At 37.8% G+C, this 1,128,728-nt stretch overlaps 2 protein-coding genes, 1 non-coding gene and 1 pseudogene across 7 annotated transcripts in view; 3 read left to right on the top strand and 1 right to left on the bottom strand.

The window, feature by feature from the left end:
• The first annotated feature begins 10,962 nt into the window (after positions 1–10,962).
• Positions 10,963–974,898, top strand: Pard3b (par-3 family cell polarity regulator beta). 3 transcript variants are annotated; one of them, XM_090354668.1, is made up of 23 exons: positions 10,964–11,173; positions 132,733–132,834; positions 382,971–383,142; positions 447,450–447,559; positions 503,281–503,369; positions 509,024–509,110; positions 514,832–514,957; positions 516,403–516,761; positions 518,911–519,050; positions 520,414–520,542; positions 551,349–551,534; positions 565,437–565,607; positions 569,751–569,883; positions 580,253–580,352; positions 586,765–586,880; positions 624,115–624,168; positions 673,780–673,986; positions 674,713–674,950; positions 774,505–774,615; positions 812,267–812,560; positions 866,632–866,767; positions 917,403–917,482; positions 972,931–974,898. In XM_090354668.1, exons 1-23 carry the CDS (start codon positions 11,054–11,056, stop codon positions 973,286–973,288), a joined length of 3,618 nt encoding a protein of 1,205 aa, XP_090210794.1. In that variant the 5' UTR covers positions 10,964–11,053; the 3' UTR covers positions 973,289–974,898. The 3 variants fall into 3 exon arrangements, with proteins under 3 accessions (XP_090210797.1, XP_090210794.1, XP_090210795.1); XM_090354671.1 differs by lacking the exon at positions 673,780–673,986 and having other exon boundaries at positions 10,963–11,173; XM_090354669.1 differs by lacking the exon at positions 917,403–917,482 and having other exon boundaries at positions 10,966–11,173.
• LOC150048670 (serine hydrolase RBBP9 pseudogene) lies at positions 472,040–473,104 on the bottom strand (annotated as a pseudogene).
• LOC150048671 (small nucleolar RNA SNORA40) lies at positions 888,813–888,940 on the top strand. The gene has a single exon (XR_016539193.1). It is a non-coding gene; the product is annotated as a small nucleolar RNA SNORA40 (small nucleolar RNA).
• A 57,300-nt stretch (positions 974,899–1,032,198) lies between the features above and the next one.
• The window catches only part of Nrp2 (neuropilin 2), a 122,087-nt gene continuing 25,557 nt past the window's right edge, over positions 1,032,199–1,128,728 (top strand). For all 3 annotated transcript variants that reach the window (XM_090354672.1, XM_090354673.1, XM_090354674.1), the window contains exons 1-15: positions 1,032,199–1,032,897; positions 1,047,963–1,048,140; positions 1,068,967–1,069,148; positions 1,076,053–1,076,283; positions 1,077,246–1,077,401; positions 1,078,771–1,078,940; positions 1,080,734–1,080,889; positions 1,095,008–1,095,152; positions 1,095,483–1,095,832; positions 1,097,680–1,097,824; positions 1,101,966–1,102,082; positions 1,104,864–1,105,004; positions 1,115,593–1,115,855; positions 1,117,412–1,117,508; positions 1,118,711–1,118,731. In XM_090354672.1, coding sequence (XP_090210798.1) covers positions 1,032,825–1,032,897; positions 1,047,963–1,048,140; positions 1,068,967–1,069,148; positions 1,076,053–1,076,283; positions 1,077,246–1,077,401; positions 1,078,771–1,078,940; positions 1,080,734–1,080,889; positions 1,095,008–1,095,152; positions 1,095,483–1,095,832; positions 1,097,680–1,097,824; positions 1,101,966–1,102,082; positions 1,104,864–1,105,004; positions 1,115,593–1,115,855; positions 1,117,412–1,117,508; positions 1,118,711–1,118,731 — 2,425 coding nt within the window. In that variant the 5' untranslated portion in view covers positions 1,032,199–1,032,824. The remainder of the gene's footprint in view (positions 1,032,898–1,047,962; positions 1,048,141–1,068,966; positions 1,069,149–1,076,052; positions 1,076,284–1,077,245; positions 1,077,402–1,078,770; positions 1,078,941–1,080,733; positions 1,080,890–1,095,007; positions 1,095,153–1,095,482; positions 1,095,833–1,097,679; positions 1,097,825–1,101,965; positions 1,102,083–1,104,863; positions 1,105,005–1,115,592; positions 1,115,856–1,117,411; positions 1,117,509–1,118,710; positions 1,118,732–1,128,728) is intronic.

The following is a 1,128,728-nucleotide window of genomic DNA, read 5'->3' on the forward strand; positions in this document are numbered from 1 at the left end:
TATTCTCTCCAAAAATATCACTGGGAATGTGCATTTTACTCAATATGGAATCCATATTTTAAATAAAATATGTTGTTAATTAATTTCCATCAGGAAGAAAACTTTTTTCATTGCCACTCTGGGCTAAAGAATGAGTTGCTAATCCAAAAGTCTTCCAACTTCATCTAGGCATTGTCTCATTAGTGCCTTAGTTTAAAATATTTTGACAGTCAGGCATCTAAATAAGTATATACAAATGACAATAGTTCTGTACAACTTTATAAATTAAACAAAGATAATCACTGAAGAAACACCCATTCAATTGTTTAGTATCTGTCAAATGACTATTCTTTTGCTTTAGAGAATACAGTGCTAAGCAAGAGAAGTAATATGATTGTGCCCCTGATGTTTAGAAACAGAACCGAAACTGTTCCCAAAGAATAGTGAAATTTTTCATATTATTATTGATGAAAATTTCAGTATAACTTTTGTCTCTGAGATGATGTCACTTCTGATATGTGACAACCAGTAAGAATAGCAGGTTATATTTCAGCACCTCACTAATGTATGGCCATTCTTGAGTCAGAGGCTACTTTTTCTGTATTTAGTAACTATCCTAGATCAGCATAGAGCATTTATCATCTATGCCACTAGTGTGTCAGTATTCCATATCAAAAGTTAATTGTGCATTTGGTAAACTAATAATTGCTTGTTATAATGTTATTCTTTGTCAAGTCTTGTGAGATATGGTAAAGTCTACATAAAATGTTTTCATATTCTGTATTTATGTTCTGATTATATAAAAAGGAGTTTGAGGATCTTTGCAAAAACAAGCTATATATATTAACAAGAATACATAATACTTATTCACTTAATTTGTGCTGATCCTGGGACTTGAACCCAGGGCTTTGGTATTGTTTTGGAGCTTTTTTATTCAAGGCTAGTGTTCAATCACTTGTGCTACAGCCCATCTTCTGCCTTTTTTTAGTGCAAAATTGGAGATAAGAGTCTCAGGAACTTTCTTGCCCAGGCTAGCATCAAACCTCAATTTGTACATCTCAGTTTCTTGAGTAGCTAGGATTACAGTCATGAGCCACCAGCACCATCAGAACGCACAATTTTGAAGAAAATAACATAAAATAAATCAATTTTTCTTGGTAGCATTGAAAAGAATTACACAGATACACATGTGGTAAAGTATTAGTAGCATTCTCAAATACTTCATACAAAGAAATTATAGCATTTAAAATCAGTCTTTCAAAGCTTTCATCATGAATCCATGGATCATTGCAAAATTATGGCATATAAAATAAATTCACTAGGATTGTTATTAAACAAGTTCAATATTTAATAGTACCAGAAATTTTGGATTTGCTGCTTATAATATCATGTAGTAATAGCTAAACAAAATGATTAATTTCAATCTGATGATTGAGCAAGAGTAGGCATTTTTTAAATTTCTTAAATGATTATGAAAATTCATCTTTATTTTAGCAATCAGAGAAAAGCTTATGAATGTGGAAGTACTTTATCTTGAGAAAAGCATGAATTTATCCTAGAGTGGTAAGAATATCATTTTTTAAATATACCAATTTGAATTGTAAACACTGTGTATGCTTTTATTAAATTTTAAAATATGAGTGATACTTAAAATTTCTGGTTTACTATAGCAGACCATTAGGTGAAACCTGGATCTATAATAAGTCTCAAATACTTCTTGCCTTTCCCTTGTAGACATCCAGCCAGTTTAAAGAACTGATATATGCATGGAAGTTAGAAAAAAAAGGATGTCTCTCCCAACCAAGTTTCACATTTGTGTTTTGCAGCCATTCTTTCAGAACAGCCCCTTTAGCTCTATTCTTAACTCCCCATAAGCAGAGGCTACAATGGGGTTTTAGCTTGTACCAGGCTGTCCAGCTTTTGGGTTCTGCTGACTGTTCCTTTTTTGTTTTGTTTTTCAGCTGGGCTTAGAGAAAGCATTTGCTTTCTGCTATGCCTAAGCCCTATTTGCTTGCCCATATCCTGTGTAACCTCTGGGGTCCTTTATCAGTAGTATACTTATTTTCCTATATTCATCCCCTCCATTTGAGGCAGAGTCTTTTCAGATTCAGGCTGAGCTGTCCACAGAATCATATGAGATTTTCCCAGTTTCCATTCTCAGACAGAATAATAGTATGGGACATGACCTACTCATATAGTCCAGTAAGTTGAATAAACATGTACACAGCGAGATATTCTACAAATCTGCATGCGCACACGCATGCACACACACACACACACACACACACACACACACACACACACACACACAGAGTTTGAATCTAATGTGCTTTACTCCAACTTCCATCTTTTGGATTTTTCCCAACTTTCACTTACTTGTTATGCCAAATCTTTTTACATGAAGGTGTTAGAATGAATGTCAAGTGATATTTTATGCATATTACTCCTTGGATCAAACATAAGATACATCTTTGGTGATCATATCCAAACTCCCTAATCTTATCATAGGTCTTCCTCAGTCATTTCCTTCTGTCTGTATCTTGCTAACCTGATAGCCTATGTTACATTCCAATGAAGCCTGCTCCAGTCAAATGAGTGTCCTTTCTATTCTTAACATTCAATTTCCTGTTCCTTACCATTGTATCCTCACTAAAGCAGCACCACCCTTTCCTATTGCATCTTTGGCATTATACTACCTTATATAGAATACTAACATGTCATTAACAATTCATCATCATACAAATATGTGACTTCTCTGGCTCGCCCTCTTGTTAAATATTGTTTCTCCAGCAGTATAGTCCAAGTCCTATTCTATCTTCATTCTTAACTTCTTTGGAAGATGTCTTCTCCCAAAGAAGTTGAACTTTAAATCTATGACCCCTGAATCTAAATATCTAGCCTTTAGACTCTCTTGAGCTCCAAATGTTGTGTTTCTAGCTGACTACACACTTCTAAGAGGTTGTACGTTTACAGGCACAAGAATTTAGAAATTTCCTATTGAAATATTCCCTTATCTACCATCCTCAGCCTCCTCTGCCATTTCAAAATAGACTAAATTTAATCCTGTACCATTTTTACTCGTTGCTTGAGTTAGAAACAGTGTTTGTTTTTAAACTCATCTTCAAAGCTTATCATTCTCCTCCTATAAAGAATTTAGAAAATGTCTCGGTTCGACCTCCCTGTTCATCTGAATTCTGGTTTATTTAAGTCTTTTAAAAGGCTACTGCCACAGTCATCTTCTTCAATCTCATTTACTGTCTCTCTCTTGTGGCTTGTTAATGTTGACTTTATAAGAAATCCTAAAATGCAGAAGTCTCAGTACAATTGAAACATTTACATGTGTTCTATCTTTTACTTTCGGCTCTTCCCAAAGTCATTTCATTCTTCTCATGTGTCTAAACAGGTTCCTCATTATTCTCTGTCACATGGCTGCTGTATGATTATGCTTTAATACCATCTGAAAATATTTTGTTCATTTCATTAGTCATTTATTATCTGTCATCATCACTAGAGTCTAAGCTTTATAATCACTTTGAGTTGAGTTCACTGTGGGTATTGAATAAATACTGCCACATAAAGAAATGAATGGCAGATTGGATGAACTAAGCAGTGCTTTTGTCTGTCTCCCAGGCCCTCTGCATTCCATCAAGTACAAATCTAAGCATGTTCTTGTCCTGCTTAAAAACCTATCATAGTTTCCATTTTTTAATAAAATCATTTTTAACACTTAGCCACCCTTTTTGAGAACTGCAATTGTGATGAAAATAAAGAGTCAGAATCTCAAGTTTAAATTGAAACTGCAGTAACAGACAGAATGAGCTCTTCATCAGCAGTTCAAAGCCTTGAGCCAGGAATGGTCACGTAATTGTTTTAAACTCTATTCCTAGCAGATAATAAAGAGGCTGAGAAATGGGGCCCTGGGTTTAAATTTTGTCTATGCCCAGAATTATTTGGGTCACTTTAGACCTTAGTTCTTCATCTATAAAATGAGATTATACCAAATAAATTCAATGCTCATTTTGTCATTCTTTTTTTTTTGTTTTTCAGTCATGGGGCTTGAATTCAGGGCCTGGGTACAGTCTCTGAGGGTATTTTTTGTTTTTCTTTTGCTTAAGTTTAGAGCTCTACCACTTTGAATTACAGCACCACTTCTGATTTTCTGCTGGTTAATTGGAGATAGAATCTTGTAGGATTTTCTGTCTGGGCTATCTGGAAATCATGATCCTCACATCTCAGCCTTCTGAGTAGCTAAGATTACAGGCATGAGTCACCATCACCCAGCAATTGTTATCATTCTTAAGCACTGGAGATTTATTCCAGAGCTGTATTTTGAGTATCACATGAAATAACAAATCATTAAGTATAGTATGAATTGCATTATTAATTTTGGTACTATCCTGACTGATAGAACTATTTATACTTGTGCTTTAGAAATGTCTGGTGACAGTGAGGATATTGCAGTGTCTAAATATCATTTGGACTGTTTGGAAGTTGTTTCAAGCTTAGTGGAAATAAATGGCATTTATAAATGCTAGTAGTTTGGCCAGATGTGTCTGGGGCCAAACCAGGCTGTGTTCAGCCACAGAGGCCTTGATCATGGAACCCAGAGACCACAAAATAACACTGTAAGACTGACATGCTATCACATTACCAGAAGGGAGGAAGGCAAAGAAAACAGCACTGAGGCAAAATGCTCCTGCAAGGGGAGTGCGACGGAGATGTGTGGAGAAGGAAAACTGAGACCCCTCTGAGAGGAAGCTTTTAGGAGTGTATGCGTCAGTCTGTGGAAGCTGTGGCTACCTTCTCCATGTTGGATGTTAGTACAGAGACATTTGCATTGCTGCTCACTTCAAGAAGAACATTCATCTGTAGGGCAGCCCCCCCACCCCAGGCTCTCTATGCCAGTACCCCAAAATGCCTCCATCCCTACGTGGGCCTGTGTGGATATCTTGTGTTTGGGTTTCTCTCCCTTCATCACTCCCAAAATGCCACTGCTCCAAGTGACTACCCTTCCCATCACTGGAAAGTTACTACCCTGCACAGCAAGTGCCAGGGTCCTGCAGCCTCTTGCTCTAGCCAGTCACCTCGTGCATGCAGCCCATGTGGATCAGCAGGGCTGAAGCTGGGAAGCAGAGACCCATCATGTATAAAAATAAGTTACAAATTATAAGTTGAAGTCATACATTTATTTATAATTATGAAGGATTGCTATCAGCAATTTAAAAAAGAAGTCCCAAGCCATTAAAAATGCTAGTATTTTACATGGAATAAAAGACAGAAGAGGGCAATACATTTTGCTTGCTATTCTGGGTAGTTTATATTCTACTTTAAATAGGATTGTCACTCCATTTTATATAGGACAGTGATATAACCTAAGATCAAGTATTTGAGAAGGGGGTGGGGGGGAATCGTCTACTTGAGTCCAGTCTACCAGCTCTGCCATCTGTATACTGAAATATCCAGGCCCAAATCTCAAACCTTTCAACATTAATGTTGGATATTAATAAGCAGCAGAAGGACTTATAGAAAGTGAGTAGAACTAGAAAGAAGACTCGTGACTGCACCCTTACCTTAGTTTAGCAGTTATCCTTGGATAACTGAGCTTAATGGAGTAATCATCATTGTCATTGGCTCTTCTCTTTTCTTCAGTACTGCAGTTTGATGTCAGAACTTTCTGCTTGCTCTAATGCTTGCTTGGCTGACACTTCACCACTGCAGTTACTTCCACAGCACAACTCTTCTGCTGGCCTCTTTTGGAGATGGAATCTCAACAGTCTTATCGACCCCTGTTGGCTTTGAACTGTGATCCTTTGAAACTCAGCCTCCTGAGTAATTAAATTTATAGGCATGAGTCACTGATGCCCAGCTTGATTGCCTTCTTAAGAGGCTGTTTTTGAAGGTTAGTAGTGGTATGGCCTAGTGCGGCTACCCCACATATGGGCTATTTCTACGAGTTCTCAGCATGTATTGGCTATAAGAAGCTTCATAGGAGATGATACAATGAAGGAAAACATCTCATTAATAAGCAATTATCATCTAATATCATTAGACCAGTAATTGGTGTGTTTATTTAAAGAAATTAAGGAGATACTCATCTCATGATCTAGGTCCTTATGAAGGTAACAAGGTTATGTATATAACTAGTGGAATTCAGTATAAAAGGAGTGTGGTCAAGCAGTATTATTGGTAGAAGCATGTGACTCTTTACTTGAAGACAGGTATATAGACAGACTTTTACAAAGCCTGGTAGTCCACATTATTCTACTCAGATGAGAGAGAGAGAGGGAGAGAGAAGGAGAGGAGAGAGAGATAGAGAGAGAGAAAGAGAAAGGGGGGGAAGGGACTTTTACTTTGAGATTTACAGAATCAACCAATAAAGAAGCATCAACATAACATTGCTGATTCACAAGTAAATAGGAACTTGAACAAAGTGTAATAAGATTGAATCAGTAATAATATTTCCCCAATATTTGTGTACCCAATGCTATGGATATGGTATTGGAAATATAAACACAACTACATAGACATAAAAATTTATGACTCTATAGATATGCTTTATTACATAGATTAATATGTATTTTTGACATACAAACTGTCAGCCTAATTTTAATTATGTTCTAAAATCTAAGTGCCAGTGATTGTATATAGAGATTCCCTTCTTGAATATTTGTTTGTTAAACACGTCATTTGAAATATGATGTAAAAATCAACATTAATAAATTCTTTAATAAAAAATATTAGAAAATAAAATAAAAATAGCAAAAATCTTCCCAAATAAATAAGTCTAGGGAATTCTTCCCAACATATTCTGTAAAGCTGTTATCCTGACATTAAAACTAAACAAAGGCACAAACAAAAGAAAGAAAACTACAAGCCAATATTTCTGACAAATATAGATGTAGAAATACTCAATAAAATACCTACAAGCCAAATCCAGCAGCAATCCATTAAAAAAGTTACTACCCATGATCAAAGAAGATTCATTCCAGTGCACCAAAGTTGGGATAGTTCAAAGAACCCAAATCAACAAGCCTGATACAACATATTAACAGAAGGAAGGAAGACAAATAAAATGTGTGATCATCTGAATAGATACCGAAAAACAAAAATATTTAGAAGTGATGCTGTGGCTCAAAGTTGTAAAGAACTAGCCTTGAACTGAAGAGCTCAAGAACAGCACCTGGGCCCAGACTATCCCTTCTTACTAGCATTTTAAAATATATAATACAATATTATTATTTATGGTCACCTGATTGTACAGCAATATCCAGGAAATATTTGTCTTATCTAATTGTAAATTAATATCCAGAACTCTTGCTCCAACACTTCTATTCTCTCTAGCTTTTGGAAACTAATATTCCAATGTCAATTTCTTTCTTTCTTTTTTTTTTTGGTGTGGGGTGTGTCATGGGGCTTGTGCTCGGCCTGGGCACAAAAAAAGATGAACGTTTGATGAAGTGGCTACACATACCCTGACTTAAGCCTTATTCTTATACATATATGTGTTATAACATCACATGGTATTCCATAAATTTTATGTGTACAAGTTTTGGTCACTTATGACAATAAAAAGGAAATAATGTAACAATGACAATGAAATATAGCAAAAGGGCACATTGACCAATGAATGCTATTAGGTATTCATGAGCAAACATATCTTAAGAATAATCCCTTCTTGCAAGTTAGACACTGACTTTTACTTTTAAATATGGAAAGTGAAAAATCATATTCATTTTTCTTTTGTGAAATCATTATAATATCTACTTTCAGAAAAAACTAAGAATGTGATGTATTATACAAATTATGCATCTATACTAATCTATACTAAATTGAATCTATTATCCCTATTGTTCCCAGGTTCTTAGAAATAACATTATCTCTAATTCAGTTAATTTTTTGGATAAACGGTGCTTGTTAGAAATAATTCCCTGAAAGATAAAATAGTTTCTGTTTTAGTAGAATAGAACAACAGAACACATTACTGGTGACCTATAGACTAAAAATGTATCCGTCTTTATTCAATGTGTACTTAATAGTACCACATATTTTAGTTCTACTTTTCACAAGTCAGGGTTACTTAGAAATGATGGTCAGTATTACTGTTTGCCAGACTTTCGGATTATAAATGGGAAAATATTGTATCACAGACAATGTTTATTCTTTATTCTTCCAACAGGCAAAACAAGAAAATGGAACCCAGGCCTGGAATTCTCCAGTGTTACTCAATCAAGGCAAATTATTTATTGTCTTCTGCCCAGGAAATCCCAAGGGAAATGAGATATTGATTTAGGAATTTGTTGGGCATGGACAATTGTGTTGCAATTCTGTTCTTTTGTATTACTTGTTAATGTATGATAAATTGTTATGTATGCTGTGATTAAATCTGGCTATTTAATATATATGAAATATATACATTCATACACTCAACTCTTTATAATTACGAACTTGGGGTGATAAAGTTCATTCCATGGTGTGTAGGATCACACAGTGTCTAGACTCATTTTCTCTTTCAGCTCACTATACCATGGCCTCTGCTGTATCCAATCTTTTTGTGAGTAGGAGGAAAGGGGAGCCTTGTATGTTCATGGTTGATTTGGGAATTTTCAAAGCCAGGACAATAGGCAGGGCTCTAAGTAAAGGGAGACGCTTAGAGTTGGCTTTAAAGATGTTTCATTTCCAGTGGGAAGAAGAACAGAAACTATTCATGGCCTGTGTAGAAGACAACCTTGGAGCAACTGTAAAGAAAAAGGAAGCCATGAAGCACAGAGAGAAACATGCAACTAAACAAAGGTGTCCCACGGTAATAGGTAGTAGTTGTATTTGTTTGATCTGCTCATATAATATTTCCCACAGAAGATCGAACACACCAGTTACTTCGAAGAACTCTTTGCAGTCAGAATGTCTGGGTCCTAAAACAAGCTTTGTTACTTCCTAACAATGGGATTTTAAGCAATTCTGTATTTGTGTCCCCGCCCCACTTCAGTTCTTCATCTCTGAAAGAATATTTAAAGGCCTCCTTTAGGAAGATCCCATCTGTGAATGGAGATTGTACTGAGCAGCTCAAAGTGAGTAGTAATGACCAATGGCATTCTGCTTTCAATCTTGCCTCTGTGGAGTGCTCTTTGGACCTTCTGATCCTATGAGGAAATTGGTTGTCTTTGGTTTACTTAGGCCTGTTTGTATTGGATTTGTAACCACAATATACTGTCTAATATACCTTCAGTTTTCTAGGTTCATATCATAACTGTATATGTATATGAGCATATGTATGTATATACAAGACCCCTATACACAGAAAAAAGCAATGTATATGTATATGAGCATATGTATGTATATACAAGACCCCTATACACAGAAAAAAGCAATGCATACTTATTAAATATATAAATGAACTACAATTTACTAAAACTCCCAAACTTACTCATTTAAGCCTCTCTGTATTATTTTGCCATTCCAGATAATCCAAATGAAATTGTAGTGTGTCACCACCTAAGAGCAAATCTTTCGGTGGATAAACATATGATGTGGCTCTGAGAATGGTGTTGGATGAATTGAATTACTAAGAAAACTGCCAGTAAAAGCCAGAGATTTAGTCAGGAAGACTTGAGTTCTTTTCAACATAACTAATTTCATATTCTGCTAAGTTCTGGCGATTGGTGGGTTTTCCTCCAACTCCTCCTCCCCCCCCCTTCTTCCTTCTCTTCCTCCTCCTCCTCTTAGTCCTTCCCCTCCTTTGTGATGCTGAGGACACTGCCCAGAGCCTCCCTAACACAAGGCAAACCCTCTTATACTGAGCTATAGCCACAAATCAAGCACCATTCTTGATGCATAAGGTGAAAATTTAATTTACCTTCCAGCTCAAAAGAGCTCCTATGTGTGAAAACTAAGACAGGTGCTAATGTTCTTTGCTGAATTCCCCCTAGAGACCCTGGGTTCAACTGATGATGAATGTACACACCAAGCCCAATCATAAACCTGCAGGTGTTATTTTCCCCCTAGTCAGATGCATAATGGGAGTCATACTTATTTCCAAAGATATCTATGACCACATGTGAGGTGGGGTGCCCAGTGTCCTTTGTGAAAGGAGTGGGTCCCCTGACACTTTATCCCCAAAGTTCCCTTCAGTTCTCTTTCAAGATCCAGATAGGAGCTGAAGTGCTGTGCTGAAGACCAAGTCCCTAGCAGGCCCTTCGGTAGACTCTGCTCACAGAACCTGCAAGCACCAGGGCTTTGCTGGACTCTCGCTCTAACTCATTTTAAGGGAATTGCTCTGCCTTGCCCTTTTCCCAGCTCTACCTTCAAGTGTGTTTGATGAGATCTGGTTTCAGTCCCTGGGTGGTAGCTCTCAGGTCCCATTACAATTCCCCAGAGCTCCCGGTGCATGCAGGAAGGGAGAAAACCACCGGGAATCCCCGTGCCAGGGCGCTGAGACTCCGGGTCTGCCATTACCGCCCCGCATTAAGTCCCCCAACCAACTGCAATCCAGCCAAGTGCGTGGCAGGGCCGGGCAGCGTCGCGGCCCCTTTAAGAGCCCGGCCCAGGCTGGCCCAGGGGCCGCATTTGCCCCGCGCGCCGCCGTGGAGTTGGGAGCAGGGCGCAAAAGTTTCCTCCCAACTCTGGCCCCGCGCGCGCGCGCGCCGCCGCCGCCGCCGCCCACTCCAGCCCGGGGCCTGGTCGCCAGGACCAAGGCCAGGGCGAGGGCCCGAGTCGGGCCGGGCCGGGCCGGGCGGGGCCGGGCAGGCAGTTTCACTTTGGCGGGCGGACGCGGAGCCCCGGGCTTCTCGCTTGGCGGGGCCGGGCGGGAGCTTGAGCGGGGGCCGCAGGGCTGGGAGCCGGCGCGCCGGGCACCCACACCTGGGAGGCGAGCCCTTCCCCGCCGCGCCCCTCCCCGCCGCCCGCCCTCCCGCGGCCTCCAGCCCGCTGTCAGGGGCGCTGTCTGCAGCCCCCGGTCCAGAGGGGCGGCCGGCGCGAGGCGCCCCGGGTCTCCAGGCCCCCGCTGCGCGCCCCTCGCCCCCGCCTGCAGACACCTGTTCGGCCGCGCCTGGCTGGCGGCGCGCGGCGGGCGCGGGCCAGGATGAAAGTGACGGTGTGCTTCGGCCGGACCGGCATCGTGGTGCCTTGCAAGGAGGGCCAGCTGCGCGTGCGGGAGCTCACGCAGCAGGCGCTGCAGCGCTACCTGAAGACCCGGGAGAAGGTGAGCGGGCGGCGGGCGCGGCGCGCGGCGGGCGCCCGCGGGGTGGGGAAGGGGGCGCGGCCGCTGGGCTCGGCCACGCGCCAGGGCCCGGCGGCCGTGCACCTGCCAGGTGTCCAGGGTCCTGGCGGGCTGGCACCACGGGGTGGGGAGGTTGACGAGGAGCCTCCAAGGCACAACGGGACAATACCTACGTCCAGGTCACATTACTTCCTGGGTGTGACAATAGCAGGTGTCCTTAGGTGTTGGCGGGCTTCACACTTGGTGGGGTTGTCACCGTGGGGAGTGGTTAGGAAAGAGGAGCGTGGAGCCCCCAGCCCACTCAGTCTTCTCTTTACCACGGCTCCCAGGTGACCAGGATGTCATTGAAGTTTGGAATTTATTTGTAGGAACATCGTACAGACTACTGTTGGACCCTTGAAGTAGATGATGATGATGATGATGATGATGATGATGATGATGATGATGATGATTATTATTATTATATTCTTTTGAAGTCCGGACCCGCTAAGATTTCTTGGACTTGGATAGTTGATTGGTGCAAGGAACCCCAATAACTGCTGACCCCTTTGGAGTTTTCAACCTCTTGACTTCCTCAGAGACTTGGGCAGAAGCTCAGGTGGGAGGGTGCTTTTTGCTGAACAACCAGTCCACATAGAAGGAGTGTTTGTTTGTTTAATGTGATTCTCTGAGCAGTTACCATGGAAGTGGAATGTGTGTCAGGCCCGGGTGGCTCTTAAAGTAAGAAAGATGTCCCTAGCTTGCCCTGAAGTCAGGAGTAGGTATATTTTCTTTAAAAAAAAAAAGTGGCTCTTAACAAAAAGTGTTCAATAGTTATTTAGAACATTTAGCAGGGCACTAGAGTCTTGTCAAGTAGTATAAAGATGATGACAAATAGTGCCTCACTGCCTTCCTCAATAAACTCTTGTTTTAGAGGCCAATGTTTCTCTTAATATTTGTTCTCATGTGATGGGGACATAGAAATAGTGAATGGACTAATGTACTGGGAGCAAAATCATCATTTTAAATTTCTTTAAATGTTGTGAAAGCGATCTAAAGTATAAAAATAATGTTTCTTCCATGGTGTATCTATATTTTCTGCCTTATTTCTTTTGTGCCAGTCCTGGGGCTTGAACTCAGGGCCTGGGCAGTGTCCTTAAGCTTTCTCAAGGCTAGAGCTCTACCATTTGAGCCACAACACCACTTCTGGCTTTTTCTGTGTATGTGGTACCATGGAATTGAATCCAGGGCTTTGTGCATGCTAGGCAAGCACTCTATCACTAGGCCAAACTCCCAGACCCTATATGTTGCTTTTGAACATTCAAGAAAAATAGTATAGTGATAAATATAATTCCTACAGCTGAATGTTTTACTGATAGAAATGAGGTACAGAGAGTAAAAATTAAAGTGGTATATGAAGCAATGTATTTTATTTTTCTTGTTATATATTTTGTGCTGCTTATATAATTCAACTAAAAGCTGAAATTTTGAGATATTTCACTAACTTCTGAAAGTGGGCTATGGTCGCAACTTACTCCAGGCAAAAGTAAAGCTCACTGAAGGACTATTACTGAGATGATACATTAAAAAAACCGCATTATTGCTGGGGGCTCACACCTGTAATCCTAGCTACTCAGGAGGCTGAGATCTGAGGATCAAGGTTCAAAGCCAGCCTGGGCACAAAAAGACCTGAGACTCTAATCTCCAATTAACCTCTAGAAAACGGGAAGTGGAGCTTGGCTCAAGGTTAGGGTGGTAGCCTTGAGCTGAAGAGCTCAGGGTCAGCACCCAGGCCGAGTTCAAGCTCCATGACCCACAAAAAAAACCCTCATTATTAAAAATAACTTATGTCCTTAAGTCTTGTACATTTAGAAGCCTGTACAGAGAATGAAATACATGATTTTAATTCACTTTAATTTGATTTTAAAAGGTGTTAAAGTTGTGTATATGCTCTTTTGGTTATTTGAAATAGGATAGGGAAGGGGGAAAAACAAGATGAGGGGCGGGGGTAGGAGGAGGGAAATGGGGACCAAGACATGAGAAAGGGTATCAATGTTTGTCAACTAATGCACCTTCTATTTGGTGAATATAATGTAACCCTTCTATTCATTACAATAAAAAATATATAAAAAGGTGTTAAAAAGCTATTGATATTCTGAAATGGAATCATAATTTATATTACAGATCCCATAATGTAATTGCATTGATCAGTTTACTCTTATTACCAGACTTTTTTTTTCTGTGTTTGCATTTATATATTAGGGATTATGACATTTCAAGGTTACCTGCAACTTATAAAACTTCCCTCTCATTTTTTTTGCTTTTAAAATTTCAATTCAAGTAGTAAGTGTTGTATTCCCCTTTCCCAAATATTCCTCTCCTTAATTGATAGTATAAGAGCAAGGCATAACAAGCAGTTTTCCTTAATGTAACTAAAATGTGAGGAATACTTCCATAAATTCCCCTTTATCTGAATATTTTAAGTAATGGAGAAAGACCACAAATGTCAAAATTCAGCTTAAAAGTCAATTCGTATTATGTTCACTTTCTCTTTATCATGGAAAGAGCAATGGCTTATTTCCTGGACAGTAAAGCTTAAGCCATGCATTTGACACCAAGCACAATGGACATGTGTTTCTTGCACACAGGCACTCTGCTCCTTGCTCTCCTGATGTCACGTCACTTGTTCTCATCAACAACCTCAGAAGGCAGATTTCCCCATTTGACAGTCTGAGGAAAAATAGACACGGAGATATGGTTAATAAATTGTGGAACTGAGTGGGAACCAGGAGCTGCCGTATTATCATTACAATGTTTGTTTTGAAGACAATTCCCTTACTAATGTTGACAATAACATATCAACCTCAAGACTATATCTTTTCTCCCCCTCAGCAGTGTGAATGGAACATAGGGTCTTCTGTATAGTGCTAAGGCAAGTACTCTAACACTGAGCTACATCATATAGCAATAGCATATAGCATATAGCAATGGGATGTCCACATATTTCTCTTCATTACATCTCTGGTCATACAGGGATATATATATGAATTTCTGAGGCAAATTTCACAGGATTTGCAAAGTAGCTCTTAAAACCCATATTCTGGGCCCTGACTGCAAATGAAGAAATGAAGCAAGATCCGTTGGACATTCAGGTGGAGAAAGCTGTAAGAGATGAAGTTAAAAATTGGTGCGAGGGGCCAGGAGTTTGGCCTAGTGGTAGAGTGCTTGCGTGGCATGCAGGAAGACCCGGGTTTGATTCCTTGGTACCACATAGAAAAAAGCCAGAAGTGGTTCTAAGGCTCAAGTGGTAGAGCTCTAGCCTGAGAAAGGCTAAGAACACTGCTCAGGCGCTGAGCTCAAGCCCAGGACTGGCAAAAAGAAAAAAAAAATGGTGGGAACATGAATGTAAGTTGTCTGTTTCTTCTGGTGTCCTTCACACTCTAGATTGGAGGAGGGCATATCTCAGGATGGAATTGGACTGAAGTACAGAGGGTGAGTGAAGGCCAAGGAGGCCATTGTAGATTTGCACACAGCACAGGAGAAGGAATGGCCACTTGCTGAGAATGAGCACAGAAAGCTGGTATTTATGGAATGCTGGGAACCAGCTGAATCAACAACAGATAAGGCATGAAGTAGGTGCAATACTGAAAAAATGGAAGGCTTTAATTAGGTTCTGAAATCTGGGACTACCAGATCCCTGCCACTATTTGATGAATTCCATTGGGACAGTGAGTTGACTGAGGGGTGAGAATTATGGGATCAGTTATCTTCGGGTCCTTGTACTTTATCAGTGTCCTCCGTTCTAAATCTAATTTAGTGAAGTAGTTAGTGGAGGTGATTGTCCACTTAAACAGTCAAGGCAAGGATCACTGAGTAATTAGTAAAATTTATCATCAAAATTACATGTCATGGGTGAATGGACAATTAAACGATAACCTGTAGGAGAGCAGTACCACTAATTTTAACAGTTAACTTTTTAAAAAATACAAATGCCTCAGTCCCTTTTGTCAAGGTTTTCATTGACTGGACCCTGGGTATAGTTTAAAGAACACTTGAGGTGATTTTTAATTCCCCCACTAGGATGGAGAACAATCAATCGACCAGGAAATGTTTGGTGTTGTTGAACTTTAAAAAAATGTTATTTTATTTATTTATTTATTAATTTATTTATTTATTGCCAGTCCTGGGCTTGCATTCAGGCCCTGAGCACTGTCCTTGGGTTCTTTTTCTCAAGGCTAAAGCTCTATCATTTGAGCCTTAGCACCATTTCTGGCTTTTTTCTATGTAGGTGGTACCGAGGAATTGAACCTGAGTCTTCGTGCATGTTAGGCAAGCACTTTACCACTAGGCCAAACTCCTGGCCCCTGTTATTGTTATTTTAAAGATGATGTACAAAAGGGTTAGACTTAAATAAGTCAGGTAAAGAGTACATTTCTTTTTGGACAATATCACCCCTTCTTTCACTCTCTCCAAGTTTTCCTTCCCATACCCACCCACAAACTTATTTAAGTAAAGATCTTCTGCTGGGTGTCTTGACAACTATATAGCAGCCTTTCATTAAGCACCACGTTCCTCTAACTCCTGAATGGCTCCGTCTCATAGAAGGTGCTCAAATAAGTTATTATATTGATCTCTCTCTCTCTCTCTCTCTCAAATTAAAGTCACTAAAGGAAGGATATGGGTAGTAGTGAAGATGTGTAATTTGTTTAGGAATTAAATAAAAAGTATTAGTTCATGGGATGGGGCATACTGGAAATTAAGAAAGCTGACATAGATATGGTTGTATAGATGAACTTTGTTTTTTTAAAACAAGAAACCATTGTTAAAAGCTTTCAAAAAACGAGTCTTTTCAGGCCGGGAGCATAGCCTCGTGTTAGAATACTTGCCTAGCATACAGGAAGCCCTTGGGTTCGATTCCTCAGTATCATATACACAGAAAAAGCAGGAAATGGTACTATGGCTCAAGTGGCAGAGTGCTAACCTTGAGCAAAAAGTGTCCAAGGACAGTGTGCAGGCCCTTAGAGCCCCAGGACTGTCAAAAAAAATTTAAAAAAAGAGTCTTTTCTGTGTGTGTATATATACCCATATATGCCTATTATGTAATTTATGTATACATGTATATATAGACATATTTGTCTATTATATATGTATATATAGACATATACATATATACATATATATATTTAAGGATTTATTTTATAAGTTGAGAACAAATCCCTAGAAGTAGAAATAGTCTTATGAAACTATCCAACTCTTGATTTAAGTGTGGCATTGGAATTTAAGTAAATGTGTGCAGTTACAAGAATCTGACAGAATATTGTACACCAGCCCTGGAGGAACAGCTAGAAATCTTGATTTTCAGAACTTTTTAGATGTTGATTCTTTGTTACCTTAAATAGATTTTAAGATGTAATATAACTAAGTATGGCCCAGACTTCATTCCTGCAATTCTTCTCAGTTTCCCAAGGACTGACTGCCTCGAGTGCTTTATTTCCTATTCAGTCCTCTACTCGTCTGTCTTGTGGCTGTATGGAATGGAATAACCATGATCTAGGTACAAGCTAAGATTTGTTTTGGTTTCTGTTACTTGATTTGCATTGAGCAGCCTCTAAGTTTGCACACAGAGGGCTGGAAGGCTTACTGTAACCCACAGACAATTTTTTTTTTGCAGGTCATCTTAGTTTTACATTTTATGTACTACTTAAAAAAAAATTGGAATGTCATGAAGATCTCCAGAATTCTGTCTTTTTTGGGGGGTAAAACAAATGAGAAGCTCTGTTAATATAGGGGTTTACTTTCCACATGACAATTAGTACTTATCAATTAGTGCTAAGCTACCTCTCTTCTCTTTAGAAGAAATTATGTTCCAGTCTCTAATATTGCCTAGTTAATAGGGAAAGCAAGTTCTTATTGTCATGGTTAACTCTGAATTCCATTCTTTTTGTTGTTGTTGTTTTTACTTATGGCCCACTTAATTCAGTGTTCTTTGGGCTACTAACAGGCAATTGAGTTTGGGCCTCTTTTTGTCTCTTTCCCATTCTTCTCTTTCCTCATCTGTTCCTTTTCTCTTCTTGTTCCCCCTCACCCCCGCCTTCCTTTCTCACTGTATGGCCAAATTCACATACCTCTGTATATAATCAACTTATCTACACATAGGGTTTACTTAGTTAACAATGTTTAGTTAACAATGGTTTAGTTAGCAAAGTATTCACTTTCAGGCACTCTGTTCAATAGATCCCCTTTGAAGAAGAAGATGGGTACGTGATGATGTTAGATTTTTATGAATCTGCTTTCTGAGAAAACTGGTAGTTTACATCATGCAAGCAAGCTGAAAAATTCAGAGCTTGTAGGCCTTGATTAGAACCTTGTAAAGCAGGTTAGCGCACTACAACTTCTGGGATGATGCAGATGTCCTTTGTGGGTGTCTACTAGTTAGGTGTTAGCAACCCAAGACTAAGGAACTGGACTTTAGATTTTAACTAAATGAACACACATGGTTTACCTAGCTAGAAAATTTAGGTTTCATGATTCTCTGGTAGTTTTCTTATAGCTTCTTGTGAAAAACATTGGTTTAAAGCTCAGACCTTCCTAAATCCTTAACTTGCTATTCTTGTAAGTTTTGCTACCCTGTTCTCTTGAGAACCCTGTCATTAGAAGTGGATCTTTGTTTATTTTTTAGTATCTAGAATGGCAGAGAGAGTTTCAGATTTCTGAAAATCTTTCACCTGGACACTCAGCAAAAACCAATTGGATTATAGAGCATGATAGTGTCTTCGTCAGTTTATACCTTTGTGCAATGGCTTGAGTATATGCATCCTAAATTTCAGGTCCCAGGCAGACAACCAGCCAACAAGAGGCACTGAACACAATGTGTAGGAACATTTCTAGTGAAATTTAGATTCTTTTCAGTGATGAAAAGTATTCATTCTAAGTGAATGCTTCCTCTATCCCACATTCATCTGATTTTCTTCCTACTTTACTGGTTATTCTCATTCTCTTTGGTGCATTTTTGCCTTCTTCTTATCATTAGTGTGCCCCAGAACGCAGTTGTTAAGCCTCCTCTTTCCTCTTTTTATTGAGTTCATGGTGAGACCTTTAAGTAGTAGATTCCAGTCAGGATCTCTCTCCTCTGCAGTCCTAACACCATATGCAGCTGTCTTCCTGACTCTATGACATCCCTGAAATTGAATCCCTGATCTCCTACTCCACATCCCCCTCTACAATCAGGTCATTAATGTGTCATATCATTCTTTCTTTTGGCTTAAGCCAGAAATCCTTGTCACTATTCTTAATTTGATTATTTTTTTCCCCTCATGAACCACATCAGTCAATTTGTAAGTATATTTAAAATCTAATCACCTCTTTATCTTTCCTGATAACAGATTGGGTTTTGCTTTTTAAAATTCATTCTATTTCTGTCCCCTGTAGGTCTCTTAGAGCTCTGGTCTTAACCTTTAAACTAAAGAATTGTTGAAATTTAACCAACTCATGCCGTTCTTCCACTCAACATCCTGATGGCTGCCATCTCTTCTCTATCCTGTGATAACTAAGATGATGATGATCTACATGACGTGACTGTGTAGAAAATGTTAACGAGACAGCAGAAAGTACTGACTTACAAAGGCCTGCTCACAAAGTTGGCCCTTGGCTGGTGTCCAGTGCTAATATTTGCAGAGGGTACCACTACTTCCCAATAAGAATTCCTCACTGGGCCAAAACTCTTCATGTGAAACAACATGGCTTATGCTAAATGCATGCTCTTTCTTATTTGCATACACGTTAAGAAGAGGTTGCCTTTGAGATTAGTCTCACAGATAGCCTTGGGTGCTGCGTCTCTAATGAGCTTCCCTGGTAGGCAGCATTTCACACATGTGTTGTCACAACTCATTGCTGGGGGAATTGAGCACATCCTCTCCAATAGGGTAGATCACTGGAAGCCTATTCCTGGTTTCGTCCTGACTTCACACCATATGCTTTTTCCTTTTGCTGGCTTTGCTCCGTGTCCGTTGATCAGTCATAATCATGAGTATGAACCTTAGAGAGTCTGAGTCATTTTAGTGGATTGTTAAACCTGCAGGTCCTTGGAGACCTTGACATATGATCCTTAACTCTTTGTTTTTGTCTTCTGTCACTCACCCATTTCTTATTTATCCTAGACACAATCTCTGAGCCTATTATCGAAGGAACATCAAAGAAATGTCTCATGTTCTGATTCCTCTGATGAGATATTTTCTCCAAGTTTTCCACCTCTCTGCTTCCCTCATCGTTCCCATCTTAAACTCTTGTTTTCTTTAACAAGCCTTTCTCACTGTCCTACTTAACAATTATAGTTCCTCCAACCCATTTTCTCCAGTCTCTTCCTTTTTGCTTTCTAGTTCTGTTCAGGGAACTCATTCCTCCTTCCTATGCTACTTATTTTAACTGTATTTATTACTCAGTGCAATAAAGATAGAGGTCTTTGTCCCTTCTGTGCATTGTAGAGTCTCTGTCTCCTCAGAGAGCACCAGTTACATTTAGCAGGTTGTTGATAAATATTTTTAAAGGTTCTTTTTATTACATGTCTATTACCGCCTACTACAATCATGTCTTGATGCATGACCAACTTCTCCCCAGCAAAGAATACTCTGAAACATGGTTGTGGAGATCAGGACTTTGAGCCAAACACATGCTAAAAGTTCAGTGTGATACTCTTAGGTCTAGGATGTTCAGAATCATGTTTTAGCTAGGTATTTTAGCTAGGGTGGCTTCTAGCCATCAGTTGGCTGCTTTGGTTGCATGAGGGCATATGTTCTAGGCTTTGGTTCTTGCTGCCAGCTGTTACCTTGGTTCTATTCTATATAATTAGTTTCAGTATCTGATCCTCCTACCTGGATTCTTCTCATGATCTCTGTTTTAGGCTGTGGTTGGACTTCTATGGCAGCCCAGGTCTTGAAATAATACAAAGGTGGAAGTGAAGGACTGCAATTGAGATGTGCTTGCTGCCACATTCCACTAGGTAAAGCAAGTCACAAATCTAGTCCAGATTCAAGAGAGAAGTTTATACAAGGGGCAGAATATCAGGAGACATAGTTGTGCTCTTGTCACACATCAGATTAACTCTCTTGTCTCGCTGAGTATTCCAGCCTGATTTGCTCTGGTGGTATGTTTGTTAGAATACAATATAGGCAAAGAATGCCCTTTGGAGAGGAAGACATGGAAGACTGTTTTGAAGAATGATGGAGATTTGCAGGAGAAAGTAGGGCAAGGCAGTTAAGTGGAGGGAGCAAAGTAATTGAGATAGATGAAGTTGGTGAATTTGTACTCAGTGAAGAGAGATGGCACTCAGACTAACTTGGACCAGATTGTAATGGTCCTTGGTATTTCTCCAAGGGATTTACTTACTTTAATATAGTATAACTATTTTATTATACATAAGTCCATGTTTTACTAAATTTGATGAGATTAAATATATATGTATGAAATAATGGAAACTTTTCAAAAATTAGATAATTAATTTTACAATAATAGTATGATTTCATTATCCAGCTGAGTTCTCACACTTTTCCCCACTAAACTGTTCTTAACAAGATCACCAAGCAAAAATCTAGTAGTTAAAACTCATGGTTACTTTCTTTTGATGATGACCCAACTTTTAGAACTGTCAGCAGCAATTTTCTAAGAATAATACACTTATCTCTTATTTAGTTTTAACTGGTGTTCCCTGTACCACTTCATCACGTGCAGATGCATGTGGTTGCTAGTTTTGTTCTCAGTCTTGTCTATGCCACAATCTTACCTGCCTCCAAATAAACACCTCTATCCCTGAGCTTGCTCCAGTTCCCAACTTCTTCCTGCCTTTGGATTTACTACATTCTGTGAATTAGTTCAGAAGAAGGAGTGTGCCTTGTTTATTTTCTTCTTCCTCCTTTTAGCATACTGGAGATAGAAAAATGTTAACTAATTTAAACCAACTTTTACATTTCTTTTTTTTCATATAAGTGAGAATGACCTTGTAGTGAGCATAGGGTTTATAAGTTTGAAATTGTTCTATGTGGTAGAGTTTTTTTAAGTCTAAATGTAACTTTTCTCTTGATTATCTTCAAAAGCCTCATCATATCCACATTTGCTGTAGGCAGTAGTTTAGTGGTCCATTATATCTGCAACACTGATTGTCTTAAATAACAGCTTCAAATTCTGACAGGTTGACTCATTTTTTCAGATTCTTGAGAATGAGTGCTCTGTAGATCTGATTTTCAATGAGGCAAAATAATAATGATTTTGCTTCTTGGAGATTTGTGCAGTGCAGTCTCTTGTATTTTAGCAATGTTTGATTTTTAGTATTGTGGTCGCTAATTTCATGTTGCTTTTAAAAGTGATGCTGGATTACCTCAAATTTGATGGTTTGTTTTTGACAGGCATGATATCTGTATCTGGGGTGGGGGCTGCTAAAATTAGGTCTGGCCCCTGTTGTGGGGCTAACAGTTCTTTTGATTGCAGGACTCTCACTTTAGATTGCAATGCAATTTGATTGCAGGATATCAAGAGGCAGTCTGGATAAAAAGGTTTTGCTCTCAATTTGGTCTCTATCAGATGTAGTGCCAAGTACCATCAGATATGGTCTACATTGTTCTTGTCCTCTGCCTCTGGGTGAGTTATTAAACTCTGGGTGGTCTTGGGCACAAAGGAGTGGGCAGTGGGGTCAACGTGGTATGGAAGCAGTGGCTGAAATGATGTCCCCAGTTCTTTGTTAATCTATTAGAAGCAATCCGACCCATTTTGTTGCCTTAGGGGCATAAGAAAAAGGTTTAGAGGGAGTCTCAGGTGTAGAGTTATCACACATTTTTATGATTATATAGAATGTTTTGTCATTCTTTTATAGAATTATGAACCCTAAAAATAATGATCTACAAACAAAGATGGCAGGAGTACCTGCTTTTGGAGTGAAGGTAAATAGGCTGCAGTCTCTTATACTCATTTGCATCACATAAAAATGTTTATTCATGGAGGTCTTCTTGAGACCTAGAGAGTAAAAGTCATTTTGTTCACTTAGGAGATACAGAGAGGAGATTTGGGCAAAACATGGGGTTTCCTTCTTGGGATACAGGATAATATAAGGCTCAGTCCCTGCTCCCAGTGAGGATATAAATTAAAAAGAGCAGAGTAAGCAATGTAAGTGAACAGCCCACAGGGTAGTAGAGGTGAGAAGAGTTGACTTGTGAAAGGGAGGTAGGGAGTGGGTGAGTTTCACTCTGGGCATTATACCTGGAATTTGACGGATGAGTAGCTTTATAGATCTTGTCAGGGCTATAAAACTGCAAGTGGGCATGAGGGTGGTGGGTAGTGGTTGTGGTAGGCGGGTTTTGGAGGTGGAGGAGAGCAGCCAATCTTTGTCAGGAGTTGGGATTCTGTGAATTTATTTTGGAAGGAAAAGAGCGTAATGTTATGGAAAGTTTTCCAAGAGTACTTGTGGGAGAGAGTAGTAAGGAATGAGACAGGGTCAAGTCCAGGAGGCCTTTTGTGTGATTGTGGAGCTTGGGAAACTAAAGAGAAATTTTGAACAGGGCAATGATATTTTTGATTTGCCTTCTTACATTGCTTGCTCTAGGAATGGAAATGGAAGAAGCTGAGATTGGAGGTAGTACAACTGGCTCAAGTCTTGGGGGAGTGGAACTTGGATTTATTGAAGCAGAAGAAGAAATGAGCCTTGAGGCTTAGGAGGCTAAGTAATTAGGTTTGGGGGTTGACTGCATGTCATCAAAGCAGTGTAAGTCGAATTTGGGGAGAGGAAGAGGAAGCAGTGTAAGGTTCACAATTCAATTGTGAATGTACTTTTATTCTAGCCACTGAGGCTAGGGGAACAGAAGAAAGAAAGACATGTCCCATGCCCTTAAAATCAGAGGGAAAGAGAGTGGGAGTCTGAGGAGAGATAAAGGGTTTTATGAGGATGTGAGGGCTTAGTTGAACTCCCAAGTCATGTTTCATAGAAATGCCAAACTTTTCCATCAGTTATTTTGCATTGTATAAGAGCTTTGATTCAAGGTTGAGATTTGAGTGCAGAAGTGTGAAAAACATGTGGTGTCCAAAAATAATGGTTGTTAGCCTTAGATAATGTGTAAATGGTACTAATGGCTTTTAGACTTATTATTCCCATTTTCCCCTTCAGATACACTCTTTAACCTGCTCCAGTGTCTTTTGTAACCCAGAACACTGAGCAGCATGGGCTCTCTTACCCTTTGGCTTTTAGTTAGGGTCATCCATTGAGGAGGCCCCAGCAAGAGAGAACATAGGGCAAGTGGCCCCCTCCCTGACAGGCCACTGTGGGATGGTTTTATCCTTTATTTATCCACCATTGGTCATGTCAGGCAGCCCACACACGAGCCTGTCTTCTGCTTCAGCTTCCTCTGGTCTCTCGGGTCTTAGACTATGGCAAAGGCTCTCTACTCTTTTGATAATTTCTCCTAACAGTGGCAAAGCTCTGTAACTAATATTTTTCACTAAATTCTTAATAGTTTGAGTAGGGCATCTATTTTCTTCCAGATTTTAGACTGAAAACACACACAAAGTAAAAAACAATGCTTTTCAACACCCAGGACCCATAACAAAACTGGGACACTGAAAGATGAATGATGCCTTCTGATTTTTTCTTGCTGCGTTTTACTTGAAAGAATGTAGTTAGAAGATATGTATAAAATTTCACTTCCTATGGGTAGGTTAGGGTCTATAGTTAGAAAACCAGTAACTACTGATATTCACAGATATTGAATGGAAAATCATGTCAGGTGACTCTTAAATCCCAACAGCCCTAAGAACAGATTGTTTGATAGGTTAAAATGAGGTGAGGGCAGGGTGCTGGTGGCTCACACCTGCAATTCTAGCTACTCAGAAGGCTGAGATCTGAGGGTCATGGTTCAAAGCCAGCCTGGGTACAAAAGGCTGTGAGATTTTTATCTTCAGTTAGGCATCAGAAGACTGGAAGTGGCGCTGTTGCTCAAGTGGTAGAGCACTAGTCTTGAGCTGAAGAGCTCAGGGACAGTGCCTAAGCCCAGAGTTCAAGCCCCACCACCGACACACACACACACACACACACACACACACACACACACACACACACACACACACACACAAAATAGGGTGAGATTGGAGTTAATTTTTAGAATGAATGTGGTTAAATGAGTTATAATGTGAGTTATAATGTTGTGTACTATATATATATATATATATAGTAGAGATAAGATTTGAATCTTGAGATTTGTAAACAGCAGAGATAAGTCAGAAAAATCCCCATGGCTTGATAAACTAATGGAGAAATTGAGTTCTACTTGTCATCTCATTTTTCTTTTGTAATACTATTAGTTACTTTAAATAGTAGGTCTGGATTACCTCTTTTTGTAGCAAAGAGTTGAGGAAATGTGAGATGGATAAATAATCCTTGTCTTTGTATTCACAGGCACATTTATAGAGATTCAGTGGGCTTGAATTTTGACAGCAGTATTTGATCAGAAGCTATTTCTTAGAACCTTAAAAAAAAATCTAACTGCTTTCCTGAAGTTTCTGAAAAAAATACTTTTGAGGGGATTACTGCATATAAATCTACAGTTTAGAATTTTATTTTCTTCTACTTTGTGTAGGACGTGACAGTGGCCACTTGAATGTGACTACTAGAAGCAAGTGACCCTAATCCTATTATTTACCCTCTCACCATGAGTAGAATGACAGGCATGTCCCACCATAGCCAGCTATTGGATGCCGTAGGGTCTTGTGAGCTTTTGGCCCAGACCTGGTTTTGCATTGTAATCCTCTCAGTTTGTTTCCTAAGTAATTAGGATGATAAGCCATCAGAGCCTACCATAAGAGCTGTATATATTTTGGATATTGATTTCTGTAAGATGAATACCTGGCGAAGACTATTTTCTCTTCCATTCTGTTGGTTGTCTGATTACCTGAGTAATTGCTCCCTTTGCAGTGTAAAAGCTTTCCAATATGCTTTAGCAATTCCTGTTTTTATATTCTGAGCTATTGGCATCCTAATCAGAAAGTGATTGCCTGTGTCTATTTCTTTTATATTTTCTTTAAAGAATAGCAGAGTCTCAGATCTTATAGTAGTCTTGAGGTATTTTGTGTTGAACTTTTGTACAGCGTAAGAAGTATTAGTTGTTGTTTCAAAATTTCATCGTTCTAGGTTGAGATATCTGGTTTGCTCAGCAGCACTTCTTGAGCTGATCATCTTTTCCCCAAAATCTGATATTGGGACTTTTGGTAAAATCAGATACTTGTGCAGACTTATCAGATACTTTACAAGGCTTATTTTTATCTCATTGTTCTATGTTTATATACCATGCTTTTTTTTTTAAACTATGGCTTGGTAATATAATTTGAGGTCAGGTGTTGTGATACCTCCAGTAAGTCTCATTTTTCTCATGACTGTTTTAGCTATTTTGTGTCTATTGTTTTACCATATGAACTTGAGGGTTGTATTTTCAAGTTTTGTGAATAATGTCATTAGAATTTTGATCATGATTGCATTATCTTTATTGTTTTTGGTAATATGACCACTTTTATAATGGTAACTGTTAAATGAACAGTTTTTTCAAATGGATGTTTTTCCAAATTGTGTTATCTTTTTCACATTTGTTTTATATTTTAATTTTAGAGGTCTTTCACATTTCTGGTTAGGCTTCCTCCTAGGCGTTCGCACATGCATACACACACATGATATATATATAGCATATATATATATGTATAATGAATGGAATTGTTTTCCTGTTTTTTTTCCCCTTTCTCAGTGAATTTGTTGTTGGTATTGTAAGGTCTACCGAAAGGAAACTCCATGCAGTTCAGGAGAAGAGAGTTGATTGTGTGAGGAAAGAGCAGACTCCTGCCGCCCAAGATGGAGTCTGGTGAGCAAGAGGGCTTATGATGGGAAATGAAAGATTATATAGGGGGAGGGGTATAGACACAGCGGAAGTGGATATGATCTCAGAGGATGGGGAAATACCTCAGACTGGGACACCTCCCACTGCCCCCAGGCATGCCAGTTGCCAAGGTTACAGGTGCTGGGAAGGGATTTCCAGGGTGCAGGGGGAGAGAGAGCCAAGGAAAGAAGTCATTTCTTCCAGGCGGACCTAACAGGTATTATAGGAAGGCTATTGATTTTTGTGTGCTGACTTGATATCCTACTACTTTGCTGAAGTAATTTTCAGTTTTTAGAGTCTTTTACATATAGGTCATATAATCTGCAAATAAGGTAAATTGACTCCTTCCTTTCCTATGTATATCACTTGTATTTCTATTTATTGCTTACTCCCTTGGCTAAGACTTCAAGCAGTGCAATGAAAAAGAGTAGTGATAGTAGTCAGTCCTAATCTTAGTGGAAATGCTTTCATTTTTTCCCTCATTCATTATAATGTTGGCTATAGGTCTGTCATAAATAACCCTGATTGTTTTGAAGAATGGTTTTTCAATTCTTCATTGTTAGGATTTTATAACAAAGATACAGTCTCTTTTCTGTATTTATTGAGATAATTATTTGACTTTTGACTTTGTTTGTAATTATGTGTTGTGTTACATTATTTTGTGTATGTTAAACTGTCCTTGCATTTCTGGAATGAGTCCAACTTAACGAATGTGTAAAAATATTTTAAATATGTTGTTGAATTTAGATTGCATGAATATTACTGAGAATTTTTATATTAATATAAATCAAGAATATTGTCTTATAATTTTTCTTTTATTGTTGTGTTTGTATTTAGTATCAGGGTAATACTGGGTTTTCAATTTTGTGAAAAAGTTGAGGAACGTTGTTCATAGTTCTTTAAATATCTGGTAGAATTCAGCAGTATATACATCTTGTCTTGGGATTTACAATATTGCTAAGAGTGTCCTAAGAAAGATGAACCACTCTTCAAGTTGATAGATTTCTCTGTTGTAGACATTTCAATTGTTTTATTGATTTTTTTTAAATACATGGTTAGAATTTCAGCTACCATTAGGAGTACTCTGTTAAGAGTATGTTCAGAATAAGAAAGCACCAAAATAGACTTCTGATTAAATTATTACAATAAATGATTTAAATTTTTATTATTGAGAACTTACATAAAACATTAGGTAAGATTTTATATTTGTGGCGGAACCAGTGTTTGAATTTGGGATCTTCCACTTGTGGCACAGGTTATCTATCACTGAGCCAGGCCTTTAGTCCTTTTAGCACTGATTTTGTTTTAATTTTTAAAATTACTTTGAGATAGGGTCTCACTTCCTGATTAGCTGTAGCTGTCGGTAATCCTCCTATTTTTTTTTTGATTCCTACTATTGCTAGAACTGACTATCCCACTATAGCTAGAAGTGAATATCACCATACCTGGCCTCATCCATTGAGATGGGGTCTTACAACCTTTTCTGCCTTCATATTTAAGCCTCTCATGTAGCTCAGCTGGCTGGTGCATACCGCCACACTCTGCTATTAGTTGGGAAGTGGCCTCATGTACGCCCAGGTTGGCCTCAAGCTGCAATCTTTTCAATATAAGGCTCCCAAATAGGATTACATAAGTATGAGAAACTAGTCATGACTAATTTTGTATTTTTAATTCGTTTGTAATTGCCTACAGTGACATAGCAATGACAGTGTTTAAATCACAGCCTCACCTGAAGTCAGAGGCTGTCTCACTTTTGTGAAACCATGGCATAGTGTACATATGCACGCATTCTTCAAAAGAGAAGTGGTATACATCTTTACTTTTCTCCATACATATAGCTTCTGTCTTCTGTGTTTTAGGAAACTAAAAAATTGTGATCATTCGTCCTTTTACTTTGATTTGGATACTGTTTGCAAACCATAATGCTTTTCTCTTAAGTTATAACTCACAAGAGTTAATTTGTAAAGTGTTTAAATAATATTATATGTAAATGTTGACATTTAAGTTGAAATTAAGAGGTCCAACACACAGCTGTAATCATCATAAATAGCTATATTACTACTGGCTGGAAAGTGCAGATGCTTATCATTTTGTAAAATGAACCTCCTACTTCTAAGTAGCAGGCAGTCTCTGATATTCTAGTTGTATGATAAAATAATCTATGTGCTTGCAATAACAAGTTATTTGAGAGGCTTTATCCTAGTGCGATGTTCAACTGGATATATTGTCTTAAATTGTTCTGTGAAGAAATAGTGAAAGTCAATTGAGGGGGGTGAAGAAAAAATGTGTTTAGGGGCAAGGAGCATAGACTAGTGGTAGAGTGCTTATGTTCACCTAGAATGCAGCAGTACCACATATTCAGAAAAAGCTGGAAGTTGCACTGTGGCTCAAGTGACAAAGCACTAGCCTTGAGCAAAAGTGTCCAAGGATAGTGCCTGCATTCTAAGTTCAAGCCCCAGGACTGGCAAAAAAATGTATATGTAAAAATATCAGGAAGATGATATTAAATGTAGGAATATGTATATGTATACTGGACCAACTTTCCAGTACAGCCTCAAAGATTGTTGTGTTAAACATCATCAAAATGTTACCAAATAAAATCTTTTTCCTCAATAGGTCCCATACTGCCTCATTTTGGGGCCTGGTATGTTGAATTGAGATGTTTCATATGTGTAATAATGTGTATAATGGGCTACAGGGGACTCACAGAATAGTGGTTCCACTGGCTGGAGACAGTCCACTATGTTAGGATATGGAAGCTGCTTCTTGGAAGGCAGAATGGGAAAAGGGATACGATTTTACAGATGAAGACTTTAGAACCAAAAAGCATACAGAATACCATGAGCTCAAATCAATGTAAAGGGAAGTTTTCTGTACTCTAAATGAGGCAAGTCTTGCTTCCAAGGAGTATCTGTTTCATTATTCTCAGGAAGTGACAAGATGGGGAAGTAAAAAGAATTTGGTCAGGTTTATGGAAGAGAGAGTTATTAACCCTTTAAGGTTAATGTCAATCTTTAAATATTTATAGATCTGCTATGTGCTTCCTCTTAACGTGAAAAAGATCATGTGGTAGGTCTACCTTATTTGTCCTGATCATGATGACATCTGGAAAAAGGGACTTAATTTTAGAGGACAGGTTATTGAGGACATTATGACAATAATATTGAGAATCTGCACTGGCTTGATAGAAAATTGATTCTAAAGATGAGAGCGATGGCCAGAATAATACCGTGTTAAAATTAGTCTTTCAGGCAGATTGCAGAATGTACTGAAAGCAGGAGAAACAAGGATCAAAATAGCTAATATTATAATCATGATGTATAAAGCCTCTGGCCTTGAACTGCTGTGTGCTTTATTGAAAGATTTTTAGGATCTTATTAGAGAAACCTACTAGTTTTGTCTAGAAAAGGAGGTTTAATATATCCGTGTGGCTATATTAGATAAAGCAATGGAGTTTGATATTTGGGATCTAGGTTTAACTCTAGCTCTTCTATGAATATGACTGCCTTTGAAAACATGGGCCTGAGCCTTGAACTCTCAAGATGTAGTAGAGTAGGTTATCTTTAATTGTCATCCCCAGCCATAAGGATTTTTTTGCCTGATTTATTACATTTGAGGATACTTTATTTTTTTTGGTGTGGGTCATGGATCTTGAACTCTGGGCTTGGGTTTTGTCCCTGAGCTCATCAGCTCAAGGCTACTGCTCTACCTCTGGAGCCATAGTCCCACTTCCTGCTTCCTTAATTGGAGATAAGAGTCTCTCAATCTCTAGTGCCTGGGCTAGCTTTGAACTGCAATCCTTAGATCTGAGTAGCTAGGATTACAGGAGTGAGCAACCACATCCAGCTTTGAGTATACATTTTTAAGTACTTACTACTAACTGTTGCCAAGGAGTGGTCTTTTAGGGGCCTATTATGATGAAGCATGATGAATAAATGACTCATTTATAATTAACAGTGCATGTTTTCATAAAATTTCTGAGTGCCAAGCTTATCATAATAAGTCCTCCCCTGAAGTAGGGTTGACTTTGAAATTTAGTTTGCAAGTTTAAATTATTTAGAAAATGTTTTTTGAAGGTATTTATAACTCATCTGCCTAATTAGATTATAGCCTCTTTGAAAGAAAAAGTGACTTGTTTTTATCCACCGTGATGCTTTAAATAGTACTATGCATATAAAAACAAAGAGTGAATGGATCTCTAGAGCATAAACTTTAATTCAGATGAAATGATTATGAACTTCATAATCTTGTAATGTTAATTAAATAAAGGTTTAGGTTAGTGGTATTTTATTATGGTTCTGAATTAAATAATGCATTTATTGTTATGGCTACATGGAAGTGTGACTGAGGTCAAAAATAGTAGGGTTGATTTATAATTCCATAAATTTTATTCTGTGCACTGAAAGGAAATGTCACATTTCTGAGGTCAGTCTTTGTGAGTCATTTTATGGATACAAAATAGTGCCTTACAATTGGAGAAAGAAGAAACAAACAGAAAAGTCAAGAGTTCATAGTTGATAGTGATCATTTCAGAGAACTTGAATAGTTTTCTAGCCAGAAGGAAAAGTATACTTTTCTTGATGAGACATGATTTTTGAGATGAAACCTTTCTTATAATGTACCTGGCTTCTACATGTAGCTTCATAGGAACTAGAGACAAAAAAGGATAAGAATGAGAAGCCTAAAGAAAGAGAATGATGGGGACATTTCCCACAGTGTGGATGGAGGAAGAGAAAGAAGGAAGGAAAGAACAATGCTGATGGATGAACGGAAGGAGGTTCTATATTTTAATCCAGGTTATGGATTAATGGTCATAGTGATCATTTTTGCCAGTGGTTAATGGAAAGAAGGCTGTTGATCTGTATTTGAAGACATTTTATCAAAAGCTAAAAAGATACTCAGTGTATTTATTTTAAAAATTGTGTATATTTGTACATATATATGCTCATATGTGTACATATACACACATGTGGGTATTTTAGTTGTTTAGACTTATAGAAATTGAGCTTAATAGATTGATGCTGTAGATAGCTATTTAAATATTATGAATTAAACTCAAGAAACAAACTATTCATTCATAGCCACTGTCCTTTGGCTGGCAAACCATTTCTCAGGAACTTTTCCAGTCAATGGAACTATAGTAAAGTTAATATATGGTTCCTACCTTCTTGTAGGAAATTGTAATTCTGTCTCATGGTAAACATAACTTACAAGGCACCATGCCTCAGAAATGGCCTTAGAAATGACCACTTTGGGGCTGGGAGTTTGGCCTAGTGGTAGAGTGCTTGCCTAGCATGCATGAAGACCTGGGTTCAATTCCTCGGTACCACATACATAGAAAAAAAAAAAGCCGGAAATGGTGCTGAGGCTCAAGTGGTAGAGCTCTAGCCTTGAGAAAGTCCAAGGACAGTGCTCAGGCCCTGAGCTCAAGCCCAGGACTGGCAAAAAAAAAAAAAAGAAATGACCACTTTGCTTAGACTGATATTTCAGGAAACCTCATAAAGGAGATAGAAGTTAAGACTTCTCTACTACTTACATTGCTGTTTCAGAGGCCACAGGGGCCATGTGTCTAGATTGCCTAATTTGGTTCATAGGTTCCCTTGTCTATCCCAAGTGTTCCTCCATTCTCAGCAGAATCACACTGATACAGGACTTCACACTCTGTAATTGCCCTACTTGCCTCTTTTGGACTAGTTTTTACTCTTAATATCATTTGCACTCAAATGCAAAGTTTATGGGCAAAATAGCTAAAGGTAAAATGACGTTGGTGGCAGTGAGTTAACAATACGTAATATCCTCTGAACATACGGAACATCAGGCAGTTTGTATGCATGATCTCATCTGATGCCTTCTGATGGGTCAGACCAATGATGTCATGGGTCTTAGGTTAGATGACTCCAATATCTGTCTGCATTAGTGCAACAAGGAGGTGGTCTGTTCTTTCCATCCCTCCCCTTTTCTATATATTCATCCACTATACATCGTTGCTTTGTGCCACGTGCTCAGCTAGTGAAGGTTTTAGTATGTTGAAAGTCCATAATAAGTGGAAAGTTCTACTCTGAGGACAGTTATATTCCCTGGCTTCTCCTCATCCTTTTGGCATGTTGTCATTGCTACTCCATGCCCTGAGATGCTGAGGCATTTAAATGCAGGCAACTACTTGTCCTTTAGCCTTGCTCTTCTTCCTTTTGCTTCGCCATTAGCAGGGTGTAGACTGCCCACCTCTCTCACTTGGTTTCATTGTTACGCCCTTCAAGCTCATTCTGGCCCCATAGCTGATCTCTAGGTTCCTCCCAACACTGTTAAAAGTTCTGAGTTGATCACTGTAGACAGACACAAGATTTAGTACTTTTGTAAGAACTTGCTTTTAGACCTTGTTTGTCCACCAACTGTCAGTTATCCTATTACAGTTATGTGCACAGTAGTCACATTACATTGTTAGATACACATAGATTCCGAAATAATGAAAATGGTTTTATTGCAGCTCTTAATGCTGAGCTTGAGGTAAAAATGGTCCCTGGTTTTAAAAGGCATTCAGTTTACAGTTGTGGAGAGCTCTTACAATATTAATTGTGTTTTGCTTTTTAAGTCCTAGACAAAACCATTCCCATGACATCTTGTGTCATAAAAAACATAAGGTTTAGAAACTGTGGTATGTATACTGCCTTTGTAGTTTTAGAGGAAAATATAAATGGCCGATCCTTTAATGCTCTCAGACACAAAGAGGACAATTTGTATTTCCATCTTCCCATAGGTACTTAGTCTTTATAGTTGAACTGGCATGTTCTTTCCTTTTCATGTAGGATGGGGAGGTACATGGTAAGTGGGGATAGTGATAAGGTGCTGGCACTATTGCTAGGCCCTTGATGCAGAGCCCTTCCTGCTTTCCACCTTGCTGCTTTTGTTCATAAAGGCTTCCTAGAATTCCACGAAGCCAGGCCTGACTTCAGTACAGTGTCCAAGACAGACTGTGGTACTCAGCTTCATTGTAGCTTGCAGTCTTGCATGATGTTCCCTGTAAGGTTTCTTGAGCAGAATCAAACTTCTCTGACCCGTTGGGTTTAAGGCTCTGTGGAGTCCCATTATTCCATTCCTTAGGCAGTTTCAGGCCTTGCTATGGCTTGACACTTGGCTCTTAGGACCTTAGGCTTACAGGTCCTGCATATTAATTAATTCAAATATTGTGTTCCTTAATGATACCATCGAGGCTTTATACCTCTTATTTTTTCCATCTGGGGACCCTTTTGCTCTAACTGGATATTTTAGTTGAACCTGAATCCTACAATTTATATCTCTGTCTTGAAATTATCTAGGTTTAATCTAATATTTTGATTTAAAAAAGTATTGGATCTTTTAAAAGTTACCCCCTAGCTTAAGGCATCCCAAAGAGAATTACTCATAGAGGCTTGGCCTCTCACTAGTACCTGCAGTGCTACTGGCTTTGAAGGTTGGCCTGCCTTAATCTTTGATAAACCTAAAGTTTGCACACAGGTTCCCTGGAGCACGAGAAATGTTTGAAAGTGTCTCTGTATGATCTGAGACTAGAAAAATGGATGAGGGGAATGACATTTGGTATTTAAATTTACTTCTCATAGAGCCTTTTTTTTTTTTTGGTTGTGGCAGCTTCTCTGCAAATTAAAAATGAAGAACGAACTCTTGCTATCTGAAGCTGATACCGTAGGTCAGTTCATCATGTGTACTTGGGTGTACCGGGGTGTTGTGTGTGCATGCGCATCAGCCTGTATGTGTGTGCCTGTATTATATGAGATTACCAATGATGCTTTTCCATGCTACATACATCTTGTTTCTACTCTCTCCTGTTCACTTGCTTCTTCAGTGTGGTAAGTCTTTTGAGTCTACAAGCTCTCTTCGCTTTCTCTCATTGTATATCTGGACCCTGGTCATGGGTGGTTTATGTCATTGGCCATAGAACATAATGGTAGTAAGAAATATTCTCTCTCTCTCTGTATATATGTGTATATATATATATATATTAAGCAGGTGTGTGCCAGGAGTTGTACAGTGTTTGCTTGTTTGATTTCTTTCCTTTCTTTCTTTCTTTCTTTCTTTCTTTCTTTCTTTCTTTCTTTCTTTCTTTCTTTCTTCTTTTCTTTGTAAAATATGATTCAAACACAAATATAACTTGAAAAATATATTCATGGTATATTCACATTTGTGTAATCATCTTTATATTGGATTGGGGTGGGGGTAAATGGGCTTTAGAAATGGGTAAGAGTATATTGCTACTAGTTTTACTAGAGAAATAAAATTGCATGTGCACATATTTTTAAAATACAGGCTATAGCCAGGTACCAGTGGTTCATACCTATAATCCTTACTACCAGGAAGCTAAGATATGAGGATTGAGGTTCAAAGCCAGCCTGGAAAAGAACGTCTGTGAATCTGTGAGACTTTTATCTTTAATTAACCACCAGAAAGTCAGATATGTAGCTATGATTCCAGCAGTTGATTGTAACCTTGAGCAAAAATGCTCAGGGACAGTGCCCAGTCATGAATTCATTATAACTTCCTGAAGCATTCTCTAATATCAGCATTCCATAGATGAGAAAACAGGCTAAGAGGTTCAGTGCCACTTCCATGGCTACCTAGTTGGCAAATAGCAGAACCAGATTGCAAGCCCAGGCTCTCAGGATTATGTTGCCACCTAGAGCAGAATGGGGATTTGAATTTAGGCTGTCTGCTTCAAAGTGTTCTTTTCTTGCTTCTCATTCTTAAAGTTTTTCCCTACTTTTAACTGGTAATGAGCAAAGAATAAACTTGTGTGGGTGAATTTTTCTCAATGGGGATTTGTTTTGCACCCTAGGTCATTGTGCAATGTCTGGAACCAATTCTGGTTGTCACTGCTGGTGATAAGTTCTCCTGGTTTTGAACAGAGACCTGGAATGTCCCTAAACATCTTACAATGAAGAGGACAACACCATCCACAAGAAACAGCAATTGGTCTAAAATTTCAGTGTTCAGAGGAACACTGGGATGCTCTGAACGATGCCTTTTTTTTTTAGAACAAGTATTTTAAAGTTATGGAAAATAACTCCCAAACTGTTTAAGCTAAAGAGTAAAAGAATGGGATGGAGCTGCTGGTAAACTTACATTGAGAAAATCTTGGCTTTGAGAGTCCTGACCTCATAAATTGTATTAGTTCTCATAGGCAGGTTCCTTAAATTCTGATTAAGGAGCTTTCAGTTGCTGGAGATTCATCTGTATAGCTGGATTTGAGGCACTGTGTCAAGCCTGTATCTCTGAGCATCCCTGTGATGAATACTTCTTTGTCTAGAATAGGTTTTGTGAATATAGTGTACAAGAGTGATTTCATAAAAGATGGCTTCTGCCAGAATTCAGAACACGGCAGGTGATGTACTTATTGAATAGGTAACAGTATGAGTAATGCTTGCCTCATGAGAAAGATGTAAACTAGTTTATTATAGTGATGTAATATTTGGGTGCTTGATTTATCATTTCCATCTCCAGTGATGCAAAACCTTAAGAACTAAACAGGTAATAAAAATTCAGAGCACATCTTTGAAGTCTGGCCTTTATGCCTAAACAGTCAAAAGTGTCAGCTTTGTCCTGATAATTTTCTGTTTGTAGATATTTTCACAGAGCATAGCAAAAACAAAAAAAAAATCTCAGTTTGAGCACTAGCTAAAGGCAGGCTTTTAGATGATTATTCCGTAGGTTATGTCATAACCTAGGAGGGTGTGATCTACTGTGAGACGAGGTCATCAGAATGTGATAGGAAAGCTGGAAGGTCAGGACTGTGATAGCATGGGGGAATAGGAAGCTAAGGATGGGGACCTGGGAGGTATTATTTGAAATATATCTTCTTAAGGGAGGTAAAAGAAAATTACCATTGTCATCATCATCATCATTGTTATCATTATTCATCATCATTACCTCATCACAATACCATAATCATGGCTGAATTGTTAAATATTATGGAAAAAAACACTACCATATTAACTTTATGAGGAACCAACATCACCTTCATAACAACCTTGTGGTATTGTCACTGTCACTGGTAGGAAAGCTTGAGTCTAATAAGAGCCACAACACTCTAGTGGGCAACCCCTTAGTCAGCAGTCATACCTCATACATCATATATTATACATTGATCCTCAGTGTGAGCAGGGAGAGATATGAGCACCCTGGACTGTGGTACCACACAGGCATGCTTCTGGGAGAAATGCATTTGGCACAGCTTTAGGAAGAGGAGTAAGTTTGGATTTGGTTTAAGGAAACTGGCTCCGATACAGTTTGTGTCATAGGAATTGTTGGAAATGTGGTGTCCTGGGAAGTTAGAGAAGTAGGATATGTGTTGAACTGGCTAAAAATGATTAATTTGACCATTTAAATAGGATGGTTTAACTGCAAACCAAAGAAATGGTAATTATTAGCACAAGCTTCCTTCCAGCTGAGTCAGAGTCAAACCATTTTGGAAACTTCAGCTTTTTGGATTCCCTGTGAGAATGTAATGGTGGCCTGGCCTTCCCCCTATGGTAGAGGTAGTTAGCAACAAGGGGGAAGCAGTAGCTTTCCTTTCTTTAGCCATTGAAGTCTAGATTATTCTTATGAATTTTTCTTAGATTTTTGTACCTTCTTTCTCCACTCTCATGATAATGAATTGGAGGCTTTGGTCAGGAAAGTAACACATTAATAGTATATAAAAAGTTGTTAATTATTGTGTAATTATTGTGTAATCTCCTTGAGAGATTTTTTTGTGTTAAAAGTAATGCGTCTAAATTTGACCTGTTGTACTGAGAATTCAATTCTCATCTCTCCTTGTTGGTTCAATGAGGATTGAGTGTTTATAGGAAGCCAATTCTTGATCTGGGAGGGCTTATCGTCTAGACTAGAAGAAAAAAAAACAGACATGCGAATCAAAATGTACAGCTGTGAGTGTGAAATCTGAAGAGACAGAAGTTAGAGCAAAATATTTAATGAGCTCCTAGTACAGAGAGGAAAGTTTGAGGCAGTCATTAATTCAGGAATATTTTCTTTATTTTGGCCCTAACCTCTGTCCTGGACCTCAAATCCATATTTATTCTTTTCTTATTCAGAATGAGAAATCTGAAAGGAAAAAAAAAACACATTGAGATGGTCACCACTTCTTTGCCTTCTTTCTGAGGGATCTTTTCTCATCCTCCTTATCACTCTGGTTATGTTCACAGATCCTCCACTCTCTTCTTCTCATAGTGAGTTTCTTCAGTCTCACACTCTTAACTTTTTTTAGTCTCCTGTTATTACATAGGCACCTAGAAGCATCCTGGGTATTTGATTATGTTCTAAAGGAAAACCCATAGGGAAGTATACTGATAAGGGAGTAGTTTATTGTGCAGGCTGCCTCCTTATGTTTGAAACACACCTCCTTCCAAAGTCTTGTTTTGGAGGACCTTTTGCTAAAGTATATTTTTAAATAATAGTATTTTAAAATAATAGTACAAGTGACATTCATATCAGAAGAGTTTCAGATTTATGCAGTTTTTTCTTCTTTGAAAAGCTTGTTTCTTCTTTGGTAACTATCAGACTGATATTGGAACCCCACACTCTAAAAAAATCACCCAAGATGATAGATATATCATACTACATATTGTCAAATCATTACTAACGGGTCTCCAAATACAAGAAATCTAACCTGTTTTAAAACAGGTAGTAGGTTTAGAATAGCAGAAAGTTGCTTCCTTATGGTTCTTTCCACACTTGCTTGGATTGTGCATTGTAATATGGGACTGTTTTATTGAACATTCTGGGTTATGTTTATAAGTAAATTATATCCTCTTTTCTGCATTTAAAAAATTTTTATTCCATAGTCATTAAAGTCTTGCTGTGTCCTCATTATGTGTTGATAAATGCTTTGTAATTACCCTACAACTAAAATGTTGAACTCGAATGGTTATGTGTATTTCTATTTATTGCAATAAGAAAAACAACTTCAGTAGAGAAAGGCAAGTGATAAGGAAAGTGAACTCTGGAAAAGAAATATTGAAGATAGTGTCTAAGTGTGGTAGGATAATAATGGCAGAAGTTGTAGCACCACCATCCCATGTCTTGCCTGTTTAGGTGTTTTCCAGGTGATTTTATGTGGATTTGCTATATATGTCGGAAATTTATATGGCTTTTCACCTTGGTACTCACTAGGACTCTACGAGATTGGTATTATTATTATTTGCATTCTAATGATGCAAAAGCTAAGGTATTATCTTTCCAAAAGATACACAGAAAGTTGGAGTCTGAATTTGGATCTGGGCAATGTAGATGTAGCCTACAAAGTCTTAACATATGAAGTAATTTAGAATTGTATTTACCCATGTTTTAATCCTATCTGGATGCTTCCCAACTGTGTGACTTTAATCCCTCTGAGAAAGTAGATGCCACAACCATTCATGGTATAGGATTGTTGAGCGCTTTAAATAAGATGACTTGTAGAAACAGTTGGCATTGGGCCGGGAGTTTGGCCTACTGGTAGAGTGCTTGCCTATCATGCACCAAGACCTGGGTTGGATTCCTCGGTACCACATATGGAGCAAAAAGCCAGAAGTGGTGCTGTGGCTCAAGTGGTAGAGCCCTAGCCTTGAGAAAATCCAGGGACAGTGCTCAGGTCCTGAGCCCAAGACCAGGACTGGCAAAAAAAAAAAAAAAAGAAACAGTTGGCATGAGGAGTAAAGTTGGTAATTAACGGCTATGATCGCCTTCATCTTCTGTCCTGGGGAACTGGCATTTATAGACTGCAGTTTGAACTCTTCCCAAGTGTTACAGAGGTCTGAAGCACATCAAAGAATTCATAGGTGAGTTATGCATACAGTCCACTCAACTGCATAAATGGCAGGGTCAGGTCTGACTCTAATGTCTGGATATTCCAGAGAAAAATCTTATTTTCACAAATTTATGTCCTTGTTCTATCTTGCAAAATGCCAGGCTTCCTTGATGTTGGTCTGTTTGCTCCTTCCCGGTAGGGGAGATTTTGCATAGCACTTTTAACATCTTTTTCTTGAGGGATGATAAAGGTTTATGTCTTGCTGTCTGATTTCTTCCTTAGGATTTTTTCCCCATTACTATTGGGAAAGAAGAGAAGTAAGTTCAAGTGATAACAAGTTATAGTTTTTGCATATCATTTGTAGATCCCCAAAAGGTCTCTAGTGTAAACAATGATGTCTATACGTTTATGACTCTTCTGGAACATGGGTGGTGTGTGCAGATTAGTTAAAGCACTTGAAGGCATGAGCCAAGGCTGGTTTATGGAAGAGAGCTCCCTTTCCTCCTTTCCCTCATCACCTTCCCAACTAGCCAAAATCCTGTCTGTAGTTGTTTAGAGGGAAGGTATATGCTTGAGAGAAGTATTTAACATGATTTCTGAATGTTTGGATAGTTATTTAAAAACAAAACAAAAGAGTGCCTGGAGCCTTTACTAGGTATGATCTGAAGACCATCTCACTTAGATTCTCCTGAGGTTTACTTTAAATAAAGACATTCTTGTTCTGTCTGAATTATAGTGTCACTATTATGGTTTGAAGTATCTGATTAACCATCTATTTGATGAGAAGCAGCAACATGAACTTACCACATCGTCTAACCATGTTCAAATCAGGGACACACATTTCCAGAGCTAGTTTTCTTCTGCGGTGGCATGTCGTTGCCAGTGAAGGCCTGATTGGCAGGATTCCAGGTGACCTCATTGGTGAGCTGTGCCGGGAGTGGTTGGTGAGGATTCTGAGGAAACAGGAAGTTAAGAGTGGGAAAGCCTGGGTAGTGAGCAATCTGTAACTGAAGCCTGGGAATTAAAACCAGGGAATTGGATGCAAGGGAGAGGGAGTTTCTGCTCAGTGGAACTGCATTCAGCAATCTTAGAAATTAAGGGGAACAGGAAAAGATGGCTATAGGGCCAGCACTTAGATCAGAGAACTACTTAATTAATCTCAGGACTTTTCTAAGAGTTTCTAAGATTACAGTCTAGCTGCTAAGAATATCTGATCACTGATATTACATTGAGTATAATGTATTGTGCAGATTGCATATATTGATTATAGGTAAAAATAATTGAAGATAGCAGGAACACTTAAAATTACTAAAAGAAAACCTTGTTAATATTTGGAAATATATTAATTGCTACTCTGTCATCTTAGATTATTCTAACATAAGAACACATTCTAGTGCATTGGTCTTCAAATCACATTGAGGAACCATCTGAGGAACTTTTTTTTAAACCTACTTCCAAATATTCTGATGTAATAGCCATGGGATATTATGGGAGGCACTGGGATTTTTTTATTAAAGAATTTATTAACATTGATTTTTATAACATATTTCAAATGATGTGTTTAACAAACAAGTATTCAAGAAGGGAATCTCTTATAATCACTGGCACTTAGATTTTTAGAACATAATTAAAATTAAGCTGATGGTTTATATGTCATAGATACATATTAATCTATGTAATAAAACATCATATCTGTAGAGTCATACATTTTTATGTCTATGTAGTTATGTTTATATTTCCAATACCATGTCCATAGCATTGGATACGTAAATACTGAGTCCTTGCTCTTGTACTGTTTGGATCTAATAGCCACATATTAAGGATACCATGTGCCTTTTGTTCCTTTGGTCATGACTTGTCTCACTCAACATGATTCGTTCTAGATTCATCCATTTCCCTCTGAATGCCATTATTTTATCTTGTCTGTTGGCTATATAGAATTCTATTGTGTGTGTGTATATATATATATATATATCACATTTTTTGTATCCATTCATCTGCAGTAGGGCATCTGGATTGTTTCCATTGCTTGGCTATTATGAGTAGGCACTGTTTTTTTTTTTAAGTTCTTCAGACCTTCATTTTACAGATGAAAGAATTCAGGTCTAGATAAAGTGTAAATTTTTACATGGTCACATGATTTAACTGGGGAGTCAGGGGTAAATAAAGGTCTCTTCACTCAACTCAGAGTCCAGAAACTTCTTCAGGTTGTGGGGCTTGAACTCAGGGCCTGGCCATTGTCCCTGAACTTTTCTGCTTGAAACTAGTATTTTACTACTTGCAGCCACAGCTGCAATTCTGGTTTTCTGGTGGTTAATTAGGGATAACAGTCTCATGGACTTTTCTGACCTAGCTGGCATTGAACCATCATCCTCAAATCTTAGCCTCTTGAGTAGCTAGGATTACAGGTATGTCTTAATACCTTAAGGACTCCACCACCAATGCCATTAAGGTGTGATTTTCTTTGTTCCAATCCTGGGACTTGAACTCAGATCCTAGATACTCTCCATGAGCATTTTTACTCAAGATTAGCACTCTATCACTTGAGCCACAGCTTTACTTCTGGCTTTGTGAGGAATAAGAGTCTTATGAACTTTACTGTCCAAAATGGTATGGAAACTTGATCCTCAGATCTTAACCTCCAGAGTAGCTAGGATTGCAGGCCTGAGCCACTGGCACTGTCTTGCCATAACATTTTAACAGTATGTTTGCAAGAGATTCAGTAAAACCATAGCAAAGAGAATGTTTATTTTCTTGAGGAATAGCAGATAATTTAATCCATTTTGATCAGTGATGTAATTGAGAGGCTTAAAGAGAGATTTGACATTTCATATGTACATTTTATTAATACCTTCTTTCTGTAAAAATTCAGGGCTATATATTTTCATTCAGCATGTTTACATTTTTACAGCCTTTCTATTTAAAATATATATAGGTTAAAAAAGACCTGTTAGTAATCTTTTTCTGCATTAAATCTTAAGCATTTATTCCTTGGAGGATTAGTTACTTTCTTCATATAGCACCTAAATCCTGATGATCCCATGTATGCATATGAGATGACAGACTTTGCCTTACTGTCATATAAAGACAGTTTTAAAGAAAAATGGAATTATAGTGCACTGCATTTTATTTGTTCTGCCTGATGGGCCGAGTGCTTTGCACCCAGTGGAGCTGAGCCCTGCTATCCTGCTGTTCTAACAGTAGCTCCCCTGCAGAGCACAGCATTCCTTAGACTTGGATAATGAGTCTGATGTCATAAGAGGAGCTTTATTAAAATAAATACAGTACCATATTTCCTCTCTAATGGTATTCTGATTAATTCCATCATAAATGCATATGTGACACTCTTTTAATCAACAAAGGTAGCAAAGGGACTTCAGCTAGTGATATTGAAGGCATCAAGGGTGTCTTTAGCAGCACAGGCTACCCTAGCACCTGCTTCGGTCTTTGCTAGTACTATAGGCCATGTTCTAAAGTCCTTTGTTATAACCACAATTTACTGATAGGAATGGTTGCCCTTGCTTTGCAGATCTAGCTGTACAAATACAAAGAGATTAAATGTTGCCCACAGCTACCACCAAGGGAGTTAGAGAGACGGGGGTTGGGATTGGCTCCTAATATACAGCCTTGTCCTTAATTTACCAGCCATATATTTTAGTAATGTGTTGCAACTTTATTTTTCTCCACAATTAATCTGTGGTTAATGATAGCATTCATAACCAAGAAACACTCGTAGATCTGGAATTTATGACTTCTATAAATTGACTAGTATCCAACATATACACAAAGGTGGTTTGCAGGGCATCTATTGGGGACATCTATTCTCTTTTACTTAATTGAACTATTATTAATGTTTGGAAGATCTTATACTTTATCATCACACATAACTTATTAACATCAAATATTAAGTATAATAAATTCTGTACTTTAAATGATTTGTGCTATTATCGAATTTTCAACATGCCTGTGACTAAAACTGATCAGTATGATATGTTTATAATGATTATTTTGGTTCTATTATTTCCCCCAACAGAGAAATTGTAATTCAGAGATGTAATGATTTCTTGAAATATACAATGGCACTGGATATGACACAAAACTCGATGCTCCAGAATGTTTAAATGTAATTTAAAAGTGGGATGGAAGCCTTCAGCTTTAGGAAATGTCCTTCATGTCTTATAAAATTGGGTCCCTGTGTGTCATATTTTTGAGCAGTGGAAATATGCCAGTTGGACTGTGGAGGATATGCCTGTAAGACAGAAAAGACATGACTTATATGGAAAAGCCAGAAAGATCATTATGAGAGAATTGTTTGTAGGATAAATCTTATCTTTTACAGGACATAAGGAAGATAAAAAGCTATTTTATAATGGTTAATTCTGTTCAGATAGCTGCATTATTTAAAACTGAGGGAATCTTTAAAAAATTTAATTTTCTATTTCCCATCTACCATAATTACTTTTAGGGTGATTTTATTCATTGTGGGCAATGAATTGTCCACACATAAATGAAATTGTTGCTAGACACTTTCATTTTGGAGCTCTTCTACAATCGAAATGTGAAGATACTTGGATTGCTTTATGGAGACATTTAAATACAAGATTTTATTTTCTTAATGTTTTGGATTGAAAGCAAGTAAAGCCAGTTCACTGATTCTATATTCATTTTGAAAGTCCTCGAATTACTACAACTAAGTTCATTCAGTTCAGTTACATTCAGTCATATTCTGTTTTGCTCTCAGAGAAAAGAGCAATCTGTGGGTCATTTCCATTTGTTTTTTATTGCTCCACCTTCTTATTTATCACTCTAAAGGAAAATATGCATTAAGATTGTCTTGTCTGTTACAAATATACTATAGCAAGTCATGGTAGAACCCAAATCAATAGATGACATGTTGATGAAAGACTTTTAGCCAATGGTACCTACAATCTTGGAGTCATGTCAGATTTTAGCTTCTTTCAAGCAGAACCAAACAAACAATGTAGCAGAGTAGTTGGAGAAATCTACTTATTAGTCATATAATGAGATAAGTAGTAAGGATTTTGTTTTGTTTTATTCTTTAAATCTTAAGGATCTTTAAGTTGTGGAAATGAATGTGCATACTGTGTATTTCACTTAAAGGCTAAAGCACATGAACTCCGTTTACACAAGGCTCTCACCATTATATGCAGTGCTGTGTTTTTATTTTGCTTCTTACAGAAATTCTTTTCCACTATTTGGAACAAACACCTCCATTGGACTTTTGGTTGTGTTTAGTTTTCAAATATACTACATCATTATGTTTTCTAATTTCATTTACATTCATGCAAAATGTGAAGATTTTCTCCATGTTTAAATGAAATTTTATCCTACAATACATCAGTGGCAGATGCTGTTCCAGTAATATTTAGGGTACTTTCCTTAAAAATGAACTTGATTATTTACTTGAGTCAATAAATTTCAAAAAAAACCCATATTACTCTTTCCTTTTAAATGAAGTGTATACTTGGAAAGTCTTTTTATTTGAATCCCAGCATTAAAATAGGAAATTGTCTACATAATTTTCTAGTTGATTCAGTCTGAAGTTTTGAGCCCTGTTTTTCCGGGTACACAGAAAAATCTTGAGGGTGTGTGTCAATTTTCAACTCTCCTTTTCCTTTAACATCCTTCCTAAAATGCACTTTTAGATCATTCATGAATTTGATTTGCTTTTCCTTTTCAGGCTCCATATGATGCCACACTTAAAAAAGTACTAGGCAAATGTGATTAAAATTTAAATATGCTAAGGCCAGACAAGTATTTAGTTAGACATCTGATCAGTCTGCTTAATAGTGACCTAAGCAAGCATTCTTGAAGAAGACTTTGTGAAAGAATTCCACAGGGATTGAGGGGAGGGAAAGTGGGAGGAAAACAAGGGAGGACATAACAATATTGACAAGAAATGTACTCATTACCTTACATATGTAATGGTAACCCCTCTGTACATCACCTTGACAAATAAAAGTAAATGCCCATAAACAAGGCCATACTAAAGCTACCAGCACAACCATGTTCACTGTAGCATTGTTTACCTATATGGCCATATAGGATGATGCTAAGAGAAATGAACTCCAGGAATTGGAAACAAGAGGTTTATCTTTGTGGTTGTTTTTAATGTTCTATGTGAAGTTATTTTTTCTCTCTTTTTCCCCTTATGATTTATCTCCTGTTGTTACTGTATCTGACTTTGCAATCCTGTATATTGTATGTACATGTATTTGTTTATTTGGATGAGGAAAGGGAAGAAGAACACTAAGATGATGAGACAAAGGAGAAAGGGTGAATGCATGTAACAGTGATATTCACAAGACAATATGTTGAAAATGAACTTTACAACTTTGGGGGGAGGAGAAGTATGGAAAATGAGAAGGGGTAACAGTATTCAAGAAGTAATGTATTCACTGCTTTATGAATGTAATTGTAACTCCTCTATATATCACCCTGACAGTAAAATTAAAAAAAAACTAAAAAAAATCAAGCAGCTAAGACAAAGACTTTCACATAGTTGGAACAATAACACACATTCATGTGGTTCAAGTATGGCAAAATACAAGAGATTTATAAGCATGTAGCAAAGCATATGTAATTAAGTACTAGAAGCAGAATGGTTGGAAAGTGACCAACAGATGGAAGTGGGTAGAACAGAGTCTTGATAGATAGATGGGAAACTCCAACATTCATGGGGTGATAGATACTGGGGCAGATGATTTGTAAGGAGTCTGATTCTAATAACTGATTCTTGTTGTAGGATGGTAACCAAGAAGTCTTAAATGTATCTGTGATATCTTTGTACTTGTACTTACAGCATAGTGAGTTAGGCTTCCTGGGATTTGTATGAGCTCAGGAAGGCAGCTCTTTGTCAGTAGTATTCTTTTTGATTGGTTAGAATTCTTTCTCTGCAATGGATGGAAGATATTGGAAAGCTAGTCTGGTAGGAGGGGAAGGTTACGGAATATGTGATGACATTGCTGGCTAGATAATGAGCTGCAGGCAGAGAAACATCTACTACAGACATTATCTCTAGAGGAAAGAGAAGAGATTCTGAGAGGAGGTAACCTCAGATCTGGGTTTTGAAGTGGGACTGAGGAAGAAGTAGACTGTATTTAGGAGCATGTGTTCAATCTTGTTTGAAGTCTGTCATTCTAGTGTGGCTTTGAACTGGAGCCATACCTAATTATCATTGGCTATTTTCACACAAAGGGAAGAAAGGCATGAACAGTGGTGGTGGTGGAACCGGGATTTCTTCAGACAGTACTACAGGGCAACTAGGAAATGTTTTGTCAAAACCATGACACTTCAGAGGGTAAAAAGAGTATTGTTCATAATTATGCTTAAGTTATTGGAATAGACTGAATATTCTAGACAAAGCAGAATCTTTGAATGTCTTAGAAAATAGGATTTTCATCTGCCAAAGCTCCTCCAGGCTCTAAGTTGACATATGTGTCTCTGTAGCTCCATGTAGGATCATTCTTCAGGATATTCCTCAGGATTTTACCCTACTGAATAATTTCTCTAGTGAGAAAATGGGAAGGTTATGGGCAGCTAAAATAAGTACCATTTCCCACTTTTGCAGGAATGGAAATAAAATTCTGCATAACTGGTAACATAGGAAGCCTGGTAAGTAACAAGCCCAATGTAGTTTCTGATTCAGCAGTTAAGAACAAGCTGATGTCAGATGGAGGTGGGAACTTGCATCTAGAGTCAAGAATGTTGGTGTCAGAACTGTCACTGAGTCAGTTGCTGTCCAGATACTCTTTTCCTCCTATTTGTTACATGGAAGTGGGAAGGATAATTAGCATCTGCTTAGGGAAAGAATGTCTTAGTTACTTCTTACTGCTGTAAGACATATGCTATAAGCCAAGGGTTTATGCAACATATATTTATTCCTCATAGTTCTGGAGATTGTTGAGTTCAAGATGAAGCTTCAGCAGATGTGCCAGGGGCCTGTTTCATGGTTCCCAGGGAACTGATCCTATCACGAGAGTTCTGTCTCAAAACCTGATCACTTCCCATAAACATCCTATTATGGGTTGGAATTTTAACTCATGAATTATAGAGGGGCATGAATATGGAACTTACTAATAGCTCTGTAAAGGGTGTGGGAGGAGATATTGGTGAGAATCCCTTACACATAGATTCTTAACTTCACAGATGCTTTAGTTTTATTGTGGTTGAAGTGGATGTTGACGTTGATGAAGGAACATTAAGTGGGACACTTTCCTAGGAACCTGATGAGTAAGATACTGAAGCTATGAATATACTGACTATGAAGATTTAATACATGATTCATATATAGTAGCTACTTCAGACTTGATGTTCAGAAAAGGGGTTTCAGACCTAGGAACTTGTGGCAAAGGACGTCTTTGTCAGCAGCTAGGGAAATGGTGTTGCTCAGAGCTAGAAGAATAGACAGTGTCTCCAGGACAACATAGCTTGTAGTTGTCACAGCTTTCTTTTTGGAAGGACCAAGACTCAGCCTGTTCTAGTAACCATTCCTATTATAGCTGTCTGTGTGTTGAGAGTTAAAATCTCTGACCTTTATTTGTAGGAAGCATAGCATCTCTATTCTTTCCCGAGTATTGAATGGCAGTAACAAGAATCAAAAGTTATTATCATAGAAAAGGATTTTGTTTAAAGATAGATAATGAAGCTTTTTCTGCATTGAAGTTTCCACCAGCATTTTGTAGTAAATTCACTATCTCCAGGTGGGGCTTAGTAACTTAAAAGGAAAAAAAATGCTATTTTAATAATAAGCACAGGTTGATTGCCTAGTTTGTCTTGTGTGGTAAAATTAATGTTGCAATTACTGTGTATTAACTCCCAGTAAAATATGTTCCTTTTCGCGACTGGAACTGAAAATAAGTATTACTTCTAAGCAGGCACACACACACAATTTATCTTGGCAAATAATATAATTCTAAGTGTGCATGTATATGTTTATTAGGAAGCCATCTTTCAGAATACACCAAAGAGAAGGAAAGAGAAGCTGATTGTCTTTTATTGTGGGGCTGACAGAATGTTTATTAATGACCATGGATTTGAAATGAGCATCTTACTAAATGGAAGTCTTTGGCCAACCTCTGACCCATTTGTCTTAAAGGTTTGAGAACAGATAATACGAAAGAATGCCAGCTTTTTTTCCAGATGGCTGCATGCCTGATGTTCCTTTATGTTTAGCTGTCATTCAAATATGAATGCCCAGTGATTATAAGTGTCTCTTTCTCTTTCTGAGACTGAAATGAAACCTTTTATGCATTGTGTGTTAAAACAGATTAACTGTTTGGCTCATCAGCAGGGAAATTAGAACAATAGCTGCCAACTCAATGGCATAGTAAAAGAATGTCCTTTGGGGCTTAGGGGCTAAGGTTCATAAGCAAATGGTATGTCCAAGTGTCAGGCCTGGGAAGGACTTATGAGTAACAGAATAATTCTCTTGCATTTTAATTTTATAACTGCATATGAGCCAGATCATCTTTTAGAGCCAGTGTCTTTTAGAAGTATTCAGGAATTAGATAGATTTCTCCAAACCATTTCTCCATAGTTTTTAGTTCTTCCATAAATATTTTCTTAAAGTAATACTATACAAGTAAATTTATAATGGTGTGTTCATATATAGTAATGCATATTTTTCCATAAAGGCAATATAAAGAATTACATGTAGTCTTTTCCTGCCTCTTATTTTTGCTACAGTTGTCTTAAAAACATGTATTTTTTCATAAAGTATCCATAATGGATAATTTAAATAAAAGTAGGAAATATTTTCATCTGAAAAGCCAGCAATGGTGGGAAGTGATCATTTAGGTATGGTTGAAATGCAGGCCAGCCTGGAATCAAGAGGGAACTGGTAACCTCTCCGTAACCTTTGTGGTTGAAGCAATGTAGGCTTGGCTAGAGGCCAAGTGTCTGAAGGCGTCAGCCACATTCATTTTTAGGAAGCTAGGATACTTCACAAAATACTGGACTGAGTTACTTTCTTAGCAGTGAATGGTATGGTAACTCTCATTTCCCCAGAAAAATCCATAAAATGAATGAAGTACCATATTCTAATAACTTAGGAATGAAAAAGAGCATGTGTGATCAACTTATCAGGTTGATACTGTGCTTTTTACAGAAGCTAGAAGAAAGGATGAAGAATGCTGTTAGCACAAAGAAATGATCAATGTTTGAGGAGATACATATACTTACCCTGGTTGGAACTTTGCAATATTTCCATGTTCAGAATCATCACCTGCTACCCTATAAATGAACAGTTTTATGAATATATTCATATAAGAATAAATAAAACTAAAACTAATTATTGGAAGGAAAAGCAAGATGTATTGGTGTTCATGAAGAGCATACAGGAAAGCCTGCAATAAAATTTTATCTTAATAACAACTGTGTTTTCTAAAATACTCAGAGATGAAAATAAGCTTAAAGGAAACAGTTGGTTCTAACTTTTTCAAACTTAACCTTATAAAATAATTTTTATCTTCTAAAATTTTGTTTTGCATTTATACTTTTCACTGTTTTTTCCCAGTATATTTTATATAATAGCTTTATTGTAATATATTCACAGCCATGAAATTCCTTCATTTTCATTATTGTATAACTATTTAGGCAGTACTATGTCTGGGAGTTTGACTGGTACTGTACCACTTGAACTACAGCTCTAAGCCTATTATTATTATTATTTTAATTTTTAAGTTTTTTTAATCTTTGTTGAAAAGGTGGTGTGCAGGGGGTTAATAAGTAAGGTAATGAGTATGTTTGTTTCTAAACACTGTTACTACATCCCTCATTCTCTACTGCTTATCCCTCTCTATTCCTCTGCCCTGGCCAATTTATAGAGTTTATTTCCAACATAGTGTCAAGTGAGCATCAATGTTGCATTAGTTCATCCTTTGTCCTGCAATTTCTGTGACTCCCTTTCCCTTCCAGAGATCTAATAAACTTATATATAAGACACAAGGTTCGGAAAATTTTGTTTGTTTGTTTGTTTTTCTGAGACTCACTGTATAGCCCATGCTGACCTCAAATTCACCATTTGCTTGCCTTGGCCTCCCGATTGCTGGGATAATAGGTCTGTACCATCATACCCTGCTTTTATACATTTTAAAATACATGATGCCTGGACTAATAGTAGTAAGTCCAATTGCTGCAGCCAATTTTAGAACTTTAAAATGAAACACTACATGGCTGTCATTCTCTTATCCCCTCTATCCCCACCCCCGCCTCCAGCCATATCCCCCATCAACCACTGATCTACTTTATGTAGATTTATCTATTGTAGACATTTCAAAAAATGGAATTGTCCTGTTAGTATGTGGTATTTTGTGATTGGCTACTTTTGATTAGCAAAATATGGTTAAGCTTCACCTATATTCTAGCATGTATTGGTAGTATTTTATTGTATGTTTGTAGCACTGTTTGTTAATTCATCTTTTGAGGGAGACAAATTTGCATTTTATGTCATCTGATTAAAAATTCTTTTTATGGGGGCCGGGAGTTTGACCTAGTGGTAGAGTGCTTGCCTAGCATGCACGAAGACCGGGTTTGATTCCTGGGTACCACATACATAGCAAAAAGCCGGAAGTGGTGCTGAAGCTCAAGTGGTAGAGTGCTAGCCTTGAGAAAGTCAGGACAGTACTCAAGCCCTGAGCCCAAAACCAGGACTGGCAAAAAGGAAAAAAAAAAGAAAAAAATTCTTTTTATGGAATATTTCAATTGTTCATGATATGTTTCTCCTTTGGTTTATAAAACTATAGAAAGTTTGATGTTTTATAGAGGTTTTAAGGGTGAATAGGAAAACGAATTGTGGAGTCCTGGGTTGTTATAATAGGTCTTATAGAAAATGTGATAAAGAACAATGGACTGCTAGGCTTTGCATTTTCTCAAGGTAGTTTGTGGCTCCCCAGCATGGGAGAAATGCTTATGAACAGCAAGAGCTAATTGTTTCATAAAGAGAGGAGATTAGAGTGACAGTGGGCAGGATACGGCATCTTGTTTGCCTTCCTCAGTATCCATATTATATGCAGAAATCAGTTGGCACTCAGTAAATATTTTTGAGTGTGTGTGCTGGTTCTGAGGTTTGAGCTCAAGGCCCTGGTGCTGTCTCTGTGCTGCTTTGCTCACAGGTAGCACTCTGCAGTTTGAGTCATACATAGTTCCACTTCAGTTTTGATTTTTGTTGTTTTTGTTTGATAGCTCATTAGAGGTATGGGTATCAAAGACTTTTCTAACCTGGCTGGCTTTGAATCATGATCCTCAGATCTTCTGAGTTGCTAGGATCACAAACATGAGCTACCAGTACCTGGCTCTCTACTTTTCTTTTCCATATATTTTTTATTGTAATTAATAGAAGGGTTACATTATATTCACCAGATAGAAGGTTCATTACTTCACAAACATTGATACCCTTTTTCATGTCATGGTCCCCATTTCCCTCCCTCCTTTCCCCCGCTCATCTTGATTTCCCCCCTTCCCTATCCAATTTCAAATAACCAATTAAGCATATATAAAATATATCAGATAACAAGGTGAAATACTGTAACAATATGAGATAACCAAGGGACAACAAAAGAGATGAGAGATAACATAGTACATTAAGGACAACAATCACTCATTATATGGCTTTTGTTTCTATATCCTGGAGGTTCTTACATTTAGCATCATACTATATGGCCTTATGTATCTAGATTTTGTTCTATTGCAAATCTCTGCTAGGAGAGCCCAAGGTTTCTACTGATTATGACAAATGAAGGAAACCATTGAGCCTATGTTCCTTTGAGTCTGGCTTACTTCACTTACTATGATTTTTTCTAAGTCTTTCCATTTCCTTACAAATGGGGCGATGTCATTCTTTCTGACAGCAGCGTACTTTTTATCTGAGGTTATCATGTACAATTTAACGTCTTTGAAAGGGCGAAGTTCCTAATAATCTATAGGCTTCCAATTATTTATGGATAAACTAATGCCCTCCAAGCCACAGTTGTTATCATGACAATGATTACTACTCTATAGTATGCATTCATTTATAAATTTTTTCATTTGGCCTTTATAATTTTATAGGTGAATACTGTTGGCTGTATTATGGATTAATCTCATTTACCAGAAAACTTAGGAACCAAAAACGTTTAGGCAAGATCTTACATTTACTCCCCAGCAGGATCAGACCTGATCTCAAGTTTGTAACTGAAGCACCTGTATATTTTCCTCAGGTAAACTTGTACACTTCTCTACTTCTGATTTTATCTCCTGTCTCCCACTTATGCTAAGTGGTATCATGACACCTTAATATTTTAGTTTGAAAGATCCTTACGGAAAACTACATTTTTTCAATTCCTTAACTGTATCTTGTCTGTTCTAAGTCTAAAGTCCTAGTCTAATACCTAATATTATTAGTGATTATGGTACCTGAAGATATTATAAAATAGTTCCATCCCCCTTGCTTCCTGAAACAAAAGTCCACAACTGAATAACTGAAAATGAGATTAAAATTAAGAAACTACAGAAAAGTTAAATAACATATAAGAGGAGTTTGTGTGTTTTTTTCATTAAACTATGATGAAGTCATATGCTTGTGCCAAGGTATTCTGAATTAACTCAGGTATGCATACCTTACTGACTAAATGAATGTTTTGTTCTTTCACTCATTTTTGACATTTTAAAAATTATTTTAATTGTCAAGGTGATATACAGAGGGCTTATGTTTCAGCACACATAGCACGTATTTGTCTATATGTTTACCATTTATCTGTCATGTATCTTAATATTTGTGTACCATGGACTAGTGTATGATCCTTCCCTGTAGAGTTTATAAACCTGCTTAAGAGAAGTAAATAATAATATTAATAATAATAAGAAGAAGAAGAACTACAACAACAACAAAGTCAATACTATCTTAATTAAGAGAACTTGCTGTGTCAGGAAGGTAATATGATTTCTTACAGATTTAACCCTGTGGTTATCTACTGAAGTTGGTCTTCTTTCGCGTCATCTTACAGGTGAGAAGCAAGGAAACAGAAAGGCCTTGGGTATGGTCATGTGTTTGTGAAGTGGATTGTTTTCTTTTATTATCACTATTTGGAAATGTAAAATATAGAATGTCATCTTTAGTGTCATCTGTCTACCTTATAGAAGGGTTTATGCTAAGAATTTTGCAGTGATTTTCAGGTTTCTCCTTTGTTGCATAGAGCAGATGCTCTATCACTTCAGGAAATCCTATTCCATCTGAGGTATCACAGATTAAATTCTCTCAGAATTCATTTTTGAGATACCACAAAACTCTCACTTCTTCCTGTGGTTTCCGAAGGGGAATAAAGTCTAGTGTGTCCCCTCTTCCTTCCCCCACTAGGTGGAATGAGAGCACTTCACTAAGTCTTCATGAAGCTAAACAGGAAGAAATAAGAAATGGAGAGAGAGTTTGGTGAGGGCTTAGATAAGGATAACTACTTCAAACCATGGTTGATGGCTTGACTCTTCATTGTCATTTTGTGCCACATTTCTTCAATACTGGTGATATTATATTCTGTGATTATGATATTTGTAGAAGAATGTAAGAGAGCATTGGAGGAAAAGTGGATGTGAAGAGGTAAGTAGTTTCAATAAGAATATCAAGCACTAATTGATTTCCTAGTAAGAAGTAACATTTTAGTAGAAAAGAGTCACTGTATAACAGTATTTTTATTATTTCTGAGGGAATGAAAAGTCCAGACTCAAGTATATTTATAGAATTGAAGGTATGTTTCAATCACTTCATGTTTTCCTGCTCTGTTATAGGAGTTGTGACAATTTAGAACCTAGTCATAGTGCAGAGTCTGAATTTTATTTTCAAAGGAAGCAAGAGTATACCATGCAATCAAGTTCAACTTGAGCTCTCCAGTGAAACAGATAAATGGGATTTTATTCATTCAATAAACTCTTTTTCTTCTTTTTGGGGGGCAACTGATTAGTACCAGGTGCCAAGCTAGATGCTGGGAGCCTGATGTATGCTCTGTTGTCATGTAGCTTGCTGACAATTGGGTACAGAGGCAGTTAAATAGCAACAATGCAGCCCTCTAATGAGTCTTGTTTTTTTTTTTTGAAATGGAATGAATTTAATCAATAATTACATTTAGAATTATGAAATCATGACTTAAGTGAATATAATGCCTTAGATTATTATTGCCCAATAGCCATGATTGCTTCGTTTTTTTTTTTTTTTTTTTTTTTTTAGATCTCTTCATTGTGAAAAATTTCAGGCCTATACAAATGTTGTCAGATTTGAATCTGAGCCTTCTTCTCTCTTGTCTCCTTTATCTAGTCCCTATGTCCTCAGCCACTGGTCAGTCTGGCTTCATTATTTTTCATTTTATCTTTTTTCTCTGCTTAATTTGTTGTCCCCATTTTTTTTCTGTTTTTGGAGAATGCTGTGAATCTTGGAGTGGGACTTTCTGTGTGATAATGAAGCTTATTGAAAATTATTTTGCAATAACTTCTTTCATTTTTTTATTTGGTCAGGCTGTAAACAAAGAATGCATGTCTAGTTTTTCTTTTTAGTCATTTTACAAAAAGGTAATAAAATATTTACTTGACTTCAGGGTATAAGAATAGATCTTGTTGTTCATGATGGATTTTCCTTTGCTGACATTGGAGGTTTGCTTCCCTGGTGGGGAATATGGTATATGTAGTTTTGTTTGAGAGAAAAAAATACTTTCCTCCTATAACCCATAAGTCTAATTAGGTACACATATAAAACATTTAACAAATAATTTTTGTTGTTGTTGTGAGTTGTGGGGCTTGAACTCTGGGCCTAGGTGCTGTCCCTGAGCTCTTCAGCTCAAGGCTACTGCCCTGCCTCTTAAGCCACAGGGCCACTTCCCGTTTTCTGGTAGTTAATTGGAGATAAGAGTCTCATGGACTTCAGTGCCCAGGCTGGCTTTGAAATGTGATCCTCAGATCTCAGCTGCCTGAGTAGCTAGGATTACATGCATGAGCCACCGCACCCAGCACAAATAATGTTTTGAATAAGTTCAACTTAACAAGAAAACAATTGTAGACCAGAAGGCTGAGATATTGAGAATCATGGTTCAGGCCAGTAGGAGAAGAAAAACTTACTAGACTCCATCTCCAAATCAAATTACCAAAAAGTTGGACTGGAATCAGTGAGGATAAATAGTGGATCTTAATCCTATCAAGCATGAAATTTTTAGTTTTAAACCCTAATGCTCACTTTCCCATTCTAATAAAAGATGAGTAAATTAGCTGGCCCGGTGGCTCACGCTTGTAATCCTAGCTATTTAGGAGGCTGAGATCTGAGGATCAGGGTTCAAAGCCAGGCTGGGCACAAAAGGAACTGAGACTCTTATCTCCAATTAATCTCTAGAAAATGGGAAATGAGGCTCTGCTCAAGGGTAGAGTGGTAGCTGAAGAGCTCAAGAACAGTGCCTAGGCCAAGTTCAAGCACACAGAAAAAGAAAAAAAAAGAATAAATTCTGGAGATCTGGAGATCTAATGTAGAGTTTGGGAAGCTGTAGTTAATGACTATTTTATATATAAAATTTGGTAAGAATAGGTCTTTTCTAATTCCTACCATAAGAGAAAGATAACCTTGGACAGGGAAGTGTTAGCACAGAAATGGACAAAGGGTGAACTAACTCAGCAGTGATACTCACTGGGTACTATGTTGAAAATGAACTTTATAAACTGGGGAATCAGGCAGTCAGGAGGGAAAAAAATTGGGAGTAAATGGAGGGATGACACTGTTCAAAAGAAAATGTATTCATTACCTGAGTTATGTATATGTAACCCCTCTGTACCTGCCTTTACAATAAAGAAAAATAATACCAAAAAAGAGAAAATAATTGTTGAGAACATCTGTATTTGTGAAGAATGTAGATGTGTAAAGATAGCAGTTTTAGTCTATTAAATTAAACTGGATGCAGAATTGGAAGTGGGAAATTAACTTAATCTATTAGTTGGACCATGCTCTTTGAATACAGTGCATTGTACAATACTGGAAGTCATTTTAGATCACAGAGTCCCTTGTTGCTCATTTCTGAAAATGCAGTCTTTTTTTTTTGCATGAAGCAGAAATTGAGATGTCCTTTTTTGATGCCTATAGGATAAGTAGCCTTTATGATAAAGTCTGTAAGTACAGATGCTTTGTTATTTACTGCTCAGAGTGCTACAGATCCTTTGCTATTTACTGCTCAGAGTGTTCCCTGAAATATTCTTATTTTCTTATGTTTGTGGTAAGGTGGTAGGATCTATGGGAAATCTGTACGAATGATGTTAACTTAGCACTACAATATCAAGGGAAGGCAGCTGTTTGCATTGGATTTTATGGCTAACATGCCAGTGTGCTTTGCAAACTCATTTCAGTTCTTAAGCATCTCCTTTAGAAGCTGGCATCAGATGATACTCTACTATTTTACTTTTGAGTAAATGACTTCAAATAGGTCAGAGCTCACAGTGGTGTGTAAGGACTCGAACTCGAGTATTTTCTCATTATCCCAAGTAACACCAGGTTCATTATAAACCATTTGGGACTGAGTAATTTGGTAGAAATATGCAAATCAACTATTACGGTTAATAAATGATCTTTATAGATCCTGGGCATTATGAAGAGATCTTTTTAAAGATGTTTCCAAGAGGGAAAGATAGTTTAGGAAATGTTAGTCTATGTGAGATTCGGTAAAGATTTGAATATGTACATCAGCACATGAACTACTTTTACTTTGTTTCACTGGGTGCTCTAAACTAAATACTTGGGGTGCCTTGGTATTGAAGCACATCTATTTATATCTCATAGAATGGCTATCACATGTAAGAGCAATTTTAGAAGCAAAGTTTCAAATGAATACCTTTCCAGGGCATTTGGTGTTTAGCAGTTAAGACAACCAAATTAAAATACACCTAAAGAAGATACCTTGACCTTCTGTTTATATCCTGCATTCATTTATCACTCATTTATTTTTCCTGTTCGCATTTTTTTTTGGCCAGTCCTGGGCTTGAGCTCATGGCCTGAGCACTGTCCTTGGACTTTCTCAAGGCGAGAGCTCTACCACTTAAGCCTCAGCACCACTTCCGGCTTTTTTCTATATATGTGGTACCAAGCAATCGAATCTGGGTTTTCGTGCATGCTAGGCAAGCACTTTAACCACTAGGGCAAACTCCCGGCCACTCCCATTCTCATTTTAAAGAATAACTGTCACTTCCAACTTGATGATTTACTCTTTACATTTCATTTCTTATTTTACCTGTTTTCTTGGTTGGTTGTGTTTTTTGGAACACCTAAGAAAAATCAAACATTAAATATGCTTTGTTCTTAAAATTGTAATATATATTCAAGTTGATAATTAAAGAACATACTCCTACTCATAATATTACTCACATAGAACTATTTCAGAGACAAGTAGAACTAGACTGTCTGGTTTCAGATAACATCATTCCTATTATTGGCTATGCAACTTGGGGCAAGATATTTAGCTTGCAGCCTTACTTTTTTATATTGGTAGAATAAGGGAAATGGTAGTGTCCATATAATAGGGCTCTTATGAAAATAAAATGAAATAATATTTGTAAAATGCATAGAATAATAGCACATTAAAATAATATCACATAATGACATTTTTATTAGTAATGTACTGTATATGATGGTGGACCCTTAACATTATAAGGGAATTATTCCTAACTCTAATTGTTATTACTATGTACCTTTTTAGTCTGCAGACATGATTAGATACACAAATATTCCCATTGTGTTATGCCTAATTCCTAAGGTATTCAGTAGAGTATAATTTGTGGCCTAGGGGAAATAGGCTGTTCCATTTACCCTGGATATGTTATAAGTCATGTACCATAGGAGTAAGAACATACATGCTCTCTTGCAACAAGGAAATTGTCCACTGATTCATTTCTCAGAGCTTATCCTCATTCCTATGCTATGTATAAGTCTGCAGTATCTCTGTGTCCAGTATTTCATTACATATATCATAAATTAATCACATTTTTTTTTTGTGGATCATGGGGCTTGAACTTGGTCTGGGTGCTGTCCCTGAACTCTTCAGCTCAAGACTACCACCCTACCCCTGTGCCTGGGCAGTGTCCCTGAGCTCTTCAGCTCAAGGCTACCGCTCTACCCTTAAGGCAAGCCCCACTTCTGATTTTCTAGAGGTTAACTGGAGATGAGTCTCAGGTCTTTATGTCCCCGGGATGACTTTGAACCTTGATCCTCAGATCTTCAGCCTCTTGAGTAGCTAGAATTGTAATAGGCGTGAGGCACCACACCCAGCTAATCACAAAAATTTTTAAGTACCACATTGTAGCATATGAAGCTTGTTAAAAATCTTTGCCATGACAGACTGTAGGAAACAGCATTCCTCAGTTTTAAATATATATATATATATATATGTTTCTCTAGGTACTTGTAAAAAGGAGTTGCCATTCAAAGGAGCAGTTTATATCTATAGCGCCTCTTGATCAGAGTCAGCATGTTAACATTCTCAACCCCCACCTCAGCCTTTCCCTCACTTTTCTTAATTTTTAGGTTAATATTGAGTTGCTTTTGCCATTTAACAAAGCAATTTATGTGTAGAATGTATTTTGATCTGTGTCATTCCTTGAACATCTTCACCCCCCTTCCACCTACCCCTTCCTTTATTTTTCTCACTCCTGTGGCATATCCAATGAATTCTTGCCTTCATTGTAATTATTTTCCCATTCGTTCCTTCACCCCTCTCCTCTTGACCACCCCTTCATAAGTACCCATTTCCTAGTACTCAATTTTTTAGGGCTTTGACTTAGTCTTTCTAAAGAATTGTATTATTTGTATTCTCCAATTATAACCACTTGTGTGCGGCATAAATCTAGAAGTTTTTTTTTACATTTTATTTGTATCTGTTGTTATTTCCTTGGGTTCATTATCTTGAATTGGAACTACTGGACTAATAGATGTGCATACTTTTAATACTGTTAGTAGCCATGTTTCGAATACTATTTCATTTTTTATCAGTATAGAGGATAAAACATTTTTTCTATTAAAAATTACTAACAAAGTTAATTTCAGCTGTATGCATAGTTTGGACATTTGCATTCTCTCTTTGTTGCTATTTACAGTTTGAAAAAAGGTACATATACACATAGGTATTTATTGACAATAGGCCATAGGAAAATATTTTAATGCGGTTAGTCTGGAGGAAAAAAAAACCTTTGCATTTCTATTTTGGTCATAGACTGAACTAATAGGGCCTCATTTTAAAAAAGTTGCAACTCATTCACATGCTTTTACTGTAAATGTATAGTGACCCATACTTTATATACTTACCACTGTTATTATGTTGACTAGCCTCTCTCCACTGTTTTCTTACAAAACAAATGCTGTGCATTTTAAAAGACCATTGTATGTATACATAGTACACTAGATAGATTAATATTTTTATCCAGTTGTTTAATTTAAACAAGATTGTTTTGAATATATCAGTTCAAGATGAACTTCTAGCTTCCCTGTCTATTGGACAAGAATGAAATAGCAAATTTCTTTTATGGACTGATCTTTAAGCACATTTCGTGAATATAGACCTTAAAGACCTGTATTTTATAATAATGCAAGTAAAATATTTGATGCATTGAATCTTCTCATGCATATAACCTCATTTTCTACTCCATTTATTTGATAATTGTTTCATCATTTCAGATTCAATTTGTAATAGCGATGAACACTCTTTAATATTTTTCTAATAAGGATTAGTTTGAGAGGTTAATATGGTCAGAAATTTAAAGAAGCCCAGAGTCATCTTAATGAGTGTCAGGTAATTAACCTACATGAATAGATTAAAGAAATCAAGCAGGCACGCTGATGGGTTTTCCTTTCAAGTTCAAATTTAGCATATCATCTTTGCAGTGGTTAGGTCTTACACATTAGATGATGATTGCTATATTGTTTCTTAATATATAAAAAGCTTAATTGTAGAACCTTATTAGAATTCCTCATCAAATTTGATTAATTGAAGAATGATTATTGTATATGATATGAATTTTGAATTCTCATATGTAAATGATACTTTCAAAATAAATAGTTTCTCATAAATGAATTTCTTTGTGAAGTTGGAAGTGTGCTTTTCTATATAGATTACTTGTTTCATGAGAAAAAAAATCATAAAACTTAGGAAGTTTATGTACTATGTCCGTACACCTAAGAAAACTGGTGGAGGTTTATCACTAGCCATCACTACCCCACAAATGCTATGGTTCAAATATAGATGAATATTTATGCTCAGGTGTTACTGTGAGATTGAAAGGCAAGTTCTTCTAGTAATCCTGAATAGTTCAATTGGTTGATTTCTCCTCATTTATTTTAAAAGTGGATGTTTGTTTATTCTAAATGCCTTTTTATTCGTGAAACTTGTGGGCATTTCTGATTTGTTTAATTGCCGTAAAGTTGTATAAACTCTCTATGTAAGACTCATCACTATGTGTATTAACTCATCAGCCCTGCCAGAGAAGCTGTTCACTTAGTTACTAACGCTTTCTTTACAATCATAGCAGTTTAAGACCCAGATGAGGCTAAAACCAGTTACCAATGCCTTTGATTTTGACATTGACTGGAGTTCTTAATGGTCTAGGGCAGATGGCCAATTTTGAATTTATACCTCAGCTTTGTCACTTGCCTCTCCCTCCTCCAGCCCACATACTCCCTTTTGAATGATGGAACACTGAGCGTCATCACATGGACAGGATAAATAAGATTCTAATCAAGAAAATACATTGTAAGTCTGAATGATAGTACCAATGTCTGATTTTCCCTTGTTATTTTCTTGGTGAAATGTTATTTCACTCCTAGGTCAAGTCTTCTGTCAGCATACTTAGCTCGTTTTCTTTCCAGTTAGTTTTCAATGCTTTTATTTTGCCATTTTCTACAAATCTGGAAAGGCTTTTAAACAGATGGAATGGAGAAGAATGACGGAAGCAATGATTGTGGTCAACAAGCACTAGACAGATGAACAAGTTACATTGTAACCTCCTTCCTTGTATACCCACTTGAAGATCAGAAAATAAATAAATAAAAATAAAAGGAAACAATGCAGTTCTAATTTGTGTTGAGCTCAAGAGGAGACAGAGTATTATTAGTGTGCATACACTAGTCTGAATTTGTGGTTAACAAAATGTCAACTTGTTATGGATAATTTCTTTGTTCCATAGTTCACTGTCAATTCTCATTAGTAGAGTCCCTATCTATAAGAAAGACTAAATTGATTAGTTTGGGGCCAGGAGTTTGGCCTAGTGGTAGAGTGCTAGCCTAGCATGCATGAACATCTGGTTGGATTAATCAGTACCACATACATAGAAAAGCCGGAAGTGGTGCTGTGGCTCAAGTGGCAGAGAGCTAATCTTGAGGAAGAATCCCAAGAATAGTTAGTGCTCAGGCCCTAAGTTCAAACCCCAGGACTGGCAAAAAATTAATTAATTAATTAATTAATGAGTTTAACTTACCTGTATGAATGGCTCTCTGCTGAGGGGTGGTGGTATGCCATCAGAAGATGACCTGGTGTATGGCTTACTTGTGTCACGATGTGATATAATATACAAAGTCTTCTTGATCTAAGCGTCTCTCAAGCATTCATTTGGTCATTTGGATTTTCTAAATTGTATTTTATTTCTCTGGCTTAATTGAAATATGAAGCTCTTTTAATTTCATTGTTGTCATATTGACAAATACAGTTGTTTTCTCAGCAGATACTCAATACATATTTTGAATCAAGCTGTAGAACAAGGGTGATTGAAAGAAATCCCTTTCTACTTTAGAAGAACAGTTCACAGGATAGATACTACTCACTGCCAAGTAAAAAGCATCATGTGAAACCCTAAATAGAGCAAATTTGCTCCTATAAATTATATAGTTATTTGTTCCTTTGTCTTTTAAAATGATCTAAGAAAAAACTTTCCTATTTACTAGAGGAATACGAATGTGTGGATAGAATAGTCTTTGAGAAAAGTTGAAAATACAGAATCCTTATAACCTGAATTATCCAACTTACTTCTCTTTTATGATTTTCTGACTTCTGTTTATATTAGATTTGTGGTCTGTTGACCTCTGGTGAATTTTACTAATTTTTCTTTCCATGTACAACTTTGTAATAGCATGCATTGTTTACAAAGACTGTATTTTAGTTGTGGTTGAAATACTTTGTAGGTCAGGATTAATTTACCAATAGTATTTCTGGAATCCACATAAAAAGTATTTTAGCAGTTATTGTTTGTTAATTCCTCTACTGGGGCAAGTTAAGTGGCAAGAAATCATCTACAAAGTTAGTGGGAAGTGCTTAGATCCCAGAGGACTATCAGGGACGGTAATGAAAACATTGAAAAGTTAATCTACCAACCTCAGTATTATTTTTTGATCAGCAAGAAATTTTCTTCATAATTTACATAATCATGTTAGAAAATATAGCAGTACACATCCATGTTAATTATATCTTTAAAACTCTATGCAACCTGTACTTGGTACACTCTAGCCACAAATGCCATTTGTTGGCAAAGGAGATTCAAACAAAAACCACATGAACCATTCACATAACTCCTTAGGAATGCTAGGAGAGCATTTCAAATTCTGAGCAGTGTTTCATACAATGTGAAAGAATTTTGCTTGTGTTTTTTTGCTGATTTTTTGCTTCAGAGAACAACCTCACATCTTTCTAAATAATCACACTTTGGCACAGTTTGAAGCATTATCATCTTTTGCTCACTCTTTGGTAAATCCTTGGGTAATTTTCTTTCACCTGATAATTTGCTACCTAGCACACAGTAGGTATTGTTTTATGGGAAAATGATAAATATGGATTGAAGAGTATTTCTATTAAGACTTGATAGCACTTGGTCTTAGTCTGAGGAGACAGCTGCTGGGACTATCACCTTCATTAAGGACTTCATTTTCAAATCTCTGAATGTTAAAACTGCTCAGAGAGAGTATTTGTCTTGTATAAAATTGAGTTACCTACTCTCCCATGTCTGACATCCTAAGTGCTTTTCTTCCCATCTGAGAACTGTATAGTGGCAAGTCTTGGTTTTAGTAGGACAGGGAGTTATTTATATTCTTAAGATTCTGTTCTGAATTTTATTGTGTTAAATATATTTTCATGACAGCTCAGTGAGCAAAGTTCAGTTTCTATGAGTTGGTGACACTCCTAGGTTATAAATTAAACATGTTAATATGTAGCTTCTCCCTTTAAAGCCTATTTAACATTCTGTCTTCCCAGTGGATACATTTAAAAGAGAAATATGAATCTGCTTATGAACGTTACATGTTTTTGACAACTTCCTAAAACAGTCTCACACTTTAGAGTTTTACTTTTTATTTAATATAATGTAGTTGGGTGCAAATGATACATGCATGCAAGTAATTTTAGTACTTCTATTTCATATCTGCCTTACTTAAGGATCTGATGATCATTTGTCTTGGCTCTGGAGAAATAAACACTTTTTATATTTTGAATGACTACTTTCCATGAAAGATTGTTGCTATCTTCATTGTTTATAAAGTAATCAAGTATCCATATTGATCCAAAGACCAGTGGTGGGCAAGCCAGGCTTCATAGTAGAACCATCTGGGTGTTCTTCTGTGACTGGCTTACAGTGGAGTTCAGAATCTGGCAATTTTTCAAAGCACCCAAGGTGATTTTGTAGCAGCCAGGGTAAAGAATGTAAGAGGAGGGAGTGAGAGACCAGTTTCAGTGTAAGTACTCATCTTGTAATAATCCAGCCTTCTGGTTCTGTTTTACATACATAATTTCGGACTTTTAAGATGACTGAATACTTGCCAAACTTTCATTTGAGTAAGAAGCATGTCAGGTGGTGGGACTAGCTGAAAACCTTGGCTCTTGGACGCCTTTACACAGATTCAGATTTGTTTAGGGTAAAGTGAGGAACTCAGTAAAAACTGAGGGACTTTGGTATTGCTGGTTGATCTTCAGAGGGCCTCTGGTAAATATATACTGCGTTGTATCTCTTGGGTCATGGGTGAGGAATTTGGCTTCATTTGGCTGGGATATTCTTCTAATTTTGAAAATTCAACTAGAGTCACTTTGGGATCTTCAACAGTTAAGCTGGTTTTGTGGCTTAGTTTGTATGCCTAACACACTGGTAGTGATGGCTGGAAGGAAGGGTGCATTCCAGGTGGGACCCTCTCCATGTACTTTTGGGACTTTTGACAAAGCCTTTAAGCAGAATATTTGTTGACTATGTACATAGTGATTTAGGAGTATTACGGCGATGCCAAGGGGAGTGAATGCTTCAGAAAAGCCAAGTGCACCTGTAGGATCTTGCTGTGTATAGTCAGAAGTTTCCAGTATCACTTTTGCCACAATCCCTTGTTTATTTTTTTTATTTTTTATTTTTTTGCCAGTCCTGGGCTGGAGCTCAGGGCCTGAGCACTGTCCTTGGACTTTCTCAAGGCTAGAGCTCTACCACTTGAGCCTCAGCACCACTTCCGGCTTTTTTTTTCTATGTATGTGGTACCAAGGAACCGCACCCGGGTCTTCATGCATGCTAGGCAAGCACTTTAATCACTAGGCCAAACTCCCGTCCCACAATCCCTTGTTTATGAGTCCGAAAGAATTCCTAGATCCAGGAAGTAGTTAGTGAATGAGTGGAGTAGCATAGAATCCATACCCAGTGTTAAATAAACACTAACAGGACAGAGCACAATGTTATGACTGTATCACAAATTTCTGAATTATTGGTTCATAGTTACTATCTAAATGTGGGACTGAACTTATACTTGGTTAGTTTCAGTGCTTTCTAAAACACTTTCTAACCTCATATCAGTCTCAGTTTTTTTGTCTATTTTATATATTATGCAAATCTTTATAAAGCATGCTGTTGATTGGGAACATCTTTCATGAAATTATAAATGGGATGAGTTATTGCCTATTGCAGAAACTATCTCTGTGGTCTAAAATTTGGTAAGTGGGAGTATAGGACAGTGGTAAATATTGCAGGCTCTGGAGCTTGACTGGTTCAAGTGTCAGTTTTGCTACTTACTTGTAGTCTTGGGCAATGCTTACTGTGGACATCTTATGCTTATCATCTGCAAAGTGGTTTTGAGAATTAAGTGGACATTACCCATGAGGTCTTTAGAATGCATTGGTTTTTATTATTGTCATCTTCCATTTATTTTTTTCTTGGTGTAGCATTTGAGGTCTATTGTGCCTTTTTGCACTACATACTCCCAGCTTCATTTCTTGTGATATGGGAATGTTGCCTCCTCATTCAACCATCTCCTGTGCTTCAGGCTGATTTTCTATCATTCCCTTTATTCGTGCTATTGCCTTTCAGGGGAAAATGAACTTCTCTCCCTCTCACCCTTGGTGACATTAACATAAGGTCCGTTTCAGCACATGCAAGCTGGAATGTCATGTCATTCTTATGCATGGCCATGCTTTCTCTTTCCAATTCTAATATGTGCTGTGTTTTTTTTTTGTTGTTTGTTTGTTTTGTTTTTTTCCAATCCTGGCCTTGGGCTCAGGGCCTGCACACTGTTCTTGGTTTTATTCTCAAGGCTAGAGTTCTGCTACATGAACCACAGCACCACTTCTGACTTTTTCCTATGTATGTGGTACCAAGGAATTGAACCCAGGTCTTCGTGCATGCTAGGCAAACACTCTACCACTAGGCCAAACTCCTGGCCCCTAATATGTACTTTTTGAGGCAGAATCTGCTTTTGCCTTTGAGTTACCTGTGCGTGTAACATAATATTAAGCCTTGCTTGCATATTAATGTTTAAAGTTAGTCAGTGTATGAGTCAGAAAAGGTTAGGTGATGCTGCAGGAATAAAAAAATATGAAAAACCTCAGTGGCTTTTTACAGCAGTTTTATTTTCATTCCTGCTGTAAATCCGTGGCTTTTCCCAATCTACCATTTCATGTCCTTTTGCTGATGATGACTCAGTGTAAGACATCCCTTCATGATTTCAGTGAAGAAAGGTGGCATTCCATGCCCTGGGCACTTACTTCTTCTGTACATAGAAGCCCATGTCACCTCTGCTCAAATCTCCCTGGCTTGAGAGTTCCATGGCTATACATGAGTTCACACAGATGGAAAACATGCTTCTTATTTACTCCAAACAACAGAATCAACCATTTGTGAACAAGCTGACATGGCTATCACACATAAATTCTAATTGCATTGCTCCCTTCTAGAAGATACTTCTCAGTTAATATGTTCAAAATACTACAATGGTTTCACCAGTGTGTACCTCATTAAGTTATAGCACTCAAGTTAGTCAAGATGTAGATAACCTCTTTCCTGCCCAGTTGGAGCTTGTGTTAAAAGAGAAAAGGTCAACAGAGTCAGTGCTGTAGAATTTTCATGTATGTGCCTTGACTTTTTTGCTAGAAACATTGTAGCCTTAATCCTCTCATTTTTTTTCATCTTAATCCTCTCACCTTTAATGTATTTAATCCTATCACCCATTTTTATGATGAAATGAAAAATATATTCCTTTTTGTCTCATTACTTTCCAGTTTGATCCTTCCTTAAAGTAAAAGCTGAGCAGCAAGCAAGACATGCAACGCTGGTGCTACATCATCCAGGAGCTCTTACTGTGTGACTGTAAAATGGAATCCTTAGGATAGGCACTAGGCTTCTGATTTTACATCACTGGCAATTAATAATTCAAAGTGATATTGGTCTTCATAAATTTGTAAGATATTCCATCCACATATGATCATGTTCAGTTGCTTTTTGTTTAAAAATGGTGGCCAAAAGGAAATTATGGGATATGTATAGAGCAAAAGAAAGACTAAATCTCTCTCTCTCTGTCTCTGTCTCTGTCTCTGTCTCTCTCTCTCTGTCTCTCTCTCTCTGTCTCTCTCTCTCTGTCTCTCTCTCTCTGTCTCTCTCTCTCTGTCTCTCTCTCTCTGTCTCTCTCTCTCTCTCTCTCTCTCTCTCTCTCTCTCTCTCTCTCTCTCTCTCTCTCTCTCTCTCTCACCTGGGTGTTCTCTCTTAGGATTTTTTCTCAAGGCCGATACTCTTCACGTGAGACACACGTCTGTTTTTGGCTTTTTGGTGATTAGTTGGCAATAGGAGCCTCACAGGCTAGGCTGTGCTACCTAGGCCGGCTTGGGACTTCACTACTCAGATCTCAGCCTTTTGGGTAGTGTGAGACACTGCCACCTAGCCTAAATCTCTTGAACAAATGAGGAGGTTTTTATTTGATTCATGTTTAGTCTGGTGTTTAAGCAGGCTCATCACAGAACTATGCTTTTTTCAGGAATAAAATACTGTCATCTAGGGATGTGTAGTATTCACAGACTGATGTGGAATTGGCTTATCAGAGATAAGGGTGGCTAATAGGACATAGGGGCATCACCAAAGTGAGGTTTCTTCAAATTTAAATTGGTAATAGTATGTCTTTAATTGGATCTTATAAGGACTAGAAGACAATATTGTGTAACTGTTGCCACTTGTATTGAAAATATGTAAAGGTTAAGAATGCTCAGCAATAATTACAAAATAGATTATGCTGTGGGAGCAAAGGATTGGGATATTTTGTAGAGAAGGACTTAGCGGTGCTTATCTCATGAAGGTATCCAGTTGTCCTAAATTCCCAGAGATCTGGAGTTCAGTGGGTACCCTCACAAAAGACCTGCATTAACCTGAAAGGTTGCTTAGGATTCTGTTTTGTAGGAGTTTTAGGGTAACCGATACAGATGACTAGAAGACTTGCTTTGTTAATGTGTATGAAAATCCTGCTTCTGTTAGATTTTATATTGACTCGGGACATTTTAGGAACTTCTGTATAGAAGAAGTTACATGTATACCCACAAATAGATTTAGTTTTAAGTGCTTCATGGACCCATCTGAAGGAGAAAGTATGCAATGCGGTTCATATTCCCGGTAGTTAGCTGCTTTATAAATATCTGCAGCAATAAAAGGGAAGATGCGTTGGTGGTTACAGACAGGCAATAAAGGGGAAATTGTTTGTTTTTAATTTTAGGCCTTGTAATCAGCACATGCTTGGGGATTAAAAAAATATTTGCTTTAACCCAACACTAAATATCCTAAGGGGCAAGGAAAGTTTACAGCAATGCACAGGCCCTTGGGAAGAGGGTTTCCATGGGTATTCCGTGGCTGTACACTGTCTGTTGTATGTTTATTTCCTCCAAAACTTTCTTTCTGGCTTTTTTCCCAGGAAAGAGCGGTGTGCCCTTTCCCATTCTTCTACAATCAATGTGTAGGAGTGGCTGTGCATCTCCGTGGGGGGATACTGTGAGCAAAGCTTGGAGAATGCTCCTTTGAGTCCAGAATCTAAAGCCAAGTGAAATTATTATGAATTGACTGAGTCTGATTTTCTCAGGCTCATTCCTGGAAGAAAACAAGATCAGGGTGTAATAGGGTCTGAAAGCTGAGCTTGTTATTAGCACTAATAAATCAATCATTTGGCTCTGTGTGTTTGGGGGAGTACTGGCAGCAACCATTGCAGTGTGTCCTCAGTTATCTAGCATATATAGGCTGCCTTCACTCTCAGTGAGGAATTGGCTCCAGGACTTCCCAGAGATTCCAAAATCTGACTGTTCAAGTTCTTTGTATAAAAAGGACATGGGATTTGCATAGAATCTAAGCAAATCCTTATATACTCAAAATGATTTCTAGATTAACAGTACCTGATTTGTTGTAAATAGTTGTTATTTATGAAAATAGTGGTTCTAGTGTATTGCTTAGAGGATAACAATATAAGAAGAAAAGCCTGTATGTGGTCAGTACAAATCCTTCCTTCCTTCCTTCCTTCCTTCCTTCCTTCCTTCCTTCCTTCCTTCCTTCCTTCCTTCCTCCCTCCCTCCCTCCCTTCCTCCCTCCCTCCCTCCCTTCCTCCCTCCCTCCCTCTCTCCCTCCCTCCCTTCCTCCCTCTCTTCCTTCCTTCTTTCCTTCCTTCCTTCCTTCCGTCCATCCGTCCGTCCGTCCATCCGTCCGTCCTTCCTTCCTTCCTTCCGTCCTTCCGTCCGTCCTTCCTCTGTGCCTCCCTCCCTCCCTCCCTTTTCTTTGTTTCTCTTTCTTCTGTGTGTGGTGTGTGTGTGTGTGTGTGCATGTGCATGCATATGCATTCACATGCACATACATTCTCACACTGCTTCTGGGTACTGGGTCGTGAACTCAGTCCTAAGCACTGTCCTTTTTTTTTTAATTAAAGAATTTATTAACATTGATTTTTACATAGTATTTTAAATGTCAAGTATTCAAGAAGGGAAACTCTATACAATCACTGGCACTTAGGTTTTAGAACATAATTGAAATTAATCTGAGGGTTTGTATGTCATAGATACATATTTATCTATGTAATAAAACATTATGTCTATAGAGTATATATCCCATAGCACTGTCCATTTTTGCTCAAGCATAGTGACTTGATCCCACAGTTCCACTTGTGTGGTTTTGCTGGTTAATTGGAAATGACCTCACAGACTTTCCTTCCTGGGAGGACTTCAAATCAACATTCTCAGTTTCACAGATCTCAGCCTCCTGAGCTGGGATTGCAAGCATGAGCCACAGGTGCTGACTTTTTTTTCTCTCTCTCTGTGTGTGTGTGTGTGTGTGTTTTGTTTTGTTTTTGAAATTGATAATTTGAAATTATCTGAAATTGGTTGAATCCATATGCATGCATGTAGAATTCACCGATTCAGGGGCCTGATTACTTACACTCTGATGGAATTTGATGCCTAAGTATCTTTCTCTGCTTCCTTTCTCTCTTACATGTGCACACAGTACATGCACATGTGTGGTAATGATAGTACCAGAGAAAAAGAAAGTGTTTCAAACTTTTAATGCTCTCAGAGTAACAGAAAAAAAATGAATTACAATGTGCACGATTTTGAGTGATAGATTTGAAAGTCTGACTTAAAATGCAGATTTGTGAGTACCATATGGCTTCCTGTACTCATATTTTATAAAATTCCAGTTGCAGCATTATAATGGTGCAGGTCATACCTCGCTCTATTGCTCTGTGGGTTGCTCTGCTTTAAAGATAACATCATTTAAACATAAGTTCATCTAGACACTGGTTTCTAAACTGTAAATTTGACTGTTTCAAAGGTATTTTATTCCCTAATACATGGTTGAATCTGTCTGAAAAATCCTTCTGTTTAAAATTTGAGGTCTTTCCAAATATCAAGTAAGTTATGTTTTGTTTTGTGTATGGTTGGTTTGGGGCTTGAACTCTGGGCCTGGGTGTTATCCTTGAGCACTTGAGCTCAAAGGTAGCGGTCTACCAATTAAGCTAAAGCACCACTTCTGGTTTTCTGGTGGTTTATTGGAGATGTGCCTCATGGATTTTTTGAAACAATGCTGGTGATCTTCAGATCTCAGCCACCTGAATAGCCAGGATTATAGGCATGAGACATCAATGCCTGCCAAAAGTAGTGTTTATTTTTCCTTGCAAAGAAATGTACAGTAGGTTTATTTTTTTTTAATCACATGGAGTTTCTGATCTGTTACTCACATTTGCAGCTGCACCTTCAAGACTGAGTGTCCTAGTAGTTGAACAGGTAGGTTACTGTGATCCAAAAGGAAATCCTCTTTTCCTCTTCTTTTTTTTTAAAAAAAATTATTTATTGTCAGGTAATATATAGAGGGGTTACAGTTACATTTATAAGGTAGTAGGTGAATTACTTCTTACATACTGATATCCCTTCTCATGTTTTTGTCCCAATTTCCCTCCCCCCACCCCCTCCAAATGATCTTGTTTTCCCCCTTCCCTTTTCTATTTCAAATAAAGAAGTAAACAAATATACAATATACCAGGCAACAGAGTCAGATACAGTAACAATATGAGATTAACAAAAGGAGAACAAAAGAGAGGAGAGATAACATAGTACATTATTTCACATTTAATAATCCAATGTATTTTTCACTTAAAACATGTTACTTATGTAGGATTGAAATTTCATGTACAAAGAGATGACCAAATCTGGGTGTTGTAGTTTCCCCTGGTAAATGTTAACAGTGACATATGTGTTTATTTGAGTTGTTCTACGTGTGGTTCCTTTTCTTTATTGAAGCACTGTGCTGTGTTTGTATACTTCACTGCAGGTGTCCTCTATGAATGGGAGAAGCACCATCATCTCATAGCTGTTCACTTCAGAATCAGTACTTGGCCTGTTGATCATACCATATCACCTCTGTCCACCAGATTTATTATTTGCTTAACTTTATCTGCCATGCTTGGGGAAAAAAAACTGTCTAAAAAGTTTAAAGACCTCAATTTATATTGAAAATGGTTGTTTGAAAATGGTATTTTCTGCTTCTCCAAACTGTTTCTCTGATGCCATTTTTCCAAAAGCAGTCAGAGGGTAGAATAGCCCCTTGCTGGTATATAATTCTGTAGCCAGGGCAGGAAGACCTTTAGCAAGAGTTTTCTTGCTCGTACTTTGATGTTTTGTAAACACAAAACAAAATTCTCATTTTGGTTCCAATCTTGCTAGGGGAGTGGTTAGCTCAACATGTGCCCAAATGCATCAGAGATTAAAGGAAATGGGTTGGAGAGATTTTACTCTTGGGGTCAGGTGAGAAGTACAGTAGCTGGTGTCATTCTTAACATGTTAAAGAAGGAGAAATACTTGTAGCTCTTTTCTGGTATCCATTTAGAAACATCCTATTAAAATTTGCTACATAGTTAAAGCTGACATTTTGAACCCTGTCTGAGAAAGCTGGAAACCCTTGTCATGAATAATGCTATGTAGAAGAGGAGATTAGGACTCCTACCTTTTATCTTGTTTTCAATTCTAATGCAGCTTTCCATTCTCTGGCACTTTAGTTCTAATGCTACTTTGGAAGGCCAAGGTCATTTGGAGATTGTCTTGTGGCTTGTAAATAAAAATAGCAAAAATTCTTTGTTTCAAAGTTACACTGCCTCTGCTCTTTTCCCTCATCTCCTTTGAAAGGTTTATGCCTTACAGATTTTTAGGAGGAATAGGATTATAATATATATATAATGAAATGAATAGAATATTAAATTAATGATGTTATTGTATACTGTTAAATATTAAGTAGAAGAAAATCTGCAATTTAGGAATCATTGATATTTTAATTTCACCAGTAGATATCACATAATAAATAGAAAACCTGTACAGAATGTAGGAAAAACAAGTAAAATCAATCTTGTACTACATAAATGGTATGAAGTACATGGATCTTTAAAGATTATGATATATATGTATATTTGTGTGTAGAGCTGTCTGTATCTATATATATCTTTGTCTATCTAGTTATCTATCTATATGGAAAAAGTATGTCACATATTTAAGTTCTGTCTTTGGAATGTATTATATTTTTATTTTTTTGTCAGTTCTGGGGCTTCAATGCTAGCCCTGTGCTTGTGCTTTCTCAATGTTAGTGCTTTACCACTTGAACCACTGCACCACTTTTGGCTTTATCTGTGTATGTAGTACTGAGGAAACGAACCCAGAGCTTCATGCATGCTAGGCAACAACTCTTCCCACTAGGCCATGCTCCTAGTCCCTGTATTGTATTTTTTTTTTTTTACCAGTACTGGGACTTGAACTCTGGGCCTGACCGCTGTCCCTAAGCTCTTCAGTTCAAGGCTACTGCCCTACCACTTGAGCCACAGTACCAATCTTGGCTTTTTTTTGTGTATGCAGTACCTAGGAGTCAAACCCAAGGCTTCTTGCATGCTAGGCAAGCACTCTACCTCTAGACCATACTCCCGGTCCCTGTATTGTATTTTTGATGTGAGTAGATCAACAGCACAGCTTTACAGCTTTTATTTACAAGTGTTATTCCTGTCATTGTTTATATATTATTGGAAAGAGAATGACAATACAGTTCATGAAAGAATTAAGAAATTATATTCCTTGAAATTACATAAAAAAGAAACTTTTGTTTTGCAAAAGATCCTGACATGAGAATGTGAAAATAAGCTAAAGGACTAGAAGAAAATAGTTTCAAAGGTGTACCTGATAAATATTATCGTAAAAAATATAAAAGGAATCCTTAAAACACGCAGGTAAGGCAATAAACAACTTGAGTAAAAAGCATAGCAAAGAAGTTTGTTGCAATCTTCCATAATTCCCTATAATCAACCAAATATTTTGTTAGGAAATGGTATTGTGTGACTCAAGTGGTACAGCACTAGCCTTGAGCTGAAGAGCTTAGGGACAGCGCCCAGGCCCAGAGTTCAAGCCCATGACTGACAAAAAAAAAATTGTGAACAGATAAAATGTAATAGGGTCAAAGGTCTTCTATGAAGAAGATATCCAAACGAAAAATATGTATGTTTAGTGCTAAGATAAATGAATGGTTAAGGCAGGCATTTATTTATTCATGTCTCTCTATTTTTAAAACTAGCAGGAATTGTAACATCATATCTTTTCGCTTAACTGTCCATTGGATTCCTTTTTTATTTCCCAGAACTCTCATGATTACATTTGGATCCATATATTTAATCTAGGATTCTATCTCTATTTATTTTTATTTTTATTTTTTGCCAGTCCTGGGCTTGAGCTCAGGGCCTGAGCACTGTCCTTGGACTTTCTCAAGGCTAGAGCTCTACCACTTGAGACTCAGCACCACTTCTGGCTTTTTTCTATGTATGTGGTGCTAGGCAAGCATTCTACCACTATGCCAAACTCCCAGCCCTCTATCTCTATTTTAATGTGAATAGTTTGCAACTTCAGTTTACCTTTGATATGTAAACAGGACCTATGGATCTGGCAATCTTAAAGGAAGTCTTTATTCTGTTATCACAGGTAACCAAGCTCTTGACTACTGTCAAGATCTAATACTTTTACATCTTCCTCATCCAAGTCTTCTATGTCTCCATTAGCTTGTGATTGTACATGTAAATGTACATGCATATTCTTTTTCTTTCTGGTGATGCTTCAAGGCACAATTCAAACTCCACTTGCTTTTTAGGTCCTTTCATAGAAATGTGCAGATTTCATAAGCATACTGCTGTCACCAAGATAAAGGCAGCCAGCATAAATGGGTATACATTTGAAATACTTTCCAGCATTTTCAACCAGTTATTTCTTCAATTCTCATGGACAGGAGAACAATCTCTTTTTCTTAAACAGTTTTTGCCTAAATTATAGCTCTTCTTAGTGGACATCAAACAAAATCAAAATGTTCTTGTTCTAAAATTTTTACCTTGGATTACAAATCCTACCCCCCTCCCCATGAGCAGAGTGGAGGAGTATATATCATTGGGCCCTGAGCATGGAAGAGGATCACAGAGGCCAGGACTACAAATCCAGATCTGCCCTTAGCATGGAAGGACCCTGAGAACTAACTCTTTGATTCTCCATTTCTGTCCTTATAAAACAATACTTCATTAGGTTGCAGTGGGTTTAAAGTGAATGAATGAACTTGGGTAGAGTGCTGTTCAGAGTCCTAGGGTCCCTATGGTTCCACTGTTAGTGGACATACCACAACCCAGTTATGGTGACAAGGATGTCACCCAAGGAATGTGTCTTTTAGTGAAATGTCTTTGTATTAAGAAAAGACTTTTTAAAAGTAACTTTAGTAAGAATACAGTTAGAAATAATCCATGTGACTGTTCAATTCCTAATGTAACCTCTTTGTAGAGTATTATTTGGCATTTAAGTCAGCCAGTGATGTCACACTGAACACAAGAGAATATGTATGGAATGAGTAAACAGAACAGGGATTGAACCTATTCAGTTTTATCTGAGTATTTTGTATGCTATCTTTGGATGTGTATGCCTTTAACTCCTACACATGTGACTTCAAGCACTTAGGGAACCTGTTTGTCTTTCTTACATAATTGAACTTTTTGATTTCTTTCTCTTTTTTTGTTTTCTTTAGTAGTCATATAACAAACACAAATTCTTATGAAGATAATGTTTTCTCCTGTCTCTACTTTTGCTTGCCACTTTATTTTTCTCAGCAGTTTTTACTGAGATTGGCCTTGTTACATGGATGTTACCACTGACAATGCTTTGCTTTCCTTTGCAAGAAGTCTTTGTCCTCAACTGAATATCAGGTTTGTGACTGGGATTGGGGTGCATGGACAGAGTAGGTTAGAGCTGGAGTATTACTTTGCATTCTCAGTGTGAGCTGTCCAGTGGCCTTACTGCATGACCACTGCTGAGCTCATGTCTTCTGGTCTTGGTCTGATCTGAGGGTGTTTACAGGAGAATTAATCAGCAGACATTTCATCATCAGTTCTTGGTGGCAGAATACAGAGCTGTCCTTTTTTGGTTCATCCCTTTCTTCCTTGCAAAAGTACAAAGTGTCTTGAGCATATCTCAGATTTGTCACTAGTTGTCATTATCAACAAGGAGTGATATTTATAGCATCCTTCTCCCCAGAGTGAATGATATGACAAAAAAAGGAGCAACAAACACTTTATGTAGTGACTCATTGATAGGAAAGGTCAAGACAAGCTTCTTGAATGTAGTAGTGTGGCTTTATTTCAATAGTAAATTAAAAGTGACCAGTGGATTATAACTTGTAGACATTGATGTCTATGGTCATATGAAACAGTCATGCCCAACAAAAGCAATCTTCTTAATTTCTTTTCCTTTTTTTTTTTTTTTTGGTTGTGGGGCTTGAACTTGGTCTGGGCACTGTCCCTGAGCTCTTCAGCTCAAGGCTACTGCCCTACCACTTGAGCCATAGCATCCCTTCCGGCTTTCTTATGGTTAATTGGACATTAGTGCCTGGGCTGGCTTTGAGCCCTGATCCTCAGATCTCAGCCTCCTGAGTATCTAGGATTACAGTTGTGAGCTTTAAAATTTTTTTATACTTATGAACTTCTGAAATTGTCTAAAAAGAAATATAAAACAATTACATTTGATGTGTTATCTTATAGAAATGGCCCAGTTGTGTGGCATCCAGAAAACTTATCAGTAGAACAGATTTGCCTGAGGCTTAGCTACTACCTAGTAAGACAAACACTCTGAATGACTTGCTTTTTTAACTTTAGATGTGTCTTTATCAATAAATGAAGTATTTGACCTTCTAACACTTTTAGGCCCGATTTAATCTATGAAAGAAGTACATGTTTAATGCATACCATTTAACATATTTGAAAAATAGGTGCTTACCCTCAAAACCATCACAATTAAAGCCATAAATATATCATTACCTCTGGAAGTTTCTTCTCACTGTTACTACTGTTACTATTTATTATTGGATAATAACATGTAGGATTTACCTTCTTGGAAAAGTTTAAGTATGCAATAAAGGTTTGTGTAGACATATTATGTGGTAGATTTCTAGGATTTATGCATCTTACATAACAAACATTGTATGCTGAACATTGCCTCTTTATTTTCTCTTCCTTTAGCCACTAGTTACAACTACTCTGCTCTTTTTCTCTGACCATACTCTTAATCATCTCCAAATAGTATAGCTGGTATTAGTGCTTAAGCATTTTGATACTGTGTTAGTAACTGAAAGATGGATGCCTGTGGGTATTAAAATATTTTTAAAGATTAATATACAATGGTAATATGCAGGGGTTTACCTGAAAATAAGCTTAGTATACCATTTTGATTGTATTTATAGTTAATTATAATATAATTAATTATAACTAATGAAGATGAATTAATATTTTAGGCCTGGGTTTTGTTTTAACATAGGGTAAATATTTCTGACACCTCATTTATGGAGAAAGTAAACCTTGATGAGGTAAACTATAATCCTCTCAAATCATCAACCAAGAGCCCTATCACAGATTAGCAGAAATTTGTCATTTTGAATTTAAGAGAGTTTACATATGCATGCCACAGAAGTAAATCTGAAACTGAAATTTGGAACAAGGCACTTGACTAGTTCACATATTTTTAAAGTGCCTTAAAGTGAAGTTTAATCATTTACTAACTCTCTACTGTTACATATCCGGAGCCTTAGAAAAAGGCACACAGTAAAATGTAAAAGTCTTTAGGACTTTATGACTTATGAGGTCATTGCCTTTTAGTTTTTCATTTTACTCACCTTAAAATTTACTCAACTTGGCTGGAAGTTTGGCTTAGAGGTAGAGTGTTTGCCTAGAATGCACGAAGACCCGGGTTCAATTCCTAGGTAACACATACAAAAAAAAAAAAAAAGCCGGAGGTGGTATTAAGGCTCAAGTGGAAGAGCTCTAGCCTTGAGAAAGTCCAAGGACAGTGCTCAGGCCCTGAGTTCAAGCCCAGGACTGGCAAAAAAAAATTACTTACCTTGGCCCAGGAGTGTAGCCTAGTGATAGAGTGCTTTCCTAGCCCTGGGTTCTAGTCTTTAGTACCACATACTCAGAAAAAGCTGGAAGTGGTGCTGTGGCTCAAGTGGTAGGGCGCCAGCCTTGAGAAAAAAGTATCCAAGGACAGTGCCCAAACCCTGGGCACTGGCAAAAAAAAAATTACTCACCTTAAAAATTTCTCCATTTGAGGACATGATAATTAATTAATTAATTAATTAATATTTCCATAGGGCTTGAACTCTGGGCCTGAGTGCTGTCCCTGAGCACTTCAGCTCAAGTTACCACCCTACCCCTGGGCCTGGGTGCTGTCTTCAGCTCAAGGTTACTGCCCTACCCGTGAGCCATAGTGCCACTTCTAGTTTTCTAGTGGTTAACTGGAGATAAGAGTCACATGGACTTTAGTGTCCAGGGTGGCTTTGATCCTCAGATCTCACCTTCCTGAGTAGGCAGGATTATAGGAATGAACCACTGCTCCTGTTGAGGACATGATAAATTTTAAAGAACAATTTTTATATAATTATATGCCATATGTCATTTACCATATAATGACATGTTGATTTTTCACTCTCTGTTTTTTGGTATGGGTACTTCTTTCCTTGTTTGTTTGACTCCAAATACTGTCTAAAATTACCATGGTTTTTAACCTTCATCAACAATTTCTGCTTTACATTCCTGCTTTTGCTAGTCACTGTTACTTTTCTCTCATGCTCAGTTTCCATTTTATTTTTATGGCTCTCTTACATTAGCTAAAAGACTGTGAGCATTACTGGGAAGAGATACATTTGGTAATTTCTTATAAGTAGACATCCTTGAGTGAAGAGAAAACTGGAAGGAAACAGTGAACTCTGATTTCATGTGAGCCCAGTACCAGATTTGCTTAAAGCCCCTGGGCATCCCTGCCAAATTCTATCTGCATGGTTGACTGAACTTTATTTTCATTTTGAAGGTACCTGCTATTACTTTATTGAGGAAGAATCTTACAATTTTGCAGGAGCCTTGTAGAATGCTTTTAGCCTTTATAAGCTACTTGAGTGTGTAAGCATGTAACTTCCTTCTTCATCCCTCCTGCTTGCCCACCTGAATTTATATGCATTAACTATACTTCCTTCTACTCTTTTTTTTTCAATTTCCTAAAGAGATAGCTTAAAAGCTACCTAGAAAAATTTGGTACAAAATTATAGAAGAGTACAAGTTGTATACATTGTATATGAGAGCTCATATACTTGCAGAAAATAGCTTCCTATCCTGTTAGGAATTGTATTAAAAGGCCAAATGTTTACGTAAAAATTGAGAAGGAGGGGCCGGGAGTTTGGCCTAGTGGTAGAGTGCTTACCTGGCATGCACAAAGGCCCGGGTTCAATTCCTCAGTGCCACATATATACAAAAAAGCCGGAGTGGTGCTGAGGCTCAAGTGGTAGAGCTCTAGCCTTGAGAAAGTCCAAGGACAGTGCTCAGGCCCTGAGCTCAAGCCTAGGACTGGCAAAAAAAAAAAAATGAGAAGGAACAATAGATAAAGATAAGAAGATTTAGGTCTTTCAGAGGAAATAATGCCAGAAGTGGATAACAATTTAGAAATTAGTATATTTCAGTTACTTTCAGATAATACCCCCAGTGACTTAATATAACTGAGGTTTAATTTTTGGTCATATTTTTCATTGTGAGTTGAAATGTTCTCTACTTTTGGTTTAAACAAGAAGATCCCTATTAACATAGCCATATATATACCATAATATTAGTACCTGTGTTGCACTGTAGCTTAGTACATCCTGGGATGGTTCATACAGATATATTCTTATAATCCCAGCTAGATGAAAAATGAAGGCCAGAGACTATAAAAAGCCTCAGATTCTATTAGAAAGGCAACAAATGAGCAAAAAGACTATGGGGGCTAAATTGATAGAGTGTTAGAGGCTTTGAGTTCAATTCCCAGTATTGAAAACCAATAACCAAAAGCACTCTGATCATTTGACACCAAAAATAGAATAAAAGGAATGCCACTTACTTATGTACTTCTGTCACTGTTTTTTTTCAGTTAAAAAAACTTCAAAATCCCAAAAGAATCTAGTAGCAACCAATAAATACTTCCGTGTATAGATTTAAAAAGATATTACAGCTCCACGATAAAAAAATCTAACATCTTATGGGTAACTAAAACAATGGCAAAAGACATATTGGCAGTTATAAGGAGTGAATATTAACCAGTAAAAGGCTGAAGAAAGCAGAACTTCTTGCTACAATGGCAGTTATCTATAGATGGATATTTATATTTGTTCCTTTGTACTGTCAGTCCTTGAGTATTTATTCAGTTTCATTTGGGTTCTGCATCTCACTTGAAATCTTGCCCAAACTTCTTGAGTCCTATGATTTAACAATTTCAGAAACTTCTTTGTCATATTAATATTTATTGTAAATAATGTTACCTAGTCCTTATACCTAATTTATAATTATCCTGAATTAATTTTCATACTCTTCAACATTACTTGGGAATTGAGAATTATAATAAAATACGTTCTTTATCAATCTCACTTTTTTCCACATCTCATTTATAATTTGTTCTCTAAAGTTTCTTATAAACACTTCAGATAGTTAACTTTCTCATTTCCTTCTCAACCATGGTAAAACATTTAAATAAACCTGTTACCTAGTTATTCCTAAATGGCTTCATGTCACATGTTTCAAGGTAAGGCTCTCTGAGCAGGAGGAAAAAAAGATAGTTGTTCATCATTCTAGTTTAAATTAGATATTAGTTACTTTATTTGGGCAACTGCAGTTTATGAACAGTGATTAGTAAGATATTGTATTGGATAAAGTCTGCTTCAAGTTCATCTAATGACTACTAATTCCCTTTGTGTTTAAAATGAAGTTTGTGTAGTCATTGTTCTCAGTTTATCTCATGCTTCTTCATGAAGGCAAACTAGTTATTTCAACTCTGACTCAGCTTCTAGTACATTTCTTTCTAATGGAGGTAGGGTGTGGAAGCAAAAGTATTACTGTAGCTTCTAGTATATAGAGACACTTTGCAAGGGATCTAGTTACAGCCTTGTCTGGGATTTTCTGCAAGTTCATGTCTGTCTTTCTGATTACTTTTTAAAATTAATTTGCTTTATTATTATTGTTGAGGGTGATATATGGAGGGATTACAATTGCATGAGTCAGGCAATGAGAATATTGCTTTTTGTACAGAGTCTTCTGTTCCCCCAAATAACTTAAGTGTGCTTCTCCCTGTCTTCTCTTCCCACAACCAAGTGTGTGGTACTCACTGACCTGAAAGACACACTCTTGCTTTTTTATAGTTGATATCCTTCCTATACATGCTTCCAAAGCCACTCAAGAGTTACTTCTCCCACAAAGCCCAATACTAGTCTGTTGTATCCAGAGTGATTTCTCATCTGTAACTCCCACGACACTCATCTGTGTATGCAATTTGCTATTGAGCATGTGCAGCTTACTCAGTGCATAGACCATGACATATGACTGATTTTTCTGAAGTTCTTTAAGAGGAAAACAGTTTACCATTTGGCTTTTGTATATGTCACATGAATTACATCATTATTAGGGCCTTAGACTATAATATCAACATTTTCATTTCTTATTTTATAGTTTTATTTGTGCAATTACATTCATGTCACAACATTTACAATTAATGTTGTAGTTATTACGTTTCTGTCATTATTTTATGGATGCCCACTGTCCCAAAAAAGTTAGCTTCTCCAGTATGCTATAGTAATGTTGGGCCCATTTATTAATTCAGACCATCCAAACTCTAAACTTAAATACTCTTCTGTGCTTTTCATTTATGTTCCACAAAGACTATCAAATGTAGTACATATCAACAGATGTCAGAATTAACTATAGTGAGTTTGGGATTGGGAATCTGTAGTTTAAGACTGTAATATGCATATGCTTTGTTAAAGTAAGTATAGATAATTAGATATTTTCCTGTTATGGTATATACTTGTTTCATTTGCTTAGGTAATGCTTTATCAAAGATTCTTTGAGTATAAATTGGCTTTGGAGTTCTGAATAACTACAATATAAACTAGTGAGGGTTTTTTTTATTGTGTACGAATAGCCCCATATAATTGCTGTTACTTAAAACTTGTTCTGAGAAGGCTCAAAGAATATAGTTCTGGGTATGTATCATATGTATATTTTTGTAACACAACAAGATTAAAGACTGTTATATTACTGCAAAACATCTTTGTATAGTCTCAAAATCAGTAACATTTGGATTGTCATGTTATTGTTTATAAATGGTTATAATTGTTCTTAAGATGAGTGATTCCGAGTATTCATTTTCAGGTATTGATTTGTGTTCAAAGACCCATTTCTTCACATCTCTATGCAATTTTTATTCTTACAGCTAATATTTTGAGTCCTTTGTATATTCTAGATATGAGCTGTCAGGTTTAGTTTGCTAGTATTTTCTCCCACTTGATAGTTTGTCCTCTCATTCTACCTTTTGTTGGGTTAAAGCACAAATGAATCCTTTCGTCAGGGCAATAGTTAAGTCCAAATAGTGCTATATCAATCTGGCCTCTATTCCAAGAAATTCATAGGCACCTGTGGCATGGGAAAGAGTGCCATCTGTAGCAGCCTGGTATCAGCTTTCAGCTTTGCCATCTGAATAGGAGCCAGAAGAGAGAAGGGAACTCTAACCCTTAGGTTGCAACTAGACAGGGCCATTCTCAATTTGCTCAAGGATATTGCTATTACCATTCCATAGACACCCATTACTTTGCCCAATTAATACACAATAATGAAAATGAAAACTCAACAGATCCCTGCCAGGATAGGGGAATTGTTGTTGACTTAGAATGTTAAGTCTCTTGGTAAAGCATCAGCAATCAAGGAAATAAATAAAAGACATGACATTGGCACCAGCTGATTTCAGACATCATGTGCCTGCCTCAGCTTTGTTCCCTCCAAGTAATTAAATTCTTCTAATTAAAGTGATCCATTGCTATTAGGTTTATATTTATATATTTAAAACACATGCCTTCAAATGACATTTTCAATGAAGACTGCACGAGTTTTTGTCATTAACTAGGTTGTTTTGTAGGTTTTTATTAAATCTGAGAATATTACATAGGACCGTTTTTCTCTTTATAATATAAACATTTTTTATATAATCTAAAGAAAAGACATTCCTTTTGGAATAGATGTATATTTTACTAATGTCTGTACTTATAGCTACATTTACCTTTCCTGCAACCTTTTAGTGTTGAAGTCTGCAAATATACTTAAAGTTACATAATTAAAATTAAAATTAAATTAAATTGATTTCAATATATATTTGGAATATATGCTGGTTTTTTTTGCATAGTTATATGTTTTTATTTATTTTTTTACATTAAGAACAACAATCATTCATTATATGGCTTATGTTTACATCATATTTTAAATGACAAGTTTAATAAACAAATGTTCAAGGAGAGAATCTCTAATTATAATCACTGGGACTTAGTATTTAGAACTTAGTCAAAATTAGGCTAAGGGTTTGTATGTCATAGAAACATTAATTTATGAAATAAAACATTATGTCTATAGAGTCATAGGTTTTTATGTCTATATAGTTATGTTTGTATTTACCTTGTCCATAGCTTTGGGTATGCATTTATTGAGTCCTCGCTCTTGTACTCTTTGGATTTAATAGCCGCATATTAAGGATTCCATGCACCTTTTGTTCCTTAGGTCTTGACTCGTCTCACTCAACATGATTCGCTCTAGATTCATCCACTTCCCTGCGAATGCCATTATTTTATCTTGTCTGTTGGCTATGTAGAATTCCATTGTGTATATATACCATATTTTCTGTATCCATTCATCTGTAGTAGGGCATCTGGATTGTTTCCACTGCTTGGCTATTGTGAATAGTGCAGAGATGAACATAGCTGAGCAGGTGTCTTTATAATATCCTAGGTCAGGCTGTTCAGGATAAATGCCCAGAAGTGGTATGGTGGAATCATAGGGAAGGTCTATTTTCAGGTCTTTAAGGAACCTCCACACTGCTTTCCAGAGTGGCTGAACTAGTCTACATTCCCACCAGCAGTGGAGTAGGGTTCCTTTTTCTCCACAACCCCACCAGCAACTGTCATTGTCTGAGTTCAAAATCTTGGCCATTCTTGTTGGGGTAAGGTGGTATCTTAGGGTTGTTTTTATTTGCATTTCCTTTATGACCATAGATGATGAACATTTTCTCATATGCTTTTCTGCCACTTTAATCTCTTCTTCTGATAGGTCTCTCTTTAGTTCCCTTGCCCATTTAGTGAATGGTTTATTGGGTTTTCGAGGGATTAGTTTCTTGAGTTCCCTGTAGATACTAGATATTAAGCATTTGTCAGATGTATTGTTGGTGAATATCTTTTCCCCGTTGGTTGGCTGTCTCTCTACTTTTGCAACTATCTTTTTATCTGTACAGAAACTTTTTATTTTCAGGTAGCCCCATTTATCGAGTCTCTCTCCAATCTGTTGTGACCCTGGGATTCTGTTCAGGAATCTTTTGCCTGTGACTATGAGTTCCAGTGTCTCTCCTACTTTATCACGTAGCAGTTTCATGGTTTCCGGTCTGACATTGAGGTCTTTGATTCACTTTGAGTTAATGCTTGTGCATGGCGAAAGGCTAGGGTCAATTTTTAGTTTTCTGCAATTGGCTGCCCAGTTTTGCCAGCACCAGTAATTGAATAGACTGTGTTTGTTCCACTGTATATCTTTGGCTCCTTTGTCAAATACAAGTTGCCTATAGGTAAGTGGTATAGGTATTTCTGGGTCTTCTATTCTGTTCCACTGATCTTCTAGTCTGTTTTTGTGCCAATACCAAGCAGTTTTTGTTATTTTGGCTCTATAGTAGAGTTTGAAGTCTGGTATTGTAATACCACCAGCATTGCTCTTTTTGCCTAGAATTGTTTTGGCTATTCTAGGTCTTTTCTTGTTCCATATGAATCTTTGGATTATATCTTCTATTTCAGTAAAGAATGTCTTTTGGATTTTGATGGGGATTGCATTGAATTTGTATATCAATTTTGGCACTATAGCCATTTTCACTAGCCATGAGCATGGGATGTCTTTCCATTTCCTAGTGACCTCTTTATTTTCTTTCATTAGGCTTTTATAGTTTTCATTAAATAATTCCTTTACATCTTTGGTTAAGTATATTCCTTAGTATTTTATTCTTTTGGGGGCTATTGCGAATGGGATCATTTTCTTGATTTGGCCTTCTGTTTGTGTATTGTTGGTGTACAAGAAGGCTACTGACTTCTGAAGATTGATTTTGTATCCTGCTACTTTGCTAAAGTGGTTTATTAATTCTAGAAGTTTGGGAGTGGAGTTTGTTGGGTCACTCAAGTAGAGGATCATGTCGTCTGTGAATAAGGATAGTTTAATTTCTTCTTTCCCTATGTGGATCCCTTTGATGTCCTTTTCTTGCCTTATTGCTCTGGCACTATATTGAAGAGAAGTGGAGAGTGTGGGCCTCCTTGTCTAGTTCCTGATTTTAAGGTGAATGGTTCCAGTCTTTCACCATTTAGTATAATGCTGGCTATAGGATTTTCATATATGGCTTTCACTATTTTGAGGCATGTACCTTTTATTCCTATTTTTCTAGTGCTTTCAACATGAATGGATGTTGTATTTTGTCAAATGCCTTCTCCGCGTCCAGAGAAATTATCATATGATTCTTATTCTTAACTCTATTGATATGATGGATTACATTGATTGATTTGCGAATGTTAAACCAGCCTTGCATTTGTGGGATGAAGCCCACTTGATCATAGTGTATGATTTTTTTAAATTTGTTTCTGGGTTCTGTTGGCTAATATTTTATTGAGGAGTTTTGCATCTGTGTTCATTAGAGAGATACGTCTGTAGTTTTCCTTTTTTGTTGGGTCTGTCCCTGGTTTGGGGATGAGAGTAATATTAGCTTCATAAAATGAGTTTGGTATTGCTCCTTCTGTTTCTATTTCTTGGAAGAGTTTCAAGAGTATAGGTGTTATTTCATCTTTAAACATCTTGTAGAATTCCGCAGTGAATCCATCTGGACCTGGGCTCTTTTTGGTTGGCATTTCCCTGATTGCTTCCACAATTTCGTTGTAAGAAATTGGTCTGTTCAATTTGTTTACCTCATCGTTGTTAAGTGTGGGTTGCCTAAATTTATTTAAGAAAACATCCATTTCTACTATATTTTCTTGTTTCTTTGAATATAGGCCCTGGTAGTACCTATTCATTATGGACTGAATTTCTTGGGAATCAGTTGTGATTGTTCCCGTGGAGTCTCTAATCTTGTTTATTTGAGTCTTCCCTTTCCTTTTTTTCATTAATCTTGCCAAGGGTCTGTCTATTTTGTTGACTCTTTCAAAGAACCAACTTTTTGATTTATTAATTTTGTGTATAGTAGATCTTATTTCAATCTCTGAAATTTCTGATTTAATTTTTGTTATTTCTGTCCTTCTAGTTGTTTTAGAATTAACTTTTTCTTGCTCCTTTAGGTGTTTCAGTTTTTTTTTAAGGTTATTTACGTGCTCTTCTTCTGTCTTTTTAATATGTGCTCGTAGTGCGATAAATTTGCCTCTTAGAACTGCCTTTGCTGTGTCCCATAAGTTCCTTTGTGGTGTTTCTTGATTGTCATTACATTCAAGGAAGTTTTTAATTTCATTTCTGATCTGATCTGTTACCCAGGAGTTATTCAGAAGTGTGTTGTTCAGTTTCCATGTGATTGAATGTTTTTTGACTTTGACTGCATTGTTAAGAATTAATATGACTCCACTGTGGTCTGATAGAATGCATGGGATTATATCAGTCCTCTTGTATCTGCTTAAGTTTTCTGTATGAACTATTATATGATCTATTTTGGAGTATGTTCCATGTGCTGGTGAGAAAAATGTAATAAGTTTAGCCGTTGAGTGGAAGACTCGTGTATATATGTTAAGCCCAGCTGGTGTCATTTAAGTCGATGGTGTCTTTGCTTAACTTTTGTTGAGTTGACCTGTCATTTGTTGAGAGTGGTGTATTGAGGTCTCCCACTATGATTGTGTTTGAGTCCATCTTATTCTGTAATTCTAAAAGAGATTGTTTGACGAATTTGGGTGCTCCCGTGTTGGGGGAGTAGATGTTTATAACTGTAATATTATGGGCATCGATTGTACCCTTTACTAATATATAATGGCCGTCTCTATCATTATGTACTGATTTTAATGAGAAGTTAATTTTGTCGGAGATTAAGATTGCTACTCCTGCTTTTTTGCATGGTGCATTGGAGTGGAAAATTCGTTTCCATCCTTTCACTTGGAATTTGTTTCTGTCTTTGGTAGTGAGGTGGGTCTCTTGGAGGCAACATATGGATGGGTGGTGTTTCTTAATCCAGTCTGCTGCTCTGTGTCTTTTGATTGGATTGTTCAGCCCGTTCGAGTTTAGGGAGATTATGGAGAAGTGGTCAGTGTCCATTGTCATTATTTATTTTTACTTCTAAGTTTGTTTCTCTCTCTTTTTTCCCCTTTTGTGTTTAGTGAATTATAGATGTTTGCTTCTTGATGGGGGTTCTTGATGTTCTACAATTTGTTCTCGATTAATTAGTATTCTTTGTAACGCTGGTTTAGTGTGCATGTATTCATAAAGCTTCTCTTTGGAGTGAAATATTCTCGTTTCTCCCTCAAATGTAAATGCTAGTTTTGCTGGATATATCAGTCTGGGTTGGCAGTTGTTGGTCTTCAGGACATCAATGATGTTTTTCCAAGCTTTTCTTGCATTTAGGGTTTGCATGGAGAGATCTGCAGTAATTCAAATGTTCTTCCCATTATAATATAGCTCCTTCTTTGTTTTTGCAGCATTTAAGATCAATTCCTTGGTATTCGGGTCTAGTGTCTTTACTATGATATGTCTAGATGAGTTCCTTCTAGGATCTTGCCTGTTTGGGGTCCTTAAACCTTCAATAATGTGAGTATTTTCCCTTTTGAAGTTGGGGAAGTTCTCTGCTATGATTTTGGTGAATAAAGGTTGCATACCTTTGTCCTGAAATTCGGCCCCCTCCTCAATCCCTATTATACGAAGATTAGACTTCGTTGCTGCATCTGCCAGTTCCTGGAGCTCTCTCTGGTAGATTCTGAGTGATTTTTCCAAGGTGGTGATTCTCTGTTCCACCTCTTGTGTTTTATCTTCCGTTTCTGATGTTCTAGTTCCATCTACATCAATCTGCTGCTTAATGCCTCCATTTTTGCTTGAAGTGTGGACATTGAGCTGATGCTGTCTACTCTTGAGGATATTATCTTTTCTTCCATTTCTCTTTTGAATTCGATGAGCTCTTTGGCGATTTCCTGCTTATGTTCCTGGAACTGTTTCTGGAATTCTGTTTTAATCTCTTTAATCATGTCCACAATCATCTCGTTGAATAGGGTCATGTTTCATGTCTCTTCAGGTGTCATTTCTTGGGATGGTGACATCTCTCTCGTCCCTTTGCTCTTGTTTCCTTTTGGGCTTTGCGTGGGACTTTGATTATTTATGTATGTCATAATTCGTCTTTGTTTTCTCCTCGACATCGAGAACTGTTGTTGTAGTTGCTCTGTGGTCAGTAGGTAGCCATCTTTACTTGAATTGGGACCAGTGGTTCTGGGAGTATGTGAATACCTGTGGTTCTCAGCCAAATTGATTTCTCTGCTGACTAGGTCAGAGTTTGCAGTTTTTGCAGGTGTTCTGGCCTGTTCCCAGAGGTTGTGTGCTGCTGCACGACTGACTAGCTCTCAGCCCAACCAGTGGCCTCACAGTGAACCGTGGGATGGATCTGTGAGCTTCAGTCTCAGTGTGCTGGGCGGACAGTTGTTTTCCTGTGCTGCTTCTAGGGGCGGGCCCGGCCAAGGGTGTGGAGTTTGGGAGTTTTCAGGGGCTCTTAGCAGGACCAGCAGGTGTCTGCTCTGTTCCCAGTGGCCGGGCCCAGCTGAGGACCTGGGCTCCAAGGGTGGAGCCACGCCTTTCTGATTCTCAGAAGGCAAGGGAGGCTGCTGGTGGGCCCTTCAGTTCCCTGCTGCTTTGTCAGATAGTCTGTGACTATGGGGGGCCCCTCGGTGCTATCTTGCTCAGGATTCCCAGCTGAAGGATGCCCAGTACAAGATTTGAGGGGGACAGATGCTGGCTCCTATTTTCCTGCACACCCTACCCGCTGTTGTAAGGCAGGGTCTCAGCGCCCCCCACTTTCCAGACCCAGTGGCCTGGGAGAGGAACCTGTTGGGCTGGTGGGAGCAGGGACAGCTCCGCCTCCCTTGGTGGGGTGCTGGGTCTTAGAGTAACCTGCCTGTCTGACTTCAGTCAGAGGCCTGGGAGGGGAACCTGGTGTGCAGTTGGGACCTGGGACACCTCTGCCACCCTTGGTGGGGTGCTGGGTCTTAGCGTAGCCCACCTGTCAGTCTCCAGTCAGAGGCCTGGGAGAGGAACCTGGTGGGCAGGTGGGGGCTGGGACACCTCCGCCTCCCTTGGTGGGGTGATGGTTCTTACCGTTGCCTGCCTGTCACTCGCCAGTCAATGGCCTAGGGGAGGGGGCTGTTGAGGGAAGGGACAGGATTCTAAATTCCTTGCCTCCCTGCTCCTGCCAGTCTTTCTTGGGCGGGGTGGAGGGATCTGAGTTAAGTTCTATTGCTTGGCACCAGCTCTGCCTTCCCGATGGGTCTGGGGACCCACTGTGCTACTCACGCCAGAATATATGCTGTATTGAATTACCTTGGGTTGGGAAAAAAAATCTTAGTTCTCTTGCTATGAGATGTGTTGGTAGCTTTAATATTGACAGCATGAACTTGGTCAAAAACTTACTCTTTTTCGGTTTTAAGAGACACTTCTAATTTGGTAGGTAAACAATTAGAAATATTAATCCCTTCATCAAGAATTAGAAGTAGTAATCCCTACGGACTGACAATTCAGGACCATTTAGGTAAATGGTAGCAGACTTTTATGTGTTTTCTTCATATACCTAGAGAAAAACATCCCATTGTATGTTTTACAAATCAATTTTTGTTGGGCCTAGTTTCCTCCTTGCACTGAATATAACTTGTTAAGTACAGCTGGATCATGTATGTAATCCTAGCTACAGGATCTGGAGGCTGAGATCCAAATGATTCGATTTCAAAGCCAGCTCATGATACTCTGTCTCCATTTAAGCTACAAAATTAAGTGAAGTAAGCCAGACTCAAAGGAACATAGGCTCAATGGTTTCCCTCATTTGTCATAATCAGTAGAAACCTTGGGCTCTCCTAGCAGAGATTTACAATAGAGCAAAACCTAGATACATAAGGCCATAGAGGATGACTCTAAATGAATGGACCTCCAGAATATAGAAATAAAAGCCATAAAATGTGTGGTTGTTGTTCTTAATTGTGGGGCATGTCACATCAAGGAAATGAAATGCTGTAAAAGGCCTACCTTGTGGTCCAGTGCTCACTTCCTCGTTTTGGGGCCCAACCTGCCTGTCACCTGGTTGGAAGGCTTGGCTGTAGTTTGTGATGTCTACCTCTGGGATTGGCCCCATAAACTTCTGCCCTCTCTGACAGCACACGCATTCTACCTGCCCTGCCCACCTTTGTGCTGATTGGCTTCTGCATTCTATTTTAGCCAAATGTACTTCCGCAATAAAGGAGTTTCTGCCCTGACGGATCTCCCTGGTGTGTCTGTCTTCCTGCGAGGGAGGGCTGGGTGAATGCGGCCAGTCGGCCCTAACCTTTCTTGGCCTTGTCTTGGTCGAGGGGTGTTCTCTCTATCCTTCCTGCCGTTGGGGAGACAAAGGACTAAAAACACTGACACTTAATGTACTGTTATTTCTCATCTCTTTTGCTGTCCCTTGGTTATCTCATATTGTTACAGTATCTTACCTTGTTATCTGATATATTGTGTGTGTGTGTATATATATATGTATATATATTATATATATATGTTTGTTTGAAATAGGATAGGGAAGGGGGGGAAGCAAGATGAGGGGTGGGGGGGCGGAAGGAAATGGGGACCAAAACATGAGAAAGGATATCAATGTTTATGAAGTGATGCACCTTCTATCTGGCAAATATAATGTATTTCTTTTAACCTTTAATCTTTTCATGAGCCTATTTATGGAAGAAAAAAGTAAGTTTGTTTTCATTTTGGTCTCTTATTATAGTGGAACTTTACTCCTGTAATGTTTGAGGCTGTTGTAACATTATTTTTAATAGCCTGGGACATAAGGCAAATGAACATAATCATACTTATTTAGATACTAATAGGAGATATATATGAGTTGGATTTTTTTTTTGTGGGTCACAGGGCTTGAACTTTGGGCTTGTGAGCCCAGAGCTCTTCAGCTCAAAGCTACAGCCCTACCCCTTGAGCCACAACCCCACTTTCCTTTTTGTAGTGATTAATTAGAGATAAGAGTCTCATGTTCTTTAGTGCCCTAGCTGGCTTTGAACCATGATCCTTCAGATCTCAGCCTCCTAAGTAGCTAGGATTACAGGCATACGCCACCACACCAGGCATGATTTGGATTTTTGTTCACAATAGAAAATAAGCCCAGGTTTATTAATTACAATAAAAAATATATAAAAAAAGAAAATAAGCCCAGGTTAAAAACAAGCATGTTAGAGATCAGAAACTAAAAGGAAATTAAAATTTTAGAGTAAATGGAATTTTTTATTCTCTAGGTTCTTTTTGTATTCTTAAATGCTTGAAATTCAAACTTTTTTAAATTTAATTTTGTTGTCAAGGTGATGTATAGAGAGGTTACAGTTACATATTTAAGGTAATGAGTACATTCTTTGTTAAGCATTGTTTATCCCCCCTTTTTTTCTCCCACTTTTCCTCCTCCCCCCAACTCACTCCTCAAAATATAAAGTTCATTTCCCATATATTGTCTTGTGAATATCACTGTTGCATTGCATTGGTTCACCCTTTGTCTTTTTTTTTGTCCAGGCCTCAGGGCCTGGACACTGTCCTTGGACACTTTGCTCTAGGCTAGCTCTCTGCCACTCAAGCCACAGCGCCACTACGGGCTTTTTTTGTGTATATGGTACTGGGGAATTGAACCCAGGAATTTGTGCATGCTAGGTGTGCACTCTACCACTAGGCTATGCTCCTGGCCCTCACCCTTTTTTCTCAACATTTTCTTGCTCTCCTTCCCTTTCCCAAATCAGATAAATATACAAGACACAAGGCACCAAAGTCAAATACAGTGACAACAGGGGCTTAACCAAAGGTGGGGAAGAAAAGGAAAGGAAAACAAGAAATAACTTCACACAGTGCATTTAAAAGAATAACAATGGAGAAAAACCTCTTGTTTCTATATCTTCGAGTTCGTTTTGATTAACATCAACGTCTATGGTCATGGCTATTGAGCCATGGTGAGCCTCTTCTAGGACTATCCTAGACATATACTAATTATTACAAAAGAGGGAAAACATAGAGTCTGTTTCTTTGAGTCTGGCTTCACTTAATATGATTGTTTCCAAGTCTTTCCATTTCCTTATGAATGGGGTGATTTAATTCTTTCTGATTTAAGCCTAGAATTCCATTGTGTATATATACCACATTTTCTTAGTCCATTCATCTACTGAGGGACATCTGGGCTGATTCTATATCTTAACTATGGTAAAAAGTGCTGCAATAAACATGGTTGTGCTGGTAGCATTCTTTAATGAAATAGAAGGAAACAATCTAAAAAATTAATATGGAATTATGAATGACCCTGAATAGCAAAAAACGATCCTTAGAAGGAAGAAATGCTAGACATCTCTGGCCATAAAAGAAATGCAAATCAAAACCTCATTGGGATTCCACCTTACTACAGTTAAAATGGCCATTATCAAGAAATCTAATAACAAGAGATGATGGCAGAGATGTGTCCAAAAGGGAATGCTACTGCACTGCTGGTGGGAGTGTAAATTTGTTCAACTACTCTTTAAAGCTGTATGGAGGTTCCTCAAAACATAGAGCTCCCCTGTGACCCAGCAATCTCACTCTTGGGTATTTACCCAAATGACCACATACGAGTTTCAAAGTTTTGACAAATTCTCTGACACCTTTTAAGTGCTGAAGTAAAATGTTAGTTGGTTTTTTTTTCTCTTATCTGAGAGGAAATAAAGGGGAAACTTACACCAATGGATTTGAAAAGTCACTTATATTGTAATACATTCAGTAAAAAGAAGCACAGAAATCCAATAGTAAAGAAGTGACTCAAATATCAGAATGAATTCAAAAGTCTGATTTTCTCTGTATGTGCCAGTCCTGGAGCTTGAACTCAGGTCTGAGTTCTGTCCTTGAGCTTGTTTTGCTTAAGGCTAAAGGCTCTAACTCTTTGACCACAATTTTTTTGATGTTTAACTTTCTTGCCTGGGTGGGTTTTGCATTAAAATCCTCAGTCTCAGCCTCCTGACTAGCTAGAATTACACTCATAAGCTCTGGGCACCTGGCTCAAAAGTCTACTATTAGTATGTCCTTGCTTCTGGACATTTGGGTAAATGCCAAGGAGTGGAATTGCTGGATCATAGGAGAGCTCTATGTTTATTTTTTTGAGGAACCGCCATACTGCTTTCCAGAGTGGTCGAATGTTTACATTGTGGTAGTTATATATAATGGAATTCTGTGCTGCTCCTCATCACTCCATTCATAAGAAAATGGAAAGACTTGAACAAAAATCATATTAAGTGAAGTAAGCGAAAACCAAAGGCACATAGGCTCTATGGTGTCCCTCATTTGTAATAATTAGTACACATCTAGGATTCTCCTAGGAGAGGATCACAATAGCTCAAAACCTATGTACTTATGGTCATACAGAATGAGGTTAACGAAATGAAGTCTAGGTTATGGAAACAAAAGGTTTATCTTTGTGATTGTTCTTGTTAATGTACTATGGGAAGTTATTTCTTTTCTTTTTTTCCACTTATGCTTAATCTCATGTGGTTACTGTGTCTGACTTTATTACCTGGTATACTGTATATTCACTTATCTATTTGAAATAGGGAAGGGAAGGGGGTGCTCCAATGAGTACCAGTTATAGTCATATTTCTTTCCTTATAAGGTTTATGGTAAGAGATACTTTGTTATTTTTATGTTTTCCATTGCATGTAAACTGACCACTTCAGCTTTCATTAAGATTTCCTTTACAGTGTTCTAATCTTGATATTTTAATTATAATGTGGCATGGGCATGTTCCTGTCCAAGTATGTCTATTTGGAGTTTAAATGCCACTTGTATGTGGGTGTCTGTATCAATATCAAGATTTGGGAGAATTTTCTGTACCAATTCCATTTGACATCTTTACCTGTGCCTTTAGTTTTTATTTCAACTCAACCTTCTAACCTCATAAATATATACAATTTGTCTCTTTATCATGCCCCTGAGCTCTTATAGGTTGTAATTAGAGTTACTTTTCCTATTTTATTATTCGAGTGCTTATCTTACCACCTATCTCTCATTGTCTTTGTTCAGCTTGGACTTCTTTGCTGATAATACATCTACTCTAGATGAAGTAGGATATTTTTTTTCCTGTTATGGGATTTGAACTCAAGTGATTTATATTCTGACTCCACTAGTTTGCTCACCACGGGTGCTCTGCCCCTTGAACCACATTTCTTGTTCTGTTTTTTGCTAATAAATTGGGGATGGGAGTCTCAAGGACTTTTCTGCCTAGAATATTTAAATCTGAGATCCTCCAGGCCTCAGTCTCCTAGAATTATATTATTACCTAGAATTATATTCACAGCCACAAGCACCTAGACTTCACTGTAATTTTTATTTGATTTGAGCTTTGACAATTCTAATATTTCTCTTTTATTTTATAATTTCCAATTACTTGCAGAATTGCTCATCCATGTTGCTTACTTTCTTGTCTGTGTTTTGTATTGATTTCCTAGCTTCATTTATTTGATTGTTTGAATCCTCTTTGAGACATTGGTAATTGTTAAAAGTATACTTTTTATTGTATTTTATTGTCAGGATAATGTATAGAGGGGTTACAGTTGTGTTCATCAGGTAGTGGGTACATTAATTCTCAAACCTCATTGGAGCACCTGAAGAGAGAGCGGGCAAAAGAATGATATAGGGTAAATAATATTGAAATAGGTTCTGTTTGTATATAAATAGGGCTTCCGGAGATTCACTGAAAGCTGTTGAATAATATGAGGTTTAAGAAGCCAAAAGCATGGCATGACATGAGTACAATTCCATAGGAAACTTAGAGTGGAAAGATGGTCCATCTTTGAAAAAGTGTGACGTCATGTACGAAACACTAAATCTTTTCAAAAATTAGAAAGCTGTTCTGTTTCTTCTTTTCTTTACTGTTTTTTTTTTAACATATTGTATGCCTATAAATTCCTTTGATTATCCCTGTTCCCGGAAGTGTGATGGTCTTTCTGCCCTTGGTTGTGTTCTTCCATCTGGAAGAGCCATTCTCCATTTAACTCAGGTTCAGGCATCACTTTAATAAAAAAGCCTAGATGGTTATGCCTTCAGATTTCTACCAACAGATTCCTACCTGCTTCCTTCAGTTTCTCTCCTTTCTTTCCATTTATTTCTACCCCTTCTATTTTTATTCTTGCATATTACTGATGTCTCAATGTTGTGACAGTACTAGTAGAAACTTTATCCCCACTGCTGCTGCTACCACTACTGGCAGTAACACCTGAGTAGTACCAGCAGGTCCAGGAATAGTTCTTACCTAGCCTTCTACATGAATTATTTCAGTACATCTCCCCTATTTCTGTAACCTCATACAATTTTGCCAAATCATGTGTTTCATTGCTTGAAAAGTAGTGATTTTTTAACTTACATTCTATTTTAGGGGAAGCTGTTCTCTTAGGTTTCTATCTACAAAGAACATACTAATCTATCCCATATGCCTTAGACAATTATATACCAAATATTCTTATACCTTTTCCTAGTCAGGCCAATATATGTTTAAAAATATAATAAAAATTTCTTGGTGTTCATGCATACAAAGGGTTGTTAAAGAGGGATTACATGATATGGGATTGAGATCTGGCTCTGCTAACCAATCCATCATTTCATTTTCTTGTCTTGTAAAATGGGAGTAATAATGATCTACCTCCCAAACTTTGCATGGAAGATAATATATGTGAAAATGTTTTGTAAATTATTCACACATCATAATAGAAATCATTTCCCTATCTTATTAAAAAATAATAAGATAATCTGAACCACTGGACCTTTGATTAGCTTTTTCCTCAAGATTTGTTTACTCTTATGAGGCCCATTTTTCTTTTTTGTTAAGTTGCTAAGGTAGTCTTTCTAATTATGTTCATTGGCAGATCTTCTTTTCTTTTTTATGTTAAATGTCTGTGTGTATCCATCTTTTGAAATGTATACTCTTTGGATCAGGTATTTGTTTGATCTAAGAACTGATTAAATTAAATCTTTTTTTTTTGTTAGTCATGGGACTTGAGCATCTGGGCCTGAGCATTATCCCTGAGCTCTTCAGCTCAAGGCTACACTATCCTTTGAGCCTAGAGCCACTTCTGGTTTTCTGGTGATTAATTGGAGATAGGAGTCTCACAGACTTTTGACCAAGCTGGCTTTGAACTATCATCCTAAAAGCTCAGCCTCCTGAGTACCTAGGATTGCAGGTGTGAACCACTGTGCCTGGCTTAAGTCTTATATGAATTATAACATTATAATGTAGGCATGGAAAGGAGTAGCAATGTACAGGCTTTTACTTTTATTTTTTCTCTCATCATAGTCTATTCTTTGTCTTATTTCCCTTATACAGTATCATGGAGCACTGTCAACTCAGTATTCTTCTGGATATGGATGTGGTTTAAATATATCATAAGTATGAGTAACATTTCTTTGCGTAGGAAGTAACTTCAGGCTTTTCTGATAGGCCTTTCTTAGCTAAGAATATAAAGATACGCTGAGGTAAAGTCTGACAAACATATCTTTTTAAATTCTAGAAGAATGGTTGTATTCCTGTCTTAATGCCCTGTTTATCCACTTACCTAAGAGAAAGGGAGCTAGTTTGCTCTTTCTAACTCTCTTAATGCTGCCGTCACTTCTAGGCTTAGATGTTTGCTAGTCAATTGAAGATGGAGCCTTGTGAACTTTTTTTTTTTTTTTTTTTTGCGTGGGGGGCTGGCTTCAAACCTTGATCCTTTGATCTCAGTCTTCGGAGAGGCTATGAATACATCCTTGAACCACTGATGCCTGACTTCATTTAGTCTAGGCTTCTTGCTCTTAGGTTTCTTTCTACCTTAAACCCTACATGTTAAAGATAATATTCTAAAATACATGATTTACTATGTTAACAACTTCGTTCTACTCCTTCCAACAATGGTAGACCATCTTTGTTGCTGGCAATGGACTTTTCTATATGGCCTGGGATTTCAAATCACCTTCATGGTATCTCCGTATATAGATTCATAATTCTCTTACCAAAAATTATGTCCCCAAAGGAATAAAATAGCTGTTTTAAAATAAAGGAAATATACAATCTTTTTACTCTTTAAGTTTTTTACTTTTTGCTCCTTTTTGTGTGGTCATCATTAATTCGTGCACAGGTCTAGAGTATATTTCTTTATTTTATTTCTATAACTAAAATACAATATCCATGTACAATAATTTTATGTGAATATAAGATTTATAGTTATCACAGGGATGAAAGTATATATTTTTGTTGTTGTTTTTTATTTTCTTTGGCACCACTAGGTTTGAACTCAGGACTTCACTTGGTAGTTAGGCAAATCTCCCAATGTGCCATGCCTTCAGCCCTAGAATAAATTTAATTCATTTGTCTACTGGCACTGTAAAACATATTAAGAGTTTCTAAAAATAAGTTATTGAAATTTATATATGAAATCTCCAAATATATCTCCAGATTTTACATACACATCCTTTTAAACACTGTATAATATCCAAGGTACATGAATACCGTGTTTAATGACTTCTTTTTAGATATTTATACATTTTAATACTTTTACTATTATAAACACTTTTGGTGTACATTTTACTGAACATGGATTTTAAAAGATATTTTAAAGCTTTACATTAGAATACCAGAAGCTAAATAATCAGGTTAGAGTAACAACATATTTTTATTCTAGAAAAAAGAAACTTTTTTGTTGCCTTTTATATTACTTCTGGACTGTAACTTTATGGTGCTTGTAGCAAATTGGTTGCTATTTTATTTTCTTGTATAATCTCCCTACTCCCTACAACCTTCAGTGCTTATTTTTTAATTTCTTTGTCGGAGGTTTATTATGTCCTTTAAGCTTCAAAACAGTTGAAGCTTTTCCTTTGGGATATGAAAGTTAGGAAATGTGCTCTGTCAGGGAATTAGGAAAAATGCAGAAGAGATGTGGGTAATGAGCGGTGATTTATGATTTTAATTCTAAGTACCCAGGAAGCTGAGATCCGAGGATCATGGTTTAAAGCCAATCCTGGGAGAAAGTCTGTGATAATCTTATCTCCAATAAACTACTCAGAAAAACTCTGACGTAGTGCTGCTGCTCTAGTGGCAAAGTAGTAAAGTGGTAGAGTGGTAAAGAATTTCCTGGTCAGCCTCCAGGCCTAGAGCCCAAGCCCCAGGAGTCAGAAGAGATGTGGGCAATGGAAGAAATGGATGGGAGAGGGACCAAGGAAGATGGAAATCTATTTGCTAGGTTTGTCTGTCTTCATCCCCTACATGCTGTAGATGCTTCTATACTATGAAGGTACTAGTGTCCTACGTTAAAATACAAAACTATGACTAACATTGGAAAACACAAAGTTATATTTTCCACAATCAAACTGTGCAGTACAAAAACTGAAAAATCAACAAGAAATGGTCTCTATATTTATAAGGAATAATATGAACTTTATGGTTTGTTGACGAGACTATTTTTGTTTTACAAAAGAATAAGTTTATAGTTTTGTAGGAAATGGTTGAAGAAGCTGCATTGATTAGCAACTACAGTTTATTGAAATGATTTCAGATATATCTTCTACTTTATGAAATAATCTATAAGTACTTCAGAGCTTGCTTGAATGAAGTGCAAATTCATTCAAGGACCACATCTAATACTGAAATATGGTAAATTAATTTTCTCACTTTGCGTATTGCAACTCACTATATATATTTAAACTGGCTTCAGCAAAGTATGATTTGGTTGTCCAGAGTAAACTAGATTTTATAATGGGATTTCATTTAGCCATTCAAGAATATAATAAGAACAAATGTTATGCTAAACAATTTCATTATGTTACCAGCTACCCCATCAGCAACTATAGAGCATGGTGAAGATTGAATACTTGTACAAAAAAGTTAGCTTTAAAAAATAGTAATTGTCACTGAGCATGGCAGCTCAGGCCTGTAATCCTAGCCACTCAGGAGGCTGAGATCTGAGGATCACAGTTCAAAGACAGCCAGGTCACTAAAGAATGTGAGACTCTTATCTCCATTTAACCACTAGAAAACCAAAAGTGGTACTGTGGTACTGTGGGTAAGGCAGTAGCCTTGAGCTGAACAGCTCAGGAACAGAGCCCAAGGCTAGAGTTCAAGCCCCATCTCTCTCTCTCTCTCTCTCTCTCTCTCTCTCTCTCTCTCTCTCTCTCTCTCTCTCTCTCTCTCTCGCACACACACACACACACACACACACACACACAATATTAATTGTCAGCTTGGGCAGGAAAGTTTGTGAGAAACTTATCTTTAAGCATTAAAAAGCTAGAAGTGGATCAATGGCTCAAATGATATAGTACCAGCCTTGAGCAGAAAATGCTAAGAGACATCGCCAGGATTCAGAGTTTAAGACCAAGAATTTTCTAAAAATGAAACAAAATACAAAAACATTCTTTCCTAAGAATTCAGTTCTGGAACTGCCCATCTTCAACTAACAAAGAAACCTGGAGTGTTTGAATTTCTCATTCTGTCTATATTCAGTTTGAATTTTTATGGCTAATTAGAGATGATGCTCGAAAAACAAAAAAAATTAAATGACTACACAGTAAACCTCATGGTTTATCATTTATTTTAAGTATTTGGTCTTTTAGTGTTCAGCCTATTTCCTGAAGGAAATGATGACATAGCTAGATGTTTTACAGAATTTTGGTCTCCTTTGAAGCTCAGAGCATCATCTTCAAATTCTAGGCTGCATTCTATCCTTTATTTATGAGGCCTTTTGGTAACTCCATAGTCATGCAACCATCTCTGACTTGTGTGCTCATTAGCTACATGTCCTCAGGCCAATGTCTTTGAACTCTTGTGAAGTTGACTTTTTTTTTATCAATAAATTGTAGATCTTAGTAAATCCAGCAAAGCCCAATCTATTGTCCTTGACTGACTGATGCTCAGTTATCTGAGAAATGAAGTTAAAGTAGAACTGCAAAAATAGTCATGGGCCAAACCCTTAGATACAGAAATTAGGGAAAGCAAATTTGCAAATTCTTTCCTTCCCTCCTGTATTTCAAATAAGAATCAGTGGAAAGTGGGACAAAACATAAAATTCAAATATTCTTAGTTTCCTTGTTAGCTGAAGACCAGTATGTCCAGGGAAGTTTGTTTTTGTTTTTGTTTTTCTTTTATATTTCATTGTCGGGGTAATGTATAGCGGGGTTCCAGTTACATTCATCAGATAGTGGGTATCCAGGGAAGTTTAATTTTAATGATAATGAAAATAAGAGTTATCACTATTGTTATGGATAATGTTTGTTCAAGGACTTAGTCTGTAATGAGAACTTTTTACACATACAGTCAAATTCTGCCAGTGATTTTTTTTTTTTTGCCAGTCCTGGGCTTGAGCTCAGGGTCTGAGCACTGTCCTTGGACTTTCTCAAGGCTAGAACTCTACCACTTGAGCCTCAGCACCACTTCCGGCTTTTTCTATATATGTGGTACCAAGGAATCGAACCTGGGTCTTCGTGCATGCTAGGCAAGCACTTTAACCACTAGGCCAAATTCCCGGCCCCCTACCAGTGATATTTTTTAAAAGACAGATGCTATTATCTGACCTGTTGTCCAGATGATTATGTAGTAGTAATATACACGCTCGCTCTCTGGCTCTGGGCCTGCAGTTTCAACTGCTGTTTTCACTTTGAACTGTGGATCTTCCTCTTGTCCTTCCAAATCACAATTCCTACCCTTCTCTTTATTACCTGTGTTCAGAAAGGTTGATGGCACGCTGGGGTCGTCAAAATGTTTCCCTCCCACTTCCTTCACTGTGTCCCCTGATGGGAGAACATAGAGCACCAGAGAGAACAGACCAGGGAACATTCTCCTGATGCCCTCCAGCCAGTTGGCTGCCATCTCCCTTCCTAGGTTATATCCTGTAAGGGAGCCTTCTATTTGTCCCTTCAAGCCAGGGGCTGATGGAGTGGTAAGTCTGTGTTGAGCACACCTGTGCGTGCTTGCTTGCTGTCTGTCTTTCTCTCTCTCTCTTTCTCTCTCTCTTTCTTTCTTTCTTTCTTTCATTCATTCATTCATTCATTCATTCATTCATTTTGCCAGTCATAGGCCTAGGTGCTGTCTCTGAGCTCTTCAGCTCAAGGCTAGCATTCTACCACTTGAGCCACAGCACCATATCAAGTTTTCTAGTGGTTAACTGGATGTAAGAGTCTCTCTCACTGGCTTTCCTCCCTGAGCAGGCTTCATCGAGACTTGATTCACAGATCTTAGCTTCCCAAGTAGTTAGAATAACAGGCATAAACCCTGGGTGCCTAGTTTTTTACTTTTGAAGAGATGAGTCACTGGAAAGGTAATGCTTGTATTTTTGGCAGTTGATAAACATTTCAAAATGAAGCATTGTGCTAAATTGACTAATTAAGCAAGGTCAAAGGGTTCCACCCACCAAATAAATAATAAATAGGAAAACAATGGCTAGTGCATCTAAAATGACAGTGCAATCACATTGCAAGCTAAGTACAGCATGAATTCAGGTTACACAGCTCTGTGTAACTTTGAGCAGATGTAACAAGCAGCAATGTGGTTGAAACTTTAAGAACTAATGTGTTTTAACAAAAATATAACTAGAAACTTACAAAATGTTATCATGGAGATATTGAATAATAAAATCAAAGTGGGGCTATAGACTCTTTGAAGGAATAATGGGTTTAGGTGAGGTATATATGTATGTGGAAAAATATTTGATCGTGTTTCTCAATGTTGATCTTTGCAGAATGATACCCAAATTCACATTATGTCCATATAGTTCTGTGCTTTATATGAATAAAAACAGTGGTTTGAAGTAGTAGCAGTACCTTTTATGGAGAGGAACCTAGTTTCTTTGATTATCTGTTTACTCTGTATAAGGCCTGCAGTTGTGTTTGGATACACCATGATTGGGTTCTGATAACACTTTCATATATAATTACTGTTACTTTGTAATTATAGCAATAAAATCCATTCTTTGGGAACTATTCCAGTATTTACAGTACTAAAATAAGTGTGCTTAGTACCAGTTGTCACAATAATTTTTCTAATGCTTGAATTTCTAAGAAATCAGCTTCTATTGTGCTTCAAAACAAAACTGATATCTAATAAAATTCCTTCTAAGATGGCAGCTCTTTGTAGAACCTGAAAAAGAAAACTTTAAATCAAAAAGAATATTCACAAAAGACATGTTCTATTTAGAAATATTGAGAGAAAAGAAGGAATCATAAAACTACCTCAGGGGGAAAAAATAGCCTGGAGGCTTAAGAGTATACTTTACCTTATTTAGCAACTAAGTTGGTTCAAGTCTGTGTTAGGATGAAGATTTAGGAGAGAAGATTCTCTCTCTCCCTCCCACCCTCCCTCTTTCTCTCTCCCTCCCCCCCCCCCCCTCTCTCCTTCTCTCCTTCTCTCTCTGCCTCTCTCTGTCTTTCTCTGTTACTGGGGTGAGCCTGTTTGATCCTACCATTTCTTTTGTTTTATGTGTTCCTGGGTAGCTATATGAGCTCTCTTCAGTTTTCCTAGGCTTGCTTCGATTTAGGCATCAGTGCACAGGTCTCTGCAGGGTCTCCTTAGGCCCTAACCCAGACTGTCCTGTCTGGCAGAAGCAGTTGTACTTGAGTGGCATCAGATCATCATGGTGCTCAGGTAGATTTTTTTTGATATATTAGATATATTTGTATTTGGTTATTTGAAATTGGATAGGGAAGGGGGGAAAACAAGGTGGGGGGTCGGGGAGAGGGTAATGGGGACCAAGACATGTGAAAGGGTATCAATGTATGTGAATTAATGCACCTTCTGTCTGGCAAATATCATGTAACCCTTTTATTAATTACAATAGAAAATATGAAAAAAAACAAAAAAACAAAAAAAATCAGGGCATTGTTTCAGTTGGAAACAGGTGTGAGTGCTTGTTTTTTTTTTAAATTAACTATACATAAGAGTTTAATTATGTTTTTCCTGGAGATTTATATGGACATCTTCAAAGGGATGGCTGTCAACTTGGCACAAATAGTACATGGCAGAACTTCAAGTTGGTTTTCTGATACTTAAGAACATGTTCCATTTTTGACTATAGCCAGCAATGTCATAAAGAAAGCTATATGAGCTTATAGCTATCAAAATATACATTATTTGTCTAAAAGATTGAAGAATCTTTTCTTTCTGGTGTGACAAAATGACCATCACAATGTTCCACTGGGTAAGGGCAAAGTATCTTTCACCTTGCATAATGAATTCCAGGGATTTCTTATAAGATATGGCTTATCTCATTCTGTCTTGAAAGTTATTCTTCAAATCCACATATTTTCTGGACATATTTTTAAACTATTCCACCACCCCCTCCTATACAGCATGTCTAAACTAGAACTGTTCTTTCTGTGGATTTGACTCCTTCTCCAGCTTTTCAAGAGTACACATTTCTCTACCTAAATATTGAGATTTCTTTGAAAACTTCTTAAGTATATAGCACATCTATCCCAAGGAATTTTTATTTTGAGGTTGACTAATGAACATTTCAGTGCTAGTCACTGTGCCTTCATACATGGTAAATATGTGCTGTTCCTCATGTTTGATCTAGGACTCTGTCTCTTGAGCCATAGCTTCAAACCATGACCACCAGATCTCAGTTTTCTTAGGTAGGATTTATAGTTCTGAGCCACCATTGCCAACTATGTCTTTTTTGATGTGCCAGAATACTTTCTTCAGCACCTTACAACTATTAGAGTATGTGAATGTGGGAAATTACTTCACTGGTTATTTTAACAAATGCTAAATATATTAAAAATTTGATTTAATTTATTAAAATATCAAAAAATACATTGTTCAATTTATTACACTTTCAAGCTAAAATTTTTTCTCAGTTCATCCTTGACAAGAGTGTGCATGTGTGAATACCCATGGGTAATTTATTGTGTATAGTTGTTCCTTTAAGTATCTGTAATTTTAGCATATGAAAGTACATTAAATTCCACTGATGTATATTGTACATGATACTACAATTTCTGAGAAGAGTTCAGTCTTCATATTTTTGGCTTGTATGCTGCAAATGCTTATGATGTTTTTATAGAACAAAATAATCCTTTCTTGAGAACTAGGGAATAAAAAAATGGCAGATAGGAATGCCCTTGTAAATACAGAGAACCAGGAAATTGTGGTTTTCTTTTTTGTTACTGCTTATCTAAGATGCAGATGCTCAGTGACAATTATTGTCCAGCCACATTTTCAAATCCTGAGTGTTTTAGGAAAGACGTATTCAGAAGTGCTAGTGCCTGTAGATTATTAAAAGGATTCTGGAAGAGTTTTTATTTGATAATAAAGCCATGAGAATGTAAATGGGGGAAAGTTATCTGCATCACCTGGTCACTGATGGGGAGAAGGAAGCAAACTGAGAGTTACTTCACTAGTTCTAAGTATTTGCTTTGCTGTATTAAACAAACATTGAAGGGAACCTCAGGCACTCTCTATAAAATATGAAATTCTCCAAGCATGAAAATTTATTTTAAAAGAAGGAAATGTGCCCACAGAGTTCAGTGTAGAATCTAGCCAATGACTTTCATTCTTTTTTTTAAATAAGCTCTTTAGTAACCAAGTTTATTCAAGAAAATATTCATATGTTTTTATTTCCCTTCTCAAGCAGGTCCCAAATTATGTGATGGGGGAAAAGAAAATAATTTTAGCTTCCTAAATTTCTGATATAGTAGTTTAAGTTCTTGCTTAATGTGACATCCTTGTAAAGAATTTTCCTGTGTTTGGAGGCTCTGGGCCTTGTTAAACCTTGGCTTATAGATGTTACCATTCTTTAGCCTGTAAGTTAGCTGTCAAATTTTGGAGTGAGTGCCATCAGATCCATTTTAACCGTCCCTTCTTGTGAATATATCTCACTTCCTAAGCATTTCTAAATGACAACAAATTATTTAATAGTTCAAGTGCAAATACCATGTAGATTCTACATGTAGCTAACTACAGCTAAGTGCATATCCCTGAACATCAAAACTATATACTTTCAAATTCCAGTAAAATCTGAAGGAAGTACTTAATCCTCTCCCCTCTCCCCAGCTTTTTTTTCCCCCATGAAAGTATTATTTTGAGATGTGGTTTCTGGTTAATTAATGTCATTTCCACATCTTTTCAAAAGAATTTTATTTTATTTTTAGATATAACTGGAAGAATATTTCTGTCACCTTTCTTCTCAAGTGCTTTCTGGTTCTAGTCAAATCGCAACTTTGATTTTTAATATTCAAAGATTTGGATTTATTGATAATTTTATATTTATTTCTGTAGTTCACTCATTTAAATACATTTAAATGAGATGTACACACTTCCATAAGAATGTATAGTTTTAAAAATGTTTATGCTGTCCAATACATGCTCTGTATTTCCCAGGTCTAAAATGTGATTTTAAAGAAAGTGTCACCTGCCTTTCAGTGTAGTTACTGAACTCATTTCCCTTTCTCTGGAAGACAGTATTATTATGTATTTCTTGACTATTAATATAAGACTTTTTTTTGGCCAATCTTGGGGCTTGAACTCAGGGCTTGAGTGCTAGTCTTTGGCTTTCTCAAAGCTAGAGATCTACCACTTGAGCTGTAGCAACACTTCTGGCTTTTTCTATATATATGATACCAAGGAATCAAACCCACTACTCTACCACTAGGCCAAACTCCCAGTCCTAAGATTTTAAATATATTTATACTTTGCATGTATTTGTATAGGATAAGGCAACATCACAATAATAAGATTGATTTTATTATTAAGTTTGCAGAGAAATGTACATTTGAAGGAAGGGCTGCTTGAGACCATCTGTGTATTTTGAAAGTACTATTGCTTTTTAAATTTTTAAATCGTCCTCATACAGAATTCTCCTTATACTTTTACTGTGTGTATTTGAGTGTTTGGGAAGATAGTTCGTCTTTTACATTTAGCCTGATCTTTCTAAATTATGATAGCATGTTAGATGGTTTATCAGTACAGTGTGATTTTTAGCATAAAATATATGGGGTTTTAGATAACATCCAAATTCTTTCCATCATCTCACAGAGTCTTTGTCAACTTTAGGTAACTCTTAAAAATTGATATTGTTTTTAAAAATGATAAATTGTCTCTATCTGTGATTAGTTTGGCCATACAAAGTACTTGTTCTTAAATTTAGGGAGAAAGTTTTAAAAAATCTGATGACAGGTTTATCTCCTCTCCCATAGAAAAAGTTCATTTAGGAACAGTTATATAAACAGATTATTGTGCATGTAATCACATGATTCTTCAAAAATTTCCAAAGGCCCCAGTTGATCCAAAGACTTCAGTTTAAATACCTATGGAAGAATCATTCCATATTCCTCTTTTTGGTTACCATATCTTTATTGTTTTCAAGATCCAACATTTTTGAAATTGTGAATGTATTATTTTTTGCAATCAAGTCCCAATGCAAGGATAATCTTTTGAAGTGTGAAGTTTGGAGAAAGCTGAGTGTTTGCCAAGCACCTTACTTCTTGGCTTATTTACAGGGAATGATGAGCGCTACATTCATTTAATCTTTTTTCAAGGATGTTGATTTAGCTGAGCTGAGTAAAACCTTCTAAGCAAGAAAGTATGCTGACAACTTTGTAATTTTTTTGCCAGTCCTGGGGCTTGAACTCAGGGCCGGGACACTGTCCTTGGATTTTTCTCAAGGATAGTGCTCTACCTCTTGAGCCAAAGGCTGTTTCTGGCTTTTTTTTCTGTGTATGTGGTACCAAGAAATTGAACCCAGGGCTTCATGCATGCTAGGCAAGCACTGTACCATGAAGCCATGCTCTCAGCCCTAATGATTGTGATTCAAGGGGTTTAGTTTCCAGCCTTGAAGTGGGTTCATAGTCACAGTTGAATGCTTGGTCTCCTGGGGGAATGGATGCTTCTTTTCTGAAATGTTCTTTGGGAACATCCTTCGGCAACATCTTCAGTATCTCTGGTTAGTTGGAGATGAACTGCATTGTACTGGACACGTGAAAGTGGTGACATCAGGTTGCTCGGCCATCTCATCCCATGTTTTGTTTCTTTTGTTGAAATTTCCATTTATTGGGCATACTTTTCTACTGTAGCAAGGATAATGGAAAGTTTATTGTAATAGAGATCCCTGTTTTTGAGACTGTTTTTTTCTTTTTTTTCCTGAGAGGCTTTCTTAAGGGAAATGATTTTGAAGGAGCTAGAGCTTCAGTGTTGGTCATAAGCTTATTCTTTAGAGTTTTTATTTCAAAGCACAATATGTACTTGACTAAGAATAAATCTTTTATTTTGTGTTTATTTCTGGGCATATCGCCCAGTCTTTTGATGGGATTGAGCTTATCCCTTAAAAAAACTAATTTCTGAAATGGTAGATTTTTTTTCAGAGCCTCTAGTGAACTCAGCAGACTATCCAATATTTTCTTAGCATAGCTCCCAGAGGCCTCTCTGACACAGGAGGATGTGAAAATACACTGCGGTGGTACAGACACTTCATAGGAGCATCTCCGTTTCCTTGAAATAATTAGATTTGTGACTTTTTTTCCTTTGTCACGCATACTGTGATTCTTATCTACAAGTAAAAGAGAGCTCTCATGACTTTAGAGACTTATCCTTTCATTTGCTGGAAATATACATCCCTTGATGTTGATTCTTCCCTTAGTTCTATAAGCTAAATTCCTTGCCGAATTACCAGTAAGTTTCTTCATTTGGAGAACTCATTTCTGTTTTAAGTAATACTCTTTTGTTGAAGCCAATAGATTGCTCACTGATTCAGTAAATTGATAATTCTCCCCAAAGTCGTGTACTAGTATTGTTTTAATTTTCTCTTGGAAACTATGGGCCTTTCTGTTTTATTTCAGATCCTTGCCTTCTCTGCCCACCTATTCTTGTCTATTATGTCTAAGATGTTCCTCTTTAAAGCCTGAATTCCTGACTACATTCGCCTTCCAGTGCTAACCAAGTAGAAAAGTCATTCCACTTTTTAGAAAATTTCAGCATTCTTTTCTTACTGAGATTATATTTTATTATGTTAGTCCCAGGGATGGGCACTCTCAAGTTTTCTGAATGCTAGTGCTCTATCACTTGAGCTACAGCACCACTTCCAGCATTTTCTGTATATGTAGTACCAAGAAATCGAACCCAGGGTTTCGTGCATGTGAGGCAAACACTCCACCACCAGGCCACGCTCACGGCCCACTGATAATATTTTTGAAGTTATATATCTTCATTTTCACTCGATATGTGTTAACCATCTGTATATAATAGGAACTTAGAGATGTAAAGATGAATATGGTCTAGTCCTGGAGGAAATCAGGAATGAGGATGTACTTATCTATGTTGTCTGAGAAATGCTGTGATCAGTGCTAACTCTATTAGCATGTACTGTGGACACACTGAATCATATCCTCTACATGATATGAAGACTCAAAGATCAATATGTCCATCTCTATTAGATAACAAGTGCTGTATAACCAAGCATGTACAGCTCTATTTCACAACAACACAAATTGATTATTGCCTGCCAGACAATGAGTTAGGTGAACTATCAGGGTTTTAATTGTTTATATATTTGTCTAGTCAGCCACAGATAGAAATTTTTCTCTGGTGATACTGATGTAACTCACTTGGGCATTTGAGGTCAAGCAAGCTATAGGATGGTCTAGAATGTACTTATCTAGAAAGAAAGACTTTAAGTGGTTTCTCCTCCATCAAGATATCTGGGCTTTTTCTCTGGTAAAAACAATATTCAAGGAGTCTTTTTTCTCCTAGTCTTAAAGCATATCTCTTATTACTGGAGTGTTTTCTGGTCCAAAACCACTAGCCACCATCCAGTGTGTATGGAAATAGACTCTAATTTTCCTGAGAAGTGCTACAAAGTGTTATGGTAAAGATTTAGATCTGGGGGGCAGGGGATCCTGTGCTATTTTTGTTTGTTTGTTTGTTTGTTTGTTTGTTTTTGCTAGTCCTGGGCTTGAGGTCAGGGCCTGAGCACTGTCCTTGGATTTTCTCAAAGCTAGAGCTCTACCACTCGAGCCTCAGCACCATTTCCAGCTTTTTTCTACCTATGTGGTACCAAGGAATTGAACCCAGGTCTTCATGCATGCTAGGCAAGCACTTTAACCACTAGGCCAAACTCCTGGCCCCTCCTGTGCTACTTTTGCAATCAACTATTGTACCACAAGACATTAGACTTGAATTATAGATTTAATAAATAACTGAACTTCTCTTCAATGGAAAAGGGGATGGAAAACATTAAGTGTGGACACACTAAGCACTCAGATAATAAATTTATGTATGGAAATGAGCAAATTAAGATCATAGTTGTTTCTGATACAGTAACTTGTCTGTGACACTTTCAGTTCTATCACTATATAGTTTTAATATTTCAGAGATAAGGAGAAAATCTTAAATGAAGATACACACAGAGTTGTTAAGAGATGCCTATACAGTTCTTAAATCGCTTCCCAACACAAATGGGACTGTTGACTTTCTCTACGTGCATCCACTTTTACATTCCTGAAAAATCATGTGTATGTTCCATGTGTTTTACTACTTTACATGTGAGTTGCATTCTGTAATCTGGATGTTATTTCATAGCATTCTTCACTTCAATAATAGATAAAGAAACTCATGTAAATATAGAGGGCAAATGCTAAACTGTCATGTGCTATCTCTGCCTCATGTTGATAGATTTAATAATCTTTAAATGATTTTGATGGAGCAACTCTGTGTTGTCTCCCTCTGACATCTGTGCCTTTGTGTTTTAGGCACAGTCGGAAAGTCCTGAGGTCATAGCTTGTACTATTAAAGGTGAGTTAGGGATGTCTCTGGATACTTGCAGTAAGTGCTTCAGCCTTATTAGTAATTTTAGAATGATTGCTTCTTGGGGACCAGCATCAAGTGGTTATAACCATCTTTAAGTGAATTCTAGGTCATGCTGTTAGACCTACTGCCATGTCACTTGTTTCTCTATAAAAACCTAGTGCAATCTAGAGGAAAACAGAAGAAAACAACTCAGGTGTGATCCTGTTTATTGCATATTTGTTCACACTTAACTATGTATTAGTAGTTATGAGTCCTAATTTGATTACTGCTGAAGAAAGCATGAGAAGAGGAAGACAATGAGAAGTATGTTGGTGATACTTTGATGAAAGTTTTATATTTATGACTTTTAAAGCATAAATTTTATGGGCCATACATTTACAAGACATATAAAAGTACAGTCACTTTTCTGTGAATATTTTTAAGGTTTTATTTAGAATATATCACAAAATGAACCCTATTCTTAAGTTTTTTTTTTTTTTCAGTTTGGTCCTTGGGATTGAATTGTGGTCCTTGCTCTTGCTAAGCCTAGGCTCTACTATTGAACTATATTTATGATGGGTTTGTGGTTGTAATCTTATCCATTGCTTTATTTTGATGAGATGTATTTGGAAATCATGGTTGTGTGCAACTACAACTTGAAATAGTTTTAAAAATACTCTTTCATATTAAAGAACAAATAAGAACTTTTTAGTATTATGCATATTCATTTGATCTTTCTATTTTCTATAGAACATGAGTTTTCATATATTTGTTGACTTCTTTTGGCCAAGGAGTACAGTACTGGAATCTGCAAACAGTCATACCTGAGACATAATCCAGATTAAGAAAGACAAATATGCAGTTATGACAAAGTATCTTTTATGGCAGATAATTTTTCTCATTAGTAGAGGGCATTCATTTTCAGTGTTGAATTTGGAATATGCTAGAATTTTATATATTGACCTTTATTCAAAAAATTTTAAATACTAAAAATAAATAAAAATAATAACCATAACAGATCCTTGATTTCAAGGATTGTATATAAAAACAGAATTTCTTCTATACAATAGTGGATGAAAACTTATACTTTATTGCATTCTGAAGCTTAGAGAACATGCAAATGTAATTAATTATTACCCATACTTTTTGAAAACATCTCTCGATCTTAGTAAACATCCTGAGCAAAAGTTTCTAGGGATAGGACGTCTTTGGGAAGGCATGGTGCCTTGTGAAAATTGGTAACCATTTTGTTTTTCCTTTTTTTATTTTAGAAATTTTTAGGCTATTTTCTCTCCTTTTCAAAAATAGTATTATTGTAAACATGATGTTCAGAGGGATTGCAGTTACACGAGTCAGGTATAGAGTACATTTTATTTTAAATAGTGTCACTCCCTCCCTCATTTTCTCTCAGTTTTCCCCCTCTGACTTCCCTTTCCTTAGAGTTGTATAGTTCATTTCCAGGATCATGTCTAGTGGGTTTCACTGCTAAATTGGTTCACCCTTTGTCCCACAACTTCTGTGCTTTTCCCCTTCCCCTCACCAAATCAGATAAACTTATATGCAAGACAAAAGGCACAGAAATAAAAACCAGTGGCAGGAAGAAATAAACCAAAGAAAAAAGGAAAAAAGAAAAGAAAAATTAGCTGGACATCGATGGCTCACGCCTGTAATCTTAGCTACTCAGGAGGCTGAGATTTAGGATTGGGTTCAGAGCCAGCCTGGACACAAAAGTATGTGAGACTCGTTTTGTATTTTGTGGATAGTGGGGCTTTAACACTACCTGGGCATTGTCCTTGAGGTCTTCAACTCAAGGCTACCACCCTACCCTTTAGCCAAGCCCCACTTCCCTTTTTCCAGAGATTAAATGGAGATAAAAATCTCAAGTCTTTTTGTGCCTGGGCTGGCTTTGAACTTTGATCCTCAAATCTCAGCCTCCTGAATAGCTAGGATTACAGACATGAGCCACTGTGCCCAGCTTAAGTCTGTGAGACTCTTATCTCCAATTAACCACCAGAGAACTGCAAGTGATAAGCTGAAGAGCTCAGACATAGTGCCCAGACCCAGAGTTCAGCCCCATGACTGACAAAGAAAGAAAGAAAGAAAGAAAGAAAGAAAGAAAGAAAGAAAGAAAGAAAGAAAGAAAGGAAAAAAGGTGGGGTGAGATTCCACACAATTGTGAGTTCTTAAACAAGACATACTAGAGTTAAGAACCAACAGATTAAAAAGTAGGTGACTGGGCTGAGAGTTTGGCCTAGTGGTAGAGTACTTGCCTAGCATGCACAAAGACCTAGGTTCGATTCCCCAGTACCACATACGTAGAAAAATCCAGAAGTGGTGCTGAGGTTCAAGTGGTAGAGCTCTAGCCTTGAGAAAGTCCAAGACAGTGCTCAGGCCCTGAGCTCAAGCCCAGACTGGCAAAATAAAAAAAAAAAAAGCAGGTGACTGTATCAATAAAAATATAGTTTATATTCAGTCTATACCCAGTGCTGTCACTATGTTTCTAGGAATGACCACAGTAACAGAAGGAAAGCGGGGGGAAAAAAATGGAAAAAATCATAACATTAAAAAAACAAAAAGGGTGGAGGTAAAATGGCAAAAAAAATAAAAATGCAAATGTAAAAAGGTAATAAAAAAGAAGGGGTATTCTTCAGTTTGTTTGTGTTTTTGTGGGGGGAGAGACGGGATATGATACTTGTGTCTCCACTAAGTTCAGGGTCCAGACACTTTAGAAAGTCTTTTTCTCCTGCAATTTAGCTTTGCATTTTTTTCTGATTAGTTTGCTTGAATTGGGCAGAGAAAAAAAAGCCAGTAGAGCCATGAGGGGCTTTGTTTACCAGGAGCTCGGCCCCACTCAGCAGTAGGAATTTCTGCTAGCATGGGGCAGACATCTGGCTAAGCTATCTCTGGGAAAACCTTTGCCCTTTTGAATGATGGAACTGCCAGCACCACTTCTCAGGCTCCAATTGGTTTGGCAGGGTCTTTGCCAGCAGTCAAGATGGTGCTGTTCTCAGCTGGTGAGGGAGGGATTCCTTCCCAATGTCAGTCTGCGAGCAGAAGTGGAAACTTCTCCATGGAGGGACTCACAAATTGTTGGATTTTCTGGTTCTGTGAAGCTGGCAGGTCCATGCTGGGGGCAGGTGATGGCTCTGGGCTCTCGCAAGCTCTGTCTGGCTCTGTCTGGAGCTGGCAGGTCTGCGCTGCCTAGAAGCACTGTCTGCTCAGGTTCCAGAGGGAGGCTTATATCCACCGCAGCTCCACATGGCTGGGCCGCTCCAAGCTTTCCTGCCTTTCTCCTCTCTCTGACTGAGATCTCTGTGATGATAAAGCTTACTTAGGATCGACTTTGGGATGAACTTTCCCCTACAATGCTAGAACTGGTATCTTGGCGAGCGCTCAGAAAGACTCACACTGAACTGCCGCCATCTTCTTTTATTACTACAGCTTTGTAATAGAGTTTGAAGCTTGGTATGGCTATTTCTCTAGGCATTGTTTTTTTTTTTGAACAGTTAGGATGGGTAACATCATGAAAGAAGCAAGATCTAGAACATTATACGGAAATACTAAGCAAACATACGTGTGAATAAATTGGAGAATTTAGAAGAAATAGAAAAATTTCTAGCAAATATTGATATACCTAAATTAAACCAAGTAGATTTAAACCAACTAACTAGACCTATAACAAGTAATGAAATAGAAATGACAATAAACGACCTGCCATACAAGAAAATCTCTGGATGAGATGGATTCACAGCCGCATTTTGTAAGGCGAAATCAAATTCTCTAATGAAATTGAAAGGAAAAGATCACTACCAAACTGATTTTATGAAGCCAGCATAACCCTCATTCTTAAACTAGATAAGGACTTATCAAAGAAATAGAACTGTAGACCCATTTCTTTGATAAATATTGATACAAAATTTCACAATAAAATTCTGGCCAACCAAATTCAACCAAAAAAGTCATATTCTATGATCAAATGAGATTCATTCTATGGATGCATAACTAGTTCAATATATGCCAGCCCATTAATGTAATTCATATCAAGAGGAGCAAGGACAAGAACTTCATGATCTTCTCAATAAATGCAGAAAAGCATTTGACAAGATCCAACACCTCTTTATGATGAAAGCCCGGAGAAGCTAAGTAGCCATGGAACATTCCTCAGTATCAGCCAATATTATATTCAATGGTGAAAAGTTTAAGTCATTTCCTCTAAAACCAGGAATAATACAAGGATGTCTGCTCTTTCCATTCCTCTTCAATAGAGTACTGGAATTCTTAGCTAGACCAACAAGGCAAGAGGAAACATAACCTTTCTTAGTTACCAGTTACTTCAAAGCTGAGGTGTAACAAAAAGCAACAAGCTATATAACCTCAAGAGAAACTTTTCTTTCCTTTTTCACATCTTGAGGAGCTTAAACAACTCATTGTTTAACATGTAGATTTTTTAAATTATCACTAAAGTTAATGAGTTTTAAAAAATTTCTATTCATTATTATTATGTCAACTTTTGCTATTGAAAAAAATCATTCCAGGAACCTACAAAAGTCATCAAATTTCAGTGTATCTAATTTCTAGAGTACTTTCTGAATTTCATTCTTCCCTGATTACATATGCCAAATAATACTCAAATATCTAGTCAATCCCTTTGATCTTTGCAACTATTTGAAAAAACTAATATAATATTAAAGGGCACTATTTTCGTTCCATTGCTTTGGTTGGATATGCAGAAGATGTCTGCATCCTTGAAAGCTTAAGTAGCTATGCCAACTAGCACAGTGTTTCAGGTGTTTTACTATACCATCACTGTAGCTGTAATCTGGATATGGTGACTTGAGAATATGCTAGCTCCTCAATTTGCAGTTTTAGACATATTACTGTTCTATTGAGTGTTATTAAATGCTGTTGATCTAAATGCAGTTATCAACAATATTTTTAGCTTTCTTTTACTTTATTGACGAATGTTTCCTTATTTTTACATAGATGGACAATTGTATGGTTACTGGTTGAATTGATATGGAGATTCCTAAGAAGTAATTGTTTCTGTATTTTCAGCCTGAATTAGGCAGATGGCACCTATAAAAGAAATTTTTAGAGCATATTCATGGGCACCAATGCTTGCTGGAGTATTTCAGTTCAACAGTGGAGCTGGACAACAAGTTCATTGAAAAATGGGGATTGACTAGTGGAAGATATACATATATATATGTATATATATACATATATATATATTGTGTGTGTGTGTGTATAACATCAGCCATAACCCATTGATTCCTGTCTGCAATGAAGACCTGCTTCTAAAATATTGCACTATTTTCTTTTTCCAAGATGATTGGTAACCCTAGGTTTCTTTGCAGATTTTCTACTTTTATAATGCTGTAAACATCAAACAAAGCATTTTTAGAGTTTATTTTTATTGTAAAGATGATATATAGAGGGGTACAATTACTTAAGTCAAGTTTTGAGTGTATTTCTTTTTGAACTGTGATACCTCTTCCCTAGTTTTCTCTCAGGTTTTTTTTCCCTTCGTAAGCCCTTCCACCACAAGATATATAGTTCATTTTCAACATAATGTCTAGTGAGTACCACTGTTGAATTAGTTCATCCTTTGTCCCACCATTTCTCTGCTTCCTCTTGCTCTATGCAAAACAGAAAAACTTACACACAAGACAAAAGGCACAGACATCAAAAATAACAACAATAGGAGGGGCCGGGAGTTTGGCCTGGTGGTAGAGTGCTTGCCTAGCATGCAAGAAGACCCAGGTGCGATTCCTCGGTACCACATACATAGAAAAAAGGCCAGAAATGGTGCTGAGGCTCAAGTGGTAAAGCTCTAGCCTTGAGAAAGTCCAAGGACAGTGCTCAGGCCCTGAGCTCAAGCCTAGGACTGGCAAAAAAAAAGTAACAACAATAGGAAAAACAAAACAAAACAAAAGCAAAAAGTATAACAAAAAAAACCCTCCTGTTTCCATTTCTTGGAGTTTATTTTGATAAGCATCATTTTTTATGATCATATGCACATGGCTATTGAGCCTGGAACAAACCCTTTCTGAGGCTGTGTTTCGCATCACTGTTGATCTAGATCCTACATGTGGATGGAGCTATCACTATCTTTCGTACTGTCATGTATGGTTTAGCAAAAGATTTGCGTGATATTAACATTTGTTTATATACAATAAATACTTATTACCAAATTGATTGCAAACTCTGGCTTAACAAGAATTAATTTTTACACTAAACATAAATTGACAACTGTTGCTGCTTATTTCATTTTCTGATGCCCTGTGTTCATTTTCAGTCTACTTGAGATGCACAGTGCAAAATGAAACATGAGTCTACTTGCAAATTCTCCTAGATAACTCACCTTAGCCTTCAAGGTCCAAGGATGTGGAAGAGAAGTGTGCAGTTTGCTGATTGCTCTCAGTGAAGTCTCTAAAGTATACTTCTTTTTCATCTGTTTCATTTTGGAAAGAAGCCATTCAATAAATCTTGATAGGGTAGTAAACCTTCTAAAATTTCAGTTTGCAACCCCCCCCCTTGAGTGTGTCTTCTACTGTAGATTTTCTCCTTCAATCAGTGTTTTTCCAGTCCAATGCTGTTTGTTATTGCAGTTTACTCTTTTTTCCAAAGTATATTTTTGAGTTATTAAGAATGAAAACAACAACCACATATGTTCAAGTTTCCTAAAGAAAAAGATTCTCCTTCATTCAGTTCAATTACTAAACATTTCAAATAAAATAATTTTTAATACCCATAGTTTGCCACGGAAACTACTAAATTGGAGAAAATGCCTATGGAAATGCATGACACATCTTTAAAAGTGCTAATATACTGTTATGTCAGTACAGTATGTGAAATGAGTTCACCTGATATATAATAAATCATTAGTGGACCAAGCCAGTGACCTGTTAAAAACTGATCTGTGTTCCTTGAGGTCATAATAGTGTACTGCTAAAGTGACTCCGGTACTAAATTTTGATCCTTTAAACAAGTTGCTGTCTGTGATTTTGTTTTCTCCTCTGCAAATTCATCTTCTTTTTGTTTTTAAGTAATACAACTCACTAATTGCAACAAATAATATGAATTGCATGATGTGTTATAACTCCTAACAAAATATTCTGCCAAAATTTTGCATATCTTACCTGCATAGGACTAGAATTTAAGTACAAATAAATGGACACATAGAATACACAATATTGCTTTATGAGTCATATCATAAATAAAGCCATTATAGAGATGAGTTGAAATCCTAATATCCCTTTTTTAATGCCAGACCTGGGACTTAAACTCAGGCCTGGGTACTGTTTTTGGGTTTTTCTCAAGGATAGAATTCTACCACTTGAGCCACAGTGCCACTTCCAGCTTTTTTCTGTGTATGTGGTACCAAGGAATCAAACCTAGGACTTCATGAAGGCCAGGCCAGCACTCTACCACTAGTCTGTCACACTACCACTCCCGGTCCCTAATCCCTAATATCCTTTTACATTGGCTGGCCACTTCCATATTGGATGAGCAGTTGAGTACCTTTATATTGTCAGCTCATTACCCACTATTTCTACAAATCAAGACTCTCTTAAATGTTGTCTGAATAGTTAATGGGTGTTTTCCTGGCAAAAGATGGTAGTTTCAGGTACATCTGAGACCCTACTTCTTCAGCTGCACTTTTTTTTTTGGTGGCCTTTTAGGACTAGGTGTTAATTTTTCATTTCCCTCCATCTTGACTATCAAAGCATGTTCTTGCAAGGATACCAAGTGATATCATTCATAGTAAGTGGGAAAATTTTTCCAGTCTTACCTTGGAGCTGATGAGTTTTCTTTTTTAGTTAGCCTATGTTTTCTACTTGCTGAACTAGCATATTCAAAAAGAATATCAGAGCCAGGTGCAGTGGCTCACACCTATAATCCTAGCTACTCAGGAGGCTGAGATCTGAAGATAGTGGTTCAAAGACAGCCTGGGCATGAAAGTCCATGAGACTCTTATCTCCAATTAACCACCAGAAAACCAGAAGTGGCGCTGTGGCTTAGGGGGTAGGGCACTAGCCTTGAGCTAAAGAGCTCAGGGACAGTGCCCAGACCCAGATTTCAAGTCCTATGACCCTCCTCCCTCCAAAAAGGAAAAGAATAACAGGAAGATGTTGTTGTTGAAGGCTATGGGATCTCCGCAGGCCAGAGAAATAAATGAACCCATCTCTCTCAAGATTCCTTTTTTTCTTTTCTTTTCTTTTTTTGTGGGTAATGGAGCTTGAATTCAGCCTGGGCCCTGTCCTTGAGCTCTTCAACTCAAGGCTACAAGCCCCACTTCCTATTTTCTAGTGGTTAATTAGAGATAATTGTTGCAGGTCCTTTTGCGCCCAGGCTGGCTTTGAACCTTGATTCTCAGATCTCAGTCTCCTGAGTAGCTAGGATTACAGGCATGAGCTACTATGTCCAGCTCTCTCAAGATTTCTGAAGAGGACATTTTATATTTTAATAGAGCATCTCTTGACTAGAAGCTATAAGAGCCTTGATAACAAGATGCTATTTCTTCTGTATGTGGAATATAGCCCTCTTGTCCTCAGGATTTCTTCACTGTCTTACATCCTTGTGTATCTCACATTGTTTATATCTGTCAATATTGTATGAGACATCAGAACTGAGGCAAATGTGTTTAAATATAAGCCCACTGCATGTTATTGTAGACTAACACATTTTGCTGTTTATTGTGCCACCTCTGGGGCTTGAATACAGGAACTGTCCCTGAGATATTTTGCTCAAGGCTAGCACTCTACCACTTGGCCCATAGCTCCACTTCTGGCTTTTTGGTGGCTAATCAGAATCTCACAGGCTTTTCTATCAGGGCTGGCCGAAACTGTGATCCTCAGATCTCAGCCTCCTGAGTAGTTAAGAATTACTTGCATGAGCTATTGGTACACTAACATGTTTTATGAAAAGTAACTTTTTCAAATCAAAAACTTTAATGAGAGAAGTTTTGTTGAATATTTTTATTGATGTTTTTAAACATCTGACTTAATGAAAAACAGCTGGATTCTTGTATCTTTTTCTGCATTTAGTCTGTTGTGATATCTGTTTTGCCTGATGTGTTTGCAGAAAATTGGGCCTTACATATGTAGTGGAGAAAAGAATTATTTTAATATTCTATTGAGGTAATTGTGGAAATTCTTCTCTTGCTATATTTAAATGTGTAAGATATTACAAGTGGTTGTGTCTTAAGGGTTTCTTACATGGAAAACTGAAACAGAATGAAGGACTTATAGCCTTTCAAGTTAGAACACATTATTCTATCTTATTCTGAATGGATCTTTTACCCACATGTGAGTTTGTAATCCCATACATTTGTCCTTTGGATAATACTGGTAAATGTGTCATATCTTTCAGATATTGGCATATTACATTGTGTGATAGTAGAATTATGCCAGCTAACATTTCTACCAGTCTTATCACAAGGCATTTGAATACTGTGAAGCCTTAAGCTCACTGTGACAAATTCAGGTTCTTCAAAATTCTAATTTTCATTGACAAGCTCTAATTTTATTATTGATAATGAATGCTATAAGTTATATTTTTGAAGTGATTACCTTTATTTTAACAATATTTCTGCCAAATACCCAAATCTGAAAAACTGTCATTTATCAGTCATTTGCTCAAGTAAAACAACATTCAATGAAAAGAGCAGTTTGTTCAGCTTACAGCTTAATCACACTGGAACCATCAAGTATAGGGAATACCTATGCATATCTCTTATGTTATCACACAGAATATTAAAACAATGCAAGTCAAAGGGTGAGATTTAGTAAAAGTTCACTGTCTACTGTTTTATTCAAGACCTTTTTGAATGAAAGAACTGAGTATTTTGCTATTATAATTTTGTTTAGCACTGGAAATGGTTAGCTGTGAGAAATAAACCAACTATATTGTGATATCTTTGCCATTATTTATGCTATGGCACCAGTAGAATAAAAAAGTATACACATACATATGTTTGCCACATTGTAGCTATTCCTTATCTTGACTTATCATTATGAGCATTTCAGCATGACCTCAGTCCAAACTTTGACCTTGGCTGCTATCTGTAGTTGGGCCTAATGTTGGCGCCCTCCTGGCATATTTCTGCCTATCATAGCATTCTGATGTGACGTATACTCAGCTCCCTGAGACATCCTGTAGCTCAGTCTGAGCTCTGAATCAACACATCCTTCTACTGAGTTTAGTTTTTCTTTCCTTTTTCTTTTCTTATTTTCCTGAGAATGACACTGCTGTTCCTTTGTTGTACTGTCAGTACTTAAAAAGATATTTTCTGAATGTGCATCTATTGTGTGAAATATGAGTGTTATAATCATATTTCTGCAATATGATTTCACTGATTTTCACCAAATGAAGAAACTTATTCCACTTTGTCTTGATTTTGAAATACAGAGGTGTTAACTGAGTGTGGTAGCTACTCAGGAGGCTGAGATCTAAGGACTGCAGTTCAAAGCCAGCCTGGGCACTAAAGAACGTGAGACTTATCTCCAATTAATCACTAAAAAATGAGAAGTGGGGCTTTGGCTCAAGAGGTAGGGTGGTAGTCTTAAGCTGAAGAGCATGCCAGAGTTCAAGCCCCATGACCCACCAAATATTTATGTAGACAGAGAGGGGAGGAGTGAAGGAGAAAGGGCGATATATATATATAGAGAGAGAGGTGTTTTGTAAAGACTTATGGGTAGAAATTGAAGCATTTAACATGTGAGATTTGTCTAGAGCAGGAACATTCCAGGTGTGATTGTTTCAATTAAAAGATCTCTGACTTTATAAAATGATTTACTTTTTCAAGCTTTATTGTATTTTTTATCTTTATAAAATTGTTCATAATCTTTAGCTACATGTGCAATGTATTTCTCCCATTTGTGGAAGCCAATAAATTATATTGTAGATAAAAAGTGTTTTCAAAATAATCATAATTTAAGACTTTGGTAGTTGGACATTCAATTGTTTTTTTCCATATATTGTTGCATTATTTTAGTCTGAAATTATATGCTTATGATTTATATAAGTACTTTTTTTTAGCATGAGTGCTTTGCTGTAATAATAAAATATATTTTCTAACTGTACATGTAATTGATAGCAAATGAAAAAAAAGAAGAAATCTTTTTATATTACCCAAACATGACATCAAATAAACTTGTATTGCTCAAAAAATAAGATCCTTAATTTGATAGTGTTTTTATTTAATTCATAATCTGAGGCTAATATTGTTGCTTAGATATATTTTAACCCAGTTATTATCTAATAACAATGTATATTTTGGCTTGTCATGCCAGTGTGCAGGTTTTACTCCAAGAATTTCCATTTGTGTGTGTGTGTGTATGTGTGTGTGTGTGTGTGTGTGTGTGTGTGTGTGTGTGTGTGTATTGTTCCAGGTCCTTGGACTCAAAGCCTGGGAGCTCTTTCTGAGCTTTTGTGCCACTTGAGTCACACCTCTACTGGCTCTCTTGGTTAAGAGTCTTACAGATTTCCATGATGAGGTTAAATGAAAGGATCTCCAGGGTATGGAAACAAGAGCTTTGTATTGTGTGATTGTTGTTCTTAATGTACTATGTTATTTCTCTTCCCTTTTGTTGCCCTTTGGTTAATCTCATATTGTTACAGTATCTAACTGTGTTACTTGGCATATTGTATATATGTTTATTTGTTTATTTGAAATAGGAAAGGGCAGGGGGAAAATGAAATGATTGGGAGGGGTTTTGGGGGAGGGAAATGGGGACAAAAGCATGAGAAGGTGTATCAATGTGTGAGAAGCAATACACCTACTATCTGGCGAATATAATTGTAACCCCTCTATACATTACAATAAAAATTGAATATTGAATAAAGCACAATTGCTTGTTCGCGGATACTGGAGTTTTTATATAAAGGAGGCTCACCTTTGTCTTTTCATTTGAGAACATGGATTGTGTTTACACATACCAGAAGAGTTATAGGCATTTTGCCCTGCAAGTGACATAAAGCAAATAAAATGCTTGCTAGTTGGAGCATAACTAAGTACTTGCCATTCTCTCTGAAAATCGTTTTTGATTAGTGGTCTCATGTATGAAAAGCTGATTTTGTTATTTGACATGATGTATATAAAGGTGTTGTAAATAAGCACTTATTATGTAATAATGTTGTTTCTATTGCCACATTTAGAAATTGATTCTGTGTTTTAAGCATGCTTACTCATAAACACAGTTTGGTTCTGGAAAAATGCACTCTGAAGAACTTTTAGGTAAATAGCTTTTTGTGAATTTAGATTCATTAGCAGGTCTTATTGTCTATCTGTATTTTCTGATACTAGTTTTCTGTTGGGTATGTGAATACTAGTGAAGAGAAGTAGTATTTGTCTCCAGTACTCATTTGTGAATGTATACAGGATGAGGTAGCATGAAGCCCTCTGAGGAGTAATCACAATCTTCCAGTTCTTTCTACTTCATATCATTTGTCACTGCTTATTGGGAATTAGTTTTAAAACTTTGCATTTAATGAGAACTTTAACAAATGTAAATATTTGATATGGATATTGTGAGGTCTGGCTTTTAACATATCCATTGCTCTCATAAAGATTGCAAAGAGAATATCAGTATTGATTTAGGAATGTTAAGAATCTGGGGTTGTGGCTCCCCGGAATCCTGCAGTATGGTTGTGGCTAGGGTTTTCTTCCAAATTCTTAAAAAATTTCAAAATGCTTCCATTGCAGCATTTTCACATGTAACATATACATTGTATTTTATACCCTTGCACACACTGTATGTGTACAGCTGTGAAAGATATTGGCATAGACTTGAAGATTATGAATAGGATACAGCTTTTGCCCACAGGTCCATAGCCTGGCAATGTCCTACCCTCCAGATGTTTGGCTGTGGTTAAAAGGGTTCCAAGAGTGTTTGTAAAAAAGATGCTTCTCTGGCATGGCTTTCCTTTGCCATCTGGTTTGGGACAGTGGCCTCACCCCCAATAGCAGATTTCCTTCTTTTATAGGGAGTGAATCAAATTCCTCAACCAGTGGATGAAAGATTTCAGCCACTCCCATGCACAGGGCCTCTGATGATTTCCATTTCACACTGATTATCAAGTACCAACTCACTGGACCTCGATTAGGGAAACTGGTGATCTTGTCTGTGCCATTAGTCAACAGTGTGAGCAAAAGTAGATTTTTTTTCTGGATCTCAGTGTCCTCATCTATGAAATGTGGCAATAAGATGAAAGGTTCTTTTGGACAAAACATTCTGTGATCGTTAGTTAGTAATGTTTTCACTACAAGGGTATGTTGTGGATAAGTACAAATTACAGCAATAAATGAGGTTTAGATTGCTATTTCTAGGTGTATTGTTTACCAAGTTTTAGAGCTCTCCAATGACATGATAAAGATATCTCACACAATTTATGTGACACTGTACATGCTAGGGTTTTGACCATGAGTTTGTCCTTGGGTGAGAATAAAATTGTTTAAAGATGATGTAAACTTAATAACACTTAGGTTCATTTTGTAGAGGAGCAAAATTTGTACTTTGTGTGTGGTAATAGATTCCTAGTGTGTGAGAGAGAGGCATTAGTACCAACTGGTGTTCTGTTGTCATGCTATGTTTGTTGTCTATTGACTCTGACATATTTGTTCAGCCTGAGAAGTGAGCTAGTTCTCACACTACTAGAAGAGTCCCTTCTTTGAATGTTATTTCTACAAATGCTAGCAGAAAGACTTGCCAGAAGACTTAGTTTGTTAATAGAGCTGACATCTCTTCTCTAGTTTCTCACTAAATTTTTTCTTTGAGTCTTTATTTAGGTGGTACTTTTCATTGCCTCTTGATATGACCTTTTGTTTAAAAGTACAGGTTCCTGTACCACCTGCCCCCATCCTGTTCTATAATAGGAATACTAATACTAATTATCATTTGATTTACTTACTACAATCAATTATTATCTGTCCCTTCCCACACTGAAGTTTCAACTTGGTTCTAATGGAAGGGACTGTGTCCCTTATTTTGTTCATAAACATTGAAAAAACTCACCACATAGTTGTTGCCTCAGTGGTTTCTATTGTCATGCTGTCCAAAGTATTTCTACATCTCCCATACTGACTGCTGCATCAAAAAGCCAGGTCATTGCACTAGGTATAAATGTGATAAAGTCTGCCTCCTAGATCTTTGTTCTCGTTGTCAAATATGCAGCAAATGCCAGAAATAGCTTTAGGTGCTGAGATATGAAAGTAAGTAAAAGAAATAAGGTTTCTGATTCATGGGTTTGTGTTCTAGTGGGAGGAAATGAAACAATAGTGATGAATAAATTGATTTGGATAGATGGTGGCTCATGGTTATGGTTCTAGCTACTCGGGAGACTGAGAGCTGGAGGACTGTGGTTCAGAGCCAGACCAGGCAGAAAAATACTGGAGACTCCAAAATAATAAGCAAAAATTTGGACTGGAGCTGTGGCTCAAAGTGTAGATCACCAACCAAGTATGCCAACAGTTCAAGCTCTACTACTGTAAAAATCCAACCAGATAAAATATAAATAGTCAAAGAAGGACATCTTATAATATTCCCCTTTATGATCCCAAGCAAGAATTTGCTTTAGACTAAGAGGTCAGTGGGGTTGTCTCTGAGCTTGAGTTCAGCTCAAACATTCCTCATTTAGAGACATTCCTGTCCTGTGCTTGCTGTGTTTCCTTTGGCAACTCCTATGATCCATCTGTAGCAATGACCTTTTTGTTGGAGAAATAAACCTAACAGTAGCAAACAGCAGTATCCCCAATGCTTTGAAGTTGAGAGACAGACAACCCCTTAACTATTCTTGTTGCTGCTATACTAAAGAGAAGTGTTATAAACAAGGATAGGCAGATATAGTTGATGAGGTATTTATCTTAGAGTTATACTGCTTTTATAAACACTGCTACTAGGACTCTTCTGCTATAAATAAAACTTTCCATTCTATGTCTCTATCTTGTCAGTGATGGAGTCATAAAATTATGTTCAAGTAAAAAAGCTACAGGTAGTGACTTTTATCTGTAGCATGCATTAAACCTCGTCCATTCATTAATACACACAAAAACGGGAGTCAAGCAAAGGGATATTTTTCTTTTTCTTTTTTGGAGTTAGTGTACAAAAATGTCAGCTTTGTAGCAGAAAGGAAGTTTGAGTTTAATTGCCTTATGTAAGCCAAGAGTTGTATGAATTTATAAAATTTATTCATAAATTTTATAAAAATTATTTATATAATTATAAAATTTGTAACTATAAAGTTTCCTCAAATTAATTTTCTGGCAGAATACTTTGTTGGGTTTTATAATGGATAAACTATCTAAAAAATTAATAGCTTTCCTCTTTGGAGAAATGACTACTTTTAGTTTTTGGCTATTTGTTTTGCATTCTTTTGGACCACACATACTTCTAAAAGATTGGACTTTGGACTATAAAGTTGCATTGGAAACAAATAATGAAAAAACATGATTTTTAAAGAATGAGGTATTTTTTCAAAAAATTTTTTTCTATAGACTTTTTACTTTCTTTGCCTGAAGATGCTGACTTTGGCCATCTCTTTGAGATTATATATATATATATATATATATATATATATATATATATATATATATGTTCTGCCACTTGAACCACAGCACCACTTCCAGCTTTTTCTATATATATGTGGTACTGAGGAATTGAACCCAGGTCCTCATGTATGCCAGGCACACACTCTACCACTAGGCCAAACTCCGGCCCTCAAATTTGTTTGAACCATTGTATTTTGATATTTATTAAATTGGTAATGATTTAATGGTTAAAAGTTTTTATACAGCCAGGCTTGGTGGTTCATGCCTGAAATCCTAGCTACTCAGAAGGCTGAGATCTTAGAATCATGGTTCAAAGCCAGCTTGGGCACTAAAGACCAAGAGACTCTTGTCTCCAATTAACAACTAGAAAACCAGAAGCGGTGCTGTAGCTCAAAGGGTGGAGTGGTAGCCTTGAGCTGAAGAGTTCAGGGACTGCGCCCAGGTCCAGAGTCCAGTCCCCGCGACTGATTAAAAAAATACTTTAAATACAGAGGACTGCTAAAATGGTGCATCAGCTTAATATATTTGAAAGTTTTGGTTAAAGTCTTTAATATTTGATATGCCTGCTATGGCACTAAGTTTAAAATTCTATTGTATTTAATTCCAAGGATATGTAAGGATTATACTTTTATATGTTTAAGATTAAATATTTAACTTATTCTTTGATCTATAGGAAAAGGGAATTTCCCCATTCTTATTGTGAGTCATTGTATGCTGTGATAACAGAGGTAGTATATTTGGAAAAATTAACTATTTTTTTTAGAAGAAAAGCTTCATTTGTCAATCTCAAAAATTCCTTCAAATTACATTAGGTTAATGGCTAGATAAAAAATATGAACCTTAGTAGAAAACTACTATAAAGCTGAATGAAAAATGACATAAAGTAATTGGCATTCTTTTTTTTTTTTTTTGCCAGTCCTAGAGCTTGAACTCAGGATCTGGGCACTGTCCTTGAGCTTTCTCAGGCTAGTGCTCTACCACTTGAGTTTAGCTTTTTCTGTGTATGTGGAATCTAATCCAGGTCTTTGTGCATGCTAGGCAAGTACTTTACCACTAAGCCACATTCCCAGCCTTACCATTATTTTTCAATGTACAGTGCCCTGTGAACAAGGAAGTGAAAAAAATGCTTTGATGTTTATTGTTTTGTTTTTTTTTTACTTGAAAAAAGGACTGTAATTATTGTTACCAAACCGTAGATTTTGAGGTAACAATAAAGAGTTCCCCAAGATTGTTGGTACTTTTGTATTGAAATTATTTTTCTATAGAGTTTTACATCTCAAGGAAACAACCCTTTTCTTTGGCTTAACCTCCATTTTTTCAGTTTACCTTCTTATGTGAGAAGGTGCTTTAGCTAGAGCATGAGTCACCCACTTTGACCTTATGAGGTTATCTGTGAATGCTTTTATTGGGGGAAAGAGTTTTTTTTTTTAGAATGAGAAAATAACATATTGACACAAAAATTCTCAGTATTTTTCTCAGTGAAAATAAAAGAATAATTCTTCTATTTTGTAGGAGATCTATACTTTGTTTATAACGTTTTAGGGTGTGCAATAATGTATGTTAATAGATGATAGACTGCAACTATTCAAATATTAAGCATATTTTGCTGTCTGTTGATGTACTATAATTCTGGAATTATTCTGAACTGCCATAGCCATTATTATTATCATCATTAGCAGAGATTTCTTTCACCAAGCTTCTCTAAATGAGGATTCAAAGTCCTAAAGGTCTCAAGGTTTCAGATGCTGTATTTCTAAGACTACAATGATTCTTCAAGTTTGCACAGTTCTGACTTCTAACCCTATTGCATCCTTGAAATATGGCCCTACAGTCTTAGTGTGAATTTTTAGAAGAGTGAAAAACGTTAGATCACATAGTCAGTTATACTCATAGATAATCCTTCATATATATATTTCTTATGCTGAGATTCAGCCTACCTATTCAGTTTATCTGCAGTTCTGTGTGTGTGTGTGTGTGTGTGTGTGTGTGTGTGTGTGTGTGTGTCTATGTGTATGTGTGAAACACAGAACATGTCAAGTCTTTCTTGAGATCATCTAAGGAAGGTCTTCTAGGGTCATTTAACTTTGATATGTTAATTTGGATGTTCAGTCAAAGAAAAGATGGTGATAAGAATTTGAATACCCATTACTTCTTTAATTTGTATGAGCAAAGAACATTATTTCCCAAAGTTAGGACAAAATGAGAGATATTGCTTTACTCCTGTTGTCTCAGTTTTGAGATAATAACTGTAATATGTTAACCTCTATCCTGAGAATGAATCCAAATTGTTTTTTTTTTTTCATAGAACGTGGTCTTCTACACAATCCAGACGCTTCCTCTGGTTTTCAACTGAAAATATAGTAAATAATATGCTCTAATCCTGGATGAACGCAAAAAATACTGGCATATTGAGAGGATGAATGTTTGTTTTCAATATAGTTTCTCCCTTAGAGAGAAATAACTACATATTTTTGCTTGTATCAGTGTTACAATTCTTATTTCTCCTTTTCCTTATACTTCTGACCTTAATCCTAATTTAGTCTAATTTGAGCAAGATGAATAATGTCATCACATACTGAATTATTCAACCCATTATGCTGTTGTTTAATATTTTCTAACATTTTACGATTTTATCATCATATTTTTACATAATTCTATTATTCCTAAGCACTTGATTTTTTTTACAGGTATTTTGCAGTTGACAGTTGTTTTTTGGATGTCTTTCTGTAGTTGATCAGAGTTTGATCAGAGCATATCTTGAAAGATTCTGGAGCTTTGAAGTTTGGTATTTATTTCATGTACACTTAAAAGCATGTGTTTTCTAATTTTGGTTGTTTTATATATGAAAATTATTCTTGTTTTCATAAATGTAATATAAGCTAATTGGGTTGTCTTTGGATTGTTTTAATCATTTTCGTCCTGTTTCTTGGGGAGGGGTGTGATTCTTATAATGTCAGCTTTATATGTATGTGTATGTAACATGCATGTCCATTTGGGAATTTCCTACACTGAAGCTATTGAGTATAGCAAGTTTAGAAGTTTTTCTTCTTATTAGAATACCTTTTCATTATAATGCAATGTCCTCCTTTCTCTTTAGTAGTATTCTCTCCTAGAATTTCCCTTTATCTGATATTTGAATAGCTATTCATCTAGAGTACAAAGTACATGTCTATACCTACTCAGTTTATCTATAGTTTGAAATTTACAGTTTTGTTACTTAATGCATTAGACGTTACTTTGAGTCCAGCAAGAAAACCCTTGTACCAATTACAGTTCTCAATTCTTTGGAAGCAGTTAATTAAACTTGTCTCAGCCCATGGTTCTCTGCTCAGCTCTTCTCCTGAACTTTCTACTTAGTTGCTCTATTTTGGGAAGGTGAAGGCATGTTTTGAGTCCAATTAAGACTGGTATATAACAACTTTTCTCCTCATTAATGCCTTTTTTAGCTTGATTCTTTCCTTTTAAGTATCAGTGCCACTCTGCTAGCCTCTGCTTAGACATTATTTTCAGAAATGGTGGTTTCTGCAGCCATGTGACTGCTTATTTAGATATTCTTATTTAGATATGCTTATTTAGATTCTGTCTGGCCTGTTGGCAGACATATCTTACCACCTTCCCCTACTTCATTAGAGAGCACCTGATTCTCTTCTGGTCCTCAGTAGAGGAAGGATGACCCAGAGGATTATCCTAAGAGTAGTTAAGTTTTTGTGCATGCACATTTTCATAATTCAACATCCAATTCCCAGTACCTCAAATGCACTCCCTGTTCTTAGCACTACAATGTTTTCCTGATGGTTCTCAGTCCCCAATTTTTACAATTTTAGGAACATATTGAGGCTATGCTCACTTTCTTCTCACATGTCTGAAGCACCACTGGTAGACATTAGACAAATAATGTAGAGACTTTCCCATTAGCGTTTTCTTGTGTCCTCCACGCTTTGACCTCCTTGTGGCTCACACTGTGTAAATTTATGAAGCCTCCAAACTCAATTAATGAGGCACAGCAACATGACAGTCTGCCTACAAAAAGAAAGTTACTGAATTCCCTGCCTGCAACTGTGTTTTATCAATATTAATCTAAAAAATGTACTTCTGTTATTTTGAAAATTCTAATTTTTGGCTTTGCTGTACATGAAATTCCTAACCTTAAGAAGTGGGTTTACTTTCCCACCCCTTGATTTCCTCATCAGTTAAGTGTATTAATGATTAATTTAGTAGGCTGTAGGAGGGTAGGTGAGTTAATTATATATGACAGTATCTGTCTGGCCAATAAAAACTGAGACAAATCAGCTACCAGTTTTAATGATTGAAAATAATGAAATTACATTTGTTTTGGATATGTTACCAAATTTGCAAAGGTAAAAGCTATCCCAAACTCCATTTTTCCATTAGCTTCCTGTGCATAGTTGCTATTTATTGTGTTCCAGTGGGTAAATATTCTAAGAAGCCAAGTGCAAGGTTGAACATTGTAATTGCTACCAATAAATGCAACCTTTTTTCTATTAAGTGTTCTCCCCATTTTGAGATGTTATTGCCATTCTTAGCAATTTTTTCTCTTCTTTAACCATAGATTGTTTGGAAATCCAGTTTTTCTTCTCTTTTGATTTTTGGCATAATCCCACAGCATTATAGTACAGGCCTTTCTAATTGAGTCCTTCAGAAAATATGGCAGATAGGAAATAATTGTTCTTTAACAGTTTGATTAATATAATATTTCCAAGGCTTAAGATCAAATATCACATCATCTGTTCACAGTGAAGATTATTTGTTACTACTAATAACAGTGCCTCTGTCAACATTCAATTAGCAAAGAATACTCAGTGACTGCAGTCTTCTTGTAGTGTGTCTCTTTTTACTTTCTTTTTCCAATTCATCCCTGCAAACTAGTTTATTTTAGTTTTAAAATTCCTGTACTATTTAACTTAACTGTGTATTACTTAAAAAATAGACAAGGTATTTCTAGAAGTCAAGAAAGCAGAATGTATAACATGTTATTTTTAATATATTAGTGATCCTAAGCGTATAAGCAATGACATTGAATAGCAAAGTAAGTATATATAGAGATTTTGAAATTAACATAATGAAACAATAAAATAACATAAAATAATAATAAGAGGCATACATATTAAATAAATTGGTGCAATATAAAAGTAAACTAGATGCCATGATCATGATAAAAATATGGTAAAGACTTACATGAGATTGTGTGAACGAAAACACATGTGTGAATATTTTTTTGATATTTGATTAGTTTGATTTCTGATGGTAATAAAGCCAAGTAAATGAAATGCAAAATGTTGACTGCAATGTAATGGTTGAAATTTTTACATGCATAAAAGAGTCAGAGTAAATTTATGGTCTTATGATGCCTGTAGGCTGCTAATATTGAATGTAGATTCTTAAAGTGATCTATGACACCCTGGGCAAATACCACAGGGATAAAATAGAGTTGGTATATACTTGCTTATTGATTTTTCTATCTTGGCTGTATAAAATATTAACCCTGTGAATACTTTCCTAAGCTGTCTGTTTTGGTTCAAGGTTAGATATTTGACCACTATGACCCCACACTTTTTTTTTCATTTTTGGAAAATGATTTTATTATAGAGTTTTTAATTAAAGAGGTTTTAAATCTGTTTTGATGCTGTGGAATAGGGAATTTACATGCTAGTGTTTATATGAAAATGTTGGTGGGGCCAAGAGTTTGGCCTAGTGACTGAGTGCTTGCCTAGCAAACATGAAGCTCTAGGTTGGATTCATCAGTACCACATACATAGAAAAAGTTGGAAATGGTGCTGTGACTCAAATGGTAGAATACTGGACTTGAGAAATCTCAGAGAGTACTCCGGGCCCTGAGTTGAAGCCCCTGGACTGGTAAAACAAAAAAACAAAAACAAACAAAAAATTGTGGTGTCATATGTGGCACTTATTTTTTGTTGGTCTTATGTATGATTCTGAACTTAGCAGACTGATTTTACTTGATATAGTTCTACATGCTTAAGTCCACTCTATGTTTTTTCCAGCCTGTGGTAGATTCCATAAGTATGTGTGAGGGCTGAATGCTGAGATGTGATAGCCCCATCTTCCTGCCTCTTTTTTTTCCATTCTTGTCACTAATCTGGTACTTTCCTGCTTTTATCTTTCTTCTTTAAAATTAAAATTCTGGTTTTCTTCTTTTTCTTACCTCTGAGTGGAGGTGGACTTTAGTTTATACTGTAATTGTTAGTGATCCTTGTTTATCTTTGTTCTAGGTGATAAAATCAGCCATTTTCTAACTGAGCACAAGTATAGAAATATTGCCTTTCTTTATGTAAAAATTCTAACAAAGCAAACTTTTTAAGGTCTATAAGCATGTTTTTATATAAAAATAGGTTTTTTGGTAAAACATGGTTTGAGTAAGCAGATTTCATCTATAGAATTTTAAGTTATCAAAAATAAACTCCATACGAGTTTATAAAACTTAAATGAATTGGGCTTTAACATATAAGCTATTTTTTTAACAAAGGAAATGATACAGAATGCCCAAGTAGATTTAGTGAAATGCATTGCTTGTAGCAGTGTTTTGTATACCCCAGAATCCTTTCTGTTTGGAGACTTACCTACTGTTTCTTTGTAGTTTATTGTCTTTCTGGTATAGAGTATGGCTATTATGAAGTGTTGTTACCTGATTATATTTTCACTGCCATCCTCTCCTGTGCCATAGAGTTAAAAGTTTTTCTAGTAAAACACTAGAATTTTCACAATATGCCTTGTACTAGAGGCAAATGAAATATTTTCCTTAGGATTGCCCTTTAGATACACTGTAGAAAAATTAATTTTTAAATATCGGAAGCCTACTTAAGGTGAAATCCTTCAGATTTTAAAGCCTGTCATTATATAAAGTTTGATGATTAGAAACCTGTGTGCTTTGGCCACATTTCAGTGATTTGTATATAGATGCCTTTAAAGGTTATTATTTAATAGAATTTCTTGCTTTTTATCAGGGGTCAAAGAGAAAATTATATGACAGTTTGCTTTCAGAAAATTGCCAGTTGCATTCTGTTAGTTATGCTAGTACTTAGACCAAATAGAGATACATGTGATAACGACTTAAAGAGTTTTATCGTGGAAGAGTTTTCACTGTCTTTTCATGAACTTGTATTTAATACTTTATTGATTTCCAGGTGCTTTATAGCTTAACAGTTTCAGGCTTTGAGGGCTAAGAATCACATAGCCAAACTGATTGGCTATTCTTGCAGAATCTTTCCAGTGCTTTCTTCATTCTTTGGTTATTCCCTTGTCCCATTGTTACAGCACATAATCAATTGAATGAGCAAGCCCTTTTCATTTTATACAATTTTAGAAGGAACAGTATTAAAAACGTGACAGTTAAAAAAAGTCCAAACCTATAAATTCCTTTAATCACTGATTTAATTAAGAGACTGCTTTTGGAATTCTGAACACAAAGTCCCCTGCTTGCTCCAGTGACACAGGGAACAGAAACAAACTAAGGCTGGAGCTCTTTGCTCTGCCTGTTATTGCAATTCCTGGAGTTGAGGATGCACACTGATCACAGAGCTTTAAAGAGCTAAAGGGATTTGCAGTCCCCTCCTCCTTCCTAGGTATATATTCTGCATGATAGCTATTGCAATCACTGATTTCTGCCTGCACGGACTTTTATCCTGCAATGGGGACTTCAGTCCCCAGTTTTAGAAAGCACCCTTAAGATCATTCATATACCATCTTCTTAGTATTATCTAAGTTGGAAGTTATTAAAAAACACATAAATATGCTTGCTTCTTAATTGTGAGATAATTCAATTTCCCAATACAATTTATTTCTCAGGAAAATTGATGAGCTAGGTATACTTTAAGTACAAGAAGATATAAATGCTACGTATTTATTCATATAGATAGAAGATTTGTTTTGGGGGTCAAAAATTTTTATCATTACTAGAGCATATTTTAATTAGAAAAATGATTTCTCTTAAAATGTCTTAGTTTTCAAAGCAAAAGACAGAATCATCAAACTTATTCGTTCTACCACAGGATCCTGGTTACTGGGTGAAGATTCATCACTTAGAATATACAGATGGAGGGATCCTGGACCCAGATGACATCTTGGCAGATGTTGTTGAAGATAAAGATAAGGTAGATGACTCTATAAATGTTCCTCTTTGTTTTCTTCCATACACCTGCATGTTTTCAAGGGATCCAAATTCTTAACAAACTCATGTGTCAATTATTATTAAAAGATACCATCTGTTCCAGTTTCACCTTGACAGCCCATAAATCAAAGTTCTTCATCAGATATTTGGGAAAAATTTTATCAGAGGTTTTGGAACCTCTTGTGGTAGCATAATTAGCAGACACTTCATTCCCAAGAGTTCTTAATATATCTCAATATAGCTCAAGGTTAGTGTTAACCTTTGAGGGTTTTATTGTTGCTGCTGGCTCTGTAGTTTATCCCTTCCCCAGCTAAATAGTCAACTTAATGCCTGAGGTTTAAACCTAATGAATACAGGAGGAAAAGATGTCTCAAGAAATATAGTGACAATTTTTTTTTCAAGTAGCCGGCAAAAAAAAAAAAAAACAAAAACTATCTTGAGATGGATGCCAAGTAGGTACCAGCAAGTCCCTGTGGCTCATACCTGAAATCGTAGCTACTCAGAAGGCTGAGATCTGAGGATTAGAGTTTGAAATCAGCATGGCAGGAAATTCCATGAGACTTTTATCTCCAATTAATCACCTCCACATCAAGAAGACCCCTGTAACTCAAGTGGTAGAGTGCTGGAGCAAAAAATCTCAGAGACAGTGCCGAGACCCTGAGTTTAAGCTACAGGATCATCACTATATAAGCACTAAGCTAATAAATTATCTAAGCACAGTATAAGTACTAAATAAGTAAACAACTAAACTAACTTGAATGGTTTTCAGGGCTGAAATAAAAAGAAAACATTAAATCAAGTATTTAAAAACTTGGACTATGTTTTGACATATACCTGGGAATTATTCCATTGTAAAACTTGTTTAGAATGGATTTTTCTTCAGAGATAAAGTATGGAAAGATGTAAACAACACCATGGCAATACTCTGGATTATAGTTGTAAAAATAAATCATTTATCACTACCTCTGTTTTGGATTCCTCTTTTTGACAGGTAATGAAGCTGGCAAAATTTAGTTAATTTCAAAGCATTATTGTTGTTTTCTGTACATTCTTAGAACTGTTGGTCATTGACTAGCATAATGGTAGCTGTGTTTCTCTGTGCTTTTGACATCTTAGGCTGTCATTTCAAATTGGACTGAATTATAAATAAATAAAATTTGGACTTTTACTTTTTTTCCCTAAAACCTTTCTAACTGTTCAAATTGACATGAAACTTAGCAGGCATGCTATACATTTATTTTTCATATTTTCTCCTAGAACTCAAATTTACTTTGATTTATATTATAATTAGCCATTTTAGGAAGGACTTATCTCCCTAAATAGATTGTTAGCTTCTAGAGGACAGGGAATCAGAAGCTTTTTTCTGTCTTTTGTACGTTGTGTTGAGAGATTCTGGTACAAATACTTTGTTCTTAAGGAATACTGACTAAATCAATGGGTGAGAAAGAAAGCCTAATTCTTTGCAGTTAACAAGTACTTCCTTTTAATGTACTTCTTTTTAAGTGAAAATAGCTTGTACGATTTTCCATCAAGATACTAGGGCAAAGCCTTTTCTATTCTTTTGTTTGTTTGTTTTTTCTATTTCACTTTCTGCTTATTCCTTATGACCTCCTTCTTTCTTTAAAATGATCTAATCATTTGAAGTACTAATGTCAATGAATTAAAATGAAAAGTTGAAAAGTGACCAATTAAGAAAAACCAAAACTTCATTACAGAATAGATAATTTCATGAATGGTGCCAAGGGAAATAATGTATCCAACAGAACTTTTCCTCTGTAGCAGTCTTTTAACTATCTTGAGAACACTTTGTTTCCTTAAAAATGAAATTCATGTGGGGCCACAAAAACAGCCTGATTATAGGTAATCTCTCTTTAAATGAGACTCTGTCACCATTATTAAGAAAGGTGACAAAGTGACATAATCAGTTAAAAAATCTCAAAGAGGAATTTTATATTTTGGATACAGCTCTGACCATCCCAGTCTCTTAATATATGTTAGTGCTTCTCCGTTAAGATTAACTGGTGTTGCTTTGCAAAGTCCATAAGAATTCACTCATTAGATGTTGCCAGAGTAAATGACTTCCTCTTTTCTTCCTTAAAAATAAATGAATTAAGGCGGGGCACAGTGGCTCACTCCTGTCCTCCTAGCTACTCAGGAGGCTGAGATCTGAGGATCAAGGTTCAAAGCCAGACACAGCACAAAAGGACCTGAAACTCCTATCTCCAATTAACCTCTAGAAAATGTGAAGTGGGTAAGGCTGAAGAGCTCAGGGCCAATGCCCAGGCCCGGGATATGGCAATAGCCTTTACCTGAACTGCTCACGGACAGCACCCAAGCCCAGAGTTCACACCCCATGACCCACAAAAATAAATAAATAAATAAATAAATAAATAAGACAATGCTAGATACTATATGGAAAATGAAACATACAACTTGTGGGTAGAGATGGAAGGAAAAAAAACCGGAAGTGTGAGGGGCATTATCCTGAAAGAAATGTGCTTATTACCTGACTTATGTAACTATAACTCCTGCTGTACATTACCTCTATAATAACAATAAAAAAGAAGTAAGAAGATGATACATTTTTTGGACTTTTGTTTTACAATCTTAGGATTTCCATATAGTTCCTAGGTCCAATGAGGAAACTAGGTTCTACTAAACTTCATTTTGCCTTACATTTTTATCAGTTCAGATTACATAAGAATTTTAAAAGATGCCTTGTGTTTATCTGGGTTCATGTCAAACTTATCCAAGATTATCTGAAGCTCATATTACAACTCACCTATTTGCAAACTGACTGTATAATTTAGGTACTGAATATTACCATGAGTATAACAGAGGTACACAGACATTGTAGAGCCTGGGTGGGTGCACATAATAACAGTGTAAAGGTGAAGTACTTCCATTCCAGGATAAGGCTCACTGCAAGCTGTGGATAGTCTAGTAGAAAAGGACAAGTTAGAAAAGGCAGAAACTGAGAAAGAAGTCTATGCTTGAGCCATTTAATTTATGGAAAGCTATCCAGTGCAGGAGAGAGTAAATCTAGAAGTGAAATCGTGTTTGATGTAAACTCAGAGAAGGATGGAATAGAGCTTAAGCAGTTTTCCAAAGAGATGACTTCTTTAAAATACATTTCACATATTTATTTTCCTTCTTAAATTGTCATTTGTTCATGTGAATGGCAAGAATCTTCTATTGGCTTTTGTTCTTTTTTTAATTAAAACTTTTTATTAAAACAGTTTTTATATCATATTTCAGATGTCATGTTCTGCAGTCAAATATTTAAGAGCAAAATCTCTATATGCAATCAAACTTTAAGAACATAATTAAAATTAAGTTGAATCTTTGTATGTCATAGATACATATCAATCTATGTAACAATATGTCTATAGAATATATATCCTATCATAGACCTATATGTCTGTGTAGATTATTTATGTCTCCAAATTTATGTCAATGACCTGGAATACCTCAGTATTGAGTCATCATTCTTGTGTTGTTTAGATCTAATACCCACATATTAGGGAGACCATGTGCTTTTTGTTCCTTTGGTCTTGGCTTATATCACTCAACATGATTCGCTCTAGTTCCATCTGCTTCCCAGTAAATGCCATTATTTTATCTTGTCTGGTGGCTATGTAGAACTCCATTATATACATATATATATATGTACATATATATATATATATATGTACCACATTCTTTTTGGTATTCATTCATCTGTATTGGGGCATCTGGGTTGTTTCCATCTAAAGATATGAGTTTTAAAGCTTTTGGCCTAAAGAAATTCATCTTTAGTCTTACCATTTGCTGCCTTTTGGCGGGTAGTTTTTGTTTAGCTTTTAACTTGATTTCCTATTAGAACTCCTTCCAGGATAGTTTTTCTTAAACGATCTGACATTGTTAAAATATTATTTGAAAATCCTTGAAAGCTTGCATCTTATGGTAGCTAGTATTTTCGTAAAATGTTTTTTTAAAATAATTTAGTCATGACAGTTATTCTGAAGATCCTCCTGTTTATCCACCAGACTCCCAATTCAAGAATTTGGGCATACGTTTAAGGGTGATAATATTACACTGATGTTTATTTCTGCTTGCCAAAGGCAACTGACTTAGTTTTCCAACTTATAACACCTCAACATTTTATTAAGGACTAGCAGTACCCAGAATTCTTTTTGCACTAATGTATTTTGTTTTATGCTGGAGCAATCATGCAGACAAGAGCCATTATCACACCTATTTTAATTTCTAGAATATCTGCAGAAACTAACTTATAAGAGCACACAGGTAGCCAGTGATAGATATGGCTCTGGAATCTTGAGCTGAAACCTAATGCACTGTTAATAGTTCTTTTTCTTTTATGAAATACCAAGTAGTGTATTATGTATTTTGCCATTAATTTCTATTAGGTAAAGTAATTCATCATAAAAAGGCACCATTTCTTTTATATAGTCACTACTATTGCTTAAAAATGGTAGGTAATAGACTCAACTGGGGGTATATCAAAATCCAGAGTTAGTATGCCATACACAATGAGTATACTTCAACCCTCTGTTCACATCTTACCTATTACAAGGTCCTATCAATTGTACTGTTTTTTTTTTTGTTGTTTGTTTTGTTTTATTTTTGTTTTTACTTGTCCTTTATCCAGCATTCAGATTACCCAGATCAAATACAGTTTAATTCCAGCTGGACTTTATAGATACTTAGAGTCTGTTGTAAAGGGAAATAAATCATGTATTGCAATAATACTTTTCAAATGGATTGTAACATATACACAAATTAAACTGTGATGCTTATAGTAGGCAGAATAATTCCTCCTGCTCACCAGTATATACAGTACAAGATTGAATGTAGTAACAAAGGCTCATCTAGCCAATGCTGGCTTTGAATGTGGAGGACAGTGCACCAGCAAGGAACACATGCTTTGTTAGCTGTTATGGTTTTTCTTTATTTTGGTGGGACCAAGGCTTGAACTCAGGATTCTGCACTTTCTAAGCAAATGGTCTACCACTGGGCCTTGCCTGTAGCCTTTTATTGCACTGGGTATTTATTTATTTATTTATTTATTTATTTATTTATTTTTGTGGGTCATGGGGCTTGAACTCGGCCTGGGCACTGTCCTTTTCAGTTCAAGGCTACCATCCTACCCCTAGGCCTGGGCGCTGTCTCTGAGCTCTTCAGCTCAAGTCTACCACCCTACCCTTGAGCCAAGCCCCACTTCTCATTTTCTAGAAATTAATTGGAGATAAGAGTCTCAGGTCCTTTTGTGCCTGGGCTGGCTTTGAATTGCAATCTTCAGATCTCAACCTCCTGAGTAGCTGGGATTACAGGCGTTGAGCCACTGTGTCTGGCTGCACTGGTTATTTTTTAAATAAGGCCTTCCTGCCTTAGCATGTATCTGAACCATGATCCTCGTGGTTTGTTTGTTTGTTTGTTTGTTTCTTTGTTTCTTTCTTTCTTTCTTTGTTTTGTTTTGTTTTCACTTCTCATCTTAGCTGTAATGACAAGTGCACATCCAGCTTCTTTCATTGAGATGAACTTTCATGGACTTTTCTACTTGTGGATTGTGGGATCTTCCCTTGTATGTGGAATGACAGGCAAGAGCTACTCATACCTGGCCATTTTAACAGTTTTTAACTTACCATATTCAATTTGTTTAAAAGTGCTAACTTTTAAGGTAGTTCATTGGAATGTTGATTATTATGACAAGATTTGTTTATTAATTTATTATTATTTGAGAAAGGAAAGTGACGTCTGACAATGTTTAAAATAAGAATATTTGTGTCAGAATATACTATCTTGTAATATAAGTAACATTCAGGACCTAATGTGCTTTGAAAATAAAGACTAGTTTGCACAAGGAATGAACTGGTGACCTAAAACCATTCACTCTTCCCTTGTTCTCTGCGCACACTCTGTTGCCCTCTAGTGGACGCCACCATTACCTAGAAATGAATTCAGGATACATTTCCTGAAAGGGAAGAGTTTGGCCCTATTTAATTAAAAAATAATTTTTTCAATATATTTTTAATACCACTCACAGAACCAGACATAGACAATAAAATCAAAATTTACATACTTTATAGTTTTAAAAGTTCCTAAAAAAGGCTAAAGGATATTCCTTATTGTCATATAGCTTTGTTTTTTGACTTCATATTCTCTAGTTGTGATGGTTTATAACGTTTTCAGTATTTTGCTGGGGAAGGCGTTTGCTAAATTGGGCTTTAAAAATCCTGAATTCAGCTCTAAGCCCTCCTTTGCCAGCAACACTTCAATCTTAGTATAAAGCATACATATGAATGTTTAAAATAAAATAAACATAAATATACTCATACATTCATATACTCACGCATACATACATATGTATGTATTATTTTCTTCTAAGAATTATACATTGGTCTGGGAGTATAGAAGTACATGCTGCACATGGAAATATATAGAGGAGGTTTGAACAGAAGTGATCCCGAAAGAAACAGATTCACATTAGCCAAAAAATTCTATCTCCAAAATTTCAAGATTACTTTCTGCCTATAGAATTATGAAATTATAGAATCATAGAGCTGAAAGGTACTGCAGGAATTGTGTAACCTAATGTCGTCATCTTCCAAAAAAGAGGAACTATCCAACTATCCAAACCAGAAAGAGTGAAAGTTCATAGGATTCTGATTCCCTTTCTGAATCCGTTTCTGTATTTCCTCTCTAAGATTCTGGTACCATCTCCCCCCCCCCAAAAAAAAAGCCAAGTGCTGTGGCCTACTCCTGTAATCCTAGCTACTCTGAAGGCTGAGATCTGAGCATCACAGTCCAAAGCCAACCCAGGCACTAAAGAACCTGAGACTTTTATCTCCATTTAATCACTAGAAAATGGGAAGTGGGGCTGAGGCTCAGGGTTAGAGTGGTAGCTTTGAGCTGAAGAGCTCAGGGACAGTGCCCAGGCCTAGAGTTCAACCCCATGACCCACAAACAAGCAGAACAAAGCAAAACAACAACAGCAAAAATCCCTACTGTTTCCAGTTGGCTTCCTCTATTTGAATCCTTTTTAATATTTTTTCTTCTCTTTTTGTTTGTTTTTTTTTTGTTTTCGTTAACAAGAGTACCCTCTTCTTATCCTTAGGACTTGAATTTGTAATTATTAAAAATTAGTTTTACCTATTAAAGCCAGTTCATATTTCCTCTGTCCTTTTCATCTGAATTGTGCTCCTCTTTGAATTTACATAGCAACCTACTTTAAATTAATAAAATCTGAAGTTATTGTGACTGATAAGGAATTGCTCATCTTAGATTTTTGTGCCCCTCTTCTTTGCTTTGCCATACTGAGGTTTGAACTCAATGACTCACATTTCCAGTTGAACTATTTTGCCAGCCTGCTTAGTCTTCTTGTGCTCTAGCTGTCTGTGCCATGAGTGTTAACACACTGGCCAAGGGCCAAGATTCTGGACAGGAAAAGTCAATTCATTTCTTGGCTCTTTTACCTGCCTGCATTCAGCAACATAACTCCTTTGAGCCTTCATTTCCTCTTGGGTAATTGTACATGTTCAAATATTCAGGAGAATGAATAATAAGTCATCAATAAACATTAGTTGCTATTATAATTAACACAATGTATTAATGTAATAAAGATTGCATTTATTCTAAACGTTTTGCTTAAATCATATTCCTTTTAGTATGTTTGGTTGGCTCTTTGTATCCACAGATTCACCATCTGTAAATTCAACTAATAATGAATTTAAAATGTACAGAAAAGATTCCAGAAATCTACCTGAAAGCTATGGCAAACATTGTACTGAATCTACACAAAGAAGATGGAGTGTAGGCATGCCCTGTTACAGCTTCCTCATCTTATGTGTCTTAGGTCTTTCTCCAACATGCACTTGACCTTTGTAAGCCCCAATGTCTATGGCAGTTGAATCTCTGGTAAATATGTATATGTTTCATTTTTTGTTACTATTCCATAAAAGCTGACAACTTACTTACATACCGCTGCATTATAATCAGTCTTGTAAGGGATCTACCCACATTTTCAAAGTATATGGGGATTATGTACAGGTTATATGCAACTTCTTGCATAGAAGGGACTTGAATGGCCTCAAAATTTGGGATCTGAATGGAATCCTGGGGCCAGTTCCTTGCACATGTCCTGTGTACTGTGTCTTTGTCATTGTCCCAGTTTCCTGTTTAGCTAGGATTTAGTTTATGTTGTACTGTAAGAATTTTAGCATTGTGAGAGTCTTAGTTTTGTTCGCTGATATATTAGAAGTAGTGGAATGTAGGCAAAGTCTGAGAAAATACAAATGTAAAGTGAATGAATGAATAAATGAATGCATGTTTTGAAGAATGATGACACTCAACTACTGTAATTTTCAGTTTTCTCACTGTTCCTTGAATTATCATTGGAAATTTGGGAAATTGTATGTGAAAAATACAATGGAAATATTACAGCACTGTTGATACTTGAAATATGTATTTATTTATTTTTCCTGCTCAATACTTACTAGTCTTTTGAAGTACATGCCAAATCATATTGTTTTTCAGTAGGTGCTTGCAGGTCGTTTCCAATCCTCAGTCATTCTCCATACTCTGCAAGTTTAGAGAAGTGATTAAGGATAGGGGATAGAGAGATTGGGATAAGGTGGGGATGGTCTCTGCTTGCTAGCACCACAAATTAATATGTATTAATTTCTTGAAATTCTGAAATTCTTCTGAGGAATTATAGTTTTTTAAGCCTTAGTTTTAGTTTTGTCTCCTTAAATTTGTCTTATATGTTTATTTAGTCTAGGAAGGTCTTGTAAAATGCTTTGTTGTTGTTGTTTTATGGGTTTTTTTTTGCATCTTTATATTTGTAGTTTAGTGTTTAATAAACATCTTTGGTTTAGTCATTGATGGGATTGGAATTAGAATTGAGGACTTCTAATTGTCCTCCTCTTTCTTTCATTAAACTGTGCTGTGTCTTTTAAATATTTCATTGGGAGGCAGTTTGTGAGCATGTTTCAACCCCAGAGGATCATTTTGGAATCAATACCTTTGTGATCTTACTGTGGCAAAGACAAATGGTGCTGGGAGATAGTAACTTAAACTAATTTTGATGATGACCCTGTTAAATATGTTCTCCCTGGTGCCTTCTAGGATTTACTTGGTTGGCAACCCCTGTGTGTGTGTGTGTGTGTGTGTGTGTGTGTGTTGTGTGTGTGTGTGTGTGTACTTAACAATGAGAAACAAGATCTTTGTATAGATGTGCATGTGAGTTATGGGACTGTATATGTTCTCTGAGTGTGATGGCTGGTTGTTCATGGCTGTGACACAAAAGTGTCACCAGAGACCAGAGAGAAAACACATTATCAAGGTGACACTGCAATTTAGTTAAATATGTTAGTATAATAATAAGTACACAAAGAACACTTCAATGATACGCATAAAATTTTAAGTTTGAAGTAGAAAAATTAATCAAATTTACCATTATAATAAGCTGTGTTTAGGGCTAAAAATGTAATTTAGAAAAGGAATCAGTGAACACATTCACCTTTATAGCAATGCCTCTAGCCATATACTATAGTCTATAAATTGTCCCATTCACATTTGTATAGACATGTCTATTCACAGTATTATGGAGCAATTATTCTTTTTTTAAATGTATGTTTTTAATTATGTAACTTATGAATTATAATTTCACTGATACTTGAAATTATACCAGATAGACAGCCAAAGAACTTATAAAACATCCTCCTTAAAAAGCACAATGTCTGAAAGAACTAATTAATGACCCCATCACCAAGACCTGGGAGTATTGATTTAATCAGATTATACTCTACTAATACCTACCTGAAATCAGTGCTACCAAAGCAAGAGTGCAGTGTTACCTAGCACAAGGCTGCCCTTTGCTAGTCTGAATCCAAGATTTTCTTATTCTTGTATCTCTCAACCTTGTTTTCCTCATTTGTAAAATGAGCTATGCTTACTCCATCTACCACGTTGAGTTTGGAGGGGATTCAAATGAGGTGACATATACAATCACACAGGGAAATGTGTGAGAGTTTTGGGAGCTCCCAAAACAATGCCCAAACTGGTGGCCAAAGGAATCCACTGTTTCTCTCTTCTTGCTATCCAGAGAGCTATTTAGGAAAGAGGCAGCAATGAAGATAGGAAGAGGCAAATCATGAGAAAGAGGATAATAGATTGTTCATAGAAATTGAGTATGGGTGGGAAGACTTATCTCAGTACTTCTGAGGAAGAAGGCTTAAAATACAGAGGCAGTTGCCCAGAGTGTATCAGGATTCTGGAACCTTGAGAAAAGGTATGTTTATCCTCACTACCTATTTCTAAATTTTACTAGAAAATTTTATGAAATGAGAAGTAGTATCTCTGTCTTAAGAGATAAGAGAACACAAGGAATATGGCAGGAAGCTATGGGGAGAAAAGCATCCAAAGTACCTGAGACTCTCTGATAAAAGGAGGTGTATGTGTTTGGATGTACAGCTCCAAAGGCCAATAACAAGGATACCATTCAACACTGACAAATGTCTCCAGAAGCTTAAGCAGGCAAACTAATCAGTTCTTTGATAGCTTTGCAAGGAGATTACCACAAGCTCTTGAACAATTTTTGTGGAAACAGCTATGTCAAACTTAGCCGTTTACTATGTTGGTTCTTCTATTTTCAGAAGCTCCAACCCTCCTTATTTTGTTAATTAGCTGCACTGTGAATCTAAGAGACATTTTGGACTGCTCTTAGAACTGGTGTTGTTGGTTGTTTTTTTTTTTTGCACTTCTTTGTGGTACTTGTTCTAAATTTCACATACACCCTGGATTTTTAAATAACATACTTTGTCAATGAGAATGTTCAGTCTCTTTAGGCCCAGGCTTTTATTTTATTTTTTGATTAGTATATTAACTTTGTGGTGCTAGAGTTTGAACCTATTGCTTCACACATGTTAGGCAAGTACTTTACTGTTGAGTCATATCCCCATCCCTTTTGTTTATTTTAATTTTTGGTAATGGGGAGTTTGAACAAACTCATGGTTCATGCTTCCTAGGTTGGCATGCTACCACCATGCTACATCTTCTGGCCTTTCATGCTGAAGTTATTTATTCACTTTTAATTAATAAGTTGTACAAAGGGATTTTAATTCTGTATGTCAGGGATAATGCATATGTTGATCACTGTCACCCCTTCTGTCATTCTTCCTCATCTTTCCCCTTCTTATCCCTCAAGTTATATAATTTTGATACAATGTGCATTATATATACTGAGCATATTTTTTTTCACCGTTTTTGCCTCCATTTGTGTTCCTGTTCATTCCCTTCTCCAAGAACATGTTTCTAGTTCTTAATATTCATTTTGTTAAATGCTTAGTTAGTTGTTCTGAGGAACTATATGATTGGACTCTTTCCCTAGATATTCCAACTTTTACTCTGTTTGTAATATATGCAGATGACCTCGCATATGTTATATTGTATGTTTCTTTTATTTCTTTTTCTACTTTTGGTCAGTTGTGGGGCTTGAACTCAGAACTTGGGCACTCACCCTGAGCTTCTTTGTGCTCAAGGCCAGCACTCTACTACTTCAGTTTTTGAATAGTTGATTGGAGATAAGAGTCTTGCAGAAACTCTTCTGACCAGGATGGCTTTGAACTGAGATTCTCAGATCTCAGCCTCCTGAGCAGCTAGAATTACAGGCAAGAACCAATAGGGCCTGGGACTCGTGTATTTTTGTATTTTAGATATAACTTCCATATATGATAGAAGGCATGTGCCATTGTCTCTCTGATCCTAACTTATTTTCCTTAACATTTTTTGGGGTCCATACATTTCCCTAAAAATGACCTAATATTTTTTTCTGATGGATGAGTAAAATTCCATTATCTGTGTGTATCTATCTATCTATCTATCTATCTATCTATCTATCTATCTATTATCTATCTAATTTCTTGATACACTCATCCATTGTAGGGAATCTATGGTGTTTTCAATAACTTGGATATTGTTAAGTATTATGGTAATGAACATAGACGTGTCTTTACTGTATACAGACTTGCAATATACTGGTTAGATGCCAAAATTGGTATTTCTGAGTCATAGGGTAGTTCTTTGATTAGCTCTGTCTTCCAGAGTTTCCATTCCTACCAACAATGTATTAGAATAGTCAACTCACCCTTCTGAATACCTGCTAGCATTTGTTGTTTGTTTCCTTGGTGATAGCAAATCTTTATGGGGTGAGATAGAATCTCAATATTATTTTGATTTGCATTTCTTTTATGTTCAGGCTGTTGAACATTTCCTCATGTGTTTACTAGCTATTCTTACTTCTGAGAAGTCTCTATTTATCTCCTTTGCCTATTTATTCTTTAATAGAGTTATTAATTTTGGGAGACTGTTAGTTTCTTGAGATCCTTGTATATTCTGGATATCAAGCCTTGTCAAATGTGTAGCATATTAAAGATCTGGATTTCTGTAGGCTGTCTTTTAACTTTTTTTAGTTTAGTAACTATGTCCTTTGTTATATAGAAACATTTTGCTTTAATGTGGTGTGGTGGTAATTTTTCATATAGGGTTTCATTGCCTTGACTATACTCAGCATATTTTAAGCTTCCTGTTGTAGCTGTCATGACAGCTATACACTACCAAGCCTAGCTTCATTTCATTAAATTAAGTCTCATGGACTTTTCTGATGACAAACATGGATCCACCTACCAGTCAAGAATGAACATTTCTAGTCTGGCTAGCTTTGAATCATGATTCTTTCAATCTGAACCTGCCAATTAGCCAGGATTACAGAAGTAAGCTAGCAGTGCCCAACTGTATTTTATTTTTGACATATCATCTCTCTGAGGGACAGTTATATGTGCACCTGGCTAGGTAGTTTCAGGTGGAAAAGAGGGATAGAGGCAAAAGTCAATGTGGCTGAGAACAATGGAATAACACAAGTACTTTTCTTATTCCTGGCTGGTCCTGGGAAGCCATTTTCAAGACTAGCACTTGTCTCATGACCAGACACAAATCAGAAGGCAAAGCCTTTCACGTTTGCCCTATGTTCTGACATGGGAAGGGATCCAATCAGAAGGGACCTTCTGGCTTAGGTGATCAAATCAGAAAGCAGCTTATGAAAGGCCAAGATCCCATCCCTCTCCCTCCTCCCAATAAGAAAGGGCCCTGGCAGCTTGTGACCTCTACTCCACAAATCAAACCAAAGGTACATTCCCCAAGAGAGGAGGATTAGACACAGAATATCTAGCATGATCAGACAAAGAAGCTGCAGATATTCCCCGCACCTCCCCATCCCCAGGAAATTCTTTCTCTACCTTTGGAAAGTCTGTTCTCTCTCTTCTTTATTCCTTTTACTTTCAAATAAGTTTACTCTGCTTTTTAAGTACTTTCCTGCCTTTTTATCCTTTAATTGGCAGAGAAAATGAACCTGCCCCTGGCTGTTATGTCACTAAAGTCGAAGTGGCTAGCCTTGAACTCATGACTCTCCTGCTTCCCAAATAGCTGGAATAAAAGGCCTGCCTCACCACAACTATTGTGGTTTTTTAAAGTGTTGTTTTTAAAGTCCTGTAAGTATATAATTGCCTGTTCAAGAAGAAAGTGTGCCTCCCCCATAATGTGAACACAGCTTCATTACTAGAATCATGTAGGATTACTGACTTTAATATTTACTGTTTTAACTTTAAGTTCTCATTTCAGCTTTCTTCCTTTTGATGTTATGAATCAGTTTTGAAAGATCAAATGACATTTTCTTAGCAATAAAGAAGAAAGCCTCCCAGTACAGACTTTAATCAGAGGAGTAAAGTAGCATAGAAGTGTGTTTATATACAAGCTTTTTAATAATTTCAGCCTTAAACATGTTACAATTCAAACACATTTATGTAATACTCATCTGTATACAGAGTAGAGAGACTGCAAAATGATATTGTATGAGATGAATCTACTAGAAGAGGTACATATTCTTACTTGAAAATTGGATTAGAACATTATTTTCTAGACTTAATATTTAGTGTGGCCACTATAGCTGGTCAAAATGACCCTGGTTTGATGGTATAGAGCAATATTCCAAATAGATTATTTTTCTAATGGAGAATTTTCTCAGCTCTTGGTTGACTCATTTAAAAATGAGAAAAAATGTAATGTTGAGGCTGCAAAACATGGAAACATACTTGGGAAGATATGGTTTGGAGAAAATGTACTATGTTTTCTCATGAATTTTGGTGATAACAAAGATGAATTCAGAAGCTAGGTCAATTTTCAAGGAAGTGTATTTCATTTCAATACGATGAAGTCTATATTGCTTTGCAAACCAGGAACTCTTAGTCATAAGCATGAATCGAGCAAATACTCTCCAGGAATTCCTCATAGAGGTTTGAGATTTGATAATAGAACTCCACAGGCTCACTATTAGCCTGGGAAGCATAGAGCTCAATCTAGAAATACAGTGTTGCCGAATGTAGGTGCTCGTAGTGCAGTGCAATTTGCTACTCAGCCACCCGCCCGCTCCTTTCTCTTTGTTTAGATGTCCAAAAGCATATGGTTTAGTCCATATGACTATCCATCTTGTGGTCCTTCATCTGTGTTCCAGTTCCCTGTGGTTACTTTGGAAATACTGAAATACTCAAGTGACTCAGTCCAGGAATAGTCTCCTGAGGCCTTCTGGGAATGAGCTTTTTTTTTTTTTTTTTTTTTTGCATTTCTGTACAGATTTCTCCTGATTCTTCATAGTTCGTATAGTGTTTAGTGTGAGGTACGCATAGTGTGGCAAAAGCCAAATAGCGGGAATCTCAGGGGCATAGTTCATCTGGACTTGAAACCTCCAGTTATTTGGGCCATATATTTTCTCACATTTAATTAAATCTGTTTCAGTTTAAACATGATACCTTGAAGAGGAAAGTTTATCAACTACAACAGCAGTGAATCCATTTGATTTTTGTTTGTGTGTTTTGGCTCTCTTGAGTCTCACTTGAATTGAATATGTTTATCTTTAAAACTTTCAGTTTTAGCCAGGGATGGTGGCTCACACTTGTAATCATAGCTACTCAGGAGGCTGAGATCTGAGGATTGTGGTTCAAAGTCAGCCCAAGCACTAAAAAGTCCATGAGACTCTCATCTCCAGTTAACCACTAGAAAACTGGAAGTAGCTCTATGGCTCAAGGGTAGGACAGTAGCCTTGAGCTGAAGAGCTCAGGGACAACGCCCAGGCCTAGAGTTCAAGCCCCATGACCAACCAACCAACCAACCAACCAAATAAACAAACATACAAACAAATGTTCAGTTCTATAGAATCTGAATTCAATAGAAATATGAGTTTGAATGGTTTGCTAGCTTTTTGTTCATGATTCTGGTATGCCACTAAGCTCCTTCTTTTTAGAATTTGCTGCACTACCAGTGCAAGAATAAACCCCTTAAAATGTGTAGGAATAAAGTACATATTTCAGTTTAACTTTGTATGATATATTTAGTAGGTAAAATTTATCTTAAAATTTCCCATTTGCTGAAATTTTTGTCTTATTTTAAATTCTTTATTGTTTATAACTTATGAATTGTTTCTATTAGAAATAAGTAACATATTTACTGATTATATTTATGTTTGTCATAGGTTTTTGTTATTTTACTCATTCGTTCTTTCAGAGCGTTAGTATTGGCATTCAATGTTCTAATGAGTGGAATATAAGAGTTCTGATTTTACCTTTTGATATACTTCTAACAAAATTAATTAGATTGTACCAAAGGGTGATCTTACAGAGGCATATAAAGGCTACTTTTCCCATGGAATTTGTTTAATCTAATCCTACTGATTTATATCTTAACAACATAGAAGAAAGATTTGGGGGTTAACCTTTAGCTATTATGATTTCCTTTCAACTAGTATATAATCTTATTTAGATCAAGAAACTAAAAGAATACTGAAAGCAAACAAATTAATACAGAAACAAAACCTCAGGTATTTATGAAATTTGCTACAAATGAGAATGAGATAATAATCTTATAAATAATTGTTCAGTGGCCTGAGGCAGTTGGGTGAAGTTGTTTTGTCATTATCAAAGTATTCTCAAATTCTCTTATGTTATATGGAACCCTTGTCTTAATATCCAGCTATTCTTCTCTAACTATTCTTCGAGTCATCATTAAAAGTTGAGCAAAGAGTGTCAAGGTGTCCCTCTATAGCAAGAACATACCCCAAACAACTAGAGAGGTCTGCAGTCTACCTGGGCAGAGAGGCATTCTTTTTTAACTTCTTTGATGAGGAAATATGAAAACTCACAGGGAGACAGGGACCATTTTCTATGGTACAATAAATACACCTCATATCCATGCAATGTAAACACTCTTTATAATATGACAATTAGATCATGACCATTCTTTTCTAATGTGGCCACATACCACTTTGTACTTTGAAGCAGCTGAAGAATTTGCTCTAATCCTTGCACTGTTACAGAATATTTTGAAGTAATTAGGAGATAGGAGTTTAAGTGAATGAGATTGGAAGAACTGTTAAGAATACGGGGAAGCAGTGGTGGTTGGGGGATGGATGAAACAAAAAGGATGAGTACATTGCAGATTCAGCATCCTGATGACTGGAAAAAGGTGCTATGATGCATGTCATAATACAGAAAGAAACAAATGATACACATAAGGCAGTGATAGAACAGTGGTATTATAGTATTGACATTTCCTTAGGGAATCCTAGTGTCGAAGACTAGATGTTGCTTTTCAGAATGGAAACTTCTATTTAAGGCAGTTAAGTATTTAACTACAGTGACTGAATATAATGGATGAAATATTTTGTACTTAACTGAGACTTCAAGCTGAAATGAATCTTGTACTCATATATAATACATTAAAATATGGAATGCAACTTCTGGCTGGCAAGTTAATTTTATATTTTAGGAACTGCTGTGTACACACACACACACACACACACACACACACTTGTATATGTCTTACACCCTTTGTATTTATCATGAGTATTCAAATAAAAGTAAAATATTAAAATTTAAAAGTAGTATTTTTCAAATCTCTATTTGTTTGAAATCAGAAGCAGAAAACAAATGCAATTTATTAAACAGCTAGAGAGGCTTATTTCCTGATAACTTTAATTCAACACATTGTTTTGATGTTTTTAATATTAACTAGTTGCTTTTTAAATGGAAAGATATTCCATGTATTTATTTATATTGTTTGATGGCCTAAGGTCACTGAAAAAATGGGATTTAATATGTTTTAAAAATTGTATTCATAACTAAAATGGTAGGTGTAATACTTACACAGTAAAAATGATTATGACCAAAATACTCTGAGCCTGATTCTGACAATGATATTCTTTATATGAAGTAAATAACACACAGGTTTAAAAAAATGTTAGCATCCCCATATAAGGAAAGGAATGCAGCACCAGATTAAATTTTTGACACATAATCATTTATTGTGACATTTAGTTGATTAATACTGCAGCCAAATCATTGTTTTAAAATATCGTCTTTCACTGTCCATTATTAGATCTGGAGCTGCAAGCATAAATAAAGTTTGGTATCTGCTCTCTACTCCTCAGCACTGACTTTGAGGCAGTGCTAGTGACTTGGTTACAATGTTTAAAGTATAGTCTAAATAGTATAAGAATTTATCTAAGGCAGAACAATTATTATACATGGGTTTCTAGTTTTGAATTGTGCTCAGAAAGTGTTAAAATAGTTTCTGGAAATAGAAAGTAGTAGTGCTGGGGATTTTTTTTGTTGTTGTTTTTGTTTTGCTTTTTAACAAGAGGCATTTTTCTTTTAGGATTTTTCTTTTATTTGAAAATAATTTAAAACCATTGGTCTTCTATAAAATTGATGCCAAACTAAATTGCAAATATTTAAAATACAATCAAATATAAAGGCACATAACTGAATCATGGGTTGTTATATCTACCAGATGTAGTCATTATTAAAAGTTTTGTTAATTATGCCTATTATCTTAGTAAGTCAGGAGGCAGCGGAGACTATGCGGCACAGTTAACCAGGCCCCAAAGTTAGTGATCAGTTATCTTCTCCAGTAAAGCTCAGTGTAGTGTTTCATCCTGTTTCCACAGCTATGAAGAAGAAATGAATTGGAGGACAGGTCGTCCAAGCAGGTCTAGGGGAAAATGTGAGAACTAATTAAAAAATAGCTAAAGCAACAAGGGTGGAGATATTTCTCAAAAGGCAGAGCACACATTTGTGATGGGTGCTAGAGGCTTATTATCATCCTAGTCATCGAAGACTAGATCAGGAGAATTGTGATTCCAGGCCAGTCCTTGAAAAAAAAAAAGTTCATGGAAACCTCATATCAACAGGAGAGATAGGAAGGGTTGTACCTCATAAATAGGAGAATCAGAGTCCAGGCCAGCTCAGTCAAAAATTGGGACTATCTTAAAAAATAGAGCCATAAGGCCAGAGACGTGGCTAAAACAGTTGAATGCCTTTCTAGGAAGTGCAAGTGCAAATCTCTGAATTCAAAGGTCAGTACTACTTTCAAGGAACAAAAATACAAATATGTAAACTGCTTGCTTAGTAACCAGAAGATCCTGAGTTTAAATCACAGTATTGCCAAAAGAATTGGCCTATATATATGTTAAACACAATCACTACATATATGCACCAAGTAACATACTTTTATTTGCCTTGACATCAGAATTTATTTATTTAGTCAGTCGTGGGGCTTGAACTGTGGGACTGAGTACTGTCCCTGAGCTCTTCAGCTCAAGGCTATCACCCTACCCCTGGAGCCACAGCCCCACTTCCCATTTTCCAGTGGTTAATTGGAGACAAGAATCTCATGTTCTTTAGTGCCCGGGGTGGCTTTGAATCACGATCTTCAGATCTCAGCCTCCTGAATAGCTACGATTACAAGCGTGAGCCACTGCGCCTGGCTAAATTTTCATTTTTATTATATTTTTTGCTTGTCCTGGAGCTTGAACTCAGAGCTTGGGCACCGTCCTTGAGAATCTTCCTGTTTAAGGTTAGTGTTCTATCACTTGAGCCATAGTGCTACTTCCAGCTTTTTCTGAGTAGTTTACTGGAGATAAGAGTCTCGTAGACTTTTCTGTCACAGATTCCTTTTTTTTTTTTTAAGAAAAATTATTTTATTATCAATGATATATAGTGGGGTTACAGTTACATTCATAAGGTAGTAAGTACATTATTTCTTGAACATTCTTACCCCTTCCTATGTTTTTCTCCCACTTTCCCTCTCCCCACCCCCTCCCAAGTTGTAGAGTACATTTCTAAAATATTATCTTGTGAATACCACTGAATCAAAAGGATGAATCAGTGTAACAGTGACATTCAATACTGCCAGCTACCTTCTAAACTCAATCCTCAGATCTTCATCTCCTGAGTAATTAGGATTACAGGGACCACTGTAATCCTACAGAGCCACTGATGCCTGGTTTACTCAACATCATTTTACTCTGTGTTTTTGTTTAAGAACCAATTTTTGAATGTCTCCCTTATACATGATCATTTTATTTAGCATTCTTCCCTTCTTTCTGTTTTAAAACTTTTTTCTATTTCTGATCAATAATTACTACAATTAATATTTAAAAGCAAGATATATTTTTAGCATAAAAAATTTCAGGTACATTGTTAAAATGACTGAACACTTTGAAAACAGCATGAATTCCTATTGGGAATACTTAGTAACTGACCAATATTTCTAAACTCTGCTCTGGTGTTTATAAGAGAAATTTCCCTTTAGTTCTTAAGGTATCATTGATGAACTACTAGATATACAAAGTTTGCTTTATGAATCATGTTTTATCATAAAATGTATATGTAAACCTGAACCTCTGCCATCTTCCCTGCATCTTTGCCTATTTAAAAAAATCTTTTTTTAGGGCCGGGGGTTTGCCCTAGTGGTTAAAGTGCCTGCCTAGCATGCACGAAGACCCGGGTTCGATTCCTTGGTACCACATATATAGAAAAAGCCGGAAGTGATGCTGAGGCTCAAGTGGTGGAGTTCTAGCCTTGAGAAAGTCCAAGGACAATGCTCAGGCCCTGACCTCAAGCCCAGGACTGGCAAAAAAAAAAATCTTTTTTTTATTATTTTTTCTTATTGTAATTAGTAAAAGGGTTACATGATATTTGCCAGATAGAAGATGCATTAATTCACATACATTGATACCCTTTCACATGACTTGGTACCCATTACCCTCCCCCCCCCCACCCCACACCCGTCTTGGTTTTTAACAATATATTTTAATTTGGCTATGTTCATTTAACCTTTTTTTCTTTTTTGTATTATAGGAATTTCATTGAGTGCCATTTTTGTCAATTGAAAAGGAATGTATGTACTTGGGGAATGTTCCTTACTAAGGAAGTATTTTAAAACAAAGTCTATTATTGTAGAACTAACAAATTGTAGCTAGAATACTAATAAGATTTTGTTAGTTTATTATAGGTCACACACCAAAAATATTTGTTCTTGCACTATTTGAGATTGTTCAGTGAGATAAATGATCATCCCCCATTTTATAGTTGAGGAAACTGAGGCTTAGGGAGCAGAAGTAGATGTTTTCCTGTGGTCATCACAGTCAGTCAGCAATCAAAGTCAAATCACATGGTTTCCAAAGCCAGAATTTTTAGCCACTATGTTTCCACACAGAATTTATTTTGCCACCTACCCTTGTCATATTTATTTTTGGAACCTCTCATCTAATGTCTCTACTTTGTTTCATGGTTAGAGTTTGAGGAGTGAATTAGTATCATTGTGTAGTATATTATAAATGAATAAAAATAAATAGGCTGAAGAGATGGAAGGGAGGAGTTTGAGCTAGGAGTGCATGAAAGCGACAACTGATTTGTTTATGTTGCTTTATGCTCCTGGAAAAATTTTAGAAAGACTGTGAATTTCTTAACTTTCCTGAATGTTTTAATTTTTAGAGTTGCCATGCATTATTCAACAATATAAAATGATTTGAATTTCAGGAGCAGGAAGATTTTTTGATGAGGATTTCAAGCTGTGTAATTAGGAAACTCATATAGGTTAAAAGTTCAGAACTCGTTAGCTTAATTATTCAAAAATAACCAATTTATAAGCATGGCATTCATGTTCAAAGGATTTAGTTACAGTATCACCTGATAACGTGCTCCTACATTCTGCCTCATGTCCACCACATACTGAGAATGCTCATACTGCACCCACATCGATTATACCATGTGACTGCATAATTTATAAATTAAATTCATATTTATAGGAGTAAATTGGCTGCCATCATGTAAGCACATTTCTAGTAATTTCTATAACAGTTTTCTTGGCTCCTTAGACATTCAGGGAAGTTATTGATGCCAATAATCAAAAAAGGTTCAGTTGAACCTGTTGCAAGGCACTGGAATATCCATTTAGGAAATAAATTATAAACAATCTTTAGATTAAACACAGATCTCTCAGAATAAGTTGTAAGGAACTTAATGTACATATATAAAGGTATTTATTTTTATTGTAATATTCACATAACCATTATTTATGTTATATATATATGTGTGTGTGTGTGTGTGTGTGTGTGTGTGTGTGTGTGCGCGCGTGTGTGTGTAGTGGGGTTTGAACTCTAGGCATGGGCACTGTCCCTGAGCTTTTTAGCTCAAGGCTAGCACTCTACCACTTGATTCACAGTGCCACTTCCTATATAATACATTTATATGTTGACCATTTACTTATATTGTTTTGTAGCATTGAGTACATTGCTGTAAGTTAGCAAACTTCACAACTACCTGTTTGCAGAACTTTTTATCATAAGAATATTCTTTGTTTCCCTTTCCTTTTCCCCTGTCTCCTTCCCTGCCTGCCTTCTTTCCTTCCTGCTGCCTTCTTTCTTTCCTCACTTCCTTCCTTCTTTCCTCACTTCCTTCCTTCCTTCCTTCCTTCCTTCCTTCCTTCCTTCCTTCCTTCCTTCCTTCCTTCCTTCCTTCCTTCCTTCCTTCCTTCCTTCCTTCCTTCCTTCCTTCCTTCCTTCCTCTCTCTCTCTCTTTTTCTTTCTTTCTTTCTTTCCTTCTTTCTTCTTTCCTCCTTTTTTCCTTTCTGTCTCTCATTCTCTCTTTCATACTTCTTTCCTTTCTCCATCTCTCATTCTTTCTCTTCCTTTTCTTCCCTTCCCTCCCTCGTCCCCTTCCTCATCCCTCTCTTCTTTCTTTGCTTTTTTCTTCTTTCATACTTGTACTGTGTCTAGAACTCAGGATCTTTCACTTTCCCTTCACTTTTTTTGCTCAAGAGCATTACTTTACCAATTGAGGCACACCTTCAATTTTGACTTTTATTAAAAAATATTTTTATTGTAATTAATAAAAGGGTTACATGATATTTGCCAGATAGAAGGTGCATTGATTCACATACATTGATACCCTTTCACATGTCTTGGTCCCCATTACCCTCCCCCCCTCTTGGTTTTCCCCCCTTCCCTGTCCAATTAATTTTGACTTTTTTAAAAGAATTTATTAATGTTGTTTTTACATCATATTTTAAATGACAAGTTTAACAAACAAGTGTTCAAGGAGGGAATCTCTATTTACAATCACTGAGGTTTAGTATTTAGAACTTAATCAAAATTAGGCTAAGGGTTTGTATGTCATAGAAACATATTAATTTAAGAAATAAAACATGTCTATAGAGTCATAAATTTTTATGTCTATATAGTTATGTTTATATTTCCATTACCATATCCATAACTTTGACTTTTTGATGGTGAATCAAAGGTAAGAGTTTCATAGATTTTTCTGCCACAGTGGATTCTAAATTATGATTCTTCTATCTCAGCCTCCTGAATAGCTAGGATTGTAGGCTTAAGCCAGCAGTATTCAGCTAAGTTATTCTTTATTTTGAATCATGTAATATTGATATCATCAAGGATATATTTGAATTCATAAAGATGCTTTGAACCTTTAAAAGATTTGGGTTTTCAATTTATGTAGATGTGAACTTTGAAATTCTGTTATTACTTGAGATAAAACATATGATATCCACAGTGCAGGCAAATTCTTTGCCCATTTGAAATACTGACAGAGTCAAGTATGCTACCTTTGAAATGCAACATTTTGAGAGAAATTTTTTATTTAGTCAAATAAAAATATCTTTAATTCTGCAGTAATTAAAGACACAATGGTCATCAAACAGTTAAAGATGGAACATGAAATGCACAGTGCTTATGAGATATTTAACTGGCATGAAGATTTTAATGCATATTATCTTGCTTTGCTAATCAAGGTCATTGAGATGCACTTGCCTGTTAAATAGGACTTGCTCTTGGCTTTTAGTTATCAGAGATTTCTCATTTATCTTGTCTTTATTTGAATGCTACACAAACCCACCCCTTTGAATTGGAGGGGGTTACTCTTTTTTTCTTTCCTTAGAGTACTACTGTGATATGTTGTAAATAGTTTTATTTTCCCCCTAATGCTAAAAGAATGATAACAAAAAGCATTTTTTATTGGTTCATTTCATGCTTGGTAAGATTCCAACTGTCAAAACATTATAAAATTTTGAACCTAGAGGCACATTTCACCACCAGAGTACTAATTACCATAGAGAACTGGAGCGAGTCATTATGTAGTAGTATTTATTAGTGCTGCCCAATTTTAATGTTTTTTTTTTGAACCAGAGACACTTAAATGAAAGGTTAAGCTGTTTTGGCACAAAAGTGGGAGGCAAACCAGAAGGTGCATCAAATTTAGTGCAGGAAGAGTAGACTTTAGAAACATGATGCTTCAACTTATACTGTCCTCAGCATCTTATTTTCATGGATGAACAAGGAAGGTGTAATTCTTCCTTTTTTTCAATGTGCTTTTTTGGTGCACTTGCTATGTGTTATGCCCTGGAGGTAAAAGGAAAGATTGAAATACTGTCTCCCTTCATAATGTCTCTATTCTTACAGGGAAAATAGACAATGAGAAAAGCTTCTGCAATCCTTGGTAGGTGATGTAAGGAAAAGTACTCAGAACAAACAGAGACAAGAATTAGAATGGGTCAGTGGTAAATAGTCATGATAAATTAAATACTTAAGGAAATTCTTCTGAGTATGTGAGTAGCGAACAACAATGAATAAAGGTCATTTGAAACATTTGTCATATATAAATTTAAGTATATTAATATATCACCATGACTAGATATGCATATACTACTGACTAATAAAGGAAGTGTTTCCAGTGTTTGGAGTGGGTGAGAACAGAAGAACTTGAAAACTCTGATTGTATTATGTAGAATTTTAATTTAGTATTGTATACTGTGAATATTGAAGGAAGCTGAACCCCTGTTGAGAAAGAAGTCATAGTTTGAACAGTTTATTGGTTGCTTTTACATTTTATTCCTACATTCACTTTAATTTAAAGAAATATTAGTTTCCAATACCATTAAAATGTTAAGTGCTTGAATAACTTTACTAAGAAGATACAGAATCCTGATAGAATTCCATAGCATTTTCATTTGCTCATTTAAGGATCTCAGCACTGATTGTACTAGAAGTTGGGAGATGGGGGCCTTCTTGTCCTATCTTCTCAGCTAAGGTCCTGGAATCTTTATGGGTTCCTGTAAATTTGGTATGGTTGATGTGTAAAAATATGTAACTATGTTGGCTCTGCATGTGTGTGATTGTGTATGTGACTCTGTGTGTGTGTGTGTATGTGAGAGAGAGAGAGAGAGAGAGACAGAGAGAGAGAGAGAGAGACAGAGAGAGAGAGAGACAGAGAGAGAGAGAGAGAGACAGAGAGAGAGAGAGAGAGAGAGAGAGAGAGAGAGAGAGAGAGAGAGAGAGAGAGAGAGAGAGAGAGAGAGAGAGAGAGGACTGTGTCTGTACCCCTAATTCTTTTACCTTCTTTCCTCTTTACTGACATAACTCTTGAGTGTAGGAGTAGATCTTCAAGTTATAATTTCCTGGTCTGAAACCCTAGCCTGCAAGATGTTGAATTCTTAGTCTTTTTGATGAGGAGGACAATGATATGAGGTTAGAGTGTCTTTTCCAATCTATTGTATGTCCCTTTTGTGCCTTCACAAAATCAAGCAAATTGTTACTATACATTTTTAACACCAATTTTGTAGTCATTATGACTATATAAGAAAGCTTAGAAGGTTTAATTTATTCAATACACCAGTTCTAAGATTTTCTTTAGGACTAAAAGTTAAAAAGTAGAACATTTTATATGGTGTGATAACTGAACCTGAATAATTACTTGTTTAATAGTACTATTCTACTCACATGGTACATTTGATCTTCCTCTTTTCTTTAGATTTTCAACATTCTAATAATGCTTGTTTCTTTATTACAAAGAACTCTGTGATACAAAAGGAAATGATTGAGAGCTTAAAAAAACTGCCTTTTCATTATTTCATATGCAAATTGCACTTTAGGGGATATATGAGGGATAGTAAAGTTTCTCAAATGAAGGTGATATTAATAATATTTAACAGTTACTGAAATTATATGTATGTAATGAATATAGACAACCTCTCTGTATTACACCTTATACTTGTTCATGAAGCTATAATTATCTAAAAATAAAAAAGTTGAAAAATGCATAATCATTGTTCTTAGTGTATTGCATATGTTATTTAATTGTGTTCTTGTAACATTTCATCAAAGCAAACACTATTCTTCCATTTTATACATTGAAAAGGAGAGAAGCAGAGAGATTATAGAGATTCTAAGTTCCCATAGTTAAATAATGGCAGAACTACCTGGACATAGTGACTTACTCATGTCTGTAATCTTAGCTCCTCAGGAGGCAGATAACAGGAAGGTTATGGTTTGAGGCAAGCCTGGGTAAAATGTTAGCAAGACCAATGAGTCACCAGCACATCTGGGGTGGTGGTGTGTGCTTGTGATTAAGTAGGAGGCATAAGTTGGAGAATCACAGTCTAACAATAGTTCCAGACAAAAGGCAAAACTGAAAAATAAAGCAAAAGGGGCTTGAAATGTGAGAGAATCAATTGGTTGAGAATCTTCCTAGCAGGCATGAGGTCTTGAATTAAAAAAAATGGACAGAACTCAGATTTAATCTGACACAGATGGACTCTGGAGTCCAGGGTCATAAATACCTATTATTTTGATAATGTATACTAGTCTACAATCCTGTGGTTGGTGATTAAAAGAAATAACAGTGGTCTTTGTTGAATGCTGGTGGCTCACACCTGTAATCTTAGCTACTCAGGAGGGTGAGATCTGAGAATCACAGTTTGAAACCAGCTCAGGAAAGATAGTTTTTGAGACTTTATCACCAACAGATAAGCACCAAAAAAAGTAATTTTTGAAATTTTATCTCCAGTGAAGCACCAGAAATGCCAGAAGTGGGGCTGTGGCTCAAGTGTCTTCGAGCCAAGGCCTGGGCCCTGTGGTTAAGTGCCAGGACTTGTACACACAAAATAATTAATTAAAATGCTTTTTAATATCTACTTTGTTATAAATTTAGACTGCACACCATATAGTCTTCATTATAAAATGTATAGAGTTTATCTTACATGTTCCTAAGTTACATCTATCAAAGCATATTTACTAACAGAAATATTTAAAGTTTCCTATAGCCAACAAAGATTTGAAGCTATCAGTATGAAATTTTTCTTACGATTTTATTGCTCTACTGAAATTTAGCTCAAGTAATCAAGCATTCTGATACCATTAAATGAAACAATAGGCAATGGTTTAGAAATTAGATGTATATATATATATTTTTGTAATTTTGTTGCTTTAGGAAACCAGTGCCATTAAGACTCCAACTAGATAACTCCTGGCAAAATCAACATGAAAGCTTCAGTTCTTTGAACTACAGAGTAGAAAATGATTGAAGATTTCCAGTTTGGGGATGAAGAAAAGTGGAACAATACTGTTAGTAGAACATTATTAAGTGACATCATTTAAATTGTCACCAGATCCTATGAAGGAGAAGTTTTTTTCTGACTGTCTAATAATTTTACTACCTGGCATAGCAAGATAAAATTCCTTTTAAAATATTTTTCCTTTGGCTGGGAATGTGGCTAAGAGGTAGAGTGCTTGTCTAGCATGCACTAAGCCCTGGGATTGATTCCTCAGAAAAACAGAAAAAGTCAGATGTGGCACTGTGAATCAAGTGGTAGATTACTAGCCTTGAGCAAAATAAGCTCAGTGATACTCTACTGACTTCAAGTCCCAGGACCGCCCCCTAAAAATTGTATTTTTTATTATAAGCCACATAATCCAAATAAAAGAATGAAGAGTGTGATCATTCTATAAAGTTATAGGATAGAAATCCCACACAGTATTTAGCACTCAGCTTAAAAATATACTGATATCTTTTTAGTTGTTGATATATTTCTCCTCAATCATATTCATCATCTACCCTAAGGATATTTTAACATTGCACTGAGTTGAGTTATACATTTTTCCATAAGATATATAATCTCAAATGACATGCTATTAAGTTTTATGTTTCAAGGATCTGTGTGTTGTGTTACTATATGCATTCTTTTGAATTTTTTTCAGTCAATGTAGTAGTGAAATCAATCAATGTTTATGCAGATATTTGGCTTATTGATTTCTTTTTTGTAGACTATATATACATAACTTGCTAGTCCTATTTATCTTGTCTCCTATGAAATGTAGGGACCATACTTTTCTATTTATTTTTTTCTTTCATTTATATTTTGTTGAAGCACATAAGCAGTAATGCAAATATAGGAGGAAATGTATTACAATAATTGTTTATTGAGATAAACAATTTATTCAATGTACTAGTTTCCATCACCTATATATTCTGTTAGTTTTATTGTATTAAAATATGTACACTATAAAATTTACCCTATTTAAATATACAGTTCTAAGGAATAAAGTACATCTATATTGTTTTTGTTTTTGGGTTTTTTTTTTTTTTTTTTTTTTTTTTGCCAGTCCTGGGCTTGAGCTCAGGGCCTGAGCACTGTCCTTGGACTTTCTCAAGGCTAGAGCTCTACCACTTGAGCCTCAGCACCACTTCCAGCTTTTCTCTATGTATGTGGTACCAAGGAATCGAACCGGGGTCTTCATGCATGCTAGGCAAGCACTTTAACCACTAGGCCAAACTCCCGGTCCCTACATCTATATTGTTATTCAACCATCTCTACAAATTTTTCTACTTTTTCTGACACTGTGTACCTATTAAACAGTAATTCTCCATTTTCCTTGCTTTTTGTAGCCACTATTATATTTTTGTCTGTACAAATTTGACTACTTTAGGTACCTTATATATAAGTACAATTGTACAATTTACATCTTTTTTGCATGTGGGTTATTTTGCTTAATGTGATTTTTTTAAAGATTCATTCATAAATCAGGGTATATATGAAGATAGCATGCTGAAACTGACAGGTTTATTGAATACTACAGGCAAGGAAAAAGAACAAGATAAAATCAGAAGAGGTTAATCTGATTAAAGCACAGCATATACATATGGGAAATGCCACTTGATAGTCCTCTGGACAACTATTGTACACTTACAGAGAATGACAGGAGGGTCAAACAAGTCCAGCTCAGTGGGAAGGAAGGAGGAGTATTGAGGGTAAAAGATAAGAATGAGATCAAAGTACTTTGACACATGTATGGAAATAGAACAAGGGCATTTACTGAAATTTAAGACATTTAAGAAAGAAAGAATCAGGGAGAATGATGGAGGGTGAGTTTGATCAAGGTACACTGTAAATATGTGTGAAAATGTCACAGGGAAACCACTTGTGCAAGTACTATATTCTTATAATTACATTTATATAAGTAAATAAATTTTTGAAGTATTAATAAAAAGATTCATTCTCTGTGTATTGGTGGCTTGTCACACCGTTAATCCTAGCTACTCAGAAGGCTGATATCTGAGGATTAAGGTTGAATGCCAGCCCAGGCAGAAAAGTCCATTAAACTCTCTTTTTATACAGTTTCTTTATTGTCATTGTAGAGGTAATGTACATTTCCACAATAACAATTAGGCTTTATTTATTTATGTATGTATGTATTTATGTATTTATATATTTTTGGTCGGTCATGGGGAATGAACTCTGGTCCTGGGCATTGTCTCTGAGCTCTTCAGATCAAGGCTAGCACTCTACTACTTGAGCCACAGGGCCACTTCCAGTTTTCTGGCAGTCAATTGGAGATAAGAGGACTTTTTTGCACAGGGTTGGCTTTGAACCACACTCCTCGGTCTCAGCCATGAGTACCTGGCTAGATATATATTTTTAAAGATTACACTCCTTTTTGAACAATGTTACCCCTTCCCTTATTCTTTCCCAGTTTTTCCCTCCTGTCTCCATGTAGTGGAGACCCAGGACTGGCAAACAAACAAACAAACAAAAAATACAAAATTTAGAAATGGTATTTAGAAATAGACCAATATTAACTATGGTCAATACTGTTACTACCTTACTGGCTCTAATTTGAACATGGAATATAAAATACTATGTTAGTGAATGCATGTGTGATATGTGCAGATTCATATTTATATTTTTGTTACACTATCTATGTATTACCATATCCAGGTCATACTGGTCCATATTATACATTTTTTCTTTTGCTAATCCTGGGGCTTGAACTCAGGGCCTGGGCACTGTCTTTGGGCTTTCTCAAGGCTAGCATTCTACCATTTGAGTCACAGCACCAACCACTTCCAGCTTTTTTGTGTGTATGGAACCCAGGGCTTCACGCATACTAGGCAAGTATTCTTCTACTAGGCCACACTCATAGCCCTTATGCATTAATTTTTGCTTTACTTTTTATAGCTTGTTTTTCTGAGTTTGAGAACCTAGGTTTTGTCATTCGATACAATATACACTTATTTTTTTTCAATTGCTGCATATATCTCCTGTGGTTTCAAATTTAATACATATGTCCCACCAAAAATCAGATTTACTATCTACAGTATAGTATTTGCATACTTAAGTACATTTTTCTTTTTTGTCAGTCATGGGGCTTGAACTCTGGGCCCGGATACTGTCCCTGCCCTCTTCAGCTCAAGGCTACCACCCTACCCACGGAGCCACAGCCCCAATTCCTATTTTCCAGTGGTTAATTGGAGATAGGAGTTTCACGTTCTTTAGTTCTTGGGATGGATTTGAACCATGATCCTCAGATCTCAGCCTCCTGAGTAGCTAAGATTACAGGCGTGAGCCACTAAGCCCGGCCTTAAGTATTCATTCTTTTTTATTTCTTACTAGTTTGTGGAAAGCCTAACTAAATCCCCTTAAACATTATATCCAGTGTCCATATTTTTCTATTTCTGTCTTGTCATTTGTTTTAATAGGTGTTTTGTTGTTCCTGTCAAATTTTGAATAAGAGCCCTGCCCTTTCTGTGATTTAATTATATCTGCCAATAATTTATTTACTTTGTCTATATTAGAGTGGATTTCTATCATTTGTAACCAAATTGCCCTGACAAAAGCAGTGTGATTGGCAAGTTATCTCTGCACTCTTTCAGGACAACTGAAGCAAATTCTTTGTTTTGAAGGTAATAGTTTCAGAAAACGGATATCTAATACATTCAGGATGTGAGCATAAGAGCTCTAAATTATTTGTGAACACCCATTTAATATCTGCTTATCTCTCTGATATCACATCATAAGAAATGAAAGCTTGATAACTTCATTTCTCCCTATAATTTACAAACATTCACAAAAGCCTCAGAATGAGTCATAGTAAGTCATCAGTAGCTTCTAGCTAATCACCTTGCTTGTGTATTTGCCTTTCACTTCCCTATTTGACAATATGTTATAGTAGTGTACTGTAATTTTCATTTTAAACTATACAACAGAAATGATATTACACTTAACGGCTGAATGGCTTCATGTTACAATTAGAGGTATCCTAAGCAGTCAGAGATGACAAATTATCCTTTATAAACAAAATTACAGGACACTCACAAAGACCCAGTGTTCAAAAGGCTTCCTAGCAAGGCATCCTTGAAGAGAATATGAAGTATGCTGTACTAATCTTTACTAAGCTGTTTGAATTAGGGCTGTACTTCCCTTTGAAAGGAATGCTCTTTAGTAATTTGAGTGTTCAGACATTAGGAGAGAACTGTTCTGAGATAATAAAATAATTAAGATAGATTAGTAGTTTTCACCCAACCATTTTTATGTTTTAAGTTGAGATTCCTGCCTCCAATAAAGACTGTATTTAATCCAAACAAAGTTTAATTCTGTGACACTGACGAATTTTAAGAACAAATTTCTTTTCAAAAAGTATTCTTGAAAATCATTGCTTCTTCTAGTGGGTGAATACTTTCTTCTGTGGATTTCACCAGAGAAAACTTTTGGCTGTCATTTTTTTAAAATGTGCTTTTTAAGCTATTTTTAATGTATTAAACTTTTTCTAAAGCAGATGCTGTTTTTTTCCCCTCTCTCACTCTCTTTCTGCTGCTGTTGACTATGAAAGTTGAATTTTTCTGGCATGTGATTAATTAAATCGTAAATTGTAACCCAGACTTTGTTTTGTAACCAAAATTCTGTCTAAAACATATGGGGAAAGCTTAGTCATATTCCCCAGCCTGAAATTTGGAAGACATTTTAGAGAAGATGATAATATCCAAGATCTTACAATGGAAAAAGGAATAGATCTTGTAATGCCCAGTTCTTTATAGCCTAATCACAACATTTCAGCAACTCTTGGTTTAGCTCCTAATACCTAATGCATTGCGTACATGACCTCACAATTTTTTCTGTAGTTTTTACTACGTATACCCTCACTTTACTCACTTGCTGCAAAGCTCTCTTACGATCAAAATTTTATTGTTCCCTTGATTCCAAGGCCTGGCTGTTCACTGGTAATCTGACATGGATTCTTTTCTCTTGGTGCTTCCCAGTGTACTCAGATATGCCCTGTGAATCTGTCTGTGATGTGATTCCATCCTCTGAGCTCCAGTTCTACACTGCATTGACTCAAACTCAACATTTAATGTTCCACTAATGGACGCATCATTTCTGAGCATGAGCCATTAGATTTGGGATGTAGACATTTGAATCTTGACTAGGACATACACAAGCTTTGTCCAAAGCTGTGAGATCATATACCCACATTTTAAAAATAAACATTCCAAAGATTTCTTATGTATGCTAATATTTTAATATTGCTCCCCCAAACAAGTACTTTAAAGACAAGGATATTTTGTGATATATTTGTATACACGTGTATCACACATTCATGAGTTGCTCAATTAATGGCTGTCATATAAATATAAGACAAGGTGTGGAGCCCTTTCCTTTGTGTGAGAGCTGATGATTGAGCAAGAGCAACCAGCTTGGTTTCTTAGTTGAGTAATATTTGGGATTGAGTTTAGGGTGTTTTGCTACCAAGACCATAACTCACAGGCTAGCAGCATAGACATCATTCAGAAACGTAGAACTTGGATCTCAGTCTGTACCTACCAAATCTAAGTTTGTATTGCATCAAGAATCTTAGCTATTTGTATGCACATTAAAGTTGGAGAAGGAATGACTTAGAAGTCCAGAGTTACAAAGCTTTCTTAGACTGTAATGGGAGGGGGGGTTGTTTAGTCCATTAGTCAAAGAGGACTCTTTGATGAGAACATCAACCTTGTAAGCATTAAAGGCTGTGTTTTGAAAGGTTGGTCCTTTGAGGAGAAGGTAATGGAAATGGACTATTATATAAATTATAATGTCCTGTGGAAAGGGTATGTATAAATAAATTTGCCTGATGTCTTTGTATTAGTGTAGGATCCTCCATCTGTTCCTTCAGGTTTGTCATCTTCAAGTATAAACTTTTTCCTCTTAACTATTGTACAATAAACCTGGATATAGAAATTGTAGGATATTTCAGATTGTTTAAGATGCAAAAGTAGCAAATAAGTACCTTTGTGTAAAACCTGAACATTATTTAACTCTGTAGATAATAGATTCAGAGCAACCTGAGACATAGGTATAGGGGTCTGAGACATACTGGTTTAATACTGAAATATTTCTAACTTCCTTAAGTTCAATCAATATGTCTTCATGAGTAATTAAAATATGTTAATGACTTCCATAGGGTTTTCCTCCTAATTAAATCTGCTTGCAAATGCGAAATGAAAAAGGTTCTCTTAGTCTTTATATGTTTTCCTCTCATGCTTTTATTTTTACCAGTTTGAGAATCTGTTGGAGCATAGAGAGCAGGGAAGAATGGGTTAGGGACTACTTAACGAACAGTCCAACAGAAACCCAAAGTTATGGGGAACAATTTAAACAAATAACACTGCTAAAACATGAACAGAGAGAACTGCATTCATCCTTCTGTGAACTAGAGGCAGGTGAGCAGGTTAGCCAGAGAGGCAAGCTGGAACCATAGAAAAGACTTGAGGATAATGGAGTGAGCAGAACTGATGGCCCAGGCAATGACATGGAAGAGACAGCATGGCCTCAGATCTCAGGAGCAGTAGTAGCACAGATGTGGCTGCTCGAGGATCTGCCACTCAGTACCACCAAAGGCACAGCTTCAACTCCTGGGATATATTTCAGTTTGTATGCTCTATGGTCACAGTGATTGGCATTTGTGATGAGAATTCTGAAGACTTCTTCTCTCACCTGGACTGAAATTAGATGTATTGTACGTATTTTAATAATGTTACTTGAATATTTTAATTTTGGTCCTTTCAGTTTCTAGAAACAGAATCCCAGGCAAGTTAAAGGCATGCGATACAACAATAAACAGAAATTTCAGTGATTCCCAGGGCAGAAAGGCAGACATCATGAGAAATGAAAAGAGGAAGGTGAATGGCTTCAAGACCTGAAAGCAATAGCTCAAGATTTTTGCCTTGTCTTCTTCATTTTTCTGTCTCGGGGTGGGATCTGTATATTTTCTATCTCTGTTATTGTGTTGGATGATTTTTTTTGCTGCTTGCCTAACTTGCACATGGGCTTTATCTTCAACATTATCATGGCTTATTCGTTTCAACATCAACTGATGACTAGCAATTGCATCTTGTTTCTTGGGTCAAGTACAGAACAGAATGAAATTGTCAGCTTTTTTTTTAGTTTATCTGTATAAGCCAAGGTTAAATACACTCTTGCTGCCTTTGAGAAATGTGTGCCCCTGATTATTATGTTGAGTTTTAGGTAAGTTATATGGCATGTAAATCTATTTCCTTCAGAGACTGTAGATGAATCAGGCATTAAGATATATATCATTTGCATTTCAATTGTGATTTCTTATGGCATGGTTAGTTAAGGAAAATTTGTACAGTTCTCTCTGCAAGATAGATTTGGTAGGATTTACAACCATGAATAAAACATACCTTGGGCAAATTTATAATCCACTAGAGAGACAATAGTTAATTAACCCAGCAGTTTATTTTCTATCCACCTTAAAAAGAACTTATTTATACTTGTACTTCATGATACTATTTAGCTTTATTCTTAATATCTGGCTTCATTTTTTAGATGTGCTTCTAATGGAACTTTTCAAAAGCATATCTCATGGATTATTTTAGTTGAAAGTATTTTGTTATAATAGTTATAATGGAGCAATTATTTCACAGCAAGCAAAGCTAATGGAGAATATTTGTAGACTAAGGGATGTTTTCAAAGCCTAGTGGATTAGAAAGCAGTTGAGGAATTAGGGCCAAGTGCCTTCAAATGCTTGTCACTCATTTTTTAAATTAAAGCTGGTATTTGAATAGACAGAAAATATGAGTGATGAAAATCTTTGATCATCTTATTATTAGATATCTTTAAAGTGTAAATTAACTGTTAATTTAATTCACTGTAATGCTATGTGAAATGATGTGATTTTACTTAAAATTTGTAATTCTGACAAATATATACAGATTTTTAATGACATATAACCTTCTGGTGATTGTATATTGATTGCCTTTTCACATCATGCTTGTGCATTACCAAACTTTTTTCCATTAAATTATTTTTATTAGCTTTAATCTTACTAAAATAATTGCTAAAGAGAAGCTAAACATGTATTGCCAATATAGTTGTTTTTATTATTATGAAGATAATGTACATGCCCCTTCCCTCACTCTCTCCCAGTTTTGCCCTCCCATACCCACCCACAAGTTGTATAGTTCATTTTCAACCTAGTGTCTAGTGAGTACCATAACTACATTTGTTTACCCTTTGTCCCTCCATTCCTGTGTCCCTCTTTTCTCTCCAAAATAAAGATAAGCCAACAAACAACATAAAAGGAAAAGAACACAATGACAGCAATAAAGAAAGAAAACCCCCTTTGTTTCCATTTCCTGGAGTTCATTTACCTAAATATAGTTGTCTTTTCATGGCCATATGTTTCAGAAGGATGCAATGTTACTTTTTAATGTGCTTCTGAATATTTTTTGTGGGATGTGAACTCAGATCTTGGGCTTTTCACTCAGGAACCACTTGGGACACACATTGTCCTTTGGCTTTTTGCTGGTCTCGTGTTTGCTCTTTCTTGGCCTGGCTTTAAACCACAGTCCTTAGATCTTAGCACTTAAATAGCTAGGATTACAAGTGTGAGACATTAGTGCTTGGCTTTGAGATAGGTTTCTTGTCTTTTCATAGAGTAAGTTGTTATGATAAGCCTGAAATGACTAAAGGTAGGAGAATAGACAAGGTATTTTGGAGACTAAAGGAGTCTTGGAATGGGAAATCTCTCCCAAATATATAAAAAAATATATATATAGAACACACACACTCACACACACCCGCTCAGGGCCTTGTGTTTGCTAGGCAATACCTTACCAATTGGATGCCCTTTAATCTGCTGGGTTTTTTTTAATGGTTCTTTTCTCAGTATGATCTTACATAGAATAGCCTACTATTGAGTACATTTTAACAAAATACAAGAAGGTTTCTTTTACGATCATTTAGTCATTAATTATGATTGAGCTCACACTTTTAAGAAATTTAGTAAAAATGAGAATAATGCATTTATATAGATCGAAATGTTTTTTTTTCCAGTAGGATCTTACAAGATTGTGACCCTCCTATTTATACTTCCCAAATAGCTACCATTACAGGTAACATATACCTGTAATGGTCCATATACTATAGCTTGTTTTTTATTAGTTGAGAGAGAATTTTTTTTCAATTGAATATCATTTTACCAACAGTATTCCTTTGGTCATTTATGGTAAAATGAGATACTCTTCGTTCTCCCAAACTATTATATTGAGATGAATGTTGTATTATTTCATGATACATGTACAACTCTTATTGTAGGTGAACTTTTTGTTGTTGTTGTTGTTGTTGTTCATGGGGCTTGAACTCTAGGTTTGAGCATAGTCCCTAAACTCTTCAGCTCAAGGCAAGCACTCTACCACTTGAACTACATTGCCACTTCTGGTTTTCTGGTGGTTAGTTGGAGATAAGAGTTTCACAGACTTTTGTGCGTGGGCTGGCTTTAAAGAGTGATCCTCAGTTCTCAGTCACCTTAGTAGCTAGGATTACAGACATGAGCCACCCACGCCCGACTGGTAGGTGAACTTTTAATGAAGTTTTAAATGTTTTCACCACTTTTTTGGCCATTTTGTGTCATTTGTGAACCTCCACTTTATATCCATTTAATTTCAGCTTATAAAAACTGCTTGTGTGAGCATCGGCAAGCTGTAAAGAACCACACTAATATTTTAGTGTCATGCACTGTGACTAACATTAAAATATTCCAGGAGTATATGAATTGATAATTGTTAGTGTTAATGACAAGCCCTCTATATTTTAATTATATTCATATCACTGGAAGTTGGCAAATCAAAAAGAAATTCTAACATTATTCTTTTTAAAATTTTTATAAAGTCCTATTTTGAGTTCTTACAAGTTGAATTAATCACTACGTGGAGACTTAACTCTTCTGCTTAGTTGGTCCAGACATCATTCTATGATATGAAATGTCAGGGCTTTAATGGCACAAAACAAAAATTTTAAATATCTATTTATATCTTGGGTAATATGCAGTCATGGTCAAATGAGAAATGTTTTCAAAATGACAACTCAGTTGACAGTGTCATTGGATGAGATTGGCCATGTTGCTATAATTTAAGTTAAAAAATAGGACTCTGAGATGATTGTCATACACAATGGAATTTTTTTCCCTTTGCAAGAGTCAGCATTATCAACATCTTGTCTCTTTACTGCTTCATTACAGAAAAGCTGAGACATATAGTTTAATATATTTCCTCATCAGTTAGACATTGTTTCTTATTCATCAATTTCAGATAGTACTGGATTCAGTCCTTATTAATCAAGATGGAAAATGTTATGACATTAGCTGGCAAGTTTACAATTGTGTGGAGCTTGGTAGAGGCTGAACATTAGCAGTAGAAAAATCATCTGTTCACTTCAACACAAACTTTTAGATGCTATTGTGCTGAATATACTTAAGTAAAGTACAAGATAATTTCTTTAAGATCCTTCACTTGTTAATAATGACAAGTTGAATTTCTATTTATTAAGGAATGGATTAAAAATGAAAATGATGTACTTAGGAAGAACCAAACCAATAAACATCTCATTTAGCCATAATTATTTTATTATATTGTAATCTCGAAAAAAAAGCCTAATCTATTTCTGAATGAACTAAAGACATTCTTTTTGCATACATGCAGATTTACCAAAGGAGAAAAGGAAGAGTTTGTTAATTTGGCTTGTTGAATACTTATTACCCCAGTCTGAAGTGAACAAAAATTTTATCACGTTGTTTTGAAGAGAATTTATTTGTTCTATCTTTAGGTTATAGAATCTCAATGTTTAAAGCTATTTTCTTCCTTCCTTTCTTTCTTTCTTTCTTTGTTTTCTTTTTCTTTTTTTGTCAATCTGGAGGCTTGAACTCTGAACGCTGTCCATGGGCTCTTCAGCTCAAGGCTACTGCTCTACCACTTTGTGCCATAGCTCCACTTCCATTTTTCTGGTAGTTGGAGAAAAGTGGTTCATGGACTTTGTGCCTGGCTTGGCTTTGAACTGCCATCCTCCCATCTCAGCCTCCTGAGTAAGTAGGATACAGGTCATGAGCCACTAGTGCCTGAAGAGCATTTTTCTTTCTTTTTTTTTTTTAGGATAAATCTAAAGTTAATTGTTCTGTTTTCTTTAAACTGTGAACAAGCCACAAAAACAGAAATGAATAATGAGAGCAATGTGAGAAGTCAGCTACTAGAAGTGGACTTGGAAAGGCAGTGATGTGATAACTCATGAGACAATAAACTAGAGACTGACCAAGTAAACATTTTGAGAATTTACCTTATTATAATCAGCATATTAGTCTAACCTAATTATTCATATGATCTAAGAGTAAATTCCAAATTTCTTCAGGCAAGAAATACTGATTTTATTTTTTTATGCATGAAATAAATTTTCTGATATTGAAGTTCTTTTATGCCTTCTGGGTATAAAACAAGAGTATGAAAAATGTCATTTTTGAAATTACTAACCTTATGGCTAATGGTTTTCTTACTACTGTTTACATTATTTTCTGTTTATGAACAGAAACCATTTATGTGTTACTTGAATTGGAACCCTTGGCATTACTTTTGGTATTGCATTACACTTTGGTGCTAGTCTACTTAAAAGAGAAATAGCTATGGTTACTTTCATTAAGGAAAGTTTGGCTGGCAATCATTCATAATTATTGAGTGTTGTTAATAATCAGAATCGTAATATTTAGCTCCTCTTCATCTCTTTTGCATTTTAGTTTGCATTTTGCTTAGAAGACTTTAGCAAATAATATAATATTTCAAAACATAATTGTTTCTGAGTCTTATAGCTAATTCACACCAAAATCTTTTATGGATTGCATACCCCACATAGAGGAGTCCTCAATAATGTATTCACTGCAAGAATGTGTTTTAGAATTAATTATTTGTGTCATTCATCAAAGTATTCCCTCGCTATATAAATTACTGCTTTCTTAGTCAGTATAAATTTGCTTTTCACTGTTTTGAATGACCTCTGTCATCACAGAATAGCTAAAGATTTTCTTCCAGGAATCCCCTGTGATTATCTACAACATTTGGTGTGAATAGTAGGTATGCTGCATTACTTGGAGAGGTGGCCCTTAGATATTCAGTTTATTAAATTATTTATGAAGCGATTGTGAGGACGTAGAATAAAAGGAAATATCATTTAGGAGAAAATGCTGTTCTTTCTTTTAGAGAGTTCACAATGTTATTGTGAGACGAGGTACACTCAAAAGTCTGCTTGCAGGCCTGAAGATGCAACATAGGTCATATATGCTGAAAGAGTGGAAAAGCACACAGAGGTTGGCTGAAAGTCATCAAAAGAACTATAGCAGAGAGATAAGGTTCATCTGGTCTGTTTACAATTATTAAGCTTTGAGTCATCAAGAAAGGCAAGTTAAAACTTGGAAAATAGTGAATTATAGAGTGTAAGACCCTATGGAGTGGCAGAAACTTAATTATAGTGGAAAATAAGTTTTTAATATATTAGGTTGAATATGAGAAAAGACAAATGTTAAGTTTTCTTCTAGGATGTTTCTGTTTTGTTTGAATTATGATTTTTTTAACAACCCTTTTAAAAATACTTCTCAATCATGCAGGAAAAGGTAACTCTTCGTAGCATAGGAAAGAGGCGGGCTGGCAGACACAGTTAAGGATCTTACTTTATAAACACAGTTAAGGATCTTACTTTATAAACAAAATATGATTTCTGAAACTTTTATGATGTTTCCGATTCTGGAAGAAAGTAAAAGAAACATGCATATGAAAATGTATCTCTATAAATCTAATAAACAGAAAATATGCTTAGTGTAAAATAAGAACCAATGCTAACAGTAATATTGCATTTTTCATGTACTGTAATCAGACATTCATTTCCCTACTAATCAGTAAAATTCATACTTTGGAACACCTTAAAATTAGAAAAAAAGTATCTTGGAGCTATAATCCAGTCTGATGACTTTTCCATAGTAATGGCATTTGCTTGGTCATCCACTTGACTCAGTTAGGCAACTGAGTCATGAGGATATTAGAATAAAGAAAGAAGAGAAAACAGCTCAACAGACCAGGTCAACTTCAATGGAGAATTGGTGAGGTGACCTGAGTTGGTAAGAGACAGGAAGATAAATGGGGACAGTGCTGGAGGGATTTAAGTAGGTTCATGGTTAGGGGGCAGGGTTACAGGGAACTCTCTAGGTTCAAAGGGTGGGGGTCAGGGTCCCTGGTAGCTGGAGGGCTCAAAGACTTCCTTGCAAGTTTATGGTGCAGGTCTGGTAGGTTAGGGGATCTCTTGCTTAAATCCCCCGCCCCATCTGCTTGGAGAAATTCCAGGACCTATCACCTGGGGGTGGGGGTTGGGAAGTGGACATTCTCATTTGGATTAAAAGATTCCTAGCTGGAGAATTTCTGGAATGTCCCTTGGGGAAGGGTAGTCAGTGGGCCAAGCCACAGGAGCAATATTGAATTATGGAAACAAAGCAGATTCTCATCCATCAGTAGGATGTTAAAACCCATATACTCTATTTATTTTATATACCTAAGCAACCAGATACAAAGCATGAATGAAATTGAGTCGCTAGAACATATTTACCCCAAATTAAGTGAGCCATTGCCTTTTCTCATTAGTATATCCTAGTGAGATTTTCAAAAGAAGACCAGAAAGATAAAGAAAATGCTCCTGTGGCCAACTTGGTAAACTTGTGGGAGCTGACACCAAGTGTTTCAAGGACACTTTTAACATGATCCCCACTAGTGTCCCATAGCCACTGACATCTGGAATGTGACAGCAGCTGACAGACCGTGTTGGCACAGCATAACTCAGAGATGGACTAGCTCAGTTGGAAGAAAACTGTCATGCTGACTTAGGAAGCTAAGAAGCAGAACACAGCAGTGGCAGCTTGTGCAAACAGTAGCCATTAACATTAACTAACAGACAGATTGAGTACAACCAGGGCAGCGACCACCCATCAGTGGACCTGCCATACTGTACACATTGGAAGGTTTTTGCTGTCAGCAGTAGCTTCTCTCAGCAAAAGAGAATTGATGTTTATGTTTATCTTCATGCTTATGTTGATGGTGACAAGAAGGCACCTGATGACTCGTAATGCAATTTAATGAGAATTTGACCTTGAAGGTAAAGAGTTGCTGAACCATCACTAATTTAGCATTTGCTTAAAATGTATTCTTTGTTCTGTCACTGATTCATACTTCCTCATCCTTAATCTCACACATTTTTCAAGATGGCAGCCCAGAAGCTGTAGTGTGTTTTAAGGATGTGGAATTAAAGCCAGTGGATTATGAAAGAGACATGGAGATACCGTATGCTTTTGTTATTGCATTCTCTCCTCCTTAGTTACTGAGTGTGCCTGGAGAAAATCATCAAGTTGATGTTAGTTGCCTCATTAATCCCTGACCTATCCTGGGCCCTTTTGATTGCCTATGAGTGATCTCTCTCATAACTATTTTATAGAAAAAACAAAGACCTTAAGACTCAAACTTTCTTAATTCCTACCCATACAGTCTACAGAATTTATTAATTTCTGCACTGAAGACTTGAAATTGTTTCTCATATCCAAGTCTAATTTTCTCACTTGCTTCTTCAATTATATTTCTACCTTTAGCCCCCTTACTTTACTTCGCAGGTCCTTTTCATCTTCTGTTTTCAGCCTCTCCATTCTCACCTCAATCCCTGAAAGGCACTACTTTCTTGAAACCAAATTAGGGTATGAGTGGCAAACTATCTTCATTTCCTCTATCTTCTTTTGTAACTTTAATCCTTTGTGATTGAACTGTGTTGCTTTCTGTCCACTGCTCAGTACTAATCACCAAAGAGTTTTTTTTGAAAGAGAAAGAACTTATTTTATGAAGATGGGGGACAAGCTTCACATTCATTTTTCCAAGAATAGGGTTTAAGGATAAAGTTAAGGAAAATGGGTAGGGTTGGGGTAGGGAGAAGGTGCTTGGAAATAAAATGGTCAGTTTATGGGTAATCAATCTTTTGACTTCTCGTAGGTACAGAAAATGCTCTTAAGGTGGAATTTCAGCCTTCTGATGCTAAAAGTCATTTATTTGATCCTTACATAGACCCAAGTAAAGGGTAGTTGGTTTCAAATGGTTTGAGCTAGACAAAGCACTCCTTTCTGCCCCAATATTCCTGACAAACAACTTAGGAAGTATTCACGCTAATAAAGCTGGCTGATGGGGCTGGGAGTTTGGCCTAGTGGTAGAGTGCTTGCCTAGCATGCACGAAGACCCGGGGTTCAATTCCTCGGTACCACATACATAGAAAAAAGCCGGAAGTGGTGCTGAGGCTCAATTGGTAGAGCTCTAGCCTTGAGAAAGTCCAAGGACAGGGCTCATGCCCTGAGCTCAAGCCCAGAACTGGCAAAAAAAAAAGCTGTCTGATGAAGTATTCCTGTAGTGTTCATCTGAGCAATGTGTGGTACCATTGGTGAAAGGAAGTAACTAGCAACAAGAGAAGCTAGAGGACGATTTTTGATTTTTTCCCACTTTCACTTCCATTTTTTTTTTTTAGACAGATTGCTTTGATAAGTCCTGTAAGGAGGATATGATGTTTCCCCTTCATTCCCAAGTCCTGCAGCTCCTCTGGCTCACTTAAAACATTTCTGTGTTTTGGGAAGTTCTCCAATGAATAAGATAAGAGGGGTTTGGTATGACATTGAGAAAGGAGGCTGTGTCAGAGCAGCCAGCTAAGGAAAATATGTGTTTGAATGGTTATACTTAATGACTCAGTAAGTGCCTAGACTTAATTTTTTTTGCCTTCCCTTAATTTTTTTTTTGCTTGAGCTCAGGGCCTGAGCATTGTCCTTGGACTTTCTCAAGGCTGGAGCTCTACCACTTGAGCCTCAGCGCCACTTGAGGCTTTCTATATATGTGGTACCAAGGAATCGAACCCAAGTTTTCGTGCATGCTAGGCAATCACGCTACCACTAGGCCAAATTCCCGGCCCTAGACAATATTTTTAAAGGACTTCTAGTCCCTCAAAAATACCTTAAAGTCTATAAACTGAAAATATTTTCCATAATTATTGAGTTATGTAAGAATGATGTCTGATTTCTAAGCATTGACAGGTGAAACTAAGATTTTGACAGTCATGTTTTTGTACTTATCACATAGGATTATCTCAGGAACAACTTGAGAACAGAGGATGAGAAGGAAATTCAAGTCAGGTTGAGGAAGATAAGGGCTTCATAGTGGCATAATATGGTCAGTGACATAAGATTCAGGAAGAAGAAATCTTGCACTCACAGGACTTAGGATGATTGAGTTACACTTGATGGTTAATAAAAAGGAAAAGGTGTTGAGATTGAGGCAGTGTATTTATAAGAGTGACCAAGAAGTTTTTGCTATGAAATGTAAAGAAGCTGGATATGTGTTGGCATGAGCCGGGTCTAATAAAATGCTTATTATAGATCTAGGTTTTTACTTTAGGACTTACACATTCACATGTACTGTTTCCTTCTATTCTCCTGAAAGTCCTCATAGATGGGATGATTAGCTGTTACTGTTATTCCAACTCTACAAATGAGAAAATCATTTTGAAGGATTGAGTTCCTAAGCCACCTCTGTAGATAACAGCTTTACAGGGACATGAGTATCTTAATCTGCTTTTATGATCCCAGTGCTTTATCACATGTTTTCCCTTTTAATCTAAGGTTATTTGGTCAAAGATAGAAGAACTGTCTTCTGAAGTTCTGAGAGGGACTTCTAAAGTTGCTAAGAGAGGTGATGTTGGAAAGGACAACCTGGAAGAAGAAAGTCCTTCAGGGTATTCAAAGGGTAAATTAGGGTCTGGTGGTTGAGAATATCCTCTTCAGAGAGGAAGAAACATTCATTCCCTGTTATTTCAGTGCAGGTTGAATAGAGGTCTGGTGTTTTGAACATGTTCAGTAGAACATAGCCTTGGGAGCCAATGTGTGAGGTGATGACCTCATTCTCAACAAACCCAGGTGAAAGGAAGATGTGAAAAATGTCAAAAGACCTATAAACATTCTCTTATGATTTGCTCAAAAAGCACATTTGAGTGAGAGTTGTATAATCAGTCTTATACAATCATGCAACTCTGACTTCTTGACTGCTGTTCATTTATTTTCACGAAGGATTGATTATTAAAAGAAAAGAAAAACTGGGCGTGGTGGCTCATGCCTGTAATCCTAGCTACTCAGGAGTCAGAGATCTGAAGGTCAAGGTTAAAGCAGCCAACCACAAAAGGACCTGAGACTCTTATTTCCAATTATCCTCTAAAAAAGGGGAGGTGGGGTTTGGCTCAAGGGTAGACCAGTAGCCTTGAGCTGAAGAGCTCAGGGATAGTGCCCAAGTCGAGTTTTCAAGTCCCATGACCCACACACACCAAAAAAAAACAACTAACCAACCAACCAAACAAACAAAAAAAACCCAGAAAGCTTATGGCTCTTCTCATTTCCAGTTTTGTCTACACTGATCCTCATTTGCCTTTTAACCTTTCTAAACACACCTTGACCCTGGGTTCTGGTCTGTCTCAAGAAGCTGTAAATTGTGCTTTTGAAGATGTGAGCTCAATTCTTGTCTGGCATCTTATTTCTATGCTGCTACAATCTGACACATAATGATGCAGATGATAGTCTGTATCCCAGAAGCTTATGGTGGTATTTTTATGATATAATCTTGAAATATGATATCTATAGGCATTTTTGCATCTCAAATATTAGTAAATCAACATTTATTTATTATAACTTTGTTTCTGAAATTATCCTTTTCAGCTACTATTAAATTGTAAGCCCTCAGAGGATGAAAGGTTTATCATTCTGTCATGGCCCAGAGCTCCACTCAGGCATTTGGAAAACACTTCAGTCTCATTTTTTAAGTCACTAGAATACCACATTATCCTTTTTATTGTTTTTATAATTTAAGAATGGCCCATGTTTTTCCATTATATACTTTCCCTGGATAATTTAACCCTTTCAGTAACCCACAACTTTGTGTGTGTGTGTGTGTGTGTGTGTGTGTGTGTGTGTGTGTGTGTGTGTGTGTACTAGTGTTCTTCCATCTATTTATATAGTTTAGGAGTATGAAACTTGCATTTGAATGCTTAATTTTTTTTGCCAATCCTGGGGCTTGAACTCAGGGTCTGGGCTCTGTCTTTGGGTTTTCTCAAGGCTAGCGCTATACCATGTGAGCCAAGCACCACTTCATGCTTTTTCTACATATGTGGTACTGAGGAATTGAACCCATGCTAGGCAAGCACTGTATCACTAGGCCATGCTTCCAGCCCACAATGCTCAATTTATATGGCAGAGTTACATTGCTTTGTTAGCTGACTTCCATACCATTGCAATTTGTCATGTATAGCAAAGCTAGAATATTGTTTTGTAAGGCACAGAATGATGTTAGAACTGATAATGGAAGAGTTGTTAGTGTTGTCTCTTTAATTGAGCCCATCCTCCTGAAAACAAGCCTGCAGACATATATAGGTTCAAAAAAAAAACAGTAGGAAGGCCATTGTTTTTCAAAAAGTGGATGTTCTGCTCCTCTCAGAGAATAAACTGTGTAATATCTGTATTAAACACAGATGTAATATTTCAGTTTCATCTGTCATTGAAGAGTCTACGTTAGTTTGGATTGATTGCCTATGAAGCATGTGTAAATGATGGTGATAAAACTATCTCCTGGCTGAGCTGGAGAGCACAGGTTCTCTTTATTGGTCCCACCTGGCTACGGAGGATAACAAGTTCTTCTCAATGTGATTTCACTTTCTTTAGGATTATGGATTTTACCATGGAATGTGTTTTACCGAAATAAATCTTTCCTCAAATTTCAGTAACAATTTGATAAGAGAAATGGGATTAGAAAAGACTGGAAGTAAAGGACACAAAGAAGTTGACATACTGTAAAGTTTTGGAGGGTGGCAGTTGATTACAATATGGTACTTTGTAAGTGTAGATGATTTCTCATCTATACTGTTCCTAATTTTATTTTTATAATTTTTACTGTTGATTGTAGCATATTACAAATAAATAATTCGTGTTTTGTTTCTTATCCACTGAGACAAGAGTGGTTACTATTCTGCCTGTGGGCTTTTACTTTATTGTGGATGCGTAAAATTGGTTTATAATACCACTTACTGGATTTATCTATTTTAAGGCTAGTCAAAAGATTGATTGTCTACTGTGATGTGCAATAACTTATGTTCCTTTATTGTCTACAACTTTGATTAAAATGAAACAAAGTTGGATTGCATTTTAATCACTTTTGAATTGACTGAAACAGATTATACTCATGAGAAATTTTTAAATGAGTTAAATTTAGGGCTCTTTCAGTTACAACTGAATAAAGATCAATACTTTAAATTTTGGTTAAGTAGCAATTGTTCATGGCCTGTTTAAAAGTCACACTGTTGTTTGAGTTCTTAGGGAATGTAGGATTGAGTTACAGTTGAACTCCACAGTCAGAACTCACCACTTAGTTCGGTGCATTTCCCGAACTCTGATGTCTTATTAAGATCCATAAAAGTCTTTTGTCTTTCCATCTCATCAGAAGAGAAAGCTCTAAATCTTCATTTGGAGTGAGGTGGTTTGTTTTCTAATGAGGCCTGCTAATTTACTCATAACTCTCTCTCTCTCTAAAGGATATAAATTGTGTTTTGAGGATGGTCTTTGCTGTTTCCATGTCTAAAAGTGTGTAACTTGATGAAAAGCCAGGAACACAAAGCTCTTCTTTATTTGCCTTAGTCAGTCAGTTGTTTTCCACAAGTGGATTATGCAGGGAAAAAGGCTAGATAAAAACAGACTTTGACTTTTAGAGACAGTACCACTTCAAGAAGAACTTGAACCTAGTCAGCAAGTAGATGGAGCGTGGATGGGGTGGTTGAAAGGCATCAGGTGGTGGGAGGAGAAATAGCAAAATTTTGTTTTAGGTATGACAGACACCACACACAGCCACTGTGCTTCCCCTTGTATTGGAGATCCTACTTCCCACATTGTTATGATTACATACTTGACTCACTAGGCCCAACTTCCTTTTGTCTTTTCTCCAACTATCAAATCCTCATTGTTAAAAAAAAAGTTCTTCAATATAGGTACCGAAATGTATAATATAAGTTTTTGGTCAGGAATTAAAGATGAACTGATCATTAGATAATCATAACAAGAAGATGCAGCCAGTTAGAACCCAGAATTAAAACTCAAAATCTGGCTTTCTATATGGAAATGCAACACTAGGCTACTGATTTGGGGTGAGCTTGTTGAGTAATAAATTGCCCTAAACTTAGCTTCTTCAAATGAAAATCTGTTTCTTAACTCAGAGACTATAGGCCTGCAACCTAGGCAAATTTTATTTGACTTTCTTCACTAGAGCTTTTCAAGACCCAAATCATGACATCAGACTGTTCTCTTTTATAGAGCCTTTGGGAAGCTCTCTGTACAGAGTGTAGTATACTGGAACAAGAGGTTTGAGGTAGCTACATACCTTCTGGCTGTTTCTCAGGGATCATTCTCAGACTATCAAGTTGTGTCACATGACTTCTACCACAAAACCAGTAGCAACATTTGTTTTGTTTATTTATATTTATGTATTGTTGGGGTAATGTACAGAAGGGTTACAGTTATAGTCACCAGGTAGTGGGTACATTACTTCTTGAATAGTTACCCTTCCCATGTTTTCTCCCACTTTCCCTCCCCCCAACCCCCTATTCATCTTGTTTTTCCCTTTCCTTTTTCAGATAAACAAATGCATATACAATTTACCAGGTACCAAAGTCAGATACAGTAGCAACATGAGATAAACCATAAGGGAAAAAAATAGAAGAGAAATATTTTCACTTAGTACATTAAGAACAACAATCACAAAGATAAACCTCCTGTGTCCATATCTTAGAGTTCTTTCCACCTCACAACTTTTTGACTTTCTCTTCTACTAGTTGGGAGAAAACTGTTTTTAAAGAACAGATGGGGTGACCTTGGCCTGTCTTATTACATGACTTCTCTATTTGTAAGTCAACTCATACAATGTGGAAAATTATGGGATGATACCAAACCTTATGGATGAGCTCTACCTATACTTGAGAGGATTGTTCATTGTAAAACTTCTGTTGAAGATTTTCTCCTTTGATTTCTGAGAGATAGGTTTCTTTGCTCATGTTTAATTTGTCACTATTTTTATCTTCTATAATAATGGAAGATCTTTATATCAGGAAGTAACTATTAGCTTCATTGCTATTTAGGAAGACTGGCATTTGCTTTCTATGAAGCAGGAAACACAGCTCTATCTTATAAATCTAATGTTTATGGAAATGAGAACATTTTTAAGGACATAGCCAATGTTGTCTAGAAGTAATGCAAAGAATTATTACTTTTCAGTCTTAATTTCAAACATATTTCCTAAATTTAATTCTCTTTACGTGCATGGCACATTTCTTTCCAAATTACTCTCTATCAAATAACATCCAGCCATAACATTATTGCTAGTGAGCTTTAGTTATCTATTCTTGTCAAGAAGCCAACTCAGCCCTGGTATAAAACAAACAAACAAATAGCCATTTTATTGTCTTCTATATTTCCTGGTTCAGGAATTCAAAGAGAGTATGGCAAGGACACCTTGTTTTTGCCTCATGGTATCTGTAGCCTCAGCTGATAATGTTGCAATCCCCATGGATGATTCCAAAGACCAAGACCTAAAACCTTCACATACTTTCCTCTCTAGTCTGTCTAGATGACTAACAACTAATGGACTGGCTCCATTGGTTACAGTGCCTACACACGGTCTCCCCATGTGTCTTGAGCTTCCTCCTGGTATGGTGGTATCAGATTCCTCAGATTTCATATGTGACAGACCAAGACTCTTGGTTCAGTTGAAATGTTAATCTAAAATTACTACATCACATTTTTAAATGTAACATATCCTAACATTATTTTCCTAACATTATTTTGATAGTTGACATTTTATAAAGTTATCTTAAAATGCATGCAGATGTTCTAAGTTATATCATTTGCAAAGTAAAAGCAATGATGACTTTTAAATCATAAAATTGAGCCTCCCTTTTGGATGGATAAGAAGCTATAACGTACATATATTATCCATAGCTAAGTAGCATTTTATTTCATTTCAAAATAATTGGCATCAATTTGAATAATGCATGTTTTTTAACTTTAAGAAGATTGCAATGTAATTAAATATAGCAGATTTTGCTATGTACCTGTATCATCATTGATGAACTGTTAGAATTTCATACATAGCAACTTTTGAAATTAAGAAGGTAGGCAGTAGTATGAGATTGTGATATGAGACATGGGAAAAAGATAAATTCATTACTTTTATGGAATCAAATTATTTGGCTATACCAGAGGAAGGGATGATTTTTTTCTTGTTACCTAAGACTAGATTTGTTGATATTCATTTCTGTCTTTTATGATAAACTTTAGAAAATTAGAGTACTATCCACTGAAATGATGGTCTCAAACCAACAGTTATATGTTGCATCAATCACCTGCAATAATTATCCTCACCTCAAGACATGCATTCTTAGTTCATAATTTATTTGGCATGTTTAATCTTACAGCCCTACAAGTAGTATCTCAAATAATTTTAGTTGTTAATATTATGTCTATTCTTACCAATTTGGGTGGAAAAAATCTAGACTGACCTTCCAAATCTACCACCTTAGGGAAAATGTAACTTTCTTGATTCTAGACTGTTTGTATTTAACATTAGAGTCTTTATGTATAGATCCTGGCCCTTGGAAGACATGGTGTAATCAGTGAAGGGATAACCATCTGGCTTTAGAGAGATCCCGTCTCTCTTCCCAACCATGAAAGTCTTTCAGTGGTACATATTAGCTTCTCTAAAAAGCCCCTCTTTTTTGTGTTCTGATATAGAAAACCTTTAACGCACATATCAATATGATTAAGTGATGCTAATCTTGTTTTCAGAGATTTAGTTCCTAGAGCCACTAGAATCCAGTGTATCTTTGGAACATGCTATAACACATGTTTTTGTGACTTATGTTAGACCTACTTTCTCATTCTCAGTCAACAATCTGGTGTTGTTGTTTGTGTGTCTGTGTGTGTGTGTGTGTGTGTGTGTGTGTGTGTGTGTGTTGATTGGTTGGTTGGTTGGTTGATTTTGTTGGTGATAGGTTCTGGGGCTAGAACTCAGGGTTTATGTACTGTCTTTTTATATTTTGCTCTATGATGGAACTTTGCCATATGAGCCACTTCTCTACTTCTGGCTTTTTTGGTGGTTAATTGGAAGCAAGATTCTCATGGATATCATGCCTGGCTTCATATCACAATCCCGAGATTTCAGCTTCCTAAGTAGCTAGGATTACAGTTGTGAACCACTGGTAGCTGGATAGCAGTCTGTTTTTATGTCATGCTTAGAATATGGATACATACTAAATTTAAAAACCTTGAAGACTTTTTCTTTGTCCATAGCATTTAATGTAAATTTTACATAATTTTGAAGAAATAGTATTTCTTAAAAAAACAAACTTATTGCAAAAGTAATGTACAGAGAAGTTACATTTACATAAGTAAGGTAATAAGCCTTCTTGTTTTTGAATAGTGTTACTCTCTCCCTCATTTTCTCCTACTTTCCTTCCCCTCTGACTTCCTTCTACCCCAAGTTGTATAGTTCATTTCCAGCATAGTGTCTAATGATTATCGCTTTCGTAGCCTACCATTTCCATGATTTCCTTCCCTTCTCCAAATCTGATAAACTCATACACAAGACAAAGGTAAAGAAATAAAAAATGGTGACAACAGGGAATAAAACAAGGGGGGGAAAAGACAAAAAATAACTGTGAACAGTACACTAAAAAGACCTCTTGTTTCCATTTCTTGGAGTTCATTTCAATAAACATCATTTTACAAAATCATAATCACAAAGTAGATATTGAGCTATGTGATCCTCTGCTAAGAGGATCCTAAGAATATCCTAGATGTATTCTAGTTATTAAATAGGTGGAAAATCATGCAGCCTATGTTTCTTTGGGCCTGGCTAACTTCACTTAATATTAAGTAAATAGTGTTTCTTATCCATAGGAGGTTGCTTTATATATATCAAGTAATTATGTATCACTATAAATAGAGATAAGGCCTGTGCAATATATATATGTTCAAGCAATGAAAGATAGTTTTACTTTTTTTAGATATTGTTGTTAATAAGGTGATATATAAAGGGATTACAGTTACATAAGTCAGGTAATGAGTACCTTTCCTTTTTACAATGACATCCCCTTGCCCTTTTCTCTCCCAGTTCTTCCCTCTCATCTCCACAAGCAAGTTGTATCCTTCACTTTGATCACACTGTCCAGTGAGCACCACTGCTACACTTCTTCACCGTTTTTCTCTCAAGGTCTGTGGCCCTCCTCCTTAATCTCCCAAAGAGAAGACAAAGCAACAAACCAGATAGAAACAAAAGAAAACAGAAACAAGAAAAAAATCTTCCTTTTCTATTTCTTAGATTTTATTTCATTATATATTTTATTTTATTGAATGAATGAATTTTAGTGTTGTTACTTTAGTATGAGATTTTTCTGACAGAATTATTTCTGTTAGAAAGGTGTTTGCTTACAAAAGATTAGATGACTTTTGCTACTGATTTGGTTGGATTGTTTTGCATTATATTTTTGTAGTTAAATATAGATCTTTTAAAAAAATTCTTAATTGCATATAGATTTTTAAGTTGATCTTTATTTTATGGTTCTTTGCCTTAAGTGTTTCACTTAATTTCAAATAGGAAAGATTTACAACAAGCTTTAAACTAAGAGAGACTACATTTGCATATTTTGAAAAATAACCTGTTGGAAGGCTGTATAACTGTGGCCTTTTCTGGTAAGCTTTCTGATCATAGGTGCATGCAAATAGAAATAATGTGCTATTCTACAAGACTATTGTGTTGTAAAAATGGCAAGTTCTTTACTGGATGCTTTTACATGCCAACTCATTTGGAGCCTCTGACTTCTCATTGTGTCACCTGATGGTAGTTACTGAAAGGACTCTCAAGTTGTTTTCCCTGCAACTCAGTCCTAATTACTTCTCACAGTTCTGTCCTGACCCACATAGCACTTGCAAGGTGATCTCAGACCACTTCTGAGCTACTTTCCTTAACACCACTCAGCCAAGGGCTGACACTGACACTTCAGAAGGAATGCTGTGGGTAGGCAACAGTAGGATATCTTTCCTTAACTCCTGTGTATTTTGACTCTGGTTGGCTGTAAAGACAACTAGGTCTACCTTGCGCAGAACTTGATTTCAGAATGTTGCATAAAAGCTGATAGCTGGCAATCATGACTCTAGAACCTCACAAAGGAAACCAAAAACTATCAAGGAGCTAGGTTCTGTTCTTTACTCTGTTTTGTTCTTTTCTACAGCTTTCAGTTGATTTGGTAAAGGTAAAGGTAGACAAATGAGAAGAATTGAGGTGAAACACCTTCTTTCTTAAGATAGGGCCCCACTGAATTAGGCCTTCTTTCTAAAAAGATTGGCTCAAACAGACCCAACTGGGATGGGAGCATGCCCACTTCCTCTGATGGTGGGTATGAGGGTAGGAGAGAGGTCATTGTGGAAACCGGACAGGTCCTCAGTAATTGCTCCAGTGCAAGATTTGTCTACTCTGATTCAAGATAGGTCAAAGAAAGGCAAAATTTTGTATGTTTAGATGATTAAAAACATTTCATACTTTATGTCATACTTTCCTAATTAATTACCAGTTTAGACATGAAAGTTCTTTTTTTCCCCCTTGACTAGGAAAGATAAGTCAATGTTTTTAATCACTATGGAATGAAAAACTAGGGAGGAAATAGCTGAAAGAACAGTATGTCTTAAAAAATTACAAGATTTAATCACTGAACCTAGATCCAAGAAGCTTTTTAGAGAAAAAGGTCCAGAGCCACACGTAAGGAGTTCTTCCTGGGCAGACGAGATACATTGTTCTGAGTCTATACTATACCAACACGACTATGTGTCAAAGTTTGAAGAGTTGAGAAACTTAATTTCTCAGTGCTAGAAAAAACTTCCAACCAAGAGTCACAGGCCTGGGTAGGAAGCTAGCAGGAAATCAAAGGACTTTTTTAAAGGGAATGACTGAAAATGAAAACGAGATCAAAAGACATTATAACTTATTCCCCCTCCCCCAAAGAATTGACACATTTTTCTTGCATTAAAAAAAGCAGAACACCTGATTAATTCACAGTGGGACTGCTCAATCAGGTACAACATAAAGAGAGAGGGAAATAAGGTTGAAGAGTTGGAAATTGAAAAAAATACAGGTAGGTGTTTGACTTAGGGGATCATTCTGAGAAAGGAAGGAATGGAGATTAAAAAAAGCTCAATGCATTGAAGAATAAGAAACCTTCAAAGCTTGAAGTTCTCAGTATTCTAAACTTCTATTCAGTGATGAGAGGCAGAGCAAGGAAGTCATAATTCTAAATGTTGATGTTGGAGGTAAACCTGAGTTTAAGGTAAATCTGAGTCACTGGTGTTTTTTTGTTTTGTTTTGTTTTTTCTTTTGTTTCATATATTTTTATTGTAATTAATAGAAGGTTACATTATATTCACCAGATAGAAGGTGCATTACTTCACATGTATTGATACCCTTTCTCATATCTTGGTCTCCATTTGCCTCCCTCTAGCTCCCACCTCTCATCTTGTTTTCCCCCCTTCCCTATCCTATTTCAAATAAACAAATACACATATATACAATATGTCAGATAATCAGGTGAAATGCAGTAACAATATGAGAAAACCAAGGGACAGCAAAAGAGATGAGAGATAACATAGTACATTAAGGACAACAATCACTCATTATATGGCTTCTGTTTCTATATCCTGGAGGTCCTTTCATTTAGTGTCATTCTATACGGCCTTATGTATCTAGGTTTTGTTCTATTGTAAATCTCTGCTAGGAGAGCCTAAGGTTTGTACTGATTATGACAAATGAGGGAAACCATTGAGCTTATGTTCCTTTGAGTCTCGCTCTCTTCACTTAATATGATTTTTTTCTAAGTCTTTCCATTTCCTTACAGATGGGGCCAATGTCATTCTTTCTGAAAGCATCATAGAATTCCATTGTGTATAAATACCACATCTTGTTGATCCACTCATCAACTGAGGGGCATCTGGGTTGTTTCCATATCTTTGCTATGGTAAATAGTGCTGCAATGAACATCATTGTGCTACTGGATTTAGTATGTCCTTGTTTCTGGATGATTGGGTAAATGCCTAGTAGTGGAATTTCTGGGTCATAGGGGAGCTCTATGTTTAGTCTAGTTTGCACTCCCACCAACAGTGTAGCAGTGATCCCTCCTGTCCACATTCCCGCCAGCATCTGTTGTTATTAGATTTCTTGATTCTGGCCATTCTAACTGGAGTGAGGTGGAATCTTAGAGTTGTTTTGATTTGCATTTCTTTTATGACTAGAGATATTGAGCATTTCTTCATGTGTCTATAGGCCATTTTTGTTTCTTCTTCAAAGAAGACTCTCTGTAAGTCTTTGGCCCATCTTTTAATGGGATGGTTGTTACTTTGGAGATTAGTTTTGGATTGATTCAATTTTTTGAGCTGTTGATATATTTTAGATATGAGGCCCTTGTCTGTTGTATGGTTGGTGAAGATCTCCTCCTCTGTAGGCTTCCAAATTAGTTTACTAGCTATGTCCTTTGCCATACAAAAGCTCTGCAGTTTAATGCAGTCCCACTTGTCTAGCCTTTCTCTGATTTGTTGTGATTCTTGGTCCTTATTAAGAAAGTTTAGACCTGTGCCAAGGAGGTCTAGTGTATCTCCTATTCCTTCTTGTAAAGTTTTCAGAGTGTCGGCTTTTACCTCCAAGTCTTTGATCCATTTGGAGTTAATTCTGTACAGGGTGACAAAGAAGGATCCAACTTTAGTTTTCTGCATGTGCTTACCCAGTTCTGCCAGCACTACTTGTTGAAGAGGCTATCTTTCTTCCATTCTATTTTTTTGGCTCCCTTGTCAAAGATTAGGTGGCCATAGGTCTGTGGTTTAATATCTGGGTCTTCCGTTCTATTCCGTTGGTCTTCAGGCTTGTTCTTGTGCCAGTACCAAGCTGTTTTGATAATTATAGCTCTGTGATAGAGTCTAAAGTTTGGAATTGAAATTCCTCCTGCACTGTTCTTTCTGCTAAGAATTGTTTTTGCTATAGGAGGTCTTTTATTATTCCATATGAAATTTTGGATTGCCTCTTCTATTTCTTTATTGAATGACATGGGGTATTGATGGGTATTGAGTTGAATTTGTAGATAGCCCTGGGCAAGATTGTCATTTTCACAATGTTGATTCTTCCAATCCAGGAGCATGGGAGGTTTTTCCATTTCCTCAGTTCTGCTTTAATTTCCTTTTTCAGGGTTTTAAAGTTTTCCTCAAAAAGGTCCTTTACATTCTTAGTTAAGGTAATTCCTAGGTACTTTATTTTCTTTGAGGCTATTGAAAAAGGAGTTGCTTTCCTGATTGTTGCCTCGTTCCTCTTACTGTTGGTGTAGAAGAAGGCAGTTGATTTTTGAGGGTTGATTTTATAGCCTGCTACCCTTTCAAAGTTTTGAATCAGCTCAAGAAGATTGGGAGTAGAGTCTATAGGATTCTTTAAATACAGGATCATGTCATCTGTAAAGAGGGAAAGTTTTACTTCCTCTTTCCCTATTTGGATCCCTTTATGCTTGCTTCTTGCCTTATTGCACTGGCTAGGAATTCTAATACTATGTTAAAAAGGAGTGGAGAGAGTGGGCATCCTCTCCTCGTTCCTGATTTTAGAGGGGATGGCTTTAGCTTTTTGCCGTTAAGTATAATACTAGCTGTGGGTTTTTCATACACAGCCATGTTCCATGGATTCCTAGTTTCTCCAGAGCTTTTAACATAAAGGGGTGTTGGATCTTGTCAAATGCCTTTTCCGCATCTATTGAGACAATCATGTGATTTTTGTCCCCGCTCCTGTTGATGTGTTGAATTATAGTAATTGATTTGCGTATGTTGAACCAACTTTGCCTCCCTGTGAGGAAACCTGTTTGATCATAGTGTATAATTTTTTGGATGAGCTGTTGTAGACGGTTGGCCAGTATTTTGTTGAGAAGTTTTGCATCGATGTTCATCAAAGAAATAGGTCTATAGTTCTCTTTCTTTGATGAATCTCTGTCTGGTTTGGGGATGAGGGTTATACTGTCTTTATAGAATGAGTTTGGTAAAGAACCTTCATTTTAAATTTCATTGAAGAGCTTGAGGAGTATTGGTGTGAGCTCTGCTTTGAAGACCTTATAGAATTCAGCTGTGAATGCATCTGGCCCTGGGCTTTTCTTAGATGGAAGTTCTCTTATTGCCATTTCTATTTCAGTGCTTGAAATAGGCCTGTTATTTGAGTTAATTCTTCTTGGTTCAGTGTGGGTTTGTTAATATTGGCTAGGAATTCGTCCATTTCTTCTAGATTCTCAAATTTGTTGGCGTAAAGGTTTGAGAAGTATTCCCTCATGATACTCTGGATCTTGGTAATTTCTGTTGTGATATTACCATTTTTGTCTGTGATTTTGTTTATTTTGGTATGTTCCCTTCTTTTTTTGGTAAGATTTGCTAAGGGTTTGTCAATTTTGTTAATTCTTTCAAAGAACCAACTCCTTGTTTTGTTGATTCTTTCTATAGATTTTTGAATTCCAATTCATTTAATTCTGCTTTGATTTTAATAATTTGCTTCCTTCTAGTGGGATTGGGGTTGGTTTGTTGCTCTTTTTCCAGGAGCTTAGGGTGACACATTAAATTGTTGGCTTGCGATTTTTCCAATTTGTTATTGTAGGCACTCAGAGCTATAAATTTTCCTCTGAGTACTGCCTTTGCCGTGTCCCAAAGGAGCTGGTATTTTGTGTGCTCCTTTTTGTTAAATTTCATAAACTGTTTGATTTCTGTTCTGATTTCTTCGATGACCCATTGGTGATTCAACAATGTGTTGTTCAATCTCCATGTGTTACAGGGTTTTTGTTGGTGGAGTTGTGTGTTCAGTTCCAATTTGATGCTCTTGTGGTCTGAGAGCGTGCAGGGAATAATTTCAGTGCTTCTGAATCTGTCCAGGTTTGTTTTATGGCCTAAAATGTGGTCTATTTTGGAAAATGTTCCATGTGCTGCTGAGAAAAACGTATATTGTGTTGTTGCTGGGTGGAATAATCTGCAGATGTCTGTTAGATCTGGTTGGTCTATATAGTTGTTCAATTCTAAGGTTTCTCTGTTGAGTTTTTGCCTTGTTGATCTGTCCAAAGGTGAGAGTGGGGTCTTAAAGTCACCAACAATCACTGTGTTTCATTCTATGTATGGTTGCAGTGAAAGTAAAGTTTGCTTGATGAAATTCGGAGCCCTGGAATTCCGTGTGTAGATATTTAGGATGGTTATGTCCTCCTGGAGGAAAAATCCCTTTAGTAGTATGCAGTAACCTTCTTTGTCTTTTCTCACTAATTTTAGTTTGAAGTCTATTTTATCTGATATGAGGATGGCAACTCCAGCCTGTTTCTGGGGGGCCATTAGCTTGATAGAGTTTATTCCAACCTCTCATTTTCAAAATGTGTTTGTTTTTTTTGGGTAAGATGTGTCTCTTGAAGACAGCAGAACGATGGATCTTGTTTTTTTTGATCCAACTAGATAATCTATGCCGTTTAATTGGAGAGTTAAGTCCATTGATATTGAGAGTCAGGATTGAGAAATATTTATTAGTTCCTGCCATTTTTACAAGCTTTCATTGGGGCCTGTGTCTTGATAGTTTTTGTGGTACTTAGATGTTATGAGTTTTAGGTGCCATGTCTTTCTCTGTATTACATTTGTGTTGGTTTTCCATGTGTAGGACATCTTTGAGAATTTTCTGTAGTGTTGGTTTTGTTGTTGTATAATGTTGAAGCTTTTCTTTGGAATGGAATGTTTTTATTGTTCCCTCAGTTATGAATGAGAGCTTAGCTGGGTACAGAATTCTTGGTTGGTAGTTATTTGACTTCAGGGCATGGTATATATCGTTCCAATCTCTTCTTGCTTGCATGGTCTCTGCTGAGAAATCTGGGGTTATTCTGATTGGTTTGCCTTTATAGGTGATTATTCTCGTGTCCCTGGCTGCTTTTAGGATCCTATCTTTGGTCTCTTTGATCCAGTTCAGATTATAATGTGGCGGTGGGATGGCCTTTTCTGGTCAGGTCTGTTTGGGGTTCTAAAAGCTTCTTGTATCTGGATGGGCCTGCCCTTCTGGATATTTGGGAAGTTCTCTCTTCTGCATTGTCTAACCTGCTATCAAAGGTATCTTCTTTATTCTTCATCTCCCTTGCTTCTAATTGCTCATTTTTGATGTCTTGCATCTCTTGTTTTAGATCATGTATGGATTTCTTTATCTCCTTGATTTCCATTTGAGTGGTTAGCTCAGCAGCTTTATTATCTTTGTACATTTGTTGGAGTTCAGTCACCTTTTTGTTTGTGGCTTCTATGAATTTGTCCATTTTTCTTTGAAAACCTTTATTATGGCCTCCTTTATGGCTTCTTCTTTTTCACTTATCACCTTGTTTATGGTTTCCTCTTGTTTAGCTGTGGCTTCCACCCTTACCTCTTTCTTTATGTTTTCACGTTTTTCATTAATGATGTTTATCAATTGCATTTGTATTGCACTTGGAAGTCTCTCCTCTAGATTTGCCACTGACTGCTCCATTGCCTGTTTATGTTGGGTGGAAGATGCTATTCCTTGATTTTACATTTTTCTTGATTTTCTTGTTCTGCCCATTTGAGGATGGGAGCAAGATTAATACTAAACACGATTATAATTTTTCAGATATAACCAACCTAGACCTTTTTAGTTGGCCGACAATAGATGTTAGCTCTTTTAGATTGGTAATAACACTCTATCTTTTTGTACACTTACATACTAATCTAATACAATCACAGATGACCAATTTATGACCAAAACAATAAGCCCCTAAATCCAATCTCTATTGTATTTAAGTCCCTCTGGACCTAGAGTATAATTGAACACCTAGATACACAGCATTGGTCAACAACCATCAAATGTAGATCCATGCATTATAAGATTTGAAGGATGAACAGAGGACCAGAGATAGAAAAATTATATGAAAGATGACAAGGGAGGTAGGAAAAGAATAATACAGGAGTGTAAGAATATTATAGTAATGAAGAAAGGGTATCGTGTAAGGATAACTGACCTAAGGTGGTAGACAGGTAGAGTATTTGTGTAGAAGGTTTAGATGAACTTAGATAAAACTTATTAAAATAAGAAGAGTAATAAGAAGAATATATTGAGAAAAGAGAGAGGTTGATATAAGAGATTTCAATGATACCAATTTAAGAAAGAAAAAAAGAAAAAAGAAACAAAACAGCAACAAAATAAAAGAAAACAGAACACACACACATACACACACAAAACGAAACAAAAAAAAAGAAAAAGAAAAAAGGTGGGGGGAGATTCCTCACTGTTCTGAGTTCTTACCCAAGAGATACTAGGGTTGAGAACCCAGAGTTTAAAAAGCAGGTGACTGTATCAATATGGGTATCGTTTTTATTCAAACTGTACCCATGGCTCTCACTGTGTTTCTAGGAACGATCACAGTGACAGCATGTTTGCGCAAAAAGAGAGGAGAAAAAAAGAAAAAAGATAAAGAAAAAGAAAAAAAAAAGGAATGAACCATAACATTAGAAAAAAAAGCTGTAGGTTAAATGGCAAAGAGAAAAATAAGAACATTTAAAAATGCAAATGAAATTGGGTAAAAAAGGGTTTTCTTCAATTTTTTGTTTTTTGGGGTTTTTTTTGGTGGGGGGAGGGGTTAGGAAACTTGTATCTCCACTAAATTCGGGATCTAAACACTTCACAAAGTCTTTTTCTCTTGTGATTTGGCTTTGCAGTTTTTTGGATGAGATTGCTTGTTTGGTAAAACAAAGCTGAAAGATCCACGGGCGGCTTTGTTTACCAGGTCTGCGGGTGGCACGGGGGGATGGACTTCAGCAGCACTGGGACCGGATTCCTGGCTAAGGGATCTGTGGGAAATCCTTTGCCCTATAGGTTGGTGGCGCTGTCAGCAACACCTCTCAGGCTCCAATTCCTTTGGCCTGGGTAGTTGCCAGCAGTCAAGATGGTGCTGCTCTCAGCTGGAGGGGGAGGTGCTACCTCCCAATGCCATTCCTGGAGCAGAAATGGAAACTTCTCCTTGGAACTACTCACAAGTTGCTGGATTCTCTGGTTCCGGTTCCGGGAAGCTGGCATGGCCGGGTGTGGGCTCTGGGCTCGCGTAGGTTCTGTGTGGCTCTGTCTGCAGCTGGCGGGTCTGTGCTGCTGTGAAGTGCTTTCTCTGCTCTGATTCAGAAGAGCCTTTGTCTCCCTGGCCGCTCATAGGCGGAGCTCCACGCTCTTTTTTCGTGCTGGTCTTCTTCCTTTTTTTCCTCTCTGCCTGAGTTCTCTGTGGTCCTAAAGCTTACTTAGGATCAATTTCTGTTAGAGGACTGTCTCCTGCACTGCCAGTACATGAATCTTGGCAGGAGCTCAGTACGTCTCACCCTGAACCACCGCCATCTTCCGCCAATCTCAGATAAATTCTATACACATTTATATCTAAGAAATGTTGTATGTATCTTCTTCATTTTTAAGGTATCTCAAAAAAGAAGATCTCTTCCTTTCAAATACACATAGGTGAATTGAGAATCAATGACTCAGTATTGTGTCTTGCTAGTTTTCCTCTATGTGAGATCTAAGCAGACAGGAAAGAAGTCCAATCTCTTTTTCAATTCTAAAAATATAGTTACTATAAGTAAAAGACAATAGAGACCTCAACTATATTTTTCCTTAATTCATGATATGATTTAGAAGATAACCTGGATAACTATAAGAAATTCATGTGCCAATATAGTAAAGTATGTGTGCTGCAGAATATGCTCACAGAATATTTTCTACATAAAATAGCAGCAATAGAAGTTGTTTCAGGAACATAAATATTAATTTGTATCCAGCTGATCACCTCATATGGAATGCTGTTATGGCTCTGATTTTTCTTTTTTAGACATTGTTTTTAATGCCTAATAAGATAAAATTCTACATGTGGAAAATATTACAGTAATTAAAAAAACATTTGGCTTTTTGCATATTTTTCTAAAATTAACTGCCATGTTAACACTCATCTGTCTAGTCTCTAATTGGGTTGAAATGTGTGAAAGGAAGAGAGCTTTGATATGGAACTGTTCAACTATGATACATGAATAAGAGCTAATAGATATTGTTTGGAAAATGTTTCTGATGTCAATGTTTTATATGGCATGAGATTTAATAAGAATTTCTACTTCTCAAGAACCAAAGATTGTGGTAAATTATTTGAAATTCTAAGCATTCTCACTTTAGAGCTGAGAACTGACAAATGGTTGTTTAAGGTAGGCTTCCAAAGAAATAATTCATTTAGCATATTTCTTTAAAATATGCACAGTGCTATGCAAATGGGAAATATGACTAGTAATTTGCTTTCGTAACAGCAGATCAATACTATTATATCTTCATTTCAAGTGTTTGTAGTTGAATGGTTTTGTTCAGCTTTCAGTAGTTATTAATTGGGAAACTAGTTCTTGTACAATAACTGAATCTGGTTAAAAATTTTTACCAGAGGAATTCTTTCAAGGACTTCAGATTTTAAAAAAGTCATGCAGCATACTTACTCCACAGCTTGACCACAGTCAAATGCTTTGTGCCTTGAGACAGCTCACACCATTCTTTGCAGGTTGAATTTTACATAAAACAAGGGTATATTGTATGCTTGTGGAAAGTTAATATTCATTCTTTTCTATCATCCTGTGAGTTTTATTAAAACTGCAACCACCTGTCAGCAAGAAGCATAAGAGAATCATAAAGAAAATAATTTGATACTGAAACAACTTTTTGAAAGATAATGAAAAGTAGCATCTTTTTTCCCCCCCTAAATTGCTGTATTTGGGTTCTTGCCTGACCACCTTTGCAAGATTTAAGATGCTTGAATGTTGAAAAGCAAGCAGAGCCACATCCACTTTTGATAGATGTGAAGTATGAATTTGTGGTTTCTTTCTTTAAGAAAAAAAGTAGAAATATACGTTTCCTTTGAAAAAGTTGAAAATCTTTAAGAGAAAGTTTGGTGTTTTCCCCAAGGACAATGAGAAGGTTTCTGGCAGAACTTATCCTTGAATTTAATCTGAAAGGAGGATAAAAGGCTAAAAGGCAGAATATTTGTTGTTCTTCTTGGCATGAAGAAATAACCCCAGAATTTCTCCCAGTCTTGCCAGAATTTTCAGCTTTTGCCCCCAAACTGGAAAGTTTTAGTAGAATGTACAGTTTCTTCTCTAGTTCCCATTTCCAAAATATCTATCGATCACTTGAAGCCTTCATGTGGATACTTGCCACACATAAATTACTTAGCTGGCCAGTTAGGAGTTGACTAAAATCTAACAGTTGACCAGAGTTGCAGAAAATGGGGCATGTCATGGGATATGTTTACCACATTTACCCATCAGCAAAAAAGTTTCTTGATGACATTCTTGAAGAAATGTAATTGGTGACCTATCATCAGATACTAAATTATAAAGGCTCTATAGAATCAGCTTGTAGAACAATATTTTCCTACGATAGAAAACACTTGGTGTTCATGATTGTGTCTGAGCAACTTCAATTGCCTAGGATTCCTGGAATATACTACTGTACTATGGATACTTGCATTATTTTTCCCATTGCATTGCTTAACTTCAGTTAAATCCATGCTGCCTTTCAACAGATCTTAAGTTCTTCGTTTACCACCTAAATTAACTACATTCGTTTTCACTTTGTTTAGGGGATAGCATTTGCTTTGGGGAAGACATATTTTCGCAACATTTACGATAGGAAAATCTCTATTGATGATGATGTAGGTCTAAGAGCTTTGTTTTGTTTATTTCAACTGAGCTGTGTGTATATGTGCAGAAATTTTGAAAATGTTGAAATTTCTTTTAATTAAAAATTGTTACTTTTTGCTTTTGTGTAACCAGAAGCACACATTGTTCTGTGAATAAGATGTTCTTACTACATATATTTTCCATCAGGTCTATGATATCAATGGTGTGTATCCAGGTTGCTAATCCATGGTTCCAATGTGACTCACTGCTCATTTATTTACCACAAGAAAAACATGTTATAGTCAGAAATACATAATTTATTTTTTATAGTTGTGGAACTTGAAGTCAGGGCCTGGGCACTGTCCCTGAGGCTCTTTTATTAAAAGCTAGCATTCTACCACTTGAGCCTCAGCACCATTTCTTGCATTTTCTGTTAACGTAGTTTTGAGGAATCAAACCCAGAGCTTCACGTGTGCTAGGCAAGTACAGACACTCTACCACATATTTATAGCTTAGGAATTTAAACTTTTTGGTGAGAATAATCACCTATCCAGGTTCATTTACTTATATTATTCATCATAACACAAGTAGAAAATTTGCTATTATTATATATCCAGAAGAAACAAAGATTATTTTTGTGGAATTTGAAGGTAAGCCCAGCACTTTTAACTATAGGTCAACTCTAGACCAAGGGACAGTCTTTATGTTGTAATTCTTCTCTCTGATGATTAGCCTGTATCATAGAATACTTCTTAATAAGTCATGAGTAGTTAGTGAACATTCTAGAATACATTAAGCATTATGAATTATGTACATGTTGCTTCCATTGGTGGTTAGAGATTAATTCATCATTAACCAAGTACCTTTCTGATCTACTACTACTTTTAGTAAATGAATACATGTTAATTTATAAACGTGAAATTTTTCTTTCATCAAAATTACAGTTCTGTGGCTGGTTGCTGGTGGTTTATGCCTGTAATCCTAGATATTTGGGAGGCTGAGATTTGAGGATTAAGGTTCAAAGCCAGCCTGAGTGTGAAAGTCCATGAGACACTTATCTCCCATTTACCACCCAAAAACTGGAAGTGGGGGGATTGGGAGTTCGCCCTAGTGGTAGAGTGTTTGCCTAGCATGCCCGAAGACCTGGGTTTGATTCCTCGGTACCACATACATAAAAAAGAGCCAGAAGTGGTGCTGAGGCTCAAGTGGTAGAGTTCTAGCCTTGAGAAAGTCCAAGGACAGTGCTCAGGCCCTGAGCAAAGCTCAGCACTGGCCAAAAAACAAACAAACAAAAAAAGCTGGAAGTGTTGCTGTGGCTCAAGTGGTAGAGCATTAGCCTTGAGCTGAAGAGCTAAGGGACAGTGCCTAGACCCAGAGTTCAAGCCCCATGACCAACAAAAGAGTAATAATAACAATTTCCGTCCTATGGAATCCAATCTATTATTTTGTACTTTTATTATTAAAGGTGTTCAGGAGGTTTACCATTTCATAAGTCAGGTAATGAGTACCAATTTTTATTTTTGACATATATAAGGTAGCTTAAAGCTGAACTTATTATGTATTGTATTGAATAATTTTTTCCAATTCAAGTCTAGGAACAAATAATTTGATTTCTTGAGTTGAACTCCATTATCTTTCATCCTTTAATTTCTAATTTTATACCCTCTCAATCCATAAATCACTTCCAAGCCTTTAGGAATGGCTGTAATTTATACAAAACGATTTGCTTCCTACTAACATCTTTATCATTACAACATGCATGCAATTCTCATCTTCAGGATTTTAGTTACAGTGTGAGTTCTTCAGAGATGTAAATGTAAACACAACTAGTTCTGCAAAGCACCTAGGACCTTTCACGGTGCATTACAAAGACTAATTTTATATGAGTGGCACATTTTGTTACACCATTTTGAAGAATAAACTGCAAGTTGTTGCCTTCATGTTAGATGTGTAACTTGAAAATTATATAATTTTGAAACTCTTGTTACATTTTTAGATAACTTCAGATTAAAAACCAAAACCTATACAGAACATTTAGAACAGTTCTAGTAAACACTTGGAACACTGGCTTAACTGCTTGCAGTTCAGTTCAAGTGTAAGTCATCATTAAAGGAGACTTTTAAGTCTCTTAAAAGTTGGAATTTCTACTGAAAGATATGACAAGCCATGCTTTTATTTTATATGATTTTGTAGGCTTAGGGATAATATACTTACACACAATATCTTCCACACGATAGGTAGCCCAAACGGTGTTGAAATATTTATCCTAATAACATGGCATTATAAATGTCTCAAGTACTATCAAGTTTCTATAACCCTTATAGCTGCAGATTCTATTCTACATAGTTATTAGAAAATAATACTAATTCTGAGCTGGGCAGTGGAGGCTTATAGCTATAAGATAATCAAGAAGCTGAGTTTTGTGGGCCTTGGTTTGAGGCCAGACACTTGGCAGTAGTCTGTATCACTTTTATCTCCAATTATTGACTGAAATACTAGACGTGCAGCTGTAGCTGAAGTGACAGAGTATCAGTTCAGCCCTGAGTGAAAGAGCTAAGGAACAGCATCCAGGTTCTGGTCCCATCACAAAAGCAAAAAACAAAATCCAATTCTGTTTCAGCTTATGTGTCATTTGGAATTGCAAACGTGTGATGTAGTAAAAGCAAAACAAAACAAAAAAACCCCCTAGATTTGTGACTGACAATTATACAGAACACTCAGCTGTGAGATTTGGTTAGCATAAATAAAATATGCCTTAATTTTTCCATCTGTCAAATAGGAAAAGTTTGGTTAAATGGAACATAAGACTCCATTGTGATCTAGCCTCTTTAATTCTGTTGCCAAAAAGCTACCTGAAGTAAAATGCTTTATTCAAAATTAGATGGTGCATAGTATTAAATATTTGTCCCTGGAATAAACTTGTCCATCGAGAATAATGGTCATGGCTCTAAAGGGTTGGAATTTTACATTGGGCATTGAACAAAGTAAGCATGTCTCCAGGCAAGTGGAACTCTGTCCTATAAGATAGGAGAGGCAGTTAAGTCTACTGCTGTGTATGATCTGACAGCAAGCCTCCAGCAGCAGGGCTGGGCTTTAGTAGATACAGTCACCTGTAAAGTGATAATTGCCTTCTAATTCCCTTCTAGGATTCTAACAATGAACATAACCTATGATAAACAAAGGTTTTATGAGGTAGTTTCATTTCTTTTAAGGGAAAAATGGTCTAAAAGATTAAAAATAGGGTGTTGGACTTACATAGGCAGTATGGCTGATAAGGATAAAAAGAATATGGAGACCACATGGTTCACATAAATTCTGCAAATTCATGTGCTTCAGTCTAGCACTTGTGATTATTAATAACTATAAACGACAACAGTGTTCATAAGGGGAAATCAAAGATGAGTTTTCTTGGGTCAAAATCTAGGCCCTATTTCTCAATAGTCACATGAATTTTTAAGCAAATCACTTAAACTCTTTTGTGTCTGGGTTCTTGTCTTATAAAAAAGGTTCGGTAATACTTCCTACTTTATAATGCTAATCGAAAGTAAGTACATTAAATGTTTAGCATTTAAAATTCAAGCTGACATGTGCTAATAAATTCTGTGTAAATTTTAACTATTATCAGAATTGTTTCTAGCAATTAGTAGTTTCATAAGAAAACTTCTGTGTTTTTAACAATTCTTAGGAACAGTTTGGATGAAAATAACTGAAAACCCTGGGGTAGTATTGACTAGCAGCGGGTAGAATTTTAAAAACTCAATAGGTTGAGACCCACCCCAGTTTGGTTTGGCAATATCAGTCTTAGTAGGCTGTTTCCTCCTCAGGATACCAGATTGCTACTGAAACTATCTTGTTTGGATTCTTGCCAGGACAAGGACAGAAGGGAAGAACATAATATTTTCCTTTTAGAAAAAAAATTTCCAGTGACATTTGACCCATGGTATATACCTTATTGATCAGAATTTAGCTATGAATATGATCTGAGCTTCAAAGTATGAAACATGCTGTTTAGTTGGAGGGCTATATCATTAGTCAAAGTGATGGGTTTATTGAGGATTAATAAGTACTCTAAACAACTAGTCTTTATAAAAATAACTTTATAGTCTAGGTTTTTTCAATTTTTTCAATTAAGGTACAGGTTCTTTGCCAAAACATTTTATACTGTTTACATATGATTTACATGTTTTAATATTCAGTTTCTGTCATTAGTATTGTGTTATTTGAATTCTTGTGCGCACAGAAATGGATTGATGTCTCTAAATAGTGATTAATTAAATGGAAAAACTAGAATTAACATATGAGACTCAGAACTCCAGTTCAGGTACTGAATTTAAACAAATAGAAGTTGGTAGATCTGATTCTGCTGGTGTCCTAATTTAACAGAAACTCTTGACAAGTGTGAAAATAGAGGATTGATGATCTGTTGACCCAAATAACCTTTTATGAAACTGTCAAAATTAACATTTCCTATGTGAAATTGAGGATCTTTCTCTTTGCTCTAAAGGGGCATTGAAACTCTTGAGACATGATTCAGAATTTCTATCTTTGGTGTGACAATAGTTACAGTATTACTAAGAGGCCTATCAAGTATTCCAAATACTAGTGATAAATGTGTATAGCAGGGAAGCAGATTTATTTGCTGGAAAATCCCTTTGTTAAATGACACTTTAGTACATGACGTGCCACATGTTAATCACCATCAATGTGTATGACTAATCACTGTTGAACATCACTTCTCAATGAGACAAAAATAACTGTGTGAATTATGTTTTAGAATATACAAAATACACGTATTTATTCTTTTACCAGTGAAATCTTTTCAAGGCTTACTCTATGTCAATTAAGAGTGTAATTTTTTGTTTCTCTTTGGTTGGTAGTGGGCATTGAACTCTGGGCCTGGGCTCTCTCCCTGAGCTCTTCAGCTCAAGGCTAATGTTCTACCACTTGGACCACAGCACCACTTCTAGTTTTCTGGTGGTTAATTGGAGATGAGTCTCAAGGACTTTAGTGCCTGGACTGGCTTTGAACCTCAATCCCAGATCTCAACTTCTCGTGTAACTAGGATTACAGGCGTGAGCCATTAACACCCGGCTCGTAACTTTCTTTAAAATGACAATAGCATCATTGCTTTATAAATAATTTGTCTAAAATATTTGTCTATATTCTTCTTTACTGTAAGGAAAGTTAATGGTTAATAATAATATAGCTCTTAGTTATGACTCAGGAATGAATGAAGTAGTGAACTAGTAGCAAGGATGAATTGTAATCTGTAAACTGGACAAACTAATATAATACTGCCTTCACCCTCTAAAGTATGAGTCTGTGCCAATTGGATGTCTGGTCCAGTGGCAAGGGATCAAATAAATGTATGTGAAAGATGCAATAAAGAGTGTTGATTCATGGCAGGCTGCTTCATTTATTTATATTATTTCAAATGGATTGCACCTTGGATTTTTTTTCTTTTTCTTTTTGCTAGTTGTGGGGCTTGAACTCAGGGCATGAGCACTGTCCTTGGGATTTTCTCAAGGCTAGTACTCTGCCACTTGAGCCCTAGCACCACTTCCAGCTTTTTCTATGTATGTGGTACTGAGGAATCAAACGCCTGTCTTCATGCATTCTAGCCAAGCACTTTTACCACTAGGCCAACCTCCTGGCCTCACCTTGGAGTTTCTTTATGATACTTAATGTCTCCAATAGTTTAGCCATGTCTGTTCCTGGATGAATTATCTCAGTGTTTGAAATGGATAGTAAGTTATAAGGGACTTTTGAAGAAGTCTGAAGCATAATAGAAATGGTCATTACCAGAAACTTGTTTTCTGCTCATTACTTGATGATATTTTACATGACTTTTTAAAGTCTATACAGAAGATGTAGCAAAATAGGAAAATATAGTTCTTAAATATTAAAGGAAATGGTGAGCCAAACTTTAAATACCACAGGTTTTTTTTTTCCACTGAAAGGAGATATATTTCTACTTATCTCTCAAGACTATGTTCTCATCATCTCATCATCTTTCTCATGATGGTGGAGGAGTAATTTTTTATTTTTGTAAAATGGAATAATAAATTTAATGGGTATGGTACCCCATCTTTAGCTCATGTCAATTGAAGATGCCTTTGTGAAAGATTGCAAACAAAAAATCATTGCTCAATGGCAGGAAACTGGTCTTCATTTGAAAAAGCTTTCAATTTTTCTTTACATTCCAGGTGACTTTTCTGTTTAATAAGTGGATAATGTCAATATGTGGCAAATACTTGTTAATTAACCCACACAGTCCTTAATGTGGAGAAGAGCTATTGCTCTAGCCAGAAGAAGATAGAGGATGCATGGGGAACAATTTAGTGAAATCAGGAAAATCAGTGTTGGACTGCAAAGTTTTAGAAAATGGTTCTGGGCCTAAATGCTGATTAAGGACTCAATATAAAGCTGATGAATATGAAAAGTTTTTGTTAACTGTTGAGTTGCAAATAAAACACAGTAGAGATAAGAACCAGAAGTGCTTCTTTGTCTCACAAGACTTCAGTTCATTTGCTTTATCTCCATTCAACCTAAATTATCTGTGAACTCTTGATTATCCTCTATGTGGTAACTCACTCTCTATACTCCCTCCAGCTGACTTTTCTTTCTACCTGGGCTGACATTTAAAGCATGGTGACAAATGGGCACCAAGATGAAGTGTTCCAAGAGACGAGCACATAACATTCAAGCATCAGTGCTGCATCATTATTAGTGTTCCTTAGTCTCAACAGATTTCCAAATCCAATGGTAATATACAAATGCTCTATATAAAAACATGGCTCCCTAAGGCAGATTTCACTGAGCTTCATCAATGCAACTATCTTCATATGGGAACAAAAAGAAAATATGGATCAAAATATGCTTCTGGTGATAGTGTCTAGAACAATGGGACATGCTTACATCATGATATTATAAATGTACAGGGCCTGTGAAACTTTGGCTGTACTTTTAGAATCACTAGGGGTGGAAGAGCTAGAAAATCCTGATAGATGGTGCTGCTGAAGAATGTGTCACATCTCAGCCAATGAAGTTGATTCCTAGGGTCATCACAAGCAGCAGTACACATTAAGGTCTGCTGGCATGGTTCTAACACATAGCTGAGGCTGACTTACTGTTGTAGATGTGTGTCTTGCTGTCACTGATGGGGAGGACGGACATTTCTTGGCATCTTAGGGAGAAAATACTTGCTGAGATGCATAATGAAGAATGGATTAGCATGGCATTCTTGTGTGTTTTTATTGGGCCTCCCAAGTTATAGCTTCTAGTTTTTCCAAGCATGCTTTCCCCTAAACACCTCAGTCAGATTCTCCTTTCCCTATTTCTCTACAATACCTTAATACTGCAGTACAATGTTATATGTAATAGATGTATCTTACTTAAATTTTAAGTTCTTGTCTAATGTTCCTGTTTCTGTTCTTATGTAGGCTTGTCTAGTGCTTTAATTCCAATTTTTACCTCTTTCTATTTCTCTTATAGCGGAGAATATCTTCCCAATATCTAAGCTGTAAGGCGGTTTTTTTTTTTTTTGTTGTTGTTGTTGTTCTCTCTCCTTGAAACATTTTCCACGATTACAGTTTCTTGAACACTTTTCTGTCAATATTATTTTATTGTGATTAATAGAAGGATTACATTATATTTGCCAGACAGAAGGTGCATTACTTCACAAACATTGATACTCTTTCTCATGTTTTGGTCCCCATTTCCTTCCCCCAACCCTCTCTGCTCATCTTGTTCCCCCCTTCCCTATCCTATTTCAAACAACCAAATAAACATATATACAGTATATCAGGTAACAAGGTAAGATACTGTAACAATATGAGATAACCAAGGGACAGCAAAAGAGATGAGAGATAACATAGTACATTAAGAACAACAATCACACATTATGTGGCTTTTGTTTCTATATCCTGGAGGTTCTTTCATTTAGCATCATCCTCTATGGCCTTATGTATCTAGGTTTTGCTTTATTGTACATCTCTGCCCAAGGTTTCTACTGATTATGACAAATAATCAGTATTAAGTAAAGTAATCCAGATTCAAAGGAACATAGGCTCAATGGTTTCCTGTCAATATTCTATCAACATACTCCCTTCTTAGTTTCTCTTCAATTTAAAACTTATTTTTCTTTTGTTTTTATGAGAAAATGTCTATGTGGCCCAGGCTGACTTTGAAATCTGTGTAGTCCTTGCAGCCATCAAATTTGTCATCTCTTACTTCAGCTTTCCAAGTGCTGGGATTACAGATGTGAACTACATACATGCATACATAAGATTTTCATATCTCTCTGCTTAAACCTTTCAGTTTTTCATTGTTAATTTATTTCAAACTTATATATGCATACAGATTTACAAATACTTGGTAAATTAATACCCCCCCAAAGGAGAGAATACTTTTCTATCTTTTAGTGAGAGTTCAATTTCAAAGACCAAGTTTTTAGTACATCCTGTTTTTTCTTTTTCAGGAAAATTTTAGGCATATACCAGATTATACCTTATTTTAAGGTATTCAATAATAGGGTTAAGCACCATTTTGTGCCTTAAATTTCCAATGTACCTTGTACATTTCATACATTTAATGGTATTTCACAATATTACTATAACATACTTTTAAAAAATTATCCCCTCTTGATAACACTGACATTCTTTCAGTTGAACTATTATTTGTAACATATTCATATAAATGAGTTAATTATTACCAGGGGAGTTGCTATGGCATAATTTTTACTCTTAGATTTAGATAGCTGTGCTAAAGTGCTTCCAAAGAAGTGCTGCTAATTTTATTTCCACAAGTACTTTATAAGAAGGCCTATTTCCCACATTCTAATCTGCCCCTGATTTAACTAGCTTTTATTTTTTAAATTATTTTTAATATTTTAGGCTTTTATTGTCTTTTTAATCCACTTACCCTCTACAGGTGTTGGTGCTGTTTTTCACATAAAAAGATTATCAACAAATGTTGTAGTGGTAAACCACAGAATTTCAGAAGGAATGACTTTTGTCATTCAGTGAGAGTCATCAAGTGTAATATAAATACTTTGTTAGACTACTTTGAATACAAACTGAATGCAGAAAGGAAAGAAGCCAAATAATCTGCATTAAGCCTTACCTGTACTGGATGGAACACTTAGTGAAATGCTAGAAATAATGTTTTCATTGTACTTGTTACCTAAATGGGTTGGAACCTAATACAAAATTATATGAAATTTTACTTGGAAAAGTGATATGAAGACTCTGTATTTCAATTTTAAACTGTGAAGAAAATCTTTGTATTGATTTTTGTGGTGATTTTATCTTGTACACAAATAATAGAATAAATAAATAGGGTATAAATTTGACATGTAGAATATTTAGAAAATTCAGAAGAAATAATGGAAAACTGGCATGCAGCAGTATTTTATTATATTGTTATTAAAAAGTCATGACTTTATGAATCACATTATAGTTCTCCCCTCCATCATTTTTCTTTTAATATATTGAAACTGTTTTATTAATAAGGAACTTCCTTTTACTTTGGGCCAATATAGCTTTTCTAGTTCATTATTAATCTAATTTCTCTTTAAAATATCTTGCTCTTTTTTGGAGGTATAAAAAATTTTTGTTGTATTAGGGTATATTAATTGTAGATTATTTACCTTTAATGAATGAAAGAGAGTAATGTACTATTAAATGTCTCTTCTGTATAGAATATACTTTATTCATCATTAATGGAATTCAAGTTATAATTTTTAAATGGGGTAGTGAAATTGAAGGTGCCCAATCAACTTTTTATACTGAGAAGTACTTCTTTTTTAGGGAATTTCATTTTACCTGTTGCACTAGTTTCTCTACGTAGATAGTAAATTTATTAGCTACCTTTTATATTATAGTATTTCACTAGAGCCTATGGAGATTTTCCTTTATTTAATCTTAAGTGCCCTTGAAATGCTGTTTTTATACTTTATGACTAAAAAAAGTAAGCCTCCAATAGATTAAAAACTTGACTGTTAGATGACATGTCTTCTTGGATCCAGAGCTAGGAAGCAAACTCACTCCAAAGTCCACAATTATCATGCATCCAATGATGACTTTCTTGTGATTACATGGTGGCCAACTCATCTACATACTTTTTCACCATCCATGACACTCAGCTGGCTTCATGATGTTCCAGCAACTAAAATAAGAATAGATAGTAGATTTACTAAGATCTTTTAATAATTTTAATCCTTTTGACCACTCAAAATTGCATGACTCCATCTCCCTCTTGAAACAGCTGCCACCAAGATAAAGTTGAAGGAAATGGCAAGTATTCATAATGGCATGTCTCAGAACCTCCCCCTCAGGGTATATATCTTTGTAAGCAGTTAGATTCAGAAGTAAGAATTCAGTTGTATGGCCAGTTATGGACTGAATGTGTCTTGTTTGTGTAACTCAAATTTTTTTAAATATTAGGTGTATACATTTTTAAATAAGAACTATAGAGGATATGTATGAATACATACATGTATATTTCATTTCTTGAAAATATGCTGCCTTTCCATTATATCTTCAGATGCCTTATCATTGTTTAAAGAGAATACATGGTTAAAAACCATCTACTGTGAGGGTTGAGCTGGTTGAAAGCTTATTTGGTTTTTAATATTCAACCAAAGAAATATTTTCCTTATCTCAACTTTAATGAAAGCCTATTTCATTAATATTGAATTTGTCTACTATTGAATAGGTATAAGCTGTCTTTTAAATTTTATAATATTTAAACATAAATTTAATAATGTGATGCAGTTATGAGGTGTATTGCACACACTGTCTAGGTATTTTCAGACCCATGCACATTGGACATTCAGTTAGGGAAACTACTTTATTATTCTGCATGTAGGATGAATGTTGTTATTCATAGTCTTTCACAGTGAGGAAAGTGTGTCAGCTTGTCATTGAGTCAATAATGTTCTTTATTTTTTCAACCTGATAATACTTTGGAAAAATTAAATAATATAGGATTTTCCCCCACAAAATGCTGGTGGCTATACCTATAATCTTAGCTACTCAGGAAGCTAAGATCTGAGGATTGTGGTTCCTAGCCAGCCTAGACAGGAAATTCACTGAGACTCTTATCTCCACTTAGCCACCAAAATGCTGAATCAGAGTTGTGGCTTGAGCATTAGAGTGCTAGCCTTGAGCTGATAAGCTCGGCAAAAACATCCAGGCCCTAAGTTCAAGCCCCAGGACTACTCTCTCTCTGTCTCTGTCTGTCTGTCTGTCTGTCTCTCTCTCTCTCTTTTCTCTCTTTCTCTCACACACAATACACACATACACATACACACAAATAATACTGTACTAATAAATATTTTCTAAAACTTACTCAAAAATTTTTGTGGAAACTATAGAGGATAGTTTTATAATTAAGGTGGTAGTAAATTGAAAAGTAATCCTTGACTTATTTGTAGGTAGATATTGGCACTGAATTGGGAAAAGGAGATATACATACACACACAAACACACACACACACACACACACACACACACACACACATCTTAGATAGCAGACTAGGGGAATATGGAAGTGGGAGTTTGTTTGTTTCGGTGATTAGTACCCCAGTTAAGCATTGGGTCTCTTGGCCTAGTGAAAGTATATAATAATAATTACCATACCAAGTACTGTTTTCAGTGTTTGTAAACTTTTACTGTGAAAAGATAATAATGCAATGATTCTTGTTTAGCACAACTTTTTAATGGTTAGCCGAATTTGGCTTGTGGAGTGTGTGTGTGTGTGTGTGTGTGTGTGTGTGTGTGTGTGTGTATGTCTGTGTGAAATTCTTTGTTGTGTCCAAAAATACTACAAAAATGTTCTGCAGCTATTATTGTTACCTTCATCTTCTCTCACATAGCTTGCATCATTTGTTTATATTGCTCATGTTATATTGGCTCCTGTGGTGATTTGAATTACACACAAACATTTTTAACCAAGCAAGTAAGAATTGATGCATTTTGTATAATTCTACTTACTGTTCCATTGGACTTGGAGGGATAATTTTATAGTTTGTATATATTAAGAAATGCCCTTTTTCATCCTGGTGACATAAACCTCAGTGAAAATTGAGAGGGGAAAGGTTTATTTCATCCTAGTTTTCCTGGCCATTGGTTCCCTTTGCTCCAGACCTGTCATGAGGCACAGCATCATGGTAGACAAAGCCTAGGTGATCAGAACTATTTACCTTATAGCAGCTACCAAAGCCCAGAGATAAGAAGAGACCTGGGGCAGGCGGTTCTCCCTACCTTTCACCACCTCTTAATGCTATCAGCTTGTGAGTCCATCAGTGGATTGATCAGAACCCTCATGATCAATCACTGCTCAGTGACTAGACTCACCAGCAGGACCCCATGCCTTCATCATGAAAGGCTTTTAGGAAACTGCAAGAGAAGCATCAAAGTTATCTGGAAAATTATTGCAAGGTCAATCCCTCCTGAGTCAAAAGCTCTGGGGGTAAAGATCTATAATTCCCAAGGCACCTTGTAGAACATCCTATTTTCTCTAGAATTGAAGGAGTTTTGCTCTTCTGAATCTTATTGATGAAAAGCATTGGAACTTGCATGGTGTTTTATGTATTGAAGAAATCTGAGTCCAGGTGTTAGCCTAGTCTTTTCTCAGCTGTATGGCTATGACACCATATACATGTGCTTTCTGAGGATAAACCTAATGAGTTTTTACATATTCGTCAACACTTTCATAATTTCCCAAATACTTTTATTGTATTATTTCATCAAAAGAGCCTCTTTTGATTTCCTTCCTTCTTTTCTCTTATTGCAATATAATAAAAATCATTTCAAAAAAACCAATTTAATTTTCCTTTGTTTAAGGGGCTGTGGGAAATGAAAGTTGAATATTTGCCAGATGCCCTTAGGCTACAAACGAATAATAGAGGAAATGGCCCTCAATCTGCATAACACCTGTAGACTTTGCCTTACAAGACACTTGACAAGGACAGTTGAAATATTTAGTGGTACTTGATGTGCAGGAGTAAGAAACTAAGTATAATTTAAGCAATTTAGAGTCTATTGAACTTGTCTAGCTAGTGCAATTTGTATAGGCATCAATTGGTCATGTAGGAAGTACTTAATATTAATGGCTTCTTGTACTGAGGCTAGTCAGCATGTTTTGAAATGAAGAAACTGTAAAATCCTACTCTTGATGCTAATATGTTTGTAGACTTCTTTCCTCTCAAATTTGATATCTTAATGTGCTTTAACTTATAACATAGCTCCATATATTTCCTTTTACATTATTTCTAGCAAGATCTATCTACTAATGATTTGTTAGAACAGTGGAAGAGGTAAAAGAACAGTGAAAGAAATAAAAATTCTGTTACTGACCAATAACTTCTAGTAACTCCCAGACATTTTCTTCTGGAATTTTTTTTTTTTGCCAGTCCTGGGCTTGAGCTCAGGACCTAAGCACTGCTGTTAGGCTTTCTCAAGGCTAGAGCTGTACCACTTGAGCCACAGCACCACTTATGGCTTTTTCTATATATGTAGTACTGAGGAATCAAACCCAGGTCTTTATGCTTGCTAGGCAAGCACTGTACCACTACGCCAAACTCCAGGCTTTCTTCTAGATCTTGTTCATTATTTTAAATATTTGTTTTAAAAAAGCATTTTGCACTTATTTGCTTAAAATAATTTAAACACAATATACTGGATATTGTGGCTTTTGTCTATAATCTCAACTATTTAGAAGGCAGAAATATATGTAACTCTTCCATTAATTACAATAAAAATATATGAAAAAAAAGAAGGCAGAAATATATACTTTGCTCACTACCTAAGGCAACTATGGTCACTGGCTTGAAATCTCTTACTTGTTCTTTCATAGTTTTTCTAATTCATACTGTTAAAAAATAAATCTGCATGCCAATGGTTCATACCTCTATTACTGGCTACTAAGGAAGCTGAGATGTGAGGACTGTAGTTTGAAGACAACCTGAACAGGGACGTCTGTGAGACTTTTATCTTCAATTAAGCACCAAAGGGATGAAGTGGAAGTCTGACTCAAGTGTTATGGAGTGCCAGCCTTGAGCAAAAGAACTAAGGAGCAACACAAAAACCTGAAGTTCAAACCCCAGTATTGGACACTTCCCTTACCCCAACACAAATAAATTTAATACTTGGTAGAAAGTATACTCTGTTTTATATTATGTTCATTGTCTACTTCCTTGACCTTTTAAAGAAACAGGTTTACTGCTTACACCACTCACACCCCTAGATGACCTGAAAACAAGTTTGTACCACACTTTCCTTTGGTACTCTTCCCATTCTTCACCTGCATTGACAACTGACAGATAGGCACTTACCTCTTTATTAGAGGTCTCTGTACTTGTTTTGCCACTGACCAAGATATGTTTAGAATATTTTTAATCTCTTGTGCAATTTTGGCAAACAGAAGCCCCAGCTCTGCTTTTCCTAGTAACTTGCAGATTGTCGTGTTTCTCTTGGGAAAAGGGGAAAAAAAAGTCCAATCAGAACAGAATTGAAATGATATAAATTAGGCTCATTGTTTAGCAAATCGCTGGCTTTAGGTAAGAATTGTAGATAAGAATAGCCTGGACCCTCTTAAGGATCGGAACAGGCGTGTGTGCGTGCATGAAGAAACCAGGCCTTTGTTAGTATCCTTTCTGCAATGGCTATTAAAGTAATTACAGTAATTTATAGATTTTTCCCCCGTCCATTTCAGAATGGATTCCATTTTTCGTCTTTTGTCTTGAGTTTCTCAGTTGGAGTGTCTCTGTGTGTGAGCGGGTGTTGGTAGCACTTACATGACTGGGAGCCATCTGCATCTGAGCTGATGAGGTGTGATGCCCACAGAAGCCTCGAGTTGGTTTAGTGTCCTTGCTGTCAGGATGTTCTGGCCCTAGGAGAATAATCAGAGAACTGTGATGTATAATACAATGTCCTCATGGTTAATTACACTTTGCCATGGAGCTATTTAAAATTGTTGGGCTTGATTTAAAGAGACACATTTTCTGAGGTCTTTAAAAATACACTCTCATTCACAGCTCTGGGTTTTATGATTACACTTTGCTTCATTTTTATGTCACTGATACTTATGTATAACAACTGCTGTATTTTATGTGGATGACTTTTAATGTGAGACTTTAAAAGTCTATTGACTGCATAAGATAGTGGGTGCACATTGGCTAAGACTTGTAATTTTAGTGTGGCAGAAAGACAAAAATAATTTTTGCATCGGCCCTTTTCTGTACATGATCTTTAAAATAATGAAGTGTTTTCAAATCTCAAGAGTTCCTTTTGACAATTCATGCTTATATTATCCTGCATTTGCTTGAACTAATGAAATTAGTAGAGGTGGCCTTTTCTATCAAGTCCATATCATAATACGGAGAGCAAGTTCTAAACTACTCTTAGAAGCATTATATTCTGTAATAGTAGTTACTATTGTTCATAGATAACTGAATTTTGAGTTTTGCCAATGAGATATTCACCTATATATTAAGAACAAAGACAGTGTATTGTATTTACCTTTTGAAGTAGAATCAGTACTGAAAGAGTTAAGATTTTCTTATTCTGCAGACCAAGGCTTGTAACCACAGTAACCAATTTACTGTTATTTGCTTAGTCCTAGCAAAGAAGGAAAGTCAGCGTTTAGGAAAAAGTGTAATTCATAGACAAGCATGACTGTGTTTGATTCCTAACTGATAAGTTCCTAAATGTAATTAACTATTTGTGATTTTTAAGAGCCGTGGTTTTAACAGGATTATATCATATTTTCTTTTTTAGATGAGTTCACTTCTCAGTCTAGTACAGTTTATAGTTTGCATTTTCATAAGGGAACAATTGGTAAGCACATTTTTAAGAAAGCAGAGACAAATACAATTTAGGATAAATAATAGAAAAAATAAATGTAATTACAGAAACTGTATTGTTTCAACAAAATTATAGTTATATTGAATTTTGTAAAAGCTACGAATACATTTATGATTCTTCTCATTGAAATGCAACCAATGGAAATGATTGTATTTTGTATGGTTTATACAAAACAACATGTGTTACAACCATCTCTATGAAGTGTGAATAATAACAAATTGGTGTGTGCTAGATAGTTTGGAGAATTTGAAAAAACATGTCTATAATCTATTCAAAGCAATTTTTGTGTTTTTTCTCAATTTCCTGCTATAGTGTAGATCCTTAAGGAATGGACACATTTAGTTTGATTGTATATACACACATGTGATCAATGTTGTCATCATTTTTGCCACGATCTCTGGGAGAATTTGTTTAAATCGATATGGGTAAAATTGTCAATGATATACTTAAAAGTAACCTTTTGAAGGGTTAATTAACAAGCATGCAGAAGATGCCTTTCATTTTTAGCAAGCACCAAACTAGCTCCTTTTGGCTCTCTTGGGCCAGGGCTCTCTCCTTCTGAATATTTCCATGCTTCTACTTTCACTCTGACCTTTCTCCCCCATGCATACGTTTTTTGTTTTTTACTGAGATCCCAGAAACTTCTAAACCGTGCTTTTGCATAAGCCCTACTAGAACAGCTTTACCGTTTGTCATATTGTGCCTACCTGTAAACAGTCCACCCCTCCCCAGAATTCACCCAAACTGTTCCCCTCTTCTTCTGTTGAGTTTAGTATCATTCTTTAGTCACTTGTACTGTGAGTAAGACTGAAAACAGTATCTAGTCAAACTAGTAAGGAATTTCATTTTTCTGGATATTTTCAAAGATCAGAAACTTAGTTTACAGTCATGTTTTAGAAGGAAATATTTCTTTTTTCATTTTATTGTAATTAGTAAAAGGGTTACATGATATTTGCCAGATAGAAGGTGCATTAATTCACATACATTGATACCCTTTCACATGTCTTGGTACCCATTTCCCTCCCCCCCCACACCCCCCACACGTCTTGGTTTTCCCCCCTTCCCTATCAAATTTCAAATAGCCAAATACAAATAAATTCAATATATCAGATAACAAAGTGGGATACTATAAAAATATGAGATAACCAAGGGACAGCAAAGGAGATGAGAGACAACATAGTACATTAAGGACAACAATCATTCATTATATGGCTTTTGTTTCAATATAGAAGGAAATATTTCAAGGAAATGTATTTAGAGACTCAAGAATGCTGAAGTATATCCTCAGATTGGACACATATATTTATCTTCTCAGCTAAAACATATATCACATATGAATTTCTGGATTACAACACACCTGAGTTTCTCAAATCTTAATTGTACTTGTTGAGTGTGGTTTTGTTGGAAAAGTTAAGTCCATTGGTAAAGTTAAATAAAGTGTTTAAATTGATAAATACTAATTTGAAAAGCCTCAATATGAGCTTCTAGGAAATGAGATTACATAAAGACGTATTCTGACTATCAGAACTTTATGTGTTAGCTTTGGATCATCTTGTAAAAATGTCTCTTTTCAATAAAATCTCTTATACAAATTATGGATCTAGAACATCAATAGTAACTATAATTCCATGTTTTATGACAGAAACGGTCCTAGCAGCTCAGGTAATATTATCCCTTTTAACCCCCCAAACATTCAATCTTTTTTATTTTAATAATTTTTTATTTCAATGTATAGAGGGGTTACAGTTATATTCAAATAGAAGGTACATTATTTATCACACATTGATATCCCCACTTACGTTTTTGTCCCCATTTCTCTCCCCCTCCCCTCCCATTTTTCCCCTCCTATTTCAAATACACAAGTAAAAATTAACATTCAATCTTTTTATCATTATTTGTATTGCGGAAATGAGAATTAAGGGTTAAAGAACATGTTTTTGGCTATGCAAATGATGGTGGGGGCCTTAGGATAGGAATCCAGGAACTTCTACTTCAACATATTGGTATCATCTAAGCTGTAATTCCTAGAAATGAGTACGTCTTCTCATGATAATGCAGAAATGCCCTGGAAATCTATTCCTGCTGGTAAACCTCTTTGTTCTTCACCTCATTTAAAGCCTTAGAATGATGGCAAGTAATTCTTCTTGCTTGCTGTCTCTTCTGGTTATTTCTGAGGTCTTCAGTTTCTGGCAGGTGCCCTCAATATGTAGACTCTGTTAGCTTGCTGTCATCTGAGGGGAGAAATCAAACAAATAGCATGGTTAAATTAGAAATGCTAATTGATGCTTTATGAAATTTTCCTGGCTAACACATTTCTCCACTTCTCTTAAGGGGAGGATAATCACAGCAGGTTTCTCTGAAGCTCACATACTAGAGTAAGAGGGCAACTGCCCTAGTTAGCTTTCTGTAGTACTTTCCTTTCCTTTCTCTTGTTTTATCAGCAGAAGGTTTGGAATTTCTGGATCTTAGCTAACTAAAAACTTCTACTAATAACAAAATACCAAGTCCAATGATTTGCTAAACATATAATTTTGTTCTTAGTTGACATATTGGTAAAGGATATTACTGAATGAAATAATCTCGATATATTTTGCTGTAGTGCTGAAATTATTATTCTATATATGACAGTTGTAGTTAACTGATATGTTTTCCAGCTTTTAGAGTGAGTTAAAAAATGGAATGAAAAGTCTGGAGTGTATAATAGTGGTTTCAATAGTGGATGACAAGCATTAATGGCATAAGATCTTTATTATGAAGGTGATTTATTGAAAAGTAGATCCGGGATGAACTTCGCAGGCCTAGAAGGTGAGGTAATACTATAGTTTCTTCTTCAGGTTACCTCTATAAGCACAGAATTGATGACTAGTGATGGAATATCTTCATCATTTTGTGGTAGCCTGCCTGCCAGTTGTGATATTTTATTATGCTAGTTAGTCATTAAGTAGGCAAGTGGCCATTTCTCAGAAGCACAATTGTGTGCAATATTTATGACTACCTTTACAAACATATTTCTTTTTCTTTTTTTTCTTCTCAGATATAACCTAATTATAAAACTTTGCCTTTTATGTAATAAAATCATGCCCACCTTTCTGTAGCTACAGTGTGTGTGTGTGTGTGTGTGTGTGTGTGTGTGTGTGTGTGTTGCTGTGACCTGTGTCCTGAGCAGTCAATTAGGGCTACCAAGATAGAGATCCAGGTTTATCCAAAGGCACTCTATAGAAAGTTTCAGAGGTTTAGAGTAGGCAGTCAAGGAGGATTATGCTTCTTTTTTCACCTTAGGATTCTAAGCCTAGAAGACAAAGATATTTAATTAAAAGGATATTTAATTACACCTAGGTTTAGGACTAGACATTTCAAACAGAAGTTGTAATAGTAGAGTGGATAAAGCATAAGCTGGCTGGCAGTAACTCACTCCTATAATCCTAACTAGTCAGGAGGCTGAGATCTGAGGATCAAGGTTCACAGCCAGCCCAGGCACAAAAGGACCTGAGACTCTTATCTCCAAGTAATCTCTAGAAAATGGAAAGCGGGGCTTGGTTCAAGGGTAGGGCAGTAGCCTTGAGCTAAAGAGCTCAGGGACAGTGCCCAGGCTGAGTTCAAGCCCCATGGCCCACTAAAAAAATAGCATAAGCTCATTTGCAATGTGGGAAAGAGGAATTAATAGCTGATGTCACCCTTGAGAAGGAGGTCAAGGGATCATACATAACCATGTATGATGTATCATTGTCAGTGACTTGCCTAGATCAGATGATAAATAATCTATTGGCAATTTATTCTTGCTGTGGGATAAGTCAAGTTCTAAACTACTGTAGCCAAAAAAGACCCAAAGCTCAGAAAGGCTAATACTGCAGCAAGCTGTTCCTGATGCTAGTTTGTGCGGTGTGTGCAATAGTGACAATATTGATTGGAAACCACTTGAAATAAGAATTAACAGCTCAGTTTTCTCCTTTGCAGCTGAAACCTGTTGAACACCTGAAGGTGTGGTGTACACATGTTTCTCCTGATTTCCTTGCTATGTGTGTTAGAGTGAATGGTACTCAGAGTGGGCACAGGGTAAAGCAATGGAAAGATTCATAAAGGTTTATAGGAATTTAAGAAAGGGCTAAAACATTCTGATTTTAGATACTTGACACCATCATCCAGCCTTTCCATACCATGCTTTTTTATGGTTTCATTGAGATAGAGTTTTACAAAAATGTTTCTAGTAAAGTTGGACATTACCTTGTGGTAGTAATTTTTATTCTTGTACTTGGGAGCCTTTGAACCCCCTTTTTTCGTTCTTTTTGGTAATACTGGGTGGGGCTGGAATTCAGGGGCTTATACTTGCCCAATAAATGCTTATTATGTGAGTCCTAAATTCTTTTTTGTTTAAATTATTTACTTGGCTGAGGGTATTTTCATGCCCAGGGCCAATCTTGAATTATGATTTTCTTACTTCTGCTTTTCCTTTAGCTAGGGTGTAATTGTGAACCCCACACCCAACTTGTTTCTTCCTATGGAGTCTCTAAATAAAATTTTTGTCTTGTCTGGATTTGAACCTCAATCCTCCTATTTCTATCTCTCTTATAGCTTAGTTTATAGATGTGTGTGTGTGTGTGTGTGTGTGTGTGTGTGTGTGTGTGTGTGTGTCACCATTCTTGGCTTACTATTGAACATTTTGAAGCAGGAAAATGACTTAGCCATTGTTGTATTGTAGAAAGACTAACACCAGCTATGCATTGGAGATTGATTTAGAATTAGCAGAAAGGGTTGCTAGTTTTGATAAAGACCTGGTCTGGGGCAGTGGAATTTTAAATGGGGTGAAAAAGTAACTTTGAGGCAGATTTTGGTCAGAATGTGCAGATTTTGCCAGGTAAGTAAAAAGAATAATAACAATAGAGAAAGTGTTGGGTAGATCTGAAATTTTTAGTTTAGTCAAATCAGTAAGTAGCTATGGAAAATAGAAACTAGCCATGGCCTCTTCCCCTTCCCATCACTCATTGCCAAGTGCCAAGTGCTGCCAATAAGCCTTCTTAGTGGTGTCAGGGTATGACTTCAATCTAGGCTGCTATCCCTGCCAGAGCCCTCCAGGGTCCTCTGAAGTGATGCAATGCACTCTGTCACCCCCTTTTCATGAATTCACCTTGGAACAGTGGCAGTGATCCCATGTGCAATGCTAAATACTTGCTCTCCTGTTTAAGATGCTCAGGACTTCTAGTTAACTTTAAGAGACAAAAATCCAAAACATGTCCTACAAAGTTTATACATTGGATCCTTTCTGCCTCATAGGCTTCATCTCAGAATATTTTACCTTATGCTTCTGAGATGTCAGCCACTCTTGTCTTCCTTTCATAACGTCCAGCTTTCCTCAAACCAGCATCATCCATATAGGCCTTCTTCCTACCAAGTATCAGTAAGTCCTTTTCATGTGCTGCTTCAACTTCAGAACTCTAAGTAATTTTCAGTCAGAGATGTCTTCCATGATGCCCTTGACTAGGCTTGTCGTCTAGCCATATTTTACTTTTCTTACATAACTATTTTTTTTTGTAAATTGGGAGCCATAAGATAAGAAATTATTTGTTTAGGAAGTGCTAAGTTTCTAGTACTATGCCTGCCACATAGCAGCTGTTGAACAGATGTGTTCTAGGTAAATTGGGGAGTGACTTTCACAGAACTGATATGTGATATGAGTCATTAGGAACGGTTAATAAATTGTTTGGTAACTAGCCCTTGTCTGGTAACTAGCCCTTGCTTACATGGACTGATATAAATAATATATACTGGCAAGTCATGATTTAGTTGATCTCTTGAGGAGCCAAGCAATGAAGCCACACAGGGAAGGTTCTAATAATTCAATTAGTAAATACAGTTCAGAAACTCTAAAGAGCAGAGGAGTGACCATGACTAGTCTTTGCCTTCTCCTATTTCCCACCAGTCACTGTCTCCTGCAACTGGGGCACATCACCTTCTCCATGCTACGTTCATCCATCCAGGGTCTTGTAACTCACCTGTGACAGAGCTGATGGCTAGGCTGATCTAGCTCTTACCTGTCACTTGATGATTAAGATCAGAGATCATAAGAATGAAAAATGTTTTATATACTATTAAGCTGTAAAGAGCACAAGGTCACTTATCCAGTCTGCTACTAGAATAAACCTAAAACTGTATGTCCTTCAGTGATAAGAAAGGAAGATGGTGAATTTTGTATACAAGTCAGTATTGAGTGAATCAGGTTGGGCTGTTTTGTGGAGGCTTTATTGTGATTGTGTGGCAGTATTTGGCAAGCAAAGATTTCCTAATTTCCTCTGCTGTGAGACTCCCAAGGAGACATTTATATTAGTAATACTGAATTTGCAAACCTGCATGTGAAAATTTAGCTTTATTTGTACTTTATGTCTCTCTGGGAGGTGTTCAGTACATTGTGAAATTCTGTGCTTTTACCTCCTGCTAAGGATTTGAGTTCTTAGACTAATTAATCATTAAGTGTTGTCAGTCTATCATGATGCGGTTAATTATCAGAGAGAGTGTATGTGTTTCAGATAGTCATGACCCTTGCCTGGGTAGCTATAGAAACCTTAGCAGTACTCATTATTATGTAAAATTATAGAATTTATTTTTTCAACCATTTTAGTCTTTGATAGTTAGGGGCTAATAATTGTTTATCATTTAGAAAGAAAGGAAACCTTGCATGAAACTTGGGCTGTTAAATAATTTATATCTAGTAGAAATGAGCTCTAAATAATTTATAAATAACAGAAGTGTGATATATAGGATATTTCTGACTGTTACTTAAAAGGCTTTGTGCCTGTCAGTTTAAAATATTTTTATACAACTTTCTGCCAATCTCTTCCTCCCCACCCCTAAGGATATTGAGAATTATTCTAGTAAACATCTTTGACTGCTGTTAGGTACAGTGATTTTAGAGTTCGTAGAAGCTGCCAATCTGGGTGAGAAACAGTTGAGCTTGGGACTCATCCATGTTTGTGCACACACACAGGCAACGTTGATAATACAGAGGGTCACGGGAGGATTCTTGAAACTGTACCTCGAAGAAGGGAACAGAAGAAAAATGTTTTCATTCTTTTAATCCTGAGAAATGCTATCTGAGTCAGAAAGGAGAGGATCTGTCCTTGGTACTTTTTAACATGAAGCCTACTAAGGATTTCATTCTGAATGGGGGTGATCGTCAACGTGGAAATCTGCCTCACATATCATTCAGAGAGCAAGTGACAACCCCTTTGGAGGTGGCAGTGCTTGATGTGAGTTTTCCACTCTCACTGAATGAATGAATTTTAGTGGTATGTAAAGATAGTGCTCTATCTTATATGGCATGTAACAGTTTATAGTTCACTTCCTTCTTACTTTTGTATGCCTTATGATAAACCTGTTGACCTAAATTGAATAATTTCAGTGTAATACTAGGTCTTTGAAATTAGACAGATTAATGATTTTTTATGTAGGTTGTATATAACATAAGCAGAGTATAATAATAAAGACACCTAAAAACTTAAGGTACAAATGAATTATTTTCTAAAAGATATTTTAATGAAAGCATATATGTAGACATCTATATATGAGTTGAATTGTTTTGATTTCTTACTTTGTTATACAAGGTTAATTCTTAAAGTTAATTTCCACAATTATACCAAGTAATGAAGGTGACTTTACTGTCAACATTTACTTTTCTTATTAAAAAGTAAATTAAAGACTTTAGCCATAAGGATTCAACTGTTAACTTAGTTGATGTTTAGCAGGGGTAATCATTTCTCTTGAAATTCTACTTTATTAAAACATAATTCATTGGCACCAAAATGTAGGTACCTACAATAATTGATGATTGATTTGAAAAAGGCATGATTTTTCAAATGGCTTCTAACATTGTAGTGATGAAATTCAAGAGGATTATTCAATATATATCCCTAACTTGAGCCTTATGCTTGCTTATAATACATGTAAGAAATACATATAAATCAAATATTATATATAATTTATATATGTATGTATATGCATGTATGAATATGTATACATGGGAGAAACAAGGCACTTAATAGGCTGATTTTATTGTGGCATTATGAATTATGCCTTTTTGTATCGCTTACTATGTGCTAATAGGTTTTTCAGCTTTTATTATTAGACTCTTAATATTTATTCCTTTGTTTTACTCTACATGCTTTCAGGCTAATGATAATGTTGAAAATTGGCTTGATGAGAACAATGAAAATTAAACCTCTTATTTAAAACAACCGAAGTTACAAATTCTGTGAGCTGAGAGGTGTTAGTCTCTGGTATAGAGTGTGTTATGTCACTGGTTTTGTTATGCTAGAATGTTGATCAGCCTAATTATCTAGGAATCTTCTGGTTCTCTGGCATGTTACAGCTGTGACTTTCTCTTTGTCTCTGAAATAACTATCTTCCACACTGCATATGTATGAGACTATGTTTTTTTCATATCAGTAAATCACTTATAACTTTCATTCCTTGTTAAAATGATAATGTTTGCTAAATATATATTAAGATACTCATAGTTTTTCATTTTAGTACTTGCACCAGTCATCAGTTTATAAAGCATTTTAAATCACCCATCTTAAAAATATCCACTGCAATGAAAGCAATTTCTATTCATTTTTTCATATATTTTTTATTGTAATTAATAGAATCTGGGTTACATGATATTTGCCAGATAGATGCATTAATTCCCATGCATTGATACCCTTTCACATGTCTTGGTCCCCTTTTCCTTCCCCCCCAACCCCCACACCTCATCTTGTTTTCCCCCGTTCCCTATCCAATTTTAAATAACCAAATACAAATATATCTGATATATCAGGTAACAAAGTGAGATACTGTAACAATATGAGATAACCAAGGGACAGCAAAAGAGATGAGGGATAACATAGTAAGAATAACAATCATTCATTATATGGCTTATGTTTCTATATCCTAGAGATCCTTTCATTTAGCGTCCTACTATATGGCCTTTTGTATCAAGGTTTTGCTCTATTGCAAATCTCTGCTAGGAGAGCCCAAGGTTTATACTGATTATGACAAATGAGGGAAATCATTGAGCCTAAGTTCCTTTGAGTCTGGCTTACTTCACTTAATATGATCTTTTCTAAGTCTTTCTATTTCCTAACAAATGGGGCAATGCCATTCTTTCTGACAGCAGCATAGAATTCCATTGTGTACAAATACCACATCTTGTTGATCCACTCATCAACTGAGGGACATCTAGGTTGGTTCCATATCTTTGCTATGGTAAATAGTACTGCAATGAACATTGTTGTGCTGGTGGATTTAGTATGTCTTTGTTTCTGGATGATTGGGTAAATGCCAAGTAGTGGAATTGCTGGGTCATAGGGGAGCTCTATGTTTAGTCTTTTGAGGCACTGCCATACTGCTTTCCATAGTGGTTGAACGAGTTTGCACTTCCACCAACAGTGTAGTAGGGTTCCCTCCTGGCCACCTCCCCTCCAGCATCTGTTGTTATTAGTTTTCTTGATCCTGGCCATTCTAACTAGAGTAAGGTGGAATCTTAGAGTTGTTTTGATTTGCATTTCTTTTATGACCAGAGATGTTGAGCATTTCTTCATGTGTTAAAAAATTCTCTTTTTTATAATGTATAAAGTGTAACGGGAAAGCATCAGTCATCTATTTTAAAATTTTCTTTGTGGAATATTTCTGATATAAATGTAAAAAAAAGTTTCCTATTACTGGCTACTAATGATGACTGGCCCTACATAGAATAAAGGTCAAAATTATCTGAGAACAATACTAATTTAGAAAAGCAGCATAGATTTCTAGTCCTCTAGAGATTGGTCTTTAGGGCACTGAGATCATTTGGCTTGTTTACTCACAGAGGGTTCTCCACCACTTTAGCCATGCCATCAGGTCAAATTTTTACATAATTGAAGATGGAATTTTGCAAACTTCTCTTCCTGTGCTACCTTCAAATTGTGTCTTTTCAGATAGCCTATGGAATAGCTACAGTTTACACACACAAGCCTTCCTGAACCTGTCTATCACTTTTAGGAAGGGTATTATCCCTTAATAGTTACTCTGTTTGTCAGTCTCCTTTGGGCCATCTCTGAAATCCTAGCTACATCAGGAGAGTGAGATCTGAGCATTGAGATTCAAAAGTAGCTTGGGCAGAAAGATCTTATTTCTTAACTAACCAACAAAAGCCAGAAGTGGAGCTGTGGCTCAGAGTATTAACCTTGAGCAAAAGTCCTTAAAAGACAGTGTTCAGGCCCTGAATTCAAGCCCCAGGAGTGTCATTTACATACTGAAATGTTTGTCTTTCATTTGACTCAAGTAAGATAATGTCTTTGCCACAGACTTGACTGTTCCTACTGATGTGATGCTAGTGAAACAATTTTAACTGACTTGGCAAAATTATGTGTCTTTCAGTGACTTACCTTAACTCTTGGGCAAGGGAGATATGGCGGTCTCAAGGGTCATTGGCCTTTACAGAGTAGTCAAAAATGGCCCGAGTGATGAAAACCTGAAGAAAATCTCGTGTAATCACAATCAGCACATATTAGCCAGGATTTGTTTTGTTGATACTGGTTTTCCTTGTTTGTAGATGACCATCTTTCTGCTAGGTTCTCCTACCTAAAAGCAGAAAGAAATAAAGATGCTTAGTGAATCTTCTCTTTTGATAAAAGTGTTGTACTAGGAAATTTGAGACTTACCCTTATGACGTGGGTTAGCCTTAAGAGCTTCCTGTCTCCAAATATAATCACACTGGGAGATAAGGCTTTCACATACAAATTTTCTGGAAACACCTTGAGTTACACAGCACAGTGCCAATGATGTGGCATGCCAAAACATTCATTTTTTTAAGCCCACATTACAGAACTCTTGTGATCTTTACCTACTACCTAGTATTTCTCTGAAATAGTAGGATCATAGTTATAGTTTTTTCTTTCTAAATATCTTTAGGATCCCATCATAGTAAAATTTCTTTCACTATGTTGGACATAGTATAAAAATGAATTTCCACTTCTCTTTTTCTCCTGATAACTATATTATTTTCCATCTATTATAATAGCTGAGAACGCAGACTTTACACCCAGAAGTTACTGAGTCCAAAAACACAGTATTTTGAATGATTACTAGCTGTAATGTTAGGATACTAAAGTGAGAGAACACACATGAAGGTCTTAGATGTGAGCCAGTTTACAATGTCTACTCAGTGTTTGAGAATTAGGGTAGTGAAGGATATTGTTTTCCCAATCTGTGATAGAGAAGCTTAATGTTTATCTGTCATATTCCTCTTAACCAGTGATAGTAAATACTTCTCCACAAAATTATTATGTTCTGGAAACCTACTGATTAGATAAACTTTTCCAAATTATTATTATTAATTATTATTGTCTCCTCCTCCTCCTCCTCCTCCTCCTCCTCCTCCTCCTCCTCCTCCTCCTTCTCCTCCTCTCTTTAAATGACTTCAGAGATATCAAAGGTTACTGAATTGTTTGTTTTGATCTGTAGATTATCAAATTAATATTAAACTGGAAGACATAATTTTATGCTTAAAAGCTGTAGCTGCTTATTTCTGACCTTTCCCTTCCTTCCTGCAAATCTTATCTCTGGGAACAGGCCCTCAACACACCTCAGTTATTTCCCAGTTTGCACACAGTTTCCTGGCTTCCTTTAGTCTTCAAGTTACCTTCTAAGAGCAGGCTGTACAGCAGGCTTGGAAAACAGAAAGAGAACAGAAATGCCAACCAGAGAGGAATAATCTATGGCTCTTCTGTTTTACTCCATAGAGAAATTAATTCTAAAATCCTTTATTATTTCCTGTGTAGGAGTTTCGATTTGGTCTCTTGCTCTCAGCTCAGTGTAGAGAGTGGCATAAGATGATTCATATTATGTGTTAACTTTCAGGGATGAAAGAAATTTCTACTTTGGATTTTGGAAACAAGAAGAGAAATCATTTCTATTGGATCCTTCAGTTACAACTAAATTGGCCTTTAGTTGTCTAATACAATAACTAGGCAGTCATTGGCCATTTTTGGAAGAAATCGTTACTAATTTAACTTTTAGTAACTGATTTATAAGTTGATATGATTATTATTTTTCACTACTTACATGTAGCTACATCCTTCAGAAACAAAGATGGAATTGTTTAACACTGAGCTTATTCAGCAGTGACTAACTTTTAGTTTACTCCACTCCATTAGAATTCATGCTCTGTGTACAATTTGACTACTATCATGATCTAATATTTTTCATGATATAGGTTAAGAATTAAATCTTTGTTTCTGAGAGAAAGCTAAGTTGTGAAGCTTACTGATAAACCCCTAAGCTCACATTAACAAATTGATTAACTGGAGCAACCATAAAAATCTAAAAATTGATAGCGATAGTATGTGAAATGAATCACAAAACAAATACTCTAAAAGAATATTCAGACTTCTAAAGTATAATTATATTTTACCAACTGACCTGACCAAATTAAATATTTTTGAAAAGTTAGTTTGTGCTAGTTGAAAAGAAAAATCATAGATTCCATTAGTCTATTACAATAGACTAGTACTTTTTCATCATTGAAATTTCTTTCTAACCTAACTTTTCCTTTAGAATTGTATAAATCATCATGCCATACATAGATCCTCTTTATCTCTCAAGATATTGTTTTTCCTCCAGGTTCTTTCCTGAATGCTGAATTTCTACAAGATTGAATTCAGGGTCAGAAATGAATTGGAGAGATCGGGGTCTCTTACCTTGTACTCTTGCTACTCCCATGTCCACCTTGTAGATAATTCAGACTTTAGAGGACTCTGTTGAAAAATTCAATGTCCTTGGCCATCTTCCTATAACATGACGCTACCAAGGCAAAATAGATGCTCTTTGCAGTACTGCACTGAATATACAAGAAAAAATTTGCTTTTCTCAAGATCCTTATAAAAGGTTATGCATGCTGGTTCCCTTATGTAGGCTATCAAACTGCTTTTGATCCCATACTTTATTCTAAGAACTTTAACCAAGTGCCTGACATACAGTAGGCACTTGATTATATATGTGTGTGTATTATATATATTACATATGTATGTATATAGTATATATACATATAGGTCATATCTATAAAGCGTTATAAATATATATTTATATAACATATAAATATATATTTTGTATTATATTTATATAAACATATAATATGTATAAAGTATAAATATATTCATATGAATGTATATATAAATATATATTAGATATATATTATACATGTATTTGTATATTTATATAATTATATTTACTAAATCATATGTAATTATAAATTACTGTATGGATTACATGGTTTTATATTTTGTTTTTGTTTTTCTTTTTTGTTGGTCCAGGTCCTGAACTCTGAGCCTGGATGCTGTCCCTGAGCTCTTAGCTCAAGGCAAGCACTCTACCATTGAGCCACAGTGCCACTTCTGGTTTTCTGGTGGTTAATTGGAAATGAGTCTCATGGGCTTTGCTGGCTTTGAACTGCAATCCTCAGATCTCAGCCCCCTGAGTAGTTAGGATTACAGGGATGAGCAACCGGTACATGGTTGGTTTTATGTTTTTTAGACCATTTTTTTTTCCAAATCACTTTTAACTTTTGAACTGATGGTTAGAGTCTTCTTCCCTGGATACTATTGCTGTACCTATACAGATTTATTCAATCAACCAATTGTTACCTTCTTCATTTTGGATAACACATAATTGAAGAATGTAGAAACTGGTACATGGAGACAGGTACTTCCTAAGAATTCTGTGGGTCTTATTTTGAGAAAAGGCAAGGGATTCTTTCACATTGACTTAATTGCCTATATTTTGAATTTCTTTACTTTGGAATCTGATAAAGCATGAATTTCTTGTGCTGTAGTGCTTTGAGCTTTTCCTGTTTGTTTTTCCTTGTTTCTTTCTGTGAATTATTGAAGTCCAGAACTCCAGTGACCTTCTTGCACTTCAAGTCCACACAATGGCCTGCTATGTCTTTGGATGGCACTAAGCTAAACATTTGAAACGTTAGTGCTTTGCAAGGTACTAAAAGAGCTCGTTAGAACTTAGTTTGGTTAATAAGTTTTTTTTTCTTTGTTTGTTTAGCCTATGTGTTTTACCTTGTCAGTATTCCTCTGGGCTTCTTACTGTTTTTAATGGAAAATATGACTTTTTCACTTAAATAATCTACATTGATTTTCTTTAGCAAGCAAATAACAACACACAACCTCTAAAGCAAATGTTATTTCGGGAGATGGCACATGATAGTCCCACCAATGCAATGAGAAACAATATTTATCATAATATAGATTCTCTGGGCATCAAATACTGTGCAAATTGCACGCATTTTACTGCTATTCTCAGTGTAATAAAGATAAATTTATCAATAAAACTGGAACATATGTGCCAGCCCTGCACCCCGAAATGATTTTGACTTAGAGAACTACTTAGTTCTCTGGGCACATATGATGGCAATGTTTTATTTCTTTAGCGTCTAGATCAACTACACATACTTATGTTTCTTGTTTGTTAACATAGCTTTTTGAATCATTTCATCAAAGTTGAAAGGGGCAATTCATTTTTATGGCAGCCTGGGAGTTACTAAACACATGTCTTTGAATCCTGTTACACGCTATTTAGGAACACTGCTCAACTGCCATTCCTTATCAGCAGGACTCCTTCTCAGGGGAAATTTGGATTCCCTGCCTCAGGCCTGCCTCGCAGTTCCCCCATAGATGTACCCAATAGACAGTTTACTTTTCATCCTACCTTCTCCTTTTGTAGAGTCCACCAGAGTTTGTCATTCTGTTACACATTAAAGAGAAACATTACCCTCTGAATACCAGCAAATGTTAGGGCAGCATCATTTATTAAGAAGAGGGATAGCTCCAGCTCCTTTTTGGATTTGTAATTTTGAAACATACCATCTGAACACCATTGTCATGACAGGTAGCTATACTGGAAGACAACCCATAATTCCTTACCGGTTGCACTTTATCTACGCATACTGGATAATCTCTTCTGGATTCCAGAAGTTGTATATGCCACCAAGCTACTCACAAAGGGAAGCCTTGGTTTTTCATGACTGTGTGACTAAATGAGTTTTGCTATTTCCTCCTTTTAACATAGCCAATTCATATTCAGGTACTATATTTAGAATCATACATCTTAATTGGGAGACATTAATTATGGTATCAATTTTCAAGTTGAAGATATGGTTTTAAATTTGTAGTTGCCTTTGAAGTGAAAGACTTTTGGAAAGCACAGATATTACAGATAGTGTCGACTACACAGTCCTGTTGACCTTGGTTGGGGCTCAACTCCTCAAGTTCTTTGTTCTTGGCAGAATGTCACCATTGATTAGATTTATTGATTGCTCTGCCTGGATTCCTCCAGGCATTGTAATTATCACCTTTATACTTCTACATAGTACCTGGACTACATTTAATGTTTAGTGGTTGTTTTATAACAAATTTAATTTTACACTGACTCATAAATGATTAGTGTATTAAATCAGCTACTGATTATCTTTGTTAGTGGTTATATTTGAGAGTTTCATATATTTGGGCTATATATTCACTTGGATTTTACTAAGTGGACTAGGCAGTAGGCTGAGCATACGTTAATAGACTTGCATACATAAGGAAGTCTTAACCACAACAGGTGGATGAGATTGGATGATGATATTGGCAACAACAAAAGTCACCATAATGAAGCTGAACACTCAACTCCATTTGAGAATACTGAATTTCTCTGTCATGGACAAGGGGATAGAGCTCATATATATATATATATATACATATATATATATCTGTGTGTGTATATATATACACATATATAGTAATAGTAAAATAATATTTTTCTTGATTATGCAATATTTCAGATCAATATCTTAGTTTATTTTTTCACATATAACACATTAAATTTGAACATATTTTTGTGATAATATATGACCTTCAATGCATGTGTATATTTGTATTGAAGTAAATGTATGTTTCCTTAGAAATTAGATTCTTCTTCCTCTCCCTCCTCCTCTTCCTCCTCTTCCTCCTCTTCCTCCTCTTCTCCTCCTCTCCTCCTCTTCCTCCTCTTCCTCCTCCTTCTCTTCCTCTTCTTCCTTCTCCTCCTCCTCTTCCTCCTCCTCCTTCCTCCTTCTTCTTTTATCTGGTCCCATAATGTCATTCAGCAATCTGCCTGAGCAGATCCTCCTGAGAAGGAGCAGCACCTGAGAAAACCAATCAGTTCACCACAGGAGATCCTCCTAAAGCACTGGCCTCTAGGTTGTCATTTTTCATCTTTTATTTTTTATTTCGTGGTTGTCAGTGTCTTGAAGGGTATATATTTAAAATGAAAAAGGTTGTCCTTAGCTTTAGGACTTAACTCTGTAATATAAAAGAAAGATGCCACCGAAAAGAAAATAGGAAGTAAACCTTTCTTTATTTGAACTTGGTGCCAAATCAACAACTTTTCTGTAAGTCATTTTGATGGCTGTGAGTTGTGACTGTTGTGGACACTGGGTAACACAGCAATGAAATTCCACATTTGCCATTTGGTCAGAGGAAAAGAATAACCCAATAATTCTCATTCGACTTAAATGTAAGCCTCTTTTTCATTGAATCATTTCCTATCAACAATATCTTATACATATTTTAGTATTCCCCTTTACATTCCTGAGTAAGCTGCCAGTCATAAGAAAAAGTCTATACAATGTTGAGAAAACATTCAGTGCTTAATTGACAAATTTCTAACCATGTCTTATAATACTTGTTGTTGTTCTTGTTATTAAGATGAAAATGCAGGGAAAAAGAACCCTCCTCATGCATTGTTGACAAGAATGTAATCTAATATAACATGATGGTGATCAGTATGGAAGTTCTTTACAAAACTAAATTAGACTTTCCTATGGCATGTAAATCACTATAAAAGAATGGTACTTGTAGCCAAGTGCAGTGGTGCACACCTGTAATTCTAGCTACTCAGGAGACTAAGATCTGAGGATCAAGGGGTTCAAAGCCAGCGTGGACACTAAAAAAATTAGTAAGACTCATTTCCAAATAACCACCAAAAACCAGAAGTGGTGCTGTGGCTTAAGGGGTAGGGTGGTAGCCTTGAGCTGAAGAGCTGAGTGACAGCACCTAGGTACAGAATTCAAGTCCCATGACTGACAACAACAACAAAAAAAGAATGGTACTTGTATACTCATATTCACTGAGGATCTATCCAATTCTTAGATTCTGGGCAGTTTATTCCAACAACTAACAAGTACATAAAGAAAATATGGTATATATATATATCATAGAACATTGCTCAGCTAAAGGATAGGTAATGAAGATTCACCAAGTACTAGAAAGAAGGAATGGAAAAATAATGGAATAAGCATGCTAAAATTATACTATACCATTATGTATGTGTGGGATTATGACAACGACAATTTCTCATACTATTGATATATAATATTTCAAAAATAAAACATTTAAAAAGTAAAAAGAAAGTGGAAGGAAAGAAGGAAAGGAGGGAGGGAGGAAAGAAGGAAGAAAGCGAAGAAGGAAGGAAGGAAGGGAAGAAGGAAGGAAGGAGGAGAGGAAGAAAGGAAAGGAAAGGAAAAGAAGGGAGGGCAGGATGGAGGAAGGAAGGAAGGAAGGAAGGAAGGAAGGAAGGAAGGAAGGAAGGAAGGAAGGAAGGAAGGAAGGAAGGAAATAAGTGGTCTTGCTGGCTGGGCTAAAGCCACTGGCCTCAAAGAATCATCCTGTCTCACCTCCTTGCCTCCCAACTAGCTGAGATCCCCAGTACCACCATGCAAGGTACTTCTCATTTTCCAATATACTGTATAAACCTACGCTGGGAGTTAAAGGACTGTAGAAGTAGAAGGAACCTTGGATAATAAGAATTACTTAACAGTTGAAGCAAGACTGTTTCAGTGGTTCCCTAAGGTGAGTCATTCACTGCTTGTATAACACTAAACCCTAGTTTTCTGATTCAACTAGTTATTTAATTGGTTTTTCAAAAGTGCCTCATTCTTTTAAAATAAAGAGAGTATCAGTGATAACATATTTTTAAGGGTCAGAGCCATTATTTCATTAACTTTTACTATGAAACTTTTTATACGCAGTTGTTTCCAGTATGAAAATGGATGTTCTTAACAAGAATCCCAGCTCATTTCTCCCTTATTTCTGTTTATTACTAATCCACATCACTTTTACTCACCAGTGCTGTAAACAAAAAGTTTGTTTTTAGGCTCTTTCAAAGTTACTTAACATTAAAAATCATTGGTGATACCTGAAATTTACTTTTATCATACTAAAATGTGTATGTGGTTATGGGTTCAGAAAGAATGTTAGAATATATCTTATACATTCAACAAAAATTTCTATGTCTTTGGGAAACCTGATAATGAAAGTCAGAGGGTATTAAAAATGTAATTTAGAATGACTTCTTCAATTTGGTAAATAGAAAAGTTCTGAATAGTGAGTCTGGTAGCAAATATACATTTATTAGACTTTTGATTGGTTATGGATATGAGCTGAACTTTATAGTCAAAAGCACAAATATCAGAACATATTGTATTTTTCCTACCTTACATTTTTTCTTACAGTACTTAAAATATTATCCCTTTGAATCCACTTCACTGTTTTTGTTTACTAAAGAGTTCAGCAATAATGGCTTTAAACTTAAAATCTTAAAACAAATCATCGGTACAGAAGCTTTAGTATTTTTTTATGAAGCTCCATATTGACTGAGATACTATAATATGTACTTTTTACTTTCGAAGGGTTGTATCATAAAGGACGCTAGACAAAGCCTGAATTTCTTTTTGTAAGAAACCTGATTTTTTTTTATTTTGATAGCTAGGAAAGCTTAAAGGTGGGAGTGGAGTGACACTTGGCATTTCAAACTTTATAGCATATAATTGAAAATCCTGTGTCTATTGCTTTCCTTTTATTTCCAATACTACTAAGTGGATGGATTTCAAATATTGGCCTTAAAATATAAGCAAAGTTTGGTGATGAAGTCATAGAATTTCTTAAGTAGTCAATTAGAAAGGTATATGGTTTCTAATGAAGAGAGTTTACAACCTGGTGTGTTTCAGTTAATTTTAATTCTCTTGGATGACTTATGCTCAAATTGCTTGATTACCTCCTACATCTCTCTTAATCTGGGTTATGGGACATAATAATAAGGCTTTGAGAGTTTTCCTTTCAATAGACCTTTTCATCACCTGAATCCTTTTATGCTTCACAAACAGCTGGGGGAAAGTAGCATCCCTGACATTCTTTTACAGTTTTTTTGGCTGCTTTTTTATCCCCAGTGATTGTCATGTGCATGAATGAGGAAAGAAGGAAGACCAATTTTTGTTTAATACAAAATGATCAAAAGAAGTCCCCAGTCATAGTGCCAACTGATTTTGACAGTGACCAGTATTTGCAAGATGTATGAAGCTTGCTCTGCTTTCCTTTTCTTTGTCTTTGATGAAGACAGTTATATTTTAAACCAGAAAATTTCATTCATATTTTAGAGACTACACCTACTTCTGTCAGTATAATAGCCTATCAACTCTCTACTCCTTAATTTGATTTCTTGAATCATTCTTGAAAATAAACAAGCTCATTGAGTAGTCACATAGGTGTTAGGAAAAAACTCTGCCTTTTTAAAAATCATATTTTAATCATCAAATATGTTAAGTTACTGGTGTCCAAGTGTGAGAAATGATGTACCCTCTGTCTGGAGAATGCAACTGTGACATTACAATAAAAAAAATAAAAAATAAAGTAAGTTTCTGGTTGCTACTGCTTTTACTATTGTTGAATATATTCATACTAAGGCATATTCACATGTAGTAATTTGAGTTAAAACTTTTTCTTAGCACTTTAATATAGGACTTTGTGAACATCTTTTATTTGTATTACTGTTATATGGCCATGTTCAAAGGTAATATAAACTCAATTAAAGTTAGGGGATTCTTTGGGAGTTAAATTAGTATAGTTGTCGGTTGTTAGTATGTTTGGAATCAAAGTGAAAGGCACTTTTGTGTTTTATGGATGTTGGGTATGCCCAAAGCTGCATTACTGTAGTTTTCTAAAGGTCGGTGCATTCTCAGAGGAGATTTTAAAGTAATTCTTTGGTTAGAAATCATAAATTTTATGAATTCTGGATAATATTGATAAATTGTATCAATTCCAGGAAAGAATGAATAATATTTAAAACCTGTTTCCTTACAGTTGATATTTGTGCAGTACCACACCATTATATGTTTTTTTCACAAGACAGATAGCAATTCATGTAAATAATCTCAAGTGGAGATAGCAATACAAGATAGTCACATAATAAGAAGTTATAAGTTTGATGTTTTGGTTGTATTTCTTTAACAATTCATCTAATTTTTTAAAAATTATATACTCAGATGTCTAAAAATGACAATGTTTGATGAACTACGTCATAAATTACTTAAAACCAAAAGCCAACTTTCTTTAGCTGGACTCTGCAAGTCTGAAAATGCCACTAAAATTGTCTCATGACATTGAGTCATACTACGCGTCATATCTTTTGCCTTTGAACATGTCAGTGCTCACACTTTCTAAATATTGTATCATTCTCATCATTATAAGCTTTATATGCCTTATATGCATTATAAGCATTATATACCTATTTTTAATAAAGTGGATTAAGCATCTTTGGGAATGGTCCCTCTAGTACGTCATGGAAAGAATATAGAAATATTCAGAAATAAACATTAAACAATGACTGGGTTATATTTTTGTATTTACCAAGCTTAGGTAGGAAAAGCATGTTTTCTTCCATTCTGATTAGTCCATATGTGTTTCATAGATTAAAATAGATGTCTTACCTTTCTTTCAGTTTCTTAGTGAATATGTTGTTCCTGATGTTTAGATGACTTGGAAGGCAAGTACTACTTTGTAGTTATAAGCAGGAAAGCCTTATTAGTTGTTATTATTATACACCAGAGTAGTTTCCAAGAACAAAGACAGTCTCAAAGTCCTAGGCAGTGCCCAGGATAGACATCTGAGACAACTGGCAATACAGGAGGAACATTTTGAACTTCTGGTATGAGTTACTAGGGGAACAACTGGACAGAATGGTCAATGGTGACACTGAGATCCCATCCTTGCAATTTACTTAACATAAACTTGTGAATTTCCTTTCTCTTATCAACAGTGAATGCCTGATAATAAACTTTATTGAAAGAGAGACATTCTATAAAAATTGTTAGTTTTTCATATGGTTAGATCACTAGTGAACTTATTAACTAAATCTACCTAGAAATGCATTTCCTGAACTTTAATAATTTAACTCTTACAGAGAAATTAAATAGTTAAGTAATAAAAAGTTAAGTAATAAAATTTTTCTTCCTTTATGTTTAGTAAAACGTGAAAACTATTTTAGAGTTTTCTAAAATAAACTTTAAAATATTCCTTTTTCCTTTATTTAGAAATTCTTTTTTTTTGAATTCTATGGTGTATATTAACCCTCACCGTTTTCTGGATAATCAACAAATAAATGTCAACCTTAACAGGCCTTTTTATTATATTTTTGCTATCCTTAAGTATTTGTACAAAAGAATTACCAGTCAACAAATCAGGTTATGAGTACAATGCATCTTGATTGATGCCATTCCTTTCATGATTAGCAGCTCTTTTTTTAAAAAACAAGTATGATTGATACCAATTTCCTGATACTTCTAATGTTTGATTTTTCTTTCAATTGCACCTATATCATTATTTACAAGCAATTTCAACTTTTCTAACATAGGTATAAGTTATCATTATAAACCACTTTAGTACAAAGAGACACTGATGGAAAAAGTTATATTTATGATATAATATATGCCATTCGGTTTAGGATTTTGTCTGTAACCCAGTTGCTATTCACAGTTGGTATTGTCTTTTTATTCCTTTTGTCTTCTTTTGTGATCTTGTAACATGATTGAGTGAGTATGTCCAGAACTACTGTTATACAGGTCAGGTGTTACACAGGAGAAGATATCAGGTGATAAAGGGTGATTGTCTCTCCCATCACCACAATGGAGAGAACATTGGGTAGCTTGGAGAATGCCATAATAGAGAAAAGTTAGGCCTCTAGCATATGGGTTAGGGAGACAATTTCAACATCCTCAAGAATAAGAGATCAAGATATTGTTTCAAAGCCTAAAAAAACACAGTAATTTCTGCCTTCTGAACATATCATCATTTGACTATTCAGTGGGGTCGATACTACATACTACACTGTGCTATTCTTTATTTTTATTGCCAGCATTCACATATGCACTATAGTATCACTAGGAAAGTAGTATGCAAACAAACAAACAAAAAACCCTAAACTTACAATTCATTGCATTACATGTCACACAAGTCCTTGTGATACTCAGCATTTGTGTTGTCCCATTCTTTGTTTTTTTTTTTCCATTACACTGTATCTGTTTGCCTCCTACTTACTAGGAATGCAGTCTATCGCTTGAACTACACCCTGGCCTTTTTTGGTTTTGAGACAGGGTTTATTTGTTTTTGCCTAGTTTGGGCTCATACTCACCGTACTCCTTCCCTAATAGGCACATATAACCACACTGGTCTTGTTATTCCATTCTTGAATGAATTCTCATTGTCACCATGCTAGCTTAGTTGCTACAGGGATTTCTAGCTCATGTCTTCAAATCCAGATACCATATTGTGAAGAGCCATGTAACTGGGTAGGCTGTACGTAATCAATTCAGAAAACATTTTATCCCACAAAGAGCTAAGCATACTTTATTTTTCCTAGTTTTGTTACTGTATTATGTTATGCTCATAAAGAAAAGTTTTCAAAGGAATATTTTGCCTGAAAATTATAGTGACTCACTGCAAATTCACATTAAACATGGTACAAAAAAGAAAACTAGGACAAGTACATTAATAAATAGTTAACTTAAAAACAGTCTTCACTATTGAATGGTCTCTATATCTTTTTGACTTCCTTTATTTGTGAAATAAATATATTTCACACCAGCATATGAAATATAATGAGCGTCTAAACTTTTGAAAATGGGATTTGTTTCTACCAAAGAGGATTTTTTTTCTGAAGAATGCCCTTGGCTCATGTAGAGGAGAAATACTCTGTAATTTGAAAACAAAATTGCTATAAGAGAGTATGAAGGCCCTTGTAAAACTAATATAACTCTCTTGAGAAATAGTCACTTTAAAAAACATTGACATTATCTTCATGTTGTAAAAGAAATAAATTAAGTCTTGACTTTAAAAACTTTTGCGTGATGGGTTACACTTCCATTTGTTTTTGTTTTTATGTTCTATTTATAATACAGTTCTATTTATATTCACAGTGGTTTGCAAAGTCATGGGCAAAGCTCAGGTAGCAGAGTATTTGCTTAGAAAGCCTGGATAAAATCCTTAGCACTGCAATGTAATATCCGAGAGTGAAGCTACCTGTTTGTATACTCATTATGCTGAGTTCTATGTCCTTGTGTAAAAGTATTTGTGCTTTGCATTTGCATTCATAGAGCTCTACCTGTGCCTCTTGGTGCTCCTAGGGGGGAAATCTGAATTTTTGTGTTGGCTGCTGTAACAGAATATATGGAAGTGCTTAGTATATAAATAGGCCATTTTATTCTTTTTGTATACAGTATGTACAATTTGTGTGCACTGTGCAGTATTTAGAATCATTATTATATCTCTTATACCACTTGTATGTTGTTTAGAAGAAATGACATATTGAAATTGACTTGTAGGGTTTAGGTAAATCTGGGCTTATTAGTACATTGAATGTGATGTGATTAAGATGTATTCTTAGTGTCTTTTCAAGTCCCAGTGAAGGAATTGATGGTTGATGTCAGTCTGGTTTACATAGTATCTAAGCAGCTAAAGAAAGATTGCTTTTCTAGACTAAAAGTAGACTGACACTTGTATTCTCTTTCTCTTATCATTGAAGGTTTCTTCATGGTTTCTCTACTGAAGAAGTCCCTAAAATCACTTTCAACAATTAAAATTGGTGGCTCGAGGCATGGGAATATACATCTCAGTTCTGGGTCTCAGACTTTATGCTTTCGCTTACCTGAAGTGCTTCTTTTACTTTTTGGCTTTATTGTTTCTTCTATCTAGCTATTATATTGAACATCTCTATCTCTGTTTTGTACTGTTGATTTTCTTTCCCTTTCATTTATTTTTGCTTTATACATTTGCTTATTCACGTACTTATTAAGACTGGATCTTGTTGTATACTCAGAGGTAGCCTTGAACTCTGTATCCTCCAAACGGAGACACTGGAGTACTGCTGGGGTTAGAAATTGTGCCCCACTATCATTCTTCTTTGTTTTGTTTTGTTTAGTTTTTCCCTTATCTTTTTTTGGTGGGGGTTGCTACTTGCTACTTGATGATGTTAGAAATTAACGCCACTATTCTATGTACCAGGGACTAGTTAAACTTTATGGTACACTTATGTAATTCAAAATCTACGGTGGCCTTCTCATTAAAACACTTAAAATATTCTTTTTTCAGCTTACTTTAAAAATTCATTTAAAATATTTTTATAATCTTTAAGTAGTTGTACAAAGAGATTGCCATTCAACAAGCAGTTTATGAGAGCAATACATCTTGATCAATGTCACTCTTTTTTTTTTTTTATTTGCCAGTCCTGTGGCTTAAACTCAGGGTCTGAGCACTGTCTCTGGGCTTTCTCAAGAATAGTGGTCTGCCATTTGAGCCACAGCACCACTTCCAGCTTTTTATAAAATCTATGTGATACCAAGGAATTGAATCCAGGGCTTTGAGCATGGTATGTAAGCACTCTACCACTAAACCAAACTCCCAGCCCCTAATGTCACTGCCTTCAACACTTTCACCAAGCTTACTAACCTACTCCTTCCCTTATTTTTCTCAGTTTTGTAGGATAAACATTGGAGTTTTGACTACAGTCTTCCTCATTTTGTTTCCTCATTTGTCTGATCCCTTCTCCTTGACCTCACTCAACCTCTTTCAAGTACCTATTTACTGATGTTTGTTTCATTGAATTGATTTTGCCTTTCTAAGGAATTTTACTGTTTGCATTCTCCCCTAAATCTGCCTTATTTCAATAATTCATTTATGTACATTTGCACTTAAAATATTCTTTAGACTAACAGCTCCCTGTAGAAAACATAATGAATCTGTCAAAGACAGAAATCTTGGAAATTTGGAATGCTGATGCAGTGTTATCAGAAGTTGCGCAAGTCTTCAAACCTCAATTCATCTCCAATAAAGCTCTCAATTCTTAGCAGCTCCAAACTATGTTTTATCTAACTTAAAAACAAAAAAATCTTCCTATATTGTTCCTGTTGGATTTTTTGGCATGGCAATATTGGTATTGTTTGAGCATATCTTTGACACGTATTTACACTCAGTGTTAACAAGATTCACTACTCTATTTTTGTAAGTATTTCATCTATATTTATTCTCCTTCACTCTATCTCTTTGCCTTCCTTGGTCCTATTAGACCTATATACTAGATAGGACATATTTCACCTTAAATTCTTACAGATTCCTAACATTCATTTTTGCGAAAGTGCATGATAATTCAAGAGAACTTTACTTTGGTATTTCAAACATACACATTCCATAATTTAAGCAAATAAACGGAAGTATTTTTTGCTTCTATGCTTTCACAGACCAATTACATGGATATAGGACCACTCATATTAGTGATCCTAGCACTTTTTTCCACAGCTCAGTTAAAAATATTAATAGCCTCTTTTTCTTCTGTGCAGTTTATATGCTGTTTAGCTCACTTACCTTTGTCTTCTGCCCAATGTGCTCTGTTAATATCACCCAGTACATTTTTTATTTGACATATTATAATTTATCTGTGAAAGTTTGGCTTGCCTCTCCTTGTATATTACATTCTTATACATCAGGTTTTTAGCATATAGAATATAGCTACAGGGACTGGGAGTTTGGCCTAGTGGTAGAGTGCTTGCCTAGCATGCACGAAGACCTGAGTTCAATTCCTCAGTACCACATACATAGAAAAAAAGCTGGAAGTGGTGCTGAGGTTCAAGTGATAGAGTTCTAGCCTTGGGAAAGTCCAAGGACAGCGCTCAGGCCCTGAGCTCAAGCCCAGGACTGGCAAAAAAAAAAAAAAAGAATATAGCTGTAAACTATTTTTGAAGCTAGTTTTAGTTCTAGGTCAGTTTGGATTAACTATTTGCCTCCTTGTTGTAAGTTATTTTTTCCAGATTCTTGGATTGCCTGGTAATTTTGTATTAGGTGCTAGAAATTGTTACTTTCACCTTACCAAGTACTAGATATTATTTTTTGTCCTATAAATATTCTGGATCATTGCTTTGGGATATGGCCAGATATCTGCCTCTTAGGAAAAAGCTCCATTTTTTACTGTTCTTGACTGCTTATGTATGCTGACACTTGTATTTCTAACCTTATAAAGTAGTTTCCTAGAAGACACTGTGGAATAACATTCAGCTGAATAGTTGACAGAAATATGAACATATCTGGAATTATTTCACTATGTAGCCCACTCCTCTTTCTTATGAACTATGTGTTGGACTCTTCATACTTTCAGAACTATCTTCTGACTATAAGAAGCCTTTTGGCTTCTTTGTTCTCCCTCCCTGATCTATAGCCTGAAATGCCTCTACATTCAGTAGATTGATGTTGCTGAGGAGACTGCCTGCCTTGCTTTGTTTATTTTCTGAGTCTCAGGGATCAGTATTTTTTGTTTTCTGACATGGGCCTTTGTTTTTTTCCCCCTTAATTGTTCAGGCAAATAGAATCATAAGTGTCTACTCCCTGTTACTTAATCTTGATTGGAGCAAAAGTACTTGGTAGGATGAAGATATAGCTAAGTGGTAGATTGTGGTAGAATGCATGCTTATTTTTCACAAGTGCCAAGTTTAATCCCTAGCACTAAATAACTAAATATTTGTAGACCATATTTCTTATAGGGATAGATTATATAAAATTTTATATATTTATTTATTTATTGCTGATCCTGGGGATGTAGACATTTCTCTGAGCTTTCACTAAAGGCTAGCTCCCTAGCACGTGAGACACAGCACCACTTCCAGCTATTTCTGAGTGCTTTATTGGAAATAAAGAGTCTCATGGACTTTCCTGCCTGGGCAGGCTTTAAACTGGGGACCTCAGATCTCAGCCTCCTGAGTAGCTAGGATAGCAGTCACTAGCCACCAGTGTCTGTCTTTAACACTGTACTTTTATTCATTAGTGCAGATATATCTATTATATTAATGGCATGGCTTACGTATACAAAATGCATAAGAATGCCAGGTGCTGTGGCTTATGCCTGTAATCTTAGCTACTCAAGAGGCTAAGATCTGAGGATCACGATTCAAAGCCAGCCCCAGCACTAAAGTCCATGAGACTCTTATCTCCAGTTAACCACTAGAAAACTAGAAAACCTGGCATGGGGCTGTGGCTCAAGGGCTAATGTGGTAGCCTTGAGCTGAAGAGCTCATGGACAGTGCCCAGGCCCAGAGTTAAAGCCCCAGGACCAAAATGAAAAAAAAAAAAAGAAATGGAAAATGTTGAAAAAGTGAGCGGTGGAGCTCACTGGACACTGATGAAAGTAAACTCTACAACTCATGAGTGAGAGGGAAGAATTGGGAGAAGGTGGGGAAACAGAGACAAAATATGAAAGGAGATTTACTCTTTACTTGAATCATGTAATTGTGATCCCTCTGCACATCACCTTTATAGTAACAATAAAGTAAAAATATTTTTGTGGGTCATGGGACTTGTACTCTGAGTCTGGACATTGTCCCTGAGCTCTTCCACTCAAGGCCTACCACCCTACCCTTTGAGCCACAGTGTCACTTCTGGTTTTCTGGTAGTTAATTGGAGATATGAGTCTCAGAGACTTTTTTAGTACCTGGGCAGGCTTTGAACTGTGCCTGTCTTGGGGCTTGAACTCTGGGCCTGGGCACTGTCCTTGAGCTCTTCTGCTCAAGGTTAATTTCCTAGTCCTGAGTCACAGCCCCACTTCTGGTTTTCTAATGGTTAATTGGAGATAAGAGTCTTACATTCTTTAGTGCCTGGGCTGGCTTTGAACCTTGATCCTCAGATCTCAGCCTCCTGAGTAACTAGGATTACAGGTTTGAGGCATAACACCCAGCTAAAGTTAATTTTTTAAAAAAATAAAGGAAAGCATATTCTTATGTGCCTTAGGTAAATGTTGTTTATCTGTATCACACAAGTAAGTGGAATTGTTGATTTAATATCATGAGTGAAAAAGAAAATATATATTATTCACTTTCATTTTGCAGTATGTTGAGGATATTAGTTTGGTACTAATACTACTTTGAAAGTAAAGGTCTTAGAAATGCTGACCTTTATATACATAGAATATTTTGATATCATATGTTTATATTGATCTGAAATCCATTAATATAATCAGTGATTCATGTGGGATGATCAGCTGGTAATTACAATTTTAAGTAGTTCACACATCTCAAAATGTTATCATTGCATCCATTAATGCTCTTCAAAATGCAGTTGTGGAAAAAGAAATAAGAAGAAAATTATTAAATAATTATCAGGATGAAGTTAATAAGTGTGACATCCAATTATAACTTGCCCCAAGAGAAATATTGAGTGAAAGCTAAACATTTCTGCCTCAACTCAGACCCATGCTTATACAAACTTAGAATAAGTAGTATTCATAATGAGAAAGATAGCTTTGTTCATATCTCTTTTGACTAAGATCTCGATTGAACCTATATTTCATATATGTCAGTTGAACTGCCAATTTGATGGTCACGGTTTCATTTTAAAATCTTGTGTTGTTAATGGGAGGATCTAGTGAAGTACATTTTAAAATATAATGAATTGGTAAGCTGGCAGGAGAGTTTGTAGAGAAGTAGGAGGCTAGAATGAGCCATATAGCAAATTAGTTAAGCTGGAGCCATCAATATGTACTCAAGTTTACCCTAATTTGTATGTAAATAGAAACAATGCACACATACATGGGCATCAGCAAATATTTATGCATATATATGTGCATATATACTCATTTGTTAATGAACATACATGCATTTCTCAGTTTTGATATCTGACAGGCACCTAACAGCAATGGTACCCCAGTAACAACAAAGACGTCTGGGATTCAAATAGTGGTTTCTAATTCCATATTCTAATACAAGAGACAGGACTTCTCATCGTCATTTCTAGCACTGCATTGAGAATAAGCAACATAAAATGAGACCCTGGGGACTTCTAGTTTCTGGACCCAGTGGTTCATTCTTCTGAGAAGCCTTCATTTTGCTTTATTAAATAAACTTTGTTATCTTATGATAAAAACAAGAATGGGAGCCTCGACCATCTTTTTTCCAGGGAGAACCCTCTAAAGTTTCTTCATGTTCGAAAGACAATCATCCCTTAATAATTGGAGTACATCAAAGGGCCATGGGGGCAAAATGGAAGTATTTCCAATAGCCAAAGCAAGAAAAAGATGGACTGTCAGGATCATTATATGTTTGGGAGCATGACCAAAAGTAAATAACTATCTATGAGCTCTATTACTGAGTTATTGAATAAATCAGTAGAGTGAAGTACAATCTCTCTGCATAAAAATCCTAAACCATTTAAGTTCTCTGCCATCAAGGAGTGAGGCATAAAATCTATGTTCCTTCACTGATAGTACTGCATTGTGAATTTCTCCAGAAAAGTTCAGTGTGGAAGTGGGAGATGGATAGTTTTATAGTGACAGACACTAATTCAGAGCCAGGCAGTCAAGGTGAGTGTTATCAGCAATCAGTCCTTTTGATGGGACATGATGTGATGCATGATATGCTATGGTAAGATGGGATGCGAATAGTACTTTATTGCTGTGGTCTTCCTTCCTTAAGCCATAAACCCTGTCTGATCATAACTAAATTTAAGACAAACCCCAAATAAAGTATATTCTATAAAATGCCAGACTAATGCTTCTCAAAATGATCAAGGTCATAAGAAACAAAGCAAGTATGAAAAGCTATCCCAGCCATGAGAACATAGGATCCTGGGTAGAAGAAATGGGACATTAAGTTAAAAACTAAGTAGATGAGAATAATCCATGGATGTTAGCTAGTAACAATGTGTCAATATTGCTGTATTGATTGGGGCAGGTGGATCAGACTATTGCAACATTAGTAAGAGGAGAAACTGCAATGTATGGGAACTTTTCTCACCTACTAGTTATCCATTTATGGGTGAAGCTGAAATATAGGAGGTATACAAAAGGCTTTAAGTTTCAAAACAAATAATAAACTTCTTGCAGTTCATTTTTATATATACAATAATCATATTTCTAAAATTGTTGCACAATGTTTCTCCAGTAATTTTGGGTTGAATGCAATACCTTTATTGATGTTATTGAATGAATGCTGAGAGAGAAGTAATAGGAAAAACAGGTCTTTAAATTTGTTTCATGATGTGCAATATAGGACGTTTTTCCTAAGAATTTCTTTAATTGAGAATGAATATTTAAAATGTAGGTTAACTTTATAGAGAACCATTGGGCCACAGTGGAGCTACTTCAAAGGATACTTGAAATATTTTTTCCAAATACCAACTCTTCATCTTTAAAGCCAAATATGTATAAGTTGCCAGTAATAAACTCTTCCTTTTAGCTGTATCCACTCTCTTTCAAGCTTGTTTTGGTGATACTCACTTCCCCCGTAAGGAATGACAATGTTCAAAATGTGCTACCCATTTCTAGCTGTTCTTGATTCCCCATACTTACCTCTTTTCTTATGTTATGTTCTGTTATGTTATATTATGTGTGTGTGTGCACTTGTGTGTGTCCTTTACAAAGTTGTTATAGGAAAATTAGTATTGCTTGCCTTTATTTTAAATTATTATTAACACAAATATATATATATGATATCTATAAAGGCTAAAAGTAAGGAAAACACCTTTATGTTATAGCAAGATATAAAGTGGTAAATGAAGAAAATATAAAGTGGTAAATATAAAGTGGAAAATAAAAAGTGGGAAAATATAAAGTAGAAAATATAAAGTGGTAAATGAAGAAATGTAGGGTAAAATTCTTTTGTGTTTCTTATAATCTAATAGTTATCTACATGTGTATAATTAATTCAAAATGAAAAGTCTAAACCATGACAGATTGCTTATGCAGATACTTGTAGGTACATACTGAAGAGTTCCACCATGCCATCACCATTGATGCCCATTCCTCATTACTGTCAGAAAAAAAATGCAATAAGTAATAAAACAACAGATAGTTAACAAGAAAGAGAAAGTGAATGAAAGTAGTGAAATGAAAACGTTCAAAAGCAGAAATGAAACGTTGGGAACAGAGATTCTGAGGCTGACACTTTTTTCTAACAGTCTCTCAGTTCCAATCAGTGAGGGAAAGCATTCTATGATTCTATCGGATGATTTATTCTTTTTCTTTTTTGACCTTTCTATCTGGCTCTTTTTATTCTAGACAGATGTGTTTATTAACTTTGCTCCTAACTTCCAGCTGCATTTGTCTAATGAAGATTCTCAGGAGGAAATGAGAAAGAGAAGGGTAAAATATTCCAGTCAATGAGTCAATACAGAGTCTAGCTATGCCATTTGTATCTACTCTTTTCAGTTCTCATTTCCTACTTGCTTTAAAATTATGTTTTCCATATGTATGTATCCTTGTTTGGGTGTTTATAACAAGAACGCACATACCTATACATACACATAACACTTTCAGCTTCCAAGGCTTGACTGTGAGGCAATGAACATGCCTGCATTCAACTTATAACCATATGGAAATAAATGTAAAGCACTAAAAAGCCAGCAAAGACTGTTCAGCACTCACTATTAAAGCCAGCCACCATCACTCTTTTTAGGTAAAGACTCAGAGGTTCTGGGGTGAAGAACTTGCTGCCTAATCTGGGTAGGGGCACTTTGGAACAAATCAATTCACAGTCTATAGGCTGAGACAAGTACAAACAAAATTTGAGAACAAGTACAAACATATTTATGCCTTTGAGTTGTGGTTTCCTTACAAGAAAGATTTTTTGTTTTGTTTTGCTTTGTTTTTGTGGAACATTATGTCATCAGTGTGGCTAGGTAAAGACATAGCTAGCATAGCAGCAGTGAAATTTCTACCTTCACTACCGATGTTCTACTGTATCCAAATTGACTCTGGTTTCAGTTTTAATGTCATGTCTGAAGACATTATAGGTATATTAAGTCAAATAAGGAATTCAAATTTGGAATAAGGATCTCTGAAATTACATTTTATATCTGAATATATCATTGAAGGGAATAATATGAATCCTGTATATATTTGGGGGTGGAGGGGGAGAGCTTTCTAGTCTCTATCCTTGATCCTGATTAAAACCTAGGTTGGGATTGCTAGGTTTTGTCTCTAGAAAAGCTGATGTTCTCGAAATATGGACATTCTCACAGTGGACCTGAAGTGTTGATCTTCTTTAGGACATAAATTCAGTGTGAGTTATTGATTTAAGAATGGTGCAGATATAGCCATTGCTCCTTTAGAAGCAGAGATTCTGAGCTATGAAGTTGGAGTAACTAGGATTTAATTTAGTTAGTGGGGGTACAGTTTATTGTCCTATTAGTTCAGGCAAGCAAAACTTAAGTCTTATTTTATTTTTTAATTTTTATTGTCAGGATAATATATAGAGAGGTTACAGTTACATTCGTCAGGTAATAGGTGCATTACTTCTCACACATTGATACCCCTTCTCATGTTTTGTCCCCATTTCTCTTCTCCCACCCCCTCCCAATCATCTTGTCTCCCCCTTCCCTCTCCTATTTCAAATAAACAAATAAACCTATATACAATATACCAGGTTACAAAGATAGATACAGTAACAATATGAGATTAACCATAAGGGGAAAAAAGTGAAGTGAAATATCGTAGTACATTAAGAACAACAATCACAAAAGATAAAGCTTTTGTTTCCATATCCTAGAGTTCCTTTTATTTAGCCTCATCCTATATGACCTTAAATACCTAGGTTTTGAGCTATTGTAATCCTCTTCTAGGAGAGTCCTAGATGTGTACTAATTATTACAAATGAGGTAAACTGTTGAGCCTATGTTCCTTTGGGTCTGGCTTACTTCTCTTAATGTGATTTTTTTTCCCAAGTCTTTCCATTTCCTTACAAATGGGGCGATGTCCTTCTTTCTGATGGCATCATAGAATTCCATTGTGTATAATTACCACATATTTTTTTGATCTAGTTGCCTACTGAGGGGCATCTCGTCGGTTCCATATCCTTGCTATGAGTAAATAGTACTGCAGTGAATATTGTTGTCCTAGTGTCTTTAGTATGCTCTTGTTTCTGGACAGTTGGGTAAATGCCAAGAGGTGGAATGGCTAGGTCTTAGGGGAGCTGTATGGTTAGTCTTTTGAGGAATCGCCATACTTGAAAGCAATTGATTTTTAAGGTTTTTTATATTATATATATATATTATTGTAATTAATAGAAGGGTTACATTATATTCACCAGATAGAAGTTGCATTACTTCACAAACATTGATGCCCTTTCTCATGACATGGTCCCCATTTCCCTCCCCCACTCCCCCCACTCATCTTGATTTTCCCCTTCCCTATCCAATTTCAAATAACCAATTAAGCACATATAAAATATATCAAATAACAAGGTGAAATATTGTAACAATATGAGATAACCAAGGGATAGCAAAAGAAATGAGAGATAACATAGTACATTAAGGAAAACAATCACTCATTACATGGCTTTGTTTCCTTATCCTGGAGGTCCTTACATTTAGTGTCATGCTATATGGCCTTATGTCTCTAGATTTTGTTCAATTGTAAATCTCTGCTAGGAGAGCCCAAGGTTTCTACTGATTTTGACAAATGAGGGAGACTCTCTTGGGCCTATGTTCCTTTGAGTCTGGCTTACTTCATTTAATATGTTTTCTAAGTCTTTCCATTTCCTTACAAATGGAGCAATGTCATTCTTTCTGATAGCAGCGTAGAATTCCATTGTGTATAAATACCACATCTTGTTGATCCACTCATCAACCAAGGGACATCTGGGTTGGTTCCATATCTTTGCTATGGTAAATAGTGCTGCAATGAACATCGTTGTGCTAGTGGATTTAGTCCTTGTTTCTGGACGATTGGGTAAATGCCCAGTAGTGGAATGGCTGGGTCATAGGGGAGTTCTAGTTTAGTCTTTTGAGGAACTGCCATACTGCTTTCCATAGTGGTTGAATGAGTTTGCATTCCCACCAACAGTGTAGTAGTGATCCCTCCTGGCCACATCCCCTCCAGCATCTGTTGTTATTAGTTTTCTTGATCCTGGCCATTCTAACTGGAGTGAGGTGGAATCTTAGAGTTGTTTTGATTTGCATTTCTTTTGTGGCCAGAGATGTCGAGCATTTTTTCATGTGTCTATAGGCCATTTTATTTCTTCTTCAGAGAAGACTCTCTTTAAGTCTTTGGCCCATCTTTTAATGGGATGGTTGTTTCTTTAGAGATTAGTTTTGGAGTGATTCAATTTTTTAAGCTGTTGATATATTTTAGATATGAGGCCTTTGTCTGTTGTATGGTTGGTTAGTGAAGATCTTCTTTTAAGAGTTATTTTTATACCCTGTTACATTGCCAAAGTTTCAATTCAGCTCAAGCAACTTGGGAGTGGTGTCTGTAGGTTTCTTTAAATATAGAATCATGTCATCTGCAAAGAGGGAAAGTTTCATTTCCTTTTTCCTTATTTGGATCTCCTTTGCACTTACTTCTTGCCTAATTACTGTAGCTAGGATTTCCAATACTATCTTAAAGAGGATTGGAGAGAGTGGGCATCCTTGTCTCATTCCTGATTTTAGAGGACATGGCTTTACACTTTCGCCATTAACTATAATGCTATCTGTAGGTTTGTCATACATAGCCTTTATTATACTTGAGTCTTATGCCATATACTTCAAGTTTTCTATAATAATTTATATATTGAAGTTACTCTGATATCTATGGCTAACTCTTCTAGCCAACATTTTAAGGAAGTACTTCTAATAGCTACAATATTACAAAAATTAAGATATTGATGTTGTCATCTTTTTTTGAATTCTTCAACATATTACCACATAGATATGTGAAGTTACATCGCAAGATAATTTTTGTTTTGGTTTAGTCTTATCCTGTAATATGAGGTTCATTAAACTTATTAGGGATTGATCTCAGGATTTTATTGTTGCTTTGGAAAGACAAAATTAAAAAGTAATTGAATTTATTTTTGAAATATTTTCATAGAGCAATAATCTACATTAATAGTTGATGTAAAGGGAAGTAATGCTAATAATTCAAGAGGTTTCTGCAAATCAATGTAAGGTGGGAATGCATGTAATTACAAAGACTAGGGAACTTTTCCTAATGGGAAATGAAGCCATGACAGAGGTGATGATTTGCTCATGTATTACATGAAATATTAATTTAATTGGTTTCCTTTAAAGCTTTTGTAAAAATGGCAAGAGATAGTTATAGAAGTGGGAAGATAGTTCATGCTTAGTTAAAGAAAGCTGGCCTTCTCTTTTGTTAATGAATGACTTCAAAGCTAAAATTTGCATCAAGAACATTGATATGATAATTTTAAAAGTGCCATTAGTCTGACACTTTTAGGATAACAAAAGTAAACTCTAGTGAAGACTTATGGAAACACAGTAGTAAATATCTGGGCAAAAGATAACCTGATCACAATAAAAATATGCTTTTTGCTTGACATCTGTCAAAATGAATTCCAAATGCTTCAAAAAATACATGTTAAATGTGCTTTGCTACAGTTTTGAAATAGATTAAAATTTTTTGCAAATTAACATAAATCATGTGGCTTCAAGATTGTTTTGAAGTGCTATCTTCATTCCCTGGAATAAATGGCCTCTAAATGAATGGGTGCATAAATATCTTACTGGCTGCATGGCTGGCTGGCTGAATGAATGAATGAATGAAGATCAATCAGTTACTCTTTTTGTAAGTAGCTACATTTTTCTTTTCTAACTAAAGGCCAATTTTTGAACATATTCATGGGAATTGGGAGGTTGTAACTCCAAGCTCATCCTAATCAATCCACTTCAACCCAACAGAGAATCTTAGAACATAGAATCTTAGAGTGGTCCTGAGTCTAAATCCCAGAGAGAAGATGCAGGTTCCTCAGCACTCATTCATTCACTGGAATACTCATCTATTTGTCACCTGCCAGGAGCCAGACGTTGTTTTAGATGTGTCACAGATGACCTCTACACACAGCAAATGTTATTGTTTCTGTCAGCCATTGCTTACTGAAATTTCTTCTTCCATTGGATCCTGCCATATTTAATTTTCCTGGATTTCCTCTACTTTTTCAGCTTTTGCTTCCTTTTCAGTGTGCTTTACTGACCTTGCCCCAGGGGTTCCTAAGGCTCAGTTTTTGTCCAGTGTTCTTCCTCTGCAGTAGTGATTCTCAACCCTGGTCATGATCACTACTGCTGGTGTGAGGCCCTAAGCATAAACAGATTTTAAAAGCTCTGTAAGTATTTCCAATGCACAACAAGCACTGAGAACTATTTTTCAATACTGTAATCCAGGGATTTGTTTGTGTCTCAAAACTTCACTTATGTCTCTCTTGATTAGTGTCACACAGTATCTCCTTTTTCTTAAGGGCACAGCCTGGGCTAATGCTAGCCAAGAAGCTATTTCCATTTAGAAATATTGTTTTTTATTTTATCGCCAAATCTCTTTTCCCTCTGACATTTTATTTATTCTTATTTCTAATCCAATTATTTTGTGACTCTGTGTGCATTTGTGAGTGTGTGTGTATGTAATGTATCTGTGTGTCTGTGCATGCCTGCATGTCGTGTGTTCCTTGGCTTTTTGCTCCTTAATTGAAGATAAGAGTCTCACAAATTTTCTTTTGCAGACTACTTCTAACTTGAGCCTGAGGTCTCAGCCTCCTAAGTAGCTAGGATTATAGGTATGAGCCACAGACATCAAGTGTAAAGTCAGTCTTTGAAAGTGGGAGCTTTTGAAAGCATGCTAATGATTGGGTTGAATCATGATTCAACAATTGTAGGATTGTGAGAACAATTTTTTGCTCAGATTGTAGGCAACAACTATTGATGTTTCCTAATGAAGTGTAAGTGGAACTTTTAGAAAATTCCTATAATGAACAGCCCACGTATTGTCTGAAAAACAGTATAGAGTAAGTTTGAAATAATGACAGTAAAATAGTAAAACTTTATTAATGTAGACAAACTGTGCTGGAGATAGGGAAGATGCTGGTGCTGGGGCTTCAACTCAAGGCATAGGGAATCTTTTTTAGGTTTTTCACTCAAGCCTCGTTCTCCATTACTGAAGTCATACCTCCACTTCTGGGTTTTTTTTTTTTTGACTCATTAATTGGAGATAAGAGTCTCAAGGGTTTTCTTGCCAGGGTTGTCTCTCAAACCTAGATCCCAGCCTCCTGAGTAAGATTACAGGCATGAGCCTATAATACCTATCTCAATTCAAATATTAAAAAAAATTATTCTCGTGTTTTGTATAGAGGGGTTACAGTTACATTCGCCAGGTAGTGGGTGCATTACTTCTCACACATTGATACCCCTTGTCATGCTTCTGTCCCCATATCTCTCCTCCTACCCCCTCCCAAACATCTTAACTTTGCCTTCCCTTTTTTTTCTCTATTCAGTCGATGACCAAATTAACTGTCTAATGACCTTACTAATAGCTACATTCTTCCCTCCAAAGCATGGGGCTTTTTGTTGCCTTCAGGGACAAATTAAAAACTTTATCATAGACTATAAAGCTTAAAAAATTTAGACCTAAAGGTCATCATTCTCTTATAATAACAGTTCAGTTTTATATATAAGGATTTGTGCAATCCATCCTTTCCTGACTTTTTCAAGCATTGGTGACTTTTCCCTTCCAGATTTTATTGGTAATATAATGTCATCATTTTATTGAGTCAGGTCACTGTTTATTAAAGTTTGGCTATCAGCTAGGATAGGGAAAAACCAGATCTAGTTTATCTTATCTTCACACCTATCTACCATGAGGCATTTTTTCCTTTTATCTCAGGCAATTTTAATGAGTTAGGAAAATAATGAAAAATGAGTTATAGAACGTTTCTGAGTGATAGAACTGTAAAGATTGTTAAAAAGAAACAGCTTATTATAGAATATTTTCTGCAAGTTTATCACCCACAGACATACACTCAACACAGATTATGTGTTAGTCCCTTATTTCTGTTATCTTTTTTAAAAAATTTTATTGTTGGCGTGATGTACAGAGAGATTATAGTTACATTCATCAGGTAGTGGATACATTTCTTCTTGAAGATTGTTACCTTACCTTCGTTACCACTTCCTGTTATCTTAACTCATTAAAAAATTTCTTTTGTAAAGATGTGCATTTTACATAAATCAAATAATGAGTACTTTTCTGTTCAAATAGTGTTACCTCCACCCTCGTCCTTTCCCAGTTTCTTCCTTCATACTCCCAAGTTTTAGTGTTCATTTCTACCATAGGGTCTATTGAGTATCACTGCTGAATTGGTTCACCCTTTGTCACGCCATTTCTGTGATTTCTCTTCCCCTCCCCTAATCAGATAAACTGCCATACAAGACCAAAGGTACAGAAACAGAAAACAGTGGCAAAAGAGAATAAACAAATGGCAGAGGAAAACTGCAAACTGTACAATTAAAAAAAAAAACTTCTCGTTTCTATTTCATGGAGTTCATTTGGGAGGCGGGCAGACCTGGGTCTTAAAGTAAGGGCCTGAGCACTGTCTTTGGGCTTTCCTCAAGGCTAGAGCCCTAATACTTAAGCCACAGTACCACTTCTGATGATATTTTCTTTCTTTTCTTTTCTTTCTTTCTTTCTTTCTTTCTTTCTTTCTTTCTTTCTTTCTTTCTTTCTTTCCTTTTTTTTTTTTTTTTGGTGGATCATGGGGCTTGAACTCCTCCTGGGTACTGTCCTTGAGCTCTTTAGCTCAAGGCATGGCCCTACCCTTGAGCCAAGCCCCACTTCCTGTTTTCTGGTGATTAATTGGAGATAAGAGTCTCAGGGACTTTTTAAAGAAATTATTTTTATAGACTGGTATTTGAATCCTGACATTGCTATTTGAAGATTCAGACCACATAGATCAAATTAATTTTCTTTTAATGTGTTTTACCAACATTCTCTGAAATGGGAAAGGAGGCCAATCCTGTTATGATGACTGTTGTCCAGATGGAAACAACTTCCTGTCTCATGCTACAGGGCGCAGGAGACCATGTATGCCTTCCATTCTCACTAGCTAGAGAGAAAGGAATTTAGCCCAAGGGAGCAGCACGTTCTGCCAGGAAGACTGCTGTCTGATTTGATCACTGATCTATGTGAAATACATTTCCTCACTGGGATTTGGTGAGCAAATGAGCTTTACAATTTAAGAAAAAGTATACATATATATTTTTTTCTAATGTTGCCTGGAATGTATCTTTGGTAGAGTATGCTTATTGTGCTATAAAATGATGATTACTTCATTAGATAAATAACAGGGTAAATTTAGTCCTTATGCCTACTATTTCTATTACTAATTAAATAATAAATTTTAGCTATAAAGGTAACTAAATTCCATTGTTTGAACTATTCTTCATTTCAGAAATTTAAGTCAAAACTTTGTTTTTTTGAACACTATGTTATTTAAAGTTTTTCCTTGAACTTTACAATGACTAGAAAAGATTAAGCATAAGGGATTGAACATCAAAGGGAAATGTAATTGTACTCTATGTTGTTGAAATCAAAAGCATTTGAGGAATGACCTAGATGGCCATTACAAGTAATTGGAGAAGTTTAATTACTTATTATTGCATCTGAAAATGAGGACAACATTATTTAAATATCACATTTTTATAAAAACTATCACATTTATATAAGAACTTGCAGAAATCCAATCCACATGTCTTAGGAGTTACTATAGTGAAAAACACTTCATTGTTTTTATGACTTTTGTTCAGAAATAACACTGCTCTCATTTAAGCTTTTTTTTTAGTGAAATATTCAGTGTAGAGAAGAAGTTGAAGATGGTGATGTGCCAAAGATATACAAGAACTGAGTTTGATTACAATCAGAGGAAAACATTATATGTTCCACACTTACAAGTTTTGTGAATACATTTGGTTTATTTCTGTATATGTTTGGCAACTTAAGAATGAATGTCTTTTAGACAAAAGCCTTTTTAGTGTAGTGGCTTATTTGTAGTTCCCCCTCTTTATTAATAGAATCTTCTTATTTGAAAGAGAAATTTCTACTCAGCAGGAAGGTATGGATAGTAAGAAAGAAGCTTTCAAAAAATTTTGCTACAAAATAATTGCATTGGCTCTAGTTTATGATATTGGTTTCCTAAATTGCTGGACACATGCATATACTATTTGAAGAGCAACAAGTAGAGTAGCACATTTTACTGATCTTGAAAGTGAGTAACCATATTGTGGGTTTTCTGGGGGATTTTAATATATATTTTGATACTATTTCAGAGTCTATGTTCTATGTCTGGATTAAGATTCAATAGTATGATCCTTGATCTTTCTGTGTGCACAAGAGCTAAAAGATCATTAAAATTTATAAAAATGAGGGAATGTGCTGTGTCAATGGTTCATGACAAAGTCAATGACAGTAAAATAGTAAAACAAAGGTTGTACCTTTGTAAGGTTTTCTATTACCTACCTATTACCCTATACACTCAGGAGGCTGCAACCTAGAGAATAGTGGTAACTAGCCGTGCAGGAAAGTCCTCAACACTCCACCTCCAAAATACACAGTAACTAAAGCATGGCTGAGAGTATGGAATAAGGGATAAAATGCAGAGCAAGAAAGGTGAGAAAGGTGAGCCATCAGGAGACCCTGAGGTTTTTTTTTTTTTAACACTTTTTCCAGCCAAAGAACAGGAAGCGAAATCACATTGAAACATCTCATGACACACATCTTGTAGGCAATATTATAGGTATTACATTATTACATTCATGTTGTAGATAGTTTAACTTCATGAGAGGAGACAAAGGACATGGCACATTGGAAAAACAACTGGGAGAAAAAGCATATGTGTGTAGAAGATCATTGATATAATTAGAGAAAATTGTGCCTAGAGGGAAGCAGTGGGAAAGAGATATGGGTGATGGGGATGGGGTAAGATTAAAGTATGTGAGTAAGAGATTCTGTATTGCAAAGAACTTTGGGCTTGAGCAGTGAGGAACCCTCCAAGGACATGGGATTGAGACACAAGCATAGCTGTATTTTGAACATTGTGTTTTGTCTTTTACCTTTTCTTCTCAATGTAGTATATCTGTTTTCAATAATAACTCAAGCTTATAGTTATTAAGTATCTGTAAAATAACACACAAAAAACCCCGAAATGAACAAACAACAACAAAAAAGCACAAGCCCAGCATCAGTGGCTCATGCCTTTAATCCTAGCTAATCAGGAGGCTTAGATCTGAGGACCATAGTTCAAAGCCAGCCTGGGCACCAAAGTCCATGAGACTCTCATTTAAAGTTAACCACTAGAAAACCTGAAGTCGTGCTGTGTCTAAGGGGTAGGGTGGTAGCCTTGAGCTGAAGAGCTCAGAGACAGTGCCCAGGCCCAGGGGTAGGGTAGTAGCTTTGAGCGGAAGAGCTCAGAGACAACACTCAGGCCCAGAGTTCAAGCCCTATGACCTACAACAACAACAACAACAACAACAACAACAACAAATAAAAGGACAATAGCAACAGCACAGTATGCTGGTACTATAGAGAGAAGACAGACCCTTGGTCCTTGTCATTTAAGAACTAATACACTTGAAACCAAAGGTCTATACAGATGTATGATGATGTTATTACTGTTGTAAAAGTGAAAGAATTCTTCTAAGCAAGCAACTGAACACACGATTTATGCACTGGCATACCCTCAAAGTCTAACTTGTTACCCATGTGTTCATGTTTTTTTTATTGTAATTAATAAAAGGGTTACATGATATTTGCCAGATAGAAGGTGCATTAATTCACATACATTGATACCCTTTCACATGTCTTGGTACCCATTATCCTCCCCCCCACCCCCCAACCCGTCTTGGTTTTCCCCCCTTCCCTGTCAAATTTCAAATAACCAAATACAAATAAATTCAATATATCAGATAACAAAGTGAGATACTGTAACAATATGAGATACCCAAGGGACAGCAAAGGAGATGAGAGATAACATATGTGGCCAGGAGGGATCACTACTACACTGTTGGTGGGAGTGCAAACTCGTTCAACCACTATGGAAAGCAGTGTGGCAGTGCCTCAAAAGGCTAAACATAGAACTCCCCTATGACCCAGCAATTCTACTACTTGGCATTTACCCAACCATCCAGAAACAAGGGCATACTAAATCCACTAGCACAACAATGTTCACTGCAGCACTATTCACCATAGCAAAGATATGGAACCAACCTAGATGTCCCTCAGTTGATGAGTGGATCAACAAGTTGTGGTATTTGTACACTATGGAATTCTAAGCTGCTGTCAGAAAAAATGACATCACCCCATTTGTTAGGAAATGGAAAGACTTAGAAAAAAATCATATTAAGTGAAGTAAGCCAGACTCAAAGGAACTTAGGCTCAATGGTTTCCCTCATTTGTCATAATCAGTAGAAATCTTGGGCTCTACTAGCAGAGATCTGAAATAGAGCAAAATCCTGATACATAAGGCCATATAGTGTGAAGCTAATTGAAAGGACCTCCAGGATATTGAAACAAAAGCCATATGATGAATGATTGTTGTCCCTAATGTACTATGTTATCTCTCATCTCCATGTGTTCATGTTTGTGGGAAAAAATGAATGAAAATTCTAAGCCATTTTATACTTTAATCTCTTGCAATTTTGTCCCTTAAAGGTGGGCAAATTGTAAAGTGGTCCCGAATTTACTGTATTTTTTCCCCAACCGTCAAGGAAACGTACCAGAGGCAATTAGGAGTAGCTTCTTAATAGTGGGCTATGAAAACAGCAGAGCCCAAATTCCAAGTAAAAACCTCTTCCAGCCCATTATTGTTATTGGTTTAACCATACATATCCTTCATTATATGTCACCCTTTATATTCACTTGGAATAGATCCAAGGACCTCATATGGCCCACAAGTCCTGGGTGTCCTGGCCTGGTCTACTTCTCCACATTCATTCTTGCCACTCTTCTGCCTCTTTATTCCAACTTCTCAAACTTTGTTTCATGCTCTTATCTCAATAAACTCCCATGGCAGGAATGCTTTGCCTCCTAAACTGACCCTTCCTTTTTACATGGTGAGGATATCCATCTGTTATTGGAGAAAGCTTTATGTTCTAAGGAAAGACTTCTGCACGTCTTGATCTTTCAATCTACATCAACTCTTGCTGTACTTTTATAACTTATAATACTATTATTTTATATCTGTGGTAGATCTTATCATTTATGTATTTATTTGTGAACATTTTGGTTTTGTTTCCCTTCAAATGTTCTGTTATCTTCGTAAGCAGACATGTCAGTTTTATTTCATATTGAACACCCCACATCTATATATCTATATCTATATCTATATCTATATCTATATCTATATATGCTCCATCAATAAATATTTACTTGTGCTGCATGAGAAAAGGAGATAGTAGATAAGATGTAGATGATCATTTGAATTAGAAAGAATTTATCAATTTTAAATGTTTGAACTGAATCAAATGTCTCGAGTCAAGTCAGAATCCTGTGGAGAGGCTGAGAGGCTACATTGTAATAGTCCCAGTCAACATACCTTTATTTCTTTCTTCCTTTTTTTTCTTTTTGTCCCAGTCCTGAGGCTTGAGCACTATGCCTGAGTTCTTTGGTTCAAGGCTAGTGCTCAGTCACTTGAGCCACAGCACCACTTATCCAGTTTTGTTAGTTAATTGGAGATGAGTCTCATGAACTTTCTTGTACACACTAGTTTCTAGTAAGATTTTCAGATCTCTGCCTCCTGAGTAGCTAGGATTACAGGCATGTGCCTCTGGTACTTGACCGGTCCAAATATTTGTCTGTGAATATAGCACTGGCCATGATGAAACATGGATAGAAATATATAAATGTATTAAAATTCTTAATAACTTTCCTAATTAGGATAGCAAAGCAGTTTATTTTGAAGAAAGTATTTGGGGATAGAAATACAGTTTAGGTGAAAGACTAGTAAATATAAGTCTCCAGGTTCACCACTCAGTACCACCAAAAGAAAAAAATCCATCTATTTACACTCAAGTACATTTTTGAGAATTAATAGATCAGAGCTGATTAAAGAAAAATAAGAGAACATAAAATGACAGCTGGTGAGGAAATTTCTCAAACCAGTTCCTTCTAATATAACAGCAGAGTTTATTAAACCCAAAGTGATAAAAATCACTTTGACTGTGTCAACTACGGAGTAAAAAGGCACCTGCATTTCATGAATTGATGAGTAATTGTTTTAGTTCTGATTCTAAGTGCTCTGTTGATTGCAGTCATGCGATGTGGTTGAAAAACTCTGGGTTTAGAGCTAGAACACCTGGTTTTGAATCCTAGTGCCACCACTTACCTTGTTCATTAGATGTGGGACAAGTCACTTAACCTCACCGAAGGTGATTTTATTTTTGAAATGGTACCCTGCAGGATTCTCGCAAGAATCACATAATTACAGGAAAGCTCCTGATGAATGGGATATAATATTAAAATGAACTCTTTCTCTCTGTGTGTGTTCATGTGCACGAGTTTGTATGTGTGCATACATGCATGTCTATATGTTGGTGTGCACACACATGTCTCTAAATAATCAACTTTGTACAAATGAAAGTACCATAGCTTACATACCAATAAATGTCTGTTGAACTGAAGTCATCCTAATGCAGGTCTTTTGACAGGGGTGTTGGTGCAATCTTTACATCATGGTGCTTGGGGAAATTAGGAACTTGTTCTGTCTGATCATCTATCCATGTCCCTCTCCCTCCTTGCTCACTTTTTCTTCTAATACTTCTTTCTTCCTTTCCATTTCTTCCCTTTTCCTTTCTTTACTTTCTGCCCAGGTTTCCTTCTTTCTCCACATTTGCATCTAAGGAATGGGTAAGTTCAATTTTGGTAAAAAAAAAACCCAAATACTTCATTCTGTCACCAGTCACTGAAAGAGCGTTTACAATCAAACCATAATAATAAGTGTGTAACTGAAATCAAAGTACAATAAATACATGTGTTAACATATTTTGAAATTTGCTTTTAACACAAAGTAAGTTAAAAGCTTGTAATTACTTTTCTTACACTGAGCAGTGAAAAGCAGTCATGGACTTCTGTAAGATAAATGCAATAGTGTCTTTATACTTCATTATTAAGTGAGATATTGTTAATTGTGTTAACTCTGTTTAGAGCAGAATATTTTTGTACCTCAGAAATTTAGAATTTTGTATCTCCTCAGGTTAATCAGAAATACAATTAGGCATATAAATTCTAGGGCTTTTGCATTTTAGAAATTAGAATTTTGTATCTTCATAAATTTGTCTGAGATACATTAGATAAATACATTTGACTTTTCTAGTAATGAAAGATCACATATAATAGATAAAATAGTTTTAAGGACTTCTATGATACCTTCAAAATATATCATGATGCAAATCATATTGTATGTGTCAGTATGTTTGTATGTCCCCACATGCCTGCCAGATGTAAGGAAAATTCAGGGAGAGTTTATTTCTGTGGAAGATGAGATTTCAAGTCACTTTACATATATATATATATATAAATGGAATTTATTATAATTTTTATATACTAGTCATGTACTTTATGATAACAATATGTTTTCATGTAAAGAGTGTTTTATGAATTTTTGGTCTAAAATGATGAAGGAAATTTATGCTTTTTGAAATACAAAACCACTATAGCTGTAGCATTCCTCCCCTGCTTTTAAATCAGACATTTGGTACCCAGTGAGATGTTTCACCTTCAATAACTAGAAGTATTTAATTAACATCCAGTAGTGTATGATTGGACCTCCCAATGTGACATACTTTCACATCAATTACTGTAAGGCTACATACATTTTAGTCATGGTGAAATTATCCAGTAAAGTTTTCATAATTAGTAAGACTTAATATAAGAATCTTTATTTTCTTAAATTTTTAGATAGTAAATATTTCATATTTTATTTTTTTAAGGTGGTTCATGTTTTAAAGTCTATGTCTTTATTTTGTACATTTAGGGAGCTATCTTAATAAGTGGGTTTTATTTCATTGACTTGGGATGGGAATGTGGCCTAGTGGTAATGTGTGCCTAGCAAGCATAAAGCCCTAGGTTCGATTCTTTGCTGCCACATACACAGTAAAATCCAGAATTGGAATTGTGCCTCAAGTGGTAGAGTGCTGGACTTAAGAAAGCTCAAGTACAGGTGGAAGGAGGAACATGGCGCCTAGACAATAGGGACACTCCCTAGCTCTCTCTCACAAAAAGAGAGAACCAGGGAGTCCCACGAATCAATTACCTTAAGAAATCCACAACAAAAAACTCAAGAAACAACGGAAAAGAACCCAAACTGGAAAAGAAATCCAGATAAAGCTCACATCCAACTTTCTCAAAGAATTCGGGACACGAGGACCTCTCCCCCACCCCACCGCGCCGGCTCCCAGCCAAGAAAAGCAGTGGCGGAGGGGGTGGTGGAGGGAGCCGGGCCAGGCAGTGCCAGGCCGGGCAACCAGGTCAGCAAGCCATAGAAGCAGCTGAACCCAGACGCGGAACCAGAACAGCAAGCAACGGAACCCAGACATGGACCACAAGCGGCAGCGGAGATCCTAGGGGAGTAAAGGATTCTCTAAAAACGTGCAGCACCCACAGAGGAACGCAGAGGCATGAGTACTGCAGCAGGCCCCCAAACACAGAGTGGGTACCAAGCCATAGAACTTAACTCAGACCCCTCCACCCTGCCTGAGAAGAGCAGGAACAGGGGGGCAAGGAATTTAGAATCCTCTCCCTTCCTTCAACAGCCACCTCCCCCAGGCCAATGACTGGAGATTGACAGGCAGGAGGCGCTAAGACCCAGCACCCCACCAAGGGAGACAGAGGAGTCCCAGTCCCCACCCGCCCCCCAGGTTCCTTTCCCAGACCTCTGACTGGAGACTGACAGGGGAGCTACGCCAAGACCCAGCACCCTACCAGGGGAGGCGGGGGTGTCCCAACTCCCACCCGCCCACCTGGTTCCTCTCCCAGGCCACTGGGTTTGGAGAGCGGGGAGCACTGTGTCCCTGCCTTACAACAGCGGGTGGGGTGTACGGGAAAATAGGAGCCAGCATCTGACCCCCTCAAATCTTGAGCCGGGCATTCTCCAGCTGGGAATCCTGAGCAAGACAGCACCTAGGGGCCCCCCACAGTCACAGACTCTTTGACAAAGCAGCAGGGAACTGAAGGACCCACCAGCAGCCAAGCTCACCTTCTGAGAATCAGAAAGGCTCGGCTCCGCCCTTGGAGCACACTTCATCAGCTGGGCCCCGCCCCAGGGAACAGAGCAGACAGCCACACGTCCTGCTGAGAGCCCCTGGAAACTCCCAAACCCCAGACCCTTGCCCAGGGCCGCCCCTAGAAGCAGCACAGGAAAACCAACCATCCGCCCAGCACACTGAGACCGAAGCTCACAGATCCATTCCACGGTCTACTGTGAGGCCACTGGCTGGGCTGAGAGCTAGTCATACAGCAGCACACAGCCTCTGGGAATCGACCGAACACCTACAAAAATGGCAAACTCTGACCTAGTCAGCAGAGGAATCAATTTGGCTGAGAACCACAGGTATTCACATACTCCCAGAACCACGGTCCCAATCCAAGCAAATACCGCTACCTACTGACCACAGAGCGAACTACAACAACAGTTCTCAATGCTGAGGAGAGCTCAAAGAAGAATCACAACATACATAAATAATCAAAGTCCCACGCAAAGCCCAAAAGGCAACAAGAGCGAAGGGTCGAGAGAGATGTCACCATCCCAAGAAATGACACCTGAAGAGACACGAAACATGACCCTATTCAATGAGATGATTGTAAACATGACTAAAGAGATTAAAACAGAATTACAAAAACAATTCCAGGAACATAAGCAGGAAATCACCAAAGAGCTCCTCGAATTCAAAAGAGAAATGGAAGAACAGATTAATACCCTCAGAGCAGACATGATCAGCTCAGCGTCCACGCTTCAAGCAAAACTGGAGGCATTAAGCAGCAGATTGACTGAGATGGAGAATAGAACATCAGAAACGGAAGACAAAACACAAGAGTTGGAACAGAAAATTGCCACCTTGGAAAAATCAGTCAGAATCTACCAGAGAGAGCTCCAGGAACTGGCAGATGCAGCAAAGAAGTCTAATCTTCTTATAATAGGGATTGAGGAGGGGGCCAAATTCCAGGACAAAGGTATGCAACCTTTATTCACCAAAATCATAGCAGAGAACTTCCCCAACTTCAAAAGGGAAAATACTCACATTATTGAAGGTTTCAGGACCCCAAGCAGGCAAGATCCTAGAAGGAACTCACCTAGACATATCATAGTAAAGACATTAGACCCAAATACCAAGGAATTGATCTTAAATGCTGCAAAAACAAAGAAGGAGCTATATTATAATGGGAAGAACATTCGAATTACAGCAGATCTCTCCACGCAAACCCTAAATGCAAGAAAAGCTTGGAAAAACATCATTGATGTCCTGAAGACCAACAACTGCCAACCCAGACTGATATATCCAGCAAAACTAGCATTTACATTTGAGAGAGAAACAAGAATATTTCACTCCAAAGAGAAGCTTTATGAATACGTGCACACTAAACCAGCGTTACAAAGAATACTAATTAATCGAGAACAAATTGTAGAACATCAAGAACCCCCATCAAGAAGCAAACATCTATAATTCACTAAACACAAAGGGGGAAAAAAGAGAAAGAAACTTAGAAGTAAAAATAAATAACAACAATGGACACTGACCACTTCTCCATAATCTCCCTAAATGTGAACGGGCTGAACAATCCAATCAAAAGACACAGAGCAGCAGACTAGATTAAGAAACACCACCCATCCATATATTGCCTCCAAGAGACACACCTCACTGCCAAAGACAGAAACAAATTCCAAGTGAAAGGCTGGAAATGAATTTTCCACTCCAATGCACCATGCAAAAAAGCAGGAGTAGCAATCTTAATCTCCGATAAAATTAACCTCTCAGTAAAATCAGTAAACAAAGATAGAGACGACCATTATATATTAGTAAAGGGTACAATCGATGCCCATAATATTACAGTTATAAACATCTACTCCCCCAACACGGGAGCACCCAATTTCATCAAACAAACTCTTTTAGAATTTCAGAACAAGATAGACTCAAACACAATAATTGTCGGTGACCTCAATACTCCACTCTCAACAAATGACAGGTCAACTCAACAAAAGTTAAGCAAAGACACCATCGACTTAAATGACACCATAGCTCAGCTGGGCTTAACAGACATACACAGAGTCTTCCACCCAACGGCGAAAGTTTTTACATTTTTCTCAGCAGCACATGGAACACACTCCAAAATAGATCATATAATAGTTTATACAGAAAGCTTAAGCAGATACAAGAAGTCTGATATAATCCCATGCATCCTATCAGACCACAGTGGAATCACACTAATTCTGAACAATGCAGTCAAAGTCAAAAAAACATTCAATCACACGGAAACTGAACACACACTTCTGAATAACCCCTGGGTAAGAGATCAGATCAGAAATGAAATTAAAAACTTCCTTGAATGTAATGACAATCAAGAAACATCACAGAGAAACTTATGGGACACAGCAAAGGCAGTTCTAAGAGGCAAATTTATCGCACTACGAGCGCATATTAAAAAGACAGAGGAAGAGCACGTAAATAACCTTAAAAAAAAACCTGAAACACCTAGAGGAGCAAGAAAAAGTTAATTCTAAAACAGCTAGAAGGACAGAAATAACAAAAATAAAATCAGAAATTTCAGAGATTGAAGTAAGATCTACTATACACAAAATTAATAAATCAAAAAGTTGGTTCTTTGAAAGAGTCAACAAAATTGACAGACCCTTGGCAAGATTAATCAAAAAAAAAAGGAAAGGGGAGACTCAAATAAACAAGATTAGAGACCCCACGGGAATAATCACAGCTGATTCCCAAGAAATCCAGTCCATAATGAATAGGTACTACCAGGGCCTATATTCAAAGAAACAAGAAAATATAGTAGAAATGGATGATTTCTTAAATAAATATAGGCTACCCACACTGAACAACGATGAGGTAAACAAATTGAACAGACCAATTTCTCACAACGAAATTGCGGAAGCAATCAGGGAAATGCCAACCAAAAAAAGCCCAGGTCCAGATGGTTTCACTGCGGAATTCTACAAGACATTTAAAGATGAAATAACACCTATACTCTTGAAACTCTTCCGAGAAATAGAAACAGAAGGAGCAATACCAAACTCATTTTATGAAGCTAATATTTCTCTCAACCCCAAACCAGGGAAAGACCCAACAAAAAAGAAAACTACAGACCTATCTCTCTAATGAACACAGATGCAAAACTCCTCAATAAAATATTAGCCAACAGAATCCAGAAACAAATTAAAAAAATCATACACTATGATCAAGTGGGCTTCATCCCACAAATGCAAGGCTGGTTTAACATTTGCGAATCAATCAATGTAATCCATCATATCAATAGAGGTAAGAATAAGAATCATATGATAATTTCTCTGGACGCGGAGAAGGCATTTGACAAAATACAACATCCATTCCTGTTGAAAGCACTAGAAAAAATAGGAATAAGAGGTACATACCTCAAAATAGTGAAAGCCATATATGAAAAACCTACAGCCAGTATTATACTAAATGGTGAAAGACTGGAACCATTCACCTTAAAATCAGGAACTAGACAGGGATGCCCACTCTCTCCACTTCTCTTCAATATAGTGCTAGAACCCTTAGCCAGAGCAATAAGACAAGAAAAGGGCATCAAAAGGATCCACATAGGGAAAGAAGAAATTAAACTATCCTTATTCGCAGACGACATGGTCCTCTAGTTGAGTGACCCAACAAACTCCACTCCCAAACTACTAGAATTAATAAACCACTTTAGCAAAGTGGCAGGATACAAAATCAATCTTCAGAAGTCAGTAGCCTTCTTGTACACCAACAATACACAAACAGAAGGCCAAATGAAGAAAATGATCCCATTCTCAATAGCCCCCAAAAGAATAAAATACTTAGGAATATACTTAACCAAAGAAGTAAAGGAATTATTCATTGAAAATTATAAAAGCCTAATGAAAGAAATTAAAGAGGACACTAGGAAATGGAAAGACATCCCATGCTCATGGCTAGGGAGAATCAACATAGTGAAAATGGCTATACTGCCAAAACTGATATACAAATTCAATGCAATCCTCATCAAAATCCCAAAGATATTCTTTATGGAAATTGAAGATATAATCCAAAGATTCATATGGAACAAGAAAAGACCTAGAATAGCCAAAACAATTCTAGGCAAAAAGAGCAATGCTGGTGATATTACAATACCAGACTTCAAACTCTACTATAGAGCCATAGTAACAAAAACTGCTTGGTTCTGGCACAAAAACAGACCAGAAGATCAGTGGAACAGAATAGAAGACCCAGAAATAGAACCATATACCCATAGGTAACTTGTATTTGACAAAGGAGCCAAAGATATACAATGGAACAAACACAGTCTATCCAATTATTGGTGCTGGCAAAACTGGGCAGCCATATGCAGAAAACTAAAAATTGACCCTAGCCTTTCACCATGCACAAGCATTAACTCAAAGTGAATCAAAGACCTCAATGTCAGACTGGAAACCGTGAAATTGCTACATGATAATGTAGGAGAGACACTGCAACTCATAGGCACAGGCAAAAGATTCCTGAACAGAATCCCAGGGTCACAACAGATCGGAGAGAGACTTGATAAAAGGGACTACCTAAAAATAAAAAGTTTTTGTACAGATAAAAACATAGTTGCAAAAGTAGAGAGGCAGCCAACCAGCTGGGAAAAGATATTCACCAACAATACATCTGACAAATGCTTAATATCTAGTATCTACAGGGAACTCAAGAAACTAATCCCCCGAAAACTCAATAAACCATTCACTAAATGGGCAAGGGAACTAAAGAAATTAAAATGGCAGAAAAACATATGAGAAAATGTTCATCATCTATGGTCATAAAGGAAATGCAAATAAAAACAACCCTAAGATACCACCTTACCCCAACAAGAATGGGCAAGATTTTGAACTCAGACAATGACAGTTGCTGGCGGGGTTGTGGAGAAAAAGGAACCCTACTGCACTGCTGGTGGGATTGTAAACTAGTTCAGCCACTCTGGAAAGCAGTGTGGAGGTTCCTTAAAGACCTGAAAATAGACCTTCCCTATAATCCCGCCATACCACTTCTGGGCATCTGTCCTGAACAGCATGACCCAGGATATTATAAAGACACCTGCTCAGCTATGTTCATCTCTGCACTATTCACAATAGCCAGGCGATGGAAACAACCCAGATGCCCTACTGCAGATGAATGGATACAGAAAATGTGGTATATATACACAATGGAATTCTACATAGCCAACAGACAATATAAAATAATGGCATTCGCAGGGAAGTGGATGAATCTAGAGCGAATCATGCTGAGTGAGACAAGTCAAGACCCCAGGAACAAAAGGCGCATGGTATCCTTAATATGCAGTTATTAAATCCAAAGTGTACAAGAGAGAGGACTCAATAACTGCATACCCAAAGCAATGGACATGGTAATGGAAATACAAACATAACTATGTAGACAAAAAAAACCTATGTCTATAATCATAATGTTTTATTTCATAAACTGATATGTTTCTATGACATACAAACCGTTAGCCTAATTTTGATTAAGTTCTAAAGACTAAGTCCCAGAGAATGTAATTAGAGATTTCCTCCTTGAACAATTGTTTGTTAAACTTGTCATTTAAAATATGATGTAAACATAAGCCATATAATTAATCATTGTTGTTCTTAAGGTACTCTCATCACTTCTACTGTCCCTTGGTTATCTCATATTGTTACACTATCTCACTTGGTTACCTGATATATCGGGTATAATTGTATTTGGTTATCTGAAATTGGATAGGGAATGGGGGGAAAACAAGATGAGGGGTGGAGAGGGGGGAAGGGAAATGGGGACCATGACATGTGAAAGGGTATCAATGTGTGGGAATTAAGGCACCATTTATCTGGCAAATATCATGTAACCCTTCTATTAATTACAATAAAAAATATATTTAAAAAAAAGAAAGAAAGCTCAAGTACAGTGCTCAGGTCCTGAGTGTAAGCCTTAGGACTAGGAAAAAAAAACATCAAGATCTTTTAATGTTCTCTTGTCATTAAATTTTTATATTATATCGAGTATAATTTTTTTATAAAGACTAAGTCAAAGCCCAACAAAGTGAGGGCCAGGAAATGGGTTCTTTGTGGAGAGGAGGAAGAAAGGGGTCAAGAGGAGAAATGTGGAAGAGGGAATGGGTTAAACGAATGGAATTCATACTTATATATGATGCACATATATATTTAAAGGTCTTTCTGAAAGGAATAAATATAAAACTTTCTAATTTAGGGGATTTGATCCTCAGCAGTTTTGCCATAAGTCTAGCAGACATCTATCTGATGAGAAGGAGCTCATCATCTGATGGGAGAGCATCTCTTAATTGGGCAGCTTCCCACACATTAAACATTTCCACCTTTGCAATTCTTCTTCACACTTTCTTTGCCTAGAAATGTGTAGCTTTCTCTGAACTGGCCTAAGCAGCAACCATTTTTGAACAACTATTTTTTTAAGCTTGTAATAAGCTTGAAAACCTGCACAGGAAGGTCTTATCTTCACACTGGATTTCTTGGCCTTTTAATACATGAAGAGACCTCTAGCATTTTATAATAAATATTTTAATGTCAGTTATACAATAATGTCTCTCCTATGTGTATCATTCCTTTCCTCTCATAATTTGGTTTTATCCCCCAACCCCAAACACAGATAGAGGACACAAGGATTAGTTATCTACATCTTTTCAAACTAAATTTAAATAATTTCTATAATTAACTGACGATTAAAACTTTCCATTTATTTTTTAAATAATATTACTGCTTCCAGTAAACCACACAAAATGCAGTTGGGGGCTGGTAGTTTTACCTAGTACTAGAGTGCTCGCCTAGCATGCAAGAAGACCCAGGTTTGATTCCCCAGTACCACAGACATAGAAAAAAGCCAGAAGTGGGGCTGTGGCTCAAATGGTAGAGCTCTAGCTTTGAGAAAGCTCAAGGGCAATGCTCAGGCCCTGAGCTCAAGCCCAGGACTGGCAAAATGCAATTGGATATGCGTTGATGGGTCACATAATTTTATTGAGAGAGTTTTAAAGAGATAGATTCATTTCCAGATTCAAATTTTCTCCTACTGCTTTTGAGAAATAATTTGAAGACCACAGCATGCCTCCAGGAAAACATTTTTCTCAATAAAACATTTCTGTTATAAAGCTATTATTTCAATTAAAATACCAAGTTTCTCCATGAACCTCCACTTTTCCCTTTGAAAGTATTGCCTGCTGGCATGTTTTCTATCTTCACCACGGGTACAGTCTTCTTTGTGTTTCCAACACAATCCTTCATATTGTGTTTTAGAAGTTGTAAAGACTGTTGTTTCCCTTTGTTTCGTACTTTCTAAAGTGTAAGTATTTTATGAGTGCTTCAGCCTTAATACTGCTTTGATCATAATTTTATTTGGTTGAAAGTAAGGAATGAACCTACTACCTGATGAATATAACTGTAACTGTTTATCCCTCTATACATTATCCTGACAATAAAAATATAATGTAATATAATTTTAATAATGATTACATGATGAAATAATTTTTTCAATCCATTGAGTTAAATAAAATAGGCTGTTTAAAAAAAGTTAACAAAACTGACCGTGTCCAAGTGTTCTAAGACTCAAATGGTGACCAGATTGATCTTCAAGATGGCTCTACCTCAAATTGGCATGATTAGAGAGCAGGGTGAGTCCGTTAGAGTAAGATGCATTATTTTATTTATTATTTTGTTTCATCGGTTTGATCCTGTCAGATTTATATCACATAAACACCATTCTCCTTCTTAAACTACCACGAACACATAACGATGTAAGATATACTAAATTTAAATTCTTGTATGAAAAAAATTTATATATAAACATTTTTAATATTATATTTGAAGACATCACTTAGCACTTGACCATACTGGAAGACATCACTTAGCACTTGACCATACTGAGTAGGAGGTGGCTTTTATTATCATTTTAGATAATTTAAAATCTGCAAACTATATAAAAATGTGTTGTCCTTAATGTACTATGTTATCTCTCCTCTATTTTGCTGTTCCTTGGTTATCTCATATTGTTACAGTATTTCACCTTGTTATCTGATGTATTGTATATATGCATATTTGGTTATTTGAAATTGGATAGGGAAGGGAGGAAAACAAGATGAGGTGTGGGGGGAGGGAAATGGGGACCAAGACATGAGAAAGGGTGTCAATGTATGTGAAGTAATGCACCCTGTCTCTGGTGAATATAATGTAACCCTTCTATTAATTACAATAAAAAATATCTGAATTGCATGCCTGCAATCCCAGCAGGATCTGAGCAGTAGCAGATTAAAGACTAGCCTGGGAAATACAGCAAGACTGTCTCTAAAATAAAGCTATCTGTGTATTTTATTAAAATTTTCACTTTAACGCTAAAAATGTTATTTATGTTTGGTTAAGAGGGAATTTTTTGTTAGAAAGTTCTAAGTAAAATGGTTTATAAACGTGTTATCAGTTTCTTGTTTGTTTTGGATTTTTTTTTGTCAGTCCTGGGGCTTGAACTCAGGGCCTGGGCACTGTCCCTGAGCTTCTTCTGCTCTAGGCTAGCACTTTACACTTGGGCCACAGAGTCACTTCTGGCTTTTTCTGTGTATGTCGTACTGAGGAATGGAACCTAGGACTTCATGAATTCTAAGCAAGCACTCTATCTCTATGCCACATTTCTAGCCACTATCATCAGTCTTTTACAATTGCTAATATACATGAAGTTTCTTAACTGCTTACCTCTAATTGTTTAGGTTAAGACAGAGCCAGACCTAGAATATAAAAATTGAAAGTTTTGATTGGTTTCCCAGTGTGAAAATTTGAACAATTGATTTTAAAAACATATAATAATAACTGAATTTGCTTTTCTTTTTTATGATCCTTGCAAAAGAGTTTTCAGTTTTCATTAGTTTAGAATACCACAGAGAATGTTTAATTCAGTAAAATAAAATGCTCCATATTCCAAGAAGAACCAAGTGTGTTTGTCCCATCTAACTAATGACACCTACTAGAATATGATCTTTTCCTTCTCTTCTCAAGCAGTGGATATTCGAAACAATGGTCGCTTTTTTCCCTTGATTAGGACTTTGATAAGAGTAAGTTGGTTTGTTCCATAGTTTTGTTCCCTTAGATCAAGGGTGCAAATTCCTGTTGTTTCTCATTTTACATTTGCACTTGGTAAGGCTCCTCCTTGTGTGGATGGGTGAGTGCTGTGGGGAACATACTACAACTTGAAAGCTGTGTACAAAGCAGAATCAAACATAACAGCCTCCAGGGTATGACTAAGGAAGGAGCCAAATAAAAGGTATCTGCTCACATTGACAAATGTGCTTGAGGAAAACCTCAGCCTCTACATACAAAACGTCCTGTTTATCTAACATTGTGGCTTCATTCTCTTTTACAGTTTGACTATTGGTGAAGCAGTAAAATGCCACTGTTGTGCTTTGTTGAACCACAAATGCACAAAGGAGCATTCTAGGTAGGCCTCTTGCTCCTCCCTGAGCCTGTTCAGATAATTCCATGACCTGAACATAGTCTATCAAAGTGATTTTGTTTCTGAAGGTACAAATGTTCAAATGCACAGAATTTTATATAATATAATAGCAGTATTAGCTTTACTTTGCTTTATGATGATGACAATTTCATTCTGGTTTATTTATCTTCCTTTTGGGGGAAAACAATGTTTTCTTTTTCTCTTGCACTGAGAATGTGGCAGTGCTTCAATTGATCTTTGTTTAAAAATAAAAGTTATCAATATTGTGTCACAGTAATAACCAGGTATTGTTGTAGAAGTAAGCTTTTGGTGTCAATACAAATCCAGATATTAAATCTAAAATAATGAAGAAAACCTTTTAACATTGTAGGAATATGTGAAATAGAATAGCAAATTCAATGTAAGGGAGTTTAAATCAGTAACACAATTGAGGTTGTTAATATTCCACAAAGTTCAGCTGTCTCCTAGAATATTAAATGCTGGAAAAATCTCTTGTAGAACTAAAAATGATTTGAAATTTGATTTTTCCCTACTGTTTTCTTATATTAGAGTTGATGTTGAGCAGGATATTGAATTTGGGTATGTGTGTGTATACACATGTGGAGTTGTGTCTGTACTTAATAACAGTTATGTTTTAAAGTCATGGTTTTTCTAATCATTCTCACCAGTATGTAAGAGAAGATGATATAAAATTCCCAGGTGGCTGCTAAATACTAGTTTTATTGACATCAGCATAACATAGATTATTGCGATTCCATACATGTTATATGCTGCAGAATTAAGGTGGTCTTTGCGGCTTTCATTTCCTATAAAGACTGATACTTTCTCAAATAAGGAGGATTAAGTAAGCATCTTACAAAAAGGAAGAAGCAGTATATCGACAACATCTGTCATGAAGGGTTATTATAAAAGATAAGAGGATCAGCACCAGAGAAAGAAATGGAGAGGGAGAATCGAATAATTAAATTCTTCAAGTAGTACCTCAAAAAATGTGCAGGGACTTTCCCATTTAAATCTGTCTTTGAAAAGCTGCCTAGAGAGGAATGGTTTCTGTTAATGCTGGTTAGGGCTTTTGAGCAAATACCTGGAAAAGATGAATTTGAAGCGATGTCCTTAGTAAGTTTAAAACATTTTCTATCTTGTTTCAATCTGACTTCTGATGTCTGTCCATCAGGTTCCTCTGCTACTTGACTATCTGCTGCTGCCTTTCCTCAGTTCCCTGGAGGCAAGCTGAGTCCTCAGCCAGCACATCGGACTTAGATTAGGAGAAAATGATTGTTTTACTAAAAACACAAAGTGTGCGGGTAGAGTGGTGGAGATGAGTGGATTTTCATTAGGTTCAGCACTGTGAGAGCTCTGGTTCCCACATGAAGCTTCATCTGAATCCATTGGGTGGGAACAATAGTTCTGAAAACACAGCAGAACTGGAAGTGGAAAAGATAATTGTAACTTCTTCCCACCTGATATTGCTATTGCTGTTCCTGGACCCATGCTTTCAGAATTGTCACACTGCTGCAAGTGTGGAGACCACCACTGGGTAAAAGGTGGGCAGTCAGTGCCTGTGACCACAGCTCACTAACTCCTGACCATGTTTCTTGACACAGACTCACTTTCTGTCCAACTGTTTGCGCCCCAAGTTTTATCAAGGAATTTGCTCATAAATGAAAACCTGGGGAACAATTGCATCATTTTGTGATTATCTGCAGCTATTTCATTTATAGAGGCTAACCAAATGATTGTAAAAAGCCCTTGTATTTTTACAGGAAAGACCGGACTTAGAAATTATATCCTGACCTGACTACACTGTCTCTGGTATTTCACAATTCCTGTTTAATCAGTAGCAATTTTGTGGAGTGGAGTGGCATGTGCAAAGGCAATAGAGGAGCTGAAACTCTCTCATGTAGTTTTAGCAAATCTACAGAGTTAGGTTCAGTGGTTTCCCTCATTTATTATAATCAGTAGAAGCCTTGGGCTCTCCTAGCAGAGATTTACAATAGAACAAAGCCTAGATACATAAGGCCATATAGTATGACACTAAATGAAAGGACCTCCAGAAACAAAAGCCATATAACAAGTGAGTGTTGTCCTTAATGTACATGTCTTTTGATGTCCCTTGGTTATCTCATATTGTTACAGTATTTCACCTTGTTATCTGATATATTGGATATATGCGTATTTGGTTATTTGAAATCGGATAGGGAAGGGGAGAAAACAAGATGAGGGGCAGGTGTGGGGAGAGGGAAATGGGGACCAAGACATGAGAAAGGGTATCAATGTATGTGAAGTAATGCACCTTGTATCTGGTGAATATAATGTAACCCTTCTATTAATTTCAATAAGATATATGGAAAAAATGTTAAAAAAAGAATTTAGTTCCTATGAAAAAGAACTAGGGAGCCACAGATGATACTAAGGATAGAACTGAGATTTCTTACCTAATTGCAAATGAACCTTTCACAATCCCTTTCACTGAAGCCAGTTTTGTTTGTGTCTAACCTAGAGTGAAGCAATTATATAATTATTTCTCTCCAAAACTCATTTAAACCTTAAGTAGCTCTTCCATTTATATGTGAGATGGGAAGTGTTTATGGTAGTATCACAAATCAGTCTCTCAGGTTTAAATAAACAAATGTAAAGACTCCTGAAAAATGGCTTTAAGACTTAAAGTGATTTGATTAGTAATATTAAAGTATTGTTTACTGTTTTGTAAAATTATTTAAAATTCAACTTTTTGAAATATTTTTGACAGAAATGTCATTTAAGTCATGTGTTATTAATTAATAACTTTGTTTTCAACTCTGAGCACAAGAGTAGGGAAGGCTCTATGTGTTACGTATTTTGGGTAGTTCTACTTAGTGTCCTACATATGGTAGGAACTAATAAGTATTTACTGAACAAAAAGGAGAGTTTCCTTTTCTTTTCTTTCCTTTTTCTTTTTGCTAGTCCTGGTGCTTGAACTCAGAGCCTGAGCACTGTCCTAGGGCTTTTTCAAGGCTGGAGCTCTGCTACTTGTGCCACAGCACCATTTCCAGCTTTTCCTATGTACGTACCGAGGAAATGAACCTTGGTCTTCATGCAGGCTAGGCAAGCACTCTACCAGTAGGCCAAACTCCCAGCCCCAACTTTCTTTTGCTGCAGTATCTACCTTTTCTATTTAGTCTTCTAAAATATTTATCCAATACAAAGAATAATAATATATTTGGTTCTACTAAATACTTGAATGAGTACATTGTTTCATTTAAAGTGAAAATTATTAATAACTACATTATTTGCTTTCCATTCTTGGTATATCCTAAAATATGACAGAGTTGTATGACAAAGCATGTGATTTGATTATAATTTAATTTCTTTTTTTCATATATTTTTATTGTAATTAATAGAAGGGTTACATTATATTCACCAGATATAAGGTGCATTACTTCACATACATTGATACCCTTTCTCATGTCTTGGTCCCCATTTCTCTCCCCCCACCTCCCCTCTTCCCTATCCGATTTCAAATAACCAAATACACATGTATCCAATATATCAGATAACAAGGTGAAATACTGTAACAATATGAGATAACCAAGGGACAGCAAAAGTATTTCCATTTCCTTACAAATGGGACAATGTCATTCTTTCTGACAGCAGCATAGAATTCCATTGTGTGTAAGTAGATTTCTTTCACTTTTTCTTTATCCTTTTTCCTCTAGGAAGCTATATTTGTAGGTATAAGACTGAAAGATAAAACTTCATGCTAAGGATTACTTGCAACTAAATGGGAGTTGAAAATAAAAGCATGTGTTGAATTGAAAGTCAGTATGGAAGAATGTAATAGAGTACAACCTGACAGATTTTAATGTTACCCTCAAAGGAAGGAAACTAGAAGGCATAAAATATATGTAAATCGAGTACTCAAAACGTTCTGAGACGTTCCTGTTAACTTACCAGAAACTAAGAAGATGAAAAAAATGTTTATATAAATCTGTGTGTTCTGATAACAATATTTAACTCTAGCTTGGACAGTTTTTCACACGGTAAGCTTAAATTAGGTAAGTAGAAATCATTATAATTTTATAAAATGGTTTGATTTTAAAAATAAGCTTTCCGACTTAGAAAAAGTCATATTAAGTGAAGTAAGCCAGACTCAAAGGAACATAGGCTCAATGGTTTCCCTCATTTGTCATAATCAGTAGAAACCTTGGGCTCTCATAGCAGAGATTTGCAATAGAGCAAAACCTAGATACATAAGGCCATACAGTATGACACTAAATGAAAGGAACTCTAGAATATAGAAACAAAAGTCATATAATGAGTGATTGTTGTCCTTAATGTACTATGTTATCATTCATCTCTTTTGCTGTCCCTTGGTTATCTTATATTGTTACAGTATCTCACCTTGTTATCTGATATATTGGATATATTTGTATTTGGTATTTGAAATTGGATAGGGAAGGGGGGAAAACAAGATGAGGGGTGGGCATGGGCGGGGAGGGAAATGGGAACCAAGACATGAGAAAGGTATGTGAATTAATGCACCTTTTATCTGGCAAATATAATGTAACCCTTCTATTAATTACAATAAAAATATATTAAAAAATAAAAATAGAAATAAGCTTTCTATAGATATAGGAAGATACCAACTAGGATTTTATATTTTTATGTATATTTTACACATAGTGAAGATTTCATTGTGCAACATGTATGGGATAGTTCTAAAATGTCTTTGGAAAAAGTCGACAGCTGTAATCACAAGTCTTCAGGAGGTATAGACAGGAAGATCATGGACTAGAACCAAGGGATCTATGTGAGAAGCAAACTGAAAGTGGGAGGGCTTGAGCATATATCAAGTTGCTAGCTTCGTAAGGTTGAAGTTCTGAATTCCATCCCAGTAACAATAAGGACAAAAGTGCTCTCAATAATATTGTTTGTGTATTGTAATATATGAAAAGTAATTTCCAAAGATTATACATCAAATCTGGTTTACACGTTTGTGGCATATATAAGTATTTCTGATTTCTTTCAATTCTGCAAATGTTAGAGAAAAGACCTTTGCTTTGATACATAGGTTATGAGTGAATAGACCCTGATTTCAGCTGATTTTATTTTATATAGAGCGATAACCTTTACAAATATAAATCAGTCAAAGGTATCTTATCATGGTTCACTATTGAAAAGCTAATTTCCCCTCCAAATCCTATGTTTAGATAATAAATACTCTAAAAAATATATTTAAGGTTTTGTTCTTCTCATATGCTAGAATTATTGACATGTAAGTCCACATTAAATAGAAAAATGCATGTAATAAAATATCATGCAAAATAATCAAACAAAAGACAAGTTGAAAAAAGACTGTAAGGATATTTAACAAAGATTAATACCTGTCAAGAAAAGTTCCTGCTGAGTATAGCAAGGAAAATGAAGAGCAGGAAGAAAATGCAGAGTTTGAATAGGAAAAATATAGAAAAAAAGAACTATAAATATAGATGAAATCTTTAGGATATTTGGAATATTTTGGTTTCTTTCTTATTTTTGTTCTTTTTCTTTTCTTTTTTCTTTTTTCTAGTCCTAGGGCTTTAACGAAGGCCTGGGCATTGTCTTTGAGTACTTTTTGCTAAAGGCTAGTGCTCTGCCACTTGAGCCACACCACCACCTCTAGATTTTTTCGTGTGTGTTATCTAGGAATCAAACCTTGGGCCTTATGCATGCTAAACAAACCATTTACCCCTGGTCCACACTCCCAGCCTCTGTTTACTTTTTTTCTGACAACTAGAAATTTAAACTAAGCACTTTCCTAAGATTGACACAATTGATGAGGGTTGGTACTATCCTGTGTGTGTCCTGTGAAAAAGTAGTTGGTCTTCTTGCACCACTGATGGAAGTGGAAATTGATAAGGGGATTTTGGCAATACAGTTTAGAGAGTAGCTTACACATCATTTTGGATTCTGCATTTGAATCCTAAACACCTGGAGAAATAATCATGTATACTGATAAAAGTATTAAAATAGCTAAAAACAGAATCACTAATGGTTATTGGTGCTGACTGATTGTGCCTTCCTCCAATTCATATCTGAAATCCTCAATGTAATGATAGATAGAGGGAGCTAAGGTAAAATGAAATCATAAAGATGGATCCCTGGTAAGATGGGGTTGGTGTTCTTGTCAGAAGATAGACCAAAAAAGTGGCATTGTTTTTCTACATTTGTTCTCATCTCTTGCTCTCCCCACAGGTGCACACAGAAGAGATTATGTGATCACATGATAAAGCAGCTATCTTGTAGCCAGAAATAGGCTTTCTCATGTTGAAATTGATCCTATAATTCCATTGATCACATGTGACAAAATAACATTCTTCTTTGAGACATCATGTCCATATTATTCTTATGGCGGCTCAATCTAGCTAAGACCAGCATGAAATGTTTATACTTTTTTATGATGGTCATATCATGCAATATTTCAGTAGCTGAAAGTTATACTAAAGCTTTATATCGAAATAATATTTATTGCCCAATTTCCTTGTATATGTCTTTAGACAAATGCATTATTATCTTCTGGAGAAGAAATAATTCTAGGAGATTCTAACTGCCTGAAATGTGTTCAGTTGTCTGAACTGTAGAGCATGTACCATTCCTCCTCCTCTCTAACTCATCCTTGATAGACGAAAGGAGGAAATTACAGAGGCTTGATATTAATATTGCTCCCTTCTTGATACATGCTCCCCATATTTTATAACAGTCATATTTTAAGCTTGACACTTTATTATAAATATATGAACATACACACACATACCATGTCAAAATAAACATCACTGTGAAGTTACCAACACTGCATAGATTTAAGAATAGGTCATTGACACAGTTTTCTATACCCCTAACAAATATATGGCTTAAATATGTTTGTGCCTTCAGGGAAATTTAAAATTGGTCTTTTTTCTATCTGTAACATGCTATATTCACCCAGCACTGTGTTTTAAATTCTACCATCTTGATGGAAGTACTTAGTTGCTGATTACTCATTGTCTGTGCTGTAGAGCAATGTGTTTCAAGTAGTTCTGACTAAAAGCTACCATAAGAAAGATGTTTTCATTGCAATTTAGAGTATAAACATTCAAAATTAAAACAAAATGAAAACTTCAGAGTTAACTTGTGTGTAGTTTTGAAAAAAATCTAGTTACTTTAACATGCATATTAAAGAAGGCTTAAATAGTAAACATGACTGTGTCTGATTAATCTCAGCTTTTAGAAGTTGGGTACAGTAAATTTAGAGTCATAAATTGACAATAGGCAGCATATGAGTAAAAGAAAATTATTCCATCATTTTCTACTCTCAGCAATTACTGCCAAACAACCTACTTACTCTACTTAGAATTTCTTTGTAGGTAATCCATGTTCATCTAGCTATTTTTTAAGATATTATCTTTCATTTTTTTCTTCTGGAATTTCACTGCACTGTTTGCAAATAGGGTTTGTCCTTATTGGTATTTGTTGGACATAAAATTAAATAATTTCTGATAATGCTGAAAAACTTAGGTCCAGTGATCTCTTTTAATTATATCTTTTTTAATATTATTTTACTTGCATATTCATTACATGTTTGTAGTAGTATTTACTTCTGTGCCCCTATAATTCATAACTCTAAGTTTGTCAGATTATTTACTCAGATCAATACCTCATCTGTACTTCATATTTATTCATGTATTTTATTAACTGTCTTTTTCTTCTGCAATGTTGAAAGTATAATTTAGTAGACCTGTTCTATTTTTTGGGGGGGGGTTGTTTATGGGGCTTTAACTTGGGGCCTAGGTGCTGTCCTTGACATCTTTTGCTTAAGGTTAGCTAGCACTCTACAACTTTGATTTGCAATGACAATTCTTCTTTTCATGTTATTAATTGGCGATAATAATCTCTTGGACATTCCTGCACAGCTGGCTTTGAACCATGATCCTCAGATCTGAACCTCCTGAATAGATAGGATAACAGGCATGAGCCACCAGCACTCAGCTCCATTCTATTTTTAATTGCAATTATTTTTCCATTTATTCTACTTGAGAACCACTTCTCATGTGTATAATTTTATATTCTTTGATTTGAAAACTTTGTTTCCTTTTTAAGCATGAAATTCAATCATTTCCTTTTCTCAGTTCAAAGACTAAAATGCAAAGTTTTTTCTTTTAATACTAGGTGCTTGTGAAGTTTTCATTCTTTTTGCAATCTCATGTTGTTTAGAACTCCGAGGAAGTTATTTCAGTACATGCTTTTCAGGGAAATAGAATTAAGGATGGGTAAATTATGATGTGACCTTACCTTTCTACCTTATCATCCATCGCCAGTTCATTTGCATTTGCCACTCTCTTCCATATAGAGAGTTAAATTTTCAACATTGTTTCACTGAGGGTCTAGAGTTTTGGTTTGATAGTACCAGGGTTTGAACTCAATGCCTTAACTAAATTAGGTCAAGATTACCAAATTTTATTGGATATTCTCAGAATAAAAGATGATTTCAATTCTTGCCAGCTTTCGGGATTCTATCCTTTCTTTCAATTATACCCTTTGTAAGTTTGTTATTTTCTTTGATTCAGAGCTTTATTTTTAATTGAAAACAAAATGTTATCTGGCTTTGTTATGTTGCTCATTTAGAGATCCTTTCATCTTTCCGGATTGACAAATATTTGAGCTCATCATTGATAATTTTAAAGTCCATTTTAAGGATCTTTTTAAAGCACAGTAAGGTTCTTTAAGTTGTTTTCTAATTTATCTCATGATGATATCACTCTAGTTCTTTGATTTTAGAAGTTGTTTGACCATCTAAATTGATTTTCAAAAAATTCTCACAACACATAATTTTATGGAGGAAAATGTCATAAATGAGAAGTTAGTTGTTATTGGAAAAGAGATATCCACTGAGATATGAGTCAAATTTGGGGTCTATTAGCCTTGACAGAATAATTAGAATGCTGTCATTTTTTTCAAGCAGATGGGAAAATGACTGCTTGGTAGGACATATAGGACACTCAGAATCTCCTGAGGATTATGATTATTCCTAATTCACAAATTACTATATCCATATTCTGAAAAATAAAAAAACTTTGGGTAATATGTTTGTAATTAGGGCTTGAAATGGAATCACTCTGTTACTGATTCAGCATGGATGAGGTTTCATATTGACCTTCTTGCAACCTTTTAAATGAATGTAGTTTGAGGCTTCGAATTCTTAACTAGCAGTAGAAGCATCTTGGCATTTAGGGAATTGTGAAGTGCTGAGATCTTTGTAATCTAACTTCTAAACCTTGTCATGAAATTTAAATGTTACTACAATGTTATCGTTCCCAACCACTCACTTAAGGAATTTTCGAGCCTTCATTTCCACACATTAGGTAATTAGGACATATGATTAATGAATGATAGCAACACATTACTTAGTATTTATGAAATAGGGTCAAACTTCAAAAAATAATTTTGAAACAGTCTTTTATTTTTAATAGCATACAATTACTAGTAGATGGAACCTATATTTAAACTAGCATGTAAAGTTGTATTAAATTGGCATAAGTAGTCATCAAACACTGAGAAAAGAATGAATACTTCCTTTAAAGTATTTTTCTTTCAGGTTCAGTCATGGGGCTTGAACTCAGGGTCTGAATTCTGTCTCCCGGCCTCTCTGTGCTCAATGTTAGCATTCTATGACTTGAGCCACTGCACCACTTCTGGATTTTTCTTAGTAGTTTATTGGAGATAAGAGTCTCGGGGACTTTCCTTCCTGGACTGGCTAGCTAGAATTATAGGCATGATCCACCGATGCCCAGCAAGAATATTTTTATTTTGTATTCAGGAAGAAATAGAGATTTCAGGTAAAGAAGAGAGAAAAATGTATAAATTAATGAGTTGAAAAATGGTTGCATAAATAAATGCATTGAATTCTTTCTTTGGTTAGCTTCTATGAAGTAGTTGGAAGTTATACACAACTCATCTGGAGCTGACATTTGTTATCCGGGGTCTCAGATTGAGTCAGTCATGTCAAACAACTTGTACAGTTTACCTTGGCGAAATTCCAGTATCCAGTAAACCTTTGTTTTCATTTTGTCTCCATTGTGTTTCAATGGAGACACTATGCATGTGATGTGTGATTTGGTGTCATGACATTCCTGTTTTGTTACTTGTATTCTGATTTTCCTGCTAAGTAAGTGTGAATAGGAAAAGATCACCTCATTGTGAAATTCATTCTCCCAGTAGAAAAGAAGTAATTGAAGCCATTGTGTCACCTTGATATTTCCCAGAAAGTGAACCCATCTGGGACAGTTGAGATTTTTCTGTTTATTGCGACTGAGACTCATAAGCTTTTCAGAAGTGAACCTGGGTGAACTCTCTCAATCAGCTCAAGTATGTACAGACATGCATGATGAATGGGGTGAGAGTGATGAAGTATGTGAAAGGCTGATGAAGGGATGGCCTTTGCTGATTCTAGGATTGCTGATGTGGAAGTGTGTACACCCACTGACTTCACTGTGTTGCTCCATTGGCTTCAGTGAGCAATGCTGGGGATACTCCCAGAGTCCCTGTCAAGAAGAGCAAAGCATCTCTGATATCACTCATTGTGTTAATCAGCTAATGCACAATAGTTCACTGAATGCTCTGTTACAGACCACCTGGTATTTTCCATACTTGGTGAACTAAGACTAGAATTGTGCTAACTGTAAATTATATGTTTTTTCATGATATTTTATAGTGTTTTACACAGGACCTATGCCACCTCTTTATTGGTAGCTTGGTTATTATGACATCTGATAAATTGCATGGAGTTATATAGAGGAATTATATGGTAAGAGAAAGGAGTGTTGAAGTTCTGTGTGTTTCTGATCTGTGCTTCAAAGAATTTGATGAGGCCCATGTTTGACTACTAATTTAACCCTTAATTTTTAGGTAGAATTTCTTCTTTTTTTTTGTGGGTCATTGGGCTTGAACTTGGCCTGGGTGCTGTCCTTGAGCCCTTCAGCTCAAGACTACCACCCTACACTTGAGCCAAGCTCCACTTCCTGTTTTCTAAAAATTAATTGGAGATAAGAATCTCAGGTTCTTTTGTGCCTAAGATGGCTTTGAACCTTGATCCTCAGATCCCAGCCTCCTAAGTAGCTAGGATTACAGACATGAGCCACTGTGCCTGAACAGAACTTCTTAAAACAGAGAAAATGCTCCTGTGGTCACAAACTCAAGTAATTTATGTTTTCTCAAGTAGACTGTCATTAGTGCAAACCATTAGAAAAGGCAGCTTGGAGACTTACCCTGGTTTATATAAATCATCCTACTGAGTTATTTTAGTAATTAATATTAGTAACACAAGAACTTCTTGATCTGCTTTTTGTTCTTGGTCAACGAAAATAATTCAGTAAATAAAAACAAAAAATATTTCAAGTCTACCTTTCCATATGATTTAGCTATTTATAAGTTCGGTAATTATGTAGTAAGTGGTACCCATCTCTCCCTAAAAAATTCTATATCAATCCATTGGCTTTATCCAATGTGTTGGACATCTTAGACTATTTGGATAATAGTAGAATGTTAAGAGATTATAACAGAAGTAAACAGAAGTAAATGAGTGGTAAGCATTCCACCAAACTAGATTATGCTTTAAAATTTTTGTAATTATTTTATTGTAAAATTAAAATAAGCTTGTAGTCTGTTATTAATTTCCTATTACTATCAAACTATAGATAACTATAATATTTAAATACTTTACATATTAAATAGTTTCCAAAGCCTACTGACATGTCACAGAAATTGTACACATTGCAACAAAGTACCCATTATCAACTGACCAATCAGCTGATCTCAACAGATAGACCACATGGTCCTAGCATTTGGCTTTTTCTCTGGGTAGATATGATTGATGAAGCAATGTGAATATGAAATTATGCAAGAGCCTTTGGGAATAAAGGATCATACCATTTTACTGTAGCTCCCGTTTAACACATTTATTATCTGTTTCATTCTTCTAGACTTTCTATAAATATTTCTTGGGAAAAACTTCTTGCCATGCTTTTTTATTTTTGCCAGTCCTGGGCCTTAAATTCAGGGCCTGGACACTGTCCTTGGGCTTTCTCAAGGTTAGAGCTCTACAACATGAGCCACAGCACCATTTCTGGCTTTTTTTTTTCTTTGTATGTTATACCGAGGAATCAAACCCAGGTCTTCATGCATGCTAGGCTAAACTCCCCGGCCATTGCAATGCCTTTTTAATGCTTTCCTCAGATGACTATTCTTGTCTTAAATTTTAGTAAATTGCAGTGCTCTTTAATTTTTATGGCCAACATGCAAACTACTATATATGTTACTTCTGTGCATATGTGTATGTGGTGTGTGTATTTGTCTATGTAAAAATTCAACCATGTGGGAATCTAGTTAAGACTTACTACAACTTCCTGGGATACACATAAAGTTGTTTTTATATTTAGAAATCTGATGCTAATCTATAAAAATAAGAATTGTAATATGGCTTCCAGATACAATGGTAATGAGAAAACAGAAATTGTGATTGGATATTAATTATTGGAAAAAATATCTTTATACCCAATAATGCTTTAAGCAGTGGAGTACTAGGAATTTGCATATTTCCCAAGAGGATGAGGAACTGTGCCTTTGATCTAAGGCTTAATGTGCTTGAGACATGCATGCAATCATTTTACACAAATATAATGATGGAGAGTATCTCCTTTCTTAATTATGGAAGTGCTTCTAATTATTCCATTTTAAATGTTAACTTACTTAAGTTTTAAAAGCTAAGCCACTCAGCTAAAATTTATTTGGAAGAGATGTAATATGGATCATGTTGAGTATTTTTTGGCACTGATAGAGTATAATAAAAGAGAGTCCACCAAAATTTGATTTGCTGTCTTAATAAATGTTAGCATTGTTTAAGTTTTTTCAGTAACTGTGTTATTATATGGCATTTCTCGTTGTTTCTCTTTATTCCTGCCATGTAATAATGTGCTGGAGTTCATTCGATTATTTTATTTTTAACATAACATCTAGGAAGTTACGGAAAATTATTTTCTACTTTTTGCTCTTGGGCATTATTTTCTGTTTTCTGATTTACTCAGACCTGCACTATTTTTCATCCCTAACTAACATCATGAATGTGTAAACCGTCACAGAATTTTGTTGGATATTGCCTTGTGCTATGTCTGACTTGGAAAATGTATCTTGCTTAAAGAGAATATGAGGACTGTTATAGATGGCAGTTATATTTAGAGTTTGTACCACCATAGAAATCTCCATAATAGTAAAATAGTAGGGAGAGTTGGAATTAAAACAGAGGACATCTTTAGTCTAAGAGTCAGGGATGTCTTCCTGTTAGATATAATTTGGGCTAAGTTTTGAATGAGAAGAAATGTAGTGATGGCCAGATGAAGCTCTGATGTATAAAAGCTGGGGCGTGATGTAGACATGGCCAGTCATTGGAGGCCAAGGGTCTAGCAAACTGCAGTCATAATTTAGAGCTTTTCCTGCACCACATGGAATAAATCAAACTCAAAGAAGCTGGCAATGAAAGTTGGTATTGGAACGTCTTATATATACAAGCTCAGCAATCAAAGGATATGCTGACAACCATAACAAATAACTAAATCAGTGATGAATGAACCTTGGCAAGAAATGAAGAAATAAAAACAGTTTGAGGATATGTTCAATTAAATTTTCCATAACCCTTAAGTGAATACTCTTTATGCATGAAGCATGCTACTAAATGCTGACAAGATATTAGTGAACACAGAGATATCAGACACACGTGGGCCTAAGTCTACCAGTAGAAACACATTTAAATAACCAAAACATTTTTTTAATAAACCACTAAGTAATTAACTGTGTAGTACTAAAGAGTGATAAATACAATATGGGCTAAATATATTTCACTGGAGGGAAGAGTTCTATTTAAAGGGAGGTGGGATCAAAATAGATTTCCAAAGAATATTATGCTGAGCCTCAAAAGCAGACAAGATGGTGGCAGTGCAAAAGCCAGGACCAGGGCATTCTCAGCAGGAAGAGGAGAATATGCAAAAATCCTGAGGTACATTAGAGTGTGGAAACTTCAAGACCCTGAAGAATTTCAATAAGAAAAAAAATTTAAGTAGAAAAGAGACCAAGTGATGTAAAAGAAGGTAGACTAGAAGGAATTCAGAAGGGAAAACAATGAAAGAATGACCAAGGAAGAGCCAACTCTCCGATAGAATTGGTGTTTGAGATTGGTGCCGTCCATAAGGGCTCAGGGAGGTTTTTTCTTGTCAGTGTAGCGAAGAAGGTAGGCTGGTGAGATAAAAAATGTTCCGAGTATTTTATACTAAGAGTGTAGGTGAGAAAAAGAATCTATTAAAGATTTTTTTCATAGAATTTATCAAAGAGTTTTTTTTTAACTAAGGAGGAAGGAAAATGTAAGCTACTGAAATACCATATACTGAAAAAAATTCAGGTTTTTCATTTCAAGTGTTTCGAAGACCTTTGTGGGGTTCTTGTTCCATCAAGAATACAGAAAACACACAGGTACCACACTGAGCATAGTAATGGATAAGTAACCTATCCTCAATGGCTCTCAGAATGGTCAGTGTTCTTGGGAACAGGATTAAATGTTTCCCCACACAGAGACATTTTATAGTTGTATTTAAAAGAGCTGATTAGAAAAAAATGAAACATTAGTCTCTTAAGGCATGTATGCTCCTAAGATTTCAAGTTCAGAGCTAAAAGATATGACTCAAATAGTTCAGTGTCTGCCTAGCAAGTGCAAGTCTGAGTTCAAACCATGATACTGAAAAAAATAGGTTTTTAGATTTGATCAAACAATTGCACAGCATCATTGTAGCATTGATGGCATACTTCATGCTTTTCCTTTTAATACTTTTCTTCCTGATCTTTCCACCCACTTTTGAATTTAAATACACTCTTACTCATTAATAGTCATTGTTCAAGAGTCAAAAAATTCTCAAAATATTTCTTTTTTCATTGCTACCCAAATGCAACATTGCCATGTATCAATCTCGGGTGAACTTTCAGTATTGTACTATCTCTTCCAAATGAAAATTGTATCAGAATCTCCATTGTGTAAAACCTTTGACTCTTATATGAAGTGAGTATGGCAGAAGAAAATTTTCTTTCTGAATACACTGTTAGGTTTGTAGCTGCGACCCTCAATCACAAGTGACACATTAATAAAAGAAAATACAAATACATTTTATATATTTGACATGATGTAGTAAACTTCACAAGCATAGGAAGACCCAATGAAACAGTGAGTTCATATTTTTAATTCTATTGGAGTAAGAAATGGGTAATTGTGGGAAAATATAATTACATAAAGAATATGATAATGGATGGAGATTGGGAGGGCAAATTTAGCAAGGCTTCTCTGTGCACACTTTTCAGTGTGTCCCCTGTCTTTAGATGTAAGGTACTTCCTTTTTTATATTTATAGGGAAAGTTCCTCTAAAGACATGCCTCAGAATAGAAAGTCCGTGGGAAACATTATTTGCCCACATGTCAACATGCTGTATTTAAGGATAATGTGTCCTGAATTATATCAAGAGAGAAATGAGGCAAGAATGTACTACAAGGGGCTGGGAGCAGGGCCTAATGGTAGAGTGTTTGGCTAGCATGCATAAAGCCCTTGGTACCACATACATACAAAAAGCTGGAAGTAGTGCTGTAGCTCAAGTGGTAGAGCACTAGCCTTGAGAAAGCCTAAGAACAATGCCCAGGCCGTCCCAGGACTGGCAAAAAACAAAAACAAAAATAGAATGTACTACATTACACCTTCAATCATCTATGATACTACCTCGTATCATCTGGATACTATCTCATCTGGACTTATCTTTCAAAATATTCTCTAATAGAACTTACCCACACTAATAACTGCTGCCTATACATGACATTGTAAATGGGACCAATGGGTTCCATATATCTAATTAATATATTTATATTTATAAATATTAGTAAATCTTTTATCAAGGTAGGTAATAACTAGTTAATTATATATTATTAAAGTTTGAATTCAAATTTTTCACTCAAATCCCTGACTATGATTTCAAGTTGGGCCAGCAATACTATACCATACTTCCTTCCTCCTTCCTCCCTTTCTACTTTCCTTTCCTCCTCCCTCTTTTCTCTCTCTCTCTCTCGCTCTCTCTCGCTCTCTCCCTCTCTCTCTCTCTCTCTCTCTCTCTCTCTCTCTCTCTCTCTCTCTCTCTCTCTCTCTCTCTCTCTCTCTCTCTCTCTCTCTCCCCTGCTGTTGCTTAAATCAAGCAGGATATGCATAACAAAATAGCTCCTGTGAAACTTTACTTAGTGTTATCCTTATGCATGCACTTATAGCATGTATGTCTTATTGTGAATGGAATTCGAGAGGTTAAAACTTAGGAGTGGAAAGGTGATAGGCTTCCAGATATTGATAAGACAAGCCATATGGCTCTGAACCATGATATGTGTGATTTACAAAGCTAAGAATATTAAAATAAATATTCAAGTTAATACAAAAAGAGTGGGCTCTACCATTTCTAATGATCAGACATGCTTATAGAGAACATCATTGATTGAGACTAAGAAACTTCAGATATTGCTGCTTAAGATATGAATATTTTCTGACATTTAGAGAGAATGATGTCATTTCTTGTGAGTTTGATTCATGATATTCACTTAAATACTAATTAAATTTTGGTGCTGGGATGGTGAAGGCTTCTAAATCCCATAATAGTTGAGTTATCCTGGGACTTGTGAGGAGTTATTAGGAATAAAAAAGGGACTCCCACTATAGGTCAGGCTGTGATGGAGACATAAGATAAATTCCCAGCAGAAACAATTCTAGAAAGAAAAGCCCTTGAGCATAAGATACAGCAAAGCCTGACACTGTCTTCCTTTAAGGAATTTCCTGATGGCCTTAGGGAGGATATTAATGGAACTCTTTGGCTTAACCTAGTTAGGGACTGTTATGCAGACATAGTGGTTGCTACTTTAAAGTCAGGAATTTTAAGTAGATTAGAATGGAGAACTGTGCTATGCAGCAAAAAGTTAACATTATACTGTTAATAACATTCAACTGAATTACTAATTTCAGCATTGCTTTTTAAAATAGTCAGGATTAACTGTAGAAATAAGTATTGTTTCCCCTCCTTGCTTTTTATCCAAAGAATAATTTACCACAATTTAAAAATATGTTTATAAAATGGAAAAAAACTACAGACCCAGCTATAAAAATTTGTTGTCTTAGTGATTTGGTTGTATTATCTTTCTAGAACTGTCTTAATTGACTTGTGCCAACAGGGATGAAAAAATTAAAAGGAAATTGTTTCAACTGAATAACTGAGTTGCTTCCCTTCTTAGAACCTCTCCTAGAGGTCAATGCTAGGACAAGGAGCAAGAATGGTTAAAATGGAAAGGGATTGGTTTGCTTGCTCTGCCTTCTGGTGAAAGAGACATTTAAAACAGCACAGAGGCAACATGGCCTGGACTTGAAGCAGAGTGGCTGGCAGATGGCACTCAGGATGGAGAAACTGCTGGCAGATGGCATGGATTATTTGAGCATCAAAGACACTTTGGCTACCAATGCTAAGAGTTGGAAAGAAAGAAGATGACAACTTCTCTAGCGATGCCAGCTTGTGTACAGAAAAACATTTTGGCAGGATAGAGACCGATAAAAAGAAAAGATATTCAGTTGTTAACTGCAAAGAAAGAGAGGAGTTATTAAGTTTCCTAGTGCGCTCCCTCTGGGGTGTTGTGAACTTAGTTCTACCTGGAAAAGGCCATGAGCAATTTCAACCAACTCTGCCAAGTGCATACTTGCATATGCTCTCTGCTTTTATTACGAAAAAAAAAAAGGATAGGTCTTTGTTAATGTGTAAAAATTGTACTCAGTTTTTCTGTTAAAGTTTAAATTGTGTTCTCTTTCCTGTTATTTTATTTATTTATTTATTTATTTATTTATTTATTTATTTATTTATTTATTTTTCTGTTGACTCTATTTCCATTGTGCCCTATGGTAAAAGTGTAGCTTTATGTTGACATTAATTGTGATTCTAGCTTATCAAGGCATAGTGGCCTCTGCTGTTTTGGCTAAAAATTTTGTGAGGTGAAAGAAGATTTGATTAACATTACACTGCTACTTTATCAGAAATGGTTGTGCCACTGAATTATTTTGTGGGCTGTATTCATTACCACATACATCCCATTTGCTTTTTGGAGCCTTAGAGCCATCTGTATCAAACAATGTTTTAGTTCCTAATGATTGCATAAGCGAAAGTTGCAATTTTTCACTCACCTGTTTTCACCTATTCCCTCTTCCTCTTGTTAGGAATTATGTTTTTAAATTTAATTAACTTTTACCTAATTATGCAACTTTTACCCACCAAGGTCACTGTAAATTGGAATCTATAAACTGGTTGTTATTAAAAAATTGATATATTAAAAACAGTTCTAAGAAAAGTAGGGATGCTTAAAATAAAATTAAAATTAGAAATGCAATACTAGAAATAGAAAAACTATTCCATATGTATTTCTAATTATATCTCCCAGCTCATTGAAGTTAAAGTTTTAGTATCTTAGGAAACTGTTAAGATTTGGGATATAATTGATAATGTTACTGAACTGACATGAAAAGACATACATGAGATGTGTTAAAAGTGATGTTAGGATGCCTCTGAGCCACTAAAATTGCTATCACAATTATTATTTAGCTTTAGAGAAGTCCTATTTTAGAGGGTCTTTTTTCTCTCGGTCTATGAATGACTAGAACATTTCACTGAAATTAGAGGGCTACAGAGATAAAAGGAAACTGAGATAGCCTGAGATAAGAGGGAACCCATTAAAATTTACTTGGTGAAAAAGATGCTATGATGGCAACATCATTTTTTTAATAGAGATTCCCTTCTTGAATACTTGTTTGTTAAAGACGTCATTTGAAATATGATATAAAAGTCAATGTTAATAAATTCTTTAATAAAAATATAAACTAAAAAATATTAAGACAATGACAGGTCAACATGTATTCTGCATAACTAAAGTTCAGTATTTCACCTTGAAGCATCATCAGTCAACTTTTATTCTTAGGTTTCAGAGCGATATCAGGGATGTGTAAGAAGTATTTATATTAGAAACCGAAACACCTTCTTGAAATTAAGATGATGAGAACAGTACATATCCTTTAAATTCCTATAGGGCAACATCATTTTTTAAAAGCACTTATTCTATAAATCATAATTAACAAATTTACAAGAAATTTCTCAGTAAGTGGCTTAAAACTTTGAAAATCTCATATTTAGGAACTTTCATGCCTATAATAGGTAAAGAGTATCTAAGCCATACACGATATGATAATACATTCTGTAAGCTGGAAATGATGTTTGTAGTTGTTGATGAAAGGGATGTGTATTTGTACTCCTTGAATTCTGTCCATTTCCAGATATGCTGCTTGGTTGACAATGAAGGTGGCATTGCGTTGGGAGTCCCTGGGTCTCTCAAGGCAGGCACTTCTCATTCTTCCAAGACTATAGTAGGTCACCTTGCTTTGTACTTTCTCAAAAATTATCCATGATTTTATGGACAGCCTATGATATAATTTATAAAGTAAGGAAAAAGTAATACTGAGCAGGTGACTGTCATCAAGCCTGTGTGTGTGTGTGTGTGTCTGTGTGTGTGTGTGTCTGTGTGTGTGTGTGTGTGCATGTGTGTACATGCGCCTGCACGTGCATACGTCTGTGTGAATGCCATCGGGCTAGAACTCGTAGTCTGAGCATTGTCCCTGAACATTTTTGCTCAATGCTCATGCTCTAACATTTTAGCCACAGCACTACTGGTCTTTTAATTGGAATCTCAAGGACTTTCCAGTTTTGACTGGCTTTGAACTATAATCCTCGGATCTCATCCTCCTTACAGCTAGTACTGGCACCTGGTAGCATTTTTCATTTTATCCCTCATTTAGCACAGGAAGTCTTTCAGTGTCACATGTCCTTTCCCGTGAAATATAAAAGTTGTCTCATCCAGATAAAATCTGTAATATGTACTTTGCATCAAAGGCTGCATTATTAAAAACTTAGATTGATGATGCTTGTCCCTTTGTCCACAAGAACTTTTCCTTAGGATTTTTGCATCTGCTCTTGTCATCAGAGCCAAACTCCATCATTCTTGTTTTCTATGTATTATTTACTTTCTCTGCCACCGCAACTATGCAATTCTTTCTAGCAAAACCTGGATTCCTAATGTTCCATCTTCATCACTCAATATTTCTACCACATTTTCTCTCTGGTAACGAAGTGAATATCCACCACACACAAACAAAAGGTCCTGTGTGAAACCCTCATTCTTATTATTTGATGCTAGACATTAGGAACCACATTATGAAGCAGAGTTTTCAATTTGTTTTTACATATAAGCAATGCTAAAACTATTGTTAGTTTTGGTATTTAATATACATACCATATAAATTAAATAAACTTTGTTTTTCTTTCCCAGCTAAGCAATCTAGCTATCCATTACAACTAAATAGTGTTTCTCTGGGAATATATATTCTGGGTTCCTGGTAATTGATTTGTAAATAAACTTTGATAAGACAACCCATTTGTAGTTTGAAAATGGCCTTTAGGCCATACATCTAGAAAAGCATACTTTGATGAGTACTGATGTTGACATACATGTAATTTGTAGTGTCACAGTGACTAATTTTCTGCACGTGGTCAAAGAGAATACTCCTAAATCAGCTGTTGTCATTTCCCACATACACCAATGGTCCTATAAACAAAACCTTTTCAGAACCTAGAAAAGAGCAAAGTACAGGTTGAATTTTGAGACAACTGAATTGGAATGAGTGCTTCATTATTTAAAAACTTAGTCAATATCTAATGTTTATAGTTCCAAAGAAATTCCCAAAAGATTTTTATTTAAGCTGGGTCCTGTGGTTAATTTTCCATGGAGTCTCCTCCTTTCATCTTGGTGTCTCTTGACTTTCACTCTGCCTTCCTAATCTACCCCTTCCCTCACTTTCCTTAATTTTTACATTGTGTATTAAATTTTTTGCTATTTAACAAAACAATTTGTGTATACCATGCATCCTAATGTGTTATCTCTTCAACATATTTACCTCCCATTCCACCCACTCCTTCCTTTATTTTTCTCTGTTCTGTGGTGTACGCAATGCTGTCTTTCCTGCAATGGCTGAAGAAATTTTTTGACAGCAAATAGAACAACTCCTGTTCTATTTCATTTCCCTTATGTCTGTTTCCTGGAGTCACCATCACCTTTTGGCTGAGCTTAAGGTATGTATTCCAGATTGTCCCCTGACTTCCATATTACTCACCCCCTGTCCTCCTCCCAGCCCATGCTACCTGCATGTATGGAAGTCAGAGGAAACATTATGAAGTCAGCAGTGATCATTCCAGAATAAGCACTAAACTTCTTTCCATAGTTTTGAAGGTTGTTGATCGTGATCCTCAGCCCCATTTTTTGCCTCAGCATGCTTCAATTCTATTGCCTTTTTTTTATCCTTGAAGACTCCAGCTTCTTTCTTGTTACAGAAGTAGTACACCAGCTATTTCCTCTTTCTGTTTATCTCCTTTCCTTGAACTATTTTGAAGCCAGCACTTTTTTTGTGTGTGTGGGGGGGGGGGGGGGTCATGGGGCTTGGACTCAGCCTGGGCACTGTCCCTGAGCTCTTTAGCTCAAGGCTACTGCCCTACCCTTGAGCCAACCCCCACTTCCCATTTTCTAAAGGTTAATTGGAGATAAGAGTCTCAGGTCCTTTTGTGCCTGGGCTGGCTTTGAACCTTGATCCTCAGATCTTAGCCTCCTGAGGAGTTAGGATTACAGGCGTGAACCACCACAGCAGGTAAAGCCAGCACTTTCTTAGAATCCAGTCATCAGGCCCAAATCCTCCTATTCAGGGAGACATACTCGACCATCTTATGAAACATAGTTCTAATGTTAGGCTCATCATTTTCTCCAATTTGTAGCCATGTTTTATCTTTGGTTTTTGTATTCATTAATATCTAAACTATTTTTATTATGTGCTTAAGATCTATCTCTTGCTTTTGAATTTAATCTCCGGCCAGAGGAGAATGATTTGTTTTCCACTGTATTCCTACTATTTTGACCAGTGTCCATCACATAACAGATACACAAATATGTGATTAAATAGATATTACTTTGGATATTGGATATTTATGAAATAAGCCAGGATTTTTCTGTATGTGCACGACTAATATTTTGGGCCAGAGGATTCTTTTTGGCAGAGGAATTATGTGTGTATATTATTTAATGTCTTATAGATTCTTAACCTATGTCAAATAAAGGTCAGTAAAATGGTCCCAAAATAACAATTCTAAAATGTAACAATACATTGTCCCCAGTTGAGAAATATCAGAATAGAAAAAGACTGAATCCCATTAATGATATGAGAATGGGAAGAATAAAAAAAATTCATACTGAGCTTATTTTTCACATTTTTCAATTGTGTGGTTCTACTTTTTTTTATGAATTTTGAACTAATTTTGGAGGAATAGAAGCTGTTGCTTCAAGGACAAATTCTGCTCATGTGTAAGGCTAGCCTCCAGTCGATTGGCTCTTTGTTGTCATCAGTTATCTTCAGTACTGATTCACAATGATTCACACTGAATCATTGTGATATCCAGTATAGATATTGTCTTAAAGTACCATAAATACCCCCAGCATTCAAAGGACTGCGTTGGTGGTACTATACATTTCTGCATGACTTAAAAATTGTGTGTATGTGTGTGTGTGTGTGTGTGTATGTGTGTGTATGAGAATATCTAGATTAGACTGAATTCCCTCTCAGGGATATGGGTGAAAATAACTTTTTGCAAAACATGACTGCATCATCCCTCAGCACCATTACAACATGTTTAATGGGCTGTAATAGTATTTTTATTATCTTATAACTTCAGCTCCCTTAACGTGTTTGAAGGTCTTTAAAATGCACCTTTGAGCATTGTTCCTTGTGCTTTGTGTCCCTTGAATAAGTAATATAGCCCTGTTGACTTTTTAATTTTGAAATTTGATAATAGTAATGAAAGAGAAACCACTGACCCTTTTATAAGTCTTGCCACTTCATTTCACAGTGTCTTTCCCTTTCCAAACATGTGTCTAGCAGACATTTGTCTGATTTTAATGGCACATTTTATTTTGTTGTTGAGACAATTTTGTTGTTGTAACTATCCTGCCCTAATAATTCTTGTCTGTTGACTCTTGTGACGTAAACTGGAAGTGACACCCAAATTCTGAATCATCAATAGCATAAGAGAAGAAAGAACATGTTAGTCCAAGAAGAATTCCTTGGAAATGAAATAGACTTGGGCCTGTGGGATAGACCACATCCTGGAAGATACATTATAGTGCCATTTGTGAATCCTTGAACATTGTACATAGTATTTACATCTTACTTCTGATGTGGATGATCGACTTATGATTTCATGAAAATCTCTGCTAGGTGGATCATTAGCCTTTCTCTGTGACCTTGGCCAAAGTATTTGGGGTTGACCTTATTTGCCAGTGGAACTATTTTGTTGATGAAATTTTACATTATATACATTATACTATATATACACATATATATACATATATGCCAAATTCCATTTTTAGTTGGGAATTTATGGTGAGAGCTGAATGTGGTTGTGATGCCTGTGATCCCATCATTTGGGAGACAGAGAAAATAGTGAGGCTGGCCTGGATAAATAAGGAAACCATCCCTCATCTCAACAAACAAACAAGGATTTGTGGTGATCCACAGATAGCATTCAGGCCCTTAAAGGGTTTCAAAAGAGTCCCTCTAGCTTAATATTACTGCCATTTATTTTTGTTGTTAAAAATGGGAGGAGAGGAGATTTAAAAGGATTAAATAATGTACACACAGAGAGCCTGAAGATAGTGAAGCTTTGTTAGAAGGATGAAAAACATAATATATATATAGTATAGGAATTACATATAGCCATGCAATCGTCGTAGATCTTTCAGAGCTCAGCCTACTTTAACAACTTCCTAGGAAAAACATCATTGAATTTCACATTAATTTTACCTTACATAGTGGCCATAAGTACTTTGCATTTAGTAAGGCTGTGAATAAAGTGTATTTGATAGTTTAGAATTTTCTGTCTGGAGTTGGATGGGGAGGTGACATGGACATTATTCCACTAGAACTGCAAACGTTGGTGTGCTTGCTCTTGGTCCTACAGTTACCAATGGAGGAGAGCCCTTGCAATGCTGATTAGGACCTTGCTGGTTTGGAGTCCTTCAAATCTATCAACAGAGACTCGGGTGCTATACCTATCCAGCCATGTATTTATGTAATATGCAATTCACTGCTGGAAAGGTAAAAGGAGCTTTTACTCTAGCTGTTCACTGAATACCTATTGGGTAGGCTACTTGCCTTTTAAGAGTCTTGCTGCTACCAGTTATCTCTTTATGAAACATGATTTCTGTGAGTCAGGATATGTTATAATGCATGTGGGTTTCTTTAAAGTCACCAGAAATCAGTCATTTCAGTCTCATAAGTTAATTTCACTGTTTTTCAAATACACATGAACAGAATCCATCTGGGACATGCAAGATTCTTATTGTGAAATTTTGAGACAGGGCTGGATGTCGATGGCTCACACCTGTTATCTTAACCTGGGAGGCTGAGATCCAGAGGATCTGGAGGAGGTTTGAACGCAGCCCTGGTAGAAAAATTGAAGAGATTCCATCTCTGCACTAAACATCAAAAATTAGAGGCAAGGATTAAGTGGTGGAGCACTAGACAAGTACCCTGTGTTCAAACCCAAATATCACCAGAAGGAACAAGGAAAGGGAAAAAAATCAAAGCCCAGAGGACTTTTACACACATAATAAATTTGGCAAGTACAGAGTTATAAGTAGGGTTTCTTGTGATTCTGATTTTTCTATGAGAAAAGATTTTTCTAAAGAAAAAGTCTTAGCTGGGCACACCTATAATCCTAACCACTCAGGAGTCTGCGATCTGAGGATTACAGTTCAAAGCCAGCCCGGCACTAAAGTCTGTGAGACTCAAAGCTCTAATTAACCACTAGAAAACTGGAAGTGGTGCTATTGCTCAAGGGATAGAGCTGAAGAACTCAGGGACAGCACTCAGGCCCAGAGTTCAAGCCCCACAACTGACAAGAAATAAAATAAAATAAAGTCTTCATGTGTAAAAGAACAATTTAGCTTATTAGATCACTGGCAGTCTTTTGCTCAGTATAAAATCAGAGCCTTTGGGCTGGGTTTATTTGTCTTTATAGAGACTGAGTTTAGAAATACCTAGAAACATAACAAAACACAATCTTCCTATAGCTTCTTTGATGGAGTCTGAGGTTTTCTTTTTAATGTAGACACTTTGTTTTTGTTGGCTGTGATTCTTTTATCCAGTCTCATAACATTTGGATGAACATAGAGGCGATTAACATAGTTCTTCTCTGGGATCAAAGAGTACTGAATATAGTAAGGGAAAATAAACCTTTTTTGGGTATTCAGTCTTATCTCTACCTTCATCTTCTTTGTAGTCCCTTCTGTGCTCCTTGGAGTTTATGTTTTAAAGATACGTGTGTGTGTGTGTGTGTGTGTGTGTGTGCACATGTGTGTGTGTGTGTGTGTGTGCGTGTGCGTGTGTGTGTGGTATGGTATTATTTAGTTCACAACTAAGTGGCAGGGTGCTGCTGTCTCAGTGATAGTGATGAGGGAAAAGTGTTTCCTTTTAGTTGCCATGGTTAGCATAATGTGTGTTGATTAAGACACAGAAGAGGAGCTGTGAACCAGAGCAGGAGGAACACACCCAGCTCATCCTCCCCAGCCGCCCCCCACCTCCCTCGATAGCCACTGCCATAGGGCTTTTATTTCTTGTGGTTATAGCTTCTTCCCATTTCTCTTCCTACACTCTGTCTTTCTCCTTCCTGCTGTCTTTTTCAACATCCCAAAATGAGCACTTTGGCTGGGGCGGCAGAGAAAACCTTCTTAGATTGTGAAACAAATATCTTAAATATTCTGTCAGGCTTTAAGCCAAAGTGCTAAGCTGACAATTCATTGGATAACTACCAAAATTCCTCTTACTGTAACTGTAACTCAGAACAACCCTACCAGAATTGGGGAGAAAAATGCTGTTACTCAAGTAATTTGAATGTCTGTTAGCATTCTAGTAAATATTTGTGCCCCTTCCACACAGGTTTCAGCACTGCAGGGAAGCAGAGGACTGGCATTTAGTGAGTCTCTGTTGCTAGAAAATTCATCCTGTCTATGGTTTTGTGTCCATCTCATAGATAAGAAAATAGAGTTCTTGATACAGGTCAGAGCACCTTGAGTTCTCTGATCACTTTGCTAAATAAAAATGGAAGATGTTCACTTGGGGGCCTGTGACCCATGCCTGTAATCCTAACTACTGGGGAAGTTGAGATCTAAGGATTGAGTGTTGAAACCAGCCCATGCACAGTATCTGTGAGACTCCTATCTTCAATTTTAAAAAAAGCTGGAAATGGAGTTGTGGTTCAGTTGGTAGAGCACCATTCTTGAGCAAAATATCTAAAGGACAGTGTCTAATCCAGTCCCTGTGTTTATATTCCAGTATTGACATATTAGTGTGTGTGTGTGGGGGGGGGTGTGTGTCCATGCACACGACACACAGAAGGATGATGCTGAGCATATTGCAATAGCAACAAACAGCTAAACATACTATCTTGTGCTGTTGAAAGCGAACTCAGAAATTTTGTTGACCTTCAATTGCATGAAAATAATAAACAACATGAGTTAAAAAGAAAGTATGGGCTGGGAGTTTGCCCTAGCGGTAGAATGCTTGCCTAGCATGCACAAAGATCCTGGTTCGATTCCTGGGTACCACATACTCAGAAAAATCCAAAACTGGTGCTGTGGATCAATTGGCAGAGCTCTGTCTTTGAGCAAAACTGTCCAAGTTCAGTGTTCTGGCCCTCAGTTCAAGCCCGAGGACTCGCCAAAAAAAAAGTATATACAATATCTCCTTTGAGTTTTCTGGATATTTTATTTGGAATCTAACTAGTTAAGTTGGCTTAAAATACCCATTTATTCTTGTTTCAGGGCTTTTTATGCTTGTTTGGGGCATTTCAGCAATGAACAGTATTTAGAGATGTATGGGATTTCCTTTCCATTATTAAAATATTTAAAATTACTTGAACTGCTTTTAAACATTAAAATACAAGATTTCTACTGTTTGATAATTTTGTAATATTGAATACAAATCCCCGAGTTTTGAATTTACTTTGACAAATTCTGTGTAAAGAAGATGTTTTTCCTGGTTACATTAATTTGGGACCCAAAGTCACCTAGCATTTCATTTTCACCAGTCATTTAATAATTAACTCCTTGTTTTAGCATTTTCCTGTTCAAGAGATGTTTGTAGATTTTTCATGAATTGTAATTATGCTTTAAAGGAACCCTTCCTTTGAGGGCTTTGTGCTGTTTTGCATTTGACTTATTTAAAGCTATATCCAAATCAAAACAGACTGTGTTGTTTGAATAAAAACTACCAATCAAGTCATAGCTCTACATCATAGCCTGACTTTTGCATCACTCTCCATTTTAGATGTGGCTTTCCTTTTGTCTTCCTGAGCTTCAGGCAGAAATGAGAATGCCTGAAACAATATGTGAGCCAGAAGAGCACTTTCAGGATGTGGGGGAACCATTCAGTTCTAATCCCTTCTCCCATTATGAGATCTACTTTTTTAAATGATATGCTAAAGAAAGAAATAATAATGTCATGAATGATTTCTTTATTTAGAAAATCAGCTGTCAAGTAATGAATATTCTTTTTAATCAGTGTTAATTGACAAATTTCCTGCACTTACAGACTCAGTGCTTGAATAATGTTTCTTTTTTGACTCATCTTGCTTTCCCTTTTATGTTTCAGTAGTCCTTTTTGGTGTAATTCTATATTCCCTGAATTCCCTAGTCTGGAGCTAGATGGAGCTGTGAGATCTTTTGTAAGCAAATACAAGGCCAGCAATGCTTCTTAAGTCTAATGTGACAGTAGGTAGACTAAAGTACACTGGTAAAGTCTTCTGGTTTTGTATTTCTAAGAAGATGGTGCAAAAAGAAAATCTGGACTTTTTCAGCAGTTATTACAATGGAAAGATGTTCTAATTATCATTTGCCTGTAAGCAGTTCAAACAATAAATGAAAATAAAAATTACCATACCCCAACAGAGAAAAACAATGTAGATATACCTCCACATATCATTGGTAACTCAAAACTACTTTACATGTTTCACTATTAAGATGCAGTTATTTTCTTTTCTAAAGAATGTGGTGATCTTAGAATTGTTCAAAGTAAAATGAGAGGAAAATAAATGGCAACTATTTCAGTGATCATCTGCAGAATAATACACGTACATGTTTCATAGTTAGATTAAGTTATATCCATAATATATGTGTCTAATGATATGAAAATGGGCAAAAGATGTTTATAAAGGACTGCAAGTTTTCCTACAAGGTTTTGTTTAGAACTTAGATGATTCATGCTTGGATTTACTCAGGCCTTCAAAATGCTTTGGGAGGAAATGATGATAGGATTTTGATGTGTTTGTTATGTTTTTGTTGTTGTTATTGTTCTGTTTTGTTGTTGTTGTTTTTTGCTCAGCTCTTTATTGTGGCAGCTGTGTGCTTTTCTCTACTTGTTATTTCATGTGTTTAAGTCCTGTAGAATATGCCCAGACTGCTGTCTCTCTGTTTGATGTCTGTTAGGACAGAAGTTGCTAAAGGTCAGTTGCTTCCGTTGAGAAACTAATGGCAATAAGTTCTTTATGATTCTCTAATTGGATTCGATTAATTGTATGTTATTGTGATATTTCGGTAATTATGTGGGTGGTTTTCTTTTCCCTAATTTAGCAAATACTACTGAAATCAAATACTTATTTGAACTGGATACTCTGTCTTGCTTTTAAAGTTACTTGTAGACTGAGCTCTTTTACTGCAAATTGAATCTCCTTAAAATTAATCCCCATTTATCATTCCCTCGTTGGGCTTCTTATACCTAGAGAGGTGTTAACAGTGTCTAAAAAGAAATGAGGAAGTGTTCTTGATTTGATTTTAATAAGCACTTCATCCTGAGGGCATTTGTTCTGTCAGTCACATAAATAAAAACATAGATTAAAATAATTATAGATTTATTATTTTAAAAATTATTATATAATTGGTAAATAGAAATCTTGTACTTGAAAGGCTTCTGAGCAGGATAAGCATGCCAAAGAAGGCTGTGCATGAGAGGTTATATCCTTCAGGGGCAGAATTTATTCAAGACCTACTTATTCTTCCTTTTGTAGGCAACCTGAATAAGCTTCATCACTCACCTCCTTTCTCTAAAAAAAGACTTAAAGGTTATTCAACTGCAATAATATGCAGGCAAAGCTATTAGGCTTATTTTAGCAGACAAGGAAACTACAGCTCAGAAGGTACAAGTCACTGACCTGGAATCATGCATCTAGTGGAACATTTGCTTAGGTGTTCTGATTCTCTAGTCACTGTGTTTCACTCCTAACTTCTTGGCCCAAGGAAGTGTCCACCCCCTGTGTGCAGGACTTTCATCAGCACCTGTTTTATTCCAAATATAACCTAAGTTGCTGAAGATTTATCCATAAGATGATGAGATCCATGCCTTTAGAGTCTAGATTCTCATAAAGAAAAAAATAAAAAAATAAATTCTAAAAAGTAAGGCCATATGTATATTTTATATGAATAAAAATAAATATATTATATAATATATATTGATTATAATATTGACATATTGTAAATATATATGCATATAAATGTTTTTCAATGTGATAGCAAAGTGGAGAAAAACAGGATGATATGTGTAACTTGAAGTAGTAGGAGATTCAATAGTTTAATAAATGTCTCTCTGTAGAAGGCATACCTGAGTCTGGCTTGTGACTACAGCAAATAAGAGAAAGACATTTATAGGAAGCTGTGAGAAAAAGAAGGGGCAGCTAGCAGTAAACACATATAGCCGATAGGAACACACAAACAGAATAAGCTGGGTGGGTGCTGGTGATATATACCTGTAATCCCAGTACTTGGGCAGTGGGCGCAGGAAGATTCCAAATTCAAGATCAGCCTGAACTACAAAAGAAGAACCTGTCTCACAAACCCAAACAGCCCAAAAAACCTAAACCCAAAAGAATTTTTAAAAAGAAAAGGAAAAAGAAACACTAACTCAGCATATAGTATTTCTGACTTGGAGAACACAATAAGCCTTCCAATGCAAATATCTCTTTTAGGTGGCTGTGCATTAAAACAGCATATCTGCTTAATGTTCACAGCATTGAAAATAACTTATATAGAGAAAAGGTGTTTTGTAAATTCTGTTTAACTTGCAAATGATTTAGAGGGAATCAGAAATTTTGGATAAACAAACCTAAAATATTAAAAAATCTTAAAATACTAGAGATGACAGATTAGAGCTAACTCCAAGATTTGTTTTTCCTAGTTCTTGATGCATATTCAGTATATGCAGACATTTATTGGGGTAAAGTGTATTGCTGTTGATGTTGTTTTGTTGAGATTTAGTCAACAAAAGACTCAACTTTTAAGTGAACTTAGTCAACAGATGACTCAATTTTGGGGTGAACAGTATTTTTGTGAAGTGGAATCATTATGTAGCTAGGAGTTTAATGAAGTAGAACATTCCAGTGCATTGCCATCTGCTTCATTTAGCCAGTTTTCCTTACTTCTTGGTCAGTGTTCTGATTGCTATCATGACAACTTAGCTCTAGAGTTGTAGTAGGATGATAATTTGTGAGTGAGGGGCTTGACTTCAGTCACTCAGGATTTTCTTGTGAAATTAAACAATTATTCTGTGTTTCAGGGTTCTTTTGTCTCTATTTTCCAGTCCTGGGGCTTGAACTCAGGGTTTGAGCACTGTCCTTGGACTTTCTCAAGACTAAACCTCCACCACTTGAGCCACAGCATCACTTCTGGCTTTTTTCTATGTATGTGTTACTGAGGAATTCAACCTGGGTCTTTGTGTGTGCTAGGGAAGCACTATACTAAACTCCTGGCCCCATTTTTTTCTTTTATTGTTAAATAATATTCAATTGCACAATAATATTCCATTATAAACATATAGTTTGGTCATTTTCTACCTTCTTTTTTACTGTTTATACCATAACATCTTACTGTATTTCATTTACACATTTTCAAGATTTTTAAAGCTTAATATTTGTTTCTGTTATGTTATTCAGTCATAATTTGTATAACTATAAGGTTCATCTATTGAAAAAATAAGTTATTTAGATGCTTATACTATATGTATAGAGTTACAAAACTGTCACTGTAAGCTAATATTAGAATAGTTTTATCAGCTAAACAGAAACACTGTACCCATTTAGCAGTCATTTCTAGTTCCCAACCTATATATTTTTAAATGTTTAAGCATATTACATATTCTTACTACAGCCTAGCAAATAGAGTAAATGGCTCTGTTGATTGTATACCTATCCTCATGGGGCATAAAGATGGCACATTTTATCTTCCTACATTCCCTTGTGGGACTTCTTATGGAAATCTTCAGGTGGTGTCATTAATGCAGTTCTCTCAACCTTGAGTGTGCATTCAAATTGCCTAGCAATCAGAATATCAGAATTTATTGCATAGCAGATCTGATTAGGTAGGTCTCAGTGGACCTGTGACTCTTCATTTATAACGAGCTCCTGTATGAATGAAGTCTAACTGTTTTAACAGCATGGAAAGAGGTTTCAGTGGTCAATGTTTTAAAAGAGGACAGTAAGTAGGGGATATTGGTGAGCCAATGCCTGGAATCCTAGCTACTCAAAATGTTGAGATCTGAAGATCACAATTCAAAGCCAGGTTGGGCAGGAAAGTCTGTGAAACTCTTATGTATGACTAACCACTAAAATGCCAGAAGTGGAAGTATAGGTCAAATGGTAGAGCCCTAGCCTTGAACAAAAGAAAAGGTCAAGACTAGGGCCAGGCCCTGAATTCAAGTCTTGGGACCAGCACACATACACACACACACACACACACACACACACACACACACACACACACACACACACACATTATGTACATTCATAATTAAAAGAAAGATAGTACAATTGACTCTTTTATGTTGTATCTTTAAAAATATATCTAGTGATTTAGTTTGAGAGTAATTCTTGATTCATTTGGAATGTTTCTTTTTCTGTTGCAGAGGTTCAAAATTCAGGAATTTACACATGCTAGACAAATGCTCTATCACTAAGCTATATATCCTAGTCTTCTTTTGAATTTTTGAAAAGTTGACCACATTTCTTATAGGTACATAAATAGGCAATAGAGTTAAATAATTCTGGAGGCAGTAATGGTAGGAAAGTCCTACGAAAAGTTGAACATGAGTTGGGAGCCAGTGGCTCATGTCTGTAATCCTTAGGTACTCATGCAGCTGAGATCTGAGGATCACAATTCAAGACCAGCCCAGGCACTTAAGTCTATGAGACTCTTATCTCCAGTTAATCACCAGAAAGCCAGAAGTGGTACTGTGGTTCAAGTAGTAGAGAGATAGCCTTGAGCTGAAGTGGAATTGGTGCTGTGGCTCAGGTGGTAGAGGGCTCGCCTTGAACTAAAGAACTAAAGTTGCTTGGTTGGTAGCTTTTGAGGCCCTGCTAAGGTAGAAACAAGACAGAGCTGAAGAGTTGAAGTCTGTCAGCCAGTCCCCATGAGATTTCACTGTCCTGTTAGGTTTGGCATAGGCGATAAAAGACACTTTTGTAGGACAGACCAAATGTTTATGTTATTTCTTGTAATCAAATGGGATATACATTTGTCTAAAAAATGATAATGAAGATGAAGTGTTTTCAGTTTATGGCAAAAATTTCAAAGTAACCAACCTCCAAAAGCTATTCAAAACCATAGATACACATAAGCCTGAAAAGGATAGAAGGGAGATGACATGCCTTAATGTTTTGGCTTATAGTCCTTAAACAAATTGTATCTCTGCCTCTACTTAAGAAAATGTTTCTTCTTGTGACTTTGGACCTGATTTGGGGGCTTGGTAGCTTCCAGATATTCAAAGCCTCATTTCCAGTGCTTACTAAATTCAAATTCATATTTAAATTTGTATTATCAAAAGGGACCTCTCGCTCACTTTATCTTCACTGAAATATTTGTAGACAAGAATGTAAAAAATCAAAGTTCTGCAGTACAGAAATTTATATAGCAAATTTATTTAGAATGAGGAATGTAATTATTCTTCATTTCATTCAACAAAATGCCATCAGCAAAGATGCCAGTGGTTTTAGTTTGTTTTGCTTCTGCCAATCCTAGAGGCTGAATTCAGGGCCTAGACCCTGTCATTGAATTTTCTCAAAGTTAGTGTTCTACCACTTGAGCCACGGCACCACTTCCAGCCTTTTCTGTTGATTTACTGTGTAATCAAACCCAGGGCTTCGTGCATGCTAGGCAAGCACTCTACCACTAGGCCATACTCCCCGCCCAGTTGCCAGTGTTTTTAAAAGGCTCAATATGCAGCAACTTCGACAGAAAAGCACTAGTAATTTTTCAACTATTACAGAGGTAGCAAATTAAAATTTACTTACTAATGTAATACCTGTATTAATTTGCAGACGACAGGGTTCCATATGTTTACCCAATTCTAGTCGAATATTGTTTGTCCATTTTTGAACAATAGTGAGGAATCCTACTATTGTTCTGTTCATTTTAAGGAGAAATTCTGTCGACAGCAGTTAAACTTGGATGTGTATGTGTGTGCATGGGAGGGGGGTGTGTTCATAGAACTAACTTCCTTAGATTGTACATATTAAATGAGATTCAATTTCCTGCCAAAATTTATAGACAGGTTGTAAATGAAAAAGCTGCCTCTGCTCTTCATTATCACTATGTATTATAGTTTAAAAATAAAAAATGTTATTTATGTGCATGTACTGTCAGATAGTAAACTATAGAGGCATCCATCAAGGATTCTGTTGGCATTATAAAGAAAAAAATCATGTAACAGCACACCTGGCTTTAGTGTTACAGTGCAGTTAGTGTTGCAATGTGACTTTGATATGTTAGAGAAGCTAATTATATCCCATCAAAGGGCTGCAGAAATTGCTTTTTTTAATGAAAAGTATTTTATAGGAGGTGACAATGATCTTAGGCAAAGCAGTAAAACTAGGTGTATAATTATATAAATTCTTTAAATTCTTATTAGACTTAGTTAATTGACACGTTACTGTCCAATGTTATAGGAAAAATGTTAAATGTAAAATCCAGAACAAAGGTTTAGCACTATAGAGTCTTAAATTGAGTCTCTTCCCCACACCCTCTCTTCTCCAATGCATTTTCTTCTTGACATTATTTATAATCCTGAATGTTTTTATTTTATGTGGAAATAACTAAAATAAGTATAGAGCAGATATTAATAATAATTAACTGTTAATAACACATGCACACACATATGTATGTATTCCTCATAATATATAATTTTCCTGGCTAAGAATGATAAATTGCTTAAGCTTCTTTTCTACTGATATGTATATATGTATATTGCTATGTATATTTGGGTATGTATGTATATGTGTATAATACATGCATATATACAGATGTTCTGTTTTATTTCTTCTGTTTATTCCTTCTTTCTCATGTCTATGGGGAAAATAAAGTAAATCCTGCTGTATCAGGATTAAGTGCAGAACTTTTATTGTTAGATTTGACAGAATGTATGTGGTTATTAGTGATGTCTTTTTTTAGTAAATTGTAAATTATAGGAATGCTACCCAGGAAAAAGAAATGAGGCATACAGTAGTTATTTAGGTTTACAAGATTGACAATGACTTTTTTTGCCTTTACAGAAGGTTCAGTACTTAAAGCAGAAAGCTGTAATTGTTAGTTGCTTTATATGCCCTTAGCTATTTGGGATGTGGAATGATGTATGCTATAAATGTTTTACTACTATAATTGTTATCACTCCAGGATGGTTCAATTCTAGGTGCTTTGTAGGAGAGATACATGAAGAGATGATTTCTGGCAGCAGTCTGTAATGATGGCAATTCAGGTTTTAAAAGTGAACAGTAGAAAAGAAATGAACCCATTTTTGTTACCGGACATGGCCAGGATTCTTGAAGTTTCCTGTTTGTGTGTCTCAAGCAGGAGCTGTGACACAGCCAACAGCCAAGATAGATGTGTTGGCTACAGGACTTGAGCTAAACGAAGTTTTCAAGATGCTTAAGGATTTGAGAGGTTTAGGGCAGTGACTGAAAGGAATCAACTGGGACAGATCATAGAGCTCTGGCTTTGAGTAGGGGAGTTGGATCCTGGGTTTAGTCGTTGTCTAACTTTTGTTGACTTTTTTTTTTTAAAAACATCGCCTCACCTCCCTAAGCACTTTAGCAACTCTGTGATGTTAGGTAGGAAGTGAGTGTAAGAATGGATGTTTTATAGATGATTCTGGGAATTAAAATATTTTAATGGGTTGGAAAGATAATGTAAGTTTTCTTACCCAGTTCTGTTTGCTGCCATGCCTTTATGAGGGTAGTAAATAATCAGTGTTCAACACTGATTATCTGGTTGGATGTAGTTTTGCTTATTATATACTTACTTGTGCTCAATCAGTGTGTATACTCACAGTTCATAACCTATTTGTGAAATTATGTCTGCAGAGCCTGGGTATCACTGGACTTATTCTTTTTGCCAGTCCTGGATTGATGGGCCAACCATGCCAAGTGACAAGCTCCAGTCAGATTTAAATGGGTTCTAACTGATGGCTAGTGAAGTTCCAGGGGAACAAGAAAGACAGAGCTCTTTTCACGTTGATTGTTTTATTAAGTGTGAAATAGCTACACATCTTTTGGATTGATCAGACATAATGTGACTGTTCTAAAGGATGCTTTTCTTTGATATACCTAGATTTTGCTTCTCAAAAGTAAAAAGATTGGATCCATGATTTTTCTGCTGCAGACTGCCAACTTTTGATTCATAGACTGCTCTAAAAATCACTTCCTTCTTTGAAAGATAATTCATTCCTCGTGGGTTTTTTTTTGAAGAGGCTGTCAAAGTTCAGGAAAAGTTTTTCTGTAGATGTTCTTTAAGGAAGTGTAGAAGAATTGTTTGTGATTTAACATAATTTAGCATAGTGCACTTATCTGCTGTTTGTGTCTTCTTTGGCAAGTTCCCAATGAGATACAAATATATATATATATACATATTATATACATATATATGAATGAACTCTCTCTATATATGAGGTTATATATAATATATAATGTTTATATGTATCACAGTTATAGAGTGGGTAGAGGAAATAGCATGTGCCTAAGCACATGTAATTTGAAATGTAGCTGAGTATGCAAAAGCCTTGTTATCTCCCAGAAACATACAACTGACATGGGGCACCACACAAATTACTTTCCCATGGACAGGATATTTGGTCTAACTACTTTAAAAAATTGCATAATCCTACAGGGAGCCTTGGGTAAGTAATGCAATAATTACCTAGGAGTGGAGCCAACATCCTGCAATTATAGCAGAACAAACGTGCTAGAATGCTTCTGTTTATGTATGTCTCTTGGCATCTTGAATTAGTATTTTATCTTATTTTCTTAAAGGGGAAAAATCAGCCTGAAAATCTTTGAAAGTAAAATCTTTTGGGTAAGGTTAAGAAATTCTATGGAACGTCTTCCAACTTTATGAAATAAGTTTACAGCATTGACAAAAAAACAATATCTACATCATAGTTTGGTGAAACATGAATTCACATGATGTCTATGCTTTAGAAATGTGTGAGATGTTATCTTTTAGTTCCTTTATCTTATTTTTTAATTTTTTCAGAGTATGCCAATATGGTTAATATTTTTATATGCTTTTGTTCATCAGTCTTTCTGTGTGTATCTCTGTGTCTTTGTGTCTCCATTCTCTCTTTCTCTTTGTCTTCTATATCTCCCTCCCTCCCTCCCTTCCTTTCTCAAGAGCCAATGGAAATGAAAGAGTGGACTGTTGAGCGTGTTCCTGGTTAGGAGTCGTGGTTTACCTAGTCACCAGTTACCATTGTCAGCGTGTCTCTTTTCTTCTCCCAGAATTGTATGTGGATGCTCATAAACGATCCTTGAATCTTGTGTGTTGTGGCAAGAGGGACAATATGATGTTCTCTCCTTAAACTGTCTTCCATCTAGCTGACTACACGGATGGGAGCCACACTAAGGTGTGTTGTTGTGGCTGGGAGCACAGACATCTCCCTAGATGTACTTCTAGGCATATTCCTGTTGACTCTACCAAAGCAGAAAGCAGGGTCCCTCCTGCACTAAAGAATGAAGGAGTGAACTAATTCTTCTCTCTCTGTGGAATCCAAAACTACATTGGATTTTAATTTCAAAAGCTTGCATTTTCTAGAAAGCACATTGTTTATTCCTCACATTGAAAATTCTGTATAATTCCTGTCTCCTGGAAGTATGAATCCTGTGAAAACTCATGGCTAACCATCTTGACTACCACTAAATGCAGAGTTATTAAGTTTAGTGCTAACTTGCTTTAAGTATTTTTCTAGATTACATTTTCCATGAGGAAAATAATGAAACAATGCTTCTTTTATGCTTTAGAATGGTGTTGGGTAATCTAGAGATGTCAGTAGAATACTAGCTTCTGGAAAATGGCTTCTTGCCAAAGATTTCTCTGTGGGTTGGATGTCTACCTTGCTTCTTCTTTTCCCTCTTCATTTTCCACAAAAGACAGCTTATGTATTGGTAATCAGACTCTTTGACAGATAGACCATCTGAATTAAGGCAGCAGGGTTTCTATGCTGGGACTTCTGCCTCAGAATGATTTCAGAGTCATCATCTCTATGTGGAAAGCATGACTGAAGAAGTTCACAATCTTACCTCTCCACCTTTTTCCTATCTTAAAAAGGGCAATAGAACCTCAGGGAGTTAACTGAGGATGCCATAAAATACTATTCTGGATGAGTTTGGCAGTTCTGGTCAAAGTTGCTAACTTTCACTGAGGGATAGAAGATCCTGGACTTCTTTCTGTGGGCAGAATGATCTTCTCATGCTCCTGTAAAAGACTCATGTCTAGAAAGCATTTCTTAATTTTTCTCTAACCTGTAGGTAATATTATGCTAAGTATACATAAACTTTCTCAGTATCACTGGAAATGAGTTTTGTAATTTGAGTATTTTATACATGATTATAGCACTGTAACCAATAGCTTGCTTTGCTTAATCATTTGTAATTTTTCCAAACAAATAATTGTACTGTAAATAGAGTATAAAACTTTCTTATGGAAATAGTACAGTGGTTTTGTTTTGTTTTGTTTTGTTTGTCAGTCGTGGGCTTGAACTCTTGGCCTAGACACTATCCATGAGCTCTTTTGCTCAAGGCTAGCATTCTACCACATTGAGCCACAATGCCACTTCTGGTCTTCTGGTGGTTAATTGGAGATAAAAAGTATCACAGATTTTCATACCTGGACTGCTTTTGAACTGCAGTCCTCAGATCTCAGCCTCCTGTGTAGTTAGAATTACAAATGTGAGCCACTGGTGCCTGGCTTGTTTTTTTTTTAATACATAAACATGAAGCAAATATGCTTGTTTAAGCAATATTTTCTCTAGAAAAGAATAGTATTTATCATTTGTTCTAGTTTGAGCACATCGTCATGAAAGTTCTATAGGGCAGATTGCATGATTTTTCTGTTAAAGACCAAAAATAACCACAGATTATAATCAGGAAAATCACTTTGGATCTGAGATTGTGCTACTTAGAGAATGTTATAGGAAGTGGAGTTGTGGTCAAGTGGTAGAGCACTAGCCTTGAACACAAAAGCTCAGGCAAAGAGGCTAGGCCCTGAGTTCAAGTCCAAGGACTAGCACAAAAACAAGCAAGCACACAAACAAATACTGAGACTAACTCTTATAAAGCATAGAAATTAAAAGTAAGTAATTGACCTGATTTTAATGGTAGAGAATATAACATGCCATAAATAGGCAGTGACACATATGTCTTAATTTGAAAGTTATGAAAACATTGAATATTTACAAATTGTATCTCCATATTCAAGTAGAATTAGCATTCTTTGTCTTGATTCCAGAAATATTTATAGAAGGAATGCCAAATGATCCATAAACCATTCACCTGAAGTGCCTATGATGTGTTGAAACAGCTTGTGAGAATGAGGATCATCACCAAAACAATTTTCCTTCTCCCATGCTTCATTTTCCAAGTGGAGCTAGGATGTACTTGGCCACCTATACAGAACAGCTGAATTGTAAATTCACTTTTCCATTACTGTCTTTTGTACACAGTTTTGAGGCTTAATCAAATAGCCTTTGAACTCCTTGGGATCCTTTAATTTTGCTTAAAAAAATAATCCATAAGCTTTTGCCAGGCTTAGCCAACTATCAAAGAAGACAAGAGCCAGCCGTCTAGTTAATCTTTTCTGGGTTCCATCTTAATCTTAACTGAGAGTTATGAGGACAAAATTTTACCCCAGTGCTTTCCGATAACTAGAGTGAAAAACAAAGTTATAAGTTCCCAACATACTTTTATTTTACAGCTATATTTTCATCCTAGATTATGGTGTCCATTGTGACATAAAATTTGAGTCCCTTCTGAAACATCAAGAGCACTGTATTGAATACCAACATCCCCACTCAAAACTGGAAAAGCTATGAGATCTAATTTGAAAACTTCTGAGTGGTGCATGTCAATTAACTCAGTGGTGAGTTTATTGATAGCATATGTAATTCTTTTATTCTTGGCAGTTCTGATTAATGGTCCTAAGACAGAATACCAGTTTTAACAAATGAAATTTTCGATATTGTTGAGGGATTGATATCTGTGAAGCATTTGAAATCACAAAAAATTAAGCCGTAGCTGGACGCCGTGGCTCACACCTGTAATCCTAACTAGTCAGGTGGCTGAGATCTGAGGATCAAGGTTCAAAGCCACAAAAGGACATGAGATTCTTATCTCCAATTAACCTCTAGAAAATAGAAAGTGGGGCTTGGCTCAAGGGTAGATCAGTAGCATTGAGCTGAACAGCTCAGAGACAGTGCTAAGACCCAGGGGTAGGGTGGAAGCCTTGAGCTGAAGAGCTCAGGGATAGCGCCCAGGCTGAGTTCAAGCCCTATGACCCACTATATTCAATATATATATATATATATATATATATATATATATGTGTGTGTGTGTGTGTGTGTGTGTATGTATATATACATATATATGTGCATATACATATACATGTATATATATGTATATGTGTGTATATATATGTATATATATACATATATGTATATATATCTGCCATAATACAACTCTTTGTGGAGTTGCTTGGATAGCTTAGGAGCAAAATTATTTGCTGTGCCCTAACAATGATCTGGACAGGCAAATACATGGGAACTCTCACCCTTTAAGATGTTTTTAGGTAGTAGGTTTAAGATCAAGACATTCTAAAAACACATTTAAAAAAATGATATGGCTTTAGCCTAATGACCATGACTTCGTAACAGTCACTACTGTTGTCTCCTAGACAGTGATGTATTTTCAGATTTCCACTGGGTGTGTATCATTATACTGAGCATTTTACACAGCTAATCCATAAAGAGAGTTTAGTGTTGCTTTTTGTACTCAGTTTTCATTTCCATCTGTTCAAAACTAGGTAAATGGAATCTCTCTGGTTCTTCTAGTTGTTGTTTGTAGAAAGTTATCTGTTCATTGAGATGAATAGTAATTGGATTTTATTCCTCTAATTCATTTATTAACAGAGCATTAGAATCCACAGTAGTGTGTTTCCATCTTAAAACCCACAAATTACCAATTAAACACAATCTTCTGTTCTCAAACAATGTGATTATTTTTATTTAAGCCTTTTTTAGAGGCTGAGTCATTCGCCACATGCATGCATTTTTGTTTCAGAATTAGTAGAATGTTACTAAAGCTGAAGCATTACTGGTTTGTGCTATGTCCAGGAAAATGGGGATAACTGCTCACCTTGAGCACAGCCTGGCCATGTCTGAGGTGTTCTTTGTGTATGCTGGCAAGTTGTAGCAAGTTTGGGAAGCAGAACAGTTATGTCACATTCAAAGTATGATCAATGTATTTGAGAATGGTGGCAAACGACTTTTATAAATCAAAACAAAGCCAAACTGCTGGATATGAGAATGCTTCTTTTTGCTTTGATTTAATCATATTGAAGGGTTACCATTGTATGTGTCTTCTCTTTACACCCTTTGGGCATTGTGTTGGGTTTAAAATCATTTCTCCATCCTCAGTACAGGAGGCAGTGTCACATGATGCATGATATGTGGAAAGTGGACAAGCAGTGCATGGCAATCCTTCAGGAAGTCTAAGACCAAAGTGTGTGTGCTATCATGCCAGATTTTAACATGGGCATTGGATTTTCTGAATTAATGTTGAAGGGATACCTGTGAATTTGAATAGCCAGAAAAGTTTCTAGTAGAGGTGAAATTTGAGCTGGCCTTGATGAGAGTACCCTGAGCTTGACAGGCTCCATGGTTCTAATGGGTTAAGATGAAAGAAGAAGGGCCGCTGGGAGGAAGGCTGTAGGTGAGCACAGGAGAGTAGTGGGGAGGTGGAAGGGGGATGACAGACAGGAGGAGCAAGATTTAGTTTTTTGTGGGAAGAGAAAAGTTTGGAAGTGTGAAGTCCATGGTTCTCTAGAAATTTTGGAATCCCTCTCTAATTATAGGTGAATGTCTAATGGATTAGGTAGTTGAAGCTGAGGATATGACCCACAATGAGAAATGTAGTGAACCAACCCAAGATGTTCTTTAAAAAAAATAGAAGAGAAGATGGAGAAAGAGAACTGGGTCTCTAAGGATTTGAATGTTCTTTGTCAAAGAGAACTTAACTGTGTCAGACTATGTAAAGGCAAGATGATAAGATATGAGTAAAATTTACTTTTTTGTAATAGAAACTCTTGGGAATCCAATATAATAATAATAAGTATAATCTAAAAGTAGAAAGGGAGAGAAAAGCTAAATGATTTAGAAAACACAAAGCCTTATGAATTATATAAACTAAAGAAATAGAAACTTTAAAGGGAATGTTAATCATTTAGATAAAGCCTTAAGGGGAAGATTAGGTACAAAAGACAACTTAAGTAGATGAAGCATCAATAGCCTCAGAGTTTAGTGCTTCCATATCCAGTGGTGCTCTATCAGGTTTCGCTTTCATTTGTCTACCAGTACTCCAGATTTGCTTTGCAGATTTATCCATTCTTAAGAGTCATTATAATCCAGTCCCTCAATGACACTGGTACAGGTCAGTTCCCTTTCAAGACCTGCTTTGTTCTTTCTTTATCATTTTAATGCTTCTTATATCCCTAAGAAAGGCACAGAAGGGTTGCTTATATAACAACATGTGGTGATTTTCTTTGTATCCTGTTTAAAAAGGATACTGATGCTTACCAACTTCCTCAGTGGGCAATTCAGTAACAATAATTGAACAGCAGAACATTACCCATTCAAAGCACCCATGGAATCAGTCCCACCCACAGAACTATTCAAGTCCTTCAAGATGGAAGTACCACTTTCCCTTCCTAAATGGATATGTAGCAGAAAATAACATTATGAACATTTAGAACAAATAAGCTAGCATTGTGTACAAATCAGAATTTTTCAATTACTTTTATTTACTTTATTGATACAGTCCATATGTCTTAACACACTGCTATAAAAATTTTGAGCTTAGCCTCTTGAACAAGTTTTTTACATCTCAGAAAAAAGTAAATATTAGTTGAGTAAAGTTTATTACTGGTGCCACATGATTTCTAGCCAGCCCACTGGCTTGATTGGACATATTTCTGAGGGCCATGCTCAATGTCAGTGTTTTAACGTTTCCTATCGCCTACTCATTCCACAAAGAAGACGAAGATGGTGAAGAAAATATAAAGTTAGTGGACTGCTAACTAACTGTTCCAGTGCAAAAGACTCCAATTAATTACATGGAACTGTTGATTCTAAAACCTTCTGAATTATATTGTGTGATGTTTCTTCCTGTAGGGATTGATGCACAGTCATGTGTAATTTTCCTTCTGGTATGTGTTCTTTGGGGCTATCCGCTTTATTGCAATTGAGGGCAGGATTTACTGTGCCATGTGTGCACGCCAGCAGGCAGCACTCAGCAGTCCTCACTCCACACAGCTCCCAGCTGGCAGTCAAGGGCTGCCTCGTGGGATGGTGGCTTCAGTGAGTGCAGACAGGTATGATTTGCTTCAGAGCTGTATGCACAGCAGGCATTTCACAACTCTCAATTGAATGCATAGGTGAAAGGTAACACACACCACATGGACCAGGACAATGATTTGGGTAACGATCGTACTTTCTTAACAGCCAGACAAAGTGATTCAGTCTGTAGTCAAGAAGTTTTATTCGCTTCTACGTTCAAAGGTAAGAGTGCCTACCTCAGTGGATAAAAGCACATGCTTCTGAACAAACTGTGTGTATATTAGACAAATAGTGAGCATTAATTCTTGGGTCATTGTTTAAAGGAACAGTAAAGTAGATGGGTTCCCATGATTTGGGTACTATTGTTGATCATCAGACTCAATATCCTTATGTGAATTTTGCTGGGCATGAAATTAGCTGAAGAAAAACCCAGGAAGCATGGTCAACTGAGAGTGCTGTAAAGTGGCAATAGAGAGGCACAGGTATTGAGCCTCAGTTCTGCTAGCTAGAATGGGCAGAGATGTTTCTTCTGGCCTCAGCATTCTTCTCCTCCTTCCTCACTTGTATTATTCAGTGATACACATTCTACTGCAGCTCCTGGAAGATATTCTTTTGGATGTGATGTTTTCGTTCTAAAAAATAAATAAAATAAAATAACTGGGACATTGATCCTATCCAACTTCCCATCATCCAGTGCCTCCACCAGGACATTCTAGGAATCCGTATCTAATTACCTGTGCAGCTAATTACCTCTTCCATGTTAAACAGCAAGAGTAATCTCATTTCACTTTCAAGCCCGTTTTATGCTTTCAGACTGTTATATCCAGTCTTTTAATAGCATTGACAAAACTATAGCAGCACCATACAGGACACGTTGGATACTTTCTGTTGTGTCCTGTGCTGTTTTTACTCCATGCCTTTAATACCAATGTAGCCAAATCATCTCTATACAGCTCCATTTGTTTGATTAGCATTGTGGTATTGTGACAAGACACTATATCAGTAGTAATCGATCTGATTAGCATGGAGATGATATGAACACAGATTGTATTGATGTTTAATAGTGCAGGCATCCAGGTGCTGTAAACATTATAGATGTTTTTGTATGCTGTGTGCAAGGTCTCTGTAATGAAGACAGCAACCACAGCAGATTTTAGAGCTCGATGATTTATTTTCTGCCAAGTGCCACTGTGGGCCTTGCATAGTATATAGCACTCCTGTGCAGGAGCCTCCCACAAAATGTTTTAATCAGCGTTCAAAATAACGCAAATATTTTCACTGGACGGATTCTAATACTGCTTTATTAAGAGATGCTTGCCACATTGCAGTAAAAGCTCAGTGCAGTCTCACTGAAAGCCAGCCACATTCTTCTCTGAACTGTATCCTCAGGTTACTTTATTATTATAATGCATTCCATTTTTTTTCTGAAAGGCTGGCTAGCATTTTTTGTGACTCACCCTCTTTCCATTTATACTATGTCATCAAGCTTAAAGCTTAACATTTAGCTATTGTGTTCATTTTCACTTAGATTAATTTTTCCCCTAAATATCACTTATTGATCTGAATTCTGCAGGTGAAGGAAAAATTCATCCAGCTACCATTTGGAAGCTTGGCAGCCTATGATGAACAGAAGATTGTCTCTGCCAAGGAACATTTTGTGTAGTGATAGAATCCTTTGCTTGGATGGAGAACATTCCTAGAAAATTATCATGGTTTGACATCAGTCATAAATCCTGGTATCTACATACTTATACAAATACCTTTCTTTAACTATTACAAGTGGAGGTCAAGATAATTCTGAGAAAAACCGGATTAGAGTTGTTACATTTTTACCTTTTTCCAATCATAAGTTTTCTATTGAGATCAGAATGTCTAAAAAGAAGAAACTAGAAGGTAAAGACAGAAACATGTTCCTGAGAGTATTCTTTCATATGGACCCAGGTGCACCTACAGGTACATCCGTAGGCAAACACCTGTAAATCTATACAAAAGTAGACACATGTTCTTCATGTATGTGTGTGCATGTGTATACATCTCTGCACAGACATATGTGCATGTGTTTATGGTATATTTTTTCATATATTTTATTGTAATTAATAGAGGTGTTACATTAATTCAGGATACATTACATTAATAGAGGGGTGCATTAATTCACATACATTGATACCCTTTCTCATGTCTTGGTCCCCACTCCTCCCCACACCCACAGCTCATCTTATTTCTTTACATTTATCCTGGCATGGATGGGTCTTTTTCTTCTCCCTCTCCCATCTCCTTTGTTTCTACTCATTTACTGTCCTCATTCATTCACTCTTGGAAGTATGAGGTTTCTTTTTCCTTGGAATGTTCTCCTTTGTGCTGTTCCTATGTCAGCTGAAGGACATCCAGTTTTTATAAATACTGAGTTCCAGATAGTTCATTTTACTTTGGTTTCCAATTCTGCAGCCCTCTTCAGAATTCTTTCCTCTGAGCACTCTTAGAACTTTGTGGCATGGGTTCTATTTACAGGCCTTTGATTTTTTTTTTCACCTTGGAAATGGGACCATGTTGAGGCAATAATTGGTAGTTACCCATATCTGTATACAGGACAATGGGTAGAATATTACTCACTTGTTATTATTTTCTTTCTTTAACTCATATGTATTGAACTTTATGCTTTGGTGAGAGAAGGAGGAAGGGATGAACAGAGGGGGGAAGATTGAAATATAACTACATGACAGGTGGGTAAAAGTAGATATGGGAAGCCAGAGGAAGCAGGGTGAGGTCAAAAATACTATCTTAAGTGTGGTGAAGGTTAGTCAAAGAGAGCAGAATGAGAGCAGTGGCACAGAGAGTGGCTTTTCCCCACTAGCATAGCAAAAGAGAGTCCAGAGGTGGAACTGACTATAGAGACAGAAAGAGGCCAGCAAGTAAAGATAGACAAGTACAGTGGGCAGGTTTGAGGGAGACATTGCCAGGCACATGAGGGCTTTGAAGGGCTTTAACTTTGAATCAATTGGGGAAACACTGAGTTATACCAAGAATTTGTGCAGGGAAGTGAAATTGTCTCATGTATGATGTCACATACAGAATCGCAACAGCTACTTTATAGAGAGTAGATGATGGATACCAGAAGACAGTGGCTTGGGTCAGAACATTGATGAAGGAGATAGATGTGTTTAGGTTCTAAGTATATGTTGAAGAAAGCCTAAAGAGCAATGGATTTGATGTCAGTAAATCAGAGAAAAGGCAAAATCAATTCTAAGATTTTTTGTTTTTAAGACAGGAGTCCCTTCTGGATGAGATGACATACACAGGCTGAAGAATGTGACTAAGGCAAAGAGAAACTAAGTTGTTACTTTAAATGCTAAATAAAAGATAATTATCATATATTTAAGAAAAGGTTATTTAAGATATTGAAATTTAAGGGGGAAGCCATACAAAGAAATCAATTTGTATATTAGTGTAGAAATATCTTTGAATGGTAAGATTGGAGCAACCAATTTAGGAGGCAATGTGTGTCTATGAATTAGTCCTATGACACAGTCCACTACCTCAGTATCAGAGATAGGTGGAGAATGTGAAGGAGCTAACAAAGAAGGAAGAACCAGAGGGTGAGTCATGACTTAGCACCAAAGTGGGAAGTAAAAGCATACCAAGAAGAGAGGATGGTGAGCAGGGTAAGCCAAGAACTTATCATGGCAGTTAGATGTGGCAACCCAGAGCCACTGGTCACCTCCAGGAGAGCTATTTGATGGGAATGCTGAATAAGGAAGTAGAGACTGTGACCAGGCTTTACACTGAAAAGCTGATCTAAGCCAGGTGTAATGGCTCATGCCTGGAATACAGGCTGCTTGTGAGATGTAGATATGGAGGATGGAATTTTGAGGCTAGCCTGGACAAAAAATTCTTCATTCCCCTTTTCAACCAGTAATTGTTGTCATGCACTTGTTATCCCAGCTACAATGGAAACATAAAGATGGCATCATGGGCAAGGCTGGCCTGGGCATAAACAGAACATCCTGATTGAAAAAGATCAAAGGTATTAGGTCTGGAGGCATATTTCAAATGGTAGAATGACTGTTTAGCAAGCACTAGGTCATTAGTTCAAACCCCTGTACTGTAAGAGATGGAGAGAGGGACAATGGGATTTGGTGGGGGGGAGGGGGAGACAGAGACAGAGACAGACAGAGAGACAGAGACACAGAGAGATCCGTACACAAATGTATACATATCTATAGATGATAGATATATAGATAGATAGATAGATAGATGATAGATAGATAGATAGATACACATGCCAAAGGCTATTTTTCTATAGGTGAACACATAGTGACTCCTGAAATGCTATCTGTGTTATGCAAACAACATTAATACTTACAGATTCTGAATGTGCAGTATAATGTAGAACATGTGGCCACATTTGCAATGTTAAATTTTCTAGTAGGTAAGAGGTAAAAGGCAAATAATTTTGAATAATATATTTTATTTAACTCAGTATAAACAAGCAATCACATTGATTTACTTTCTGAAATAATTTGTGCTTTGCCTTTCTATTGAGTTTTGAGAATCCACATGTGAGTTACACACGTGCATCTCATCCACTGTACCACATTATAAGTGCTGTACAGCCACACTTGGCCAGTGGCTACCACATTAAATAGTTCGGTTCTAGACTTTTTGCCTTTCACAAAGAATAGCTACTGCTCAAAGAAAATCAAACTTGTTTCTGAAATGATATTCATTCATAATATATAAGAATAAATGTAAAATTAATGTGAAATTAAGATTCAATAACTAATTTGCTTCATTTATATGATGCTATAAGTAAGATTATTTAAATGAAAAATGTAATTGTGCCTCTTTTAAAGATACTTAGATTTTATCTCAAGTTCCCAGTTTTTTGTGTGGTTTTTCATTTTAAAGTTCATTGCCTTTTCAACTGTGGTTTGCAGTGAAATTTGGAATGAGTTTAATGTTATTTATAACATTTATAAAGTTTTGGGTGATTTAAAGGGCATTACCGGTTTTTGATGAATTATACATGTTGGTACTCAGAGATTAATGGTGTCCTTTGAAAAGAATGTGTGTATTCTACTTCAATCTGTTGAAACTGTAGTAATGGAATTGCATTTTTGCAAGGTTGTATGTTATACAGACATTTTCTTTAAACAAATAGTTGGAAGTGAGGAAAGGCAGGGAAGGAAGTACAAAGTAAGGTTTGGCATGTGCTGAAACTAATATTTTAGTAATATTAGAGAAATATAGTAAGAACCATGTTGCAGTCACAAGCATTCTTTTTTGTCACTTAGAATTCTGTCAATAAACAAGGCAGGGGAATGAGAGAAGATGCTGGTGGGGGACAGGGGAAAGGTACAAAAAATGGACAATATCTTCCCTAAGTTAATGCGAATCGGACTAAAATGGAGATTATTATCAGTGCAAATTACAAGTCTCTACCAAGTTATAACTGCTGAATACAGATGTTTTGCATCCAATAATGACAGAAAGAAATAAAGAAATAAATGCAGTAAAATCTGACCCTCAAATGTTTGCAAGTCATTCCAGGATTGAGTTGGTGTCTTTTAGATGGATATTTTAAAGAGGATTACATAAAACTTAACTTTCTTAGGTTTATTTTTCTGTTTTAAATGTACAACATTTATAGAGCACATAGATAAAATGAGCTGAAGGTGAAATATATCGTGCAACTCAAATGGCAATACTGAATGCCTTTGGAGTTTATAAAGGAGAAAAGATTAAATTAGATTTGGAGAATTGAAATAACTATTCTTGAATAAAAATATGATACACCTCTTTAGCACAGAGAAAGACTAGCTTAAAATGGGTTAAAATATTATGCTGTTAAAATGCATAAAGAGAAAAATTTTAAATCAATTTTCAGAGAAAGCAAATATATCATGTGCCTTCATTGTGGAGCAAATTAAGTAATGAGTTTGTAAAGAACTTACAGAAAAAAAATGCTAGAAAGTTCTACATCTTGTTATTAATGTACTAAGGCTAAGATCTGAGGATCTTACTTGTAATGTATCCTGGGAAGAGAAGTCTATGAGAGTATTGTCTCCAATTAACCACCAAAAAGCTAGAAGTGACGCTGTGAATCAACTGGTAGAGTACTAGCTGCAATACAGAAGTTCATGGATAGCATCTAGGACCTGATTTCAAGGTCCAGGCTCTACACAAAAATGAAAACAAAATAAAATTTAGAGTATAATTTAGATAATTTACAAAAATAAGATGCTATGACAAAAGCAAAGTTTATGTTTTTAAAATAATTCAATATTTAATTTCATATATCGACAAAATTTCTTTCTTTCTTTCTTTTTTTCTCTGTCATGGGGCTTGAACTCTGTGCCTGGGTGCTGTCCCCAAGCTATTTAGCTCAGGGTTGGTGCTCTATCACTTGAGCCACAGGACCACTTCTGGTTTTCTGGTGGTTAATTGGAGATAAGATTCTCATGGTCTTTGGTGTTCAGGCTGCCTTTGAGCCTCGATTCTTCTCCTGAGTAGCTAGGATTACAGGCGTGAGCCACCAGTGCCTGGGTCAAAATTTCTTTAATTTGCATTTACTTTATTAGTATTTATATTATTCCATTGTCCTTTTGTAATGATAACATTAAGTCATTTCCTAAAATTTTGTTGTGTGATAAATTTATTCAGTTAGTCAATTTGAAAAGAACTAATACTAATTTTGCATTATTGTGCCTTAGGTTTAGAACGTTTGTTATCCTTAACCAGGTTCGTTATAGGGTATTGTTTGTCTACATTCTTTATAAACATATTTTTACATACACCTACTTCTGAAAACATTTTTTTTAACTATAGGAGTTGAAAGAACATGGTAATAAGCTCAAGGAATTAGAAACACAGAAGGTAGAGGCAGTACTTCTTGTGTCACAGTACCTCCTTTGAAAGTAGTACCAACTTTTTAAATTTTTATAAACAGAGTCTACAAAGCTAGACCACACACAAGCAGTGATACTGTTGATTTAGCTAGGCAGTAAACACATCTCTTAACAACATGTGAGCTTAAATAATGCTTTCTGACTTGGTTTCACCCTGCGTAGCTTGCTGTCATGCAGTCCTGGTCTGCTGTATGGCCTCTCACTCTGCATTCTGGGGGCTTGCTCTTCTGTAGAATGGGATGGAACACATAGTGTATAGTATTGTTATTTGTGGTTTTATGCAGCAGGATTAAAAGAAAGGTTAGGTATTATAAGGGAAGGGGATTTAAATGTCATTGAAAAACTAGCTCATTGAGTCAATATAAAAGTAGAGAAAGTGAGATGGGTGTTAGCCTCCATTCTGCCATTCTGCACCCTGAGTGTTCACAGAAGGTTCACATTGAGCTCAGGGCTATGGGATCTGGTTTTTCTCCCTCCTAGCTATTACAGGGTTGGCACCTTAGACACGTAGGTACTGCCATCCTACACATTCCTTATATGTATCTAAACTGGAAATAACAGAACCAGTCATACCTTAGAAATGTTAAAGAACAAACATATATGTGTCACTTTTTATATTTTTCCCTGGCATATTGTAAGGGCTAAATCAGTGTCAGTAATTGAAGTCCTCATTAATAATGCTTGCTATTAGTAATATTTGTTATTGTAAGTGAGCCTAGTGTCAATGTAATTTGAGACACAGTTACTGTGGACATGTGTAAACTTCTACCACCCTACAATTATTAATTAGGAAATCAGCTCAGAAATATTTCATTAGATCCAGTATACTAACTAAAGCTTCTATAGTTTTGTAACCAGTGTTAACATTCTTGTTATTTTGAGTGCCTGGAAGCAACTGCACATTGTCATTGTTGGTAGTCATAAAGGAAAAAAAGACTGAGTTTATGTCTGAATGTAGGAGTTGCTGTCTAGTGTACATGTGTATCCTTCTGGTAAATCAAGACGAGCGCACTGAGTGCACCACAGCTTCTTTGTTCACATCTGTGGATTCAGATGAGAAATATGTGGAAACAAATTCTGTTCGTACTGAACATTTTTCTTGTCATCATTTCCTAAACAATATGGTAGACTATTTACATGGTGCTTACCTTATATTAGGTATTATAAGCAATCTTGAGATGATTGAAAATATTCCAGAGGTTTCTGCATAAATACATGAGCACTTCCAAATTTTGCTACCCAGGAGAGAATTCCGGAAAAAAAATCCTGAGTATACTAGGGGATGGCTGCACATGGGTAATTAGTTGCTTCTGTAGAGAAGAGAGGTTGAGAATATTTCAACAAAAATAAAACTTTCACTTTGAAGTTTTATTTAATTTTCTATTTTATCCTGAACATTCTTAAAGTCATCACAGATACAGGCTTTAATTTTTCAAGCCTTGTTTTCTAGAATTTTGGTTCTTTATATTTATTTTGAAAGTATTTCCTGTCCTAGTTAGTCCTTGGTAAATTTGTACTATGTAAAAAATTTGGAAGACTCAGAGTTAGTAACTATTGTGCAAATACCTGTAGTCATGTCATTTTGTAGGCCATGATGAAAATAGAACTTTACTATTTTTAACAATCATGCTTGAGAGTATATAAGAGAACCGGAAAGATGAGTAAACATCGAGAAAAAGATTAAGCAGGACTATTTCCTAAAATCTGATTTGTTTGTATGTATATGTGTGTTTGTGCATATATATATATATACGGATATATATATACATACATACATACACATGAATGGGGGGGTGCTGTCGTGGGCTTTACCTCAAGCCCTGATGCTGTGCTTGAGCTTTTCTTGTTCAAGGCTAGTACACTTTTCCTTAAGTCACAGCTCCATTTCCAGATTTCCTTGGTGGTTAATTGGCAATAAGAATTTCACAGACATTTTTGCCCCAACTATCTTTAAACTGTGATTCCCAGATCTCAGCTGCTGAGTAGCTAGGATTCTGGGCATGAGCCACCAATCAGATTTGTTTTTGTTCAATTATTCTAGGCTTGAGCCACCAATCAAATTTGCTTTTCTTTAATTAAGCTTTTTAATTCTAAGACAATTAAAGAATCTCAGGATGATTGTTAGCGATAACAGAATAACATCATGTATACTCTTCTTCAATCTTCTTCCCTTTTAACTTTATAAAACTTTGTAACAATATCACCAAGTGCTGATATTGGTACAGTTAAGATATAAAACAGTTTCAGCACTTTATGGATTCCTTTCTAAATTTCAGGGGTTTGCTAGTTTATTCACTTCAAAGAGATCAACTTAATACTAAGAACAGTTCAAAGAAGCCCACCAGAAATTTATTATGAGAACATTGATCATTGCTTCTGTCTGGTAATCGGAATGTTGTGGTACTCAGTCAAGCAGCAACAAGTAGAAAACAAAAGAGTACTTCCAACAGCCCATTACGGTAAAAGTCTCCTAAAATAGCTGGCAGACCTTGGTTGAAACAATGAATCAAAAGTTTCTGTGGCAAATAAAGTACTAAATGAGAAACTTGAAAATTTCTGGAAATGTTTAGCAATGATAGGTGCTAAATTGTAGAGATACTATTGATACTTGATACTATTAGATTTTACACTTTAAAAAGATAGAAATGGTAAAATTCATGTTAAGTGTATTTTCCATAATAAAACCTATCAACCATTTCTTGTCTTTCAATTACAATTGAGAAGATATGGTTTAGAGAATCATAGCCTGAAATCATTAGCTTGGTTTATATGGAAAGAATTATTTTCATTAGATTTCAGGTGGTTCTATAAGTTAATTGATCAATATTTTTTCCCATAGTATTAGAATGTAAATTCTAGACCTGAGATTGAAATATATAATTTATGAAGTCTAATATACCCTCTGAGCAGCTGAATGTTTTCAGTTGTTTAATGCTTTACATTTACTACATACAGCTCCAGAATATTTAGTTAAAGCAAATTCCCTCTTTTTTTAATACCTTTATTTCACCTACTTGTCATATACTTAGCTGAAATGAAATTATCTGTCTGGAATTTGCTGTGCTTTTAGTCCCACCGTGGAGCACTAATTGCTGATCCCTGGACACTTCACATATCTTGAAAATAATAGGTAATAATGACACAACAACCATTCCAGACTATCACAACAGTTTGAGATAGAGAACTCCATGATGAACAAGCCATGCCATCCATTGTCTCAGACAATATCATAAATTGTCTCAGACTTTGAGTAAGAGATAATATTAATAGTTGTAGCACATAACCCAGATAAGCCATTTTCCCTACATATTCATGTTCTTCTAGTTTTAAGGGAGTAGCTATATTTAATAATTAGAAAAACCTTTATTACTTTAAAGTGCTTAGAAAACACAAGGAAACAGGAAATTTGAATTTGTATAGGCCCAATAGTCTCCCTCATTTCATAATCAGTAGAAACCTCGGGCTCTCCTAGCAGAGATTTACAATACAACAAAATCTAGAGACATTAGGCCAAATAGTATGAACTAAATGTAAGGACCTCCAGGATAAGGAAACAAAAACCATATAATGAGTGACTGTTCTTAATGTCCTATGTTATCTCTCATCTCTTTTGCCATCCCTTGGTTATCTCATATTGTTACAATATTTCACCTTGTTATCTGATATATTTTATATGTGCTTAATTGGTTATTTGAAATTGGATAGGGAAGAGGGGAAATCAAGATAAGCAGGGGAGGGAAATGGGGACCATGTCAGGAGAAAGGGTATCATTGTTTGTGAAGTTATGCACCTTCTATTTGGTGAATATAATGTAACCCTTCTATTAATCACAATAAAAAATTATTTTAAAAAGTAGAAATAACTTGATTAAATAATCTTTTCTTATTGCCCATGTATGATGTAAATATTACTTTCTAATTTATAATAAATGAAATACCACTCTCAACATTAGATAAATAGCAAGCTTCTAGGGACATTGTTTTGAGTTATAGATTTCACCCTCATGTAGAATTTAAGGTAGTTCTACAAGCTTTAGAATATATATATATATATATATATACATATATATACAACAAATTGGCTAATGTTACTGTAATAGGCTAAAATAGATTTACCTCTTAAATTCTCACAGTCATCTTTATATTGCAAACTTCTTGATACAGTGGATTCCACAAACTCAGGAGTTGCCGGAGAAACCTTCCTAATTGCCTCACAAATTTTCTGTTGTTTAATTTCCTGAAAAGTGTCTTCATTCTCTTGTTATTGATCTGGAATACAATGAAGAGTTAATATGATTTGGACTGTCTTCATCTCTTGCTTTCTACCTTTCCATTTAAGAAAAAAAAAGGCACTCATTGAAGCAGGTTTTTATATGTAAATTTTATTTTGCCTCTAACAATCATTGAGCTGAATGGAAGCTAGAGCTTAAAAAAGAAAGAAAGAAAAAGAATCTATGGCAAATAGAAGAGACTTATAAGGCTATATTTTCAGTTTCTATAGAACTTTCTTTAAAATTAAGTGGCCAGCCTCTCTCAATGCTGAGATTGTTCATTATGCTGTCAATGTATAATCATTTTGTGGTTTCCTATTTGTAATTTCTCTTTGCTAAAGTATCCCATTTGCTATTGAATTCTACTTGAATGAAAGTCATTGATCTATAAGGCATATAACAGTGTTGAAATCTTCCCATCAGAGTATATTGCACCTTTAGAATAAAAGAAGTTCTGATTTTTTTCTTGCAAATATCTGCTTTGTAAGTCTTTAAGTTCAATTCAATACTACTCTTTGTTAGACTTTTAAAAAAGTCTTTATTTCCTTTGTTAAGTGATTTTTACATTTTTCACCTTAGTAGAAGATGGATTTACTAATTAAAATAATTTAGTTTTATCACTATCAATCACATTATATCACTATGAAGCATGTTAATTTAAATATTCATCTTAAACACTTCAACTGATATCTAGGCTACAGACCAAAATTCTTTTAAAAACAAAAATAAAAACAAATGTGACCTATTAATTATGTAATTCATATATACTACTAAATTTAGGAATACTCACTTTTATTTATGGCCTTTTCAAAGAAACCTAGTCAATTACCTTTATAAAACCTAAGCAATATGGATCCCATGCACTATCGTTCTGTTTCTTTCATTTTAACCATTTCTTGTTTGAGAGACAAATTTTTTTGATTATCAAGTTATTCTTATCAGTGAATTTCAGTTTTGGAAATATTTTAAAATTCAACTTACTGTTTTGAATATTGAAAACTGTTCTAGCTGAAGCAGAGATAAAATGATTTTATTTTGTCGCCAGTCTGGGCAGCAAAGTCCATGAAACTTTTATCTTCAATTAACCAACAGAAAACTGTAAAAAAGCTCAGGGACAATTCTCAGGCCCCAAGTTCAAACCCTAGGACTGACCCCCAAAAAGGTTTATTTTGTTACTAAAATTAAGATGTTAATTATATTCTCATTCTTATTTATTTCCATATTTTTATTGTAATTAATAGAATGGTTATGTTATATTCACCAGATAGAAGGTGCATTACTTCACAAAGGTTGATATCCTTTCTCATATCTTGATCCCCATTTTCCTCCCCCAACCCCTGCCCCTCATCTTGTTTTCCCCCTTCCCTATCCAATTTCAAATAACCAAATAGTATATATACAATATATCAGATAACAAGGTGAAATACTGTAACACTATAAGAAAACCAAGGGACAGCAAAAGAGATGAGAGATAACATAGTACATTAAGGACAACAATCACTCAATATATGGCTTTTGTTTCTGTATCATGGAGGTCCCTTATTTAGTTAGCATCATACTATATGGCCTTATGTCTCTAGGTTTTGTTCTATTGTAAATCTCTGCTAGGAGAGCCCAAGGTTTCTACTGATTGTGACAAATGAGGGAAACCATTGAGCCTATGTTCCTTTGAGTTTGGCTTACTTCACTTAATATGATTTTTTCTAAGTATTTCCATTTCCTTACAAATGGAGCAATGTCGTTCTTTCTGACAGCAGCATAGAATTCCATTGTGTGTAAATATCACATCTTCTTGATGCACTCATTGACTGAGGGGCATCTAGGTTGGTTCCATATCTGCTATGGTAAATAGTGCTGCAATGATTATTTTTATTTTCATAGTAACACATTCTTTGATTTGATTTATATTTTATGGCCTCTATGTTCTTGATCCTTAGACTATTCAGAATTTATTTGAAAAATGCATCTGTGATGTTAACAATTCTAAGAACCAAGCATGGTGATGCAGCTTCTCAAGAAGTGGAGACAGCAGGATCACAGCCTGACGTCACCCTTGGCAAATGCATGAGACTTTCCAGTAAGCATACTGAAAAACGAAAGAATAGGAAATGTGACACACGTGGTAGATCACTTGCCTAGCGGGTGTTAGGCCCTGACTTCAATCTCAGTAGTGGAAAAAAGATTTATACAATTTATTATTATTTAGTATGTGAACATGTTATTGAATCACTGGTGTACTGAATTTGGCAGGCTCTTCATTTCTCATAAAATTAAATATTTGGAAAGACAGTCTAGCAAAATGAATAGAAGATCATCTTATAAGTGAGATAAACTTGGGATTGAATAGTGGCATAGCCTTATAAGTGAGATAAATTTGGGACTGAATACTGGTTTGTCATTTTCTTTCTGTGTCCCTTTGGGGGCGGGAATCATGTAAGCTTGAAATCACTGGTAGGTTAGGAGAATTAACAGAGATGCATAAAGAAATTCTCAATATATAACTGTTTAATTGAGCAAATGAAAAGGTAAATATTTGAAGAGAGAGAGAGAAAGAAAGAGAAAGAAAGAAAGAAAGAAAGAAAGAAAGAAAGAAAGGAAGGAAGGAAGGAAGAAAGAAAGAAATTAAGAGAGCGACAGAAAGAAAGAAAGGCAAGCAACCAGAGCAATCCAGATCATGGTGTCTACAAGACTTCTGGTCTTTGTCCTAGCCTACTGGCAGGAAAAGACAGGAGAGAGGAAAAGCACCCATGGGGTTTCTGCCAACTCCTTGTTAGTCTCCATTCTAATAAAACAGATAACCAGAATATTCTCTCCCCTTACTGTCCTGCCTCAGAGTTTTAAATGTTTCATAAATTATGAGTTAAAATTTTTGTAAAGAAAATACCTTAACTATTTCAAGGTGAAATATTTAAGTATCAATATATGAGCACACTCAGGGACATTACATCTGATTTCAAATCTTTTTATTTTAGTTAGTAGGACCTGGGCTCTGTCCCTGAGATTTTCTCTTTAAGACTAGTGCTCTGCTCTAACATTTGGATCCACAGCTCAACTTCGGGTTTTCTGGTGGTTAAATGGAGATAAAAATCTCAGACTTGGGGCTGGGAGTTTGGCCTAGTGGTAGAGTGCTTGCCTAGCATGCACGAAGACCCGGGTTCGATTCCTTGGTACCACATACATTGAAAAAAGCCAGAAGTGGTGCTGAGGCTCAAGTGGTATAGTTCTAGCCTTGAGAAGGTCCAAGGACAGTGCTCAGGCCTTGAGCTCAAGCCCAGGACTGGCAAAAAAAAAAAATCTCAGACTTTCCTGCCCAAGTTGGCTTTGAACCTCCATCCTCAGATCTCAGCCTCATGAGTAGCTTGGATTATAGGCGTGACCCACCAACATCTGGCATTGATTTGAAATCCTTACAGAGTTTGTATTTATCTTTCAAAAGGAGGGACTCTATTCCCTCTTGAATGACTTCTGTAAGAGTGCATTCTTGACCTTTTAGAGGAAGAGCACATTCAACTCTGCACACAGGAAAATGTGTGTAGCCACGCTCAACAGATGAGGAACAAGGTGCTAAAAGTGGATCTTATTAGACCCCCTTCCTTCTTTCTTAGAGTGCTCAAGATGAATGAAAGCAACACACAATATGAATGGGCTAATAGGAAAAGAATATATCATGACTCTTCAGTTCTGGTGGCAGTGATCCAGCAGATTCTAGCAGTTGAAAGCATGACTGAAAATGAAAAGCCTTTCAGTTACTGTGGGGAGAAACAAATGAAAATGACATATACAAGACTAACTTTCTAGGGGGTAATGTCAACAAGCAGGACTTCAGATGCCTTTCTGGAAGACAGAGGGAACAGGGGGAGGAGGTCTTGCTTTACATTTTGTTATAGTGATTTTATTGTAAATATTGGTGTGTGATTTTACCAAAAATATTGGTCTGTTAAAGAATTTCTCGCTACAGCTTGCGATTCAGAAAGCACCACATTTTATATCTAAACTGTGTTAGTGGGTAAATAACTTCTTCCGGCTCAACTTATATTGAATATATCATCCGATGAATATATTTGGATGCTATCATAAGTATTTGGCCAAAAAAGGAAATTGAACTCTGTTGAACTCCATTAGTATCTTCTCTGTTTGTTCTAGAGTTGTAAATAATAAAGCTCATTTACACTCAGATGTTCATTGCTTTAAAATATGTTAATGGCTTTATTATCACATACAAAAGGAAATAAAAGAATGCCATCCCAAAGATTATTTTTTCTCCTTTGCTCTTCCTTTTCATTGGTGTGTGTGTGTGTGTGTGTGTGTGTGTGTGTGTGTGTGTGTATTCAGGTGAATTAATATGAGAGAGGGAGAATTCTCCCATCCCAATGTGTATATGGGCAGTAGGCATTATTATTAGCTACAATAAACGTAGTATTTTGATTGTTATTGCTAATCTTGGTGCTTTTCTTACGTTGATAATTCAGCAACTATTATATTATTTAGTAAACACAATTTGGCAGATGTATAGCTATCTAATTTTTGTAAAGGAATGAGTTCAAACCTTGCTGTTGTATTTAGCGTGGCTTCCTACCATAGAGGAAATTTGCTTTGCAATGAAGACTCTTTAAAAAGAATTCCTGGTAATTTTTCATAAAATGTAAATGCAAAGACACTCCTTCCTTTTGAAAATGGAAGTGATTTAGGTATCTTCAGTAACCTTGGAGAATGTTGATGAGATCTGTGATAGGTGATCAGAAGCCACAGCAGATGGATTCTGCGTCTTGTCTTAAAGTCTCAGTTTGAGTACACTTCCCACTTACTTTGGTGCTTTCATTTCAATGGAAATTATGTTATGTCATTAAATCCCTCTGGAGGGTAATTCCCAGGACATTTAATTTCTCTAAAGTACCCTGCTAATGATTCAAAAGATTTTATTCTATTTGAGAAAGTTTTACTGTGTTACTTTTGATAGTGATGCAAGGGACAATTGATTATCATGGGAATCTGAATCTACTCAGTGTCCAGATATAAAATTATGTTTTTTTACCCTGCCCCAAATTATGGCTTTTTATTGATATTGTAAGGCCATTTTGACTTATTTCTCAAATATATTTTAATAAAGGATATTTTAAGTTTCTTTGGTTTTTGACATATTGGATGACCTGTAAATCATTTTGTTTCTAACTTGGTACTATCTTTTATCAAGTGAAATAAGCAGATGCAGTTTCTTCTTTCTCTCTTCTTTTTTTTGACTTCTAATCTGAAAAACTAACAATAGAAGAAATAGTAAGAAATTATGAACTAAGAATTATGAACATGTAATAAAGCTTCTTACTCCTTTAATTGTAAAAAATTTTAATCAAAAAATTTAAATTCACTTTACTATAATTACATTTTGAAGATGAGGTTGAATGCCATGTAAATGAAATAACTGTACAGAAAGTAAATAGGAGAAATTGAGTAAAATTATTGAATCTTCATTAGTTATAGTTTGTTTGCATCAGGATACCAGGATAGTGTAATGATAGTAATATCTTCAGCTACTTCTACTAAGTGAGATTATTTAAGAATCAGACACAACACCAAAACAAAATAAAGAAGTATCTGGAGTTACACAATGAGTGAAGAATGGAAGAATGTATTAAGTGACCATTGTTGTACAACAATAAGTTCCTTTAATATTTATATGATATTAAAGCATGTTTCCCATGAAGAACAAAATTCTTTGCAATACATAATACAAGAGCATAGCTTAGATACCTGTAAATTGAAATGGAAAATATATGAAAAGATGAACAGCCAACTGTTCAGCTTACTGAAATCCTTACATAATTGCAAATTTTCTGAAAGCCAAATGAATTAACAGCACCTAACAAAAGACCTGATGACCAGTAGTATTACTCCCTGCATAACTATTGTTTCCTTTTTTCTATAATCTACTAAATTATTTGACAAATAGATTTCCACAATAATAGTATATTTAAATGAGTAAAATCTATTAAAAACAAATAACAAAGAGGGATAAATGAAACCTTGTGTCCCAGATAAAGATAAAAGCCTGGTTGATTAAACAGATGGATAAATTCATACTGTGTCTATTGTGTTCTTCTGCAGGGCCAGTTTTTGTTACACATGATAAATTAAGTTGGACAGTAGGTAAGAGGTTGTAAAATGAAGCAAAGTCTTCTAGGGCTTGAAGGTTTACTAAAATACATTGAGATATCCTCTACTTTAGTATAACATGAAGGTAAGCTCTTTTTTAAATAGCTGGAGTTTGGTCATCTTTGTGTCTTTTTTTCTGTTTCTTTTTTTACTTGTTTGTAACAAACAGCATCTTTTTTGTTATCCAAATAAGACAACTTTGGAAGTAGAAAGCTGATAGGCAAGAAACTTGGAATAGTTAAAGTAAAAGTTTAATGATGCTATATTTTCAAGCTAAAGGACTCTGCAGTATAGAAAAATGAAAAGTAGTTAAGTATTGAATAGAATAAAAGAATATGAGCCTGACATGACCCTAAGACATTGGGTTTCTATTAGCAAAATGAATGTCCTGATTGAACCAATATAAAGGCAAGATAGTATTAAAGGAGTCTAAAGATTATAGGTAAAGAAAAGATGATGCTTTTAATAACAGTATCACTTATGACTAAATGATCAATTCATTGTAGTTGTGCTTATTGTCTTCATGTGCTTGTGATCATTTTAGCCAGAAAATGATGTTCAATAATCCCTGAATGAATGAAAGAACAAAAGAGTAAACAAAGAGTACAAGACTATAGGGCATTGTGTGGGGAGAAGGCAGTTTCCAGGAATGCTTGATCAGTGGTGAGGAGGAGATAATACAATGATTTCAGGATAAGAAGGAAACTTACATAATTCACTGTGATTCTGTATGTGAAATGCCCTGCTGAACTCATCCCACAGTGAAAGGACTCCATGTTTGGGAGCTGGTATCACCTTCATCATACTCGGGGTTGCCATTGTTAGACATTTTGACCTGACTATAATAGCTGGAAAGCATGAGGCAAACTTTGTTTTTACTCCTCATTTTGAGAGAATTTGGATAAACTTGCTAGTATCGGTTCCAGACATTTCTTCTGCACTTCATGGATGAGAATGTGACCAGAAATCTGTGCCTGGACAATTAACACTGCTTATTCTTTTTCTCTCTTTGTGATGGTATTCTTTCATGACACACTAAAACTGCCTTACAGCTCATGGTATTTTGTGCCTTGGGATATTTGTGGCTGTTTACCAAGGTTAACAATAAGTTACAGTGGATCTCTGGTCATCTCTCTACACATAGCTTCAATTTACTTGATGGAAACAAAAATGCTATGAACAGTGAGGGATGTATTAATTAGTTTCACTGTGGTAATCATATTAAAATGTGTGTGTACCTGTTTTGTCCATTTTGTCTATTATATTTTAGTAAACCTGTAAATAATTTTAATATACACACTATGTTTAAAGTCCTATATCAAAATTTTTTAAATGAATCTGTGTTTGTGTGCAGGTACATTGAGGCTTGAACTCAGGACTTAATACTCTGGCTTGACTTTTTCCTCAATACAACTGTTCACTTCTGGCTTTTTGCCATCAGAGTCTCACAAACTTTTCTACCTCAGCTAGCTTCTAATGTTGTTCCTCAGATCTGAGCCTTCTAAAAATCTGTGGTTACAGGAGTAAGCCACCAACCACTCGCTAAAATCTTTGTAGGATAGAAATACAGAGAAATTCAGGAATGTGTTAATTATATTTTATTTTGTGGTAAAGTTATTGAAGTTTAAAGTTTTCATTATTAAGTAGTTGTACATTCAGGTTACAATTCTATAAGTCAGTTCTGAGTGTAATGCTTTTTGATCAATGTCACCCTTCATCCTTCCACATTTGAAGTCTTTTTGTCATTGTCCTCCCCCTCCCCCTCCCCCTCCCCCTCCCCCTCCCCCCCCTCCCCCTCCCCCTCCCCCTCCCCCTCCCCCTCCCCCTCCCCCTCCTCCTCCTCCTCCTCCTCCTCCTCCTCCTCCTCCTCCTCCTCCTCCTCCTCCTCCTCCTCCTCCTCCTCCTCCTCCTCTTCTTCTTCTTCTTCTTCTTCTTCTTCTTCTTCTTCTTCTTCTTCTTCTTCTTCTTCTTCTTCTTCTCAGTTCTGGGGCTTAAAGTCAAAACTTTGCTCAAGGCTAGTACTGTTATCCACAGTACCATTTTCAGCCTTCTGCCATTTTCAGCCTTTTCTGTTTACATCATACTGAAGAATGGAGATCATAGCCAGGCCAGGCTCAGTGGCTTACGCCTGTAATCCTAGCTACTCAGGAGGCTGAGATCTGAGGATCAAGATTCAAAACCAGCCCAGACACAAAAGAACCTGAGACTCTTATCTCTGATTAATCTCTAGAAAACAAGAAGTGGGGCTTGGCTCAAGGGTAGAGCCATAGCCTTGAGCTGAAGATATCAGGGACAACACCCAGGCCAAGTTAAAGCCCCATGACCCACAAAAAAAAAAAAAAAGAAAGAAAAAAAAGAAAGAATTGAGCATTGAGCCCAGGCCTTTATGCTTATTAGGCAAGCATTATACTACTAAGCCACATTCCCAGCCCTTGAAGTCTTTTCATTACATATTTTTATTGCATTTAATCTTCTTTACATTACATTTAGGAACTAATTCAATAGAATTATATACAGCTAATCTTAAATTTGTATTATCAGTATTTTTTTAAAGATCATTTGTGTTCATCTCTTCATTTACATAGTGATTTTTGTATTCAAAGAAAATATCATTTTTAGGACAAACATACATATTAGCAACAATTTTGCTAAATTGTAGAAGTGCAAAATATGCATATGTTAAATGTATTTTGAAGATATTTTTAAATAAAAATATGCTCATTAAAACAATTAAGACTTAGGCTTTTAACATGCTGTAAGTGAGTTTGCCATTTGAAATTGAATATTGGCAAGTCAGTCAAATTATTGAGCGGCAGGAGGGAAATGTTGAGTGTTTCATCTGGAAATAGATAAAATCAAAGCTATATGAAAAGCAGGATTAGTGAGAACTATTTGAGTTATCCTTTCATTTGGCTTCAGCATTATTGTAGCTCCTATTTTATTTCAGCTCTTGTTTGTTCCTTTCTCTTTATATTTACAAGGATTCCTCTATGTTCACCTGGCTAATCTAAATACTAACCATAACAAATAGGTATTTGGAAGCATTGGAATGATGACTTTCAAAAGGGCTATTATCATTTATCATGAAAATGAATTCATCCCCCGCCAGTGGTAATTTAGCAGACAGGTAAAATGAGCACCATATATTTATAAAATGAATTTTTCAAATGTTTAACTTTCTCAAAATAAGGTTTTCTGGATAGGAAGGATTCCAGTGAAGAGTATGTTCAGGAAAGGATCTCCCATGATCATGCCCTGAAGTTTGTGCTTAACACTCAAAGATGATTAAGTATAATATGTTGGTTCCTATAAATTTTCAACAGATGAGATTCCATAACCTTATATGGAAATGTTACTATAGCATTCAAATGTGTACATTATAACTGAATGGAGGCTTGGTGATGGCCTGGGCTGTAGGACTGCAAGATCACATTCTGTGAGTTGAATCCTTCCCTGTTGCTTCAATCAGTGCTCTGAGCCATAGTCCGTTTTCTCTCCTGGTAGCCATACTGACCATTGAGCAGAGAATGGAATAGTGCATGTGAAAAGTTCTCAGCACTGTACTTCCTGTAGCTCCCAAATTGTAATATGGAACACAGTCAGAAAACTCACTGGAACAGTGCACAGTCTTTTAAACTTCTGTGAAGCAGAAATGTTTACCTTATGATAATTATGCTTTGATTTTCTATTCTCTCTGAAGACCTCATACCTTTATTTTATTTATTTGTTTGTTTTTGTAGGGCTTGGGGCTTGAATTTGGTCTGGGCACTGTCCCTGAGCTGGTCAGCTCAAGGCTACAGCCCTACCCTTGAGCCAAACCCCACTTCTCGTTTTCTAGAGGTTAATTGGAGATAAGAGTCTCAGTTCCTTTTTTCCCTGGGCTGGCTTTGAACCTTGATCCTCAGATCTCAGCTTCTTGAGTAGCTAGGATTTCAGGCATAAGCCAGTGTGCCTGGCCCCACATCTTTATAAAGTTAAGTTTTATCAGGTGCCAGAAAATGCAAGTTCTCTGTGAAAATCATCCTGGAACTGGGAATGAGATTACTGTTCATTTAAGAAATTCTTCAAGGCCTAGTATGCCTAAATATTCAGTTACTAATTGTTGTTAAGTAAAACCATTTTTTTAAATTTATGTTTGCTGTTTTGTTAAATGGCTACTAAGTTGGTATGATACAGATGGTTCAGACTTACTACTTAATGGGCAGAATTAGCAAGTGCTGAATTTGGCCTAAAAGGGCACCATTTGTGGGTGTCCTGAGTTACTCATGTATTCCTAGTTACACAAGAAGCAGAAATCTGCTAAGTGTGGTTCTAAGCCATCCTGGGTAAGAATGTTCTTGAGAGTCTTATTGCTAATAAAGTACTAAACAACCACAATGACAAAGCCTAAGTACAGTGTCTAGGCCCTGTGTTCAAGCTCCAGTACTGGCACCAACAAATAAATAAATAAAAAGAAAGAAAGAAAAGAAAAAATCATAAAAGGATCATCCATGTACTGAAATGGTCACCAGTGGTTCACATCTGTAATCCTAACTACTCAGGAGGCAGAGTTCTGAGGATTACATTTCAAAACTAAAGGCCATAAAAATCTGTGAGATTCTTACTTCCAAATAACTGCCAAAAAATAAATTAAGCCAGAAGTAGAGGTCTAGCTTTAGGGTTAGAGGGGTAGTTTTGAGCAAAACAAGAGACTGAATAGCTCCAAGACCCTGAGTTCAAGCCCCAGGAGAGTCAAAATAAAAGTTACTGAGGGCATCAAGAACAACGAATGTTGAGAAAGCCATGGCTCAGAATTAACTGTTGTATAGAAACTCTCAATAAGGGTCAGTTGTTAAGTATGGTAATGGTAAAATTCCTTTGATCATCCCTTTAGTTTTCTTTTTTTCCTTCCTTCCTTCCCTTCCTTCCTTCCTTCCTTCCTTCCTTCCTTCCTTCCTTCCTTCCTTCCTTCCTTCCTTTCTTTCTTCCTTCCTTCCTTCCTCTTTCTTTCTCTCTCTTTGTCTCTTTCCTTTTTCTTTTTTTCTCTTTCGCTCTTTCATTCAAGATACAAAAAGAGGGAGAGAGAAAAGAAGAAGGGAATATGAAATTAGGCAAATTTCCTAATGAAAATTGGGATATGAAAGAAGGGGTGGGAACAGGACTAGGAGTTTAGCATAGTAGTACAGTGCTTGCCTAGCAGGCACATATACATAGCAGTTCCACATACATAGAAAAAGCCAGAAGTACTACTGTGGTTCCTTGAGAAAGTCCAAGGAAAGTGCTCAGGCCCTGAGTTCAAGTCCCAGGACTGACAAAAAATAAAAATAAGTAAATAAAATTTACAAAAAGGAGAGAAGGGTGGAAATGAAGGCAAAATTGAAAGAGGTATAAAACCCTCTTCCCCAAAATGACAGGAAGTAGGGTAATTGCAAGACTTTTCAAAGTGCCTTCCTCCGTAAGTCCACTCTAAGACCTAATCTGTATGTGTATGTGATATGCCATCTTTGCAGGGAGAAGGAAAGCAACCATGGGAGATTTAAAGCATAGGCAGTGGGATGGAACAAGTGCCTCACCAAGACTGTGGATTGGCCAGGGCAGTTGACCAGGGGTTGAGGGACTATGGCTTTAGCTGATAGCTGAGGAAACCTGAAAATCGTGTGTAAACTCTCAGAAAACATGCAAGGTACTCAACCAGGAAGAGGCTCAAAGCAGGAAAACTGAAGGAGTCACCTCAACTGTGAGACTTCTCCCTCCTACATTATACTTCTACCACCTACCTAACCTTTTTGGAAAGGTTGGCAGGGTTGATTTAGAATGAAAATTGTTCAGTTGTTAATCTGAACACTTACTATACGGCTCAATGAATGGTCAATGGAAACACTTGACACAAATGGAAAACCCTTCTTTAATTGAAATAGGTATTTTTGTGAATATTCATACGTGGACATAAACTTGCTTCTCCCAAATTAAATTATGCTATTTCTGTTCCATTTCTGCAAAGGCCCAATCTATTCTTAATAAATTAATAAAATTTAATTTTAATTTTAGAAAAATCCCTTCTGTAGATCAGCTCTCACCCCACATGAAGCAAGCTGTTTTTCACTTTAAGTTGATAAACAGTTTCCATTATTCATTTTCTAATAGTCATGTGTCATTTAAGAGTATTTTTCAATTATAGTCATTTGAATAAACACTACTTTGCCATAAATCCCTCTTATAAACGGGTGAAATATATACTAAGGTATATAATGTAGTTTAGGTATGTATATGATAATACCACTAAACTTGTGCCAATGAGTTAAATTATTTTCAACATGACAGAAATTTCCAGTAAGCATAACAATATCCTTGTGAGCTTCATTTTCTTAGAAATCACATGACATGAATCACATGAGCTATATAAGACTATCTGAATCTTCTACAAAAGTCCATTTTTTCATATATTTTTATTGTAATTAATAGAAGGGTTACATTATACTCACCAGATAGAAGGTACATTGCTTCACAAACATTAATACCCTTTCTCATGTCTTGGTCCCCATTCCCTCCCCCTACTTTCAGAGACTTTTAAAAACCAAGTCTTTAATTAATACTCAAGATACCCTATTCATGAACAAAGTTTTATGGTGGTTTCTGTTGTCACTGATGCATATTAATGACATCAGACAAATAAAATGCTTTTCATAATTATTTGACTCAAAGCACTGTAAAAGTCAAATATGGAATAATTAAAAATTTATGTGTGGTTTGTGGCTGCTAGTTTCACTGCTGGAAGGTTGAATGGTGGGACCACAATGCCTTTCATGGGCTTGCCTAGGTTGGTTACAAGTCCAGGAACTGCTATGGTCATATTTTATTTATGGTTCTATTTAAGGAAGAGTGGGATACATTGAAATATTGAGTGTTCGCAGGGTACACAGTCACAAATAGCTGTTGAAAATAAGTGTTACAGAAACTGTTGAGTGGAAAGACAGTGACTGTTTCTTTTCTAAGACAAAAATTAGAGTCTTGTGGTATTAGTCTACAAACATTTTATTCTTTATGAAAAGCATTTTCTCATGTTAGAACATTTTATGGATTTGTGAATTGGAAAACATCTCCCTTGCATTTAAAGTATGTAATAGTATATGTAAAATATGTAATAAGTACATGTACAAAAATATGTAATGTCTTATGCCCTAACCCTCAACTCAGGAGGTTGAGATTTGAGGACTGAGGTTTCAAACCATCCTGGCAGGATTATTCATGAGACCCTTATGTTCAATGAATCACTAGAAATCATGCCGTGGCTCAAAGTGGTTGAGTGCTAGCCTTCAGTGAAAAAGTTCACGGACAGTGCCCAGGCCTTGAAGTCAAGCCCCACAACTGACAAAAAAAAATGAAAACTACATGTATGTGTACATATATATATAATTTATTAAATTTATGTTATTATTTCACATATATATATAGATCATGAAAAATATATAGTAAAACACTAATGCTTCATGCCTGTAATCTATTACTCAGAAGGCTGAGATCTAAAGATTGCTCAAGCTGGCTTTGAATTGCAATAAAAACCTGTGAGACTTTAATCCTCAAACATACCAAAAAGCCAGAAGTGGATCTGTATTGCAAGTGGTAGAGTGCCGCCCTTGAGCAAAAGATGCTCAAGAACAGCACTGAGGCCCTGAGTTCAAATCCTGACTGTCACCAACAAATAAAATAAAATTTTAATTATGTTCAAAAACTTAAGTGCCAGTGATTGTATATAGAGATTCCCTTCTTGAATACTTGTTTGTTAACATGAGATTTGAAATATGATGTAAAAATCAATGTTAATAAATTCTTTAATAAAAATAATATACAGTAAAATTTTTAATGTTTTATTTATACCTAATCATATATAATAATAACTTTTGTTTTATACCTATAATAGAAAACAGATCCTCAGAAAACATATTTCAAAGTTGCTTTGTTAATTTATGAATTAAGAAATATAGTACTAATCTATCCTATATGGTAAAATATTACATTTAAAATGTATGGGGTTTATTAAAATGTATACATTTCCCATGAACACAGTTGCACTTTACATGAGAATCTAGAAAGATTTATTTTAAAAATGCTAACTAAGAAAATGCTTTGTAACTGGAAATACACATTTTTTTTTTGCCAGTCCTGGGCTTGACTCAGAGACTGAATCCTATTCTTGGACTTTCTCAAGGCTAGAGCTCTACCACTTGAGCCTCAGCACCACTTCCTGCTTTTTTCTATGTATGTGGGACCAAGGAATTGAACCCCGGTCTTCGTGCATGCCAGGCAAGCACTCTACCACTAGGCCAAACACCCGGCCCGAAAATGTACATTTTTTAATGAAGAAAATATTCTGTGTGAGATAGCTGGTTAAGTTTAATTTGTCCTTTTTTTCCATGGTTTTCTCTGAGGAAGAATGTCACATATTCTTAATTATTTGTAATCTTGACCATTTTGTAAATAATCCTTTTCAAATATGGGCCTTATGGTAGTGATTTACTCTTTTTTTTCATGTAACTTCAGCTTAAGGATCAAATTGTAGTCTCCTCAATACATTTTATTAGGCACCAATGAGGGCTCCAATAGTCTTCATGTTATATCTCATAAAAAGAACAATGGAATACATGGATAGAAATTCTTGTTCTCTTGGTTTTAATGTTTAAATGAAGGGAAATCTTTTCTAAAACCCAAGAATTAAATGTATAGTGATTCATATGGTAATAGGTGCTTTGGAGAAATATGGAATAGGGTGGCATGAAGAGAAAGGTAATTCAATTTTTTTTGAGCCAGGGACATTTCCACAAGGATAAATATTCAAAGCTCAAGAGGTAAGGAGTACTTGGCGGATGTATGGGAGACATGGGGCAGCACTAGCCTAAGAATTGTGGTTTTATCTAAGAAGCTACAAATCCATTTTCAGCTAAGTCACAAAATCTGACTGCAGGTGAGTGGGTGGGAGGTTTTTCAGGGGAGAGCTAGAAGCTATCAGGAAACCTGAAGAAGTAACTCAAGGAGACAACCATCCCAGATTCTATTTGGAGGTATTTGGGATTAGTACATGAGAGAATGATAAGCAGATGATGGCATCATGGTCTTCCTCTTGAATAATTGGAGATAAGAGTTAGTGACTTCTGGGCAATTACATTACTAGTAAGGATTACATTTTCTTTTCCTTTGTTTGATTAACTGCTAGAATTTGAAGTTTGGACTGGCAAACCTCCACTTTTTTCTTAGACTGCTTTTCAGGAACTTGCATTATTGATTAAAGCACTTAAAACAAAACTTTATAAAATTAACAAATACTTTCTACCACTGTATAGCCTAATAGGTTTTGTTCAGATGTGATGGACATTCTGGCACCAGGAGAGAACTTTTATGGAATCAAGTTAAGCCAAGAAGAGACACATGCTTTCTAAAATAGATGGAAGGAAATGTGAAATTTTTACCTTGGAATTTCTCTTTAAGAGAACATTCTTTTATTGTTGTTGTTGTTGTATTTTATTGTCAGGGGGATGTATAGAGGGGTTATAGTTTATTTTTATTTTTGCGTCAACTGTGGGGCTTGAAATTTGGGTCTAGGCATTGTCCTTGAGCTCTTCTGCTCAAGGCTACTGCCCTACCCCTTGAGCCACAGTGCCACTTTCGGTTTCCTAGAAGTTAATTGGAGATAAGAGTCTCAGGTCCTTTTGTGCCGGGGCTGGCTTTGAATCTTGATCCTCAGACCTCAGCCTCCTGAGCAGCTAGGATTATAGGTGTGACCCACTGCGCCCCGCATGGCAATTGATACCTATTACCATGTTTTGCTCTTCCTTTCCTTCCTCCCACTCCCCCCCACATCAACTTGTTTTTCCCTTTCCCTTCCCTATTTCAAATAAACAAATAAATGTATATATAATATATCAGGTACCAAAGTCAGATACAGTAACAATATGAGATAAACCATGAAGTGGGAAAAAGGGAAAGAACATACTTAATATCCTTAACCCAAGATGAAAGCTGTTGGATTATAAATATTACAAGCAGGCAGCTTGTTTTTTAAACAGCATAATGCGTAATAACGTTCTTTCCCATGGGAGGTATTTCCTTGCTAGGCTTACTTTGAAACTTCACATAGAACATACTCATAATTCCTACTGAGGTGTGTACTTCTCAAAGAAAACAAAAAGAAGGATAATGTCCTTTTTAGATATCTTACCTATTAATTGTACTTTCTTAAAAAGTTAATGATTTTTTTCCACCCTTCAGGGTTCAGCTATTTGTTCCAATCTGAAAGACTGAACCAATGGCTGGCCATAGTTCTTGCTTATACCTGCTAACAAATACTTCACAGTTACTCCTTGTTCCTGGTGGCCTCTGTGTCTTTGTTGTCCTTTGTTTTCATCTGTGATTTTTGCTACACAGCACTCAAGTTCCACTGCACCCAGTCTTCACTGATTGTGAATTCTAATTACATTTCCATTCGCCTCCACTCTTCCTTTTATTATGAAAAGTTTCAAGTAAATCCCAAAGCTAAAATAATTAATTATTGATGTTCTATCCCATACTGAGGACAGAAGCCAGAGTTTGTTCTTTTCAAATGCACCGTGCTCTCCACTACTTCAGTTATATCTCCAACCCAAGACTCATCTTCTTACTGTAGTTAAGAGTTTACTGAATGAATTTATATTATCATTTATTAACTATTTCTGTATTCATCTTTCAATCTATTTTATTTGCACTGTGTTTCAAATTAATTGAAGAAGTATACTTTACCCAAAATAACTAAACATTAAATATGCACATCACTAACTAAACATATATTTTATAATTTTTTCTAGAGTAATTTTACATATTATAAATGTATGTCAAGTAAATCATTTGATGAATTCTGAAAAATATACAAAACTGCATAATACTAATCACATGGCAATGAAACATTGCCACCATCTAAGAAAAATTAGTCATCCCTCAGCAACAACTTCTCTTTTAAAAAAAATATTGTAATGTATACAGGGGTTTCAGTTATATTCTGCAGATATTAGGTGCATTACTTCTCACACATTGATACCACTTCTCATGTTTTTGTTTCTATTTCCCTCCTCCTCCCTCCTCCCAATCATCTTGTTTTCCCCCCTTCCTTTTCCTATTTCAAATAAACAAATAAACATATGTACAATATACCAGATAACAAAGTCAAATACTGTAACAATATGAGATTAACTGAAGGGCAACAAAAGAGAAGAGAAATGACATTGTACATTAAGAACAACAATCACACAAGATAAAGCTCTTGTTTCCATATCCTGAAGATCCTTTCATTTAGCCTCATCCTATATGACCACATGTATCTAGGTTTTGCTCTAATGTAAATCTCTGCTAGGAGAGTCCTAGGTGTCTACCAATTATTACAAATGAGCCTATGTTCCCTTGAGGCTGGCTTACTCCATTTAATAATATTTTTCCAAGTCTTTCCATTTCCTTACAAATGGGGCGATGTCATTCTTTCTTATGGCAGCATAGAGTTCTAGTATATATAAATACCACATCTTGTTGATCCAATCATCTACTGAGGGGTATCTGGGTTAGTTCCATATCTTCGCTATAGTAAATAGTGCTGCAGTGAACATTGTTGTGCTAGCGGGTTTAGTATGGACAATTTGAGTAAATGCCAAGTAGTAGAATTGCTATATCATAGGGGAGCTCCATGTTTAGTCTTTTGATGAAGTTCCATACTGCTTTCCATAGTGGTTGAATGAGTTTGCACTCCCACCAACAGTGTAGTAGTGATCCATCCAGGTCACATCCCTGCCAGCATCTGTTGTTATGAGATTTCTTGATCATGGCCATTCTAACTGGAGTGAGGTGGAATCTCAGTGTTGTTTTGATTTCATTTCTTTTATGGCCAGATAGTCCATTCTTATTTCTTCTTCAGAGACAACTTCTCTTTTAGTACTTTCAACCATAGAGAATTTTTCACTTGGTTGAAAATTTGTGAAAGAGAAATTAGATTCTGTGTATTCATTTCTGTAATGCCTTCTTCACTGACAGAGCATAATATTTTCTGATAATATCCAAATATTGGGGATAGTTGTAGGTATCCCCTTTATTTCACCTGAGATATTTCCTGTTTGAGTTAATCGTAATATCAATATAGTCCTATATTTAAACTATATTTAATTTTTTACTATTATTATTAAGGTGTTATACCTGGGGTACATAAGTCAGGAAATGAATGTTTCTTTTTGGTACAATGCCACCCTTTCCTTCCTTTTCACCCTGTCCTCCACCCATGTCTCTGCCCAGAAGTAGTTCATTTTCTATGTGGTATATACTGAATGCAATGGGCACATTGGTTTGCTCTCCTTCCTTCCCTTTGTGAACTTCCTTTTGTCCCTCTAAAAAGACAAAAAAACAGCAAAACCTGAAAGCAAAAACAGACACCATCACCATCACCACCACCAGCAACAACAATATCATGTTTCCCTTAAAATAATATTTTCAATATTCAGATTAATCATGCCTTTGGGCTCGTCTCCTAAGAGTATGGTCCTTTAGTCTGACTGTGTGTGAATGCCTGGAGTCCTGTATAAATGATCATGTCTGTGTATTTTAGATCTAGCTTTCACATACGAGAAAAAAAAAAACAGGTGCCATTTGTCTATCTGAGCTTAGCTGACCTTACTTAACATGATTTGTTCTAGTTCTATCCATTTCACTGCACATGAGATAATCTTATTCTTACTAATGGATGAGTAAAATTCTATCATATACAGGTATCACGTTTTGATCCATGATTGTATGGCTCTTGGGCTGTTTCCATAACTTGACTATTAATATGCTTTTATTTTCCTTCCCCAAAGTCTCTAAATTCAATCTATTTACTCTGTATTTTGTAATATGAACACATTTTAAATGAGTTTGATTGTAAGAGGATTTTTGAAAAGTTGATCTAAAAGACTTGAGGGCTGTTTGTGTTCTGATATCTCTTTAGTTGCCTCTTCCAGGCACTGACATATTTTCTTAATGTCTTTCATATAAAAATAAGCACTTAAATTTCTCTTGCAGTCTCTACTCCTCAGATCACATATAGTCAAACATTCATATTAATTTGGTGACAAAAGAAGAGTTTTTCGTATTTATTTATTTATTATTTTTCTGTCCTGTGGCTTGAACTCAGAGTATGGGCACTGTCCTTGAGCTATTTATATATTTATTTATTTATTTATTTATTTATTTATTTATTTATTTATTTATTGCCAGTGCTGGGGCTTGAACTCAGGGTCTGAGCTCTGTCCTTGGGCTTTCTGAAGGCTAGAGTTCTATCACTTGGGCCACAGCACTACTTCTGGCTTTTTCTATGTATGTGGTATCAAGAAATCAACATGTGTCTTCGTGCATGCTAGGCAAGCATTTTACCACTATTCCACACTCCCGATTCCATCCTTGAGCTATTTAATCAAGACTAGAGCTCTATCACTTTGACTGACAGTGCACTTCCTGTGTCCTAGTGGTTCATTTGAGATAAGAGTCTCATGGACTTTCCTGGCATTGAGCATTGATCCTCAGATATCAACCCCTGAGTAGCTTGGATTATAGGCATGAGCCATTGGTGCCTGGCTGTCCTATTTTGAAATTTAAAAAAATTATCCACTCTGAGGCAAAAGAATAATGAATTCTAAGCTTGCAAAGATAGTGAGAAACTATATCAAAAATAAAGGAGCTTTTAGGACATACCACGAGTGCTAGGGTACTTGTGTGGCATGTGCAAGTCCCAGGGTTCAATACCAAGACATAGAATAAGAAAGTTGTTCTTAGAAGAACACGTGAAAAAAAATTAGGAAGTCCTAGTTTCTAGAGCCCCCTTCCGCTTAGAATGTGACAAAAAGAAAATCCTTTGGGTTTATATAAACCTTACTTTCCACTGCTCAGACACAAGTATATTTAGAAAAAAGAATCTATTGCCAGTGGTATCAGTGGTGCCAGGGATGTAATCCAGTCATCAGTGGTTTATTTTTTGAAGAAGGGGAAGGAAAGCACAAAAGTACAGTTTTCTGATTCTAAGAGTAATCATCAACTTGTAGCCAAGCATTGAATGAGCATCATATACCTAGTGTTTTACAGGCTAGAAAAGAAAAGTCACAAGAGAAAATGATGTAATACATCTAGTTATGAAAAAATTCCTTTCAAAGACCATTATGGCTCACACCAAGTTATTGTACTTGATTAAAAGTAAGGCCAAGAATCCAATTTTAGCACTTGCTTTCTCTTGCTTGTGTTTTCAACTAATATTACAGAGCCTTTTTATTTACTCAACCAGATTGACAAGATTATAAATGAGAGCTGTGTGTGGAAGCCTCTAATTTTTCATAAGTAAATGAATTAATTTATCATCGCTGTGGTGTTTTATTGCTGTCTCCATGCCAGACTGCCCTGCTCTTTTATTCCCCCCTTTGCCTTCTAAACATTGGATCCATGTCATTGTGTTTGACAGGTTTCTGATTCCCCTGTCAGATGCAATTTGGTGCTAATCACATTTCCTTTGCTCAGTGTCAATGATACAAGCCATGCATAATATTCCTATATGTCCACTCACTCACTGGCAGTGCAGCTGGAATATCTTGGGCATTAATCTGATAGAATGCCACATTGAAATGCAAAAATGATGCTTGAGCACTAAGATAATGTGGTCAGGCAGATGTGCAAAATAAGTGAAGCTAAACTGGAGATCTCTCCTAAGCTTTGATAAATTTTATTTCATTTCTGAATATCTCTTTACAAACCTGAGACTGTGTAATCAGTGCTGGTTCATTAGGCCTTCAGCATTTTTAATAGAATTCATTCATTGTCCATGTATGAAGAAATGAGGGTTATTTTTCCCATTAAAAAAGGAAGTTAGAGGTGGTTATTTTTAATGTCGAACAGTACTGCTGTCTAAAATCATGCATGGAAGAAAGTCGCTAACAACTTAGAGGAATCTATCTACAGAATAATGTCATTTTCTAGCAAAGATGAGGTCACAAATAGAAGACCCCTCCTACCTTAGACAGAAAAGAAAGAAAAAAAAGATGGAAGGAAGGAAAGAAGGAAGGAAGGAAGGAAGGAAGGAAGGAAGGAAGGAAGGAAGGAAGGAAGGAAGGAAGGAAGGAACTGTAATGAATTTCAAATGTTTGGAAAGAACTCTATATTTCATTATTTTATTTTAGGTCTAGGTAGTTGCTTTAACATGTATAAAGGTAGATACAAAGCTCACAATGGAAAGAAAAAAGAAATAAAAAGTGAGCAGTAGGGACAAAAGGAATCATTGTTCAGTGTTATTATCATGGTGAATAAGATGAGAAATACAACCCTAGTGCTTATAAAAAGGTATTTATTTTCTGGAAGAAGGGATCTTTTTAAAGAAAAAAAATCAAGTAAGGGTCATGACAATATTTGAATTTTAGAGAGAGAAATTTCGTGATAGTGTATACAGTGGATTAGAGAAAAAATATGTGATACTAAATACAGTACAGGAAAAACTGTGTGAGGCCAAATGAGAGATAAAGTACCAAGTTATAATGGTGGCTAAAGAGAGAGGAAAGATGCAATGGATGCAAAAGGTATTTGCCAAATAAAATCTGTAGAGTTTAGAACTGGTGGCATTGAGCAGAATTGGAGGTGACATAAGGAAGGGAGAAGAACTCTCAGTGTTTACCAAGTTTCTGTATGGCATAAGCTATGGATTGTGATGTCTTCGAAACAGAAAGACCAATAGATGGACAGGCAATGTGAGATGGTGCATGCTGTTTGGGTAATGAGGAATTGGAGGTTCATATGGGATTCGCAAATAGCAATGAATAGTGATCAAGAAGTGACAATGTCTGGTGTTCATGTTTATTTGTAAAATAAATAATAGAAATAATAGGAATGACCTGTTTATTCTCATTTGCTGATTTTGACTGCTTTTAGATAATATGTTTTATTGGAACTACTTAGTGTGTGTCCTGGGCTTTGAAAATTAAATAAGATTAGTTCACATTTATTACTTAATTTTATAAAGTTTATTTAACCCATCATTAATTGTGTCAAGTGCTAGAATAGAAAATTTGAAAATATCAGTGTAGCTACCTAGCAACCAATTAGTTAATATTATTTTTTGTAGTATATACAAAAGAAAGGTTAAGTTCATCAGAAATAGTTTAAAAATTTAAGCTTTAAATTTCTTTATTTTTTATTTTTCCTTGAACTATAACAACTTTGATTTTAAAAATTTCATTATGATATTCATACATTTATGTAGATGGCTTGCATATGAAATTTGACATAGTATAATTTGTACAAAATACATTTATTGGTCGAGTAAATAGCTATAAAAGTAATTTAAGTATCAATAGCTATTTATTTATTTATTGCTTGCCAGTACTGGGAACTTAGGTCCTGGGCACGGTCCGTGAGCTTCTTTTGCTCAAGGATTGTACTCTATCACTTAAGCCACAGCACCACTTCCAAATTTTTCTGTTTGTGTGATAGTAAGGAATGGAATCCAGAGTTTCATGCATGCTAGGCGAGTTCTCTACCCCTAAGCCACATTCCTAGCTCTCCTTTTAAATTTAACAGTAAATCATTACTAAAAATATATTAAACTACTCAGTCCTTGTATTTATTCATTTTATATATAAGCTACATATATATATACAGTACTTAAGCATTATGTAGAGTATAGTATAAGTCAAATACAGTCAGAAATTAGAAAAACAATGTCTTATGGCAAAGTTAGTGAAGAAAAATTTGAAAAATATTGAGAATAATTGTATTTTTTCCCTGATGTTGGGGTTTAATCTCAGAACATTGTGTTTGTTAGGTGGGTGCATTGCCACTTGAACCATTTGCTCACTTTTGTTCCTATTTCAATTGAAAGATGGATTTGCTAAATATGATGGCAGAATGAATGCTGGTTCACAAAAACATTGATAGTCACAATTTGAACAAAATTATATTTCAAATGTTAGTGAGCTGAGTTAATTTTGATACAATTTAAAAACTTTAGGACATGAAAACCCCTTTAAAAGTGTTTTTTCTTATCTTAGTGAGGTGGTAATTGATGATTAATATTGCAAAGTGCTTATTAAACCGAGGGGCCCTGTGAAAGCTAGGAGAGAAAAAGACTAAAGCCACTACTAGTACTGTGAGCAGTCTTTTCTTGAAGCACTAAATCAGGGCAAAATGTGTGGCTTGATAATATTCAACATAACAACAATGCCATTCATTGGATATTAATATGTGAAGAATTTTTACAAATGAAAAGCATTGCATACTGACTACAATAAGAAAAAACATATTGGGTTTTCATCAAAGAAAGATATTTTATTCTTTGAGCTGCTAGTGTTAAGAGAACAAAATTTGCAATATAATTTCTATGCTATGAGTATTTGAATGCTCCTAATAATGCTGATATCTGCTCTTAGCTTATTTTTCTGAGAGTCTGTGTAAAATCTCATGCTAGTACTCTCAAGCAAATAGAAATAAATTTTAGAGTCTTTTTTAAAATCTTAACATCAGGCTAGGAAAGTTAAAAGCTAATTTTCTATAGGAGAAATCTAGCGAGATATTAATTGATATATAATTATTTTAAAAAATCTGTATAATATTGCGAGGCTTGACTTCCTCTAAATTCTCTTTGTGAAAAGTTACTTAGCAGTACCACCCCCATACACACACACAAAGATATGTAAACAATTCTATAACAGAAACATTGATTTATGATTTTTTTAAAGCCTACCATACAAATTTGGGGGAAGAGCTTAACATTTAAATGACAAAGGGGAACTAATGTTAACAAAGTACAGTGAGTGGCAGTGCTATGAAAATGATGTTTCTATGTGTTGAATTGGATTCAGAGTAATCAGTCAATAAGGTTAATAAAAGTCAACTTCCCCAAATCTGATCATGGAGTAGAATTTTCACAACTGGGACCGAAGGAAGACACTGCACTGTGTGTGTATGTGTGTGCACATACACATAAATATGTACAGATTTCATATATACTTATAAAGTAAATGAGCTAACAACTAATGAAGATGTGGAAATAGTTGTAAATTTTCTCTGAGAAGACAGGAAGTTCTAAGAAATTCAGAATGCAAAGATGTCACTACTGGTAAGTCTTTTCAGCTAGAATTCTTAGGACTAAATGGTTGGGTTGCATCTCATCATATAACAGTGGCATGGTGGATATAAAAAAAACCAAAACAACATTGATGATTTGACCAAATTTGTAAATTAGGTTTGTAGTTGAGATGGCCAACACTACTTCCTCTCTCCCAATCCCATCCCCTCTAATGTGCAGCTGACTTACGTTTTGACACGGTAATTACAAAACTTACAACTCCTTGGTTGTAAACAACAAAAACTAGCTGTTCCTCAAATAAGAAGAAACTTTTTGGAAAGGCTAGAAGGCAAGTTAATGAGGAAGTTAACAGTGGGTAAGGATCAAGCACAGGGGAGGAATCAGGAGACAAAAATATTTTAAGAGGAGTAATCTGGTCAGGATTCATTTCTACATCAAGAAATCTTTTCTCATCCTCCTGTTGGGATCTAAAATCTCAAGACCCAATATTTAATTGGCTGAGTTTAGGACTCATTCCTCCTGCTACATTGTACCAGGCATTGCCTTTCCCTTTGATAAGAAACATGATATACCTAGCAAGAAAGCAAAGAATCTAGTCTATTAGATAGAAGCCAGGGACTCATTTAAATATTGAGTTGTTTTTGTTTTTATTTTTGTTGCTGTTGTTTTTCCATCTTGAGTGATATGGATAGGAGCAGTTTATCTTATAGCAAAGCAGCCAATTATCAGTTTATTCCAACTTTTACAGTGTTTATCAAGTACCTTCTTCCCCCCAAAAGAGTTCCTAGGTAAAATGGTTCTCTAAGAAAATAACACACCCTTGATTACTAAGAATAGAACCCAACTATTACTAATTAAGACCCGTTCCAATTATGCTAATGAAACTGCAAGGGGACTGCAGCCACATGTCTCAGTATAGTGTCATCCCATGCAGAGCTCCCACCTAATCTATTAACAGCATGTCATCCTTAGCTGTGAAAGTATTTTTCTCCTTTCTTAAACAAACTAGATCTTCATACCAATGCCGTAGTTTCTACAGTTCATTAATCTCTCCTTTGGAACACTAACCATCTAAATTCCCACGAAGTATCCCAGACTCCAAGAAGACTTTGGCAATTTCTGAATGATTAAGGGAGTATTATATTTTTCAAGTAATTTGCCATTACATGATGAATGGCATATACATAAGTGTATCTGTTTTTTATGTTAAATCTACAATTTAGAAACAAAATCCTTTTGTTGAGTAGTCACATAATATGCTGGAGGACTGAATAACACTTCATTGCTATTGAAAGCTAAGGATCTCCAGTTATCTAAGCTTGCCAACAGAATGACTTAATGAATGGATCAACAGCTCATTTGTTGTTGTATCATACCAAAGGAAAAAATCGATATTACTATCTTATACTTGGTTGGATACAAATAATTTAAGTAAATAATTTATAGTAACACTTTTCACTGCAGAAATGAGACATTCTTCTATGTTTAAATTTTTATGAGGAATTTTCATTACCAGCAACAGTCCAAAATTCAATAAATGTGAATTGAGTAAAACTTTTCTTTTGACTTTGTACTAATTTCACTTATGCTTTTAATCCTAATCCTCCATCCTGTCAATTATCTGAAATGCTTCCTCAATTACCTATTTCTCTTTTCACATTTTTAATTCTGTATGTGTCTCTTCCTTTTCTTTATCAACATCCTCATTTTCCCCCTATTCTCAAAAAAGAATTCTGTATTCTTTTTTATATATTCCTTGTAATGTCTTTTAGGGTGTGGACAGCACTTGTCTTTGGCTTACTGTTTTACTAAAGAGAAAGATACCAAATTTCTATAACTGTGTCAGGGTCTTTGAATGAGTACAATTGAACATATCATCTGGAATCTGATACAAAGAATAGCTAAGGGGTAGCAATGATTGTTAAGTAATGCACCTTCTATCTGGTGTATATAATGTAACCCTTCTATTAATTACAATAAAAAAGAATAGCTAAGTTCTAATATGGAACAAAAGAAAAATGCACTGATATTGGTAGATCTTCAAAGACATCTGTGACGTCAAAGTAAATGTTTTGTAGATGATAAATGTGTAGTCTCCTGTCAAATTCCCTTGCTTCAGATCTAATGTTCAACACTTCTTAGCTGTAGGAACTTGCCTATGTTTCTTGACCACCTCGATATTCAATCTTTCTTTGAGAAATAGGGATGATCTTAGTAAATACTATTAATGAGTACTGAAATAGCCATATAAATCTGTTAGTATATGCCTGGCATATGGAAGTACTCAACAAATATCAATAAGTTATTTAAAAAATATTCATGTAGTTTTATCTTAAAGCTTGCAGAAGTCCCATCCATTTAGATATAGAATTTTTTTCTCCTTGGAAATACAATATTTTTATGTTGGGTTTGGAAAACTTTTAGACAGAAACTATCCATTGAATTGCTTTTAATAGGAGATTTAATTTAGTTTGGATTATAGTCTTATTTATGTGCTTAGGATGATTAAATTTATTTCCTCCTAAGGGAAAAAATATACTGGCATGCTTTTCATCTTTTTAAAGCCTTTAAATACCACAAATTTGTTTTAACTTCTCAACCCAATTCATAGTAGCCTTATAACTTTGGTTAATTAAGTAAAACACTAAATTCAAATACAAATAACTATTGAAACAATGAAAGAAAGCAAAGAGAAATGAAGATATAGAGATGGAATTTTAATATAGTTGTCAGAAGTTTAAAACAAAGGAGTGAATTTTCACTCCATGTTTGGCATTTGTAAGCCAGTGACTCTCTGATAACCACAACCAGCAAATCTGTATTTTGTAAATGTTAGAGTATGACCACAATCAAATTATACAGCTACAAAAATCTTCTGGCCTTTCATGTTGATGAGAAGCTATCCGGAGGACATATTTACCATCTCTTTATCCAGATTTGTCAAATTTGTATTCTTTTACATCACAACATCACCTTCATGTGTGATCTTCTGGCTGAAGGCTTTTTCCTAAATAAGGCTTCAGTTGATTACACTTTATGATGTGGCCCATTTTTTTGGTAGAGGATTAACACAGAAATTGCTCAGTTCATCACTTTTAATGTTTTTTTAAGGATTATAGCACAAGGTATTTTTCAAGTGTAGGTAGAACTGTGTCGCCATAGTTCAGATTTTAATTCCAGGTAGCATTGCACCTTTTTTCCTTTACTTGATCATATTTCATCTGAAAACAAACTTACCTTCACTTGTTTCCCACTTTTGGTGAAAGTATTTCAGTTGCATTCTTCTAAAACGTATGTGCTTATAGTCTCTCTTCAGTTTTTTTTTTTCCTTCTGTGTTGGTTTTGCCTCACTCAGCTTCCTAAGACATGCACCACTACACCTGGCTTCTTTTCAGTTTTCATCCAAAAAATGTATATTGCTCATTAACAGCTACCATTCCCTTCTTAGTAGGTAAGCTGTAGGAATTCATTGAAAGTGCAGTATCCTTCCTGCATGTAAGAGTGTTATAAAGTATATTTGCTGACTGAAAGAGAAAAAAAAAACAAGTAATGAATGTGCTTTATTAATGGCAGAAGAGAGCAGAAATGTGAAAATGATTTTGTCATCAAAAATCTCTCCACTCATTTGAACATTATTTGCAGGTAAATATATAGAGTCTGAAGAATATTTTATGATGAAAAACACGAGTTTGTTTATCAGAAAAAGTAGATTCAATAAACACAATGACACTTGCACTTATCCTTGAAGAATTGTGGTTGAACCAGATTTTTCTCCTTTTTGCACTTGTCATTGACTGTGTGTGTGTGTGTGTGTGTGTGTGTGTGTGTTGAATTCAGGAACTTGTGCCCTCATTCAGCCTTTCACTCACAGCTACCTCTTTATCACTTTTTTGTCTCACACTTTTCTACATGGATTGGCTTCGAACTGTGATCCTAAGATCAATGCCATTGTTATGGGGTCAAGGGGAGGGGATTCCATGGCTCTCCAGGTGGGGGATTCCACATCCCAGCAGAGTCCACTGCGCAGAAACAATCTCATACAAAAAAGGTGAATTTATCGGGGAAGTAGATGATGAACTGACCTGCCAGGGACACAGTCCAGACTTGAGAGCTGATACTGTGACCCCCAGTGGGTTTTTAAAGGCAAAATCTCTGAGGTCAAGCCAGGGCTGCACACAGGCAGCCAATGGGATTGTTACATACACAGAGGGATGGTATAGACATCCCCAGCTGCACGCAGGTAGCCAATAGCGTCCCAGCTTGCCTCATAGTAACTGTTTGAACTAACCTATCACCGTAGGTAGAATTGCCCAGGAATTTGGCTGGTCTCCACACAAAGCATGTTCCCCCACCCCAATATATACACACTCAAACCAAGCAGATATCCCTCCTCAGGGAGGGGCGGGGACAAGGTTGCCCCTCTCCAGAAGGTCAAAGGTGGCTGGGCTGTTTTTGCTATTGTTGACCTTCCCAAATGGAGCAGGGAGCTCTTAGCGTTCAAGATGGCACCAGTCTTTGCCCTCCTTAACTGCATGAGCCATTGGTGCCCAACAACAATGACGACTTCTTAAAGTATTTCTAGCTATAAGTACTGTTAGGGGCAATGCCAAAATGGGCCAGTTTTCATGTGCCTACCTTATTTGACTTTGGAAAACTAATTGTAAACATTTTATCCTAAATCCTATATGGCAAAGTTGAAGCCTTCCCAGACTGTCACCCTTATCTTAAACCTTTTAGGGAAGTGTTGAAGGTCTGATTTCTCTAATGTACTGAAGTGATAATATTTGAAATGGTTTAGGTGATTTTTCTCTATTGTCGTTAATGGAGTTTCTAAGGATCTGATCTGTGCATAGTCTGTGTATCTATCAGCATAAAATTACTTGCCATCTTTACATAAATGAAACCTACCCAGGAACTATGAAGGAAGAGTAAAACATTGGCTGATGAAAATGGAGTGTGGGTCTAAAGTTCCAGAGCCACCATTAAATTTACATTTAATTTTAATTGAGGACACTCATAGATCAGAGAAACTTTAATTAAGAAATAAAAATGTAGACATATTAAATATTGGTTATTGGAGATAGTGGAGGTTTAATGAAGTGTAGCTTTATTAAATGTTTTGTTCGTTCTGTAGACAATGCTATATAGTACATATTAATGGTTATTTTTAACTTCAGAGAAAACTGATATTCAGGGATTTAGATTCTTTATTTAGAAACGTGTGCAGTGATAGAAATAATGGTATGGCTGTAAAATGCCAATGCTTTTAATGTTGTACATGGTCCACCAAACCACTGCAACTTATTCTAAAATATCAGAGTTTATCTTTTAGTACATTTTGGTTCAATTCAAAAAATTGTTATTAACAGCAACTTTTCAATATATCTACTAGGATCTCCTGCCTTTGCTTCCATCACTTGGAATTAGTTTTCTTCTACATTGTGACTCTGATATCACTGCCTAAAAGAAGTGACAAAGTGCCAAATGTATTATAATTTGCAGTTGTTCCTTAAATCACTCTTTTGTTACAACTTACACAAAATTATGTTTGATATATTCTTATAAACTTTATATATATTCTCTGTGTTACTCAGAGCAAGTTTTATAGAAACTCTTGTTAATTGTCACAGCATTCCTCTGAGCAAAGCAGATGGCTGAAGAAAGGGGGGCTTAAATGTAACCAGGTTAAATGACTTGATTTGGATAAAGCCATAATAAGTGACATATATGGGAAGGAAGCCAGGTCTCCTGGTTCTGGACCAGTTTTCTATCTTCTGCATCACTTTGCCTCCACATTTTTTACTAGTGACATCTGTTTCTATCATTGTCATGCTGTTAATTACTTAATATCATTTTCTTGCAAGATTAGCTAAAGGGAACAGATAGTGTTTAATGCAGCATGAGAAAAACAATGACACGTATGGTGAGGGCGTGTAGAATATTGTGTTGGATTTTGGTGGCTTCATGGACATTGCTCATTAAGGTAACATCAGAGAGTTACATGTTTCAATTCACTAGTCCCTTTTTTTAATGTTGTAAAGGTGATATGAGAGGGTATAGTTAAATATGTCAGATAATGAATACTTTTCCTCATTCCCCCCCAGGTTGTCCCATCTAGACTTCACTCCCTTCTAAAGTTTATCATTTCAGCAGTGGGTTTCACTGCTGAATGGGTTCACTCTTTGTCCTACCACTTCTGTGCTTGCCTTTTTCCTCCCCAAGTCAGATAAACTTATATACAAAACTTATATAAACTTATATAAAAAAGAGAGACAGATGGAATAAACCAAAGTAAAGAAGGAGAAGAACAGAAAGGAAAACCACAAACAGTATAATTAAAAAAAAAACCTTTACTTTTATATCTTGGAGTTCATTTCAGTGAGTATCATTTTATATGACCATATGCATATAAGTATTGATTCCCTGTGATCCTTACATAAGAATAACCTTTGTTTTCACTATGGGACTGCCTAGAATGTTTTATTATATCCAGGTGTAATTATTTTTATCATGTTTATTATATTTTATCATATCCATGTGTAGTTGTCTTTTACTATCCATTGGGTTTACCTGTAAATTCATAGGCACTTTATTACAATTGGCGGAAACCATTAAGCCTGTATTTCTTTGGGTTTGGCTTACTTCACTTGGTATAATTTTTTCCAAGTCTTTCCATTTCTTCACAAATGTGGCAATGCCATTCTCTATATTTACCACATTTTCTTGATCCTTTCTTCTACTGAGTGGCATGTGGGCTGATTCCATATTTTGGCTATGGTAAGCAGTGCTACAAAGGATGTGGTAATGCTGGCAACTTTAGTGTAGCCTGGTTGGTGGCCAAGTGGATAGATGCACTGGCATTTGTTGAATGATGTAATGGCCCCAAAAGTTACTGGTTTACTTTTCAAATATAAGTAAAATAATGATAAATTAATTGATTGCTAATTTATACTCAGTGAAGCGTCCCCTAAATTAGCAGATATCTCTATGTTCTATTTTCTGAATGTACAATAGAGGGGATGAGATTTGGTTAATGTGTGTGTATGTTTATGTGTTCGCACATATATATTACATATGTATTATTATAGTAAAGCATATATTATAGATAATGTATAATGTAGTTATATATGCTTTTTTGTGATAACATAGATATAATATTCTCAATATTTTTTATTATTTTATGATGTTCTACACCCTTTTTACATTGAGATTGGATCTTTTTGAGCATTTTCTACTTCAGTCCTCTGAAGTAGTTGTATGGTTATTTATTACTTTGCTTTTGTGTGGGGGGGGATGGGTCTTGGGGCTTGAACTCTACCTGGGTCCTGTCCTTGAGCTCTTTAGCTCCAGTCTACCACCGTACCCTTGAGCCAAGCCCCACTTCCCATTTTCTAGAGGTTGATTGGAGATAAGAGTCACAGGTCATTTTTTGCCCAGGCTAGCTTTGAACCTTGATCCTCAGATCATAGCCTCCTGAGTAGCTAGAATTACAGGTGTGAGCCACCACGCCTGGCCACTTTGTTTGCTTTTTAAAGAGTACCTAGTGAGACGTCAAAAGACTTGAAAGTCATACCCATAAGAGTTTTCCCTTGCTGTTTGGTTCTAATACATATATAATTCACTGATTTAATAATAGGGTAACAGATTTAATTGTTCTGCCTACAGACATATGGACAATAAAGTGTAATTTGATGACCAATAGATCTTATGATTAATTTGATATATAAAGCTTAATTGTAATCTGTTATGTTGGTGTCAGTGTCACTTTTTTTTTCATTAAGTCAGCTTTTATTTTGGCAAACATTTTAGTTTTTATCTCTCTGTGGCAAACTCATTCCTGCATTTACTTCAGTTACTTCTAATAGGAAAATAAACACTAATTTTGTTACCAAATTATCCCTTTCCAACAATTTAACTTCTTCCTGTAGTTTATATTCAGTATTTTCCATTATTTTTTCTCAATATTGTCTTTTTTCCTAGTCATATAAAATAACCAAATCTCTTAGGGTACACAGATCAAATTTTAACCTCTTCAGGAGTATTTTTTGAGAAAAGATACTTGATATAAATGATGTTAACGTGCATTCTTTGGAATAATTGGCTATATCCTCAGTCACTGGTCATATTAGCTAAGCATAGTCTCCATAATGGAGAGGTTCTGTTATTTAACACAACATTTTGACATTGGCTCCCATAATTATGGATGTAAAATCATAGATGATAGACTGTTATGAGGCACTTTCCTTTTATTTTATAGGAGAGACACTGGAACTCATAGGCACAGGTAAAAGATTCCTGAACAGAATCCCAGGGTCAAAAAAGATTGGGAAAGACTCGATAAATGGGACTACCTAAAAATAAAAAGTTTCTGCACAGATAAAAGTATAGCTACTAAAGTAGAAAGACAGCCAACCATCTGGGAAAAGATATTTACCAATAATACATCAGACAAATTCTTAATATCCAGTATCTACAGGGAACTCAAGAAACTAATCCCCCCCAAACCCAACAAACCAATCACTAAATGGGAAAGGGAACTAAAGAGAGACTTATCAAAAGAAGAGTTTAAATTGGCAAAAAAGCATATAAGAAAATGCTCATTTTTTAAAATATGATATTTATCAAGATGACAAACATAGGCCATCTTATTTAGTTCAACTAGCAATCCTGTTAAAATCATATTATTGTTGAAAATTGACTCTACAACTTGTAGGTGGGGACAGGTAGGAAAACTGGAAGACTGGGAAGGAAAGGGTGAAATTATCTGAAAAGAAACTACTCTTTACCTGGCTTATGTAAATACAATCCCACTGTAATCATCTTTATAATAACAATACAAATTTTTGCAAAAGATAAAAACAAAAAAATCATGTTATCATCTTAATTTTACATATGACGAAGCCATGTGAATAAACCTTTGAAATATTCTTAAGGTAAACAAGATGATAGAAAACCAGAATGTAAGCAGAGACTCCTCTGAGCTCATAACCAAAGCATAAACATCTTACACTTTGCTGTGGTAAGTTTAGTGAATGCAAAGTATTTCTAATCTAAATCATGACTGAACATCTACATGGACATGAACCACATGAGATGTATACAAATTACAAATTGGAATCTTTAAAACTGTACTATGAGCATAAAGCTGATGCAGTCATTTTTTAATCTACTTTCTTCTTGTTTTCATGATTCTGGGAACACATAGCCTAATTTTCATAACTTCTCAACCTTGGGTGCCCAAATAAATGTTTAACCTATCCTAGTTCTTTCTTTCTTTCTTTTCTTTTCTTTTATTTATTTTTTTGCCAGTTCTGGGCTTGAGCTCAGGGCCTGAGCACTGTCCTTGGACTTTCTCAAGGTTAGAGCTCTACCACTTGAGCCTCAGCACCACTTCTGGCTTTTTTCTATGTATGTGGTACCGAGGAATTGAAACTGGGTCTTAAGGCATGCTAGGCAAGCACTCTACCACTAGGCTAAACTCCCAGCCCTCTTCTTTATAATTATACAATATTCATAGTTGTGCTTTGAAGAACTTGCCCTACTGAAAGTAAGTATAGTTTTGGGGTTTTTTTTTTGTTGTTTGTTTTGCCCGTCCTGGGCTTGAGCTCAAGGTCTGAGCACTGTCCTTGGACTTTCTCAAGGCTAGAGCTCTACCGCTTGAGCCTCAGCACCACTTCTGACGTTTTTGTATGTATGTGGTATCAAGGAATCAAACCAGATCTTTATGCATGCTAAGCAAGCACTCTACCACTAGGCCAAACTCCTGACCACAGTTTTTTTTTTTTTTTAAGGCAGTATAAATCTTCAAGAAATAAGGTACCTACTACCTGACAAATGTAACTATTGCCCCTTTATACATCACTCAAACAATAAAATACAATTAACAAAACAAGTTTTGTGTCCTGTTTGAAACTGTCAAGTGTAGAGTTGTTGGAATGGAAAGCCATGATATGTATTCACTTTCAGGGTATAACTGCTATTATCAAGCCCATTTGCTGGATGATGGTAAAACTATACTTAGTACATATTTTTGGATGAATAAGTAAATTCTCAGGAAACACAAGTTTTGTGGATTCAGTTGATTTGTTATTTCCAGAAAAACAGAATACCTCAATTCCAAAACTGACCATGATTACATTAATATGTTGTAACCATCAAGAAAATCCACACTGTTTTTTTGACATAAGGGTCCTGAAATATGTATTTCTTAAATCAGAGCTTTATTTTTGCTCTGTTTTTAATTTTTTCCTCAAGTTAATTACTATGTCAATCTATTGTCTTCATTTTGGTGAGAGCTTAAAAGATCAATAATATATTAATGAAGTCTCAACCATGATGTTTTAAAACAGTTTTTTTGTAAATAACTCATGTAAGTGATATTAAATGCCAGACTCTCTCCATTAATTCAAAACTAATTATAAAAAAATCAGGTAATTTATCATTTCCAAAGGGAGGTAGCATTATCCTTCACAGGAATTTTTGAGCTACATAGTAGATTACGGGGAGATAGGTTGTGAAATTTAGGGTACTAAATTTCAGAAGGCTTTATATGCATGTCTATGCTTAAATCAACCAAGTAAATCAGTATAATCAAGATTTTATGCTGTAAAAATAATGGCATATCGTCACATTCAAAAAGGTGACCTTTTGTTGTTCTGTATATCAGTTGACAAACCATAATAAACTCTAATAATGAGATTTTATCTTTTTGTCATGGAAAATGCTGGTAAAAATCAGATCTCAACCGTATTGAGCTTTGATAGTGGCATATCACTTAAAGCATTTGTACGTGCCTTAAATAATGTGATATTCTTAAGATAGCTATATCTCAATTTTAGTGAATTTTGTGAGTAAAACCTTATTACAAATACATAAAGTATTTATGCATTCAGAGAAACCTTATTCTTCATGTGAAATTATAATTCACAGCTACCTGTTTATCATAATATCATTTATTTCATGAATGGGATGCTTATTTTCAGGCAAAATGTGTGTCAGTTACTGCTTACAGGTGGTTTCCTCATACTTCCTAATAATTGTTTACCTGCTATTTTACCTTAGAAACAAAGAGGAAAATCGAAGTATTAAACATTTTGCAGAGCTAGGAAGACAATCATTGCTTTTATACAGATTCTTTTAGGAAAACTTTGTAAAGGAGTTTACCAGGCTCCATTTAGAACTTACTGGGCTCTGTGGGAATTTTTAATTCCTGCCATTGTGCCCTTGAAAGGTAATGTAGAAAGATTAATGCTTTTAGAGAGCAGTGCAAAGTGCTTACTACCTTTTTTAGGTTAATCACCAGGCCGTTTGTAGGATAGAGAACTCTGTCTCCTCTCTCAGACATGTTATTTCATGTTCATCAAAAATACAGACCCCTATTTCCTTTCTTAGAAATGTGATAATATCCCTGTGGTAAACTGTGATGTGTGAGTTGAAGAGATGAATCAGAAAACAGTGACAATTTTCTGGAATACGTTGGGGTCATCAGCCTTCAGTGGTGACAGACAATTAAATGAATGCAGGACCATGGGTTGTTTTATAATGTTAATTAAGTGACTTGAGAGTTTTGTTTTCCTTTTTTATATCAAGTTGTTTAATCTTGAAGTTTTGTAGAGAATGGATTCCATTGTTCATGCACAAAATATCATTACAAACAGTGGTTGTAAAGCAGTTATGAGATGTATAGGGATAGCAGATACTGATTGTTGGTTTGGAAAGCAGTTTATGGCCATCAACATAAATACCTTGGATTAAGTTTAGACTGGATCCTTTTTCAGGGTGGTTTTGAACACAGCATGGAAATTAATCATAATTTCTAAGCTGTGAAGAATAACTATTTGTCATTCCAACAACTTTATTAGAAAATCTGGGAGAGGTCAAGCTGTGCTTAATTATACAAGGGTGTCTGTGTAAATGAGGTACTGTTCTCAGGCTTCAAGGAACTTGTAATTCCTTAGGAACAAAGAGGACCTTTAACTACAGTACTAGGAAAAGTGGAATAAATGTAATAAATGTACTACAGAATAACTGATCATTTCAAAGACAATTGATGTTCAAATGTTCAATATCATATGTTCTATTTAGTTCATAGGGCAGTGTTAGCCACTGATAAATCTGGAAATTTTAATATTTTTATTTATATTTTTATTTCTATATATGCAGCCTTACTCATAATTATCTGCCACAGCCCATTTTAATGGACGTATCATCAAAATTCATATAGAATTTTGAATAAAAAATTTGAGTTCAATATCATACTTTAAAAACACAAAATATTTCTAAAAATTTGTTTCTTTTGCTAGTCATAGATTCGTTGTTAGACAGTTGTAATACTTCAGTCTAATAAAGTAGCAATTAACCCCTAGAAAATAATGGGAATCTAATTAGCAGCATGGCTATCTGTGCTATGAAAGAGTTAATGTACCAATACCTAAGGAGAATATGCTTTGTTTTCCCCCTTAGAATTTAGCAGAACAAGATTTATGACTGCTGCACCTTTCTATGGAAATTGGGTTTTCTAAATGGGTAAATTAAAGCTCCTTATAAATTGCTCAAGGTAATATTGGAGTTCTTTGGGCTGCAGGGCTTCCAATGTGGGTCTTTTAACCTTTGATTCCATTTAAAGCAAATTTTCCAGCAAGATTTATTCTCTGCCACTGACATTTAAGATGTTATATAGGACGAGCAGAGGCAGTGGAGTAGTGAAGAAATAATTTGTGTTCTTTGAAAACTAAATTTTATTGTTTTTTCTAGAATTTTTAGTATTGCCAGCAACCTGCATCTATGTATTTTTAAAAAATGTAGCTTTGTGCATGTCTTAAATGTCAGATATAACTGCTGTAAAAGAGAACATGGAACTTAAATGTAGTTATTTCTAAATGCCTTTACACTCATTTTGTTTATTTTGTTTTAAAGAATGTTCAATTGTTCGGATATTTTTATATTCATTGTAAGTAACATCCAAGTTAGTAAAAAAAATCTCCATGTAGTTAATCAGTAATTATTACTTTGTATAATTGAATGATGCTGGATTTTACAACTTGCAAATCAGTCCTCTTTAGGCTATAATAAGCAAAACAGTCCAAAGATACATATTACAAACTAATTGCTAAAGTGACTAGAAGACTAAAGGGCTTTTGTTGTTGTTCATTCAAGTTAAATCTGTCTCTGGAAATGTAACTCTTGCTTTCCCTGTTTTTATAGTAACGCTGCATTAAGATGTCAGGTCTAAATATTTTCTTCTTTCTCTCTCTGTTTTGATATTTCATTTGAGAACCAATATTTCAAAAAAATGTAGTGATTTAGTACAAATTCCTTAGTTCCAGTCAGATAAATAAACCTCACCAGATTCTGTGAACTGATTTATTGATAGGACTCTTGAGGGATCACTAGCCTTTTTGAGAACATTTCAAACCTTTCTGAATTTTGAATTTTTATTGACAATTTTCCCAAGAGAGAAGCTGGGTAGGAAGAAAATCTCCTTCACTCTCTATAGACTCAGACATCTCAACAAAGCTTTACCTTTCTTTTCTAAAAGGTTAATACTTTCCAAAACTGAGAGTAGAAAACATGACAAGTGGCAATACAGCCTCTGTGTTGATCACCAGTAAGACAGAGTAAGAATGATATGTGTGACTCATCTCCATAGTCCACAATAATGAGAGCCAACACTGCAACCTGGACTTAAATTCAGAGAAAATCCTCCAAGTTCTTTTGATGCAAACTTTTCATGATTTTGGCTTCTTTACTATCTGTTTTTCTTTAAAAGAAAATACTAGGAAATATGAAATATTTTGTATAAATCCTCCCTCCCTCCCTCCCTCCCTCCCTCCCTCCCTCCCTCCCTCCCTCCCTCCCTCCCTCTCTCTCTCTCTCTCTCTCTCTCTCTCTCTCTCTCTCTCTCTCTCTCTCTCTCTCCACACACACACACACACACACACCGCCCCATCAGTCACTCATGGGGCTTGAATTCTGTGCCTGGGCTCTGTCTCTGAGCTCCTCAGCTCAAGGCTACCACTCTTCCACAGGAGCCACAACACCACTTCTGATTTTCTATTGGTTAATTAGAGGTAAGCGTCTCACGGTCTGGTCTTTAGTGCAGGGTCTGGCTTTGAACTGCAGTCCTCAGATCTCAGCCTCCTGAGTAGCTAAGATTACAAGTGTGAGCCACCACGCCTGGCTAGATACTCTCACTTTGAAACTACTTTTGGCTTGTTCTTTTGAAATGATTATCAAGATTATGATGATGGTGATGATGATGATAGTGATGATCTGGAGATTTTCAAAGACCCAAAGGCTTATCTCCGATTCGCTAAACCTCACTTCTCTTTTCTCCTAAAAGAAAGGCATGTCAAGAGTCTCTTTTCCTGTGACCTGTGTGGAGAACCATGCAGTCCACAACAGAGTAGCTGCTGCAGAACACACCCCCCTATGCCCACCATGAGTCCTTCTCTGCCTCAACCATGGAACTCACTGGCACTCAGTCACCTCAGCAACTTATTTTGTTTGCTTTGCAGGGCAGAGCTCTGGTAGGATCTCTTACCCAGTGGCTACACACACCAGGCCTTGGGATTGTTCATATTGCTCATCATGCAGATAAATATTTGTGCCATATAGAGGGGAAAAATCATTATTTATCAAAGGTGTCTTAATTCACCTCATTTTATATTATAACTTATTTTTATTGGATTTAATATTCTCCTCCACCAAATAGAAAACTTCTTACTAGTTTCTGTCTGTGAGTTACGTGTTTTCTAGTCAGTCAAGAATCCTGAAGTGACATACTTAACTATAGCCCTGGCAAATTAAGAGAACAAATGCATGCAAAATGAAAACCAAAGGGGAAAAATAGTAAAGAAAAAATTTTAATGCATGGTATGAATTAATAAAAGGGGAGAGTAAGGTATTAAATTATTCCAATTCATATTATTAAAAGAAAATAGCTAAGAACAATCCAAATGTTGTATAAGCCAAGACTTGAAAACAAGAAGCATGAAAGAAGAAAAAAATAAAAGTGAAGAAAATAAAAGGTGAGAGGATAGATTGTTCCTAACCGAAAGAATGAAGGAAGCTAATGGCACACATTGAACATGAGGTACACTTAACACAATAGGAACAAAAGCACCTGAGTTTTTCAAGTCTGTCCTAGAAGGACATGTATACAGATCCAAAGGAAAGGAGAAAGCAGGATCTGTTTTCTACCACAGAGGTAGAGAGAGCCAATGGAGGGTGAGTCAGGGCATGCTGAGGACTTCCCGTCAATGGTGCCTGTGCTTCACCTGCCTCCAAGATGAGGCAGAGTGCAAGGAGATGCGCCCTTCAGTCAAACGCAATCCACCAAGCTGCCAGCTGCCAGCTTGCCCTCTCTCTGGCTCTGCACAGGCATGAATGTGGCAGCACCATTTCCAGCTCAGTTGGAAGGAAGCAGTGCTATCTTGGTGTCCTCCACGCCCACTCACAGAACACTGCTCACATCATCCTCTACTTTATAGTCTTTTACTCTAGAAATGAAACTATATAACCTAATGCCTAATATCCATATGTGACATTAGCTTAAAATGAGATCATTTCCCTTGTAAGTTTAGCACAGCTTTGTCTTGAAAAGATTTGCTTGTTCAGATGTTGGTAGAATTTTTTTTTAATGACAGTTTGTACTTGACTTCAGCCAGTTGCCACTAATTACTCAGCTTCCCTCTTTCTACACCTTTCCTTTCTGTCTCTTTTATTCTTATATTTGATTATTCAAGAATTTGGAGGAGTAAAAGTGTGTGTGTGTGGGGGGGGGGTAACACAAATTTCAAATGCCCAGACAGTGTATTTAAGTATTTTCATGGAATATGTTATTGAGTGCTACCTGAGCAAAGTAGATTATTTTCACAAAGTGCCCATTTTTACATTTCACCTTAACACTCCAAAATTTGGGGAGTAAAATGTCTTCAAGTGTTGTTACCAAATGTCTGAAAAATACAAGCATACATTATAGGTCATAAAATTCAATACAACTATAGGACATTCATATTTCTTCACCTTCTTTCTGTAACCTTTCAGTCTAGATTTAGTTCTTCTTTCATTTCCTTCCTGTCTCCAGGGATCTACACTCTAAACCCAGCCAACTAGTTTGTTGGCATTTCACAAAGAGAAATTGCCACATCCTATTCCCTTGTGTGGGTGTGTATTGTATTTTTTTGTATCTTGAAAGACTTCCTAGGACTGTAAGCAGTCCTGTGAAATCCCATTAATTGACGCTTACCTTAAATGTCATCTTCCCCTACTTGCATTGCTTAATCACACCCCTGCACACAAACATAAAATAAATCTGCTTCCTCTCCTTCCTGCCTTGATATTTTTCTTATTGAGGCATTTTGTCACATGTCACTGTTTATATTTACTCATATATTCATCTGCCATTCCTTTTCCTAAGTCTACAGCTTTATAAGGTAGAGATGATGTTTTCCTACATACCAAAGAGATAACCCCTTGATTATAAAAAATATAGAGAGTTCATTTTCGAGGATCTCTTGGAATTCCTAAAGATAACGTTTTCATTTGTTGAGGAACAGTCAAAACCAAATTCATCTGATAGTTTTATGTCTACTTTGGAGTTTTGTTCTATTTCCTTTGGTTCAACTTTCTCTGAGGTCAAGGAATTTTCAATTTCATTTTTTTCTATTGTTCAAGTTTCCCAGAGGTATTCTTAATTATAGAATTCCTTTTTACTTACTATGCTTTCTTTTTTTTTCCCCCACCAGTCCTGGAGCTTGAACTCAGAGCTTGAACACTGTTCTCAAGCCTTGCTGTGCTCAAAGCTAGCAGTTTACCACTTGAACTACAGCACCACTTCTGGCTTTATTTGAGTAGTTTATTGGAGATAAGATTCTCACAGAGTTTCCTGACCTGACCAGGTTGGCTTTGAACTACAGTCCTCAGCCTCCTGAGGACTTAAGATTGCAGGCATAGTTTTCTTGATCCTGGCCATTCTAACTGGAGTGAGGTGGAATCTTAGAGTTGTTTTGATTTGCATTTCTTTTATGACCAGATATGTCAAGCATTTCTTCCTGTGTCTATAGGCCATTTTTGTTTCTTCTTCAGAGAAGACTCTCTTTAAGTCTTTGGCCCATCTTTTGATGGGATGGTTGTTTCTTTAGAGATTAGTTTTGGAGTGATTCAATTTTTTGAGCTGTTGATATATTTTAGATATGAGGCCTTTGTCGGTTGTATGGTTAGTGAAGATCTTCTCCCATTCTGTAGGCTTCCTAATTAATTTACTAGCTATGTCCTTTGCCATACAAAAGCTCTGCAGTTTAATGCAGTCCCACTTATCCAGCCTTTCTCTGATTTGTTGTGATTATTAGTCCTTATTAAGAAAGTTTAGACCTGTGCCAAGGAGGTCTAGTGTGTCTCCTGTTCCTTCTTGTAAAGTTTTCAGAGTGTCGGCTTTTACCTCGAGATCTTTGATTCATTTGGAGTTAATACTAGTGCAGGGTGACAAAGAAGGATCTAACTTTAGTTTTCTGTAGGTGCTTAACCAGTTCTGCCAGCACCACTTGTTGAAGAGGCTGTCTTTCTTCCATTCTATTTTTTTGGCTCCCTTGTCAAAGATTAGGTGGCCATAGGTCTGTGGTTTAATATCTGTGTCCTCAGTTCCATTCCATTGGTCTTCAGGCCTCTTCTTGTGTCAGTACCAAGCTGTTTTGATTATTATAGCTCTGTAATAGAGTCTAAAGTTTAGTATTGAACTTCCTCCTGTGCTGTTCTTTCTGCTAAGAAGTGTTTTTGCTATATGGGGTCTTTTAATTATTCCATATGAAATTTTGGATTCCCTCTTCTATTTCTTCAAAGAATGACATTGGGGTATTGATGGGTATTGCGTTGAATTTGTAGATAGCCCTTGGCAAGATTGTCATTTTTTACGATGTTGATTCTTCCAATCCAGGAGCATGGGAGGTTTTTCCATTTCCTCAGTTCTGCTTTAATTTCCTTTTTCAGGGTTTTAAAGTTTTCATTAAAAAGGTCCTTTACATTCTTCGTTAAGTTAATCTCTAGATACTTTATTTTCTTTGAGGCTATTGCAGAAGGAGTTGCTTTCCTGATTGTTGCCTTGTTCCTCTCACTATTGGCATAGAGGAAGGCAGTTGATTTTTGAGGGTTAATTTTATACTCTGCTATCTTTCCAAAGTTTTGAATAAGCTCAAGTAGCTTCGGAGTAGAGTCTATAGGGTTTTTTAAATACAGAATCATGTCATCTGCAAAAAGGGAGAGTTTCACTTCCTTGTTCTCTATTTGGATCCCCTTTATGCTTGCTTCTTGCCTTATTGCAGATGCTGGAGGGGATGTGGCCAGCAGGGATCACTACTCCACTGCTGGTGGGAGTGCAAACTCATTCAACCACTATGGAAAGCAGTATGGCAGTTCCTCAAAAGATTAAACATAGAGCTCCCCTATGACCCAACAATTCCACTACTTGACATTTACCCAACCGTCCAGAAATAAGGGCATACTAAATCCACTAGCACAACGATGTTCATTGCAGCACTATTTACCGTAGCGAAGATATAGAACCACCCCAGATGTCCCTCAGTTGATGAGTGGATCAACAAGAGGTGATGTTTATACACAATGGAATTCTATGCTGCTGTCAGAAAGAACAACATCTCCCCGTTTGTAAGGAAATGGAAAGACTTAGAAAAAGTCATATTAAGTGAAGTAAGCCAGAGTCAAAGGAACATAGGCTCAATGGTTTCCCACATTTGCCATAATCAGTAGAAACCTTGGACTCTTCTAGCAGAGATTTGTAATAGAGCAAAACCTAGATACATAAGGCCATACAGTATGACACTAAATGAAAGGACCTCTAGGATATAGAAACAAAAGCCATATAATGAGTTATTGTTGTCCTTAATGTACTATGTTATCTCTCATCTGTTTTGCTGTCCCTTGGTTATCTCATATTGTTACAGCATTTCACTTTGTTATCTTATACATTGGAAACATGCGTATTTGGTTATTTGAAATTGGATAGGAAAGGGGGGAAAACACGAAGAGGGTGGGGGTGGGGGGGAGGGAAATGGGGACCAAGACATGACAAAGGGTATCAATGTATGTGAAGTAATGCACCTTCCATCTGGAGAATGTAATGTAAACCTTCTATTAATTACAATAAAAATACATGGAAAAAAAGATTACAGGCATACATAATGATTTCATTTTCTGCCACTTTCCATGCCCCACATCATCCTCCCTCCCCCCTCCAGTTGTAAAGTTCATTTCCAACATTGTGTTTAGTGAGTAGCACTGTGAAAACTTTTTTTTTTTTTTTGCCAGTCCTGGGCTTGAGCTCAGGGCCTGAGCACTGTTCTTGGACTTTCTCAAGGCTAGAGCTCTACCACTTGAGCCTCAGCACCACTTCCGGCTTTATTCTATGTATGTGGTACCAAGGAATCGAACCCGGGTCTTCATGCATGCTAGGCAAGCACTTTAACCACTAGGCCAAACTCCCAGCCCTTTGTGAAAACTTTTGAGAAGACTTTTCTGCTCCTGGTTTTAAGATTCTTTTTAGAGCTCTGATCTTATGAGTTGATTAACCTATAGAATGTGTGTGTATGTATGTGTGTGTGTGTGTGTGTGTGTGTGTGTGTGTGTGTGTACTTATGTACATGGCTATATATGGATAGGTAGGTATGTAGAAAAAAGAAAAGGAAAGGAAAGACCTGAGGCGTGAGACCTCAAAAGTTTTCAGCTTTCAATCTGAAGGCAGAGGCTGCTTAAGTCCAATATTTCAGGATATACAGTTAGATAGAAGAGAAAGGATTATTTCTATTATTGTATTCAGGTCTTTGATAACTAGGCTCAGACCCTGGCATATTGGAGATGACTGTCTGCATGGCTCAGTCTTCGTATTCAAATGCTAATCTTACCTAGAAATAAGCTTTGAAAGTTTGGACAGTCTGTGGCCTAGGCAAGTTGACATGTAAAATTCACCTTCATAGAGGTTGTCTGCCTCTATTGCCACTTGATTTAAGGATAGGATTCTATCTATAGAGTACATCATTTATTTTGCATTTGTAAAGTGATAAAATTACAAAATTGGGAAAAATTTGGAGTCTGTAGCACTTCATTTTATTCATGAAAAAAATATTGAGTGGGTCAGGCGTGGTAGCTCACATCTGAAATCCTAATTACTCCGGAGATTGAGATCTAAGGATCAAGGTTCAAATCCAGTCCAGGCACAAAATGACCTGAGATTCGTATCTTCAATTAACCACTAGAAAATAGGAAATGGGCATGGCTCAAGAGTATGGCATTAGCCTTGAGTTGAAGAACTAACGGACAACGTCCAGGCCCAGGGATAGGATAGTAGCCTTGAGCTGAAGCGCTCAGGGACAACACCCAGGCCAAGTTTAATCCTTATGATGACCCACTGTATATATACAGAGAGAGAGAGAGACAGACAGACAGAGAGACAGACAGAGACAGAGAGAGACAGAGAGAGACAGAGAGGGAGAGAGGAAAGTATACTACATATTGTTATTGATGCCTGTGCATGTAGGTCTTTTTCATGGGTTTGAACATATATGTGTTGGTCTATGTTGATATTTCTTGTTTGAAGGCTTTTAGGCATAGAGTAAGTCTCAAATTAATGTTAGGACTTAGCCCAGTGAGTAAATAGGCAAAGTTCAAAGTTTAAGGACACTGGGTATATGCCAAGAGAGGGTGTGGGAATTGTGGCTCACAGGAAAACTGAGACCTGTATTAAAGATATGCAAAACAGTTTTTAGTGTTTGTTTTAAGTTGAACTCTAAGTTTGGTTAACATCTTCTTCTTGTTTAGCTTTTGACTATCAACATATCTCTGGAAATTCATTATCCAGTTCCCAGCAATTGTATTATAATACAGGACTCGTCTTTTATCTAAAGTTTTTTTTCCCATAATTTTACCTGCCTAAGTTTAAGGGATTTTGCAGCAATGGCTTTGTGATGTAGAGAGGTTTAATATAAATTCTAAAATCATGCCACGTGCCTCAGTCTGAAACAAAATAACTTGCAGCGCTCATGGATGACATTGTGCATGTGTCTATTGATTTATTTAATATCAAAAACAGAAATTTCATTGTTCTATTTTTTCTACCAAAACCATTTTGGACACTATTGTGCTTCACAATTTTATGTGACCAGATCGCTACATAATTACATCATCACTCCCTGCAGAAGTTGCCATATCTCTGACTGTGTGTGCATACGTTCTCAAGCTTGAAGAATGAGTCCTCTTGTGAAGTAGGATAACTCTAATACATACATGTTGGGGTGTGTTGATTTTTCTTGTTCAAGGACATTTCATATAGTCTCGAAACCTTCCAACTATAATTTAAAACAAGACAGCCTTTAAGGATTTATAGAGTCATTTTCCCTTTGGCTAAAGCCCTACGTGGTCACAGACCACTAGATTTTAAAAGGCAGCTGAAGCTGTCCAAAGACCAACATAAATTTCAAGGGTCTGGGAAAATAGTGTCTGCTTATTAAATTAGTGAGAGTTTTGTATGTGGCAGCTAAAAATAAATTATGTTTTCTTCTTTTCAGTTGGAAGGAAGACGATTAAAGACCTATAATGCCTGACTCGAGTTTCTTAGGTTTAGCTACATTAGATTAGAATAATTTGCATGTCTCACCATGTGCTTACTTTAGACTTCCATTTGGATCTGACTAGATAAGTGATTTCACCTTTGCCCAAAACTTCTGTTATGAACACATTGAAAATAATTTTCCCACATATAGAAGCTGATATTAGCATAGAAAAGATAAAATAAAGGAATGTGTTATTTCAATTGTACCCAGTATTTCAGTGGCTTTGTCACAGGGCTTCTCCAAGTAACCGTGTCAGACATTTGCTATCACCACTGGTTGCTTACAACTGTTTTCCAAATTGCTCATTTAAGTTCTATAAAAATACTTTTGGTGGAACGATTTTTATTAACATCAAGTGTGAGAAAAAGAACATACTTCTCCTTGAAAGATTTTGGTATTTTTCATGTCTCAAGATTTCATAAGTCCTTTGTATATCCTAGGATTTTAAGTGGGTTTTAAAGATGAATAACTTTATTCACTAGTAAAAGTGGTAGTGATTTTGAAAAGAAAGGAAATAATCATTCCTAACTTGGAATGAGCCTTTCTTTTTGTATCCTAACACTCTTCAAGTCATATCCTGCATTGAGGTAAGATCAAAATAACGAGGAGGGGCTGCAGTTTAAGTGATTGCTTCTTATCCTAGCTTTTTAACAGTTCCTGGCCATAGAATCTAACTTATTTTCATTGCTTCTTTTAACACATTACAGATATTATAACAGTCTGATGCAATATATTCTGAATAAAGACATGGTAAATGTTAGCTACTCTTTCTCCATAGTATCCACATGAAGAAATGAAATCTTATGGGTACTAAATAACTTCCATACAATTGAGACTAATTTGAGTCTAGGTTCCCAAGTCTAAAGGTTCTGTGCAAACAGAGATAAAAACCAAGGCTTAGGGACCTGAGCCTGTGTAAAGCAGCACAAATAAGGGCCTCAGGACATGTTGCTAAATCTGAGTTCATATCATTCTTGGAGAACTTATGAAGAAACAGGTGTGATGCTAGAGGTAACCTAGAGTCAATGGAAAATATCTAGCCACTACTTTTTGACATTTGAATGAAAGAAAACTTGATTTAATTTCCTTTTGACTTACACCATATGCTAACCATTCACAACATTTTCAGTGGATAAATGTGAACTATGAAAGATAAGTATTTTCAGGATCTCACCAGTTACTGTATATTGGAACCTTTATCTTAAAACCACAATTCAGGCCTGAGAATCATTTCTTAAACTGATGCCTCATCATATTGGACTTATTTGACGCAAGGATTCTGAATCCAACTAGCAATATTCAACAGAAATATAAGCAAATATTTAAAATCTGCCATAGGAACAAAATGCTACATATCCATTAGCCATCACATCATCTTCTTGTTAGGAGGCTGTTGTTGGAAGTCAAATCGCAATCACAGTATGATTGAAGAATATGAAATTAGAAAAGGGAAGTGCCACAAGGTCTGCTTCATGAGAAGATGTTCTATGTCATTGATAAGGTTCTATGCCTGCATGGGCAGAACACTTGTTCTAATGCTCTGCTGTCACCATCTTGATGTTCTTAAACTGTTAGAAAATGAATTTCATATTTCTTCTTGCACTAAGCCCCAGAGTTATGTACTCAGTCTTTAATTAATGAATTTAATCATGCCAAGCTCTGATTTTTCACATGCCTGTCACTCATATCACAGTGTAATCATCTCTATTTATGGACCTTCAGGTTTATTCCTAATTCTAGTGTATCTCTTTGACGACAAAATGCTGAAAATGTCTGCTAACAATTGGACACAACACCACTCTGTTGGCATTTTTTTGACTCTGTCAGTTCATCAAAATTTTACCATACTACCTGTTAACATAGTCAATTTGTGTGCATATTAGATTATTACTTTTGATGTAAAAAATTAACTATGAGAATTCATGTTTCCTAATTGTTTGAGATATGCCTCTTATGCTTACCTACATGTTGTAGATAAAATGATTAGTAGGTTTGAAATTCACATGGAAGTAAAATTAGTTGGAAGAGCAAATTGAACAATAATAGGGCATGAAAAATATTTTCCTGATGTAGAGAAATGTCGCTGGAAACCCATTGGTCATCATACAGAACAGTTTATTTAAATAAACAATAAAAAACCTATATGAGAGTTAAGGACATGTGCACACAATCAGAGACCTGGCTTTCTTAGGCATGCACATAAAATATACTTCTTTTTAACTCTACATTCTATTATATTAAATTAACACAATGTATAGTCAGATACTTTCTAAAGTCTGAATTCTTTTTTTTTTTTTTTGCCAGTCCTGGGCTTGAGCTCAGGGCCTGAGCCACTGTCCTTGGACTTTCTCAAGGCTAGAGCTCTACCACTTGAGCCTCAGCACCACTTCCGGCTTTTTTCTATATGTGGTACCAAGGAATCGAACCCGGGTCTTCATGCATGCTAGGCAAGCACTTTAACCACTAGGCCAAACTCCCGGCCCCACTAAAGTCTGAATTCTTGACAATTATACAGTCAGTAATAATTTTATAAGAAAGGAGATGGAATTCTATGCTGCTGTCAGAAAGAACGACATTGCCCAATTTGTAAGGAAATGGAAAGACTTAGAAAAAATCATATTAAGTAAAGTAAGCCAGAGTCAATGGAACATAGGCTCAATGGTTTCCCTCATTTGTCATAATCAGTAGAAATCTTGGGCTCTCCTAGCAGATTTACAAGAGAACAAAACCTAGATACATAAGGCCATATAATATGATGCTAAAAGAAAGGACCCCTTTCTTTTGTTGTCCTTAATGTACTATGTTATCTCTCATCTCTTTTGTTGTCCCTTGGTTATCTCATATTGTTATGGTATTTCACCTTGTTATCTGATATCTTGTATGTATGCTTATTTGGCTATTTGAAATAGGATAAGAAAGGGGAGAAAACAGATGAGGGGCAGGGGTGAGGGGAGGGAAATGGGGACCAAGAGATTAGAAAGGTATCAATGTTTGTGAAGTAATGCACCTTCTATCTCGTGAATATAATGTAACCCTTCTATTAATTATAATAAAAATATATGGAAACAAAGAAAGGAGAGATCATGAATGACTGAATAAAAGTACATGTAGAAGAGACCTGGACCGTGGCCTAATGGTAGAGTACTTTCATAGCATGCATGAAACCCTGGGTTCGATTCCTCAGTACTACATACTTACAGAAAGCCAGAAGTGATGCTGTGGCTCAAGTGGTAGAGCACTATCCTTGAGCAAGCCCAAGGATAGTTCTTAGGCCTGAGTTCAAGAAACAGGACTGGCAAAAACAAAATAAAACAAAAACAAAAACAAAAACAGAAGTAGATGTAGAAGAAAAGGCTAAAGATAACAACCGTTCACTTTTTAAGTGAGAGACAAATTTTATCTACAAGCACATGGAAGATTTTAGAATTAATTTTGTGAAATTTTTTTTCTATTTCAATGTTATGCTGCTTATGTGGAATTTTTTTTTCTATGTATGTAGTACCTAGGAATTGAACCCGGGTCTTCATGCATGCTAGGCAAGCACTCTACCACTAGGCCAAACTCCCGGCCTTATGTGGAATTTTAACATTGAGAATTTGCATAAAATAATGACAATCAGTTGGAGTATCTAATCACTGAAATATTAGAATTTTGCACATTTTTTTCTTTCTTGTTAGCCTCAATCCATCTGTATTTGTTTAGAATATGGAATGTATGATCAAAAAACCAAGGGCCCATCAATCAAAGAATTTCTCACCTGTGCTCTGAAGGGACTATCAGAGTAGTAAATTTTTTTACAAAATGAAACCTACATTGTTTTACTACTCACCCATCATAAAATATACTGTTTCCAGGTGAGTGCCTATTTACAAGGGACCTTTGAAGATTTAATGAGGATTTTAAGTTAATGGAATACCATGTAATGAAAAATTTTACTTCATAAAATAAATTGAAGTTAAACTAGCAAAATATAAGTTTTCAAAAATAAAAAGGACAAACTTAATATACTTAAAAGGATTTGAATGAGTTAATAAAAATCAAAAATGAAAAAAGAGTAAAGAGTGTGAATTGCTATCCTCTTGCAAAAGTAGATGTTGTTCCAAATACATTTAATATCACTAGTGATCAAATATTTGAATTTAAACAATACATTATGTTATCTTCAATATCTCAATGACTGAACAAGATGCTAGCAATTGGAATTAGGTCTACGCCGAAGTAATCTGTACTTCCTCCTATCTACAATAGGAAAATGACTAAACTATCTATGATATGCTTCTATACCTTAAAAAGTATTATCCGTTTGTGATTCTTTTTCACTTTTTTGCAGATGAAAATTGGAAATATTTGCTCAAAATCTTAACTGAAAATATCAGAAGTCAAAATGAAAAGTTTTTTATCTTGAGCTAGGTAATGTTAAGATATGATTTTTACCTAGGAAACATAAAATCTAAAATAGTCAAGGACAGTAGTGACTCGGGTTCAGGGTGTTAGTGCAAGACTCCCTTTATAAATTTAATATTCACAATGGTCAGAGAAATCTGGTGTCATGTCCTATCCTAACTTCTAAACTTGTGTTCTACTATTTACCATAACTATGCTCAGTGTATTTCAATATTTGATTTAGAAAATTACAATTTTTATATCTACAGAATATACTTTAAGTGATTCCTGAAGGCCTCTTGCACTAAACATTCAAACTTACAACTACCTTTGCAAAGAGCATTGTTCTATAATTTGAGACAAGAATCTAAAATGCAGCTCCCCCTGGAAGAGGGCACATAAGACCTGTGACCATGAGAAGGGGACAAAGACTCAAACCTTTTTTGTCTTCAGTCTCAATTAGAGAGACCTCATTTGATGTCACTTTAATACACACACATCAAAATTGCAAATCTTGACATTTAGATGTTCCCAAAACAACACCCATCCCAGCAGGGTTAGCCACATTATATCCAGGGAAGGAGATGGATAGCAATTAGAAGCTAAAGGAAAAGGTTAGCTCTACCACTCAGATGGAAAGAGATCAGCTGCTAAACACACATGCAATGGCTGTGTTAATTTTTTTAAATATCGGCTTCAAAGACTTGTCACCCTTGACAAGGGAGGCCTAGTCTAAATAGGATATTTAAGAGAAATGCTTTCTCCCTCAATCAGGCAACATATTGACCTTTATCTAGTCTCCACCAGTTGCTCAGCTGTCATGAAATGGTGAAGAAGATAAGAACATCATTGGATGTGTCATGAGGTCAATTAGCTAGTTCTCAGGTCAGTCTGCTGAATGTAACCATACTAAAGAGAGTCTATTCCCTTACCATTCTGATGAAATGCAGTACCAATTAATTGTCAACTAATTTTCAGGAAATTATGATTTTCTCTGCATTTGGAATCTGTTCACTGTTTTTTTTTCTTTTCTTTTCTTTTTTTTTAAAATCAAGCCATCAGGTATCACTGTCCTGAATGTAAGGCTACTACAGCCATATGGAAAGTTTCCAAATCCTTTGTGTTAGGCTTCCACTATGACTGTCTCATGGATGGATATGCCCAGCCCTGGCCTCCTTTAGAATGTCCCATGCAGTTCACAAACTCTAAAGTTTTCCATGCCTGTGAAATACAACTGTTTGAATTCAATGACAAGTAAGACCTCATTGCTTTTCTATGAAGCTATCAATTCTTCTTTCATTATTCTCTGAAGACATTTATTTTCTGAGAGCTGTTGGGTTGTCTTCAAAGAAGAGAGGTTTCTTTTTTTTTCTTTTACAAAATAGGCTGCTATATTTGTAACCAAGTCTCAAATTAAAATACTTGTCAAAATAAATGAATAGTATGTTTGTTATATTCATGACTTAAAATCACATTTGATTGCTTACTCATTAATCCACAAAATTAAGCAATACACCGTGGATTGCAGTCATTAGTGCAAATAAGCAGGGTTCCTTTAGCAGTCAGATGTTATGGAGGACACTCTGCAATGTCGTTGTTTTAAAGCTAGGTATGTGAATGCACACAAGTTTTATAATTTCCAGGGCTGCTTCTACAACAAAATAAAATGCATACATATACTTTACCAGGAAACAGAATTGGAATCATAATATACTCAGTAGTTTTGAGATAGATAAATTATGAAATGCAATTTCACATTGAATGTCCAGGTGGACAGAAGCTATTCTGCTGTGTATATGAACATTCCTAGTTGGATGAGAAGTAAAAACACAGAGAATTGGAATCAGCACACAAGTACAGACATCCTTATGGTAGAGGTTTTATTCTCCCTCATGGATAAAGTAGGAACTTAGATCATTTGCCGGGTACTCTTCTCCATCTATCAAATATGACACTCAGAAATTGAAATATAAAGTCATCTGAAAATTGGGGGTCACAGTGATTTTCTCGTAGTATTTTTTACGAATTTGAAATGAAATACAGGTATTCAGAACAGTGTCTAGCCCACATGAAATGCTGTGAATGTGACAACAAAGTTGACTAACTTGGAAATGTTCTGGTTCTGATCTTCTTTTTACTTGCTTTCTAAGCTTGGTTTTCTAATGTTAGTGTTCTTCTCCTATATGTATATTTTTAAAAGTCCATTGCTATTTAAATGTAAGTGTTTAGGATATATTAGTTTTAAAGTATACATACATTTTATGTTTTGTAATGTTTGATATACTTGTTTCTGATGGGATACTTATTTGAAAAGCAGATAAATGTGTATGATTAAGTGGAAAATAATTTGAAGGAAAAGCCATTGGTTTGTGTATGCTTGTATGTGTGTGAGTATGGATATGTGTGCACTAAATCATTTATTTTCAACATCTCACCTTGTTTTGTGTCTTCATTTCCAGTCATCTCTACACTCCAGAGAATTTCAAGCCATTGAGAGTGGATAAAATTGGGGATATGCTATGTAAAGGGCAAGTGAAGCCACCTAACGAATTAAGATAATCACTGAGGCATTTTTTATTCTTATTTTTATTTATTTAATTATTTATTTTTCATAAGGCTTGATCTCTGGGCTTGGGCACTATCCCTGAGCTCTTCACCTCCAAGCTAGCACTCTACCACATGAGTAATAGCACCATTTCCAGTTTTCTGGTGGTTAATTGGAGATAAGAGTCTCACAGACTTTCATGCCTAGGCTGGCTTTGAACCACCATCCTCAGATCTCAGCCTTCTGAGTTACTAGGATTATAGGCCACTTGCACCCAACAATTACTGAGAATTTCTTACCCTATTTAGGCCAAGTATTTTATCTTTAATTTCCTTCTATGTGTGTTATTTTTAATATTTTCAAATCAGAAGCAGTGGGCTCCTCCTCCTCCTTCTTCCTTCTTTCTCCTTCTCCTTCCTCCTCCTTTCCTCCTCGTCCTCCTCATTGTCCTCCTCCTTGTCCGCCTCCTCCTCCTCCTCCTCCTCTTCCTCCTTCTCCTGTTCCTCCTGTTCCTCCTCCTCCTCCTTCTTCTTCTTTCCTTTTCTTCCTCTTCTTCTTCTTCTTCTTCTTCTTCTTCTTCTTCTTCTTCTTCTTCTTCTTCTTCTTCTTTCTATTATTATTATTGTCAGCTTAGTTATAATGAATTAGAAAATTTTCTGATGTTTGTAGTATTCTAGTGATGCTTGAACTTTATCCTGGCTTGTGTACCTCAGTGCTTTCTTCATAACTGATTCCCTGTCTCCAGCTACTCCTGAGATTAGGACATGGTGGCTATCTCCACTGTGGCAGCAATAGATGGGAGGAACCTTTATCATATTCTCCTGTGTATGTTTGTTGGGCATTGTAAATGCTGTTTAATAAGTGCTGAGCTGTTGTTAGTAGGAAAGTAAAAGATATAGCAAAAAAAATCTCACGTTTTTCTCTTACTTGTCAAGTGATTACATATTATTTAAAAAATTTTAACTTGTGTCATCCAGCTAGAGGGAAATTATGATCCACTGTAATGTGTATTTAATATATATGTGACTTCTTAGCAACTTATACATAATTAAAATAGGTAAATGTATTGGAGCCTGAAATATGCATGGTTTTGTTCAATAGGTAAATTATTATTATGGGGCAATTTCAACAGATGCCTTTGTAAAAAGTGATAAGAATGAATAGGATTCTCAATATAGTTGAGTAAATCATGTTATTTCTTCTGGATGAAGCTATGAAATTTATGAAGGCCTCTATTACAGATTTTTCAGTTTGAGGCAAAAATGAAAACAGGTTTATCTTACTTACTGAAGGCCAATTGAACTCTGAGAATTGGCCTTACTGCAAGGATCATAGCTAGATATGGTACTAGCATTTGTTGGTGATGCTAATGGGTGCCTCCTAATTTTTAAAGTCCGCATTAAATGCTTTAAACTCACTGTCATAATCGCATGAAGGAAAATAACTTACATTGAAGCCTTTGTTTAAAATGGCATAAAATTATCTCTCATATCCAATGGTTATTTAGTTATATGCAGATGCATACATTTAAATGAAAATTTGCAGTGTTTCAATCCCTTCTTGTAGGTGATAATATTTTTTCCACTACCTGTGAAATTGTTGTAATTTCACAGTCTTACTTAGGTTTAATTGTGTTTATTAGGATTTGAGAGAAATGATTCCAATTTTATTTTGTAGGATAGATTTTTTTCTTCCTCTTTTAATTTTCCTTGGTAGTTGTTTGTAACATGAAATATGAAGAAAACAGTAAAATGTATCAATGCATTGTTAAACTCAACAGTCTAAACCAAGGAATCAAATATAGCAAATATCCTTTCTCTGTATCAGTTCATTAGTTTACTTGAGATGTAATTAAAATATAGCAATACATTGCTCAGTATAATTACTAATAAAATGATTTTATAAATACAGTTAATTACAGTCTGTGAGCATTTGGACAATTCTTCATTCTCTGTATAGGCTGAGAATAATGCTACTAGATTATAAAAACTCCAGCTATAAAAGTGACAGAGAACACTACAGGTTGACCACAGTATAAACCACACCATGAATATTGAGGGAGTCTGTAATAATTGTAGTTCATGGTATTTATTGTTAAAATATTTGCTTGTCAGTGTAGAAGTTAAAAGCATTGCAATATTGCTTCAAGTAATGGTAGATACAAAAGAGAATGCACAAATCAGGTTCTGCTAGGTGAAAGCGCAGTATGGCAAGTTGAAGGTTTGTATGTTCTCCTGTGATGAAGTAAAAAAAAAGAAAACTGAAATTATCTATTTGATGTGTTTGATCTTGGTGCTTTCTGTGTTCCTCTGTCAGAGCTGTGATGAAGAGATTAAAGAGAAACAACAAAGTAAAATCAGAATAGGTATAAACAACGCAAGTGGACTGCCTAGAAGGCAGGGAGTGACCTCTGTGGGAGGAAAGGGAATTAAACATAGCCTTTGTGTTCTGGGCTAAGCATTTGAACAAGTTAGGAGTAGCATGAGCAAAATTTACATTCACTCCCCACCATCTCACCTCACTAAACACACACCATGCATGCATGTGCATACACACACACACACACACACACACACATACGCACACACACATACACTCACATACAATGTAGTTTTTTGTAATTGAAATATGAAAGATGAGTTAAGTATATGAAGAAATCATAATGGTGTGAAACTACACATACTTCTTTTGTCCAGATCTATTATTCAGGGTCACAAATGTTAAAAGTTACGCAGTGTTAATTTATCTCTTCTTGGTCTTTGAGTTTGTTGTTGTCATTGGCTTCTCCATTCATGTAGTAAAAGATGGAAATATTCTCTGAAAGAAGGTTTATGCATACCATTTTTCTCCTGGGGAAAGTTAATTTCAAATGTTGCTTTCAGCTCTCCTTGGGGAAGGATATATAATGGATATGGGGATCCCTTATTGCTATCATGTATCTCTTGCCTCATCATTTCACTTCACAGAATATTTCTAGATCTTTGAACTAAGACCATTACTCAACATTGCAACTCAAATTCTGTTGTAAAACATAACTCACAAACATTTACTAAAATGTATTTGTTTCAGGTGTTTCCCAGGCCTCTACTTAAAAGGTAAGATTATTCTTTGGAAATACACTATAGCCATAATCTGGAGGCTCATGACCCTACTCATCTCCCCATGGCTCATGCTTCTCAGGAGGTTGAGATCTAAGGATTGCGGTTTTTAAGTCAGCTCAACAGGAAAGTCTGTGAGACTTATCTCTAATAAACCAACAGAAGCTCTAAGTGGAGCTGTGCTTCAGTCCTAGAGAACCCCTCGAGCAAAAATGCTAAGGGATAGTTCAGGTCCTGTGTTCAAGCCCCAGTACAGCCACATAAAAAAAAGGAAAGGAGGTAGAGAGCAAGGGGAAAGGAAAGAAGCCTGGGTAGAAATTTGGTTACCAGGCAGGAGCCGCTGTAGCAACACCCTGGGCAGAGTGTGGAGCGGGCTTCCAAGTGAGGACAGTAGAGGTGGCCGGAATTGGCCCAAACCTGTTCTGTGAGATATGGTGTGTTGAGATAGTGAGTGTAGAGGTTCGGGCAGGGGCATGGGGGAGGAGAGAGAAATAAATCAAGAGAAATAGAGAGGAAAAAGGAGATAGAAAGTAAGAAGAAAGAGAGAAAAAATTATAAGAAACTACTTGGCTTAGGAATTTGGAAAAAAATGAATTGCAATTCATTGGGGTACAAGAGGCTAAGGAAAGAACTTGGAAAGATCTATTGTGTGGTTTTCAACAGGTTATGGAATTAACTGCATGAGTCTGAAATTCATGAAGGCCTGGGTTGCAGATTTCAATTTGGAATTTATCATCCTATACATATATATATATATATATATATATATATATATATATAGACTTGAAAAAGATGAGATCACTAATCGAATTCAGACATATGTTCTCTATCAAGTTTAGAGACAAAATACATGCAATGAAGAATAAGCTAAAGGAAACTTAGCAGAGGACCCATAAAGTTAAAAAGATGAAACAAGAGACCAGTGTCCTGGAACAGTCATGAGAAATGGACTTCAAGGGTGATTAAGTAATGAGCTACTAAATTATAAGACATCTTTAGCTTTAGTAATCCAGAGGTTGCTTGGACGTCAATAAGAGCAGATTCAAAGAGTATAAGACTGAGAACCTGACAAGAAGTTTCTGTGAAGAATAGGAGAAGAGAGATTGGAAACTGCTGTATGGTTAGTGCTTTGAAGTTTCCCTCAGAGGTACAGCAAGAGCTAGGGTGGCTCCTGTAAAGTTATGGTAGGTACTGGGATGCCTTTTATTTTTGTTTGATAAAAGAATTAATAGCATTTTTATGCCCTGACCATCTTGTGTGTGTACCTGGAGACTAGATGCCTAAATGTTCCCAGATGTGTTTAAGTCCAAGGCTTTGACTATAAGTAAGGCGAGGGTCATCCTTTTGGATTAAGGGATGTTGGGGAAGATAGACATGGCAGCGGCAGAGGAGTTTCTTCTATGTTTTGTATCATCCTAAAGTGTTTTGTGTAGAGTTTAGGTTCCTGCAACCCCTTAAGGGGTCTGGGACAACTCTCCCACAGGTCATAGATTATTGTTTCCCTCTAAGTGAAAGCTTAACATAAAAGTTCTTAATTAGAAATCTTACATTCATGTCCAACTCATCAGTATGGGACTGGAGTTGCAGAGAAAAGACCATTTCTAGGATCTGGGTGCTTTGGAATGTGCGAGACCACTTATTGAGGGACCAGAATATTTATGATAATCACTAGCTCTGTAACCCTGTTGTCAGGGAAGAATACTAGCCAGTAATGTAGGTGTCCTGATGAATGCCATAATCTGGTTAGCAAGGGACTGTACTGTATGATTTAAATTAATTATAAGTGTTGCAGCAAGGGTGAGTCTGTGGATATTGAAATACAGACCAGATGGCAAGACTCTGTCTTGTCAGCCAGTGATTTGCTGGGGACCACAGATTTAGGAGCAGAGCTCCTTCATCCTGGGAGGAGAGACTTCATTTCATCCACTCATCCAGGCTCAGCTGTGATCATTCTCGTCAACCAGAGGACTGGAAGACAGGCTAAGCAATTAATTAATCAAAGAGATTATGAGATTTGGGAAGCATCTAGGGCCCACTGTTACTGACAAGAAGATTCAGATTCTGGTGTTGTATGTCCAAAAAGTGAAATTCCTGTGTGTGTGTGTGTATGTGTGTGTGTGTGTGTGTGTGTGTGTGTTGGACCTTCATGTCCAAACCAAAATCATTTTGTGATTAGTTTCTCTTTGTAGAATTATCTTTTTGGAAAATCAATTACAATATGATCTGAAACCCTGGGATAAAAATCAAAAGACTCCCATTGTACCAGTAGAATCCACTCAGTCCACAGCTTTCCTAAACAATCTTTTCCAAACGACTGAATTCTCCTATTTGATGAAGAGTTAGAATGTTAGTACAATGTAAGGCTATACATTTTTATGCATATACTGTATGGAGAAGAGCAAAGTATTTTAATAAAAATAAAAAAGGTAACAATTTCTTAAATGTTATCTATTTCAAGCTTTTTATTATAAAATTTGTGATTTCATTTTTTCTTCAGTGTTGGAAGAAAGGGTTCATCTTTTGTTGTTGTTGTCAGTCCTGGGGCTTGCAGTCTGGGCTTGGTGCTGTCCCTGAGCTCTTCAGCTCAAGGCTACCCTACCCCTTGAACAACAACCCCACTTCTGGTTTTCTAGTGGTTAATTGGAGATAAGATTCTCACAGTTTTTAGTGCCCGGTCTGGCTTTGAATTGCGATCCTCAGATCTCAGTCTCCTGAGTAGCTAGGATTAAAGGTGTTAGCCACTGGGACCGGCTGAAACGGTTCATCTTTAACCAAACTATTTATACTATCAGTCCAATATGGCACTCCCTATTTTGTGAATTAAAATGAATATTATGACTATATGTTAGAACTCACCAGTCTGCAAAACTGAATCATAATTGTGAAATAGGAATGGTGATGAAAACACTTTCACCAGCTTTTAAAAGTTTTCTTTTTCTTTCATGAATTTAGGGTATTCAACTCTTTTGCCCATTTGACTAGAAAGACACAGACCTACAGATTATTTTTATACTAGGGTAATGTCTCTTTATTAATCCATTGTAGGCATATCTGAAATCAGTTCATCAGTGCTTGTAATTAAAGACAGAGAAATGCACGGGTTTGATTTAAGAATTACAAATAATGCCTTGTGAGTAAGCATTTCTTTTCTGTGGTGAGAGGATTGCTGGATTTTTCCAATTAAAGAAGTTTCTTACTGGAAATAAGTAGTCAATTATGAAAATTATTTTTGAATAGCCAATTTACATGTCCCTAATTGTGTTCATTTCTTCTGAAAGAGTGAAGTTGGATTTATGATGTTTTGATTGGTTACCCCAGTACTTGTATTATTAATACTATTGCCAACAAGTCTCCCTTGTTAATGGGGCTTTGAGTGCCTTTCCTGGATAAATGTTTGAACCATAAGTAAGCTTGTTTTATTTAATGAGTGAAAAATATTTAAACATTTATGATCGGTTTTCCAAGTTATACACACCGTACTTCATTGGACTGATAGTTGCATCCATGAGCTGTACCTGTGCTCAGACATGAACTTTTCTGCATCCTTTGATGTGTAACCTTCAGTGTGCCCTATGTTAGTGTTGTCTGCCGGCCCAAGGTGCAAGTGGCTACAAATGAGTAGAGTCTTAAACTATTTCTCTCATTTGAGTGATGGAAAACAACTGGGAAATTGCATTCATGTGTTTGTTAGTGATCAGTATTTCTGTACTATGCAATACAATGGTGACGAGGACAGGAAGCAGTGAGGTTCAAAGGGCTGTCATTGAGTCTCATGGGATGCTGAAACGGATCAATGTGGAATTAACATGAGAAGGAAAATGATGACATGGGCAGGAACAAAATGTATACTTAATTTGTTGTACATATATGTAGATCTTGATTATGTCTAGAAAGAGCAGTAATTACAAATTTTGTAGTATGTCTTAACTCTTTCTTTTATCTTTTTGGCAGTGCTGGAATTTGAACTCAGGGTTTCAAGCCTGCTAGAGTCACACTGCCCCAGCCCTTTATGCTTAGTTTTTTTAAAAAAATATAGTTACACATTTTTTGCCTTGGTCTACCTATGTACATACCAGGCAAGTACTATGACATCTGACAAATTAGTTGAGATGAGCTAACATTTGTTCAGGCTAACTTCAAACCACCAATCCTTCTGAGTAGCTTTAATTACAGGCATGTGCCACACAGGACCTGTTAACTATTTGAGAATGAAATGCCTATTTATACTATGTAAATCTGTAAATATTCAACTTTCATTTTGGGGAGTACTCTTGAAATCTTTTTAGGCATTATTTGGAAAAAGTCAGAGGTTAGGAGGTAGACAATTCATGCCTTTAAGAAAGTTGGCTGAAATTGGCTCTGTTTTAGGAAGAGACAAAATAAAGAAACAGACCTAGTCATTATGTTCTGGCCATGGTGCTTATAGACACACTATTATTGAGGAATTAAGAGTTGTGGTATAGCACCATTAAAGTTCTACTTTTGAAGTGGCCATTTTCTCTAAAACCAAAGATCACAACCAGCTAGATAGAGGAACCCTGTGATATGCGTGTCCTAGAAAGTAATTAGTGCTGTTGGACTTGTTTGCAGTTGATTGCTGTATTTGATGAACAAGAACCACTCCACAAGATTGAGAGCCCCAGTGGAAACCCTGCCGATCCACAGAGCCCAGATGCTTTTGAGACAGAAGTGGCTGCCCAACTGGCTGCGTTGAAACCAATTGGTGGAGAAATTGAAGTAACCCCTTCTGCTCTGAAATTAGGTACGTGCATTTTCTGTGATATGCTTTTCACTTAGCTGAAAATGTCATGTTGTTGACTATATAACTTCTTTATGACTTCGATGCTGCTGAGATTTTTTTAAGCTGTCTTGTCTCTGAATTATTTTTAATATAGCTCTTTGCAACAGCTGGGGCTCAGGTAAATAGATGCAATTTTATTTCTTGAACTGAAGGTGAATCTAGATTGCAAACCTTTGAAATAACATGGTGAGAGCGGGACAGGCTGAAATAATAAGGTTCTTCTATCTAGCCTATAAGACCACTTTGAAAGAGTTCTGAAAAAAAAAGGCATTTGGAAAAAGCTAAGGGTTAAAATGGAGCCCAGCCTGGAAAAAAAGGTTACTTTCAAGTTTTATCCATTGTCTTTTTCTTTCAATATCTACCCCAGCCTTTGAAGAAAATATTTTGAGGTTACTTTTGGAATCCTTTCCTGCTGCTTCATTCAAACAAGAACAATTCAGCTGGAGACTATGCTCAGAATATTTTTTCATATATTTGTTTTGAGGTTGTTTGTAGAAATATAAAATAACCATTGATTTAAAAAATTTTCAGTCAATTTACAATTCCAGATGAGTTTACTTTCAACAGTGGGAAGTTTGTAGAAAGCCCACATATTATTTTGGTACTTGAAAAAATTTCTATTCCTGTTGAACATGCACAGGACAGTCTGAAATGACTCAATGCTCCTATTAGAGTTTAATTAGGGTTTGGTTCTCAAAGTAAAATAACAGAGGCATTTTTCGATTTACACAGGAGATTGTATGGGTTCTAATGAAAAGTATGTGCCTAAAATTGTAAAATGGTTATCCATGGCATTGGATCTCCGACTTGAAATAAAATCTGTGATGTTAACTAGATTTTATATGTGGCCACACTTTGTGTATGGTTTCTTTTTGTAATTATATTTTATCTGGATGTTTTTGTGCAAAGCATCTGTAATGTTCCTACTAACCAACCAAATGGGAATAGATGACCTCTGATCTTCATGACTTTCCTTCATCTTGTCTGGCCAATGAGGTCGATGGAGGGCTTGTTGGCAGCTGGGTTTCCTCTGGAGCCAGGCTTGTGGCTTCAGCAATATTACATCCCAATGCTCATTTGCATAATGGATGCCTTTTTATCCATTATGCAAATGGTATGAGAGGAAAATTAGGCAATAAGGGGAGACGAAAGAAGAAAATTGCTCTTGCTTGGTTTAATATTCTATTTATAAGCAAGGGCTGTGGTCTTCAAAAGGCTGAGCCTAAGAATATCTCTGGGCCTGGCAACCTGTTTTTGCCCTTCTTTTAGGAGTGTTCTTAGGGAGGAATGTTTGCTTTTATAATTTCTCTTGTTCATTCAGCATAGTAACGGTAAATGCAAGAGAAAAGTAAGCTGAGATTCCCCCTCTTTGAAAGTAAACTTTCTATTTCTTCAATACTGATTTCTAGATAGACAGGATAGAAAATAATATTTTTGAAATGGAAGTTAAATGCCATGAACTGAGCTGAAGACAGTGTACTGAGAAATTGAAACACTTTACTCATAATAACTCACTTCTAATTAACATATACTAAATGATGAGATTAGCTAATGTGTGCTTCCAGCCATTGTTCCTGAAGCCTGCCATCCGCTAAGGTTTCACTCTATTCCTCCACCCAATTTCTATCCATCTTTCACTTGTGTTGTTGTAGCATGGAGCAGGCCAACACTTCATCACTATGTAGACTAAGGCCTCTGCCTCAGCTGACCTCTGTCTCCACAGTGCCTGCCTTCTCTAATCCCTGCTGTTCCTGGAATATCCTATAAAGGTGATATAGCTGGAGGAATCTGGCCAGGCATGAATGATAAATAGAGTCATTCCTTCCACCCTTCTGGTTTAGCAGACTGAGTAGTTCAAATTTCAAGAGCTTAAGGAAACAAGAAGAATACAAATCTATTAGGTGTTTTAGTGAGATTGGTATAAGAAAGCAACATAACCAGCTCTGGTCTCTGCCCATTCTGTTTTCCTATTATTGGTCTCAGAGTAGGATGTGGTCAGAGACTCGGCATCTCAGGGTAGAGTGTCACTGTTGGCCGTATGTGTTCATGGCTCATCTGAGCGTGTCAGGTCTTCTCTGAAGTCTTGGGAAGGGGACCATCTGAGGACAACCACCTGAGCACTTGTGCTTCCACAGCTCTCATGAACCAGTACTTATAAAATGCTAGACCTTCATGCAAATTCCATACTCTGCTCTCATTAGCCTTTGGAACTTGTTCTGCTTCTACAGAGGCTCAGTACAGCAGAAGCTGGACTTCATTTTCACACATTTTCTCATTCTTAAGGACAAATTCAATGAAATGGGAAATTCAATTATCTGTTCACATTATTTTCTTAAGGAGACACAACTGACAATTATTTAAAAATCAAGGTATTCTTTATGTTTAAGTCATCTTTTCACTAAAAATCTATCCATTTGCAGCTAGGCTCTGCTGACTCATACCTGTAATTCTAGGTACACAGGCTGAGATATGAGGATTGCAGTTTAACAAAGACAACCTGTGCAGGAAAGTCTGTGAAACTCTTACCTCCAATTGACTACTCAGAAAAAGCCACTAGTGACACTGTGGCTCAAGTTGTAGAGCGCTATCTTACAAAATGGCACAGGGACAGACTGAATTCAGGTGAAAGCAACAACAAACAAACAAAAAAAATCAATTTTACCAGTACCTGAAATCAAAATATATGCAAAATTGTTCAGTCTAATTCAATAATTTCATTTTCAACATAAGATAGCCTTCAAAAATATCCTGTCATGAGCTAACAACTTTTCCTATGTAACACAGACTGATATTCTTTTTGTTATAACACCAAGATGAAATGCATACTGCATAAATTCAAATTTGCAGGCTCTTCATGAACTAGTTACTGTTTTTCTGTCCACCTTTCTTGCCAGTCCCTCTTCTGTAGTCACCTTAACCTACCACCACTATACTCTCTTTGCCAGTCTCCAAATGTTTTCAGGTATTTTACATTCTTGTCCCTTTCAGAGTCCTATTCCCTATCTCTCGCTTATCCACTTGTCTTGTTTTTCGTTTGTTTGTTGCTTTTCTCCCCTTCCTCCTTTTGCCTTGTTTGTGCCTGGTGAATTCATATACAGTAGTTTTGTTCATGCTCAAAGACTCTTCTGTTCCTCCAAATCTTTTAAGACTGTACCAGAAGGGAACAATAAATATAATTAATTCTTTATTCACAAATGAAAGCTTACAAAGGTAAGCCATAGAAAGCCTCTATGCACTTTTAAGCCAATGGACATCTTTTTAACTGATAAGAAGGGTTTTAAATCAAATGGCAACTTCATACTTTCAACTTCATTCATGTACATTTTTTCCTATCGTTTATTTCCTAATGCATTTTCTAATGCAATGCTAAACGACTGGGTACTGACTCAGTTCTAACTAGTAAATTAATCCAACACTTGACTATTCTGTGTTTCTGAAACTGGACAGAGCCTTTTTCCATATATTCTAGAGTTTATTTAAATGAAGAGATACTCGTGACCAAAACACCAACTGTAAAAAGAAGAGCTATTCACAGAATCTGTTGTACTTTAAAAATCATAGCGTTCAAGAATTTTCCAAATCCTCCTAATTAATTTTAACCAACAAATGAACATCTCTTGACCACTTCAGTTCTAGTTGGTATTTTACTCTATTCGTGTTTTGCCTAAGTATATAGGACTTGAAATACTAGCGGAGAAGAAAGGGACACAAAAGCCAGTTGTGTGGGGGATAAACAGAATCCCGGGGTTCTTAGAAGTCCTGAAAGCAAAGAAATCCCCTCTCTGCTTAAAAATATTATATAAATCCCAGAAGAAATTTTGGAAATACTGATCTAGATAAACTCAGTTCCACCGAATTTTAGGAATAGTATTTGTTTAGGATATTGGTATTCTTTTATGAATCAAAACTTAAAGGCAGTATTCTGCTGTGATATTAAAGAACTAGTTGTTAAAGAACTAGAATTAAGGCTGGGAGCTGGTGGTTTATGCTCCATAATTCTAGCTGCTCAGGAGGCTGAAATCTGAAGATGCACCTAGACAGGAAATTCCATGGAACTCTTATCTCCAGTTAATTTCCACAGTGCCAAAAGTGGAGCTGTCCTAGTGGTAGAATGCTAGCCTTAAGTGGGGAAGCTCAGGGGCAGCACCCAGCTTCTGAGTTCAAGCCCCAGTATCAGCACAAAACAGATGAAAAAAAGACGTAAAACTTGCTTCTTTTGGCTTCTGGTCTTACATTCTTTCAATTATATGGCATTTTGGAGAACAATGTAATATAGATTTCAATTATCTATGTTGTTTAAATATGTGGTAAAATAGTACTTCTTATCCTTTTAGAATCGAGATAGATTGTAAATTAATAAAGACACTACAAATTGCTATAAATTTAAAAAAGGAATGAGTGAAGTCAGACAAGAAAATTAAGGTGGATGGAATTTCTTTTAACTGTTGTACATGTGAGATATGAATTTGGCTTACCACCACATATGTGTAGCACACATGTGTATATATGTTTATTTGAAGAAAAAGTACTAATGGGGTCTCTAGGGGCTATTTTATCCTATAACAGACATTTCTGTCAAAGGTAAAAAGGCAAATAAGTGAGCTTCGTTGCTTTGAAGTTTTGACTAATAAGAATCCTTTACTGTGGTGTAGACCTGTTCCTGGTACTGACCTTTTGGCCAGTGGTACCTCACCTTATGCAGCCACAGCCTTGTGCTGGCCCATCCATGTCTTAGGAAAACCAGAAGCATGGAGCTGGTACTATACCTGGCATTATCTGAACTGTGTGTCTTAGACAAGTCATTGTACCTGACTCTATGAGAACTATATTTTTCCAGTCAAAACTACAGACCCATCTGGGTTTCTACAAAAGTAACTATTCAGAAGCAAGGACATCTAGTTCACTTCCTCTTTTGTCACACCATACCTTCCTGGATGACAATAGTAAGCTGTGGAAAGCTGGTCTTGCTCCAATCGGCTGTGATTATCCTAGGGTTATCTCACTAAAACCAAGCTAGATTTGAAATCAACTTTTTATGATCCTGTAAATTTTCTTTCCATGGCCCCAATTAGTGTGTTTGTATGTGTCTTTGATAGTTTTTCTCTGCACTTTTTGATTGAAATTTGCTATGTAGAGTTCAAGCTTACTTGAGAAAATATTTCTTTAGGTATAATTATATTAGCAATGCAATTTAAACAGTGTTTCAGGATAAAAGTACTTTAAATTTGGCTGTTGTCACTCTTGTGATCTATGTTACCCAGATGTAAAGCAATCTGATTAAAGTTTTGAGCTGAAATGGTACTAGCTTTATTCTCCGCTGTGTGTTAAACTTTGAAGATGAGCTACTTTCTATTTGAAAGTGATTCTTGTTTTTGAGACTTGAAAGGTGCCTCAGATGCTTTATTGTTTCCATGTGTGTTTGTGCTTCTTCAAAACAGAGATGGAAATTATGACGATATGTTTGTTATAATATAATTATTTTCAAAACATGGATTTCTCTCTTTATTTTCAGTAGTTTTCAGAAAACATTGTGTAGCCATGGATTAGTGTTGGAAATTGTTACCATTTTGTATGAGTCTGAATAATTCCATGCATAAAGGAAACATATGGGAACACTTTTCTCAGTTCTTAAGGAACCTAAATCCCTTTATGACAGAGATCTTCAGGAAAGCATAAAGCAGGAGGAAGTTTATTCCTTTAATTAGGCTGTAGTGTGCAAGTGGCTGCCGTGCCCATAATGTGAGTTTAAGTCTTGGCATCTGATCCTAGACAAACACTCACACCACACACATAGCAGAACTTAAGCTCACGGTTGGGTGGTGCTTCTGAAGAAGGCTTTGAATCTCTGCTACAAAGCCCCTAAGCATGTGAAAGTTCCTTGTTGTTAGAAGTTTTCTGCTGTAGGCTGGAAGCCCAATGTTGAAATTACCAAGGAACTGAGGTCATTTGCTTGGATGAATCCATAAGTCATAATTTGGTCAATGAGTTTTGCCCTTATATATTTCCTTTGGGGGCTGAGTATTCAAAAGTTAGCAGCTAAAGAATATCTTTTCTTTCTTTTCTTTTTTCCTCCCTGGGAGCCTGTTCTTCCCCCCCCCCAACCCACATAGGCGTAGATGAATGATGTTGTAATTAGCTATGGTAACCTTACTAGACTATCATCAATCAGTCATAGCCATGTAGTCAACAAAGCATGTGCATGCTTTCTGCTAGATTGGTGACTGAATTGGGATGAAGGAAGTGACAGCCTCCTAACTTGTTCTCTCCACTGTTCTTCTTAGCACGATTATTCATTTGCTATTGTTGATTTTGTTTTTGTTTTCATTTGCAGAGGGGAGGAAAAGTTGCTTTGAAAGAAATAAAGAACATCAGGTCATTTACCAAATATCTAAGATGTTTCAATACTTTGGAAAGGAGCTAGATATTCTACTTAATTGAAAGAATAACGTAATACTCAGTGATGAGAGATCTCAAAATTGAGATTAGATGTTAGTTGCCACACAGAAGTAATCTTTATTTCTATCAAGTACAAACATAGCTCATATTTTCAGTAGAAAAAATTTTAATATACCTAAAATTATCACTTCTTCTGGATGAATAGTGGATTTGTGCAGGCTTCTTGGCTAGTCATTGAATATTTATACCATTTTATAAAGTATGACATAATGAAGTTTGTGTACCATATTCTTATAAATGCCTTTAAATGAGTTATCACTTACTAAATTACCTCATGTTATACTTCAGGAAAATAAGTTACCATCGTCCTGATAACATATAATTTCTTTGTTTCTTTTTTTTCTGTTGTATATTCAGCTATCCTTATATTTTAGTCTTTTTTAAAAAAAATTTAATTTGTCTTTTATTGTTCCAATTTCTGTATAACCTACCTAATGACAAAATCTGATACTTAAATTCATACTAAGTTGCTTATAATGTCAGTAGGAATTACTAGAGGTAATTTATATTTAACTAAAATCATGGGGAAAAAAAGCCCTAAACCATGCTTTCAGTCCTGTTCTCTTCCAGCTGTATTTTCTAAGTTGATTATATGACCTCTAAAAAGCAGTTCTCCATCCCTCTCTGGCCTCTTACCAGTGCTGGACCCAAACTGAGATGGAGCCTGCAGATCCTCTAATAAACAAAGGGAATAAAAGGTCACCTTTCCTACTGTTCACTTGATATTAGACCCCTGGGTTTTAAATCCTCTTTTGCAGATTGCTTTTAATGGTTAGGCCAGGGAAGCCATATTTGCAGAGGCCTAGCCCCTAAGTAGTGAAAATATTCTCCATGATGCTGTCCTATTTAGCTTTGTGTAGTTCCCTGAACCACAGATCAAATGACTTGTGGTTCATCTTTTTAATAAAACAAGGAAAGAGAGGACAAACACTCACAACAATGCATATGCTGAAGATATTTTTCTTCCTCTCCCCACTCAAGACTTTTTCTTTCTCTCCCTAAACCTTTATATTACACTCCAGTATCTTTTCTGAGGGCCAGCTTTTGCTCTGCCCCTCCATTTCACAGACTCTGAAGCAGTTGGGACAAACCAAGCCCAATTTCCCCCTCTGCTCTTCTAATATAGATGCTACCTAACATGTCTATTACCAAGGGTTCTAAAATGACTTACTTGTATTAACCAAACATTTGTTAATGGTAAAGTCAGATTTTTAAATATATAAATCTTTGTGGTCTTAAAATGCCTTACCTTTCCATTAAAAATTTTAATTGGCCCTATGCAAATTATTTATAATAACAACTGTGCTTTTCTTCTGCAGTTTACATTTTAGCAGTTTTGCTAATAATTCAATATAGATTAAAGCTGTTTTTGCATTGTATATGTAAATGTATGATGTAGCCTTTGGGATTTGTGTGTGTGTGTGTGTGTGTGTGTGTGTGTGTGTACACGTCGACTCTCTCATATGTTATTTTTTTTTCCTGCATCTCTTCTTTTCTGTCCAGATGGGCAAAGAAAAAAAATGCACTAATTTAATTATTTACAGAAGATCCATCTTAAGGACAAGTCACTCAGGGTTGGACATGCTTTAATGCCTCACTCAGGATTTTTTCATTTGCTTTATCTGATAAAGATCTCTGATGAATTATGGCCATATATATATTCACTTGATTATTTATTTATTTTGTACCTTGTTTGATATTTTACTAATATCTTTATTTGTCCCTGTGAAAATAGGAAATACCAAAACAGCTTGATCTGTTCACATTCCCATCCAACCTGATAAGGAAAGTGACAGTTTTAGCTTAGCAATTGTCATAAGAAAAGCTATCTCTATGTTTATGATTATTAAAACTGTTTACCAGTTTAAAAATCAGAACCTCCCACATATTCCCACCACACCCTGTCTGTGTGCCTTTGTGTTCATCCAGCATGTGCGACAGAGAAAAGGGCACTCAGTCTATGTATTAGCTTAATGAGAATATTTTGATAGCTATGAGAAAGAACAGGTAACCTTCTAAATTAGTGAAATATACTTTTGTATTAATATGAGACTCTATGTATGATAAGCAGACCTCTTTACAGATGGAAGAAATTTGGGATTGTGTGGATTTTATGTGTAAAATTAGAAGAAAAGGAATTTTCTTTTGTTCATATGGTAGACTTGGCTACAGTGACTTAATGCATGCACATAGAATATATAGTGACCAAGAAATTTATTTAAAGATCATAATATTTTTACCTATTTTCTTAAGAAAATACTGATGTGATGACTTCAATGTTCATATTTCTTAAAACTATTAGGAAAAATGGTATTTCTTCCTATTTTTTTGCACAAGTTTCCAAAAAAAGTCATTGATCATCACCACTATATAGCAACAAGCTGAATGACCCTGTGTCAGCTGGTACTATATAATGGTGATGATCAATTAAACTCTACTTGTATTTTTAAAACAAATACACTTTCTACCCTAGAGATCTGAAAGCATGAGGCAAACTTCTTGCTTTAGTCACAGTTCAGGAATAATGTCCTTTGACCTCTTGACTTTAGTTTGGTGTTACAGTTAATTGCCCTTATAGCAAGGGATTCAGCATCTGCACAGCTAACATCTGCTCTTTGTAGAGGACTGGCCTTAAGAATGTAGTTATGAATCTCAACGTATTAGGTGTCAGAGCTACAGAAAATGGTAACATGCCTGTCACTGACTTCAGTTAATCAATAATTATGTATAGACGGCCCAGTAGATGAAAATCAGTATGCTAGGCTACCAGAGGAATGTAAAATAACATAAGTCACAAACTCATTCCCAAGTAACATACAAACTTGTTGACATATTATTGGATGATTCTCTCAACTTGGTTGAAATTCCATAGTCTGTTATAATATAGTCTATACAATTAGAAAACTTTATAGTTGGAAAAGGTCTTAACTCATAAGTTAATTCAGATGCTCACAACTTCACATGTGTCCCATTAGTCATATGTGGTATCTCCCAATATCTTGGTTATTTATCTTTGTATCTTCACTTGATGATAAGTTGATGATAATAATACTTCCATGTTTTTAGTCTATTTGTGATTGGGTAGTATTAATTTTATCTCCAATCAGGAAGGAAGAAATAACTCAGATCTACTGCATTTGAAAATTTTATCTACTGTCCAGGCAAGGTCTCCAAGAATCCAATGTGTTTGTGGCTGACTAGCTGTCTATTCATCCATTGATCCACTTTTACGCTGAAGATACTTCAAGTAAATGTGCTCTTTTAATTCTAGGTGGTGAATTTGGAGACCAGTCTTCTACTCTAGTGATTTTAAAAATGAAATGTTGATACCAATTACTTTTGTCTAAACAGGAAATAGATATGCAATCCTTACGCTTTGCTTCCTGCTCAAAAAGACCTGTGTAAAATTACTGACCACCCTAAGGTGATCTTTTCTTCTCCAAAGCTGTATGCTAATTTGCCCTAAATCATTTGCAGGATACAGAGATGTTTAATGTTTGTTTTTATTTCCCTTGTTCTTTTGACTCTATAGATCATTTTCCAATGGCTTAAATTACTGTAAATACTATTGTCCTCTATTTGGAGAGTTGATCAATGAGGAACTCTGCAAGACTTTGAAAAATTTGGAGAATGAGTTTGGTATCTTTTTACATTTTTATTTTGTAGTCCAGTCATCACTATAAAGAACTTACTCAAATATGGACTTTCCTAAAAGACTTTTCTTCACGTGCCTTCTTGTCCTTTTTTAAATCTTTTTTTTTTTAATTTATCATTTCTTGGTAGTTGTCCCTCACTTTTCATCATAATGTTTTGGCCTTTCAACAATGTGAAAAATTGAAATTAGGCAAATTTTTCTCTGTAATGTGTATCTTTTAAAATTGGATTTGTTTTTTTGCCAACAGTTTTATTATATTTCTTCACTGAGACATTGACAAAGTAGGAGAGAAGTCAGAGGTTACAAACTATGACATGTATATGTGATACTAATCTGTTGTTGAAATTAAGATCACAAACCCTGAAATAATCCTCTTGAAATATAACCTTTCCACTTAGATTCTGTATGATCTCAGGCTGTTGCCTCAGTTGTAATGTATAAGTGGTATTTGAAAATCACCCAGTTGGGCTAGGCACAGTGGCTCATGCCTGTAATCCTAGCTATTCAGGAGGCTGAGGTCTGAGGATCAAGGTTCAAAGCCAGCTTGGGCAGAAAAAGACCTAAGACTCTTTTTTTTCATGTAATTTTATTGTAATTAATAGAAGGGTTACATTATATTCACCACATAGAAGGTGCATTACTTCACAAACATTGATACCCTTTCTCATGTCTTGGTCCCCATTTCGCTCCCCCACCCATGCCCCTCATCTTGTTTTCCCTCCTTCCCTGTCTGATTTCAAATAACCAAATAAGCCTATATCTGATATATCAGCTAACAAGGTGAAACACTGTGACAATATGAGATAGCCAAGGGACAGCAAAAGAGATGAGAGATAACATAGTACATTAAGGACAACACTCACTCATTATATGGCTTTTGTTTCTGTATCCTGGAGGTCCTTTGATTTAGTGTCATACTATATGGCCTTATGTATCTAGGTTTGTTGTATTGTAAATGTCTTCTAGGAGAGCCCAAGGTTTCTATTGACTATGACAGATGAAGGAAACCATTGAGCCTATGTTCCTTTGAGTCTGTCTTACTTCACTAAATATGATTTTTTCCCATTTCTCATTAACCTTTTATTTTTAATTTAGTTTTACAATAAGGAAACAGAAAAGAAGTTGCTCATTAAAAAATACGATAGTTGTTGGGGCCGGGAGTTTGGCCTAGTGGTAGAGTGCTTGCCTAGCATGCACGAAGACCCGGGTTCAATTCCTCAGTATCCCACATACATAGCAAAAAGCTGGAAGTGGTGCTGAGGCTCAAGTGGTAGAGTGCTAGCCTTGAGAAAATCCAAGGACAGTGCTCAAGCCCTGAGCCCAAGCCCAGGACTGGCACAAAAAAAAAATACCATAGTTGTCGACTTAAGATTCAAAATGAGGTTCTTGTTAAACAAAACATTAGTACTATACCCTATAATAACATCTTTACTTTTATATGCAATCTGTGTGTAAAGTGCTTTTAAAACTTATAAAATAAAACTTTGGAATAAGATGCAAGTTATCCCTAGGAGTTAGTTAACCTTGACTTCTTCTAATGTTTTTAGTCTTAATTTGCATTTCACTCAATTGTAGACTCAGAAAAAGGCACCATTTTCTGATTCCAAGTTGATACTTAATATGATTTTTTTTGTCTTTCCATTTCCTTAGAAATGGGGCTATGTTGTTCTTTCTGACAACAGCATAGAATTCCATTGTGTGAAAATACCACATCTTGTTGATCCACTCATCAACTGAGGGGCATCTATGTTGGCTTGATATCTTTGCTATGAACCTGAGACTCTTATCTCCAATTAACCTCTAGAAAATGGGAAGTGGGGCTTGGCTCAAGGGTAGGGCAGTAGCCTTGAGCTGAAGTGCTCAGGAACAGTGCCCTGGCCACAGTTCCAGCCCCATGACCCACAAAAAAAATCACCCAGTTGAATGCTGTAGGAAACAGTGTATTCATAGATATGTGTAAATATAATTCACTTATATAACTATGAATTCCTGACTCACAGCATATAGTATATGACTATGAGGCACTATTGTTACTTCATCATTTTATTGATGGTCATCTAGAAGAGAAAACATGAAACTTCTGTTGATGCAATAAACCTGTTGATCTGATTCACTTTAAACCCCTGCAACCAGATCCTTCCTTCATAAATAGAGAGTCTGGCTGGATTATGGCTCAAACCTGTAATTCTAGTTACTCAGGAGGCTAAGATGTGAGGATTTAAATTCACTAATGTCCGTGAGACATTTATCTCCAATTAATCACCAGAAGACTGGAAGTGGAGCTGTGGCTCAAAGGGTAGGGCAGTAGCCATGAGCTGAAGAGCTCAGGGACAGGGCAACTGACAAAAAGTTACCTCTCTCTATCTCTCTCTATCTCTCTCTGTCTCTCTCTCTGTCTCTCTCTCTGTCTCTCTCTCTGTCTCTCTCTCTCTCTCTCTCTCTCTGTCTCTCTCTCTCTCTCTCTCTCTCTCTCTCTCTCTCTCTCTCTCTCTAGATATATATATATAGAGAGAGTCTGGTTCTCTTACAGGCTATTCATATATGTGAAATCTAGTATGTTATGTTCTGTCTTCATGGTACTATGAATTAAACCTGAGGCCTCCAACTCCTTTCAGGGTTGGCATTCTACCACTTGACCATACCTGTAGCCTAGCTTTTCAGAAATAGAGACTTGAAGACATTTCTCTCCAGGCTGGCTATGAATGGTGATACGATTGAGTAGTTAGTATTAGAGGCATGAGCTATTGCTACCTGGCTACAAAAGATAAGTGTTATAATAGTTCATAGAAACTGAAGGACAAGGACATTAACCACAGTAGTATAATGACTGCAACAGCTTTGTTATACCTTTGTGTTCATGTTAAGAGATTTGAGGAACTATAATTGCTTTGATCCTTTTAATCTTCACTTAACTCAAGTATTTACATACTCTCACCCTGACATAGCATATGGTTCATAATAATTTGCTTTTCCTATCGATAGGTGCATGCATGCTGTCCATGTTTCATAGTACTTCTACACAGGAAATAAGAATTTCTTTTAAATATGCTGAAATTAAAGTTGGCTATCCATGATTATTAGCTGATTAAAGTTAGCTTATTCATTAGACACATAGATTTTTCTATTGGAATGTAGAAATCAATCAAATACAGGATTTTTCTCAAGATGTTCACACCTTGACTCACCATTTCTTTCTTTTTTTAGTTGTATGTAATTATCTATAAGTACTTGTAAAGAGAAGCTGCCAGCCAACAAATTTATTTATAACTACAACACTTCTTGATCATGTATAGTTTTTATTTTTCTTTTGCTTTTTTTTCTTTTTTTAAAATTTTTTTATTGTAATTAGTAAAAGGGTTACATGATATTTGCCAGATAGAAGGTGCATTAATTCACATACATTGATACCTGAATTCTGGGCCTGGGCACCATCTCTGAATTTTTCATCTCAAGGTTAGCGCTCTACCATGTGAACTATAGCACCACTTCTGGTTTTCTGGTGGATAATTGGGGATAAGAATCTCAGGAGAAGAAAAAAAAGACTCACAGACTTTGGTTCCTGGGGTTTGCTTTGAACCATGATCCTCCGATCTCAGCCTCCTGAGTAGCATGAGCCACCAGTGCTTGACTTCATGTTTTTCTTTCTACTGACATAGTGAATGGATTGTACAAATATGTATATGTAGTTTATGTGTATATATACACACGTATATTATGTATATATATGTATATATGTACATATATGTATATACACATAAACATATGTATATGTGTGTATGCATATATACATATATGTGCGTATATGCATCTATACACACAGGCATGTACATGTATATATCCATACACATTGGCATAATATCATGTCATTGTACAATATATATAATATACTATACTATAGTATGCTGTACTATAGTATACTACACTATACATTATAGTATGAATATATATATATATATTATAGTTTCATGGTAGTATACCAATATGTATCTACTATACCTGTATAACGATATACTATATACCTTGAAGTACTGTTTCTACATTGCTGCTTAGAGAAATTGTACACCCACTTTTCCTCAACTGGGAGATCATGTTTGGTGGCTTAAAATTGAGTATGAGTCTGGACAGCCAATAGTTTTTCCAGGTTTTTTAAGTTAATGCCCAGTCAACATGGGCTTGGCAACATGTCCCAGCTTCTAGTTCTCATTCATGAGAGCATTGCTCTTTCCCAGTAAATCTACTGAAAAGTTCAGTCTAGATTGTTCTGCAGTATCTTGAAAATGGTAGCTCATATTTCACAAAGATACCAACACACTTCAGCACTCATGATCTTCAAATCAAACGAATAGACTTTACCTTTTAAATGTGTGGCAACCCTCCCCCAACTACTTTCCAATTAAATCTTTTGAAATGAGCAAGGAACTATGTCATTCTCCCTTTAAGTGTTATAAACCATGACAGCATTTTAAAAATTAATTGTCTCTGAGCTTAATCAGTATAGGGATTTAAAAGGGAGTTTGTCATTATATAAAATAAAATTAATGTTTTATAAATGGTAATATATTCTGTAGGGCTTACCTTTTTATTTGTTTAATATAACTTTAGGGGCAAGTTTTAAATTGTTTAAGCTCAAAATGGGAATGGATATAATTACCTAAGTGTAGAACAGAAAATATTTCACCTAAATTATGCAGATAACTGGAATAATATTTGTCTTTGCTTCAATTGCATAAATAATAGTCTCCATTTCCCACCTTAATGGACAAAAATATAACTGTTTGGGCATTTTTCTTGAGATTTTTGCTGCTATTTTTCTTAGGAGAGTGGCTTGAAGCTAAAGGGTTTCTTATTGGGTAGTTTTGTAAGGTCAGGCAATGAAATTTCAGTTGTTCAGCTGGTGATTGGGTTTGGTTGTTTAAAAATTTTAGCAGATTACCAGGTAATTTTCTCGTGGTAATTTAATTGTTAAAATTTTGAATTATTACATCTTGAATAAATTGGTTATTAATTTTATATTGTGGTCCTAAGAAACTTCATGTATATTTTTTCATAATTTTTTCATAATGTATATCTTTTTTTATTATCCTTGAGTGTTTGTACAAAGGAGGTGCCAAATAACAAAGCATTTTCTGAGTGTGACATACCTTGATCAGTGTTATCCTCTTCAACTTTCTCACCTCTTTGTCCCACCCCTACCTTTTCTTAATATTGTGCAATATCCAATGAATTACTGATTGTACAGTCCCTCCTTTCCCTTTCATTTGTGTAACTCTCCCTGTCTCAGTCCCACTCTTTCTTGGATGTACCCATTTCCTAGTGTTTATGTTGTTGGGCTTTGACCTCTTTTTTTCTAAAAGATTATTCTAGTCAAGCTGTTCATAGAGTCAACTATACTTCATTTAATTCATTTGTAACCAACCCCTTCATTACTACCCAATGTGTTTCTGAGGCATTAGTAAAGAATGCAGCCCAAATGCATATTGAGTGTAGGGAAAGAAAGCTGAGAGGTGAGAGTTTCTTAAAGTAAATGAAAAATAAAAAAGAATTACATTAATTTCAACTGTTGGATTTCGTTAATAACACAGAAAAACGATTCAGTATATAAATAAACAATCCAAATCTAAATTTTTTTTATGATTGGAGAGACTTTTCAGTGTATTCATAATGTGATGGTTCAGTTAGCAAAAGAAAAAAGATGCATTTCTTTTAAAAGGGACAGTGCTTGACTCACATTATTTGACAAGAATTAATAGTTCTTTGGAAAAACATTTATACTAGTCAAAGATTTTCAATCTTCTCATTAGTCAATTGAGGATAATTACAACAGTTTTTATAGGTATGTGGCTGTGTAAATTCTGATACTTTATCACTGAAAATCTTGGTGTATCACATGGAATGGACTTAAAATGGGACAATATAAGGGAAAATATGAAAAATGTCATGGAATTTTAAATATAGATATGATTGTCAGTCTCTAGAAGTAGACTTTTCTATCCATATTTATTATAACATTATTAAAGAAAAAATTGTGTGCAACAGATGAATTCTAAAGGAATGTTCTTGATGAAGTGCCATTTATTTGGGAGAAATATTTAATTTAGTAGCAGGATATCTAGTTGGCCTGGGATTTGGAGGAAAGGGTCTTCCTCACAGAACACTCACATTCTTTAATTGGAAGGAGAAGGGCCATGAAGCATTTCATTTATGAGCCTAATGTGCCTTTCTATAGCAGGCACTAGAAATAGATCTATTGATGTGAGAAAATTCCAGGAACCTTGTGTGACTACTAAGCTATGTCTAGCAGAAGAAATTTTTTAAAAAGGGGGACAAAAATTATCTACAAAAAGAATTAATACTTTTCACTTTTATTCCACTCCCACCTCAGATGACTTCAAGTATTTTAACTTACCAAATAGTCATGTTTGTTGCCCACTATAATTCTGGCTTTTAAAAATCCTTTACCATCACATTTGGCATGTTGAAACATGACTTCTGCCATTGTACCAATTTTGTTGGTATATCGTAGGCTACGAGGATAAGATCTCTGACTTAGTCTCCCTCTTTTTCTTTATGCCTGAGCTCTTTTGCTCACACTCATTTTATTTTTCATTATATCTTCCTTCTTTTCTTTCTTTTCTCTCCTTTCATTTTCTATTTACTTGCAGCCCAAACAACAAAATTAGTTAGTTTCAATGTTCAGCTTGCAGAGGATTCTAAATCTGTGCAACCTTGAATAAGAATATTGAAAGCCTACATGATGGAGTGGAGGCTGGGGACTTCTTGAGGTTCGCAGGTGTGATGCATCTTTTATTGCTTTCCATAATAGTATCTGTTGTCAGATAAAATATGCTTGTACATCTCCAGCTTACTTAACTGTCAGGTGCCATTGCTGACAGAAAGGATACCCCATAGCCTGCAGATTGATTTCAATGCATTGAGGCCAAAGTACATATGAAACTGACAATACCAAAATGAGCTACTGCTTTATCCTTCTTTAAAGCGGGGCTGTGGAGTGTGAAGTGTTACATGGGGAGATCAAAGCAGCCCTCCTGTGATTTATCAATAAATTGATTGATGAGTAATTTGCAGTAATCATTTTACCTCCTATAAATTACTTTTTCTTAAACTCTCCAGTATAGTATTATAATATATCATACTAAATGTAAACTCTAGTATGGCAGCGTCCTTCAACAGTGACATTCCTTTTATTGTGGGGCTCACTTAATTACCTTTGAATGAGAGGAAATAATCCAACAATTAATGAGTATTATTAGCACGCTTATACTTCTAAAGTATGCAGTTAATATTATTGTGTGGCTTATTAGCATTCTGAAGTGATTTTTAGATTTCCTCAATGATGATTGTCCCAAATGTCTGGGTATATATTGCAGAATTTTAAAACCCTACTAACTAAAAAAATTGTCATTGGAATGACCTTTTTGGTGGAAAAATTGACAGACACCTTATGGACAGCATTCTCCCATCTCTCAACCAACCTTTTACCTCCTTACGATAAAACACAGAAGTGAATTTTTAACTCAGGAGAGAGGATTCTCAACAGTCATGTATTGCATATCTTCCTCACTGCAGCTTCTCAAATTTTGAAAGCTCTCTTTCTTTTCAAGGTATTTTTCATTACCTGGAGAAATGTTTCCTTTAGGGAGATATTTTAAAACAATAGTACAGGTGCTGAATCAAATTTCCCAGATGAGTAAGGGACTTGATGGCTGCTAAATCATCTTGGTTTGCTATACTGAATGGCACTCTTGTGTCCTATAAGAGTTACAACTTTCAAAGGTGCCTTTCCTTAAAAACAGAATAGCTGTGACTTTGGGGAAAAAATGTGGACTATGAAGTACCCAGTTGAAATCATTTAAAAGGAAAACTAAAATAAAGTCAAAACACTTACTGGTAAAATAATTGTGTTTTAAGAATACAGCCCTGGAGTGACATGCAGACTAGAAAGAGTAATAGTTTCACTGGGAAAAATAAGTCATTTTAAAAGATTTGGTTTTGGGCCGGGAGTTTGGCCTAGTGGTTAAAGTGCTTGTCTAGCATGCATGAAGACCCGGGTTCGATTCCTCGGTACCACATACATAGAAAAAAGCCGGAAGTGGTGCTGAGGCTCAAGTGGTAGAGCTCTGGCCTTGAGAAAGTCCAAGGACAGTGCTCAGGCCCTGAGCTCAAGCCCAGGACTGGTAAAAAAAAAAAAAAAAAAAAAAAGATTTTGTTTCTCTTCAATTTGTGGTGTAATACTAGAATAGAATGGCTGTTGATTAGTAATGTGCGTGCTTTCAGAATATGTCTCATGCTTGCCATTGCCAGTATAAAAAGCCACTTCCCACAGTTGGGAGGCAAAAGTGTTAAAGGTGTTCATACTTATTCCTTAGGTGTTTGTTGAATTATCTTTATGTAGTGGTCAATCAGTAAGTATTCACCTAGAAATATAAGAACTAATTAAATTAACTTCTAAATGTTTTTTTTAACTTAAAAAAAAATCTGAGCTGCTCACGGTGGCTCATGTCTGTAGTCCTAGCTACTTAGTAGGCTGAGATCTGAGGATCACAGTTCAATGCCAGCCCTGTCACTAAAGTCTGTGAGACTCTTATCTCCAAATGACCACCAGAAAACCGGAAGTGGCATTGTGGCTCAAGGTGCAAGGCAGTAGCCTTGAGCTAAAGAGCTCAGGGACAATGCCCACACCCAAAGTTCAAGTCCCATGACCAACAACAACAAAAAAAAACCTTTTTGGCAGTTTAAGACAGAAGCCTTTTCCTTCAATCCTTTCAAATTGGGACTTAATCTTATTTCACTGGTTTTCATCCATCAAACAGATTGAGCATGTGTCAGAAAAACTTAGAAAAATCTGACCTGTGAATCCCAGATGGGGAATTGCTTTTTTTCTGCTAGCATCTTTCTCAGAGTTCATGGGTTCTTCAGTCTTAATCTAGCTGACAAACAAAATCCAAATGGTAACACTCAAAGGGCTGGACAGAGAGAGACTGTTCAAGTGGAAGGGAAAAGAAGTGTGAAGGGAAAAAAATGCTAATGGAAGAATCTGGCAGAAAGAAAAAATAGGAACTGAAGTGGTGAGAGAAACCACCACTGAGATGGATAGAGACAGGAAGGGGAGGTTCTGGATGTGTTGGATAAAGACAAGCTGATCAAAAGATAAGAAGAAAACAAAAACATGCAGTCCAACAAGAAAAGGTATTAAATTAGCATTTCATATGTAGTAAACCATACCATATTACCAATTCAGTTTTGCCACTTTGAATATATTGGGGTCTCAGATGAGGAACAACTAGGGTCTTCATTTTCTCAAGATCTAAATAAGTGTACATAAAAAATAGGAACAGCTTTACCCAATTTCAGACTTACACATTGTTCTTTATAGCACATTTCTGAACATCCTTAGTTTTCAGACACTTGTAAAATAATGAAGAAGTGTCAGGGCATATATAGCTCCGTTAGTACAGTGCTTGTCAACCATATATCAGACTCTAGCTTTCATACCAATACCTAAAATTCCATCACTTGGAAGATGGAAGTAAATGGATTATGAGTTTCTGACCAGCAGGTGAGATCCTGTTTCAAAAATCCAACAATAAACAAATGAACAAAAGCAAAGAAAGGAAAAGAAATAAATCAGAGAAAGTTGCATGTAATAAAGTAGATATTATGAAGTGAGAGTCAAAGACATATTTTCTCTTCCCTTACACATAAGAAGGTTCTATCCTAGTAAAAGCTCACTAATAATTTTTATCAACTATATTCATATTTGTACAAATAGAACCTCATCATTAAGTAGTTGTAACAAAGGAATCTCAATTCAGCAAGTCAGATATGAATACAATACATCTTGATCAGTGTCATCTTTGCTTCTTGATAATCAAATTTCTCAAATTTTCTTCTTTATATTTGGATATTTTATATTATAGATAAAACCTTTATCCCTATCCCAAAGCAATAGATTAAATAAAAAGTTTGTAATTGTGTGTTTTTCTTTACTTTGACAAGGAAAATTTCTTAGTAAATGGTGTGTTGTATAGGGCATTAGATGGTTAGTTGCCAGGTACCATTTATTATAAAGTCTTTTCTCTACCAGTTCATACAGCTAGTCTGTCAAATTCAAATGTCTTAATATTTCTGTGCCTGTTTCTGGATGGTTTAAATTAATTCATTTGTCATTCTGTCTGTTCTTATGCTAATGCAATGCTGCCTTAATTACTGCCATTCTATAAAGGTCCATGATATATGTTGTAGCCTTTCCCCAATGTTGTTCATCTTCTTTAAGAATGGTTGGACCTTCTGCTCATCCACTTAAATTTTAGACAAGACCTGGCACATTCAGGGTGGTATGATGTAGACTCCACTGAAATTTTAGGACTGGCATGTCAAAGATTATAAATAGAAACTGATAGGCTTTGATGGGATTGAATTGAGTCCATATATTGGCTTTGGAGAATTTACCTAGTTATATTGAGTCTTCAAACTGAAGATTATGCTTTTTCCTGTCAACATCTAGGATATCTTCTGAGAAGATTTTACATTAATTTAGATGTATTTATAATTACCTAATTTTTGTTGTTGTTACAAGGAATATTGTTTGTGGTGTCTTGATCCTGTTTCTTAATTGAATAAAGAAACAGAGCTGATTGTTTTTCTTTTTTGCAACACTGGATATTGGCATTTCAAAAAGACTTGTGATCTCATAATGTAACTGAGTTTCTGTTAGTATTTTACACAGATAGTCATGCCATCTGTGAGTATTCAAGTTTTCAATTTTTTTAAATCTCCTCAGAAATTTTCATTGTTGTTCTTCTTGCTTTAGCATGGTTAGACTTTCTGTGCCAAATATGTGGTAATACAGCTGATTTTATTCATAACCTTGATCACATTGGCTGCAATTTCTGTGATTTTGCTGCATATTTGCATACAAGTGTATATATGTAATTTCCATTATCTTCAGTGTATTTATTACTTTGTTTTATTTATGTTAAATTATTTGCTATATAAATATTTATGTCATTATAATGCACATTATTATTCAGATTCAAGGCTTGAAAAACTGAATAAATTCTCATTGTCCTATTAGGACTACTTGTCATGAACACACTTGTTCAACCTAATACTAGTTTACTGGTTGTCTTGACATAGTAAGGTGAGAAAGACAAGCACAAACAGTAAAAAAGAATTAATGGTGATTATTCTCTTATTTTTTCAATATTGAACTATGACTGGCTTTGTTGAAATTTTCTGATCCAGGTGGTGCTCTGCTGGGATGTAAGGTGAGAGGTAGCATGACACATAACTGGAAGTTTACAAGAATGTAGCCCTCTTCCTGAATCATAGGCTAATAACTCATTTGTTAATTAGATGTAGTACAGAGGACTCTTGATTCTTTAGATTTCAAGTTTCTCTACAACCCTAAGAGGTGATTAGTCGTTCAGCTATGATCTTTACCACCATCGTTTACTTCACTGCCCCAAGTATTCTAAAGGACAGGAGATGGCTGACAGTACCCTATCTGTTAGATTCCTCAAAACGTGGCATGCTCTTGAGAAGGATTTTTTCAAAACCTTTGCTCAGAATGTCACTGGATTCACTCTTTCGCAAATAAATTCACAAAATGAAACATCCCTTCTGCCAGTCTCTATAACTTGCTCCAGAATGTACAAAGAAACTTTAAAATCAATTTTTAACTTGGAACATGTTCACTTTCAATCTCACCTGAGGATCAGGCCGAGTGCACCAAATCTTTTCTATCCACTGGAGATGAGAGCATTCCCCAATGCTGTTTAAACTTAATTCCAGAGTCCCAATTCCACCCGTAACCATTCTCCTTAACCCCTGTACATTAAAGTGGTCTTCTTAATTACAGTGATATTCACAAGGGGACCATTAGAACTGGAGGACTCTCATCTGAAGGATAACTTTGTAGATGATAAAGTGGTATTGAGGACTACCCAATTTAGCTCGGTGAATTCAATCTTAGGACCCAAGCAGCACATGACACATTCACCTGAACTTTGAGTGAGAAGGAAATATTTGGTATGCATTCAGCAACAGAAACTTTTAGAGTATATCAAAACAGTTATTCTGAACAGTGTTCAGTATTCTCCTGAATAGTGTTTGGAAAAAAATGTTCTATTTCCTTACATGTTAAAGGGAAGTATATCTCTATCTCCCACTCCCCCTCCCTTTCCTCCTCCTCTTCCTCCTCCTCCTCCTCCTCCTCCTCCTCTTCCTCCATCTCCTCCTCTTCCATCTCCTCCTCCTCCCCCATCCCCCTTCTTCTCAGCCCCTGCCTCCTACTCCACCACCACCACCACCACCTCCTCCTTCTTTTTGTCAGTCATAGGGCTGGGGACTTGAACTCAGGACCTAGGCTCTATCCCTGAGCATTTTTGCTCAAGTTTCATACACTACCAGTTTGAGCCATGTGATTAATTGGAAATGAGAGTCTATGGACTTTTCTGCCCAGGGTGGCTATGAGCCAAGATCCTCAGATGTCAGCTTCTTGAGTACCTAAGATTACAGTCCTGAGCCATCTGTGCCCAACTGGGAAGTATGTATTTTTTGTTGTTTGTTTCTTTACTTTTTATTGTAAAAATGTACAGAGCAGTTAGTTACATAAGAAATGAGTACAATTTTTGTTGAACCTTGTTACCCTCTCCCTCATTTTCTGCTGCTATCCCTCCCACCCAGCTCCCCTCCCCCACAAATTGTGTTAGGGGACACTGGAACCAACCCATTTAATCCTTCCTTGCACTTCAAGCTTAATTCCTCCTTTCCCTATGAATCACATAGCATTCACAGATTCCAGGTAGTAGCATATAGATTTGGAAGGGGGGCTCATAACTTTACCTCCCATAGCAGGTTACAAGCCTCTGTAATTAAGCCCTATTCCTTATCCAATTTCAGGCCTATTATTTTCTCATCTGCTGTCATACACATGATATCACAAATTCTTTGCTGCTACTCATAAATGTTTCATGTATTCACACTGAACTCATTGTCTCACCATCCAAATTTTTGTAGCAAGGCATCTTCTGAGTGAGTTCCACTCTGGATGCCATTTTGAAAATGTAGCCCACAATCTGCATTTTTCCATAAGCATGTATTCAGATATAACCTAATATGCAATTCATTTTTATTATCTTGTTAGCTCTTGGAGAGTTCAGACTTCTGTCTAGTTTTTCTCTATGGTATCCCTAACACCTTGAATAGTATCTGGTACATACTATACAAGCCATAAATATTTCTAGAATGAATGAATTCTTAAGAGAATTGTAAATTACTGTTTCCTAAATGTAATTTTTTTGTCCACAGATTCCATGAAGGGACATGATTATGGCTTGTTTTGGGGGAGTCTTTCATGGTATCTAGCTTGGGAACTGGCTTTCAGACCGTATATGCCAAAAAGAATTACCAAAGTAAGGTCCTCTGGGGAGGTATGAGGCCTTTTCATTTTATCAGTCTAGACTGAATTTCAGAAGCAAAGTGAAGGAGAATTTCCTGATTAATGTAGCTCGGGGTCTGTCTGGGCTAGATTGGCAAGATAGTAGGAGAGTGCTGTATTCATATTAAAACCTGGGGTATGGCTATATTACTTCTTGAAATTACCCCCTCGAGGTCTATAGCCCTGAGGGCTCTTTTGTTCAACTCATGGAGAAAGCTATGGAAGAGAATATTTAATCACTCAGTGCATTGTCAATGCCAATGATGAGAAATATCCTGTATATTCTAGTCTGTACTCCAGCTTCTGCAATAGTTTTCCCTCTGAGTAAATGAATCTGTGAGTGAGGATTTGAAAGAGTAGATGTTATTTATATTTTTTGGAAAAAATAAGGTTTTATTATAAAAAAATAAATGAAATCTATATTTTATCATTTCAATTCAGGCCCTAACCATGCACAGTAGTTACCTTTCATGAAATGTTCTTGTAATAATGCTATTTCACTGGGCTTTGTAATGAAGCTTTGATTTGCATCGCTATTCTGAGAATTTTCTGACAATACTAAGGTAATATTATGAAGTCAGAAGGAAATGAAATGAAATGATGGTAATGCATGTCCATTGTGAGAAATGTTAAGTTGCCAAGGCAATGTCATATCAATAATACTTTCATAAATTAAATTAAGATACATGTGGCAAATAAATATTGCATTTCTCTTTATTATCACTTCAAAGTTGTGGGGGTTAACTATTAGGATTAAATCAGAAATTAGACCCAAAGCATCTCAGCTGAAATGTGATGTACTATTCATGGCTTGAACCTGCTATGCGCTCAAGATTCTTGTCACGTTTATATTGGGCTTTCAATTTCTCCCCTTTGGTATACTCTAGCAGTCTCTCTGCTGTCCTCTTCTCTCTGCTTCTTGAAGCACAATTTCTGTTGAGAGTTAGTGGGAGAGTCAGGATAATTCTATTAAATCTCACTTTCATATCAGGCAACCATCCCTCTGGTTTTAAGTTTTGTCAGTCAAGCTGGCTTTCTGCCCTTAGTCTCCCAGTCTCGTTCCACTGCCCACCTGCCCCCATATTTTTATCCTTTTGGTTTACTATTTATTATCAGCTTATTAACAGTATTTTTAGTTAAAACTGGGCTGCTTCAAAAGTGTTACCACATTGGTTCAATAAAGCTAAGCTTTAAAGTATGACTGCAAATACCTTTGTTTCTGCATAAAGTAGGAACAAATGATGCTTTTCTCCCAGATATTAGTCAAAAGCAAGTGGGCTCCTTTGAAGCTGTCATATCTCAGTCATTCTCTCTATTAGGCAGCTTTGTTATCTCTAAAGAGCTTTCTTAGCACAGTGTCTGGCACCAGGAGAGGAAAGTAATACTTAATTTGCACTGAAGGATCTCCGTGCTAAAATTCTATTCCATTTCGTCATATTAAAAAATCAATAGCTAATATTACAAACTACTCATTTGCCACAGAAAATTTTTAAAAATCAGTAACCAAAAGGAAAAAAAAGTATACGTTTCTAGAAGCACATACGTTATTATAGTTGTTGGCTACACAGGCGCTCTAATATTTGAACCATTCCTCCAAATGTTTTTTGCACTTCTTTTCAATGGGTCTCACTTTTGTTTACCCAGGAATTTCTAAACTGTGATTCCCCTGTTTATGCCTCCCATGTAGTTCATTGAAGATGCATAGATTATTATTTGTTGAGAGATGAGGGTCTGGTGAGCTTCTGGCCTGGACCGTTCTCCATTATCCCAATATCATCCTCCTATGTACCTAGGATTATAGGCATGATCCACAGTATCTGAGTATACGTTTCAACTATATTTTTAACAAAAAATGAATCATAAGTCATCTTGACAATATAGTTCCTCCCACTGAAATGTATTCTAAGAGAGTATTAATTTATTTCTTGTGGTAAACATCTTTTTAAGAATAGCTGTTAGCATATCCCAGCTTGTTTAACATTTCACAGTGTTAAATATTTGGATGGTATCAAGGTTCACGTTATTTTAATTTTAATTAGTATGACTATGCCAAATGCTGTCACTTCCTGAAAGAGAAGTGTTATCTCAGTAGAACTAATTGTATACTAAGATTATATACATACACACACATATACTCACACACACACACACACACACACAATATTTGCACTTCAACTATATCAGAAACTGTCTCTTATTCCAATTACTATTTTTAAAGTTCATTTTTCTCCCCATCACCTTCATTATGATTAGTCATAATGTAGCTTGGATGATCATTTTCATTGTTGAGGCCTCCCTCATGTACTTGATTCTTGACGGTTACAATAGCTATGTGGGCTCCAATGAAGCTGTCATATCTCAGCCATTCTCTCTGACACCCAGATTTATTATCTCTAAAATGGGACATAACTGCTATGTGAACCACATGAAATAACGTTTGTGGTTTATAATTATGAGACTATAACTTCTAATCTTCTTGCATTTATCCTTCTATCAAGCCTTTAATTTTCTAGATTTTGGGGAGATGGGATCCTCTTCCATACTTGAAGGGTTATTTGCTCTTAGATGTCTCTTTTATCTCTCTATTTTGTCTAGGAATATATAAAGCTGGTTTGCTCAGCTTCATAAAGTATGCTAGCAGAGCAATATAGTAGAAGAAAAAGAAGGAAAGAAATGGGCTCTTCAAAAATATATTTCTAAAACCATTAGTAATGTCAAAGGCCAGTGAACTTAAGGGCAGAGAAAGGCACATTTCATCACTTCAAAGAGAAAAAGGGACCAAATCTGTGCAGAAGGTACTGACTTGGTGTCCATCATGTTATCAAGTTCCTACATTAAAGGAAATAACGCTTACTCACTGGAAGAGTTGGTTTTCATGAGACATCGACTTTCTTCAACAACAAGAAAAAGTTCTGTGACTTGAAAACAGCTGTGGTATCACTGTAGTAAGTTTTAAACAATTGTAGTATCCCTCCACTATGCTGATATATTTTTAATGCTCAACTTACCTGATAAGCATGGTCTTAGATCATCACAAACACAAAATTGTTCTGTTTTTATTCTTTGTTGTTAAAATACATTATTTGTGTTGAAGTACATTATTTTTAAAAGATACAAATTCAAATTCACTATATCATCTAAGCATATGTGTGGTATAATACCTAATAAGTATTTAATATCCCAATTTATCATATTATGTATTTTAACCATTCTTATATTTACTCAGATATATGCCACTATTTCTTCTCTTTCTGTCTTCCTTCTATCTTTTTTTATTTTTTTATATATTTTATTGTAATTAATAAAAGGGTTACATGATATTTGCCAGGTAGATGGTGCATTAATTCCCATACATTGATACCCTTTCACATGTCTTGGTTCCCATTTCCCTCCCCCCCACCCGCACCCCTCATCTTGTTTTCCCCCTTCCCTATCCAATTTCAAATAACCAAATACAAATATATCCGATATATCAGGTAACAAAGTGGGATACTGTAACAATATGAGATAACCAAGGGACAGCAAAAGAGTTGAGAGATAACACAGTACCTTAAGAACATCAATCATTCATTATATGGCTTATGTTTCTATATCCTAGAGATCCTTTCATTTAGCGTCATACTTTATGGCCTTTTGTATCAAGGTTTTGCTCTATTGCAAATCTCTGCTAGGAGAGCCCAAGGTTTCTACTGATTATGACAAATGAGGGAAACCATTGAGCCTTTGTTGGTGGGAGTGCAAACTGGTTCAACCACTATGGAAAGCAGTATGGCAGTTCCTCAAAAGACTAAACATAGAGCTCCCCTATGACCCAGCAATTCCACTACTTGGCATTTACCCAATCATCCAGAAACAAGGACATACTAAATCCACCAGCACAACAATGTTCATTGCAGCACTATTTACCATAGCAAAGATATGGAACCAACCTAGATGTCCCTCAGTTGATGAGTGGATCAACAAGATGTGGTATTTGTACACAATGGAATTCTATGCTGCTGTCAGAAAGAATGACATTGCCCCATTTGTTAAGAAATGGAAAGACTTAGAAAAAAATCTTCCTTCTATCTTTCAATTCATTCCTTTCTATTGTGGTTTTTATAACATAATCAACAACATTATGCAAAGTCTCAAAAGCTTTGTGGTATTTCAAAGTTTTCATGTAAAAGTCTGGTACTTGTCCCACTTTCACAAATAATATACTAACATTTGGATTCAATCTATATTCTCTCATGCTTGATCCTCTTACTGGGATTTCATAAGTTTATGGTTTATTTCTCCATTTTGTAAAACAGACTTTTTAGTAGATTTCTAAGAAAGATTACATGGAAACAACATTTTTGAAGAGCTTGTATTTCTTCAAAATTCCTTTGTTCTGCCTTCACTCTGTGATTTGCAATTTGGCTACATATATAATTCTAGGCTAGAAGACTTGTTGCCCATGAATTATGAAATTATTGCTTTCTCTTCCAGCCATTGTGGTTGCCTTTGACAAATATGGTACTGGCCCCTTTCTCCTTCTATATCCTGTATGGGACTTCTGTTTTTCTGTTTCTTTCCAAACTTTTAGGATCTTCTATTTGTCCCTGGTATTCTGATAAGTCCATATAGTATGCATTATCAAGTGTAAGTATTGTCTGTGCTCTTATTAAACAATATCTTTGGTTCTTATTCAATAGCAGGTCTTCAATTCTCTATTATCTGCATTGCTTCTCAGTTCTTTCTACTGATTACTTTAGACTTTCATTTTACACTTTATTTTCAATTACCAGTCATCCTCAGCTGTTTAAGGACAACGGAGAGTGACTTTAGCTCACTGAGTATGGGATTTTTTTGCATTGGGGAGGAGCATCTCCTTAGCTAGTATGAATGTTAGGACATTGATTGTGTCTATTTTTCAATGAGAATCACTGAATACTATCATCCATAAGGTATGTGCAGTTACTTTCAAATTACCCAAAACTTTTCAGTTTCATGTGACAAGTATTTACCATGTCACACACAGTTTCTCAGTATCAGGAATACAGGCTGAGCTTGGTCATTCTGGCTGAGGATTTCATAACAGACTAGCCAAACTCTGGTCTGCAGTCTTCTCAAGCCTGGGTCTGCAGATTCATCACTGCATTAGACAAGGTCTTTCATGGTCACCACATCCCTACACATCCATACCCCCAAAACTGCCTACATTCCTTGGGGTTTCCCACCTTCGCCTGGGGGATTAAGCACAGTTTTTCATGTTCTCAAAAGTGGCCTTGGAGGAAGAAAGAAACATTAGAATTCACATACATTTAGTTATTTTTTGTAAGTACAGTGTTTCCCACTCACCCCTTGTATTTATTCATAATATCTCATCTCACTGCTCAGATCTGATTTGTTCAGCTTCTACCTAAAATGCAAGTCTTGTCCCATGAGAGACATCTTTGGGTCACATCGATGGGTGATGTGATAGAAAATGGGGCATGGTCTAGCTAGGTATTTACAGGTTTTTCTATCCATTCTCCTGCCAGACACTTCACTGGGTTTCTAAGTTACATGGTTTCCCAATTCTTGCGTTTATACTGGTTCTCAACAATTTCAGTTGTTTTCTCCACCTTTGCCTGGTGTTAGACCTTAGCTTACTTGTGTGGATCAGGTAACATTCACATTAGTAAACCCAGAACCAGCACTTTCATCCTGCGCTGTCAGCATCACTCATCTGCTCTCATGTTCTCTTGTTTTCCTTGTTTGGGGAATTTCATCATTTTACTTCACTCACTGTTTTCTAGCAGAGATTATGATGGTTGGATTCTTGTATTTAGCTTAGCCCTTAGTATGCATTTCCATTTTTTTCTGCTAGTATAATCTCAGTGTATACCTTGATAGCGTTTCCTCTACAGTTTGCTTTTAGGAGAAGAATTCAAAATGTTAACAGACTAATCAGCTTATCCTGGCCAAAGCTTTTGAGATGAAAATAGAATGGATTTTGCTTTCCATGATGCCTTTGATTTTTGACTGCTGTAGGATGTAGATTTATTTTAAAAAGATGCCAGTGGTCAGTAGTCTGATGTTTAAGGAATTTGCTTAGAGTTCTGAGGATTTTGGATTTATCTTGGATTGTTTTTTAAAGTACTAGTCACTGGAAATATGTGATGGCTTTGTGCATAGCACTGCATTGAAAATGTTCTGATGGCATCTGTGTTTTATATCTGTACTTATCTTCAGTTTTCAGTGATTAAAACCATCTCACATTGTTGGGATTATGCAAAGAAAGCCATAGAAATATTTGTTATAATACCTTAATTTTAAAGCCACAAACACTCTTCTATGAGTAATTATTTTGCTAGATCTCATAAACATGAGCAACTGTCTTGAACTCACAAGTGAAATTACTTTGAAATGGTAGCACTTCCAAAAGTTGTGCCCTTCTACTTATCTAGTATTAACAGAAACATAAGACATAAAGTTGTTGGTATTTTGCTGATGGACCTAAAATCCATACTTTCTAGATTCTAACTTTAACTCTTCCTTTCTTTTCTATCCTAACTTCAACATGAGTTTGGAACCAAATGAACTTCAGATGGCATCTTGCTATCTGGGGCTGCTCCGTGCAGGTACCAAGCTGTGATCCCCACATTACTTGTGTTTTCTATCATTCAAACACCATGAGAAAAACATGAGAAGGATAACAATGTCCAACAAGAAATGTACTTTCTATATTACATATGTAACTGTAACCCCTCTGTACATCACCCTTACAATAGAATGTTTTTAAAACAATAAATACAATGACTATTTTATACTCATCTCTTTTCCTAGATTTCATGATTGGTAATTAATCAAAATAATTATCTTTAATTGTTTAATAATTTTCTGTTCCACAGATGCTCTTGCCTCTCAATTTCATTATTTCCAGTATGGTGGCCTAATTTTCAAGAGAATAGAGTATATTCTCTTCCTCCTCATGTGTCCTGTGGAGGATGACAGGGTTTCTTAATCTCAGCACATAGTTGATATTTGGACAGGAGACCTCTTTGCTGTAGGTGTGGGCAGGTATGATTTTGTGAACTTGGCATTGCAGGGTATCTAGAAATATCCTTGGTCTCTATTCATTAGATACTAGTAACCCTCATGTCCATACCCCCATATTAGCAACCTCGATATGCCTCTAATGATTATCATATTTTGGGGTGGGGGCAAGCAGTCAATCCTCTGGTGTAGTGGAACTTACATTAAGAAATGATCTGGGACTGGGAGTTTGGCCTAGTGGTAGAGTGCTTGCCTACCATGCGTGAAGCCCTGGGTTCGATTCCTCTGTATCACATACATAGAAAAAGGTGGAAGTGGTACTGTGGCTCAAGTAGGAGAGCCACGAGCCTTGCAAAGTGCAGTACAATGCTCAGGCACTGAGTTCAAGCTCCAGACCTGGCAGAAAAACAAACAAACAAAAAAGATCTAGCTTCCTGTTTCAAGAAGGGAGGAAAGGATAGGTGAGAAGTACCAGATGTCTGATCACGCTGAAAGAATCAGAGCTCCAGCAGAATACAGAGGACAAAACAGACCCTGGCTGCTTCTTGATGGGTGACTGACAGAGCTGTGAATCAGCATCTGCAGCTCTGTGGTCAGCATCAAAAGCTGAAAATCATTTTAAATGAGCAGCTGCCCAGGCACCACAGGGCCATAGGGCAGAGCTACTGTTTGGATATAGGAAGAGACAGGACCTACACTGTCACAGTTGCAGTACAACACTCAACAGAAGTAAGCAATAGAGCAATTTAGACAGTTGGAGAACCAAAGTGTCACCCTACTGTGAAATCTGCAGCCTGAGAAACAGCATATCAGTCTTTTTATCTTCTATGTTCTTATCTGTGTATTTCTAAGTTCCTCTTGCCAACAGGCTGGCTGGCTGCAGACTCAGCTATTTAAGTGTTCCTGCTAGCCAACATTTTTTTTTTTCAGCAGAATTTGAGAAAGGCTGAAAAAAGCCTTCACATATTCATACTGCTATGCTGGCACTTTAAATTAAATGAAAATATGAATCAAATCCCATACATTAAATAAAAATACAACTTCATTTGCATGCCATCACTAGCAACTCAAGTCCTGTTCCCTTTTTTAAATTAGTCGGTAAAAACTAAATTTTCTGACAGCTGGACTTCAGGAACACCTACTTTAACCTCTCTGCAGGTGCAAGTAGATTTCTGTCATTTTGCAACAGTGATTCTGATTTCTGTCACTTGTACAATTATTGAAGTCCACGGGGTAGAACGTCCTTCTTATCTGTGGTTCTCAGGTGTATAGCATGAAGGGAAAGCTCTAACAAAGGGGTGATATCTCATTCCCAACTTGGGCACACCACCCGCTGGATTGAAGACATACTTCCTGAGTGACGATATGCTATAACATTTACTTCTAGACTTCGGCAAACTTTATTCCTCTTGTAAGAATATTTAGCATGCCCTAACAATGTGTCCACAATTGAAATTATTTTTTAGAAGTCACTTTTTCTATGAATATTTATTGACCATCTCCTCTGAGTCAAATGTTGTGCTAGGTATAGAGAATACAGCTGGGAGATGCAGCCCCAGCTTCCAGTCAACCTGCAGTCTAATGAGATGATGTCAAGATGCTTGAAAAATTCTTCATAGACTAAACAGTGCTGAAAGAACCAAATTTCACTGGAGAAGGCCTCTGCGGAATGGTGAATTGCCATCTGCGTATATGGAAATATGGAAATGAAACAAGATGGAAACAGTGCTGGTGTGACAGGTCTGTCTTATATGTAGGCTATAGAGATCCCTTTTTTAAATCTCATGAACAGTTGTTCATGCATATATACTTTTAGCACAAACATACTGATATGTTTACATGCCTTTCTCCCTGGCAGCATTTAAACATGCACTCTAATTCTAGGAACTTCAATTCCTAGAAGATAAGGATTATTTATGTTTTAACCATCTGGGTAGAAACCAGTGTTGAGCTTCATGACAAGCAGGTGTTAACTGATAGTTGAGGAAGTGAGTGAATGATTGAAATGAATGAATCAATGAATGAATGTGTATTGGAGGAGGCCATAAATATTGGTGGTATCTGCTTTGTTATATTTGACTGTACTTTCTCATTTCAGGCATGGGGAAACTCTTCTATCTTCTTGTTTGGGGTAGTGATACTTCTTGTTTAGCTTCAATTGTCCCATACTGCATATGCGTGCCATCTACCACAATGTCTGATATACACCTGTGAACATACATACATGTGAATATAAGAAGAAATGGGTTCCCTGTCTTGACCATGGGCCTTGCCATCTAAGCCTACTCAATCTCTATGACCTTGACTGCCTAACTAGAAATTTTCTATGTTCCACCTAAGTTCCCTTTTCCCACAAATTATATGTAATTTATTTTCCTGGAATTGAAAAATAAAAATAGTTGGTTTTATCTAAAATAGACCTCATAACTATCTCTTTGTCCATGCCAAGCCTTCACTGACTCTTGGAAATGTTATTCTAAAAATCTCCACTCTCTACAATCTATTCTCCATGAAGTAACTTCATTTATCTTTGGAATACATATATATATATATATATATATGCAAAACACCTGTGGCTCATGCCTATAATTCTAGCTACTCAGGAGATTGAGATCTGAGGATTGCAGTTCCAAGCCAACCTAAGCTGGAAAGTCCATGAGATACATCTCCAATTAACTAACAAAAATGTCAGTCATACAACAGACCTCTAATCTCAGCACTTAGGATTGTGGTGAAGGGGCATCACAACTTCCAGGCAAGCCTGGACTACATAGTGAGTTCAAGGTTTTAGAGCAACACCTTATCTCAAAAAATGTACAATGAAAATTCAAATGTATTCTCCAAATCATTTTATGGCTGTTTCTTGCTAAAAATGGTAATTGCCTTGTTAAACAGACCAAAGAAACTTGAAACCTTTCCTCACCTGCCAGACCCATTGTTGTTGAAGCCCCTGCACACCATGTTAGCTCATCTTATTTCCTTTTCTTCATGCTTTTCGTACTCCAGCCACACTAGCCTCTGTTCTTCATATATTCTACTTTCATTCCATAGATAAGGAACCTGTTCACAGCAGACATTCCCAGACATATGAATGGTTGTACAGCTTGCTTCTTTTCAGATATGGCTTTATTCAAGGGACCATTTCTTCCCAGGAAATTTTACCTTAAAGCTTAACATATAAGGAAACTAGAGGTAATGCTTGCTCTTCAGATATCTACGAGACCAGGGTATTAGGAACCATTTTTGGATTCTAAATCTGCTTCTGAAAACATGAATTTCCAGAATGATAGTTTGTAAGATATTACTTAGGTCCAATGGTACCTGCATGGCTTCTGGGTTTACTTTTTCTTCCTTCTTTGAACTTAAACCATTGAATTTAGAGGCACATAGAATGTGCTGCCTATCCAGCTGCGCTCCTGACTCTAATATCTTAGCTTATCTTTTTGCATGGCTGTTTTGTTCTTGAAATTTTAAAATAATCTAGGTGACATACATGAAAATTTAAATAAAATGTTTATGTAATTAGCTTCCACATAGTTTCTGTAAACCCTATAAGAGCTCAAAGAAGTATGGATTTACTGGAGGCTAAAGAGATACTAAAGTAATTGATGCAGGTGTTGTGAGAGGACATGAATTTCAGAAAATACAAAGTTCCCTAGTAGTTGACTGTGATCTTGCCCAAAACTTAAGAAATTTGTGATAATTTGAAAGATTCCCTTATGATCCTGATTTCCATGATGAGATAAGCTTGAAAGTGTTTGATGCCAAACTGTAAAGGGCATTAGGTGCTAATCCTATGAGAATACATAGAATACTAGAAAAGACTGAGGGCCATAAAAATATGCAGAGTCATTAAAGGGAAGTTACAGTTGGATGTATTGTAGCTAAAATATATTAAATAAGCATTATATTTGTGCTACAGTGTGATGTACTTCTTGTAAATTTCTTCACAATGTATAAAGACAAATTACCAGCACTATTCTGAGTTATAGATGACAAAGCTAGGTTTACAGATTTTAAGTTACATACTTAAAGCTGCCCATATTTTTACAGATTTGATGATCAGCATTAGACACTATATATTCACTTTCATGCTAAAAGACAGTGGAATTGTAAAAACAGATTGGACATTTGTTACATGATGAATAGAAAAAAATGTGTCAAATCTAAAACAATATTTGTCATTATGGGCTAAATACAGGGCATTACAACTCTATAAAATTTCCTGCTCAAAAAAGTGAACTTCATAGTATTGATGAGAGTAGAAAATGGATGCTTTCAAGATATAAAAACCTCATGTGGCATAGAATAAATCTGAGATTTTTTTTTTTTTTTTGCTAGTCCTGTGCTTGAGCTCAGGGCCTGAGCACTGTCCTTGGACTTTGTCAAGGCTAGAGCTCTACCACTTGAGCCTCAGCAACACTTCTGGATTTTTTCTATGTATGTGGTATGGAGGAATTGAACCCGGTCTTTGTGCATGCTAAGCAATCAGTCTACCACTAGGCCAAACTTCTGGCCCCTGAGAATTATTTTTGATCATGATGATAACTCTCTGCTTTGGGACCTCCCACACAATTTCATATATTTTCCCAAAGGTCAAGGGGCCCCAAGATCAAAAGTTATGAGAGATATATTTGTGAACCTTAAATAAGTTTATCACTTTCTGATAAGAGATGCATAAATCTCAAGAATTTGATAGCTTGCTCAGGGGCATCTGTTCAGCAGACCTTAGATCATTGGAATTAAGGTTAATCATGGCACAGATAATGAAACTAAGGGAACTGATTATTCATAAAGAATATTTCTATTAAGCTTGATCAGGCTGATGAATTACGATCTCCACTGGAAAGTTTTTCTATCTAAATACCCAAGATGCAAGATGCCTAGAAGAAGAGCATCTTGCTCTCTATACAACTCTGCAAATATTCTGTTAACTTGTCCTCTCCGACTCCATACACCACCCATTCTCCATTTTCCTGTTTAGAGGTAAACTGTGTCTGGAAACCATCACACAATGGAAGGAGCAGAGGCTCTGGAGTTAAATAGACCCAGTTCTCACTCTGGCTCTGCCCCGCTGTGACCTGTGGAATGTATGCCAGATTACATATCTTCTCTATGTCTCAGGATCCTACTCAGTCAAACATTGACAGTCATATCTGTCTTTGTAGATTCTTGCCGAAGATTGCTAACTTGGAAAACAAAGCACAGCAAGGAGTACCTGCTCCACAGATATGTATTATCTGGTGACCACTGCTTAAGGAAGTTGAGCACATTCCACAATACAGACAGAACATGACCTCCTCACTAAGGCTTGCACAAGTAGTAGTTACTGTTGCCCTAACTATCACTGCCTGCCAGGAAAATATATATAATTCAATGAGCTTATTTAGAGTTTAGTCTAATTCTAGTTCTTGCTGGTGAAGTTCCACTCAGGTCATTTTGATGAGCCTGGCAGCTCCACCCTCACTTTCTTAGTCAAAGATGTTTTGGTAGATGGCTAAATTCATGTTATGAGTTGTATTTTTACTCTTCCCAGAAGAAACCATTCCCTGATTTTGAAATTTGAGGTCACTTTAACTAAAAGCTTATATACATACATTGATTTCAATTTCCTTGAGCTCTTGCCCTGTTTTTAATTGTTCTCTTTAGAGTAACATCACATTTATTTTATTTTTTGCATGGCTTTGCTCACTGGACACCAGAGTTCTTCAACTTACTTAATACTGCCTTTCTTCTGTCACTCATGTCATTGAATTGCTGAATCATTTAATTCTACTTAACTTTCCTGATTAAATAGTCCTAGCCTCTACCTGCCTAGTCCTTTTTGTGTTTGTCTGAATTCTCATCTTGACAGTGCAGAGCTAGCAGAAAGATGGGACCATTGACATAAACAGTGAGGCCAAAAGGAGAGGTGACAGGAGGAAAGAGATAAGTGTAATTTACAACACAGAGTAAGCAAAGGTGATATTTAGGTGAGGAAAGATAAGACCCTAGTAGTCTATTTTGGAAGTCTATGTGTTTCAATAAAACTGAAGAGAATATTTATTCCTCCAGTGTTCATTTCTTAACTGTTTACTGAGCTTACACTGTTGCCCAGCCCTGTGCTAGGCAACAGAGTGACTGATATTCCTTACAGGATTTCCTCTGGGATGTAATAAACAGGTGTGTTATATCTGTGTAAACACAGCTACCAATTTACCACAGAATCACTGTCTCCACTTTAACATCCCAAATAGATTTAGGAGGCCAGCACTTTAGTACTTTAATATTAGACGTATGACTAACGTAAGCTCTCTGAGTTTCCGATTTCCCATTAGCAAAGAACATCAGACTAACTTAGCTATAGAACTAAAAATGCACATGAACCAAATCTCAGTAAAACATTTTTGTCTGTTTCACTTATTATTTAATGAAATACCTTTGTTTGACTAATGAACAGCAAAATATCTGCTAAATACCTGTCTATCGTCAGGCCTTACCTGCCACATTTACTTTAGCTTTAAGTAAGTAGGATGCTCACAATACAGACTGAGGTCTTTCTTAATCTGAAGTTATCACAATGAATCATTCATTTTGACTTAACAGCTTATGAGCTATAATTCAACGTACATATTTCACCCATTTAAGTATGAGTTTTGTTATATTTTCGGAATTGTGAAATGATTACTGTGATTAATTCTAGGATATTTTAAGTATAGTTAAAAAAATCCTCTACACCTAACAACATGCTTCTGTCTCCCTGGTTTCCCTTTTTTTTTTTTTTTTTTTTTGCCAGTCCTGGGCTTGAGCTCAGGGCTTGAGCACTGTCCTTGGACTTTCTCAAGGCTAGAGCTCTACCACTTGAGCCTCAGCACCACTTCTGGCTTTTTTCTATGTATGTGATACCGAGGAATTGAACCCGGGTCTTCATGCATGCTAGGCAAGCACTTTAACCACTAGGCCAAACTCCTGGCCCCCTGGTTTCCCTTTTAGCTATAGATAACCACTAATCTACTTTGTGTGTCTATAAATTTGTCTATTCTGGATGTGCTCTGTACATGGAATAATATATGAACCTTTGTAACTGGCTTCCTTCATGTAACATAATACTTTAATGCCCTTCCATGTTGTTGCACATTTCATCATTCTATTTCTTTTTTGCTGTCAGATCATATTCTGCTCTATGAATGAGACCATGTTTTATTTATCCATTTATCAGTTGATAGCATTTGTGCTCTTGACTATCTTCTAGTTGTTATGAGCATTTACATATGAATGTTTCTAAGGACATGTTTTCATTTCCTTCCTTTAGAAGTGGAATGGCCAGGTCATATGATAACTTAGGAAATTACTGTCCTGCAGTTCAGCGCTTTACATTTCCACCCACAGGAAGTTCAAGTTCTAGTTTCCCAACATCCTTACCAGCACTAATGATTACCTGCCTTTTCATTGGAGCCTTCTGGTGGACGTGAAGTACAGCCTTTCTTCTGAAAGTAATATGCATGATTCTTTAAACTGCCAAAGGAACTAAAATAGAAATGTAGCAAAGCCACCAGAGAGAAAAGGATGTAAGATGAAAACATAAGTGTCAAAGTTAGAAAACGGTTAGGAAAATAGGCCACAGTACTCAAGAATAAACTCCAGAGGGCTCAGCACCCTGGATTATACCTATGACTCAGGTCCTAATGAGATGAAAATGTTACATTCCTCAAGAGAAAGGTGTGTGTAGTTCATTCTCTTGTAGCCAATATTTCTGAAACAAAGCTTCTTCTTTGGTCTATTAAAAGTTGTGGGATGTGCTTACTTGTAGCATCTGACCTTGCAGGGTATGGGTTTTCAACCACTGTGTCACTAATGTGCAGTTTGCTTCACTTTCCCTGGTTCTCTTGTGTTCTGAATTGGCTCATACTTTACAGTTGAGGCTGGCTGACATCAGTCCACCTGTTACGTGCAAACTATTATGACTACAGTGAATATTGACACATTTATTTTTAGCTTTTTTATTGCAGTTAGGAGATTCGCATTACTCAGCTTGGCATTTAGTGCTACAATTATATTTCATTGTTCACATTATTTTGTGTGCGGTTTCAAATTTCAAAGTATGATTTTTGAGGAGAATGGATGGGTCTAATCTATTAAGTGTTGCCTATAAGACCAGAAACATAAGTATTACTGTAGATATTTTGAATTAAAATGAAGTGTTGTTCTACAGTCTCCACCTAAGCTTACATTAGAATTTTATAAATGGACAATGATTCCCAATGACCTTGAAGAGAAAAATATACTTCTCATAAATCCATTAAGAGTTTGTATTTCAGAATAAGAGTAAATTAATTTCTAGATCTGAGTATACTTGAAAGCACAATAATTTATCATATTTATTGCAGTCTATATGTTTGTTTTTCCCTAAGATTTTGCTACATATATGTGAGATATCTTTTAAATCTCTGTCTTTGTATTATCAAACTCATGTGTGCAGTATTGACTTACAGGAGCATTTCCTTCCAAACTTAGTCATGGGGTAGGATGGTTTACCTGGGAGCTCTGCTGGGAAGCTGGCCTCAGGGTTAGCCTTTTGGAACTTTGGACTCCTCTTCAGTCTTAAGTTCTCTATTTGAAACTAGATATGGGCAAAGTCAAGCAAACAAGGCGAAGGTTAATACGGGCAGGCAAATGATAAACAGGTGGGAGCCATCAGCCTGAAGTGAGGACCCACTGAGGGCCTTCCCCTAAGACACATGAGACTTACTCAAACTGGAAATTTGAACAGGAAGGGATTCCTGAACATCCTACCCTCTGAGCACCTAAGCCGATAGTGTGGCAGGGTACAGGCAAAGGTGATGGGAGAAGGTCAGAGGAAGCACAATTGCTTACTTTTAAGAATAAGTTTATTTCTAGGTCAGACTATACTGAAAATGATGTATCTCTTCAAAACTACATATGTCCAATGTAGCAAATAAAGCCAATGCTAGAAGTTTTTATTTGCCCCGATATGTTGATCTGAATGGAAACATGCCTCAAAAGGCATTAGTTCATATTACAGTTTACATAATATATAATAAATATATTACTCAGGCCAGCTGAATCTTCAGTGTACATGAAATTGATTATGAGTAGCTGAAATATGCAAAAAGCAATTACTTAGGCGATTGGCTAAATCAATGACATTTATTGTAAATGGTAAACAATTATTTTGGATGTTCCTCACTCTGGGCAAGCACTGAGGGTCCCAAATCAGTGTTGCCCACAGCTTTAGGTTTCTCTCTCCTAGCAGCTGCTCAAGACTTCCTCTGGAAGCTGCCTTTGGAATGTAAAAGAATTGAGCATAGTTAAATTTAGAGTATATAGGCTTGTTTGACAAACAGGCTGGACAATGTTTATGGCGTAGCTATTATGTTATAGCATTGTGATGTGGATACTTAATGTATAATGACTTGTTTGAACTTTTCATTGACAATCCATATTTTCTTTTAATTTCCTTAACAATGAGGAAACTGATACGTAGGTATTTAAGCAACTTGGCTAAGATATAAATCAATTAAATGTAAAAAGCAAGGAGAGCCACATCCCTTGGATTCCACAGCAAATGAATTTTATTCCACACTTATTGTACCACACTGATTGGAAGGCACAGTTCTTCATAGTGGAACAAAGGCCTTTTGCTTTCTTCAGAGAAAAATCAAACAGAAAATTATAATCTAGTGTTCTTAAAATGACACTTTTCAAACAAAATTGTTTTTTATGTATACCTTTATTTACATAATTTGCTAGGTTTAGTCATCTGCTTGCTTCATTGTTTAAATTTAACAATGTAAACAGTAATAAAAATAAGTGTTGTGATTAACTCATCTGAGTTAAATTGGTTTATTTAAAGTGATATATGGTTGTATTATAAAAGCTGCATGTGTTTTAAATATCCTTTCAGATATTGCCTGTATATATTATATGCTTTTCAGACATGGCTTTATAAAATAATCATGCCAGTGTCTGCCCAAGCCATTCCAATTTTCAACATAGTCTTCTGAGAGAGTTCTGGAAGAAGTAAGAATTTGCCAAACAACATTGAATTAGAAGATATCTTCATTCAAAATTTCCTACAAATGAATTTCCAAATTGTATTATACGTTTCATTCTAACAGGGTAAATCTTAATGGGCTAGCCAAAATAAATTTTTGAAGTGATTTTTCTCATAAAATATGCAAAGCCCTCTTTTTAAATATTCATCTTCCCTTCCCCCAAACCTTTCTCCCTGTCCTCTGGTTATCAATGAATTTATCTAAAATATTTCTTTTCCAGATTTTAGTTAGCTTCCAGTAGATTTAACTTCTCAGAGCTGTTAAGGTGGCTGAAAATTGTAGAGAAAGTCCAGATTCCAGATCATGATGACTAAGAGCCAGCATCTTGTCAGTAACTGTTTTCAAGAATTATGTGCATATTTTACCCATTTTAGGCTCTAATCTTCATAATATGATCATTTATTAAGCATTATAATCATGCTCGATTGTAACAACAGAACAGTGTTTGCACCTACCCCCTGGACTTATTGCACAAATCCACTAGACAGCTATACACTCCAGGAAACTTCTATGCAAAGTGTTTTTCTACATTTTTCTCTTTTGCTTCCTTCTTGTTAGTTACAAAGATACATACTGTGCCAGGCACTAAGCTGGTTTCAACAGCTATTTATTTAGATTGTGTGAACTGGAGCTGAACTTGAACCCAATTAATAGCAACTGAACTTGAACAAACTGATATGAAATCATTACAGGCTCAGTTCCCTGGTCCATTATCCCTGAAGAGATCATCCGACAGCACTCCAGGTGCCTTTTCTATGCCAAATCTTGGTGCAGTGCCCAATCAGAAAGTGTCGAGGGGATTAGAAGTTGGGTTGCATCGAAGTTAGCTCATTACCACATTTGCGATCACTTTCACAGAGAGGAGAGGTGGTGATCCCACTGGGCGGGATTGCAGAGAAGGCTTTGTTTGCAACACCATCTGGCACATGCTTGGCGCTCATTAACACAGCACAATGTCGATTAAAATAATAATTGTACACGGCAGCAATGCTGCATAGACAGGTCCTCACCTTTGGCCTCCCAGAAAAGTAAATGGAAGAAAGGATAGATTGAGGAGTTGTCTATGGAAAGATGCTCTCTGGGTTTGCATTTGTCTTTGTTTTGTTTGTTGTTGTTGTTTGTTTGTTTGTTTGCTAGTGCCAATAACCTTTCCCAGATCAGCTACTTGATTTTTATTTTCATATATGCCTGCTTAGCATCAGTGGTGCCATGAGCATGACTCTGTTCCAACAATCCTAATGATACAACTATAGCCATAGCTAGATTCCCTCTTCTGTACCATATTTTGCTTAAAGGGGATCTCTCTAAATAGTTACTTCTGCAACTTGTATTTAATTGAATTAAAAGCTTTAGGCTTTTCTTCTCTAAAGGATGCATTAATGGACTCAAGCATTCAAGTAATGAGTACGGACTACACTCTCCTTCCTCAAGAAAAAAAAGATGTGGATTTATATCAGCCTTCCTGAGAGACTCTGGGCCAACATCTACTTCAATCTTGGTCTCACTGAAGGCTCCATTGTGATAGGAGTGTGTTTGGCCGCATAAATTTGGCTTTGAGTTTTATTGCTATCAGACACTTAAATGTGTGACCAGAAGCAGATCACTAAAACCTCCTTTGGTCTCCTTTTTCTTGGTGATGAAATATGATGAGTGCCCTCAGTTTTATCATTGATGGAAAAACTAACAAGCCTACTAAACATTCTGGTTAATGCCCAGCACATGAGAAACTCTTAAGTACCTACTGCCTTTGATCACGTTTGCTTAAATTTCATTTTTAAACAGTAATATTTACACCTTGTAAAGATGGAAATAGTGTTGGGTAGACATTTGTCCAGATGTGTCTAGCATCTCTTTCTGACAAGACATTAGGATTTAATTCCCTGTCCTGCTAGAGCAAGGTCAGAAGAAACCATTTGAGGTGGGTAATTTCCCTATAGACATATAATGAATCCATGCCACAGGAGTTAATGAAGCATAACATTTGTTTCCAGAGTAGATTATGTATATCTTACTGAACAGAAATTAGTTGCATGTTTCAGACATACAGGTGCTATAGCTAATGATCACACGGTTTTTCTCTGGTTGTGAAACTATCAACAATATGGCCACCAGGCTACTAGTGATTTGTGTCTCATGATGCTGAGTGTAAGCAAGGATTTTTATTCTGTTTTGGCATTTGGTTGGTGGAAACACCACTAAGAAACTGGCTTTCTGCTGCAGTGTTTAAATATCATTCATTCCACCAAGAGATGATGACAGGCATTTTAGATGCTGAAGGAAGATTAAATGCATTCACTTTAACTAGCGGCACTAAAAGGGCTGCATCTTTGTATTGTCGCTGTTTATCTTCTCTCTAGCAGTGGAATATTGAACTTCCCTAGGCTGTGATTCAGGTATTAATGCTGAGTTGAGGTCAGGCAAAAGTGTGTTCAGTGTGTGACACTTAGATAGCAAAGGCAAACTGCTTTCTTCTATTAGGAGTTTCCACATGCCAGTGATTACATGCTGGTGTCATAATCTGGTGATTCGCAGCTACCATTAGAAAGGCTACTGTTTCTGTGTTTTCCTTTGGACTGTTGTCATTGCCAAAACTATCAGCTTTTCTCCTACCAACCTGCCAAATGACATGTACCTAGTATACTCTGTTTATAGTTTGCTGCTGTCATCATGGACAACTTTTATCATTGTCTAAGCGTCATCTATCAAACTTAGTTCTTTGAATAATAATTTTTTTCTTCAGTGCTACTCTAGGACTGTTGATAGCGTTGGTGGCAATGTTGTCTTAAGCAATTTGATCCTAATATTTTCCACCTTGGCTTAACTAGGGATACATTTTATTGGTACTCGGTAGATTTTTGTTTGTTTTGTTGTTTGTTTTTATTTTTAATCCTTGGAGCTAGATCAATGGACAGATTCCTGATGAGCAAACATATGAAACACTAAAAGTTTCTTGATACCAATCTATTTCTGAGACCAAGGACTGACTGACCTCAGAAAGTCAAATATTGCTGTTCTGACCCCTTAACATACTTGCATTCCAGCCTTCTACATTGAATACCCAACCAGAATGGTGCCAAATTGTCAGTTAAATCCACGAATGCTGATTCAGACATACTGTTATCTCTTCATGATTTCTCAATACACACATGTTCCACTCTTTTTCTACATGTAAGAAATATAGTAATCAGGAAAGCAACTCCTTTTGCAATAGCCTCAAAGAAAATAAAGTACCTAGAAATTAACTAAGAATGTAAAAGACCTTTATGATGATAAACTTTAAAACCCTGAAAAAGGAAATTAAAGCAGAACTGAGGAAATGGAAAAACCTCCCATGCTCCTGGATAGGAAGAATTAACATAGTGAAAATGGCGACCTTGCCAAGGGCTGTCTACAAATTCAATGCAATACCCATCAAGATCCCAGTGTCATTCTTTAAAGAAATAGAAGAGGCAATCCAAAATTTCATATGGAATAATAAAAGATCCCGTTTATCAAAGAACAGTACAAGAGGAATTTCAATACCAAATTTTAGACTCTATTACAGAGCTGTAGTAACCAAAACAGCTTGGTACTGGCACAAGAATATGCCTGAGGACCAATGGAATGGAACTGAGGACCCAGATATTAACCCACAGACCTGTGGCGAACTAATTTTTCATAAGGGAGCCAAAAAATAGAATGGTAGAAAGACAGCCTCTTCAACAAGTGGTGCTAGCAGAACTGGTTAAGCACCTGCAAAAAACTAAAGTTGGATCCTTCTTTATCACCCTGCACCAGGATTAACTCCAAATGGATCAAATACCTGGAGATAAAAGCAGATACACTGAAAACTTTACAAGAAGGAATAGGAGGTACACTAGGTCTCCTTGGCACAGGTCGAAACTTTCTTAATAAGGACCCAGAAACACAACAAATCAGAGAAAGTCTGGATAAGTGGAACTGTATTTAACTGCAGAGCTTCTGTATGGCAAAGGACATAGCTAGCAAACTAACTAGAAAGCCTACAGAGTGGGAGGTCTTCATTAACCATACAATAGACAAAGGCCTCATATTTAAAATATATGAACAGCTCAAAAAATTGAATCACTCCCAAACTAATCTCCAAAGAAACAACCATCCCATTAAAAGATGGATCAAAGACTTAGAGTCTTATTTCTTATTTCTTCTTTAGAGAAGAAATAAAAATCACCTATAGACACAGGAAGAAATGCTCGACATCTCTGGCCATACATGTGAACAACCTACTAGCTGTAATTTAAAAACAAAAACATCCAGTAAAGTTGCAAAATACAAAGACGAAAATTGAAGCTGAATGCTGGTAGCTCATACCTATAAATCTGCTACTCAAGAGCCTGAGATATGAGAATCTTGAGGCTTTTGTAATAGCCAGAATAAAAAGCTGAAAGTGGAGATACAACTCAAGAGGAAGAGTGATAATCATGAGTGAAAAAATAGTGAAAGAAAGAGAGAAAAAGAGAGAGAGAGTACAGTCCTGAGTTCAAATCCTAGAATCAGTATAAAATAATATAATAATAAAAATAAAAATAGTTGAATATGCATTAACAATGAGCTATTTAGAAAGAAAATCAGAGAAATAGTCTCACAATACTCAGGATACATCCTTTAGAATTATTCATGTCTTAAAAAAAAAAAAGAATTGAAGCAGGGGCTGGTAGTTCATGCCTGTAATCCTAGCTACTCAGGAGGCTGAGATCGGAGGGTGAAGGTTCAAAGCCAGCCTGGCACAAAAGACCTTGAGACTCTTATCTCCAATTAATCACTAAAAAAAGGGAAGTGGGGCTGTAGTTCCAGGGGTAGGGCAGTAGCCTTGAGTTGAAGAGCTCAGGGACAGCGCCCAGGCCCATATTTCAAGCCGCAGAACCCACAAAAAAAAAAAAAAGAAAAAGAAAAAAAAGAAAGAAAAAGAATTGTTTGCAGTCTACTAGAAATATTCAGAAAAAATAGTTTGAAGCAAGTGTTAACATAATATTTATGTTTTGCCTCAGTTTTAACCTTTTGATTTTTGTTAAATCTCTACTACAAGACTACTTGTTCTATCTCACGTGCTGCTTCTTGTCTTTAGCATTAGCTTTAACATATTCATAAATGATCATGCCTATAGTGTCAGTATTTTGCTTTATCTAAGATATGAACTTGTGTTGTTTGGCATATTGGCTGCTCTCTCTACTATCTACACTATCGATTATCACATACAGTCCCTTCTTTCTATGGAAGTAGAGGTTCCGCTTCAATAGACATAATACCTTGCCTCTGGCATCTTCGTGCTTTGTACCTATAGCTTTCTCTTGTTATATGGTCTTGTAAGTTCTTTGCTCTTTTTTGTTTGGGCTCATCTAAGGTGGTCTGATTCATGAAAATTTTCCCTAGCTTTGAGGTCAGTACCTTGAACATAGTCAAAGCTAGATGGATGGATGGATGGATGGATGGATGGATGAGTATGTGAATATCCATTACATGCCAATTGTCCTGTGAACCCCTTTGCAACAGCTAGAATTATAAATCTTGTTGTTTCCATAGTACTTTGTAACGACTGCTTAAATACCTCTAGTGCCATTGTCTTCTGTATTGTATATAGAAGACCATCTCTTTAGAGCCCTTTGTTGGTCAAGAACTATCTCAGAGTAATCTGTTTCCTCTGGAATTTACAGTTCTTAGAAAATAGCATGTTCTAGTAAATTCCTGGGTGGGGGAGGGAATCAATGTTAAGCATACATAAATCTCTAAAACCAGAAAGGCTGTGGAAACGGGTCATCAGACAGAACCCTGGGAATAGATATGTTTCCTAAGGAATTTGAAATCCTGAGAGATTTCCTCACCCACTCCATGAGGGGCGGGGAGCAGCTACAGAACGTGATTGTGGCTTTAGAGATATTTTTCTCTTTCCTCAAATTTATTTGACTATAATTCAAAACCAGAAATAGATTTTGTACTATGTATACTTCTGTGAATACCTCTTCTACAAAAAAATGGATTTTCCCTATGTCACACAGTCTATTATTTTCTGGATCATCCATGGGTTTGAATGCAGATCATAACCCCTTAAATTCTTACCATGACTTATGAATGAATGGAAAATATGGACAAAGAACATATTGTTTTCAAGGATCAAAAGATTTCCCTTGGGTGAAATGTAGAGAAAAGAGCCTAAACTGTACTTGCAACCCTTGTTGCCTGAATGCACACTGGCTATTTTTTGAACATTTATAGAATAGTAACAATGATCATGAGACAACAACATCAGTATCAACCACTCAAAACATTGGTGATAAAAAGTGATTTGGTTATGTATAAAAACAGCTTTGCAATGAGAATTAAGTTGTTCACTGCAAATTTGTTGGAGGAAGGTCCCCTAGTTGTTCATTCTACACATCCACATACAACATTGTAAATATTTTAAGTAAGTACTTTCCTTCCAAAATGAAACTGTGGGCCCACTGAAATATAGGGAACTCAACATTTCCTCTGCCAATATGTTGAGATAAATATTGCTGTTAAGCATGTACAAATAGCAGAACTATTTCAGTCATTTTATCTCTTTAAAACTAATTTAAATCTGAGCATTAAAAGACTGTTTGATACCATATGTTTGTTTTAGATAGGAAACGAAATCTACTCTAAACATAAGGGCTTATGAAATCTGTATTCTAAACGTAAGAGCTTATGAAATTAGAATATAGGAGTGGAAACAGTGGTGAATTGTTTCATGGCCACAGATTCCTGCCATTTTAGTGTGTGTTCCTCTAAATGTGATGCTGTAGCTTCCCCTGACACTACCCCATCCTATTTTCCTTAGCCCCCACCCAGCGAAATGTGTTACTCCTATGCTTTATCAAACATTTACTGAGTAGCTTATCTATTTATTGTGGTAGGTAAATGTAGCTTGAAATTATTGATTTTTCTTTCTGTTTGAAGACCATTTCAAAGCTACTTTTAAAGTGATCAGAAGCTACAGACAACAGGTACCATAAGCCTTTTGTGAAACTGTTAGATGGATTTCAAGAACATAAACAAAACCATCACAAGCTAGAAAGAGATAACCATCACACATCACACTGAGTTGGATATGCGGGGGGACAAAATAAAAGATATACAATGGTACTGTCAGACATGAGCCTTCAGCTCATTTCACTTTGAGGACCACATACCTCTGTGTGTGTTTCATTCTAGATAGGTAAAAGGCAGTGAGATGACCCAGACAAGAATAGCACAAAAACAGATTTGATAGCACCCAGGCTTTCCTGGATAGCTTATAAGGGCCAATTCCTTCTTTCTATGTCAGCTTTTTGCTTTTTCTTTCTTTTGAAAACAGGACTGTATATTGGTTTGCTTGCCCAGACAAGATCTGAAAGATGAGATTATGATTCTTTGTCTCAAAGGAAAGAAACTTTTTGATAGGTTCACAATCTGGCTGGCTGAGATACTGGCCTCATAACTGCAACGTTCAATTTAAGGTTTCTCATAGGTAATAGGTTTGTTGTTAAATTTTGTTATCAGGTCCCTTCTCATCTTATTTGATTCTCCTTTGTACTGGGATTTCCTATCCAAATCAGGTATAATAAACACCAACCTAGTATTTCTGAATAGTAAAATTAGAGTATAATGGATTTACAACAAAAGTTACATAAAACAGTTTATTAACCTTCAAGTTAATAAATGTCATACTTCTGTTATAATTAAGTAAATCCTTGGGTTCTGTAGTTAAAATTGTACATATAAGCACACTTGTTTTGAGAATCCCCTAAAAGTGCCTTGATTTTCCACTTGTTGCATTTGAGTTATTTACAATTCCATAGACACAGCTTTTCATTCCTCTGACTTTCATAACTCCATTGATGGTGGCAACTCCTTCATTGTATATTAGCATCAATAGACATGCTCTATCCAGATATCTTTACCTTGAAAATTAGGACTTTAATGCTGTTGGTGGAGAAGAGCCACAGAAGCACCATCTAGTATTTGTCCCTATGGCCTTTACATTTTCCTGCATATTGAATTTGTTACTGGGAGTTACACAGAAAAGTCAATAATGACCCACGGATCATTGCCTCACTATGCTGCTGGATGAATTCTCTGGAGTAATGTTCTCTAGCTTGTGTAACAGACCTATTTAGGAGCAAGACGGCAGTCATGTGAAACATCTGGGTGGTCTCACACAGTATTTTCATGTGGATTGGATTTCAGTTATCTAAATTGAGTTCACAAAGGCTTGGACAGCTGGGCCATTCACACATCATGGACTGAATATGACCGGTTCCTATAACCAGGATGCAGAAAATAAATAGGTGGCTGAAAGTTAATGCTGAGCCTTGGGCTGGAGAAGCAGCAGTGGGTCAACAAATGAAGTCTCCAATGACAGAAGTTGGGGAAGGATCCAAACAGAAAAGACTTTCCTCTGGCACTTTCCTGTGGCGAGTTTCCTGCTGGTGAAGCCCAGTTTCTATGATTTCTGATTTTAGCTTCAGTGGATTGACCCTTGTTTAGAATTTGAAGTGTTGTTAAATAGAAGCTATGTCTTCCACATACATCAGAAGAAAGGACTTGAGAGGCCCTTTGCTTTGCTACTACACAGAAAATAGCACTGGCATACAAACTGTAGAATAAAAACCATCTCTTGAGTGTTCCTTAGAGATAACAGTGGCTCCATAACCCACCACTTCCTCCAGTTCTGCCAAGGACTTTGAATGGTCCAATAAAATGTAATGATCAAAGGTTACAAATGAAGCTGATAAATCATGTAGATGTGTGCCCAGAATGCCTTAAATTGACTTATGGATGTTTTTCATTTATCAAGAAGGACTTGGTGATTTGAATTTAGTACTTTGATGTTGCCAGTAATTGTTTGCAACTGCAGCTCAATGGCCTGAAAGCATTGCTTATTTCTCTCTGTCTGTTCTGGCCAAATGCTAATGACTTATTCTTTTAGAAGCTGTTCTCAACTGGTTGGGGCCTATGCTCTAAAATTTATGGCGAATGAAACTTTTCTATGAACTGACCAGCAGCCTCACACGGAAGTCTCACACCCAATGTGCTCCAGCGTGAGTCAGTCATCTCAAGCCCATGTCCCCTCTGCCATACACATGTTTAGGTTCACTTTATAGTTTTGGGTTTTTTTTTACAAAGAGTTATGAAAGTATGGAGGAAGAGTCCTTTCACATAATCTTTTAAGCTCCAAATGTCTTTCCAAAAATTCTTTTCACTAGTTCCTCAATATATTAAAAAAAACAAAAGTTATGGATTTTCTCCTATTTGAAACGTCATTATTTGATTTGTATTTAATTCTAACACTCCCATTTTAAGGCATCCTAGTATGGCTTACCAGATTCCACAGTCTTCTCAAGTACCTGCTCCCCTGGTTATTAAGTTCATAGCTATTTCCTGGGTGAGTAAATTCGTATCAATGCATGGATGGATGTTTGTCCATGTCTAAGCTTAAGGTCCTGGTCCATCTGCTTACTACAAATATCTTAGTTTACAACAGGTTATCCTTTTATATTTCTTCTGCATTTCAAAATTCTTTTTAAAAGTGAGCTCCACCAAAGATGTTTTTCCAGGTAAACTTAACTGTTATCTTTCTTGCTATTCCATGGGTTGCTATAAATCCTCTGCATATTGATTATACTCGTAAATATGTAACATCTAAGATAATAATCTATGGGAAATTGAAAGATCAGCTGACAGGGCAATAGATTCCTTCATAAACCACAGTAATTGACAAGATTGTAGTCAATATTTCAGAGCCCCTCCTGGAGTTGTTTAGCATTGGTGTTGATGTCACTTTTATGCTCATTTATCATTAAGTTGCAAGGGTGATAACATATGCAGCTTTGGTGTGAATAGTGTTTGTTTTAAAATAAATGTTGATGCTAAAGAAAAATGTGTTAGGTGAAGGGAAACAAACCTGACAGTAGCAATTTATTTACATACTAGGGCCTTAGACCCTTTTTCTATTGAATAAGAACATCTCCACTGCCTCAAATTCCCAAGATTTCTGTATGGTAAAGCTGATCTTGGTATCAATAACTGTTTTCATTTCCATTCAGCATATATTTGTTAGAAAGCCACTCTGAAAGAGATCCTAAGTGATTCAGGCAAATTGCCTGACATTAAAGAACTGACAATGCAAGGTCTGTGTCCCGTAGTTCTGCCTTTTCTATCACTTTTCTCTCACACATTCTTGTTTAAAAACTTGTTTTATTCCATATGTTAAATGTCCATGTTTAATTTATTCTCCACGTTGACTGTCTTCTCTCAATAGCATGCATGTTCTTGATGAGCAAACGTTTGTTTGTCATGTGCTGGTGTTTCCACAGTGTTTAGTACTGACTGTATTGTAGGCATACATCCTAATCAACTGATAATAATGAAAGACTGAAACTAGAAATGGGTCACATGTTATGGAACTCTAACTGTATGCAATCTGGAGAGATTACTATTTAACAAAACAAAGATTTTAAATATCAAATATATAGAGAGATTAAATTACTATTTAGCTTGATGACTAAGATTAATAAAGTTAATATATTAGAGATTTCATGAAATATAAAGATATTTATGAACCACTAATATTAATTGACACTTGAATAGCAGTAAGATTTTCCATTACCATTTCTTCACTATAATTTCTTCTATCACCTTTTCAGACATCTACTTTTTTTGTTAGTCATGGGGTTTGAACTCATGGTCTGGGTGCTGTATTAAGCTTTTCTGACCAAGGCTAGTGATCTGCCACTTCAAGTCGCAGTTCCATTTCGGATTTTTGAGTGGTTACTTGGAGATAAGAGTATCACGGTTACTTTTGTACTTTTTTGCCTGGGCTGACTTTGAACCATTATCCTCAGATCACAGCCTCCTGACTAGCTAAGATTAAAGGCCTGAGCCACTGGTACCTAACCATATTACCAGATTAATTGACTGAAAATTTAGATAATTTAATCTTTATTCTAGCTGGTATAATCTATTTTTTGTGTTTAAACAATGATGTTTGATGGGGCTGGGAGCAAGGCCTATTGGTAGAATGCTTGCCGAGCATACACAAAGCCCTAGGGTTGATTCCTTGGTACCACATACACAGAAAAAAACTGGAATTTGTGCTATGGCTCAAGTGGTAGAGAACTAACCTTGAGAAAGCTCAGATCCTGATATCAAGCCCAAGGACTGGCAAAAATAAAATAAAATAAAAAATGGCGTTTAAGATATATGTGAATTTTAATTCTATGCTGTTTCAAGTGTATTTCAGGTAGAGGAAAACTTCCCATTTTTCCAGGTGTCAGTGAAAATGAATTATCTACTTACAATCCAGTGAATGAATGAATTTTCCATAGACTAACTTCTCTGGTGTTGTATATTTCAAATCAGGTTAATCTTACCATGTCCACATACTTCCAGTGTTGAATACAAAAGAGCACAGAGCTGGGCATAGTGGCACATGCTTATAATCCTAACATGGAGTAGGCTAAAGTAGGAAGATCATGGATTTCAGCTATATAACAACACCCTGTCTCAAGAAAACACACACACACACACACACACACACACACACACACACACACACACACACACACCCTATGTGTACTTGTTGAGAATAGACCTTCAAAAGAAGGACTGGATTACAACTGATTGCAGTTCTGGGCAGTGATAATTTTAGAGTCTGGAGGATCCAGGGTACTTTTAGTTGATAGCAAGGCATCCTGCTTGGCATATACGACATACGCATGGACACAGCATTAGATATAATTAGAGGAGTAGATTAGGGAACACACTGAGATACTTGAAACCAGAACATGGAGCTGAATGTCAGTGGGCATGTAGAGCTCCTTCTCTTCTCCTCTACAATTCTACATCCTTGCTTTTTCTTATATCCTTTGTTAGTATTCATCTCTTTGGTGTGGTGTTTTCTTCTCAGATTCTCGGAGCTTATTACCATAAGCTGAGGCCTAAAACTTGTGTAAGACCAGGCATTAACTGACCTTAAATAGAATAAGCATATGGCTAATATAAATAGTTTGAATTTTTTAAAGAACTGTAAGTTTAATATGCCAATAGATAGTGTTTGAGAAGTATAATAGTTGAAAATCCTTGCAAGCCTGGGCAGCATTCACTTGAAGTAGAAGGCGTAGCTATTGTCAGAGAAAGGCATAGGTCCTAATAGAAGCCAACTAAAATCCCATCATTTGTTTTTTTGTTTGTGTTTGTTATTTTTAAATCCAAGTGGAGCTTTCTAAGTACTAAACAAGGCTCTGTCATGTGCACACTCATTTATACCCTTTGTATTATCAAGGACTTTCCTGTGACTTATTTTTATTGAACAAAAATAGTTTTTCAGTTTGAAATGAAAGAAAAATGGTACTAAATGTTAGTCAACTTGACCTTCTTGGCTCTTTTCATGGCAAAACTGGGAGTCTTTTTCCTAATGGAGTGATATTTCAGGCTGAAGTTTTTGAACCACTAAAACTTGACTTGGTTTCTCTTATGTGGTTTTTCCATCTCGTTGTCTGAAAGCATGTCACAGCTGCTGCATTCATCACAGGATGGGGCTGCAAAGTGGGTCATGCAATCATGCAGGGAAAGGGATCTCTGCTCAGCACTTTGCCATAAATTGTACAGCTATTGATATCATTACCAATTTTTTATGGGTCTCCAGACATCAGTGCTTGGGAGTTTGTTAGGCATCAGTGGAAAAGCCCTTATCTCATGCCCATAAAATTCCACACAAAAAGAAAATCTAGTTGTCTCCCAGAACAAATGATGCACCACTTTCACTAGCCTTATTTTATTGAGGTATTGACAAGAGTAATAGGAATACTGACAAGGCATGTAAATCTTCTTCAAGAGAGATGCACTCCAAGAGAACCGTACCCACACCACCATGGGTTAACGTTTGCCTCTTAGTTATTTAGTTTCCACTATTCTTCCTTTTACTTGAGTTTTTTCCAAAAATCTTTTTGCTGACTTTATGAGATTAAAAGAATCATTAAGACTTTGAAGAGATATTGTGCCATTTATTTCTGTGTACTTGCCCAAATGGAGGATGTGACCTCACAACACAGAAGTGTCAAATGAATAAAAGCATAGTAGAAATCAACTCCGAAAGACTTAGGAACCTAATTTCTGTGAGCTTCGGTTTTCTTATAGGCTCTATAAATTATAGAGCTATCTCTCTGTAGATCTGGAATGGGGCTATGGTGTAGCCCTTCCACAATGTTCATTTAATTCAAGAGAAACATTGAACTTAAGAGGCAGAGTACCTTCCAGGAAGTGGCAGAATGTGAAAGCCCTTCTTAGAAAACATGTTTCGTACCGTATATCTGGAGGACAACGTAGTCCATATATTTGGTGTCAGACTCATTCAGGAAGTCTTAAAGATAAATGAAAAATGTTTTTCTCAGTGCTGATTAGTCACATAATCTATTCAGAAGAGGTTTTAGAGGGAGGGCACTGGTGGCTCACGCCTGTAATCCTATCTACTCAGGAGGATTGGTTCAAAGCCAGCCTGGGTACTAAACCAGAAAACTAGAAGTGAAACTGTGGCTCAAGTGATAGAGCAATGGCCTTGAGCTGAAAAGCTCAGGGACAACTCACAGGCCCAGAGTTCAAGCCGATGACTGACCAAAAAAAAAGGGAGGGTTTAAAGAAGATCAGCATGAAGCTTATGCTACTTTACTATTCATAGTGATTACCTGATATAATTTCTTTTTTTTACCTGACATAATTTCTATTTCTTTATCTGTTCTAAATTTTATTATGCCTCTCTGCACAACTACTTAATAATATTTAAAATTATTAGCCACTTGGAATTTACTTTCACAATCAAGATGAAAGATATGCCAATTTAGAGGCATTTCAATGTAGAACATCTCTCTCTCTCTCTCTCTCTCTCTCTCTCTATATATATATATATATATATATATATATATATTGCCTCATTGCAAGTATAAGGAGTTAGAAGGAAAGTTGTTCAAACTGTATATACTTTAGTGATTTGATAAGACAATACACTGAAGAAAATCCTTAGAATAAAGGACAATTGAAACCAGTGGACCAGATTTATACTTGTGCGCACATAGAAGGTACGAATGGAAATCCCAGGCACCTTTTCTCCATAATTCTACCCACCCCTTATTTTCCTCTAGGCTCTCTTTGATGATTTCACTAGTTGATCTTGATTCTAGATGCTACTTTTTTGACGATTCTTGGAAAATATGAAAGCTTTCAACCCCTCTTCCCTATTTTCTGCATACAGTATATATAGCTAATGAACCTATATGTATTCTCCTTGTTTATTTCCTTTGTTCACCTTATTTGTCTCTACCTATTCATTCTGGAAGTCAGTTTACCCAGTTGGCAATCTCCTCTTCTGTTTCTCATTCTTATCAAGGTATTTTAGATTAAAAGCAAATGATCCTAACCTTCAATAGGCCGAGGCCAAGATTTCTATTTTCTCTGAGACAATTTATGGTCATTGCCCAAACATTTCCATGATCTTGTCCAAGCAAGAAATAGAAGAAAAGTTTAGATTGGTTTCCTGCTTCTTTTCATTTGCATGTACGGTCAGCTATCAAATCCTCAAGTTCTCAGTGAATTTCTATATCTGCCTGTGACTCCAGATACCTTATCTTCCATCTTGCCATCTCCTACCCAGCTCCTTTGAGCTGGACTGCCTTCCCCCTTGTTCTTAGAGAATCCATGCCAGCACTTTCACAGCAACTGCATGGGGACCACTGTCATGAATATTGGTGACATTGCAGGTCTGGTTTTGCTCAGGAGGATCATTAACCATCTTTAAATAAATAAATCTCTGAAGCTAATCATCATGCAATTTAGAAAATGTGCCTTTGTGACTTTTGATGCAGGACTTAGGTTTAGAACCATTGTTTGTTTTTTTGTTGCCTTCGTCATCATGTATTACAATTCTTCATGACCACGGTTTCAAGTTTTATAGCTGCTTACCCTTCAAAGTTCCCAAACTTAATATGAAGTGACATTACCTATCATTTAAGATGGTTTCATACAAACACCATCTTAAAGCATGGAAAAATATACACATTTGTGTTTGAGTGTGTGTGTGTATAAAACTGACAGAAGCTTAAGTAGGAAATGCTTTAAATTTGCATTTAAATCTTGTATTTCCCATTGCCATATCATATTGAATATCTATAGTTTATTGCATTTTTTCTATTATTAAGTAGTTGTAGAAGGAGTTAGATCATTCAACTAGCCAGCCTTTTGGTATAATGCAGCTTAATATCATCCTCTTTCATTATTCTCCTCCATTTCTCCCACCCAATCCGTCTCTTTAATTTCCTAGTTCCATAGACTACACATGGAATATAACTACATTTGAACCTCTAATTGCTACCTTTTTTAAAATTCTTTTCCTCAAACTGAAGTAAGCGTTCTTGTTTGGGCCTGCCTTAGTGACATTTAATGTCATAAGCAATCCTGCCATCTTGTTGAACACAGTTTTTACCATCATTACAATGGTGATTGTTTAACAATTGTAAAATCATCATTCATAGACAACTAAAAGCTGATTTTCCATTCTCCCCCTACAAACATGGGCTCGACAATGCTAACTGGCTGAAGAATCTAGCCATCTTTTTAAATGAATGTGTGAAGGGACTTAGTCTAAGCTTTTCCTGAGTGTTGCCTAAGCTGTGATCACACGTGCGCAGTAGTCCAGCAGAAATTGAACTGTACTTAATGTGGCAAACCCCTGTCTTGTGAGGACAAAGTCATCAGCAAACTCTGAACCATAAACTCTGCTCCTGTTCCAACTCTCAGCTCATAGCTTCCTGTAAGTTTCCATGTGTTTGGCTAAATGAAGTGAGGACTTGACCTAGAGTATGTGTGCTTGTGATTCAGGGTCTCTGGGTTTTCTTCTTTGAAAAGTAAGCCAAGATTAAGTAGCATTGTTTATCTTTATTGTTCCCCAAACCATATTCTTTGGTGCAGAATAAGGCTTCAAATACAATACAATCATTTATGTGTTAAAGTACTTAGTATTCCTTATTTTATTTTTCATTTTACCCCTAGTGGCTTTTGAAATATGGTTTTAGACAATGCTATTGTTTTTCAGAATGAAAAGACTTTGTCCCAATAATGACATTTTTACTAGCTAAAAATGCTAATAAATAGATTCCTTCCCCCCCCCATTTTAACTCTTTTTTTTGTGGGTAATGGGGCTTGAACTCTGGGACTGGGAGCTGAACCTGAGCACTTCAGCTCAAGGCTACCACCCTACCCCTTGAGCCACAGCCCCACTTCCCCTTTCCTAGTGATTAATTGTAGATAAGAGTCTCAAGGTCTTTAGTGCTCAGGCTGACTTTGAACCTCAATCCTCAGATCTCAGCCTCCTGAGCAGCTAGGATTACAGGTGTGAGCCACTGCACCCAGCCTAACTCCTTTTCTACCACATTTTTTAAAATTTTTTATTTTACAGCTTTCATTTTACTGTAAGATAATATCTAGTTCACCATGGAACTGTTATTTTGTCCCCCCCCATCTATTTTATTACATCTACTAGTTGTACAGTTATTGGCTATACCAGGGTTTCATTCTGATATGGCCAGATATGTTCCTTGATCTAGTTCACCTCCTCCATTTCTCACCCTCACCCCATTCTCTACACTTCTCAGCCCAATCTCATGCTTCATTTTCCCATTTCCACATAGGTCCATAAAATATTCTAATTATATTCACCCTGTTTTTTTGCCCTCCTCTCTTTCCAGAAGTACTTACACACTGGAAAGGACCTCTTTTACATTCCTGTTATTGACTTTTTTAGTATATGTTAATTGTTCAAAAGAGTTTCACAGGGGATATTTCACACATGAATAAGTTATACTTCAATAAGATTGATCTCCTCATGTACTCTCACTTTTTTCTATTCCCCTTCCATTCCCATTTTTCAACATCTTTCAATGAGCTTTATTTTGCTGCCTTCATTCACAAATACAATATATTTCAATATTGTTGATCCTTCATGTTCTCTTTTTCTACCTCTACTCTTACCCTTTAAAAAGCCTCACAGTTATATGTATGTGGATGTGGGTGTATATGAGAGAGAGAGAGAGAGAGAGAGAGAGAGAGAGAGAGAGAGAGAGAGAGAGAAAGAGAGAGTGAGAGAGAGAGAATGAGAATGATAGTGGATAGTATATTTGTTATTATGGTTATGTAGGGAAATTTGAATTCTGGTTTTTTAAAATTTTATTGTTGGGGTGATGTATAGAGAGGTGAATCTGGTGTTGCTATACCACACCATTGCCTTTTTTTACCCCCTCAAGATTACTCTGTCTATTTAAGGTCCTTTGTTTCCATATGAATTTTAGGATTGATATTTCTATTTCTGGGAAGAATGCCATTGAGCTTTTAATGGAGACTGTATTGAATTTCTAGATTGCTTTTGGCAATATATTCCTGAGAGGCCTTTCTTCTGGTGTATTCTCTAATTTTCTTCTTTGATCTCTTATGATTTTCCTTTTTGGGTAAGTTTATTCCCAGGAATTTATTTTTTGGAGTTGTTTTTAATAGACTTTTTCTCCCAATTTCTTTCTCACATTATTCCTTGGTGATCTATAGAAAAGCTACTAAGTTTTGTGTGTTAATTTTATATACTGCTACATTGCTAAAATGTTTATCAGATTTATCAGAGTTTGGGGAGAAACTTGTATACTTCTTTAGGCATAAGAACATATCATCTTCAAATAGGAATACTTAGGCTTTTTCCTCTCCTATTTGAATTCCTATTCTCTCTTTGTATCCTTTCAGTCTATCGCTGTGCCTAGGAATTCCAGTACTATTTTGAGTAGCAGTGGACACCCTTGTCTTATTCCATACTTCAGAGGAACGTTTTCAGTTTTCTGCATTTATGCCATATTGGCTATGGGTTTGCACATATATCTTTTAACTTTTATGATTGTCATCCACATTTTATTCCATGAAACTTAATTTGATTTTCAGAAAGTTGAGTTTTCTAACCCAAACTTCTTACAACAGCTGCAAGACATAGTTCTTTCTTTTTAGCAGTGGCAGAGAAGGAATGTGGACTTCCTACCTGAAAGTTGAACAGGCAGCTGTGCCATGTAGGGCTTATTTTATTTCTCCTTCCCATTAGTTCTGTGATGAGACCGTGACACAGAGCATCAGAGTCTAATGTGACAGAGCCAATAAAAGTGAAGTTCAATCTATGTGGCTCCAAAGTCCATTTTATTAACAAATATTAATGCATGATAGTTATGGTGTCTTTGTCTACTCTCTAGTAAGGATTTAAGTTCCTGCAGTATGGAAATTGTTTTCACTTCTTCCCTCCCATTGTGTAGGGGCTACACAATGGATGGATTCCAGCTCCCTCTTCCCAGCTTCACTTGGGAAGCACTGTACCATACATCAGAGGATTTTCCTGGGTCAACTTCAGCACTTCTCATTGCTTGCTTGATGTTGAGCACCAAGACCTTTTTTCACTTGTCACTCAGACTCTTTCTGACAGCCGTCTCCAAATGGGTATTAACAAATAAAAAAGTCATTCAAAGATGGGTTGTTTAAAACTCTCTAACAGTTCATATTTAAAGATGCTTATTATTAATTCCAATATGAAGTCATTTGCACTCGTTATTAACACATTAAAGAGCCAAGGAAAAATTAGAAGGTGACTCAACAGGAGACATTCAATTGTGGAGTTTAAAATGGAAGCAGAAAGAGGACACCTTTTTCCTAATTAGTTGACGATATGTTTCTGCCATCTTCTATCTATCTTGAAGTTTTAGTTCATTGATTTGAGGTTTTTTTGTCTTTGTTATTAATGACATTAATTTTTTTTAAATTAGACATGAAAATGTGGTAAGTTTGCCTAGTAATGGAGCATATGTAATGTTTTTAATGTCGCAAATGCTTTAAAATGAACTGTCACCTTGAATATACTACATTATCAGATACTCATTAGAAATATAAACTTGAATGGAGGTTATTTTTAAATTTAACTTTATTCATTCAAACAAGAAATCACAAAATAATGCATTAGATGTACATTCTTTAAGAAAAATATACTCGTTAGTTGTGTGCCTGTGACTCCTGTCTGTAATTCTAGCCACTCAGGAGGCTGAGATCTGAGAATCACTGTTCAAAGCCATCCAGAGAAGGAAAGCCCATGAGACTCGTATCTCCAGTTAGTCACCAAAAAGACAAGTGTGGAGATGTAGCTCAGGTTGTAGAATATTAACCTTGAGAAAAAAAAGCTCAGGGATAGCACCGTGCCCTGAGTTCCTGAGTTTGAGCAGTAACATTGGCACACAAAGTATTACCCAAGAAGAATTGTTTTACACGCACGCACACACACACATTCTGGCATATATACATACATGATTTAGCTAAGGAAATACAATTAAAATTGTCTGTCATTGAGCCAAGCATAATAACTTACACCTGTAATCCTAGATCTATAGGAGATATAGATTGGGGCTCATAGTTTGAGGGATGTGTGAAGGAAGTTCTAAAGATGCCATCTCATCCACTGCCTGGGTGATGGTGTGAGTTTGTTATGCCAATTGTATCCTTAGTGACACTAGGGGACATGATTAAGAGGATTATAGTCTAGACAGGCCAAAGCATAAAACCAGATAGTACCTTAAAAATAACCCGTGCAAAAAAGAATAAGAGAAGTGGCTCAAGTGGCAGAGCTACTGCCTAACAAGTAGGGGGCCTTGAGGTCAACCCCTAATACTTAAAAAAAAACAACTTTAAGGAAGCATTTGTCGAGCCAAGTCAGGAAAGTCCACGAGACTCTCATCTCTAATACACTGCTCAGAAAAGGCTGGAAGTGGTGCTGTGGCTCAAGTGGCAGAGCACTAGCCTTGAGCCTTGAGGGGCAATGCTGGAGCCCTTAGTTCAGGACCCAGGACAGACAAGAAAGAAAAAAGAAAAGAAAATTAACAGAAATATCGATTTTTGTGCCTTTAAATCGACTTCTTTTGATAACAATGAGGAAGTACCTTGATAAGCTACAATGTAATAATCCCTTGTTGTTTTGTCCAATTTGTGATTGTTGAGTTTATTAGACTGGTCAAGTTAAATGTTTGGAAATAACCCAAAGCTTTGTATAGCTCCCTGATGTTCTTCTTGACTTTAAAAATAATGTATTGCATTGCATTATAAATTATTTATTTTACCATAAGTCAACTTAATCTTTAAAACATTTGAGAAAAGGAAAACAAACACTGGCCTGTGACTGCATATATGATACTCTTTTCTTGTTTTTTTTTTAAATTATTATTTTATTTTATTCTCAGAGTAATGTATAGAGGGATTATATTACATTCATCAGGTAATATCACTTTTTGAATATTGATACGCCTTCCTATGTTTTTCTCCCAATTCCCCTCCCCCTGACCCCTTCTCATTCATCTTGTCTTTTCTCTTCCCTTCCCTATTTCAAATAAACGTATATACAATATACCAGATAACACATACAGTAACAGCATGAGATAAATTGTAAGCGGGGAGTGGAAAAGAAAAGAAATAACATTACATAGTACATTAAGAACAACAACCACAAAGATAAACCTCTTGCTTCCCTATGCTGGAGTTCATTTTGCTTAGACTAATCCTATATGGCCATATGCACATAGCTTTTGAGTTATTGTGCTCCTCTGTTAGGAAAATCCTAGACACATATTAATTCTTATAAATGAGGAAAACCATAGAACCTATGTTCCTTTGTGACTTTGCTTAATAGGATTTTTTTTCCAAGTCTTTCCATTTCCTTACAAATGGGGCAATGTCATTCTTTCTGATGGTGGCGTAGAATTCCATTGTGCATATATACCACATCTTCTTAATCCATTCATCCACTGAGGAGCATCTGAATTGGTTCCATATCTTAGTTGTGGTAAATAATGCTTCATTATACTGGTAGGTTTAGTATGGTCTTGTTTCCGGACATTTGGGTAAATACTCAGGAGTGGGATTGCTAAGTCAGAAGGGAGCTCTTTTCTTGTTTTACTCTTCTTTTCTTTCTTAAATGTTTCATTCCTCAAAAGTTGACCACTATACAATTATGGAATGTCAGTTGCTTAAGAAATTGTAGAGCTGAGCACAGGTATCTCACAGGCGTAACCCTAGCTACTCAGGAACCTAATATCTGAGGCCTATGGTTCAAAAGCAGCCTGGGCAGAAAGTCCATGAGACTCATCTCTCATTAACAACCAAAAAGCAGGAATTAGAGCTGTGACTCAATAGGTAGTGCACCAGGTCTTAGGTAAAAAAGCTCAGGAAAGTTCCCAGGCCAGACAGTACTTAGGACCTGAGTTCAAGGTTCAGTACCAGCAAAAAATAAAAGTAAAATTTAAAAAATTAGAGATAAAAGTGACAGAATGGGGAATAATGTGGTGATATGTCTATTAACAAAGAAATAAAGGAAGTGAGCTTGGACATGATGATGACTTCTTGGTGTAGTCTCTGTACCTTGAGTATAGTATCTTCTTCTCATGAAAGAAGATATCTTCTAGAAAAGTATTAACCAATTAATATTTTGTTCAGAAAAAGTAGTAAGTTTATTCAATTCTGCAAATGATTTAAACATAAATGAAATGTGATCTTTAAAGTAGAATTGGTTTACCTAAAAATAAAAAGTTTCTGCACAGACAAAGACATAGCTACTAAAGTAGAAAGCCAGCCAAACAACCGGGAAAAGATATTTACCAATAATACATCAGACCAATGCTTAATATCCAATATCTACAGGGAACTCAAGAAACTAATCCTCCTCAACCCAACAAACCAATTGCTAAATGGGCAAGGGAGCTAAAGATAGATTTTTCAGAGGAAGAGGTAAAAATGGCAAAGAAACATATGAGAAAAAGTTCATCATCTATGGTCATAAAGGAAATGCAAATAAAAACAACCCTAAGATGCCACCTTAGCCCAACAAGAATGGCCAAGATTCTGAACTCAGACAATGACAGTTGCTGGCAGGGTTGTGGAGGAAGAGGAACCCTACTGCACTGCTGGTGGGAATGTAAACTAGTGCAGCCACTCTGGAAGGCAGTGTGGAGGTTTCTCAAAAAAACTCAAAATAGACCTTCCCTACAACCCAGCCATACCACACTCCTGGGCATCCACCCTGAGCATCATAACCCAGGATATGATAAGGACACCTACACAGCCATGTTCATCACTGCACTGTTCACAATAGCCAAGTGATAGAAAACAACCCAAATGCCCTACTACAGATGAATGGATACAAAAAACGTGCTACATATACAACGGAATTCTACATAGCCAAGATAAAATAGTGACATTCGCTGGGAAGTGGATAAAACTAGAGAAAATCATGTTAAATGAGATAAGCCAAGACCAAAGGAACAAAAGGCATATGATCTCCTTGATATGTGGCTATTAGATCCGAACAGTATAAGAGCAATGACTCAATACTCAAGTATTCAAGATCCTTGATGTGAACTTGGAGATAGAAATATAACTAGATAGACTTATGACTCTGTGATGGGATATATATTCTCTAGATGTATTGATATATATATAGAGAGAGAGATTGATACATATCTATGACATATAAACTCTCAGCTTAATTTTAATTTTGTTCTTAAATTTATGTGCCAGTGATTGCATATAAAGATTCCATTCTTGAATATTTGTATGTTAAACTTGACTTTTGAAATATGATGTAAAAAATCAGTGTTAATAAAATCTTGTAATAAAAAACTGCAATTGCTTGATAAATTTGGAGAATATTGATAAATGAGAAATTGCTTTCCCCAAAGCAATGTAAATAAAAAGTTCAATTTATGTGAGAATTATTTCTTAAACTGCAAGAATATTTTTTAAAATTTTTTCTCTATTGTGGCCAATTTCCTATGAAACAAATTATTTTAGGCCTAATTGCAGTCAGAGTAGTTAGGCTGCTAGCTCTGCTAAGGTTGAATTTCATTTGAACTTTCTAATAGTATGATCTTTTTTCAGAATTTAATAACTGACTCAAATATTTAATAATGGAAGCTTTTATTAAATTAAAAAGAAATCAGGATATATTTTTAGAAATAACTAACGTATTTTCTTTATCAATTTTATCTACATTAGAAGAAAAGGAAGAGTGGAACCAATCTCTTTGTGTATTTAAATAGACATTAATGCTATAACCCCAGAAAATAATTTATTTCCATTTGTTTCGTTGCTCAGAAGATTTGGTAATCACCAAGTGGCAGTAATAACTATACTTCTAGCTCTACTGAATAGCAAATTATACTGTGTGAACCTTTTGGTTCCTATCCAAGCTTCTGTATAATTACTCTTTGATATTCACATATATTTCTTACATCAGTTTTTTTTCTTTTTAGATTACTGACTGCCCAACTGCCTAACACTTTCTGTGAAATACAAGGCTTGTTTAAAATGTGGCAGTTGAAAGATCTGTTGTTGTTGTTGCATGTGTCAGTCTGTCTTGAGAGAACAAAAGAACATTAAATGGATTAATTTACAAGCATCCTTAGAAATAGAATGTTTTTACATAAAAGCATGTTGTAAACCTTTTTAATTAAAGAGCATAATGCCATATCCTCTTTTCTCCCCAGGTGTCTTCTGACCTCTCACCTCTTATTTTCTCCTGCAGGCACTCCACTGCTGGTGAGGAGAAGCAGTGACCCAGTGCCAGGACCACCTGCTGACACCCAGCCAAGCGCTTCACACCCTGGTGGCCAGAGTCTGAAACCTGTTGTTTCAGTAAGTATCCTATAGTTTGCCTTTCTAGTGAAAGATCAAAGTGCCTTATCCTTAGACTTCAGGAGAGACATTATTTGATTAGATATAGAATAGCAAGTGTAATCATATATAGAATGATCTATTACTAGTGTGTAGTTAATAGCTGCTGTTATTTATAAAGTACCCCATGGTAAGTGCTTTAGTTGTCACCAAATGTTTTGCCTCTATTGGATGAAGAATTAAAGCTGCGGAATTTCTGGTATTTTGATGAAGGTTTCATAGCAAGGAAATGGCAGATCTCTGAAGATAAATGATCTGGTTCTAAAAGTATGCTTTAACCAGTACACAGCATTGTGATATAGTCTGCATTCTCTTGTTTCAAAAAACATAAGAGTAGTCTTTTCTAGTGTGATGATACCATAGAATGATGACATGGATATGTAATTATCATTACAGAATTTCTTGAATTCAGTTCATACTAAAGAAAAATTTATGGACCGAAACTGGTTCTAACAAAATATACTTATGAATGCCATGTTTATGGGTTATGTGCCATGTTTATAGGTTATGTTTATAGGTTATGTAGAGAATAACTTCCTGGAGAGATGCCTTCCTTTCACATAGGACTGTAATGTCTTTCTGCTAAATCATCAGTTGCTTTGAAAAGCTGTAATTGTGGTTCTTCCATCTAAATAGAGAGATTTTGCTTAATGACTGCATTATCAATGCAATAAGCAATCTTTATGAATGTAATCATATTAAATATTATCCTAAAAGCCAAAATCTTTGCCATCATATATTATTATATACCTATACTATTTATTACTTACACACTGTACCTTACTATCACTTTGAGAAAAAGAGACATTTTATAGGTGTATCAAGGTGCTGAGTAGTTAGAGTGTTCCAGTTTGGTCTCTAATTTTGTTATCAAGAACTAGTGCAATGTGTATGAGACAGGAATTGCTTGACTAAGCAAATGAATGTTTTACTAATAGACTTGTGGCAACATATTGGCATATTTCCTTCCTGAAATAAGAAAGGAGTATCTTGAAAGCATTTTAAATGTAATATTATCTCACTATTAGAGTCTATGTCCTTCAAGGAAATATATTTAATGGAAGATTGCTGAAAATTAAGTATATGGTCTAGTTTAAAGATAAGATATGATGTGGTTTTAGTTGAGAGAGGAGAGAGAGAGAGAGAGAGAGAGAGAGAGAGAGAGAGAGAGAGAGAGAGAGAGAGAGAGAGAGAACTCGCACATGTGCTAGTGTGCTATCTGGGGACTTGGACTGAGGGCCTGAGCCTCTCAATACAGTCCCTGAGTTTAGCAATGTACAACATGAGCCTCAGCTCTACTTCTGGCTGTATGTAGTTAACTGAAGTTAAGAGTCTCACATACTTTTGTGCTTGGGTTGGCTTCGAACAGCTTTAGTTTCCTGAGAAGCTAGAAGTATTGACATGAGCCTCTAATGCCTGGCATGCTTTAAAAAAAGTCAGGTATTTGCTGAGATCATATTAAACCTATATACATTGGACTGAAGGAAGATAACTAAAAATGAGAGAATTGCCTAGAAGAAAATAAATACTTAGTGTTTATTTTTATTATGTCCATATACCCTAAAACTGAGTGAGTCTAATTTGTTTTCTACCATTGTGGCATGCAGAAAATTTAGTAAGCTTTATCTCTCTATTTTTCCTTCTTATGCTCAGAACTTAACCAAACTGAAATCATAACCAAATTTTTTTAGCAGGAACTTAGGGCTGCTGTTTTTCTGGTGGATTTCATAGCATTACTAATAAATAACCTAAGTGAGTTGTGAGCTGGACTATGGATCCAGAAGATGAATGATTGTAGCAAAGATGTACTTTTATTCAAGTTATCAAACATGAGCCAGTTACCTTTATATCAACAGTAAAAAATGCACATTTCCTCTTCTCATAGTGCATGAGGACATGCAAAGATGGGGTCGTAGAATAGAGCTGGCCCTTTGCCTTGCCAAGAGGTAGAAGGTGTTTTAGACTTTTGCTGCTAGTATAAAATAACCTCTGGAGGGAAATGGGGACCAAGACATGAGAAAGGATATCAATGTTTGTGAAGTAATACACCTTCTATTTGGTGAATATAATGTAACCCTCTATTAATTACAATTAAAATACATGGAAAAAAATAACCTCTGCCAAGAATCCTTCACAATCCAAGCCAAATTCTTATCTTTCTCTATCTAGAGCCAAGTATGTGGAAAGGCTCCATTGTATGAGTTTTGGACTTAGGGAATGGAAGACCTATGAAAGTCTGGGGGAGGAGTGGGGGGAAAATCTCTCTACTTCTTATTAATTAACCTAATTGATGATTAATGGTTAATTTAGCTTAACTATTCTCTATCTCCTCCAACCCCCAACACACACTACCAGGTAAATGTTTAGCTACTCTTAGATCTGGTTCAACCCCAGGGAATACTTAAGTTCTTCTGTAAAAACTCAGAAAAGTCAATAAGTAATGATGTGTAGGAATATCTATTTTTACCTAGAAAAATGGTTCATTTGTGTATGTGTGTGCATGCCTGTATGTATATTCCACCTTTACTCGTGTTTTTCTGCATTCTAAACGTGTATACTATTTAGATCTATATTATTCAATATAACAGTCTGTAGCCACACATAGATATTGATCATATGAAATGCTTCTGATCCAAATTAAAATGTGTTTTAAGTGAGATATACACACTGAATCAAAGAGTGTAAATATACTATAAAAGGCCACATTAAATGACTTTAGATTGGCTGTGCTCCAAACAACAGTAAAGATGCATTTGCTATTATGGATTGTATGTATAGCCTGTATGTAGTTGTTTTCATTGTTTGCAGAGAGAGAGAAAGAGAGAGAGAGAGAGAGCTTCTAAGAGGAACAGGCAAGTGCCATATCACCAACTCTTACCTGGGGCTTCAGCTTGCAAGGATCTGAGCCCTAGGGATGTGGATATCACAATCTTTTTTGTGTCTGATACCACAAATCTCCATGCTGGCTCAATCACTTTAGCCACACAATATTTAATTTCTTTCATTTGATAAGCGATAAGGAATATGAACTGTGTGATAATTTAACTCAGTAGCAACCAGCATGAAAATAATTTCTTTAAAAAAAAAGGCCATGTTCAGTTGCATTTCAATCTAATATCCAAGTGGGAAAAAGACAATCAGAATTCCCATCTCTTAAGTAGAATGTTCAAATGTAAATAATTCACAGGTGGCAGGACCCAAGTGGCTTATTTTTAAGAAATGAAAGTTACTCATAATCCACAGCATATGAATCTGAAGAATGAATTTTTGACACATTTGATTATGTTTGAAATATTGCCTTTAAAACCACACTTGATGACTGTTATTTTAGTTGGAGTTCATTAGGATTACTATAGAGAAATGATATTTCACTGATGCTCAGTTACTTGCTTTTGGAAAGTTAAAGAAGTTGTTTTTCTCTGATGATTAAGTTATTATGAATTGAATGTTTGAGATGAATACAGCAAAATATATTTTAAGAGGGCCTAAAATAATACAACACACACACACACACACACACACACACACACACACACACACACACACACAGGCCTAAATTTAAAAAAAAATGTAATGTCCAATTCTGTAGCAATGGTGAGAAACCAACAAACCAGCTTTTCACTAAAATAATACCAGTTAAACAATATAAATAATATGAAAATTTGTTTCTTTTTTTTCTCTTTTAATATCAAAATAGTGTAGTTATTAATGTGCAAATAACAAATGGTTATTTGTCCTTCAAGGCAGTAGCAAATTTTATTCCATTGACTGATTTTGAATTAAGGAAGAGAATCCTAGGGACAGGATATTTTAGTGACAGTCTGATTATTGAAAGGCTTACCTTCCTTTCCTTTATTGTAACCTAGTGTTCTTGGCTTAAGGGCATGCCATAAAACCAGGCCCTTGAAATTGATGTTCTTGAATTTGTAGACTGAGGGAAACTCTGAAACAGATGTGATTTTTTTCTTAATATCCGGTTAACTACTATGTTGTTTTATGTTTTAATGGCTGTTTATAGTTTTGAATTTAACCTTAAGGCAAACTGATCCTGCAGGGTGAGTAAATTAAAAAGTGGATTCCTAAAAATTATCTTAATGGGGTTGTTCTCCTTTGATAAAGAATATAGACGGGTGGGGGGTGTGGGGGGGGAGGGAAATGGGTACCAAGACATGTGAAAGGGTATCAATGTATGTGAATTAATGCACCTTCTATCTGGCAAATATCATGTAACCCTTTTACTAATTACAATAAAAAAAATTAAAAAAAATAAATCCACTACTTGTTTTGTATTACTAAAGGTAAGAAAATATTAATATGATCTTTTTAAGACCTATGACTGTAATATATACATCTTAATCTAAAAAATAATCTGAATGTTTTTGCGGTTGTCAAATCAGAAATAAATGCATGAATTTCAAAGTATCTGAAAATTTCACTAAAGTAGTATGGCATAAATATGTGTGTATACGTTTGGTGTGTGTGTGTGTCTGTGTGTGTGTGTGTGTGTGTGTGTGTATGTGTGTGTTGCATTAAAAGGTCTATCACTTCACATTTTTAAAAAGATAACCAAATATATCACAATCAAGAACAACTATTTTAGGATTAGAATCCATGATGTTTGACGAGCAATTCTTGAGTCTGAAGAATTATAAATATTTAACAAGTAGAAATTTTTAACTCTCTCCCTGAAAACGGTCAGTAAATAGTTAAGGTTGTTTTCTATCATTGCCTTTCTTATCCAATGTAAAATATATAATTTCAAATATTAAGATGAGTGGCGTATCTCAATTTTCTGGTCTGAGAGACTAAAAACATCGGTTTATTCATTAGCAGCACGACTGTTAGCCATTCTAAAATCAGGAATGCAAGATGCAGACTGGTTCTGAGGAGTTACCCTAAGGAGAAATACCTTCAGTAGTCTGGAGCATATACAGCTACAAACAGAAGGGATGAAGATAGTGTTCTCCAGATATTTAGGCATCTCATCAATAAAGCCATTGGCAAGTCTACTAGGAAGAGAACAATTAATAGCAGTGTTTTTATAGCTTGCATGTAATATGATAGAGGCTGAATGGAGCATTTTCCCTTTGTATGACACATTGTTTCTCAAATATGTCATGTAATCTGAAATTAGAGCCAATGTTTCTACTATATTGAACGTTCTCAGATTCATGAAAGGTATTGCTGAAATATTACAGATAAAACTAAATGGCTTGTTAGGATTAAAATTACCAAATTGCTATGGCAATATCAGAAGACATTTGGCTGTGGGTTGCTAATCATCTTAACAAACCAGTGAACCATGACATGTCCTTTTTTGTTATTTATTCTGAATCTGTCTGTGTATAGTGAGAACTGAACCAGTTTATGTCAAAACCCAACACAAAATTTAGCAAACAATCTGAATGACCAAATCATATTTTCTATCCATCAATCATACAGTGAAGTAGCTATAGTAAAACAAGACTGGAATGACACATGTAGATGCCATGGCATGCTGAAGGAAAATTTCTGTTGTCTTCCAATGAGGAGAGATCGATGTGGAGGAGAAAAGCAAATATAGGGAGGCGGAGGAAGAAATAGCATGTAATATGTAATTGTATTATTTAGAGATACTGAAGCCTACAAAAGGTTTTTCGTTTTTCTTTCCCCCTGACACAGTGATTTAATAATAGTCCTGGTGTTTGTAGCTCCAGCTGTTCACGCTGTGTGCTGATAAGACCAGAGCTTGGAGACACATTGCAACGAGGCTTTTCATATGGCTTTGTTTTTAAGAGATAAAGCTGCTATCCAATATTTCATGATGCTAAATGTTTACTTAGTTTGGCAAGTTTGGGCAGCTTAATTTCTAAAGCACTTATGCTTATAAGATTCGAGTTCAGGTAGGGAAAATCCAGAAATTCCATTCAATCTCCGGCAGACCTTTATTTTTATTGTATTTTACTTTTTACCATATCTTGCAGATGACAAACCAAACTCAGATGATCTGTTTTATAACAATTTAAGGATCTTGAGATATTTAATCCTTGCTTAGGTACATATTTCCCCATTATTCTTCTTGGGTATACACCCAAACTGATCATCTATAATAAAGGTGATTATTTAGTGGTATCTTCCAGAAAGTAAAAAGCCAGCCATGTACTCTTCTCTTGCTGTTTGTTCTGGATCAGTATGTAATAGAAATTAAATGTGTTTTGCTTTCATATCAAAATAGATTGATTAATCATTTAGATATCCAATTTTTCTGCTGTGTGCAATCTAGAAAGCCTAAGACATGATTCCTGCCCTCAGGAAATGTTCAGCCTTAGTTATGTAAACCAGATCTACAGCAACTGAGCACCCTATCTCCGCATAGATCAGATTACCAAATAATACATTTTTAGCACTCAGTCTGAATGTTCTCTCCCATCAGTCTGGACTTTAGCACTCTGCTAACTTCCTTCACCCCTGGAGGGAAAGTTGCTGTGAAGTTTCTCTATTAGCTCTTATCTCCCTGTAGTAGAACTACTGGTAGGCCTGTCTGCATATTCTCAACACAGAGCTTCTCACAGGTCTGGGTAGTGTATTCATTTTTAAATTCAAGCCCCCAGGCACAGTGCCCTGTACATGATAGGTTACCATAAATACATGACTACATTATTACAACTTCCACTTCTGAAATGGCCAAATTTCTAAGCAATTTTAACTCATTTTGTAAAGATAGGTATTTTATAATGAAGTATATATATGTATATGTGTACATAGCTACAATTTAGATTTTGAAGTTTCTGTTTAGCCTATTAGGGTATATTCCTATCCTCAAATGGTTTCACTTAAGAATTTTCTGCTTCAGAAAAAATGTTTGTTGGTAAGAAGAAAGAGGGAGGGAGAAAGGAGATTTAAATGTAACTTTACCCCTTGATGTATGAATTGATGGCTCAATTTGGTTTGAATTGTGAGACCCACGTCATCTTGTTAGAGCTCTAACAATAACTTTAGCATAGGAATTGTTATTTGGAGAAAATGTAGAAATTATTGGAAAACAACCAGCTTTGATAATTCTACATGTGAGTCATTATAAAGAATAAGTTAGGAATTTACCCTGATACGTGAATAGAGAAAAGAAAAGGGCAAATATGCAATGCAGTTGGCTGCCTCCATAGTATTCCTTTGTCAACAAAATGTTGAATTCTATAATTATAAACTTAGTAATTTTGATGGTTATACCCTTACAGTTTTCTAGTAATTGTGCTCAATATTTTAAACTTTTGATTAAGAATTTCATGATACATTCTTCAACCATTACATCTAAAACTTTTCCCACCTGAATTGTCTTCTCTTCTATCTTTTTTGAAACTTTTTTTTTCAATTTTCACTGATACGGCATATGGGCTAATTAAAGAATGCAGGAACATTTACAAGATGTTTTGCTACAAAACACTCAGATATCTGATACTTTCTTTAACATATCCAATTGTACAATATGGTCTGAAAGTTGCTAAAGTTGATGTTTGAGGTACTTTTCTTCTAAAGGTCAAAACTTCTGTGTCCTGACTGCATTTTATTGTAAAATTATTTAAATTGTAGGTGCTGGTTTCCTATGAACTTTAATGTAGCTAGTAGGACATAATATAGAAGAGAAACCATATGAATTCCAGTTGTGGTTAGTGAGTTCAAGATGTCAGATGTGAATTGTTAAGTTGGTATGGATGAATGTAATTTTCAATGTTATTTCCATGTCTTAAAATTCAGAAGCATTTATATAATGCACCATCTACAACACCAGTATCTGCTTTTACTTGCCAAGGAAACAAACAACAGAAATAAGTATTTTTAAATTTACCCATACAGAGGCAACAGCATGAAAGTCTGTTTCAGCATACTTATCCATAGTTAAATTCTTTAGAAGGAAGCGACTGCTCAATGTAAGTATTCATGCTCCTGTACTTGAGAATAGATGTCCAGAGTAATAATTGGTTTTAGTCAAGAATTTCCAGGCCCTGGGCATTTGGTAAAAGTTGATTGCATGGGTGTGTAGAGAAGCTTCATGGGAACTCACCTTTAGAAGAAGCAAGACAACTGGTACTGAGAAGGAAAGGAAAAGGTTTTATTCTCTCTCTCTTTTTCCTTTAAGCATGCTGAGATTCACAGAGTTCTCTTCTAAAGGGAACTAAGGTTGTTGCTGTTATTGTTGTTGTTTTCCTCTCATAACAAACTTTTCTAGGGTACAAGTATCATTTTCAAAGTCTGGTAGGGAATAACATTGTACAGACATTTAAAAGACTTTTCTGTCTCAGGAGAGTGGCTCTTTTCCTAATAGCTCAGTGCTATAAAACAGAGTTCTGATTTAGTTGAATCACATTTTACAAATAGCTACTGTGTTTGTTTTATACTGTAGAGACATTCAGTATGCTCATAAGCAGAATGTAAGCTTGTCACCATACAGCTTTTCATATCTGATTAGATGATTATAGGGACAACTGCAGTGAGTTAATTTTGAAGTAACTGGTGTAAGGTGCTGGAGAATCTGAAGCTCTCAGACAGGTTAAAGTTTTATTTAATTTTTTTTTTCATTTTAAATGACTATTTTTTATTAAGGAATTTATTAACATTGATTTTTACATCATATTTCAAATGGCATGTTTAACAAACAAGTGTTCAAGAAGGAAATCTCTATATACAATCACTGGCACTTAGTTTTTAGAACATGATCAAAATTAGGCTAAGGGTTTGTATATCATAGGCACATATTAATTTATGTAATAAAACATTATGTCTATAGAGTCATAGATTTTTTATGTCTATGTAGTTATGTTTATATTTCCATTACCGTGTCCATAGCATTGGGTATGCAAATATTGAGTCCTCGCTCTTGTACTGTTTGGATCTAATAGCCACATATCAAGGAGACCATGCGCCTTTTGTTCCTTTGGTCTTGACTTGTCTCACTCAACATGATTCGCTCCAGATTCATCCACTTCCCTGCGAATGCCATTATTTTATCTTGTCTGTTGGCTATGTAGAATTCCATTGTATATATATATATATATATATATATATATATATATATATATCACATTTTCTATATCCATTCATCTGCAGTAGGGCATCTGGTTGTTTCCATTGCCTGGCTATTATGCATAGTGCAGAGATAACATAGCTGAGCAGGTGTTCTTTTCATATCTTGGGTTATGATGTTCAGGATAAATGCCCAGGAATAGTATGGCAGGATCGTAGAGAAATCAAATTTCAGTTCTTTAAGAAACCTCCACACTGGGGCTGGGAGTTTGGCCTAGTGGTAGAGTGCTTGCCTAGCATGCACGAAGACCCGGGTTCAATTCCTCGATACCATATACATAGCAAAAAGCCGGAAGTGGTGCTGAGGCTCAAGTGGTAGAGCTCTAGCCTTGAGAAAGTCCAAGGACAGTGCTCAGGCCCTGAGCCCAAGCCCAGGACTGGCAAAAAAAAAAAAAAAGAAAAGAAACCTCCACACTGCTTTCCAGAGTGGCTGAACTAGTTTATAATCCCACCAGTGTCAGAGACATTCTCCCCCTCCCTGAATTCGTAGTGTAAGAATGTGCCTGCATCTTGTAATTAGGTCACTAAGCAACACATGCCTGCTTGCGTTGATATGCAAACATCCTACCACCTGGCCTCTACCTGGAGCAGGAGCAAACATCCTACTACCGGACCCCCTACCCCGAGTGGTTCCTATACCCTAACCCCCTCCTTCCCCTCCTGAAGAGGCATATAAAAAATAAAATTTACAGCTTGATCAGAACGTTTGTCTTGCTGCCTACTTCGTGTCTCCTGTCCCTTTCATTCCTCCCTCTAGGTTCTTGGCCCTAGTTGACGTCCCGCCAGACAGGACACACCAGCAGTGCAGTAGGGTTCCTTTTTCCACAACCCCTCCAGTAACTGTCATTGTCTGAGTTCAAAATCTTGGCCATTCTTGTTGGGGTAAGGTGGTATCGTAGGGTTATTTTTATTTGCATTTCCTTTATGACCATTGATGATGAACATTTTCTCATTTGCTTTTTTGCCATTTTAAACTCTTCTTCTAAGTCTCTCTTTAGTTCCCTTGCCCATTTATTTAAATTAAAAAAAAATACTACTACTTTTAACAAAAGTTTTAAAATGTGGAAGTAGCTAAAAATCATTTCACATTGATATAGCCCTTGTGTTTTCTACCTGCTATTCAGACTTCTTTCTAGATAAGGCTATGGATTTTTAAAGCAAAAAATGAATAAATTGTGTTTGCTGCAATAAAAAACATGTAAAAATCTATTCTTCTGCATGCAATCAAGTAAGAATTGATTGACCTGCTTACAGAAATTATCGCTTCCATTTCTTCTGCCTTTTACTTCAATGAATTTCAGCTACCTAAGTCTTCATTTTAATTTGCAGATAAAATATATTTGATATACAGTGATATACTTATACCTAAGACAAACAAATAGGCATCAAAGCAAGCAATCATGTGACAATAGGATATGTGTTTACAGCACCTTTAAAAAGCTCATGCTTTGTTTCACTCATAATTATATTTCAATAGTTACCAAAAATATAGGCATTTTAGAGATTATAGAACTTATCTATTGAGACTTTTCATCTAAAATGTTTGGGACCAAAAGCGGTTTAGATTTGGGTTATTTTTGTGTTTTGGAAAATATATATGTATGCACGTATGCACGTATGCATGCATGCATGCATGTATGTATGTATGTATGTATGTATGTATGTATGTATGTATGTATGTATAACATGAGGTATCTTAATGACAGAACCCGAGTCTAGACATGAAATCATTTGTCTCATGTAGATATACGTAGCTTGACTGTAATTTTGCACATAGTCTTTTTAATGTACCTGAATTTTGACCTCATTGGAGGAGGTTGGGTGTGGAATTTTCCAGATTGGGCATCATGCCAGTTTTCAAATGTTTTCAGAATTGGAGCAATCCATCTTTTAGGTTTTCAGAATGTGCGTGCTCAGTCAGTATGAGATGTCCCTTTATTCCTTATATACAATGATTTTACATATGTAACACATGAATATGTACGTACATATATACATACATACACACAGATGCATATAGCACCCAATTTCCTGCCTAAATATCACTGACAGTTTCTCATGCCTCCATAATGTTTGAATGCTTCATATGGATTTTTCAAACCATTTCCTCCTTTCTCTATTGTGATAAAATGCACACAACATTCACATCTTAACTATCAGAATTATAATAAAGTCATATCATTGTGTTTTTATCATCTCAATCTATCTACAGAATGCTTTACCTTACATTATTAAATTCTGTACCCATTAAAAGATATCTCCCCTGAACTGCTTCCTTGTCTCTCGTGTTTGCTGCTTTTTCTCCTTGTAACTCTGAGATCTTTGATTCCTCAAGGTTGTTGTTACTCAAGACAATATAGAAAATTGTCAAATATTATGAAAATTCTTTCCTGTTTCTTTCTAAGAATATTATGCTTTTGATTTTTATGTTTAGGGGTTTGACCAATTTTAGTTGATTTTCACAAATGACATTAGATAAGTGCCCAACTTCCTTTTTTGCATGCTTTAATACAGTTTTCTCAGCACCATTTCTTACAAGACTGTTCCTCTCTATCAAAATATTAATATTCTTTACAAAGTAGGAATGCCCAAAGAAAAAATTTGTACAAAACCTCCAAAAATGGTGAAACAGAATGGGAGGAAAACTACACAAACATTGATAGCAAAAATGTAGTCTCAAAATAAAAATAAGCAATCTCATTTTTAAAATGAGCAAGGTCTAAGAAGGCATATCTCAAAGAAAGTATACAGTTGGCCAACAAGTTGCTGAAAAATGCAACTTCCAGTAATACTCAGGAAAATGCAAATCAAAACCAAGATGGGCTGTCTCTTCACTCAGGTTAGGATGGCTGTTACCAAAAAGACAAAAGATAACAGTAGAAAGGTGTGATGCCATTCAGTACATTTAATGTTTCTAAACATACCTTACCCTAGCCTACTTTAAGCACACTTGAAACACATTAATTTACTATCCAGAATGAAAATAAAGTATTAAACACTAATTAATCAAATAATATGATATCAAATATCTCATGTAATTTGTTAAATCCTTATATTTAAGTCATGTTGGCAACACAAGTATTGGAGAGTGTCAGGTATTTTCCCCACATGTATGAAGCTACTACATAATACAAAGACGTACCCTTTACCACTAGTGCAAGAAATGATCAATGTTCAGTTTTCTATTGAAAACTGTGTATTGTCTCTGTTGCATTGCTCCGTATGAATACAAAAACTTAATGGAGATCCTCTGTATATTTCAATCTGTGAAAATTGGTGATTGTAGCCTCCTTGTCTCATTTTACATGAGCAGAAGCTCAGGCTGAGACAGAGTAGCACAGTTTCCCTAGATCAGGTAGCATCAGTCGAACTTGTGTTTAAATGTGTCCCAATTGGATACCTCTGTTCATTCTACCACCGAAATCAAATTTTACCTTGGAAGTAGCATTTTCCCCCATGATGCTATCATTACTCGAATGGATTTGGCAATCTTCATTTGAAAAGTTCTTCAAAGCCACATTCTGAGCCCCTCCTCCTCCAAAGAAATAAGTTCATTGTCATCACTTTACATTTACACTTTATTTTTCTACCAAATATGGCAGTGTTCTGTTTAAGGCCAAAGCTTACTTTGCAGAGCTGGTCTCAAATGACTTGAATGTTTACACAGTTCAGATACCCATGTGAAGGAGAAAGACTTGCCACTACAAAAGAATTCGATGCAGACATTAAAAACACTTAGGGAAAAAGAGATTCAGATGTGCTTAGAGCACCAGAGTTTAATAGCCATTCTTTGTTTACACAGTTGTCTAGTGGTAAAGACAACTAGATTTTTATCCCTGACTCATCCCTTGGCTCTTTGTCAGGAAAGGCAAGTATAATTTTGTTCTCCATTTAGAGGAAGATTGTATTCTCTCCTAGTCACAGTGGAATTGTAAGGTTAATGCCTCTTATCTTGAGTACAATACTTAGCACACTGTGGGTGTTTAATATATGTTAATAATAGTGATAATAATGAATGTTGATAATTAAAGGTCTCTTATAATTACTCAGTTTCTAATGTGTGTTAGATGTAATGAAAGGGAAATGACTTAAATTAGTCTACATGTATACAAAAACTACAGCTAGCTACAACTCTGATTTTTAGCTTCTTTAATAATCATGAGTGTGAATTCAGAGTTAAGAAACTCAGATGATAGTTTCATTGGAATGGAGTATGGAGAAATCAAGTCTGGTTGCGTGTAAGACATCTGTTAGAACTGAAAACTATGCTGACGAATGGGAAGCTATGAGACACTTTTGTGATTGGAACTTTAACACAGGAAGTTGTCATCAGGTGCCAGTTCTATGATGTATTTCTGTGGTACTCTTGAGAATTGTATGGAAAGAGCATAGCGGCTCTGATAAACATAGCAGAGATCTTCCTAGAATGCCTATAGAAGATATAGTTGGAATAGAAGAAATAGTAATATAACTTGTGACTTGCAAAATTCAGCTTGGGAATGCATTCCTTGGATTCACAGAAAGGCTGTTATTCCATGAAGTAAGAGAGTGATCATGGCAGCTGTGGACCTGTAAGAGAAACAGGCTTCTATGGTTTAGAACATATATGCTAAATGTGATGGTCTGCTCAAACCAGTCCTACCACTAATTGGCTAGACAATTTTTGTCAAGTATTTCCCTTCTCTTGGTCTCACTTTTCTCCCTTATAAAGCACTAATAGTGGTACTTACTGCAAAAGGGTTAGATTAAGAAAGAAAGCAAATGATTATTTGTAAAAATTCTTAGAACACAAGATAAGCACTGTTGTTAAGTAAATGTATATTTCCGTTTTGTGCCATGTATGAAGAAGGCAATGGTGATAGGATAAAAGAGACAGCAAAAAGTAAATCTGAGAGTAATTCTCCTTAAAAGCTAGACTTGATCAGGTTCATCTTTAAGAAAGGCATTAACAAGCAGCTAGAGATAAGGAGTTGATTCCAAAATCAGGTGTCAAATATATTGATGGTCTTTTGCTTATTGACCTTTTCAAATTCTATTCATTTCAGTATAAAAAAATACTCTGTGAACACCAATTCTTAAGGCAATATTGAAACTGCATCTGTGAACTCAGCATAACTTTCTTGATATGAAATGTTTATCATCCTTGGAAGTATTTTCTTTAAGTTGAAAACAAAGAGGGAAAAAAGGAATAGGAAAGGAAGTATTATTAAACAACAGGACTACCTTGAGTGGTTCCCACTTGCCATCCATTAACTCCACAGGCTTTCTGGAAGGATCTGCTCTGCAGTGCTTTCCATGACTTATTATTCTCCATCTTTTGTTAAAAAAATGTATTGCAAAAGTATATATAGGGGATTACAGTTATATAAGTCAGTAATTAGTACATTTCATTTTACCCCTCCCTGATTTTCTTTCACGTGTCCCTTTCCAGAACTCTCTCCCCCTCAAGTTGTATAGTTCATTTCCAGTGTAGTGTCTAGTGGGTTTCACTGATGACTTGATTCATCCTTTGTCCCTGTGTCCCACCCTTTCTGTGCTTCCCCTCCGCTCCCCAAATCAGATAAACTTATAGAGATGACAAAGAGTACAGAAATCAAAAACACGGACAACAGGGAATAAACCAAAGGGGGGGCAAGAACCACAAACACTACAATAAACAACTTATTTCTACTTCTTGGAGTTTATTTAGATAAGCATCATTTTATATGATCATATGCACATAGCTGTTGCTCTTTTTAAATTGTTATTATTGAATTGTATTGTAAAGATGATGTGCAAAGGGGTTGCAGTTACATAGTAGGGAAATGAGTACATTGCTTGTCGAAAGTGTTACCCACTTCCTTATTTTCTCCCTCTTTCTCTCCCCCTCCCACTTCTCTTCTTCCCCCAAGCTGTAAAGTTCACTCTGTCTTTACTCATCATCTTCATCTGTCTCTGGCACAAATGCTTTACATGCTGTTAAAACAACTCTATGATACAACCTTCCTTTTCTTTTTCTTTTCTTATTGTAATTAATAGAAGGGTTACATTATATTAGCCAGATAGAAGGTGCATTAGTTCACAAACATTGATACCACCTCTCATGTTTTTGTCCCCATTTCTTCCCCCCCCACCCCCTCTCCTCATCTTGTTTTCCACCCTTCCCTATCCTTTTTCAAATAAACATATACACTATACCAGATAACAAGGTAAGATACCGTAACAATATGAGAATAACCAAGGGACAACAGAAGAGATGAGAAATAACATAGTACATTAAGAACAACAATCACACATTGTATGGCTCTTGTTTCCATATCCTGGAGGTCCTTTCATTTAGGCTCATCCTATATAGCCTTTGTATCTAGGTTTTGTGCTATTGTAATCTTCTGCTAGGAGAGTCTAAGGTTTATTCTAATTGGTGCCACCTTCTTTTATATTCTTGAAATGTTGTTGCTAAGTACAGTGTGGCAATTTTTTTAGTATATTACAGCTGCTGAAAACATGAAAATATTGGGGTAAGCAGTATTTAATGTAGGATCAAAATGTCAGACAGAGGACAAACGTGAGTCACATAGAAAAAATAGTATTTGTGCCCTATTATCCTATACTTGCTTCCTGACTTTGGCATGCTCTGTGCTAGCAGCAGTACTACCTCTTCTCTCCACACTTCCATTCTTTCCCCTCCATCCACCTCCCTCCAAACATAGCCATCTTTACTTCTGCCGTTAGCAATGAGAACATATATCTTTTATGTGTGTCTCTCTAGAGTGGAAGTGTGGTGAGGACAAAGATTGTGATTTTCTGGTTTGATCGCCCAACAGGTAGTACATGTCAGGTATTTAATAACCTATTGATTGATGGAATGCATGGATGGGTGAGTGAAGAATAAATAAAGCAATAGATAAGCAAATGGAAAAAATTTTAAAGACAGCTTATTAGATTGTAACTGATTGATATTTTTGAGGGAAAATGATTATTTGCTTATTTTTGCCATGTCTGCATCTTAAATTCAAAACTTGGTTACTGCCCTGACTTTTTTGCTCATATACAGTGTTCTACCACTTTGAGCTTCAACTCCATTTCTGTCTTTTTGGTAGTTAATTGGAAATGAGTCTCATGGACTCTTCTGCCCAGATTGGCTTTGAACTACAATCCTCAAATCTCAGCTTCATGAGTAGCTAGGATTACAGGAAAGAATCTTTGGCACATGGCAGGAAAAGATTTTTGAAGGCAGTATGTAACTAAAGACTAAGGCATTTTAATGGTAATAGTTCATCTATTTGCATATTTCATTCACTTTTAAATAATGAACTAAGGAGATTTATATTTAACATCCGTGTCACAAAACAAAGCAAATATAGATCTTTGACAGTATTATGATATTCCTGCAAACTCTATGAAAGTCATTTTCCACCTTGTTTCATTTAAACATGGTGGCAATGGGGTGAGAGAATTTGTTTGGAAATGCCTACAGAAGTTCAATTTTTACCTCTGATCACTATTCTTTGTGATTATTTTATTATCTATATATCTTTGTGATAGTAATGATAAAGCCCATAAAAATGGCTGTTTAAACCCCAAATCTGAGATTTCGTGAATTTCTGTCTCTAAATGAATACATAAACTAAAAAATTTAGAGTATGTTTTACTCAACATATGAATATAAAAATTTTCTTCTATAACAAAAAATGATTTTCTGGATAACTACAAAGTATTTTTTTTTGCCAGTCCTAGGCTTGGGCTCAGGGCTTGAGCACTGTCCTTGGAATTTCTCAAGGCTAGCACTCTACCACTTGAGCCTCAGCACCACTTCCGGCTTTTTGCTATGTATGTGGTACCGAGGAATCGAACCCGGGTCTTCATGCATGCTAGGCAAGCACTCTACCACTCGGCCAAATTCCCGGCCCAAAGTATTTTTTATAAAATGAAAATAGAACAAGCATCCTTCTGTGATTCTCACTTTCATTCCTTTTTAGTGGCCTTCAATATTTAGAAAAGTAATCAAACTATATTATGTTTACTCTTTTCATGATTAGACCCCATGTGATTAAAACTTATGAGTTATGTTTTTCCTTTCTATCAGGGATACTTTAATTGACTTATTGAATAGTGTAATCTGAACTAATTTACTGTAGGAATTGCCAAACTGATTGTTGACTTTTACGTGCATATTAATTTTCAAGTTGGTTACCCAGAGATAACAAGTAAAATCAAATAGTATAATCACATATACACAGAGACATACATGAGCTTGATGTTTATATTGTACACGAGATGTTTTGGAGTTTTCAGTAGAAAGACTTAATCTTTAACTCTGCCAGGACTAAAGTAAATGTGCAAAACATTAGAGACATTCTTATGCTTCTGAGCAAAGGAAACAAGACTTAAATTATAGCATGATTTCTTTATCATTTAAACTCGATGACTTGGTAATAATTACAAAACACTTATCTTCATACTTACTTTGTCCCAGTTACCAAATGTTCCTCAAAGGATAGATGGATGAAGAAAACATAGCATAGATACACAACGGAATTTTCCTCATTCATCAGAAAGAATGAGGTTTTTATCATTTATAAAGAAATGGAAAGGAGGAAGCCAGAGTTTGGCCTAGTGGTAGTGTGCTTGTCTAGCATGCATGAAGACCCAGTATCACATACATAGAAAAAAGCCAATAATAGTGCTGAGGCTTAAGTGGTAGAGCTCTAACCCTGAGAAAAAGAACCCAAGCCAAGGACAGTGCTCAGGCCCTGCATCCAAGCCCAGGACAGTCCAAAAAAAAAAAAAAAGAAAAAGAGAACGAAAGAAAGGAAGAAAGAAAGGGAAAGGGGGTTTGGAGTGTGTCCTACGGATAGAGTGCTTGCCTTGGATGCGTGAAACCGGAGTTCAGTTCCTCAGTACCACATTCATAGAAAAGGCCAGAATAAGTGCTGTGGCGAAAATGATAGAGACCTAGAGACCTAGTCTTGAGACAGCCCAAGGACAGTGCCTAAGCCATGAGTCCAAACAACAGGACTAGCAGAAAGAAGAGAGAGAGAGAGAGAGAGAGAGAGAGAGAGAGAGAGAGAGAGAGAGAGAGAGAGAGAGAGAGAGAGAGGAAGAGAAGGGGAGAGAGAGAGAGGGAGGGAGGGAGGGAAGGAGGAAAAAAGGAAGAAAGGGAAGGAAGGAGGGAGGGAGGAGAAAATATAAAGAAATGGAAAGACTAGGGAAAAAGTTGGTTAAATGAAGTAAATCAGGCCCATGCATGTTTCCCATTCTATCTGGAAGCTAACATTAGTTTAGAAATTTATAAGTAAATACATGGGGTTGTATAAAAGTATATACTAACATATTAAAAGAAATAGGATAGCGTCAAATGTATTTACTGAAATGGGGAGAATTAGAATAGTGTAATTCCTTTAAAAGGAGTGACAAGGTCAATGGGACGAGGGTAAGATAAATGAAGAAGAGAAAGTGGGAGATGTAAGAGAGGTAGGGGTAAGTATATCAAAAGAGATGACATAGATCATAATGCATAAACTTCTTGGTTAACTTCTTTGTACAGCTATTTTAAGATACTATATAAGGAAAATTCAGCTATTAAAATGAAAAATAAAATATAATAGCACTAGAAAAAAAGACTCAATCCAAAAGTAATTTCACATAACCATGTAAGAAACTGTTGAGTGACCACACTGTGAGCAATTAAAGAGCAAACCAGCATCAGAAAAATAAACAAACAATCTGGAATCCCATTTAGATAATTGCTTCTGTTTCATACTTTCATGATTTCATCATGTGTATAGGTAGGTCACCTTTCTCAACACAGGGACAACAGACATAGTTGCCAGGAGCTGTACTTTTCCCATCTCCAGAGAGGAGTTGAGTCTCCAGAAAGGAATCTAGCTGGCCTTGAATAGACCCTTAACTGAGGACATGGCATTTTTTCTTTTTTCCTCTCTCTTGGTTCTTGTTCAACTGCTCTGGAAAGCCATATGGATCCTCAAAAAACTAAACATAGAACTACCCTGTGACCCAGCATTTCAACTTCTGGGCATCATCCAATAAAGCACAAACAAGGATATACTGAAGCCAAAACCATAATCATTTTTTAATGCAGCATTATTTACCATAGCCAAGATATAGAAACAGCCCAGATGCCTATTCATGAATGAATAGGTTAAGAAGATGTGATATAAATACACAGTGGAAACCTACTCATCCATTAGAAACAATGACGCTGAACCATTCATTAGGGAATGGAAAGACTTGGATACGAGTATGTTAAGTAAACCAGAGCCAGAGCAGCCAGGTTCATGGTTTCTCTCATTAGTCAGGACTAGAATATGCTTATAATTCTAGAAATAAGCACAATGGGTGGCATTCAAGTGGTTATAAATGAGTTAACTAAATTATAATAAAATCCATGGAGAACACCTGTAATCCTAGCTCTTCATGGGGCTGAGATCTGAGGATCACAGTTCGAAACCAGCCCAGACACCAAAGAAGACTTTTATCTCCATTTAACCATCAGAAAACCAGAAGTGGGGCTGTGGTGGTAGCCTTGAGCTCAAGATCTCAGGGACAGTGCCCAGATTTCAATACCATGAAAAAAATCTTTGGAGAATGCAAATCGTGTAATTCTTTAGAAAGACTAAGTCAAAGTCTAACAAAATAAGTATTAGGAAATGGGTACTTGCAAGGGAGCAGTCAAGAGGAGAAGGATAGAAGAATGAACTGGGGGAAATGAATAGAACTCAGGCAAGAATGCATTGTATATGCTACAGAACTGTGAAAAATAAAGGAAGGGGTGGGCGGAAGGGGGTTTGAACATGTAAAGGGGATGACACAGATCTAGATGCATTGTATACATGAATTGCTTTGTTAACTGGCAAAATAAACTAATACATAACCTAAAAATTAAGAGAATTGAGAGAATGGGTTGGGTAGGAGAGGTAGGTGAGAATCTTAAAAGAGGTGACCCTGATCGAGAGGCACTATATTCATAAATTGCTCTGTTGAATGGCTATTCTTGTATATACTGCCTAAATAAAATAACAGTATACTAAAATAATGACATTTTTTTTAAATCAGCTAAGCAACCAAGTGTAGTCTGCAGACACCTAGTTCCAGGGAATAGAGTAGAACATTAAGAAGACTGAGCAGAGATATTCCTGTAGGAATATACCTGGAGCCAAGACCATAAATAAATAATTAATATCCACAGTTACTTTTGTAAGTTCAGAATACAGGTCAGCATCAAGGTGGTCCAGGGAGTTTCCAAGAAAATGATAGCCTGATTGATACCTCCTGGGAAGGCTAAGGATTGAATAAATATGCAGTGAGCAAGTTTATGTTGATAGCAGCAAACATATGTAGAAAGTGATAGACTATGGCAGACATTGCTGAGTAGAGTAGACATTTGGAGGTATTGCTTCTCAGAGTCGTGGGAAGCTCGGCTTGCCTCAAACATCCCTGTAGGGTCTGAACAAGTATCAGTTGCTGAGCTGTTGAGTAGAATCAACGGTGGTGTGGCCATACTGTCTAAAACAGTTGGAAATTTCTAGAGCAATTAGAACCTGATGTGAAATTGGGTCATAACAAGTGGCTGGACTTGACCTGGGGAGCATAAGACCACGAGATAGGGTCAGCTTTTTTTTCATGGGGACAGAGATGGAAGGACATCTTAGAGCCCTCATCTTTGTACATTTATTCAAAGGAAAGGTGCTGCAGAGACAGAGAGATGAAGGGGACCATTTATTAACAAATGAATAAATATCCTGCAGTTGTGGAGAAGCAGACTCACTGTAACATTTTAGGTGAAATTGTGCATTTGTAAAAAGCCAAAACTAACCCCCAAACAAAGAAAACCCTAAACAGGACATCCTACTGAAGAACAAAAGAGTAATGAAATCCAAATGACTTATTTCATTAGAATAATTTTACACAGAGATAAAAATGCCCCGACATGATGGGTAATTTAAACCATAAACACATATTTTCATTCATTCTCCGATTAATAAATCATATTTAGCAACATTAGCTACTCTGGACAGGTGGACAAGCTCGTAACAACAAAAAATGAAAACTATCCATCTCTCCAGAAAATGTAATTATGTCTGAAGCTACAGAAGCAATAATCCAGGACACAGATTCCCTCAGGTCTGGGAACGTTAATATGTTAATATGTCACGTTAATATGTCAAGTAACTAACTCACATGGACCAAATGTAAGAACAGATAAAGTTTCTCCCTGCAGATTCTGTTCTCCGTTTCATCAAGGACTAATCTTAATCTGATTGTGTTGAATGCCCTTTTAGCATTTCTTTGTCTGGCAGTGGTCCTGATGTTTGACTACATGGTTAACATAAAGCATGTGAAAATATTATTTCTTGTCCAACTGCTAGGTGCTTTTCTCTTGAAAGTTAGCAGAAACTGCTCTAATGTCAATGAGAGAAGAGAAACGAGCAGTGGGGCACCAACTCTGCTTGTTACTCTTCTCACATTCATCCCATATCAGTAATCATAGTTGATCTGCCTTTGTTTCATGAGGCTCACACAAAATATCCCCCTCCCTCTTCAAAGTAACTTTCTTACAATCACAGGAATGATCAAGGAGCCCATGGCTTCTTCTTTGTATCCCGTTAAATATTTCTAATCTTATTCTTAATCCATTTCCTCTAAGGTTCTGAAATTAGCCTCAGTCCTGATGCTGAGTAACTGATAACAACAAAATAACCAGGCATGTAAGCCCTAAACACAACCATTCATCTCAAAAATAAAAATATTTTATATTGTAAACACAGTTATTATTATTCATGAAAAGAGCAGTATCTTATAATCAACCCTATTCACATTTAATCCCAGACTTCCCTCTGCATCAGGTTGCTGTGTCTTTTCTCTCTTTATAATCTTTACCCATGACATCTACTCACAGACAGCCCATCAGTTGGTCTTGAGAAGGTTTTCATGGCTTTTTATGGATTCTACTGTTTATAAAATCATTTTGATTATTCTTCTAGTCCCTACAGATTCAGTTAGCTGGAAGTTATATTTAAAAGCTTAATCAAATTAAACATACTGTGCATGATTACATCATAACTTATATCTTCTTCCTATGTACCCGATCAGGAGACACATAATATCTGCTTTGCTTTGTTTTTCACCATTAGTGACCCAAATTTGATTAGTGGGTTAAGGTGATGATGACCTCATTCCTCCATCACAAACATGAATTTCTTCTACTTGGAAAGAAAAGCAATCATGTATACACCAACATTGGCAATAGCTACTGGCAAGAATACTGATAACTGATAATTTGCAGTGAAATAATTTTTGAATTAAGCATTACATTGTGATGACTTACTACTTTGGTTTCTCCATCACACTGATATTCTTTTTTTTTTTTTTTGCCAGTCCTGGGCTTGAGCTCAGGGCTCAGGGCCTTAGCACTGTCCTTGGACTTTCTCAAGGCTAGAGCTTTACCACTTGAGCCTCAGCACCACTTCCAGCTTTTTTCTATGTGGGTGGTACCAAGGAATTGAACCTGGGTCTTCGTGCATGCTAGGCAAGCACTCTACCACTAGGCCAAATTCCTGGCCCACACTGATACTCTGTTACTAGTGTTTTCTACAATTTTCTGTAACTAGATTTGAGGACTCTGAAATATAGTGCATTTTAGTAAATATGAAAGATGCTTAGCGTTTTTGATTCCCATGGCTCATCTTCAAAGTAAAGAATTTGCTTTTAGTGTGAAATAGTGGAAGGCTTCATTTGGCTTCTTTGAGTAGACTGGAGCTGTTATGGGTATATGTTGTAACAATGGTTTCTTGTGGATAGCCATGCTGAATGGAAGCCCCTTTAGAATACCTTCTATGCTCTTGATGAGATTGTTTAGTTTAACAATTCTCCTTGCTTTTTAGAATGGTAAGATTTCCTTCGGTCACTTCATACCTCACCTACTCCAGACTTGTTATCTATCTTTCTTCAAAATCTATGGAAAATACCCCTAAAGACTGAAAACCAGCCCTAGCTATGTGCTGTCTTCCTGGGAATGCATCACTTCTCTTATCAGATATAGGAATTACACTAATACGTAGAAATCCATGAATATATATGTAATAAAAATATTGAGTTCAAATTAATATAATTCCATTTTAGCATTTGAGGTTAATTTCTTTGATATTCTAATTGCTTGCTCTAACCCTGAAAGTCTTGATTGCTTTTAGATTTAATATTTCTCACTCAATTTATGTGGTGACTTTAGTACTTTCACAATAACAGCATCTCCATTTCAACAAGGAACAAGTGATGTAGCATCAAAGAATTATGATTAAAAGTTATTTTTACTTTGTGGTTTGTCATTGCTGTGTGCATGTGCTTGTAGAGATAGGCCTACATAAGTGCTCATGCACACACACACACACACACACACACACACACACACACATGCGTATTAAATTTTTCTCCAATATTTGTCTACCTAAACATGACTGTTACTTTCAGATTCCCCCTACTTATTTGTTGTTATTTTTCTATTTCTTAATATTTTAACCATGAGGATTCAAATTTTATTTTATTTTTTTATTTGTTTATTTTTATTTTTGAAATTTTTTATTGTAGCCAGCTACTATTATCTCTATGTATATGGGCTGTACATAACTCACATACATATGAATCATAGATACATATCTACACATTTTCTGAGTTTAAAAAACTACCATGTGAATGGTGAATATTTTCCTTGCGTTTCCATAGTAATTTTCCCTTGGGGAGAAAAAAAATTGGAAGTGCCTTGTTTCATTTCTACTTGGCAGCAATTCAGTGAGGGCACAAACTCTCCATTTGGCCCTAATATCAGACTTAGCCTACAAATAGCTGGAATGCAGTTACTACATTGTGCTTCTCTCTTCACTAGCAGATCCCTGACTCAGAATCCTTTATCTTGATCTGTCTCAACCGGCGTAAAGGACCTAGGGACAAGGGAGGATCACTAGTGAATGTGTGAATTTGGGCTAAATATCTTGAGCTAGCTTGAATAGTAGCTTGTGTCTTGAACTGTTAAGCCAGCTCTATGAACCTTTTTCCTGCCAAACAAAAAAAGTTTTATTTTAAGGAGGAAGAATCCCACTCTAGAACATGTACGAAAGCCTATTTTAATCTGGACTGAGAATTTGGAAGACTGGGTTACATTTCTGAGTTATACTCTTTGGCTAAACAAAGTGGCTAAACTGTCTTATCTCTATTCTCAAATGGGGAAAATAGGGGCTGGGATTGTAGCCTCATGGTAGAATACTTGCCTAGCATGCACTAAGCCCTGGGTTCAATTTCTCAGTACCACATACACAAAAAAAGTTGGAAGTGGCACTATGGCTCAAATGGCAGAGCAAATAGTGTCCAAAGTCAGTGCCCAGGATTTGAATTCATGCCCCAGGACTGACAAAAAAAGGGGGGAGAATATGCTCTGGTTCATAGCAATTTGGGAATGTTTAGATTCCATGGAAAATGAAAATGTTGCTTGAAACTCTGTGTGAACACTGTGACGTGAGAGTTTTCCAGGCACTTCTGAAGCTCAACTGGATGATTATGTATATTAATGGTTCATTAGTAGGAGCTATTACTCGTCCCCTGTATTGGGATGCAAAATAGCTGGAGTTATCTTGACTATTCTGGTACTTTCAACATAGACTTTACCACACTAATCAGTTCAGGAAATTCTGTGTTCTGAAAGTGACCTCGATCAGAAAACTTGTGTAATTTGGCTTCCAATTTATCTGCCACTTCTTGTTGTTCTGTCCATGGAAGGAAAGGATCATCTATGGAGCCAAACTGTACAATGTGAGAGCAGTTGGTCTTGATCTTCTCCCATTGCCAGGGTGGTTGAAGTACCCACTTGCACACTCATTTTCATCCCCCAAATCAGATGTGTATGCAGATACCAATACAATACCATATACTTGATGTGTCTCTGCATATCTCATGGCTGCAATGGCCCCAGAACTGTGGCCTATGATGATGGTCTTTTCATCACATTGCAGCTCCGTCTCCATGAAGGGCAGCCAGATGCACTCTCGAGCTGTAATTGGGTCAGGCATGTTTTTAGCCAAACACTGGAAACCAGGTATCTGCTCCAGCCTCTTTTTCACCCAACCGTACCAGCTATGTGTGGCCACATCCGCACCTCAGTTCCCGGGAACAATCACTGCCTTGCTAGGAGAAGCCAAGTGCAGAATCCACAGCCACAGATCTTGCTCTGCTCAAATTTTATTTTTAAAGAATTCAACACAATGGTCATTAAGATTTTAAAGTTACTGGTTAATTATATTCAGCAATCTGTTTAAGCAATTTTTGTGTTTGTGTAATTAATACCTTCCTTTTTAATCCACTGAATTATTTCTTGATAGTTTCAGGTTTTTTGTTGCATAGTGTTTGTTTTATGTTTGTAAGGAGTAGACAATATTTAACCCAGATACGCCTCAGTTCTGCCATCCTGCTGCTCTATTTCCTGAGTACTGGAATTAAAATTGTATGCCAACAGACCAGGCTTTTTATTATTATTATTATTATTATTATTGTTATTGTTATTATTATTTCTGTGACAGAGAATATATAAAAATTAAGATAAGATACTTAAGATACTTAGAACCCCATTAGTTGGTAGCTTCATGGGATATACATTTCCAGCTTTTTGGGTTGTCAGATGATTTTCTTTTCTTTTCTTTTCTTTTCTTTTCTTTTCTTTTCTTTTCTTTTCTTTTCTTTTCTTTTCTTTGTGGATCATGGGGCTTGGTCTCTACCTAGGCACTGTCCCTGAGCACTTTATCTCAAGGCTACCACCCTATCCCTTGAGCCAAGCACCACTTCCAGTTTTCTAGTGGTTAAATGGACAAAGAGTCTCATGGATGAACTGCCATCCTCAGATCTCAGCCTCCTGCGTAGCTAGGACTACAAGCGTGAGCCACCACTCCTGGCCAGGTTGCCAGATGATTTTGTATAGAGTTTTGAAGGTATTATTTCATTATCTGGAACATCTGCTGTTATTAACAAAAGTCACATTGTCAATTTTCAGGTTTGTCACTTTCATTGTACTTTCAATAGCCCTTAAGGTATGATTTCAATCTGGTTCTATCATCAGCAGTTATCACCTCTGGGCACACTGGTTCTTCACCATTTTCTTTTTTTTCATATATTTTTTTATTGTAATTAATAGAAGGGTTACATGATATTTGCCAGATAGATGGTACATTAATTCCCATACATTGATACCCTTTCACATGTCTCTTTCTGGTATGTTTAGACATCTCTGGAACTTGTCAGTTTTCCACAGTTCAGGTCTATGGCTGGAGCCCTCCTTGCCAGTGTTTCCAGATTCATTTTTCAGGCTTACTGCGGTATTTATTTTATTGTTGATCCAACTTTGTCTATTTAGATTGGCAGTTTTTTTTTTTTTGTTTTGTTTTGTTTTTTTTGCCAGTCGTGGGCTTGAGCTCAGGGCCTGAGCACTGTCCTTGGACTTTCTCAAGGCTAGAGCTCTACCTCCTGAGCCTCAGCACCACTTCCGGCTTTTTTCTATGTATGTGGTACCGAGGAATGGAACCCGCATCTTCATACATGCTAGGCAAGCACTTTAACCACTAGGCCAAACTCCTGGCCCCTAGATTGGCAGGTTTTTTTTAGTTGGTCTTTTATCTATTTGTTTTAACAGAGGATCTCTTGTGTTCTAGAAGTCACAACGTTTGCTTTAAATGAAGGACATTCACTACCATTTTCTACTTTTTTACAGGATAAAAACCTGCATATTTTTGATGAAATATTATACCATATAGCTTTTTAATTGCATATAGGATTTCCATAATTTTTATCTTTCTCAATGTTAAAGATAAATTATTATGAAATTATGTTCCTTCCTATTATGATTATGTCATCTCATAAAAAAATCATACTTTTACTTACTATAAAGAAATAAGATGAATCTTTTTATAAAGAAATAATGTGTAATTTTAAGATTATGTTCCTCATAGCAAAAAACATAGTTATTAATAATAAATTTAAGAATTCTACATGAAAAGTAATATTTCATGAATTTGGACTTGGACTTGCACGTAGAAAGTAAATTAATCCATATTACTAAAGTTTAAGACGCTATAAGGAAATATTTTATAGCAATGTTCACAACTATTATACAAATTAGTCTGGATATTTTAAATATAAACATATTTTAATGTTTGACTATATTTAGTGTATAAAAGTTGAACATGGTAAAGATGAAAATAACATCTTTGTAACTGTGCTCATTTACTGTCTAAAAAGTAATTCTGGTAACTTATTTTGACCATTTTTATTAATTATTTGAAAAATTCTATTTGATAACAGTACTAAGCTAGGCTATTGAAAAGCAACATCAGAATAAATGGGTTAAAACTAAAGTTTCATCATTAAGAACCAAACCTTTTGTTCACTGAAAATAGAAATGTCCATTTTTTTTCCAGCTCTGGGCCTTGAACTCAGGGCCTGACCACTGTCCTTGGGCTTTCTCTAGGCTAGCACTCATACCACTGGAGCCACAGCACCATTTCCAGCCTTTTTCTATACGTGGTACTGATTAATCGAACCCAGGTGTTTGTGCATGTACTCTTACCACTAGGCCAAAATCCAAGCTCCAGAAATCCATTTTTTTCCCTTGATTGCTCAATATATAATGCAATAAAATCAGAAACTAAATCTCAGGGAGATTAAGTGACTTTCCACATACTGAAGTGTTTTTTATTTTAAAATGAATCTTTAAAACATTAAGCTTTGGAATCTAACACAAATTTTAGCAAAAGGCAAGTTAGTGGAAAATAAAGAGCTAAGGTTTAATAAATGGTCATTTTTATGATGAAAACTGGCTGTTAAAAATGTTTTAACGAATAAGATAAAATTACTATTTGACACCCCCTTCCTGTGTGAACCGCAGCTTTCTAGTAAATCATGTGTTCTCTTCAAATAAGAACACTATATATTTGCTTAAATAAGTATTATCTCATAAAAGAAGACTGCAGCAGTATCCTGACATGCTAAATTTTGCAAAAATGTCAGAAACTCACTGTTGTTTGCTTTGAAGTAAGAAATCAAGACAAGACAAAAATAAAATTAAAAGGAACTTAGACAACATTTCATCTCATATTATTTTGGGAGAAAAAAATCCAAATATATAGAATAACCTTATGTCTTGGTAGTGTGTCTGTAGACATTATCAAATCAATCTAAATTGAGTTAGTGTGTATGTGGTGGGCAGAAACTGGTGGAAATTAGTTTATCTTCCCTAGACTCTTTGTTTTGTTTGTACAAAGTAGGATAAACTTATTTTTAGACCTGATAGGGTTACTTTGTTGTTTTATTCCCTTTCCCTAAAAGGACAAACATTGTCCATATTTTGTTCCATTCACACCAAGTTCTGGAAAAGGAAATCATTAAAAAGCCCTAGGCACGTATGTGACATCTGTAGTTATGATTAAAAGATATATTAGATACAAATCTTGGACCATTTCCAGGTAAGATATAAGAATATCCAGAATACCTTTTCATTTCATCAAAAATAAATAAGTTAAAATGGTTAAATCTTTAGAAATGCAGCCCAGTCTCACAAAGTTGTTGGCTGACTAGTTTTGTGAACATTTTAGGTACTTGGATCTTATCTGTCTCATAAACACATCACTGTTTCTTTTACTGAAATGGATGTTTTCCCCCCATTTTCTGAACCTATGATGGATGTAGTATCTCATTTATATACTGAGATTGTATTTAAAATATTTGTATAAAAAATGCTTGTCTTTCTGGGTAATGATATCTCCTGTCTGTCTCCCTAGCTGCTGCTCCAGAAGCTAAAATCTAAGCTTCGTGCTTCAAAGCCAGCTCCGGGTAGAAAAGTACATGAGACTACCATCACTTCTGTTTTTGTGCTAGTTTCGGGACTAGAACTCAGAAACTGGGCACTATCCCTTGTTTTTTTTTTTTTTGCTTAGAACTGGAACTCTACCACTTTAGTCTCATCTCTACTTCTAGCTTTTTGTGGATTAATTGGAGATAGGATTCTTCTGGAATTTCTTGCTTAGATTGGTTTGAACCACTGTCTTCAGATCTTACTCTCTCGAGTAGCTAGGATTATAGGTCTAGGCCATCAATGCCCACCAATGCCTAATCTCCGAGAATCTTATCTCCAAAAAGTGGAGCTGTGTAACAAATGGCAGAGCATCAGTCTTAAGCAAAACACTTAGGGCAGTACTTAGGTCCTGAGTTCAACCTTAGTACTGGCACACACACGCACACACACACACACACACACACACACACACACACACACCTTAGCATTTTTTGAATACTTTCACTAATCTCTGAATTGGATATTTGAATAAAACAACCATTTATTGTGGAAAAGGTTTTCAAAAAGAATTTTGTTTCACATATGTGAAATATTTTACATATGTAATTTAATGCTAAAATTACATATGTATTTATGTATACATATGTATGTATAGCATGTGTACATACTGTATGCACTTATACATATATGCAGAAATATATCTATATCATTGAGTATATTTATATAAATATATTTAAATCAACATATATGTATATATATGTTTGTATATATATGTAAAATATGTACTGTGTATATCAAAGGTTTCCTATTCTTAAAATCTCAAATATTGCTAATTTGGGATGGAATTGCCTAAAGACTTTGAACACAGATATTATTTAAGGAAAACTATGCTATGCTTCTTTTATTGCCTCCTCTATTCAAGATGAATAGCAACTCATCTTCATAGAAAATGCTACTGATTTAGTAGTTCTGCCTTCTCAGTCATTTTCTGTAAAGGTACGGTAATCAGGTGAGCCTTTAGTATTCATGACAATCTGGTATGTCAAAGAATTTTATTAACAGTCCACAGCACTGTTACATGGCTGAGCCCTCTCATTCATTCTGTATATCACAGAATCTACAAGCTTAAGCACAGCATTGCTTTAACAGCAAATGGCAGAACTGAGAGACCCAGGTTGTCTGTCTGTTACACAGGGTGGGCACACACACACACACACACACACGCACACACACATGCATGCACGCACGCACAGCTTTCTAATTTAATCCTTAATAATAGCAATCTTCTTCTAGGACTCCATATTTCCTAGGTCATTTAGACAAATGTTACTCCACATCAAAATATAATTAAATGATACATTATCAGTTTAAATTGCATTTTTGGTGTATTGTTTCGGGAATAATTGTGATTTATGGTACTGCTGACTGCTTTTATAATTGTTAAGTGTTTTGTAGCTCACTGAATGTGTTTTACTTTGTTCTAGTGCCTAAAGGCAAAAATTTGCAATGGTACAACTTTATAAGTCAAACTCAGTAATAAATATTTTTTCATTATATCCCTAGAATAAAGAGAGCCATATAGGCTGGCTTCTTTAAGACCATACCATATATAATTTGACATGGCCTAAATGATGTATCCTCCATAATACACAAAAATGAGACCCCTCTTTCATTCTATTGATGGATTACATGAAATCTTGCAGACAAAATATATTAAAGAATTCTTAGAAAGTGAGAGTTTTGGCTTATACTGTCTGCTTCCTTCAGTTCTTAAGAGCAAACTTGAACTACATAGTCACCTAGCTTATATTCTTCTATTGTTCATGGTAGAGATTAATTTTGGAATAAGATATCTGAATGTTACCAGAAGAAAAAATAATGCCTAAAATGTATGTTCATAAAATGTAGTTATATCAATCACATTTTAATTCTGCCTCCAAAAAAGATAAAAGAAAACAGACATTAAGCTATCTATTAAGTAATACTCTGATATATGTAGAATTTAAAGTCCAACTATCTCCAAGGAAATGAGAATTGTCTCATTTTAAATTAGATAATCATTTCTCTGTATAAAATTTCTTCATAAGAAATTAAATGTAAGTTGTTTATTCTCCCTTGCATATGAGAATTCATGATAGAAAAGTTTCCTGATATAATAGTAAAAAATACTGAAGATATTCCAAAGATAAAATTTTCCTCAGACTATAAGGTTAAACATTTTTCACAGATACATGCTTGTGATTTTCATTATGCCATTCAAACTATAGGTCAAACTTTAATCATTATTTTAATTTCTGTAATTAAAATATTAAAACTAATATTAAACTAAACTAAATATTTATAAAATGTCCCATGATAATATTAAACAGCTGCTTATAATTTTAAAGCTATGCAGCTATGCAAGAGTATTTTATTATATGAGGAATTTTAATTATTCATATAATTAACTGAACATCACTGTAATTAAACTGATAAAATGTTTTGTGTCTTTGAGAGCTTCAGAGTTCTGTGTCTTGGAATGCATTTTCTTTTATGGATCTTCAGTCTTACTTAATCTCATGACAGTAGATGGTTCTGTTTATTATTGCCTTATAACGTTCTGAAAGAATGGGAGAGGAAGTAAAAATTAAAAACATTACCCTTTAAGTATATAAGCCATTTGTACTACTTGAGATTTTTTAATACCCTAATCTACTATGAAAGGTTAAAGCTGCTTGGCTAACTATAGTATCTATCATACATAATTAGAGTCATGCAACTAACAAAATAACTCAAGTCATTCAAATGTCTTGGTCACTAACACATAAAACCACCTCATTAATTGACTATATTGACTTCAAAAATGTCTAAAACTCCTAGCTAATAAATTGTTTCTTGCTGTTAATTACTCTTTCTATAGTAAAAGGGTATTTTAGTGCAGATTGAGTTCTATATCATTTTTAGTTCAAGTAGTGCTATTATAAACATTAACATACTTCAAATGCAATATGTTTAGGTCTGTGCTTCCCATAGTGGGATCTACAAATTTCTAGCACTTTTGACCAAAGACCAAAAAAGAAAATTGACTCCAAAACATAGAACTCATCATAAACTGAACTCATAGCCAGAACTCATCACTAATCTGAAATTTCAAAATCTAGTGTTGTAAAATCTACCAAAATATGATACTTTTGACCACCAACACTGACTTTTCTGATTCTGAGCATTCTGGATAATATAATTCAATTAGTAATTACATTCATGGTTCCTCATTTACCTATATAAACAATAAAAGACAGTTGGCCCTAGAAATTTTAATGCTGGTAGGTAGTGGTACAGTGATATGTGAAGGAAGAAAATACATTAAATAGCTTAGTATAATGTCTTATTTTTAAAAAACAGAAAGTAAGTATTTGCATTTGATACAAATTAACTCACCTAATCTTTAAAGTTCAAATCACTGATCCTTGACTTAATAATTAGAATTGACTTTATTGAGATTTTAATACTAGACAATCAGTTTATACATGTATCACATACATGGCTTTCCAACAAGGCAATTTATGTTAATTAAGAGTGAAGTGTAGTTTATGTGTGAGAAGGTGCTTTTCCATGGTTAAATGTTTAACCTGAACTAATTAGGAGCCATACGGATTTTAGTGAACAAGCTATAGCATTGAAACTTCTTGAGTCTGTGTTCTTAATATAGCTTTGTTCTTTCATTAGATATGTGAGAACAGTTTAGTATTTTACGTTCAATCCGTAGCTATTACTGCTTTTTTCTTCATTATTTTTTAACTTTGTAGTTTTCTTTGTGTTTTAAGTGAGAATATTTCGTTTCTAAAGACTTTCCACAGCTCCCTGTTTTTCAAATCCCCTAGTATCCCAACAAATGGCATTCAGTCCATTATTGTCCACATAAAGAACGAGTAGACAACCTAGGTAGAAATTCCAAGTAATCTTGACTTCATTAATTTACAGCTGTAGTCTTTTGCTTAAGTTCACATCTTCTTTCTCTTTTTATCTAAAAAGTAAGCGTGGCTATTGAAAAACATATTTGTAAAAACTGACACCATTTCCCTGCAGAGTTACTCTGTCTTTCCTAGTGGAATCTGGATCTGTACTAGTGAGCTATGTGTGATTATTGGCATGCAGGATATGTGTGACTTCTGAGACAAGGTCAGAAAGGTCACACAAATAGTTTCTTCCTGATTCCCTAGGGCTGTGGCTGTGGAAGAAGCCAGTGCAGACAGTGTGGCTGACAATCCTAGCAGAGCTCCCTGCGCCCAGCAAGCATCAGATGTTAGCCAAGTGTGAGCCACCTTACATGCTGGACGTGGGGAGGATTGACAGAAGCCTGAGCCTGCCTCTGACTACAGGGGCATGAATGACCTGAGGTCAGAGCTGCCCAGTTTAGTCCTTATTGCTGACCCACAAATACCGGTGAGATGTAACTATGTAAACAAGCATACAAATTGTTTACCCCACTCAATCTGAGGGTAATTGTCTATGCAGTTATAACACCTGGAAGTACGGTCAATTAATTAGATAGATTACTCATAGATAATTTTTAAATAATTGGTTTAAGTTGCAAAGCTTACCTGTGTCTTGGTCTCTATGTACTGCTATAACTAAAGACATGAGACTAAGTAAATGATAAAGAAGAGAGATTTAGTTCTTATAGTACCTGTGACTGGGGCGGGGGTGGGAGGGTACCAGATAAGGTATATTTATTGTTAAGTAAGGATCACTCCAACATGGTACCTTAGTACTGAGTTCTCATGTAGCAAAAATTAGAAGGACAAAATCACTACAGGAAGTAAGAAAAGGCCTCACTGGTTTGTTCCAGCCCTTTCACAATCTATTCTCCTTCCAAGGGAAGGCCTCCAATACCTAGGACCCTCCAGAAAGCTACATTGCTTAAATCCATTGCATTGGGAACAGTTTAGCCAGAAATTATGGTGGAAAGTTAAATACTTAAGAGAACTATAGTACCATCTGAAAACAGATTTAAAAATTAATAATGTCATTTACAAACTGTAAGTTAGCATGGGATAAATATATAAACCATAAATTCTTACTGCATTTAATCAGCTGTTAGTGCTAAGACCTCCCCTCCCCACCATAGATTGATCTTTCCTATTAAGTTGAAGAAGGTTTCTTCTATTCCCACCATTCTGACAGTTTTTAATCAGAAAGTATGTTAAATTTTGTCAAGTGCCTTTTTCTATGTCTATTTCTTTTCTCCTGCTAATCTGGCATATTGAGTTGATGGATTTCTTGATGCTAAATCAGGCTTACATTCTAGGCATAAATCCATTTGATTAAGATATATTATCCCTTTTGGATATTGCTAGATTTAATTTACTAACACTTTATTAAATATTTTTGTATCTCTGTTCCTGAGGGATATTGGTCTCTGATTTTCTTTTTGAGGTAGTATCTTCAAATGATTTCAGTTTCATAGTAAAGCTGGAGTTGTAAAATGAATCAAGAAATGCTCTTTTCTGTCTTATTTCCATAACAGTGGTATTGCGGAATTGTGTTGGTAGCCATAGGTTTATAATTGTAAATTTAATCACTTCATATAATATTCAGCCCATGAAGCACTTTGTGTTTGTGTGTGTGTGTGTGTGTGTGTGTGTGTGTGTGTGTGTGTGGTGTATACTAGTCCAGAGGCTTGAACTGAGGGTCAGTTTCTCTCCTTGAGCTTGTCTGTTCAAGGCTAGCACTCTACCACTTGAGGCAAAGCTCCATTTCTGGCTTTTTGGTAATTAACTGGTGATAAAAGACAAAATTTCTTGTGCGGCTAGCTTTGAACTGTGATCCCCAGATTTCATCCTCCAGAGTAGATAGGATTATAGGTGTGAGGTCTTAGCCCCAGCAAATGCTTTCTTTTTATTGGTTAGCGTTGGTAATTAATCTCATTCGCTGAATTTTCAATTGTTATGTAAGTTTTTTATATATAATATCGGCATAAATAATATTTTTGTCATTTGTTGTCTATGGAATTTGCACTAGTGCTCTCATTCATAACATTGATCATTGGCGTCTTCTCAGTTTGTAGATCTCTTTGCCTAGAGATTCTTTCATTTTGATTTTCCTTTTAAAGCCTTGGCTTTGGGTTTCATGTATTGTTTCCTCTAGTATACATACATTTTCTAGCTTATTTCCATTTACTCCCTCTTTCCTTCTTTTTTATTTTCTTATAACTCACAAAAGCTCACTAAATTTATTTTAGAAAATATCTTCAAACTAATAAATTTGAGTACTTTGCATGAATTGAAGACATATTTAAAGCTTTTTCAAATAAAGTTAAGAGCATAAAGTAGATGAATATTTATCAGAATAATAGAAACATATTTCAAATATTGGGTATAATTAGTTGCACTTATGAATCAATTTTATATACCCATTTGAAAAAAAGAAGGCAGGGAAAAAGTTCTAGACTTGTAATATAGTCTCTTACATCTAACAAGGACACCTAGCTAGAGTATTAGAGTACCTTTAAAATTGTTCCAAAGGAAAAAAAGAGTGGAATGAATAATATTCTGTTAGTTATCTTGATTTTCATGTATATGTGTTTATGTGTGTATACAAACTATTTTCAAAAATCATAACACATTTCTCCCCCTTTCCAACATTGGTCTTGTTTATTCTTCTTGTCCCTTGCTCTGCCTGGCTTTTTTATATCTTTCTTGTTTCAATATTTTTTAAGGAAACAATTGTTAGAATTGATGCAGTCACTTTTTCTATTATCTTTTTGGTTTTATATCTGTTCTCATTCTTTATGCTTTTTTAAAAATTTTAGTCCTTTCCAAGCAGAAATGTCACTCTCCTTAGGTATACAGTGAGGCATTTTAATTCTTAAGTCTTTTCAGCTTTTTAACTTCAGCTCTCTCAAGATTTTATTTTAGCTATTATGGATCATGATGATGATGATGATGTCACAGAAGAATAAACTTCTATAACAAAGTGTTACAAAATAAGTGGGAGGGATTTTTTTCCCACTTAACATTTGTAAAAACCCAACAAGGGTTAAGTTTAAAAGACTTGGTTATTTGTCTGTTGCTTTCTTAATTAGATACAAATTATTCTTCCTTCATTTTTATCAGAGACAATGGGGCCTGTAAAACGTTGTTTTTGAGACATGAGCTAATTTTAAGATGGCACAATTTTGGCTATAGTATTTTTGTCTCTGAGTAAAGGGAAGATTTGAGTAACGGTAACTGGTGTTTGAAGCACATGAGCTTGTTGAAGATTGGCGTGTCAAGAAAGTATCAAATGTAATAAAGTCTCATGACCAATTTTAGTCTTTTTATTGTTTAAAATATTATCTTCACTCTTGATATCTTTAAGCACACACCCAAATAGACTGGAATGATCCTGTGTGGCACAATCAACAGTACATTGCCACCTCATTTAATCTGTCCTCTCTCATTTTAATTTCATGGTAATACTGCAAAGCAACTCACAGCCATTATGACACGAATATGTAAGTACCTCAGTATGCATCTCTGACAGACAGGAAATTCTCAAGGATCATCACCATGTCATTGTAATAAGATGAATGAACAGTTCTTTAAATATCTCCCAATACCCTGGTCACACTAAAACTTTGTCAAATATCTAAAAGAAATCGAAAATAAATTTGTTTGCAAGTAGTCCTAAAATGTTGCCTTTCTCTGTTACGACTTTTAGTATTCTCCTTTTGTAGCTGGCTTTTCTTCTCTTTCCTCTTTTATTTTAATCCCTTTGAATTTAAGGGAGAAATGGGTTATTTCTTTCTGTGTAAAATCCCACATTCCACAGTTATCAGATTGCTACCTTGTGGTTTAATTTAGCTTATTTCTTCAGTCCCTGATTTTCTGTAGTAAGAACTAGGGGCGTGATTGGATTTAGTATCATTTCCTGTGGCCAGAATATTTTTTTCATGCTGCTGTGAATTTACTGCTTATTTGAATCACATTGTGGGAAACTTGATGCATATTTCTGCACTAGCCTCAGGTGAGACACACCTGATTGAGCCTTATAAAATCCTCCATCACACTCCTATTTGATATCTTTATCACCTATTTCAGTCTTTGTTTGAATATAACTATTTAAATTTTTAAATGTTGTATATATTATACAGTTCAACTTATTTCTAAAGCTGCACTGTAACTTTCTCTTTGATATGCTTTAATGATTTTCTAATGTGTAGTGATGGCCCTGTTGTTCACTCTTAATTTCGTTATTCAAAACAACCTTTTTTAATCACAAGTAAAGATCATTTTATGTCGAAGAAACCATTACTGGCATTAGATGGTAGAGTGCTTGCTTAGTAAGTACAAAGCCCTAAATTCAACTGCCTAAACTCTAGTACCATGAAAGAGAGAGGAGAAGTGGAAGGAAGGAAGGAAGGAAGGAAGGAAGGAAGGAAGGAAGGAAGGAAGGAAGGAAGGAAGGAAGGAAGGAAGGAAGACAGGAAGGAAGACAGAGAGAGAGAGAGAGAGAGAGAGAGAGAGAGAGAGAGAGAGAGAGAGAAACAAAGAAAGAAACAAAGAAAGAAACAAAGAAAGAAACAAAGAAAGAGAAAGAAGGAAAGAGAAATGGACGGGAGAGAAGAGGGAAGCGGAAAAGTAGAAAGGAGGGAAGAACAGAGGAGAAGGAAGGAGGGAAGGAGAAAGAAGGAAAGAAATGATTATTGCCATTATAAAGCAACGTCTAATGGTATGTCATTGATTATTATATTATATCACTGGAGATCAAACCTAGGCACTCACTGAGCCACACCTCCTAACGGCACCTTTTATATTTTAAGTAAGTATCTATGTTTATTATTCATTTTCCTCTTCACATTGTATATTCAAATACCAACCATTGGTGTTGCCAGATACTCATACTGTTTTTCTCAGTTAACATCATTTCAACTATTTTAGTATGTTCTATTAAATTGTTTACCCCAGAACCATAACATTATTTTTTATACTACATATACACTTGCATCTATTTAAAGTGTTTTATTTTCTAGATTCATTCAAGGAATAAAAGATAGCAATGTGTTTTGCCATTACCTTTTCAACCTTATCAGTGACTGCCTTGAAACTAATGCAAATGACCATCATTTTGCTACACTATATATGAGAATACATTCTAAAGTAAGCTTTAAATTGTGGCTATGGCTACTCACTGCAGAAAGGAACCTAAGAGAGTGCTGAGAAGTTGTGGAAGCTGTTACTGGCTGAATGCTACTGTAGTTGTGTGGTTTCTTTTGTCCCTTAGCAGATTATGATCACTCAGAATAGATTCCAGCTTTCAAGTGAAGGAGAGCTGGGCTAATTACTTATGGCATTTCTAATCTCACTTAATTTGCTCTTTTAGTAAAGACTTCAACAAGCTCCACTGCATTTCCCCCAGGTAACAGTAAATATTACAGAAATAATATACATTACTGAATAGATATCAAAGTAAGGATCTTTGGAGTGCATGACAGTGCAGATGGATATTCATGACAGGAACATTCAAAGTGGGATCTCTTGCTCATGGCCTCTTTCCGTGATGATGTCCACAGAATGCCCATGGCAGGAAGTACACATGTGAGCAGTCACAGAGACTAAGACTAGTCCTGTATGATCTCATTTACATCTATACCAGTTTTGTTCTCGTGGGTGATCATGCTTTGGTTATTAAGGGACTTTTGTTGTTTTAAGTAATTTAACGTTTGTTAGTTTATATTTCTCAATTTAGTGGAGGGGATTTGGGAGAGATCAGTCTGCATACATGGAAAAATTAGTCTCCCCTCAATAATTATGAAAAGAGGAAAAATTATTTCATAGCAACCCTTTGCTCCCTAGATGAATAAGAAAACCCTGGATAAATAATCCTACCAGCGACTATATATATCCTGACCCTACCAGGACTGTGGAATCTATGCAATTCAGTGAATATAGAATCTCCAAGACAGATGTTTAGACCACTGAGCCATCTCTTCTGGCACATCATAAAACATGATGTTGTAAATATAGCAGATAACTGAACAGATAACAGATAACGAACAGATTTTAGATATGGGCATTGGTAGCTGCCCTCCTCTCACTTTGATTGCTTACTTTAGAAGTAAATTTAACAGCTCATACTAATGCAATTGCTGACAAAATTAATTAAGCACTTTAAAAAAATTTCTGCATCTCATTTTAAAAACTTTGCAGAAAAGACAATAATAAAGGAGGACCAAAAGAAAGTGTTTAAATTTAAAAGTACATCCAAACTGAAGATGGAAAATTTTCTATATTTTGAGAAATAAATTATGGGCTTCCTTTCATGTTCTTCCAGGTTCCAACTTAAAGACTGTGCCCTGTTAAGTGGAATTGTTAGCCATCTTTATCCATCATATAATGCCTTAAATATAAACTATTCCAATTTCTTCACATCATGCTAGTCAGTACATGGTGGCCCTGAAGCTGTGCTTGGCTCCTTATCCTCCCTATAGCCCTCATCTCCTTGTCCAAGTCAACAAATGCACCATTTGATCTTTAAAATTCTTGCTATCTTCGGTTTTGCAGTAGGAAAAAAAATGGTTTGCTTTAGCAGACTCTCTACATTTCGTAAAACCTCTTTTATGACTAGATTATTGAGTAATGAAGGAGATAAGTTAGGAGTGTTTTAAATCACAATATCTAAAAGTAGAGAAAAGTGAAAGGCTTTGAAGAGTGGTGGCTCAAACAGGGCAGCAATGCGGAATGAATGCTACTGTCCCATCACTGTCAATACTAGCTTCAGTGAAAACGTATCTCCAATCCTAGCATCATTTAAAAGACAACTTCAGTCAGACTCATTTCCATTGCCATTCTAAGTAGCGTATAATCTCTTCCCACAAGGATATCGTGTGCTGACCAGAAATGACAACAAGGAGTCTGATAAGCACATCTTCAACTGTGACAATAGAAATATAAGGGACAGCAGGATTAAGCTAATTATTCCAGGCCACAGCAATTTCAAATTGAGAGCTGTTTTATGCAGAGGCATCTAGATGACTGTGATTTGAGCCTGGCATCAGGTCATGAAGAGTTTGCAACTGCAAACTAAGGATGACTGAGTTTGCACAATGAGGGTATAACTCATTGACACTCGCCAGTCTTTCCAGCTACACACCCACACACAGAAGTCATCATTAGCACGCTAATGGAGACCAAGAATAATGATCAAAACATATTCAGTGATGCATTTGACGATCGTCCAGTCAGCCCTTTTGAAGGAAAGATTAAAATTTGACAGAATATGTGCCTAAATGAGGAAATCAATTAAGATAAAAAGTCTAGATGCATGCACATATTGAGAACTGAATTATTTAGGTGGACAAGAAGGAAAGAAATAGATTGGTGTGTTGCTTTGCAAAATAATGAGTGGAATGTGATTAGCTGAATTTGGGAAATTGCTTTGAAAAATAATGGTTAAACAACAATCAATTCTGCTTATGATCCAAACCATTTTGACTGTAATCAGAAGAATGCAGGGGAAGAGAGAATAATATCAATTAAATGTTAATCATCATATTTACTTTTCAGACCAAAAGTCTGGGGACACAGTGGAAGAATTCGTGTCACATGAATAAAAAGCATTCACACTCTGATTTACACCCTTCCTTTCTAATTCTTGTTACGCCTTTCTGCCTCCTGATCTTCATTACTTTTGGTCTGTAGTACAGATTTATATGGATGACTGCTGACTTCTAATGTGAATAATAGCACTTTTTTTTGTTGTTGTTGTCATGGGGATTCTGGGCCTGGGCAATGTCCCTGAGTTCTTCAGCTAAAGTGTACTGTCCTACCCCTGGAGCCACAGCCCTACTTCCCTTTTTCTAGAGATTAATTGGAGATAAGAGTTTCATGTTCTTTAATGCCTGGGCTGGCTTTGAACTGGGATCCTCAGATCTCAGCCTCCTGAGCAGCTAGGATTGTAGGTGTGAGCCACCACAACTGGCTAAAGGCACTTTTCTTTGGTGCCAACCTTAAAATCTCTTTAAGTGCTAAATTCTTGTGCCTTGCCACAAAGCACATGCTACCTTATTGGGTACAACCTGACCAACTGACTGGGGAGGTATAGGTGAGCCAGACAAAGTTCAGGTCCTTAGCACTTGTGTCTTCAAGGGTGGTCTACCCACCAAGCCTTCATATAGTCTCCTTAGTTTCTCTTTTCTGGTGAAATGAACCGTCTGCCTGTCTATTTTGTGGAATGAAAACAGACTGAGCTCATTATTGCATTCATATTTCTTTGTACCCAGTTGAATTACCCTTTCTATATGTATTTTGTTCTTTAAGAACAAAAAGGCCAATATATTTAATTACATAGAACTTTTATTTTACATCATGTTACCCTTCCCTCTGAAGAGCTGTTAAATGCTAGAATTTGAGTCTGCTGCAATCACCTTACAAGTTGAAGAGGTCACTTGAGGCATTTTGTACACGCATATAACCAGAGTGCCCTCAACTTCCAAAGAACTAATTCACCTGAAATAAGAGGAGAGGGATTTGCAGTATCACTCACTTTCAAAATCCTGTGTGTCTGGAAGCATTCATTTTTCCATGAAACCCTGGAAGTACAGTAAAAAGGTGAGCTCGCATCCCTGATAAGACATGACCAAGGACTGAGGGATGGTGCTATGGAGAAAACTAATGGCACTGGAGTAAAATGAAATCATGTTTTGTTTAAACCAAGGGAAGCATGGATTTGATTTTTTATTTCCATTTGGAAATACTTTTTGTTAGGTCATAATGACCAGGAGTAAGTGCTCTTTTACAGATTGGGAAAAATAATTGTTTCATGTTTTTCAATCATTTCTATTAGTCTCATCAGTTGTTACAAATGTACTTGAGGAAACATTCAGGTATTTCCAAGCATAACTGGCTAACATTTAACTAGGGGACTAGTTATAATTTCCCTTCTGTTTGATATTCTTGCATTAAGTTATGGAAAAGTGTTGCAGCCCATGTGACTTTGATAGGAACAGTATAACATTTCACAGGTTTTCAACTAAACAACAGGTTAGATAAATTGGTTGATTTACACATTTAATAAATAGGAATACCCATCCACTATGAACTAAGGTGATTAAAAACTCAGGCAGAGACCGGAGGCATTTTATTGTTGGGGTAATTATAGAGGGGTTACAATTACATTCACCAGGAAGTAGGTGCATTACTTCCCCCACATTGATACTTCTCATGTTTTTGTCCCCATTTCCCTCCCTGCACCCCCTCTCAATCATCTTGTTTTCCCCCCTTCCATTTCCTATTTCAAATAAATAAATGTATATACAACATATCAGGTAACAAAGTCAGATACAGTAATGATATGAGATTAACCAAAGGGCAACAAAAGAGAAAAGAAATAACACAGTACATTAAAAACAACAATCACACAAGATAAAGCTCTTGTTCCATGTCCTAGATAGAGTTTCTTTCATTGAGTCTCATCCTATATGACCTTATGTACTTAGGTTTTGAGCTTTTGTAATTCTCTGCTAGGAGAGTCTTAGATGTGTCCTAATTATCTTTTCCAGAGACATGGGCTTAGACAGGTTAATGGCTAATTATCTTACTAAACTTAAGATTTGATTAGTTGGAAAGTTCAGAAATTGTATGAGCCATAGATAGACAGATAGACAGACAGATATAAACAGAATAGCTAATCTCTAATGGAAGAGCAACTGTTACTATCACTTATTTAGGAGAATAACTGTGATTGAGTTTTCCCTGCCATTTCATATGGAAAGCTGGTAATGTTGAAAAAAGTATTATTAGCATGGATATGTTTGTAATTCCATTGATGTTTAGATGAATTGGTTGAGTTTTGCAGCAAAAAAGTGAGAATTCACTTTTTACTCTTATTATTCCTTGTTCCACAGAATTTTCTCTTCAGAATAAAGAATAGCCTCAGTGCCTTTATTCATAATTGGCATAAAAGTATCTGTTCATAAAATCAGTAAATGTTTAGAACTTAGTGATTCCTTTTTTATTGAGTTTGTTAGCCTTGTTAATTCTCATTGGATGGTCTGTCTTTAATGTTAAGACTATCTCTCAAAATATAGGGAAAAGTCATGAAAGCTATTTCAGTCGATTGAAAGCTCAAATTGTAAAGTTATTTCCAATTTAATTACAATAATATAAATAAAAATTCCATATAACTCAAGATATTTGAACAAGAGTTTCTTTTAGCTGACTAACAGGCTGCTCAAGAATCCCTGGCTTGACTTCCCATTTGATTTTACTTTTGATTGGAATTACTGAAATAGAGAGCCACTGAAGTATTAAAAACGTTGAATGAAGAGAAGATGTTAAGATCCCAAATAAATTTAAATGATGGGACAGGAGGATTTGCTGGAAACCCCACTTAGAGAGAGAGCAGAGGAAGACAAGGAGAAGATAATGGGGTAATAGGAGGACAGCAGACTGGTTCTAAAGGAAGACACAGGAAGTCCTTGTCTTGAAGCAGCCCCACTGGGGCTCTGGCAGCCTGTGAAAAATGAGCAAGTCCCATTCCATCAGACTGCTGAAGAAATGGCTCCACTGGAGTGAGTAGGTTTGCACATACATAAAGAAATAAAAAGTCCTGGAAGAAATTCTGAACTCATGAAAGAATCTCAGGACATGACTGAAAATAGTGGAGGGGGAGGATTTGAAAGCTTTGGGAGATGAGGACCCCTTGAAGGGCAAGGAGATTCTATCTTAGAGAAAAACAATGGGAAAAGACAGTTTGCTCCAGAGTTTTCACTTAGGCCCATGATCGAGTCTCAAGAGATGGAATAGGTAGAAAAGGATAAGTACAATGAGTAGGAAGTTGAAAACATTGTGCTAGTGGGCCTTGGCCCAAGTGTTGCCTGCAGTTAAAGTCCTACCTTGATCAGTGTCTCCCACCAACAAGTTTATAATTTGGAATTGGTACCGTGGCCAATTAGCAAGAGTCTGATTAACCCAAGCTTTGTAGTAACTGTGGAATGTAGGTGGTTTTAAATATTGGTTTAAATACATTTTACAAATAATGAAAATCATTTTAAATTGCATTATAATAAATAAAATGTAAGGGCATATATAAAGAAACATAACCAGCCAGGTACAAATCAGTGCATTCTCTTTTTCTTCAATTATTTCAAACCATAAATAAAGATTAGCTTTCAACTGTATTTTAAATTCTCTTGCCAGAGATGCCTCTGGCAATGGTTCTAGCTAGCTTAAATCTTTGAATGCAAAGACAGTGTCGTGTTCATCTCTAAATCCTCCCCAAAGAATATAGCACAATCCTCTGCACAATCAGTCTAGCATAGTTCTGTGCACATCATAAATATTGTCTTCCACCGCAAAGTTTCCTAGCAGTCTTAAAGGAACAGATTTCTGTCAAATAAATAGGCCCCTAAAGTGGAATAGTTGCTGCATTTTAGGTTTGTGCATAGTAACAGGGATAGGAAAACAAAGAGACAGATAATCCACCTAGAGGGCCTCAGAGAAAAGCAAGGCATAGAAGGACATGCAAAAAAACCATCGCTTTCTTTCCCAGAGGTCAATCAATGACAGAACTTGTATGGGGAAGGACATGTCCTGAATATGCATAGAGAAAGCTGTTCAGACTGAGTGAAGAAATAAATGCTAAACGGATATTTGCCAGGTGAGCAAGGGTGCTCTAGAAAGCTAGTGTATGTAAGTATTTAGTTCTATGTCAAGAGTCCTCCTATGCTTTGGAGATCTATCAATTGACTTAACAGATGACAGCTATTCCCTTTGTTTGTAGGTCATGGGGCTTGAACTCTGGGCCTGGGTGCTGTCTCCGAGCTCTTTACCTTAAGGCTAGTGCCTCTACTCCTTGAGCCACAGTGCCACTTCCAATTTTCTAGTGGTTAATTGGAGATAAGAGCCTCGTAGACTTTCATGACTGGACTGGCTTTCAATGTCGATCCTCATATCTCTACCTCCTCAGTAGCTAGGAATACAGGCATGAGCCGCTGACACTGGGAAGCTATTCTCTTCTTTGAGCCGACATTTTAAGTTTGATAACTCAACCAATAAGATCTTTTTAATGGATAAGAGGTTTTTCTTTTTCTTAATCAGTGTCAAGAATCTCAAGGTGAAGAGTCAGTATTTAAGAACAAATACATGGTGATCCCTTCATATGATCAAAGTATATGCCAGTCCAGCTATGGTGAATTTTGCAGGACCTTTCCAAAATCTTTGTTCTGCTTTTGTGTTTGTTTTTAAACAAAAAAAAAGGTATTGACTTTTATTTATGACTATAGTTTTTCTCAATGGTGAGAACTTCATTTCAAGCTGTTTCCACATGATGGTAGGGGCCAAGATGGTATCACAGCTCTGGACTGCCCTGGTTTTTTTGTTATTTGTTTTTTGTTGTTTTTCCTTTCCATGCACTTGCTGTGCCACTCCTGTTCTTTTTCTTTACACATTCCGTTTTGAGGTTTCCTTCAAGTGCATCTTAGGTTGTCTGAGAAAAATCTTTCTCTAAATTGTTGGTTTTCAATAGATCTTATAACATAAACTAGTGGAATCATTTTTAAGCCAGCTGCTCTCAGTAACAGTGATTGGAAGCAAAATTCAGGAATGGCAAAGTAAAAGGCAAAAATGACTGTGTGGAAAGGTAACTGAGGTCAAGGAGAGGAACGAGTACATGAGGAAGGGAGCAGAAAATTTGTGACTGGATGAGAAGATATCAAATTGCTCACAGAATTTAGACCACAAGGAAAACTTGAGAGAAGTTTGACTATATCTCACTTGTGAAGTAAGATGGGCTTTATTCTAAGTATATTTTCCAACATACACTTTTAATTTACCAAAAAATTTTAATACATTGTCTACCAAAATACCCATATAACTTGGTTTGATTGTTTTGATTTCTGGAATCTGCTATGACATTCTGTACTTGCTTCTTCATAGTGGAGTTTGCCTAGGAAGGCCCTTGGGGAAGGGAGTCTTTTGCCTGCATAAGTGAAGAACATGTGCAAATGAAGGGAATTCTTTCTTCAAGACTGGATCTCTTTATCTTTGTTATCTCTAAACAAACTTCCAATTTGTACAGCCTTGTTTGAATGGATGTGGTGCATTATGAGAGCCAAACCTGACTGAATGAACATGGTTAAGCTTGAAGTTAGTTGTTGATGTTTATTGTTGGATTACCCTGATTTCTTCACATTATTTTATGTCCACTAGTTTTGGTCATGATGTGCCATTACAAATGAGGCCTTAGCACCATCCTTCTGTCCACTGACATGGCTTGATTCTAAATATTTGAAATGAAATTACGCTTTAAATGGAGACATTAAGTGAAAGAGAAGCAGATGTTTGCAATATCTTTGATCATGTATTTTATGACAGTAGCATGATCTGAAGTAGACCCTGTGGGAGTAGCTATGTTGTTTAATAGCTCCACCCTTTCTGTAATTAGTAGCATTATCTTGCTATATCTGCACAGAGAATTTGAGCAAATCTGATATATTTAATGATACAGAAAAACTAGGAGATAGTTTGTTATAACTTGGCAACATAAATAATGTAATTACAAATGGAAATGATGACAGTAAACATTTCTGATTTGGGCTTAAATATGAGTGTGTGTGTGTGTGTGTGTGTATGTGTGGTTTTGTTTTGTGCACTTTAAAAATGTGTTATTTGAGTATGACGAAGAAAGATCGTACATTAAGATAGAAATTGTGCAGTTCTGAAGCAGGATGTATATATTACTTGAAATATATGTGTATCCATTCATTGACATTGGGCTCATGTTGAGAGAGAGCAAATGAAGTGATTTTTATACCAATAATAGTTTAAATTCTTGATTCTTAAAGTTGATTAATATGTCTAGTCTGCTAATCATAAAATAAAATACACATACAATTTATTTTTATATTCACAACTGTATTTTGATACATGATATTAAGTTTGGTCAATACCACTTGGTAAATTCATACCCATAATCAACAAAACATATCATTTTCCCATTGTACATACAAGCACAAATAAGCCAACTAAATAACATCTCATTAAATAAAATATGTAAAGCATATGTTTTTTTTTTGCCAGTCCTTGGCCTGAGCTCAGTGCCTGAGCACTGTCCTTGGACTTTCTCAAAGCTAGAGCTCTACCACTTGAGCCTCAGCACCATTTCCGGCTTTTTTCTATGTATGTGGTACCGAGGAATCAAACCTGGGTCTTCGTGCATGCTAGGCAAGCACTCTACCACTAGGCCAAACTCCCGGCCAAAGCATATCTTTTTTGAGAAATTTCATTTTTTTAAGTAAAATTTCATTTGTCTTCTCCAATGTAAATTAGAATTCTTGGAAATCTTAGTAACAAGCTCTAACTGCTGACTATTAGCAGTTAGGAAACATCATAGAAAAGCATAAAAGTATAAAAGGAGAAAATAGAGGTACAAGGAGAATATTGTTTTTAGTTCAAGTATACATTTTGCTTTAGACTGGTTTTGCAAGAAAAAAGTGAAGAAGAATATTTATATGACCATTTGCTGTACAGGAAAACTAATCATTTGAACCAATGAGTACTTCTCAGCTTCTCAGTTGGAACATTTTTATATGTCTTTCTTTAGCTGGAGTTGACCTGTCTTACTAGTTCATGTGGCTTCACTAAATAAGTCTAACATACATTGTTCTTTCTGTGAACTTTAAAAATCTTCTTACACCCATTTTACCCCCATAAAGTAAAGGTCAAAGTATTCATGTCTGGCCACCAGCAAAGCAATGATGAGGCTTTAATGGAATTGTATCTTCTTTGCTTTAGACCATAGCTTCATTCAATTTATGCATCATAGTCTCTTCTTTCAAAATTATGTTTTTATCAGGGCCGCGAGAGTATCCTAGTGTTAGAGTGCTCATCTAGCATGCACAAAGCTCTGAATTTGATTCCTCAGTTCTACATCCACAGAAAAAGCCAGAAGCGGTACTGTGGCTCAAGTGGCAGAGAGCTAGCCTTGAGCAAAATGTGTCCAAGGACAGTGCCCAGGCCCTGAGTTGAAGACCCAGGACTGGCAAAAACAATTACGTTTATTAAAGTTGGTTTTTATTTTTTTTGCCAGTGCTGGGCTTGAACTCAGGGCATGAGCACTGTCCTTGGACTTTCTCAAGGCTAGAGCTCTACCACTTGAGCCTCAGCACCACTTCTGGCTTTTTTCTATGTATGTGGTACCGAGGAATGGAACCAGGGTCTTCATGCATGCTAGGCAGGCACTCTACCACTAGGCCAACTCCCGGCCCCTAAAGTTGTTTTTAAAAAACATCTTCTGGGTACAAATTGAATATAGAGAAGGTGAGTCTAATCCAGATTGTGTTGTCTATTCGTGGGCTTTATTTTGTACATGTTACCTGTGAAAAGAGTCAAGTAAAAGTTGTTAACTCATAGAGCACCGCCTGAACTGATTCCAGTCTTATTTTTTGTGCATCAAGATAAACATCACTCTTGCTTAGTGTTGCATGTGTCTGCACACACATTTGTCCATGCTCCTCTTTTTTATTTTTCAGTTTGGGGTTTGATCTCTGGACCTGGATACTATCCCTGGCCCAAGACTAGCGCTCTAACACTTGAGCCACAGTGCCACTTCTGGTTTTCTCATGGTTAGGTGGAGATAAGAGTCTCAGGGACTTTTCTGCCTGGGCTAGCTTTGAACTTCAATCCTCAGATCTCGCCCTCCTGATGTAGCTAGGATTACAGGCAAGAGCCATCAGCATCCAGCCATCCGTGTTCCTCTAAGCCAACAGTTTGGTCAAGTCAGTTAATATTAATGGGTAGCACCCTACTTGTAAGATGAGCAAGAGTAGTTGTTAACATATTTGTCAACTATGTTCCAAGAAAATATTTTTATTTAAAAATATAATCATTAGAACACAATATCTACAATAATGAAATATCTGATAGGTTTTTATGTAATATCTTTTTGGTATTTCATAATATAATGTACTATCTTTTTTTCATATATTTTTATTATAATTAATAGAAGGGTTACATTGTATTCACCAGATAGAAGGTACATTACTTCTCATACATTGGTGCCCTTTCTCATGTCTTGGTCCCCATTTCCCTCTCCCTACTCCCACCCCTCATCTTGTTTTCCTCCCTTCCCTATCCGACTTCAAATAACCAAATACGCATATATACAATATATCAGATAACCAGGTGATATACTGTAATGGTTTTTAAATTTCATTTATCTAAAATCAATAAATATCACTAGGTAAATATAACATGTTTGCATTCAAATATAAATCTTAAACCTTAAAAGATAAAAATATTGACAGGAGGTGATGACTCAAACCTGTAATCTTGGGTACTCAGGATTCTTGCCAGCTCAGGCAAGAATGTGAGACTCTTCTCTCCCATTAACCACTAAATACCAGAAATGCAGCTGTAACTCAAGTAGTAGGTTACTAACCTCAAGAGTTGAAAGCTAAGAGACAATGTCCAGTCCCTGAGTACCAGCAATAAAAATAAATAAATATTGATTATTTTTGATGCTCACTTTAATTTTGGATGACTTTTTTTGTTGTTCTTGAATATGTTCACCCATAAAATGGAAATAGGAATGCTAAAAACTCACCCAGAATTCTCTTCAATCTGATTATGCATGAAGTATTTTGAAATCTTTGGAAGAATGGTAGAGCATATCTAAGACATTATTATAGCTGTTTTTGTTTGGGTTTTAGTTGGTTTTTATTGTTGTTGGTGGTTGTAGGGCTTGAACTCTTGGCCTGGGCACTGTCCCTGAGCTCTTCAGCTCAAGCTTACCTCTCTACCACTTTGAGCCACAGGGCCATTTCCAGTTTTCTGATGGTTAATTGCCTGGGCTAGCTTTCAACTTTGATCCTCAGATCTCAGCCTCCTGAGTAGCTAGGATTATAGGCATAAGCCACCAGTGCCTCGATTTTATTATTTTAGTTTTTAATAAAGGCAAAGAAAAATGATCTCTGTCTAGAGATTTAGCTCCAGACACTTCCTCATCATGTTGTGGCCTAGATTTGAGCTCCAGTTCAGATCCTTAAAATGAGTTTCAAAGTCAGCATTTATCCTAATACATATAAACAGCACTGAATGCAAAAAGAAGCATCCTTGATTCTGGCATTGGCACTAACACATGTAAGAGAATAGTCATTTTACCTTTCACAGTTTCTATATCCATAGCTGTGACATACGTGGACTGAGTTAGCTCATCACCTCTTTTCTTTGCTCGACTAGTTGATGCTTCAGAGTTTTACCTGTTGACATTAAATTGACTCTAGTTGCTGTCTGTAAGGCAATGTGTTTGTTAGACTGATAGTATCAGGAAATAGAAATTGGGATGGTCCCAGAGATCCACTTCGTCCAAATGTCAGCATAGAATCCAGAAATCTGTTTTCACAAGTGCCAGGTGATTCTGGTCCATGCTTAAGATTGAGAATCACTGATAAAATGGGAAATAAAAGCAGCTAACAATAATTTAGCATTCTAAAAAATCTTATGTTAGCTATTTCTAGATAGATATAAAATCCCCAGGGATGTGTGTATTGTAAATTTCAAGCATGGTAAATCTCTATATTGGAAACATTTAGGATAGTACCATAAAAGACAATAAAAAGATGTTTGCATGGTAAGGTATTGCTTGCAGCAGGTACATTTTGAATACAGTCATTGACTATTAAAATTCATGTTAATTTCATATATGTGCATACCAAATGAAGTTTGTTTTTACTTTAGCACAGATACTTTTCTTCTAAAAAGTAAAAACAAATATTCCAAAATTGTGCCCAGAATTTTAAGTTTAAAATTTACATTATGTTTATGTATGAACACCAGTCACACAACCTCTCATTCAAATCTTCTCTGTGTAATGTTTCTCTTACTCTCATTCTAAAATCCATTGACATTTAAGAATGCAAATCCCATTTGAAAATGCATTTGAATTTTTGAATCGTAACTCAATTGGCAGTTAAAATTTTGTGGGCAAGTGTTTGAAATATGGCTGAAATATATGGGCAGAAAATAGAGGCCACCTACTAGTATGAGTGAGTCAAAGAAACCCCTCTATTAATAAAGGAGACATCTTTTCTGGTTCCTGATTTGACAAATTAGAAACTACACTATGAAAATGTTTTTCATTTTCTTTTGTTGCTCTAATCAGCTAGGGAACCACAATGAGAATTTGGATAGCATTTTCTTTCGAAATTTTTATCAAGAGTTGTTGATTTTAATGGGATTCCATGATAAAGAACACATCATATGAAATCAGGAACTTATATCAACTATAAAATTTGAAATGGCATTCACTCCTGTTGAAAGGGTATCCTCCCTGGTGCCTGGCCCTTTTCTGGCAGTCAATACTCACTTGCCATAGTTAGCATCAGTACTAACAAAATGTAAACACCTTTACTTTCCAGCTGCTGCTAATTGGTTTGGGAATATTTATGTAAGTGTTGATTTTAAAGCTAAAAATAGTTCGGTAATGTTTAAATCCAATGCATTCTGCCTGTCAGAAGTGCTCCCATGATCCTGAAAGTGTTGCTAAAAATGTTCAGATTTTAAAATTGTAGTAATTAAGCTTGTCTGTTGTGAGAACCACGTATGAAATATTCCCCCACTCTGATAAAAAGAAGTAAAGGAAAAGCTTCTTACACCTCTCAGCTCAGTTAGCAATGCATACTCTCCTGTTGAACTTTATTGTAGAGCAAAGAATAGTAATAGTTGTTGTGTAGACAAAAGAGAGACAAATTTCAAATCATTTCATGCCTTATAATCTGTGAATCTTATCCCTTCATATTAATACTGACATTAAAGCTAGAAAATTGTAATTATCTCATTAATAAAATTAAATCTATGCATCCCCAAACTATTGTTTCTAAAGGCAGGTTTGAGTTTTGGGGATCAAATAACTTCTATTACTCAAACCTAAATTTGAAAATAAATGGAGTCTGTTCAGCTCCTCCTTAATACCCTTACTTATTCCAAACCAGAGCTATTTTTGTCCCTCTCCTTCCAAATTTAAGAGTCATGATTTTACAGTTTTTTCTCAGTTATTTAAATAAGCTATGGGAATAAAATACCAGTTTCATTTTTAGATATGTGCGATTTCGTGACTCGTCATTTTATCATGTAATTTAGTGAACGAAATGCCCAAGTGTGCTTGTACTTAAATTATTATTGCTTATTAATTATTTATAAATTTGGGAGGAAAGTGACTTGATATACCCCATGGTATATCAAGAGAGATGGGTTGCCATTGTCTTCAACCTCAGTCTGGACATCAATTGGTTCTGTGTCCTTGTAGAATGCCCTGAGTAACTGTCTGCCTCCCCCTTCTTTGGAGTACACTAAAAGAGTCGGTTAATTCACTGTGTGGAAGTGATTTTGGCATGGAGAAAATATTCCCTATTAATTGAGACAATAAGCCCTTTATTATACCTGTGTTAAGGCAAAGAACTATTCTTAAATAGTACAACTCTTGTCTTGGATCTATACCTCTTTAAAGCTGTTCTTTTCTAGGTCTGTACCTTCTGACATGACTGATCCAAAAGAGTAGTCCATTCAGAATTAGTCTTGGGCAGATTATCACACAGCAATTGGCTGAATATTGCTTTCAAATTGTAATTTGTATTTCTAAGCATCAAATACCTAGATGCATAATGTTGACGTAAGTCAAAAAGTATGTTATTTTCCTACCTTGTGTATGAATCATATATAAGAAAACATATACATACCTTATAGAAATGCTAACTTAGGAAAATCTTTTTAAAAAACAATGTAGTTGTTCCTTAAAATGTCAAATATTACTGATATTAATATTAATATTAATGTTAATTCTTCATATAAACTCAAAGGACTGAAACAGCATTCTTACACTAATGTTCATAACAACTTGTTTTACATAATAGGCAAAATCTGTACAAATACTTTGGGCAACTGGAAAAGGCAAATGTAGTGTATGGGTAAGAATATTATTTAATACTAAAATGGAATAAAATACTTACATATGCTAAATCATGGTTGAACTTAGAAAGTATCCTTGAAAGTGAAGACATGGTTTATGATTCTGTTTATATCAAATGCTCAAAATAAGTAAATCTTCAGAGACAGGAAATAGATCACTGATTAGAAGAGAATGGAGAATGATTGCTATTTTATGTGGCATTTTTTTTAGGCGATGAAAATATTCTAACCTGATTGAAAAAGTATAAAGACAGGAAATACCACTGACTTGTCTCTTTATTTATTTACTTTATTACTTGCTTGCTTACTTATTTCGTGTGTGTATGTGTGTGTGTGTGTGTGTGTGTGCGGGTGCGGGTGCGGGTGCACGTATGTGTGTGTGATGTTCCTGAGGCTAGAACTCAGGAGCATTTATGCCCAAAGCTAGTACTACCACATGAGCCATAGCTCCACTTTTGGCTTTTTTGGTGCTAAATTGGAGATTACAGTATTGTAGATTTCATTCATCAGGCTGGCTTTAAAACCTGTCCACACATCTCAGCTTTCTCATTTATGCTCAAAGCTAGTACTACCACGTGAGCCATAGCTCCACTTTTGGCTTTTTTGGTGCTAAATTGGAGATTGCAGTCTTGTAGATTTCATTGACCAGGCTGGCTTTAAAATCTGTCCACATCTAAGCTTTCTCAGTAGTTAAAATTACATACCAGAGGGGCTGGGAGTTTGGCCTAGTGGTTAAAGTGCTTGCCTAGCATGCATGAAGACCCGGGTTCGATTCCTCGGTAACACATACATAGAAAAAAGCCGGAAGTGATGCTGAGGCTCAAGTGGTAGAGCTCTAGCCTTGGAAAGTCCAAGGACAGTGCTCATGCCCTGAGCTCAAGCCCAGGACTGGCAAAAAAAAAAAAATTACATACCAGAGCCATCAGAGTCACCAGTAACTCGTGTCACTTTCAGAAGAATGACTCTTAGGTCAATTTTAAAGCCTTAGTCATCTTTTGCTGGTTATAGCTGCAGTCCTACAGAGATCCTGCTGCAACCTCATAAGAAATCTCATTCTAGAAATGGATATTTAAGTCAATTCCAAGTCCTTGATTCTCAAAAACTATGAAAAATAACAAGTGTTTATATTTTTATCCATTAAGTGTGAAGATAATTTATTAAATGGTTTTAGAAAAACTACTATAATGAATTGCTCATTACATGGTTGTTATACAGAGAACCAGATACAGGAGCACATCTTTGTGAGAGACAGACACAGTTAATGATTTGGGCATAAATGAGGACCTCAAATTTCTGGCATTTGACAGTTACATGTTCGAAGTCTTGTTAAATTCATAGCTAAGTAATTCTCATTTCTGCCTTATTTTTTGTATGAATTAATCAAGCCACCAGGCACTGGTGAGTCATGCCTGTAACTCTCGCTATTTGGGAGACTAATATCTGAAGACTGTAGTGTGAAGCCATCCAGGCTGGAAAGCCCAATAAACTACAAAGAAAGACGACCAAGGATAGAACTGTGGCTCAAGTGATGGCCTTGAGCAAAAGAAGCTTAAAGATAGAACCCAGGACTCCAGTTCAAACTTCAGAACTTACAAACACACACACACACACACACACACCCCAAAACAAAACTAATCAATGTGACCATTCCAAAACTTACATTTTTCATCTTTTCAGACCTAGTTCCTTAAACCATAAAGTATCCTTTAAGCTTATAGATTTTCTTTCCTCTCTATAAAAAGGAGGAAAAAAATAAAAGGAAAATGGGAAACCAATTGTAGTCTCAAAGATTTTCATAGAAACACCAATCCTTATGGGACATGTCACTACTCAAGTTACTACAACAAAGTGCTTTATATTGCAGCTCTATTCTTTGTTGTCTTTAGATTGCAAACCAAATTCACATATATCCAGCATCTTAGACTCATATATTTCCTCTTTTGTGGAATGAAGCATGGAGAGCCATCAATGTTATTTGTAGTGTGAGCTCTGATTATAGATCTTTCTCCTGGTAGTTTGAGGTTTCAGTGACACCAAGGTGTGTGGCTAAAATTATTTATTAGTCTGCTTCTAAAGTGGGCCTATCCATAGAATTATTGTCTGAGAGAACAGCTCTAGGAACAGAAAGAAAATGAATGTCTTCCATAAAGGAAAAGCAACATAGACCAGGGTTTTTAGGCTCTGCCGTTATCTCTGTTTCTTTGATTGGCATCCAACTCAACTTGATGATCATTTCTGCAGGGAAAGTAGGCTATGTCTTAGATCCTGGTTATCTTATTTGATGGGTTTTGATGAGTTTGCCTCTATAACAAAAGTTTGTCTATACCTTTTGAAACTAAGTGGTCAATTCAGTTTCTCTTTGGCAAAGGTCATCAGTTTTATAACAAAAGAACTCTTCCTGCCATTGTTTCTACACACTCTTGAAAAAAATGACTTTGCAAAGCAGCATTGCCTTTTTTTTTAATGGATTTGCTTTTCATACATTTTGATGTTGTAGGGAAGTACAAGAAAGTACAGTACATTAAAACTCTCTTACCAGCTGTTACAGAAACCTTACCTTTGTTACTGCTTTCCCATGCTGACTTAAAATACAGTCCCAAACCTGTATTTGCTTAGCAGGAAGCTCAATGATGTATTGCAAAGCTCTTAACATATTGCCTTGTGTGAATGGGCCATTTGAACATTTCAGAAACCAAATGGGAGAGAAAAGTACATTGAAAGCATTGAAAAGATTAACACCTGTTTCTCAGCTTAAAAGAAATTACAACATACTGTCTATACGCAGAGTAAAACTATTTACTCTTTCATGTTGAGATATTTTATTCAGATCTTCCGTTCTGTATGTGCAGCCTCTACAAGCTTATGGGTTTGTTTCACTGCAGGATTCCGTGCAGAACTTGGAAGACAGAGACATTATGAATGGTACACAGACAGAACTCCTGACATCACCAAAAACCAAGGATGCATTGAGGTATTTTCCTTTTGTAAATAAGAATGCTGAAATTTAAATTTGATGCTGATTGCTGTAGCAGTTTTAAACCAAGTAATAGAATTGTAGAGTAGAGCATATCCCAACTCAAACATTCATTACTTGATTATCGTCTCTTATTTTTTTTCTTACGATATAAGAACTCACTGTATGTGTGTGTGTGTGTGTGTGTGTGTGTGTGTGTGTTACACAGTGATTGATTCTCAATCCTTCGTAATCTCTTCTCTACCAGGATTTCTTAATTACTTTGCATTGTCTTTGAATAGCAGGTTCAAGTGATTCCATGGCCCTTGAGTTTCACTTTGACTCTGTTTTCTTCAAGTATAGCCTTGTATTGTGCTGTTGTTTTACTTGATGCACATAAAATGAATTCAGTCCATCAATTAGCAATTTTAGATGTCATGTTGCCCCCATGTTTATAACCATAATCCTTCTCTTTGACCTAAAGTTTCCTGTAGTAGTCATTGTCTGTAGGGCAGTATATTCAAGCTTAAGTTCCGAATTTATCTTATGTGATTAGTTTGAAGTTGGACAATTTATAACTTCTTTAAGCATTAGCTTACATTCCTCTATAATGTTATATATTCGTTATGAGTGCATATTATATTGCAGAAGCCAGTTAGCACACTGCTTCCAGAATACTAATCTATATTCTTTGAAAAAATATACTTCCTTCTAATGAAAATCTAAAATTCTCTATAATCAAAAACATTTTCCTTGCCAGGATATACCTTAAGAGGAAAATTTTGCAATTTTTCTTGCATGCATAAAATTATTTAAAATGCCTTATAAAATTAATCCCAGGATATATGTTTAAAATGTACAGGAACTACGAATTATTTTTGTTTTGACTTGGACCCCATCCCCCAATTTTTATTACATATATAGAATATATCAAAGCCCCCTAAAAATTGGAAGTTAGAAGCACTTTTGAATTCAGATGTTTCAGAGAAGGACCATTATTCTATTTTCCAGTGTTTTATTTTCCAGTATTTTTCTATATTTCTCAGCTCTCCCCCTAAATTATAAATTTCTCAAGCACTAGACTCTCTATATTAGTCAATATTCCTCATAGAAATGACTAAATTTATGTTTTTTAAATTCACATGAGTTCACTGAGTCCAGCCATAAACAACAACTTCTGTTGGACTTTTGCTGATCCATTCCCACTGTTAAGATGTTCATCATTAAGGAGAGTTCGGGGTCAGTTGCAAACTCTTCATTGTGGTTTCACTGAGGTTTTACCCCATTACCTAGAACACATCTGCAATTCAGTTCCTAGAGATACCAGCCCACACATTCTGTCCATTTGGTGTAACTGTCCTCTTTCCCCATGTCAGCAATATAGAAGGTGTGCTTCTCAACCCTAATGTATCTAACAATTTTTAAAATGTCTCACCAATTCCTTTCTATAGTAAGGATGAATTATTTCATTTTAGTCTACAAGCTTCTTGTTTATTCCTTTAGACAATTCTAAGAGTCATACTAGTAGATACTCGTTATCAATCCCTTTATATAAAGGGCACCTATGTGTGATATCCCCTATTTTTCCCATTAGCACCAAAAACTCAATTTACAAAAAAAAGTCCCTAATCTTAATGTCCTTATTGGACAAATGAGGAAACTGAGGATTTGGGTCTTGGTTTAAATGACTTACCCAGAAATTTTACATAAAACCAACACTGGAAGCAGAGAAGATTGCTTCTATTACACATATTCTCTTCCATTGAATCTACACCCAACTTTGTTTCTAGAATGAAGATTCTCCCCCACCCCTGTCCTCAATATGGTCTCTCCAGACCTCAGTGAAAGGCTCCAGACTGAGCTGGGTCATCTGTTTTTCTTTATTTTATCAGATTGAAGTAGAGATTTATGAGTACAATGTATCTTGATCAGATTCACCCCTTACATCAATCCTTCCCACATGTCTCCCATCCCCTTGTGTTACATGGTTCCATTTCCACGGGTCTACAATGAATAAGTCGTATGACTTGCTTGCCCACCATTCCTCTCACCTTTCAGCTGCCCTATTCCCCCATAAGTTTCACCCTCTTAGACAAAACACGTTTTCGTTTTCAGGAATTCATTGTATAAAACCGTCAGTGAAATGACTTGAATCATCTTCAGTTTCAGTCTTCCCACTTGCCCGGTATGAAGAAATCAGCTGAAGTGCCTGTTGCATTTTCTGCCTCAGGCTTCAAGTGTTATTTCTGGGTACAAATCAATTGGCACTTAACATCCAGCTCTAGCAGAGTGACCTGTCATAATGACAGTCTCATTGTAATCCACTAACTTTAGCTTGCCCGTAGTTCTGTCCTGAGCTCTTAGACTGGGAGCAGCTGAGTCCCAGTCATTATGGAGTCAAATTTGTCCAAATTGATTTCCTCAGGGCATTTAGCTTGGTTAATATTAGTTAACCTAATGCTTTGCAGTGCTCTACTTATTTAAGTATCTCCTATAATCCTGTAGAAAAATTGCTCATTTGATTCCTACTAGATCTTTCCACCTTTTTTCTTGATATAAGCAATATTTTTCATTACTTTGCAATTCAACTTTTGATCCACTTTTTGAGCATTCTTTTTTATTCCACTCCTTAGATTATTCTTCTTCCTCATTTTATGCATTTCCCATTGTGAGCCCACCTTTCAACTTGTCTTCTTGCTACTATACTGTCCTCCAAACCTGTCTGCTTTGTTCCCTAGCCCCTGCATGCATTCTGGGGTTTATCTAAATCAATAGCACTAACAGCTCACTTTTACATCTTTGTAAAATATCACTATTTCAGATATGGATTCAAATAACCGTGTCAAGTCTTACTTGCTGTGCTTATATTTCATGAAGGGTGACTATAGAGATTTCTATAGAACTCCATCAAGTCTTTACAAAATACTGAGTGTATCTCTTTTTACTATAAGTAAAAACTTGTGAACATGACTCTTTGGCATCTATTTCCTATGCTTTTTTCTTCTGAAAATAAATAGCACACCATTTTATAATGGAAATGGTAAAACATGGTATATATTAAAATTTCAATGCTTTTTCTTATTAAGTAGATCTAATTTTCTATAAATGCATAAATAGCATAGTTGATTAAGTTAAAAAATTTTATGCCTTTTTTCTCTAGGGTAGTAGCATTTTTGTGATAGTAATCTAATAATCCTCAAAAGTATTTTTAGCCAAATAATTATGATTATTATATAATGATTAAGTAAAACTTTACTCTGCAATATTGAAGAGAGGACTTATCTAGAATTATATGTTAAAAACTGCATTCTTAGCCTAGTGCTGGTGACTCATGTCTGTAATCCTAGATACTCAGGAAGCTGAGATCTGAGGATCGAGGTTCAAAGTCAGCCCAGAAAGGAACGCCCATGAGACTCTTATCACCAATTAACCATTAGAAAACCTAAGTGGCACTGTGGCGCAAGGGGTGGGGCAGAAGCTTTGAGCTGAAGAGCTCAGGGACAAATGCCCAGTCCCAGAGTTCAAGCCCCACGACCCACCCAGGACCGCCTCCCCCCCAAAAAAAGAAAAAAAGAAAACCTGCATTCTTCCAAAACTCATAGTAACATTAAATAAGACTGCTTACTTGAGGGAAGTATGAGGTATCTTTTATTAGGTGAATATAAAAATACCAGTTGATAAATATTAGCATGTAGATGTCAACAGGATACATAGAATTTATTATGCTTTATAGGAATAATGATAAAGTAATATTCATAAAGTAGAAAAAATATAAGAATTCATAAAAATCTATCATCTATAAAAAGCCATGCTAAAAGTTCATAAGCTGAAATTTCAAAGCATATGCTAGACTAAACATTTATATTTTAAGACCGCTTTATAAATTACATATATGTGGTATCCATTAGCAAACAGGGATTCATGATGTGTTTATCTGGAAAAGTGATAACATTTCTGTGGTTAAACAATATTTTTGAGGTGCTTTATCCCAATTCCCTGAGGATGTTAAACAAACACTTGACCACTAAGCTATATTCCAGATTCCTTTAAATGAAAGTTTGCTTCTTTATCTCTATTTTTAAATGTCATAATAAAGCTAAAATGTTGGTGCTTTCGTTTAGTATTGCTTAAATGACTTTTTAAAATGTTTTGGTTTATTAAACTCTGTATAATTTTTCTGCCCATTGAATGTTCAGGACTTACAATGGATACCTCATACAGTAAATGAAATATATATATATTTATATAAATGTTCATATTCTCACACATTTAAATAAGGATCATTTCATATCGCATCATTATCCTAATGTTTGTTCAGTTTTTAACTTTTATTCCAAGCCTCTGATATAAGGTGTTGACTGATTAAGTTTAGCATCTATCAGCTATATCTGAAAGGAAATCATGTGAACTTTTATTGTCATATTTAAAATTCTATCATTTTACAAAAAGTACTAGAAACTGTCATGCTTACTTTGTGCAGTTTTTAATGATATTGAGCTTTCAAAGAAAATACATTAAAATAAGTTTAATTCACTGGCAAGAATATATTTAATATGTTTAATTTCTAATCCACAGATGTGCATATGTTTATATTACATTTCTGGTCATTTGAAGAATACTTGATGCAGAGTGAATTCATCAGGCATTTTGTTTTCTTAATACTGTTCTCAACTTTCCAGCAAAGAGCCAGAATTTCACCATTTTCAATTTGAAGCAGAAAAGCATTTGTAGCAGCTGTAGCTCTTAATTTGACATCTAGTTTCAGGTCATTTTCATGTAAATAGGGAACAATTGAAACCTGCTTACAATTTCCATAGAGGAGATGTTTGCTTCAACTTTATCATTTTCCTCTGGCAATTTTATTTTCTGTCAGTGGGATTAAAGGAGCCAATAATTGTTCATGGTTATTATTTTTCATTTTTATAAAAACTTGTTAGTTCCACTGTTCATTACACAAAAGCTCCCAGTGCCTTCTGTTTCCATCATGCACACTATCCATTATTGTTTCTAACTCATCTTTTCCTTAATCTGGGCTAGGTGAGGCAGGTCAGGCTTTCTATTTCTTTCTATAATGCATTTTCTCCAGGTTCTCCAACCTATTTTTCTACCTTAAAACTAAATTTAAAAAAATTCATGGGGTGAATATTTGGAATTATTCCATTGAAAACACCTGATACTTCAAGTTTTTATTATGTTGCTTTGAAAAACTCCAACTGTGGTCACACAGCCAGCATAAAATGTAGTCCTGTGCTTTCTTTAATAAAGTGTTTTATTTGATATTTGCTGTTTGGGAAAAAAATGCTTGCTTTATGCTTCAGCATAGATACACTTATTTTCATGGGTCTGTACAGAAATTTTCAAGTGAGAATCATTGGGACAAAAATTTTATACTTGTGTATTTTTGAAAAAATATGGTGATTTATGCAGATTAAGGAGGAAGTCATTTTTGTGGTAATTAACATTTCTTGTGTAAAAATATGGAACCAGATAGTCTTTTAAGCATGTTATTTAATCAATTTTTTCCCAATATCCCAGTCTAACCATATACATTTCAAGTATACTTCAACTGTTGAAGTTACAGCAGTTGATTCATTGTGAGGGGAGGGAGGGCAATATGCCTCATCTGGTGTTTAGCTGAGACTCATCTGTTTCCATGTTTTCTTCTGCCCCAGTGATATGACAAGAAGAGTGGAGATTTCTGGGGAAGGAGGTCCTTTGGGAATACATGTAGTGCCCTTCTTTTCATCTCTGAGTGGAAGGTAAGCTGTTTTCCTTGTGTCCGAAGCCCATGCTAATAAAAACCATGACACACTCTCTATCATGTCATCATTTTTCAGAAGAGGATTAAGTACAAATTTATCTTATTCAGATGGACCACTCTACTTATAATTTTGTATTGGCAATAAAATTAAAGCATTTACTTCCAGGATACTGTTAAAAGGAAAAAAAACATTTATCACATTTTCTTCACTTATGATTAATTATAAAACATTTTCTTTAAAGTGTCTTTGTCAGTGGTATATACTAAACAGAATCTCAGCACAATTTTTTAATATATTGTTAGAGGAATATTGCAATTGAATTTTTGTAATAGAAAATACACATCAAGTAATAATTCCAAATTTACTTTTCTTAACACTATAGAACTAAGACTATCAAACTGGCTTTGCTAGAGAAGAAAAATGTCATTTTGCTTTTACTAAATTACAATTTAGGGCATTAAAAATAATTTTAAAACTGGTAAATAGAAATTTGGACTGTGTTCATATTTCTTGAAATCCATATCTATGTAATTCATTATAAAACTTGTTCTGTGAGTATAAGAAAGTCTTGCCTCAGTGTTAATAATAGTAATAGTGTAAAGACCTTATGGAACTAGTTCTTGATATTATGTCATTTTTCACTAATTTTAAACTTCACTGCTTTTCAATGAGATGACTTTGTAGCCCAAGATGGATATTGACAAGGGGTGACAGAAACTTAAAGGAAAATCAGATTCTTATCCACATGGCATACCTTTGATTAATTTGTAAATTCATTTTCTTAAAGATATTGCTGAAAAGAATGATTTACCTTACTTCATGTGTGAAAGATTGGAAAAATACATTAATTTTTCCAAAGTCACTAAGAAAAATAAAAAATCAATTCTTCCAATGTACCTTCATGCCATTATTCTTTCTAGAACTAAAATTTTTCTAGTGATTGTATACTATTAATTTACAGTGCTGACTATGTATTCAATTCAGTCTGCCAAACCAGGAGTAAGAGAAGATTTATCCATGCTGTTTTGATTGGCATTGAATTCAGCAGGTAGCCATCTGCTAGCTATAATCACAAATTCATATTATTATTATTATTATTATTACAAAATAATGTCTGATGCCAATCTCTTGCTGGAATGAATGCTCTTTAGAAAAGAAGGAACCAAAAACTAACAGCTCTTGTGTCTGGTTTCCGGTATGCATTAAAATTATGAATGTTCTGGGTTGTGGCATAGGACAAACCAAGCTTGTTTTTGAAAAACAGGGCAAGTATTTACTCAGTCCTCATGAGAAATTCTAAAGGCCTTTGGCAGAAGTGTTCGGAGGACTTTGTGGAATAGTGGAGTGGTTAAATCACCAGTTCCCTTAGCTTATTGAAGCTGGACTAGAACATGAGATATTCCCTACTTAAAAATGAGCAGCTATACAATGTGACTATTACTATACATCGTTTTCAATAGTTCAAAAACAAATTCACCTGTAGATACAAAATCACCTCTTTCCTTTTCAAATAATAATGATAATAAAATCTAGACTTTATTAGTTTCTTCTCTTCCTCATCTCTTTGGTTTGATACCTAGCAGCAGTCTTGAATTCAGAAGAACCAGAACGAATCCTGATATTCTTTCTATATAACCTTCAGCAACTCTCCCAAACTTGTCTCCTGGGAATGCCTACTTTATTTCAAGGTTATAGGGATTAAGTGACATTAAAAATGTGAAAGCTTTTAGTAAAACTCACAAGCTATGAACTTCTGAATTATCAGTACTATGATTGTGTTGGCTAAAACAAAAAAAAATCCAAATTCAGAAGTAAAGTTTTATTATAAATTTATGGTCAACTGTTTAGTAACTTAGAGAAATTATTATTATTATTATATTTTTGCTAGTCACTAGTATTATAGGAAGGAAATTTAATTAAAAACATTAAAAATAATATAGAAGTGTAGACATGAGCCAGTAAAAGTTATGAAGTAATGAGTACAGGCTGAAACAGCATACTTAACTCAACCCATGTGTGTAGATACAACTGTGTATACAGCATGTCAGACAAGAGTCTGACTTTGTAATGCCATATGGCTTCACTGTGTGAGCGCAGGAGATTAGGGTCATGGTGTTGTACTTAGCTCTTTAATTTCCTTCCATTTATTGGCTTGTGTCATTATTTTAAATTAGAATTTACATTTAATTCCTTATTAAAACTACTGTAATTGGCTTTTGCCTCTGTTGAATTTTTTTTCCTTTAGAAAAATATGGCACACCTGTCATTGAATAAAAAAGCTAACCTATATTAGAACATCTTAATGAACTATAGAAACTGTTATACCTGATAGTGTTTCTGTGAGTTCAGTGCAGGGGGACTGAATATTGCTTTCTATTGAGAGCCTTTAGTTTCTTCAGTTGAAAAACAAAACAAAAGACCTTTACAAAACTAACTAAATACACTTAGTTATTGCAAGTGACAAACAAGTAGTTTAATTCCAGACTGTGAATGTGATTTTTAAAACATGAAATCTAGTGCTTTTCAACAAACATAGCATAATATACTTCAGCTTCAGAGTAAAGGCAGTTTAAACACAAGAGAGGAGCAGAAAGGTAAGAGATGGGGAAAAGTGATTCATATGGTGAGATGTTGAGACAAAAATGCTCAATTGGCAGAGGGGCAAAGCCACACCATGCCATGCGGGGTGAGAGGAAGGATGAGGAGAAATGTGGCTTCAGTGATACTGCATGAGCAGGAAGTAATTGTTGCTTCTCTATTCTGCTGGACTGCAGAGTTTAGCTCCCTTTACCACTGCTTAGTAATGCAAATGTACTGGTTAGTCTTGCCTATAACTTCTCGGCAGCATTTATCTTTAAATCCTGTGAATCTTAGTTTCACATGATACAGGCATTATAGCCCACCAGACTGGAGCAAGGAGGATAATGAGATACTGTTTCTGAGCTTCTTCTAGATGACATCATATTGGAGAGAATCCACCCCCTCCCTGGCATAAAGAGGGCAAGGGTGGTTTTTTGCCAGGGACCAAACTAATAAAACCAGTCACTTTTACATTTTACCAAAATTACCTCTGACACATGGGTTTTACAGTTGGGCTTATTCTGTCAATAAATTTTTCATGGAAGTTAGGTTATTTAGATCAGCGAGGTTCACATAGCATACTCCAGCTGTGATGTGCAAGCTAAATTGCAACCCAGCGGCCTGAAAGAATTAATTCATCTCCCAAAATGTGAAATTAAATCCTAGGGAGTAACATTACATGACTGATGATGTACTGAATTAAATTAAAGGAAGACTTGAATGCTTGTTAAAAAAATATCACTTACATAAACTATTTTATAACCACATATGAGCCTCCTAATGGAGCCTGTCACTGTGAACCCACCATAACAAAAATCCAAAATGTGATCTATCAGGGAATGTCTCATTGTGGGAAAAGCACGCTGTTGATCTATTACTTCATTTCTGCATGCCATGATAGTTCCACTTTTAATATTCTATTAGGAGAGGATTGCATCACAGAATGCTTGATTAACTTATTAACATCCAAGATCTAGGAAGTGAGGCACTGGACCTCACGTTCAATTTACACCTCTGACCTCAAGTCTTCTGTGCAGTCGGCAGTATGACTCCTTGCTGGTCTCTGGCTGCAGCATACTGTTCCGAGCTAACATTTCTTCATGTAGAGACCTAAATATCACTGTGAATGCCTTACCCATTGTCGTCTCAAGATGATGTGAGCTCATTAAATGAACCCAGGCCTAGAGGCAGAGGCTCAAATTTGTGGCTACTCCAGACAAGGAGAATCATTTTCTCCTACACTTTCATTACAGGCTGCCCTTTTTCCTTGACTGACCTTATTATTCACAACACATAAAATCTGCTCATATTTTATTTAAATTTGGAATTTAATGCAAAGGGACTGTGTGATGGGACACAAGGCTCAGAGTCAAAAAACAAAGGGACATAAAACAGGGTGAGGGTATTGGCTGTCCTCTGAGTGGCTTCATCCTGGACGAGATGCCTGTCTTCTTCCTCTGAGACGCAGCTAGGATGCTGATCTTCCAAAAGGAAAAAGAAAATGTCTCAAGTGACTAGCAGTAAAGATAGATACGAGGTTTGTTTCTTTTCATTATTGGTTTAGTTTGGGGCTTTTGAAAATAATAGAGTAGTGTGTGTACCAAAACACACATACATACATGTGTGCATGCATTTGGCCTCTGTATCTATCTCATTCCCAATGGGTTCCACCACTCATGGATTGAAAATACTAAGAAAAATGTATTTGATTGGATAAATAAATTAGTGTATATCAAGATATTTTTCCTTGTCATTATTATTATTATTTCCAAACAATAAGCTACAACCATTTCCATTGTACCGGGTGTTTTTAGTAATCCTAAAATGACTGAAAGATATGCAGAAGGATGCCACTATTATGTCAGTTGAGAGAAAGGATTCAAGCACTCAGAGTTTTTGTTTTTGTATCCAAGGGGAGTCTTGAAACCAAACCTGCATGGCTATTGAAGGATAATTGGCTAGAAAATATACATCTTATTTTGTAGCATAGAAATTGTAAGTCTTATTTCCATATTTTTCTTTCCTTTCCTTCTTTTCCACTCCTCAATGAACCAGAGCCATGAAGGCCTAAGGGTCCCTGGGTATCCTCTCTGAACCTAACTCTTTTTTAGTTTTTTAGTTTCCAAAGCCAACCCTTTCTGATCCAAATTTCAGAACAGTCCTCCAAAAGTCAGTAAGCAATAGGGTTTTTGTTGTTGTTGTTGTTGTTTTGCCAGTCCTGGTCTCAAACTCAGGGCCTGAGCACTGTCCTTGGGCTTTCTCAAGGCTAGAACTCTACCACTTGAGCCATAGCACCACTTCCAGCTTTTTTCTATGTATATGGTACCGAGGAATCGAACTCAGGTCTCCGTGCATGTTAGGCAAGCACTCTACCACTAGGCCAAACTCCCGGCCACCGTAAGCAATAGTTTTGAGGTACTTAACTTCATCCTAGCTTCAAAACATTAAGCTCACTTTCTGGTTCAAGGCCTGTATATGTGACAATGTCTTCTCGGCCATTGTTAGCACTTAAATCCCTGATGACTGTAAGCTTGTTAATTTTGCTATTACTGTCTCCTTTACTGTTTTCTAAACCTCTGCTTACTGATTTACCCAGTTCTGGTCCTATGACTTTGCCTCCTCCTATGTCTTCTAAATATCAGAGAAAGAAAGTCAATGCCTATTGCATTCAGCAGCACTAACTCATTGGACTGATCTTCCTTCTCAGCAATACAGTTTTCAGTACTTGTTTATTCCTCAGCATCTTAATTACTGAACAAGTAGTAAGAATCAAAAAGGCACTGTGGATATTTAAGCATCATGTCCTCACCCTGGCAGCAACTCAGGCTTACTTTCACAGTCAAATATGATTCCTTTCCTTAGAACACAAGTATTTACTCTTCTGTACTTCACTAAGCTATACTAGCGTTTCTGAGTTTATGGCAAACATGACAAATGGAATTACAGAAATAAGAAATGAATTGTGTGCATGTACGTGTGTGTGTGTGTGTGTGTGTGTGTGTGTGCAGTTACCTGAATAGAAAGTATACTGTATTTTGTAAATAGAAATCAACACTTATTTCTGAATACTTGCAAGGGGAAAAATAATTAGCATACTGTCCTTCAGTAATTTTATTTGACCTTAAGTTTTGTGTTTAGGATCCTGGGACTCTTCATCCGAGGCATTGAAGAAAACAGCAGGTGTAAACGGGAAGGACTCCTGCTTGAAAATGAATGTATTGTAAAAATCAACAGTGTGGATCTTGTAGACAAAACTTTTGCTCAGTAAGCATTTCTTTATTGTTTTGTTTACTTTATTGATCCAGGGGATATTTGTAGTCATTATGGAACTCATTATGAGAAAAAAATGTAGATGGAATTTCTGGCCAATTCTCTTTAAGTGACCCCTGAACATCCATTTTCAAATGCATTTTGCGTTCAGCATACTCACTCAAAGGTGGCCCACACATGGGCCACACATTTCTAAGAATGTTAAGCCACAGAATATAGCAAGCCTTCCTGCCTGGCTTTCTTGCCTCAGTATCTATGGAGGGAATTGCTTTTCTTGGGTTATGGGTCAGTTAGGCTGGTATTTAATGGTTCTCTTCACAGACTATTTGTTTCAGCTTATTAATTAGCCTACTTGATTGTCAGTAGTTCTCTGTGAACTCTAAAATTAGTGAAAAATATCTATGACTATTGAATCTAAGACTACAAATAATGCAAATTTCTAAAATTAAAGTGCTCTCTCCAGAAATCATATCTCAGAATGTGAAAATATTATGCAAATACATTATCTCTCTCTGTCTCTGTCTCTGTCTCTGTCACTCTGTCTGTGAAAGACTTAGAAGGTATAGCCGCCTGATGCATGTTTATATTTGTTAATGTATGTGAGCATTGCATTGGAATTTCAAATTAAGGGAATACGTACTAATACTCTGGTAATAATCAAACAGCTTCACTAATTCATACCCAAACTACTCTTACTACATCTTCATTCTGGGCATTAGGATGAAGGAGTGTGGCTGTAAGTGGAAAGAAAGTAGGTATTCGCTCCTATGTGAAGAAAAGAATCTATTTTGTTAAAATGCTGTTACAAAAATATAATTATTACTAATGATATTATTTATATACACTGCTATATTTTTGTATAAGAATTTAATAGAAAGACAGGACAAATACAATTATCCTTGGCTCATATGAACAGAACTAAAAGCCATAGAAATTTTGTTCAGAGTTGGTATGGAGCAAAATCTGATTTTTCCCTCAAGCAAAAATAGCATATTAATAATCTGATCAAAATGCCAAATGACTTTTACCCATTTACATTAAAGTTAGTTTATTACATGCGTTTCTGTTAATTATTTCTGGTTAAAATTTCAGATTTAGAAACACTTAAAAGCTTAGAATCATGAGACAAATTATTTAATCTCTCAGCTTCAACCTGAATTTGTAAAATGAGAGTTTATCACTTTTACCTTAGGAGGTTGTTTAGTAGAGTAAGATTGAGTGATTATGAGGCAAGTGCAGCTCAGAAGAGGAGGCATTACTTATCCAGGAGTAAGCGCCAACTAGCATTTAGTTAGCAGAATCACATTGGTGATGATATTCCCATTGTCTCCCAAGCTTTTACTACTACTGTGCTATTTCTGGTCGCCACCATGCTGTCACTTAGGAGATAAGAGGTAGCTCACTACCACACAGTATCATTGTTCACTTCCTCTTTTAAGGGCACAAGATATCTTCCGTCAGGCAATGAACTCTTCAAGTGTGCTCCTCCACGTGCTTCCAGCTCAAAACCGTGAACAATATGAAAAATCAGTTATTGGGCCCCTTACCATTTTTGGTAACAACGATGGTGCTTTGAGAACAAAGGTGTCACCTGCTGTCCATGGGAAACTGGGACTGAAGACAATGACTCTCATGGGAACGAACAGTCCTGAAGCAGATTCATCAACTTCCCTGCAGCAAAGCAGGAGCCCCCGAGTGCCAAGATTAGGAAGAAAGCCTTCCTCTCCCTCACTCTCCCCTCTCATGGGGTTTGGAAGCAAGAAGAATGCCAAGAAAATTACGATTGACCTAAAGAAAGGTAATTAGTAAATTATGCTTAATGGCATTCTATTATTGTTACATGTAAAATTGGTTAAGAGAAATGCATTAAAGCTAATTTAGTTAATTCTCCCTTTCATTTAATTGTTTCAAAGAATAGATTTTTAAGTGTATTCTTGGGTAACCGAACTTTCAGGACATTGTAGTACTTTTTTCATCTTTCCTACTGCTGTGTATAGGTTATTTGAAGCAGGAAAGCAATAAAGACAAGTTGGAAAGTGAAAAGAGATCATTGCAAACTAAGAAATGAAGCAATATGGTGTTTATAGTTTCACACTAAATATGCGTTGAAATACACTTGTCCTGATTTAGGGCACAATTACTGATTTTTTAAGCATACTTTGAGTAAAGGATGATAAGCATATAATATTACTGTTTAAGGGATTTTAATATCAGCAAAATCTTCATTCCACAGGGAAAACAGATAATTATTAATTTCATTGTTTAAACATTGCAAGTACATTTTCAAAAACGTGCATCATTCAGAAGCATATATAACCTTTTCTTCGTCTTTGATATGTCAAGCACACAACAGTGAAACTAGATCCATGTATGAATATGCATATTTATACAATATTACACACATGCATTCACATGCTTTTATGTCTTTACTTTTTAACTTCTGCTGGTTTTCTGTTTTCCCAGTTGCAACCATCTCAAATCCTGTCTTTTCAAGTCAATTACAAGGATCCAAATTCTTGGCTGAATCAATAGAAAATGTAATGGTCACAAAGCTAATATATTTTAAAAACAATAACATGTATATTTAATTAGAGTATGCATATTATTCTACAAAGATTCTCTGATCAAAATTTCATTTACCCATAAAAATCCTATACTGAGAATAAAATGAGCTAAGAGTCACAAATACTTCCATGTGCTTATTAGTTAGAATTTTTGTTTACATGCATCAGTTGTATTTTTGTATGAATAACTGGATAAGACATAGAGACAGATACTTTGGGGACATAATGATAAATCAGTCATTTAATCATTTTAAAGATCTATCAGAAAGTCTTAAATGAAAAAGAGTGATATTAGGTATGCCCTTAGGGAAGATTCATCTGAAACCAAAAAGATATCCTAAAGAAGAGAGCAGGGCAGAAAACCATATGCTGCTTGTCTAAATGTACAAATGGAATATTCATACCTTAATCATTGGCTAGTTGTAGGAAGGAAAAAAAGCAGATTATAGTTATTGCTGAGGTTTTTTTTTTCCCTAGGGCAACTCACCTAATAAAGATATGCTTAATAGAAATTTGAATATTAGGTAGATTTGGGTATTTGGAAAGGGACAGGTGCTGAGTTGGAAAAAAAGGGTTCATAGTGAAACTTGAAATTCCCATAGTGAGTTCATGGCCAAACCAGCTTGGATATGCCTTTCTGGTAATATCTAGGAAGCTCACATCAGATTTGATCTAGAGATTAGTTATTAGGAGGTGATTTTGAAGCTAAGAAATGACCAAGGCAAGGAGCCTAGAAAAAATACCAAGAATAAGGAGCATTACTGGGTGGCTATAGGATTAGGGGACACTTATACAAACTACAGCCATAGATCATCAGTGGTAGAATGTTGAGGAGCACTAAAACAGAAGTGAAGATTACTTAGGATAGAGAAATGCAAACATACTTTCAGACAGAGTGGAAAATGCATTATAAAGGAGAAATCAGGGCAGGAAGAAAGGAGGGCAGGTCAGTAAGACTCTTCCTGGAAAGACAATGGGCTTCAGCCATGCAAGGAATCCGTATGTAAGTGGAGGAAAAAGCCACAGATTGGTAAACTGATTGAGAGAAACTCAGTTTATGTAACCTTTCACTTCCCCCGGGGAAGATGACATCAGGTAGGGCTTACTGAGAAATCACTCTGCAAGGTAGACGAGTAATATGTATTTCTTCTAGAACCCAAATAAATAAAAGTGTTAACAGATATATATGGGGCCCTAAATTCCCTTTGATTCCCTTATGACCTATTGGAAACTAATTTTTATTTAAAACTAGAATAACTAAAGAATAATTTTAAATCTCCTGAAGTATACTTACTTCACCTTTTCTATCTTAATTTAAATTAGATACATTTTAGTATAAAATGTGCACATATTTTGATTGTTCCTTGTGATCATCTCTACTAGGCTCTGAAGGACTTGGTTTCACTGTGGTTACTAGAGATTCATCCATCCATGGGCCTGGTCCAATTTTTGTAAAAAATATTTTACCCAAAGGAGCAGCAATAAAAGATGGTCGCCTCCAATCAGGGGATAGAATTTTGGAGGTAAGTCTTGAAATTAATACATTCACTAATGTATTTCTTGATATTTATGTAAGTGCTTACATGAGCATATATACAGGTACCTTTTGTATCTCAGATGGATTGGTTTGGAAGAACAGTATTCAAATCTGAAGATGCCTGAATCTTCTACATAAAATTCCATCATATTTGCATATGACAGGACCCATCCTCCTATATCACTAATTTAAAGCATCATTAGTTATTTTGTAGTGTTGCTACAATATAGATATTATGAAAATAGTTGTTCCATTATTGTGGAAATGTTCATGTTTAATACAGATACAATTTTATTTATTTGAGAATTTGTTTTTTGAGGGAGGGGGTCAGATAGTGTCTTGCTATATAGCCCAGACACATGCTCCTCCTGTTTCAGTCTCCCAGGTGTTGGAATAGCTGAGATTACTGGCACCAAGAAAAAAAGCATTTATTATTTTCTAGTGCTGGAGATAGAATCTAGAGCCTTCCCATGCTAGCCAAGCACTCTGCCAATGAATTGTATTTGAAGCATTCTTTAAGATGTTTTTTGAAGTTGGTTGAACCTGGTGTATGATATACAGGCTGACTGAATATTTTCTGTTAAATGTAACACATTGAAAATGATTACTTATAGACAATATAAGGACTTTAATTATACAACCAGCTAACAACCATTTGACATTGTAAGTTCACAATATAGCCAGTGACATGGGGATAAATAATCATGAAAAGTTCTTTGTTCAAGTTAGGTTTTCCATATCTCCTGATAGGAGATTGGTCCTTAACAGTCTTTTGACATAAAAAGTGACAATTCTTTCAATGTAGTCTTAGATTACAAAGAAAGGTCTACCAGATGACTAATAGAGCTCCAAGTTAGAGTTTCCATCATGATAATCTGCTCACTGTAATCCACATGTGAAGGAACTTTATATCAAAGTATTCATATATCCAGAGTTCATGTCTTGTTGTATTGTTAAACAAAAATAATGGTACCTGTTTAATGAATTAATTGTTTTTGCTTGTCACTTGGGAAAATTGCTGTTATTAATTACCAGGTTTTTCCAGAATCATAATTATGGTGGGATTGCTGTACTATCACACATGTGTCGGTTAAGCCTCACACCTAAGAGGAAGAGGTTGCAGGATCATAAATTTGAAAACAGCCTGGGCTATAAGGCCAGTCTTTCCTCAAAAAAGGGAGTTGGGAGGGAGTTAGAGAGAAAAGAAGAAGAGGAGGAGGAGGAAAGAGGAAGGAGGAGGAAGGAGGGATGCAGAAGAGAGCAAAAGTGAAGGGATGGGAGGAGATATACATAGGAGAGGGAAAAGAAAGTTATGTAATTGAGTCTGTCTACATGATCATATCTATTAGGTAAATGGCAAAGATGTCACTGGATGCACGCAGGAAGAGCTTGTGGCCATGCTGAGGAGCACCAAGCAGGGAGAAACAGCATCACTGGTCATTGCCCGCCAAGAAGGAAATTTCCTGCCCCGAGAGCTGGTAATGTTCAAATCTCTCAATATTCTCTGAATCTTTAATGCAGATCTTAACACATTCATTGAATTCACATTTGTTAAGTGCTGAATGCTAAATCACCATCCTTATGTATTACGAAAATTGAATTTGAGTATTTTATTCTGGGGTATTTTATTTGGGGGTACTAATACACTGAGTGGAGTACAAATAAACAGTGTTTTAAGAAAAGACATTGAAACATCTTTTAAAAAGAAAAAAACTATTCATCTAATTCAATAGACTACACATTGAAGAGTCTCTCTCTCTCTCTCTCTCTCTCTCTCTCTCTCTCTCTCTCTCTCTCTCTCTCTCTCCCTCTCTCTCTCACACACACACACACACACACACACATGCTCTGTGCTAGGTGCTACACAATTTATATCGCTCTTTTTTAATGGAGTACACAATATAAAAGGGAACAAAGTACAATTATATATGCAAAATGGGGATGAAGATTATGAGGGTATGAGGGAGATGAATATTATGGGCTGCAGGGGTCTAAAACACACAGGGAACAAGGGAAGTTAGCCTGCTTTTGGAGTATTGAGGAACAAAACTTTATGTGTTTAAAATGTTTACTCTCTGACCTAATAACTATACTTGCAGTAAACTGACCTAAACTGATTATCAAAGGTGTAGAAAAGTTCACATACATTGATTTTCCCCCTTAAACTTCTGTCGATTGTAATGACATATTTGGTGATCTGCAGCCATGAGGTATTATTGGCTCAATAACTAACTAGATATTTTTGCAGTTAAGTATCATAAGTAGTTAAAATTATCTCAGAATTGTTAATAATGTGAGAAAATATTCATAGCATAGTGCTAAGCAAAAATGTGGGGTGTAAAAATACATATGCACTATCAAATTAGACTAAAAACTTAAAAATAATTGGAAAGAGATGTACCTAATATGTTGGTCACATAAGACATGCTCATTTTTGTATACACACACGCAAACAATGATTATAATTCGTTAATGTATTGAAATATCATGGCTTTATGAACACCATTGAAAATTTTAAAAGGCTTTTATGGCCCAAAACAAAGAAAAGTAGATATTATAAGGAAACATTTTTTTTTTTGGTCCTTAGATTTGGGTGCTGTCCTGGAACTTCTTTTACTAAAGGGAGTATTCTACTACTTAAGCTATTTATAGCTTTTGGAGGAGATTTATTGGAGATAAGAGTCTCATGCACTTTCTTGCCTGGGATTGCTTAGAACTATAAGCCTTAGAAATTTAGCCTCGGGAGTAGCTGGTACTACAGGGGTGAGGCACTGGTAACCCAGCTTAATAAGGAAACTAACTACTCGTTTTTGTTTCTTTGTGCTTGTGCGTATGTACCTGAGTGTGTTTGTGCCAGTGTATGGGGCTTGAATTCAGGGTCTGTGTTCTGTCCCTGACCTTTATTTGCTCAAGGTCAGCATACTACTTCTAGAGCCATGGCTGTACTTCTGGCTTTTTGGTGGTGAATTGGAGATCAGTCTCACAGACTTCCCCGCTTTGAACCACAGTTCTCAGGTCTCAGGTGTCAGCCTCCTGAGTAGCTGGGATTACAAATGTGAGTCACCAGTACCAGCTTATTCCTTGTTTACAAAATTTGAATATCCTTTGAATCTGTAAAGAAAAGGCAAAGTCACATGTAAGTAACAGGATAGTTTCTGATCAAGACAGTGAAATATGTTGGGAAGTTTCAGGGTATTTAACTTGAAGAAGAGAAAGTTTAAAGGCTTGACAATCCTCATCAAATATGAAAGTGTTGTATGAGGTGTAAAGTGAACTGAATGAATTTTCTTAGACAGATTATATCCAGTAATCCACTTATTCTTTCACAATTTACTGAAAATTTCCTCAGAACAACTTGAAGATTCTGGGAATGCAAACATAATTAAGACTCATTTCCTATCTTTATTTAGCTTATCTCAAAGAAAATCCTAGAAAAGGGGTCATGTTATAAGAACTTCTCAACTCTGTGAGCCTATCTAATGGGAAAGAGGGCTACTTAGAATATTCAAAATGTAACCTGGCTCTCCATCTCCTAGAAAAAAGTTCTGGAGATAACAGATGAGATGAGATAAAGCAATTTCTAAGATAACTCTCTGCACTCTGATTCTATTTTTTTACATGTGTTATATCTGTGTCTACTACTTACTGCTATCATATGTTGATAATTCTCATATTATCTAAAAGATTCCCTTCCTTAAATTTCTTTGGCATACAATTTCTATTCTATACTTACATTTTACCCATTATCCTCCCTGCATTACTGTAAACTACAAGAAGACCTATAGTAAAATAAAGAGGAAAAGAAGAGGGAGTGGCACCAACCAGAAAGTTAATATCCCTCATTCCTCTCCTCCTTTCTTCTTCTTTTCTCTATAGCAAACTACTTTGGAAGAAAAAAGTTCTGAACTTCTGCCTGATCTCCTCTTTGAAGCCTCTTATATTTCTCAAAGTGAAACACTGTAGAAATTTAAGTCCTTTTGTTTTGTTTTCTGAAAACCAGATTTTTTTTTCTTTTAATCCTTTGTTTAGCCAAAGAGACTCAGGCTTTCGCTAAGAAGTCCAAGTGAAAGCCACACTGAATGCCTAGATTGTAGCAGCCCTTTCATATCCTGGGCAATTCTGTGCATACTAGAGATAAAAACTCTCAGAAATCCTCAGTGAAACTATGTGTTTCTTCTGAACACTGAAGAAAAAGGGAAGAAAGAAACTCTCTACTATAGGGTTCCTAACTTCATTGATAGTTCTTTGTATTTCCTTCTCACAATCTGTGGCTTTCCTTATTCCATATGCAGTTTCTCCATGCTCTAGAAGGTAGCCCTATTCTACGTCATAATTCTGCAGGCATTTTCCCCATCAGAACCACTATCTAAAACCTAGAAAATAGAATAATAGAATTCTCAATGGAATTAGAATAATAGAATTCTCAATGGAATTAAATGGAATTTAGGTCCAGCTCTACTTTTACAGGAAAGAAAAAGTGTGGCTGAATAACCTGGTGAAATTTGCATAGTGAGCTAGAAATAGAGACCCAACTCTAACACTTAACATTCTCCAGACTACAATCTCTAGACCTTGATTTCTGTGCTAATCAGCTGTATGATGGAGGCTAAATCACAGAGCATTCTAAGGTTCTGTTTCCTAATCTGTGTCTCTTATGGAGTTTAAAAGAGAAAATCCATGAAATGCTCTTCATATCCTTTCTAGCCACTTGTAAGTTCTCAATAGCTATCTTAAGCTAAAATTATTTCTTATAAGATATTACAATTTCCATCTTACTGTAAATAAAATACTAGTCTTTAGGTGAATCATGAGGTAAATAATTATTTGGGACTAACCTCTTTTTGAACACTTTTGCTGTCTTTTTACAATCTTAAAATGTATTCTGGGATCCAAAACACTTATTTATAAACAAAATTTTTATAGCTAAGCAACTCTAAGTGAGGCAGTCTGAAGATCTTATTTTGCTGTCATTTAATAGTGTTAGTGAAATTTGCTTTCTGCTTCAGAAATGACATCATAAGCTGAGTCCACTGGGGAACATATTAATTGTGCAACTATGAGATTATGAATGTGAATAAGATATTTTGTTCTGATTTGTTCTATTTTATACAAAATGTGAAGGCTAGGTACTTAGTATTGGTTACTTTAGAACACTGAAAAATATCAAGACCCCAAATAATACTGGAAAATCAACTATCCAAATATGTATTGATTTTCTTTGTCACAGTAAAAAAAGTATCTTAGAGGCCTATAAATACTCAACTATAAATCTAGAGCCTTTATTTAAGAAAATTAGTATTCTTTCTTAAGTTCAGGCACTTGCTTTGAGTACTAAGTAGCAAGAACCACAACAGACGTTTAAAGAAAATTCATGGTTACATGTACATGTTCTGTGTGGATTTCTTCACAATGAGTTATGTACTGGACTCATAAAGATCAAAGTGAAGATTAAAATAATGCATGATATACTTTTGTCATCCAGAAACAAGGACATATTAAATCCACTAGCACAACAATGTTCATTGCAGCACTATTTACCATAGCAAAGATATGGAACCAACCTAGATGTCCCTCAGTTGATGAATGGGTCAACAAGATGTGGTATTTGTAACACAATGGAATTCTATGCTGCTGTCAGAAAGAATGACATAGCCCCATTTGTTAGGAAATGAAAAGGCTTAGAAAAAAATCATATTAAATGAAGTAAGCCAGACTCAAAGGAACATAGGCTCAATGGTTTCCCTCATTTGTCATAATCAGTAGAAACCTTGGGCTCTCCTAGAAGAGATTTACAATAGAACAAAATATAAATACATAAGACCATATAGTATGATCCTAAATATAAGGACCTCCTGGATATAGAAACAAAAGTCATATAATGAGTGATTGTTGTCCTTAATGTACTGTGTTTTCTCTCATTCTTTTGCTATCCCTTGGTTATCTCATAGTTACAATATTTCACCTTGTTATCTGATATATTTTATATATGCTTAATTGGGTATTTGAAATAGGATAAGAAAAGGGGGAAATCAAGATGAGCGGGGGAAAATGGGACCATGACATGATAAAGAGTATCAATATTTCTGAAGTAATGTACCTTCTATCTGGTGAATATAATGTAACCCTTCTATTAATTATAATAAAAATATATGAAAAAATAAGGGCCAAATATCTGTGGTTCACACTCACCTATAATCCTAGATACTCAGGAGACTGAGATCTGAGGATAGCAGTTCAATGCCAATCTTCCTTAAGACACTTATCTCCAATTAACCACCAGAAAAGTGGAACTGGTGCTATGGCTCAAGTGGTAGAGCTCTAGCCTTGAGCTGAAGAGTGAGGGACAGCACCCAGGCTCAGAGTTCAAGCCCCATGACAAATCGATCAAAAAAAGAAAAGAAAAAAAGGAAGATGATATCACTTTGGTGTCTTCTCTCTTAGCATGACCAATGCACACATTTGACTTTTCATTGAAAGTATGGCAGGATGAAGAAAGAACAGCACTTCCTACTTTTGTCTTCTTTTACCTCCTTTCAAGGAAACACACTGTGCTTATTGCTTTTCATTTCTGAGAAACCATCTATTCCCGCATATATATGTAACATGTCATATTTTCTTCATAATTACCATATAAAGGTATCTTGGAGGCTTATAACTACTCAGCTCCTCTGGATCCCGAAATTCCATTTAAGAGAATTAATGAATGCTACTGCTCTGCCTATTTTCTGGCAGCTAAATCTTTCTTACTTCCTTGTTATTATTGGCTTCTTGTAATGTCTCAGTGCTCACAGAAGGGAGCATGTGGTCAGCACCTATACAGGAAATTTCAGTATAGGAACATCTCTCAGATGTAACCGTCTGTCATTCCAAAGGCCTCAACATTTATTTTCCAGTCATTTCTCCTGACTCACTCCATGAGAGAATTGTGGTGAACTGGGCTATGTAGTCATTCGTTCTTCTTCCTGAGCACTCAGTTAGCATCCTAAGTTTAGCAGCACATTGAACAACCTTCTTTCTCTCTGTATCAGGCTGGGTGGAAAATCAGATAAGAGGAATTTATGTAATAGCATCACAACAATTTGGCTGTTTCTAGTATGCAAAAAGAATTGTGCTTCAAAGATAAGGTTTCCAGAATCCTAGTTTGGAAAGATGTTTTGATGTCTTTACCCCCTGACAGAGTGAGAGTATATTAAAGAGGTGTTTACATAATATTTTTTTGCAAAAGGTACTTTGAGATTGCTACTGGTAATAGAACTGGATGCTGAAACCGCTGTGTGTACATCTCCACTTGAAATGAAAATTATACTACTTAATCAGTGATTTCTTCATTCCATCTTTCAGGGAGATAACCTGTGATTCCTTTTCTAGTCCTCCTACCTAAAGGATTTTTTTTTTAATTACACAAAGACATAAGGTCATTTTTATATCTGGAAAACATCCTGATTCTTTTTTTAAGAGACATACAGGGCTGAGTTATTGGACATAGATGTAGATGGACATATGTGGGTGAATTTTCATTGACTTAAAGAAATATTCTTCCATTTCTTTGTTAACCTCTATCACATTTCATTTTCTGACCTACTGCTTTATCTTAAAATTATCCTGAAAATAACAGCAACCCCTGGTGGGCAAAATGAGCTGAGAAAATTTCAAATGTATTTATAATTTCTACCTGCCAAGTCTGCCTGCTATTAAATGCTGGCCTGTGCAAGTGGGATTAACTGTATTTTAAGCAAACAAGTTTCTCCTGCCTGGTATGACTGAGAACCAAAAGGTAGCCATGTTTGTCATGCTGATTTGACCTTCACTTAGGAATATTTCTTTTGCTGAGGAAAACAAGTAGTGCCCACATGTATGGAGACTCGCTTAACAGTTACTGAGTTTGGAACATTCCAGTACCACCATACTTACCAGTCCCTGTGTTCAGGGTGGCAAATGAGTTGTGATATCACCTCCTCTATGATTTACATTAGCTTGTTATGAAGTGAACAATCTATACTGTCAAGTGTGAAATTATTTAACATGATAAATCATGGAAAAGTTCCAGTTTGAAGTCTTAGATGAACCTCATTTAACTGATGCATTATTTTATTTCCCTCGGCTATTTGATGAAAATGATTCCATGCTTAATTAACCAAGATATTTAAGGAACAATGAATATTATAGTGGTTACTTTTTGATAAGTGGCAAAAATTGGAGGCTAATTCCAGAATGGTTTACTTACCTAAAATGTAATAGTTGTGGTTTTCAGTTTATGTAATTATGAAAATGTCGGGGTCCTTCATCCCTCTCGACTAGGAGGGTTGGGGAAAAACACACCCCGACCAGTCCAAGCCGCGAGAGGGGAGGGCCCACTGTCCTCCCGCACTCAGCCTTCCTCCCAGGAGCACAAACAGAGGTGCCACACAGCTTCATCAAGGCAGGAAAATCTCTCTCCAATAACCCCTCTCCTGAGGAAGTCCCTCCAGCTAATATACCCTCACTCTAGGTCCCAGCAGAGAGTGATAAACAATAACACATCTGTAACCAATGGTAGTCAAGTCTTGCGCTTTGCTTCTTGTCTTGTGCTTGTGCTTGCCTTGTCTCAGCAGAAAGTTATTAGACATGGCGTTACTCAGCTCCCAACACAAAAACATAAACTTTATATTAAATTCTTGTGGATTCTCAAAGTAATATCCTTGTAGTGAGTTACATAAAGAGTCTTGGCTGTGGCATAGTTTCCATTTCAGCTCTCACCGATTCTGTTTCCTCCTTGTTGCATTTTGATTCAGTTGGTATATACTGAATCTTATATATTGAATATATTGAGTCGAGGTTCTATAGTGGGTGTTTAGGATGAGGTACATTCCTGTCCTTAAGGAGCTTCTAGCCTATAAGGAAAGTCAATGTCTTACCTATTGTGTCAGTTAGTCACACCATAGCTATGACAAAATACTTAACTTACACCCATGATTTTTGGCCTATGATGAGACACAGCTTTCTGGTGGCAGGAGAACATGAAGCTTAGGGCAGAGGCTACTCACCTTAAAACCTAGAAGGAACAGAGAAGTAGAGGAAGAGCAAGATATCGTTTTTCAGGGCTTTCCCCATGATCTCCTTCCTTCAACAAGGCCCAACCTACTACTTTTTACTATCCAATAATATCATCAAATTATGAATCCATCAATGGATGAATCTATTGGTTAAGTTCCTTAATGTCTATTTCCCAAAAGCCTATCAGCTAGCAACCAAGCCCCCCAATACTCAAACCATAGCACTTATGGTATAAATTTACTCTTTGCAAGTCCTGGGGCTTGAACTCTGGGTCTGAGCACTGTCCTTGAGCTTGCTCAAGGCAAGAGCTATACTACTCGAGCCACAGCACCACTTCTGGCTTTTTCTATGTATGCAGTACCAAGGAATTGAACCCAGGTCTTCCTGCATGCTAGGCAAGCACTCAACCACTAGGCCAAACTCCAGGCCCATGGTGTGTAAAATTTTAAACTACATCAAGCAATATTCAGGATTTTCTTAGTCTATTTGAGACAATTTAAGTAGCTTAAGTTATGAGGCCATTTGCATAATCTAGTTGTAAAGTTTACATAGAAGTAGTACATCAGGACCTTATGTTAAGAAACGTTAGGGATGATTTCAAAGTACTAAAACTATTTTGAAAGAATTAAAGAATTTCTAAATGTTTACATTTTAGCTACAATAGTGTTGGTAAAACAGTGGTTCTCAAAACGAAGCAAATTGGAAATTTGATAGATATGCAAATTCCGTTTCCCACTATTCTATCTGTTTAATCAGAGATTCAGCAGGCAAGGCTACAGATAGATATGTTTTAACAGACCCTTCATATGAATCTAATGCTTATTGGAGTTCAAAAACCTTTGGAATCCATTATAAAGAACATAAGGCCTTCAGTATAACTTAGTAGCTATAACTAATTAGCTTCGATAATCAAATTGGCAGCCTGATTTTTCTATTATGTGAAGAATTTCTCTTTCTGCAAAAAAATATTCTGGGAAGATTTCAAGCCCAATTGAGTTGTGCCTTTTTGGCCCTGTGCCCCTCAGTTTGGCGAAGGGCCAGGACTGAGTGCAATTCAGTTACCCAACTCAATTACACCTGATTCATTTAGGCAAACTCAATTGTGCTTGACTTTTTTTTTCCAGCCAAACTTGATTGTACGTGAAAATTTCCACACTACATTTGATTGTTCTCAAAATTTGTTACATGCTACCTTGTAGATTTTAGACCCATCCCAAAAGAAGTACTTTTTTGAGTGGCTTAGAAGTTTAGGTTGCTGACACCTGTTTGTCGTTATACCTGCTTCTGGCCTTCAATTTTCTTTGCACTTGCACTGGATGCTGTGGGCTGAGGAATGCCTCATTCAACCCCTAAGGATCATGGTCCCCACCTCTAGTCCTGTCACACTGCATCTCCTAATAAAGATTTCAAGGTTTCCAGGAAACCGATCCTCATTGACTATCATCAAACAACCTACACGCTTAAGTTTCCATTTATCTCAGCTTAGAGATAAGGAAAATGAGGCATAAAGACATTGCCCCTCGCTGAAGTTTACATTGTTTGTCAAAATCAGAAATACTTATAAAGCATGCCTTTCATTTCAAACACTGTACCTTTTTGTTCACTTGTGTTGTGGGCTAAGGAACAAGGTCCTTAATCTCTGCCAGCTTTTTGAACAAGCTCAATAAACCACAAGTCTGAGGGATACATCGTCATTTGCTACTCCCTGGGAAGTACTTATACCTGCAAGAATTTTACTGAACCCTTGTCAGCAAAATCTAGTCTTGATCAAATAGATGATGATAAATGTTCTGCTTCAGCATTATTAAAACAGATGGAGGAAGTTCGCTGGCCATTTTGCCAGCACGTGTATGACTTCCAGGTGTCAGGATGTAAATACTTAATGGCTTTTATCACAAGGTGGGTTTTGTTGGAGATTGAAACTACTGCAAAGCAGAGTGCTGGATGCTGTAAAGAAGCTCTCATGACATTTCAGTGGGACCGGCCCTAATTATACTCTCTTGCAAAGTTAACAATGAAGAGCTGTGAGAGTCAGACCTACTTTAATAGTACAGGACATATGTCTTATTAGTGGTCATTGAAACCATGGTTAGGCTTCTGGAAACTCGAAAAAGAATTTTCTGAATATGCACATTTAATCAGCTTGGGTGAAGGGGGAGAGTAATATTGTAACCAATCACTGACTGTATTCTTCTTATTACACAGTTAGCCAAATGTTACCAGTAATTTATGCCAGCTGTAGGTCTAATGCAGCTGAATGACAAGTTGGTTAGGAAACTCTTGGGATGACCTTGATTTCCCTAATTTAAATGCCTGTGATCAGTACATTTGCTGAGGTACATTGGTGTGAGATAAGGAAATACATTTGTTTTGAGGAGGATATGTAAGGATTAGGGAGAAAAAGGATGATCTTAATTGATTATGGTTGACTTTTCCAGCTGTTGCAAAGTAAACACTTCACATGTGAAACTGCCACCACAGCCTATTTCACTCGGAAAGTATTCTTAGAGATTTGCATGTGTTTCATCTGTGTGTTTAGGAAGGAAAATGTTTGATCCTTATCATTAAAGAATATCAACTTAAAACCCCTACATCATCCTCCCCTCTCCCCACCCTAAGGTCTGATAGAGCAAGAGATAGACACTTAAATCACAATCTGTTGCCACTTACCTCTTTCTTATGCCTTGTCCCCAAAGATTCTCTGGGCAATGACTTTTAAATATGTTCTCATTATTTTTAATGAGTGTGCAGAATACATGCCGCATAATGCAACAGTAGATGGGTGCCCTTTCACTGAACTTGTCAGATATGATAAAACATTGTAGGGGTTAAGATGCATTTTTCTTTAAGATATTATAATTATTCAAATTAAGATGCCCAAGTACCACCCATATGTGATTCAGTTCTTGTTGCTGCCCTAAATGAGGCCCCATTGCATTTCCAATTCTCTCCTTACAAAAAATAATGTTCAATCAAAAAATGTTACAAAGACAAAGAACACTTAATATTGTTATGTCTCTTTAAGTTTATCCTTCTTTAAATCTGCCTTGGATGACAGTATATTCAATTATAAACCAGTTCAATTATGTTTCCTGGCCACTTATTGAGTTATACGAAGGACTTTTATCACCTAGTCTTTCTGTAATTAATTCTTTGCATTTCTTAGAGGCTTATGACCTAAGGAAGGCTTGTTTATCAGCTTGAGATATTATTTCAATTTTGTTGTATTTCTTCTTTCTTTTTTCCTTCCTCTCTCCTTTTTACCCCTATTCCTTTTTCTTATTTCTGACTTTCCCTCCTGCTTCTCTGAAAGCAAATAATGCTTTGCATGTTATGTCTCAATTACAGAATATATTTATTTCTATGTTATATATAAATGTCACATGGTGGAGAAGGCAAAGATAATAGTTATAAAATGGAAGTTGTGGTGGCACAATAAATAATCTAATTCAAGAAGAGCAAAGCTGGGCCGGGAGTTTGGCCTACTGAGAGAGTGCTTGCCTAGCATGCATGAAGACCCGGGTTAGATTCCTCGGTGCCACATACTTAGAAAAAGCCAGAAGTGGTGCTAAGGCTCAAGTGGTAGAGCTCTAGCCTTGAGAAAAATCCAAGGACAGTGCTCAGACCCTGAGCTTAAGCCAGGGCAAAAAAAAAAAAAAAAAAAAAAAAAAAAAAAAAAGAAGAGCAAAGCTAATTATTCCTTCCATAAATATTATGGCCAGTAATTCCTGATTCATAGAACCATGATTTAGCATCCTGCAGGTGACTTACCAACTTCCACACTGGCATAAAGGCCTGCCATCTCTTTCTTACCAGCAGATGTAAATTTTTCTTTTAGACTTTTGACTTCCCATAGGAGGATGAGGGAATAGGAACAAATGAACAACAACAATAACAACAAAAGACTAACAATGGCTAAAAATGTACAGAGCCATCAATTAAAACATCTTCATAAATCACTTTCTCACCATTTGCTTGAAACTAAAGGTTTCTCTCCCAGGATGCTCAAAGAGATGTTGATATTCAGGACAGTTATCTCCTTAGGCTTCCAGTTTCCTTTATTTTTGGATTAGAACTGTTACAACTCAATTTTTCAATGAAATTTACTGAGCATCTGTTATCTATGATTTAGCTGAGCCTATAGAAAGTATATTTTTGCTGAATTTTATATCAGTTAGTGGGTATTCTAAAGTGTTCTAATGCATGATGCCTAAACTCTAGGTGACAATGCTAAGTGGAGATGCCTTGTAAGAACAGTAGCTAATATCTGCAGGGAAAATTTACCATGTATTAACATGGTAAATAGTTTCAAAAAATTTAGAACTGAAGAGATTAGTAGTGAAAGATAAGTTAAAGAGATAAAATTAAAGTACATTAAACTCAAATGACTGCCAAATTCAAAGGACTTTAACATCATAACAGATTATATTTATGAGATGAGGTGGAACTCTGCTTAGGCCCTGAGTCAAATCAAAGAGCATGGAGAGTGAGATGAAAAACAAAATCAAACACACACACACGAAAGAAACAATATAGCAATATGCCCACAGAATGAACCAAAGGCAGAGGGAAATACCAAGGAAAGGAAGGGAAGAGTATATACTGTCTATTGTCTATTTCATGGGCAAAATTTGTAAGTCTGCAATTAAGACCATTCCTAAAAATGAAATCCATGAAATGTTTAAGATCTCAGTGTTCTTACCTTGTATTTAAATTTTCTATTGATGCTTAGCAAACCATTATTAATTTTTAAAGGAGTTATTATATCTCACAGTTCTGGGGGTTACATGCTCATCCGGTTGTTTGTATGTATTCCTGTAAGGACAGTCACCTGGAACATGTGCTGAGTTGGTGGGCTGAGCATGAACTCCTTTACATGTCCATCAGTTTGATGCCAGAAGTTGAGCAATACCCTGCTTCTCCCTCATGTGTCAGTTTGCCATGTGTCTTGTGTCCATTTCTTTAATACAGTAAGTATTGGATCAGGGACATGCGATCCGGATATTGACTCAAGTGCTACTATATGCTTGAGTATAAACACTCATCTCATTTTTAATCTTAATTCCATTCTCAGAATTCTTATGGGGTACTTTTTGGCACAAATAACTTACTAGAGCTATAAAAGTTCATAAGACATATCCCCCTTCTCCTAAATTGCTGTTCAGCAACACTTTTCACCTTGGTACTAATGTTAAAGGTCTTGCCACGTTGCTTAGACTGGTCTTAAACTCACAATTTTCCCGCCTCAGCCTGTCAAGTACTAAGAGCAAGATATAGATCTCTCTCTCTCCCTCCCTCTTTCTCTCTCTCCCTCCTCCCCTTTTTCTCTCTCCCTCCCTCCCCTCTCTCTCTTGCCCCCCTCCAGGCCCCTGCCCCCACATCGTGCCAGAAGCTGCTCTCCCAATGGCATGTTTCTGCCACCGGGGTAAAGACTAACTCTTCTAGACACTTTGAAATGGGATTGTGAAGTAGGAGTCGACTTGTGTAGACAGTTATAAATTAAAAACACTGAAATTACCAAGTAAAAGTAAGTTGACAGTCAACAGCTATAACAGTTTCCTTATCCATATATAAAAACAAGGAATTTGAACTACATGTTCTCTTAAAATCTCTTATTCCACTATCTTGCTCTCTTGATTTTGGGCATCAGATCTCTTGCTGACACGCGGTACTGACTGTGCTTGAATTATGAATGATCTGTATATATAAGTGAACAGCAGGAGTTCTCCTCTGAGTGTGTTTTTGTTCTACAGTTCAGAATGCCTGGGGAGCATTTGACCCATAGAGTACCTTCCCCTAAGTAAATGGAGAGCTAACAAATTGCCAACAGATATTTTTCTCATGGCCATGGCAGCATTGTTGTCATAGTAACGGGTGCAGATGGTGCCCCTCGTCCAATCCTCTCCATATGACCACAACTGTAAGTACTCCAAGCAACCCTCCCAGATCAGAAAATGTGGTCCTTCTTTCCCTAAGTTGTAATCGAAGGGTGTTTCCTCGTACATGCAGCTGATCATTTCATCTTACAACATTGTTGAGATACTATGACACAGACAAACCCTGTGAACAAAGTAAAACCTAGACACAATTGACTAATGTTGCTTTAAGGAAAAAATAAAACAGTCACATTTACAAACTAACACGGCACATGCTATTTTCTAAGTAAAATCTTGTGTTGTCTGTATTCATTGTCATTTTTATCTAAATCTTGTTTCTATTACATATAAAGAAAAGTGAATGAATTACAAATGTTATTTGATACTATTTTGCTATAACTAATGAAAAATAAAAAGCCTAAGTTCTGGATTCTTCAACTAGAAAAATATGACTACGGCCATGCGCTGACTTGCTGAAAACCTGGCAAAATTTTTCAATGCAATTATTAATGTAAGCCTCTTTAATTCCTCTTTGGTACTTGACAGGTTGTAGAGAAATTATATAAGTAAATATTAATGCAATTATTAACTTGATAATTATATGTGCTGTGTAAGGCATGCAGGGAAATTAAAGATGAAGGCTGCTAGGTTCCTTCATGTTTGTGATATATATAATAGTGACTTACTCCCTATATCATACAGACAGAAGTTACACTAGATCGAGCCTTGTCTCCAGCTACATAACTAAGTGTGATTGCAAAAAAAAAAAGTAATTTTTCATGTTGGTTAAGTTAATAACATGTCACTATTATTTGTGTTCTTCTAAAACAGAAACCAAATTGTGTGTGTCCTAGTTGAAAAGAAAGTAAAGACCAAAAAAAAAGCTACCAATAAGTAAATGGCTTACTTTTGCAAAAGCTAAGTCTTTGCTATCAAAAGTTCAGAGGTTCCTCTTTTAACCTGTAGGGTTTCTTGCAGAAGAGAATAGTGATCACATGTAAATGCCCTTACTTCCTTAGCAAACCTTTGAAAATATAACCCAAGGATTGCTTTGCTTGTGCTCTCCATTCTCAGTGAGTCTCTGGGGAGTTGGCATCTCTTATCAGAAGCTTGCAGCCAGGCAAGGGGCAAGCAGCACATGGAGAGGCCAGGGCAATGAGATGGTCAAGGCCATTGGGCAGGTAGTGAAAGGCCTCATGCAGTGTTAAACAAATGCAGTTTCCTTCCTGGCTTCCCAGGAGCTAATTTTGTTTTTCACTTCTCTTCTAGTGTAAGAACAATAAGGATGCAGAAGGCCATTCTCCCAGTAAAGAGATATGCATGAGATTATCATAAATCCACAGATAAAAAGTGCAGTGGTCATTTAGAACCAGCATTCTTTGAGGAAATAAAAGGCTTAATTGAAAGGACTGTCCCAGGGGAAGCAGATGATTGAGCCTACATGTTAATTACCATAGTTCAGAGAGTGAGGGAAACAAAAGAAGATCATTCTATTATTTTTTAAAATTTTTCAAATCTGTTTCTCTTTAAGAAGAAGGTAGGAAATTATCCTAATAGGATGCTAGAAGAAAAAAAAAAGAGTTTTGCTCATACACAGTGTTCTTAGAACACTATGAAATTTTAGGCAGTTGAACTTTTAGGAATGCATCTGAATATTCTTTTTACTAGTACAGATAGTTTTGTTAGAATTTGGGAATCTAGAAAAAGTACAGCCTGTACTACAACACTAAATAAGGCTTAAAATGTGTGTGTACCATGTCACATATTATATTACCAAATGATTTATATTTCTAGGATTTTGATTATTCTTTTTATGTCACTCAGCTTAAAAAATTATATTTTGTTAAGCTTCTACAATTTAACAGAATGAAAGTAAGTTGACAAGGCATCCAACTATATAATCCTCATGAAACACAGACTGCTTCATAAGTCCCTCATTTGTTTAGCCACTACCCTATGTCTAATGTGGCTAAAATAGATGGATCTTATATTCAGAAAGATAAAGGCTGGGATCAATGATTGCTGGAACAAGAAAATAATTGCAGAGGTATCTCCTGTACAAACCATTAATACATTTGAATTAGGACTTTGCATCTTCTTCCAAGTACATTGGTGTTTAAAAAATATTGTGGACGTTGGCATTGTAGCTCACACCTGTAATCCTAGCAGAGATATTGAAGACTGTGGTTCAAAGTCAGCCCAAGAAAAATAGTCTGGAACTCTTAGCTGCAACTAATCAACAAAAAGTTGGCCTAGTAGCATGGTTCATGTTGTAGAACAAGAGATTAATGAGCAAGCCAAGCAAATAGGATCCCCTGATTTAAAACCTTGGTACACACACACACACACACACACACACACACACACACACACACACACACTAACATTAAAGTAAAGGAAAACAATTTTTTTTCCTGTGTTACTGTGCCTACTTTACAAATGGACGTGAAGGAAGAAGATTGGTAGACATTGTTGGTGCCTGTTCATCAATTGCTGCTCAATTCAACCGAAAAGAAAAGAAATACATTGATTTTCAAAGCAACCTGTAGTTTGGTTTTCAGTTTTATTTAGAACAAATCATTTTCCCACAGAGTAAATTTTCACTTTTAGCCAATTGTTTAGGTGCTAATGGAGAGGAAATCACAACTTTAAATGTGAAATATGTTCTTCAAGGGGTTAACTTCAGCAGAATAGTTGCCAAAGAATGCCAGCTGTCATAATAAAGTAGAAGCGAATGGCAGATTACTCCACCCAGTATCAAAATGTAAGAGCGGATATGATCAGAGGAGCCAAAGTAAATGTGGGATCTTAAAAACATTTACAAGCAAGTTTCTTTACATAGCTCAGCTCTTCACAGGTAGTGAGATTCAAACAGGGCATGATCATACGAAGTATAACAATGAAAAAAGCACAATCATTCTGTTACTGTAGGTATCCCAAATATATTACTAATATTCCAAAGTACATCCATGCAGTGATAGTGGTGACAGTAATTCTTGTTTTCAAACAAAAAGACCACCTGCTTTTAAAAATAGTCTTTAATACGGTGCTAAAATATAATTAGCAGGCTTTTATCTTTTAAACTTTTTTGGATTGTTTGTTTTAAGGCAGGATTTCATTTATAGCTCAGACTGGCCAGACATTCCCTGCCTCAACCTCTTATGTGCTAGGATTATAGGAGTGATTACCATGCCTGGTTTGAAGTATTTTCTAATCCAATGAAAATGTGTTCAAAGGTGAGCTAAAATGGCAATAGCATGTACTATGAACTTGTTTTTTAGGCATAGGCTTGGATAGATGACCTTAACATATACAGAGAGCATTAGTCTTTAGAGCCCACAAAGTCCTTTAAGATTTAAATAAGACTTAAAAAAAGAAGTAATGTACTCACTACTGTATGAACGTAACTGTGACCTCTCTATATATCACACTGACGATAACATTTTCAATTAGAAAAAACTAAAAAGACAAAAAAATAGATAAATAATAATGATTTAAAGATTCATGTGATAATCGATAGGATATGATATAAGTATTACTTTTTGCCCGTCCTGGGCTTAAGAGCACTGTCCTCGGACTTTCTAAAGGCTAGAGCTCTACCACTTGAGCCTCAGCACCACTTCTGACTTTTTTTCTATATATGTGGTACCGAGGAATTGAACCTAGGTCTTTGTGCATGCTAGGCAAGCACTCTACCACTAGGCCAAACTCTCAGCCCACAACGTAATTATTACTAGACTGTAATTAAGCTTAGCTGGGTTGTGCTGAGAGAGTTTCTCATTAATTGAAGTAGTGCCGCGAAGGCCAACATGGTTTCGCAGAGAATTCCATGTAAAACGTAAGAGAAGGTATATGGAGTATGCAGTGGATTTCTGCGTTTTCTAGCAATCATATCTAAGAGTCAGTTGGACTTGTTAAAAACTGTGATTTGGGTAGACAAGATATGAGACGTAGGTGTCACTACCATTATTCCAAAGCGGCATTGTGGCAGGCAAGCGTCAACAGAAACATAAGAAGTCATCCCATAACAAATATTTATTGCATGCATACATCCTGCTGGTTGTTAAATGGGATTCAACATTCAAATTCAACGTAATTTCTTCCTTGATGCGATCACAGTGGTACAGCAGAGTTTAAATAGACAAACTGGCAAGTAATTGTTAGGGTACAAAGGATTGAGAATTCAAGAATGGGACATAAAAATTGAAAAAGCCACTCAGTGAGGCCAATTGTTTCTACACTAATAAGTTTGGAAACTACTTCAAAGAAGTCACAGCTGATATGTGGAGACAGAGTATTTAGAAACAAGTACTGGAGTCCTCTACTCCCTCATATTTTCACTATAAGTTTTATCTGAATTGAAAATGATGCCTAAGTTATGCAAATGCATATGTAGGAAATGAAAATTTTCTATTTCCTTAAATCTCATAAAAATTTTATCCATATCACCAAGAAAGTACTGAACTAAAAGACAAAGTCACTAAGTGTGCTTAGCTAAATCTTCCATTTTTGCATATCAACAAATAAAGTGGCGTCATGTTGGGTTCATTTTAAAAAATTAATTCCTTCGGCATGAACTCCACTGAGCTGGGCCTTCTGTAGTCTCGAGAACATATTTGATTTTATTGGAAAATGTAGACCTATCAGTTCAGGAAAGTAAAAAGTCCCATTCAAACCTCCGTCTAGCAAAACATCGATTGGAAGCATAATGAACTCTTATGCTTCTCATAATTACACACAGATTTTACAGGAAGTAAAGTGAATGCAGCTGCTCTTTCATCTTCATTTTGTTTTGCTGTATACATAAGCATATGAGCGAGGAGTATTTACAAGGTGAATTCTAAGAAAGAATAATGTCAAGCGCAAGACAGTGTCTAGTATTCCATTCAGCTATGCAGGTCCCCGAGTATCCTGAACCCTCCTGTGACAGAACCTGGCAATGGGGTAGAGGAAGATCATACCATACCATTCGTAGGCAGCCTTGGGAAAATATCACATACCCAAAAGTTACTCTCAGGCGTGGATGATAAGAAGATAAATTGGTTAAACAGAAAATATGATGGTGAAACAATATGGAAAGATATCTAAGCCCTTTGTTATATAATCAGCCCTTGATAGCTTCCATGTGGCAAAAACAAAGTATCACCCATTTTGGATGTGATTATTTGTTTCAGTTGTTCACTTCCAAATAGAAGAATTATATAGTCACAATCCCGTCATGATCTCAATGTGTTTGGACAGAACTTTCCCAGACGTAGCCCAGAAACTTGGCCTGGTGAATTTATTTGGCCATTCAGTGTGAATAGACATAATTTGAACAAATATTTGAAAGGCATTTGGCTTCCTTTCATTCATCATGTAGTGCACATACTTCAAATTCAAGTGGTTCAAGAGATATAAGAGATATGTGGAGCCGAACTACACCTAATCAGTCTAGCCTACCTGAACCTTGCCTGGACCAGCCATACTTCAATCTATATGAAGACATGTGAGCCACAGATAAATGCATTATTCTACTTACTACACTTCTAAGATGGCTTGTCATGCAGTATTTAGGGGCCAGGGGGCCAACAGCTGACTGACAAGCTCATTCACTTTTCCTCATGAATTAACTCTAGGCAGATTTCCTCTCTCCCTTCAATTTGTTTGTCATGTAATGATAGGAAGAAATATTCACATTTTAATTTTGATGGGTTTTCATCCTCTAAAGGACCTAAATGACTTCTTATTTTATAGTCAGTTTTATCTGACAATTAATTTTACCATAGTAATTGATTTAATTATTAAGATAAAAGGCAAATTATATGTCTATCTACAAATGGTGTGTTATATGTATGGCGAGAACATTTTCATTACAATAGTAAACATCACTATGAATTTTAAATGGTTGTTACCCACTGAGATTTCTCAATCCCTATTTGGAATTTAGAATTATTTATCATTAATAGCATACTAAATGGGATTGGTTTCCAGCTGGAAACACATTAGATGCAACTCAAACCTCAAAGAAAAGAATGAGATTAAATGGTTATTTTTTTTTATCATTTAGTTACCTTATTAGCCTTAACCAGCGAACTGAAATTCCCTTTCTAGCTCCTCAACAACAGAAATATCCTTTTCTGAGGCTATGGTGGTAACTGTTACTGAATCGTGGCATAATCCAGTAAGTATGGCTCTCTAAGCTTTAAAATAAATACTTACAGGGTCCTCTAAGAAAAAAATGAAGGTAATTGAAATGTAATCCTACTTTTAAAATTCCTGAGCCATTGTAACCTAAAGCGTGGCACATACACTTAAAATGAAGGTTGCTAGGGAGAACATTCTTAGACTTCTGCTCTAATAAGAGCAGATTTTTATTGGAAACATAATATTACCAAAAATTTCATGAAAATGAGCTGTAATTCATTGTCTTTAATTTTCTATAGAAACTTCCTGATCCGAAATTCAGAGAAGAAGGTAAGCTAGGAGAGAGAAAAGGAAGTAGGAAGGGATAATGGAGACGTAGGAGGGGAAGAAAGACATGAAGGCACAAAAGAAGGAATGAAGAAAGAAGGGAGGAAGGAAGAAACTGAGGGAGAAAGGGAAGGAGGGACAAAGGGAGGAAGAAAAGGGAGAGAGCTAGGGAGGGAGGAAAATTTTATTTATCTCTCTTTGTGGAATGACAAATGTTAGAAGCTTCATACATATTTGCTGTTCTGCACATCTCAAAGCAAATGTGTGATTACTATTCTTTATAGTATTCTATTATTGGTACTAATTGTGAAATATGTCTGCATACAAAATCAAAAACAGAAGTCGTGGAGCTCAAAGGTTTAACCACTATGCTATACCTAGGATCTTACTGGTGGCTGTCTGTTCTCTGTTCCATCCCTGTAGCCAGTCCCCGCTCCCCATCCCCAACTGCCATGCTTCTAAGTGCAACACGTCTGTAAGTACAAAGTAGGGAACATTTCCTCTAATATGTTCCATGGAAAATTCCATTGGAGGGTTAAATAAGGGCAGGGTTGAACCACAGGGTGCCCATCTTTTGGTGGGAAACCACTTTTTGCTCATCAAACTACAAATTGTCGAGGAGATTCTGCCTGGAATTAATCCACCAGAAAAAGTTAATGACCCTGTGGATGGGCTGTCATAAAAGTGATTCAGAACAAACCATGCTCAAGTTTTGGTATGGAAAACAAAGCAGTTATGTGTGGCTTTGCTATCTGCAGGTTGTCTGGGTTTACCTGACCTAGGCCAGGCCCAGGCTCAGGTACGTTTGCCTCCAACGTACACATCAAGTCTGTGACCTATTTTACATAAGATTAAGCACAATATGCTTGCAGATCACTATACTATTTATTCTTGATTTTTGTGCTCATAAAAAAGAAGCGAATGTCATGTATTTTAACCACCGAATGGTGACACGTCAAATATTTAGAGAATTTTAATCAACTTTATCTCTAATCTATTTTTGACAAGAAGAGAGTAAAAAACAGAAGACCTATCATTTTTCAATATTAACAAAAGCAGGTTTTAGTTTTATAAAAATTCATGCTGCATGAATTTGTATAACACCTACTTACATTACTTCAAATGTAAAATGTTATATTCATTTCATTTTATAAATTTAATTTAGTTTAGCCAAAACATGAAGCATAAATGTTTTATCCTAATGGGGAACTATGTGAGATATTGACACTTGATAAGAGGGGTGAAGCCCGCCATGGTGGCTCCTGTCTTTAATCCTAGCTGCTCAGGAGTCTGAGATCTGAGGAGCACAGTTGAAAGCCAGCCCGTGCTCCAAAGTCCATGAGACTCTTCTCTCCAATTATCTACCAGAAAACTGGAAGTTAGGCTGTGACTCAAGAGGTATGGTGGTATCCTTGCGCTGAAAAGCTCAGGGACAGCGCCCAGGCCCAGATTTAAGACCCACAACTGATAAAAAAAAAAGGGGGGGATAAATGCTTTGGGAATTTTGACTTGTTTCCTTTTGTTATTTTTAAAGCTTTCACTTAATTTTGACTGAACTGGGCACCAGTGTCGCACACCTGTAATCTTAGATACTAAGCAGGCTGAGAGCTGAGAATTACAAATCAAAGCCAGCCCAGGCAAGAAAGTCTTACAGACTTCTTTCCAATAAATTAACAACAGCAAGAAGTGGAACTGTGGCTCAAGTGATAGAGTTCTCACCTGAATCAAAGGAAGCTGAGCGACAGCACCCAGACTGAATTCAAGCCCCAGGACCAGACCCAATAAATAAACAAACAACCTCGGATATCATGAACTTGGATTTATCTTTGTTTGTGATTGATATATGATGTTGGATTTTTAGTGATCTCTCAATAACTAGTGTAAAATTTAGATCTTTAAAAATAATTTCAACTCTTGTACAGAACCCTTATAATAACAATAAAAAATTTACCAAAAGAATTTCAGTGCCATAATCTTTCATTCTTTTGAAACTTGTCAATACTGTAAAGAGAGAAAAGTTCTTTAAAAGTATGTCTATTCATATATCACCTAGAGTTTTACTGACTGTGTTTATATACTAACAATATTTAAAGAAAAAATCCTTTGCCATTTAATAAAATGATCTTAGATTTCTCCTTTAGCTTGACATGTGTCTATTCATCTCTCACCTACTTGTTGAAAAAAGAAAATATACCCTGCTGTTGGCATAAGACTATGATCCCAGCGGATGACAGTCACAGTTGAATTTTCCAAAATGCAACTGGCCTAAAAACTTTTATGACTATAATAGCTACCTCATGCTATTTTTAAAATAAGAGTAAAATAATTTGGAATATTGAGTGTTTTGTAGGTGACATCCTTATTGCTGTGAACATTTACATAGTAATAATAAAAGTTTCATCCCCTTAAGTTCCATAGAATTAACATCGGCAAAAAATTAACTAAGTTTACTATAAAGTATCCTGGCAGAATTTCCAGGTGTAGTATTGCTTTATATATATAATATTTTATTCTTTTTCTCTTAAAGCCCTTTTGTTTGAATTTTGGTAATTGATGAAATGGTTGCATAGGAAATATAATTCTTGCATAAAGCAACCTGCTCATAGCATATACTAATTGCACATTTGGGAAGAAGGCAAAGAAATCTAGGCCTTGTTCACCCAGAGCCAAGAGCACAGCACTTAAAGAAATGAGATCCATAAAAGTTTTGGCATGGATACTTTCAGGTTTGACCTGGGCTGTTGGGACATTGGCCATTGGCCCGTGGACTAGTTAATTCCCCTGGGGCTTGAATGGCATGTGTGATCACACACTGCATTGCAATACAAGACATCTGTGCTTGTAGAGAGGAGTCTATTTAGAACACTCTTAAACTAATGACGTGGGTGGCTCTTGGTCACCCATCTCCTTGCCTGTCTTTCTTCCTCTTGCAATGAGGAATTACTTTTGATATTGGTTTTATAAAAATGGTTGGTACATCTATCCTTGTGAATCCCTGTGGACTCTCTTTCTTACTCTTAAACTCCATCACTGCCTTTGTAGCTAACAGTGTGGATGAGCAGAACGTTCCTTCAGTGTTGTTCAGTAATGCTTTTGCCAATTATGTTCTGTGTGGATTGGACACAACGTTATGGTTTTTAATGCATTGTGAGGGCTTGGTAAAATAAATTACTGTAAAGAATGGCATATGTCATTCATTCTATAATAGGCCAATCTCATTTCTGAATTCTATCTGTGACAGGTTACTCACTATGTCTGGGAATAGAAATAGCAATACAGAGGATAAAACAAGAGAAGGTAGAGATAGGAAAAGAACTGCAGAAAGGAAAGGAGCTTAAAAGTTTACTCTTTATATTTCCACTTCTTTTCGCTTTATTCAAGAAGAAAATGCCCATAATGTGTGATTGTGGTGATTTGCAAATGAAAACTTATATATTTTATGAAGTTATAAAATGAACTGAATGCACTATAACCAGACTTTTAAAAGCAGTACAGAGTACAATAACATTGAAAGCACCAGAATAAGTATGGACCAGTATTATCTCAGGAAAGTTTTTATTGTGTCTGTGTTTGTTTATCTGTATATCTGTATACATGAATGCAGATTTATGGAGAAATGGATGGATATGGATAGGAATAAAGAAAGGGAAAGAAGGGAAAGGGTGGAAGGGAGGGAGGGAAGGAAGGAGGGAATTGTTTGGTGCAGGAAAACAATGTTTCTGAAACTTTGTGAAATATACCATAAGAACTACTATTGTGTTTGCTCCTAAAGTACTTGCTGCAATTTGAAACTGTGACCAATTGTTTCTCAAAAATTAATGGCACGTGTTGGTATTTTAATTGATAATCTGATGTTAGAGGTAAGATAGATTATCTCTCCCTGGAGCAAGAGTTAAAGTACACAAGAGGAAATTCATCTAGGTTCTTTTCTTCATTATAATTTATTAGAATTTTTTATTTTTCAAGAGACGCTATATGTCCTTGTACATAGTATCACTCTAGACTTCAGCTGAGTCTATTTTTTTCTTTAAAAAAAGTTACTGTTATTATCTTTAAGTTGTCCAAAAGAGTTGACATTCATCAAAACAGTTTATGACTACAGTGCATCCTGACCAGTAGCAGCTCTTTCATTATTCTTTTCAAGGTTCCCTGTTCAAGAATGATTATTCCTAACGAGGTGCTAGTCATTGTGACTATAATTCTAGCTACTCAGGAAGCTGACATTTAAGAATCATGGTTCAAAGCTTGACCACTCAGAAAATCTGAGAGTTTTGTCTGCAACCTAAGAGCAAAAAGGCAGAAGCAGAGATGTAGTAGAGTGTCATACTTGTGCAGAAAATAAGTAATGATGATGGTGATAATTCTTATAATACTTTGTACTTTTGTAACAATTTTAATGTAAGATTAATTTATATGCTTTAACTATTGAATTTCTCAGTCAAATATGGGACAGAAGTGTATTTATTTACTTATACATCTGTATAGAATCCCCATAAATGTTCACAGATACATATCTATAGCTACACCCAAGCACATATATCAGTTTATTCATTGAGAAAGTTTTATTCATTGCTTATTTTGGAGTCTAATGCTGTTTTAGGTAGTAGGGTATATCTTGATAAGAAAGCAATATAAACATCCCTGCATTCAAGAGATAGTGGGAAAATAGATGCAAAATCATAGACATAGGCAGCACAGCATTGGGAGAAATTTTGAAAATTACTTAATATTATCTTTAAGTGGTTTACAAAGAGGTTTCAATTTAGCATAACAATTTATGAATACAATGCATCTTGATCAATGTAAATATCAATTTTAAATGGGACCACCAAGAGAGACTTCAATGCAAAAAAAGAAGAGCAGGTATATTCAAAGCAGGGGAAAGAAACAATAGAAAGCTTTAGTGCAGGTGTGAGTGACATGGAAGGAGAGAAAGATGGGCAGGGCAGCCTGTGGAGCCCAAGCAGAGGAGATGTGGTCAGAGAGGAGAAGAGGGGGCTCCTGTTAAGAATATTGTAGAGCAAAACCTTGATACAAAGGGCTATATAGTAGGACGCTAAATGAAAGGATCTCTAGGACATAGAAACATAAACCATATAATGAGTGATTGTTGTCCTTAATGTACTATGTTATCTCTCATCTCTTTTGCTGTCCCTTGGTTATCTCATATTGTTATAGTATCTCACTTTGTTACCTGATATATCGGATATATTTGTATTTGGTTATTTGAAATTGGATAGGGAAGGGGGGAAAACAAGATGAGGAGTGGGGAGTGGAGGGGAGGGAAATGGGAACCAAGACAAGTGGAAGGGTATCAATGTATGGGAATTAATGCACCTTCTATCTGGCAAATATCATGTAACCCTTCTATTAATTACAATAAAAAATATATGGAAAAAAATCTTGTAGAACATTGAAACAACTTTTTATCCAATTGAGTTGGGAAATCCTAGATGATTTTATGTAGTTATTTTAGTAGGAGCACTCCAGCCTCTATGTCTAGAAATAGTCAAAAGAGCAGGAAAGTGGAAGTAAGAAAATTGGGAGGGCCATAGGCTTAAAAACAGTACCAGGTGAGAAGCTGTGGTGGAGATGGGAAGAGCATAGGACTCAGAGTGTCCTCCTGAGATACAGTGTACATATTGCATAGGTATATTGAAAATTAAATAATGAATAATAGTAGCATTATTGATAATGTTAATAATTTAAAATAATATTGAAAAATTAAATAACAGTATATCTGGGATATATTTATTGTATGCAGTATCCACAGTGACATGGTATATGTACAAATATATCCAAGAATATTTATATATGCATGCCATTATAGAAATGGGTTTGCCATTTCTATATGTAGCAATACAATAATGTAGCAAATGGTTCTTTTTATACCTTCATAAATTCCTCTAAAGAACATTTACTCTTTGTAATGATTGAGTCTATTTGGAAACAAAAAGTATGTTTGGAATATATGTATAAAATATCTATTACATAATTGAAACTCACTATATATGGAAACATTTTTATTATCTTTCCTTCTCTGTTTGTCTTACAAACATTGAATTTCTGCCTATGGAAAATTAGTTCCCATATAGCTATCAACATGACTGAATTCATTATTCTCCAGTAGTATGCTTTTTCCAACTTGAGATTGGTCATGAATCTACAAACCAAAGACACCATCAGTCATGGGAGCATTTTCTGCCACCCTTTCTTGGGACCTTGGAACAAATCAACAAGTAGAAATGCAGTCAATGTCAGCTAACATGCTTCTGTGGGCCTGTAATATGTTGAATTTTACTATATTTGTTAACAGTTTTATGTGTGTGTGTGTTTCTGTGTGTCTGTGTGTGTGTCTGTGTGTCTGCTATTGCAAAGGGAATGTACAGAGGGTATCCAGTTATATAAGTCCCTGGTTCAAGGTAGCATTTTCTCCACTGGGGATGATTTTAAGCATGGGTGACATTGGAGAATGTCAGACAGCTTCTGAATCATGATTCAAAGCTAGTCCAGCCAGACAAAACTGGGAGACTTTTACTTCCACCTTAACAGCAAAAAGCCAAGCTAGAGATGGGGGTCACTACTGATACATAATAGGTGATAACCAGGGACTTTGCCATACGCAATGCATAGGAGAGTCTTTAATTATTAAGCATAATCAGACCGAAATGTCAGTTGTGAGAAGGGTGAGGAAACTTCATTCCAAGAGGATCTTGTATGACTGATGCTGAGTAAGTGGTGGGCATTAGGCCCAGACATGTTCCCTGGACATTTGACCATCTGTTCTGGGGGTAGCTCTAAGAATCATGAGGACTTTGAATCTAAAGGCATGGCTTCTAATGGGAAAGGCAAGAAATAACAAGATAGATAAATAGCCAGCCAGACAGACAGATAGATAGATATTCACAAGATCTTTCTTCTTACACCTATATCAGCTTAATTTCTTTGGATTACTTTAATGGTTTGAATCTTCTTGACATTGTAGAAAAAATTTTTATCTGCAAGACAGGAGTGCAAGGGGGATCCAAACTATTTGGGTCCTTCTCATCACTTATAACCCGAATCGCTGTGTTGTGTTTTGTCTCTTGTGGAATGTTGTCTGGTAAAATTGGAGTTTAATTTTCATAGTTGCTAGTTGAACCAAGAATATGGGAAGGAAGCATTCAGTATATTGATTTTTTAATATATATTAGGTAAAGAGACATTTATGTCTAACAGAGGAAATGGTGGTGTTAACTACTGTAATGGCTTCCTTCATCAGTGGGATTTTTTTGCTGTTATTAAAGACTACTAACTATGACCTGAGTCTGTGACAGCATAAGAAATATATAATTGTAGTTGGTGGAGAATATAAATGGCATGTCATTTGAATGTCATTTATGAATTTGTCTTGGGATTTCTTGTGCCTAGGTCATCTTCTGGTAGGCCACAAAAGATGAGCGGCAAGGATAAATAGAGAACTGCATGCCAAAGGTGAATAAAAAATGTATAGCATGACAAGCATTGGTGGCTTACAGCTATCAGCCACATAGGAGCCTGAGATCTGAGGATCATGGTTCAAAAGCCAGCCTGGGAAGGAAGTATGAGACTCTTCTTTCCAGTTAATTACCAAAAAAGCCCCAAAGTGGAACTGCATCTCTAGTGGTAGAGCACTAATTGTGAGTACAAAACTTAAGGAACAATACCCAAGCCCCAAGTTCAAGCCTAAATACTGACACAAAAATAAAAAATTAAATAAATAAGTTACCAAAAATCATTTCCAAGAATAAGTTCAGAGGCTTATGTACTGCATTGCTTCCATTCTTAATATCAATGGGTTATATTCTTTTTTCTTTTGCCAGTCCTGGCACTTGAACTCAGGACCTAGGCACTGTCCTTGGGCTTTCTCAAAGCTAGACCTCTACCTCTTGAGCCACATCACCATTTCCAGCTTTTCCTATGTATGTGGTGCCAAGAAATTCAACTCGGATCTTTGCATATGCTAGGCAAGCACCCTACCACTAGGCCAAACTCCCAGCCCTCAATGTATTATATTCTTAAAATCATATTCAACAAGTTAAGTGATCTAACTACAAACAAATAAATCTTCATCCTAATACAGATGTTAATTTGACTAATTTGGCCATTTTTCTATATATGCATATTTAAAATTGATAGTGTATATAGTGTATTATATACATATATAAAATTTTGGTCACTAAATTTTAAACTGATAATAAACATCATTCACATATATTATCCATAGCTAAAGTGGCACCTTAAATCTCAGTGCTTTTGATAAAAATTGGTGTAGAATAATGATCAAGATAGAAATATAGAGGACAACTCAGAACCATTCACTGAGTCTCAGATAGGAACCACAAAACTCCATGGAACTCTAGCACTGACAAGACTTGCACGAAGTGAGCATTTATTTATGCACTGTATTGATACACTGTGCACTTGAGTTTCCTCATCTGTAAAACGGGATGATAGCAAACATCACAGGCTGTTATGAATAGGCACTGTGTCATTATGTGTCAAGTCCTTCAAGTTAAACCAATCAATCACTGCATGTGGACCCTTCATTTATTATTTTGTTGTGTTATATTTTGCCCAGATATGTCAGGAACTGAAGTTTTAATTGCACACATAAAGGTAAGGTTGACTTGAACCTCTTTTGCACCGCTTTTTAAATATAATAAAGATAAAAACAAGAAAGAATAACCATAAGCCATCTGATCTGTGTTTCGTTGTTACACTTACAGAATGAATGAAGGATTTCAGTGCAAAAGATGTTAGTTGTGAAAAAAAATGCCAACCCCCTGTTTGATCATTTAAAGGAGGTCTAAGGTACCCTCAGATGCCCTAAAACAGTGTTTCTGTGAACAACAGACAGCGTATCCAATGGTGGTCTATATGATTTTATTGTGTAGTGATGTCATCACCACCACCACCACCGTCATCATGTTTGCTGTGTAAGTAGACTCTGCTGTTCACAGTGACAAAGTCACCTAGCCTAGGAGTGAGTGTCCTTCTCAAAACAGGTCCCTATCCCTGAGGAATATAGGACTGCATCTCCAAAGTAAAATCAGGACTTATCACTGTTTCGAATCTTTCAGCAGTTTACTTCTTAAAATGCTCACTAACCCTTAGAAAAGTTGTCATTCAATTTACACTTCAATTCAATGGACCTTTATTCTGCTGAAATGAGCTGCGCTGCAGAGGCTCCTGGAAGCATAAATGACAGGAATGTTATGGATGCTAGATTGGGTATACTGAAAGACAAAGATGAAAGCTAATTGTTTACATTCAGTACTAAACTGGCATTCCAGTGGAAAAGAAAAAAAAAAAGGGTTACTTTGAACCAAGTGATGGAATTTATTTGTTAGATAATGTAATGACTTACTTTAAAGAGTTAACCTGTAATAGGCTTATTAAATTAAGCCATAAAGTTTCATTTCTTTGAACAATCTATTGTCAAAATCTTCTGTTAACTTCATTTACAACCAAATTAAATGAAAAAACTATTTTTTAAAACTTGGACGTGGGTGCTTGCTGTTTTGTTAGAGGTTGAAAATGTCATGTCAATAGATCTGGCTAGGATCAGACTCCTTAATCCTGTTTTAATTATGGGTTCTTTGCTGCTTCTATTTTATGGTTATTCATGACTGACATTCAGACATTCATAGTAATTTTTTAACTATGTAATTTTACATAAGGGTCCACTCAAATGACCTTAAGATGAGAGTCTCTAGACATAATTATAGAGAGGAAAGAGCTCTTGGCCTAGAATGAGTTGATGGGTTCCAGGAACATCATATTTTCAAATTCTCCACTGAAGAGCTGAGGCAGTTTCACATTTCTGCAAGTATGAGAAGGTGCAGGAGGGATGTGCACCAACATTTTCCCATGTACACTGCACTTGCCTATTCCCACTACTGTATGTCTGGAAACACTAGAGATCGCATATGATAAACCACATACTTCTCCATAGAGACCTGAACCCTCTTAAGTCTGCTTTTGCCACCATACTTTCTTGAGAATTGTTTGCCGATGACTAGATATCATGTATCAAAGAAGACGTGAGAATTTACTATGCTTAATTATTTTTGTGAAGGTCTAAAATCTGATTGACAACAGGTTCTACTTTCCATGAGTTTTGATAAAGTGATTCAAAGAGATCTGTTAAAAAATAATCTTTCTCTAATTGTGTTGGGCAGGGGATGTTGGTATTGGGGCTTGAACTTAAAGCCTGGGCTCTGTCCCTTAGCTTTTTTACCCAAGGCTGACATTCTACCACTTTAGCCCACAACTCTACTTTCAGATTTTAGGTGGTTAATTGGAGACAAAAGTATCAGACTTTGTTGCCTGGTCTGGCTTTGAACTACAGTCCTTAAATCTCATCCTCCTAAATAGCAAAGATTATCCAGCTACCTTTCCCTAATTTTAAAATGATTTTTCCCCAATATTTTGTGTCTGTTGATATGTAATCCTTAGCAACAACATAGCTTCTTCAGTAAATGATATGTCTTGCATTATTATATAGGTAAACTATTTCTAAACATTGTTTCTTCATCGGCAAAAATGAACCTGTTCAACAAGCATCTCTAAGATACTTTCTTATATCAGACATTTTCTATATCTAATGTTCAGCCTCTTTTGTTATTAAATAATATCCTGCTGAATCTCTAAAGGCTTCTATACTGTTTCAAGTGATATCACTTGACTTTGCCAAGTGTTTCTCCCTGTTTCTCATCACCAAACACAATCCCTGAGAGCTCTCCTGCTTCAGGGCTGTGGGTGGCCTCTCACAGAGAGATGAGCCCATTACAACAGAGGTCCACTCATTCTGTCCTGTGGTCTGTGTTTGGTCATCGGGGGTTATTCATGGTTAATTTGCTTTCTCATCATCACTCTGTTCATGTGCATTTTCTCAACAGAAAGGGGAGCCTGACTGCTATGCACTCTCCCTAGAGACAAGTGAGCAACTTACCTTCGAGATCCCCCTGAATGATTCGGGCTCTGCTGGCCTGGGAGTGAGTTTGAAAGGGAACAAATCCCGAGAGACTGGAACAGACTTGGGGATTTTTATTAAATCCATCATCCATGGAGGCGCAGCCTTTAAGGTGAGTAGACGTGTTCTCACATGCCCAGGAGAGGGCTCTGGGGGCTGTGGCTGCTGTATCACACATGGTTTTCCAGCTGGAGATGATTTCCGAAGGCCCAAGCCCACTGAAACTCCCCTGGCAGGTGCTGGAAATGTGTATGTGCACAGATCTGAGGGTCAGGCTTCTATTTTTCGTGACTGGGTAGTTATTTTATTTCCTAGAGATAATTCTAAAGTTCATCATGATTAACATTCTTTTTTACATCTTTTTTGTTGTTGTTGTTACTCCACTAAGACTTCCTTTGAATCTGTAAGGTGACAGAGTTGAGCCTGAAAATTCGCAATCAGAAAAAGAAATGTAAATAAAACAAATTGACATAAAGGCTACTCTATGGGAAAATTAACCCTAAGAATGAAAGCCCCCGGGCTAGGAGTTTGGCCTAGTGATACAGTGCTTGCCTAGCATGCACAAAGACCTTGGTTCAGTTCTTCAGTACCACATACATAGAAAAAGCCAGTTAGTGATGCTGTGGCCCAAATGACAGAGACCTAGCCTTGAGAAAACCCCAGGACAGTGCTCAGGCTTCAAGCTCCACGACTGGCAAAACTAAATAAAATAAAATAAAAAGAATGAAAGCCGTGGATGACTGTAGTATAAACCGACGGTCATTTGTCATCTTTTATACACCGGAAGATAACTGTTGAGGCCACTCTGTACATTTGCTCTTGAGCACTTGGAGCAGTGTATCTGCCTGAAGAAAAAGGGACCACCATGAACCTGCCTGTTCATGACCATGTGATCCTGGTGAAGGTAACTCCTAACATCACATGACAGTGTGCACTCCAAACCAGCTTTGTCATTTGTTCCCTATGTGACACCTTGACCATTTTCTCATCTGCAAGGTAAGAGTAATGCTTGCTTAGTAGGAGTCTAAGGATTAAACAATACAATGTGGCAAAAGGAGGAGGGATGACAGGAGGGAAATATGTGTTTGCAGCCCATCATCCCTTGCCAAGCAATGATAATATTGAAATTATCCAAGTATTGATAGTGTTAACCCTTTCCAGAGTCCAGGCCCAGTAGTCTTGCTTAGACTTTACAGGAATACCAGGGGCATGGTATCCTGTCTTGGGTGAAGTCTTGTCTTCAATTAAACTTGCCATTGTTGTTTCAGCCTAGACACTAAGCTCGTGTATGTGAGATTTAGGAATTCATGTGGATGGACCATCCTTCAGTTTACTCTATGAATCAGTTAGATTTGGTCCCATCATAATTGTAAAAATTATGTCATCTGTATAAACACTCATCTTCCTTCTCCCATATGGCTCTGGCAACTCCTGGCGGTAGTGTTGGCTTTTATTCAGGCTGCTTGATGTCATCACATGGTAGGTATATATGCAAGACACCAAGCCGGGTGCTTCATTTGGATTTTCCAATTTGGGTTTCCATATTTGTATAATTTAATCAAAGGAGAAATTGCACATGATATTGATCACAACCTCTACAGCGGTCAGATACCAAGGAATTGCTTAATGTGAAATTGTACTCTAGAGCCTGTGCTAAAAACCAGACTCCAGGGGCCAGGAGTTTGGCCTAGTGGTTAAAGTGCTTGCCTAGCATGCATGAAGACCCGGGTTCGATTCCTTGATACCACATACATAGAAAAAAGCCAGAAGTGTTGCTGAGGCTCAATTGGTAGAGCTCTAGCCTTGAGAAAATCCAAGGACAGTGCTCAGGCCCTGAGCTCAAGCCCAGGACTGGCAAAAACAAAAACAAAAACAAAACAAAAAAAAAAAAACCAGACTCCAACGTTGCTGTGTACCAAAGGCTCTTTCACAGCATCCATACTCCTAGAAAGCCAGAAAGGTTTTCTATCATGTTCATCCTCCTTAGCTACACCAACTAAACAGACTGTGTTTGAGGATGAGCCTTCAGACTTATTTGTGGATGCAACCTTGATAATATTCTTCTTATTCGCAATGACAAGTCTATTTGCAGAATTTATTCCAAGTAAAATTGAAACTGAGATGACTTTTTTGGAAATTAAAAGCAAACATCCTTGCCTTTTTATGGGCAATAACTTAAGCTCCAGCAGGTATTGGCGCGGGGCTAAATATCTATATCTATGTTTGTGTAAGTGACTGTCTCCTTACCTAAGCAGTTTCTAATGGTCCTGTTTCTTGTGGAAAGATTTCACTTTCCATTTATGTAAATTTCTTTCCTGACACTGGTCTGCTGAGTCAGACAATCACACCATTAAAAACCATGGGCAGCATATTTATAGCTGACCTTAAACAGTAAGAAGCATCAATCATGAACTTAGCCTTGTTGTGACTGTTTAGTATCCATTTGTCTTGCTTACCTTTTGCAGTGCAAAGGATGGAGGCCTAAGTTTTGCTCAGAAGAAAACTGATTCACAGTGTTTGTGTTTGGTGTGTGTTGGGGCTGGGGAGGAGAGGCATAAGAAGTCCAATAATCTACTGTTGCTCCTTTGAAAATTGCCACCTATTCTTTGATTTAGGATGATGTGTTACAAAAATTGTTTTGGGACTTCCTTTCTGTCCCTGTTGAGGAGATACAAATGTAACAGAGTGCAGTACCTCACTCCAGGGAGATAAGCCTTGAGAACATGCACCTCAGTAACATGCACCTCAGTATCTGGCCCTAATTTATCCCCCACATCAACAAAATAATCTTTCTACCAGAGCACAATCTTTTATCCCCCTTCTCCTAACCTTCCATACCACTAATTGGTTCTCAAGGTGTTTTTCCCTTAGGGAAAGCAGATTGTTGAAAACTAAACTATTTTGAAAAGTATGACCAAATTCTTCCTGTGGAGTCAGCCTGCTGCACTTATTCTTCTGGGGTTCTCCATGGTACAAGCTCAAGTAGGCTGTCCTTCAGATGTAAAACTCCCCCATGACCTGAGTCTTACTGAGGGCCTGTCTTCCTTCACTGCTTCCATCTCAGATCACTTCTTTCTGTCATTAGATCTCTTATTTGAGTTACTTCTCATGGAGTTGCAAATCTTTATTTATAATTAAGAGCTTCCAAGTCTTCTCGGTTCCCTTAGAAACAAGGGAGCCCCTGACCCATTTCACGGGAAAACTAAACTAATTTTATTCAGAATTATGCCAATGCTTCCTATCTTTAATATTTAACTTTCAAGTTGCATATGAAGAATGAGTACTCATAAACTTGCTTGCCTGTGTCGTGCAATTACAAATAGATTTGACTCTTTCTAGACAGCTCTGAACTACCTATTTTGGAGACACCAAGTGTCATTGACCGTTAAAAATCTAGTGCTCCTTTTCTTGGACTAAGGATGGGAATACGCTCAGCAGTCACCTTTGTTACTTACCTGTACCTCCGCTTCCCTAATATTGCCTCGAGAAACAAAATACACCCGATACATGCATTCACGTTTTCACAGTGAAGAGCTACGAGTGGAGTAAAGTTTACAGGTCTTTCAGCAGGATTTTGCTAAAATGTCATTTTTTGTGTGTGAAATGTGGTATTGTTGCTGTTACATAGAAAAACAAAAGTATTGCCTTTGTGGTAGTTTGGATATCTCTTGAGATAATATTACCCTTTCCCAAATCCTGGTGTTTTCACAAATAAAGTTTCCATGGTCACTTTCAAGATCTTAGAAACTTTCATATCTATCTGATAAGCATTTTGAATTATTATACTCAGTGGTTTCTATTTGTTTTGACTTATTGAGCTTTATTTTTCCTGACTTAGCAAAAGTTCATTTTATGTGTATTGCTTGTTCACCTTTAAACTGCTTATTTTCCAAAACAAGTAACTATTAGATAACTATGTCAAGAAAAGAGATTTTTTAATAGTTAATGTGAAAAATGTAATCCTTAAATTTAAATTTTAAGTATTTTTGAAGTATACAAAGAATAAAAATCCTGGAGTCTTGTAGGTTAGCTAAAGGTGACACTCTTATTCAAAAATACTAAAAATAAATTAAAAAATAAAAATACTGATTGTAGGGGTAAAATATATCTTATTGAAACCTTAAGATAATAAGATAAAAATTAAAATACAAAGGCTGTTTTTGCTCAGGGGAAACAAATGTCATATATTAAGTAGATAGATTAGTCAAGGACTCAAATAGAATAAATTGAAGAATGTTCTGTAAAATAATTAATTAGTCTGGTTTGTGCTTAATAAATACTACTTGATGACGATGAAATTAAATAAAAGAAAAAATTCCTGCCATGGCTAATTGCAAATATATGCACTAAGAATATGAAATAGATATGATTTAAGTAATTTAATTCTTGTTTTCTTAGGGAATTTGGGATGATTCTTCTGAAAGATGCAGGTTTTCATAACATATACTATTTAGCAGTAGATAAGATAATTTTAGCAAACACACGCATTTTCAAAATTTTAAATGATGGACCTGAATTTGGGTGGGACACTCCTAGCTCTAGCATCTCCAGGAACAAGGCAGCTGATAGTAAATCTTGTGGTTTGTATAGGGAGCATTTAACAGCAACCAAACTGAACAGGAGTTTGGTTAGAGTTCACAGTGTGAGTCATTTCCACTTCCATCTCTGCCACTATCTATAAATCATGTGGTGTATCTATAATTAATGACTCCAAAAGAAGATAAAAGGGACAGCTTTTTAAGGAACACTAATGTTAAATGATTTCTTCAACTCTCCAGTTTTCTTAAAATTGATCATGTTTTCTACATGTGGAGGAACTCTGAGGGTGTTGGCTGCTTGTCTAGTCTTCCATTAGAGGGAAAAGCTTGAATGATGCTAACAGCTTGGTTTGTTCATGGAGCCATTGCAAATCCTTACCTATAAGAAGCTAAAAACTGAACACATTTCATTCCCAACCACAAAAATGTGACAGATTTTATAAGCAACTGATAGTGGGAACTTTTTCTAGAAAATAAAATTCGAAATATATAATCACCCTGTACAAATTTTGCCTTTGCAAAAAGGAAATACTAACTTAACTGTAAGAAATGTAAACATTGAGGTAAAAGCTGACACACTGAAAACTTTACAGGAAGGAATAGGAGATACACTAGGCCTCCTTGGCACAGGTCGAAACTTTCTTAATAAGGACCAAGAATCACAACAAATCAGAGAAAGGCTGGATAAGTGGGACTGCATTAAACTGCAGAGCTTTTGTATGGCAAAGGACATAGCTAGTAAACTAATCAGGAAGCCTACAGAGTGGGAGAAGATCTTCACCAACCAAACAACGGACAAAGGCCTCATATCTAAAATATATCAACAACTCAAAAAATTGAATCACTCCAAAACTAACCTCCAAAGTAACAACCATCCCATTAAAAAATGGGCCAAAGACTTAAAGAGAGTCTTCTCTGAAGAAGAAACAAAAATGGCCTATAGACACATGAAGAAATGCTCAACATCTCTGGTCATAAAAGAAATGCAAATGAAAACAACTCTAAGATTCCACCTCACTCCAGCTAGAATGGCCAGGATCAGGAAAACGAATGACAACAGATGCTGGAGGGGATGTGGCCAGGAGGGATCACTACTACACTGTTGGTGGGAGTGCAAACTCGTTCAACCACTATGGAAAGCAGTGTGGCAGTGCCTCAAAAGGCTAAACATAGAACTCCCCTATGACCCAGCAATTCCACTACTTGGCATTTACCCAACCATCCAGAAACAAGGACATACTAAACCCACTAGCACAACAATGTTCATTGCAGCAGTATTCACCATAGCAAAGATATGGAACCAACCCAGATGTCCCTCAGTTGATGAGTGGATCAACAAGTTGTGGTATTTGTACACAATGGAATTCTATGCTGCTGTCAGAAAGAATGACATTGCCCCATTTGTTAGGAAATGGAAAGACTTAGAAAAAATCATATTAAGTGAAGTAAGCCAGACTCAAAGGAACTTAGGCTCAATGGTTTCCCTCATTCGTCATAATGAGTAGAAACCTTGGGCTCTACTAGCAGAGATTTGCAATAGAGCAAAATCTTGATACATAAGGACATATAATGTGAAGCTAATTGAAAGGACCTCCAGGATACTGAAACAAAAGCCATACAATGAATGATTGTTGTCCTTAATGTACTATGTTGTCTCTCATCTCCTTTGCTGTCCCTTGGTTATCTCATATTGGTATAGTATGTCACTTTGTTATCTGATATATTGAATTTATTTGTATTTGGATATTTGAAATTTGATAGGGAAGGGGGGAAAACCAAGACGGGTGGGGGGTGTGGGGGGGGAGGGAAACGGGTACCAAGACATGTGAAAGGGTATCAATGTATGTGAATTAATGCACCTTCTATCTGGCAAATATCATGTAACCCTTTTACTAATTACAATAAAAAAAATTAAAAAAAAACATTGAAGCAATTTCATTTTCAGAAAAAGGGCAGTGTTAATGTATGTCAATTTGTCCAGTCAAGCTTGCTTATCATTTATGAATTTTGTACAGCAGTAACAACTTTATTAAAATGTACTATCTCATTCATCAGTTACCAGTGGCTCATGCCTATAATCCTTACTCATCAGGAGTCTAAGATCTGACAATCACAGTCCAAAGACAGCCCATGCAGGAAAGTCTGTGAGCCTTTAATATCCAGTGACCTCTAAAAACAAAAGTCTAGACGCTATGCACTGGCTCAAGTGGTAAAGCCTTTGAACAAAAGAAGTGCAAGCCCTGAGTTCAAGCCTCAAGATAGTAACACACACACACACACACACACACACACACACACAGAATATAATAAAAACTTTGATCACTTTCCATTTTTATCACTTACGCTTTCTTATGTCAAATCTAGAAATGCAAATTTTATACTATGAGGAGTAAACTTTTGAAACTTCCATTATTTTGACTTGTATTTTGAATGTCATAATTGGATTTGTAAATAAAATGAGTTCAACACTGACATACCATAATGATGGTGCTTTTATTCTGAAAACATTACCTCCCTACTGTAGTTTGGAGGCCCATACATTGTAGTCTTGGACTCTGTAAAAGTACAACTTGGAGGAAATGAAACAGGTAAGAAATGGCGCCCAGTGTGAGGATGTACCTGAGAAGCAGTATAGCTTCTGGCTTCTTCCTCATATTTTGTTTTGCTTCTGGACCATGACATGGGCGGTTTTGCTCTACCACATGCTCTAGCCTAACTATACTGCCCCATCTCTAGCCGAAAAGCTATAGGGCCAACAATCATAGACTGGACCCTGCAGAACTATGAGCAAAAGGATTCTTCCCTCTTTATCTGTTGATTATCTAAGGAGTATGTTTCTTATAGCAATAGAAAACCAACATATTTTTCTGTTGAAACCTATATTCATTTTCTTGTAATGAACTTTTGCATTTTACATGCTGAGTTTATATATGGCCAGAGTTTTACTCTGGTTGTTATGGTGTGAAATAATTATTATATTTATTATTATCATTATTATGTTTTATCATATATTATCAATTACTATTATTACTATTACTATTATTTTTCAAGGCCTGGGGCTTGAACTTAGAGCTAGACACTGTCACTGAGCTTCTTTTTGCTCCAGCACTCTACCACTTGAGCCACAGTGCCACTTCTGGCCTTTTCTGGTAGTGAGGAATCAAACCCAAGGTTTTGTGCATACTAGGCAAGCACTCCAGCACTAAGCCACATTCCCAGCCATGGAATTATTTGCATCGATTGATATTTAAAAATATGAAAAACTCTAAACTTAATATATCAAAAACCTCAAGTAAATAAGATAACATATTTTTAAAAGTTAGAAAGTTCTCTGAAATTCCAATCTGGTGAAGTATTCTTGCAGAATATTCTTGACTCATATATAACACATATGACTTAATAAGCTTTTATTTTTTAATCTGGTTTTCTAGGCCAAAATAAATTAAGAGTAGCAAATCAGGAAGGAGATAGGAAGAGATGGAGAGGAAACTAAAATGACAGGAAACAGAAAAAAATGTAAAACAAGCACAAAATGTTATTATCACATCATGAGCCAGTGGTGTTTCTAATGATTTAAAGTCAAGCTTTCTCCTGCTTCCTGTTGAGAAAATTGTTAGGTTCAGTACAGCTATAAGTTGCAATATATTTACATATGTCTCATATTTTTTCCAAGAGCTTTAAAATGAAAAGAATTACTCTACATTTTGAAAGCATTATATCAGAATCTGTTTGATTATGTATGTACTTACACTTTTAAAAAACAAACAAAATAGTCCTTCATTTACCTTAAAAATGTTTTACAATTCACAGATGATAGGCTTTTGGGACTTTAGTGTTTTGCTATATAGAAATGGAATGAGGTTCTTAAGATGATAACTGAGTTAGATAAATAGATTTAAAATGTTAGGATGGCTAAACAAGTGGAAATAGAGCCAGTGTACAGAGAGTAATCAACCTTCACTTACAGAATTATGAAAGGTCTCTGAATATGGGCTATCATAGCCCGCTTGGATGCATGAATCTCTCCTGGGTATGGTCTGTAAATGAAATAATTTGTTCATTGCGGATGATACTTACACTAGGTCTGAAGCACCTGATGGGAAGATGGCTCAAGTCACTCAATTTTCAAAGAGCTTTGTTGAACCTGTACTGTGAGTTACACAATATAGAATAGGCTAGAGACAGAAAACTGTAAAATGACTCATTGTATGGTCAAGGATGCTCATACCATAATGAATTAACTATATAAGAAACTCTAGTGTGGTAAATGCTTTGACACACAAATGGGAGAAACACTATGGGTGCTGAGATAAGGGGCAATTAATTCTGCAGGAGAGGAAAATGTAAAGGCAAGCCAGTGTTGAGCCTGGCTATGATGGATAAGCAATACCCCTCGGTGGGCAGGAATGCAAGGAATATCCAGACAGAAAGAAGAGTTGAGCACAGGTACATGTGTCACAAAGCAGTGCTGATCTCCGTCATTATTCCTGTTCTCTGGAGAGCAGGACCCTCTTTACATATAAAATTTCATTAAGATAGATGAAGTAAAATAAGCCCTAATGTAAGTGGCTATTATACCTTGATAACATATGCACCTTTTTCCTTCTTTTGATTAAAAGTTGTACTTTAAAAATCTTGATTTATTCTCCATTGCCCTTGTTAGACTTAAATAACTCCATCTGGAGCGCAATTTTTCTCTAGAATGATTTGATTTCTGGTTTGGTTTTATTATTTTTTTTCAAAAATACAATAGGCAGCTGTCCTACTGTGATTTTAGAGTCTTGAAAATATTTTAGTGACAATTTCCTCTTAGATACTGCCTTGCCCATAGTTCCTTTGCTCTAGGGATTGTCTGCTCTTAAGTCTGAAGTCAGGCCTTGGGGCTCTGGGCCCTAGGTGTTAATAATATCCCAAGAGGCCTTACTCAGGGCCCTGTTAGATACATGCATGGCGGGAGCCAACATGTGGTCACAATTAGTCCTCTCAACACCCTGGACTAATGCAGACTGGCCTAGGGCCCCAGCCAGCTTTCCCCAGAATACCCACTTTTTCATACTTCTCTCATATTTTGCAGAGGCCAATATTTTGCCTCGGCTTTCTTACTCTCCCCCTTCTACTAGTACTGTTCTAGTGATGCTCAAAACAAAATGGCCAGTGGAGGCACATGAAGCAGTTCTCAGGCATCATGGAAAGTTGGGGACTGATTATAAGGTCAAAGATTCCCTGGGAGTCATCAGTGCATTTCAAGGTACATGAGATGTCCTGCTGTTTACATGACAGCCACTCGCTACAAAGGATTATCTGGCCCAAATATGCAGCTGTGACAAAACTGTGGTGTTAATTTATGCCTTATGGGTCTAAGAAGCCATAAAGGTTAAGGATCAATAACGAAGTGATTGAAAATTCAGACTCTAGATTAATGCAGACCTAAAAAAAATGGTTCATAGAAACATTACAGTTCATTTAACCTCTCTGGTGTCAATTTTTTCATTTATGAAATGGAGACAATAGTCTCAGTTGCCTAAAGTTTTTTGCCAGGGTTAATCTCTTATTCAGTAAAAGGTTTTAGGCCCAATGACTTATACAGAGTAGAAACATATTAAATAATTGTTGCTAATACTTTGTATTCCCCTAAACTTCTTTAGAACTGTGGTTTTAGAAGCCTCATGGATTATATGTCCTTACCTTCAGAAATAAGAGAAGCTGATTGTCAAGTTACTGAGTTTCCCTGAGGCTCAATTTGTATATCTCTTACCTAGTGGAAGGTAGTGTTTACAACACAAAGTTATAGGGAAAATAAGTAGAAAAAAGTATTGAAAACATTTGTGCAAAGACTGCCTTATATTGGGTGATCTGAGAAGGGATTATGAAATATTCTTGTTCCAAAACCTCTCTGGTCTGGATTTCAGGTAGGATTCCATTCCAGAAGACACATATGATGTATTATCCTCTCTGATTTGGAAAGCCCTGTGGGGTCATTGTTATCTATGAAGACAGAATGGGTCTAATGAGTAAGAGCAGTGCTACATTCAGGACTTGGACCATTCTATGCCAACTCTGACCTCCCCTGGCTGAGCAAGTCCTAATATATGGACATGCCTTCTCTTAATAGGTGTTAGATAAATGGTTTTTCAGCCTTGTCGGGCGTTATATTATTCATCTGTAAATGGATGACCTCTATGGACCCTTTCAGCTCTAAATTCTGTGATGATATTCTAAATGTTAGGACAACATGGGGCTTACTGGCATCACCATTAATGAAATTACCCATCATTTGTCTTATAAAGAAAGAGTATACACCAATAGCAACAGGACAGCCAGGCCTGAAAATGAGAGTGACTGTGGCTTCTTTATCACACCCACAACTCTCTAGTGACACTTGTGATGAATGTGAATGTCTCTGAAAAACAAAACTCTATCTGCTCTGAGGTGAATTGACTTTTTCTTTTTCTTTTTGGACATTATTACAGTAAATATATCCTTCTTAAAGATAATTCGGTAAGCTTGAGACTTAGGATGCACTTAAAGATAAAGTTTTATTTTAATATCTGTTGATTTTACCAAAAAAAAGTTCTCTCATTTTATCTGTGGTCTAACTCTTCACCTGGACCTTCACCTTCACCTTCAGAGTCACGACTCACAATAGCTGAGAATCTCACTCAGATTTCATTCCTCTCCCTCTCTTGCAATCTTTCCTTCCTTCCTTCCTTCCTTCCTTCCTTCCTTCCTTCCTTCCTTCCTTCCTTCCTTCCTTCCTCTTTCTATCTTTCTTTCTTTCTTTCTTTCTTTCTTTCTTTCTTTCTTTCTTTCTTTCTTTCTTTCTCTCTCTCTCTCTCTCTCTTTCTTTCTTTCTTTCTTTCTTTCTTTCTTTCTTTCTTTCTTCTTTCTTTTTTGCCAGTCCTGGGCCTGAACTCAGGACCTGAGCACTGTCCTTGGGCTTTCTCAAGGCTAGAGCTCTACCATTTGACTCATAGCACCCCTTCAAGCTTTTTTTCTATGTATGTGGTACTGAGGAGTCTAACCCTGCTCTTCTTGCATGCTAGGCAAGCACTCTACCACTATGCCAAACTCCCAGCCCCTCTTGCAATATTTATCTTGCTTCTTCCTGTTATTGTGGATGATGTGACCTACTGAGACTATGCCTGTACCCATGTAGACAGTGGATATCACTTCCTGTTAGTTACCTGCTTGAGGATCCCAACCCACCTCTGCTTCCTCCTTCTCTTTCACAACCACTCATCACAACTGTACAGCCACCCTGCAAGGTTTATAGCACAGTGGCGCTCCTTCCATTAGTGACAAAATGGAACAATTTCTCCAGTCATGCCTCCCTTCCCAGAACTAAACCATTGTTTTACCTCATTTTACAGGGCTTTATTTGTGTGTGTGTGTGTGTGTGTGTGTGTGTGTGTGTGTGTGTGTGTGTGTTGTGTGCACGTGCCTCACTGAAGTTTTGAAAAGAGAGTTCTTTCTTGGTTATTAGCCTTTCCTGTAAATGTCATTTCCAGATTGCTCCGAATTAGGGTAAAGGCTAAGTGAAATGGGAAAACAAGGGGGACAGAGGAGAAATTAAGCTCTGTTGAAGTTGTCCACATACAGTTTTCCTTTCTGAATTTGCACCATTATCTTTTCATTCCATTGCCTTGCCAGTTCAGTTTCATCCTCCACTGGGCATGGGCCCTTACAGGCGGCCTCTGCAACCCAACATGGCCTACGCCCCAGCCAGCAGGTGGTAGGCAACGTATCCTTGAAGAACACTAACTGTGCAGAACAACAGCTCTCTCTCTCTCTTTCTCTTTCTCTTTCTCTCTCTCCCTCCCTCCCTGCCGCTCTCTCTCTCTCTCTCTCTCTCTCTCTCTCTCTCTCTCTCTCTCTCTCTCTCTCTCTCTCTCTCTCTCTTTCTCTCCCCCCCACCCCCTTTTCCCTGGGACTTCCTCTGGCCATCTGCTGATACGCTAGTCCAACTTTAGCCTGTCCACAAACTGCTCCCCTAAAGTTGTATAGTTTGTTTCTTTTGTTTGTTGTATACCTGATTTTGTCATTTCTCTAGATTTTATTCCTTTTGCAGTCCATTCTATTAGTTAGAATGTGTTTCATATATTTCTCACTACAAAAAACCACATTTTTCTCTTCTTTAATTTCTTGTCATGCAGCTGTACTTTAGAGCAGGTATGAAAGGGCATTGTAGTATGGATACCAATGAACCAAGTCCATGGGTTCTAAATATGAGTGTGTCTGACCTGCTGTGGTTACTTGGGGAAAGTTGCAACACTTCTCTATTTCTTTTTATTTACTTACATACTTAGGCAGCAAACACAGATCCCTTCAAATTCTTGGGTTATGGGAGAATTCCTAGAGACTGTTAGTGAAAGAGTTATCTGGAAAGATGAACTGCTGTAAACATCTTCTGATAGTTCTGTTAAGTGTATTCACAGTAACAGGCTGATAATATTCCTAATGGCATCTGTATCTGATGGAATAACTTTCTATCTGGGTGTAATAAAAAGATAGAGGGTATATCCACAGTTTACCTGTCAACATTTTAAGTCTCTTTATTCCTAACTGCCTAGTTAACATACAGGCTGTGATCTCCCAGGTTCTTTATTAATAAGAAAGGGCACCCTAGCTTATTAACTACGACTGGGAGGGACATCTGCCTGAAGATGATTAGAGCCAAGAAAAGTGATGAAGACCAGATTCTGCATCACCTAGTCCCATGAAGTGATTCTTTGTGCTTTGTTGCACACATTGTCCCTTCCAGTTGATGCTGAGGGGGAGTGCACATAGCCAGAGCATTTCTGGAAATAGCTTGACAAGCCCCTTTGTCACGCTTTTCTGCAGGAAGATATCAAGGCAAATTGGTCTTTCACTACACACCTCTGTGTTCTTTTTGCAGACTAGCAGGCTAGAGACTTATTCTTGTGTTAGAGGAAATTACATGGGAATTTTTTAAGCACCATTTAATAGAGCTAGCAACAATATTCAAGTGACACATGATTACTGACAAGCCCACCACTTTGAAGCATGGCGGTTCTCAGTGGCTGAAAATACAAGCCCTCCCCCATCGGGAGAAACGTGACTACTTCCTCATCTTTCTAAACCCTCCTTCCCTGGAGAGAACATGGTCCGTGCCAGAGAAAATGGCAGAACCAAACTAGAAGAGAATAGTTTGTTTGCCAAAAAAAAAAAAAAAAAAAAAAAAGAACAAGTAAAAGACATAATACAAATGTGTAAGGTTTCTAAAAAGTTCTTTCACACGATCCATTAATGTTAGTGATTTCTGATTGTTTGATGAGCTCCAGAACCTTTTTCTGCCATGGAAAATAAATCATAATAGTGGAGGTGGTTTTTTCCCCTTCTCTAAGCTCTCTTTCTCTTATTTTTATATTTGAGCTGTTCTCTCAAACAGTTCCATGTCATCACCATGTTTTTTGTCTCCCCTCTGTTTCATATCATTTATCTTTCCTCTACTTTAGGATGGCCGCCTGCGAATGAATGACCAGTTGATTGCAGTTAATGGGGAAGCTCTTCTGGGAAAGTCCAACCAGGAGGCTATGGAAACACTCAGACGATCGATGTCCATGGAAGGAAACATTCGTGGGATGATCCAGTTGGTGATTCTAAGGAGGCCAGAGAAACAAGTAGAGGTGATACAAATCTTGATTTGTCTTAAGTAAATTACCCAAATGGCTACCAGAATGTACAAACTTCTGTAACTCATAATGATACTGCAGTTGGGAAATTAAGATGAGCTCTGATAGATATATCAGAGCCTGAGGAACTAGGTGATTGCATATTTTTGATATTACAGGAGTATATAAATATATGCATATAAAGTAAGTCACTTATCACCTATTATAGATCTTTATTTTCCTTCATTATTCCTCCAAAAACTTCCCAGAGCTCAAGACTTATACATAAATATCTGTATAGACTTATTAGTTGACATCCTAGCGATGTCTACACCTTACAAACTTCCTGACCACACATGTACAATTTTCAATTTGAAGATCATTTTAATACAGGGAGTTCTCTATATTCTCCCTCATACTTTGAATAATACAGATTTGAGATTTAATGAAGTTGAAGATTGATCCATTGGGCAAGCTGCTTGTTTCATGTTAAATAGGTAGAAGTCTTATTTTTAAAATATTGAATAATGTATTTATAGACTTTTTAATGTTAATTATATTCCCATGATGTAGAAACAAAGTAATCTTGATGGCTCATATCCTTAAACATAATACTTTTATGAAATTATAAATGTAGTGTGTTCTTAATACATTTTCCTTTACATATGAAAAATAGTTATAAAATGCTTCTAACAATTATTGGAAGAAATAATATGAAAAAGAATAAATGGTAATAAACCATAAGAAAAATGTCAGCAAAGCTCGCTATCATATCAGGATATTTCTAAGCCCAAAATATGTTTGTGTAATATAATAGTATACAGACAAAACCAACAGAACTAGAACTATTAATATAAAATATTTGTCATAAAATTAAATTCAACTTAAAAATAGAGTATCAAATAGTGGGTAGCAGTGGGATTCCTTGTGGTTAAAAACTTTCCTCTGGAATTCTGGATTTCTAGAGTCTGGTTATATAATTACATACACATGTACATGCCAAGTACACGTCATGTGCTTTGTTCATTAATGGATCTTCATTTTTCAGCATAGGACTGATACATAATAAGTACTGTTGAATAAAAGCAAACATTGCATCTGAGACTGGATTTACTTCCTCTGGAGGAATACATCTTGAGAGATGAAATAATGAACTCTCTTACTTTGTTACTATTATCAGTGATTGAAAAGAGTAACTGTACCTTTTACACTTTCTTTATATAACCTTTTAGATCTTAAATAAATGTAAATTGGCCAATTACTGTAGACTATATATAATGAAGAAGCTCATTTTCAACATTTGCGTCTGGTTAAGTGACAGAGTCTTCTATGAATACTTAATAGGCTTCCCTTACATCTATACAGAATTTAAATATTCTTATTTACTGCTTTCCACCATGAAAGTAAGGACTCCATCTGGCCCTTGGAGCCCTCAAACTCCATAGAACCCACTTATTAGACAAAATGATGACATGTAGGCCTCCAACATCTGTCCCATGAATCTGTGTCTTAGCATTCCCTGAAGATTTCATTGAACAAAAATACCTCAACTAATAGAAAAAAAGTGGAGGACCACTTCTCCAGAGAACATACCCATGCAAAGAATCAAAAAGAAAAGAAAGAAATGAATATGGCTTGAAAAGACTTAGCTATGCCTTTGCCTCTTCTTTTCCTAATTTCACACATGTGAACATCCATATGAATGCTAGTCAATAAGTGCAATATTTGAGTGCCTGGAACACTTTATCATCCACTGGTGTCTGCTTCTCTTCAGGCATTTCATCTTTATTCCTACAGTCTAGAGTAGATGCACATTACTCCACAGAAGAAGAAAGGATTAACTTCCAGTTTGTTGCTCATCCTCAGAAGTGTCTTGCTAATGAAGTTCACTGGGGGAATCAATTGGGAATAGGAACTGGGGCAAAAAGTAATTTTTACGAGGACATTTAAACAAGATCATTTTCTTTCTCTAATATTTACAAGCATTCCATGGGGAAACGAGTAGGCACTTGACTCTCAGCTATGGAGAACCTCTGTGGTATCCTGAAGATTAAAGAGCATTATTTCTTATAAAGACAGCAGCCTCATCTACAGCTTATCTTTATTAAATTTGAAAAAAAAGATGCAGCTATTTGATCTCCCAAATCTGTGTTTTACTGTGTCAGAGCATATGTTGTGTACTCCTGCTTTTTGTGTATTCTCCCATGGAGAAGCAATTGCCTCTATTACAAATTAAAAAAAAAATCCATACTTAGAAAAGGTCTCAGCACTATTCAGGCATTTGGGCAAATCAATTAGTTAGATTCGGCAAGAACAACACAGTGACTGCTTGAGCCTTATATTGATATTTAAAAAATTGAAGAAGCTACTTAAGAAAAGTCAAAATATAGTTGTTGGGGTTTTTTTTCTACACATTACCCAGTTGTACAAAATCAGTAAACAGTTTTGATGAGATCTTCATGAAGAATACATAATGAGTCCCTGATTGAATCAAAATCATTTTAAACAGAAGAATGTTTTTCAAGGGATGAGCTTGAGGTTCAATTGTAATTCTATTTGAGCCTAGAGACTTGGTATTAAAAAAAATGGGTTATGACCTGGTTTTGTTTTTCCCTTTCCCCAAAACATTTTCCTCTCTGCTGCCAGCCTATCTCAGTAGAGTCAGAATATGTTTAAAAATCCATTATATTTTTTATTGGCTGGGACACTAATGGAGGGCTCCATGACAGCTCTATTTTACAGGCTGAATACTTTAATTAGGCTGCTTACTGATCAGTTGTTGGGATATTGATTGTGTCATTTATCAAAGAGCCAGGAGAGCAGGGAAAAAAAATTTTGTTGTTGTTGTTCTTGTTGCTATTGTTAAATGAAAATACCAGGCCATGCAATTCAAATCCCCCTCCTGTGTGCTACCTAGCATTTCTGCTTTTACCTCTAAGTTGAATCACTGGTTCCCCATACCTCACTGACCTTGTGAAGTGAAGCATGGACAAAGCGTGAACACCCCAGTGTGAGAGAAGTGTTAGGAGCCTTCACAGGAAATGAAAGGCCTTTCTATGGTGAAAAGCATCTTAATTGTCAACCCTGGAGAAATTGAATGATTAAAAGATGTTGTTTATCTAGTCACTGAATTTTTGGAACTAAGAGAGAAATAAGATAAATCGAATGTATTACTTTAGCCAAATGATTGTCCCAGAGCTGAGCACTTTGGGAATCCGATCTGTGTTCTTGTTTGTGACATGGTCTCACGAATGGTTCTTGTTTGTGACATGGTCTCACGAATGGTCAAGGGAACAGCCACAAAATGACTTCCAAATGATTTACTTCCTTGAAATCTGTAAGCGAAGACAAAGAATATGAACAAGAGCAAACCCAGTTCTTCTCTATGCCATAATCCTCTTAGAAAAAAAAATAGCTAGAGATCTCTGTAATTGGCTGCTTCTATTACCTCTTCAGCACCTGGAGAAGATGGCTTGTGGGGTGTTATTCCAGATATGGCAGTTTGAAGAAAACTGTGAATTTGTTTACAGACTGTCACAATCCAAGCACAAAGGGGGAACTCTCGAGGGGAGAAAAAAAAAAAGAAAAGAAAATCTCAGGAGAACCATTGTCTGGCATTGTCAAAGCAGTGTGTTTTAGCTCCTGGCCAAAGACCTGGTGTGGGACACACTCTTGACATTTCTGTGGCAAAACTGCTTGGACTCTGACTTGTCCTAGTGCTCAGGACTTAGCTGGGAGGAAGAGGGGAGGGGGAGAGGAAAGGGAAAGAGGAGCCAGCTGGTTGGCACAGAGACACCCTTGGCATGAACTGCATTCTTCTATTGACACTGCCACAAGCTGTACTCCCAGATGGAAGAAAATGTGAAAGAAGCCAGTTGTAAGTGGGGAAAGAAATAATAAAGTTAATCCTCTTTTGTGTTGGCTATCAGCACCCCTAATCCTTAACACCACATTGTCAATAGTTTTTTGTGTGTTTTTATTTCATAGCCAAAGATGTTTTAACAGATAGGGCCATTTTGATTTTCCATAGCTGAAGACAACAGGCAGGATACTATTGAAAGACGATTCATATATCGATCATTCTATCACTGTTTCAATTGACTAAGTTGGAACATATTTTTTTTTAAAGCCAATGTAATTTTTATTTGTCTCCCATAGGAGCTGGCAGAGTGTGGAGCATTGTCTAAGCCATGCTTTGAGAACTGTCAAAACGTTCTGAGCCACTCCAGGCGAAATGATGGTAGTCTATTGCATCCATTTGGCACTTACAGTCTACAAGATAAACAGAAAGGTAAGAGTCTATCCACTTTCGTCCTCTGTAAAAGGATGGAACAAAGAGGATTTAACTAGACTAAGTGCAGACACCCTTACTCAAAATCACCAGGGCTGAGAGGAGGGTGGCAGAACTGACTGAGAACTTGTGAATCATATTCCTGGCAAGGCCTCTAGTTTAAGTGACAGTTTCTATGCTTGCTGCCCCAAACATGGAAGGTTACACACAAAACAAACCATGACTAGAGAACCAGAGATGGCAAACTGTTCATTGCGTAAAGCTCTTTTAATATTGAAAGTTACCAACTATACCTAAATGTTATTTTGGCTTTTATTAGACCATGGCAACCACATTTATTAGCAGAAATATGGTCTATAGTTAAATATAATAATCTGAGTCCATAATGTACCTAAAATGTTTCTGTTCTTGACTTTCATTCTGATTGTTGGGTATGAAGTACAGTTTATTTATTCATTTAAAAAGAAATCTCTAGGTTTTCTTCATTGTTTTTCCAAAACTTCTACTTCAGGTCACCAGAAAAAGTATTTAATCTCCCTGTATCTCTTTTCTCTAGTAATTTTTATTTCTTATATTGCAAAAGCAATACATACATATTCATCATAGAAAATTTAGAGAAGGGCAATAAAAAGAAAATTTAATATTACTCGTAGTTCTATCTATCAAAGCACCCAATCAATAACATTTTATGTATATCTTTCAAGTCTTTTGTTCATGCAAATGTGTACACATAAAATGAAATTAAAATGAAATGTACTATATGTAATGTTAAAGAAAGTTCTGTTTTAATCAATATTCCATTATGGACATCATAGCTCAGTGAATATTCTAGTTTTTCATTCAATATGGCATAGTGCTCTATTGAGTGGCGATAGCTACTATAGGTTATGTTGTCATTCACCTACATTTTGGATGCTGTCAAGGTGTTACAAAAAGTTAACTGCATGGGAATGAGTTCCAAATAGGACAGAACATACTTTGTCAGAATGGACTTGCAAATCTCAGATTTTTCTGCTGTTAAATTGTTCCATCTGTGTGGGAGGATGTTTGTTTATTTTCTTCTCCTGGATCTCCCTCCATTGTAGCAACAGAAGTAGCCACAGCTGTTCCCATTTATTAAGTGTTTTCTGTCTGCTAGGTACCAGGCTAAGCAATCGATGTGCACCAAGTGGGTAATATAATTATCCTTACTTTCCAGATGAAGAACTGGAATATCAGTGGGAATAATTTACCCACGATGGTATATTGATAGACACAGGGCCTAGCTTCAATTCCTGTCTTCTGTCTTATCCCAAGACACATCCAAAGCTCTCACACTCACTCATCCTCTGAACCTATTGAGAACTCCTTCTACCAAAGCCTATTAGGCACTGACTTTCCTTTGTAGCCATACAAAGAAATACTCTATATCTTTGTCACCTTAAAGAACTTAAAACTGGACATATGAAGGAAGAAGTCAGTGAGGCGCGAGGATGAAACTCAGGGCCTTGCTCTTGTTCTACAATTGAGGCACAATTCATGCACTTCTTTGCACTGATTATTTTTAAGGTAGGCTCCTGGTTCCTGAACCGACATGGGTCTTGAGCAAAATCCTCCTATTTTAGGTCTCTCCTCATAACGAGGATGGCAGGTATGTACCATCAAGACCAGCTTCTTGCACGGAGATCGAGTCTTGCAGAGTTTTCTTCCTGGTCTCTCCCGGAGCCTCCATCCTCCTGATCTCAACAAAGGGTGGCAGGTGTAAGCCAGCAAAAAGTCTTCTTGACAAAACAAGATCTTCTTCTAAGACCTGCAGTCTTAAGAGCAACACAGTAAAAAAGAAACAGATTTTCTACAAAATCTTCCTTCCTTTCTTCCTTCCTTCCTTCCTTCCTTCCTTCCTTCCTTCCTTCCTTCCTTCCTTCCTTCTTTCTTTCTTTTGTGGGTCATGGGGCTTGAACTCAGCCTGGGCACTGTCCCTGAGCTCTTCAGATCAAAGCTACTTTACCCCTTAAGCCACAGCCCCACTTCCCATTTTCTAGAAATTAATTGGAGATAAGAGTGTTGTCCAGTCCTTTTGTGCCTGGATTGGCTTTGAACCTTGATCCTCAGACCTTAGCCTCCTGAGTAGCTAGGATAACAGGCATGAGCCACCGCTCCCGGCTAATAACTTTCTTTCTACTATGTCAATGTTAGGATCTCAAACATCAACACCTACATTAAGACATCTAATGTGCAATAATGTGTTTGCCATTCGTTTCTCAGTGACTCAGTCTAGGGTTCATTCCTACTTTTATCAGAACCATCCAAAGATACTTGGGTCATATTAACCCTTTCTTGATTTATATTAATCACCTATGAAATATCAGTACTGAAGTGACATGCATGGAAAAGATTTTTAGAAGATATTGTTATATTCAAGGAATTAGGAGGATATCTTTAGAATAATATGACAATGGCGATCGTAATAAAACTAGAGAAGTAGCTAAAGTATAAAGATACATATAGAAAGTGACAAAATATACTCAAAGTACAGGCTATACACTGATAAAATATACTCAAAGTACAACAATATGACCAGGTAATGGTGTGTCATGCCTGTATTCCTAGCTACTCAGGAAGCTGAGATTTGAGAATTGTGGCTCAGATCGACTAGGTAAGAAAATCTATGAGACTTATTTCCCACTAACCAGTGAGATGTGGCTGTAGTTGTAGAGGATTAAACTTAAGCAAAAACAAATAACAACAACAACAAAAAAAAAAACTAAGGGACATTGCCCAGGTCCTGAGTTCAAGTACCAGGACCCACCCCCCCCACAATAGTAACAATATAATAAGACTGCTAACCGAATGCACTTCAGTTAAAATTAATAATTAATTTAAAAATCAAAATAAATTTCAAAGATTTCCTAATTCAAATGCACATATTTCAGCTCAATTGAGGCAGGGAGAAGTTCTCAATCAGTCCTGCATGACTGCTAATTGTATTTAGATTTTTGTGTAACTTGCTGAGCTTTTTTTTTTGTCAGTTGTAAGACTTGAACTCTGGCACTGGGTGTTATCCCTGAGTTCTTCAGCTCAAGGCTATTGCCCTACCCCTTGAGCCACAGTCCCACTTGCAGTTTTCTGGTCATTAACTGGAGATAAGGGTCTCATGGACTTTAGTGCCTGGGCTGGCTTTGACATGCAATCCTCAGATCTCAGCCTCCAGAGTAGCTAGGATTATAGGCTTGAGCCACCACACCCAGTTTGGGTCTATTCTTATGTTTAATTTTGAAAAAAATAAGCCTCACCAAAAAAGGGGGGGGGAATTTATAACCATCCTCCCCAACCTAAAAGGATACTTTAAGTGCAAATGAGAACATCAGATTTGTTAAAAGACAGCATGTCTTTCACAGAAGTTGAATAGCATATTGGAACCCTGCAGTCATGGATACCAAGGATCTGGGAGCTTCTATAGAGTGTTTAGACTTTGTGCTTGTACTGAAAGTGTCCCTCCTGCACCAATGGCCATTATCACTGGGAGAGGCTGCTTGTTCTATCTCCTAAGCCACAAATCTAGACAGAACATCTTGTACACTAAGAAAAACAAACGTGCAGATCACTTTCTTCCCTTTCTCATCTCAGTTTTCCAAGCTAGTATTAAAAAAACAAAAATCCAGTATCTTTAAGACCTAAGACCTAAGCTTTGTTTTATTTTGTTTTTTTTTCTTTTTAGTTGTCAGGCTTGAAGTCAGGGCCTACATGCTGTCCCTCAGCTTTTTATCTCTCTACCACTTTGAATCTCAGCGCCACGTCCAGTTTTCAGGTGATAAATGGAGATGAGTCTCATGGACTTTCCTGTCACTGCTACTTTGGAACTTCAATCCTCATATCTCAGTCTCCTGAGTAGCTAGAATTACAGCAAGCACCTGGCTAAACTTGCTACCCAGGAGGTAGAACAGGGGTTCACAGACTGAGTCCAGCCCATAGCCAAAAGACAAGACACTCACTAAAAATATAGTTAAAATGAGTCAAGAGGACTAGGCTGGAGTATGATGGACCTGGCGGGGCACAGCTACCAAGCTTGAGGCCCTGAGTTCAAACTTCAGTATCCCTAAAGAAGAAGAAAATAGAAGACCATGGTTATTGTTTCACTTACATGTTTTTTTTTTTTTTTTGCCAGTCCTGGGCTTGAGCTCAGGGCCTGAGCACTGTCCTTGGACTTTCTCAAGGCTAGAGCTCTACCACTTGAGCCTCAGCACCACTTCTGGCTTTTTTCTATGTATGTGAGGTACCGAGGAATAGAACCCGGGTCTTCATGCATGCTAGGCAAGCACTTTAACCACTAGGCCAAACTCCCTGCCCTCACTTACATCTTGATAGCATTGTTTTCTGGTGGAAAACAATCGTCATATTTCAGAGTTTCTGAGTTTCATTGCAGAGCCATCTAAGGTGGCAAAGGTCACTGAGATGCATTGCCCACCAGTGTTGCCTTACCACTACTGATATTTTAAGGCCTCCCATTAGAAAAACAAGGTTGAGATGAAAATGAAAAAAATATAAATGTCTGGTGAGGGGAGGAACTACTACAGCCAAAACATTAACTTTTTTTCTTCCCTTTTTCCTTTCCTTTGTATATTTAAAACTCTAATGTTGATATTCTGTGTTCCATCTATTTTTATAATAATAGTACATACCACCCACAGTTAGCTGAGTACTTTATTTCTCTTTTTGTCCTTTCAAGCTGTTACACAGAAACAGCATTTTTAGACCTAACATTTGTAGAAATTACAACAGCAGAAAATTCACATTTGTGTTGAAGAACTGCAAGCAGTGCCTATTGTGGAGTAAACGTGGTACTCCAAGGATGGAGGTTGTGTCCCAGGGGCTGACTATAAAATCCCATTAAGCATTTGAATGGTAATGAGGCATTGCACCACTGTGGTTTCTGAGGAGTCTTGGTGGTGGATTGAACCCTGGGCTGAGGACAGTGTTCCTCTGGGCCTCCATTACTATTCCTGATAGTGTACTCCTTTCTTTTGTGATCTCCTCTGTCCCACCTAGTCACCCATTTTCCCAAGTCTGCTCAGAATCACCCTCCAAATTTGGCCTTTCCTTCTCACTTCAAATCAAATGCTTCAGTTCTGTGCCCCATTCCATTAAATCCATATTCCTTGGAGTCTTTCAAAGACACATATAACTGTTCATCAGGTATGTTCTTGTGGAAACCAGCATGTATCCAACTGTCCATAACATTGTGACTGGAAACCGAATTATTCTTTACCATCTGACTAATATTGATTGGATACCTCCATAGTACAGAGCCCAGAATCAGGGATGTGAAGCTGAGTGCAGTGTTCATTTACCCTCAAGAACCTAAGTCAACGGTCATCAAAAATCTTGCCTTAAAGGACTAAGTGTTAAGTAAGACTAGCTTCATAGAGTATGGGCGGTTTTACAATTCGATCCTGCCATGGTGGCACAACAGCAGTCACGGGCTATCCATAAACAAATAGGCAAGGTAAGGTATATTCAGTGAATATTTACAAAGCCAGGTACTAGACTAATTCTAGAACAGGGCTGGAGCTCTATCCCCTTCCCTAAAGACAGAAATCTCTTTATCTTTTGTGGTCCAGCTTTGGCAGACTGAATCTGGCCAAACAAACAATGAAAGATTGATCATTTAGCCAGGCACTGTGGCTCACGCTGGTAATCCTAGCTACTGAGGAGGCTGAGATCTGAGGATCAAGGTTCAAAGCCAGGTGGGGCACTAAAGTCCATGAGATTCTTATCTCCAACTAACCACCAGAAAACCAGAAGTGGCACTGTGGCTCAAGGGGTAGGGCAGTAGCCTTGAGCTGAAGAGCTCAGAGACAATGCTGAGGCCCAGGGGTGGGGTAGCATCCTTCAGCTGAAGAGCTCAGAGACAGTGCCCAGGCAAAGGGTTCAAGCCCCACAACCAACAAAAGAAAAAAAAAAGAAAAATAATAATCATTTGTCTGTCAATGAATTAAGCAAATACTCACATTCACAGGTGTATGTATAGAGTGATTATTCATAGTATAACTATGAAATCCAGAAATCTAGAAATATTGTCTGTACAAATATTATCTACAGAATTCTAGAATTTGACCCAGATACAGGATTTCACATAGGTGTTTAAGTCAAGAAAAGTAGTTTACAACATCTGAATATGATGTTTAAAACTGTACCAAGAATATAAGATCAACCAGCATACCTTCCTCTAATCCCATCATGACTTAAGGAAAAATATATGGGTCATATGAATGTGCTAAAAATTAAAGTAGTAACAAAGTGAACTCAAAATAGGAAAAAGAGTGAAAAAGAGGAGTGAAAGGACAGAAAAAGGGCATGGAGGAAATTATCCATCTAATAAGAGAAATGCAGATGAATGGAGGATAGCTTGGTAGGTGAATGAATACATGGTTCAATCTAAACATAACATGTGAAAAAATGTAGCACAGGAATCACTTAACTTAGCATATAGAAAGGGATAAGCCTAATTGTTAGAGAAGAGCTTGTCGAGAAACACATAAGGCTAAGATCTAGCTACATACCAGAAAGAGAATGTTCTTTGACAATACTGCAAAAGTATAATCCTAGGCCACCATGAATGTTTACCCCATAGGTGACAATGAAGGTGGACCTAAGAAGAAGGGTAAAGCATGGACAGGTGGAGTGGGTTTTAGAGTTGTATAAGTGAATACATAGAGTAAGGTAAGCCCGTGCTGTGGTCGTCAAATATGTGGAAGTGAAGTCTGCTAACAGGGACAAAGATCTTTATTTGGTAAGCAATTGTATACAGTGGAAGTGTTCTAGAGCACGCAGGCTACATGCTCCCATTTGTGTTTAACACCTGTGTGCCAGACAGAGTGTTTAAGATGAAAAGATGTGAGCCAGACAAAAGGATCTTGTCCTAATGTATCATCAGTCCCTGTATATAGTACAGTCCCATTCTGTGTCTTTTGTGTCTCCTCTCTTGACTGTTGCCACTACTACCAAATCATTGATCATTGGCAGTGATTTGGCAGCACCAGTCACCTTCGCCAATTATTCTCATCCTGCACTGGCACCTTCTGTTCAGATCTCTGGCTTTAAACCTCAGTTTCAGGAGAATGTCAACTCTGCTACCGCATTCTCCATTACAGCCTGGTTGTCAGAGCCAGGTGCTGTGTGTCCTCCTCAAGGTTCTCCAGTGAAACAAACCAGCCGGAGTGTGTACAAATAAAGCGATTTATAATAAGAAATTGGTTCATGTGATTATGTAGGATGACAACCGTAAGGTCTGAATAGTGGATAACTAAACTCAGCACACTTAATGTGTGTAGGTTCTAGTCTGAGCCCAATGACCTGAGGCCCAAAGAACCAAGAAGGATAAAGCTGGGGTTCCCATTTCAAAATTGGAAGCCTTGAGATCCAGGAAGAGTAGACATTACAGTGAAAGTCCAAACTCAGTAAAAAAAAAATCCACTGCCCTTAATTACAGTTAGTCAGGTAGAAAAATTCTTTCTTACTCAAGGAAAAGCCAGACTTCTTGTTCTACTCAGACCGTCAGCATACTAAATGAGTCCCAGATGAGGCAATCTGCTGTACCCCGAATGCCCAGAATAATATTACCTCTTGTCACACCTGGAAGATGGGCAAATAAAATCAGGTGCTATGTCCAGCAACAGTTTTCAAGCGCAGAGAGGTTTCTGTCATATTCCATCAACCAGAGACAGAAAGGATTCACATCTTATCAGATATTTAGTTAAATGAGTACAAAAGCATAATAATCCTTTACATTGATGTAACACTTTGCCTGTATGAGTCACTACTCAGCTGTGTGGCATATTATTGAATGAGTATACTCTTCCATAAGCTGCTTTTCTTTTGTGGTTTTGATTGGGATTTATGATGATAGGGATGAAACCAGTGGCCTCATGGATGCTAGGCAAGTGTTGTTTCCCTAAGCTATATACTTAACCCTCAATAAAGAGATTCGTATCTCCACTCTATGGATTTAAAGAGAAGTTGAGTAATATACCCAAATTCACACTACAGCAGGAACCAGGAGTGGAAATGTATCTATCTTGTAAAAATCCTTCTTATTAAGCAGAATACTCTATGATGATTTCATATACTAGTCCATATTATTATCCTCAGTATGAAATGAAATGATGTATATTATTCTTAGCACAATATATGATGCATAAGGTCTCATCAAATTTTATTCTTGGTCATAGTAATTAAGACATGTATTATTTTTCCAGGATAGACGAGCTTGGAAATGTGTATCTATTAAGCAGGTAAACAAAACTCAGGCCCATCTTTTGCTTACAAAACCTAAAACCCAAGTGTTTCTATTATAGCACATATAGAAAAAGGAATCAGTTTCCCCCTCTACTTTGTGTAAATACTGAAAGTAGATACTTATCTCAAGGTCTAGGGGAATTTTGAAGTGTTTTTCATCACTCAGCAAAAATACCCAAATCAACATCAAATTCCAAATAGTCATTACAGTCTCACTCCTACAAACAAACAAAAAAAAGTAAGGCATTGGATATATTTGTATTTGGTTATTTGAAATTGGATAGGGAAGGGGGGAAAACAAGATGAAGGGTTGGGGTGGGGGGAGGGAAATGGGGACCAAGACATGAGAAAGGGTATCAATGTATGTGAATTAATGAACCTTCTATTAATTACAATAAAAAATATATGAAACGTATATTGTGTTGTTGCTGGGTGGAATAATCTGCAGATGTCTGTTAGATCTAGTTGGTCTATATAGTTGTTCAATTCTAAGGTTTCTCTGTTGAGTTTTTGCCTTGTTGATCTGTCCATAGGTGAGAGTGGTATGTTAAAGTCACCAACAATCACTGTGTTTCGATCTATGTATGGTTTCAGTGAGAGTAAAGTTTTCTTGATGAAGTTTGGAGCTCTGGGATTCGGTGTGTAGATATTTAGGATGGTTATGTCTTCCTGGAGGAAAGATCCCTTTAGTAGTATGTAGTAACCTTCTTTGTCTTTTCTCACTAATTTTAGTTTGAAGTCTATTTTATCTGATATGAGGATGGCAACTCCAGCCTGTTTATGGGGGCCGTTAGCTTGATAGAGTTTATTCCAACCTCTCATTTTCAAAAGGTGTTTTTTTGGGGGGGTAAGATGTGTCTCTTGAAGACAGCAGAATGATGGATCTTGTTATTTGATCCAACTAGATAATCCATGCTGTTTAATTGGAGAGTTAAGTCCATTGATATTGAGAGTCAGGATTGAGAAATATTTATTAGTTCCTGCCATTTTTACAAGCTTTCATTAGGGTCTGTGTCTTGATAGTTTTTGTGGTACTTAGTTGTTATGAGTTTTAGGTGCCATGTCTTGCTCTGTATTACATTTGTGTTGTTTTTCTATGTGTAGAACATCTTTGAGAATTTTCTGTAATGTTGGTTTTGTTGCTACATAATGTTGAAGCTTTTCCTTGGAATGGAATGTTTTTATTGTTCCCTCAGTTATGAATGAGAGCTTAGCTGGATACAGTATTCTTGGTTGGTAGTTATTTGACTTCAGGGCATGGCATATATCCTTCCAATCTCTTCTTGCTTGCATGGTCTCTGCTGAGAAATCTGGGGTTATTCTGATTGGCTTGCCTTTCTAGGTGATTGTTCTCTTCTCCCTGGCTGCTTTTAGGATCCTATCTTTGGCCTCTATTGATCCAGTTCGGATTGTAATGTGGTAGTGGGATGTCCTTTTCTGGTCAGGTCTGTTTGGGGTTCTAAAAGCTTCTTGTATCTGGATGGGCCTGCCCTTCTGGATATTTGGGAAGTTCTCTGAAATGATTCCCTGAAGTATATTTCCAATACCATTGACCTCTTTCTCCACGCCCTCCTCAATACCAATTAGCCTTAAATTAGGCTTCCTAATTGTATCTTGGACCTCCTGTAGCAATTTCTTGTATTTCCTGGATTTGGATTGACTCATTTTCTGTTCTTTCTCTATAACAACTAAATTATCTTCAGCCCCAGAAATTTTCTCTTCTGCATTGTCTAACCTGCTATTTATTCTTCATCTCCCTTGCTTCTAATTGCTCATTTTTGATGTCTTGCATTTCTTGTTTTAGATCATATATGGATTTCTTTAGCTCCTTGATTTCCATTTGAGTGGTTAGCTCAGCAGCTTTATTCTCTTTGGACATTTGTTAGAGTTCAGTCACCTTTTTGTTTGTGGATTCTATGAATTTATCCATTTTTCACTTCCAAGCAAATCCTTTGGTTCCAAATGAGGCTTTATTTATTTCCAGGCTGGTTTACGTGTTGATTAAAATTGTATCTGAGAGATAAACAGGAGCAGAATCAGGTGCAAATAGTTCTGCCTCCAGTTTACTACAGCTTCATTTGTTCTTTGTTTATAGACCTATTGCTTCCCAGTGACGGATGGGCTGAGAGTGCAGAACCACCATCGCTGCCACCACATCCTGGTCTGGAATTGGGCCTTGAAGATTACAGCCACAGGTATCGATGAAATGATATATCATAAATGTGCCCCGTTAGGGTTTTTCTGGGAAAACTCAGCAACCTTATTTTAACTCAATTTCTTTCTAGAATAGAAATCTAAGAGTATCTATAATTCTTTTCCAGTGAAAGTTTCTTAAAGCTAGCAGTATAGATTGTTAAGACTCATTTTATATTATTAAAATATCGAAGAAAATGGTTGAGTTTTTTTCATAGGTTTGAAAACCCTAGCAGTAGAGCCCAAAGAAAAGTTATATATAAGGAAGGTATACAATAAAACTAAGAAAACATAAAGCTTAGGGTTTTTTCCCTTTGTTATTGGCAAACCCTAAAGGTATTTTAAAAATAGATGTTCCAAGAAAGTTAATGGAATCTAAAAATTAAAGCTGCAGCATATAATCTAAAATATTGAAAAAGGTACCCGATATTATATCCATTCTGTAATAGAATCTAAAAAAATCAATAATTTTTAGAATCACACAAGCATAAGAGAGGAAGATTTACTAAGCATACATACTATTTGACTAGTGGAATTCATAGATTTTGTTCTTTTGATGACTGTTAAAAATCATTAAATTGTCTCTCTGCTGTTTTCTATATTTATTACAGCTGTTAAAAACTCTATGTTTTGTTCTACTCTGTATCCCATGGTAATCCTGTGAAATTTCTTCCAGCAATGCTAGTGACATTCCTATTATGCTTTTTAATACAACCTGCTAAAAATAAAGCAGCAACACAAGAGTATAGCTAACTGTATTAGAGGGAAGCTTACCAATACTTAGCTATCTCTGCTTCTCATATTTGTGAACTCAGTTATCAGCTCAAAAACAATTTTGTGAACCAGGTGCATAGTCACAACAATGGTCTAAATCAAAATCTCTGGAGCCTTCTTAGAAGAAAATGTGGATGGATTTTATTTTCGTCATTGATTTGTATTGCTTGCCTCAATCCTGTATTCAAAATGACACTTTTGTGGCATAAAAGAATCTGTTTGGGAAATAATTTTATTCATTACATTATGTGCAAAACCAATGGGGTGGCACAAGGATGAATCAGACAGAAATCCTGGCATCATGAAGCCAGAGTGTTAGTGGGTAAAAGAACACAGGCTAAAAATGGAACTTACCAGAGGATAAACATCAAGTGCTTGGGGCATCTGAGTCTGAGGGGGATATGTCCAAGTAGAAAAATCAAGGGATATAAGGTGTTCAAGCTGAACCTTACATCATGACTGGGGAGGATAAGGAGCATGTGAAATGAGTCCAGGAAGGAAGGGACTGTCAGAGAGGGAAGGGTGGATAGAAAGAGCACTGTCGACATGGGAAGTATAATGCTTTGCACAACTCACATTGTGGCTGATTGGCCAAATAATAAAGCCAGTAATGCCAGATGGAGTACCCAGACCTCATTGGTTAGATACTAAAATCATTTTGAGTATTAACAGACAGTAGGGATAGTGAAACCCAGATTTCCATTGTGCCTACCAGGGATTTGGTAAATGATGGATGTGTAAAACCTTAGGGGAAAGAGGCAGTTGAGGGATATCACAGAGACATAGCCATTAAGTCTTATCAACTGCTTTTGTGGCTTCCACATCTCCTTGGATTTCTTCCCTTCCTTTTTCTTCTAAGCAAATTCCTCTGTGATCCGGGGGGAAATGCATAAAAAGCTTCTGCTGGACCTTTGCTGCAAACCTTCCTTACCACCCATTCCTTCCTAACTTCTGCATTTCAGCTTCTTTTCTCAACACTCCACTAGAACTGTGCACTTAAATATCAACTGTCACTTCGGTTCAGCTAGAAGTCAGAAATTTCTCAGTCTCTATTCTGCTCTCCGGCTGTGCATTTTTGGTCATTATGTCATATATTCACTCACTCCTCTAGTCAGAAAAATATCTCTGGAGTCTTGAGCCAGATACTCTAGAAGGCACTAGAGTGGATCAGAAGGCATCTCTGTCAGAAAAAAAAAATGATGTTCTCTTGTTGAAACAGATACACAAGTAATTAGATTGTAGTGTACTCAGCATTATAAAATAGCACGGGATCCCAGAGGCCTGAACCAACCCTGTTCAAGGGTGGTTACACTAGAAAGGGAGTTCCAGTCGATTTTATGAAGGATGGAAAGGACCATGAACCAGTAAAATGGCAAGGTTAACTTAGGGAGATCAAGAGATGGGAGAAGGCATCCTGTGTCTGGTGGCAGCGCTGAAACATGTGCATCTAGGAAAGAATCAGCAGATGAGGTGCCCATCGCCATGCTGTATGAGCAGTTGCTTCTTCTCAAAGCAGTACAGAGGCATCAGCAGGACCAAGCCCAGTGGTGACCATTTAGGCCCTGAGCAATTTCAGTTATGGAGAATGAATAAACAGGGGGAAGCCACAGAGATGTTTTAGACTGGGGAGTAGGAAAAAAAAAGAGCGAGCAGCGTATGAAGAGGGGGGAGGCTGTGTGGGTGGAGAGGAAAGACAGACATTTGTGAGAGAGAGGGAAGGAATAAGTCTGAAGCTTGCAGCGCTCCCCTCCTGGGAGCTTGTGACCTGAACCACCCTGCAAGCTGCTGCGTTGCCAAGGTGACCAGTAGCAGTGGGGTTTGGATGTGTGAAGCTTGGGGTGGAGAAAGGACTGGAAGGAAGCCAGGAAGGTTTAACATAGGGAATATCCTATCTTCAAAAAAAAAAAAAGCCAGTGAGACCTCTGAAAAGGAAATGTGATGCTTTAGGGGGAAGCAGCTTTTGGAGAGCAGAAAATACAATAGCACGAAAACCAAATTTGAACAAGTTTAATGCCAGTACATGGAATCAGAATGAAAATAGGATTCAAAAATGAACTCATTTCTGCTATTATGCCACTGATTATTAGAGAAAAGTTTAGATGTATCTAAATAGCAAACAATACAGTGAAAAAACATTTTTATTTAAAGATGTCAAGAATAATTCAAGGTAAATCAACAGCAGATGGAACACTGAGTATTATTAACAATTTAGATAACAGTTGCTCACCCTCCATTTGTTTTATGGTTGTTCTCTGTCTTTCTTTACTAATCACGGGCTACATGTACCTGAGACTACAGGTATTTTGAATTATTTTTTTTTTCATTTTTAAGCATGCCTTTCAAAAATTTTCCTGCCTTTTAACTTCTCAGTTTTCGGACAGTCAATTGCTCTTCTGTCTCATTCAGATTCCATATTCAGGGCACTGGCATATGTTTCATGCTACCCTTATTTATTTATTATGCAGCATAATTTGACATTGAGTATCATTTCTATTTGATAGATTCCCTGGTTGTTCATGCTGAAAACACGGCCTTTATCTAGGACATGTCTTTGGCCTGCTGTCAACTTCTAGCTTCCTACAGTCTCCAAAGCAGCCCATTCAACCATAAGCACATGCTAACTCAAAAATTAAAATATGTCATCATTTATACTTAATCATTGTGTCAGCTTCTCACTCTAAACACTTTCGATATGTAGCATAAAATTATACACCATTTTACTAGTCTAACTTGCATGTCTAAAATATTTTCACATTAACTGATTCAGTACTGTGCTCATTAATTCTGTGCCTTATATGTTCACACCAGCTCTCACCCCACAATATCTTACATCACACTCACATCCTTCCTTAGCTATCTGCCAATCTGACATCAGCCTTACCTTGCATTCCCATTCTTTACCATGGCAAGTGGGAGCCTTCTACTGAAGGTTTTCTAATTGTACATTTGGTCACCTTCAAAATATTGATAACATATCTCATATGATGATCAAATTCATATACATAATCAAGCATATATTTAAATACATATAAATATGATGTATAGTTACATCTAGGTACACAAAGCAGCTTTTCTAATTTTGATTATTCTCAATTATAATTAATATCTATATAAAATAAATTCACTTATTTTGAAAATGATGTTAGGAAAATCTTCAGATGGTAGAAATATGGGAAAATTAGAGCCCTGATTATTAAAATATCAATTATTGCCTAATTATAGTATAATATTAAGACAATGAATTCAATCATCTAAGATTGGTGCAACCAGTACATTTCTCAGTTGGGTAGATTCCCACACTTTGCCTTGAGCACAGCACTTTAAATGCAGTGTGATCTTTCTTGTAAAGAGGAATATTCATGTTGGTCCTAAACCTCCTCCCTCAAGGCTCTTGTTAGAACATACAGCATCTGTTTTGATTAACTATTTGTTTTTCTTTTATTTTGTGATATACACTATTCTGTTGTACAGGAGATGGGAAGCAAACCTTCACTTAAGGAGAAAGGCTTGATTTCTATGAATTAAGAATTATAACAGCTATCTCCTCAACTTTAGCCACCTATTTAGCCAAAGCTCTGGCTCTCTCTTATGCAGGCTCCTCCCTTGGCCAGATGTGTGACCTTAGACCATCAGTCCTTCTCTTCAGGCCTCAGACAGAGTCTTATCTTAAAGATGAGGAGACCTTTAATCCCTGCTAGTTCTTAAGTTCTTTGATTCTATAAAAGCCATGAGTCTTTCTGACACTAAACCCACATTGTCACAAGAGATCAAAGGAAGAAAATCTAAGTGCATATAAAGGTCGAATGACACATTTGAAGGCGAGTGCTTCTCTAACATCAAGATTCCAGAAGAACCTCATACTCTCTACTCTCTGTTCAAAGTGGGGCAAAAAATTAATGAGAACATTGCTATTAGGTTACACCAGCACCAATAATTCCAAATAGGTCAAGAATTTTTAAACCTAATTGGCATGCTCTGCTGTTACCAGATACGATACTCAGTACATTTATGTATCAATCACTTCATCTCTTGAGAATGTGCTAAGATACCAAGAAACAAGCCCCAACCACTTTCATTTTGCATGAGCTCTTAATGTATGCCAGTCAATACACCCAGCATTACCATGCGTCCATTTTTTAATCTTCACAACAATCTAACACAGTAATTATATTATGGTACATTTTGTGGGTGAGGAAACTGAGGCTCTATGTCTTGACATCACCCCAGCCTTGTAATCTATCACACTACATGGTTGTTCTGAATAGGAGAGAAGGATTGTTTGTCACAGCCTTTCTCAGAGACTGACAAAATTAGAAACAGCTAAGGAACTTAAAAAAAAAAAGCTAAGAGTCATTTGGTAAGCACAAAGGGTCCAGTAACTTGCCAAGTTCACACAGCCAGGAAGTAGAGAGCCAAAATTTAAACTGCATCAACCTGTCCCCAAACTCTGGCCTTTGAGTACATTGTGATTCTTGTCATGGGACTTCTGTATCTCAACTATGGCATCCGTTTATTCACTCAGCAGTTTTATTATTGACAAATATTAGTTTTCACATTGCTGTCAGTGAATATTAAATATAAATGTTGAGTTTCAAGAAAAAATATTAAACATATTGTGGACTGTTTTGTTAAAAATCCAACATTTCTCTATATATTTTAGATTCTCATGCAAAGCAGTTATTTCTTGTTGGCTCATGATTTAAACTATTAGACTCTAACTTTGAGGAACTCAGCCTCAGTCATTTCACATTTCCTGTGGACTCTTTGAGTTGTTATCATATACAGGCCTATGATACAAGTTACGTTGAAATAAGCCATGTGTACTTTCTCAACAGGCAAGACTACAGAGGGAGAAAGTAGCTGTAATTTAATTGATGAAAAGAATATGAATATAATTTATTTCCAGATCCAGATATAAGCCATTTTCTCGAATTCCTTTATATAATCTCTTTCATCCTCAAGCAAAGTTAATAAAATTGTCAACAGAAAGAATTCTTTAAGATTAAATGTAAGTACCAAGAAATCTGAAATGACACGAGGTATTTTGTGACTAAATTGTCACCTGTACTTTTTCTGTGACTTCCTTTGGTATTATTGATGGACAGATGTTCTGCTCAGCGTTAACACTGGTTTTAAAAGACAGGCTTAAATAAGGGAGAAAAACAAGCTCCCACAGCCATCCGTCCATCAACAAGGTGGCTTTCTATAAGGATATGACTTTCACTTGTTTTCAGAGGAAGTACGTGTTCATCCCGTAGAAGTTCCATAGTCCACGGCTGGATCTGCTGTCAACCTGTGGAGTGCTAGCACCTCCCAAACAGCCCTCACCATCTAAAGTTATAGATGGTGCAGCCATATCCCAATTAGCAGGAATCAGTGAAGAGTAAAACACTGTATTAGCCAGAGAACATTTTATTTCAGTTGAGCTGTGTGATACAATACATGAAAACAGAATTGTCACATCTTATTAATGAAACCCAAGATAAAAGAATTTGCCTAAAAGACATGACTACTGGCTACTGAGAGAGTACTGGAGAGCTATGGGCAAAATGAGATCCCTCTCTCTGTCTCTCAACACCCACTCCCCATCCCAAAGATTTTGTTAGAAACCTAAATGTGATGTACGGCTTCTTTCCACAGCTCTGGGGTGGATTCGGCAGCATACTTTCCAGATCAGCACATCAATTTCAGATCCATGACGCCAGCCAGGCAGCCTGAATCAATTAACCTGAAAGCCTCCAAGAGCATGGACCTTGGTAAGCAGGGGAGGTGACATCCAGGTCAGCTCTCAAGCCTTAGCCCATCTATCTTCCCATTTGTCCAGCTTTTGTTTCTTCAAGTCAGACTTCAGGGAGCAAGATCTGCAGAAGCCCAGGAGTAAAGAGAAATGGCCATGCTGCCTGCAATCTCCTTTCACACATTAATTGTAATTACACCCTTTGTAAAGGGAAGAGAGAGGATTTGTTTGTGTATAGCAATCTGTAGAGGCCAGAAAAATACATGATGCCCTCTGGAGGTTCTGGATGCCATGAGCATCTTTAACTCACTTGCCTAACTCTGTACGGCGGCTTTTGCCAGGGCCTTTTTTTCCCTAATGAACATACCTGCCTTTCCCATCCTTCTCCTTCCCTGTCAGTGATGGAAAGGGAAGGATCTCCTCCTCCAATGTCCATCTCCAGACCCCATGACACTCCAGGAAAGAAGAGACTCTCTTAGGTTTGCCAGCATGGGGTATGTCCTCACCCTGGGCCGGTGGCTGAACCGACCATTGATGTTCTTAGCATCACAAGGACTTTCTTTTTTTCACAATTTTTTTTATTGTAATTAGTAAAAGGGTTACATGATATTTGCCAGATAGAAGGTGCATTAATTCACATACATTGATACCCTTTCACATGTCTTGGTACCCATTTCCCTCCCCCCCCCAAACCCTCCACCCGTCTTGGTTTTTCCCCCCTTCCCTATCAAATTTCAAATCTCCAAATACAAATAAATTCAATATATCAGATAACAAAGTGAGATACTATACCAATATGAGATAACCAAGGGACAGCAAAGGAAATGAGAGACAACATAATATATTAAGGACAACAATCATTCATTCTATGGCTTTTGTTTCACTATCCTGGAGGTCCTTTCAATTAGCTTCACATTATATGGCCTTATGTATCAAGATTTTGCTCTATTGCAGATCTCTGCTAGTAGAGCCCAAGGTTTCTACTCATTATGACAATTGAGGGAAACCATTGAGCCTAAGTTCCTTTGAGTCTGGCTTACTTCACTTAATATGATTTTTTCTAAGTCTTTCCATTTCCTAACAAATGGGGCAATGTCATTCTTTCTGACAGCAGCATAGAATTCCATTGTGTACAAATACCACAACTTGTTGATCCACTCATCAACTGAGGGACATCTAGGTTGGTTCCATATCTTTGCTATGGTGAATACTGCTGCAATGAACATTGTTGTGCTAGTGGATTTAGTATGTCCTTGTTTCTGGATGGTTGGGTAAATGCCAAGTAGTGGAATTGCTGGGTCACAGGGGAGTTCTATGTTTAGCCTTTTGAGGCACTGCCACACTGCTTTCCATAGTGGTTGAACGAGTTTGCACTCCCACCAACAGTGTAGTAGTGATCCCTCCAGGCCACATCCCCTCCAGCTGAGCAAGACACCACCGAGGGGCCCCCCACAGTCACACGGACTTTCAAGGTGACCACTGCAGAGAGTTTGTCAACTCTGTTCTCTGGGCTCTGCAAGGCAGGACCCTGAAACACATCTCAGACACCCAGGAGCATTGCTGTCCTCCTATGGGTCCACAGGAGAGAGAGAGAGAGAGAGAGAGAGAGAGAGAGAGAGAGAGAGAGAGAGAGAGAGAGAGAGAGAGAGAGAGAGAGAGAGAGAGAGAGCAAAATAAATTCTCAGCAAAATAATCTGAATGCTCAGATGCAACTGTCTTTTTTTTCTTCCAGACATGTTATATATTTCATTAGCAGCAACAAGAAAATAGAATAACCAAAACTACATGCTCTAACAACCTGATAGATAGTGATACTCTGCTGCTCATTTACAAGAGCCCAGGAAAATATAAAATCGTGTTTACAAAAAGAGGAAATTATTCTATTATCTATAAATTAATCACTGTAAACCATTTGTTCTAGTTGCCTATAGTGGGAGACAGAAAGCTTACCAAGGAAACTATCTTGAAGCCTGGTCACAAGGAATTTTCTCAAGTATGAAACTCTTGACAAAACAAAGGAGTGATATGTGAACTGATATTGCTTATGATTAATAATTTAAGGATCAATTTATTTTTATAAGTACTTGACAAATATTTCCCCTTCTGTCTTCCCAGTTTCTTTGTAAAGAATCATGGATAGAAGTGCTTGTTACTTGTGGGGACAGAAATTTAATACTGTTTTCTTAGTATATTTAGTGGCCATTATTGTGGATCTAAAATGCATCGCATTATTTTAAAAGAGAAAAAAATGTTATCAGATCTGGGGGAAAATATCATGAGTCATGACCAAAAGTATTTCTGTTCTTACTTCTTATTACTGTTCTGTAAAGTTTTCACTTCTACCTGGAAATCATCCTTTAAAAAAAAGGAAGGTAGAAGTCATCTTTTTCATTTTGTTGTATGTCTTCCAGAAAGGGCAGTAATCATGTGTTTTCAGTTTGAAAATTTGAGCAATCATGAGATATTTTCTGGAGGATGTCTGTGCTGAACTAAAAGCACCAGATAAACTATTCCATACTCAGTAACAGTGGAAAGATCTTTTAGAGTGATCATCAAAGGTGCTTCAGGAAGCACAACTCTAACAACTTTGCTGAAGTTTCTGCAGGTGGTATGGAAGATGTTCTAGGACTAATCTAGAATGAGTGTATTGACTTGGACAATGAATCAACTCAGGGGTACTTCAATAGTAAACATTTGGGATGCATTTTCCTCTTTGATTAAAAGAGTAGGATACCATAGATGTCCAGGCTAAGAAAGAAAATATAATGGAGAAAAATCTTCGTGAGATTATGCTTCTAGAAATAATATACTTATCAGGGTGAAAAATCCTTCTTTAAAGTGTTGTAATAACATTTAGGTCAAATACTATATTCATTTTATCTTTGACCTAAAAATAGTCAGTTTCTCCTGGTTCAAAAGTTTATAAGGAGTAAATCTTTTATTTATTGAAAAATTAATTTATAATGACTATTTCTCCTTTATAATATGTATAGAAGGTATAACAATGTTGCATAACTATAATCCCAGCTACATGGAAAGGTGAAGGCAGGAAAATCTCCAGGAACATACCAAGACTCTATCTTTAAGAAAATTGAAGTGCCTGTGTTTCTCTGTAATCCTGGCTACTTAGACTGAGATCTGAGGATCACAGTTCAAAGCCTGCCCACACAGGGCTATTTCATTTTTGAATTTTATTAAATAAGTTGCAACTAATTTTTCTCAAGTTATTATTTGTCTTTCTATTTTAATCTGGTTATCTCTGGTAAAATAAATTTTAGTCTTATAGTGAGTCCATCTTTTCATCTCATTTCTTGATGTTTTTATTTATCACATTGATTTTTTTCTCTAGAAGCTTTTGAAAATATTTGGTAATCAATGGTTTCTTTTTATGAAGGAGAAGAATTCTTTTCTAGAAAAATAGGAAATTATTGGCTAGAGTACAGTGGTTCATCTTTTTTTTTGGTGGAAACAATGTTTAACATTTCATGGGCACACTGCATAAATAGTAACAGTATATATTTCAACCCGTATTTCTCATACAGAAATTTTCTTTAGATTTAGATGTAGGAAGAACTGGGGACAAGGGATGAGGTATTAGACTCCTTACATGGATCCATAAATTACCTGAAAGCCTAAGCATCTAAACCTCTGTTTTATACCTATATCTTTGCTTTGAACCATCTCCTGCAATTACTTTTTGACAATCCTAAAATCCAAGAAAGGTAGGCTTGATAATTTAACATTCTATGATAGGAGACAAAACCACCCACCATGGCAGCCACAGTGGCTCATGCCTGTATTCCTAGCTACTCAGGAGGCTAAGATCTGAGAATCAAGGGTAGGGTGGTAGCCTTGAGCTGAAATGCTCAGGGACAGTGCCCAGGCCCAAGGGTAGGGCAGTAGCCTTAAGCTGAAGAGCTCAAGTCCCATGACCCACAAAAATCAACAAAACAAAACAAACAAACAAACAAAAATCTACCCACCATAAGCAGCAATGACTTACTGTCCCAAAGCCCTTCCTAAACAGGCCTGAGACTGTGACCATCAAAACACTCTTATGAGTGGTTCATATCTTTAATCCCAGCTACTAAAAGGACTCAAAGGATTACCGTTCTAGGCCAGACCAGACAAAATGTTAGTTAGAGCCCAACAAATGAGCCATATGTGTTATGTTAGAACATTCCTGTAATTCCAAGAGGCACAGGTAGGAGACTGTGGTTCTAAGCCATCCAGGTCCCCACCCCTCCAAAAAAAAAATGGCACACTATTTAAAAAATAACACCTGAGAAACAAAAATAGGTTCTATATGCAGCTCAAGTAGCAGAGTGCTTACCTAGCAAGCATAAGGCCCTGAGATCAAACCCTAGTACTGGCACATACACACACTCAAATTGTTAGTAATACATCTACCATTTTGGAATGCAGCTACTCAGTTTCTTTATAATTATATATGAGTGGGCTTATATAATTTCTGGTATAATAGTATATTAAACTGTCATGCACCAGCATTAACCTGTGTAAATTAGCCATGCTTTCACTTTGTATTCTGATTACTTGTAGTATCATATTCCTCTGTTTTTCTTTTTGTAAAAGGAAAACTCATATTTTTCTAAGTAAAATCATGTTGACCTTTTATATGAATTTAATCTCCCATGAACTTTAGAATCAGCTAACCTAGTGAGCTTTAAGAAACAGAAATACTGCTACTGCATGTGTGTATGTTTGTGTATGGATGTGCGATCATTAATTTCGATGCTAGCTGTGAGTTCCTGGCCCCAACCTTCTATCAGGTTCAATAATATTACAGTCTTAATATTCCTAAACTTTTTTTCTCTTTTTCCCTCTCATTCTTTAAATGTGGAGTGTATAGTGAATTTTATTAGATAATTTTAAAGGATCTATACTGGGATGTATATGTGTCACTACACTTTATTAATAAAACAGAAGCAAATGAATTACTATATTACACAGAATTAATCTGTGTAATATAGTCCTTTTTCAAGGATTCTGAATTCCTCTCTGCTGTTGGAAAGGTGTCCACTTGATTAACTACAGGCTGGTACACTAAACCTTGAATAGGTAGCATTGCCTCTGTGCATTAAAGTGGACATGTTAAAACTATAGCAGTTTTACTCAGTAACTAATTCCTATATATCCTTTATAGACTTTTTAGGGTTTTTTCCCCTCAGTATTACATGAATTTCCACTTTTCTGGCTCACATGTGGTCACATTTAAGATAGACCAGAAATCATTAAAATGATAAATAAAGGGAAATCTACTTTTCAATAATTGGATATAACTACACTTACTCATTGGGGTTAGGGTATCATTTAGGGGACTGTGAAGATACGTCAGAGTTTTCCAGAAAATCAATCTTTCCCTGCTAATTGTAGACTTTCCTCTATTTATTGAAATTATCGGAATTACTATGTTCTGTCTGGATCCCTTTAATTTGTTCATAATTGAGCTTGTGTGGGTGTTGAGTTGGAAGCTCTCAGAAGCTGAATAACACAGCTGCCTTTTTGGCCTTTGGCATAGGGTTTCCCCCCAAAGAGCTGCCCTTCTTGGCAGTATGCCAAGGAGTTGTATTCAAAGACTTTTTGATGAGGCATAAAAATCTTTAATTTCCAGGCTTGGTGTTTTATGACTCTATAATACTCTTTAAGAATTAGTCTCAAATATTGAAGGGACTAGACTCCAGTATTTGGGCCCCTTTGTTGACCTAATCTATAGCCCCATTCAAAGTTAAGTTTAAAATACTTTTTTCCCCCACAAGATTAGTTTAAAGAGTTTTCTGTCCTGTTTCCAGTTGGGCTCACACTGCTGTTTTGGGAAGGGCGTCTGTGACAGGGTGAGGAGAGGCTGGGGGCCGTGCAGATGGGGAAGGCTGGCCAGCTGTCCTGACTCTGCTCAATGGGAGGAAATGAGCCTAAAGTGACGCATGAGGCATTTAGACAAAATTTTAGGAAGTTTCCTGACAATGAAGATTGTTAACATTCCATGTGCCAGAGCCTCTTTAAAAAAAAAATGCATGTGTTTTGAATAACTCTCTAAAATCAAGAGGAAAGACAGATTGGCTGATTGTCCTTCAAGATCTGTGATTCGGCAATTTTATTTTTAGATGCTTATTCTACATTTCTTTAAAGTTAGGAAATGTTTGTAGATTCCCATTCTTGAAGAAAATTATAAATCAACTGATTTCTTGTATCTGCAAAGATAAACACTTAGGATAGCCTCAGGATATAACCCTCTCATACTTGTCATATATTACTTCATGAAGTAATTTGGCATCTTTTGTATCAGATCAAAGATAAATATAAAAAAGTCAATTAGCCCCATTTTTATCCTTGTTTTTAAAATTAATTTTCTAAATGTATTCTTGATAATGACACAAATGTCCTGGAGATTGAGTTTTCTATAAAATGACATATTTTGATAACTGTAACATTGGCTTATCCATTTATATGTTACATATCAAGTCTATTATGATATAATTTTTTCCCTAGGTCCTCTGTATTATCCACCAACTAGCAATACCACTGAATTTTAATAGTATTAGGTAAACATATATGTATTGAGTTCTGACCAGAAAGAACACTAAACATTGTATATACAGTAAATAAATGAGAGAAATAGCACTTGCTGCTTGTGCCTAAATTGTAACCCTAACTGAAATGGAGAGCATAAGAATTAAACATAGACTTATAAAAGGAAATCATGGCCTTGTATTAAATAAATTATTTCAGAGACTAAGAAAAGGAGCCTCAACCAAAGGTTGAGGTGTATGGTTGCTTAATGATAACCCTGGCTATGCAGAAAAGAGGAGCAAATAGTACTAATAATGGAAGCGAATAAATGTAGGAAGAGGCAACCAGCTGTGTTAAGAAAAAGGTTGCAAAAATCTAGTAAGAGATTTTTATCAAGCTATTTTTAAAATGTAAAAAGAAAGTATGTGAGGTAGGCCATTGTTTACACACAGAACAGATGTCATGTGGAAAGCAGAGCCACTCACTTCTTGTTAATTTTATCTTGAAGCACACACATATTGATGTTCAAACTGGAAAAACTAGGCTGCCATAGAATGGAAGGAGAAACAATTGTTATCCCTGTTTGCAAAAAGGTTATGATTATATAATACCAATCCTCAATTATTATTTTTTTTGCCAGTCCTGGGCTTGAGCTCAGGGCCTGAGCACTGCCCTTGGACTTTCTCAAGGCTAGAGCTCTACCACTTGAGCTTTAGCACCACTTCCGGCTTTTTCTATGTATATGGTACCAAGGAATGGAACCCGGGCCTCTGTGCATGCTAGGCAAGCACGCTACCACTAGGCCAAACTCCCGGCCCCCAATCCTCAATTTTTTTAAGTTATCAAAAGTGGGTAGTCTCCCACTGGACAATAGGAAGCAAATTACCCAGTTTTACCAAGATGATGATTTCAGAAGATAGTGATCTCCATGCTAAGCCTTAAACTTCCGTGTTTGTAAAATGAAAACACACACACATACACACACACACACACACACACACACACACACACACACACACACAAAACAAACAAGAAAAACGTGGCCAAGATTGGAGAGGCATAGCTCAGGTGGTAGAATGACAGGCAATAAGTGAAAGTGTCAGATAGCAAGCTCAGTATGGATCTGAGACTGAAAAAAGTGAGAGTCACCAGCAACTTCCATGGAGTCCTTAGAAGAAGTAAAATCTCATTTTCTTTCTGTAAGGATTTCTAGGAAATACTATAATTATGGTTATATTGATTTTACAAAGGTATTTCCATTTGTTTTTCTGATTGAGACTGGTGGATCAAATTATAAACTGAGCTGAGGGGGTAGCATTAGCATGCCTATTCTTGAAATGTGCTGACTAGTGGCTCCTTGTCCCTGAAAGAAATGAAAACATATATGCCTGTGTACTTACAGATGCTCGTGTCCTGTCCCATGAGTGTCGAGTAAAACTCAGTGGGTACAAAGCCACAGTGGGATAGGAGCACAGAATTGTGACTGTAGGTAACAGCCATATAGTATGCATTTCAGAAGCCAGAAGAAAGGAGTTTAAAATTTTCATCATAAGGAATCAATAAATACGTGAGGAAATAAGTATTTTTTAATCCAGCAGAGTTTGATTCAGACAAGATGTGAGTGATTTAGATAAAGGCATGAAACACAATTTAACCAAATTTTCAATAGCCATTCCCCCAGAGAATTGTACAATATGTTAGATTGACAGAATTAGCATTCAAATGAATTCTCCAGAATTGAAGAAATTAGAGAGGAATGATAAATTCATAAAATAAGCATTTATTGGTCACTTACCACATGCCAAGCAACATTCCAGGTAAATTAGACAAAGATTCCACTCTTTCCATGTTTCCAGTCTCTTTGCATAAATAGATACACTACACTTTATGTAGTGACTAATAAGAAAATTTCAGATAGCTAGAACTTCCTGGAAGCCAAATTCAGGTAGAGACAAAGACTGAGGAAAAGGGAAGCTGTTTTCAATAGAATGATGAAAGATAAAGGTAATACCCTGAAGACAAGGTGAAAACAGATCAATTGTACAAGTGTAGGACTTCAGAGAGTTGGTCTAATGACAACCTTCCCCCTCCCCTATTTTAACTGCTTACCCAACACAACTACCCCTAAAGTCACTTCTGTTTTTTCAAATCAAGAAAGACAATAGCTCTGCTGTGCCCTAGCTAGCCTGGTATTTAATTCTGGGTACAATATTTAAATACTAGATGCAATGACAATATAAAATACATCCAGAAAGCCAGTTGAAAGACATAAAAATATTATGACTGCAGGATAGAAGATTTAAGAGCTATTAGGAGAGTTTTCTTTAGATATTTTCATGGCTGTTATTGAAAAATCCAAATCTGTACAAACCTGAAATATCAAGCAATGATAACTACATCAGAAGGTACACCAGGTTTACAAATTTTGAAATCTAAGACAGAAAACAATGTTGGTGTATGGCATGTTCAGTATAAAAACATATGTACATGCATATATAATCATAAAGAAGGAAAGAAGAAAGAGCATAGCATTTTTTTTTAGTATATGATAGATGATACAGAATTTATTTTTGGCCAGTCTTGGGCTTGAGCTCAGGGCCTAGGCACTGTCCTTGGGCTTTTTTCCTCAAGGCTAGCATTCTACCACTTGAGCCTCAGCACCACTTCTGGCTTTTTTTTTTAAATGTGTGTGGTACCAAGGAATCAAACCCAGGTCTTCCTGCATGCTCGGCAAGCACTCTATCATTAGGCCAAACTCCTGGCCTGATACACATTTTTTATATGCTTCAAATAATCACATTGGTCATGATTATAAGTGAAATGAGTTAGGTAGGTGAAAATAAATAGGGCTTGGACAAGTTGCATGTCAATTTAGTACTCTCTAATGAGGAAGGAGAAAACAGTAAAGAAACAGAATAGATGATTCAAATAGTTTACAGCCCCTCACCAAATGCAGGTATCTTTCAAAGCATTTAAAAAGCTACCATTTGAACTGCGTAAATTCTGACATTTTAAAATAATTATTATATTTAAAAATCAATTGAAGTACAGACTACTGTTAGTATTAATGGAATTACATACATATAGATTGCTTTTTTGGACCTATCACAGGATTACTAATTTGAATTTAGCAGAGTAACAGATAAAGTTAGTTGAAATTAATATTTGAATTGGAAACAAAGATGTAAAAATGTCTCTCAGTACAAAGGACATGATTTTCTTCCTGGAAGCTCATGTGTGTCCTTTTGACACTCTAAGAAATACATTATCAGGATTCATTTGATTGTACTCATTATTACTACTCATTCAGAAATCTTAATGGCTCACACCTATATTCCTAGCTACTCAAGAGGCTGAAATCTGAAGATTGTGTTCCAAAGCCAGCCTAGGCAGACAAGTCTATGAGACTCTTATCTCCAGTTAATCCCCAACAAGCCAGAAATGGAGCTCTGGCTAAAGAGTTGGGCAATGGCAAAAAAAAAAAAATGCATAGGAACAGTACCCAGCCTGAGTTCAAGCTCTAGGACTGGCTCACTTGTGCATGTACGTGTTTACTTGTGTACACACATACATACACACACACAACACACTATGTTTTTAGTAATGGTAGAAGCTGAAAAAACAGTGACCATTATTGTCAGATGTTTGCCACTTGATTACTTACACATTTTTCTTGTAATTTGTAACTGTATTGTCAGTATAAACAAATTCTTTAAAAGAAGAAAAGAAAAGAAAAAAGGGGAAAATAGTTTACCCATGTATTTTATATATAAACCATTAACTCATTCAAGTCATGATGATCTCAAATATTATCATGAAGTTTTCTCCCTCAGATTATATTTTCTCAGATTCAGGAATTGGTTAGTTGACTATGTAGGTAATTTAAAAGTTCACTGTATGAAAGACTAAACCGAAGGCTGTATATTTTCATAAGAGACCTAAAGAGAATGATAACCTTTGAAATTATTTGTAACTGAGCCTTTGCTAATGCTATTTTACCAATAACCAATGTATGCAAATTTTTATTAACATGACCTTTGCATATTTAAAGAATTACTTGTACTCTAATGGGAAATCTTCATCAAGGGGAAACTGCTTTATCCTTCAAAATTTAACTATTCTGACTGCTGTTAAATTTGACTGAATGCATCAATAGCTTTCTTATATTTTGTACCCTGTTTGAGACTCTTCCCCCTAGAATTCTAAACCTTTTAAATAAAGCCAGATATGAACCTTTCCTGCACATTTGCCTTTGTTTCTTAAGCCATTGTTCATATTTAAATGACATCCAGTGTTCCTCTTAAAAGAACTTTGTATTAATATGAGAACATCTTCATAAAACTATGAAGCTAAAAAGCTATTCAAAGAATAGAACAAAATACTGAAATTCTCCTTAAGCCTATGAGTCAAATCCATCCTAGTCATTTTGAGGTGAGAGTTTCACTGGTTCGAAAAATACTTAATTAACATAAGGAACAATTGATATACTAAATATAGGTTATTTGAAATTTGGCAGTTGCATGATTATCTCATTTAATTAATATCCTCAATGATTTAAATTTTTATGGGGAATATCTGAGGCAGAGGTCAGAGTTTTTCATGGAGGTGCAATATTTCATTTTTTAGGTGAAGTAATTGTAGTTTATTCTTTAAAATGCAAATTTTAATTCTCATATATGCACCTGAGTATTTTTATAATCTAATTTTCCCCAAAGCGGTGGTACTAAACATGCATTTACATTTTGCTAAGAGCAATGTAACATAACTGTAACTGCTCTACAATATTATCTTTTAATGGTAAAGCTTGATGTTGAATAGAGCTCAATTTATTTACTTGATACTATTTGACATAAAAGTTGTGTGATAGTTATGCATAGGTGTTTACGAAATCATTGTTTATTTTTATGTCTTAGAGCATAGCATCACACCTACCAATCTGTCAAACTTTATCAGCAATCACCATTATTTTATGATTGTACACTTCATAATTCCTTGACTGGAAGATATACTAAATATTTGAGACTCTTCATGGAGATGTCTACTGTCCTACAGAAACACAGTTTCTCTGCTGTCAGCAACAAATGGTAGAATCTGAATGTTACCGTTTCTTCTTTTATGTTTGTCAACATTATAGGCTGAAAAGGAATATTTTATCCTACTTTAAAAGTTACTTTTGTGATTGAACTTTTTTATCTATTTTGTGATACATTCTCTATTATGAACCATCAGAGCAGTATCTTTATAACTAAAAAATAATTTAAATATCACTTTTTGCATGAAAAGTGTAATTCTACATTAAAGGTCAAATTTCAGCCCTGTTCTCGGGGGAAAACAAGTATTTTTCTTTTACTTTGTTGGCAGTGTGTTACTTGCTCCAAAGTACATATTTATACGTTTGTGTCTTTCATTAAATGGTTAGAAAATGTCCAACTAAACATGAGCCAGAAGCAGAGTTAGACATGGCGAAAAAAATGCTTAATCTAGGGCAAGTGAATTAGTCTTTTTTAAGGTAATTTATGTTTGTTCTTCACTGAAACATTAAAACTATTCTCCTGTGCTTTACCTTCAGCATTTCCATCTGCTTTATAACATGCTTATAAGAAGGCTAGCATTATCCTAAAAACCCTGCTTTTATAAGACTAATGAGTTGTCTAATGTTTGAAAATGCTATTTCACATCTATGTAAGGCTTTTCTTCCTTCCTTTCTTCCACAAATATTTATTAGGTACTTCCTCTCTGTTATGTACTATTCTAAATAACAGACATATCAATGAAAACAGAGACCAATATGACCTTTCATAGTAGAAATGGTTTCAGGAAGAATACTTTATGGATTCAGTCTATAAATGGTAATAAGTATATGAAGATGCTGAAAAAAATAGTATTACACTTGAAACTCTCTACAGACTGTGGAAAGAGGTAATGACTGGAAAAACCAAATGTTTCAATGCCGACTTGATTTCCAGTGTTTAGAAAAAGAATAAAAATTCTATGCAGGAAGTGTAAAAATTAAAATAGAAATTAAAATAGAGATCAAATTGGAAAGTACTAATTGAGAGTGATGAGTTAAGTGAGCTGGGAATAGCTTTCTACCCTCAGCTGATATAGGAATTGACTGAAATAATCCCCAATCCCAAGAACTTCAGAATTGTCTTTTTGCAAAGGATTCAGGTAGAATTCCTTAAAAGGTGTAGCAAGTACGGTAATAGCTGGGTATGGGTGACATACCTATAATCCTACATATTTAGAAGGCTGAGATCTGAGCTTAAGGTTGAAAGCTGGACCAGAAAAGGAAAGTTCATGAGATTCTTATCTCCAGTTAACCAGCAAACACACACACACACACACACACACACACACACACACACACACACGCGCGCACACACAACAACAACAACAAAAAACAAGGCAGAAGTAGAGAAGTAGAGAGCTAGCTAGCCTTAAACAAAAGGAGCTCAGAGATAGCACCCAAACCCTGATGTTCAAGCCTCAGGGCAGGGAAACAAACAAACTTTGATCAGCCTGGTAAATCTAATGTTCTTCACAAAGAGAAGATATGAGTGTGCTTGTGAAACTCACTGGAGATTCACTGGGAAGAAAAGATTTGTAACAAATGGGAATAAGGGAAGGCATATTGGAAAGTGGGATGCCACCTGAAAGAGGAACCCCAGGGTGGAGAAATTTCTATAGCCACTAAACAAATAAGAATTAACTACAAAGCAGCACAAATAAGATAGCAATCAACTAAGCAAGAATTAGCCATGGCCCTGATGACAGAATAGTTAATTTTACTGCAGTGTCCTCCAAAAGAGTAGCACATGAACAGTGAAATTAAATCTACATTTTCCCAAACCAATGACTCTCATTTACATATAGTAAGTAGACCAGATTCCTCAATGCTACTAGTATTCTGCCTCTAAAGTCTATCTAGAGGATTCATAGAAAAAGGAGAAAAAAAATGGGTAAGCAAATATATAGTCATAGCAGAGGTAGTTAATATTTTCTTGAGTTCTTAGGAGATGCCAACCAGTATTTTATATATGAATTCCATAGTCATTTAGTAGTGAGCCTGTATTACTACAATAAAATGCATCATGCATGTCCTGTACAAACTAAAATGACATTTACTTGGCTCACATTTTTGGTGAGCTTAAGACCTCAGTGGTGAAAGTGAATATTGAAATGAATGGTCACATCTCCAATATGAAGAGATCGGCTGGTTTAATAAGTAGAAGAGCCAGGATTTGAACTTAGGCACATTTGTATTTGATGGTGAGGCTTATCAGTCTAACTTTACTTCTAAACATAAAAGAATTATTCTATCTCCTCTCCTATGTAATTCCTGCCTTGCATTCAGAATCTGCTCAAGTCTTGCTGCTTGCTGTAGCGCCTGTCATGTTCCCAGCTTTTCCTATGAATTCCTAAAACAATTACTTTCATATCACTAATTTTTAGCACAAAGTGCACTTTTGGAAACTTACCAAGTAAGAATATTTTCCCACTCCAATCATATTACAAGCTCCTCCAGGTCATCGTATGCTTATTGGGCACTTCCTCTCACCACTTTGCTTGTGTAAGTGCCAAGTACACTCTGGATGGATGGTGGATGAATGGATGGATGGATGGTTGGGTGGATGGATGGAGGGAGATGAATGGATGGACAAACAGATGGATGGATGGACAGATGGATGGCAGGATGGATGATATTAAAGCAATTTGGCTTCAATTTCAGAAACCCCATTGATCTCCATGATTAATTTGGCTGATCTTATTAAGTGAATCAACTGCAAATAAATGTTTGGTTTAGGTAGCAAAATAGAATAGAGGTAACAATATTTTAGGAAGGTGCAGAAATAAGGCTCTTATGAAGCTTGTTTAGATCATTTAAGTGGTATTTGGTAAAAGCTTATAAAAATGAACCCATTTAAGGAAGGGATAATACACAGGAAGTATAGGAGGCCAAAGGCTTCAATTTTGTTAGATAAAGAATGGAAGCAGTTGTTTAATCCTTGAAAGGGTCTGTGTGCTTTCTTTTATAATTGCAGGAGTCTATGAATAAATTAGGCAATCACTTGACATAATTGATTTAGATCTTGTGAATTCACTTGCAGTGCAGGAGAAGGTAAATTAGATCAGATTGTCTATGGCCCCTCCTAGCTGTTCTTCTGTTCCTCTTTACTCCTTTGTGTTTCTCTCTCTCTCTCTCTCTCTCTCTCTCTCTCTCTCTCTCTCTCTCTCTCTCTCTCTCTCTCTCTCTCTATCTCTCTTTCTCTCTCTCTGTCTCTCTTTCTCTCTCTCTCTCCCTCCCTCCCTCCCTCTCTTGTCTCTCTTTCTGTCTGTCTGTCTCTTGCTCTCTCTCTCTCTCTTTCTCTCTCTCTCTCTATATATATATATATTCATTGCCTTTTGTTGTATTTTTAATCTCAATAAGTATATAAAGAAATTAGTGATACTGTTTGATTTTTTTCATATATTTTTATTGTAATTAATAGAAGGGTTACATTATATTTGCCAGATAGAAGGTACATTAATTTACGTACAATGATACCCTTTCTCATGTCTTGGTCCCCATTTCCCTCCCCTCCACCCCCACATACTGTTTGATTTTTATAAAGAATTTTTACTTTTATTATATACAATTTGTGTTGGCAATCATATTTTTGTTATAGAAGATTTTGTGTTTTTAATTTATGGATCTTGTCTTTATTTTTCATAAGTCTGTTTGCAAAAGGAAACATGGTTGGTGCACAGACCTTATACCATGGGAATTATGTTTAAAATGTGCTTGAACTGCTTGCTTTTACCTAAAGCAACATGAAATTGAATCACATTAATGTAGAACAATTTGGGTGCATGTCTTCTATGGCAAATAGCATGTAAGCAGAATATTTAGAGATTTTGCTCACCTCAGGTCACACAGTATTGTTTGTCTTGATAAATAGCCCCAAAATGACACCAAAAAATATTCTGAATCAAAGAACAGAGCTGACTGTAAATAAATAGAAAATATTCTAAGTGGTTTAAATGCAGAATGCTGGCTCGACCTGTACGGCTCCAAAATTTATGCAAAATTTTATTCACAAAGTAATTTTTGTTTTTAGGTTTAATCAAAGAACTTAATAATGCAAATGTAATAATGCAAATGTAATCTATTTACTGCAGTCTCCTATGGCAAGGCAACTGAGGAATGTTAAAAGGCCCTGTGTTCACATGACCCAATTTGTATCATGTCCAGCATATCTACTTGATGTTGATGGATGTGTGAGTTAACTCTTAAAAGGGATAAATTAACTAACCTTTTAGATACCTAAATCTGTATCCATTTAAAAAATTGAACTTACCTAAAGGGCTTATCCCTGGATAAGTGATGATTTAGAGATGTTGTTATATTGAAAATGTGGTCAGGAAGTTGTTAAAGGCAAGAATGTCTAAAGACAGCTCAGTGTAATTGTCTACCCCATTGGGAAGACTGATCATACATTTCATCATTAATGCATCTGGAATATTATAGCTGTAAAAGAAGTTAATTGTCTTAAACTAGTGTTCAATATGTAATTACTAGGTACTCTGTAAGGTATGTTTTAGAAGATTCCTTTCGAAATGTAATGCTAATACAAGTCAGCTACTCAAAGTGGCTCATGGCTATAATCTTAGCTGGTTCAAAACCAACAGACAGGAGAGTTTCTAAGATTCCATCTCCAGTTAGAAACTAGACACATGACTTAAACAAGAAAGTTTAGTGAGCAGAATGCCTTGTGTTCAAGTCCCAGTAATCTTACAAATTGAGCATCCTTGACTCATGTTCTGAAATCCAAATGCTCTAAAAGTCCGAGACTTTTTGAGAGACAGTAGAATGCAACAAAGGGAAAAGGAAAAGAGAACATTTTTTAAGCTGAAGAAGATATTTACTATGAATGATCTTCATAAAACCAATAAATGATCCCAAGGTTCACTCTATATTATAATGTTCTTTTTTTTTATCTAGCAACAGCCTAAAAAGTTGATTATTAAATTCCAACATTCTTAAAATAGGATTAAGTGACACAGTTTTAACAAATACCCCCTTTTTCCACATGTTCTTTGTGGTTCAAGAAAAGAAAGAAATAACTATAAAATATAGTAGAGAGTACTGGCACCCTGAATATGTGAAGAATTCTTGAAATTTGTGGAAATTTGGTATTTTAAAACAAAATTGGAAAAGTATCTTAAGATCATTTACAAAAATAGAAAAATTTAGCTAACTGCTAACTATGAAATTATATTCAAATATCCAGGTATTAAAAGAACGAAGACTATACTGGCAAACATTAGCCATTAACATGCCATTAGCATGTCTTATTGTTACTATACATGATTTAATACTTTATTGTAAAGTTACATTAGAATTGTATACAGTACCATGACACTATTTTTTGTTTTACTCAGCAATTATTTTTCTAAGAGTTACCCTAGAAATAAATAAATTCATGTATTAAAATCTAATACTACATTAAAGTGTAAGGACTTTTCAGTACTTATTTTTCCAGTAACTAGAATATTCATAAAATCATAGCATTTTAAACTATAGTCTGATGCAACCAATAAAAACTTTCAGACCATTTAATGATAAAATGTGACTTGATAAAATGCAATATATGTAGCTATAGTAATGCATAAAGGTGTATGTATGTGTATGTATATAAATAGTGGAAAGAAATTGGACAAAAAATGTTTATATCAATGTTCCCCCAGTGGAAGTTGTGCAGGAGATTTCATTATTTATAAGTTGCTTCATATTCCAAACCTTTATTACCAATATCTGGTGCATTTATAATTTGAATGCTATTGATTGGCAGCATAAAATTCTTTGAAATAGAAAATCAGGGAGTCTGTGCTTAATAGAAAGAAGTGGGAACATCTACTATAGAAAGAGACCTGACATCTTTAAGCAGTATCATCTTTAAGGGGAGGATAACACTATTTATGGGGCAAAATAATTTGTCTGTTTTAAATTATTAGCAAGGAGCACATCCTACTAACCATGGCATAATAATTTTCCTACATGGCATAAAGTCTGAATTAGGCTAGTTCAGAGGGTCAGTAACACAGAGACTTCCTCTTCCACTCTGCCATGTTTCACTTGTGTCCCAATAATAGTTGTTTTCAAGTAAAATAGAGTATATAGAAAAGGAAAGATGATGCCCCTGAGTGAACTAATGGATCAAGAATGTGTGTGTGTGTGTGTGTGTGTGTGTGTGTGTGTGTGCGTGAATTCTCCTCATCCATCAAGAAGAATGATTTTGTATAAACTGTAAGGAAATGGAAAAATTATATGATGTAGCCAGACCCAAAGAAACAAAGGTTTGTTTCATGGTTTCCCTCATTTGTGGTAACTAAAATGTGCCTATAAACCTACAAGTAAACACATTGGATGATTAAAAATTACAGTTGAACATGATAAATTATATAGGTTTCTAGACATTCACACAGTGAGACTAAAGGAGTATATTCATGGGAGCAAATCACAAAGACTCAATAGCTATGTGTATGTGATCATATAAAATAATGCTACAGAATGAACTCCAAGAAATAGGAGTTTTGTTGTTGCTGCTGTTTTCCTTTTGTCTTGTTTATTAGTTTGTTTTGGGGAGGGCAAGGAGGCACAAAAACATGTAACAATGAGTGAACAAATACAGCAGTGATACTCACTAGACACTGTATGGAAAAGGAACAGTACTAATTGTGAGTGCAGATGGGAGGAGAAAATTGGGAGAAAGCAAAGGAAGGGGTGATATGGTTCAAAAAGAAAGGTGCTTATTACCTGACATGTAATTATGACCCCTCTGTGCACCACCTTTACAATAACCATAAAATATATTTTTTATAAAGGAAGGGAAAGGTAGCAGAAGGCAAAAGAAAATGCTAGCATTCTTTCTTTCGTTCAATATTATCTATAGAGGTCTGCCCAAACTGACTAACTGTGTCTTATCTTTCTGTCATGACTAATGCATGACATATGTACTGAAGCCAGAAAGTAGCTAAGATGAAGAAAGTTGTTGGTGGCATTGGATCACTATACCTCCCTGTGTTTCTGAGCTTTGGGTCATTGCACTTATGTAAGTGTATGGAGAACCTCATGAATAAGGCAGAATATTGGCTCTCCCTTAGTTCTTAGTCCTTTCAGGTATTTCAACATCATTTCAATAGAATTGTGAAGTCAGAATAATACTAAGAGAGCAATGTTCCGCTTCTCCATCCACAGTTGAAGCCAAGCTTAACCAAATGTAGTCAGCACACAGAGGAGAAAATGGCAGTTACTGGGGAGAATAATGGCAACATTTTCAAACCAGATAATGCAGTGAGTGCAGCAATAAGACATAAGAAAAAGTCATCCAGATGGAAAAACAATAAGAAATTATTTTTTTCTTAATGATTGTAAAGCAATTACTTCAAACTACATATTTTATACCCTGGGCTGCTGAACTCATTTTTGTGGTTGAAACATTTCATTTTATTTTAGTCACTATAGGCATGGATCCCAGAGACTATATAAGTTTAACAAAAATCTGTCAAAATATAAGATGTAAACAAAATTGCTGGCTCTAATATAGAAAAATTAAATCCCCCCAAATTTGAAATTTATACATGTTTATTCCTGAAATGAACCTCATGCCAATTTATTTTATTACAGTTAGAGTTTATTTTCAAATATTATTATATTTGCAAACTGTATATTTGGGAGGGTTTATGTTCAAAGATTGTGAAAAAAATCAGTGAACCATATAAGTAACTCAGAGGCCAGTAATTTTAAAATGAACTTATAAAGCATATTTTATATTTTAGAGAAAAAAATTTATTTTAGGGTTGTGGTGGAGGTGGAAAGGAGGAAGGAAAATACAGTGTACGTCGCCAATTTTGATTGCTCTTTTCCTTCCTTGGTCATCAGCCTCTCCAAAGAAGTCTCCCAAGAAATCCATGGTCTAAAGAAAAATAATTCTAAAATTACTGCCTGTGAAATTATACTAGTTTCTGGGTCTAGTAACTGTCTGGTTTTCCTTTAAATATTTTCTATTAGCTCAGTTTTCTTCAAGATGTTTAATATACCTCAATGTCTCTCCAAAAGATAGATAGTGGATATTTAATATGTATGTGTAACCACCTATTCTGCAAAAAGAGGAGCATGATTTAAGTGAGTTCATGTAATAGAGCTGTATAAAATACTGGATGAGTTCACTTGTGTGTGTGTGTGTGCAGAATTTTGTACATTTCATTTAGTGAGTGGCTGTATGCTGTAAGTTGGAGAGATAGCCCATAAACCCCAAAGTTAATAGCCTTTAATAAACAATGAATCTGGATGACAACTTTTCAAAATCTATTACACACTAGTAGTCCTGGTTTTGCACAGTTTGCATCTTAAACAGATGATAGTAGGTTCTGGGCAGAAATATAGACAGTATTATATACTTCAGTGCATGCCAGAAGAGAAATCTTTTGATAGCACTTACTGTAGCCAAGAACAGAAGCAGCTATACAGTCCCCAGCCAGAAACCAGGTGCCAAAATTAACTCATGCAAGAATAAAATGAGCTGGCATCTTACTGTAAAGTCCATAAGCTCGAGGGGAAATGCCTATGAAAATCCTGAGTAGCTCAGATTACTAGGTCTGTAGGGTTATAGTTCCCTGCTGGGCTGGCCAATTCACTTTACAATAAGAAGCACATTGAGTGATCAGAGTGTGTTTCAACCCAGCCAGGCAGCTCACAAATGTGTGCCAAAGTACCACAAAGAGAACAAGGATAGTTTTCAGTTAAGGTAAGCCTGCACGTGATGCAGATACAACAGGTTTACTTGCCAGATTTATAAGGGACATGTGGCTTAGTGTGTTAGTTAATAAGATTGGACTATGGGATCAGAATTCAGAAAGATCTCAGTAGAAGGATCTTTTCAATTTAGAGGATTAAATTTAAGAGGGAGCCTTGCAAATTTCTGTATTTAGCTATTTATTGTCATCCAATCTATTTTCTACACTGAAGCATGGGTGATCTCTGTGTGTGTGTGTGTGTGTGTGTGTGTGTGTGTGTGTGTGTGTGTGTGCGCGCGCGCACGCGCGTGCATGGGTCTATCTGTTTCTGTGTCCGTGTGTGTATGCTTGTCCTAGGGCTTGAACTTCAGAGCCTATGTGCTATCTCTGGGCTTTTTGGTTTGCAGCTAGCACTCTACCACTTGAGCCACAGCTCCACTTCTAACTTTTTGCTAGTTAATTGGACATAAGAATCTTGCAAGACTTTCCTGCCCTGGCTAGCTTTGAACTAACATCCTCCATGTCATCCTCTTAAGTAGATAGGATGACAGGCATTAGGACTATTGCCTAGCCAAAGACTGAATGATCCTTTTAAAACACGAGTCAGATCTTGTCATAGCCTTGTTAAAACTGCTCTAACCAAAAACCACTTTCCCCAGAGGATAAAGGTTGAATGGCTTACAGGTCCTCCCTTCCTTTCTTCTCCATCAGGTGTGGTTCAGTCCTCCTGTCTTGATGACTACAACAATCGTATGCAAGAGCATTGGCATCTTCATGTGGGACATGCTTTGGTGTTTTCTTGTCTCCTTTGTCTAAATCGTATCTTTCTGGACATCTCCAAGAAGGCTTAATTTTTAGACTTTGTACTTGTATTACTTATTTACAACCTAATTGCCTTCTTTCATTTGACAAATGTCCACTGAGTTGCTAGTGTGTAGCAGGTACTCTTCTAGTTCCCACGGATGAAACAGAGAACGAATGAAGCCCTTGTCCACAGAGAACCAGTAATGTACCACCAGAAAATCTATCTAGTGGTGAGTGCTCTGGAGAAAAAGAAATAGAGCTACATAAGACAATCACAATACAAGCAGAATGGATATTGGAAAGTCTTGCTTCATACAGTGTCACAGATTTCTCTGACAAAGTGACATTTATGGAGATGTGTTTGAAAGGACTTCTGAAAAGTGTGTGTGTGGCTAGCTGACTCTGTGCCCAGTCATGTTCAGCACATTTGAGGAATAATAGCAGGGGTCCCTGATGGGCCAGTATACAGAGCCACAGTGACAGCTCTGGAGAATGGAGCTGAAGAGACCGCCCATGACCAGACTAAGCAAGGATCAGAAGCTCTCATAAACCATTCATCTTCCTTTGAAATAGGTTGGAAGCTATTGAGAGGTTTTAAGCCAAGAACCACCAAGAAAATATTTGTGTTCTATATTTTGTATGTATGTGTTTTGTTGCTATATATGGAAGATGGACTATAGAAGCTGTTCTAGCTCTCTGGTGATTACTGAAGGTAGCTTTGTCCAGACAGGTTTGCTAACACTTGATTTCCTGGGTGTTGGAAACAGTGGCAGAGTGGAACTCAAGGTGCCTTGCTCACTTCCCCCATGCCTGGCTTGTGCCTGCCATGCTACTGACTCTCCATACACATTTTTTTTTTAGACAAAGACCACACTTCCATAGCAGTTAATATAAAGAGGACCTCAGGGTTTGAGCTGACTGAACACACTTGATGAGCCAGCAGTCACCCAGTTTGGCTGCCAAGAAAGTCAGTGCTCTCTTGGGTTGCATTAAAAAGCCTGGATTAGAGGGGGAGAGAGAAGTGTGAGTCCAAGGCCACTACCACATCAAAATATTAACTTGACCCTACACCATTTTCTCATCTATCTTTTTTCTATTAATCACACACCACAAACTGAGGCATCTATGATTTTTTTCGATTGCTTCAAGCCAGTGTTCAGACATTAAATTCTCTGTAGTGTTACTTTCTGCCCATTTTCTAGAGCTCTGCCACCTTCTGAACAGTAATCCATACCCTTTCTGGTAACAAATTCCACATGACTGAGGTACAAAACAATGATGACAACCCTTCTTAGTTCTGAGAGCAGCAGCAATCATTTTTAAGAGACATAATGGGCTCTGCCATGTAGTGTGTTATGAGTAGCTTAGTAGGTAGAATTGAGTAGGAGTATTATGTAGTTCCTTGCAAAGCCATTAGCAAAGTCGTACCCCTTGGGTTCACATGATAAGAGAAGGAATTTGTACTTTTAAAGTCAAGAATGATTTAGATGCCAGCTGTTACAAATTTTATGACATAATTTTTCTTAGACTCAGTTCTTCCCTCGGAGATTACCAAAGATAATAGATAATAATACTCACTTAGAAGGATTTTTTTGTCATGAATTAAATGAGCTAACACATGTTGAAGTGTTTACCACAGGTTATGATGAGTTGGTTAAAAAGCATTACTTTCCTTGTTCTTTATTCCTGTTAATGGAGTCATAAGAGCAGGTGGTAATATACATTTTAAAGTGTGAAATTACAGACATGGCTTTTGCTAGTTAGTAGTGAATAATGAATGGTTGCTGGTTGGTTAAGAGTGAATAGTGATTATTTATTGTGTCAAGTGTTTTTCACTTTGTTTTATTTATTTATTTATTTATTTATTTATTTATTTATTTATTTATTATTTACCAGGCAGGGGCTTGGACTCAGGGTCTGAGCACTATTCTTGGGTTTTCCCTAAGGCTAGTGCTCTACCAGTTGAGCCACAGCACCATTTCTGGCTTTTTCTTTGTATGTGGTACTGAGGAATCAAACCCAGGGCTTCACATCCATGCTAGGCAAGCACTCTATCACTAGGCCTACACTTCCAGATCCTTATTGTGTAATTTAAAGGTAGCCTATGTTCTTTTTTTCCCCTAGTGATTTAATCATTACTAATATTTTGATGAAATTAATTGTGGTTGCAATGGTTAGAGTAGTAGAGAGAGTCCAACCTTGATAAACACCAGGAATTGGAGAAAGAATTTTTCCTGAAAGAGATATAGCCATGTAGGTGTAGATATTGAAGGCCCGTATCTGCCATCTGAAAACTTAAACTTCATTGTCTGAGACGTAAAATACTGGATGAAACTGACAGGTTAGACATTGCAGGCAGCAAGAAAGGTGACATAGCAAAAGAATTATACAAATGGAGACAGGAAGAAAAATGAAATATCAAAATGAATAGGTAATTGTGGTAGAATGTGCCTATAGCTGAATTTACCAAATAAAAGAAAAGGCAGGGGCCAGGAGTTTGGCCTAGTGCTGGAGTGATTTTCTAGCATGCACTAAGACCCAGGTTCTATACCTCAGTAGCACATACATAGAGAAAGCTGGAAGTTAAAGGTGAAAGATTTATACGATCTGAAGAGAAACCAGACTTAGAAAAAATCATATTAAGTGAAGTAAGCCAGACTCAAAGGAACTTAGGCTCAATGGTTTCCCTCATTCGTCATAATCAGTAGAAACCTTGGGCTCTACTAGCAGAGATCTGCAATATAGCAAAATCTTGATACATAAGGCCATATAGTATGAAGCTAATTGAAAGGACCTCCAGGATATTGAAACAAAAGCCAAATAACGAATGATTGTTGTCCTTAATGTACTATGTTGTCTCTCATCTCTTTTGCTGTCCCTTGGTTATCTCATATTGTTACAGTATCTCACTTTGTTATCTGATATATTGAATTTACTTGTATTTGGTTATTTGAAATTTGATAGGGAAGGGGGGAAAACCAAGACGGGTGGGGTGTGGGGGGAGAGGGAAATGGGTACCAAGACATGTGAAAGGGTATCAATGTACGTGAATTAATGCACCTTCTATCTGGCAAATATCATGTAACCCTTTTACTAATTACAATAAAAAAATGCAAAAAAATGCAAAAAAAATAAAAATCTTCATGTGCTTTCCCACTGGAAAAAAAAAACAAAACAAGAGTGGGAGCTTGTTAATAAGATGCAAGTTAAATATGTGGAAAATGTAACAATGAAATTCCTCCCTAATTGCTGATGTAAGCTAATAAAATAAGATACAAGTTGTTATAGACAACAAGAAAAAAAAAGAAAAAGAAAAAGCTGGAAGTGTTTCCATGACTCAACTGGTAGAGCTCTAGCCTCGAGAAAGCCCAAGGACAGTGCTCAAGCCCTGAGTTCAAGCCCAGGACTGGCCAAAACAAAAAAAAAGGAAAAGAAAAGAAAAGAAAAGAAAGAAAGAAAGAAAGAAAGAAAGAAAGAAAGAAAGAAAGAAAGAAAGAAAAAAGAAAAGACAGCACAAAGGAAAAAAATAGGAAGGAATGATAATCAAATCTAAATCTTACAAAATCTAGAACAGATCCAAAAATCTTCATGAACTTTTAAGCATCAAAAAACAGAAATGGAAAGCCATCTTTGATGGCTCATAGCTATAATCCTAGCTATACAAGAGTCTAAGACCTGAAGATTACTATTCAAAACTAGCCCAGAAGGGAAAGTGTGTTAGATACTTATCCCCAATTAATCACGTGAAATCTGGAAGTATCACTGTGGTTCAAAGTGGTAGAGCATTAGCCTGATTACAAGAGCTCAAATTCAAGCCCCATGACCACAACCCCACCCCAAAAGAGGACAGACAGACAGACAGACAGACAGAGAGAGAGAGAGAGACAGAGAGAGAGAGAGAGAGAGAGAGAGAGAGAGAGAGACAGACAGACAGACAGACAGACAGACACACAGAGAGAGACAGAGAGACAGAGAGAGAGAGAGACAGAGACAGACAGACAGACAGACAGACAGACAGACAGAGAGACGGAGAGATGGAGACAGAGACAGAGACAGAGAGTGGGGAGAAGTAGAGGGAGAGGGAGAGGGTTGGAGAAAGAAATTGACAAGGGAAGTAGAGAGAAAAGGAAGGGAAGAAATGATGTAATTCAAAGAGGAGAAAAAAAGGAATTATAAGTAAGAGAAGAAAGAGGAAAGTGGAGAGAGAAGGCAGATTGTAATCAAATTACTGAAATCATGTTGAAGAAGAAATCTTAAACTTCTGAATGCAACTAGAAAAAAAAAACAAAAGATGTTAAATACAGAGAAAGCAAGAGAGAAACAATGCCAAATTTCTGATAGGAAAAACTACATTGTATTAATAGCATTAAACTACTTAAACAAAGTTGTTAGCAATCTATAATTCTTTACCCAACAAAAACATCTTTCAAATCCTAGAGCAACATTACACATCTGCCAGACTTACAAAGCTGAAAGAGTTCATCCCCAACAAGTATGATATACAAAATGTTAGATAACTCTTACAAGTAGGAGAAAAATGATGGAAGATAAAAATGTGAATTTTCATTTATCAAGACGATCAGAAATGTTAATTATTTACATACTTTTCCATATTTCTTGCTCAATATATGTAGAGATAACTGTTTAAATAAAATAAACTCAGTGGGGCCAGGAGTTTGGCCTAGTGGTTAAAGTGCTTGCCTAGCATGCATGAAGACCCGGGTTCGATTCCTCAGTACCACATATAGAAAAAAGCCGGAAGTGGTGTTGAGGCTCAAGTAGTAGAGCTCTAGCCTTGAGAAAGTCCAAGGACAGTGCTCAGGCCCAGAGCTCAAGCCCAGGACTGGCAAAAAATAAAAATAAAAATAAAAAAAATAAACTCAGTGTATTGTAGGGTATGTAAATTTTAGAAATAGCATTCAAAAGCCCATATGATAAGAAGGGACATGTTGAAACCTGCCATTGAAAGGAACGTATTCTTTATTCCTTGTATGAAACAAGGTAGAGTATAATTTTAAAGAACAACATGAGTTAAATATGCATGAAACAAACCTTGACAATACACAGCAAAGAGCTGCTGCTAATAATCCAGGAAAATAGGATAATTGTGCATTCTTAGTAACACTAAAAAATTTTAAATAGTACTCGAAAACATGAGAAATATACCAAAAAATCAGAAAGAGAGGCAAAAATGAACAGATGGAACAAATAGAAAATAAATAGCAAGATGGTGGATTTTAATTCATCCATGCCAATAGTCATATTAAACAAATGTTAAACCACAATTAAAAGGAAGAAATAACCATATTGGATTAAAAACTATATGCTGCCCCTAAAACCCACTTGAAACAAAGATATAAGTTAAAAACAAAATAAATGGCTAAAAACCTATACCTTGGAAACAATCACTAATTTTAAAATGGTGAACTAACTATATTGATACAAGAAAAATGGATTTTAAAAAATATTACCCCAAATAACAGTTCCACAATTACAATGGGGCCAAATCTAAGTATTTATGTACCTCAAAAGAATGATTTGCAATATGAGAAAAATTCATAGGATAAAAGAAAAGATGAATCCAAAGTTACTGTTGTAGATTTCTAGATTTTTACCAAGTTGAATTAAGCATAGTGGATATAAAAATATCAGCACAAAAACTTAATGAATTGGAAAAATTCAAGTCTATAAAAATGATAAACTAGCTGAGCACAGTGGGGCAGGCCTGTAATTCTAGCTTCTCAGGAGGCTGAGACCTGAGGATTGAGGTTCAAAATCAGCCAGGGCATTAAAGTCTGATTCTTATCTCCAATTAACCACTGGAAAACCAGAAGTGGTGCTGTAGCTACAGGGGTAAGGTGGTAGCCTTGAGTTGAAGAGCTGAGGGATAGCACCTAGGCCCAGAGTTCAAACCCCATAACCACCACCACCACCAACAACAAAAATAACCTAAACTGAATAATCATGTGAAATAAGACACATAAACATTGTTACTATAGAGAGACTATCCACTTTACAGATAGTAGGATGATGTGGTAATTTAATGAACAATAAGCAAAGAGTAAGAGTAATGGACAAATTTTGTGAACTCAAACTATTACATGCTTACGAGAACAAATTTAAAAAAAACACTGGCTAGCCTAGTTGTTATTAAAGAAATTGAATTGTAGTTAAATACTTTCCCAACGAAGGAAATGCTAAGATCCAAATGGCTCTTCTGGTTTCATGTTTGATAGGAAGAAGTAACAATTTTGCCTAAACCCCTCCAGACACGTAAAGAAGGAGTACTACTTCAGTTCAATCTAGAAAGTCAGTATTACCCTAATGCCAAAACTGAATTAAGACACTGAGCTGATTTCCTTCATGAGATATCCTCAAAGGAGCTGGGCATGGTGGCTCATGACTGTAATTGTGGATACTCAGAAGGTAAGAATCACAATTCAAGGCCAGCTTAGGCAAAAAAAAAAAAAAATAGGCCCCTGATTTAAACCAAACAACAACAACAAATATATATATATATATATATATATAATATTGTTTCATACCTGTTATCCCACCTTAGCTGGAGGCTTAAGTAGGAGCATCCTGGTCCAAAGCTGGCATCAGACAAAAACTCAAGACCCATACAAAAAAATAACTAAAGAATGATGGCTTAAATATATGAGTTCCTGAGAAGCAAGCACAAAATCCTGAGTTAAAACCTCAGTACTATCAAGGTGATAATCTAAATCATAATCATAGCTCACACCTTAACCCCTAGGTACTCAGGAGTCTGAGGTCTTAGGCTCACAGGTCAAAGACAGCTTGAGCCAACAAGTGCATGAGATTCTTGTCTCCAATTAACCACCAGAAATCTGGAAATGGTGCTGTGGCTCAAAGTGGTAGAGCACTAGCCTTGAGCATAAGAGCTCAGGGAAAGCACCCCAAATTGAAGCCACACAACTGCCAAAATCAAAATAAATAGACAATATTAGGAATAGAACCCAGCAGTATGTGAAAATAGATTTTATACTTTAAGTAGGTGAGGCTTACCCAAAGATTCAGAGTCAAGGTAATGTTTGAAATCACTCAATATAAGTCATACATCAATAAACTAAAAATGAAAAATCACATGACCTATAAGCCCACCAGTAGACTCAGAAAAAGTAATTGACAGAATCCAATGTATTTTAATGAAAGATACAAGTTGAAAAATTATTATTTGGATGTAATTTGAGGCATTATTATATATATATAATATTTTACAATTAAAATTTTCAAATGCGTTTATTTTTACACTGACAGGAAAAGGAGAGGATTGGTTTGGAATAAACTTAAAGTTTCAAGGGTAAAGGGAGCTTGATAACATTTATTTTATTTTTGTCTTATGCCTTAAACACATGCTATTGGTAATATTTTAGTTCTCTAATATTTAATAAAAGTTGACTTTAAAGCCAGTAAAACTTTTCTCTGAATAACATATAGCAAAAATGCATTTATTTACTGTCTTTTACAATTTGGAAACTCACATAATTTGCATATTGAAAGAAGAATTTTTGTACCAAATCATTCAATTTGTGTTTTTTTAGAAATGTAAAGTGATATTTTATATAAACAGAGGGAATTGCTATTTGAACTGTCATGCCTTGTGAAGAAACAGTGTGATCAATGCCAACAAGCAAAAAAAACCCCTAAAATTCCAGTGATCTGTCACATAGAACCTATCACGAGAGATAACAAAGTGTGACTTGCCTACCAATTCTATATGTTTCTATAATTCTACATCTCACTACACAAATGTAAGTGCATTTTTATTTATTGTGAACAGTTCTATTCTGTTTGGGTCTTTAGTTAATCTTATACCAGAATCAGACTGAAACAACCCACCTCTGCCCAAAAATTGTGTCACAAGTATTTTACAATGGCTGCCCACATTTGTGTTATACCATTCTTATTCATATGCTTATATATATATTTGTGTGTGTGTGTGTGTATGCAGACATCTCAGTGAATACTTGCTTCATGCAGACACCTCAGTGAATACTTGCTTCATTCATTAGTTTAAAAGACTTGATTGCTTTCCTTTATTCTTCTGCTGTTGCATGCATTCATTCATTCATTCACTTAAAAAAAAAACTGTTAATGAGTACTTAGGAAGTGCAACACATGACTCTTGGCTAAAGTGGAAAAAGTAAAGCATATGCCTGTTGAAGATATTTATAGTATAGGGTGAATTGGATGTGTCCACCAATAATAAGATATTTGGTCATCCACAAATAATAAGATATTTGAACCATTTTTGTCCTTATACCCCTGGAGTCTGAGAGAGGCCAACATTTAAACATGGTAGTGAAGCATGTTTACCAAGCAAGGCTATGGATGATTTTGCATTACAATTCGGGAGGACTGTTTTATCAGTATGCCATGCTGCTGTGTGAACAAGGCCCATCCAGTACCTTCGGCCCTGCCTCTGAAGTGCAGAAGGCCTGGAAGCCATGCTTACACAAGAAGAAAACCACTATCAGTTTTTAATACCTACTTCTGCCAGGTTCTATTGTAAATTTTTTTTTGGGGGGTGGGGGTCATGGGGCTTGAACTCTGAACTCGGCCTGAGTGCTGTCACTGAGCTCTTCAGCTCAAAGCTACCACCCTACCCCCAGGGCCTGGTGCTGTCCCTGAGCTCAAGAGTAGGGCAGTATCCTTGAGCCACAGCCCCATTTCTCATTTTCTAGTGATTATTTAGAGATAAGAGTATATTGGCTTTGTATTGGTTTTCTAGTGATTAATTAGAGAAAAGAGTCTCTTGGCTTTGTATTGCCCGGGCTGGCTTTGAACCCTGATCCTCAGATCTCAGCTTCCTGAGATTAAAGGGCTGAGCCACTTTGCCTGGCTGTAATTTTTTTTTTTGCCAGTCCTGGGCCTTGAATTCAGGGCCTGAACACTATCCTTAGGCTTTCTCAAGGCTAGAGCTCTACCACTTGAGCCACAGCACCATTTCTGGCTTTTTCTATGTATATGTGGTACCGAGGAATCGAACTGGGGTCTTCGTGCATGCTAGGCAAGCAGTCTACCACTAGGCCAAATTCCCAGCCCCTGTAAGTTTTTATAATCTATAAATTGTCTTACCTTGTGGGTTATTTTATAAATAAGTCGATTGCAAATTTTTTGGAAAAGATTCTAATGTACTCATATACTATTAGTATTAGAGCCTAGATTCCTTTTAGTACAAAGCTGAAGGAAAGCAAGGAGCTCTTCTACTCTTCCATGCTACTTACTCTCTGACTGTGACTACAGTCCTCTTCTGTGCTACAGGTTGTCTTTTGTCTGAGGTCATTTGGGTAAAGTTCTTCAACTTCATTGCGTTGTTTTTAGTGCAAGACTCAGGGCTTGAACTCAGGGCTTGGGCATTATCTCTGGCGTTTTTACAAGCAGTCTACCACTTGAGCCACCACTTCACTTTCAGCTCTAGTGGTTAATTAAAACACAATCCTTGACTCTCAGCCTCCTGAGAAGCTGAGATTACAGACATGAGCCACCAGCACTGCCTGTCTTCATTATGATGTCCATGTCTGTCTGTCTCTCTATTCTTCCTAAAGCTGAGCCTTTTCCTTTAGACTGTTCAACAGATTTTATTGCATTGAAGATATAATTTGTTTTTATTTGTTCTTTAGTGGAAATTTAGAGCATCTGTTTGTTTTTAGAAAAAAATAGTTTGTATTGAATGAATTCAAAGCAACTTAACAAAGGATTGATTTGTTTTTTAAAAAAAAAAACCCAAGCTGGGAACACATATGAAAGAGATTTTTTTTTTTTTTGCCAGTCCTGGGCTTGAGCTCAGGGCCTGAGCACTGTCCTTGGACTTTCTCAAGGCAAGAGCTCTATCACTTGAGCCTCAGCACCACTTCTGGCTTTTTTCTATGTATGTGGTACCGAGGAATCGAACCCGGGTCTTCATGCATGCTAGGCAAGCACTTTAACCACTAGGCCAAATTCCCGGCCCATGAAAGAGATTTTTTTCCAACCTTTGATTTAAGGGAAATTTGAAGACATCACTGTAGAGTTGTGAACTCAGGGACATTGGATAATGGTGAGGGCTGTGGTTTCTTCCTTCTGTCTGTGTCCAGGGCTGCAGACACACAATGGTACCAAAAGGCCACTGCAGCTGCTAAGTTCTCATTAGCTTATTGTCTGAGCAGCAATTAAACTGGAATGAGATTAGTCATTTTGAGGAAGCTTTCTAAAAGGGATAGTGAGATGAATGTTTACATTGTTATTTTGTGGTAGTGACCTAACCCTGCTTTAACAAAAGCCTTGTTTACTCTTTTGGTATTGGGGTATGTATGTATAAGTGTGTGTCTCTGTATGTGTTCCAGGAGATGGAAAATAATATAATTATTTTTATTAGGCCATAACTACTTAAAAATATATAAGATATGTTAATACAATTTCATCAGAGAGCATAGTGGGTGAAAATACAATTAAAATATATCACATGCATGGATAAAATGTTATAATAAAATTCATTTTTAAAAATTTTCAAGAAAATGGGGTCCCCAATTTGTACAGCAGTCAGACCCTGAGTAACCATAGGACTGAAAATGTGTGTGTGTGTGTGTGTGTATATGTGTGTGTGTGTATGCTATATATATGTATATACACATTATATGTATACACACATTATATGTATACATGTATACATATAATGAATGTATATATATTAAATGTATATATATAATAATGTTTGTGTATATATATGCTATATATATAATTTATTTTAATGAAATGAATGTTTCTACTTTTAAAAATACAAAATATTGAAAAGTCTAAAGAGGCACTGCATGCTAAATAATCATTGACATAAGAAAATACTATAAATTAAGATCATAAGTTTATGGTTGGTAAGAAGAGAATTTACAACTAGAAACAGGTTTGCACTTCTTAGAAATTCTGAAAAATCAATCAGTGACACAGAAATTGAACTGGGAATGGAAAGGAAAATCGATTCCTAATATTGGCACCTACATCAATTTTAAGTTCTAAAAGAACAACTCTTGAAAACAAATTTATTAACCATTAAGGAATCACTAGATACTTAGTCTAGCAAACTATCCAGAGACAAGTATTTATGGTCTCATTAGAAGAAGTAGTTTTATTCCCATGAATATCAGATTCAAATTTGCAGCCTCTATTATGTCAAAGATATTAAAATCAAAAATTGAGTGAAACCAAGCTGTCTAATAAAATCTAGGCATTGCATCATATTTTAGAGCGTTTCTTTGCCTCAAAGAATCTCAATAAGAAGTAGTGAGGATCTCAATACATTTGCATATTCCTGCATTTGTGACATAGTGTTGGCATTCTCAGAAAGAATAAGTGTAGCTGATGGCAATTTTATCTGAAGAGATTTGTGCATGTTAGCAATATACCATCTTCTGTCAGCATCGGAACAGCATATGGGGCCCATTAACTCACCAAATCTGCCACTGTTCTGCAAATTTTTATTAACCAAGTGCAGTCCCTAATAGTCACTTACGTTATAGAATGCGTGTCAAATGCTATCAATATGCAAGGGGATTGTTTTCAGTGTAGAAGGAGGTTTGACAAAAGAGCGAAAACACTCATATCTGGTCGAGGTGTTCATGTAAACACACCCTGCTGGAAAGTCAAGGCATGTAAATGCGATATGCATGGGTGTGTCCCATGAGCAAGTCCTCCGTACCAGCTTGCTCGTACATTTCCCCCACTCACGCTCACCCACATCTTCTTTCTTAGGATTCTAACAGTGAACCTGGTTGAAATAGCATTTTTTAAAAAGTCTGTTTATGGTTATTTCTGTAAAGTGCTGTTGGGAGTTGAGCCAAGTCTCAAAGACTTATGGCAAGAAGTGGAAACATAGACTAGCAAGCTCCTGGGCTTCCCAAGCAACTTTTCTTCAGTCGGAGGACACACCAGGAAAACCACAAACATTCAAACCAAGTAGTATCCTCCCTACCAACTGCTTTATGGCAATTAAGTCAAACAGTGTCCAGTTATGTTGTGTGAATGTCAGGAAGCAGTAGGCTAGTGCACAAATCCTATTAGCTGAGTAAATCTAGAGACATCTCCTGGGGGCAGGTCCATACTGTCCTGTAAGTATTTAGTAACGGCACTAATGAAAACAACAGTTACAGTAAAAATGCTGATAAACTGACATGCTTTCAGGTTTTAAACTATCCATTGAAGATAAACGAGAGCAAGTACCCATCCTTAGGTAATGCTGAAAGATGACTTAGACTCTTACACTACCTAGACTGTCTTACTTGATGCTTTGGTACTTTACTATTTGGGAATGGGGGACCTTTCTTACACCAGCTTCCCTTTTTTTATTTTATTGTTTTGATTTCTGGTACCTAAGTTCTTTTCTTAAAATTACACGCGTGTCATAATTCACATTACTACCATTCCAGTCATTTTGCTATTTAAATAGAACACAGTGAAACCACTAAACTTAACTACCAGAACTCAGAAATAACTATAATAGCAGCTCTAAGATGATGTGGGTTATAATGGAAGTTGAGTATTAATTATAAGTTACCAATTTTTAAGTTGGTAGTGTATGTAATTTTACCTCATTTTCTCATTTGCTACTGTTATTTAAATTGCTTCCCGGCACTGAGCATGTGTATAAAAGATGATCCAAATTTAACCTTTTAAGTAAAATGCATTCTATTAATTAAGCCATTACAGTTCTCTCTTTTCTATTATGTTTATTCATTTATCTTCTGTCCTAAAGATAGACATCTGTGTCAGTGAATATTTTGGAGAAAAACCCTTTAATTTTTATGCCTATCACCCATTTGGATTTTCCAAACTGGTTTTTTTTTTAGTGGTTTATTTTAGCATTCTAAAGAATACCAGATTGTCAATTAAAATAATGATAAGTATTCCAACTAAGGAATAATAGGCATTATTCAGCCAAAAAGTTAAGAAGTTCCTTGTGAAATTTAATATAGCTGGGGAATCTGCAATACTTAAAATCTGATTTTTTTAGAAAGATAAAAATGAGTCAACATCAAAAGGCTTTATACGAAATGCTTTTCCAGAATCACTATGTGTAGCAAGATGCTCTTGCCAATTGTGCTTTCTTTGTCTTTGTCCTGGCTATCTAGAACTGGAACATGCTTATTCATCAGGTACTGTATTGTATTTCCTTATCTATGAGACAACATAATAGGTGACATGGTGAAGTATCTAGAACCACTGAAGCATTTTAATTCTTTGTGAATCTGAGCAAGTGAAATCAAAACACAATAACTGTCATTAAATTTGTAACTGTGCCCCTTCAGATCCCATTTATCCAGTGTTAAGGGCTCACAGTTACTTATCTGTCATTGTACTAAATTTCTGTATATGAAATTTTGTACAGAGTCTGTAATTTTCCATGCATTTATTTTTATTCCTGATTTTGTATCATGTGGGGAAACTGAGGTCAAAAAAGAGTTTAGTAACCTGCAGGGCTGGAGATGTGGCAGAATTGATAGTGTATCAGCCTGGCAAGCCAGAAAAGACAGTTGAAGAGTAGGAATTTAGTAACCTACTTATAATTCTGGCACTCAACCCCCATCTATCCCATTGTGCTAATCTGCTTTTCTGTTTATTATCACAAAAAATGATGTTGATAACTGCTAGTATTTATGAGGTGCGCACTATTTGATCTTCCTAGCAATTTGCATGTATTTATACTTGTCTTCTTCACTATAAACCCAAGAGATAAGCAATAGTCTTCTTAGTTTCTACTTGAGAGTAGGACAAAGAATGTTAACTGCATTTTTTTAAGATAACTGCACAAGGATCCACAGAAAAAATAAGTATCCACACCAGGTTCCTAATTTAGAAACATGATTTTTTTTTCATCTGGAAGAGAGAAGGAGCAGTGGAGCTTAAACCTTCTATAATTATAGATTACTGAATAGTAAATGAAATTACAGCCAATGCTTGTTACCTTTGGTCACCACACAAAGACAGGATCTTACTATGCAGCCTACACTAGCCCCTGACTCCTGATCCTCCTGTCTCTGACTCCTAATTGCTGAACCATCATGCTGGCTTGTGGTCATTCTTATTTATTTGTTGATTGTGAACAAGACTTTCTCTCTAAAATACACTGAGTATGGTGATGTGTGCCTCTAATCCCAGATATACTGGAAGCAAAGGTAGAAGGCTGCTTTCAGGCCAAAAATATACAAGACCCTATCTGGAAAAATAATTAAAGCAAAAAAGTCTGGGAATATGACTTCAGTGGTAGAGTACCTGCCTGGCCTAGCAAGTGTGAATTTAAACCAGTATTGCTAAACATAAAAAGATTACGGGCCTTCATGAGGGATATTGATTAGTGATTGTCACGTGGTATCTTTGAACATAATACACAACAATGTCCCTTTGGGACAGATTCAGAAATCCTGAACAGTTCTGAATTGTCCAGTAGAGCTTTACAGAATCTGTTATTTCTTCCTTCAGTGTTTGGTAGGACTTACCAGGAAGCTCTCAGGGTCTAGTTTTCTTTGTGGGAAAGTTTTACCTAAATTCACATTTTAAATTTTTTTTTAAAGAAATTTAAAAAGTAAAAAGTTATCAAGTGATTTCTGTTATTTACTTCTCCTTTCAAAAGCTTTCATCATCTGTCCTTTTCAAAACATGTGTCCATTTCCTCAGAGCTGTGTTGAACTGGGGTTAATTTTTGCACAATGTTGAGACAAGTGATGTCATCCCATTCTGACAGACACCTTGAATTAGGAAGCTTTCTCCTCCAGCTGTTGGGCATGAGCCTTATGTGACTTCCCACACCATTAATTTGCACTTTGGGGTGGTTCTTTGCTGGGTCTTAGTGCATTTGTGTCATCTGCATGAGATCACGATGACTGCAAGAAATGGGGCTGGGTGTGGCCAGGCGTATCTGTAATCTTAACTGTTCTGGAGGTGGAGGTAGGAAGATTGCTAGTTCAAGGCTAGTCTGGTCAACATAATGAGGCTGTACCTCAAACATTAAATACAAAATTCTGGGCATAAGACTACACTGGTAGAGTGCTAACCTTGCTGGGTTCCATTTCCAAAACAAAACCCTCAACAACACACAAGCGACTCTGAAAATATTAGATGGAATTTGTGAATTTCTGTCCTCCCTGCTGACCTGCTTTGACTTCTATGGGCATCCTGCATCGTGTACTTCACCACGGACAGCACAGAGTTTACCTTGAGCATCTAGTTCTCTGGCTGTCTGGAGATGGCCCCTACAGGTTGGGCCGGCATGAGGTTCTTGGCATTTACCACCTTTATTGTCCATCTCCTAAGAGTGACTGGCCTTTTCTGCCTTGAGTCTAATCAACTGAGTACTACTGTTTCATGTTTTTTTCTGGTATTGTTTCAAATAATTGTCTCAAGAATTAAATCTTTCTCATTTTCCTTCATGTGGGTGAGACAAAGGTCCACTCCTCAACTCTTGAATACATATTCATACTGCTTTTATGCTCGAAGGACTTTATTACATATCATAGATTGCTCTTGAATTTTTCTCTTCTAGATATGGAAGTAATAACTCAAATTAAAAGAACCCAAAATACTGAACAGTTATAGAAATATTCCATTCAGCCAGTGGCTGGTGACTCATGCCTGTCATCCTGTCTACTCCAGAGGCTGAGATTTGAGAAACACGGTTCGAGGCCAGTTGGATAAGAAAGTTTGTGAGACTTTTCTTTCCAATTAACTACCCCCCTAAATACACACACACACACACACACACACACACACACACACACACGTAATAGAGCTGTGGCTCAAGTGGTAGATCACTAGCCATTAGCACAAAAGCTTAGGGAGAATACCTAGTGCCAGGACCCATACTGGCACACACACATACACACACACACACACACACACACACACACACACACACACACACAGAGTTATATATTCATAGTAATGCTAATAAACATTTATTCATTTGTAGCTGTTTTTAAAATGTCTATCAATTAAAATGAGGTATCTCAGAGTAGGCTGGGGGAAAATATTCTCAAATCTTTGCCAGGAGAAGATTTAATGTATTATGAATTTATATTATTTTTATGGGTTTTAAAATGGCTGATTTATAGGAATGTCTAATCTTTGTCTCTCCTTATTTCTGTCTTCAGTGCCTGATGAGAGCAAAGTGTATTCATTGGCCGGAGTGGCTGGACACAGATCAGGTAAGAAATTCCCTGTAACTGACATCGCCTCCCCTTCCTGGAAGTCACTGGCTCTGTTGTAGCTGCAGTTGGAACCTGTTTCTGCCTACCAGTCACTGAAAGGCTCTCTAATTAATACATGAGACATCTCTGTCTTCCACAAAGATGAATTATTGCTTGGCTGCATGCACTGTGGCATAATGTCTGCTGACTCAAAAATGTTTGGAGTGAAAGAAGAAAGTTTTTTTTTTAATTATAAAACCAAAATCTAAAACCTGGGGTTTTCGATCTAGTCCTGAGGTTGGAAGTGTGGCTCAGTTGGTAAAGTGCTAGCCCATGAACAAAATCATCAGGTATCAAGTTCAAGTCCTAGTCTTAGACCAAAAAGAGAAATAAAAATAAAACTTGTAGCCCAGTTGAACACTACAAACAAAATTTTTTTAACTGTAAAGAAAACTTTTTTTTAAAAAGTTTGTAAATTTTTCCTAGGATGATTCACTGTTAAAATGGCAGGATGAAGAAAAACATAATGCGTATATGCATTGCATATATGTTATAGATTTGATATGTGTACAGATGTTTACAGGCACAAACACACCCACACCCACACCCACACACACACACACACATATATATATATATACACACTGTGAATATACACACATATGCATATATACCTATATACATACATGCAGACTTAAGTATACACATAAATATAAATGAGAAAGGTATGGCTCTTATAGATATGTATTCATATGTGTGTATATTCACAGTGTATATACATATATATGGGGGTGTGTTTGTGCCTGTAAACATCTGTACACATATCAAATCTATAACCTATATGTAATGCAAATATGCATTTTTGTCTGTCACCCTAAAGGACTATGTCCAAGATAACTGTTATCCCCCCCTCTACTCCCTAGCTGTTCTCCTGGAAGTCCCCTCTACCACTGAGGGCCCCTCGACCTCCTCTGTGGTGTATGCAGTGTCATCATGTCTAAACTCTGAGCTTTCCCTTCATTTCCCAGTAGCCTGCATTCCCTTCCTTTGCCTTTCCCGGAACATCCCTACACACATTTTAATGGCAAACATTCAGTGCTGCTAATGTAGTAAATCATCAATAATCCCTTTCTTCTAGCATTGCATTATTTTTAGGGAAAAATATGCATCGATGAGACTTTAAGCGTTGCCATTCTAAACAACAAAGGGCTCTGATTTGTTGGCATCCTTCCGTTTGTGAAACAAAGAAGTCTGCCCGCTGCCACACAACTACTGTGCTCTGTGCCAATTATCCTTCCAGCAGTCAGTGGCCTCGATGCCTCATTACCTCCATCATGTTCTGGGGCAAGATTATACTTTTCTCTCTTTTCTTTCCCCCTTAGATGCTCTAGTGCTAACAGCAGGGAAGGCCTGCTTCACAACTCTTAGATTCTACCCAACCCTCTCCTTGTTTCTTCTAAGAAAGAGTCGAGGAGTAGAAAAGACATGGGAAGGATGAATTGCCACGTTTTGTTTCTCCCTATCATGCCCATGCATTAACTTCTTTACTACTGGAAATACTTTGGGACATCTAAAAGTGAAGTTCCTGTCAGTCAGGTACTTGTAGCTCATGCCTGTAATCTAGCTACTAAGAAGGTGAAGACGTGAGGATTGGTGGCTTGAAGCCAGCCTGGGCAGGAAAGCCTGTGAGACATTTAACTTCAATTAGCCCACCAAAGAATGCCACAAGTGGAGTCTGTGTTCAAGTGGTAGAGTTTCATGCTTCTGTGAAAGTCTAAAGGGAGTGCTACATCTTGAGCACAAGCTGCAGATCTCTCTCTCTCTGTTTCTCTGTCTCTCTTTCTCTCTCTCTTTCTCTCTCTCTCTCTCTCTCTCTCTCTCTCTCTCTCTCTCTCTCTCTCTCTCACACACACACACACACACATACACACACACAATTTTAATGGAGACATCTCTATCTTACTTCAGTGTTTTAGGTAATTTAATACTCTAAGTACAGGACTCCCTCACAAAAGACCATTTTTGTCTCGCTTCTCTTTCTCTCTCCTATTTATTTCCTTTTTCTCTCCCTCTTCTTTGTTTTCCTTCTTTCTCTTATCTTTCTTTCCTTTTTTCTTGTTTTGAAACAGGGTCTCACTAGATAGCCCCAGCTGTCTTCCAATTCAAGATCGTCCCACCTCAGCCTCCCAGAGTACTGAGTACTGAGTACTGAGTACTGAGCTACCACACCCAGCTGCTTTTCTTTCCTCTCTTGTTTTGTATTGGTTTTCTAGTGATTAATTGGAGATAAGAGTCTCTTGGCTTTGTATTGCCTGGGCTGGCTTTGAACCTCAATCCTCAGATCTCAGCTTCCTGAGTAGCTTCTAAAGTGGCATGAACCACCTTTCCTGGCTGTAACTTTTTTTTTTTTTGGCCCATCCTGGGGCTTGAGCTCAGGGCCTGAGCACTGTCCTTGAGCTTTCTCAAGGCTCTCAGAGCTCTACCACTTGGGCCACAGCACCACTTCCAGCCTTTTCTGTGTATTTGTTATTAAGGAATTGAACCCAGGACTTCATGCACACTGGGCAAACACTCTACCACTAGGCCAAACTCCCGGACTCTTTCCTCTCTTTCTCTTCTCTTTCTTATCCTTTCTTTCTCTTCTCTTTCTTCTCTTTCCTTTCTTTTTCTCTTCTCTTTCTCTCTCTCCTCTTTAGCCTCTTCTCTCTCTTCCTACATTACATGGGAGGATTCTCATCCAGCTTGATAATGTATGTATTGGCAGTGATAGGACATATTTAAAGGTCTCTTTTATTTCTGACAATCTCAGTTACAATATTGTTTTCCAAATTTTCCTAATATCTAACTATAGTCACACTGTTCTACAAGCAGTTTAGGACCACTAAGTAATTTACCAGGTTGTACTTTAACTTTGAGATGGTACTTGTCTCACCAGTACAGAAAGGTATTGTACAACTATAGGTTGTCATATCCTTCTGTTATCCCTAAGGCTTCTCTTCAGAATATTTAAATTAATCTTTTTTTTTTAATCAGTCATGGAACTTGAACTCTGGGCGTAGGCATTGTTCCTGAGGTCTTCAGCTCAAGGCACTAGCACCCTACAACTTGAGCCACACCACCATTTCTGGTTTTCTGGGGTCAATTGAAGACAGAGTCAGAGTTTTTGTGCCCGGGCTAGCTTTGAACCATGATTCTCAGATCTCAGCCTCCTGAGTAGCTACAATTACAGGCATGAGCCACTGGTGCCTGGCTTAAATTAATCTTTTTATTTTTTGGTAGCTAGAAAGATTTTGTTTGGGCATGGTGGCTCATGTCCATAATTCTAGTTACTCAGAAGGCTGAGATCTAAGACCTGTGATTCAAAGCTAACCCCAGCAGAAAAATTCATGAAATCTTTTCTCCAATTAACTAGAAAAAAAGCTGGAAGTGAAATTACAGCTCAAATAGTAGACTGCCAGCCTTGAGTGAAAAAAAATAAAACAACAAGCAAGAGTTTGCAGTTCTGAGTTCAAACCCCAGTACTACCTCCTCCCCACTCAAAGCAATATATCTTTAATACTATTTAAGATGACTAGGAAGTTAAAGTGTATGTAGTAACCTAAATCTATCATCTGTCCTCTTATTTGGGCTAATATTCAGCATTTTTCTAAATCCATCTTAATTAAATTTTCTTCAGAGTCAGCTACTTAGTGGACAGAGAGCCATTTTGTGCCAAGTTCCATCTGTGGGCCTGGCTAGGGTATCTCCCAAATTTGTGACAAAATTTTTGGCATGTTTTCCATGATTTAATCTTTAAGTAGTTGATACTTCAGCGTTCAGATCACATCAAAGGGCCAGGTAAAATAAATCGTTCTAACAGATTTGGCCCCAAATGTAGCATTCTGCTTACCTCTGCTGGAATCAATTCCATATTCTTAAGATTCTTCTAGCAACCTGTTTCCTGCAGACGCTTCCCCTAACCATGTGATCAATCTCCTGATTCTCTTGATTCTGATCTTTTAAGGCCATCCCCCCTTCCCCTTTAGCTTGTCTATGTCTGTGAAATAGTGAGACCAACCCAGAGATATTAGAAACAAAATACAATAAGTTTTACTGAAATCAGAATCACCAAATACATTTTCAACCTTTTTCCATATCCCATTTTCTGGAAAAATTCAAGTTCTAGAACTATAAAAAGCAAAACTGTATCTAGGAAAACACATGTTTAGCACATCCTTTTAAGTAACTCAAGTTTTCTTCAAGAGCAGTAGAATCCAGAGAAAATGACACCCAAGCTGACATTAGGCTTAAAAAAATGTGCTTTAATTTGGCTATGCTCAGAGTCATAAAGTACATCAAAGAAGGAATTATTTCTGACTTTTTTTCTTATTATATATTGAGCAGATATCCAAACCAATAGTTCAGTGCTTTCCTGCATTCAGGGAGAAAGGGCTTATAAATTTTACATTTTTTTTAACTGTGTCGTCTTCTTTTTTTCATTGTTTTGATTTACTGCTTGAGCTGTTTTAATATGTATTGACTGTCTGCAGAGATCTTTGCTGACCCAGCTCTTTCAGATGATGCAGTACTGAGGAAAGCCAATGAGTTCTTCTTTATGAGCTCTGACATATTAATTAGCAAAATGGACTAAAAAGCTTTCCTATTTCTGTTTTAATTTCTTATTCTCAAACACCTGTCTGTAGTGCTGTAAAGCCGACAAGTGAAAGTAATGGCTGGCACTAACTTCAGACCTTGAAGCCACTAGTTTGATAGGTATCCTAACGTCATTTACCAATAAAGAAATGCAGGCTAAAGACGTTTGCATAGTTGATCATGGCAAGGTTAAGGCATGAACCCAGGCATTTGATTCAGGACAACTCGTGTACTACCAGTCGGTGCCAAATACCCTATTGTCTTAGAAAGTAAAAATATAGGAGTAAGGCACAAGTCTTAAATCTTGGCCTTAACAGATACTGGGAAATCTACACTATCAGCCTGGGTAGGTGTACAGAGACTACAATAACTACAATTCTCTACTAGGCTATGGTAATTCCACACTTTTATCATTCTTGCCTTTGTTTCCCTGCATTCCTGTATCTAGATGTATAAGTACATGAACATGTGGCCCATGTTGAGTTGTAAGAAGGAAAACATGTATGCCATGCCTATGAATTATGGAAAACATGCATAGGATGTATATCAGGTCAGCAAGCAGAGAACTTAGTATGAACATTGAGGCTAAAGGAAAGGACCTCCAGAATATGGAAACAAGAGCTATATAATGTGTGATTGTTGTTTTTTAATGAACTATGTTATTTCTCATCTCTTTTGTTGTCCTTTGGTTATTCTCATATTGTTACAGTATCTTACCTTGTTATCTGGTATACTGTATATACATTTATTTTTTTAATCGAAATAGGAAAGGGAAGGGGGAAATAAGATGAAGGGAGGGGTGGAGGAAGGGAAATAAGGACATAAATATGAGAAGGGATATCAATGTATATGAAGTAATACACCTTCTATCTGGTGAATATAACTGTAACCCTTCTATTAATTACAATAAAAAAGGAACTAAAAGAAAGTTGTTATTTTAGCAGACCTTACATTCTGTGCCAATTCAAGGTGAATAAAGTTCAAATGCAGACTCTCCAAATAAGGTCTTAGAATTTTCTGCATCTTTGTTATAGAATAGAGGTTTTTGAGCCTGCCATGGTAGTTCATGCATGCAACCCCAGCAACTGGGAAGCAGAGGTGGGGATTTTTAGTTTAAGGCTAGCTTAAGCTAAATAGGAGACTCCATCTCAAAAACAAACTAGAGATTTCAAAACCACAAGAAGATAGATTTACAACAAGAACAACAGTTATTTAATGAAATATCATAGAATTTCTTATCTCAGTATTTTATATTTTTGTAGAATAAAACAGTGTGACTATGCGTAGAAGTAAGTAAGCCATGGTCACTTTTTTATATTTGAGTCTTCTAATTGGATTACTATTTTTCATGAATGTGATTACCACTGATTAAAAAAAGAATGCTCATAGTGTTACTGGGTGTAGACTTTGAAGGCTATTCCTTTCCTCATCTTTTAGGTACAGTGGAATACATACCCGGGTGATCAAACCTCTTTACTAGGGACCTATAGGCTTGTTTCATGCATGTTGGATAAAGAAATGCATGTATTTTCCTCATGCTTCAACTGTGATTTACATTTTCACAGGATAACAATGTGTTCTTCCTATGCAGAACTGGTTGTGAGGCAACTTGGTATTTCTCTTTTTTCATATATTTTTATTGTAATTAATAGAAGGGTTATATCATATTCACCAGATAGAAGGTGCATTAATTCACATACATTGATACCCTTTCTCATGTCTTGGTCCCCATTTCCCTCCCCCCACCCCCACCCCTCATCTTGTTTTCCCCCCTTCCCTATCCAATTTCAAATAACCAAATACAAATATAACAGATAACAAAGTGAGATACTGTAACAACATAAGATAACCAAGGGACAGCAAAAGAGATGAGAGATAACATAGTACATTAAGGACAACAATCACTCATTATATGGCTTTTGTTTCTATATCCTAGAGGTCCTTTCATTTAGCGTCATACTATATGGCCTTATGTATCTAGGTTTTGCTCTGTTGCAAATGTCTGCTATGAGAGCCCAAGGTTTCTACTTATTATGTTATGAAGGATTACTGAGTATTGCAATCTCTAAGTTTAATGACACAAATTAAATTAGAAACAAATGTATGAATCATTTTCATAAGATTCTTTACTACTCAAATACAAAGAATATATGCACATCTCTGAACTTCATGAGTAACTAACTAATGATGCAAATTTTTTCCAAATCAAAGCTCCAGATGAGTTATTTGGGTTCCACTCCTGCTTATTACCTCCACTGTCTCTTACTGATAGTGGTAAGTAGTGGAGATACAAAGTGAAGGAAATAAGATATGGTCTTGCTAAAAAAAAAATAGTTTGTAAGTGTTGTAGGGGAGAAGCAGTGTAAGTGCCTGAGTAGATGTCTGTTTGGTACATTCCCACACAGGAGGGTAGGAGAAAACCTCTCCAAAGGAATATGTCTTTGTTTTATTTGAGGGAAATCTCCTGACTTCTGTTTAAACATTAGAAGGGAAGGGCTTCTCTGGCAGGGTTTGAGAGCTAAAAAGAAGTTAGAGATTGAGGAGAGGTCACTGAGCTAACATAGTTATACATATGGAGCATTATAAAACATCAAGGTGCACTCCAGACATCTCAGGTAGCAGGGATGTTAGTGGCCCAAGACTGTCTTCCTTGCTACTAAGGAGGCTGAGATCTGGAGAAGTGGACCAAGAAAGTACTCTCAAGGTACTACTCTGATAGCAAAAGGGTGAGGTCGGGGGACCAATACAGTAATAGCCAACTTTCATTTATCACCTACTATCACTATATGCCAAGCTCTGTGTGAGGTGGAGCTTATGCAATAGTGATGCAGTGATAGGGCACAGCGAGATTCCCATGTTCCCAGATATCAAAACAAATGCATAGCCAAAGGAAATAGGGATTTCCTTTACTGAGAATATGGTAGACCATCATCAACTATATTCACTGTACTGTGCACTAAATATCTTAGCTTTATTCCTTGTAGAAATGTATGTGTCCTTTGGCCTGTACTCTTTTGTAACCAATTGCAATATTCAAATAATTTTCAACCTATAAAATATGTTTTTCTTTAGTCTAACTAGAGTAAAGTACATGTGGAAAGATTCACATGGAGACAGATTATGTATAGAAAAGTCATAGGAAAGGGGGTAGTTTCTCATTTCTGGGGGTAAGATGAACATAGACTGAAACCTTGAGTTCTGCAGAGGACCTGTTTGGGATAAAGAAGTATTTGGGGGAACAGAGGAATGAAAAAAGACTTCACTCTGAGACCCCCACCCCCTTCTTTAAGGGTTATGCTGAAAGAGTCATAATGAAAAGCATATTTAGAGAATATTAAACCCCTGTCAACTTTTAGTATCCTAGGGGGCAGGAACTTTAGTCTTTGCAATTTATTTAATAAGGCACCCATGTGATGCCATGTTAAAAAAAGAAATAAAAGATTCTTTTTTTGAGGTTCAGAATGCCCAACTGTATCCAATAAAGGCAGACTTGCCATGTAAGAGGTAATGATGAATATGTAGAAATCAAACAGAAAACTTTAAGTAACCTAGATTACTTCTTGCTAAAATAAGCTAATGCAAATTCATTCTCACTCTACTGATAATTAGACACTGCACACCCACACAAAACAACTTAAAAATTCCATCCCATCAGAATAGAACAAAGCCATCAGTTACCCTCTGAACAGAGAAATCTTTAAATTAATTAATCAGTTTTGCAAAATAGTATACTTTTTTAAAACCAAGACAAAAACCAAACCACAGATACAAACATAAAATAATTAAATCAAAAGGCCAGAAAGCTTTGTAGATATGATTTGCCATCAGTAAATTGTCAGAGATCTTTAAAAATATTGGCCTTAAACCAGTGATAGAGCCATTTTACTTTGCCATGTTCCAGGCCCTCAGAGAAAATGCCAGGAGTTGATTTCACCCATTTGAAGTGGTTTAATGTAACTTAACTGTTTTTCCCCCAAAGAATGTATATATTCTGTAAATATGTGTGTATATATACATACATAGTAATAAAATACTATTTTCCACTTATAAATCTGGTTTTCTATAGTTTTACAAAAATATGAGTCCTTTCAAAGGATCCGGTTAAAAAAGACAATATGAAATGCAATCTGAAGACAATCTTACAAACCTTCTAATGTGGTAACACATACTGTGATGCTTGGGAAACAGATCAGTTCCGTGTCGTCAGCATTTCCATAGTTTCTGTCATCATGAGCTACTCAAACTCAGAGAATCTGTCTGAGTCAAGTGCCTCCACTGTTCCTTCGGAATATGTAATATTCACACCAGGGCTCTATTTCCTGGTGAAAGGCCCAAAGTCCCACCCATCACTTACCATGAACATCTCTCGGTTAAGGCTCACTTGAATTGTCTTTTCAAGCACACTCTCTCAACAACCATTCTATTAGAAAAGGAAAGATACTAAATGTGGTAGTGTCCTGCTGTGCAGGTCTGCAAACTCAACTATACAGGCAGCCTGGACTCTGGTTTTTGAATGGCTTGCATTCATGCTATAGTACGTCAGAGAAATCCCATGGCTTTCCACATTTGCCCAAGACATCCTCACCTTTTCTACACTCAGAACTGCTGCTTTTCTTGGGGAAGCCCAAGGAACCGTGAGAAAACATGAATCAAATGTATCTTGAGCACTAAATTTCTTTGGATGGCTTTCCAACATTGGTAGAAAATAATCCAGATTTCTATTTCTTTCCATTTTTATTTGTTTTTGAATTGTATTTTATTGTCCAGATAATGTATAGGGGTTGCAGTTACATTCATCAGATAGTGGGTACATTACTTCTCGAACATTGATACCCCTTCTCATATTTTTGTCCCTTGTTCCCTTTCTCCACCCCTCCCATATCTTATTTTTCCCCTTCCCTTCCCTATTTCAAATAAATAAATAAATGTATACACAATATAGCAGGTAACAAAATCAGATACAGTAACAATATGAGATAAGGGGACAAAAGGAAATAACTTCACATAGTACTTTCTAACATTGCTCTTCACCCCTTCAACCTCTTTCTTGAGACATTTGCCTTCTCTGTTTCTGCAACAGACCCATGTGCTCTCTCTTTCCTCCCTGGAGGCTCTTTGAACCATAGTTCTCTCAGCTTTGAATGATCTCCCTGACTTTATGTGATTGGTTTCTTTTGTACATTTTGCAAAGCAGTCTTTCCAGGTGCTTCCATTAAAAGATTTATTTAACAAAGGGGCAGTTTCTATCACACTACTCTGCTTATTACATTGTAATTGTACATTCTGTCCTAAATGTATGTCTATATATGTATATGTTTGTGTGTTCTGTTGTCTCTCTTCTGTCTCCAGATTGTCTTACAGTCCCATTAAGCAAGATCAGTGTCATTTACTTGATCAGCGTTTAACGTCTTTTTCTTGATATATTTTCTGCCTTTTTACTTTAAAATGTTCTATGTTGTTATGGCTTATGTGTATAGAATAGGTAGAATTAGTTCTGATATTCAACCTTATGATCTAAGGTAAAAGTGGCATTTTAGCACATTTACATTTATTGTGATTACTGACAAATTATTATTTACATTCTATCATCTTATTTTGTATTTAACTTTTTTGTGATGACTCTTTTTGTCCTTGTTATTTAAGGATAAATTACTTTTGGGATCCCATTTCCTTTATGCTGATTTAGAAATTATGCCTTCTGACTCAATCATGCATACTTAAAATCTAAAATCAGTCTCTATATAATTCTTCTATCAAATAAGTCAAGCAGGCAGAGCACTAACTTTACTTACCTACTGTTAATTTTCATACTATTTTATTTTTTTCATTGCTTACCTTTTGATCCCACCAATTAAATATTAATTTTAATGTTTTATGCCCTCAATATTTACCCAAACTTAGGCAAGTATTTACCAGTTTCTTTACTCATCCTCTGTATCACATATTTTTCTTCTGAGGCCTTTTTCCTTATTCCTTAAGTATTGCCCTTCAGGCATTCTTTTCTTCTGTTTTCCAGAAAAAAATATTTTTTCTTGACTGTGACTTTTCTTGGGTATTTAATGTTAGGCTGAAAACACATTGAAGATACAAAGTTTTTCTCTTCAGGCTTTTGCAGTGAAAACTTAGCCATCAACCTAACTGGCAACTCTTTATCTGTGGTCAGTCTTTTCTCTTGAGATTATTTATTTTGAGAGAAAATAATAGAAACAACAAAAAACAGTCCAACCTGTCTTGGAATTACACAACTTCTGTAGGAGCCTCCCCAGTGTTGCAATTATAAATATACACTATCATACTCAACTCTATCTGGATATTTTTAAATTGTCTTTACCTACCTTTGATGCTCATTTTCACTACTGTTTAAATCTTAGTTCTGATTTCTTTAGGTTAACCTTGGTATAGTGTTTCTTCTATGGCTCTTAGCTAATACTTATCACTTCTGGAAAATTATGCCTATAAATATGCCTCTTTCTGATTCTATCATTTTTTTTCTTGTGAAACTCCTGTTATGTTAATAAAAATAGTTATTGTCTGTATGTTATATTACCCTAAATCCTCTATCTCTTTAACTCTATACTTTGTTCTGAGTAATTTTCCCCACACTTACTTCCTAGCTTTAATTTGGTATATTTAGATTTCATTCATGTTTCTGGTAACTTTCATTCATGGCAGCTATTTTTTTTTCCTTAGGAGTTTGGCAGATTCCTTTTGGGTGGTTGTATTTGGTTGGAGTAAGTGTGTTGTAGGGAGTCTGATTTGCATATGGCTTCCCTCTGGGAGCATTAGCAAAGCATTGCTAAGTTGGGATCACTTCCACTTAAGTTTTTGGTTGACAGCTTAATTGACTGCAAGAAAATAAATATGATGTAATACCTGAAGGGGTAAATTGTATGGCTGTAAGTTCTCTAAGAAAGAGGATGCTTTGTTGTTTTCCTGTTGTTTTCCTGTCTAGAGTCAGACTCCTTTGTTATGGAATGTGTATTTGGGGATATGGTTTTCCATTCCACCCCTCTCCTAAAGCCAGAGACCCATTGATAGTTAGTCACTGCTTTAACTAACACTCAAACATTTGACTTGACCAACAATGTCTCCAAGAAATGAGCACCACGCCAGCTTCTCATGCTATAGATTCTATCAGCATTACTAGAAAGCAACCTCTGGTCCCTAGTACCTAGCTTTACTCCCTCTTGCCATTTTACTTGTTTGCTTTTGGTTTGTCAAAAGGGCTTAGTTTAAGGATTTGCCTGAATTTCCTATGTGCAAACCACAGGATTTTAAATGTACATTTGTTTTCATTTATTCAAGTTCTATTTATGTCTTACCATCAGTGTTTAAAGAATTGATTTATTATTGGAAACAGAATTCTAAAGTTCAGTGATTATTTGCTGAATGAATACATGCATGCATAGGATTGAACTCAAATAAACCTTAGGGCCTAATGTAGACTAGAGCATACCTGATACCAGACATAGCTTATTTTCACTGCATCTGACTCACTTTTGACATGAAAAGGCAATTTAAAACACGCCTTGGAGTTGTATGGAAAGCCATATGACATGGGAACAAAGTGGGGGACGATGCCTATAATATCCTGAGAAAGTTTGAAATGGAAAATTCTCTTTAATAAGAAACCACATAATAAGAAGTTCTAGTTTTATTTGTAGTTAGGGGGTCTGCTCTATTATTCTGTCTAGAGATACTTAGAATGATACATTTTTATAGGAAGAAATAGGGTTCATGAAGAGGCTTTTTATCAGATAATAATGTGCCCTGTTGTATAGTGAAAGGAGAAGCTTATCTGAGCATTTGTTGTCCCTGCCCTTATGGGCCATGGATCAGAGACTAATTCCAACTCTTTTTGAACCTCAGAAATGCTCCTCAGAGTGAGTTCCTTGTCATGACCAGATTCCAAGAATAGTGCATGAAATGGCCATCAGCATCCTTGTTTGTTTGTTAGTCTTTGAAAGGGATGTTGGGGGCACAGTAAAGACAGAACAAAGTGTGAACAAATACAACAGTACTCAATAGACACTATGTGGTAAATGAGTTATACATCTTGTAGGTAGGGATGGTAAGGGAAAACTGGGAGAGACTGAGCGAAGGAGTGACATGGTTCAAAAAGAAAGTCATTTCCTGACCCATAACTGTAACCCCTCTATATATCACCTGCAACATAATCATAACAAATATTTTTAAAGCATCACAATGAGACGGCTGTTTGATAAGTCCTTTAGGCACTAAATAAAGCAAAACTAGTCCTGTTCCTCCTAACAAAAGCTGTCTTCTCATATGTTCTCTGTTTTACATCAAATGGTCTTTGGATCTTTCATTGTTCTGAAATCCAGGAATCCTGGTAAGTGTACCAGTTGTGCAGCACTCATATGGCCAAAGGGAGGAGGTGAGCCAAGGGAATGATTTGGGATACACACCACTCACACTCATCTTGCTGAAGAACATGCTTCACTTCTAGGGTCTACAAGGATTAGAGAAGTCCACTTATAAAAATACTTCTTTGCCAGTTGTGACTTGAGAAGTCAGGAGACTTGCTTTTTCCTTTCACTGTGCCTTTGCATCCTTTGTTTCTATAAATTAGAATTTCTGAGAATGCCATCCAAAGCTGGCATTGCACACACAATACCCTTGGCTTCAAGGAGGTCGTGAATTTGGATCTTTTCCCAGATCATACATCTGCCCCTCTAGCTTGCATTTCAGAGCATATGGCCATGGCAGAGCAGGTTAGTTAGAAACCATCTCTACTGTGCTTCCAAAGTGTAAGTGGATGAACCCTTCCATAGTACAGTGAACTTGTTACTTCACTACTAGAAGGACATGGGTAAAACAACTTTCTTGTGAATTGTCTTCAGTGAGTTCCAGTATATCCAATGCATTTCAATTTTAGGACCCATGCTATTCTTGCTATATAGAAAGAAGCTTCAATAGGAAAAATCCTGACCTCTGTCATTGAGGAACTAAAATGCCATTTAAGATAACTGGAAGAAAGGACAATTTGGGACGATCCATTTATTGCTTTGCAATGGCTCCATCTCTCAAGTGCTGTCAAATAATTTTTCTTATTTATCATACTTCTGTATGCAAATACGTTAAAGTTTTCAATTCAGTTCATTAGATTGTCATGAAATTCCAGACATTCAAAATTCTCAGCAGGCATAGAATGCTACCAAAAGGCACAATAAGGCTAGGTTGACACCCAAGATACTGCTGTCAGAGTAATTCTTATGCATCTGGAGAAATATCAAGATTAAGAAGAGATGAGGAAGAGGTAGACTATCTATCATGCCCTTTTCTAAGCTAATTAGTTACTTGTGTCCTGAAGTCATCCCTTCAAAAGAAATCTTGCTCACTTAATCCTTTTACATCTTTAAATTTGCCTTCTTTATTGACTCTTTTCTTTAACTGCAGGAAGGAGAGTCCAGATGAGAAAGAGAGTAGGGAAGAAGCAGAGAGAGTATTTAGGAACAGAAATAATGGTAGTCTACAAAGTAGGTAACAGATAGTAGAAAGAAGAATTCGTGTCATGGAATTTAATTTTCCTTGCAAAGAAGTTCTTGTTAATTTTGAATCAAATGAATAAAAATCATGTTATATCTCCTGCTAGAAGTTTTCATTTGGAATGACTAGCAATCCACATGCAAAAATAAAAGAAAAAAGGAAATTGCTATTTATACCATATAAGAAATTAATTCAAAATGATACAGATACAAATATCAATTAAACCATAAAATGTCTACAAAAAAGGAGAAAACAATCATGCTAGAATTAAAATATAAAATGTTTACTCTTCAGAATCCACTTTTTTTTTTTTGCCAGTCCAGGGGTTTAAACTCAAGGCCTGTGCACTGTCCTTTGGCTTTCTCAAGGCCACTGTCACTTGAGCCACAGCACCACTTTCAGCTTTTTTTGTATTGTGCTACTGAAAAACTGAACCCGGGGCTTTGTGCATGCTAGGCAAGCACTCTTCCAGTAAGCCACACTCCCCTCCCCAGATACAACTTTGAGCAAATGCAAAGACTAGTTGAATATAAATATCCAGCAGAGGACTGGATATAGAGTACACAGAAGTGCACGTGTGAGAGAACACCATGGAAATAACAAAGAGGACAAGGCAGGTTTGGACAGAAGGCTCAGAAGTGATGTGGTGCCTCTACTAGAATGAATAAAAAAAAAAAAACAAGTTGGAAGAAAGTGGCTTTTGAAAATAGCCTGGCAGAAGGTCATGGTTAGAAGTCATCTGCACAGAGATGATAGTTGGTCCACAAGATTGCACAGATTAAATTAAGTAATAATTCTCAAAAAGAGCTAGTGGCCATTAATTCATTTGGTTAACTAAAAGCTTGAGATGAAGGCAAAGGCAGTTACCAGAGTTAATGATCAATCTCATTTTTGCTATTATCATGTTCAGTGGTTTGAAACAACCAGAGTTTTTCTCAGAAAATTAGCAGAAGTGTGGAAATGCAGTTTTTAAGATACAAACTTGATACTGTTAAATCAATTTTTATTTTTATATTCATAAGGGATCTTAAACACACAAATGAGTCTTTTGTCTAAGTTTTTTAAGGATAGTGAGCTATAACTACATAGACATCATTATGCAATAAAACTGCATTAATTTTTCTTCAATATAATCTTACATATTTTAATGCAATTATTGGCTTGCTTATCATATTATTTGTCTGTGGTGATTGATTGACAAAAGTTAGCTAATGCTTGTATTTCCTCTTAGCAAATGTTAAATGAATAATGAGACCTGCTTCCTAAATCAATTAATGACATAAATATACTATTTTCTCTCCAGTTTTTAATCTTCAGAGAGTAGTAACAAACTTTCCATTGTTTTAAAATATTGTTTCTACACATATATGTAGACTTTACAGGTTTAAAAAGAGCAGCTTCATTATATCTGTGGTAAACAGGTTATTCATAGTTCATACATTTAAAAAACATAAATTTTGGTTTGCATACTCTTTATGCTTGTTTCTGTTATTGTATATGCAAAACTATTTACAAAAATTGCTCCAAGCTTTGATGATCTCAGAAGAACCAGGGAAAATGCCAACGGTGAACTAGATGGAAGTAGGAGAAACAAAGTACTTCAAGATAAACTAATACCACATTTTTAAACATTTCTTTTTTTCAATTGTATTTTATTTTCTGTGTGATGTAAAGAGGGGTTAAAGTTACATTCATCAGGTAGTGGGTGTATTACTTCTTGAACATTGATACCTTTTCCTATATTTTTCTCCTGGTTCCCTTCCCCCACCCCCTCCTAATCAGTTATTTTTTTTCCCTTTCCCTTCCAATACCACATTTTTAAGGCACAAACAGTAATCTGTTCTGAACTATTTGACTCAGTGTTGTATACATAGACTTTATCATATAATTGTGCATAAGATATGTTTGCAAGAAGTATAGACAAAGCAGACTTCCAAGAATCAGCTTAAAATGTCTATTCACTTGGTCTTTAGGGAAGATTGGAGTAGTATACAAAAGAAATAGATGTGCTTTCAAGATGAAAGACCTGATAATCAGTCTCTCAATATTAGTAATGCTCTGAGATATTTGTTCTTGAAATTAATATGAAAGTTTCTGCAACTATAGTTTTCCTTTGATTTCAATGGGTGATGCTATTGCAGCATTGGTTTCCTACACACGGGAGAGTTTCTGATATATAGGGATTAGGGTGGAATCCTAGGGCTCTTGGATTCACCACTTTCAATATTGTCACTGATACATTAAGACTTCCTGAAGCTGTGTTCAGTGGAATATCACATTTGATATCACTTCGTTTTACTCACCAAGAAAAAGCGTTCATAGAGAAATGTTAATAACAAAGGAGATACTTTTATTTTTTTAGTTAATATGAAATAGGTATTCTTTTCCAGACTTGGTATTTTTCTATTATAACAGGTAAAATTTGCACACCAGTCTAGCAAAGCTAAAAGATTATTTAAATCTTTGGATTTTCTAAATGCTAATACATCTCTCTCTCTCTCTCTCTCTCTCTCTCTCTCTCTCTCTCTCTATATATATATATATATATATATATATATAAAATATAGATGCATACTATTTTAAATTAAATAGGCTAGCTATGACAGCTTAGAAATCCTTCTGTTCACATAGGTTTTCAACACCTTGAGCCTTTGTCTCTGATGTAAGGCACATATTTTTAGAGAAGGTTTTTTGTTAATTTATTAAAACTAAAATATATATTATAGAAGGAATTCAGAAGACTCATTTGGAGCATCAATACAGAAAATTTAAATACTTCTTATACTATAAGATTGTATACTTGAAAATATACAGCCTCTTGTCCAAATATGCTCTGTCTTTTAGACTTCCATTTCCAGAGACAAGAAGTGATTTGGGATTAAATATCTATTGATTTAATGTCTCGCAAGCCTACCAAATAGGGTTAATCCAAGACTAAAACTGCAGTTACCTCTAGAATGAATTTTGGCAGCTGAAATAGATTTCAGCAAATGTTGAACTGCACACAAGAAATTCAGAAAAAAAAATAACAAAGATAACACTATTTTACCCTACTTAACAGTAGATGTAATAATGAGATGTCAACCCAATTTAATAAGTAAATAAAAACAAATGTAGTATTTTAGTTACAAATTCTATAACCATGATAGGTCAAAATATAATCATTGGGGTTTTAATTGAAGGAATAGCAACTTGTTGCTTAACAACCTCCCTAAAGGCACAAGTGCTAACATCTATTATTGAGCTAATATGAGAAGTACTTCATTTAGTGCCTGGAACACAATACGTACTCAATCAGTGTTAGTAACGCCTATAATCTTCATTATTTTCTATCTATTCCATCTTTGCCTTTGTCTTCGTTGTTCTCCCTTGTTTACTTTAATTCTAAGAAGTAAGATGGTTTGCTTATTCTTTACTGATTCTATTTTTCTGTCAGTATAAAGATTCATTTTAATATTTTTCCCTGTTTCACCCATCATGGAAAAAGAAGGGATAGGAAATTGTGGTGTTCTCTTGTTCCTTTTGCTAACTTATCTGTACATGTAGTTTTCAGAGTCAGGTTAAAGGGTATAAGTGATTTTCAGTGAGACATGCCATTTTCCAGGCTTGTTTTTGAATTGCCCTTACAGACAGGGCTATTAAAAGCATTTTCAACCAAAAAGAAAAAAAATATATATCTTATCCAGCAATCTTAATGGCACTTAAGAGGAAGAAGTAAAAAAGCATTCCTCCCACAGAATTTAAAATATCTGCAGTTATTTTTCCAGGCTCTTTTTTAAAACTAAAACCCGTCTAGTGTAACCCATTTTGAAATTTTAGAAACACGTAACTTAGATTTATGTTTAAAGGGGAGAAATCATTTTAAACTCCCCTTTCTTTTGCTTTTCTTTCATAATCCCATTACTGTCTCCATTTCAGTCCTGGCTGGTAACAGAACTCCTTTAGCATATATACATTCTTGAAAATTACAGTATAAAAAGAGTAGTTATTGGCTTTTGTATGAAAAACGAGGAGGAAAATAATTACAAAAGAAGAAGAAAACCCACAACCAGGTATGTTGTCAGAGAGAGCCGAATTTATCCACATGCAACAATTAACAAGAAGTGATTTATAAGCAACTAATCTCTGAAATAGAAAATGCCAGATTGTGTGACACAGAGAATAGGGCAACAGGGCTTAGACACAGGCAAGATCACTGTGGATTGTATTCATCAAGGGGGAATTTGGTGCGAGCTTGGAAGGATTGGCTGGCTTTGGAACACTGTAGAGGAGAAAGGAAGGCAATGTAGGCAGCAGGGAGAGCAAAAGCAAGCTTGGAAGCAGAAATGTCATGCAAATGTCATGGTATGCCCTAATTTTAATGATTCTGCAGTCCTACGAGGTGATTTTGATCTCTGTAATTTATATCAGTGGAAAAAGATTCTAGTTTCCAAGCTGGCTTTCTTTCTGGAGAATGAAGATAGCAGAGCAACTGACTGGATACATTGCATAAATAAGAATGGTAAATTCTTTTTAATTGGAGAAAATAGTGATTGTGAGTATATTCTTCAGTCTGGAGCTTGGTTAAAAAAAAATCTTAAGCCATCATAAAGAACCTGAGACACAAGATAACTAATCTAATCTCTAGACCTAGGAAGGATATTTTTCCTAATACTATAATATAAAAAAGTTGCTGCCATATTTTATGTGGTACTAGGTCTGTTGGTTATGAATCAAAGTTTTCTAAGGCTAAACTGCTGGCCTGCTCTCATTGCTTGGCTGTTAGTAAGTGAAACCTGGAGAACATCGCTATCATTCACTTCTATGCCTTCTCCAGTGAGAAAGAATGCTGACACCAAAATGTCTCAGAGTCAACGGCAAGAACTCATTAATACTGTGCCAAAATAGGAACTGCTGATCATCAGGGATTTGATCACAAAGTAAATTAAAGGTTGTGCCTCACAATGTCTTGTGACAAACACACATTAGCCAAAGTACATAAGCATGAAGACACACCGATTAAGCTCAGCTCATATAATTGCTTCTTGAAAACACTTTATTCCAATAAAGCAGGAGAAAAATGAGCATCAACTTGGAAATCAAATTGGTCCTGTTATTACAGTGAACAAAAGAATAGATAAGAGGTTTAAAACAAAAGGTCTTCGCAGAAGCCTGTATTGATTCAGACTCCTAAGCAGCACTCTTAACATGTTGTATTTTTCTGGGTGGTAAAAAAAATCCTCTGGAAAAGGAAGAGATAAAATTGAGTTTCAAGTACCTAGAAACATTTGATTTGAAATGAGGAGATAAGTGGTCTAATGCCACTAGTGTTCTAAGATAGTAATTTGTGAATAAAAAAAATAAGAATACAAGTCTAAAAGCAGGACTTTAAAATTTTTTACATTGGAGTTACTTGACCACTCCAAAGTAAGGTTAAAATAAAATGAAAGACAGTCTTGAGGACAGTGGTAGAAATAGGTAAGAACAGTACCTCTACTTTTGGGATATGATATTAATGTGAGTGCTATAATGGAATGTTGACTGGGTAGAGGAAAGGACGGGGCCATCTTATTCTAACAACATTACCAGTGCGAAGATAAGACACTTTCTCAGATATTGCCATATTTGTACACTGGAATGCCTGTAAAGGGTAGAAAAGTTTATAATAATCTTGAATAAAAGATAAGCTTGAATTGTCAAGTGATGTGGTTTTCCCTACTAAATAAAATAAGTGATCACCCACTGCCTAAAAGCCTGTGAGACTTGAAGAATATATATTTCTCTATATAAACAAGGAAATTGAGGTCCTGAGGCCCAAAGTAAGAAATAAAGTTTAGATTGAACCAAGAACATTGTCTGCTTTTTAAATAAATAATTTAGAATCTTTAGAATTTGAACATTTATTTTGCTCCTGATAAATTTTAACCTAAATACAAACATATTTAATTGCAATTTCTTTTTTGTTTTACTTGTTAAAACTTTTATTGTAAGGATGGGTTACGGTTATATAAGTAAGGTAATGAGTACATTTCTCGTCGAACACTCGTACCCCCTCCCTCATTCTCTCCCACTTTCCCTCCTCCCTCCCCACTGTTTTCTCCAGTCCTCTCTCCCCAGGCTGTGAAGTTCATTCCCAGCAGTGTCCTGTGAGTACTGCTGCTTCATTGGTTTGCCCTTTGTCCTTTGTCTCACCCTTTCTTTTCCCTTCCCCAAATCCAATAAACATATGTACAAGACACAGGGTACCTAAAGCTAAAACAGTGACAACGGGGGCATAAACCAAATTAGTAATAAATAAAGGAAAAAAGAAATAACTTCCTATGGTACATTTTAATAAATGAACAACAACAACAAAAAAAACTCCCCGCATCTCCTGTTTCTATATCTTGGAGTTCATTTCAATTGGCATCATTTTATATGGTCGTATGTACGTGGCCATTGAGCTATTGAGATCCTTTGCTAGGAGAATCCTAGACATGTACTAATTATTACCAAGGAGGGAAGCCATGGAGGCTATTTTTCTTTGGGTCTGGATTACTTTACTTGAAATGATTTTTCCCAAGTCTTTCCATTTCCTTATTTCTTAATTCACCAAAGTCAAGTTCTCAGAGATTCAAAGACTCTGAGGTGCTGTAATTGACTTTATACTATTTAATCAGATAGCATAAAAGATGTACTCACAGCTAAATCGAGTTTTTTTCAAATTGTTTCCTACTTTTAATTTTTTTTCATTCCTACCTAAAGTTTCTGATTAAAATTAAAAAAAAAAAAACTAAGCTAAGAGTGTTTGGGAGGAGGGAAGGTTGCATCTCAGGAATAAAGAGCATGAAAGTAGTGTTAGCACCTTGATTGAATTTCTAAGCCATTTTTATTTTTGAGAATTTATATTTAGTACTTTTATTCATACTTTTTTGTTCGTAGGGGGAAAGTGTAGCCCCTGGACTGCTGACTTCCAGTAACCACACTAGCACCTGACACAAAAATGCATTACTCTGTGACAAGGTATCATTAGTAATTTCCCAACAAATGGGAATAGTCATTTTAGCTGTCAGAAATATTTTTCCCCCAGTAAGAAAACTCCCTTGCAAAACCAAATTAAGATGTGAAGGGTACTTCCCCAGTTGAATAGGCAAGAGGACTTGAACGAACTGAACAGCAGCTATAGGCTTCTTTGCTAATAGGACATGCTATAACCACAACGTTTTTCCAGGATTTTTTCCCTACTAGTTTGTCAATATCACCCTAGTGTACAACAAATAATAACAAAAGATTTTAAAGGAAATCTTCTTTCTCTTTTAAGAATATTGCTTGAACTCATAATACTATCTACATCATTTGGGAATACTCTACACTATTGACAATAGAAGGCTCGACTATTCACAAGATAAATAAATAGAATCCATAGTTCTCACATAGTAAGTATAGAAACTGACAATTTTTCTCAGGTCTTAGATTTGTTACATCTCTGATACTTTGAGCTTATTTATATATTTTTTCTTCTTTTACTGTTTCATGGTAGCACTGAGTATTAAATGCTATGATCTAAAAATAATCAAAGGATAGTGCCAGGTAAGAATTGGATCAGAAGGCGCCAGCGTACGCCCACACATATCTCATTGTCAGGAATGGTTCATTATCAAGGTTGACAAAGGCCAAGAAGTATTTGATTTTTCTTTTTCTTTTCTTTTATTGTCGGGAAAAGGTATAGAGTGGTTACAGTTACATTTGTCAGGTAAATATTTGATTTTTTTAGCCTTATTTCCAGAGGAAGGGAATGAAAAGGATGGCTTAGAATGTGAGTGTAATAACAACTATAGTATTGCCATGACACAAAAAATAAATTCTGCCACTAAAATAAATTTTGCTCACCCCCCCATCACCCCATCACTTTTCTACCAGATTTATTGTGGGCTTACCTATAGTTGAGAAGTAGTTATATAGGAAGAATTTCTATTTGTCCAAAGATAAGCAAAGGTGAATCATATGCCCAAAGATTTTCAAAGGTGGCTTTTTGTTTCAAGCATACTTTCTGCAAAGTGATCCAAAATCACACCTCAGCAAAATATGAGATTGCTACCAGCTGAGACCATTTAGAGTCACTGGAGAATATATCAGACCCTAGTGTCAAACACTTGCCTCAGCAGTTGCTGGCAAGACATTGGCCTAACCCCTCATGTGAAGGAGTCCATTCACAAAGCCACTGATAAGTAATAGTGATTGATGGTTCATTCCTCCTTTAATTGCTGACATTCACGTAAATGTGTCATGTGCACAAACACACATATATCAGAATTTCTAATCCCCCTGACATAACTGCTACCATTATAGACTTAAGCAGAAATATTTCCTCTTTCAGAAAGTTTATGAGCTTACTAAATGTTCAGTTTCTGGCCATCATTTAGATATTTGGAAACAATGCAGATTCTCAATGTTGTTACATATTTTTTTCTTCCGGGCTTCTCAAATGTACTCAAAAACTTCCAATATTTAGATGTTCTTTTAGGCTAAATTAATTACATTTTAATGACATAATTAACATCCTCTATAAATATTATTGAAAATAAAAGCATTATTTTTTGTCTTAAGTTACATGTGAAAAGAAAAATGTGATTTTCATAGGGTTTGTTCCTAATTTCCCAGAATTAAGTATAATGGTATAGATTTTGTATTCTTTTCTTATATTTTCCTAGTCCTATTTCAGGTAATATGTCTCTAATTCCCATAATTGTTGTTCCCATAGTTACATTGTATTTGATAAGCCCTTTTGACATCTATAAATAGCACCAATAATTAGAGTTAAAATACCTAAATTTTCACATATTGTACCTAGAGACCATTAACATTTTCTGATTAGTTGTTCGATAATTAGGGAATGTTTCACTATACAAGATATAGATATTCAATTTCAATGGTTTCACTGGGTGGGTGATGGGTGAGTTCACTTTTCTCAGGCATCAAGAATAAAATGGCAACTAGGTCAGAATTGGTACAGCTGCATAAACGTTTGACCAAAGCTCCCGGCTTTCCCTTTTCTTTTTCTGGCTTTTCTGTCATTCTATCCATAACATATTGTCCCAAGTTTATGTCTATGGGATGGGTGTCAGGCAGGAAAGCAGAGGGTAGATAATGAGCTAAAGATATATGATAAAAATTGATGGTTCTGTCCCCATGTATCTGGATAACATAGCTTCCTGGGACCAATAAGCTTTGTGTAATTTGATTATTCATAACCTTGACTTGGCAATTCAGATCTGCATGAATAGTTAGGAAGATGGATATTTTAATGAGTCATATTAATACTACAAACAAAGCCAAGGAAAGAGAAAGAGAATTTAGGTAGACAAGTAAACTAGTTCATAGACAGATGAGTTAGCTAAGTCAAAATTGTCTTTTTATTTATATTAGTTTCTTCACCTAAGTTTAACTTAAAGTGCCTCAAGTAATTGCAGGCAAAGTGTCTTTGCAATGTAGACACTGAAAATTAGCTGTAAACCAGTTCAGTGTTCTCTGTACAGCAACTAACACATACATTGCAGGAATTTAATGAATATTAAATTAAATTGTGTTGTTTCAATGTTTTTCCTTAACTTACATTTTCACATTCACAGTTTTAACTAACTATACATATATACAATCAACCTCTCAATTACCAAGGGGTGAAGACTTTAAGTTCTATTATGATTGGAAAATATAGGTATCCTTTCTTGCATTGTTATCCAGAGGAGGGTTTTTATTCTTGTTACTCTAAGGATGAGCTCCACTCTTCTAGCAGAGCTGGATCAGAACCAGAGGCAGAAGTTGTGAGCTCTCTGCCTCTACACAGATCAGCTGCTATGGAGCACTTTTCCTTCACTGACTCTGCCCCCCTCCACAGGAGAGGAACACCACCCAAGATTTCTCTACTGGGCCATCTGTTATGGGGCCAGTTATTTCAATTTTGACCATAAATCAGGTGAGAAACGCCAACACTATAGAATGGATTTTCCCAAGAGTTTATCCAAATTCTCAACTGAGTCTTCCCTTGCTTGTTGACCTATTCGTGAGTTTACGATATGGGCACACTTTATTTGTTTACAAATATACTTATCAAATTCCTACATGTGGTGTATCATGCTGACCTTACAATATATATGATCACATTGGTCTAGCTAAGTTGAATAATACTTGTGTATATAGAGAGTAATGAAGAGATTTTACTATTGGGTCCTACCTCTTGTTTTTGTTTGCTTGTTTGTGTGTTTTTGTCATTTGTGGGGCTTGAACTCGGGGCCTGGAAGCTGTCTCTAAGCTCTTCAGCTCAAGGCTAGTATTCTACCACTTTGAGTAATTTTTAAATTACTTAGAAAATTTTCATTTATTTTGTTCATCTTTTTATGGCATTAAGTGTATCAGGCATTACATGTTTATATTAATGTCCTTTTCCCTCTATTTAGTTTACACAGTAATAGCTTTCTAAAACTCATTTCTTTTTAAATTTCTATAGGAAATTATTTAGGATCTATGCCTGTATGTCTTTGAGTTCTCAGCTACATTTCCTTTCAAATTCAGTATTTATTAACAGTGAGCATCAAATCTAAAATTCACTTCCGAGTTTTAAATTCTCATCAGAAAATATTATTTCACAGAAAATTCACAACATATTCTCTTCCTAACTTTTCAATAAGTGATCTATTCTTCTAATATGATCCTCTGTATTTTAAATCTTCAAAAATCTATAATAAAAGACAGAATTGTCACTTCACAAAATAGTTTTTCTTCGGGCAATTCCCGTATATAATCATTCCCTTAATTTTTATTGTCCTTTATTATGGAGTGGCATGAAGCTTCAAAGAGCTTTTAGTTTTATTCTTTCCTTGCTTCTAAATCTCCAACTGCTTGTGTATCTTGTGAATACACACCACCCATAAAAAGGAATAGTACTATGAGTAATGCTTTACAGACTGTGGGGTGATTGCACACTATTTGAAAAGGAAATGAATAAAGAGGTGCTATATAATCACAAATGAACCCCCGTGCATAACTGTTAGGCTTTTTTTAGTGCTCTATTGAAAGGGGAGAAAATCTTTTTGGTTTCACAGATTAGCAAAAACTTTTTGTATTTTCCATGCACTAAAAATAAAATTAACAGTGTGTATGAGAGGAAGAAAGATAGTGCAGAGAGAAATTAGTTCCTGAATTGTACATTCCACTGAGGTCATGAAATTCAAGTTCATGTGTCTTATCTCAAAATATTTATTTAAGAGCTTCAACGATAAAAATTATGTCTGTCTGCGTCTTTAGAGCTCCCCCAAAATGTGATGTGGCTTCAGACTAGCATGAAAATATGGCATGCTTGATGCTGGTTGTAATATTGAATTCTGTATTTTATACATGGAAAATAGATGTAGATAAAAGCCACAATTAGGTGTCCTAATGAGAAAAAAATGTTCAACAGGCATCCATTCATATCAATGCCATTGTTCTCAGGTTTATGAGAGTGGAGTTTGCATTAACAGAGAGCAGAAGCTACAATCTCAGATGTATATGTGTGTGGGGGGGTATTGCTATTATTTATTCAGCAATCAATCAAGAGAAATCTATGAAACTGTTGCCTTTGTTATTGTTTTTCCTTTTTAAATTTTATAATGTACAGAGCAAATGATATAGAGTATATGTGCGTTGCTGATATAAGAAGTCACATTTAAAAGAAACCAGAGGATGGTGGATCTGGGGCTGAGGGAGCCCGGGGCATATCATCTGCCTTTCTTCCCTTGGTAATGAGCCAGTGGTTCCTGGTGTTCAGAAAACCCTGGCAAACAACCCAGGAAGAAAATGCAGCCTCTGAAAAGGTAGGCTGAATCTTAAAGACCTCCAGTTCCTTGGGATTTACGTAGTGTTTGTGGTATATTTCGCTTTTTCTTCTCTTATTCATCCTGGGTAGAAGAGAGAACAAATAGACCCAGGGAAGAGCTTTATCCAATACAAGTCTTTTTGAAAGAATTTACAGATGACAAAGGAGCCTGAGCAAAGCATAGGCTGGAAGAGTTGAGGGACACAGAGGGCTGACAGCTGACAGCAAGGGATGAGGAAGTGGGAAAGGAAGGCAACATGCCAGAGGCCCTTCTCAGACAGGGTGGAGAAATTGCTTCTGTAGAAGTCAGAAGAGCCTTAAATCTGAGGGGAGAATTGTCCTTCCTAGTGGGGAGACCTACAAATTGCTGGCTAACTGCAAGGACTTGCTCTCAGACTGACATGGATTGACTTTTGTTTCCACCATAGCTGGCTGTTTTTGTTTTTGTTTTGTTTTGTTTTCTTATCATTCAAATGTAGGTAATAATAGCATCAGCTTCCTAGATAAAGCTAGATTTAGATGAAGGGCATAGAAGATCTAACAGTTTCTAGCACATAGAACAATCTTCATACATTGTAGGGTTTTTTTTTTTTATAGTTGAGTGATTCACATACTTGCAACAGCAGAGATACAGTTGAACCGGAATCCATGCTGTAAGGAACATCAATCTTCTAGACTAAAGTCAGGAAGGTTCAGTTAATTAGTCACACAACAAATAATTGAGTGTCTACACTGCCAGGCCTTGATACAAAGGTGACCATGACTTCATCGCTGCCTTCAAAGAGCTTAAGGTTTAGCCAACAGATACACATTGATATTGTACAGAATGATGAATACGCCATTACAAATGCTATGCTTTATACAGGTTTAGGTGATCAGACCTGGAAACAGAGATCTTCCATTCATGTCCTTCCCTATGTTACTTGCCAGCTGCATAATTTAGGATAAGATATCATGGAATAATATAATAATAATATAATTTTGATATAATGGAAATAAGGAACATGACAGCTTTTCCAACCTTTATTTGTACTGAAGCTTGAATTCAGTACCTCGCTTTACTTGAGCTATGCCCCAAGTGCTATTGATTTCAGTTTGTTTCCAGAGAGTGTTCCATACTTTCACCCAGGCTGATCTAGACTATAATCTTTCTCCCTCTGCCTCCCTCTAAGTAGGACCACAAGAGTATGCTAAACTACCTGGACCCTCTCTTTTTCTTTCTGATATAGAAATGATTAGGAAAGTCTTCCTGGTTTAAAATAAAGGGTGTTGAAGAAAATAAAGTTGAATAAGAGGTAGCAAAGAGAAGAGGGTTTGGGAAGGCCACACATGTACAGAACTTCTCAGGACAGAAGGAACTAGAGAGAATGTGTGTGAAAGAGTAAAGAAAAATTAGAGATGAGATGTGATGGCTGAGAGAGGTCACACTGAAGCCTTGGTAAGCATCCTAAAGGGTTTAGTCTTTCTCCCAAAAGCATAAGGGAGCCATGGAGGGGTAATCCCAAATCTTGGAAACAGATGCCTGAGGAAGAATGTATATAAATAAAGACAGCCATGAACTGAGAATGAAGCCCTGGGGAAAGCTCACCTTTGGGGAAAAGGGAAGAAAAGGCATTACTAAAGGAGACAGAAGGAATAGACTTACTATGAGAAGAACCAGGTAGCGTCATAGTCAGCTGCAGAGGGAGGATTGGATTTCACATAGGAAGGGTTAGGCAAAGGTATCCAGTGCTATAGAGAGATCAAACAAATTGAGGACTGGCAGAAGTTTATTAGTTCTGGCAATTAGGAGGCAATTGGTGACCCTGGAACACCAGGGAAGTCTTGGAGCTGAAATCCAGATGGCAGAGGATAGGCACCAAGGAGAAAGAAAGCCCTGAGGATCACACCTCCAGCTCCCCCACTGGTCAGGGAAAGAAGGGAAGGGTTATAGGTTGGAAGATTTGCAAGGAACCCAGGGATGATATCCATGAAAAGAAGAGAATTTCAAGACCCAGTAGAGAGAGAGAGAATGGTTGACAAGCTGAGAAGGAGAAAGATCCCTTGGATATGAATCAGGGGCAGAGACCATTTTAAAGTTGAGAAAGAAGGAAGTTGTGGGATGGGGACATAGAATTAAGGATCTAAGAATGAAGGAAAAAAACACAGATGCTTTTTCTCGGGAAGATTTTGAGTTAATTAGTATGGGAAAAGCTATTGAAACACAATTAAGAAGTGAATAAAACACTGGCCAAGCACCCATTATGCCTCTTCCACAATAAATAAATGAATTTAATTTTTCTTTAAGTTTCCTGCAATAAAATGAATAATTTTACCATTTAATTCCTTATGAAATTTCTATTAAGTTTTCATCCAGAAATTAGGAAATTTGATAAAGCAATTGGTCTCTAATTCCATTTATTAACTCATTTTCACCCTCAAAATGACTCAACATTACCTTTCAAAATGAACTAAAGTAAGTGGCAATGTCACTAGAACATTCTCTCCTATTTCTGGTACTGGTTATGTTCAGAATCCCATACTTCCTAAGGCAATTCATTTTGATATCCTAAGCATTGAACCCTACATTCTGTATCCAGTTTTGTAACTGCACTGACCTAACTCACTGCTGTCTCAATGCTAAGGTGTTAACTAACCCATTGGAAGACTTAATTCCATTTTTATTCCATCAATGACCAACTGTTTCTATTCACTTCCATGTTTTTAGTTTTCTACCTTGTTAATTATAGGCATGTGCCAAAATGTTACCAGGGCATTAGTTAAAACCAATTCCAATCAGGGACCTCACTTGCCTACCATGAACTTTTCTAACAATAAAAGCAAGCCAAAAAGAAGAAAAAAAAGAAGATGAAGAAATACATTCTGGGAAGTAATTTCTCTACATTTCTGACTATAAGGCTGGATTTCTAGACTGCAAGATTATCCCCAGCAGGGAGCCAAAATACAACGTGAAGCTACAAAAATATTAATAAATACCTCTATTTTACCTGCAACATCTGTAAATTGTCATCACTTATTTTCATTCCAGAGTCATACTTTGTGCCAAATCATAGAAAGCAAAAATATATTTTAAATCTTATGCTATCAGCAATTAGAGAGAGAGGTAAAAAGAAGCCCTTTGTATTAGGATTCTGTTCCTGTGAATTCAGGAATGAATAGCAGTAGCCTGTGACATAAATAGCTTTCAAATAATACCTTCCAGGAGAAAAGGTGGCTTCTGGACCAAGCATTACTTCTCTACTTCTCCCCCCTCCCCATATCCCCGTCCCCCACATGAACTTTGAAACAGAAAAGGAAGATTAACAGAGTAATGAACTAAGTAGATAGCCCTTCTGTGTTTTGAATAATTTCAAATGGGATCAAGCCCACCAAAGTAACAGACTGGATTGTCTTGATTTCAGAACCCCCTAATTTTTCTCTTCTGATTGTCATTCACAATTGTTCCTGGTTTTCAGACCTTTTGATTCTCTTGGTTATTGAAAGTGATTTAATTTTCATTCTAAAAATCTAGATGAAGTTTCAGAGGTCAGCATGGTAAAAAGGAATGATTGGAAAACTTTTTTTTTTTTTACTTTTTCCCTTCCTTAAGGGAAGGCGGTGATTTTCAGAGCATATCAAATTCCCTTGTCAGTTTTGTAAATATCAAAAAGCTCTGCACTCCCAGACCAGATCATATTGTATTTGTCTTCTTTGTGTGATGGTGGAGTAGTCTACAAGTGGCTCCCTGATAAAGTTAACACTTAGTTAATTATCCAGAACTTGACATGTCCTATAATTGCTACTTGGCTAACAAACATTTGATACTTGTCTTGGGTAGAATTTGTTAAAACCTAAAGAAGCCTGTGCTTGATGGATGGGGAACAAACCAAATAAATACAGTTTTTTATGTTCTTTTAATTCAGGGCCAAGTGGATTTGGATGAAGTGTTTATTTAGTTTGCTGGCTGTTTCAAGATGCTGTGGTGTATTGATTTCTTTTATTACTAGCAGCCATTTAACCTGACCTCTTTCAGATCCAGTATTTTAAAAGCCATAAATTTTAACTTTACTTATGAGCAAAGGCTGAAATGCTGTGAAAGCCTTTTTATTAGTTGAGCTCCACCATTCTTGATGCTCTTGTGTCACTGCCGGCAACAATATTTAGGGCTTCCTAAATTAGAGTGGCTGCACCGCTGCAGAGGACCAAAAAGGCAGGGGCAAAGAGAAGCCATAAACATTTCCAGGGTGTAGGGTTAGATGATGCAATAGCAGACAGGTGCAGGAAAGAAGGAGCCGGCTGCAAAAGAAAAGGGTTGGGCTGGTCATGTTAAATCAACATTTGCTGGAGCAGTTAGGTACTGGATATCCTTTGGGAATAAGGAACAGAATAGCAGATGTGGGAGGGGCAGAGTAGCTCCACTGATCCACTGTGGAGAACTATCCTTCGCCTGCTGTCTGTGCTCTGCTGAGGAGGTTCCAGGCATACTCTCAGTCATTGCAATTGTAACAAACTAAGGAATTCACTTATTCCCTGGGCTTCATATCATAGATCAAGTGCTGTAAGATCTAAAACCAACTCTTTATAAGTTGCCATTGTGTAACTCTTATCCTTACCACCACCACCACCATCATCATCGTCATCATCATCATCACTAGTAGCAGTAGTAGTAGTATTTCAGTGGTTTGGGGGTTTGAATTCAGGGTCTCATTATTGCCAAAATAGGCACTCTCACAGCAGCACCATGTTCCAAGACCTTTTTGCTTTTGTTGTTTTTCAGATAGGATCTCATGTTTATGAGCAGGACTGGCCTAGACTTCAGTACACCTATTTATGCTTCCTGTATAACTCGAATGAGAGGTACATAATACTGCATCCAGATTGTATTGGTGAAGTTGAAGTTTTTCAAAATCTTTGCCCAGTCTGGCCTCAAATTGTAATTTTCCTGATTCCAATTGGCTGAGTAACTATGATAATAGGCATGAGGCACTGTACATGACTCATCACTTAGTGCTCCGGAAATACCATATCCTGTGCTTTTGAGATGGTGTATGTTGTCTTTTTGTTGTTGTTGATGGTATTCCTAGAGTTTGAACTCAGAACATTGCACTTGTTCAGCAGATGTTCTATCACCTGAGCCACTCCCCCTGCCCATTCTCTTTAGTTACTTTCGAATAGGGTCTTGTATTTTTGCCAAGGCCAAGTTGGACCAAGATCTTTCTCTTTTTGCCTTCTTCATAGCCAGAATGGCAAACACAGGCCATTTCACTTAGCTTGTTATGTTTGACATGCAGTCAAGTGCTGTGCTCAGACTGGCCTCAACCCATCATCTTCCCACGTCCTGAGCAATCAATGCACCTGGCCACAAACATTGCTTAACTAGTAAATTAAATCTTCATATACCCAGAAATTAGTCCCCTGGCCATATTTTATACATTTAAAAAAGTCTATGTGTTTCTAAAAAATAAAGAAGAAAGGAAATAATGTACTTGAAATACTCTTGAAATGCCTGAATAGGTCAGCATGCTTATAGTTATAAGGACAAAAAGAATCTAATTCTATGTGTGTGGCTTTCTGAGTTTCACTTGTGCCCATCCGTAGCTTCAGCACACTTTGTCGAAATTTTCCCATCCATTTTCTCATTATCAAGGATGTTTGTTTAAACAATTTTTTCTTGCCTTAACCCCAGACCTCTTTTTATTTGATCATGCAGCAAAACTCTGGTACAGCATTAGTGAATTTGCGTAAGCAAAGAATTATCATTTAACCATGGAAGAAAAATCCAAAACAAAAAAAGACTCATGCTAAAATAATTTACATAAAAATATATACAACTACAAAAAAGCAACAGTGAATAAGGAGCTCCACTTTCCACCTCCACCTTCTCTTTATATTTCTTTGCAGAACAAAATCCAAAATGACATGCTTAGATTTGGTTTGTTACTTTTCCTACCAGACCTCTTTGTTTTCATTCTTGATGACGGTCTCTGAGTATCTCAGTGATTTAAATAAGAACAAAACATGTTTAAAATTCCTGCTGTTAAAATTAGATTGTTTCTTCCATTCATGTCTCTTAAATTGCTCAAATAGGAGAAATTTTTATAATAATCTGGGAAAAAATAGGGCTGACACAAAATTGTAATTTTATTATCTTTCACATTTCTTTATAATGTTGCCTCCGTTTTGTTTCATTTCCACCATTGGTGGAAATGTAAACTAGAGCAACCAGATGAATGTTCCTTGAAAGTATAAGGATAGGATAACTATATGATCCAACTCTGCCACTCCAAGGCCTAAACCTAAGTCTGCATTTACAAGACCCCCATATACACATGTATATTAAAACACTAGTGACAGTGGCCAAGTTATGGAGTCAGCATAGGTACCTATCAATAGGTAAAGAAAACATAGTATCTATACACAGTAGAATTCTACTCAGCCCTGAAGAAGAGTGAAGGTAAGTTGTTTGCAGGGAAATGAATGGAACTGAGGACAGCCCTGTTACCCAAAATAAGACACTCATCAAAGACAAGTATCACATATTTTTTTCAAGAGGGAAAAGGACATGAACGACAAAGAGGGGCTGTGAGGGCTATAGAAGGAAAAAGTGGCTGAGAACAGGTAATGGAAGGAGTAAATATCAAAATATACTATGCACATATAAAAATGTCATCATGAGGCTTATTACTCTGAATAATACATTCTAATTATAAATACAAGATGCCTAAACTCAATTGGACATAGGCCCCATATTGTTCAAATCTTGATTCAGTCTCCAAATTAAAAAAAAAACTGTCAGAATGTGGAAATCCTTATATAACTGTGGCCAGAGACATCTGCCTGGCATCGAAAGAAGCCCAGTATTCTGATTAATTCAATATCCTCAATTCAGTTCAGTTCACTAAACAGCACTAAAATGTTTATGATGTTTTCTTTTTGCCACCTTCTTTTCATTTGAATGGACTTGAACATTTTTCTCTACATTAACCAAACTATCATCTCTAGCTATTCTGTTTCATACCCTTTTTAATGAGCATGCCTTCCAACTTCATGAAACCAACTAATTATAGAAAGATAGATATCCCACAGAACTTACCATCTTAACTGTTTCTTAAGAGCACAGCTCAGTGAAGTCTACACATATTGTTGAAAATGCCACCTTTAGCATACCAGATATTCTGATGAATTCCTCCTTTTAACCTCTCCACCCATGATGGCTGTTTTGTTTGATGATCTTGGGGCAGAGTGTTTCTCTCTACACCCACAAGAGAGAAAGCAGCCTTTACCTTGGGGAAGTTACTCAGATTTCTAGAAAAACTTTCTGTAAGACTGGCTGTCATGGTGTGAATTAAAAGGTTATGTCAGAGGTTAAACTATGCAATTAAATCAAGAAAGCAGATTATTCTAGTAGCTGACATCAACTTTTGAAAAGAGACAGGATTAGGTGTACTTAGTCACATATAAACTACACAAAGCGAACAAAAGGAAAAAATTATTTCACCAACTGCTTCCCTTGAAAGAAAATCATTCCATCTTAGACCTCTAATTTTTCAGCTTAATTTTGTTACTTCAGAAGGCTCATTATCCTTTTCCAGATTTGCACGCAGCAACTGATGGGTTGTGACGGGTTGTTTTTGTTTTTCTGCTTTAAAAAATATTCCCTCTCTCCCTAAATAATTATCTGCAAATTAACCTTTTCTCTTACTGGGATATTCGTGGGGCTAAAACACAGAAAATAGAACCATGTAAGCAAGACTGTGGACAAGAGATAAATTCTTGGAGGCCACGAGCGTATCATTTATTAAATGACTGTTGCAGTCCACTAAATGGGCCCCTTTTGACCTGAAAGAGTTAATGCTCTATTGAAAGAGTCTGAATTGTCCCTAGTTTTACTCCCTTGGAAGGCTCTGACCCATTAATGGTAGTAATAATAATAATAGAAAACAATCCTGCTTTGCCTCCATTACTCTGAGACCGTTAATGGTATCCTAATGTTTTTGTTCTTTAAGTGTAACTGAAAACTGACATTCAGCTCAGCTAAAATTTCAAATGTAGTGTTTTTTCATTACCATTTTTACATGCCATGCAGGATGCTGAGTAAGGAATAGGGCAGAGGCTTATAATTGGTCTTTTAAATCATCATAAACATTTATTTTCCCCCCATGGCTATATCTAGTGCCAATAACTCAGCTATCAGATGATGGGAAAAACTATTTAATGATGCATCACACTCCTTTCTAGAATCTTACCCAGAACAAGGCAGGGGATATAAAAAATATGGTGCATTGTCTGCCCTCCCATTGATTTAAAAATAACAAAACCAGCTTATTTCTGTAGGAGTGTGAGGAGTATATGTCTATATACCTAGATATATAGATGTGTGTGTGTGTGTGTGTGTGTGTATTCTTTGTGGGAAAGCCTAGTGCTCCTATGTTTTTATTCAAAGTGGTTACTAAGAGTAAAATAGGATTATAAATGTCTGAGGTAAAAATTGAGTCTTCTGCTCAGAGAGGGTAGCAAATATAAAAGACAAACGAAGGTGAGTCTCCTTCTGGGGGCTAGGGAGAGACTGCAAAGCATTTGACATAGTCAATTCTAAATAAGAACTAGCTTTATCATTGTTGTGCAGCTAAATCCAAACTTCCATTTGACTTATGGTCTTTCGGCAACACAAATGCAGGTAAGTGTTACCTAGTATATAGTAATAGTTAGAAAGCCCCTGCCTGGTTAATCATCCATAATAATTAATATGGGTATTTAAGTCACAGACTTCAATCCCATATTTCCAGTGGTATCCACTATATATTTGTGTACCTGAAACAGAGGTTCCTTCTTGATCCTTTTCCATCCTCTCTTTGCCACCTCATCTCTCTGGCTTCTGAATCCCTGCTGTCAAGACTCCTGCATACTTTGCAGGGGTCCACTTCAGCCTAGATTCCCACCCACCATCCCTTCATGTCTTCCTACATTTATTCTTGTTTAAAGAAGCTTTATAGTTCTGAATTTTGAGTTTCATATAGATCACTTGTTTCTTCTGTGCAAGGGTTCACAAAAGAAATACCCTTATCTTCTTCTTTTACCAACTAAGCTCCATGTCTTTGACAGATGTAGAGAAAAGTGCCTTCTCTTTTCTATGATATCAATGTAAGGCATGTATACAGACTATGTTTTACAACCTTTTTGTGCATATATCATCACATATGCTCACAATGAAAGCCTATTGACTTGCTCTGCTGTTATTTTAGACAAAGTCAAAGACACAACCTATATATGCCTCTCTTTTCTGAATTATGAAATACATGAGTGTGTACTTTAGAGAATTAAATGAGCTAATATAGATTAAAGTACTTAGAAGAAATCTAGACTGAGTAGCTAAAGGCTGGAATCTTTAGAGGTTAACAGCATGTTTAAATTCTATGTCTTATAACTCCATGTCCATTCTGAAGATGCTCCTACATCAAAATCTTTTGTTTTAGACCCTTGAAACTACTTTTCATCCATCATTTCCTTAGAGCTGCTGCTTAGAAAAGCTCCTAGTTCACAATTTGTCCAGAATGTCTGTGAAAGGGGAGTTGGGAGCAGTCAGGCATAATGAGCACTTCTCCAGCAATAGACCTCACTGGGAGGTGAGGTTGTCTTCTTGTAAATTGGAGGTGTCTCTTCTATGAAGTAGCAAATGAGAGTATAGAGGAAGGAATCACAACTCCGCAAGTGATGTCAAATTTACTGCGGTGTCTCTAAATTCTAGAACAATATACATTTAGCTATTTAAATGATAGGAAAGTTGTTTGAATCCCTAGTCAACCATAAGCAAAACCTGATAGTATTTGTTGAAATCCAGTCTGTCTATCTGCATTGTATTAACTATTGATGGTAGGTCTATATGTACTTCCCGGGATCTGGAGAATGGTCCTATCTCTCCACAAAGGAGTTGGCGACCAAGGTAAACAGATCAACTTAATAAAAACTCTTCCAGTGCTGGGAAATTTTGTCTTATAAAACCCACCCAATGGGGCCGGGAGTTTGGCCTAGTGGTAGAGTGCTTGCCTAGCAGGCACGAAGACCCAGGTTCGATTCCTTGGCAGCCCGAAGTGGTGCTGAGGCTCAAGTGATAGAGCTCTAGCCTTGAGAAAAATCCAAGGACAGTGCTCAGGCCCTGAGCTCAAGCCCAGGACTGGCAAAAAAAACCCAAAAAAAACAAAAACCCACCCACTGCAGACTAGTCTAGAACATACCTTCATGTCACTAGTGTCAGATAGCTTTTTCGGCAATAAGGAAAGCACTGTCCTTGTCACCAAAAGGACAGCTTGTCCTTTTGGACAACAAAAATGTTCTCTGGTCCCAAAGTGCTGTCATACCTAAAAAGAAACAACTCCAACAATGTGAGTTGTTCTAGGAGTATAAGATGGAAAAGAGAATATTAAATTAAACTCCCCTAGATAACAGTTAAAAGAAATTAATTTCAAAATGGCTTCTGCGAAGAAAATAATTCATTGACTAATGACAACTAGAAAATTCAGAGAACCACTTATTGTAGAGACGTGGCTGAATCTAGGGTCTCAATATAAACATTTTCTGTGTTTCTATCTCTATGTCTGTCTGTCTCTTGCTTTCTCATTCTCTTTCTCTCTCTCTCTCTCTCTCTCTCTCTCTCTCTCTCTCTCTCTCTCTCTCCACACACACACACACACACACACACACACACACACACACACACACACACACACGCCTTTTTGCCATTTGGTGGTTAACTGGGGATTCTCACAGACTTACAGACTTTCCTGACCCAGCAGGCTTTGAACCTCAGTCCTCAGATCTTAGCCACCTGAGTAGCTAGGATTAAAGATGGGAGTCAACAGCCTCTGGCTCAACCACCTTTCTTGAAGTTCTGAGTTCTTACTGTGTGCTGCAGGCTTTCTTTTCCAAATAGCCCCAATCACAAAGGAGACCACTAGCATTCGTTCTGATCAGAACTGTCTATCTATGCACTAATCAGAAAGGGGACTGATTAGTCATGCCTGGGTCACAGGGACACTGGGTACATAGTGCCTCAGCAAAGATCAGGATGCTCATGCTAGAAGAACAAGAGAAACAGGAAAGGACAAAAAAAAATACAGAATGGATGTCAACTTCAGGGTGGGATGGGATAAAAGGAACAGTTGAGGCTAGTGAAAGAGTTGTGATAGTTTTCCTGTTTCTCCAGGAGATTTCCTGAGGTGAACGAACGAAAGCATTATTTTAATGTACCCTGACCCTTGACTGAAATTCAGCAAGAAATTCAGAGAAAGACTGGTCATGAGCTTCCTTGGGGGAAGGTTATTAATGGAACCATCACCTTCTTGTAACCTTGTTTTCCACTGGCAAGGACTCCTTGAGCTGAGTTATGGGGAAATTCCAGCATGTTGTCAGATTTCACAACAACATTAAGTGGGGACTTCCTTTTCATATTTGCCACCTCATTTATTTTGTGTGTCCCTATGTTATTAGTTTTACTGCCCATTAATCATTATATATAACAAAATATAATAAAGTATGCCTAAGAGGAGACAGCAGAAGGTCTAGGCATGACAGTGACAAGGAAGCATAGTAGTGTGGCTTGTCCTGTTTATTTAGGGGCAGAGATCCCTGAGCACTTCTTGTCTCCCAAATGGTCAGGACCTATTTCTATAGCCTTTCCTTCCTGGACAGAGACAAACCTGGAGAAAGTAATATTGTTCTCTGAAAACAATTGAATGGATGCACGAAGAATGTCCTTAAAGAAATTTCTTCACAAAATTGAAATTATAAAGAGGGTGAAAATGAAACGATAACAACATAACATGATATTCTGTTAGGAGTGTACCCCATGTCTATTAACATCCTTTCTTCTTTTTAAGTTATCTTATCCTATGTTGTCCTTTCTTATTATTTTTTCAAAACACAATATCATCAAGCCATCTTTTGATGAAAATTAAGAGGCTTTCTCTTGTCCCCTGATTTAGCATTTATCTTCTTCACCAGTTTCCAAGGCCCTTCAAATCTTACTGTAGTCTCTCTACCCATGCCTATTACTCGCCTATCCCCAGTCCAATCATGTCCCTTGACCAGCCTTACCACTCTTCTGTGTTCTTACCACTCAGCAGATGTGTCTCAATCTTTTCTACCTTGTTGAAGGCCTGCCCTCCCCATGTGTCATTCTTGAAACCTTATCCAGTGACTCAGGATCCAATGTCAGCATTCTTAGTAAAATATCTGCAAAGATGCCTATTGTCCAGTGATCCCCAAATTCCATGACCTTGTCTGGTTTGTAATCTTGTTGATAGTGTCATGGGTTGATCTAAAGGAGCAGCATCACTGTGAGAGAAAGTCACCATTTCTGGTATTGCCAATATGGTGAGTTTTATCAAATGATTTTAGCATTTGATTTCCTTTGTTTTTTCTTCTGCCACTCCTGGTACTTGAATTCTGGGCCTGAGTGCTTCCCCTGAGTTTCTTTTTGCTCCGGGCTCGTGCTCTACCACTTGAGCCACAGTGTCACTTCTGGCATTTTCTGAGTAGTTTATTGGAGATACGAATCTCATGGGCTTTCTTGCCTGGGCTGGCTTCAAATTGTTATTCTTAGATCTGAGGCTCCTGAAAAGCAAGGATTACTGACATGAGCCATTGGCACCTAAGAAAAACATCTCAAGACACCTCAGACTATTTGTAGGAGTAAAGAGAGTAGAAGATAAATTAACTTCAAGACCACTGAAGAATCTTCAACCAACAGCCTACCATCACCAAGAACAGCGCTTTGAAGAGACTAAAAATTCAAAATGGATAATGGCTCTATCCATTATCTAGCCATGGAAAGAGACACCCTCTTGGCATTACATTGGTTTAGAGTATCTTCCTAGAGAGTATAAATTTTGTCCATCAAAGGAGACATAATAATAAGATGATACTTGTGACCACTGACTATCAGATAGGCATCATATGCAAAGCTCTGTATCACAGGGTTGGGGAACCTAACTCAAGTGATAGAGTACTTGCCTAGCCAAACACAAAACCCTGGGTTTAAGCTCCAATACTCTGTGAGGGAGATACTCTTGCTATGTCTGTTCCAGATAGATATAGCATGAACTGTGCAGAGAAACATGAGTGATGAAGACCATTCTGAGAAGGTCTCAGATGTTTTTTTTCTTGTAGATGAGAAAACAGAAAGACAGAGAGGCAGGAGCTTTAGCTATAGGGAATGTAGCTAGTACATGGGTGGGGATAGAATATGAATACAAGTAGTTTGATTCTAAGACTTTGTAATAGCTATTGCTTTAAGGATTCAATTAGCAGATGCTGAAGAGGCAATTAATTAGTGAAACGATAACGTGGTCCTCATTGGCAATGACTCTAGGGAAATTCAAGAGTCTGTATAAACATTTTATTTTCTAAAATTTGAAGATATCTATTGCTCTCAGACAAATCATTCGTGAACTTCAAATATCTCCTCTACATTTTCTGAAGCTGTCATTTTGTGTGTGTTTATCTCACTCTCTACCTTGATCAGCTAAATTAATATATAATCTTTTGTTTCTGAGGAATCAAATATAATAGGGAGAATGTAAACTCAAGATTGTAATCAAGACCAGGTCTGTTGTCTGTGGCATCCAAGAGGCTTGGCCAAGTCAAAAGGCTGATGTGATCTTTTTATACACACTCAGAGCACTTGATGGTAAATTGGAACAGCTTCAAGTAGTTGTTCCAAAATTTACATGAGGTATGACTCTGAGGCCACATATCTCAGAAACCTTAAGGGGAAAACCCCAACATTTACCATAAAGATTTTTTAGTTGTTTTAAGCAGATAGCATTTTCCTAAGTCAAAACATACATGAAATAGTTGTTGTTGACACATTTCTATGGACTGAATGTCTGTAATCCTCATAATTCTCATGTTAAAATGCCAGCCTTGATGTGATGACATTATGGAATGGAGCCTGTGAGAAGTCATTTTGTCATGGTACTGCAGCCCCCATGAATGTGTTAGTGTCCTTATTTTTTTGTTAGTGTTCCTATGAAAGAGACTACAGAGATCTCTTTTGTTCCTTCCTCTATATGAAAATGGACATCTGTCAACCAGGAAGTAAGCTCTCAATAGACACCAAATGCACTCAATAGTTGACCTTGGACTTTCAAGCTTATACAAGGGTGAGAAATAAGCTTCTTTATGTAATAAGCATCCAGTTTATGAAACATTGTTATAGCCACTCAAACAGACCATGACAGAAAGTAGTTCTGAGAAGTTATTGTTAACAAATACCAGTAAATGTAGAAGCAGCTGTGAAACTACATGATAGGTAAAGGTTAGAAGAGTTTCAGATATATGGCAGAATAAGCCTATATGATTTATAAGCCAGATCCAGTTTTATCTTGTTGGTTCACTTTTTGTTCATTTGGGTTTTTTTTTCCCTCATTATAGCAGTTGAATCTGATTAGGATAAGACACACATGAGGAAAGTGAAACACACAGATCTTACTCGGTGTGACAAGATGTGAGGGCACATCAAATGCATTGTTTCCAGAATCTTGCTCTCCAGATACACACTTACTCTCTGGTCTTTCCTCCTTCTCTCTTCTGTCTGGCATTCTCTTCTAATGAACCATCAGTTCCATTGCCATTGAGGTAATATTCATTATATAAAATGTGACCTTTATTTAAACAATCACTTGGTAAGCTACAGTGAAACAGGAAATGTTAGTTACTATTGCATTTGTGTTTCATTCCTTTTAAGACCACACATTGTATCAGTAAATACAGATAACTCATTTGATTTGGCATCATATTTTAGCATTGAGCCATAACTAAAACTGGAGTTTTAGACTCTACGTCCAAATTCTTGGGATTCTACATATCAAATAGAGAGGCAAAGATAGTGATGGGCAAAGAAATAAGATTTATTTCAGCCCATCTTTAGTCATCTTTGAGATATAGACAAGAGCTACTGGTTTAAATAAATGAGTATGGATGGTAGTGGGCAAAGTATGCATGATTAAACAACCCCAAGTATAGGTCCAACCTGGTTAGTCATTATGTCAGTTCTGTTTCTCCTTGCTTGTGGGTAGAATGCAATCACTGACACACTGGAAGTGAATGGTCAGGTTTCTATGTGATGACTTTACCCTTAGAGGTAGTTGTCCTCATGGGGTGTGGGCGTGCCTCTCCTGAAAGTTCTAAGATTCTTCTGTTCCATAAGGATAGTTCTGATCCCTTCTCTAAAGATGGCATCAGTCAGATCTCTCTTTGTCTTTTCCTGATCCTGAGGTGACTGCAAAGTGAATGGCTTAGCAGGAGGATCCATACAAAATGGAGGCTGGAGGACAAGGCTTTGTCCTGCTATTAATTAATGAGTGGGTACAACTAAGTAGTCCATCCTTTTCAGCAAAAGCAGTCTTTGAAAACCAGTTATAAAACCATACAAAAGTATGCCTGTAAAGAAATTGTGATCAATGCTCACCCTCAACCAAAATCGCTAACTTTCTAGCAGTTGTATAAAGAACTCAGTAAATAGGAGTTGAATGGAGGGCATGTTTTTCAAGTAAAATCAACTTTATACTCATAAAAGATATCTGAATATTCAAGGAATATAAAAATATTTGGCCATTTAAAAAATAAAAGTTCCTTGTCTATATGGGTAAGAGCATCTTCATGTGGCTTTCAAGAAATTAACAACCACTCTGACTTTTTAGATATGTTAATAGCTCTTTAAAAATGTATTATAATCCTTTATATTATACTTTGAGAGTTCTGTAGAATAAAAGCCATACAAAAACATAAAACAATCAACAGTCAAGAGCTGAAGAAAAATATGCTGTTGAAGCAAGACGTACAAATAGTAAATGGTGAAAGGAAAAAGGAGGGAAAAATCACTAAAATGGTCTGTGTTCAGAGTAAAAAGCCTATTACCAAGATATACAAGAAGGAGCTGGAAGACAAATAAAGATGTGCTCTTTCAAGTCGATAAAAATAAGACTGTTTAAAGTGCACATAAGGTGGAAATGGCAGGAAAGGTTATTATAGAGGGAAGTTAAATGAAAGAAATGAGCAGTATAAAAAGGAAGGCAAAATACAGAAAAGGTGAATAACCACAGGGAGAGAAGAAATGATTAAATTTCCCAGAAGTAACACAAAAGAGCCTAAGGGTTGTATTATCAAGAAACAAGAAGATGTATAGGGACTTTGAGGAAGTGAAGTGGATGAGACATTTTTCCACGTAAAGCTTCTACCTCATAACACAAAACCAAAGGACCTCCAAGTACTCTATCTTTTCTTCACCTCTACACTTTCTTATTCTTACAATAATGTTTATTTTGTGTTCCATTGTGCTGATAATACATGCATCAATAAGACTAAGAAATAGTAGGTAGCTTGTACTACTCCTGTCTCATAATAAACAGGAAAATTAGCCACTTATATCAGCTTATTTACCTTCAACTGGGACTTTTCCCCCTACTTTAGTAATAAAGTAATGCTTTCCATTAAGTAGCCACGTTTTCCTTTGCTTTTCCTTTCTGGAGACAACCACTATTATTTTGATTGAAACCTTTTATTTGTTTTTAATCCAGTAAGGGTTTTCTACTAAAGGGGAAAAAAAGAAGTGAAATAATCCAAAACATCAGAGATGGGATTGTCTGAGTACTTTAGCTGTCTTAACATAGATAGCTGTGCATGTTTTAGAAGTTTGCTCCCTAACTTGAACTATGCTTCCATATTCCAACCCAAAAAGAAGAAAAATATCATAAAATATTTTGATGTAATGAATTGATTTCATTTACATTTACTAGATTTAATTTGATGGCCTAAGATTACTACTTTCCGCTTGTAAAAAAAAAGAAAATTTTAGTAAAGAAAGGTGGCAAACATTTAAAGATACATGAAGGGCCATACCTTACAATCGAAGAATTTATTTGCTCACATAATCTTTCCATATTTTCTCTGGATGTTTTCACTTTAAAATAGACAGTGTTTGGAGACAGAGTAGAGAAGATTATGCAAATGTATGAATCTTAATGAGAAGTTCATTATTGAACATTTTGACGTGAATTTCAGGAAATGATAAAAGACTCTGGGATTTATGAGACTTAAAAGAAAAAAAATTCTGCTTTTAGAGAACTTGAAAATTGCCAGTAAAGGAGCTGAGACCCAAATGACAGAGATAATGTAAAGCCAGATTACATTATGCCCTATGGTAATGAATACGAAATAGGGCACCGTGATAAGCCAGAATGATGATCAATATTTGGAATACTAAGATAGGCAAAAAGGTAATTAGACCCATTATGGACACAGTTAGCACAGATAACATAATTTGGGAAATTATACATTTGGATATTATGGAGAATTTTTTTCAAGCCTAATGGATCTGCAATGATATCTATTAAAGCACATAAGACATTCAGCCTCTAGGGAATCTACTAAAAAATCAAATACACAAAATTTTCAGTAAATGTAGCCTACAATGAGAAGATAAAGTGGAATATGTTGGAGAATAAAGTGGTGTTTTGACTTCCTACTTGGAATTTATGATAATTTTTCATTCAAAGAGTTTTAAGGCTATTAATTTCACATCACAACTCCCCATGAAACAAGTAAAGCATTTCTGTTATGTTTGCCCAAGTTCATTGCTCATAATGAGGCAAGGCCAAATTGATAATGAAGGAAAGCTATCTTGACAAATTCCTGGCCTTCTCAGGTTTCATGCTGTGACCCCTGGATAGCATTATAGTAATTTTGCCTTCTCTATACAGTATTTTTTTTCAAATGGAAAAACTCTAACTGAATTAATCTTCACTAAGAGCCTTGAGGGCCATTGATGTGACTGAAATATGCAAAATACCATATTTTTTTGTTTTGTATATGTTATGTTCACTTATATTCATTCATGATAAAACTCTAAGAAAAACTTGCCCTGTATTTAAAAAAGTGAGTTCCTTGCCCAAATAATTCCTTATTTTTTTTTAATGAGGTTACATTGGAAGCAATTTCATCAAAAAGGAAAGATCTGATTACTGGTCTTCTGGATTAAGGCATTCTTTTATTGTGATTTTAATGTTAGAGTGGGAAGCTCAAACATTAATAATGAAATCTCAGACTAATTAAATGATTGTGGCCTAAAGGAAAGGACAACCATGACTTTCTTATTAATCATACCCGAGAAAACCCTCGATATATGATGAACAGATACATAAATGCCTATTTCTAAGACTGTGAGATCAGTTTAGTTTTTGAATAGCAAAGAAAGAGAGTATTTCCTTTATGGTCCTTTATAAGCTTTTTGAGGCAGATATAGCTGAATTTAAGAATGCAAAGGAGGATTGAACCAAATCAATTGTGCTAGGTAGAGCTTTATTCAGATGATTAGAGGTGACAGAAAAGGCACAAAGACATAATTATCACTAATGCTTAATGAGTACTCACTAAATGCCAAGCACATTTCTGTACTTATCTTGCCCTCCTTCGATAGATTAGGAAACATAGAAAAGTAATAGACATAGAAAAAAGTAATAGACATAGAAAAGTAATAACTGAAGTGGCAATGGCAGAGTGGAGAGTGTGAGAGCATCTTACAGCTTCCCCTTGTAATTGTGCAGTGTTAATCACTCCTTTCTACAGAGTTTTATGCTGTTATCCTAATCACTTTCCTGTAGGGAATCAGCAGCACTCCTCAGCTGTAGGGCAGGTAACACTGAGGTGTACAGCCAGCAGTTCTTCAGGAATGACTCTGTGTTTCATGGAATGTTGCAATGAGAGTTTTTAACCTAGAGTTGAGGTAGTAGTTTTTCCATGTTTTAAGTATTCTGTGAAGGCATGGTGATAATATCTATAATTCCAGGTGTGCATTTCATCTTCAGAAGTTGAAGGTATGAGGATTGTGGTCTAAGAACTTTTTCTTTAAAGAGCTAAAAGTCAAAAAGACTGATACAAAATGGCTCAAGTCGCAGAATACTTGCTTAGTTATTAGTATAAGGTGTTGAGTTTAAACCCCAGGGAACTGTACTAACACATAGAGATCATTGTTCTCCATTGGACTTCTTGCCACTTCTTTCATGTTCGTAGAAGCAATTGGTAACAAAAATCCTTTAAATATTTAGTCTTGTTTGTTGTTATTGTTTGTTGGTTTGTTTTGTGGTACCACTGTATTATTTTGGAAGGAGGGAAGTTGCAAGGACTGTTCAAACCAAAATGTTATTGCCTAAAATTTCCTTCTACTCTTAAGGAAAAATCTGAGAGTCAAGTCAAGCAAATTCTTCATTCAGGGAACAGATGAAATCTTTAAAAGTGCTATAATAGTTTTTAAAACAATATGTTTCAATAGCATTTCTTCAACCCCTGATAGAGCACAGCCAGTTTAACATGAATTGTTAGTTGGACTATTTATTTATAAATGTCAGGTTTGCCTTTATGAGGGCAGTTTAACTTCATTTAAACTTAGAGAACATGATTGCTGGAAGTTATATATAAAATGTTGATTCTGGAGTTTCTGAAAAAATCTATTCCTTACCAATTTCAGCTAAACGAAACTGGCCTGGAAATTAGCAAACACTTTCTTCAGAATGGGTCTGTAACTACTCAAATTGGGACAAACAACACTCAGATCTGGACAAGGTTCACTCTGTAACAAATAGCATGTGATTCTCATAGCTCACTCCCATAAAACAATTGCCCACATCAGCCACAGCCCATATCACATTAGTTGCACATGAAACATGAAAATGTGGTGTTATATTTTGGGGTAACTTTAATGAGATCAAATGACTGAGGTTCTGAGTTTGATAAATTACTCACTTTATGTTATTTCTTTCTTTTTTTTTCATTTGCCAGTCCTGAGCTTTGAGCTCAGGGCCTGAGCACTGTCCTTGGACTTTCTCAAGGCTAGAGCTCTACCACTTGAGCCTCAGCACCACTTCCGGCTTTTTTCTATGTATGTGGTACCGAGAAATCGAACCCAGGTCTTCGTGCATGCTAGGCAAGCACTCTACCACTAGGCCAAACTCCTGGCTCTATGTTATTTCTTAAAGCAAACCCCTGCTTTCAGAAGTAGCCTGGAAAGAAACATAAGATGACTGTAAATGGTGAAGCTAGAAATAGAAAGTAAATCTTTTCATTTTAAAAGCTGTATGATTTCCTACGTGTTGTCAGCCTAAATGGAAACTGATATTAGTAGGAGTGAGAAAGAGGAACTGGAGGAACAATCTATTGCATGCCACACAGTCTTTTATGAGAGAGGGGGCTTTACTCCAAATAGTTGTTCAGAATTAAGTAGCCAGGCCATCTATTGACTGGACACATCAAACACAAGTGGGGCCTTCTGAAGGTTCTCATCCAAGTTCTCCCACAGAATTCCCTGACTTGAGGTTCTCCTCTCTAACCACAGTGCCCCTTCCATGAGTACTTCCTGTTTATGTCCCAGGAAGAAATACATTTGTTTTTCAACCTTGAAAATCCTTGAGTCCAAATTTACATTCTAGGACACTGCCTCCCTCTGTGCGGTTTCACTTTCCTGTGTAGTGCATCCAATAAGGCTAGGAGTAGAGAGTTCTATTTATTTTAAGAGAATTAATTGCCAGCTCTAATAATCCTGCAAAAGCCATGACTTCTAAGGCTTTCAAATGTGTAAAGATTATATTTGTTTCTTCTCAAATATGACTTCTTGCCTAGCTTTAGGTGAGCTACTTTTAGATAACATACTTTATATCTCAGGTGATTTATCCATTTTCAATAGGATGACAGGAATGCTTATAGTTTGAGCTCTAATATAATCTCCTGAATGGCACTTAATAATAAAAATGACTTCAATTGGTAACAAAAGATCTAGTCTTTCTCAGATTTTTTTTCTTCATATTTTCACCAAACACCATCCCTAGTGGGGTGATAGTGTAAAACATTTTCTCTAAACTCCAAAAGTTTTATTGCTGTTCAATTCCAACCCAAGCTATGTTTGTTTCTTTCTTTTCCGAAATGATATTATTCAAGTTCTGTGTTTTCAATGTAGCTTCCTTCCTGAACACAGAAAAAATGTGCTTCATTCTCAGCTTAATAGTAACATATGCTCAATATTTATGTTTGCAAATAGTACCTGAAATTGTTCCTCAGATTTCTTGCATTTATCCTTTTTACATAGTCCATTTTCTGTTCATTTATTGAATACATGCTTTCACCAACAAAACACAGTGTTCACTCTCATCAAATGTTTTATTCAAAGTGCAAAGCTAGTCCAGTGCAGTGGCTCACACCTGTAATCCTAGCTACTCAAGAGGTTGAGATCTGAGGATCAAGGTTCAAAGCCAGCCTGGGCACTAAAGACTGTGAGGCTGCAATTAATCACTAGAAAACCAGGAGTGGTACTGTGGCTCAAGGGGTAGGGTAGTAGCCTTGAGCTAAAGAGCTCAGGGACATTGCCCAGTCCCAGAGTTCAAGCCCCAAGACACACACACACACACACACACACACACACACACACACACACACAGTGCCAAAAGCTATCTGCTGTCCATTAATAATGAAACCTTAATGTCTGGTTTTTGTGGTTTCCCTGTTTGACTAGCTTTTGTACAAATCTAAACAAATGTTATTATTTTAAAGGTGAAGAATATGTAAGCTAGTTTATGTAGCTGGACCATAATGAAGTAGGAAAAAGAAGACTGGATGCCTATATCTTTAGTCAGTAAAATATATGGTACAGAACAGGAAAGTTGGAATTATATTGCCTCTCATTAGTTCCCCATTGGGGTGCTTATTAAGTGTGCAACTGAAACATGTTATCACACATTTCCCATCTGTGAAATGCTGAGGCGTGCCAGTGGCACAACTTTAAGGACTATAGTGAGTTCATATCAGGAATACACTCAGAGTAGTGCTTGGCACAGAATAAATACACTATGGATTCACTATTAGCTTTATAGTCACTATTTTGACCATTTGGGGTATGTATCTGAAAAAGGTGAAAGTGTGCATTTCTGTTTAGATTTCTATGGTTAGATATCTGTTGTATATTTTTGCAGCCCTATTGTTACCTAATATGTGTTAGAAAACTGGTACTAGGTTCATGGTGGTTATAGCAGAAATATAAATGATGATAATAATGAAAGATAAAGCAGTTTACTGGGCATTACAATGTTCTCTCCATTGAAGTGGACACTTTATATTCATACTTCAATATGTGTTTTCTCTCTTTCACTCTCTTTCTCTCTCTACACAAACATACACAGAGACAAACTACATATCCGTTTATTTTTAAAAATCAGTGTTTGTAATAATGACAGTAGTCTTTTTTAGAACTGGTGGGCAAATGAATCTTGGGCCCCACAAATAGCTTTGTATGTAGAAACACAATCCTCAATAAGATTCTTTTAAAAGACATAAATAATCTCTTTGCTGCTAATGTTTCTAGAACCCAAACTTGCTGCTGATGATTATGAGTGTGTGGGGCATGTCGAGGGTGGGAAGAGAGGCGAAGAAATGGAACTGAACAGGTGTAGACAAGACAAGCCAGGCACATGGAAAATATGTTGTTAAAGCAGACTGTTAGAATCTATATTTTTGTATCTTATAATTTTATATAATTATGTTTTAAATACCTCATTTCTACATTCCAAGTAGAAATATATTTAAATAACAGCATGGACATAGAAAGGTTGTTTTCTTTTTTCTTTCTTTCTTTCTTTCTTTCATTCTTTCTTCCTTTCTTTTTTTTTGTGGGTCATAGGGCTTGAACTCGGACTGGATGCTCTTCAGCTCAAAGCTACCACCCTACCCTTGAGCCAAGTCCCACTTCCCATTTTCTAGAGGTTAATTGGAGATAAGAGTCTCAGGTCCTTTTGTGCCCAGGCTGGCTTTGAACCTTGATCCTCAGATCTCAGCTTCTTGAATAGCTAGGATTACAGGGGAGAGCCACCGCGCCCGGAAGAAAGGTGGTTTTCTTTAACACTTTGCATCGTGTACTTACAGAATAAGTAAATTGCACTCACTAAATGTTGGAGTAAGGAAAAGCATGTCATCACAAAAATTACAATTGTTATTTTTTCTTGACGTCTAAGCATCTTCCTTCCTAAGTCACATAAACAACCGTGGTATTCACAGCAGGCTTAATGTATAGAAGTGCCTAGAATGGGAGCTGAAAAAGAAGCATTCTGTATTAAATGTTCTATGCATTTGTGTGTCTGTCAGTGTGTGTGCATGCCCCTGTGTATGCATGTGTGCTGTCATGCATAGAATCTCTATAGACAGTGACAACCTTTCAAATTCACATATGCATGTGCCCGTATTTCATATAATCACATTCATAGAACTCTCTATGTCCTTTATATTTAAATAGTCTTATCTTAAACCTTACCACAACTTAAAAAAAGCAACTGAGGTTCAGAGAAATAATATTATTTTGATTTCTCAAAGACTCAAGGTCACAAAAAGTGGCAACATACAGTCATTACATCTTTATACATGCATTCTTCGTTTAGGGAGAACTCTAAGCTCAATAGGAGTTTAGCCATTTAACCCTAATTTCTATTGAGTTAGCAAACGCTTTTTATTGCCAGTCCTTGTTCTTGAACTCAGGACCTGAGCACTGTCCCTAAGCTTTTTCAGTTCAAGGCTAGTACTCTACCACTTGAGCCACAGCTCCACTTCTAGACATTTCCATTTACCACACTGCCCCATTATGGGATGGGTATCTTTTCCCTTTTGTTTTCTAGAATCTCCAGGCAAAGATTTTGGTCCAACTTTGGGTTTGAAAAAGTCCAGCTCCTTGGAGAGTCTACAGACTGCGGTGGCAGAAGTCAGGAAAAATGACCTCCCCTTCCACAGGCCCCGGCCTCACATGGTTCGAGGCCGAGGCTGCAACGAGAGCTTCAGAGCAGCCATTGACAAATCCTATGATGGACCTGAGGAATTAGAAGCAGGTAGGGTGATAGGCTGCCTTAAGTGGTTCCTTCATCTCCTCATCATCTGCAAATCACAGGCAAGAATGTGGGCTTACCAACAGAGAAAAATGATTTAAGGATCACAATTATAGTTTTGATATTAAAAGTAATTCTTTTTCCTGATATGTTTTGCCCTTTGGCTTGATGAACATGGAATTGGAGAACACAATGTGCAATTTATTTTACAGTGCAAACGCTTAAGAAATGTTCTCCTTCACTTTGGTACAAGGACCAACTGTCATTTATCCTGAGGGTGAGAACACTAAGTATGCATTTCTTGACATTCTTATTTGAGTCATTAAAAGCAGCATTAACCAGAGGACTGACTGCTTTGAGTAGAAGCATTTGGGCTGTATTTTTCCTCGAAAACTTCTCCTCCAATGAAACTTGCCCTGTGTTTCCTACCATGTGGGTTTTCTGAGCTGATCAAGGCTAACAAGCAAGCTTTCAGAGGTCAATGTGTGAACACATGTCAAGACTTTGCAACTCCCAGCTAAGCCACCAATAGAACCTTCTCCCAGCCTCCAGCCTGTATTGAAGTAACCAGTTGTAAGCTGTCATATCTTCAAAGGGTACAAGTGGCCTTGTAGAAGGGTACAGCACTAGAGTGCTTCTATTTTTTCTTCTGTATTTTACATTTTGATTCTTTTTTCTGTGCTCCTGTTGAGTGGCCCTGACCATACATATTGATTTCATTCTGTGCAGACGGTCTCTCAGATAAGAGCTCCCACTCTGGCCAAGGAGCTCTGAATGGTGAATCTGCCCCCCAGGGGAGCTCTGAGCTGGAGGATGTGGAAAATAAAGCCAGAAAAGTCAAAAAACCAAAAGAGAAGGAGAAGAAAAAGGAAAAGGGCAAGATGAAAGCCAAGGAGAAAAAGCGGAAGGAGGAAAATGAAGACCCAGAGAGGAAAATGAAGAAGAAGGGTTTTGGTGCCATGCTGAGGTAAGGACCTTCTTTCAAGGCCTTCTTGGTTTGTTTATCCTTTTGTTTCTTCTGGTGAAATCACCCTTTGTGTCTATTCAGAGAAGAGTATTCACTTTCCCTTGTCTTTGTCTAAACGCATAAAAATCCACCTTGAAAAGGTACATGTTCTTTTTCTAAGGAAGCCTTTAGAGGCAGCTCCTGAAGCTTGTGATAATATGAAAACAGTTCAAAATCTGTACTCAGTGAAAGAGCAATGTTTAATAGGGACTCTGCAATGACAGTGGCCTTTGCACTAAATTTCCCCTACCATGTCTCACATTTAGAGAACCACATTGCTCTGCACACCTGTTTCCAAGTGTCCAAATGGCCCAGGCCTCTGAGCATTGTAGTTTTGCCTTACAGAGACACTGTCATGCAATGATGTCACTGGGTTTAAGTCCAGATGACACTAGTCTGAATCTCCACAGGAGACAAAGACTTCATATATTTGACTTTTATCTCCTGATTATTCCTTTCCCATCTCTCAAAATATACTCATTCTACTACGGAGACTTTGACTGGATTCCATAGCTAGGCAGAGCTCATCAAGGAACAGGAAGAAAAAAATGCTTTTTATCCAGTTATTTCAAACCACCTTAATGAAACTGTCTTATTAATATATTGATATCTCAGTATCGGATGATAGCTGTCTTATTAATATACTGATATCTTGGTATTTAGATAATAGAACTTCTAGTTGGCCTAGAGGTAGAGTACTTGCCTAGGATGCACAAAGACCTGGGTTCAATTCCTTAGTACCACATATATAGAAAAGCCAGAAGTGGTACTATGGCTCAAGTGGTAGAATGCTGGCCTTGAGGAGAACCCAAACACAGTGCTCAGGTCCTGAGTTCAAGACCCAGGACTGGAAAAAAAAAAGATGTCTTTGTCTTTGGTTCAGTCAACTGATCCAATAGAAACAAAATTTTTTCTAGCAATGGAGATGTATCTCAGTGGTAGAACATCTATCTAACATGTGTGACACCCTGAGTTTGATCTCTCATACTACAAAAAATAAACCTGCCCCTTAGAACTCAACTTCAAGTGGTACCTACTCTGAGGTTGGAGGCAACACTCCACCGGATATATTTTTTCTCCCTCTGAAACTAGAGAAAAAAGAACAGCATTAAACAGGACAATGTTTTACCTAATCCATGTGTCTGCCACACTCCAGCTATCAGCGGCCATTTGTATGAGTTTTTAAGTTCTTTGCTATACCAGTTGCTGATATAGGAAATATAGTAACCTACTATTCTTAGCCTGTGGTCTCAGAAAGCCCATGTTCAGTGTCTGTCTACCTATCTGGCAAACTTCTTGGCCACTGGCAGTTTGAGTTGGCCCTAACCTAAATTCTGGAGCAGCATCTACTTGATCTGGTAGCATCAGGTGAACTGTTACCACCCTAAGCCATTTAAAGCAGCAGCTATCCTTTCCCTAACACAGGGATATTTAAGCAGCCTCACCCACTTAGAACTCTAGTTTGGGCCCTCCCCATCTAAGGGTTAACAGTATCTTTCATGGCTTCAAGATTTTCGTGTGTGTGTGTGTGTGTGTGTGTGTGTGTGTGTGTGTGTCATTTGCTGTTTTTGTTTGCTTGTAAAACCTCTCACTTATTTTGTTGGGAATGAAAGGTAGAAGTATCTCTTTCCATACTTTCTATACTTCTGTCCTCTCCTATCAAATCGCTTCATCCCTACACTTCCCTTTCATGGTCCAAAGGTAAATGATAGGATATTGTGGTTGGTAGGCCAAGGTGGCACATTTTAGAAGGTATTTCTCATAAAAACACCAAGTGGAATATGATATTAATTGTTCTTAGTTTGAGATCTGCTGAGATTTTGAAACAGAAAATCGTAACTTGCCTCCTCCTCCTCTTCTTCCTTTTCCTCTGTCTCTCCCCTTTCTCCCTCTCTCTCCCTCTCCCTTTCTCTCCTCAGAAAGGACCTCATAAAGTACAAATTGACATTTAGGATGCATAAATAATATTGAGAGCTCTGGGCCTTCCTTTTCATTTCCAGTGTGGATAGAATCCTAGTCCAGTGTCCTCTTGTTCAAAATCTTCAGAGTAACTTTGCCCTAAACATGTTGTAAGAAGACATGCTGTGGTCCTGCTGTAGTTTTCCTAGTTCACCTGCAATCCTAGTAGTCATCTGATGATCAAAGAACAAAATGTACACAAATTGAATTTTAAATATCAAATTAGCCTTATATTACTAAATCCATTTTGGGGCTGATGGCATCCTACCTACAGAACAGAAAGGCACTTGGATGAATTGAGCAGAAGGTGTGGTACTTACAAGAAGAAAAAATCTGAAGAAAGCAAATGGAAAAGATTAGAGCAAAAAGTAGATTAACTGGTCATTTCAAAATTAGTTTCCTAATAGTGTTAAAGTAACAGAGAGTCCCTTATTCTGTTCGCTAAAGGAACCTGGATCTCTTACTTGGCAGCAGGAAATCTTCTATTTAGTGGAAAATAAGCCCAATTCTGAGTTCATATGATAACTAGCATAAGTGACTTCATTGTGGCTTGATTCGGACTGTTGTGACCAAATGCGAGAACTCAGACCAAAATAATGTCCTCCAATGACTACAGCTTAGTATCTGCAAAAAGAAATTTTTTTTCCTGGTAGTCTCTGTAAGAAACTCTGCCTTTCCTTAACATTTAAATTTATCCTTATTTTGAATGACTATGACCATTGGCCGAAATAATTTTCTAATTACCTAAGCATCTTGATAATAATTTTAACAATATTTACAAGAGAATTTTGTCTTGAAAATGACAGGCTACTGGGGGACTATGGGCGTGGCTCAAGTGATAGAACACAAATCAAGCAAGCAAATGTAAGCAAATTTAACAATGAAAGTTTAAAACATGTTACTGGAAGACAGACAGAGGGGCAGATTAAAGATAGATGTTAGATAGATAGATGAAAGATAGATAGGTACATACATACATACATACATACATACATACATACATACATACATAGATGTTGCTGAGTGGCTCCAAAGATAGGCTTTGCTTATGGACTTTTTAGTTCAATCACAGCTCCGCTACTTTGTGTGTAGGTAACACTAAGTAGGTGATTTAACACCCATGCCTCAGTTTTTTTTCACCTGAAAAATGAGAATAATAGTAGAACCTAGCATTATTGTGAGAACCATGTCTTAAGTTATATGTAATGGTCTTAGAGCTGTGCTTGGAAAGCAATACACCTTCAATAGCAAACAAAATAATGGCCTTCTAAAGAAGTTTATGTCCACATCCTAATCTGTGTATATGTTACATGGAAAAGGACAATTAAGACTGCAGATGCAATTGCAATTATTGATCAGCCTACTTGAAGACAGGATGATTATTCTAAATTCTTTCAGTGGGCCTCATGTGGGCCATAAAGGTGGAAGAGATGTGAAATGCAAATCTGCTGACTTTGTGTGTAAAGATATCAAGAGGCAAAGGCTGCAGGCAGCCTCTAGAAGAGGGAAAAAGAAAGAAATGGATTCTCAATGGCCACCTCCCTATATGTAGGAATTTGGAATGTTCATGATTCTAAGTTTATCATACTTTCTTATAGTATCAATAAAGAACTAATACAGATATTATCATAATTATTACTACTTTTACAATATCATGGTAATTCATAATAGAAAATGTTGTTAAGGCAATAAGGAAAAAACTATAAAAATCATTTAAAATATGAAATCTATTAGATATTCATATATTCCATTTCTGTGATTATCACTAAGAGCTACCTCCATTTTATTTTCTATTTTACATGATTTGATATACTTCATTGCCAGTAATAAAGGGCCGGCTCGTTCCTTTTGTTGTCTAATGTTCTGTTTTTCCATATAATGGAAATCACAGCTCCTGGATCCTTTAGCTACCTAGCACCTTGGGTTTTGTTTTCTTCCTCTGCTTTTAGCAAAATTAAGATCTGAAAGGCGGTGTTTGATTTTATCTTTGGCACAAAAATAGCAACTGTTTTCCATAGCCTTTTGAATCAGAGTTTTGTGAGCATATTGGAGTTGCTGCCACATGCAGGTTTGCAACAACAAAGAATACAAAAGCTGTTCCCCTTAGCCAACAGATTCTGCTTTCATTCTCATCTGTTGCTCAGATACTGTTGATTTGGTTTCTTTCTTATTTAAAAAAAAAAGAGTTGATTACTATAAGGGCCTCAGAGTAAGATGTAGCTTTAAATATGCATTGTTTTTTTCCACTCTGCATTTCTCTGACACTCTCCTGAAGATGAGATTTTGGTATAAATTCTACAATTATACATGCATACTGGCACTTGACTGAAGAGGTGAGAACTTAAGTTCTTTCCCTCTCGTCTCACCAAACCATTGATCAATAAAGTGTGAGATGGGTAGCAGTCACTGTTTGCTTCTAAACAACCCTGTCTTCTTGCATTAGCTGTTCCACTTATGTCCATGTGGATATAGAAGTACAGTTGAACTTGTTTATTACTCTAACCTTCTGATCCTACTGAAACAAAGTTTTGGGGGTGTAGGTCCTCTTTTATTCCTCTTTCTGCATGTTATAGGTTCCAATATTGTTATGATTAACTGACTTTAAATTATCTTCTGGTATAATTCAAGTGTGGCTCTTCCACAGGCTGTAAATTGTTCTAGAAAAAATGTGCATCTGAAAAACCTATCAACTATGGAAGTTTCTCTTGTATGCCTCTTATCTGTCACTGAAAAAGAAGTTTAGTGGATTTGCTACCAATCAGTTTGGGATTCCATTGCTCAGTTTTGGCTATAAATCATGAAATGGCAACTGGCAGCACACAGCTCTTTTCCTGTTACTGGTCATTTTAAAACTAATGACACTAAAGATTACCACCTCCTGGGGCTTGGAGTTTGGCATAATGGTAGAGTGCTTGCCTAACATGCACCAAGACCTGGATTCAATACCTTGGTACCACATGCATAGAAAAAAGCTAGAAGTGGTGCTGAGGCTCAAGTGATAGAGCTCTAGCCTTGAGAAAGTCCAAGGACAGGGCTCAGGCCCTGAGTTCAAGCCCAGGACTGGCAAAAAAAAAAAAAGAGTACCACCTCCTGTGAAGTTCTTCTGTTTGGGATAGAAAGCACTAACAGGCAAGCAGTAACATCTGAACAAGGTCTTACATGGGTATGTGTTGGAGCATAGGAGAGACAGTGTCCAATAAAAGTGTTCTGGAACTGGCTTTTTGAGAATGCAAAGGGTAAAGTTTATGTAGAAAAAAATGTCAGGTTTTCTATACCCACAAAGCTGTTGCCCAGTATCACAGGATTTCTACACACTGTGCCAGTTCTTTAGTCTTAGCACTGAGCTTTGCACTCAGCACTGCACTCTACATCTGTGCCCTCCGTTCCTAAGGGCCTGAAGATGGCACAGTTCCTCCCTGCCACCATGACAGGAAAGTCAGTTATCTGTCAAGGCCAGGCTTATTCCATCCATAGGGGTCACTGGAAAATTGGGTGGGTGGGAGGGATGCAGCATCTTTGAACTCAGTAATTGGTGGAAACAAAGTTTTGAAAGCAGCTTATATCTAGTAGGAAACTAGTGAGAAAAGCAGAGCCCACACAGCTATCTCAGGTCAAGGTGTTTAAATACTTCCACTACATGTATGACTTCTCTGGCCATCACACTTTTTACAACACTGTTCTGTCCAAGAGGTAGTCTGTGATTCTTGCAATCAGTGGGTAGAATTCAAACGTTTCAATGGACAAGTTCATTGCCAAGCATCTCCTCAGCCCAGAGATGTCGTGTAGTTAAGGAAGACTAATATACCTGGGCTATGATGCTGTTGTCTAGAGTGGAAAAGCAAGAGATCTTTCCCAAGATTTTCATGGACTTAAAATGAAATTCTGATTTGAGTTTTCATTCCTCTGTGGCAGCTGCTGTTGTCTCTTTTTCGCAGTATAGCTGACTGCCTGAAAAAGCCTTGAACTATCATCTGGACAGTGCATGAAAAGGCTTGAAGTAGTTGAAGTTCTTTCCCTTTTTGTGGGGGTGGGGGCATGGGGCTTGAACTCTGCCTGGGCACTGTCCCAGAGCTCTTCAGCTCAAGGCTACCACCCTACCCCTGGGCCTGGGAGTTGTCCCTGAATTCTTCAGCTCAAGGCTACTGCCCTACTCTTTTTTTTTTTATTGTAATTAGTAAAAGGGTTACATGATATTTGCCAGATAGAAGGTGCATTAATTCACATACATTGATACCCTTTCACATGTCTTGGTACCCATTACCCTCCCCCACACACACCCCCCACCCGTCTTGGTTTCCCCCCCTTCCCTATCAAATTTCAAATAACCAAATACAAATAAATTCAATATATCAGATAACAAAGTGAGATACTATAACAATATAAGATAACCAAGGGACAGCAAAGGAGATGAGAGACAACATAGTACATTAAGGACAACAATCATTCATTATATGGCTTTTGTTTCAATATCCTGGAGGTCCTTTCAATTAGCTTCATACTATATGGCCTTATGTATCAAGATTTTGCTCTATTGCAGATCTCTGCTAGTAGAGCCCAAGGTTTCTACTGATTATGACGAATGAGGGAAACCATTGAGCCTAAGTTCCTTTGAGTCTCTGCCCTACTCTTGAGCCAAGCCCTACTTCCTATTTTCTAGAGGTTAATTGGAGATAAGAGTCTCAGGTCCTTTTGTGCCTGAGCTGGCTTTGAATCTTGATCCTCGGATCTCAGCCTCCTGAGTAGTTAGGATTACAGGCTAGAGTCACCAGGCCCATCTAGTTCTTTCCTTTTCTACACCTCTTATGAGATCAGTCCCTGAAACAGAGTATGCCTTCTGGACAGAATTACAACATGTAAACCCTGCCAAAGGGAACACATCTCTGTTTATCAAGTGTGTTTGCCCACTGTCATTTGATGATTAACCCTTACTGAATGTCTCTTTATTACTAAGCACACTCAGAATTATTCCTTCATTTGTTCAACCATGTTTATTAAAGTTATGTTTTTTGTATCGGGGCTGTTCTAGGCACTGGATGTAGAGGAAGAAAGTTTTTGCTTTCATACATCCCCATCTTCATAAACAAAGGGCAAATCACAGATAAAGTTGATGTTTTTGTGAACTCTTTCATACAATGAAAAGCAAAACAAACTATCTTGTGGAGACACTTTTTAAAAATGGATTTGTTTACCTGAGACCAGAAGGGATTCTCAGAGCTTACAGAAACAAGGCTGCCTTGTCTCCTTGAGATAGTCAATGGCCAATTTAGAGGCTAGAGAACCAGCCATTCAGGTCACCTGTCCTGGAATTTCCATTCCAGTGAAGTGGAGAGATGAAACAATTAGCTTGAAACAATTGAGATGATTTCAGATTGCAGTAGGTGCTATGAAGAAGGTAAGGCAGAAAAGCTGGTGTCATCTCACCCCAGCAACTGTCTAACAGCCAAACACAGTACATCTGCCTAAGCTGCACTGAATTTTCAGCAGATACGTTATCAGAACTTAGCACACTGTGCTATGAAAGGTGAATTACTTGATGCCTGCTTTCTTCTTTTTTTTTTCACTTTTTGCAGCATATGAATATGGGAAGTTATTTTTAAACCAACTTCACATAAAGCTATAAAAACCACAAAAGGAAAAAAACTGCGTTTAGGGCATAAAGCTCTCTCATAGCCAAAGTATACAATCTAAAGACAGCAGTTGGCTGTGCGAATGGTGAGCTTGATTCACTGATGTTTGTGTCAACTCCATTCCTCTTAGACCATTAGGTAGATGCTCTTTGTTATTTTTTTCTCTCTCTCAGCTATTGAGTATGCCTTGAAGTGACCCTGCTTCAACTTCTTTAGAGTAAAGCATGAATAAAGCTTTAAATCCTTAACTCTAAAGACAAAGGGACTTTAAAGAAAATGAAGGATCAGTTTTTTACTTCTAAATTTTCCCTGTTTTATTCTAAAACATTATATATTTTCTTTACACCAGAGGAACTCTAAAGACATGCTGCCCTGAATTGTTTCATAGGATGTACATACATATACTCTCATAAACCCTTGGGTATCACCACAGACAACACAACCATTACCACCATCAAATTAGTGCTGAACCATACAGTATATGCTGTATGACTTTCACTAATCTCTGACTTCAAGTTTCCTCATCAAGTACTAGATACAATACAGTCTCTCCAACATCAGAGCTTTTTGTTTGTTCTTTTGTTTTGGTCTGTCTTGCACTCTTGTGAGCCTCGGCACACTTCTTCAGTTAATTTTTCTGGGAGTTAATTGGAAATAAGGGTCTCATGGATTTTCCTTTCCGGGCTGACTTTGAACCTAAATTCTTAGCCTCTGGAGAAGCTATGATTACAGGCTTGAGCCACCCCAACCTGCCACAATACTGCAACATTTAAGTTAAAATGTTTATATAACAAAGACATCTATAAAATACCTGATTTGGTTAAAAAAAATTACTTCTTGTTCTTTCGATTGGCATGTAGAAATTTCATATATTTAGCATATAGCATGCTACTTTGACATATGTATGTATTGTGAGATAGCACAATCATACTAATGTATTTTACCTCACAGAACTCTCTTTTTGGTGTACATGGTAAAGACTTAAAATCTACTCTTAGTGCTTTTCAGTTCTACAATATTTGTTGTAAAGTAGTTGTACCATAGTATACAATAGAGCTCTTGAGCTCATAATAGCATGTTTCTAACACATTATCAACAACAGTTTCCTTTCTCATCCTTGCCTTTAGTAATAATCATTTTGTAGTGCCAGAACTTGAACTCAGAGCCTCAGAACTGAACTTCTTCACTCAAGGCTAGTGTGACTCCCTTGAGCCACATTTTTCCTTCCAGTTTTTTGTTTTTTTGGTTTTTTTTTTTTTTTGGTCATTAATTGGAGATGAGAGCCTCATGTATGTTTTTGCCAAGACTATCTTCAGATTGAGATACTCAAACCTCAGCTTCTGTGTATCTAGCATTAAAGGCATGAGCCACCAATGCCTGGTGGTAATAACCATTTTATTCTATTTCTATGAGTTCCATGATTTCATACAAATACATAGGGTTATTGTCTTTCTGAACCTTTATGTCACAGCATACTCTCTTCCAGATTTATCCATGTGTTCACAAATGCCAAGATTGCCTCCTTTTTTTTCTTTTTTTGTGCCATTCTAGGTGCTTGAATGCAGGGCCCAAACACTGCCCACCAGCTTTTAAATTCAAACTACCCATCTATCACTTGAGCCACAGCTCCATTTCCAGCTTTTTGGTGGTTAATTAGAAATAGTCCCAAGATTTTTCCTGCCTCGTCTGGTTTTGAACAGTGATCCCCAGATATCTGCCATATGAATAGCTAGGATTATAAGCATAAACCACCAGCACCAAATAATATTAGAGTATGTGCATTCTGTTTTCTTTATCCAATTATCATTTAGATACAAAAGTTATCCTCAGTTGTTGGCTATTATGAATATTGCTGCAAACAATTCAGAAGCTCAGATATCTTCTCATTTCCTTCAGACACATACCACGGAGTGGGATAGCTGAAGATGGTGGTTTGATATTGCATTGTTTCAAAGACCTTCCAAACTATTTTCTGTAATGGTTTTACTAATTTACATTCTCTACAATGGGGTACCAGGGTTTTTGTTTCTTCCCTCCAAATTTTTATCACTGCCTTCTCTATTATCTTTTTGGTAATATTCATTTTCATAAGTTTGAAGCAATAGTTCATTGAGGTTTGGATTTACACTTCCCTAATAATTAGTATTGCTGGGTTTTTTTTTCATATACCTGTCAGTCATTTGAATATCTTCTTTTAGGAAACAATAGGGGTAACTTCCTAGTTTTCTCTCTGTGGCTCTTCTCCAGACAGCCAAAACCACTAGATTTTAGCACTGCTGTCTCAAAGAAGACACATTTGGAGCTCACAAGCCTTCAGTGCTTTAGTTTTCCTCTAATTGTTATTTTGTATCTAGATGGGCATAACCACTTTTCCTTTCCCTTGAGTGATTTTGCATAATACACTGCAAGAAGAAATGACATAGCTCAAATCACTTGATCATTTGTATTTTACCCACTCTGGGTCATTCCTTTTTAAATGTAACCAGCTTGGAATTGCTGAATACAAATGGAAAATAGTGAAATAGAGAAAAGGTTTTAGTTTTGTCTTTTTTTAACCCCACCCCCAACTTCCTTTTTTTAATCTGTTTCAGCCCAGAGTATATGGAAAGGTTTTAGATCGGATACATCTAATGCATGGCTCATACTTGTTTCATCAGGCTGCCCCAAAGTTGTCCTGTAATATATGACTCACAAAGATACATTTTGACTTGATTTTTAAATTAGGTTAGATAGAGACCAAATTCTTAAGTCACCAGGGAACATGACATCTGTCATACATTTGTTCTCTTTACCTTGATCCCAGAATGGCTGCTATAAGTCTCATGCACAATAAAGGTAATGTGGCCTTACCCTGTCATTACCTCTTTTCCGGATAGTGCTTGTAAATGTCTGGGTATCCATTCAACTTTATGAGTATGAAGGGGCATCCAGCAAATGTGGCCAGGATAATGAAATTTTAACAGTCATTTCCCCACAAGCAAAAGGCCACCAACCAGCCAGAGGTGGGGTGCTTTGTTTCATGAAGTACAGGCCAGTTTGAAATAATGAAATTTCAGATGAAAACGGAAAGCCAGAATAGGTCAAAGTTCTTCATTCAGCTATAAGTTGGTTGTAGAAATCCATAGAAAAGAGAACCTTGCAGTTCAGAGTAAAATGGCTGCATATATTGAACTTGTGAAAAATAGAAGACTGTGGAAAAAAAACAAATTTGCATGTCAAAGGCTACTACACCACAGGTCTAGACATCCATCCTTCTCCTGGATGATCTAACTACAGAAGTAAAGAAATAGTAAGAGTCCATCAGGATTTAGTTGTGTTCAGTTTCTGGGATTTTTTTTTTTTGTAACTGAAATTTCTCTTTAGTTTATCTTAAATTATTTACTTTGTCTTCCACAATACCAGCCATAAATATCTTGCCTTTTGTTTTGTTAATTTGCCAATTTTCTTTAGAGCTAAGTGCCCTAGCAACTTTAATGTTTTATTCGAGTGCAAGAGAGCAATGACCCTTTTTTCATTATTACAATGATCACAGGCCAGGATTTGGAAAGCTGCTTTTTATGACCAACAGTACTGAGCCTATAATGGAATTGCAAAGTAGAGAGTGTAATATACTGATATTGACTGCCATTAAACCCAGTGGTGTGATAGCCGATCATATTTATATATTTACATATTATACAACATAGCATCGTTGGTTTTCAGCTAAGCACCAGAGAGGAAAATTAGCACCGTAATGTGGATAGATTATGAACATGGGAATGTAAAGTGTGAGAGAGTACTGTGTGAACAGAACAAACCATAAAAGTGGTGGAGATATATGCAAGAAATAGGGGAAAGTCAAGTGTAAATTAAGTTTGGATGAAACACATTTCAGATTATTTGGGCAGCATTTATTTCTTAACTAAAAGAGGACCCAGAGACAGATGGGCTCCTCATCTGCTGGGCTGAGTGCAGAGACAAATGAGTTGCTGGGATGTCCAGCATACAGTCTTGGTTTGGAATATCACTTTAGTAATTTTTTTTTCAGCTGTCAGGCATTTCCGTGAATGTTTTGTTTACCCTTCTATCTTTCCAAGTATGTGTACCTGGAGGGATGATGGGCTCATGTGAACTTAACAGGGCAATGTATGGAAACCTTGTTTTCAAAATCATTTTAAAGTCTGATTAGCTTTTAGTAGCCTTCCTCACTTATCTTAGTCATCTTGTTACTCTCTAGCTCTTGTTTTGAACTATCCAAAACAGGAAGATGGCATATCACAGTAAAAGAAAAAAAAATCCTGCAGATTATCAGCCAAAGGACTTATTTGTTTAATACGGGTTACTTCTTTTCTTATGCATACATGACCTCCTATTACATAAATGTGAATTTAAAAAAAAAACAAAACACTGATGGAGAATAGACTACTTCAGCTCATTACTTTTCCTGGATAATGAGGTTTAGATTTGTTAACAGATCAGAACAAAAGTCCAATGGCTTAACTCTCAAAGAAATTGATATGCTAAAGAGAATGTTTCACAGGCACTGTAATGGAAGGGACATGCGCATAAATAAGCTTCATTAGCATTTAAGGTGAAATATAATAATTTAAGATGTTGGGTTAATAAAAGGTAAAGGATTTCCTAATGGACCTATTTGCATACCCATATTAAATAACTAATAAAGCTACTAACAACAGTTTCAGTCATGTCTATAAACACTTGAAAGTTCTCAGTGAAACTCTATTTGCCTCATTTGCCATGTCCCCTGCATAGCACAATGTCATGTCCTTGTGGGGTGTTTACTTACTGCTATTAGATAATGATGTGTATAGATTTAATAATTTGCTTACGGGGGATAAAACCTTTTCATTAAGCACCTTTTATTGGAGAACTTCAGTTTACTAACATCCATCTGTAAGATGGATGAGAGCGGAATATACCCAACAGGGGCTACTTGTAGATGTTTCTAAGACTTGAGGCAGACTGCCTAGAGCTGGACTTTGAACTAATAATGACTCCAAGACTCCTTCTGATTGCTGCTACCATTGTATTAGCATCTAAAAATGCACACAGACACACCAGCCTTCATCATCCCTGTTCTTCATACACCCTGTAGACAATATATTTATTTTTGCCATCTATTGGATTTTCCTGTCTTAAGTCAACATCAAAATAGAAATTTAATAACATGCGCTGCTTTATAATGAAGTGAAGAGCCTCAGATCTCCAGCATAGTAACAGTAATTGTTACTACAGCAAAAGACTTCCCAGAATAATTAAAAACAGAAAAGAGATGCCCAAATGGAAAAGTGGGTAGGAGATACACAAATATTATTGGATTGTACATCTGGGATCATTACCTCAACCATGTTAAATAATGTCCATCAGGATTTTTAGAGACAATCCAATTTTGTTTTTCAAGCCATCAGTAGTTCATTTCTGTACAAAACTACCACTGCAACCCTGGCTTCAACATGTCTAAAATCAGATTCACTATCTACCCCACAGAGTCACCAGCCTGTCCTGACATCTGTAATTATGTTTGAGGCTTTTCCAGGAATCTCATGACATCTAAATTGCCTCCTCCTCCGAGTCCCCACCCTTCTATGAGCTAACACCCTATTGATGTTTGCAAAATGGCTCTGTCTCATACATCTGTGTCTCTTGTCCATTTCTACTGCCACCACACTAATTCAGTTTGTGATTTCAGATGCCATTGTTGCAATAGCCTCCCAAATAACTGGCCTACTTCATCTCTTCATTCTAGTTTTTCCTAGCGTAGCTAGTCTTCTCTGTCAAATGTGTCACAAACACATGCTACACCATAATGCAAAGTAATAGTGATGCAGAGCAGATCGGAAATCATTCTCCCTAGGTTCAAAACTCATCTTGGCATCTTTTTGACCATCAACACCCACTTAACCACTCTACGTCTCCATTTCTTCCCCAGTGAATTAGAATAATAGTAGGTTTTACTTAATATAGGTGAGTTGCTATGAGAATGAATGCAATTAAGTGAAATATGCTTCATGAGTAGGAAGCAATTAGTTCAACAAATCTGATGGAATCATGGAAGCATCTGTAGACCTCACTAAAATGGAAGAGTTTGACTTCATGGTCAAAAATTGTACTGCATTTAGCTTCGTATGAGGCTCAGGAGTTTTTCACAATCACAGTGCAGCCGGTTTCAGGGACCTCCATTTAGGAGCCAATGTCTCATTAAATTGTACTCTTTAATTTGACATTCCATATCTTCTCTGTTGTTGCTCCAATGTCCTTATTAATTTTTTAACTCTTTTTCCTCTACAAGCCATTCACTCTAACCAGATTAATCCAGTCACTGTTATCTTACAGGAAACTTAGTGAAACCCTTGGTTGTGGTATCCATTCATAGAATGGTCTTTCTTCTCTTCTTTTGCACTGTGCCAGGCTTTAGAAGTGCATCTGAAGCCCCATTTCATTTATGAATCCTTTGACATGCATGTCTCTCTTGTCAAAGTTCTTTGTTTTTATTTGTTTTTGTTTTTTTTGCCAGTCCTGGGCTTGAGCTCAGGGCCTGAGCACTGTCCTTGGACTTTCTCAAGGCTAGAGCTCTACCACTTGAGCCTCAGCACCACTTCTGACTTTTTTCTATGTATATGGTACCAAGGAATCGAATCCGGGTCTTTGTTCATGCTAGGCAAGCACTCTACCACTAGGCCAAACTCCTGGCCAAAGTTCTTTCCCTTTGTTTAGCAGTACTGGCATTTGAATTTGGGGCCTATCCAGCACTCTACCACTTGAGCAATGCCCCAAGCTTTTCATGCTTTTGTTTTCAAATAGGGTCTTGCACTTGGGCCAGCTGAGACCACCATCTTCCTATTTATATTTCCTGTGCATCACTATCATGCCCAGCCTTTTCTGTTGAGATGGGGCTCAGGGAATCTCTTATTAAACTTTTTAGCTCAGGCTGGATTTGAAGTGCTGTCCTCCAAATCTCAGCCAACTGAGTAGCTAGGATCAGAGCCACGAGCCTCCATACCCATCTCCCATCAAAAATCTTTCTAAATGACTTGTTTTTTTCTTGTGAACTTCTCAGTGGCTGGCTTGGCATGTAAGTGGAGTTCTATATTTCCGCCTTATGTCCTCAGTGAGGTAGTAAATTCCTCTAAGCCAAGGCATCTTTTCATATGCTTGTCAGGACTTTAGCCTTTAACAAACTTTGGCTAATTGACTGCCTGGCTTATGCATTGTGCTAATTGGAGTAGACTTATTTGGATATTAATATGTTGTGCCCTTTAGTCATTCTAGACAGTAGTATTGAAAATAATGAAACAGTAGAAGTGGTTCAAAAATTCAAAAAAAGAGTGAACTATATTGGGAGTTAATTTGTTTTTAATTTCTGTTTGAAGAAAAGGTTGAAGGATATGTTAACTGGCAATAGAAGCAGCTGTTCTCCTTTTCCACTGAGAATAAGACTAGAAAAAAAATGGGCCAAAATCTCTATCAGTAAAAATGAGGCTGGATATAAAAAAGGAAAGTGGTTCTTAAGCACTGGAATGAGGTTTCCAAACAGGCTGTATCATGACCTCCCTGAAGTACTTTAAAAGTAAGAAGGATAAATATTCATCTAAATTAAGTGTCAAAAAAATTTCCAATCAGTTCATTACTGGAATATCTATTAAATACTACTCCTGGGAAACCTAGAAAAAAATATATACAACATGATCCCCCTACTTAAACTCGCTGTCTAATTAAGATGACCTATAAATATGAAATTATTAGCAATGGAAGTTGGATTTAGATTTAAGAGCTAAATTGTGAGGTTATGACCATAATTGTGGTTAGAATTCAGATGTGTATCCTTTAGCCCTTCTCTAGCTCTGCAGCATTTTCAGATGTTGTTTTAGTGAATGGATTTTCAATATCCCTTCACAAACGGAAATTCTCGAGTCTTTTCTAAAATAATTTATTCAGTACTATGGAGCAAACAGTAATGTTGTGATATGGATAAAGCCAATCTCTCTCTTTTTTGCCTGAGAACTTCTTTCATTTACTCAACAAATATCACTTGTCTAATAAGTGCCAGTCCCAGAGTTCTATAGTGAGTTACTATAGTAGCCACTCAGATGTGTTTTTATTCTACCCAAAGTCCAGGACTCAAAACCTTTTCTCAACATGGACCTAGTTTATAGCTTCTAAGTTGTTTTAGTTTAAGGCCTCACTTATACTCATTCAGCTTGCTTACTAGGCTGATATTATACATGAGCCACACCTCCAACCCAGCTTTTTACTATTTATTTTGAAGGTGGAATCTCCAGAATTTTTCTTCTCATGCTCACTTCAAACTGTTATCCTACAGATTTTAGTCTCCTAAGTAGCTAGCATTATAAGCATGAATCACTGGTGCCAGGCATAATTATTAAAGTGATATGGATTTACTAAGCCTGTTCAGATAACTAGAGCACTCACATTTTCTATGAAACTATCAAAATGCCATAGTCCTGTGTCTTGACATCTGGCTTTGGTTTTGTAACTTCTCTTCTTGAATGAAGGATTTCCTTGTACTATGTGTAAAAAAAAAATTGACTAGCATAGAGATCTTTGGGCTAAAAGAGAGAGTGTCTGGTTACTATAAAAAGAAGGTTTCTCAATGTGTCCATTGGTCTGAATCACAGTGATCAACTCATCTCAGTTAAAGCATTAAAAGTTCCTCTGCTAGAAACTCCTCAGTTTTAAGCAACCCAAGATAGCTCATCACCCTAACATGAATTTACAAATGTATCTGAGCCATCATCTCTCTCCTCATTTCCTCCAGTAGTCATAAAAGCTTGGGAAAGTAAGAGAAAATCAGAGGTAAATATTATTTTACTAAAACAAAGTTTACAATTCAATATTATAAACCAGAACATGTAAAAGTAAACTTGAATGAACTTTCCCAGAGTTTTTCTCCTAGAATTTTTCAGGGGCTTGTTTAATCCAAATTATTATATATTCTCTTGAGATTTTCTTAGTATCAAAAAATCCTCATAGTTCTGAAAATCAAAAATAGGAATATCTCAGCAGAGAATGACTAAGAGCTGCATCATATTTCCAACAGAAGAACCCTTAAAATATTACATAGTTCAGAAATAAAGAAAGAGAAAGCTGAAGGGAACATTGACCAGAAAAAATGGTTGTATCTCTGATTGCAGACAAATCACCAGTGAACAATAAAAACCCTAATTCTGGAGCTTTTAGTATTAGTTCTCATTGATAGGTTTCTTCTCCCCCAGGGACTATAATTTTCCACTTTAAATTTGAACTCTAGTCAATGGATAGTAGAAAATCAATATCATAGATTTGCTCCACTTTTCTTCTGCCTCCTAAAATTTTCAAAGGATGGGAAGGAACAGCTTTTATGATGAAGATAGACTGTAAAATAAAAGGGGTGACTGTGACCATTTCCTTCAACTTTGACCCAAGTAGTACATACCAGACTCCTAACGTCTCCTCCTTTCTGTCTCTGTCATATCTTCACTAATCCCACTCTGCTAGGAGACTAAATGTCTCAGATGATCTGACTACTACTTTTACATTTTTATTTTTACTTTTAGACTAAATCTTTTCCAAGTTAATTGGAATTTGCCACCAAGTTCTGTTTTCCCTGCTTTTCTCCTTAATTTTATTGTGACATTCAAATTTATTTGCCTGTATTTTGACTGGAGGCTGAGGAAATACATTTAAAAAATGTCATCTTTTCCATAACAAGGTCAATTATTGTCTATATATAAGAGTTTTAACATTTAGTTTGGGGGACAGTGGTGGTCATTTTAAAAAATAGCATAAAAAATTTAAATATCTCTCTTATTCTGCTTCTCTCTCTCTCTCTCTCTCTCTCTCTTTCTCTGTGTGTGTGTGTGTGTGTGTGTGTGTGTGTATGCATTTATGCTTATTACAAAAGGCTAACTTTTCAAAAAGCTGTGGGCACATAATTTACTGAAGAGCCTAATATTTTCTACCTAAAATTATTGAGCGAAATGTTGGTGGTTCACATCCGTAATCCTAACTACTCAGGAGGCTGAGATCTGAGGAATATAGGCTCAGCCCAAGCAGGAGATTAGAAAATTCTTTTCTGAAATTAACCACTAGAAAACTGGAAGTCGTGCTGTGGCTCACAGTGGCTTAACTCTAGCCTTGAGCAAAAGAGCTCAAGAACAGAGCCCAGACCCAGCGTTCAAGCTCCACAACTGACAATTTTTTTCTAAGTTATGTGTATGCGTGTGTATGTGTAGTGTAAAGTTTAATCTCAAAAACATAACCTTTCTACAGGCGACAGTTCTTGCATTGTTAAAAATAAGTGAAGCACCGAAGAGTTTTTCTAACAATTGCTGACATGGAGACATAGGTAGTTCATTCTTATTCCCTGAGTTGGTTGGACTACTACCCTGGGAAATGTAGTTCTCTGTTCCAGCCTTCTTGCTCCAAGTTCTCAGTATCTTCCAGTGTCAATACATGGAAAACTCACTGGCCATGCCTAGTTCCTAGCCTTGTGTTGAATCTGGTCTGAACCATGTTGTGTTTTTTTCCACTTTATTTTTTTTTTGAACAAAAATCATTAGGAATATAGAAAAAAGGAAGTTGTGAGTATTTGCGGGTTCTTTCCAGTGCCTCTGCCTTTGACACCCTTTCCTTCTTCTGCCTTCTATATCTTCTCATAAATGTAACCCAACTTTCCAGTTCCTCTGGTCCTGGTCTTCTAATCACAGAGGTTGATAATCAGTAGCCTTACCTCTCACCCTTCTCAGCTTGAGGTAAATGTCCTTCTCATCTGGTTTCTGGTAAGACACCTGTGAAATCCAATCAAGCTGTATATCTCTGAACAACTGTGAACTTTTTCCTGGAACTCTATGTCTTGTATCTGCTTTTCTGGTGTTTATCTGTATGCGGCTTTGCACGCTGCCATGATCTGTGTAGCTGATGGGATAATACTGAATAGAACATTTCTAGACCACTTGGCTGACCTTTTTAGTCTTCCATTGGGCCTTCGTCTCCTGCCTTTGTATTCTGCCTATGGACTCCATCTCATGTCTTTCCCAATTATCCCATGATGTGGAGTACTTCATGTCACACCCAAGAACACTATTGTTCATGGCTTTGCTCATAACATGTTTTCATAGTTAATAGTGGATGAAAGGGTTAACTCTTCTTGATTTCAAAAAAATTCATCCTAAAAATGGTCACAGTTTTACCATATAAATATTTCCATGGCCTAGTAAGAGATATAAATGACATCTTCTTTACCCAAAATATTTTTTTGAAAAATAGAAGTTTTAATTCCAAAAAGAAATAAGTTCTAAGAATGCTGGATTCTCTGACAGAAGAATGTCTTTTAATTTTGGAAATGATAGGTTAAAATGTCCTGAAAAGATCTTCTCTCTAGTTTTTTTTTAAGTGCGAAATTTTGAATCTACAACTCTACTGTGTTTCATTCCATAAGAGACATATGAACATAAATAGCAATAGGTTATAGGATGTGATAGAAATTCTAATAGACTGTTTAACAATAATATGTCAGGCAGATACCATTTTAATCAGCATTGTCATTAACAACTATCAATAGAGAGGATAAGATGTTCTTGTCTCTGTGAATTATGATTTATGGCTGGCACAGCAGTCACACTGTAGTGTATTTATTTTTACAATGTGGAGACATTGATTAAATGCACATGGCATCTCAAATACAGTTGACATTTTAAGTCAAAATTACTACAGACACACAAGCCATTCATTTAAGCTGTTGCTTTAAAAATGTGTCTCAACTAATTGTTAATGGGAGAATGTGTAGCTGGGCCAATATTTCAATAAGTTATTTTATTTTACTGAGAGACAGATTGGGGAAAAGTTGTCTCCTTTGGACAGTCAGAACATTTTATTCTTTTTTTGGACAAGCTCTATGCAGAAAACTGGTTCTGTAAATCCGGGAATATTTTAGGTCATTCAATAGGCCTTCTCTTATTAGACTAAATTACTTTTCTATTCTCTTCTCCTAGTTATCCCTCCATTCTCTGAAAATCTTGCCTTCTAGTCTCTTAGCCTGCTCAGATAGTAGGTTTTTAATAATTGATGACAGCTGTAGTTGAAACACAAATATAGTTTATGGATGATAGTTTTTGTAATGTGCATAAGTTGCCTGATGCCAATATACCAATGACCTTAAACAACAGAAGTATATAAGTATTAGATTGTTGATTTACATGGTTTAAGCGAATAGTAGTTACATCTAGAAGTATACTTATATGCCATATCTATAAATTCTTTGCTCGACTCTCTTATTTATTTCTTTTTATCCTCAGAATTTACCTGCATCTTTAATTATGTATTGTGACATAGTTTTATATTACTAAAATAAAGGTAAAAGAATTACTCCTAATTTAGTGCCAGTGGCTCAAGTCTATTATATCCCTAACTGATCAGAAGGCTGCAATCTAAGGATTAAGATTTAAAGCTAGCGAAAGCAGTAAAATTGGTGAAACTTTAACCAACAAAAAGAAAACCAAAGCTAGAAGTATAGGCATAGTTCAAATGGTAGAATGATAGTAGTAAACTTGAAAGCCTAGCAAGAGGATAGGTCCTTGAACTCAAGCCCCAGTATTGGCAAAATAATAACTAGAATGATCATAATCATCATTATTATTTATATATTTTACTCAGATCCTTTAGATGTTAAGTTTACCAGATTTTCTGTAACATCTCTCCTTTCCTCCTCCTTCCCTTTCTTTCTCCCAACCTTTACCTCCCCATATAGACATAGAAGTATAGATACATATATGTATGCATTATTTGTTAGTAAGTTAAGAGTAGTTGCAACTCTGATGCCTTTTTTCATATATTTTTATTGTAATTAATAGAAGGGTTACATAATATTCACCATGTAGAAGGTGCATTACTTCACAAATATTGATACACTTTCTCATGTTTTGGTCCCCCCCACCCCCGATTCCTTTTTTATCACTAGTTCTTTTAAGCTGAGACTATATTGCTGCTTTATTTTAGCCAGTGCTTTAGAAAAGCAAGAACTGACCTAAATCCAACCTTAAATTAACAGAATTATAAATTACAAAATTAGGAAGGTGTTAATTTCAAATATGATCACAAGTAAAAAAGTGCTATTCTTTTATTTGCAGGTCTGCATTATCACCATTTAATCTAAAAGTCAAAATTAAGTCAGCATTAACTTCCAGTGAATGAGAATGTATTTTTGAGTATAAGGTATATTTCTTTGACAGTTAATGAAACTTCAAAAGTAAGACCTCTGCAAATAGGTATAAATATCTCATCCTTATGATGAGGGCTCATTAGCCATTGAATTTAGTGCAATGTTCTTGAATGAGATGGTGAATATGAAAATGTGCTACTTGTTATTATTAAAAGTGTACTGCAGAAGGAGCCTTACAAATCTAGTCTCATATTTTTCTCAGACATTTTCACTACAAATGACAAGCCATACCAATCTCTTTCCACTGTAAGGCTTTTCTTCCAAATATCTGTTCATTTGAAAGCATATTTAAGGGAAAAATATGCAAAGGTACATTATGATAATTATAGAAGAATTAAGTTCATCCAAGAAATGTATAATTTGCCTCATAATGAAGAGCGCACAAGAAAAATAAGTGTACTCCGCCAGTGTTTGTAATTGCATTTCTTACGTATTGGGGTACTACATATCGGGGAGTCTACTCCATGTGCCTCTCTGTGTCTTGAGAGGGAAGAGAAAATGAAGGAATGCAGTTAGTATAGGGTGTAGAGATACACATTAGTAGAAGATCAGTACTTAAGAAACCCCAATTTCCTAATCATTTTCTCAAGCTTTTATGGAAAATAAGGTAATGAGCAATGTCCCTGCATCCTAGGCCTGAATGTGGTGATAACACACTGGTTGCACATTGTTTAGTGACAGAATCATTATTCAATTGATGAATTTATTGGATGACTAGCTGGAGATAGTTTAATAATACTAAATAAGACAAAAAGTATGAAATACCACAAACACTCCAAGGAATCCTTTCCTTCTTTCTGGATATCAAGATTGACTTAGTTGGGCCTGATGAAATCTACTTTGTTATTACAAGTTGAACGCATCTTCAAATGCCTGAGAACCAAAACTCTTCCAAGTAAAAGATGATGCAGCTTTATGAAGCACTTTAAAACTTATAGCCAGAGAGATAGATGTACATCATTATTAATAACACTTGAACTTTGTTGAAGTGTAGCTGTTAGGTAGCATTGCTTCAGTGTCTGAGGAATGTAGACATGTGTCTTTATCCCTTATGCCTGCAGGTTGTCTACATTCTGTCTAGGTGAATGGTCAGGACAGTTTCTAGAAAACATGCTTCATTTTCCATATGCTTTGAGAATCCCCATGCAAAGATACAGCAAATGTGATACACACAAAGAAATAAACTTCTAAGACACAGCCCCAATGTGATCTAACTGTATGCATTTTAATTCTATGTGAACATGTACATTTTGTTTGGGGGTGGGGCGAGGGAAGAACCCAGACTTTCCTTTTGATTCTCCAAAGGGTTTCTACAGAACAAGAATGTGAGAACCGAGCCCTTACAGGGACCCTTATGTTCTCTACCTGAGAAATGGTCAGAGTTTTGAATCTGACTCCATTCACTGATGCACTCCTCATTTAGCTCTGAAAGATAGCATCTCTGCCACTGAAATGAGAATATAGTGATCTGTGTAAGAAATAGTGGGGCCTAGAGGAGCCTTGTCATTACTTTCCATGTCTAAGGAGCCTCTGCAGCTCAGACTCTGGTTTGAAGACAGTATAGTGTCATGGGAAGAGCCATGTCTACCTTCAGATACAAGCCAAATGTAGCCTTCTTCAACACAACAATTATGCGTATTTTTAGTTAAGATGTTTGGCATTTATGTGCACCTATGCTTTTTACTACATGCTCTCTACTGAGATTTTTCTCTCATCTATCCCAACTCAGACCAAGGATGTTTCAAATATGTATAAGAAACTCCTTGAGTTTCATACCTCTGGGACTGTAATACGTGTTTTGTTTGGGCAGGGATTTCACAGTGTCTGACACAGCTAGGATGTAATATCAAATCTGGACCCTAGATGTTCCTACACTGCACCTTATGCTATAAACTGTTAGAGTTTTTATGAAATAAATTTTCCCTTAATCATTTCTATATATTGAAAGTCTTTAACATGAATTTATTAAAATAACAAGTAGCTATGGTTCCAAGTACGGTGGTATACATGTTTAGCATTGGCACTTGAGATGTAGAAGCAAGAGGATCAGCAGTTTCAGCCACATAGCAAAATGGGCTAAGGATAGATAATAAATGAGGGCTAGAGATAGACGGGAAGTGCTTTGCATTTGCAGGCCCTTGGTTCAATCCCTGGCAACATAAATACAAATACATACAAACAAACACATAGAGTCAAATAAAGGACATGAACTTTATATAATGTTAGTATCACAGGCAAATATTTTTTTGCTTTGACTTGTAGAACAGGGTTCACTTTTATTAAGATAAAATAATACTACCTCAAGAAATAAAGGTGGTGATGGATGTGTTGGTAAAAGCCTCTAGTCTTAGCGATATGAAAGGCAGAGATAGAGAGGCAGAGGGAGGGACACAGTTCAAGGCCAGCACAGGAAAAATGATGAGATTGTATTTGGGGGGAAAAAAGAAAAGTTGAGTGTTATGGTCTAAACTTATAATCCCAGCTACTAAGATATGGAAGTAGGGAGGATTGTAGTCTGAAGCCAGCCTGAGCAAAAGCATGAGAGCTTATCTGATAAGTAAACAAGCAGAGAGAGCTGGGGAAATTGCTCAAGTAATAGAGCACTTGGCTCAAGCTCCAGTATTGTAAAGCAAAACAAAACAAAACAAGAAGTTCCTATTTGATACAACTAGTAGATTAAGAAAGTAACAGTAATTCCTGCTGTTTGAAATGTAAATACAGTTTCAGGCTAATATATCAACTTTGCTTTTAAAATTACTAATATACAACATTAATTTTTATTTCAACCTTGATCACTTTCTCTTTGTTGATACTATGTTTTCTGTAGATAGTGTGTGTGTATGTGTGTGTATGTGTGTGTGTGTGTGTGTGTGTACACATATGTGTTGGGATTTGAACTCAGGGCCTCTCACTTGCTGAGCTTGATTGTTTCATTGATACTCTACAACTTGACTTACACCTCCATCAGTCAGCATTTTACTGATTAATTTTGGAGGTGAAGTCTAACCAAGTTTTCTTCTCAGACTTGCCTTGAACCACTCTCCTCCAAGTCTTTTGAGGAATCGCCATACTGCTTTCCATATTGATTGAATGAGTTTACACTTCCACCAACAGTGTAGTAGCAATCCCTCCTGGCCACATCCCCATTGATAATTAGATCAAGATGTGGTATTTATACACAATGGAATTCTATGCTGCCATAAGAAAGAATGACATTGCCCCATTCGTAAGGAAATAGAAAAATTTGAGAAAAATCATAGTAAGTGAAGTAAGCCAGACCCAAAGGAACATAGGCTCAATGGTTTCCCTCATCTGTAATAATTAGTACACATCTAAGACTTTCCTAGCAGAGGATTACAATAGCGCAAATCCTAGATCCATAAAGCCATATAGGATGAGGCTAAATGAAAGGACCTCCATTATATGGAAACAGGAGCTTTAAGCTTATGTGATTGTTGTTCTTAATGTACCATGTTCTCTTCTCTTTTGTTGCCCTTTGGTTAATCTCACACTGTTACAGAATCTGACTTTGTTACCTGGTATATTGTATATATATTTATTTGTTTATTTGAAATAGGAAAGGAGGGGTGGGAAGAGGGAAATAGGGACAAAAACATGTAAGGGATGTCATGTGAGAAGTAATGCACCTACTCTCTGGTGAATATAACTGTAGCCCTTTATACATTACAAGAAAAATAAATATTTAAAAGATATTTCAGTTAGAGTTGGCGTGATGGCACGTGGTTGTAAGTTTGACTACATTGGAGGCAGAGATCTAGAGTATCCTAGTTGGAAATGAGTCCAGGTATAAAGTTAGCCACGTTCCTCTAACTTCTTCCTGCAAGCTATATGTGGTAGCTCATGACTGTTCTTCTAGCTACGTGGTAGCAAAAGACAGAAATTATGATCTTAGTCCCAAGCCAGCCCTCATCAAAAGTACAGCCATCCTATCTCCAAAATAATTGAACTGTATAGGCACCAGTGGTTCACACCTGAGGAGGCTGAGACCTAAGGATAGTTTGAAACTAGTCAAAGCAGAAAAATCCATGAGACTCATCTCCAGTTAAGCAGTGAAAAGCCAGAAGTAAAGCTGTGGCTAAAGCAATAAAGCGCAAGCCTACAACAGCAACATCATCATCATCATCATTATTGTTGTTGTAGTTATTATTACAGGACCAAAAATGGAGTAGGAATGTGGCTCAAGTGGCAAAGCAACAGCCTGTGAAGTGTGAGGCCCTGTCTTCAAAACACATGCTATAGAAAAATAAAGAATAATATATTTCTGTTGGCTTTCAGACTGCTTCTTAGTTTCTCTTTTCTATCTGGTTGACATTCCCTGGACTTCCTAACCTTCTCCTCTCATCCTCCCTTTCTCCCCTCACCTCTCCCTTTGTCCCAGTAATGCAAACTACAAGCAAGAAACTTCAGACCCTTACACTTATTACTCAGATTCTCCAAAGTCCACGGGCAGCTCAAACTCAGCCTGTATATTGTCATGTTAACTTGGCTTGTCAGACCTTCCCAAGGTTTCCAGGAAATCAACAGGGGGTAGGGCGGGACTTCCCTTTCACAGTCAGGTAATTCTGTTTTGCATGAATTGAAGTTCTTTATCTCCATCTTCATTGTTCTTAGTTGAGACTTTCCCCAGTCTTGCTTTTTCTCTTCCAACCCACTCACTTCAGTGCTTTCCCTTTGACCTTCCCAAACATGACTCTGATTTTCTACCAAATTTTTCACAGTGACTTTACACTGCCCTGAAGGACTTAGATTTTTGAGATGGCATAAGATGCCTTATATTTAGTATGTCATGCAGCCATAAGTAAGTACCTGCCATAATCAGAATGTATGTCATGAAACCGCTGAGCGAGTCAATGCCAGGGAGTCTGTGAGTGAAACACTCTGTCCTCACCCTGGAATCCACACTTCTTCCTTGTCCAACTCAGAATGCTTAAATGCTAGATTCAGGAACCACCTGCTTGGGAAGCCTGCAACTTCTCCTCACTCTATGTGTGGGTTACCATACATCCTTAGTATTTACACATCCTCTATCAAGACAAGAAATTTGACAGGTCTCACTTCAAAGCTTTCTGGCTCCAAGGAGGTTGTTGAATTTCATAGCTCATTATTTCAATTTACTAATACCAGGAAAAATAAAACACAAACCCATAATATAATCTTAGGCTTCCTTCATTGCTTATGTATCTTAATGTGAAAATTGCATACTACTTTATGAAGTTTCCATGTGAGAAATATGCCCTGTGAAAACCCCCTAGTTTGTTGATTTGCATGTGAAGGATGTCCTTCCTGGTAGTGGTAGAAACTGATTTGACATGTAGCAAATGCACTCTGGGGAATAGATGGTGTTAGTTCTGCAACAAAATGGATTTGGCTTCTGTGATGGCTCCTATTTGAAAATTACTATTAAAACCTGTGTGCTAGAGATATGAGAATGCCTTGCAAAGCTAGATACATTTTTGTAGTAAGGCAATGATGCCCTCTCTTCATGACATTTTACATTCTGCACATGCACTTAGCCATAGCTTCCTCAACTACAAGATCTAAACTACACACACACACACACACACACACACACACACACACACACACACAAACATCTTCCATTAGAGACACAATTTGACAATTGAATTTTTTTTATTGAACTTTTGGCATCCATTGAAAGAATTGACTCCAACCCAAGAGACAGGGTTAATCTTTTTAGGGCATCATTGCCAGAAAAGTGGGGAGAAGAGATACCCATGTCAGGCAAGAGGAGTAGAAGGATCACCTCAAAGAGCTGAGATGAAGGCATTATTCAGCTCTTATCATTTCTATGATGGATTCTTATTCAATTGAGGAAAAAATATGGGATATTATTTGACTGAGGAAAATTGGGGAACTGATTACAAACAAACCTAAAAGGCTGAGATTTGGTATAATTAAATCATGGTACATGATTTTATTCTTAAAAAAAAAAAAAAGCAATTCCCTGAAGTCTCAGGCCAAATCTAGGCAGAAAAATATTAAGTACTCCAATGCTGAGAATATTTACTGTAGCCTCCACCTGCTTTTGAAATGGGCTCTTCATTAGGGGAAATAATTACTACAATCTTGTACAGTAGTAAATACTTAGATAACTATCATGAAGCAAGACAGAATAAAAATCAATATTAATCAGAGCCAACAGATGCTTCTAGTAATAGCTGAAAACCCTCAAGCCCTAGGTGTTCTCTTCAATGCTTTTTTAATTCTTTAACATAAAACAGTCTTTACTTCTGAAGTAAAATAATGCTTTAGTGTAAGATCTTAAAATGTGTGCATGGGCATGTATGCATGTGCGTGCACGTGTACATGCGCACGCGCGTGTGTGGTGTGTGTGTGTGTGTGTGTGTGTGTGTGTGTGTGTGTGATGTTGGTCCTGGGGCTTAAACTTGGGGCCTTAGTGCTGTCCTTCAGCTTTTGTGCTCAAGGCTTCTGCTCTACCAATTAGACTACAGATGAATTTCTGATTTTTGGTTGTTAATTAGGGAGAAGAGTTGGACTTGCTTGCTCAGGTTGGCTTCAGATTGCAACCATCACATGAGGCTATAGGCCTCATGTGAGCCAGTAGCACCCCGCCAGATCTTTAACTTTTGATATTTTAATCAGATATTAGAATACACTTCTCTGTCTGTGTCATCTTTGGGAATGTATGACACTTTTCTTTAAGTGATTCAGCATATATATGGCTAGTTCCTTTCTTTAACATTTCACAGGTAAGCTGAAGAAAAAGTGGAGCTCTTCTCTGATTTCACCCATTTCTCTCCCAAACCTTAAATATTCAGTACATAATTAATGTGAATATTCTCCATCGCCCCACTATAAAGATATAGCTGCACCCTTCAGCAGCCTGTCTTACAGCAAATGAGGACACTCTGGGACCTTAGAGAGATACCAGCTAATTTCCTCATGTTATAGTGCTTACTGCTATATATTATCCTGACTGCTTCACAGGTATTCATTAATTTTAATCCTCACCACAACCTTGTGAAGCAGCCACTGCTCCATGACCATTTTTCAGTTCTATACAATGAGATGTAGAAAGGATAGATGGCATGATCATGGATATATAGGTTCTGAATGAGAAGCCTTTGGCCCTCAACCTCTGGCCTCATCTCCTTTCTGACTCTTAGCCAGGTAGCTGGGCAACTTAAGGTTATTCAACTGCTCCTTTTCTCATTAAAAAATAAAACAAAAATAAAAGTAGAAGGAGGGCAGGAGTATAGCTTAGTAGTAGGGTATTTACCTGGTATGCACAAAACCCTGCATTCAATTTCTAAGTACCACATATACAGAAAAAGCTGGAAGTGGCACTGTGGCTCAAGAGGCACAACACTAGCTTTGAGAAAAAAGTATCCAAAGACAGTGCACAGACCCCAAGTTCAAGTCCAAGGACTAGCAAAAAAAAAATCAAGAAGGTAAGGAGAGGAAAATAAACTCTTAATTCACAAGATGGTGGTAATACAAGTCATAAAGTGCTTAACCCTGATGCATAGTGAAATTATCATATTACTGGGCTCTCCTAGCAGAGATTCACAATAGAACAAAATCTAGATACATAAGGCCATATAGTATGACACTAAATGTAAGGACCTCCAGGATATAGAAACAAAAGCCATATAATGAGTGATGTCCTTGATGTACTATGTTATCTCTCATCTCTTTTACTGTCCCTTGGTTATCTCATATTGTTACAATATTTCACCTTGTTATCTGATATATTTTATATATGCTTAATTGGTTGTTTGAAATAGGAGAGGGAAGGGAGGAAATCAAGTTGGGAGGGGGGAAGGGAGAGGGAAATGGGAAATAGGACATAGAAAGGGTATCAATATTTGTGAAGTACTGTACCTTCTATCTGATGAATATAATGTAACCCTTCTATTAACTACAATAAAAAATATATACAAAAAAAGATTGCTAGAGGCCAAGGGAAAAAAATAATCGTATTAAACTATTGTTTCTTCCTATCATGTAATCAGTAACAGCCACATACCGTCTGTAACTGATAAAGACATATAACTCAAGATCACATAGGGGCCTTCCAATACCTATACCTTCCTGTGAAGAAGAAACACATTTTGAATGAGTCAATTCCAACATGGCCCCCTCCCTGAAAGCATTATATGTAGACACCACTTTCAAGTTGCCTCCCTCATTGATTAAAGAAAAAATCGTTAGAGCAAGAGAAGATTGCCTCTGTGTAACAACAACTGAACTGCTAACTTAGAAAAATTTAGAAAGCATAAAAAATAATCTATGAAATGCTATAAGATGTCAAACTCCCCAATATTTTCAACTCAGGTATTACAGGAAGAGTAGAAGAAAAACCCATTCTATCTTCAGTGCTCATGCTGGACTTTCCTCTTTACTGCATTATAAGATTGATATTGAATCATTATTGCTTATTGTCACCTTGGCCTGGTGAGTCTTGGATGTAGATGTTATAGTTGCAGTTTTCAGTTGTTTTAGTCCTCAATTTTTTTACCTTGTATAGCTGTCACTGATTTCTCTTGCTGATAATCATCAAGTTAATCGTTTTTATAAATGAATAAAGGTATAAACTTAACAGAGTGGAAAAATCAATATTGGAAAGATTCTTACAGGAACAATAACATAAAGCAAGAATAAAGTACAATAAATATCAGAAAGATCAACTGGCAGTCATTATTTTTAGCAAATATTAGAAATTGTATGATTTAAAACTTCCTAACTCATAGTACTTCCTAATTTCCCTTATACTTTTATTAATTTCAGTGTTCTTTTCTTAAAAAGGAAAAATAAATATGCTAATTTCCTGAATTGAGCACTATGCATTATGTACAGATATTGAAATACTACACTGTACCTCACAATATATATATATCTGATATGTATTAGAGAAAATTTAAAGTAATAATATATCTGTAATTTCTGAAGATTTAGTTTTTTACAATACTAAATAGCGTTTCACATAGATTGTCCTTTTCCCTTATAACTAAAATCCATCTGCCACTGGATTCTTGAAAGGATTGCATAACACATCTTCTGAAATGCTAGTATACTGTAGTTTTGTTTCTTTGGGGCACATTGCCCTAACACACCTTCCAACATTAATGATAGGAAGTGATCCAGCAGGCCACAGAACCATCCATCAATTATTCTCTCAAAATTTTTTCTCATTGCATTTCTACCACCAAGCCAAACCCTATATCCCACCTCCTATAGGACATTTAATCTCTACTGAATAACCCTGTTGGCAAAACCCCTCTGTATATTTCTTCTTTTCCTCTCCATTCCCTGGCATGTCATTCATTCATTTGATAAATAATTGTTGAGCACCAACTCTGCATAGGCACTGGGTACAGTGATAGATGAGATGTGGTTCTACCCTCTGAGAACTTACACTACAGTAACTTGTCACTGACTACCTTATACCATTATTTTTCATATGTCGATGTTTTACACAGAGCAAAGGCTGCAAGTTGACGCTATTTAACTTTCTGATACATTTTGGCTAGCAGGCACTGAGGGCATATTAGGTTGAATAAGTGAAGTAGGAAAGAACATAGCCTCTCTTAGACACATGCGAGATATTATCAGATGCCACCAGCTTACTTTCTTAACTTAGACAACGGATGGTTTTCTGTAAAGAAATGAAATGTATTATTTCGTCACACACCATGAAGGAAATTCCAGCCATGGTTCATCTTTATCCATCTGGACATGTATGTCATTATCACTATGAGAGTAAGATAACAATGGAGTTAAAGTATCTCTTCAGAGTTAAGAAGCAATGTGCAGTGAGCTGGAGTAGGAGCAGAGCAACGGGCATTTTTCATTAGGAATTTCATTCTTAAAAAGAGGAAGGAAATAAGTATATGAGAAGTAATCTAAAATATAAAGAATGGGATAGGCCAGGCACAGTGGCTCACACCTGTAATCCTAGCTACTCAGGAGGCTGAGATCTGAAGATCAAGGTTCAAAGCCAGCCCGGGCACTAAAGGACCTGAGACTCTGATTTCTACTTAATCACTGGAAAACGGGAAGTGGGACTATGGCTCCAGGGCTAGGGTTGTAGCCTTGAGCTGAAGTGCTGAGAGACAACTCCCAAGCCCAGGGGTAGGGTGGTAGCCTTGAGCTGAAGAGCTCAGGGACAGCGCCAAGACCCAGAGTTCAAGCCCCCTGACTGACAAAAACAGAAAAAAAATAGATTGGGATAATCCATAGACTAGAAGAGGCAGAATCTTGCTAGCCTTGGTTTTCATAAGCAGCCAGCTCAGGCCCGTGCTGGCTTGTCATCACTAAATCCAGGCTTTGTGCTCTTCTTATCCCAGACTACTACAGAAGCAATGATAGATTTGCTTGTGTAGTTCTCAGAAAGCCAGCCTTGTTTTTTTTCAGATAAGTGTTGCAGGAAACATTTCTTTTAAGACTATAGGCCTTTCAGTTTTCCATTAAAGGATTGTGATTTCAACTGATGGCAGGTATCAGTCAAGATTTTATTCTAAAATGAGCCTATATAATATTGGTGACTTAGTGTAGCCACTGTGGAAATCAATATGGAAATTCCCCAAAAATTACAACTGGAATTACTATATGACCATCCTATTTCACTTTGGGGTCTAAATATATAGGAATGTAAGTTGTAAGTCTGCTTACAATGGAGATCCCTGCATACCCATATTTATTACAGCGCTAGTCATAATAGCTCAGGTGGAAAATTATTCAGTAATAAAAAGAATAAAATTATATCACTCACAGGAAAATGGATAAAATGAGAGATAATTATGGCAAATAATATAAGCCAAGCTCAGAAAGACATATATATGTCATTATTCATAGGTAGAATCTTGACATCATCATCATCATCATCATCATCACTATGTAATTGTAGTAAGGGACAATTTGGGGAAACCAGCAAGTAGAGGGAGGGAGAGAGGAGATGGGGTATAAATAAGATATATATTAATGAATCTATTTTAATACACACAAGCCTATATTTGTGTATTAAAATAGTATATATATGTGTGTATTACAACAGTATGATGAAAAACACTAAACTTGTATATGGGAGGAGAATAGAGAGTGTTCAGAAAGAGCAATATAGATGGGATGAGCCTGATTAAAGTACATTGTATACTTATGTCAATATCACTGTGAAAATTACTTTCTATTAACACAAAAATACTTTGAAAAAGAAAATAAACCCCCACACAAAATAGAGGAGTCAGAACTGGGATGTTTTTTAGAAATGAAATTTCCAAATATTTGAGCTTTAACCCCAAGATAGCCTGGGAGAGAAAATACTAATGGAAGGGGAGAAGACTAGAAAGGAATTAGGTGTCAATTCCTAACTGAAATTGGATTTCTTAGTTCCTCCTTCCATATCAAAATAGACATAGTTTTACCTAGAGCCATTCAAAGACAGAAAGCCAGTAACTTTCCTTTAATGATATATTGTTGTTGTTATTTTTACTTCTCTACAGAGAAGAAAAAATGAAACTGAAAGAAAAGTGAAGAGGGATAAACATGGAATCACTAAAAAATATTCTTCTAATGTTGAGGAAGATATCCTACTTTTTTATATATTTTTATTGTAATTAATAGAAGGGTTACAAAATATTTGCCAGATAGGAGGTGCATTAATTCACATACATTGATATCCTTTCACATTTCCATCCTCCCACCCCCACCCCTCCTCTTGTTTTCCCCCCTTCCCTATCCAATTTCAAATAACCAAATACAAATATATCCGATATATCAGGTAACAAAGTGAGATACTGTAACAATATGAGATAACCAAGGGACAGCAAAAGAGATGAGAGATAACATAGTACATTAAGGACAACAATCATTCATTATATGGCTTTTGTTTCTATAACAATAAAACTTTTAGAAAGAAAATATACTCCCTCCACCAACCAATCTGTGTACACACACACATACAAATTGGCGCACATGTACTCTTGCAAACATGTGTGCAAATACCCAGACACATGCACAGATATGCAAGGACAATGTACATGTGCATATAAGTGTGTATGCACATCTCACACACACAAATTCAAACATACACACATAAACGCATATATGCAAACACACACCACAGCTGACAGGTCAGAGCTCAGTGCTCCTGAGGCCTTATTCCTCAAGAAAAAGTAAGTTTTCCCTCATGTCTTCCCCAGCTTTCTTCTGAGTTGTGATGATGAGTGTTGTGTTCCCACAACTCTATCCCCACCAATCTTTTGGCAGAAAACAGTGTATTGATACTGTCATAATATCCAATGTAGTATGTTCTATGGGTGCTTTCTCTGCATCGACTAAACCAGATCTTTCTAGCTACCACTCCATGTCAGTGTCATTCTCACATCACCCTAGTTCATCGGCTCTGGTGAGTAGGTATATGTGATCTAACTTCCTCACTCACACTTTGCAACACTCACACTCAGTATTCACATTCTGCACTTCAAACCAATTCCTGAAGTTCATATAGAGTCTTAAGGAAATGTTAGAGATGGGCTACTTCAACTATTGAACATTTTCCCTAAATTCTCTTCTTGCTTGAGAAAAAGTGATGGAGTAAAGAAGAAAGGGAAGAAAAAGAGAAAAGAAAAGAGAAGAGGAAAGGGGAAAAGAATAGAGGAATTGGGGCTCTAAAGAAAAAGAAAAAAATGAAGAAGAAATGAGAGGAAGCGATGACCTCCCAGTCTTCTGTTTTACTCTTCTTTTCTCTCTCCAAAGCCCCTGAGTACCAGGCTTTGGCTTTAAGAACTCCTGAGGGTTTGAGATAGGTGGTTAGGAATCCAGGAACTTTCAGGATGGCTACCATCTGGAGTAAAGAGGAGGACCCTGGACACACGCCCTGCCACATTTGTCACATTTGTCATGAACTTATAGCACCCACTTTTCACCAAAACCCAGACTGTCTGTTATACAAAATACCTGGTTTGGTAATTGATGTAATTTTTTTCTAATCCTTCCTTCCTATACAACTCTTTATAAAGGATATTATTGTGCACATTTTTATTTCTAAGGAGATGACAGTAGAGACAAGATGATTTATTTCTTAGTTGTTATATGGTAGACCCGTTTTTTTTTTTTTAACTTTTTACTTAAAGCAGTCCTTGCAAATCGTAATTCAGCTAATAGAAATGAATACTAATGAACTCATGACTGTAGTTTAAATCTGCAAAATAAAACAAAACAGGAAGATGTTCTTTAGTAGAGGACTTTTTGCACACACACACACACACACACTCACACACACACACACACACACACACACACAAACACACACACACACAACTTCCCCAGTAAAAGAGAAGGGGGCTCAGCCCATAGTCCATTGGATAGAGGAGAGGAAAGCAGGGAAATCTCTAGGGGTGGAGGGGAAGGGTGTAAAGAGTCCCCCTACGCTCCTGCCCCCCAGTGTTATGGTAGACACTTCCCACAGCGGCCTTTTCAGCTCCTGAGAGCTGACCATTCTGAACCCAGGCATGCTGAGAGTATAAAACACTTGCCTGCTCTCGAAAACTTTCTCTGTTAAAAAGACTAGGAAGGGGGCTGGGAGTTTGCCTAGTGGTAGAGTGCTTGCCTAGCATGCATGAAGACCCGGGTTCGATTCCTCAGTACCTCATATACGCATCAAAAAGCCGGAAGTGGTGCTGAGGCTCAAGTGGTAGAGTGCTAGCCTTGAGAAAGTCCAAGGACAGTGCTCAAGCCCTGAGCTCAAGCCCAGGACTGGCAAAAAAAAAAAAAAAAGTGCCTCAATAAAAAGACTAGGAAGTACCAGAAAAAATGTTCTACCTTTTCTGGCTTTACATTGTAATTCTAATTATAGGTTATTAATTATTATAGGTTATTAATGTATGTTATTAATTTTATGTTTCTTCTTTACTGCTTTTGATGTACCCCAATAGAGAATAAGAAATTTCATAAATGACTCATATAATAGATCCTAAGTTTGGAAATAGAGCCGGACCACATGGATGTCATAGGAAAGACTCCTGTGTCCATTTATCCAATCAGGTTTCTGAATCCGTAGCCAATGTATTTGACAGCTGTAGCCTGGGAATATTTTACATCTACTTGAAAGACAGAGTGTAAGAACAGCCACCAATTCCTGTCTCTACCTCTTGTCATGTCACCCCATACCTTGCCAGGAGAAGTGACTGTATCTCTGTCTCCCTATAAAATGGAGCTGGTCTCCTCTGTTATTCTGGTATCTGGGGAGTTCATCAAAGGTTTGTGACTGTAATTTTACCCTTTTCCTGTAAGTTGCAGATATGTATTTGTGAAAGAGAATGTCTTTTAAGTACTCCTAATTGATAGTATGGAGGGCCAAGTTACAGATGGTCTTTATTAGGAATTCCTTTTTCTCTGGAACATGTAGACTTCTTTCCCCCACCCCCTTAGCAAGGATGATTGAATGGTCTCTTGTGGAAAAATGTATTTACCTATGTAAAGAATGGTTTCAACTCAGCACATTCTTTTTTAACCGGTGAACTAACCTGTAACCTCGATGGGGTGTTGACATCTCTTCAGCTCATAACTCTGTGTGTGTGTATGTGTATGTGTGTGTGTCTGTAGTCAGACTCACATGTATTTTTTATGAGCTATGAATCCCAATGCTAACATAGAGAAGAACTTTCAAGCTGCTCTGTAGATTTTTAATGTCATAAGGATAAATAAGCTTGACTATTTCAATCACCCTCCCTCCCCTCTACATGAAATGTTAACATATGGTCAAATCCTTCAATATACAAAGTGAATTGAATTCAAGGGGAAACAGAATTGTCCAGAAGAAAAAGCACAAGCAGTTTCATGAAAGTGCCATTGATTTCCCTGATACTAATTGCAATCAAAAATAACATTGCACCCTCAAGGGCCCTGGATATGTTTGTTGCTAGAGCTTAGATTCAGGGACCCAGGATAGAAAGAAGCATTTCATGATTGGAACATCATCGCTACTTTTTGAAGTCATGTAATTTTTCTTCCTCTATGACCTTTACATATGATCCTCCAAAGAGGCCTGTTGAATTTACTCTAAAGAGAATTACCAGTTCTGTAGGGAAAAAGAAATCTCATGCACAAAAGTTTGCTTATCATTAGCTATATTCATTTTCCAGCCTGCAAGACATTGATCTGTAGATTACACCAGGGGGAAGGAAGGTGCCTAAGTGCGAACAAACTGGATAGATGGAATTGTTTTCATGTATTGCTTACCTCAGGCTGATGTACATACTTGATGATATAACATAATTGACATGTTCCTTCCTCAAATGTGGTTTTATTTGTGTCTCTGTGACCAAAAGGAGATGATTCTATCCTGAAGTTACAGATGATATGCTCATTCACATCCTTTTAAAAGAGATCAGAAATTTCAGAGAAGGAACAAATCTATGCCCCTTCCCCCCATCCCTCTTTCCCAAAGCACCAACAGTAACAAATGCCATGGGCAATATAGATATAAATATGACCTTTACAAACTGTATACTTTCGAACTACTCTGCTTGAAGCAAACTATTAAGTAAGTCACACCTGCTCAATATTGGGGACGTAGTAGGAAGTTTATTTTTGGTTTTTTTGTGGTTTTTTTTTTTTTTTTTTGCGGGGGAACACAGCAAATGTCTGGGTATCCAGTTGCTGGTATCTCCAAGATTGAATACCTTACTCTTCCATAGTCCCTGCTCCCTGGGACTGGTTTTATTCTGGCTCTAGAATGTTCAGGCATGCTTACGGTTTCTTTGTTGAGTGGTGAGGTTCAGCAGAGAACTGACCTGAAGTCCTATGTAGTATGTGAATCCTAAGTTCTCAGAAACATGAAGATTTTACTATCAGAATATGTAACAGGAGCTAGGCGTGGTGGCTCACTCCAATAATCCTAGCTACTCAGGAGGCTGAGATCTGAGGATCTCGGTTCAAAGCCAGCCCAGGCACTAAAATATGTGAGACTCTTATCTCCAGTTAATCACCGGAAAATCAGAAGTGGTGCTGGGGCTCAAAGGGCAGGGCAGTAGTCTTGAGCTGAAGAGCTCAGTGACAGTGCCCAGGCCCAGAGTTCAAGCCCCATATTGAGAAAGAAAGAAAGAAAGAAAGAAAGAAAGAAAGAAAGAAAGAAAGAAAGAAAGAAAGAAAGAAAGAAAGAAAGAAAGAAAGGAAGGAAGGAAGGAAGGAAGGAAGGAAGGAAGGAAGGAAGGAAAGAAAGAAAAGAAAGAAAGAAAAGAAAGAAAGAAAAGAAAGAAAGAGTGAGTCACAGGACGTGACTCTCAGATGCCATTCTACCTCTAAGACTAGACTCCTAGTCCTTTGCTTTGGTTAAGAATATTTCCTTAAGAATCAGCAAAAGTCATGCCGGGAGTAGTGGCTCAGGCCTGTAATCCTAGCTACACAGGAGGCTGAGATCTGAGGATCAAAGTTCAAAGCCAGCCTAGGCACAAAAGGACCTGACTCTTATTTCCAATTAATCTCTAGAAAAGGGGAAGTGGGGCTTGGTTCAAGGGTAGGGCAGTAGCCTTGAGCTGAAGAGCTCAAGAACACCATCCAGGCCCAGGGATAGGGCAGTAGCCTTGAGCTGAATAGCTCAGGGACAGTGCCCAGTCCAAGTTCAAGCCCCAAGACCCACACACACACACAAAAAAAAACAATTAGCAAAAGTAATTTTAGATAATTTCACATGAGTGAAAATGTATGCATTCTGAGTTCACTTTTCACCAAGTGTGGTCATTTCCTGAACTACTGTCTCCTAGATTATTGAAAGACTTCGTTCAAATGGACATATTTCTAATTCTTACATTGGATCTCAACTTTCTCATATCTTGTTTGTGCTTTAATTTCTTCCTCTTCCCCTGCCTTCATTTGTCTTCTATGACTAATTCTTAACATCCACTTAAACTAGTACCTTCTGCAGTGTCATTCTTTAGCTCTGATGTAAGGCGCGGCTGGGTCTAGTTGCTAACTACCATTACTTGATGTATTTGGAGAACATTATTCATTTATTCACCAAGAATTTTCTAAATGCCTATTATTTTCTGGGAATAATTTTTCCTGGAAAATGAAATTTAGTGATCTATAGCCCTTTGCCCTTAAAGAACTTATTTTCTGCTGGTAAAACTAAATAATAAGCAGGTAATTATGTTAAATTGCACAGTATCCATCTAGAAGAGAAGAATGCACATGGGAGGGCTCCAAACCCTTTAGTTGGGTAAAGAAAAATGACCACTTATGAGAACACAGAATAGACCTAGATGCTAAATTAGTGCTAAGTTCAGCTCAGACATTTTGCCATTATTTTAAGGAATGCATTTAGTCTTTACTTGTTTTGCAAAGCACATTCATTTACTACCCACTGTAAAAAAGTCTTAATAAACCTAACCTAATCTTTTTTAAAATTTATCCTAAACAATATCAATTTTAAAAGGATTGATTTATCTTTGTGATGGCTTTTGTCTGGGACCAGACAATTCCAAAATTTAAAAGACTAACACTTTTCAGCAATATATACAGGTGAGGGCTTATCTGTTTGAAAGTAACTTTCTGATGTGAGGCTTATTGAAGCAATATTATTAATTGCTATCTACATGATTCTGAGTGCTGACACAGTACATCTTTTGTGTTCCTCTATGTATTTTAAGTTCCTGAGTGCATTTGGGGATATTTTCTAGATATTTTGTCAATTCCTATTTTTCTCAAGTTCAAGTTCTTGAGCTTGCATATGTAGATGTTTTCTAGATAGTTCTCTTGGTTCCTATTCAGCATTTAAACATTAGAAAGCATATGTTTAGAAAATTATTTGGGAAGCAGATAATGTTTTATCAATTCTAGATCATTTATGAGGTGGAGCTTTATTAAAGTTACAAAGCCAATGTTGATCTGCCCTATGTTCTGTGACTTTTTGTTTGTGGTCCATAAAATAAATAAATAAAAAGATGTTACTATGATGAGACTAACAATATGGCTTCAAGGTTTCTTTGATTCCTACGTTAAAATCTCCTTCATTGTCCCAGTTTCTATCATATAATCACTTGAAAAGGGCTTACTATTATTTGTAAGTTAAATGTGCTTATTTTCTATATTGGTCTGTAAGTAATATGTAATGGGAATTTTCTTTTTGTAAATGAAGTTAATGAATGCTTGTGTCAAAAATAGCCAGAGTACCAAAAAAAATGTCCATTTATTTGGGATATGATTATCAAATCAGTGTTCTGAATTTTTTTCCAAGAAACAAAAGTCTTTTGAGGGAGACTTTGGCATATGATGAGGAGGGATTGTACAATATCTTTCCTTGTATCCCACCCCCTACACAGTCTAGGATTCTCCCAAAGAGCTATAAAGAAAGCTCTGTTGTAGAGTTCATGTCTTGGTCTTAAATCCAAATTTTTGCCTAATATGTGCATATTGATGTTTTAAGTGGGTTCAGGATTGGTTTCTATTTTGTCATATGTTCTCATTTTTGTAAATTATTTTCTTTTCCAGTTAAATTGTTAAGTCCCACTTACATGGGAAAATATCACCATGGGAAAACATAAAAATTTATTTACATCACATCTACTCCTGGCAATAGCAGTGGTTTACAATGTAACTTCTCAGTGCTTCTCATGTCAAAATTTAACTAGCTTTCACTGTTACTGTGATTAAGCAACCTACTCTGGATAATCCATTTCATAAATTTTGTGTCTTTAATATTACCATATGGCTAATCAGTTAATAATAATTACTCATGCTTAGTTCATAAGAATTCCAAGAGCTTTACATGCTATAATATTTTGCCATGGAGTTTGTTTATGATAAGGAAGTAGTCATGAGAAAATCCTGTTCAAGAGGGAATTGAATTCTGTTGCCCTAACTTCTAAGAAACTGATCTTCATTGAATTGTAGTGAGTTTCCAGATAGCTTTATGTCCCTGAGGACATGGGGTGAAGCTATGCAGCTGAACCAGCACTAGACCTCTCCTTTATTATGGTTATTGCACAAGGAAGCAGCCGTAACAAATTGAACAGGTGTTCCTGGGAAAATAAGTCTGGATGGAGTCCAGAGACTGGGGGCAGAGGTATAACATTTAACTAATGGCCCAGTAAAATATGCACTGTCCCAGACAGTGTACCTCTCATGGCTTCTACAAACATGTAAAATTTATTAAATTAACTTAGACTCTATTCAATGACATTTTCTTCCAAGTTGATGCACAGAAATAATCTAACTTATTTCTTCATAAAATAATAATAAATTTATAAGGATAGTTTTCAATGTGAATATCAGTTCATTCTGAGTCTTAATGAAAGTAACAATGCATTTTACCACTGAAGGAAAAGCTCTGGAGAAGCTAGGAATGCATGGAACATTCCTCAGTATAATAAAGGCTGTATATGACAAACCTACAGGTAGCATTATACTTAACGATGAAAAGCTAAAGCCATTTCCCCTAAAATCAGGAATGAGACAAGGATGCCCACTCTTTCCACTCCTCTTTTATATAGTATTAGAATTCCTAGCCAGAGCAATAAGGCAAGAAGCAAACATAAAGGGGATCCAAATAGGGAAAGAGGAAGTGAAACTTTCTCTCTTTGCAGATGACATGATTCTGTATTTAAAGAACCCTGTAGTCTCCACTCCCAAGTTGCTTGAGCTGATTTGAAACTGGCAAAGTAGCAGGGTATAAAATTAACCCTCAAAAATCATCCACTTTGCTGTATACCAACAATGAGAGGAGCGAGGTAGAAATCAGGAAAGCAACTCCTTTTGTAATAGCCTCAAAGAAAATAAAATACTTAGGAATTAACTAAGAATGTAAGTGACCTTTATGATGAAAACTTTAAAATCCTAAAAAAAAAAGAAAAAGAAAAAGAAATTAAAGCAGAACTGAGGAAGTGGAAAAACCTCCACTGCTCCTGGATTGGAAGATTTAACATCATGAAAATGGCAATCTTGCCAAGGGCCATCTACACATTCCATGCAATACCCATCAATATCACATTCATTCTTTAAGGAAATAGACGAAAAAAATCAAATAATTCATATGGAACTATAAAAGACCCTGTATAGCAAAAAAAAATCCTTAGCAGAAAGAACAATGCTGGAGGAATATCAATACTAAACGTTACACTCTAAAACAGCTTGGAACTAGCACAATAGTCCTGAGGACCAATGGAATAGAACTGAAGACCCAGAAATCAACCCACAGACCTATGGCCACCTAAATCTTTGATAAGGGAGCCAAAAAATAGTATGGAAGAAAGCCTCTTTGACAAATGGTACTGGCAGAATTGGTTAAGCACCTGTAGAAAACTAAAGTTAGATCCTTCTATGTCACCCTGAACCAGAATTAATTCCAAATTGATCAAAGACTTTGAGGTAAAAGCAGATACCCTGAAAACTTTACAAGAAGGAAACTTTACACTAAATCTCCTTTGCACAGGTTGAAACTTTCTTTAAAAAGACCCACAAACACAACAAATTAAAGGAAGTTTGGACAAATGGGACTGCATCAAACTGTACAGATTCTGTATGGCAAAAGATGTAGCTAGCAAGTTAAATAGAAAGCCCACAGAGTGGGAGAAGATCTTCCCTAGTCATACAACAGACAAGAGCCTCATATCTAAAATATACCTCTAGCTTAAAAAAGGAATCTCTCAAAAACAAATTCTCAAATAAACAACCATCCCATTAAAAGGTGGGTTAAAGACTTACAGGGAGACTTCTTTGAAGAGGAAATAAGAATGGCCTATAGACACATGAAGAAAAGCTCCACATCTCTGGCCATAAAAGAAACAAACAACTTTAAGATTCCACCACACTCCAGTTAGAAGGGCCATTATCAAGAAATCTGATAACAGATGCTGGTGGGGATATGGCTAGGAGGGATCACTACTACACTGTTGGTGGAACGCAGTATGGTGGCTCCTCAAAAGACTCAATATAGAGCTCCCCTATGACCCAGCAATTCCACTCCTTAGCATTTACCCAAATGTCCAGAAATAAGGACATACTAAAGCCACTAGCACGACGATGTTCATTGCAGCACTATTTACTATAGCAAAGATATGGAACCAACCCAGATGCCCCTCAGTAGATGAATGGGTCAGGAATATGTGGTATTTATACACAATGGAATTCTATGCTGCCATCAAAAAGAATGACATAGCCCATCATATTGAGTGAATTAAGCCAGACCCAAAGGAACATAGGCTCAATGGTTTCCCTCATTTGTAATAATTAGTACACATCTAGGACTCTCCTAGCAGAGGATTACAATAGCGCAAAACCTAGATACATAAGGCCATATAAAATGAGACTAAATGAAAGGATCTCTAGGATATGGAAACAAGAGCTTTATCTTGTGTGATTATTGTTCTTAATGTATTATGATATTGCTCTTCTCTTTTGTTGCCCTTTGGTTAACCTCATATTGTTATAGTATCTGACTTTGTTACCTGGCATATTGTATATATGTTTATTTGTTTATTTGAAATAGGAAAGGGAAGGGGGGAAAACAAGATGATGGGAGGGGTGGAGGGAGGGAAACAGGAAGGTATCAATGTGTGAGAAGTAATGCACCTACTATCTGGCAATTGTAACTGTAACCCCTCTATACATTACCCTGACAATAAAAAAAAAACAAAAAACAAGGCACCAACTCAAAACTAATCAGCATAATCGGGAATTATGCAACCAAGACTGTAAAATTTGAGCATATATATTAACAAATGGGGGGCTTTAAATTGGATTCAGCAATTCTACATAAATATATACATATTGAGTTCAGGTAAAAACTAAATTGTGGTTGGGTTTTTGAGGTTTTGATTTTTGCTGCTGAATATGTGGTCTGTGGACCAGTAGCCTATCTATACCTGAAAGCTAGTTAGAACTGACCTCAGAATCTATTTACCTCTGACTCGTTAAACTAGGAATTAATAACTGCCTTTGGCCAGTTCTCCAAATATTTCATGTGATTTAAAGTTGATATATGTTAGTTTTTTATATGTATTCATTGTGTAGCATGTTTGCCAAGAAAGAGTAAATGACCATAGACTGAGTTAATAATCACACACTGTCTTGAGGGAGATGATATTTGTTTTTCTGTCCTGATCATTTTATTCAAGGATGGGCACAATGAACTAGACTTTGGGAATAGGCCCCAAGAACACTGATCAGAATTGTAACACAGCTCCATCTAATTTTATATAAAGAGTAATTAAAGAAACTGAAAATATTTGAGCTGAGGGAAAAATATATATGTAAGGTCTGAAAACTGTGTTTATGTATTCAAAGGGCTATTCCTTGGAAGAAAAGTAGAAGAGAGGCAGAGTAAGTCAATTATTAGTTAATCAATAGGAAGGTGAGTTTTGGGTAAATGTAAAGATAAACTTAGATTGATGTATCCTTAAATGGATCCTCTTTAGGTAAATAGTTATAGTATTGTAGGTGTTCAAGTAGAGATTAAGAAATTACTGAGGAGATGGAATCCTTTTGCAGAGTACTCTCTAAGCATGCTACCCTTCACCTTTGTCACTTGTCTCAAATATTTTATATATTATTTTCATATTTTAAAATGTATTCTTTGTTTTATCTGGGCAAGAAACTGTCTTCTTTATTCACTGAACATTCTATCCTCAGTCAGAACAGTGTCCCCCAAAGTGTTTTTTGTATAAGTAAAGGAAGGAATGATGACATTGGATACATATATTTGTAATTCAATTAATTTTAGTAGCTGTCTGTGATAATGCTGAATACTCATTGAGGCATTTGAAAGACATTGATGAATAAGTTAATACTCCAGCTATGAAATTTATTTTATATGAGATTAAGTAGTTGTAAGAACCTACAAGCAGTTCATACAGAAAGAAAAAAGATTGACACTCAGATGTCTTTAGTAGAATAACACATCTTGGAAGAAGTTAACATCTTTAAAATATCTCTGAGAACAAGGAACATGAAACAATTCCAGGTTTGGAAATGAAATAGAGACCTCACTTTTTTATTTTAAAATTACCTTGGATATGAAGTTAAAACTGGTCAGGTACTATAAAGCTGGTGAAAAGCCTAGACAAATTACTGAAACTCTGGCGATTGTAAGACCCCAAATGGGAACAATATGAGGTAGGGTGATGTATACAGCTATATTGCTAGGTTATGTCAGAGACTAAACTCTGACTTGACTGTCAGTCCTTTATGATTTCCTTTGATTATAGCATGGTATCATTAATTATGTTTTAGTTTTATTATTAGAGCTATTTTTCATCTAAGAACTTTACCTGAGAAACTATTTTCCCTGATTGACTATGTTATTTAAACCTATTCCATCTAGGCACCCACATTATTTTCCCATCCCCATGCATCTTTGATTTTATAATGTAAGTCAGTGAGAAAACAGGATTCATTTCACAGAAAATTGCTTTCCACAATCTTCTTCTGGAATCTGTTTTGTCTGTTACCCAGGCAATATCTATATTATTTCTTTGTCCTAAAAAGCTTTTACCAATTTGCCAACAAAGGATGGCTAAAATCTCCTCCTCTCCCCTCCCCTACATATCTAGCTTTTTATTAAGAGGGAAACTCCCCTAAATCATTTCTGCCAGTCTTCTTCTTCATTGCTAAGTCTCATGTGTCAAAAACCTATTTATAACAAATATCTTCATTATGACTAAGGTCATTTAGGTTCTCCATATTACTTCAGTTTCTAATGAAAGCATTGCTGAATGACCAAATGGATGAAACCTCCTCTTCTCATAGAAAAGCTTTCCCATCAAATGTCTCCTAACTGCCCTTTGTGATTCAGCTTCATGCTTGGCCTTATCTCTGGCACCTTCCTCAGCTTTCTGCTGATAGCCAATAACGTGTTCTGGGATGAAGGGGATAAAGATGATGGGACTCTCAGAAAGCCTGCCTTACAGTGGAGTTAGAGAGCTGTTTAGATTCTTTACTTTCATGGTTTCAACATGATTTATCTTGACCAATTAGCCTTCTTTAGACACAGTTTGCTATCTTTGCTCCCAACATAGAACTTGGGACTCGACAGGAACACTTGTATTTTTTCCACCGTTTTTTTCTGCCTTACACAGAGGTTCTATGTTAGGACATCTTGTATTAATCAGCCTTCAGTGGTAACTCTGGACAAGTAACATAAGCACTTTATTTGACCATCTGTAAAATTAAGTAGTAACTACAAAGCATCTGACACATTCCTTATAAAAGCACAGTCCAGCCACCCTGGCCCGGCTCACAGCTGTGCAGAACAGCATGCTTCTTTCTGTCTCCTGACGTATGTTTTCATTTCTGTCCCTCTGCCCCCTGCTTTCCTTACTGCCCCAATATCTTCTCTTTTCTGCCTTTAAACAGCTCCCCTTCCCCCTACCCCCAGGCCTGACCTTACTCCTCACACCTGCTCTGGCCCCTAACATAATACAGGATGTTTTAATATACTATGTACATGAGAGCAAGAGGAAATTGAAGTTGCCAGCCATGAACTTTCTTTTCTTCTCTTCTCTTTTAAATGGGGGCAAGTGGAGCCCATAGCAAGGCCGCTATTTTCTTTGGGGCAGTGGAAAAGTGGTAGGGGGTTAGGAAGAATACATTTTTTTAAGAAACTAGATCTTCTAGTGGATATGTCGTGTTTGATCTTTCAATGGTGTTGCTGCTGGGCTCAGTGTATTTTTGAACCTGGGAGTTGGTGAAAAATCTGAGCTTTGGAAGGGGAGGATATGTTGTTGGCTTTTGGGTTTCTGTGGCAATACAGAAGAGACCATAGAGAAAGAAAGCTGTGGGTTATACAAAAGAACCAGGGCACCTTGATAGCAGAATGAATGAGGGGCACATATTTAGATGCGTACCTACTGCTGACACTCAAAAGAGAAGAGCCAGGGGTGCCATGAGAAGATGATGACACATCCATGAAATAATGGCTTTTACCTCACCTAGTTCAACAGATTTATTGATTGTAAGTTTTGTGAGACAGAGGATCTTTCAATGCAATATCCAAATAACAAAGAATTTCATGGTTATCCTATATACAATTAGATGGAAGGTGAGCAGTCATAGAAAGCTGTGATTGGGCAAAAGGTATTAAAATTAATGGCAATAAACAAGACAATTTAAGGAGTTCTGTCCAGCTTCTCTTTTGTCCCGTATTTTCAGACATAAAGACTTTTCTTTCCTTTGGGGATAAAGTAAGCACTTCTCCAATAATGGTTTGATACCTTTCAATGAATCCAAGTCAGAAAAAGTTAAACATACTCCCTAACTTCCCAGCGGATACATCAAATACATTACCAAAAATGTATGGCAGCTGAAATTGATCCTGGTCATTGTTTGTGTCCGTCAAGAGAAGATTTCAGACAAGATTTGAACATAGTAAATATGATAGGAAAGTTATTAGAAGAGAACTATAGCAGAGAAAGAGAGTGTGTGCCATAGACATAAAGTTACCAGTCAAGAACAGAATTTCAGCCCATCCCAGCCATCTCATGCCATCTTCCTTGTTGGAGAGGTTGGCCTAGGATTGAAGGATGTTAATAATAGTCCTAAAAGGTGGCCTTCTGGCTGGTAGGTCTCTTTTCTATGTCTTGTAGGTACCTGACACTGAAGATTTTCTGACCCGTCTTTATTTCCTCACTCCTTCTTCTTTACTTTCCCATTCTTTTGCAGCCCTTTCCCCCTATTTCATTGTCAGCTTGTAGGTCAAAATCCTCTGATGACTTGCTTTTTTGGCAATAAGATCTAGGACACACTAAGTCAAAAAGAGGCAGCTCCCTTTCAGCTGATTGTTACTAAAGTGTGAACATGCCATGTTTGGGGTGTTGTTGACTCTATTAATTCAGTGCTTCTGTAAGATATTAAAAGATATTTCCAAGCTCCCTCTCTCTCTGATTCCTTAGGGGCCTGAAAGACTTGAAATCAGCAAAGTTCTAGATTCAGAGAAACAAAGCACAACTGAAAGTGGGTGAAGGGTGAAACTGGAGGGTAGATGAAATTGTAGGATTCTCTCCAGAGGAGAAATTGTTCTCTGACAAACTGATGTGATAGAGAAAAAGCTACAGATACTACCGAGAGATGAACTAGCAGTAAGTACACCTGACTCACCACCCAGTTATACCACAGTGGCGCTCATTAATCAACAAGACCCACCACATGCATGGAAAGTCTAATTACCCTTTCAGTGACACACATTTACATAAGAAGAATAGCCACAGATCACTACATATTTAAGGAAGTTGTTTTATAAGGTGACCAAAACACAAAAACAAATGAAATATATATCCAACAAATAAAAAGCCACCAGCACTAACAGCAAGAACAAAAATGAAACTCAGATATACAAATGAAGTAGCAAAGAGAAACCTAGGGATATAATCAATGAAACAACATTTGCTTAGCGGATTAAAAACTGAATTGAATCCCTGGTACTATGAAGAAAAAAAAAAAGGAGGAGCAAGAGGAAGACCTGAAGGAGGAAAGAAGAAACAAAAGTATGCACAAAGTCAAATAATTAGGATGTTCATGGAAAATGTATTTTATGTATTTTCAAATACTTTTTAAAGTCATAACAAAACAGCAATGTTTAACTACTAGGAAATTTAACAGATGGAAAATAAAACTGAAGAACTTTCTTAAAAAGTCAAATAAGGATAAAAATGGCTAGTAGAAATATGAAAGTTTATTAGAAGATATGCAAAGATGCCTGTCATGGATTAGGAGTTTCAAAGAGAACAGTAAACAAGGAATAAAAGAGAATACTTGACACATTTAAAGTTTATCTTTATACACTTAGAATAAAAAAAGATCTCTAAAATTGCTAAAGTAGAAGAGATGAAAGGCAGGCTGCATTAAAGGGTCAGGAATAAATGTGGTATTGGACGTCTTAGCTACCACATTGGAAAATAGAAGCCAGTGTTAAAATACTTTCCAAAATTCTGTGGACATATTTTTCACCTTAGAATGCTTTTACTGGCCAAGTCCCATTGTAATTGAAAGGGTTAGCTAAAATCATTATCAGACACAATGAATGTGAAATTTCTCTCCTGTGTTCACTCTCAGGACTTGCTACAAGATAACCTTTGCCTTAATAAAGGAAGGTAAATGACAAGAGTGGACAATGCGGACTCAGGAATGGATCCAAGTTGTAGAGTGCTGAGGGAATCCACCCACACAGGGAGGAGAAGCATGCCAGCTGAGACCTGGGCTCTGACATTGCCTATTGAGGGGAGGAGAGAGCAGAGGGCCTGGGAAGGCTGGCTCCTGGGAACCAAATAAGACCTTGCCATTCAATATGAATACTTCAATGCAACAGCCATGTTGAAGAAGCCCAGGCTCCATTGTGAGCACAAGGCCTACTTAGATGGTTTAGCACAAGCACTACCTACTTCTTGGTTAGATGGAGTGAGGCCCTTATTCTATCCCCAGTGCTGGAGAGAGGGAGGTGGAGGCAAAGGGGGAGGAGAGGAAGGGGAAAGGGAGAAGGAAAGGGAGGAAGAAAGATATGAAAGCTGTGCTAGGAAAGGAAAGGGAAAGGAATTAGTGACCACAAATATAAGAGCCACGTAACTTTTATTTCTAGGAGGGAAAAGTGAACAAAAGAAAAATGATTCTTGGTGTTGCTTAGCTCAGCACTAAGCAATATTTACTGTATTATAAATATCCTTTCAGTATTATTATTAATATTATTATTTTAAAACTTGTGGCTGAACTGATCTAGGAGAATGCGAGTACATAGGAGCTGAGCGACAGGAGGATAGTAAATCGTTATCTGCCACGTGTGATTGGAGAGCACTTGTGATTGAACACGAGAAGCTCATTTTCTAGAATTCTGAGTAACAGCTAAAAGATCTCAACACAGTTTTCTCAGGGAGCAGGAGTTTTCTCAGAGTGGAATGGGAGATCGTGCCTTTAGAATATCTTACGAATTATGAGTTGTGTGCCTGTGTTATTTTGGTGCAATTATTCTTCAATTTTAATGTTTCTTATATTAACAACTTCATGTAAATGTGGGCTCCAGAATTTCCCAGAAGTTAAACCACCTTGGAGCCACATTCTCTAGCCATATAACTGTGTCTTTCAGCCGAAGCACCTACTTATCAGTTTGCCAATGGTTTTTACCTTTGCTCATTGCTTTCCAGTGTGACTTAGCATTGTCCATTTAGTAAATCATTTCACTTGTTGAAAAGTTTTCATTTTCTTAATGGAAATAATTTTGAGCATATGCCTCCTTCAGAAGGAAGACATAAGGGGCTGGGAGTTTGGCCTATTGGTAGGGTGCTTGCCTAGCATGCACGAAGACCCCAATTCGATTCCTCTAAAAGGAGAGGAGTGGAGGGGAGAGGAAAGGAGAGGAAGATCATGAGATTGGTTGGAGCTAGTCAGGTATCAGATGGCATGAAATTTGTTTCTTATTTTTTTCAATATCTTTCCAATTTAAATAAATACAGAAAATAGAAATAGCAATTGACTTCCTTGCCTAGAAATGCACAATTATCACCAAAACATAGAATTTTGTTTTTTTTTTTTTGCCAGTTCTGGGCTTGAGCTCAGGGCTTGAGTGCTGTCCTTGGACTTTCTCAAGGCTAGAGCTCTACCACTTGAGCCTCAGCACCACTTCCAGCTTTTTTGTATGTATGTGGTACCAAGAAATCGAACCTGGGTCTTTGTGCATGCTAGGCAAGCACTTTAACCACTAGGCCAAACTCCCGGCCCAAAAACATAGAATTTTTTAAAGACCAAACTTAAAATTTATAAAAAGAGATATGTGGCTATTAATTATTCATCTGTATTTAAGAATTTCTTCCATTAGCATTTTCCCAAACTAAGAATTGAAGATATAATTAACCTCTGAATTGAAAACTAAGGGTTAATTAATGAGTAAATAGCACACAGCTACCTGACATCTTTCCAACCATATTCTAAAATAATATGAAGAAAATTTTTGTCCAGTAAAGAAAGAAATGAATTCTTTTTTATTCTTCATCTTTTATAAGGAAGAAAAGATGAAAACGACGTGGGCAATTTAAGGTATTCCACTTGATTATGTTATTTGATGGAGTGCAAACCTGAGTTCTTTCACTTAATGTGTAAACATACAGTAAACACATGAACCAAAAATATGCCCAAAGCAACATCAAGCAGTGGTGGGTTTGGGCTCACAGGAGGCCTCTGGATTTGTGGTGGTTCAGCAGGTACCCTTCCATTGGCACTCTCAACATCTGAATGCCCCTTTGGTTTGATCTTTGTATGCCACTGCTAAATCAGAAAGACTTAGGGTTCCGGATGGGTTTATGCAGATATAGATTTAGGTTAAAAAGCATATCACAGGCAGACATGTGTTGAACATTATTCTGTGTGTGTTGACTTTGAAGAGTCTCCCAGGTATATGTAGAATGTGGTATGATGAGGAGATGAATTGAATTCAAGGTACTCAATCTTTTTGCCAATCTTTCTCAATAAGAAACTGTCTCTTGGTTTGCACATCTGTGTTTGATGATGTGGGAGAATGTCTTTGATTAGACTTTCAGAGTAATCACTCAAAGGCAACTTTCTCCTCTGCTTTGCTGCATCTCATAAAGTTAGATTTTGCACATTAGCGATGCACTTGATTGCACTGAAATAATATTGCCTTTATGAGAGAGCATAATCTTGTTCAAAATATAACTCCCTCTCCCTCCCCAAAGTGCTGCTATTTTTGTATCAGGTTTGCCTCCACCACATTTATGAGCACCTCCCCAAATACTATTTTCTTTTTGTTCCTTTTCCTTTATTGTCTTTTTATAACGTTTAATCATGTTTTTTATGGTACTTTAATAGCCCGAGGCAAAGTCCCAAGTGGCCTTCCTTTCTCTAAATCATTTTTTGTACCCCTAATAGTATTTAAAAGAAAAAAAGTTCTGTCCCCCTAAAACACTTGCTTATATTTTCCTACAATGTTTTAGATCTTTCTAAGAACCAAAAAGCTCTGACCTTGTATGAAAGTATAGGTAACATCCATTTCTGTTTACTTTCTGCAATGATTTACCTCTTAGCATTTAGAAAAAAGCCAGTTGTTATTGACAGTTCTCTTTTTTTTTGTAATTTACACAGTTAATGATTTTCAGTGTATGTTAAAAGCTAAGTATTTTCCACTTCATTAGCAATTATTACATTTTACCCACTGTGCTTCAAATTTATGCTAAGAGCAACATTTTTTTTAAAAACCTATATTCTTGATTTAATCTACCTGATTTTTCTCTTCATACTAAGTGAAATTCTTCTGTGCTTTTCTTTTCTTTTTCTAAAGAAGTATTTCATGGAATAAAATACAGAGTTGAATGGGAAATTGCTGTTTGGACAGTAGTTATTAAATCATTATTCTCCCTCTCACTTTTTTTCTACCCTCTCCCCCATTTATGATGTGAAATTAATGTCTCTTGAAGCCCCTAATAATCTTGTGGTAATTTTGATAAGATCATCTCTGTGAGGAGTTTTATCGATGATTAGTTTCTTCATTCTAGATGCTCACCATCTTTTTTTCCTAGTCTGTCAATCTTGAGAGACTGGGCCCATATCGTCTCCTTTGGCCTTTGGCTGGATGCTGGCCATTGGAAATACCAACCTAGTGCCTGGTAAAATCTTGTGCAATTTGGAGCTGGAAGAAGCAGAAAGGGAGAAACTTACAGCAGAGCTTCCAGAAATGAGAATCCATCTTTTATATGTAGAATTTTTTGAAAGAAACAGGGGGAGGGGAAGGAACAACCAGAAAATAAAATAAGTGATTACTAAGAATTGGGAAGGATGCCAGGGATAGGGCAAAGGTAGACGAAAGCATTTGGATATAATCGATGCACTTGACATGCATACATGGACATAGCATGCCATATTACATCCATGTGTACAATTCATATGGACTCATACAAAAAGATCTAAGAAAAGTGGGGAAAAGAAATGAAAATCCAACTGACCAAACACTCCAGGTCAGGGCAGGGAGTTTGATGATTCCCCAGCCCACAGCCATCATGGAAATGGAAGCAGTTATTCGATCTCCAGTATTGTTCTTTATATGGATATAATCCTACATTTAGAATTTATAATTGCTAAATGTAACTCTCTGAGGAAGCTGGATTGCCAGCCTATCACAGCATTATTAAGAAGTGAGACAGAGGAAGAACATGGATTTTTAGAGACTAGTGACCCATCGGTTTCTGTTGACCTGTTTATTTCTGTAGCATCCCAATGTCTTTCTGTCTAATTGCCTGCCTCCTGGATACAACCAAAGCAAACCCAGCTACTTACAAACCCCAACCATTCTTTATGCTCTTTAAAAATACCTTTAATTAGTTATACAAAGGGGTTTCCATTTTACAAATCAGCTTATAAGTATAGTGCATCTTTATGTCACACCCTTTTATTATTCTTTCCCAATTCTCCCAACCCAACCCTTACCGTCAAGTTACCTGATTCCATTTTCCGCATATATGCTTGAAGTATACTGACTGTATTCATCCACCCTTCCTCTATTCATTCATCTATCCCCTCCCCTGCATCATCTCTCCCATTCTGACTTAATACACTTTAGCTTCCTGTAAGTTCTTTTTAAGACTAAAAGAGATGTGAAGAATTTGTAGATGAATAGTCTTATAGCTACTCAATCCCTTCCAGCTTCCTGTCATTACACAGATATTTATAAGAACCTTGGACTCTGTGTGTTTATGAAGACAGTGTTTGTAATTGAGCTCAGTGCTTTCTGTAGGGGCGGGGTATTACAGGTTTCCCTCATAACAACAGAATTTTACATCAAGTGAACACGCTGCAGGGCATATATAAAACATGTGTGAAGGAGGGGAAAGAAAGAAGCCGAGGAGAGCTTTGTTTTTCACTGCAGTTATAGTTATGGATTATCTTTTGTGACTGGCTATTTATTTTGGATTTTTGTGGTTTCACATGTCCTAGATTATAGGGATGCTTGGAAATGGGTTTCATATGGTAGCTAGTGATCCTGGAGGACTCAGTTGTTGAGTTAACTTCACAGTTTCTTGTGAGATTTATGCTAATCACAGCATGAAGTAATTTTTTATTTAGTGACTTAGGATTTTATCAGTTTGGTTAGTGCTGGTAAGAAAAAGAATTTGATTTGACTCTGTATCCTCTTTATATATCCTACCCCAGTACAAGGACGCAGAGTGACTTTTTTTTTGTCTCTGTGGCACCAGTGCTACCTTGAAGTCCTATTGATGTGAGGCATTTGAGATACAAGAATAGCATCAGACTTCCACAGCCTCAGGTCTTACCCACGGTTCCTGACATCTGAAGTCTGCTTGTAACTTCCCTTTTCCTTTTTCTTTTTCAGCCACTGACTTATTCCTGTGGCTGCCAACTCCTCTGTTTTCATTACTCTTATGGAAACCAGTGTGCATGTCATTGTAGAATTCTGAAGTCCTTCATTCCATCAGAAAAAGTAAACCTCTTCCCCATTCTCTCCCCCATAGACACACCCTACAGAGGGAAGAGAAATCAATTTTTTCCTCATTCTACTTTTTTTTGCCAGTCCTGGGCTTGAGCTCAGGGCCTGAGCACTGTCCTTGGATTTTTCTCAAGGCTAGAACTCTACCACTTGAGCCTCAGCACCACTTCTGGCTTTTTCTAAGTATGTGGTACCAAGGAATCGAACCCGGGTCTTCGTGCATGCTAGGCAAGCACTCTACCACTAGGCCAAACTCCTGGCCCCTCATTCTACTTTTTAAAAGCCTCCTCCAAAATGTATTGAGGCAAGAATCAGAACCAAATCCTTTAACCCTGGAAGCAAACGCTAAACAATGTGATAAGAATTTGTTGGGGAATTTACCTACAGATGTCTTTAACTCTTTATGTCCAGCCTGTGCCACCAATTGACTATTAGGGAAACGAATTAAGAGGACACAAGGAAGAAATGAAAAGGGAGGAGTACAAATACACATGTAGTTTATCCAAAAAGCCTTCTCTGAACACACCTCTAGCCTGTCCTGCACTAAGCAGATTAACTCTCCTTTCTGCTGTTATGGCTTAAGTGTGTCTCTGGTGAGTAAGTTTACCACTGCATATTGTAGCATTCTATCTAATTAGCACCCCCCTGTATTCAGTTTGGAGATCTGGCCGGACTTTTGTTCTGTCAACATGAGGTTTGGGTTGCGGAATATACCAGGTATCTAGTAAACTTCTTGAAGAAGTGCCCAGTCTTTGTAACTCAATAATCCATGATTTGTACTGATACATAGATGGAACCCCAATACCTGTTTTGCTGAAGAAGTAAATTGAATACAATTAAATCACTGCAAACTTATTTTTTTTAATTTAGTGATGTGGTTGAAACCTTTGGTTTCACAGATGACTAGCAGAGATGAGTATCATTTGCCTACCATCCACAGCTAGAATTAACAAAATGAAACTCACTGTTCAAGTGGATAGGACTTCAGCTTGCTGGTATTGTGGAAACAAATACATGAGGAAAAACATCAGAATGATATCTTATCAGGAAAAGAACTTCAGAAGTTACAGTATATCTTGATAAATACAGGTTCCCTTGCTCTCAGAGTTTTCTCAATGAGGCTTATAATAAGGAAGAGAGTATCTCTAAATCCACAAAGAGGCTGAGATTCAGGAAAGCTAAGTGACTTTCCCAGAATGAAGACCCAAATCTTGATGTCTTGGTAAGAGTTCTTTTTCTTTCACAAGCTATTTTCTGATCCGGTGACAGTAAATTGATATATATAGGGAGATATCACTGAGATTTCACCACTTAATAATATCAGAATTGGGCTTTAAATTTGAAATAGCACAGAGTAAGGGTGAATAGGATGAAAACTTTCAGTTTTAAAACATACAGCAAATAAAGACAAGGTTATAAAATGACAGCTACCTCTGAGAAAAAATCCAAAAGAAAAAAGCCATCCTTTGTTGCAGAATACAATAGGCCTTTTTGTGACATTCTTGGGAAGGTATCTGGTATATCTTGCTCTTTCTCAGGCCAAGGGCATCTCTCCTGATTATTTTAAAAGTAGGACAGAATCATGGACATCTACCTGTACAATAAAGAACTGTAGAAATGCTCTGCCCTTGGAACAATGTTCTGCCTTTTGCTGTCTTGAAATTCTTTACACTTTTGGACAACAATCCCTATAGTTTCCTTTTTTATTTGAGCCCCACAGATTATGTAGTCAGTTCTTGCCAAAAGATGGAGGCTTTGCGAGATTTTCTTTTTCTAATTGTATGGGGTGTTTCCTTCCTTTTTAAGTGAGTCATCCTTAAGGATAAAAACATAAATAAAACAAAGTAGGTTCTAGGGATGCCAACTTACTGGAAAATAAAACTAGAAAAAAATGCAAAGGTAGTTACAAATGGAAACAGTGAAAATGGTAAAAACTAAAGTATACTTTTGAATGTTTTCTTTGTCAGAGCACAGTCAAGAACTAGAACTTTTGAAATGATTGATTAAAAGCCTATGTTGTCTCACCCTATAACAGTAATTAGTCTTTTCTTATTATTAGAAAGATTGTGACTGAACAGACAACCCTGAGAGGGATTGATGTAGGGATAGTTGTTATTTTAATACACAGAAATTCCAGAGTACCTGTTGGTTATCAGCTGGAGTTCCTGGGTGAGTCACTTGTATCTCTTCTTGCCTGGCACCTAAAAATACCCTTCCTGGCTTTCCTGAATGCTGTCCCCTGATGAAGCTGTCTTTATTAAACTTTATGATGCAGTTTTATTTAGGGATAATTTGACCAAACAAATGAAATGTAAAAGCTACACATATTTCTATTTTATATATTAGGATAGGACTTCAGAGACATGCGTATTGAGATTTTTTTTTCAATTGAGATTTTCTTTCATCAAGAAGTTCTGCTGACTATAGACATAAAAGGACATCATGAACAATAAACATAGAAATTTTTTAGAAAAGCATTTATCTTCTTCTATAGTCAAACTGTAAATGCTAAGTTTCTTATTTGAATCATACATGCATGGCTCCTTTCCACCTCTGCTCCCAGCCATTTTTTTTCTCTTCCAGACTCCTAGAAGACTGAATCTGGACTGACATATATTTATTCACTGATTCATGCCAAAACAAAGGAAAGTATTGAGTCCCTGTGAGATGTAAAGCACAGGGAGAGTGAAGGCAGGCAGGGCATTTGACTGCTTAATTGTATTCTACAAGTAGCCCCGGCAGAACTTCAAGTGTTCATGTTTTGAGATGATGTTGAGTCATTTGAGGACAGGTGTAATATGTTTACTACATATTTTAGATTGCCTCTTGGACACAGAATAAGCTAAGTAAAAACTTACTAAGTTGAATTCTGTTTAGGAAAAGAAAATGAAATTCTAGACTGACTTATGAACATTAAGAACCCAAAAGGATATAAATTAAGGGAAAAGGTTGACACGAACTGAGGAAGGTAGTAGATAGACTTATTTAGATGAATGCAATCAGAAGAGCAAAAGAAAAAGAAAGAGAAATTTCAAAAATGGGAAAAAGAAAGAAATATTGTTTCTTGTGGGCAGCGGAAAACATATGTACACAAAGTCAAAAGTTCTGATGTTTAGAAGGAAAGTTTTATCTGGAGAAATGAAAGAATACTTCGAAGTTTCATGGACAAATAAGTTACATGATGCTGATTGCTCTGAAGTCAAGCAGAGGAGGAAAACATGGCAGCTCCAGCTTAGAGTGAAGAAAAATGGAAGACTCTAAGTTTTCATGTTTCTCCCTTGTTCTGAGGCACACAAAAAAAACCCCAGGTATAATAATAGCAAGTCATAGATGCAGCCACGTCAATGAAAAATGATCTGTAATTTTTTAGGAGTCTAAGTACTTGTTAGTGTTCCCAAACCAATATACTAAGTCACCAGAAGAACTTCTGAAAGATGGAGATACCTAATGCCCTCCACCTCACTAACACCTGTCATCTTTGAAGGGCAGAAAGGAAGTAAAGAGAGGGCAGAAGTTCCTAATGAGCGTGTGTGTGTGTGTGTGTGTGTGTGTGTGTGTGTGTGTGTGTGATTCTGAGGTTTGAACTCAGGACCTAAGTGCTCTCTTAGCTTTATCTACCTAGGGCTAACACTCAGCCACTTGAACCACACCTCATTTCCAGTTTTTTTGCAGGTTAATTGGATAAGAGATAAGAATCTCACAGACTTTTCCTGCCCAAGTTAGCTTTGAATAGGGATTTTTAAGATCACAGTCTCCTGAGTAGCTAGGATTACAGATATGAGTCACAAGCACCCAGTTTAGTGAGCCTTTTTTAATCTCTAAAAATTACCTTCTATGTTTTTCTTCCCAAGGTTCTGTAAATTATTTAATCCCACGATTGATTCTGTAAACTATTTAGTTATTTGTTCAACCACTTGAAATTCACTGTTCTGCTGATTTTGAAGCATCTCACTTGCCCTCTTCCCAGTCCCCTTCTCCCCACTCCCACACTGCTTTATAATCCTCTTTCTTCCACTTGAGTCTTTTCTGCTCCTACGTTTAGGATTATGCGGGTCATCACAGTCCCACAGCCATAGCTCAAGTTCTTTCTGCAAACTCTGGCAAAATTCATTTGGATCCAGCGACATGAACTTGTATAAAGCAGCTAGATGCTCCCTTTTAGTTTTATTACCTCTCTGGGGTTTCATTTCCCTCCTAATCTCTTTTTTTTTTTTTTTTGTGGCTTAGTTTGAAGATCATTCTCATTGATAGGGAATAAGGGAGCAAACTAATGCTAACAGTTTCTGTTCTCTCTACTGTCATCTGTTAATACTATAATATCTGCCCCGAGGGGTGTATGAATCATTCCTTGTGTTCCCTCTAAACATACGTTAACAATTCCTTTTATTGTCCTCTGCATTTTTCTCAAGCTTGAGCCTACTCTCAGATTTAACCCCTCCTGACACTACTATTTGTACCCTGTGCTCTTTCATTTTGGGTTTAGATAATGTGCTTTTCCCTGACTTTTCTTATTATTCCGGCTCATCTGCCCCAGGTTCTTTTCATTTCCTCCACCTCCTTGCTCATCTCCAGAGTTGGCAAGTCTCTTGTCAACTGAACCAAGTTCTTACTTTCCCCATGAAGACAAGTCTGTTTTCCTTAAAGCTATCTTTCTTTGCTTTCTCTTTTCTTCCTTCATTCCTCTTCTTTTCTTTTTTCTTTCCTCTCCCAATCCTTTTCTCTCTCCCTCTCCTCCCTCCCCCGCTACATCTCAGCTTCCTCTGAGTTCATAAACAAATCATAGGTAGTGTGGTATATGGCCCAGCTTGCTTAAATACAAACTTCTCTGAGGCCTCCTTAAACAGTGAAATCAATCTCTGGGGTAGGTTCTTGAAAATATGGTAAATCAGTACCCATTTGTAGTGTTTGTAAAAGGCTCTTTCCCAGCATTATCTTCCCCCATACTCTTTGTGCTTTATTGCTCTAGAATAATAGCTTGCTAGCTCTCTCTCTCTCTCTCTCTCTCTCTCTCTCTCTCTCTCTCTCTCTCTCCCTCCCTCCCTCCCTCCCTCCCTCCCTCCCTCCCTCCCTCCCCCTCTCCCTCTCTCTCTCTCTCTCTCTCTCTCTCTCTCTCTCTCTCTCTCTCTCTCTCTCTCTCTGGTTAATCCCACCAATTCCTGCAAGATTAAATGGTCAGCAAGTTAACAATTTACCTGTTGTTCTGCTTTTAGGAGAATACAACCTTTTCCCCCATGACTTAAAATTGAATTACAGAACTATACTTACTAAGTACTGTACTTGCTTCTACCACTTGAGTTTTTGCCCCAGTCTGAGAACACATTTGAATTTCTTTGCTATATCTTATGTTCACAATAAAATTTGTGAGGAAAATAATGTGCATGTTCTCTGGCTGACTAGATTGGTTAGAAAAATACTTCCACTGGAATCATAAGATACAGGATTTGTTTTGTTTCCTGTTTTTGGATGGAGTCAAATAATTACATAGCTATTGTCATTTTTCTACAACAAATCCTTTTTCTAATTAATCACTCTCCCTAGTTTACAATCCATATTCCTGTTCTTTTTCTTTTGCATTTAGCAACTTTAAGTAATTGTGATAGATCTCTAAATAAGTAAAGTTTTTTTGTGAGTGGATTGAACCCGGGACCTAGCGTTTGCTAGGCAAGTGCTCTACCACTAAGCTAAATCCCCTGTCCTTGAACACATATTTCTTAATTCACAGAAATAGTATTATATTGTCCTAAGCCACAAACATATACACAATCCTAGAGTACATGTACGTGTACTTACCAACGGATGTTCAGAAATGCCAGGTGCTAGGCAGCAAAAATCTAGACTCTGTCTACACTCAGAGAAAAGGGAAGATATTGTAATAAAATAAAATTAGGATTTAAGCAAAAAAAGAAAGAAAAGAAAGGTACATACTCTAAGCCAGATTTTGTGGTAATTCTATCTACTTTGTAATCTGTAATCCTATCTACTTTGGAAGTAGAGATTAGAAGAAGTTTGGCTTGAAGCCATCCTTAGGAAAAAGTTCATGAGACTCCATCTCAACCCATTAGAAGTTTACCATTGAATAAGCCCAAATTCCATCATGTGTGAATTCAGTTTTTGGACCCTGGGTTTTATCCTGCCCCTTATGCTAACATCTTCAGTTCACAACATCAAAGTTTAATTCTAAAGATTCTTGCCAGAAGAAGCTGGTGACAATGAATAGTCGTTGTATTATATAACAATTGTTTTCCTGACCTGACACACAAAATTGCGTCACAGTGTTGAATGAGTACTATTATACAGTTAATGCCAGAACAAAAGAATAGCATTGACATTATTATTCTCATCTCAATTGGTCATGTTGCTATAATCCAGGTAAAGAGGCAATAATAAAGTAGGCAGGGTATAGAACCTGAGTTCTGTTCCTTCAGACTACACCTTGAAGTCTGGGTCAACAGGCTTTGTTATTTTTCTATGCTATCCCAACTGGAAAATGTCTCATCTCAGTAATCTAAAAGGTATAACCAGAGTCTGTAATTTTAATCTGAACATTGCACTCCAGTTACATTCCTTTACCTTGCTAAAGTCATCACCTTCATTGAATGAGTTATTATTGTATTTTGACAATGAGAAAATGGAGGGCAGTGGGGGATTAATGGACTGCCCGAGGTTACGGAGTGCTGTAACTAGAAGCCAGCTCTCCTGCTTTCTGGCCATCCACTCTACCTCCATGTGATATAGCTGGTGATGGAGCTGTTCTCTCTGAAAACACAGTGACTTGCCAACCCATGTAGGGCCAAATTTCTCACAGCGTTCAAAAGTGTAGGTTAACCTGACATGGGAAAAGTAGGTGTTCACCAAGTACTGCGCTGGGAGAGTCAAGAAATCTCTACCTTTTCCCAAAACTGTGGTCTATCATATCCTCTGGAGACTTCTCCTTTGTAACAAGGTACCAAAGGGTACACTTATAGCCCTGTGTTCTTCCTCAGCTCCAACACAGGAGGCTAGCAGCTAACAATGTAAATCTCATGCTATGAGACTATCTTGATTTCTGATGGAGCCTTAGGGACAGAAAAACAAAAACAATCTCAACAGAAACTAAAGGCAATATCCAGAACACTAAGCACAAGAGGATACTTAGGACAGGAAGCTCAAGGGGATAGGAGAAGAGAAATGCCTCTAGCTGATAAATCTACAATTTTTCCAAGAGCAATTTCTTTATTTACCATGATCTATGAAAATAAAAAGAGAAAGACAACTGTCAACAAACTGAATGGCTTCAGACATATACCATGTTTACCAGACTGCCTAACCTACAGTAGTTTCAATAAGCTTAGCTATAAAAAACAACAACAACAACACCCTCTTTACAAGTAAGAAGACAAATCAGAGAAGTATAATTGTATAAGACCAGGTATGGAAATTAGATTTCACCCTTAGAAAAATGCACTTAAAAAAGCCAGGTTGTTGCTCAGCTATGTTCATCTCTGCACTATTCACAATAGCCAGGCAATGGAAACAATCCAGATGCCCTACTGCAGATGAATGGATACAGAAAATGTGGTATATATACACAATGGAATTCTACATAGCCAACAGACAAGATAAAATAATGGCATTCGCAGGGAAGTGGATGAATCTAGAGCGAATCATGTTGAGTGAGACAAGTCAAGACCTAAGGAACAAAAGGCACATGGTATCCTTAATATGTGGCTATTAAATCCAAAGAGTACAAGAGCGAGGACTCAATAACTGCATAACCAATGTTATGGACATGGTAATGGAAATACAAACATAACTATATAGACATAAAAACCTATGACTCTATAGACATAGTGTTTTATTTCATAAATTAATATGTTTCTATGACATACAAACCCTTAGGCTAATTTTGATTAAGTTCTAAATACTAAGTCCCAGTGATTGTAAATAGAGATTCCCTTGTTGAACACTTGTTTGTTAAACTTGTCATTTAAAATATGGTGTAAAAATCAATGTTAATAAATTCTTTAATTAAAAAAAAAAAAAAACAGGTTGTCAGAACCAGGAGTTTGGCCTAGTGGCTAGAGTGCTTGCCTAACATGCATGGAAACTGGGGATCGATTCTTCAGTACCACATACATAGAAAAGCTGGAAATGGTGGTGTAGCTCAAGTGGTAGAGCACTAGCCTTGAGGAAAAAAAGCCCAAGGACAGTGCTTAGGCGCTGAGTTCAGTCCCCAGGACTAGCACAAAAAGAAAAAAAAAAGCCAGTTCATTGCAGCACTATTTACCTTAGCAAAGATATGGAACCAACCCAGATGCCCCTCAGTTGAACAAGATGTGGTATTTATACACAATGGAATTCTATGCTGCTGTCAAAAAGAATGACATTGCCCCATTTGTAAGGAAATGGAAAGACTTAGAAAAAATCATATGAAGTGAAGTAAACCAGACTCAAAGGAACATAGGCCCAATGGTTTCCCTCATTTGTCATAATCAGTAGAAACCTTGGGCTCTCCTAGCAGAGATTTACAATAGAGCAAAACCTAGATATATAAGGCCATATAGAATGATGCTAAATGAAAGGACCTCCAGGATATAGAAACAAAAGCCATATAATGAGTGATTGTTGTCCTTAATGTACTATGTTATCTCTCATCTCTTTTGCTTGGTTAAAAAATACATGGCAAAGAAAAAAAGAAAAAATAGATTGTAAAATATGCTTCTATTTTTAATGGGGAGAGGGGATATCTTCTTTTCCTCATGTGTAAAGGCATGGTGGGCTCCCTCATAAGCCTGAGGACAGGGCATTGCCCATCGCATATCTCAGCCAGCTATGGCAATGGACATATAGGCATTCTTTTTTCATATATTTTTTATTGTAATTAATGGAAGGGTTACATCATATTCAACAGATAGAAGGTACATTACTTCACAAATATTGATAACTTTCTCATGTCATGATCCCCATTTCCCTCGCCCCTTCCCCCCGCACATCTTGATTTCCCCATTTCCCTCTCCTATTTCAAATAACCAATTAATCATATATAAAATATATCAGATAACAAGGTGAAATTTTGTAACAATATGAGATACAGGCACTCTTACGTGTTCTCATGTAAACCAACCCTGCCAGAGTCATGGTATAAGGAAGAGTATTTCGCACTTGAACATGGACTCCAGACACTAGTCAGCATCATTCAGAGTGAAATGAATGAAATCTCAGCTGAAGGCTCAAGTGTCTCAGGTCCCAATGGCTGGTGGTTTCCTGTGTGAACTTCCTAGAGAGCTGCTCCTTCTCAGGATGCCTTTCTCTTACTTCTCCTTTTTTGTCAGGCATGACGTAAATAAGAGACCTGGTGTTCCCTGGTGTACTGCTTTCTTTGTCCCCCATTGTAGGAGCTTAGAAATTGCATCTGAGTCCTTCTTGTTACAGGTGACAAACAGTGTTTGTTTTGCATTTTGATGCAGTCAGTCTCTCAGGTTCCAGCCCTCCCCTGAAAGTTGGAGGGGTCTGTGAATCTCCCAGACTATGATTCCCTCTGTGTTGTACTTGTGTGGAAGCTCAGGTGTTAGTCCTCTCCAAATTGCAGACTTTTTTTTTTTTATTCTCCACTCTTAAATACCATATTATGTTACAAGGCAGAGTGTGATTTTTATTGTCAACTGGAGTATGCTTCAACGAAGAGTGTAGATGCCTCAAGAGGGGCCACAAATTCCCTTTACACTTCACATGGGCTCTGGTAACCGTAGACACTTGACAGGTAGGTAAGAATGTCAAGTAGCCATGGCTACAATGACAGAGGCTGCAATTAGTTTAATTATGATAGCTACTCACGTGGAATAATTTCTCAAGAAGCATGGAGGCTGCTCACTGCACTGGCAGTATGAAGTTGTTTTCACCCTGAGAGGCCTCACTTTAAAAAAATTCCTTGGTAGCCTAGCAGCTTGTGACTTTTGGACCAGCTAATGGATCCTGCTTCTAGCTCTGCTTCCTTTGCTTTCAGGGCTAATTTGCTTAAAGAAAGAGATTCTTTTCTTTTTTTCTTTTACTATCTTCAGGAAGGGAACGAAAACCAAGATCATTTACAAAATACTTATCTTCCTGATAGCTCCCTTCCATTAATGTATCTTCTTTGGGGACTTAATCTTTGTGCCCAGGCATGTTTGAGACAACAGCTGGCGTTTATCTTTATAGAAGGGAAGGCATTCCAAGCACAGTGTGTTGTTACCCATGTCGTTTGTTATTTTCCTTTTATTAATCACACTGATGGATTGAAGATACGCTTTAGATGAATAAATTAATAAACTGTGGTTAAAGAAAAATGACACTGGGCTGTCTCACCACCTCTGGGAATTACAGGGTGTTAATATAGTAGTGTTTGAAGTAAGATCTCTCTAATCACTTTAGACAAGATAGAGGTAAAATGAGTCATACAGAAGCCAACTCTTATACCCAGTAGAAGGAAGTCCATGACAAAATCAGAGATGATCTATCAGTTCATCCTATCTTTTCATCCATCCATCTATCCTCTATCCATCCATCCACTGACCAATCCTTCTACCCATCTATTTCTGTTTTACTAGAACTCTGTGGAATTCCCTCCAACAACTGGAAACATTGGCATTAATTTGACACGCCACAAGTATTTATACATTACTGGAAGAGGGAGCTAGCTCTTGGTTTGGCAGAGTTAGAAGGATTTTTCCCTAAATAATTTCTATAGATGAATACTCAGATGTTGATTCATCTCATGAACTTGCTATATAATTCTTAAAGGAGCAGAGGTATAATGGCAGTCTCATGTTTTGTTCTATCCTTACTTATCATATCAGCTTATATTTGTGAAGGGTCCATTTTTATTAGTTTAAATTAGTCTGCAATTCATTACATTTTGCATGTGGGAATCCAGAAGAATAAAAATGTCAGTTGTGGCTGTGGATGGACAGATAGAGCTGATGCCAGAACGCAGTTCTCTTTATTTGCAGGTTATAACTTACCTCACAGCTTTATCTTATGGCTTTACCTTTATCTGAGCTACCTGTTAGCAGACAGACAGATGACACTCAAATCTGTCTTCTTTCAATCCTAAATTCACTTTTTTATTATTATTAACTCTAACTAAACCTCGAAGCACAGAAGCAGCCAGGATATCCTGTGCTTCATTACCAACCATCTAAATTCTACTTCCTTTGAAGTTCTGTCTCTGGACTGAAGGGCATTCAAGGCGGCCACGAGGCTGTGCATTCCTGCTCATCACTGGCAGATGCCATAGGACCAACCAAGTTGGCCCCAGTGACTGCACCTAGCTTGTGCTTCTGCCATGAATCCCCTAAGAGTACAAATAGAGTCAGGACACTTGGGGGTTGGGGAGCCTGGGACAAAACCCTGTGTTTCACAAAGCCCACCCACTTTTGTAAAACCAACACCCTCACTAGATCCAACAGTAACGCTATGCTCTTGAAGTGCCCTTTTGCCTTTCACGTCTCTCTATTTTGTGTTTTATGAATGATAGAGCTATATAAAACCTGGTAAAAATTTTTTTTAAAAGCCCAGCAAAACTAATTAAATGATTTATAAGTTACTCATTTAAAACCAGCAAAAGTTGAAGATACCCAGGTTTAGTAGTAAAACGAAGAACAACTTAAGAGGAAATGCAATAATCCCTTGTGAGTGGTGTTTTTGTCTGATAAGTTACTCTATAAAGGGTTGTGGTCAGTTGGTCTTCATCGCCATCTAAACTGAGGTCAGTGGAGTAAAGGGAAATAAAACCAAAGCAAGCAGGATTTAAGTGAGATAAAAGAAAGAATTTCCTGACAATAAGATGCTTCAGCTCAAGAATGGGTTATCAAGAGCATTTTTGGAATCCCCTTTGAAAGCAGTGTAGATTCTCATCGGGATGGTTGAGAACAGACAGACCTAAAAGCCTTTCAGTGGATTAGATTATCTTGAAGTTTCTTTCTAGCCCTATGATAAACAAGGGGAGTTAGAGGTATTAGTAAATGACTGATCAGTAAACATTGTAGCAGCAAAAACCATCTTAGCCCTGCAGATAACCCAACCCCCAGTCTAGGTAAATAGACTTATCTGAGACCTGCCTGGAAAATTCAAGAAACCAGCTTTTTTCTATTTTGTTGTTCTGCCATCTGTTTGGGGAGGGCGGTGTAGCATGGTGTTTAAATATAGTTGAATGTAGTTAAATAGATCGATACTATCCTTTTCCTGCCCAGAGCTTCCTAATTAAAATTTTCTGTTATGAAGTGATTCATAAACAAATTAGGGTGGTCACTGTGATGTTTCCTTGTACTAATAAAAAAATTGGAAGCAATCTACATATTCAACATGAGGAAATTTGCTAAGGTAAGCATGGCGTGTCCATACAATGAAATATAGCAGAGCTGCTAACTATAAAAACTCTGAAGAACATTTAATTACCCGGAGAAACATTTTAAATGAGGGGAAGCTAGCATGTAAGTCACTATGACATGATTCCAAACGTTTTTATACAAAAAGATAAAAACATAGACGGGAGCACACAGTTACCAGTGGGACAGATTGGATACAATAGCAGAAGATTAGGACGTTCTACGTGAAATGAACTTGGAGTTACAATGTGAAATGAAATAAACTCAAATCCAAGAATATGAGTAGTAAATGGGTATGATCACTGTGGTCTTCATGATAATAACCTGTCGTGTTTGTAAAGTACTTGTAGGGCAGAGACTCCTAGCAGATCATTGCCTCATGGAGACACTGTGTCTACTTTCAATATCAGGTATGAACTTGTCCTCAGTTTGGGATTCTTGGGTGAAGTAAGCAGCCTGCCTGTCTTGTGAAAGGCCCCTTATGACTCTCCTTGGCCACTTTGTCTGTTTTCTGACTTGGAGAATGAATTAGATAGAAGTGAATGTGCTTGCTAGGCCATATTTTACTTCCCTTTCCTGGCAGAACAGCATAAAGATGTAAGCTCCCATGTTGTTAAATTTGATGAGGCTGTTGCATATTTCAAGTGCAGATAGTGTTTTACCTACTCAACACTGGCCATCTCTCCTGTGGCTGGGAGTGAAACTAGGTGCTTTAAGGGCACTATGAGAAAGTCTGTGCTGTCTCCTCCCAGAATGGTAGGAATAGATTTGCAGCAGTGTATGCTGCCTGTGTTGGAATTCCCCAGGGATTGGGGAATTCTGTCTCTCTACTAGTCACGCCTGTTGTGCAACTCATCACCTTGCTCTTCTAATCCAGACAGTGTCTCTACCACAGCTAGCACCCTGAGCTCCTGGCGGGCCTCCCTGTACCTCTGTCTCTCCGTTGTGCATATCCTGAAGCCAGGAGCAAACACAGTCTTTCTCACATCCTGTAGGTGATGTCGCCATCCCTCAGCACCTCACCTTCACATATCAGATGAGATGCAAATGAGTCTTCCAAAGTCATTATTAATACCCATTAATTGCACAGATGAATAGGATTCAATGTGGTATTTTTCAAGAAATAGAAATCCTTTAGACAGATTATGAACCACTTCGGGTTCTGAGTCTCATCGTCTCATCTCTCCAACTCTTCTGCTTATTCTCCAGATAGAATTCTGTTTCTCTAGCTTAAAACTTTTCTTTAACAAGGCAGAAGCATTTTTTTTTCAGTTTTCAAGACCTGGATCCAGTTTCTTGTTTCACTCTATCCTATAAAGAAATCTTCTATTCATTCATAAGGCCCAAGTACTTCTACATATCCCAGTAAATCACAATGTAATTATTTATTTATATAAATCTTTGCATGACAATAAGCTGGTTTTGTTCGAGTCCTAATTTTTTTACATGTTTATTATTTTGAACAAAGCCTGGGATATACAAGCTGAGAAGTAAAACTTTTATTATTGAATAAATATATATGTATATGTTATTATATATAATTAAAATGCCCTAAAATAAAATCAAAGTTACATGCTTCTAAAACAGACAGGCACAGGTGGGCACTGGTGGCTTACACCTGTAACCCTAGCTACTTAGGAGGCTGAGAGCTATGGATGGAGATTCAAAGCCCACCATGCAAAAAAGTCCTACTCTATCATGTGGCAGTTTCACGATTTCCAGTCTGACATTGAGGTCTTTGATCCACTTTGAGTTAATGCTTGTGCATGGTGAAAGGCTAGGGTCAATTTTTAATTTTCTGCATGTGGCTTCCCAGTTTTGTCAGCACCAATAATTGAATAGACTGTGTTTGTTCCACTGTATATCTTTGGCTCCTTTGTCAAATACAAGTTGACTATAGGTATATGGCTCTATTTCTTTTTTTTCATATATTTTTATTGTAATTAATAGAAGGGTTACGTTATATTCGCCAGATAGAAGGTGCATTAATTCACATACATTGATACCCTTTCTCATGTCTTGGTCCCCATTTCCCTCCCCCCAACCCCCACCCCTCATCTTGTTTTTCCCCCTTCCCTATCCAATTTCAGATAACCAAATTACAAATATATCCAATATATCAGATAACAAAGTGAGTGACAGCAAAACAGATGTCTATTTCTGGATCTTTTATTCTGTTCCATTGATCTTCTGGTCTATTTTTGTGCCAATACCATGCTGTTTTTGTTGTTAGGCTCTATAGTAGAGTTTGAAGTCTGGTATTGTAATACTACCTGCATTGCTCTTTTTGCCTAGAATTATTTTGGTGTTCTAGGTCTTTTCTTGTTCCATCTGAACCTTTGGATTGTATCTTCTATTTCAGTAAGAATGTCTTTGGGATTTTGATGGGTATTGCATTGAACTGTATATCAATTTTGGCAGTATAGCCATTTTCACTATGTTGGTTCTCCCTAGCCATCAGCATGGGATGTCTTTCCATTTCCTGGTGTCCTCTTTAATTTCTTTTGTTAGGCTTTTATTGTTTTCATTAAATAATTCCTTTACACCTTTGGTTAAGTTAATTCCTAAGTATTTTACTCTTTTGGGGGCTGTTGAGAATGGAATCATTTTCTTGATTTGGCCTTCTGTTTGTGTATTGTTGGTGTACAAGAAGGCTACTGACTTCTGAAGGTTAATTTTGTATCCTGCCACTTTGCTAAAGTGGTTTATTAATTCTAGTAGTTTGGGAGTGGATCTTATTGGGTCACTCAAGTAGAGGATCATGTTATCTGCCAATAGGGATAGTTTAATATCTTCTTTCCCTGTGTGGATCCCTTTGATGTCCTTCTCTTCCCTTATTGCTCTGGCTAAGGGTTCCAGCACTATATTGAAGAGAAGTGGAGAGTGGGCATCCCTGTCTGGAGGCACAGGCAAAAGATTCCTGAACAGAATCCCAGGGTCACAACAGATTGGAGAGAGACTCGATAAATGTGACTACCTAAAAATAAAAGTTTCTGTACAGATAAAAGCATTGCAACAAAAGTAGAGAGACAGCCAACCAACTGGGAAAAGATATTTACCAATAATACATCAGACAAATGCTTAATATCCAGTATCTACAGGGAACTCAAGAAACTAATCCCCTCCAAACCCAACAAACCATTCACTAAATGAGCAAGGGAACTAAAGAGAGACTTATCAAAAGAAGAGCTTAAAATGGCAGAAAAACATATGAGAAAATGTTCATCATCCATGGTCATAAAGGAAATGCAAATAAAAAAACCCTAAGATACCACCTTACCCCAACAAGAATGGCCAAGATTTTGAACTCAGACAATGACAGATGCTGGCGGAGTTGGGGAGAAAAAGGAACCCTACTGCACTGCTAGTGGTATTGTAAACTAGTTCAGCCACTCTAGAAAGCAGTGTGGAGAACTGAAAATTGACCTTCCCTACAATCCTGTCATACCACTTCTGGGCATCTACCCTGAACATCACAACCCAAGATACGATAAGGACACCTGCTCAGCTATGTTTATCTCTGCACTATTCACAATAGCCAGGTGATGGAAACAATCCAGATGCCCTACTGCAGATGAATGGATACAGAAAATGTGATATATATATATATATATATATATATAATGGAATTCTGCATAGCCAACAGACAAGATAAAATAATGCATTTGCAGGGAAGTGGATGAATCTAGAGTGAATCCTGTTGAGTGAGACAAGTCAAGACCAAAGGAACAAAAGGCACATGGTATCCTTAATATGTGACTATTAGTTCCAAACAGTACAAGAGCGAGGACACAATATTTGCATACCCAATGCTATGGACGTGGTATTGGAAATATAAACACAACTACATAGACATAAAAACTTATGACTCTATAGACATACTATTTTATTACATAGATTAATATACAAACCCTTAGCCTAATTTTTTTATGTTCTAAAAACTAAGAGCCAGTGATTGTATACAGAGAGTCCCTTCTTGAATACTTGTTTGTTAAATACATCATTTGAAATATGATGTAAAAATCAATGTTAACAAATTCTTTAATTAAAAAAAAAGTCCACGAGACTTTTCTCACCAATTAACTACTAAGAAAAAGGCAGAAATGGTGCTGTGGCTCATGTGGTAAAGTGCTAGCCTTGAGCACCAAGAGGCTCAGGGACAGCACCCAGGCCATAAGTTCAAGCCCCAGGACCAGTAAAAAAAAAAAAGAGGGGGTGAGGACAATATTAACCAGAGATTCTAAATAATGACAGTTAGATGGGGAACCTATTTATTGCGTAGTGGCTATGGCTAATGATGGTATTTGCATTCTCAAGAAATGATGAAAAGACTGGATGCTTTGTGCTCTCAACACAAAAAGCAATAGCAAGATAACATATGTGTTGATTACCTAAACTTAACATCATGCAATGTCTGTATCTTTAAGATGTCAGGTTGAATATATACAATACACATTAGTTTTATCTGTTAATTAAGAAAAAATAAAAAAAACCAAATAGGTAATAATTGAGTTGTACTCATTAGCGTGCAGCAAGCTGTATTGTAGACTTAACTTCTTGTGGCTCATGACGACTGAGTCCCCAGAGCCCTTCGTGCTGGACTGCTCCCAAGAACATCTTCTCTCCATGCCCCAAGGAGGAGCGTTCAGAATGGCATGAAGACCTTTGCAATCAAAGACAGGGCCCGCAGGGAAAAAAGGGCGGAAGGCACTTTTCACCCTGCTCACTAGTTCTTTTAATGATGTGGTGAAAATAAAAGTTATATGTTGTTTTCTAGAAGTGCCTCTCCCAGACTTACCATTGTTTTTTTAAAAATAAGAGGTCACCGTATGGCAACCATTTTTTTTTTATTATTCTGCCAAGTAGAAGCATAAACAGACAAAAATCCCTCACCTGCCCAAGACATTGCTTTAGGAAGAAGAGTCTGCTGAAGTTTTACCAAAGCAGGAAGAATGGAAGGCTAAAATCCTCCAATACAGCATAGCCTTTTAAACTGCACAAACATACTGAGATTTTTCAGCAAGCCAAGGAGTATTTCCTCCTTCTATTCATTGCTTTTTTGGTGAAGCAGGACCGGATTAGCATGCAGTGTATGCTACTCTGGAGGACATAAGGGCTGGCCTGCAAGCAGCAGGGTAATAAAAGGCTAGGGGCCCAACAAAGACTTTGTCCTTCTACTCAGAATTGACCTTGAAGAACCACCAACCCATTAGAATGAACACAGTTCATCCTGTCTCCTGACAACTTCCATGGCTGAGAATTTCTCTTTGGATTGAGTAGGGAGAAACCTATATCTTGAAAGCTGAATTCAAGCTGTTATTTAAGAATCTCTCCGTGTGTCAACAGATGACAGTAACACTTTTATCTTTAAGCAAGAGTACTTGAAGTGCATTCTGTCATCTTAGTTACTTACTGAAAGCTGGTGATGGGGAAATAGGTGGGAAAGTAATGTTTGAATTGGCCTGGAAGCCCTCAACTTAAAAATAACTGTGCCTATGTGTGGTTTGTCATTTGTTGCTTTTGGTTTGTGGGTGGTCTGCCATCCATATGTTTACACACGGCATGTCAACCACAAGCACCCCAGAGGGTCACCTGTGGACACCCTGGTATTGGTGATATCCCAACAAGCAATGTTCATGGCATGGCTTTTGTTGACACTGGACTATGCTTCCATCAAGTGCTTGGTATCCTTATTTCTTCTAATGGCAGAACCTGGCAGAAAAGTAGGAACCTGCCTAATTGCTCCTATTTAGCTAAATTTTGTTGTATTGAGGAGAAATTAACTATGTTTTAATATCTCTCCCATGAAGTCATATAAAAATACTCAGTGACATTAAAAATAGCACAGTCTTCAAGGTAGCATTGTAAATATTTGGGTTTTGGTTGTTGAGGTTGTTTGGTTTTAATGCTGGGCTTGAACCAGAGCCTCACCTATCCTAAACACATTCTCCAGCCCTAAACTATATCCCCAGTCCCATCTATAAAAAACTAAAATTCTGCGTGGGGTATACTTTCTCTCTTGGTTCAATTTATTTAATATGGAAGATAAACAGATTTTTCCAAGTTTTGAGGTATGACCAAGTCTTTTCATTTCTTATGAATGTGGCAATGTAATTCTTATGGATGGCAGTGTAGAATTCCATTGTGTATATATAACCACATCTTCTGAGGGACATCAGGATTGGTTCCATCTCTTAGCTATGGTAACTAATTCTACAATGAACAGGGTTGTGCTGAAGTGGAATTGCCAGGGCATAAAAACCAGCTTATGACTATACTTTTCCTACTGTTTATCTTCATTGATTGTTCACTTTTTGCTGGCAGAAACCTGGGAAATTAATCTCAGAGACCAAGATATTTCTGATTTGTGAATCTTCTGTGAAGAAATGTCTCTTTATATCCTAGTGATTTAATTTTAAATCATGTTTTCAAATATGAATGAATAGGAGATGAGGAGTTGGAAATGAGGAAGGAAGAGAAACAAAGACTCAATGTCTCTTAAAAGTTCCTCTCTGTTCTACTATTCTTGTGCATTGATTAACAATGTTCATTTCTTAATACATGCTGTATAATTTATTTTAAAAATTATGGTATAGTATTCTCTCTTTCAAAAGCTATCGTCTTCATGTTAAAAGCTAAATATTCTATTTAGTCTTGTTTCTGAGTTGATAACCTTTGTTAAGAAGACCCATTTGCTATGTGATATGCTACAAACACAGTCAGCTCTGGACACTGATGTAGTTTAAAATTCTGGACCAAGATATCTCTTTGCTCTGGTGTTCTTCTGGGAGAGTCATGGGTAACCACAAAATCCTCCCCGTCTTGGGAGCAAGAAAAGGACCAGGCAGAGCACTCTCTTTCTCCATTCTACTGATTCTACAATTCAACATAACTGTTAAGAGACAGAGGATGATTCCTGAAACTGAAATATTTACAGGAAAACATATGAATTAGAACTTTTTCACTACAGCAGTGAATTCTGATGAACTTTTCTGCTGTTTTTGTTAGTACCTCATCCATACCTTAAACCAAAAGCAAGAGAGAAACTTAGAATTCATATAGATGGAGCACAATGTTCTTACCAATTCCAAAATGAATAGCAAATAGCCAAGATGAATCAACCAACTAGCACTCTTCTTAAACTGTTAATACTGAAAAAACAAAAATATAGGTGAACTAAAACAGCATAAAGTGAGAAATCTGAGTTCCATGACAATAGCTTTGCCCATCATAGTTGTTCCTTTTATGTTCGTAGAGGAATTAATACCTTGTCTGAGCACACACTGACGAGCTTTCTGCTACCTTGCTGATGTCCAGTGACTGCTCTGTGCAAGTGATTGTCACTCAGTGTGAGGACGGGGTCTGGATCCCACTGTGTCCACACAGAATCAGGTAATGACGTACATATCTACATGCTGGAAAGTGTGTGATGCTTCACACTGTGCGTCCTTCTGCTGTTAGATTCGTCTCTGAGGTCAGTTTTCATAGCCCTGTTTTCTCATATTTGTCTCTATCACTTTTTCACATTAATCAAGCATGTCTGTAACAAGAGGTCAGAATTATCAATCGTGATAATGTTTGTGATCATAGCAGGAAGGGAGGGATATGAGAATACTGAAATTTAGAGTTTTTTTTTCTCTTAAAATTAATGCAGCCAGGCACCCAGTAGCTCAAGTCTGTAATCCTAGCTATTCAGGAAGCTAAGATCTGAAGACTGTAGTTTGAAGCCAGCCCAAACAGGAAACTCCATGAGACTCATATCTCCAGGAAAAAGCTAAAGTATATCTATGGCTCAAGTGGTAGAGTGCTTGCCTTGAATGAAAAAAGCTAAGGGTAAATACATAGGTCTTGAGTTCAAACCCTAATACCGCCACACACACAAATAAATAAATACATGCCACCATTTTACAGGCAAATTGGAAAAATCCAGAAGAGAAAAGATACTGTCTTTTCTCAACCACTTTAATATCTTCCTATCAGTCTTTTAATATATATATATACATGTATATTTATATGTATGTATGTATGTTTCCCTAGTTTTATACAAATCCTTCTTACTACTTTTTTGCCAGTCCTGAGACTTGAACTCAGGAGCCTGAGCATTGCCTTGGGCTTTCTCAAGGCTGGAGCTTTACCACTTGAGCCACAGTACCACTTCCAGCTTTTTCTATGAGTGTGGTACTGAGGAATAGAACCTGGGTCTTCGTGCATGCCAGGTAAGCACTCTTCCGCTAGGCCCAAGTCCCTACCCTCCTTAGTATTTTTATGGTATATGATGCCATAGTTAATTTTGGACACTGGTATAGACTTCACAGCTGTTATTTTAATGGCTGCATAATACTCCAACTAGATATAACATAATTCAGTTTTCTTTAATATAATATAGGTTAAGATTAAGCAATAAACAGAACCCAGTCAAGAAAATTAAGAGTGAAAGGTTTTAGAGTGGAATTCCTCCTAATTTTTCAAATGTTGGACAGTCCACTGAGCGTGAACAGAATGCAACTGAACATAAATGATGAATAGGTTAGTTCTATGATCAAGTAATGTTATCAATATGATAAATTAAATGTTATTCAGAATTTTAATGTTCTGTTATGGTAATTAGGCATAAATAAAAAATGTTGGCATCGGCTACTCTGAAACATAATTAGAGGTACTATTCCACAGCCAAATAGAACTCTCAAAGTTCCTTTCTTTTGGTTTTCTGGTGCTTGTAACCATCGTCAGGGTCAAGTATTGCCTGAAATCTTGCCCATTCCATGGTGCTGGACTATCTTTTTTTTTTCCCAAATGAAACTTCCCTATTTATGTATTAGCACTACTTCACACAGTGGTGACACTAAATATAAAGAGCACTGATGATTTAGATATATTCCCTATTTCAAATAACCTTAGAGATGGGTACCTTGATCCTTTGTGCATTGATTTATTAAAAGAACATTAAAAAATGACAAAGTGCTGTATTGGGGAAAGGCTGGGAAGACCACTGCCTGTCCAGATGAAGCAGGAAGCTGATGTTGGAAGTGGTGGTTTAGAAAGGTTTAAATGCAAACATATTACAAACATATTGGCATGACTAGACAGGACAGGAGAGGTTTGTGGCAAGGCCTTGAGTCAGTCAGAGACCATTTGAAAAGAACACAAGGATATGGAAACAAGTTTATCTCTATGATTGTTGTTCTTAATGTGAGGTTATTTTTGTTCTCGTTTTCCCTTATGATTTATCTCATGCTGTTACTGTATCTGACTATGGTACCTGGTATATTATATATATATATATATGTTTATTTATTTATTTGACATAGGAAAGGGGAAAACAAGATGATTGAGAGGGGGTAAGGGGACGGGAAGGGGGAGAAAACAGGAAAAGGGGTAACAATGTTCAAGAAGTAATGTACCCACTACCTGATGAATGTAACTGTAACCCCTCCGTACATCACTCCAACAATAGAATACAAATTTTTTAAAGGAAAGAAAAAGAACACAAGACCTGCTAAAAGGCTCTGGCAATAGGAAGGAATTGTGAGAGAACAGTGAAATTGTAATTTAGGAGATTGGTTATATGCTGTAACAAGCTAAGAGGAGGAAATCCATTTTTGCTTTAGTTTAGGAAGACTGTGGACACTGGTGTAGGATCATTTTCTCAGTGTACCCTGAAATGAGGAGCCTCATCTAAACATTCACACTGAATAGGCAAAAGCCAAGTCATCTCCAGAATGCTTGTCTTCCAGGAAGGAGAGTGTCCGGAAGAAGTGAATGTAGTCAGGGCCCCCACACAGCAGGTTCACGAAGAATGATGTGCAGTGTCCAGCCACAGTCGCTAGTGACCTCAGCATGGAAAGTTTAGCAAATCTTACTGAAATAAAATGAAACATTTGTAATAAATGCTTCCTGAATGTCTTCCCTGAGCTGGGCACCGTTCCAAGCACTTTACTATATATTATCTCATTTAACTTTCCACAAACCTTTTCATATATTTCTATAATTACCTCCACTCCAAGATGAGAAAATGAATTTGGAGGACTGAATAACATAGAGGGCTACCAGATAATTGGAGGCAGCTGCAGATCAAAGCAGGCAGTGGCCAGAACTGCAGCACAGCCTACTACCCTAAGTAATGGGTTGGAGAATACACAGGAGCGGAGCTAGAAGAGAAAAGGTCAGGGTGGCCATCCTTCCGCACTTTGCTGGCAGAGTCTAGGTAAGCAATCGGTCAATTTGCCTCCTAGCAAGACCAGAGTGCTGATGTTTGAGGATGGAGGAGAATCCACATAAACCAGTGGTAGACATGACTGGGCACAGCAGGCTCTGGGTGAGGTCTGTGAGATGTAGAGGCAGTTTGGGGTCATTTGTTGCTTCTGTAGCTAAATTTAAGTGGGACGGTGGAGTCGACATGAAAGCATGACTGGTGTGTACAAATGCTACACGCAGGCGCGAAGGAAATGCGATGGGACAGACCATTTGAAAACAACATAAAATCTGGAGTCTCTACCATAGGAAATGTCAATGAAAACTGTGAGGAAAACGTAAAATCTTTCCTGAGCAGTTTCAAGGAAAAAGAAAACAGGAACTGAAGGTTGGACCTAGCCACAGCAGGATATGGCAGTGGGTCTTGGGAAAATTCTGTGAATTCATAGAAGCCTGGTGGAAATGCAAAGGTCAGCTGTGTGGGAACATAGAGAAAGGGTGTTGCCTTGTTTTGTCTTACATATACACATGCATACCTTGGGAAACAAACTCTTGAAGTAGCAAAGTGGAGGCTGGAACATGCTGAGATTGCCTCCAGGCGCTGATAATCTTAGTCCAATAATAATGATGATGGTAGCTGATGGTAATTAAGCAGTAAATGATGTCTTGAAATGTCCTGCACATTTCACCACAAGCCTGTGAAATAACCAGAGGTTAACTAGGAGAACACACAGCTCTCACTCGCAAGAACCACAGCAAAGCCAAGTTTTCATTAGAATGAAGAGTCAGAAGAAAGGTCTCAGTGTAGACAGAAGAAATACAATTGTAGAGATAGGAGAGAAAGCAGAGTAGTTTTAGGTCAGTGAGTTCTCTGCTCAGTGTACGTGATCATACTAATTAATCCACAAAGAAAAAAGTCTCGCAGCTTGTGTTTCTATGATGATTTAATTTAGCAAACATTGGGGTGAAAAACTCATATCAATTCTGAATCCTTTTACTTTAAAAATGCCTATGGATATTTATTTTTTTGTATAGTGTAAGACAAAACTCATACATTTTTCAAAATGACAACTTTGGATAACTTTTGTCTTCCTTTAATCTTTGAAAAGCAAAATCAAATTCCTTGGCTTTCTGGAAGAAAAAAGAAAGAAAAAACACATTTTGTTTGAAGAATCCTAGTTGAGGTAGTCCCTCAAATAACTTTGTAACAAGCGCTCTTTATGATTATAGGAATTTGGGGAAATACTAAGAGGTTATCACAGAGTTAGGAGCTAAGTGGACAGAAGAGAATGGCAGAATGAGGGAGTGAGAATGGGAAATGGGACCAGCCCAAAAAGATGTAATGGGAACTCAACCCTGTGCTCACAGGGAAGCTGAACTAAGTCTCTGCTGGACATGAACATACATGGGACAGACTCAGACACTCTCTCTCTCTCTCTCTCTCTCTCTCTCTCTCTCTCTCTCTCTCTCTCTCTCTCTCTCTCTCACACACACACACACACACACACACTACCTACAGCAGTCAAGAGGAAGCTTCTGACACATGACATGACAGTCCACAGAATTTGGGGACCTCATACTAATTTTTGATATTGAGGCTAAGAACCATAATATCATGATTCAATTTTAGAGCTAAGTCCTCATCTGATTTACCACCCACCACTCTCATTTCTCTCACAAAACAATTTACACCTTCTAGCAGACATCTAAATTCTCTAAGGTGAGGAGGCAGAATGGTCCACTACAGTAAATTACAAATGCAAACCAGTGAAGAAAAGATGCATTGAAATGTAGTCATGATGTAATGATGTAATATGCCCATCAATTCCCTGGTATAAAACACTGATCTCAGTGCCTTAACTAGGCATTTCAAACCAAGGAAGACCCCAGTACCCAGAACCAGCGCCTCCTCCCTAAGGGAAAAAGAAGAGGAAAAGCAAAAAGTGGTCTCATTTGGTTTTTGTTTGCTTTACTAAAATGTCCCAAAGATGACATATTATTTTCAGAATAGACAAACCAAATGAGAGTTCTAGGCTGAGCTATTTTATGCTTTTAGAATCCACCTAAGTACGTGGCAAGAGTGCTTGGAGGCGTGGAAGTTAGTGGGAACTAAAGCTAAAGAAGACCTGGGAACCACCAGGTACTCAGAGGCAGCTGCTGATAGACTCTAGTTTCTGCTGCATTCCTTCATGATCCACCCCCCCCAAAAAAAAGCAAGAAAAGAAAAGAAAAATAGAACTTTCTGAGAAGAAAATACAGAGGAGAGCCTGAAGGGCTAAGTACTGACTCTTGTAGACTTTGATTGAAGAAGTGGAGTGAATTTGAAGCATATGAGCAATAGTTGTGTTCGAAGGCTCCATAATTCAGCTAGCTTACTACAAATCTGCTGAACTGCCTTGGTTTTGCTTCAAATCCTTGCCACCACCAAAAATGCTGGATGTAGTGCAATACATGACCATAATTTATAGCTCCTATCTGGACAGGCAGACAGAACTCTCCTCCCACATCGCTTCATGGGCTTGTTCCATGAACCTCCAGTGAACCTGAGCACTTGAAAGGCATACGTGAAATCTATGTGTGCATGCTGAATTTGTACCAAGGAATTCAGAATGTATCCATGTGCTGTAACAATGGTGAAATCTGATATTATTTGGTGATTTTAGAAACACAGGTTCTAAGTGTAATGGAGACAGTAACAAAGAAAAGGTAACAACTGTTACTTTATATTGCTAGTTGAAAATATAATCTCACAAGCAATTTCTATATTATCCCACATCCCATGGCAAAATTTCTCTGATTTTCTATTTACTGTGTATATTCCTAATCATTGTGTTAAAATATGACAGCAATTTATATCTCTGCAGTGATTTACTTTAGCATATTGTGCATTCAAAAAGTCAAAATGGTGACTTCTGTAAGCCTTTTCCTGTCTTAAATCCTTGCTCGAGTAACTTGCATGTGTCGAAAAATTATTTCCTTTCATTCTGCACATTTCTTCATCTGTTTTACCTCTTTTTTGTACTAGTCATGTCCATCCTTCCATCTCTACCTAATGTCAGCATTCCATTGCTTTTGTTTTAATTCCATTTCTTTTCCTTTGAATCTAGTGTATTTCCTCCCAGAACAAGACAGAGGGTGGTGTATATGGTGGTAAAGCAGTTAAATTAATGAGCCTATTTCTGGAAGTCTCAGATACAGATCAATACTGTATTAATTCTCTCTGAGGGAGGTCTGAAAGTGATGAGTAGGAAAGGGAAATTTTAGTAAAAGGAAAAAGGTAATGAACTACTCAAATCAGAAAAACATATAACATTGTGTTTCCTTCTCAGCCTGTCCTAATCATCTCTCAGCTTCTTCCTTTCTTGTTTCACTGGTGCAGAAATTACAGAAGAATGGACCATTCTCATATACCTTCCATGCAACTTCCACCAGTATTGAGATTAGTATGGCCAGGATGGGTACTGGTGGCTCACACCTGTAATTCTAGCTTCTCAGGAGGTTGAGATCTGAGGATTATTGTTCAAAGCAACCCTGGGCAGAAAAGTCCCCATGACACCCTTTTCTCCAATTAACCATTCAAAAACTGGGAGTTATGCTGTGAATCAAAATAGTAGAGAGGTAATCTTGAGCAAAAGAGCTCAAGGACAGCACCCAGGCCCTGGGTTCAAACCCTACAGCCAGAGAGAGAGAGAGAGAGAGAGAGAGAGAGAGAGAGAGAGAGAGAGAGAGAGAGAGAGAGAGAGAGAGAGAGAGGAGAGAGGAGAGAGGAGAGAGGAGAGAGGAGAGAGGAGAGAGGAGAGAGGAGAGAGGAGAGAGGAGAGAGGAGAGAGGAGAGAGGAGAGAGGAGAGGGGAGAGGGGAGAGGGGAGAGGGGAGAGGGGAGAGGGGAGAGGGGAGAGGGGAGAGGGGAGAGGGGAGAGGAGAGAGGAGAGAGGAGAGAGGAGAGAGGAGAGAGGAGAGAGGAGAGAGGAGAGAGGAGAGAGGAGAGAGGAGAGAGGAGAGGAGAGAGGAGAGAGGAGAGAGGAGAGAGGAGAGAGGAGAGAGGAGAGAGAGGGAGAGAGGAGAGAGAGGGAGAGGGAGAGGGAGAGGGAGAGGGAGAGGGAGAGGGAGAGGGAGAGGGAGAGGGAGAGGGAGAGGGAGAGGGAGAGAGATCAAGGAACAAATCAGGATCCAGTCTTGGATGCCACTCTGCTTTATATAAGTCTCTGCTTGGTTTCCTGGGTTCTGTCAGTTACCAGGTCTTTCCTTAACTTTCATGACCTTGACACTAATTATTCCTTTCTGGCCAGAATATTGCAGAATGATATAATGATATCATGTTTTTTATTTTTCATTTGTGTGTCTGCTACATCCTTTCCCTTACCAGTTACTACTATCTGACTAAAATAATACACTCATCCCCACATCTTGGTGGTTTATTTACTCCTCCTTGTGTATGTTTCTGCACGTTTTGACAAGTACAGTTGGACTCTGGAATCCCAATCTCCCAATGCTTGCTTTTCCTACCAGTACTAAAGATTTCCATCTCTGGAGTTTGATTATCTCTAGTTTGTTGTGGCTGGAAGAAGACTGCATTTTACCTTTGGTTCTGCCTTCTTTCCTCAGTGAAATGTATTTGATCTTCTTCTTCTGTGTGTGTGTGTGTGTGTGTGTGTGTGTGTGTGTGTGTGTGTGTGTGTGTGTGTGATGTTCCATTGTATGGGTATTGTAGTCTCTTTTTATCACATGATTTGTGGTCCTTGGCCATACATCTAATGTTTATATTCATGAAATCTCCCACTGAATTGATACTTGTTGAATTGCTTCTCAGGATTCTGACATTGTGACTGAAAACTATGTTTTCCATCCTTCTTTTAGCACAGAATATACCTTACTTCATCTTGTTTACTGTGATTATTTGCTGCAAACATCAGTCATTTTAACATTCCAAGGAGGATTGCAACCACCCTTTAATTATTTTTTTGTAAGATTGACAGAGACAGTATAGATAATTGAAATCTTCACAGAACCCACAAGCTTTTTAATAGCTACTTCTTCTCCCAACTACTTAAGGTAGCAAAATCGACTCATTTCAAGTTTTATATTCTTTTCCTTCCTTTACTCATCCTCTGGTAGAAGTACTAATGAGTCCTCAGGTGACTATAAAAATGGAAAGACAGAGAAGAAGGAGCGGCATGGACGGTGGGTAATCTACATAGGGGATAAAATGTATTTGAACCACTGAGAATTGATTGCTCTCTAGTAAAACAGATCTGACTAGGGCTTAGGTATCTGATATTTTTGATTCACACATAAACTTAGCACTTGTTAATTCAATGATAAACTTATGGCCAGCCGTAAGAGTCTTACTACTCTCACTTACTTACAGTCTTTCCTACTGAGAAAATACAGGCCTTCTACCTCTGAGATCTTTCCTGAGTTCTCCTCTAGAAAGTCTGAGGTTTATTTGTGGCACTGGGAGAGACCTAATTACATCAAAGCTGATGTTTATAACTTATATCCATGGATAGACGTATGTGGATAGTCTTCAGGGGAATCTGTGAACTCCTAGAAATAACGTATTCTAACATAAGCACATTTCTTGAGAGGGAGAAAACAGTTTCAATCAGATTTCAACACTTTTTAAAACAAAATTAAGACAAAGTGTGGTGATTCACACCTATAATGCCAGTTGTTCAGAAGTTAAAGACTAAAATAATCAATATTCATGTCTAGTCAGGCAAAAAAATATTAGTGAAACCCCATCTCAACCAGTAGCTTAAGTATCGTGGCATTCACCTGCCATTCCAGCACAAGGGAATCGTAAATAGACAGATCATGGTGAAGGCCAGCCCCGGCAAAATCACAAGATCTATCTTTAAAATTACTGGGACATAGTCAAGAGGTAGAATGCAATTTGCAGTACCACAAAACTGGGAGGAGTTCTTTAACCAAGATCAAACTACATAATTGCTATACTATCAAGAAGATGGTCTGTGGGTGTCTCATTCTTTTTTTTTAGTCTTAGTGGTCTTCATTTAGACTCCAGAAGTGTACATGGACTATAAATATCTTAAGAAGAAGCATGAGATCTTTTTCCCCCTTCTTCCAGCCCTTTCACAGATGATATATAATAGATATTTTATAACTATTTCTTAACTGAATTCAATGTTTCTAGCACTTCATGGGAATTTTAAGTCTACTGATGTAATAAAAATCTAATTAGCTTATGTTGTTGGACAGATACATGATTTAATTAGTTTGTAGAAATCCATAAAGCTTTGTCAAACATCAGTTAATCAGCAAATTGCTAATGAGTATTCACGGTATTTTTTCTGGTATTTCCTTTTGGTGTGCATGTATGGGGCTTGAACTCAGGGTCTCTTCTCTCAGATTTCTTGTTCATGGCTAGCTTTTAGCACTTGAGCTATGCCTTCAGTCTGGCATTTTTGCTAATTAATTAGAGGCAGAGTTTCCAAGACGTTTCTCCATGTTTGAACCTTAGTCCTCAACCTCCTGAATAGATTATGAGTACAGGAGTGAATCACTGGCACCTAGGTTCTCAATACTTTTTTTTATTTTGCCTGTCCTGGGCTTGAGCTCAGGGCCTGAGCACTGTCCTTGGACTTTTCTCAAGGATAGAGCTGTACCACTTGAGCCTCAGCACCACATCTGGCTTTTTTTCTATGTATGTGGTACAGAGGAATCGAACCAGGGTCTTCGTGCATGCTAGGCAAGCACTCTACCACTAGGCCAAACTCCCGGCCCCCTCAATACTTTTTTGTAATACTCCATGAGCCTTCCTTTCTGAAATTTCTGTGGGTTGGCAAGAAGTAGGAATGTATTGCCCCACTTGCTTTTGCTACTTGGGAAAGAGGGATTGGTTTTGGAAAGATGACTATGACTTCTTGACAGAAGTGTGAAATTTGGATAGGAAATCTTTTGGTGCTTAAACTTTGGGTACAAAGTTCAAATTGCCAACTTGTGTTAGTGTGACGAGTTGGCTTATATAGCTCAAATAATCTCTCAACTGAGCTTTGAAAGCCTGGTGTGATGTTGGTTCAAGTTCAAAGTAGCGCTCAGTCACTTCAGCCTGCATGTTTTCCATAGTTTTCAATCATGTTTTTCATAGTTACCAATGAAAGTTGTCCATCCCTGTTTTGCATGTCACTTCTGCTCATCATGGCTCAACTTTAGCTGAGGGCTAAACAAGTATTTACTTGTCAATGGAAGTCTCAGAAATTATATGTAAGATATGCTTTAGTGAAAATTCACATATACATATGTATATAAATATCCACATATGTATGTGTGTATATATATATATATAAATGTGGGTATTTATGTACTTCAACATTTGGAAGGTATGATCCTGGAAATTAAATTTATTTCACATATATCTTTTATTTAGGCAATACTTAAAAAAAAATCCAAGCCAATGTTTGTTTGTTTGTTTGTTTTCAAGAACAATAGTCTACAAAAGTAGACCAAACTTTTTTTTTCAAACCTGGTAGAAACCTCTGGCTCATGTTTGAAGCTTCTCCAGTGAATCCCAAATACTCTGAAATTAGATTTCTTTGTAAGTTTTTAGAAAAAAAATATTCCTATCAAAATTCTAAATTTGCAGCTGTAGGAGGTATTACAAAATCTGGAATCATGCTATGTATTTCAACTGTGCAAATATTTTCATAAACACACAAATATTCAACTGGACTGATATTGAGTTGTTTTTCTGGAAAACTGATGGATTTGTGTGGCTGTGACCACATATTCTTGGCAAGTGCCCTTTTGACCACTGGCATGTGTTTGTGAAACTGTCGGGGGTGGGGAGTAGAGGCTCTGGTTGTGGAGGAAGTCCAAGTGAACTGGCCCACACTGGGGAGGCAACCCATGACTTTGACCCCATTACCACCGTGCTCTAACCAATCGAGCTCAATAATTGAAAACTTGTTTCTTAGCAATCTGATCAAATCAGATGGTGTATAATAAGAGTCTGTCTGTGGGCAGGGTGAAGGTGTCAGCAAAAGAGGGACCTTAAGATAATGAGAAACTTACCAAGTCCTCATGATAGCTGCATATTATATTTGGCCAAGTAGTCACTAAATTGAACTTTTCCATTAGAACTAATTGTATTTCGGGGCAATAGCAATTTAAAAAACCCTAAACTGTATTGAATGGGGTCATTTTCAAGGATTCAGAATGTCTGGTTAATAACTGATAACATATGTTCAAATAGTTGGGAAAAAAGATGGATGAAAACTATTTTGTGCCCAATTGAGGGATTCTTCAAGTCCTTGTTTGGTACCAAAAATCAGTGTGTCCCCCCTTGACAGGGGGAGATATTTGAATAAACATTATATCAAAGATTCTTTCAGCTCTAAGACAATTTTTTAAAGAAAATATAACCCACAGTTTTTGAACCAATAAAAATATTTTGCCTGCAAATCTCTTTATACCTAAAAAATGCAAGTGCAATATTTTTCAGAGAGGCATATAATTAAATAAACAATATTTCAGAAGTACTTATTGAATAAATTTATTTTTGAAAACCATTGGCACTTGAATAAATCAATATGTAATGTGGATATTTCACATACAAATCTAATATATAAGTAAATAGAGAAATCATATTTTTTATGTGATACGATGGGTTCTTCATAACTTTTTGTCAAAATGACAATATGTTACCTCTTTATCAAATAATCACTTTTAGATGTAAGATTAATCAACTCCTTTGCATTTAATGTTCATGAACCTTCTGATTTGAGCTTTACTAGTGTGGCCTTTGGGAATTTCCTCTTTTTTCTTCTAATTTCCTCATTAATGAAATTCTTTATATGTAGGCTTCTCAAATTGCTAGTTCTCTCTTTTGTTTCTTACTAATACCCTCAAATATTACTTTTCAAGAATGTAGATAAGTTTGCATTTGTTTTGGTTCCTTTATGCAAGCAGATTCTTCCATCACTGGGTTGACTGGATTAATGAGGCTCTGAAGCTTGGTGAGCTTGGAGAGTAGTAAGGTTCGAATAAAATGAATCACAACAGCTTAGTTACACTTGGAAAAATATATATTGGCCTGGGTTTCCAAATAACCTTCCAAAATGAAAAGCACCAACACAGTGGGTTTCCACAAAATCAAATATAACTGTAATATTTGTAAAAAGGATTCGTTATTGGAAGTTGCTTCAATATTAGATGGTGAAGTTTATAAAGACTGAAAATGTGGAGAAACAAGAAGCATTAAATCCAAAGCCAAATACAGGTTGCAGATGCTCATGGCAATGGCTGCCAATCGAACCAGTGCCTGAGTGACACTTGGTGTGACACCGTTGGTGTGCCTGCATCACCATCCAAAGCCATTCAGAAACACAGGCTAAGTGTTTCTATGCATCCTGGCAGATTCTAAGACTCTTTCAACTGAATAAACATATACTTGGACAAAAGGAAGGTTTTCAATGTCATCCCTTTGTGTATTGTTATCCAGAACTGATCTTTGTAAATAGCCTCAGATGTAAGGAGATACCCTTGGCCTAATTTACCTGGTTGAAAGTCATTGACATTTTTTTAAAAGATGCATTCCAACTCAGATGGAATGTTTTGCTCAGAGCTCAGACCGCTGATTTGTTTAATTATGTGCTTTATATGATTGTCTATTGGGTTTGATACATGTGAAAGTCCTTCTGGCAGTGCCTTTTGTTATTCTGTGAGAACACTGGGAGCCATTTTTGTGCTGTAGAATACTATCTATCAGGAATCTGCAAGATTTACTCATGTGTGGTATTGAAGAAAGGAAAAATTAGCCATTGGTACAGCAAGGGGAGGAAAAAGAAAATATACTTACAAAGCAGAATAGTAGTTTCACAGTCTACTGGACAAGCAGATAGGAGCCCAAAGCTTTGGACAGACTATAAATCAGTTTCTGATTTCTTTGGTCAAACGGTAAATCATGGCTATGCTAAGCGACTATACATTTCCGGGTGAAAGTGTACTTTTAAAATGGTGCATCATCTCTGATTCTTGCTGAATTACTGATTATTAAAATATGTTAGTGAAAATGAAGTTATCATTGTTTATTCCTGAGTATATATTCTTTAGTAATAGTATGTGACTGAAAAATAGTTTTACATCCACTTTTATAGTTACAATAAAATCCCTATAGGAGAAATTTTTCTGTGGGGGGAAAATTCTTTTTTTCAGGCTCCTTTGAACAAAAGGAAGCATTATTGATTTCATGGTGGCTCTTAAGTGATTGTCACACTGGGCAAAGATCCTTTGACATAGTATAATGGAGCCTGTAGAGTGACTACAATATTTGTACCACTCAGTTAATGGATAATATCTCTATTTAGTGATAATTGGTAAGTAAGGGAAGAAGTGACGCTGTTCACAAAGGAATGCATTCATTACCTGATTTATAAACTGTAACCCTTCTGTGCATCACCTTTATAATAAAGATAAATTTCCTTTTGTAGTTGGTAACTATAGTCTACTCACAAACTCCCAATTTCTACATTCAAGGGAGAAACTACAGAGAGGCATATTTAAACTTTGAGAAAATGAATGAAGGACCCTGCTAGAAACACAGATTTGGCAAGTTTCATGAGATTATGTCTCTGGGGACCTAGAGAAGCCCACTATGGCTACAGATGCTTGTTGTTGTACCTAAACTAAGCTATTTAGGTGATTTGTAGGTTCAGGAGGTATGCAAAATTAGGAGGCGTTCTTGAGTCTTTCTAGAATAAAGGAAATGAAATAGTATAAGTATAGTATAGTATAGTATAGTATAAGTACTATATTCATGTTTGATTCAGCTCAACAATAGTTACATTGTTTATTATGTACCTGTCACTAAGATCTCAAAGTCGGCTAATTTATATGATTCTCTAGCACCAACTGGTGGGTCTGGCACAAAAAATGTGTTCACTGTATGCTATTGAAATAAATACAACAGAATACATGAAGACCCAGCCTTAGTCCTTAAGTAGCTTATGCTTAAACAATATCATAATAGTGTTCTTCCCTCCCTCATTTACAACTGCTAATATCAGCAAGAACTCGCCTCATCTCTATACCCTTTCCTTGAATCCATGCTCCTTCCAATCTTGAATAAAGATAAATATACCCACATAAGTTTTTCTAGCTTAAGGAAAATATTGTATATATCATTAAAGCATTAAACAGGAGTTCTAGTAAATTGAGATATCTCAATAAAACTAATGCCCAATAATTCTCCCTTATGCAAAATTGCCTTTTCTTTTGCAGAAAAAGAAATTAAGCAAAAGTTAAGAAAGCTTTCTACTTTTAAGAAAAGTTTCAAACTTCTTCACTTATTAGGAATCAATATACTAACTCATTCCTATTGTCTAAGGCTCTTGTACCAGCTTTCTCATGCATTAATTACTTTGCTTCTTTTGTATTTATACAATAAATGCTTGACAAAAACCCACATAATTTTAGATTTTTTATGATACAATGGAAAAGTTTTCCACCCCCGGGGGAAATTTTTCTATGATGTTCTTCTTATTGTCTTTTCACAGAAGATTTTTATATATTATAAAAAAGAAGAATATGAAAAAGAAAAAAGCCTAGTTATGCTTTATGTGATATGCAGAAGGTTTAGAAGCCATGGAACATTGCATGAGCTACAGAGGGTTAATGCTGTGTGTTCTTAATTTTAAATTTCAGATAAATATGATTTCAGCTTTGATCCTACATGGACTAATTCTTTTGTCACTCAACTAATTAATTCAGTATGCTAGAGAAAAAGATGCTAATTTGGGCATCAAAGAAGTGATAATTTTTTTGTTTAATCAGAGTTATAAAGATAAGTTCTATTCCCATTAGACTCAGTCTGGAGCTCAATCGTTTATTCTTGTTTGGTACAGATGAATTCCATTGAAAATGGTCTGCTTAACATCAGAAGATGGAAAAATGGCATTCTGGATTCCCTTTAAAATATTCCTTTGCATAGTCACTGAACACACACACAGACACACACACACACACACACACACACACACACAGTAGTGATTTCTTTATTTACATCGCTCATTTTTTCTTCATACATAACCAAGTCAGGTCTTTTCATTTAATTATTTTCATAGACATATGTTAAATTTGCAGGATTAGAATATAACTTATATTTGACTTGTAATCTAGTCTTTACAGATAAAATCCCCAGTTTCATGGAACATTTTAGCCCTCTCTGGTGAAAGTTCTATGACATTTTTCTTTATCTGAGCTAGGTTTTCCCTTCCCAGGCTGTTTGCTGAGCTGCCCCCCACCCCCCCTGAGCCATTTCCTTCTGCAGGATGAACTGTGCTGGTTGCAGTACACACACCTGCACAGCTGGGCATGGGAAGGTCAGGGCAGTGAGAGAACCTCCAGGTGATAGAAAATCAGCTTAGAAATGAGGTATGACTTAGTCTCAAAACACTCCTTCCTTTCCTGGTTTTGGGGTTTCTGGAGCAAAGGAAGTTGTGTGTGGGGGGGAATAAAAGGAAGGAAACAGGAAAAAGGGAATGTTGTTGGCCCACAAATGAAAAGGAAATATCTGACTGTTGACTGAAGGCTGAATTCCAGCCATGTGATCTCTTTGAATGAGTGCATATTCAAGCTTTGTGTCCAGGCCATCAGTTGTGTCTATTTACTCACCAAACCATTAACAAAAAGCTCAAAAGTTCACTTAAAAAAATAAAAAGGAAGAAGATACACATTGTACTGCTTTGAAATAAGTAAACATTTAATAAAAAAAGAAAATCCATTCTAACTACTAAGAAAATATAAAAATGCAAGATCTATTTTATAATGCATTCTTTAATGTTAAATGTATTTCCCAGAAATCCTAAGCATTTAGTCTGAGTCACCAGGGCTCTTGCCTAGCACATCTTGAAGCCAATGAGAGTGTATGAAAGCAATTAATCAAAGCTCACTGCACTTCTGAAGAGCATTTCTTCTCCTGGAAAGCAGAGAGAGAGAGAGAATAACTTAAAACCCAGTGTGGTAGTGACAGCTAATAAGCTTTTTAAAGTCCCCGTGTGGATCTGAAAATCATACCTTATTAGTATCTTTATCTTTCTTGCTCACTCATTCATGCTTATGTTCATTTCTGGCCTCTTTTTTCCTCATTTTCCTTTCCTTTTTTTAAAAAAAAATCCTAGTAGAGTGCTAAGTTAATAACTTCAGTCAAGAGTTTTCATTTACTACAAAAATGCTCAACAAAAGTAACAACTACCCAGTGCCTCATAAATCCCTTAACTGATTCTTAGGAATCAGCCTTCCAGAGGCTCTGGTTTTGTTTATTTTTTAAGAATGTTGGTTATTGGTGATGTGTGTTTGTTTTACTTTACTTTCTGGATACTTTTGAATGATCTTTAATGTATTTGGTAATTCCAAATCCATTGTGTTTCCTATCCTTTCAGCATGGAGAAAGCAAATTAGCTCAAGGATTCCCAACAGCTAAATTTAGCCAGAAAGCTGCTTAAAACTTTACCCAGCAGATGTTTTATCCACTTAGTTAGAAATCCTAGAATGTTAGAGGAACTCCCTGTCTTTTAATCTGAAACAACAAACATTAACATGTTTGAGACCAAAAAATTCCCTGCCCAGAAATGAAAAGTTACCATGAATACCAGTTTAGGAATAAGTGATGACACACAGAAACTTATCTTCAAGCCTGGGAGAAGGTCAGAGTGAAGGGAAGTAGTGGACAGAGGTGTCAGTGGGGTTCAGCACACTTGTTGGAGTCTTATAGCTTTTATCGTCCTCCAAACCTGTCAGGTCATGTAATGTGAATGTTTAAGCCACATCGCCAAGCTTAAAATTTAAACTAATTATATATGTTAATTTCAAGGTTTAATCTGCTGGACTAGATTACGATTTTGAATGTTATTAAAGCCCATTTCAACTCTGTCTCTGCTTATGTAGACATCCCAGAAAATGAATTCCCACTTACTTTTGAATGCCAAGGTGTGGACTTCCAGACTTAAAAGTGTTCTATGATTTATTTATCCTTTTTCCTACCATTTCTGTATTCCGTCCTTATACTCCCCAAAACAGATAAACTTACAGACAAAAGATACAGAAAACAAAAACAGCAACAAAGAGAGAAAAAAAGGCCTCTTGTTTCCATAGACACTACACTGAAAATCAACTATAGGGCAGAGTATAACCTACTTGTAGACTGCTTGCCTAGCATGCATGAAAACCTGGATTTGATTCCCTGGTACCATATACACAGAAAAAGCTGAAAGTGGTGCTGTGGCTCAAACGGTAAAACACTAGCCTAGAGAAAGTCTGAGGAAAATGCCTAAGCCCTGAATACAAGTCTCAGGAGAGGCCAACCAAAAGGAAAAAAAAATGAACTATATAACTCAACCTAGAGATCAGGAGAAACGCAGGAATAGGGTGACGTAGTTCAAAAAGGAATGTACTCGTTACCTGACTTCTGTAACTGTAATACATCTCCTTTACGATAACAATTTTACAGAAAGAATAGGGGAAAGGCATGCTTTGAAAAGCACTCTGGGTGTTGTAGCATTTCACTCCTTCTTTAAGAGTCACAGGTTTAGTCACTTGTCTTAGTCTATTTTTTGTCACTATAAGAACTTACCTGTGGTTGGGTAGTTTCTAACAAAGGAGGATAACTGTACTCATAATTCTGAGCATTCAAGAGTATACCATAGCCTAGCTTCTAGCCTTGTGCTGTGCCTTCATGTTGGAGAATCAGAAAGAGGAGAATCAGAGAGAGTAAGTATGCAAGAGAAGTTGAATCATATTATGGCCATCTACTGTCTTTATGCCTAGTTGAGTCCCATAAGACCTAATACCCCTGTCAGGAGTATTAGCTTAGCTAAGGTACCTCAATCTTGAGTCTCCTGACCAGAATTTTGCTTAACATTGGCTCAAAACAGAAAAATTTCCTCTTCTCACTGCTTACTTAGTCAATGTAATACCTAGCCCAACCACAAGTCATACCCTGCACCCCAACCAACCACAGGAGACAGCCTTTGTCCCAAGGGATAGCAGACTATATCCTTAGTTTCCCCTATAGCAACCCTGAACCTGCACAGCCTCCTCACCTGCCAGCACCTGTGGGCAACTAGCTTCCTCCCTTCTTCATGACCTACTTACCCACCCCTATAAAACCCATTAGTCTGTAAGGTGCTGTGGGCTCCAGCTCTGTTGAGGCCCCCTCTACAAGCTTTTCTCCCAGATAAACCTACTCTAGGTTTGAGCCATCCCCCTACCTATTTTCTATGCCTTTGGGGCCAAATACTAATCTCTTGAGAAAGATATTACTCCATGGATGGGATGATGCCCCTAAGATATAATTACCTCCCACCTCCCAAAGTTTCCTCCATCTCTCAACTCTGCTCCCACAAAAATCCTAGCACAATGATAATCAAATATACATGCAAAGTCAAAAATGAAATAATAGTACTTTTATTTCTTAATCAATATTAGCTTACAACAAACACAGATCTATTATTCTATCAAAAATGTTAACCTGAAAACAGGCAATGTCCTTAGGTAGCCAAAGAAAAATGAGGAGGTGAACTAATTGGTCAATTTTCACTGATTTTTACAATCAGATTCGTTAACTCCCAAGTAAATGGCATGCAAGCCAAACAAGGAAGAACCTTTGTGACATAAATTTAGAAAGAAGCAATAACTGAAGTGCTCAAAAACATAGGAGATTACAAAACATGGAAGTTAATTTCGACAGCATATGCATATGCTAATTCAGAACCCAATTTAGAATAAATCAGACAATAGAAACCTTTTATGGGTGGATTTCAGAATAAACTATGGAAATAATAGGCAACGGATTATGAACTTTTGTGCCTCATATTTTGCTTGAGTTATTTCAAACTGTATAATTTATAAAATGATAAGGAAATATCATGCATAGTTCGTAAAACAGCTAGTTACAAGGTGATGAACCAATATCCAAATCCAGAAAATATGATTATTAGGTTTGTTCATTTTCACATCTGATATTCTACTGTAGATTTTCTAACATTAATATTAGCGATGACTGGATTTTATGCCTTTCTAATACATCATTGTCATTCAAAGATATTTCCTGATTATACTAGGAGAAACAGATATTTTATTTCAAACTTCTGACTTGATTTTCAGTTTGTAACTGACTACAAATTTGAAACAAGAAAGTCTGAACTTTTTCTTTGTCTGACTTTTTAGTCCTCATAAGCCATTGCTCATGATTGCTTTTATATAATGTGCACTTAAATAGAAGTAGAAGAGTTATGGTAATAACTGCATAAACTTCCTGGCAGGATTGAGGAGGAAATTGTAGACAGAGTTAGCAGAATTAAGAAATAAATGAAATGAGAGACTAAGCACAAGACAAGAAAGTCCCAAGCTATAACTACTATGAATATGAATCAGTGTATTCAGGGAGTTTGGGAAGAACTCCCATTATCTAGAAAAAACAAGGTAAGAAATAGAAGGAGAAGAAAATAGCGGTTGGGAAATTAAGTGAGAACTATCAAGAAGTATATTTTAACATTTTTCATATAAAAATAAGATTTAGGGCCTTTCTTAGTTAGTTGGCTTAAAGGGTTAAATATTTATTGATGATTAATGTTATTAATGGTTACATTCCATGTACGTACACAATATGAGATGCAGTGGGTAGTCTTGAATGAATGAATGAATGAACCACTATCAAATTCCACATTCCTAGGTAGTTTTTCAAATGCTACATAGGCATTGGTGAGTCTGGTATTATTGATTTTTTTAACCTATTTTAAAGGCTATAATTTATGCACTTTGATCTTCTTTGATTTCTTAAATTATACCACGGAACCTTGTTTTATAGAAAATAGCCCTATTTCTCTTATACATATACATAAATTTCCTAGAAATACTTGTACTTCTCCTTTTCAATCCCATAACAGTTTTTTTTTCCTCCAGCAGCTACTTTTTCCAAGTCTTCTCCTCATCTAGGTTTCATCTAGTCTCTCCAGGTTAGCGATACACATTTATTCTCTTCCTGTATCAAGAAATGTTCATAGCGGCATTATTTACAATAGGCAAAAGTGGAAACAACAATGGGATATTATTTAACCTGAAAAAGGAATGAAATTAGCCAGGTACCAGTAGTTCCCACCTGTAATCCAAGTTACGCAGGAGGCTGAAATTTGAGGATCACAGTTTGAAGTCGGCCCAGGCAGAAAAGTCTGTGAGACTCTTATCTCCAATAAACTATTCAGAAATAGTTGCAAATGGCACTGTGGCTCAAGGAGTAGAGAGTTAGCCTGACACTAACTCTCGGGGACAGTTCACAGGCCCAGAGTTTAAGCCCCAACACGAGCAAAAAAAAAGAACCTCAAAGACCTTATATAAAGTGAAATAATAAAGACACAAAGGGGCAATTATTACTTATGGTTCCACTGGCATGAAGTTCTTGAAATAGCCATATTTACAGAGACAGACAATAAAATAGAAGAAGAGAAATAGATTAGAAAATAGTTGCTAATAGTTGCATAATGATGCGAATGTACTTGAACTGTATACTGGAAAATGGCTAAAGTAAAAGTAATGTTCTGTAAATAAATAATAAAGGAATAACACTTAAAAGAGTAAAACCTTTTTTCTCTTTGATCCATCTCCATCTCTACTCCTTATGATTTCCTTCTCCTCCTTCCTCTTCTTCTTCTTCTTCTTCTTCTTCTTCTTCTTCTTCTTCTTCTTCTTCTTCTTCTTCTTCTTCTTCTTCTTCTTCTGTAATAGGAGCACAAGAAGATTCTCTAGTAAAAGTGCGATTGAGATTGCAAAGTTCTATCTTCACAATTCCCTTCCATGGACAGCTCCCACCCTGCCAGCGAAACTTCTTAAGCTCACACTTTTACATTGACCTGCATCACTCTTAAAATCATATCTGCCGGGCCGGGAGTTTGGCCTAGTGGTTAAAGTACTTGCCTAGCATGCATGAAGACCCGGGTTCGATTCCTTGGTACCACATACCTAGAAAAAAAGCCAGAAGTGGTGCTGAGGCTCTAGTGGTAGAGCTCTAGCCTTGAGAAAATCCAAGGACAATGCTCAGGCCCTGAGCTCAAGCCCAACCAAGACTGGCAAAAAAACAAAAAACAAAAAAACAAAAAAAAATCATATCTGCCTCACTGTTGCTCCTGCCTCCCCTGCTGATCTTGCCAAGGCTGCGAATGGCTTTGTGGCGCTAATCCAAGCACACCTTTCAGTCTTCACTCCCTGGACTTCCCAGCAGCATTCCTGTGTTAACTGCATCCATGTGCAGTCTTCTTTGAGTCGCTTGCAACTACGCTCTTCAGATTTTCTTCCTATATATCTTATTCCTATATATACCTGTTCTTTCTCTTTTGTCCACCTTCCTCCTCTATCCAACCCTTAGGTGTTACAGTTCCTCAGACATGGGCCTACACCTGAGTCCATCTGTTTGGATTTCCTAAAGGCACATTAGAAAGTGTTGTGTTTATACTGCAATTTGTCTACCTCTTCATTGATTCAGCCAGCCACTGCAAAATGCTGTCATCTCTTCTTTTCAATGGCTACTTCCCCAGTCCAAGCAACCACCACCCTCCACTCCCACCCACTCTTTAATTCTATCCATTTTCCTTCCCTACTTTTCATCTTAAACTAGAGAAATGTCTTAACGTGGTTCTCACCCTAAATCCTAAACTTCTCTCAGACTAGTTTTTCCACTCACATCCTATGCAAGTGTCCCTCTGCTATTCTGGTTTTGGTCACCCTGCCTTTCTTTCACCACGTAGAAAGCCCCATGCCTTGCTCACCTCTTGCCCCCAATTGCCCTGCTTCCTTGCTGCACAGGCTTTCCATTCATTCTGCTAATCTAGCATCTTCCAAACCTGTATTGTTGGCTTAATATCATTTCTCCATTGATGCTTTCCCCAGGTATCAGTGTTCTCTCATTTGTCTCTCCTAACATCCTTTGTGATTATATAGTTCTACTTGTTAATGCTTGTTTGGTGACTCAAGGAATGGAAATTCCTTGAGGATGGTTTATGGTCTTGGATCTCAATGTATTATCAGCCTATGACTAATGCATATGATAATATATGGCACATAGTGAATGTCTAATAAATATTTTGAGAAGAAGGTAGGAAGAAAGGAAAAAAAGGAGAGAGGGAAGAAGGGAAACAAAACAGAAAAGAAAAGAAAAGAAAGGAGGAAAAGAAAGGAAAAAGGAAGAGAAGAGACATTTTCTGTGATGCTGTTTCACATATCCTCAATGGAAATGAACAGGGGCAGATGTTTTAAGCAAGCTTATAATTCATGAACATCTAAATTTACATAAAATGTTGAAAGGTGATTTTTTTCACTTTACAAAAAGATCCATCATAGGATTCTTTAAACAGGCTATCCAGGTACATGTAAAATAAGATTCTATTGATTGAAACCGTATGTGTGCACAGAATTTTCAGGAAAGTATCTTTTATATAAAGCAAGGTTGACCTATAAGCAATTTCCTTAAGGCACCCAGCCCAGGATAATCAACTCTCAAATTTCTAAAGCAATAGATAACAGAGGCCTACAACTTAGGAACCATCGGAAACCCTAGAAAGTGGACCAGTGATTTAGCCAGTCAGGATTTTTTTCACAAAAATACTTTAAGGTTCAAGAAGAGATGACCCTCCCCAATATTCCTGTTGATTTCTCCACAAGGTAGAGATAGCTACAGAATGATTTCCAAAATGACTGATACAGTAAGGAGAGAAAAGTTAGAAGTTACCAAGACAGTGCTTTGTTTCGAATATCACCACCTCTGCTCCCATTATTACAGTTGATCGTGAAATCGTTGCCTTCAAAACTGGAGAAATAACTCTGCATGTTCATAAATAAAATGCATGTAAGTTCTCTGGCTCTCAAACAATGTGGGAATCTTTGTTTTTTTTTTTCCTGTTATGGGGCTTGAACTTGGGGCCTGGATACTGTCCCTGAGCTCTTCTGCTCAATGGTAGTGTACTACCACTTTTAGCCATGGTACCACTTCTGGTTTTCTGGTGGTTAATTGGACATAAGAGTCTCACAGACTTTTCTGTTTGGGCTGGCTTTGAATTGTAATCCTCAGATCTCAGCCTCTTGCACAGCTAGGATTACAGGCATGGAAATCCTTTTTAAGATTGTTTTTTCAAAATGCTATTCCTACATCTTCCATAACTTTATAAAATAAGATCATTTCTGAGCATTCTGTTTGCTAATGCAATACAATTTATAGCTATTTCTGCTCTGGAAAAATTTGAACTGGGACGTCATAACCCTACCTAAGCTTAAGGGATTCATGTTCTGCATTTTCAAAAATAAAGAAGACAAGATATCTGATGAATAGTTAAAAATTATGAATTTTCAATCAAAATAATTATAATATTTTTGAAGTTTGCTGATTTATTGAGAATTTTTTATATTTTTATTGTTGGGGTAATGTATAGAGGGGTTACAGTTACATTCTCCAGATGGTAGGTGCATTGCATCTCACACATTGATATCTCTTATGTTTTTGTCCTCATATCCCTCTCCCCCAATCATCTTGTTTTCCCCACTTCCCTTTCCTATTTCCAATAAACGAATAAATGTATATACAACATACCATGTAACAAAGTCAGATCCAGTAGCAATATGAGATTAACCAAAGGGCAAAAAAAAAGAGAAGAGAAATAACAGTACATTAAGAACAGCAATCACACAAGATAAAGCTCTTGTTTCCATATCCTAGAGATCTTTTCATTTAGTCTCATCCTATTTGACCTTATGTACCTAGATTTTGAGCTATTGTAATCCTCTGCTAGGAGAGTCCTGGGTGTGTACATACTAGTTATTACAAATGAGTTAAACCATTGAGCCTATGTTCCTTTGGGTCAGGCTTACTTCACTTAACATGATTTCTTTTTTCCAAGTCTTCCCATTTTGCTGAGTTACTGACAGTTCTTCATGAATAGAAAAATCCTATAGAACTTAAAACTATCATTTATTCTACTAAACATACTTAATTATTGTGGAAACATAGTAAACATTTCCCTAACTGCAGTACAAGAAAAATATTTTAATCTGGGCATAGTGGCTCGTGACTGTAATCCTAGCTACTCAGGAGGCTGAGATCTGAGGGAAAAGGTTCAAAGCCTACCCGAGCACTAAAGTTCACAAGACTCTTATCTCCAATTAACCACTAGAAAACCGGAAGTGGCCCTGTGGCTCCAGGACTAGGACAGTAGCCTTGAGCTGAAGAACTCAGGGACACCCAGGCCCAGCGTTCAATCCCCATGACTGACAGAAAGAAAGAGAGAGAGAGAGAGAGAGAGAGAGAGAGAGAGAGAGAGAGAGAGAGAGAGAGAGAGAGAAAAGTTTAGATGCCAAAAGGAAAAATTATGTATGAGACATGACAATAAGTAAAAATCATGGCAGATTATGAGTAGGTTGATTTTACCCTTCAAAAAATCAGTTACTTTTATTACAGAAATCGCATATACATCCAAATGTAGAAGAAAATGTGTGCAGCATTGAGAGCAAAAGCAAGCCTAATAATCTACAGTTCTGAAGGCATTTTTAGTCTCATCAGCTTTCTGAGACGTCATTTCTGTGCAGACTACCCACAATTTTAAACTTCCTACCCAAATACTATTATATTCAGTGACATTTTGAGAGAAGAATTATCTTAAGTGATATGCTAAGGTATGTGCCATGAATGTATTTAGAGTAATAATTGTTGATCCTGATGACTCTTCTGAATAGGTCTCTGAAGCTCAAGAATGTATTCATGAAAATATTATTTAGATATCTCCTGCTTTATAACTTAAAGAGGAACATTGAGCAATCATCAAAACTCAATTATATTAACATTTATACTCCTATATTTGTGTTCATATGTTGTGCAGTTTGCAATGTCAAGTCATTTCTCCAGTAAGAATAAAAGAATAAATTTAGAAAGGGAAAGAAAAATTAGATTTGGGGAGATAGAGCTAAATAATGGCATCAAAGATAACAGTTAATCAACTTGGGTCCCAAGATTAAAATGAATAGAACAAAGAAATTGATAATTCCAGTAGACAAAGTTGAGAAACAAAGAAAGTTCGAGAGAGAAGACTTGCTAATTGAAATCATAAATGAAAATGTAGACAAAAGCCAGGAACCGGTGGCTCAATCTTAGCTGTCTGTAATCCTACCTACTTTGGAGACTGAGATCTGAGAAGAAAAAGTCCATGAAACTTTTGTCTCCAATTAACTGGTAAAAAAAAAACAAAAAAAAAAAAAAAAAAAACCCTAAAGTGGAGATGTGGCTCAAGTGGTGGAGTCCCAGCCTTGAGCAGAGAAAAAGGCCCTGAGTTCAAGCCCCACTATCAGCACGAAGGAAGGAAGGAAAAAAGAGGGAAGGAAGGAAGGAAGGAAGGGAGTGAATGAGTCAAAGCTTAAGACTTCAATGGAAAAGCAAGATGCAAGCTGTACTGTGATATGTGGAGATTGTGCGTATTAGCAATGACATTTTCAAGTGTGATGCTTGGGAATTTTCAGTTGACTACCAATTCTGTAAATGAAGCACATGTGGAAAGGTCCAAGTATATGCCCACTTCTCTGGATTTCCAAAGAGAACAAATACATGAGCTTATTTTCTAATTCTTCTATTATTCTATTTATAGATAGGATATTCTTCAAAATGTATATGTCAGTTGCTTATGTGAGGAACTTCTCATTTTCTTTGCCTTTACCAGTAGGAGATAAGAGGAATAAGGATAGCCTAAAGATATCTGATCTCCTATATTCTTAGGTAGATAGGTAGGTAGATTGGCAGCTAGGTGGCTATGTAGCTAGGGTGGTAGCTAGCTAGGTTTATGGGTAGGTTAGTAGTTAGCACTAGAGCCATATACATACATAAATACATATGTCTGGACATAATTAAAATGTACTTTTTAATATGAAAAAAGACTACACATAATTGAGTGGCTTTGCCCTCTAGCTACTGGGGAGTAAAAAAATCACGTTTTTCCATAGGAGATTGCAAGTAGAACATAGCTCAGCTGGGGAAATGCCTGTCACATAAGAACATGTCATAAAAATAATGTCACCACAGCTTTTCTTTCCCCTCTTTCATTCCAAAAATGCAGGTTCCACTTTTCCTAAACATGCTGAGGTATTCTAGTTAAGCATCACAATTGCTACTGATATGCTGGTGCTTCTGGCCCCCCAAATGGAGTGACCCAAAAATGAGGGGCTGAAGTAGAGAATGAACGTGACCTAAAGGATAGGAGCGCAATGCAGGAGGTATTCAAGTTTTCTGGGTTAGAACACTCAGAGCTTTTGTTTCTTCCATGGAATAACAAAAGCATGAAAGTAAGTGTTCAGTAGGGTCCCTTCCTGCCTGTCATTCTGTAATCTCACTTTAAAAGTCATCATAGGCCTGGAGCTCTGCAGGCCTATTTAGAAAACTGGTCAGTTTTTTTCATTACTGATTAATGCTAATCATTTAGCTTTAAAAAAAAACTTTCTATTGAATAGTTCAGAATTATTAGTCTTTTCATTACATGATATTGTGCAGGGCACATAATAAATATCTGTGTGAAAAGAAGGAAAGAAAAAAAAACCAGGGAAATTTAATAACTTCATTTTCTTGTCTTCATCTTATCATTTTACTTCCATTTTATAAGGTGATATTGTATTGCTTAAAGAATTGTGGTTTAATGAGTTTGTCTTCTGGCTGTCTCTTAAGTTCACCACAAAACAACATGATTATTGTTAACTCCATCCTTCACCTTTGTCCAGATTTGGAAAGAAGAAAGAGGAGAAGAGCGGAAAGTCTGAGCAGAAAGCAGCATTGAAATCCGGGACCCTGGGAGAGGGAGAGCTGGAGAAAATGAAAGAGGAACGAGACCGGTGAGCAGAAGCACTGAGCTCTTTCTTTGGTTTGAGTCTGTGATCTGTGTTTAATTTGGTTCTCGCAACAATCAGCAGGAGAGACTTTAAGAAGTACAGCAAATTGACTGTCATATAAAAAAAATGAAAGACATCTGATAGAATTCCCTTGGCCTTTATAGGGAAATTTTAATCTTATTTTCAAGAAGAAAATTTACCTCAAATTTTTATTATTCTAATACCTATAATTCCATAATATGCCTCTCCTGGCTTAGAAGCTACCAATACACATTTCCCTGTGGTTTAAACAATGGACTTTTACAAAAATTCCATCCAAAAGGTCATTAGGATATTGATATTTAGAACTTTCATATTCCCATAATCTGTTCCTCATTTTGACAGGCTGTTGTATGCCTTTTTAAAATTTTATTTGGCTAAATCCATTTGGCTAGTGTAATTTAAGAAGTACATGTCCTTCATTTTTAAAAAGCCACTGTCTTTTATTAGGCTATCAGCAAGCTGAAAAGCATGTTGCCCATCTGTTAAAGGGCCGGCTTCATTTACTGAAATAATGACGGTTTGCAAGGGCTGAATTCTCCTATTTGAGGAGCATAATGTTCCATTTGGACAAGAGGTTCTTCATATATCTTTGATGTTAACTCTGGCACTTAGCCCAAGTGGATGTGTAAATGTCTGATTTTGAAACATGTAATTGAATATTCATATTTCTCCTGAAAATTCTTTGCCTTCTGAACTAACTAAAGCTTGGACAAAGAATGAGATGATGATAAAAACGTATCATATAATTTTTAGCATTTCATTCAGACTTTATTCTATAGGAAGTCAGATTTATGCAACTTTAACTTATTAGTCACCATCACTCTTGCAATTTTTAAAGAGTCATATTTTAGTGTGTTTATCTTGTTGCTCTAGTAATCAAGCTAAGGAAATCACATCTACCCATTGTGTTTCCTGGCACACAGCAGTCTAAGACTATCTACTGTTAACCTTTGACACCTGTCTTGGAGTCCATTCCTGTTGAGAAAGGCACATTTTATCAGTAGCAAAGCAGGAAAGCTATGTAGTTTATTCTCATTTTTGAGAGTTTGATGAGCTTTGTTCCAAGGGTCACCAGAGCAAGTTAAAAGGAAAGCAAGTGCTTTGGAATTGTTGTTGACTATTTGCCTGACAGAGCTATACCAATAGCAGGAAAGATTCTCCATGATAGCCCAAGATTTAGTAATCCTAGCATGTAAAATGCAATTCGAATGCATATATTGGCAAAGACTTCTTTAGGGTGAGACTGCATCATAGATCTTTGCTTCATCCCTAACTTTACTCATTGAGACTCGTGTTTCATCTTCAGGAACTCCTGAGCCATGCCAGAATGCTGATTTGACATTTCTTTGCAGCGTTTGCTTTAGATGGGGTGGGAGAGAGTGGGGAAAAGTCTCCTAATCAATGAGAATAGTGTGTGCCAGCTAGAAAATTGATAACCCACAAATTAAACTGGGTAGTCTTGAAGCAAGAGTCCATTTCCTCTCTGGTTTTGCCTGTAGGAAGCAGGTGCCTGAGGGAGTTTGGTTCTTAAACATAGGGTTGTAAATTCACCTCAGCTGAATATATAAGCACCAGGTCCAATTTTCTTAAAATATTTCTGGTCAGAATACTGAAAGAACTGTACTATTAGCCTCTGCCTAGGCCAATTCCCACACATGAACACATAAAACACATCTGATATAGGTTTCCTAGAGACAACATTGTCTCAATCCTGAGCCCTGGGAAGCAGTTGAAGGAGTTCATTTTATGGTTGGCTGCTATACAATTAATGACCAAGACATTTCAACAACTCAGGAGCTCAGGGCCGTGGAAGGTGGAGGTGGAAGCTGAACATTTGACATTGCTCCCAAGCCTGCTGTACTATTCCTTGGCTCTTGTCATCTTTTGGAAACCAGTTCTCAGCTCCTGAGGAGCTCAGCGCATCCATCACTATTCATGGTAACGCCATGGCAAGAATAAAAAATAGGGACTAGTAATAAGAGTGATCTTTTCCCTCTTACTTTCTAATACATTCAAAATGTGCCAACTTGACCGGATTCACCTTATCCTGTTGCTTTCTTGTTTCATCCTAACTGTCATCAGTGCAGTAGTTTTCCATGACCACATCTCTTTTTTCAGAATAAAGTCCTTGAATTAAATCTTCACTCAATGTAGAACCGCCAGAAGTAACTTGTGCATACTGATAAGAAGCAACTGCTAAATATTTAAGATGTTGTTGCTGTACTGGAGTTGGAATTCAAACTCTGCTTGAATACGTAGGCACTCCAGCCTTTAAGCCACACCCACATCATTTTTGTTTTTAAAGGGGGTCTTGTTTTTGCCTACACCAGCCTGGACCACATAACTGGAATGACAGGTAAAGCACCACTCTATCCAGAATTCTATTGGTTGAGATGGGTTCTTGAGAACTTTTTTTGTTTTTTTTTGGTTTAGGCTGGCCTCAAATTTTCCCAACCATCACCTCCAGAATAACTAAGATTACAGGCATGAACCACTATATCTGGACATTTTTGAGCTGGTTCTTAAACCATTGTCAGCTTGAAATGGGCCATGGTTAAAATATTTATAATACAGGCATTGGCAATTGTAATTTGCTGGAATTTTGTTTCCAAAGATCCACTTTGCCAACATACTACTTTGATTTGATACTAATTCTTCTTGTGCATAACCAAAAGGAAAATAGAGAAAAAAAAAGAAAAGAAAAGAACACGTTCAAACCAAACTCAATGGCATCTTGTAGCAGTGTTTCTCAAAATGCAGTCTGTGAGCCATCTGTGTCAGAATGAGTCCCTAGAGAAGCCTGTTAAAAGGGGAGATGCTAAGCCCCATTTCATACTTGCAGAATCAGTATCTTGGGAGGGGGAGCTCAGGAATCTGTGTTTAATAAGTAAACTCAAGGTGACTCTTTAAGATTCTAAAGTCTATAAAGCACTGGTTTGGAGAGACAGGATGTGGCTGCAATATTAAACTGTTCTTTTTTTCCTGAAGGAGGCTGGATCTCCAGGTCCTGTCTTTGTTCATGTGCCCTCTCTGAAGGCCCACTTTTCTTTTTTTTTTTTTTCTTTTCTTTTTTTTTTATTGTAATTAGTAAAAGGGGTACATGATATTTGCCAGATAGAAAGTGCATTAATTCACATACATTGATACCCTTTCACATGTCTTGGTACCCATTTCCCCCCCCCCACACCTCCCACCCGTCTTGGTTTTCCCCCTTCCCTATCAAATTTCAAATATCCAAATACAAATAAATTGAAGGCCCACTTTTCTATACACAAATGGGAAGTCCTGACTGGCGCCATGTCACCTAATCAAACATGAGCCACTTTCTCCAAAACCTGCCCCCTGCACTACTCAGCTGACACATTCACTAGGGAAATTTTGGAAATGTACACAAGGAAACCAAGACTAGTAAAACCATAAACAATTCTAGCATAATCACATAACCACTATTAATGTTTTCATCTTTGTTTTATGCATATATATGAACTTTGAAATTTTGATATTCACACTGTGTATAACACTTTGCTTCTTCACAACATTATAGTGCAACTCCTCTATACCACTAATGTTTGAAAATTATTCTATTTTGATCATTGCCTAATATTCTGAGGTGTCAATATACAATAAATTGCTTTCCTTTGTCAAACAATTATTTTCTCTACATTTTTCAGTATTCCAAATAATACCTTAGGAAGTATCCAAGTGCTAAAATCTTTATAGATTACCTTTTAAATCATATCACTTTTATTGCAAGCTCAATTTTTTTCACTTTAATTTTATTGTCAGAGTGTTGTACAGAGGGGTTACAGTTACATGCAGAAAATCATGAGTACATTTCTTCTCAAATTTTGTTGCCTCCTCCCATATTTTTCCATATATTTTTATTGTAATTAATAGAAGGGTTACATTATATTCACCAGATAGAAGGTGCATTACTTCACAAACATTGATACCCTCTCTCATGTCTTGGTCCCCATTTCCCACCCCCACCCCTGCCCCTCATCTTGTTTTCCCCCCTTCCCTATCCTATTTCAAATAAGCATATATACAATATATCAGATAACAAGGGGAAATACCATAACAATATGACAGCAAAAGAGATGAGAGTTAACATAGTACATTAAGGACAACAATCACTCATTATAAGGCTTTTGTTCTATATCTTCCCTCCCCCCCAATTTCTACCCTCTATTCAAGTTGTAAAGTTCATTTACAACATAGTCTTGTGAGTTCACCCTTTGTCCTTTGTGTAGCTATTTTGTTGTTCCTTTTTCCTTCCTTAATTCCATTAAATAAATATATAATCATATATATATAATATACTTAATACGAAAGTTACATACCATGACAAGGGATAAGCCATAGGGGGGAAAAGAACAAAGAAATTATTTCACCTAGAACAATAAAAACAAGAGAAAAATCTCTTGTTTCCATATCCTGAAGTTCATTTTGCTTACCACCATTTTATGTGGTCATATGTACATAGCTATTGAGGCAAGCTCAATTTTTTATACTTGTTTTTTATCCTCAGGATAATCTTAGATGACTGTGTTTCAAGACTGTATTATCCCCTTCAATTTGTCCCATTATTTTTATATGATTATCATATTTTACAAAGATTTAATTCCTGATATGAAACAGTTTTGGTACTATATGTGCATCTTTTTTTAAAAAAATTCATAGCCATACCTAAGATAAGATCAAGAAAAGCCATAACAGTTAGAAAGGACAATTAGATAAAACTGGCTGAAACTGTCTAGAATCGATATTCTCATTATTCCCCAAACATTTGGTGATGTCTGAAGACATTTTTGCTGGTTCTAATTGCAAAGGGGCATGTGGGAAGAAGCCTCTACTCGCTTAAACTAGGGAAAGATCCTAATGATCCTATAGTACCCAAGACAGCCAACCACAATTATATCAACAGAGTGAAGATGTCAGAACTCCATTTCTAACCGCAGACTTCACAAAGTAATAGAGAAATCATCTGAATATCAAAATTGTATCACTGCATGACATCCTGTAGATAATGTAGAGGAATATGTAATATGAAATATGGTTTAACAATGGAACGACTATTAGTTCTTTGAGAAGTTCTACCCAAGAATCCCATTAATATAAGCTTACAAGAATAATGTTGTTCTGGAAAATTTATTTTTAACCTTGGCCTGCTGAGTATTGACATTAGTGATGGTGACCTGCTGATGAGATCATGGATGCCAAGACATTTCAAGGGTGGATAATATATGTGATGATAGAAGCATCTGGAACAATGGAACAAATCAAACATAAAAAATTAATAAGAATAAATGTAAAGTCTTAGACTTAGATCCAAAAATGAACTGTAGAAACACAGGATGTGGAACGTTTGACTTAATACCAAATATATGAAAAATTTGCCTGATGGTTTTAGTTGAAGGTAAGTTTAGCATGAGTCAACATGAGGGTATGCCTGCCAAAAACTTAATCCAGTCCTAGGCTCTATTACTGGAAGTTCATGTACAAAATGAAGAAACAATGACCTCTCTTTTATGTTGCTCAGGTCACACCTGGGATGGCCTCTGCCTCTCTCGCATGGAGAATGGGGCCACTAAATCCATGTCTTATATAAAATATTGAAGGCCCTAGTGGTACATTGCCAGGACGTAGGTGATTTCACATGCTTGCAGCACTGTCACAGATGAGAGATTAGATTTCTTTCACAGTGTCCTTTCTTTCCTATTCTACTTTATTTATTAGTATATTTCTCAGCTTGTTTATCCAGTCATTCACTTTTTTATTACTTGAAGATGCTAGAGGAGCATTCTTTTAAGAGAGGCAGACCTCAGATTAATAGCAGGAAAAACATCTTAAAAATTAGCATGCATTATGAAGCAATGAAATTTGTTGACACTGCTGATAAGAAGCCAGTGACTAGATTTATAAAGGATTAGTTTACCAGGTAAATATTGTTCCTAAACTTCAATCACTGATATATTCCTTTCTTTGTCTTGATTATATGTACATATCCAAATAAATAAAATATTAGCTTATGAAATCAAATTCATTAAGCCATATGCCACCTAAAATATTTGTGAACCTCTCTAATGCTCTATTTGCCCTTACATCATCTCTAGGGTCCATTCCAGATGTTAAAGTGTGAAAAATATCTAAATACCTATAAGAAAATGCCCATTTTGGGTTTTCCATAGCCTCTTTCTTGAACTTGGAATGGCATTGATTCATGGTAGTATCTAAGTCTGAGTATAGGCCCAAGTTTGTTTTATTTCTTTTTTATTTATTTATTTTTATTGTAAAGATGATGCACAGAGGAGTTATCATTACAGAGTCAGGTAATAACTATCAAACAGTGTCACTTCTTCCCCCATTTTCTCCCTCCCAATCCCCCCAACTTGTATAATTCATTTTCAACATAATATCTAGTGAGCATCACTGCAACACTAGTTCATTCTTTGTCAACAAAAAGTAAAATAACAAAAAGGCATGCTTGTTTCCATTCCTTGGAGTTCATTCTAATAAACATCATTTTATATGTTCATATGCACATAGCAGCTGAGCTTTTTAATCCTCTCCTAAGAATATCCTCTTTTTAGGACTAAGTTTCTTGACCAGTATTCCATGTAGAATTTTATTATCTCCTATTGTATTTCCTGGGTTTATGGTTTGTCTCCTCCAGACTCATGACAAGTGGTCCATGACAATGAAGCCCTGCTTTAATACGCCCATCAGTCTTTGTTCATACTACAGTGAGATCAACCATAATGAAACAGTTTCAAAGACCTTTGTCCATTGCTAGAAGAATGAACTTAATAATATATTCAAAGATTATTTCTCCTGAAATCTCTCATCAAGATAAATTAAATTAGCATTTTCACACATTCAAATTATGTAAATTAATATCAAGCTGACAGCAAGAGATTGTCAGTGAATGTATCCTTGTTTGGGTTGCTTAATTCTAAGATGTAAGTTTGTAATCTTCTACAAAGTATACATTGAGTAAGATTCTTGGATCTATGAAATACCTAAAACATTCCCAACTTTCTCAAAATATGCCTTTTCCTACACCACTCCCTATTTATTTAAGGTTACGCAGGAGAAAATTGTCGCTATTGATACCAAAGGCTCTCTTCCATAGTACGAACTCCAAAATAAAAATTCCTCAACTGCAACATGAAATTAAAAACATTTACTAGCATATGAGTTATGTGGTCCACTATCTATTTCTTTTATATCAAAGTTTACTTTATAGAGCAATCATTTGTTGGATTCATTAAACATTGTAGATGTTATTAAGATCTTAGCAGGATAAATGAGGAGCATGCGGGTAGTAGAAGAGCCAATGTCTCCAGCTTAAGCACTAAGAAGTATGAAAACATATGGCTCTTGTTTGCAACAACAGGCCTGAACGGAATGCCTAAGTGAGAGTGAAGCTAAGACTTAAGAAAGTTAATCGCTTCCAGTGTCTGAATTCAAGGTTCTTAGTTTTCTTTTCTTTCGGGAAGTTTTCCAAGGCTTCTCCCTTGCCTTATCAGCCGAGCTGCTTGTGGCCTGTTCCCTTAGTTTAAATCAATACATGTGTTTTTGATATTTGGAAAACCAAGATTTAATTATGCAGCTGCAAGTTCCCCCACATAAACGAAATGCATCTTAGAGATATAAAAACATTGAGAAACCACTTCTAGTTAGAAAATTCAAGTGGGTGAAAATCTATTCCCAGCCTCTCAGCATCTTATTTAATTATGGTAGGCTTTTATGTTACTGGAAATTGAAATGGAAACCAGAATAAGACTTGAGTTTATCCACATTGGTTCAAAGTGAAAAATGAAGATGTTTAGTATAGTCTAAGAAGAAGAAGGAAAATGCTACATTCTGAATTAGTACTTTAGTTGTAACCTACATAAGCATTATTCTCTTAAATACAAAGAGCAACAAATAAATTGTTGATTTTTCCATTATTTTTATATTTTTATTGTAATTAATAGAAGGATTACCTTATATTCGCGAGATAGAGGATGCATTACTTCACATACATTGATACCCTTTCTCATGTCCTGGTCCCCATTTCCCTCTCACCACCCCTGCCCCTTCCATTATTATATGCTAAAAAGAGTACATATCTCATTAAAGACACCAGAAGGTTGATCCCTTTAATTTGCCAAGTGACTCTCAATAATTAATTATTTACCGAAGTTAAACTTTGGCACTTTTTAAACTGTTGAAAACACCCATGTTTTGGCATGATTACATACAAGTGATTAATTCAGCATGGTTTTACTCGTCATTGAATATCACTGTCTTCTGCAGTAGAATTTGCTAGGTCCTGTGGTTTGCTCAAAATAAAATGTTGGAATGATTCCCAGTTTTAATAGTCCCAATTTATTATTACCACTGAACCCTGATCAGATCATGGACTGGATTAGATCCCAGTTTTTCAAAATGCCCCAATTTATGACTCCCTTAGAATCCTGATAAAAATGTGTATTTGAATAGGGCTTTAGTTAGCTGAGAGAAAAAAAAGACCCAGTTAATTACTTTTAGATTCTTATTAGATCATCCTTGCTTGGGAGTTATGAAAAATATTACTAGATGGTTTTTCTCAGGACAAGGTCATATTCTCATTTTATTCTGACAGTAAAATAGATATCAAATTTCTGGTTTTCATAGTACTAACCATCTCGTGCGTAGAATAAAAGGTTGCTGTATCTCTGTGGTTACTATTGAGGCTTGTGTTGAGGTAGGACCATTTCCTTCTGTCTTAGAATGAGGATTCAAATTAGATAGAAAGTAAGAGAGAGGACCAAAAATAGTGCAATGATTTTACACACACACACACACACACACACACACACACACACACACACACACACCCCATACCACCACTCTATTTAGCCGCATTTGGGGGATTTTCCTCTAATTTAGGGGTCTAAGGACTGATACACAGGGAAGATACAGGTAGTTTTACTGTCTGCACTTTAATTTGATCTTTATAACACTTGCCTTCTTAGAAATGTTTGTGGTCCCCAATAAAACTTGGCACATTATTGTATTCCTATAGACAAGTGATGTGTGCATCTCCATCCTAATGCATGCCAGCATTTTTATGAGCCAAAATCCTTTTATGGAATTTGAATCAATGTTAGAAGTGCTGTATTAGCAACTACTTGTCAGCCAAGCTAGATTAATACAAAAAATGAATCACTGGATTGGCATACTTTCCAATAGTTATTTAGACAAACTTGTACAGATTATAGCAACTCTTTAACATTGTTTAAAAGAATAATCTTATACTCATATACCTAACTGTAACATAGTTACACGACTGGATGCATCTGTAGTGCTGCTGATAAAAATTCTGAAGAAGAATGATACCTAAACTAATGATTGGTTCTACAGAGTGCTTAAAATAACAAATCTGATAAAAACTGGGGATAAGCCAGGTGCTACTGGCTCATGCCTGAATCACTAACTACACAGAAGTCTGAGATATGAGGATCTGAGGATCATGGCTCAAAGACAAACTATGCAGTATGAAAAGAAATCCATGAGACTCCTATCTCTAATTCATCAGTAAAAAATCTGGAACTAAAGATGTGATTCAGGTGGTGCCAACCATGAGCAAAACAGATAAACAAAAACATAATGTCCAGGTTTCCCAATACCACCAGCACCAAAAAAGGAAAACAAATAAGAGATGAAATTATTCTCTGCATGATACATACAATATTAAATTAATACATATTCAATACAATCAACAAACCTTGGTAATTTCATATTTTGTGCTAAAATACAGGTAAATTTGATTAGATGGAAATTTTGTACAGAGGTAGTATAATCTAAGAAAAGCATTTGTAAGTTTTAGAGAACTATAATTGTGTAAGAAACCATTTGGTGACTAGAATTTTGAAAGCAGGGTTCTTATGTCTTTGTTTTCACAGCTTTGTGGATGTATTCTTAATAATCCCTGTTTATATTACCATGAAAGGGAGTGGTAGTAATTGTAAAGGTCTCACTTTCATAGTTTTGTTTAAATATAATACTTTTTTTAGTGGCTGAGTTCCTTAGCAGACAAAAAGAAACCTTCTAAAATGAAAGAAAAATACAAGTTAAGTGAATCCAGAATGCTCACTGTAGGCTATAAAATTTTAATTTTCCAAAAATGCTCTAAAAATGCAGACATATCAAAATTTTATAATCCAAATAGTATTTTCTCAGATTTTTGGCTCATCTTCTTTACTTATTTGGACATATGTTCTATTGAATCTTGCTTTGGAGAGCTTCTATCACATCTCCAGTCGATGAGTCAAGATTAGTTATTGTTCACATCCATTGGCAAACTTCACCACTCCACTTATTGTCTTCTGGAATTGGCTTCTCTAAGCCCCCCATTTCCTTTATGTAGAAACTCTTAACCTAGGCCTGAGATTTACAAATACCAAACTTTAGATATGCTTTTCCTTATTTCCTGAGCAGCCTGATAGATCCATGAACCTTAACTTGTAATTTTATTGCCTGGGGGCACTGGACAGGATCTGAGGACTCCTGGGGTTGTCACACTATGAACAAATTGTGTTCAAACCCAGTAGATAACGAGAAAGGTATTTCTCCACCCCCTGCATTGCCCAGCACAGCTCTCTACAGCCAACAATAATCTAATTCAAGATGACATTTATGGCAAGCCCTGTGTTAGAAATATAACACAACTGAAGAGGTAGAGTTTTAAAACATTTCTCATGTGATTGTCATTTTTAGCTATATTTGAGATCAACTAAACTAGATATGGCCCAGAGGAAGCATGTGGGTAAATGGAAGGACTATAAGACCCAAGAGAGGGTCAGACATAAGAAAAGACCTGACTGCATGGCTGCACAGTCAAAATGCTTACTGGCTTTATCTGTCAAATGAGAAGTCTGCCTATCAGATTGTGGAGAATGAAAAGGAGCATTTACAAAATAAACACCTGGTTCACTCTAGGTGTTCAGTGTTCTCTCCCAACCTGCTTTGGGAATTTTAGCCTCCTGATCTTCCACTTCATAGCCTTTGGAAGCCTGAAATGCTCTGAGACATACCATCTGTGAAAGTTGCTGAATTGGCTCCTGCTATGATGAAGAAGGCCAATTTGAGTGCAGACTTCGCCCAACTGGGAGTGGTGCCAGACACTTCCATTCAAGAAGCTTCTCGTCATTTCTTATTGATCACTGGTTGGAAGTTGTTCTGCAAGCATCTTGAGCTTGGCATGAGATGGCAGCACAGTAGCATGGGGGAGCTGGCTGCAGCCAGTGTTTGGCAGCTGAGGAAGCGAATTCAAGGAGAAGGGACACAAATGCCCATGGGTTACTGCCAGCTCTTCCGTGTCCACAGGTTTGTGGCTGCAGGAAACACTTGTAACCACAGCCATTAAACTTCACAAAACCTCATATTTGCATTTGTTATATGTAGGCATTGAGAGGAAGTGTACCTCTGGCCACCTAACATTTTCAAACCAGTCCTTGGTAGAAATTCTGGCCTATCTACCTGTCTTTGTCCTGGACCTCAATTTCATATGAACTTTACAGTGCATTTGAAATGACTTTCAGGTTGTCCAAATCTGGTTGTGTAAATGTCTAAAACATCTGATTCCTTTCTCAAAAAGGGGCTCAAAGCCCTTCCCCTTTCTGTTTTATGCTTTTTATTTACTCCAGGATTGAGAACTAAAGAGGAGGCAGTGATTTGGGCAAAGGCATAAAAGGCTAATTCACTAAAGCTCTCCTCCCCCACTTAAACTACAGTAATAACAATGGCCTGTTTATACAAAAGGTCATTTGTGCTCTTGGAGAAACTTAACAAGTATAGAATAATGTGTGAAATCATGATTTGTTGAAGCAGAGATTAGTAAATATGACAGTAAATATGATAGTAATAGATCATTACCATAGGTTGAGTATATGTTCTGGACCCAAACAAATCCTAGGTCCAAAAATATTTCAGACTTTGGAGATTTTCAGATTTTGAATACTTGTGTTGACTTTGAAGCCTGAACCTGCTCTGAAATACAAAACTTTTTTTGGGGGGGGGCATTCTGTGAGCCTTCAAAAAGTTTTGAATTTCTGAGCACTTTGGATTTTTTTATATTAGAGAGATTTAACCTATAATGGCTTTCATCAAAGTCACTAAGCCCTTCAGTGATTCTCTATTGCCTGTTTAAACAACAGGCAACATATTGGCTCATTGTACATTACTATTGTCTAACTCTCAAATCATATTTCCTACTCCTGAACAATATGACCCATTTGTCCACTAATCTGTACAGCTCATACTGTTTGAGATTGATACTGCACTTTCCAATCTTTGTGTCCCTCATAATGCCATTTTCTATATCTGGTATAGCCTCTTCTACTTTCAGTGAAATCTTGCAGATATCTTCTCCTAAAACCAAGCTGAAGGACAATCCTGAATCAGCATACTCCCTTGTGCTACTCTTTAGTTTCTGTTGCTGATAACAATAATCAAGCATTCCAAATCTAACATTTAGAGTAGAACCAAGGAGGGGGATATGCAAGTAATGGTGGTCCTAGGAAGGGGTGCTGTGACACTAGGCTTGAGCTGAAGAGCTCAGGGACATCACCCAAGCCCATAGTTCAAGCCCCACAAGTGACAAAAAATAGAGGAAAAAAGAAAGAAAGAAAGAAAGAAAGAAAGAAAGAAAGAAAGAAAGAAAGAAAGAAAGAAAGAAAGAGAGAGAGAGGAAGAAAGAAAAGAAGGAAGGAAGGAAGGAAGGAAGGAAGGAAGGAGAAAGAAAGAAAGAAAGAAAGAAAGAAAGAAAGAAAGAAAGAAAGAAAGAAAAAGAAATGGGGAACTTGGCACTTCTCTGAAAGATATCACTGTATGAAAGAGAGTGAACAGTAGTATATAGACAACAAACAATGTAGAATTATATCCAGCTCTTTCCTACTTCAACTGGATTTCGTATTCTGCTAAACGTTTTGACCCTCACCTTCCTCATCCAGAAAAAAGGGGAGGAGGAAGAAGTAATGTCTAGCATTCCAAATTCCTTTGAAATTTTATAAGATGCAACACTCAAACTGCCTAAAACTGTGCTCTATACTTAATAGACACACATTTTTGTTATCATTGTTATTGTTTCTCTACTTTGAATTGTAGAAGTAAGTGTGTGCCATTTTTTCTCTTACTAGCTGACAATTGCCTTTAGTTTCCTATCACATCTTAATCATCTCACTATCTAATACATTACATCTCACAGAGTAAGCACTCAATACATAGTTAGTGAATAAGGGATGAATGTGTGAATGAATGAACATAAGACCATACCCATTTTAATTTCATTTTTGAGTGAATAATTTATAGGATTGAACTAAGAGACAGAATAGGTCAAATCAAAGTTGGACAAAGCCATATAGTTTAGAGAAGTAAGACTTTCCCCTGGGCTGTGAAAATGTCAGAAAGCAGCAGATCATTTGTACCTGGCAGTAAGGAGAGTGGAAGTGAATCAGTGAAGCATAGTTATCAGTCCAGCAGGAATGTGTGCACCTATTTCCCTCTTGCTGAACCAGACCCTCAGGGAAAAGACCTTAAAGTAAATGAAATGCAGCCACTTCACGAATGAATGACGATGTTATGAGCCAAAGAGGTGTTTTATTGTTCAAGTGTTTTGTTGTTTTTGTTTTTTTTAAAAGGGTTCTTGTCTTCATTATCTTCCACTGGTTGAACTGTCACCAGTTAGAATTATTTATAAGATGCATTCATTCTCTTTTTCGTAACATAAACACAGAACTTCAGCCATGCCTTTAGCCCCTTGTCAATGAAAAATTCACTTTTATAGCAAAATTTGAATATTCATGTGAGACATGCTCTCCTTGGCTTGTTCGCTGCTGAGAGAGAGGGAGAGAGAGAATGTGTTTGTGTTGTACGTAAAACCGATTCAGTCAGAAATCCTGGTTGCAGGTATTTCAGAGAGCAACCATTAAAACTGTAATGTAAGTGAAGGACCATGAAAAATGGTGATGGTCATTTGGAATAATCAGATCCATAAAGCTACCCTCTAAGGAGGCAATATTCTTGAACTCTGAGTCCATAATTAGGACTCTACATTACCATTGAATTAGAGCCTTCATCTTCTAAAGTGTTCCTGATTCATCCTCTCCTTCCGTTTTTTGCCTTTACTTCATATGTAGATCCTAATTCTCTTAAGCATAGATTTCACTTCCATACAACTCATTAGAGAAAATTAGTAAAATCCTGATTGACTTAAAGTATAAAATAAGATCAGATTTTGAATCTTACTTAAATAGTTTATAATTCACAGAGTTGTAATGATCAGTGGGGAAATATTGGCTATATTTTAAATATCTTGCTGAATGATCATGTGTGTTTCTGAAAACATGGAATCTAGAATATAATTACAAACACCAGTTTTTAAAAGTTAAAAAGTCAGATAAATAGATGAAGAATTGCTAGACAAATCATCTTTTGGAAATAATAGTGAACTCTTCTATTGACAGAATCAACAGCTAATTAAAAATTCTATTAGTGAAGATGTAAAAGATGGCACATTTCCAATTCAGATTGACACCGAGGACATAGACATAATTGATATTTGTTCAATAATCCTAAAATGTTTCACAGTCTCTAATAGAAGCTGAGATAGCTAGAAAAAGTTTTATATTCTAGGCACCTAAAGGGTATTTTCAGTTCCAATAATGCATCTTTGCAAAAAAAAAAAAACAATTGTAAGGCTTAGCTGGATGAAAACCAAAGAATATTTTAGTGTGTTTGTTGGCTTTGTTTAAGGGGAAAAAAATCACCGTGTCATGATAATGTATGGTGTGATTCATATGTTTTTAATCTGATTATACTAAATGTAATAAAGTCAAAAGAGCATAATTTACTAGTTGGACTTTCAAATTTCAGAGTTATAGTTTGCTGCATAACCGAATGCATCTTGGGGGAAAAAACTACAATGATCAGTCTTAAATACTCAGTCTTGTTAAATCAAGATCATAGCTTTAACGATATGCCTCAAAGTACAGTATACTGCTTTTGACATTATTAAACCTAAACCAAATATAGTCATATTCAGGATTCATATGTATATGTCTTCTACTTTTAGCAATTCTATTTTTAAAAATTATGGATTTATTGTGATTGTGGTCATAGCTCAGTGATAAAGTACCCATGTAGCCTTACAAGACCCTGGATTTCTTCTCTACCACCAATCACACAAAAAAATTACTGCTAATATTTGTAGATTTAATCTCAAAGGATTAACTAGGTGGACAAAAGTGTTATGTGAAGCCAGATCATTTTACAACATATTCTGCTTTTTGTGATCATTATATGTTATTCATAAATACAGGTATGTTGAATTTAAAGTCCTTTGTAAACTAATTAAAGATAATTTAAAAAATAAAGAAGTTTGAGGTATAAAAATAGTTGTCTAGAAATGAGCACCTAATTCTTTTTTTTTTTCCAGTCCTGGGCTTGAGCTCAGGGCCTGAGCACTGTCTTTGGACTTTCTCAAGGCTAGAGCTCTACCAATTGAACCTCAGCACCACTTGTGGCTTTTTTCTATATGTGGTACCGAGGAATTGAACCCGGGTCTCGGCCCATGAGTGCCTAATTCTTAAAGACACATAGTTCGGCTTCTCACCAGCAAACAAGCTACTATAACAAGAAAACAGACATAATGCTAATAATCCCCTGCCTGAAGATAAAAATGAATACCTAACATCATTAGCAACAGATCCATACTGTCAACTTACTCAAGGCAAACATTTCTCATTGATTAATCTGAAATAAATGTTTACAGGTATCAGTTATCTTTCTTCCTGCTGCTTCTGGTCACACAATCTTGCGTTTGCTGAATTCAAAGAAAATAATGAATTTTGAAATTAAAAAAATACAGAGGGCAAACATAGAAATAAGCATTCTCAAAGATACACTTAAAGATTTTGCTTGTATGTACCAGAAACTCATGTTACTAAAAGCATGCTAATCAAGCCAGAAAACTTGATGAAGATCTCCAAATATCACATATTAAAACTGAAATATGTAGTATGTTTTTACAACTTTCTCAGGACACTTGAAAATATATGAAACCATATAGACAGGTTTGCAGACCTATGTATACATTTCTTTTTTACATTGCCTTCTCATCAGATGACATATGAAAAGAATTTTGTTTGATTTGAAGGAATGCGAAAATTCATTTTAGGCCTAGACTGAATGAGAAGTGCTTAAATTCCAGTCTATTATTTTGTGTATCTGAGGGCATTGTTTTGGTAGTTGCCTGAAAGCATTTCTACTCATGATTAATACCAAGGATATGAGTGTGGTTGTGTATGTTTATATGTGGAGAGTTTCATAAATAGATAATAGACATTGTGAGCTTAACTGTGCTTACACTACTAAGTCCTCTAGGGAATGTTTAAGATCTCTTCCTGGATGAGTCAGAAAAGTAGCATTTTTCAAGTTTAAATGAGTGATTACACATTATCTACTTTCATACTGCATAAAAGGATACTGATAGGGAGAATTAGGTAACTGAGAAAGAGGAAGATATAAAAAGGATCAAGAAAAATGAGATGGAGACTAGAACACCTCTGGGGAAGGCTCTCTCTATCTCTCTTTCTCTCCATCCCCCCTCCCCCCCCCACACAGATTTTTCTCTATGCCTTAAAAACTGCTAAAGTCCTGGACCTGCCCAAGAGCAGAAGGCATTGAAGTGCATACATTAATTTTCTAAACTGAGTACAAGCACCTGGCTCACACACCTAAGACAACATACTGCTAAGGTAAATATTGGATTAACCATACCCTTTAATGAACCATTGGTGTATTTAAAAATTTAAAAAGTATAATACCCACATTGTATTAGCACTGTAATGAAGACGTAGGACTGGGATTTTTTTTTATTGGGAAAAGTGTTTCTTTACCACAAAACGCTTTACAATTTTTATAAATAGCCCCAAATTATAACTTCAACCCTAGGTGTATATCTAAAAGTGCATTTCTCAGGCAAAGCTCTTCTTCAAACTAGGAGATTCTCAAGGTCAGCCTGAGAGGACACAAGTGAGTAGAGCAAGCATGTCATCTTTATGTACAGAAGGTGATGATTCCACAGTGTGCATATTTTCTTTAGTGTCAGTAGCCTAACTCCCACATACTGGAGCATTTCTTAGAACATTAATTCAGTCCCTCTTACCTTTCACTGCACTGCAGGAATATGTCTGAATCTGCTGTGTGTGTGTGTGTGTGTGTGTGTGTGTGTGTGTGTGTGTGTGTGTGTCCTAGAACCTGTTCCTACAATCCATTCTCTAGAAGCAAGGCTTCCCTTACAGGCCCCAATGGAAGCCTATACTAAGATCCAGTTGCTTTGCTTTATGCCCATTTGAGAGTCCAACAAGTATGTGTCTTTCTAATTAACAATTCTCCTTGGACAGAACATTACTAATTCTTCCCATCTTGTGCCCTCTCATTCTGATATGTCATTTTTGCTTCCTTATTTCTCCTTTTTTAAAGTATTAACACTTGTCATAGGAAAGGTCCATCTTTACTTGGTCATTTTATTTGAATTTTCACATTTTAGCCCTCAAAGCATATAAGAAAGATTTGTATTTTGATGAATTTCAGAACTTTTGATCACCTGAGAGCTAGCATAATTTATAGAAGGTTTCTGAATTTTTTCCTAGAGGCATGGCTATCATGCCTTTGAATCAGAGTTTAAATTGAAGTTATACGAAATTTTCTACTTTAGAGTACTTAGGTAGACATTTTCTTGTATAATTCATTTGTGACATTTTAACTATGTTTGGCCTAAACTCTTGAATAATTCAGAGTAAATATTAATTGAGCAGCTAAACATTTGGTGGAGAATGGTAAGATAAGTTAAACACAGCCTACTCCACATGCTCAACAAGTTCATGATTAAGAGAGAAGTGGCCAAGTCATGAGTAATTATAGTATAGCCAAACTGTGCTACATGATGTAATGGGGTATAAAACTGCTATATGGTCACAGAGAAAGCTGCCGTGAAAAACTAGCATTATAGCTGGGACAACAAAAGAAACCCACTTAATCATCCAATATTTCTAGACACATGCAATGAAATCATTAAGTTCAATTATAATGCACAGCTCAACTGTAGAGAAAATTAAAAGCAACTTTTTAAAAATTTAAATTCTTAATCCCATCAATAATACATGATATTTTTTTGCTGCTAACTAGAAAGCATTTTAGGACTCAGGGAAAGTTTTTAGTTGAAATCTAACGGATATTTTTCTAGCCAATCTTAGAGTTTTCCATTATATTCTCACCCAAAGTTGACAAGATACAGTTGAAGATTAAGGCAAAACTTTCCGGGAACATATCAGTTAGGAACAAGCAAATAACTATGGGTACTGAATATATTTATAAAGAACTGTTGTGCAGATAAATGTACAATCTATTTAGATAGTTCACTATTGAGGAAGTTTGCCAAAATATTTCCATAGATACATGTCTGTCTCACCTAGGTGAGTTCCAGGGACTTAATCTATATTTCTACTTCTCCATTTTTATATTAGGTTATTACTGTCCATTTGTATATACAACTCTATGCTACATATATGTGTCAGTATACTACTATAATAAAAGACGTAGGACCCTAAAAAGACAACAAACTGACCTTATATTTTAAAAGACTGAAAAAAGTTCATTAGAATGACCCATGTTTTGGGCAGGGCAGATTTTTCATCGCATTTTTATGGTTATAAGGAATCCAGATGATCTGGAGAAGCAAATTCCATACTTCATACATATTACTTGCATTTTTAGTATTTTTGTACTGATGATTATATCCAGATTTATTCATGTAGAACTCAACTGACTGCGCTACAGAACATCTCTGGTTTATAATGATTCAATATATAATTTTTGGTGTTTCCTTGATGGTGTGAAATTGATATGCAGTCAGTAGAATCCTTACTTCAAAGTTTCTCCTTCTCCTGAGTTATTGCTAAGTGGTATGAGCCTGTCTTGAAATATTAGACAGTGGTACCTTGTCATAGCTTGCATTCAGCCCCTGATACATTGGAAGGACACTGGTGTTGTACAGGGCACAGTGCGGGGTTTGTCAGGTTTGGTGTATTGCAGCTAACAATATTGTCCATTTATGGTGTTTTTAAGTTGAGGGACACCTGTATTTTATCATTTTCTTTTGAACACTGCTCAGTAAAGATTTTAAAAAAAGAAGTGAATCAAGGGAAAATACAATACATTCTCCAATGTAAGGCACACATTAAACACTCATGAAATGTTGCTAAGGTAGATCAGATTAGCTCCATCTTGACTCTTCTCCTCAATATTTTTCATATTGCAAGATCAAAATAGGAGGTGAGAAGAACAGAATAGAATTCTAGTCAGTGAGTTCCATGAGGGTAAGTTAAAGGATTAATATATTTTAGAAAGATTTGCAGCCAACAGACTCCAACCCAAAGCACTTACTGCTTTGTTCTCCATCAAGCAGAAAATTCAATTAACCACCACACACCTGGTCCCCTGAGCATTCTGGCCAATCCACATTACATAGCATTTATTAAAGGTAACTCTGCTCGGCTCAAGATTCTGTGTAGAATTTTGAGAGAGCTGAAAAGAACTATACTTGGAAGAGAAGTGCGTTGTGTATACTTGTAAAGATTGCATAAGTCTTTTAGTATCTCTTCTTCCTGCTACCTTACCTGACAGATGAGCATGCTTTTATTACCGTTGCTAGTAATTGGTATCGGTGAACTAGCCACCGTCCTTTAATGGTTTTTGGCCTATTTTTATTCAGCCTTCTCCATTTGAGATAGGTACTATTGTATTTCTCACTTATGGATAACAGACCAGTTAAACAATTTGTCCATGGACAAAAAATTAGGAAGTGTCCAAGCTCAGGTCCCATCCCAAGATGTCCAGTGTCTTTCCCCATCCTGTCTTCATTTCACAAAGAGTAGAGTGAGTATTCTTTAGCAGCTGAGGGTCTGCTCGGCAAAAGGCTCTGCTTCAGTAGCCCTGCCCGGGTGAGGATGCAGCCTCCCATGAAGATCTTAAGGCAGAAATATAAATGTAAATTTTGCTCATTAAAACTGTAATTAATTTATTGAAAATGAATTGTTATTATTTCAGGGACGAATGCATACTGGAATATGCTGATTATTTTAATGAACCAAGAGCCTCTTCTGGGATACTTCCTCTGTATTATTTGCAAGCAGGTCACTGTAGATTTTTCTGAGATGCAAATAAAAGGATAGCTGCTCATTTTCAAGTTTTGGTTCATTAAAAATGCAAAATGAAATGTGTGCAGTATAATGTATTTGGGGTCATGATAAGAAGATATCTTTGTTTAGGAAAGACCTGGCTTCCTGTGTGTTAACCCATATTTATTTTTGTTGGCCATGGGACTTGAGCTCTGGGCCTCAGTATAGTCCCTGAGCCTTGAGCCACAGCACCACTTCCAGTTTTCTGGTGTTATTGGAGATAAGAGTTTCATAGACTTTACTGCCTCAGATCTCAGCTTCCTGAGTAGATAGGCATGAGTCACTGTGCCTGGCTCCATAATTCTTCTAAGTAGCAGCTGTGTCTTCTGCTACAGATCTTAGCACAACACCTACCTGCATAGGTGTTGAATGCACTATCCAGTATAATTGTTATATTTGATGGGCAGAGCCCCTTCTCTTGTTTTACAGTAAACATATATTTAATCTTCCCAAGATACACAAAAGAGGAGTTTCTAGAATTTTTCCTGTTTTTTTTTTCTCGTTAGATGACTTTAGGATAAATCAGAAATTACACGCCCATGTATACATATCTATGGCCTATTATCTCCAAGAAAATATCCTCATTGCAATGACAATGTGCCCGTAGCATCTGTTCCTTTAAAAAGCCTCCCTCATCCATCCATTGCACTTACATTTAAGCAATAGTTGTAGTGGAGTCGTTTTCCTTGACATCTGGGAGAGCTAGAATGGAGTCATTCCTGGCAGTCAGTCTAGTCTCAAATTGCCCATTATTAGCTCTTTGCTTAATCACCATGGACAACCGACATTGTCTAGATGAGCTGTTGGACCTTCTCTGATAACTGCATGGTGGTTATCACCTCCTACCACAGGTTGCCTTTCTATGTTCTAGCCTCTGTATATGTCTGCCATAGAGGGGAGAGAAGCAGATGACACACATTCTCCCCTAGGGCTTGGTGCTTAGTTACTAAGGATCCTAGCAGCATTCCTTTAAAAGTAGGAGGAGACTTTGTGATACATATCTGATTTGCCTGGCATGCAACTGGCAAGTTGAATTCCAGTGTCTCCTGTTATTAGTACGTAGTGCACCTTCACTGTAACCTCAGAATAAAATAAAAACCAAATGGACTGATAGGCTACATTTCTTGGAATGGACTTATAGCTATGGTTTCTGTAGGAAAACTCATATATCACAAAACAAAAAAAACGATCATTCCTAGTTAGAACCACAGAAAATACTATGGTCAAACAGAATATTTTGGCTGACCTTTACAAAGTCTCCTGCAAAAATGAGATAGGAGGGAGAAAGACTTTATATACCTTAATAGCTTTTTCATCCTTTTCATAATGTAGGGAAGATGACATTTCAGAATACAGGTGCCCTTCTGTGGGCAGGATGGAAAGATGAGGTGGAAAGGGTCAGTATCTTCTTCCCCTTTCTCAACTAGAGCCATATCACACACACAAACCAAGGCTGCCTTGACTTCTTTATATGCTCCACGTTCTTTCACTGAAAATTCTATAAAACAAGGAGATGGATACTCCAGACCTTGGGAAGTCAAGCTTTTGTGTCTACAAAAACACAGGAAACAGAACAGCACGTGCCATATGGTTCCCCAGTCTTCAGCACATTTTTATGTGAGTAAGCATTCGTGTCCAAGATCAAAACACATCGTTGCTGAGAGCATCAACCTGTGAAACCCCAGGTGACAAAACAGCAGGGAAAGAAGAGTTTGAAAAGAAAGGAAAGGAAGCATAACTAGTTTCCTTTTATTCACTGTGATTTTCCTGTTTCCTCTGTAGGAAGTGTATGTAGACTTCCCCTACCCCAAACTGTCAACATGAGAAGCTTATCTTTATGCTTTTCCATATGCTGACAGGATCATCATGTCAATGACCTGACATTTGTTTTTAAAATATTATCTGTGGCAGCCCCTAACATTAGAACGTGTTATAATCTCAGAGAATTTTAATATGAAATTTCTCTTCCTCGCAGTGCTACTAATAGTGAGCCCATACAAACAGGAAGTTTTAAAACAATAAATAAAGGCTATTTCTTGCCACCCAATGATGGAAATATCAATAAAAAATAAAGCATATCAACTGGTTATAAACGTCCTCCAACCAGCAAAGCTTGCTCAAAGGCAGCTATTATAGATCTTTCTTCTGTGTTACCTTGGCCAGCAGCCTAAAGAGCATCTTTTAATGTCATCCATGCTTAATGACACCCTTCAGAGGGGCATTTTTCTATAGGATTATTATAAGAGAATCATGCATTATCAGAGAACATTGTAAGCACTCTGTAGGTTCTTCCCCTCCACCCTCCTTCCCTCTTTGGGGGTAATTTTCCAAGGAAAGCTAAAGATGTTTACTAAGCATTTCTGAGAAATTCATCCACATTACGTGAATGCAAATTACAGGAACTCAGTGCATTAGCAATGAAGAAAGTTTAATGGGTTTGGGAAAGGTATAAATTTAGGGAAAATGCTAATTTCAATAATAGGAGAGTCCTTACTGAATGGCAATCCTCATGAAATGGTAGTATTTAGCAATAGCAGGAAAACAGTAAAAAATAACTAGTTTCAAAAACTGAAACTAGTAGTTAGAAATTATAAATGATAGTTATGACTTTAGACTACAAAATAGATTAAGTATCCAGGGAAACATTTCATATGGAGAATTTAGTTGATTCTGGGACACGTAGGATATAAAAATCTTGTCTGTGGTCATCTTACCTATCCAAAAGCCAATAAATCCCCCAAACCCTACTGAGTTAGAATGTTCTCAGACCACACCCAACTGTGGGGATCATCCCAAACTTTAATACTCTGAGTACTTAGGACTTAGGATTTTGAGTTAGGATTTGGAGAACAAAGTACACTTCTCTGTCTCATGGCTTTTGGCCATCTATGAGATATTCAAGAATGATACTCGCATGCTAGATTCTGTAATAAATAAAGGATGTACAACAATGAGAAAAAGAAATAAATAAAGGATGTATAACAATGAGAAAAGATGATGGGAACAACCATTTAAAAGATTCAATTAATAACAAACTGGGTATTGGTGGCTCAAGGCTGTAATTCTAACTGCTCAGAAGGCTGAGACGTGAGGATCATGGTTCAAAGCCAGGTGGTCCAGGCTAATTAACCAGGAAAAGTCAAAATTAGAGCTGTGCCTCAAGTGGTAGAATGTTAGCGTTAAGCATAAAAGCACAAGGACAGTGCCCAGGTCTGAGTTCAACCTATAATTGTAACTATTCAGAAAGCTAGATAGAAGATAGAAGTTCAAAACCAGTCATGGCCGACAAATCAGTAAGAGTCTTTTCTCCACTTAGCAAAAGCCTTAAGTAGAGGAGCTAGCTTAAGTGGTAGAGCACAAGACATGAGTAAAAAACCTAAATGATAGTATGAGGCCCTGAATTCAAATCATAGTTCCAGAAAAAAAATAGAAAAATAAATGATTCAATTAATGATGCTAAAGAATTTGCATGTCACTATTGTAGAAATATTAAATTGCTTCACAGGAATGTATTTCTTTATTATAAGAAAAGTGATAAATTATCAATCCAGTTCTATTACCACATTGAATCTGGTTCAGGCTGACAAGAAAAATGAGCAGCCCAAAACAGATCAATCATTTACAAAAGCTTACAAACACCTAGGCAGGAATAAGAAAACAATAAAAAATATTAATAGAGCTAACAGTTTTGTTGAATAGATGAAACAATGACTGCAAAGACTGCATGTAACACATTATTCACTGGTCAGCATAATATAATGAATTTAATAAGAATAAGAATAAGCTGTCATTGTTCTTGGCCAGGCATGGCTTACAGCTTTGAAGCCACATTGATAAGGAAAAGCTAAAGAAACTAGCCCTATTTTCTGCAACAAAGGATAATTATAGTGACCTAATTGCAGCTTCTGAAAAGCAGAAATGATAGCTAGACAAATTATCTCTACTGTCATAAAAGAAAGCTGTTCAGCAGGTAGTTTATAATCTCTTTTAATGGTGCTACTTCTCATAACCCATAGCTTTCCCTGAAAAACCTTTTCTGACCTTCACTACTGTCATGGCTGTAGGTAGAAAATCTTTTCTTCTGTGCTCTATTCATCTCTTACTCTGTTGTTTGTAGTCATACAGTAGCAGTAAAGAGAGTTCTGGTTCCTAAATCTTCACAGCGTTCATCAAGCCAGAACTATACTGTGGTCACATTCTACATGCAACAAAATTAACCAAGAGTAGTTTGAACGAGTGTATAAAGCTATAGAGGGAAAAGTGTTAAATATTCAACAATGTTTTAACTGCCATCATAAAAGACAAATGAGAAACTCAAGGGAAAAAAATACAGGCAGCTTGTATCTCGGAGTGTCAATATAACTATTATACAAAGCTCTCTGAAAAATCAAGGGGAAAAATGCCCACCAATCTGATAGAAAAATCAGCGAAAAGATATGGACAGCTCACGGAAGAGGAAATGAAAATGGCCCCTAAACATATGAAAAGATACTCAGGATCACATAATAAGAGACAGACTAATTAAAGCTTCACTGAAACATGACTTCTCACCTACATTTATCTAATTTCTCGAAGTTTAAGAATACCCACTGATGGTGAGCCTAGAGAAATAGACAACTCCTATAGTGCAGGTGGCAATGCAAAAAGAAGAAAATACAGAAGGAGATTTGTCTAGAACATTATCCAGAATAAGTATCTTTGCATTTTTTCAGCATTTTTCCAGCAATCCTAACTCTATGAAGCCACTGTGGAAATAAATAAATAAGGACTAATACTCCAGATTTTTCACCATGGCATTATTTGTCTGGGCACACATTATTTTGCGTACCTCCCTTTATCATTGTGGTTTCCAGATATTGTGTTCTTACGATTAAAGATTGCGGCATGGCTGCGTTGAGTTAAGTACATTGTTGTCATTTTTCCAACTACTCAGATGATTTTTAGCATTGCCTAACATTAAAGTTGTATTAGACAAAATGTGACTGCCCACTTAATAGATTACACTATATGGTAAATGTAAGTTTTATATGTACAGGGAAATAGAAATACTCATTTTTTACGTTATTGTGATATTAATTTTATTTTGGTGATCTGAAACCAAATCCACAACATCTTCATGCTACATCTGCAAGACCAAAAGATCAGAGGGTAGAAAAATGTCAAATGCCAAGTAAGCCACAAGACCCTGAGTTCAAGCCCCTACACTGATTTTAGAAAAGATTAGATTAATTTAATCCAAATATCCAAGACTATGTAACTCATTAAATAAACAAAAGCATGTCTATGAAGTAGAACACTGGGAAGCTTTTTGAAAATGAGCCAGATTTCTTGTTTATTAAGTACTGTTCTGAACATGTTTATGCCTGAAGCAAAGAGTAGCAAAGATGGCCATTTTGTGTAAAAGAAAGAGATTTAAAAATAAATGTGGAACTACTCACAAAAATAAACCTAGTTACATTGCTTGGAATAAAGAATAGAAACATCCGCTATTTACTTATTTGTGCTGCCCATGGGGGCATGAACTCAACACCTGAGTGCTTTCTGTTCCTTGGCTCTTTCACTCAAGGCTGGTGGTCTACCACTTGAGCCACAGCTACACTTCCAGCTTTGGGTAGTTAATTGGAAATAAGCATTTCACAGATCCCCTGCTTAGACGGCTTCAAATCTCAGTCCTCAGATCTGTCCTGAGTAACAAGCGTTACAGCGCCAGCTACCAGCACTCAGCTCAACATCAGCTAGTTATACAGTTATTTCACACATCTTATATAGAGATGTCTAAATGAATTAAAGCGAACATTTTGAACCACTAGCCACAGTGGCTAATGGCTACTGCATTGGACAGCCCTGCTGTTGAACATGTCCATCTGCCCAGAACCTTCAATAGCAAAGCATTTTTTCCCTAGATGCTTCCACGTGAATCAAAGAAGTTAAAACCACCTTACAAGTGGGTAAAATTGACAGCCAGTGTGGGTAGATATCTATTAGACAATCCGGTTGCTTACTAAAAGTTAAATAGCATAAAAAAATAAGAAAAGGGAAATAGAGTAATATCATAGCATAATTGTTCAGAAACAATTAAACTTAATATGGGGACAGGTGTTAGGGCATGACTCCAGTAAATTCACCAAGGAATACATTTTGGGGGCATTTGAGGAAAATTGTTTATGGATGAGGTATTAGACGATGCTAAGGAATTATTAATTTTAAGTAGTGTAATGGCATTATAATTTTAGAGTAAAATATTCGTGATTTTTCATATGCTTTTCAAAGGGAATAGCATATAAAGGGCTATGATTTTCTCACTAAATCCTTTGCAATATGTGGTCAGAAGAATGGAGGATTTTTTAAAAAAAAATCATAAATCTTGGCCAGGAGTTTGGCTTAGTGATAGAATACTTAGCTAGCATGCACAAAGACCTGGGTTCAATTCTTTGGTACCACATACATAGAAAAAGCCTGAAGTGATTCTGTGGCTCAAGTGGTAGAGCGTCTAAGCCTTGAGAAAGCCCAGACCCAGAACTGGCAAAAAAAAAAAATCAAACAAAAACCTACACTCAACTTTGTTTTTCATATATGTTTTATTGTAATTAATAGAAGGGTTACATGATATTTGCCAGATAGGAGGTGCATTAATTCACATACCTTGATATCCTTTCCCATGTCTTGATCCCCATTTCCCTCCCCCCACTCCCACCCCTCATGTTGTTTTCCCCCCTTCCCTATCCAATTTCAAATAACCAAATACAAATATATCTGATATATCAGGTAACAAAGTGGGATACTGTAACAATATGAGATAACCAAGGGACAACAAAAGAGATGAGAGATAACATAGTACATGAAGGACAACAATCATTCATTATATGGCTTTTATTTCTATATCCTAGAGGTCCTTTCATTTAGCATCATACTATAGGGACTTATGAATCTAGGTTTTGCTCTGTTGCAAATCTCTGCTAGTAGAGCCCAAGGTTTCTAGTGATTATGACAAATGAGGCAAACCATTGAGCCTAAGTTCCTTTGAGTCTGGCTTTCTTCACTTAATATGATTTTGTCTAAGTCTTTCCATTTCCTAACAAATGGGTCGATGTCGTTTTTTTCTGACAGCAGCACAGAATTCCATTGTGTACAAATACTACATCTTGTTGATCCACTCATCAACTGAGGGACATCTAGGTTGGTTCCATATCTTTGCTATGGTGAATACTGCTGCAATGAACATTGTTGTGCTAGTGGATTTAGTATGCCCTAGTTTCTGGATGGTTGAGTAAATGCCAAGTAGTGGAATTGCTGGGTCATAGGGGAGCTCTATGTTTAGCCTTTTGAGGTACTGCCATACTGCTTTCCATGGTGGTTGAACGAGTTTGCACTCCCACCAACAGCATCTGTTGTTATTAGTTTTCTTCATCCTGGCCATTCTAACTGGAGTGAGGTGGAATCTTAGAGTTGTTTTGATTTGCATTTCTTTTATGACCAGAGATGTTGAGCATTTCTTCATGTGTCTATAGGCCATTTTTGTTTCTTCTTCAGAGAAGACTCTCTTTAAGTCTTTGGCCCATCTTTTAATGGGATGGTTGTTACTTTGGAGATTAGTTTTGGAGTGATTCAATTTTTGGAGCTGTTGATATATTTTAGATATGAGGCCTTTGTCGGCTGTATGGTTGGTGAAGATCTTCTCCCACTCGGTAGGCTTCCTAATTAATTTACTTACTAGCTATGTCCTTTGCCATACAAAAGCTCTGCAGTTTAATGCAGTTCCACTTATCCAGCCTTTCTCTGATTTGTTGTGATTCTTGGTCCTTATTAAGAAAGTTTCGACCTGTGCCAAGGAGGCCTAGTGTATCTCCTATTCCTTCTTGTAAAGTTTTCAGTGTGTCGACTTTTACCTCAAGTTATTTGATCCATTTGGAGTTAATTGTAGTGCTACACTCAACTTTTTATGTAAAGTAAATGGTATGTTCAGCCACATAAATATGATCAAATAACTTTAAACTACTACAATAGTAAAAAAATCATCAAAATCTTAATTATTAAGCAGGAAAAAAACCTGGGTGAGCAAAAATAGGTAGATGGGAAGATAGATAGATAGATAGATAGATAGATGGATAAGAAATCACATTAACATAATGAAATTTTTCATTACATTAATTCTTAAAATGTGATTGTGTTTAGGTTATTTTTAGTCTAACATAAGTAGAAAAAACAATAACATTGAAGTCAAACACCTAGATAGAATTCAAGAATCCATATCCTGCCATTTGGTAAATGTGCGTTTACAAAGCACTTTACCTCTCTGAACCTCGCTTTCCTTTTTTTGTAGAGCTGAAATTTTTGTACATTGTGAAAATTAAATCATGCAATCAGGAGAAAATAAATCACAAATATTATTATTAGTGTCTATTCTTTTTGAAATGCTAGATTGGATGATCTCTTGTATGCAGCAAAACTTCCCTAATTAGGGCGTTTAGAAGGCAGTCTTAATTATACAATTATGAGTTTTATGTTCTTTGAGATTTAGATTTTTTTTCAGAACCAGGGGTTTGAACTCAAGGGCCTTCTGCTTGCTATTTTTCACTTGTTTGTTTTAGGATAAGGTTCCCTTCCTTCCTCCAATCTCATCTCACCTTCTAAAGACTTCTTGTAATGGTTGGGCTCACAGACACACTCTCCTGTGTCCATATTATCTCCATGGAGACAGAGCACCACAAGCATTTCTGCCCAGTTAGCCTGATACTTCATCCTCCCTTTCTCAACCTCCCAAGTAGCTAGGATTACAAGTGTCAGTCCCCCAGCTCTGGACTAAAAATACATTTTTAACCCAGTTTTATTTTTAGCTTATGACCCCAGCTCTTTCCCATCTCCAGTGCTATGCCTTCACCCACCACCTTCTCTCACCTGAATCACTGCAATAACCCCCCTAACTGGTCTCTCTCTGGTGTTTGCACACAGCATCCCACCACCAGCTTTTTTTTTGTTTTTTTAAGGTTATTGGGCTTGAACTCTGGACCTGGGTACTGTCCCTGGGCACTTCAGCTCAAGGCTACCGCCTTGCCCTGGAGTCACAGGCCCACTTCCCATTTTCTAGAGATTAACTGGAGATAAGAGTCTTATGGCTTTGTAGTGTTGGGGTGGGGAGCTTCGAACCTCGATCTTCAGATCTCACCCTCCTGAGTAGCTAGGATTATAGGCATGAGCTATCCCTCCAAGCCTCACCAGCTTTTATCTATTCTCAATACACCAGTAATTAATTACCATGTAATTCAGATTATGTCAATTCACTGCTTCAAACTTCCTATGAGCTGCTTATTTCAGAGAGAAAGAGCCCAAACCCTACTAGGGTCCAGCATAGTCTAGGTCTCCATTTCTAATATGGCCTCTAAATCTCCACACTAGCCTCCTTACTGCTTTTAGCACCTGCAGTCACAGAGCCTTTGTGCCTGCTGTCTACCTGCCTGGCATACAAATTCCCCTAGTCATCACTGCAATTCACTTCTTCTTCAAGAGTTGACACTCAGGGAGCCGAGTGCTGCTAGCTCACAATTGTAATCTTAGTTCTTCAGGAGGCTGAGATCTGTTTATCATGGTTCCAAATCAGCCTTGGCAGACAAATCTTTAAGACTCTTATCTCCAGTTAACCACCAAAAAGCCAGAAGTGGCTCAAGTAGGGTACCACCAACCTTGAACAGAAGAGCCAAGCAAGAGTGGGAGGTCTCAAGTTCAAGCTCAATTACTGGCATGAACATGCACACAAAAGTTCTCAGGAGTGGGTTTCCTTATCACATGTTTAAAAGTGTAGCCCCCAATTCCTACCAGCATTCCATTTGAATTTTCCTCTCCACCACTTACTAAAAAACTGTTCTTAGAGTCTTATTTAGTTACCTGTACTATTTTCCTCTCCACTACTAGCATAGAAATTCTAAGTACCACGCCTAAGAGAAAACCTAAACTGTGTAGGTACTCAGTAAATATTTGTGGAATGACAAACACAGGAAACACACGAGATATATAAAATAGGCTGTCTAAGGCTTTAGAGGATGTATTTATGGATCAGAAAGAAATATTTGCATTTATCCACCTCATTGGCGAGCCTACAAACTGGTACTTAGAAGGTGTTGAAATTACTCAAGAAAGCCAGCAGTGGTACATGTTCTATTCATTTGTTAAAATAGCAACCATTTTTAGATAATATATTTAAAAGAGAAAGAATTATAAAAAGGACCTGGGTCCAGTGGCTCATGCCTATAATTCTTTAAAGAAGGTAAATTTTGTTTTAATTTGATATCTTCACCGAATAGGTAAAAAAGAGATTTCTGGTAAGTAACTTATAAGGAACATAAAGTTAAGATTTTCATTAACCTTTTCAGCAAGAACACTTTCATATGAAAACACACATTTAAAATTCTCGGGGACATAATGAACCAATACGGGGCCAGGAGCATGCTTGCCTAGCATGCACCAAGCTCTGGGTTGGATTCCTTGGTACGACACATACAGAAAAAGCTGAAAGTGGTAGTGTTGCTCAAGTGGTAGACCACTAGCCTAGAGAAAGCCCAAGGTCAGTGCCTAGGCCCTGAGTCCAAGTCCCAGGACTGACAAACAACAACAAAAACAACAATTTCATATCTAGGAAATCCAGCTTTAAAATAGAAAAGGCATAACTTTTATCTACTCAGGATTCATACTCATTTGCTAAAAGGATTGTTGATCTTTATTAAATGTATGCCTACCTTTATATATCATCAATGTAGTTACATGTGAAGCTACAATTAGTATTGAACAGAATAGAACTACAGCTTGGAGCAGCTATGTGTTATAACAACATAGGTATATTGCAAGAACGGGGATGGAGGCTCATGATAAAGACAATTGCAACCTTATTTAATTCTAGCATTATTAGTTTACAGGGAATATAGACCTAATATATATGTGGTTCTGAGGAAGAAGGAACTCTTGGAAATCGGTATGGTTTGAATAGAGTTTAGGTGTGTCCACAAAACCTCTTGTATTAGAAAGTTAGCCCTCAATTACAATAGCACAAAACCTAGATACATAAGAGCATATAGGATGAGGCTAAATGAAAGGATCTCCAAGATATGGAAACAAGAGCTTTATCTTGTGTGATTGTTATTCTTAATGTACAATGTTATTTCTCTTCTCTTTTGTTGCCCTTATGGTTAATCTCATATTGTTACAGTATCTGACTTTGTTACCTTGCATATTGTATACAAATTTATTTGTTTATTTGAAATAGGAAAGGGAAGGGAGAAAAAAGATGATTGGGAGGGAGTGAGGGAGGAAAATGGGGACAAAAACATGAGAAAGGGTATCAATGTGTGAGAAGTAATGCAGCTACTATCTGACAATTGTAACTGTAACCCCTCTATACATTACAATAGAAAAATTAAAAGAAAGCCGTCAATATGGTGACAGCAGGAAGTACCTTAATGAGACAGAGCCTAGTCAATTATAGAGCCTTGTGAGAGACCAGCCTCTCAGACTTCCTGTTTCAAGATGAGACATTTTCCTTCCCCTCCATACACACTCTTACCATTACCATCAGCTCTAAAGTAATGCACCCAAAGAGGAGTCCGTACCAGAGCCTGTGCTATGCTGTGATCTTAGGACTTTTAGAATTTTAAACTGTGAGCTTTTCTCTATAAACTTAATCCACTTTGTATCTTCTGCTGTAATTTCAAAACATTATCAAATCCTGAGCCCTTTTGAGATGTGTCACAAAGGTCTATACCTTGTTCTGAATGATACTTAAAAACACGTTGGCTCTCTATAGGTTTTTTAACCCATAGCTTTTTTGATACAATTTTCTGTATCTGTGATTTATTTTACAATAAAAGGTGAATGTGATATAAAAGTTATAATTGGATTTACCTTACCAAACATTTGTAACATTAGGCACAATGGTGTTTGATAAAAACTCATTTTTTTTAAACTGAATATGGCCTTTTTGCAGAAAAGCTGTGGATAGAAAACTCAAATCAAACTTTTCACCACAGCACATTATACCCACTATTAACTAATCATGACATCCCTCCCTTTGACAAAGAGCCTCTCACATCATTCTCATACGTAGGCCAGAACAAGCCGACAAGTTCCTTCATAGACCAGCCTTGGTGATTCTTCCTCAAGGTTCCTATGCTGGAGCCTTACAAAGATACTCCACAACAGAGACTGAAATAAAATTGGCAAATTTTATAAGGTTTGTAAATACAAATCTATCAATACTCAAAATTTAGGGTGAAGCAATTTGGTACCATTTTTATTTTATTAATAGTGCAAAGATACAGAATTTCACACAAAATAAATCAATCGCTTGAGAACTGCATAACTCCATAATATTTTAGATAGTCAACTATATAATAATCAAATTCAATATACTGTACTAAAATAATCAACTTTAATATCAAATATAATAATCTAGTAATCAAATATCATCAATTTTTTTTGTGGGTCATGGGGCTTAAACTCAGCCTGGCTGCTGTCCCTGAGCTCTTCAGCTCCAGGCTACTGCCCTACCCTTGACCCAAGCCCCACTTCCTGTTTTCTAGAGGCTAAGGCTTGTCAAATTTTTTTAAGGTTCATGTAATACAAATAGGCCAATACTCAAAATTGGGGGTGAGGCAAATTCCATTGGTTCCTTCTATATTTGTTAAACTCTTTACCATAACATAGAAGAAAGATACAGAAATTCACACAAAATAAATCCATGAATTGAGGACTGCATAATTCTATAATATTTCAAAGGAACAGGGAATTAACTATATAATATTTCACATTAATAGAGAATTTACTAGATGTGTAAGCTGAAGAGGAGACAAATTGTCAAGGTTAATGTGGTTTTTAACCAGTCTAGTCCTTATGCTAGAGAAAATTGAGAGTTGAATGTCTGACTAATGAAGAGTAGTCTTAGAGCATTTCATTTGATGGTTTTAAGCACAAGGTACTATTGCACAATTGCTGGTGCAATTCAGGTTGGGAGGCAGAGTGATGTTTGCTGGAACATCTCCTTACGGGCTTCTTATCTCATTAGTGATATTATTCAATCTGAATAGCATATAATATTTACATTTTAATAACTATGGTTCTTACATGGTTATCCTTAGATTTTTAGGTACATAAATATATTGCACACTCACAGAGACATCATTCTAAAGCTTCACTAGTATCTTTGTTTTTGCTGTAATACTTAAAAGTGGACAATTTTTAAAGATCAGCAATTTAAGTTGGAAAGTCCAGGATCATTTCCCAAAGTTGGGGAAAGAAAGGAGTTTCAGCCAGAACAACCAGATTGAATTGTTCATCTTGACTCAATTATGAACTGGCTCATTTTTCTAATTAAGTAGTTGTTCATGATGAATCAATAAGCATTAAAAGTCCCTTCATGTTTTTTGTTTTTGTCTTCAGGTTTGAAGTCAGCATGGATTTACTTGTATTTTAGATGATTTCTTTTCTATTTTTAAAAATAATATTTATACTTACTATCTGCAGCAAAATCCATTATTTTCTCTCTTATTACATTTAATTTTTAAATGCTTGGCTCACCATTAAATTGCCTTCATATCCCACAGTTTTTGAAATTTAAATAAAGAACATGCTGCAATACATGATTACATGATGCATACATAAATGATCTAAGATCACATCACTAGCTTCAGTTTGATATTTTTTCTCAAAATAATTTTCTTAGCAAGTTTGGGGGTTTAATTTCTATGGTCTCTGTCTAGGGGAGCTATTTATTCTGTTAAGAGGGCAGCCTGCTCCTCAGTAAAAGCCTTCCAGATAATTGGTTCTCTTTTCACAAATCTCTGCTCTTCTGCCTTTCAGAAACAACACAGGTTGGTACTTTCTTCTTCCTCCCATTTTACTTCTATGTTTCCACAGGAGAGAAGACTATTCAGACAGCATAAATTTCTTCTAGCCCTGCTACTCTGTCATTCCATCCCCACTAACCCTAGATTTTAGAACCTCCAGAGCCCTCGATTTTCTCTTTCTAAGGGAAAATGGCAGTGCAATCTGCCATCTGTGTTCCTGGAGACACTTGCTTTAGAGAAATATCTTCCTGTTTAGAGATATTTTAAATGTCTATCCATTAGCAGGATAGCCCCCACTTTTGGGTTGAGTCCAATGTCATTGTAAGGTATGAGCATGCAGCCATTTTCTAATTCCATTGTCATGAATTTTCATTCCAATTTCTCAATTGTTTTGTTCATGTAGTATTCCAGAGAGGGAAATATACATTTACTATACTTTTACCATTAGAGAGGGAAATACAACAGAAATACTCTTTAAAAAGGAATATTCCACAGCATCTTTTTGTGGTATAGATTAAATTGGGATAAAGTGATATACCAAAAACTCTTAGAGTAATCTAGACTAACAATCAATAGAACTTTCTGCTGTGAAAGAATTCATCTATATCTGCACTATGCAGATCATTGTTCACTGAACATATTACCATTGAGCACTTGACATGTGCTTTGGGACACTGATAAAACACAAGTTTTATTGGATTCAAATTTAAGCTTATAGAGCTACAAATAGCTAACAGTCACCAGATAGGACAGGGCATATCTAGAAAATAGAAAAGCCTGAACACTAGACTGTGGCCAACAAAAATAGAAGTAAAAGAGGGCAGTGGCGTTAAGAAACCAACATCAATGTTTTCAAAGAAAAAAAGAGAGCGAAGGAGGAGATTTGAATAATTCAAAGATAATGGTTCAGAAGAATGGGGGACCTAGTCATGGCATGAAATGAAAAGGGGCTTATTAGCAAGGGGTGTTTTGAAAAGATAGATATTTTAATAAATCAAGTTCCCAGTGATAAAGAGACCTCAAAATAGAAATGACTAGAAACAATTAGAATTCTCACACTGAATTGTTAAGTGAGGGCAGTCAGCACTACAAAAACAATTTTTTTTCTTTGACACCCTCTTGAGAGTCTCCTCTGCCTCCACACACCCCCCTTTACAGAGACTGTCTTGTCCACCCCCAAATGGAGAGACCCTGATATATGGCATAATAATGATAGTTCAGAGAAATTACTATTTCACCTACTGAGTGATTAATATGAAATTAGTTACTGCAACACTCAATGGTGCAGAGAGGATTGAGGAAGGAAGTGGTTTTGTTGTACGAAAGAAAAAACACAAGGATAAATAATCACTTTGCATACATACTATCGCTTTCATCGGAGATTCTCTACCCACTCAGCAAATTTATTTAATGAGGAAACTCCCAATTAGGAGACAGGAGGATATAAGGAACACGTATTTCAACATTCAATGGCTGTGATTTCAGAAAATCAAGCTTGGAGTGTCTCTTTTCCAGTAATGCACAAAGAGAACCCCACGCAGCAGCCATACAATATTCATCTTACTGCTGTCTGATTCCTCTTGAAGGCATTCCACTTATGAGGGAGAGAAACCAGACAGAATCCCACCCCCTAACTTTATGGATGTACTTGGCTCTATTTGCAATGGAAATAATCCATCCCTACCATCTAGTACAGCAAGCATTCTCTGATAATCAAGTCTAGCCCTGCAAAGATTGTTTCAGTGCAGAATGGAACAGGTTATTATCTTCTTCATCAGAAATTATTCAAAACAAACATCATGAATGTGGGATTGATGTGTATTGCAAGTGGACAGGCAAGGCCCCTTAATGGGTACCCTACTGTGCAATCTTCTTTCCACTTAATTCAGAACCCCTTGGAGGTACATGTTGCTTTATACAAAAATATAAATTCTTCTAATTACTCTGGCATAGAGTATATGGTTTGGCCTAGTCAGTCTGTAATGGTGCATACTGGCATTTATTTTCATCGGCTGTGACTTGAGGATAGATGGTGCCTTTGTAATCCCATGCCTTCACATGCTGTTTTGTTTTATTGCTTTTTCTCTCCTCTGCCTGATTTCTCCTCCTTTCTACTCCATTGAATAAATAAATAAATAAAACACTGTCCTGTCAAAAGAGAAAAATTATCTTGAAAGATCATGGCTTCTAAAGATTTTGTTAAACAGTTTGATGTTGTAAGATATAAAACTATCTGCCATATACAAGAACAACTATTTGAAGAGGAGAAGATGCTAAGGAGTTTCAGTTTCAGCTTTGTAATTCATCCAGGACTTCCCTGGGTGTCTTTAGGAGTACATGGATCTTCCACATCTAACCTACAACCTGTCATCTTCTCAGAGTCCAGGACTTCAGCTTCATCCCCATTCCTTCTTGACTATCTTTCTTTTACAACATGAGCCAGCACCATCTTTTCCCCCCATATATCCTGCGATTCATTTGCCCATGGAGATTAGATCTCTTCCTAATTAGTGTCAAACAGCTCCTAATACTACCCACATCAGCATCCAATAAGATGCCACACTGACCTTTCCATCCTATCACTGGGTATTGTGAAGAACGGATCTAACACTTCCCAGATTAAATGTCCCATTCTCAAAATCCAGGTGGATTTGTATGTTTTTCTGCTCCACCCCCAGTCTTCTCAGTGGCATTGATTAGCAATAGCATTTTGTAATATCACTTAAGGCTTTAGCACTGTGGAGTTCTGCCAGTAATGGTGTTTAATTCACTTATATGCACCAATTCATCTCTGTCAGAAGCCTATTAATTTCTTCATTATTTTACTCTGTCCCTAGCCCCTATATAATGAGACACAATGATCCCGATTTGTGTAACCAAAAAACTTAGTGTCTCTTATAAATTACCCTTGATGCCACTGCTTTTAGTGGCCTGGCAGTTTCTGTATTTCTTTTTCATATTTAAATCAATTTTTGCAGGCTCTTTTCTTTACACTGGAACTCTAGGACATTAAATAGCTAAGTCATGACAAAAAATGTAAGACTCTATCAAGATATATTGCATTCATAAACTGCTTTGTTAAAATGCAAATCCTCTGTACAACAACTTAAAATTAATTTTTGAAAAAATAAAAAAGCAAGATTCTGATGAGATCTTTAACATGCACCTCTGTCCTAAGAAATACTTCCATAGTGTTTTACTAGAGATGCACACATGATTCTGTAAATACTTCTCATTTATCGGGAAAGACTGATATCAGCTCAGTCATCAGTGAGCAACATGTCAAAATACCTATAGCATTGCTATCAAAGCAAAGATCCTGTGACAAATAAAGGTCAAGGATAGAAAATTAATCTTCTTAGGCTGCTGGCATCTATGCCATGATGTGGTCTTGAGTCAACAGAAAAGTGACAGCTAAGTGTCTAGCAAGAGTTATCACATTCATGAGACCATGACATTGTGGTAGCCTATGAAACTTGCATATGTTTCTGCTACTTCTACACTTTCTTTTTTCAGGATTGGAGCAAAACATCAGGAGCTGAGAGAAAAGCAAGCAAGAGTTCTTGTCGATTATGCCACGGGATCTGTGCACGACATGGATGATGATGAAATGGACCCCAATTATGCCAGAGTGAACCACTTTCGGGAACCATGTGCATCAGCAAATGTCTTCAGATCTCCATCTCCCCCACAGCCTGGACAACTGGGTTACCCTCGGGATGGCCGTGCACTGTCTCCAGAGAGAGATCACTTAGAGGGTCTCTACGCCAAGGTCAACAAGCCATATCATCCACCAACTCTGGCTGACAGGTAATGTAACTTAGTGAAAGATGAATGCAGTTTTAATTCAGTAAGTTTCAAATTATCTCCACTGCTAAGAGAGATAAAAATATATCCTTCAATACATTAAACCTGAAATGACTCGGTGCCCTAGACAAGGGTCCTCTTTGACCTTCCCCCAAGACAGAAACCATCAAAATTAAAACAATAGTCAAGAGATAGCAGGAATGAAATGTAGTTGAGCCCATGGTACAACAGGGAGCAATTTTTGCAAGAATATTATAACTGAGAATTAATGATAAAAACTTGGAAGGAATATTGTCCTTTTTCCTAAGAGCTCTATTGTAAAAGACTTTTTTAACAAGAAGATGGCATGGCATTTGGAGGTAAATCAGAAAAGCAAAAATGATGACATCCAAGTAGGTATAATTGAAGTGGAATTATAGATAGCTGTGGAAGTACCTGGGACATTGAACAGTAAGATTGATATTATTGTACTCAAGGAAAACGTGATCCTCTATAGCTATTCATGGATGACCAGAGGTAGAAAAGAAGATAATCTTGGCAATAGGAGTTTGATGGAGTAGAGAAAGATGGGAGGTGACAGAGCCTAAGATCTTTAGATTTAGTGACTAAGGAGAGAAATAATAGGACCATCTGTCAGTACAATTGAAGTAGGTAGGGAACAGGTGATTGTAACTCCACCTCCTGCCACAAGGAAAATGCCTTCTGTCTTGGAAGGTTGATCTAAAAGAGTTTTAGTCAATAAGCATTGTTAGGTGACCCTTGGAATTACACATACAGAGAGCAGGTCCACTGACCTTGCTCTAATCTGACTACAGTTTGAAGTCTGGAGGGAGGAGGCAGGATGAAAGGTACCAAGTGATCTCATTCTAGATGGGGAAAAGAGTCATTTTCCAGATTTCTCAGGGTTCTGACAACTACCCAGTCTCTATTAGTAGCCAGCATTTGCATGGTAGCATGATATATTGCATATGTTTACCGTTTACATTTCCCCAGCTGGGTGATATTATGCACTTTCAATTAGGCTGAGGAGAGGAAGGAAAATCATGGCATTTTTATGCAGACTGTAAAGTGTAGCTTCACAAGACTGATTACCTTTCAGAGCCTTTCCAATAACCAAGTGGGAAGGAAGGAGCAATTTTTAATCCTTACTGTCAAGCTTCCAGGTTGATAATATTAAAGAAAGATGGTCAAGTTTTTCTTAGGAAACTAAATGAAAATATAAATTCCTATGACTGTGTGATATGACCATAATACCTAAACTGCTAATTTGAGGATTGATTAAAGTTGGCCTTTTTTTTCTCCTAGCCTTTACATAGGGTTGGATTTTTTCATGCAAATAACAATAGCATATTCTTTTAGTCTATTCAGGCCTAAAGCTTGATTCATCTTCCTCTTCCTAAGTAAGAGAGTTCTCTATAATCCTCTTTGTATATATCTACTGCTGTGCCTCACTTAGGAAAGACTGTTTCTTGGTAACCATTTTTTAATACTAAGCCAGCATTACCAACTACTAACTGCATGGAAATAAATGGGATAAATTCTATAAGAATAGGTTTTCTAGTCAAGTGCACATGAAGAACTGCACCACAGAAATGGCTTTCCTACTGCAGTTTTCTTATATGTTCACTATATGAGCATGCAGAGTAAGTCTCTAAGAGAACAACAAAATCATGGATACACCCTATCCCCCCCCCAATTTTATCATCTAAAGCTTATTTTTAGCCCCAGAATGTTACATTCATTATGACACTAGATTGGTCTATTCTAGCACTGTGCCAAATTACCTGAGCTGAGGTAAGATTTCTTTGGACTTGTGGGTGTAAAGGTTTTGATTTTGTAGTTTCTCAATCACAGTCAGGCAGAATACCATGGCAATAGAATTTGGTGAGCACTATAGCTCACTTTATGGCTGCCAGGAAGGTGAGCTGGGAAACAAAGTCCAGGGGAACAATATACCCTTCAAAGGCATGTCCCAGGTGACATTTATGATCCAACTAACCCCACATCAGAATAATCCCATGAACTCAACAGTCCTGTCAACTAAGCTATGAACTCCACAGATGAATACCTTGACAAAGGTAGAGCTCTCATGATGTAATCTTGTCTCTGTGTTCCTACCTCTAAGCACTGCTGCTTTGTGAAGGACCAAGTCTTCCACGCTTGAGTCTGCAAGGGACATTTCATGCCCATATCTTAATAGACACTAAACACATATGTTTTCCTCAGTGAATTTTTAACTATGCAGGTTTTTCCAGGAAAGAATTTTCTTAGGTTAATCTTAATTACAAATACCATGAAATGTTATCAAGAAAAAAATTATTATTTTCTGCCCAGTCCATACATCTGTGTGGGTGATAGAGTCTTAATTTTGACTCTGAATACTTTGTACTTAATGATCTGACACCACTTTCAGTAGTTTTAGACTATTGTCATATAGTTAGCCAATTAAAGAGTGGCTTTATAACCAGAATCATTCTGTTCTTATCTTTAATCACATTTAAAAACTGCTTTGCTCCTTTTCCTTGAGGTGTTCAAGAAGCAATTTTTGTCTTGGCACAGATTAAGCTTTCAATTATGCTAGCTAGCTATGAGCAGCCAGACAGTTACTTTTACTACTGCCCATCCTTCATCAACAAAATTCTAAGCCCAGGAAGTCAGAGAAGAGTTCCCCTTGCATTGTCCCTGACAGCACCAGCAAGCAGACACTGGAGTTCTAAACCTTCCTTGAATTACAATGAAAGGGTGCCATCACTTACATTCAGTTAACATTTTTGTTTGGCACCTATTGTGGTCTAAATGCTATAGAAAGTGTTAGAGAAAATGCAAAGCTAATCACAGGATGGACTCAGTCCAGAGGAGATGTAGAAATGGGCAATTTCAACATAATGTAAGAAAAAGGAAAGGGAAAAGGAAGCTGTTCTTTCCTAATGGTGCCTGAGGTAGTCAAGAAAGGCATCTGAGTGGATTCATAAGCATGGACCAGACAGAGTAGGATATTTTTTCTCGTAATAGTCATACATGCACAATGCTCAAGTGCTAGAGAGAACTTGCATGTTCGGCAAGCTCTGAAACATCCAGAACAGAGTAGGAGTGGAAAGAAAAATGAAGGAAATGAGGCTCGATTGCTCGCTGGAGTCAGAGTGTGAAAGACTGGGTTGCATCTTATGATAGTACTTCTCGATTCATAGTAGTTATCTGAAAATGTGTGTTTGGAAGTGTTCTGAAGTCAAACCTGTATAAGTGGCTTCAGGAGTATTAGAATGTAGGTACTGATGTATTTCTGAATCCTGAGGTCAACAGGACCTATTAAAATATCTTAACTGGGCCGGGAGTTTGGCCTAATGGTACTTGCCTAGCATGCACGAAGACCAGGGTTCAATTCTTTGCTACCACATATATAGAAAAAGGCAGAAGTGGTGCTGTGGCTCAAGTGGTAGAGTACTTGGCCTTGAGAAAGCCCAAAGATAGTGATCAGGCCCCGAGTTCAAGCCCCAGGACTGGCAAAAAATAATAATAAACTATCATAACTGAAGAATATGCAGAAAGATTTTTACTTAAGGAAAATAGTCTTTCTAGCTTGATGGCCGGTGAAGAGAAAGATGGCCAGCCTGTGAGACCAGTTGTGAGATAATGGCAGAAGAGTTGGCAAAGACATGGTGCGAGAAAGTGACTATGGAAACAAGAGGAAAAAGAGCAGCCAAACCCTTAGTTTACAAGTAAAAGAAAGGTATTTATCAAGTGCCTCAGAAATGTAAGTGGCGCTGTGGCTCAAGGGATTGGGTGGTAGCCTTGAGCTAAAAAGCTCAGGGACACCTCCCAGGCCCAGAGTTCAAGCCCCATGACCGACAAAATAAAAAAAAAAAGAAAGAAAGAAAGAAATGTTCCACAGATATCAAGATATGGAGAAGCACAAGGAGAGTTTGAGATTTGGTCACTAAAATGCCACTAGTTAACTAAAGAGAAGGAGGTCAGTATCTCAGGAGAAGCAGAGGGAGACTTGAAATGAGAAACAGATAGGCAAGAACTTAGAGAGTGAGTTCAGTGGTGAAGAAGAAGCAGAGCTGTCAGATGTAAAGGGTTACATCTTTCCAGTTCTATCTGTGGCAGTATGTCAGAGCAAGAAGCCAATGCAGAGACCCTCCAGAACAACCTCATAATAATAATGCTCCCCACTGGAGAGGTGAGACCAGGCTGCAATGGCAAAGGGGCTGTTTAGCTTGGAGCATGGAATTTCACAGGGCCAATGGCAGGTCCTTGTCACCTCCTTCCTGTGAAAGAAAGAATGATAGTAAGGGCCTCGTAATGCTGTGATAAACTCCACTTCATATTTTACATTGGGGCCATCTCCTCTTTGTCTATTTCTAGCTCACAGAACTGTGTCTCCCCTGTGTGGCCCACAGTTGCATCTCATTAGAGGCACCTTCGGTGTCTTCCCACCTTGCTTCTAGACTTAAAACTGAATTTCTGGCCCTCCTGATGGAAACAAAAACAAAACAAAAAGCAATAATCATACACCTTGGTTTTGGTTTACAAAGGATTCAGCTGTAAGTGTGATCATGGTTTTAAAAACGTCCCTGCCACCATGACAGAGATAGATGACTGTATTTGTATAGCACTTGTCCTCCTGGGATTTGAACATAGCCAGGGTTAAGTTTTGCCCTCCCGTGGAGCCTGAGAGCTATTGAGGGCAATAACATACTAGCATTATCCCCGCCTGGCCACCCCAGTAGGTGCACGGTGCCCAGGGCAGCTGGACACTCAAATTATATGTTTAGATGAGACCAGAATTGTCTTAAATGGGGATGTTTAGGCATCTGATGCAATTGCAGTTTGCATTCATTTTGTGATAGACTTTGTTTTGAGGCAGGGTTACACTATGTAGCACAGGCTAGTCTAGAACTCAAAATCTTCTGGTTTCAGTCTCCAAAGTCCTGGGATCGCACCACCATGCCAGGCTGATTATTGGACATTCTTGACTACAAGTTGCCAAATGTGATTTACATATTTGATTAAAAAGTATTCTTTGGATATCAGCATCTCAAAATATGGGTATTTGCTCCTCAATAATAGATACCTGTTTAATAAGATATATGCAATGTAGAATCATTAATCAAATACAGAAAATAATTATTTTAAACATACATTTAAAAAAATATATTGGGGCCAGGAGTGTAACCTAGTGGTAGACTGCTTGCCTAACAAAGCCTTGGGTTTGATTTCTCAGTACCACATACACAGAAAAAAACAGAAGTGGCACTGTGTCTCAAATGGTAGAGCACTAGACTAGCCTTGAGCAGAAAGTGTCCAAGAACAGTGCCCAGGCCCTGAGTTCCAGACCCAGGTCTGGCCAAAAAAAAAAAAGTCAAATCATCAGAAGAGATGTTCCACTGGGGTGGTTGATAAGTTGCCTGGCTTTGTTTATCTCTGCCTCCGAAGTTCCTGTACCAGTGTTGTTACTCTATACATAGTTTAGGAATTGATGACTGGTTTAATAGAATCCTAGAGTTGCTTGGAACCATCAGTGACCACACCACTCATCAGACATGTTCTGCCCAAATCACTCACAAGACACCACATGGTTGATTTGGGCCATCTTCCAATGACAAAAGTTCATAAAGCATGCTTTTTCGCTTACAGAAATCCACCCAAATGCTGTTTCCGTATAACATCTCCATCCATCCTGAGTCACTCTGCCTGGACACAGAGTAGAAGTCACATTAACAGCCCTTCAAATTTTTGATGTGATCTCTCTGCCCACCTTTATTAACAAGTATTTTCCAAACCCCAGATGTGTACCAGAAAAGTCAGAAGTAGAGCTGTAGCTCAAGTAGTAAGGCACTAGCTTTAAGCAAAATAGCTCAGGAATAGTACCCATATACTGGCACCAAAAAAAAATCCCATTTATTCCATTGTGGTAGCCAATAAAGATATTTTGACGTATTGGTTTGGGTCCACAGTATATTACCTATCATTCCTAGGCTATATCATTCTCATATTTAATCACTGTGGACTCATCTATGTCACTGATAAGATCATTGATCAATGTCAAGTGTGATCCCTGCAACTCATTACCTGAGACCTCCATTAATCAGTACACTTTGAGATTCTCACTTAACTATTAATTATTTTGTTATTATCTAGTACACATGTTCTAGTTCATCATGAATGTTGTGGAATATTTTGCCAAATATATAGTTAATATAAGTATCACACTTGTAAAAATCTCTTTACTTACAATTCAGTAATCTTGACCAAAAGTAGTAATTTCTTGCTCTTGGGAAATTGTAAAGATAACCCTTTTACCTTTTCCATGTGAATACCTGGAAAATAATGTGTTCACTTAGACTTAGACTTAGAATGGGCCTTTTTGTGGAACAATGTAAAAGTAAACCTTTAGTGTCTGACTTAATACTTACTGAATAAATTATGGCAGCTATGGAAATAAAGGGCAAACTGCTCACGGCTCTTTGATAGTTCAGTGGAATGGCCTAGGTTTTCTAGTATATATTCAACAATGCCTGGAGGATATTTTTTTCATATATTTTTATTATAATTAATAGAAGTGTTACATTACATTCGCCAGATAGACGGTGCATTACTTCACATACATTGATACCCTTTCTCGTGTCTTAGTCCCCATTTCCCTCCCCCCACCCCAGAACCTCATCTTGTTTTCCATGACGAAATTCTTATTGAGCATCTGCTGTATTCCACAACTAATACAAAAATACTTAAGAAACAATCTTCACCTTAAAGAAACCCAGTCTAGTAGCTAAGACTGTCTCATGAACAAATAATTATAGAATTCTGAATTCCCTTAGAATAGAGATAGATATAGGATGCATTTTAAAGTCATGAAATTGCAAGTGCTTTCAAATTGAGAATGACTTGGAACTGGATTTGGCTTTCTAGGACCTTGATTCAAATGTGTTAATCTTCTACTTCAAAAGTCTTAATTTCTGTGCTACAAAGTGGTGACATATCTCCTATGGGTTGTTTATGGCTTAAATGATATTAGTCCACTACCTGGCTCAGTAAATATCAACAAAAACTCTTCAGAATTTTTTTTGTTTTTTTCATATATTTTTATTGTAATTAATAGAAGGGTTACATTATAGTCACCAGACAGAAGGTGCATTACTTCACATACATTGATACCCTTTCTCATGTCATGGTCCCCATTTCCCACCTCCCGCTACTCATGTTGTTTTCCCCCCTTCCCTATCCAATTTCAAATAACCAATCAAGCATATATACAATATATGAGATATCAAGATGAAATACCTTAACAATATGAGATAACCAAGGGACAGCAAAAGAGATGAGAAATAACACAGTACTTTTAAGGACAACAATAACTCATTATATGGCTTTTGTTTCTATATCCTGGAGGTCCTTTCATTTAGCATCATACTATATGGCCTTATGTATCTAGGTTTTGCGCTATTGTAAATCTCTGCTAGGAGAGTCCAAGGTTTCTACTGATTATGACAAATGAGGAAAACCATTGAGCCTATGTTCCTTTGAGTCTGGCTTACTTCACTTAATATGATTTTTCCCAAGTCTTTCCATTTCCTTACAAATGGGGTGATGTCATTCTTTCTGACAGCAGCATAGAATTCCATTGTGTATAAATACCACATCTTGTTGATCCACTCATCAACTGAGGCACATCTGGGTTGGTTCCATGTCTTTACTATGGTAAATAGTGCTGCAATGAACATCATTGTACTACTGGATTTAGTATGTCCTTGTTTCTGGACGATTTGGTAAATGCCAAGTAGTGGAATTGCTGGACCATAGGGGAGTTCTATGTTTAGTCTTTTGAAAAACTCTTCAGAAAGTTTATTGGGCATTATTATTGGGCTATATAGTATATTACTAGGTAATATACATTGAGAATGTTATTGACTTAACTACTGATTATATCGTTGTTTTGATCCTCTCAATCTTGTGTTTGGAAACATCCCATCCCTAGTTTATGGATATTTAATTCTTAGATGCAGTCCCAGTGTATTGCAACCATCAGAAACAAAAAAAAGTACAAATAGAAAAATATAAGACAGCTCAGTTCCTTTTACGACCATCCTGTCATCTATATAAATGAAAAATGCACTGATAAATGCTAAGCTACCTTGAGATTAATTTAAAAAACTCATTCACTCATTAGATATCCCTTATCTGGTTCTCATAACTGAAATTATCTTTATACCACATCACTTGGGTGTCTATTTGGTTTGCAATTGGCCTCAATAATGGTTCATATAATGCATTGTCTCAATTTCTCTGAGTGGAGAAGACCTCTCTGTAACACAGTTGTTTGATTGAAAATAGCAGGAAGATATTTTGTCTTATCTACTAAGGAGTTCAGATATTTTTGGTCTTATAAAGTAGCCACTCTGAAGCTTCCTCCCTGCCTCCAGTAGTGATTGGGCCTCATTCAACCACTGGTCATGCCTCTTAATGGTCAGATGGTAATGGGGGATTTTAATCTTGCCCATGGCTTTTGAAAGAGTTCCCAGAAGACTCCAGCAACTTCTTGTGTGTAACAGTTAGATGAAAAGATCACTTACACATGTGTGTAGATATTGAGGAATGGTGTTTCATCTTCCTGGTACACAAAATCAGGGGAGACAAAAAGAAATTGTGAGTGGCTTTCAGGGAATCCCTCTGTGAACTCCACTACAAAGACTACCCCTAGATACCTCCTCTCCTACATTGCCTTTCACTGCCCTTTAATAATGCAAACGTTATAGATTAGTGGCAGATAGTACTTTGTTCAAATATATTCCTATTAATTCCCTGTGGGATGCTATCCTTATTAGATATACTCTCTTTTATAGCTCAGATAGAACTATTTCTGTCTGAATAATTTCTGATATTAATGATATGTGGTAACTGGAGGACATACACTTCTAGTTTTCACAGTCACTGAAAAGATAAGAGCAATGATGGATTTAAGTAGTGTTAACACAAAACAAAGTCTATAAAGCTGAGTATTAAATGAACAGTATACTATCACAACAGTCTAGCATCTCGCTAAAGTTGTGACTTGGTTATGTACAGACCCTTCAGTATTTGTCCCCAGTGTCCTTCTTAGTGATTTTTCCAGTTCATTTTATTTTGATTTAGTAGTAGTTTAGCTCTTACTTCTGACTCACCACTTTGTAGAAGTGGTGCATAGGAACTTAAGCAGTAAATACAGTAGATTTCTTAAGGAGGTGTGCTTTGGTTCTACAAACAGAGCCAAAGTGATCTCATTCCGTTTAGGAAGTTCAGTGATAAATGCCAATTCCATAGAGATTTAACTCATTAACTGAATGAAGCAATCACACTTCCCCCACACCCCCTTAGAACAAATTAGCACCAATGTCTAAGTGGCTTAAACAATAATGAGAAGTCTCTTAATGAAAGAAATCTCTATGACCAGATAAGTGCTAATAATAGCGGATATAGTATTAACTCTACTTTCTTCCATCCCCTCTCTATTTAAAACTTCATTGTCTCATTTTTTTTTCCATGCCCTGAGAGCCCTACTCTTGGGACTCTGCTGGTTATGTCAGACTAAGTTGTCAGCTTCCAAGAGTAGCAGAGGCAGCGAGACAGCCCCTTCCCTTTACTAGAATGACTACAAGACCACGTCTCAGCCTATAGTCTAAGGCCCAATCGGGCATAATTGAGGAGTGCATGCCAAAGATCATGCTGCCTCTTAACACTGTCATTCCAGCATAGACCGTAACATGTGTAAAAGGAATTGCTTGAACATTCGGGTCTATTTCTGACTAGTTCTATTCATGAAGAAGAAGTTTGAGGGGATTGGGAAAGATTCTCATTTAGATTGAAAGGAAGAAGAAGAAGAGGAAGAAGAAGAGGAGGAGGAGGAAGAAAAAGAGAAGAAGGAGGAAGAGAAAGAGAAAGAAGAAGGAGGAGGAAGAAGAAAAATTTGTTTGCCAGGGGCCAGTGGCTTATGCCTATAATTGTAGCTACTTAAGAGCCTGAGATCTAAGCACCATGGTTCAGAGCCAGCCTGGGCAGACAAATCTAAGACACTCTATTTCCAATTAAACACCAAAAGCTTAAAGAGGAGCTGGGTATCAAGTGGTACAGTGTTAGCCTTGAACATAAAATCTCAGGTACAACACCCAGGCCCTAGTTCAATCTCCTGTACCAGCATCAAAACTTTTAAAAAAAGTATGTTCTTCCTCACCTTTCAGATATTCTTCCCCATTTTATTCTTTTTTTCCCTCTACCATCCTTCTTCTTTCCTTTGTACCCATAAGTTATTTGATGTCAGTTATATATTAAGTACCCTATTGAAGACTGAGAGGCTACAAAAACATATCAGGAACCTTGGGCTATGACGTGCTTTTCTGTAGGGAGTGAGATTTGCACTAATCTACCCTGCTTACTCCAGTCCTCTTGTGACCTGTGGTTTATATTAATGTGTTAGGCTGTGTGATATAACTTTCTATTACACAGTCTTTGCTAATGCTCAGGACAGGATCCAAAGTGCCCTATTTGTAATTTCTGTATTTAATGTAATGCATAATCAAGAAGAGGCCACTGTTGGGTCAATTACTTTCTTGTATTTATCTTTGCAAACAATAAATAATCAGTGGGATGAGAAAGGGCAAAGATAGTTTTAATGTTAGTACTCATAAATATCCAACATCTTAAAAAAGATGTTTTAATACTGATATACGATAAAAGAAAAAAACCCACCCCCTCTAGAGAGCTGAGTGGAGATTCATACAAATCCATCCAGAAGAGAAGCCAAGAGTCATTGCAGACTTTCCCTCAACCCCAACCAAACACTCCAGAGTCTCTCCAATATGGCCATTTATACCTTCCTCAACCTCTCACTTTGCCTGCTGTAGAGAACTCTGTGTAGGAACTTCTGCAGGACTCTCATCATCAGCACAGATACCAAGGACTTGCAACCAAGTTCATGCTGTGTTTACCCTAGAGCAAAGCCTAACCAGATCTCCTGACCTTGTCCTCCTGTCTCATGCTGGTTTCCTCAGTCAAAAACTTCCCCCAGACAACACTGCCCTCACACCACAAGCTGAAAGCACAGTTGTGTCTTATACCTTCCAGGAAAAATTAGGCTATAGAGGAGACAAAAACATCTCACAGTCAGTAACTATTATTACCTGAAACCCCCTGAAACTACACCTTCAATGTAGTGTGTATGATATTGTAAACGAGCTATTATTTGTATTGTAATTTGGGGTCCAGGAAAGAATGGAATATCTACACATGAGAGAGGCTGGAAAATAGATTCTCAAAGTACAGTTTCTTGTTTTGTGGTTTGGCTCTGCTACTCATTGCAGTTGTACAACTTTAAACAACTTACCATTTCTCTGGCTTCGTTTCCATGTTTACCAAATAGGTATAAACATAAACCCTACATCAGAGTGCTATAGCAAGGGTTGAGTTGAGTGCATATATACAGAATTAGCATCTGGAACCATTTCACCAGGGCAATACTGCGTATGCAAATTTATATGTATTTTAGTTGTAAAGTTGATATAGAGAGGGGTTGCAGTTATGTAAGTTGGATGTTGGGTCTATTTCTTTTTGAACAGTACCATCTCTTCTTTCATTTTCTCCCAATTTTTTCCTTCCTGAACCCATCCCCCCAAGCTGTATAGTTCATTTTCAACATAATGTCTAGTGAGTATCACTGCTAAATTAGTTCACCCTCTGTCCTACCATTTCTCTGCTTCCCATTCCACTCTCCAACCCAAATAAACTTACATCTTACCCTCCCCAATTCAGATAAACTTGCATACAAGATAAAAGGTACAGAAATGAAAAATAGCAACAAAAGAGAAAACAGAAAAATAACAAAAAAAGTAAAAACAAAAAAACCCCTCTTGTTTCCATGTCTCGTAGTTCACGTCGATAAGCATCATTTTATCTGATCATACTATTCTGACATACTATTACTATTAATTGCTTAGAGCTAAATATGTGGCACAAGCCTATAATTCCAACACTTAGGAAGCTGAGATGAAAGGTTCATAATTTGAGGCTAACCTGGGATGCCTAGCAAGATATTGTCTCCAAAATAGTATCAACAAATTCCTTGGTGTTGAATTTAGCTGGGTAGAGAAATACTTTGTACTCTCCAGTTTTCTCCAATGTTTACATCCTGTAGAATGACAATGTAATGTCAACACCAAAAAAATTGATATTGGTAGGATCTATTTCTATGCTATGTATATCTACACACATGTAGATCTGTGTAACCACTTTAACGAGGTACAGATCTATTTTCCTTTCCTCAAATATATCCATCACATAACCACTTTATAGTAACATGCCTTTCCCATCATTCCTAGAATTCAGCAATCACCAAGCTGTTTTCCATCTCTATAATTCTGTCACTTCTAGAATGCTGCCTAAGGGGAATTGCTTAAGTGAGAAAATATGTGACCTTTAAAGGTTGGCTTTTTTCACAACACGTACAGCCCTGGAGATCAGATCCATCCACGTTGTTGTGGGCACCGATCATTCTTTTCTTGTTACTGCTGAACTGGATTACATGGCACAGATCAATCACAAGTTGTTTAACCATTTGCCTATTCAAGGACATTTTGGCTGCTTCCAACTTGTATGCATTATAAATAGAGCTGCTGTAAATAATCACCCACAGGATTTTATATGAACATTAAGTTTTGTTTCTTCTGGTTCTTCTCTGGATGCCTTTAGTTCCTTTTCTTGCCTTATTGTGAATCTAGAACTTCTAGTCATAGGTTGAATACAATGGTAGGTGAACATTTTTGTCTTTTCTATGTTTCATTGTATAAGGGAACATAGTCCACAGATAACATTTTCTGTGTGTGTATTTAAATGTTAAAATGGATGCTGTTACATTAGATTTTCTAGCATTAGTCCTTTTTTATTTTAGTATTTTAAGCCCACTATTAGCTACAGTCAAAGCTAGATCTTTCTAGAATCTTAACCCATTTATCATTTTGACTCATCTCTTGATTTCAAATAATTATTTTGCTTAAAAGTCTACTTAATCTGGCACTGATGAAATATCTTTTTGTCAAGATATTCTCGCCATATCTTTATCTTTTCACTTACAAAATTTCTAGATTTTTTTACACATAGAACATACTTTTAAAAGATTGTATTTTCAGCCGGGCACAGTGGCTCATGCCTGTAATCCTAGCTACTCAGGAGGCTGAGATCTGAGGATCAAGGTTCAAAGCCAGCTGGGGCAATATAAAGCCGAGAGACTCTTATCTCCAATTAATCACTAGAAAGTGGGAAGTGGGGCTGTGGCTCGAGGGTAGGGTGATAGCCTTGAGCTGAAGAGTTCAGGGACAGCACCCAGGCCAAAGTTCAAGCCCATGACCCCCTACCCCCAAAAAGATAGTATTTTCATATCATTCAGAAAATATTTACATTTTAAATTATTGTAACTAGTCTGCTTATATTAAATAAAATTGAATATATATTCAGTTAAAATCTACCATTACACTCTTACAATGTATAGTTTGGGGTGTCTGTTGAAGTTCCAATTCTCTGATGAAATTCCCCATCTTACCATCTTTCTTCTGGACTATATGAATTACAATTATTTTAGGAAACGTGTATAATAATGTCTAATTCTGCATTGGCTATGGATCTGCTGATTTTTATTGATTTTTCTACTTGATTTACAGTGACATTTTTCTTGCCTCCTGGTATGGATGATACTTTTGATCAAAATACCAGGCATACCCCTCAAAACTAAATTATTTCAAGCTGCTATCTTCATCCTGGGTGAATTAAGTTTTACATTCTGTTTGGTAGTTGGAGCAGGGGCATATTACTTTAATCTGTTCTTACATTGAGATTACTGAAAGCTGAGCTTTATTATTCGTAGAGTGGAGCTTTCTGTGATCCTAAATAGAAATATAGGTTATTTACCAGGATCCATCTCCTTCACAGATCTTAAACTCTAATTTCTATATTCCAAACTCCAGAAGAATCTCAGGATCTCTGCTGAGTCTTCAAATCTCTTACCCACTGCACTCTGCTCATTTTCTTAGCCTTTGATTCCATGCCACTTATGAATTAATAAATGACTTGGATAGAAAAGTGGCACGGAATCTTGGGCTTAGTTCAGTCTGCCAACCTACCTAATTCTTCATAATCAATACTGGCTGCTTAGATCCTGACTTCCTTGGGATTCTCCACAGCCTTTGAGCAGCAGTTTTGTACTCTGTATTTTTCTCAAGTTTTCCCAACATTTCTAGTTGATCTCATGAAAGAGCAAAAAAATGTTCTTTTACTGTTACTGAAAATAGAAATTCATCATCCCTTTTCAATATGAAGTGTTCATAACAGCAATGTATGGCTAATACACTTTGTTGTATGAAGTCGTGAAGAATTAACAAGGATTCATACAAAAGTGTGTATGAATCCTGGCATGTATTAGGCCTTCTATAAATAACCTATAAGGTATTCACAAGTAATTTTAGGCGTAAGTTTAAATTTAAAGTGATTTTAAAGAAGCTGTAGTTTTGTCTTACTATTCAGTCTTGTTGAGTCTCTACAGAGAAGTGATCACTGTATTTCCATTGAGCCTCATTATGTGAGTCTTACTACAGGCACATTCCGGCCTCTCCCCACATAGCTTTCACTCAGGACCCATCCTTGCCATTTCATTGACTTCACTTGGCAGGGGAAAGATGGGTTTAGTTTCCTTTTCTTGCAGCCCTCACCTCAGTGTTCTCCCACAGGGGACAAGACAATACGCATCTTCAGCTTGTCCTCGTGTCTGTTCCCTGAGCTTCTCCGCATTGATTTCCAGTCATTTTGTCCCACCTCTACCTCTCCTCTGTCGGGGAAGGCAGTATGAGAGACAGGTGACAAGAATCGTACAAACTGATTTACCCACATATCTACGTGAGAGAAAACTGAGACATGCCAAAGACAGGAAGCAAGAGTCAATTTGAGTCTTCAGAGGCAATGACATTGCAGTACCAAAGTCCCAGGATGCATTTGCTTCCAGCTGTAAGACTGGAAAACAATTTTTCTTTCTTTTTTCATATACTTTTTATTGTAATTAATAGAAGGGCTGCATTAAATTCACCAGATAGAAGGTGCATTACTTCACATACATTGATATCCTTTCTCATGTCTTGGTCCCCATTTCCCTCCCCCACTCCCCACCGCTCATGTTGTTTTCCCCTTTCCCTATCCAATTTCAAATAACCAATCAAGCATATACACAATATATCAGATAACAAGGTGAAATACTGTAATAATATGAGATAACCAAGGGACAGCAAAAGAGATGAGAGATAACACAGTACATTAAGGACAACAATAACTCATTATATGGCTTTTGTCTCTATATCCTGGAGGTCCTTTCATGTAGTGTCATACTATATGGCCTTATGTATCTAGGTTTTGTTCTATTGTAAATCTCTGCTAGGAGAGCCCAAGGTTTCTACTGATTATGACAAATGAGGGAAACCATTGAGCCTAAGTTCCTTTGAGTCTGGCTTACTTCACTTAATATGATTTTTCCCAAGTCTTTTCATTTCCTTACAAATGAAGCAATGTCATTCTTTCTGACAGCAGCATAGAATTCCATTGTGTATAAATGCCACACCTTTTTGATCCACTCATCAACTGAGGGGCATCTGGGTTGGTTCCATATCTTTGCTATGGTTAATAGTGCTGCAGTGAACATCGTTGTGCTAGTGGATTTAGTATGTCCTTGTTTCTGGATGGTTGGGTAAATGCCAAGTAGTGGAATTGCTGGATCATAGGGGAGTTCTATGTTTAGTCTTTTGAGGAACTGCCATACTGCTTTCCATAGTGGTTGAATGAGTTTCCACTCCCACCCACATTGTAGTAGTGATCCCTCCTGGCCACATCCCCTCCAGAATCTGTTGTTATTAGATTTCTTGATCCTGGCAATTCTAACTGGAGTGAGGTAGAATCTTAGAGTTGTTTTGATTTGCATGTTTTTTATGGCCAGAGATGCTGAGCATTTCTTCATGTGTCTATAGGCCATTTTTATTTCTTCTTCAGAGAAGACTCTCTTTAAGTCTTTGGCCCATCTTTTAATGGGATGGTTATTTCTCTGGAAAACAACTTTTTATGAGTCAATGTGATTTCTAAGCCTTAGAATGACTTCACTGGAAAACATTTAAAAAAATGTCAAATCATAGACGTCAGTTGTAATTTTCAGATCATTTGAGTCCAAATGCAGTTTGGAGGATATGCAGTTCATAAATATCCTTTGGGGTCATTTTTTTTTTCTCTGAGAGAGTTTTTCACCAAATTCAGATATATCAGAAAAAAAAAAGATGTCCAGAATCTGAAAGATGTTGGTTTGGGGATCTGAAAACAAAATCCTAATGAGAATTTTAAAGTATAAGGATGTCAAAAATGGTGACAATTATAATTTGATGATGTTGATGATAGTTATCAATTGTATCCTCTGAATATTTAATGTATGGCCAGCATTAAGACACTATACATGCATTACATTCCTCTGGAGCAGGGTTTTAACTTTCTATATATTACTTTTCTTAAGGCTACTGTCTTTTTTAGTGTCTATAATGTAAAGGTTGAAAATAAGCATATATCCTTACATATAAACATTAATTCTACCACTTTTGTGGTCCTGGTGCTCCCTTCTTCACCTTCCAGGTTAAGGTGAGACTGCATATTGTTGGATTTGGGGAAGCTGTAGTGAGTTAATACATGTTAGACCTGTAGAATCATAGCTGTGAACCGTACAGCAAATCTTTACCATTCTTACCGCTCACTTTTCTACCTCCTTGGGTTGATATGCCCTTTACTAGATTACTCTGGTGCAGAACATAGAAAGATCCAAAAATACAAGATCTATTCATAGGTATTAATGAGGATCCATCCCAGTATCAGTTTAACTCCCAACCCAGAACTTAGAAAATTTGATTCCCTAACACTCATTGAGTATTGATTCATGAATGAATTAATGAATCCTACTGGCTCAATAAATATTATTGAGTGGGATTTAGAGTCTTGATTTTCATGGAACTTGAGCTCTCCTAGAGAAGGAAATAGATACTAAATAAATAGTTACAACTATTATCTGAATACTACCAAGAAGAAATCCAGGGACTTGTTTGATGTGATAGAGTATCAAGGATAGATTGGCATTTGAGACTTGCATCATGAGGGATTAAATTCTTGGTGTTAATTTGGGCAGAAGAGGTATTTGGGGCAGAACAATATACGACGAAAAGTCCAGGTAATGAAAATGTTACCGGAAATTGAACACATTTAATTAGCTTTAACCCTTGTGTCTGGCCAGAGAAGAAAGACTTTAGGTAAGATACAAACATAGTACAAGTGATCAGAAAGTTGATGAGGGAAGGAAGATGGCAGAGAAAGGAGACTATAAAGGATGACAGTACTTCAGTTCATTGTTACTCGCCTTCTGACTGCAGACACGAGCCATGAGTAGAGCTATACATAGTTTTAAGAATCTAGATTATAGGCATGTGACCTCTCTGGTCATCTCAGTCCTGGTTCTTCAGGGTACTGGAGAAATTGCCACCTCTGTCATCACCTGAGAGGAACAATCTTGTTTCCATGAGATAATCCCTGCTGCTTCAAGGTATAAGCTGATCATTATAGGTCATTTTCCTCAAGTGGGAGTGATTTGTCCTGAAAGGATCTACTTTTCCTTAGGGGTACTTCAGTTTTTTGTCAAAAAGATATTATTGATCAATCCTGCCTTTCTGGAACCCAAGTTGATTTTAAAGTGACAGGGAAAGGGCAGCTTAGAATAACGATAAAGAACCCAAAATGGAAGCACGGATTGCCAACGTGTTCTCCTGCTTTTTGTTGTTGTTGTTGTTGTTAATTTGTGGCAGCACAAACAGCCTAAATACTTGTTATAAATAAGTTTTCAAGAGACTGAAAGTCAGTTGTTACTGTTGTAAGAATAACATCAGCCTTTTGGTTTTGAGGATACACAGAGATTGATTGTGAAAAATCCCTGTCCCTAGGCCCCAGTCTCCAGGGCTAAGGTTACCTGTGAATCAGGGAATTTAATTTTATCTTAGGTCATTATTGCCTTTCCTCATCACTCATAGCTATTACCTATCAGAAAGAGCTGAGTCTATATGAGGAAGAGGAAAGAATATTCCCCTTGCCAGCCCCAGCAGAGGAAAAAAAACTACCAAGCTTAGTAATCGAATTAGTCTTCTGGTACCTTCTTTTTGGTAGACCAAGAGGCATGTTCTAACAGAGGTAGCAATGGGGAAAGGCTCCCGGCTTTCCTTAGTCCTGCATCTCAGGATACTCAACACTTTCAAGTTATTCAATTATATGTACTCCTTTCTTCCCAGAAATTCAGGGCTTTGAGGTTCCTTCTATCTGATAAATGTATGTTCCTATAGTTGAGGGTCCAACTTTTAGTGATGATAAGGTTACAGTTCTAAAAGTTAAGTATACATCATAACCTCCTTGAGATCTTGTTAAATGCCAGATCCGTGAGCCCTTCTCCCAAAATTCGGGTTCCTGAGGTACAGAATTGTATCCTAAAATTTACAGTGCGTGTGTGTGTGTGTGTGTGTGTGTGTGTGTGTGTGTGTGTGCTAGTCCTTGGGCATGAACTCAGGGCCTGAGTACTGTCACTGGCTTTTCTGCTCCAGGATAGTTCTCTACCACTTGAGCCCCAGGAGTAAACCACGCATGACTAAAAAAAAAATTTGCATTTGTAACTAGCCACCAGATGATACTCAGGCCACTGTATGGATACCATCTTTGGAAAATCATTTATTTAAACCTTTCTTCTTTGCCACTTTAACAGTCAAAGTTAGTCCCTGAGCATAAAGGGAAATGCTCAAGGGAAATGAGGCAAAAAAAAATGCTAAAATTACAACTTGATTTGGTAGGAATCTGCAACATTGGCCTGACAGAGCAAACCTTTTACTGGGCAATTACATGTACATAGCACCTAGTAGGTACTAGATTTATGTGTAAGAAGAATTGGTCTATAAGGAACCACAGAAAGTATCTGGCTCAGTGACTTATGAAGTAGGTTTTACATATTACTCTTTAGAAAACTCTAATGATTCCTTTCAGGCTGAATAGCCTTCTAAAACAATGAATTATTGTCATTCTCTTGGAATTCAGCCCCAGAAATTGCAAAGTCAAGATATGCTTGTACTTTAAAGTACTTACTTGGATTAAAAGCTGAATCGCTAACAGGATTACCAAATGCCAAGTTTTCTGAGTCTCAAATTGTTTATGCTCATGTTTGGATCAAAGTTCTTTCATCAATCAGCACATTTCTGTTTGTAATTACAGTCTTAATTTTTTGACACCTGCACATGCATTCTCAGTCTAAAGTACCGTCAGTAATTTACACTGGGATAATGTAAGTAAAATGAAGCTGGTAACTACTGTTTGTCACCCACCGAAAATGTCTCATGAATTCAAGGATTCAGTACTTCTATTCACATCATGATTCAGAAAACAGTTTTGCTATCTTCCTCTATTTTCACTTATACAGTGTTGTAAAACATTTTTAATAGAACAACTTTCCTCATTCTAAGACATGAAGTTTGAGCAGATGATGTAGCATAATTGTTATTTATTACTATTCATATCTTTCCTTGGAATTTTTTTGTTTGGAGAAAGGTTTTTTATCCAAGATTTTCATAATTGTCCAAAATATTGTATGCTTCTAGAAGCATATCACTACTACTCCCCCACCTCCCCAAACCAAACTAACCGTAGATTTGCAGTCCTTGGAGATTGGAGCTGATTTTGATGCAATCTCAGATATGACACCTGCAGGGATCATAGATCAAAGTCTTCTGAGTATTATGATGAGCCAGGCTAAGTGATTCTGTGGGATTTTTGTTGTTGTGGTGGTGGTTGTTGTTTTATTTAACTTTGGACCTTAACCTCGTCTAACACCTATGGAGACTTTGCTGTGGGATTTAATAATTAGAGTTCTGGTTGTAGAAAAATACCATTTCAACATCAGCTGACAATGTTTTGGCCTTGAATATCCTCCCCTTCCTTCCCCCTTATTCCACTGGAACTGACTCACCTCAATGGAATCAAGCACTAAGAATTGTTCTTGTAATTTCTAAATGCCCAGCATGAAAGAACATCCTAGCGATAACACCCTTAAACACTAACGTGAGATGTTGTAAACAATGGATCTGAAATAGCAGTACAACAGTGCATATAGTCAACTGAGTTAAGGAACACCATCACGGGTGGATCACTGCTGGGATTCCAGAATGGCGGGGACCCAGACAGGGGCTATTTTGGGGCCCTTCAATAGGCAGCAGAATGCTGTTAGTGTTAACAACATTTCACTGCACATTAATTCTTTTTTAAAAAAACTGTCATTTAATTTTAAATGCTAATATGCCTATGGTTAATTAAGAAGCCAAAATTGGCTATAAGCTTGGTGAGCTCTAAGAACAGGGAGAGAGAGATCATTACGCTTCTACTCATGGTTAGCTATTTGTGAACCAGCAGATAATGTGCAAAATTAAGATTTCGTAAGTGGCATTTTAAATGAATGGTTAATGGCTGAAGATTAATTAAACAGTCAGAGTTGCTGAAGAAAAGCTGTTTAAAAATTATGTTTAGAGGCCAGTCACTTACACATTGAAACTGAAATCCTGGTGGATGGTAGCCTTTGTGTTTACCAAGAGCATATCAGTGAAGCAGTCTTCCCTGGTAGGGAACCACCCTGTCCACACACCATGCAGCTGTGGAAGTAGCCTCAGGGATGGTCTGTTGGAGTAAAAGCTTCCCAATAGGAAAATGGACCTGAAAAAAAATTCTTATTGAAGGGATCTTGGCTAAAAACCTTCATCCCAGGTAACCAGGCAGGTTTTATTTCCTACCTGCCATGTTGCACAATTTTAAGTGAGAGTAGCCAAGTCCACCTGATTTGTAAGAAGCTACCCACAATCCTGTAGAGGAGACAAAGAATTCCAACATATTGTTTTCAACCTCCAACAGATACTGCTTAAATCTCAAATTCTTGCTGCTGGAGACATGGGTTCTGTGTATTTGCTTTCCCCCAGGTTGATTCCTTAGGGACAGGTTTACTTGTCTATTGAGCACTATCTTTGTCTTGTACATAAGAGACCATATCAAAATAGGGGGTTTAAATAACTGTCATAGCTTAACTCAGTAAGTATTGGACACATAAATGCAAGAATCACTTAGATGTTGGTCAGTAGAGTACCAAATGCTCCTTTTATTATCTCTTCATCCAACAAATGTCTACCACATTTATCCTTTCCTGGTCAGTCAACATGTGCTATGTGATTCGTATCCTAGCCTCAGAGACTATGTAGTTTATTTGTGGAGATACCAGCATGTCAGCAAGTAAATTATAGTCATCATGAATTCAAATGACAGCATCCCAACAGAAGAGTTAGGAATCGTAGCATGGAGATAGTCAATATATTTTTGTATCGATTGCAAGGAAATTCTGTCCCTTACAAAATTATTAGCATTACGATATATTTATTGCTTTGAGTTCATTCATTCCAATTCCCTATTTTCAGGATGAAGCCCCATACCACAGTTAGATATTAATGTGTCTTGTTGAGAAGTTCCCCAGAGGTGAAGACATGTAGCCTCCTTTGGTGGCCTGTTCAATGTGTAATCACCTTCCTAATCAAGAAGTCCATCCTGTTTCCTCTTCTGCAACCTCCTTTGGGTTCTTGAACGCTGTAAAACTCCCATGGGTCCCCTTGAAAGCCATAAGAAGTTAATTAGTCCACACTGCGCTGCTCCAAGTTCAGCAATGTTCCTCATCATGGCGAAGCCAGGTACCTGCCTGTTAGTCGTGTCATGACTTGGGTGCATCGCAAATAAAATTAAATTCAAAACTCTCTTCCTGCTTCAAAAGGAAGGAGACAAACTTATATTTGGCATGCTTTTGAAGTTATCTCATTCTGTTTTACTCTCTATCTCTAAGTACAACTAAAGTTTGACCCAATGTCAGGTAAACCCAACTGCAGTATTTTGGATTAAAAAAGAGGAGGAGATAACAAATGGTAACGCACACTAAATATTGTTAGAATTTGTCCTTGCTAGGCCCTTGCTAACTGCTTTGCACACATCAGTTCATCTTCCTGATCAGTGCTGCTCCCCCGGTACCAGTGAGAAGATGGGGTTTCACAGAGAGTCACGATGTCATCACCTGTTTCAGAATTTACATCTGAATTTGTACCTTGAATTCAGAGCCCTGACACTTAACCACCAAGCTATGTTGCCTATTGTGTTCTTTTAAAAAATTGTATAAAAGTACATATCATTATCTAGATTCTTTTCTTCCCCATGTCTAGAGAACCCAAATCCAAAAACCTTCATCAAAGAAAGTGCCAGCGCTCTTGCCAAATAATAGTCCCTCGGTCATTGCTTACAGAGTTACAGGCAGTTGAGTAGTAAATGCATTTTACTTTTAGAAAGACAGTTGCAGTTCTCTTTAGCAAAACTGATTGTCTCAAAGCTTTGCTATTTGGGTAAAAATAGAAGGATGCAAAAGGAGAGCCAATAGTTGCTTCTGAGAGAAGAGCTGCCTCCTTGAAGGAACGGGACAAAAACCTCCTGTTTGCAGAAGCCAGAAGCATCCAGGGAGCAGGGATGTCCAATAATTGCAGTTAAAAGCTGCATTAATTGACCAGTCATGGGTTGAGAGCTGCCTCCAACCAGGATCTCTAACGCGTGGTGCTCTTTTCATGAACACAGCAAGAGGCAGAAGGAGGGCAGCTTCCATGGAGTTCTCCATATACACTGAGCAGCTGCAACTGGGAAGTCTGCTTCCAAAGAGGAAAAGTTCTTCCTATCGCCTGGAGAGAGTGTTACAAAGAGATTTTGATTTCAGGTCTAGGATGGGGCCTGAGGTTCTACATTTCTAATAAACTTCAGGTGAGACACTGTAGGTCCAGGGGCCACACTGTGATTATTTAGACTAAAGAAAGGCAGTGCTTAGCTATTATTGATTGTAAAAATAAAGTAAATGGAAAATCATTTAAAGTAAATATTCAGCAGTTTTTGTATTTACCTTCCGAAGCTCTATCTTTTCTTCCTATCAGTGACACTGGTGAGGCACCTCATTCCTGTATGAATCACAGTGTTCTTGGGGCTACTAATTCCGGTTCCTGGAAGAGAAAAGACAGCTTCTTTAAAAAAAACTTAATTTCTTTTTTGGTCATCTTTATATTATAAATACAGCTGCTGCATCAGTGGCTACCTTTGACCTGAAGATGCTCTTAGGAAAGTCACTTGTACCATAGCCATAGGCCCTGTTTCCGTATTCAAATAGGCATACATTTGAATTTCTATCCCAAAACTCTGCCACAAACCTGCCAAGAGAAGGTTTATAAATAATAAGTGATCCACTTTCCCCACCACACTTCATCCAAGTAAGAGTCTGTCTGACTGTGTCTGTTCTATCATTTGATGTAACATCAATTGCATTAGAATGATAATGTTGTATCTTAATATTTGTGATTTGGTAGTAAGTAGGATCTTAACTTTTTGATAAATGCCATCATCCATATTGATCTTGATCTTATACCAGATTTCAAGGGTGTATTGGGGTTTTTTGCCAGTCCTGGGACTTGAACTCAGGGCCTGAGCACTGTCCTAGGGCTAGTGTTCTACCACTTGAGCCACAGCACCACTTCTGGTTTTTCTAAGTAGGTGGTGCCGACAAATCAAACCAGGATCTTTGTGCATGCTGGGCAAGCACTCTACCACTAGGCCAACCTCGAAGCCATGAGGGTATATGATTTTGATAGTTGTGTTTGAGTGCCATTGTTTTAGATTGAATTATTTGATCCTCTTTGAAACAACAACAAAATTAATTGATATCGCCATAACCATCCGTAGACTAAAGAAAAGGCAAAACCAACTTTTTTTTTCTGTGTAGTTCAAGTTGTGGATCACTGTATTCAATTATTGCCATTTTATGATGATAAACAGGAGGATGTGCTTCATGAATGGTATTTTCTTCTCAGTGTAGGAAACATCCACACCAGCTGGATGTCAGGACAGTAGCGCTGTATGACTTCAGAAATACAATGCGACTCCACCTCTGTAATGGAACACTTTTAGGAGCTTTACTTTAAAAAATGGGCCTAATTTTGAAAAGACATTTTTCTCAAGATGTTCTGTCTAGGTGTTGATAACATGACAGACAATTCATTTCTATTTGTAGCCCAAGCCTTTCTTGGCCACTGTGGCTACTCTTCTGTGCCTAGGATGTCTTGTACTATTAGCTACCTAGTATCTCAATCCAGACACTGGGTGTCCTGGAGATTCCCACCTCCCCTAGCCTCACACCCTATTCCTTTCATTCTCTGGAAGATTCAGGGAGATAGGCAGCCTTGATTTGCATGCTTATGTACAGGTTTCCTCAGTGAGCATCATATACTTCTGTGGAGCTCAGCATTCCTCAACTTCTTCTCATGGACCCTTATGTTTTCCCTTTGGGGTACAACAGTGAAGGGCTCAATTCTATTTTAGTGCTTCAACGAGATGGAGGAGCATCATTTCCTGTATGTGTAGTACCTTTAACCAAAGTCCCTCACATATTTCTACAAGATTCTCTTCTTGTTAAAGCTTTTACTGTCCTTTCAGTTTTCTAAGAGCCTCAACCTTAGCAGCATGACACAAACCACTGTTCTACTGGAATATGGTGCCATTTTACCCGTCATTTTCCTACCCCTGGGTGGTGGCCATGTGTTATTCAGGATTCAGCTCTGGTATCCAACCAACCAGTGATCTGCATTGGTTTCTACCATAGAAGAATCATGAGGTATTGAAATCAACTTGGTTTATTACTTGTTTGCTACCTTTATCAGTTCTTCAAAGGAGGCATTGGTTGATATCCCAGTTCCTACAACAGTGGGTATCCAGAAAATAGACGGAAGGAATGAATGAATCCAGTAGACTTGGTCAATAGCTATATTGTATCAAGATGACGCCACTTGCTGGTCTTGAATTAAATACCCTCTCAAACAAACTTTGTGACTCCTAGTTGCCTCTTTCCTGTGCTTTGTTGATTTTTGGTGCCCACAATCCCAGTAGTTTCTCCTGGTATTTGGTTCTCAGTATAGGGACAGTGATCCCATTCCTACTCTACCTGCAACTGCTTCCTACACACACACACACACACACACACACACACACACACACACACACACACACACACACACACGCCTAGATGAAGGGCTTCCCCAGGGTACAATAGGTCTCCTCTGTTCCTCCCTCTGGGCTCTGCTTCAAAGGCTTCCTAAAGGACCAAGGTGATATTTACTGTTCAAAGGCACAATCATCCCACTGTGGCTGAAACATCAAGAAAACAAGCTCTTCCTGGTAATTACATTTTTGTGTGTCCTTTGCGCATACTTTTTATTTGCCTGACAGCAGATGACAATCTGTAAGAGAATTTTATTTCAAATTAGAATTTAATTTCTCATCTCTTGGAATTTCTATAATTTACTTTCTTCATTTTAAAAAAATATGTTGCCAACACTATTTTTAGAAACACAACTCCAGGTCTTTCAGTACCCTACGAGTAATTCTAAGTACCAGCAACCAAATCTCTTTAAAGCATCTTGGGTTGTGTATTTTCTCTCCCACTGTTTTTTTTTTTTCTTTTCTGTCTCTCCTCTGTCTTCCCTTGACAGAAATGTCACATGAGTCATTTAATGTATCTGTGCATCTTTCCCCATCTTCCAAGACAGGAGGGTGGAGCTAAGTGATTTCAACATTTCTTCTAGCTCCAAAATTATATGGTTCTGCAATTCTTTAATGGAAGCAAAATGTAAGTTCAGGTTGCTCTGCCTTTTCTCTGGTGTTGTTATCCTGTCAAAGCAACCCCTCCCAGCAGTAGCCTATACTTCCGTGCTCCTTTTCAAAGTGCTTGAACAATTAAATTTAAAAAAAAAACATAGATCTTTGATGTCATTGTCATTTGTTTCACAATCCTCTTAGCTCTCAGTGACCTTCATTTTTGTACCTCCATACATTTTTGCCAACTTCTTCATTAACCACCAAGACTCTGATCCACTCCCCAAATCCCTGTACTCACTACTCTAGGAGTTCAACCCTACTCTTAGTTTTTGCCAAATCTTTCTAACTTGTACTTAAGAAGTTTCCTTTGTTCATGCAGATGGTCTTTGTCTCTAACTATATGAAAACTTGAGTTATAAGAGTTATAAAAAGCTTTAGAGATGAGATGTGTATGTGTGTATATGGTGTGTGCATGTTTGTGTGTGTGTGTGTGTGTGTGTGTGTGTGTGTGTGTGTGTGTGGTGTGGTCTGTCTGTCTTTTGGCTATGACTTTTTTTCCTTTGCTCCATTTTAATATCAAATCGTGCCATTGTAAACTTAATATTCCTTAAAATTAAAGAGAATTTCTTTTGTGTGATAAAAAGATCAAAATCTTTAGAGGAGGAGTGAGGATTATAGAATAAAGGAATAGAGACAGCCACCATCAGTATTTCCAGAGCATCTCATCTTCTCAGGCCCTCCGGCCTGGAATCTGCAGAAGATCTATAAAACATAATGAAGTTTCAAACACATGTGGCCCCTGCCCTGTAGGAGTTTATTCCTAGATTCCACTTTGGGTCCATATTAAATATTATGAAAAATAGTATGGGGTTTATAACAGAATCACAGTAAAACTGAAATAGCACCCTGGCCTGTGATAGACAGGTAAGCATGGAAGTATTCTTTCAAACAAAGCTAGCTGTGATTTTCCAGTCCAGGAGTGATGTGTATCGGATACCAGCAGGGAGAATTGATCCTTGTAGTCTGACATTTGACAAACTATGAGTTGTGTCCTTGTTCCAATCCTTTAATTCTGAGCTTGCAAGTGGTGTTCTTTGTAGGCAAATTCATGTTGAAGTTCATTGTCAAAGTGAATTCCAAATATTAGGAGTCACTGGGCCCAGGAGCATAGCCTAGTGGTCGAATGCCTGCCTAAGATGCATGCAGCCCTGGTTCAATTCCTTGGTATCACATACACACAGAAAAAGCTGGAAGTGGTGCTGTTTTACAAGTGATGGAGTGCCAGCTTTGAGGAAACCCCAGGGACAATACCCAGGCCCTGAGTTCTATCCCAAGGACTGGCAAAAAAAAACCCCACACACAAATATTAGGAGTCACTGGAAATGTTTCATGGTAAAGTTTCCTGCATTTATTTGTGGATCCATGGATAGACTCTTACTATGTCATTTTTCATTCAGTTTTCTGTAACCAGAGATTATTTTCTCATGTTGCTATATCCCTAGGTCTTTTCTATTTAATACATTAAAAAATAAAAGAATTGTCTTTTAAAAAGATATAACTGTGAAATCTCAATTTTATTTTCTATATTTTAAATAGTACCATAAGGAACTCACTAGAAAATACTTTACCTATTAACTGGACCAAATGATAACATTTGAAGTAGCATATCGTATCGTCAATTTACTTGCCATGTGACACAGAACTTTATTTTGATTGGGACTGTCACAGATAATTTCTGCACATAAAGTACATTGAGGGACAGCTTTCAAATGGAGTTGTCACTTTTTGTACCCAGACTCTAAATTCAAGCCCCAGGACTGGCACAAAAAGCAAAAATAGTGTTAAGGGGTTGCTATATATTTATATGCTTTTATATTTAGCATATTATCTATTGTAATCTTCTGCCTTCTGTTAATTCTTCATGGATCAGTTATGAGAAATAAAAACAAACTTAAAATTCTATTTATTGGTAAGACAACCAACAATGTAATGAGATTCTTGTCTTAGCCATGTCTAAATGTTAGCTTTCTTATTTAGTTTCATTAGGGCATTTTACAATACCAAATTGTTTATATGCTACTGCTTTTCTGCTGCAGTAGGGGCATATTTCATTCATTATTGTGGGCGATATATTGGAATTGTCACAAAGGGCTGAAATACAATTCAGCAGAAAGAGACCATGTACGAGCAGAAACGCTTCTTTGCTGTATGTTTCAAAACATCAGGATAGACAGACAGATAAATAGACAGACAATTTATTATTTATTCTATTACCTGATGAGTAGAAAATAGTATTTTCTTTGTCAGTGTAGACCTGTAATTTTCAGTCCTCCTGCTTTAACCTTCCAAAAACTGGGATTATAGTCATGTATCACCATGCCCATCTTGATATATATTTTTATTTTTATTAATTTTTTGTTTTCAATTAAATTTAATTACCAAAAAGTCAAAGGAAAACTCGAACTACCAATTATTTTTGGAATTTAGTTAGCCACCACTAAAATTCCAGAATATTTTCATCTAGTTTTTTGTATGCACATTTTTTCTATACATGGTATCATATAGAAAATACATCATTTGAGTGTTTATAGTCAAAACATGCATACAATATTTACATATGAATATTAAATTTTGATATCTTGCCTCTTCACTATTATAATTTTCCTGTGCCATTAGGTTTCCCAAAACCATCACTTATAATGGTTGCAGGAAGCATAGCTATATACCATAATTTATGTAACCTCTCCTTTTAATTCTGGATACTTAGTGTCTGTCAGAATTTTCAGTGTTATAAATTGCCTTCTGACAAGCATTTCTTCAGAACATTTTGCTACATGGCTTGGATTATTCCTTAAGAGTTCTAGAATGGAAATATGCATCAAGAGCTTGAAACATATTACCAGCAATTGATTGAGGGGTAAAATGAAAGAAAGAATACTTCCACCAACAATGTAGAAGAGAGATCATTTCACCCCACTCTTGATAACTCTGAGTATTATCACTTTCCCTTAAATCTTTCTTAACTTGATTGATTAAAAGTATTGCCCTATCATTTCACTTTGAACTTCTCAACTTACTAGTGAGACTCAGAATTATTATAAAATTTCATTCCTATTCCAAATTTACCACTCAGGGGTTTCATTTTTCCTAGCTCTGTTGTCAGGGAGAATTTTGATCAACTTCTGATTCTTCCTGCAAACATATCTGTTAATCAAGGCTCATTTTGGGTGCAGGTTTTATAACTTTCCTGACCAATACAAAAAGAAGATAAAGAAGAAAAGAAAAAGAATTCCACACCTGGATCCTTCACTATACCTATTTGAATCTTCTTTTAATTGACTACTCACCACCTCTCAGTTCTTTGACATCAGTATTATAAAGTAAGACCAATAGCAATAGAAATGTCACTTCAGGTCTGGTCATTGCTGTGACGACCCAAGCCCCATCAATCACCATTGCAAAGGAAACCCTTTGCAATGTTTAATCTGAGTGTGTGTGTGTGTGTGTGTGTGTGTGTGTGTGTGTGTGTACACTCATACCTTGTTTGCTATTGTCAGGCTTAGTTGATAGACAGCTAAGTCATCTCTCTTTATAGTCCATTTCTGAAATGAAACTATAAATTTTGAAGCTGGGCTTCATCATTGCAGAGAGAAAAGCTTTCCCAGCCTATTGTTGAAATATAACATTTTATGGGATTTATGAGGTCCAGATTCAGGAAGATCATTTTGCCAAGCACTTATGACTGGTTTTGCTGGCCTTTGCTTTTTTATTCCATTCTCCTTGCCAATAAATTTAGGGAAAAGAAAGCTATTAGAAAAGAAATTTGGTGAAGAACTCACTAGATTCAATACAAATATCAGTCTAACAAAATGAAAAAAAAATCCTGAGCAGAATTGCTGGCATGAGTCTGCTCTTGGTAACAGACATACTGTTTCCTTCTGCAAATGAAATGACCATCATCTCTGTCTTGATTGTCCACGAACATCTTTGAGTTAGAACACTGTGAATGTATAACACAGGTCTTCTCCAGCATGCTTCCGGGATTCTTTTTGAAGTTCTTTGATGTGATGAACCCTGTGATATGGTCATATTCCATTTAGCTTGCTTTATTGCTGTTAATTTTACATAGGAAAATAGATTTTCTGAAACTTGTGATCACAGTAGCTGTCAAGTGGGTGAAAATGAAGAAAATCACCAGAGAGTGTCAGATTTATTAAATGCTGTAGAAGTATAAAATTAATGCAGTTCTTTGTCTCTGAAAGGCTTAGTGTCCACGGGCTGGATTTATCATAATGGACAAGCAGTGGAAGGAACAGTTGTCAATTAGCTATCTCTTTAGCCAGACCATGCATTGTGGAAATGCATGTCGGGTGAGACACCAGTGCACCTAGGCAGACCTCCAATTTGTTCATTTTAACTGCAAATGACTTAATTTAACATTTTTCTAACAAATGCATTAGGTTAGAATGGTGAAGTTCCCTTCATTTTATTTTTTTCTTAAAAGAATCAGCAGTGTAAAACTATATTAAGTAGGCTTCTCACTCCATTTGTTTTCAATCACCAGCCTTAATGCATGAATTTCTGAGGAGACTGTTACCCTTCTAAGCCCTCAACTGCAGCAGTGAATATGTAATGGGAAGGTCTGATACTGTCTCTATTGGACTTCTGTTGAATGTAAAAACATTTAATATGCTAGATAACCCTGAGTACAGTCCTTCTTTTTAAAAAACATGAATGAATTTCTCATTATCTTATTAGCAGTATAAATGTGCAAAAGACTTTGAAGGTAAACTTTAATTCTCACATGAACCATTTTTATCTTCGAGACACAGAAACAAGTTAACAAACTTCTTATTAGCAATAATTTAATCTGTTGAAAAGTTTATCTCTCTAATCATGTGATTTTTTTTAATCTTGGTCATTTTCTTTTTAAGTGTGTGTGGGAGGGGGAAGCTTGAACTCAGGACCTGGCCACTTTGAGCATTTTTGCACAGGGCTAGCACCCTACCATTTGAATCACAGCTCCATTTCCAATTTTTTTTGCATGATTAAGTAATGATAAGAGTCTTGAGGATTTTACTGCTCAGGCCAGCTTTGAACTGTGATCCTCAGATCTCAGCGTCCTGACTAGCTAGAATTATACAAATGAGCCACCAGCACCCAACTTTTATTTTATTTTTAAAAAATTGATGTTTTTCTCTTATATTCTCATTATATAATTATTACATCTACTGTTTGTATTTGTGGATAGATTCCAAGTTGGTTCTATATGAAGGAAGCTCCATGTCTGTTTCTGTGTGGCTCAGATCACAAGGTTATATGCTGTCTTGTGAAATCTGAGGCAGGATTTAATCCTGAACTCTGCAAGTGTTCCCTTTTGCACTTTAACTGCCTTTCTCCTAGATACAACAAGGAATATACTCCAGGTTATTATATAATTAGTTATCTAAAATGTTTTATGAGCAGATAAGCATACTGACCCTGAATTTGGCTTGTATATTTTTACAGCAATTCTGCAAATATTCTCTTTGCTACAAAGAAGAGGATGTATAGAAGCACTACTTCTGAATTTTTTATATGTTCTCTCTCCTTTGCCATTCCACTTGCTGTCTTCCACAAAATTTGAGTCATACTTCAAGTGTACAAATCCTCTTTTAATGTTCACTTGCCCTGCAGTGTGCAATTGTGGAATGCAACTAGGAGGTGTTGGTTTTAACAAAAGCAGTAAAATGGCTACAGCAAAAAGCCTCATAGTGGTAAACAGACATCTCCCCTTATTGTTGGATTCCTGGTCTGAAAAAAGAGGGGAGGGGAAGCAAATTTAAAGCATATGATTTTACTTTGCTTTCTTGTTCTTTCATATAGGGAAGTAAGTGGAAAGAATTCTATTTTTATGGTCCCTGAGTTTTTCACTTCAGAGCACAATAGTATGGGAAAAAATATCCAACTTATTGCCCTGAATTACCATAGCCAAACAATGAGTGTGTTTGCAAGGTAGACATGTGTTCATGAAATGGATGGAAAGGCAAATAAACTTCACGAAAAAAACATTTTTATGAAGGAAGTTTCCGAATTTTCTCCTTGGACCTTGGCACAAAGGCTCACTCTGTACACACACTAGACACTCAGCAGGTCTCTCCTGGTGATAGATGGCTGTTTTGGTGCTTGGTACCATGAGCATTACAGAGGAATGTAGAACAAGGAAAGATTTTGTTGGGAGTGTAGCATCCTAGCTCTTCCAATCCTCACTAGATCTTCCAGATCTTCATGCTCTTCAGTCTCTCTTCCTACTATCATCACTGACCCACAAAGCATGAGTCCACTCTACTCATGTGTCATCCTTGAGATTGACATCTGGCACCATCTGTTTCTTAGCGGTGATCAAATCCTTGTATTGAACTAAGAATAATTTTTTTTTGCATCACCTGAGTGGCAATCAGTGGCCAGCAGACCTTTCTAATTACTCTGGAAACCTGCCTGTCTCCCTGGTCCCTAACTTCTTTTACTAAATCTAACCAATTCCCCCTGGAAATATTAATTTGAGAATTTCAAAATGTAGATTGTTGAGTTCTAAACTAATCCAAGCAACAAGTTCAGTGAATTTTCATGTTTTTTCCCAAATATTCGCCTCATAGGCAATGACCATATTCCATTCCTAATATCATAATCCATTCTCTTTTACACAGAGTTAGACTTGACTAAACAAAAAGGAAGGTGCTTTCTATTTTCCTGGATAGAGAATATAATATTTCCATTTGGCAGTTCTCCCATTATCCCTGCCTGAGATTGCAGGCTCCTCCACTGAGAGCTAGGAAAGTATATGCTTATTAGACAACTTTATTAATCAGACTAGAGTGCTATTTGGAAGTGAGATCCTAATGAGGATGAGGAGCTAAATTTAATTCCAAGCTAAAGGTCAGCCAATGGTGCTTACCTAACTTCTTTGAAGCATGTGAACTTGAACAGTCTCAGTTTCTAGACAGTTTCACCAAAGGGTATGCATGCTATATTTAGTATGAAATAGCACGGAAAGGGTTTCCAATAACACCATTTCAGCGCACATAGCTTCCACGACCATTAATAAGCAAAACACATTACAGATTACTGCTTGGCTAGACAATTCCTCAGGGAGCTGATGGCACCAAGATGTTCTAGCAATTTTGCTGGCTAAAAACACAAGGCCTTGAGAACATGTCCCAGTCAAAGGAACTTTAAAACCTTAGAGAAATTGACTTCAGCATTGAAATGTGGGTACATATATGGAAATGGCAGCAGTGCTTAATCTGAGCTGTTAAGGATGACTTTGTACTGTTTAGCTTAGGAGCCTGGGAAAGGCAAAATAGAGAAAGGGCAACACTTGCTGTTGAGTGATTGTGACACCATGGCTCCTCCGATGCACACTCCCAGGTATGCATGTACTCTCTTTCACTCTGCGGTAGCACCACCACTTCCTTTCCATTTCTCATTTATTTTTACATTCTTTTAAATGGCTTCCTTGTCTTCAGCTCCCATAAAATCTATGGATTAAACTCAACCTAGGTGAGGACTCTGTGCCAAATTCTACTGAAGATGTAAGAATGCTTTAACTCCTTTTACTCCAGCCACTACTGAAGCCTAGTTAAAGGTTTAAAGTATAATTGAGGACAATGCCACATAGAAAGCAAAGCCCAAAATACCCATACACAATACTGTGAGGATTCCAAGGGAGGCAAAAACAACTTTCTACTAGAAAATGTACATGGCCTGTGGAATAAAATGCATCTGAACTAGTATGTCTCTTTTCGTCATCATGGCTGACAGTCCAGCCCATCATCATCTTGACCGTTCTTTTTTTTCCATATATTTTTTATTGTAATTAATAGAAGGGTTACATGATATTTGCCAGAGAGAAGGTGCATTAATTCACATACATTGATACCCTTTCCCATGTCTTGATCCCCATTTCCCTCCCTCCCACCCCCACCCCTCATCTTGATTTCCCCCTTCCCTATCCAATTTCAAATAACCAAATACAAATATATCCGATATATCAGGTAACAAAGTGAGATACTGTAACAATAAGAGATAACCAAGGGACAGCAAAAGAGATCTAAAATATATCAACAACTCAAAAAATTGAATCATTCCAAAACTAATCTCCAAAGTAACAACCATCCCATTAAAAGATGGGCCAAAGACTTAAAGAGAGTCTTCTCTGAAGAAGAAACAAAAATGGCCTATAGACACATGAAGAAATGCTCAACATCTCTGGTCATAAATGCAAATCAAAACAACTCTAAGATTCTACCTCACTCCAGTTAGAATGGCCAAGATCAAGAAAACTAATAACAACAGATGCTGGAGGGGATGTGGCCAGGAGGGATCACTACTACACTGTTGGTGGGAGTGCAAACTCATTCAACCACTATGGAAAGCAGTATGGCAGTTCCTCAAAAGACTAAACATAGAGCTCCCCTATGACCCAGCAATTCCACTACTTGGCATTTACCCAATCATCCAGAAACAAGGACATACTAAATCCACTAGCACAACAATGTTCATTGCAGTACTATTTACCATAGCAAAGATATGGAACCAACCCAGATGTCCCTCAGATGATGAATGGATCAACAAGATGTGATATTTGTACACAATGGAATTTTATGCTGCTGTCAGAAAGAATGACATCGCCCCATTTGTTAGGAAATGGAAAGACTTAGAAAAAATCATGTTAAGTGAAGTAAACCAGACTCAAAGGAACTTAGGCTCAATGGTTTCCCTCAATTGTCATAATGAGTAGAAACCTTGGGCTCTCCTAGCAGAGATTTGCAATAGAGCAAAACCTTGATACATAAGGCCATGTAATATGATGCTAAATGAAAGGACCTCTAGGATATAGAAACAAAAGCCATATAATGAATGATTGTTGTCATCTTGACCTTTCTTCAACAACCTCTAGTCTGCCTTCTACAGAAAAATCAAAATTTTATTCAAGAGATTTTAATTAGATCGTGATACTTCTGAACTTACAACTTTCTGTCAACTCATTCTACTCTGAGTAAATCTATAGCTCTTACTAGCCCTGTAGCACTTCCTGACCCCAATTTTGCCCATCTATTTGACCTCCTCTCTTGCCAATTTATTCTAGGAGTTTTAAGCTTCAGCCACATTCTTCTTATTCCATTAATTCATTATATATTCCTATATTCCTTATTTCTATCTAAGGATTTTTGTTTGTGATGTGTTCTTTCTCTAGAATATCTTTCATGAAAACATGTCCTTATAATGTGTGTGTGTGTGTGTGTGTGTGTGTGTGTGTGCACTCTTGTACTAGAGCTTGAAACCAGGGCCTTGAGCTCTCACTTGGCACCTAACTTATGAGAGAGACCCTCTGTCTTGATGGATACAAAGTAGGCACCAATCACTACCCTATCAACAACCAGTATTTTAAGTCTCCGGGTAGCACTTAACTGCTGCTTGATTTTTTTTCTATTCGTTTGTGGATTATACCAACTCCTGCATCAACCTAAGGCCTGTGGTTAAGGATCTCAGGTGTCTCATAGTCCCTCAACAGTCTCAGGTCCTCAGAAAGTTGATAGTAAATAGGAGATGCACAGTAGTAAACCACTCACCTGGCATTCATGAGGCCCTGAACTCCATCCTCGTGGTGGGAAAATTTTTAGACAAAAGCATGGGGGAAGACATAAATGAAACTTAGAGCACAACAAACATCCGGTGCAGAGCATACTACAAATGAAAATAGAAGAAATCTGAGCAGCAGACACAAGCCATGGCAAGAGAACACATAGGGTTTTAGAGTAAGGGGCATTCTATAAGCAGAGATGAAGTTTAGGAGGGTGGCTATAATCTGGTAATGAATTAGAGGAAATGAAGGCAGAGAGATCATTTATCATGCTCTTATTCTGTACATAGCCATGCCAGGGAGTCCATAGTGCTGAAACAACTGATGATATCTGGTTGAATATGGAAGGCATGGGAACAAGTATGTCAACAATAGTGTAAAATAATGTGACATTGCCAACACAGTAGATGCTTCTTACTGAGTCCTTATTATGTGCCAGAGACTATCCTAACCACTTTAAGTAAAAATTCTCTTAATCCTAAAAATGACTTCAAGAAATCTTATCTTACTCATAGCTATGGAGATCATATAATAATACCACGCTAGGGAGACAAAGTTACAGAATCAAGGCTATCCTCTGAATGATTGTCATTGTTTCAAGCTTTGATTAGATTGGAGAAGCAATTGAAAAGCCCCAAAGCTATACCTAGTGGCTCACACTTGTAATCCTAGCTACTCAAAAGTCTGAGATCTGGAGGGTTGTCATTCAAAGTCAGCCCAGACAAAAAGTTTGAGATAGCCCATCTCAGCTAGTAAGAACTGAGGAATGGTAGTGCAGTCTTGTCACCTTAGCATGTGGAAAGTGTTAATAGGAGGACTGTGGCGCAACTACAGTAGACTTTATTTTCAAAACAAAAAGCAAAAAGAGATTGGAGATATGGCTTAACTGGTAGAATACCTACCTAGCAAAGTCAAGTACCTGAGTGAAAAGAGTTAGGAAAATTAGAGAGAAGTAGGTTTTAATGAAAATATGAAATTGTTACTTGACAAGTTGAGTATAAGATGTTTCACTTTGGGAGAAAATGGAGAAGCCACACTTTGAAATGTTGAATCTCAGAGTCTTTATTAAAAGGCCAGTAACTGTATGGTGGACTCCTGTCTCAAAGACCAGCAAATACACAACATTAGGAAAGTAAGCCATGAAAGCAGAAGAAGAAAGAAAGAACAAAAGCAATACCAACTCAGCTCCAATGGAGAGCTGAATTGGGATGCCATGGTGACCAGTGAAGAGCCAGAACACAAACACAGAGACACATGGCTGGTCCAGGCTTATATAGGGTCAGGTCAGGAAGCAGGGATCACAGAAAACTCCCAGTCCCAGGCACTGGACAGACAGGTTTAGTAACCTATCAGCAGTTCACCTCTGCCTTCAGACATGCCCATCACCTGGGAGGCAGGAGCTTTACCTTCCCTACCATGAAGACAAAATGCCAGACCCTACCATCTACCATATGGCCAAGATGGCACCAGCCAGATCCAACTTCCTTACTTAATTTGGAGCTCCTAGGAACCAGTACACACTGGGTATTTTGTACAAGTAGACTTTGTGAGCTCCAGCAAGCTTTGTTGAGTGAGTGAGTGTGAGAAGGAATATGATAACCAAACACTCCAAGAGTGAAATATATATATATATATATATATATAATAAACACCCCAGAGAAGTAGTTAGAGGATCTTACAGTCTGTGTTTAGTGACCAGTGGATGAGGCATTGATGGAAACAGACAATGAGATAGGAGAGAAGGAAGAAACAACAAAGAGGAGCCTTGCAAAGAGGGTTGCTTGTAGAATCCAAAACTGCAGGCAAATCTCTGTGAGAGTTTTGTCAGTGAAAGCATCTGTCCCAGAAGGTCACACAGCCAGTCACGTATAGAAAGAGATTCATAAGGAGGTTTATCAGAGTGGCCATCTCCCCCATGGGAGAGGCAGGCACAGAAGAGTTTAGCTTGAGAGGGAGCCTAAAGGGGTGTCAGTGGGACCCCTACCTGCATAGAGAGGTAGAGAGAAAAAGAGTTCCATATATCCAAGCACTCATAGAAATTATATAAGTCCCATAAAATATCAGGAGTCCAGTGTCCCATGAAGGGGCCATGTGGAGATATTGTCCAGTGAATATTGGGGCCAAATTCAATTGCATAGCATGTAAGTTTCTGAGGCTTAAGTCAGGGTCAAATTTGAACCACTTTAGGTTGTGTGCTGAGGAATTTTGGACTGTCCCCTACAGTGATGAGTGATGAGTGACCAATGGAGCTGAAGCTAGAACTATACGAACGTCCTCAATAGTGCTCTGCCCAGCTCACACAGAGAAAACAGGCAGCAAGAAGAGCCATCACTCCCAATTGCTGGGTCCCTTGTCCTACAGACCCTGTGGTAGGGCTCAGAATTTTTCTCTCTGTTATGGTCCAGTGGTCTCTAAGACCCTGGCTTACTGTAATGGCCGTTCACAAAGGAAGAGATGTAAACTCACCAGGGGAGCCTTGTCCCAAATTCAGTGTCACCGAAAGCACTAATCCCAGATCACATGGAACATAGTCACGGAGATGGAGCAAATTGGTGCCTGTCCCTATCCTGGACATCCTCTCACTGGGGCTAGCGGTGGGAGGTACTGGGGGTGCACAGCTCGGACTGGGTGGAGCTACAGGAGGGAGCCCCAGTGAGAGTTCTCTTTTGTGGAGTTCAGGTCTGGGTGGAAGGCTTTTGGCCCGTGGAGCTGGGGTCTCCAGATACATGCTGACAGTCAGGTAGTTTGAAATTTTGGATGCTGAATCTAACCAGTGCCATCTTAGCCAGGTAGTGAATGATAGGTTATTGGCTTTAACTGGCACCATTTTGTCTTCATGGTGGAGGCAGGAAAGTCCCCACTTCCCAGGGGACAAATGGGACTGAATTCCTAGAGGCAGGGGTAGGGATCTGGACAATAGGTTACCACTCTTGAACTGTCTAACTCCCTGTGACCCTGCCCCCTGACCTAACCTTATTTAGGCCCAGCCCAGCTCAGGTGCAAGTACACCATGCCTCCTGTCTCCTCATGCATGTCTCCATGTCTCCAGGCACTCCTCCCAGTCAATGTGAAGTCCTCATTGGAGTTGATCTGGTTTGTTGGTATTGTATTTCTGCTCTTCCTTTCGTCTCTAGTTTTCACGCTCAGTTTCTTAACATTGTTTAATGTATTCACTGGGCTACAGATCTTTGTGACAGGAGTCCATCTGCAGACCACTGGCATTCCAATAAAGGTTCCAAATTTTACCTCTCAAAACATGGCTTCTCTGTTTTCTTGCCATACAACAGTTTTAGCAATAGAGAAATTGCAAACTAGATTGTCACAAAGAGAGGATGGCAGATGACAAAAGGAAACAATAGGAAACTTTTTAAAAATGCGCTTAATGAAGAAGAAAAAGAGAGAGGGTGAATGAGGCAGTATCTTGAGGGAGGATTGGGGTACCTAGCCAGCAACTCTTCCCAAAAGGCTTTTAATTGCTCCTAAGCAAAGAGAATGGAGCCAGGCACAGTATGACTCAGACCTGTAATCCTAACTACTCATGAGGTTGAGATTTGAGGATCAAGGTTCAAAGCCAGCCCGGGCACTAAAGAATGAGAGACTCTTATCCCCAATTAATCACTAGAAAAGAGGAAGGGGGGACTGTGGCCTTGAGAGGAAGAGCTCAGAGACAACGCCCAGGCCCAGACTTCAAGCCCACCAAAAAAAAGAAGAAATGAAAAGAGAATGGAGAGCTGGGCCTCTGGGCCTCTGCAGGAGAGCTGTGGCAATATCTGCACAACCCAAGGCCCTGGGGCTCCATCTGCATAACAGCAGGGACATAGCCTCAGTCACCACTAGATTCTGGATGAAGCAGGAATGGGAGACTGAAGACAACGTGAATTTTTAGTGATATCTTCCTTGAGATGAGGGCACAAAGTATTGACGTCATCATGCTTCTGATATTACAGAGAGGAAAGACTTAATTCTCCACTGACAAAAATTTGTGGAACTAGCAGCTGGTTTGCATTTTTTTTTTTTTTGCAAAAAAGAAATTTCCCTACTCCCCCTCCTTCAGATTTCTCTGGACTTACATCTGTCCTACCAGCTGTGGGCTGCTCAATTCCAGGGTGCAAAACCCAGGGAGACAAGTGGGAAGGGCATAGAAATAATGATTATATGCTGCTTACGTATAAATCTCCGTCCATTGTGTGTCCACAGGCACATGCCTTCAGATTCAAGTGAGTGCCTCTCACTCCCTTTCAATATCTGTCTGTAAACCTTGATGGTATTAAGCACATGTTTTAATAAATATTTTGTTTGCTGTCTTCCCATTAATATTCATAGGGAGTGGAGCACTTTGGGCTTTGTGATTTCTAATAAACATTGGTGGTGTTACTAGTTTGTACTGAACATTCAGTATGCTCCATCAAAATGGCAGCTCTAATTAGGTTCCTTGAATTAGCTAATGGATTTTGAGAAAGATAGCTTAGAAAGCTCTTACAGCTGTCCAAGATATTCCTGCCATGGCAGAAAGACAAAAGGCCTCTGGAAGCTACAGACTTCAGAGCTTTAGAAATGCAGCTGACAGTTAAAAAGATAAATTGCATTCATATTTTCCAGTGGAAGTCCTAATACTGAATTAATGTTATTTCTGTAGTGAGTATCCATTAAGACACTCATTTTATTATAAGGATGCATTTTGACCATTAGCTCTTTTTCTTTAGTTCCTCCCTCCCCACTCCACCCCCACCATCACCCCTCCTTTTTCTCCTTCTAATTCCCTAGATGTTTTGGACACAGTATTAAAAAAGCTTTTTTGAGGAAGAGGAAATGATTCTTCTTTTTTTTTTGGCAGGTTATAAATTTTGGAGTTCACTTAGTTATACAAAATAAGTATTACATTTTTAAAACAACTCAAGTAATATCTAAAAAATAACATGGGGATTCAATTTAAGCCATGTGGCTAATATTTCATGTAGAATTCACAGAAACTTCAAGTTAGGTGGCAGTGGTCTTATTTACACTTGGACAAGAGATGATTTGGTAATTTATAGGATAGGAACTGTCTCTAATAATGCACATCACCTCCTTTTGTTCAAATAAAAAATGCATTCAAAATGCTATCCAGGGGTCGGGAGTTTGGCCTAGTGGTAGAGTGCTTGCCTAGCATCCACAAAGACCCGTACCACATACATAGAGAAAAGCCAGAAGCAGTGCTGAGGCTCAAGTAGTAGAGCTCTAGCCTCAAGAAAAGTCCAAAGACGGTGCTCAGGCCCTGAGCTTAAGCCCAGGACTGGCAAAAAAAAAAAAAAATGCTATCCAATATGCTGCTCCATCTTCCTAAGTTTCTTTAACAAATAATGAACTAAGAACATCCCCAAAGAGGGAGAAAATATTTTAGTGAAATGGATAGGAATAAGGTTTATGGCAAATACCAAAAGCCACCAAACACAGTCGCCCAAAAATTCCCTTTAGCTGGGTGAGTGCTTCTTACTTCTGTGCTATGCCTTTTTGTTTTTAATTTATCGTTAGAAAACTAAGACGTGTATTTTTTAACCTGAAAAGTTTTGTTTCTCAATTAACACAGTAAGACCTTAAGAAAAATGTTTGCTGGGTCATTAACTCTCAACCATCCAAATTCTGTTTTCCTCATTTGGGTCTTTGTGGCTCCTCTGCCTTCCCAGTCTTGCCTGCCTTTTGGCCTCTTTTCTCCTCATTAGTAACTTTACCAAACAAGGGGCTGGGCTAGGGAAAGAATGTGAGCTTTAAGCCAATTAATTGGGGCATTATGTACAGCACTGGAAAAACAACTTGTTGGGAAAGAAACTAACAGTGTTGGTTTAAATGAGATTTTTCTGAATCATCTGTTGTATTTTATTTTCACGCTCTTCCAAACCTTCTATTTCTGTAGATAATTGAGAGCTGGCAAAATTGCTGTGGCTAGTAAAGCTGTTGGAAGTAGGGAAGAAATAAGACAGAATTGAGTTAATATAATATATAGATTACAGATTAGAGAGCTGCTTTGCTTCAGTATGATATAAATAAAATGGAAAATATTGTTACATGGATTCCCAGAAAATAAAAAAAAGTAAAAAGATACTTCATTGTTCCTGTACACACGACTTTACTGTGATGGATAAAAGGCATAATTGACATCATGTTTATTGAAAAACCTACCAACCATCACACTATCGAGAGGATACCAAAAACTGTAAGAAGGCATGGTTTTTATTCATTTTTCTCTAAGCTATTTATAAAGTTCAATTGTCAGCAACACAGTGCCTATTTTCTTTCTTCTCTGATATTTGACAAGTCATTCACTTTTCATATCAAGATGACAGCTACAAATTTCTTTGTGGCAGATACTCAGGTGCCAGTATTACCCAATGAGATAATGGCTTATTAATTAAGAATATGTAACAATAATCCCGTAAAGCACCTGTGAAGTTAAAAGGCTTTGTCAAACCATAATGGATTGGGTTTTTTTTTTTGATGATTTGGGGTTTGAACTCAAGAAGATCTACTCTTCACAGTGTATCAGAGTCATATTAAAACACCGAAAGCCCAAGATGAATGAATAGGGAGTACAATTTCTATACATAAAAATCTGAATGAAAACAAGTAATATTTGAGGTATTTGATTCTCTTTTGTACCAGTGGGTACTGGGCACTGTGACAGTTGTCCAGTTCTCTTTATGATTTCATCTACAGTTTTTGCCTTTTGATTTTAGCCTTTTGATAACTAAGTTTTCTTTCTTTTTTTACATTACATATTCATATTATATAATATTGGGGGAAAATACAACCTAGTCCTACTAATAGTAATGCTAATGTTCATGAATTTGTTAGGTTCACTACTAGATAAGATCAACATCAAAGTTAAAAATATAGTAGATTTCCCAAATTACTCTCATCAAATTTACCCAAATTACACAAATTCTGTCATTGATATTTTGAAATACTTACCTCATCATTTCATTCTTTCTCTCATTTATACTTTCTTTCTATATCTGTCTAGATAGAGAAATAGATAGATAGGAGATAGGTTAGGTTTTTCTTTTTTAGAGACATGGGCAGGTTTTTGTGACATCATTGTCAGATAACTGTTCGTCTCCTGTGTCCCCAGGATATCTTGTTCTTATTCTATCAATAGTATTTGCTCTAATTTCTTTGAGTTTCCTATTGCAATGAATTGGGTACTTGTGACCAAATTCATATGCTGGGCAAGCACACATGTAACCCTTCTTTTGCTTTAGTTGTTTTCCAGATAGGGTCTTGTAGTTTTGTTCCAAGAGGGGTCTTATACTTCAATCCTAGGCTTCCCTGATTACATTCATAGGCTACCATGCCACGTCCCCCTCTGGATTTCATTTCTTTAGTTGAGCTTTGCTTAAACTTTCAAACTTGATTTGGCAGCCAATACCCTCTGGGGATTTTACCACCTTATTAATTATGTATCACACATCCTTACTAGTTCAAGTTATCAGTTACACAAAAGTTGTGGTTATGGAAAATGTTCAGTTTTCAACGTGAAACAAAGTCTCAGGGTCCATGGTCTTGATCTGCCATAATTCTGGCAGTTTCCAACAAGAAGAGCGATGGAAATAGGAGGTGACTTTTGCCAATGATTTGGTTGACTGTTTCATTTGAATTGTATGTGCACATGAGAAATCACTGAATATACGGAAAATTCATACAGGTCAACTGGTCTACACCATAAGTTAGTTTTCCTGGTTTTATCTTAACAGCCTCCACAAAGTTGATATCCCCATCATTCCCTATGGAATATAGGTATGTGAAGCTATTCACTTCCTACTCTCTATTCTCTACAATTGCTCTACATTCTCCCGGTACTTCTTCTATATCTGACAATGGGCTCTTTCCCATGGTTTCCCACTTCCCAGTCATGCCCCTTCTACCTGACGTGCCCAGTCACTCCCCTCTGGGCACAACTCCTCTCCTTCATCAGATTTTTCCTGAATTTCCCACATGAAGCGAATCACTTGTCCACAGAGCTACCACAGGACTTCATTATACTCCACAATGCTTCCTCGTGATAATTACAACATTGTACTGTCATTATTTATTTATATTGCCATCTCCCCTCACTGGACTATGAAGTCCCTGAGGGTCAAGTCTGGGCCTTAACTACCTTTATGTCCCCAGGGGCCAGAGCACGGCAATAGCTGAGAGCAAGTCAAGTTTAAATGTCCATAACAGAAAACATTCAAGAGTTATTGGAGAGCATCTGCAAAAACAGCTGAAGGTCTAAGTATGATAGCTGTTTGTATATTCTATTCTATTCTGGAAAGCAGCATGTCTCTAACAAGGATTTCTAATGTTGTAGACATCTTAACAACAACTAGAACAATCCATAGGTAATGACAGTACAAGCTGTCCCCTGTCCCATAATCCTTGAGGTCAGGAGGTCAGCAGAGGTTACTGGGTTACCAGAGCTCACTTTACATCTTGTCAGATAAGAAGTGTAAGATATTCTTAGTTTAATGTCCTTTGGAACACAAGTAGATGTTAACTTTTTGTGCAGCTCTTTGGATTGAGAATCTATTTGCATTGAGTGGTTATCAAAATGCTATTTACATTTTTAGAAGAGCTCAGAATTCATGTATGTAGATGTCAGAAACACAAAATAAATGCAGGTAATGTCAAAACATGTTACTAATAAACCCTTGGATCTATGAGGACCTAATTGCTTTTATGCTAATCACATCAAAATACTGAAAACCAAGTCATATGTTTATTGCATAGAAGAACTTAACACTTTATGTAGTGATTAAGATCTGCCCCACAATCACTACCTGTGGATCCTATCCATCTCATCTGTGTGTTTGGATGACACATTATGTGTCCCTTTAAAGAGGACAAAGGTAAGAACCAGTTTATATATTTAGAAGTACATAAGGTTAAGAACTAGTTTACATATCAGCTATACATACACACATACATATACATACATATATATACAATCTTTTCTTCCTGACATTTAAGTTTAATCTTTATGATTTCTTTCTTACTTTTCTTTCCCTTGGTTATTTTTATTATGTTCTCCACTTCCTGCACTGAAAGAGAAAGCAAGAGAGAGAGAGAGAGAGAGAGAGAGAGAGAGAGAGAGAGAGAGAGAGAGAGAGAGAGAGAGAGAGAGAGAGAGGCAGAGACAGAGAGACAGAGACAGAGAGACAGAGACAGAGACAGACAGAGAGACAGAGACAGAGACAGACAGAGAGACACAGAGAGAGACAGAGAGAATGAGATAGGGAGAATGAGACAGAGAAAAAGAAAAAAAGGAAGAGAAAGAAAGAAAGAAAAAACAAAGAAAGAAAGAGAGAGAAGGAAAGAAAGAAAACAGAAGGAAGGAAGAAAGGAAGGAAGGAAGGACTTCCTTATTATGCAAGAGGCAAAAACTTGATAACCAGCTGTTGAGAATCAGTGGATTTTGATGGCACTCCATGACCTCTTGGGAGAAAAGAGACCTTCTTGTTGCTTCCTCTGAGGAAGAGGGAATTTCACAGGGGCCTAGTTTCATACCCTGTAGACTACAAAGACTTGTTTTTCTCCAAATTGATCCTGAGAGCTTAGTCTAGATCTAAGTGTCAGACATGTATCCTTAAAACTCAATCTATGTTTGATTTAATTGTAGAGTATAATAATTTTATATTGCAGTTGTTGGTGAGAATCTTTTTAAGGAGGGATATATGTGTATCCAAACCTGCTCAAGTACTATTCAAAGAGTGAAAGTTTACTTCTCCTTTAGCCATCTTTTGTTCAGTTCAAGAACATGAATATGAATTAAAATAATACAAGTTTTATAGGCCTCTTCTACTTATCTTTTTATCAATATGTGGCTCATTTTATTTCAGACCATAAAATCCTTCAAGGAAACATGTAAGGTTCCCAAGAGACTCAGATCTTGAGGTTAGTTTCTGAAGTCATTATGTGAGATGAGATTTGTGTATAGTCAAAATAAACCTTGGAAAAACATAATGGGAAATGTTATATTGGCTCCAACCTATAATCTCTCACTAGTAAACTGTTTCTTTCAGCCCTGCCTTAAATGGCTTCTCCTTTGGTTGAGTACCAGTTTCAGCAGTGGTCTTGCATATACAGGTCCTCTCTGGCAAGTAATGTCTATCCTTAAGCATCATGCTCAGCACAATATAAAATTCAGATTATATAAAGTGACCAGGAGCTGACACTGAGGGAAACCAAGTCATCTTATATTCAGTGGTCTATATGTTCACTGCACAGAATGACTGATAGAAACACTATAGTTATTTAAATTTCTCAAGCTGTTGTTTTTGTCTGAGCTCAAATAAATGAAATACATTGATTAATGCAGTTATGGTGCCATGTCACTCTGCCTCAGCCATGTAAGGATTACCTGTGTTTGCATGCATTGCTACACAGGGCATGACTTATTTTTCATCTTCAACAGAAGACATAGTGAATGCACAGTTCCACATTGATCAAAACATGTTTTCTTTACATATGTACACTTGCTTTGGCAAGCATTTAAAGAAGAAAGGATGGGATAATTTTGCTGTCATCTAAAGCATATTTTGCAATTCTATGTAAAGATATTTCTCTTTTAAGAAGAAAAATAATGCCAAGCCAGGAGTTTGGCCTCATGGAAGAGTGCCTGCCTAGCATGCATGAATGAAGACCCAGGTTCAATTCCTCAGTTACCGGAAGTGGTATTGTAGCTCAAGTTGGTAGAGCTCTAGCATTAAGAAATCCCCAAGGACAGTGCTCATGCCCTGAGTTCAGGCCATGGGACTGGAAAATAAGAAGCAAAAAATGCCATATTAATCACTTGCTAAATACTTTTGATGATATATAGTGTTCATAAATTGGCCAATAAAATAGCCTATAAAAATCCTAGCTACTTAAAGAGGCCAAGATCAAGAAATCACAGTTTAAGGAAAGCCCAAACCAAAATTCCATCTTGAATGTGGTACCTATACACATTGGAGTTTTACATAGCCAATAGAAAGAATAAATGATGTCATTTGCAAGGAAATGTATATCACCTCTATAATAACAATAAAGTCAATCAATGAAATTTTTTCCTAAAACAAGCTCCACCTTGACCTACGGCTGGATGAGGTATTATGTGTATATCAACTCAAACTAAAGGGAAGCATAATGGCTGAGCACAATGATATGTGCCTGGCCATATAGGAAAGGACAAATTTTGCAGTCCAGGGTGACCCAAGCTTAAAACCCTATCCCCAAAATAGCCAATGCATGACAGAGCTGGTAGAAAGCCTCAAGTGGTAAAGCACCTGCCTCCCTGCCTTGGAAGTATGATGCCCTAAGTTCAAAGCACAGTGCTACCACACACACAAAAAAAGTTAAACTGCTTTGACACAGTGTGAATTACATACTTAGGTATAATTTGAATTATCTGGTATTTGTGTAAATTACTTCAGGTTAAATATTATAATGTGCATGGTAGAGGAAATAATTTGTGTCTATTATTTAAAATAGGAATTATTCAAATAGTATTTTAGGACTCATGGCAAAACTGGCTTCTGAAATTTGAACACAGCAGGAAGCTCTATAACCTCAAAATCCTGTGATTATTTGTTATAAGCTTATAAATGAGAGTTGAAGCTGTGAAAAGTAACTCCTGCTTTCCTTGGACTGTAAAATGGCACTGTGGGTGTCACTCTTAAGGAGTTTCCCCCTTTACTAGGAGAGGAGATGGAGAGACAGACTGTCCTTATTAGAGAGAGGCCTCATATTGTCTCAAGTGATAAAGAGCAAAGTAGAGCAATGCCTTTTATCAGAAGAGATGACATTGATCTGCTGGTGATTCCCAGTCACCACAATCAATCACATGGAAGAAAGTTGGCCTTCGTGAATCAGTGAGATTATTTTCAGCATAAATGGAAGCTGTGGTTCCTGGTGTGAATGGAAGCAGTCACCACTGTGCAATCAGAAAGGACCCTTTATTTCTCTATGCTCCACTGCTATGGCTTGATTCATTGGGGTCAAAGTCCAGGCCAGGGTTAAGATTTCCAAGACAAATCTTCAGGCAGTAGGAATCACCGGATCAGTTTACCAAGCCTAGGATGAAAATCTCAAGGCAAGGATCTCCAAGCAAGCAGATGCCGGAAACAGGGAAGCACACTGAGAATGACTAAAAGGTCAGACTTAGGTTGCCATGGCAAAATAAGGATCCTAGGTAAGTCAAGTCATTCAGTCGGCTTGCTGCATCTGGGTCAAAATGTCATGGCAGCATCAGCGCAGCTGCAATAAGGACTGTGTGCAAGGTTCAAACCTGAGCAAATATATCATTGTGTCCTATGGATTGTCTTCTTCCTGATGACCTTAACTTGGTATCAACTTCTCTGGGCCAGTTTTTCAATTTCCCCACAGGATCCTGACATTAAGGGGTACATTTGTTGACCTCTTGGAAATGTATACAAATTACACATATTTTTTAGTTATGTATTCACATAGGGTGTTTTTAGAGTCCACCAATTTGTTATGCAACATCAAATACTCTTAAGATGTATAAGCACCATTTTCTCACTTATGAAGGAAAGGTGTAACATCAGAGTTAATTAGTGAAAGTTGTCATAGAAGTAAAAGATTATACATGTAGCAAGTTTGTTATATGTTATTTACCCTTTTGCCAAACTCATCATTTTGAATGTAGACATAGTCAAGAATGGGCTCTTAATTTAGGGTAATTCTTTTAACCCAAAGATAACTTAAATCTGCTAGAAATTGTGTCCATATGAGCAAAGACACATTTTTTCTATTTGAGAGATCTTTTCCATAAAACTAATAAAAAGTATGGAATATCATTAAAAATAATGATGGTGACTTTCAAAAGAAATTACAAAAGAAGAATCCCCAAGTTTTGCTCATGATAGTCATATCAAAACCCCCAAATGTCTGAAAAACCTTAATTTGTCAATGGATATTCAAAAAATAGGTATTCTTTATTTAGCCATATTTTTATAGAATGTTTGTAATGGATAATTTTCAGAGCTCTTTGGAATTGAAATGTCACTAGAAGAATTTATTTTATGCCACAATTGGTACTAAAACTCAGAACCTTGCACTTTTGCTTGGCTTTTTGCCCAAGGCTGGCATTCTACCATTTGAACCACAGCACAACTTCCAGCTTTTTGCTGGTTGGTTGGTGATGAGTTCCGTGAATTTCTCTGCCCCATCTGGTTTTGAAGTACAAGCCTTACCTCTCAGCCTCCTGAGTAGCAAGAGCAATTCTCGAAAGCTACTGTTTAGTATATGCGAGCATACTGCTTAAGTATGTTTTCATTATAGGTTGTTAAATCTATGAAATATTGATATGTGTTATTGGGGCTATAATTTCTGTAAATTTTAAATATTTTTGAGTGAGTTGTCCCGAGTGTATATGTAAGAAGCTCTTGAAATTTTTATTTGGTGGAAATTTTTATCACCAATAGAAAAGTAAGTAGCAATTGTGTTCATGACTTTCTGTCTTTGGAAGAACATTTTTCCCAGAAACTTTTTCAAGGATTTAAAGTAAAATTAGCAAGATAAGAGTTCATGTAGACAGCTGCATTCTATTATATTTATGTCATCAAGAGTATAAATGCCACAGATGTTTTGAGAGTTCTGTTCCTACTATCAGGAAAAAATATCTGCCCTGTTTTCTAACCTAGGATTATGGTATTGCTAAATGTTTTAAGTTAAAGCTATGATGAATTTAAGCTATGATGAATAAATGCAAAAAAGACAAAAATCAACCCTTCTTCTGATGGATTAGGAAGACAGGAAAGAAACTGTATCAACATACTTCAAGGGTAAAAGGTGAATTTTTTTCTGTTATTGTTGTTCACTTCACTTTTAGCTATGTTTTGAAAGAAACTTTATCATTCCATCCTTGTGTAGATATACAAAGTGTAACAGTATACTTGTAGACTTTTTTAAGTTTATGCTGGCACTTGGGTTTGAACCCAGGGCCTCACACTATTGTTCAACTAGCGCTCTACCACTTGAGCCACACCTCCAATTCTAGCTTTTTTTGCTGATTATTTGAAGATAAAAATCATGGCAATTTGTCTTCCAGGGCTGACTTTGAACCAGAATCTCAGATCTCAGCTTCCTGAGTCGATAGGGTTATAGGTGTGAACTAGTGGCACCCAGATATAATTTAAAAGGAAGCATCAAAATAACATTTTACAATAACTTGATTTAAAAAATCTATCAAACGTTTACATACTCCCTTACCCTTCTTTTTTTTTTTTTTTTTTTGCCAGTCCTGGCCTTGAGCTCAGGGCCTGAGCACTGTCCTTGGACTTTCTCAAGGCTAGAGCTCTACCCTGAGCCACTGCACCACTTCTGGCTTTTTCTATATATGTGGTACCGAGGAATCGAACCCGGGTCTTTGTGCTTGCTAGGCAGGCACTCTACCACTAGGCCAAACTCCCGGTCCCTCCCTTACCCTTCTGACTATTATTGATACCTCTACATTTTAATTAAAGTGTTGTATTCACCACATCCAGGTAGGCACATTCATTCCTATTAAGGTTCCATCTGCAAAGGCTATCTTCTAGCTGCATCAGACTGGCACTGAAAATGAGGCAAGGATCATCTCAGAACGAAGAGCTGCATGTCTTAACACTATCTGAAAACAACAGGAAGACAAGCAGCTGTTTGGAATTAGCTACAGATGATTTAACCATCCTTAGAGTGCATGTGTTTACCAACATGCCCACTTACACACGCATATGAAGCAACCACAGACAGTTTGCGGGTCCAGCAGCGGGTGAAGGCTATGAGAGTCACCTCCTTCTCAGTGAGGGGTGAACATTCCCCACATAGCCCTGACTGCTTCTCAGTCCTGGTCCTGATCCAGTCTCTTCGTCTTGTACATGAGATCTGTCGTATGTTGATTTTCTTTTACACCCTATTCAGTTTTATATGACTTTTCCCACATCAGCCTGTTAGAGACATAACATTAATTGCCCAGAAATGTCAGTCTGCAATTGTTCCAACCACATCCTCTAATGAATACAGACTTCATTGCTTATATTTCTATTACTTTAGCTACTTCTCTTTCTATTTTTATTGCAAAGATCTGTGCAAATAAAAGCATATCAAAAGGTATTTCTAGAAATGTGCTCTGCTAAATTCCCTCTGCTTTGAAATGCCTGTGAACTGCTGCTACAAAATGCCTGCTGCATTTTAATGCTTTTCTCACACGGCTACGTGATCTGCTTGAAACCGTGCTGGCTTTGCAGGCACACATATGCCGCCCTACCACTCCGCAGCTGTGTGATTTAACTTCTCTGAGCCTCCATATACTCATTTGGGAAGGCCAACCACAATGGCATCCTGGCAGATAGGACTGAGGATTTTCATGAGATGACGTATGACGAGCACAAACACTCTGCTGAGCATATCGCAGAAGCTCCTTCAATGTTTGGCATACCTTCTGTTTGCAGCTACAATGGCAGATGCAAGTGAACACTCATTCTGAGTAGCACTCCAGCTGAAGAAATTACAAGCTAGAAAGAATAGATTCCAGTTCCAGAGCCCTTAAGCTCTCACCAGCACTTCTGTGTTATAGCAAAGGCCTTTTTTCCCCCCAATACCTTTGTCAAAATCATCCACAGTATATTTTCTTGTTTAAGAAGTCACTGCAATGTAAATGTTTTGTGATATTGCTCGAACCAGTTTTAGTATAAAATCGCAACATGTTGAAAGCACAAGACTGGTATTGGTTAGCTACATGTGGGTAGAGCCTTGATGGGAATATTTTTCTTTGAATGGTCAAGTTCCAACCTGCTATTTCTCTAGTGAACATATAATAAAGAAAGCCTAATTTTCTAGCTAGCAACATAGAGATGGAGTTCTTGACACTTTGACAGGTTTTAAGACCAGGAGTATTTCAATTATAACATCACCTGATGTCACTTCTGAAGCTATCAGCACAAAGAATTGCCTAGAACATGTACTACTAAAATTTCACAAAGGCAAAAAAATAGATGATATGTATATACGGAAGGAAAATGGGTATCTTACAAAAAATACTCCGATAGGTGAGCCCTAAATTTCTGTGCTGGTTCAGTTTCTTGCTAGAGGCCAGTCTCTAAGGTATAAATTAAACAGAGGAGAATATTGTTAAATTATAGTAAAAGAGAAGTCTTAGAAGTCAGGCCAACTTTGGTAATCACCTGTTACCTAACAGCCTTGTATCCTTCATCTTTATTGAGCAAAATAATAAAAGACATCTTCCTTTCAATATCCTTTTGAGATTTTTGAGATATCTGCACAAGAGTAATAATTAAATTCCACTGAATTGCTATCTCCTATAGTTTGATGATAGGAGCTTGTGAAGTTCTGCTGAGAAGGAGTCTGAGGCTAGGTATGGGATCACTGGAAAAGAATATTGTGATGGATTGGTGATATTGGCTATAGGCAGATAGTGGAGAAAGTAAAATTTGCCTCTATACATTTGCTATGCCACTGCTCTATAAATTATAACCATTAGGTTGATGGCTGCTGTTATTGTTAAGTGTATATCCAGCAACAAACTAAATTTCTACATCTTCACAAAACAAGATCAATGAATTGCTTTGGTGACAATAACAAATATACAATTTTTATTAATTTAAGAAATACAGGAGTACTGTTGGTAAAAGCTAAAATATTAAATCAATTTTCAGCTCCTAGTTTTCATATATAAAACATTTGCTTGGCAACACATTATATAGGTAGTACAGGTGGGATGAAGGTCTGGAAGAAATAATGGGAATGATATTGATATATATTCCTAGATTATCATCAGATTGTCGTTAAAAGATTGGACACTTTTATTTTCCTTTTGGGTAGTGCTGGATTGAACTCATATGGTCAAGTGTCCTAACACTTGAGCCATCACATAGCTTCTCACACTTTTGCCTGGACAGTGATTCTCCTACCTTTGGAGTAACTGGTATTATAGGCAGTTGCCACTGTCTTCAGCTTCCATATTTTCTCTGAAAAATTCATAGGAAAGGGAAGAAGCGACATGTTTTTCACTAAGATGCTCCGTAAATTTCCCTCTATATTTTTAGTCAGGCCAGATTTCTTTTCCAAGTAAATAGTCATTTCCTGTTAACTATCAGGGATGTTTTGAATCCTGCACAGCTGATTTTGTATTCTTGTTCTATTCCCATATTTGAAAACAGCAATCTGATCAAACCCATATTTTAAAATTTATGTATTTACAGGCATATGGAAGAATAGTTTATAGTCGAGTATGATTTTTCTCCCACCACAAATAGAGGAAAATTATGGTGCTTGGTTTTGGGGATGTGTGTGTGTTTTAACGGTGCTTTATCAGTTTCCTTCTTTCTGCTTCCCTTTTCTCCCCCTCTCCTTTATTATTGATGACTTCATTCTACTTGAATTCAATGCTTCAGTTTCTTTGGGGTAAACTAATAGATTATGTATGCGATGTTTGCGCCACATTGATTGAACTCATCTGGTGAGTTTGAACACAGCTCGTGAGTTCCCGAAAGCAGCAAAGCCTATGCATTGGGTCCAGCCACCATTTTCATTTCAAATTACTCCAAGCAGGGAAGCTATTCAGAATATACTGTGCTGCTTTTCCTGCCCTCACCTCCAAAAAAAGCTATGCAGGCCTTTTGTTATTATCCTCTTACTGCCATAATTTTCAAGTGCTCAAAATTTATTTAAACATTAAAAAATAGAGTAAAGAAAGAACAAAAACTACTTTTGAAGGCTTTAAAAATAACATAATGGCATTTAAAATACAGATAACATATTTTTTTTCTTCAATGCTAGACATTTTTTTAGTTTACCCTGAGTTGTTTAATTGATTAAATGATTAACAATAAAAGTAATAAATAATAACAAAATAGATAAATAATAATGATAAAATAATAAATTATAGAGGAAAAGTAAAAGTAAAAACCTGTGATTCCCCCCAAATTTGTATTACTCAAAGGCATCGGTCGTTGCATGTCTGGTAGGCACCAGGAAAGCCAGAGTCTGGTGCCCAGTGCTGTGGAAAGGCTGAAAAGCACAGACCTAAGGCACAAATATGAAGCCCAGCCTGAGCCTTCCATCAACCCATGATCTAATTCAGGAAGACTGTTTCCCTCCCAAGCATGCCTACTTACATTTTCATTTCATTACTTTCTAGGACAATTTTTAAATAATTCCACAGAATCAAGTCTCTTACTATTACTTTTTGACATGTCATATTTTTTTTCAAAAATCAAATATTCTACTGAAATTTAAAGCTCATCTTAGCATGCTTGCCTAGTGGTAGGGTGTTTGCCTAGCTGGCACAAAGACCTGGGTTCAATTCCTCGGGACCACCTACATAGAAAAAGCTGGAAGCCGTGCTGTGGCTCAAGTGTTAGAGCACTAGCCTTGAGAAAGCCAGGGACAGTGTTCAGGCCCTGAGTTCAAGTCCAAGGATTGGCCAATAACCTCTTTGTGCATCTACTTGAGAAATGCATACGTATGTATATATATGGATAATATACAGAAAATATAAATTATATGTTCTCTATATATAATGCCAATATATATATAAACTTTTTTATTTGGGATGTCAGTCCCTCTATAGGGAAGATCAGCAAGTGACTTCCGAGGGTGATGCACACCATGTGACTCTGTTTCTGTGCTGCAGTGGCCGCCCTGGGAGTGGAAGCAGTGATCGCATCCAGAGGCTTCGGAAGGAGTACTATCAGGCCCGGAGAGAGGGCTTCCCTTTGTATGATGATGAGGAAGCAAGAACAAGGCCTTCTGATTATGACCTCCACTGGGTAAGCCCACACCTAATTCCAATCTTGACTACCTCATTACTGGGATAATTCAGAGCAGAAAGACACAGATAGGAATGTTCTGTGTGTATCAGGTTGCATCCAGGTTTCTTGAGCTTTGCAAACATGAACATTACCCAAACCACAGCTGGCTTCTCCCACAGAAGTTGTCTACACAAATCAAACCTCCCTGATGTACATGTCCGTTCTAATTGCTCTCAACTTCTTATTGCAAACTGACTGGTTGTGAGGGCAGCAGACAGCCACTGCTTGAAAGAGGATAAAGCATCATGATCACCATCCCACAAAACTTAAATCCTTCCCTCCTTTCTCTTAAACCTCAGATCCAGGGGCCAGCATTAACAGAATTTGCAATGTAAGCCATCCCTTTGAAAATAGTTATTAGAAAAAAAATTTGAGACAGGTGGTTGTCCGAGATATCAATTGTATATCCTATCTGAGCAATTCACATTCCACTGAGCTTGCTAGAATCACTTTGTTTTTAGATAAGGAGAGATTTTGTATTAGAGGATTCATTTTGTCAAATCCATCAGTGTTCAGGGAACAGAAAACAATATTGTGACCATGGAGGGGTTATTCTGTATTTTCTGGGGTCTAATGATTCATTTCCTTGTCTTTTTAAAGAAGATAAGTCTGTGCCTACAAAATACGCTTAACTCTTGTGTATCCACAAAAATGCCCATAGGAGTTAGGTGACATGGATATGTCAAATATGGTGCTCTGACACAGAGCCAGTTCTTTAGTTACTACTGTTATCAGGGCAGAGCCCAGTAGGATTGTTTAGTGCACTTGCTGTAATATTTATCTACAACCCTCTAATCATTGTAGCTTTTTACTATAACTCCAGTATTGGTTTGAAAACCAAGGAAGAACCTTTTCCATCTCTGAGGCTCTCTAAAGACACTAACTTCTTTGATAGGTCAACTTATACATGGAGAATTTCCTTCCCAAAGTTTTACAGTCATATTCCTACTCACAAGATAGGGAGAGCTGAACCCCTCAGACCTTACCATCTACACTACGATCACTCAAGATCATATATGACACAGAGCTTACAGACCAGCTTCAGGATCCACCACTGCTGTACGGAATAACTGAAATGCCTCAGCCCAAATTCATCTTTGTAGAATGAGATTTAAAACACCAACAGAATTACCCAGTAAAGATGAGTGACCACAAACCAATCAGAGAGGCTGGCATCAGTTTCAGACTAGAGTGAGATCGATTTACTTTTTAGAAAAGATGTGAGTGACTTGTTAGGTAAAGCTCAGCCCCCTCCACAAAACGATCCAGCAATAAAACCAAGTTATTTACCCTAGTGCCAAAACAAAACAGCATGTCGAATGCATTGTAAAGTGCTCCATGTCAAAACCACTATGAATCCTATGAGCAAAACAAAACTAGTAAGTTTTCATTAAGTAGTCCTGCTTGTTTTGACCTTATTTTATATGATGCCTTAATTCAAGCTAGAAAGGATAATGGTGCTTAACCTTCAAGAGACTGAAAATTTCCTCTGCTCTTACCAAATCTGAGCAAGAGAATAAAAATGTTTGGGTTGCTCCCTTTTTATACAATTGCATTTTCATGCCCAGCAAGTGTGTAGCCAGATAATCTAGTGAATCTCCTGTAACTAGACAATCTAGTGTCTTTAATTTGTGTTTCCCATGTGTGTTAAGCTTTGGCAATTGCAACTTGATTTTATGTTTCCCAGACATTTGTGCTCTAAGGCTTCCCAAAGAGATGCTTGGGAACTGCACTGTCATAAAAGTGTGCTTTGTGATTGCCTGTGAGTATTCCAAACCAGGAATCAAAATCTCAGCACCCTTTCCTCTCCTCTCTCCACACCAAGGAAAATCACTTGTACCTTTTGTCAAGTGAACGACTGAGAAACTATATCATTATTCTATTATTTTTGGATAGATCTAAGAGAACAAGTTTAGAAAAGTAACATTTCAATCAGCAAGACCAAACAAAGCAGCTTTTAATGTGATTGCAATTTCTAGACCAGTCTGGGCCCCAGCTCCACAGAGGTGATTGTTCAAATCAAATCAACTGGCCATGAAGGTCAGAGCTAGAATCCTGGAGGCCCCTCAGTACTCAGCCAGGTAGTCAACAAAACTTTGGATCCAAATGGTCAAAATAGAACTTGGATTCCTATCACTTCTGTAAATGTCAAAGCAGTCCAAGAGTACTAACAAAACCATTTCCACCACAATCCTGGGAAATACTTTCACAGGGAAGACTCTTCATGTGTCCTATTTCAGGTCCATAGGACTGAGAATAATACCCACAGTGACATTTTTCCCAAAAACTTGGGAGCCATAGATAAGGCCAGGAGAACAATAAGTTACCTGACAATTGTAGTTCTCCCATGCTATTTTCCAGGAACCCTGCAGATAACAAACATTGCAAATACTCAGGTTGATTAAATACATGGTATTACATCTTCATATAACTTACACATATCCTACCACATACTTTAAATCATCCTCACTTTACTTATAATACCTAATACAATGTTAATGCTACCTAAATGGTTATTGCATTGTGATTTAGAAAATGATAACAGGAAAACTTCTGTACATGTTCACAACATGTATGGATTCATTTCTTTCAAATAGTCTTAATGGTTGATTAAATCCATGGTTATGAAAATCACATATATGAATGCCCATCTGTACTCTTGAAATCAGTTTTAAAATACATCAAAACCTTGCCCAAAAAGAAATGTACTCTTTCCCTGACTTATATGACTGTAACCCCTCTGTATATCATCTTTCTAAATTAATTTCACAGATATAGCATAACGCTTTTCACTAAAATTTGTAACAGAAAAGCTTGAGTTGAAAAGTTCCAGAGAAATACTTTTTTGAGGAACATGTCCAAGAGAAGGCAGGAAGATCTTTACTAGATGTTGTTGTTTTAGTACACGAAGGTTAGGTGGATAGAAAGAGACAGTTGAAGAGACAGTTGAAAAGAGGATTACAGAAATATAATAGGTAATACCACATAGATTTTTCTCCGCTCATATTAGAATTTCAAAAGCCCTTCGTCTGCTTCATTGTCAAAATATATGAGCAAGCATACATCTTAAAAGATATAATTCAACAGTTATTGGCAAAAAATAGGTCCAAAAAAATGAAAGGATACTCACAAATATCTTCAATGCCAAAATATTCAAAATAATCACAGTAATTCACTGGAAAGAATATTAGGTGATCCTGACATCCTTTCTTTGGCTTTCCGCGGACTACCTAGATCTTCCCAGGCCTTCTTGAATGCTCTGCCTGTATTACACCTGCTCAAAGGCCTAAGCCTAACATGTCACTCTCCATTCCTTTCTCCCACTTCCCTTTCCATTTCTCTTCTCTCTTTTCTCAACTTTAATAAATCTGTTTACACAGTTATAATGTAGGCCAAGTGCTGGTAATGAGAATACAGCACTCTGTCTACTTTGGACAAAAATCACAATCTATCTAGGAATACACACATCTAAGCCAAAACACCCTCAAACAATGCCACATGTGACCAGTGCTGTCACAAAGAGAGGTTCCAGCTCTGATATGAACTCAGAGAGACTGAGCCTTCTGGAGGCATTTGGAGAATGAGGAAAAGCTGGAGAGACAAAATGAGACTTGACTCAACCAATGTATTTTGTTCTTTTACTCTCATGCTGTGTTTTACTATTGCTGTTGTCTGTCTGGTTTTTTTTTTTAACAAATAAGCCTCCTGATTTATTCACTTTATTTGTTCCAAAATAAATGAAACTCACATAGATTGTAAGGTCTGTAAATAAAGACTTGGGACCTTAGCAATCTTTTCAGCTATTTTGTAGCTGTTTTCATCCAAGCTCTGAAAAGCTGTAAAGAACAAGTTGAGAGAATTTCAATGGCTCTGAATGAAATGGCCTGGTGAGTTTTTATAGACCCAATTAAATAAGCAAGATATGTTAGCTGTGAAGTGTTAATATCTGCCAAAAGAAAACATGATACCTGTTATATGGTAGTATTTGTATTTTCTGTAACACGTTAAGATTGTCACAGTCCTCTGGCAACAGGCTGCTTTCTTTATTAGCAGATAAAAATTATCTGCTTATTTGACAGCAACATGAATGTCCTATAATTTCAAAAATGAGATGGCTCTGGGGTTTTCTAAAAATAGTAACTTTATTATTATCTTTGTCAAGAGCTATGTAACATGTGTCCTTATCCTCACCCTACCCCCTTTTAAAAAACTTGTTTACTCAATTAAAATTATGTTTACCTATTAGAGATCCGTGCACACCTGATGGGAAAAGAACACAAGTTCATTTATATATGTGAAAATAGATGTTAAAACATCTTAAACTAACATAGCATGCTCCTTCCACTGCCATCAGAAATGTAGCACTACATCTTTCTGGCAATGGGGATTGGCTTGAGTTGATCATGGTTACAACAAAGAGCACTGGGTGAATAGATGAAAACATTGTAAAAGGATTTGTTCGTTTTGTTATGAAGGGGCTTTAGGAGCCAACTTGAAGGAACGTGCTTGGCAGCTGATCTGCACGATGAAAGATAAATCCCATGTCCTTGGTGGGAAGAAGAATACGATGGTGAGATCATGCAAACCATCTTGAGAGATTTAAGATGGGCTATGATTGACAAGCAAGTACAAAAACCATCCAAAGGTTTTTTAAACAGAGATAAGAGTGTGAGTTCTTGTTGTCACTCGTCCAATTCCATAATTGAGATACATGTATATTTCCTTATCTCCTTCTATAAAAGGGACTAACGAACACTAAAGACCCTGGTAAACAATTCTGATTCCTCAGCTGGGCTCTTCTGTTGCAATGAATATGAACCTTAATTTAAGTTAGTGTGGCTAGAAAAGGAAATGTTGTAGACTCGTATAAAATACATCTATTATCACGGCTGACTTCAAGCAAAGAGAGGATCTAGCTTCCCCAGGTAGGCTGTTGGGAGTTTCTTTCTCGATCTCCATGCTTGGCTACTTTCTCTGCAGGTTCAATTCTCAGAGAGATCCCATCCTCCCCCCCCCCCCCCATACCCCTTTCCCTCTCTCCTTGTCAGGCAAGTTTCTGTTTATCAGCTTGGTTTATCTGCCATTGTAAGCTGAATAGACCATAATTCACTGACTGGTTGCTATTCTACTACCTCATATCAATTGCATTGTCAAACAACATTTTAGTTCATCTCATATGTAGGAATTCACCCCCCTGAAAAGCATTATAATTTCTTGAAGGAACTATAAGTTCTTCCTCTAGGTAGAATTGTTTGGTTGTACTTTCATGGGTTTGATGACAAGCATGTGCTCGTTTCGTAAAATTGCTTGAAATCATAATATAGTTATCGTCTCTGTGCAAAAAAGACTGTAGTTGGGCTCTGGTGTCAACTTTCTGTTGTATTACAAAGTCTCTGAGATAATTAAGTTTTCAGGAGAAAAGGTTTATTTTGGCTCACAGTTCTGGAGGTTCTGATCCAGGGTCAGTTGGCCACTTCATTTTGGACCTGTGGTGAGACAACATATCCTGGCAGAAAGTGAGTGACAGTTAAACTGCTTACATTTTGGTCAGGAGGCAACTGAGGAGATGAAAGGGATGGACTCTATTTCAGAGACAATGTCCTACTGGGTCTCACTTCTTCAGAGTTCCATCACCTCTCCAAAGCACCACTTGGGGACTAAGCCTTTACCGTGAGTCTTTGTAGGACATTCTAGATTCAAATGAATGTAGTTCCTTCTACACAACAACTCCTCTCTTCTCCTTGGATTAGCTCTTTGGAAAGCCACAGACAGCCCCTCCCAGTGACGGATTCAATCAATAGATCCATGTCTCCCTCGACTTGCTAAGCTGACCTTAGGTCCAGCTGACCTAAGGAATGGAGTTTGTTCATCTGAATTTTGAAAAGTGTCATTGGAAGGTGGATAAAGTCTTCCTTTAGCTTCCCCACAAATTGCAGGTTTTCCCAGGAGCCTTTGGCTCACACACAATTGTAATCCTGTAATCCTAAGGCTGAGATCTGAAGATCATAGTTCAAAGCCAACACAGGCAAGAAATTCTTGCTTCCAGTTAGCCACCAAATATCAGGAAGTAGAACTGTGGTTCAATTGATAGAGTGATAACCCTGAGCAAATAAAGCTCAGGGACAACACACAGGCCCTGAGCTCAAGCCCCAGGATCAGCACAAAGTAATAAAAATAATAACCACAGAGCCTTGAGATCCATGCATGAAAACAATTTCAGTGTGTCTCACAAAGGGGGAATCTCACAAAATGAAAGTTTTAGCTAGGAGTAATTTTAGTATAACAGGTTAAAGTAGGGAGATAAGGAGAAGATAAAGGCACGCTTCCTGCTTTCCCAGCAGGAAATAGCAATTAAAAACTCAGAAAGAGCAGCAGTTATCATTTGTCTATATTCTTCGTGAGCTAGGGGAAGTCCTGTTAGTGGATCCACAACCGCTAGATAATGACTCTGTATGGCCAGGATGGTTATTGTTTATTATTTTAAAATATGGATATGTGTCTATACTACCAAAAACACAAGGAAAATGGGTAGGTTCTAGGGGTTCCTTTTCCTAGATATTATTCTTATTTTTCTGTTTCTTTGAGATAGTATGAGGAGTTTGGGATTTAAGTCATCCCTCTTAGAAGCTCTCCCAGTCTTAATGATCTAAGAAGGAACAATAGTAGTTGAAACATTCTGATTTCAAACTTGTTTTTTCTAAAAAAATTATCATCTTAAATAGTTGTACAAAGGAATTGGCACTTAACAAGTAGTTTATGAATACAATGCATCTTGATCAACTCACCCCTTTCAAAATTCTCACCCAATCCTATCCCTCCCTTACTTTTCTTAATTGTGTGGTATATATGATGAATTTTTTACTACATTCTTCCCCACGCTTCCTTTTTCATTCATCTGCCCCTTTTTTCTCCTTACCTCCCCCTTACAAAAAGTACCCATTTACTGGTGCTTATTTTGTTGAGCTTTGACTCTGCTTTTCTAAGGAAATACATTATTTAAATTCTCTCTAGAATCTACCATATTTCATATTTCAGAACATGATGCTCTATTGACTCTTTGGGAGAAGAACTAGAATATATACCATGTGAGAGAGTCTCTAACTTTTAAACACAGCATCAATCATTTTGAAAGGAGGCAACAGGATTATAGGCAATCCTCAACATAGAAATAAACTATGTTCCTGAAAACCATTTAGACATTGCCAATTTAGAAGTAGGAATGGCTTTTCCCATAGGAAATAAAAATGGTGCTTAGGGTCCCAAACTAGCCAACAAAAGCCCAGTAAAATCCTATAGCCTTGTGCTAATCACAAAACCATTACTCAGAGCAGGAGCCATATGAACCTTCTTTCCTCGGCCTACCTTTCAGATCATCCTTCAGGTCTTGCCCATCTGCTAGTCTTAAAATGTACCTCCCCAGGCTTTTCTAGCCCTTCACTGTCCTGATTTCCTTCACTGTCCTGATAATTCATTGCAGCTCATCCACCTCAACCCTTTTGTCCAGCCTGAGAAGAATTCGGGCAAGACAAAAATGTAGTAAAAGTGATAGGAAAGTTTATTAGGAAAGAAATAGGACAGAGCAAGGGGATCTTATATGGCACGCTGCTACAGGAAGACAGCACTCTGATTCATCTCCTGTCAGTCATTTTCAAGATAAAAACAAGAGGAAGACCTACATGAAGAATGTAGGACGGAGGACAAAGTTATGCATAGTTTGAGTCCTGATTACAGGTATGGCTTCTCTGGTCATTATCTTCATTCTGGTTCTCCTTGGTTCTGGAGACTTTGTTATCTCTTTCATCACTGGAAGATAGTCATGGCTCCTATGAGATGATTTCATGGGCTGCCAGTTGCAACCTGGTTATTAAAGGTAATTGTCCTCATTTGAAGGTATCTGTCCTGCAAGGCACTGCTGTTCCTTAGGAGTAGCTTTAGTCCTTGGTTATAAACATGTTAGCCATCAGCTGTGTTTCTCCTGGAACTCTAACTACAAAGAGGCTGTTTGGAAAGTGTATCTTAGAACAAAGGCAGCTCTTCTCCAGCTTCTAGTTTGTTGGTGGAAACAAAAAAAAATGTTTAGGTGCCTTTGACAAACGCATGTTCAATGTGTTCTCTAAGGTGAGAACAAATGGAATTAGCCTTTGCAGACTGACTACTTATTGAGATTCCTATGGGAAATTCCCATCTCTCTGTCCAATCTACAATTGCAGTTAGCTGACAATATTGTCTCTGAGACCTTGTGATCTCATCCTCTATTTTAAGTTCCCTTTGCATTCCTCCATGGCTCATGGACAGCTGGATATCTACCTGTGGCACCCCACTTAAACCCATCTTTCCCCACAGGGTTCTAGTATTCAAACATACCTCCACACCTTATCCCTCAATGAAGCTATTAATCTTAGCAGTTCTTTATGGGGAACAAATAATCTGATCTATACAGATGGAAAGTGAAATCTTGAAAGAGAGATCAATTAGGAGGAGCAGTGGAATCCATTGTTAGACCTGGGCTATTAGTTTCCTATCCCTGATGTTTTGTCACTATTCCACCAGCCACTCGTTTTTCTACATCTTTCTCCCCATGCCTCCTACTCCACTTGCTTCTCTCCTCTCACCTCTTGTCTTTCGCCTCTCTTCTCTCTTTGTGCTAGTCCTGGGGCTTGGACTCGGGGCCTAGGAGCTATTCCTAAGCTGCCCCTAAAGTTCTCAATGCTAGCACTTTACCATTTGAGCCTTATCTCTTCACACAGCCTTTCTGGTAGTTTGTTGGAAAGAAGAGTCTCATGGACTTTCCTGGCCAGGGTGTCTTTGAACTGTGATCCTCAGATCTCAGCCTCTTGATGATGACAGGCATGAACCACCAGTACTTAGCTGCACTTCTCTTTTTTATGTGCAGATCCCAAACATTCCCACATCCCCCTGTCTAAGGGGTTCTGACGAGCAATGGCTCAGTTTTGACACTATCACTGGTTTCTCAAAAAAGCCTGTTCACACCTCTTTCCAAGAGTGGCATGGTTTCTGAGTCTGCCCCACGTTGCTCATAGCATCTGTTACTGCAGCTACCACAGGCCATGACTCACCAGCATCTCTGACCATTTACCCAGCAGACAGATACTTTCTCTACGATAGTACGGCAACCATTCATTTAAAATTTAGCAGATCTGGAAAGTATTTCAGCATATTTTGTGAGATCACAGGCTCGGAAGCAATTCAGCCTGAGTTCACATACTCGTTTCAACACTTACTAGCTGGGTAATTACATACCTCTGTCTCCTTTAATAGTTAGATAATGATACTGTCTTTTCTAAGTGTGGTGGCATGTAAAGCACTTGGGAAGGTGTCTGACATGTCGGAAGTGTTCAATAAGCATTTTCAAATGGTTCACCTACTGAGGTGTTTACAAGTAATTCATTCCATTGGCTGGATAACCATCCTGTCTTAATCATTTTTAGATATCCTTAACCTCTTGTTATTTCAGAGTCCTGGGCCATCATGCCACACACACTCATTGTGGGAGGCTTTCCTGTCAGGCTCATGGTGGTTATTACAGTCATTTCAGGTGGTGACTGTAGGCTTGGTTGTCAGGCACTTTGGGCAAATTCCATTGGTCAGAAAGGTCAATATCTGTTTCCCTCTCTCCTACACACATACTTTTCTTTCTAAAGTCCACTCCTTTCATCCTTGACCCTAGGGCCATACCTAATCTCTTTAATTAGCTTATGCTAAAAATCAAAGACCAAAAGAAAGTTGACTTCAAGCAGGCCTTGCTTTCAGCTCTACAAAAACCCCACAGCAAAGGAAGAGAAGTGCTCTGTTAAGGACTTAAATAAGAGGGTGTGTAGAATATAAAGAGAGGATACACAGATTATTTACTCAATTAGCCCCCTACCAGATTATTAACAATGGCATTGATCATTCAATACTAACTCTACCTTGTAGTCATTCAAAGCAGATATCTTTAATCTTAATCCACAGATGAGAAAAAACAAGGTTTCAAGCCCTAGCTCCATGATCTCACAACCATTAGCAAAGCTACTTTTCATATCTGTGCTTTCAGTGAAATGAGAAGAGGTCCCAGGGCAGCTTTTTAGATCCTTTTATATGTAAGATGTTTGAGAAAGAAAAAATGTGAGTAGTCACATTTAAAATGAACTATAAAAAGCTGTTTTTTTCCCGCTGGTGAACTACTCTTTAATTATCACTCTTAACTTGTCTTTGAATCCAATAGTGTTGAACCAAAACCCCAAGTTTGGTGCTGTTTCATGGGTTCTCTTTTAAAGTATAAATGAAATTCTTTTTATGTTGTAATCAGATGAGTTAGTCATCTCTGGCTCAACCTCAAAACTACACAGCAACAAAGCTGGGAAAAAGTTCAGAACTGCATAATTTTTCCATAAAATGTCCCTTCCCCCCCAAATCCTAGAATATACTTACATTGGAGTGGAAAACAAGACCTCTTTTCTGCTTCTAATGAGCAATTAATTCCATTTCAGGATGTTGAGTTTCGAACAAGTTAAGTTCCCCCAAACCACAGCCGTTTATGTTGGATCATGCTTGAAACCCAAAATTCCAACTTCTACAATAATAACATTCTTTTCTTCTACTGAAATGGGAGAAATGACCATTTTATGTAATATAGGAGAAACCTATGAATTCCAGATTGCCTAAACTGTTCACAAAGCTGTTTAAAATCAGTTGAATATGTTTTATTTTAGCACAGTTGGGAAGTTCTAAAATAAACTTTGAGTACTCAATCTTAAAATGAAGATATTTAAAGTAACCATCTGACTGATATGTGTAGCACTGAAACCTGACAGCAAACTCAAAGTAAGCTATGCTTGTGTTCAAATCTTGGAGCTCATGACTGTAAACCCATCAGGTCATAGGGTAGCCATCTTGTTCTTTCAGTTGAAGGGAATTTTTGACTCAGTCTGAACTTTAATATCATTTGGTTCCTATTAAGGAGTAATGAACTGGTGTTATGGTGTGGGAAAGAGAATTCACAGAAATCTCTCTTGTCAAATAGGCATGAAGGACATGTGAGTTAAGGAAAACCCAAAAAGGATAGATCACTACTGCAATATGGAGATTGCCAATTCTCCATAGGAATGACCACTTTGTAATACAACTAGAATGACATGTACCTGATTCTGGGGCTTTACAGCCCTACTGAAGATTATTCCCAGGTTCCTCTAGATCCTTGGCATCATAATACTGGTTTTCAAAATATTTCCAAGGTGGTATAAAGGCTGATAATGTTGAATTTTAGGCAGACTAAAGAGAAAATTTTCACATTTTTCAAGTAATTTTTCTAAGACGAAAGGATATGATGTTGTTATTAAAAGCTGTTGAGAAAATTTCTTCTTGATAAAACCTGGGTAAAAGTAATGGAATACTCTGGTTCTTAGGAATCATTCTTCAAATGATTCAACATGTCCTGGCTCAGTCTATTCTCAGACATAGCAGCAGAGCTAAAGCAGCTCACGAATGAAAACACACCGTTAGCAATCACTAATTCCTTTGTAGATATTAGCCATTTGAAGTACATGAGGAAATCTACATTGATCCCAATATTTGCATCACCACCAGCTTCCTAAGAACCTGATTGGAGAGAGAGAAAGAGAGAGAGAGAGAGAGAGGGAGAGAGAGAGAGAGAGAGAGAGAGAGAGAGAGAGAGAGAGAGAGAGAGAGAGAGAGAGAGAGATTTTGAAAGTTATCTGTATATCTGTATATATGTAATGATATTAGATATTACTTCTTGGAAGTTTCCCCTCCAGAGAAACAGTAGGAACTGTTGTAAGAGAGAAAGTCCATACCCTCTTTTCTTCTTCGGAACCTTTTGTCTCCCTGCATAATAATGGCTAGTCCCAAAGCATATGCAGAAACACCTCCATTCTTCAGTTTTGTTTTCCCATCAAGCACTAATTCTCAGAGCCAGAGATTGTTTCTGAATAGCAAATGTATTTTCATTTCAATTTCTTATATCAAGCAGATACTTTCCCTTGCTTCATCTATTTAGTAAGGAACAGGCTTCCTGCCTTCTATATAATTCCCTTCACATTCATTTCCTAGGTTTAATGGTCAGGCTGCCTTCAGCAGCCAGCAGTGTGTGGTTAGAAGGGAATCAAAGGCACACATTCCAGATGAGGAAATGGGAGCCTCACAATTAACCTGAATGATGGCAGGAAGACATCTTTAAAACAGTACTTACATTGGTGATTGGGGGAAAATATGCTAGGGTGTTACGTGTTTGTGGTTTACATGTGGCGGCAGAACCATTTTGGCACTTCCCAGATTCAGAAAGTAGAGAACTTTCTCTTTTCTCTGCTTAAATGCAGAAGTGTAATATTAGAAAATCAGATCCCTAACTTCTTAGAGATGGAAGGGGAGAGAGGAGGGATAATGACAGCAATTTAAAAATACTGACATTTTGTTTAAAGTGCTCAATATTTCCCTCTAATTAATTCATAAATGTAATTTATCAAAACTTTTAGCATGTTCCCATTGATAAGCTATTAAGAGTTTTCTAGCTTAAAAAAAGATTGTCTCCAAAATTAAAAAAAGTCTTTATTTATTCATGCCCTAATATATTTTTGTATTCTTTTGGCCCCGGGATTATTGAACAACATTCCAAAGTATATAGTTGCTTACTTGCATGTTCCTTTATTCATTTCCTAAGCCTTTATTCAATGGACACTTGGTACAGAATTTACTTGAGTCTGAGGTTTCAGAAATGAATAAGGAGTTCGTGTCTGGTGGAAAAGGAAGACAGGAAACATAATTTCAACCATAATGAGATATTTAAGAGTAGTTAATACAGGAAGAAAAATTGATAAGTGAATGCATAGGAAAGAGACTACCCAAGAATTAATAAGATAGATTTGCTTTTATCCCAGTGAAGTTTCCCCTTGTGTATATGGTCTCTCATTGTGTCTAAGTTTAAGGCAGTCTGCCTTCAAGTAAGCTGCTACATTTGAACAATTGCCCTTTGCAATTTGAGAACAGATATAAAGTTGCTTTTAGTAAATGACCCATAATGATACTGGTTGTTTTTTGTTTTTTTTTTAGTACAGTCTATCTTTTGTTGGTGGTGGTGTTGTGAGGCTTGAACTTTGGACTTGGGCGACAAAGATGAGCCAAGACATTACATTGTGGGTAGTAAATATGAGGATATGAGGATTCGATAGAAAATTTTGTTTGGCACCTAATACATATGTACACACACACACACACACACACACACACACACACAGCATTGGTTTTGATGAAGCCTTTCACACTTCCTATAGGTTAGGATTTTAAAAGACAGGAAAACTGTAGTCATCTAGTCTTTAAGTTTCTTACCTGATTGTTTACCATTTTATTTAGAAGAACTCACATGGCACTTGTTACAAACAAGCATATAGGAGGTTTGGATAAATCCTGTGTGAAACATATCATAAGTTGCACATAGATTGCTTTTCTGATATATATCTGTACATCAAAATAGCAGATGAAGATTAACAGTCCATACTTTAATTAATTTGAGTTTAACAGTTGCTGGTTTTATGTAGGTCTGAAATAAACCTTTTGAAAGAGAAATAAACCTTTTGAATATGGCCAGCGGCAAGCTGTGCTTGGCATACTTCAACCTCTAACTTCCTACCACCCTACTTTTATTCCTTCACCTTTACCTTTAAAATTTTGTCATGAAACTGTTAAGTGCTCATTCTTAGAAATTTAATTGGAATATGGTAAAATGAAAATGTAAATTATGTATCATCTAGCCACACAACCTATTATGTATGAAATTGAAATGCTTCTGAATATGTTATTGCTTAAACTATTTTTCCACTTGGTTATAATGTGAAGATTTTCCCTGCCACTAAATAGTCTTCAAAAATGTGACTTTGTGACTTAGAAAAATTCATATTAAGTGAAGTAAGGTAGACTCAAAGGAACATAGGCTCAATGGTTTCCCTTATTTGTCATAATCAGTAGAAATCATGGGCTTTCCTAACAGAGATTTACAATAGAACAAAACCTAGATACATAAGGCCATATAGTATGACACTAAATGTAAGGACCTCCAGGATATAGAAACAAAAGCCATGTAATGAGTGATTGTTGTCCTTAATGTACTACGTTATCTCTCCTCTCTTTTGCTGTCCCTTGGTTATCTCATATTGGTACAATATTTCACCTTGTTATCTGATATATTGGATATATTTGGTTATTTGAAATTGGATAGGGAAGGGGGGAAAACAAGATGAGGGACGGGGTAGGGGGACAGAAATGGGGACCAAGACATGAGAAAGGGATCAATGTTTGTGAAGTAATGCACCCTCTATCTGATGAATATAATGTAACCCTTCTATTAATTACAATAAAAAATATATGGAAAAAAACTGGCTCTCAAAGAGAGTCTACCAAAAAAAGAAAGAAAAAAATGTGACTTTGTTATTTAATTTAATATTTAATAATTGGTTAACCTACTTTCTAGAAAGAATGGTGTTTAATACACTTTACTTTCTAGACAATATTCAACAATCTATTTATCATTTACCATTATTGGATATTTAAATTGTTTTAATCATTTCTTTGTAGAGTTATATTTTTTATTATATTTAACTAGTATACAAAGGAGCTGACTTTCACTACAGCAGTTTGAGTACACTGCATCTTTATCAATGTCATCCCTTTCAACATCCTCACCCACCCTCCCAACCCACTCCTTCCCTTACTTAATTTTAGCTTGTGTATTTAATATGGGGTAGGGGTTTTTTTGCCTTTTAACAATGCATTTATATAGACAATGCATTTTGATCTGTGTCTATATAAATGTACCCCTTTTATTATATTTGTCAATTCTGTAGTATATACAATGAATTCTTGTCTGCATCCCCCTTTCCCTTACCCCTCTTTAATTCTTCTCCCCCTTTCCCCTAGGCCCCACTCACCACTCTTGAAAGTATTCATTTTTGTATACGTTGTTGGGCTTTGACTTTTTAAAGAATGATATTATTTGCATTCTCCATAGAGACTATTACACTTCAGTTAATTCACTTGTAATCCCTTGCTTATCACCCACAGTGTTTACTTGTAGATTTATTGAAACATTCTAGCTGCCACAAATGAGGGAAAACATTCAACCCCTGTTTCTCTGGGTCTGGCTTAAATGGCTTCATATAATTTTTTCCAAGTCTTTCTATTTACTTATGAATGGTACAATACCATTTGTCCTGATGGGTGAATAGAAATCCATTCTGTATATATACAACATTTTCTTGATCAATTTATCTGTTGAGGAGCACCTGGGCTTATTCTATATTTTAGCTCTGATAAATAATTTTGCAATGACATGGTTGTGCTAAGTAGCTATAAGTTATTAGCCCATTTATTCATTGTGTCATTATTTCTTTGAGGGTTTATTGCTGGGGGGATTAGCTTTTTAAGCTCTAAGTATATTTTGGATATTAGATCCTTTTCTGATATATAACTGGTGAAAATCTTCTCCCATTCTGTGGGCTTTCTATTTAGATTATTAGCTATGCCCTTTTGCCAGGCAGAATCGTTTAAGTCTGATGTAGTCCCATTTATCCAGTCCTTCTTTGACTTGTTGTGATTCTGGATCTTTACTTAGAAAGTTTCAACTTGTGTCCTAGTGTTCCCTTTTCCCTTCCTGTAGCACTTGCATGCTTTCTGATGTTATATTGAGGTCTTTGAGGATCGCTTTTCAGTCTTTTGCATGTGGATAGCATTTCTTATGTTACTATAATGTAATAGCACAAATTATAGCATAAATTATAATATCATAAATTAGTATTTTTCCTTTTATTAATCCTTCATAACATTACTATTATTATTATTGGAGGAGTTGAACAATCTGTTTTAAAAATACATTTTTATTATTTTTAAGTAGTTGTGCAAGGGAGTTGCCATTCATCAAAACTGATTATGAATATAATACATCTAAGTTTGGTTCCAAATTTTATATTTCTCCAAATGGATAGTTAATATGCTTAGTAAATATCAGTGGGCTGTTTTATACAAACTTGGCATTGGCCCTGTTAAACTGTTTATTTGCTTCTTTTTACCACTTTGCTAATACATTTTGTTTTATTCTTTAATTATGAATTAAATTGTAATTAAAGAAGCACACTGGCCACTAATATTTCTTCTTTATGAATTTCCTATACTTTATATTGTCATGCCCTCCTTTTCCTAACTTGTAAATATTTTTATGTGGAAGAAATAGAAAGTCTTTACTAGAAAGTATCATCCTGAGTTTGTTCCAGCTTTGTCAGTGGGCTCCCACCTTTATGAGACTTCAGAGAGAAAGATGTTTCCTTTTGTTTTCTATAATCAAATCAAATATATATATATATATTAGTGTTTCAAATAACATTTAAACATCTTTCAAGGTGGTCCTATGATTTCTTTCTTTTTCTTTTAATATGAGAGCTTGCAGAGTTTTAAACATCAACTAGCCTTTTGGTTGCTTTCTGTTTTATTCTGTCAGCATAGACCTAAGAGTGGATTGCTAGTATCTCATTTGTGATTTTGTATTTTATTTGTAAGGGAAAATTTGATGTCTAAGGTTTGGGAGTTTTTTGGGCTTTTTTCTAACATGAACAGTTTCACACAGAGGAGTTATATTACCTTTGTAAAATGATCTAGGTAGCTTTTTAATCTCCCCTTGTACTTCATAACAATTTCTAGAATGTAGTAATTACTTCTTTGTAGAGATTTTAAACATCCATGAAAACATCTAGCTTGGTGTTTTATGTGAGTAATTCTTTAACACATTTTTTAAACTTCCCCCAATACACAGAAATCTTTGGAAAATGAGATTTTTCTCCTTTCTTGAACTTGGAACATGTGCTGTATTTTTCTATTTGAGATTTTCAAATTTTAGTATACTTTACATCTTACCTTATATTTACTAATTCTATTTTCTAATGCACTTATTTCTACTTCATGATTTTCTTCTTTAAAACACCTGAAGCAAGGCTACTTTTTGAATTACTTATTTATTTCTCTTAATTTTAATAATATTTAATAATGTAATTCAAGGATAAGTTAGTTTTGATATATCTTCAGAGCTGATGGTATCAATGTTGTTATTTTTTTTCTAGATAACATAAAATGTAAACTTCTTTTCTGCTGTGCCCAAGAGTGATTCACATAGCTATTATTTTAATTTTCAAGGAATTCCATTTCTTCACTTAAATGTTTCTTTTCAATATATAATTTTAATGCTTTGCCATTAAAATTGACATAGTTAATGGTAACTTTTATCATTTAATGCAAGTTTAAAATTTTTGGATTGGTAGTTTTTATTGTGTAGTAAGTGTTTATTGAATGCTTATACTATCTTGATCAACATTAAGGTGCTAGGAACTTAGCAAGAATAAAACAGATCAAAATCAAAATCTCTGCCTTGTGTTTATATACTGGTAGACAACAAGCACCTATGTACACAATATGTCTTTGCATATAATTCAGAACCGATAATTGCATGTGCAATAAATTTAATAAGTAGCTTCACGGGGGAAAAAGGTCATTACCATATTTAATGTAAAATTCTCTATTAAAATCTACCCAGTGGAGCCTTGGGGACTGTAATCCTGGACACTGGAGAGATAATGATGAGCAGGATCATGGTTTGAGGCTAACTTAAACAGAGACAGTCATTTCACCCAGGAGCTGGATGTGGTGATGTGTGCCTATCACATACCATGTCACACACATAAGAAGCACAAATAGGACTGTGGTCCAGGTTAGCCCCACCACAAATGTCAGAACTCATTCAAGAAATAATGAAAGCTGAAAGCACTGAAGGAATGGCTCAAATCAGAAAATGCTTCCCTAGCAATTCAAGGTCCTAGGTTTATATCTCAGCCCTGAATTATCCCCATTTCACAAATACTTTATGTATGAGGAAATGAATATCCTACCTAAAATATGATAACATAACATAATATTGCTATATTGCTTCAGATATGATAAATTGGTCAATCAATCAATAGGTGAATCTTTTTTTTTTCTTTTCCAGTCCCAGGGCTTGAACTCAGGGCCTGAGCAGTAATTGGGCTTTCTCAAGGCCACTTGAGCTACAACACCACTTCTGGCTTTTTCTATATATATGGTACTGAGGAATCAAACCTGAGTCTTTGTTCATGCTAGGCAAAGTCCTGGCCCCAATAGATAGATCTTCATATAAAAACACAGAAGACCCTTAGTCACTGCCTCATGAGCTATGTGGTTTCTGAGGCCTTTTAACATCTCCTATTTCTGTTTTTCAGACAGTCTCATATAGAAGGTTGAATGGTGATATTTGATTCATCCAGAAGCATTTTCTTCCATGGAAATAAGTAACTCATTTCAGTCTGTTATGATGCATTCTTATTGTTTCTGACATTTTCTTTGTGGCTTTCTGTTTTATTGCCTTTTTCTGTGTTCTCTTTCTTATCCAATGCACTATATTTTCTTTGATCACTTTTTAAATATTTGCAGTTATACTGGCTTTATATTTTGAAACAAATTCTTTAGTCTGCTCTAGTGATATGAGAAAATGAAATTATCTCAGTGGAGGTCTTTCTATGTCACTTAAATAGAGTAAGATGATGGTATATTGTCACAACTTCTTCTCACACTTTTTAACCTGTGGCATTTGAGACCCAGTCATGTTCTAAAGAAGGCTATGTGTGTCTCATTTTACTGTTTTATGTATGATCTGCCATGCAAGGATTACATTAAGCCAAGTCTACTGCTTCGTTATGTGACATTTTCATTGTTGAATTCTTTCTCATTTTGAACAGTTTCACTTCAAGAAGAATATATAGATAGTATATTTCTAAGTCCTTGAAATCTGAAAATGTCATTTACACATAACACCCAACACCTATAACAATGCCTAATGTGAAGTACAGAAATATTTGTTTAATGGATGGCTTGCCTTCTTCTCTATGGTTTTCTTTCCCCTCAAAAATTCCAATATCACTTGGGCAAGGTAGCTCACGCCTGTAATCCTAGCTACTCAGGAGGCTGAGATCTGAGGATCAAGGCTCAAAGCCAGCCAGGGCAAAAAAGAACCTGAGACCCTTATCTCTAATTAACCTCTAGAAAACAAGAAGTGGGGCTTGGCTCAAGGGTAGGGCAGTAGCCTTGAGCTGAAGAGCTCAGGGACAGCACCCAGGCCAAGTTCAAGCCCTATGATCCACAAAAAAAAAAAAAAATCCAATATTTTTTGGTTTCTTATATGGGGAAGGAGGCATCTATGGCTGGCCTGACTTTTCTTACTTTCTAAGATTATTTTCCTCTACTTAAATGTTAGAGGTTACTTTAGTCAAGATTTTCACCCAAATTTGTTTGGGTGTTGATCTTTTTTTGTTCACTTTTCCAGAGCCCAGAGCCTTGTTAACTCTCTCTGTTGCATGAGTTGGCCTCATGTTGATTCTAGTTTGTTTGTTTGTTTTTTACTTGAAAACATAGATCCTGTTCCTTAAATGAGATAGCTGGAATTCTTAAGAAAACAACTAGGCAGGTATCTAGAGAAATCTTTTCATTTCAAAACAAGTAGCCTGGCTGAGATGGACTCCTACTTGCTGGATAGAGGTTCTGCAGATGAAGACAGGGAGGGAATGATACCTGGCAGAGAAATTTGCTTTTGTTCAATTTCTCAGATGGTTCTGCTGAATGCACTGTACAAAGATCATCTTTCCATGTGTGGCTTCTGTCTCAACCAGCCCTATTATTCTGAGTTAGCTGTGACTGTGACTAACTCTACTTTTTACCCTCATGTTATTGCATGTTACTCAAGAAAGAAAGCATTCTCTGTCTTCTATACTTTTTGCCTAGAGTAGCCACATAGAGAATGCTAAGCCTTCCAGGGATGCTTTTAGTATTTCACCTTTCCTAAGAAAGCCCCATGCTGACCTCCCAAATAGTCTCATAACCTTTTGTCTAGCCTCTGTGCCTGAAATGAAGCAGCATTATTCTCTATCTGCTTCCCAGAAAGGCTGGATGTCATCTGGCACAATATCCCTCTAAGTATGGCATCACTCTAACAGATAGTCCTCAGTGTCCAGGACTGGGGCTAATTCTACCTAGTGCTTTTGGTTATCTCAACCAGAATCTAGAAGACATATAATAAACTTCCCATATTGCTATAGAATCTAGAACGAAGCCCAAAGTGCTCAAACTGGTTAAGAATAAAAGATTTCTTTTTTTCTTTTTCTTTCTTTCTTTTATTTTATTTTTTTTGATGTTGTTGTTGGTTATGGGGCTTGAACTCTGGGCCTGGGTGCTGTCCCTAAGCTCTTCATCTCAAGGCTAATGCTCTATCGCTTGAGCCACAGCACCACTTCCAAGAATAAAAGATTTCTAAATGATAAACAATAGCAAGATGTAGGACAACTTCATTGCATCACAAAGACCATTTACCTGGCTGCATCTTCCTCTTTCACACACAGTAAAACAGTGCGTGGCTAGTGATAGGACTGGAAACACTGGGGCTTTTTTTTTTTTACCTTTACACTATTAAATCCTATTTTTTCTCTAAAAGGTCCTGAAAAAAGTGAGAGATGGTATGTAAAACTTCCAAATTGCTTTCCCACAAAGAGGAACTCTGCAAAATGTAATAGCAAAGCCAGTCTGCTGGTTATGTGTCAAGGTAATTTTAGGAAAGCTAGAAAATTAAGCCACGGAAATTCAAAGGTTTGGAGGGGTTGGATGTTTGTTTTTATTTTTCACATTGACAATGTGAAAAATAATTAGACTACAATGCTGAGTGTTTTGCATATGTATCTCCCTGTGCATATACAGAAGATTTGGTTTCTCTGTCAGCCTGCATCATTGTAATTGTTGAAAATGAAAAAATAAAGTCCCTGCTATAAACAGAATATTGGTTGCTGACTTTATTAGCTCCTCAACTGAGGGCCTCAGTGCATATGCTAATCTAATGACAGAGCCATATTTGTACAGCAAGCAATTCTCACTGTAGATTTAGAACAGAGCCTATGGGTGACACCTAGCATTATCAAAGCTTTGTTCCTTCTGGCACTGAATTAATATTCACCCTAGATATTGTTGACAAATCAAGCTCAGTAAGAATTTCAGCTAAGAATCTGAATGATTCCTTCATTTCTATAGGTGGGACTTTTCTGCTTCTGCCTGTACACAGTCCTAGGGAAGCGCAGGAAACTCTGGAGAGTCCTTTTTCCGAAGTTCTGTAGGAATCTCCTGCTGAGTCTCAGGGTCTAGGAACCATTTCCTAATGATGAGCAGAGAAGTTAGTCACCAGTTGATTATTTATAGGAACTCATTGAATCCTTCAGTATGATGACCTAACTGGCCAGTGATTACTGCCTGGATTACATTATGACTGTATTATTAGAAGATGGCAGAAAGTGGGAGGTGAGGCCTACTTGGAGGAATTAGGTTACTGAGGGCCTCTCCTGAAAACATGCCTCTGTCCCCTGCCCAAACTCCCCTTAGAGAAGAGGCTTCTGTGAGGTGAACAGCTTTCCCCCACCATGTCCTTTCTCCATTTGTTCCTGCCTTGCTACAGGCCTAAAAGCAATGGAACCAGGTGACCATGTGCAGAAATCTCTGAAAACATGAGGCAGAATAAATCCTTCCTCTCTTAAGTTCTTTTCTCTCAGATATTTTTGTCACAAAGGTAAAATCTGGCTAACATACTCCCATATGTCAAGAATATATAGAGTCCAACTTGTATTTCCTCACCAGTACTGGTACTTTTCAGAGATAATTCTGAATATAGATCCATTTCACAGTTTGTTCTGATCTCTTGTTTCCTCTCAGATCCATCCCTGTCCCTCTATAGCCTCATAGTCATACTGTAGGTCTATTGTGAGAGAGTGTGTGTGATGTGTGTGTTTTGTGTGTCTGTATGTGTGTGTGTGTGTTATGCTGTTACTAGTCTGTCATTCAATCATTGCCTTCTACCTTGTGATAGCTTTAAAAATCAAAAGATATGTAATATGTAGCACCTGTGTGTGTGTGTGTGTGTGTGTGTCTTTGTTTGATTTGTCACAAAGTCTTACAGACAGATGCAAACAATAAATCCTCTTTTGCAACCCAGAACTTATTGTGGAGTATGAGTTTTTGGTACATGTAAGAAGGAATCTGATTCCTGCAATAGTTGATAATGATGAGGGTTTGTTAACTCACTCAGATTGGCCCTGAGAATAAAGTTGATGTACAAACATTAAAAAAAGAAATAGGGCCGGGGGGGGGGGGGTTGACCTAATGGTAGAGTGCTTGTCTAGCATGCACAAAGACCTGGGTTTGATTCCTCGGTACCATATACATAGAAAAAAGCCAGAAGTGGTGCTGAGGCTCAAGTGGTAGAGCTCTAGCCTTGAAAAAGTCCAAGGACAGTGCTCAGGCCCTGAGCTCAAGCTCAGGACTGGCAAAAAAAAGATACAAAGCTTAAGCTTATTACAGTGCTGTAAAGTGGAGTTTTACAAAAAGTGGTTGCTTCCCTGTGCAACCAGAAATAAACCAATGAGAAAGCCTGCAGAAGCTCGAGGACCATACGTGTGATTCTCCAACTTGCTAGCATGCTCAACTTCAATGTCAAATTGCTCATCTTCTGTTTATGGCACTTACTGCCTGGCCATATTTCCATTTTTAGCACACATGACAGATGCCTCATTCCATATTACTACCTTTTTTTAGGTCTAGTCTTAGTGAGGAAAATAATGGAAGACGCTAAATTAATTGGCTTGAAGAAAATCTAAGTTCATAACATTACCACTTTATTTCTTTGTCTTTAATAATTATTTTTGTGTAGTTTATAGTTTTTAAGGTATACAACCTGCTTGAAGGCAGTATGATATGAGGGAGACCAATATGCAGCAATAGCAAGTAGTAATTTAAAACTAACTAAATCGTTCTTGTATTTATGTGCCCATACCCCCTTCCCAGGTAAATTTGGTTTGGAAACATAAATGGTCACTGAGACTTCACTTGGCTTTCAGATGGTGAGAAAGCAGGAGGTTTGCAGCTATAAATAAAACAGCACAAGAGTAGAACCACCATTAAACACAGCAAGTGTAACAATAATGAAAGTTACCTTGAACAAATCAGTTCCCAGGGTGGCATTCATTTCTTATTGATAAATATGCTTGATACAATGAAGTACAGCTTCCAGAAAGATAATGGAGCAGATAATTAAACAATCTATTTGGAAACATAAACACACACACACACACACACACACACACACACACACACACACACACACCACTGCAAGGAGCACTGGTTAGCATTAGTCATGTCGATACAACCTAACATGATTTTGCAAAACAGTTTCTAACCTCTGAAAGGGGGAACAAATAGAAAAGTCATTCTGAGTTGAAGTAAGGTTTTGTATTTTGTGGTACATGACTCACATCCATAAAGGATGAGCTTTGCTCTTAGCTCTTTCATATGTGTGGACTAGAGTTTGAGGGTGTTGACAAAACAAGTCATTAATGTCTCAGTTTCGGTGGGCTTCCACATAACTCAGTAAATCTTCTCTGTGGTGGTAACTGGCCAGGGCAGTAAAAGCCTTGACTAACTCGTGCTTCTTCTGCCATATGAAATCTCTAAGAAGGCAGCCACTAGACCCACCCTGCAGCTTCCAGTTCAGTGTTTGGAGCAGGTGAATGGTGTCACCTTCATCACAGTGGGTCACACCTACCTCAGCCACCTTCTTTCCACCTTTAACATCCTATGGTGTCATTCTTACAAATAACAAATGCTGGATAAACACTGGTACTTGTAAAGCAGGTCTTTGCGTCTCTCCCAGGGAGAGGAGGTCAAGCTCCTTCCATACGCCACACAGAAATGTCCTCAGCTCCAAAGTTGAATTTCTTCTATTCAGATTTATCCCTGGTCCTGCTGCCTTTCTCAAGTGGGTAATGGCACATAATGCAATCAGACAAGTAGTTGTTTGGGGGAGTCTGTGATGTACCCACATTTTTACTTTTCCAGCATTTCTTGACATTGCTAACTCCAATAATCCCACACAGTGGTCTACCACAGTGAGCCAGAGAGGGGTTAGATACTGCCCCAGGGAGGTATCCTAAAGGAGGTATATTCACATTCCAAACATTAGTTACAAGACACCTCATGGAACTTCCCCAAAACCTTAGCCATGTCCACACCCCTTCCATAAGTGCTTTCTGCCACCTCTGCCTGTACCTGGAGGTAAAACAACTCTATTCCTACTGGGACAAACACTTATTCAGGAACATGTGCACATGTCATCCCTGTGCATTGTCCATGCTGATGCTGAATGTGTCACAGCCTCTCAACAAATGCTTATTCAATTGAATTTTTGTTGGCCCAAATGGGGTACACTGAAGGACAGTTATCTAGCAATCTCAAAGACAAGGTACACGGCTGCTGACACTATTCTGTGTTCCCATCTCCAGCCAGTTCTCTCTTTCTGCCAGAGATGACAGAAGCTCAACACTCAAATTAGCAAATGAGGAATGACAGGGGGGTCACTGCTAATATTTTCTTCTGCACACAAGTTAATGTGATTAGTGTTTTGACAATGATTTAAATATCTACCTGAGTTTCTGGCTATTATATCTATAAGGTAAACTTTTCTGCAGGTCGTAGGGCTTGAACTCAGGGCCTGGAGACTGTCCCTGAGCTCTTGTACTCAAGACTGGTGCTCTACCCCTTGAACCACTGCCTCTACTTTCAAGATTTTTTGGAGATTAATTTGAGATAAAAGTCTCATGACTTTCTTGCCTGGGCTGGCTTCAAACTGCAATCCTCAGATCTCAGCCTCCTGAGTAGCTAGGATTACAGGTGTGACCCACCTGGACTCAGAATCATCCAAGTATTTTTATAGATTAAGTTGATCTTTGTTCAAGGATTTCAAACTAATAGATATGAAATGGTGGCATGACCTCGACTCGAGTATTGCAAAATTAACTTCTAACACACTTGAATGCAAATGTTACCTTTGTAAGTGGATGACCTGAAAAGAAAGTGTTTCCATAGAAACCTGAGGGAACATATAACAAACTATCCTAAATTCTTCAGAAAGACAGCCCAGCACAGACTGGGGATCTGCCTTTGATATCTACTGAAAAAAAAATATAGCTGATAGGATTGTGAAAGTAAATGTCTACAGGATTCCACTTTATTTGTAGTTAATCTAGAAAATAAACCTTCGTAATGAAGTGCTGAAATATATATTTGAAATAAACTAGATGATCCATCAGTGTATATATATATGTATATATATACACATGTACACATCTATATATACATGTATATATATTTAATGTCATTTTTCTGGTATGACCGTGGAAGTAAGAAAAGGGAATTTAGGGTAGAATGCTTTTTCTTCCTCCTTCACATTTCCTTCTGCATTTTTCCCCTTTTTAACATCAGAAAATGTTATGTAAAATCTGCCCTTCAGGAATGAAGGCAACATTGTGAGACTATCACTGGAAAGGACTATATTGATTATACTTCACTTTCTCTGCTGACATGCTGTTTGAGTTGGTGGCTTCTTTGGAGGTGCTATTAGCTGGAAATGAGCTTGACATCCACAAGCCACTCTACTGTCATCTCCTTTTTTTTCTCACAAATGTAACATCTACTTAAACAAAACCTTGTCTGCAAGGTTTTCCTTCTCGTTGATTTTTTTTTAAAAAGGTCATTAGAGTAGAGAACAGATGCCTATGGTTTGAAGGAGTATTTCTTTGAAGCACCATGTTTGACTTAGTTAACAGACAGGCTCGTGCCCATGGGCTGTGGGATGGACCTAGAGCAGAAGCCCTGGCTACAATTACCCATCTGGCATCCATCTGGTAGCTTGATTGAAAAATAATACCAGATCACAGAAAAACTGTACCCACTGCCAGCTTGGTATATGCAGGCAAAGAAAGGTGCCATCCAACAGCACTGTGAAGAATAAGTGTTGTCCGCAGGGTATGCATGTTTCCAGCACCACATGCAAAAGCGGGGAGGGCACGTGAGAGCATATGGAAAGGAAATGCTGTGCACGTCCAGACATACAACCATAGCTGTTACATATTCATTCAGGGTCCCTTGGCCACACTTAAGATGGGAGTGCAGGTTGCAGAAACATTATTCTCATATGTTTGAGAACCTACCTGTCTCTTGCTACCCTCAGGGACTTTTGATGGAAAAAGAAACCTATTACCCTCATCATAAGGATGATGATTTAATTTACATACAATGCCACTTTTCATGGAGTACAGTTTATTGTGCTAAAAATGAGGATTTGGGGGCCAGGTGCTGGTAGATCTCACCTGTAATCCTAGCTATTCAGAAGCTGAGAGATGCTGAATTCAAAGCCAGCCTAAGCAGAAAAGTCCATTGGATTCTGGAGATTAACCAGTAAAAGGCTGAAAGTAGAGATGTATCTTCAAGCAGTAGAGCTTCATCAGTCTTGAACAAAAACAAAGACAAAAACAAAACAAACACAGAAAAAGCCAAAATTCTTGTAGATGCTATAAAATAATGTAGACATTTATGAATTTGTTACTTTCTGTTTTGGTTTCCTCCTTTCCTAATTTATCTGTTTCCTTCCAGTTAGTACAGTAGCTGAGCTCCAAATCTATTAATTGTAACCACCAGAGATTCATCTGGTAAATCTTTTGATGGCACCTGACATCAAAAGATTCTAAAAAACCAAGGACAGATTCAAAGTAGAAGAAAATATCTTTGGCCTGGTTGAAGAGAGGGATAATAATTAAGATGGATTTCTTTCTTAGTCTCTTACCAACCATTTCCCATACTTCTATTCAGTGACAAAGCAATGAAAAGTTTCTTCTTGGATTAGCTGCACAAAGGTCCGAGCTGAACAATTCCAGAAAATGTTTTGTTTTGTTTTGTTTTGTTTTTTTAGGGGAGGGAAGAGAGGTTGACTCTTGAGTCACAAATCACCTGCATAAGAATTGCTGTTAAGTAATTATATAGTGCAAGATTAACCAAACAATGCTAGAAAGGGGATGGGGAGAGAGGAGCTGTCAAGGAAAAGGGATTATGATCTGAAAGGTCAGATTACAATACCTTCATGCAGACTATGTCCTTTGCAAAAGAATGTATGGAAAAGCTGACCCAATGCCAAGCCTAACTGCATACGGAAAAACTAAAGTGCATATATTCTTTCTGCCGGAAGAACTAATGTAAGCTTACTTGCTTTTCTTCTTCCAACTTATGGGAGAGCCTCAAGTTCTTTCACCGTAATTTATACTCATTAGTCTTTCCACTTAAGAGGGAAAGTGCAAATGTGGCCATCTCTGGTCTGCTCTTCATTAGAGACAATTAAGAGTTAAGAGAACAAAAACACATCATAGGATTAATGGTGAGGAAAGGAAGCAAGAGAAAGAAGCAGGAAGCCGGAAAGAATCTTATTGAATTCTACAAAAGAAACTGATAGCCTTCAAGATCTAAAGGCCAAAAGGTCTAAATAGTTCTAAAGAGACCTTAGACCCAGCTACAGTCTAAGCAGGGACAGTAGCGTCATAGCCAGGACTGCTCATGCAAGCCTGGCTGAAGTATTCTCATCTGTATTTTTTTTATATTTCCCGTTGTATTTATTAAGAAATGTTCTCGCCCTCTAAATCCAGTTCATTCATTTCCCTTCGTGGATAAGAAAGATAGCATTACTGATGAGAGAAAAAAGAAAAAGTACTAACCTAATCAGTCTTGGTAAATTCCAGTCTTGCTTATTATTATCATTGAAGTTGTAGCCCCGCCTTCAGACAGGGCAGTGAGACCCAGGAGAGACACTGGGTATGAAATGTCCTCACGCCACTCTTAGAGCCCTGCTGCTTATATCATTTTGTCCTTTCCCAAAGGGAAGGAGGGAGATTAGGGAACACTTAATTGCCTTATAAACTGATTGACAAATTGGTGATCTGATGCATATGGATGATCTTCTGAGTGAGATGGCTCAGAAGCTGCTAACGGGAATTATCAGGAGCCATGATTTGCACAACCTCTGCAGGGTTATTACAGAGCAGCGGAAGGATGAGTTGATTATTATCTTCCCTTCTTTCTGGTTTTTTTCCCCCTTGAATGTTTTCTTTACCTCCAGGGAAATGCATTCTAGCAGCATGAACACCGCTATTAATCAACACTTGTAGCAATAATCAGTGAGTGAAAAATGGTGACCAGAATCTGTGAATGCACCGGCATAACTGTCTTCCGAACTTCCCTCTGTGATCATGCCTTGGCATTCGAACATGGATAATTTATACAAAATGAATGTTGACACCTTCGGAGGTGCAAAGATTTATAGAAGCAGTGCTTCTATCTTCTTCATCCCATTAAAAAAAAAAGAAAGAGAAATCGTTGCTGGTCATGATGAGTAATATTTTAGAACCTTTGAAAATACACTTTAAAAAATCACTTTCACTGGTTAGACCGTTCACAGGCATCCTGAAGTTCAAATTCCTTCGTCCTAGCTTTCCCCCAGAAGTTTCACCAGAAGGGAAGGTGTGAAAAATAATCAGAATTCAAAACAAAAACAAATACACCTTTGTTCCCAAGTTCCGTTCTAAGAGCTGTCTGCTAGTATTGACAGTGCGGGAGAAAGAACCACAGTGCTGATTCTGATTCTACCTAACATAGAGTATGTGTTTAAGTAAATACTGAGTGCCCCCTTTGCTGTAGTGATAAAACTCTATGCTCTGAAGCCAAGTTAAAAGTGGATTGCCACTTTTGCTATACAACACTAAATACCAGTCTGGTATCTGGAGGGGAAAACGCTGAGGTGTGTGCATATTAAATTTTCCCCGAACCTTGACTGAGTTGAAATGTCTATGTCTAGAGCCTGGAGAAGGTCCCTAAGCTGTTGGCCTTCAAGAATGATGGACTAAGACTTGCAGGAGAACATGACATGAGCCCCCTTCTCTGAGAATCATTCCTGTCATTAAAATCAATGCAACTTAATTAAAGCAAATTATAGATAGATACATCTATAAATAAGATATTAAAGTGTGCTGCTGAATATGATAATTGCTGCATATTTAGCAATCAGTGTGTGTGTTCTGCTTTTGCCAGGCGGAATTCCTTTCAGTGGAATCAATGGAGCTTTATTAAAAACCATCCAAATTAGAGGGAGAACTGATGAGTGTTATAATAACACAAAATCACTGTTTCAACTTTCATTGCAAAGAAAGGAAAGCAAAATATGTCCATCCCTCTTTTTTCACTCAAGGAAAATATTAGGTATATTCTCTTTAAGATGTAGATGGTTTTGAATTTATAAATTTTAATTTTTGCATTCTCTTCCTCCCAAAGGAAGGCAGAGGGAAAAATAATGATCATAAATAAAACAATTCGGCTTTGGGACTCATGTATGGGGGTATCCCAGTGTCTGAATGTGCTATTTTTATGCCTTGATGACAGAAAACTAATGAGGTCCACACTACACAGAACTTTGAGATGGCTTGTTTTCACTTCTCCAGCTAGTAGAGAAGTGATCACATTTTGATTACGTACACATTTTCATGGATTAAGTCAACAGGAATGATATAGGAAATAAAAATTCACTTTCATCACTTTCTTACCTCTCTTACTTCCTTCTTAGTTTTTTTTTGCCATAAATAGTGAAAAGAGAGCTTTCTTTTCAGGCTAATCTTAAAATACACATTTAAAAATCTTTCATTGCTCAATTGAAAAGCCAGTTACAGAAAACATAAAATTAATCAAGTCACCCTATGTGGCCAGAATTATTCTCAAATGTGTGAAAATAAACAGTACAATTACACAAAGACAAAAATTTCAGTGTAGAATGTTCTAAGAACTAGAAGAAAGAAAATCACCAGGCAACGAGCCACCTGTGGTAGAGTTTAGGAAGGTATTTACAAAGGCTCTATCATTGGAGCACTCTGTATGTGTTTATTGTTTGTGTCTGGGTAAAAAAGGAAGGAAGAAAAGAAAGTGAGGAAAAAAAGAAAAGCAGTACAAAAAATAAAGGACAAAGTATGAATAGACAAGCTGTTTAAGAAAGTGATTTTTTTCTTTTTCCCTCAAAATTTAACATTATTTTCTTTTTAAATTTTATGGTCGAGGTCATATATAGAGGGGATACAGTTACAGTCATCAGGTAGTGGGTACATTACTTCTTGAACATTGTTACCCCTTTCCATGTTTTTCTCCCACTCAAAATGTGATTTTCTAAGTGCCTTCCAGATACTGGTACAGATGAGAAAGAGAGTTAGCAAAGTCCCCAGCCCCTTGTGAAACTTAGGTTTATAAGGAGACACACATAACAAACATGAAATAAAAGTAAATATTGGGCCATGCTGATGCCCAGAGTGAAACATAAAGCTTGGCTGAAGGGCTACAGCCCAGTGCTGAGTGAGGAACACTATTGTGATAAGGTGGTCAGGAAAGGCTACTGGGAAGAGGAAACTTTTAAGTGAGTCATAAGCAAAGGAGAGGCAAAGATCTGACTATCTGGAGAGAGGGCTTTGCAGGGCAAGCTGGACCTGAATACCCAAGCAGGGATGAGTTGAAGGGGCAAGAGGGTGGTATGAGGAAGCAGAGCATGGAAATGGGGCCAGAAAAAAGGCAAGGTCAAAACTGAGTGGATCATTTGGGACCAAAGTTGTAGGTCCATTGTGTTTGCCAGCCTCCTCGGCAGTTGTTATCTCTGTTTTCTAAGATGCATCTGTCATGTGCAGTAGTCATCACACTTGAGAAACAGAAGAAAGGGTTGACATTTGTTGTCGCTCGATATGTTCTTCTAAGTCAAACTCAGAGAGTGATTTTTGAGGAGATATGGCCTATGATTTCATTCCAGACTATCAAATACCAGAAGCTATTATATTTATAATGTGTTTAAAATTGTGTCATGTAAGCTTCTGGTCTAAAGAGATGCATACAGGTTAGGATAGAACTTTTCCACACATCTCTCATAGCTCCCTGTCTGCTATGGAGACATACTGTCCCCTAATCAAATCCTCTTTCTTCTGTCTTATGTTTCTGTGGCAGTACCATGACTGTATCCTCCTGCAATTTTTAATAGTAACTATAAGAGACTGTACCCACAGGCATGTAAGCCTTGTCTTCCAAGTTTGTCCCAGCCAACAGGAAGAGAAAGGGCATAAAGGCATGGTCTCTAGACTCCTTATTTGGGTGTTCTATGCATATAGAAAAGAAGATATCATGGGCTATTTTCATACTAAACCATCCTTTGAGATTTGTACTATCAATAGTTTGTAACTCTTCTAATGGATACACAGAACTGCAGGCCAGTGTTATTTGTCATAATCTGTGAGTATCCTGGTCAAAATACGTCCAGTAATAGATGCATTTATCTGTATATAGAATATTTATCTGTAACATAATAAGAAATACACTTTATGGACAAGGGAGTTGGCATCATGGGTTAATCAACAGAACAGTAGAAAGGAAAGAGAAGGGAGGAATGAGAGGAAAACATATTTACTTCTGAAATCTATGAAAACATTGGTTTAATGATTCTCTTTAATTCATAATACTTAAATAAGTCATCCATATAAAGAACAGGGTATTATCCAGTAAGTATTATCCATTCCTATGAAGGAATGACTCCTTTCCAGCACCCATATCACTTCCACTTAGAGTACGTGGTGGCTGTGGTCCTGCTACTCTGTTGGCATGTCCTCGAACAATTGCAGAGTTCCCTCATCCTAAAGATCCTTTATTTTTATTATTCATTGAAATTAGCATTTAGAAACACATTTTTCTTTGAGGCCTTACTGAATCACATTTTTTAGTACTTTGTCCTTTCTAATTAGAAACATACCACTGGTGGTACGTGATCGTTACCTTCAGAGTGAAGACGTAATCAAGGTGAGGGAAATAAAAATGTGACAGCAAGCCTCATACAATCTGGAGTGGATCTAAAATCCTTGTGTAAGCTCACTCTGTTTCTGTTGTCATAAGTTCTTGTGGTTTGGTGTTGCATGAATATCTGGCCAGTAGGTATGTGGGGGAGGGCTGAGGTATGAAGTCTGCACAGTGTTGGAATTCTTGAGAGTCACAAGGAGGAGTGAGTGGTTGCTGTTAACTGAATTGCCTGCCATTGGAAATGGAATAGGCCACATACAATTTTGAAAATTTATTTTTTAATGACTTAGTTTGCCTTTGAACCACATGTTCCTATACTCCCAGGAATGTAGTGAAAGAGGCTGGATTCCTGCTCTTTCCAAAGCGTTGCACTCTCCTGTTCCTCCTCACGTGAGTTTTGCTGCTCTTTGAATTATAGTGTTTGATCTCTGTTCCCAGGGAAAGATGACTCGACCCATTCCTTGTCTGGATATGTTATTCCCAGGCGATGACTCTCAAATTGAAAATGATGTTTCCCCTGTGAACATTATAAGTTTAGATCCAGCCATCTTCATCTGGTCAGTCACTTACTTGGGGGTTATTGGAATAATTTATGCAGTTTGGCTGTCTGGAAAATGAGAGGGAGTTTCCCCATGATCCCTGGGGATGATGCTTCGAGGTACCCACCCCTCGACTGTTAGGCCAACTAACAGTCACGAGATCTAGCTCACTCTACTTCCAACCATGGGACTTGGATTAATACTGGTGTTATTTTCCATACTAAAGCCTAATTACATGATGGAAGATTTTTAGTAATTGGCCCTTTGGATTTTAAATCCTCTCAGGTCAGTACCCATGAGACTACCCTTCAATAGGAAGGATGGTGGGGCTTCTAACAGAAGGAAAATCTGATTTATAGAGGGACATGGCATTACATCTGTCACAAATACATTACGAATGGGTGTTCTATGTGTTCTAAGATATAAATCAAGCCCCCCTGGGAAATGGTCCCTCTTCCTAATGGATCATACCGTAAGAAATTCTTTGCAATCTTCATCCTAAATTTTCACTTTTCTGAATTTCAAGACATTGATAACTAGCAATCCCTGTATGGTCTTGGACACAGTGTCTTAGGATGTTAGCAGCGGTGGGCTGATGTCTGCAAATCAGTAAAATAGCAAAATAAAATACTAGACACTAAGTAGATAGTGGTTTCTGTTCAACATTCACACTGTCTTGGGCAATAATGATCCTTAGGGATGTGTTTGAAGATGTTTCTCCTTAAATGTGGGGAGAATCATTTCAATGACACTCAAAAACATTTCAGTTGCCCCTACTGCACTGCTGGTGGGAATGTAAGCTAGTACAATCACTCTGGAAGGCAATGTGGAGGTTTAAAAAACTGAAAATAGACCTTCCCTATGATCCCGCCATACCACTCCTGGGCGTCTATCCTGAGCATCATAACCCAAGATATGATAAGGACACCTGCTCAGCCATGTTCATCTCTGCACTATTCACAATAGCCAGGCGATGGAAACAATCCAGATGCCCTACTGCAGATGAATGGATACAGAAAATGTGGTTTGTATAGATATACAATGGAATTCTACATAGCCAACAGACAAGATAAAATAATGGCATTTGCTGAGAAGTGGATGAAACTAGAGAGAATCATGTTGAGTGAGATAAGTCAAGACCAAAGGAACAAAAGGCGCATGGTCTCCTTGATATGTGGATATTAGATCCAAACAGTACAAGATCGCGGATTCAGTATTTGAGTACCCAAGGTTACGGACGTGGTCTTGGATATATAAACATAACCACATAGACATAAAAATCTATGATGGGATATATATATCTATATATATATACTCTGCAGACATAATGTTACATTATATGTGTCTATGACATACAAACCCTTAGCTTAATTTTAATGATGTTCGAAAATCTATGTTCCAGTGATTGCATATAGAGATTCCCTTCTTGAATATTTGTTTGTTAAACATGACATTTGAAATATGATGTAAAAATCAGTATTAATAAAATCTTTAAAAAAAAATTTCAGTCGTTTAGCTGACAAAGTTGGGATTTGTCTTGTTTGGTAGAATCATATGGAATACTGTTTTCTTCTTCTTTTTTCTCTTTGTTCCTCCTACGCACCAATCACATACTATCTGAAGCTTCCCTTCAGAAGCTCTATTTGTTTCTGTAGAACTGGCCCTGAACAAGCATCTCCTAAATATAGAAATGGAGGTAGTGACAGGATTGGAGGCACAATAAGGGGGCTTACACTGCACTGGAAAGCTGGGAGCTGTGCTCCTTTAGAGAAATGCACTAATGGACTGTAGAGCTTATTGCTGATCAGCAGCAGTCAGTTGAGGTGAACTCACTCCCTTCCTATGCTATATTTATGTCCTAAATGTAAATTAAACAATATTCTTTGTTTCAAAACATTCATAATCCAACAGGGCAAAAGCAAAAACAACCCAAAAGATCATTATAACACTCTGGATAATTATTAAAACTGTAATTTCATACCATCTCTGCCTGTATATCTTTTTATTCTCTGATTTTCCCCAGTCTCTTTCCCAGTGTGTTTAGGGAATAGTATCATATCACTGAAGAATCTTCCATTAATTCTTTACCTTAGCCAAAGCTGGTTAAAGGCTCATAGAAATAAATCCATAGGACAAAGAAGAAATCTTCTGCCCATATTTTCCCTACCAAAAGAGAAAAGTCAAGGCCAAAGTAACTAAAGTAACAATATTGAGGAATATTATTTATTGAAGTACATGTCATCTGGTTGATACCATATAATTTACATGCATCGTACTAATCAACTCTCACAGTAACCTTTTGAGGTAGTGACTATTCCTAGTTTCATTTTGCAGGTGAGAAAAAACTGTATCTGACCTTGTTACCTAATATATTGTATATACATTTGTTTACTTGAAATAGGAAAGGGATGGAGGGAAAACAAGATGATTGGAAGTGGGTAGGAGGAGGGAAATGGGGACAAAGAGATGAGAAGGGGTATCAGTGTGTGAGAAGTAATGCACCTACTATCTGGCAAACGTAACTGTAACCCCTCTATACATTACCTAGACAATAAAAAATAAAATGAAAATGAAAAAGAAAGTTAACTCGCACTAAGTAGCACAGAAAATGGGGAGTACACAATCCAACAGTGAAGGAGAAGACCAGCCATGTCTCATGTTATGCAGGCCTGAGAGCACAACCTCCTAACCTTCATTTAGAAATTCTCATCGATTCCTCGTGAGAAATAGAACCAGGACATGCTTTGATGACTGCAGAATCCCTTATAAATGCGATGTCTCACAAGATACCATTCATACTGTATGTCTGCAGACATGCATCTAGACAATGAGCACATCTTGGAAACAGGAAAGACATGTTGAAAGCTGGTATTTATCCCTGTGGTGTTTGCACAGCCCTGCCAAGCCCCTGGTGAGTCTTCCAGGAGCACCACTCCCCAAAGCCTGCCCTGGCTGCTCGCTCTGTCCTGTACTCAGGGCCTGTCCGACTTCTTATGGAGTGGCAGTGCCACTTACCCAGTGGATCACTCGCTGTTTGTGTGTTGTGGTTTGTTTTTGTTTTACTTTAATGTTGGCTAATGAAGCATACCCACACTCGAGTATTGTTTCTGTCTTATTGTATCATAACTTAGGGAGATTTAATCAGACATGAATACCACATGGTCTCCACACCAGAACCATGCCCTTCCCCAGGTCATGACACAGAGCGAGCACTTCCTGCCCAAGTGGCTTTGCAGACTCCTTTAGGTGGACTTCATAGAGCAGGACTCGTAGCGGTAGATGTGACTCAGGTGAAATTTTTCAAGGCCACGATAAGCAAAAGAGAACGAGGCTTTGATGTTGGCTTTCACTGCTTCCCGAGGAGCAGAGAGGAAGAAGATACTCTCCTCAGTGGTTCCCTTGCATCCAAACTTTCTTCTTGATCTCCATGTTCAGCGTATGGCAAATCCAGGAAGGGGTTCTCCGAAACATTGTCCCCTGAAAACGTGGTGTCCTCCGACACACACAGTGCCCCCAATGGGGCCTTCTGCGCCAGCACACTGCATCCATTTCTTGGCTCATATGAGAACCATGAGCTGTCTTTTATTGCTATTGTTACTGTCTGTATATTCTCATAATTTCATTTCCTGGACCAAGTTCTTGATTTTGAAACAGCACAATAAAAAAGGGGGGAAGTGGTGTGAATTGGCAAGTTTGAAGTTATGATTTGCAGCTGGAAGTCTCAGCTCAAAGTATTATACAATTATCACATTTCAATAGAACTTAAGCTCTTTGAACTGCATCTGCTCATCTTTTGTGATTTTTTTTTCTTTAAAAAAAAGAACTTATTTTTGGTGGATTTCTGATATGTTCATTTTATATAATTCAGTTCTCATACTATCAATCCATATGATTCTATGCTATTAAAATCAAAGCCACTAAGGTTTGACTGACATTAAAAACAGTCAATCAAGGATCTTTGGACAAGTTTTGGAGGTTGAGAACAACAACAAAATGAATGCAACCCAGGATTACTGTAATACTGCTAACCCTTCCCCCTTTCACCCATTGTCATTATTTTGATTAAAAGGTGTCTAGAAGCCACTGTCGTTTTGCAGAATGCAAAAATTATTGCAGAAACTTCCTCTATTAATGGAAATTATTAGAGGGTGGAAATGGTACTCGAGCAGCAAGAATGACATTAATTATATGAAAAGCAGTCGTATCTGGCAGTTGGCAAGTGTGCACTATTCTTCCACAGTCTTCCATGGGTTTGTGTGTAGCCAGCATTAGAAATCTAAAAGCTTTGTATTTTGGCAAAGTTTGCACAGTACTTGGACTTCCTGCATCCAGATAAAAGATAATTTGGAAGGAAATTACGTTGGTGAAATTGAAGAATTCAGTAATGAGTTCTGTGTAGATGAATCAATGCCCAATTAAATGATTATATCAAATCTAACTTTAAATGTTGACTTAAAATAATCACATTTTAAAGACTTTGAAAGTAAGATGATATATGCATGTAATCAGAAGAACAAAGACTGTTATTACTCAGCCTAGTGTGGAGAATGGAGCTTCCTTATGGATCCAATAATTTGATTAAGGGAGAAATATTTACAGTAGGGATTACCTGTATGCTGAGATTTATATTAGATTGTTTTCATAGTTCCCATTCTCTTCTACTGCTTTTCTCTATTTCTCAGATGATTTTCTTTTCTTTCTTTGTGTACATCTCTTTTCCAGCTTCTCTTTTCTATGTACCAGTGTTTTCACTACCTTCTATACAATCAGATTGTTTACTGTTGTTTGATTGTGCGTGCATGTGTGTGTGTGTGTATGTGTGTGTGTGTGTGTGTGTGTGTGTGTGTGTGTGTGTGTGTGCGTATCCTGGGGCTTGAACTCAGGGCCTGCATGCTGTCCTTGAGCTTTTGTGCTTAAGGTTAGTATTCTATCACTTAAGCCACAGTTCGACTTCTGATTTTTTGGCAGTTCATTGAAAGTGAGAGTTTTGTGGACTTTCCTTCTCAGGCTGAATTAGAACTGCAGTCTCAAATGTCAATCCCTTGTGAGTAGGGAGAATTATAGGTGCTGGACAGAATTGGTTTGGGGTTATCCACAATCCCACCCTCACCCCCACCCTGTCCTGTTCCTTCATAGCAATGAAAACAACTAATTGGAGTAGAATTCATTTATACATTTGTTCATTCATTCAGCCCTTAGAGAGTGCTTGCACTAACCTGACCATGGAAACTACTTCCAAAACTAAAGAACTGGGCATGTTGCCATCGGCACAAAAGTACACAGTCTGGACCCATAAAAGTTGTGATGGGGATTGAGTCATTAAAATGTTAGGTTATTGTAAGTGAGTAGCAGATGAAAAAGTGAAATTTTCTACTCGATACTGAGCAAGAATGTGTACTTGACTTGGTTTTATTCTAGAAATAACTATCTTCTGAATGACACATGTTTAGTCTTCCTCTGTCCTTATTTTACTCATTTTGTATTTATCTTCCTAGACCTGGAACTCATCTGATAGAGGTCAGTCACAAAATCCTTTCATTAATGTAATTTGGGAAAAATATGCCTTTAGGATTCTGTGCATCGTTGAGAGTCGGCTGGGTCAGCTAACTTAGTGAATGAAGTAGATGTTTCCGATGTGGCCAGCCAGGGCAAAGCAGTGTGCTCAGTAATTCTTCTGATTAACTAAGGTTCCCTACTGGTCTACTGGTAGATTAAGCTTCAAGAGGTATTTCTGTCACTCTGAGTAATTACATTATTAAGGTTTCTAGATGTTTCATCCTCTAGATCCAAGTTTAAATCTATTTTTTAGAATGCATTTGGCTTATTTTAGTGTTCCTGGTATTTTGTTTTGTTTTGGTTTTTGCTTTGTTTGGTTTTGTGGGTCATAGGGCACGAACTCTGTGCCTGGGCATTGGCCCTGAGCTCTTCAACTCAAAGCTACCACCCTACCCCTGGAGCCACAGCCCCAATTCTGGTTTTCTTGTAATTAATTGGAGATAAAGAGTCTCACAGACTTTAGTGCCTGACCTGGCTGAGATTTCAGCCTCCTAAATTGCTAGGATTGCAGGTGTGAGCCACTGCACCCAGATAAGTAGTAGCTTTTTTCTTTTCTTTTTTGCCAGTCCTGGGGCTTGAAATCAGGGCCTGAGCACTGTCAAGCTAAAGCTCTGTCATTTGAGCCACAGCACCACTTTCAGGTATGTGGTACCGTGGAATCGAATCCAGGTCTTTCCATGAGGCCAAACTCCTGGCCCTTTATTTTTGTATTTCTAATGCCTATGAAAATATTGAACCTATATAAATAAGTGACAATTATACTTACTAAAACATAAGCATCAGAAGGATCTTGTGAGAGGAGAACTCACTCCAATAAGTAATATTTTCTACTATGTAGCTGGTTTAGTTCCAAAACCTCATGGGTCATTATGAAATCCAATTGATTATCTCTCACAACTTCACCCAAGAATATGTGTGAGACTTAGACTCATTGACTCAATACATAATAATAATAAAGGTAGCCGGTGCAATGGCTTATGCCTATAATCCTAGCTACTCAGGAGGCTGAGATCTGAGGATCAAGGTTTAATGCACAAAAGAACCTGAGATTCTTCTCTCCAATTAACCTTTAGAAAATGAGAAATGGGGCTTGGCTCAAGAGTAGAGCAGTACCCTTGAACTGAAGAGCTCAGGGACAGTGCCCAGGCTGAGATCAAGTTGCATGAATAATAATAATAATAATAATAATAATAATAATAATAATAATAATAATAAAGGTTATGTGCTAGACCATATGTGCAGTAGCACAAAAGTGTAACAATGTTTCATGCCCAGATAGCTTACAAGGCGGAGGGGTGTTGTATAAACCAAGCTAATAGACTTTATTACCATATGTGAATAGCCGAAAGAATTGTACATAATCTAGGTTGTTATTTCTTTAACTGAAATCAATTCTTGGAAGTTGCTTTTACTATAGCAAATACATGCAGACAAATAGTAATGCCTTGAGCTATGTGAAATAAATATTGGTAAGGCCATCTGAGTTCACAATTGTGGCTGTGATGTCCTGACACATAGAGAAAGCTGCAGATTGTCACAATTTCACAGTCCATCTCGTTGCCTCTGTAATTTCACCAGAACTATCAGATCTTATGTCACAGTTCTACATTTAGGAAATGCCACAGCAGTAACTAATTTTCACTGCCAAACTATAAGGCTGCATTGTGAATGGGAGAAGTGTTGCTTTGGAGTCAAACAGATCTCAGTTTAAAACCTAGCTTTGCCTCTGAATGACTCTGACACTTGTTGGTTAACGATCTCTGAACTCTCATTTCCCCTTGTGTGAAATGAGGCAGAGATGGAAATGGTAGCATTTATTGTAACTCACCATATCTATTTTAGACTCTCTCAGTTAGCCTTTTCCCCTACTAACTGTACATGGAGGTGAACAGGAAACAGAAGCATTTAGAAGAGGAGAAAATTTTACATGTGATCATATGTTTAGCCTTTATAAATGAAAGAATATTTAAACTGCATTAGAGGATTTAGTGAATGAATGTAATTTATCAGCTAAAAGGGATAACATGAACTCCTGAGAGATAATGTGAACGACTTCTACCATTTAATTCTTGGATGTACTTTGTTCCTTTTGGGATAAGTAAAGAATCCTGTTACAGAGAATGAGGAAATAAAACAGCAGGAAATAATGATTCATATAATAAATAGGTGCAAGAAACAAAAACAAAATTAAGTATTAGATAATAATATTTAATATTCATGTCACTGAGACTCCACCAAATTCCTTTGTATTGTACCTCAGAAGCCTTTGGGACAAGTGACAGACAGCTTTCTTAGGGAATACTTTTCCTAATACCTTTTTTCATCCATCTTCTCATCAGATCTTTGTCTTTTTCAACTGTGAGTTGACATTTTAGCCAATGTTTTAATATCTCTATTTGTAGGAAGACAGATGGAAAAGGAAATGAGAAATGGTATCTGGCTCTTTAATTAAAGACACAGAGCCAGAATTTGATCTTCAAGCTTATTGGCAAGGCACAAATTATGCACACGTGCACGCACGTGCACACACACACACACACACACACACACACACACACACAATTTGATAGATAAAGCCAAATTTGTAAAATTGTATCCACAATCATAGTTTCTATGGTAACCGTATCTTGAGCCCAGATATAAACAGAGCTGGCAGGAGATAATTTTCTTTTTTTGTGAAGACAATCCTAACAGAGATAGTTGAGTTTATGAGGATGTTGTGGCCAGGTGGACACACAGCTAAGAGTTCGATGATACTAGCATAAGATTTCATGATTAAATCCCAATGAATATTTTATGACTTCATCATATCGACACAAACTACAGATTATCTGGCTTTCTTTGTCACTTGGCTCTAAAATCATTAAGTACCTACATGTGCTTTCTGCTTTAATGAGGTGGAAGGGGTCAATATAAATGTGGGCCTGTGCACAAGGTAAGCTTTGGAGTGTGTGCAACTTAGAAGAGACTCCCAGATTCGCTGTTCTAACTCACATCTCACAAATGAGAATTCTTTAAAAAGCTTACTCAAGTTATTTTTAAGATAGTTTTATTTGCTACATTTTTTAAACTAGCAGATGTTCTACGCTAGTCTATAGGCTGAATACCCACTTATTTGACAAAATTACTGAAATCAAATTAGAGAAAACAAACACTTCAGAAATAATGGTTTGAATGAATATGTGTGCTTTTGCCTCTCTGGATATCATATTGGAAAGGGCACACACTTAAAAACAGGCATAATATACTTCACCAAAGAGAAATGATTAAACAACCTATTTTGATTAGTTTTTATTTAGAGTATGCCATTAGCTCTCCTCAAACATGTAGCATTTTAGCAGAATGTTTTAATATTAGTAGATGCTCTGACCCAAGTTTATAACTTTTTAGCAGTTTTCATGATATCGATTCCTCTAAACATCCTCTAGCCAAACTTATAACCAGGAAAGAGTAATGGCATCAGAACATGTGATGGCCCAGGCATTATAGTGCACATCTGTAATGACAGCTACCTGAGAGGCTAAGATAGGAGAATCGTGGTCCAAGACTGGCCTCAGGCCAAGAAAAAATATAAGACCCTACCTGAAAAATTAAATAAACAAAAAGTGCTGAGAGTGCAGCTCAAGTGATAGGTGCTTATATACCAAGGCCCTAAGCGCAAACCCTAGTACAACCAGAAGGGAAAGGAATGGAAAGAAGAAGAGAAAGAAGGGAAGGAAAGGGAAATATGAAAGGCTGCCTACAAATATCTGCCATGATAACAACTTGAAAGACACATTTCCTAAAATGATATCTAAATGTTTGTGCTTTGTATATTCATCTTAGGCTGTGTCTGGCATTATGAGACCCATTTTTGTAATAGAAATGAATAAGACACATCTGTAGACAAGTATGTATGCATAGGTGAATAAACCATATTGCTACTTTTCACAGCCTTTCCATCAGAGTAGCTTTTAAATTTTTCTGAGAAAAATGGCATATAGCATATAAATTACAGCATTGGCAAAAATATGTCTTAACATGGGAAGGCTGGAAAACAGTTTAATTCTGAACTCTTTCCACTTCTTGTCACTAGACATTTGCAGAAAACCCTGTGTCATTTATTCTTTTGGTTTTAATGAATTGTTTTTTTTTTAAAAAAAAAGGTTTGAAATGACTTCTTATTTTTTCCTCTGTCATTAATCTGCACATGGGAGAAACAAGGAGGTTGAATGGCCTCTTTAGGATATTGCTTTATGAAAATGCTGATCCTAGCAATGCCAATCCAAAGAACATGCTAATTTAAGGAATCTTATATGTACATAAACAAGTGCCCTCCTTTTGAAGAAAAAAGACTAATAGCTTTATTCTAATAAGGCTCTTACCCCCTAGACGGCAACAGGCATTGAGTGAATGAAACTGGGAGAACTCCCAAGGCATGAAAGCATCCTAATTCAACATTCCTCCCAAACACCTAGGCCCTCTTCATGAGTTTGTCATAGGCTGTCTTCATCCAGCCACAGAGGCTTGCCCTGTGCAAGGCACAGCAAGGCATGGTTCTTCCTGTTGTTTGGAATAAGCTCTCAAAAAGTTTCACTTCCTGAGCTCTTATCAATAAGAGAAAGATAAATCTCCCCTCTCCTGGCTCCCCAATCCAATGCAGGCACAAGTTCTAATGTTACCCTGTTGTGTGAAAGGCTAGGTTTCTGTTATGGATTAAGTCAGACTGTTTTTATCAGATCTATATGTAGGTCATTATAGTGGAGGACGTGAGGGAGAGCCCAAGCAAGATAAAGGGCTTAAAAAATTAAATGGATCGAAGCCACTGACCTTATTTTGTGTGTGTATGTGATGAGGGAAATTACCTAATAAGGAGTTGTTCAAGCAGGAATTTCTCAGTCTTTTGACTGAAGGACAAAATGAGAAACGAGCTTATAAAGGCCTCTACCTGTTTTCTTTCCCTCATTCCCTCCTCAAGTGGTCTGACTTCCTGAGGACTTAACTACTACATCTTAACTTAGGCTTCTTCTTGGCAGCCCTGTCTGTAATTTCCCACCCTCCCCTTATAGCTCTTTGCAAGAATCTGTGTACTAAACACACTCATCATATTGTTACTATTTTTTATTGTGACATTAAAAATTGATCAAATTACAGGCATAGATGCAACAAATTATAATTATCTGTATAATAGGATCTTACATATATATAGCCATTAAAATTTATGTTTCTTGAATATATGCCATAGCCAAGGAAATTCCAATAGGAAGGAGATGAAGAGAAAAACACCATTAATATATATATATATATATATATATATATTTATAAACGTGAACAGAGGTCATCTTTGGGTAACTTCCCATAATAATCATATAGGGAGAAAAGGCAGTTAAATCTATATTTTTAAAAATTGGAACATAAATTTATTTCCATCATATCCATTAACAAACAACATGTCCCCAGAGTGTCTTAGAGAGCTAAGCTTGTTACTCAGGAAACACAAATGTTTCATTAATCCTATTTTTGTGAGACAGTACAACCAGTGGCTGTTTACTTATTAGGGTTTTCAGTACAATGACATTTGGTCACCCATGGGACTTGAACTATGGGCCTAGGTGCTGTCCCTGCGTTCTTCAGCTCAAGGCTAGCACTCTACCACCTGAGCCACAGCACCACTTCTGGTTTTCTGGTGGTTAACTGGAGGTAAGATTCACAGACTTTTGTGCCTGGGCTGGCTTTGAACCACAATCCTCAGATCTCAGCTTCCTGAGTAGCTTGGATTATAGGTGTGAGCCACCGGCACCCAGCTGAAATTTGACTTTTACCATGAACCCATTGAAGTCACTCCCAGTAGAGCCATTCACGATATCATTGTCAATTCTGACACATAACTTTTGCTGACTTTATATCTGTAACTGCTCAGTTGCCAATAAGGATGTCTGTCCTCTCCAGATTCAAGAGGTACAGATTTCACAGCATAGTAATCAATGTATAGAGTACAAAAGAAGCTTAAAGGACAAAATCATTGGATAAACCCCCAGGAATGCTTTTCCAGGCCACAGAACTGAGCTACCAAAGAGATCTGCTGACACTTGTAGTTAGGAATCGTTAGGTTTCAGAGCCACCCAATGCCTATATCAGTAATCACTATGATTAGGAAGGTGTTCTCATCAGGGAACCACCTCTGGTGCCACCACTCATTCCAAAATCGGCGACAGGCCACTCACCAGTGGCATTGTGTCCAAAGCTGCTACAGGAATAGCAGGCATCATTGTCATCATGAGTAGTGGCTGCAGCCATTGCATCAGTTCCTAAATCATTGCTAAATATTGTGCACAACCAATGCACTGGCTGCTGGAGAATTCTGGGAAAGGAAATTTTTGTCTCTCTAGGCTCTGCTCTGCAAGAAGGTAGGAATGGGTAAAGCCACCAACACTCTGCATGTATCACACTCCCTGACTTATTGCAGTTCTTAATGACATTTGATGCTGTTGATTGTTTCCTCCATCACAAAACTCTCCTCTTGATTTCTATTCTAACATTTTCTCCTGGGTTTCCTCTGGACAAGATTTTTCCTATATTTTCTCCTAGGTTCAATTTTCTTTCTATAATAATAATAACAAGAACAGCAATAATAGAAGGAGGAGGAGAGAAAGAAGAGGATGAGATGAGAGAGAAGAGGGAGGGAAGGAAGAGGAGGAGGAAGAAGAGGAGGAAGAAGAAGAGGAGATCATTGTTGTTCTTATTATTATCATTTTCTTTTCTCATTTTTTTCTTCTATGGTGTCTCCATAGAATCTTCCTGATTTTCCTTCCCCAAAGTTTTAATTACCATCTATATGCTGAATGTTTTCCAGTCCTACTTCTCTAATCCAAACATCTCTTCTAAATCACGTGCCTTTATCTCACTTGCCTATAGGACATTTTCATCAGATATCCCAGAGCTCAGTATAGGTATTTCCTTCTGACCTACTGCTCAGTCTCTTCTCCCATTATTCCCATCTGTGGGGAATGTCACCAAATTCAGCAGGTTGCTAAGCCCAGAAATTCAGGCATTATTCTAGACTCAATCTTCCCTTTAATCTACAGTCAATCCTACAATCCTATAATGCCTTCTTAACATCTTTGAGTCACTCTCTTTGTTTTCTCCCTTGGGAAAATTCCTCTAGTTTATACTCTTATCATCTCTTATCATACAGACAGCCACAGGAACTTTTACACTATGGCTAGAATCATCTTAAAAACTGTGAAACTTTTAGAAGATAACCCAGGAGAATATCTAGATGACCTAAGATTGAGCGATGACATTTTAGAAACAACACCAAAGGAACAACACATAAAAGCATTGGTTTCTGAGTTTTGTCAACATTCAAAACCATCAAGAGACAAGCCACAGATTGGGAGAAAATGTTTGCAGAGACACATCTGATAAGTGACTCTTATCCAGAACATACAAAGAATAAGGAATGGACTATTTAATTTAAAGTGGGCTGAAGGTGCTAACACACACCTCAGCAAAGATACACAGATGGCAAACAAGCATATGAATAGATGTTCCTCATTAGAGGTCATCAGGGAGATGTAAATTAAAACAGCAATGAGTTATCTTTGCACACCTATTTGATCAGAACCCAGAGCAGTGATAACACCTGTTAAGAGAGCAGCAGGAACTCTTGTTCCTTGTAGGAGGGACTGCGAAATGGTGTAACCACTTTGAAAGACATTCTAACAAGATAAATAGCCAACAGAATGGGAGAAAATCTTTACTAGCTGTGCATCAGACAATGGCCTCATATCTAAACTATACATAGAGCTCAAAAAATTAAACCCCCCAAAAACAAATCACCAAAGGAACAACCCAATTAATAAATGGGCTAATGAATTACAGAGGGACTTCTCCAAAGAAAAAATAAGAATGGCCAATAGACGCATAACTTGGAGGAGAAGGAGTTAGAGAGGGAGGAAAAGTGGGAGAAAAATGAGGGAGGAGGTAACAATGTACAACAAGAAATGCCTTCATTAGCTTATGTATACAACTGTAACCCCTCTGTACATCACCTAGACAATAAAATTAATTTTTTAAAGCCAGAAGTGGCACTATTGCTCAAGGACAGTGCCCAGGTCCTGAGTTCAAACCCAGGACCAGCAAAAAATGGGATAAAATAAAGAAAGAAATATTCAACCTCCCGTCCATAAAAGAAATGCAAATCAAAACATTACCCCAGCTTTACCCCAGCTTGAATTACCAATAAAACAATAACAGATGCTGATGGGGATGGGGACAAAATGGAAGGCTACTACCGTTTTGGTGGGAATGTAAACTTGTTCAGCCACTCTGGTAAGCAGTATGGGGGTTCCTCAAAAGAGTAAATTTAGAGCTTCTCTATGATGTAGCAGTTCCACTCTGGGCGTTTATCCAGTAGATCTCAAACAAGGCTACACTAAAGCTATGAACACAACCATGTTCATTGAAGCATTGCTTACCATAGCCAAGCTATAGAATCAACCCAGATGCCTCTCAGTGGATGAAGAAAACATGGTACATATACACAAAGGATTTCTACGCTTCTATCAGAAAGAATGGCATTGCCCATTCATATCTTTGCATGAGTTTATCTGACTTGGTGAAGGGAAGGGAAGGGAACCACAGAAATGGTGAGACCAAGGGTGAACCAATGCAACTCTGATACTTCACTAGACAGTGAAGTAATAAGGAGTTGTTCAAGCAGGAATTTCTCAGTCTTTTGACTGAAGGACAAAATGAGAAACGAGCTTATAAAGGCCTCTACCTGTTTTCTTTCCCTCATTCTCTCCTCAAGTGATCTGACTTCCTGAGGACTTAACTACTACATCTTAACATAGGCTTCTTCTTGGCAGCCCTGCCTGTAATTTCCCACCCTCCCCTTATAGCTCTTTGCAAGAATCTGTGTACTAAACACACTCATCTGTATTGTTACCATTTTGTTGGAAATGAACTATTCATCTTGTAGGGGAGGTGAGCCGGGGTGGGGCAGGGAGCAGGAGAAAATGAGAGAGAGAAGATAACACTATTTAAAAGGGGAGGGTGGGAGGGAAATGGGGACCATGTCATGAGAAAGGGTATCAATGTTTGTGAAGTTATGCACCTTCTATCTGGTGAATATAATGTAACCCTTCTATTAATCACAATAAAAATATCTTAAAAAAGAAAAAGAAAAAATCATGTTAAGTGAAGTAAGGCAGACTCAAAGGAAAATAGGCTCAATGATTTCCCTCATTTGTCATAATCAGTAGAAACCTTGGGCTCTCCTAACAGAGATTTACAGTAGAACAAAACCTAGATACATCAGGCCATATATGCTAAGGCTAAATGAAAGGACCTCCAGGATATAGAAACAAAAGCCATAAAATGAGTGATTTTCCTTAATGTACTATGTTATCTCTCATCTCTTTTGCTGTCCCTTGGTTATCTCATATTGTTACAGTATTTCACTTTGTTATCTGATATATATATTGTGTATATATATATGCATATTTGGTTATTTAAAATCAGACAGGGAAGGGGGGAAAACAAGATGAGGGGCAGGTGTGGGGGGAGGGAAATGGGGACCAAGACACGAGAAAGGGTATCAATGTTTGTGATGTAATGCACTTCTATCTGGTGAATATAATGTAACCCTTCTATTAATTACAATAAAAAATTTATGGAAAAAAAGAAATATACTCATTACCTTTCTTATGGAACTGTAACCCCTTTGTGATCTTCACAATAATTTTTTAATTATATTCGGTGAAGTAAGCCAGACTGAAAGTAACATAGGTTGCATGCTTTCCCTCATTTGTAGTAATTAAAATGTGCCTATAAATCTACAAATAAGTACAATGGATGATAAAAGACAAAAAATTATACTCAGATGCGATAAATTGTACAGGACTCAACATTCACACAGTGAGACATGCCTTCTGCTCCTCCCTCCTCCTCCTCCTCATTCATATTCAAGACATGCATCAGCACTGGGGCGAAGCTGTCTTCAGGTCTCCAGGTGCTGCTCCCTCCTCAGACTTCCACCCTTGGGGTGATCTCATTGCAATGTGATAGTTTCCAGGCTTGGGGGCTATGGGATGGATGGGATTGGATTTCTTCTGGCTTCAGAATACCAAACATTAGAATACAGTGGGTGCTCAGTGCTCATTAGCTAAACACATGCATGGTCTTGGGCTATTCCTGGAGAAACACATGAATATGAACACACATGGTCAGGGATGGGATCACTTTTCAGATGCATGGAGGCCAGTCATCTTTTGAAAGCTGGATCAACTTCTGTCTTTTCCCATGAAGTTCAGGCCCCATCTGTGCTACTGAGGTAGCATCCTAAACGCTACTTAACCAGACTGTCCTTCAACATTCTTTATTACATTTCAAATGCTATTTCCCAACATGATGGAGAGTAACCTAAAGGTAAGGATCCTGTTAAAAGTCACTGAATCTAATACACCGGTGAGGTAGCTCACCAGAACAGCTACAATCAAGGGATGGATAAGCCCACTGGAGGTGGGGAGGGAGGGGGTGTGCCAGAATATTGACTATCATCAACAGGCCATGCCCTCTCTGCATGGAGCTTTATGGCTACAAGAAAGTGATTAGTTGTAAATGTGTTGAGGCATACTAAGGATACATATTTTGTACAATGTACAATTGATCATCTGCACCACCACAGTAGTGATATTCATATGAATTCTTTCTCCACCAGAACTCCCTTAAAAATTAAACAAAACTGGGCCAAGAGTTTGGCCTAGTGATTAAAGTGCTTGCCTAGCATGCACAAAGACCCGAGTTCGATTCCTTGGTACCACATACATAGAAAAAAACCGGAAGTGGTGCTGAGGCTCAAGTGGTAGAGCTCTAGCCTTGAGAAAGTCCAAGGACAGTGCTCAGGCTCTGAGCTCAAGCCCAGGACTGGCAAAAAAAATTAAACAAAACTAAAAAAAAAAATTAAACAAAATTATGTCAGGCATAGTGGTGAACATCTGTAATGGCAACACTCAGGACGCTGAGGCAGGAGGATCATGAGTTTTGGTCCAGCCTGAATTATAGAGTCCCTGTCTAAAAAAAAAAAACACTTAAGTAATAAATCTTAGATAAAAATAACTGAAGACAATACTTCTGCCCTTCAGTTCTTTTTCTGTTATTTATGTATTCCCTGCCTCTCATCATTCTTGTCTTTAGTTTTTGGTAGAAAGATCAAAGACATCAGTTAAGGTTTGAAACCTAATGCAAAGAATTCTCAGTCTCTCTCTCTCTGGCGTGGTTTCTAAGTTTGTAACAATCTACATACATCCTTACCTACGTTGATAGATACACTCACACTCTCAAATAACTCCAGCTCTTCTGTGTTGTGTCTTGCTGAAATACTCCCATGGGCTTCCTATGACAGTCTTTCTTTTCTAATTGCCTATCCTTGTTGCTTTGTAAAATCCTCTCCCTCCCCACACACCCTGCATAAGCTAGGACGGTGGTTTTTATAGAGAACTACAACCCTAGCAGAAAAAGAATAATGTTCCACTTGTTGAGTGCTACCTAGAAAAATTTCCCCTACTGACCTGGACACTGTGACTTTCTGTGTTCACCAAGATGTCCCACATCCCTGCACAATTACAGTAATTGGGATTTTCTAGTTACCTCATCCATGAGTTTCATATGAGAGTCTCCCAGGCACAAAAACAAGCATATTTTTTGCTATCACATGTTGACATGAGAAGATAACTAATCAATTATTCCACCAGTGCTTTAAAACACTTGCCATTTGTTGGGCCTGTTGTCAGTTGGTGTGATAGTTATGAAAGGATGTGATGGGTGGACTTTGCATTCTGGAAGCCAACAGCTATTGAGAACCTATTGGACCTAGTTACTGCCTTGAAGGATCTCAAAGACTGATTTAAAAATGATCCAAGAGAGATAACCACAGGAAGAGCATAGGAAGGGGCAAAGACCAACAAAAATCAACAAAGACCCACGCTAGAAAGAGAACAGTTCGCCCCAGTTCTATATGATTGTTCATAAGGGAGGAAACTAAGTGAAGTTCAAGGTGGTGAGTGGATTCAATGACAGGCAGTTGTCACCAATCTCTTAGTAAAAGCAAGGTTCATGGAAAACGTGCCTTTGAAAATAAGATCTGTGCCACTGCTAATAGGATCCTCTGATAGCATGTTGAGTAAATGTAATATATGCTGGATTTGACCCTGAAAATACAGGAAACAGAACATCTGAATAGCCATGGATTTTCATTAACTGTGTGTCAATACTGACACATTATTTGTATGAAGTAAACCATACTAACAGAAAGTGGAAGTAATAGCTGAGGACAGGAGCTCTGAGAACTGTTGGTACACTTTGCTCCATTTTTCTGTAAATCTCAAACTGCCCTAAAAGGAAGAAGGGATGGTCCTTTAGCAAAAGCATATCCCTGGCATGAAGACAGGAAGGAATCCATTTTACAATGACCCTGTGTAGCAAAAGTGACTTTGTTGTTCTGTGCCGTGTTTGTGGCTTGATTGTCAACAGCTACAGCAACTCCAAGTTCATAGCTCACTTTTTCAGGGCTGATTTTTGGCAGGCAGAGGCGGCATTTGTGCACTGATTATAATTTTGTGATGCATTGTCAGTAACCAGGACATATAATGGATCTTCATCTCTAATTACTTTTCTCTCCACAGGTGTCTGGAAAAGGTCCAGATGGGAATGCACACAACCTCCGCTTTGAAGGGATGGAGAGACAGTATGCGTCCTTACCCAGGTAAATCATGGAGGAGGTCTCTTATCACCAGCTCACCCACAAATGAAGTCTTTGGAGAAATCTACATAAAATAGAAATCTGGCTTTGAAATTGGGAATATGTTAGAATTTTGCTTTCCTGCCATCTGCTGCAGCCCCAGTGTCATCTCCACAACTGTGCTAATAATTGAAACACTTGTGGGTTGTTTTTTTACAAGAAAAAAATAGTATATCACTACAATTAAACATGTCAGAAAGAATACTGGAGACTGACTGGAAATCCTAAGCCACTGCTATAAAAATGGTACCAAATACCCTGGACCATGCTTTGGGATAATAAAAATAGTCAATCCTCTGTGCCAGGATTCACCTTTGAGAAGGGGCAGGCCAATGTTAACCTTGGCATTTCATGCAGGTGTTAAAAAGCAGGAGAGAAACATGAACCTGGGAATGCATTCTTTGCTTGATTTCAGATCTGTCTGTGTCCTCAAAGCAATAAGCAAACATTGTTTTGAGGCACAGACAAGTAGGGAAAAGGAAAAAAAAATGGTGTGGGAAAAAAATTCTCTTAGTGATTCTGACCTACCATGATCCACTTATGGTGTAACTAGACACGGCTGAAAATGAGATACAATTCTCAAAGGTTGGCACTCTTATCTGTGAGATGAGGAATAATGTTAGTCAGTTATCAAGAGCACATGACCGAGAGGAAACCTTTCTAAGATGACTTACATCCAGCTTCTATAGGAGCTGGATGAGTGCAGAGTGTGAAACTTAGTGAGTTTGAAAGAAAAACAAAGAAAGGTAAATGCCAGCCACAGAATTGGGATGTTTCAGAGTATTCTCTTGGAGAAGGGTGAAGGAAAAGCCGCAAACAGAACCTCATCTTCATCATCAAATCCAAGCAGGACAGCTACAGTGTTCAGCCCAAGATAGAGTTACTTTTTGTGAGTTGAATATTGGCTTTACTGAATGTCACCTGTGTGTGTGTATGTGTGTGTGTGTGTGTGTGTGTGTGTGTGTGTGTGTTGACAAACAAGTTGAACATTACAATAACCATGGTGTAGGTGACCATCTGCTTACGTAAATACTGCATTGATTTTCAAATGGAATAAAAATCTCAAATTTAGCAAAGAAACAATTTTTAAAATTGGTTAGGCAGGATACTCAAAATACAGCATTTTATATATCTGCATTTTATTTATCTCCTGTTTTTGTTATATATGTTATCTCACAGGATATTTTCTCCCCTCATCCATGATTTCTTTCCTGTTCCTATTTTTTACCCTGGCCCGGTATTTTGTTTTCATTTAAAAAGTGGAAATAGTTTCCAAAATTCATTTTAAACAGAAGATTTCCGGCTTTCACTGTCGAAATATATGGAAATTGTGGTGAAGGCAGATGGAAAGTAGTTGGTTCTTAAGAGAGTGGGGGGAGAGAATGGAAAACTGGAAACAGCTTAATGTCTTCCTGGCCAACTTATGCTCTGAGTACAGAAATGAATATTTCTTTTGGTACAAATTAAAAGCACATAAATAACATTTAAAATTCTATATATTTCACTCATATATGCATTCCCCATATACCTAGTCATCACTAACTATGCATCAGGCTCTGAGAAGACAGAGACTAGCCACACAAGCTGTCCTCAGACAAGGCAAATAGTCCGTCTTTTACGATGTCTAGCATAGTAACTCTTCATATTTAAAGTCCTCTGAATTTCTAACTCCTGTGGATTTTCACACCTTTTCCCTGAAATGTCCAACCATGGCTAACTCTACACACATCTCTTTTAAGAATAAAAATAGGGGGACTTTTCCTTAGGTCACACTGTGATGGCCCTGGAGCTATCTTCACAATGTTTGAATTGACCAAATCCTGTCAACCTCGAGAATATAACTATCATTGACCAGGAAGCATCTAAGGCTGAAAATAATTTCAGAGAAAAGTCCATTCATAGACGCACAATAGTAGTAGTGATTACTTGCACCTATAGATAGATCTTGGTGGCTATTTGGCAAATGGAAATAGCCATGATGGAAAATAAACAGGGCTCACACAAACATGTACGACATCCTCAACATGGGAATTTGGATGGAGATCTGAGTTCTCATCTAAAGGGGAGAAGCGAAGTGTGAATCGATGAACAGTTGTACATTACAATAACCATGCACACGAAACATAGGATCCATATTTACTCCAGGGAGAGGCAGAGTGCAGAGGGGAGGGGACACACTTCTGGCTTCTGAGAAGCTGTGCCAATTCAGCTCTGAATGACAGTGGCATTGGACCATGGTTTTCCTGTCCTCCCTCTCTCCCACACATCGCCTCTGTCCACTGATTTTACTGTCCACTGATCACTCCCTTTGCAAATGGGGAGGCAAACACTGCTCCAAAGGAACTGCATCCTTTGCCGCAGAGGAAGAGAGCTTTTAAGTATTATGGGGTTAGATGTTTTTTTGCCAGTCCTGGGCTTTAGCTCAGAGCCTGAGCACTGTCCTTGGACTTTCTCAAGGTTAAAGCTCTACCACTTGAGCCTCAGTACCACTTCCAGCTTTTTTTTCTATGTATGTGGTACCGAGGAATCAAACTCAGGTCTTCGTGCATGCTAGGCAAGCACTCTACCGCTAAGGCCAAACTCCTGGCCCCAATATGGGGTTAGATTTTTTATTAAAATTAGGAATCTTTTTTTTTGTAATTAGTAAAAGGATTACATGATATTTGCCAGATAGAAGGTGCATTAATTCACATACATTGATACCCTTTCACATGTCTTGGTACCCATTTCCCTCCCCCCCCCACACCCCCACCCGTCTTTTTCGCCATTGGAATTCAGTGGCAATCTTTACTAGGGGACTTAGTGTGTCTATGGACTGATTTGGTTTCTAGGTTGTTTTGTGGTAGTATCATAGGTTTGTGTGTGTGTGTGTGTGTGTGTGTGTGTGTCCATTTTGAAGATAAATGAAGTAATGCTGATTTACATGCCAAATTTAGAGGCACCCAAAGAGAGAAAATGCCCTATAGTGTATGAGGTAGATAAGAAGCCCAGGACCAGGACTTCCTTCTAAGTTTTCATAGAACCTCTTGTCATCTTTAAAACAGGCTCAAGCAGCCAAGCTAAATGATACCACAAGACAATAAAGCCAGAGCTTTGGCCAGAACAGAAAAAAGACAATTTCTCCTCTTCTCACCCGGTACTTAGGAGCTTGCCTGAGGCTAAGGGCTAAGCGATGTTAAGTGTTATTGTTAAACAATGTTAAATCCTCTGCCTCCAAAGGAAAATGACTTTATTTCTTTCCTCCTGAGGGTACTGCTTTAGAAAGCTGAGTGTGGCTGTAATACAACCTCGTTAGCAAACACCAGGCCTTGGCACCAGCCAAGGCCTCTGCAGGCCTCCCTTTTCCTTGGTAGCAAATGGAATGAAATCAGCACCCCCTGATTCTCACCTGCCACAAATGACTCTACAGCCTGAGCCAGCAGGGAAGGGGCAGCTTTCAGGAACATCCAGGCACAGATATTTGTAAATGGTTTCTTTTCCACTTCAGCTGGCCAGCCCCTTTCCATGTTCCCAGGCCCCATCCTGATTTATGGGACCACTCGCAGTAAGGTCCTGTCAGCAGTGAACTCTGTGCTCCCAGCTCAAGCCTCCATCATTCCCACCTGGTCTGTCCCTGACCCCAGGAGATCCCATTATCCTCTTCTGCACAGATGGCTCCATGCAGTAAGCAGCACACCGTGTAGCTCTTCCGGGTTTATAATCAAGTGCGGTGCTGTAAGGAGCTGGAGCAGGCGCACAACATCTCTGCTGGGCTCCTAGGTGCGTGGGCCGCAGCAACTCATAAAACCCCACTGAGTGCTTCCACTACACAATTCACTTAGACGACACCAGCTGGGCCCCTGCTGCTAGCCAGCAGATCCTTTTCTGTCCTGTTGCTGACTCCCCTGACGATTCCCCAGGTGGCCATTCCAACCCCTTCTACCGCTGGTAAGTCCTGAGAAGATGACTCAGCTTCCCCAGCCCAAGCTCTGGAGGTGACTTCACTTCCCCTCCTTTACAACATCAGCCCTCCACTTCTGCTGCCTAAGGCCAGCCTTCACTAGCACACACTTCCGAGGGGACACACGCCAGGACAGAGCTTGGAGCCAGGCCTGTGCTTTCCAATCTGAAGGTCTCCATCCACATACAAGACGGCAATACTGGCAGGGAAGGGTGTGGTTTGCTAGAAGGAGATCTGGGGGTGTTGTTGTAGTGATCAGTGGGTTTTCTTTTTTAATTATTTCATCTGTAGAGAAGTTTTACATTCTCTAATGAGGCAAGCTCATACAAGAGCTCATTTTCACGAGCTTCTTAGGGACATGCCACCACCAGCTTCTCCTCTCTGGGTTGTATCTGTAAGTCACCCCTTCACCCCCAACCCCACCCCCAAGTTGATTCCCTCCCCTTGCCTACTCTGATGAATGCACAGGCTTAGCTGTGTAGATTGATGGAGAATGAGAAGAGCAATGCCTGCAGGGAGTTGAGTTGGGGGTTTTTGCTGAAGCTGGAGAATTAGCTGGCACTTGGGGAAGGCCAAGAAGTGTTCAGAGGATGGAAAGCCACCTAATGTGATGTGAGTGACAACCTATGCTAATGAACAGACTAGGAGACAGCTCCAGTGTCTGTAGAAGGGTTTCAGGATGCTAACTAGGGTCTAGGCAAGAACCCAGAGCCCCTGCTCAATAACACATACCTGAAAGTCTAGGAGCTTAATTGTTAGAGCAGATGCTGTGAGGAAGCAGCACTCTTGCCTTGGTGGCAGGAAAGACAGTGCCTAGACACTGCTGGTGGCTCAGGACACAACAGTGACAGACACATCTCCAGACTCAGAGCTGTCAGCTGAGCTGGAAGAGGAGGTGGCAGGACTACCCCCACAAACTCGACTCTTGTCCATCAGAGAAACACTGACATCTTTCTTTAACCCTCCTGCCTTTTCTAGGGCTCACATTTCTAGGAAAACCTGTCCTCTCCTTGTTCACTCGATTTCTACTAAAGCCTCTTGTTTCCTGCTGGTACTTCCACTTAAATCTGCTTCTAGTTGTTTCCTTTGTGGAGCTTCTCTCTGAGCAGTCCCTTCCATTCCTACAGATCAGTTCCATCATTGTAGTCATAATTCCCAAAGTGCCAGGCTACCCTCCACTCTTCACTCTTGTGATCCTAGTTACAAGCATCTGATTGACAGAAATATCCTTTCAAGATGTATGTACCAAGACACCTCAGAGTCCTTATGCCAAAACCCAGGTCATGGGGCGGTGAGGAGGCTTTTCTTCCTTCTGACTTGCATAAATTTTGTTTAGGAACTTGCTGGTGTCATTTACAACACTCTAAATTACATGATTCTTTCCTGCCCTTTTCTCTGTCCCCTCACCATGCACTCCATTACATTATAAATTCTTTAAAGTAGGAGTTTGGTTTTATTCTCATTATTTATACACATCACTAAAACCTAACATATACTAAGGTTATAATATAGATGAATGTACATTTGTTTTTATGCAAGTAAGTTAGGGGAAAGAAATCCTCCCAGGCTTTCTTGACAGTTAAGTCTTTTTTTAATCTAAATAATATTTTTTTCTGCAGAATGTCTTTTCTCTAGAATCAATAGAAGATGAGACTTCTAAATAGCCAACCATTACTGAGTTCTTAGGAGTCCAGCACTATCCTAAATACATTGCATATACTGATTGAATTAATGCTCTGACTCAACAGCAGCCCTCTGCCTCAATAGCACCCCTATTTCATCATCATTTCATGGGCATAAAAATAAATGAAATTTCCCAAATTCAACAGCTAGGAAGTAACAGAGCTGGGACTTGAACTCCAGCGGTCTGGCTGCAGGTCTGCTCTACTACGGCTGAAGTGATCTAGCTCGGAGTCAGGTCTGTCTTGTGATTGTAATGCCCCCCCTCTTTGATTAGATGCTCACCTGTTAGTCTTGCTCAGTAAACTGTAAGTGCCTGTGAGGACAGGAACTGTGTCATATTCATCTTTGTATATGATGCAGAACATTACTGATCTACAGGTTAAGTAACACCTTTCTGCCATCTCTGCGATGTTGTCATAAAATCAATCCTTCTCCCCTCCCTTGGGCCCTTCATTGAAAATATGAACAGTATAATGTATAATTGGTAGATGCACACTGGGCAATATCCTCTGCCTACCAAAAAGAGAATGCTGTTTGGTTAGAACACTCCAGAGAGTTGAAAAAGCACTATTTGTAAATTGGTACAATGGTTCTTCAAGATTAAGAATAATACCTACCCAGAAGAAAAAGAATTACAATCAATCTTTTGGTGGTGTGCTGCATGAGCTCCCTCATGGAGAGAAAGAACTCCATACCAAGACTGATGAGGAACAAAAAACCAAATACAGGTTGTATTTGGCTTCTGGTCCTGATATAGCTCTAACCCTTACTACATAAGCTATTAGGAAGAAAAATACATCTCTCTGAATATCTCAAGCAGCTTTCAACTTGGCTGTGTAATGAGAGGAAACATATTAGAGCTGATTTTGGATAGAAAGCTCAACTTTAGGAGGAGTAAACAGCTTCTTATGCTGGCTTCCTGGAAATCCTAAATAAAATTACTTTCTAAGTGTGTTCCCAGTGTTTCCAATTGAGTATGCTTGTTCACATCAGAGGAACACACCATAAAAGCAGACTCTGTCTTAACATTCCAGTTAGTTCCTTTTGTTGGTTTCTGCTTTCCTGTCTACATATGCCTTTTCCCCTCCTCAAGACAACTCTACTCCCAAGTGCATAACTAACTTTGAAGCCTGCATCACATCCACTATTCACTGCTTTCTATTATTCTCACAAGCATTTAGTCTGGGCAGCCTCTAGATCCTTTTCTATCATTTCCTTCACCAATGAAAGACAGTTTGTTTCCTTCTCCAATTGTCACTGCTTAACTAGCCCACCTGGAATTATCTATAACACTTGCTAAGTAGATGGCGGCACTCTTTGAATTCTTCAAATATTTCCAGCAGTAACACTGTATTAGTCTTTGTAGCTAATCTAGATTAGCAATTCAATGAGCATAATGAAAACTTGGGCAATCAGATTTATGTATACCCTGGGGCAGGTGTGTCTGCAGGGGGAGCTGACCATCTGGGTTTGCCAAAAGTTAGAGTTGCTAATCTACCCAATTTTATTTCTCTGCCATAGGCCAATCTATCGAATACAAGGTTTCATAAGTAGCAGAATGGTTTAGACTTGTAATCCTAGCTACTTAGAAGGGTGAGTTGAGAGGATCATAATTTATAGCCATCCCAGCCAAAAGGGAGAAAAGAAAAGCAGTTCACAAGCACACCAGCAGAAAACTACACCCAGAACACTGTATCAGAACACTAGCTCCAGCTTTTCCTGAAAACTCTGTGTAGTGTTGTACAGTTAACTCTATTGCAGCTACTGAAGGCTAATATTTAGAAAATGACCATATTAAGCCAGTCTCAAAGTGCCAGCTGGGGACTGTGTCAAGAGAAAAAACTGGGCGTGGTAGTACATTCCTGACATCCTAGCTATAGCAGAAACATTAGTATGAGGATCATAGTCTAGGCTGGCCTGGGGGAAAAGTAAGACTCTGTCTCAAAAATGACCAGAACAAAAAGGATTGGAGACATGACCCAAGTGGTTGAATGCCTACCTAGCAAGAATGAAGCTGTGAGTTCCAACACTAGTTCAACCAAAGTTAGATGTGGCTGGGTGCAGTGGTTCACACCTGTAATCCTAGCTACTCAAGAAGCTGGGATCTGAGGATCGTGGTTCAAAGCTAGCCTGGGCACTAAAGTCTGTGAAACTCATCTCCAGTTAACCACCAGAAAACCGAAAGTGGCTCTGAGGCTCAAGAGACAGGACAGTAGCCTTAAACTGAAGAGCTCAGGGACAGCCCCCAGGCCCAAAGTTCAAGCTCCATGACCCCCCCAAAATAACAAAAGTTAGATGCTTCATGAAAATCTATGGACTGCTCCCTACATCCATGGCCACTGCTGGAATGTTATGAAGAAGTTAAGGCCATTCAGCAGGAAATGGACCATCTACTTCAGGCCTCCAAACAAGGCCTGTCACACTTCAACTCAATATTGTGAATACTAGTCAGTCTCTCTGACACTTTTGTCATGGCACAACTTCATCTGAATAACAGGAGCTGCCTTTCAGGGCTTGTGGCTGAGAATGCTTTCTGACTTTGCAAGAAGAAAGGCTAAAATGAGCATTACTTAGATTAAATTTCCATATCTGTTTATGTCTTCGGAAAACCAGTGAAGAGGCAGACACCCGTGGTTCAGGCCTGTAATCCTAGCAACTTTGGATGCTACTCAGGAGGACTGAGATTCAAAAATAGCCTGGATGCCAGTGTGCTGGGGGCTCAAACCTGCAATCCTAGCTACTCAGAAGGCTGAGTTCTGAGGATCAGAGTCAGCCTTGGCCAGAAAGTCCATGATACTCTTATCGCCAATTAACCACCAGGAAACCGGAAATGGCACTGGGTGGCTCAAAGTACATAAGCCCTAAGTTTAAGCCCCACAACTGCAAAAAGAAAAAGAAAAAAGCGAAAGGAACATGTGAGTCCCTGAATGCAAGCCACAGTGCCAGCACAAAAAGACAAGTAAAACAGTGAAGATCTTTTGCCCCACCAACAGAGATTTCCATCCTTCCCATCCTTTCTCCTTGAGTTTCTTGTGTTGAAAACCTGGCCTCTAGCCCCCACTCCCCCCCACCACCCCAACCTGGTAAAGTCAGCTGCCTTTTTTGACTGACACCCTGACACCTCCTTGCTGAAGACAAGATGATGCATTAGTACCAATTTAATTCTCTGCGAGATGAAGATGTCTCTGATGTCAACTCAAACTTCCTGAAAATGCAAAAAGCCCTAGCATGTAATATCACTTTAAGATGCCCAACAGCTGAGATCAGGAGGTTAATGCTACTGCCATATCATTTTTATGTCACTTAGTTCCTCAGATAAAAGTCCATTTTAATCAAACTTTTCATCATTTCCTCAGAGCCAATATATCTTTGATGCCAGTAGAATATTTGGTATTAATTATTCAGTCAAAGGCTTCCATTATGAGTTTAGTTAGAATATTAGTGATTTAAAACATGTTAAGACCCATTACTGATATCCCCAAAGTAGTTTGAATGGAATCTTTATGGACCAAATATATTACATTCCATAGGCTTTTTTTCTAATTTTTTCTCTAGTTTTCCATAGAAAATTCTAAATAGTTGCATATTTCTCGGCTAAGTACTCTTTCTAAAGGAGGGGGAGTATGTATTTGCTGTTCCAGGAGTGCCAAATCCAGCATTACCTTGGACTTGCAATATGGTAAGCATGGTAAGCTGACTTCCATGTTTTCCTCCTGCACATATTTAAAGAAGTTAGCATTTACTTCCCACTTCTCTAGCCAACAGAAAAGAAGGTCGTTTTGTGCCTAGGCATCTGCTTAATTTAGAGGCACTCTCTCATTTCTCGTTTTCCTTGGTAGTTCTTAATGTTTTCCTATTTTATTGCCATACCGCCATCTGCCTCCAAGAGCTCACAGCCTGGAATTAGTGTGGTGGTTTTCTTAACAGTGCCACACTGTTTTCTACAATGCATTCTCTCATTCTGCCCCACCACCCCTATTCTTGGAGATCTCCAGTCATTTGCTACTGTTGCTTGGCCTAAGTTCCTGCCTTGGCTGTATTACATGAATCCTTCTATCAGCTGACTGCAGGGAACTTGTTAATGCCTTTTAATCAATACCTGATGTGTTTAATCAATATCTGTATGTGTTTGGGATTCCTGTGCCCTATGGTTACTTAAAAAGGTTATATATACAAAAAATGTAAACATCCTGGATAAAATGTCCCTGCCTCACCAATGGATGCATATGTGGTATCATGCAGCAGAAATAATTAAGAGTAAAATCACTATTTTATTTTTCCACAGCTACATACCAAGATCTACATATGACTATTCCAAAGATGTCATGTTTATTCATAAACTAGTAAGTTGTGGTTAAAATGAAGATCAGCCAGGGATAGGTGTCTCCTGTCTGTAATCCTAGCTACTCAGGAAGCATGATTCAAAGCCAGCCTCAGCAAGAAAGTCCATTAAGACTCTTTATCTACAATTAACCAGCAAAACACTGGAAAGGAAGAGGGATACAGCCTTGAGTAAAAAAAGCTAAAGGGCAGTGTCCAGGCCCCGAGTTCAAGCTGAGTTCAAGGGGAAGGTCTACTGAACAATTAGGGTAAAGGAGATGAAGTCATAAAGAACTCTGAGTACAAACATTGAATTTGTCTCTGTATTTCTGCATGCATCATCTCAGTTTTATCTTCCCCATCCAGCTGAGTGGTAGTCATTAGAATGTGTTTTTAATTTAAAAAATAAGAATTCATTCTCAAAGTGGCAAAATCAGGATCAGAATTTAAATCCAGATCTTTCTGATTTCCAAGCCCTCTTTAATTTCACTGTATCACATCACTAATGCTGATGAAGAGAGATTAGACTATGTTCCCTTTTTTCTTGATTATCATATATGTTTACAGAATGAAGATATTTTAGGGCATTTTCAAAATGCCCTAAATGCTTGCTTAGGATGCCAAAGGTCCTGGGTTTGAGCCCCACATTATCCTTCCAATGCATTTCCAAAAAAATGGAAGTTGTTAAAACCTGCAGTTTATGTAAAACATCAGAATGCAAAACAAATAAGGAAGAATCCTTTCTATCACATAGTCTTTATTTGTACATCACTATCATAAGTTTCCCTAATAAAACCAAGACGACCCCATTTTCCTTATAATCACTTGGGAGCAGACTTGGGGTTGTGGGTAATTCAGACTGTACAGGGTACATACCCATACACCTGGACCAGGTTCCCAGCCCCCAGATTTCATTCTGTCACAGTCTTCCCTAGAGGTGCTTACAATGGGATTTAGAGAAGAGGAATAAACAATCATTGAGAATTTACTATGCATAATTGAACTCTAGTGGGTACTTTACATATGCTGCCTCATGTATTGTAAAACTCTAGAAAGTCATGATCCTTCCTGGGGTTTTTTTGGATGAAGAAACTGATGCTCAGAGAGGCAAAGCGATGTGGTCATGATTGTACACAGAATTAGCAGCAGACCTTGGAGCCAGTCCAGTTCTTTTTACCTTGGAAACCTCTGGTCTCTGCACTCCATCAAGGTGTCTTGAGGAGGCTGTGAAGAGGAGAGAAGCATTCTGTGACCATCTGCACTGTAGAAGCCCTCGCTGTACCGATCCAGCCCTGAACCACTGCAGTCAATAACTCAGGGACATTAAAATGAACAAGCCTCTGGTAGGCTTTCAAAATTACTAAGAACAGCAACCATGAACCACAGAGCTCCCCTTAGCATAAATACCCACCTCCTTCCAACCGAAACATTTTTTAAATAGTACAGGATTTTTGTTTAAAGACTGCCTCTGCGTTATGCTAGGAGCTTAAAAATATATATCCCAGTTGGTTCCACTTCAGCAGTTTTCATAACCAAATGAGTACTGTTGGCCTTTCCGTGGTTAAGATCTGGCAAGTCCTCAGAGGATATGGTTATGATGTGAATAGCAGGTACCTGTGGGAATGGCTTTGACTGACTCTGCTGCTTTGGATCCAGAGAAGAGAGCTCTGGCAGTGGAACACTGCACAGGTGTCACAAGGGCCCAATTGTGCCCTGGGCTCATGAGACACAGGCCTCATGACCTCAAGTCGTAGTACCAGAAAGGAACCTCGGTCCAGCCCCATTATTTCCAGCAGAGGCAAACATTTGTGGTACAAATGGGAGAAGGATTGATTGAGTACAAAAACAAACAAACCACCAACAACAACAAAAACAGCTTTGAAGTCTTCAATTAAGCCTAAGATAGAAATGGTTGGGTCTCGTTCCATGTGAAGGCGGTCCCACTCTACAATCAGCAGAACTGACCCTCATAGTTGAGTGTGGAATGACACGTTAACTAGGTGCAAACCTGATAATTTCTATTGGCCAGCCCCTAACCATAGGACGCATTAGTGTTTTTTGTTTTTCCCCCTCAAGCTTGGCCATTGCTTGAAAGTGAAGACAGGGTGGTGACTGCTCAGATAAGGTCTCTGCCACTAATTGATCACATGTAGCAGAGGCAAACACAGACCCATTTCCAGAAATGATAGTGTCTGACAGCATGGTTTTTACAAGGCCCTGGAAAGAACTATAACTGTTGTAACAGGAGTTTAAGATGGAAAATAAGGATGTTGAGCTATTTTGAGAAGGAATTTGCCACAATGAAGTTCTTTTCCTGGAAACAGCCATACATGTTCAGGATGGAGTTTTTATGAGGCTTCTCGGTCACTTTCCATTGATACTTCTAACAAGGTATGCTGAATGGTTGGGACCATACAATACCCATTACAACCACAAAAATCAGGGCCATATATAAGTCAGAACTTCTAGCTGATATGTTTTACAAGGAAGTTCCTGATGTGCTGACTGTACCAAGGCTGAGACAATATTACGACTGTCTACCGTGGGTAGATTACAGACAAGTCCCTTATGTCACCACTTTGTTAACAGTGTGAATTCCTGTTTGTCCTTCTTATGATCACCCCTTTCATAAGTAATTTAAAAAAATAGGTCAGTTGGTGCTATCTGTGCAACTTGATTAGCCTAATGGATGAATTAGGAAAGTTACATAACCTTCCTTATTCTGTCATTCAACAACTATTTCCTGAGTGCTCACTGAATTCACATCATTCTCTAGGCCCTGAGGATTATGCCCACAAGGATACAGCTTGTATCCTCTGGAGCTTATAGTTCAGTAGGAGGGAAAGTGATTGTACAATCATACTAACACATAGAATTGCACCTCTGACCATTGAAAGGAAAGGAGAAGTACATGATTCCAAGTGTATGTGCAGTTAGATCAAATCACAGCAAGGGACGGACACATGAGTTACGTTCTGAAAGAGGTTGCAGAGAGGAAATAAGGAATGTTCTAGGCAGAGGCAACATATATAGTGGGAGACAGTTTGCTGAACAGATACGGAGAGCTGGGTAGCTGCAAGAGCTGAGTAGGACCCACGAGTCAGTGTTGCACACCTGTAACCCTAGATACTTAGGGAGTAAAAATCTGAGAATCACTGTTCAAAGCCAGCCCAGGCAGAAGTCTATGAGACTTTTATCTCCAGTAAACCATCAAAAGGGTGGATTGTGGTTTAAGTGACAGAGCACCAAACTTGAGTGGAAAAAAAAAAAGCTAAGGAATAATACCAGCATACACACACACACACACACACACACACACACACACACACAGGAGTTACATGGGAATGGTCAATAGATGTTAGACCATGGGTTGAAGTAAAGTATATTTACTCCAAGATTAATTACAAACCTTTGATGGGTTTTACGTAGGAGGAGATCAGAGTCACTTATAAATCGTTTTCTTCTAGCCACAGGGTAGAGAGTAGTTTGGAGTGAGGCTGTACTGGGTGCAGACCAGTTCAAAGGTATTTGCCGTTAGGGTTAGAGGTGCTGGTGGTATTGGAGGGTGGTGGTGATGATAGCAGAATTAGAGAAAGGTGCTGGAGAGACTCGACAGGACTTGATGATGGATTGCATGTGTGGGTGTGTGGAGTAAGTGAAGCCAGGTGTCAGGAATAAATCCACACACAACAGCATGAGAGATGGTCCCATTCTCTGAGAGGGAAAATGCTAAGGAGAGCAGGAGATTTTGGAGGAAGAAAGACCATGAGTGTGGAGTGGACATGGCAGATTTGATCTGCCATCTGCAAATGTGCTGCCAAGGTGGCTTTGCAATGCTTTGTAAAGGCTGACCTAGGATGTTAGACAAATGAGTATTCATGAAAACTGAACAAAAGTCCCCACAGCATTTCATGGAAAAATGATGTCATAAACCACAGAATCTCATATAAAAAAGAGGCAGGTGGACAATGCAAATCGCAAAGGCCGGGGCACCAGTCTGTGACCATGACATGTCCTCACTGCTGAGATGGACGTAAAAGGCTGATCTGTCACTGTCTGTGCCTTTTTATTCTGGAAATGGTATTTTTCCCAAGTAGGATGAATTGATGACTTAATGTCATCTGGCACTCTAAGCAGAACTCTTATCCCACGAGTCAGAAGTGTGAGGATAAGAAGAAGCTGTGGGAACAATTTAGTTACTTATGGCTTGTGTATAAAACCAAGGGTCCTTATTCTTCACATCTATGCACTAAAATGCTAAAGGGTAAAGAGGCACAAGTGTCCACTTTACTTCCAAGTAGTTCAGAAACCACTGATATGTATGTATATATAATTATATAGGCTTGTATTTTCATGCATGTAGGAGGGAACAGAATGGAGAAGAAGAATGTGAGTGATAAAGTAAATGTGGCAAGATGTAGAAAATTGATGAACTTGGATAAAGTATACACAAAGTTCCTTATTTAAAAAAAAAACTGTTAGCTGTGTATAGTGGCTCGTGCCTGTCTGTAATCCTAGCTACTCAGAAGGCTGAGATCTGAAGATCTCAGTTCAAAGCCAGCCTGGGAACAAAAGACCATGAGACAGGTGACATGGTTCAAACAAGAAATGTACTTATCACCTGACTTATGAAATGGCAACCCCTCTGTACAGCACCTTAATAATAACAATAAAACTATTTTATTGTTTTAGGATTTATCCTGATGTCTTGGGCTGGGTTTCCCCCAGAAATAGCCTAAGTCAAGACTCTGGGTGTAAGTGACTTTATCTGGGAAGTGATGTCAGAAGGTTTCAAAGAGGGAGTAAGGAAGAAAAGGGAGAAAGTCCCTGCTCGAGGCTGGGTGGGTGGAGTTATCTCCTCTGTTGACTGTGTTCTGAGATGAGCTAGGAGGTACCCACACAGCCCCACCTGAGAGGCAAGAATGTTGGGGTGTTTATCTTTCAAATTCCATTCATCATTGGCTAAGGGTCACATCTGGATTGCCAATTCCACAGCACTTCTGCCTGTCCAATGCACTGGTGACAGAAAGTGTGACGTTAAAGAACACACATACTTGTAATAAGAACAGCTATGGGCTTAAGTACTGAGTAGATAAGGTGGTAGCTAGTGAGTGTGAAGTCCCATAGTCAGAGCAGTTCCAGCCCTGCTTGCCTCTCAGGAGAGAAAAACATACAGTGACTACCTGCCCAGACTGTCTTAACCTTTGGTTTTATTTTCTTGTTATTTTGATTCTTTGGTGGTTAGTGTAGTTTTGAGTTTATGATCTTCCCTTGTAGCTATTCAGCAGTTGCTATAACTGCTTGAGTCATATCCCCAGCCCTTTTTACTATCCTTCATCTTTGTTTCTTTTGGTACTAGTCCCAGGGCCTGAGTGATGTCCCTGAGCTTGTTTGCTCAAGGCTAGCACTCTACCACTTGAGGGACAGCTCCACTTCTAGCTTTTTGGTGGTTAATTTGAGATGAACCACACAGGCTTTTCTTCCCAGGCTCTCTTTGAACCACAGTTCTCAGGTCTCAACCTCCTTAGTCGCTACTACAGATATGAGCCACTATGCCAGGCTGATACTTTATTTTCAAGTAGGGTCCCATGATTTTTGGGATGGGGTCCCATGATTTTTGGGGGGGGGTCCCAAGATTTTTTTCCAAGACTGGCATTGAGCCACAATTCCCCTCCTGCTACCTCCTGCATAAATGGAATAACAAGCTTTCATCACCACCTGGCCCCTTTACTTTTGAAGTAGGTGCTCTGTGAGCTGGTTGTATTTTTGTGAAACTCAAAAGGTATTAGTAGCATAAACGGGACAACCAAGAGGGCAACCACGGAAGAAATGCATTTCTGGTTTCTCTTTGTTTCAGTCAGATCAACAGTTGTGATGTAAGGTCTTCTTTCGTAAGCTCATTTTCTATACAACTTCTCAGGACACACAGGACAACCTCTCACTGAAACAGTACCACCTCTGTGACGTTTTGGAATTGTGGAAAGACTTAAATGGAAGCTTGGTTCTGAGGAGCCAGCTCAAGCACCTCCATGAATGACGTTGCTTTGAGTGAATGCAGTGATTTTACTTAGGATTATGGCTAAGCTTACCTGCACATGAGAGAACATTTGCATGGATTTTTTTTTTGTCAGTCCTGGGGCTTGAACTCTGGGCCTGGGCACTATCCCTGAACTCTTCAGCTCAAGGCTACCGCTCTACCATTTGAGCCACAGTGCCACTTCACATGGATTTTAACTGCTACTTTTGCTGCAATTAAAAATGATAGAGCCTGGCACAAGTGGCTCACACCTCCAATCCTGGCTACTTAGGAGGTTGAGAGATGAGAACCATGGTTCAAAGCCAGCTCAGATATGGAAACAAGAGGTTTTTCTTGTGTGATTGTTGTTCTTAATGTACTATGTTATTTCTCTTCTCTCTTTTTTTTCCTTTATGGTTAGTCTCATGTTGTTACTGTATCTGACTTTGTTACCTGGTATATTGTATATATGTTCATTTGTTTATTTGAAATAGGGAAGGGAAGAGGGGGAAACAAGATGATTGGGAAGGGATGGGGGAGGGAAATGGTGACAAAACCATGAGAAGTGATATAAATGTGTGAGAAGCAATGTACCTACTACCTGACGAATGTAACTATAACCCTTCTACACATTATCCTTACAATAAAATAAATTTTTTAAAAAAGCCAGCTCAGACAGGAAAATTTATGAGGCTCCTGTCTGTTAACCACCAAAAAGCCAGAAATGAAGCCATAGCTCAAGTGCTAGGTCACTAGCCTTGAGAAAAAAAGAAAAAAAAAAGTTAAGCTGAGCACTAGTGACTCATGCCTACGGTGAAGATCTGAGGCTCAGGACTTCAAGGCAGACCAAGGAGGAAAGTCTGAGACTCTCATCACTAATTAACCGCCAAAAAAAACTGGAAGCTGAAAGCAGAGCTGTGGCTCAACTGTAAAGTGCTAGCCATGAAAAAAAAAAACCCCAGGGACATAACCAGGCCCTGAGTTCAAGGCCCGAGCTGGCAAAAACAAAATAATAGAAACTTCATCAGATGCAGGATTTGTCCTTCTTCCTGGTTCCCACAATCTCATGTTAGCATTAGGCATTGTACTCATGAAGCCTGTAAACTGGATCATTCTATCTGGTTCAATTATGATGTACATGTAATTTCGTCTTTTTAAAGCAAAAAAAAGTATATGTCATAAGTCAAGCAAGCTACAAGATAAAAATCCTAGTATATAATTACCAGGTCAAAGAATGTGAATATTTTTAAGGCTCTTCATAGATATTACTAGATTGACCTCCAGAAAGGTTGTACCAATTTATGAACCCACCAGCACTGATTATAAATCATTTTTGAAACTTATGTCAGTTTAATGGGTTAAAAAGTAGCAATTATCAACACAACCTATTTTAATTTGTAATGTCTTTACATCTAGGGAAGCTGAATCTTTGGTCATATTGTTTGGCATTTGTATTTTCTTGAGTCTGTGGTAACCTGTTTGTGCTTAGGTGTGTATCGTGATTTACTAGTGATCTTCATATATGAAGGATATTTTGTCATACCTTAAATGCTGTATTGAAATGATTTAAGTGTCATCTAATATGATTAAAATTCTAAAGTACATTGATGATAATTAGAAATTTACAAGTTTTATATGTTAAATCTTACTATATGGTTTATTCTTTTGACATGGTTTATGCTTTTGGTTTTATGACAAAAGATTGCCATTATAAGATATTTACTCATTTTCTAGCATTTTAGGATTTTATATATTTTGATGCTTAGAGCACATAAGTCATCTGAAGCAGTAATATACTTCCATAGTGTAGTCTCAGGCGGTATCAACTATGATATGGGCTAGTACTCCACCTCTTGAGAAACACATCCACTTTTGGTTTTGGGGTTTTGGTGGGTTTTTTTCTGGTTAATGGGAGACAAGAGTCTCGTGGACTTTCCTGCTTGGACTGGCTTTAAACTGTGATTCTCAGATCTCAGCCTCCTGAGTAGCTAGGATTGCAGATGTGAGCTTCCAACATCTGGCTGGCTTCTTTCTTAAGATAGCACTTTGTCTTGTAAACCCTGTGCTCTTCACTTTGATGCTCTATCAGCTTATATGGCTTTCTGCAGTGTGAGCAAGGTAAACCTGTTAATTTACATGTTGCCCTACATCTCCTGAAACATGCATTCTTGTGTTCTTTAGATCAAGTGTAGTCTTCACAGAGCATTATGCTATTGACAGATTTTCTTCTAATTTCAATGGGAAGGACATACAGTTTTGTTGTTTGTTTGGGTGATATATATATATATGTGAGGTAAATAGAGGGATAGAAAGATAGATAGATAGATAGATAGATAGATAGATAGATAGATAGATAGATAGATAGATAGATGTAGAGACAAGATAGCTCGGGTATTTCTTAATCTGGGGCCTGTGTACATCTAAATTTTCCATTATTCTTTCAAAGGATTCTCAAGTCCTCTGAAATCACAGGTGGAACTTTTATGAGCAACATTTAGGACCTATTTCTAAAGTCTATGGTGAGCAAGATAATTTTGTGACCCAATAAGTTTAAGACTTAATAAATTAGAGGGTTTAATTGTAAAGTCTGCTTAAAGGGGTAATTTATTTTAATCCTCACATTACAGTTCTTCTGTGGCTAGTATCTTTTATCAACAGTAGGATGATACCTTCACAGACATTATTTCATTTGTAAAAATGCATAAGAAGAAAATAACCGAACAATAGCTTATAGACACAGCCAGCATTGGTGGTTCACACCAATAATCTCAGCTACTCAGGAAGCTGAGATCTAAGGATCCATTTCAGATTCAGTCCAAGCAGACTTCCATTTCTAACAGACTCTTCTCTCCAGTTAACCAGAAAGCTGCCAGAAATGGAAGTATGGCTTGTGGGGTACAACACCAACCTTGAGCAAAACAAAAACAAAAACCATGAAAGAACATGAAGCCCGAAGTTCAAGACCCAGTACCTGCAAAAAAAAAAAGAAGAAAAGAAAAAAGAAGTACTAGAGACAATGAAATCATTTTAGCAAGAAATATCCTTATGACCTCCATTTTTACCTCCTTCCACCTATACTTTTATGGCACGGCCATTTTGTCCTACTTTTAAAGAACACAGAATCTTCCCAGAATATAAATCCTGGAAAGCAGATTGAGACACCAAATTCTTGCCTGTGTAATCCCGTCTTCCCCTGCTAAAACACCCACGAACAAAGTGAAATGCAAAATCTGCTGAAGCTACAGGGACCAGTTCATGTGGTCAACAGTGCTGTGGAAGGAAGGATTTACACATTCTTCCATCTCCCCAGCTTTTGAAGAGTAACATTCTGCTCTCTTCCTCAGAAAAGCAAGGGAGAGAAAGCAGTCTGTGAACGCCAATGGGAACAAAAAGAAAGTACCATTGTCAACCATGGTGTAAATTATAGTAACATAAAATCCCAGGAAATTTAAGACAAGGAGAGTATTAATATTACACCATAGCCTCCCCTGCCATATTGTGTATATCTAGATCTCTATTGTATATAGTTGTTCATTTGCCACTGACAGCAGTTTATATTGGAAAGGAATACGAACATCATTATTCTTATGAGAGCCCAATCCTCAAGTAAAATACTGGTCACTGGCTAACATAAAGCTGAAGGGCTGCTCAATCTTTGTCCTTTAACTTGGATTTGTAGGCTGGTCTGGCCTTTTGTTTTAAACCTTTTTTTTGCCTAATGGTGTGATATAATAAGAAAAAGATGGTTACATAAAACATCCTGGGAATGTGATTTTTTTAAAGATATGAGTTATTTGGGGTGGCTAAAGATGGAATGAGCAAACCTGAAAGCAACAAGCTGCTTACTGTCTTAGCCAAATTAGCCTTCATGCTGAAAGGCATTCTTCCTCAAGAAGTCAAAAAGGGCCGAGGGTCAAGCCATCAGGCCCTGGAGTGCAGCTGTTGGACCACCTTTCACAGTCTCTAAGGGAGCAACCAAAGAAAACTCTGCAAGGAAAATACCTCAAAGAATCAACAGGGAGAATAAAACAAAAATAACCAGATGTCCCAGAAGACTCTACTAGTATTATGAAGAAGGCTAGGGCAGGAATAACAGGGTTTGGATTTTATCAACCTTACTAATAAAAGTCACTTAGGCTCTCCATTGAGAAGAGCAGTTGGTACAATATGGAAAGGTTTTAAAGACCATTAATTTCTTGAAATGAAACAGCTGGCCTTATTGGCTATTAAATAATGAGCCAGATTCTCCCCAGTGCCTAAGTCACTCTCTGGTAGTAAATTAGGCATTTAGGGAGGCACATTAACTCTTTAAGAAGATTAAAGTTTGACTTAGTGCACTTTATGCAGAGGAAGAGAGTTACAGAGAATCTGTCAGAAGCTGAGCAAAGAAAGGATTGAAGACAAGACTCTGATGGAAAAAGTCGTACTCAAGACTTGTGTTGTTAACTGGGCAGCTTGAGTGAGCATTCGGAAGAAGAAGAGCTGAGTTGAATAATGGCCAATTGATGGTTTTAAGGTTGGTGACACTATGAGGACAGAGAGGATTGACTTCATTAACTCATCCATTCAGAAAACTTTGAGTTAAATAACATTGTATTTAACAATGAATTAGGGACTGAAATGCTATCATTTCATAAAGCACAGATCTCCAAGCTAATCTGGTGATTTAAGGAAGTACAGCCCCCCCCCAAAAAAAGTGATCATTGCAATCAAAATATGCTAAAATTGCATATACAAACTTTGAATGTGAAGTGAAGAAAAGGTGAGATATATAGCACCTTGTACAGCATGCTAACAAATTTGAGTCTATTCAGAGAGCCCTCGGCCCTCAAAGAGAATGACTTGCTCAGATGTGCACCTTAGAAAAGGCTCCTTGACAATTTCATGGAGAATGGATTGGAGGATCAAGAAAAGAATCCGTAAAGTCAATATGAAGCTGTTAATACATTCCCTAGGAAAGATGCTGAGGCCATGAAATGAGGCTAAGTGAGGAGTGCTGGGAAGGGTGCTGTTGGGAAGAGACCAATGGCTGATGGGATGTGTGCACTGAGAGAAACAGTGAGATGACATAGTCAACACTGGTGTCCAGGGCATTGGCAGCTGGGTAGACAACAGTCCCATTCTCACAGGGGAAAGGCAGTGTTGGGACAGATTTGGGCATGAGAAGCATCCTGAGTTGACAGAGAGCTAGACGTGATCCACATGAACCCACCCAATGACATTCTTTAAAAAAAAAATCCACTAATACTAAGAGCCATAAAACTGCATAATTCCTCGCATGATTCCTCACTAGACAGTATTTTGCTTTGTTTACTTGGGAGAAAGGCAGTACTGTCTGAACTTAGCTTTGTGCTTGCTAGGTAAGGAATTGACCACTTGAAATCATACCTCTTACCTTTTTTACATAGCTGTTTCTGTTTTTTTCTTTTTTGTACCACTTCTGGGTCTTGAACTCAGGGCCTGAGTGCTTTCTCTGGGCTCCTTTTGCTTAAGGCTAATGCTCTACCCCTTGAGCCATGGCTTGACTTCTGGAAATAAGAGCCTCACAAACTTTCCTACCTGGACTGACTTCAAACTGTGATCCTCAGATCTCAACTTCCTGAGTAGATCAGGTGCTCTGGTTACTTTGAGATAGAGTTACACTGTGTCATGATCTTTCTAGTTACACTTCCTCTGTAGCTAGGATGAGAGATGCATGCTACTACACACAACTTGGGATCTTGTGCTTCTTTTTTTTTCCTGGCTATCCTAAAACTATGATCCGCCCAATCTTAGGGGTGATACTCACAGCTGGGATGAAAATCAAGCTGTGTTTGGTTTGTTTTTTTTTTTCCTGCCATAGGAAGAGATTTCAAAGATGCACAAATCTCTAAACTGATACCCTGTCTCATTGGTCACCATTAAGAGTGATGGGAAAGTAGCAAATGGGAACTAATCACTGGAGGAGATCAACATACTTTTCCTGAGAATATCAATAGTTAATAAAATATGGATCTAAATATTAGGAAATTTATACTCCCTGTGAGTAGAAAATTGCACAGGTTGCAGACTAGACAAATTAACAGTTCTTTCTCTGTCAGCACTTAAAATCCATACTGTGGTTTCTCTCTATGGTATGGGAAGAAACGTGCCAACAAATTGGCTTAGATGATCTATCTGAAAATGTGGAAGAAATTATATACCAGAGGAAAAGGGAAAAATTCTTCTGCATTAAGAAGTGTTGACAACTTCACCACGGCATAGCAAAAATGTCCGTAAAGATAAAACACTTATTTCAGAATTTCAGAAACCACAGTTACAGCATGATAGACTATGTGTAGGAAAAAAGAAAATTGACAGCAGAGTTGCCTAAACCAATAACCCTGTGGCAGCTTCATGGTGAAAAGCTCATTCTTTAGGAATGTGAGAAAGCATAAAATTAAAGGGGAGAATTCATGGATCACCTATAGAGAAGTTAGCAAAGACAAGACAACGAACAGGAGAGAACATGACGCTCAATGTATTTGACAAGTCGTTGTGGCTGCTTAGCGACAGATGCATCACGGCTTCAGGAAGAGGTTTCCAGGTAGATCACTGTGAGCTGTATTCCTCGGTGTCCCATGTCTGTGTGGTTACACAGGCCCCTGATGATGGTCTCCGTTACTCAATGCCACCAGAAAGCAATGAACTCTTTTACAGTGATCCCCAAACATCCACACCACTGGTGCTTGTTTGTGTCACTAATTCTCAGAGAGACCCACTGGGTATTTCGAGTGGTAAACATCCCCATTTCCTAACATATGCTACAATCATGAAAGACTCATTGATGGACTCAGGGCTCATTGACTAAGGGCAGCTTAGCATCATTTTAACACACTGCTTGAGAATCAAACCCATCAGGCATCTCCCTTTGCAGTTACGGGGAAAGAGTTTTAAAATAGAAACTCCTGGACTGAAATGCATATGACGATATTTTTTTTCTTTTCTGTGTTGATAAAGAGCAGCCCCCAAATGAGAAAGCATGCAGACCTATAGGAGCTCAAGCCACCAAGGAGTAAAAGGAAATGCTATACCAAAGGCAGCATTTACACATTTAAAAATAGAGCCTGTGGTTTTGTGCGGCCTGTAAAGGAAAGGTCAATATGTACTGTGTCTATGATCCATCTCGCAGTCACCTTAGGGAAAATAAGAGAAAGCCAGCCACCAGATATTCTCTTGGACTGTTGGCATAAAGGCAAGGCATCATCTATATCAAGAAATGTATATGTATATATACACATATGCATATGTGTATATGTATGTATCTTTTTTCATTTGTAATCACAGTTACTCAAGATGTGGAAATAGGTGAATTATGGTTTGAAGGAAGCCTGGCCAAACGATGTTAGCAAAATATCTCAGAGAATAAGCCAGACATGGTGGCTCACATCTGTAATCATAGCTGTCCAGGAAGCATAAGTGGAAACATGGTGCAAAGCCAAACTTGGCAAAAGGTATGAGACCTTATCCAAAAAATAAAGCAAAAACGATTGAGAGCCTGACTCAAGCCATTTAATGCTTGACTAGCAAGGCCCTGACTTCAAAAAATCAGAACTGAAAAGGGAAAAAAAAGGCAAAAAATCAGTACTATGACTAAAGGAAAATGCTCTTCTGTAAGAGCAATCTTTGGTGTCGAGGAAAAAGAATTGGAAGGAAGGGAGAAAAATGATTCATACATCTCATACCTCCATAGGCACTAATGCATTTGCATCCCTATTATCAACATCTCTCACCAGAATGAAAGCCTGGCTACAAGCGCTGACATGGATTTGACCATTCTTCAAGTTTTTTATGTTCATTTTCAATTTGTGTATCTTCTGTGATGAACTGTTGCCATCTTTTGAGCATTTTTTTACAGTGGTAGGGCTTGAACTCAGGGCTGGGGAACTATCCCTGGGCTTTGTTGCTCAAGGCTAGTGCTCTACCACTTTGAGCTTCCACTTCTGGTTTGAAGATGGTTAATCGGACTTAAGAGTTTCATGGACTTTCCTGCCCTAACTGGCTTTAAACAACCATCTTCAGATCTCTGTCTCCTGAGCAGCTAGGATTACAGCCGTGAGCCATCAATGCCTGGCTTTTGCCTAGTTTTAATTGAGCCATTTTTTTTTTATTGTTGGGTTGGCTGAGTTCTTTGTACATTCGCATATCAGATGTGTCTTTCACAAATGATTGCTCTCAGCCTACGTCTTTCCATTGCATTTTCTTGACAATGTCTGTTTTTACAAAGCAGAAGCTTTTCATTTCAATGTAGTCCAACTTATCTTTTTCTTCTTTACTGCTATATTCCTTCAATGTTTCTAAAAATAAAGTCAACCCTCATTTCCTGCATCATCCATGTTCTCTGTTTTCTCCTATTTTATCTTCTTGGAGTTCTATAGCTTTGTATTTTGTGTGTCATTCTGTGACCTGCTGTGAGGCAGGTGTATGTTTTGTGTGTGTGCTTTTGGAGGTTCTTTTGGCACTAGGGGTTTGAACTGATGTCCTTATACTTTCCATGCTGATATTCTACTGGGATACTGTTTTTTTTTTACTAGTTATTTTGAGGAGAAATTCTCCATTCCCACCTATCTCCTTACCTGTGTTCGAGTCTCCTACTCTGGTCTTTCTTGGTTTGCTGGAATTACAAGTACAATGTGAATGTATCCTATTTTCCTGTGTTGAGATGGAATCTCATGGACTTTTCTGCCCATGCTGGCCTGGAACTGTGATCTTCCCATTCTTAGCCTCTTGTGTGACTTGGAATGACAGGATCTTGTAAACTTTTCCTTGTGGACTGACCCTAGACCTCAGTCCTCCTATTCTCAGCTTTTAGGTAGCTAGGATTACAGGCAAGAAGCACCAATAGCTGCCTCAATTTGAGCTACTATTTAGAGAGGGTGTAAGGTCTGGATTTAACTATTTTTTCTGTTTGTATGCAGATGTCCTGTGGTTTCGGCTCTATTTGTTAAAAGGGTAATCTTTTCTCCACTCAATTACCTTTGGTCCTTTGTGAACAGTCAATTCATTATTTTTATATAAGTTCACTTCTGGGTTTTCTCTTCTGTCTCATTGATTTGTCTTTTCTTTTTCCAGTAGTCACAACCTTGCTTACCACAGTTTTATAGTAAACCTTGCAGTTGAGTGGTATTAGTTGTCCAAATTTGTTCTTATGTTAGTGATTATTCTAATCTTTTGCCTTTATATATAATTTTTCACCAGTTTATCAGTACCCACAAAATTACAGAATTTAGAACAGCATTGCATTTAATCAGTAGACCAATTTGAGAAGAACTGGCATGTAGGTAATATTGAATTTTCTATCCATGGACATAGAATATCTATTTAGTTCTTCTTTAATTTCTTTGACCATACTTTTGCCCCTGCAGCGATCTATACATATTTCGTGTTATCTATTCCTAAGTATTTTATTTGGAGTGCCAATATAAATGGCATTATGCCCTAATTTCAATTCTACTTGTTCGTTCATAGGATGTAATTGACTTTTGTATACTAACTTTATCTTCTACAACCTTGCTGTAATCATTTATTATTAGTTCCCAGTGTTTTGTTGTTGATTCTTTCAGATTTCCTAAATAAATGCTCATATCACCTGAGGAAACAAAAGGCTCTATTTCCTCATTTACTAATGTCTATCTTTTATTTCCTTTTCTGGTCCTAGTATATTTTCTAGGACTTGAGTAAATTTTTATTAGCTTATATTTGTTGTATGGTAACAGGGGAGGGGTGCTTTTCGTTGTTATATCTCCACATGTTTGCACTGTATTCCAATCAATTTTACCCTCTCTATTACTACACTACTCTAATTGAATAAATTTTTAGACAATGGTGTTCGTTGTTTCAAATACCAGCCTAATAAATGCAATATCCATTTATGCCAAGCAAAGCAGATGTATAAAGGAAATGTTTTTCCTGTTTCTGTTCCTGAAATGTGAGAGGGAAACAGAAAAATATTGTGAGAAGCTCCTAGTTGATACACAGTGGGTGATAGGTGAATTATAAAGGAGAAGATAAATGTAACTGAATCTTATATTTAAAACCCATCTGTGTCAAATTACCAAATTAGAAAAGTCTAAAAGAGAACAAAGAATAGAAATAGACTAAGTAGGTAACATATTTTAGAATATTTTCACAAGAGTAGCTTATAGATGATATTGCTTGCTGGATTTCTCCCCCTTCCTTTGGGATGAAAATCCTCTCATGGAAATGGTTGTTTTACTAGGAACTCTACGAGATGCACAGTGTCTACACTGTGATGTTCCATTCCCTGACCTTTGCACATATTTCATTGCAGCTAATTTTGAGGCTGCTCAAGTGACTTCTTTAATTTTTGCCTTATCTTCTGGATTAGTTGGAAACTACCTATTGCTTTCTCTGTCTTATGGATTTTCCTGCAGCTTAGGCTACAGACAGGTACCTAACTTTTCTGCTTCAATAGAGTAAATGCAAAAGCCACCTCACTGCATTGCTGCCTGCATTAGTGACTATCCATGCTGTAGCAACTTATAGCTAATATCTCACTGGGGATAGTGATTAACCCTTTACTCCATCAAACACAGAGCAGCTGTTCTTCCACTAAGGGGACCTAATAGCTGGCCAAAACTGTCTCAGCTTATTCTCTGCTTACCCTGTCAAATGTCCTCAATTCATTAGCACAGGTAAGGTTCTGTGTCAATCTGACAATCAACTAAAGATAAATTCCAATTAACATGTGAAAGATATAGTAATTAATACTATATCATTTAAAGCAAGAGTTTTGTATCTCTTACCAATTCTAATTATGTACATTCAAGACAATATTCGTAAAACAAAGAAGGCCAGCAAACACTTCTGATACTTAAAAAGCTAAAGCAAAGTGGAGTATTATTTAGCCAAAAAGAAGAATCAAATCTGTTAAATAAAATAAATCTGATACAAAAAAGTGCCACATGTTTTCTCTCATATGTGGGAATAAATACAATGTGGCCTGAAAGTAAGAGTCTATTGGTAACTATTAATAATTCTAATTTAAAGGAAAGACATAGGATAAACATGTCTATACCTTTGATAATCACTATGAAAGCCATATAGAAAGCTATAAATTATTTGCAAAATAAATAAGTAGATGTCAACTACAAAATCCTTTAAAAATATCTTACAACTTAGACTAATTTATGTAAAGCAGTATTATAAGATTGGATGATAAAAATAGAACTATCCATATGAAGGTGTCAAAATGTGAAGGCCCCAAAGTTTACCTCTCACACTATGGTATATCTCCATTTCATTTGTTATGTAATAGCAAAATCTATGTCAAAATCTATGTCATTCTTAATGGATTCTTGCTTTGACAGCTCTTGTCACAATTTTTTCTTTTCTGTTTTATTCATGCATTTTTAGCTCATCTCTTCCACTAAAAAGCAGTCTTTCAAGTAAAGACACTTCAACTGTACTATACCCTTTGCTGTATCTAGCTCCGTAGGTAAATGTTTTTTGATAAATTGGCTACAATGTGCTATATTATACTACTAAGTTTAGGAATTCAAGTAGCCTCAAAAATAAATCAGTAAAAGATCAACATGTAAATATTCCTATTTTAAAAATAAGATGTTTTAAATTATAGGGAAAGGTATTTTTCTTCACAGCCTTCTTATTGGATTGTGTTATTGTTTGATTTTGTGTGTGTGTGTGTGTGTGTGTGTATGTGTGTGTGTGTTTGTTGTATGACATGAATTCTCTTTTGAAAACAGAAATGAAGATTGTTCTGAACCTACATTTTAGGAATGAAAATAACAGGGGAAGAGGGGTTCCAAACTAAGGGATCAATAGAAAAATCTGAGTGGTGCTGGTACCTGTGAAGAAGAAACAAGCCACTGTAACTCAGGCAGTTTGATGGCCTCTCTCATCCTGATTGTGGGATCCGAGGTCTTCCCAGTGACCCAATTGTACATTTCCACTATGGGTCTGAAAATTCTCAGCAACAAGCGTGAGGGCCAGAGTCCCACAGGGGTGTCTTTGAGCCGGTAGAGAAGGCAGCTGTGGTTATGAACCAGCACACACCAGAGGCTGCCAAGCTATTGGGACTTTGTGTGAATGGATGACAGCTTTAATTTCACTCCCCAGGAGAGGTGGGATCCAGCCAGCAATACTTCAAACCAATTTTGCAAATCACATTTTGTGGTTGAAAATTGGTTTACTGCACCCGTCCCATTATGGTAGCCAAACTTCTCTGGTTGATGGTCGTGCCTTTGCTGAGGCAGGAGAGCTAAAGAGTGATTCTCTTTCCTGTAATTGAAATGACAGCATATTCTTTCACACTTTAATTTTAAATTACCCATGTTTCTTTCTAGCCTTTAATCAAGTTGATAAAAACAGCACAGATAATTTTCTGTGCTATTCTTTCAAAATTTTTTTCAGGCTAATAATAGCCAATTGGCTGCTGACATTTACTGCTGCACATAGCAGTTTTATTCCAAACACATAAGCTTGGGTTATTGGTCCTTTATTCTTAATTATTTTTAAACTTGATTTTTGCCTCACAGTAGTAAAGTAAGTGAAGAATAAGATTTATAATGCGTTCATGGATTGCATGGAGAGTCCTTACAGATGATTCCTTACAGAACTTACAAGATGATTCTTTCATAAATAGGTTTATCCTCTGCATTGTATGAATCTCAGTGTTGAGATAAGGGCCTTTTTTTCCTGGAAGAAATATTTCTTAAAAATGAGTACTTACAAAGAAGTGTTCATCTGTGAACTTTTACCAATTAGAAATAGGCTCTGTACTTAAAATGCTTTAATAATGTCGGTTAAGCAGCATTTTAGCTCATTTTTATAACACATTCAGACTTGGTGATTTATACGAAACATTAAATGTAATAAATTCAGATCTTTTTTCAAGTATGAGGCGCATACTTAAAATGAATCACCCATTTTAGCCAAGTACCCCTGGAAGGCCCAATCTCACAACATCATTCATGCCTGTAATAAAACAGGCTTCTCCTGTCTCTTCTTTGACATCTGTAATAATGGGAATGACTTGTGTGTGGTGACACTAACAAGAGGGCATGTTGATGTGGCTTCATGGCTAGGACCAAAGGTCTATAACCAAAGGGTGAGATGAGGACATGCATCAGTGACTGACTGCTTGTCTCACACTGAAACCCAAAGTTATAGTAATGCCTATTCTCTAATTATTAAAAAAATCCTCAAGGAATAACTTTTATTCCTGGAACAGGTAGCTTTAAATGTCTACATGACTGGAGTTTTGTTTTTTTTTTAAAGAATCACACTTTGAGACACAAATGGGTCTCCTAATGATAGTCACATAAATGAGATTTAAAACCTTCCACTATTTTAGTCATTGCACGGACAGTTCTTTCATTCTTCATTGGTTCAATCATGGAAAGGCATAAGACACTAAAATACTTTGGGAAAAGCTCCTTTCTTCGATGCAGCAATAATTACAATAGCTGTCTCTAGAATTATCGTGACAAGTTCAGTTCTATTCTGTTTCATTCTGAAAATGGCTTATAACTTAAAGTGTGATTGCAATTTGAGTATAAAATACTTGCATACTTTGGGAAATGTGAGTCTTAATTGAGAAAATATTCCTATTTCAGGCACTGAGATTGGGTTGATCATTAATTAATGCTTCCATCTAAAGATACCTAAGAAACCTAAGAATTTATTCTTAGAATAAATTCTTAGAATTTATTCTAAGAATTCTTAGAATAAAAGAAAAAGGTAGAAGACATAAATAATTTTCAGGAACACTGAGGTTAGCTCCTCTGAGGCAATTTGTGTGGCCTGGGTCTAGACTTTATCTACACAGCCTCGTTGTGGTTCTGATTAGCTAGCCCAAGTCCATCTCTCTTGTACTCAACCCTCAATCTCAGACTATTTCTCCAGCCTAGGTGAATACCAGCTGACCTTGCACTTGGTGGATTTCTTATTGAAATGATGTTTTATCCAGTGAATAAGTTGCCAAACTCGCCAATTATATCACCACAGAGCTTTCCATGTAAAAGTTCTTTTAAAAGTATTAGTGCCAAAAAAATAAATAAAATAAAAGTATTAGTGCCATGGGCTAGGGATGGTGGCATCTACCTGTAATCCCAGCTATCTATCTACTCCATTGAAAGTAATCACACCATGACCAGCCCTAACCAGAAAGCATAAAACTCCATCTGAAAAATAACTAAAGCAAAAAAAAAATCTGTATATTGTGGCTCAAGTAGTCCAGCACCTGCCTAGCAATCACAGGACACCTGAGTTTTTACCATATACAAATATAGATGTAGAGAGACAGAGATCCAGGTAGGTAAATAGATGATTAATTGCAACAGATAATATACATTTATACGTGTATATAATATAAATAACACTTATACAGTTTCATATGTATATATAATATATACACACATGTGTATATGTGTGTGTACTGTGAGACACACTTGACCTGATGTAGGTGTTCTCTGTGGATAATAAACTCAGGATAATCTATGCCATCTTTCCTTTCCTTTTATCTAAGATACCAGAGTCTTATACAAAATGAATAATAATGAAAGGAACAGAACAGAATGAAGAAACATGACTTTTAAGAGTATCATTATAATGCTGGTAATTAAAGCAGGAAAATATAAAATTGAATAAGTAATCGTGTTTCATCTAGTTTAATAATTGTGCTTGAGCAAAAGCAGAGCTGATGAGAGAAGGATGAGGAAGCAGCTGGAAGCTGTGCTGGAGGGTCTCAAGGAGGCCTCTGGCCTCTGGCCTTGTTGATGATTTTCATTGTTTTCAGATATTGTTTTCTTTTGCTTTAAAAATTTGGTAGACGTGGGCCGGGAGTTTGGCCTAGTGGTTAAAGTGCTTGCCTAGCATGCATGAAGACCCGGGTTCGATTCCTGGTTACCACATACATAGAAAAAAAAGCCGGAAGTGGTGCTGAGGCTCAAGTGGTAGAGCTCTAGCCTTGAGAAAGTCCAAGGACAGTGCTCAGGCCCTGAGCTCAAGCCCAGGACTGGCAAAAAAAAATAAATAAATTTGGTAGACGTGTCCAGATTACTGTCTTTTCCTTAAATGTTTTTGGCAATGGAACAAGAAAATGGAACCAAGAGAAAGAGAAACAAGGAGCGGTCTTGAGGTGGCCCATGAAGAATAGGAGAGAGAGAGAGAGAAAGGGGGGGAAGATTTTGAAAAGAAAGTGGCTTCACCTCTGATGGAATTAATTGGAGAAGTTACTTGTGACACTAGAAGGGAAGATGAGAAAATGTGGCTGGCTCTTTTGGAGACCAGTACAGACAAGAGAAAAGAGACAAGACGAGGAAGCAATATTTCCTGTGACAAGTGGTAATATCTACTTGCACTGAATCCAAGAAAGCTGACTTCTTGAACTAGGATTACCCAGAAAGGAGGGAAATGAATAAAGTATGGTTGATGAGGAAAGGGTGTGGGTGTGTAAATATTTAATCTGATTGTATAGAAATGTGACCTCATTGTTACTATAGTGTGTGAAATTGGTTGTTCTTGACTTGGACAGAAAAAAAAACACATTACCTGTTCTCCATAATTTCTTTTTATTGAAATGAAAACTAGGGCATGATAAGTAGCTTGCATTTGACCAGTTCTACAGCAAGGCCTAGATCATGAATATAAAAATCTGCTAGGGGTAGATAAAAGCATCCGAGATGTTCACATTTGATTTTCTAAACTCAGAGAATACACCTGCATGCAAACAGTGACAGAGGAATTAAGAGACCCTGGAAACCCTACACAAAGGAGAAAATTACTCATCTTGCTCTTCTTCTCCTGAAGGGTGTGTGTGTGTGTGTGTGTGTGTGTGTGTGTGTGTGTGTGTGTGTAACAGTATTATGAAAGGCTTAAGAAGGAACATTATGGTAATGAGAGGGAGGAGGAGGAGGAGGAGGAGGAGGAGGAGGAGGAGGTGGAAAGCATAACAACAACCTGTATTTGTTGATGGCTTGTTCTGTACTAAGTTCTATTCTAAGCATTTTATGTGCTAATTTAATTCTCCTCATAACTAGATCATGTAGGTTCTGTTATTTCTTCATTTCACAGCTAAAGAAAAAGGACTCCTTTAATTTTTTATCCACTTTAATTCCATAATCCCAGATGCAGCCAAAATTAATCCTACCTAACATTCATGTTGTCGAGAGCCATACTCATTTGAATAAATTGGAAATGCTATGAGTTAGCAGTGGTCCATGGGAGCAACAGCAGTGTAATAATCTCAGCTCTTTGGGTAAAGTGACTAATATTAGAATACTGTCCCTGTGGTAAGATGAGGAGAATAAGTAGGCAAAGGAATGTACAACAGAGGAAGAGCCTTTTATTGGAAACGAAGGGTGCTTTTCTCCAAAGTGGTGGTATACCTTTGAAGAGATGTGAGACAGGCAGTTCAGGAGAGAAAACCCCGCTGCCTGAAGAGTGACAGTGTGCCTCAAAAATGGAGTGAGGTGGGCAGTTCTCATACAAACTAACTGCCTTCAATTTACCATCCTGCAGATCCTCAGCTAACAGAGGGCCTTGGGATTCTTGGGTCTGTCCTTAACTTTGCCCACGCAGACCAGAGCATGTATACATTTGGCCATGTTTAGGGACCTGTGTAGGAAGGCATTTGCTGCATCCAGAGTATCTCAGTTGTGCAGTTAGGACCTATCTTCTTTCCCACTTATGCCTGACCATCTGCCTGCTTTACCACAGCAATCACTTGATAGATAGAAAAGGGTTTGGTATTTGTATTTGTATAATCCTGGATCTGCTCTCTCTTTCTGTCCTGTTGCACCTTCTCACTGCTCTTTCACATCTAGTTGCCCCTCTTCTAATGTGTTCTACACAGCAAACTGCCCCAATGTGTTCTGCATAAAGTAGTAGATGTTCAACATCACACTGTATTCTGCTGGGAAAATGTTTATTATGAAGACATGTTACTCCTGCCATCCATGAGGCACTGAAGGACATTTTCAAATAATATGTCTGTAAAACTTGATTTTATTTAAAAAAAACTTGATTTTATAAATATTGACAAAGTGAGCAGAGATTTTTTTAAGCCATCTAAGCAGGCAATAACCACTGAATGTAATTCTTTGTAGATCTGCAATATCCAATATGGAAGTCAGAACCAAATGCAATTTTGAGTTATTCAGAAGTGACTAGTCCAAATTGTAATGTATGTTAATTATAAAATATACTTAATACCAGATTCTAAGGCTTAACTTAAAAGAGGTAAGTTTTTAAAAATATGATTTGCCTTACAGTTCAAATATGGGATATATTAGATCAAAAAATGAGTAAGGTTATTTTCATTTATTCTGTTTTTCTTTTGCCTATGACTAATAGAAAAATCTAAGTTATCTGTTTGACTTGCCATGTTTTCTATTGAGCAGCATTGCAATCGATCCTAAAATAGAGGGGCTCAACTCATCATGGTACTGGTGGCTTCTACGGAGCTGCCCTGCTGAAAGATTGTGCAACGCAAACCTTCTTTTGGGGAAACACTTCCCCCCTAAATTGAGCATAATACCAAGCACACCTGGATTGCTGGATAATTGCACCCACAAGTGGCTACATGCAGACACAATTAGGTGCTTGCAACTTGTTTGAAGGCACAGGTGTCTAATTGTGCCCACAAATGGCCATTTGGCTGGCACTGCTTATTGTGCACACTGCTGATTACAGGCAGAAAATGGCTCCAACCAAAAAGGAGGCCTGGGTAGTGGAGGCATGAAAATTGGTCCTGAGTAAACTCCTTGCTATTGGTGAAACTATTCTTACTTGGTTCCACCTTCCTGTGTGTGTAGTACCCACATAAATGTTTCTGGCAAGATGCATATTCACACTGCAGAGGCTGGAGGTGATCGTTTGTGTGTGCTCCATCTCGCAATTCCGCAAAGTGTATGCTAACTTGAGCTTTTAAGAAAATTGAGGCTAACGAAATCCATATTGTCCACCTAAATAGCCTGGATGTGGAGTCTGCCCTGCTGAGGCTGACTGTAATTGCTAGAAGTGATGGTGTGTGTGTGTGTGTGTGTGTGTGTGTGTGTGTGTGTGTGTGTGAGAGAGAGAGAGAGAGAGAGAGAGAGAGAGAGAGAGAGAGAATCCCCATTGATCCTTTGGTAGTCATTTTTGAAGGGTTAATCCAAACTAATGAATCATTTCGCCAGGCTGTGAAGGCCAGGAAGAATCACAAGCTTTTATTTAAAATGTGGAGCCCTTAGAGAAAGGCTCGGCTGGTTAGCCGGGAGCTGTTGTGGAGGTCATCATCCCCAGGCCCAAGGAATGAATATCTCCAGCCCTCCAAACAGCTGAAACAACAAGGCTGGACATAGAAATGCACTCATTACACAGATCCTTGTCCAAAGGAAATGCGGGCAGACGCTTGGGCCCTGCCTTCTGGATTTTGAGGCTGAGTGTGGAGAATGGGGATCAGATGCTTCTCCCTCTCTTCTTTCAGGAAGGGCTTTGAACTGGATTTCAGGAGCTCTGTGGTCTCCTGAAGAAACAAAGCCTACTCAGCACGGCTGATCACGTGGCTGAAGCCTCAAGCCACAGCACGTTTGGTGATCATGGAAATCCTTCCTTCAATAGGACAGATATAATCTATGGTCAGGACATTGGTTTCTGAGTTCCAGTAAGGGTAGGAATTCTTGGATAATGTTAAGAAATTCAAGCCATAAGCAGCATGAGATTTTTCCAAGGCAGACAAAAAAGAGAGAGAAAGAAAAAAAAAGATTTTCTACTAATGAGTGATTGCTTTTAGCAGTGTGTATTTATTTGCAACATAAGTGTATGATTTACCCACCTTGACAAATTCTCCCTCTGTCTTGGGTCTTCACATACTTTTATGTCTGCCCTTTATTTATGTTGATAGCTGCCTGTTCTTGAGTGGCAACACTATTGTAATAAATCTCCATAAAAAGCCAATTTTCAGTTCAAGTTACCGCAGGCTGAATATGAGGAAGACAGTCTGAAAACACATATTGATTGTCCTCTTTTTAAAACTCCATGACAGGCTTGACTCGGAACTTCTTTCATTTTGACTGGACTGCAGCTCAACCTAACATCAACTTACCATAATTCTTTTATGTGGAAGGCTATTATTCTATTATGACTTTCTTTCCTGTCACCTAATATCCAAGAAGGGTTCTGTGGGTGAGAGATTACAGATATTTTATCCCTCGTGGTTCTTCCCTCCTCAATTTTAAAGTGGAATGGAAACTGTTCTGTTTTCTATTATGAACCTTCCTTGTACATCGCCTTGAGGTATACATAAAATACATGTAATTTCTTTAGGGGTTTGGCATAAGATTAAAATGATTTGGATTTTCAAAATTTTATAAATTTAAAGCCACTATTTTCCTCTACTTGACCCACTGCCTAGTATTTCATGCCTAGTTATTGGAGCAAGTTAACCCTGGAAAAGGAGTCATAAGGCAGTTGCAAATGTTAAATCTGGGCCAGATGTCCCTGTACTCTCTTACTGTTAAAGGGAAATTCACAAGATGTAAATAATTTTGTCTTCCTTTAGGTTTGAACTCGGGGCTTCATGAATGCAAGGCAGGTCCTCTTCCAATTGAGCCAAGCTACCATCCTGTTTCTACTTCTACTTTGTCTTGCAGATAGGGCCTCCTCCTTTTGCTGCAGCCAACCTCTAGGGATGATCCTCTTACCTCTACTTTTCAAGTGACTCAGATTACAAGTGTACATCACCACATCTAGATACAAGTTATAAATGTTGCTACCAAATCAATAGTAAAGCTTTGTCTAAAATTCATTGAACCTTGCTTCAAAAAAAAAACAACAGAGAATAAAGAATAGCAAAATGAGCCAGGCGAGGTGGCTTACAACTGTAATCCTAGCTACTTAGGAGACTGAGATCGGAGGATCGCAGTCCAAAGCCTGGGTACTAAAGTCCATGAGACTCTTATCTCCAATTAACCATAAGAAAAAATGGAAGTGGGGCCGGGAGTTTGGCCTAGTGGTTAAAGTGCTTGCCTAGCATGCATGAAGACCCGGGTTCGATTCCTCGGTACCACATACATAGATAAAAAGCCAGAAGTGGTGCTGAGGCTCAAGTGGTAGAGCTCTAGCCTTGAGAAAGTCCAAGGACAGTGCTCAGGCCCTGAGCTCAAGCCCAGGACTGGCAAAAAAAAAAATGGAAGTGGAACTATGGCTCAAGGGGTAAAGCTCAGGGACAGCTCCCAGGCCCACAGTTCAAGCCCCACAAATGACCAAAAATAAAAAAAGAATAGCAAAAATGCATCTATTTCCATCCTTAGGTCTCAAGGACACCCAAAAGTATGCCTTAGAGGCCTCATTAACAGCCGCAGTTAACCTGAAAGACCTATCTGACTATCAAGCACCCATAGGGTCTAGTCTTTAATATAATATAGAAAGCATAGATCTCAAAAGGCCAAGCAAGTTGTTTGAATGAGTCTCGAGATAATTTTTTCCATCACAGAAACAACTGGTCAAGAAATGAATGTGTATTCCATAAACTATATTTGTTGTATAAATTTGGTTTTATTCCTTAATCATTTTCATGAAGAAGCTACTTAAATAGGAAAGATTTTTTAAAAATCTATTCTTCGCACTTCTAATGACCATGACAAACACTAGTATGTATCAGACTTTCGTTTGGTGGCTGACTGTCTTAACTGTTGAATTATCTGCGTCTGTAGGTAGCAACCACTCCTCACTGTTCTGATTAGTCATACTGTGGCCATCAGACACAGTGTGTTCTCTTCTCCATATCCCCAGCATGTAACAAATATCTTTCTGGCACCTTATGGTGTAAGCATTACTCCGATTTTTCTTTCTTTATGTAGGTAGAGTCACTCTGGGAGACTTCATTTTTAAGTCAAGCACTGTCTTGGTTTTGATTGCTTTTCATTTAATTTGGATTTTTTTTAAATCTTATACTGTGAACCCTATGCTAATAAATGGTGAGTAAATACAGAGCATCACTCATCTTCATCAAATGGAAAATTGTTTTGGAGTTACTTTTGATCTCTCTTTTTCTTCCCAGTTTATAGCCAGGCACTCTGCTTTACAGAGAACAACAGAACCACATGACAATGGGATTCTAGTTTATGATAGAGAAAGCAGACATGATAGTTTTACTAAGGCCAAGGCCTAGAAGGCCAGTTTGTCTTGTCACTACTATGTACTGAGTACATAGGAAGCATTCCAGAGACCCTGGAATTTTCAGGTCTCTTCACTTTGAAGATGTGTCTGAATTGACAGTTCTTGCCTTTGAATCATACTGAATTTAAGCAGACATTCTGGGTTTTTTTTTAATTGTATTTTATTGTCAGTGTGTTGTGACAGTTTACAGTTACATTCATCAGGTAATGGGTACATTACTTCTTCTTTTTTTTTTTTTGCCAGTCTTGGGCTTGAGCTCAGTGCCTGAGCAGTGTCCTTGGACTTTCTCAGGGGTAGAGCTCTACCACTTGAGCCTCAGCACCACTTCCGGCTTTTTTCTATGTATGTGGTACCGAGGAATCGAACCCGGGTCTTCGTGCATGCTAGGCAAGCACTCTACCACTAGGCCAAACTCCCGGTCCGGTACATTACTTCTTGAACATTGATACCCCTTCCCATGTTTTTCTCCCAGGTTTCCTCCCCCCACTCGGTCCCAATCATCTTGTTTCTGTTTTTATTAAGTTTTGTAGACTTTCTAATTAAACTATGAAAATTCTTTCCCTAAAAACAAATTCTTCTTTTGGTACTTTATGGGAGTTTTTTCATTAAAAAAAAGCCTCCTCTAAGAAAAATGCATAAAGCAATACAATAATTGTGACTGAGACAACATGGAGTATTTTCCAAGTTTCAATTTTTAATAGTTTGTATGTATCTGAGAATTCTTTCCAGAGCTCAAATTTCCCATTTTTGTTATGCATCCAGAGCCTGAGTTTTTTAAAAATACATTCAGCAATTTCTATCGAACATGAATGATTGGAGTTTCTCCAAAGAAGTAATGATATATTTTTTCAAGTGAGCAGTGTTTTGTCTTGTTTTGTTGTATATGTCTTCTATAGAAATAGAGAATGGCAGTTTTAGAGGTTGGCAAAGAAAAAAGGCCAGTGAATAAAGGAGAATTTAGACTCACCCTTGTTCTTAATTCTAGTGGGAGTTCAGACGTGCACATTTAGTTTCATGGGGCTGCACCTGTAAGCTGAATACATCTATTATATATAAGTTATCCCTCTAATTTATTAAAAACTAAAAAAGAGCCAAGAGTGGTCCACATTTGTCTGGGCTATACTAGCCCAGGGGCAGAGTTCTTTGGAAAACCTCCATTGCTGTGGCTGTAACTGTTCACTGGACAGTCCCAGCTCTCTGAGATCCCTAGATAGCCCAGACTTTCATAGACTCACAGGACAAGAGAGCCGTGTGTTGTGACACACTAATTCCAGTCTCTTGGGAAGAAAAGATAGGAAGATCATAGTTTTAGGCAAGCTTGGGCAAGAATGTAGACCCTATTTGAAAAAAAATAAAAGCAGGAGAACTGAGGAGTGACTCAAGTGCTAGAAAGCTTTCCCCAAAATGCCTTAAGTTCAAGTTCCAGCACACACACACACACACACACACACACACACACACACACACGCACAGAATTCCCAAGTAAGCTAGCTTCCCACTTCATACTGTTCAAAAACTATTTCCATGGTGGCCATAGAATAGTCTGTTTGCCATTCAAATAAACATCATGAGCTTTATTACTCTTTTTATAAAATCAGTATGCCACAGAATGAGATTAGGATCTACAAAAGTCAGGCTCCCCAGACCACCGTTCCCACAGCAACTCTAGATCCAGGCCCATTTCAGATGATGAACAGAAACAGAGAGGCAGATGGAGACAAGGAACTGATTAAGGTTGCATGTTTCTGTGGCTGGGAGGAAAACAGCAGGCTGAAGAGGTAGGTAAAGGGTGGAAGTTCATTGTCATCGCTTCCTTATTTATTTACCCAGATCTGAGTGAGCAGGAGCTCTCATGACACATTTTGTATTTAGACATCTTATTGCAAACTTCTACTTGCATAGACATCATTTTACATACTTACATTGTTGTCACCACTGGAGAAGTGCTATAGGACTAGAGGTTGGGACTATCCAATTATAGATGTACTAATGAGGAAAGTTAGTTGTAGACATAGGCATCTGAACCAAAAAATACTCCTCCTGTGCTCCAGGGATTTTTTTTTCTTTTTCTCCCCAAGACCATCTACATCACACTGACAGAGAATTATTCTATACTTCTTGCTCTTCATTTTCTCTGTCCTGAAGATGTTGGGAAGTGTCCATGCTAAGATAATATGAGCTACCATGGAGCTTTTCTCTTCTATGTATTCACCCTACAACACTTGTATACATACCAATAGATATTCTTCTCTGTCTACTAACAATTGGAAAGTATTATTCAGAAATTTGTTTTTTATTTAATTTTACTGCCGAGGGATTACAGTTACATATATAAGATAATGAGTACATTTCTTGTAGAACACTGTTATCCCTCCCTTGTTTTTCTCCCATTTCACTCCTCCCCGCCTCCTTCCCCCCACGTTGTAAAGTCCGTGTCCAACATAGTGTCCTGTGAGTATCGCTGTTGCATTGGCTCACTCTTCATCCTTTGTCTCACCATTTTGTTGTTAATATACATCCAATACAGAAAGAAATCTATGGGTGAAAAAAAGTAAACTTAGGCAAGCATCGAAAAACAGGCTTAGTCTTCGGGCAACTCAGGAGCTTAGAAAAGGCCTACTGGCCATTATATTTGGCTGCCTTCTCTACATGTCTTGGCTGTTTTGTCAGTATCAGCTCTAATCACAAGCCAGCTTTTCCATGTAACACCAGCCTTATTGTTTCCCTTCTGAGCCACTCCACAGAATAAGGACTCTCAAGACCTAGAATTGCTTCAGATTGATTTTACTGGATTGGGTATTGAATCATTAAAATAATCCACCATGCCTAAGGGAGTAGAATGTCTTGATCAGATCTGTATCACATCCAGATCTTGAATCTGGGGTGGTGAGACTCAACTTGAACCAAGAGTCAGCAAGAATGAATCTCCGAAGAACAGAAAGCTATCATCAGAACAAAGTAAGATGGCTATTAGGAATGCAAAAACAGCAGCTTTCTACCATCCCCACTCTGATCACAAGAAAAGAAGCAAAGATAGAATCAAGGATGGAGGAGAAAAACAGGAGGTCTTGTTCACACAAGAGCATGGGTACCAAAAGCCTGTCCCCATTAGCTGTCAGACCAATGTATAAACCCATCCTTGCTTTCCAGGTGGGATGGTATTTAACAGACAGACTTTAAAAATGCTTCATCTAGTGAACACAGTCCAGCATTTTATCCATCCACATAATCCTATGTGGGAAGAAAAAAGATAAGAAAGGCAGAGAATATTATGTCTCTTCTGAGACCAGGCCTAATGGCTTTATTGGCTGCTACCCAGCTTCCTTTGGGTTTGGATGCATACATCTATAACTCACGTTATGGCTGCACATATGATCTTGTTTGTTTTGGGGAACTTGAATAATCACAGATTCAAGTGCCCAGGAATTCTCAAAGAGGTAACATCAATGTGGCCCCACACCTAGATGACAATTAGAAATATAAAATACAAGCAGAGCAAGGGGAAGGGGGGAGCAACTGTTTAGAGTATACATGTTAGTATATTTTATATTCAGTTTTACATTTACATAATCCATAAATTTTGTGAGAGTGGTGATAACTTGCCTCATATCCATCTGGAGGAAACAGATTTTTGAAGAAGATAAAGATCTCTGAGCATATGAGAATATTTGTAAGACTGAAAAAAGCACATGAGAAGTTGTGGAACCAGGAATAACTAAATAAAAAGTTGAATCAGGAATAATAATAATAATAATAGCCACTGTTACCAATCACTTAGCATATCCAGGCATTCTACTCAGTGCTTACTCGCATTCTCATTTCATGCTCCTAGCTCAATAAATACAGATAACCTTACTATCTCACATGTATAGCTGAGAAAACTAAGACTATCCCAGAAGATGAGCAAACTGACACAGTCAAACGTTCACTAAGTGAAAACCCAGAACTATTCCTCATCTCTTGCTGTTTTGCCTCTTGTTTTTCGAAGAAGATTCTATGTAGATAGACAGGATTGTCCAGTTTGAGGTAGCTTCAGACCATAACACAGATGTGGAAGGAACAGGGGCCAAGAAAGGTCACAAAGAGAGAAGATACTAAAAAAAAAAAAAGAAGTCTGGTGGTTCAGATCATGTGAGAATGGAAAGTCCATCTGGTTTGGACAGAAATCCAAGGTCCCAAATGGCAAAGAGGGGCACAGGCTGAGAAAAGTATTTATAAGACAAAGTTTGTTTTGATATTTGACAGATCCATCAGCAAATAAAGGCAACACACCACAGTCATCAGTGCTCCAGGGTAAGACCTCAGTGCTAGTACTAGTTTAAAAGGTTGGACAGAACTTAGGGTCTTTAAAAGTGAAGGGACAATTCTGACAATACCAATAATGTCTTGTAATTGAATAGGACTTGGTTAGTTACATAGTCATTTTCTATGCATTTTTTTCTAATTTGATCTCCCAACAACTCGAGCATAGCATTACTATCCCTATCTTAAAGAAAATGAACATAAGGAAATGTCTCACCCACAGCCAAGTGTCAGGGTCAGGACTTGAACCTAGGTGCCTTGACTCTGAGCCAAATGCTCTTACTTACGCCAGAGCAGCTGAGCAGAACATTAAAAAATGTCTCCTCCACTGGAGCTTGTATCTTTGGTAAGAGCTTCATCACTAGGCACCCAGCAGGTTGTGGTGGAGAAAGTGAGACTGGAACCCAGTGAGCCTTGCTTCCATAACAGGAACCTCCAGACAATATCTATGACTAGATAGTTTGTGGGTAGCCAGTGCACAGTGGCAGTCCTTGTGCTCATGAAGCCCACAGTTCATTGGAGACACACAGAAAAACAGATAATTAAAGTGGTGAGTGATTGCATAGGAGCAGAACTTTTCCAAAGCAAGTATCACATGTGCATTATGCAAAAGAATTTCCATGATTGTAGCCATTGTACCATATAAATTTAACCAATCATGGCATGATTTTCTCACATTTCTGATTCAGAAATAAAAGATGAAGATTAACTGGTATCTGGGACAGATAGATGCACCTTGGCAAGAATACCTCTCTTGGTCTTCGAGCTCTCCCCCAAGTATCAGTTTGTTTTTTTAATTCCTTTCCTACAGGGTCATTATCCCCATATTTGCCTTCTCTCTGAATGCCCCTCCCCATCAGACCCATGACTTTCTTCCTTATCAGTGAGTGGACTCACATACCATCTTTTGCTTCTTAGCTCTTTCTGTCTCCTCTCAGGATGGCAGTCTGATCTCTGGGGTAGATATTGGTACTCCTACCTGTTTAAGATGCTCAATGATACTTTGGAATTAGTTTATCACTATCATTAGCCATGCTAAGGTGGCCTTCTGGGTCAGTAAAATACTGAATTTCTTTTTATTTTTCAATCTGCACTCTCTTATTGTTGTTATTATTATTAACTCATTAGTTTATCAATATCATTAGCCATGCTAAGGTAACCCTCTGGGTCAGTAAAATGCTGAATTTCTTTTTATTTTTCATTCTTCACTCTCTTTTATTGTTATTATTATTATTATCTTTCAGTAGTTGTACAAAGAAAAGCAGCTGAGAGTTTCTTTTGTCCAGATTTAGAACTATAGACGAAAGATAAGAGGATTATTCTTTTTTCAATTTTTATTGAAAAGGTGATGTACCGAGGGTTTACAGTTACAGCAGTCAGGTAATGAGTACATTGCGTTTTGAATGGTGTCCCCTGTTTCCTCCTTTTCTTCCAGTTTTTCCCTCCTGACCCCTCTTCCCACAAGTTGTATAATTCATTCTTTAGGTAAGCATTTGAATTCTGAAAGTAATTCTCAGTGCCCAATGCCTAACTCTCCTCCATCCGTCATTTCTTTCTACCTGAAAAGTCACTAGAAAAAACACTTAAACTTAGTTATTTTTCCCATATTGATTTTCCCTGATTATTTTTTAAATTCAGTGATGAATGTGATTAACAAATTTGGTTCAAATTTTGGTTGCTGACACTTTTTTAGCCCCCATCGTATACCATATTTATAAATGATTTTAAGAAGGCTAACATTCTGATGAACCTTTTTCAGCTTCTGGTTTTACCAAACCGTAGTTTGCTAAACCAGTCTGAAATTAATCAGCTAAGAAGAGAATCCCCCAGTGAGATGTTGGGAACTAATATGTTGTAAATAAAACAATTAAAGGGCTAGTTCACACCTCATCAAATTGCTTAACAACCTGATAATAGTTGACTACATACGTTCCTCATAAAATCATGGAATAAGGTGGTAAATTCGAGCCTACCTTTTCACAAGTGGGACACCATTTGCAGTTTAGCTGAGCTCTTACATTAACCTGCAGAAAGCTGGGGTGGGAATTCTACAGTATTACCTTGTTGGCTACAGAAATAATCTGCCTAGTACCCCTCATTGGGGACCGTGAATTCTGATCTAGTAATCCCATTAGGCAAGGCACGTTTCCATTCATAATTACACAAGAGTAATTTAAGACTTCAGATTCGTTTTTATCCCAACTTTCCACCAATATGCTTTTACCCATATCATTTCATTGGCTTTTGCGAGAAGAAAAGCACATATTACTTTACAGATAGAGAAACTAAGGCACAGATAACTGAAGGGGCCGAGCCAGGGGCACCTTTGCAAGGGTCAGGCTGAAAGCCAGCAATGTGAGCTGAGGTCATTTTAGATGGAGCCTGTGTGGTTCCTTGTAGGCTCATGAAATTGTGACACTCTCCTTCCTCCCCCACCCCAGCTGTCCAGCAACCCATCAGAGGCCACTTATTCTAATGCCTTCATTTTGCAAAGTTGAAGATAAGACTTGATAAAGTAAAATGACTTGTCTGAAACTCCCTGGATATGACTCTATCTCTGGAGTTCCTATCTGAAGACTGGATGGAGAATCATTTCTAAAGATTTAAAAGTAAAGTGGGTAAGGTGATAGAAATCTCAGTTTACTTCCCAGGACACTGACTTTAATATAAGAAATTTGAATAATACACACCTTTAGATGGATGATGCAAACTGAATGGTGCTGAAATCTAGATGGTGAGATTTATTCACTTGGGGCAGAGACTGTGAATCTAAATAGAAATAAGGGCTGGGGGGAGGGGAAGGTGGATATTATTATGAGAGGCAGGCAGGCAGGCAGGAGCAGGCCTAAGGAAGTCTTATGTCCCCTTCTTGAGAGAGAGGGTCTGACTGATTGTGAACTTTTAAATCTCCATAACCAGCTGAAGAATTTTTAAACAACCTGTGAGCTCTGTGTGCTTGTGTACACCTGGGTGCATGTATGGGTATGTGGGTCTGTAAAATGGGCCTGTGAGTTGCAGCCCTGTCAGAGGACTTCCTGAACTGACATATATAAATGTGGAAAGAATGCATAGAGAAATGGGGACCATGTCATGAGAAAGGGTATCAATGTTTGTGAAGTAATGCACCTTCTATCTGGTGAATATAATGCAACACTTCTATTAATTGCAATAAAAAAATTTTTAAAAAGGTTAACAAACAAGTAGAAAAAGAAGCATAGAGTCTGAGCCACTCTGTCATCAGTATTTGCTTTGTATTTTCTAAGTCTTCACACAGTCAACTTGGACTCTGGGCAGATGATGTGATTTTATTTTATTAAAAAGAAGGGGGGGGCTCTAAGTTTGGCCTAGTAGTAGAGTGCTTGCCTAGCATTCAACCCAGGTTCAATTCCTTGGTACCACATACATAGAAAAAGCCAGAAATGGTGCAGTGGCTCAAGTGGTGGAGCTTTAACCTTGAGAAAGTCCAAGGATAGTGCTCAGGCCTGAGTTCAAGCCCCAGGACTGAAAAAAAAAAAAAAGATGATAGAGTACGACTTCAAATTCAACAAGTACTAAGGCCCTTACTATGGCTTACTATGGCCATTCTGCTTGAGTTTTCCTTTCTTTATTTCTTTCTTTTTGTCAGTCATGGGGCTTGAATTCTGGGCCTGGGCACTATTCCTGAGCTCTTCAGCACAGGGCTAGCGCTTTACCACTTGAGCCACAATGCCACTTCCAGTTTTCTGGTGGTTAATTGGAGATAAGAATTTCATGGACTTTTGTGCCTGGGCTGGCTTTGAACATCGATCCTCAGATCTCAGCTTCCTGAGTAACTGGGATTACAGGCGTGAGCCACTGGCTTACACTGACATATCTTGAGGTCCCCTAGACCTGTAAACACTGAGAGCAGGGTTTATACTGCAGGACAGTGTGATCCCACAGAGCTCAGCAGGTTTAGAAGCTTGGTGTATTCAATAGCAGACAGAGAGCTTAGACCTCTGTCTCTTTGAAGCTCAAAACTCAGTGAGCATGGGACACATGGCAAATAACATTTTATTTGGTAATGGCTCTTTAGTTTTAAATCACTTCAGCATTTACTTTTAATTAATTTCTTTAAATTAGATGATTCATACTTGTAAATATTTGCTCCTCTGTGATAAGCTTTTATTTAAATTATTAAAGCTGTGGTTTCATGGCTGATTTTGAGGACTGAGGTTGCCACTGCACAAACAGAATGCATGGGATGGAGAGGTGGAGAAGCGTCTTAGGTGGGTGCCTGCAGCAGCACTGATGCCAAGAACAAAGCAGAGCTCAAACAAACATAAGACAGGGTGAATTTACATTTTTCCTGGGATTTCCCAAGGATTCAACAAATCAGAGAAGGAATGTAGGATGAAATAACATGTGAAAAACTCACTTACAGTAAAAGCTTGAGACCTATGAATTCATTTGCTGAAGGGATTGGAGATGGGGCATGAGAGGTGGTTCATGAAAGATAAAGTCACAGGACAGTAAGAAACTGTACCAGAGCACTAGAGACAAAGTAGAAGTGATGATGAGGGTACAGTCATTTCATAAGCTATCAATCCGTTTGGGGAAATTATAAGCTTTGATTTGCTAGCTGCTCTGTTTTACTACATCAAAGACCAGGCTGGGTCCTGAAGAAGTTAGGCTGACAGGCTATATTACAGCAGAAGGAGAAATGACAAAGAGTACCCTAATTTCAATAAAAGAAGATTTGAAAGCAAAAGCTTGGTAATAACATTGATAACCAGACTTTACCAGCTGTGCAAAGATCAGTCAGACAATGAAGAAACCCAGGCAAGGAGGGGTTGAGAAGTCTAGCATAAGCCATCTACCTGCAAATTGCTTGATAACCTGTATTACTTGTTAGAAAATCATCCCAACATTTAATAAAAAAAAAAAAGAAAATCATCCCAACAATATAGTTCAGTGACCTTTGTGTTTTAAGTCCATTTCATCTGGAAAAAAAAAGGAAAACTGGAGGGAAGATAATATTAGTATAGAATCTCTCATGCTCCAGAGCATTCTGTCAAATAATGAAATAATGAGCTGGATTCAGGATGGGAGAGCCTGGTTGAAACAACAGCTTAGCTGATTCCACATCTAAATTAATAGAGAGGTACCAAACATGCATCTACGTCTTACCCACTGGCCACTGGGGAAGGGGCCCACTGCATTGGTGCTGAGCGTTGGCACTGGAAGACTGTTAGCTTAATTGTCTCCAGATTCACCCAGCCATATTGCTACCAGAGCAAGGTATCACATTTCAAACTCCCAGCCTGTTAATCTTCCAGGTTAAGCCTCCTTTAAGGCCTATCCCCTCCTCTCAAGGGGCCAGTACCAAAAATCTCAGATCATCATGGAGAAAAACATACTGAAATCCCTTCCAAGAGAAGCCTGCATTGAGATGAGATGAAGTCAGTACAGGGAGGTACTCATATCAAGCCCTTGATACCCAAAAGTGAGCCCAACATTTCACTTTCTGCTCCTGTTTGACTTTCAACTACTTTATTTTAATTAAACTATCAGCAGCATGCCAATGTCTTAAGACAGATGGTGATCTTAGAGGTTTGTGAAATACATTATATAAACATAAGTCTTTTCAATGTAGGAGGTGAGGATTATTAGGTATAAAAATGAGGAACACTTAGGGCAGCTTGCACATTGGGACACACAAAAACCTCTTGGCAATTAGGTTGTCAGAATTTAAATTTGAGAGCATCATCTAAAACTGATAAATATCCATACAACCCACAAAAGAAGGCTGAGCTCAGCTGGGTGATCCTAGATTCTAAGCATCATGGTTCAAAGGCAGCCAGGGCAGGAAAATCTATGAGACTCTTATCTCTAATTATCCATCCAAAAAAGACAGAAGTGGAACTATAGCTCAAGTAGAAGAGCACTAGTCTTGAGCAAAACAGCTCTCAGTAAGGATAGTGCCTAGGCCCTGAGTTTAAGCCCCAGGACCAGCACAGAACAAACAAAAAATAAAAATAAATAAGAGAGCTGAACTCACCCATCTTTAGAAGTGGTACTGTATCATTTGAAAGTAAGTACATTATGCTCAAAATTACTTCAGGTCTAGTGGCAGCTGGCTAGGTGATTATGAAATGTGACTGTCCTTTGTTTTCACACCCACTCCTCCACAATTCTACACTTCTTGAATCATTCCTTCATGAAGCACAATTTTGCCTGAGTCCTAATGTATTACTGCTCTTATAATGGACCAGAATAAAAGAGATTTAAACCTACGATAAAACTACAGCCCAAAGGTGGGAAGCCACACATAGTTAAAAAAGACATTTGGTAGGACCCAATATATCTAGCTGTAATGACAATAAGAGACAGTCTAGATTTCCAGTAGGCCAGCTCTGTCAATCATGTCATCCTCCAGCGGGACCATTAGAAGAGACTACATGTTTAACAAATCCCACAGCCCTTTGGGTATCAGCATCCTTTGATCCTTTGGAAAAAATGAAGGTTCCCAGCCCATCTCCAGGGCTGGAGCCTCAAAGTATTCATGATGTGTTGTTATTGTTTGCAAATATACCGTTGATATTGTGTGCATGTGTGATTAAACTTAGGGTCTGGCAATTGCTAGTTAAGCTTTTAGAATTCAGGCAACTTATACTCCTCTACCACTTACTTTCTAAGTCCTTGGAAATGAACCACCATCTTTTGCAGATGAAACCTGCCATATTCAGATACACTGAAACTTCTAGAACCCCTGTTGCAATAGAGAGACAGATAAGATTTAAGCATCCAAACAACTTATGATGGTGTGTTTCATTGATTCTCTTAAAAACAAACAAAAACACCTGTGGTTTAAAAACACCACAGAGGCCCAGGGTAATTGATATAAAAGAATGACCCAAATGGATTTCATTATTGTTTTGCAGCCACTCAAGACATCTTTTGGTTTCCACGAATTTCCTTCTCCCATAGGCGCGAAAGCATGGCCTTTCTCGCTGTCCTTGGCACTACACTTCAGAAACTGCTCACCCCCTCATAGAGGAAATTGTTTTAGCAGGATCAGTTTTTAAGGAATATTTCCCACCAGCTGACAGGATGAAACACTGTTAAGGGCCATCTTCCAGACTGTGTCTGCCAAACTGTTGTTATATAGTGGCTGAAACTCATTGCACATGCATTTAGTTAGGAGCAAAATTCTTGTGTTTGTAGTCATTGTGGAAAAACATGAAAGGAAGGAAGAATCAAGTGGGGTGATCAAAATTATAATTTTTAAAAACTGCCTTAGCAATGTTTTATGGGCACTTGGTTATTACTGTTTCTCTCTTATTTTCTCTGTAAACATCTCTCTGGTGTTTACAAGGGCCAGCAGCAACTGTTCTACATTCTGTTCAGGTTCTTTGCCGAGAGCAAAGGCCTTCCCCTCATAATGCAATGGGAAATCCAAGTGATGAAAGTGGGATTTTTCCCCCCATCATCTTTTCTATAACATAGGCCATCAAATGATCATTATACTTTATGATTCTCTAAAAAATATTCTGTCAAAATCAAAGCTATGTGATATGCATTACAAAAAATTCTGGTTATCCTGACCAACCACCTTCATGCCTGGACCAACAATGGAGGCTTGGTAACTGCAAACCTGACCCTGAAGGAATTCCAAACACAGACTAAAAGCATCTCTTCCCACATAGCATGAGCTGCTCAAGAGCCTACGAGCATATTACTTTGCACTGTTTTAGTCCCCACAGCTTTGCGGTATTTTAGAAATGCCAGAGGGAAAAAATTCATCAGCACCCACTCAGCTACTAAACACTCTGTAGTGAGCTTAAGAGGAGTTACTTCCTTTCATTCCAATCCCAAATTTGGTCACAACTAGTAACAAGAAACAAAAAAAAAAATTCATAGATTACCTTGAAACTTTAAAACCTGCCTTTGTTTTAACTACTGATGGCACACACAGTATTTCTCAGAAATTAAGAGGAACGGGGTTTTGTCTTTTGGGAGGTTTTCTATAACTGGAAAATCCAACATCTTTGTTTAAACTGGATATTCTTAGCCTTTGCTCAGAATTTCTCTGATTTTAACACTTGTCACCGAACCGCTTATTTTTTTAACCTACTAAACTTAGCCCTTCTCTGTCTTCACTGATCATGTCTTGGTCATTTCCCCTTTTGAGCTTTCTTTACCCTTTCCTATAAGAAGTTCATTGGAGCCAGGTGCTCTTGGCTCACACCTGTAATCCTAGCTACTCAGGGGGCTGAAATAAATCTGAGGATCGCAGTTTAAACTAGCTGGCAGGAATGTATGTGAGACTCTTATTTCCATAAACTACACAGAAAAATAAGTAGAAGCTTCGGGCTCATGCCTGTGATCCCACCTACTCAGGAGGCTGAGAGCTGAGAATCGCAGTTCAAGGCCAACCCAGGCACTACAGTTGGTGGTGAGACTCTTATCTCTCATTAACCACTGGAGAATCAGAAGTGGTGCTGTGGCTCAAGGGATAGGGTAGTAGCCTTGAACTGAATTGCTCAGGGACAGAGATCAAGTCCCACAACTGACAAAAAAAAAAAAAAAGCTAGAAGTGGCATTCTGACACAAGTGATAGAGTGCTCATCTTGAACAAAAGAAGCTCTGAGACAGCACCCAGGATCAGAGTTCAAACCTCAGGCCCCGCTCCCCCTCCAAAAAAAGAAAAAAAAAAAAGCTCATTGAATGAGATACACCTGTGGTTCTTAAACCTAACCTCAAAATAGCTAGGTACTTCCTGATCATCTCTATATTGCAAAGATTTCTCAATGCTATTTGAAGAACAAAGGGTTCCAAATTTTAGAAAGATAAACTATAGCAGACTCAGATCTGCAGCTTAAGATACTGCAGCTCTCACTCACCTGAATTCCCTTCTTGAGTGAGAGGAAAGGGTGTTGAGTTAAAGCATATGGCGGAGAAGTTTAGTCTTCTCTTGGGCATGTATGGCATATATGAAAGTCATCCACCATCCGTGCGTATTCTCATGGAGAAAAGGTGAGTTGGTGCAGGGACTGGGAAGCCCTGGACATGCCCTCCATCTCTGGTGTGTGTTCATCAACCACAGTCTAGTCCAGTACCTGAAAGCAAAGCCATCACACAGGACTATGATGAAGCGTCCCCACTGTCCTTTATTTAAACCCTGTACTACACTGTACTCTGAAACATACACCTTAAAATGTTCCTAAATTGTCATGCTTACCACAGAAACAAAGAAAATTTATGTGCCAGAAGATCATAGAAATAATCCTTAACTGATTCTTAAATAAATAATAAATAAGCCTAACTTGACCTTAGTAAATCTAGTTTTATAAGTTCATCTTGAGTCAAGATAGCTTTAAACTTTCTAAACACCAGTAAGGGTGACCTCATTGGTAAGCCAGGCTATTAAATTGTAGTCTAAAATTTATGGAACACCTACTATGATTCAACTACTCTACAAAATAACAAAGATAAAACAGTACAATCTTATTCTTGGGGATCAGAACAAGCCTATAGTCTCTAGCCTAATAAAGTTTATAGTATTTCCATGTTGGAACCAATCCAACCCTTGACTCAAGCTTCCATTTCTCCTTACCTTCTTCCTCTGAAAAAGTTAAGTCCGTTATTTGAACCATCTTCAATTCCTGCTTCTTAGTGAGCTGCTTTAATCCACCTCCACCTCCTATCCACATCTAACCCTCTATGATTACTGCATATGTTTGTGACTATACTCTTGAATAAAATCAGCTCACAGTGCCAAGTGCTGCACTGAACTCCAGGAGAAATTACGAGATACAGGAGACTCAGCATACCTTCTAGATGCTCATTCTGGTGTACTATGTAGATGCACAACGCTGGGGGAGAGACAAATGTGAAGAGAATGACTGCCTATGGTGAGCACAGAGGAAAGAGTTGTTCCTTGCAATTCCGGAGGAGAAGCATACAAAGGTGGAGAATTTAAACTTGTTCAGACTCCTTCTTCTACTCCAATGTGAATAGCCCCTTCACTCCCACAAAGATTTGTCCTCCCAGTATTGACCACTTTTCTCAGATTTGTGTTAACAGTATAGGCACATTTTGCTCTGTTTTGCTTAATGGAACATATCAAGATAGCAGAGAAAAAGAAAAACTCATGAAAAAGGTGATCTCTATTGTTCTTCACATGTAAATAATGTGGAGCTTTGTCATGCCTGGGCCAAATGGTTACCATATATTATTACCTGTATGTATGTAATAAAACTAAGTGCCTGAGACAGAATCTGAATATTTCAAGCAAAATTTGAATACTTCTGGCTTCCAGAAATGAGCCTACCCAGAAATTTTAAAAAGCAAAAAAATTTAAAGAGGGGCCGAGAGTTTGGCCTAGTGGTTAAAGTGCTTGCCTAGCATGTATGAAGACCCGGGTTCAATTCCTCGGTACCACATACATAGAAAAAAGCCGGAAGTGGTGCTGAGGCTCAAGTGGTAGAGCTCTAGACTTGAGAAAGTCCAAGGACAGTGCTCAGGCCCTGAGCTCAAGCCCAGGACTGGCAAAATAAATAAATAAATTTAAAGATAGATATTTTCATGACAATTCTCTCAAAAAAGTGATAAAGAATATAAACATAGGCTTGTTTCTGATTCCTTGAGCGGCTGTGGTTTCTCTGTGAGATTTTAAATTGGAAAGTCTTAAAGAAAAAATGATAACACATACAAATAAGACTCCTGAGGTTTTGTGAAAATGACAGGTTTTGAAATACTGATACAGTGCTGCTTAGGCTCTTGTTTTAATCAGAATCTTCTGGGAAAGCTGCCCCTAGATTTCTCAGGGTTGGCTCAAAGCAAGTAGCATTGATCCATGACTTATCACGAGCCCTATATAGGTCCCGGATAGATCGGTTTTTGTGCTTCTCTTACAACACTAAATTTCACATAAATGAACAGACTATGTGATTTACAAAGCAAAACAGCCAGCTTCCTCTTCTTCCTTTAGCCAGTTCTGTAATGAGGAGAGTTATTTTCCATTTTAAAAATTGTTCTTTTAACTGGTCATTGGTGTTCATATCTATAGTCCTAGCTACTCAGGAAGCTGAGAGCTGAGGATCACCGTTTGAAGCCAGTCCAAGCAGGAACTCTGAACTGCAATTCACTACTGAAAAAGTAAAAGTGGAACTGTGGCTCAAGTGGTAGAGTGCCAGCCTTGAGTGAAAGAACAAAAGGACAACACCTAGGCCCTGAGTTCAAGCCCTAACACCAGCACAAAGAAAAAGAAAATACTGTTTTTTAAATTTTTGTGGGGGTGTGCACATGTGCAAACAGCATGTGATAATATTCATACAAAGTTAAAGACCATTCTGGTCAAAAAAGAAAAATGTCTGGAAGAAATGATGTAACACATCACCCTCCAAAAGAAAGAAAAATTCTCCTAGCTCTCTTTGAATCATAAATAGTGTTTTTATAGGCCAACTCGTTGTTTTTCTTCTCTCTGAGAAATTAAAGATGTAACTGCTATGATGAGTTCTACAGGAAAAAGGCCATTTCCAGGGCTTCACTTCTTGATGAAGTACAGCCCCCTCCCTTGCTTTCTGCCACGTGTCAGCAAACTCCCAGAAATATAATCTTGCTGTTACCTTGTGATCATCCTCTTTGCTCAACGGAATTGCCCCTCCCTCTCTTCTCCTTACAGCAAGAACTCCATGGCATGGTGGGAGGTGGAGGTGTGAAAGACAGGATAGCTGATGTCTCTCGTGTGCAGTGTGCATGTCGTAGAGTTACTTGGCGTGGCTTCTGCCTCGTCACCACTTCATCTGGATTGTCTCTCCAGAAATTAAAAACAAAGGGGAGAAAGAACATGTGCCTGTCTTCCATAATGTTCTGTTTTAAAAGAGAGCAATCTCTAGGGAGAGAACAGGACCCTGAAATTCCAAGGCTTGGAATTCTTCCTCTCCCTGTTCCCATTTTAAACAGGAAACACTCTTGCTCCAAGAGTCCAGAGGGAGCATTGGTTGTATGTTCATTTTAAGGCAGATAATGCTTATATGTTGCAAAGTCAATGATTTATCCTAAGGGTTTAAAACGAGTGCAGGAAAACCACATGTTTCACTTCATGCTGAGTAATATTTTCTGCTAAGTTTCGAGAGAAAGCACAGGTTAAGGATTTTTTGAAGTATTTCTGTTATCTCCAGCATTAAGCCAGAGCAAATAGAAATAAGAAGCCAAATTGATTGTGGGTGCAAGGGTTGGGGAGGTTGAGGCTTTAAAAATTCTTATACTACAATGTATAATAAGTGCTGGAAGTTTGCTAAATCAAAACTGAAATTATCTGGGAAAGACACGATGCAACCTGGGTCCTTTCTTTTCCAGGGCTGGAGTGACAGATGATAAGCAATGTATTTGTGCTCTATTTGTCATGGGCAATTTAAAACAGAGCAAAAGCAAACTGTGCTGAATAATAGCAGCTGATGCTGTCATAACTTGTACGCAAACAATTTAATTTTTTTATCTGAAAACTCTCACTAACTAAATTACTCCAAGCTCAAGGATCTATCTTTCATTATTATACACAGCCAAATTAAGATGCGTCTACACAAATGTAGTGGGAGAGTTCTATTGTTCATCTTTATGGATGGGTGGATGAGTTCACAGGCTGTTTTCCACATGCACCCGTGCCCAGAGCTTGTCAAATCGTCATTGATTTGGGAAATGGACAGAGCCTTTTTAACATCCAACTCTGCAGATTACAGAATGATTTTGACCCTCATTGACAGTAGCTGATTAACCACAGGCACTGTGTTCTTACAGCTCTGTCATTGCTTTCAAGTGTTCTATTAGTCTATGCTCTGACATCAGAAAGCTTTTCGTTAATTATTATCATTGCTGGTTTTCTTTTAAAAAATAAGTTAATTAATTAATTAATGAATTCCTAAAAGGGGAATTGGTTGAAAGTGGAAGGACCCAGGGCCATGATTGTGAATGGTGGTAGTAAATATGTGCACAGAAGGTTTATGGGATTTTAAGAGCTGCAAACAGAAGTCATGTGTTTCACCCCAGGCTAGACAAGATGCCGTCATCTGCACATTGTCTAGAGACGGATTGCTTCTGTTATGGCAAACAGATCAGAAGATGCTTGTTGTCTTCAGTAGAAGGATCCAGGCAGGGTCGCTTCCTGTTAGTGTTTATTCTTGCCCTGGACCTTTTCTGTATATCTTCCCATTACACAAGGCAACTGACAGCTGTTTTAGGTTTTCCCATTCTGCTACTGGTGGTAATCCTTGGTTTTGCGATGTGATATCAGAGTCTGGGTGGGTAATTCCCAGCCCTAGGTTGGGCGATTCTTCTGAGAACTAAGGAAGGAAAGAAATACTAATCTATACAGAAGTAAGTGTGACAACAGCCAAGACAACAGGTCAAGACCATATAACACTGAAAGTGCCCCTCCTAGACCTAGGAAAGGAGTGAGTGGAACAATGGGGAATGTGTGGCTTCAGCTAACCTCTACATTTCACATGTCATATCTGGAACAGTCTTTGGGGAGTCAAAAGGCTGAGCAAGTATGCTGGGCTGTAGCCTTAACAGAGCCAACCTCACTACCTAATGGAGGAAGCTAGTTCAGCTGCTATAATAAAACATCAGGCTGGGCATGGTGACTTATGCCTGTAATACTAGCTACTCAGGATGCTGAGATATGAGGATTGCAGTTCAAAGCCAGCCCGGGCACTAAAGACTATAAGACTCTTCAATTAATCTCTAGAAAAGGGGAAGTGGGATGTGGCTCAAAGGGTAGGGGTAGCACATAGCAAGGCCCCCTCTAGCCTTCGCATTGCTCTGCCTTTCTCAGCACTGTGGTTTTCACCTGCTGTCTCAGGTGGCTACTCCAGTGGGCCCACACGAAGGACAGTACAGAAGGGCATGCATGTCACTTCTGCTTACTTCCCATTGTGCAGGCCTCGTTTATTGCCACAGTGAACTATACCGAAGGCTAAAGCGTGCTCAGTAGCTGCTGACATGAGTCTCTGCTTTTCTTTCCAGGGGAGGACCAGCAGACCCTGCAGACTATCTGACCGCAGCACGCCGAGGGCTCTACAAGGAAAGGGAGCTTCCGTACTACCCAGGGGCTCATCCTGGGCATCCACCCAAAGCAGGGAGCTATGCCCGGCCCCCAGACCTGAGGCTGGCAGAGCTCCGCTATCCTCAGTACTACCCACCTCCACCTGCTCCCCTGCACAAAGGACCCTTCCGACAAGATGTCCCACCTTCTCCTCCTCAACACCAGAGAGTGCCAACCTATCAGGAATTAGGCAGAGCAGGGCCCCAAGGAAGCAGTGACCAGTACCCCTATCACTCCCAGGACCCTCGGCAGAAGAACCCCATGACTGCAGCCGTATAGCTGAACACCGACAAGATCAGTCCCACAAGGAAGATGCCCAGCGCCACCTTCACCGAGTCCCTGACGCCCTTCTCCAGCTTAACCTTCTCCACGGTACACCGTAGCGTTTTCTCACTGAAGATGCAACACTTGACTGGATCTGGGCAGGAGAGGAGAAAGAAGGTTGGGGGGCAGGGGGAATAAGTGAGGGGTAGTAGGATGTTGGATAGTGAAGAATGAGGAAGAACAGAGTCATAGAAATGATCATTCCTGATACTTGAAAGGCTTGTATAATTGCTCAGTTCAATGTCAATGCCAACTGAATAAGCAACTAACAAAGGTCAAGTCCCATGTGACACCCCCCTATCTAGGATTACCTGTGCCATGACATCCATCCCACATCCCACAGGTTGGCACTAGAGGGACGGTCTCTTCCTGATACCCTAGCCCATTTAGAAGGACAACCTTGGACCTTCCCTTGAGCAGGAAGCCCTACAGAGTAGAAGGATAAAGGAGCTAGTGACTGGTCACCAATGGAGTCCTGGAAGGAAAAAAGCAACAGGAAATATGACTAATGACCTCCTTTGAAACGTTTCCTACCCAGAGGAGGGCTACAGAGCCCTTCTCCTCTGGGAGAAGTTGCAGAACTTATCAGAGCTTCCAGAAAGAATATAGTCCAAGGACCAAGTAAAAGGCTATTAGAGAATTGACATTCCCGGGGTCCTAACCTTTTCCCCGCCCACATCTCAGACACAGTCACTTAGGGAGGTAGTTTGTTTCAGAGTTATCCATAAGTTTTCTGCCTCTAATTTTTGCAACTGGGGCCTCTATTTTAGGACTCCTATGAGAGAGCTAGAATATACCTGGGAGAAAAAGTAAAAGATGGCCTGCTGGTCAGGCCACCCAGGAAAGCAACGCACCAAGGGTGCAAGTTCCACACTGAGTGCCAAACAGAACCCATCTGAACTCAGGAACAGTCAGGAGCTGACCATGGCCACTGGAGACTGACCACTAGCAGCAGTAGGTGATAGTGAATGATTGGTGTAGTGGTGGTGATGGTAATGGGGTGTGTGTGTGTGTGTCTGTGTCTGTGTCTGTGTCTGTGTCTGTGTCTGTGTGTGTTCAATCCTGTGTGAGCAGTCTGGAAAACAAAAATGCTGTCTTGGAAGTTTGATGAGGAAGGGCAAGGAAGAAAATGGAGAAGAAATATGTGATTAAATCAATCTGTATCTGCCACATTTCATTAACATATGTTAGGGTAAGACTTCTAAATGCAAAAGGCTTGAGAAGCTGAAATCTAATCCTCGAAGAAACAACTGCCTCCTAATTTCTTCTATGGTTCATTGCTATTTCTATAAAAGCAAACATCTAGCCAAGTTCTGGCAATCCTAACTACTCAGAAGACTGAGATCTGAGGATCAAGGTTCGAGGCCAGCCTGAGCAGAAACCCTGACCTCCAGCTAACTACCAAAAATCTAGAAGTGGAGGTGTGACTCAAATGGTATAGCACCCATCTTAGGTTTAAAAAAAGCCAAGTAAGAGTAAAAGGCCTTGAGTTCAAACACCAGTGCCAGCACAAGGAAGGAAGGAAGGAAGAAAAGAAGGAAGAAAAGAAGGAAGGAAGGAAGGAAGGAAGGGAGGGAGGGAGGGAGGGAGGGAGGAAGGAAAGAAGGGAGGGAGAGAGGGAGGAAAGAAAAAAATCTAAAATATAAAACTTGTAGCTAGAAGTGTGACTCAAGTGGAAGAGCATCTGTCAAGCCTGTACAAGAATGGAGTTTAAACCTAGTACCTTTAACCTAAACAAATAAATATATAATTAAATAAGTAATTAAATAAATAAAACTAAAAGCCTAACCAAATAAACGCATACATGAAAGACAGAGAAATAGCAAAACTTGAGAGCAACCATCTGAATTTCTCAGTGGCTATTAAAATACTCTAAATCTTGTTACATTCCCTTTTTATTTTCCCCTTTTTCCCCAGCCCACCCCCCAAATGTCTTGAATTCAATTTAGATATATTTTTACCAAGCATGGGATACCTCCAACTTACAGGATAAATTTATTATTATAGAATACACAGGGTATCCATCTGACTTTGTTTAGGCTTTTTTTTATTTTAAAAAAGCATTTTCCCAGGTGCTGTGGGTCACCGTTGTAGCCCTGGCTGTAATCCTGAGATCTAAGAATAAAATTTTGAAGCAATCCTAGGCAAGAAGGTCCATGAGACTCTTATTTACAATTAATGACCAGAAAGTCAGAAATGGAGCTGTGGCTCACATGCTAGTGCCAGCCTTGAACAGAAAAGCTCAGGGACAGCATGCAGACCTTGAATTCAAATCCCAGGACACCCCCCTACACACACACGTACACACAAAATAGAGTTTTATTACAAGAAGAGATACTACTGCTGGTTTTAGACATAAGCAGTGTGGTGTACTAGACTTCAAAAGTAATCATTTTCCAAACCACAATCACTGTGACTCTCTGAAAAACAGACTATCCAGTTGTTTTGGTCCTTTGTCATCTCCCTTAAGTCAAATACCTTCAGATTATGGATAATTTGTTCAGAGATGTCGGCTCACCCAAAATGTGGTGCAAGTAAGCCATGCCCATATGTTCAACATTGCCTTTCCCTTATGCTAGCTAAATCAACCTCAAAGAAGAAAATGATCAAATGTGGGGGGGGGGAAGAGCTCTTCGAAGCATTCTCTGTTTTAATCAAGATTTTATAGACTACCGGCCATCTCTAAACCAGAGGCTCATGGAATAAGAATGTGGCTATTAAGGGGTGGCCACAAGCCATGCAAGGAAAAGACCTGGGCCCTGAAGAAGAAGGCCCCATGTGATGCATATCCCTAGTACCTCCTGGATTCAGAGCTCAGGGGAAGTTCTTCCACATTATGACTTTGCATTGTATGCAGTCACTGAAATCACTGTTGATCTTCCAGGGAAGTCAGGGATATGAAGGTACAATTAAAGTGAACCAAAAAAGAAAGAAAAACCCCTATTATAACAGCTTTCTTTTCTTGATTGAAATATAACACTCCATTTGATACTGCCTTAAAGAAATTTACCATTGTATTTGTGACAGAGGATCCATCAAGCTGAGCAACAATTAAGCACAGCTTCCATGTAAGCTTTATAAATACCTGTGTACTAACCTTCCAGCTGTCACCTCCTTCAGTTTACACAATAGTCTCCTAGTGTTCAGGAGAGCAGGTTGTGTAGAGAAGTTACAAGTCCAGGTTATAATCATCAGGTGCCCTAAAGCAGGAAACAACTATTCCTGGTCTATTTCCAGCTTGGAGGAAACTCAGTCAAGTGTCTCCTTGTAGTTCTGAACCCTAATAGTCTCCCTGGAATAGAGTGGCATCCTGCACTACAAAGCCATCAGCAAACACCTGCCCAGCTCTGGATCTGGCTGGATCATTCAACCTTCAAGATGATATTTGGCCTCAAGTCACTAGGTATTTTTAAAAGCCCCATTTTTCTCTCATTGGGAAGGAATAGAAAGATGAAATAGAATGCACCACTGAAAACCTTTAGATTCAGGACAATTTCATCCTCTACAAGAAAGAGAAACCCAACATCTCATTAATCCAGCAAGGCACTGGCCTGTAATACTATCCTGCTTGGTTTAATATTGTTGCCTTACAATTCCAAATCAGTGACTGGAGTGTTTATTAAGTTGTGGTTCAGTTGCAAACAAAAATTGGGATGGGGGGAGGAAGAGGGAAGTCATGCTGAAGCTCATTATTCATAGAGGAAGCCCTGCTTTTTTTTTTTTTTGCCAGTCCTGGGCTTGGGCTCAGGGCCTGAGCATTATTCCTGAATTTTCTCAAGGCTAGGGCTCTACCACTTGAGCCTCAGCACCACTTCTGGCTTTTTGCTATGTATGTGGTACCAAGAAATCGAACCCAGGTCTTCGTGCATGCTAGGCAAGCACTCTACCACTAGGCCAAACTCCCAGCCCGGAAGCCCTGCTTTTAAGTAAAGGAGATTTGAGATTTTAGGATAGCTTTGGCTAGCAACAAAATAAAATTAAAATTAAATCCATCATCTCTCCTGAAGATTCACAAAAATTCTTAAATTCACCTGTTAAGTTTAGAAGGATCAGAAAAGCTCGTTTCAGGACTTGGAGTTTGACCCGGTAGCAGAGTGCTTACCAGGCATGCATGAAGACCAGAGTGCAATTCCTCAGTATCATATACATAGAAAAAGCCAGAAGTGGGGCTGTGATTCAAGTGATAATGCTCTAGCCTTGAGAAAGCCCAAGGATAGTGCTCAGACCCTGAGCTCAAGCCCCAGGCCTGGCAAAAAGAAAGAAGAAAAAAAAGGAAGAGAGAGAGAGAGAGAGAGAGAGAGAGAGAGAGAGAGAGAGAGAGAGAGAGAGAGAGAGACAGAGAGAGAGACAGAGACAGACAGAGAGAGACAGAGAGAGACAGAGAGAGACAGAGACAGAGAGAGGGGAGAGAGAGAGAAAAGAAAGAAAGAAGAAAGAAAGAAAGAAAGAAAGAAAGAAAGAAAGAAAGAAAGGAAGGAAGGAAGGAAGGAAGAAAGGAAAGAAAGAAAGAGAAAAACTCATTTCTCCTTTCTCTGGTACGCAGAGAGAGATCATACCTACAAAGGGTCATGTTTTCCCTTGCCTGAAACCACAGCATTCCTTTACTTGGGGAAGAATATCACTGTTTCAGGAGGGTGGAGAGAACTAGAGAGTTTGGAATGTAAAAGGGTCTGTGTGTGTGTGTGTGTGTGTGTGTGTGTGTGTGTGTGTGTGTGTGTGTGTGTGTGGTGTGTGTAAAACTTCCATCAGCACTGAACACTGAGACATGCAATGAATGGTCTTCAAACTGCTGTTAAATTGGGTAGACACCCCACTGCTCACTGAGTCTGTGAGAACAGAAAGGCCAGATTTCAAGCAATTAGGCACTGGAGTCAGAAAAGGCCATGCTAGTGCTTCTCTGCCCTCCAGTTCATGCTGACTTAGATGGAAATAACATCACAGAGAGACCAGAAAGGGAGTATCTGGAAGATAGTCCCACAAAGTCACCTTTCCAGTGAGAGAGAGATGCAACATAGGTAGCTAAAAACAGGCTAACATTTCCCACACAGCTACTTCTCAGAGAAATCCTTTCTCCCTCAGAAAAGTAGTCAATCACAGACAGCCTTACTGTTTGTCAGGCCTGGCTTCTGCGCACAGAGTAAGAGGGAAGTGAACATCCCCAAAGACTCTTCCAGTCCATCTCCTGACTCAGAAAGTGTTCTGTTCCATCTGCAGGGCTGTTTACTACTGGAACAAAAAACAAAACCTGTTGTTTATACCCTTGCTTTTTCTAATGTTTCCTGTACTTTGATGATACCAAGTCTGTTCATATGCTCTGAAGATGAATTATGTGAAATCATATTTTGGCATATGGGGATGGAGAATGAATTCTTCAACTTTTTTAAAAAAAAGATGATCCCATTTACACCACAGAAAACATTTTAGATGGCGTTATATAAAGAGTATATGAAATTTTCTTGTGTTATTTTACATTAAAATAAAGCTTTATTCAGGCAATATTGCACCAGAGTCTTGATTTTTACCTATACCACTGGGCTTCATGAGGACCCAAAGAATGAATACATGGGCCTCAGCCTTCTTGTGCTGCACCAACATTCAATGCTTCCCTAGTTTGAAGTAACATCAATCAGGGCACCTAGACCAAAGGCAAGAGAAAGGAGTCTCTGCCACATTCTGCATTCCCCAAGAAGCAGGTGCTGACATGAGATTCCCTAGCAGGACATTAGTGGGGGATACATGTGAGTTCAGTATCTAAGCAGGAGGCAGAACTGAACTGAAGTTGGAGCTGTGATGCACTCCCAACATGGGCCTCAGTCAACCCACAAGGCATTCTTGGCGGAGTTAGGATGAAGGGGCTAGACCTTTCTACCACAAGCTAGATCAGTAGCATGAAATACTCCCAGGAAAGAGGAGAGATTTAAGAGCCAGGCAACTTTCTGAATTAAGGCCATCCCTGCGGCGCCCGACACCCCTGACCAGCAGGGAAGAACGGACACCACCCGAGGATCCTTCTCGTATCACGCTTTATTGAAGAGCCACTTGATTGAGGGGAGAGCTGAAGCAGAGGGGCCCTGGGCCGGGAAATGCAACTGCTTATATAGGCCCAAGGAACAAGGGGCTCTCTACCATTGGCTGCTCTGTTGCTAAGGCCTTTTTGAGACTCGGGATTGGTCACGCCCTTTTTCGTCTTGCGCAGACTGAAGAGCAACTTGATACTTAGTAACGAGTAAAGGCCTCGCACTCACATACCAAATAAGTTACAAGGAGCGAGGCAGGAAACAGGTGCCATCCGGCTCCCCACATCTCCCCCCTTTTGTTTTATTGCAGCAAGCCAAAATGCCTGTTGTGAAGAGAGTAGAGGTGCTGTCCTCCAAAGTAAAATTCGAGGTCTAGAGGAGTGACCCAGGAGGCCAACCCTGGATCCCTCCCCTCCAGGTTCTCTATCCCCTTTGTGGAGATGGGCTAGGGGCGCAAGCCCATATGCTGACGCACATGCTCTCCCTGACCTGTTAGGGGCAGGAGTGGTACTTTGTCCAGCATTTCACAACTCTTGGCTGTCCATACTCCTATTCCTCGTGCAATAGACCGAGGTCTCGAGGGTGCAAAGGCAGTACAGGGCACTTTTAGTTGGCCTTTAAAACCGCAAGCCAAATCTGGGGGGAGTGTCCCTGCTCCAAGGCAGTGAGTGCATGACCAAGCATTGCTCTCTATGGCGAGACCTCATTCGGCAGAGCAACCAAAGGCTAAAGACACAAAATCCAAAGCAAACTGCAACAAACATTCACAGGAACTGGAACAAATGTAGGCATTCTCATAACAACGGCAGAATCATATTCAGAAACATTCCAGCATTGACTCAATTTACACTCTATGGCAGAACAATTTAAAATACTATCATTACTTGAAGCTTTAAAGAGTAAAAACATAAACAGGAAGGTCCGCCTCTGGAACAAGTGCAGAAAACCCCACAACCCTTCCCTTGCCAAAACTATACATTAATCAAAGCGACCCAATTTTTGAACACAGGAGGACAGATTTTTTTGACAGGGTAAGGCATAGGGAACCTTGCAGTTACCCTTTTCCTCAGAATACGGTACATAGGGAAGTTGCACAAAGGGGAAAACGGAAGATGCATTAGTCACAGGCATTGGTAATGGAAAGGTCTTCATCACTGCCCACATTGGTTTTTTCTTCTGGTCCTTCTTCTGGTCCATTGTCCAACATTGTGGCAGCAGAAGAAATGTCAGAAGGATTCTCCCCAGGATTTTGCTTAGCCTCATCCTCTTTGGGTTTCTGGCTTTCTTCCAATATTCTCACAAGGCGCTGCGGTACCCAATGGGGGGAATCTTGTCCCTGTGGAAAAACACAAACAGCTCCCCTGGATCTCTGTATTACAGGATCCGGTCCATACCATTTATTATCAATAACATTTTTCCACATTACTTTTTGTGTGAGTGGTATCGCCATTTTACTGGCATGTCGATCAGCAGCTGATTGTCCGTTGTCATCCACTGTTACATAATTTAAGGTAAACAGTGCAATGGCCAGCCTTTCTCTGGGGGAGGCATCTCGGCCTATTCCCTCCTTTTGTTTAAATAAAAGTTGTTTAAGAGTCCTATTAGCACGTTCCACAATTCCCTGACCCTGGGGATTATAGGGAAGGCCAGTAGAATGAACCACCTGCATTTGAGTGCAAAAGGAGCGAAATCCAGCAGAGGCATAAGCAGGGCCATTATCTGTTTTTAATTTTAATGGTTTTCCCCATGCTGCCCAGGCTTCCAAGCAATGAACTTTGACATGGGACACCCTTTCCCCAGTAAGGGCAGTGGCATGCATTATGCCAGAGAAAGTATCCACAGAAACATGAACATATTTTGTCCTGCCAAACTCAGGCACATGAGTAACAAAAACAGGAAAAGCAGAGGCCAACCGAGACCAGGTGCGGGCCTTGATAAAGGAACTTCCATTTTTCGGGGCGTAGGGAGGCAGGGCAGAGGGGGCAGGGCGGGAAACGTCCTGACCACTCCCTGCGCCTAATTCCCCCCAGGGGCCATATCTGTCTGCCTCATCTTCCTCTTCATCTGAGCTTAGTTCCTCCGGGGATCCTTCCTCCTCATTTCCTGTACTTTGGTCTGCCTCCTCTGCATCCTGTTCATGCAAAGTCAGGGCTGAGAATTGGTTATTATGTTTTCTCTTTCCTCTTCCTTCCTCCTGCACCATACTTTGTGAGGGCTGCAGTCCCTCAATTTTTTTCCTTTTCCTTTCGGGTTTCTTTTGTTTATTTTCCTTTTCATTTTTTACTTTACCTTGGGGCCCTACTACCTCTCCCTCCTTATATGAAGATTCTGAAGGACTATCCTGATGCTTAATTAATGCCTTCCCCCCTTCAAACACAAACCACAGGAGAAGAACAATGGGAAGCACCCAGATAGGGTCTTGCCAGAACCACATACCTCGGAGAGAGTCCTCTTCACGTGTCAAGTTCTGGATCCTCTTCGGCCCCTCCGCAGGTCCCGGGTTTCGGCACCAGTTGCGGCGCCCGACACCCCTGACCAGCAGGGAAGAACGGACACCACCCGAGGATCCTTCTCGTATCACGCTTTATTGAAGAGCCACTTGATTGAGGGGAGAGCTGAAGCAGAGGGGCCCTGGGCCGGAAAATGCAACTGCTTATATAGGCCCAAGGAACAAGGGGCTCTCTACCATTGGCTGCTCTGTTGCTAAGGCCTTTTTGAGACTCGGGATTGGTCACGCCCTTTTTCGTCTTGTGCAGACTGAAGAGCAACTTGATACTTAGTAACGAGTAAAGGCCTCGCACTCACATACCAAATAAGTTACAAGGAGCGAGGCAGGAAACAGGTGCCATCCGGCTCCCCACACATCCCCAAAAGGGACTGGTAGTGTGAGGAGCTATCCTTGGATGGGTGAGAAAATAGTCCCTCAAGTGGGATCTCAACATCTCCTCACAGCACTCACGGTAGCACCCAATTCTGATAACCTCTCTCCAGGGCTGTGATCATCCTTCTTTTTCTATAAAATGTTCTGAACACCATCTCAGTTTCTCTGGAGCTCCTTTATTCTCCTGGACTATTCTCAGCGATCCCCATAATTCTAGCAAGTTATCTACAGCTTCCACCTCTAAACGTCCTATCTCAACTCAGATCCTCTGCAGTTTTTTCATTTCCTCTTTTCTATTGGACATCTGAATGGAAAAGTCCAACAAACACCTGAAACTGAACATGCTCAAACTGAAAATAAGATTTCTCCAAGATACCCATTCCTGGAAATTCTGTCCTGGCCAATGATACCATCATATCCACAATCACAAACCAGATGCCTCACTCATAACCAAATGATGAGAAGAAAGACCAAGACAATGCAACCACCCTGTCAAGAATGCTTCCTGATGCCAAGACATACTTACTCTCACTTCTGGAAAGAGCTCCCCATTTCCAATATTGCTTCCTTACCCCCTAACCTACCTCTATAACTGTTCAGGCCTGCCACCTACTCTTGTAAATAAAATTTCATTGTAATACATAGATATTCATTCATATATACAACCATCTAAGGCTCTCACTTGATTCAACACCAACTCATACTCCTTGCCAGAGGAACTTTCATTTATAAAATATTATAAATAGACATGTTTTGGGTTGTTTTGATGTATAGAAGAGATAATTGGGAGTGAACACATGAATGACATAAGTATAAAATGCAGGATTATCTAGAGCAGAACTAGTAGGAGTAGAGATGAAAGAAGACGACAGTGAGGAGGGTGTGTGTATTATCGAAGTACTTCATACCTATGTATGAAATTGAAAACATGAAACTGGCTGAAAATTGTTTAAAATACAGTAGAAGGGAGAATACAAAAAAATAATAGAGTGAATCTGACCAAAGTACATTATATCCATGCATGGAAACATCACCATAAAACTCCTTTGTATAATCAAGATATGCTTGTTTTTTTTAAGTACCAAGAAGAAGAAAGGCCACTTATATGCAGCTCTTCCCAACTCTGCACTCATGATAACATGTTGACATGTTGGAATGGGCCATGCTGGAAATATTTACAACATAAAAATTGGCATATGACCAAACTAGAGTGCCCTCTATTCCCACTGGAGAATCAGTTGCTAAACATTTGTCAACCCACATCAATCATGGAAAACAAATCTATGCCTCTTTCATACACAGACATACAAATACACACACACACACACACACACACACACACACACACACACACACTGCTTAAAACCTACCTTGTCCCTTCATCTTTATGTCAGAAGTATCAAGCCCTTCAAAATCAGTACCCTGTGCCCCTCTCTTCATTTTGCTATGCCTTGTTTTACATTTTGTGCTACTGTTTATTTGAGTTTTATTTCTTTTACCTGGGCACACACTTTCCCAGCTCTGCACCATGACAACAAGAAGAATGGCAACTGCCTCTGATGAATATGCCTTTACCCCCTACCCAGCCTTACCCTGTGGATCCTCTCTCATCCCTGAAGTCCCAGATCAAGCAGCTGTTTGACAATGAGGCTTTGAAGTCAGAAGTTGGGCCTGGTGGCTCAGACTGATCCTACCTTCCTGGTATCAGTGCTCATTGCAGCCTAACACAGGAGGCTACATTTTCTAGATTTCTTTACAGCCTTATTTCAGGTAAAGCCTGTTTCCCACCAAGTAACCCCAGAACATTAAAAGGCAGAAGTGAGAGCTGGATATGCTTTTGCTGGCAAACATGGTCACAGAAATCTTGGTTTACTCAAGCTCTTACTTGCTAGGGGTCATTGTGTTAGCCTGGGTCATACCCAAGGCAACATCATTTTCTGCTGCTGTCTATTGGAGCATGGGCATTTTGAGCCTTTAGACTTTGCAATCGGTGCAGAGTTAAGCAACCATCTCAGGCCAGTTCGGTGATGTTCTTATGAAATAGTGCCTAAAGCCTGCTTCTTCAGCTCTTCCAACAATGCTGCAAACACTTCAATTTCAGTCCCTTTCTGTTCCAACTACCCAGAAGGGGCTTGGGTTATCTGCAAGTAAACCAACCAAGAAACTTTCTCTTCCTCTCCTCCCAAGGCAGAGTCAGTAATTCCATACTGTAGGTTAGCAAGATACTTTCTGCAGATCCTCAATAAAACTTTTATTACCCATATTTACAATGATTACTTTCCATGGCTGTGTGGCCTTCTAAGGCATTCTACATTTGTAACACATTGCCTGGCTCTGACTATGAGCTGGAGAAATATTTGTTGAATTCATTTGAATGAAGAAATGAGGTGTGAGGATTCTTTCCCTGAATTGCTGCTCTGCTGACATTCTTCATCCAAACCAAAACTGTAAATCTCAAAGCCCTGTTGTTCAAGATTGCCTGCTAGTACTCTTGAGGTGAAAGGTGTTCGCCCATGTGGATAAGGCCAGAGTCATTTAAAACATGGAAAAAGCAGGCCAGGAGATTGTAAATGCAGTGGGTAATGTATTATTTAGAGGGCAAAATGAGACTTAGTAAAGAGAAAATGTCTTACTTACAGCCGACTAAGATGGAAGGACTTTTAGTTGCAGAAGATTACTATTATTATTGTATAATTCCTTGGATTTTAGGCAAGCTCTTTACAATCAATTGTATGACCCATTCCTTTCAACAAGTGCTGATGGTGGGTCACAACAGCTTTCTGACTTTTTATAATGCCACTGAATTCTACATCCAATGGCACTAAAATCAAGATTTAATGGAAGCTCTTTAGACATATTCTAAGAAACTGTAGATTTCTTTGGATCTGATCAAAGAAATGCCTACCTCTTTTGGTAGACATGTTGATTCTGACTAATTACTATTTACATTATGTGCTGCCTGTCCCAGATAGTTTGGCTTCTCTCATAAAGACTTCAGGTTCAGACTTTACTTCACAGCTGAAGAAACTGTGGCCTATAGAATACCTGGAAATGGGGGGAACGGGGAATGGGGACCAAAATATGAGAAAGGGTATCAATGTTTGTGAAGCAATGCACCTTCTATCTGGTGAATTTAATGTAACCCTTCTATTAATTACAATAAAAAATATATGAAAAAAGGAATACCTGGAAACAACCCTTTATTCAAGATGGAGGTTTCAAAGGACCTGTGTTTTGAGCAATCGAGGTTGTTTGTCTGCTTTGCACATAGCGGGGCAGAAGGACACTCACCCGGCACTACTACATATGCTTTTGACTTGTGTCTTCCTAATGACTACACTCTCCGTGGTCATTGGTCAGACTTAAAGATGCTTCTTCTGCTAACATGAGCATTTTCCCATTATTATAAAGTAATAACTTTCCCTACATAGGCCAAATACTTAAGTTGAAAGTAGTTTTCACTGCATAGATCCTATCAGTCTGTGACTTTGGAGCTCTTCTGCCTACTCAATGTAATAAGAAGTTTAAAAATAAAATGGCACTCAATTATAACCCAACAGATACTTCATGTAACACACTGCAGAGATCCCAGATGTGGAAAAGCTGAGATTCTGCCCTCAAGATTCTGAGAATTGAAAACACAGGAGCAGACAGGAGGCCCCCAAATATATGTGATTAGGGAGTAAGGAAGGTTTATAGGTTAATAATGATAATAGCTTTCTAGTGCCAAACACTGTAAGTACCATACACTGACTCAATACTTTCTCACAGTTTCCTCAGTTGGCATCTGAAAGTTCTGAGAAAACAGATCCATACACAAATTAAGTAACCTGCCCTTGCAAGCTTGGGTCCCACAAAAGCAGGTTAGTTAGGGATTCAAGGTTTAACTTATAGCTGGGCACTGATAGCCTGTAGTCCTAGCTACTCAGAAGGCTGAGATCTGAGGATCACTTTTAAAAAAACAGCTCAGTCCATGTGACTCTTATCTCTAATTAACCACCAAAGGGCAGGAAATGAAAGTATAGCTCCATTGTAGTGTGTCAGTCTTAAATGACAAAAGCCAAGCAAGAAAATGAGGCCCTGAGTTCAAGCTCCAATACACACACACACACACACACACACACACACACACACACACACACAGACTTAGGTGCTTGAAACAGTCATACAAAATTAGTGTTTAATTAAAATCTGCCTGATTAAAGCACCAAGTGCACAGAACTAAAAACCTCAACAAATAAGTCTGTCTAGAAAGAAGAAGGGGCTGACACGTATTAAGTGAACAGGATTTGCACTGTTTGTTTTCCTACATTTATCTTTTTCTCTTCAGATCAATAGGGTGAGCTCTTTACAGAGGAGAAAACTAGGCATCTGTGAACAGCCAAAGCCAGGTTGGCTGGTAGCTTGGCTGCTCTGGTTTCAAATTCAGCCTTACTCCTCTCTGCACCACAAGCAAGGGAGATAAATAAATAAATAAATAAATAAATCTCCTCATCATTTCTTTTAACTCTTCATAGATTATGTTGTGTGTTACTCTTCATAGCCATGCAAAGTGTTTGTCCTGTTGAAGATAATTCAGAACATGTAAGTGCAGATTTTGGCATTTCCAAATCAAGGGACAGGCAGGCTTGTGTTAGTTCCACTATATATTAAATTATAATCTATGTAGACAGCAGTTTTGAAAGGTATCCAGGCAAATAAGTTGTACTTCTTGTTGAAGTCAGACAGGTAGATGAAACTTTGATGACTTAATTCCCCCAGCGATTAAGGGTATAAGCAGAACCAGTACCCTGAGCTGGGAGAGACTGCCAGAAAATTTATTAAGAGCCATAAAGTTGCAGGGCCATAATTTCAACAGGTTATCTTGCTTCCCTGGCTAATTGTTTTCCAAGGCCTCTCTGCTTGGAGGCATTCAGCATTCTTATCACCTGGGAAATGCACACACTCCATAGGACATTTTCCAGCCTGCCGCCACTCCTCTCCTCCAGTCAGGCTGGAGTGCTGCTCAAAGAGCTGTCGATTAGATTTAAGGGCTGCCCAGCACCATAATGGCGAGTCTTGCTGATCTACAGAGAGGGCTGTGGTGTTGCCTTTTGATTTATGAAGAGTACAGCTCAAAGCCAGCCCCACACTTTATTAAAGCAGCTTTTAGTCATATTCCACCTCCCCACCCCAGGCTCCCAAAAGCTCTACCACCTAGCATCAAAATCCCTTTGATAAACATCCTTCTTTGTGATTGGAAATGAGGGGACCCACCCACCATCTTGCCTCCTGAACCCCTAAGTGGAAGATAGGGAGAGAGAGGGGGAGGGGGAATGGAGACCCAGACCTCTTCTCAAAGAGGCCTTTATTAAAAAAAAAAATCCATTCTTTGACCCTCTCTTGACCTTCTCAGTGGGACAGTGTTTGGCCTGGGGCTATGCCTCTTCACGGTAATTTTTTTTTCCAGGCTTTAAAGAGAAAGCTTCTGAGAGGTGTGTCACACTGCTTTGGGATCCACTTTCAAAGGCTTTGTGGGTTGTGTGCTGCAAAAGCAAGTGACAAGTTGGAGGCAGCCAGGGAAAACACTTTAGATCAACCGGGCCTTTGCATGTCTACAGGTGAACTGTTTGTCCTCCCCAAGCACCAGTCTTTGTCCCCTGATGTGGGCCTTTGCCTTTGCTGGCATCTTCCCCTCCTCCATCACCAACCAAGCCTATGCCCTTGGAAGTGGAACATCAGTGTTTGTGGCTGGTGTCTTTACACAAGCAGTGGGGCTCTTCTCCAGGAACGTGTTATCAGACTTCCCCAATTGTCCTTAGCTGGGAAGCCCTTTATTCTTGGAGGAAACTCCTTAAGATATTATTCCTTCCTCAATCAGATCCAGTGAGCTCTTTGGAGCAGGGAACAGACACAGATATGAACGGGGCTATGATCACTGAAGGAGGGAGCAGCGTCCCTCTCCAGCCTCAAGTCATGCACTGAGGCCAGGAGGTGACTCGTGACCCTGGCATTGGCAATCTGGGGGACTCGGCTAGTTACTGACTAGTCAGCTAGTTGCTGACTGTTTTCAAGGTGGTGATGCTCAAGCTGACCTCAAGGTCATACAAAGCATTTAGTACATTAGCCTAGGGGGATTAGGGCTATGTTACATACCATCGTGGTCCCTGATTTACACACACACACACACACACACACACACACACACAAACTCTGAAGGTAAAGTGGTATTTAATGAGCACACAATCACCACTAGAAAATTATTTCCTACTCTACCCTGCCTAGAACTTAGATGTGATTTCTAGAACTGTAGTCATGCTATGACCATGAAGTGACCAAACACCAAGACATACTAAACATGAGGAAGCAAAAGCATTTAAAACATACAAAACTGAACACTTCATGTGCACTAGGTATGGCTGTGGATACATTTATTCTATACTACTGGATGAGTAAATTGGTTCTCTGTATATGTGTGAATACATATATGTGTTATATACACATATTTATACTATATACATGTATATTTACATATGTAAAAATATACATTCATATAAGGAAACGTATAAAAGCCATGACCCCAGGCCATGCCTTCAGAATCTATGCTCTTAATAATGATAGAAAATCTCTGGGGTCTTGGTGGCATCATTGAGCTACTATTTGGCTTGTTTTTATTTTCAAATACTATCCCAATATTGGTTATGGTTCTGGGACTTGCAGCTGATTTTCTATAGGCCATCAAAAGGATTAAATGAGAGCATGTATGTCTATGGATGGAAGAAGACAACACAATCTATTAAGAGCATCAAAACCATAGTGGGTAGTTTCAATGTTTATCCACTCAAAGAAGCAGAATAATTAAATAAATAAGGTGATAGGAGAATCGTGTCTTCCCAAAGTCAGTCTCACCCTCATTCTAGGAATCTAGGAATCCGTCGTGTGAAGCAGCAAAAAGGACTTTGCAGCTTTGAGTGAGGTTAGGCCCTAAAGACAGGATGATGAGTGTGAGTTATCCAGGTGATCCCAGTCCAATCACACTGAGAACCCTCCGAGCTATGATGAGAGAGATTTAATGGCAGAAACTCAGAGACTGCTGGTTCTAAGCTGTAGCAGGCTACATGTAAGGACAGGAAGCAGGCTTTAGAAACCAGCAAGAAAATGAAAACTTCAGTCCTACAACTGCATGAATTTGAGTTTTGCCAACATCTAATTGAACATGAAAAGGAGCTCTTTCTAAGACAGCCTACGGGAAGAAACACGGCTCTGCCTCAACCTTGTTAGACCTATCCTCGACTTCTGCCTACAGAATTGTAAGTTCACACATTTATATTATTTAAGCTATTAAGTTGGTGGAAACCTTTTAGAACAGCAATAAGAATATGGCTACGGGTAATAATGAAAATTTCAGATTTCATTATTGCTTGTTAAAAAAGAACTTAGCTTAACGGCTTTAAGAAACCAAGAAGATGATTACCAAGGCCAGGCAGAGTCTCATCGGAACATAGAATCACAGATTCTTGATCTGATGTCTTTGTGTCTAGTGGTGTTGCTGATTTTGTTTTAACATACAACCCAAGAGACGGTCCCATAGCCCCACAGGCTGGAATGATTGGTATCTCCTTTGGCTGTGTGATGCAATGTCTGCTCTTGTACAGGGTCACCTTTGAAAATACTGACCAGAGCTCCATGGGCCTGGAATAAACGGAGCCAGATTCTATGTGAGCATTGTACAGCAACCTCTCTGAAAAGCACCTGGTTTGCAGTCCAGTGATGTTGGTATTTGATAATGAGGACCAAATGCCACCTTTTAATGTCAAAAACTGCATTTAAAAAGAGAACAGAAAGGAAAGCTTCCTTAGTTTCACTCTCCTGGCTGAACTTCTCCACTCTGATAAGCTGCGGCTATTGCACACATTTGGTGGCCTGGTTGATCTGTCTGTGGTGGCTAGTGAAGAACATCCTCTTTTTAATAGGCTAGTCAGGCTTCCTTTTGAAGGTTAAACTGAGGACAAAGTTGACTCAGAGGTGATAAGGGTCTGTACTGTGAATCAAAATTTGGTGAGAGACTTATTCCAGAATCTTGAGAAATGCCTACCCATTGTTAACCTTCTTCCTAGGGAGAGTGGAGCTCCCTAATTAGAGTTGTGGAAAGCTACTGAAGCCCACGACCTCTGGGAATCCAGATTACAGGGCTGGCTTGTCAAACACAGTTACAACTGCTGACAAGAAACCAGTTATGTAAAGATGCGAGAAATTGAAATGCCGCACCAATTTTCCAGAACAAAAATCTGTCTCTAAAAAGGTGTAACTTCATGCAAAATATACTTCATCATTTGAATAACAAAATAAGATATGCAAAAAATGAGAGAAAAAAAATAAGAATCCTCAAAGCGAGTCTGCATTCAGGTTGCAGTGAGTTACAAGAGATATGCATATTGCTGGTGCTATATTTAAAATGTTTTGTGAGAAAATAATGCATTTCAGAAATGGAGCTGAGATAATACCAGAGACTTTACTTCAGCAACTATCAAATAAGTTTCCGGGCAAATTTTTCTGTGTCTTATAGATTCCTTCAGGTAATGGTGAATGCTGCCATTAAAATTCATTAGATGAAAGCTAAACTTATATTACAATTGATGACATCCTCCTTTAAATTGTTAACCCTGCTAGTGACACACCTCTTGTCTGGCAAACTCTACCTACAGGATCTGTTTCTTCTTCAACCATCTTTTGCATTTAATCTGAGAATGCTGACTTTCTTGCATGCCCTCCTAGCACCCAGACATTCCATGAATATCCCTGACATGCTTTTCAGCTTTTTAGAAACAGGTTGTAAGCAAATTCTTCTGTTTCTAGTGTAGAGATTGGATAAAAAAAAACCCAAGGATGATAGGAAAGGATGCTACTTACCATGGCCTGAAATGCAGTGTATTCAGCTGAGAACATTTCTTGTTAGCTTTCCTACAGAATAGCCATTAGGTTCAAAGCAACCCAAGAAGTCTTGAGGTGGTAGGGGCCCTCCATCTTTGTTTTCTTTACCTTCGGTTGCTGTTCTCATTTAACTGGACCCCTCCCATCACATCTTTCCATGGAGTAGATCAGCAGAAAGTAGTGAACTAATTCCATGATGCAATCACCTGTTGTGGTTTTGATGCGTGCTGTCTCTTCCAAATCTACATACAGAAATCTTGATTCCAGTGTGATGGTACTTAGGAGGTAATTGAAGTTAAATGAGATCGTGAAGTGAGGTTCCTGTGAGCAAGACAGGTGATGAGGGTTCTCCCCTTCTTCTGGTGACATGTAGATAGAGTGAGAAAATGGCCATGTGCAAGCCAACAGCCAATCTTCTATACCTGTCAGATTTCCCAGCTAACATTCCCCACCCCACCCACCCCCCTACAAAATGGTGAAATGGTGTCATCTTTCCTTTATGGATTTCCATCAATGGTGAATGCTTTTGAACACTTGCATTCTACAGAAAGCTCCAAGGTATTTAACCGCTTGGCAGAACAAAATCCTGAGAGTCAGAAGTATACGCCAAAAAAGTTCTAGGGCTAGCTCACCAGAAAGGTTGTATTCAACTGGATGAATGCTATGCTAATCTGCTCTCACGGGAAAAACTAAATTCATCTCCCTGATAGGGAGAGGGTCACACAGAGCACCTCCTTTGTCCACAGGATATGGCTGCAACAAAAGCTGATGGTGGAGAAATAGAATAGAAAAACTCCTTTCTTCTCTTCCAGGCTTCTCCATTTGCTGCACTGGCTGGCGGGAAAGACCATCACCAGCAGGTCCCAGTGCATGGCAAAAATCCTGCACTTCTTAGCCAGATAGGCCTGGTTAGAACCCTGCTCTGCCACTAGCTATATAGGCTTGCGTGGGTTATTGAACCCTGAGAAGCACTGTCCTCATTTATAAGGTAGTTTAAACAAATCTGTTTCAGGCCATGTTTAGGAAGATAAAGATATCTGTGTGGACATACCTACCAAGACACCTAGAAAGATTTCTAACCTTTGCCCTTTGCTCTTGGCCTCGGTCAACTAAGACTTAACAACTCCCATAAGATGGCTGTGGTATCTTCTGTTATTAACAACCTATACTCTTTCCAAGTGATGAGTGGCCCAGCCATAGAGTACCTGTCTCCTAACAGTGTATGATGAGGCTTCATGGGAGGGAATCTCGGCTTCATTGTCCTTAGGTTTACCTCTGGAGAAAACAAACATGAATCCTACTGCAGAAAAAAAAAAAAGCAAGAAAAGCTGGTCAAACCAAGTAACAACAAAAAACTCCCCAGTTCAGTGTTTTTCTCCCTTGGAATAAGTTGGGTGTGAGTGAATCATTCTTGTAGATCAGAGCTTAATGACAGTAATCTGCTTTCTCCCTACTGAGGCTGCTGAGAAGTTTGGGCCCTTGATATGAGCTTTGTATTGAAAATGAAATTGACTTAAAATCTATTCATAACCCAGCTCTGAATCTCATTCTTTCAGAACTTCCACCAATAAAAATAATAATAATAAAAGCTAGGAAAGGAAGGGTGAAGCAATTCGACTTATTTCATTACCTTGGATTTTACACTCTTTGTTTGCTAGCTTGATAAGGGATGCTACAATCTTTTATGACATCAATCTTTTATGATATCCTTTTTATTGCACTGGATGGCAGGGGAATTGCCCCAAATTAATAAAAACCATATGCTAGCTTTTGATTAGAGATCACCTTGGAATCATGATTGATCTGGCTTGGGAGTGAAAATAGGCTTTTCCCTTTCCCTTTCTTTTCTAATCATATGCCTTTCATAGTCCCTCTGGCCTCCTTTCCTCCCTCACTCTTGTTTTTATACACAAGATAATGAAAGGTCTTATAAATCTCGGAGGCATGTATTTGTTACCAAAAGTTGCATTATAATCTGAACTCTTGACCCATCCAATGTCATCTCTAGTATAGTGAGGACAGTAATAACAGCCTTTCCTAGCTGTATCTGGATGTATGTGAGCAACTAACATATGCAATGAGCTCTGTCTTCGGAATACGTGATATGTGACATGGAGAAGGACCCATTTCTAAGGAAAAATCCAAGGGAAGTGGGAAAATTCTCCTGCAGGCTGAAAAAGCTTCCCTAGTCAGGAGAACTTGCTCCCTAAGCAATGGAAGGGCTCCTTGCTTCTCCTTGCTTGTGGTCCACAGCCCATCTAGGAGGTTAATTTGTCAGCATTTGGCAGTACTTCTTTTCTACACCATCAATAACTAGAATCTAGCAACAAACAAGATAATCTATCTTTGCAATCTTTCATTCTATTCCCTACTACAGAGTTGCTCCAACTATAAAAATCACCTGGGAAATATATTTAAAATGATGAGTAGTGGGGCCTGTCTCCAAATATTCAGATTTACTGGAGCTAGGGTTGGCCAGGGATTCTGCATTTGTATCACATGATTCTATGTAGATGGATTAGAGACCATCCTTGAAGAAATAGTAGAAACCTTCAAATTATCTTGGTTGTAGAAACCTTCAAATTATCTTAGTTGTGTTTAAGACTATTGTCTTTGGAATAAAAAAAATCTCAGTTCCACTCTTGCTATGAAGAAGCTATATAAGCCTGAGCAATTTAACTACTCTAAGAATCAACCTAGAGAATGAAGATAGTAAAAGCTGCATCATATGATTGTTGAGTATTAAATAGAATACTAAATAAACATGTTTAGTACAAGCCTGGTAATGGTAAGCATTCTATATCTAGTTAGCTATTCTGGACTCTCTCTCTCTCTCTCTCTCTCTCTCTCTCTCTCTCTCTCTCTCTCTCTCTCTCTCTCTCTCTCTCTCTCTCTCTCTCCTTCCCCACCCCCACTGGCTTGCTTCTCTGCGTTGGCTTAACACAACTCTTAACCTCTCCCATATGATAGGTACTGGATTACATAATTTATAATTAGGCCCCCTCTGTAACTAAGACAATTACATCTCTGCAGAAACTCAGAGGCAATGATTAGGATATTACGTTTTTACCTTTAAAGTGGATCTTCTTTTTAAATTTCATGAAAGGACAGCTTAGAATTCTTTGATAGGTACTTAAGGAAATATTCCATAGTGTCTTAGATTTTATCACCCTACCAATAAGCTAGAAATTTTATCATAATAGCATCTGTGTGTGAATTAGGGCAAGCATTAATATTCTTGTTTTAGATAAAGAAATTGAAAACTCTTATTAAGAGTTCAACCAGTCATCATGTGAAACGCCAGAACTGGGGATGGAAATTTCAAAACTCTTATACTTGGTTTGCCACCTGATTTGTGGAAATAAAGGTTGTCTTAAAATGGAAAGAGGCTTCACTTTACTTGGAGAAGCAAAAAAAAGAAAATACTTTTGGACAGTACATTTTTTTTGCCAGTCCTGGGCTTGAGCTCAGGGACTGAGCACTGTCCTTGGACTTTCTCAAGGCTAGAGCTCTACCACTTGAGCCACAGCACCATTTCCAGCTTTTATCCATGTATGTGGTACAGAGGAATCAAACCTGGATCTTCGTGCATGCTAGGCAAGCACTCTACCACTAGGCCAAACTCCAGGCCTGGATAGTACATTTTAAAGAGAAAAATACAAGAAGTTATCATTAAAATACCTGCTGACTAAGCTCAGATAGTTTTTTTTAATGTATTGTGGTTTTCTTGAAAATTAACCTTTAAGTACAATCATGCCTCCATTTTCATTTCTATGATGCACAGGGAGAAAGTCTGAAAGATGACACACAAAGATGTTTGAAGTAAGTGATAGATAATTTTTATACTGCTTTTGTTTGTCTTTTTACTTAAATTTTTTTTTTTGCCAGTCCTGGGGCTTGAACTCAGGGCCTGAGAACTGTCCTTGAGCGCTTTTGCTCAAAGCTAGCACTTTACCACTTGAGCCACAGAACCACTGCTGTGGTTTCTTTATATGTGGTACCAAGGAATTAAACCCAGGGCTTCATGCATGCTAGGCAAGCATTCTACCACTAGGCCACGCTCCCAGCCCCTGAAAGCTTTTTTTTTTTTTTTTAATCTTTTTTGTATGGGGCTTACTGCTCTTGTTGTGATTCAAGGAAGGCCTGATCATTTAGCTACTTCACTGTGTCCAAGACTCTACTGGAAGTTGAGATAAATACCAAGTCACAAACACCCCCCATTGCCATCTACTCCACCCTCTTCTGATGGAAGAGATCTGGGGGAAACTGCAGAATGTCCCTCTCTAAGAAGAACCTCCCAGGGACCTCTTTTCCATTTCCAGGGATAATCCTTTGAGTGAAATGATCTGATATGAACCACTCCTTACTGAGAAGAGACGCTTGGTGTACTGAATATGTGTAACTGCAGAAAACCAACTGCTACCTACCATTGCATTCAACTAACTGAAAGGTTTTCCCTTCCCTTTCCTTTCCTTGTTTTTTGCTTTATTTTATTTCTTTCATGCATTTTATAATTATTATAAAAGTGATATACAGAGGGGTTACAGTTGCAGAAGTCAGGTAATGAGTACATGTCCTTTTGAACAAAGCCCTGCCTCCTTCACTCTCCCCCAGTTCTTCCCTTCCATCCTCACCCACAAGTTGTGTAGTTCATTTTCAACACAGTGTTTAGTGAGTACTATGGCTGCATCTGTTCACCGCCCCTTTCTGTGTCCCCCTGCCCTCCCAAAGACAGATGAATGAACAAAAAAAAAAAGACAAAAAAGAAAAAGAAAAACAGCAACAAAGGGGAAAAAGCCCTTGTTTCCATTTCCTGGAGTTCATTTCAATGAATATTATTTTATATGATCAGATGCATATAGGTATTACACTTCTGTGTTCCTTCCTAATATCTTCCTTTAGTCTCACTGTCTGTGAATGCCTAGAGACCTATACTACATAGATTGCATGGTTCCCCTCATGATAGCTAGAATCTGCCTGTCAACCTACTGGAGGATTCAACAACAAACATTGGTTTGTTTTTAATGACTGATGAGTAGAACTTTCATTGTCCAGACCTCTGACTCTTGTTTCTCATGTTTATACTCTGGTTTTTATGCCAAGCAAGCATATTTGCTACCCAAAATGTGGTCCACACCACCACAATAATACCCCTGAGCCAGTTAGAGACAGAGAATGTGAGCTTCCACTCCAGACCCAGAGGCTCATCACCTGCATTCCAACAATAATTCAGAGGTGCTGACCTCAAACACACTAGGGTATCAGAAACAGCCACTAAAATCCACAGTTCCTAGCTCCCCGGGCAGCCCCTTTCCAGAATCCCCAGTGGAGTGACTCTCTCTAGGCACTTCTCACGCTCCCTGACCACAGGGCAAATTGCTGGGGTCTTTCCTAAGCTCTGGGGCCTGGAGGGCAGGTCAAGGCCATCCTTCCTGTGTGGATGTCTGTTGTCATTGTCTTAGATCAGTGACTTCCTCCATTGGCCTCTCTTCCTCCCTCAGCTAGCCCAAGATTTCAGAGCCTAGGGACACTGCCCTGTTTGAGTAGAGAGCAGTCTCCATCCATTCATTGCCCACCCCCCACCCCCACCCCCGTCTCCTCCCTCTAACATCCTGAACAAACTCAGACAGTGGAGTTAGCCTTGGCATCATATTAGCAAATGTGACATTATGGGGACAGAAGCACAGGAAAAGACCAAGACAAAAAGGAAAACCAGAAACGAATGTACCACACCCTGTCTTCTCTACAAAGCCAGATATTCCTTTTGCTTGCCTAGCAGGATATGACATATCCGGCATATTTTCCCCCTATTTGTACTCTTTTTCTTTTTTTTTTCTCTTTTCAAATAGACACATTTCAAATGTCAGTGGGTAATAGTGAAGCTGAGTCAGATGGGATGCAGGAGACCAAATAGCTAAAGGGTTTGATCTTTGCCATGGCTTCTTCAAGGGAGGCCAGACCTGATTGCCCAGCAAGGCAAGGTCCTGAGAAACCACAGGAGTGTTCACGATGCTAACTCAGATTGACCTTTATTTACAGATTTGAACCAAAATCTCTTCCTCTTCACAGGCTTGAAGAGGAGATTTACATCCCCCTTCACCCCACTCTTTGTTCCCTTTTCCCAAAATGGAAAAGATATAAGGCAGGGGTTCAGTGAAAAAGACAATTTCTTTAAAAAAATATTAAAAAGGCAAGGAAGAAAGGTATTCTTACACAAAATCTGAGTGAGTGACTTTGAGTGGCAGCTCTGTGCTCAGCTTTCATTTTTTTTTATGCCTCTCTCTTAAAAATCCCAAGAGAGACTTGACCAAATGCATCCCTACCTTTCCCAGTCAGCCAAATGGAAATTAGACCCTAAGCAGCTCATCCCCAAGAAGAGCCACAGCTAATCAGGTATCCTCTCAGAGGGCCTGGATGTCTAGAAACATCCCATATTTTAGCCAAGTAATTCAGACTTACTTGCCTAATACCTAGCTGAATCTTGTCATCACAGCAGCCAAGGAAGAATTATGTCTCTAGGCCAGGAGGAGCCATAAATCCTGGAACCCGCATTCTCAGTTATCCCATATTTCAAGGCAGGAAAGCTTATTTCTGTAAGGCTGTTAATAACAAAAGCGACTAGAGAACAAAAAGGAAAGTTTGTGTCTACCAGGGGGCCTGCTCACAGATCCACCCTGGATCAAAAGCATTGGAGGCACCTTGTTTCCATGGAATGACAATGGGTGTCAGCCAGCTCTCTTAGAGTCTCTAAGAACAAGGGTTCACATGCCCCAGTGGTTGGACAGAGAAGTGGCTCTTCATCTGTTAGGAGGGGCTGCGTGGCCCTCTAGTTTCAGTGTGACTATGGGAATCATCCAAGACTGATGACAGAGGTAGAGACCATGGAAGCTCTAGTAAGGAAGGAGGAAACTGAGTCCGTAAGCTTTAAAAAGACAACAGGGTAGAATTAGGAAGACACTGGGCCTGTGGAAATGGGAAAGGCATCTTGGGTGGAGCAGTAAGCAATTCCAGGTAGGACAGGCTGGAATTCTAGACAGGAAGAAGTGTCTGGGATGAGTCATATAGCTTTTCCCAGATCCTGGATAGAAACCAGAATCTCTTTTGTACTCGATTCGCTGCTATATCGATTTGCTATCCACAAAGGCTCTTCTTCCTCTCCCTACCCACCGACAAATACCAATTCATTCTTCAATATGTCCATCATATTTCACAACCTTGTCATAACCTTCCATTTTCCTCATCCTAGTTGCTTGCCTCCTCTGCTGTGTTCATGAAACCTTATGTTAAATTCAGCACACATCAAAACTCCCCTGGCAGGTATTCTAGGACCATGGTAAGAGAATATGCTTTGTACTTAGTCTTTCTGGCTTCCAGCCCTACTTACAAGCTAGGCAAACTTGGGCAAGTTTTGTAACTTGCATCACTTTGGAATTCACTCACAGTAAGTAGTACCTACCTCACCCATTTGTTAAGAAAAGTAAAAGGGATTGTTGTATGTAAAAAGCTTAGACTACTTATTTATATGTAGTAGTCACTCTACCATTATGCAAGATAGTGCGGTCAATGATTGAGCTGACATCCTAACCCAGCACCACAGTGACTGACGCGGTGGAGCTGAATGAATGGCAGATGAAAAAACAAATTGTTCTGATTTGTTGGTACCTCAGCTCTCCATATTGCTTATCAAAGAGTAATTGCTTTACACTAAAGATAAATAGTATCATACTTACTGTTACATTAACCAGTCTAAAAGCCATAGTTTCCAATGTACCAGGAAAAGGGTACACTGATAAAGAGACGCATGGAGAAAGTCTGAAGTGGACAGCAAAGATCAAAGTCCCATAGATATTGATCTGCCTGCCTGACTCACCTTCCACCCAGAGGTGACTGAAATAGAGCCGGGGAGGCCAGAACCAGGGTCTACCAAAGGCTCTTGAAGTGCATTTGCAACATTAATTCCAAGAAAAAAGTTCTATGACCAATTTCAACTCCCCCAGACACTGCCAAATTGCTGTCCAAAATAGATCGAACCCATCCACATTCTTGCCACATTGTCTGGAAATTTCCATTACTCTGCAACTTCTCTAGCCTTGGAATGCCATAGTTTAAAAAGGCAGAAATTAAATACACTGGTTCTTCCTTTGCCTATACCCTAAGAAATTCACAATGCTGATGTTTCTGGTGTCCAAGAGAGAAGGAGAACATGAAGGAAGGGAATAAAGAAAGAAAAAAAAAGGAGATTGAGAGGGAGGAAGAGAAAGAGCTGGGAATAGAAAGGGGATAATACGGAGAGGACGAGAGGCAAGGATGGAAACAGAATAATAGTACGAGAGAAAAAATAAGGCAGTCTGTTTAACCTTGCTTGATCTGGTGTTTTCAAACTTTGTCTATGAAATAATTTCCTCCTTTTTATGATCTATTACCACTCTTGAGATCACAAAATATGGTATTTGGGAAAAAATTTTCAGTTGTAGGTTTTGAACTCAGTGACTGGGCATTATCTCTGGGTTCTTTGTGCTCAAGGCTAGCACTCTACCACTTGAACCACAGTACCACTTTTGGCTTGTGAGTGATTATTCAGAGATAAAAATCTCATGGGGATTTTTCTGGCAGAGCTGGTTTAACTACAGTCCTCGGATCTCAGCCTCCTGAGTAGCTAGGAAAACAGGTATAAACGAGCACCCACCATGTTGGGGAAATTTTGCAACACATCAACCATCTTTTTCCCATCCTATTTGTTCTTTAAAACATAGTGGGAAAATACCAATTTTGAGATTGTGTGAGCACTCGTGTTTGTAGCTTTCGAGCACAGAACTCGAATTCTCATAACAGTGTGTTGAATTTTCCAAAACACTCAGTTAAATGCTGAACACTGACTAGCTTATGTTAAAGAATGAAACATGTAATTTATATTAAGTTGGACAACACATTAAATCATGTTTCTGCATGTCCCATTTAGTCTATGCATGGGCTATATTTTTGGGATTAAATATTTAATTAAAGGTTTCTGTGTTGACCACAAATCTACCTCATGCAAACGCCTGCCTAGCCTGGATAGCAGACTTACAGCTCCACCTGGCCTCTCCCACTCTCAGGCTGTGTGACCTCTCCTCAGGCCTCCATTTCCCTGGTGGTAAGATGAAAGTATTGAACCAGAGCATCTCTAAGGCTGTCTGTTCAGCACCAACACTTCTTTTTCAGAACATTTGCCATAGAAAACCTCACTATCCATGGCTGTCTGACTATGATCTAAATATTTGACTTGCAAAACGTGAACAGATTTCATTTACTAAAAGCCTCTAATCAAGACCAAAACCTTTTACTTAAACAATTAGAAAACAATTAGCTGGGGGAATAAAAACAATTTTAATTTGCTAAATGGGCTTCCTCCCTCCTGATAGATGTGGACAAGACCCTAACTAATGCTTTTGACCACATGGAAACCACACAAGCATCACGGAGTCTGTGGATGGAGGCGTGAGTTGGCTCGATTTCCTATTAGGAAAGTGAAAGGCGCTTGCATTAACCTCAGGCTTGTGCAGTGTGATTCATGTTTAAACATATGCCTAATGTTTGTAGTGCTTAGTGCTTCCTACTCATTGATCTACCCAGAGGCCTAAACACAGATAGATCTTGTGCAAGCCCAATGTTGTGTATTCCTTTGTCACTAGACCTCTTCCACAGCCGTGAATTTATGATCCTCTCCTGTAGACATAGATGCAGTCTTGAGTACGTGTCATGTGCCCAACAAAACCCACTTTTAACTAATGAACTGTGATGATGGCGGCTTAAATTCCAGGAGATCCCACTAGAAAACATCTTTATTTTTACATGATAGACCAAGGGATTGATATGGCAGCCTCTTATTTTCATCATGATCCAATAGCAGTCTAGAGAGCAATGCCTTTATAGGCTTTGGTTTAGTGGAAAGTCAACCATTCCATTTATAGCACAAACATGGAGCAATTTCAATTTCAGAAGTTTTGTGAACTGATACCTTTCTTTGTTTTTGTGCCTTTTTTCTTTTTTGTCCTATCCTTTCTCCCTCTATGTATTATTTTATTGCTCAGGTCAGCCTGGACTGTGATTTTCTTATTTGTTCTTCCCTGAATCATTGCTTTGACAGTACTATCATGGCCAACCATTAACTGAGGAGTCTGATGAACTTTCATGCTTGGACTGGCCTCCAACTTCAATCTTCCTGACCTCAGCCTCCTAAATAGATCTATTTACTGGCTTAGACACCATGCGTGGCTCTCATTCTCCTCTTCTAATCTTCTGACATATATATATTTAAATATTGGGCAAGTAATTTTACTCTTCTGGATTCTTTGTATTCCACTTGCAAAAGAAAATATAGGTTTGAGCCATCTTCATTTGCCTTCCCTTATCCTCTCAAAATACAAATATTTTCTCTTTTTTTGCATTTTTTATTGTAATTAGTAAAAGGGTTACATGATATTTGCCAGATAGAAGGTGCATTAATTCACGTACATTGATACCCTTTCACATGTCTTGGTACCCATTTCCCTCCCCCCCCCACACCCCACACCCGTCTTGGTTTTCCCCCCTTCCCTATCAAATTTCAAATAACCAAATACAAATAAATTCAATATATCAGATAACAAAGTGAGGTACTATAACAATATGAGATAACCAAGGGATAGCAAAGGAGATGAGAGACAACATAGTACATTAAGGACAACAATCATTCATTATATGGCTTTTGTTTCAATATCCTGGAGGTCCTTTCAATTAGCTTCATACTATATGGCCTTATGTATCAAGATTTTGCTCTATTGCAGATCTCTGCTAGTAGAGCCCAAGGTTTCTACTGATTATGATGAATGAGGGAAACCATTGAGCCTAAGTTCCTTTGAGTCTGGCTTACTTCACTTAATATGATTTTTTCTAAGTCTTTCCATTTCCTAACAAATGGGGCGATGTCATTCTTTCTGACAGCAGCATAGAATTCCATTGTGTACAAATACCACAACTTGTTGATCCACTCATCAACTGAGGGACATCTAGGTTGGTTCCATATCTTTGCTATGGTGAATAGTGCTGCAATGAACATTGTTGTGCTAGTGGATTTAGTATGCCCTTGTTTCTGGATGGTTGGGTAAATGCCAAGTAGTGGAATTGCTGGGTCATAGGGGAGTTCTATGTTTAGCCTTTTGAGGCACTGCCACACTGCTTTCCATAGTGGTTGAACGAATTTGCACTCCCACCAACAGTGTAGTAGTGATCCCTCCTGGCCACATCCCCTCCAGCATCTGTTGTTATTCGTTTTCCTGATCCTGGCCATTTTAACTGGAGTGAGGTGGACTCTTAAGAGTTGTTTTGATTTGCATTTCTTTTATGACCAGAGATGTTGAGCATTTCTTCATGTGTCTATAGGCCATTTTTGTTTCTTCTTCAGAGAAGACTCTCTTTAAGTCTTTGGCCCATTTTTTAATGGGATGGTTGTTACTTTGGAGTTTTGGAGTGATTCAATTTTTTGAGTTGTTGATATATTCAAAATACAAATATTTTCTTTTGGGGCAAGTTCCTTGCTTCTCTTAGCTTCACTTGCTTACTTTTTTATGGATGAATGAATTCACCAAGGTTTCTTCAAAATTGTACATAATGAAGATGGTGGCAATGACTTTTCATGCAAATATTGAAAGCAGGGTCTCTGTGGCTATCAAAGTACCCGTTGAGTGGCTTGAAGAACAGAAATGGAGTTCTTCATAGTTCTGGGGGTTACAAGTGTAGAGTCAAGATGATAATAAGATTAGTTTCTGCTGAAGCTTCACTCTCTTTGGCTTTCAGATAGCCACTTTCTCACTTCCGCTCACATTGCTATTCTTTGACTTAAGCTGTATGTATCCTAAATTCTTCTGATGAAGATACTGTTACATTAGATGGTGACCCACCTGTGCACTCTAATTTCACCTAAATTGCCTCTTTGAAAGTCCTATCTCAAATATAGTCGCATTCTAAGGTGCTGGTAATTAGGACCTTAATATATGAATTTGAGGAAGACATAATTCTGCCCATGATGGACCAGACTTAGCTGGGCACTGGTGTCTCACACCTGTAATCCTAGCTATTCAGAAAGCTGAGACTTAGGATCAGAGTTTGAAAATCCAGAAGACTTTTATCTCCAAGTAACCACAAAGAAACCAGTAGCATAGCTGTGGCTCAAGTGTTAAAGCATTAACCTTGAGCACAAAACTTCAAGGACAGTTCTCAGGCCAAGTTCAGGCCCAAGGACCAGCCAAAAAAAAGGGGGGGGCAGCTTAAAATAGCAATGCCTATCTCACTGATCCAATAGGAACATGAAGAGATCCAGGAGAGGTGGACTTGTTAGAAGATGATTGTCTGGTTTTGTTGGCTTTCATCACTCCCTGTTTTTTGTACAAGACCATGAGGATGTTATTGAGGGGTCAATTTACCTGAGTAGAGCTTCATGATATATTCTGGTTGGGGGAGCTTAGCATAAGGTTGTAAGAGGACTCTAAGACAAAGATTGCGCCAGAATGAGCCCTCCATCCAGCTAGCACTGGAATAGGAAGATACTCAGAGAATTCGTTGAGACATTTTGTGCCTTAAAAATAATAATAACCCAAAGTCAGGCACTAATGTTTCAAAAGGATGAGATCCAGAAGATCCTAGTATAAAGCCAGTGCAGGAGAAAAAGCTTGTGAGACTATGTCTCCAAAATAACCACAGAAATGAGGCCCAAAGAGCACCCTAGATGCCACCAGGATGGAAACACAAGGAACACCAGGAGAAAGTACCATTGCCAAGAATATCAGCCATCTCAGGGATGATGAAGAGCTCTTTATGCAGTGGGCACTGTGAAGAAGCAAAAGTATATGAACATAGATGTGGATGAGAATAAGAAAGTTACCCTTTGAAGTCTCCTTAACTTCAGAAAAGGGATTTTGCACCAGGCTGAAGCCTTGCTTCATATTAAAAAAAAAAAAAAGAGGCATGGCCAATCAAATCTGAGTAGTTAAATTCTGTGGCCCTCAGAGTACTGAAGAATCTTAGGAAAACACAAACTTGAGAATCACTTAGCAGTAAGGAGTTTGCTGGTTCTTGAACTCAAAACTTAGCACATTCATAGTATCCAAACATGAGCCTTTACCATCTTGATTGGAGAACTGATAAAGGGATAAAGCTTTGAAGTTCCAGCTAGTTTCAACTTAAGAATTCTCCACCCCAGATCAGATGTGAATAGTATAGATTGGACATAAAATTGCTCCAAAGGCTCAGGTGTTGAAGACCTGTTCTGCAATGGTGACATCATTGAGAGGTGCTTGGAGCATGAGGATGTTAGCATCAATGGATAAATCAATCTTGAGTTCAGAGCTGAGGAGACTATTAAGAAATATGGCCCGGATGGAGGAAGTAAGTCATAAGAAGGGAATATCTTCTCTGCTGCTCTTGTCACTCTTTCAGCCTCATGGCTGCCATGAGATGAGCTACTACCATGTCCTTCTGCCATAATATTCTGCTTCATGCAGGCCCACAGCAAGGGAGCCAGCCAACCCTTGAATGAAAGCTCTGAAATGGTGAGCCAAAATAAACTTCCCTCTTGCAGCTGTTTTTGCAGAGAATGAAAACTAACCCAGCAGAAAGGAATAACTTTAGTGATCTTGTGCAGAGAGAGCCCTAGAGCAGAGAACTATAATAGCCGGGCAAGTCTTAAAGATGGAAAGCTAAGTTGAGAGTACCTGGATCTTTCTTCCAAATTTAGTAAGTAATAAGAGCAAATGGCCCAGAAGTATTGCTCAATGGAACTTTCTCCACAGGTAAGCATGAAAGAGGGGAGATGAGATGCTTTCCCTACCAAGCCACATCTGAGGGTCACAAACTCAAATGTTTATAGGGTTATGGGTTACTATGGAAAGGGAGCTAGAGCACTAGAAGATTCAAGAAGCAGCAGAGGGGACAAAAGTTGAGCTTAGGAGGTAACAGTGGCCTCGCCCCCTGCTCCTGCCCCATTGAAAGGTGCAGCCTGCTGGCTCCCACAGTTATTGCTAAGCAGGAATGCAGTGTTGGCTACTGGCCAGGCTTCTCAACTAGGATTCTTTTTTTTTTTTTTTTTTTTTTTTTTTTGCCAGTCCTGGGCTTGAGCTCAGGGCTGAGCACTGTCCGTGGACTTTCTCAAGGCTAGAGATCTACCACCTGAGCCTCAGCACCACTTTTGGCTTTTTTCTATGTATGTGGTACCGAGGAATTGAACCCTGGTCTTCGCGCATGCTAGGTAAGCACTCTACCACTAGGCCAAACTCCCGGCCCATAGGATTCTTTTTTAAATGTGAAATCTGATTGTTAAATAATCTAACCTTAAACCTCCTGTGAACTTCACACAGCTCATTTGAGGGCCAGCTATATATGGCCTTATTGTCTAGTAACCAAGTACAGTCTGAGAATGGATGAATCTCAGAAATCAAGAACAAACCAAACCCCAAGGCCTTAGCTCCCTCCATCAGAAAGAAAGGGGAAGATTTATTTAATAACAAAGATAAGTCCCAGGGGCTGGGGAAAGAACACAGGGTCTTCAGTTATAAACAGGGTCTTCTGCTATAAACCTTGATTCACAAACACAAGAGGATCAAGGGCTCTCCTGTGGGGGGGAGGGGAGAGAGGCAGAGTTTACCACAATTTGCCAGGTTCTCCAGACTCACACCCTCCATTGTCTTCAATCCATTCAAAGGCTTAAGGAGGGGCAGTCTCTGAAGCTGAGTCACCCAGCCTGGGAGGGTAGCTTTCCTTCTCTGCTCCCCTCCCCTCACTAATTGTTTCCAGAGCTAGTGCTGGGGGGCAGATATGTCCAAAGGCCTTCTCTGTTCTCTTTCCTGACCCTCTCCTGAGTAGGCTTCACAGACTGCCCTGTGTTGCTAATGCCCATTCATCTGGAACTAGCTGCTCACAGCCTGAGTAAAAGAACCTTTCATCCACTCATTATCCTTCCACCAAAACCTCAGACAGGAAGAGACTTCAAAGTGCCAGGGCTGAGTCTGATTTCCAGTCTGCAGCAGATCTCCTCATCAGTGGAGGTGTGAAGGAAGTGTCCTCCCACCAGCCTCAGGTTTGGCTTCTGCTTATGGAGTTGTCATCTGCTTATTGTAGCATCCAGCCTGCCGTGTGCTTGCCCTTTTGAGATCTGTCCATTACTGTATCTACTGGAGAAACAAATGCTTCATAGGAGGGCTCTCCTGAAACAATCTCCTCTGTTTGGGATCCCCTTGGAATAACACAAGATATAATGCTGTATTTGTGCTCCCAGAGGGTTGAGTCTCAAAACTCAAAGGGTCCTGGTACAGCTCTGGATTTTTCCAACAGATTTGCCTCCTCCTATGACTTTATTCCCAATTAGAGGAGACCTCATGAGGTACTTCTCAGTAAGTAGTGTGGCCAGTGAACTTTATTCATCCTCCTCTCAAGAAGCTATGTAACACTTTCTGGTCCTTTGTTGGTTTGTTTTAATGTTATTTTAAGTTGAGATTGGGATGTTCATGGTTCAAGACTCTCTGGACATTTACGGGGTTATATGGATCTCAAGTCCCACCAGAATCCAAGAGTGAATTTAAAACCAGAGTTGCCTCCTTCTTCCATATTACCTTCTTGTTTTCTTGAGCTAGAGATGCTAAACAAGTGTTAAGAGATGCTAAGGAACAGGATCCCTGCACCACATTCATCGCTAAATGCAAGCTGCTCGGTGAATGACTCTAGATATGCTGGATTCTTGAGAAACCAATTTCTATTCCACTTGGAACTACTCATTCCAACAAGGGATGTTGTGGCCTCCCCCCACAACATCAGTGGGTGTTTGGAGCTGGCAGTTGATCAGAACTATGGTGGACAGCTCTGTCTCTAGCAGGCTTAGATCTGCCTCCCTCCCCAGCTTGGAGTTTCTGAGAGATGCCATCATCAGATTGCCCAGATTAGAGATAGCTTTCTCACTGGGAGCATCTTGTACCACCTGTCCCAGCCACCATCAAATGATATGTTTCAAACCTCTCAATTTACAGAGGATGAAACTGAGGCTAGACAGGTAATGTGACTCATTCAAAGAATGTGCCAGCTGGGTATCAGCAATTGCCTTTGGTCAAAATCAATTACAAAGCCAGGAGGCACCTTAACCCTCCTTTTGACCAAAGGGCAGCCGTAAGAGTACACTCCCGTCCCTTACCAGAGGATCTTACTTAACATACCCTGAGATGACACGTTGATTCATTGGCAACACACTCTTGCAGCCCGGGAGACTGGCTGAAAGATGGCTGTGTGGGCTCTTGGAAGGAGTGAGGGCAAGCAAGTTCCTTTTGCTTTTCAGTCTGGAAAGCTGTAGTCAATGAATGTATGCAGTATTAAAACCAGAATACGAGAACAGAGGTATCATCGGAGGAGTGCCACTCAAGGCTGACTAGCCAACCTCTCGGCATGTTGAAGTCATTTATCTAACTGGAGGATTGTTTTCCCCTTTGGATTTATTTCAGTTGCGGAAGGGTTGGGGTTTCGGGGAGCTGTCCGGGTTCTGACATTTGAGCTGCTTCTGCAATGCTGATTTATAGCAGACCCTTCCTGCTGGAAAAGCTAGTTGCCCTGTCTTATGCAGCCCAGACTTCCTTCCTACCCACACCCTTAATTTTATTTCCCCACACTGCATAGGGATTTAAAAAAAATGGAATGTAAAATATCTGCTGATGACAAAACAAAGAGGGGGGGGAGCAGAAGCCAATGGTTACACTGGGTTTCTAAGTGGAAACCAGGTGCATTTTCTCCAGTATGGCTGCAGACTTTGAAACAGATGTCACCATCTCCCCCGCCATTCTCTTTGCATGAGGGAGGCACAGAGTTCCAGAATGGGAGACAATAGGCATTAATATCCATTGGAATGACAGCTGTTTATGACTTGCTTTGCTCAGGACACGTGTCCCTCAAGCAGAATGATTAGTGTTTGGGCAGAATACGATATTTGTGGATAATCAAAAGCGAATGGCAGATCGTCTGGACTAATGGGAAGCAGGGTTCACGTGAGCCTTTCTAGAAGTTCCCACCAAGAATAAATATTAAAGTGAGTTCATCGCAGTAGCCTCTCTCCCACATATAATATGGTGGATTTGTTTAGTGTATCCTGGGAAAACTTACCTGCCTTGCCAGGGTGTTATGAGGATTAATTAATGTTTGTAAAGTGCTTGGAATTCCACTGAAGAAATGTATCTTGTCGATGCAAATTATTATCATTATATAGTGCCTTGCATCCCAGAATCTCAAAGTGCTTCCCCAACAATTAATTAAGGCTCACTACACCCCTTTGAGAGGAAAGCATCATTCTGCCCACACTAATACAGCCACGCTTGTGCACCTGAGTCACAGAGTCTAATGTTCAAGTCGCCCTCCAGGAGGGAGACAAGGCTCCATTAGTGAGCATCCCTAAGTGCTTCATAATACATGAGTCGCTAACAATGCAAGGCAAAGCACTATATGCCATACCTATGGCCATAAGGACTTGTTTAATTTTGTTTGGTTTCTAATTGTCTGGGCTGCTTGTTTTATTTTCTTCCCTCCCCTGTAAAGCAATAAAGTGCTTGTCAGATGAGAGCCTAATTAGCAGCTGTAACCAGTTACAGTGTTCTGACTACACCTTCTAATCCTATTCCTTAGCATCTGTAATTCCAGAAACAGATTGCACCCTTCCCTTACCACTTACACCATCGCCACCAAAACAAGAGAACGTAGCTTTTCAGTAAGCATTTTAATGGCATCATGAACAGAATGGACTGTTAGGTACATGTTACCAATCTGGAAGCTGCATGCCAGTCTCACATGTGAGCATGTCAAGCCTGTATATAATCCTCCTTTTGTGACAGGTGCAGTAATGTATAAGCACAAACCTCTTGTATTTAGACCCTTTAGAAGAAGCCTGAAAACCACACAAATGTTTCCTTAGGAGGCCAACACTCTAGTTAAGAAAATCACCATTCCTAGCTCTAATCCCATCTCAGAGGTTGAGTCACTGTATAATCTCAGGATTGTCCCCTAAGCTCACAGGAAGCTACTCCTTGGTCTCGTGTGGCTTCTTGGAGCAGGGTTTCCAGTTAACTTGACTGGTTATCATTCATAATACTTTCCCCCTAAAAAATACCCTAACCTCTGAGTCTTCTTTCTCTCACCTATAAATGATGGCCACTCCATGCTTTCCATGTTATCAAACAGATGGAATACAAGATCTTTATGTGGGAATGCTTTGTCAACCATACAAGTACCCAAGTATAAGTGGCTGTTAATAGCAAGAGTCCCATGCCATAAGAACCCTATATTTATAGGAAGGCAGGCTTGCTTCTAGTCATAAAGCATTCTCTAAAGTCTGGCATGCTTCTTACCTGTACAAGTTGCACTGATAAGGGAAGATGAAAAGCTTTAAGATGGTAAATCTTAGGTGTTACCAGTTCTAGCTTTGTAGGTCTAGCTTCTTCTACCCCACCCAATCTAGTTTCTTAATTCCAGTGAGAAATCCTTCTCTAACATCATATAGTCTGGTTGGGCTTCCATGCATAGCATCCCTCTCACACCCTTAGATAAAGTGAGCACATGACCCGGTTAGCCAAGCTGAACATTCCATTTCTGGCCTACAGGCTTGGCATTAACTCAAGCATGGCCAGCTTGGAGTCTTTTCAATGGCCAGTGTACAGATAGACGTTGGTAGAAAGAAGCTCTGTTTTCACTAAAATTATTAAGCCAAGAGAATTAATTGCTTCTCTTGAACAAAGCCTGCTTGGGAATGTCATCAAGCAGAGACAAGCTGAGACAAGAGGGCCGATTACTTGGAGCACATGTGTTGTGTGAGGAATAGCTTAATTCTTTAACAACACTACTTGTGTCCCTGGATCAAGCTATGCCTTGACTTCTGATTTCCTGATTATATGAGTCAGTGAATCCCCCTTTTACATAGGCTAATTTGAGTTGAATATCTATTCCTCCCAATGGTGAAAAGCTTAACTAACACTGTCACAAACCACTGAACAACAGACAAGGTTTATCAGTTTCGCCTTTGGGGAAAAAAAGGGAGCCACATAACCACAACTTCCATTCTCTGGATGAGACAGCTACTTTATGAATCTTCTTGTAGTAGATATGAAGAAGGAAGAAAACAATTATTGGAAATATTCTGTTTTTCAAAAAGAATATAACCCGCCTTCTCTGAGTGAGTCATTGCTAGAATGTTGAGGTCCATTCTCCCAGTCTGATATTTAACTTATCTTCTCACTTAGTTACTATTCCTCTAGTATTTATTCATGTCTCACTGTTCTTCCATTGGCATCTTATGATGATCTATAGGTTAGGAAGAAGTTGAGTTCTGTCCTATGGATACAGTAGAAGCTCAATGGACACAAAGTCAGAAGTGATGGCTGCTTAGTACTGTGCCAAATTATGTTAGACAGTTTCCATCATTGTGAGACTATACCTGAGAAAAAATACATAAAGAGGAAGGTGTTTATTTGGGCCCATGCTTTCACAGACTTTTGTCTTGATCACCTGTCTCCATTGTGTCCTGTAGTAAGGCAAAAATATGGCAGAAGATGGAGAAAAGCTGCTTAGCTCCTGATGGACACAAAGGATAGAGGAGAAAAAAAGATGGGAAAGAAGGGAGAGAAAGGAGAGAGAGACCAGTGACTTATTCCTCCAACTAAGCCCTAATTCCCCACTAGTCCATTCAGCTACTACCTAATCAGTGGTTTAATCCATTGAGATTAGCATCCTCATGATCCAGTTACCTCTCAACAACACATTTGCTGAAGACCAAGCCTTTACCACGTGAGCCTTTGGGAAGTTTTTATACCTAAACTGTAGCAATGATATACATGGTAGAATCTTGTGTTTGCTAAGTTGGTTAGTTGTCACAAGCTTTAAAGGAACAAATTTTCCTTCTGAGACCAGTCTAATTAGATAGTTCCATCAAAGCATGAGTTTAATATGCATCTGTGTGTGTGTGTGTGTGTGTGTGTGTGTGTGTGTGTGTGTGAACTGATTTGCAAGATTTCTTTGTTGACTGTATTGGGATATATGTAGACTAGAGTATATGATTATTAGGTCCTATCTCTAATGCTCAATGGCCTGGATTTGAATCCTGATCTACTATGTGCCTTTAGGCTACTGATTCTCTCTCTGCTTCATTCTTCTTACCTGCAAAAGTAGAGAGCAAAAATAAATCTATTATTGTGAAAATTAAATTGGTTTGCACCAGTATAATTGCTAAGACAGTGCCTGAATCTTAGTAAATACTCAAGAGACATATGCTAATATTGTAAGTGACATCTAGCCGATGGCACTCATTTGACTGTGAGTGTATGGACACAATCATTTAGCTCCCTTCCACTGCATAAGGAGCACATCATCCCTTCTTGATGGTTTTGCCTGTGAAATCCAGGTGCTATTTATCCACACTGAATCCCTGTCCTGTGGGGTTGGGCAGCAGGTGGCATGCTCAGGAAAGCCTATCACAGAATGTCACCACCATGAAGATTCACAGATGGCATCCTGAGAAACCATGAGGAAAGCCATCAAGGAGAGACAAAGGACATTCATCAACATTCAACGAGAAATTTCAAGAGCTATCCCTTTTATGCTTGTCAATAGTTTTTTTTCTGGTTTGTTAACGTTTATGAACATTTATTTTTCCTTATCATATCCCTATGGTAGGTTTTCAGTCTATACTTTGGACATTAACTTTTACTTTGGGGCCAATTTCCAGTCCCAATAGCCCTCATCTGATCTTCATTTGCATCCCCTTGCTTTCCTGAGAAATATAGTTTGACATGAGTGTCAAATGAATGAAATGTTTGTTCATGGTAAAGCAAGTTTATGCGTCTTCAGAGGTCTCCAAGTACCTTCTGACCTACATGCACTTCATTCATATAGCTCTGAAATTTGTTCAACTTGCTAACAAGTCAGAGAGTATTTACAGAGCAGGGATGAGTCAAATGGGGAACATGAACAGATGGAGAAGAGCCAGTTGTTCTGCTTCAAGTACATTTCCCACATTGGAATGCGTCAAAGCCTGGCGGTATACCCTGCATACAAGTCACCCACATGGTATAAAACTGATTTAATTTACTACCAAGTGCCTTTGTTTTGCCATTACATAATCATAAATGTGCCCCCAAAGAGGCACTATTAGAATGCAAGCCAGGGCAAAAAGCCAACCAAGCTTGAGTTCTACTCATATTTTATACCTTCCATGTTCCTACAAATCTGCAGTGGCCTTTCTGGTCTAGGACAGGGACATTCCATGACACCACTATTGCCAATTGATTTGTCTTGTGTTTACCTCTGGTGGACTGTGGAGTTTGCCAGCCAGATACCAAATAGGCAGGTGAGACATATATATGAAGGCTAATTGAGGCCTTGAAATGTCCAGGCACATTCCTCTACATCCTCCTTACTCTTGTGACATTGCTGCTTTTGAAACAGCAGGCCAGCACAGTTGGAGAAAGGCCTGGAGAGGACAATCCTCCCCAGATTTCTCTCCAAGGCCTTGCTGTTAAATCTCCCACAAGCTCTAAGTGCAAATTGTCAGTGAGCCACTTAACCAGCTCTGAGCACCTCAGCCACATCCACCCAGATGAAGGAAATTGCTTTCAGGATTAGATGCATCTCAAGAAAGTTGGCTACAAAATGGATTTCTATAAAGAGAATTCCATTTTCTCCTGGCTTCCATTACAAAATTGGAAAATTTGTCACACTGAAGGAAAAGAATCCTCACAGGAGACAAAAATGAACATTTGGGATGAAAATGAAATTAATGTAAAGCCATAGCATTGGCACATCTCTCCTAAGGATGTACTGGTGCCTGCTGGGAAACACCAAATGGCTCATTTTGCCTTTCAAACATTTCCAGTGTTTGGTGGATAGACTGGAATTCATGGTCCTTATCCACATCATCTGTCCTTTCCTCTCCATACATGTGTGTTTTAGAATTTTCCTTACCACTAGAGGTTCCACTGCCATCACTTCCATATTCTTTTTGTGGGGAGGGGGGGATCATGGAGCTTGAACTCAGCCTGGGGGGACTTGAACTCAGCCACCATGCCTGGCTCCATTGCCATGTTCTTGAACCTCACTAAACCATGAGTGAGTTGAGTGTTGGCAGCTCACACCTATAATCCTAGCTATTCAGGAGGCTGAGGACTGAGGATCACAGTTTGAAGCCATCCCAGGCATACAAGTCCCCATGAAATCTTATTTCCAAATAACCACCCAAAAACTGAAAGTGGAGCTGTGGCTCAAAGTGGTAGAGTGCTAGCCTTGAGCAAAAAAACTCAGGGACAGTGCCCAGGCCCTGAGTTCAAGCCCCACAAACCAACAAAAATAAACTTTTAAAATTATGAACCACTCACTCATACTGGTCTAATTTGGTGTTAAGGCTACAACACAGCATCTTATTCATTCACTTATTTATACCTCACTTCAGTCCTAGAAATAATTTTATGGGACTTCTAGGAATCACCAAAATATATTGGTACATTTGTATTTTACATTTAACTCTATTTGCTTCATTTTACTTGTATTTTAGACTTAATTTCACTTGTTTGCCCTAATTAAGTCAGTTTTACTGTCATGAGCCATAGAATTAAATACTAAATCTCAACCTGTTTGTGTTGGAAGAGTTGGAGAGGTCAGCTAGCCTAACTCCTATCCAATGCAGCTCCTACCTTCCCTGTTCTGTGAATGGGAGAGACATATCTACTTCGCTCTGAAACAGCTGACTGAGAAACTTTCCTCCAAGGTCCTTATTGATACCATGAAGCATGGTGAATTCCCAGTAAGCGTGTCTGGGAAGACTGTCACCAATTACTCAGATAATTCCCCATTGCCATGAAGAAAGAGCAGAGTTCATTCATTTACCAAAAAGAAAAAAAAATCCCTGGGACATTTCTACATCTCTCTCAGTTTTATTTGCTTTTTGGTTTGCTTGGTGTTTTGTTTTGTTCTGTTTTCGTTGTTAAGGTTTCTATAAAATCAGGAATCTTCACTGTCTCAAGCACAGCTTCACACCACGTGCCTACATCCTAAAGAAAACTGCTTGTTTTAAGCTGGGCATTGGTGGCTTGAACCTGTAATCCTAGCTACTCAAAAGGCCGAAATTCCAAATTAGCCAAGGCAGAAAAGTCTGCGAGAGCCTATGTCCAATCAACTAATAAAAAGCCAGAAGTAGAAGTATGTCTCAAGTGGTAAACACCGGCCTTAAGGGGAAAAAAAGCCAAGCAAGTGGCCCTGAATTCAAGCCCCAGCTCTAGCAGGTAGGCAGGCAAGCAGGCAAGCAGGCAGACAGGACGGAAGGAAGGAAGGAAGGAAGGAAGGAAGGAAGGAAGGAAGGAAGGAAGGAAGGAAGGAAGGAAGGAAGGAAGGAAGGAAGGAAGGGAGGGAGGGAGGGAGGGAGGGAGGGAGGGAGGGAGGGAGGGAGGGAGGGAGGGAGGGAGGGAGGGAGGGAAAAAGAAAGAAAACTCATTTCACTTTCCACCACACTTTAATCAGTGGAATTGCCTGGAATTACTCTGTCCACAGAATCCCTTCTCCCAAACTTCCTTTTTCTGTGTGTCAATTCTGTTATTTCTACTTTGTAAACTTGGTGCTAGTGAATAAGGCAATAGCATCCTTCATTTGGTCCTGGAAGAGATGGTTATGGCTCTCCTATGAGAAGGAAAATGTGGTCAAAGACCCTAGCTGACAGCTTGGCTTAGAAGTCTCTGCATTTTTTGATGTCTCCCACACACTCTGTGGGCGTTGAACATACCTCCCTCAGCCAAGGACATACCCTGTCTCTAAACCCTAGGAAGTGCCACCTATCCTTTGTTCAAGAATCAGGAAAAACAACCACACAATGAAAAAAAAGTCAGTCTATATTTGCTAGATTCTACTGGTGTGAACCCAAACGTCTCAGTGACTCTCAGCCTGAAGGTAATAGCAAGCCCACAGCATGGTTCACCCACACCTGGGCTCTCTTCCTCCTCACCTCTTCAAGCTTAGATCCCACCTCATAGGGCATCTTGCTTGATCCATGGCGTTCTTGTGGCAGAGGTGAGGAGCAATGACCAAACTACATGGCTCTCCAGATGTCCGCTCACAGGCAGCATCTTTCCCCCTCACCCACATTCTATTGGCCAAGGCAGATGCCAGTACCACTTCTGATGGCAAAGGGGAAGAAACATCCATTGCTCCATAGAGAAGGACATACACAGAGCAAAGACAGGTGCATAGGCCTTTGCAGCAAATAAGGTGAATAATTGGGATCAACAGTACAGTCCATCTCAGTTGGCAACATTATAGTCTGGGGAAGGCTCCAGGAGAGAAGCTTAACTTTTTATATCAATTACAAATTCTGAGTTTCCATAGCATCAGCTAAGTAAAGGTGTCTATAGCCTCCTATGTGCCCAGATTTTCCTGCTGCATCTTCATGCCACCCTCTTGATCTCCTAGCTCCCATCCCATCTCACACTCATGTAGGACTTCTGTTTTTCCTCTGTCCTCCCATATAATCTCCTTCCCCTTTATTCCCAAAGATTCCTGTGTTCACAAAGACGAGGCACAAAATAGATGTTGTTTCTTCCTATTTCCTCACTGGGTAAAGTGAGCTTCTGAGAACCTGGGAAAGTCTCAGGTTCTCATGGCAAAGGAAGGAAAGATAAGGTGGTCTTGACTTTAGGAAGCAGCTTGATTTTGCTTGTTTTTGCATTCTCTCTCCCCACAACCCCGCCCATATATGAAATTGTTAAATAAATCCACTAGCTTACACTGCAGGAGATTTTCTTCTGCTGGTGAGCTTCCTTTCTGCTGGGGCTTCTTTTCTCCCTTCTAGAAAAAGCTTTTATCTTCTTATGCTCAAAAGAAATGTCTTCTTCCTAACCTTTGGTTATGTACAAATTACCTTTCTATTAACTTGTTCTTGAAGGTATGCACGATGGTGTTGCATTTTACAGATATGTATATGAGCTGGGTGCCACATGCCTGTAATCCTAGCTACTCAGGAGGCTGAGAGCTGAGGATCACACTTTGAAGTGAGCCTAGGCATCAAAGTCTTTGAGACTCTTATCTCTAATTAATCATAGAAAAGGCCAGGAACGACTGTGATTCAAGTGAAAGAGCATTAAGGGGCAAAATGGGGCAGGGACAGTGCAGGCCCTGAATTGAAGCTCCATAGGCTACACAAGGGAGGAAAAAAAAAAGAAACAAAACTAAAGAAAGGAGGAGGAGGAGGAGGAGGAGGGAGGAAGGAAGAGAGAGGAGGAGAAATAGCAGGGAGAGAGGAAGGAACGAAAGAGGAAAGAGAAAAGGAGCAAAGGAAGAAAGAAAAATAAAGAAAAGAGGAAGGAAGGGAGAAGGGAGGGAAGGAGAGAAGGAGGAGAAGGAAAGAAGGAAGGAAGGAAGGAAGGAAGGAAGGAAGGAAGGAAGGAAGGAAGGAACGGGAGGGGAGGGGAGGGGAGGGGAGGGGAGGAGAGGGGAGAGGAGAGGAGAGGAGAGGAGAAGAGAAGAGAAGAGAGGAAAAGAAAGGAGAAAGGGAGAAAGGGAGAAAGAAAGATTGTAAGTGTGTAGGGGGGAGTGTTTGTGTGTACACATGAGCATGCATGTGTGTTCCATATTTGCTTTTTTTCTTCCCTGGACTGTGCAGTATAGATGAAATCTTCTGCCACTTGGTCACACAGCAGCCCTGGGTGGGTTACCATCACCATCATTGCACTGACCTTCCCCCAACCCCAGCACATTCTCTTCTTTCTTCCAAAGGAACCAGTGTTCCTTTATAATTCATAGGACGCGCCCCACCCACCCCCACCTTGACCAGAAGATGCTTGGTTCAGATGAACTGCCTTACATGCTTCTCCCAGCATCGCTGTTATTATTGGCTCCAAATCACTCTGTAAGCCCCTGCATATTCCAGGGGAATAGCCTGAGGATGTCAACCAAGAACACCTCTAGATCATTGCCAAAAAACACCCTGGGACTTCCACTTTTCACCATACTAAACTGCCTTCCTCTGTTCACAAACAGAACTCAGCCATGAACTCTGCCTCTTCTAATGGACTGATAAACTGCCACTACCTGGTAAATTACAGATCAAGATCCATTATATACTTGTCTTATCCATGCCCCGGGACGATCATGGCTTCTGACCCTCACTCTGTTTCTATGCCTGCCTTTGTGCCTAATTCTGCAACATTGGGCTGAAGGATGCTAACTTATAAATGGCCAGACTCTCTCTTCCAAAGTGAGAACAACCATTTTCAATGTGCAAAGCCAATTGCCTCATGAAAGGATGCATTCTGAGAGAAGGAACTTGTGCTTTATAAAACTACTGAACACAGATGGCGGTTCACACCTGCAACCCCAGCGACTCAAGAGGCTGAGATCTGAGGATAGTAGTTTGAAATTCTGAGAGAGACAAATCCCTGGGACTCCAATTAACCAACAAAAACTAACCAATAAAAAGCAGGATGTGGAGGTATGGTTGGGGATAGAACATCAGCTTTAAGCCAAAAAAGCTAAGGGAAAATGTGAGACCCTGAGTTCAAGGCCCTGTAGAGGCACAACACACACATTCACACACACACACACACACACACACACACACACACACACACACAGTAGAGCACAAAACACAGTCATTTTAGGAAGATAAATCTCCAAACCCCTCATTTTATTCATCAAGAAGACACTAAGAGTTGTGTAAACGAGTGCCACTCAGCGTTGCAATTGCTATGACAAAATATCTGAGATAGGGTAGGGGATTTATTTTGGTTCACAGCCTCAGAGGTCAGTCCTTGGGCCCGTGAAAACTCAGTGCTATCTGGGAGAGTACCTGGGAAAGGAAGCAAAGAAAACAGGAAGGCACCATGATCCCTATGTTGCCTTCAAGAGCCCACTCCCAGTGACCTAACTTTCTCCAGCTAGAGCTTACTACTTAGTGATTCTATCACCTCCTGCAAAGTACCCAAGGCTGGTGACCAGCATTTTAGCATACATACCTTTGGGAGATACTTAACATCAAAACCAAAGCAGCTTTCTTGCAAGGCTGATGAATGAGTCTGTTTGCCATCCTGGATCTGCTTAGCATTGAGCTAAGTAAGCACAGCACTTTGGGAAAGGATTTGGAGGGCGGCGGGGTCTGTCAGGAGATAACAACTCAAAAGGAGCTATTTGAAATATTCTGCTTATGAGAGTGCTACAGGACATTGAGATAAGAGTTAGTTTAACTTAGCCCCTATTGGAACTAGTTTAAAAAAATAACCTTCACCCAAGTACCTCTATCTGCTTGATCCTGGATGTGATATGCCATACAATATGCCATTTTATACCACTCAGGAGTGTGACCTCATATTCCCACACACCAGGCCTACCACTGTCCCTCTCCTAATCACCAGCAGTCTAACTCTATGACCACAGATATGCTAGAGAAAGAGCTATCTCTTTGCATGGCCCCAACTCCACACTAGGCACAATTAGGTACTTAGTTAATGCAGGGTGACATGTTTTTGCTATGATAGTTATGTCCTTCATGGGGGGGGGGCAGTTTGTTCTTTTTCCTCTTCACCCTGGTAGCAGACCCCAGATTGGCTAGCTCATACAAACTTGAAGCATGTTTTAGAATCTATTACCTAGTCATTTTGTAGGTGTGTGAATAAATAGGCCACGTAGAAAAACGTGGGAAGAACTAAAATTGGAGTCTGAACATTGCCCTGTGGTGAGAGTACAGAATTTGGTGTCAGAATTTAGTTTCATTTCCTTCTCAGCCAACAATTCTTTGTATGATAAATAAACTGACTTCCCTGTACCCATAGGCAGGAAGACTGTCTAAACAACTCCAGTGCAGGGGGATCTGTTTATTTTACAATTAACAAAAGGTAAAGGGTCTTGTCTGAAATATTTAGTTAAGATCCCAGACTTGACATTCTTCCTGGGCTGTCTGTGCTTCCTTCATCTTTAAACAGACTTTCCACAGCCACCTTTTAGATTCTGATTTTTTTTGGTTAATGTCCTAACAGATATCACAGCAGTGTTTATTCAAACTGATGTTTAAAAATAATTTCAGCCAGACCCCAGTGGTTACTCAGGGGGCTAAGATCTGAGAATTGGAACTCTGAAGCCAACGGAGGCAGGGAAAGTCCATGAGATTCTTATCTCTCATTAATCAACAAAAATTCAAAAGTGAAGCTGTGATTCAAATGGTAAAATACTAGCTTTGAATAAAAAGGTTCAGGGACAGTGCCTAGGCCCTGAGTTCAAACTCTAGGACCAACACACACATACACTCACACACACACACACACACAATCACACATCATTTCATTGCATCTAGGGATTCTTTTATCATAGTAACCTTAAATCTAAATGATCAAAATATGAAAGGTAGAATAGCTATATTGCAATGGAATTGCCCTGATGAGTATTCTTAAATGATCAAAATATGAAATCTAGTATGACAATATTCCAATAGAATTGCCCTGATGAGTATTTTTAAAATAGTAGCAAGAGAGGCTTTGATTTCTCCCTTACAATGTTGCAGAAGTGTCGAACTACAGCTTCGCATTTGTTTAACTGAAAGCTGCCATCACTCAGTGTCGGTTGGGTATCTTAGCTTACACTGATGAGTGCAGTTAACTTTAGCAACTGAAAAAAAATTCTGAATATCTTCACCAGTGTCATTGTTTAAAAAAAAAAAACCTCTATACTCTGCAATGAGAAAAAAATCTACAAAAGCTGAGATGACTTGAAGAAATCTATGGGATGATTTTGTATTTGATCTGACTTACAGTTGGTCATGCAAAGAAAAATGTGAATACAACCAGGCACAGTGGCTCACACCTGTAATCCTAGCTACTCAGGAGGCTGAGATCTGAAGATCAAGGTTCAAAGCGAGCCAGGCACAAAAGGACCTGTGACTCCAATTAACCTCTAAAAAATAGGAAGTGGGGGCTCAAGGGTAGGGCAGTAGCCTTGAGCTGAAGAGCTCAGGGACAATGCCCAGGCCAAGTTCAAGCCCCATGACCCACAAACAAAAAGAAAAAAAGAAAAAAAAAAAGAAAAATGTGAATACGTTGAATTTCCCTGATCTGGGCAAATGCATCACTAGCCACAGGAATAATAGCAACAATAACAATACAAGTAACAGACCTTAAAGATAATGTATAAGTCTTTTGAGAGTTTTACACATTTTGGACTAACCAGTGGTTTCAGAACTAATTCTAAGCAAATATGTTTTGGTTAGTTTCATGTCAATCTAAATTTACAGGGCAGACCCACTCCCAGCTCTATATTCACTTCAAAAAATAAGAACTTTCCCAGGTGCCAGTGGCTCAGGCCAGTCATCCTAGCTACTCAGGAGGCTGAGATCTGAAGATGGAGGTTTCCCAGACAGGAAACTCTGTGAGACTCTTATCTCCAAAAAATTACCAAAAAGCTAAAAACAGCTCAAAGATAGTGTTCCAGAACCTGAGTTCAAGCTTAAAACCAGCACCAAAAACCAGCAACAACAACAAAAGCCCACAAATGAGGGCTAGGAGTGTATCCTGGTGGTAGAGTGCATGCCTAGCATGCAGGTAGCCCTGGGTTCGATTCCTCAATACCACATACACAGAAAAGGCCAGAAGTGGTGCTGTGGCTCAAGAAGTAGAGTGCTAGCCTTGAGAAAACCCAAAGACAGTGCCCAGGCCCTGATTGGCACCAAAAAAAAATGGAGGAGGCATCTTTGTTCCAATAGTTCCTTCTATTAGATTATTTATGATACACTTTGATTTGCAGAAACTGTGATTTTCTCTATCTCCAGAGCATCTTTCCATCAGCTAGTGTACCCCTTCATGGCAGTATGACCTTGGCTATGGGTGTGTGCTACGTGAGTGGTGGCCATAGGACTGGAGTGCTGTCTTGCTGCTGTTTCCTCTTGGTGTATGTGTGTCTGCCCTGCTCTGGGCAATGTGAGAGAGCATGGTTACAGAAGGATGGGTGTGGCGATCCTAAACTCTAAGTCAATTTGTCTGGCCATGGATTTGCAGGCAATTAAGGAAATGGACTTGAAAATTAACTCATGGGCACAGGCATTGGCTCTGAGCAGGGTCCATTGCCTCTCGCCTTTTTTGAGGATGTGTATCATTGGTTCCTCAATGGAATTTCCTTGGTCTGGTTCTCCCTCCCCAATGGTTGTCAACAATGGTTTCTGGAGACGAAAGAGAGAAGACGGGTCATCTATTTCCAATCAATTGCCTAATTTTTGAAAAATGATTCTGAGACTGCTAACAGTCTACTAGTGAAGCCATAACTAAGGGAAAGAAGTTGTATTTAAATAAGATTAGTGCTGCTCAACAAAGATGATTTAGCAAATGACATCTCATGAGGTCAGAAGAATTTTTAAGCAGGAAGAATTATCTAGGTCCCCAAGGATAAGAAACAGAAAACAATTCTCTTCTAACTCTGTTCTTTCTTAAAGACAACCAGTTTATTGAATGATAGTTATAAGAGAGAAAGAAAAGAATGCTTTCAGCTCTTTTTTGTTTTCCCCCTTAATCTTAACAGAGTTTCTGGAAATTAAAAAAAAAGATAGTTTCTAGTTTTATAAGGAGAAAGGCTGATATATTTTTTAATTTGGTTTGTAAGGTTTACATTTGGGAAAATATAATAAATTATTTTGAGACATCTGATTGGTAAGTTTTCTTGGTGATTCATTTAGGCTGCTGTATTTGTAATAAGACAAGACCTAGTATATAAATCTTACTTCCATTAATTTGAAACACATTGATCAACTACCCATCAAGGAGCCTGCAACTCAGTTAAGCCTTCGGATTCTCTCATGAGTAATTCTATTTATTCAATGATAAGTAAAATACAAACAGAAACTATGCTACATTGGGTTATTGCTATAAAATTTTAGTATAATCCAAGTTTGAAATTTAAAAATATCTTAGCGGTCATATGACCCATTATAGCTCACAAAAGAAACACATTTTACATAAGACTCATAAGTCAAGTGTATTTACGTACATATGAAAGATATGTGTGTATATTCGTGGAACGTTTCATGAAGCAATATATTCTCTTACTTTTCTTATCTCTTACATTTTTCTAAAAATGCAGATCACAAACCCCATAAATTGATTATGTAACCCACTAATGGAACTCAGTTTAAACTTTGAAAAGCAGCAGTGTTGCACAACCCCTTATCTTAAAAAGAGATTGAGTCTGAGCTTGGTGAATTGCTTATATTAGAGCCTTGGTTAGTGGAAGGGCCAGATTTCCTATGTGCTGCTTCACTAGTCCTAGTCATATTCTCTTCTATTATTTTCTTTTTTCAAATTCACTGTCACCATCAGACTAGTTTTATTCACTGTTGTCTTGAGTGTCATTGGTCTCTCTCTGCAGAAAGTAAATCTGCTGAGAACAGCCATCTTCACTCATGTGTCACTTGGCTGTTATTCCGCCCATTTTAGATCCTGGAATATACATAGTACGTGCTCAATAGATACTCAATCAACAAAAGCTCTAAACTGAACCTCACTTTATATAGGCTGCAAATTCACAGAAGTATTTTAGTAGGGGCATTACTGTGATACTTCACAGTATGCCCTTTTTAAATGAGGGTACAGAATCATAGCGATAAGAATTTGCTCCAGTGCATTCAACATCCGCACAAAAGCCAGAAACAGAAACCAGGGTATCATGCCTATATTGGTAACTGAATGATCATTGTTTCTAGATTGTCTCATCGTAGAGTATTAGTTCCCATCAAAGCATAATTTCTCTTCTTTCTAAGTCTGGAGAACTCAGTGTTGGAGAAGTCTCTGTTTATGACACGACTCTCAGACACAGCAAGAGGAAAACATGCACCCAGTCTGTATTGACCGATCCAACTTACATTTATTTCTTCTAAATTATTACCATTTTCATATATAATATCCTTGCCAGATCTCATAACAAAGAATCATAAACTCAACTACATTTGTAATTAAATTTAAGGGTTCTTATTTCAGAAAGGTTCCTGTTTGGTCAAGCTTCCAGCATGAATTTTAATAATTCTTAGACACTAATTTCTATAAATTTATGCCATTGAAAGAGGGAACTAGAGAGAAATTAGAGAACAACTCACTTTAGGTTCTGAGGGAAATCCCAAATTCTGTAAAATGACCACTTGCTCTAATCCATTAAAACTCTGATGTCCAAGTAGGCATGGTGGCTCACGCCTGTAATCCTAGCTACTTAGGAGGCTGAGATCTGAGGACTAAGGTTCAAAGCCAGCTGGGCACAAAAGGACCTGAGGCTCATATTTCCAATTAACCTCTAGAAAATGGGAAGTGGGGCTTAGCTCAAGGGTAGGATAGTAACCTTGAGCTGAAGAGCTCAGGGACAGTGCCCAGGCCAAGTTCAAGCCCCATGACCCACAAAAACAAAAACAAAAACAAAACTCTGATGTCCAGCCAGGCCAGCCATAATCCTTGATACTCAGGAGGCTGAGATCTGAGGGGTTCAAAGTAAGCCCAGGGAAACAAATCTGTTAGGCTTATCTCCAATCAACCAACAGGAAAAAATAAGATAAAAAATAAATGGAGGCATGGCTCAAGTGGTAGAGTACTAGTTTTGAATGGAAAAAAACAATCAAGAGTGTGAGGCCCTGAGTTCAAACTCCAATACAGGCACAAAACCAAAATGAGTCCACTTGAGAAAGTGGAAGAAATGTATTAATGGCATTTTCTTTAGTCACCCCAGCATGCCCTAAGTGCCCGCTGTCCATCCTTGGTCTTTAGCAACTTACCTGAGTCCAGCAACGGTATGGGATGATGTAGATTCAGTGACATTGACTTGAAAATGGCATTATAAGGTATGGAGTTGAGAAGAGCTTGGGATGCCTTCAGAATCAGAGGTGGAGAATCGTGAACACAGGGTATGCACGCATTGCATTTTTGTGTGGTGACTCTACCAGAGGTCTTCCAGAAGTTCTTGTCAGCTCTCTTAATGTCAGGGAGGGGAAGTGTGGATTTGAGACCAGAAGATATTAACTGGCGTGATCAATATGTATCGTGCTCTAGAAGCAACTTTCCACTTAATTTTATCCACCACATCAATGCCCTGTATTCCATTCCCAGGGCAAAACATCAGGGTACACAACTCCCAGGAGGCCTTGTTTCTGCTTAATGTACCCAAGACAGGGGACAGGAAACATTAAAGCAGTAGCTAGGAGATTTAATGAAGTTAACCTGCTACATCCAGGGAAGGTTTGTCCCACGTATACCTGAAAGCACTTGGATTATGGCATCAGCTTCAAAGAAACCATTCTTTGGTTTCTGAGTTCTGCGGCACAGAGAAATAGAATTACACCTCCACATTCAGGCTAATTTCACTGCCTGGCTAAGGGCTCAAAGCATTTCCATGCGTTCTGAAGATGTAAGAGAAAGGCCTGCTCTTTCCCACTCCTACCTCCTGCTTCCCACACCCAAGTGGGCAGAAGTGTTCTCAGAACCTTCTGTTTGGAACAGATCCAGAGAATATATGGTCCAGCATCCTAATACCTCCCAGTTCAGAAAAATGTAAGCCCCTACTTTCTGCTGACAGGGAACAAATTTAAGCTCTACAGGTTGGCTTTAACACACACACACACACACACACACACACACACACACACACACACACACACACACACTTTTAGGCCTTCCTTGGAAATGGCTCTTCTCCTGACTTCCTCTAGCTTTTTACTACTTGGACTTCATTCTCCATCGCCCTTTATTTTGTAATGCTTTGGATTTCTTTTCTTCTTTTATTTTTTTCTTTGTATGTTCTTCTTTGGCTGATCTCTGTCCTTAGCATTCCTTTCATTTCCTTTTGGTCTCCCCTTCTTAAGATTTTGACTCTTCATTTTTTTTGCCTGCGGTTTTCTTTTTTGGTCACAGCTGCCCCCTAATGGTATTCAAGATCACTACTGCTTAGGCTGGAGGAGCGGGAGCGGGGAGGGAGAACTGGGAGGAAAGTAAGCTGGAGGAAAACGTCAAAGGCATCCTAGCTTTTAACTTGGGAGTCTCAGTCTCTGGGGGGATGGGGAGGGAGGGAAGTGTGAACTACAAAACTGAGAAAGGGGCAAGTATTACGTTCTCATTAAATAACCTTTTGTGCTGTTTGAATTTTTTAATGTATATGAATGACTTACTATCTTCCCCTCCTCCCCATTCGGAAAGGAAATAGAATCTAAATGTGGAGCCTGAAAGGAGATTGTTTCTATAAATGATTTCTCTGCAGCAAACACGTGCCATTCCAAACCCCTACCCTTTTGTGTGCGCTCATCTGGATACTAAGGGTTGATTGGCAGCTCAGTAAACTGTGTAGGAGTAAATATGAAGGAGGAGAGTGAGAACTAATGACTGTAGTGGGTGTGAATTAACCCACCCTGTGCAGTATCCTCAATAGCAAAAGGTCAGCTGCCTGACTCTTGCCTTTCCATCACGACTTTCATGCTCAAATTAGCAGCTCTTGGCCATCATAATGTAACAATCACCTGCCATGTAGATGTGTAATTAAGGCACCATAAGTCACAGGTTACAAATTTGAAAACAGAAATAACAAACAAAACAAAATCCCTTACAAATCTACAAGGTTTGATAGAGTGTCTGCACATGTGATTGAGGACCAAGCAGTGTACAAGTGTTAAGCTGCCCAGAAAATTAGCCTGTGCATTTGAGAAGGAAAGTTCACCTCCAAAGAAGAATTTCCTCATTGGTAAAATACTTCAGATTTTAACCCTAAGATTCCCAATCACATAACCACGCTGGAAAGATGAAAATGAATCGTCCGACTTTGCTCTTAGTAAGTGAAATCTGTTTTATTTTGTTTCGTTTTGTTTTTGTTCTCTTTTCTTTTTTTCCTGTCAGTCTTAGACCTTGAACACAAGACCTGGGTGCTGTTCCTGAGCTCTTTTGTTTAAGGTTAGAGTTCTACAACTTTGAGCCACAGCTCCACTTTGTTTTCGAGTGGTTAATTGGAAATGAGAATCTTGCAGGAACTTTTCAGCTCAGGCTGACTTCAAACGGTGATCCTCAGATCTCAGCCTCCTGAGTATCTAGGGTTACAGGCATAAGCCACTGATGTCCAGCCTCTGTTTCTGTCTCTGTCTGTCTGCCTGTCTGTCTGTCTGCCCCCTCTTCCTTCTCTCTGTCTCTCTCTCTCTCAATATGTCTCTCTGTCTGTCTCTGTCTCTGTCTGTCTCTGTCTGTCTGTCTGTCTCTCTCTCTCTCTCTCTCTCTCTCTCTCTCTCTCTCTCTCTTTCTCTTTCTCTCTCTATCCCTCTCTCTGCCTTTGTCTAAAATAGCTTAGGAGAGCCTTTATCCCAAAATACCTCCTGTGGAAGCTCTGTATAAACACCTGATATACTATGATTCTTGGAGAAAAGAATCCTCGTTGTTGGGGTAACCAATGAAGCCCCATCTCTATGCTCTGTTCTTAAATGATAATTAATTTCAGAGGACTGGGGGTGACCTATGAAATTCAGATTAAAACCAATTTTTAATTCATGAATGAAAACTAAAGCTAGGAAAGAGATCTTGCCCAAATCCAAGAACAAATAGGGTTAAAAATCATTCAAATCAACCCCTTCATTAGATATGTGAGATGACATGTGGCCATCTACTCTGCCTTCAGTGTGTCTGCTGTCTCTGTCTACTTCTTTGTCTCATCTCCATGAACTGAAAATGAAACCAGGACACCAGGTCTGGGAAGCCCCTGAGTCCATGAGTGCTCTGGAATATCCAGGAGAGAAGAGAAGGAGTATGGTAAGATAGCCAGTGGACTATCTCTTCACTTCTCTTGCCAAATAGACACCTAGCATTTTCAGTTTCAAAGGGTGCCTTGGCAGTCAGAGCTTCTGTTGATGCTGGGGTTCCTCACTGGATGAACAATGGTGGTAGCCTCAGATTTACACAAGTGTGGATTTCTGTGGGAGATAACCACTCTGATCTGTCCAAAATAGTATCTGGTTTGCACAACTGAAATTTAAGTTAACGAAGTGAAAATATGTCCTAGGCCATATTGTAATGGTGAAGTCCAACTTCTCTATTTTCCCACAAAATTATAGTGGAAAGAGCTGATCTCAACTGAGAGAGTGACTGGAGCCTTCTAGGGAACACAAAAGCTCCAGAAGTATGAAAAATTGGTGGAGCAGAGGGACATCTTGCTAAAGCCAAGCAAAGTAGAAGGTGGCATTGTGGCCACTTTAGTTAGGAGCAAAGAGGTGTTTGAACCAATGTCATATCATTCTTGCTGCACTGGTGTTGTTTCCATTAACAAGATTTCCTCCTACCAGATCCAGTAGTGTCTGTGGAAGAGAGGAGACATATATTTTGGGTGAAGGAGATTTCATTACTTTCTGGAAATGTGCAAGGACTGTGGAAACCCACCAGACATAAAATCAAATAAAAGCTAATAGGCCAGTGTGTGTGTGTGTGTGTGTGTGTGAGAGAGAGAGAGAGAGAGAGAGAGAGAGAGAGAGAGAGAGAGAGAGAGAGAGAGAGAGAGAGAGAGGCTGATTGTTTTCAAAGTGAGTGGGGGGGGGTGTGAATCAACCCTATTGATTACAACCTGGACTTTAATGTCAAACAAGAGAGAGAATAAAAAATGAGGACCTATTACATTTTAACTGAAGGTTTCCTTCTGAGACAGATGTAGCTAAACATTAACGAGGGTGATGTGGTAAATTACAGATTAAGATGCAATTATGCCTCCTATCACCCCTTTCAGGGTGAGAGCTTGTCAGTGTTAGGGCTGAGATAAGGGAAGTACTATGTGACAGGCAGTGTCTATAGTGGAAGCATGAAACTTCTAGAGCTCTTAGATCATGCATTCCCAGGAGGCAAGACCTTGGGTCTGTCTTGCTTCCATACCTCCTGTGCAGTCATGCCTCCATGAGCATTTAAAAAGTACACTGTGACAAGCACAGATGGAACGCCATACCTGAAGCTAGCTTCCAGTAACTGTCCATGGTTGGGAGTGGATAGAGGATGGTCCGAGTTCATAAACCATGCCCACTGGTCTTTTGAACATGTTCTTGTACAACTCCTGCCCACACAAAATGAACTCCATTTTGGTGTTTTTCAGACAGGTTCCAGGTTATTGCAGCTAAAGCTCAGAAGGTAAAACTGGAAATCCAGTTGTTCTGGTATCTTTTAAATCATGTTCTTGATAGGTTTTTCTCGGCATCTTGAAACATCTGCCCCTCTCTGGAAAGGGTCCAAAGAGGAAATGTGAAAGGATGCTTGTCCAGGTGTCCTTTCATGAAAGAACATACATTGAAGCGTGTGTATAAATATAATACATTAGAATTATTCTGCCATTATTATTGCCTCTGAGTCTTTGCATGAGAATCATCTAAAATATGTGCATGTGTGTGTGTGTTTTAACACAGATTGTGCCAGCACTGTGACTCATTGCCTGAAATCACAGGAAAAGAAATAGGAGAATGGAGGTTCAAGACCAGTGGGAGCAAGGGGGATGGGGAAGAAGTTGAGACTCTTTTTCAAAGAACAAGCCAGACATGCTAGGGCACCCCTGTAATTCCAGCTATATAGGAGGTTGTTGAGGGCAAAAAGCATGCTATCCTTTCTGAAAAGTAACAAAATAAATGGAGGGGGCCTAGAAGGGTAATTAAGAAGGTATCAAGACCCCAGACTCAAATCCCAGCATGGTAAATATATACATACATACATACATACATACATACATACATACATACATGCCACTGATGACCTGGGGAATCCAATTATAAGAAGGTTGGTGCCAGGGATCTACACTTGTCCTAGATATTTCTGATATTCCCATCAAGTTTAGGGCTATCTCTCTGGAAGCACCCTAACTTTCCACTGGGATTGACTGCAAAACAGCTTTCTCTTCTCATCATTTACAAATCCATTTCATGTTCCCCCACATCCTTTCCCGTCAGAAGAATGGAATGTAGGACGGGATGGTCTCTTACTATTTCACAATTAAAATTAATAATGTGACACATCCTAGGTGAACAAGTGATGTGGTCACTAGCGAGCTGTTTCCTAGCCAGTTCAGCAATTCCGCTCGTAAACTTATTGTTTCTGGCACCAACCTGGCCTTTCCATAGGCAGGCTTCCTTGCAGGTCAAGGATATGAACTCACAGAGCCCTTTGGTGCCTGGCTTCTCACCATTGCACCTCTGGTAGAAACCAAACCAACTGCAGCTAAACCCCAGAGATTCTAGTCTAGAAGCAAACAAGGCTGGCATGTCTGAGCCAGCCCCTATCTGGAGAATTTCCCTACAGATGTCATGTCGGTCGGACACATGTGGGATTTGTGCTTTGTTCCCAAGAGTCCCTAGCAATTCTCAGCCCTCCCTAGGCTGGTGGGATCTGGTTCAGAATGGACTGGAGGAGAGTGCTAGCCTCATTCTGAATTTTCCATAGTCCCAAGAAATGCTTTGAGCTCCTAGAAGCAAAGGCACCCACCACACTTGTGATTGTAGGTGGTGGTGGCATTATTTATTGAGTGCTGCCCCCTTGAGGACTGAAAACTGCTAAGGCTGCTTAGAGTCCCCAGAGTTCTGGACCTAAGGCTTTTCTAACAACACCCTGCAGGAAAGAAAGCCTTCACTCTGGCAAGCTGCTGAATAGCCCAGCAGCAGGCAGAACGCAGGCTCCTAGGAAGCAAGTTAGCACCCCCTTTAGGGCACCTCTGAAAAAATGAAAGTCATCATGCTGGGTGTGGATCCAAAAAATGCAGTGAAACTCTCCCTGACTCTTTTCCCAGCCCACACTGAGGACTCTGGAAATAGCCTGATAGGATTTCAATCCTGGGAGCACCCCCCTCCCCAAGACCATCAGTCTACAGCCATCAGTACTGAGTTCTCAATGAGCTTCAGTTTCCATTTTCTCTGTTGTCTTCACTATGCCCTTTACCTAAACTCTAGCTATGGTGTTCCCCAGAACAGGATTTTTTCCTGGCCAGGCTAGCACTTGCTGGAATGGTTTGGGTAAGTGACCCCTTCAGCTCAGGGACTGTTTCCACAGATAGTATTATTTGTCCCTTGATTTGCATTTTGGCAGCGACATGATCTCAGATCTCTGAATGAAGCTCAAAACCCAGACCACCTCTTTTCTTCATCAAATATTTGGGGCTGGGATTCATTTAAAGTTCACAAGAGAACTTCTAAATAGGAACATTGTTTGAAATAATTTGGTTTTTGCAGGCTAAGAAAGGAGGTAGGGGGTGGAAGGAAAGGGGAACGGAATGATAGAGGTCATAGATGCTAAATACCCCCTAGTAGAAATCAAGAGGCCTCTGCTCCCCACCCTGAGCATCTAGCATTAACTAGGCGATACTCAGCCTGTGGATTTCCAAAGCTAACCCCCACTATGCTTTGGCTGAACTGGTTGCAAATCACTTCTGATTCAATTTTGTTTGGGTTATCTCCGTGTAAATAACAGTTAAGTGGGAGTTACAGATTTTTCAAACACTGAAAGTGATAAACAAAGCTAATGGCAAGTCCAGATAAGAAGGAATGCCACCCAGAAGATCTACAAGTATAAGCAAAGAGGCAAAGGGCATAGTCAGATGTGTGTGCCTTTGTCACCCAAACTTCATTTACCTTTCATGTGCAGACTGGAAGTGAAGGCATATGTGGAGTGGTGCTTGAATTTCTTTTTTCTATTGAGTCTTTATGATAGCAGAGTAATAGGGTCCAGTGCACAGACATGCGGGAATCCACGCTCATCCTCAGAAACAAAGATACAAGTGTTTCCCCAACTGTCAGCTTCGGCTAACAACCCTCACACAATTTTCACGCCTCCGCTTAAAATAGTTGGCACAATGCTGTGAGGCTCTGTGTGTGTGTGTGTGTGTGTGTGTGAGAGAGAGAGAGAGAGAGAGAGAGAGAGAGAGAGAGAGAGAGAGAGAGAGAGAGAGAGAGAGAGGGCGCGCGTGTAGTGACCACATTTCTATGTGAACAGTGGCATTTCCAGGAGGAAAAAAAAAATGCTTCGTGTCCTTGTACTTTCCTAGGGAAATCTGGGGGGCTGGATCCAACTTAATTACCTGGAGAAAGTCTTGACAAACGTCTTTACTGGTCTTAAAAGTCCTGAGTGAAGGGCACACTGGTGGCCGACTTCGAGCGGAGGAGCCCTGGGAGCCTGTTGGGACCCAACAAAGGACCCGAGGTGTACACGCCGGGGTTGAGTGGGGTCTGCCGCCGCGGCGGTGGCGGACCGTGTGTGTCGCCGCCACGCACGGCTGCCTCTGCCAACACATGGCCGAGCCGCCGAGCGGTTCTCTACCCTAAACACCCAGCTCGTGTGCTAACGCCATGGCGCCTCGGCATTGTGTTGGGTTCTGCGTGTGTGGCCGCGGGGGTCACAGACTTGAAGGGGGGGACCAGCGTTTTCCCCCTTCCGCGATCCCGCGGAGTTTCCCTCCGGCGGGGGCGATGCGACCAAGGGCAGCGCGCCCTCGAGGTACCCGGGGAGGAGGCTGCTTCCCCGGGGCGTCACGCGCTCGGCGGCGGTCGGCCTCCGAGATGCGCCAAGGAGGGCTGCGAGCCGCCTGAACTTAGCCCGGGCGGCGGCGGGCAGTCGAGGTGGGGCGGGGAGGGGAGCGCGCGCCCCGCGCGCCCCGCGCGAGCTGGGTGCCGCGGCTCCGGGCTGTGCGCCGCGCGTCTCCGCCGCTGCCTCTTTAATCAGGAACACAGAAGGGGCGGGCCCTGAGCCGGCGCGTAATCGGATAGCTCTGCGCGGCTCTGACATCCACATGCTGCTCGGCCTGAAAAGGCAGCGGGGGGAGCCGGAGGGGAGGCAGAGCCGGCGAGCCAGCGAGGCGGCAGCCCGCAGCCCGCACCCCCCCACCCAGCCCCGGCAACACCTCTCCGACGCGCGGACCCTCGGCGAGCCGCAGGGCGAAGTGGAGGTGAGGGCGGGCGCCAGCGAACTCGGAGAGGGGCTCGCTCACTCCCAGGCGATCCCAGCTGCCGCCGCTCCAGCCGCCGCCGCCGCCGCCGCCGCCGCCGCCGCCGCAGCTTCCTGCCTCCGACTCCCCTCGAGACGCCGGCCGAGCGGGTGTCGCCGCTGGGAGAGTGGAGGAACCCAGCGAGGACAAGAGTGAGGCTACCGCCTCCCCACTCCTGCGGTCCCTGCCTCCGCCCGCGTGTCTGTCCCGGGTGCCGGGCGAGGAGTGTCAGTTTACGCCTTGCGATCACATCGCTGCCAGGGGGACCGTGGGATGCCCGAGGCAAGTCTTGCCTTTGATTCTTATTATTACTATCATCATCGTCATTATTATTCACTTACGCTTGGCTTTCGGGAAATACTCGTGATGTTGTAGGATAAAGGAAATGACACTTTGAGGAACTGGAAAGAACCTAGATGCGTTTTGGTGTTGAGAGGAACCCCGCGTCCTCTGGCCGGCTCGTTCCTTCTAGGCTTGCTTTCGTGCGCTACCCTCTCCTCCTTGACCAGGTGAGCATTCCAGCCAGACCCGAGGTGAAGACCAGCCGCCAGGACCCCGGAGGGAAACGCTCACTGACCATTAGAAGCCTGTGCAGAAGACATTGAAAGGAAGAAAATAGGAGAGAAGAGGAAAAAAACACACACACACAAAGACTTATAATTACACAAGAATCCTAAGAAACCCAACCCTGGAGAAAGCCTATCTCACCAAAATGGATATGGTTCCACTCACCTGGGTTTTCTTAGCTCTCTACTTCTCAGGACAGGAAGTGAGAGGCCAACCAGGTAAGCCCCTCAAAGTTTCTTTCCCCCCTTCATTTCAATATGGTTTCCTCATTGAAAGCGGCTGTTACTGCAGAGAGGCCCGCGCAGAAAGGCGCAGGAGGAGGCTCCCTCAAATACTCAATAATTTAAAGAGAGATCCCTGCTAGCCCCCTACACCACCAGGGTTGCTAAACCCAACTTTTCTCTCCTACTAGGAGTGTGTGTGTGTGTGTGTGTGTGTGTGTGTGTGTGTTGTAACAGAATTTGGCAGTGTTCAGATGTCACATATGGACTGAATCAAAGGTTTAAAAATACTACAAAGCCTTTGCATTACAGTTTTTGGGGATTTTTTTTCCCCGTCTTGAAGCAGAACACATCTCCCTTGAGTTTTTTCAACCTAGCCAGTGAAATATAAATCATTTGCATTCTCTCCTCTTAGCTACATTGAGCAATGTTAACGGGAAGGGCTTGGGAAAGACCAGCGTCTAGTTTGGGTTTTCAGATCCCTGGATTTCTATACAGAAAGGGTGTCTGCGCCTGGCAATCCTAGAACTCGGGCTGGGGGAACAAGCTGGCTGGCTAGCGGCTGAGATAGAAGCTTTTGGCTGGCCGCTGCTGGCATTTCAAGCCAGTTGGTGGTCCCTGCTGTCTTTCCTACATCCATGTGTTTTCGGGGAAAGTAAATCATGTGTTCTTTTTAAAAAATCATTATTAGATAAAACAAACTGCATGGCCCTGGAAGGTCTCTCACTCCTGTGAAGTGGTTAGAAACTTTTGAGTGGAATTTGTTTTCAACCTCTGCCAAAAATGGTGTGTGGACACCGACTGCGGAGGTAAGCATGAGGCCCACAAGGGTCTGGGGCTTGCAAGTATTTGTAGGGTGTGCCCAGAGGACCCCCTCTCGCTGAGAAGGGGGTCTCAGTTTTCAGGGACGCCTGTATAATGGGCCATATAGACCTGGGTCCACACTCCAGGTGAGCCCCTCTTTCCTCTGGGAATCTGACAAACTCAACAGCTGCCACAGGTGATTGAGGATGGGAAAACCATCTACAGAGGAAATAGGAACATGGGGGAGGGGGATTCCAGAAGCATCTTTACTCCAAAGGACTGGAGAGGTACTGGTCTCTGGCGGGGCTGGTTTCTCCCGGGCCTCCCTCGTGCCGCTCAGCCCTTGGCCCTGGTTAGGTGCACTGATTTTTCAGCACACCCCCCCTCCCAGTACATACAACGACTTAGAGCTAGGGTGTTTCGGGGGGAGGGGGAGTTGTTGTGGTTTCTTGGAAGGGTTGGAAGATTGAGGCTTGCCTTCGCTATCCAAATCCGACCACTTGGCAGCTCTTCCTCTGCCATAGCTGGTCAATCGGCAGCAGCAGTTCCCACCCAAGGGACGAGTGCGAGTCTGACCAGAAAGAGGTTTTTCGGGCCTCCTCTCCCTTCCTGGATTAGTTCTAGATTCCCAGCTCGAAGTGAAATTAAATGACCTCCCACGGATCCGGATGCCGCGTGAATGATGGATGTTTGTGTGATTTGCCCTGGACGTGGGTGCGTGCGCGCGCGCGCCGTGAGAATGCCCACGGTGCATTATGCATCCAGGCGCGGACTCCGGTAGGCCCGGGCGTCTCGAGTGCGCGCACACTGGCACACACACCCCACACTCGGACGCCTAACACATGACAACTTCAGGTTCCGTGCGCCGCGTGCAGGTTGTGTGCCGAGGGAGAGGTTCCGAAGATTCGGAGGCTCTCTCCTAGCCCAGATGTTCGCACAGCTGTCCCCGAGCGCCGCGCGGCGTCTGTGTACGCGTCGCTCCGACCCGCTCCCGCTCTGCCACCTGCCTCCCGCGCTCTCCACAGAGCCTCCACCTTCCCCTCCCCCCCTACCCCTGCTCGCGCTGCGTCACACAGGCGCGGAGTGCGGGGCAGATCGTCCACTCCTAGGTTGCGGGCCGCCTCGGACTCCCCGAGTGGAAACCGCAGTCGCGACCTGCCCGCGGTAGATCTTCCCCAACGGCCGGGCGGTCGCCAGCCAGTACCACCGCCGGGGACAGGGCGAGGCCGGCGAAGACCTCTGACTCAGTCGGCGGGCGGGCGCGGGCAGGGCGGTGGGCCGGCCCAGGCGCCCCAAGCGGCGGCCGGAATCGATTCCGAGAAGGGGGGTAGGGAAGAGGGCTGAAAGCCCGCTCGGGGGAACAACTGCGCAAAAACCCGCTGCCCGGGTTGGCCGAGCGCACATTCCCGCTCCCTCCCCCGGGTTGGAGCGCGGCGGGGTCTCGGGCACCGCGCACCTCGACTCTCCCCTCCGCCCCACGCTGCCACCCCGGACTGCAACCCAGCCGCCGGCCTCTGCTGGTGCCGCCCGGAGCGCCCTCTCCTGCCCTGGCGCACGGATTCCACGCCGCAGCCCCTGGAGAGGGGGCAGTGATAGGGCCGGGGCCGGGAGGCCGCGGAGCAGAGCGGCGGGGAGCCTCGGGAGCGCGCGCCACCCGCACTGCCCCGGGAAGCGCCGCGCGCCACCTGCCAGGGCCACTGCACAGGTGAAGCGCACGCGGCGCGCTCGCGGGCATCCACGTGGTGGAGGAGCCGCGTGGAGCCGCGGTGTCCCCCCCTCACCCCAGCACCGCCCTGCCCCGAGTGCCCGCTCCAACGCCGCATCGATTTGTTTGGGCTACGCAGCAGAAACAGAGCTGAGCAATCCATAAACATTCTATTAGGCAAAAATATTCCCAGAGAAAGCAAAACCCGGGCGAAAGCCTCCCCGAGTCACCTTCCTCCGGACCGAGGACACCCCTGGCAGAAGCCTGCGGCAGTGCCCGGACGGCGCTTTGTCGGGTGCCAGAAAGTTGTGTGTCCAGGCTGCGACTCTCCTCCGAGCCGCCCCGACCGTCCAGGCCACCCCTCTCCTCACTCCCCCCTTCCCACCCCCCCTACCCACTCCCAACACTTAGCTTAGAGACAGGGGTGGGGGTGGGGGGTGTCATACTGAATTCGCAGCCAATTCCCCCCTCACTTTCACTGATGGATTTCTGTTTCATATCAACACAAGTTCACCAAGGCCAGGCAAACTAATTAAACGACGGACCCCACCCTCTGCCTGAAGCTGGCTGCGCGCCCCCCCCCCCCAGCCTTTCCCACTGGATCAGGCAGTTAGAGGTGAGGGAGGAGACGGTGACCAGAAGGGAGTGACATCGGTAGAGTTAACTGTGTGTGTGTGTGTGTGTGTGTGTGTGTGTGTGTGTGTGTGTGTGTGTGTGTGTGTGTGTAGTGTGAGACCCACCCATCGGCCTGGGGTAGGAGGGGCGAGATGGAATGGCCGGCCCGAGATCTCTCCCAAGGGTTACCGAGTGGGAATCAGCTTTCCAAACCAAGCTTAGCGGATCCCGCCCTCCTCTGTGTGCGGCAGCCGCGGTGGCTCCGGTTGACTTTCTTCTGGAAGGGGGCAGGGGCTCCAGGCTTGGATTTATTGGCGCGTGCTCGCTCCTTGGCTCGCTTCCTCCCCTCCTATCCTTTCCCTGCAGTTTCTGACAGAGAGGAGAGCCCCCTGGTGCAAGCCATTCCCCTGCAGTGCGGGGCTGCGGAGCTCTGCTCGCGTTCAGTCTGCTTGCTCGGCACCTCACCCAGCTCAGCTTCTTCTGAAGGTAGCAACCCCCACTCCTAAAAGTTTCCAGGTCTTGTCTCGTGGACACATCATTTGGAGCCAAAAGAACTCAGACCCCAGTACCACTGCCGCCTCCCCACCCCCACCTTCCCTTGGTTGGGAAAGCTTTGATCTGTGCGGGGTGGGGGTGGGGGGCTTGGACACTATGACCATGGACGTGGGCTGACACAGTGCTTGGATGATCAGATAAGTGGTGTAAATTGGCTATGGGAGACCGGTCTGAGTTCAAAGAAATCCCTGCGAGAGAAACAATGATGGTCTAAGCACCTGATCTGAAGATTTCTTTTAACCACTCTCCTCCAAATAAATGTGGGATAGCCAGGAACGTGCTTCGTTTGTAAGGAAAAGGTAAAAATCCTAGATTTTAGCTTGAAATGAGCTCCCAGAGACTGGAGTCCTACCCACATTAAACAGTGCCCAGTCAACTTTTCCCCAGAAACAGGCACCGAGGTAATGGAGCTGTTGCCAGTTGCCAAAGGAGCACACAGTGGAAAGCAGTGGAAAGGGGTGAGCTCCCCCACAGGGTTCCAGCACAGGCCCCTGCTTGTCCCAAATGTGCCTGGGTAGATTTGTGGATGCCCAGAGAAGGTACCTGGGTTTGACGCTTCATGTCATCCCCTGAAGCCCTTAGCAAGCCATGGAGCTCTCAACTGGCAAAATACAAAATAAGAAAGCTGTAGAGACTGGAACCCGGCTCTCCAGACCAGTCTGCTACTGACAATCAAATGGCTCCTGTTGTCTGCTGTTGCATGGAAAGTCTGCATTCTGCTGTAGATTGGCCAGATCTTAGCTTCTAGGCACTGAGAGCTAAGGAATCCCAACACCAATTCATATGCCATGAGGCACAGATACAAATGACAGTTAAGGAAGGTTAGGGGATCAGTGGGGAAAGATGCCATAAACTACATAACTCTGCGGACTTTGGTATTTTGTATCTTATTCAACTGTTCACTAAAGCAATGGAGAGAAACAGACTTGGGATGAGCCAAGTTGACAATTCAAGAGCAATGTTCACTGTATTTTCAGAACTATAGTCTCAGAACTCATTCCCCAAATATCCAATTTGGAAAAGTGTCAGAAACCAGAGGTGAGATTTTGCTTTGTAAAAATGAAAGCACAACAGTATGGCATGTAAATATTTTAGGCCATTGTTCTTGGATTAGGTTCCTAAGCTAAGCCTCAGACCAAATAAGACCAAAATATATACCAAACCAAATCAGAATGGATTATTTCATGTTAGGTTCTGGGTGTCAGGTTATCAAACTGAACTTTGAACTAGGCCAGTTTCCCAAAAACAAAACCAGAAAGTCACAACAACCAATGGAAGGCTCCCTGGACCCTTTATCTGATCCATTGACAAGACTGGTGGTCCTCTCTGCTTATAAAAAAAAAAAGCTAACCTTGAATCCAGGGGAAGATGTTTGTTTTGTTCCCTCTTCTACCCGGCTCCTTTCTAACTCATGGGAATTGTATTCTAATCTTATAAAATGCCATACTGACCAATTCATGAATCAGAAAGCCAATTAAACCCATAACTAAATTTGTTGTGATTTGGCCTTTGACAAGTATAACAGTTGAAATTTCTTTTTTTCTTTTCTTTTTTTCCTTCTTTCTTCTTCTTTCTTTCTTTCTTTTTTTTTTTTTTTTTTGCCGGTCCTTGGGCTTGAACTCTGAGCCTGAGCACTGTCTGAGCTCTCTCAATGCTAGAACTCTATCACTTGAGCCACAGCACCACTTCCAGCTTTTTCTATGTACGTGGTACCGAGAAATCATGCTAGAGAAGCACTCTACCACTAGGCCAAACTCCCTGGCCCAGGTCCAAGTATAGGACTTGAACTTTCTTGAATAGGACTTGAAAAGGGACATCAGAGCAGTAGTTCACAATATCATTAAAATATTTGAGATATTTTATCATCAATTTGAGATATTTGACCACCAATTTCCAAGTAAAGCATCCCCCCCACTCCCCACCCCCTAAGTGTGTTTTGACCCAGAAGTTAGTCATTCTACTGCTCTACCTTCCAGGTAAAGACTTAGCTATTTGTATAATGCTTTTAACCTGTTTCTGAAAAGATGCTTGTTTTTGCTTTGTTTTGTTGTTTTTGTTTTTCCCTGACACTCCTACTGCATTTTTTCCAGGCCTTATTTGCCTCCATGAGAAAGGGCCTGAGACTCAATCATTTCCTTACCCAAGGAGATTCAGTGGGGTTGGATCCTAGGACATTCTGGCCTTGTCCCTTAGTTGGCCCTCTAGGAGAAAGCTTCTTCTAAAGGTTTAGGAAGCTGTCAAGTTTAGATAAGACTGAGCTCCCATCCTATGGGACCTTGGTTGTATTAATAAGGAAAAATTAATTTTTAACCACTGGGAACATTGCCAAATTATGTGACCTTTGGCAGACCAGCTGTGCTATAAAAATAAATCCCCTATTTCTGAAATGCTGCTCTATCCAATAGAACAATAATAATGTGGCATTTAGGATAGGCAAGAGGGGGGAGGAGTAAAAAAAAAAAAAAGAAGAGGAGAAAAGAAATCAGTGTTGACAAAAAGAAAAAAAAAAAACCTTTGATGCCATGATACTGATTTCAGACCTGTGTGAAGTCTTCTTCCTAGCTGTACTTTCTAGGAAGAGTCTAGTATCATATGCTTGGCCTGTATGTACAGAGTAGAGGTGTCAAATGCTTCCAGCTTGCTCCCACCCAGCCTTGAATTGTTCACACTGGAATATTGCTGGCATGGGCAGAGAAAAAAGGGTTTTCACACTGGCCAAAAAAAATTGTCATTCCTTAAATTCCATCAAATATGTCACTAAGATGTTGGATTAGCAGTGTTATGGCTGCACTTCTTAACATCTGAATGATGGGAGCCAGTTTAAGATCCAGTTGTTGGAGCCAGTTGCCATGGATACCTGTCAAGTATTCTGTGTGATCACTGAACTTGGTCACTCACTCTGCCTCGGTTTCCTTGTCTGTAAAATGTTTTCAGTAATTGTATCTACCCCTACGGTGGTTGTACTATGTCATATTCTATAGTATGCCATTTGGTACAGATTGAACCTTTGCTGAAGTCATTTTGGCTGTGAACTGTCTCATAATCACCATTGTGATGAAATTTATTTATTTCTATTTATTTATTTTTGTGTTTGCATTGGTACTGAAGCTTGAACTCATGGCTTTGAACTCTTGCTTGGCTTTTCTCATTCAATGAAGGTGCTCTACCCCTGGAGTCACATTTGCATTTATTTCTGCCTTTTTGCTGACTAAACAGAGATAAGAGTCTCTCTGATGTGTCTGCTTGGCCTGGTTTTGAACTCTGATCCTCAGATCTTGCCTCCTGAGTAACTTGGATTGCAGGTGTGAGACACCAGCACTAGCTAGTTTATTTTATCTTTGTGAGATTATTTTAGGGTGAGAAGTTTATAGTTATTCATTCTCAGCTCTTCCCCTACTAAACACTAAAGGTTTAGTGTACCAGATTATCTCTCTCCATACTGTTTGTCAGAAATGGATATTCTCTGCTGGATTTCCCTCTTAGAACTTCTCTTTGCATTATTTTTTTCTCTCCTTGTTCTGTATTCCATGCTCTCACCCCCACCTTTTTTTCTTCCAAATCTCTCTTCTTCCTATTCCTTCTCCTCCCCTTCCATCCTTCATCACTGAAAGTACACTCAGCAGGGATCACTGTGTTTAAGGCGCTCTCCAGAATTTGTAATAAGTTTGTCTCTGGCATTAAGGCCCCTTAGCAGCTGAAGTCAAAAAAAAGTCGTCAGAAAGACAAAATAGCTTTTACCCAGCAAGACTCTTAATAATCCCATTTCCCTCTAGATCTTCATAAAAGAGTCATGATCTAATCCAGGAAAAAGGGAAGGAGGCTAGGAATAACAAAGGAGAGCTCTCCCTGGTTGCTTGCGGTAGCTGGGGCTGCTGGCCAGCTACATGCTCCTGCTTGTTCCTGGTACCCTGCTTCCTGCTTCCAAAGATGCTCTGATAACCAGCCATTGGTTTGGTAGTCTGGAGAGAAGAAGATAAAGGGAATTGCAAATCATACTAGACTGAGTGATAATAATAATTGTTTGAATAAAGGGAAAAGCATAAAACATACTTCAAAGGCATATTAGGAGCCAGATGTAAGGGTACTGGGACCCACTGAGTAGAGAGGCGAGCTGAAGCCAAGCAAGGAAGAATCCAATACCAGCAAGTGGTTCAGGGATGAGGTAATGTTTCCTCTTCCTGATGCTACTGTCAATAAGTGTTTAGAATTTGCCTTTAGGAGTGAGGAGGGGGAAAAAGAATACATTGACTGTATAATTATTAAAATTAAAATAGGTGCTTCCATTGAACTTTGTCCTCATCAAAGGCTGGAATAAGCTAGAAGTGAGTTCACACCAAGTTCACCTGGACCTAGATATGATGATCCCAGGCAAGTTAGTTAAACACTCAATTGACCCATATGAATATCTGTACTTAATAACAGCGGTGGGTTAGAAAGGAAGGGTAGTAGCTGGAGAAGCAAATCCGTTTGTGATTTAAAAAAAAACTGAAAATTTTTTATATCTAGTGAGAATTTTAGAACTACTCTGGTTCATTCTTAAATTGTTTATTAGTGAAATCTCAATGATTTTGAATTGAGTAACACACTGGATTTGCCACAGATAGAAAGGATTTGTATCCTCAGGTAGCTGATGGTGCATCAGAGAGAAGAAGAGGCCAAATTCTCCCCCTTGTTAGAAGATGCTGAAGAATTGCTGCCTTTGAAATACAGGGAGGGGGAAGAATATTCCTGGCTCACCACGGTGTGTATGTAGGTGAGGCCAGGTGAAATTTACAACAGTCACCCATGCAGAGGACAAGGCAGATGAGAACAGAGCCCTGGAGGCTGAGATGGTTTGGGGAAACAATGTGATTTAGAATGTGTGGTTGCCTAGATACTCAGGAGGCTGAGCTCTGAGGATCACGGTTCCAGGCCAGCCTAGGAAAGAAAGTCCATGAAGCACTTTATCTCCAATTAACCACCAAAAAGCCAGAAGTGGAGTTGTGACTCAAATGGTAGAGCCCTATCCTTGAGCAAAAAAGCTAAAGGGACAAGGCTCAGGCCCTAAGTTTTCACTCTAGTCCTGGCATAAAACAAAATTTAACACACACACACACATGCATAATTGGAAATGAGTGCAAATAAACTTAGAAATAACAGCTTGGACTCAATGCATTGCAAGGCCCGAGGGAGTGGTGCGGTGGGCAGGGTTGAGCTTCATGTGCTAACTGATAGGGGAGCCATTGATGTTTCAACATCTCAGCTAATCAAAATAACTGAAAACAATATGTTCTATTACCATTTTTTCCTCCTTTGGCTTTTTTTTGGGGGGGCAGGGGGAGACCTTAATAGTATTCTCTATGCTTCCTTCCCCCAAATGTCTGTTAAAATGGTCAGGATTTGTAATCCCAGATCTCTCATCAATGGCATCAAAATTGCATTTGCAGTGAGGGCTGGAAAAGAGTGGACATAAATATAAACTAATGATATTATATCGGCTGCCCTATTGGAATTGCATTTGTTTATGATATAAGATGACAAATAACAAGGTTACCACAGGTGGCATGATTCGAGGTCAGGGGAGGTAATTACATCAAACTTACATTTTACCGATTAAATGAGGGTACATTTTTAGCATCCAGATTGAAAGGAAGAGACTGTTCAAAAAGCCCCATTTCCTGGCCCAATCTCCATTTGTTTGCTTGTTGAATTCCTTGGAGGTGTTTGAGACAAGGCAGCTCTCTCCAACCCTTCCTGTCTTCGGGTGGGCACGTGCAGTGCAGGCTTCCTCTTCTGCTCCCTGGTCCCTTCTCTTGTCTCCTCCCAGATGGCCCTTTTTTTTCAGATTTTGAACTTTATCATTGCGTGAGTACATAGCGATTCCCATTTGCTGTGCTTTTGAGAGCATCACTCAATGCCACCTGGCTCTATAAAATGAATAGATTGACTGCTTCCTAAGGTGATTGCATCCTTTCCTACCCGCCTTAGGAAGTGGTCAAAGAGCCACATTCCTGAGCTGATGGATTGGCTCATTTCTCCCCAGCATAAGCCAAGATACAGATTTGATGAGAGTCACTTTGAATAAAACAAAATCCAGCCTCAGCTCACAGCAAGAACTCTTCAAAGGCAGCTTATCCTGGGTTGGTGAGCAAAATTTGGTTAAAACTCTGAGCAGAGGCCTCAGATGATCTGGGTAGGGGATTTAAAGAAATTCTTTCTCAGTCTCTTTTTCATGTGTCTCTGTTGTGCTCACACGCTGAACTGTGTGTCCATAATATTTATAAATATGCAGCCACAGACTCGGCGAGGAAAAGCAACTCACGTCAGTAGAGCTAATGTGATTAAAAGAGACATTTGAACTCTCCATAATGTGAGACAGACATGTTCATCTGAAGATTCTAGAGTTTTGTTTCAGACTTACCAAGCAAACCCAATTGGGGTAACACCTTGAATAAATCAATGTTCTATTGTTTAGAAGAAAAGAAAATCTTTCCAATGTTTTAGATTCATCTATGGCTTATCGAATTTTTTCCCTACTTCCTGAAACAGGCTTTGAATTTTAGGAGCTCAGAGTAGTTGACTAACTTACCAAAGATCATACAGCTTGCTAGTGGTAAGGCTAGATTTGGTTAGACTTCTGTAATATTTTTTTTATCTTTTTTTATTTGTTTTTTTTTCTTTTTTTTTTTGTGACAGTTCTCAGCCACAGTTTCTCCTTTAGTGTTTTCCTTGTAGGCCTGATACTCCATCATTTGAGCCATACCCTCACTTCTAACTCTTCTGCAGATTCACTGGAGTAGTGAAACTTTTCTCCCTGGGCTGGCTTTGAACCTTGATCTGAGGATCTCAACCTCCTGAGTAGTTAGGATCATAGGCATGAGCATCTAGCACCCTTTAATTAGGAGGCTCTTAATCCTTCCCCAGTGCTGTTTCCAGTCATTTACTGTGGCAGAGCAAATAAGGTGGCAAGGTGACAACTTTCTCTCCCTTTCAGTTAGTAAGCAGGACAGTTTCCTTCTTGGCCTGGCTACCGATGATCAAATTAAAACAACGCTGGAAATTGGAGATAAGATAGGATTATGTGGTGAGCAAAGAATAAATTGTAATAAATCTCTTGTTCCTCTCAAGAGAGCTGAGACTGCTTTTCTTCACAGTGCCCTGGGCTAAATCAGACCACCCTCAACCTCAGATGAACATTAGTGTTTTTCCTATTCATACATTCCTGTGAAAAGGTTTAATTTATATATTAAGCTTTTCAAAGAGATGAACAATAATAACCAATAATAAAATATTCATCGTATACTTACAGTAAACATTCTGTAGATGTGGTTTCTCTGGCTTTTAAGATATCTTCCTCTCCTAAACTCACTGTCCTCATGACAGTGTGGGGTGATTGCGTGCCTATTCATGAAATGCAGTTTGATGACCGGGGGCTTACTACTGACCTCCTGACATGTGTCAAAGGAAGAGGCCCACTGAGCTATAACAGTGCAGGTTGACTGCAGGTAAGTGAGACCCTGACCCCATAGAATTCTGTACTGCAAAGAAGGGGATTAAGAAATAGATGTCTGTAATCCTTCCTCTCCTTTTCTTCTCAAGGGCATGTTAAAGTCACATTGGAGTTTCAAGTCAGGTTCTAGAAAGCCCCAGTGCACTCTCAAAAAAGGCTCTGGGAAATGGAGAGAGCCCCTGGGCATAGGAATCTAGTGAGCTTTCAGCTTCCTTCCCAAAGCAAAAAGATCTTCTCATACTCAATTTTCCAAGAATGCAGTTTTACAGATTTTTTTTTACCTCTCCTTGCTATTCTGCAAAATGAAATTCGGCCAAGATGCTAGTGATCTGCCTAGAATGGCCCAGAGACAGAGCTCCTTAGTACCAAAATCTCCCAATCTCTTTATCTATTTAGAGTCAGGTCATCCCTGACAACATCAGATGATGCCTTTTGAGTGTAGAGGAGATTTTATAAAATCACCTGAAATTTTATATCTCAAACATAAGCAACTTAATACTCAATACCTGAGAAAACTAGAATTGTATGACTTTGGAAGTTAGAGGTGTCTTTCCTTGAGATTACTTGGAGAGGTGTCATGGGGGGGGGGGGAAGCTTTTCATACTCTGACCTCTGACCTGACCCTGCTTATGCCTCTGGCCCTGCTCCCTGAGGCAGGAGAAAACTGCTCTGAACATTCTAGGCCTAGTTTTTTTCTGCTACTTTTCTTTGGGAAACTGAATTTGCCCCAGGTGAAAGGTATTCACGAAGTAGTTGGAAACTGGGGTCCCTTGTCAACTCACCAAACAGGCTCTGTAGCTCCTACTCCAGCTTAGTCAATTTCCCCTCTGTATATGGAGATTGGCCTTAAGGGGTTTGCCCTTGAGTTCAACTCTCCCTTGGCTTGGTTTGACTCCTCTGAAACAGGACAGAAAGCATTTATGAAGTTCATTTCTTGAACACAATAGCAGCCCACAAAATAATGGTCGGTATAGCTCTTCAGAAGACATTCTAGCTAATTTCTATTGGGGAATGTTTGTATTTAAGAAAGAAAGGGCTTCCAACCGTGGAGATGAAAGTTCAATTATCAAGAAGATATGTAGAAGTATGTTTTCTTTACAGTTTTTCCTGATGTCTCAAGAACTCTGTGCTCTCCAAGAAAATAGAGACAGAAATTCTAGTATTTATCTTTGTAGATGTAAGTCTGTGCAAATGATGTGTGATATTTTCTGAGAGGTGTGAACGTGTGTACAGGACCAACGTGTGAATTACCAATATGTACATGTAATTGATGTGTGTTCAATATCTGTGCCTGTGTGTGCTTGAGTGTGAATGTAATCTAAACAAGAAAGGGAGTTTGTAAATGTTTGGGTATTAAAAAGGTTAACCACACACACACTGAAACAGATGTTTTAATGGCTTCTCAGATGTTTCAGTAAGTCCCTTGATTTTCTTCATATAAAAGTCAGAAACAAAGAAAAAGAAAGAAATGTGCTACTCTTTTTTCTGTTTGATAAGAGAAAAAATAATAGAAAGTGCAAAGGATCAGCTTTGGGATACATGATACAGTTTTTGTTGTTGTTGTTTTTTGTTATTGTTTTTGTTTTTTCAGGGTAATGATTGTTCCTAGTATAGATGAGAAATGAAACCATCCTGGGAGGAAGTTTCTTTCCTGTCTTCGTTGCTGATCTGTGTGCCTGGTCTAATTACTAAAAGCTTAAGCCTGGGGTTTAGGGAATTGAGAAGAGAAATTCTTCTTTTAAGAGTAATTGGAGAGAGGCAGGGGAGAGGGAAGGAGAGGAGGCAGAGGAGGGAGAGTGCGTGTGGATGATATGAAAAACATAAGGGTTACCAAACAGGAGCTCAGCTCGTGTTTCCTCTGATGAGTTCCAACGCAAATAAATAAATAAATGTGCAATTTTGGGGGAGGCAGTAGCCAGCCTGTAGTTTTCTGCAGAATAACTGGCAGAGGAGCTGGGCACACTTAGAACATTCCTTCTGCAGCTAGTTAGGTAAAAGCAGCTGGTGCTTTAAAGTGCCCAGACCTCTGCTTTTTCAGAGGGCCACTCCCAGCCTCTTTCACGTGCACAAGCCAGAATCCATGGGCCACCATATGACTGAAGGATATGGTGCCCAGCGTGGAGGAGAGCTGTGGGTGCTTGCAAAGCCTGCAGGCATTGGCTGCAGAGGACCTGCCTGCGTGTGGATAGAAGGGATGAGTCCATTGTCCTCTCAGATTGGGGAGGATACAGGGTCATTAGGTAGAGGGTGATATGGTGGCTGCTAGCCTGAGGAAATGGCTGGCTTTTGTTTTCCCCCCAGTAGGAAATGGACCTGAATCCATTAGATTCTGGGCAGTTCAACAGAGCACAGTTGGAGCTCTTGAAACTCTTGGAGGCTGGATGGCAAAAAGGCTACTTGTGTGGATTTGTGTCCTCACCACCATTGTGCAGTGTGCCCATCATTTATGCATTTAAAGCCTGTCAAGCTGGTACTCTGGAGCGGAGGTCTGGAAGACAATAATGCCAACAGACACAGGGAATGGCAAAGTGCACCTGTAGAGTTAAAAATGCATGACCCGTTCCCTCAAAGAGGGAACACAGGAGAAAGACCCCATCCTGGAGGGCGGCTGTTGAGCTGTAATACATAATTCACAGGCCCATGCTGCTCCACACAGATGGCGATATTAAATCGTGATTGATGCTCAGAGACTCACACAACTCAGGAAGGTCTCCAAGAGGCTCCTGAATATTTCCCTGGCTCTCTCGTGCCTCTCTGTTCTAACTGCCATGGTATTAAGCAAACCCCTCATTCTCCCAAGAACCCCCTACTAGGGATCTCAGAATTTCACTCCCAAATAGATGAGCTTCTTCAAATGTCATCTCCCACCTCCTTTGGCTTTGAAGGTCGTCCCTGCTCTCCTGGCCCACTGAGCTATTTACCTCCAGCCAGGCAAGGCAGGAAAGGGGAGCCCAGAGGGAGCCCAGGCCTCCCTTGCAGCCACTGCCTGGAAAGCAGCTGCTTCTGGCTGGACAAAGCAGCAGCACACTCTGGTGGTAGTGACCAGGTAGGAAGGACAGTGGCAAGAAAGCCAGCCTCTGTCTAAACACAAAGCACCTTTGTAGGTAATTCTGAGAGCAGAGCCAGTGAATTCTCCACTAGAGATTCTTTTGTACTGATTCAATAATGAAACAATAAAATCAGCTTTGAGGTGTGTGTAGAATTAAATGTTTTGGGGGGAGGCGCGTTATTGTTTTTCTTTCTTTAAAAAAAAGGTGGGGAGAAGAAAGTGAAATCACCCTCCAGGGCCTGTTCTAGTCCAAAGCTGAAAGCGATTCCTTGTACCACATGTAATTGTTGCCAGGCTTGATTGTGGGTCGGCACCACAAAACCACAATTGTCAGCTCCTGGAGCCGGGCTGCTGGCTGCCTGAGCTAGGCCCGGCTGGGAGACAGGGGATAAAATGAAGGATTTATGAGGTAAAGATAGAGATGAGAGGTTTACAACGAGGAAAAGATGAGCCCAGAAGGGCAGACAGGAAAAGGCAGGCAGGCATGTTAAGTGTACAACCTTCTTGTTTTTATAATTTCAAACCATGTAATTGGCAATATTTATGACCATTATCTAAAATATCTGTGTGCCTATGCTTGGGCATGCTGTGTGTGTGTGTGTGTGTGTGTGTGTGTGTGTGTGTGTGTGTGTGTGTGTGTGTGTGTGTGTGTGTTCGGGTGGATGAGGAGTATATGTATGTGCGCTGAAATAATTTCTTCCACTAAATGAGTAAGTAGGTTAGCCTCCTGGACTGCCATAAAAGGTCTGTAAAATAGTTGCAATCCGCCAGGGAGAGGGGGGAGTGGGGGAGGGGAGGGAGGCTGAACATATCTCAAGTTCTTTGGGCATTGCTTTCTCTTTCAGATCCACCCTGTGGAGGTCGACTAAATTCCAAAGATGCTGGCTACATCACATCCCCGGGGTATCCCCAGGAATACCCCTCGTACCAGAACTGTGAGTGGATTGTCTATGCCCCAGAGCCCAACCAGAAGATCGTCCTCAACTTCAACCCTCACTTTGAAATCGAGAAACATGACTGCAAGTAAGCACTGCTTTGAGGAACACAGGTTTCACACCTATGACCATTTCCCTCCTTCTTCCATTTGTCACTCAAGGACCACAGAGGGAAGTGTCCACCCCAGTCTCTTTCAAGGGAAGTGAGTGAATTTCCGTGGGAGGCAGAGGGTAGACTCTAACAAGCTAAGCCTTGACTCTGAAATTGACCTTCCCTTGGAAAGCTGTCTACTCCCACTGCTGCCTTGTGGGAAAAAAACCGAAAACACCATGGTACCTTAATAAAGCAGGAGCCACACACCCAAGTGGACTCCAGCCTGTTAGTGTATGATGTCACAGCTGGTGCCTTTAGAAAGAGAGTAGTGCGGGCTGGGAGTTTGGCCTAGTGGTAGAGTGCTTGCCTAGCATGCACAAAGACCCGGGTTCGATTCCTTGGTACCCATACATAGAAAAAAAAGCTGGAAATGGTACTGAGGCTCAAGTGGTAGAGCTCTAGCCTTGAGAAAACCCAAGGACAGTGCTCAGGCCCTGAGCTCAAGCCCAGGACTGGCAAAAAAAAACAAAAACAAAAACAGAGTAGTGCTCAGGCTAGTGAGTCTTAAAGCTGGTTGTATGGACTTATTTTAACCGCCATTGTTCTAATTGTTTTACAAATAATCATAATGTACTAATTTCTTACAATGGCCCTGAGAGGCTGGTATCACCACGTGCTCCATTTGGCAGCTTAAAAACAATGAAGGACAGAAAGGTTAAGCCAGTGACCCAAGGTGACTTTCGTTGGTTTTCTAACACAGCCTGAAGGTAGCTACATGAGGAAAATGTGGGCTTTGGTAATGCCCAATGGACATTAGGACATTTGTGAGTGTTTCAGAAAGGCAGTGTTCAAAACCAAAGTCCCTGTATGTTAAGCTGGGGAAGCATGAACATTCCAATGTCAAGAGTGCAGACATGTGTGCAGTCTCCTGACCTCTATCTTAAATGCTTTCCTTGTTGAAAAAGAAAAGGAAAAAATGGCAAGGGGACACAGGGGTGGGGGGAGGTAATGAGTTTTCTGTGCCGAAATGCACCAGTGGTCAGTCCTGCTCCAAATGAGCACTCAGCATGTGTAAGTGCTCAGATAAATGTTCATTGCTCCCACGTGACTAATAAATAGTCTGAGCATTCCTGTGACCAAGTATTGTAAGTCCCAAATAATTAGTAAGGGACAGGTATAAGGAAGCAGGCAACACTCTACTCTGGGCTTTCATTTCAGTGCGGGCCTCAGTCCAGACGTGGCTTCCTCGTGGAAGAAATAAGACTGTAGCAGGCTTTGAAACCCAGTGAACTGATGTCATTATTACTCTCCTAGGACTACTTTACACCTACAGAATGCTTTCCACCCTGCTAACAAGAGGTAGTCTTTGTTGAAAACCAAAGAGTTTCCCAGATGGATGTGGTATGACCCCCAGTAGTCAGAAGATGTGTTTCTAAATCCCAGGGCCATGCGGAGTGGGGGACATTAGTTCCTCTTTTCTCACTTAAAGGTATGCTCTGGACATATTGGCTCAATCTCTCAAGACAGTAAACTTTCCCCAGAATTTTGATTTTTAAAACAATTCTTTAGAAAGTGTATGGGGCCCGGCGCCAGTAGCTCAGGCCACTGGCTCAGGAGGCTGAAATCTGAGGATCACGGTTCATAGCCAACCCAGGCACAAAAGTCCATGAGATGTATATCTCCAAATAATCACCAGAAAACCAGAAGTGGTGCCATGGCTCAAGTGGAAGAGCCCTAGCCTTGAGCTAAAGTGCTCAGGGACAGCGCCCAGGCCCAGAGTTCAAACCCTACCACTGATCAAAAAAAAAAAAAAAGTATGTGGAGTCTCTGTGCCTTGTGCTGGGGCTGCAGGAGGTTGGCATAAACAGAAGCAATACTGTGCAGGGTGCTAGGTCCAAACTTAGAGAAGTTTGACTAAGCACCTCTCCTAACTGAAGGCCAAATTCAGTTATGCTGATGCCAATGAATCTCCAGAGGAAATTGCTAAGAGGTCGTTTTATGTTTATTCATAGTGGCAGAGTGGAAAAAAAAAAAAAAAAAGGCCCAGCTTTTGGGAAGGAAGAACTGTGCTAGTGAGCACAGTTTCAAATAAGTTGGGAAGTAGGAAAAGGCCCGAAAAATAATCTTGCCTAGCTGTGGACCTTGGTTCATGCTTTCTTCTACCAGCACTTCCCCCTTCCACCCCCCCCAAAATCAGGGGATGGCGGGGAGGGAGGAACAGGGGGAGACTCTAGAGCCACTGTCAGCAAAGAGGACACAGACCTGGCCATTCCTGGGCTGGAGGAGAGGAAGCAGGCATGTGGCAGGTTATCTCCTGGTCTCTCAACTTCACTAAGTAGCTTCCTGTTTTTCTCTCTGCTCTTCATCCCAGCTTCTGGCTTCAACCTAAAAGGTCAAAGGTCAGACGGAAAAGGAGGGAATTAAAAAAAAAAAAAAACTTTCTGGAATCTGTTTTTCCCAACACCAAATTGTCAAGAAAGCTTCCCTGGAGTGAAGTCTCTTCTACTCAGCTGAATTCCCCACCCCCCACCTCCACTTCTCTCCTCCCCATTTCTTTCTCTGATTTTTATATATAGGACACCTCTAGTCTCTCACTCTTCAAGGTTTTTTGGGGTTTTTTTGACATTTTTCCCTGGGTCATTTGCATTCAGAATAAATGGGCTTCCCTCTCCCTACTGCCTTGTTTGACTTTCTAACAAAAGGAACACTTAATCTAATTGAAATCCTGGAAGTTCTGTCTTGCTCCTCCTTTCCCTCTCGCTTTCTCTCTTCATTTTATTTTCTATTTTATGTTTTGTGCCAGTACTGGGGCTTGAATGCAGGGTCTGGGTGCTGTCTTAGCTTTTTCACTCAAGGCTAGAGCACTACCATTTGAGCCATACTTCCACTTCTGACTTTTTGATAGTTGCAGCTAGGAGTCTCATGAACTTTCCTTGCCCTGGCTGGCTTTAAACCTCAATGCTTAGATCTCAGCCTCTGGAGTAGTTAGGATTACAGGTATGAGTCACCAGCTCCCAGCCACATTTCATTTGTGTACCAGGAGAGAGGAAATCAGTCAGTTTCCTTTCGTTTTGGAGATATGTTTCAAGCTTTCAAGGCTAGACAGTGGACACTGCCCAAATGAAAATTTCCTCAACTGTCCTTCTGGTGATCTTGTACAGCAGAAAGCTAAAGTGTTCTGAAGTACTCTAGCAGGAAGGAAAAAACGAGGAAGAAAGGCAGGAAAAAGCCTAGCTCAACATGCCTGCCCCTGTCTTTTCTCTTCTTTCTGTGTGTTGCATGAACAGCAAAGGTTGCCTGCTAACCTGGCCCTGGGACCTGATATGAAGGATTATCCTGGGCTAGAACCCCAAATCTCTTCATTGTCTATGCCTTGACCCAAAGGTCAAGGCTGTTGCTGAGCAAACCCCAGACGGATCTCTCACCCGACCACAGCTTGTTCATTTTGTTCGGTTGAAACTTGCTGTCTTGCTAGGAAAATCTCAGTCACTGACCAAGCTTTGAGTCAGTGCAAACCCAAGGCAGGCATCTCTGGTGAGCTATCCTGACTCTTCCCTCACTCTCTACCAGGAGCCCACCCCTGAATGCCTGCAAGCTGCCCTGAAGCCTGTACACAAGCCTATAACAGCTCCTGGAAGAAACCAAAGCCCACTGTGGCTTCAACTAGGTTTTGGTGCAGAGGGAGAAAAGGATAGGGCCCCAGGCAATCTGGGCAAACAAAGAGAAGCCACTCACTTGGTCTCCCAAGGAGCCAAGAATACTGGGTGGCTGATGACTAAGGAGGCACAGGCTTTTAGACTGAGTCACCAGCCAGTAGGTTGAATGATTTGATTTTAGAAGCTTGTGTGCATGTGTGCGCGCAGACACACACACACACACACACACACACACACACACACACACACACACACAATTTTCCATTTGTCAGGCCCCCATTGCAGAGCCTCAACCAAACAGAACCAAAAGAACCTGGAAAAATATTTCTGAAAAGTGCCAAAGCCACTAGAAAGACTTAAAAGGATATTTCTTTTTCTGTGTTTTGGTACTGAGGCTTGAACTCACTTGTTCTCTTGCTTGTTTTTGTTTTTTTGAATCTTTGGGTTTTTTTGTTTGTTTTTTGCTTAAGGCTGGTGCTCTACCACTTGAATCATACTTCTAGCTTTTGGGTTGTTAATTGGAGTTGAGCGTCTCATTTTTCTTCCCTGGACTGGCTTTTTCCTCAGCCTCCTGAATAGCTAGGATTTACAAGTGTGAACCACTAGCACCCAACTCAAAAGAATTATTTCTTAAGACTCACGAGGAAGTCAGGTTAACACTAGTGATTTCATATGCTATGTCCAGTGCAAATGTTCTTATTTATCTCAAAATGATCATTATTGAGTGATAGTATTCCAACAAAGTGAAATACAATAACATACTCCTTTAAAGTTCCAAAAGCTCTTTTGCAGTATTAAACTCAGGGTTTCATGCTTGCTAGTCAAGTACTCTGTGATTGGAGTGACACCCCAACCGTTTGCTTTCAGTTTCTTTCTCAGGTAGGGTCTTACACTTTTGCCCAGGCCAGACTGGAACTGTGATCCTCCTACTTCTGCTTCCAGAGTAGCTAGGTTTATAGTGTAAACTACAAAACCCAGCCAAAAGTTTGTTTTGTTGTTGTTTACATTTCTAGTAGAGAACATCATAAATTATGTGCTATTCTTCCACATCTTCTTAAACAAAATCAACACTTAAAGGGAGTCAATTCTGCCTGATGCACAGGCTCACACCTATAATCCTAGCTACTCAGGAGGCTGAGATCTGAGGATCGTGGTTCAAAGCCAGCCCCAACACTAAAGTCCTTCAGACTCTTATCTCTAATTAACCACTAGAAAACTGGAAGTGGCACTGTGGCTCAAGGGGTAGGGCAGTAGCCTTTGAGCTGAAGAGTTTAGGGAGAGTGCCCAGGCCCAGAGTTCAAGCCCTATGACCGACCAAGAAAAAAAAAAAGTACTGGGGGGGCAGCCCAGGTGGCATACAGAGCTGGACATTGGTTGCAAAGTTCATAACCTTTTCTTTTGATCTCGTACTCCTACATTTTGACAAGGGTTTTGGATATTTGGCTACTGGCTATGTCTCCTAGATGAACAAGATTCTCTTGTCTTTATTTACAAACAAGGGACCCAGGTTTTACAAAAATGCATCTGTTTCTCCCATAGTAGGAACCATGTTTTAAGAAAGATAGCCATTTCCCAGCTTGATAAGCCGAAAACAGTTATCAGAGGAAAGACATCACATCATAATAATCACCTGCCCCCCCCCACCCATCAGCATTTCCTTGTGCTTTTTGGCTTAAAGCTGGTACTCTACTTGAATCATATCTCCACTTCCACACAACAACCAGATACAATCTTACACCTGCCCAGACCAAGATCCCAGAACTCTCCCCTTCCTCTATCCATCCATAGGTTTCTCTCCTCTTCCTCCGAGGTCCTTACTCCCTCTAGCTCTCCTTTCTGACCCCCCACCCCAAAGTCCTATATTATATCACATTGCTGTGCTTGCTTTTGTGAGGTCAACTTATGTTCTGAGCACGTAAGTTCCCCAAGGGCACAGACCACCTTTTGCATTTCTTGTGTATGGCGCCCAAGAGAGTACCTGCAAGTAGTTGCTTTTGTAGTAGTTTTATACTGAAGCTGTTGGAGCTTAAGGAGGCATGCTGTGAGTCTATCTTCATTAGAAGACAGGTAGATCTTTTTCCAGGTTCAGCCATCTGAGAATGTCACATAATGAACTCAAAGAGGATAGAACTGAGTTATACATCCATTCTGAGATTTGGATCCATCACTAACAAAATGGCCGTGGATCATGCATCCCTTCCTCAGAAAGTGGCTGTAAAGTACCCATTATGTTGGTAAGCATTGGAAATACTGTGACGAGTACCCTTGGCCCACATAGAGCTCGGGCTTTGTAGGAGTCCAACAAAACAAAACAAAACAAAGCACAACTTCCTGGAAAGCTGGCTGAGGTAGGCGAGAACCTCTGAGCCCTACCCTACCTCTACTGAGCACTTTATACTATCTCATGTAAAACTCACAACGAAGTTGTGATAGGGTGCTATTCCTTCCTCTTTGCCAATGAAAATCTTAGCTCAAAAGAGTGAATCAACTGGTCAAAATTTCTGCCTTCAGAAGTGGCAGAAAAGGGAGTTAAAGTCAATTCTCCCTTTTAACCAGTGTTCTTTACCCTTGTGCTCTCTGCCTCCTACCTACCCATACCTATACCATGTGCTATGGCCAGAACATGATCTAGGACTGTTATATGAGCTCACAGCATCCAGATGCAGCCTAGATAGGGAGACTCAGGAAGGCTTCCTAGAGGAGACAATGACTTGCAAGGATCTGGAAGAAATTAGCCAGGCGTGCGCAGACATGGTGGTCAAGGTAGAGACTCACATGCTCAATGACAGGAAAGGATCATCTCATGGATTTGGAAAGCAGTAACTGAACCTGGCTGATCTGGACTTCCCTTCCTGTGAGTGTTATAAGGGTAGAGCAAGAGAGATAATCCTTGTGACTTACAGTACAAACACTCTTCCTGATAGAGGTTCCTTGGCAATGCTATTTAATTTTCTTTCCTGTCCAGGTGACTTCCACCCATCTCTTTTCTAAAAGAGGCTGAAGTCAGGAAACAGGAAGGACTGGCATTGGAAGGACTGTGCTGTGTCCACCTTCCCAGGCCATTACAAAGCCTTCAAGGCCTCATGTCCATATGTCCAGGACTTCTGGGTTTGATGCCTGAGAGTGGGTTTGGCCTGGGAAAGTTCTAGTAGCATACTGGATTAAGCTCTTCTAATTACTCCCACACAGATAATAATCCATTTCTCTTTCCTATGGGTAGAGGACAGGAGGCCAAACTGCCCAACTAGGGGTGTGGCTTCAGCTGGGATACACTGAAGGCTCTAGAAAGCCAGCAGAGCAAAGCAAGACTTCTCTGTGGTGCAAGAGGGTAACTCATACTCAAGAGAGAGCCACGGGTTGATTCCTCATGACATAGGACAGATTGACTTCCTGCCCACCCCAGAACTGTTCCTGTTCCCCAGAAGAACCAGTAGTGGTAGCAGTACCTTATTGTATTGCAACAGTCCTCTAATGACAGGAACAGACTGGCCTCTGGGAACTGGGGCAACGAGGCCCACAGTCCTGCTAACTGAAACCCAGCTTAGCCACTGACCCTGACCTAACCCAGAACTCTGCCCAGCAACTTCAGCACACCCAAGGAGCAGAGAAAAACAACAACAACAACAACAACAACAAACAATCCACAGATTGTTCTCCTCTTACCAAGGTTAAAGTGCAGTTGGGACAACAGTTATTTTTGGCAGTTTGTTTTTAAATATGCGATGTTGCAATCACAGCCCTCTCAATGCAAGCTTTGCCAGTGAATGTCTTTCTTAACAATGCATTTTATCTTCTGATTGGGAAAATCACTGGAGATTTTATCATGCACAATCCCACTTGTTCTGCCTCTCAACCCTGGCACCTTCTTCAAACCCAGAGATCCCAGAGGGCCTGAGTCTCACCCCATGTAACTCCTTGTAATTCTCCTATCTAATTACAGCGGCTGGAAAGCCTGTCTTAAGAAATTCAGTGGGAGCTCCAGGTGTGGTGGGGATAAAGCCTAGACCAGAAAGACACAAGTCAAGACACTAGGCTTTTCTAAAATGAGATTTGTGGGTTTTCCTGTAGTCATGAGATTGGGGGGGGGGGACTCTCTTTGTTTTGTCTGTTTTAGTAGCAAGAGGATTTAAATCTTTAGATAAAGAGAAACTCAGAGATAGTTTAATTCTATTCCATTCTTGTCCTTCTGCATGGATAAATCATCCTAGAAAAGAAATAAACATATATACACACATATATGTATATGTACATAAATACATAAATATAATATGTGTGTTCCCTTATCATTTCTTCTAGAGAAACCTCCCATAATCATTCTTCATTATATTAAGGGATACTTCATCCCAGTTGATTATAAGATAGAAGTTGTGTTTAATTTACATCATCCTAGAAGGAAAAATTCCTGGAAAAAATTGTTAGCTGGGTCAAAAATCAAATTTAAAAAAGAAGAAGAAAGTAAACGCAGATTGGGCTTAGGTTTTGGAGGATGGCATAGGATTTTACATGTTGAAAGAAAGGTCACATGATATATTAATATCTACATCCTAGTTTTGTAGCCAGACATCTTGGCATATATAAAATAAATATTATAGTATGTGTATCTTATATAAGTATTTATATATTACATATACTATTATATTAAATCAATCAATGGGTAGATAAGATAGATTTTTTCATGCCAATCCTGGGGCTTGAACTCAGGCCTGAGTACTGTCCCTGCCTGAGAATTTTTGCTCAAAGCTAGTATTCTACCACTTGAGCCACAGGTCTACTTCTAGCTTTTTCTTGAGTAGTTTATTAGAGATAAGAGTCTCATAGACTTTCCTGTCTGGGAAGACTTTGAACCTTGATCATCGGATCATTAGCATTTTGAGTAGCTAGGATTATAGGCATGAGCTACCACTAGCACCCAGTATATTACCCGCCCCCCTCTCTATACAGATATATATATATATATATATATATATATATTTTTTTTTTTTTTTTTTGTCAGCCCTGACCTCAGGGGCCTGAGCACTGTCCTTGGACTTTCTCAAGGCTAGAGCTCTACCACTTAAGCCTCAGCACCACTTCCGGCTTTTTCTACTTATGTGGTACCAAGGAATAGAACCCGGGTCTTCATACATGCTAGGCAAGCACTCTGCCACTAGGCCAAACTCCTGGCCCTATGTCAATATTTTTTAAAGATTTTTTTTTTATGTGCTCTGTTGGGGACTTGGCTTTGTGTGTGTGTGTGTGTGTGTGTGTGTGTGTGTGTGTGTGTGTGTGTGTGTGTCTGCCTGTCTGTATGTCTCTGTCTCTGTTTTTTCTGTCTCTGTGTGTATGTGTAGGGAGTATGGGGAGATTTTTTTCAGTAGAAAACATTTAAGGAGCTCTTAGAGACATTGTGTGCTTGCCACATTTAACTCTCACCACAAACTGTGAAGCTAGACTCCTATGATTCCCACTAACCAGATGGAAATACGGAGGCTCTGGGAAATCACACAGATATAACACAGAACTGGAGCCCAATGTTCTTTCTCATACCCATGACTCGAACTTGTGTCAGGGTACCTGCAATGTCATTTCCTCTTCCCTGCTCAGGTATTTGGGGCCCCCTGATTTCTTGAGATAGGTGTGACAAGTTTTTTCTTTCTCTTCTTTCTCTTCCTTTTCTTTCCTTCTTCCTGTGGGGCTATCTTTCTGTTTCATTCAGGATGAGCCAGAGGCCTGACTTAGTCAACAGTCTCCATCTACATCCCTGTCACCTATCATCCTGTCACCTACCTCCTTCTTCCCTCCCCCACTACCCTCTCCACGTAACCAGTCCCCCTAGCACCACCTTTATTCCTGCCTGGAATTTGAAAACCTGAAGGCCAGTAATGGAGTGTCAGCGGAAGTAATTGATTCCTCACACACAGAGAATTCTCCTGCCTTTAGTGTCAATGGAGCTGAACCAGATTCTGGGCGGGTGAGCGAGACGTGTAAACAGTCCATGGCTGAGCTGTCAGGACTAAGCTAGACACACCACACTGGAGGGTGAGTGAGAGGGAAAACTGTGGAACAAATAATTGTTTTATTGCAAAGGAAAGAAGTAAATAATATTTCAGCCCAGAGATTGGCAGTTGGAAAGGGATGGTGGCAGCTAGGAGCCCTAAGGAAGCACGTGGTTTGCAGTGGATTTCCTGGTATTCGTGGAAAGAGGTATTCAGTGTAGAGTTTTTCCTTTGTCTCAAGGTATGAGGTTTGTCTCTACCCCACCCTCCTCTTCCCATTATCGTCATTATTATCATTAAAATAATTACCGTAACAATTACCGTTGATGAGACCTCAGATTTTATACTGCACCTTTCATCTGAAAGTTCAAAGTGATTTATCTTGGTATCTACCCTTGGAAGAGCGCTAGGAGATTAAGAGAATGTTGGGACTTGGGGCAGTGGTGGGGTCTTTTACATTGGGAAACTAAGGTCCAACCAGTTGGGTCCCAAGTTCAGGGCAGGCTCTTTTGGTTGGCTCTGGGCTGCTTTTCTGTTCCCACTTGGACCCTTATCCACATGTGGCTTTTACAGCTCATCCCTGGCACTAATGCCTTCCCCCACGCTGCTGGTCTCTGCAACATGGTGACCCACCAGCCAGTCAGCTGGCTGTCAGTTTCACAGACAAAAACACGCTGCTTCTGACTATAAGATAAATACAACATCTTTCAGGTCTTATGTCTCACCACACTATCTTGCTCTGCCATTCTTTTCACCCAGAGCGCCCAATATTTCCCATTGTTGGCTACTTCTGTCCCCAACAATCCCCTGCCTTGCCCTTTTAGCATAGCAGGTACATTTCTCTGGCAGGCTAAGGCCAGGGTTGAGACAGTCACTTCCTGAAAGAGACCAGCTTTGTACTCTTGGAAGCCATGACACTTCATGACACAGCATCCATGATGCAGTGTCCAAGTGACACTTAAGAGAAGAGGAAGCTGTTCCAGCTGAGTGACCACTAAGAGCTATATTCAGAATGTCCACCCTGGTGTGGCAGTAGCCCCTTCCTGCCTGGACATTAGTGTGGGCCTGTCATTTCCACACCCCAGTGCTTTTTGCACCGTGGTGACAAGGTTTGCCTCTGGAGCCTGGAGATGCTCTGAGCTTTGTAAGGGAAAACCTCTGAGGGAATAGGATCCAAAATCATGCCGCCACACATGCTGCTGCCTCTCCTGTTGTCCCCTGCTTGGACTTTCTACAGGGGATGTTTTTCTGAAAACGTCTGTGTCTGCTGAGTTTTGTGAGCAGGCTGGAGAGCAGCAGAAAGGGTAGAAAGGAGACAGGGAGCCTAAGATCCCTGGAAAACAAAAAAAAAAGCCCGACAGGACTTGTTTCATGCCATGATTGGTTCCGTGATGTCTAGCACACCTCTGTTCCCAGCAGGCTCCCATTTTTTTTTTTTTTCGGACAGATGGGATGGCTATGATTTTGCTCTCACAATTGGGTCCTCAGGGAGCCGAGTGAGTGAACGCCTGTCCCGCAGGAACAGTTCACTCAGCCAAGTGGAGGGATGCTGCCAGAACACCAAGGCCCCAGAATGACGTGTTCTGATTTCTCCTCAATGGTTACCTGTTGCCTTATACTCGTGCCAGTCAGCCCTGGGAGACACAGAGGTAGGATCGACGCACCCATTTATGAGGTGAGGTCTACTGAGGCTCAAGAGTAAGATGGATCCAGGCCAGCATCAGATGATTTATAGTGAGTCTTGGGTTCTGCTAGGATTCATCTTAACATATAACCACCAAGCGCAGCTGCAACCCTTGAGAAGAAGAAGACAGACCGAAGCTGCAGGTTTCTCTAGCAGTACTGCTGAATGCTGGCCAGAAGTCTGGATGGTGAGGATCTCATAGACAGTGGCACTGTAAACAGTTTATCCCCAGATCTTGAACTTCCCACTGGCACTCCTTGCCTAGAAAACCATTCCTTACATAAGCAAACATGGTCCCTCGAAGCAGCTTCCAGAGTACTTACTGGTCCAGGAGCTGGCAGATCTGTGGCTATGAGGCCTTAAGAGTGTACCAGGGGAGTGAAGGGGAAGTGGCATCCCCAACAGGGTCAGGACAGAAGCACTGGATACTTTATTGTGTGCCCTTAATTCTCTGAAAGTTCATCCGTGAGATTTATCAGACACCCTGCCTGGAGCAGTCTCCTTCCCCACGTCCAGTGCGTTCTTGGCAGACTGCTGCACAAGAAACAATGGGACAGGGCCTGCTCCATCATCCCCGGGCTTCTGCGGAAAACGACCAGGGATTATAAATAGATACTATTTGTAGTTTCCATTTTCTTGCCTTCAAGGCTTTTTTAGAATAATTCCCTTCATTTGTTTTGGGTTGTTCTGTATGCTATTTCCTTAGCTGGGTGGTCAGATTTCCTCCTTTCTAAAGAAGTGGTGTGTCTGGCTGTGAGGTGGTGTATAAATAAAAAGTACCAATATCAGAGAATTGTGGTAGGAAGGGGGAAAAAAAGGAAGAAAGATGTAAACAACGGCTATGAAAAAGTCACCAGGCACCATTGCAGATATACAAACAAGAGAGTTGGGGAACCATTTATGGCCTGAGAGTTAGATAAATAATAATGACATTCATGGTGCCAAATGAACAGCTACTCATTGACCTGTCATTTATTTGATGAGCTGGGCAGTTGTTCACAGGCTGTGGGCAGGAGGAGTGCCCAATGAATTGAGGAGAAGTGGCTTTGAATCCAAGACTGGCAGGTTGGTTCCACAGCCTTGGGCTCAAAAACAACAAGACCAAAGTAAAATCTCCAAGACTCGGATGAAGATTTGTGTGGGAGGTGGATTTGTGAAAAACTAGCTCCAGTGCTCGGAAGGCTGGGGACACAGGAACTGTAACTGACACACTTTGTGGCATCTTATGTCAAGTTTCCAGAATGCCAGGTGTATGTAACTCTTCTTCCAAACCCTGTTTTGTTGAACAATGGTGACAAAAATAACCAGGGTTTCTCAGACATCTGGCACTGGGTTGAGTCTGAATATTCTTGGCCTGACTTATTCTGCATCACTAGCAAGTCACCAGGACTAGCTGGAGTGAGTAGGCCATGGAGAACACATGTTGTACTCCTTAGGGTTTACATACCCTTCTGGACAAATATTTTTTTGTATAATATTAATTTCCAGTTTGTGTTATCACAGACTCCTAGGAAAATGCACTCCCTGCTCCCCCCCCCCTCAACACACAATTTCAACATGTAATTGCAGGGGTTCCCAGCAAGTAAAACTCTCGTATAGACCTTGCTGGAAATCTGTGGACTGCAGACTATGTGGATGATACTTTAAGAGCATATAAATAGCCAGGATCCTATTTTTCTCACTCTGTGGGCCATATGTTCACATATGGGTGCACATTCGCTTATAAAAATACTACACTTAGAAAAATTAATATGTTATCCCATCTGAACATTTACAAGCTAGATTTCTACTGTGTGATTCTTGAGACCATGCCTTTCAAAGCTTGCTGTTGCTCTTGGTGATTTGCCTGTGAATTTGGCACAGCCTGCTGGCTTTGTTTAAACAGAGGGCTAGGTAAAAAGAGCAAGAACTGGTAAAATCTCTTGCATGCATTCTGCCCATTTTGTGGAAACCTGAGACCAAAAGTTTCCTTCTGTCTGCTCCATGTGAGACTCTCTGGAAATCTGTATTTTCCGTGGCTCTGAAGTCTTCATTCAATGAGGCAAAGGGAGGAGTGAGAGCTGGCTTCTGACCACCATTCCACATTGTGACATTGGGTATAACTTTAGTAGTAGTAGAAGTAGTAGTGTGTGTGTGTGTGTGTATGCACTAGTCTTGGGGCTTGATCTCAGAGCCTGGGGGCTGTTTGTTAGCCTTTTCTGCTCAAGGCTAGCAGTACCACTTGAGCTACATCTCTACTTCTAGAGATAAGAGCCTCATGGACTTTCTTTCCTGAGTTGGCTTTGAACCTTGATCCTCTGAGTAGCTAGGATTCAAGGTGTGAGCCACTGGTGTTTAGATAACATTCATCTGTGTGTCTCAGTTCCCTCATCTGTTGTTGAAGGTGCGATCATATCAGGATGTGGCACGTATTAATGCAGAATTAAATGATATAATAGCTAAACCCAGAGCTGAGCCAGTAACTGCTCAGTAAAATGTGAGCCCTTCCCATTGATATGCTAGCTTCTGAAGTGCGTGGTATCAACAAATGGGAGTAGTATAAAGAAATAAAATGTACTTCTTAAAAGATAAGATCTAATAGCAAGAAGATTTCTCCAAAAAGGCTGAGCCCAAAAGTAGGAGGCCTAGCTTTGGGCCTGATTTGACCAGTGAGCTGGGCACCAGGCAGACCCACCCTACAGGCTACCATCTTTAGTAGCTTCTTTGTTGGGCACTTGCACATGACCGTGATGGCTTTTCCTCCAATTTTCCCCTGCAGATTTTAATATCAGGATTAATAAGACAGTGTTTGTCATCATCTTTGAGCTTCCTGGAAGAAAGGCACTCCAGGAGGTGGTAAATTCTCTGGCCTGGATAATCTACTCATGAAATATGGAACTTTGAAAGTGTGAGAAAATTCTCAAATCACTTTGACAGCATTTTAATTATAGTTGATTTGTTTGCCGCTAATAGTGAAAATGCTGTCAGCAAGATATGAGCTGTTTCTTCCCTGCAAAAATGTTAGCTTTGTGGGGGTTTTTGTGTGTGTCACGAGGCAACATCTATGTTTTCAGATATAACCAGAATAGCTCATGGAATGTGTTGGGGCACAAATGTAGAGGCTACATGGACCAACCCATCAAACCCCTCAAAATGTCACCACAGATCATGTCTTCTCAACACCCAGCGCCAACCTCAAGTTTCTTATCCATTTATTCACTTATCACACCATCACTGTCACTAACATTGACTCCTCTTCTGTGCCAGGTACCAAGCAAGTATCCCAAATCCAAAAGAGCCCAGGCAAGTCCTTGCCCATGGTGCTTGCTGTCTACTGCAGGAGATGGATCATAAATAAGGAGACACACAGACACACAAGGCTATTCCAGAGGACAGTCACAGCCAGTAAAGAAATAAGAAGCTGGGTGATTGTGTCTCATGCCTGTAATCCTGGGTATTCAGGAGGCTGAGGATTGCAGATCAAAGCCAGCTGAGGCAGGAAAGTCTGTGAGACTCTTATTTCTAGTTTATCACCTAAAACTCGGAAGTAGAGGTGTGGTAGAGTGAAGCCTTGAGTGCAAAAAGCTGAGTGGCAAAGCTCAGGCCCTGAGTTCAGGCCCCAGTATTGGAGTGCATACATGCGGACACATAAAGAGAGGGAAGGAAGGAAGGAAGGAAGGAAGGAAGGAAGGAAGGAAGGAAGGAAGGAAGGAAGGAAGGAAGGAAAGATGGAAGGATGGAAGGAAGGGAGGGAGGGAGGGGAGGGGAGAGGGAGGGGGGAGGGAGAGAGAGGGAAGAGGTGGGAAGCAGGGAGGGAGAAGGAAGGAGGGAGGGAAACAAAAAGAAGGATAGAGAAGACTGTGCCATCTAAAATGAATGGTCAGGGAAGACATCTGTGAAGAGGTGATGTTTGCACTTACGCCAAAAGGATGAGAAACAAATAGCCCTGAACAAGGAAGGCTTATACGAATACTGCAATCAGAGCAAGAGCAAGTACAAAGGCTGAGGAAATAGCTTGCTCATCTTTAAAATGTCTTAAATGTTCTATGAGGCAAGCAGCATGAAGGAAGGAAGGTGGCAGGGCACTGGAGCTCACACCTGTAATCCTAGCTTCTCAGGAGGCTAAGATTTGAGGATCATGGTTCAAAGCCAGCCCCGCCACAACAGACTGTGAGACTCTTATTTCCAGTTAACCATCAGAAAACTGGAAGTGACACTGTGGCTTAACATGGTAGAGCAGTAGCCTTGATCTGAATCGCTCAGGGACAGTGCCCAGGGTCACAGTTCAAGTCCCACAACAGACCAAAAAAAAAAAAGGCATTGCCTGTTGACAAAGGTTATGGCCTCAAGCATTTGGATATAGAGCCCCAAATCCCATAGATGAGCACAGCATTCTTACTTAGGAGACCTAAGGAGACAGACCCAGACAGAAATTAATCTAGCTCTGGTGAAGGCCTTACTGGAGAGGCTTCCTACATGTGCTCCATTGGCCTGCTGGGAAGTGTCAAGTGTGGGCAGAGCGACGGACACCAAAGAGCTTTTCCTCATGTCTGCCAGTGATGAAGGAAGAGGTGAAATTGTTGCTATTTCATCTCTCCCCTGTGGACTCTTAAAATTAATGCCACTGTCAAGATTCCCACACCCCAGCTGTGGGTTGGGAGAGAAGAAATGAAGACTTTGAAGTTGAGTGAGACGATTAAGAAAGCATTCTCTAGACCATTGCTTCCCACGCAGATGACGGAATCTGTGGAGATCAGGAAAGAGACATGGGGGGAAACTTTTTCGGAGAGAAAAGAATATCTAGGAGTAGAAGTGACCACTCTGACTCAGGAAAATAAGTAAATAAATAAAATAATAATAGGTGGTGTTTAAGCTTTCCAAGGAATTTTTTCATTTGAGTGAGATTATGAAGAATGAAACACAAACACTGCAGTTAATATGTCTCTTAGCTAGTATATATGGGCCTACTGGGCGGGGGGGGGGAGATTAATAAGTTCTAAGAGAAGCTTTTCAACTTATCCCACTTGACTATCCTGTCAATCTGTAACCCATATTCTTTTTTCAAACAAACACAGGAGATTGGAAACCTGATGCAAAGCTGTATTTACTCCCAGGCCACAAAACTTCCAAAACTTTTGCCTGATCTCTTCACAAATGAACCTGACAACATTGAAACTTCTAAGGAGATTACTAAATCTCTAATAATAATAAAGAAGAAAATTCCCCCACATGAATCAGTCACAGGGAGGTAAATGACACATTGTCTATGGAAATCACTATGTCATTTGGAGTGTGACCAGGCAGAAGGCTTTTAAGGTTAAGTGGGACACAATGGGGACCCTGGAGGTTGAGGAGGTTCAGCCCCAAATTGGAACTCCAGGACATTTCTCATGGAAGTAAACCAGGTAGAAAGGAAAATCTAAATTGTTCTGTCAAGTCCAAGAAAGGGCAAGAGTCCATTCACTAATAAGCTCAGAGAGACAGTAAAGGAGTGAGGTTTTCATACTATACAGGTGAAGCTATGTAAGGATGTGTGTGTCGCTGGCTACATTACAAATAAGGATGGGGCTGTCTATTGAGCAAATTGAGTCAAGCTTGCAGTGATGGTGTTTGTGGATAGCCCTGCCTCCTGGCAGACTCAGCTAATCCCCTGAATGACACCAGGGTGATTGGGCAGCCTGACAAGCCATCCCACTTTGGAAGACTAAGCCAGTAGGATGGCAGGGTCTCTTCTTTTTCCTTCCAGAGGAGCTAGCAACACAAGGCCAATAGAAAAGAAATGTTTCTAAGTTTTTTTTGGGGGGGGGGCGTGGGCCATGTCCCTCCCCCCTCCCACCTGTATTTTAGACGTTGTGACCAGCTATATCTCATTCAGTCCTCACTCCAGGTTGGTGACATGCTGGTGACAGTGGTGGTGATGGTGAATTTCTTTCCTCCTCTGCTTAATCTTAAGAGCTTATTTTTCTCAGTTTTTCTACATCAAAAACAAAGAAAGAAAGAAAGAAAGAAAGAAAGAAAGAAAGAAAGAAAGAAAGAAAGAAAAGAAAAGAAATCTTAGTGGAAGCAGCTCTATTTTGTAAATTTTGGCTTATTAAAGAAATGTAGACTTATAATAAATAATTCAGATATAGAAGAGTAGAAAGAAGAAAGCAAAATTACCCTCCCATCTATGCATTTAACCACTGTTCGTATTTTAATAGATAGTTATCCAGATGTTTTCTGTAGGTTTATGTAAAGAAATATAAGTATGTATTTTTAAGCATTAAAAAAACCTGTTCTTTTTAAACAGTATATCACAAACACTTTCTACAAAAACAAAAAAATTAGACTTGAAGCACTCTTTATTCTCACAGCCAATATTTCATTTCATAAATGTACCAAAATTGATTTACTTGCCCTCTATGGTTAGTTTTTTCCAACATGATGCTATTTATAAATGAAGAATCTTCTTACTTCATATGCTTTTTAAAAATGCACAAAAGATGCATATACATCTTTGCACAATTGTCTTATTATTTTCTTAGGAAGAATTTCTCACAGGTGAACTTCTAGATGAACGGCTATGAACATGTTAACTTGTGTCACATTTGCTCAAAGAATGCCTTCCAAAATGTTTCAGCAGATTTATATTTTACTTATATGACGCCTCTATACCTTGTTCTCTCCCTCTCTTCCTCCCTCCTTCCCTTCCTCTCTAAGCAGCTATCTTCTCTACAGCCATCTACCCGCAGTTAGCCTTCTTGAGCACACACAGGGCTACTCAATGTGGTATTAACCCATGTACCTCACGTAGGTTAGATTTGCTCATATAAATCTCATCCCTGGGAAGATGGAGGAAGTTCCAAAGGGCCCTCGTTTTCCCACATTTCTGAGGCTTAGAAAGGTTCTCTCCCTTACTGAGGGCACCCAAGTGGCCTAGCAGGAATCCAAACCCTGCCTGGTCTCCTTCCAGGACTTGGAGGTCTTTCCCCACAGAGCCTGGGGACATGCCTAATGAAGCAGTGGGGTGGAAGGGTTTTCCACCTGTGTGCTAGCAAGCTGCTGAACTGTCATCCTTGCTCAGCTGATTATGACTGGGGACAGCATGTAACCTCTGGATAGAAACAGCAGGAGGGGTTTTCCAGAAGTTCCTGGAGTTTCCCCTGAGAACAAATGAAGTATCTTTATACTTCTGTTTTAGAAATGAGGAAGCCTGTTTTCAAAGTCACAGCCATTTTCCACATTGAAATCCCTGACCAGAGCAGATTGCCCCACCCTGGGACTTTCTCCATTTGCTCTTCTCTCCATGGGTCCCGTGGGTGGGTCGGGGGTGGGGTGGGCTGCTCTCTTCTGCGCTGGACCTCACCCAGCATAATTCTGCTTCCTGGGCAGGAGCTGATCCTCTGGATTCTTGGAATGAAGTACTCCTGGTCTTCTCATTCTTCTTTCACAGTCGCATTTATTTGGAGGTGGATAAGCACTCTGAAATGTAACTCTCAAGGGCTCTAGCGAGGCCTCCACAACTCTCTAGCTCTAGGCAGGCACTTATGGAAGCATTCACTATACACAGACCAGTGTGTGACAGGAGCCAACAGCAGGAGGAGAGCCACATGGCCACCCACTTTCTCTACCTACAAGGAAGAGATTTCTCATGTGTTAAAGGGTGATGCCAAATAAATAGACAAAGAGGGGGGAGGAAAAGAGAGATGAATGTGTTTTAGCAAATAAAATCTGAAGGGAGCTTCAGTTGATGGGGAAGAAATTTCCTTCCCTAACAGCTGTGACAAAAGTATTCCCTGGCACCAGAAAGGAGCAGAGAGTGCACTGTGTGATGGCCAGAACTCACACTAAACAGTGGGACTGTCAAGATGTCAATGTACATACCAGGCTCAGAAAGGCTCTGCAGCATCTTCCCACAACAGCAGGGCAGTTAGATTCTGTATTAAAGGAACTGAGAGGCCAGGTGCTGGTGGCTCCCACCTGTAATCCTAGCTACTCAGGAGGCTGAGATCTGAGGACCACTGTTCAAAGCCAGCCTGAGCAGGAAAGGCTGTGAGACTCTTATCTCCAACAAAGTACTCAGAAAAATCTACAAGTGGCTTTGTGGTTACAGTGATAGGGCATTAGCCTTGAGTAAAAGAAGCTTAGTAACCTGGCACGGTGGCTCACACCTGTAATCCTAGCTACTCAGGAGGCTGAGATTTGAGGATCAGCCAGGGCACAAAAGGACCCGAGACTCATCTCCATTAACCTCCAGAAAACCGGAAGTGGCGCTTGGTTCAAGGGTAGGGTGGTAGCCTAGAGCTGAAGAGCTCAAGGACAGGACCCAGGACCCCAGGACCCACCAGAAGAAGAAGGAGGAGGAGAAAGAGGAGGAGGAGGAGGAGGAGGAGGAGGAGGAGGAGGAGGAGGAGGAGGAGGAAAGAAGAGGAGGAAGAAGAAGAAGAAGTAGCTTAGGGAGAGCACCCAGACCCTGAGTTCAAGCCCCATGACCAGCCCCAGCCTCCCTCAGAGGATAATGGGTGTGTTCAGACACTGGATTCCCAGGAATGCATTCCAGCTTTTAAAGAAATGTTTTTATTATCTGACAGCATGCTGATTCCTTTCTAAAACATGTTGTTGACTAAACACTGCTGATCTTCTCAGACTATCATCTACGGGAAGAGTTGGCTCCCACTACCCTTATTTTTTAATGGATGGTGGTCCCCATCCATTAAAAAATAAGAAAAGCAGGGATGAGGATGATAAACATGGCATGGCATGGTAGTGGCTTACTCTTGTTATTCCAGGTAGGATCCCAGGCCAGCCTAGGCAAAAAGTAAGGGGAACTACATTGCAACCAACAAATATGGGCATGTTGTTGCATGCCTGTGGTGTCAGCTATATAGGCAGCATAGATAGGAGGAACCCTGGGCAAAAACCTAACAACCTATCTGAAAAATAATTGAAAAGCAAAATAAAGCTAACAACTCCGCTTAAAAGGCAGAATGACTGCCAAGCAAGCATGAGCCCCTGAGTTCAAGGTCTAGTAATGCCAAAAGAAAAGGAGAAAAGCTTCTAAACATCCTCAATGTACGTAGCACAGTGCCTAGCCTCCCCTTATGGGTCCTTTACTCAGTCCATATCCAATACCAGTCAGTCTTCAGGATAGTTTCCTAATCTTAACAGATGAAGACATTGATGCTCAAAAGGTCACCACCCAGAGTTAAGCAGAATCTAAGATGATCGTGGAAATTAAAAAAAAAATAAATGTGTCACCCAAGGAAGAAAACAGTTCTTGTTGTGAGATCTTTGATGGTATGGTTGCTGTCTCTTTTATGTGCACCAGAGATAAGACCTCCCACCCCTGCACTCATTCACCCTGTGACTCTGACCAAGCATCCTCCCAGGTTTGTTTGCCAATCTGCCCAACAAGCACAGTATGGCCTTTGTTTATCACTGGGAAACACCTGGCCGCCTGTAAATGGACGAGGAGAGCTGAAGCAGCAGCCCTTCCCATCTCACTCTGATCTTTCTTTCTCCCCTGCCCGTCTTGGCCCACTCCTAGGTATGACTTCATTGAGATTCGGGATGGAGACAGTGAGTCTGCCGACCTTCTGGGCAAGCATTGTGGGAACATCGCTCCGCCCACCATCATCTCCTCGGGTTCTACGCTCTACATCAAGTTCACTTCCGACTATGCCCGGCAGGGGGCAGGCTTCTCACTGCGCTATGAGATCTTCAAGACAGGTCAGTGGGCTCTGCCCCTGGGAGTGGGAGGAGGAGCCCCGGCTAGTGGGTGGAGTAAGGTGGTAAGGGTTGGGGGGAGAGGTTCATTCATGGTCTACCTGGAGCACTTGAGATGAAAAGCCGAGCTGTCATTCAACTTGATGGGGCAGACCAAGCACCAATGGGGCTGGGGGAGAGGAGGGCAATGGAGAAAGGATGAGCAGATAGATGGAAAAAGAGTTTTGTCTTTAAAAAAATTAAGCTCAGGGGCCGGGAGTTTGGCCTAGTGGTTAAAGTGCTTGCCTAGCATGCACGAAGGCCCGGGTTCGGTTCCTCGGTACCACATGCATAGAAAAAAAGCCAGAAGTGGTGCTGAGGCTCAAGTGGTAGAGCTCTAACTTTGAGAAAGTCCAAGGACAGTGCTCAGGCCCTGAGCTCAAGCCCAGGACTGGCAAAAAAAAAAAAAATACATCTAGACATTCTCCTTGGTGATCTAGTTTACCACTTCTATACAGTGAGCCCCTTCTTGCCACAGGGTAGTGAAAGCAATCAAGAAAATAGCAGAAAAAGAGGCAGAGAATCTTGTTGTTGTTGCTCTCCTCCTCCCCCCTCTTCCTCCTCCTCTTCCTCCTTCTTCTCTTCCTTCTCCTTGGAGTAGAGCTGAACCCAGGGCATAGAGACCATTCCTTAGCTTTTTTCTGCTTGAGACTATCATTTAGTGCTCCACCATTTGAATCACACCTCCACTTCTGACTTTTTGCTGGCTACTTGGAATCTCTTGGATTTGTCTGCCTGAGCTGGCTTCAAACCACAATCTTCAAATCTCAGGAGTTACAGACATGAGCCACGGGTACCCGGCTCTTCTTTTGAGTTGACTGATTTCATTGGCACCCTCCCACCCCCAAACTTAGATTCCTTTAGGTCCAAAGAATATAGGTCAGAGCTCATTTCCTTGACTGGGTAAAGAGGACTCCTATTCACAGGACACTGCTTCAGCATCCACACCTACAGTCTCCATGTAGCTGCCCCTCTGTTGAACCAATGGTGCTTCCTATGTGAAGGTTAAAGGAGGCCTTTAACCCACCCTGTCTGATCCTTGTGGGCCTTGATCCCACCCTGTCTGGCTTCCCACCACAGAGGCTTCTGCACCATCTTTATTCTGCAGTAGCCTAAGTTTTACATCTCACAGACAGGATTTGGTTCCAGGGGAATCTGTAGCCCTGTCAACAAGAGACCTAAGACCGGCGCCTGTTGAGTTCAGTGTGAGGGAAACTATTCATATATATTTTCTTTTTCATTAAACAGTTCTTGAAAGGAAGTGGTAGCTGCTGAAAGCACTTTTTATATCACTCTGTCTAAATATTTGTCTAATTTGTCTGCCTGAGATGGTGAAATCAAATGAAGGGGTGGGGTCAGGAGAATTGTATTGTACCAGAGTAGGAGCCTGTGCAGTCACAGGACACAGGACCCGGAAGATTCCATGTTGGCTTTTTGTACTTCGGGTTGCAGTGAGGTCCCAGGAACTAAAAGCTTGTGTGTCCAGGGCTCAGCCTAGTTTGAGGTCCCCAAGTAGCTTGGCCCATATCCCTTGATTTTTGTGCAAAATGCAGACCAATGCCATCTGTTCTGCTGATGCCTCTTCTAGGAAAAGTGGGAAGAGAGCAGAGGGAAGAGCTAGAACAAAGCATTGGTCTCTGCTAGTGGAGGAGACTAGTGTGTGAACCTTCAGTGTATCTAATTGAGAGGTGGTGGGCATAAAAACGAGAGAGCCACTAAGGGACTAGCTTTCTGGAGTCTATCAGATAGCATGGTAACTAAAGCTATCACTCAGCAGCGGAGTCTAACTGTGAAAGGGAAATCACCCAAACAAGTCCTTCTGGGCAGCGGACGGAGGAAAGTCAGAGCAAGGGTGAGCAGGGCAATGACAGCTCATCGCTGATCTCAATGTCTCCCAACTCAGTATTTTATGAGGCATGATGCCACATTCTCCAGAAAGCCACAAGAAATAAAACAGGAATGTTAACTCAATCTATCATACAAAGTTGAAAGGACGATATGAAAAGGTAACACACAAGAGGGCATCATAATTCAGCCCTTCTTGTGACACGTTGAAATAGAATTCTGAAGGAGCAGCAAGTTTGTAAACAGCCTAAATACAATGGTGGCAGCCAACAAAGATGGGGGGTTTGAGCCTGAAGCAATGGGGTACCCTGCTCTAATGTCTAGGATCACCTCTAGAAGAGCCTGTTGCCCTGAGTAGCTACTACCAACAACCTACGTTTCTGTGTGTGTGAGTCCAGGGGCCTCCATGGGGCCATCCCTACCTGCCCATGTACATGAGCCATACAGAACACATGAACACACACACACACACACACACACACACACACACACACACAAAGGCTCACACCTATATTTCTAGCTACCCAGGAAGCTGAGATCTAAGGATCCTGGTACAAAGATAGTCCTGGCAGGAAAATTTGTGAGACTCTATCTCCAATTAACCATCACAAAGCTGAAAGTGGAGCTGTGTCCCAAAGGATAGATAGCATCTAGGTCTTGAGGTCAAGCCTAGTACCAATACACACATACACACACACACACAAACACACACACACACACACACGGAATGTACAGAATGTACAAGGAAGCAGTAGTCTAACCTAAAAAGTTTGGAAAGGCTTGTGGCCTTCTAAGTGCCACGTCTTCTACCCATATTTCCACGACTGCAGTCCTGAGAGAAAATACACATTCACAGAACATGAAAGAAATGGGTGGACATGCTGAAGAAATCCAAACAAACACGGCTATGTTTGCTAGTCGGGTTTATAAAATGAACGAAGAGGGAAACTATAAACACAGATATTCAAATATCCATAAGAGCACTCTGGAAGCTGCATTGCAGAATTATAGTGACAGATACATCGTCACAGTGTGAGGACCTAGAGAAGACCCGTGGCTGCAGTAGAGAGCCTATGTTTGCACTTCATGAGGTATCAAAGATCCTCTATCTTACCAGACCATGGTGATGCACCAAGAGAAGAGTAAGCCCAAACAACTCCCAAGCTTAAGCAATTTCCAATCATCAAATCCTGAGAAGACTAGAAGAAGGACTAAATAACTTGAAAAGTGACACTGGAAACAGAATCTGTGGAAAATATATTGTGGTCATTTTTTTTTCAATGCTTCTTGGACCAGAGTTCAAAATCTGGCTTTTTCTTCTGGTGCCCAGTGGCATATCTGAAAGTGAAATGGGTAATGCCATTTATAGACACAGGAAACAAACCTGAGGCACCCACTACTCCATGCCGGAATTAAGGGTTTACCTGAATTTACCATCTGTGGGCAACTTTAGATAAAAAAAAAAACACTGCAGTTTTAACATCTTTCTACGTACAGTTTCTGCTAGCAAAGTTATCCCATGTATAGTGGTGAACATGAACTGAGCATTCTCACCCCACCATTCTTTGTTATAAAATCATTCACTGCAACCCAAACCTCTGACTTCTATGGACAGGCTTAGCAAGGGAAAGACTTGAATATTTGTTGACTGAGTTGTTCTTTTGTAAATTTTATCTTTTCAACACATTGCAGAAAAGGATCTTGGGTTAGTCAGATTTCTGTATAACTCAATTTTCGTCTCCTTTTCTCAACATTGGACATTCAACTTCCACTCTGATGCCTTGACTGTGGTGCAATTAGAGATGAAAAGTATGAGCTTAATAAACAAGTTTGAGGGCTGGGAATTTGGTCTAGTGGTAGAGTGCTTGCCTAGCATGTACGAAGACCAGGCTTCGATTCCTTGGTACCACATACATAGAAAAAAAGCTGGAGGTAGTGCTGGGGCTCAAGTAGTAGAGTTCTAGCCCTAAGAAAGCCCAAGGACAGTTCTCAGGACCTGAGTTCAGTCCCCACGACTGGCAGAAGCAGAAGCAGAGCAGAAGAGGCCAGGCAGAGTGATGATCGCGGTTCAAAGCCAACCTGGGTATTAAAGTCCATGAGACTTTTTCCAATTAACCACTAAAAAAACAAAAGTGGTGCTGTGTCTCCAGGGGTAGCCTTGAGCTGAAGAGCTCAGGGACAGAGTTCAACACACACACACACACACACACACACACACACACACACACACACAAAATAAAACAAGCCTGGCACTGGAATTCATATCTATAATGCTTGCAACTCGGGAGGCCAAAATCTGAGACTTGAGACTCCAAGTCAACCTGGGTAGGAAAGTTCATGAGACTTTTATTTCCAATTAACCACCAAAGAGCCTGAGCAGAGCTGTGGTTCTAATGGTAGAATGTTGGCCTTGAGTAAAAAAACCAAGAGACAGCACCTGGCCCTGAATTCAAGCATCAGTACCAACACACACACACACACACACACACACACACACACACACACACACACACACACACACACGTATACACAAAGATAAAGCTGGATAAAAGCTTTCCTACCTGATTTAAAAGAAGCCAGAGAATAATGCCATTTCTAGTCATATCAGTCAGCTACATTTTTAGGGGTTAGGGGATGCTTAAATCCTAAGGTTGACACTTCCTGCTAATTATCAAAAGTTGAAAAACTTCCTCTAGTTGAATGCAGGATTCAGAACTCTGGAAACTGAATAGAATTCTCTCATCCTCCAGGCCTGACTTGGGCTCACTAGTTATCAGTGGAGGCATTGGTACCCCACCCCCAATAAAGAGAAGGACCCAGTAATGAGATTCCTCCATAAATCCCCCTGCCCCAGGGGGTTAGAGATTCCCCTAGCTTTCTAAGAGAATGACAATGGAGCCTGCTTTAGGAGGGGTAGTCAGGATGTCTTTCCTCCCTCTCAAGCCAGTTGTGAATAGAGAGTTAATTTCCACCCAGCCTTCTTTGAGGCTCACTAAGTGGCTAACATGTGAGGAGCATTGCATAGCAGCCTTAAACTCTAACCTTTTCCAAATTCCTGGGGTTGGGGGGGGAGAATCCTGAAGACCTGCCAGCTGGCTTGGCTTTGCCCAATTGCATCATCTCCATCCTGGGCCCAGGAGGAGGCCCTCAGAAGTTGGAGGCCTATAGTAAATAAAGCTGGAGATGGAGGCCACTCCAGCTCCTCCCTCTGAGCCCAGTTGCCCCCTCACAACCCTGGGTCTCCTGCCTGTGAATGATGGAGTGCAGAGCCTCTACAGTGAGGTACCCAGAGCTCCCAAACAACTCATGAAGGCTAGTGCTTGCTCAGGTCTCCTCCATTCTCACTTGGCCAAGGCTGCCACTCAAGGGGGCCATAGACTAATAGATAAGTAGGGATATTGGGATTTCCTGTCCCTCCAAGCTAAAAAGAAAGTTGAAAGACCTCCCCTCTCCCGCTGATCTGCATAGTACATTTTCCCAGTTGAGACATGCAGCTTTCCAGAAAGCCATCATCAGTGAAGAGACAAGACCTGCAGAAAAAGACATGGTTGTGTGCTAAGGTCAGCATACTGATATCACATAGTTACATTTCACCACCATCCCCAGAAGATGCTTCCTGATTGATTAAAATTTCTGTGGATTTTTTTTTAATCTCTTCATGCTTAGGGTGTTTTTTTGTTGTTGTTGTTGTTTTGTTTTTGTTTTTGTTTTTTTTTGCCACCAGTCCTGGGCTTGAGCTCAGGGCTTGGACTTTCTCAAGGCTAGCACTCTACCACTTGAGCCTCAGCACCACTTCCGGCTTTTTCCTATGTATGTGGTACCAAAGAATCTAACCCAGGTTTTCGTGCATGCTAGGCAAGCACTCTACCACTGGGCCATACTCCCAGCACTTAGGGTGCCTTTTTATAAATCCTGCTTCCTTTTCTTATTTTAGAATTCCAAATAGTGAATGAATCCATTTGCAATTGTTATGCATTTACATCGACAACACCAGATCTTGCTCTCTGTTGATTTGGAGGGTCTCTAGGGCCTGGCGTGTCCCTGTTGCCAAATCCCATCCATGGTTCTTCTTTGGCAAATGGAGGCTGGTTTTAAAGCCCAAAGAGGGGTCTTTGAATATGACTCCACCTAGAGGTATTAGATATGGTGGTTGTAATCCTCTTACTGTTCCTGTTGCTATCCAAGCCTCTGCCAGGCTGTGAATTTAATCAGGATGCTTCTGTGTGTCACTGGCAAGGAGACGCACAGAGCTTAGGGGAGAGACAAGGCTATCCCTGCCACAAAGGAACAGAAGCCCTCCAAATGTCAATAAGCTGCTGCATTTTTCCAAACTTGCGACTAGCACGGCCTTAACATCCCCAACATCCCGCTGCGATCAACCAGCTAAAAAACATCGATTGTTAATTGTCTGACCACTACAGAGCAGCTCGTTTTAATATAGTCATGACATGAATGAGACCCGAGCTCCCCTTTGCCCCTCCCCTCGGGCACCTTGGATCTTGGAGAGAGAAGGGGCACTTTAGCTAGCTGTGGTACAATAGGGGCTAGTGTTGAGGTCAGCAATAAATAAGAGCAGACATTGTTTTCCCTGCTGGCAACAAGCAAGTCTTCCTTAAGGATTGAAATAACTTACATTTCTGGAGTGAGCAGCTGAGTGATTGAGAAAGAAGACTCTGTTCCTCTGTTCAAGAGAATTCACTCTCACACAGACACACAGACACACAGACACACACACACACACACACACACACACTTCTTTCCACCCTCTAGTCTACCCCCCCCCCAATTCCCCAATGGCTACTCTTAGTTGAATCTACAGGGCCTCCCTAATTTTTGTCCTAATGAGGGCCTGGCTTGAGGGCATGGAACTCAGATAGGAGGAGCATGCTACCCCAAGAGCCACTAGGAGAGCAATAACAACCTTGTGAATGAGGAGATTTGGGTCCAAATAACCCATATGTCAGAGATAGCAAAAAAAAAAAAAAGGCTTTCTCTTAATGCTATGGTTCTCTTTGACACACAGGCTCTGAGGATTGTTCCAAAAACTTCACCAGCCCTAATGGGACCATTGAATCCCCTGGTTTTCCTGACAAGTACCCACACAACTTGGACTGTACCTTTACCATCCTGGCCAGACCCAAAATGGAGATCATCCTACAGTTTTTGACCTTTGACCTGGAGCATGACCCATTGCAGGTCGGAGAGGGAGACTGCAAATATGATTGGCTGGACATCTGGGATGGCATTCCGCATGGTGAGTGATGATGTCGCTGTCACAGGCACTCTCGGTCCTGGCCTTTGCCTATGAATTGCTTCAGTCATGAGGAGAAGGGAGAACAGACTTCAGAGATCCTTAGTTCTTAGGGAATCCCCAATGGCTTTTCTCTTTCAAGGATGGTTCTAGAAAAATTACCTGAAGATAGTCTACTTGCTTGAAGGTACTTTCTTTAGAGAAAGATAGGAGACTAAGTAGATACTTGGTAAAGGATGGGGATGACAAAGAATTGGTGGTATTCTTTCCATGCTCAGTTATCAGGATAGAAGGTGATTCAATAGCCAACCCCAAGGACTTAGTACCGGAATGACCAAGTTGACAAGTTGCTTAATCTTTCTGCTTCTTAATCATATAATGACATTATCATCATTATTACTATCACTATAATGTTATTTTTTATTAAGCTAGTTGTAGATAGAGGTTGAGAAGATACTACCCTCAAAGCCAAGAGAAATGTGCATGTCGGGGAGAGGCTGTCAGTGTTCACTTTTGTTGTGATTTGAGTATTTTCCAATACAAAGAAGATGTGATGACTAAGCAAGAGGAATTTCATCTCCTGGGAGAAGCACGCAATTTAGTCGAGAAACCAGAGTTTGAGTCCCGGCTTTGCTATTTCCTAGCAGTATGTGTAAAGAAACATTAGATGACCTATCTGAAATTCAATTTCTTCCTCTGCAGAGCAGGTATTATAATGATACCTTTCTGGCCCATCTCCCAGGGCTAGAAGAACAGAATGAAGCCAGCTCAGTGAAAGTAGTTTTTAATGTACAAGAAAAAATACTCAGCATCATTCTGAAAGCACGTCTTCGGTTTTTATGGCCAGGCACACGCAGTGATGCTTGATTGAGTATTGTGTCTTGGTAGGATGGATGGAAAAATGTATTGAAAATTAAGTTTGGAGTCCTGGTGACCAGTGCTCTCTCTTTGTCTTGTCTGTTCAGTTGGCCCCCTGATTGGCAGGTACTGTGGAACCAGAACACCATCGGAGCTCCGATCATCCACAGGGATCCTCTCCTTGACCTTTCACACAGACATGGCAGTGGCTAAGGATGGCTTCTCTGCACGTTACAACCTGGTCCACCAAGAGCCACTAGAGAGTAAGTTGGCCATTTGGGAACCTCCTCTCTGTCTTCCTACCAAGGCCAGGAAGGGGTTATAGGTGAAGAGTTCACCTCTGTGAGAAGAGAAGGCAGCATGACAAACATGGTGGCCTCTGAATTCAGAGATGGGTACCACGTCCTCCTGTTATGGGCGGAGCACTGTGCAAAGCATCAAAAAGTACTGTTCTGGCTCTGCTGTCATGGAACCTGCAGCCCAGGCTATCAATCTCTAGTCCTGAGCTCTATCCTCAACCCAGCTGCTCTTAGCCACATGCTTTAGACATGTGACTACATCACCTTAGAAACCCAGATGATCTCTGGAAGGAAGAGAGAAGTAATTTAAGGATAGTAAGAGCTAAAGAACCTTCCTGTAATTGCAGACATCTCACCATCTATGTAACTACAGATATGGCAATCCAGCTTACTACAAAGTAGCTAGGTTCTGCTCTGGGAGATATATACATATATATATATATATACACATATATATATATGTATATATCTTCATCAAACAGTTTATAAAAGACAGAATAACAAAGAAACAAAGAAACAGCATGGCAAACTATACCCATTCTACAAACGGCCAGTGCAGTCACAGAGATGAAGGGCAGATTTGATACTTGAAAAAGATTGCTGGACCTTATCAAACATAGGCATATGCAAATACTGACCTGCAACCACAGTGTCCATATGGAGAACAGCAATTTAGCTGATGGCACAAGGCCACTGGGAGGGAGGGCTTTCTGGATCTGTTTACCCAGACACGTAGTGTAGGAGAGTGGAGAGTGACACACGTGTGTTCCCAGAAAGGTTTCCTCCAAACAGGCCTTTATGCTTTGTAATGTCTATCTTCTGTGCACGAGACAGTTGGGTAGAAGAGAGAGACATGCAAATGTGCCTTCTGGGTATGCGTTAATAAAGCAGACTTCCCACGACGGTTCAGCCCACCCAAATTGCCATGAATCTAGCTCATGTTCACCTGTGTTGCTGGTGCATCTGGCATCTGAGAGCATCCGTAGCCCAAAGCAGGAACGTTCTTACGTTGTAGATAGTATTTTTAATTTGTATGATGATTCTTATTTATCCATCATCTAATTTCTTTTTAGGTCCAATTTAGTTTCAGACCCAGAGGTGTTGTCAGGTTCTGTGGCATAATATGGTTTTGTTTTGTGTGTGTGTATGTGTGTGTGTATGTGTGTGTGTGTGTGTTTTCATGTGATTAAGTAATTAGAGTTTCTATTGAGGCAGTGCCTACAAAGAAGGACTTGTTCCTAAAATGTCTCTAGAATCAGGCAGTGCTTGGCAGGTCTAAGGATTTGATGTTGAGATGCCTAACTCTGCACCTTGACTTTCTTCATTCCCTCAGACTTTCAGTGCAACGTCCCTCTGGGAATGGAATCTGGCCGGATTGCTAATGAGCAAATCAGTGCTTCATCTGCTTACTCTGATGGAAGGTGGACCCCTCAACAGAGCCGGCTCCATGGTGATGACAATGGCTGGACCCCAAACTTGGATTCTAATAAAGAATATCTTCAGGTACTTACTCAAGATACCAGGGCATGTGCAAACTAGATGTGTTGATGGGGCAGTGATATGGCTCTCAACAGAAATGGAGGAAGGATGGACACACACACACACACACACACACACACACACACACACACACACACACACACACACACACACCAAAAAGACTAAGCTGGGTACTGTGCTGTATTCTGTGTTGGAATAAATTGATGAGTAAGTAGGTCCTTGTTCTTGCCCCTGTGGAGATTAATGGGTTTGGAAGAAGTTGTTTGGCTGGGATGTTGTTTGCTCTATCAGTATCCAGGGAACATTCTATAAATAATTCCAGATCTTCCTCATTCTTGGCACAGAGGGGGCATCGGAGATGTGGAGAGGGAACATTTTCCTAAGGGCAGGTTTGTTGGGTGCTAGATGAATATGGCAACTTCTCCTGATCTTTGCTGTTTAGAAAGAGCTCTGCCAGGAAGGTTTTGCACTTAGCTATCAGAAGAACACATGGGAAAATGTCACTACGGGGAATGAAACTCAAGTTGCCCAGATGCTCTGCAGAGTCTTTTCAGACTATTGTTTGCTTTCTTCCTGAACAAGTCTTGCAGCTCATGTGAAGTAATCTCCTGCACTGCAGACGGGTCCAGTCCTTGTCCCCTGGGAAGAAGTAAACAGGGGGAGAGGAAGCAGCTCATTCTGTACCAAAGTCTGCTTTTAGATTCATGCAGACAGCCTTGTGACCCAGTGACAAAACTGTCCTGGCTGTGATGTGACACAGCAACCCTTGCTCTAAGAAGGATACTGCAGAGCAGATAGCAGGAAAGGGTCAGAGACCACTTAGGACCTCTAGGGAGCCCGTAAAGGTTCTAACAGGACATCCTATAGCCATTTGTCACTGTCATCCCACTCCACATCTTTTCATCTTGAAAAACGTCCAGAAAAATTCATTGTAATTGGCAGTCCATTGACTATAGGACTTATGTTTGGTCCCTAAGCACTGACTTTTTAGCATTGCTATCCACCTGGTTTTCATACACATAGGTAATACTGCACTCTCTTGTGAATGATTTATGATGCATTGCACATATTAAATAGCCAATAAGTACTTACTAAATTGACTTTTACCAACGTGCACAGACTAAATTTTGGTCACATGGACATTGCCATTAAGAAGCTCCATTCCATCAAAGAAACAATATCCAGAAATTTCTAAATGACTTTGGCATTATGAGAAGGGAGGCACCTCAGAATGTGCGTCCTCCTTGCGGAGAAATAGGTCAGAACTTGGTGCATCAGCCTAATTGCTTGGGCAGATTTTGCATCCCCTTTGACCTCTTGATGACCTGAGCAACCCAAGACACAATGGACTTCGAGAGAGGATAAGGAGTGGAGACAACCTCAGGCTGTGACTTGCTCACCCAGGGCACTATAAGTGAATTGGATCGCATTGGACTGGATTGGAGTGGAGTCGATTTAGCCATCCATTACTTCTTGAGGACCACATGTGATTTCTCAGACCCGTGGTTTAACAAGGATAGATTGTAATTTCTAGGTGTTTGATAGGATAATCTGAATATTATCTATTCATAAAGCAAGGGGATCAAATCAAGTTCTGTTTTCAAGGTGTCCTTTCTGATGTCAAGTAAGCCACGTTTAATTGCCCAGTGGAATTGCAAACTGATACTAATTAGTAATCCCTGCCATGAATCACACTACCAGACTGTAAACTGGGTGTGACCACTGTGTCCTTTGTAGAAAAAGCCAGATGGTGTTGGGAATAGTGGCCCCCTTACTCCTTGTCCTCTCTTCTCCAGGTGGACCTACGCTTCCTAACCATGCTCACAGCCGTCGCAACCCAGGGTGCCATTTCCCGGGAAACCCAGAATGGCTACTATGTCAAATCCTACAAGCTGGAGGTCAGCACTAATGGGGAAGACTGGATGGTGTACCGGCATGGCAAAAACCACAAGGTAAACCCACTGCCTTCCCTCAAAGGAGCTGAAGGATCATGGATGAATGAGATGAGAGGGGCTTCATTCAACTCAGCCCCACACAAGGGAGAAAGATGTGTTTAATGAGGTTGAAAGAACCAACAGAGGCAAGGGACCTTTGGTCCTGGAAAAACTTTCTTATGCTACAGTGATTGGAAAACACCATTTCTCTGACAGTTGGGTTGCTGTTGCATCTTGTTCAGGGGAGGGAAAGAAATCGAGAGAGGTTAGGGAGTGTTCTTTGACTACAAATGTCGGAGAAAATGTGTTCGCTCTCCTTGTCTCCACACACAGGAGCCACTGAGCCTGTATGGCCTGAGTCCTTTCCCCATGCTGGGTTAACAATCACAAAACCACATGAAACTTCAGTTCGGGAGTTACCAAGGTCTGGAAATGAAAAGGCACAAATCCTGAGAGGGAATCACAATGTCCCAGAGAAGAAAGAGGACAATAAATAATGAGAAGTTCTGTGTGTCAGGGCTAGATCTGAACTGGCAATCATGCTTAGCAGCGAGGCATTGAATGCTCTCGGCTGGTGCTTTCAGTGTCTGAGGCTCCCAGATGTGTGGTCCATGTGGATGATGTGGGGCTTTTGTGGAACACAGGAATGAGTATCAGGTACTTAGCTTCCTTAAGCACTTGGCACTGTGGGTCTTGCGGCTGGTGATGTGCTGCTCGCACTCTGCATTCAGCATAGGGAAGGTTCATAGCAAGCAGCCAGTGTCTCGCCTGGGTGGAGCCAGGGGCTGTGGGATGGACTCACAGGTGGGGGAAGTGGGGGAAATCCTATAGGCTGTGACTGACTCTCAGGTCAGGGAAGTGACGTCTTGGGAACTCCTAGAGGCTGCTCATCTTTCTTGGGGAAGGAATCAGGAGTGAGGAAATTTGGGCCATCTTTTTTTTTTTTTTTTTTTTTTGCTTTTGTGCTACAGTTCCTCCACCTCTGGTCTGTTCTACTGCACTCTCAGTAAAAGACATACACAATGGACGAGCTTTCCCAAGAGGGAGTCTCCTCAGCTCCTCAGTCAGCTTGCTCTGTGCAGCAGATACAACCAGAAGCCGGACTTACACCCAGAAATTCCTGCCCTATAATATTGGCAGCCCCACTCAGGAAATGTGAATTTTTAAAGGCATTTGATTAACACACACACACACACACACACACACACACACACACACACACGATTTAAATCTCCATAGTAACATGGCATCATTCATATGAAAACCATGGTTTGTAGAAGTTACCAGGTGTCTCTCATACATTTTCCCCTTCATTTTCCCCATCCAGGAAGAAAAGTGCTTAGCAATGCAATGACAACCCCCCCCAACCCCCCCCCCAGTCTTGACGTGTGGGTCAGGTAGGTGTGGTTTCCCATGGACTTTGTTTCAGGGAAAGTTGCCACAAGAGTCAGAAGTGGTAGTTAAACTGGCACTGGGATCCAGGAAATCCCGAGGCTGAGTCCTCATATTACCCCACTTACTTTCTACTCTCTCCACCCACCTTTCCTTTAAGAATCCAATGGAACTGGAAGCTTGGCTAGTGGGTGAAAGCCAGCAGATGGGTATCAGTGAGTCCTATAGGAGAAGGAGGCTCACCTGACTGTCTCCCTGTCCAGGCTCAATGACTAAGCGGCGCTGGCCAGGGGGATACTGTAGCATAAGCTGATTTTAAAAGCACACAGATGGACCGGGATGCTATTTAAAACACCATTTGTAGGAAATCTCCTTTTGGAAATACCTTAGCACTGCACATTTTGATAGAATGCTGTCCTCCTGGCTCTTTATCCCTGGTATTCATTCTTTAGGGAAGATATTCCTGAGAATTGCATTTAGCTGTCTGGTTACAGAATCTCATCTTTCTCAATGTTTTCATATTCAATATATTCTTTTTTTTGCCTCTTCTTTTCCCCTTGGCTAAATTTCTTTCCCCAGTAGCTAATGGATAATGTGGGGTTTTTATTGTTGTTGTTTTGTTTTAGAGCATTGGTTTCACCCACCTACAGAAAGCTGGAGCAGAGAAAAAACTCTTTTTTTTCCCCCTTAGAAATTCATCCCACTGCTACTTAAAAGAGGCAGAGAAATGAAAGCCTGCCAATTAGGCATTGTCCTAGTCCAGGAGCTGCCTTACCCACTGTGCATGCAGCAGCCAGCCAGCACTTTCCCTCCCTCTTCTGTACAGTGCTCATCGCTGCCCTTCCTCAGCAGGTCTCCCCCATATCTGTGTTCAGTGTGTAGATTCTGCTCTGTTCAGGACGCATTCATGGCTGCTGGAGTTAAAATCGTTGAGTGAACCATGCCAAATAGATTTGTCAAGTCTGATGTTGTTTGACTTGATGGCATGAGGGGGAGGCAGGCTGGAGAGGGAACCTGGGGCCAGTGGGGGGGAGGGTTCATCCATGCTGGTAATCCCACTGTGTTTTCCTTTGTGGCTTCTGGCTGCTGGGCACTGTGCCAAGGTAACTGAGGCTAGGTGGTGGGTTTAAAAGTGAAATTCAGACAGCAGGACCTAAGGAAGAGGGTAGAGCAGAGAAGGAGGTGACAGTCTGTTTGGCTCTGGGGTCCAAGGGTGAGGAATTGTAAACAGCCTCACAGCAGGCAGGGAGGGAAGAAGAAGTTGTGATGTTTGGAACAGAAATTTGGAAATTCAATTTCAATTCTCCAGCCACCGTCAACACCAATGCAGCATATCAAAGATGAGGGGGTTTAGGAAAAATGGGAGAAAAACAAGATTAATGAGCATTCCAGTTTGATGAGAGATGCCTATGACATGTCCTTGCAAAAACAGTCCTTGCAATTTCGGCCCAAACTGGATGAGACAAGATGTAAGCATAGAGGTGGAAGACTTTCTTTTTTCTGCTAGGAAGCACACAGAAGATAAAGGAACCCTCTTTCTACCCAACAGGTACTGCCAGTGAGGGTGCCTGTAAGAAATCTAACTGCACCATTGCTAGGGATTTCAGCAACCTCCTAGCAAAGTGAGCCCTGGTTATGCAGACTACATTCACAAATCTCCAAATTATTACCCAGTTCCACATGCTACCAATATGGAACCTATGATTTTCATGCAGGGCGGGTTCTCCTTATGCATATTTATGGTGTAACCACAAGGCGGAGAGCTGGTCTCCTTGATGGAACCCATATCCAGCTCCCTTAGATTATACAAATTATTTCACATATATTTCTGCAGAAACCACAGCAGAAACTACTGCTTTTGCTTTCACCAGCTGTATGACTAACATCCCAGACACAGGCACATATATGTTCGTGTAAGTTACACAATCATGAGCACAGTTACCAAGAAATATGCATGGGCAACAATAGAAAGTGCTCAAAGGTATGAAGTCTTGGTCAAGGTCTGAGAGTCGGGTGTGTTGAGGCTGCCTGAGAAATGGAGCTGTGGTTGGTGCCAAGACAGTGGGATAGAGGCTATTGCCCTTCTCCACGTAAGGGAAAGTTCTTGTCTTCAGTTTTCCTTATTTGGTAAATGTGGGTAGCTATGCCTGCTTAGCACACCCCTGGTTACCTTGCTTTTAGTCATGGTGTTTCTGAGCTGTTCTCATCTATTTTTTTTTTAAAGAGAGAGTCTGTAGACTCTGATGGACAGAACAAGAATGGAAAGTTGAACACAAGAGTAAAGGAAAACCCACGACTTTTCAGAATTACTTAAAAACAGGTGATGGGACTGCACTAAGCTCATTATAAAGATGACTCCAAGGGGCTCAGTCAATCCTCAGGCATCCAGCTAGTTGCTTTGGAATTTTATCATGTTCTGATTATTGTGGAATTGCAGCTTCCAGAGACAAAGTTACCTGCCCCAGGGACAGGGAGTCTTATAGTTCCCCCTGGAAAGGCTCCTAGCCACCCTACTTTGCTTTCTAAGCTGATGTTCTCCCAAATCTTACCCAGACCGTTTTCTCATCTCACATCCAGAAGGAAATTAGCTTTCTGATTATACCACCTAAGGAAGGGCTAAGAGGCATGCATTTTCCTAGAGTACCTGCCTTCTAATGGACATCTAAAGGCGAGTGTTTAGATGGCATGCCTAGAATTTGTGGAAGGGGATTTGGGCTTTATCACAGAATCTTGAGGATGGAGAGTTGAAAGAAGTTGCTATTTATTTGATTTGGCCACATCCCTCCAAAGCAAACACCCTACTTCTAAAGTGCTTTGGTCTATATTTATTTTCAAAATTAAAACAAATCATTTTTAAATTACAGACTTGGAAAGTAAGGGAAAGGGTAGTATCATAAAAACAGACCCTCGGGGCCAGAAGTTAGGCCTAGTGGTAAAGTGCTTACCTAGCATGCATGAAGATCGAGGTTCGATTCCTCCGTACCATATACATAGAAAAAAAGCCAGAAGTGGTGGTGAGACTCATATGGTAGAGCTCTAGCCTTGAGAAAGCCCAAGGACAATGCTCAGGCCCTGAGCTCAAGCCCAGGACTGGCAAACACACACACACACACACACACACACACACACACACACAAAACAAAAAAACAGACCCCCTAGCTGGGCACAAGGAGCTCATGCCTATAACTGTAGTTACTCAGGAGACTGAGATACCATGATTCAAACTCGGCCTAGGCAGGAAAAGTCTGAGAGACTCCCATCTCCAACTTACCACCAAAAACCCCTGAAGTGGTACTGTGGCTAAAGTGGTAGACTGCTAGCCTTGAGTGGATATAGCTCAAGGATGGTGTCTAGGTCTGACTTCAAGCTCCAGGACTGGCACCCCCCCCACACACACACATACACAAAAAGACCTCTGAATCAGCTAGCTATGAGTTAGGAGCACGTGACATCTTGTCTTCAGATCTTCTGAGGTGAAGCACTGTGTGACCTTGGAAATCTCTCTTCCCGGGTGGGTGTTTCAGTGTTTCCCCCCCACCCAGATGGAATGGTGCTGCTGCTTCTGTTGCCAGCAAGGCACCCGCTGAGCTCAGATGGAAGGCTCTCTACAGATGCAATCAATGGATTAGCCCCACAGAGCTGTTCTTGAGCAGAAGCAAGTTGTCAATTTAGAAAGTAACAGGGTCCCCATGGGATATTTATCTGCCTCTTAAAATCATAGGCCTGGAAGGGACTATGAGAAGTCATTCACTTTTCCCTGCATCTAATGGGCCTGCATTTGAGTGACCTCAGATAAATGCACCCCTCCTAACCTAATTCTTTTGTTAGGGATGCAATTATTCATCCAATTAATAATTTGGGGTTGATTTTGTTTTACTTTGTTGCTTGTTTTACCTCCTGGTAGATCCCTGACTGGTCTTTAACTCCTTCTGCAGCAGTTATTCTGCTTGTCATGTAAAGATGAAGACAGTGACTTAAGCCACAAGTCAGTAAAAGGCATCAGCCCTCAGGAGCCACGGATGCAATTGCATCATCTAACCATGGCCCTGTATGCTCTGAAGAGCATACTGTGCCTGTTGGAAGTCCAAGCCCCTCAATTTATTTGCTCCTTCCTCTAGTACAATGGTGAAAAATTCAGTGCCCCCAGTAATTAAGTTTTCTCCATATCCATTTGTACAGGATGAGCTCAGACCTTTAGCCTCTCCATTTAGGAAGCTCAAGGGAAAATTTCATTACACCTGTGTTTGAACCTTTGCTCTGTCAGGCTTGTATGGCTGGCTTCACCCAACCCCTCCCATGGGTGGCCACCAGAGATGAGGCCAGACTCCCTGACGCTGATGTCTTTGATGCTGAATTCCTTGTGCTTCCAGCTATGGTTGTGCACACATGGAAAAAGCACCAAAGAAAGGAATGGAGGGTACCACAACTTCATTGGCCAACCACAGTGAACCTAAACAAGCACCAGAACAAAGGCCTTGCCTGATGCATTGTCATCGTCTGCCTCTTTTCTGCTGTGCGGTTGTAGAAATTCTACCAGAGAGGCATGTGGGGGGAGGGAAAACTCCAGAACCCCATGCCCTGTTTCCTGTGGCTCTGTTTTATCCACTTGGGAGTTAGAAGCACCTCCTTAAAAACAGCAACAAGAATCCCTTCAGGCATCGCATGGTGCACATCTGTAATCCCAGCCTCTGTGAAGGCAGAGGTAGGAAGATCAAGGCCTGAACCAAAGTGTAAGACCTGCTGAATGCCAGTGGTTCATGTTTACCATTGTAGCTAACTTGAAAGGCTCAAACAAGGAGAAGGAGAATCATTATTCAAGGCTAGCTAGGGCAAAGTAGTTTGTGAGACACCTTCTCACCCAGTTGCTGGAGTAGTGGTGCATGTCTGTCACCATAGCTGCATGGGAAGCAGAGTTCAAGAAGATCATAGTTAGCTGGGCACCAGTGGCTCATGTCTGCAATCCTAGCTACTCAGGAGGCTGAGATGTGATCATCACAGTTCAAAACCAGCCTGGGCACTAAAGTCTGTGAGACTCTTATCTCCAATTAACCGTTAGAAAACCAGAAGTGGTGCTCTGGCTCAACGTGATTGAGCACTAGGCTTGAACTGACAAATTTAGGGACAGTGTCCAGACCCAAAGTTCAAGCCCCATGACTGACCAAAAGAACAAAAAGATCATGGTTCCAAGTGAGCTAGAAAAGTCTTGGAGACAAATCTTTCTCAATGGAAGAAGCTGGACATGGTGGCATCCCAGCTATGGTGGGAAATAAAAGATAGGAGGATCTCAATCCAAGAGCACGCCTGAGCAGGAAGTGAGATTCTATCTCAAAAAAAAAAACAACAAAAAAAAACCCCAACTACCTACCCCCCACAACAACAACAAAAAGAACTGGAGGAATGGCACCCGACTGGCAAGTGCCCAAGTCTTGAGGCCAAACTCCAGTGCTGAAAAAAAGAGAGACAGAGACAGAGACAGAGACAGACAGAGACAAAGAGACAGAGAGAGACACAGAGAGAGACAGAGAGAGAGAAAGAGAGAGAGAGAGACAGAGAGACAGAGAGAGAGAGAGAGGGAAAAGATTACAGGTACAAGAAGAACCATTCAACCAGCTGCATTCCCCCCCCCCATCTTTCTTGGATGGTATATCATTCCCATCCAGCTCACACATTGATCTGGTGCCTTGTCTCCCTGCCCCTTCTGCACCCCGCCCCCCATTGTCCATCTCTTCTCCAGCCCTGAATCTCTGGACTCCTCTCTTCCCCTCCCTTCTCCTCTCCTCTCCCCACTATTCCTCCCTCCTCTCCTCTCCCTCTCCCTTCTTCCCTCTCCTTCTCTTCCCCTTTCCCTGCCCCCCCATCCCTTCCTTCCATCTCCTTTTCCTTCTCCTTCTCTCTCCTCTCCTCTCTTCCCCTCTTCTTTTTTCTCCTTTCCTCTCCACTTCCTCCTCTTTTTTTCTTCCCTATCTCTTCCCATCCTCTTTTTTCTATGTCCTCTCCTCTCCTCCTCCCCACCTCTTCCTGTCCTCTCTTTTCTCTGTCCTCTCCTGTGCTTCCTGTCTCAAATCCTGAAACCCTAATCCTGTTAGTAGGCTGTGTTCCAGGGCTCAGTGTCTCCATGGGGTAACATAATCCTGCATTAAATCTCAGGGCCCCACAAGGCCCACACAGATGGAGATGCGCACTTCCCACCCACCTCTACCCCCAGAACAAACTGGCCTGCTCCTCTGTCTCCTCTTCTGTGACAGGAAAACTGCCTGATGACAAAAACAGCCCAAAAGTAAAGGAGGAGAGCAGAGGTCATCAGAGTCATAAATGAACATTTGGCAGTTGGGGAGCTTCTTTGCTAGCCCCATTCCCCACCCTCTCTCCCTCTCTCAGATTCTCTCTCCCTCTCTCTCTCTCTCTCTCTCTCTCTCTCTCTCTCTCTCTCTCTCTCTCTCTCTCTCTCTCTCTCCCTTTCCCTCCCTCCCTCCCTCCCTCTTTCTCTCCCTACACACACACACACACACACACACACACACACATTTCTGACTCTGACTCTGCATCTGGCCAAGTTCCAACATCCACTAGAATGAAGGCTGCTTAATTTTTTTTTCAAATAGTCTTTTAGGAAGAGTTTTAAGAAATGTCAAGACCATGATTTATAAACAGGGAGGGGGAAAAAAGGCCATTACCTTCACATCATTCCCCCAGAGCAATGCTCCCCCCCCAACCTTGCCTGTTCAGTACGACAAATTAATTAAACAGGATGGCATTCATTGATTAACAATTTATTTTTATGTGTAGACCTGGTGACTGGTTTCAGAGAACATGCGAGGGAAGAGGTGGCAGAGAGAAGACAGGCTTAGATCCAGGATGAGTTGGTGCAGTTGTAGCTCAGCCTCGTTTTCTAACCACAAAGGCACTTTCCCAGTTTTCTTGCCCCTCCTCCTGCTCCCACCTCCTTCTCTGCTGCGTGCTTTGTTCTCTCCCTCCTTGAGTATTTGTGACCAAGCAGATTGCAAAGGAGAACTTCGGATGCAATGAAACATTTATTAATGGAGAGATATTTATTTTAAGGAGGGGGGGAAAAAAGAGAAGAATATCTCATGCACAATTTCTACCTCAGGGTCCAGTACGATGTTGTCTTTGAAAATTTTTTCCTGCTTTCTTTGTGGTCCCTGGAGCCAGGAGAGTTCAGATATTTACAGCATGATAGAAGTGAAAAGTAAGTCACACCATAGGAAATGCAGGCGTGTGCAGGTGGAATGCAGAGCTTTATTCGGATCAGAGGCAGCAGTGCACATGAGGAGACACTGCATCCGTCTGTCAGAGAGGCCACCCCATTAGGAAGGTTAAAGGACCAGGGAATGCCTGATCTTGCACTGTGTATCTACCCCAAGGAGCTCAGAGACTCTGCCAGAATCTTCCCATTGGCCCTTTGAGGCAGGCATGATCATATGTAGTCACCCCACCATCCTGGGATAGATTTCAACCAGGCAGAAGGTAGGCAGGCCACAGTGCACACTGTTTCTAGCAAGGACAAGGTCACTGCCTTTCACTCAAAGAAGATTTAAGGAAGGTTAGCTAAAAGAGAAGTGACTAGGACTAAATATGGCTGAGAAATAAGGGAAAATGCTTGAAAAACCATCAGCAATGTTGTCAACTAGATATAGCTTAATATATATGTAACTAACATAAAATAAGGCCAGGTGTGGTGGTTTATGCCTGTAAGCCCAGCTACTCAGAAGGAGTAAGTAAGAAAATTATAGTAACAAAGGCAAGTGCAAGATCTTCTGAAAACAAACTATATCAAAAAGGACTCAAGGTGTGGCTCAAGAAGTAGAGTGCTTGTTGCTCAAGAAGTAGAATGCTTGTGGAGCAAGCATGAAGCCCGAAATTAAAACCCCAACCACCACAAGAAAGCTTTATTATTAGTAGTAGTAGTATTAGTAGAAGTATTGCTTTAACATTGTATTTTAGAGCCCAATAATCTATGCCTGTGGATTCTTGGGCTCGGTCAACACAGGAGGATTGTCTTTTCCTGGCTGTCTTTCCAGGGGTGTAGATAATAGACAAACTGTGTTTTTGAAAGGCAGCCGATTTATTTGGCAAGTGCCTCCCCTTCCCCTAGAGGTGCAAATCAGAAAATCCATGAAATGCTGCTGGTTTTCAGATTCTATCTTACTGAAAATAAAACAAAGGTCTCAAGAATCAATTGGAACATGTTGGATTATGTGCGGAATTTAGTGAGACACCAAACAGATGATCTGAACCACTTTGTTCCCTGAGTTGTTTTGTTTCTTTAACTTGGTTTACAGAGATGCACTTAGGAAATCTTTGTGTTCAATGTAACAATGTACCCATGCAAATATTTAATCTTTAGAATATAATCAACACTATTCCAAGAAAATATACTCCTCAACCATATTAATATTCTTCTCTTAAAATGGATAAAATATGTACCTTCTACAATATCCAGCTTTTAAAACAGATGTTAAAATTAGGTCATTATATTTGATACATACTTCTCTTAACATAATATATGTGAAGAACCCACTGATTTTTCCCAGCATTATGAACACCTCACTGAAAAAATATAACTTGAAAATCTGGGGTCTCCAGGTGAGACTTGGGAATCAATGACTTTCTGAATTTGAACTTTCCTGATTATCCAAAGACCCATTTGTTATTGTGTGACTTAGCTCCTTTCATTCCAAAATTTGGCCTGAGTATTATACAAACATTGCAGTGAGCCAGCAAGAAGAAACGAGGGTATCTAAGGCTTATTGATTTACCTGTAGTGATTCAGTGAGTCGGCAGAGAATAGGGAATAAAACCAATTTCCTGGCATCATTTTCCATGTACACAGCCCCTTATCTAGCAATGGCTAGACTGGAAGCCAAGAATCCATCTTAGAGAATTTGATCAGAAAACATATGAAGGGTGATTCTAAAACCACAGAAGCATTGAAAAAATCATAAAGATGTATAATATATGATAGCATTTACCAGCTATAAATAGGGGAGGTACAGAGAGAAAAATAGAGACCTTGTAAATCCATTGGGTCAGGAGAAATAGAAACTACTTAATATTTCATTAAAAATGTATTTTCATAAATTGCACTTTGGGTGAGAGAACATGTAAGGACTGAGATGTTGTTATTCATTACTCTTGGTTATTAATAATTTGAACTGTTATTGAACCAACACATCAACAAGGTATATTCTCCCCATGAATGGAGCACTTACCATGAGTTCTGGGTGCTATTGAAAGTATATTAAAAAATTCACATCATGTGTCCATAAAAGCACTTAAGCTATAAAGGACAATAGGCAACTAAAATGCCCTGTTACAAAGTGGACACTCTTGAAGGACTTCAAACTACAAAATACTCACAGAGAGAAGCTTAGAATCTTAGGGCCAAAGAGGACCTGAAAATCAACTCAGGGAATCTCCGCATTTAGCAGATGAGGGAATTAGGGTTTTAGGGAGCCTCCCTTATGAGCCATTTAGCAATACAGCCTAGCACCTGGCCTTTTTTGGTTTGGTTTGGTTTGGTTTCCTGCTGGTACTGGGGTTTGATCTGAGGGACTTAGGCTTTTTCTCTCACTCAGCTTTTTCCATTCCAACTTGACTTTTGCTGGCTAATTGGAGATAAGAGTCTTAAGGATTTGTCCATTCATGTTGGCTCTGAATCATGATCCTCAGATCTCAGCCTTCCAAGGGTTGGGACTGCAGGCATGTGTCTCCTAGCTTGTGATGAAGTTGTGAATTTTGTTTTCTTTTTTCCTTCTGCTTTATGCAGAGTGAGATGTACGTGGGAATTTGAAGCATGTGGTGCTCCTTCAGTGAAAGGTCTAGAGCACAGAGGGCGGGTCTGAACACAAGGTCAAGAGCAAACAACAAAAACCCAGTAAGGAACTAGACTTGGTAGGATGATGAATAATAGGAGGCCAAGAAGCTTCATTTGATTTCTGGGGTGGAGAAGGCTAAACCACATAGAACGGCAGAATAAAGGTCCATCTGAGCTGCACACAGATAGCCTAGGGAAGGTCAGCCTGTACTTGTCTCTCTTTCTGATGATGCCACTGTCAGCAGAGATGGAGGGCCTTCATCAAAGCCAGAAACACTAGTCTCCTCCCCCTGGTAGGTACACTCGAGTGAATGCAGTCACACTCATAGCCAGACTGCTCTCCCAAAGACAGTCCAGCTAGGAGAGAACAAAGAAAAGATTTCTTGGGCTTATCTGCCAAGGCTGAGAAATGAGAGGGTCAGATAAAATAAAATTGGATATTAAAAACACATAAGACATGCTGTGTTTCTAAATGGTGCCAGCAGGGTGTGTTGCTGTAAATTAGCAGCTGTGTGTAAGTTCAAATCCACTCAGTTCTCCAATTATGTATTCATATGACAGACAAAGGTTTTTTTTCATGACACAAACTCCTCAGCATCTCTTGATGGTGGCCACACATGCAGTCACCATCACCACCCTGCGAGTGTCCAGAGGTGGCCCCGGAGCTCACAGTCCCCTTCTGAAATCAGCCAGAGTACTTCATTTGCTTCTTTCTTGCCAAAACAAAACAAAACAAACAAAAAGCCTCTGTCTCCTGCTGAATTCTAGGAGAACTGATTCATCTCTTTTCCTTGGATTCTGTTCCCCCAGCCCTTTCCTCTGTGGAGCCCTTTATCAGCATGAAGGAAGCAAGAAATAGGAATGGTGACATCAGGCTTTTCCTGGGCTCTGTTCCCTCTTCTTCTGGTCATCCCTCTGAGAGAAGCTCAGATCTCTCTGCACAGGCCTTCTCCTGGGTGTTTGGCACCAGCTCTCCGTCCATCCATTTTCTTGGCTTTCTCCTTCCTCTCTTGCTTTCTCTAAAGCAAGGAAGGAGTTGGATGGATTGAGTGGGAGTCCCTCAACTTAGCTGGGCTTAGCACCAGGAACATTGCCTTAAATAACACTGAACTGATACACTCCTGTTTCCTTCTTTGTCTTGAGCAAGTCACTTTCCTCCACTTAGCTGCAAAAGTATATCTCTTACCCTGTACTCACCAACCCACAAGCTTAGCAAATGGGAACTATAGAAAATTCAAGGTTGCTGAATGGTGGAGTTAGAAGTTCATGGAGAAGAAAAGACAGTTAACTGCTCAACTGTGCTGCTGTCTCCTCTTACCCAAAGCCATTCTGTGGTGGGCTTACAAACACACACTGGGATTACATCACTGGATAGAGACTTTGCTTCCATTTAGCCAATGAATAGAGCCCAGGATGGAAGAACCTGTGAGGCCCCGTGTTCTGGACAAATACTGCAAATCAATCAAAAGATGAGTCAGCCTAGCAACTCACAAGTAGAAAGCCTATGGATTGCTGGCCGCAGTGGCTCATACCTGTAATCCTAGCTACTCAGGAGGCTGAGATCTGAGGATCGTGGTTCAAAGTCAGCCTGGGTACTAAAGTCCATAAGACTCTTATCACCAATTAACCATTAGAAAACCGGAAGTTGGGCTGTGGCTCAAGGGGTATGGCAGTAGCCTGAGCTGAAGAGCTTAGGGACAGCACCCAAGCCCAGACTTCAAGTCCCATAACAACAACAACAAAAAAAGCCTATGGGTCAAAACAAGCCCTTTTGAGCCTCATCAACAAAATGGAAATAATACCTCTTAGAATGTTGTGTACATAGTTAGATACTTAGACAGTATCTAGCTTAAAGGTGTTCACCTTTCTCTTTCTCTTTTCCTAGCCTTGTTAGTGCTTCAAACACTTGACATACCAAGAGTTGGCCTTGAGTACATTTTCAGGGTGCTTTGACTGTTATAGAGATGGCCATGACTTGTCATCCAGGAGAACCAAGAGAAACTCACATATACTTAGTGCAATTACTTTTGTTAATAAAGATTTCACACACACACACACACACACACACACACACACACACACACACACACACACACACACCATAAGGTCCATATGGCAGTTATTGATTTGGGCCATCTGGTATAGCAAAGCATGTGCCTACTGTGTTGATCAGAAGCTATTCCAAAAAGCCTTTCCTCCCATAAGGGATGTATTGGTCAGCTGGGAATAGGGATGGATTTCATTACAGGGTGGGGACCATTGTGAGAGGAAGCCAGAGCAGGACTCTAAGGAACTGTCTATAACCCTGACCTTACAACAACGACCAGAGTACACCACAAAAGAGTTGACTGACAATGGGTCCATTGCAGAAAGACGACACACCTTCTCTGATCACTTGTGCTCATGGAATGGGAAGGCATTTTCAGTAACTAACAAAACAATGGTAGAACACTTTATAAGTATAAAATTCTGTGTAAATATTCTAATATACAGAGAATATGAAGTGGGAGAGAGTGCCAAGTTCAAGCTAGAATATAAGCCTTCTAACTCCCATTCCCCTCCCCCCCGCACCAAATGGCATGCCCACTTCCTTTTTAATGGTTATTCTACTTCTTTCTTGGCTTCTGAAATTGTTTTTCTTTTCATGGCTCCTTCCTCTCAGGCCAGAGGCAAAATGTCCTTTTCCTCTAAACGTTGCTGTAAAGACCATTTATTGTTTTCAAGTTGGAACAGTGTAAGAAATTAATTTTGTCCACCGTGTTTCTAAAAGAAAGCCCTAAACAACAAATGCACTGATTATTTTTAACCTTAAAGAAGATAAACCTCAAGAGAACTTTCCCATCACTTCAACAAGCACTAACACTACAAGCAGGGGTTTCAGTAACGTGGTTTTGAATTTTATGGTGCAGGTATTTCAAGCCAACAACGATGCCACAGAAGTAGTTGTGAACAAACTCCACATACCACTGCTGACGAGGTTCATCAGGATTCGCCCACAGACCTGGCACTCAGGCATCGCCCTCCGGCTGGAGCTCTTTGGCTGCCGGGTCACAGGTAAAGTGAAGTTCCTCTCCCTTTTTAGAAACTACATGCCTACATGATGCGACCTTCCCTAAAGGTCCCTTAGTTCCCTTTTAGACCTGGGCAAACTCATCCATAGGACAATTAAATACCTAGTTCATCCAGCTAATAGATGACAGAATGACTATGAAGCCCAGGCAGTCTGGCTCCTAGTTCGGGCTCTCTTCCACCTGTGTACATGATCTCAGAGGGGCCAAAGCTCAGTGCTGATCTAAAACATTTGATGGCTGGCTCCCTGTTAATGGAGTCTCCAGTTAGTGGAAGTCAACCTTGACTCCTTGAATTCTTCTTCCTTCTCTGCAGACGCCCCCTGTTCCAACATGCTGGGGATGCTTTCAGGCCTCATTGCCGACTCCCAGATCTCTGCCTCCTCTACCCGTGAGTACCTCTGGAGCCCTAGTGCTGCCCGCCTGATCAGCAGCCGCTCCGGCTGGTTCCCTCGGATTCCTCAGGCACAGCCCGGTGAGGAATGGCTTCAAGTAGACCTGGGAGCCCCCAAGACAGTAAAAGGCGTCATCATCCAGGGAGCTCGTGGGGGAGACAGCATCACTGCAGTGGAAGCCAGGGCATTTGTGCGCAAGTTCAAAGTCTCCTACAGCCTAAACGGCAAGGACTGGGAATACATCCAAGACTCCAGGACCCAGCAGCCAAAGGTAGGTAGTTTTTGGAGGACTCTATATAATTTTGTACCAGACAGGGATGCTAAGTGGGGCGCACAGGATTGAGAGTCCAGATTTCCCATCCAACAGCCATCCTCAAACCCCAGTTTGATCAAGCACCAGTTTTGCCAACGCCACTCTGAAAAGCTGATGCTTTGCTACTCTCATTTTAGAGATTATAAATCCAGGCTCTTGAGGGTTGCGCTTACTGTTGGCTAAGCCAGGATTCAGAAACCTTAAGTCTGATTACAAAAAGATAAATAATCACAACTCAGCACGACTTGTTGATAAGAATGTTGAACACACCCTTCACACCTCTTTCAGATAAAGTTTCCTTGAAATTGGCCAGACATGGTGAGAGGATGTGGTTATCCTGGAGGTTCACTTCCAAAAATAACTTTTCCTTTTCATTGCTGTGCTTCTTTGTGTTCTTGGAGTGGTGACTGCTCAGATCATTCCCACTTCTCCTGCTGAAGTTGGGAAGAAACAAACAAAACTTATTCTGGGCCAGAAGTTCAAACTGGTACAGCTCAGATCCTGACAGAATAGTGACGACTGGCGGCCTCCATTGCAGGACTCAAGGAGCCCTGAGAAAGGGAGAGGACATCAAGCCCCTGCTTCCTTCACATTCATCCTGTGTAGGAGGGTGGGACTCTCCAGTCCTTATTTCTAAATGACCTTCTGTTGTCCTTAGAAGAGCAGGGTGTCTGTAAAGGCAAGAGTTACTGCCTCCCTGTATCAGCTACCCATGCTAAGCAAGCGTTTCCAGTCTGAATGCAGAGACCAGGCCTGAGCTGGAGATTTGGCAGAGCTGATTAAACACTTAAGAACTAACTTCTTACACTTCAAAAGACTCAGGACTTGATAACCAGAATGCTCAATAAACACAGCAGAATTTAGAGCCCAAGCTTTCCCCAGAAGAACCCATCCTGGCTCTCGAGGTCAGAGTAGAGCCTGCCATTCCAAGACAGCACTTCTCTCCTTTGGAGCTATGAACCCAGTGCCTCTCACTGAATGGCTGCCCCCACAGCATTGTGGAAGCTAAGCTGCCACAGCCTCTAGCCACCGAAATACTGGCCCTTTCTCTAGATGAGTGGCTCCGGGCTGGGTCTCCACTTGATGTCCCTAAGGGCAGCCGACTGCCACCAGTTCTATGCATTGGGGATCTAGGTGATATTTCTTTTGAAATGATTGTTTTGGGTTAACAAAGGTTTAGTAAAGTTTCTCAGGAACCAATTTGTGACCATGACCAGAGGACAGTGTCCTGAGCCTAAACAAGGGAGTGGCCATTTTCCTCTCAGGCTTTTGATAAACTAGGAACAGTCCATCAATGTATACTTTGGGGTGAGATAGTAGTACTGGGGACCAACCCCAGGGCCCAACTCATGCTAGGCAAGCACTCTACCAGTTGAGCCATATTCCCAACCCATCCAGGGACATTTGAAGGCTAAACTTTTCAAACATTCGGAAAAGAAGTTTTTGTTTTGTTTTGTTTTGTTTTTCAATAAACCAAGGAATTCAGAAGGGTCAAGACAGCCAACCTTGCCTTTCCTTCTCTCTAACCACGTTAGATGTTTAAGCTCCAGCTTAAAATATATTTAGAGCCCAATTTTTCTTAGCCTTCAATATCTAGTCCAAGATAAACTATATAACTTGAAAACTGTCACTTTTTTTGTATTCTAATTTCCCTATTTCTGGGTCCCCTAGTGACCTTCCAAATGAGTAAAGATCTTAGTCTGAAAACAAAGTTCCAAATTAGCCAAGAAGCTACCTCTGGGTTACAGGTGAAGGAGTCAAGGGGTCCCCTAAGAGAGGGGCTGAGCATCTCTCTCTCCCTACAGCTATTTGAAGGGAACATGCACTATGACACCCCTGACATCCGAAGGTTCGACCCTGTCCCTGCGCAGTATGTGCGGGTGTATCCAGAGAGGTGGTCGCCTGCAGGCATTGGGATGCGGCTGGAGGTGCTGGGCTGTGACTGGACAGGTAAGGCTGTTTTCCTCTCCAGATCTCACTGGCCTGATCTAGAGAACCCAGGACGTCCTGGGAGGCCAGCCAGTGCAGATAAAGACCTGTCCTCCAGCTTTTTCCATGTTCCTAGATCCCTTCTGAACTCAGCACAGTTTCTCAAAAGGACATGCTTTGTCCTGTTAAAAGGATTGTTTTGGTTCTCCAACCCAGCTCCCTCAAACACAAATCATAACCAACATACTACCCACCTCAATTCAATTAGACTTCCACTCTTCAGGCCAGAGGGCTGTGACTATTGATTTAGGGAAGGGGGGAAAAACCCTCATGATAATAAAGTAATCGATTTATGTCTGAATCTGGCCTCCAGATGTTGTGGCCCAGAGACTGCATTTTCATTTGGAAGCTACATCTGTAAAAGGCATTTATTTGTGCGGGAGGGACCCTGTTGTAGGGGAGCCAATGGGAGCTGGATTGCTTCCCAGTGTAGTGCTAGTCTTGCTCATTCCTGCCCCCACCAGGTGGCACTGGCCTGGAGTTGCACTCCTAATTCTCCCTGTTGGGGTGAGACCTAGAGCTTCTCCCCCACCCCTCTCCTGTTGTTTTCTGAAGGAGGGCCCTGCCCTTCTGAGTCAGACCTCACCCTCTTCTCCACACACCATCCCTGCTCTCTCTTCAGAGCTGTCACTGGCCGCCAAAATGAGCTTCAAGGAACCACCCTGGGCTCAGAGCCCAACCCAGTGCCAGCAGGAGCAGCCAATAGGCAGAGCTGCCCTGCCCCTCCCCACCAGGGCCCCAGGTATTCCCATTTTCCTGTCTGCACTGTACCTGTCACCAGCTCACCCAGCAGGATGGCATGAAGGATTAATAAGGGCATGTCGGAGAAGTGCTTTTGGCTCCCAGGGAGAAAAGTGTTGCCTGTGTGTGGCTGTGAGTGCATGGAGGAGCCCTATTGAAGCATGTATGCTGGGAACTGGGCCCAAGTTAGTCTCTCTCACCTTTGAATTGAAGACCACCCTAATGAACACATCCTAGCAGGAAGACTCTTTCCCCCTTGCGTAAGGGCAATGCCAAGTTCCCTGCTGCCTGCTAAATGCATCACCTGCAATCTTGCAGGTGCTGAGATGCCTGTTTCCACACAGGCTGGCTTCATCTCCAACCTCCTAAGACTTAGATTCATATTGCAGGGAACTCAGAAGTTTCCAGGCCAGTGGCTTCCAAATGTCTTTGACCACTATCTCCAGATAAAAATAAATTTCTATCACGACCCTGTTCACTGAGAAACGCCCCTGTACAAGTGTTCACGTGGGATACAGTATGTGGTCAATGGCTTGGCTTCCAGAGACAGATTGCTAAATTCACATGCTGCAGCAGCCATCACTGTCCAGATAACCTTGGGCAAGTGACTGTGTCTCTGAACTGGAAAATTGGGGTGATAGTCACATTGCACCTAGGATGATGAATGTGAAATGCTTAAGATTCCTGCCTGGCACCAAGCAAACCTGTGACGGAAAGAAAAGGTGCCTAAACAGTGCCCCTGACGGTGGAAGCACCCTCTGAAATACTACAGCTCAGATTATTTTTAATGCTACTCCTGGCCCATCAAATTCATTTCACAACCTATTGATGAGTGTGATGTGAAGTTGGAAAACAAAAACAAATCACAGAGTGAAATCAACTCTTCCTTCATAGACAGAGACATTGAGCCCCAGAGAGGGAAAGGGGCCACTTTTATCTGCAGTCACTAAACTACCAACTCATACCTCTGCAGTCCTCTGTCCCCCTGGGCTATGCAGCTCCCATCCTGGCCCTGCTTTATGACCAGCTGGGCAGTTGCTAATGACATCTACTCTCCCTTCTCCCCCGCCCCCGCCCCGCCCTCCACTCCAACCCTGTCCTGTCCCAAATTGTACTGCCCATGGTTAGATGGTTAGCAACAGGTTTCCCGTTTCAAAGCCCTCATGGCCCTTAGAAGATCAGAGTGGAGGCGTGCTACCCTCTGCCCAGCCTCCTTCCCTTTGAAGTCTGACATCTGGTTTTAATTTTGCGGGAAGGCTGCTGTTTGATGGGCAGTTACCTTGGAGTGCCCAGTACAAACAGTGGACAGAGAGGCTGTTTTCACTTTCAGTTACACACGCTGCCCTCTGTCACCTCACCAGCTCCCAGGGTCTCTGGATTTAACTTTATCTTCACCAACCAACCAGCTGACCTGCCCCAAATCTTTCAGAAACTGTAACTTTTTAAAATTTCCCTTTTGGATTTCCATCCACTCACTCTATGTTCACTTTTTCATTCTTCCTTCAAAAAAAAAAAAAGATGGCAGAAAAATGAAAGAGCTGAGTCAAGCTGCTGCAGCTAAATAATTTGACAGGGCCACTTCCCTTGCAAGTTTGTTTGTTTGTGTTTCAAATGATTACTTCTTGCTTTGCTGCCTGTAGTTTGCTTTACAATTGAGTTGGAGATACTTATGACACAGTGACAAATTTGAACTTACAAACTAGGACGCTTTGAGGTTATTTGCTATTTACGTTGAGAGAGAGGCAGACATGGTAAAGGGAACTATGAAAGGTTATGTGTGTAGTATTTAATAGCAGAAAGGTAGGAAGTCAACCGTGAAAAAGCCATTCAGCGTATTTAACAATTTCCTTCAGCTCCTGGCTTTATTAAATGGTATCCTGAAGGCTGTCTGACAAAGGCGCCTAATCACATACAATAGCAGCGAGGAGAGGAGCATGTATAGAAATGGGAGAAACCATGTATTGACTTTTTCAGGGCTCCTTGTTGGAGAGCATCTCTGGGGTGCAGACCTCACCCCACAGCACCAATAGAGCACCAGTTTCCAGAACCCTTCCCACCCCACCCAGCGCTTGACTCACAGCCCCATTCATGCTTCCAATGGTTACTGAATGAATAACTGGCATGAGCAAACGAATAAGCAAAGGAATGGAGGAGTGAATCACCTAGAGAGTCCCCCCACCCCACCCTCATCAACACTGACTGCCTGCAGCCAGGTTTGGCCCCACCAGGTTTTATGGCTCATTCCTTATTATTACATCTGGGATAAGCTGCCAACATTTGTGTGTCTAGAGATGTATGTAGGGATAGTTGGCTGCTTAGGTGAGAGGGTTGCCTTTTAGAAGAGCTAGCCAGACTGAGCCAGGCGTCAGTCTGTGGAGCCAGTCTTGGTCCCTCCCTTCAACCAGGCATGAAAGATCCCTGAGGCCTCCTTGTCCACCATGCCTTGTTCCCTTTCCAGCCCTTCCTCTCTCCTACCCCCTCCTCTGCTTCCCTCACTGTCAGCCACTGTCTGGATCCAGAAAACACTTGAACTTGCCACATCATGACCTGAAATGACTTTTACCAGGTCTCGGTCCCTTTAAATCCATATTCCCCTTCCTTTGTGAGTGTGGAACAAACACGCTCACAAAGGTCTGGGGTCTTGCTTCCCACACTGCTAGATTTCACTGATGCTTTGGGGGTGGGGGAAGATAGAGCTTATGATGATTCTACGGTAGGTATCCCCTGAGGTCAGAATGTTTTGTAGCTTAGTATCCAAAAAATTCTGTTGGGAGTAAAGAGATGTCAGGGGGTAATGATAGAGGCTATGACTGCACGAAACAGGAGTGAGCAGGGAAGTTTGCCTAGGCGTGAAAGGAGGACAGGCAGGTACATTTTACACATGATAGGTCTCACTTCCCTCACTCAACATGAAGATTTTTCAAACTAGTTTTGGTAGCCTTATTCATGTGTGTCCATGGTGTGTGTGTGTGTGTGTGTGTGTGTGTGTGTGTGTGTGTGTACACCTCACTCTTGTCTTAAGCAGAATAAATAGCTGGATGTGGTTCAGCCATGTCCAGGGGTCAGCACTGCTCACCCCATTCTTATCTCTAGTGCTTTTATGCTACCGTGGGGGCCTTTATTGTGGAGTGTAGAGCATGAGTCCGTGCCCTTGCCTTCCTCGTAGCTGTTTCTGCAGCTCTACATGGTTCTCATTCATGTTCAACAAGCAGAGGTGGCATCAGGGCTTGAGCACAGGTGTGCCTCTTTGTTTTCCTTTTCACAAGACCACCATGGGAGAGGAAATTTCATTTAGGGTTTCTTTCCCTTGCTGGGTTGCCCCCCAGGCTGCTGCAGCATTCTTTCCTCTTCCCTTTTATAGACTCCAAGCCCACAGTAGAGACGCTGGGACCCACAGAGAAGAGTGAAGAGACCACCACTCCATATCCTGTCGATGAGGAAGCCACAGAATGTGGAGAGAACTGCAGCTTTGAAGATGGTAAGGATTGGGGTGGGTAATGTATATCTGAGATGGCATGGGTGTGAACCTGCCAGAGTTGGAGCTGTTCTCTAGCTGGACAGGACCTTGGGGTTCCCTGGTCTAGGAGACTTTCAGAGAAGGCATCAGAGATAAAAATACTCAGAGGTTGGGGTAATGGCTATTTTTAACCACCAATTTAGAAATATTCAGATACTGCAACAACCAATACAACCCCACAGGTGCAAACCCACTTGTCATTGGCTGAGATGAAGTCTCAGATGGTACCTTCCGCAGCCCCAGTTTAAGAAAACATGAAAGAAATGATTCTTCAAGACAATGTAATGCATTTTCTATGACTGAGAGCAGGTTGAGGACACAAGTAGAAATAGGAAAAGGAACTCTCCACCAGCTCTTCAAAACATAGGAAATCCTCATTTTTGGATCATCTTTTCACTTGGAAAGTTTGTGGTCCTCATTTTATCTCCTAAGCAACGTCCAAGTTAGATAAAAACAGTAACTGGCAGAGCTCAAAAGTAAGTCACATTTTAAATCATATCGGTTAGGCCACCAACTAGTGGGGCCATTCCTGTTAAGCCACAAATTCTGGAACACCTGGCATTCTTGGCTGGAATTTTAAGTTTGACGGCCTCCGTTTATAGGAAACTACTGATGATTATTAACTGTTCTTACTGATTATTATTAACTGGTCATTAAACAAAATGAAGGAAGATTGGAGAAGAGACTTGAGATGGACATGAAAATGTAGGCATTTGGTGAGATGTGTCAAACCTGCACACGAAGCCATTTGGAGTATGTGTAGAACTGCATAGATTCGTGGAAGAATGGGAGGAAAGCCAAAATTAAGCGTCCAAGTTGTGTGGCTGCAACATGATAATTGAATGCATATGCTTTGGGGAATGTGCATTTATATAGTGGGTGGGTGGGGAACACCATTGGTCGGGGTTAGTGGAGCGCAGAATCCTGACATGTTCATGAACTTGTGTTTGTTTTATAAAGAGAAGTAGACATGGAGAATCTTCTAGGTCATGTTGAAGACAGTTTGAAAAGCTAGAATGGAACATATAGGAAGTTAGATTCACAGAGGTAACTTGCTGGGGTGAGGGGCAGGGAAGTAAGGGTTCTATCAAAATAGCAATCCAAAGGAAAGTTTACGGGTTCTGCTGTGATATTTCAGAAGTTTGTTTTTAATATAATTTAATCATTTCTAGTGGTTTGTTTGATTTGAGGTTTCTTTGATAGGCCCTTCTTCCCTTCCACTGCTCCTCCCCTCCTGCCCCCCTCTTTTTTTTTTTTTATGTGTGTGGACTTGGGTTCCTGAGATACAGTATGCATGTAAACATTAGCGATGAATTATGGTATATTGAATTACTCTATTTTCGAACGGAAAAATAGACGTTCAGAAATTGTTGAGAGAAGGGGATGGTGAGGGCTAAGGGCTGACTTTTCCAAGCCACAGGTTGATGCTTCTCTAATGGATTCCATGTGTTTCTGCTCCACTCAGACTGACTGTGGCCAAGAGTGGGCAAACATTAACTATTCTCTCTTGGGAAGGAGGAGACACAAACAGGGTCTGCTGGCAATCTGTCTCCTGCTGCTAAGGTCAGCAGCATCCTGTCCACCTAGATACCAGTCTAGCCCGCCCTTCCTTCCCACAGTGAGCAATTTGTTTCTACCAGTCCACTGTTCCCTTCAGACTTCCTCACCTGTGCTCTGAACCTTCCTTTCGGAAATCCCTCTCTGGGAATGTAGGAAGGGAAGGAGAAGGTCAAAGACCCCTGCTTCCTCCCTGCTACCAGCATTCACCAGCACTTCCGCTGAAGCTACAGCAGGCAAATATCCAAATTTGAGTTCCCATTTCCTGTCTTTCCCCGCCAACACATCACCTCCACTTAATCATGTATTTGGCACTGGCTCATACTAAATTTTGGAATCTGGATGGAGAACCCCAAAGAAACTCCCCTTAGATCAGTCTTTGGACTCTGGCAGGTAAGTTTCCCAAGCAGATAAGGAGGAACCATTATGTGGCTTCTTGTTTGGTTTCTGTGGGGAAAACATTCTTTGCTTCCCCCGAGAACCTGGCCTTCAGGGACTCTCAGGGAATGTAAATATGCTTTTCATGCTGATGAGCACTTGGCTTGGTAGCCTTCTGGTCTTGCCTCTTCTTTTTACTAACATGTCAAGTTGCCCACCTAGAAGGAACCCCACCATCTAAGTCTTCTGAAATAAGAGGTGTAGCACCAAGAGATGGGAAGAGCAGTAAACAAGCTGGCCCCATGTTTGAGGTCACTTTCCTTTCACTGGCCAAAACCTCCCAGGCATTTCAGCCTCTCCTAATGCTAATGGGCCACTCCATCACTTCTGAGAGCCAGTCTGGCAAGAGATGAGATGATCCCTTTTTGGGAGCCAGCCTGCCACTGAGGCACTGGGGATACATTCTTCTCTGGCATTTAGGGAACAGCAGTTTTCACATTTGTCTGCTCTCTGAGGTAGACAGAAGAAGCCGATTAGTGCCTGAAGCTATTCGGTGGTCTCATTTACAATTGCTTACTATGGAAACCACTGGCAGACTTGGCGTTCATGCCTGGGAAGGATGAGACCAAAGCCTGACCCAAAAACCAGCAATCGCCAAAATGAGTTAAATGAATAAGTAAAGGAGCCACTTCTTTCTGCCCTCTCCACTCAGGCCTTGCCAGCCATTGAAATAGCACCACTGTTGCTATTCTGTAGACCAATTTCATTTGCCTTTCTCTTGGATTATTTTTTTTCTCCTCCTTCTAGACAAGGATTTGCAGCTCCCTTCAGGATTCAATTGCAACTTTGATTTCCCTGAGGAGTCCTGCGGTTGGATATATGATCATGCCAAGTGGTTCAGGAGCACCTGGACCAGCAGTACCAGCCCCAATGACCGGACATTCCCAGGTAAGCCAGCTGAGGACGGTGATGTCACATGAAAGGCTAGACTGTTCCTCAGTTTGCAGCTCTGACTCCCTTGGAAGCTTTGCCACTTCCCACTGAAGAGAAATTCTTTGGTCTGGGGCCACAAACCACCACATTCTAGCTGGTTGGTGGTTTCCAGCCCTCTCCTGTGATTACATCATAGCCTGGAATCTAGGAGGGAGGGACAGAGAAAGAGAAAGAAAAAAACAAAGAAAGAAAGAAGTGGGGAGATGAGATAAAATACAGAAAAAGCAAAAAGAAGCAATTGGAAGTCCTAGGAGATAGGAGGACTCCATCAGAGTCCATTTGTCCTGGCCAGTCACAGTCATGGGACATTTTGTCACCTTTAAACTAGGGATTATTTCTAAAGTGGCTCATTGAGAAAGCAATTGGTCTTGGCTCTGACACACACTTCGGATTGGCTCCTAAAGCCAATCAAGTCAAGGGATTGAAATGTTGTCATGCCCCTGGGTGTGATACCCATGCTGTGCCTAGCAGAGTTGTCTGGCACTTGGCCTCAAAGAATCTTTCTGCCAGTCCTTAAATTATTGTTATGCCTGCCCTTTGGTTTTCAAAGAACTAGATCTCTGACGACAGTCAAGGCTCTGCTTATAGAGATGGTTGGCCTTTAGACCTTCTAAACATAGAAATAAGAATTGTTTGCCATCTCCACTGTCACATGTTTTAACAGAAGCCTTCTGGTAGCCAAGGACTGGGGAAGAAAATAAAACCCAAACATGCTTTGTAACATATGCCACTTTCAGTAGTGCAAACACCCTTGACATAGTTCAGGTTGACCTACCAAACATGTCATTGGAGGTGGAGTTGACAGAAACAATAATTGAGTTTTTCCATTGTATAGATAGAGCAGATCTAAATAACTTCTAAAGTAGAGATACTGATGAAATGTATTAAGTAAGTGTTACATTTGGGGTATTTATTGCCTTTCTCCTTTTAGTATGAAACTACATAATTTAACTAACTTGCACAATCCCAGAAAATGTAACAAGTAGTTCTCTCAAAGCGGGTATGTATTGGTCCACTCATTAGCTTTCCATTTTCCTCTACCTTTAGCTTGGACCTTAGACATCCCATAAACATGTGCGAGGAAAAGGGTTAATTGTGAAACTGTAGAAGACCAAATGTTGTTAGCATACAATGGCAAAAGGCTAAAATATTAATGTGGTGGGTCGTCTCCTGCTATTGACCTCCTCAGAGCCACTCAATTGCCAAGTACCCCAAGGGGCATGGCAGTGGCATTGGCACTAGGAGAATACTTGTAGTCTATGGCCTGCTGCCATAGTCCACACTTGGCTTCCCAGAGGGTCACAGTGTCTGCTCTGAAGAAAAACATTTTCATATTTCAAGTGTTTATCTCTTCAGCATTTGAGTGGCCACTAGGAGAGATTAGTATCTGAGGATTGCCACTGCCTCGGGCACAGGAGAGAACACTTACCCCACTGCCAGCCTTAATCACCCTCCCCTTCTCACTCACTGCAATAAGGTTTAATTAATATAATGAGCCTCCTGCACATTGGAAAAAAATACTTATTTTTATAACCCAGCCTCGATTTTTCATTTCATTTCCTCTCCTTTGAGACTGCCTCCAGTTAATTGGTGGTTTTTCCCAACCCCCATGCTTTATCTGAACGTCGGGCAGGTCGGTAGGGTATAGTTAGTGTCTGTGTATACACCCCATGTCCGTGGAGGAGTGTGTCAGTGATTTTTATGCATGCCTGTTGTCCATGTAATCTCACGAGGTATGAGATAAGGTGCAACTTGGCACAGCCATTCTGAAACATGGGCTCTTGTTCACATAGGCTCTACAGTGTCCCATCTTACACACTGTCCATTTTCAGATACCTCTGGCCTTCTTCTTTACACTCCTCTAAGCACATTTTCTCTAAGAGTGTCTGAAGCCAGCCCTGCCCAGACTTCAAGGCCACTAGTTTGAAAGTATCTTGGCCTGTTCTGCCATTGTCTTTCCCTTCTTTCCACTCCCTCCTGGTCCAATGACAGCCCCCACCTGAACACCCTACTTGTTGACCCTGGCTACTGGTTGTGAATTCTAGTCTTTTGTCCTCATTTTAGTTGACTCATGACACCCTGTGGTTTGGGATGGCTTCTCGGATCTGGCTTCACAGAGCAGGCACGATTCCAACCTTCGGCTGAATGGATGGGGACAGAGAAAATTAGGGCCATAAGGAACTGCAAGATGTAGTGTTGTACCTCCCTTAAGATATTGAGAAAGAAAACAATTATTTTCTTCTTCCAGAGGAATACCTGAAGTTTGGAAAAGTGGCACTTGTAACCTGCCTCTGGGACACAAAATCATAATATTGTCCTCAGAGCTCTTCTTTCTACCCTCATCTGATCATTTCCAAACTGATTCTATTTCCCATTCCTTTTCTGCTTACAAAACTCAAAAGCAGGCCGTTAGCCCGAGAGAGAACACTCCTTTTTTGTCTAGGGTGGTCCTTTCTTCTTAAAAAAAAAAAAAAGAATGGGGGCCCTGAGGGGAGCAGTTGGGAGAAAGGACACAGCTGTGCATGGTTAGGGGCAGGGCAAATGCTAATGGGTTCAGAGTGACTGGCGCCATGGAGCCAACCTGAAAGCCACCGAGTCACCCATACTTTGCTAAGCCACAAAAAGGAGACCATTCTCCTCTTGGAGAGAAGTGTGCCAAGTGCTTTATCCCTTTATTAGATAGGTAAACAGAAGTAATTAAATTTTAGAGAGGAGATGTCTCCATCTAGGGTGAGGGAATAGGGATGAAAGGAAGGGTAGAAAGAAGAGAGGAAGGAACCATGTTGAAATCTCATGCACAGGCCATTCGATGGGAAGTGTCTATGGAAACTACTGACATTCCTTAGATATTTTATGATTTAGTTGTTTTCCCATGTTTTCTTTCCCCCTCCTTCCCACCCGCTTTTCCTTCTCCTTTTAAGTCAGCAATTAGTTCTGTTCTTTTGGCTAGTGGTAATAGTTGCTTGAGGCCGACAAGACACCCACTGTTTTTATTCCACTGTTTTTGTTTTTCGAGATAGTCTTTCAAGTCACTTGGAATTTCTTTTTTTAGCCATTTGCTTGTGGCTGAGCTGCCTGGAGTGTGTTCATACCCATCCCTGGGGAATGGGTTCCAAACCACTGACCCCTGGTGGTGGCAGAGCAACCTGCTCCTGTTCTCAAGAAGATTTTTTCCTGTAGCTACAATGACAATGAAAGTGCTACCCTTAATAGAGCTGGCATCTTTTCTACCTACAAGCTCAGCTGCTTTGATCATAGATGGTTCTGAGGGAAATCAGAGTCACATCTTTCAGGAACAGAGGATTGGGTTGGCCGAGGCATCCAGAGCTACAGTGTTTCATATTGGAGTCCAAACCACATGTTGCTCTTTAAAATTTAATTTTAATTAATTAAAATTAATACAGCTAATGCTTCAATTCTGCTGTTGCACCAGTCACATTGTTTGGTCATTGCAGATAGAGAATGTGTCTATTACCAAAGAACCGGACAGTAACACTATAGTATATTTGTACATGAACATAAAAGCAACCTTGGATCCCTGACTGATACTTTTGTTCCTTCATTTGCCAAAAACTCAGAGTCAGATAATTAGAGGATGAACCCTTACTAGAAGGGTTGGTATTATTAGCTTTTTGTGTCATTCTACCTCACTAAGCAACTATCACAAAGTAAGTAGATAACACACTGGTATAAGATCTATTTCTAGTCAGTCAAAAAAATACCAGTCACTCATGATTGTAATCCTGGCTACTCAGGAGGCTGAAATCTAAGGATCATAGTTCAAAGCCAGCCCGGCAGGAAAGTCTGAGACTCTTATCTCCAGTTAACCGTCAAAAGCCAAAAGTGGAGCTGTGACACAAGCCTTGAGCACAAAAGCTCAAAAGCTCAGGGACAGTGCCCAGACCCTGAGTTCAAGCCTCAGGACCAGCAAACACACACACACACACAAAAGATTCCCTGAAAAAACACTAAATAATATAACAACAATAATAGTTACTGTTATCATCGATGTCACTGTGATCAGACTTGATGAGGTTAACCAAAGTATCAAAGGGCTGATATATATATATATATATATATATATATATATATATGACGGGCTTCATTTTGGTCATTTAATTAATAGTAACTGTATTTCAAAAAATTAACAAAACTCTGAGCTCAGAAGATTACATAGTAACAACGTAGATGGTAGATAGACACAAGATTGAGTTACCTTTCCAGGGAAGTTGCTGTGGTTTGGCTGGTTCAACACAACTAAAAATACTAAGGCTAAAAAAATAATAAAATAAAATAAAATAAAAATATAAGGCTAGAAACTCCTTAGGAAGTTGGATAGCTAATGAGAAATCAGGACAAGTTTGACTGAAAAAGAAAGCCCATGTTGAAGAAATAATGTCAGCTAGCAAGGGACAGAATGGAGACCCTTACTGAAGGAAGAGAGGAAAATATCTCTGGCTTTGTAGCAAAGACGGCAGTAGAAAGAAACTGTTGCCCATTTCTTTAGAAGTCTGATTGACTGTGTTCCCTGGGAGAGTATGGACTGACAACAAAAAGACCCAATGCCTACATGACTGTCTCCATGACAAAACTTTTGTGACAGCTGACGTACCAAACACCAACTCTACGTAGACTCATACAAAGATCAGGCTCGAAGCCTTTACGTGTCTGGAGAATGTTCTATTGTAAATCTTGAAAACATCCTGCTGAATTCATCCCAGACCCACGGCTTCCATAACTTATTGTTAATTTGAGGACCTGAGCAGACTGACCTTGGGAAACCAGCTGAGGGCTGACTCATGGTTTAAGTATGACCTCTACTAAGAGACTACATCTCCTGCTGTCCTAAATATTCTTTCAGATGGTTGTTCTAGTAGGAGGGCAACATGCTAGCCAGGAGATGTATTTGTTGGACAGATGGCATGTTTGGCTTTGAGATAGCCAAAAGGATGAAGCTGGTGATTTATTTCAGGGTTTGGTGAAGTGTAGATTCAATTGAATCCATTACAATTCAGTTGGGCCAAACAACAGTCACGTGCTCATTGGCCCCTTAAACCACTGAAGCCAGATGGAACCATAAATCGCCAGGTGAAATACGGAGAGACCCTCTGTAGAGACAGCAGCGAGTTGAAAGGCCTGAGCCACGCTGTCCTCTATGTTTCCTCCCTGCCCTTTTGAACCCCTGTTGTTCCTTCCCTTGTGGTTGTTTTCTCTGCTTTGTTGGCAACAACAGATGTTTGGAGTCAAGGACCCAAGCAAAATGCTCCCAAATATTTAAGGTCCAGAAGAAGAATTCTTATTTCAGGAACATTATTTCTTTTCATTCTATTTCAGCAGCTCGACATATTTCCTTTCCATTGTCTTTTCTTTGGAAACTATCCATTACTGACCTCACAGCTATCAGCTACAAGAACAAGAAGGTGGCTCCCAGCAGACAGGGATGGCTTTTAGTCAGTTGACAATCCAAAGCGCTTTTCCTCTAAGTCCAAGGAAATCATTAAAGTAGTCCATGCCTCCCCCACGCCCTGCTAACATCAGATCATCAACAGCCACCATATGCTTAGAGCTTCCTGGCTATTTGGCAGTGATGTGCCCTGAACTGGGATATTCAAGGACAAACTGAGCTTGCAACATGTGTTTAATCTCAGCATCTATGGACAAATGTCATGAATTCAAAGAACTCAAAAAGAGGGGTCGATGGCAGTCTAGCCCTATAGCCAAAACCTTGGAAAAGGGACATTGCAAGTGATGAGGAGCCTTTGTTTCCTGAGTCAGCACAGACTAGATGTTTCAATTCTTTATGAGTAAAAATGTTTCTGACTTAGAGGACAGAAACTGGCCGTGTTCCATCAGGGAGAGAAAGAAGAGATGTGTTCAAATGACAGCAGGAAGGCTAAAACCTGGATTGAAGAAGTTCTTGACAGTTAGGGTTGCGACCTACACAACTCATTTCTGACGTGGCCTACGGAAGCTTCTTCTCTAGAGAACGTAAAGTGACTGGCGGACAATTGAACAGTATTCTTGGGGATGTTTTAGCATACTTCCTTTGTGGGGGGGCAGGGTTACCATGTTCTAGATGACCACTACAGTCTCCTTCCTTCCTCCCTCCCTCCCCTTCTTCCTTCTCTTTGTCTCTTGTCTCTCTTTTTTCTTTCTTTTCTTTCTTTCTTTCTTTCTTTCTTTCTTTCTTTCTTTCTTTCTTTCCTTCCTTCTTTCTTTCTTTCTTTTTCTCTCTTTCTCTTTCTCTCTTTTTCTCTCTTTCTCTCTCGCTTTCTTTCTTCCTTCCTTCCTTCCTTCCTTTCTTCCCAATACTCAGGGCTTTGGGATTTTCCTTGGCTTTTTCCACTCAAGGCTTGCACTCTACCATTTGAGCCATGCTTCCTCTTTTGGATTTTTACCAATTATTTGAAGGTAAGAGTCTCACAGACTTTTCTGGCTGGGCTGGCTTTGAACCTTGATCTTCAGATCTCAGCCTCTTGAGTAGCTAGGACTACAGGTGTGAGCCAGCACTTCCCAGCTTGAGGCCCCACTCTTGAGGGAGGACTATGTCTTCTTTCGTACAGTGATACAAAACACATGGTGAGCAGTGCAGAATGGACAAACTTGTTTTCTGGCATAAGGGCAGCTCTGGGGAACCATCTTATTCCAGAGAACACTGTGTTACCATCCTCAGGCCAAACCATACTTTGAGTCTTGGATCAGAATTCCAAAGTTATTGGTAGTCAGTCTATATTTTTTTTCCCCAGTAAAACAAAGGAGAGCATGGGAGGGAGTATGTAGAATGACAGCAATACATTTTCTTCAGCATTCACTGTGTCCCCGATAGTATGCAAAAGCACTTTTCGTAGTTGGTTTTAATCCACTCCTCTCCACAGCCCTATGCAGTCATACTGTTGTTGTATCCATTTTACAGATGGAAAGTTTATGGCTTTACAGAATTAGTAAGCCTTAGGCTAGGATTCCATACTGGGTAAGACACTGTGCCTTGGCAAGTTTCCAGTGTTCCATTGAAGTTCAGTTCCTACTTCCATCCTTCTGGTTTTGAACAGGTTTCTTCAATTCTCTGAGCTCTAGTTTCCTTTATTTTCCTAATAAATAAAGAAAATAAAACTAACTACATGGGAAGACTATAAAAGATAAGATAAAAGGAGCCTCCAGTTCAACACTGGTCTAGTCATTCTCTCATTCTCTTCCTCTTGATCCTCCCCCCCCCCCCACTCCTTTCCTTGCACTTCTTTGGCCTAAGCCATTCCTTCATGATGTCCCTGGTTCTAATCAGACCTCTTTTGGTGACAGGCAGGGACATTGTGCAGCTCAGTGTCCCTGTGACTGATGTCGACTGCTAATTCCTTAAATTTACATATCATCTTTCTTCCCTGGAGCTCATAGCACTTAACAGACAAGTAGGGCACAAATGATTTAACTAAGTGAAATCCAGAGGCCTGCTTGTCTGGAGATTCTGCAAACTAGTGGATTAGCTCAGATGTCAGCGCTGAATTATGATCCTTCAGCTGCTGGCGCTTAGCACGCCACTAGCATTAACTCCCTGGTCTTGCCACAGCCCTTTAAATCATGCATAATGATTATTGTCCTACTGTGAGGGGGGTGGGAGAGGAGAGAAGAAGTGAAAAGAGAGGGAGGGGCTACTGAGAGCCCCCCCACCCTACCCCAGACCCCTTGGCCTGGTTGTGTGCCTAATGCGTTAGTGACAGAATGGGTGAATAGAGTTCCCCCAGATAAAAATCCAGTTAACCTGCTTCCCTCCCCCCAACATATGTTACTTAGCCACTTCTAACTATTATGCTATGATTCCCCTGCCGTTTATGAATGCAAATTTACACAAGTGACAGTATTTCTGCCAAGCAATTTTCAAGCAGCAAGTGGGTCTTATTTGTGAAACTGTGAAGAAAGAAGGATGAATAATAAGTCTCTGAAATCTGGTTTCTTTTATAAGATGAGATGGAAACAGAAAGGGCTTAGAAGTTACCCAGAATGTAGGAACATATGCAAGTTTCTCGCTCATGTGCTGGTCACCTAGATGCCTCCACAGGACACTTGTTACTGTTAGCTCATGTCACCTTTGAAAGGAGCTGTTGGCTCAGGAGAATGGAGGGGATTGGAGAGAGATTTTATGAATGTGAGATGTTTACAAAGGCTAACTGATTCTCCCTGTCTTCATTTCCAATGTATAACCTCATGGCACTCTTTATTCATATGGTCATTCATTCATTCATGGGAAGAAACTTACCTTGAATAGTACCATATACATGGCACAGTCTAGGAAAAGGAGGAAGAAGCAATGTTAAGCTTTATAGACACAAAACCAGTACCATGTACTTTGAGGTGACAAGAAAAATATGCAAAAAATACATTATAGTGTCAGTTAGTGCTCCAAGACATAGAAGAAGGCCTCCAAGTTCTTTGTAAAAGAAGAAGGTAGATAAAAATTAATGGGTATAGTTGATGCTAGAGTTGATGAGAGAAGATGGGGTTAATGTTGTATATTCCAGAATAGTTAGGAGAAGATCTGGCAGTAAAGATGGAAAAGGTGGAGATGTGAGTGAGTGAGGAATTTTAGGGAACAGGGAAAAAGGCAGCAACAGGTCCAATAGGGAATCCAGTTTGCCTCAAACAGAGGCAAAGGTTTTGGGGTGAGACACCTATAGGCAGCTGAAAAAAACTGCAAAAATGATTTAAAAAAAAAAAAGCCATCGGTCAGGTCTGGGCATTATCATTAAAGCAAAGTAGGGAACTACTTTGACCATGTCACTTTAACCTTTCTGAGCAAAATTAGTAAGTCTTATAAAGAAATGAAATAGTGCATGCCAATGTGTTTTGTAACATGTAAAGCATCATGAGCTGTAATTATTATCGTCAATAGTGGTTAGTATGATCTGATAGGGGAAACATAGGTTTAGGAGATCATTGCTTGGTTATGGTATCAGTCTCTCCACCCTCAGCAGACCTCCATCATTAAAAATTCTCTTTGAAGACAGACAGCTGCTTTTTTTATCATCTGGGCAGACTTAAGCCCATCAGAATTCAGATATTGTGGGATATGTAGACAGATAGGACTCTGAGTGGTACAGAAATCACAGCCTGAAATTATCCTTATGTATCCTAAACCCATCTAATTGACCCAAGAGAGGGTAGTTTCAAGGTATCATCCTAGCATCTCTGGTTATAAAAAGGGGCTGAGGTGAGCTAGTGAGGTGGGCAAAGAGGAAGAGGGGCTGAAGAAGGAGGGATTGCTTTGCTGGGCCACTAGTGGGAATTCTCACAAGCTTAGAAAGATAACACCCACAGATCAAGATGGGTGTTGGCTCTGCTTCTCAGTCATCAACAAGCTCAGGATGTGCGCAGACACTATTGAGGAAGAAAATTCTGTGCAGAGGTATTTCAGACTAGCATGGCATCATACTTACAGGATCCTGAGGTATCTGACAAGCCCACATTCCATGCTGGATATGTAGCGGAACCATGGCCCTGCCCGCTGGCAGAAACATTTGGCACAACATAATCTGTGTTTGAAAGCCAAAAGCAAGCAGTGATATTCCTGCTCAGATGCCCCTTGCTATCTGCATACGTGTCTCAAGTACTGCTGAACCAGCTGCAGTTGTAGGCGCTCTATCCACTTCTGTGTCTGTGAGGCATACAGCCTGCCAATCGTATCCAGAACTCAGTCTTCTATCTAAATTTCTACCAAATTGAAACCAGTTTGCTAAAAGACCTACTCTTGAGGCATTCAGATTGATGAACCCTTAATTTCCGAGAACTTGTAGATTTTCGGCTAAATGTAGCCTTTGTTCATGATAAAGGCTGTATCTCTATCACTGGAGGGGTATGTGCCTGATTGCCTAAGAAAGTCCAAGTCCAGGCATAAGGAAGGGAATGGCATATTCAATCCCTGAATCACCCTGCTTGGTCACTACCTCCTGTTCTGCCTGAGTCGCAGTCACCGGAGCCCAGGCACCATCCAGCAGTTCTGGCAGAGACAGAAGGTTTTAAATGTCTTCCATTTGGACATTGCCCAACTAAGACAAGAGAAGCTCAAAGCACACACCACCTGGCCACACTCACCCGCCAATCTGGCAGCCACTTCACCCTCTGTAAGCCATTCCCTGGTAATTCATTCATTAGACTGTATTAGCCCTTTGGGTGAGCCAATGATGAATAGACAAGGGGTCTGGTCTCTTAGAGTCTGAGGAGACAGGACAGGCCCATATACAACAGGCTAAGTCTTAAGGTTGACCTTTCCAGGTGCTTTGTATGCAAGAGGTACAAAACAAATGATGTGGAGCTATAGAAGAAAGAACCAGTGTGACAAGAGACTGCAGACAGGGGTTCAGAAGGACATGCATTTGAGTCAGGAATCTGAAGGGATCTTCAGAAAGGGACATGGCCTGAACATTGACATGAATACATTTTTAAAAAAATGAATCCACATTCCATTCCCAGTTTTCCACTGAAGGGGCCCCAAGTGCAAGCTGATATCTTTCCCAAGCCTTTACCAAGAGCCTGCCTTTGGGTTTGTCTCCCCTAGATGAGAAGAACTTCTTGAGGCTCCAGAGTGATGGCCGTCGAGAGGGCCAATATGGGAGGCTCATCAGTCCACCTGTGCACCTGCCACGGAGCCCCGTGTGCATGGAGTTCCAGTACCAAGCCACAGGTGGCCATGGGGTGGCGCTGCAGGTGGTTCGGGAAGCCAGCCAGGAGAGCAAGCTCCTCTGGGTCATCCGAGAGGACCAGGATGGCGAGTGGAGGCACGGCCGCATCATCCTGCCCAGCTACGACATGGAGTATCAGGTGGGGTGGTGAAGGGAAGTGTGTGGGGAGATACAGGGCACTCACTGTGATCCTGTATTGCAATATTTCAAAGGGCCATGCCCATTCATCATTAAGGGATGTGGTTAAGCTCTGCTGTTTTCATTGTGTTCCTCCTGTCACCATGGCAACTAAATGACACTCTTATTTGTTATTCAGAATGTGCCTATCTCTACTCCCAGACTTGGTTCTTTGTTCATCCTATTGCCTTTTATATTGCTGAAATCTTCTCCAACAAATGTTTCTTCTCTCCATTTTATTTTAGATTGCTATCAGTTAGGCGGACAAAGAGACAGAGAAGCCAGGGAAATAAATACAAACAAACACGTGGGAAGGGGATCTGTGGATTCTTCTCAGAATGGAGGAAGCAATGAGAATACTCTCTCAGGCCTGTGGCAGGGACTGAGAACCAAGAAGGGGCACAGGTGCAGTTAGACTGGCCAGCAGACGAAAACAATCTTAAAACAAGTAGCTTCTCTCACAACAGCTCCAGGAATTGAGTTCTATTATCTCTGTCCCATGGAGCAGGAGACTGAGGCCCAGATGGTCACGTGCAGCTGTAGCTGAAGCTGGGGTTGGGACAGTCACACTGGGTAAGGTGACTGAGAGGCAGCCAAGGCATTAACCTGCTCCTCCCCAGATGAGGAGCAACAGATGGCTAGTGAGGCAGCCAACTGCTCACTCAGCTTGCCAGAGGACACGGGCTCGTTTGCAGCGAGAAGCTGAGGAGGGAGAGAATGAGGAGTGATTGAAGACCACAGAGCAGAGAGACTCCTGTGGGCAGCCTGCAGCTGCTTTCTTGTGAGGAGAATGCATGTCCTCAAATCCTCCCTTCCTCCACCTGGGTTTCCATTGACTAACCTGGATGTGTGTCTTACAAGAACCTGTTTTTGTACTTTTGTCTCACATCACACACTAGACGGTTTGTTTCTCTGGGCAGCAGTCTTACCAGGTTTTCTTACGATGCTTGTACCTAATGCCTCCTTAGTGTTTGTTCAGTAGACTGAGGTGGAAGACCTAGTTATTTCTCTCCTACTTGTAATAATGGAGTCTTCAGGCAGTGTACCTTAAGGAGCCTCGAGGCCGCCCAATCCTAGATACTGTATTTCTCATATTACCTTCACCTGCTCCTGACCTCTGAGTTTTCAAATACCTGATATGGGCATTTGAAAGATTTATGAGAAAGGAACCTCAAAAATTGCTAGGGAAATGTCAACCACCACCCCTGCTCTTTAAATGCACCCTGATTGTGGTCTTTTTAATCAATACAGCCTAGTAACTGGACAACAATATCCATCACCTTGTTATATGTTCTTATTCCCTCAAATATGCATCTGATTTGAACTAACTCTTTTTAAATTAGGATCTCAAGAACTGTAGCCATGTGGTCCACAGATGTGTGCCAGGTGCAATTGTGCATGAGCACAAACACACACACACACACACACACACACACACTTCACAGAAAATTGGAAATGTTTGTGCTGCTTGGACTAGGAAGCTCAGTTAACCATGACTCTTATTCTTCCGGCTTCTAGATTGTGTTTGAGGGAGTGATAGGAAAAGGACGTTCAGGCGAGATTGCCATTGATGACATTCGGATAAGCACAGATGTCCCGCTGGAGCACTGCATGGGTGAGTGGCCACTGTATCTTTGGAATAAGACACCAGAACTGGGGTACAAGGAAGCTACAGGCTATATTCAAACACAGTGTCCCCAGGGTGGGTGGACCCTGGGCTACGTTCAGGATGAGAGGCTTGAGAGATATGGTGAAAGCTTCTATCCGTATTCCCAATCAGAAGGAGATGTAAATTAAGTCTATGAAGATTCAGAGTGCCAAGACCCCATCACCAAACTTCAGTTGTTGGGGTTGTTTTTGTTTTGCAAAGACAATGGCAGAAGGCAAGAGCACCTGCTGAAAAGGTTTGATGGACTTAACAGAATCCTGGGTACTGAGTGAAAATAGTACACATGCTTATGAATGATAGCACAATCACCCAGGTAGTCGTTTTATGAGAATGAATGGCAAGACCAATTACAGCATGTAAAATGAGAGGCTACAGCTCACTTTAAATTGCCAATGGCCAAGATCCTGGAGTTGTAGGATTAAAAATTCTATGTACCTCATGGAAGGATACCATGACTGAGCAAGTATCCCACCAATACTATAGAACTATGTCTGGCAGAAGAATTGCTTTGATAGAGTAAATAATAGAGGTTTAATTCCTCTTATTTCTAGAATTACAGGAATTGAACCTGACTAAAGAATTCAAATCTCCCGAGATGCACCCATTTCACCCAGGGCTTCATGCTATGGCAGCATCTCCCAAGTGGCATTCTGGTCACCTATCAGAGGCAGAGATTTTCCTGAAAGAAAGAGGGAAATCCTGAGAATGAACAGGATCTGTTTCCAGTCAACCCATAAGTCACGATTTGTCTTGGCTCTTGATCCCAGTGTGTGTGTGTGTGTGTGTGTGTGTGTGTGTGTGTGTGCATGTATGCCTGATGATGTCAGAATCAATTGAGACAACCCCAGTCCCCCAGGCAACTCTCAGGCTCTGGGCATCAAACAGTAATCCTGACTCTGAGAAAGTAATCAGTGGTAAGTGACTGATTACAATGCTTTGGGGATCCATTACTCTATGAAGGTCTTTTTATTCCAAAGAAACAGTGAGAATCCTTTCCTTTCCAAATCAAGCCTGAAATGATAATATATTACACACAATCTAGATCATATAGAGATACCGAGCACTTTCCATAGTGTGTTGTTATCAAATAATCTAATGGAAATAATTTCTTCCATTTATCTCTTACGTTTTTCTGTTTTTTTTTCTAGAACCCATCTCAGCGTTTGCAGGTGAGAATTTTAAAGGTAAAAACAAATTTTATTTTGCATGCCTTTTCCTTCTCCCAGAGAATGAGAATCAGGTGGGTGGAGTACATCCAATGGTGGTGACAAAGCTTCTAAGAGAAAATAGATGCTGTTCCTTTCCACCAGTAGATGGCGCCAACAACACCCATAGATGCGGAGATTGAGATCCTTACTGTCTCTATAATTAAAGTTTAGAAACCTATAATAGAGACAAATAGGTTAGAGATAAACCTTGCAGCCTTGCATTGTCCAACGGGGAGCAATGAGGCTGAAAATGCAGGAGTGGTGAGTCAGGAGAGGCTGTGGGAAGACTCAACCAAAAAAAAATTCCACAGTAAATTAAAAGTGAAATGAGGTGGCAATGATTTATTTTAGCCTGAAGATGGTTTATTTCCAGCTCCAGGGTCTCAGGCAGTGGTCTCAATTAACTCTCAGAGAGGTCTAGTGACAGGCAGCCTTTGTGAGGGACAAACATTAAGGAAAGACTCAGGAAGGATAATCATAAGAAGGAAGTTGCCGAATTCAGAAACTGGCACCTGGTAGATGGGCTAAGGAGACACATTTGGTGATGTAAGCTAGAACATTTTAAATTCAGGATGGAAACCCAGAAAAGGAAAATTTTCCCCCTAAGAAAGTAAATAGTAGGGCAAAGAAAGAAGAATTTAGGTTGCTTATCTCAACTAAAAAAAAAAGTCCTCCAATCTTGGGTGATGATTACATTTGTGCTTTGCTTTTCTTTTTCTTTGTGCCAGTTCTGGGGGTTAAGCTCAGAGCCTGGATGTTCCCTTTAGCTTTTTTAGTCAAAGCTGGCACTCTACCACTTGAGACACACTTTCATTTCTGGCTTCTTGCTGGTTAATTGGGAGTAGTTTTTGTTTTTTTGTTTTTTGGTCTGGTCTGTCTTGGAATGGTGATCTTCAGATCTCAGCCTCCTGAGTAGCAAGGATTACAGACATGAGCCACCAGTGCCTGGCCTCATCTGTGCTCTTCTAATACAGGAAGTGACTTTAACATTTGGTCTCTTTGCAACCAGTTGGTACTGCTAAGTTTCTCTGGGTTTCTAATGCTACATATTTTTGGAGCCATTAGCTGGCCCATGTGTGAATGTATGCTGGAATCCCTGACCCTCAGCCAATGATGGGTAATTTTCTAGACTACCTGGTGCCAACAACTTGAGGGCTACTGTACCCTGTTTGTACTATATGGGCCTCACTATATAGCTGCTGGCATGTCAGAGACAAGGGCTGCCATTTTATATCCTCTTTACTCATATTAACCTGTCTAGCTCTTGGCTAGAAAGAAATGACTTCTTAGCTTGCCACTACATGTGCTCCCAGATTCCAGGTCACCTTCAGTGTGAAGACAATGGGTGAAAGGGGAATGTTTTAGAGAGAGGAAAATGACAGGCCTATATAGCATGCATATATATATATATACACATATTCTTTTGCTCTTACTCTTCCTTACCTCTCTTAATTTCATGCCACGTCCCATCCACATTTTAATATGTTGAGAGTTTTTGTATACCTTTATTGCCATCCGGGTATGAGTCATGTGAACCTACATCCAAAATATTAGAGGGAAGGCTGAGACCCAAATGGAAGAGCTTGGATTACAGTTGAGTTCGGGTCCTAACCTTCAGGACCCCAGGTAACGCTGTTGCTAGGGAAGGATAGTGGCTTTTGTTGTTTCACCTGCCTCTCTGGGCTGTTAAGATGAAGCTCCCAGAAAGACTGAGTTGAGCATGTCAGCAACTTCCACAGATAATGTTCCGGTCAAGCATTGGCTCCGGTCATGACTGACAAGTGCGGTGGCTGAGGGCCTTGCTTCTGTAAGAGAATAAACAAACCAGGCACATATGCTTTCCCTAAAGCCATATGTTTCCACAGGGCTGCACGATCCAGTCATGTCCACTTGTATAGAAAATATATAAATAAAATCTCATCTGAGCACAGTGCATCTTTAGCCAAAATAAACCCAAAGCTTAATGTCTTGAATGTAAGAATTCCCAATGGATTGCTTTGGGAATTGTGCAGAAACGGTGTGAGTTGCATGAATTGGCCCCTAGCTGAGAGCAGGCATTTTTGGAAAGAGGAAATAAAAGATCATAGGGGTCAAGAGCAAACTTGGAATTGAGAAGGGAACAATTTTAATCACATTGGTACACTTTATGTGCAACTGCAGGCAGATATCCAGATGAACCTAGGGCCGAGAGGTTGCTTTTTTCAGGCTGAGAAGCAACTAGGCCTCTGAATGCCTCTCTGTCTTTTCTCCTTTGGGAGAGGAAAGAGAACAATGTGATCTACCTCACCTGTTCCTCTCCTAGGCAGGACAGCAGGAGCCTTCAGGAAATAGACAGAAATCAGGTTTGGGCAGGCAAGGTATGGGAGACTGATGTTAAAATACCATTCACAAGCATTTACATTGTGTGTGTGGTGTGTGTGGGGTGTGTGTGTGTACTGGTGTTTTTCTTTTCCTTTATAAATTAGCCATGGCACAGAAATCATCTCATTCATTAGGAAAGATCAATGTGTGTTCAGTTAATCTTTAGGGAAATACAGTAAGAGTGGCCTTTAGACCTGGGCTTATTAGGTATTCTTGACCTTTCATATTTTGAAATATCTTTCAGTTTCTACTTCTTACTAGTTTCTTTCTTGCTGTGCAACATTGTCTTTTTATCCTAATTGTCTTGTGTTTGCTGGTTTGCGTGCACATCGAGATTGTGCGCTGAAGTGTGAGTCAGTTCTGAAGAGAGGCTGTGGAAAGAAAGAACTATAGAAAGAAGAGGCTAGAATGAATGAACCGTGTTGTCATGAGATTCTTAAGAAGACCTTTCTGTTGTTGCTGAGTCACATTTTAAACAATGCAGCCTGGGTGTGCATCTTTTCTCTCTTTTTTTCTTTTTTTAAAAAAAGAAGCAGTGGTATAAATATGGTGTTGTCATGTACCTTTTCTAGGATTTGATCTTTTTACACATGTGAAACTAGAATGGGCAACTGAAAAGTGTGTTGCTAAGGTGATGGATTATTTCCTTATTCCTGATACATTCTTTTTTCAATAAAAGAAAAAAAAGACTAATAAAGAAGTCAGTAGGAGTATATGAAGCTGGGTGCTGGTAGCTTACACCTGTAATCCTAGCTACTCAGGAGGCTAAGATTTACGGATCATGGTTTAATCCAACCCTGGGTAGAAAAGTCCATGCAAGAATGCTTTCTCCAATTAACCACTTAAAAACTGGAAGTGGGGCCAGTATCGGTAGCTTATATCTCTAATCTTAGCTACGGGGGCTGAGATCTGAGAATCACGGTTCAAAGCCAGATGGGGCACTAAAGTTTGTGAGATTCTTATCTCTAATTAACCACCAGAAAACTGGAAGTGGCCCTGTGGCTCAAGTGGTAGAGTACTAGCCTTGAGCTGAAGAGGGACAGTGCCCAGGTCTAGAGTTCAAGCTCTACAACTGACCAAAAAACAAAAGCAAACCACCCCCTGCAAAAAAAAAAAAAAAAAAAAAAAAAAAAAAAAAAAAAAAACTGGAAGTGGAGCTGTGGCTGTTGACCAGATATTTTAGTAGCTCATGACAGTGATAAGATTTCTTCTCATTGGAGGCTTCAGGATTTGGGTGGAACTGGAGCAGCAGGCCCAGGGTCTTTGCTCCACCTGTGAGAGTCATGAGAATTGAGGCCTGATGCACAGGAACGAGGACTCTGAACTGCTGTCTTACCCTAATGAATGTTAAAGAGAATGTATAATCTCTTTTGCTGGACCTGAGTGAGCATGGGTTTATGTCTCAGGTCACTTCTGAGGATGCTATACCTCATCTTTTGGGTTCTACTAGATGCCTTTTTGCTGTCCTTTGCAATTTTCATCCACATACAACCAGGAGAAAATGAGCATCAAAGGCTGTCTCATAGCAACAGAAGATACCAGTTTTGGTTGTTGTTTGTGCTGGTAGTGGGGATTGAACTCAAAGCCTGGGTGCTGTCTCTTAACCTTTGCACTCAAGGTTGTTACTGTACCACTTGAGCCACAGCTCTACTTTTTGTTGGTTAATTAGAGGTAAGAGTTGCATGGAGTTTTATACCTGATCTGGCTTTGAACATCTATCCTCAGATCTCAGCCTCTTCAGTAGCTAGAATTACAGGCATGGGCAACTAGTGCCCAGCTAAGACTAGTCTTAAGAGACCATGTGGGGATAATGCCAAGGGTGGCTGGCATCTGACTCTATGCCTTGGATTTTGAGTTGTTTACTTGGTGCCAATATATTATTCTCTGTCCCTAGCTCTTTTCCCCATGCCCATCTTCCCAGGCATTGCCTGACCTCAGGCTGCCTTCCACCTGAAGCCCCTTTCCTTTCCAGCACTGTGTACTTCTAAGTCACAGAGAAGGTTAAACGGTGATTTTTATGTAATCCTCCCACGAAAGGCACATAGAGAAGTGCTCCAACCCCTGCCAGGGTCCCAGACATAGGCAGCTGTGATATGACAATCCTCCTCTTTCTCCTGTTGCCGTCTCCACTGCCAGATTAAAGGGAGGTGTTGCTGAGTGAGGAAAGATGAGGGTGGATGTGTGAGCTGGGTAGAGTCTGGGCTGCCAGGGGACACCGAGGTAGGCACGCCTTGTGAAATGTGCTTGTGTACACATCCTCTCCCATCACCAGGGTCAGACATACTCTCTCCCCATCAGTTACAGCTCATCCAAACGGTTGCTACAGGAAGTTTTGTTGAAGGATAGGAGAAAATGTTGTTCAGTAACTGTATCTCTCTCTGAAAATACACAGGACAGGTCTATAAGAGGCAGCACAGGTGTTACCAAGAAGACGGGAAGGGTCCTGAGCCTTAGGCAGCCAGGGATCTGAATTCAGAGGCTTTCTTAGAGAGGCATGGGGATACAGGCTGAGCCTCTGAGTAGTATGGGGAGCTCACTGAAAATCGGCCTGACTCTCCCTCCAGATAAGTGGCTCATCAGACTAACAGAAAGAGTCATTTCTCAGATATGCTTTGTACTTCAACATCCTTTTCCCAAACAAATCAGTGGACGTGAATGCCTTCTTCTATTATCTAATATAAACTTTCCTAGTAGAGACAACCCTTTTCTGTTATTTAACTCCCCAAATTAAACAAACCTTTTTATCTGAAACATCCCTTCACCATCACTTCATTCTCAACAGGTACAGGAAGGGTGCTGCAGACAGGATAAGCCTAAAATAGTTTTTATGTTCAAAGTTTTTATGTTTTATAGCAAGGGAAGATTCACCCTTGGTATCTTTCAGACACATCCTCTATGCTTCTTTAGGTCTGGGTGACAGTCTGTGAACATAGACATCGAAGATGGTTTCTCTTTAAAGGTATTCTGGGAGAACCTGCCTTGAATGAGCGATGACAACCCTTAGATAGGCTCCAGAAGAGGAAGAGGCAGAAAGCAACAGAGTTGCTTCCTGTCCCAGTCTTTCTTGATAACCAAAGGGTCTTCAAAACTGTACTGTGAAAGGCCAATTAGTCAATATTACCAGTTTTGGAGAATATATAGTCTCACAAACATTCAACTCTGCCATTGAAGTACAAAGGCAAGCATGCACCACTTGTAACTAAAGAGGGTATCTGGGTTCCAAAAACTTCGTTTATGAAAACAGGAAGAGGGCTGGATTTGTCCCATTAAGCCAGCAGTCAGCTGACCCATGATTTAGAACAAAGGCTGAGGATTCATCTCACTTGGTTCCAGTCCTAGCTGAGCCTCTTAGTAGCAGTGTGCAGTACTTCCAAGAGCTCAGGATCATCCTTTGGGTTTCACTCTGCCTGTGCCTCAATGTCCCTCCCAATGAAACCAGAAGAAAATCACATGTCCACTCAAGTCCTGTGTTCCATCTGAGGATCATGAGGAATAAACAAGATAATTCACATAAAGCCCATAGACCAGTGGCAGTCCCATAGAAGATGTCCACTCTGCTGCTGTTCTTATAAGGACATTTCCCAATTGCTCACTTAATCAGTAACCTCACTTACAAATAGGAATGGAAAAATGACTACCTAATGTATAATTTCTTTTCTTACTTTTCCCATGTGTGGGGTCTCAGAATTTATTGTTTCTCAAAATTCAAATTCTTTGCATTCATGTTGCTTTTCTCCAGAGAGCCCAGAACTTTTACAGATGGGAGCCTGTTCAACCTTGCAAATAAACTTGGAGTTATTGACTATTTAAATATCTGTTTCTCATTACCTTGAACAATGAGAAAACTTTGTGGGAAATTAGGAGTGGAAATTAATGAAAAATACTTCAGGAATTGAAAGCGTTTCCCAAGGGGGAAAAAGATATTTAGCAAGCCGTAGAAGTTAGAACAATCAAAGGGAAAGTTAGGCCCAATGTATCACCAGTGCTAGACAAAGTTGAAGGCTAATCAGCCTTCTTTCTCCCAGGTTAGGATGTCTAGTCCAGAATCCAGATGGTAGATGGGACTAAAATCCAACTACTTGTCAACCTGAGCAACTGGTACAGGTGGCAGCTGCCCAAAGTGGACACTTTTTTCCCCTACCTTCTCAAAGAGGTACCAAATAAGTAAGCGACATTACTAGCATTTTCTGAGAATAATTGTTCTATGAAGTACCAGTGAGTCATCCATGTTTTCCAGAGAGTCTGAAAGTTGGTCCAAAATTCATTCCTCCATCCATCTGTCCATCCATCTGTCCTTCCACACCTATCCATTTATCCATCCATCCGGCACTCATTAGATTGCTAGTGTGGTCTGAGAAGGTGCTTTGGGTACAAGTTTAACTCACTGATTTATCACCTTCATTTCTCTAAGTGTCAAACCACAGCCCCATTAGCATATAGCCCTTCAAGGCTGGGACAAAGCCAGATTCCATGCAGCACAAGCTATCTGCCTTTCGAGGTTGAGTCTCTATAGCCAGAAAATGTTCTGGGAAACCTGGCTCCCAGCAGCTGATCATTTAAAAACATGTTCATTAGAGGATGAGGAAAGCATTGTTAGTCATATCCTGTCTTTTGTAACCTCTCTTAACATTAAAAACATGAATTCATATTGTATGTTTTCTTAGATGTCTAAGTAGCATTTATGTATTTATGTATATATTTATTTATTTATGTGTTGGGATGGCCCTGGGGCTTGAATGCTGTCTCTGAGTTCTTTTACCCATGGCTTGTACTTTACCACTTGAGCCATAGCTCTACTTCTGGCTTTTTGGTGCTTAGCTAGAGATAAGTATCTCACAAACTTTTCTGCCTAGGCTGGCTTTGAACTACAATACTCAGATCTCCACCTTCTGAGTAGTTAGGATTATAGGTATGAGCTAACATACCAGCTAAGTAAACACATTCAGGGGTGGCAGTATAATGTCAAAATGACTTTTATCACTCATTTCTGCACGTTCATGATTTCAGGAAAGGGAACATTGGTAGGAAAGGAGAAGGTGGTCTTTTCCCTAAAGTGGAGTCCAAAACAAAACTCTGAGGTAATTGGCCTCCACATATTGTGAGTTAGCCTTCCTCCACCAGAAAGGAAGATTTTCTTCATTGCGCCTCAACTTTCTGTCTGCCATCAGAAATGCTCTTGAGCAGCTCTAAGGCTTCCTCCATTCCCAGCATTTGGAGCCCAAGGTGGTGTATTTCTTGTGGGGAACTCATGTACTGAGAGAAAGTGAACCTTTGAACTGAGACCAGCTGGCAATGGAAGTCATATTAGTAGTTGTTACTGTGTTCTGCTTAAATGGGAATTTGTGCATCTATGTTTGGGGTCTGATCAGGCACTTTTGCCAGGGACTCAATCATTGCGGATGTACCAACATCCTTTTCTGTGATGGGTGAGCCACAGTCTCATTAGAGGATGACCTTTACTTTGGAGACAGATCAGAGGTAAACCTGACTACATATTTGTGGGGGAAGAAGAGGGAGAGTGCTCAGGAATTCTGAGCCCATCCCTGCACTCTGCTTCTCCTGCATTCTTGTGAACTCACACAAAAATCCAGCTGCCAAGGGCCGGGAGTTTGGCCTAGTGGTAGAGTGCTTGCCTAGCATGCACGAGGACCCGGGTTCGATTCCTCAGTACCACATACATAGAAAAAAGCCAGAAATGGTGCTGAGGCTCAAGTGGTAGAGTTCTAACCTTGAGAAAGTCCAAGGACAGTGCTCAGGCCTTGAGCTCAAGCCCACAACTGGCAAAAAACAAAAAAACAAAAAAACAAAACTCCAGCTGCCAGATGGTTCTGAAGCACTAGATATTCTTGGTGAGCGGGATTGTGAGTTGATGGCCAGTTTACCACTTCAAGGAACCATTTCAGACTCTTTCTTTTTCTTTGTTTCTGTGCCTCATTTCCAGTATGACCACAAATTAAAGAGAAAGAAAGGCAGGAGGTCCTTGTCCCACTATAGTAATGAAATTATTAAAGGTAGGAAAATAGCTTTGGGACAAAGAAAAGAATAAGTGGTAATGTGTGCAAAGATGAGTTATTAAAAGTGGCCTTAGGGGAACCCTTTAATTCTGGGACTCTCCCACCCCAGGGATGTGGATGTGACATTCCTGAGGAGTGTGCAGGGAAGGACAGCCTTGACAAAACCCCTTCAATTTCAGGGACTTCTGACAACCCAAGGGCTAGCCATGAACCTGCAACTTTATGGAAGGAGATCTCAAAAATTTGAAAGCAGCAGCAGTTAAGTCTTGACTAGTTAGGACAGCTTTGAAAGATTTTTCCAATAAAAAATACTTTTTATTTTCTGTGACTTCTGAGAAGCCATTAGAAGGTCTAACATACCTCTCAGCTAGTCCTCCAAATGAAAGAGGCATTCTGGGGTTCGGGCTACAGGAATTCAAGTGTGCTGACTCCAAATAAGGAGCTTGTGCTTTAGTTGAGTGTTTGACTCAACCAAATGGCATTTGTTGGACACCATTTTTATACAGATTCTTAGGTAAAATGGAGATGAGAGTTTGGAAATGGCTGGGAGAGACTCCCAAAGGCGAGTATAAAAGAAGCCAGGCTGCCTGGTGATCAGAGGCGCACACACTTACAGAGCAGTTAGGTTGATACATGAAGAGGCAGCAGCACCTCCCTCCCATCCCCCCCTCCTCTGGCGAACCCTAAGGGTGGAGAAGACACATCTTTTGGCCATCAGTACTTGGTGCCAGCAGCTAGGGAGGCATTTTTCATAGGTTAAGCATACATCATTTTTCAGAAGTAAAGATCATGTCTGGTTTTGGCAAGCTCAAAAGCGCCTAGTCCTTTCTGGGCCAGATTCTCATCTGATGTAAATCTTTGGGAGAATCAAGTTGTAGCACTGTTTTGCATCAAGTGGGAATCTAGCCAGTCTTTCTCCAGAGTTACCCTGGGCTTAAATCTACTACAGCGTCTCCATGGCAACCAGAGGCCGGCCAGTGAACATGGCAGCTTTTAAATCCCCTGCTAGCTTTCCCTCTGGGTTCTCTTTTCCGTGATTAAGAATGATCTCCCTCCCTTTGCCTACTCACTGTCACTCTCACATAACCTCTCTCGCTTTGTGCCCACGTATTCTGTTGTAACTTCCCATCCAATCTGCTTCTAAAATCCTAGATCCAATTGTTTAAAAAAGAAGAAGATGATGATGAGTTAGTCATTGCTTGACAGTAGTAATTGACCTGTTTATACAAGACCAGGCTGATTTCAATGGGCCCAGAAACCTTGGCAAGCCAAGGTGGAATTTACCTTCATGTCTAGCCAGCCTAATTAATACATTGTTGGAAAATGCTGGCCAGCCACACCAAATATAGCACTTCCACCCACATGGAGGATCCGCCTAACCGAATCCCAACAGTCTTTGCAGCATCTGTGTGTGTGTGTGTGTGTGTGTGTGTGTGTGTGTGTGTGTGAGAGAGAGAGAGAGAGAGAGAGAGAAAGAGCGAGAGAGAGAGAGAGAGAAGAGAGAGAGAGAGAGAGAGAGAGAGAGAGAGAGAGAGAGAGAGAGAGAGAGAGAGAGAATAATGGTTTATATGCTATAAAGTAGA

The sequence above is a fragment of the Megascapheus bottae genome, chromosome 21 (assembly GCF_031878675.1).
Source record: "Megascapheus bottae isolate mThoBot1 chromosome 21, mThoBot2.hap1, whole genome shotgun sequence".
Classification (NCBI taxonomy): Eukaryota; Metazoa; Chordata; class Mammalia; order Rodentia; family Geomyidae; genus Megascapheus; species Megascapheus bottae.

Coding starts and splice junctions, on each gene's coding strand:
- Pard3b (XM_090354668.1), top strand. CDS start 11,054: ATGAAAGTGACGGTGTGCTTCGGCCGGACCGGCATCGTGGTGCCTTGC. Junction 514,958..516,402: donor GTAGACAAAACTTTTGCTCA/GTAAGCATTTCT, acceptor TCCTCTTTTAAG/GGCACAAGATATCTTCCGTC. Junction 551,535..565,436: donor ATGGAGGCGCAGCCTTTAAG/GTGAGTAGACGT, acceptor CCTCTACTTTAG/GATGGCCGCCTGCGAATGAA.